Source organism: Panthera leo, chromosome B3 (genome assembly GCF_018350215.1).
Source record: "Panthera leo isolate Ple1 chromosome B3, P.leo_Ple1_pat1.1, whole genome shotgun sequence".
In the NCBI taxonomy this organism is placed as follows: Eukaryota; Metazoa; Chordata; class Mammalia; order Carnivora; family Felidae; genus Panthera; species Panthera leo.
In genome coordinates this window covers 130,831,984-131,985,416 of record NC_056684.1, presented here as the reverse complement: position 1 = coordinate 131,985,416, position 1,153,433 = coordinate 130,831,984, and the positions used below count along the sequence as shown (strand labels likewise).

Below are 1,153,433 nucleotides of genomic sequence, written 5' to 3'. Positions count from 1 at the left end.
GCTTTATCTTCAGTCACAGTTCCGTGGTATCCAAATCGTCACTGGTGCTTGCCTGTAAGTGGCATGCTGGGAAATGAGTAAGCCAAATTTGACCTCTCTTTACGCAGCACAGATTCGGTGTAAATCTCAGCCCCGAAGAGACAACAGGCAAGGAAACAACTACCCAATAGTCAGGTTTCCCTAAGATCCAATAAATAGAGTAAGAGCTATTGGTTTGGTAAAATAATGATTTGTTTCAAAAAGATCTGGGAGGGTGCAGTTCTGGGAAATCAACTTTTCTGGCGAACTGATGTTGAGAGTCGTCCTAGCCCTTTGGCTACAGCTGGGCATGGGAGGGCAGAGCTGATGTCATCTGTGGGGGTGACGCAGAATCTGAAGGGCATTGGAGAAGCTCCTCTCTGAAGGTTAGGGGAGAGGGGCAGCACATCCGGCAGCCTCACCTGTAATCAAGGAAGGGAACCAACCTGGAGACGGTGGCGTTCCCAGCATCCTGGACACACAAAACCAGGGCCCGCCATGTTCAGAAGCACTCCAAGCTTAGTTCACTGCTCTAGTGTCACCATCTTGAAATTCTCCGTCACTTTTGAACAAGGGAGGCTGTGTTAGGCCCTTGAGAGTAGATAGCCAGTCCTAAACGCCCCCCTCTTCCTCTACAGGCCAAAATTATTTTCAGTAATCATCATATGAAATAATAACAGTGACCAGAAGAGAAATGCAGACATTGAAATTTTTCTTTTATTGGACTTTGTATAACATATAATAAATAAATTGTACATTTTTAATAAAATAAGAAATGAAAGACCTGTTACAGCCCCCAAAAGAAAAGCAATTCTACTATTTATTCAATAGTTTTTTTAAAATATATCAACAGTTTGAACTTGGTCCCTTTGGTTGCCATCTGATATAATATTTTATGAAAATAATTGTCCAGTAACTAACAGTTTTTCAGTAATGTTTTATTCTTTTGACTTGTTCTTTAGTTTCTAAACAATCCAGAATTGAACAGGGAGAACAAATCTCGATTATTAAATTCAGGAAACTGTTTCAGGCATCAACTAAAATTTGTACTTTCAGAGTAAAACCACTACACCTCATGGTTTATACTTACATTTAGACACAAAATTAAAATTCCAAGGGGTCTCACGGAATGAAGTCACTCAAGTTCTGTGGAGTCATTACCAATGTCAAATTTCTGTTCAAATGCAAGCGTGTGTGGTTTGTGGTGGTTGGGAATAGAATGGTGCCCCAAGGAAACTCAGATGACTTCAAGACATCATGAAGTTAACCTTGAAAGGAATCTGAGAAGCTGTCCCACCTGTGTCCCAGCCTGGACATGACCACATAACTGGGGGTTCTCTAAGTTAGCTCCCGTGTAGAATACTGTTTATATTGGAGGTAAGTAATAAAAATGCACTAATTTTAAGAGAGTATCTATTTTCTTAGAACTTAACGAAAACTGCAATAGTTGTTTAGAAATTAGACCCAAAAAAACTGTCTTTGAGTGGTATTTGTCACCAGAAATGTTTCGTATGGCTGACACGTGCTGCTGATAAAGAGCAGACCAATTTAGTACATTTTATTATTGTTTGAAAATTCTCCACTGATGACGCACCACCTGATGGCCTGCGTCTGGCAGGTGTATACCCACTGCCAAGAGATGCCCCTTTTATTTTGCCATCAAAAGTCACAAACTTTTTTTGTTTTGTTTTAAGGGTCATAATGGCCAGTATTGTTAAGGATTCAGGGCTGCTAGTGGAAATACAACATTTGGGGAGGATGGCAATATGTCAAAAGCACATATCCTTTGACCTAGAAATTTTGCTTCAAGGATTTTAGTCTAAATAGACGGTCATGGGTGTATCTAGAGATTTCGCAGTGGGGATATTCAACACAGTATTGCTTATAATAATGACGCTGGAAATAAATTGGTTGAATAAATCACAGTACATCTATGCATTTTGAATATGTGGCAGCCATGTTTAAAATGTTGTGTAAAAATAGTTAAAGGTATGGGAAACTTTGCATAACATATTCTTCAGCGAAACGATCAGATTATAAAACACAATGCATGATGTTTCTCTTTTTAAAAGAAATAAGAATATGCATACTATTAGGACGTGCCACCCACCTCCAAGATGGAATACAAAATAAGTAAGTTTACGTTTTCTTTTATACCCAAATTATGATTCCAGACTGCCCACCCCAAAGATCATAAGAAATCCCTTGTTCCAGTTTCCATCCAAGGTCATTCTGGGAAGTGCCAAGGGAATGCTTGCCAGTTTCACAGAGCTAACCTGCTTGTTCTTCTCCCAGCAGGCTTTGCTCTCTTTCCCTGGCCACTGGCTCCAAGTCGGTTCCCTTCCTTAGCTGTCCCAACTGCCTAAACCCAAGCTCAGGTGTTTAGCAAACCTTTACTGAATGCTTGGGGGAATAACCCAGAGTCAAGTGCAGCGATTGCCTTGGTAGCTAAGGGCTCTACATCCCTTTCCACTCACAGACCCAAAGCCCCTCTCAGGGTCCCAATAGAGCAGACACCAGCCCCGCCCTCCTCTAGTCCTAATGAGGAAGAGACCCCTTCCTGCACAAGGGCTGACCTTCATGCCTACCCCGGATGACTGAAAGAGAGAGGATCTATTTCCTTCAAGGGAAACAGCTCCCCGCTCACCTACCCACAGACACACATCCCGTGTGAACTCAGGCACACAGGGTTTGGTCTGACCTCTCTGACCTAGAAAAAACAAAACAGCAGGTGTCAGCACAATTCCCAAAGCCAGCTAGTTATATAACTAAATAACACAACATAAGGAACACCAACAGTTCAACCCAAATTTTCATTTAGGTAAAAACCGTTTCTCCAACTCATCAAAGGCACAGTCAGGCTAAAGAATCTCCCTGTTTCCATTCACAACCATGCCACCCTGGACAGCCGTGGTCATAGTGGTGGTGATCTTGCCATTTTTCTCTCAGGATCCCAGGTAGGTCTTTTACCTTTGTGTCACTAGAGAGCCCGGTCTGTGGCTTTTTCTGAAAAACCTTAGAAATCTGCTCTAAAGGAGAAATGTCTCCACTTGCAGAAATGAAAAATTCTCAACACATTTCAGACTTGGATACTCCAGTTACAAGCTTCCACGAAGAAGGGAGCATTCCTAACCATCGCCCTATTACCCGGTGTGGGAGTGCACCACCCGTGTGTGTGTGTGTGTGCGCTCACACGCGTGTGTGTGTGCTTGAGTGCACATGTGTTTTGTGTATGCATTAAAAACTGGTAGCATGTGTCCAAAAAATCACAAATCATGGCAAAATCAAAGTGAGAAGATTACAGGCAATGTTTTAATTTCCTTTTAATTGCCTTTTGGGTTTCTTATGGCTTGAATTTTAAGATTAGTTGGACAAGTGGAGCACGCACGAAGCATGTATGCAAAGCTGAGCTTTTTGTTGGTCTTAAGCCCCTAATATTTTATTTTCTCTTCCCTTGATCTTTCTCCTAAAAACCAAAGCCCACATGTCTGATTAATTAAGGCTTGCAGTTAATCAGATTTTATTAGGCATTTTACAAGTTTTCTAGACAATTGCCTGTAAGCTGGTCTGATGCAAAAGGGCAGATGGGGCCTGTCTAATCACAGAGAAGAGCCCAATGGAAAGAACAGAAAGAAAAGTGAAGGTGTTCATGTAAATGAATGTGATTTGGAATCGCAAGAGTTTGTTTTAAAAAACATCCATTTTAGCCAATAGTGAGCTGGCATTAGTGATATTTATTTAAAACTACACAATGGGTTTTGAAACCACAGGGACACCTTGATTATCTTGTCTGTGGCTCACTTTTTGGACTCAAATCCGATTTTTAAAAAGTATTCATTTTAATTTTAAAACTTTAAAGCAATTGTTTTTCTCTGTGCTTGAGCAGTTTCCCATCTGTCAGGTGGCAAATGGGCTGGTGCTTTTTAAAACAGTTTTTTTTTTATTTCAAATTACCAAAGTAATACATATTCATTGATGAAAATATGATAAATACAGAAGAGCTCAAAGAAAAACAATCGTCCATAATCTCGCCATGCTGTTCATGAAAATGCTGCTCATTTGAGGCGTTTATTTCCAGCCTAATACACACACACAAACACACACATTCACACATATACAGACATGTAAACACCCACATTCAGGTATTTACAATAACAGGATTGTTCTGGACATACCTGCTTTGTAATCTGCTGGTTGTAATTTAGCAGAATGTCGTAAACGTACCTTTAGGTATTCTTACTTAACATCTTTTGAAAATGGCTGCATTGTGCTCTATCGTTATTGGTTATTTAAATTATTTCTAATTCTCTGCAGTCCTAATGACTGTTTCAGCATACATTTTTGTTATATATTCCCTACAAATAATTTCCTCGACGTAGAATCGCTAAAGCAAAGGAAATGCGCATATTCAAAGTTTTTGATACATACTGGCAAATATCTCTCTGAATAAGTTGTGCTAATGTCCACGTTTTCAAGCCAAAGGTGGGAGCATTTCTCCCCCAACACTGCCCCGCCAGTAGCATGCATCTGTCTTGCTTCCTGATGCTTAAATTTGGATCCTGATCCTGTATCTTACTGTAGCACAGTATGAGCAACAGGGATGGTGGGCAGACAGCAAAAAAATTGAATAACAAAGATATACGCATACAGGGGTGTGCGTGTATATGTATGTTTATCCCAGTACTCTGCCTATCAATTAAACATTAACCTAACACATAAATAGCTTTGTCTTAATAGACAATGGACTATAATTATAGCAACATAATTTGCATACAAACATGAATTATGGAATGGTAACTACAAATCTAATCTATCCATTGGTGACTGATAATCACTGATGTCAAATATGATTAGTATCTTTTAAAATAACTTTTAGGGGCGCCTGGGTGGCTCAGTCGGTTGAGCGTCCGACTTCGGCTCAGGTCATGATCTCGCGGTCTGTGAGTTCGAGCCCCGCGTCAGGCTTTGTGCTGACAGCTCGGAGCCTGGAGCCTGCTTCGGATTCTGTGTCTCCCTCTGTCTCTGCCCCTCCCCTGTTCATGCTCTGTGTCTCTCTCTCTCAAAAATAAATAAACATGAAAAAAATTGTTTTTAAATAAATAAAATAAACTTTTAAAGGGGAAATTACTAAAAATATTATTACTAGTCCTTCACTACTACTATCCTGACTTCTATTTTTCACTAACTGCTATATTACATTATGTTCCAAGATTGATGTAAAGAGTTTTGTAAATATTATTTAATGTGACTGCAAACAGGAGCGATATGTCACGTTTGAAAACGTTACATAAAATCCAAATAGGGCTAAAAGTAAAATCTGCTAAGAGTTTCATCACGTGATTAAAAAAACTTTTTTTTTTAATATTTCTTTATTTTTAAGAGAAAGAGACAGAGAGGAAGAGGCAGAGAGAGAAGGAGACACAGAATCTGAAGCAGGTTCCAGGCCCTGAGCTGTCAGCACACAGCCCGATGCAGGGCTCGAACTCACAAACTGCGAGAGCATGACCTGAGCCGAAGTCAGACGCTTAACCGACTGAACCCCCCCAGGTGCCCCTATCGCGTGATTTTTTAAAAAAAGATTTTCGAGATATATCAGATTGCTTGGATTTTTTTAATGTTTTCATGTTAAAAACTGAATTAAAACATTTTTTTCTCTTTTTTCTTTCTTTTTTTTTTTTTTTAATTTGAGTGAGAGAGAGAGAGCTGGGGAGAGGGACAGAGGGAGAGAGAGAATCTTAAGCAGCCTCCACACTCAGTGCAGGCAGAGCCTGATACAGGGCTAGATCCCATGAGCCTGGGATCATGACCCGAACTGAAATCAAGAGTTGAATGTACAACCGACTGAGCCACCCAGGCACCCTGAAACTGATTTCATAATGTATTCTAGGCATGAGATCATGACTATAAGCTAGGAAAAAAGTTAAATTGTAGTTAATTTTTTTTTAATTTTTTTTTTAACATTTATTTTTGAGACAGAGAGAGAGAGAGCATGAATAGGGGAGGGTCAGAGAAAGAGGGAGACACAGAATCCGAAACAGGCTCCGAGCTGTTAGCCCAGAGCCCGACTCGGGGCTCGAACCCACAGACCATGAGATCATGACCTGAACGAAGTCGGACGCTTAACCGACTGAGCCACCCAGGTGCCCCTGTAGTTAATTTTTTAAAACTGTAGTTCACATAATTTCCTCCATCAGTTTTATTTTGTCATGGTTTTTTGAAATATTTACTCCCAACTGTACTGTAGTGAGCACATTTGCCAAGTGATCAGATAAATAAATGTAAAGTTTTTGCCTATTTTCAGAGACTAAACTCTTAAGTTTTATCCTTTAGATCAAAGTTCCCAAGGACAATCTTGTTGCATATGCAGAACTGTTTTCTTATGGGAAATAAAAAGAAAGTGACAAAAAGAAGATCACTTTGGGAAAAAAAATAGGTATTTATGTATATACACACACACTCATACCCACACACCCTCCCAAAGGACATAAAAATTATAAACCAAAATGTTAATAACAGTTATCTTGGAGAAATGGATTAAAAGTAGTTTTTTATTTTCTTCCTTGTTTTTACCTAAGTTTTCTCTATAATGACTATTACTTTTGAAAATACGCTCAAACAATAATGTGGGTATTTTATGGAGCAAATGAAACTCATTCTGGTATTCGAGGCAATAGCTTAGCCCCTCTGTTGCTAATCTCTTCCTTCCAGGCCATGTGGCCCTCAGGTTTGGAAACTGGTGTGGAGGAATGGAGGTTCAGTGATCAGATGATCCAGGGACTGGGACGAGCCTGTAGCTAACCATCTGAGGCCAACCTCTGGGCCCCGATTTCCTCATCTTTCGAATAAGAAATCTGGGAATGCATTAGGTTTCAACTCAAATATCTGCTGGAGTGGGGTGCTGTGTTGAGAACATTTTGGAAGCTAACTCCAAAATTGAATCTGGAAAGTTAGAAAGGCTCCTGTGATTGACTAGTAATGTCTGCCATAAGAAGAAATGCAGTGATTGACTAGGGATGTCTGCCATGGGAAATGAGAGCTGAAATCCTCTAGTCTCCTGCAATACAGTGGTCATGCTTGGACCAGACTACTTTCTTATGCTTCTTCATTCATTGTGTCTTTCCGTATTTCCTTTCCCCTTTCCAAGTGCCTCACTTTTTAATGAAAATCAGAAATTTGATTTGGTTCAATAAATATTTACTCTAGGAAATGTAAAAGTAAATAGGATTTAGTCCCTGCTCTGGAGGAACCACCATGGGGGTGCTGGAGAAGGGAGTCCGGGACTACATTTCATCAAAGTTTTTCTTGGATTGTGAAAGGAGGCTCAACATAGTGATGGCCAAGGAGTTCACCCAAAAGGAAAGGCCAGGGACATAGGGACCCAAATGCTTTGGAAAGAAAGGTCACGATGCAGAGGAGGGAGCTTCCAGCCCTTCCTACATGTGACCCCGTTCTGCCTCACCTGCCTCCATTTCTGGTATCTGACCCCTAAGGGCTGGCAGGGGAGAGCTGGTTGTGCATCAGGCTGAGCATCGGCTGCCTTGCTGGGTCTTTCCTAGTCTCAGATTGGCGCAGAAGGCAGAAGGTTAGGGATGGTAGACTGGGGGAGCTGTTGGTGGTCAGCAGGATCCTTTCAGTGTGCAGTGACTGGTGATGGGTTAGGCCTCCCCATCCTGGGGAATATGGGGCCTTGACTTAGGGACACCTGCTGAGAAGACTGGAATAGTGAATGCAGAGCTTTCATTGGGAGGTTGGCCTTGGGCCAACACTGTGGGTCCTTTCCTGCTTTGGCGGAACTTTTGGCCCCAAGTATATATCCCTCCCAGGGAGATGCACGTTCACTTACTAGAAAGCAAAACTTCCTGACTCATAAAGGCACCTGAACAGGGACTTCGAGCCCCAGTGGGAAACCAGTCCTGATATTCTCAGATGTCCCTTCCAACCCTGAGACTCTGTGCCCCTTTCCCTCAAAATGCTACCTTGGAAGCCAGTGCACCACTCAGACTGTTAGACAAAAAGACTCCGTTTATGGCATGTGTCACCAAGGCTGCCTGGCCTCCAATCCCAGTGTCTCCATTTACCATCTACGTGACCTTGGGCAAATTAATAAATCTCTCTGCCTACTACTGCTTATCACCTAGGGCTGTTGTGGGGATAAAATGAGCTAATGTGTGCTCAGTAATTACGTGTTGAGTGTTGCATGAATATGTCTGTTCTTCCCTCTAGACCATGATTCATCTTTGTGTCTTTAACAGCCAATATAGACTGCACCAGAACTTTTGGCTACAAATATTTCCTCTTTCAAGAGAAAGACATAAGTAATAAACTATATGGATGTGTGGGATGTGGAAATAAAAGGAAACTTTCAGTGAAATAGCAAAGTCAGTAGAACTTCCGCTAATCTCCCGTATCTTCTCGGACAGCAAGCAGTTCTGTGCAGATTATCACAATTTGTAGGATGTGCAGGAGCCTCGTTCAGCAACACAGACTTCAGGACAGGGCCTTGTGCCAACACTTTCGAGAGTAGGGCTTGTAGGGTGTAGTTTAAAAATGTGAACTTATTTGGGGCGTCTGGGTGGCTCAGTCGGTTGAGCACCGGCTTCGGCTCAGGTCACGATCTCGCGGTTCATGGGTTCAAGCCCTGCGTCAGGCTCTGTGCTGACGGCTCGGAACCTGGAGCCTGCTTCGGATTCTGTGTCTCCCTCTCTCTGCCCCTCCCCTGCTCATTCTCTGTCTCTCTAAAATAAATAAACATTAAATTTACAAAAAAAAGTGAACTTATTTATAGGTGTGCATGTAATAAATACGATAAAATAAGATAACAAAAACATCATAAAAAATTCAAACACATTATGTATGTATTTATTATACTTTATACCATATACATTTATCATATTCTCTATAATAGAATATAATAAAAAGATCTGCCACATTGTAGTTTTCCCACATAACAACTGATGTTCATAAATATTCTCACCATGAGTGGAGCTTTTGCAAGAGGTGTGGGTGATTAAAGGGGGTGTCTGACAAATGAGGGTTGGTCCCCAAGCTCCGCCCCATCAGCCGTGAATCAGAAATTGATGGAACCATTTCTAACCTGTAGAGCAGTGGCAGCCAACCTCAGCCACACATGGGATCACCTGGGGAGTTTTTAAAAATACTGCTGTGCAGGTGATTTGAAGGTCCTGTCAAGGTTGAGAACCACTGGTCCAGGACAGGTGTTGGTCATCACTGACGGTAAGTGAGGAAGGGGGCCCTTTCTTGAAAAGGGGCCAGCGGACGCCCATCTCTGTATGTTGTCTGCGTCCTTAGGGTCCTTCGCAGAGAGGGCCTGGTCACAAGATTTCGAACTGTGAGGCCCACGGTTGCCACATCATCTGCTTATAGGGCCTCCTGTGGCTAGTGCAAAAGGGATGGCAGAAATGGAAACGGTTATTGTCTCAAAGAGCCGAGAATCTAGGGAGAGGTCTGAAATGTGGAAAAGCTGACTCGAGGAAATCAACATTTAAAGATCTGGTCACCTCTCTTTTTAGAAGTGTTCTTTCAGACACTCTCAAAACGTGATTCTGCGCCGTGATCTGGCTGGCTCTCCTCAGGGAGCTTCTTTTCCAAAATCACTGCCGTGGAGAAGCCTGGGAAGGAACTAGAAGTGAAGTGTCTCAGAGCCAATGCAGGGCACCGTGTGGGGAGGCATGGTCGTCGGGCTGTGGTTCTCTGCTTTGGTCATGAAGGATACTTGCTGGGAAAAGGAGGAAAAAAGACCCTGCAGACAATTTGCCGGGGGCACGAGAAACGAGAGGCATGGAGGTTACAGGTCCTGATCCCAGCATGGCGGATGTCCAGGGACAAGGTGTCGGAGGACCTTGGGACATCGCGTGATGTGTCTGGCTTTCACGTCCTCCTCTGAAAAACGGGGAAGGGGTCTGAAACAGAAGACACTCAAGGCTCCCTGTAGCTCAGATATTCTGGAAGATGATGAGTTTGAAAAGTAAGTTGCTGACTGGCTCTGTGAGGGAGAAGAAAAACCTCTACTGAGAGAATAGCGTTCAGAATTATGTTCAGGTTTTGAGAAGAATAGCAAAAGGAACCGTTGGGTGACAAAGGAACCGTTAAGGAGACAAAGGGGTCTCAGGGCAGAAATGAACCTGAGCACTCACTCAGTTTCTCCTCTGACCTGGATACCGCCATGCAGATTGTGAGGCAGAAAATGGCAGGGGTACCAGCTTCTTCCCAGTTTCATGGGGACTTGCTGTTACCATGGTGATGGCTAGGGAGTGTGATGCATGGCTTTGTGCTGAGACCACCTCCTTCTTTGTTCTCATCCCAACTGTAGGTACTACCTCTGGGGCTGTAAGAAAGAGCCCAAGTAGGGGATTTCTGTGCTTATTTGACTCACCTCAGGAGCAAATCTCTTTCTCTCCTGTTATTGCTTCTATCCTCCGGGTATTAAGTTTCCTGATTAGAAGTTCTGAGGCACTTGGGTCCTATTTCTTGAAGGCAGCAGAGAACAAAATCTGAGCTATAAAACCCACTAAATGAGGAGAGAATAAAGTTTGGCCTGTCCCTTTGTTCTGTCTCTGACAATACTACCAAGAGGTACTTTATGGGAAGGACCCAGCAGCTGCCTTTGGTGAAGTCTATTTCTAAAGGTTAGGGATATGAACCTCTTCGACGTGCCTCTTAATAACTCATTCTGGCTCCATCATTTATGTGAGCTCCTCTAAGTCCTTCTGGAACTTATTTATCCCTTCAGCCTTTATTGGATTCCAAATGATAGAGGCAACCCCCGAGCCTGGCGGTTGAGGCATGCCCTCATCCATCACCTGCGGACTCCAGTTGTGAAGTAATGTTCTCTGTAGAAAGTTCTCTGCTGGGGTTCTTTCCTTGGATCTGCCTCTAAAATGCTGTGACCCTGAGCAAAGTCCTTCAGGGTCTCCTATTCCAGAAAACAAAAGTAGGAACATCTGACAGCCCCTAGTTCATGGGGTGGTCGTATTTTGAGGGCGAGAACTGTGCCCTATTCATCGTTGTATCCCCAGAGCCCAACATGGTCCCTGGCACATTGCAAGAATTCAGTAAACATCTGTCAAAAGGAATAGGTAAAAGGAAACAGCATTAGTGGTGATACTTCTGTACCAGTTGAGTCTCTTGGTGGCAAATGACAGAAAACAGAAACTAGCTGAAGCCAACAGAGGAAATTTCTCTCTCACATACCTGGGAAGTCCAGTGGTGGAATGGGTTTTGGGCACCACTGGATTCCAAGGACTCTAGGAGGCCAGGAGAACACAGACCACTGAGCAAAAAATAATTTCACTCGTTTGGACCTTGGCAGGGACGGAAGGTGTCAGAAGATGTCTGGATTTCTCATCCTGTCCTGCCCCTTCCAAGTTAATTGACCTTGGGTGAGTCACTTTTCTCTAAGGAAGGCCTGGCTTTCAGCTCCGTAAGACGGGAATAAGAATACTTGCTCCACATAAGGTGGTTGAAACGCTCAAAAAAGGTAAGAATGTGAAAATTTTGTACTAGCCTTAAAATGTAATTTACATGCAAGGGAGGTGGCATGTATTATTATTAGTTTAAGTAAGCATGAAAGCCTAATTTACCTTGCAACAATTCATTTTAGGGAAGCATGTTCAGAATATCTCTTTATGGAAGCCTGTGTCTGTGCTGACTTAGACCTAGTATTGAGTGCTTTACATGGATTATCTCATTTAATCCTTACCTAAATCCTATGTGGTAAGACATTGCTATTAGTTCCATTATAAAGATGAGGAAACTGAGGCTTTATGCATACGAGTAACTCTGCCAAGGAATACAGATAGTAGGCAGTAGAGGCAGGAGACTGGAATACTCAGGTCTGATTGAGAATCCGGGGGTACCACACCCGGGGACCCTACCCCCCATTCTCAAGGTTCTCTTTGCTGGCCATGGCACTTTAGTGCCGGAAGGGACTCAAGGAGTGCAGGGGCCCACTGCCCCATCTTACAGAGGCCCAACCGACCACTCTTCCTGCCTCCTTATCTCCCTAACCCTGGACTGAGAGTCTGGTTGGCCATCCGTGATGAGTGAGTGGGACATATGTCACGTGCCCATGTCCCAGCTACCAGAGAGGCTGCAAAGCAAGTATCTGGAAATTTTAGCTTTTAGAGCGAGAAGCCGTGGTCGCCCCTACCCATACTCAAAAAAGGGGTGAGCTTCCCAGACCTCGAAAGGCGATGTGGGTATTTGATGGCCAAAGCCAGTGTTCTTGGAGTTCTGGATGAGAGTCAATGGGGTCTCAGGACATGCCGGTTGGCTCCCCACCCCCTACCCCTGGAGGTGAAAAGCAAATGGAATTCTTCCTTTTCCTGCTCCCCCCGCCCCCCCGCCCCGGGGGTCAGAGCATGTGGTCTTCTGAAGCCTGTTCTCAGCTCTCTGCTTCTCTGCAAAGCGAACCTGCAGCCTCTACACTGGGTGGTCTCTTTCATGGGCATGTGGCATCGTGTCATGTTGTAACATGAATAAAAATATGTTACAGGGAAGCCCAGGGATGGGGGCTTCTGGAGCCCCACGCTCTGTCAGCGGCCCCAAGCTGTGAAAGGAAGAATATCTGGTGTCTGGACCCTCTGTCTCCGTGGGCAGCTGGCTGCGGGACAGCTGCCCTGTCCTCTCTGGGTCTTCCTCTCTCTTCCTCCCCCAGCCCCAACTCCCAAGGCAACCAGACGGCTTGGCAAGGAAATAGCAGAGGCTCCCACAGTTCGAGGGGTGGCTTTTCCAGGGATTTAGGAAGAGAGCGAACACCCGGGATGGAGAAAACCACAGCTTGGTTGCTTGAAGGCTCTTCCCACCTAATCAGCCAGTCTTGACTCTGCCACGGCCCATGCCCTGGTTGACAAACAGTGACAGCAGAGGCTCCTGTTCCTTTCAAAGAGAGGAGCTTTTGGCTTGTTTGGTTTAAATATTTCAAACAGATTTGTTTGTGGGGTATTCATGACATGTCAGAGGCCTCCCTCCTCTGACATCTCATTTGCTGCTCTATCACAGAGCGATTACCCCATAGTGTACGTGGGTAAACCCAGCAGAGCAAACAAATGATGACCTCCCCGCCCCATCACGAGGCTGGCTCCTGACGGTACGAAGATGGGAACCCACGTTGCTGGACTCCCAGGCCACTTTTCTAGACCAAAGATTTTGAGTGAGAAGGAACTTTAGTTTCCCCTCATGTTTCAAGCAAAAAAAAAAAAAAAACAAAAAAAACCAAAAAAAAAACCAACTATGGCCCAGATTGGTCAAATGACTTGGCATTGTTCGCACAGGTAGTTAGTGGCTGAGTGGAGACCAGAACTGGCACAGAGCATGGCTTTGAATCAAACAAAACCAGGTTCAAATTCTGCCTTCTCCTCCTTTCCAGCCAGCCCCGAAAATGGGCACAGTAAGTTCCATTTCATAGCATTGCTCACACAAATGAAATAAAAACTTTAAGCCACTGGAGCGGCAGCTAGCCCAGAGTAGGGATGTAATACATCCCTACGTGCTCTCTTCCCATCCTGTCTGGACTCCTAGTCCAGTGCTCTTGCTGCTGATTTGGCATGACTGACCCTGATACTAGACATTCTGCGGGTCTCCTGCCCCATGGGGGTCGGGCTCGCCAACCCCCTCATTAACCACAATGACTTTGATTAAGTGCCAGCCTATAATCCTAAAATTGTCACATTATTAGGACCTAATAGAATTCCCAGTTGCAATCTAGGAAACCATCCTCAAGACAGCCAGATAATGGAGATTTCCCTCTCGTGTCTCGTGCGCCAAGATTTCATAAGCAGTGATTGTCATCTCGATTTTTTCCCACTTCTCATTTTCAGGGATTATTTATGCACACATCCTGCAAATATGTGTCCCCAGCATTCCCAGGGTGGTGATATGAATGACTGTCCCTCCTCCCTTCCTCCCAGCCCTGAGTTTTGGCTCTGTGATATCTCATTATATTCTAAAGAGCTATCCACAAGGCAGGGCACCACGAATGAATTAAATCTGCTTCTGTGGCAACCCTGCTCTTAAGCAAAATATATTGATCGCTGAAGCTTTGGACCCACTTTAATCAAGTAATCTAAACAGGGCTTAAGCTTCAAAAGCCGAGCGATGTGCCCGGCTTCAAAGCGCTTACTTGCACTGAATTAATTTATCCGGGATGTACTAATGCTCCCCCACAACCCTGTGGATTATAATGTTAGAGGTTGCAATCAGGGCTCTGATAGTATCCCCAAAGCCTGGCCTCTATTGATTGTCGTGTAAAAAGACACAAAGAAGAGGGGGGGTGGAGGGGAGGAGGGAACAAAGGAATTGGATTTGATTAAGACTGAAGCGTCCCACTGCCGTCCCAGGGTCCAGACGGCTCTGCCCTTGGCTCCCGGGGCTGGTTTTGGGGATGGGATGTTGAGGAAGCAGGGTCTGCGAGTGGGGGTGCTCCATTAGCAGGGGGATTGCTGCCGAATGCTCCAGCTGTGACTCTGACTGGAAGCCAGAGAGATGGCGTGTGTGTGTGTGTAAGCATGTGTGTGAACATGTGCATGAGTGTGTGTGAGCAAGAGCCTGTGTGTGTGTGTGTGTGTGTGTGTGTGTGTGTGAGCGAGACTCTTGTGTGAGTGTAAGTGTGCACGTGAGTGTGTATACCAGTGAGTGTGTGTGTATGTGTGTGTGTGTGTGTGGTGGGGAGGGAAGGACACTAGACATCTGCTGTTCTGTTCTGGAGCCCCGGCTGCCAGTCCACACCCTGAGTGATGGTAGTTACTCTCCCCACAAGCTTCGTCAGGGAACTTCTTGTCCTTGACCTCGATACTGGCTTTTGAGCGAGGACCAACCACATCCAAGATCTGGAGCCCGAGACCTTGTGACTCATTCAACAATTTTTTGAGAACTTGCTATGTGTCAGACATCACTCCAGGTCCCGAGGATACAGTAGTGAGTGACGGGGACAGACAAGAATCCTTGGCCTCATGGAATTCACTTTCCATTGGGGTGGATGGGACAAGACTAACATCCTGTCTTTTTTTTTTTTTTTTTTTGGCCTGGTGATAGCCTGATGGTGAAAGGAACTCTGGAGAAAGGGAGGCAGAGATAGGGAGTTGTGTGAGGGTGTGTAGGTGGTGGTATTGGTGTGAATTCAATTTTAAGTCCAATGGTCCTCTTTGAGAAGGTGACATTTGAGCAAAGACCGGAAGGAGATGTGGGAGGGAGCCACCATAGACTTCTGTGGGAAGAGTGCTTCAGGCAGAAGGAAAAGCATGAACAAAGGCCCTGAGGTAGAGCATGTCTGCTATGTTTGAGGGGCAATGAGGAGGCCAGTGAGGCTGGGACAGCATAGACAGAAGCAAGAGTAGGATGACACAAAGTCGAAGACAGACAATACAAGGACCAGATGGAGGCCAAGGTCAGCCAGTATATTTAGTTCCCGGGGCCACAGTGACTGGTTCAGGGATGGGCCAGTGACGTGAGCCATGAAGGATATGGGCTGAGTAGGCAGCAGCGTTCGTCACCACATGGAGCCTGAGGACAAAGCCAAAATGGAAGCCCAACCCAGACATGGGTGACATTGTCTGAGCCTCCCGTCCTACTGAGTCTGAAAACATCACAACACTTGGAAGCCAGTATATCTTCCTTTGGCCTGAACAAACCACTTTGAATTGTTTTTTGCTGCATAAATCTTGAAGCCATGAGATTCCTACCTCTTGACACTTACTTTAGAGGTAGAGCACACACCCCAAGCGTCCATTTTCTCTCCGTATCATGCTGGGGGCCCAGTCTGGCCCACCTTTCTCCTTGGGAGTAAGAAGGACCTTTGTGACTCACTGCCAGGGGACTAAGAGGGGATGCCTACTCCCCACCCCCCGCCCAAGGCCTTGCCCTGCTCCCTCCCTTTTACTCTCTCTGCTGCTAGAACGCCACTGGCTACTAGGGGTGGGGAATGGCAGAGCTGGGAACCTCTCCAAATTCCATTTCTCTCTCCCTCCGTCCCCCTCAGTTTGACCGTGTTGCGGGTATGAACACTAATGAAGGATCTAATCTGTGCCAGATTTTACATATGTTGAGTTTTTGCATATGCAATTGCATTTTTGCTATTTTTGCACCTCTAGGAGCTCACTTCGATACGCATCCAATATGACCATGATGGTGTACAGGCCAGCCTCCGATTCCGATGGGTGGTGCTTAAGCCACATGGGCCACTAAAGTCTTCAGGTATGACTCCTGGATAGTATTGTCTCAGTCAGCAGAGGCCCCCTGCCCTTAGATATTCAAATTACATGAATCCCAGACACTGTTCTGCGTGTGCAGTCACAGCCAGCCAGGCTTCCTCCAATCTCTCTGGGGTTTTGTGGGGAGTAGAGGTGATGGTTTACATTTTCCTATTCTCCTCTGGCTTCAGGCTTTTCTAAATTACTGATCACATTGCCCAGATGTGGACTCTCCCCAAACCCCATTATTAACACGAGGCATTTGTACACAGAAGACTTACTGAAAGTCTAGAGCAGTGGAGAAGGATCACATCATAATAGCAGGTAACACAAGAAAGCAAATATTACGCCTCTGTATTTATTTATTTGGCCATTTCCAATAAGAAGACGCCCACTTTTGCCCTTGCTAATCCTGGCCATGTTGCTAAGCCCTCTCTCTTCCTCCAAAGTGCTCACTCTTCGTTTTTCCAGGTTCATTCCCCTTTCTACCTTGTCCTCTCCTACCCTCCCCTGTCCAACCCAATTCCCAGTCACTTTTGCAAAGAAAAGGAATTAGTTCTCCACTTCTGCTCAGCTCTGGTCCTAATGTGTTCACTTATCAGTGGGACCAGCTCTCCGGGTCCTTCTTCTGAACAGCACAGAGGAAACAGCTTGACTTTGTCCTCTGTCTTCCCCTTCTCCCAGCCACCCCAATCTCTCCTGGGGGAGGCATGGATTAGTGTTCCGTTCCCCAGGATTATCTCTGAATGATTCTATCCTGTAAGAGGCAGAAGAAGCTACCCTGCCCAGCCTCAGTTTCAGGAAGTAAACTTCACTTTATTAAGCCCACCATTTTACTGGAGAGAAAATGAATGGTCCATGAGGATAGGTAGATAAACAACTTGTCCAGTCTAGCACAGGTAGGACCCAGGAGAGAGAGGATTTGAATCCAGGTGTGATGATGGCAAATGTATGCCATTTTCATGAGAGCATTATGAATTCCATAAAAATTGTATTGTTACATCCACCCAGACCCATCCATATACATTCACTGAGTGCTTCCTATGCAAAAGCACCAGACTGGGAAGGTTGTGGTGGGGGGTATGAGAATGAAAAATAAAGGGTCCCTTCCCAAAACAAAATCTTCATCTCATAGGGAGATAGGCCAGATGGCCCATGAATTAAAGTGAAGATTCAAGAAGTTCAAGGAAAACAAAATAAACTCTTGACTCCAGAAACCATTTACCTATCTATTAAAGAGGCAGGATGGCAGCGGTTATGAACTTGGTTATGAACCCATGGCAAGTTACTTACTTACGTCCTCTGTACTTTACTTTTTTTTTTTTTCAGTTGCAAAATGAAGATAATAATAGTACCTCTCTTATAGGCTCACTGGGGATTCATTATACATGAATTCACTCACATAACATACTTAGAACAGTACCTGGCACATAGCACACTGTACTCAGTGAACGCTAGTATTAACATTAAATCATGTATGCTGTGCTTGGCCAACAATTATTTTACTGGATAAGTATCAGTAATCCTGGTTGACACTGGAGGAGATTGTAATCCAGTAATCCTGGTTGACACTGCACAGAGAAGGGATAACCTTCTCTACTCGTGGAGCCATTTCTGGCAGAGGCAGGAATAGAATGCAGGTCTCTGGATGCCGGTCTGTACCATTGTGCCCGGTATGCCCAACTGACAGTTGACAGTGCAGGACAGATGGCCAGGCAAGCTTGTAGAAGAGGTAGGACATGGGTCTCCTGGGTGGCTCAGTCGGTTGAGCATCCGACTTCGTCTCAAGGTCATGATCTCACGGTTCATGAGTTCAAGCCCCGCATCAGGCTCTCTGCTGTCATCACAGAGCCCACTTTAGGTCCCCTGTCCTGCCGCCTCTCTGCCCCTCCCCTGTGCTCTCCGTCTCAAAAGATAAATGAACATTAAAAGAAAAGAAAAGAAAAGTTGGGACTGATTTGGAATGGAGCTTGGATGTAGGAATGGATGATAAAGAATGTTCATGTGACAAAAACAACTAGTTGTCCCCGCAAACCCATCCTCTGTGATGGGTTCTGTGATGATAGTGTTGTAGATGGACACATGCTGCCCAGTGTCTTCTGTGATAATAGTGTTGTAGATGGACACATGCTGCCCAGTGAAGGACTACATTTCCCAATGTGCCTTGTGGCTAGGAGTGGTGGCCATGTTGAAAAGTTCTCACCAAGGAATGTGAGTAGAAGAAATTGATCCCCTCCCACGCTGGCACCTTAAATCATGGGGTGTATTTCTTCCGTATTCTTTTCCCCTTTCTTGCTGGCTACAGAATTGGCCAGAGGAGCGGACCCTAAAGCAGTGCTTCTCAAACTACCTATGTTTGAAGATCTGGATTTCTACACTACCACACCCTCAATCCATCACCAACCAAAATGTTTGTTCTACAACCTGTTCAGCGAGGGGTTTACACTCCGATCTCATGGAAATGTCAAACTGCAGTCAGTTTTCTGAAAGCTTACTCTCAATGCCATGACTCGATTCATGGTACTGCTACCAAGAAGTTTGTCCTGAACTTTCTGCAGACCACACTTTAAATAGCACTGTTCTTGGGGACGCAGAGACAGAAATGGAAGGTACCAGCGTTCTTAATGGCTGCATGGAAAAGAGTGGCCTATTGGCCTGGAACATTCAAAGCAGACGCTTACATAAAAGAAGAAATTTAAAAATCTGTATTCTTGAGCCACCGCCCCTTAGGATTTCTTTCTTAGGGAGGTGTGTTTTACCCTAATACAGATGGGTCATGCCATCTACTAAAAGAAAGAGCGGGCTTTCACACCAGGCAAAGTGACTCCTCTGAGCCCATGCTGTAGATAGGTTGGCTCCAGTTGTGGGGACAGTGCCACACCTACATATGACATTCTTGAGCAAAACTGTGTCTATATACCAAAGGATGATACATGAGCCACTGGTTCCCTGCCAGAAGCCCCTTTGCTGGATGCCTTCTAATTTGTAGCTTCTTGGTATGCCTTAGAATGATTTGGATACAAGTAAATCCGTGTTCTGGAGCACAAATGAAATCATAGGTGTTGAAGTGCTTTGAAGAAAGCATGGTAAGCACAGTTCAGCTCATAAAGCAGCTAGTGACCAGAAAGGATTGAGGTAAGGATTTAGGGACCCACAGGTAGATCTCCACGAGGTCTCAGAGACCCTAAGGAGCACGCAGCAGGACCTAAAGCTGGAAGTGAGACCAAAATGCTTTTGTTGCCTCCAGTCACCCATTCCAGCTGAGTGGCCTCTGGCGAGTCACGTAGCGTCCTCTCCGCGAAGGCAGATTGTTTTGACAACACTGCGGAATTGGTGTGAAGGTCTGTGAGAAGGTATGGAGAGACCTGAGTGCCCCTGTGTGCCAGCCAGGGCCCGGCAGGAAACAGATGGTACCTTCGAGCTGAGTGATTTGAGAGCGTGTAATAAACAGCAACCTCCAATGGTGTGTACGGGGTGGGGGAGTAGTCGTTACCTCTCCCAGGCTTGAAGGGGAGGGGGGGGGGCCACTTCTGAGAGTTTAGAAGCCTTGCTGTATCTAGGTTGTGCGACAGAGACAACCATCCAATAGGAAAGGCAGCCGGTGCCAAGACGGGTGGTCTCCATAGGGAGTGAGCTGGGGAATATGTACCCTTGACCCTGCTCTCTTCCCGCCCTCCTAAATCTTGCAGGTGCCTGCCACTGGCCTGACTCGGATGGAAGGCAGGGGGACAAGGAGTCTCTGAGGCTAATCAGTCTCCTGGGCTCAGAGGAGGATGGAGAAGCAGGAGAGAGGACCCATGAAGTCCAATGACTATCTCCCCCCACCCACCAACTTGCAATACCGCTTTAAAAGGGGGGAGGAGTCACAGTCTGTGGCTGGAACTGCAAATGAGAAGGCCACACGCATCTTCCAAGGCACCGCTCAGCTGAAGCTTGGACCTCCTGGATGCCAGGCGTGCAAGGTCTGTTCTCACCTCGAGCAGAGTTTGAGCAAATGGATCTTTCTGTGCTGGCTTCCTGCCAGATCCTTTTCCACCTCTTTATTCCTCGTTCTCTGTCGTCCTTGCCTAAGAAACCACCATCTGGCCACAGAGCCGCCTAAGGAAGGGATTGGTGAGTCCGGGACCTGCGGTACATCCCCTGCTGCCTTAAGAGATGATTAGTGGCTGCTTGTCAGTAGATGTAGCTCAGTGGTGTTTTAATATCCAAATGTCCCCCCCCCCCCCACAAGGAAGGCTGTGGCCTGTTGAAGGCATTTCACACAGAGAGCCGTGATTGCTGCGGCAATCATTTCCTTCAACAGCCATTAAGACACTTCTGAATGTGTTTTAAAAAAGAAAAAGAAGAGGAAAGAAGGGTGGATGGGGGTGGCAGGAGTCCTTCCGATTTCCTGGCAAATATCAATGTTCCCAGAGTGAACTTTAATTGGATGGGATTTTAACATCAGCGTGTTTGCGGTTATTAGCGCTTTGTGGGGGCCCACCTTTCATCCTGAGCCCAGCCTGGAGGTGCAGGGGCAGAGGGGGCGGGGTGGCAAACGCATCACGCCCGCCCCAGAGACCCCAAGATAAAGTGGAGCCCAGCTCTCCTAGGGGCGGTTCATGGCTGGGCTGGCCATCGGCAGCCTCTGGTCCAAACAGATGTTGTCTTAAGTCTTCCCGAGTAAAGGAACCTTCTCAGTTCAGCTCCTTTGCCTGGTGGAGCGGCCAGTTCTCGGGCAAGGCCTGTGCTCAGCTCCGTGGTCCATTTACCAAAAAGGTAGGCAGGTATGGTTGTGGCTTCATTCATTCATTCAACAAATACCTATGGAGGGTCTACCAGGTGCCAGGAGCTCTGGATGTTAGGGTTGCAGCAGGGAGGGTTGGAGCATATGAACAGCTTGTGCAGCACCAGCAACGACAAACCAGAACGGATGTGGATCAAGGGGCTGAAGCAGGGTCCCGGAGACCTGGTGGGCCTGACCCTTTAGGTGCTGGACCAGGGAGGCCAGGGGAAGCCTGGGGAAGGGAGGGGCAGCCGGGGCTGCAGGGTGGGGGGCACTCAGGATCGAGGGTGCTAATTGGTCTGGAAGTATTTCAACATCTTGCCAATTGTCCTAGTCCCATTGGTATTTGGAAGCTGAAAAAAAACCCCAGACGCCCATATGGAGTCTGCTTCCTCACAAGCACCAGGAAGCAGTCAGCCTGTCTTCTCCATGCTTGTAGTGGGGATACGATTATAAAAACCTGCCCCAAGGCGGGGGGGGCGGGGGGGGCACCCGGGTAGTTCAGCCAGTTGAGTGTCTGACTCTCGATTTTGGCGCAGGTCGTGATCTCACAGTGGTGAGATAGAGGCCTGTTATGGGTTCCGTGCTGAGTGTGGAGCCTGCTTGGGATTCTCTCTCCCCCTGCCCCCGTTCCCCCTCCCTTCAAAAAAAAAAAAATCTTGCCCCAAGTGAAACCAGTAACCAAAGAGTTAAGGGACTAATCCCAGCACCAGACTAATAAGACAGCTGCAACTTTTTACCCAGACTGTTTTTTGTTTGCTGTTAATTTCCCTGACCGTCCTTCCCTGAGGTGGATTTGAATCTTGCTCTCCCGTCTCCTTGTCTGGCTGCATCACGAATAAACCCTTTCCCTGCCGCGACGCTCTGTGTCTCAGCGACAGGCTTTGCTGTGCATCGGGCGGACGGACGTGGGTTTGGTTGTAAAACCAGCGGCAGCTCCGTTTTCTGTGCTAGGCCTCCGTAGCCTCCATGAAAAATGAGGAGACATGTTTCAGGCCACCGAGGCACAGCGGTTGTTCAGCAGAACCCTTTGGTCTTCGGTTACGGCAAGACTGAGCGATATTCAAGTGTGTCTACACCATTCTAGGTGCATCGAGACGGCTGTCACGAGCGTCCTATCAGCCCGCCTTCAAGGAGGTAAGTGAAAAGGCGTTTGCCTACGTTCTGGGGTCATGAGACGACCGCTTCAAAGGAAAGACATGGCCTGTCCCCTTTCGTTGCCTCTCTTAGGCCCAAATAATAGGCTCTGTGACATCCAACCACAACTTCCTGACATCACCTGTCGCACCCAAGGGCTGACTTTCTCACTGGGTCTTTTTCTAGGCAGAAAGCTCTTCTCTGTGGACGGGAAATTCAGTCTCGGCGCTACATGCAGAGTGGCATAGCTCCTCACTCTGGAATGAGGGTCACAGGGGATGAGTCCAGTTTTGTCCCTGGGAAGTAAGAACCGTGCCTGGCATCCCTTGTCCATGTAAGGGGTTTTGCAAGCACTTGGTGGAACCATCATTCATTCATCAACCCTGGATTTCTGGGTGCTCCGTGTTCTGAGGATTGCTAACGCTAACGAGAAGGCAGAAATGCCAAGAAACAAGAGCACGGAGGGGAGATTGCAGTCCGTTGACAGAGATAGGAGCGGTGACATGATTTTTCTTAAAAATTACCACCGAGGAGAATGGATGTCTCTCGCCTCTTCTGGGTTACTGAGGTCAGGTCCGCCAAAAGATTCCTTAAAACCGTTATGTGTTGGGGCGCCTGGGTAGCTCAGTCGGTTAAGTGTCCGACTCTTGGTTTCGGCTCAGGTTGTGATCTCACAGTTCGTGGGTTCGAGCCCCGCGTTGGGCTCCGTGCTCAACAGTGACAGTGCAGTGTCTCCTTGGAATTCTCTCTCTGACCCTCCCCTGCTGGCGTTCTCTCTCCCTCAAAATAAATAAATTAAAAAAAAAAATCTGTATGTGCTAGTAAAAACCAAGTTACAGAACAACAAATATAGTATGATTTCATTTGCATGGAAAGGGAGGTATATGCAAGAAATATGTGCACATACACAGCTGTATAGAAAATGTTGAAAGAATATACATTTTAGTGAATTCCGTCAGACTTCAGAGGCAGAAAAAGCTTTTTTATCTGTGAGACCATGTGTATTATGAAACTCATCAGGTTTCCCTTTTTGCTTCAGCTGCTGGGAAGCTTAGATTTAAATTTGTTTTCTTGATATAGTCATGGTAGCCTCCATTCAAGAACAGTGGTTCTCAACCTTGGCTGCAAGTTAGAATCACCTGGGCAAATCTAATGAAGCCCAGTGCTCGGGCTACACCCCAGAACAATTAAGTCAAAGTCTCTGGAGGCACCTGGGTGGCTCACTCAGTTGGGCATCCGACTTCGGCTCAGGTCATGATCTCATGATTCCTGAGGTCGAGCCCCACATTGGGGTCTCCGCTGACAGTACAGAGCCTGCTTGAAATTCTCTCTCTCCCTCTCTCTCTCTCTGCCCCTCCCACTTGTGCTCTCTCTCTCAAATAAATAAACTGAAAAGTTAAAACCAAAAATTAAAATCCCAGAGTGATTCCATTGTGCAGCTGTCATTAATCTCCAGCTGGTATATTTGAATTCTGGCTTTCTTGTGTCAAAAAGAAAAAAAAAAAAGGAAAACTCTTCACCTTTATTTCCATTTTCCTTGGATCTGACTTTTATTTACATGTAATCTTTCAATTTGATTTTGTGCATTCTTGTAAACTGCCTCTAGTCCTCTATAGAACAAGATATAATACAGACAAAAATGATAAACTGGTGTTCAAGCCATGTGACAAGCAGTCCAGAGCTGTGTAATTTCAGTGAGGAGTGCACCCACTGGAGAAGGAGAGTGGGGTGGGGTGCAATTCCCCTGGGTGTGGGGTGAGTCTGCCCTAAAGAAGAGCCCATGTCTCTGGAAATGCAAGCTGGTGCAGCCATTCTGGAAAACAGTATGGAGGTTCCTCAAAAAAACTAAAAATAGTACTACCCTACGACCCAGCAATTGCACTACTAGGCATTTATCCAAGGGATAGGTGTGCTGTTTCGAAGGGACATATGCACCCCCCATGTTGATAGCAGCCCTATCAACAATAGCCAAAGTATGGAAAGAACCCAAGTGTCCATCAATGGATGAATGGATAAAGAAGATGTGGTATATATATATACAATGGAGTATCACTCGGCAATCAAAAGAATGAAATCTTGCCATTTGCAACTACGTGGATGGAACTGGAGGCTATTATGCTAAGTGAAATTAGTCAGAGAAAGACAAAAATCATATGACTTCACTCATATGAGGATTTTAAGAGGAAAAACAGATGAACATAAGGAAAGGGAAACACAAAATAAAAAACAGGGAGGGGGACAAAGCATAAGAGACTCATAAATATGGAGAACAAACTGAGGTTACTAGACGGGTTGTGGGAGGGGGGATGGGCTAAATGGGGAAGGGGCACTAAGGAATCTACTCCCGAAATCATTGTTGCACTAGATGCTAATTAATTGGGAAATAAATTTAAAAAATAAAATTAAAAAAAGAAAGAAAGAAAAGCCCATGTCTCTCATTCCAAGAAAGACACCCTTGGGACTAGTAGCACCCTATTTGTGTGTGGGAGCAAGGGGGTGTGGAGAATTCAAACTTTTCAATAAATAAGTTCCAGGAGTGTGTCAGGATCTTTTCTTCCTGATTATCTGAGGAAAACCTGGACCGCCCGATAAAGCTTGTGCGTAGGTCCAGGGGACCAAGAGCTCTGACTCCCTCCTGAAGGGAAGGTCCCCGTTGTAATTTGCTAAGATGGGGCTAATTGGGATAATTACCTCCCCTTGGAATCGCAGTCAGGTGGGGCTGCTTCTAGGGTGCGGGAGGAGAGGGCACCGTTCTCTCCTCTCACCCAAACTGCCCTCTTTTGAATGTTTACCCTGTAAGCCAGGCCTTGGCACTCCTTCACCCGTCAATCATCCATGTTTAAGGAGGATTGGAGTCGAGTGGCGGGAAGGCTGGCTACTGCCTAGAATGCCGGTTGCAAAGTTAATGCCCACAGAGCCAGAGAAGCAGAGACATGTGAGCAAAGCCTCAGGGTGCAAGAGGAACGGGGTGGGGTGGGGGGCTGATGGGGACTGTGGTGGAATAGCTCAGAGAACATTCGAGGCACGTGCAACCTCATATGGAAGTGGGGGTGGGGCGGGGTGGTTTGAGGACAAGTAGGGTGGCATGTCTGGGGAGACAAGGGCCAGAGAGAAAAGACCTCCAAGAGGGAGGTGATGCCACCAACCAATGTCATCTATTTTGAAATTTTGTCCAAGGACATTGGTGGCCACCTGGCTCAGGTGCAACCTTTAAACTCAGAAGCCTCTGGGGCTCCTGGGTGGCTCAGTTGGTTAAGCGACTCACAGGTCATGATCTCACAGTTCGTGGGTTTGAGCCCCACGTCAGGCTCTGTGCTGACAGCTCAGAGCCTGGAGCCTGGTTTGGATTCTGTGTGTTCTTCTCTCTGCCCCTCCCCTGCTTGCTCTCTCTCTCTCTCTCTCTCTCTCTCAAAAATAAATGAAAACATAAAAAAAAATAAACTCAGAAGCCTCACACACATGTATCTTTGGTCACAGGCAAGGGAAGGGAATGTTGGTAAATTGCCCAATAGCTACCAGGGAAAAGAAAATAGCATCTCTTGTTAGCCTAGAGACTTCATCCACATGTGACACATCATGTCACAGATTCCCTGAGAGTCCCACCTGCGGTTAGGAGTTCCCCTTCCCCTGCCTTCCCCTGTTGGCAGCCAGCTCTTGCAGAAGTCCTGGACAGAAGCGACCAGAGGTGCCTGGAGGAAATCAAGGCTCACACTGGTGAGAGCAGAAGCTTCCAGAACCTGTGGGACTGATGTTAGCCGGCTTATTGCCCAGGAGACTGTACAAGAGAACTTAAAAATAGCATCTTCTATAATTGCTTGAGTCTCTGGGTGTTTAGTAACCATGTCTGGCAGTATATACCCAAGACAGGCTGGCTGTGGGGAAAGCCATTGTTAAAATAAAATCATTAGCTTAATAGGCTTGATGAAAAGGTTGGCAAGATGGGAATTTCCTCTTGCAATATGTTCTCTACTCAAAACAGTCCCTGAAATCAGTAGGCCATGTAAATTATTGACTAAAATGCCCTGATAGCTCTCAAGTTTTTGTGTTGTCTTTTTTTTCCCCCCTTATGGATATAACAAACATTACCTCTGAAAACAGCTTGGAGTGCTAGGATTTACAGCCTCATGTGGGACTATATGTTATTTAACTGCTTTCCTTTACTATCGGTGTTTTGTTCCCTGGTGACTATGTGCACACACATGCACGTTTTGCCATTTTCCAAGGGAAAGAAAGTTCAGCTAATGGACTGAAAGCATGGAGTAGTGAAGACAGTTAGCAAAGCCCAGTGCCCAGTGATGTCAACGTACAAAAGAATATCTAGGCAGCAATAAGAATGTAGCCCAAGAGAATGTGTGCCCGAGCAAAAAGGACCAGGACTAGGTGAAATCTGCCGCAGGACTGCATTGAAAAACAAGTCCTTCCAAATCCTACCTGCGGTAGCTGAATATGACCACAAATTCTCTTGTCAGTCTCCCTCTCCTGCACCCCGACCAAGAGATGGAGTTTGTTTCCTTTCCACTGACTGGCCCTGGGATCAGGATCGCTTTAGCCAAGTGAAATCACGGTGCCAGTTCAGTGCCTGAGTCTTTGGTTGGTCCAGCAGCTTCCCCTTGGTGCTTTTTGGGGAGCTCCGGACTGCCCGGTAAGAAGTGTGACGACCTTGCTGGAGAAACCTGGTGGGAAGGAGAGGCCCTGAGGCCCCCATGGAGAGAGAGCGAGGCCCAGTGTTGCCATGCTGATCATCCAGAGGAGTCTAGATTCAGCTGCCATCTGGCTGCAGGCACGGGAGAGAACATACACAGACCAGCAGAAGAGCCACCTGGTCAACCCACAGAACTGAGAGACAGCAAAATGGTTGTTATTGTTTTATGCTGCCAATTTTGGGGGTGGTTCATTATGTAGAAAGAGATCCTCAAAACACTGCCCAAGCAGACACAGAGGGCACATTTACTAAGAGATGATGTCCCACCTCTGTCTAGCCCACCCCTGCTATGATATTGACCGTGCCCTTGCTTGGTTTTCTAGATGTGGTCTTTTCTCAGTTGGTGGAATTAGCAGCGGTGAGACAGGAGTCAAGGCCCAGGAGGAGAAGCCTTTCTTTCAAAATTGCTCTCTCTTCAGATTCCCTGGGTGACACGTCCCAGGGACGGCTGTAGGCCATTGGCATAGGCAGCCGTCCAATACGGGGGGAGGGGTAGGCAGGACAAAACACATGAGTCTTGGTAAAGAAGGCAAGAGGAGGTCCTTGTCAAGCAGGAGAAAGAAAGGTACCAGAGTCTAACCGAACAGGCCCAGAGTGTCGGGGGAGATAGGGGATTGTTTTCCTATCCTTCCAACACCATTTTGATGGCCAACGTCTCAAAATAGAATTGTGTGACCCCAATCCAGTTCCTCCTTGGGGAAAAAAGGAAAAGGGTTTGAACTAACAGTTATAGAGCAGGGACTTACTCATTGGGCATCAAGCCAGGGACTCTCTTTCACACTATCTTCTATACTTCTACGGACAGACTGGGTCACTCCGGCCGGCTCTTGGTCTCTTGAAATCTGTAACTTCTAATTATAGTGAACTTGAGCCTTGAGTCTGGTGCTCTATTTATTTAACTTTTAAGTCAAGATAGAAAGAATGTGGCAAAAATAATACAAGGGAAACAGGGCAGAAGACTCTATGTATAGTATTTGTTACCTTTGGCAGGACTGGATATGTAGCAACATAAATGTTTGAACAAGTACATTTTCCCCCCTATGAACGTAAATGTGCCAGGAGGCATTTAAAATGTCCTTTCTCCTTGATTTTCCGATTCACAGTTCACCCTGACCTCTGAGTAGCTTCAACATAAGATCACAGGAAACCATTTCCTTCTTATTTAATAAGTCGGGATTTAAGGCCTCAGTTGTATTTGAATATACCAAAAGCTTACAGAGAGAGAGAGAGAGAGGAGAGAGAGAGACTTTTAAGTACTTGGTTATTGTTGATCCAAAGAAGAAATCAGCGCCTGTCACTTACAAGGCATATAAAGGGGATGTGAAGGAAGGGTTCGTGGTTGGAATGACCTGTTGTTTTCTGTGTCTACTGCTGAAAGATGAAAGGACTTCTGACACTGAAAACTGTTAAGCATCAGAACCAGCTTGAGTGGGTGACGAAATGCTTGTGTATGTGTTTTTTTTTTTTTTTTTTCTAGAACAGTTTGGGAATGGCAATATTTGCAGGCAGGAAGTCACAGCTTTGTTATTTTTGCTACACTTATTAATGAGTCACAATTCACTTATTTTTAAATGTAGCTATAAATAAAGGCAGGGCATGGTTCCAGCACTGTTTAGATTAAGAAGATTATTCTGCAATTTTTTTTTGGTGAGTCACCAGAACGATTAATAAAATACTCTATATCCACTGGTGCCCATATATTGACAATGCCCCTCCCCTCGGGATCTCTTTAATATTATGTATCTTTAGAAGACACTATGAAATATTGAAATATATTTAAAGATATAGAGGAAAAAGTCAAGATGTAAATGGGATAAATTGTACTGTTTTTATTCACAATCCTTCCATTTCTCCCTATTCTTGCCAAAGTCACTGAGCAAAGTCTTTCCTTGTCTCACGTGACCATATTGCTTTGCCCAGTAGAATGTGAACAGTCAAAACACACACCACACCCGAGTAGAGGTTTTAAATGTGCTTGGGCGGATTGGCTTGACCACTTGCCCAGCTGTCTGGCGCCATGAGAAGAACCTACCCAGGTAGCGGCTAATATTTTAGCTTCGCTCTCAGCAAAAGGTGTGTGAAGAGTAGCCTTGGGATTACCCAAAACTAGAATCCAAGCCATGACAGCCAACTCACAAAACTCAGAAATAAGTGTTTATTGTTGGAAGTCACGGAGAGTTTTGGAGCAGTTTGTTACACAGCGTTAACCCAGTGATTGTTGACTGATAGAGGAGATTTCAGATGCTTTTTAAAATTCATTTTCTTTTTCTATTTTTTAAAAATGTTTTTCTTTTTGAGAGAGAGGAGGGAAGGGGTAGAGAGAGGTGGGGACAGAAAACCTGAAACGGTCTGCGTGCTGACAGCAGACAGGCCAACATGGGGCTCGAATTCACGAACCTTGAGATCATCACCTAAGCTGAAGTCAGATGCTCAACCGACAGCCATCCAGGCGCCCCTATTTTCTTTTTCTAGAACCGTATTTCCGATTTTTCTACAGTGAAAAAATGCTATTTAATTTACTCAGTCAGTAGTATGTGTGTATATATATATATACATATGTATATATATATATATACATATACATGTATATGTATATATATTTTGAGCACCAACTGTATACCTGCCCTAGATATTGGGAATGAGGTGGTGGAAAAAGTTGAAATACCTGCCCTCACAGACTTAGAGTCCGATGGGGGAGACAGGCACCCATCCAACCATCACACACACAAATGTGAGCTGCAACAACGAGCTGTACTGCAAACGGGAAGCGTGTGGGGCTAGGAGTATGCAGAGAACAGAAAGGTGACTCAGGCAGGTGCTCCAGGAGAGGCGTCACTGAGGATGTGACCACCGAGTTGACCTCTGCAGAATGGGGGGCTAACCAGGTGAGCTGGTGTAACAGAGCCTGGCTTTTAGGAAAATAAGTTTGCTTTTATATATCAGGTTCTGCCATAACATTAACAGGTAATATTGAGCCCGAGGACTAAATTACCGTCGATCTTAATACAAGAGGCTGTATAGAAGGAGCACCTAGCTGTCCATCAAAATCCTCACTCCCCCTCCCAGGGTACAGGGCTGTTATTAGAGAGTCGCTGTCCAACCAAAAACTCCTTTCCGAGATCCCCTTGTCTTCAGGTGCCGTTGTTCTTACCAGTAGAACTGAGTGAGCCCCGGTGAGGAGCACCATTTCTGGGCCAGCACTGTCAAGAATCAGGTGTGCTCTCTCCACGCCAGAGCTTTTCTCCTCCTCCAGCAGATGACCCTGGCCACAATGGGACTCCGAATGACCGTGTCCATCTACCAGGGACACCTGCCTAGGAACCCCCACCCCCCCACCCTCCTGTTATGTGAGCAAGAAACAAACTATTCTGTCAAACTGCTAAAATCTGGGGGCATATTTGTTACGGCCTCTGTGTTACACGGATTCATAGCTACATGGAACGTATATTTTTAAAACCGATCCAGTGTTCTCCCTGGTCACTCATGTACACAGCCAATCTTTTACTTGGGTGGAATATTTCCTTTGTGCGAATTGAACTTCAGACCCAGTTGTCTTTTCTCCCCACCTTGGTAGGACCTTGGTTGTGTGGGTCCCGCGTGTCGCACCTGATGTGGTGAGTTTGGTAGAACTGCTTTTGCTTTAATGCCCTGCTAATTCTGTTTGCTTCTCCACTTCCATGAATTCTTGCAGGCAATGCTGACACTTCCAGCATGAGGACTGTTTTACACAAATCAGAGGTGCTCTGCTGGAGCCTGAAACGCATTACCTTGAGAGAAATACCGTATTTACTCACATAAATCTAAAAGGCCACATTTGAGAGGGCGGATGCCAGACCGAGGGGTCTGATTTGAGAGCCAACGGGGAGCCATTGCAGGCTCTCCAGTGGAGGAATGATAGGGCTGAGGAGGTGTTTTAGGAAGATGAATCTGATAGTAGCACACACAAGAAATGAGAAAGGAAATAGTTCGGAGGCGTGGGGACCGACTGTTGTCACAGTCCAGCTGAGAAATAAAGAGGTCTCGTCTCGGAGGGTGCCCGTAGGGGTGGAGAGGAACGGGGGGCCACGTGAGGTTGTAGAAAAGGAAGAGCCCTGCTCGCCCACGGTCCCCAGCTCATCGAGTGTTCTTGGCAAACCCCAGAGGCTCCTTAGCCCGGTTCACTCCCATGGCTCCGTTCGCACTAGCTTCCCCGCAAAAGATAGCAATACAGACAGGATTATTAAAGTTATGGTCTTGTTTTTTAAAGAATGTTCATAAGAGAAAAAGGGGGTAATTGCTCCACTAATTAGAAATGAGACAGATGAGCTATTTTCTAAAATCGTTTCTAGTAGCTGACTAATCTCCAGAGAAGAAAAGATTGCACGTCTTGGTTGGGGGAAAAAAATTACCGTACACGTTTTTATGCTGGAATGAGAAAGTCAGCTAAAAGCTAGGAAGCTAGCATGAGAGCAAAGAGGATGCCTGAAGATGTTTTGTGGAAGCACTGGCAGGTGGCTTCTTTGATTTTTAAAAAACTTTTTAAATGTTTGTTTATTTTTGAGAAAGAGAGTGTGCGTGGACGAGCGGGGGAAGGGCAGAGAAGGAGACAGAGAATCCCAAGCAGGCTCCACGCTGATAGCAGAGAGCCTGCCGTGGGGCTCGAACTCAGAGAACTGCGAGATCATGACCTGAGCCAAAGTCGTTTAACCGACTGAGCCCCTGGCAAGTCGCTTCTGTGTGTGCTCTGCTGGAGGAAAAGTCAGACTGCCGGGGTTAAGTCTGGCTCTGCCTTCCTCCCTGACCTCACCTTCCCCACCTCTCCTCGGCCGAAGCTGCTCTTGGCTCCTCAAATGCACATGCTCATCTGTAGCTTGGGGACTTTGCCCGGCCCTTTATTTTTGGGAGAGAGAGAGACACACACACACACACAGAATCTGAAGCAGGCTCCAGGCTCTGAGCTGTCAGCACAGAGCCTGACATGGGGCTCAAACTCACAAACCGTGAGATCATGACCTGAGCCAAAGTCAGACGCTTAACTGACTGAGCCATCCAGGCACCCCCTCCCCCCCCCCCCAACCCCACACATTTCACCTTAAATATCCCCTTGGAGAGTCTCTCCAGACATCCCAATCTAATGCAGCCCCCTCCCCCCACACCCATCATCCCATACCATGTCTCCTCATTTTAATTCTCTCCCAGCATGTATTTTGTTTTGATATCCTCCCATTTATCTACGTGTTTGCTTGTCAATTTCCCCTGCTAGAACGTAAGCCTCATGAAAGAGCACCCAGCCAGTCTGACTCCCACATTATCTGCAGCTTCTAGAACACCTCCCACATATAGTAGCAGCTCAATAAATATTTGCACATCATTGAAAGACCAAGTCAGGGACTAATGATGAAAGTACCCAATGAATTAACCCCAAAATAAATATTCTCTTCCCAAAAAAGCTTATTCAATGAAAGATTTTCCTCCCTGAGTTTACATTTGATTAAGAAATATATTTTCGCAATTATGACTGAATTTTTCCAATCTGTATTTTATATCAGACAACTAGACTCTAGGAAAACATAAGGTTCCTAATCAAGGGGAAAAAAACCCCAAACATTTAAAAAATCATCTCTGGGAGGATAACCTTAGATGTAAGTCATGAATTTTATGCATGGTTTCTGCCGCTGATTAGCATCTTTTCTCTTCTTAAAGCTACAGTATCTTCTAGGTAGCACCTATCACACAGGACTTGCACACACATTCAAAATTCAGAAAATATTGAGGCAAGGATGAGGAGGCAGTGTTTGTGATCTGTGGGTTTGGGAAGGGCTGAGAAGTTTAAAATAACTATCGCCACCTCCAGGAAGTCTTTCCTGATTCTCCCAAGCAGAATTTCTTTCTTCTCTGCTCTCATAACACTATTCACTTGAGTCTATAACCACCCTGGTGTCTAACACCAATGAGGTACTTAATAGGCACTCGATTAAATGAATACATAGATGATTGAAATTATGTGAGGAAAAGCTGTCTGAATTGGGACAAGCTTTTAGAAATCACCTTAGGCAACGTTTCCTAAAATTTAATTATTTGCATCTCCCATTAAAATTTTGGGCATACTATTTTTTTTAAGTTTATCTTTGAGAGAGACAGCGTGCACATGCATGCAGGAGGGGTAGAGAGAGAGGGAGACAGAATGCCAAGTAGGCTCTGTGCTGTCAGTGCAGAGCCCGAGACGCGGGGTTCTATCCCACGCCGAAATCAAGAGTTGGTCGCTTAACCAACTGAGCCACCCAGACGCCCCCATACTGTTAGTTCTTATGTGTTTCTCTAAATCAATCCTTCTACTGCTTAAATGCATTCGTATTTTAAGAAAAATATGCATCATAATCAGTGGAGAACTGGCATGGCTTACCAGAAGTAGAAAGCAATCCCCACCCCTCCAAAAACCAGTGAAAGCTAAATAAAAATCTAGCTTGGTCTTATGGGCTGAACTGTGTCCTCTCCTCCCCATTTCTGTGTTGAAGTCTCAACCTCTAGTACCTCAGATTGTGACTATATTTGAGATAGGACTTTAGAGGTATTGAAGGTAAAGTCAAGTTGTGAGAATGGCCCTAATCCAATATGGCTGATGCCCTTATAAGAAGAGATTAGGACACAGAGACGCCAGACATGTGTAGACCTCAGACATGAGCCATGAACACAAAACAAGAAAATAAGCCACAGAATGAGGCTGGGGAAGAAACCAAGCCGACAGACCCTTTGATCTTGGACTTCCAGCCTCCAAAACTGTGAGAAAATAACTTTCTGTTGTTTAAACTCCCAAATGTGTGATACCTTGTTACGACAGCCAGAGCTGACTAACACACCGCATATTACTGCTGGTGAGGGACACTGAGCCCAAAGGCAGATCTCATTTGGTTGAAACCTGAGGTTTTAAAAGAAAGAGAAGTGTTAAAGATATACTACCACCAACTGAGATTTTCTCCTTGACAAAAAATGAAGTAGAATTTAAAAGGGAACTTTTTCACTTCAAGACTTATACTGGTCAAGCTGGAATATGCTGTATTAGAAATAATCTCTGTGTCTAGGGGTGCCTGGGTGACTCAGTCGGTTGAGTGTCCGACTTCGGCGTAGGTCATGAACTCGCGGTCTGTGAGTTCGAGCCCCGCATCAGGCTCTGTGCTGACATCTCAGAGCCTGGAGTCTGCTTCAGATTCTGTGTCTTCCTCTCTCTCTCTGCCCCTCCCCCATTCATACTCTGTCTCTCTCTCTCAAAAATAAATAAACATAAAAAAAAAAAATCTCAGTGTCTTAACACATGAAAAATGTATTTCTCACACCTGCTATGTGTCCTGCACAGGTTGGCAAGGGGTCTCCCCACTTCCCAGGTCAGGGACCCTAGGCTGATGAAAGTTCCACCATTTAGAACTCACGGGTACCTTCTCTCACCACGTGTGGGAAAGAAAGTTTGGAGAATTGTGCCTGGCCCTCCCACCCTCTCAGACCGGAAGTGACGCACATATCATTGTTGCTCACATTTCATTGGCCGGAACTTAACACGTGACCCCTACTAGGCAGAGGACCAGGAAATGTAAGCAAACGAGTGGATTCTTCGAGATGTGTTACCGTCTCTTCCATAAGGTCTGATGCTACGTAAGGTCATCTTTCTGTCCTTACAGAATCATCTCAAGGGGCGCCCGGTGAGCTCGGTGAAACGACTGAATCTTGATCTCGGCGTTGTGCGTTCCAGCCCCACGTGGGGTATAGCGATTACTTAAATAAATAAAACTTTAAAGAAACCATCTCAGCTCAAGGTTGCATCCATGTTTGGGGGGAAGAAAAGATCTGGTACAGTTTCTTCATCGCAAAGCTGAAAATCCCAATGTGAGCATTTAGTTGGTGTTACATATCCTCTTTGCGGTGAGTTTGCAGCCAGAGATCTGGTTCTACCCTTAAGCTCTGTCCACTCAGCCCCGTGAGCGCGAAATTGTAGCAACTGGAACAATTTGGATGTCTGTTTTTGGTGCAAGAACTTTTCCTTGTTTATAACGGGAAATATTCTAAAGGCTAATACCGATACTGAAGCACGTGAGGGCAACTTGTCACATTAAGCATTTCATCCGGAACATGCGGAGACCTTCCCCACTCATGTCTGAGGCAACAATGAGAGTGTATGATTGCTCGGTGTTGTCTGGTTAGCATCCAATTATGTACACTGTATTTATTTTAAATTTAGAAGATGCACACAAGAGGGTTCCAGGAACGACATGGGAAGAAACCGGCAGCGCACTGAATGGAAAAAATTAATGACTTGAATTATACAGCCTGTGCATCGAAGCCGACAAGAGGGGGAGAACAGGGGAGAAAGGAGGGCGCAGGTGTTCACACTGTAGGCCGCCGACAGTCCTGGGCGGTGCTTGAAGAGCAGTCACCCTCCGCGCAGCTGTCCGTCACATCCTTTACCTTCATGGCAAGGCGGGGCTCTTTGGATCACGCCTGTGCAACAATTTCGGGAGTACAAAAGTAATGCCCCTGAACAGACTTCCACAGCAAACATCTTTGTAGAGAACAGATCCAACTGTTAAGTTTAAGTGAAATCACTTTGTCAGCTCCACAGGGCTAGAGGGTGGTGGGGAGTGAGCAGAGCCAGAGCAAAGAAACACAGAGTGGGCCTTGGGCATTTCTGCTGATGGAAGGAATCAATATCTGTTGGGCTGCTACCCTGGGAAGCACCTATTATGTGTCAGGGAACTTCACACACATTGTCTCCTTCATCCCTCAGGATTACCGCTAAGTTTAGAGGCAAAGAAACCGAGGTCAGGCTGATTGCCTTGCCCCGGGTTCGGTTGTGTCCCCTCAAAATTCATACATTGAAATCCTGGCCCCCTAATGCCTCAGAATATGATCTTCCTTGGGCATAGGGTCCTTGCAGAAGTAATTAGTGGAGATGAGGTCGTATTAGAGTAGGGTGGGCTCCAAATACGATATGACTGATGTTCTGATGCAAAGGGGGAAATTTGGAGACAGACACACACATACGCGCAGGGAGGAGGCCGTGAGAGTGGAGGTAGGGATGGTAGTGATGCTTCTACAAGCCAAGGATACCAAAGATTGCCAGTAACCACCCCACCCCACCCCCAGAAGATAGGGGAGAGTCAGGGAACAGATTCTCCCCCAAACCTTCGGAGGAGGAACCAGCCCAGCCAACACCTTCATCTCAGATGCCTGGCCCCCAGAACTAAGAGACAATAAATGCTGTTGGTTAAGCCCTCAGTCTGTGCTCCGTTGTTCTGGCAGTCCCCGCAAATTAATACAACATGGTTACGAAGCAGAGGGCCACTAGGTCTGTCTGAGTCCAAACCTTGTCTGCGAAGGCAGGGTCAGTACTCGCCTTCGCACCTGCTGTGTGTGGGCATGTCCCGAAGTCTCCCCTCCTTTTATATAAAGGAGGAAACTGAGGCCCAGAGGTTAGACTGTCCTGTCCAAGGCTTCAGGTAGGCCAGGGCAGAGTGAGGCCCAGAGGTTAGACTGTCCTGTCCAAGGCTTCAGGTAGGCCAGGGCAGAGGCAGGTTTCTCTGTGCTTTTTCGTATGTGACATCATGATTCTTCTCCTCATTGTTCCAATTTCAGAATGTTCAAGACAGCTTCTTGGATTCCTGGTAAATCAGGAGCAGACAGCCAAAAAAGGATTGTTCCTGACGTGGAAGTGCCTGAAAGCTTTTCATGGGGAAAGCATTTGGGATCCTGGCAGGTTGTAGTCTCAGAATCAATCAGTCATTTGTTCTGTGAGTTAGGTCTTACTCTTCTCATATTACACATGAGAAAACAGACTTGGAGACCGTGTAGCTGTTGGGGAATGGCGGCCTAAACCCCAGCCCGGTAGACCGCAGAGGCTGATCTGGGCACACAAACTGTGCTGCCCCGCCCAGAGTCCGTGGGTGCACTCTGCGCTGGGCCTCCCCTCTCCGAGGCTCATTCTTTGGCTTCCTGGCCCTCTTACCTCTTATCCGTCTTTTCTGTGGTTCCCTCTGGACTTCGGTGACAGTCTCCCATGTGACGTGTGTCACAGACAGTAGAAGCTATGTTCCCACACCACCATGGAGGACTTGTAAAAGGCTGATGGAAAATCAGTTTGTGACCCTTTGATGACCATCACCTCCAAAAGAGGGCTGGGTTTAGGGAAAGGGTTTCTTTGGAGAGCCCTGTCTCCATGGAGGTGATGGGGGCAGGGGTTTCTATTTTTATCTCTAATCTGGTGGAAGAGGTGCCAATGTGCACTTGGCTTGGGATATGCCTCTGAGCTGTGGGGCAGGGCGTACTAGTGTATGACTTATACCCAAGAGAGCCGTGCTGTGGGAAATAACTGTATTCTCACCTGACCAAACTGCCCGTGTCCCAAGGACCACGGGTGAGTCAGGTGGGGCAAGCCACCCTCTCTAGCCTCACTTCTGTCCATTCTTCGTTCAGTCACATTGAATCAGTAGCATTGAATCAGTTCACTAAGTGTGTTGGGCTTTCTTTGACCCCCAGGCTGCTGCACATGCAGCTTACCCCACCCCCCCCCGAATACTCTGCCTCACCCTTTCTCCTGGTGAGTTTGAGTCAGTCCTCTGCTCCAAAGTCGAGATAGCACTTTCCCTGGGACCCCAAAAGTTGAGTCAACTTTCCCTCATGGGCTCACTGGGATTTGAGCCTTCCGCTTCAGAGGGCTCCTGCACCAGTCTGAGAACTCCTTAGGTGAGGAGCACAGTCCAGTTCGCACCTTCCTCCCAGAGCCCACTGCAGGGTCTCTTTTGTTCTACAACATCGAATGAATGAATGAATGAGTGAATGAATGAATGAATGGGAACCCCAAGGTGCTCCTTGACAGGGTCATCTTAGGGCAGTCACATCCTAAGAGGGCTGTGGGCCAGTAGTCCCTTCTCAGCCCAGTTGACCCCCAGCCACGTGACGGGTGAGTGGCCCCAAACAGCAGAGAGGGGGGAGGGCGGAGGGATGTCTCCCCAGTAAAGCCTTGCCATAGATTGGGGGGCAGATATTTTGTGAGTGTTTCAGTGATCCGGAAGTAATTTAGAAGTGTGACAAAAGTGCCAACAGAAAGAAAACAATAGTCCCGTTTGCCCCCACTTACTAATGGGGTGTCCGGAGGAAGCTCCACCCCCTCGCTGAAATTTCATTTCCTCAGTGGTAAATGGGTATCACCACATACCCTCCTCCCTGGCTTATAACCAGGGGCAGCTACATGTGTGAAAATATGGTGAGGCTGTCAAGACGCAAAAGGAAGCTGGGGCTGGCTCGTTCTTTCTGGGCTGCTGCTGTGACAAGGTAGTACCTGCCCACAGGTGTGTTCTAAGGGTACAGGGTGCAAAGTATTGTGTGTCATCCACACCCCCTCTTAGGGACTTCAAGAGATGTATTTATTCCAGACCAGACTCTGGCATTTGTGGGAGACACCAAAACGAACACACAGTTTCTGCCTTCAAGGAACCTATAATTAAGTACAGGAGCTAAGACCTTCAATAGCTACTTAATGTACTAATGTATGACCTTGATGTCCACTGTCATCCCCTGGCCCTTTAAAATCTCAATAAGATTTGCCGAAAGCTCTCAGACAGTCTTCCATGCAAGTCCAAAACCATCCCCAAGATTTGTGAGAAGTCCCGTCCTGGGAGGATCACAGCCCCTCAGTCACCGGCCGGCTCTGCGTCCCCGCAGCCTCTGACTGTAGATCAACTTAGGGACAAGCTTTCTGTCCCTGTCCGCTGCCTCGGTAAGCCAGACACAGGGGAGCCTCGGTTCCCTTCCCAAATATCCCAACTCTGACAGCGCTGTGCTCACACGCGTGTGCCCGCGTGCATGCGTGTGTTTGTTGTGTGCGTGTAGCAGACTTTATTGGAGGTCTGGGAGGAAGAGGACACGGAGGGGTTTCCGGTGCAAAACTGCATCACTTAAAGTCGAGTGTTGCATCACAAAGTCTCCTGGCCGCCCCGACTCTGAGGATGTCACCACGTGGTACCCCGGCCACATCCCCATCTCACTCGCTCTTGATCCTTTTTTGCCTCTCACCGTCCTTCCCCACCTCTCCTTCCCATTCTCTCCATTGTCCAAAGCCTTCACACTCCTTTCTGCGGAGCAACTCCTTTCTCCCACACGTCTTCCGGGCTCACTTCCAGAGTCCTGCCCTACAGATCCAAACTCTCCCGGTGGGGGTGGACCCAAGGGTCTTCAGGAGGCCGACTTTCACAGCAACCGCGTGTCTCCATTCTCCAGGATTGGGGCCTTTGGAGGCAGGGCAGAGAGGCAGATTCCAGTCAGAGGGATCCTGGCAGGAGGGATATGAGCCTGGGGCCAGGAGAGCAGGACCATACCCTCTGGCCACCAGTGATGCAGCCTGTTGAGAGAAGGGACAGACCCAAGGTGGACAGGAAGGACAGAGGGAAAGCAGAACCCCGTTCTGCCCCAGCACCGCATTGGCCCCTAGTTTGCTTGTTTACTTTTTATTCAACTAGCCTATATACATATGACATACGTTTATGTATAATATATATACTTTTCATATATATTTGTATTTTATAATATGTATGTGTATCGCCTATTTGTAAATACATGTAATTCAATAGTTATCTCTATATAATACGCATGAAATACATTCATTAAACGTATAAATATAGATTTGTATTTACACTCACACACCGACTGTGCCTGTGTACCTTACGCCAGCACCCAGGCCTTGAAGCAGACCGTGCTACCACCCAGACACTCCCCTTGCAGCCCCCACATGAAGCACTCTTCTGACTACTCACTGCCCAGATCTGTTCTACCTGTTTTTGTACTTTACATAAATGGAATACTAAAGTTGGCCCTCCTTCACGCCTGGCATCTTTCAGCATTTTATTTGTGCTATGCGCCCCCATTTGGGGATGCGGTCATACATAGCACCCCCTCTTTACAGTTGGTACTCGGTGACTATGCCGTAATTTATTTGTATATTCTATTGTGGATGGACATAGATTGTTTCTAATTGGGAGTGACGGTGGAGCCTTTGCTTTTGAACCCGATACTTGCAAAAGGCCAGTTACTTGGAGGGACACAAAAGAGTCCCTCATTCACTCAGCAAACATCTGTAGTGACTTTGCTGTGCCAGGTGGGTGGACGAGCGCTGGAACCCGACAGAGAGCAAGGTCCACGCGTCCCAGCCCTTGTGGAGCTGACCATCCGTATGGGAGGTGGGTGTGTGGGCAGATAATTAGAACAGGAGACTTAGAGGGGGCACCTGGTGGCTCGGTCGGTTAAGCATCTGACTCGCTCAGGTCATGATCTCGCCGCTCGTGAGTTCAAGCCTGCCTCGGGCTCTCTGCTCTCAGCACAGAGCTGGCTTTGAATCCTCGCTTTCCCTCTGTCTCGCCACCCCCCCCCCCCAAAATAAACATGAAAAAAAAAAAGCATTTCAAGAACACAAAGATTTAGAGTTAGGCAAGGATGAAGAGGACCAGCAAAGGGAGGATTTGAAGGGAATCAAGCAAAGGGGGCTGGAGAGAGTATGTTCCAGAAGAAGGAACAGCTTGTGCAAAGGGCACATTCGTCAGACTCCAACCTCCCTAATGCTGAGGCCTAGACAATGGGGTGGGGGTAGGTCGGGCTGCACTGGTAGGCAGGGGCGGATCTTGAAGGGCAAAGAGAGCCACTTTAAGGAGCTGGGGCTTTTCTTGAGGACAAAGAGGCTCCATCTACATGGACATATGGCGTCAACCGCTTTGCCTTTTTAGAAGCCCCTCATGGTTGCAGCTCAGGGTGGGTGGAAGCAGGCATGCCTGGACACAGATGGACAGGCAGGGCGTGTTTAGTCCGAGAAGAGGTGGTGGGCCTGAGTCCCTTTCCCCCGCTCCTGTCCCCAGACATGGACCTCACAGCGTAGCCTACAGGGCAGTGGATTCGCCGGAGACCTTCACGGAGCACATTTGCTTAGGGAGTCCCACGTGCTTCCACTAGTCCCCTACGCTGTTTCGTCTGGAAGCTTCCAAACTGAACTCTCATCTAACCTTTCTGTGTTTCTGGAGCCCTCGATGGCCGTTTCCTCCGGAGTCGCCTGGCTTGGCTCCTCTGAGACGAGGAGTCTGGGAAAGAGAAGGCTGGGTCTTGCCTCGTGGGGAAAGAGACAGCTGCTGGGCCACATTTCCTCCGCCTTGCTTACTCTGCATTTTTGGGTGAGCTGTTTTTGTTTAATGTAAGCAGAGCAAATCCATCCATAGCAAAATCAGAGAAAATAACTTGTTGATGTGTAAACCAGGATGTCACAAATAACCCTGTTTGTTTAATTATAGCAGGCTGAGTGTTGTGAGCAGAGAAGGGGGTGGCGATGGCAGTGGTGGTGATAGAAGGGGATTTCAGGATACCGGTGCCCGTGCCGGCGTCCCATAGGCTTGCAGAGGAGACCTTGAGGAAAATGTGAATGCCTGGAGCCACGTGGATAAAGTGGGGCACATATGGTACACGAGTCAAGGTCAACGGAGTGGGTAGATGGCTTTCGGTGCTAATGGGAATTCGCTGTGGAGTCGCTAGACAGAAAAATTAAATCATAGGTGAAAGGAAAAAAAGACGGAAATAATAAGACTGCGAGCGCAGGAAATTTTGACTTTAGGACTAACTGGTTTATGAAGAAGTTCTTCCCTGTGAAAGGCATCAATCTGGTAGAAGGCAGAGGACACCGGGCATGGGAAGAGGGGTCTCCCCACGCCCACCGCACCTACCATTGGCTCCTTTTCCATTTCAGGGAGAACCTAGAAACCAGGACTTCAGAAAAGTTAGCAGGAATGTAGCATAGCATTTGAGATCATGGCTTTGGATTTAGGGAGGCCTGGGTTCAAGTTTGGGTTCAAGTTTCTCTTCTCTCCTATGTAACCGTAGGAGTTAGCTCACTTTACCTGCCTCGGGTGTTGGGGTAATCCAATTCAAGAGGCATAGATGAGATCTTAGCACCGTACCTGGCACAGAGGTAAATATCAGTGAATAAAAGACAGGTATACCCCGCTTTTCAAAAGTTCACATTATGTCGCTTTGCTTTTACAAAATCTTTTTACAAAGACTTAAATAAGTCTTTTTACAAAGACTTAAATTAGTACCTGTTTTCACTAACTGAAAGGAATCCAAAGAGGAAATTTGCTTTTATGAAAAAAGGCGAAGAGTAAAAATAGTTCGGCATTTGTTTTGCCTCTCAAGCTGTTACAGAGGCAGCACACCCCCCCAGCATGGAGAAAGGTGTCGCCAAGCTCCTTCCCGTCGAACTACACTCAGCATCTCAGCATCAAGGCGCCAGAGCTTTGAACTGTGTCTTTGAACATCCGTGCTTCATCTCAATTTATTTTGTGCATCCATTAGTAAGAGGTGTCCTAAGGAATTAGGAAAGCTTTCATGGGAAAGCTCCCCTTTTGGACAGCAGGGGAAGCCTGTACATATATCAGAATGAGAAACGAATGCTGTGAACAAGGGTGTGTTAGGTGATGCTGTTCTGGCACACACCAAGTGTCCCTGTCACATGCATCACCTCGCAGGAGCTGCCCCAATGCCCCCATTAAGCTTTTAAGGAAGAAGTCACTCTATTTCTTTTTAAGAGAGAGAAAGCACGAGTGGGGGAGGGGCGGAGAGCGAGGGGGGTGGAGAGAGAGAGAGAGAGAGAGGGAGAGAGAGAGAATCCCAAGCAGGCTCCACACTGTCAGCACAGAGCCTGATGGGGGTTCGAACTCATGAACCTCGAGATCATGACCTGAGCCAACACTGGACGCTTAACTGACTGAGCCACCCAGGCGGTGCCCCAAGGAAGCAGTCAATTCCAAAGGGGCTTAAGACTTTCCTCAAAGACAGTAACACATTGGGTAGTTAATTGACTTTTTTTTTTCAACGTTTTTTATTTATTTTTGGGACAGAGAGAGACAGAGCATGAACGGGGGAGGGGCAGAGAGAGAGGGAGACACAGAATCAGAAAGAGGCTCCAGGCTCCGAGCCATCAGCCCAGAGCCTGACGCGGGGCTTGAACTCACGGACCGCGAGATCGTAACCTGGCTGAAGTCGACGCTTAACCGACTGCGCCACCCAGGCGCCCCGTTAATTGACTTTTTGGGGAGATGAGAGAACATGACAATTACCCTCAGAAATTTGGCTCTGAAGAAGAAAAGGTCACATTATAACTTTCCTGGGCTCATGGCACCTTTGCCCTCATAGGCCTTTTTCCTCCATAAGGAAAGACAAGGGAAAGGGAAAGGGAAAGGGAAAAAGGGAAAGGAAAGGAAAGGAAAAGGAAAGAAAAAATAAAATAATTACATTGTGTGACTACATTGGTATAAGGATGCATGTGATATAGGTTGGCTTCATTATTATATATTCTTCATAATCATTTTTATTCTGGTTTTGAAAGAAATTAAAATATTTTTTGTGGCGTCTAGGCCCAGGGCCTATTGGTGGGCCCGAGTTAGGAGCATGGAAAGTAAAACTTTTTTTTTTTTAAGTTTCTTTCTTTTGAGAGAGAGAGAGAGAGAGAGAGAGCACAGGCGGTGGGGGTGGGGGGAGGGGGGGAGAGAGAGAGAGAAAAAGAAAGAAAATCCCAAACAGGCTCCTCTCTGTCAGTGCAGAGCCCCATGCGGGTCAGAACCCATGAACCGTAAAATTATGACCCGAAACAAGATAAAAAATCAGACTTTTAACTGACTGAGCCATCCAGGCGCTCCAAGCATTTTCTATGGAAGTGAAAATTTTATAAAAACAAGAAAATGCATTGCATTTTGCACACAGCTACCTTTATTTAAGTAAAAGAGAGCTTTTTATTTTGAAACTTTTTCTGTTTTGTTTTCTTTCGTGGTTAAAACGGGCTTTCCCTCAGGGAATGATCATGAAATTACATAGTAATTTTATGTATGTATGTATGTATGTATGTATGTATGTATGTATGTATTTATTTATTTATTGGTTTGTTTGTTTTTTATGTATTAGTAACCGGACAAGATAAAAACAGCTCTGGGTTCACCTATCCCCTGCTCAGGTTCCCGGCTTGCTTCCCTAAGGAACAATATTCCTTTGTTGAGCCACCCCTCCTCCACTCTCAGTAATTCTGATTTGGGTGGGGGTGGTCACACCCCCCTTGAGCTGGTCTGGCCAATCAGAGTAGTCCTTGTGGGCGCTGATTGGTTCAACGATAATAAGCGCTTGATTGCAGACAAGGCCAATGGGAGCCCAGCCTAGAATTCGTGGGTGATCTGAGAAGGAGGAGTTCTCTTCCTACTAGGATCCCGGGTAAAAAGGCAAGTGTAAATTTCCAGCTCCCAGCGGCTACCCGTGGTAAATACCTACCTAAGAGTGAAGCCATGGCAGAGAAAAACAGAACAAAGAGATAGAAATAGCATCAGTTGAACACCTGGATTTAGTTATGCCTGAAGCTACTTAATCCTTGGGATTTAAATTACAGCAACCAATAATGTTTTTTGTTTGTTCATCGCTTAAGTCCGTTTAAATTTAGTTGTTGTTGTTTTTAATCAAACCAAAAATTCTGTCTAATACACCTGGCAACCTCAGAATTTTTTTTTTTTTTTAATGCCTTACCTGGGAAGGGGGGGGGGGGTGTCTGGGGGACTCCATTGGTTAAGGGACTGACTCTTGATTTCAACTCAGATCACCATCTCTTGGTTCATGGGATCCAGCCCTGCCTCACCCTCCTCGCTGACAGTGTGGAGCCTGCTTGGGATTCTTGTTCTCCCTCTCTCTCTGTGCCCCTGCCCCACTTATGCGCTCTCTCTCCCTCTTTCTCAAAATAATAAACAAACAAACTTTAAAAATGCCTGGGTAGCTCAGTCAGCTGAGCGTCTGACGCTTGATTTCAGCTCAGGTCATGATCCCAAGGTTGCGAAATTGAGTCCTGTGTCTGGCTCTCGCTAAGTATGGAGCCTGCTTAGGGTTCTCTCTCTCTCTGTCTCTCTCTCTGTCTCTCTCACTCGTGCTCTGCCCCTCTCCCCTGCTCATGCTCTCTCTCTCTCTCTCAAATAAATAGTTTAAAAAGAAATATATAAAATAAATAGAAATGCCTTATGAAATACATATATACATGTCAGAGAGTGTTTGTTCTGTGCCTACATAGAGTAAAAGTAATGTTCAACCAGTGTTTCCATTTGGATGACTTGGCTTCTGCAACCGCCCTCCTCTTCCTTTCATTTTCTAAAAAATAACTTTAGGGGTTCCTTCCATCAGCAACTGGCTCCCTTGAAAGAGATTCTTCTGAATAAAAAATGACCTCTTTTTGTGTATCAGGAACAGGTAGAACAGGCCTTCCCTGCACTGTGTCCCAGAAATGTGCTGTTGGAGAACTCCTCCCAGAGGAAAATCAACAATGACAATCAATATGCGTGATTCATTCACTATGGGCAGTATTTCCCAAAGTGTCCCTGGACCAAAGCATCAGCATCATCCAGGAACTTCTTAGAAATGCAAACTTCTTGGGCCCCACCCTAGATTTACTGCGTCAGAACCTCTGAGGGTGGGGCCCAGCAATCTCTGTTTTTACAACCCTGAGACGCACTAGCTCCGGGGTTTCCTCTTTGAATTACTATAGATGCAGCTACTGGGTGTTTGAAATCAAACCACAGTAACTGGTAGAATCAATCTGGATTTGAAATTCTTTTTTCACGTTGAGGATAGGAGGGGTCGAACTAGAATAAATTGGCTGTTTTCTTTTTTTCCTTTTTGTTCATTAGTAGTTTGCTAAATACACGTTGTTTTTATTCTTTCCTCAAGCACTTGCTTTTTCACACTTGACTCAGCATATTTGACTATATATACTTCCATCAATGTTGAGAGCCAATTAGTATCTATTATCCACCTCCATTTAGAAGGTTAGACCTTGATAGTTCATCGTGTCTTTCTTCCCTCTTCCATTTTCTCTCCTTTCCCTCATTCCCAGGTTTTGTTGAAATCTTTTGGAATTTAACAGGTAGAATTTTTTCTTAACAATTAATTAAGCTTCACAGCCATGTTTTTGGTGTTCTATTGGGCTTTACTGGTTTTATTAGTTTCTTTGCTCACCACAGTTGGCGTGTGACCTGTCTTCCTCTTTCTTGGATTCATTTTTCCTATCGTTGGAGTACATCCCCTAGAGAATCTTTCAGAAAGCATTCATGGAGAGGAACTTTCTGAGTCCTTGTTCATCTAAAATAGTTATTTTTATTTTGCACTTAAATGGTTTTTGGCCTGGTATAGAATTCTAGATTGAAAATTGTTTTTGTTTTTTGTTTTTTCCTGCAGAGCTTTATAGTACTTCATCTTATGGGATTTTATACTTATTGCACTTGAGAAGTCTGATGATGTCCTTCTGTTTGTTCTTCCTTGCAAGTTAAACTATTGGGATTTTTTTTCCTCTCTGGAATTTGTTTTCTTTATTCCTGGAAATTTTACCAATATGCCTGGGGCCAAATCCTCCACACTTCTCTCTCTCTCTCTCTCTTTTTTCAGTATTTTGTGGGCTCTTTTAGTATGAAAATTTGAGAATCTCTTTAAGTTTGACATTTTTTTGAAAATTTATTTGATTATTTTCTCTATCTACTTTCTTTTTGGATATTCTTTGAGACAGAGGTTGGAACTCCGGTTCTGTGTTATATTTTTTTTTTAAGGCTTTTTTATTTTCAAGTAATCTCTACACTCAATGTGGAGCTCGAACTCACACCCCGAGATCAAGAATCACACACTCCACCCGCTAAACCAGCCAAGCACTTCCTGGTGCTGTTTTTTATACTCAATTTTATATCTCCCGCATTTCAATGCTTGGAATTTGACATTATGTCCTGGGTAGATTCCTTGCCTCAATATTTCAGTTCTTTATGTACTCTTCATTTGTATGGATTTTATTTATATCAGTCCATCATTTGTGGGGATTTTTTCATTTGAAAATATTGTAAGCCATAGAAAATTGCAGAAGATAGCATAACACCCATGCACACATCACTCAAATAATAAACATTGAGGTTTTGTCATATTTGCTTTAGTTCCTTTTAATAAAATATTGTTGAGAAAATTGCAGTTTATTCCTCTCCTTTCTAAATTTACTCTTCTCTCTACTCCTTTTCTTCATCTTCCCCAGAGCAATTACTATCATAAATATTATTTGTTTATATGTGTATATATTCTACCATCACCCCTCAGTCTTTCCTAGGTTTTTGTTATTGCTTTTGCTTTGTTTTGTTTTGTTTTCACACTTTAAGATAAATAGTAGTATCACACTGGGTTTACCTTTCTGTAGCTAGTAGTTTGGGGTTTTTTTCACTCAACAATAAGTTTGGGGAAACTTATTTAGGTTGTTGGGTGTCTAGTTCATTCATTGTAGGAATATGTGCAATGTATTTATTCATTCCACTAATGATAGATATTTAAGCTGTTTCTAAGTTTTTTGCTCTGAGAAGCAACACTTCAGAGAATACATGTGCTTGTCTACTTGTACATGCATGAGAGTTTCTCTAAGATTTATATTCAGAGAAAGAACTGCTTCGTCAAATGATACGCACATTTTCAATTATTAAAAAAACTGTTAAATTGCTTTCCAAAGATGATACACAGGTGACATTCTTATATGTTTCTACCAATGGCGTTTGAGAATTTGTGGCTCCCCCCATCTTCACCAACTGTAGATCTTGTCAAACTTTTCCGTTTAGGAAAGCTGATGGGTGAAAGGAAAAAAAAGGAAAGCTGATGAGTGGAAATTGTTTCTTCTACTGGGCTTTTGTTTTTGTTAATCAAGATTTTAGTTTCCAAGAATTCTTTTGTTTCTAGGAACTACTTTTCATAGAAGTTTTGTCTGTCTGTCTGTCTATCTATCTATCTATCTGGATATGCAGCTGTCTCAAATGTCTCTGAGGATATTAATTATATTTATTAAAAAGCATTTCCTGGGGCACCTGGGTGGCTCAGTCAGTCGGGCATCCGACTTCAGCTCAGATCATGATCTTGCCTTTCGAGTGTAAGCCCCACGTCAGACTCTATGCCGACAGCTCAGAACCCAGAGCCTGCTTCTCATTCTGTCTCCCTCTCTCTCTGCCCCTCCCCCACTCATGCTCTGTCTCTGTCTCTCTCTAAAATAAATAAATATTTTTAAAAAAAATTTTAAATACCTTTCCCCCTTTTTTTTTTTTTTTTGGTTCTCCATTGAATGAATTCTGTTTCTTCAGGTGTAAGTTTTTCTGGAGGTGAGTTGGTGCCTCTCTTTCATTCTTTTTTTTTTTTTTTTTTTTTTAACATTTATTTATTTTTGAGACAGAGAGAGACAGAGCATGAACGGGGGAGGGTCAGAGAGAGAGGGAGACACAGAATCCGAAACGGGCTCCAGGCTCTGAGCAGTCAGCACAGAGCCCGATGTGGGGCTCGAACTCACATACCGCGAGATCGTGACCTGAGCCGAAGTCGGATGCTTAACCGACTGAGCCACCCAGGCGCCCCACCTCTCTTTCATTCTGTTAGTTTTTCTAAAAGTATTGGCAGTTCTTAGCATCTGCTTGTCCATATCACTCTGGCTAGAGTGGATTTCTCAGCCCACATGAGAATCCCTATTTACCTGGCCATGCCTGCAGGTGCTTAGTAGAGAAACCTGACTCCCCCATACAGGAGACAGAAAAGAGACATATGCTAGGGGTTTGTGTTGTGAGCATGAGGTTTTCCATCCACTCTGATGGCCAGGGATGGCTGGGGTACTGCTCAGCTATCCTGGCCAAGAGGCTCCTGTGGGAGTTTTCTCTTAGTTCTGGAGGCTAGATGTATGTCCAAGATGAAGATGTGGGCAAGGTCGGTTTCTTCTGTGCCCTCTTTCTGTGACTTGCTGGTGCCCTCCTTCTCCCGTGTCTTCACTTGATTTTCCTCTATGCCCGTCTGTCCGAGTCTCTTCTTATAAGGACACTGGTGATACTGGGTTATGGCCATTCTAACAGCCTCATTTTAATGTAATCACCTCTTTAAAGGCACTATCTTTAAGTAGGATTACATTCTGAAGTACTGGGGTTAGGACTTTGACATATGAAGTTGGGGGAGACACAACTCAGCCCATAACAGTCCTATTCTAGGGTTCTGCTGAAAAAAAAAACCTCTTTTTCCTGTAAGGCCTCTCTTTATTCTATCTTGTTTATGCCATAGTATACAAACTGGACAGTCTCATATGGAGGTTAGCAAATTTGTTTAGTTGAATCCTGTGATTAGATATTTAGTTGTACTTCCCTCCCCCCCTCCTCCTACCCTTTCTATTATAAACAGTCTGGGCAATAAACTTCTTGTGGCTAAATACATGTCCACAATTATTTTCTCCTATACAAGTTTTCATAATTCAAATTAGATAGAATGTGAAAGATGAATTAAGGAAATTTATTTGCATCACAGGGATCTCTAATGATCACAACTGAAATGCCTAGTGAGAAGTCGTGTCAAACATGCAAGGGAAAAAGCTGTGGAACAATCTGGAATGAACAAGGGAGCTTCTAGAATGCTGGTAATGTTCTGTTTCTTGATTTTGGTGCTGGTGACATGGATATGTCATACGATGTGAATAGGTGCATTGAACTATATGCTTATGATAATGTATATTTCTGTACGGATAATATACTCCAATAAAAATTAAAAGAGGGAGAATCTAGTGAGCGGGCAGCTTAGGAACACAGTAACTTTGAGTACCACTGGAGCAGTTGGCATTGCATTTTTTTAAAGACAGTTATGAATTATGTGCTGTGTAGCAATTTATTTTAATGGTCTGGTGGTTCTCAACTCTGGCTGTACATTAAAATTGCCTGGGGATGTGTTTTAAAAAATCCCGCTGTCCGGCCCCACTCCAGATCAGCTCAGTCAGAGCCCCTTGGGGGTGGGGCTCCAGCACCAGTATTTTTACAAAGCTCCCCAGTGACTCTAGTGTGCAGCCAGGTTTGAGCAAAAGTGGTCTGGAAACAAAGCTATTTTTATTATCTGTGTTCTCTTCTGATTTGCTCAGTGACTTCAAAAAAAAATTTTTTTTTTGGTCCGTTTAGATCCACCATTCCTTTCACAATAATAAAAAATGCACGCGGAGTTAAAATGTACTTTATTACCAACGTTCCTACAGGACAAAAACAGAACTTTTTACTGTAAATGTCAATTTAGTAGCTACTCACATCCTTTTTGTTTGAAATCATAGAAATAACTTCTTTAATAAAGCAACTTTTGTGAAGTCAGGGATTATTGTGTCACACTCGGACGCATTCTTGGAATTAAAATGATTGGTTCACATGGGTGCTTCATCTTTTAGCTTCTGGTATCGTTCAGTTGTCTGCCGGGATTCCCATGGATAGAAGAGCAGGCTGGCTGCTCCCCAGTCTTGCTGCTTCCCCCTCCCTTCCTTTTTTTTTTTTTTTTTTAAGAAAAATATGTTCATCACACAAGTCCTAATTGCATATAAAATACTAAGGAGAAAGTTAAAACGACCCGCGGTTCTACCACCCAGGTAACATCCTTACCATGTTCTTGTCTCGCTATCTCAGTCTGTGTACAGATGGACGTAACGTGCAACAGGGGAGACAGGTGTCAGCCTCTCTTTCTTCCCGCACACCACCTCCTCCAGATGCTCTGTGGTCAGGATAGGAGGCCTGGGCCTGGCACCAGGATCATGATTATTTTTAAAGAACTGAGAATAGAATCATTTCAGAAGATATATACGTGCAATGTGTGTGTATATATATGTTGTGTATACACACACACACACACACACACATTTTTTCTTCTTCTAGATTCAACTGAGCGGTCTTTGAAAATAAATTTTAGGTTTATTTTACATGCTTTAGGAGAGGAGCAGCTCCAGCCTGTTTCTCTTTCCTCCCCCCTCGCCATGTCCAATCCACATCTACCCCCACCCTCACACCGGGACTAAGTGGAGAAGAAAATGACTGACCTTCTACCGGCTCCCAAGCTGTAGAATCTCAAGACACAAGAAGGGACTAGGGCATGGGACCTCTTCAATGGGCGTTCTCTGCAAGGTCACTCACACCGGATAGAAACATGTAAAACATCTACAGTCAAACTTATCATCTGCCCCATCTTGATTCTTAGTCCAGGTCATGGTCACTGGTGTTTCTCGGGCTTCTAAATGGGAGCTTACGGTCACACGTGGCCCTTCTTATCTCTAAGCAGAATGTAACCATTATGCCCTGACTGATTCTGCCTTTTTTTTTTTAATTTACGTCCAAGTTAATTAGCATATTGTGCAATAATGATTTCAGGAGTAGAATCCAGTGATTTATAACCTACGCATAACACCCAGTTCCCATCTCGACAAGTGTCTTCCTTAATGTCCCTTGCCCATTTAGCCCATCCCCCACCCCACAACCCTTACAGCACCCCTCAGTTCTCTATAGTTAAGGGTCCCTTATGTTTTGTCCCCCTCTCTGTTTTTATATTACTTTTGCTTCCCTATGTTCATCTGTTTTGTATCTTAAATTTCACATATGAGGGAAGGATTCGCCTTTCTTAACTGGCTGCTCCTCTCCAGGCTGTGGGGTGAGGCTCACTCTCAGAGTCACCTTCTACAACAGATCTGATCCTGCCCCTTTCCTGCTTTCAAGTCTTTCTGGGCTTCCTGTGGTCCCCAGGAACAAGTCCAAGTCCCTAGCTCAATGGTCAAGGCCCTTCACCATCAAGATCCCTTCACTGCTTCATTCTGGCCCTGGCTGCCCTCCAGGGCACCACCAACATGCCAGCTGCTCTCAAACACCCAAGCTTCTGCGTCTTTGCAGGGCTGACCTTTGTCTCAGAACAGCCTTCCTCACCTGAGCTCTCAAAACCCAATTTAGATGTCTTTAGAAGGCATCCTGAGTTCTCAAGACCCAGTTTAGGTGTCTTTAGTTTGGGAACATTCTCCTTAACCCCCTATCCCTCCTAGGGCCAATCCTGAAAGGTGGGGGGGTGGTGATGGCGCAGGGGGGGCAGGAAGGTCATTTGAACTGGACCACATGTTCAGGAATAGTCTCAAATTCGGACTTTTGACGCTGTCTTCAAAAAGATGCATATGTACACACATACATTCACAGGATAATAGCCTGATTGCATTGCAAAGGAAGAAGATTCATCATGTGCCTCTAACCATGTCTCATTACCCAACCACACTGGCCAATAGGTGCTATACATTGATGGTTACTTTTAAATAATAAGCTGTGATTATGCAATGACAGACACAATCACATTGTACTGTATGTTTGATGGATGCAATATTCGAAACATCTCACAGATTTTATAACTTTTTGGCATTTTCTTTTCTTTTTAATATACTGAGAGCAGTGAAGTCTATGTAACTCTCTGCTTGGTCTCCTTTAGAAGTCAAGATACCTCCATTATGATGCCCACTGTATTACATTGCAGCAAAACCAGGTTATCCAACAGGTTGAGCTCAGTGTACATAAGAGGAAACAGCTTTGCTCTCTCCCCCCACTGCCATCCACCATAGTCTGTGGCCTCTCCCTGCCCCATAGCTTTTCAGTCACTTGCAGCTGTGACAGCAGTTCTTTTGGGGGTACTGTAGAGGCCATTCCAGCATGGATCAAAACTTCAGTCTCACATCCTGTTCCATGGGGCTCCCATCCCAGCTCAGGCCAGTGGTTAGAGGATGCAGTGGGGACAGGAACAGGGCTGGGCTCAGCCTTCCAGGTCGTTCTGCTACTCCTTCCCTGCCTCCTGCTGATTCCTCCAGAGGTGAGAAGGGGGAGATCACTTGAAGGACAGGGCTGGTGCTCTTGAGATGTGCACAGCAGGCCCTCCCTCACACTAAGGCATTTGTGAATGCCTTAGAGACTTCCTCAACGATGTGGTTGGTCCACGCTCCCTCTGATCTCCAACAAGCCCCTGCATTTCTTATGCTCACCTCCCCGGCACTCACTGGATATTTAGAATGAGGGCCCTTGACCTGGCAGGAGCCCTTGGGAAGGTCCTTCCGTGGAGCTCTCTGGGCCCTGCTTCCACTGCGGCCTTCTCTCTTCTCTCTTTCCTTATGGGAAGCTGGGGCCAGCCTCCTGCCTTCAGTGTCCTACAGCCAGGAGGGAAATACCCCAATTCCATGTTTGTGTCATCCAGACTCCTAGGGACACATTGCATTTTCCGAGGAACTATCTTCCTCGTGCCAGTGGCCTCTGTGAGACAGGCGTTCAAGTCTCTGCAGCTTGGCAAGTGCCTCTAGTTGAGGGGTAAGGGCTCAACTCCCTTCACAAAGCCCCCCTTAGTCTCTAGGAGCTGTTCTCTTGGGGGTTCCCCCCAGATTGAAAGTGCTCTTTTCTCCTACAAATGCCCCACATTTGTTTCTATTGCGGCTATAGTATAATAAATTACAAAAACCTAGTAGCTTAGAACAACACATATGTATTCTCTCACAGTTTCTGAAGGGTAGGAGCCTGACACGGTGACACTGTGCTAACATCTGGTGTCGGCAGAGCCGCTGTCCTCCTGGAGCTTGAGGGGAGAGTCTACACCCTTGCCTTTTCCAGCTTCTAGAGGCCTCCATGTTTCTCGGCTAAGGACACAGCTGCTCATCTATCCTCGAAGCCAGCAACATTGTATCTCCCTGACCTTTCCCCCAGGGCCACATGTGCCTCTCTGACAACAGCCAGGCAAGGCGATTAGATTCGCCCCCAACCCCCACTGAAAGATCCAGGATAATCTCCACACGCCATGGTCTCCAACCTTAATCAGTCCCGCCAGGCACCAAGTGCATTTATTTATTTATTTATTTATTGCCAAGTAAGGTAACATGTACACAGGTTTTGGGGATTAGTACACGGCATCTTTGGGGAAGCAATATTCTACCACATCCCATTGTTTCCATGACCCTTCCTTCAAATGTCTGCTGTTGTTTTACATAAGCTGGAGGAGAGCAGTGGGATTGACAACAATAGGACAGTCTCAGCCTCATTTCAGTAACTCCTGTGGGGACAGCTCTCTCTAGGATCCAGAGTGGTTATTGCCTGTTGCCCTCGGCTTTGAGGCCGTAACTGGAATTCTAAGCATCTGAAAAAGTCACACGCCATACACCGGCCTTCCCACTCCCGGCCAAGAGATCCTTGAGGGCAGGGTCTGTTTCTTGTTTGTCAAATATTGGTGCCAGGCACAGTGCCTCGAGCCAGCGAGCCTTCTGGAAGACTTCGTTGTGTGTATGCCAGAAGAGAACCCAAAGTTACCCGCTTCATTGCTTGGAGGAACCCGGGATATATGGCAGTTGTCATAAATGCTGGATAAAATGACATAATACATTTATTTAACAGAGTAGGCGGACTTCAGGCAAATATCAGGCCGCATTAGCTTGCCAAGGAGGGAGAAAGACTTGTGACTTTCTGGACTGAGGATGCTCTCTCGGTGATTGTAATTAGCATGCCAGTAGGAGAGAATACCTGATGGGGTTCCAGCCGCCCTTGGCACAAAAGGTTCGCTGCACAGTCCAGATCAGTCTTGCTCAGGCTCCTGGTACTTTACTGCCTGAGAGCTATGGCTCTAAATCCTATTTCTCCTCTTAAACAACTGCAAAGTGGACTGCAGGGAGATTATTTTCGGTGCTGCCTTAGGGGCACTGGGAAGGTGGGGAACCCGTTCGATACTGTTAGCCTGCAATGGAACTGGGCATCGGTGCATCGGGACAAACTGGCTTTCACCCTCCTGTTGACAGGAGTGGACATACTCGGCTATAGAGCCACTTACCCAACTCTGCCTGCTCCCTCTTATTTATGTTTGGTCCCTAGGCAACCTGAAATTCCTCCTGTGACTTTTAAACAAAGCCCAGGGGAGAGAGAGGTGGGTGGGAGGAAGCCTGGGCTGGGCTGACTGGGATGGAGTCAGTCTCTCACACTCTGGCCTCCTTGTTTTACATACCGTGAATGCTGGAAATGTAGTCACACCCAGATTCAAAACACAGTGAAAATCCCCAGATAGCTGTGTGTGTGCGTGTGTGTGTGTGTGTGGTGTGTTTTCATTTATGCCTCATTCTTTATTTGGTGAAGTAGGCTGAATAATAGTGCCCTTGATGGATAATAGGAATGAATATCAGGTAAGAATCCCTGAAGTCTGTACTCATTACCTTATATGGTTAAGAAAAAAAAAAAAGGGACTTTGCAGAAGTGATCACTAAGGATTTTGAGATGGGGAGATTGTCACCCTACATTTCCAGAGTGAACCCTAAATGCTGTAACACATAGTTTAACATAGTTTAATAAGAGGCAGGCAGAGGGGGAATTGACTACCACAGACAGGAAGGCCCTGTGACCAAGGAAGCAGAATTGGGGTGATGTGGCCACAAGCCAAGGAATGGCGAGGACCCCCAGAAGCTAGAAGAGGCAAAAGAATGGAGTCCCCAGGACCTCCGGAGGGAGCACATCCTTCTGGGTGCTTGACTTCAGCCCAGTGGTACTGATTTTGGACTCCCCCCTGCAACCCCTGCAGAATTGCAGAGAATAAATTTCTGTGTTTTAAGCCACCAGATTTGTAGCAATTCGTCACAGCCCCAGGAAACGAATACATTTGGTATATTGCTGAGAACAGATAACCTACATTATTCATACCTTCGACAAACATTTGCCATGGTGCAGGCACATTTGAGCCAGGGGGCAGGCAGACGAGGGCCGGGGGACACTCAGGGTCCCACACCACCCCCTCAGTCATAGGCCAAATGCTCCAAATGTGCACATTTTTCTGAAGAGGAGCTTTTATCATTTGCGTCGGGCTCTGAAAGGTTCACATCCCCCCAAAGTTAAGAAGCTTTGATGTAAATACTGATGGCCAAAATTTCTGCCTCGGCTGAGTGACTCCACACTCCCCTCCCCCAAACACCTGGAGGACAAAACAACAACCACAACCACGACAACAACAAAAAGCAAAAGCGCATTCTTTGCCTTTCTTGGGAGACTAGATAAAGAGACAGAAATCTACATATTGCATTTCATTGTTTATATTAAAATCTAGAGATCATTTGTCTATGCAAATATTTGCCAAGCACTTGGTCCATGCCAGCTGCTACCCTAAAACACCAGGGATACAGGGGGAACAAGGCAGACCAAAACAGCCCTGCTCTCATGAAGCCGACATTCTAGTTGAGGCGAGCAGACAGAAACGCGGATCCATATGTAACGAGCCTGGTGCCATCACGTGGAAGGCTGAAGAGACAGAGGCTGGTGGTGGGCACTGGGACATGGTTCATTTAGAGAATGGTCAGCGCACTGATCAAAACTAGCTGTTGGTTTTGTTTAGCCGGTAAACAACCTAGCGATACACAGAGGGAAACCATTCAACTAAGAGAGAATTTTTTTCCCTGGTGATATCAGATCTCAGGGAGACTTGTTACATGGTGAGCTGTTACCCAAAGGAAGAGAGGGAAGCTCTGTTGGGTTGTTTAGAATTCCACTTAGAGGAAGGAATACGTTGACAGGCAAAGTGCCCAGAACAATCCAGAAAGCAAACAGGACTCGGGTTTCTAAGTAAATGTGAAGCAGTAATGAGTTGACCAGAAAGAAGAAGCAGGAGGGGGTCGGTTGGGTGTCTTGTGGGATATTTTTGTGTGTGTTTGTTTTCAGTAGTTTGTAACTGAGCCTCGAGACCATGTTTCTAACTTTACTAAACAGTGACAGTAAGCGGTTGTTCACCTTCGGGGCTTTCAGATTGACAGCAGACCCTGGAAGTGTAACTGGGGAAAGTGACCGGAGAAAGCGACCTGGAAAGACCTCCAAACCAGTGGGTGGGCCTTCGGAAGGCCGGTCCCAAGGATCTGGGAGGGAGTGTTGAAAACACACTGCTCCCTGGAGGGCCTGGGCCAGCAGAAATGAGATTTCCAGGGTCCTGGTTCCTGAAATGCGGTTAGGATGCTTGTGCACAGCAACTTGAAGGTAATAAAACTCTGATTCAATTCCACAAATGGAGCCGACTGAGAGGCAGTACAGGGTGGTGATCGCATGCGAGCGGAGGCGGAGCCGACCTGGGCTGGAACCCCGGTCCCTCTTCTGGCTCCTTGACCGTGGAAAGCTACTTTTCCCACCTGAGTATCCGTAGTGAGGTGAATCGTGTCCGCCTCAATTCATGGCCGCCCAAACCCTCAGATGAGGGTCTTTACGGATGAGGTCATCCTGGATTGTGATGGGCCCTAAGTCCAATGACTAGTGTCTTTACAAGTGAAAGCAGAGGGAAATCCAGACATGGAGACGAGCAGGGAAGAAGGCCAGGTGACCACGGAGGCAGAGATTGGAGGGAGACCGCTATCAGCCAAGGAACAAGAAGGATCACCAGCAGTCACCAGAACCTGGGGAAGGCAGGAAGGATTCTCCCCGAGAGCCTTCAGAGGGAGCAGGGCCCTGCCTACACTTTGATTTCAACTTCCAGCCTCCCAAACTGTGAGAGAAGGAATTTCCCTCGCTTTATGTCACGAGTTTGGGATAATTTCTTGGAGTAGCTCCGGGAAAAGAATCCAGCAACTTCGTCTCTAAATTGAGATTATTTGAATGGTCTCCCTCTGTTTATTGCTGGTCTGTTTACCAGCTAAATGAGACTAGCAACTAGAATAGGGTGCCTGGGAGGCTCAGTCGGGTAAGCATCTGACCCTTGCTTTCGGCCCAGGTCATGATCTCGCGGTTTCATGGGTTCAAGCCCTACCTCTGGCTCTATGCTGGCATCGTAGAGCCTGCTTGGGATTCTCCCTCTCTCCTCTCTCTCTGCCCCTCCCCTACTCTCACTGTCTCTGTCTCTCTCAAAAATAAATGAACTTCAAAACAAAACCTAGCAACTAGTTTTAATCAGTTTGCCTGGGACTGACAGCTTTCCCAAGATGCTGAACTGATGCCTCACCTGATTCATCCACAGAGAAAACAAAACCCACCTTTTTTTCAGATTTTTAGGGGATTGGATGAAAGGAATCATTTACTTAACAAATATGTATTAAACAGCTTTAATATGCCAGGTGTTAATTATACGAGCTGATACACAGGTTAAACAAAATACACACAGTTCCCGCCTCCCAGTATGATACAGTCTAGTGGGAAGAGGAGATTTATACAAGGAAGTTGCAACTGTGGTGAAAGGTGGGCAGGAAGATGGGAAGAAGAACCAGGTGGGCCTGCTCTGCGTTGAATGAAGGAAAAAGCCTCTGGGAACTGAAAGGTGCGGTACCAGCTTTTGATAGTTTTAACGAGGACCCATTAAATATATAAACTAAGGGAGGGACCAGTGACATTTTTTATAATATTAACTTTTCCTATCCAAGAATAGGACAAACTTTTCCATTAATTCAGAGTGCTTTCATGCTAAAGGGAAGTGCTATTTTCTGAGTTTTGTTTTCAGTGTTTGAATTTTTGTTTTTAATAATGAGCTGGCTCACTGAAAGCAAGGAAGGCTGACAATCACGCCCCCCCACCGCCCCCTTGGCGCCCCCTGCAGGCTCCTCCTACAGATCCAAGGCCCTGCCTCCTGCCTCCGTGCGGTGGGGTGAAGGGCACACTCTCCCCAAAACTGTACTTATGATTCCTTGTCTTCGTTCCTAATTTTACACATTTCCATGTACACGTGAAAAATACGCTGCCCATTTTGCTTATTTTTTGATCTTTCTATAAGTGAAGTCACACCGTCTGCCTTCTCTAGGCATTTGCTTTCTTTGCTCAACGTCAGGTTGCTGAGATTCATACGTGTCGATGGAACGACAGCCATGCCTTCCCGGGTATGTACCCATTTTCCCGCTGGTGGTAATTTGGGTTGAATGTGATTCCTGGTGTCTGAGTGTAAGTCTTTCCAGGACATTTCTCTGGGAGTGGAACCAGTGGATCATAGGGTATGGGCATCTTTCACTTGAAACGTAATGCCAGAGTGTTTTCCCAAAGTTGTTGAACCGATTTATCTTCCCACTAGCGGCTCGTAAATGTTGCCTTGGCTCCACATCTTTGCCAACGCGTGGCATTGCTAAATACTTTTTCATATTCACTTGGGTCAGTGTGGGTATGAAATGGTAGCTCCTTGTTTTAAATTAGCATTTCCTGCTTATTGAGGAGGAACATCTTTTCCGATGTTTGTCAGCCACTGTGTTCTCTTCTGTGAAAAATCTTTTATTTTGTTGTTCATTAAAAAAAATGAATTGTGGGGCACCTGGGTGGCTCAGTCGGTCAAGCGTCCGACTTCGGCTCAGGTCATGATCTCATGGTCCGTGGGTTCGAGCCCCGCGTCGGGCTCTGTGCTGACAGCTCAGAGCCTGGAGCCTGTTTCGGATTCTGTGTCTCCCTCTCTCTCTGCCCCTTCCCTGCTCATGCTCTGTCTCTCTCTGTCTCAAAAATAAATAGACATTAAAAAAAAAATGAATTGTTTCTCTTTTATATATTGCTTTGTAGGAAACTTTAGATATTCTGGATACCAATCCTTTGCTAAATAGGTGAGCTGGATATCTTCTCCCAGTTTGTGGAATATCTTTCAGTTTCTTTATAGTAGACTCAGATGGGAAAATTTTATAATTCTACTCTAGTCAAATTTATCACTCTTTTCCTTTATGGCTTGCATTTTTGTTTAAGAAATCCTTCTTTACACTGAGGTCATGCAGATATAACTTCTATAACATGGGCTTTTAGCCATTTTTTTATGCTGTGGACCCTTTGGCATGTTTTTAAATGTGTGAAATGAGGGGTGCCTGGGTGGCTCAGTCAGTTAAGTGTCTGACATCGGCTCGGGTCACCATCTCATGGTTGGTAGGTTTGAGCCCCGCATCGAGCTCTGTGCTGACAGTTCAGAGCCTGGAGCCTGCTTCAGATTCTGTGTCTCCTCTCTCTGCCCTCCCCTGCTTGCACTCTGTCTCTCTCTCTTTCTCTCTCAAAAATAAATAAACATTAAAAAATTCAAATGTATGAAATGAAACTCATTGGATTACAAAGAAAACCAATGGTATTGAAATGTAGTTATCAAAATACTAAAAATTATAACATATAAGTGTGTTTCTTTTAAATGTATTCAATAACTAGGTTTAGCAGAAAATCTAATAGCTGCTGTAAAGTTCCGTGTACTGATGAACATAAATAATATTTTGTGATACCTACAGCAGGTATCATATGATATGAAAATATCTGTTTTCTTATTAGTGGCAAAATCACAGGTACAGGTGAGAGTGCTGTGGTGTGGTGTGTATGTTCATGATTGGATCTCTGAGATTTAGCTCGAGATTTGTGAAAATAAATATCAATTTTTTTCCCATCTGTGTTCACAAACCTATTGAATTCTATTCCCTGACCCACTGGGGGGGGGGGTCTGTGGGACCTAAGTAATGAACCCCTGAATTTTATAAAAATGTTAATGTTTTATCCTGTTTTTGTCTTTTATCAATCAGAGGTTTTTCCCTTTATATGGTATATCACATTTCCTTTTTTCTCTTTTATTGATTAATCTATTCCTTCCCCTTTGATCTATAATGTATGTCCTGGCTTAAATCATGGTTCTTTTTAATGGTCCATCTGTTTCTGGAAGCTTTATTCTACTCTGCTTATGTAGTTAATTATCTGTGTAAGCTACAAGTATCTTAGTTACTATAACTTTATTTTATTTTTTTTAATATTTATTCAACTTTTGAGAGACAGAGAGAGCACGGATGGGGGAGGGACAGAGAAAGAGGAAGGCACAGAATCTGAAGCAGGCTCCAGGCTCTGAGCTGTCAGCACAGTGCCAGATGTGGGGTTCGAACTCACCAACCATGAGATGGTGACCTGAACCAAAGTCGGAGCTTAACTGACTGAGCCACCCAGGCGCCCCTAGCTACTATAACTTTAAAGTCTGACATCTAGTAAGGCAAGTCCCCCTACCTGTGTGTTGGCTTCCCTTAGTCTTTTGCTTTTCTATGTAAATTTTAGAAGCAGCTTGACATGTTCCATGAGAAGGCCCATTGGGTTGTTGACTGAAATTTCATTGAGTTTATAGACCATTTATTTATACCTTTCAATAAAAGTTTATGTATTTTTTTCACTAAAGACACATACACCTTTTGTTAGGCTGCTTCTAGGCCTCTCTCTCTGCCTTCCCCTACTTACCTATCTACGTTGCAGTTGGAAATTATATCCTTAATATTATATTTTCTCTTTGTTGTTAATGTATAGAAAATCAATTGCTTTTGAATATTGTTCCTTTATCTCTCAACCTTTTTAAACCTGCTTATTAAATCTACTTGTTTGTAGAATTTCAGGGAGTTCCCTATGAAAATAATTATATCACCTTCAATGAATGTCTGTTTTGTTTCTTTGATTCTAAACCTTGTATCTTGTATTTCTTTTTCTTGTTTTATTTCACTCACCAGCACCTTCAGTACAGTATTGAATAAAAGCCATGATTCTTTTTTTGACACTTCTAACCTTTAAATATGATGTTTGCTGTGGGCTTTTGGCGGATGTTCTGTATTGGGTTGCAAACATTGCTTTTTATTTATAGCTCATTGATTTTGTTTTAAAATCAGAAGTGAATATTGTTGGGTTTTTGTTTTGTTTTATTTTTTAAGGACAGATACCAGAATGTGTATTATGTCAATGAAAAAGGTTCACTAAGGAAAAGGAAATTGAAGATACAAAACAGGGAGAAGATAACTTGAATACCCAAGTCCTTGAGAAGACTGAGGGTGGATTTTTATGTATTTCTTTATGCATGTAAAGTACTTTACATAATGCCTGGTCTGTTAATTTCCTCTTGCTGTGGTAAAAAATTACCACAGACTTGGTGGGTTAAAACAACACAAATTGAATCTCTTACAGCTCTGGAGATCAGAAATCTGGAATCACTTTTACTTCACTAAAGTCAAGGTGTGAGCAGGGTTGAGTTCGTTCTGGAGGTTCCACGAGAGAATCTATTTCTTACATCTTCCACCTTTTAAGGTTTTTTGCTTTGTTTTTTATTTTTTATTTAAGAGAAGGGAGAGGGGCAGAGAGAGAGAATCTTAAGCAGGGTCTCAGCGTGGAGCCCAACATAGGGCTTGATCCCACAACCCTGGGATCATGACGTGTACTGAAATCAAGAGTCAGAGGCTCAACGGACTGAGCCACCCAGGCACCCCATCTCCCACCTTTTAGAGGCTGCTGACAATCTTTGGCCAGTGGCCTCTTCCTTTATCTTCAAAGCCAGTAGAATAGCATCTTTAAATTGTGCTCTACTCTCATTGCAGCAAAGTTGCCTCCTTCTATGGAAGGATCTTTGTCAATAATTGGGCCCACCCTGATAATCCAGGATTATCTCTCTATCTCAAAATCCTTTACTTAATGACATCTGCAAAGACCCTTTTGCTTATAAGGTAACATGCACAGGTTCAAGGCATTAGGATGGGGACATCTTTGGGGTCCATTATTCGGCTCAGCATCCTTGCATGTATTTGATTACACTGTATGTGTTTGAGGTTTATAAAAAAAGTTGAATATTAGCAATTCTCTGTGTTTCAACCTGAAGGTTCTCAATATATAGAAATTACTATTCATACTAACAACAAAAGAGGAGATTATTTTACCATAAACTGCCAGCTCCAGGGCTGTCCCTGTTGTTTTCAGCAACTTGCAGTAGAGATCCTGGATCCTGGGTCACTGCCCTGGGAGCATAGGTATGTCCGTCTCCCCAAGGACCATGCCTCCCCACTGTCTTGGTAGAGGCCAGCTAAAGGACTACAGGAAGATCCTCTTCCCATGGGGCAGGAGAATCCTTCTGCCCAGCTCCAAGACCCTCTACCCCACAGCACAAATATTCTCCAGGAGAAATCAACTCTAAGGATCCTCCATGTTGGAAATGTGTGTGAGGCCGGTGCTGAGCCGCGCCATATTGGGACCTGAGGCCAAAGGGGAAAAACAATCAGTGGTACTGATCCTGTCTTAATTTAAAATTTTGATGTTTTCTTCACCGTGAATCTTGTTGCATTCATTTGGACTTAAAACAAAATATTGCATTAAAATATTAGTTATCTTGATTACTGACTCTTTTGGCACCCCCTTAAATTTCACACCCTAGATTTCACTCTCCTTACTTTCATTCCCACTCTGGTCTGCGGATCTATATTTGTAGCTGTTTTCTCTAATGCTAGTTTTGGATGAACACTCCTGGCAAAAGTTCAAGCCTTATCTGTAGAGAAAACCCACGACGGTTAGGATTTACCGAGATAACAGGAAAGGAAGGCCACCTCCCAACCTCTGAACTGCCCATTGTCCAAGCGACTCTCTTTCTGCCAATTGCCTTCTCCAAGCGCGAAAGAATAAACTAATTTCATACCTATTCAGTCCAATAAGGCTCATTGTCCTACCTCTACCTCCAGTGATAAGAGACAGGAACACTTCATTTTCCATTGCTAAGCAACAGCAAAAACAGAGCCTGGCATCTGTGCCGGGCCTGACCGGCTGATAGGGATCAGTGTCTAAAGTTCTTGTTTGCATTTTGAAGTCAACAATAATTGCAGTTCTCTATTAGTGTTCATTAAGTTGGTTTATGGCTGGACCAACTCCAATCTCCACTCGGCAGTTTGAATGTGTTGTCCTCCTAGGGAAAGAAATATTTGGCAATAAAAACCCTGTGCTGATTTCCTCAACTCATTTCCCCTCGATAGACTGGGAAGCTGTGGTCACCATCCGCAGTTCTCTAGCTCCGGAGAACAAGGCCTCTGTTGAAGGTTCTGGAAGAGTGCGTGGAGAGCAGGGCAGGGAGGATGGCTCTGCTTCCCCAAGCTGGCTTCCTTCCACTCCAAGCGAAAAGTAGGCCAGTGGAGCAGAAGACTATTATGTGAACCAAGCTGGGGTGGAAAGTACTGCCCCATTTCCCCAACGCCAGCACTAAAGTTTGGAAAGAGCTCTCTCAGCTTCTTTCCATGGTCTCGTGCCAGGAACAGGCACGACCGGGGGACGTGATCAGCTCCTGCCTCCCTGGCCTGGGAATGGGTCAAACAGTGGCCTCAGCGTAATGGTAGAAAGTTCCAGCCAGCTTGAAAGAGCCGCCCTTGGATGCCATTTCCCAGGTGTTGACTCACCCCGGGCGGCTGAAAGGCTGCCAGCCCAGCCAAGGAGCAGGTCTGCTGCCTTACATAACCTTCCCTTCATCCCCACTTGTCGGGAGCTAGGTCTGCTCTGAAAAGAAAATCAGAAAACAGCTTAAAGCAATTAATGAGGATGTTGTTCTCCTTTCTAGACTCCAGTCCAAGACACCCTTCCACTCTCGGCACTTTCCGAAGTGAAAGAGTGACTCCTGGTAGTCATCATCTTGTCTCTTCTGCGCCGGTGAGAATTTCTTAGGGCCAAGCTGGAGAACAGCTTCCTTGCGCCCCCTAGTGTACACAGGAGCCCGGCACCGTGCAAAGTTGGGTCTGGATGAGGCCAGACCAGGCAAGTGGGACCGTGCAAGTGTTTCCTGGTGACTGGGGATTGGGGTAGGAGGGTCCAACTCCATGAGGCCCCGGGCAGGTAAGAGGAAGCCACCTTTGCATTTTCGATTCAGTTCGTGACCCAGGAACTTGGGTCACTTTCTTCGGACTCTCCTCTCTTCCTCTGCCTGCTACAGAGCAAGAGGCTCTCTTTGCATCTCTATTCCCGAGAGCAGGTGAGGACTAAGGAGTCAAAATACTTGGATCTCTTTGAGAAGCCGCAGAATAGGCCTGTCTTACAGTTAATATGTGCAGAAGCTTCACTGTGGTGAACTGAGAAACTCTGAAAGTCGCCGTCGTTTGATTTGCTGTTGTTGTGACCATGTGTGCACGCTTCTGTCGGGTTCCGCGGTCCCCCAGGGCGCCGATTCCCAAACAGCAGACTAGCTGTGGAAGGTCGAGAAGATCCGAACCCCAAGTTCCTTGTGTCCTCGTAATTCCATGAATCATTCTCCGGAACGTCTGCAGAAGAGAGTTCAGGTAAATATGAGAAAGAAAATCTGTTTTGAGGATAAGCCAAGGCAGGATGGGCAATGGAGTACGACGTGGGTGTCAAGAACCATAGAAATCTTTGAAAGAAGAATTGACAACCGTTATCTAGGATAAGTAGGAGGCTTACCTACCTTGAATCTTTCCAGATTGACTGTTTTGATCAAGAAGTTAAGAATAGGGATGGCAAATAGGTTTAATATTATGTACAGACGTTAGTGATGTCTGCCAGGAGCACAGGACAGAATACTGACGGTACGCATGCGAACAAGACAAGAAGAAAAAGGAGCGTATAAGAATTAGAATAATATGAATTATAATCATAAAAAATTATCAAGAGAGCTAAGCCACCTCATCTTTTGATGCTGTTTTTCTTTTTCTTTCTTTTTTTTTTTTTTTGTCATTCTTGCAATCATGAATTATGATGATGTGGTTTTTCCAACTTCCTGTTCTAGGGTGTGGGGAACTTATTGTTCCTGTCTTCTTCCTTAGTTTGTGTAGTGTCTCAGCTGACTTGAAGGCTGATGTGGAATAACAACAGGGTGGAGGTGAGAATTCATCTGATTCTCACTTGTCTTGAGATTATTATACAGTGATGGCTCAATCCCCAAGTACACTTGAATATTGACTGTGTACCCAGTAGGCTGGTAAGTGCTATGGGTGTGCAGAGAAAGAGAGGGGAGAGGTACCAAAAACCCTAAGTTTATACTCTCCTTAGTTACTTGACCCATAAGAGGCAACTAGAGAACAGGGTCCTGGATGCATACCGCGGTCTCAGGAGAAACACAGAAAGCAGGAAGGGGAGAAGGTTAAGCAACCACATCATCTCCCTCTGACCCTGTAGACCCTCACGCAGCCTTGGATTGGAAGGCGGAGAGCTGCTCTGAGGGTCTGGCTCAACTCTGAAGCGGTGCCCTATCCGGGGGCCCCTGCAGACTGCCACAGAGCACTGGGGAGTCCGAGTGCCCCCCTTCCAAGATGCACCTTGAACTTTCCACTTCTCTTCATCTCCACCACTCCCGTTTCAGTCCCAGCCATGGTCACCTATCCCTGGACAATGCACTGGCCTCCTAACAGTTCTCCCTGCATCTGTCCCTTGCCCCCCGAACCTTCGGTCCACCCCACGCCCTGGTGTTCACTCCCACCATCCCCTCCCCTTTGCTCTGACCCCATAGCTACATGGGCCTCCATGTGTCACCTTGAAGTAATACCTCTGCCCAGTGGCCCTTGTGTAGACCTTTTTGCCTGAATCCCTCGCCCTCCCTCTCCTTCTCTTCTTTACTTTGTTAACATCTCCCTCCCGCTGTGTCTCTTCACCTCCTTGGGGCTTGGTTAGGACCTTGTGCTTATAGGCTCACAGAGCACCTTAAACTCTCCCTAGGGACATTGATCATAATTGTAACTAGTTATTTGTAAAATTATCTGCATAATGTCCATTCCCAGCTAGACGACAAGCCCCATGAAAAGAGATCTGATGCTCTTATTTACTTCAGTGTCTCAAGTTCTTAGCATAGCCCCTAACACAGTTCTTGACAGGTAATAGGTGCTTAATATTTATTGAATAAATTAATAAATGGAAGGGGGAGAGAGAGAGATGTATGGATAGAGGGATGGGTGGATGGGACTTTCTGAGATTTCCAGTCGATTTCCACCCCTTGCCTATCACAGTGGAAGAGATAAGGCCTGTGGGTTTGGTATCATCACTAAAGGCTTGGCGGGGGGGGGGGGGGGAGAAGGAGGGTGTGTTGTATGGATAGATCGTTCTAGATTGTAGCTTCATTTCCCACGCTCCTCAGCTTTGCCTTTCCAAGACTTCCAGGGTTGAGTGTGCAGAATCCCATTCCTCAAAATGTTATCTAAGGAAAGGAAAAATCCAAAAGAAAACTTTATAGATCAGAGGGAAGGAAATCAAACTTTGAGCACTCATTCACGCTGCAGGGAAGGTTATATGAAAATAAGTCCCTTCTGTGGCTGCTTTTGAGCCGTTCCAGCCTCCGCAGCAGCCTAATTGCCAAACAATGTGTTGCCTTGCCCTGGGACCTTCTGAAATGTAAGAAAGCAGACAAGTCTAGCAGTGTCACGACCTATTTTTTTAATAAGGCAGGCTCCACAGACCCAGTAATTGGCCATGTAAATGAATACCTCAGGTACGTAACATGACGGAAAATGGAATATGATATTGTTTTCGGCTCCCTAGGATCTATTCAGGCATCTGAGGCCTGTGCTGTCAACTCTTTTGGTGGAAGGAGAGCTGAGGAGTGGGGCATGGATGGCTCAGCAGCAGGACATATCCAGAGAGTGGGGTCTTCCAAGCACTAAACTTGGGGACGGGTTTGGAGACTCGGCCATGGTTTCCACACTCCCAGCCAAGAGCTGGGTCTCTTTGCCTGTCAAGGGAGCGCACGTTGCATTGGGTTTTTGTGGGCTTGTACCGGAGGTGTGGACCCCATTCTGCTATCGAGGCCCATCCAGAGCTGGGCTGATGGACATGAAGGGCAGAAATCTCCGTGGATGGGAATCGGCAGCCACCACCTGCAGGGCTGCTGCGTAGACAAGGGAGCGCCTTTCGGGGATACTGCAGAGGGCAGCGTGGCTGGGTGAGGTGCTCACTCCATGCTCCCTCAGCACACGGCAAGCACCACTCTGTGCACATCAGTCATAGGCGGGAAGCTCTGTGAGCAAAGGGACCAGGTCTGCCTCCTTAGAGCACTGTGCCTCCTAGCACCGTGCCTGGCCCCGCGACCCTGACGAATACATGCTTGCTGATGAAGAATAAATGCATGCATGGATGGATGGATGGATGGAGATATGGGCTGAATATCACTCAAAGCTTTCTGATCAATCGAATGGCCCAGCGATGGACTGGGCTGCTTTGAAAAGGACCATGGATGTAAATTCCAGTTGGAATGGGGCAGCACCAAGGCATCTGGTGGTGGGAGACAGATGTAGAATCCGTGTGCTTTGGGGGCAGACAAATCTGGTGTGAGTCCTGGCTCTGCTGCTTATGGCTGTGAGACTTTAAAGCAATTTGCCTCCACGTCCACATCTGTAAAATGGGCGTAAGAATCCAGTTTGAGTTTCCTTAAAGAAGAGCCTGAGACAAAGACGTGAGGAAAGGTAGTTTATTTGGGAGGTCATCCAGGAAGCAGGAGGGAAGCAGCCGTGAGTGGGGGCCAGAGAAGGAGGAAAAGCCCATCAAGGGGGCCTCTTAAGCCTTGCTAAACTAGTAGGACTCACTCCTATTGGCTGTCCTAAAGGGATTATGTGGAAAGTGTTTCTCTTAAAGAGTGAAAGTCCTGACATCTCCCCACCACCTCCCATCTCCATCCTTTGAGGCAAACTTCCCTGCATCTTCTTTTTTTTTTTTTTAATGTTTATTTTATTTTATTTTTGAGAGAGAGCCAGAGTGTGAGTGGGGAGGGGCAAGGAGAGAGGGAGACACAGAATCGAAAGCAGGCTCCAGGCTCCCAGCTGTCAGCACAGAGCCCGACAAGGGGCTCGCACTCACGGACCGTGAAATCATGACCTGGGCAGAAATCAGACACTTAACCGACTGAGCCACCCAGGCACCTCCAGGCTTCATCTTCTTGTGGGATAAGGCCTCTCCTTCCCTTATTCCTCAAATAAGAGGCCACTGGAGGTGGGGAGCTGTGCATCCCAGCCACGGCTGCAGACGGAGGTGGGTAGAGGGGATATGGCACAGAGCACTGTTCTGTGCCTGCCTCAAATCTTTCCATGGTGGGGCACCTGGGGGGCTCAGTCAGTAAAGTGTCCGACTCTGGCTCAGGTCATGGCCTCGCGGTTCGTGAGTTCCAGCCCCGAGTCAGGCTCTGTGCTGACATCTTGGAGCCTGGAGCTTGCTTCAGATTCTATCTGTCTGTCTGTCTGTCTGTCTCTCTCTGCCCCTCCCCCAGTCATGCTCTGTCTCTCTCTCTCTCTCAAATAAATACACATAAACAAATTAAAAAAAAAAACCTTTCCACGGTGATAGATAGAAACCTTTCCGTGGTGATGGAATGGGAGCTCCATGAGGGAGGGACTTGTCAAGACTAGAGTGACTCAATAAGTATATTTTGTGGGCACCTGACTGTCTCAGTTGGTAGAGCATGCGACTTTTGATCTCAAGGATGTGAGTTCAAGCCTCATGTTGGGTGCAGAGTTTACTTCAAACAAAGTTTGAATTAATATATAAGGGTTACATAAAGTAAAATTCTAAGGTGTAATACAGTATCTGAAAAGAAACTGCCTACGGCTATTAATTGTTATTAATTTCTTTTTATTAATAGATGATGCTACTTTTCAAGAGGAATAGGAATCATTTGGGGTAACACTGTAGCATTTGGGCTTGCGTAGTTCCTTACAGGAACTCGTTGTTTTGGAGATAAAAAGAGTTCTGGCTCTGACCTACAGAATGCAAACTCTAGATGAGTTAGGACAGCCTTTCAGACATCTGGGCACATTGGAGTTTCTCGTCTGGATTTTAGTGAAGCCACCGCCTTTAAGACCCTCTGACATGCGGCCTACGAGTTTTCTGAGTTGAACTGACAGTTTTAAAGCAGGAGCAATAAGATCATGTCAGGGAGAATTACCTGGAGACCCTGGACATCCTAAGATGGTCTTTTAACTGACTGATTTATGGAAAATAAAAGCGTCAAAAGTTGTGCGGACACACACTTTGCCATCGAGCTCAAACCCTACCCCATGGTGCAAAAGGAACACGTGGCCAAAAGGGTTAATCCACACTTTGCACAGTCAGGACCAGCACCAGCTCCGTCAACCATCACACGCCTCTCCCCACGGGAGAAATGGAGACAGTGACCAACAGGTGGGACAGCTTTTCCTGCGGGAGGGGGCCCAGCCCATGCTGTAGAACTGTTTTCTGAAGCCTTTGGTCTTCGGGTGCCTGGGTGGTGCTGTTGGTTACACGTCCGACTCTTGAGCTCAGCTCAGGTCAAGATCTCGAGGTTTGTGAGTTTGAGCCCCACATCGGGCTCCTTGAGCTGATGGTCAGGAGCCTGCTTGGGATTCTCTCTCTCCTTCTCTCTGCCCCCCCTCCCCCCCCCAACTTGTGTGCTCTCTCTCTCAAAAGTAAATAAATAAAACTTAAAAAAGAAATTTTTGGTCTTGACCTGGGTATGCTCACTAAAGGAAACCTCTTCTCCATTCTGAATAGATTTGGCCTCAGGGGAGAAGGCAGATGATGGGGGGAGAGTGGGGGAGGGAGAAGGTGGTACCAAGGGTACAATGGAAAAAACAGAAAAGATGGTTTAGAAGGAATCCAATGGGATGGCCCCCAGGCACGTTGGCAAGTCTTCGGGTAGCACCAGAATTCTCAAGCAACAGATCCCTTCTTTCACAGACAGTGGCTTGGGTGGGAGCTGTCCCCCTAGCTACCCTATGGTTTCTACCATTGCCAAACTAGCTACTGAATGGTCACCTTGAAGACTAAAGATTCTCATTTTCTGGCGTTTGAGGTTCTCCTGGCCGGCAGAGATGGGTACCAAAAACCAGCTGTCTTTTCTTCTGTGGCACAGTGCACAGCAAAGACACTTGGCTTACGCTCGCGAGATGCAAAAGAAGTGTTCTTGAAATACATTGCCGCCCTGTCGATACTAATGCATTCAGGAAACTGAAGGTGATTCCCAGGACACTGTGTCAGGCCTGGCATTCAAATATTTAGTGGCCGAGTAATTACTGTAATAATTAATTTCCATTGCTTAATCCAGCAATCAGGCATGTCGCTTTACACATGGGAAAATGTTGGTCCCCGTAGGGATGTGTGTGTGTGTGCGTGTTTGCGTGTTGGGTAAAATACAGAGCAGCAGTGGCTATTTAGTTAAGATTTGGAGATCAGTCTGTGGAATAAATGAGATGCTTTTCGCTTGGTTTTTAGTTACAGGTTTGAGAGAAAACCCGAAAGGTGAATCAAGAGCAAGAAAACTTAAATGCCCCAAACTTCAATCACCATCCTTGTGAGACCTTCTCCAAGTCTGATCAAATGTTACCATTTGCAGCTTTGGAGATTTTACCTTGAAAGTGGATAATATTACCCAGATCCTGCCCTAGGCTTTCCAGAGCTGTGCTGCTCAGCAGGGATACCCTGCAAGCCACATAGGTAATCTTAAGTTTTCCAGTAGCCACATTTTAAAAAAAGTAGAAAGAGATAATGAAATTATTTTTAATCATGTGACTTCATGGAATAGATCTGAAATACTACCATTGGAAAATATAAGACAGTAACGGGGTATCTTCTGTTCTCTTTCGTACAAAGACTTTGAATCTGATGTATTTTTCACACTCCCAAGATATCTCAGTTCAGTTAAAAATTTAGTTCCTCAAGCTCACTAGCCACATTTCAGATACCCAAAAGCTACATGTGACTAGAGACCTCTATCCTGGCAGCACAGAGGCACAGAATGCTGATGGACCGCTAGGAAGCCATCACTTAAATAGAAATGATAACATTATCATAAAAGAAATAGGCTATGGTGTTTAGTGTGTCAAAGGATGATCTGATTCAATTTAAGCAGTAACTGGGCACCTTGACAGACTGAGCGAGGTAGGGATCACATCTTTCTTATCTTAAGCCCCCCTTTGCATTCATTTTTTGTATTGTTTTTCATCTTTCCTCATATGATGAGAACCCAGAACATGGGAATTGAGTGAAAGCCTAGCCCCACTTGATAGGTGGGAGAAAGACAGGATACAGAACAAGAATTGAGATGGACTCTGAACTCAAGGAATTTGCCATCAGAAGAAGCCATATCAAAATGGAATGATGTGAGAATGTCACCTGATGTCTAGAGTATGGTATTGGGTTAAATGTGATTAAATGCCACAGTGAAAGGTGGATGGGAATAGAGAAGTCAAAGCTGGCTGTATTTACTAGGGATAATTTCTAGGGAATGGCAGACCCTTCAAGGCTGGCTGGGGTGTGAGCAGGTACAGGGGAAAGGCATTGGGGGAGGGGCAAATGTACTGTGGAGATCCAATGAGCATCCTCTCTCTTCGACATTCATTAAGTCTGGATTCGTGGCTGTGGTTGCTTTGCTCTATTCAAGGCCAGCCAAAAATTGGAGATGTTGCAAGGGCAATTAGATTTGCCTACTTCTTTGAAAGCCTCCATTTTGCCTCTTTGCCCTTGATTTTGACTTTTCTTTCCTCACCCCCTATGGTAGTCTTGAGTGCAGTGTATAGGGAATCCTAGTTTCCCATCTTCTGGAAGGAGTGCACTTCCTGGCCCCTGTGTGTCTGGGCAGGGCCATGTGACTAGTTCCTTTTTTTTAAATTTTTTTTTTTTTTAACGTTTATTCATTTTTGAGAGACAGAGAGAGAGACAGAGCATGAGCGGGGAAGGGGCAGAGAGAGGGAGACACAGAATCCGAAGCAGGCTCCAGGCTCTGAGCTGTCAGCACAGAGCCCGAAGCGGGGCTCGAACCCATGAACTGTGAGATCATGATCTGAGCCGAAATCGGATGCTCAACCCACCGAGCCACCCAGGTGCCCCATCATGTGACTAGTTCTGACCAATGTGACGACAAGTGAAGTGAGTCACTCCCAGACCAGTCGTTATCAGTGTGAGACCCTCTGTGAAGGGCTCTCTTTGAAGAACTGGCTTGAGATAGTGGCCCTCCGTCACTAACTATATGCTTTGAGCCCTTCTGCTGACTGCTAGTGGGCATGTCATGGGAGACTGAAATGCACTGTAGTGGTTTTAAATCCTATTCCATAGACATTGTTGCCATGATTTGACCTAGCCTATCCTGACTGCTACAACCCTTCCATTGAGAGAGGACACAATTTCCTTGTGGCGGATGGGTTTGAAAGAGGGGCCAGGAGAGTGATGTCTCTAACATAGATGTGAAGAGACCCTGGAATACCCTGCATAGGACAACCCTCTCGGTGGTCACCTAAGATTTTAAGGGCCCCCTGCTGGGAAACTCAGCTCCAGTGGCCATCCCATGGAAGACATACATAGTCGGCACTCAGTGCTGAATACTGGAGGCGGAGGGGTGGGGAGGAAACACCTAGATCTGTACCCCCAGAAGGAGAAAGAAGAGAATAGGGGTCTGGCCCACCGGTGCTAAAGAAAACTAAAGGCTTAGGGTCAAAGAACATCTTGGTTGACCCTGGACTTGCTGCCCAGAATGTCCCTCTTCCTCCACAGCCCTATAGCTGCATGCTGCTTCCCAAGGCTTCCTTTCCCTTTTTCACCCCTTGCCGATAGTCCTTTAGTCAGATTTTACCTTGCCAGGTAAGCAAGGGGTCTCAGGTTCAATCAGTTATTTAACAGACAGCCCTTGATGTCCTCCTATGTGCTTGTCTTTAGGATACTGTGCCAGATGTACTCCTGCCTTGAAGGAGTTCCATCTAGTGGGGGAGAGCGACCAGTAGGACTGGAATTCCTCAGGTGAGTTTTAAGAGCTAGGACTGGCAGTCCAGAGGCAGTTACCACTGAAAAGGAGCCCTTCTCCCAGCCTGAGAAGTCAAGAAGGGCTTCTCAGTGAGGCAGGAGCCACTGGGCAGAGTTAAGGGAGAGGCAGTCCAGGCAGAGGTAGTAAGGAGCGCAAAAGAGGAAGTGAGCGAAGGTGAGATCGCTGGGCTGTGTGCATTCAGAGAGCACTAAGTAGCTGGGCAGGAGAGGCTAGGGAGGCATTGTGGGCAAGCAGTGAGAGATGAGGCTGAAATGGAGGGGGCAGGACCCGGTCACCAAGGGCTCCGTAACCATAGCAATGGTGATGAGTATAGGCTAGCAAGAGCTACTGCGGAGATTTAAGCAAAGGAACACCTTGATCAGATTTACGTGCCGTTGGGAGAGGGAAGTGTGTGTGTGTGTGTGTGTGTGTGTGTGTGTGTGTGTGTGTGTGAGCTGGCCAGACAGGAAGAGATCTATTTTGTGGATTTATTTGTTTGTGTGTGTATTTATTTGTGTTAAACAAAACTCCCCTCTGGCACAGGTGATGTGAAAGGATAAACCAGTATTTTAACAAATTGAGAGCACTTGTTTATTTTTCCTCAATAAGGGACCCAGGAGAAGTAGCAGCTCAGCACAGGGGGAAGGGAGCTGGGGGAAGCTCACCAGTGATCAATACCCTCGAGTGAGGGTGGCTGAAGGCCAGCAAATAGGGGTGTCCAGTATTAAATGTGAAAGGATTAGGGGCACCACACTTCAGCGTTAACCCCACCCCAGCCCCACCACCCACCAATCCTCACCGAAAGTGACTTCTGTGTTGATGTGGGTCCAAGAGAAGGGACAACCCTAGGACGTGAGACTCAAAGACGAGCCAGAGAGTTGGAAGGAGCAAGACATGGGGGATGGGGTGAAAAGGAGGAAGGTAGGTCCTCCCCAGAGGACTATTGCGGATATTGGGTAGAGGGAGATGTTGAAACGGGGCCTGAGCCATATTTCTTTAATGCAATAAAGGAAATGATGGGAGGGAGGTGAATGGCCACTTGGGCTGTCACAGTACTCTGAATGAGAATATACAAGGTTAGATGCTGTCTGTGTTTACTTGAAAATAGCTCAGGATGGATGTAGGAGGAATATACGTAGGTACGTTAACATTAAGTGGAGACCAAGGTTGAAGGGTGCTAATTAGTAAATATGTGAAGAATCCCAAGTTTCAAATATTGCTCTCTAAAGCTTCCCCAGAGAGTTTAATTAAGAATGATTAGGTATTTGGGGTTGGCTAAAAGAGCAGTGCTAATGCATGAGGATAGCTAGAAAGATATACAGGCATCTCTCCATGCGTACAAGAAAGTGGCATTACAACCTAATGCTTTGGTCCAGAACTTTGGTCCTGTCTTTCATCCCGTGTTCCCCCTCCCCACCCGGATCCTGTCACCTAATTGGTTGGTTCTGCCATAAGAATTTTACTGCATTTGCCTCAGCTGAACCTAAGTTAGTTAGGGTATGCTGTTGTAAAAGAGAGCTCTCCACCTCCCCCCCCCCCCCCGAAAATAGAGGGGCTTACAGAAGTTGATTACTTTCTCAGATAACCATCTCTAGGTGAGAGATCCGGGCTGATGGGGCAACTCTGCTCCAGGCAATGATTTAGGGATCCAGGCTCCTCCCATCTTGGTGCTCTGTCGTCCTGTAGGGCATTGCCTTGCAGGGTCAGAGCTCAGTTGTGGGTTCTGCATCTTCCTACCCATGGGAAGGGAAAAGAAGGAAGCTCAGGTGCACGCACGTCAGCTCTCAACTTGGAGTGTAAGTTTTAAGTTGCCTTTTAAGTTGGATGAGTTGGGCTCTATCTCCCAGGAGATTTGCCTGGGCGTTGCATATATCCCGTTCTGCTCCCTTCCCACTGGCTTAGACTTCCTGACAGATCCACCCAGAATGGAAGACCAGGAAATGAGGTCTCTGGCTCAATGGCACCCGCCTACCCTCAGTCTCAGCACCATGAAAGAAGGGGAAGGTGGATTTTTACCACTCTGCCACAGCACCCTTCCCTAAGTTTCTTGCTAAAAGGACAGAGCATTGGGACCTCACAACAGGCTGAATCTAGTTTCTGTGCCTACATGTTAGTAAATGTAGGTACAGCAGAATTTGGTCTCAGAAGTCCTTTCATTGCAACATACTGATGGCAAGGTAGTGGAGGCTGGTCAGCCATGACCTGGGAACTTGTTAGAAATGCAGGGCTCAGGTCCCACCCTAGACTGCTGAGTCAGGGCCTGTCCTTTAACACTGGTTGTCCTTTAACAACCTCGAGGTGATTGGTGGAGAAGCAAGGTGTCCCAGGAACTTTACTTGGTCTTGACTTTGGCCTCATACATATACAGCTTTCCGTTGATTTTTTTTTTTTTTATAAATTTTTTTTTTCAACGTTTTTTTATTTATTTTTGGGACAGAGAGAGACAGAGCATGAACGGGGGAGGGGCAGAGAGAGGGAGACACAGAATCGGAAACAGGCTCCAGGCTCCGAGCCATCAGCCAGCCCAGATGCCTGACGCGGGGCTCGAACTCACAGACCGCGAGATCGTGACCTGGCTGAAGTCGGACGCTTAACCGACTGCGCCACCCAGGCGCCCCTTTCCGTTGATTTTTACAGCTGGGAGAGCCCAGCCAGCATCTATGACAGTGATCTTCCAACTTTTAAGAATCCACTAGTGAGTAGGGATATTTTAGCAGATCATACCCAGCATTGAAAGAAAAGTAGAAAAGACATAGTATAGAATTTAAAAGAAAAGAAAAGAAAGGGCACATCACACTAAGGGTGTTTGCAGTTAGGTGCAGGTCACTGTCAAAAACCAAAAAGGCGTTTGAAAGCCATGGATGTAGGAGGCAGGGGTCTGCGGCAGAAGTTCACGGACTAGACAGCAACAGTCGTCGGGATGAATACCACTTCTGAACAGGGTGGCTTTGACCAGCATTGAGCCTCATTTCCTCACATGTACAACAGGTTAACTGCGGCCTGCCGGGTTGTGACCGGGATGAGGCATAAATCTCATGTGGGTCCTTCCTTTGCCGTTAGTCATACCCCCTTTCTTTTTAGGACAGGAGAGTGGCTTGCCTGGGCTTCTCAGCTGACACTAAAGCCAAGACTCCTCTTTCTTTGAGCCTCACTTTCCCTGTTTGTAAAGAAAGGCACTTTTGCCAAGAAGACCTTTGAAGGGGTTCAGGCCCAGGGTCAGTGCAAGAGAATGTGTCCAGAAGGCACGTGTTTAGGGCGTGGGAGGGGCGGTGGTGGAATGACCCTCACTGGTGGAATGACCCTCACTGTGCCTCTGCACCTCGCAGACGCCCTGGTTCCCGCCCTAGCCCCCCGCCTCCAGCAACCCCCCCCCCCCCCCCCAGCAGCAAGAAAGAACCTCCTCGGCGCAGGGCGCCCCTCGTCCCTCGCCTCTGAGAGCGGGCGGTGCGGCAGCGCCACCGTGTGGCCGCACAACATCAAAGCGCCGCCGCTCGGCCACCTGTCTTGACCCCTGCAACATTCACGCGTGAAAGAATGGAGACAGAAGAACTTTGCGGTGAGGGCGCAAGGTTAATTATGTGGCCAGCTGGGAGGACTCGGGGGGTTACTCTTGGGGATAGGCCGAGCCCTGCCTGAGACCTGCAGGGAGGGAGGGCAGCGGGCGGGGGCATCTCCTCCGGCACCACCCGGGTCCCCGTTTTCATGCACGCCCTCCCGTTGCGGAGCTGTTCGCGCCACCGGGTACAGAGTGGACGGGGCAGGGGCGGTGCCCCCTCCCAGCGCTCTCATGGCAGCTCGGCCAGGCACAGTCCCTCTCCCAACGGGACACATCTGCAGGAGGATGCGGCCAGAGTCTCCTTGCCAGCTCCAGAGCTCATGGTTAGAGCGCACTGGTCTTGTAAACGGGGCCACGGGTTCGAGTCTCGCTGGGTCCAGCCGCAAGTTTTCCAGTCGCGCTCCCTGGCGAGCGGATCGCCCATCGCGGGTCAGGTCCTATGTTTACTCTCGGATCCCGCAGGGGAAGGAGGAATACCATGGACACAGTTCAGGTGAAGGGCAGCCAGGAGCATCCTGAGCTGCGGGAACCGGGCCTCGCCCTGGACAACAACCGCCAGGCGGCTTCCGGGGCGCCTGGGCCCAGGGTCCGCGAGTCCGGGAACGGTTCCGCCCCAGCGCCCGCGCTCCAGACGTGGCAGTTTTCCCGCGCTCTGCCTGCGAGCTCAGCGGCCTTGGAAAAGGAGGATACGCCCCTCGCCCCCAGCCCCACTCTGAGCTCGCAGTCACAGAGGCTCACCCTGGGTCAACCTTTGGGCCAAATTCCTCTCCTAAAGGAACCCTGTGGGAGTTCGACAGTGTATATAGCTAAGGAATATGACGCCAAAAGACATTAAGTAATTTGCTCTTTTGCTTCCCCACCCCCAGCCTTCGGGCGACCAGGCGCTCGTTACTGAGCGAGATCGGGGAAACCTGGGGGATTTGGGAAGAAAACGCCTACCTCATCCCTTAGCGGCTCCCTTAGCCACCACGCCCCCTGCAGGAGCTCGCGCGCAGCTTCGTCTTCTGTGCAATGGGAACACAGGAACATTCCTGCCACCTGTCTGGACTATTTCAGGGCTCACACGCGAAGGAATGGAGACAAAGAAGAACTTTGCGGTGAGAGCCCAAGGCTAAGGATCTGGCCTGGGATGGTTCTGGGGGGTGGGGGGGGTACTCTTGGGGTTGGGGATGGTGACCATGATTAAATCTGGATTTGGTGCAAGTTACTTCCAACTTTCTGAACTGCTCTCCCTTGTGACTACTACTAACAGCTAATACTTTTTTTTTTCCTTAGAGAGAGAGAGAGAGAGAGAGAGAGCACGTAAGCAGGGAGAGGGGCAAAGGGAAAGAGGGAGAATCCCAAGCAGGCTCCATGAGCATGGAACTCCATGTAGGGCTCCATCGCACGACCCTGGGATCGCCACCAGGGCCCAAATCAAGAGTCAGAGGCTCAACTGATGGAACCACCAAGGGGCTGGTAACAGGTAATACTTTGAAAGCAACTGTCAAATCCTAAGCAGAATCACTGAGTTAACACAGTGAGTGTTTACAAAAACGTTATAAGTGGTATCATTCATCTCACTGTCCATAGAAGGAAGCTGAGGCCCAGAGAAGTTAAGTATCTTGCCCAGGGCCACCCAGAGCAACTGGCAGAGTCAGGATTCACATCAGGCTACATAACTCCAGGTGTCACTTCCTCCACTGTGTTGCTGTGTAGGACATTCCGAGTCCCTGTTAGGGGTTTTCCGGAGCCAGAGAGAACAAAGTTGTGCCTTCAGGGAAATACAGTTTTTGCAACCGTTCTGTGGAAGTCAGTTTTTAGAACCAGGAGATTTTGTTCACACCATTCATGAGGGGAAAAAAGCAAACCATCTTAAAAATGAATTCTCCTTGTACCCGTTCGTAAGAGTTCTCTATGGAAGGAAGATGTTTTCTGTGTCTGGCAGTAATATCTTTTTATCCTACATAGAGATAAATGCAAAGTCTCTATTATATGCACCCTCCCAAACACTTTATTATTTTTATTCTACGTGGAGTTATGTTGATGTCTTGCAAAAAGATATCCACCCTTTTATAGCTTTTAAAACAACAGCAAATAGGGGCACCTGGGTGGCTCAGTCAGTTGAGCGTCTGACTTCAGTTCAGGTCATGATCTCATGGTTTGTGGGTTCAAGCCCCGCGTCAGGGCTCTGTGCTGACAGCTCAGAGCCTGAAACCTGCCTCAGATTCTGCATCTCCCTCTCTCTCTGCTCCTCCCCTACTCACGGTCTGTGTGTGTGTGTGTGTGTGTGTGTGTGTGTGTGTGTGTATCTCAAAAATAAACTTAAAAAATTGTAAAACAACAGCAAAGAAACCAGGTTTTTGTGTGTATTCATGTGTCCCGTACCGTGGGCATTTAGGTTTGCTAGTAGATTGTATTTTCCAAAAGTGGTCCCCGCAATACTTCCCATCCTATATGCTCTTAAATTGTAGCTGTGACATTCCTCTTGAAACTTTGTGGACCTTTGTGACTGCCTCAACCAGTTGTGGTATAAGTGATGGTATATAGCTTCTGAGGCTGGATCATAAAAATGCCATGCATGTGCACCTTGCTCTGTTGAGACACTTGTTCCTGGAACTCACCTGCCATGCTGTGGGGAAGCCAATCAGCCACTTGGAGAGACCACATGCAGGAACTCAGGCCTACAGTTCCAGCTGAGGTCCCAGGCGACACACAGCCAGCATCAGTCCCCAGATATGTGAGCCAATGACTGAATCTTCAGATGGTTCCAGCCCCTCACCTTCCAGCCGCCCCAGCTGATGCCACATGGAGCAAAGAGGAGCTTTTCCTGCCAAGCTCCGCCCAAATGGAAGATTCGTGAACAGAATAAGTGATCGCTGTTGTTTTAAGCCACTAAGTTACATAGCAATGGATGACTGGAACTGTTTCTCTACACTTTTTCTGCTGTTATGAACTGTTCTGCAGTGACCTTCTTTAGGACTCTTGTCTTCTGCACATACCTGAAGATTTCCCTAGAGAGACGTCTAGAAGCAGCATTCCTGGGTTCAAGTATAAACCTCAAGGGGAATCCTATAGCGCAGTTAAAATGAATTAACCATATCTACATCTAACAACATGGGGCCATCTTGAAAGCAATATCAGTGAAACATGCAAGTTGTAAGATGATGCAGTATGGAATGACATATGTAGAATTCTAAGAACACTGAGAACAATGTTACATATTGTTTATGTTACATACATGTAGTAAAGGTGTGAAAACATACAGGGGGGCAATACACATACAAGAGTGAGTGTGAAGTTTAGTAGTACCCATAGATTTCATTTCTTGGGGGCACCTGGGTGGCTCAGTTGGTTAAGTGACTGATTCTTCGTTTCAGCTCAGGTCATGATCTCATGGTCTATCTTGAGGTCGAGCCCCATGCCAAGCCCCAAGTTGAGCCCTGAGCTGGTCATGGAGCCTGCTTAAGATTGCCTCCCTCCCTCTCCCTTTGCCCCTCCCCTCCTCAAACACACACCCACACCCCCCCCCACACACACATTTTATTTCTTAAAAAAAAAAATGAAGATCTAAAGCAAATATTACAATATTGACATCTGCTAAATCTGGGTGTGGGGGATACATGGGTATTGTTATTGAAAATTTTTCTTTATACTTCTTATATATGTTATGTATTGATGTTATGTTATTAATAGTTATGTGAATATTTCATTATTCAAAAATGTTTAAAAGTCTCCACTCGAATAGAATTGTGGTCACAGTAATTTTGTCCCTTGTGATTTTCTGGGTTTTTATGTTTGATCACATAACTGATTAATTAAAGCAAGACCTTTGGATTTTGATAGACTGATCATTCAATTCAAATACCACCCCCCCCCCCACCACGCATTCTTCATCCTGACCACACCCAAGGACTCTTCCTTTAAGAAGCAATCAGAGCTTGGGACGCCTGGGTGGCTCAGTCTGTTAAGCATCTGACTTCGGCTGGGGTCATGATCTCACGGTTTGTGGGCCCAAGCCCAGCGTCGGGCTCTGTGCTGACCTCTCAGAGCCTGGAGCCTGCTTCGGATTCTGTGTCTTCCTCTCTCTCTGCCCCTCCCCTGCTTGTGCTCTGTCTCTCAAAAATAAATAAATGTTAAAAGTAATAATAATAAAAAAAGAAACAGGGCGCCTGGGTGGCTCAGTCGGTTAAGCATCCGACTTCGGCTCAGGTCATGACCTCACGGTCTGTGAGTTCGAGTCCCGCGTCAGGCTCTGTGCTGACAGCTCAGAGCCTGGAGCCTGCTTCGGATTCTGTGTCTCCCTCTCTCTCTGCCCCTCCCCCATTCATGCTCTGTCTCTCTCTGTCTCAAAAATAAATAAACGTTAAAAAAATAAATAAATAAAAAGAAAGAAACAATCAGAGTCTTTAGTTTCCCTGCCTTTATTCCCAGTCCCTCTGACTGGAATAATCCCCAGAGATTTGGTTTCAATAATCATTCTCCTTATGTTTCATTCAATCCTCCCCAGCCCCCTGTGACTGTCTGCCATTTACTGGGTGCTTATATCAGCCAAGCATCATGTCAAATGCCTTACGTGTGTTTTCTTTCTTAAGTAAACTGACTTAATAATTACTGTCTTCCCTATTGTGTAGACAATGTATTGATGTTATGATGTTTAAGACTTTGGCTTAAATGTTAGTTGCTCTTGTTATTGTCACGGTTGTGGTTGTCATTCTCCCAAAACCTTGGGGGCAGAGCAAGAGTCGACCCCAGGCCTGTTCAGACTCCACACCCTCGGCCATTAGACTGTCCTGTTTCCTGTGAAGAAGCTGTTCTTTTTGTTTTCAAATTACAGATAAAGAACCAGATTCTCAGAGTTTCTCTCCTTGTCTACCTGACGAACTATGCATCCCTCCAGGCGCAGTGCAATGTCACCTCGTTTGGCCAGGCCCTCCGTGAGAGCAGTTCATGCCAGTCCGTCATAGAAGTGCGTTTGTATCCTGCCTTCTCCACTTCGTCTGTGAGCTCCTTTAAGGTAGAGACTGGCCAATGCACATTTGTATTCTCAGCACCCAGAACAGCACCTGATGTGGCTTTTCAGAAATGAATATTGATTAGCACCTGCCTTGCTCAGTCCCTGAGCTACATACTTGCCGTTAACTCAGGTGAGTAATTCATTTCACCTGTATGCACAGGGCACAGCTTGTGCAGAATGGCTCACAGCCATCCTCTAAAACACAAACAAGAAATTCTTTCTCATCTTGATCAAAGAAACTTGAAGGACTGCCCAACTTGAGAACTGGGATTCACAGATGGATACCCTGAAAGCTCCGTAACGGTCATACTAATAGAACCAGAATGACTGTGGATTGGGCATTTAACACCTACCAGGAACTGGGCCAAGTGATATACATGGATTTAGTTTTTGCAAAATAAAATGAACCATTGCTTTTTTTTTTTTTTTTTTCAGTGAGCAATGTGTTCGGGTTTCTGTGTTAGTGATGGCCCCAATCAGAATTTGTCGGGAAGGTTTGGAGGCTAGGATAGGATGTCTTAACTCAAAAGCTTTGTCATATTATCATCACTTGGTGAGGAGACTCCTGGAAGCGCAGCTTCCCTGAGCCCAGGGTGGCGTTTGTCATATCCTGTGGGGCAGGTGTGGCAGTGCCATTTAATGATGCCATCATGCCATGCTTTGTCAATATCTCTTTTCAAACTGCCTCAGGAGTGACAGGCAATACTGTGTGGACTGATCTGTATTGTGACATTGGATACTGACAAAGTCTCTTTTATCAGTCTTGCTTTTCTCATGAAGTTTTGAAAGGATGTTGGCATGACACTGTTTCTCCTCTTTCAACAGCACATTCAACTCACTCACTTAAACCCTCCTGTGATGTTGTGCATAGGAAGCTATAAAGCCACACGAGGACAGCTGAAACCAGTGACTCAGGTGATCCCATGGGTCTGTGTCTCAGTTTCTTGTCTGAGGATCTGTCTCCTTGGTGTCTCCATACACTAGGTGGTGGAAAGGTCAAGTCTCACATCCGAAAATTTTGCTAAAATGCAGAAGTTACTAGTGTGCATCAAGTCTGTGCTATGTAACAGTTTACCTGGTTCTGTGAAAGGTTCAAGGGAAGTTTAAGGTTTTGGTATCTGCCCTTAAAGAGTTTAGTGCCTGACTGCATGGACAAAGGAAGACCTATGAAAAACTTACAAAACAGTTGAGAATATGTCTTCTACCCAGATTCAAATGCCCATGAGTAGAATTAGAGATTGGTCAAGATGGAAAAAAAAGCAACTTCTCATTCCTTACCCTGCCTCCTCCTCCAAAGGGAAAGGAAGAATCTGACCTGATTTCATGAAACTCAGTCTTGATCTGCCAAGCTCTGATCATCCAGGGTGACAGAAATCAGTCCTTATACTTCATTTAAGCTGCTAGAAGACAGTTTAAGTGGAGTCCAAGTGGAGGACCAGCCAGAGTTAAAGGTGTAATGAGAAAAGGTTTCTCATCTCCTCTCAGATGGTCAGCAACTAGGTAGAACTTAGGTGTTCCTTGCTTGGGCCTTGTGCTAAAGTTATTGAAATGTCCCAAATACCTATTCTCAAGCAAAACACTGGAGAGAACTCTAGGAAACTACATCATTATGTCTACATAAAAAAGCATTTGATAAAATCCAACACCTTTCATGAAAAAAGTGCTAAAAACAAAAACAAAAATGACCCACAAACTACTAGGTATAGGAGGGAATTTCTTCAACCCAATAAAGGATATCCATAAAAGACCCACCCCTAACATCATACCTAATGGTGAAAAACTGATTGCTTTCCCCTTAAGATCAAAAACAAGGGAAGACGTCTACTCCTGCCACTTCTATTCAATATCGTGCTGGAGATTCTAGTGAGGACAATTAAACAAGAAAAGAAATAAAAGCATCCAGATAGCAAAGGAAGAAGATACATATGACATAATCTTGTATACAGGAAATCTTAAGGACTCCATTAAAAACTATTAGAACGAATAAATAAGTTCAGCAAAGTTGTAGAGTACAAGATCAATATACAAAAATCAATTGCATTTCTATACACTAGCAATGAACAATCTGAAAATGAAATTAAGAAACTACATTTACAATAGCATCAAAAAAATAAATACTTAGGAATAAATTTCACAAAGAGAAGCACAAAATTCATACTCTTAAAATAAAACAAAAAACCATTGTTGACAGAAATTAAAGAAGACCTAAATAAATGGAAAGACATCCCATGTTCATGGATGGGAAGACTTAATATTGTTAAGGCAGTACTAGTCCTTGTATTGATCCACAGATTCAACACAATTGCTATCACAATCTCAGATGCATTTTTTGCAGATTTCAACAGCCTGACCCTGAAATTCATACGGAAAAATAAGGAATCTAGAATAGCCAAAACAATCTTGAAAAAGAAGGACTCACATTTCCTGATTTTAAAACTTAACTATAAAGCTATGATAATCAAGACAGTATGGTACTGGCATGAGGATAGACATATAAATCAATGAAATAGAATTGAGGATCTAAAAAAAAACTCTCATATGTATGGTCAGTTGATTTTCAAACAGAGTTCCAAGACAATTCAATGGGAAAAGAGTAGTCTTTTCAACAAATGGTGTTGGAACAACCAGATATCCAAATACAAAATAATGGATTTGAACCTCTACCTCACACCATATACAAAAACTAAACCAAAATGAATCAGAGACCTAAATGTAAGAACCAAAACTATAAAACTCTTAGGAAGAACATAGAGGTGAATTGTTGTGATCTTGGATGAGGGAATGGTTTCTTAGGCATAACACCAAAAACACAAGTGACAATCAGAAAAAGAAGTAAATCAGTTTCCATAAAAATTAAAAACATTTTTTTTTGCACCGAAGGACACCATCAATAAAGTGAAAAAATGTGAGAAAAATTTTACAATTGTATATCTGGCAAGGGACAGGTATCTTGAATATATGAATAACTCCAACAACTCAATAATAAAAAGACAATCCAATTTAAAAATGGGCAAAGGATATGCATAGATATTTCTCCAAGGAAGTTATACAAATGACCAATAAGCAAAAATGCTTACTGCTATTAGTCATCAAGAAAATTCAAATCAAAACCACAGTGAGATACCACTTCCCACACACTGGATTGCTATAATTAAAAAAAAAAAAAAAAACAACCAGAAAATAAAAAACGTTGGCAACAATATGGAGAAATTGGAACCTTCATACATGGCTGGTGGAAATATAAAACGGTGCAGCCTTTTTGGAGAATAGTCTGGCATTGTCTCAAAAAGCTAAACATAGAGTTACTGTATGGCCCAACAATGACACTTCTACCTGTATACCCAAAAGAAATGAAAACATGTGCCCACAAAAAGTTGTATATGAAAGTTCACAGAAACGTTACTCATATAAAAACCAAAAAGTAGAAATAACCAACTGATGAGTGTATAAAAAAAATGTAGCATATTCATATAATGGAATGCTATTGGACAATAAAAAAGAAGTCAAGTACTGGTACATGGATGAACCTTGAAAACATGCTAAGGATAAAAAGTTATAAAAGACCAATCGTATGACTCCATTTATATGAAATGTCCAGAATAAGTAAATCTGTAGAGACAAAAAGAGTGGGAAATGATAGCTAAGGAGTACTGGTCTTCGTTTTGGAGTAATATCATTGATTTTGCTGATGGTTGCATAACTCTGTGAATATACTAAAAACCACTGAACTGTTCAGTTTAAATCGGTGAATTATATGGTATGTGAATAAAATTGCTAATGTTAATGAAGCTGTTGGAAAAAAGTATCAGTGATATTACAAGAATCTTTGGGAATAAAAGAAGCAGTAGTGAATAAAATATACACTTTAATCAGAAGATGTGTCATGATTTCAGAAACGTTCCGAAGTGCCATCTTGGAATTGAGAAAACTTGATATGACACCCATTTCGTAGATGAAGAAATCAAGTCCTAGAGAGTTTAAAAATTTGCTCAAGGTTATCTTGTTAGTAAATGTCAAAGCCAGGACTTGGGTGCAGGACAACCACTGTAGTGTTGACTCCAGGAGTAGTGAATTCTTCACCTTAAATTTAGTCTAAGGAAAGTAAACAGTGTTGATCCTATTAAAAGTTTGGTGGGTTGTTTTGAATATAGACAATGGGCTCAGGGAGCTTCCAAGAGATTCCGTCCTTTGGAGCCCAGCTAGACATCTCTGCCTGCTCTGGCATCGTGTCCAGGATGTAAGGTGGGGAGCCGCGCATCCCAGGCCTGGGATCAGAGGACTCCAGCCCAGCAGCAGCAGGCATGGGAAGCTCCGAAACTATCCATGGGCCTGGGGCAGAGATTGTTTTCCCCACGTGGCTCTGGCTTTTTCTCCAATTCCCTTACCCAGCCCCTTGGACCATTAGCTAGACTGATTTATACACTTCATGACTGTCTTTTGTATTTATTTTCCCTCTGATTCTGATTTTACAATGGTTTCGGTGTATGAGCCGAAAAGGACTGGTCATGTTTGAGTTGGGGCAGTATTGCTCATTCCGTATCAGTAGTCAAGAGGCCATGGGTTCCAAATAGACTTTTTTTTTTTTTTTAATTCAAAGGTTCCTGATGTACTGCAAAGTTAATCAAACCATGTACTTCCTTGTCTATTAACTTTATGTTTTATGAATTCTGTATTTTTTGGACTAGAAACCCAAGTGCAGAGGCCATGCGTCTCATTCTGGGCAACACAGAAGGCACAGCTCTCAAATCCTGTGGGGGCTACACTCCTCACATCCATGTCATTCGCCCACCAGTGAGGTCTGAGTGTGGGGTCAGGACCATCCTCGAGGAGGGCATTAACTTGGGCAGTGCTGCAAAGCTTCCAAAGCATCGTCTCCTATATTCTCATTTTCCATCTTGATTCTCATTATAATCCTGAGGTTATAGTGTTATTCCTATCTTTCAGATGAGGAAACTGAGGCTCAGAGTAGCTCAGTGACTTGCTCAAGATCACATACATAATTGGGATTTGAACTTTAGAGTGTTAGACTCTAGGCCAAGATTCTTTTCCTGCCCATCCCCACCTCCCCTTGGCCAGAGAAAATCATGTATGTCCCCCCCCTCAGTCTTCACCTGCCCCCCACGTCCCCATTTGAAACCCAGTGAAATTAATTTGGCTTTAAAGGACACCCATGAGGGCCTTGAGGGAGAAAGGAGACATGAGTGGCCAATATAAGACTGTGGGGTGTGTGAGAAAGAGAGAGGCAGTGACTTGTTCTTGGTGATGGGGGTGGGGGAGTTGGGGGGACAAGACCAAAAAGTGTAGGTGCCTTGAACAGGCTAACAATGTGTCCTGTCTCTTTTTTCACTAATTATTGTTAATTGAAAAAGTAATAAATGTCTATGGTAAAAAGGTTTAAACTACTTCTCCCTATACCTACACCCTCCCAGATACCTTCAAGAGAGGACAACCTGTCCTGTGTCTCCCTCAGGAACATTCTAGATACACGTACACACAGACACACCCCTTCCCTTGTATTTTTACAATACTCTGTGCCCTGTCTTCTACCTCATTTTATTCCCTTAATTGAAGACTCTTCTATACGAGCTCACACAGATCCATCCCTTTTTCTTCATTCTGTTACAACTGCAAGTATTTCATTCTACGGATGTTCCTTAGTTTATCCAACCAGCCCATTGCTGGGGTCATTTGGATGATTTATAAATTTGGGCTGTTATAAACAATGCTGGAAAAAACAAATCCTTGTATCTTCATTTTCAAGCTTGTCTCTGTGATAAATTCCTAGAAGCTGAATTGATGAAGAAACTGCTAAATGCAAGAGAAAGGATCTTTTACTCTTGATAGAGATCGCCAGATTGTCCGTCGTGCATCAATCTGAACTCCTACCACCAGGCTCTGAGAAATGCCTGCTTCCCCTCAGTGTGACATAATTTTTCTCTCTGTGTTAGAAAAAGTTGTGGGTTGAATACCCCTAAATACATCAGGTCCTGATTCCTGGGTCCTGTGAAAAGTTTCACAGTATGGAATAAGGGTCTTTGCAGGTGTGATTGGATTAGGAACTGTGAGAGGGGGAAATTAGTCAGATGGACCCAATGTAATCACCGGTGGCCTTGTAAGAGGAAGCTGGGGATCAGATTACAGGCAAAAGAGAAGATTATGTGATGGAAGCAGAAGGCAGCAGCGAGAGAAGATGCCACAGTACTGGCTTTGGAGACTGAAAAAGATGCCATTTGGTGAAGGTATAGAAAGAGTCTCCCCTAGAACCTCCGGAGATAGCACTGCTCTGTCATCACTTTGATTTTAGCCCGGTAAAGCCATTTTAGACTTCTGGCCTCTAAAACTGTAAGAGAAAAAATTCTGCAGTTTTATTTGTTACAGCAGCAATAGGTAGCTAATACGGGAGGGAAGGCTCACTGCTATGGGAGGAGGGGCAAAAGAAAAGCCGCTGTTCTCTGTCCCCCAACACGCACACATTCCTTCGCTCCCTGGTCAGTCGACCAAAGCAAGTCCCCTCGGGCCCCATGCCTGTAACCCTTCCCTGAGCAGAGCATGCTCAAAGCCTTGCTGCTTATTAGCCCCACTCTAAGGAAGGCAACCTAGGCTGATGTCTGTTGCAAACAGCACATTAAAATATTTCCTCCAACCACCCACAGATCTCACTGAGAAGATATGGACAAATGCCATTTTCTTCATGTTCCTTTGTTTCCAGTAGCCCCTGTAGATTTGCCCGTGGGGACCTTGTGCACATAAATTTGGGATTTTTACAGCATTAGATTTGCGACTCCCTGCCACAAAGCAATAGGTGGGGAGGGACCTAATTGGATATAATTTCAGGACAGCATGCCTATTTGGTCTCTGGAAGCTGCCAGGTCTCTTTGAATTGGGGCTCTCTTGGCCCTTGGGGTAAGGTAAGAAATCAATGTTTGTGGGGATTTCTGTGATCTGGCTGGGAGGAATCAGATCTGAAGTTTGATACATTCAAAAGCTCAGATCTGGCTGTGAGAGCTCCCCGAAGAAAGAGAAGGAACTAAATCGTTGACCAAATAAACCTTGTCTCACAGAAATCCTTCCGGGGCAAATGAGTTACAGAAGGTACCTGTGGTTTGCAAATAGATGCTTGATTAAAGTCCACCTTGTCTATTTTTAGTTGTCAGGAATGTCCCTCTCCTTCCTCCCTCTACTCCTTCCCTGGCTCTGGCTTACCAATTCCTGCTCTGGGCCAAGCAGGTGAGAGTTATAGGGGAGTTTGTTCACTAAACCACCTGTTAGAATAATCCTGGGTTCCTCCACATCCCCCTCCCAGGCAAATAGATCAGACCATGCAACAGGATGACAGTCTAATTATCCCAACCATCAGAAACTTCTTCTGTGTCTTTAATCTACCTTGACAATCCGGTGGCTTGTCACTTCGAGGCCTCTTAATTGGCTGCATGATTGACAAGGCGTGTGGGGGCTTTTTATTTTAAGGATTGAGGAGAACCTATGCCTTCAAAATTAGCTCAGTTATATGATGCCAGAGACCTAGTTTGCACCCAACATGGGCTAGAATCTGATTTTTTTTTCCAGTCACTCTGATCCTAGGTAACTAGTGGGAATGATGAAAGAAAAACAACAGCTTTCTGTGTTTATTATTTACCTTCACCAAAAGTCTCCTCAGCCCTAGGTTAACCTATTCTCTTTCAACACCATTATGAAAAAGACTACTATGATCTGAATGGCCCCCTCAAAATTCATGTTTTGGTTGCAGGTGACAGGAATGTACTTAATTTTTTCTTGTGCATATAACTTAGAAGCCCGAGCTTAGACTGCTTGGAGTCATAGCTGGATTTCAGTGTTTAAACAGTATGGACACAGCTCTGTCACCCTTTTTCCGGCTCTCCATACTGCCTTCCTTCTGGGAAGTTTTTCTCTTCATGGGGTAGGAGAGATGGCCCCCTAGCAAGGCCAACCTTTCCTTAGTGGTCCACTCTCCCAGAGAAGGAGCATACCCCTCTCTTGGGAATCCTATTACCACAGCATTTGTGGAAGGCTCTAACTGGTCCAGCCTGGGCCACGTGCCTTCCTCCTGAATCCAGCACTGGAGGCAGGAGAATGGAGTTGTGTGATTAGCCAGCCCCTCCCCCACTCTGTCATGTGACCAGAAAGATCAGAAGGCACTGTGGTTGGCAAGTCTCACCAGGACCATGTGAAATAGTTGAAGCATCCTTTCCTGTTGCCAGAGGGGACCAGCCAGAGAAAGACAACCTATATCCCCCTACAGACATTAGAGTTGAAACAATTTCAAATGTAGTCACCTGGGTAGGTCCTGTGTCTCCACTTTTTCTTCTGAATAGCCTCTGTTAGTCTGACTGTATTGCCCGTTGTGACAACCAGCCTTCCAGAGGTGGCTGAACGTGTGAAGGGAAGGTTCTGAACGTGTGGGAAGCTGGTTGATTTCCCCATTCGCAGGGCATGGTGCTGGTAAAGGGGACTAGATGGCTCTGCCTCTGGTCCTTGAAACCTCACTGGTCAGAAGCGATTCTTGCCTTTCCAGAGGATGGCAATGGCTGGGGGCTCCTTGGGTGGACATTGATAAGCACAGGGAAGAAGGGACAGCCCCACTGGCCTCTGCCTTGTCCACCTGCGACCTCTGGCAGACCTGCTTTCCCTATTCCTGGACTTCCTTGCTGGGCATGAGCCCAGACTCTGTTAGAAGGTCTAATCAGAGGTTGTGAAAACTTGCCTGTTTTCTCCTTTCTGGCCTTTTGAAGCTTTGAAGAGAACCTTTCTGGATTTTTTCCCCTTTTCCCGCCTGCATAATTCATAGACTGCCTAAACTGGGAGGAGAGAGGAAAAGCCTTTGGAAGTTTTCTGGCAAAAAGATCCTTGGAATTTACCTGGTCCATTGGCTCATTTGAGACTGAAGCCTATGCTACAGAATCACGAGGTCCTCATGATCTCAGCATAAATACTTCAAGGGATCAGAAGCTCACTCTCCAGCTGGTTCATTCCATTGCTAGACGTCTCTGGTAGTTGTAAAGTTCTGTACTTGGAGGATAATCTGCTTGTTTGTCTTAGTTCTGGCATATAAAATTTCTCACCTTCTGTAGCCATTTAAATATTGGAGGACTGCTTTTATGTTCTCTTAGCTAATGTTTATTGCATATGTACTCTGTCTAGGGCTGTGCCGTTTGACGTGCATGCTCACTTAAGCATCCCAACAACCTGTAACATAGGTGGCATTTTAATGCCCATTTTGTCAGTAAGGAAACTGGGGCACAAGGAGTCGCCAAGCTGACTTGTCAGATTGGTCTGATGCCAGAGCTCCCACTTCTAACCACAGGAGCTTCCCAATTCTTTTAAACAAAGTAAACCATATAAATCCAATGTACCGAGTAATCTAATAACCTTCATTATGGCCTTTTAAATCTCCTGAAGGGCTCAAGGAAGAGGACAAACTTTATTTATAAACAGTGGAGAGGAAGTATGGAGACTGAACCGAGAGAGGATAAGGAGGCAGAAGCCATATTGGAGCCCCCCAGCACCTGAGTATCCACCACCAAGGGCAAAGCTGAATTGTTACTGGCTAAGAAGACACTATAGTGCAACTGTCCTAGTCAAAGCTTCAGGAGACCTGGAATTTATTCTAGGCCATGCCAAAGAACCATGTTAAGCACCGCACTTCAGTTTCACCAACCGAGATATGGGGATACCCGTTAGATCCATCCACTTTCCAAAAAAGTTATAAGAAATGAATGCCCAAATAAAAGATGAGTTTTGGAGCTCTTGGGGAAAAAAAGAGTGGTAATAGAAAAATCCAGCTTTACTTTTAGATAGTCAACCCACATGGGCCGGTTTCTGACTGCAACATAGATGCCTTCTTTTTTTTTTTTTTAATATGAAATTTGTCAAATCGGTTTCCATACAATACCCAGTGCTCATCCCAACAGGTGCCCTCCTCAATGCCTGTCACCCACTTTCCCCTCCCTCCCACCCCCCCATCAATCGTCAGTTTATTCTCAGTTTTTAAGAGTCTCTTACAGTTTGCCTCCTTCCCTCTCTGTGACTTTTTTTTTCCCCTTCCCCTCCCCCATGGTCTTCTGTTAAGTTTCTCAGGATCCACATAAGAGTGAACACATATGGTATCTGTCTTTCTCTGTATGACTTATTTCACTTAGCATCACCCTCTCCAGTTCCATCCACGTTGCCACAAAAGGCCATATTTCATTCTTTCTCATTGCCAAGTAGTATTCCATTGTGTATATAAACCACAACTTCTTTATCCATTCATCAGTTGATGGACATTTGGGCTCTCTCCATAATTTGGCTGTTGTTGAGAGTGCCGCTATAAACATTGGGGTACAGGTGCCCCTCTGCATCAGCACTCCTGGATCCCTTGGGTAAATTCCTAGTCAACAGACACCTGAAAAGATACTCCACGTCACTCCTCATCAGGGAAATACAAATCAAAACCACACTGAGCTATCACCTCACTCCAGTCAGTGTGGCTAAAACCTAGATTCCTTCTAAGACCAGCAAAGAGTCAGCCGGAAACCTATTGTGTGATGGGTACGTTCCAGGATAGGCTGTAAGCCATTCGTCTCCCATGAGGCCGTGATGGGGATGGGCTGAGAGGATGGATCATTTTGTCTAATGAAAACACCCCCTTCTCTACACATTTGTGTAAATAAATGTGTCTTGATCTTATTGGCCTCTTTGAGGATTCTTCGAGTCCATTTGAGGACAGTTTGTGACTTAAGCCATGTGGCTAGAACAGTTGATATCTGAGCTCATTATTATATTTGTTCTCTCTTCTCCCACTGGGCAAATTTAGCTTGCCTTAACCACTCAGCGTAGTGTATGTACTGATTAATCTTTCCCTAGTATTCCTTTCATCCTCGTATCTCCTGGCTTTTTACCTGCAGAATAAAGTATAACTTCCTCAACTGTCCGTAGTCTGTTCCTGGATCACCCCTCCCATATCCTCTCCCCCTTCATTCCTGTAGAAGCTTTTATTTCAGGCAGTCTTGCCTTCAAAACTATTCACATAGTTGTGCATCAATCTTCACAGGTTTAGAATATTTCCATTACTCACAAAAAAGAAACCCCAATGACCCTTACCCATTCCTCACTCCCTCCCTTCTAGCCCCTCCAGCCCCAGGCAACCACTAATCTGTTTCCCTCCTCTGTAGATTGGCCTATTCTGAATTCCACAATATGAGGTCCTTTGTGCTTACTTCTTCAACTTAGTATGATCTTTTCAAAGCTCATCCATGTCATATCATGTATCAGTACTTTGTTCTATTTTATTGTCCAATAATATTCCACTGCATGGGTATGTCACAATTGTTTATTCATTTATGGATATTTGGGCTGTTTCCACTTTTGGAGTATTATGAATAATGCTATGAAAATTTGCGAACAAGTTTTTGTGTGGATGTGTTCTCATTTCTCTTGGGTGTATACCTAGGAGCAGAATTGCTGGGTCATGTGGTAACTCTATGCTTAATCTTTTGGGAAATTGTCAGACTATTTTCTAAAGGAACTGGTCATTTTACATTTCTACCAGCAGCATATGGGGGGTCTGATTTCCTCCATGTCCTTGCCAATGATTTCATCTGTCCTTTTAATTCTGGCCATGCTAGTGTATGTGAGGTAGTATTGTGGGTTTGACTTGCATTCCCTTGATGATTAATGATGTTGAACATCTTTACATATTAATAATTTTTCTTTGTTGGAGAAGTATCTGTTTGGATCCTTCGCCCGTTTTTTAATTGGGTTATTTGTCTTTTCTTGTTGAATTGAAAGCGTTCTTTATTCTAGATACAAGTCTATTATCAGATATATGATTTGGCAAATATTTGCTCCCATTTTTGTGGATATTTTCTTGGTGGTTGTCCTTTGAAACCTAAAAGTTTTTAATTTTGAGTCCAAGTGATGTATTTTTCCTTTTGTTTCTTGTGCTTTTGACATTATAGAGAAGAAACCATGGTCTAATCCAAGGTCACAAATATTTATGCCTTTGTTTTCATTTAAGAGATTTTTCGTTTCTGTCCTTACATTGAAGTCTATATTTATTTTGAGTTAATTTTTGTATAAGGTGTCAGGTATGGGTCCAACTTAATTCTTTTGCATGTGGATATCCAGTAGTTCCAGCATTGTTTTTGGAAAATTCACTGGGAAAAGAAAAATCTTATCTTGGCACCCTTATCAAGCAACTAGCCATTTCTGCCATAGTACATTCTAGCTATTTTCTATACCATATAATACCACCATGCTGGCCTGGGCTGATTGGATTATGACAGGATGCTGATTTGTGTACTTATTGGACATTTGCGTATCTTCCTTGGAAAAAATGTCTTTTCAAGTCCTTTGTCCATTTTAAAAACTGCATTGTTTGGTTTTTGTTACTGTTGAGTTATAGGAGTTCTTTATATATTTTGGATATTATCCCCTCATCAGATATGATTGGCAAATATTTTCTCCCATGGGTTGCCTTTTCATTCTACTGATTGTCTTTTGATGCATAGAACTTTGAAATTTTGATGTAGTCTAGTTTGTCCATTTCTTTTTGCCTCTCCTCTTGGTGTCATATGTAAGAAATTATTGGCAAAGAGTTGTATTGTCTATTGAATGACCTTCCAATTTCCAAATTTTGTCCCAGTTTTTTGACTTCTTTATTTCCATGTTTATCCTGTTAATAAATCATCATCTCCCAAGGTGACCTGGATATGCATCTCTACTCTTTGAAAATAAGATGCAACCAAAACATCTTTCATAAACCAAACAGACATCGTATTCTGTGTCATAGGGCAGCATTTTTCAGTCCTTTCATTGAACCATCGCCATACATGCAGTAAAAACAACATGTGATGAAATGAATGTAGGAAATGCTATGAAGCCTACCTCTTGTAGGTCCAAAATGCATATTAAAGTTTCTGAGAAGTCCTGTGATAAACAAGCCAGTTTAATTTTGTTTAGTGAACAAACTTGTTTCCTCAGGGGAAGACATCTATTCCCCAGCATACCATTAACATGCCCAGGAAGGTTTTTCCTAAACACCCCTGGGAAGCTCAGTCTTAAAGAAAAGTGAGCCCTGAGTGAGCTAAGGCATATGCACCTGGAATGTGGAATAAGCATTATTACTGATCTAACAAAACCCCTTTGTTTTTTTGTCTCCCACACCCCTTATACTTTATTCAGTAGGAGTAACCTCCCCTACCTATTGTAGCAAATCACTTGACTTTTGTGCTCACCTTTGAATAATAGAGTACTATAATGATGTTAAGTCTCAAACGGAATCCAAGTTCAGGAATTAGAATGCTCTAAGCTGTTCACCTTAGCTCAGATGTACTTTAAGCTGCCCCCTGCAGTGGGGGAAGGGGGACACTGCTGACCCCTCCTCCCTCTGGCTCCCTGCTCACCTCCTCATCCACTCTTTACCGCAGTTTGGGCTTTTCCTGGGGGAGGGAGGAGAGCTATGGGAGAGGACAGCATGCACTCTTCTGGGTGACTCAATTCTCTCTGGGCTTGATGATGGTCAAGGCTGGCTCTTATTGGCAGTACCTTTCTGGTCTTTTCTGAGAGGTCCTGCTGAGCCCCATCTCCTGCAGCCCCCTTGGCTCAGGCTGATACATCTATGTTCTGGGGGATCCCTCCTAGCCCATAGCTGTGCACCGGCAGCTCTGTCTTTAGAAGACAGTGCAGTTTTAGAGACAAAGTTATCTACTGATGGCCTTGATTTTTGTGCTCTGCTGTCATGGTAACTCTAGTATGGCTACTTCTGTGGGGAAGCACTCTCTCTCCCCTGCTCTGACCATTCCTCGGGAGATGACCAATCCAACATGGCAACCATGTCCTGCACCCCCACCAGGGCATTCCATCAGCATTCATCTTCAAAGGGAAGAACACCATCCTCCACCCAGGGCCACATAAGATTTCTTGGACATAAGCCAGGCCCCAGTCCTCTGGGGCTCCAACATTTCAAAGCCCTTGTCTTGGAATCAGAAGGTGATACCTGTATCCCTCCCCCTGGAGACTTGGTGAGGCAGCTAAAAAATCCTCTCACCTTTTCCTTACCTTTTTTTAATATTTGTTTATTATTTTTTAATGTTTATTTGTTTTTGAGAGAGACAGAGACGGAATGTGAGTGGGCTAGGGGCACAGAGAGAGGGAGACGCAGAATCTGAAGCAGGCTCCAGGCTCCAAGCTGTCAGCACAGAGCCCGACGCGGGGCTCGAACTCACGAGCTGTGAGATCATGACCTGAGCTGAAGTCAGATGCTCAACCGACTGAGCCACCCAGGTGCCCCAATGTTTGTTTATTTTTGAGAGAGAAAGAGAGAGAGAGGGGGGGGGGGCGTAGAGAGAGGGGGGGGTGCGTAGAGAGAGAGGGAGACTGAGAATCCCAAACAGGGGGTTTGGAACTCATGAACTGTGAGATCATGACCTGAGCTGAAACCAAGAGTCAGGCATTTAACCAACTAAGCCACCCTGGTACCCTTTTCCTTACTTTAATTTAAATCCCTATTCTGTTGAGGGGTCTGAAAACAGAGTAGCATGATAGGTTAGCGAGTTGGCACATGGAAGGTATCATTCTCCCATCCCTTTGGGCTCTTGACATCCATCATATGGGCTCATCACTTGCAACTCATGCTGGAATAGTATTGTTCTAACATCTGGTCACATATATCAAACCTCTAGAATTGCCTAACATATGATAGTTGCTCAGACCATGACCTTTGTTTTTCCTTGTCTTTCCCTGTAAATGAGAACTTCTCCTTTTTTTTCCCCCCTGAACCAGCCCCAATAATTTCTCCTTTGGCAAATCCTTCCAGATCAATCACCCGAGTGAGAGCCCCTCTAGTGGCATTTGCAGAGATTCCTTTGTTTCTGGGACCTACCTGGGACTTGGGCACCCCAGACTGGGAATAGCTGCCATGGAAGCCTACTAAGGTACAGAAATGAGACGTGAATTCAGTGAGATCACAGAGCTAGTTAGTGTGAAATCCTGGAAAAGTCTAAGTGTCCTCACCCCCAAATGAGCTTTCAAATTAAGAGCAAACTGAGAAAATAAATACCAAGAGACAGGAGCACATCAATTCCCCTTCTGATATTTACTGAGAATTCTTCCCCGTCCTATTAAAAAGTGAAGCTGCCTTGTAGAGCTTGTGATTTGCCCTTACTACAGTTAACTCACTTACTTTGCTGTAACAACACATTTATCTCCAGATTCTTAGAGATGCAGAGCAGATCCTATGGCAAATATTAACTAAGACAGTCTCAAGTCCCTGCCACTAACAGGCAGTGTTGATTACCACAATTTGTAAATTGCCCCATTTAGGGATGGCCTTTTTTTCCCCAGCCATTGAGATATAATATTGTGTCAGTTTAAGGTGTGCTATGTGTTGAGTTAGTACACTTCTATATTGTAGAATGATTACCACCATAACCTTAGCCAGCATCCCCATCCCATCACATAATTACCATTTTATCTTGTGGTGAGAACATTGAAGATCTATTCTCTTAGCAGCTTTTAAGTATATAATACAGAATTATCAGCTATAATCTCCAGAACTTACTAATCTTACAACTGGAACTTTGGCCCGATTTCCCCATTTCTCCTGCCTCCCACCCCTTGGCAACCACTACCAGACCCTCTGTTTTTGGGTCAGGTTTTTTAGATTCTATGTGTAAATGAGATTGTACAGTATTTGTCTTTCTCTGACTTATTTCATTTATCATAATGTGGCATGGTCTATATTGTTCAGTTTGGAAAGTTCTTTTTTTGGTGTGGCTCTGAGGTCCTCTCAGCAGCTAATGAAAAGGGTTGCTCCCCATCTGCCTCTTACAACCACCAGCCCCTCAAGTAACGGCTTCTTCTTCTTCTTCTTCTTCTTCTTCTTCTTCTTCTTCTTCTCCTTCTCCTTCTCCTTCTCCTTCTTCTCCTTCTTTTTACTTTCAGAGAGTAGAGAGGAAGTCTCCATGGAGAAGCATGTGATTGAAATCTCTGGCTAAAGATTAAACTTCCAAATCTGGGCAAAACCAAATTGTATACATGCTGTCACAGACTGGACTCCTGGGGAGCAAACATCATGCTCCTCCCCCTCCTACTGTGGAGGAGGGATGTGTCACCACTGCCCCAATGACATTGGACTTGGCCATGTGACTCGTTTGATGGAATGTTGATCATGTCTACTAACATAGACCTGATGTGAGCAGAGGCCTTCAATGTGCTTGTGTTGTTGTATCTCTGCTACCTGCTGTAAGGAAGCATGTCCTGGTTAGCCACTCAGCCTAAGACAGTGGGAATTAACGAAACACCTTTTCTCAGTGTTTGTTTTATCAGTGTGTTCTTAGTCAGAAGGCTCATTTGGAAGTAAGGAGAACTGGTTCTTTCATAGGTTCTCACACCAACCAATTACATGGTCTCACCAGCAGCACATCTCTCTGGGTCTGTGTGGATTTGACTGTAGAGTAGCAGATTTGAAATGAGCCCGAGTCAAAGCCTCAACTGTCCTAGGTAAGCCCAGCAGAGCCACGGCTGACCTGCAGAGCAGTAAAGCAAGGAAACAAATACAGTAAAGCAAGAAAACAAAGCCACTGAGTTTTGGGATGGCTTGTTACAGAGCATATTTGTAGAAATTAGGATACTTAGGCTGAAGCAAAATTCAAAGCCCTCTGAACAGGATAGAGCAGATCCATATGAGTTGATATGTGTTGGAAATTTTCCAAATGAAAGAAGGAACTTTTATCTCGCACCATTGCAGCTATTGTAAGAAAAACAGGGTCACCCAGTGGGCACGCCCCTGAAAATTCTGGGCAAGTCCAGACCTCACTGTGCTCTAGAGTGCTGCACAGCTGGAAAGAGGTCTAGATGCCAAGCATGAGAGATGAGTCCTGTCCAACGTGTTCACTTCATCATCAGTAACACTTATTGAACATCTGATACATGCAGAACACTGGGAGGGTATCTAAAAGTTCCTGTCTTTTCACAGCTCTCCCAGAAAACCACTTATATTCCTGCCTCAGGAACTTTGCTCTTACTGTTCCCTCTCTCTGCCTGGAATGGTCTTTGCTGAGATCCTCACATGGTTGCCTTATCATTCAGGTTTCAGCTGGAATATGACCTTCTTAGAGAGGTTTCTGTGATCATTCTGGATAAGGCAGCCACTGCTTGCCCTGGCTTACTCACTAGCACACCATCCCAGTTTGTCTTTATAGCACTTACCACCACCGGCCATGTTGTATATTATTCGTTTGTTTGTAGTCTTCTTCCACTAAAATGTAAGCTCCCCAAGAATGGGATATAATCTGTCTTATTCACTACAGTACCCTCAACTCCTAAAACAGTGCCTAGTACATTGTAGATGCTCAGTAAATATTCTTGTAACAAGTGAGCAAGGTGCTTACAATGAGGCAAAGATGGAGGGGGTGAAGAGAAAGAAAAAGTGTGCATCCAGGACAAAAATGACCTGTGATAAATGTATGCAGTGTCTTCTACCAGAAAGAGCACAGGTTCTAGAATCTTACTCTACCATCAATTACCCAAAAAGTTTGGACAAATTATTTATATTGGCTAAACTCACTTTAGCTGCTCTAACAATGGGCTACATTAGTCACGGATTAAACAACACGATAATTTATTTCTCTCACTTAAAGTCCTAAGCAGTAGTCTGGGGCTGGTATGGTGGCCCTGCAATCATCAGGGGCCCAGGCTCCTTCTGTCTTGTTGCTCTGCCATCCTTAAATGTGGCTTCCAACTTGCCCAGAACAGTGCTCTGGCTCTTCTTATGTCTACATTCCAGCCTGCAAAGGGGAGGAATGAGGGAAGGGAAGTCCTTGCTTCAAGGACTCAGAAGTTACGCTCGTCACTCCTGTTTATATCCCATTGGGTAAAATGTAGACATATGGGCGCACTTGACTGCCAAGAAGTGTGAGAAATTTATTTTTAGCTTAGTGGTCCTGTTCCCACCTAAGGCATTCTATCATCACAGGAGGGGAAAATGCATCAGTAGCAGTCTCTGGCACATTTTTACCACCAACCTGCTCCTAGCCCTCAGCCCTGTCCAGTTTCCTATTTGTAAAACACGTCTCACTGTGTTATAATCAAATAAGATGAGTTATCTGGAAGGACCCTATAAGCTCCAGAGTTCTCTCCATACTTAAATTACCAATTGTAAATTAATGAAAACTACTAATAGAGGGCTTTTTGAATCCTACAACAAGAGGAGATTCTTTCTAGCTGAAATGAGAGGAGTTTATGGAGCAGGTAGTTTTGGAGCTGGGCATTGGAATTTTGATTGGCATTTGCTAAGGAGGGAAATAAAGGCCATAGCATGGGGTGGGGGGCATGGAAAGCCCCCTGAATGATGGGAAAACTAAGATCAAAGGTAATAAGGTGGGAATTTAAATCCATGTTTGAGACAATACATGGGGTACAGTTAGAGGGAGGACAGGGGCAAGAGGAAGAAGTTGGACCAGAGCAGGCAGAGCCCTCATACCAGGAGCAGGAGCTGTGGGACTTGAGGTGGGGGTGGGTAGGACGTGATCTTCTCCACAGTGGCTCCTGTGTCTGGAGGAAGATGGGCTTGGGAATTGAAATGGAAGTCATTTAGGAGACTCATGAGAGCCCTAGTGAGATGGGCAGGGACCTGAGCCAGGGATGTGAGGGTGGAAAGGTAGAGCTGGATGTGGGGGCTATTTTACAGGTAGGAGCACTGGACTTTACCAGCTACCACTGACCAGGAGGGAGACCCCAGAAGGAAGGGCAAATTCTAGAGGAGGAATATAAATTCAGATGTAAATCTGAGGTCTGCATATAACATTGAAGACATAGAACTAAAGAATTTACCAAAATGATAAAGATGCTTAATCAAAATACTGTTGCCTCTTGGAGTATGATCTAATGTCTAACAGCTCAGACAGCACAATTAAAATTCAGTCTTGGGGAATAACTTCTTTCCCCTTCTGGAGCCCAGGCTTTTGTAACTCACTCTTTATGCCCAAGTGAGGCTGGGCTGTGTCCTTACTTGACACATGAAGGACAGTGACAGAAGCCCTGCAGGGTGAAGAGTGCCTGTCATCATTGGCTGCGGAAACATTTGGCCATTTCTTTCTTTTCCCCAAACATACTCCTTTGGTCTGAAAACATCCAGACCTTAGTCCTCAGTCCAGCTGTGAGAAAATCTTTCCAATTTTTGCTCATAGTGACAAGAAGAGGTTAAAAATATCCTCTTGAGCTGAATCACAGATCAAGAATGAAAACTGGTCAGGAGGATTGTGATTTTCTTTTCCCCTTCAGAATTTTCCGTCATTGCCACAAAATTGATTATGCAAAAAGTGCAAACTGATTTTGTTTAAATGTGACCTTGAGAGTTCTCATGGATGGAAGGTCTTGGATGGAGGTAGAGATTGGAGATTTCTCCTCAGCCATGCATAGTCATTGGTTCCACCATCCCACTCTGCAAAACTCTCAGTGCCTGTCACTTGGTTCTGGGTAATTCATCTCATTTTGTTATAGATTTGGCCTTGAACATCCTGAGCTGGGAGACAGAATTTACTAACCACTCTTGGCTATTATGTTCATTTTCCCTATATGTTTGGAGATCCATGTGGTCCAGGCTAAGAACAGTGTTACATTCATAATCCAACAAACAAGAATGTAACTAAAATCCTACATGTGCATTTCTTAGAGAACATCAAATCTCCATCAAAATCTATCACAATATTTAATAAAGTTCTCTCTGTTCCCCCAGTACACCCTTGTGGTTTCTCTCTCTCTCTCTCTCTCTCTCTCTCTCTCTCTCTCTCTCTCCCCCCCCCTCTCTCCCTCTCTCCCTCCCTCTCTCCCCCCCTCTATTCCCCAGCACCTCTTTCCATCTCCTTAATATGAAATTAGCATGGTCTCTCTCATAACATGAAATAATATTTCCTTTTGAGGAAGATAGAAAGCAAATTCAGGGCTTAATAGGCAAATAGAGGAGAAGAAATCTGGGAAATAATCACATGTAGGAATTTTTCCCACCACTTAATCAGAAACTGCAATTCATTATTTATATTATTAATGTAAAATTAATAGTAATAGCCAACTTTTATGTAGTGCTTCACAATTTCTGAAGGGTTTTTATACCCATAACCCCTTTACTGCTCATCACAAGAAAAGCATTCTAATAGCCCTCCTGTTTTACAGATGAGGAAACAGAGGAGAAGTAGAATGAATGTCCCCACGTCACAGGACTAGGAAAGAGGACCTGGGTTCCAGTCCAGGTTCTGTGGCTCTGAGGACCTCAGGAACACAGCCCTGGGTCTCCATTGTCCTCACTCTGGACCTGGCTTCAGAGGCTCTGCTTCTTGGGAACCTGGGAGTTCTGTTAGTGGGTCCAGAGCAAACTTCTGGCTGGGCTGCAGGACAGGAGTGAGGGTGGGCAGCTGTATGGCACATAAATTACAGAGGCATTGCTCACTCTCAGGACTGGGCAAGTGCAGGGTCCTTGAATTTTACACCATTACCCCCTTACTTGCTTCACCTTAGCACTAACCATGCTGGGCTTACCCAGAAGGAAAGGAATCCCAGCCCCTCCACCCTCCTTTCAACAACCAGCACAACCTGTCTCTTCAAACAGCAAGGAGAGCACCTCCTCACCAACCTTCACAATCAGACAGGAGGCTTCGGTTGGCTGACATGGGTTTTCAGCAGCTGTGGGAATCTGGGGAAGGAGAAGTGGCTCTGGCTGACTCAGCTAAACAAACATTATGGTGCCATTTAAAGTATTTAACATGGTATGGGTAATTTAATATTTAGTTGGTGGCTGTGATTTTTTTTTGTGTGTGTGTCTTTGTACTTTGCCGAAGGTAAATGATTCATGTTCCTAATCTCCCTAGAGCAGGAGACAGATTTCAAGCTCATTGTTCAAAAAGTGAGACAGACAGTTTTACTGCTAATTTTTTTTTTTTAAGTCTCCCTGGGTGGCTCAGTCAGTTAAGCATCAGACCTCAGCTCAGCTCATGATCTCATGGTTCATGAGTTTGAGCCCCGCGTCAGGCTCTGTGCTGACAGCTCAATGCCTGGAGCCTGCTTCAGATTCTGTGTCTCCCTCTCTCTCTTCCCATCCCCTACTCCTGCTCTCTCTCTCTCTCTCTCTCTCTCTCTCAAAAATAAACATAAAAAAATTTTTAAAAAAAGAAGTCTCCCTATATTTTCCTTTCTCTCTCTCTCTCTGTTTCTTTTCTTTTTTTGGTATGTGAGTGATAATGACCTAGACACCATGGCTACTGCCAGTGATCCTCTCTCCCCATGTGATGTTAAAGAAGGTTGAGAAATACCTCCATTAGCAAGAACAAGGACTCCCAGTGTAGGAGTGTCTTTGACTCAGGATGAGAGGTGGGTTTCAAATTTTAATCCCAAGATGTGAGAGCTGTGCCTGAAACCAGGCGACAGGCCCATTATCTACACAACATACCTTGCATATGGAGCGAAAAAAGCCTGGGTTCTAGGCTGATTCTGTCACTTTTAGGTAATCTTAAACAAGTCTCTGGGCTTCTATACCTCATTTGTAAAAATGAGAGCCTTGGTTTAGAGTAGAGATAGCAAATAGACATTGGTAATAGCCCTGGAATCCCTCCCAATGCACTACCCTAGGCAGTCATTATCAATCAGAGTTGCAGGCGAATTGACATTAGTGTTGTGCTGGGTAGGTGTTTAACAACTGGATCTCTGTGCAAAAAAAGTCCTAGTCTGCCATGTTCGCCCATTTCTGTGGTGTAAATACTCCCACTGTGGCTGATTTCCAGCTTCCATCACAAAGTCCCTGAACACGTTGTTGGGAAGAAATGTGCATTATCAGTTCTCATGAGCTCCAGCACACTGTCGCTTGATGGCCCTTTCCCATCCTTGGTTTTGATTACCTCCAAAGTAAAGTTCATTTCCAGTAGTCTAGAATTTGGTATCCAACTTTAGCCTGTAACGCCTCTTGGAAATTGCATTTCCTAAAGTTACTGTTGTTTGAATTCCCCCAAAGAGCAAGTCTGCATGAGGACTTGATATAGGTAGTGAGAGTCCAGGGTGCAGAAGTGAAGAGCAGGAGACTGAGAAGCAGGGAGGAGGAAGAGGCAAAGCAAGAATGCAGTGAAGGTGACTGGCTGCCCCTGCCATTGCCTAAGAAGTCACATGAACTGCATCTCTGGGACTAGCTAGAGGGAGAAAAGATACCTATATCCATTTGCCTCCCCATCTTGAGTCAAAAGTTGGGCTATGGGCATTAACTCTCTTGTGCTTCCAGGTTGAGCTTGCAAGGACTCTAAGCACCAATGGAAAAGCCATATCCCAGCAAGTGGGAGGCACAGGCTTGAGTGGGATGTTGTCAGGTGGCCCCTACTGAATTTGGCTGGTATCTCTGAAGAGCTAGTTCTCCCAGCAGTGGTGGGAGTGAGACCAGTAAGCATGAGGGATCTGAGGTAGAATGCCTAAAAGATATCTGGAGTTAACTGTATGGGAAGATATGTAGTGGCTCCTTAGCTACTTCAACTTGCCTCTGCAACTCTGACCTTTATGAAGGTGTTTTTCTTTATAGCCTGGATTCAAATGCTGGCTCTGCTGCTAACTAGCTCTCAGACTTTGAGCAAATCACTTAATCTGTCTGTACTTCAGTTTTCTCACCTGTGAGTTTGACCTAAAAATGGCATCCAACCCAATGAGTTGTTGGAAGGATTAAACGGGTTACTATGAGTAAATACTTAATACAGTTCTTGACACTTAATAAGTACTCAAAATTAACTTTTAGTAGAATGTTTCACCATTTTTGAGGAAACTCGTGCAAGACCCGTATATTAATACCTGTGACATATTTTATTTTCCCCAAATGGCCACAACAGTATTCTGGCCCTCCATGCTTTTCAGACCAGGCCACTCTGCCCACTAAGAGTCCCTTGAATCTGAGTGGATACTTGTGACTGTTGTGACTAATGGAGTATGGCAGAAATGATGCTGTATGACATCTGGACTAGGTTAGAAAAAAGATATAGCATTTGCTTTGCATTTCTTTCTCTCTGTCTCTCTCACTCTCTTGCTCAGGATATTTGTCCTGGCAACCTAGTCACCATGTTGTAAGGAAGCTCAAGTCACTTGGAGAAGTCCTATGCAGGTGTTATAACCAGTTGCCCCAACTAAGGCCTCTGCCAACAGCCAGAATCAACCTCCAGCCATGTGAGTAGACAAGCCTTTAGATGATTCTAGCCATTGTCTTTGGGATTTTCCAGCTGCAGCTCCAGACATGATGGATAAGAGACACACTATCCCCTTGTGCCCTGCCCAAATTCATGACCCCACCCACAAATGAAAGATAGTAAATATTGTTGTTTTAAAACATTAATTTCTGGAGTAGTTTCATAGCAACATATAACTACTAACCTATCAAACTTTCATGCAAGTTCCTTTTTAGTCTTTGTTTTGCAGATTAAAGAGTCCTTGCTTCTGAAACCTGTCTTCACACAGCTTAGTACCCTCCCATGTCATGCGTCTTGACTTGTGGGGCAACACTAGTTCCAGCATAGCCCTGAGGACAGGGCCTATGGGAGCACCCATAGATGTTTGTGGCAGAAGCATGGAGCAGAGTTGGGGGATCTTGGAATGGAAAAAGAAAAGAAATAGAGGGGGATAAAGGAGCTAGAAAGAAAAAGAGGGGGCAGTATGGCTAAGTAGTATGGCCAAGGAGGCTGGTGGTCCTTGCATTGCCAACCATGTTGCTGATTCACTTCCGGGTAAGCCCTGGCTGACCCTCTCTGCAGGAACTTGGTGACTCACGCAGACAACCATACAGGATGTGGGAGGGTGTCTGCCTTTCTGCCTCAAGTCTGAGGATGCCAGCTGAGCATTGTTAGATCTAACTGATTGAACTACCACTTCCTGTCAGACTCTGTGCTGGGCTCTGGGAATATGCCCTGCCCTCAAGGAGTCAGAGTCCATTTGGGAGACAAAGTTAATCAACAGCTCAGTCACTCAGCATGTTTTCCAAGGGAGACTACAGCTGATAAATAGGTAGGTGGAAGTTCTGATATACTAAGTGTGGGAGGGAGGTGGTTAGGAGGCAGAACTTGACTGCTGCATGGATTTAATTAAAGCAAAAATCCTGCTTTCTAGTTTTGAAGGACTTAGTAGACTTTTATTAACCATCTGGGACTAATGTGGTGGTTGAATCTAGAGACTTTGGTAAATAAAATATTTCCAAATTGAGTATATATTGAGCCTGATGGACTTTAGTTAGGACACTTTTGAAGGGACTGAAACCAGCTCAAACTGTTTGGGTAAAAAAGGAGTTTATTGGCAGATGTTTAGACACATTCACAGAGACTCAGTTTTTCTCCACCTCTAGACTCTGACTCCCACCATACTGGCTTTACCCTCATCCTCCCCAAGATGGTCCTAACTTCTTCACCCTTTCCCCTCATGGTGGCAAGATGGCTGCATAGCTCCAGCCCCTCATCCTCTCAGACTTATGCTCCTCTACCCCACCTAGCAGAAGTCTCTGGTTGGGTCTTGTGTCCAATGCTGAAACCTTTACTGTGGCCAGAGTAGGACTGATTGGCTCAGGCCTGCAGCATGTGCCTAATTATAGAGCTGGGGTGGTGGGGATGAGGAGACACAACGAAACCACATGGACTAAGAGTTAGGGAGCTTTGGATAACCACACGAAAATTGGGACTTCCATCAGAAAAAAAGGAATTAGTGCTGGGGAATGAAACTAAAATGGTTCCACCATGGCCCAGAGACAATAAGGCAATGGGACATCTCAGGAGCAGTGGAAGAAAGCTCAGCACAGGAGGGGAGTTAGACCAACATGGTTCTGGAGTCCAGTTTGAGTTGGCCTCCATTACTGTGACAGAGGCTTACTGGTCACCAAATATGTATACATATATGTATATACGTGTCTCCCTTTCCATTGTAGAGTGTGGCAGTCATGGAAATGTATCACTCATATCTTCAAGAAATAACTGCCATTTAGCTGCAAGGATTACAATTAGCTTTGGAGTCAAAGCCGTGCTCTTCCAGGGCATCCCCCAGCTGATGAGCATGGCCATTTCTACCCAGCACAGGACACTTCTAATGGGCAATTGTTGCTCTGGATCCCCCTGTTGAATTGGCTGAGATGTTGTCAAATCTGCTGTTCAGTCTGAGGCCTGGTCCCTGAATTGCTGTGTAGAAGATCTTCCTCTGACCAAGAATACCCACATTGGACTGTTAGGAAAGCCAAAAACTATCTTTGGTGGTATCTTTCCTCATTGCCAGCATACTTTATTATAATTCCTACTCTGGTAAATACAAATCTTAAAAGGGGAAATATTGGAAGTAGTTTTATTTTTATTTATGTACTTATTTTTTTAATGTTTATTTATTTATTTGAGAGAGAGAGAGAGAGAGAGAGAGAGAGAGAGAGAACACAAGTAGGGGAAAGGCAGAGAGAGAGAGGGAGACCGAATCTGAAGTAGGCTCTACGCTCTGAGCTGTCAGAACAGAGCCTGGCGTGGGGCTTGAACTCATGAACCACGAGATCATGACCAGAGCCAAAGTTGGATGCTCAACTGACTGAGCCACTCAGGTGCCCTGGAAGTAGTTTTAAAAAGAGCTTGGCTGTTGTCTTGGTTCAGGCTGCTATAACAGACTACTGTAGACTGCATGTCTGTATAAACAGCAGAAATTTATCTCTCACAGTTCTAGAGCCTGGGTGTCTAAGATCAAGGTGCCAGAAGATGTGTCTGGTGAGGGCCCACTACCTAGTTCACAGATGGCTGTCTTCAAGTTGTGTCCTCATATGGGAGAGGGGACAGGGGAGCTCTCTGGGGTCTCTTTTATTAGGGTACTAATCCCATAAATGAAGGCTCTACCTTTGTGACTTAATCACCTCCCAAATGGCCTCACCTCCAACTACCATCATAGTGAGGATTAAGACTCAACATCTGAATTTTGGAGAGACATAAGCATTCAGTGTATGGCAGCTGTCTGCAAGTGGTTGCCCTTAACAAAAGCTCAGAACAACCCTGAAAACCCAGCTATGTTCAGTGTTTTAAATAATGTTTCATAAAAATGTGACACATATATGGAAAAGTGCACAGAATATAAATGCCTGAGATCAACGAATTATTACAAAGCAAACACCGCTGTACTCACCATCCAGGTCAAGAAAAAAAAAAATGTTCTCACCCTGGATGTCTCCTTCCTTCCCCACTGCACATCCCTTCTCAAAATGTTTGACAAGTTCACATTCTAAATTTAATAGAGGAAGGAGATTTGTCTGATGCCTTTAGTCAAAGGACTGACAGATTGGAAAAGGTAGAAAGAAACTTCCTTTTAATGGTTTCGTTTGTTGGCTTTAAGCTTAAAGAATAACTTTTATCTTTAAGATGTTGTCAAATCCCCAAAGATTTCCCAGGCACTGGACAAGGAAGGGGGGAAGGGGAGAGGCAGAAGTTAAATTCTGTTCTATCCTTGTTCAGGAGTCTAATCTTGATAAGCAAAGAATATAATTAAAATGGATTACAGACTGTTAAACACAAACAAGAACAAAATGATTGCAGTGTGTGCAAGCCAGTAATTAAAGCCTTAAAAGAGGAAAAAGTCACCATCACTTAAAATGTTTATTTGTCAAGGTTAGTAACAAATATTGACAGGAGAGCTTTTTTCTTTTATTTTCTTCCCAGCATCAGGCTCTCAGCAATTAGTGGTGCATATTCCAGAATCAATATGGCCTCAGGTCTGAAGCAGTAAGATCCATACATTTTAAAATTAGTTGGTGTAATAGCAGACTGGCTCCATAAAGCAGACCTGCTGGCAACATCATTCAATTAGTGCTTATTACAAGACAAAGAGAAGCATGTCAAGAATAACATCTCCTTAAATTGGTTTCATCTCAAAGATCTATTCTTATGACCATTAGGGAGAGACTTCTTAATGGCAAAGGATTTTGTTTTACCTTTACTGTTGAAAAACTTGACTCCCTAAGATAGAATGTTCCTTAAACATACAGTTCAGTGATTAAAAGCCTGGGCTTTAGGGTCAGACTGCTTGGATTCAAATCACAGCTCTACCATTTTCCAACTGTGTGACTTTGGGCAAGTGGTTCCACTTCTCTGTCTCTTAGTTTCCTCTATGTCTATAAAATGTCAGTAATAATCAGATCTACCTTATAAGATATTGTGAAGAGTAAATGAGATAATAGATGCACAGGTCCTGGTGGGCAGTCTGAGCTCATGCTGTTAGCTGCTGAAGCCCCGTGGATTTACTCAATGAACTTCACTTCTCATTCAAGCCAAGCCCCCACCGAGGGTCAGTGGAGGGGAGAGGAAGAGGGCTGTGTTACAGAGACACTCAGGGACCCACCACTTGATAGCTACACTATGAGGAACATGCAGGGGCACCTGGGTGGCTCAGTCGGTTAGGTGTCCGACTTTGGCTCAGGTCATGATCTCACGGTTGGTGGATACGAGCCAACATCAGGCTCTGTGCAGACAGCTCAGAGACTGGAGCCTGCTTCAGATTCTGTGTCTCCATGTCTCTGCCCCTCCCCCGCTTGACTCTATCTCTCTCTCAAAAGTAAACAAACATTAAAAAAAGTAAGAGGAACATGCAGCAGTAGGAGAAGAGATAGTAGAAACCCACTCAGAAGTGACACGTGTGATTTCTAACAAGTCTCATTCAGAATCTGCCTAATGAGTGCCCTAAAGGCCTGGGAAATATTAGAGGCAGGCAGAATGTTTAATGAATCTCTGCTGTACATATTACATCATTGTCTTTATTAATGTTATAGGTTTTGTACGAGTTTTACTGCATGAAATTTGGAGATCACATTTTGACCTGGGATATAACTGAACCCCAGAGAATTCCCTCATTCGATAGCTATTTGTTAAACACTTATGATAAGGTGATACTGTTCTAAGTGTGGGAGGCAGGGATAAACTTGGTCAGATAAGGACCTTCATGCCATAGACCTTCTAGTACAAAAATGATATAACCAAGTCAAACTAGATAAGCTCTGACCATATTAAGTCTAACAATGTGGGTCAGGGGGTGATGGTGGTGTTTGTGTTGACACCTGAATGACAGGGTGGAGTCAGAGGGAAATCTGGAGGAAGAGATCTCCAAGCAGAGGAAAACCAGTAGGTTTCAATAGTTGTAATCAAGGACAGTGTAGCTGGAAGACAGAGAGCAAGGGAGAGGTGACAGGAGAGGAGGTGACCAAATGTAGCTGGAGCCAGTTCATGTTTGGACACATAGGCTGTGGGAAGTGGTTTTGAATTCCATTAAAGGGAGATGGGAAGCTGGGTGGGGCAAGAATGGAGAGAAGAAAGGGAGAAGGTAGAGCTCTGAGGAGGCTCATGAAGTCGTCCAGGTGAGAGGTAGTGGTGGCTTGGATTAGGTTGGGGACAATAGAAGTGGTCAGGTTTGGGGTATGTTTTGGAGTCAAAACTGGGTGATAATGGATTTGGCTTCTTGAAGGGCCCTCCCTAATTGCCTCCTACCTGGATCAGCAATGCTAAAGATCCACTGAAAACACTCCATCCTTGGATGACCATAGGAACAGATGATACCTCTGAACCCTTTTATCTCTCATAGGTCCCTGAGTTAAAAATTTTAACAAGGTCTTTGCAAATCCCACCTCACAGTGATAAACAATTTAGGTCAATGCTTTTTGAATGAATAAAGACTTCTAGTTACCAATCTCTTTCTGTCAGGTTTACAGCCTAAAAGCCCTCTTGCCTGGAGATCTAGTGGTTAGGGCTGCATGTGGATTAGAGTCATCTTTGGAATTGAATGCCTCTTGAAGGTTTTCATCCTTCCTGTCCAACAAAGCACTGATTTTATCAGAGATGGAAACCAGCATCCCATGCAGGGTCCTGACCTCGAGGCCGGGAGTCCACTGTCATTTGCTGTGGTGCTTGGACAATGTACATGACTTCCCTGGGACGGCTCATGCTCCAGATATTTTTTAAGTGTTAAGCACAGGGCCTATGGATATGCATAAAACAGAAGTTGTTGGCCTCAAGTAGTCTATAGGGAATTAATGTAAATGACCCTTAACATTCCTTCTAGTTTTGACCCCAGTGATTTTCCCAATATTGTGAAGTCTCCCCTATCCAGCTTCCTAGGAGATAATCAGTGAAGTCTGGGATGCCTGCCTATTTTTACAGACCTGGAAGCTGGTTCTTACAATAGCAATGTTCCCATCCAAGCAGCAAAATACCTGTGGGGTCCATGTGTCTGAGTTTGTACCTGTGTAAGGTTATAAATAACCGCCCCTCTCTGGGGATGTAACAAGGATTAATGAGGTTTAATATCATGAAGTCTTGCCAAGCAGGGGCTAGGAAATCAGGTGATTCTATGATTCATGAGACAGATCATGTTTATAAGGAGTGATCTCTTTGGATCACCAAGGCAAAGGGAAGCAGCTTGATTCAGCCATGAGCCAAGAATGTTGAGATGGTGGTGGGCAAAGCCCAGAGTCATTGGATGTGCAGAGAAGTGTGCTGACCAGAGGCTACCCATGGGTGCTGGTTAGGCCAGGGCCAGGTCCAGAAGGTGGGCTCAGGCCAGGGAGAAGTAAACTGCATTCCAGACTTCTAGAGGGAGTTCTGGTGCAGACCAGCAAGGAATGCACACTTAATGGGAGGAGGAGGGCAGGGGAGGAGGTTAAGCACAAGGTGGGGTCTGAAGTACCTGAGAATGAGAGCTTTATACCGCCTGTAAAATGAGGACAAGAACACAATCATCCTAGGGTTCTCATGAAGACTAAAGGAGTGTAGGATGCTACAAGTCACAGAATATTCAAGTAAAAAGGATTTATTTAACATGGCTAAAATTTCAGGGGTAAGGCCTTTCCAGAATTGGTTCATCAACTCAACAATATCATCAAGTGCTCAGGTTCTTTCCATAGTTCTGTTCTGACATCTTTGGGGTCTTTTGACTTTGGACTTATGTTTGCTTCCTCATGCTCACAAGATGGCTGCTACAGTTTGAGTCGTTGCATATAGACATGACAATGTTTAATGAAAGAAGCACTCTCTGTTTGTCACGTTTTACTGGGTAAGAAAATCTTCCTAGAAGTCCCCAGCAGTCTTCTCCTTGGGCCTCATTGGCCAAAATGTCAGTCACATGTTCTAGCTACAGGGGAGCCTGAGGAATCAGGTTTCTGGCATTTTCAGCCTTTCAATGGCAGGTGGCTGTGGGGCCAGGAAGGAGGGGATGGTGACGGCTATTGGGGAGGCTACAAACAGGTCTATTAAAAGACACTGCACTGTGCTTGGCATACACAGAACTTATCCTTCATCCTCTTATCTCACCATTACTAACCCACCACATCATCCAGTTACCTTCAGTAACTGTAACTTTCATCTCAGAACTGACCCCTCCCCCAACGGCACAGAAACAGTATGGCTGCTCAGCTCTGAACACCAGTGGGTGTAAGATTGTTTAGATCCAGAGAAGCCATTATACTAGGCTATAAATATCCCCCGGTATTTGGCTTTCTCTCCCTTTGGGTATATCTAAAAACTAGGCAATAATGCCAGGTAGCTTAACCTCAATAAAAAAAAAAAAAAATCCAGACCTCCCTGGTCCTCCAGCATTCCAGCAATAGGACATCTAAGTGATGAATATCCCCAGGGCAGGTTCTCCATCTGGAGAATTCCCACCTGCCAAGGTGACTGTTGTGCTCATTATTGAAACCCCACAGAGCAGTAATGAACCATTATCCAGGGAGGTCACACCCCCCAATTAACAACATATATGTCAAATCCTGTTAGGGGCAACTCCAGGGTATCTTTCAGAATCCTTTGTAACCAGGAAATCAGCTCTTTTGGAATACATCCTGAAACAAGCCAGCTTCAGGCTGAGATTTTAAATGTCATGCTGTGTGTACTTTTAAACTATGCTTTTTAAAGTTGTAAAACAATATAATCACATTACAGAAAACTTGGGAAACAGGGAAAAGACAAGTATAGCTACCAATAATTCTACCACACAAACACAACCACCATTGTTGTTTTGGTGCAAATCCTTCTCAGCATTTTTCCTTTGCTCAAGTGTTTTTACATAGTTATAATCATAGTACGCACGCTATTTTTATTCTACTTTTTCAGCTTAAATTTAAGAATTATTTACTGTGTATGTGTTATGGCACCAGGCTGAGTGTTAGACGGCAGGAGTTCAATGGAGTACAACATTGGCAATGACAGACAATGAAGACAATGCAATATGATAAGTGAATAGAAGTATATGGCAGGGATTTGGGAGGGATGGGGAGCTGTGGTCTCTGTACAAGGAAGTGTTTCTCATGGCATGGGCAAGACCAAAGTTGAGCAAGTGCATGGTGTTTGGAAAACATGGTATGAGAGTAATTCAGCATGTGAGAATTTAGAATCTCTTAGGGATTGAATTGTCCTCCCTGCCCCAAATTCACACGTGGAAGTCCTACTCCCCAATGTTACTATATCTGAAGTTGGGCCCTTAAGGAGCTAACAAAGGTTAAATATGGTCATAAGAGCAGGGTTCTATTCCTGCAAGCCTGGAAGTAAGGAAAAAAGGAAGAAATTTATTGTAAGGAATTGGCTTATGTGATTATGGAGACCATTAAGTCCAAAATCTGCAATACCAATGACCCAGTTGGAGTTCAAAGGCTGAAGACTGCTGTAGAACCAGGAAGAGCCAGTGTCTCAGTTCAGAGGTCATCAGGCAGGAAGACAATCTCCTCCTACCCTGGGGAGTATCAGCCTTTTGTTTTATTCAAGCTTTCAACTGATTGGATGAGATCCACCCACATTATGGGGGGCAATCTGCTTTATGCAGTCCACTGATCTAAATGTTAATCTGATTCAAAAAAATGCCTCACAGAATCACCCATAATACTGTTTGACTAACTACATGGGCACTCTCACTGGCCCAGTCAAGTTGACATGTAAAATTAAGCCTCACAGACTCCATGATGAGGAAGGGTAAGAGAAGAGGCTAGGGAGTTTGACAGTGGCCAGAGATCATCATGAGCTTCCCTGTTAGCCAAAATAAGGGCTTTGGACTTGTTTCCAAGGTCAAAGGGTAGTTATTGAGTGGTTTTAATAAAAAAAAAAAAAAAACTTCCTATGCAGTGTATTCATTTTAAGAACTAGCATTGAGGCTATAGGTAGGAAACACATTCAGGACTGCCCTGTACAGTTGATCATGTTGTATAGTACACAACTCTAGTGTAGGCATCATTTCCATCCTGGTGTACAGGATAGTCCCTTTTGGAGTTGTGCAGTATACAACTGAGCGCATTAGAAGGGACAAGACAGGAGGCAAGGAAATCAGTTAGGAGGCCATGACAATACTGTGGGTCCAAAGTTTGCAAATGTTGCATAGTCATGATTTAATAGCTTTCTCTTTAGTGATAAACCATGATTTACTTACCCATTTTCCTTATGATGTTTATAAGTGTAGTTTTACCATGGTGGTGTTAGGTGTAAGCAGATTTACTCTGTATTTAGATGCCCACATGTGGCCATATGATTTATTATCCAGCTGGGTCACTTGAGAGCAAAGGGCTTCTAAGTGGTTACAATGGCAGAACAGGCATAATCTGAAGCTGTGTTAGGCATACCAGAATGAATGGCCATCTTACCCCTCCCCTCTCTCTCTGGATTTCAAGCCTTCTCTCTAGGGAGTTTCATTCCTGGGACAATCAGTAGTCAACTGCACATGATGTACTTACCTAGTGTCAAAAAACTTCATTCTCTTTCTGCAGATTGAAACCCTATAATTTTTGTGCTTCAGCAAAGTAAATTGTACTGTCTACATTTATTTATATTCCTTTCATGTCTTCAGGAGCAAGAGATAGCTGAGAACATTTTATTCTCCTCCCACTAAGTTGCTGTGATTTCTCTAGGGTTTTTTATTTTTGTTTTTATTTTTATCTTGGGGTGAACATAGGCCCTCCTAAAGTTTTGAAGGCAAGACTTCCAGGCATAAGAGAGCAAAGAGGAAGGAATAAATGACTGTTTCTCTCCTGTGTTTGGAAGAAAATAGGAAGGAGGAATAAGATGCCAAATTATCAAAATTCTCAGTGGTCTTCCTTCTAACATTAGGAGGTTTGTCCTCTGCCCACACCTTTGCTTCTGACTCCAGTGGAATTATCCAGAAAAATATTCAGGAAGCTTCAGTTGTATGGCTATTCTAGAATCAGTGAGAGGAGGCAGGGTTTCTTCTGAAACTTGAATGGACCACTAAAAGGAGCTCCCACTTGGAACAGAGGGATGCTACCCCTAAAAGGGTGTTGGCAGGAACTGCTAAAGCCCATTAACATCCACGTCTAAACTTCTTTCTGGAAAGCTACACTGCATTCCGCACCCTCCCTTGAAGTTAGTGTGATCAAAGGTATGTGAGCCAAAATGATGACCACTGCTTTCAGGTACAACCCATATAAATCTCCCCCGACCAATCCTTGTTCCCTTTCCCTATCTCCTTGCTGAATGGAGAGGACTCTGAGATTGCAGAGGTGGAGGAAGCCACAAAATGGAAGGAACCTGGTTCCTTGGGTGACTGTGTGGAGTAGAACGCCCCTACCTGCTCCACACTGGAAGTATATGTGAGTGAGAAATAACGTCCACATTGAGTAACTGAGATATGGGGAGCTACTGGTTAGCAATAGACCTGCTTAAGATGGATAGACAAACAGGTACCTCCACTGTTACTCAGCCAGAGAGATCTGAGAACAATGATAGCAAGGAGGTTCACATGAATGAATATTTACTGGGAATATCCTCATGCACCTATTTCACTACCTATCAGGAAAGAGTGATTTAGTACAGAAGTCTCCAACCACGATTGCCTGTGGCCACATCTGCTTCCTTAAGGAAGTGGCATGATTTTCCTCTGGACTGTAGGGCTTTTATTCAACCTATTCTTTGGTGAGCCTTTGGTGGCGAGAAGACAGTGCTCAGCATGCAACCTCAAAAGTTATGGCATAAAGAGAAGTAAAATTATGCTAAAAAAACTAAACCAAACTGGAGGTTTGGGGAGGGTGCTCTAGTAGAATAGGTTGGGAGAGAAACAGCACTGAGTGAGATAGGAGGGCTGGGAAGAGAAAGGACAGAGGTTCCTGGAAGCAGGACATCATGGGCCTTTTAGGAGAGAATTCTAATGAACCATTTTTAAGGTATCTGTTGTGTCTGCTGCAGCAAAAGCCCCCGTTATTCTCTCCCAAGTGATCACTAAAGCAGGTGCTCACTCACCCTTGGTCTGTGTGTCACCAGAAAGGGACACATGTTGGCTTCAGACAGATAAGCAGAGGCCCAAAGTGAGATATGGTGTCAGAAGTAGTAGAGACATGGAGCTGACTTGGGAGTAGATGTGAGACAGACCCCTTCCCTTCAGTATACGAGGGAAAGAGTAACTCTTTGGATGGGTGGGGACCTTGAGGTTCCATGAAGAAGGTAAAATAGGTTATGTAAAGAAGGATCAACTTTTTACCAAGTAGGTAGGATGTCCCTTCTCCCTGCAAAACCATTCCAAACAGAAGTGTTTACCAGCATACCATCTGGGCTCATATGTGGGGAGGGCCACTGAAAGGCACCATGATTAGTGGATTGGACTCCGTGAGGCAAAGGTCACTGTTGGCCAGGGGTCAGGAAGTTCCATCAGGTTGGGAACTAAGGGCATGTGCCCTGCATGCATATCTTTCTTGGTCATTGTGGGCTGTCCTTGAGAAAATTAATGGCCTTCTGGATAGGAGGAAGGAATGGGGTTCAGGTTGTCTGCTGGTCTTGTCACGAGGAGGTGGAGGGCATCAACTTGATTGAAATTCAGTCAGGCCTTTTAATTCTTGACCTTCCATGCAAGCTGGGCACGAACTGGGCCAAGGTGTTAATGCAGTTAGGGCAGCAAGCTGGTGCCCGGCCACCTACCTCTTCTCTGACTCACTGGCTGCAGTGCCCTCCAGATGACCCCTTAGCACTCTCCCTGAGTGTCCACAGCTCACCCTTGGCACTTTGCCTGCTTGAGAGGAAAATTCCTATGATAATCAGTTGAAGGAGATCATAACTCATAAAGAAAAAGAACCACTGAGTTAAGTATTTATCCTGCTCCATTTGGGACATTGTAGGTGTCCATAACTGCCTGGATGAGCTGTCTACTCAGTGGATGTCCACAGAGCCCAGCACGGAAGCTGGCACTTAAAGTGTGTTCCACAAATCACATCTGTTCCTTCTTCTTCCCACCATTGCTGTCACCATCCCTATCACCATTATAATTGCTATACCCAGCTTTTCCTAGGACCAGGCCTACCGTGAATGTTGTGGTTAATTCTATTCCCCTCCTGCCAGAATGTCAGTATATCTTAGCCCTGAGGAAAACCAGACACCCTCAGAATGGTCCTAATGCCTATGTGAAGCCTAATACAATAACAGATCTCAGACTAGTTGGGAAACAGCCAGCCTACACTGTCACAGTTAAGTAAAGATAGCTGGAGGGCCCTGCTTGAACACAGAGCAGCTGTCCATCAAGTATCAATTTTGTTTGTTTGAATCTCCTCGTTTGTTGCTCCATAACTTCTTCATCATTTGTCTTGAATGAATGTTCTCCCTGGGGGAGGAAGCACAGCCACCTGCCTAGGCCCAGAGCAATAGTGGTTTGAAGATAAAGGAGACTTAGCTTTGCTGGCTGCTTTGGCAAGGCCTTGGGTTGGCCTTAGTAGAGTCTTATGACCCAGGGTCTTATCCTCAGGATTGCATTTTCAGAGAATCCAAGTTACTTGAAATCTCTGAGCTGCACTTTCCTGATCTGTAAATGGAGTTAGCAATTCTTATCTGGTAAGACTATCATAAGGAAAAACTGAGATCATATATGTCAGGTGCTTGCCCAGTGCCTGGGACTCCCTGTGCTAGACAAATGTTGAGCTGAAGAAGTCATAATGGTGGTAGTGATAGTTAATCCAGAGTTTATTAAATTCCAACAGGATTGATTTCACCTAACTCATATTGACCAATGACTAACTGGAGTGTTAAAGATAGGAAATATGTCTGCCAGATAGTGTAGAATATTCAAGTCCTGCAGCATCTTTACCACTGCAGAGAATCCTGCAAGTCTGTATGAGAGCTTGGTGGGAGCGCAATCCATGCAAAGAGTGTCAACTGATCTTTAAGGGGTGTGATGAAAAGCCACTTTATAGCCCAAAGCTACCATCTCCACTGCAGGGATATAAGGATATGGGTTCTGACCAGCCAGTGATAGACAGACTGGCTAAGGCCCTTTCTTCACTGCTTTGTTCTAGACTTTATGGAGACCCTGTCCTTCCACAAGGGCATCTTTCCTTCAGGCTGCCCAGCTGCTGTCTACCTGTTGAGTGCCATCCTGCTCCAATGACCTATAGCAAGTCCTGAGAACTCTCCAGGCCACCCCACTTGGATTGATTGTTTCCAGGCCTCCCCGATGGTACATTTACAGACTGTGCCTTGAGGTGGGGCATCTTCTGCAGGTTGTTGTTATTATGTTTAATATTGGCTTTTAGAACATTCATTCTCATAGAGTAAACTATTTTTTCCCCTATGAGCCCAAGTTCAGTGGGCTCTTGACTTTAAGCTCTATATACCGAGTACAGGATCCCATGCAGCGATTCTCATTCTTTTGGTGTGGAGGTTGTTCTTTGTCCCAGGAAGGTGAAAGGAAGTGGTGGATATTATGGGATTGGAACTTTGACCTTCCTCACCTTCTATGCCACACACTCTCCGTTTTCAGCACTTTCAGGGTTTTGTCTGCCATCTTTGACTCTAAAATCTCCATTTGTAATCTCAACTTCTAGTGGTGTGCTGGAGGTGGCTTAGATGTACTCACAAAAGTTGATTATTAAATATTTAGGAAATTTGCAAGCTGGTTTTTAAGCCATTGGTAACTTGAAATCAGCCATGGTAGCCGAATTGACATGACAAAAATTGGCAAATGCTACATATTGTGGGATTTTTTTCCCTTCAGAGAGCAGGTTTACCAGAAGACCACTAGATGACCTTCCTCCTAAACTCTAGGATAGCCAATTACTTAGGGGACATCTCCACATAGATGACCCATAAATACTTCAAATTTAATGACTCCAAATTGAATTCAATTTTCCCCAACTCTCAGCCTCTTATATTTTTCTGTCTTCATCAATGGCACCAACAGCAACCAAAGGTCAGGGAATTTAGAATACAAAGGGGATGAGTCATAAGTTTAGGCAGAGGAGTGAATTCAAGGACCAAAAAAACCCTTCCCTTCCTGTAAGCAGAGGCAAAAAGGATAGCAAGGATGGGTCCTTATGTAAATGAGTATGAGTCCATATGTAAATGCTCTGATACTTGAGGGCAGAACTTCTCTTTCTATTGGTAAAGTTAGAGATAATTTCATCTCTAAGGGGAAGGGCAAAATAATGCTTCAGTAATCACTCAAATAGGGGTAGGGAGTGTCTGAACAGGGTTAAGGATCAATTCATTCATGCAGTAGATATCTAGCTAAATCTGTAATATAAGTAATTTCTCTTTTTTCCTTTAAGATTCAAGTTGGTATTTTAGCTCAACCTAGTTGTTGTTCTAAGAGAAAATAGAGGTTAAAGAATCTACTTAATGTGGTTTATAGATGTCCCTGAGATAGGACACAGCACACCCCTGGAGTGGGAGACAGGGGCAGAAATTATGAAAAGCAGAGGATGTGGAAGGTGGAGGAGATTTCAGGGGGTGCCTCTAGACCAAGAGGTATGACCACTCTTCCAAAGTTCTGCCTGCTTGCTTGCTTGCTTTCAAGAGATTGCTCATCTTTGTGTCTTCCATTGTCTCACTCTCCATGCTTATATGCAAAACAGACATTGTTCATCAACTACAGTACTTTTCTCACTGAATGTGCAAGTGCCCTAGATTCCTTTTCAGCAGCCACTACTAATCCGTCCAAGGGGGCATATGAGATGAAAACAATTTGTCATCTCTGGCCTAATTCAAAGGAAACACATAATGAAAGGGGAAGGCTGAAGGACTGACATGTAGTATGTTTGGCAGTTGTTTTGAAATGTCAGAATGATCAGTGGACATTGTAAAAAAATGGGTCTGGGTGTCCTATACACTACTGAAGCATACTTTTCTGTAAAAATTGATACAATTTCTTTCCTCCTCCAATTAAAAGTAAAATATATATATATATAAATTCTCAAAGGGAAATTTAACCTGGAGTCTAAGCATCTTAGCCAAAAGTGGCATTTTTCTTGTCGATGTAGGATAGATTGACCCAGTAGAATACTGGAATTTAAGAGAATCTGTGACTCATGCTAAATCATGTACTGAGTACAAAGAGGACTAAAGTGGAATCAGAATATAAGATTCTGGACAATGAGATGATCGTTAAGCCCTCTGCCAGATCTAAGTTTGTTGTTGGTAGTGGTGTTTTTTGTTTTCTGCAAAATAAGCCAGAGTACATTAGGGTTTCCCAATGAATAGAAATGAGCATCCTAGTCATGGTAGAATGAGGCTGGGGACCCCATGCCCAATGGCATGAAGACTAGGTACAGGACCCTGTCCTTATTCTACCATGATCTCCAGATAATGGGTGATGCTCAGGTGTCTTTACACTCTTCTGAAATCCTGACTTCCAGCTGTTTGCACAAAGGTATGTTTGTGAATAATAAAAGGTAAGATTAAGGTTAATGGGACAAAGCATTGATAACTGAAAAACATCAACGTGTGTGTCAGTACAATATTTTAGTTTCATTAATAAACTATGTGTGTATATTTGTATGTGGATATGCCCATGTGTGTTTGTGTGTCTTCCTCATTAGTACAGTGGCCTGTGTTGGGAATAGCTGAAGGCCCTATGCATGAAAAGTTTTCACTGAACTTACAATGGGCTAGAAAGCCATACTTTATGTTTTCACAGACCGTATCACAAGGAATAGCAAATAGTAAAGAGGTTCTTGATTCCATGTAGCCTGTTCATAGAACCCCAGATCCAGAGTATCAGCTCATGGAAGAACCCCCTCCCCACCCACCCAACTGCTATGCTTTGGTGGAGGTTGCCATCAAGACCATCTTCACCGCCACCCCCACCCCAACCCCAGTCTCTGGTAGCACAAGCCCAGGACTGGCAGGCCTCTGCCTAACTGCTCTCATAGAACAACCTGAGCACTTCAAAGCAGAATCCACTTATGGCTGGGCCTTAGGCAGTTTCAAGAGTCCCACTGGGACCTTTGAGGCAGCCAATCCAGCCACGGCCTACACCCTTATCAGCTCTGTCTCCTCTTGGCCAACTCAGCTCCTCAGAGTTGGTTCCTCAACATGCTTCTGTATTCCATGTTCCCCTGCCATCATCATCACCAGTCTTTACACTTCGCCTTTCTCCATCAGAAATATCACACTTCCCTGGCATCCTCAACTTCCTCGTCTTAGTTACAACAGGTTTTTCCAAGGACACTGCTCCCCCTACAGCCCTCTACAATATAGGAGTCATTTTCCCACATCTCACACAACTCACATACTGGAGGTGGGCTCACCATTCCATTAGGTGTGGGGCCCATGCCACATTGTTGCTTCTGTTCTTGTGGAAGGCTTCTGCTTCCATCCCCTGAAACTTTTAAACCTCCCTGCCCCCACCTCTCCTACAGTCTTCCTGGCTGCTCCCCTGATTCTTCAGTCTTTTGGCACCTGGATCTCTTTCTTCCTTTCCACCAGATGCCATCATCCTGAATGACATTACCCACCCAATACCCTGGCCTCAACCTTGGTAGCTTCTACCTCCCTCTACTTAAGCCATTCCCCTGTTTTCTCCCCCGCCCCCACCTGCCTTATTACTCCTTCAACTGCTTCTGAAGTCTAAAACTCTAGAATACCTCACTCTGAACAATCTCTTGTCTTTCCCCTTCCCAGAACCCCCTCTAAATATGTGTACCCTTTGACCTCCAAGAGATCCCTAGTAGCTTGATTACTGTATTTTCTCCCACCCACCCTAGCCCTGCATGCTTCTCCTCTAGCCTAGAACACTAGCCTATACACTTTATATTCCCACTAGACTTACACTAATACACATAGACACAATATATGCCCACTTTACAGTCTGTTAGGAAGTCTCAATGCTGCATTGGCCTTCAATTCTACATTCTGCTAAGATTCTGTAGAATTCAAATCTATTCCCTGCTGTCAAAATCCCACATCTGGATCAGGGCTGCCATCTGGCCTTTGCCAAAGCTGTACTGACACAGATGGACACCCCCAAATGGCACCACACCAGCCAAGTGGAATGTCAGGACCACTCAACAGTCTGTTAGTTGTCTTTCTATCTCCCTCCCTGGCCATGCCATACCTTCACCACTCTCTTCAAGTGACCTTTCCATCCCCATTCTCACCTCCTCTCCTACTACCCCCCCCCACCCCCTAGATCTATTTTCCATGTTTTCCTGGATATATGGCTGCTTAGCTAGAGATCACATTTTGCAGCCTCCTTGCAGGTTAGGGTGGCCATGAGACTAATTTCTCTTTAATAGGTGATGAGCAAAAGCAGTGTGTGCAAGTTGTTTTCTTTAAGATCTCACCCTACACTTGCTCATGCGTTTTCTTCCCATGGGCTGGGAATAGCCTTGGGAGCCACATGTTAAGGATGGCAGTGTTACCTTGCTTGCCTGGGTCTCTGGGCGATTTCATGATGCAGAGCCTGCCTACTCTTCCTGGACCATCACATGAGAGAAAAATAAAGTGCTGTGTTATTTGAGCCACTAAATTCTTTGTTATAGCAGCTTAGCCTTTACCCTGATAACCTACACACCTACTCATTTATCTGTACCCTTGATTGCCTCCTTCTCACTAGTGTCAGAGGTTGAAATGTATCTCTGATTGCTAAGGTTAATTCCCCTCCTCCCTGATGTGCTTCTCCATTTACCCTATGACTTTGTTCCAGTGAATCTCTCCTCTCTCTTCTACATCTCTACATGTTCTCTTTCTATTAGCTGTGTTCCCTCAACCTGCACACGCTGTCCATCACATTGCTCACACCTTCTGTGACCTTCCTATCCCTTCTATCCACAGCCCTCTCTTTCTCCATTGCTTCTCGACAAAGATTCTTACAAAGAGAAAGAAGTTGGTGCTTACTGTATCCATTTCTGTACTTCTCACTTCCTCCACGACCCTCTGAAATCTGGCTTTCATTGTCACCATTTTGCTGGAACTGTTTTTGCTAGAGTTACCTATTGCCTCCATGGTTTTAAACCCAAGAGGGATTTTCCAGTCCAGTTCCTGACTGTCCTCTCAGCTAACTCTTAGGACGATACACCATGAGAATGATCCATCTCTCCAGCTTACATTCTAGCTCCTTCCTTGGCTCCAGTGTCCACTCCTCAAACATGGGTGTTGTTCTCAAGGATTCTGTTCTTGTCCTTCTTCCTCTACATGCTTGACTTGGACAAGCCAGTGATCCCTTTGTAATTTTGACCACCAGGATGACCTACCAAATCATACCTCCACTCTAATCTTTCTCTTGAACTCTGACTTATGTATCCAACTGCTGATTTGACATTGTAGACATACTATGGACACCTTCCATTCAATCTATCCCAAACTGAGCCTACTTCCCCTTTACAAAACTGCCTCTTCTTCCTCTACTTCTTTTACTCCTTCTCTCTGTTGGTTTGTGGCATCTCCACTTTCCCAGTCACCCACCCTGGACTTAAAAGTTATCATGGGTCCTCCCTCACCCTCTGCAACTACTCAAAAATTAATTCTTGCTACTTTGGCTTCACAGATAGTTCCAAAATCTACCTAGTCCTTTCCACTCTAGCTCAGGCCTTTATTATCTCACACTTAGCAATTGCAGCAGCCTCCTATTGGCCATCCTGCCTTTAGGTTTGCCTGCCTCGACCCCCTTTCCATATTGCTGTCAAAATTGTCTTTCTAAAGTGCAAAGTTTTACCATATCTTTAAGCTCCCACCATGGCATGCAGGGTCCTCTCTGCACTCCTTTGTAAGCCTCCAGCTCATCTATCTCTACCCCACTCTCTCTGTTGTGGTAACCAAATGGCCTGTGCTCCTCTCCATTTACAGTGCCCTTTCTCCTGTATTCATGGGGTTACTATTAGTCCTCATCATTCCCTCCAGGACCAGTTGGCCTAAGTTCCCCTCCTCCCTACTTAGTGCTCCTAAAACCCCCTGTGAGTGCCTCTATTGAGCACTTCCCATAATACTGTAAAATACATATTTTATTTATCTGTAGTGGACATTCATATTTCCTTTTGACCACCTAGGATCTGAACCTTCTTCCTATACTTAGGGCATCCCCCACTCCTTATAAGCCTAATTACCACTGCAGAATCAGAAAATATCAGATACACACTCACTCAATCTTTCTTTCAGTGAAGTGAGGACTCCTGATCTGTCTTCTCCAGTTGTATACCCTTCCCCAGGCTTGAACCAGAAATTTATGGCAGAGAGAGGTGGGGACCCCATGCTGGTGAGGGTGGCTGCAGCAGTGGTAGCTGTTCTAGTGGCCACAACTGGGGTCCTTTGTCGGTGGTACCAGCAGTGTAAGCTGGGGCATGATTTCAAGCTTTGGTCCTATTCTGTGCCCCAGCCTGCAAGTCCCCCAATATCCTTTTAATAAATCTCTTTTCTGCTTAGTCAGAACTGAGTTCTGTTACCACCAAGAACCCTGTGTTTTTCCATGTTGAGACTGTGAGCTCCTCAACAGCAACAGTATCTTCATTACCTTTGTATCCACAGTCCCAGCATGCAGTGGACATTCAGTAATTGTTGCATTTGTGTATAGACTGCCAACAATGTCTAGGCCCAACTCAAGGAGACATTATACATTTGAACATTTTCATCCTTTTGCTTCCAATGAGGCAGCAATCAGGGCAGATAATAATTATCTGTCTCTTGCATGTACAGATTCTCTCCCCTACTCAAAGAAATGTGTATCTCCATTACCTCCATTCTCCCACCCCTACTTCCTCTGCTGGGCTGAAGGCTTTTTCTCTTCATGACCCAAACTCTTTGGAAACTAATAAGTGATCTCTTGCCTTGGCTGTACCATTTTCCCCTTTCCAATTTTCCCTGGGATAGGAAGGTTGAGATGTTATTCCTTGTGAGCCCTGGCTAATGTATCCCATGCAATATTTATGCTTTGCACGTACCTGAACTTCCCAAGCTGTGCCCTATTTATGCATTCATGAGCAAGTGCTCAAGATAATGTCATATCATCAAATAGAGCTGAACCATGGCTCCACTTTATGAGGGATTACAGGCTGTTTTTTCTTTATTTGTAAATGTGCCAGCCTAAAAAATGCCATGTTTTGTCAGAGACAGCTGATTAAACACCTCTGAGTATCTGTCAGTGCAAACCGTGAGATCATTAATTTATGCTGTAAAAAGAATAGCTGGGGAAGTGTGACTTGGACTGGTGTTTTTCCTTTCCTCGTTTGAAACAAATAACATTTCCATCTTTGGAAAGAATGTTGTAAAAAGTCACCCTAATGGCTCAGTGTTTTCCAGAATGACATCACTGGTGTCACTTTGGTGCTCATCTCTTTAAAGCCTCAAAGTGGGTATTTTAGTCTTAAACGGCAGGTGTCCTGAAATGGAAAAGCTTCTAAATTTGCTTGGGCTTAGGAAGCTTTTGATCTTTTTCCGGTTTTTCTCCTTTTCCTCCTTTCTGTCTCCCTCGTTTTCTCATTTACCTGCCAAAATCTCACCATTACTATGTGGTTTTGAAATAATTTCTGCATCTTGTTGGTATCTTGGTCTGGATCTGGAGATCAAGGAGTTTCATCTCCTGGTGGAGTTTGCCTGGTGGGTTTGTTTTGAATTCTGGACTTGAAAGAAGTGTGAAATAATGACTTTTCAAACCAATAAAGAAATTAGGAGAGAAAATTTCCCTTCAAAAGGTGTAGAGGTTGCGTTTACTAAGTTGAACTGAGGTTTTTAAAAGTGGAGTGTAAAAATGTTTACACAGTTTTAATAACAAAAATACCTCATGAATCCTTCTCTTTCAGTATGGAACTCTGGTTTCTCATACAGTATTTGTAGTGTCAGCCTTTGAAATCTACTACCATTTCCTAAAATTCTTTCTGATGGACTCCACAGCATATTCTACTCTCCATAAATAAAAACAGGGACTCACCAATTTGCACCATTAAACCTATACAATAGTCAACTGTTTCATTTGACCCTCATAATAACTCTATGAATAAACAGGACCCTATTTTGCAGGTGAGGAAACATTTTCAGACATTTCTGGAAGGGCTGGCCTAAGGTTGCATAGACTCTGTAGATAGTTTGGTTTAATACACAATCACCTTGCTCAGAGCTAAAGGCACAAAAATGAATTAAATGCAACTTCTGCCTTTAAAGTCTAATGATTAGAATTTAACCCAAGTCTTTTTTTTTTTTTTTAAATAGATATCCATTAAGAGATTAAGGAAGTTAATCTTCTCTTCCTAGATTGCTGACATATTTTTTAAAGATTAATAAGCATTTATTAAGGGGAGAAAATGTGAGCAATTCGCTGGGTTTTTTTTTTTATTATTATTACAAGTCTTGTCACCCTTTGCTGTCTCAGAGCTAAGGTTAGGGCCAGTCTTAGGCAAAATCATCACGTCTGAGGAATTTGCTTTCACCAAGCAGCCTTCCCTCTTTTTTACTCTCCTTTTCCTTAAACATCTAACATCTTCATGCTTTCCAAGCCACACTCCCTCTCCTTTTATAATTTTAATTAAATTTTTTTTAATTTTTAAATTTCTCTTTATGACAGAGAGAGTACACGTGAGCAGGAGAGGGGCAGAGAGAGAGGGGGGAAGAGAGAGAATCTCAAGCAGACTCCACACTGTCAGCATGAGCCCAACAGGGGGCTCGATCTCACCAGCCATGAGATTATGACCTGGGCTGAAATCAAGAGTCGGAGATTTAACAGACTAGCCACCCAGCTGCCCCCCACAAGTCTCTCTCTTAATCAGAACCCACCCTTATCCCCTTAGCCAGGCACATCTATGCGGGATACAACCTACAGAGTGATACAGAGCGGCCTGTACAGCAAGAAATGTGTTTTGCTTTGCCAAGGGGGTAGATGGGGATGGCCATATGGAGAAAGAACAGAGGCTGCTGTCCGTGGTCCTGAAGAATCCCTGCTCGCAACAATATTCTGTATTCTAGCTCTGAGTCCCCAGTGATTCTTGAATGCTTCCACTGCTCATAGGCTGGCTGGCTTTCTTTCTTTCCTTTCCTTTCCTTTCCTTTCCTTTCCTTTCCTTCTCTTCCTTCCTTCCTTCCTATCTTTCTATCTCAATGAGGAGTTTGTCTTTTTTACCCTGTCACAACACAAATGAGACCTATGAGTCCTGTGTTACAATTTATGAAGGAGAGTGTCTTTAGACAGTCTGGGTTTAAATACCCCCCCCTCCTTTGCTAGTGGGATCTTGGTGGGGGATACCTGGACTCTCCAGACTTCAGTTTCTCCATATTTAAATTTTTTTAATGTTCATTTATTTTTGAGAGAGAGAGTGCAAGCGAGGAAGGGGCAGAGAGAGAGGGAGACACAGGATCTGAAGCAGGATCCAGGCTCTGAGCTGTCACACAGAGCCTGATGCAGGGCTCGAACTCATGAACCATGAGATCATGACCTGAGCCAACTGGACGTCTAACTGGCTAAGCCACTCAGGCACCCCTTCCATCTTTAAAGTGAGGATAAGAGTAATAGTTTGTAGGATTGCTTTGAGGATTAAATGAGATAATATATACAAAGTGCTTTGACAGTGTGTTGTCTATAGGAAAATTCAATAAGGGCTTTTTAGAAGTGATAAAAGTAATAGTTCTGAATGTAATAATTAATGTAATTTTAGGAGTCCTATAAGATTTTTAACAGGACATTTTCTTGTCACCAGGAAGTTGTGGAAATATATGATCTTTCTCTAACAGGAAAATAGAAACCATACTAGTTATTTTAACAGAGAATATTATGAATTTACTAAACAGAATGTGAAAGAAGGATAAAGCTAAAAGAGAATAGTGAGGTGACTTAGAGAGGATAGTAATGGCAGGAAGAACGTACTAACCCTTAGGACTGGAGCAACAAAGGGGAGAGATTGGAGTCTTCAAAATTTTGAAGGCTGGAAGAGGGGCACCTCTCTGCCCCGTGGTGCTATTGATTAATAATAAGAAATTAAATGACTGGCAATGGCTTGGTAAGCTATCAGTCCAGTTGACCAAGAAAGAAGTGTCTCATATGTGGCTCAATATACTATGAAATGTATCTCACAGTACCCTATTTTACATAAGAAAACCTAAAAATTATCCAAAACGTGAAAAAAGGCAAAGAATGTTGCATGTCCTTTAATTTCACATTGGAGTGTTGTCTAGCAGCTACTCTCAAGGGTTACTTAATTCTCTAGGAAAATGTATCTCTGTTTCATTTACTATGTATTGTTAATTAGAGCCTACCTAGACTGTGCAAAGTTCTATCTTAGCTTGAGAAAGATTGGCAAGCTACAAATTTTTTGTTCAGTAGAGACGCAAATTATTTCTGTATTTCTTACTCTAGTAGAAAAAGTAGTCCTAAAGATTACAGATATGTTTCCCTGTAGAATATTCAACACTTTTACATTTAACTTAGCAGTTTTATTTCTGCATTCCTTTCCTGACAGACTAAATGTGTGTTTCTAAATATCTTGAGTAAATATCTGTTTTGAATGTTCTTTGAGCTAACTTCATCATCCTGCAGGTCCCCTCCTTAATGAGAGTATTAGAGTTCTCCACAGAAACAGGATATATATAAAGAGAGAATATAATTTGTTATAAGGAACCGGCTCATATGACTATGGAGACTGAGAAGTCCCACAGTCTGTCATCTGCAAGCTGGATCCCAAGAAAGCTGATAGCACAGTTTGTAGGCCTGAGAATCAGGAGTGCTGAGGGCAGAAGATCCATGTGTCAGCTCAGACTGCCAGGCAGATAAAGAGCAAATCTCTTCCTCTACCTTTTTTGTTTTATTCAAACCCTCAATAGATTGAAGGAGGCCCACCCACACTGGGGAGGGCCATCTGCTTTACTCAGTCTACTAATTCCAAGGGTAATCTCTCCCAGAAACATTCTCACAGACACACCCAGAAGTAATGTTTAACCAGATATCTGGTGTCCTGTCATCCAGCTGAGTTGATGCATAAAATTAACTATCACAACGAGTTAAATAAATCTTTTACATATGTTCACTGTAAACTTGTTCTAGAATCATGCTTTCAAAAATTAAATTTTGACAGGAACTGAAATGAGAGAAGATAGCGTAATTTGGCCAGACTCCCACAGTTAGAAAATAGTGGAGTCAGGACACCCACTCAAGTCTGGCTGATCCCAAAATCCACCTTATGATCTCTCGGTGCCTTTACTCCAAACAAGAGCTGTTTAATAGAGAGATTGTACAAGGAATTGCTGTCAAGCTCCTGCCTGAAGCTTGACAAAATTGGGAGTCAGCTGGACTGATAAGCCAGTCTATAACCCTCAGGGCAGATCTGTTGACTGCAATAGGTCAGAAAAGGTCAAATGTTGATGCAAAGCAGGGAAGATCATGAAAATGGTAACGGGAGTCTGAGAAGGATGGCAGCCGTGTTGACACAGGCATGAATTTTAAGACAAACACCAGGCTGCAGCTGTGTGAGGCCTGGACTGACAGCCAGCAACCAGTGCTAAGTCCAGGCAGACCAGTCCACTTTCTTCCGCTCCCACTCAGGGGCTCCCAGGCCGGTTACATAGCAGGAATGCAGGGCAGCTCAACCACACTCTCTTTGATAAATTCTTAAGGAACTTCATGTAGAGTCGAGAGAATACTATTTGGAAATTTAAAAAAAAACAAAACCAGCAGCAGCCATGCAGGAGTCTAAAACAAACTTACACATTTTATTAAAAAATTTAGTACTCAAATTTAGCCTTAAGTCAACTTCAAAAATACATGAAGGTCTCCCAGGTGCAAGGCACTGTGGGGAGCAGGAAGAAAAGAAAAAGAAAAGATGCTTTTGAAAGGTTTCTAAGACTAGAAACCGCCATCTCTAAGAGGTCAATCTTTACTCTCAGTTGTCAGGAAACAATTTTATTGAGCTCCTTCTGTGCATCAGGTTCTGTTCCAGCTCTGGAAATACATCAGGGGACAAGAGCTGTGAAGTCCTTGCTCTCATGGAGCTCATGAACTAGTGAGGGTGGTATAATATATTTATATATGATATTATCAATATACAATATATTGTATCAATATATAATACATGAAATATGTATTATAATATATAATACATGTAAAATATACATAATATATATTATTTATAACATGTTAACTGTGGTTAATATGTAATTGTATATTAATATAAGATATAATCTCCAGAGTGATTAGTGCTATGGAGAAAACAGAGCATGAAAGGTGATAGAGTTGTGGCAGTTTTGAAGAGCTATTTTAGAGCTAGTAAAGGCCTGTCTGAAGAATTTAATTAGGTGAAGGAGCAAACTATTTTAAAATGTTAAGGGAAGGATGTACCTGACAGAGGGAACAGTAATTTCAAAGGCCTTGATGAGGGAGTAAATTTGGTGGTTGAAGAGGAGTTCTTGCTGGATTGTGTTCACCTAGGGGGGTCAGCAGTAGGAGACAAAGTCAGCGAGGTAAGCAGGGGCCAGATCATGCCCAGCCTTTATCACACAAGCAAGAGTTTATTCCAGCTATGTCATCCTGGAACATTTGTTTTTCTTGTTAGTGAACACGGATGTCCTGGTCCATCATTTATTAAGCAAATTCTGCACAGCAACTCTGTATGTGTGTCCTGCCTTGGCAAATGTGGAAGATCTACAAACATGAGAAAGGCCTGATACTTGCTTTCATGGGATTCATCATCCAGGAGGCTCCCCCAGTGGCCAAGAGAAGCAAAAGGTCAGTAGAGAACCAGAGACCCTGAGCCTCTGCTAATAGAACCACCATTCACTTGCTACTGTCAGAAACTTCATTTCAAGTCAGCCACCAAGTTCTACCAATTGTACATTTTAAGGGGCTCCCCATGCATCCCAGCCTGTTCCCCTCCATTAGCAATGCCTTGGTTAAACGGTATTAACGTTTCAGGCCTAGGCCATTATGATGGCCTTCCAACGGCTCTCTCTGCCTCTGGGCTCACCCCACCTCCAACCCAGCTTCCATACTGGGGTCTGACTAATCTTTCTAAACTACAAATCCAGCATGTCTCCCCTACTTGGAAAAAAACAGTGACTTTACATCGCTCAAAGTTTGCTAAAGCCCAAGTTCCTACAGGTTTCCCAATGCTTGGCCTCAGACTTTCTTTCTGAATTCATATTCTGTCTCATCTCCCCAGATTTTTATTCTGAAACCATACTGGACTCTCATCATTTCCTAAAAAATAGTGCATTTTTATATTTTAACATATTACATTGTATAGTCTCCATGTATTTACTTCTGACTCTCCCACTACATAGCAAAACTTTAAATAGGAACAAACATCCTATTTATTTTCTATTACCTAGTTTACAGTAGATGTTATTTGTTTAGTAAATAAGTTTGGTATTTCCCAAACTGCTTTAAAGGATGTTAATAGATGTGTTAATAAAAAAAATTTCCATGTAGGGGTGCCTGGATGGCTCAGTCGGTTAAGCGTCTGACTTTGGGTCAGGTCATGATCTCAAGTCAGTGAGTTTGAGCCCCACGACGGGCTCTGTGCTGGCAGCTCAGAGCCTGGAGCCTGCTTCAGGTTCTGTGTCTCCCTCTCTTTCTGCCCCTCCTCTGCTCATGCTCTGTCTCTGTCTCAAAAATAAATGAACATTAAATTTTTTTTTTTAATTTCCATGCGAATAAGTTTAGCAAACAATGGCTTAAACATAGTTAAATCAGGGCTGATATATATATATATACATATATATATATATATATATATATATATGTATATATATATATATTGCATGATCCCATTTGTATTTGTTCAAAAATAGATATTTATTTGTAGAAAATGTTCTGACAAAGTAGGTGGGAAACTGTTAACAGTGTCATCTCTGGGGAGTGAAAATGGGGAATTAAGGGGTAAGGGGAAGAGAATTTTCATTTTACGATATGATTCTTTAAAAAAATCAGCATATGCAATACTTTTAAGTAATTGATAAAAACAATGAAATACATGGCCATATGTAGAAAATCACACTAGCAATCTTATGCATCCAGGAAGAGCTGTCTCTGGGCCATTCCCCAAAGAACTCTGGGAAGAGACTCCATTCAAGGCCTGAGAGGATGAGGCCTGTGTAGAAAGAGAAAGAAAGATAGCAGAGTCAGTATACAGGATAATAGAGATTTGGAACATGGCTTGAACTCTTGGATCCAGTCATACCTGAAGCCAGTCTCACCTAGCAGTTTACTTTCAAAAGTCAACAGCTTTCTACATTGTAAAGAAGCCTAAAGGGTTCCAATGGGATATACCCCTGCCCTGGGAAATAGGTGACATAGCATCTCCTAGTAGTTGGCTGGATCCTCATTTCTTCTCTACAAGCCTTACTTATCACAACCGAAAAATGTGTTGACAAACTGTCTTCTAACTCAGCTTTGTGATCTATGTCCTGTTTGACTCCTAGGTCTACACTCTGCCTGACTAGATGCTGCCTCTCCTTCAATAGGTGGGAGTGTGCCCAGGGTCTTCTGTTTTAGTTGTTTCTGACCCCAGGAGTCAGAGGCAGCTGATGTGGCTGAGTCTATTCAAGGATAGGAACTAAATGGATGCTAGGGCAGACTCTGAGCCCAATGTCAAAATACCGGTCATTTTAGGAAGGCTGTCTCTCTCCTCCTCCCTATTGTTTCAAGGGACATTTTGAACAAAAGCAAACTAATGAGTGCATGTACTTAGAAAGTGAACCTGAGGGGTTAGAAGACCCCTTGGTCTGGGGATCACTTATGTTGGGGCCTTAGAATTTAATACTATTCCCCAAATCATGGAAACTGTGTTTGGTTCAAGGCCTCCTGCAGTGCCTGGGTCCTAGAGGACTAAGAGAAGCCTGTGGTTGGATTGGACAGGTGACTGGAGCAGGTAGGGAAGATGGGAGTCAACAGATATGACCACAATGGGCAACAGAAGATAGTGCCTGTGGATGAGCAGAACCCAGCATCAGGAAAAAAAAAAAAAAAAAAAAGGAGCTACCACCCTAGTTTAGCTATTCTGTTCAGGTTCTGTGCTAGATGCTTTACATCTATTTTCTTATTTAATCCACAGAAGAGGTATTGTGTCCACATTATATAGATGAAAGAACTGAGGCTCAGAAGGGTAGAATATCTTGTCCAAAGTCACGCAGCTTGTAAGAGACAAAGCCGTGATCCAAACCAGGCTGGTGTGACTCAAGTGTCTCTTGTGTGGCCCCAGCCACAGGCATAGGATGTGGTCCTTGGAAAGCCTAAGGCTGTAGGGGGTGGAGAGAGACAGATATGACTTAAGTCTGGAAGGATTGGGTGAATATGGGACAAGAGCAAGCTTGGAGAAACACAAGGAAAGCACAATGGCCAGAGCTGGGGCCTTGGGCTCAGTTAGCCCATTGGTGAGGCTGACCACAGCCAGCCTCCAGCCTCTCTTGATGGAGCAAAGACTGCTCTGGACACTCACTGGCAAACACACCACCAGGGTCTTTAGCCTCCTGAAGCTCACAATCTAGTGGAATTAAAACATATCACACAAAAAATCACTCAGGAAAACACTTACAAACTGCAGTAAGAGCTATGACTCTGTGAGAGGGACCCCTGATGTGTCAGTAAGGGCAGAAGTCAGGGTCAGAGAAGGTTTGCTCACCTGTGTTAATTTCCTATTGTGCTGTAACAAATCAACACAAACTTAGTGGCTCAAAACAACACAAATTTATTCTCTTCTAGTTCTGGAACTCAGGGATCCAAAATGGGCCTCACTGGGCTAAAATCAAAATGTCAGCATGGCTGTGTTCCTTCTGGAGGCCCTAAGGGAGAATCTGTGCTGTGCCTTTTCCAACTTCTAGAGGCCACCTGTATTCCTTGGCTCATGGCCTCCTACAATCTTCAAAGCCAGCAATTACATTGCTCCCATGATCTCCTCCATGATCTCTTCTTCCCTGACTCTGACTCTCCTAGCTGCATTTTATAAGGACCTTTGTGATTACTTGGGGTCCCTAGATAATCCAAGATAATCTCCCCATTGAAAGATCTTTACCTCAATCATATCTGCAAAGTCCTTTTAGGGAAGGTGCCATAATCATAGGGTCAGGAGATTAGGACATGGACATCTGGTGGGGGGGGGCATTATTCTGCCCACCACACTGAAGGAGTGACCTCTGAACCATAAATGGAAAAAGAGGGAATTAACTGAGTGAAGTGAGTGAAGGAGGGTGAGAGAGCATTTCCCAAGAGGAAACAGCATGAGCAAAGTTTCTGGGGACAGGGTGGGTGGGCAGGGAGAGGGGGGAGGGTAATGAGCTGAAGATTTTTTTTTTAAAAAGCTAGTGTGGCTGGAGTACAGAGTGGGGGAGGGGAAGGCAAGACATTAGGCAGGAAAGAAGGAAGGAGCAGGGCTTCCACAGCCTTGGAAAGGATTTCGTCCTTCCTAGGTCAAGAGTGGGGTATAATCGGATGTGTCGTTTGAAGATGCTGCATGAGCTTCCCTTGGAAAATGGTTTGGCAGGGGCCAAGGGTAGACACAGGGAGCCCTTTAGATAAATGGGGGGCTGGAGCCCACTTTGGCCATCACTTAAGGCCTCCTGGCCCTTGCAGGTAGTATATATGAACCATATACACCTTGCTCATAAGCTTTGATATTAATTATAATATGGAAAATTGCAAGCATATATACAAGCAGAGAGAGTTTACTAAAGGCCCACATATCCATCTCCTGGCTATACTAACTAGTCAGTTGATGGCAAATCTTAGAGCACCTATATTCTCCTATCCCAGGATTATTTTGATGAAAATCCCAAGTAGCCTATCATTTCACCCAGATTTATTTTAGCTTGTATCTATATCTGTATAAGGAATCCTTATCAATAATAATAATAATTGCTTGGGAGCTACTAAGTCCCTGTACTGGCTCAGCACATATCTGTAGAAGGAAGAAATGAATAATTATGCATTTTGACAACCTTGTAGGAAGAATATTCCTTTCTCATGTTTGCCCAGGATTCCAGAGCATCTTGTATGTCAAAATCCACATCCTCTTGGGACAGAGGATTTCTCCTCCTGGGTATGCCAAGCTTCGTCCAGTTGTCCCAGAACCTTCTCTTGCCAACCCTTGAGCATCCTTGCTGTGGTTTGCAGGGGCCCCAGGGGGTATGCATCCTGTTTTTCAGATGGGACAATAAAGACCCTGCTCTGGCTCAGCTCACAGGATGGCTGAAGCTTCAGGCTGGTGTTTCAGCACCAGGGGAGAAAGCCTTTTCAAAATGACAAAAGAAGCTCACACAACCCACATGCTGACATGCTCATTTCCAGGACACCTGTAGTTAGGCTTCCTCCTCTCCAAATTACTCTGTATTGCTGGGTGGGAGGTGGAGAGGCCTCTAATTACACCTTTCTTGCAGTCTGTTGGTTCTGTGACTGTTTCAAGGAGGAGTGGAACAATGTTGACATCTTCTCTCAAATGAGGCCCCTCCCCCAAAGTCTCCTCTCCACTCCTCGGTCCATGAAAGTCTTGATTGTCTGGTGATGTTTTCTTTTGGTTATCAATTGCTATGTAGCAAAATATCCAAATGGCTTAAATAAAAATGATTTAATCATTTTGTGATGTTCATGATTTATGGGGGAAATTAGGTGAGTCTCAGCTGGGCAGTTCTGCTCCATGTGGTATTGAGCTGGTGCATGGTTCAGCCTGGAAGGTCCAAGAAGGTCTTCACTCACATATCTGAGGTCTGGTGGGCACATCTGGATCCCTGTCTTTCCATGTAGTCTTAGGGCCTCTCCTATAGCCTCTCCAGCAGAAATCAGGCCTCTTACATTACAGTTCAGGGCTTCAAAAGTACTTGCTCCCAGAGAAAGTTGGAGATGTCATCCATTCAGGCCTGGAAACTGCTACAGCAGACTTATTTTGCTTATTCTTTCACAAAGTGGGAAGGACATGGACCCACCTCTCAATGGAAGGAATGTAAAAGAATGTGTGGCAATCTTTAATTCTTTTCTTAGTCTGTTTGAGCTTCCATTATTGGGATACCATAGACTGGGTGGCTTACAAACAACAGAAATTTATTTCTTGCAGGTCTAGAACCTGGGAAGTCCAAGATCAAGGGGCCAGCAGATTTTGGTGTCTGATGAGAGCTTGCTTCATAGTTCATAGGTGGCCATCTTTTTGCTGCATCCTCCAATGGGGGGAAGAGGCAAGGGCATTCTCTTTAATAAGGGTGCTAATATCATTCATAGGGGCTTCACTCTCATGACCTGAGCCCCCTCACAAAGTCTCCACCTCCAAATACCATCACCTAGGAGGTTAGGTTTCCAGGAATGAATTTTGGGGAGATAGAAACATTCAATTGGTAACAATCTTCCATAGGTAAAGGAGAGGAGAGCATAGATTCTTTGTGACCCCAAGAAAATGCAGTGGCCCACTTGCAGGAGCTGTCCCAGGACAGGTTCGAATGGAAACACAGTTTTCAGCATTCTGAGACCAAACTGCAGTCCTGTTACAGGGAAGTTCTGTAGGTACTTACCAGTCTACGTGTCTTCTGCTTGAAAGGTAAGAATGTCAGTTTCCATAGGCAAAGGGAGAGTAGCTGCTGTGTTAAAGTAATAAATTATGGATGCTCCTGAAACTAAAAGGAATGACTTTGCTGGCTTCTGCATAGGGCAAATCTAGTGAATCAAGCTGATTTGAATCATTACCCTGGGATAACTCTGTTTACAGTGCTTCTGTCCTTGTAGAATTGACTGGGATGTCACTTCTCTTTCCTCTCCCTGAGCTCTGTGGCTAAAGACCCCAGTGTTGAGGGTAGGAGACTTTGTGAACAGGGGCTCTGGGTTGGATTTTTGGCCTTCTAGCATGGGCTTCAATGTAACATCTCTCCATTAGTAAAATGGGAATAGAAACATTCCTTCAAGGTTTGAGAGAATTGAAAACTGAACATAAAGGACTTGATTTAGTTTCTGGAACACATGATAGATGCTTACATATAATTTACTTCTCTTATTTCTCTCCCTTCACTTTGTGTCTTTTTCCTTTTTTCTTTTCCCTTTGTCTTCTCCTTTCTCCTTTTCTCTTACCTTTTCTCTTACCTTTTCTCTTTCCCTTTTATTCTCTCTCATTCTGCTCCCCTCTACAAACTCTGATCAAGGAAAACTGGTATTTGCTTCTCCCTAAATATTCCTTCCGTTTTCTCATCTCCACACATGTCCTCATCTCATCCCCTCTCCTAGCGTGACTTCTCCCTCTTCCCACTGATCTAAAACTTCAGGGTCCTTCCTACTTTCCATACTCTTTCCTCTGTGAAATATTTCCTGCTCATCTCAATTTGAAATCATCTCTTCCTCCTGTGAATTCCCATAGTTCTGGTCTATTTGCTATTTGGTGGCAGGAAAAGAGCTTATGGCCCAGGAGTCAGGAAACATGGATCATATTCCTGGCTCTACCACTAAATAGCTATGTAACCTCAGGCAAGTCATTTACTCTCCATAAGTTTTATACTTCCCATCTATAAAATCAGGCAGTGAAACTATATAATTCTTTAACTGGAGGACTTTCTGCTACAAATTATAAAAATGCTACTCCGATATCTTAAACCACAACGGAGTTTATTGCATTATATAACTGAAAAGTCCAAGGTTACAGTCAAGGTCAGCTGGATCCAGAAGCTCAGATGATCATCAATAATAACTGGCAATAAAAATAACTACCTTCTTTCCTGATAATGTCAGCAAAACTCTCCATGCTGACTCTCATTAGGCTGTACTGAGGCATGAGCTCATCCCTGAATCAGTCACAGTGGACAGAAAAATAAATATTCTCATTTGTCTAGACTTTATCACATGCCCACCCTTGGAGCTGAGGATATGGCCAGCCCCACCAAAATGCATTGGCTGAAAGTAGAGGGATAGTTCTCTAGAAAAGTCTGGGTACTGCTGTCAGAGGAAGGGGCAATGGATTCTGAGAATGCAAAAATACTAGTTATCTACTACAGTCCACCCCTTAGCTGATAATCTTCCATACACCAATCTTCCTATAAATCCAGCTTCGGAGTGCCCTGCCACACACAAGGCAGCTATTCCATGTGCAACACTAAACACAGTCATCTTTTTCTCCAAGGAGACATGGCCCAGGTTTTGTCTAGTTACTGTGTCCATGCAATTCCAGGCTTTCTTGGTGATGCATGTTCCTCTCTGTCAGATTGAGTGTGGCTCTTCAATTTCTACAGCCTTTGAATAAGTGACATTTTCCCCATCCACCCAGTAGACACTAGTGAAGAAAAAGCAAGGTAACCTCTATTAAAGCATTCATTTGAAAAAGGAAAATAGGAAACAGTGGTTATTAGCCCATGGCATATCCTGCTGGAGGAAGGTAGGAAAGTTCCCTGCAGGGGCAGTGGAATGAGTGCCTTGACTAGCCAATCCAGCTGCCCCGGGTTTTGTTCTCCTTGATGCCTTCCATAAACATAGGAGACATGGACTTTGAAGTGACTTGCCCTTCGGGAATGCAGTGCTTTAGTGGCTGGTTTCCTGTTAGCCTGAGTTCAAGTGCATCAGCAATGCAGTCATCTGCAAGGAATAGAATGCCTGGCTAACAGTGGCTTAAACAAGCATGAGTTTGTTTTTCTCATGTAACAGTATATCCAGAGGGGGCAAGCAGTCACCAGCATTAATTATATCAAGGGCCAATGAACTGTGATTTTATTGGCCTTTTCTAATACATGGAATGCTGCAGCTCACATATGCATTCAAGGGAAGAAGAAGGTGAAAGGACTGCTACAGTGTGTCTGTCCCCTTTTACCACAAAATGTAAAAGCTTTCCCCAAGTTCTCCTCAAACTTCTGTTTAGATCTCATTGACCAGAATTGCATCTTATGGTCACTGCTAGCTGGAAGGGAGGTTGTGGAAGCTAGTATTTTGTCCTCTGTTCCCCAAATAGAACTGAGATTTATTAGCAAGGAAGGCCTGAAAACTGCTATAGGGATTGAGAGTGAAGGTATGGGGGGTGGTAAGTTTGGTTTTCCAAAGTAAAGTTAGGGATCAATTACTACAAAAAGAGGGGGAAGCATGCCAAGTAGGAAAAGACAATAGACTGCCACCACAATCCCGAATAGACTGTTTCTGACTCTACAAACCTTTGGTCCAAAAGGCATAAATTAAACAAAAAGAAAAGTGTGTGGGGCTTAAATAAAAGAATACTAATATTGAAGAGGAGATTTGGAAAGTGAAAGTCAGTGGCAATTATTTTTAAAATAACACCTTTCTGAGATAACAATGACAACTTTTGACCTTATCAGAAATTTCAGGAAGGATGAAGGAGACTTTAAGCATCCTGACATGTGCCTTGTCATCTGTAGCATAGGTGATATTTCTCTTGGGGATGTCAAGGAACTAAGGCTGCCATTCCCCCTCCTTTCCCCCTTCCTCCTTCCCATAGTAATGGAATATGCTAGGAATCAGTTTCTGATTTACATAACCACTGAGGCTAAATGGCCAGGAGCCTCTGCTGCCCCCCTTTCCCCTGGCCCCACCCTGCAGTTAATATCCAGAGCTAAGAAGGTTTAAGAGAGATTTTTAGATGAGTTTCATTATTCCCAGACTGGATTAGTTGGCTCACCCAATGTGAGCCTAAAGGCCCACTTAGAGCCCCCTCCCCCCAGCCAGGGGCTCCTGAGTGATCATCTTAGGAGGTGTTTATGGCAGGGTGGGTCTTGTGAAATGGGCAGCAGCACAAAGTGGGTTGCAGTTCTGGGGCAGGGGAGCATTTGAGGGAGTGGAAAGGAGATGCTTCAGTTCTGGGCATGCCCCAAGGGAACGAAGCTAATACAATAGACCTGTTCATTGGAAACCAAGTTAATTTTTTGAAGCAAAGGCTAAAATAGGCTTTCATCTTTTCCTTTCTCACTTTCTCACCCCACACCTAACCTAAAATAATAATAGAAGTGATTAGGAGCAGGTCTGCTATGCAAAACAAAATAAACCTGCTTCACGACAATGACCAATTCTGTACTAGAGCACATTGGCCAGTTCTTTGACCGTTGGCTCAACTGAAAAAAGAATGCATCAAGCAAAAGAGCCTCTCTCAGGCAGTCTCCAGAGCCCATGGCCCTTTAAATTTATCACCCCACAGGGAGGGAGTAGAAATCCTTTTTAGGATTCATACTCAGGATTTTAATCTGTTTTCTATTTTTAACCTTTAGAAGAGAAGACGAAACCCTGCAAACTAAAAGAAGTCATTATCTTTGCTAAAGTAATTTCAGCTCTGAGAGAGCGAGAGTCCAATTTAGCTTTCTAGGTTGGGGTAGTTGTTGTTGTTGATGTTGTTGTCGTTGTTGTTTTTAATTCCTTGCAAATTAGAACAGGTGCTAGCAGATCTGTGAAGCTGAGAGAGTGGGTCCTGTGGGTGCCAGGAAAGAGGGCTGCATATGTCAGTGGGGCTCCCCCAAATCACACATCACTGCTGCCCACAACTACGCCAGCCTGGACTACTGCATATCCTCCCAGTCACTCTTTCATCCATTCTCTACAATTCTGCGCATGTTCTTTTTCTACACTGGGTTCTCATCCCACCATTCCTCTGCTTAAAAACCACACTGAACTCTATATTGTCTTCAGAAGGGAGTACAAACTCCAAAGCAAGATGCACAAGGCCTCCCAGCCATCTGCTTTCTCCAGCCTGCCTTTCCATATCATCTTGTTCTTTGCAACCAGTGGCCTTTGCCTAGTACAGCACCTGCTGCGTATTGTTTCATTTGTCCGGCAAATGCTAATCAGCCATACCAGTCCCCATCTCCTGCATTTAATGTGCATTTACACTTCTCCAGGCTCTGTACATTCAAGCCCTTCCCTTTGCCAGGAATAGCCTTTCCCATTCCATCTGCCTGAGAAGCAGGTACTTATTCCCAAGCCTCCAACTCAAATGTCAGCTCTTTTCCATAGCCTCCCTTGACACTCCCTTCACCCACCCACACACCGCAAGGCAGAATTATTTTGGGTTACCCTCCTCTTTTATGCATTCCACTGCAGTAGCAGTTGCCACATTGCATATTTATATAGCCTGATATGCTATAAAAAGATAATTGGGTTCCTAAGAAAATTGACTTTATCAAAATTAAATTACAAACCAATTGATTTGGTGAGAGATAAAAGGGGTTGCAGTCAGTGTATTCAAGGCTTACAATAACAAAGTTCTCCTGCAGGATTTTCAATAATAAAGCTGCTTTATAGGTTTCACAGCATTTAATTGCAAGCTAAAATATCAAATTGCTTGATTGAGAAAGACAAAAATGAACCCAAACATCTTATTTGACTCACAAGCCTCACACACCCAAGAGCCTTCCAAACCTCAGTCATCTTAGCCTTGACCTTACAACTTTGCCAGCATCACAGTTCATAACAGAGCAAACAAAAGAACCACAGGCATGAACTGGTGTACAAAGGAAGAGACTGTGTGTCCTCACACTACCTGTCATCCTGCTCATCAAGGACTGATCCCTAAGGACAAGCCTATTGTTACCAATGGCAATCAGGGTAATGCAAATTGTGTTTCTTAATTCACTGACCTTATGGTCAATATCTAATTCAATTATGAAAACTCTCTCTGTAGGGAAAGACCTCCATTACTAATCTATTACTTTCCCTCTACATGGGAGGATGCCAAAAGCAGGGAAAATGTCCTACTCAACTTTGTTGTCCCAATAGTGCTGAATTGATGACAGATGTCCTGCGTTGTCCAGATAATTTACTTTAGTCTTGACTTTAGCGCTTGCTTCATGTGTAGGCTGTTTTGGCATGAGCTGGATCCATTTCCCATCCTCACCTCAAGCTTCTGTATACTGATTACAAGATTTTATTGTCATGAGGATTGTTCTTAATATAGCCCTTCTGTACTACAATGTTAATATTTATTGAAAACTGTACTAAACCTTTTATGTGAATTATCTCATCTGTTCCTCCCAACAACCCTGGAACATCAGTAATATTACTGACCCACTGTACATAAAGAGTAAACTGAGGCTTAGAAAGGTCAATTATTTGTCCTACAGACAAATAAGTGGAATATAATGGCATAAAATAATCACTCCAAAATAAAAAATCTCATTGGTGTAGATATCCCCCAACCTTTAGTTGTTTTATAGCTCTCAACCTCAAATAGACAGTCAATTCATTTATTTGCACATTTTCAATTAGTGTATCTTTTTTTTAAGTAGGCTTCATGCCCAGCATGGAGCCCAACACAGGACTTGAACTCACAACCTGAGTTGAGATCAAGAGTCAGATGCTCAATCAACTGAGCTACCCAGGAGCCACTGCAGTTAGTTTATCTTGCAATATTGAACTGCATAATATTGGATATTCAAGGTATACTTCTGTTTTTATGGCCAAGGAGGTACTAATTTGAACATTCTTAAGCTAAAATGACCATAGATGTTTTCTCTAGCAGAAAATGGAGGCCCTCGGTCATTTATTTGTCCAGTGTAGTGTGGACCAGAGGTATTTTCTAAGGGAAATCTTGGCCATATCCAGGGGACACACTTACAGTGAGGTCTGAGGAGGTGGAATGAATGCATTTTCCCAAAAGGGTAGAGACCCTCTCAAGAGTTGGCGTATGTCTCAGCACTTAATCCATCCCATAATGCATGTCCTTCAGTTCTCTTCAGATATATCTTTGCATGCTTGCTACCTGATTCTTATCAACAGTCTAGTTTGTACAAATAACGTTAGTGATGATGTCTTGAAGTACTGTGCCTACAGCCTTCTAATTCACAGATAAGGTATCTTAATTTTAAAATGAGACATTATACATATAATTAATTAATTATGGTGATTTCAGATAAGTCATTTAACTTTCTTACACCTTAGTATCCCCACTGGTACCATGAGGTGGTTGGTCTGGATGTCAGAGTGATTTCCAGGGCTAACATTTCATCAAGTATCCTCAACTCTAGCCATACATGTGCTCATGAGAGTCTCATCACAAATTACAAATGCATTGGAAGGTCCAAGCATTATTTCTGTTTGGTTTAGGAATGCATTAGAATTTGTGGCTTCCTGGGGAGAGTAATAAATGGGCAATGGAATCCTTCCCCTCTCCTACTGCAGCCAGTTTCCATGGAAAGTCACATGAGTCCAAAGAAGTTGACTTCTCCAGAGGAGTTGAGAGGGTGTTGCTACAGTTTGTGTAAGAGGTGGTGTCAGGCCAGACTGGTGTCAGTGGGAATGAACTCAAGAAGTAATTTTAATGGATTGGAAATGGGAGATGAGGGAGAGAGATGAATCAAGGATTCCCAGGTTTTCTGACTTGAGCAACCTGGTAGATGGAACTATTTGCTGAGAAAGAAAAGTAGGAGGAACTGGTTGGCAGTGGGCACAATCACAGTTTGATATTGTCCATATGCATCTGTGCCCACTCCCCAGCCCCCACTTAATTGAAAACTCCTGGAGAGGAGCAAGCTTGACCTGCTCCTCTTTGAACCCCCACACAGCACCCAGCACCCAGCATGGGGCTGTCAGCACAGACTTGCTGACTAAATGACCATTCTCAAGTCAATATCTTGGTGTCAAATAGTAGGTAAGGAATGTGTAGTGGAGACTGAGGTGGCTTTGGTCCCAAAGGGGAATTTGTTGGCTCATGATCTAAAAACCAAGGAAGAGCAGGGCTGAAACTGGCCTTAAGAGACAGCTAGAGCCAACACTCAAAGCCTACTAGGGTCTTCTTCCCCTCCAGTTTCCACTTTTCTCTGGGTGTTAGCCTCATTCACTATCATTCCTACTTTTTACATTCTTCTTCATGTAATACTTTTACAAATCATCTTCTTCATGTACTTGTGTATTGCCTGCCTTCCTACCCCATGCCCTATCATGTAAACTCCATAAAGACAGGAATTACTTCTATCTTGTTTATTGCTACTTCCCCAGCATCTCAAATAGTGCCTCTCTTTGAGTGGAGGTCTTGTAAAAATTTTATGAATGAATGAATGAATGAATGAGCAAATGAAAGGCTTTTTCATGCAAAAGGCAAGGATTCTGTCTCAATTTGCCTACCTCTGAGTCTAATCACTATGCCCAGGGGTTTGAGGTACTATCATTGTCTCATCTTGAGTCATGCCCCTGTGTCTGGGGGTGGGAGGAGACACAGAACCAAAAGTAGGACAGACAAAAGCTATGGGCATAGAGAAGATCTTTGGCCAACAACATTACGGGCAAATGGCACTAAGAAGTAGTCTCTTAGACACTGCTGAGTGTAAACTATTCTCAGCCCTGACCTCTCCTTGGAAATGTGTGGGCATTGTCCCTTCCAATCTCCTGGCTTCTGAGTTACAGTAATTTGGACATATTTATGAGACACAGACTCTGGGCAATCTATTTAAACCTTGGATGCAGTGATAATATTCTCCAAACCAAAATTCAAATACACAGTCTGATAAATGTGGGGACAACAGGATGCAACGTTTAAATTAGGCTTGTTCCCAAAATGTCATGATAGTTGCTGGTTTCTCCTATAGGTGTCCACTCCAGGTTAGCTGGGAAGCCATTAGCCATTTGAGCCTTGATTCAACGAATGACATTTACATGGGGGAGGTGCTGGCATTAGCTCATCAACATCATTTGCAGTATCCAGCAGTGAGTCCAATTTCCCTTAACCATTTGGAAAAGTGGCAAATTATAGGGAACAAATGTTCCTTCCAGCAGCAGGAGAGACACCTGCCTAATGAATCAGCAGTTATGCAGATGGTAAAATGGAGAAACCAAGCAGGAAAGGTCTGGAGTCGGCTTCTCTCGATAAGTAATCAGTGCCAGAGCATCTTCCCCCCCTCTAATCCTGCTGGGCTGGACCACATGGCTTTCCACACAAATGTAGGTCATTTAAAATGCTGTCAGCAAGCTGGTGTTTCTTACTGCCAAGACACTGGAAAACCTATAATGACTAGGAGAAATTATTTCCAAGCTGGTGTTTCTCTCTTAAAACAGAGAATCCAGAATTTTAAAGCTGTATTCTATACTCAGAGTCATGATTCTCCTTCAGTGTTCCCCAGATAGCTACCAACTTTGTACGTGTATGGGTTCAGGGGTGGGAATGGAAGTAATGGGAAAAGGAGGGGAAGGAAAGAGTGCTAAGCTGTCTTTTTAAAGGCACTAATTACAATTTTGCACTTTACTCTTGAAGGTATTTTAAAGCATTATACTCACTTATATGAAGAATCAAAATGTCATCCTTTATGCCAAGATCTGGAGACACATTTGGCCCTTGGTTTGGCTGAAAAAGAAAAGTATCTGTTCTACTGATTGAATTTACCATTTTGCAAAATTACCTCTGTTTAATTCATGAAATTTAATCATGATCATGCTGGGATTTATTGCTTCTCATTAATGCTTCCTTTGAAGATGAGTGGGAAGACCTAAGGTTGAGAGGAAAGAAAGATTCTTTCCAAAGTACTGTAAGATTTAATTTGGATTTTATTAAATCTCATTAGTTCACTAATACAAAATTTATAACACTTTGGACAGACAGTGGGCTGGTATTTATCTTCGTTTAATCTATGAAAAAGTGATTTTTCTCTGCAGGTGAATGATATCAATAAGTCTCAAGGGGATATTCTATATCCTTGATAGAATATTTATTAGACACTTTCTTTTATATACAAGTACTATACTAATTTCAAAATTTTTCATATATTCATTAAAGAAGATGGATAGAGGCTACCTCTTGAAATACTTTCCTATTTACTATTGCCATTGCTTTTTTTTTTTAATTTTTTTTTAACATTTATTTATTTTTGAGACAGAGAGAGACAGAGCATGAACAGGGGAAGGCCAGAGGGAGAGGGAGACACAGAATCTGAAGCAGGCTCCAGGCTCTGAGCTGTCAGCACAGAGCCCGACGCGGGGCTTGAACTCACAGACCGTGAGATCATGACCTGTGCCGAAGTCGGACGCTTAACCGACTGAGCCACCCAGGCGCCCCATTGCCATTGCTTTTTAATTTTTACTCTTCCTCATTCCAAAAAGTGTCTGAACCAGCCTACAACAGAGGGCAATCTATGTAATTAAAACTAAATGTATGTCTGATTACCACATCACACAAAAATGTTGAACCAGATTTTCATTAAATCGGGAGAACATTTTGGGGATGGTCTGTCTTAAAAAAATGGGTGAATCTGAAATTAATTTTTGAAAAGTTCTGGGAAATGCTGTAAAAATGGTGTAGCAGTTTTAGTGGAAAACCCAAAATAAGAGTGACTTCAAAAAAGTAAAAGTTTATTTCTGATTCACCTAAGAGAACCCATTAGCTAGGTGGCTGGAGCTGAGAGGATGACTTTCCAGGCATCAGTGACTTACTACCCATCTTTTTGTTCCATCATCCTAGTGCAGGCTTCTATCCCTTGGGATACTTCATGGTCCAAGATAGCTGCTGGTGTGACAGGGATACTACCCATTCAACAGGTAGGAAAGACAAAAGACTCCCTCTCCAATGGGTCAGCACCCTTTAAGCAGCCTTCCTGGAAATCCCACAGAAAACTTATGTTAAAGCTCATTGGTCAAAACTTAGTCACATGACAAAACTTCACAGAAAGGGGACTTTTGTTAATAAGGAAGAACAGGAGAATGGATGTGGGGTGGAACCAACCAGTCCCTGCCATGAACAGATAGATAGCCATCCGTCTGGGTGGCTACAATTGTGGTATAATCTGAGGAGGAGAACTAGAAAATGAAGAGCAAGGAAAGTAAACGAATGCATGCAGTTACTATGATTAAACAGCAGCTTTAACACTGATCTTCTTGATAGCCACCAAAAAAAAAAAAAAAAAAAAAACATTGTTTTTACTAAAAAAGCAAATATATCAATTCTTCAGTAGAAGCAATATGTATATTGGAACTGAATACTATAATGTTTCTCTCACTGGCACCACATACAAGCATAATAGACACATGCTCTGTACTTTCAAAATTACTTTCATTATTAAATATTCTATCCCATTGTTCTCCATACACATACTCACCTCTGCACATCCAATTTCTGTCTTAGAAAACATGGTCACCTTGGGTATTGGAAACAGTGAAAGGCACAATTGAATGTTGTGATAAATTTTGCAGGCAGTATGAAGAGTGGTTCTGTGGAAATCAGAGGAAGGGATGAAGCAGAAATGTCATAGTGTTGTCATCCATGCCCAGGTCTTTTGTTTTATAGGCCCCTGGACCTCACTGATACCAGGCTTGACCAAGTCCTGGAAGACTAACTTGGCCTAACTGAAATGCACATGAAATGGAGACAAAAACCAACAGTAAGTAAAATAATTGTCACAAAGACTAAGAGTGTCTTTCCTGGCATTATCTGCACATTTTCTCTCTTTAGTTAAGATATTTGGGAAGCCCAATCTTGATCCAAAGCCACACTTTGGATCTGTCATGAAAAATCTCTATCACAGGGGTCAAATTACTCAAAACTCAAACAATTCATTTATCTCCCTCTTAGGCAAGTGTACATGGAAACCCAAAGGTTGCTTTGAAAACAGGAAATTAGAGGAAGTTAAGTGATACCCTGAATATTTAATGGCATCAAGACTGTCTACTACCACATAGATGGGATAGTTTTGCCTAGAGAATGGAAATCATAGAAACCTTTTGGCTGAGACTCTTCTCTCCTTAATACAATCTCAACATGCATGACCAACATTTGCTCCTTTGCCCTCTTTTTTGAGGCTCTCATGGCTGCCCAAACCTCCTTGGGGACATAGCATTCTTTAATGATGTCCTGCTTACCCAAAAAAGCTTTTTCTCTTTTGGGTGACCTTTCACTTCTTTGCTCTTCTTCATTGAGTGTTCCTTTCCTGGGTTAACTCTGAGAGGGCAATCCAGAGTCTTATGGGGGCCATTGTAGTGAAATCCCTAAGTATGGTCTTCAAATGAACTTTCATAAATATCAAGAGCATAAGACTCTAGTGGCTATCATTTATTGAGAGCCCACTGTGTTGGCCAATGGCCAAAGGCAGCTTTACTTATAGTTTCTCATTAAATCCATAAAATCTAGTGGGAAAGATTATTATGTCATCTTACAGCTAAGGAAACTGAAACTTGCAAAGTATATTCATTTCCTAGGGTTGCCATAACAAATTATCACAAACCTAGTGGCTTAAAAACAATAGAAGTGTATTCTCTCAGAGTTCTGGAGGACATCGGTCCAAAATTAAGGTGTTGGCAAGGCTGTAATCCCTCCAAAGACTCTAGGGGAGACAATTCCTTGTCTCTTTCAGCTTCTGGAGTGGTTACATCCTTCCAATCTCTGCTTCCATCTTTATGTCACTTTCTCCTTCAGACATCTAGCATTCTTCCACTGATGTTCTATAGTATAGGAGAAGGCACAAAAAATGAATTTCTTATTTCTACAGCCCTCTGGTTCTCAGGTGGACTCCCGTACAGGACTGCCTTCTCCTTGGAGGTTCTGAGCAGGGACCAGCATTAAGAATCACATCACAGTGAGCTAAAGAAAGTAGATATAAAGCCACTCTCAGAATAATGGAGTCAAGACTAGAATCTGGTTCTGCTTGATGAGTGCTCATTACTTTGATCTCTACAATACTGGATGATAGTATCAGAGTCCATGTCATAGTTTGAGTTAGGTGGGTCACTAATAGTGTTACCTAACAAGTGTGGCAGTTTCTCAGAGTGTCAGCTGTAGGTGTGCCTCCTAACACCTCCACCATGTACCAGGCTCTGTGCTGTATCTTGGGGACACAGGTACAATTCAGCTATACTCCTTGATGCCAAGGTACTAGGAGAAGACAAGCCAGTGATCAAATAAGCAGGCATGGTGAGATGCAAGTGTTGCAGTAATAGAAGTTTGTATTATGGGGTAACATAGAGGAGGGGATGGTTTGTTTCAGAAGAGGCCGGACTCAGGGATGCTTTTACAAAAAAGTATGGGTTCTCTACCCAAGATTATACAGTCAGTAGGCAAAGCAGCTAGAATGGGAGCCCCGATCTGTCCACCTCCAAAAACATTCTTAATGTTCTTTCCACTCTGTGAAGATGTTTATGCAAGGGCAAAATTAATGAAGTAGAAGTATGCACCCCAGGAGGTCTGACCTGGTCCAAATTAGAACTTAGAATGTCTTGAGGGGTGGACATAGCATTTGTTTGTATGTCCTTTTCTGAAATATCACCTGTCTCAGCTGGCTGGTGATGATGGGAGAAGAAACAGCAAAATATTCTAGGTTTCTCTCTCAGAAGGCATCCTGGAGTGCTGGTTATTGCCTCCCTGATTGGGGGAAGCAGACGACCAGATGGTCATACTCTGTTTATTTTCTTCAAAAAGCACTTTAACTGTTTATCTAAAAGCTAATCTTGTAACGTACAGCATTTAAACTAACTTATCTCAATTAATCTAATTAGTAAGATACAGCTGCATACTCTGTAGGATAAAGGCAGTGTACTCTCTATTTCTTTGGCCCCCACCAGGTCTAGCCCAGATCCTTGCATATAGTAGGTGAGCAGTACAATTCTATTGGACTAAATTGAGTTCTTCTTGTGCACTGTTGGTGGGAGTGTAAAATGGTGCAGCTGCTGTGGAAAACAGTATGGAGGTTCCTCAAAAAATTAAAAATAGAGTTACCATATGACACAGCAATTCCTCTTCTGGGTATATACCCAAAAGAATTGAAAGCAGGGTCTCCAAGAGATATTCATGGATATAACCCATGGTCATAGCAGCATTATTCACAACGGCTAAAATGTGGAAGCAACCCACGTGTCCATTTATGGTTAAATGAATAAACAAAATATTGCATATACCCACAGTGGAATATTACTGAGCCTTAAAAAGGAGGAGATAGGCTACAACATGGATTCAATTTAAGGACATTATGCTAAATGAAATAAGCTGGGCACAATAGGACAGACACTGCAGGAGTTCACTTATGTAAGGTGCCTAGAGTAGTCAAGATCATAAAGACAAAAAAGTAGCATGGGGGGAGGGGAATCTGGAGAGTTAGTGTTTTAATAGGTACAGTTTCAGTTAGAGAAGAATGAGTTCTGGAGATGGATGGTGGTGATGGTCACACACCAATATGAATGTACTTAATGCCACTAAACTGTACACTTAAAAATGGCTAAGGGGCGCCTGGGTGGCTTGGTCGGTTAAGCGTCTGACTTCGGCTCAGGTCATGATCTCACGGTCCGTGAGTTCGAGCCCCGCGTCGGGCTCTGTGCTGACGGCTCAGAGCCTGGAGCCTGCTTCCGATTCTGTGTCTCCCTCTCTCTCTGACCCTCCCCCATTCATGCTCTGTTTCTCTCTGTCTCAAAAATAAATAAACGTTAAAAAAAATTTAAAAAAAAAATGGCTAAGACAGTCAATTTCATGTTGTGTGTTTTAATCGAATAAAAAAAAAGGGAAGATGGGCACCTGGGTGGCTCAGTTAAGCATCCAACTTTAGCTCAGATCATGATCTCACAAATTCCAGCCCCACTTCAGGCTCTGTGCCTCCCCCACTCTGTCTGTCTGTCTGTCTCTCTCTCAAAAATAAATAAAACAATAAAACAATAAATAAATAAATAAATAAATAAATAAATAAATAAATAAAACATTAAAAATTTTTTAAAGAAATAAAAATTTTTTGAAAAGGGAAGAAAAAAGGAAGCGATAGAGAGGTCAAACAAACTTCATCCCCTCTGAGGTTTGTTGTGCTTTTGGTACACATTTCAACTTTCATAATAAATAGATTGATGTACAAAAAATGTTTGAGTTCTATTTAGCATCCCCATACAATGTTGGAAACCAGTAAGAATTCAAGTCATATTAATTTCATGATCAATTTAAAGTGATAAAGCCTGTAGATAAAATAATTTGGCAAGTAATTGTTATCTGAATGAAAGATTACTTGATCTAATATTCTAAATTTATTGTAGGTCATTGAAAATAATAGGTCCCAAATGATGGTAGAGTTCCCACTACGAGCTCCCATGAAAAGGCAAGGTGTCCCAAAGGAATAGCTTGCTGTAAGCTGAGAAATGTGGGGCAGGAGCATTTTGTTTTAATAATAACTTTGTTTATCCTGTTAGTTTCTCTCACTGCTCTTCTTATTCGAGCAGCCAGGCCTTCCCAGTGATGATGACCCAGAAGTGTCCTCCTGGTTTTGGTTTCCAAAAGCCTGAGGCCCTGACTAGGTGGTCAGTTGAAGAGAATAGCTATGAACTGAATGTTTGTGTCCCCAACAATACATGTTGAAATCCTGTGTGGAGCTATGAGGATTTAGGGGCCTTTGGGAAGGAAATAGGGTTAGTAAGGTCATGGGGGGGAGCCCTCATGATGGGATCAGTGTCCTTGTAAGGCTTGGCATGGGGCTTTCTTCCCTCTCTACTCTTACCACGTGAGGATACAATGGGAAATCAACAGTCTACAGCCTGGAAGAGGGTCCTCACCAGAACCCAGCCATGCTGGCATCTGATCTCAGACTTATGCTTCCAGAATTGTGAGAAATACATTTCTGTTGTTCATTAGCCACCCAGTCTGTGGTATTTTTGCTATAGCCACCCAAGCTGATTAAGACAAGGACTCCACCAAATCTTGGAACAAGGCGGGGTGGGGGGGGGCTTTTTCTGAAGACCAAGCAAGCATTCCTTAGGCTGTGGGAATAGGAAATGAAGAGTGAGTGATGAGGGTACAGGCACCACTAGGTTCCTAAACAGGGGGCCCTACAGCCTGCTTCCTGCTACAGCCAGCAAGACCCAAAGAGGAGATGGCAGGTTTGTGAGTTTGGCAGGTGGCTGACTGCAACCTGGCAGTAGTGGGGAGAGCCCTGAGACACGAAGGACCTTTGTGGACAGGAACAGGGGCACCTCTGTGGCAGCTGCACAGATTGATGGCTGTGGCACCTCTCAGGAAATCTCCTTTCCAGTAAGACTGCCCTTCCAACAAGGCTAGAGCAGCAGTTGGATCATTGGCTTGTACTGAAATGGTTTGTTGTTGGAAGATTTGCTACACACATAGAATAGACTTCCCAGAGTTAAATATGTATATGACACAACTCCCCCATGCTCTCCAGAGTTGAGAGGAAATAGAAAACATTCATCCTTAGTGGTGATAGGCACTATTTGCAGGACAGTTTGGCAAATCTTGCCACAAGCTTTAATAGCATACAGACTGTTGGGCCGCCTGGGTGGCTCAGTCAGTTAGGCGTCGACTTCAGCTCAGGTCATGATCTCACGGTTTGTGGGTTCCAGCCCCATGTCAGGCTCTTTGCTGACAGCTCAGAGCCTGGAGCCTGCTTCTGATTCTGTCTCCCTTCTGAATCTGTCTCCCTCTCTCTCTGCCCCTCCCCTACTTGCTCTCTCTCTCTCTCAAAAATAAACATTAAAAAAAATTTAAAGCATACAGGCTGTTCAACTCTGTACCTCTCTACTTCTAAAAATTTATCTTAAATGATTCATTTTGTACTAAATACTAGATCAAAGATTTAAGAACAAGATTGTTCAGTGGAGCATTGTTTGTAACAGAAAAACATAGTAGGAAACCACCAAATTGTTCAATCACATGGTTGGATCAGAGATGGGAAAGTGAAAGCTCTCTTAGCCAACCTAACTGAACTGACTTCCTTTTTCTCCATAAAATCCACTGACTAAGGCTGTGGTCCCTCCAGCAGGCCAGTGGGCTATGCAGAGGAGTGCACTGAATACCTTCTGCCACCTGCTGAGGTGTGTGGTCGCTAAGAGCCTGCAGGAATCACCCCAAGGTAGCTCATGGCAGTTGTACTTACTATCTTCATCCCATGATATAATGAAATATTATGTAGTGATACAATATGGGTGCAGAGAGAAAGAGTTGTTTCTATGAAAACTACCTTGAGTGTATAAGAAAAACTTTCCTAAATCAGAGTTCCCAAGGAATCACTGTGGAATGAGATCTGAGTGAGATCATTATAAGTAAGTGGGGAAAATTAGAAGGATTTTGCACATGGAATGTGTGGCTGTGTCTTTAAATGTTCACCCACTTTATTTTTTTTTTAATGTTTATTTATTTTTGGGAGAGAGAGACAGAGCACAAGCTGGGGAGGGGCAGAGAAGGAGGGAGGGGCAGAGAAAGAGGGAAACACAGATTCTTTCTGTGTTTTCTTTTTGTTTGTTTGTTTTTTTAAGATTTTATTTTTAAATAATCTCTACACCCAGTGTGAGGCTCGAACTCACAACCCCGGGATCGAGAGTTACATGCTCCACCCACTGAGCCAGCCAGCAGAGTGCTTTCACATGTACTATATGGTGTTATTCTCAGACCATCTCACTGGTTAAAGGCAGAGCCAGTTTTTTACCTTTGCTTTACAGATGAGGAAACCGAGGCAGGCAGAGTTGGAATGATTTGACCAAGGTCTCCCAGCTGTAAGGCTGGGAACTGGGACTAGAATACACACCTCCTGACTCCTGGACAGGGACAGGTGCAGCCGAGTCATTCCTTTTACTGAAACCACACCAAACCTGCTGCCTGCTCAGCCAGCAGAGAAAGCCTGAGAGGACCTGGTTTCTGAGGAAGCAGGAGCAAGGCCCTTCTGTCTGGACCTGGGGGTTTGACAGGAGGCCAGATCTCTGTTCTGTTCCAATTCACTTTCTGCAAGGCTGTAACCTCTAGAATTCCCAGGAGGATGATCACAATGAAACATAATCTGATAGCCCCGAAGCAATCCCCAGCACCTGCTTGTTCCTTCCCACAAGGACATCACGTCCTGCAGGCTGCCATCAAGAGCAAGTAGCTTATAGCCCTGTTACCCTCCTATGGCAAAGCTCTGTGTCTCTGTGTCAGGTTGGTGGGAGGCAAAGGGATGACAGTGTCTCTTCTTGATGGTTGCACCTCCCCAGAAATGAAGGGAAGGTTGGCTCAAGGTGGCCATATTTGTGTAACTGCATGCTTTTGGCATTTCCAGCTCCACCCAAAGACCTTACATTCAGTAGAAGCATCTATCTCAAGAGCAGATTCAGGGAGACAGCATTGCCATTTGGGTGGTTGTCCTCAGAATTCTTGTCCATACACTGGAGGTGCTCAGTCCCTTGAACAGCCCCATTCTGTGACAGCAGAGTCTTGGAAAGAGATGAGTTTGCCCCGCTAAGGAGTTTGGTACTGAAGGCCAAGTACAAGCTGCATCCCAGAGATGCCTCATTCCCCATGTGGCTATGCAGCAGGTGCAATCTGACATAACCTTCCCCTTAAAGGTTCAGAGTTGAACTTCCAGTGAACTGGAAAGTTCTAGGTCTCTGGAATTCTTTTCCCTTCCTAGCTAGCTCAAGCTGGGTGGATTGAATTTGGAGGACATAGTTTTTCAAAAAAGAAAGAGAGGAAGGGAAGGAGAGATTGAGAAAGAGAAAGAGAGTGGGAAGAAGGGAAGGAAGGAGGGAGGAAGGAATAAAAAATGAAAAGAGGAAGGAAGGAAGGAAGGAAGGAAGGAAGGAAAGAGGTCTTTGAGATCTGAAAGAAGAAAAATAACTAGGTAGAGGGGTAGAGGGAAAATGTTCTGTCAGAGGTGGAGGAGGACGCATATGCAGCCCAGAAAAATACATGATACTTGTAGTAGTTAAGGTTGTACCAAGTTGCTATGATAAAAATCCCCAAAATACGACTCACATGATAGCAATTTCATTTCTGTCTGTAATTAGCAACTAGAATGAATAGGCAGTGCTGCCCCAATAGGTTGTTCAGAGACCCAAGCTTCTTCCATCTTATTGCTTAGCCACCCCTCTTGGAACAGAAGGTGTTTTCCTTATCCACATAATCAAAGCTGGTTCACCTTGAAAACCCCACCATTTCAACCCAGAGGGGAATAAAGAAGTGGCTAGCAAGCACCAGTGGAGAGAACTTAATCACAGAGCCAGATCCAACTGCAGGGGAGGCTGGAAAAATGTGACCTTCAGCAAATGGCCATGTGCTCCGACAAAAAGTGTATGAGAGTGGCAACAAGCTCTACTCTAAAAAGGGAGAAGGAAAGAATGGGCATTAGGATACATAGCCTCTGCCGTAAAGCAAAAGCACTCCCGACACATATTGTCATTGAACTAACAAATATAGATGGATGTCAGCTGTTGCCTTGGTTCAGTTGGAATGACTGCACCATAAAGATTTCGTAGTTTTATAAGTTTCCTGGAAATGTCCTAGTTGCAGCTTCTCATCTTTGTATATCGTGAATGAAGTACCAGGGAAGGAACTCCATCTATAGAGTACTTACTATGTCAGGGACTGTATTCTGTATTTTGCATACATTGTCTCATGCGAATGTAGTAACAATCCATTTTATAGATGATGAAACTGAGGAAGAGAGAAATTAAGATCAAATTACGTCACATCACAAGTGTATATGATGTATTAGAACTCAGATCTGATTCCAGATTCCATGTTTTTAACAGGTACACGATATGACTGCTCCTAGAAATTATAACTCTATTGAAAGGAATTTAAGAAGTGATGCATGTCAAAAAAAAAAAAGGAACTAATGTACGTCATTCTACTAAAGGAAACAAAATCACTACATTAAAGAGTTTTCTGCACCCCCTTCTCACTGCAGAATTATTTACACTAGCCAAGACATGAACACAACCTAAGTGTCCATCAATGGATGAATGAAGATGTGGTATATACATAAGTGGACACCTGGGTGGCTCAATAGGTTAAAAGATCTCAGCTGGATCTCAGCTCAGGTCTTGATCTCAAGTTTGTGAATTCAAGCCCCACATTGGGCTCCACACTGGGCACAAAGCCTACTTAAAAAAAGAGGATGATATAGATGTGGCATATACATAAATATAATCTTTCAGTCATAAAAAAGAAAAAGGAAATCCTACCACTTGCAACAGCATGATTGGACTTTGAAGGCATTGTGCTAAGTGAAATCAGAGAAAGTCAAATACTGAATGATCTTATATGTGGAATCTAAAAAAAATTGAGCTCATAGAAACAGAACTGATTGGCAGTTACCAGAGACAGGGGGCTTGGGCTGAGGGAAATGGGTGAAGGTGGTCAAGAGCTACAAACTTTTAGTTATAAGATTAATATGTTCTGAGGTTGTAATACACACCATGGTGACTAATAATACTTTGCTATATATTGAAAGCTGCTAAGAGAGTAGATCTTAAAAGTTCTCATCACAAGAAAAAAAATAGGGACTATGTTAGGCAACAGATGTTAACTAGACTTACTGTGGCAATCATTTCACAATATATACATATACCAAACCATTATGCTGTACTCTTTAAACTAATACAATGTTGTATGCCAATTATATCTCAATACAACGGCTGGTGGGGTAGCAAATTGAGATATGAATTGAACAGAGAACAAGGATAAAAATCGTAATTCATTTATAACAGGGTAGATACTTTCTATTTTATGTCCTTAGGAATATTCTAGTTTAAACATCTTGCTTTTTGCTTCTTTCCTTCCTTCCCCCATTCATGATTAAGTCTTCCGTTTTATCATCTAAGTGACTGGCTTGCAAGTTACCCTTACACTCCTAAACACTGGGTTATACCACATACTGGTCATTGAATACTGATTTTTCAAACAGTGAGACTCCCAGAACAGATGACTTTTAATTCACTGAAGGGAATTTAACCTTTTTAGTTTTAGCTGTTCAGAAGTCTCAACTTTAGTCATCAAACATTTACTGATCACCTACGTTAGGAACAGTGTTAGGCACAGGCTACAAAAAATGAATACAGCCCAGACCCTGCCCTGGAGATGCTCTCAGTCTTGTGGTGGAGGCACACAAGCAAGTGTGCAGTAATGGCATTGGCCTGACACAGTGGCCAAGGACATCAAAGACTGCTTGGAGAGCAGGGTGGGTGTCGAGGACAGGAGAGGCTTCACGGGCATGATGATATTTAGGAAGAATCTTGAAAGGTGAGAAAGACTCAAATAGTGAACAAGGGCAAGGAAGGCCTACCAGGTAGAGGGAAGAGTATTTAGCAAAAGCACAGAGGTGTGGCATATAAGGACACCTGATTTACAACAAAAGCTTTATGGCAATTCAGTAGAGAAATGATAGTCTTTTTGATAGTTGCTGCTGGGCCAGTGGAATGTCCACATGGGGGAAAAAAACGAATTTCAATCTCTGCCTCCCACCATACACAAAAATTAATTTATGATAGATCTTAGAACTAAATGTGAAAATAAAATCAATAAGGTATGTAGAAAAAAGATAGGAAAATATCTTCATGATCTTGGGATAAGCAAAGATTCCTTAAAACACAAAAAACACTAACTTTAAAATTTTGGTAAATTGGATTTCATTAAAATTTAAAACTTCGGCAAAAACCAACAGAAGATTGGAGGAGTAGAAAAGCAAGCCACTGGCTGGAGGATACATATATCCAACAAGGAATTTGTATCCAGACTGTATTAAGAACAGAAAATCAGTAAGAAATACACAAAGTGTGCAGAAGAATTGAACAGGCACTACACACACACACACACACACACACACACACACACACACACAAATCAGAATGGCTGATAAAAGTCTCTCCAAGACCAATGGTAGGACCTGGGGTTTCATTCTGCATGTAAGCGGGGAGCATCATGGTGGTGGTGGTGGTGGAGGAGGAGGGAGTCTGAGCAGGGGAGTGTCATGACCCAAATTTAGGCTCTCCAAAGCATTTGGAAGCAGGAAGACCTGTTAATACATGACTGGAAAACTCAGCAGGGCTATCCCCATAAAAGACCTTATGTGAGAACAATTGAAGTCAGGGTGTGACTTGCTCAGTTTCATGTGCTAGAAAAATCACATTGGCTACTATGGAGAGTGACCTTGGAGAGAGTGGGTTGGGGGGAGCCAGGTGAGTGACCATGAGTATACTTCCAACTCTTCCTCAGGATCACCATTCTAAGCATCTATACATAGGTTATTCTAGAGTCAGGAATGCTGATTCGTTGGGAGTTCTGGTTAACAGGATGCCCAGTGCCAGAGAGCTTTCTCCATAGAAACCTCATGGCAAGATGGCAGCATTTATCTCAGATCTTTCTTAACAGTGTTTTACACAGAGGATAAATGAACAGCTGCCCCTCTATATTGACTCTCTTTTCCCCCTTTTCTTCAAACAAAATGGCAACTGGAGAGGGTTTGGCTGCTCTTTTGGGTTTAGCTCCATTTCCCAGCTCATAGTCACTCCCATGTGGCAAAGAGGAGCTGGTTTGTGGGCACATAAGTGAAGCCCAGCTGTGAGAGAGGCTAAGGAAAGAAGGGTCATTATCATAGCATCTCATTTGGATTTCATTTTTGCATGTCCACAACTGAGGAAAATTGAGAGATTAAGAGCCAAGTGGAAATTTTTTTAAGTTTATTTATTTATTTTGAGAGAGAGAGAGAGAGAGCAGGAGAAGGGCAGAGAAAGAGGGAGAGAGAGACATTCCCAAGCAGGGTCCATGCTGACAGCGTGGGGCTCAATCCCATGAACCGTGAGATCATGGCCTAAGTCAAAATCAAGAGTCAGATGTGTAACCAACCAAGCCACCCAGATGCCCCACAAATGGAGCTTTCTTACTTGCAAAGCAAATCTATGTTCTACTGGAACCGCTTGCTGTAAAAAAAAAATCACAGAGAGCTGGGAACACACAGCCATTTTCAAACACTGTCATTATAGAAAACACCCTTTTAGGGTTAAGCACAGTGATGTAATGTTGTTATTCAAAGGAATGTACTACAAATTTGTATTTTGTGCTTTTATTGTAGCTGGGGGGTAGGTTTTAAACACTGAGCAAAGTATAAGTCAACTGGAATATTGCTTATTCTCAAATGCTGTAGAAATAATAAGAAAGACAACCCCTTTTATTTGAGAAGCAGGGACCCATGGGTGGTTATAAGAAGACAACAGAGAATTTGGAGTTGGACAGATCTGGGTTCAAATCCCACCTCCACCACTTATCAGAAGAATGATCTTTGGACATTTGCTAAACCTCTCTGAGCATAGTTTTCTGTCTGTAAAATAGAAATAAAATGCCTACCTTTCCAGGTTGTTGTAAATATTAAACTAGAAAGTGCACATAAAGCATTGACACATAGTAGATGCTCAGTAAAGGAGAGAAATGTGACTAACATGTTATCTACATAATGCTTTCAGATGTATAATTGAAACACATTGGAGACAATAAATAAAATAGCCGTTTGAATATTCCTCCTGGTACCAGACCTTCAATATGGCACTCCAAGGGCCCATTATCACAGGACTCTCCTATGGTGTTAGACACCCCCCCCCCCACCAACCCAGGAGCCTCCCCAGGCCTCCCCAGACCCCTAATGGTCTGCAACGGAAATAATGGATTTCCCAAAAGCTATCATTAGTGTTTCAAGAAAAGACTAACACAGAGCTACCCCTCAATAAACCTGCACAGACTATCTCAAAGTTGAAGAGCTGTTGCTTTTGTCTGAAATTAAGTCAGCCCAGGTGTTAACCCATGTTAGGCAGAAGCTCAGAGTCTTTGCCATACACATCTTTGATGATTAAAAATGGGCAAAATGAATTAGACATTTTTCCTCGGATTGTCTTCATATGTCCAGGTGCCTATGACAACAACAGCATAGACTGGGTTGCTCATAAACAACAAACGTTTATAGCTCACAGTTCTGGAGGCTGGAAAGTCCAAGATTATAGTGCTGGCAGATTTCCTAGACAGACATCATTTCTCTGTAACCTCACTTGACTGATGGGGCAAGGGATCTCTCTGGGGTCTCTTTTATAGAGACACTAATCCCATTTGTGGGGGCTCAGCCCTCATAACCTCATCACCTCCCAAGGGCCCCATCTCGTACTACCTTCACCTTGGAGGTTAGGATTTCAGTATATAGAGTTGGGAGGCACAAACATTCAGACCATAGCACAGATGAAATCTTTCTTATGGAGTCCAGAGGTCAGCTGGAGGCTCTGAGATCTGAGGAAACCTGCCTCAAGTCTCTCCATCCCATAATTTGAGGTAGTTCAAAGCCCTCGCTGAGGCATCTGCAGATCACTGGGGATTTGGTTCCTCTGGCTCCTATGCTGGTTCCTCTTTGACTCCACTTCAGTCTGAGCTCATTTACACACACACACACACACACACACACACACACACACACACACACAATGTACTCACGCTGTGCATTTTGTGGGTTTAATTAACTTTGCTGAGGGTTGTGGGGGGCACAAGGATGGAGGTGTCACCAGCAAGGACCCCTCTTCTTACTGACTTCACACTGATAAAACTCCCTTTCTTCTCTGTCTCCCTTTTTCCTTCTTCCTTCCTCACTTCTTGCTTTGTCTCAGCAAAGCAGTCCAGCCAACATCCTTTTGAGCTAGAGCATTGGGTGTCTTCTCCCCCACACAAAATGGCTGCCTTCCTCCAATGAATGTCAAGGAAGAAGAAAAATTTTCCCCACCTTATAAAGTTAATATAAATTTCTTTGAGGAAAATCATCCAAAAAAGAAGGGGGGCAGTCTTTACTAACAAAAGTATAAGAAGCATTAATCTAAGGAAGTGGTTCTCAAAATGTGGTCCCTAGACTGGACACAAGGGCATCACCTGGGAGCTTGTTAGAAACATAAATTCTCAGGCCTTACCCCAAACCCACAGAAACTCTGGGGTGGGATCCAGCAAATTCTGTTTTCACAAGCCCTCTGGGTAATTTGGAGGTGTACTAAAGTTTGAGAAGTGTTGATCTAGAAGGAGGACTTTGGGGTCACCTGGGTGGCTCAGTCGGTTAAGCGTCCGTCTTCGGCTCAGGTCGTGATCTCGCGGTCCGTGAGTTCGAGCCCCACGTCAGGCTCTGTGCTGACAGCTCAGAACCTGGAGCCTGCTTCTGATTCTGTGTCTCCCTCTCTCTCTGACCCTCCCCCCATTCATGCTCTGTCTCTCTCTGTCTCAAAAATAAATAAACGTTAAAAAAAATTTTTTTTAAAAAAATAGAAGGAGGACTTTGGCTGTTACCAGATGGGAGTTCCAAACTGAATGCCCATACAGGCCAGGCAGTAGTATAAAAGGTATTGGGCAGAAGGGCATGTGATGAAGATATGAGTGAGCTCCGGCTGGTTTCTACTACCTGAAAAGGAAGATCCGGGGTGGTCAGTGTCTCTAAATCTTCAAGAGAAGACAGAAATGTGAGTTTTTATATGCAATCTGCAGCTGTTTTAAGTGTTAGCAACCAACTGAGAAGCAACCAAGTGAGAAGGTCATTTTGACCTTCTCAGTTAATTCAGAGGCTTGCAGATCCTATCCACATCGTCTCCCCACTTACACTGAGAATCACAGGTTTCCAAGCCCAACTCCTGGATCTGCTGCTCCCAGTTCAATTTTGAAAGCACAATTAGGAACACAGAAGAAAAAAGACCTGGAGACATTCATTTAACATGGATTTTGTGCCAAACGTTAAAATGGGTTTTTAAGTTAATGCAGGGCTGTGGAGTACAGAGCTTGTGAGGTGGCAGGGAAATGGTACTTGAACTAACATGAGACGTTGTTTCTGGGCAGCCTTTTTATTTCCATCTGTATTTTCTCAGGAAGTCACCAGGGAATCCGTTTTGTTCCCTGCATCAAGTTTAAAGCCCAGCCTATAGAATATATGCAGTGCTCTGCTGTTGCCATGGCAACCATTAATCTCCTAATTCCTTTTCTAAAAATAAAGTGCCCTTTCTCAGAGTGTCTGTTTCCACTTTTTATTTAAATCTCACTGTCTGCAGAGGCTCCATCTCTGTTTGACCTGAATGTTACTTTTGTTTGGCTCCAGAAGAGATGGTGATAACACACACTCTAGACCTGTTAAGGTAGAAGGCTAATCAGAGCTACAGACTCAGAGGCCATAAAACAACCCCAGTGATTTCACAGAGAGGGGTTCATGGCCATGTTCCTTCAGCACAGGTGCCACCTGGACCAGTGTCTCTCCGGCCCATTATTTCATCTGCTCCTTCCAAAGAACTGTATCTCTGCTACGTAAAGAAAAGTCGGAGAGACAAAGAGACAGGCTGAGGGCCCAAAGCCCAAAGCCCTGATACAGGATGGAGTCTCACTCTCACTCCTGATCTGTAACTAGACAATTGTCACAGGCTTTTCTTCACCTCCACACAGGTCTTGATGATCCACTTTTGAGGCATTTGAAGAGCTGAAGGGAAAGGAAATGTTGAGTATTGACAAAAATTCTGCAGCCTTTGTACATCAAAGACCAGGCCTCCATCAAGATGTCTGCTAACTGATTGCTTGGGACTTCTGACCTGAGAGGGAAATGATCTATAGACTGTCCTTCCTGAGGCCACTTGCCATGTTGAGATCCTACGAAAATGGGGCTTGTCAGGAGATAAGATGAAAAAATCTACCCAAGATGAAATAATAGGTGTGATCCCTGCCTTCTATGAGCCCGCACCCAAACTAGCCCACACTAAAGTGCCCAAGCAAATGACTAGAAGGCATTCATAAAGTCACAGTGGCATCCCTGGTTTTCAGGGGAATGTGTACTTGGAATTTTCTCCACATGTGGGCGAGCCATCCACACTCCTCCCTCTCCATCTTTGCCGTGGCCAGCCTGCTCCTTGACAATCCAAGCTTGTCTGTTAACTCTGTGATGACGAAAAAGGCACGTTCCTCCCTGCCAAACTAAGTGGCTAAGGCAGAAATGGCAAGTGTGACTTTGGCTCATTTATACCATACACAGCTTGTGTTTGAAACACAGACTGTCTAATGGGAGTCTTAAAGTTTGCCTATTATAGATAATACAAAGTTAGGTAAAATCATTATTTTCTTTCTCTTCCTCTTGCAATTTTAAGAGCTAGTTTTAGCTGCCATTCTGTCCTACTATAATGTTGTTCGCTTGGATGATGGCCCTTTGGCACTGCTAATGTAGAGCCTCAACTCTGTGGTGTTTTTACTGAGGTAATGTCACCTGCCATGACCCCAACTGTACACTGTGGCTGGGGGTCAGGCTGGAGGTGATGGGTCAGCCACTGGGGACGGAAAACAGTCGGTCAAGAATTGGTCCTTGGAAAATTTCATATGACTTCATTCATATGTGGAATTTAAGATACAAAACAAATGAGCATAAGGAAATGGAAGCAAAAATAATATAAAAACAGGGGGACAAAACATAAGAGACTCTTAAATACAGAGAACAAACTGAGGGTTGCTGGAGGGGTCATGGGTGAGGGGATGGGCTCAATGGGTAAGGGGCATTAAGGAAGACACTTGTTGGGATGAGCACTGGATGTTACATGTAGGGGATGAATCACTGGAAGCTACTCCTGAAATCATTATTGCACTATATGCTAACTAACTTGGATGTAAGTAAATAAATTAATTAAATTAAATTAAATTAAATTAAATTAAATTAAAAAAGGAATTGGTCCTCGCAGAAGTCCAGGGCAGCACAAGGGATTCTGGGCCATATCTCCAAATGGACAAGTTGCTCACAGAAGAGAGCACTGAATTAGGTGTTGGTGGCACTGGCCAGTCCTACTATGAGGAGGAGAGAGTCCAGGGGCAGGGACTGCCCTGCTGGAGGATGAAAACACCTGCACAGAAAGCGGGAAGACTCCTCCCTCTGACTACTTCCCCAGGAGTCTCATGATCTGATCCCTAAAGACTCAGACTGACCTTGGCTTTCACAACACTTTTTCTAAGGTCTCATCACATGCTTGATAATCTTCATGTTAATACTTAATCTTAAAACCCCTGTGCTTTTATAGCAGCATTTTCCCCAGCAGCCAAACTGTAAAGCAATCCAAGTGCCCATCGACAGACAAAAGGGTAAACAAAATGTGGTGCATACACACAATGGAATGTCATTTAGCTTTCACAAGGAAGGAAATTCTAGCACATATTACCACACAGATGAACTTTGAGGACATGATGCTAAGTGAAAGAAGCCAGTCACAAAAGGACAAATACTGTATGATTCCATATATATGAGGTCTTTGGAATAGTCAGATTCAGAGAAACAGAAGTAGAATGGTGGTTTCCAGGGGCTGGGGAGCAAGGGCGAGTGGGGTAGTATGGAGTTGCAGTTTTGCAAGATAGAAAGATTTCTGGAGATTGGTTGCACAACACTATAAATGTACTTAACACTACTGAACTTAACACTCAAACATGACTGAGATCATAAATTGTATGTTCTGTGTATTTTACCACAGTAAAGACAAAGGAACAAAACCAAGAGAAAAAAAAAACATCACTTGTTGAATGGCCTCCCCTCTCCTTCCCCAGCTGCTCCCCTGAGATGAGTTGAAGACATTGGGTCCTAATCCCAGAGCTGCTGTTCAGAAACCAAGTGGCCCTGGGAAGCTCACAAAAACTTTGTGAACCTAACTTTCTTCATGGATAATTGGGAATAATAATAAGTACCCTGGAGGATCACATGAGAAAGGGTTTTGTGAATTAAATAGGCAGTACATAAGGGATAATGAATGTTGTAAAGCCATCGTAACCCATATGGCACCTAAAAGGAGATCTTGTATCCCATTTCAGGACTCAAGTATAGGAACTGAGGGGATGGGTGAAGAAATGTGCACTAACCAGCAACCGACCCACTTTGTTGAGACAGAACAGTGAGGCCCCACCACCTGCTAGTCCCTCAGCATTCTCATTCTCTCCATCCCAGAAAATTAGGTGAAGTTTTACACTCAGATGTTGATTCACAGACATTTTGCAGGGACATGTGCACCGTTATAAGGAGCACTGGGGGCTACAGAGCACTAACCCAGAAGAATAAATACCAATGATGAAAGTTCAGGCATTAGCTTTTTTTTTTTTTTAATTTTGAGAGTGAGAGAGAGAAAGAATGCGAGTGGGCAGAGACAGAGAGAAGAAGAGAGAGAATCCCAATCAGGCTCCACACTGTCAGTATGGAGCCCAACTCAAGGCTTGATCTCATGAACCATGAGATCATGACCTGAGCTGAAATCAAGAGTTGGACGCTCAACTGACTTGAGTCACCCAGGTGCCCCCAGGCATTAGCAATAGTACAACATGGAATATATACTGGGGCAGGGACAGAGGTTGAGGTGGGAGGGGATTTTTTTATCAATCCTTTATCACATCATGCAGACAGATGCCAGGTACACCACCAGAGTCTGTCAGTGGATAAATGGGCAAGAAAACCCAAGGTCCTCGTCTTTAGAGCCATGCTGCCATCTTGGTGAGATAAGCAACACAGCTTAGAGTTAAGGACAAGGATACGGGAATCTAACTAACTGGATTGGGATTCTGGTTCTTCCACTTAGCAACTGTGTGGCCTTGTGCATGTCATTTAACCTTTCTGTACTTCAGTTTCCTCACCTTTAAAAATGAGGATGAGGATAATAGCACCCACCTCATAGGCTTGTTGTAAGGAATAAATGACTATTTATATAGAGTGAGTACTTAGTGCTTGGCACATAGGAACCACTCTATAAATATTTGTTAAGTAGAACCCAGAAAGATTGTCAACCACCAGGTTTATTCTCTGGCTTCTCCATTTCATCTTTTCTTCTCATTGCTCTTATCACTGTAATTCCCTGCATGGAAAATGTACTCCCCACCCATGCCCTGGCCACAATCATTTAAGTCTCTCTTATATTCCTGGCTCCTAATAAAGCTGGCTTTCAGACCTCATTTTCTAGTTAGTTGTCTAATTTAGAGACCTTGTCAATTTGCATTACATAGAAATAATGCAGTAGGACTTCAAAGCTACTTGGAATTGTGCCCTGTAGCCCATAGCTCTGAACCTTCCAGAGTGGGCTGGAACAACTATAAATTATTTGACTGAACAAAACTTCTCCCTTGCTGATTCTCTTAGGATCACTGGGTTGGAACACTTTTTGGGGTAACTGTATAGAAACAGATGGGCCTAAAAAAAGTGAAGTTTTCTATCCATAGATAGAAGTTGAGTGAAATGTAATGTTTTCATTGTAATGATTTGGGTTTCTCTGTTATCATTGCTGCTCTTTTTCATTTCTTTCTTCTACTTTTTCTCTTATGTTTAATCTAATAAATCCTTGTTGGAGTTTTAGATAAAATAACATGCACAACTGCAATCTATGCCCCAAAATTTTTCAGACAATATTACAAGCCCCTTAGAAGCCCCATCATGACCCCTTCTAGTCACCCTGCACTCCTAAGCATGACCTTACTCCCAAGAGCACAGAATGGTTCTGACCGTTCTGATTCCCTGCATGAATAGAATCCTACAGAATGTATGGTTTCAGGTCTGTTCTCACTGAACACTATGTTTGTGGGATTCATCTGTCTTAATCGTGCATGTGTTTGTACTTTGTTCCACATTGTACATTGTACATCTGTACATTGTTGTGTAGTATTCCATTGTGTGATTATACCACCATGTGTTTATACATCCTATTGGACAGATATCTGAATAGTTTCTGGCTTGGCGCTATTTTGAATGGTGCTTCTAGGAGGCTTCTGGAACATGTCTTTTGGTAAATGCGTGTAATTGGTCTTGTTTTGTACAGTGGGTTTGTCTCCCCTCTTTTCCAACAGGGGTCCTCTCTCTTGGCACAGTGAGCCAGAGTAAGTGGTGGGTAGGAAAGGAGAAAGGAAAGGAATTCTGATAGCCTGACAACTAGCTCCCACCTTCCTTCCTCCCCTACCACCTTCCTCCACCAGCTCCCTCATACCTGGTATTCTACCTACTCCAGCCGGTAGCTGCCTTTCTGCTGATGCACTTGCCCCTGGGGGCTCCAGCTCTTGTGCTGGGGTCCCTTCCACAGACCTACAGGTCAGAGTTCTTGGGCCCTAAGGAGAGCCCTCTGAATCAGACACCTAACCTCTACTGATAGCTCTCTAGCATGCCCCTGTCTTCACTGGGCGACATGACTCAACTGCTTTATTGGACTTCTTACATCCTTAATAGCTGTGTCTCCTGGGCTTTCGTCACCCCAGAAAACTCATTGTAACCTCTTTTAGTAGTTATGAGTGTGGGATTGAAGGGAAGGAAATGTAGATTTGAACTTTAGTTCTGGGTTCTAGTTGTGTGACCCTGGTTAGTCATTTAATCTCTCTACACCTCACTTCTTCATCTATAGTAACAGTAATAACACTGAATTCATAATGTGGCTACCGAGTTAAATGAGATAATACACTTAATATTATGATAGTTATTGTTATACTACACTCTGCATTATATTTTATCTTGAGGAAGTCCCAATAGTTCACATTTGTTTGCCTTGCTTTTGGCAATGTGTCTAGTAAGAAGTTGCTCTGGCTGAAGCCAAAGAGTTTGCTGCCTGTGTTCTCCTGTAGGATTCTGATGGTTTCCTGCCTCACAGGTCTTTCACCCATTTTGAATTTTTTTGTGCGTATGGTGTAAGAAAGTGGTCCAGTTTCATTCTTCTGCATGTCGTGATCCAGTTTTCTCAACACAATTTGCCGAAGAGACTGTCTTTATTCCATTGGATATTCTTTTCCGCTTTGTCAAAGATTAGTTGACTGTATAGTTGTGGGTCTGTTTCTAGATTTTCTATTCTGTTACATTGATCTATGTGTCTGTTTTTGTGCCAATGCTATACTGTCTTGATGACTGCAGCTTTGTAATATAGCTTGAAATCCAGAATCATGATGCCTCCAGTTTTGTTTTTCTTTTTCAGGATTGCTTTGGCTATTCGGAGTCTTTTTTGGTTCCATAGAAATTTTAAGATTGTTTGTTTTAACTCTGTGAAAAATGCTGGTGTTATGTTGATAGGGATTGGATTAAACATATAGATTGCTTTGGGTAGTATCGACATTTTAACAATGTTTGTTCTTCCAATCCATGGAATATAGAATGCTTTTCCATTTCTTTGTGTCCTCTTCAATTTCTTTCATAAGTGTTCTATAGTTTTCAGGGTACAAATCTTTTACCTCTGTAGTTAGGTTTATTCCTAGGTATCTTATTATTTTTGGTGCAGTTGCAAATGGGATTGACTCCTTGATTTCTTTTTCTATTGCTTCGTTGTTGGTGTATAGAAATGCAAGATTTCTGCAAATTGATTTTATATCCTGTGACTTTGCTGAATTCATGTATTAGTCCTAGAAATTTTTTGGTAGAGTCTTTCAGGTTTTTTCTACATATAGTATCATGTTGTCTGCAAATAGTGAAAGTTTGACTTCTTCCTTGCCTATTTGGATACTTTTTATTTCTTTTTGGTGTCTGATTGCTGAGGCTAAGACTACCAATACTATGGTAAATAGTAATGGTAAGAGTGGACATCTTTGTCTTGTTTCTGACCATAGGGGAAAGTTCTCATTTTTTCCCCATTGAGGATGATATTAGCTGTGGGTCTTTTGTATATGGCCCTTATGATGTTGAGGTATGTTCCATGTATTCCTACTTTGTTGAGGGTTTTTACCAAGAATGGATGCTGTATTTTGTCAAATGCTCTTCCTGCATTTTGTCACACTTTTTAAAAAGAGGCAGGAGGGGTGCCTGGGTGGCTCAGTCGGTTGAGCGTCCGACTTCAGCTCAGGTCATGATCTCACAGTCTGTGGGTTCAAGCCCCGTGTCGGGCTCTGTGCTGACAGCTCAGAGCCCGGGGCCTGCTTCAGATTCTGTGTCTCCCTCTCTGTCTGACCCTCCCCCGTTCATGCTCTGTCTCTCTCTGTCTCAAAAATAAATAAACGTTGGGGCGTCTGGGTGGCTCAGTCGGTTAAGCGTCCGACTTCGGCTCAGGTCACGATCTCGCGGTCCGTGAGTTCGAGCCCCGCGTCGGGCTCTGTGCTGACTGCTCAGAGCCTGGAGCCTGTTTCAGATTCTGTCTCACTCTCTCTCTGACCCTCCCCCGTTCATGCTCTGTCTCTCTCTGTCTCAAAAATAAATAAATGTTAAAAAAAATTAAAAAAAATAAATAAACGTTAAAAAAATTTTTTTAAAAAGAGGCAGGATACTAATATTTATGTGTAGTTTTTCATTTTAGAAAAATTAAATACATAGAGAAAGAGATAGCAAAAGGACAACAGTATTTCCCTCTGGATGGTAGTATTCTGGGTCATTTTTATGATGTCCCTTATATCTTTCCAAAGCTTCTGATACATATACATATACATATACTTTTATACCCACATACACATAATTATCAGATTTTAAAAATAAGCCTAGTTTGAACAATGGAAAGGAAATCAAAATAGTGAACTGGTTATCTGAGGGTGAAGTTAGGAAATGGTTTAGTATTAATTTCCAGGATTTCACTCACTTTTTTTCTGTGCAAAACCTACTAGGGTTGCCACCACGCCATGGGGGCAAGGAGGAATATGTTTCACACGCAGGTGATCCACTTGAGTACCTCTTGGCACTTGCACCATTTTGACAGTAAGTACAGCAAGCCCCACCTGAGAGGGACATGATGACCTGGGGCAAAGATCCCTCAGGGATGCAAATCTGGATCACACCACTAAGTAAGCCCTGTAGATCAGTAGAGGTGTTAGCTGAGGGTGCGAGGAAATGGATGCTAAAGGAGAGAGATGATGAGTATTAGTTGTGGTTCTAAGACCAGATACAGAGCAGGGGCTCTAGCTCATCTTACAAACCTTCCTCTTCTAATTTTCCTCCTGGGAAGAGACCCACTGGACCCTGGAAGGAGCTGTTTCCAGAATGCATATGAAGACCGGATCCAAATGAATAAAGGGTGGACTGTGGTGATCACCTAGATCCCCTTTCAGGAAAGCCTTGTTCCCCAGCTGCTGGGAGTGCTGTTGGGACTGCCTTCAGCTGTCATCCCTTCATGGCAGAGAACTGAAAGAACCAAATTTGTGATTTGGAAAGATTTCTCTGACAGCTGTTAAAGGGAATGCTCTAGATCCATACATATCCACATGGAGAGAGATCCAAAACAAATCTTAAATGTAAAAATCAAGATGTAGAGAAATAGACAGTGTAACTATTTGGAACACCTACCAAGCAAAACCATATACTACTTGTGGATACATATGTATGTATATCAAGATATACAAAAATGAACACATATGTGTATATCAAAATATATATAATTAACACAGTAGATATATTTGCATTCATTTTGTAAACTTTCACATACGTAAATATTTTGAATTAGTTAGCTTTTGCTGTGTAACAAATAACCTCAGTATATTGGTAGATTGCAATACCGAATGCTTATTTTTATTCACGTTACATAAGGACTATAGGTTGGTCAGGGCTCTGCTCAACTCTGCCCAGCTCTGCTGGACTATGGTGGGTTTATGTTCTGCCTCCAGGGAGAACAACAGGATGAGGAGGCAACAAATTATTGTGGGAAAAAAAAGTGATTCAATCTACCATACACACCAAACTTATGATGGTAATTGCCTCCGAAGGAGCAGGAAGGGGAATACAAAGAGGAGTTAGTGAATAAAGGGGATGTTGTCTAGACTGTTACATAGTTTTATAAATGACTTGATGCAATATGACAATTCTGGATGATGGAAATATAGATAATTGTTTAAATATCCTTGGTATTTAGCTTTCTATTTTTGCAGACATGATGGATTGTTAAGGGATGAGATTAAAGATGGAGTTGGGCGGGGGTAGTTAGGAGGTAGAATTCCAGGTAAAATGATAAAGACCCAAATTATGACCCTAAGAATAGAAATGATGTAATAGAGTTATTTAAAAGCTAGAGCTGACCAGACTTGATGATCAACTACATGTGAAAAGTAAAAGAGACTATAAGTGGAGCATGCCTACAGAGATGAATCCTGAGTGACCACAGGTGTCCCAGCTCGGGTGCCGTTCTCTGTGCTGGGGAACAGAGGAGGAGCAAGCAGGTCATGGTGTGGGTGGATCGAGAGGAAGTGATGCCTGTCGTTTCAAGGCTTGGTTGATAACTGAATCTTACTATTTTCCTTTTGTCCTGTTTGTTTACTTATTTGTTCTCTTGCTTCTCTCTCACTACTGGTTTGCAAACCAGGAAGGCATACACCTAGCTGTAGGTGTTATTATCTGTAACAAGGCTCTTCGCTTAAGGATGTGAGTTCTATAGAGATAGGGTTGGTGAGATAGTGTCAGGCTGATCAGGGACTGTGTTGCTCTGAAGAAGAAAAGTACCACAATGAAAACTCAGTGACTGATCAACACAAACACTTTGTAGACTTCTTAATTTTGCTTGGAGGACTCATTCACCATCATTCAATACCTTTATGTATTTATTTAATATGAACCTGGAGCGTCCCTCAGAGAGGCCTCCATGAGAGCCTGCTAGACAGCAAAACAAGCCTTCTAATTCAGAGCCTCAGTCCTTGTGACCTTTTGATTTGGGGTTCATATCTGAAACCACGGTTCATTTTTCTCTGTCGTTTTACCTCGCCTTCAGACATTCTGGAGGGAACACCCTCGCCCTGAATTCCTGGGACTTCCCAGAAGAAACATTTAACCAAGCCAATCAATATTTAATCTCCAAATTGTTAAAAATCTCTGCAACCCTTTCACATGATGAAATGACAAACAAAAGAAAAACAGAGCTGTATATGTATATAAATAGATCCTGGGCAGCAAAATGACCTCCTTCTCTGGTTAAAAGCCAGACTGACATTACATCTAGCCATGTCTTAATTCCTCCTCACTCCATGTACTTGAGGAAGAGACTGGAACTAATAGCTAATTCCCTACCTGCCCCTCCAATTCTATCCCATTGCACAACCCATCTCCACTATCACTTATATCTGCAGCTCATGTTTCCAGCAGCAAAGTGCTGTGATCTTACTCCATCTAAGACAGTCCTGGAAGAAACAGTGGTGATGAAATTGCCTGGAACTAGACTGTTCTACTGTGTGCAATAATAGAAAAAATGCTGGGCTTGCAGACAGTCTCTCTTTCCCTTTTGTGGTTTCGAGCAAATCACATAACCTTCCAGAGGCTTAATGACTTCATGTCTAAAATGGGAAGACTCATAACCACAATGTGGATTTTTTATGAGGATCAGGTGAAATAAAGTCTGTGGAAGTGCTACCATAGTTTTAGAGCAGAGCTTCTCTGGCGTTGAAGTGTGTACAAATGCATGTGAGTGGAATACAGATTCTGATTCTGTGGGTCAGAAGTAGAGCCTGAGATTTCTGAATTTCTCACAAGCTCCCAGGTACAGGCATGCCGTTTTACTGTACTTTGCTTTATTTACTTTGCTTTGCAGATACTAATGCCAGAGCTGCTTGTCCACAGATCATAACTTGAGTTATAAGCTCTTTGCTGTGCTGTCCATTATGGTAGCCACCAGTCACGTGAGGCCACTTAGATTTAAATTATTAAAATAAAACAAAATTAAATTAAACTTAAAATCCACTTCATTGATTGCTGTTGCCACGTTTCAAGTGTTCAGTAGCCACCTGGGGCTAATGGCTACTGTATCAGACAGCACATATATAGACCATTTCCATCATTATAGAAAATACTATTGGGCTGTGCTAGGTTAGAGCACTGTAGAGATGTTAGAGAGCCACTCTACAACACTCAAACTGTGTGTACTGAGCACCATTCATGGGAGCTCTATGCCTTTTCGTCATACCTTGCCACATGCCTTCTGGCAGCTCCTGAATTATATCATTTTGTAACAAACCAGTAATCCAGTGAGTAAATAGGTTTTCTAAGCTCTGGGAACCGCTCTAGCAAACTAATCAAACCCAAGGAGGGGATCGTGGGAACTTCTGGTTTATAATAGCCATTCTGTCAGAAGTACAGGTGACAACCTGGGCTTGCAACTAACATCTGAAGTTGGAGCATGGGACAGTCTTTGAGACTAAGCCCTGAACCTATGTAACCCGATGCTATCTCTGGATAGATAGCATCAGGATTGAGTTCAATTGTAGGACACCCAGCTTGCGTCTGGAGCATTTCTTGGAGGTGTGAGGACACCCTCCCATCCCACGATGGAATTGGGTTCAGAATCACCTTATGGCCCAACTTCCCCAGCCTTACATCCACCTATAGCTTTTACTTCTCTGGGTCCTACCACAACTTTAAGAAGAGTGAGAGATGAAGTCTGCCTGCTCTTGCATTGTTGACAATGAAACACTGACAGTGTGCTGGAGCCTGCTCACCGTGACTCTCAGGAGCCAACAATACACATCTCTTCTCAATTTTTCATTCAGTGAATTCACATTGGAAGGCTTGGAAGTGGCCATAGTGGGAGTATTTATACCACAGCAATTGGCATAGACTATAAATCCTCTCCCCAACTCCCAGAGAGCCAATGGTTAGACATTTATTAGCATACCATCAGATACAGGAATTGTGGGGAGAGGATGTGGTGCTCAACATAATTTAGAATTTATTTGGAGGACTCTGTTATTTTTCAACCCAGATGCTTCTTCCCCTCTGTTTTCTCCTATGAGGTCTGAAAGTTGTTTCATTTCTCAGAGCAGAGATTCCCTGGCAATACACAGGACAAGTGGCCACTTTGGCAATTCAAAGACACCATTCCATGGCTTAAGACAGAGTGGTCCCCAGCGTAAGAGAGACATCAGAGAGACAATGAGACATGAGCCAACACCCCCCCCCCCCCCACACACACACACACCCCACACCTATTGGCAGGCTGCACCTGACACTCACTTCCTTTGGTGTGCTTCCTTCAGTTTGGTGATCAAACCAGCTGATTTCATTTTCCTCTGTGACTATTAAATTAAGAACCAAAGATGTGCAGAAGTGATAAAGGAAAAGTGGGCTTGCTTTTTGTATCTCACAACCATCCTTAGTGGGCTGTAACCACCATGGAAACACTCTGGAAGTTATGGAACACCAAGAACTAGGTGACAGGCACTTTTGCCCAGTGCTGGGGCTGCGGTGGGAAATTAAGTCCAATGATGAGAAAAATCATTTGGAGGACTTGAAAGAAGCTCTGAGTAAGGCAGCTCCTGGGCAAGCTTCTCTTAAGCTCCTCTTTTCTCTTTCTTGGGTCAGTGATTGTTGGTAAAGCCAGCTCTGCGGGACTGCAGTGGGCAGTGCCTCATAGGAAACTCCTACCTCCATCCCTGTTGTTTTTATTCTTCCCTTTTCTGTTTCTTTCGAAGGTTGACTCTGACACTCAGCGAAGCCTCTTTTGCTTTGGATCAAAGTCCTGGAAGCAGAGGGACAGAGAGTAGGAGACTCTCCAGTGATTTATCCTGTGGTTTCAGCAGGGCCTCAGACTCACCCACTCACACCAGCACTGGATGTTAGGTTCTTCCCTACCCCCCACCACACCCTAATGTTTCAGCAGAGGGTAGCATCCATGATGACACTTCCTTGTCTCCTTGGCCTTCAGTTCACTCTCCTGCTCCTTTATTCCATTTGGATCAACTGTGGGCTCTTTCTCTCCTAATTATAGTCTACAAAGGCCAATTTTTCAATGAGTTGGCACCTAAAATGAGCCTGTTCTTTTTCACACTGCAGTTTGGTTTTTAATAGCTTGATTAAGTAAGATAGCCAACTCAGGTGAATCAGCTTGCTTGGAAGGAGGTATTTAGGGCTACAGAAGAAAAAGTCTTTATAAGTGGCCCACTTAAAGGTAGATCCAGACGTAGCAGGTCAATCAGAAATTCCAAGTTGGATATGCAGAGTTCAAAATATGGAGCAGATATCCCACATGCGCCCCATGTGCAGTGGGGAGGGAGTGTTAGAATCCTGTTTGTATGAGGGGGTCTCACTCTCTTGAAAAAAAATAACTCTTCTGTGAACAAGAACAATAACAAAAACCTGGATCATAAGGTTGGTCCAGTAACCTGACCCCACTGATGGATGGAGGATGACTTAAATGTTGCTATTCCCTCACTTTCACCTCATTGGCACCCCAACCCATTGGTCCTACCTCTCTTCCACTGTTCCTTACCTCCTATTGTCACTCTACCCCTTCTAGGCTTAATTCCAACAGTGCATCATCATCACTGCCTTGCCTCTGCCATTTTCTCTTTCTCCAATGTGCTTTTCTCGCAAAAGCCTGCCCCTCTACGTACTCTGCACCTGCACCCAAACCACTGACTGTGGCCAGAGAGAAGCCCATGGCCACGCTGTCTGTTCTCACACTCAAGTCCGCATCAGTCCCCAGTGGGGCTCTTGCTGCCAGTTAGCAGTCCCATCTTGCGTTCACCTGAAGAGTCACTTCGCACTTTCTCCTTTTTCCTCAAACCTCCAGTATCTCCTTGCTTCTCCTTACTCTCAGCTGAGGACCCTGAAAGGGAAATAAACATTTCCCAGAAACAATGGGAACAATTAGAAGAGAAAGTCACATGCTCCCACAAACACACCTGTCCAGATGGCGGTGCCTGGGCCCTTACGCTCTGTCTTCCCTCTGGAAGTTACTGTGGTTGGAACTGTCTACACTTCATCTAAAGCCAAACCCTTCCCTGGAATGCTTCCCCTCTCACCTGCAGTGGTCTCTCTCCTCCCTGCCAGTCAGTGTACAAGCATGAAATACAAGCAAAGCAAAACAAAATGTAGAAACAAAAACCACCCCTGACCTCCTATCTCCACTCCTAATACTCTCCCTCTCTTTCTCTCCTTTACCTAAAAATACCTTGAAAAGGTTATTTACTCTTGCGGGCTCTCCTACCTCTCCTTCCCGTCTTTAGTGAATCCCCTCAGGTCAGGCTTTCATCACTACCTGTTCGGTGAGAGAGCTGTAAATCCAATGGTCAGTTTCAGCTCTCCGGTTACTTTAGGAGAAGACTCATTTTTATGCCGCCGAGCACCTTCACTGCTGAGACACACTTCACTAGTTTCCACTGCTCACTCTCTTGTTTCCTTCTTACTCACTGGCAACTCCTCAGCCTCTTTTGCTGCATCTGCATGGTGGTCCCATCCCCAGAGTTTGGAGGGTACAGTCACCAGACATCTTCTCATCTCTATTATGTATTTCCTAGGAAATCTCAACCTGATGGCTTTAAGTACCACCTATCCACTAACGACCCCCAAAAGTTCCAACCCAACTCTTGTACCCAGCTGTCTCCTCAACAGCTCCATTTGGATGACTGATAGAAATTTTGAGCTTAATTTCCACTCCTGATTTCTCCCCTCCATCAGGTGTCTCAATTGCTGAGACTAAAAAGCCATGGAAGTGTCTGTACCTCCTTTCTCTCACTCACTCTTCTACATCCAATCCACCAGCAAATCCCTGGCAGCTCCACTTCCAAAAATATATCCAGAATCTGCTCACTCCTCCCATATTCCATGGCTACCGCCCTGATCCCAGCCACCACCATCTCTCACCTGATCGTTGCCCCCATCCTGTGATTCCCTTCTTGGCCTCTGACAGCTAGGATGAGACTTTAACTCAGGATGGATTGTGTCATTCCTCTTCTCAGAACCTTCAGATCACCTTCTGTCTCTCTCAGATAAATCTAAAGTCTATACCATGGCCACCAAGGCCATGCAGAGTGTGCCCTGGAACCTCCCTGTCCGCACTTCATCCCACTCTCCCCCTCCTGCCTCAGTCAGCATGCACTGCTTTAACAGAATACCACAGACTATGGCAGCTTAAACAACAGACATTTATCTTCTCATAGTTTTGGAGGCTGCAAGTCCAACATCAAGCTGTCAGTAGGGTTGGTTCTGCTGAGGCCTCTTTCCTTGGCTTGCAAATGGCACCTTCCCCCTGTGTCTTCACATGATTGTCTCTCTGTACATGCACATGTCTGTGTCCAAATGTCCTCTTCTTACAAAGACACCTCTTCTTACAAAATCGTATTGGATCAGGGTCCACCCTATGCACCTCATTTAAACTTAACTACCTGTTTGAAGACTTTCTCTCCAAACACAGTTACATTCTGAGGTACTGGGAGGTAGGGCTTCAACATGGAGTAGGGGGTAGCATAACTCAGCCCGTAAAGTCCCTGTCATTTCACTCCAGCCACACTGGCATCCAATTGTTTCTCCGATGTGCCAAGCCTTATCTCCCAGGTTTTTTGCTCTTCTCTTTATCTGAACATCCTTCACCCTTGCTCATTCCCTTGCTCATTCTATCTTCATGACGTATGGCATAACCCTTAAAATCATAGGCTCTGGAGCCAGACTGTCTGTATGTGACTTTAAGTGAGGAACTCCATCTCTCTCTATTTCTATTTTCCCATCATGAAATGGAAATAATAATGGTACTTTCTTCATATAACTGAAATAAGCATAAATTAGATCCTATATCCAAAGCACTTAGAGCAGTGTCTGGCACATAAGAGATGCTTGAAATATATTAGCCATTGGAGTTGTGACCGTGGTTGTCTAATACAGTTAAACCTTGGTTTGTGAGCATAATTCATTGCAGAAACATGCTTATAATCCAAATCATTTGTATATCAAAGTGAATTTCCCCATAAGAAATAATGGAAACTCAGATGATTCATTCCACAATTAATCTGGCCCCCTTATTTCTTCTTTATTCTTTAATATTGTATAAATTGTCAATGTAAATTTCTTATAAAATCTTGCAATTTCAGCCACTTGGATACCTCGTTCATAATTCTTGATGATTTCCTTCTTAACTTCCACTGTAATCATCTCTTTACCACCTTTGTTTTCAACCTGTTTCTGCATGGGGACCATTGTATACACTTGCATGGATGTTGACTACAGTACAGTATTAATAAACTCTTATCATATACTGTATTTCATGTACCTGGAAATAAGGCATCAGAGGACAGGGTCTATATCTGCAGGCAGCCTGAACTAGAATGAAGCAAAGCATTCCTGAGCTTATTCTTATATTGAAAAGCAAAGGACTGTCCATAGATGCTTTGATGACATGACCAAAAATACACTAGTGCCAGTTGGGGGTACCTTCCAGACTTCTGAAAAATCACTGATTTCTGCCAAACACTGCAGCCTGAGACTGAGCATCTGAGCATGGGAGATGATCACCCACAATCCCACAGTGCGAGAGACAGACAGAGAGAGAGAGAGAAGGAGAAGGACCATTGGCTCAGTTGTGATCATGTGACGTTCAGTGTCACATACTACTCATATTGCAAGACATCACTCATTTATCAAAATAAAACTTGGCGCACCTGGGTGGCTCAGTTGGTTGTCCGACTTTGGCTCAGGTCATGATCTCACAATTCATGAGTTCAAGCCCCGCATCGGGCTCTATGCTGACAGCTCAGAGCCTAGAGCCTGCTTCGAATTCTGTGTCCCTCTCTCTCTGCCCCTCCCCCACTCACACTCTGTGTGTGTGTCTCTCTCTCAAAAATGAATAAATGTCAAAAAATGATCAAGATAAAATTTATTAGAAGCACTTGTTCATCTTGCAGAACACTTGCAGAACAAGTTACTCGCAATCCAAGGTGTTACTGTATTCTATTTGATGAACAGATATTGTGCCTGGAGCATCCCTGAGGACTGGCTGCTGGAGGGTCACTGAGATGATTGGATGCAGACAGAAACAGCATAAATAGCAACAGCCAGTATATAGAGAGCTGTCTCAGTTGACTTTGGCTGCTATCACAAAACCTCCACAGACCAGGTGGCTTACACAGCAAACATTTCTTTCTCATAGTTCTAGAGGCTGGGAAGTCCAAGATCAAGATACTGCAGATTCAGTGTCTGATGAGAGCCCCTTCTCTGGTTTGCAGACAGCTACTCTCTTGATGTGTCCTCTTATGGCTGAAAGAGAAAGAGAGAATCTCTCTGAAGGTCAATTTTATAAGGGCATTAATCCTGCTCATGAGGGCTCCATTCTTATGATCTAATCACCTCCAAAGGCCCCACCTCCTAACACCATCATATTGGGAATCAGGGATTAGATTTCAACATATGAATTTGTTGTGGGGTGGGGGGGAGTGGAGGTGGGGACACAAACATTCAGTCCATAGTAAAAGTAGAAGTCAAATGTCACTTTATCATGGAGGTATTCCCTAACCACTGCTAAAATCAATGGATGTGTCTGTCTCTCTTTCCCTCCCTCCCTCCCCCATTGGGATACATGACATTCATTACCCCTGATATATTGTAAGATTGTTTATGATCTGCCTTTATTATCAACCTCCAACCTGACTTATAAGCTCCACAAGAGCCAGAACTTTGCTCTGGTCACGACTTTACCTCCAGAGCCTAGAATGGGACTCAACACACATTTGTTGACCAAAGGAATGGGTGTACTGTTCTGGGCCCCAGGCTCCCATCATCCTGTTCTTAGAGAAAAATCAGCAATGAACTTAAAAAACGAAGAGTACCAAAAGGTCACTTTTCAAACAAAAACTGTGACATATGGTAGTGGGGTTACATGTGGCCATAAATTTGGGGCAATGAAAACAGCCATCTCCGGATATGCCGTATGGGTGCAAGGCCACTTCGGCAACATCCCCAGAGTGTGCTGCTGGAACCAGCAGCAGGTGGCAGGGCTGGGTGGTGACCTGGCCCCGTGATGATGCGCAGACTTAGCAGATGGCGATAGCAGTGCCATGCGAGGGCAGAGCCGTGAGACAGACAGCCTCAGTAGCTGATACTGTTGTTTTCAGCTGGCATATCGCGGTGGCACTGACACCTCCTGTAGATGGTGGCAGCGGCACCCCAGGGTGACAGGTGCAACCATAGATGGCAGAACCCAAGCTTTACGGGGTGCAGACCCTGTGGTGGCAGAGCCAGTGGAAAAGCCACAGCAGCAGCAGCCTCAGAATTGGCCGGCAGCACAGAACCCCTGCTGGGGCTCCAGAGAAGACCAGGTTAGCGACACGTGGTACCCAAGAGCGGTGTGGCCACCGGCCCTTAGAGACACTCAGAAGACCCACAGGAAGAGCAGGAGGGTGTCTCAGTGAGAGCTGAAGCCCCCATAATTGTGGAGGGGGCAGAGCCAGAGAAATACTGTCTGGTTTGGTGAAAGGGACAGACCGAGAAAACTTGGATTAAACATTATGCTGGGCATCATTTGTGGCCCTTAACCACACTCCCAAATTGGGATGCTGTCCCCAGCCAAGCAGAAAAATTCTATTTAGGTGCTGCTGACAAGAAGCGCTGACCAAGGTCAGAAGGGAGGAAGAAAGCAGAGACCATTCTTCTTCTGCCGGGTTATCAGCTGTTAACCGGCGAGTGCAGAGACCACGGGCCCCTGCTGTGGCCGTGGCGTGTTTACTTCTGCATTTTCTGGGCTCTGGATCACATCACCCTTCCCTGCTTCCTACTCCCCCAGCCCTTCCAATAATTCTGTGACCTAAATCCCGTGTTAAATTCCTCTCGGCCTAAAGACCTAGAGCAGTTTCCAGTTGGTTGAGCGTCCAACTTTGGCTCCCGGCGCGATCTCGTGGTCCGTGAGTTCAAGTCCCGTGTCGGGCTCCGTGCTGACAGCTCAGAGCCTGGAGCCTCCTTCATATTCTGTGTCTCTCTCTCTGCCCCTCCCCCGCTCATACTGTGTCTCTCTCAAAAATAAATAAACATTAAAAAAAAAAGCGTAGTTTCTGTCTTCGCACTGATAACCCTGACTGATACCAACATGTACCTTGTGTTTGTCTGATGGTTTATGGTTTAAAAATAAATCTAATTCTACAACAGTTCTGTAATGTGGAAAAGACAGGAATTTTAGTGGCCATTTTTTATACGGGGATAGAAAAAGAGAGTAGCAGGAGCCTCCCTGCTCGCTCTTTTCTTCTCAACAGCTGAGTAATTTTGGCCAATTTGCTTCCTCTTTCTATGCCTCAGTTCCTTCACCTATAACATGAAGCCTTGAGACTATAATCATTAGCCTTCAAACAGTTTCTCCTGCAACTCTAAGAAATATATTTTACATACTGCCCAGTACTTACATCTGCATGCATGTAAAAAAACTAAGACTAGAGTTTCAAGGTGTCTGTGTGGCTCAGTCAGTTGAGCCTCAGGCTCTTGATTTCAGCTCAGGTCATGATCCCAGAAGTGTGGGATCGAGCTCCATGTTGGGCTCCACGCTGAGAGAGGAGCCTGCTTAAGATTCTCTCTCTCTCCCTCCGCCCCTCTCCCCTACTCACATTCTCTCTCTCTAAAAAAAGACTAGTTTCATGAAATAGGACCCCTGAGAAGCACAATGTACTCTGATGTCATTCTATTTTTCCATTAATTCTTTTAAATGCTCTTGGTAGTTATTATGGACTGAATGTGTTCCCCCCAAATTCATATGTTGAAATCCTAACCCCCAGTGTGATGGTATTTGGAGGTGGGGTTTGGGGGTGGTGATTCTATCACATGCGTGGAGCTCTCATGAACAGGGTGAGTGCTTTTATAAAAAGATCCCCGTGAGTTCTCTCACTGCCTTTGCACTGTGCGAGGACACAACAGAAAGTCAGCAGTCTGCAACCCCATAGAAGAGCCTCACCAGAACCCCACTGTGCAGGCACCCTGATTTCAGACTTCCGGCCACCAGAAATAAATGTCTGTTGTTTAAGCCACCCAGGATTGGCTAATTTGTTCTAGCAGCCCCAACAGACTTCAGCAGTGACCTACTACTACCTTGATTTCACAATCCAAGTACTTGGGCAAGTAACACCAGTTTCCTGAGTCTTTGTTTCCCACCTGAAAAGTAGGGAAATAACTCCTCCTTTATAGGGTTATTGGTAGAATTAAGCAAGGACTGATTCTAGCTCAGGGTGTAGCCCAAGGTTGATGCTGGCTTTTATCCTTGGAACCCGATCAGCAGAGCTAATCATACCTGGTACAATGATTACATTAAAAGCGAAGAACAGGCCATGAACGCAGTCCAGGGGAGAAAAAAACCTGAGCTGTTTATAACACAAGAATACAAGCTCTGCCAAGTGGTTCAACACCTCCCCTTCAGTTGCCAGGAATTCAACGTAGAAACACTCACCATGGCTTTATACATGCTCAGGGGTCTGCAGGCAAAGAGAAACAGCTCATGCTGGAAAAGGATGTAATACCATCAAGCAGCATGCCAGCATAAGCGTAAGTGACAGAGTAGCCTCATTCTGTGCCTTATCCCACTGGGGTACTTTAACAGTCAAAATGTCTTCACAAGTTTCATGTTGCCAAATACCCACCTTCCGTCTTAAAGCAATGCTATTTCCATAGTTTTGCTCTCCAAGAGGCAATGAGCAAATTGAATTTTTATAAACCAGCTATCATGCCCCCACTGGCTTAAATTATAACTTGCAGAGGTTTTGTTTTTAATTCCTGATTCATTTTCAACCCTAACACTTAAATGAAAGTCTCCCTGCCATCTGCAGCCTGCCTGCACCAGAGGTCTCAGTTGAGAAAAATAGAAGGCATACGGGCCGTTTACACAGAAAGGGAATTTATTAAAAGATAGGAGATTGCCTACAGAAATTCCTGGAGGGCTAGAGTCAGGCAGGGAGCCCAGGCTGCAGGGCAGCTCAGACAAGGTCATGGTCCCTATCGCTAGATGCAGATACTATGACTGCCACCTCTTACCCCAGGGGCTGGATGCCAGGCTCTCCGTCCTCCTCTCCCCAGCTTATTGAAAGCTGGATTCCTTCACTGCCCTATCATCTGAGAATTGCATTCTGGGGAACAGCCGTTTCCTCACTGCTTTCTTCCAAATTAAAGCGTCACATGGGTGCATCTGATTGGAGAAGATAAGGTCATGTGTCTGTACCCTAGCTGCCAAAGGAAGGCCAGCTTCTACCTTGGTTAGTGGGGGGGGGAGGGGGAGGATTTATATTTTGGGACATTCTCCCCCAAATGCTGGGGGACCATCCTTTACTGCGCACTATCTTTACACCATCCCTGTCAGTGTAAGCAAAGATTTTTGAAGTAGAATTATTTAGAGATTCAATAAGCTTCAACAATGAAACCAGTTTTATGCTGTGTGGAAGTTTATGTGCATAGTGATTCTGTATACAGAACCTACCTTTGAAGGATTTTATAATTTAGTTGAAAAAACAGACAACCAGATTATAACCCAGGTTGGTAAATCATGGCAGAGTAGACCTTTAACCATTCAGGAGGACCATATCTGGAGACTTTGGGGTGTCTAAATTTGCAAATATGGATAATGTGTTTGCTGAGAATCCTGTTTGAACACGTTTCCTGTGTGTATCCTCACTGCCTTTTCAATGTTCACTTATATTCTCTCTTAATTTAGTGCCATTTTAAAACAAAGCAACAGTTTGTCTCGTTTGCTAAAAATATATGCAACAATGGCCAGAGATCCACAAAGAAAGTTGAGATGAGAGTGCTTTATGGCCAGCTAGTGTTCTCAGTAGTAGCATCACTTAGGACTGAGACGTCACTTAGGATTAAGCGTCACTTAAGCAAAATTGTGCCTAAAGAATTAGTGGAAGAAGGTCAGTGAAGGTTCATCAGAGAAAGCGAAAATCCAAAACTCCTTTGATACCTAACACATGGTCTGATCCGGCTCTTAGTCTCCGGGCTCATCTCTGTTATTCTCCCCTTCACTCACTGGACGTCGGCCCCCTGGCCGCCTCTCTGTTCGTCCAACGTAACAGGTTTTCTTACCTCGGGGCCTTAGCACTCGCTCTTCCCTCTATGTGGGATGATCTTCTTCCCTGATCTTTGCACGCTAGTTCCTTCTCTCATTCAGGTCTCAGAAAAAACAGCACTTTCTCCAAGAAAGCCTTCTCTAAACACAAGGGTAAATAGCCACCCTGCCCCCAGCTCTCCAGCACACGTTGTTTTATTTCTTTAAGCATGCTTACTGTTATCAGCTGTTACCTCATTCACTTGTTTCCAATTAATTGTTGGGTCTCTTCTTCTGAAACATCGGATCCATGAGCAGGAATCCTGTCTGACGAGCTCACTCCCCCCAGGAGAGTATGTGACACACATTAGGGACTCAGTAATTATGGGCTAAATGAATGGTAAATCATTTAAGGGTAAATAAGGTAAATCTTTAAGGGTAAATAAGAGTTTGTAAAGAAGAAAGATATGGGCAGGCATTCTAGTCTGGGAGAACACAAAAGCATACGTTATTGGCACTGAGGAATAAAACAGCTTTAGACTGTGTGGAACAGGCCGACTGTAGGCAGGCACAGGTGCGGAAAGCCTAGTGTACCGCATGCTCCATCGGGGAACTTATTCCTGCGGGGAGTGAGGGGCAATGGAAAGATTCCAACCAAAGGTGAAAATGTACTGAGATGGGAGCATGACGTGTGCACGCGAACTTGCAGAGATGAAGACAAGGGAAGGAGAGACACTTACCACCAGGCTAAAGACCTTGTGTTGGGTCTGCCACAGAAATTTTAAGAAAGCCAGGTTGTTATTGGGTTTGGCAAACACCATGTCCGATGGGGTGGATGAGTCAGGGCAGGGAGAAACTAGAGTCAAGAAGAATGCTTAGGAGCTTTATGGATCTCAGGCAACATGTCACTAGGGCCTAAACAAAGATGGTAAAATTAACAATGACTAATAAGGAGCCAAGAGACATTTTAAAGAATCAATAGAACTTGGCTATTGGGGTCAAAGAAAATGGTTGGGTTCCAGTGAGAGCCCTTTTTTAGACTGCAGACTGCAGACTCTGGGTTGTATCCTCATAGGGCAAGAAGAAAGCTACGGAGCTCTGTGGGGTCCGTTTTATAAGGGCACTAATCTGATTCATGAGGGCCCCATTCTCATGACTCATTACCTCCCAAATATCCCATGTCCTAATACTATCACACTGGAATTCAACATATGAATTTGGAAGGAACACAAGCATCCGGTCCATCACAGTGGCCTTGGCTATCCCTTTCCTCCCCTGTCCCCTGCCTGTCCTTCGAGGTTGATTCTCCAGCCATCTCGTCATTTCTGGGCTCTGTCTCACGTCTTCTGACTCACTCTCCACTCCACTCGAGTTAGCCATACTTGATTTCTGTGGTTCACAACCAGGAATCCTGACCGGCTCAGCACCTAATAAACCGAAGAGACTTACAAAAGGAGATCCAAAACAAAAACAAACAAAACTTGAAGATTTTAAAGCAGTGAAAATAGATAAACTTTCTTCTGCGTATACAGTAGTTTCAACTACACTTTTTTTTTTTAACGTTTATTTATTTATCTTGAGAGAGAGAGAGAGAGCATGAGTGGGGAGGGGCAGAGAGAGAGGGAGAGAGAATCCCAAGCACACTGTCAGCATAGAGCCCGGCTCGGTACTCAGTCCCATGAACCATGAGATCATGACCTGAGAGGAGATTAAGAGACGCTTACCCGAATGAGCCACCCGGGCACTCCTGTAACTACAGTTTAAATGGCTCCCAAGCAGAAACCGCTGCATTCAGAACGAATGTTAACAAAAAGCAGCTGAAATAATCCCAAGATGCCAGCCGCTTCTGCTCCAACACCCCCGATATTGTTATGTTTTAAACCAGAGCAACAATCTCCAAGTCTTGTGTAGAATGGATACCCATATATGCCCCGAAAACAGCTGAGATTTCGTTCAAAAGTCATGAGAGGCCCTCAGAGATAGAAGCTGGGCTGTTATATAGCAGTTCAGAAGAGACAGATTGCTACAGAACACAGAAGTAAAGTATTTTTTTAAAGAAGTGCTTAATTGGTACAGCATGTGATAGGACACGTCCTCCCAGATTTAATGAAGTTTAGATCGTATGACTCAAATTGTGAGGTCATTTGCAAATCAAGTTACTAGATGGCTTTTTTTTTTTTTTTTAATGACTCATGTTACCAGGAACTGCCAGGGCACAAGTGATTGCCTGCCTTATCCCTGAAGGGCGTTCCGCTTGTCAGGAAGCAAAACTGCTGGAAAACCGATCACACATTCTATATAAAATATGGCTTTGTGATGACCGCCTCTAGCAGTGGGGGTAAAGGAGAAACTTAGAGGACATGATAAAAAAAAAAAATCCGGTGGAGGTGGAGGTGGAGGTGGAGGAGGGTCGTAACCCTAGAACCTGACCACTTCTCATTTGCCCAGCTCCCGTCTGGGCTTCTGCAGTGTTCTTACACAAGAACTTATGTTCTTATTTTCACTCTTTAGGGTCTATTCTTATCACAGCAGCCAGGGTTCCTTTTAAAACCTAAATCCAGATTATATTCCTAATCAGAATTTAGCAGTGATGCCCCACCTCACTCAGAAAAGCCCTTGCAGGGGCTTACGAGACCCTAACGATCTCTCAGAACACCCCTCCACACACGTATGCGCGGGTGCACACATGGATGCACACACACACACACACAAACACACACACACACCTCTGACCTTACCTTTGCTCCTCTCCCCCTCACACCCTGCAGCCATACTGGTCTGTTTGCAGCTCTCGAACAATACCAAACATGTTCCCGTCCTAAGGCCTTGGCTTGAGCTGTTCCGTCTGCCTGGAACACTCTTCCCTAAGGTACCCACTTAGCTTATTTCCTCAACTTTCCTTATGTCTGCGCTCAAATGTCACCTCCACAAGGCTTACCCCATCCTCTCTCTAAAATTGCAACTCGCTGCTTTCCCTCCACCCTCCTGGTCCCCCTGCTCTTGTTCTATTTTTCCCTAGCGTGTATCTTCTCCTTTATTTGTTGTTACATTTGCTGACTGTTGTCTGTCTCTCCTGGTAGAGCATAAGCCCCATAATCACAAGGATTTTTTGTGTATTTTTTCTCCTACTGTGTCTCCATAGCTTAGAACAGTACTTAGCATTTAGTAGCCGCTCAATAAATAGTTATTGACTAAATGTCTCAAAGGAGAAATAGAGCCGGGCAGAAAATAGTCTTTCTGAGTTTCTAAAACTCTAAGCTCATGGTCAGGAGAAAGGATAGGGTGTAGACAAAATGCATGGGAGACCCTTGAAAGAGAGAGGTTCCTTCCTACTCAGATACTAGAAAATATTTGAGGGGACTGAAGGAAACTGATGAAAGCTGAGTTTGATGAGTTCTGCAGGACCGAGGACAGCCACATGGACAGGAAGGAGGGAGGTCTCAGTGGCAACCTGTGTGTCTACATGTTCCCTCCCCAAACCCGGTAGCCTGTAACCAACCCCTGCCCCCCACCTCCAACCCACACCTTCACACAACCCTGAGAAAGCATGGTGATCCCTAAAGACTGATGGGATTTTCACACTATCTCATTGGGATAAAGATAGAAATCATAACCGAGTTGAGTTACGTAAAAATAAAATTCTGTTTCCTTCATGCCAGCGTTCCAACCTGCCTCATTTTGTATCATGTCAAAACGATCACTAATATTTGAAGGAATGGAATGAATTTCAAAGACGTTTTGGTTGTGTGCCAGGCAGAGCCCAACTTTGTCCCCAGGAGTCTGGGACAGGCATTGTGTGTCCTCTGCTGACCTTGGGTGCACTTCTGCAGGAAAATTAGAGACGCATTAGGTGCTGCACACAGCTGAGTGATTGCCATGGCAACCAAAGGCCCATCACCTGAGCTTTAGTCAAACTGCTTTATCAGGAGGGATTTGCAGACCAGCTCAGAAAATGGAAGATGGAAAATTCATATTCTGTCTCATTTTCTCTTCTTTTCTCACGTTTTGGTACTAGAGTTCTAAAAGTGGCCCATCCCGTCTCTTCCTAAAATTATTCTGAATGCCTTTTTACTTCCATCTCTGAGTTGTTGTCTGATTCATGGATCCTTGCACTTGATGAGGTGAGGGATTGGGATAGAATTAGCACACAGCATTTCCCTCAGGGGTCACCCTGCCATGTCGCACGTGGGCAAGGCTGGCAGAATGACGATGTGTCCCTGAAGAGGCCACTCGGGAGCAAGCATATCTCTGGTCTGTTGAAGGGGATCCACGACCCTGTCGTTCTGTTGTCTGGAGGCGACCATAACCAAGATAGAAAAGTTGTCATGTCAGGCTGTTTCTGGACGTGGAGCTGTGTTAATGAATAAGTGATGGCTTGCCCAGATCCTCGTGGGTTTTATTTCTCTCTGATCTATCACTTAAAGTAGGAGACAGTAAACATGAAATCACGGGGAATACAGTTCAGGTGATGGGTCCCTAGGTTACTATGGTGATTACTCTGCTATGAATCAATGTCCTTTCTAAAAACGCCTTAATAAGCCTAAGCATCAACCACAGAACACATCTACGATGTTTATGCCTGGGACCCTTCCCCACAATCTGATTTAGTAGGGATGGATAGACGGCCTAGCAATTTGTGTTTTTAAAAAGGACACCCTTCCCAGGGCACCTGGGTGGCTCAGGCAGTTGAGCATCCGACTTCAGCTCAGGTCATGATCTCATGGTTTTGATTTCGAGTCCCACATCGGGCTTGCTGCTGTTAGCACAGAGCCTGCCTCGGATCCTCTGTACCCCCCTCTCTCTGCCCCTCCCCTGCTCACACTGTTACTCTCAAAACTGAACAAACATTAAAAATAAAGCCAAAAAAAAACGCTTCCCAAGGAGTTTCTCATTCAGATGGTCTTCACACAACATTGTAAGAAACACAGCACACTCAAAAGCCTTTCCCATGAGTAAGATTAAGCTGTATTAGTACAGGTTTGGCAACATGCTAATGAGTCTCAGATGACTTTGGGGTAGGACAACATGGCTACAGTAGGGTCAGCTACTTAAGTATGTGTTCTTGAGCCACTTCCAAGCCCTCAATTTTCTTATCCATATTTCCTTTATACAGGGGATATCTGGTATCTGCTTATGAGTGAGCACCTGATACAAAATGACTAACCCCTGAATGTCAAACATACGCACAGACAGGCAAAGAAAAGTTAATTCCAGATTGGTTCATATGAAAATAGATATTACTATTTCAAAAACCTTATAATAATGATTTGGGCGAGAAGATTCCCATTCTCATATAGAAGGAAAGCCCAATCTCCTAGCTTGATGTTAAGATTGCATTAAAAAATGGATTTTATATTTTCAAGTCTCCGTAGCTGTTGAGATAAGGAGTCATATAAGTTTTATGGAAACTTTTGTTACTTTGCCTTAAGGGTATATACACACACATTTTGGTGTGAAAGACATAAAATCATTACATATATGGTTATACTGGGCTGCAGGACAGTGGATGGAATTGAATTAATTGTTAGAATTTAATCAAACCTTTTGCTAATTATCCCTTGGAAAAGAGAAAACTTGTGGGTCAGTTATACCATGTGAGCAAAATTATGGGTTTCAAAAGGCAAAAAAAGGAAAAAGAAAAAATTGGATCATGGAATTTTAGTTTGGAAAAGCCCTTAGAGATGCTGCATTCCTATTATCTACACTCACAGATTTTGATCTTCACACCTGGGCAAAATTCGCAGCACACCTGGGTTGTAGCATTGCATTAGAGCTTTATCGTGCTGATGATAACTTCAGATAGGTTCCCTTGAATTCAAGTGTCTTTGTCATTTAGGTTTTAGTTGTTTGTTGTTTCTTCATTTTTCATTATTTGGATTTGACTTCTACAAGTATATTTCAAATTCTGTTTTGCTTTTTTGCTCGTTTTGTTTTGCTTTTGAGAATGGGGTCAGATGGAGGGAGTTGTTTGAAATAATGGAAAAACAAGCCGATACCAAGACTTTAGCAAAAAAAAAAACAAAAAAACCCCACAATAATAATAAGGGATAATAAGGCTGTCTTAGCTCTACTGTTGTAACAAAATACCATGCACTAGGTGGCTTAAAGAACAGACATTTATTTACAGTTCTTGAGGTTGGGAAGTCCTAATTTAAGGTGCCAGCAGATTCCATTACTGGCGAGGTCCCTCCTCCTGGCTCACATAAGTATGCCTTACCACTGTGTGCTCACATGGTTGAGAGAGAGAGTGGTGGTCTTTTGCTCTTCTCATCCTCATGACCCCATCGAAACCTAATCATCTCCCAGAGGCCCCACCTCCCAATACCATCATACTGGGTGGTTAGGGCTTCCACATATGAATTTGGTGGGGAGCACATTCGGTCCATAACAATGGCCTTGCACAGAAAGCATTCAACATGGCTCAGAACACCTGGTCCCTCTGGCTGTGGTGGTGTTGAGCCAGGCCTTCAACATCCTGAGCAGTGTCCTCATCTGAGACATGAAGGGGAGGGACCAAACACTTTGTGCAAGCTCTTCTGACTCCCAAATGCTATGACTTCATGAGCAACTAGTGCCTGGCTCCTGGTAATCACTCCAGAAACATGTCTGAATGAGTGATTACTTGGATTAGGTGCCCATAAAGAGAAAGAAATCCCCTCACCTCTACAAGCTTCCAGAGCCTGGATCAACAGTCACACTTTTAAAGGCAAAAGACATTATCCAGCTGAGGAGCACATTGTTAAGGTTTATGTGCAAGGTTGTTTTAGAGGAAGATGTTTCAACTTTTTCCTTTTAGCAATTCTCTTTACATAAACTCAAAAGGCAACACATTTTCCGGAATATATGATAAAGTTTATGGTTTCTTTTTTCTAGGCTTTTCCACAAAGCCTAATGTAACCCTGTAAGGAATCATCTTAGGTTCGTAGATTTCAGGGGCATCTGCTCTGGACCCCATGTTGATTTCATCTGCCTTTTGGAGTCTCCTACAAACTCTGACATTTCCCATTTAACTCTCAGCCCAATTCCTAGTTATTTTAGGTCAACATCCTATGCTTTGGTTAACTCAGCTTTAAGCAAAGCTATGTCTACTTCAGATGAGATTTTCCACACATTTTGAGGATTTAACCATAGGAAATATGCCTATACTTCATATTTGAGTTATACTGAAGAAGGGATACAATACAATACAATACAATACAATACAATACAGCGCCTGGCATAGTAAGGGTTTGTTGAATAAATAACTGCCGTCTAAATATTCATCCCAAGACAAACCTTTCCCCACTGTCCACTAATGTCCCTTCACCTGTCAGCCATTCCTGCCCCAGTTCACCACAAAGGCATGGGCCACTATTCACACAGATTCTGCCACACACATAATAGCCCTAATTCCTCCCAGCAGGCTTCTGTTACTGCCATGTGGACTTAACTGTAAACATGGCCCCGGGCTGCCTGTGTATTTTTCCTCTGAGTCAGAGCCCTTTATCAAGAACACAAAAAAGAGGGTGAGGAGGAGGTTCATTTTTCCAGGCCCTGCGGGGTGTGCAGCCGGTGACTTTCCAATTTGCAGAAGGGAACTTCAGTCTCTCTTTTATTAGTACACTTACCCGTCATGACCTGCTGTGCCCAGAGCAGCACTCTACCCTCCATAACCTATCAAGATATTTGCTCCGAAGATTACCCGAAAATCCCCTTCCAGAGAAGGCTGGCCCCAGCAAAGGTGATGGGAAATGACAGACTTCATTCGGAGAATTAGACCATTATACCCCATCTGCATCATCCTCTGTGGTGGGATGACTAGTGTCTTCCAAATATTCATGCCCACCCAGAACCTCAGAATACTGCCTATGTAGAAAAGGGTCTTTTGCAGATGTAATTGGTTAAGACAAGGTCATGTTGTATTAAAGTGGGGCCTAAATCCAATTACTGATGTCCTTATAAGAAGAGGAGAGGACACGTACAGACCTGAAGGGAAGGAAACCACGTGACAGTAAAGGTGGAGCCTGGAGTGACACAACTACCAGCCAAGGAATACCAAGGATTGACTGCCTTTGAGGAAGACTTCAGAGGCAGCAGAGCCTTGCTGACAGCTTGATTTTGGATGTCTTCCTGCCCTGTGGGATCCCCCAAATGAAAGCATATTAAGATAAGACAACATGGTTCTAGATTTTGTGCCATGCCATTGTAGGTCAACAAAGGCTTGGACCTTTATGGGGGTTGGTGTGGATCGAGAGAAGGACAGAAAAGATGGCACACACTGGCTAACTGAGCTAGATGTTACCACGTTAAGACTGAAGGGTTTCAAATTACACAGGCAAAGTCTGGAAAACATTAGAGACTTAAATTGAGGATGCCTCTAAATATTAAGAATAACTACGAAAAAGACACAGATAGAACTTGTAAAACTCCCAAATCAGTAGAAAGAAGCTAAAGGGAATGTTCTCTGACTCTCCTCCGGGACGCCTCAACTCCTCTCTGCCTTTCAGTTCTAGTGCCATCACCATGTGAGAAAGCCAGACCAGTCCTGCCTAGCCAAGGAATTGGCTACTCTGCTCCCAATTGCAAGGAGGGGAGAGGCCGAGGGGAGGGGAGGGGATGGGGATATGTTGTTTAAACCTGTCTGCAGATAGGGAGCAGATATGTCCAAGAGAGATCATGGGTCCTGCTGGAACCATAACAATATGTCTATTCATGTAGTTGATTGATGCAGCTTACATGAGGCCCCATGAGTATAAATATTGTTTCTGGGGGCGCCTGGGTGGCGCAGTCGGTTAAGCGTCCGACTTCAGCCAGGTCACGATCTCGCGGTCCGTGAGTTCGAGCCCCGCGTCAGGCTCTGGGCTGATGGCTCAGAGCCTGGAGCCTGTTTCCGATTCTGTGTCTCCCTCTCTCTCTGCCCCTCCCCCGTTCATGCTCTGTCTCTCTCTGTCCCAAAAATAAATAAAAAACGTTGAAAAAAAAAATTAAAAAAAAAATATTGTTTCTGTATTTTATTTTTTAATTTTTTTAATGTTTATTTATTTTTGAGACAGAGAGAGACAGAGCATGAACGGGGGAGGGTCAGAGAGAGGGAGACACAGAATCTGAAACAGGCTACAGGCTCTGAGCTGTCAGCACAGAGCCCGACGCGGGGCTCGAACTCACAGACCACGAGATCATGACCTGAGCCGAAGTCGGCCGCTTAACCGACTGAGCCACCCAGGCGCCCCTGTTTCTGTATTTTAAAGCAAATAGAAGATATTGATTTCCCAAATGGTATCTACATAGCAACTTTTAGGATCTTCAGATTAATTTGCAATTAAAAAAAAGAATATGATCCCCCCACCATATATACACCTACACACACACACACACACACCAAGAAAACACTCCGCAGAACCCCAAAGGTGTAATGTGTGTGGCACCATGTGGGCAGAAATGGATGTGTGAACAAAGCCAGCACAGAAAGTGTCTCGAAACACTTATTCATCCTCCCACCCCCTTCCAAACACATTGTGTTGAGTTTACAGCTTTCAAAATGTAATTAACACTTTTATTCATGGGAGAGTAGGCCCTAAGAATTTTAACAGGATGTACTAGAAACAGATTCAGATCTCAATGAGCAATGGTTGACCTGAAGGATAAACCAAGTATAGCCACCATTTTCTGGGCTCCTAGGAACCTGGATACCATCATGGGCTTAGGTCAACCTTTCTTTGAATCCTGCTGTCATTGTTGTCATATGCCTGTATCACATTTGACAATTAAACTCCACCGAGTACAGCTCCAAGAATACCATGATGAAAGCCCAGAAAAACTATTTGAATAAATGGGATCTAAAGCTTTCTGTCTCTTTGCTGTGATAACTTCACCAGCCACACTCACGGTTTGGGGATCGGCAAGAACAATGCCCCTGCCAAAGTGGCTGCTTTTATGGTATGAGCTTAGGGATGCCATGGAGCTCCTCTTGCCCCCAGATATCTCTCAGGTAATTCTGCCATAACGCCTGAAATCCCATGTAAAATTACATGTATATTACTTAGGAGGGAGAAACATATAAACCTCCAACATTAAAGAGAAATCTGACATCACCTTGAGGGAAGACAGAACTGGCAAGTATTGGTGAAGGGACACAAAGGTCTAGAATAGGAGATACTGCCGGGCGGGGCAGGGCAGGACCCCAAGACCTGACTGCTGGGAAAGGAGGCAAGGTGAGCCAGAGCGGGAGGGGAGGCACTAAACAAGGCAAACTTCATCCACTTAATTCTTCTCCCTAGAGCTGAGAAAATAGAAGGATGGTGTGGGTACTGCTGAGGAAACCACAGGCTAAATTATAGACCTTCATCCTGGAACAACTACTTTGTGTGAAGATGTGAGGGATATATTATTTTTGTATTAAAACAAATACAGATATGCTTTGGAGTTAGTTGCAAGATCCGCATAGCTATTTTAAAGACAACAAACGAGAAGGCTCCAGCTTCAAATGCCATGCTCACCATGAACTCTTGGGGTGACCTAGACTAGAACTTTCTCAGCTCTTGTCATCTTGCCTGCCCCTCTGTCACTGTGCACCTGGAAAAGCTGCTTGCTGAAAATCTTCAAGGATATGAAACTAAGGAGGTTTGTCCTGGGAAATCAGTATCAAGACCTGAGAATCAGTACAGCCCTGAGAATACATGTTCTTTTCAATGGAAGTCGCTGAGAAATTTTTTTCTGATTGGAAATCCATTATAAAGGGGCATAAAACCAAAATAAGCCCTCTATAAACCTGGCAGGTCAGAATGGAAGGGATGTAATGCCTCCTGTCTCTGTTGCAGCCATTTGGGATTTTTTTCTTGCTTCCTTTCCAACAAATGAACATCTTCCATGCTTATTCGGTGTAACGAAACTAAGACGTGCTCAACGCTGGTTGAGGTGACGACTTCCGGTCACAGGACTCCCTAGCCTGGGAAGTTTAAAATATTCAGCTTTGCCTTTCAGTTAGTGTCTATGCTATTAGCAGGCTGCATGGTTGGGAAAGTGGAAATGTATTGGTATAGTGGGGAGCAGAGGTATTTAAGTCCTCAAACTCTGTCTTATAAATGTGTGGCTATGGCAGGGGTGGGGGTGCATTATATGTCTCTGAACTTTGTGTTTCTCATCTGTAAGATAGAGATCCAAACTGCTGGACTGCTAGCCCCACAGGGTTGCTGAGAGTGTCAGAGAAGATCATGAAAGCACATTGTGACTCATAGAACTCATGGAACTATCAGGACACAGTCTGATGGGAGACCTCTCATTGCGTGTGGACCATTTGTTGCATCACATCTTGATGTTTATCGCGTTCGTGGAGAGCTGCCACCTTGTCTTCTACTTTTGCCACCTTATCTGTTCTTAACTGGCTGAAAGGAGACAGCACACCAAGAGGCTGAGATTCCCAGCTCTGCCTTTTACTATCGAGTGCCCTTGGACACAGTATGTAATACCCCTGAGGTTATCGCCAGGAAAATAGGAATCATGACTGTTAACTTGGGGAGTTGTAAAGATTACAAGCAATGAGCACTTAATACATAGTCATTACCTATCATTATGATGTCCTCTCTCCCCACCTCTGTTCACAAGTATTTCATGAGGGTCTCAAAAGGTAATCTGGATCCTTCAGTTTGAAGGCCTCTCTCTAAAGAAAGCTGGGACCCTTCCCAATGGAGCTTTACTGGACACCTCCCATTTGAGTGGTAGTAATGGGTGGATTTTTTTTTAATTTTTTAAATGTTTGTTTATTTTTGAGAGAGAGATAGAGAGAGTGAGCAGAGGAAGGGCAGAGACAGAGAGGGAGACTCAGAATCCCAAGCAGTCTCCAGGCTGCACGGAACCCAGTGTGGGGCTTGAACCCACGAACCATGAGATCATGACCTGAGCCAAAGTCAGAGGCTTAACCGACAGAGCCACCCAGCCACCCCTACGTGGATTCTTTAATAGCTACAGGTCTATTTGGATTATCTATTATTGAAGGTGCTTCAATAGTTTGTGTCTTTTTTTTTTTTGAGAGAGAGAGAGAGAGAGAAAGAGAGAGAGAGCATGCAGTTTGGGGGTGGGGGTGGGGAGAGAATCTCAAGCAGGCTCTATGCTCAGTGTGCAGCCAGAGGCGAGGCTTGATCTTATGACTGTGAGATCATGACCTGAGCTGAAATCGGGAATCAGATACTTAACCAACTGAGCCACCCAGATGCCCCAATAGTTTGTGTCTTTTGAGGAATTTAAAGGTAAAGGTGCTCTTAGAAACCACCTGGTGTGCTGGCTTCGGCAGCACATATACTAAAATTGGAACGATACAGAGAAGATTAGCATGGCCACTGCGCAAGGATGACACACAAATCTGTGAAGCATTCCATATTAGAAAGAAAGAAAGAAAGAAAGAAAGAAAGAAAGAAAGAAAGAAAGAAAGAAAGAAAGAAAGAAACCACCTGGAAAATTGGTTCTCAAACTTTAGATACATCAGGCTACCCACAGCCTCCCCCTAGACTCTAATTCTAATGTTGTAACAAATATTATAATGGAAAAAAACTGTCACCTGGGTAAGTATTACTGTTTTTATTTTCCCCAAATTCCTGTTTCATGAAATACAAAATATCACATAACTAGTAGCCTTGCGTTTGTTGTTTTTTTTTTAAGACAGCAATCTTGTTAAAACTGTTTGTTGCAAGCCATGATTAGTGAAGCACCATCTGTGACAGTCAGTGTTCTTTTCATGAGTTGGGACTATCTAGGCAAATTTTTATGCATTTGAGTGCAAATGGGAAAGAGAAAAGGGTGAAACCAAGCAGAGATGTGGCATATACTGTCCGATCAGATGCATGTACTGTGCAGTTGGGAAATTTTTATTTATTATCTAATGTAAATATATTCATTTTCACACCCTTCCTAGAAAACTTAATTTAAAATCTCTGTCTTACTTTATCTTCTCCAACTGATCCTCAACATTGCCTCCAGATCAATTCTTACAAAACACCTGCCTCCTCTTCAACCTGAACTCAGGTAAAGCTTGAACTCCTTAATTAGGGAATCAAAACCTTCTATATTCTGGCACAAGAACAGACACTCAGATCAATGGAATAGAATAGAGAACCCAGAAATGGACGCACAAACGTATGGCCAACTAATCTTTGACAAAGCAGAAAAGAATATCCAATGGAATAAAGACAGTCTCTTCAGCAAGTGGTGCTGGGAAAACTGGACAGTGACATGCAGAAGAATGAACCTGGACCACTTTCTTGCACCAGACGCAAAAATAAACTCAAAATGGATGAAAGAACTCAATGTAAGACAGGAAGCCATCAAAACCCTCAAGGAGAAAGCAGACAAAAACCTCTTTGATCTTGCCCACAGTAACTTCTTACTCAACACGTCTCTGGAGGCAAGGGAAACAAAAGCAAAAATGAACTACTGGGACCTCATCAAAATAAAAAGCTTCTGCACGGCGAAGGAAACAATCAGCAAAACTAAAAGGCAACCTACAGAATGGGAGAAGATATTTGCAAAGGACATATCAGATAAAGGGTTAGTATCCAAAATCTATAAAGAACTTATCAAACTCAACACCCAAAAAACAAATAATCCAGTGAAGAAATGGGTGAAAGACATGAATAGACACTTCTCCAAAGAAGACATCCAGATGGCCAACTGACACATGAGAAAATGCTCAACATCACTCATCATCAGGGAAATACAAATCAAAACCACAATGAGATGCCACCTTACACCTGTCAGAATGGCTAACATTAACAACTCAGGCAACAACAGATGTTGGCAAGGATGTGGAGAGAGAGGATCTCTTTTGCATTGTTGGTGGGAATGCAAGCTGGTGCAGCCACTCTGGAAAACAGGATGGAGGTTCCTCAAAAAACTAAAAATAGAACTACCCTATGACCCAGCAATTGCACTACTAAGCATTTATACATGGGATACAGGTGTACTATTTCGAAGGCACACATGCACCCCCATGTTTATAGGAGCACTATCAACAACAGCCAAAGCATGGAAAGAGCCCAAATGTCCATCGACGGATGAATGGATAAAGAAAATGTGGTATATATATATATATATATATATATATATATATATATATACACACACACACACACACACACACACACACACAACGGAATATTACTCAGCAATCAAAAAGAATGAAATCTTGCCATTTGCAACTATGTGGATGGAACTGGAGGGTATTATGCTAAGTGAAATTAGTCAGAGAAAGACAAAAATCATATGACTTCACTCATATGGGGACTTTAAGAGACAAAACAGATGAACATAAGGGAAGGCAAACAAAAATAATATAAAAACAGGGAGGGGGACAAAACAGAAGAGACTCATTAATATGGAGAACAAACTGAGGGTTGCTGGAGGGGTTTTGGGAGGGGGGGATGGGCTAAATGGGTAAGGGGCATTAAGGAATCTACTCCTGAAATCATTGTTTCACTAGATGCTAACTAATTTGGATGTAAATTTTAAAAAATAATAAAATAAAAATAAAAATTAAAATAAAATAAAATAAAATAAAATAAAATTCTATGTTAAAAATTAAAAAAAAAAAAACCTTCTATGTTCCATTTCTTTCTGTGCCTCCAAATTTTGTTCTCCTTCCCAGCCTATTCCTGCTGCTACTGCCCAACTCCCATTCAGACAAATTTATATTCTAGTGCCCCCCAAATATGTTCACCCACTAGCATTCCCTGGCCTCTCCCTAGCCCCTCTCTCCTCTGACTGCTCACAGTACTACTCCACCTGACATTAATATAGTATGGTGTATCTTTTCTTATACTTGTAACCTACTCATGTCTTCACATTTTAATGTGTGGTTTTTCCAGAGAGTAGGTTTTGTGATTTGGCAGGTAGATTGTCCAATCTGAAAATCTCTGCCTTTTAGCTGAGAAAATTGCGTTTAATTTAGACCAAATTGTGTTAATTTAGACCAAATTGCTATGGACCAAATTGTGCCCTCCCAAATTTAACCCCTGACAATACTACCTTCCAGATAGGGCTTCAAGGAGGTAATTAAAGTTAAATGAGCTTTTAAGGGTGGGACATTAATTCAATACAGCCGGTACCCTTGGAAAACGAGAAAGACACACCAGAACTCTCTTTCTCTCTGCCACGTGAGGACACAGCAAGAAGGCAGCCACTCACAAGTCAGGAGGAAAGCTCTCACTGGGAAGGGAATTGGCTGGCTCCTTGCTCTTGGACTTCCCAGGCTCCAGAACGGTAAGAAAATAAATTTCTGTTGTTTAAGCCACCCGGTCTGTGGTGGGCTTGTTATGACAGCCATTTACATTTAATACAATTATTGATACGGTTAACTTTAAATCTACCATACTGTTTGTTTATAGTTTGTGCGTCTCTTCTCTGTTCCCTTTCTTCTCTTTTCTGCTTTCCTTTGTTCTCTGCATGGTACAAGCACACTGTTGTGGGATTTCAGTGGCAGGGGACAATTAGGGCGCACTGCCTGAGGGAGCTGGATCTGAAGGCGTCCTAAGCCTTGGACACACAGCTGAGGTTAGGAGCATTTAAGGCTGAGAGAAAACCACACCTCAAAACCTTAATGCACTAAATATGTTGAAAACTAATAATTATGTTTGGCTGAAGTACAGGTGGCATAAAGGGAAGGCATGAAAAGTGCAAAATTCAAAGTAGGTTTGAAGCTGATGCCAGGGGGATGCAAATAGTTGAGAGAGTTCAATTTATAACAAACTATTTGCCTTTAAGTTCTATGTATATTTCTTGAAATTTTTGAAAATTAGTAACTTGCCTAGAGATTCCTCAACCAACACATAACCGTGAAAGCCTTTTCATCGGAAGAAAATGCGCTTCTCTAACTTTTCCTTTATTTACTCTGCCAATGCCACCCAAAAGTCTTACTTGCACCTGGGTTTTACCTACACCTGTTTTCCTCAGAAAAGAGAAAGTGTAAGTCAAAATACAATATAGTAGGTAGCTCTTAGATATAAAACTAGCAAGAATAACTAAGTAATTCCTATAGGAAAAATCTACAAGTGTGTTTGATCTGCTAGGATAGGCTTTTAACATGCAAAAGGGCATCATTTCATGATATGGAACATTAAAACTTCCATTAATTTTTTAAAAAATATTGAGATATAAATGACATAGAACATGTTAGTTTCAGACGTACAATACGATGATCTGATATATGTGTATATTGCAAAATGATCACCGCAATAAGGAGTTAACATTTATCACCTCACATAGTAACAATTTTTTTTCAATGATGAAGACTTTTAAGATCCACTCTCTTATTCACTCTCAAATATACAACACAGCATTATTAACTGTAGTCACCATGCTGTACATTATATCCCCAGGACTTATTTTATAATTGGAAGTTTGTACCTTTTGTTCATGTTTACCCATTTTGCCCACCTTCCATCCCCATTTCTGGTAAACCCCCCCAGACTGATTTTTTTTTTTAATCTATCGGTTCAGGGTTTTTTTAGAGGGAGGGGTAAGATTCCACATATAAATGATACCATATGGGTATTTGTCTTTCTCTGACTTATTTCACTTAGCACAATTAACTCAAGGCTCATCTGTGTTGTTGCAACTAGCAGGATTTCCTTCTTTTTTAAAGCTGAGTAATGTTCCATTGTATACATAGCCCACATTTTCTTTATCCATTCAGTGGACACTTAACCTTGCTTCCATATGTTGGCTATTATCAATAATGCTGCAGTGAACATGGGGCTACAGATCCCTTTTTGAGTTGTTATTTTTGCTTCCTTCAGTCAAATACCCAGAACTGGAACTACTGGATCATAGGACCACTCTGTTTTTAATTCTTTTAACAACCTCCATACCATTTTCCATAGGGGCTGCACCAAGGTACACTCCCACCATCAGTGCACAAGGGTTCCCTTTTCTCCACATTCTCACCAGCGCTTATTTCTTGTAATTTGATGATAGCCATTCTAACAGGTATGGGGTGATATCTTACTGTGCTTTTGATTTGCATTTCCCTGATGGTTAGTGATGTTCAACACCTTTTCACGTACCTGTTGGCCATCTGTGTGTCTTCCGCGCAAAAATGTCTATTCAGATCCTTTGCCCGTTTTTTAATAAGATTTTTTTTTTGCCATTGTGTTGTATGAATTCTTTATATATTTTGGATATTAACCCCTTATTAGATATATGATTCTCAAATATTTTCTCCTGTTCGATATGTTGCCTTTTCATTTTGTTGATGGTTTTCTTTGCCGTGCAGAAGCCTTTTGGTTTGATGTAGTCCAACTGGTTTATTTTTGCTTTTGTTGCCTATGCTTTTGGTGTCCAGTCCAAAAATTTGCGAAAACCAATGTCAAGGAGCTTACCGTCGGTTTCCTTCTAGGAGTTTTATGGCTTCAGATATTACATTCAAGTACTTACTTTGTTTGGACTTGATTTTTGTGCAGGGGTTTGATAGTGGTCTGGTTTCATTCATGCATGTGACTGTCCAGTTTTCCTAACCCCATTTATTGAAGAGACTGTCTTTTCCCATTGCACATAGTTGGCCCCTTTGTCCTAAATTGATCATATATGTGTGGGTTATTTCTAGGCTCCTTATCTTTTTCCATTGATCTGTATATATGTTTTTATGCCAACACCACACACTGTTTTGATTATAGCTTTGTAATATAGTTTGCAATCAGGATGTGTGATACCTCCAGTTTTGTTATTCTTTCTCAAGATTGATTTAGCTTTTTGATATTTTTTTGTAGTTCCATACAAATTTTAGGATTGTGAAAAACGTTTCAATATCTATTTCTGTGAAAAATGTCATTGAACATTTGATAGGGATTGCAAATAAATTTGTAGATTGCTTTGGATAGTATGGACATTTTAACAGTATTCCAATTCATGAGTATAATATCTTTCCATTTACTTATGTCTTCTGTGTTTTTTGTGAATGTCTTATAGTTTTCTTATAGTTCCAGTGTACAGGTCTTTTAAAATTGATTATAGTTGGTGCGTCTGGGTGGCTCAGTCGGTTAAGCGTCCTACTTCAACTCAGGTCATGATATCATGATTTGTGAGTTCGAGCCCCACATTGGGCTCTGTGCTGACAGTTCAGAGCCTGGAGCCTGTTTCAGATTCAGTGTCTCCCCCACTTACACACTCACTCTCTCTCTCTCTCTCTCTTTCTCTCAAAAATAAACATTAAAAAAATAAAATAAAATTGATTATAGTGATGGCCGTTCAACTGTAATCATATTAAAAATCACCAAATGGTACATTTTAAAAGAGAGAATTGTATGGTATATAAATAATATGAATAAAAAGCTGTTATGTTAAAAAAACAAACAACTCTGGATTTGCTAAATGGGAGTAATTAGTGACCTCAATGGAAGGGTTCCCAGTAGTGGCTGGATTTGAAGCCAGACTGAAGAGGGTCAAAGAATAAATGAGATGAGGAAGTAAGCAACAAACATCACCTGCCCTTTCATGATGTTATGACAAAGGAGCTAGGGTTGTGCTAGAAAGGAAGAGATTTAAAGTGACCATGATTTTAAAGACAGAGAGAGACAGGGCACCTGGGTAGTTCAGTGGGTTGAGTGTTCGACTTTTATTTTGGTTTGAGTCATGATCTCACAGTTCATGAATTCAAACCCCACATCAAGCTCTGCACTGAGGGTGAGGAGACTGCTTGGGATTCTCTCTGCCCCTCTCCCATTCACACTCTTTCTCTCAAAATAAATACAGTTTAAATTTTTGAAAATTAATTCATTTATTTGAGAAAAACAGAGTGAGTGGGGGAGGGTCATATAGCAGGGGAGACAGAATCCCAAACAGGCCCTGCATTGTAAGTGTGCAGCCCAATGCGGGGCTCAAACTCACGAACCACAAGATCATGACATGAGCTGAGACCAAGAGTCAGGTGGTTAACTGACTGACTCACCCAGGCACCCCTAAAATAAATAAACTTTAAGAGAAAGAGAGAAAAAAATTCTATAGAGAAAGAAATTGAAGCTATCAGATCAGAGCAGGTGAGAGGCCGTGGCCGTGACCATTATAAAGTGCTGGAGCCCATAGAAACTTGAGTTTCAAACACTGGAAAAGGGTCCACTTTATTTAAATACAAAAAAAAAAAAAAAATCTTCCTAAATCTGTCTAGGTTTGGCTTTTCCTTCCCTAGGATAATATGGTTGCCGTCTCCAGAAGTTTCTGTCATTTACGTTTCACCAGCAAACTACTCCTTACTAGTCAGGATGCAGGGAGGGGGAAGGATCACAGTGCAGGAAATATTATAGTCCCTAAGGATTATAATTTAACTTTTATTAATCCCTGTTCTTTCATCTCAAGAATTTGGCTTTAATATCAAGGACATAAAATCACAGCATCTCTCAAAAATGTTGCTTCTGGTCAGCCAAACATAGGACTAATGCCATGTATATGAAAAGATGTACAACTGTTTTCAAATTGCTAAATAAAACTTTCCCCCTAATATCTGAGCCTAGGTAACTACTTTGGAACTCTGGAACATATCCATGGACCATTCCAATTTATATGTTCCCTAGAACTTAAAACTATCCAGTAATGGCCTTTAACAAAATTCGATTTCTGGGTTATTTTCCAATGTTGAGTCCTACCACAGAAGTTTGGAAAGCTTGTTGTTTTTCTGAATGCTTAAACTCAATCCCAGCTGAAAGCTCTTGATAGAAATCCCTCATGTTAATAAAGGTTAGTGGTGGAAACCACATTAAAGATGTAGTGATATGCTATCTTTATTAATTTTCTCATCTCAAGGCCATAAAGTACGTTGGGTGCTCCGATGCTGGGACATACTATTCGGAAATGTAACAGAACAATGAGTAGGTTAGGATGTGACATATTTGGGAAGGAACTTCCAACCTCAGCAATTATTGTGCAGGCAATGGTCTTGCCAGATCCTATCTTCATCAGTGGGAAGCTGAAGTTAACTTTGGTCAGACAATTTGTAAATGGACTGAACACCTTTTTAGCCAGGGTAGAAGACAATTGTTAGCCTTCCTTCTATAGAGATGTTGGCACAGGTGCCTAGGTGGCTCAGTCGGTTAAGTGTCTGACTTTGGCTCAGGTCATGATCTTGTGCCTAGTGAGTTCAAGCCCCCGCATCGAGCTCTGTACTGGACAGCTCAGAGGCTAGAGCCTGCTTCAGATTCTGTGTCTCCCTCTCTCTGCCCCTACCCTGCTCACTCATGCTCTCTCTCCCTCTCTCTCTCTCAAAAATAAATAAACATTAAAAATAATGTTGGCACAGAAGCCAGTTATGCAGTCCAGAAGTAATTTTTGTTGCAAAGATATATGTAGCTCTTGACGCAGTGTTCTCTTATGCCATCATTCTGCCTGGAGCCATCCTGACTCATTCTTTGCATTGGTGTTCACATCGAATTAACATAAATTCAAGACGAAAATATCTTCATATTACCTTAGGAATACTGACTCATTTATTTTTTGCTGTTAATATTAGCTTATTACCCAATTTTACTAACGCATATATCATTCATTTTAAACAGTAGTAGCTTTAGGGGCACCTGGGTGGCTTAGTTGGTTGAGCATCTGACTCTTGATCTTGGCTCAGGTCATGACCTCATGGTTTGTGAGTTCGAGCCCCGTGTTGGGCTCTGTGCTGATGGTGTGGAGCCTGGTTGGGATTCTATCTCTCCCTCTCCTACCCCTCCCTCCCTCACACTTGCACGCATGCTCTCTCTCTTAAAATAAATAAACTTAAAAAGCAGTAGTAGCTTTATTTATAGAAGAAACACTAGGTGATTTCATATAAGGGGTAAGAGCACATCCTCAAGGGCCACGCTGCTTGCATTTGAATCCCAGCTCTGCCGCTTATTAGCTTTATAACCCTGAGCATGTTAACTTCTCTGTGCTTCATTTTTCTGATAAGTAAAATGAGAGTAACGGCACCTTCTAGGACTACAGTGGGAAGGAAAGGATTAATCCACATCAAGTACTTAGAATAGGGCTGGGTGCATACAACATCCACAGTAAATGCAAGCCTTTGCGATTACTTTTATTTTCGATTAACTAAGAAAATGACTCACGTTATAAGATTTCAGCCTAGATATTGAATACAGTATTAAGACATGTGATTGTGCTTGAGGAAATTCTCATGAGCTAAGAAACAAGCGCTAGCATATATCCTGGGGAACCAAGAAGAGTAAAAGCACAAGAGTGAAATCTTGGGTTCTAGTCATGGCCATACCACCAGCCCACTGGGCTTTGCTTCCTTCATCTGGGCCGCCATGATTCATCTATGTCTTCTCTAAAACTCCTCCCAGCCTCTCATACTCCATAATGCCTCCAATTCACATCTTTTTGTTCTGTCAGCTAAGCAATCCTACTCATACAAATCTGAACAGAAACAAATAGGTATCTGTAAGTTAGTTTTCACGGAATTAAGACCTTTTTGAAAAATCACATGGATGGGTCCCAACGTCCAAACTACAAATTTGGGTGGCTTTGTTCCTTTGACACATTTCCTTGTGTGAACACGTTAATGAGAATTCCACTAAATGTAGGAGAGACAAGTTCAAGAGCCTTTGCAGGATTTTGCAATACGTGGTCCAGTGATCTGGCCTAACCCTCTCGGGTCTCACCGCCCATGGGACTCCAGGCCTGTGACTCCATTTCTAATCCTGATACTCTTCTATTGAAAGTGTGATATCCCATAAATAGCTTCTGAGGAAAATACAAAATTGGTGGTACATCATCTCAAGTAAAATTAAAATAATGACTTGATTTCTAAGATTACTGGACTTTGGAAAAAACTTGTTTTTTCTTAGATAACTAAAATAAAAAATCATGGAAAATGACAGAATGATGGTGTTTTACACACTGATTTATTTTAAAGCATAATACATAAAATACATAGTGTCTCACAAAGCATTTGATAAAGAGTTTTAAATACAATTTTAAGCTCTAAGTAAACTCTCTAACTGGAATATATATACACATTTTTAGCCATAAAAGTGGAATTTTTATGGCAGGTTTCGGACCTCTAAAGCTACATGCTAGCTAATGGCCAGGTCAGGGACATTAAAAATGTGCATTAATAAAAATTTGAGGAAATTCATGAAAATGTTTCAGAAACATTATAAACAAACACGTACCATATAATGTGGGAGAAGTTTTCATGATCTACTTACAAATAGCACATCCTGTCTTAGAAAGTTGTTATTATAAAGTGTTCATTACGCATTCTTGTGCAAACTCCCTTAGGCCATCTTCACTAATATCAAGCATTGTGTGTATATCCTATACATACAAGCACACTACTTTTTCCCTTGTGCAATGCCCCATCGTAAGAATATACTTGGTCTCAGGGACAATCAGAGCATAGCAAAATGCTGCTTTAACTGTTTAATTAAATGTTGGGTATCCACATGATCTGGAAATGCTGCTTCAGATTTCTGAGCAGCAACATAGCTTCTCTGGAGATCTCCAATCTGTAAGAAATACCAGAATAAGACCAGAAAAAAATGAGTAAGAAAGTCAAAAAAAGATGTACTATCTGTACACTGTAGAAAATCAAAGGGTTCTTAAGGGTAAATCGCTTGATTATGCTCTTTGATTCTAGAATCCTTTCACCTAGATTACAATTCAGTCTTGTAAAATATGAGAAATATAAAATAACCAATCATATAAATTCTGCTCCATTACAGCGGTCTAGTTATGAATTCATAAGCCTGTGTTTTCGTTTCCTATCACAGACAGTGTTATAAAAATAAAATAACATTTGCATACTACAACACCCAGCTCTATATAGTTTCAGAATGCCTTAGGACAACGATTTGTAATGTGCCACAAAGACAAATTTTGGCTAGGGCATTATCTTCTTTTTTTTAAGTTTATTTATTTTCAGAGAGAGAGAGAGACCGTGTGAGCAGGGGAGGGGCAGAGCAAGAAGGAGAGAGAATCCTGAGCAGGCCCCACACCATCAGTGCAGAGCCTGACCGGGGGCTGCTGGAACTCACAAACTGTGACATCATGACCTGAGCTGAAATCAAGAGTTGGATGCTCCCCTGACTGAGCTACCCAGGCGCCCCTCGGGCATAATCTTTTAGACAGAAAATTCAAGCAAAAACTATTATATATACGATACGATAATGGGCACTAGGGTGGCTCAGTCAGTTAAGTGTGAGACTCTTGATTTCACTTAGCTCGTGATCTCAACAGTTCCTGGGTCGGAGCTCTGCCCTGGTCTCTGCACTGATGGCATGGAGCCTGCTTGGGATTCTCTCTCTCTCCTTCTCTCCCTGCCCCTCCCCCATGTGCACCTGCATTCATTCTCTCTCTCTCTCTCTCTCTCTCTCTCTCTCTCTCTCTCTCTCAAATAAGCCTTAAAAAAAGATACAATAACATGCTCAGGGAGGTTTTAAAGGGTGCCAGTAATGTGGGGGTTTTAGAAGTTTTTAAGTAATCAGTTGTCTCTGATTTTCTTTTTTTTTTTTTTTTTAATATTTTTTTTTTTAACGTTTTTTATTTATTTTTGGGACAGAGAGAGACAGAGCATGAATGGGGGAGGGGCAGAGAGAGAGGGAGACACAGAATCGGAAACAGGCTCCAGGCTCCGAGCCATCAGCCCAGAGCCTGACGCGGGGCTCGAACTCACAGACTGCGAGATCGTGAGATCGTGACCTGGCTGAAGTCGGTCGCTTAACCGACTGCGCCACCCAGGCGCCCCTGTCTCTGATTTTCAATAAACTTTTGTGTTAAAGTCCAGTCCCAAAGAAAAGCACACACGGTATCTGGATCCATCTGAATAGATCTAGATTCATGCATGCGCTCATAAAAAAGTGAGAATTTTTTAGTGTGTGCACACCCAAACCTAGATAATTCAAATCTGGCAGGGTTTTTTTTTTTTTTTTTTGAAACATATAACGCATATTAAAAACATGAGTTTCTTTTTTTAAAAAATCATAGCATTTCTTTTTAACATACCATTTTCTCTTACAGAAAGTATAGCCTTCTGTGTAAAGAAATCTCTCATTTGAGTTATAGATTATTAAAATGTGATATGGGAAAGGAAGGTATCAACCCTTTGTGGTTTAACTAAGTGGCAGCACAGTGCAGTGGAAAACACCTGGGCATCGTTGGGGTCTGGATACAAATTCTGAACCTGCCATGGCCATGTGACTCCAGGGGAGTCTTTTAAGCTCAAGCAGCCCTGGGTTCCGTTAGAATGTAAGCTGCATGAAGTAGACGTTTTGTTTTATTCACTAACATCCTGTGCCTACAACAGTGCCTGATACGTAGCAGAAGTTCAGTAAATGAACCAACAGTTGTATAAAAACACGAGTCAGGAAGGTGAGGGAAATGTACGTGGCGGGGTTGTTGGGAGAACTCGAGATGGTGTATAGGAGCACCTGGAACAGGGGCTAGCACTTACGAACACTCAAAAATGACTACTTCTATGGGGCGCCTGGGTGGCTCAGACGGTCAAGCATCTGACTCCGGATCTCGGCTCAGGTCTTGATCTCACGGTTCGTAAGTTCAAGCACAGAGCATGCTCAGGATTCTCTCCTTCCCTCTCTCTCTCTCTCTCTGCCCCTCCCTCCCTCTCAAAATAAATAAACTTAAAAAAATAATGTTTAAGAAAATGACAACTTATTTCCCAGCAGAAATGCAAGTTAGGATAGCTTGATGTTCGTGCTATAAAAAATGACATTTTTATAATGTCTTCTGGTCTATAAAGAGTCTTTACACAGCAAATATTTTTAGCCATTTCCTTACCCTTGAAACTCACCTTGTTAAAAAGAAAGATTTCCAAGTAAAAGTTATCAGATACTTTTTATCTGTTTTTCCTCTTGTTATTGAAAACGGCGCTCCTTTTAGCTCTTGGTCATTAACTGACTTGTAACACAGTATTAACAGTTGTATTTTCCCCACATTGTTCACCCATATCCCTAATTTTATAGCAATAATGACAGGATTTCTTTGCAATAAAAGCCAATTACTAAATCCCTCCTCAACCAGGCGTTACTTAAGGAGTATTTTTTCATGACTAAATATCATATTTTAAAAATAAAATAATTCTGTAATCTATAACAGATAATCTATAATGCAATCTATAATATTAAGTTTAGTCCATATCCAGTGATAAATTTCTTTACAGTGTATCAAACTATCCCTTCAAGTGAAAGACATGTGTATGTAATGTTTAAAAAAATCGCTTCTTTCAAAACGTTAGAATTTCTTATCTGTATTTTAAAAACCAAGAAAAAGAAACAGATCAGATGAGGAATTGATAAAGAAAGAAAATACCTTATCAGAGACCGTTGCAAAATTAAAATGTGGCTCGTACATATGGGGTGCTAAGGATGAGGCAGTTTGTAACAGTGCTCTTGCCTGTATTTAAAAAAAGAAAAAAAGGAAAGAAAAGAAAACCAAGGATATATGAACATCTATCAGCAGTATATTTGTAATTATGGGTTTTTTTGTTTTTTGTTTTTGTTTTTGGTAAAAGAGTCTTTTATCCAAGATAGGACCTTAATAAACATGATCCTGTGATAAATACAGATGACACGCCTCATGAAACACAACTTACCGAAATACAATACTTATATCTTGCCAAAATTATATTAATAATAAAATTGCTTCAAAATATGAAGAAAATTAAGAGTAGTTATAAAGTCAAGAATCATTGTTCTTGTAAAGTTTATATTTTAATACGACAAATCAAAATACAATCTTCTCAATGCAAAAAAAAGGCTTATTCTAGTTTTATTGCTGTTGATTTCTTAGGCTTCTAATGACTCGTTCTCTGATGCTACAGAAAACAATTAAAAATAGTAAATTTCTAAGCCCCAAGTTCTGTGCTGGAGAATGGTGATGAGCATTTAATACACTGTTGACCTCACAATAACAAGTGAGTGCAACTGAAAATGACAAGCTCTCTGTCATCTCACGTACTCAAGAAGCAAAATTCGCATCATTTTTCATCCCCTACAGGCTCAAACGATCATGCATTGCAGGGACCACTGATAGACAAGAGATGCTCACACATTCATTGTTAGGACCACAGACTCCCCATTCCACACTGCTGAATATCCCTCCAACGTGTAACTAAACCCAAAACCTCCATCCATGACCTGTGGACAAATTGTGCATCTTTTTTTTTTTTTAATGGAAAGTAACATATGGGATGGTAGATATTGATTTGTTTGTTTTATGATTAGCTATTTTTCTTTCAATTGATGTATAATTTTTAATAATAAAATAGGGGTTAGTAGCATGAAATCTTTCACCAAAACATTTCAAATTGGTTGAATACTAGAGAAACTGTAATAAGTAGGAAACAAAGATCACTGACATGGGGACAGAGAAAAATCACAAAAGCACTTGCTTCATATGGAGATAGGTCAAGTTCCATGGCAGAATAAGTTCCCATTTGGAGTACAGTTGACCCTGGAACAACACGGGTTTGAACTGCATGGGTCCACTTGCATGTGGATTTTTCCAATACATACAGGACAGTTCTATTAATGTGTGTTCTCTCCCTTATGATTTTCTGAATAACATTTTCTTTTCTCTAGCTTACTCTACTGTAGACTACATGTAACATACAAAATATATGTGCATATAACACACAAGATAACATATAGTACATGTAACATACAAGACAATGTGTTGATGGACTGCGTACGTTCTTGGTAAGGCTTCTAGTCAACAGTGGGTTCTTAATTAAGTTTTGGGGGAAGGTCAAAAGTAAAACTTGAATTTTCAACTACATGAAGGGGTCAGCAGCCCTAATCCTGTGTTGTTCAAGAGTCATCTGTAGTTAGTTTTTGTTTATAAAATACAAATCTGTCTTATTTGGGGGAACTGATGACATAAAGGTAATGTCCAAGGATGTTCATTTCCTTGTTTTGTTACAAGTTTATCTCTGTGCTTAGGAGACCAGGTTAGAGGTTAACATTCCTGCCATGGTGTTCACTATGTCACTTACCTCCTGGAGTCCCTGTTTCTTCATCTCTAAAGTTCGGAATGCAATACTTATCTATCCTCGATTGTCACTAATACTGTATAAGTGTATTTAGCCTTTTAAACTTCTTTTTTATGATAAAGTGATTTTTTAAGCGTCTGCCCCGTGCTCAATACTACGCTACCAAGCCAAGTGCTTTACGTGCATAATCGGCGAATCCTCCCCAAACACCTGCAGGTTCCGTTATTAACCCCATTTTATATACTGTTCATTCATTTCACAAATACTGGCCCAGCACCTACCACCTGCCAGACACTGTTTTTGATGTTGAACATCTGGCAGCTGGAAGAGAAACAAGGTCCCTATTTTCATGTGGCTGCCATGCCACATTACATATACATATGAACATATTTGATAAAATAAGTACTGTGAAGGAAAAAATAGGAGATGTGACAGTGGCGGAGGGCTCCTTTAAACCGATGTTTGAAATGACCTTTGTAGGGAGGTGGCAATTAAGCTAAGACTCAAATGACAAAAAGAAGAAAAAGTCGCTGCAGGATCTGCAAGAAGAACATTCCAAAGGCCGTAAAGTAAGAACAGGCACAGCGTATGTGCAGAGCAGACTTCTGGATGTGTCCAGAAGTCTGAGAGTTGGCAGGAAGGGAGAAGTAACAAAACGTGTGGTCTGACAGAGAGCCAGAGGCCAGATGATGCGGGCCCTGTAGGCCAAGGTTTGAATCCATATTTCATTCCAAGCAAAAAGGAAAGCATTTGGAGGATGCTGAGCAAAGCAGTAGAAAATTATTGTTTGATTTTATTTTTTCTTTAAGTAGGCTTCATGCCCGGTGCAGAGCCCAACACGGGGCTTGAGCTCACAACCCTGAGATCAAGACCTGAGCGGACATCAAAAGTCGGATGCTTAACTGACTGAGCTACCCAGGTGCCCCCAAATCTTTCTTGTTTAAAAACAAAAATCCCTTCGGCCGTTGTGAGGAGGATGTGTTATAGGGTACAATTACTTGCTGATGCAAGTGGAGACCAAAAGAGCAGCTAGGACAAAGATTAAGTCAAGCTTTCGCTTTTTGCAGATGACATGATATTATACATGGAAAATCCGATAGACTCCACCAAAAGTCTGCTAGAACTGATACATGAATTCAGCAAAGTTGCAGGATACAAAATCAACGTACAAAAATCAGTTGCATCCTTATACACTAACATTGAAGCAACAGAAAGACAAATAAAGAAACTGATCCCATTCACAATTGCACCAAGAAGCATAAAATACCTAGGAATAAATCTAACCAAAGATGTAAAAGATCTGTATGCTGAAAACTATAGAAAGCTTATGAAGGTAATTGAAGAAGATTTAAAGAAATGGAAAGACATTCCCAGCTCATGGATTGGAAGAATAAATATTGTCAAAATGTCAATACTACCCAAAGCTATCTACACATTCAATGCAATCCCAAAAGAGCAGCTAGGAGACTCCTGTAGTCGAGTTCAGGCAGGAGAGGAGTACAGTTTGGAGAAGGGTGGCAGTGGTGGAGAAAAGTGGCCACATCTGGGATGTGACCTGGAGAAAGAACTGACAGGGCTTGTCAGACATGATGGGGTGAGGTGGAGGAACTGAGTGCTTTCAAGGTTGGCTCTTAGGATTTTGGTTTGAGCACCCAGCTGGTCACAGTTCACAATTCACCAATTGTGTCACAGTTCACTAAGACAGGGAAGACTTGGGGCGATGCAGGTTTGTCCTGACAAAACCAAAGGTTAAGAAAAAACCAGAAAGGTTAAGTAACTTGTCCAAGGTCACATCACTCATGTGACAGAGCTGGGATTCAAATCCAGGCCAGTGAGCCTCTAGAGCTCATTTTTATAAACTATAGCATGTAAAGATAGCTACCCCTGACGACGTTTCTGTGGAGAAACCGGATTAGCCACTGAGCCACTGTAGTTCACTGACCTGCTCCACGTGGCCCTTCCGCATCTCCAGCACGGCCAGGTTGTTGTAGGCCTCAGCGTGGTTATTGTTGTTGACCAGAGCGAGCCTGAAGCACTGATGGGCCAAATTCGTATCTCCGATGCCCTTGAAAAGAAAAGCATACCCGTTGGGAGGAGCACTGGGTGTTGTATGGAAACCAATTTGACAATAAATTTCATATAAAAAAAAAAAGGAAGAAAAAAAAGCTTGTATTCGCACCCGCGGATCCACACGCTTCCTCCCTTCTTTCCTCACGTGAGTCTTTGCTGCTACCAAGCAACAAGTACCGATCATAATCAAGTGTGAATTGTAGGTAAGAGGATTTAACTTGAGAAAACAAAATGAGTTCTGGTGACCCTTAGAAATCGCTACATTGCTACACAAGCCCATAACCAAACCTGGATTGATGGGATCTGAAAATGTCTTCAAACTAATTTATGGCTACCTTTTCTACACCGGAAATAATACGAGAGAGAAAAAACCTACCACAGCCACATGTCCCAAGTTGTACCAGACATCAGCTGCCTCTTCTTCGTTTTCAGCCAGAGCAAGGGCACGTTCAAATGAGGTCAGAGTCATATCATACTGCTGGGCATAGAAGCAGCAGAGTCCCAGATTGTTAAAAAGCTGGCAGTTATAGACACCCATCTGCAGGAGCCGCCTTTTTGAAAAAGAGCATATATTGGTGTCAGACCAACTTGATAAATATTAAGACCTATTTTTTTTTTACAAAGTTAGAAATGAATGTTTTATAATTTTTAACATGCCCAAGGAATAGAAATAGAAAGTATTATAGTAAATGAAAAAACATTCCGCAAATACAAAAGTGTGTCTTTTTTAATGTTACTAGTCACGGGAAATATGTCCAGAGGACAAAGTCTGAAGCAACGTACATGAGTTTTTTCCTCCAAAAGCTCTGTTAGAGAACCAAAATACAAAAGAGTGACCTAAAGGAAAACCCAAAGCATTTTGCTTCATAAAGTTTTGGTGACAATTAGTAAACCCCTAATACCCCTAATCTAATTTAAGAGCTGTGTTTAGGATTTACCCCCAAGTTTTCAGCTGAATTGAATCTTGGTTTTGGTTATCTGTACTTCGTCATTTAGCTGTGTCTAGGGACCTTCTGATGAGCTTCCATCGAGGAAGACAAGACCATCAGTGGATCCCTACATTATTCACTTAGCTTTCATGCTAGGGCTCAAAAAACCCGTTTGCTTCTATGCATCATTAATCCCAAAGGACAATGGGCAATAGAGTTCAAATAAGCCAAGGAAAATCCACCCCAGATGCCCTGAGGAAAATCCATGACCCATTTGGGGGATGGAGGTGTAGAGTCAGCTGCATATGCCTAAGGCAGCATTCATTTTATATTTTATGCTTCTAACATATATTTGGAAAGAACTCTCGTCAGCTGCCAGTTATCTCCTGGTATATCAGCTAGGGGTGGAAGAGAAAATCAAAATTTAAAAATTAATCTCAGAAACCATCTGTAGGATGAAATAAGGATGTTCTCAAAAGAGAACCAGAGATAAGAACATATTTAGACTTTGAAAAATTATTTGGACAAGAGTTGACAACACTTCACAGAAGAGGGGAACCTGTTTCAGGTCCTCATCAGAGCTCAGAAGCTGGCATCCACTGCTCTTTGCAAATCTTGTCACTATTTCAGCTTCGGGGCCTTTATATTGTATGTGGTGGGATTAATGGAAGCAGTGGGTGGCTGATTCATACAATGCCATGGTGTTAAAAACTCAATTATCCAGGTATGTTTCTGCAAGATGCCAATATCTGAGCATGTTCAAATTATTAGATGTCCCTTTAATGCTCATCAAACATCTGGGTGCTTGAACTTTTAGTCTCCTATAGACGTGGTCTATGCATTACCTGTCTACATTTTCATTCCATTATAGTTTCACCAGTATTTCACAGGAAAGGAGTTCTACAAAAAGACTGTAAAGCACACCTGTAAAACCGGAGAGCTATTTCTGGTTGATCAGAATAAAAGTGGTTGCTTCCAATGCATGCAATGGCTTCCACATGAGTATTGTCCTGTTTCAAAACTTCTTTGTAGTATTCAGCTGCTGATGAAATATTGTTCATTTCCTATTCTCCATCAAGAAGAAGAGTGACACTTTATTGCTGAGAAAAAAAAATTTTTTTTTCTGGCTGATTTATTTTACTTGATTCAACAAATATCGAGAGCCTATTATGTGCCAGACTCCGTTCTAGGCCCTGAGGACACAATGCAAACAAAAAGATAAAGTTGCTATCCTCAAGGTTACAGTGGGTAGGAAGAGAAGCAAATGAACAAGTAGGTAATATAATGTCAGGCAAGTCTAACGGATGTGAATAGAGGCGAAGAGAGAGGGAAGGAAGGATGGAACCAAGAAGCAGCATGGTTGTATTTACATTTTTAAAGAATAACTTGGTGGCTACACACAGGAGACACAAAAGGGGAGAAGAGCGGTAGCAGAGAGACCGGGAGTCCTCCTGATAATCATAAATCAATGCATTTAATGTTATTACTGTCTTAGCTCTCAAATCCACCTTCAAGGCCAGTGCAGGCTCCACAGCCCTCATGAAGATATCCCTAAGGCCCTCACTTCACATAACTCTTTCCGCCTCTCAATTTATAGGACACTCATTGCGGGAACCTCTCACTCATTCTTACCAGATGACAACTCCTATCTTTTGTTAGATTTTAATCATAACATATTTTATTGTGAGAAGCAAGCACCACACAATGCTTTCTTATTACACAGAATTTTTTTTAACCTCTGTGGACCTCAGTATGGTTTTTTATTTCAGGACTTTATTATTTTTAGAGCAGTTTCAGGTTCACAGCACAGCTGAGGGGACGGTACAGAGATTAAATGCATTTTGTTATTCAGTATCAAAAAATGACCTCCATTATCACCAATATCATCAATATTTAGCAATATGAAACCAGTTTTGACCTTGTGGACCCTCTGACAGGGTCTTGGGGATCCCTGGGAATCCCTGGGCCACACTTTGAGAAATATTGATATTAAAATATTTGAGGCCTTTCTTCCCACTCCTACTCGCTCATTCCCAGAAGGCAAACTCAGCATGCTTGTCTCAGCCCCTTCTGGACCTCTTTGGAAGCCAACCTGCCTGTCACATGCCCCCCTGTTCTTCCCTGCCAGGTGGAGGGGGCTCTCCCAGGGACAGAAGTTCTGCAGGTTGCACAGTCATGTCTGGGTGGATAAGGCTGTCTAACTCAGAGACTATCAAGTCCTTTTGGTCACACATCTAAAGCCACATGCTCCAATTCTGCTGTTATCAGTAATAAAGTTAATGGTTTATCTTCCATTTTTCTGAATCTTGTATCACCTGGAGTGATGAAGGGGGGTGATATTGATTCGTTCCATAAAACCCCAGTAAAACATTTCTGAGTTGATCCAAACTCATGCTGGATGTATATCTGTTCCCATACTTTATATTTGAAATTCTTATTCAAAGTCCTGCCAGGATTTAGTTCTTTAAGAGAAGAGGCATTTTCATTCATTGTTTGTAGCTAAAAAAATAACTAATTTTTTTTTTTTTCAAAACACAAGGCTGATATATTCATTAGTTGTGAGGTCATTCTCTCCTGTATTTTACACTGCTTTTACGTGCAGCTATTCCAAATATCCTTTAACATTTTAGGAATATAAGAACCCATTGAAAAGCATGAATAATAAAGACTTTCATTAGAAGTGTATTTTCTACTTTTTGGTAAAACAAAAGCCTTGTAAGACTTGAAAGAACACATGACATTGAAAGCACCTCACTCCCCACCCCTGCACACACACCAAATCCTTCCTTCCTACAGACTGAATGTTTCTGTCCCCCCTAAATTCATATTCATATTCTCCAAGGCGATAGTATTTGGAATAGAGTCTTTGGGAGGTATTTAGATCATAAGGCTGAAGCCCTTAAAGAAGAGACATCAAAGAGATGATCTCTCTCCCCACCATGTAAGGATGTAGAAAGAAGGAGTTTGTCTACAGAGCAGGAAAAGAGCCCTCCCCAGGAAATGAATTGGCCAGCACCTTGATCTTAGACTTTCCAGCCTCCAGAATTGTGAGAAATAAATTTATGTTCTTTAAGCCACCCAGTTTATGGTATTTTGTTACAACAGCCTGAGCAGATTAAGATTCTATCCTTCCAAAGAAGAATCTCCACACCTAGGCAGCAACCTGACCACTGAATTTAATGGCCCCATGAGACATGGGCCCCATGAACATGACTTTTATGGTTTCTGGGGTAACAACATCCCACAGTGAAGGGCTTCAGTGTTACAGCTGCCAAAGTTGGTGTATCAGTCTGCTTGGGCTGCTATGACAAAATACCATAGACTAGGTGGCTTAATCAACAGAAATTTATTTTCCCACAGATTTGGAGGCTATAAGTCCAAGATCAAGATGCCAGTATGGCAGGAATCTAGTGAGGACTCTCTTACTGGCTTATAGAGGGTCACCTTCTCACTGTGTCCTCATATGACAGAGAGGAAGGGAGACAGAACTAGCTACCAGCACACTCTGGTGTCTCTTCATTCAAGGGCATTAATCCCACCATCAGAGCCCCACCCTCACAACCACCTCTAAACCTAATTATCTCAAAAGGCCTCAACTCTGCCATCACACTGGGGGTTAGAGCTTCAACATAGTAATTTGGGAGGGACACAATTCAGTCCAATGCAAAAAGACTCCAGCCTGAATGGATAATTGTTTCAAGACTTTCAGTTCTCTAAAATTAGTCCTATAAAATTATTTGGGAGTGTTTGTACACTTGATTGATGGGCACATAATTAATTTATGTAACCTTGAGGAGTTTTAGACTGAAACTAATTTTTTTGGCAGTCTCATATGTAGTTTTTCAAATGTGTTATTGTAAAATATGTGTTTATGCTAAATAAATGTAAACATTGCAAAAAGTTATAAAAGTCCCTTCCCCAAATCCAGTCACAGAGGTTCTGTGAATAGTTTCTTGAGTATTTTTCAAGAAATTCTGTTCATATATGTGTACACATATATATATGTGGGAACAGCCAAATATATAAATCGATCACAAACATAAAGAAACTCATGGATAGTAATACCATAATGGTAGGAGACCTCAACACCCCACTCACAGCAATGGACAGATCATCTAATCAAAATATCAACAAGGAGGGGTGCCTGGGTGGCTCAGTCAGTTGAGCATCTGACTTCAGCTCAGGTCATAATCTTACAGTCCATGAGTTCGAGCTCTGCATCAGGCCCTGTGCTGACAGCTCAGAGCCTGGAGCCTGCTTTGGATTGTGTGTCTCCCTCTCTCTCTGCCCTTCCCTCGCTCATGCTCTCTCTCACTCTCAAAAATGAATAAATGTTAAAAAAAAAATTTTTTTTTAAATCAACAAGGAAACAATGGCTTTGAATGACACATTGGACAAGATGGACTTAACAGATATATTCAGAACATTTCATCCTAAAGCAGCAGAATATACATTCTTCTCCAGTGCACATGGAACATTCTCCAGAATAGACCATATACTGGGACACAAATCAGCCCTAAGTAAGTACAAAATGATCAAGATCATACCATGCACATTTGCAGACCACAACTCTATGAAACTCGAAATCAACCACAAGAAAAAATTTGGAAAGGTAACAAATACTTGGAGACTGAAGAACATCCTACTACAGAATGAATGGGCTAACCAAGAAGTTAAAGAGGAAATTAAAAAGTATATGGAAGCCAATGAAAATGATAACACCACAACCCAAAACCTCTGGGACGCAGTAAAGGCAGTCATAAGAGAAAAGTATATAGCAATCCAGGCCTTCCTAAAGAAGGAAGAAAGATACACAACCTAACCTTACACCTTAAAGAGCTGGAAAAAGAACAGCAAATAAAACCCAACAACAGCTGAAGACAGGAAATAATAAAGATTAGAGCAGAAATTAATGCTATCGAAGCCAAAAAAAAACAGTAGAACAGATCAATGAAACCAGAAGCTGGTTCTTTGAAAGAATTAACAAAATTGATAAACCATTAGCCAGTTTGATCAAAAAGAAAAAGGAAAGGACCCAAATAAATAAAACCAAGAATAAAAGAGGAGAGATCACAACCAACACAGCAGAAATAAAAACAACAACAAGAGAATATTATGAGCAATTATATGCCAATAAAATGGGCAATCTGTAAGAAATGGACAAATTCCTAGAAACATATACACTACCAAAATTGAAACAGGAAGAAATAGAAAATTTGAACAGACCCATAACCAGTAAGAAATCGAATTAGTAATCAAAAATCTCCCAAAAAAACAGACTCCAGGGCCAGATGGCTTTCCAGGGGAATTCTACCAAACATTTAAGGAAGAGTTAATACCTTTTCTCTTGAAGATGTTCCAAAAAATAGAAATGGAAGGAAAACTTCCAAACTCTTTCTATGAAGCCAGCATTACCTTGATTCCAAAACCAGACAGACCCCACTAAAAAGGAGAACTATAGACCAATATCCCTGATGAACATGGATGCAAAAATCCTCAACAAGATATTAGCCAAGTGGATTCAACAATACATTAAAAAAAATTATTCACCACGACCAAGTGGGATTTATACCTGGGATGCAGGGCTGGTTCAATATCCGCAAAACAATTAACATGATTCATCACATCAATAAAAGAAAGGACAAGAACCATAAGATCCTCTTAATAGACACAGAGAAAGAATTTGGCAAAATACAGCATCCTTTCCTGATAAAAACCCTCAAGAAAGTAGGGGTAGAAGGAGACTACCTCGAGATCATAAAAGCCATATGTGAATGACCCAATGCTAATATCATCCTCAATGGGGAAAAACTGAAAGTTTTCCTCCTAAGGTCAGGAACAAGACAGGGATGTCCACTCTCCCCACTGTTATTCAACATAGTATTGGAAATCTTAGCCTCTGCAGTCAGACAACACAAAGAAACAAAACGCATCCAAATCGGCCAGGAGGAAGTCAAACTTTCACTCTTCGCAGATGACATGATACTCTATATGGAAAACCCAAAAGATTCCACCAAAAAACTGCTAGAATTGATTCATAAATCCAGCAAAGTTGCAGGATATAAAATCAACGCACAGAAATCGGTTGCATTCCTATACACCAACAATGAAGCAACAGAAAGAGAAATCAAGGAATCGATCCCATTTACAGTTGCACAAAAAAACCATACAATACCTAGGAATAAATCTAACCAAAGAGGTGAAAAATCTATACATTGAAAATGATAGAAAGCTTATGAAAGAAATTGAAGACACACAAAAAAATGGAAAAAGATTCCATGCTCCTGGATAGGAAGAACAAATATTGTTAAAATGTCGATACTATCCAAAGCAATCTACATATTCAATGCAATCCCTATCAAAATAACACCAGCATCTTCACAGAGCTAGAACAAACAATCCTAAAATTTGTATGGAACCAGAAAAGACCCTGAATAGTCAAAGCAATCTTGAAAAAGAAAACCAGAGCAGGAGGCATCACAATCCCAGACTTCAAGCTATACTACAAAGCCGTCATCATCAAGACAGTATGGTACTGGCACAAAAACAGACACTCAGATCAATGGAATAGAATAGAGAACCCAGAAATGGACCCACAAACATATGGCCAACTAATCTTTAACAAAGCAGGAAAGAATATCCAATGGAACAAAGACAGTCTTTTTAGCAAGTAGTGCTGGGAAAACTGGACAGCGACATGCAGAAGAATGAACCTGGACCACTTTCTTACACCATACACAAAAACTCAAAATGGATGAAAGACCTCAATGTAAGACAGGAAGCCATCAAAATCCTCAAGGAGAAAGCAGGCAAAAACCTCTCTGATCTTGGCCACAGCAACTTCTTTTTTTTTTTTTTAATTTTTTTTAATGTTTATTTATTTTTGAGACAGAGAGAGACAAAGCATGAATGGGGGAGGGGCAGAGAGAGAGGGAGACACAGAATCCGAAGCAGGCTCCAGGCTCTGAGCCATCAGCCCAGAGCCCGACGCGGGGCTTGAACTCACGGACCGCGAGATCGTGACCTGAGCTGAAGTCGGACGCTTAACCGACTGAGCCACCCAGGCGCCCCGTCCACAGCAACTTCTTATTCAACACGTCTCCAGAGGCAAGGGAAACAAAAGCAAAAACGAACTACTGGGACCTCATCAAACTAAAAAGCTTCTGCACGGCGAAGGAAACAATCAGCAAAACTAAAAGGCAACCTACAGAATGGGAGAAGATATTTGCAAAGGACATATCAGATAAAGGGTTAGTATCCAAAATCTATAAAGAACTTATCAAACTCAACACCCAAAAAACAAATAATCCAGTGAAGAAATGGGCAAAAGACATGAACAGACACTTCTCCAAAGAAGACATCCAGATGGCCAACTGACACATGAGAAAATGCTCAACATCACTCATCATCAGGGAAATACAAATCAAAACCACAATGAGATACCACCTTACACCTGTCAGAATGGCTAACATTAACAACTCAGGCAACAACAGATGTTGGCGAGGATGCAGAGAAAGAAGATCTCTTTTGCATTGTTGGTGGGAATGCAAGCTGGTGCAGCCACTCTGGAAAACAGGATGGAGGTTCCTCAAAAAACTAAAAATAGAACTACCCTATGACCCAGCAATTGCACTACTAGGAATTTATCCACGGGATACAGGTGTGCTGTTTCGAAGGGGGACATGAACCCCCATGTTTATAGCAGCACTATCAACAATACCCAAAGTATGGAAAGAACCCAAATGTCCATCGACGGATGAATGGATAAAGAAGATGTGGTTGGTGTATACACACACATACACACACACACACACACACACACACACACACAATGGAGGATTACTCAGTAATCAAAAAGAATGAAATCTTGCCGTTTGCAACTATGTGGATGGAACAGGAGGGTATTATGCTAAGTGAAATTAGTCCATCAGAGAAACACAAAAATCATATGACTTCACTCATATGAGGACTTTAAGAGACTAAACAGATGAACATAAGAGAAGGGAAACAAAAATAATATAAAAACAGGGAGGGGGACAAAACAGAAGAGACTCATAAATATGGAGAACAAACTGAGGATTACTGGAGGGGTTGTGGGAGGGGGGATGGGCTAAATGGGGAAGGGGCACTAAGGAAATGTCCTGAAATCAGTGTTGCACTATATGCTAACTAGCTGGGATGCAAATTAAAAAAAAAAAAAAAATTAAAAAAAAATTCTGTTCATATATGTGCACACATACACACATGCATTTTTTACCCATAAACAGAATCATTCTACACATTCTGATACATGGTTCATTGTTTTCACTCAGTGTCTTGACTCTTTCCATATCAATACAAAGGGCTCTACCTTATTACTTTTTCATTTTTGCAGTTTTCCACCAAGACATAGACCACAATTTATTTAACCAGCCCCTTTTTGATGAAGTATTAGTTTGTTTCAATTTTTTTTTCTTTGCCAAAAAAAAACCACAAAACACTATAAAACCATCCTTGTACATATCTTTCTGAACTTGTATGGAAAGCCTTAAGGAAAATTCCTACAAGTGAAATTTCTGGGCCAAGGAACATACACACTGGAAATTTCATCAGTACTTGTGAACTGCCTCCAAATGGATTGTGACAATGTACACTCCCAGCATCAGTGTTCATGTGTGGGATTCGTTCCTCCACAACCTTGACAACCCTACATGCCATGGAACTTCTCCATCTTTGTCAACCTGATTAAGGGGAAAAAGGCATCTCATTTTTGTTTTAGTTGTTTTTTCCTTAATTATGACTGAGGTGAGGCATTTAGTACACCACATATTTATATTTCTTTTCCTGTGAACTGCCAATTCATGTCTTCTGCCTATTTTCCTATCCTATCTTGTGCTATGTGGGGCTTGGGTGGAAAACTGCCCTCCTGGATACAAGAGAGCCGAGGGCAGAGATGTGGCTCTGAGGGACCTGTGGGGATCCCTGGGCACTGACTCGGCTTTCTCCTTTCAGATTTGACCAGTCTGCTGATGGGACTTAAGTTCAAAACCAGGAAAGCCCCGTGTTTATAAATATTTCCTTCAGAGGAAAAGTACGGATGATTTAAGTTCTTCCCAGATGGGTGTTACAAAGCCCCAGTATGAAAGGTGGTGGTGTGGCCGAAATGTAGCAGGAATTGGCTGTTGTCTCATCTCTAGGGTGACTTTATTTGCATGGAGAGCATCACAGCCACAATACAGGCAAGTAGGAAAATGAGGGCCTATGCAACAGCCACACCATGATTTTGACCCACAACTGCTCTGAGAAAATACCTCCTTTCCATAGGGGCTTACATGACTAAATGCGAACCTGTAAGTTTGTATGCATGCACATTTGTGTGTGTATGTGTGTGCGCACATATGTGTCTAATTCTCCCACCAATCTGCCACCACCTGAAATTCAGCAATTTTTAAGCAACATACAGACTGAGGAAACTTAAAAAAGTAGTCTTTTGTCTGTCTCATGTATGACAAATATTTTCCCTGTTGGGTATTTTTACACTTTTTTTTTTTGTTTGGTTGGTTTTATTTCTCTTTTCGTTTTTATAGAATATTTAACTATATAGAAAACTTATTTATCTAGAAAATTTAACTTTTATGTTCTCAAATTTATTAATTTTTTCTATTATGGCTTTCAGTTTTCTATCATGCTTAGAAAGGTCTTCCCATTCCAAGTCTATACAACTAATTCATCTGTGTCTTTTTGTTCTGAAACTTTCATGATTTTATTTATTTTTAAGTTTATTTATTTTGAGAGAGAGAGGGAGAGAGAGAAAGCATGAGTAGGGGAGAGGTAGAGAGAGATAATCCCGAGCAGGCTCCACACCATCAGCACAGAGCCTGACGCAGGGCTCAGACTCACAAACCATGAGATCATAACTTGAGCTGAAATCAAGAGTTGAACTCTCAAATGACTGAGCCACCCAGGTGCCCCTGGAACTTTCATGGTTTTAAATCTTTGAGTCATCTGGCAGTAACAGATTCTTTTAGTATAATCATTATTCATTATTCATCCAGCTCTATTTTTTCAATAATCCGATAATCCAACTGATTTAATAAGCAATCTTTATAATATTATAAATTTTCATATGTATGAACATACATAGACTCTATTTTGCTCCTTTAATCTATTCCTGCATCAGAATTGTTTACATTACAGTAACTCTAGGATAACTTTTGTTAATGTAGATTTTTTTTTTTAATTTTTTAACATTTATTCATTTTTGAGAGACAGAGACAGAGTGCAAGCGGGGTTGGGGCAGAGAGAGAGGGAGACACTGAATCCTAAGCAGGCTCCAGGCTCTGACCTGTCAGCACAGAGCCCAACTCAGGTTCGAATTCAGGAACTGTAACATATGACCTGAGCCGAAGTCAGATGCTTAACTGACTGAGCCACCCAGGTGCCCCTTATTAATGTAGATTTAAAAAAATATTTTCAAATATGTAAATGTCACTTCAAGTCTATGAATAGCCATGGTATCATTTAAGTGATGTTTATCGGGGTTGTTTTGGAACTAATTTATAAAATACGAACTATAATTCGATTTTAGTTATTTAAAATAAAGTCGCTAATAACTTAAGGAGGTGAATGTTGCAGTGATTCTCAAACTCCGTTTCTACATCAGTGAGCTCAAACATACAAATGCCTGAGTCCCGCCTTTTTAGGGCATCTGATTCAGGAGGCAGAAGGTGGGCCGTCCTGCTCAACCTCTCCTAAAGTCAGTTTTTCAACACAGTGAACCTCAAAAACCACTAGAATAATATTTGCTAGAGTAACATTTCTAATTTCAAACATCTTTAACAAAGAACAGTTCAAATTAGAGACCTGCCTGTTAAGTGGATAAACAGAATTCCTTGAGAATAATTAAAACCACAGCCAAATAAATTTAGCAAGAATACATTATTTTAAACAAGTTTTCTGCTCAAAATAAGCAATGAACAATAAACATGTTCATTTTAAAATAGGAAACACTGGGGGGCGCCTGGGTGGCACAGTCGGTTAAGCGTCCGACTTCAGCTCAGGTCACGATCTCGCGGTCCGTGAGTTCGAGCCCCGCGTCGGGCTCTGGGCTGATGGCTCAGAGCCTGGAGCCTGCTTCCGATTCTGTGTCTCCTTCTCTCTCTGCCCCTCCTCCCTTCATGCTCTGTCTCTCTCTGTCTCAAAAATAAATAAACGTCAAAAAAAAAAAAATTTAAAATAGGAAACACTGGAAAGACACAGGATCAAAATGAAAGAGATAAAAAGAACATGATGGAAGAGGATCCCTCCAGAGAAAAGCCTGATGTACATACAAAAATCCCTAAGGTGTATGTAATGTAGACTGCAGTGCTAAGGAACAAACTTTACTTATTAACTCTGAATCTACAGTCACATAAAGAGAAAAAGAATACAATGGAAATCTGTCTTTATATGGTAAACTTTGGCACCAGGGAAATTAACTGTTAGATTCCAGGGGAAATACTGCATCTGACTATTTTAAGTTTGCGCATAGTCTCTGATCATGCTTCCTGCGGATGACAGATCGTCCCCACGATTTGGATGCTTTCTTCTCCACTTCGAGTGCCAACTCCAATTCCACTTTCCTCCCCAAACTTTTTCCTGTACACTTAGGAAAGGATATGGCCCTCCAACTCCTGGCTGGACCCAGAGCTGGAAAGGATGAAGGGAGCTAATTAAAGGGTCTATTCTCTGTCCCAGCCATAGCAACAGTGACTATAACAGAGGCTCGGAAGGAATTCTTTCAACCAGCAAACACGCGTCAAAGATTCCATAGTATGTCTAGCTGTTTCTGCCAGCACCTCCTGCCTAAGAAGGGCAGAAGGACTGAAATATGCAGAAGGCAGATCTTAAAGGTCAGAGAGCTCCGACTGTATTGAGGCAGTCCCCACTATGAGTGAATACCACTGCTCTCAAAAATTGATTCTCTTTCATTTCTTGAGCTTCTTGGTCAAAAGTTTGTTCATGTTCAACTTAGGGTTACACAAGTAAAGATACAGAGATACTAACACAGTATTTCATTTTTATTGAATCACCAAAGCCACCTACTTATGTGTTTATCAAATTTACATCTCAAAAGGGGAAACAATATTTTGAGACAATTTAAAAATAAAACTTGTGGGGTGCCTGGGTGACAGTTGGTTAAAGTGTCCAACTTCACTTCAGGTCACGATTGCACAGTTTGTGAGTTCGAGCTCAGCGTCAGACTCTGTGCTGAGAGCTCAGAGCCTGGAGCCTGCTTTGGATGCTATGTCTCCCTCTGTCTCTGCCCCTCCCTTGGCTCTGTTTCTCAAAAGTAAACGTTGAAAAAAAATTTTTTTAATAAAATTGTTTTTCATTTTATTTTTTAAATGTTCATTTATTTATTTTGAAAGAGTGTGGGGGAGGGGCAGAGAAAGGAGAGCCAAGAGAATCCCAAGCAGGCTCCGCACTATCAGCCCAGAACCTGATGCGGGGCTTGATCTCAAGAACCATGAGATCGTGACCTAAGCCGAAATCAAGAGTCAGACACTTAACCGACTAGGCCACCCAGATGCCCCAGGATATTTGTTTTTAATTTTAAAAGTAATGCATGTTCATGACAGAACATCTGGAAAATACAAAAAGTATGAAAAAGACAATAAAAATCATTCACATACTACTACTCAGATACAGCAACTATTAATAGCTCCCACTCTTTTCCTAACAAAATAATTTTAAAATATTGTCCCAGCATTTCAAGTAATTTAAGAGAGAACAGAGATGCTTCTTGTCAGTATTGTACTGGAAGTACTAAACAGTAAAAAAAATTTTAAGTGGCAAAATAATTGATGTGAAGAGATGAAACTGTGTTTGCAGATGATGACTATTTTATTTATTTAGAAAATCTAAGAGAATCTATGGGTAAGCTATTAAAATTTAAAAAAGGTATTAGGCCTGTTTTCTAGTGTCAAATCAACTTTAAAAAATTAATGTATTCCTACTCACCAGAAATAGTCAAATAGAAAATAACAAAAAAAAAAAAAAAAGAAAGAAAAAAAGAAAAGGATTCCATCCACAGTTATATTTAGGAATAGATCTATGCAGGAAAGAGCATAATAGGTCTGAAACTGCTATTCTTAGAAAGGCCTGCTTGTTGTAAAGAACTTAATCAAACTCAACACCCAAAAAAACAAATAATCCAGTGAAGAAATGGGCAAAAGACATGAACACACACTTCTCCAAAGAAGATATCCAGATGGCAAACAGGCACATGGAAAAAATCCTCTGCATCACTCATCATCAGGGAAATGCAAATCAAAACCACAATGAGATACCACCTTACACCTGTCAGAATGGCTAACATTAACAACTCAGGCAACAACAGATGTTAGCGAGGATGCAGAGAAAGAGGAACCTTTTTGCACTGCTGGTGGGAATGTAAACTGGTGCAGCCACTCTGGAAAACAGTATGGAGGTTCTTCAAAAAATTAAAAATGGAACTTCCTTATGACCCAGCAACTGCACAACTAGGTATTTACCCAAGGGATACAGGTATGCTGTTTCAAAGGAGCACATGCTCCCCAATGTTTACAGTAGCACTATCGACAACAGTCAAAGTATGGAAAGAGCCCAAATGTGGTGTGTGTATACACACACACACACACACACACACACACACACACACACACACACAATGGAGTATTACTCAGCAATCAAAAAGAATGAAATCTTGCCATTTGCAACTATGTGGATGAAACTAGAGGGTATTATGCTAAGCAAAATTAGTCAGAGAAAGACAACTATCATATGACTTCACTCATATGAGGACTTTCAGATACCAAACAGATGAACACAAGGGAAGGGAAGCAAAAATAATATAAAAACAGGGAGGGGGACAAAACATAAAAGACTCTTAAATATAGAGAATAAACAGAGGGTTGCTGGAGGGGTTGTGGGAGGGGAGATGGTCTAAATGGGTAAGGGGCATTAAGGAATCTACTCCTGAAATCATTGTTGCACCATATGCTAACTAACTTAGATGTAAATTAAACAATTAAAAAAAAAAAAAAAAGGCCTGCTTATACGGTTGGCCCTTGGCTGGCACCTGAGAACTTGGAGGGTTTCTTATATTGATATAAAACTTCCCTCAAATGATAAGAGGGGCTCACACACCTAAACTATCTGTGTAAACAATGTGGTGCATAAATCTGATGTGGTGTGTGAATACCTGCTTTATTTCTTGGAGTCTGGGATTTTGGTACATGGTGGGCAGAAGGTGCCCATATGACCAACCCCCAGTAATAACATTGAGTATCAAGTCTCTGATAGACAATGCTTCATACATGTTGTCACTTTGTTACTAGAAGAATTAAATGTGTCCTGTGTGACTCCACTGGTGGAAGACTCCTAGTAACTTGTGTGCCTGATTTCCTCTGAACTTTGACCTGTGTGCCTTTTCCTTTTACTGAGTTTGCTTCATAGCCTTTTGGTATAATAAGTCTTAGCTGTGAGTGCCACTGAATGCTGAATCCTGAGTCCTTCTAATAAAGCACTGAACCTCAGGGTGGTTTTGGGAACCACCAAAATAACATCTTCCTGGAGAGAATTACAAAATATTCACTGAAGCACAAAACAAGACCTAAATAAATGGAGAATTATACATGATGGAGAGTGGGAAGAAAGGCAGCCCACCCACCCCATCATTCATATATTCAATGAAATTCCAATCAGTATGCCTGCAGGAGTTATTTTGATTATTGGTGGTTCTCAATAAGTCAATCCTAAAATCAACATGGAAAAACAAAGGATCAAAAATAACCATCTGTGAAGAAGAACAGGTGGTAGAATTTGTCCAACTTGGTAGAGGAATTATTGTAAAGCTATAGTAATTAGGCAACATGAAGGTATCTCAGTGGGGCTTTCCATGGAATCTGACAACATGATTCCAAAATTTGTAAGAATAAGCAAAAGTCCAAAATGGACAAAACATTCCTGATAAAGATGAACACAGAGCTGTGCCAAATGGTATTTGAGGCTTCAATACATAGGTGGTATAATATTGGTACAAGGATAGACAAACAGACCAATAGAATAGAATAGAATAGAATAGAATAGAATAGAATAGAATAGAATAGACAGCCCCTGAAACATACCTACCATGTATAGAAAAAAAGTTGATAATTTGACATTACAGACTTTGGAGAAGGATCAAAAGATGTGCTGTACAAAAAGCTATCTATAGGGGGAAACTCATTTAAACCCCTACTTCCTACCACACTTTATAGTCTTTTGTATGTTTTAAATACTTCATAAGAAAAACTTAGTTGACTAAACACATACACTAAAACTCTGACTCTGTTAGTAAACCACAGGCCAGTGATCATAATTTTATAAACTGTTCTCCTTCCTAGGACCCCAAGGGCCTATGAGCTTCTTAAGTAGCGTTTAACTTCAATTTTACACCAACTTTTTGTTTTTGTTTTTAATTTTTTTTTTAACATTTATTTATTTTTGAGACAGAGAGAGACAGAGCATGAATGGGGGAGGGGCAGAGAGAGAGGGAGACACAGAATCCGAAGCAGGCTCCAGGCTCTGAGCCATCAGCCCAGAGCCTGATGCGGGGCTCAAGCTCACGGACTGCGAGATCGTGACCTGAGCTGAAGTCGGACGTTTAACCGACTGAGCCACCCAGGCGCCCCATACACCAACTTTCTGAATAAGCCTTACCTCATAGATCCTGGCAATTCCACAAAGTAGGGTTACTTCTCCTGGAAACTTATCTAAGCCTTGTTTGAAAAGATTTAAAGCTGTCACTGGCTGATCCAATGAGACGTAAACCTAAAACCAAGATACATTTCAATAAAAGTACTCGCACTTAAAATAACAGTATTTGTTACGACAAGTTTATAATTACTGCTTAGTGACACATGATCTCCTAGATGTTACAGTAAGAAGTTAATTTCCAATAGTGATGTTATAGTTTTACCTTCACGTGTTGTATCTGAAGCATTTATTCATTTATCCCTTCAACAAATGCTCATTGTGGGCTTGTATTGCCACAGAGACTGAGCAGTAACTCAGCAAGAAAGGAACAAGGGAAAATCTGTTTCGGATAGGACAGATATAACTATGTCTATAAGCGGGCACTAAGGAACCAAATTCGAGACCGAAGTTGAAGACGAAGAAAGAGGAAGGACCCAAGGAACAATAAGGTCTGCAAGAGAGCAGCAGCAGAGACTCTGTGGAGAAGCTGGTTTTCAAAAGGGGCCTCCAGAAATAGAGGACAAACAGACTTGTGAAGAATGGCGTCAGGGAGTTGAGAAAGTCATCACTCGATGGCTTCCACTTAATTAGCAATTAGAACAGTAGCGTGGATAAACCACACACTTCATAGAAATTTCTAAAGTAGAGAATTATAGTTTTAGGGATGGAAAAATAAGATTATGACATTTTTTCTTCATGATCTTGGATCCTCTGTTTCTTTCCAAATTGTGTTTTGAAGAAGGTCTTCATGGGAAAACTGTGTATAGCGTCTAATGCTTACGTATGAGATTAAAAGGAGAGGTATGGATGAAAAATTTTCAATATTTACTTCATACACTACTGAACTGCTTTTTTAAATAAAATAAATAATTTAATATACTAAGTAATACAAAATGTTTGATAATTTTTTAAATTAACAATCTAATATTTGCAGAAATAATACTGTTCCTAAATCAGATTGATGTTTATTACCTAGCAATTACTCTTTTTATATATTAAAGAAAATAAGAAAATTTTACTTTTATACAGTCATGAAGGCAACAATAGATTTAAGCAAATCAATTTATGGAAAAATATGTCAAACCATGTACTTAACAATAGTTAAAAAGCATATTTTTTTAACCACCGGGCAAGTGATTATCAGTTAAGAAAATGACAAATAGCGTGACCTAAGTTTTCATTTCAAGGTGTCAGAAAAGTTTAAAAGTCTACTGTGATGCTTAGAAGCTTCCTTAAGAATTTTAATATGTAATGTACCAAAGGTGGACTTAGTTTCAAACATCTCTGAAAACTACAGTAAATATATCGAGATTATTTGGCACCGTAAGATTATATGATGTAACTTTCATTGTGTCCTTTTAGTATACAAATTCTTAAAACCGTATTTAGGAAGTAGTTCTTCCTTTTATATCTCTTTTCAACTTCCTTTACCACACTTTTTCATTTTAAAGTGTTTTTTGTTTTTGTTTTGTTTTGTTTTGAGAGAGCAGGGGAGGGGCAGAGAGAGGGGAGGACAGAGGATCTGAGGCAGGCTCCGCACTGACAGAGAGAGTCAGATGCAGGGCTCGAACCCACAAACTATGAGATAGAACATGACCTGAGCCGAAGGCAGATGCTTCACCAACTGAACCACCCAGGAGCCCCGGCACTTTTTAATTTTAAAAAAAATTCTTCAAGATACAGTAAGATGATGTCCTAACTGCCACTTCATCAAATGTTTCTAGAAGCCCTGGTGAGGGGCCAAGATGTAACTTTTCTCCCAGGACTGAAAATTCTAAGTGGCCCTTCACCTCTTTTGTGGCTGTGGGGGGCAGCAGGGGACAGTGAGTAGGAAGACCTGCGTTTCAGTGCTGGCTCTAAACAGCCAAGTGACCCTGAAAACCCTACTGGAGCTTCTTTAAGTCTCTGTGGCCATAAAAGTACAATGGAAATGTGAAACCTACCTTGCAGGGTTGCTATGAGTCTTACATTAAACTGTGTGTGGAACAGACCTGATATAATACCTTGTACTGAATAGGTGTTCAATAAAGGGGAAATCTTTGTTGTTATGGCCAAGCCAGGAAATGAAGGACCTACGTAAAAACAGTCCCCGTTCTCTACCGTGTGCTGAGGTGGGAGTCTGGCAGGTTGTAGGAACTATGGCCTCTCTGGGGCCTGTTACCCAGGAGGGTGGTAACAAGCCTACGGCAGCTTCTTCTACTCTGATGGGCAATCTTTCAAAGGGGTTTTCTTATTTTTCATGGCAATCAATTTCTCCTGAGACCGTTAGCCTCCATATGTTCTCACTTTTCCACTTGCTATAAAGAAAAATATGTCTGAGCACATTAACTTGCCAAATATTCCTGAAGAAACTGGCAACTCTCCGTGTATACTGGCCAGAATTTGAACCTTTATTTTGAGAAGACAGATTTCACTCCGGTTTAAGAATACTTACTTTTGCCAAGTAGAGAAATGTATCTACCATTTCCTGCTGCTTCAGGGCTGATTTAAACTGTTTTTCTGCTTCACGATACATTCCTAACCTAAGAACAGTCATTTAAAAAATTAGACATTCAACTTAAAAATACTCTAGCACTTATTCACACACTGAGGATATGAATAGAGACAAGTTACATTTCTATCTGGAAGAGTAAGTGTGTACTAAAGAAGGTAATGTCAAACACACATATAAATTAATATTAGCATTATGTTTATACAGTTTAGCAAAAAGTTGCCTATTTCCCATGTTCACGGTCCGTGCAACCCTCAAGCAACCCTCAAACGGTGTGTAGAAAGTCTGTCTGGACAGCAGGGCTAACAGCTGCCAGTGAGCCAGGTCATACCAGTTTACCACCCAAAGAGCTTATGATCAGCTGGACATATGGCAAGTGACCTGAATAAGTGCTTAAGGTCTCCATTTTATTAGAAGAACTTGATGGCATTTCTATGAAAATATTACCTGCTCTGGGACAAAGGCCCATTTTTAAAGCCATTCTTAAACAGTTTTGATGTAAGTAGTAATTGCTACTTGAGGGAAACAGGTATACCATGTTGTGATTCTAGAAACATTTTCTTCTCCTTTTTTGTCTTCGTATCCAATACAGATTGTCCTAGTCTACAAATCTGAGATCTGTTCCTTGTCTCACTGAAGCCGTCCTGATATCAGCCCAGGGAACGTTCTATTACCACTAACTCAATCGTGAAAGCATACTTGAGCCTGTCCTAGATCTGTCGGGCTTTCTCATTGCTCGCCAGCGAGGAGCTACTTGGGCACCTTACGATGCTTTTACTTTGTGAAAGTTGGAACAATACACAGTATGTTCCCTCAGTCTACTTCCGTTCATAGTGAATGAAACAGCTGTATCCTAACAGCTGTTGGAAGATATAAGATTAATGGGGTTAAAAGCAACGTCCCCCCGCAAACACTGCCCTAAAATTAGAGAGAATGTGTTAAACGGCAGAAGCCCCCATATAACTTTTACAAGAGTATTCATAAAATGTTACCAAAGAACTCTAAAGTTCTGAAAAACGGCATAGCTCTCTACACAGCTTCGACTGAACATTCAAGTCTCAAGCATATGGCTAAAGTTCAGCCACTGAATTCTGTGAACACTTAATTATCCACGAGAGTCTGGATATTTTTATCTAATATGATGTCTCTTCCCAAAAATGATTTAAAAGGGATTACAATATAATCCTATAAAACACATGCAAAACAAGAATGAGAAAACAGATTTTTTTCAAACAATGGTGATGGAACGATAAACAAGTTAAAAAACAAAAAAGCAATCAGAGCCATTTAACTCCCCTGGAAACCAAAGAAAGGAAGGATGGATCATACACATTTTTTTATTACCACACCCTCAAGAGAGAACTTCTAGTACTATCAAAAAGGAATAACCACATGGGTTCTTGTGCAAAGGAAATTAACTGGGCCATGTATAAAGAAAGACTAGGAATAATGAAAATATCAGGTTCAGGAAAATCGGCCAATATCAGAGAGTCAAAGTCCAGAGATAACCCCACCAACTGCTTAGCTTTTCTCTCCAATTTAATTCAATAAATACTGTCAAGCATCAACTGCATGCACATTTCATAACACAAAAGAGAAGATCGCAACAATGTCCTAAAGGCACAAATAAGCATGAAACAAAACATTCACAAATAAAAGGAATCATATTATGGCCAATAAGAGAAAAAAAAGTGTTTTGAGAGCACAGAGGAGGAGTGAACCAAGATAGATTCAGGGAGGAAGAGACAGGCAAGCCTTTGAAGGCTAGAGAGGGTGGGATGGGGGTTGGGTAACATCTCTGCTGGAAACAAACTAAACTGTCAGCACAGGCACACAGAGAGCACAGTGCACAGCTCTGTAGGGGAACGCTGGGTTGTCTAGGGAGGTAGGTAGGGTGCAACCGGAAGGAAGGACACAATAAGTAATGGGGGAAGAGAGACAGATGGGCAAGCGTGTGGACTGGACAAGATCAGGCGTGCCCCATTTAAAATCCAGATTTCATCCTCCAGGTAGGGGAGATTAACCGAAGAATCCAACCAGAGCTGTTTTTTTCACAACACTGTTCTGACGGTCGTTTCTAAGAAGGGCTGATGGAGCAAGAAAATGGGGGCAGAGAATCCAGATTAGAAGCCAATGGAACAATTCAAACAAAGCGAAAGGCCAGAATTCAGGCACTGGTATGAGAATGGGTAGTAAGGGAACAGCTGTGAGAGCTACCTGTAGACAAAGAATTGGCAGAATTTACTGATCAGAGCAAAATTTGGGGCTACATCCTCTGGTAATCCACCCTTGACCTCTCCAGTCCAACTTGGGAGCTCTTTTTCTGGGCTTGCTTCTATCATGGTGGGAGCTAGGCTTATAATTGTTTACTGTCCTCTCTTCCCTCCCCTCTCTGCCCTCCCTCCCCTAATCCCCTATGATTTTTTTTAAATCATTTATTCTGTTTATGTTTGAGAGAGCAAGTGTGTGTGGGGGAGGGGCAGAGAGAGAGAAAGAGACACAGAATCCAAAGCAGGCTCCAGGCTCCGAGCTGTCAGCACAGAGCCCAATGCAGGGTTCGAACCCACGGAATGCAAGATCATGCCCTGAGCCAAAGTCAGATGCTCAACTGACTGAGGCACCCAGGTGCCCCGACTGTAAACCATTTAAAGGAAAGACTGTCTAATAAATATTGGTAACCCTTGTACCTGGCAGAGTAGCAGCTCGTTACATAGCTTAGTGAGTGAGTGAATGCAGGAGTGCTGAGCACAACAAAGATGAGAGGTTATTAAGGGACAGAGAAGAACTCTGACTAATACGGCAAGGTGCACTCATTTAAATGCCATCTTACACGGACGGCAGAAGGAGTCCAAATTGTGCTTGTCTTTAATTATTAAAGATTTCTTAAGCTTTTGTTTAGAAGCTCAGGATTTCAAGCTTGCCTTCAGAAATTATACTCATAAAAATTTAATGGTATAATGCTACAAAATTACCTTTTAGTAGAAAATACTTCCTCAATCTAACAGCAGAGAAAACACATAAGTTCTATGTAAAAATACCTAAGCGGAAAGTAGTCTTAATTTCAACCAAAAAAGAATAAGCATTCTTTTTATTCCATTTATATATTTCCTTTTCCTCACAGTGTTGGACTGATAAGGTAATCTGAAGGATGCTCAGAGTAACCGGTCTACCTGGTTTTGAATAATGAAAGGCATATTTATCTTTATAAAATACAATTGCCCGTTGGTCTCTATTTTTCAAATGCTTCAAATGCACTTCAATTCTAGGCAACAAGTTTTAGATCATTTACTAGTTGCTGTACAGTATTCATAAAACTAATTACAACTTTTCTGACCTCGCAGTTAATTTGCTTAAAAACATGTTTAAACATTAAGTGAATTAATGGAAGATTATTCAGATCCTAGAGAAACACCATGGAATTGTGCAAATAGTAAGAGAACTGGCCTCAGAAAACTGAGCTCTAATTCTTGTCCTGCCACTTACTAGCTGTGTGAATCTGGACAAGTCACTTTTTCTGAGGCTCAATTTTTCCCATCTGGACAAAGGGCTAATAATTGCAACCACCTACAGGTGCTGTGAGGTTTAAGGTAAAGTAACAAATGGACAAGCTATCTCCCAACTGTAAAGCACACTACAGATGTGACGCATTGGGGGAAATAAAAAGACTTGAGAGCAAGAGGAGAAGAATGGGAATCAACAGCCTCAGCTCTAACTGCTCCGTTACTGACTGGTCTAGTATTAACTAGTTCCTGATGCAAATCACAGGCTCTCTCCGGCCTCAGCCTCCTCATTTAAAAAGTGCTGTTGTATCTGATGGTCTCAGTTTCCCTGGCCCGGCACTACAATTTTACTATTCTAAATTTTTTTTAATGTTTGTTTATTTTTGAGAGAGACAGAGACCCAATGCAAGCAGGGGAAGGGCAGAGAGAGGGGGAGACACAGAATCCGAAGCAGGTTCCAGGCTCTGAGCTGTCAACATAGAGCCCAACACAGGGCTTGAACCCACGAGCCGTGAGATCATGACCTGAGCCGAAGTCGGAGGCTCAACCGACTGAGCCACCCAGGCGCCCCTACAATTTTATTATTCTAAAGGTATCAGTTCTTGGTGTTACCATGTGATTGTTCAGGAAGTGCTTTCTCAGGTAAGTCAAAGGCCCAGTTCTTATTTCTTCCTGAGGAAATCTACCCAGAAAAATAATGATCAGAGTTGAAACTCTAAAATATGTCACTACATCTAAGGCCTTCACAAATCATCAAAATTTTACCTGTAGTAACACTTTCCAATCTGCACTTTCCACCACCAGTCCTTGTACTGAGAGTACTCTGTGGAGAGGGCAGCCAAGTCCAAAGCCTTTGAAAACAACTCATTTTAGATTAGGATTTTCTTTTCTAACAATAAACAGAAACAATAAATAATGAAATGAACCATGTAATTAGCATCAATCAAAACATGCATTAGAAATCAGACAGAAACTCAAGTTGTTCATGTTTCCAGATGGCTCCACCAATTTTCCCTAAATAATCAGTTCCAGACCAGAGGGCTGACAGCAGATGAATAGTAAAAACTGATCAAAGAAAAGCAGATGGACAATATGTTAGAATACAATGCTAATATACAAGGCTTAAAATGGATATTTAAAAATCCCCCAAGTTGTACCCTCCCCCACCCTTTATCTACCATCCAATGATCCCTGTAAAGTCAGTGGTGGTCAAGTCTCTGGTGTGTCAGCCAGGTCCAACTTCAGGCCCCACTTTACAGACAGATGTAGAGAAATAGAAAAAGGTCAAGTAAGCAGACAGAAGAAGGCCTGGAAAACAGGATCGTGAAGAAGAGTCAAAGGACAAGGGCACTTGGGTATCTGCTGTCTTCAACCACCATTGTTCCATCATCCTGACCCCGCCTCACGTCCAGTGATGCTGAGGGTCAGACCTGCCTTTGCTGCAGACTGAAAAAGATCTGAGTTGCTTGCATATTTTACATGGGTTTATCCCTTTCTCTCCAACATCTTCTAGTTTGTTCCTTCCAGTGTTTATAGATGACTAAATAGGAATTCAGATTTTATACAGAAGTAGAAACCATTTGGACAAAAAGGAAAGCAAATCAATCTTTCCACAAATTTGAAGCTCATGTAAAGATCTAGTGAATAAAAACTCAAGTTATTAGTTAAAAGAGAATTCTCATGTTTTATGATATAAGTCTTTCTCTCAAGATTGGAAAACTCTTACTCTTTAGCCAGTGTTAGTATAATCATTATATCCAACAGTTAAAGTATCTCTCAGATTTTCAGTTCTGTGATCTCAGAATATATCCCATATTACTGTCCATGTCTTAATGTGAACTCATTGCTGAAATGCAAGCCAGATGACTTCCTTTGATGTCCCACCACAGAATTAATAACTTTTCCTTGTGTTTCCTCATCTTCCCTTACTCCAGGGGAGACTTCTAAAGACGCATACTCTTTATAAAGGAACAGTGTCACCATGCTGAGGTTCTAATGCACCTGAAAATCAACACCTCTATTTGAAAGCTATGTGAATTCAAAACAAGCCACAGGCTACTCTCGTATGCTTATTTTTCTTTTTTCCTCCAAGCCAGAAATAAAAGTGGAAGCAAAAACTGGGGAAAAATTATAACTTCAGTTAGGTTATCTCCCAAAATACTTGAAAAACATATTTTCAATCATCTCCATTCAGGACTGCATTGTAAATATCTGAACATATTAATTTTAACTTAATCTGTATAAAGAACTTTTCCAGCAGATAGATCATATACACTCTCATGTTTACTATAAAAGACCTTCTATTTTTTCAGAAAAATATGTCTTTCTCAATTTGCTACATATTCTAATTTCCCAAGGTTAGATTTAGTGCTTGTTACAGACTGCTGATTTTGTTTATGGTCCTAAAACAAGTCTTCCTATGTAAGACCTCTGTGTTTGTTCTCAACCGATTAAGGAAATTAATATGACTTATTGATATGGAATAAAAATGTAAAAAAATACATTGTAATGATCATTCCTCAAATGAACACTGAGGCTGCACTAGACAAAACTATTTATGACTATTTCAAATGGGCTTTAAGTTCCCTGAGAACAGGCACCCCTTCTTACACATCTCTGTGGTTCTGATATGTTGCTATGCTGTTAAGAGGCACTCAAGGATGATGTGTTGATTGAATTAATTCTATTCCTTATTTCTGACTTATACTGAAAATAACTTAAGAGCCAAACAAAACTCATAGTAGTAAGATTTATAATTAAAAGAAACTAACATTTTAAAATGTTAAAGTGATGACAGATCTTTATTTCTTTAAAGTCTTTCTCAATTTTTCAAAATAAATGACTATGTAACATTTAAGAATCTTTGAAAAATCAATCTAATATCCAGATATTCATAAAGGCCTAGAATGTCATATAAAAGCCATAAGTTTATAAAAGTCCACAGGAGAGGGGACCTTGGCAGATCTAGGCTACATAATGTTTGTGAATACACCCAACCGAGCATCACAGTGTATTTCTTTTTTTTTTTTTTAATGTTTATTTATTTTGAGAGAGAGAGAGAGTAGGGTAAAGGGAGAGAGGGAGGATCCCAAGCAGGCTCTGCACTGTCAGCACAGAGGCAGGGCTTGATCCCACAACCATGAGATCATGACCTGAGACAAAATCCAGAGTTGGACACTTAACTAAGCCCCCCAAGGTGTCCCGTCCAGTTTATTTCTAAGTGACAGTGCTCCAACCATTAATATTTTTTAAACCAGTCATCCTTTAGCTATTGTTATTGTTGCAACAACTTCAGGATGATGAAATTAAAGAGCATACGGAAATAAAGATTCCAGAATCAACCCACATGCCACTTTAATTTTGCCAATACTGCCAATATCACCCCAAAAGGCACAAGCGAGGAGGGAAGGGAGTTATTAAGAACTCAGAGGCAGAAATACGGTTTTCTATAAGTCAGCTTTACTTCTTCTTATCATTTAGCTATTACTTCATAACATTCTCTATATTTACCTCCAGTATCCTCCATATTTGTCTGCAGATAAACACAGGATCAACCACCCACATGGCACTTAAGTTTTGTCAACACTGCCCCCACAAATGGAAAAAGCATTAAGAACGGAAAGACACAAATATAGTTTTCCAAGGGAAGATCAATTTCATTCTTTCTTAAGTACCACTTCACATTATCCTCATTTGTCTATTGTATGTTCGTGTTTGTGTGAAATGGTTTATTTAAAAAGAAATCTGGAGGCCACCCAAAGTAACCAGTATAAAAGCACCTCTGATTTCTTAAGAATGTTAAAAAAAAAAAAAATTCCTCTTTTCTTTTTCCAGATAATGTCATAAAACAGAGTTTGTGGAAAAAAGGCATGAAAATGCATGCTTTCTGCTCATTACCTAAATCCTTCTTCCTTTCAGAAAATAACATTTTGATAAGAATCTAAAATGACATCTTAATGGGAAAATCTGATCCATAACAGAACTATAATGCAATGAGTCCATAACAGAGTAAGAAAACAGAAACAGGGCATCTGTCCTGCTCGATCCTCCTCACATCCATCACAGTACCCAATAATTATTTGTTTCAAGAATAACCCAGTCGAGAAATAAACCAATCAATAAATTCATGAATAAAAAGGAAAACAGAGGAACCAACAATTTGTGCTTTTCACAAAATAAAAACAAAAATTTCTTAATTTCATGTTCTATAAAATACATGTATTGAGGGTAAGCAGATGAAAATAACAAGCAGGATATAATTAATTACAAATATTTTATTACTGCCCCTAATTTATAGCTAAACTTATAAATGAAAAGTTGCTATAACATTATTGAAAATTTTGGAAAAAATTGGATAAAGTTTTGGTAAAACTGGATACTTTCCATTACTGCCACAAGGTATAGCTTTTCAATTTACTGTCGTACTCTTTTCAATTTACCGTTGGCACCATGGAGGCATTTAACAAATATCTGTAGAATTAACACACCTTAGTTCTATAATACTTATATTTCCTTTTTTTTTTTTTTGGTAATACCTTCTAGCATATGTTATAGTACATATTTAGACTAATAACTATTTAACATACGTACTAAATGTTATATTCTGTGGGCTTAACATTATAAACACTTTTCTGTTTCTGCCCGAGTTTTGTAATTATGATTTTTTTAATGGCTGCATAAAACGCTAGGATGCAGTGTAGTGTAACTTAGGTTGTTAATCCGGATTGCTTAGTTACTACGGCTAATGCTACAATGAACATCTGCAAATAGAGCACTTGTGAAATTTCTTAAGAAGTTAAAATTACAAAAAAAAAAAAAAAGTTAAAATTACATACACAATAGGAATATGTTATCTTATTGTTTTATATTGCCATACTCTTTTCCAAATTATTGTACCATTTAAAATATCATCTATATCAGGGTAACAATTTACTCCACTCTTTCCCAGCATTTTTTTTTTTTCAAATTTCAGAAATGTGAAATTGAAAGTCCAAATTCTTTAACTTACTTTTTTGTGTTAGAAAGTGCATCTCTAGTGTGCTCGTTTACTGGCATTTTCTCTAATGTCAATTTTCTGTCACTGGATCATTTCCATTTCCACAACAAATTTCCTAACAAATTTAGATAAGCTTTTCCTATTTAACAAACACTAACATTTTTAAATCATGCTTATGTACATATTTCATCCTTCTGTTGTCCTTTTACATTTGTTTGGTTTTGTTTCTGTTCACTGTGCAGAGATATACATAAGTCAGTATATGAATATATACTGAGATATATATGAATCAGATATATATGAATCCATAAGTCTCTATTGTTTGCTAGTTTAAATTATTTTTCATTCTTCACTAATCAAATGTCTAAAAGAAAGTCTTTAAACAAATTTTCTCAACAGTGTTGTTTAATGAAGCATAAGGATCTGTTTCCAAAAAAGTAAAAAATTGTGCTCAATGTTGCTTGTTTCTAGAGTATTGAGTCTTTCGCTGTTCTGAAGAATAAAAATACAGGGGCACCTGGGTGGCTCAGTCGGTTAAGCGTTCAACTTCTGCTCAGGTCATAATCTCCCAGCTCATGGGTTCAAGCCCCACATCGGGCTTTGCGCTGACAGCCCAGAGCCTGGAGCCTGCTTCGGATTCTGAGTTTTCCTCTCTCTCTGCCAGTCCCTGGTTTGTGCTCTTTCTCTTTCTCAAAAACAAACATTTTTTTAAAAAATTTTTAAAAAGGATAAAAATATAAAATTTGTAAATGGGGACTCCAGCTCTCAACGGTAGTTTGTATCACTTCCTTGCTACTGAGATCTGTTTGAGAGTCATTTTTGCTGTGCTTTTTCTCTTAATTTATGGACTTCTTTCACTGAGCTAGGAGACACACACCCTCCTATTTGTTTGTTATATCAAGCTCTGGTCCTCAAGTCCTGTTCATGCTCCCAGCTCTATTTGCCTACATTAGGAGGCCTAGCATTCCAGCCTTCGATTTTTAATTTTTTAAATGTTTATTTATTTTTGAGAGAGAGACACACACACAGCATGAGCAAGGGACAGACAGAGAGGAGGAGACACAGAATCCAAAGCAGGCTCCAGGCTCTGAGCTGTCAGCACAGAGCCCGACACGGGGCTCGGACTCACAAACCACGAGATCATGACCTGAGCCAATGTCAGATGCTTAACAGACTGAGCCACCCAGGTGCCCCCCCAGCCTTCTATTAATCATCGCTTTTCAAGCTATATTCTTCAGCAGTAGTTCCCAATCCTGGCTGAAAACTAGCATTGCCTGTGGAGGTTTTACAAACAACAGATTGACCAGACATACTCGTGGGGATTCTGATTCAGGAAGTCTAGCAGGGATCCAGAAATCCATGACATTAAAATTCACCAGGTGAGCAGTGCCTGGGTGGGTCAGCTGGTTAAGCGTCTGACTTCAGCTCAGGTGATGACCTTGTGGTCCATGAGTTTAAGCCCCACATCAGGCTCTATGCTGACTGCTCAGAGCCTGGAGCTTGCTTCTGATTCTGTGTCTCCGTTTCTCTTCTGCCCCTTCCCTACTCACACTCTGTCTCTCTCTCTCAAAAATAAATAAATGTTAAAAAAAAAACTTTTTTAATAAATAAAATAAATAAAATTCACCAGGTGATTCAGAAACAGCTGGATTTAGGAACTACTTAAGAGCCCTAGGATTTAAGGGGCAGGAGCTCAGAGAGGGGAGGAGTAAGGAGGTGGCCCAGTGGGTGTATTCTTGGTCTGTTACTTCTGCTTGAACTCCTGCAGCCCTGCTTTTTGTCTGTTTTCTACAGCAGGGTCTGGATAAGATTTTGTTTGAAGAGAAAGGTTTGTGTTGTTTAAATAAAAAATTTGAAAGTCGCTGCTCTGTTTAAGATCAAATGTTTTTAATCAATGAATATGAAGAACTGTGAAAGCATTCTATAATACATCATACGTAAAGGTTAAAGTCTGTTAGAATCTTTAGAGTCTTTAAGATCCTTAGGATCTTTAGAAGAGAAGTTCAGTTAGTGCAGAGAATAAATCCTATTTTATTTCACTGTGGCTCCTATTCCTCAACGCCATTATATCAATGCCAAGATGTAGAATGACATCCTTGAGATGAATGTATTGATAAAGACGTCATCCCTGTGATCTCCAAACAGCATACGATCTGTCTTTCTGAACCCATGGCCTACAACTCCTCCCCTCACAGACCTCACTACAGCCACCCTTGCCTCCTTCTTGCTCCTCGAACAACCCACGCATGCTCCCACTTAGGGTTTTTGCGGTTATTCTCTCTGACTTCCATATTCTTCCTACACAGAACTGCACGGTCTGCCCCCCCCTATCAGGTCTCCGATTAAGTGTCTTTTCAGAGTGGATTTCACTGACCACCTCCCACCCCATCCAAAATGGCATCTTCCCCCATGTCACTGTATTCGCTTCCCTGCTCTTTCACTTCTGTAGTACGTACTATCCCATGACATGTTACGTGTTTCTAAATGTGCTAATTATCTCTATTCCTTGCACAACCAGAATATAACCTCCAAAAGAGCAGAGATTTTTGTCTGCTTGCTTCACTCTGTAATCTCAGGGCTAGATCAGGGCCTGGCACACCACGGTGGCTCAGAAATCTGGGGATGAAAGAACAAAGGTCTCTTCAATAAACAAATCCTCCAAAAGTCAAGATACAGCTTTATGTTATGTAGAGTAGAGACTGACTCATTTATGAATAGGAACGGTGTTTGGATGTTTCTTTATAATGACGGTATAACTCTATGATTTTATGTGTCATACTGTGACTCTGACCAGCTTTACATGAAGTGAAAAAGGCGTGTCCTGACTTATTTACAGAAATGTGCATGATTTCTGCTCCAACCTTAGTTTCCTCTCTTCCCTACGTGGCCACGTCCACTAGCACTCATCACAGACAACTTCTACATTCTGTGTATTGGGCCTAGGCTCTCACCTACATTTAGTACCACATCTTCCAGGACATGCAAGTATCTGCACTTGGATAGCCTGTCATAGTTTCAAACTACAAATGCCTTCAAGTGAATTACCCAGCTTCCTTGGAAACTGACTTCCTTCCCTAATTATCCCATTCCTGTTAGTAAAACAATCATTCTTCTTGTAGCATCTTTAGGAGGCAGATTTGACATGTTTCTTTCCTCTGTCCTCCACATCGAATCTATCATCAAGTTCTGCCACTGCTTTCTTTAAAAATGTCTCTCTGATGCTCCCACTTCTTAGTATATGGCCTATTTATTTCTCACCCCATTATCTTGCTCCTGTTTTTAACCCTTTCTTTACGTTTATTTCCCCTCCTTCCCAAAAATCTGACTTACTTTGTGGATCTTTACTAATATCACCCTTTTGAATTTTTTTTCCCCTTTGCTACCTGGTGACAGTTTCACAGCTTGGCAAGTACCTCTTTAATTGTCTCATTATGCCAATTTTATTTTCTCAGCTGGACTGCATGCCTGATAGAGTCAGGAAAAAAAATATATTTTTATTAGTTTTCCTAGTATATGGCATTGTGGTTGACACACAGAAAACACAACTGAGGAAAACGTTTTTATTTCCCTGAATATTTAACATATGCATATAAAGCTTTTTCCCTAAACTAATAAGAAAATGAGGGAAAGTACTATCATTAGACACTGCAGAATTAACTACGTTCAATTTGACAAAATTTGTGAAGTTACTGGTCATTTGCATATTAGCATGTAAAAAGTGAGGGGGCGCCTGGGTGCCTCATTCAGTTAAGTGTCTAACTTCAGCTTAGGTCATGATCTCATGGTTCATGAGCCCCACATTGGGCTCTGTGCTGACAGCTTGGACCATGGAGCCTGCTTCGGATTCTCTGTCTTCCTCTCTCTCAGCCCCTTCCCTGCTCATGCTCTGTCTCTCTTAAATAAACGTTAAAAAAAAAAAAAACTTTTTATAAATGAAGAAGTCCTATGCATATAACCTTAAAAGTCTGTTAAGAGACTACAAAGATATTTAAGTATTATTGAAGCTGGGTGATGGGTGATACTGGCTCATTATATTATTCTCTGCACTTGTGTGTTTGAATTTTTCTATCATAAAATGTTAAAGGAGGGATAAGGGGCGCGCTACAAAAAACCAGAAATACACATATTAATAAACCTATAATTCACTATAAGGACTACAGAAAAAAAATGGATCAACAACGCTATTAGTATAAAAAATAAACTGTAGCAAAAGCACATTATACAATATTCTCAACTATCTATATCTTGCTTTTTAGTGGAAATCTATGTAGTCTATGGACCAGGCACAGTTCTTACCTCTTCTATATTTATACAACTTTTCCTATTGAAAATAACAGTGGATTTGAAAGTATTAGTAATGCTCCAATTTTTAATAATTCCGTCTGTTTATAAGGTCAGAAATAGAACATTTCAGAACTGAAATCCCCAAAGTCAGAAAAATTACAATAAAAGAAAAGAGCATGAATTCAAAACTTACAGTCTTAACATCATTTTCATGATGAAAGATATATTCAAACAAAGCCTATGAAGAAAAAAAAAAGGCCAAAAATACATTAGATTTTATTTTACCAAAAGCACTCTATTGGTATATCTGATACGGATATACTCAGACCATTTTGACAGCAGCTGGGTTGAACCAAAATAACAGGTACACTAAACGTGCCTTCATAAGTAAAGGGTCTATCCATCATTTGTTATAATCAGCATTTTCAAATACAGTGATTTATACTTGATTCTTGTTTTTACAAACTGGAAAACTGAAATAACTGAACAAGGTTTTTCGTATTATATACACTATTTTACTACAAAGAGAGATGAAAAGACCAACTCTGACATTATCCTAAAACAGATTCAGCCCATTTTTTTATACACTCCGCACATGTTATACAGTCATTATGATAATGATAATGACACTTTAGACATGGGAAAAATCCGGAAATTCCTTCTGAAACAAAGTAGATCTTAGGTGTAAAGTGGGATGTGTACATGACTCTAATGTGCAGCTAGGTCTGAGAACCATTATTTTAATACTTCCCCCAGCTCATCTGGATAAATAAGCATTGACCGAATTACCTCTTAGCGTTATCATGTTTGTCCATAAAACCATCAATGCACCCTTGCAAAGAGGTTAGCGTATCAAGATTATTAACAAAGAAGACTTAAGAGGCAACCAAAGGAAGAAAAAAGAAATCAGGACAAGTCCCTTCTTTTAAAAACTATACCTGACCCTCCATTTGCTCGGTGATAAAGAAGAAAAGTTAAGAGTACAGCTTGTGCCCCCGTTGCTATGAAAGGAGTAGAGACTCAAGCAATCAATGCTAGAAATGAGTCTTGATGAGTAAAGGCAAATTGGAAACCAAAGACAGAAAAAAAACCTGGCATTACTTCTATAAAAAAGCACAAAATCTGATTCAGTTTAAATCTAGTACCAGACCAGGTCTGTCCTGGAAGCATCATAGTTTGAGGGAGATGCCTCCATGGGCTACACTCCCTGAATAGAAAACAGCAATGGTACCAACCAGCCATCCAGCCACCTCAAACAAATGGCTGAAAAGGGCAGGGGAGCCGGATACTCCATATGAGTTGCTGTTAATACTTCACTCTCGTGAAGGTAAGGGAAATACACATAGCTTTACAATTTTGCTAAATGAAGTTGACAGGATTGCTGTCAAATGAGAAATTAAAACATCATGGGCATTATTATAGGCTAATTTCCTATCAACTGACATTTCTTTTTCAGCTTTTAATTTCAAGTCTGTATGGCTCATGTCCATTCTTATATAACCTCGTGTTTGACATTTAGTAAATATGTTAAATGCCATTAGAATTCAGATTCAGAATGAGCTCAGCACTGATGCACAGAATTCACAGACATTACAGCTAAAAACTTGAGCTAGGGTTAGACCAGTTTCAGCAACAGCTAAGTGCTCATGTCTCTGAATTATTCCAAGCTCAACTTCAAGTTTATTTTTACACTAGAAAGGTCACGGGCCCCACCTTTCCCTCTCAGTCTCTCTTTTTCTCACTCTCACACATACACACACTTACTTTCACTCTCCCTTTCTCCTTAACATAAAGGAGCATCTAATCTTTGAGTAGTTAGAATTAGTAAGGTAATTCTCAATGAGGATCACTCAAGCCAGACAATGGCTTATGGAGATGCTTGCCTAATTAGTAATTAAACGAACATATTTTTTTCATCTTCTTTTTGACAGTCATAAAATTCTACAAGGATAGAAAATTATTTTTCTGAGAATAGTCCAAGAGGGAAAAGGAAAAAACACACACACACACACACACACACACACAGATGACCTTCTAAATTTCATTCCATGAAGATGATGCTGCTTGTCTGCTTTGTTTGTTATCAATTACTATTTTTTGTTATAAGTGACTACAATTTCCTATGCAATGGTATTGTATACTTTATTTCTGATTGACTTTCCTTAACTCAAAAGACTAAGAGAAATTTTACACAGTAATTAAACATTTCCATTTCAAGCAAGATATGGCCTTTCCTTCACAAAAGAAATTTTTTTTATTTCCTACAATGTTATCAGGATAACATATCTAACATTACTACTTCATAACATAAAATCATTTTAAGTACATACCTTTGCCAATTTCGGTTTCTGGGCATATTTTGTCAAATTCAGTCTAGATAAATTTATAAAAGGTCCATCAGGACTTGTAAGCATGGAAGCCTATGGGGAAAAATGACAGAACAAGAAATCTGAAACTCCCTCTGGAAATATAAATTGAGTGTAATGAGCATAAGTAAAAAGAACCACCTTCAAAAAATCTGCCATGTGACTTTCCACTGTAACAACAGCAAAAAAAAGATATAACGTAACACCAAGCTACTCTGGTAATACAAAGATAGGGTAAAGCTGACAGAATTTACCGTTCCCAGCCTGACAAATCTTCCAGTTGTGCTGGTGACTGGGCGAGCTGTGTAGGCAGTTCTGGGTGTTCTGATGGCCTGTTCCATAGTGCCAGGCCTTCCGCTCTGTGTGCTGGGTCTAAGGAAACCTGTAATGGGCCTTCCAGCTTGAGTGACTGGCCTGTGAAGAGCGTACATTGTGAAAATACCAAGAAGATCAATAAGGGAAGATTCTCATACAATCTGGTCAGAATTTAATGGCAGAAGGTATGAAACAGAAGTACATACCTGATGGCTGGACTAGGCCCTCCTGTCTGATTAGTTCCAGGCAGTTTCAAGGATGTTCCCGGGCCTACGACATGAGATGGCAAATTCAATTTATAGATTAGTTATTAATCTGTAAAAACTGTCAGCTGTTGTAATTTTCAGAAATATGCCGGCCTGGTGAAAAAGACGTTAATAACAGGAAATATATTAGGGAAAGGTGTTTGAGACTGATATTTATTAAAAATCATGGTATTTTATGTTCTTACATTTAATCTTCACACTAAGTCTGTAAGGTAGGCTGTATTCACCCATTTAGCAAAAGCTTAGAGGGTTTAGTAAACAGGTCAACCTATTAATAGAGGTGGGTTTCAAACTCAAGGCTGGCAGACTCCAGAGCACCCAAAGACGGTTCTATGCTCATAGTGTATTTCTGATACAAACTTCTCCCAACAAAAGATCATGTACCCACAATATATAGAATTTAGACTTTTTTTTTTTTTTTTTTTTTTTTTTTTTTTTTTTTAATTTTTTTTTAACGTTTATTTATTTTTGAGACAGAGAGAGCATGAATGGGGGAGGGGCAGAGAGAGAGGGAGACACAGAATCGGAAGCAGGCTCCAGGCTCTGAGCCATCAGCCCAGAGCCCGACGCGGGGCTCGAACTCACGGACCGCGAGATCGTGACCCGGGCTGAAGTCGGACGCTCAACCGACTGAGCCACCCAGGCGCCCCTAGAATTTAGACATTTTAACTCCAAAAGAACAAAATGATGGGGGGGGGGGGAAGGAATTTTAGCATGAACCATATGTATTTTTTTTCCTCAATTTCCATTTGAAGCTTTAAAACAGTTATTATCTTGGGGCACCTGGGTGGCTCAAGCAGTGAAGTGTCCGACTTCAGCTCAGGTCACGATCTCGCAGTTTGTGGGTTTGGGCCCCGAATCGGGCTGTGTGCTAACAGCTTAGAGCTTGGAACCTGCTTCAGACTCTGTCTCCCTCTCTCTCAGCCCCTCCCCTACTTGCATTTTGTCTCTCTCTCTCTCAAAAATGAACATTAAAAAATATTTTTATTATTTTTCAAAACATAAAAATGACTGACAACAGTTATAACTAATAAATACCAGCAAGACCACCATACATTATGGTAATCACTAAATACCATTTGCTCCAACACATCTGCAAGCTGGGGGCTGGGCCTCTGCGGCAATCCCAGTGGGCATTCACAGGCCAGTGTATTACCCCATCACCTCATATCATGCATTAGAGCAAATCACCTTCAATTATTACAGTGAAGTGATGTTGTCCAAAGATGCTTTTTTTTTTTTAATCCTTTTAGAAGACTTGAGTTGTTTGGATGCTTCCTGTGTTTCGACTCTCAGATAAACAATTTTCTGTTATATTAGATAAGCAGTTCAGCTAGAATCCATTTTAAATATAAAATCTGTTTAAATGCATAATATAGCTTGTATTGAAAAATTGTTTTATACAGCAATCCCACATCTTAAGTTTAAGATAGTGTAACTGAATTGTGGAAGGAAAATCTTTGTACTATATGACAGGATAGAGACCATTAACCTGAAGCAGTGTTTTTTTCATGTATATAATGTCTTGTGTTTATTTTATACACATGTAGTATTCTTCCTCCTAATGGCACTTCATTTACTTAAGTGAAAAACCAATACTTACGTGGAACTTGAGCAATAGCATTTTCATCCAGCATCATTTCTGCAATTCCTTCCTGATCTACGTCAATTTCATCTACATATACCATTTCAGTGAGTGCCCGTGCCTTCAAAATCCAAGCTGCCTATAAACATGGATAAAATAAAGCACACATTAAGTAGTATTAGAAGTACTGCCTAGCCTATAGAAGATTTATTATCGTCTAAATTTTATTAGGCATGTTTACCGTTTAATACATTATGCTAATTTAAAGAGCTATTTCAAGAAACTAATACAAGGCAAGGTCATTACTAATCAAGAAATGCCCATTAGATCAATTACCTAGTAGTCTTCTAACATGCCTTTTTGTAAGTAAAAGAAGAACTTCAGAGAAAATTTTACTGGAATAATAATTCGAAAATCAATTAAGAAAGCTCTGACCACAGTGCTCTTTCTGCCTTCCTCCTTCAGGACCAAAGGCCCTCATGAAGACCTCCCTGATGGTTTAGTTCTAAACCTACTTTCCTCTTGTCTTTCTCACAGAGCATTCTCTTTACACTTCCATCAAATGTACTCACATATTCAAGAAACACTGTAATTATCAGGCATAGGTTAGCTCCCTTCCCCAAAACACAAGCCTTTTTACCTTGTTCAGTTCTGAATTTTCCATAACACCTATGGTTTTTGCACATAATAGGTATTCCAAAAATGTTGAATTGAACTAAGGTCAATTTCTCCCAATTCCCAAGAAGCTAATCAACACAGTCTTGGCTGCTTTGTGATCTAGGCAGTAGAAAACCTGCTAGAAAGTGGGGGGTGGGGGGGGGGGCGGGGAATGGAAAAGGTAATTAAGGAATCTGGAAAATATCAACTTCACTCTACCTTGAGAAATTAGATGTCAAGGTGTGCACCATTAAATATCTTGCTCAACATTTAAAACAGCTTTATCAGAAATGTTTACCTTTCTGCTTCACTACAGAACAGAAGCAGAGAACAAGTAAGCTCGGTGTCCTTGAGCAGCAGCACAGACCCGATACTCTATAGGGCAGAGGAAGCAGCAGCGAGGGAAGTTTGGCGGGAGGCAGGGTAGGGCTCACCATACTAGGGAACCGGCTGTGAAGCCGGCTAAAGGAGGAACAGACTGAGAGAGGAACAGACGAGAGCTACAGAGTTCCAAAAAGTCCTCGCGTAAAGAACCCAAGATGCATTCAATCAGTCGGTCCACACCTATGGAGCACTTCCTAGTTACATAGCATTGGGCTAGGTTCTGAAGAGGAAGCATGAGAAGCTTAAAACTTGGATCCTAATTTCCTGAACACATCACCTACTGAATTAATTGACAAGGCAAAGCAGGGCATGATAGGTGGCAGGTGTGTGGTATAGACAATAGTTTTATAGGAATTAAAAAGTAGAGATCCTTTCGTGGGCTAAAATAACTGGAATGCATACATTAGACAAAAGTTCTTAAGGAAAAGGAAAATTCTTCATGCTTTCACTTTAATGGGAATAAAAAAGGCTGCCTTCATAGCCGTAGGTTCCTAAAATGAAATTATATTTGGCTAGATGATTGGGTTTTTTAGCTTCTACTTTCCTGTGTGAGATTTACTGGATTCAGATAACTTAAAATGTTTCAACTGTGTGGACTTAACACAATTGAATAAGCAGAATATGGAATCAAAGAATTCATTTGTTAAATAAATAAATAAATAAATAAATTTCAGTCGTAACTGCATCTAACTGTAAGAGCCACTAAAGTGTGGAAACAATTGGAGGTTTTCATTCATCAAAGATCAGGAAGGTCGGCAGATCTTTATAACTCTGCTCAGGGGTCAGGGAAGTCATCTCTGGCTTCAACTCATGGTTTAATTTAACTTCAAAGATGGAAATAAGTAATCCTGATTTATCTTGAGTCTCCACAGCTCATACTGCCCTGCAAGGATCTGACAGCTTTCATTTCTCAAAAGGGCATTCCTTGCTCAGCATGCTGGTGGACAGGAAGGATTGCAGCATTTTCTTTGAAACAGTAAAACAGGATATGGGTGCCACGGTTCACTCCCATATTACTAGGGAGCACCTATGGCATGCCAGGTCCTGGGGACAGAGAGAAGTAAGCCGCGGCTAACTAGCTTACACAAATTTCGGTGTTGTAGGGAAAGCGCAGTGATAAAAGTCTGGAGCATGCTACGGGAGTACAGAGAGAGGCACCCAGCTGCCTGGGAGTAGAGGAAGGGTAGGAGAAAAGAGTTTGCTAGTAGCAAAGACAGGAAAGCATGTATTAGGCAAAGAGAACGGGACAAGGGCAGGCTAGCTTGAGGGCTCAAGGCATGCTTGGCAACTCCAAAACAGTTGAGTATGGTTGAAGAATCAGGTTCAGCTGAGGCAGCAGTCAGAGAAGAAGCTAGAGAAAAAAGGCAAAGGGCAGTTGAGGGACCCTGTATGCTCCAGTGAGGTGTAGGGACTTTTATCCTGATGATGAGCTAATGAAACTTTAAAACTCCAACTTGGAATCCTAGTTAAATCAACCTTCTAAAAGTCAACTTTTTATTATTATCGTATCACCTATATGGCTGGGTATTAATTATCCCTGCACATATCTTTTTAATAATTAGCATGTACATACCGTTATCTCATAGTTAACTCCATCATTCTTCCTGACATCCAGCCTCCTACTAACCTCTCAGATATTACGGAGGTGCAAATTTTTTTAATATTAGGCTAAGTAAAAGAAAAGAAAGTAAATCTACTTTTCCCTCACCACCAAATGAATAAATGCTTCAGAAGCCAAATAGGAACATCTTTTTTAAAAGGTTATTCTATAAGATTTCACTTTTTCAAAAAGGTAAATGGATCTATATTTCAGTTTCTAAAATTTAATTCTTCAGAAGTAGAAATCGTGGTGGGAATCTTTTATATTTAAAGATCTATAATAAAGTCTACTTAAACTATTATTTAATTTTAAATTTCATCATTTTTTGAGAATACTAATCTTCCTGACTTTCCTCTTGTCCTAACACAAATGACCTTGAAAATCACATATCACTGCTTGCTTAAACATCAGATTGTATTCAAAGAACTGCTCTTGGCAATGTGAACAATTCTTGAGATTTTAATGAAAACAGCAGATGGGGCTTTGGCTTTAAAAAAAATTTTTTTTAATTTTATTTTGGAAACAAGCCAAGTATGTTTTACAGCCCTAAAATCCTGTTTAAGTTTTTCAAAAAGTTCAAAACTAATCAGTGATTACATTAAATTGCATAACAAAGCACAATGGGATGATCCCAAACTGGTCCTTGAATCTGAATAAAAAATACAAATTGGTTTTATTAAATATGTTTAAGTTGTTACTACATGACAGGGTCATGCAGTTTATGTAAATATATTTGAATGCCTATGTATTGGAAAGTACCGTGAAATCAACAAAAATCACAGAAGTGCAGGAACTTTTTTAAAGGGAAAAGCATGTGAGTCAATTATATCGTTCTTTATCTCTAAAACATAATCCCATCTCATTCACCTACTGAGGTAGTCTACAGGACATTATTCTTGAGGCAATGATGGAAAGGAAAGGAAAATAATGCCTTACGAGAAGTGAAAAAGTCTACTGACTGAGCAAAACATGCTGAAATTGTCTCATTCCTTTTAATACAAAATTGGAGGCCAAGAGTTTAAGACATAAAAGAAACAATTTTGCTAGATTATTAGAATAAAGCTACCAAGGAACAGTCTGTCTAACCTGAGCGAGCCATCATAAGAATCGGTATAACATCTGACACTCTGCCTACTCTACGAAAATGAAAACTTAGCACAAAATATTGAATTGTTATTGTAAAGCCTCATTTATTTTGAAGTTGTGCAAAAGAGGAAGGCAAAATGTATGAATAATGAGCTCAAAAGAATCCCATCAGCCTTGTTCCCTTTTTATTCTTTTAGATCACTATCCAGATAGTGATAGATAATTAAGTCTACAGTAACAGAACAAGAAAGTAATACTAAATACAGGTCCTTCATGAAGTCCCTGCATGGTTTGAAACTTTCAAATGCCATTTACAGTTTTAAAACCATAACAACAATGTAAATTATTGACATTTTAATTTAATTTTAACAAAACCAGGGCACCTGGGTGGCTTAGTTGGTTAAGCATTCGACTTCAGCTCAGGTCATGATCTCACAGTTTGTGAGTTCGAGTCCTGCATCGGGCTCTGTGCTGACAGCTTGGAGCCTGGAGCCTGTTTCAGCTTCTGTGTCTCCCTCTCTCTGGGCCTCCCTTGCATTCACTCACACACTCTCTCTCTCTCTCTCTCTCTCTCAAAAATAAATAAACGTTAATTTTAACAAAACCTTCCAAAATCACTGAAAAGAAAAGGCACATTACTTACTCTATTTATAATTTAGGTCCTTCTCAAACGAATTGTGCATATATTATGCAAAAAATAGTTTAGTACCATCTATCAATTTGGAAATCAAAATTACGAACACTGCAGACAAATTCCTTTAAAATCCTTTTCAAGAACAGAGTGCTTCATTTTAACCTTTTACGGTGCTTGCTTGATAATACTACACAGGCCTTCATCAAAGTACTCTGTATTCTGCTCTCTTGGAAAAGGTTGAATGATTACTCATAGGAACCACATATGAGGTTCAAGTTGTTTATTTACTGAAAACCACTGTTAGCATTCTCTCTCATGTGGCAGGGCCAACACCTGGCAATATTTAGGGTGATTTATAGCACTCTCATCCGTTCTTATTCCCAGACTTACTGGAAACTCCCTTGTGTTAAAAGCTTCACTGGCCCGCATGTCCCCCTAACCACACTTCCTCTCCTTGGGCTCTCTCCAGACTCATTCACTGCGTCTTCTCCAGTTAGCAGGTCTCTCTGGCCACCTCCCATCTCTAACCAAGATAGTTTGGTAGACAAGGCTATCTGGCCAGTGTCTCCTCCTGTCTTCTTCACGGTGGCAGGCACCTCGCTCTAAAATCGAGCCCTTCCCAGGCAGGGTGAGCCTACTCTTTACTCAAGATACACCATCCTGTCCATCACAATCTTTTCAGACATTTGGGGCTCTGCTGACTTCTTGGCCCCATTCCTAAGCTCCTGGTTTCCCTTGCTTCCTTCTCTATTTTTCTCATCTTTCTGGTCAACATTGGTCATTTCAAGTCTTAAGACTATAAGACTACTCACCCATAGACACAAAAATACTGGAAATAGAATACTCTACATAAAAAAAAAATACTCTACAAAAAAAAATATTGGAAATAGAATACTCTACAGAATGGTAGAGAAGGCTGATTTTATAAAAGCATTAATAGATATGCAGCAGGTTTTCTAATCTATAGGAACGAGTAAGCAATAGGAAGTATTGTATTCTCTAAACTAACAGTTGCAGCTAACCCTTTACCTGAGTCACTGGCAATTCAGGATCCGGTTCCTGGAAAGCATTAAGAAGGTAGTAAACATTTTTAGGAAATACAGTTTCTAAAATAAAAAGTCTTAGTGATGAATTAAGTATTTGTAGACGGACTCAAATTCATTGAATAAAAATCCGAATATCAACTTTAATCTTTCTCCACAAGTACTCAAGAGTTCTGCATATACTAATACTAATATTGGTATTAGTGTGTTAACTAATATACACTGAAGAGTGCTGAATTTGCTATGATCAGAAAATTCTAATTACTCGAACCTCATTTAAAGCACAGAGAAGTTATCTTAACTACTTGTTTAATGAAGACACAAAATCTCAGAAATTAAAAACAATTTTACAGCTATACCAAGGAAACACTTCCTTATACTCATGGTGGTTAAAGCATTCAGACTTTAATCACTTGGGGAGGAGGAAGAAAATCCACAACATACTATAAATCTTTCTACTCCACATAAATGGGATTAGCAGCTGAAGATAAAAAAGTAATTCCAACTGTAATGTGCTCCGAGAAATGTGTATGAATAGACTATGTCATACATATTAGTGTCAGGTGCTAACAAACTCAGGGTTTTTTCCTGTCCAAATTAAATAGAAATCCACTGGGGAAAAGTCAGACTTGTAACAAATTTATTTATGAAATAATCTATACTTCTATATCTACAGTTAGCAATCTGTGCTGAACACTTCACTGGCAGCATGTTTTATCAGGGAAGCTACTAAGAAAAAAGAGAAAGGGAAAAAAAAAATCCTTCCTAGCCTTGCTTTCTACAGCTCTAAAACCCAAGGAGAATACTCAAAATATTTTTTAAAGAATATATTATGTGTGCAAGCAATGTTGAAGCCATCTGGTCACCATGCAAGGGTAAGCAATTTCTATAGCACGATACATGGTAGGAACACGAGAAGCAAAGATGAAGCTAGGCTACAAAAGCAAAGGCCCTGGAGGGTGGGATTTAGAGAATATTCGGCAAGCAGCTGAACCGAACACAAAACAGCAACTAAGAATACATGGCAGTTGGAGGTTTTCAATTCCAGCGTGCATCAGGAAGATCTCGAAAAGCACAGATTGCCTAGAACCCACAGTCCATAATTAAAGAAACACACCGACACAGGCAATGAGATGACAGAGGAGTAACCCTTTCTATTCCTTCTTCTGTTTATTTGTATACATGTCTGTATGACCCATTATCTCACTGAGTCTCATAACAACCACCGGAGGGAGGCAGGTGTTATCCATTTGACAGATAAGGAAACAAATTCAGAGATGTCATGTAATTTGCTCAAGGTCACACAAAGAAGCCAGGCTCTTCCTTGCCAGTGCATCTAGGAGATTAAAAAATGAGTTCAAGATAATAAGGCAGGATTGAAGCGTCAAGTGTAGGAGAGATAGAAGATAAGTTCCACACAGGGAAAAAAAAAGTTTACCCATGGTGACTGCAGACAATACTTGAAAAGGAAGGCCTGTCATTCTGCCAAGGACAGGAAGATGCTTCCCAAAGTCAAACGGCAGCTCAGCCTCAGTGTTCTGATCACTGAGGAAGGCCTTCGTGCTCTATCTGGTTCTTCTGCCCCACAGGAACACATCTGTGATTTGCCACACCACGCAGGTGAGGTGAGAAGGTCAGAGAAGATGGGCAAGTGTAAAGACAGGTGAGGTTGTGCAGATGGAAGATGGAGACAAGGCCCAAACAAGAAGTGAGGCCGAGATCACGATCATGTTAGTTCCACAAGCTTCCCCGGACATTCCTGCACCCTGCTAGGTGCTGAAAACATTCTGTGGGGAATGCACATAATTAAATAAATGCCAATACAATGTATGAAATGCTATATTCAAGTTATAGACAGTTATAGACGACTTAGATGGAGAGGAGAAAAACAATAAGGGAGATAAGAAGGGTGTCAGAGAAAAAGAAAGATATTATTCCGGAAATTACTGAGTGCCAGTGATCTATGAACTATATTCGTCATCATTTTTTTTTTTAAACAAATTCTTTTTTTTAACGTTTATTTATTTTTGAGACAGAGAGAGAGAGAGCGTGAACAGGGGAGGGGCAGAGAGAGAGGGAGACAGAGAATCCGAAACAGGCTCCAGGCTCTGAGCTGTCAGCACAGAGCCCGACGCGGGGCTCGAACTCACAGACCGCGAGATCATGACCTGAGCCGAAGTCGGATACTTAACCGACCGAGCCACCCAGGCGCCCCCATCATCATTTTTTTTTTAATGTTTATTTAGAGAGAGCTTGAGCAGGGGAGGAGTAGAAAGACAGGGAGAGAGAGAATCCCAAGCAGGCTCTGCACTGTCAGCACAGACCCTGACGCAGGGCTTGAACTGGCAAACAGAGAGATCATGACCTGAGCTGAAATCGAGAGTCGGATGCTTAATCGACTGAGCCACCCAGACGCCCCTGTTCAGCATCATTTTATCAATTTCACCGAACACTTTCCTCACAGACACTTTCCAGATTACCAACAATCTTTTCAGAAAAAGATCAATGCCAGAATCCTACATGTAAATATCTCTAGCTATACAGAGACAATAGCAGCTAACATTTTTGATCACTTACCATACATTAATGAGCTTAACCCTCACAACAACCCTTTGAGGTAGGTGTATTATCATCCCCATTTTACAGAGGAGAAAACTCTGAAGTCAAAGTGTACAGGCAGTATTTGAACCCAGACACTATGCATCGAGAGCCCGCACTTTGCTGAGTATGTGAGATCATAGCAAGGCATGAAAACAGACTGCTGTAGGGTGTGCCAGACCAAGGCTGCGTATGACTGGCCTGGAGATCCATCAAGAGTAGCAGGATTAAGAAGGAAGAGTTAGGATGTTTTAATTTAGAGATAGGGCAAAACTTTTTTTTTTTTTTTAAAGCACTGAGACTTTCACCTTTGGGTCTCTCAACTATAGTCTGTTATTTAAATTAATCCAACCAAACAGGGAACGGCAAGTTAGGTTCATTTGGTCTAGCAAATCATTTCCATGGGTATCGACAGAGTTGAGTACAAAGTTGTTGGGTACAAAATACCCTGGAGTCAGAAGGGCTGGGCTTGATCCTCAGGGAGCCACTTAGCTACGTGACCTTGAACGAGTCACACGACCTCTATAACCTAGTGCTCCTCTCGAATTGGAGCAAATAGTGTCTACTTCATAGCATAGTTTTAAAAATAAACCTTGGGGGGGGGGGGGCGGTGGCGCCTGGGTGGCTCAGTCAGTTAAGTGTTTGACTTCGGCTCAGGTCATGATATCATGGCTCATGAGTTTGGGTTCTGTGCTGACAGCTAGGAGCCTGGAGCCTGCTTCGGATTCTGTGTGTGTATGTCTCTCTCTCCTTCTCTTTCTCTGCCCCTCCCCCACTAGTGCTCTGTCTCTCTCTCTCTCTCTCAAAAATAAATAAACTTTAAAAAATAAATAAATAAAATAAATAAACCTTGTATTTTTAAGAATATTTCATAGTTTTGAGGCCTTCCCCATATGCTATCATAATTAGTGAAGTGTAAGGTGGTAGCACTTTCAATAAGAAATATCAGTTGCACAATTTCTTTATAAAACCATTTCTATAATGACCAGAAAAGCCCCACACTCTCTATTACTTCCCTTTCCCAAACCCAGAACTAACTCCCACTTGTGTCTCATCAAATTAAAACTACCTTTTGACTCTCCTTCAGAGCAAGTAAGGGGACAGAGTGGAGTGACACAGCCTGGAACCAACAAATGCTCATTAGCATCAACTTCAATTCACATCAGTTTACTTCCTTCCTTCCTCCCCAGGGTAAGGCTTACTCTTAGGTCGTTGCTATTACTTCAGGGTATCAAATCTCTAGATAATTCTGAATGCAACTTCTTAATTGCCACCATTACTTACGCTGGCTCGTGAGTCTGACCCAGCTTGGCCCTGAAACTTCTGAGACATTATTCAGAAGTTAGCAGTCACACGAAGGAAAACAATGAAAGAAAACACAGAAATTGATGGATATCAGAAGGTTTAGGGAGAATCCAAGGACCAACCAAGCAGCCAAGTAGGAATGTCATCTGTGTAATTCAGCAGGAATACAAATTCATAAAATGAACTCCATATAGAATCAAAAGATTAAGTCTGGCTTAGTCTCCATGGCCCCAAAGAGGAACTAAATTAGATAATCACACAGAAAGGTTTGTTTGTTTGTTTTGCTTAGAGCACCAGATCATTGTCTCAATCAACTAATAACACAGAGCTCACTAGGGACCCCTGGTTCCATGTCTTTCCCTTAAGCCAGTGGCTTTCAGCCTTTTCTCCATCTTCAAGTCATTTACAATAATAACCCCTTCCTCTCTGTAACATATCTCATTATAAGTAGAGACTGGGGAGGAGAATGTGAATTCTTCCTGTTCTGATATATAGCCCCCCTTCCCACTCCCAGAATCACTGATTTTCGTAACTTGAAAATCTATCAGAAATCTACTCCATTAATAAAAGCATATTGTCTTAAAAACCTCACTGCCTGAAAAACCTGCACGTTTTATGAACTGTTTAATTATAATGGAGCTAAAAAAAAATTGGGGCTGGTTTTAAAGCCATGTATCTGACATATGGAACACAAGGAACAGTAATCAGATTAAGCAACTAATCAGGATGATGGACATGAGCTTAAAAGCAAGCATTCCCTCTAGGTCACACCGCCGTGTGGAAGACCATTTTGCCTTTCTCCCTTTTATATCTTACAACTTATAAGCACTTTTTCAATCGTGATTTAAAGAACACTTTGAAAAAAGACAATGTCTCTCGATGAACTTCTTGTTCGTGCTGTATTTTATCAAACAGGGAAGCTACAATAAATTAACCAGTTATCTTTCTTTCTCTATATTCTCAAGAGATCAGAATCTTAAATGTCCTTCATGGTTACACACCCTGCCCTTTTAAGTCTCACTATTCTGAATCTGGGAAAAACAGTTTACAATCCATCTTCTTCAAGAACCTTTCCACATTACCAAATACCATATTATTACAGTCAACAACCTATCCTTAAGTCTCTTTGTGTCCAAATAAAAATGTATGACTCTAAAGAAACATGCTATTTCATTGTATATCATACCTCTCTGGCCAACCTGACTACCCTGACTTTGGCAAGAATCAAAATTAAATAAAATCCAGATGTCCTAATGGAAAGTACAAAGCACAACCTAAGTATTTTTGATGATACTATACCAAAATTGTATCTCTTACAGGAGAAATAAATGTAGAAGACGTAGTCTCAGAGGTGGACTTATCCCAAAAGGTTGATCTATCAGAACCAAAAGAGGTTTTTTGGGAAGCTCTGTGGACCAACTTAAAGAAAGATTAACAAATAACAAATCACTTTAGAGAGGCTCTCCTCACCTGGCACAAAAATAAGCAAAACCAAAAGTGAAAAACAACATCTAAAACAAAAGCTATTTGGGGCATCTGGGTGGCTCAGTAGGTCAAGCTTCTGACTTAGGCTCCGGCCATGATCTAGCCGTTAGAGAGTCAAGCCCCGCGTCAGGCTCCGGGCTGACAGCTCGGAGCCTGGAGCCTGCTTCGGATTCTGTGTCTCCCTCTCTCTCTGCCCCTCCCCCACTCACACTCAGTGTCTCTCTCTCAAAAATAAATGTTAAAAAAAATTTTTTTAAGCTATTTTTGTTTTAGGGGCAGGAAAAAAAAAAGCAAAAATGAATCCATTTGACCCTCAGAAAAAAAATATTTTAATTTCCTTGCTCTTCCACGTGTCCAGGAACTGCTTCAGAGTCATTCATTTGTACTAAAATCAGTTTGGTGGCACAGGAATGGTAATCGGAAGTTGTGGGGGAAAAGTACTCTGAAATGTTGAAGCCTCAAAAAATTTGTAAAGGTTAAAGGAGGATGTGAAGATAAACCATCTGACTGCAGAGCTGAGGACCATCTGCTTCTGCTCTGATCACATTTCTGTTAGCTTTTCATAGATTGGTAGTCTCTCCGTCAATTACCTTCCTCCACTGAAACAAAGACAGCATCACAAGAAATCCCAATAACAAAATTACTATCAGAAACGCCCTCCTGGGGGCGCCTGGGTGGCCCAGTGGTTTGGGCTTGATTTTGGCTCAGGTCATGATCTTACCGTTCATGGGATCAAGCCCCAGGTTGGGCTCTGTGCTGACAGTGCAGAGCCTGCTTGGGATTCTCTCTCTCCCTCCCTCTCAGCCCCTCCCCTGCTCTCTCTCTCTCTCAAAATAAATCAACTTTAAAAAATAAAGGGAAGGGGCACCTGGGTGGCTTAATTTGTTAAGCGTCCAACTTCGGCTCAGGTCATGATCTCACGGTTTGTGGGTTCGAGCCCCGTGTCGGGCTCTGTGCTGACAGCTCAGAGCCTGGAGCCTGCTTCAGATTCTGTGTCTCCCTCTCTCTGACTCTCCCCTGCTCATGCTCTGTCTCTCTGTCTCTCTCTCTCAAGAATAAATAAATATTTTTTTAAAAAATTAAAAAAATAAAGGGAAGAATATTTCATTGTTCATTTTTAACATCTAACAGATAAAGAATAAATAAATATGAGAAATACATTTTTCTCATATCTCTTCCCAATTTGTTAAAATCAATTAAAAGCTTTTAATTCTGAAAGAATTCAATGTATATATTTCTGATAAACTGCATAAAGAAATCTCAGTGGGAAAAAGGAAAAAAGAAAGGAAAGAAGGAAAGAAGGAAGGAAGGAAGGAAGGAAGACTCTCCTGGAGGAATCTGGGAAGAATTTCCTTAATTGATTAAAAAAAAAAAAAAACAACTGGCCCTCAAATCAAGAAATGAATTAAGAATGTCCATAATGCAATTGCATTTATTTGAAAAGGTAAATATATGTTTAGGAACCTATGGGGCTGAGAATTAAGGATGGGAGTGGAGGGACACAAAGGTCAACTCTCATGTAGTGTTGGTAGGAATGTAAGTTGGTGCAGCCACTGTGGAAAACAGCATAGAGGTTCCTCAAAAAATTAAAAATAGAAATACCATATGATCCAGTAATTCCACTACCAGGTCTTTACCCAGAGAAAATGAAAATACTAATTTGAAAAGACAGATGCACTGTTGTATTTACTGCAGCATTATTTACAATACCCATGATATGGAAGCAACCATACAGATAGATGAATGGAAAAGGAAGATATGGTATATATGTACAATGGAATATTATGCAGCCATAAAAATTAGATCTTGCCATTTGCAACAACATGGATGGATCTTAGAGGGTATTATGCTAAGTGAAATAAGTCAGACAGAAAAAGACAAATACCATATGATTTCAGTTATATGTGGAATCTAAAAGACAAAACAAAAAGCAGAAACGGACCCAAATATAGAGAATAAACGGATGGTTGCCAGAGGGGAGGGTTGGAGAGGGATGGGCAAATGGGCGAAGGGGAGCCAGAGATACAGGCTTCCAGTTATGAAATGAATAAGTCATGGGAATAAAAGGTACAGCATAGGGTTTACGATCAGTGATATTGTAATAGCATGGTATGGTGACGGATGGTAGCTACACTTGGGGTGACCACCGCATAGTATAGAGAAGTTGAATCACTATGTTGTACACCTGAAACTAAGGTAACATGGTGTCAACTATATTCAAATTTTAAAAATTAAAAATTACCTAATTAAAAAGGAAAAGCACACAGTGAAAAAACAGTGTTTAAAGGCTGGGTCAAAAAATAACTAACACATAAGTGAACCCTACAAACTTTTCAGCAGCCCTATCCAGCTATCAAAAGCCCAGTTTGGTGGGGTGGCTGGGGGGCTCAGTTGGTTAAAAGCTTTGGACTCTTGATTTTGGCTTGGGTCATGATCTCACGGTTCATGAGTTCGTGGAGCCTGCTTGGGATTCTCTCTCTTCCTCTCTCTGCCTCTTCCCTGCTCATGCTCTCTCTCAAGATAAATAAATAAAACTTAAAAATTTTTAAAGCCCAGTTTGATAAGGTAATATCAAGTTAAACTTCTATTCCCAATGAAATACTGCTCATTGTTCTGCCAATATATATATATATATATATATATATATATATATATATATATATATATATATATATAGTTCCTACTTAAATAAACTACCTCAGCAAAACAAATAAAAAGGATTAGAAAGGAAAGGAGTATCATAAATTTCTTCTAGATCTGGTACTCATTCTCCTAAGCCTACTCTGATATTTACATCAAACCCATTAACAACCCCTGCTCATAACAATAAAATAGTAATAAAGCATAACATTTTTTAATGTTTATGGCAGTAGACATTATGTATCACATTATGGACGATTATTTCAAATCCACAGCAAATAGGACAATAGAATAGGCCAGGACCTAACAAAATTGACTGCCCTAATGATCTTAACCATGTCAAATGGTTAACCAATGACAACAGCAGTATTTCCCAATATAAACCTGTGTCTTTTTTTCTTCATTATCATTATCAAAATCACGGTTCTACCAAACATGCCTTGTAATAAGTCTTTAATCTTTCAAGAGGGCCAATAAGGCCTAATGACAGCTGTACAAGAAACCAAGTAAAAAGACACAAGCCCTTACCTTATTTAGCTGCTAATTCAGGAGACTGCAAAGCCCTAAATCTGTTTATCTTACTCTTCCTAGATAAAAAGGAGCAAGGTCCCTCTATGGCCCCATCTTCACCATTAATGAAAACACTTCTGCCTTGACCATGCACTTTCCAAAATGGCATCTCTCCAAAATAACAAGGGAGAAATCTATCTCTGTCTCCCCCATCCGCCCCCCACCCCGAAGGCACCAGGGATCAAGTAAGTTTCAGAATACTGTCTTTATCAAAATTAGATAGGTCACCTTCCTTCAGGACTTTCTAAAGCCTTTAATCCACAAGTATGTTAAAATTCTTTACCATTTAGCTAAAATCTTGAAAAAGGCACAGTAGATGGGAAAATGTACTGGGAAAAGTTGAGAAACACACAGCTTTGAAATATTAGGCTACATCGGGGCCAAAGAGGGAGCACAGTATGGACAAAGTAAATGGATTTATCAGCTTTGTAACTTTGGACAAATTACTTAACCCTGTGCCCCAGTGCACTTAATCTGTAAAACGGGTGAAACAGTACCAATTTCCTAAGAGGGATGAGGATTAAATGAGATGACTTCTAAAACCCTCCGAACCAAGCCTGACATAGAGTAAATACTCAATAAATGTTAGCTACTATTTTTGTTACCTATTTTGCAAGGTTATTCTAAGCATAGAAATACCCATAATTTACACAACTTAGTAAGCAGTAAGCACTCAACAAAGGTCATTTGGTTGAACACATATAAAATCCTGCTCACAGTGCCTAGCACAAACTAAATCTGAATTCACAGGCACAGTATTGTACTGAATGTGCTATGATTATATGTTATTAAGAGTATAGGATCTTAACCATTAATAAAAACACTGCTCCTTTGCTTATAACATTTCACCATGAGACTACATCTCCCTAGTACGGTAACAATGAAGATACCCAACCCTTGCCCACTGCCAAAAGAGTAGCAGAGGTCAAATAAGTTTCAGAACTATTGTATCGACAAAATTACATTTCTTTTCTTCAGAACCCAGAGGCTTTAGTATGAATCTTGAATCTTCAAGTAGGAAATATACTGTCCCCAGATGAATTTAGCGAGGAAACTTTCTGTCGCTAAGCAGCTCTTGGGCAACAGCTCTGTGGAACACAGAATGGAAACTACCCTAAATTAATGGAAAAACAGAAACAGCATGTAGAGCTCTTGCAAACCATTGTGCTTAGAGCAGTGCCCGGTCCATCGTAGGGTTTTAACAGACTTTTGTTGTACAAAACGAAAAGGGGTCAAGGTACTGTAACAGTTCCCAGACATAGTTGATTGTGGAATCCGGAACCTTGTTTTTTGTTTGTTTGTTTGTTTTGTTTTGAGTACCACCTGTGGGACTAACTGTGCCAAGAAACACGCTTGGAAAAATGCTTCCCTATGGAAACACAGTCCTATTAATGAACACGAACTAACCCAAAAGAATCGAGCTTAGCATTCTCACTAACATGGATTGTTACAGGAGAGATGTTCTACCTATCTGAAAGTCTGTATGTTCACCTCAACAGGTTATCTGTCATCCACTTGCTCACATGCAACAAGGCAGAGCCTAATAACAGTATTCACACATAGGCCTCCACTTACGTAACTCCCCTCAATTCTTTTTTTTTTTTTCCCTAATATCTCCAAGGCAACACTACTAAAGGAAAAGCTGAGAAACCAGCTTTTACTAGAAGCACTGACAAACTGCCACAGCTCTGCTCCTCTTCTCCCTTTTTCTCCAGGAACTACCTGCCACCGGTGTTGTTCCTCTCACACACAGTATATGGCCATCCTCACTCTCTTGATTTAATCTCTCACTTCATTTAAGAGAACAAAACTAAACTAGCACTGTAGTTTATTTAAGGTCTTTTAATCAATGCCATCATTCCTTCTTTCAGGGAAACTCTTTCCCCATCCCTCCCTCCTAATAGTAAATGTATCTCTTCCCCTCGTAGATTCTCATTTCTCTAACTTTGCATTTCCTGCCTCAAGTTGCACTCGTGTCCCAGAATCAAAGCCTCCTTCACTCCCGGACAACAATCTTCACATGAAGTGGGAGGATCACAACGTTTGATCCAAATAACAACAACAACAACAACAACAACAAGGCAACTATTTCAACAAGAGGTGAGAAGTTACAGATCTTTATACATAATTGTTTTAGAAATTAATAACGCACACGCAGAGAATTTAAGAGCCCATCCATATGAAAGTATAAACGAATCATCAAAGTTCTGCACCAAAGTGAAATTCGGGACTTTTAAGTGTTCCTTTAAGAGACGCGTAAAGGAAAGGGACTGCTGAAGTTTGAGGCGGGGGCGGTTCTGGCACAGCACGCGGGGGTTCCGTGGGGACGCGGGGACGCCGCCCGAGGGGAGGTGCCGGTCACGGCTCTAGGGGATCTCGCGCCAGATGCCTGTGCTGACCACACGATCAACTTCGCCCCGGGCCTTTCACCCCGGAGCCCCCACGGGGCGGCCCCGGGACCCCCCAGGGCCCTCTGCCTCTCGCCGGGATCCACAGGGCTGACGGGGTCCGGCCGGTACCTGGTCATAAGGGGACTTCTCCAGCATCTGCGTGCACAGATCGGCGCAGAGCTGGAACTTCCTGCGCCTAAAATAGCTCCAGGCCAGGAGCAGCGGCTCCATCTCCGAGCCCATGGCGGCCGAGGGCGGCCCGCGAAGGACCTGGGCCGGGGCCTGGGAGGGCGGAGTCGAGGAGCCAGAGGCGTCCAGCTCTGCCCGGCAACGCGCGGAGGCAGGGGCCTAGCCTGAGAGGTGCCCGCATCGCGCCTGAGAACAGGAAAAAGAAAACCCACCACGAGTCGAACTCAGCTACGAGGCTTGTCAAACCTTGGCTGCAGAAAGTGTGTACTTTTAAAAGATACATATTTCATTAACCTTGAGAAGAAGGCACCATGGCTAAATTAAGAGGTAGTGACTTAGACACCTCCTACTGGGGTCCTCCACTCTCCCAAAGGAGGACCGGTTGCCTAGCAGCGAAACGCTCTGCTTACTCTGCCAGTCTGAGAAAAATCCCAGGTGTTGACCCTACAACGGGTGTCCTACTCTTCCTTGCACGCTTTCCTGCCCCTATCATTTATCCTTCCAATTCTAGAAACACAAACATGAGACCAGTTTCTTCAATACCATACTGCCCACCAGAACCCAAGGATTCTAAAAGCCCTCAACAAATCTCAGTGTTCGAATAGAAAGGGGTATTGGATACTGCTTAGTCCTATCGAGGCATTTTACAGATGAAAAACTGAGATCGGCTCAGAGAAGAGAAATTATTCACCCCAAATCGCATGAAGTTAGGGAGCGGGACTGTAATCTGGGCTACAGATTAGGCTGTTACAGATAGGCTGTTAATACCGCTATTATACAATGCATAAGGATTCCGGATTACACATTGGTGACTTTTTTACAAACAAAATGACATAACACAAAATTTTAAAAAGGAGCTTTTTGAAATGCCATCTCCAACCAATTGCTGTTTGTCAAATGCTTACTTGTGCGGAATGATTTCTTTAGGCACAATTCTGACTTCTCTCTAGAGATTTACACAGATACGAAAAAAGAAGTGTGACTGGGCTAAATCTAGGTAGACTTCGTTAGGAAGGGTATCTTTTTTCCTTGCCTCTTTCCTACCACAGTGGGAGAGGCAAGAGAGGAAAAATAATACTGAAGAAATTTCTGGTCAGGTCTAAATCTCCTTTTACAGATAAGAAACAACAACTCTTAGCAAAAATAAATCACTCACAGTTTTCTCAAACCACTAGGGTACCATAATGCAGACATTATATTTAATCCCAATATTTATATATTTCATAAATATCAAAATGAAACTACCTTTCTAACCTGACTAATGGGTTGGGAGTAGTTTTCTTCTCCTTACTAAGCAGTATTTCTTGTATTTCTTGAATTTTTGCTTTTTAGAAGCAAATAGTAATCAGGGTTTTTTCTTTTTTAAAAAATGTTTATTTATTTATTTTGGAAAGGAGAGAGAGAGCATGAGGGAGGAAGGGACAGAGAGAGACAGGGAGAGAGAGAATTCCAAGCAAGCTTTGTACTGTCAGAGCAGAGCCCTATGCAGGGCTCAATCCCACTAACCATGAGATCATGACCAGAGCCAAAATCAAGAGTCAGATGCTCAACCAACTGAGCCACCCAGGTGCCCCTATCCAGGTTTTGATTATTACAGTTATGTTTATTGTAATTAGTCCATTTTTGTTTCCCTCAAAGTGCTTCTAGAAATGTATTCTGTCCTAAGACAATAGCCTGTTGTTTCTGAGAGTCAGGTTGTAGGACTACACATGCTGGCAATTGCAATTGGGCTCAATATTTCAAAAGACTTTTTGTTTTCTGATACAATGTTGCTACGTAAGTGAGTCTCAACTCCAGCTCCATATTAGACAGATTTTTAAATAAAATTTTTATTTTAGAACAGATTTAGATTTATGAAAAAGTTGTAGAGTACAGAGAGTTCCTATATACTCCTCACCCACTTTCTCCTATTGTTAACATTTTATGTTAGTACAGTACATGTGTCACAATGAAGGAACCAATATTGACACGTTGCTATTAACTCCACGGTATATATGGATTTCAATAATTTTCCCCTGATATCCTTTTTCCATTCCAGGATCCCACTTTGGATACCTTATTACACTGAATTAATAATGTAAGGGTTAAATTGTAGTGTTAGGGCTAACCTGTAGCCTTGAGAAATAACAGCTTTGTTTTAACACTGTAGGTAAGAGATACCAGCCTTATCCTATCAATCAAGGGAACAAAAGTTCAAGGAAAATCAACTGGATTAGTGTTTGATTGGATTGGGGCAAGGGCACGTCAGAACTGTTTCCACCCCCATCTGGAAACTATTTCTTTGTTCTGTTCCCAGGTGATGATAAGACGATGTGGTGGGCTATAAGAACTCTGTACCCCAGCTGTTCGGGCCGCACTCTGGTCAAGAGTGTCAGTCCTGATCGGTCTGCCTTGCCTCTCATTGCAATAAACTTTGTTGTGACTGTCACTGGTGCCCATAGCATTCTGTTTCAGGAGTCGTGTGGGTGCAACAGTATGTCTCCTTTCTCTGGTCTGTGGCAGTTTCTCAGGCTTTCCTTGTTTATGATGACCTTGACAGTTTTGAAGAGTACTAGTCAAGTATTTTGTAGAATAGCTGGAAAACTTTTAAAAATACAGATACTCAAATTCCATCCTTCACGATTCTGATTTAAATAGCTTGATGTAGAGCTAAAACGTCAGTTTTTTTGTTTTTCTTTTTAAGTTTTCTAGTTAATTCTACTAGGCAGCCAGGGTTGAACAACTATCATGTTGAGTTCCACATGGTCTTGCATATATTGAGATTATTGCCAACTTCCTAGACAAGAACAAGATTTTTATAAGTGGTAAAAATAAAGAGACATAAATATATAAGTATGGAACAAAAAAGAGGCATTAAAAATATTTTAGGACCATAATAATTCATATTAGCTTCTTTCAGAAGGCTGTTAATTTTTTTTTTTCCTTTTAGAAAAGTCAAATGGAGGGGCGCCTGGGTGGCTCAGTCAGTTAAAGTGTCCGACTACGACTCAGGTCATGATGTCTCAGTTTGCGAGTTTGAGCCCCACGTCAGACTCTGTGTAGACAGCTCAGAGCCTAGAGCCTGCTTTGGATTCTGTGTCTCCCTCTCTCTCTGCCCCTCCCTGCTTGCACGCGCGCTCTCTCTTTCTCTCTCTTTCTCTCTCTCTCTCTCTCAAAAACAAAAAAACATTAAAAAATTTAAGAAAAGAAAAGTCAAACGGCTGTGGAAAATTGTAGAATACTTAACAAATTGCAGGATATGAAGCACGTCTAAATGTAGCATAAACTGAGCCTTTAAAAGATTATACGGGGCGCCTGGGTGGCTCAGTCGGTTGAACGTCTGACTTCGGCTCAGGTCATGATCTCACAGTCCCTGAGTTCGAGCCCCGCATCGGGCTCTGTGCTGACAGCTCAGAGCCTGGAGCCTGTTTCAGATTCTGTGTCTCCCTCTCTCTCTGACCCTCCCCTGTTCATGCTCTCTCTCTGTCTCAAAAATAAATAAATGTTAAAAAAAAAAAAAGATTATAAATTGTGTAAATTTTTAATTGTGTAAATATGTTAATTATGTGAATGTGCAGATAGACTTTATTACATTTTTTATAATTTCTAATCCATAATGCAGAAACCGTTTTTTAATGTTTACTTATTTATTTTTGAGAGAGAAAGACAGAACGCGTGCACAAGTGGGGGAAGGGCAGAGAGAGAGAGGGAGACACAGAATCCGAAGTAGCTCTGGGCTCTGAGCTTTGAGCACAGAGCCCGACTCAGGGCTCAAACCCACAAACCTGTGAGATCATGACCTGAGCTGAAGTCAGACACTTAACTGACTAAAGCCATCCAGGCACTCCAGAAACCACTTTTTTAAATGGCATGCTAGTAACAGGAAGAATATTAAATGTAACAGCTCCTAGCGAAAAGGGTAGATAGGATTTACTAGGGTCATTTTCAAACTGAGGAAAATGAAGCACAGAGAAACAACTTAATCCCTTTGAAAGAAAGGGTCAGTTTCCCAATCAGAGCTAGATCTCAGTTCCTGGATCCTTATCTTTTGCTCTCCAGCAACTACATATCCTTTTAGGTTAATTCTATTTAAAGTCAAATACTATAGATATGTAACTTTAATTGTCAAAAGTTAACTTTTCTTAAATGTTACATTGGTATTATTCAGGCCATTTAACGTTAACCCAAAAGAAAAGCAGTTAAACTGGGATCTTCTCTTAGTCAACAAGTATTTGTGTAGGCCCTGTGCTTGGTGATAAGAACAGCAGAGAGGAACAAGAGAGGTCTCCAGCCACAAAGATACTTAGAATAAAGAGTAGTTAGGGGAAAGAGCACTGAATTTGAGGTCAGACTTACTGGCTGTGTTTTCTCAGGCAAATTAGGAATCAATATAGGATGGTAGTTAAGAAGTCGGCTCTGGTGCTACATTTCCTATATTTGAACCCCTGATTCTCCCATGCACTAAATGTGGGGATCGTGGGCAAGTGGCTTAATAGTCCCATGCCTCAGATATGTGCTTCATCCATAATGTAAATGTTCTTTAAGAATTTTTTATTCTGCCTTAAAGGACTAGAAAAACACACATGATGGATGAAACTCATAAGAAATGTTAACTATAGATAGTAAGTATGTCATAGACCTATAGGACATGCTAAACATAGAATAGACGTTTATGTGTTAAACACATTAAGAGAATGAAAAAATGAGTGTTACTTGTAGACAGAAAGAGATGGAAAGCAAAATAAGCCTTAAATACTCATAAAGCATGGATCAGCTTTATCTACCTCAAATTGGCCACCCATTGGTATCATCCATTCTAGCCCACTTGCCCTCTGCTTAAAATACATACCGTTGCTCATAAGGTTATCACAGAGCTATAACTGTAGCTGTGTATATTTGCCTCTTCTTCTCTCCAATAGAGCAAACATCTGGCACCACAGATCTTCCATCTCTAAACTTTCTTGCCTGCCCTTGACTCTGCTCCTTGTAACAACACCATCTGTGATAAAGAAAGGTGATGTAAAGAGAGTCAGGACACAGGAACTTTGAGCAAACCACAGGCCATGCGGTCCTTTCACCTATTTGCACTAAATATCTTAACCTATTCAATCCCATTCCCTTTGCTTCTCACTGTAGATTTTAAGTTGATTTAACAAACTAGCCATTTTGGTCTATGAGCCTTTCAATTTCAGGGCTTCCAGGATAAGCCCACTAGTTAGTGTACTTAGAAGCCACCATAGCATTTCCCCACTACATATAAAATGGGAATGAGGATGATGACTACGAGAACAATGATGATGACGGAATGACTATTTTATGGGATGGTTGTAGAGATCAAGCCAATTTCATTTAGGCAAGGCATAATTACATTGTCTATTCAAAAAACACAGAAACACATTGGGATGGAAACCAACAATGTATGCAACCAGGGATTGCCTCAATTTTCAGTCAGACACATTTATTACATCCTAGAGAAAGAGTATTTTGAGACAATACCAAAGAAACTGGAAGTCGTTCTTTTTTACCCATTCTTGAGAAAATGCTTAATAAATATCTATTGATATTTTAGCAAAAAATTCTTTTGAATACATAGTATGAGATGCCAGGAATACAGAGTGAATAATGGAGGTGAATAAACAAGTACAATAGAAGGAGGTGGGAGCCATGATAAACCCAGGAAGGGACAAGGGTACGAGTGAAGGCACGGGGCTGGGTGATTTTACATCTTCTCCATGGTTGGTAAAGAGCTTTGTGGTCAGCAGCTCAGGGAAAGCTTCACAACATGAAATTATGTGATCAGGAAAGAAGATGTGGAAGGAAAGAAGCAAAGGTGGGCTCAAGCCAGATCATCAAGAGTATAGAACACCACAGAGTGGAATTTGCACATCCAATGAAAAACCACCAGGGAAATTTTACCAGAGAATAAGAACAACTTGGCTGATTTAGAGTGAAGGTAGGAAGATCACTTAGGATACTCCTGTCATAGTTAAGGTACAACATGCTGGAAGTAATGGGCGTGGACGCAAGAGGCAAACAAATGTCGAAGAAATAAAATCAGTAGAACTTGGACACTGATTGGATATGTGGAGGGCATTTGGCTAAGGAAAGAGAGAAAACTAGTCTAGTTCTCAGGTTTCCAAGTGGTGAGTGTACGGATAGGGGGGCCAGTCACCAAGATCAGAATGAAGGAGAAGGAATGGAGTGAGAAAAAATGAGAGTAGTTCAGTCTGGGGCATAATGATTTTATTGCCTCTGGGACAGCAGGATGGAGATGTTCTGTTGGTTACTGGAAACAGATGCACAGAAGAGGCCATGAAAACAGTTCAGTGCTGGAGATAAAATTTGAGACTCACATAATTATATATCTGTTCATCAAAGGCAATGGAGAGAATGAGATTACCCCCATGGAGAGTTTGTGGAATGAGAAAAGAAAAGAACCAAAGACAGAACCATGCAGATTACTAACATTAAGAGACAGGTAATGAAAAGAGGAGAGATAAAACATACCAAGAAGGAATGCTCAGACATGTAAGAAACCAGATCTAAGAAGACCAGATGAGTGTGGGATCGTGAAGCCAAACTATAGAGAAAATTTCAAAAAAGAAGAAGCAGTTCAACCATGTTAAATTCTGAAAAGATACGATGAAAACTAAAATAAAAAATAAAAATAAAAAAAAATAAAAATACCAGGTTTGGCCATAAGTCACCCATCTACAATATTTGTCTCCATTTGACTACAGTGGAGTCAAGAGAGAACAGGCAAAGAAATCTGCGTGTAATTAGTTGAGGTGAGAATCAGACCTAAGAAATAGACACACGAATAGAAGTTATTCTTTCAAGGAACAGTCACTCAAGCAAATGATTTAAAAATATTTGCAAAGCCACAGGCATGTGTTTGAATTAACAGAAGTTTTATACTTTGTGGTGGTTCACCATATAATAGATGCTGTGTTCAATTTTTTAAAGCTATAGGGCTCTGGGGTGCCTGGGTGGCTCAGTCGGTTAAGTGTCCAACTTCAGCTCAGGTCATGATCTCATGGTTTGTGAGTTAGAGCCACACATCAGGCTTTCTGCTTTCAGCCAGAGCCCGCTTCAGATCCTCTGTCCCCCTTCTCCCTCTGTGCCCCTCCCCTGCTCTCTCACTCTCTCTCTCAAAAATAAACTTAAAAAAAAAAAAAAGCTATAGGGTTCTACTACTGACAATTGCATAAACCACTGATTCTGGGGTAGAAACTTTTCTCTAAAATGGATGTGATCTGAGGTAACATGTTTTTAGTCTTTTTGCTCAGGAAGAAGTGGTACTTTTATACTCCAGGACTCTACTGAAAAAGTGAACTCATTATTAGTACTAGTATGGGACTTATTCTACTATTTAAGCTTTTTTTTTTTAAAAGCCATTGAATGAATAATTCCCAGCAATATACAAGCAAATGCCATTCAATATTAAAGTAGGAGTCACTAACAGATTTATCTATTTACCAGTATAACAATGGCTACCATTTATTGAGCTCTTATTCTGGGTGGATTGGGCACAGTATTAGGTTCTACACATGCTCTTAAGTCTCCTCACTAACTCTGCAAGCTTGGTACTATTATTGTCCCCATTCTACAGAAGAAGAACTAAGACTTGAACTTAGTTGTTTGCTCAGTTATCCAGTGAGTCTGTGCACAACGAGGATTTAAATTTATGTGGAGTCAAGATCCTACACCCTTTACCAGATGAGCAACTTGTATTTTTTCAAAAGTACAAGATGCTCTAGTCACACTGAATTTCTCCCTATTCCCTCTATACTTGATGTACTTGAAGCATTCTGTGCCTTTGCACATAGCTGCAGTGTCTTATCTCCATCCCCCATGCCTTTTGTCTGGTTGGCATAGATCCAAGCCAACTTTCAACCCTATCTTGAACTCTACTGATTCTCCAAAGACCTATCTGCAAGATGCTCTCAGTACCCCTCTTATAAAACTTCTTATGCTACACTGTAATATCTTTCTCCTTGTAGACTTTAATGTTATTCATCCCTTTCCCAGAAGCCTAGCATACGGTGCACACATGGCATAGACATTTCATAGATTCTTGGTGAATGAATGGCCAAATGAAGTTCAATAACTACTATACCAAATTCAAAATTGATGGTTATATTTTGAAATAAATAATTTAATCTTTGAATATGTATTGTGGCATCTATCTAAAGGCTTAGGGAACCAATTTAACCATGCCAAAACTTAGTGTCAAATAACTTGTTTTCATTAAAATACCAAAGCCTTTGGAGATCAGTCTATATTAATAGAGTCTACCTAAAGCAATTTGAAATTTCTTTTCAAAAAGAATTAAAAAGGGATAATCCTTAAAGGGAATAAAAGTCTGATTTTATAAAGACTGATTTTTGGTTTTTATTTTCTAAAATGATCCATTTAAAGATGTTATACATTTTTAAAGATAGCTTAAATATTATACAAGTTATCAGAAAGTTTACTTGCTTTAAGCTAGTGGATATTTTTTCTAATACTTTTCTATAATTCCAATATTACTAGGTAAATGTTTCTTAAGATCTCAAATAAGCCTTTTTTTTTTTTTTTTAGATAATTTCTTGGACACTTCACGTATCTTCTTGATACAATCAATCCTCTTGATAATTAGTTATTCACCAAGCATTTATTGAATGCCTACCGGTGCCAGGCACTTTCTAAGCTGTGGGTACAGTGATTATTAGAGCAAAGACTCTCTCCTCTCATGGATGGGGAGAAGAGATTACGACTATTGGTAAACTAGTAATATACCTACCTTAAACCACAACCAACGTCATACTCAACAATATACCCTTAGAAGCATTCCCAGTAAAATCTGGAATAAGCGATGCTAGCACTACTGCTATTTAATACTGTTCAGAAAATTATAGCAATGCAATAAACAGAGTAAGAAGTTTGGCTATCAGAAAGGAAGAGCCAACATATTATTGTTTGTCAGTTGTAGATAATTGTCTTTCTAGGAAACTTTGTTATTTGGAAAGTTCTTATTTTTTTAATGTTTATTTCATATTCCATAACTTCTTGGACCCTCTGATTCAATGATTTGAAATGCTACCTTCATTATATGCTAAATTCGAGTATAGAATGAATATTGTTTCTGGGTTGTGTGTTCAGGGTCATTGACATGAAGGTCAGTATTTTTGAAAGTATAACACTGTTTTAATTTCTGTAGCTCTATTTACAAATCTTTACATTTTTTTCAAGTCCTCGAATTTATGCGAGGCTTTATTCATAGATAAACTATTTTCAGTTATGAAGTTAGTCACAATCCAATATTACTGGCATTTTAAGTACGTGAATAATGATTTTTCCTAATCTACTGGGAAATATTCTCTTAATACTCTGCTCCTACTATAGTAAACTCCAAATCAAAAAAGCTCTATAAAACTAGTGACTTCCTTGAAAATAAAGAAAATGCTTCTCAATTTCTGCACATGAGCTACACTACATTAACCCCAAATTACTGACCATCTACCAAAATCTATTTTCTTCTTGTGGCTCTTGAATGAAGCTATTACCTGTTATTTTGGCAAAGGTCTTAAGAAAGTGAAAATACAATTATTAAATATTCCCTTTTATTCTAAATTTGCTTGTTTCAGTCTGAATTTCACACGCAATTACACATCTGCTCAGGTGAGCCATCTAGGTGTTCTTAGAAATATTTATCAAGTCCCTTTGATTCATATCACATGCGACAGCCTAAACGATTTTAAACCAAGCACATAAAGAGAGGCTGATTACATTCAATTGCTTTTTCCATCAAGCTTCTTGTACTCTGAAAATCAGATTCTAAAGTCTGAGAATGAATTAATTTTCAACAATTGAAGTAGGCTTAGAACTCTGTTGGTATAAATTCTATTTATGTGACAGACAACCACTTCTGCCTCCATCTTGTCCTCATGCAGTTGAACATGATATGAAAGAGCACCTTCTTTCCAGTCATTGGTAAGGGGTCATACAGATTCTTTAAAAATCACTTAAAAAGGAAAATAAACCCAGGAGCTCCTGGATGGCTCAGTTGATTAAGCTTCCAACTGAAGCTCAGGTCGTGATCTTGTGGTTCGTGAGTTGGAGCCCCACATCGGGCTCACTGCTGTCAGCACAGAGCCTGCTTCCGTTCCACTGTCCCCCACTCTCTCTCTGCCCCTTCCCTGCTTGTTCTCTCTCTCTCTCTCTCTCTCTCTCTCTCTCTGAAAACAAATAAATAAACTTAAAAAAAAAAAAGAAAAGAAAAAGAGACCTAGATTCTTTTCACTAAAAAAAAAATGACAAAGATCAAAGCAAAATCTACCTATCCTATGACATTTATACATAGAGAATCCTAGTATAAATATTTAAAATATAAAATATAAACACAGTAAATTGGTGCAGCCACTATGGAAAACAGTATGGAGTTTCCTCAAAAAATTAAAAATAGAAATATCATGTAATCCAGTAATTCCACTACTGGATATTTACCTAAAGAAAATAAAAACACTGATATGAAAAGATATGTACACCCCTATGTTTACTGCAGCATTATTTATATTAGCCAAAATATGGAAGCACCCTAAGTGTCCATCTATAGATGAGTGGATAAAGAAAATGTGGTGAATATATATATAGATGTATATAATGGAATATCACTCAGCCGTAAAAAAAGAATATCTTGCCATTTACAATAGGATAGACTTAGAAGGTATTATACCAAATGAAATAACTCAGAGAAAGACAAATACCTTATGATTTCACTTATATGTGGAATCTAAAAAAACAAAACGAGCAAATAAATAAACAAAAGCTCTAAACAAATAGACTGTAAATACGGAGAACAAACTGATGGTTGCCAGAGGGGAGGGAGTAGGGGAATGTGTAAAATTGGTGAAGGGGAGTGGGAGATATAGGCTTCTAGTTAATGAATGAATAAGTCAGAGGGATGAAAAGTACAGCATAGGAAATAAAGTCAACGATATTGTAATAGTGTTGTATGGGGACAGATGGTAACTAATCTTGTAAGCATAGCATAACATAAAGAGATGTCAAATCACTATGTTGTACAGTTGAAACCAGTGCGACATTGTCTGTCAACTATACTTCAATAAACTTCACATCTTAAAAATGCAAAATAGAAGAACAAATTTAAAAAAAAATTTTTTTAACGTTTATTTATTTTTGAGAGCCAGAGAGACAGAGTGCAAGCTGGGGAGGAGCAGAGAGAGAGGGGGACACAGAATCCAAAGCAGGCTTCAGGCTTTGAGCTGTCAGCATGGAGCCCGATGTGGGACTTGAACCCACAAACTGTGAGATCATGACCCAAGCCGAAGTCAGACACTTAACCGACTGAGCCACCCAGGCACCCCAAAAGAACAGATTTTTTTTAAATGCAGTATACACTGTATTATTACATCTCTGCTTTCTACTCTGACCAGCCACAAGGACATTATATACATATATGAAAGGAGGGCAAAGAGTGAGAAAGTGTCTTTGATGTGGCTAGAACGCTGCTCATTTTTAAAAAATTAAGTTCTGGAATGTTCTAACACCACCATCCAAACTCCCCAGCAAGACCTAAAAGTCCTACAGCTCCTGGCTATTTCTCTGACCATATCTCATCCCCTTATCGACTTGCTTACTCCACTCATGTGACACTGGCCCCCTTGCTGGTCTTTGACTGGGCTTAGCGGGGCAATGTTGCACTTAGTCTTTGTAGACAGCCACATTCTTCCCCCAGATAACCTCTCAGTCACTTAATGAAGGGGTCCTTCACTCTGTCAATTCATGAAGGTCCCCACTGACGTGTCACTTCATTAAAGAGGTCCTCCCTACAAACCAGCCCCATCTCATTTCCCCGCCACTTTTTTCTCCATAGTACCTGACACCCCTTGGCATATTTCATAAGTATGCACATATACATTATCATCTATGTCTCTGCCCTCTCTTCTGCAGAATGCAAGCACCAAGAGTTGATACTTTGCTCTATCCTCAGTGCCTAAGGTAATGCTTGGCATATAATATGTCCTCAAAAAATATTTGCTGAATAAATTGCTTTCTTTCCAATAATGTTAGGCTAAATAATACAAGTTGTGGGTCACTATTTAGGTTTAAAGATCCGATTATTAATTAGCATGTTGATAAACATTAGCACTTGACAGTATGAATTATTTAATTGAACATAATGTCTATGCCTTCTCATAAAACCACATAGAAAATTGTCAAATCAAGAACCTCTGCAACTCTATCTCATTCTATTCATAATCTCTGGCCTTAGCCCTCTCTTTGCTGTTAGGGTCAATAGCAGAGTAGTCCCCTCACGGTATTCATTACTAGACAAATTTAGCAGAGAAATGAAGAGTCATCTACCCAGCAGACTGCCTACCCTCACTTACATCCTGACTGCCCATCCCTGAACCCCCACTGGCCCTTTTTTTTAAAAACAATTTTTTTTAATGGTTATTTATTTTTGAGAGTGTGAACAGGGGAGTGGGAGAGAGAGAGGGAGACACAGAATCTGGAGCAGGCTCCAGCCCCTGAGCTGTCAGCCCAGAGCCTTGATGCAGGGCTGGAACTCACCAACTGCGAGATCATGACCTGAGCCGAAGTCAGATACTTAATCAACAGAGCCACCCAGGAGCCCCTATAGGAAGTTTGAACCCCTACTGACCCTTGAGAAGAGGAGGATGGCTAGAGGTGCATGGAGGAACATATTTTGTCTTCTTGTGAAAGTATCATATTTATGCTTACTGGCATTCCCCTTGCTTCCCTCAATATCCTAAAAAATTATCCACTTCACTCCGGAAATTCTAAAGTTCTAAGCATTTGTAGGGTGGTGAATTACATTACACGACTCCTTTTCCTTCGGGATATTATGACAGATTATATTATTATCCCCACTTATTCACTCCTCCCTTGCAAGAAGATTTAACATCCTCACCCATTGTTGCCATGTGATTCAACACTGAGTTGGCCCCCATTGACATTGGACCTGGCCATGTGACTTGCTGTGACCAATGGGTCATGGGCAGAAAAAGTATACTACATGCTCTAAAACTTTAAGAGCCTTTCCGTGGTTGGCTTTGCTCTTTTCCCTCTGCTCCTTCAGCCTGAGACCCAGAATGAGAAGAGATGTAAAGCAAAGTATAGCCAGGCCACGTCACTGTAGCTGACCCACAACTACCCTGACCCACAATGTGAACAGGAAAGAAATGTTGGTTATTGTAAACTACTGAGATGCTTGGATCATTTGTTATTGCAGCAAAGCTAATATCTTCATACTCTTCTTTTTTCTCCCATGATTAGAATTCAAATATCCATTTCTACAAAATAAACAAGATGTGAAGAAGTCCCACATGAAGAACACTACTAATTTTACTGAAGGGCATATGAAAAGAAAAATAAACAAATAAAAAAAATACCATGTTCCTAGATAGGTAGATTACACAGTGAAAAGTTTCAGTTCTCTTCAAATTAACCTATAAATTCAGGGTGTTTTCAACAACTAGAATAGTTGAATCTGACATTCATCAGGAAGAACAGTCCCCCCCAAAAAATTTTTGAGAAATGATTCTAATGACCGTCTTGCCCTACAAGATATTAAAAAATGTACACGGATGCTATAGTAATCAAAATAAGATGGTACTAGAACAGGTTCACAAGTAGATGGATGGAATAGAATAGAAAAGCCAGAAATGGCTACATATATGTGATGATTTAACAGATGATAAACATGGTAGTTCCTCCCAACACTACCCAACCTGTTCTTTCTGAAATCATTCCGATCTCAGAAAATGGTACATCCATCTTTCCAGTTGCCTAGACCAAAAGCCTTACATATATGCTTATCTTCTCTTTCTTAAACACACACATCCAAATTCATTAGCCAAGCCTGTTAGTTCTACCTCAAAAATAGATCTAGAATCTACCTCTACTAAACCGTTTTGCCCCAACTATCCTTATCTCTTGTATCAATTACTGCTTTAGGCTCTTGGGACCTTTGACACTACTCAACACAGCAGCCAAAGTGACTCTTTCAAAATATCCTAAATCAGATCATGTCACTTCTTTCCTTAAAACCCCTCCAGTGTTGGCCATCTCACCTGGATTTGAAAGCCAAAGTTCTTAATGCTAACTCATAAGTCCCTAAACGATCTGCCCCCTCTTCCACCCCATTAGATAAGATCTGATCTTATCGAATGCCGCCTTACATTAGCTTATACCGGAGTCACTCGAGCTTCTATGCTAATCCTTAAGTGGATCAAACATGGTGCCATAACAGGTTATTTGCACTTACTCTTTTCTCTACCAAGAATGCTCTTTTCCTAGATATCCACGTGAATTGCTTCATCCCCTCCTTCATGTTCTACATCTAATGCTATCTTATTAGAATGATCATCCCTGACCACCAAAATTAGTCACATAACTTTCCCAGTGCAAAATGAAAATGCAAGGTTTTTTTTTTTTTTTTTTTTTTTAATTTATTTTTGGGACAGAGAGAGACAGAGCATGAACGGGGGAGGGGCAGAGAGAGAGGGAGACACAGAATCGGAAACAGGCTCCAGGCTCCGAGCTGTCAGCACAGAATTCACGGACCGCGAGATCGTGACCTGGCTGAAGTCGGACGCTTAACCGACTGCGCCACCCAGGCGCCCCTCAAGGTTTTTCATTTTCGGAATTTCAAGACAACAGAGCATTATAATATTGAACATTTGGAAAGGTTCAAAGCTAACATGTATTTTTCTATCACTTATCAACTTGTACATTAAGCCACTAATTTTATTAGGAAGGAAGACAACTAATTTTTATTTACATAAAATATAAACACAACATAAATCTAGTTTTGTTTCCGTTACATACAGTAAGACACTCTCTATGATCATGTGTCAATCTCTTATAATTTGTCTACACAGTATTTCACAGGATATGAAGGAATGATCATAAGAAAAATTAATGGTGCTCAAAAATTGTATCAGATGATGTCAATGATTTAACAGTACACTTACTAAGCTTTTCTTAAAGGTATATTATGTTCAGAGGCTATAAACCCCTCAATTTATGATTATTGAGTTGAGAACCATCCTGTTTTCTTCCAAGTACAGAATGTTTTATTTCTGTCACTTTTTCTGAAGTCAGTACTTAACCCATCTCATTTTTTATTTGTTTGTTATTATTTTTCCAGAAGGCCCATCTCATGATAACGTATAACTAACTTGGACTCGCATTGTATGGCACAGGTTTTCATGTAGATGTATTACCAGTGTGTGTGTGACATTGTTTGAAACAACCTTTACTCTTCACGTCTGAGTACAACCACCACGACAACATAATAATAAGCATTTTCTAAAACCTTTTTGAGATGCTGGCCTTCTTTTTGGTCTTCCAGTTCAAGTTCACTTATTGTCTAACAAACAAATCAATCAATGCCATTGAATTATTTCAATTAAATCCCTTTTTTTTATTTAATTCCTGTTTTGAGAAGGATTATTAATTAGCCAAATGATTCCTTTTCTGGGGAATGTTCCACAACTCTTTGGTGAAATGAGCATATTACATATATGCCTTCTTAATTGACTACTTAACTACTTAACTTACTTAACTACTTAACTACTTCTGCAGCAAAGTTAGAATGTTAACACTGCTTTTCTTACATATAAAGTTTATCATCTAATTTCAAAATGTTAACAGCTTTCCCCATTCTGTCTAGTCTAGTCATCCACTCCAGTCTCTGCTTATGTCTCTACTTTTCAGCTAAAGTTCTAAGTTATTGTTCAAATTTGTTTTGAAGTTTTAATTTTAAATTTTTTCCCCAGTCCTGATCAAAAGAAAGGAAGAAATAACTCAGATAACTCACTGAATAATGACTTAAATGGGCCTATTTCTCTTGTGGTCTTCCAAGAGTCCTGTCACTATATCAACCCCATTAGAATGTGGATCAACATAAATTATAAGATATTCATAAAGTTCGCTCTCCATAATTAGATTTTTACTCACAGGACTGGGTATTATCTGATATTTAAAAATTAATAGGAAAGGATAAAAAAAATCAACAACAAAGTTAATCTTCAGGAAAGGATATGTTTTAAGATGTGCCAATGTTCAGTAGAGCTGTTTCAAGCCTGTGGAGGAACTCTGTCTCTTCCTCCCCATGAATACTAATAAAAGAATCTGAACAAGTTGGAGAAGATAAAGTATATTTAGTCACTAAGCCAGAAGATCAACAAAGTAGGAAAGGCACAATTTTGAGGATGAGTTAACATGTCCCATTTGTTAACAGTATTTTTGAAGACCCTCGTGTACTCATGCTCTCATACATTTTGTAGAAATTGCTTGGAAAACATTCTTCAGGCATCCGGGAGCTTTTTTATATGGAGACCTTTACGAATTCCACTCAAGTGCCCCAATTGCAGAAGTATTATTGAAATTCCTCTAACTGGTATTGAATCTTTACCTGTTAATTTTGCATTAAGGGCTATTATGGAAAAGTACCAGCAAGAAGTCCGTCCAGATATCGTTACCTGTCCCCAACTTTACAGACAATATTAAGTGTTTACTGTCTCCTAGATAAAACATTAGTTTGTGGTCATTGCCTTACCGTAGGTTAACGTCATGGTCATCCCATAGATGATCTTCAAGGTGCCTATCTGAAAGAAAAGGATACACCCCCAAAACTGCTTGAACAGTTAGTTAACTGACACACACTGGACAGATCTTACTCATCTTATCCAAAAACTGGAAGAACAGAAATCTCATTCAGAGAAGATGGTCCAAAGTGATAAGGTAGTTGTTCTCCAGTATTTTAAGGAGTTAGTGATACATTAGAACAGAAAAAATTTTTTTCTTAGCTGCTCTTGGTAAAGTTAGCAATCTGATTAATCAAGAATACACTCCACAAATTGAAAGAATGAAAGAAATATGAGAGCAGCAGCTTGAATTGATGACACTGACAACATCTTTACAGGAAGAGTCTCCACTGAAATTTCTTGGAAAAGTTGATGATATCCGCCAACACGTACAGATTTTGAAACAAAGACCGCTTCCTGATGTTCACCCTGTTGAAATTTATCCTCAATGAGCCAAATATTGAAAGAAGACTGGAGCAGAACAGAAATTGGACAAATTAAGAAACTTCTTATTCCTGAAATGAAAATTTCTTCAAAGAGGATGCCATGTTCCTGGCCTGATAAGGATGAAAAATAAGTCAAAGTTTTTAAGATTTTAAACATCGTTGTAGTTACATTAATTTCAGTGATACTGATGTTGATCCTCTTTTTTAACCAACACATAATAACCTGAAGTCTATCTTTTTACCAAAGTTTATCTAACAATTTGCATGATTTAAAGAATATGCTATGTCACACTTTATATTTGCTGAAGGAATTCATGTGGAAAATAGTTTCTCGTTGAAAATTCAAACCTGAATTGTTTAAATAGGGTTATTCTGTACAGCAGAGACTAACAACCATTGCTAAAGGGAGAAATAAGGTAGCATGGATAAACAGCAAACTAAACTATCAGAGTTGCAACAAATACAAATACACAGAAATGTTAAACCATCGATACTTCTCTTAGATGAAAATGTGTCAGAGCTAGAAATGATACAGAATGTGTCTAAACTAGAATAATTATCTAGTAACTACTTAATTTAATACATTATCCCATTTTATTTGATTGAGGCTGACTTTATCCCTGTGACCTTGAAACACTTCTGTACCGATACTGTCTTTCAGCATGATTATTTCTTTTAGCATTATATGCCGCAGTGGTTGGTTACTGTTGCAGTTCTTTATGTATACATAGCTTTTAGGTTAAAAGATGGCAAAATTGTTAAAGTGCATATATACCTTTATTTTGATGTGGCCCGAAACCTCTAAATGGGCAAAACAAGGAGGGTGAGTAGAGGTTTTAATTCAAACAGCAGTCTAAAAGTAGTAAGGGATTGCATACATTAAGGATATTTCTGATCAAACATACATGATACATTAATGTATTTTAGATAAACATTGCATTAAATCTATCAACATTCATTCCTAACAAGTTATTGATTTTGGAAATGTGTTAGGGAACAATGACCTTTTCATATAATGATCTTACTTTATGGTTTGTGTAAATTTGACTTTTGGTTAGTGCTTTAGTCTTGCCGGTCAAATCCATTTTTGGATAAAAACTCTGAAAACACATTACTAGAATAATTGTTGATATATTCCATCCTCATTTGATTTAGGTGGCACCATGTTAACTATATTTGTCTTAAAAATGGTCTTAAGTTCTCTGCCATTTGCTTATGTGAATATCAAAGTACCAATAATTTAATCTTTTCTTCAATTTTGCTTAAATGGGAGTCTGTGTAGCTATTAAGTCAAATCCCTTTGATTAGTTCCCTTATTGTTAACAGGGACTGGAATTGTGCTTGTGGTAGGACTTTTGGCTCTTCTGTCCATGGAACCATAAGTATAAGGTTATTTGCTTTCCAGAAATTCCAAATTGGCTGTTGCTCTTGGATCCATTCCCTAGGAGCCCTACCTAGCTCCAAGACTTTCAGGCCCTATTAGGAAATGCTCCTGGTCCTAGATTACATATAAAATATAATGAATTAATATGGCTATAGTTCTAAAATACTCCTAATTTTTAATTTTAAAAATTTTTTTAGTGTTTATTTTTTTGAGAGAGACAGAGCATGAGCAGGCTCCAGGCTCTGAGCTGTCAGCATAGAGCTTGACATGGGGCTTGAACTCTCTAGCTATGAGATCATGACCTGAGCTGAAGTCAGATGCTCAACTGACTGAACCACCCAGGTGCCCCTACTGAGAATAAATCTTAACACAAAGATGGCTGGCTGTATTAAATCAAATTTATGATCAGAATCAGAATTATCTAGCACAATTAACAGTCGTGTGGGCAAAAAATATTTGGAGGGTATTAATGGAGGTGGAGGGGAGAGACATATTGAGGTATTGAAATAAACACAGCATAATAACTTTAGGCTGAAGTTGCATTAAATTTTAGTCACAACGTAAAAATGCCATGTACTTTTTGAGTACATGCATTAGTAAGCACTGAAATTTGTTAGCTGTTGTGGGTCAAGCACTTACTGAAGTAGGTATTAACTTCTACTTTTTATAGATAAAGAAACATACCCTAAAGTAATTTGCCCAAGGTCAAAAAGCCAGCATATGGGAGAACCCATGTATTATTTTGAGTTCTTACTCTCATGCTATCAAAACTTTAAGCCAATAGTTTTATTTTTATTAAATTAAAGCTTCTAATTTATGTCTAAGAATCATTTATAACTAAAAATTGAAGCATATGCCTATGAACATTTTAGGTTTGACATAAACATTTTGTAACTTGCCCATTCTTAGTAGACAAAAACTATTTATAAATTTTATATAGTATGCATGAACATAGTCCAGAATACAAATAACTGATTCTTATACATGCTCCTTCTGTTTGGTAATTCTTACCAGGAGTATGAAATTGTAAAATTTAAAGTATATAATCTTGATATATTTCTAAGTTTTATATACAACAAAATATTTTAATAAACTTATTTTGCTACAAAAAAAAGATGTGCTAATGTTCAAAATGCTTCATTGTGAACTTTAAAAAAAAAAGCAATTTCAGTATATAATAAACTAGTTGACTGTCCTTTGAACAAAGCCAATTATTCTAAAGAAAGATTTTTATCGTAAGCATTCATGGAAAATTCTCTATAGACTTTAATGAACATCGTGAACAAACTAAAGATACCGTCATATGCATTTTTGTCAGAGATCAAAATAACATATTCTAAATCAGTAGTTTATAATCTTTTTATTACCCCTCAAACACCTCTCATGAACAGCATGCCTTGAAAAATTATGTGAACCAAACTGCAAATATTAATTATCAATTTATTTTTCAACCCTTCTGAATCAAAGCTTTATATTATAATTTTCTGATTAGCTCCCCACAAGACAGTAATTAATTGCAACTTTATAGTGGAGAAACCTGGTAGGCACCAACTTAACCAAGTGACCAAAGTTGATATAACCAATAACAGAACAAATAGAAATCATCTGCCTCTGGATATGACGTACTAAGATGGACACACACTGCTTTTATTACTGCTAAAAATGTATAATGTGATCTAGTAATGAGGAAACATCAGACAAACCCCACTGAGGAACATTCAACAAAATAATCTGCATTCTTCAAAATGTCAAAATGTTGGAAGATAAAAAAGACCCAGAAACTTTTCCAGATTAAAAGAGACATGGAAATAAAAATGCAACATGTGAATAGGATCCTGGATCCTACTGAAAAATTTTTAAATTTTTCCTATAAAGGACATTAATTGGACAATGGGCAAAATTCGAATAACGTTTATAGATTAAATAACAGTAATGTATCAATGTTCATTTGCTCCTGCGCCACCCTCTGTTTTTAGTAATCTCTGCAGGATTGTAACAGAACGGGGTCTCTCTCTATGTTCTTGCCCTTGCCCCAGCCGACCATTGATGCTTGTCACTCATAAACTTGTGGTGGGAAATAGGGGAGATGTTCCTGGTCCTTTTTGTCCAGCCTCTTGGGCTTCGTCAGGCCTGTGAGTCTGGCCTGGCAGTTAGACTTTTTTAGTACTCCTGCCCTCTCCCCAGGACAGTCAAATGCTACCTTGTATCTCTGATCTTATTTGGGGGAGTTTTCTGTTCCCAGCCCAGTAGTATCAGACCTCTGCTTTGTGTTGGTATTTATACGGTATTCCTGGACCCAAGTGGATTTCCTGCACCTCCCTGAAAGCTGATAGATTTTGTAACTACCCCTCCCCTATCAGCAGTGGATCTTTGTCTGAGGCCCATGGTCCAGGTTTGTGGGCAGAGTTGTCTGCCTGTTCCCTAACAGCAGCCAACCACCTATCAGGCCTGTGTGCCTGTACCACAAAGGGGGCCACTGTCCATTTTTGTGCTCTCCCCCTGCTCTGATTTCTTCCTCATGAAAGCCCTCAAGGAGTTTATAGCTGCTAGGGGAGTCCAACATTAATGAATTGTGCAAGTAGGTATAAAATTACAATTTTGATAAGTCTTTAAAAAACTTTTTTAACATTTATTTTTGAGAGAGAGACACACACACACAGAGTGGGCACACGGGAGGCGCAGAGAGAGAGGGAGACACAGAATCCAAAGCAGGTTCCAGGCTCTGAGCTGTCAGCACAGAGCCAGACACGGGGCCCGAACTCATGAGCAGTGAGATCATGACCTGAGCTGAAGTCAGATGCTTAACCGACTGAGCCACCCAGGTGCCCATGACTTTGATAAGTATTATCAAAGTATTATAACTGGTGTTATAAGAGTGTATAAGAAGAGGAGTGATGTCCTCAGGCTATTCAGGAATCGACTCAGGAATGACTACAGAGTACCAGTCAACCAGATGAAGGGCCTAGAGGAAGATCAGCATATAGAAAAGCCCTGTGGCAAGGTAACATGACTTGTTCTAGGAAACAAAAGAAAACAAGAAGTCTAGGGTGGCAGGAGGGCCAAGAGAGTGGGAGAGGGTGTGAAATGAAGGTGGAGAAATAGGAGCCAGTCCCTAGTGGGCTTCCTGGCCTAGTTAAGGATTTGGTCTGTCTTTTAAAACAGTAGGGGGGCGCCTGGGTGGCGCAGTCGGTTAAGCGTCCAACTTCAGCCAGGTCACGATCTCGCGGTCCATGAGTTCGAGCCCCGAGTCAGGCTCTGGGCTGATGGCTCGGAGCCTGTTTCCGATTCTGTGTCTCCCTCTTTCTCTGCCCCTCCCCCGTTCATGCTCTGTCTCTCTCTGTCCCAAAAATAAATAAAAAACGTTGAAAAAAAAAAATTAAAAAAAATTAAAATAAAAATAAAACAGTAGGAAGCCTCTGGAGAATTTCAAGTTCGTGTTGGTGGTGGTAGGGGGAGTAATTTTAATGAGATTTGCAAAAACTAATATTTAAGCAACATATAGTTCAGATCCTACAATGTTTGTATTCTGCATATTGAAGCCTTTGAGTTCTTGAAGATAAACCAGAATGTACTAGAAGGAACCACAAATAAGAGAGTAAATAAGATTCGAACTACTCAGTGATATGCCAGTATTTTGTATTTGGTTATAGAATGGGCACTGGAAAGTGACCTCTCTACACTGTATTAGATGGAGGTAAGTTGTAATTCAAAAGAAATTTTACATTAGCTTATTTAGTCACATTTAATTACGTGGCCTTATATCGTGAAATAAATTACCAGCAAATCTATATTCAGAAACATTTAGTTTAGTTTTAAAGTAAGGTATAGTTTTAAAGGGCTACATAATATGTAAATCAAATATTTATTGAATCTCATAGGGTGCATAGAACAAAATAATGTAAAATGTAAAGATACTGCTTAGAGATAGTGTTTTATTTGCTGATTAAAGTACTTTCCTGCTATAGGAAACTCTGTGGCTTTGAAATATATATGGTATTTTACTCCTGTCTTTTATACATCCTGGCTTTATCTCTTTTTAGCTCCAATTATCATATCTCTTCTTTCTGGAACTGTAGTATCTACAACCAGACTGTGGCTGCCTTACCAGGAAATGTCCTCCTATATCAAAATCAGCTTCAGGCTAATCTTTTCATAAATACTTGGCAGCTAAGTTTATTTTTTTGCACAACCTATAGTAAATCTACTTTTGTTTCTTATCTTTCTTACATCTCTTTTTAAAATTAGAGTAGGTGGGGTGCCTGGGTGGCTCAGTCAGTTGAGCATCGGACTTTGGCTCAGGTCATGATCCCATGGTCCATGAGTTTGAGCCCCATATCCGGGTTTGTGCTGACAGCTTGGAGCCTGGAGCCTGCTTTGGATTCTGTGTCTCCCTCTTTTTGACCCTCCTCTGTTCATGCTCTGTCTCTCTCTGTCTCAAAAATAAATAAGCATTTAAAAATAAAAATAAAAAAATAGAGTAGGTGTTGATCAGTAGAATTCAATAAAGTCTCTTTTGATAAGAGCGTGATTATGATTATTTTGTAATTTTTAGGTACGGTATTTGATCTATTAAAATGTATATAGGGGCACCTGGGTGGCTCAGTCAGTTAAGCATCTGACTTCAGCTCAGGTCATGGTCTCATGGTTTGTGGGTTTGAGCCCTGCATTGGGCTTTGTGCTGACAGCTCAGAGCCTGGAGCCTGCTTCAGATTCTGTGTCTCCCTCTCTCACTATCCCTCTCCTGCTCACGTTCTCTCTCTCTCTCTCTCTCTCTCTCTCTCTCTCTCTGTCAAAAATAAAACATTAAAAAATGTATATATATATTTATATATAATTCACTTATTAACATACATTTTCACTTGTTTTTAAAGGTACTTATGTCTTTATCTTGTTTTCTTCTTTGGAACATAAATTTTTCAAAGCACAGACTGTGGGTTCATTTTCCTTGATCGCTCCTCCATAGTACCATAGTGATTCACACATGGGTGCTCCATTTATGTTTCGCCATGATTATGGCAGTGGTTCTTAACCTTTTTCTTCCTGTGGCATGCTTTTGAACAATGGAAGTTTTGGTGATCTATTTGAAGGCATTACAAACATGAAGTGCCTTGAAACAAGTCAACAATAAAGAGAGTAATCAGTACTACTGTATATAATAATATCTTTCAGTATTTGTGCAAGCATCTATGGCCTTGAAGGTGTTCTATTAAAAGTTCATTGAGCAAAATGGTCTCACGTTTTCTTTATCAGATTGATGTTAAGATGTGCATCTTACTTCCTAATCGTAGCTAGTTATACAACTGCTGTGCTGAGGACCACAGGACACTTGGCATGTAACTATGCCGTCCAAATCTTTGCACTAAGAGACTTGACAAACTCTAGCATGGCTTTAATAGTTTAAGACCATGATTGTAGAATTACTCATCCCCCTTAAAACGCCTGCCCGAGAAAGCTCAATGCTGCCAGCAGTATTTACTGTTCGTTCCAGCCAACACCTGGTAATAGGGCCATGTACTCCCTCTTAGAGCAGTTACTTTAGAAAGCTTGCAATTATATGTCCATTCTCTGCCCTTTGAGATGTAAATCTACCACCCCAAATTATTTCCTCAAGGACTGGAGAGTCGTCTCTTTGAAATGCAAGCATTCTGGGAGACAACTCTCACCCTCAGTCCCTGCATCTGCATAAATAAACAATTTCCTAAAATTCAATATGATAAATGTTAAATGGAGGATAAGGGACTAACTTTGGTGCCTGCCTTGCTTCAACTTGTACCGATACCTCCTGTCATAAAGATAGAAGTTTAATGGGGCACCTGGGTGGCTCAGTCGGTTAAGCGTCCGACTTTGGCTCAGGTCGTGATCTCATAGTCTATGAGTTTGAGCCCTGCATCAGGCTCTGTGCTGACAGCACAGAGCCTGGAGCCTCCTTTGGATTCTGTGTCTCCCTTTTTCTCTGACCCTCTCCTGCTCATGCTGTGCCTCTCTCTCTCTCTCTCATATAAGTAAAGGTTAAAAAAAAATTTTTTTAAAGATAGAAGTTTATTTCTCCTCCAAATAAGCTCCACTTGACAAAGCCAGGTGTCCTAGTTATATGGACAAATGCCTCTTAACACCCTGCCATTCCTTTTCCTTAGCACACACAGACTTTTAAAAAATCGCTATCCTGGGGCACCTGGGTGGCTCAGTCGGTTAAGCGTCCGACATCATCTCAGTTCATGATCTCATGAGTTCAAGCCCCACGTCTGGCTCTCTGCTGTCATCACAGGGCCCGTTTTGGATCTTCTGTCCCTCTCTTTCTGCCCCTCCCCCACTCATTCTCTCTCTCTCTCTCTCTCTCTCTCTCTCTCTCAAATAAATAAACATTAAAAAATTCTCTATCCTTTTATTTCAGGGAAGTTGAGTTCAGTATACACTGAACCCTCTTCCCTACTGCAATAATATTATTGATAAAATCTGTCCTCACTGCTTTAACTAGTGTCCAGTTTGTCTTTGACAATAATATATTGCATAACCTGCTTAAGTCAATGTTCGCAATTGCTGCAGAAATATATTTTATGTGTTGATCATGGTTTGGTAGCATTTGCACTCAGGAAGTAAGCACTTGGCTGCTGCCAGGTGGACCTATGTTAGGAGACAATATTTCATGGTTCTCCTGTGCTTTTGCACATCTTGTTTGCAGAGGCACTGACTGCCTTTGTCTCAGACTAGCTTCTCAGGGATGTCTGTGTGGTAAACAACCTTGGAAGATAAAGACAGCATCTCTCTCTCTGGAGCAAAGGGCAGGTTTATTTATTGTCCAGTATAGTAAAGATCACATCTCCCTTGTGGACAAGGGTTAAAGAGGCTTATTGCCCATTATAATAGACTTAGGATCTCTAACCTTGGTTGAAATTCCTCTCCTTAATGCAACTCATTGTGTGTGCAATTACTATTGGGCCCTCTTTGTGATACTCTGTGGGAATTGGGGCTCTCTGAGCCCATGGCCCAGAGATCACAGAAGAAGCTGGGTGATGCAACATGGAAGTGTGGGCATACCCACCATGAGGTAAGCCTCAACCAGTGGGAGAGGAGGGGGCTGGACAAATAAATGACCCCTCTTTCCTCTTTCTTCTTTTCTCTCCATTTTCTAAATCCTGATTTAAAAAATCTTTTTCAATATTCTATTACAGGAAATTTCCAATGTTACCAAAATTTATTTGAAAACCTAATTTTCAATGGTTTATAATATTTTTCATATGGGCTGAATCTTTTTACTTAAAGTTTTCCCTATGGTTGGACAGTTAGGTTTCTTTCATTTTATTGTTCTAAATTATGCCATAGGAAATATTTTGGTGCACGAATCTTGATCTGCATTTTATTATTATTATTATTATTATTATTATTATTATTATTATTATTTTGCTATGACCGTTAGCTAGGTGAGAAATCAGTGAGTCATAGGATAAGGACATTTCAAGTCTTAAGATGTCTAAGTTGCTTCTAGAAAAATTTCTTGACATGGGAGTGGCCTGATCAGATCCATGATTTTTACAGATAACTCAGGTTGCAGAATCTAGGGAATGGATAATTAGAATTTGAACTGAACTATGGCAATGGATATTGAGAGGGTGTGGATATAGAGATGGGAATGGAGTTTAGAAATATTTCTAAAATAGAGTAGAAAGGAGTTGGTAACTGGGTATGGAAGATGAGAAACAGCAAGGAACTAAAGACAAATGCCTAGCTTTCCAACCCACCTAACTGGAGGAATACCAATGTTGTTAAACAGAAAAAGAAGATGGCGGAGGGATATGGGGGCTGGGTTGCTCAATTAATTGAGCATCTGACTTGTTTTCTGCTTAGGTCATGATCTCACGGTTTGTGAGATCAAGCCTTGCATTGGGCTCTGTGCTGACAGCACGGAACCTGATTGGGATTCTCTCTCTGTCCCTCTCTCTCTCTGCCCATGCCCTGCCTTCTCTCTCTCTCTCAGGAAAAAATAAACATTAAAAAAAAGAAGATGGCAAGGTGCGTACAAGTGTAGAAGACAATTTGGTTGGAGACTACTTTTACTTGAATTATATACCAGTTTTTAGAGGCTTTAGGTAAAATCTAGCCAAGTATTTGAAATATGGTTGCTGATGGACAAAATCTGTTGCTTTGGCATCTGGGCCTATCTGTAGAATTGTTTTAGAGGAGGGTATTTGGGTGGCAATCTGTTAGAAAAAGTTTTGTCTCAAAGATGCATTTATTTACCAGACACCTGTTATTTTTCAAAAATTTAGATTGCATGTGTATTTAGTTAGGTAAGTGGATGTTGGGTAATACTAAAGCAACAAGTCAAGCCTGGGTAGCCACTGCTGGCTTCCATTCCTTCTTATTCTGGTAATAATGACTTCAATTTTCCTTGGGAGCATTAACCCTCTCCCATTCTCCCCTCCTATGGTTTTAGCACACTTGGCACTACTCTATGGATCCAGGTGTTGGGCACGTATCTAAACTCAGCCAATCGGAGACAATGGAGCTGAAGTCTAGGAGTTTCCAGGGGAACTGAAAAAAAAAAAAAAAGCTCTTTCCATAGGGACTGCTAAGGAAATATGTTGTAGAATTGGAGCTGTTGGCAGCTATTTTGCTTGTCTGGTAATGGAGTCAACCCAAAGGAAAACAGAATGGATGACCTGGCTCCAAACACGTCACTTGAGCCCTAAGATCCAAATGCATTGATGCCAGTTACAGTTTCAGTCCTATGTGGCATTAAAATTCCTTTTCTTAAGCCATTTTGAGTGGGTTTCTGTCATATACAGCCACAGAAGTGCTGACAAATATGGTATAGGGGATCAGAAGAAGGTTCAAGTTTTCAAAAGTTTCAACAATTCAAGATAAAACTAAGAAGAATCCTATTGTGACTACACAAGTGTTCTCTTTTATATTTAGTGGCTGAAATGTATGGAATGTCTACTGTAGTGCCAGGCACTGTGTTAGGCTCTATACGTACAGGTTAATTATAGGTTAATTAAAGGTTAATTATACAGGTTAATTAAAGGTATAGTTACAGAAATATATTTACGTACAGCTTATTAAAATATGAAAATAATTCATAAATGGGCTGAATTAGCTAGCTACGATTAACATAAATTTTGACTTCTGTATTTTGTATATTTTGCCTTATATTTCTTTTGTAAACCTGAGGGTAGTTCAAATCATTAGCCAGCAAGTAATTTGTTGTTTACTTTAATTTTAGAAATATTTCAAATATTTGGAATATAAAGCTCCATACTAAGAACTCAAGTTTTGTGACATAGATTACCAAAGGGCATGGGAGCTTTTATTTAAAATGTTTAATAAATGTCCACTTGTTGATGTATAGAGTTTTGGGGGTCGGTCTTTCTCTTGCATCCTTATTTGTAGTACCTTCAAAAGTTACTGATGGTGTGGCATCTTATCTAGTAATACAAGCTTGATTAAGCTTTATGATGTGATATTAGTGAAAACAGATTATATAAAGTTGTAGGAGTAAGAACTAATCAGGTTTGGGTTTTTTCCTGTAATATCCATGAAGGTTTCTTTTTTTTTTTTTTAGCCATCTTTGTGCCTCAACTGTCTCTTTTGGTCTTCAGTTGTCAGTTGAGGATGCTTTAATTAAGAATGTTTTTGCTTCACACTCCACCCTTGGGTCATTAAAAATTGTTATGGAAAATATGATAATGGAAAAATAAATTATTTAAATCTGTTATTAATATGAGTATTTAAATATGTAACACGGGATCCATAAGACATTGTACTGAAAAATCTGAATCGGAACAAAGTACTTCTTATTCTTCACCATGCTGCATCTCATAAAAATTACATAGAACTAGCAATTGATGTACCACAAATATAGAGCGAGAAAATATTTCGTCTTTTCTAAGTTCACTGCTTAAATTTAGATAATCAGCAAGTTTTTCTTTTTCTCAACAGGGGTTTTCAGGGAACTCACTAGTGAGTTAGCAAACATATTCCTAAGAAAAAGACAAAAAACAAAACAAATACAGGTGATAAAGAGAAATTGTATGTGCCTTTGTCCAGAGAACCTCATAGAGGACTTTTTATGGCTTCAGAGCCACTTCTCAGGCCTGAGTTCTCTTTTCTTTCCAGCAGGTGTTCAATCTGAATTCCTTTTCTCCTTCTGCTGAGATTGTTGTTATCTGAGTCAAAAACAAGCTGTGAAGTGAGGCCCATTTCCCCCCAAGCTTGTTCACCACTCCCTTTTAACTTTTGGCTGCTCCTGGAAATTAGGACAAGGGCCCATTTCATTACAAAAGTTTTATAGCTAATCACTGAGAATAACAAAAATAACAAGCTTGAGGACTTCTGAAAGGTCAGAAACTTTATGAAGTCCTTACAGTGTTTCTTTCCTGCATCACACTCCCTCACTACCCTATATATATCGTGAAATACAGGGCATTTGATTTTTACTTCCAACCTTTCTGGGGGAGTTCACAAATCTGCTCAACCTTCAGAATTTACTTTTCATGAACTTTGTGTAAATTCCTTGCTCTGAGATGGTGTTTCCCTGCCTGTATACTAGAAGTCACAACCAAAAGGTGGAAAGGTATCTCTTGTCTCAAGTTGGTAATTTGCATCTTTGAAGAAGCAGAGGAAGCAGGTAACATCCATTCCAAGGTACAGGTACCCTATAGGAAACACCTTTGTGTAGACACATTTCTTGAAAGGATACTAGTTTATTATAGTTCTTGTCAGATTTTCAAGTTTTGGTATTTCCCAGGGAAACCGAAACTGATTTTTTAGACATAGAGGACTCATATTAGTATTTTTTTGTTATAAACCTTGTGGCTATCATCCTGCACTTAAAACCTTTAAAAGTATGGATTTCAAATTATTTTTACAAGTATTGTAATCCTGTGAGGCGGGGGGGCACTTAGAAAACTGAGTAGGAGAGGAACTGACATAGTGAGGAATTCATTGCTTCCAGTGTTTTTGTTTCAGTCACATTCTCCATTATCACAATACTCAAGCCATCTTACTTCACCATTGCTACAATGCAAGAAATATCAACAGTTTATTGGTATGCAAAATAGGAACTAAAAAATAAATTCAGGTACCACAGCTATTTATTAAGAAATCGGACCTAGTGTGTCATTTTATGATCTACATCAGTTTTAAGGTCATCTGCACAAATAAGAAAATGTACACTTAGAAAGTGAGGTTTTATCTCCAATGTCTGGTATAGTCAGCAGCATGAAGCAATAAGAAAGAAACAACACGCGCGCGCGCGTACACGCGCTAAGTACCAGGGAAAAAATGAGATTAGCATCCTGGGGTTGATTCTCCCAGGCAAAGACATAGCCCAGACAGGGCCTTTCGAGACAGGCGCTTCCCCTACTCCCAGTAGTAGGAGGCGGAGGGTCGCCGACGGTCCGCGCGGGGTCTGGGCAGCTTCGCAAGGGCTCAGCGCGTGAAGGAGGCTGGGGAAGCTCGGGTGCTAGTCTCTGGGGAAGAGCGACCCGGCTGAGGTCCCCCGGAGCTAGCGGTGCCCTTACGGTCCCCAGTTGAGAAGGGCGGGGCGAAACGGGCGCGGGCGGCGACGGCGGCGGCGGCGGGGGGCGGGGCCGCGCGAGGCCGCGCCGCCGCTTTTCTCAGCTCGGGGTCGCGCGGCGCGGGCCCGCCGGGCTGGGGAAAGAGGCCGCGGCCGGGCGCGAACGCCGCAGGTGACCCGGGCGGGGAGCAGGCTGCGCGGGCGGCTGCTGAGGAGTGAAGGCGGGGGGCGGAACCTCGCTCGGCTCCGCTCACAGCCTGGGCGCTGCGGGCTGCGGAGACGAGCCGAGCTGAGGCGGGAGAAGGGGCGCGAGACACCCCACTTGACGGCCGGCGGCGCCCGCGGCCCTCAGAATGTTCCGCGAGGCGAGGGTTCTCCTCCCGCCCGTGGGCTGAGGCGGCGGCGGCAGAGGCCAGAAGGAGCGACATGCACCTGTCCGGAGCGGCTTAGAGGTCGCGGCAGGCGGGAAGTCCCGGCCGCCAGCGGGAGGGCTTTCTTGGCCGGGCCGCGGCCGCCTGCCGCTGCCGCGGGCCCAAGCCGGAGCGGCGGGGTGGGCGCCCCGACATGGCGGCCCGGAGCGCCCCGAACTGCCACCTGCGACTCGAGTGGGTGTACGGCTACCGGGGCCACCAGTGCCGCAACAACCTCTACTACACGGCGGCCAAGGAGATCGTGTACTTCGTGGCCGGCGTCGGCGTGGTGTACAGCCCGCGGGAGCACCGGCAGAAGTTCTACCGGGGCCACAGCGACGACATCATCAGGTACGGGGGAGGGGGGCGGCCGTCGCCCGTGCGAACCGCTCGCGGAGTTGGCACTTGCGCGTCATTCCGGGTGCGGTGACCCGCTGCTGCAGGGAGCATCACCCCGGACGGAAACCCACCAGTGTCTTGTCCCGGATCCACCCTGGTGACACCCGGCGAACCCCTTTCCGTCTCGGTGTTCTAGAGTCTCTCCCTTGCGTCGGTGCGGAGCCACCGGGCGTTCGGTTTTATGGCTTTGTGCCCTTCTCCCTCCTTCGAATTTATGAAAACTGCAAAAAGGTTATTTTGGTAGCGGTTTACTCCTTTAAATCCCGTCAGAGATTTCTTATTAAACGAATTCCGAGAGGGCCTGGGAGAAATCCTTTACCTAATGGGAAACTGATAAAGGCACCGCAAGCTGTGGGCTCTCAAATACTGGTCCTGGGAAGCGCCCCCAGTAGCATCCTGGAGGGCACTCACCTCCTGGCCATAATGATTAGTTCGGGTTTCACTGCCTCCTGTTATCAGATAGAAGAGAAACCCCGGCAGCCTTCAGGTGATTCATTGGAAATTAAAAATCTGCACACCTAAGGGCACTTTGGTAGGGGGGGTGGGGGGGTGGGGGTTCAGCTGAACAAGCAGCTGAAAGTGAGTCTACTGATTTCCAATTCTCATTTCCTCTCAAGGACTCCTAAATAGATTTAGCGTTTTTTATTTAAATCACTTTTTTTTTTTGCATTGTAATTCTGTTTTCAATGCTTGTTTACATTTTAGTGAGCCGGTATATTTGAAATGTAATTTCCAATCAGTGTCTCCGCAGGACTTTTCCGACAAAGTTAAAAGCTGCAGAAATTCTCCTAGGCTATCGGTTATGCTTCAAGCACAGCATTTTTGTCCTTGACAGGAGAATACCTTTTAAAACATTCTGGGAATGTGTTTGTGGGCTGCTGCTTTTTTTTTTTTTTTTTTTTTTTTTTTTTTTTAACAAGAGATTCTGTGATTTGACTTGATTACTAAGTTATACTCCCTTCTTTATGTTCCACAGGATTTAAATCGGGCATTTGAAATCCAGTAGCTTGGTTTGGTGTTTTGTAGGCAAGATGCTCTGGCACTTGAATTCTGTAAATAACAGAGTTGTACTGCTAGTTTGCATGTCTGTGCCTGTGTGGTTTGTAAACGGGAAAAGGGGGCCTAAAGGTAGAGCAAGATGGAGTAAAGATAAGGACAGCAGAAATTGACATTCTGGAATAGGGAATGAGGTGGTATTTTTGTTCGTTGCTTGTGATTCACCCCAAGAGTAGAATGTGCCCCAGTTCTTTGTCGTTTTCCCTAATAGTTTCCGCTTTCTCTCTTTTTTCTTGTGTTGGGTCTCTCACAATACAGGGAGGGTAGCTTTAGTTAGCTGAAGCAGCCTCAGCTGAAGCCTTCTTCCGGATAGTATGTTTGTTGGGTTGAATTCGGTAGGTGTGATGGGTGTGAAGGATTTTGAGGTCTTCTCATGGTGCACTTCTATTGTTTTTACTTCTTGGTAGTTGAGAGCAGGATGGTACTAAGGCCTTCTGAAACTACATATGGTTTATTTGACGGGGATAAATGATGTTGTGTTTATCCTGCAGCAATTAAAGCTATATTATATGTCACACTGCTTGAGTTTTTATAATTGTGTTTCAGTAAACATATATATATCTGACTAATTTTTGCCATAAATGGATGCATGCTTATGATTTTATGCAAATGATTCATCCTGAAAATAATTTCTAACAAGAAGGTTTCCCCAGAAATTGCAGTGGGGTACTAAAATCTGAATCATGTAGTATCTTGAAATTGGTGGCATATATTTAATACAGTATCAAGATTATAACATAAACATCAGTGAATGAAAGGGCTCTGGAAATTTTATTTCAGCCAATAATGACACAAATCATTCTTGTGAAATAGATCCAACAGATTTCCAAACCTTTCAATTTGTTTTCAATTCAATGTTTGAAGCAGAAGTATAGAAACTACTCCAGTAACTTTTCAATTATGTCATAGCAGAAAATGTAATACTCATAAACGTGATACATGGTGGAAAACAATGTTCCTGCAAAGTTAGGTTTAGTAATAAAAAAGTCAATACTGTTTTTACTATATTTAGTTTCCATATTTGGTTGAAACTTGTGTAGAATTTATTGGTCAACTAGGACTTAGTCTGGGGCTAAGATTATTCCAGAATGAGCAGATTGTTCTTCTTAGATTTTGAAAACGTAGGTGCTATAGTAATTGTAAAGACTGATTCATGACCAGTCTGTCATGTGCTAACCAGTTCTCTCACCATTTTACTACATCTAGTATGGCCAGTGGTTCTGCCATGTGACTTGTCTTATTTTATCTGTGTTGCTTGTAGTTGTCTTCTTTTTGCCATATCTGTATATATACTTCTCTTGTAATTTATTCTTTAGTTATATTTATTTTAGTACTACAGATTTATGTAGAAATTCATTTCACTGTCAGAAATCATATAGGAGGGGCACCTGACTGGCTCAGGCAGAAGAACATGCGACTTTTGATCTCAGGGTTGTAAGTTTGAGCCCCACGCTGGGTGTAGAGATTATCTAAAAATAAAATCTTAAAAAAAATAATACAGGAATTTTAAGGTCACTTTTTCTTTTTTTTCCCTCCCTACTGTGTCTCAAGTTAAAATGATAATGATAAAATTCTCCAGCTGTTAACTGTTTATTACAGGTTTAAATTATAAAATAAAATAATTATAAAATATTCTAGACTACTGCCAGTTTTAGCACAAGAAGCACATCTATAGCTTGGTCTATATTTTGAAACTTTTCCCAGTTTTCTTCCCAAAGGATGAAATGACTTTAAAATTTTATTTTGCTAGTTACTTCCCAACACTTTTTGTCACGTTTGTTCTTGAAATGAATATTATTGACAGTTTTCAAATCACTTATCACCAGTGAAGACCACTCACTGATGGACTATAGTTAGCTTGGTGCATTTTGTTACTTGATTCTGGTTTTCTTGTGCACATGAACCTCCACATTGAACAGCCTATGCCCATTGTTTGTATATTTTCTAGGTACATAATTGAAGTTTTTTTTTTTTTTCCTAAACATGGTGAAAGTATCTCACAAGGTGATGATGAGACCAAATTACATAATGCATCTGAAATACTTTGAAGGGAGTACCATATTATATGGTTGCAGTTTAGAATGATAATTATTCATTGCTTCTAGTATGACTTTTTTTTTCTTTAGACAAAATGAAAGGTGTAGTAGCTCTTTCCTTCAATTGTGGTAAGTGGTGTCCTTAAGAAAGGAAACTGACCACCTGTGACCAATAAGAACCTGGTGAGTGAGGAGAAGCCTGGCCTTAAAGCTTTCCCTCCCAAATGGTGGCTGAGCAGTGGACTCTGATGGATTGGGGAGGGGGGGTGGGGAGGGGAGAGAAAAGAAAAAACTGATCAAGCCTCACTGTAATCTAGTAAAAGTGGTTTTTAACAGCTCTGTATTTATGGTATAGAAATTGAATTTATTCGGGGTGCCTGGATGGCTAAATTGGTTAAGCTTTTGATTCTTGACTTAAGCTCAGGTCACGATCTCAGGGTTTGTGAAATTGATCCCCACATGGAGCTGAATGCTGACAGTGCAGAGCCTGCTTGGGATTCTCTCTCCCCTCTCTCTCTCTGTCTCAAAATAAATAAACATTAAAAAAAAGAAATTAAATAATACAAGTCAAATTCTTGTTGGAAAAGCAGTTCAGAATGTCTGATCGTTTTATGGTGGATCAGGGGTTTTTTTTGTACCTTTTCATGGGTTTAAGATACAACTTTTTAAGGTCAGGAAGGAATTACTACAAATCTACCTGTTGTCTGCTTATGTGTTTTCAGATATATGGTCAATATTTCTCAAACCAGGCTGATTATCAGAATCCTTTAAAGAGCTTTTTGCCAATTTTCTAGACTTTTCCTTAGGTGCACTAAGTCAGAATCCTCTATATATAGTTGGAGCCCGGAAATCTTTTTAAAGTGCCCCAGATAATCCTGTTTGGGAAGCAAACTGCCAGTCTGTATCCTAAAACATGCATGACTAGAATTCTCAACAAAAAAGCAATTTGAAAAATGAGTATAAACCCTCCCTTCAAAGCTGGTACCATAATTTTCTTAAGCACTGTGTAATATTTAGAAGCAGTAATTCCAAAACTATTAGAATGTATACAGAATATACACTAGAATATATACAGGACATAAAATGTCCCTGTGTTTAAGTTACTAGAATTTGGTGAGTTTAACTTTCACAGACAGTATAATTGTATTCTGTAAGATTTCATGTTATGTCTCTGAATATAAAAATATTTATGGTTGTTTTACAAACACTGCATAGTTTAAGGGATAACATTAAGAGATGTTTTCAGAGAAAGGTGAAATTATCTGGGGGCACCTGGGTGGCTCAGTCAGTTGAGTGTCTGACTTTGGCTCAGGGCATGATCCCACAGTTCGTGAGTTCAAGCCCTGCATTGGGCTCTGTGCTGACAGCACGGAGACTGGAGCTTGCTTTTGAGTTCTGTGTCTCCCTCTGTCTCTGTGCCCCTCCCCTGCTCACGCTCTCTCTCTCTCTCTCTGTCTCTCAAAAATTAAAAAAAAACATGAAAAAAATTAAAAAGAATTATCTGGAATAACAGTTCAAGATATCATAAATGTAAATTAAATGTATCTTTATTGTTTACTTAAGGGAAAAGTCAGATTTTTAGGTTTGCATTATAATAACTATTGTTTTATAATGCCTCATTGAATATGCAGGGAACTAACAAAATATATTTTGGATATAAATTAAGGAAAACATGGAATAATAAATTCTTAGAACTATTAAGAACTTACTGTTCAAGGCCTTTTCCTACCTCAAAGAAATAGAGGTTTCCTCTGCTATCTGAAAGTAGCATGTTCCTATGAAACCTTTTATAAGCCAGAATGACATAAAGTGAAGAAGCAGTCACCATTCATTTATATGGAAAAATTTTTGTGCATTGCTAGATCCCCAAAATAACTTGTCTTTTCTTTTCTGAAGCAAAGAGAATAACTTCTCTTTGCTCTTCTGTGCTTGGGACACATCTTGCTAATGGACGCACAAGATAAATTGAGATATAAAGCACAAGTGCTCCCAGTCACAGTTCAGAACTACGACAGCTTGATGCTAGGATGCTGAATGCAGTTCCAAGCAAGGAGCTTGGTGGAGCCGCTCGCCCTGGTTGGGGTACATGCTCTGTGACGGCTTGCAGTAAAACAAACGCTGAATGCTGTTTTGCTTCTTGCCTTTTTCGTAAAAGCTGAACTCCTTTTCGGATTTCTTCAGTTAGCGGAAACAGGTACTAGGGTAGGTCTTTTGTGAGAGAGAGGTGCTGTAATATGAACTTTCAAAAGGCGGGAGTACCTGTATTTATTGAGCCTTAGTTTTGTGTAAAGGTCCTGTCTTAAGATAGTCAGAGTTTAAAGACACAGTCAATTAAAGAATTACTTAAAATACTACGTGTACTAGGGGTAGCATTGGTGTACATGTAATCTGGTATGCACATGGGGACATAACGGTTCACAGTGATGTTTCCTAGTGAATATATTACCTAAACTGGGTCTTTAAGGAAAACAGGAGGACATGTCATCAGAAGAAATGAGTGAAGGTGTAGCATTACGGAAATAGGTAATATCATATGCAGTGGTCTCGTGTTAAGAGAGAATATTTGAAAGAGTATTTGTACTCGCTATCTTCAGTTCTTTTTCTGCCATTCAGTCCTGGCTCTTCTCTGTTTCACCGTAGCAGCCCTTGTCAGGGTCACCAATGATGTCCACATTGCCACATTCAGTGGCTGGTTCTCTGTTCCCGTCTTTTGATTTATCATCATCATTTGCCACAGTTGGTCACTCTCACCTCTTAAGACACTTTCTTCAGTGGCGTTTGGGACACATCTTAGTGTAGACATAGGTATTTCTTGGTTTACTTATTCTTTCAGCAAATATTTATTGAGTACCTGTTATTTGCCAGGGACTATCCTTTTTTTTTAATGTTTATTTATTATTTTTGACAGAGAGAGCACGAGCAGGGGAGGGGCGCGCGCACACACACACACACACACACACACACACACACACACACGCACACACACAATCTGAAGCAGGCTCTAGGCTCTGAGCTGTCAGCAAAGAGCCCAACATGGGGCTTGAACCCAGGAACCATGAGATCATGACCTGAGCAGAAGTCAAACATTTAACCGACTGAGCCACCCAGGTGCCCCTAGGCTCTGTATTTTAACATTCTCAGGTAGTATGTGAACATATTAAAATTTGAAAAGCATGCTCTAGATCATTGGTTTTCAAAGTGTGTTCCTTTAACCAGCAGCATTAGCCTCACCTGAAAACTTGTTAGAACTACAGTTCTCAGGCTTCATTCTTACCTAATCAGGAACTTTAGGTAAGACTCAGCAGTCCATTTTAGTCACGTCCAGATGATACTGATGTAGTTTAAGTTTGAAAACACTGCTCTAGATTCCTGATTCTCAGCCCTGGCTACATATTAGAATCACTTGGACAGTCAAAAAACAAAGCAAACATAATAAAACCACCAATGACTGAGTCTCATCCCTGCAAATTCTGATTAATTTGTTTAGGATAGCTCCGAAGTATAGTTTCTTTGTTGTTGTTTGCTTCTGTTTAAAAATTTTAAGCTTCCCAGATGATTCTAATGCAACCAGAGTTGAAAACCACTGTTCTAAATATAGTAGTAATCCATGTTTAGCTGGTGGGCTAGGAAGTCAACCTGAAAAAAACTTAAGGTCTGGTCAGATTTATTCACTTACTATTATTTATTCACTTACTATTACATATAACAATGTGGATAAGTTGCTAGATATTGAAATCCCTTTAAAAACTTCAGACCTCTTCACTCTTACCATTACTATTTAACATAGTGCTGGAAGTCTTAGCCACAGCAATCAGACAACAGAAAGAAACAGAAAGCATCCAGTTGGGCAGGGAAGGAGTCAAACTTTGACTATTTGGAGACAACGTGATACTCTATATAGAAAACCCAAAAGACTCCATCAAAAAATTGCTAAAACTAATAGTTGAATTCAGCAAAGTTGCAGGATATAAAATCAGTTTGCAGAAATCTGTTACATTTCAATAAATCAATAACAAAGTAGCAGAAAAAGAAATCAAGGAATTGATCCCATTTGCAGTTGCACCAAAAACAGTAATACCTAGGAATAAACCTAACTAAAGAGGTAAAAGATCTGTACTCCGAATTCAGCAAAGTCGCAGGATATAAACTCAATGTACAGAAATCTGTGGCATTTCTATACATCAATAATGAAGCAGCAGGAAGAGAAATCAAGGAATTTATCCCATTTACAGTTGCACCAAAACCCATAAAATACCTAGGAATAAACTTAACCAGAGAGATAAAAGATCTGTACGCTGAAAAAGAAAGCTGATGAAAGAATAGAAGACACAAAGGAATGGAAAAACATTCCAGGCTCATGGGTTAGAAGAATAAATATTGTTAATATGCCAATACTACCCAATGCAATTCCTATTAAAATAACTCCAGCATTCTTCACTAGAATTCACCAGAATTCTTCACAGAGCTAGAACAAAATTTTTTTTAATTTGTATGGAACCAGAAAAGACTCGGAATAGCCAAAATTATGTTAAAAAGAAAACCAAAGCTGGAGGCATCTCAATTCTGGACTTAAAGCTGTATTATAAAACTGTAATCATCAACACGGTATGGTACTGGCAGAAAAACAGACACATAGATCAATGGAACAAAATAGAGAACCCAGAAATGGACCCACAAATGTATGGCCAACTAATCTTTGACAAAGCAGTAAAGAATATCCAATGGAAAAAGGCAGTCTCTTTAGCAAATGGTGTCAGGGAAAACTGGATGGAAATGTGCAGAGGAATGAAAATGGATCGCTGTCTTACACCATATACAAAAATAAATTGAAAATGGATGAAAGACCTATGTATGAGAAAAGAAACTACCAAAACCCTAGAGGAGAACACAGGCAACAACCTCTTTAACCTCGTCTGGAACAACTTCTTACTAGACACGTCACTGAAGTCAAGGGAAACAAAAGCAAACATGAAGCATTGGGACTTCCTCAAGATAAAAAGCCTCTGCACAGCAAAGGAAACAGTCAACAAAACCAAAAGGCAGCCTATGGAATAGAAGATCTTTGTAAATGACATATTGGATAAAGGTTTAGCATCCAAGACCTATAAAGAACTTACCAAATTCAACACCCAGAAAACAAATAACCCAGTTAAGAAATGGGCAGAAGACATCAATAGACAATTTTCCAAAGAAGACATCCAGATGGCCAATAGACACATGAAAAGATGCTCGACACCACTCATCATCAGGGAAATACAAATCAAAACCACAAGGAGATACACCTCATACCTGTAAGAGTGGCTGAAATTAACTCAAGAAACAGCAGGTGTTGGTGAGGATGAAAAGAAAGGGGAACTCTCTTACACTGTTGGTAGAAATCCAAACTGGTGCAGACCCTCTGGAGAACAGTGTGGAGTTTCCTCAAAGTTAAAGATAGAACTACCCTATGATCCAGCAATTGCACTATTAAGTATTTATACAAAGGATACAAAAATACATATTTGAAGGGGCATTTGCACCCGATTGTTTATAGCAGCATGATCAACAATAGCCAAACTATGGAGAGAGCCCAAGAGTCCACTGACTGATGGATAAAGAAGATGTGGCATATATATAAAATGGAATATTACTCAGCCATTGAAAGAATGAAATCTTGCCATTTGCGATGATATGGACCTAGAATGCATTATGCTAAGTGAAATAAGAGAAAGAGAAATAACATGCGACTTAAGTCATGTGTAATATAAGAAACAAAATAGATGAGGGGTGCCTGGGTGGCTCAGTCGGTTAAGTGTCCAACTTCGACTGAGGTCATGATCTCACGGCTCATGGGTCTGAGTCCCGCATCAGGCTCTGTGCTGACAGCTCAGAGCCTGGAGCCTGCTTCAGATTTCTGTATCTCCCTCTCCCCCTCCCCTGTTCATGCTCTGTCTCTCAAAAATAAATAACATTAAAAAAAAAACAACAGGGGCGCCTGGGTGGCGCAGTCGGTTAAGCGTCCGACTTCAGCCAGGTCACGATCTCGCGGTCTGTGAGTTCGAGCCCCGCGTCAGGCTCTGGGCTGATGGCTCGGAGCCTGGAGCCTGTTTCTGATTCTGTGTCTCCCTCTCTCTCTGCCCCTCCCCTGTTCATGCTCTGTCTCTCTCTGTCCCAAAAATAAATAAAAAACGTTGAAAAAAAAAAATTAAAAAAAAAAACAACAAAAAACAACAGATGAACAAATGGGAAGGCGGGGAAGAGGAGAGAGGAAAACAAACCACAAGAGACCCTTAGAGGACTACAGTAGAGAACAAACTGACGGTTGATGGAGAAAATTGGGTGGGAGATGGACTAGATGGTGATGGTTATTAAGGAGGTCACTTGTGATGAGCACTGGGTGTTGTACGTAAGTGATGAACCCACTGAATTCTCCTGAAACCAATATTGCACTGTATGTTAACCAAAATTTAAATTAAAAAACAAAAGAAAACAAAAAACCTCCTGACTTGTTGCCTAAGGACCTCCCATGCTGGACAGCATAAATCTCTATGTTTGGAGATTACCAAAAAAAAAAAAAAAAAGGGGGGGAAAAAAGCAGTCCTCAGTATGGTTTTCTGTTTATTGATGGATCTGGTCAGTATCATCAGGGACTTAAAACATTAAAAGGAAGATATCATACATCATCAGTCCAGAAAAATGCTCACTCACTGGGGATCTGAAAGCTTTACTTAATGGGCAAAGTTATGTGCATCCTGGATGTATCAAGATGATGTATCAGATGGTGATTTCAACAGACTCCAGGAACAGTTGCAGTGGGTCTGCCTGAGTAATTTGGGCCACGGAAAGACCAAGATTGTCCATTAATAAATTCCATTTTGGAGCCAGAATCTGCACTCAGAAATAAACCAAATATGTTAATATTTGATAGGACGTATAAATACATCAAAAGGACAGATCATCCCTACCCTGTGAAATTCTAAAGTGGATGTATTTGCATAGACAGTTCAGATAACACAATAGGTACATGTCCAGTCAGAAAAGTAGTGGAATGCTGTGTTTTGAAGGGCTTGAGACCACATGTTGCTGTTAACCAAGCATAAAGCAGCCACTAAAGAGCAGTCAGACTGGCTTCAGTCTGTAAGGCCAGCAAGTTCTGCATTGTGTCTCAGTATGGATCAGTATTCTGAGACAGCATAGCACACTCGCAAGGGGTTACACCTAACCAGCCTAAACAAGCTGCTTTGGTTACTGTGGTAAATGTTCTAATTACAGGTAGCTCATGGCATCACCATATTGGCCAAAGACTGCAAGAATGGGTACCAAGGCCTTCATAGCTCCTGGATTTCCTATCTAAAGTATTACCATCTGTTGGCCAGTGTAATTTAAAGGTGAATTGGATTGTTAAAACGTCAAGTGAAATATAGTGCCTGTCTTAAGACACTGGCATGCATATCCATCTGAGGTAGTAAGCATAGGGGAAAAACACTAACTTCTTGGTGTTGCTTGAGTACTAGAATGAGGGGATAGGCATGGGACAAAAGATTGGAGTCCATACGCAGGCTCAATTCATTATAACACCACAAAATTCTTAATTTATTTTTCTTCTGGGATGGACAGCTCATAATGTTGGATTGGCAAACAGGAAGTTCTGATTGTAGGAGTTGTTAACTCAGATTTCACTCTAAAAGTTACCTTGTTATTCACAACTGGGGGGAGAATATCTGGTTTTACTTTAATCCAGAGGCTGGGGAAAATAGGGATAAAGCAGAGAGACAGATGGGACATGAAGTGAGAATTCTGGATTATATCATTGCTATGGATGGATGGTGTCAACATCTTGACGGAGCCCAAAAAAGGGAGAGATCATTGTCATGGATGCTTAAAAGCATGGAATATGAGGCATAACAGAAAGTACCTAATTGAAATTAAAGAACCAGAAATAAATTGTTGGCAAGAGAAGTGTACATAGCCTATTCCCCAAATCAGAAGAACTGAGCTGCGCAGCTTCCTTGTCAAGGAAATGCTCCTGCTCTTCCTGTGAATCATGTACCTAGTTCACCTCCAACAAAGAGGACAACCATTTTCTGCTTCAAATCCATTGGAATCTCTTTTCAATTCTGTGGGAGACTGACTTTCTTAGGAGATACAGTACTAGACACCACTGCCTCTGGTGGGGAAGCTCTCATTACATATTTATTTCAGTCTGTGGAGCATAATTAAAATTGCCACAGGCAGTTCCTCTTAAGAATTTTGCAGTTTTTGCTTGGAATGATGTTGCTCGTGATATTATTTAAATTAGCCACAAGATGATGATGTAACCAAGTCTAACCACCTCAGTGTCCATATTTTTACAGGTGGTTGATCAGGGTGCAAGGCATAATACCCCAACCAGGAGTGGAAAGTGAAAGGCCATTCTAAGTCTTGTAACATAGGTGATGACTAACTACAGACTCTTTAGATTAGTCATCATTACTTGGTTGCAATGTGACTTTTCTAATTATTAACTTGTGGACAATGTTATTTAGCAAAGGTGGCACTACTAGCATGGTAAGAAATATTACCGGTAACCTGGATGTTAGATTCAGATGGCATGCACTTGGAAAGGGTAATATTTGTAACCCCAAAGAGACTGTGTAAGAGAGTGAGGGTGACTTGATAAGGAGTATGAGAGGGGCACCTGGGTGGCCTTAGTTGGTTAAACATCCAACTCTCGATGTCAGCTCAGGTCAGGATCTCACAGGTTGTGAGAGCAAGCCCTGTGTTGGGCTCTATACTTAGTGTGGAGCCTGCTTGGGATTCTCTCCCTCTGCCTCCCTCCCTCCCTCCCTCCCTCCCTCCCTCCCTCCCTCCCTCCCTCCCTCCCTTTCTCTGTCTCCCTCCCTTTCTCTGTCTCCCTCCCTCTCCTCTCTCCTTTCTTCTCTCTCCTTCTGCCCCTCCCCTGCTCACACACACTTTCTGTCACTCTCAAAATAATAAACTTAAAAAATAAGAGTATGAGAGGCTTGGTAGGCGCCTCCCTCAACGAGTTGTTGTTATGTTTTTAAAATTAGTGATATACACTATAGAATACGATTATAGGAAATTGAAAGGTGTAGAAAAATATTTACCCACATCTTGTAATCTGGAGATAATACTACTGTGTTTTATTATTTTTTTAAGTTTATTTTGACAGAGGGAGAGAGCGAGCCGACGAGAGGCAAAGGGAGAGAGAGAGAATCCCAAGCAGGTTCTATGTTGTCAGTGCAGAGCCCAACGTATGGCTTGATCCCGGGAACTGTGAGATCGTGACCTGAGCCAAAATCAAGAGTCAGATGCTCAACTGACTGAGGCACCCAGGCGCCCCTAATATGTATTTTAAATTGGCACCCCAATTTATTTCTGGTTCTTTAATTTCAATTAGGTACTACTCTCTGTTATGCCTCATATTCCATGCTTTTAAGCGTCCATGACAATGATCTCTCCCTTTTTTGGGCTCCGTCAAGATGTTGACACCATCCATCCATAGCAATGATATAATCCAGAATTCTCACTTCATGTCCCATCTGTCTCTCTGCTTTATCCCTATTTTCCCCAGCCTCTGGATTAAAGTAAAACCAGATATTCTCCCCCAGTTGTGAATAACAAGGTAACTTTTAGAGTGAAATCTGAGTTAACAACTCCTACAATCAGAACTTCCTGTTTGCCAATCCAACATTATGAGCTGTCCATCCCAGAAGAAAAATAAATTAAGAATTTTGTGGTGTTATAAGCCTTTTTTTTTTTTTTTTTTTTTTTTTTTTTTTTTTTTTTTTTTTTTTTGGTAAGCTCTATGCTCAATGTGGAGCTTAAACTCATGACCCCGAGATCAAGAGTCACATGTTGTACTGACTGAGCCAGCCAGGTGCCCCTTCTTTTAAGCCTTTTAGATACATATATTCCTTTTTAAAAAGTCTTTGTGTTTTTAGAGCAGTTTTAGGTTTGCATCAAAATTGAAAGGAAGGTACAAATTTCTTATATATTCCCTGCCCCACACATGCATAGCCTCCCCAATATCCACATCACTCACCAGAATGGTACACTTTTTACCAAGGATGAATATACATTGACACATCATAATCACCCCAAATCCATAGTTTACCTTAGGGTTCACTCTTGGTGTTATATATTCTATGGGTTTGGACAAAAATGTACAGTGACATCCATCATTATAATAACATATTTTCACTGCCGTAAAAATCCTCTGTGCTCTGCCTGTTCACTCCCTAGCTCTACCACCCACAACAGGTAATGTCGTTTTGTCTTTTCCAGAATGTCATGTAGTTGGAATCATACAGTACGTAACCTTTTCAGATGGACTTCTGTCATTTAGTAATATGCATTTAAGTCTCCTTCATGTGTTTTCATGGCTTGATAGCTCATTTCTTTTTAGTGCTAAATATTCCATTGTCTGGACGTACCATTTATCCATCCACCTACTGAAGGACATCTTCCAAGTTTTGGCAACAGTGAATAAAGCTCCTGCAAACATCTATGTGTAGGTGTTTGGGTAGACAAAAGTTTTTAACTATTTTGGGTAAACACTAAGGAACACAATTGCTGGATTATATGTTAACAGTATGTTTAGTTTTGTAAGAAACCATCAAACTGTCTTCCAAAGTTGTACAATTTTTGCATTCCCACCAGCAATGTATGAAAGTCTCTGTTGCTCATCCTCCTCAGCATTTGGTATTGTCAGTGTTCTGGATTTTGGCCATTCTAATAGACATGTAGTGGTGTCTTGTGATTTGCATTTCCCTGATGACATGATGTGAAGCATCTTTTCATATGCTTATTTCCCATCTGTATATCTTCGTTGATGAGGGGTATGTTAAGGTCTATGGCCTACCTTCTCTGACAGCACCGAGTCTGCTTTGGATTCTCTCCTTCCCTCTCTTTCTGAACCTCTCCCCTGCTCACGTGCTCTTTCTCTCTCCAAATAAATGAATAAACTTAAGGGGAAAAAAAGGTCTTTGGCCTAATTAGTAATTGAGTTCTTTATTTTCTTATTGTTGAATTTTAAGAAGTCTTTGTTTTAGATAACAGTTCTTATCAGATGTGTCTTTTGCAAATGTTTTCTCCCCATCTGTGGCTTGTCTTCACATATTTTTGACATTGTCTTTCACAGAGCAGAAGTTTTTTATTTTAAGTAAGTCCAGTTTATCAATTATTACTTCATTTATCACGTATATGGTGTTGTATCTAAAAAGGCATCACCATAACTGAGGTCATCTAGGTATTTTCCCATGTTTTTTTCTAGTAATTTTATAGTTTTATGTTTTGTATTTAGGTCTATTATCCATTTTAAGTTAATTTTTGTGAAGGATGTAAGGTCTTTGTTTAGATTCACTTTTTGCATGTAGTTGTCCATTTGTTCTAGCATTATTTGTTGAACAGACTTTCTTTTTCCATTGTTTTGCTTTTGCTCCTTTGTCAAATACCAGTTGATTATATTTATGAGGGTCTGTTTCTGAGCTGTCTCATCTATAAGTGTTTTTGAGTTCCAGTATATGTTCAGCAATATACTAGGCAATATGTGGAATACAACTTAACTGTAATATTGACTCCAAGAATACTAGGAAAATACTCATGCTTTCTTTCTCATTAAGAAAATTGGAGGGGCACCTGGGTGGCTCAGTTGGTTAAACGTCTTTCAGCTCATGGTTTGTGAGTTCGAGCCCCATGCTGGGCTCTGTGCTAACAGTGAAGCCAGCTGGGATTCTGTTACTTCCTCTCTCTCTGCCCCTCCCCCGCTCACCCTCTCTGTCTCTCTGTCTCTCTCTCAAAATAAATAAACTTAAAAAAAATTTTTTTTAAAAAGAAAGAAAAAAAAATTGGAGCTGGCCTGGACTGAGAATCCAGATGCCCAGGGTATAATGTAACAGGAAAGTAAGTTCCAAGGCCTAGAGCTCTTTCATTCAGATGTTTCCACCTGTGCAGTTGCAAATTTCCAACATCCTTTTTCAGATCCATGACAAGGTTATTCTAGCAGAGAAAGAACACTGCATTGGGAGACAACCTGGGTTCTAGTCCTGACTATCATTAACTAGTATGGAAACATTAACCAGAAGATATTGAAGCTGGAGAACTTGCTGTGGAGTTCACATTTTTTGTAGGCAGCTGCACAGCCTGGGTCAAAGAACATTAGCACAGTGGAGTCATGTATTTTCATCTGCTTACCTGGTATGTCCAGCTCTAAGCTGGCAAACAGACCCACTCATTGGGGCGGCTTTATCTCAATATAGGCTTCTAGTAACAATAAAGGTGGTTCAGGTTTCTGTCTGTTCCTTATATTATATGGTCTGAGATGAAAGTGCCTGCAGCCATGAGTAGAAATCCATTTTTAGTATTTTGTCATTTATAGATTCTTTATTTTTTAATGCTATACTCCAGGCAATAAATCTTTGTGAGGAGGGAAAGTTCCTTAGCTGTTTAGTAATGCTGATGAATTTGATTGCTTGGAAATTAGTATATGAACAGTGAATTAAGGATGTGAGATTGTTAAAAGTAGTCTAAGGTTAATTACTTATGGGGGTGTTAGTTGGTACAAATAGGAGTTGTGATTATGGTAGATATTCCAGAATAAATCAACATTGTCACTTCAAAAAAAAAAATTGGAACCATCAGAACTGTCAGATTTTACCTACCCATCAGCAGTACATCCCGCTCCTATCTCATAGTAATCCCTCCATGTGTGAATGAGATCCTGCTCCAGATCTCATTGCCTGCTCCAGAGTTTCTCCCTGGTCACCTATATCAGTATTGTTGATGATTCTTCTAAGTTGATTCCTGTTAGCACATAAAATATGCTTAAAAGATAGTCTTTTCAAGAAACAATATTAAGAACAAATGAATATCCACATGGGGAAAAAAATGAACCTCACCATATACAAAATGTAAGTCAAATTAGGTTATATACCTTAAACACCAAAGGTAACACTATAAATTTCTATTAAAGTATAGGAAATAGGGCATAAAAAGGATAACGTAAGGAAAATTATAAATAAATAATATAAAATTATAATAAAATTAATATGAATAAATAATATAGAATTAAAACTTTAGACTTCCAGGTAACCGAAGACAGTGGTGGATATGTAGTAAGTAACCTTCCAGAGTGTCATCCCCAAATAATTCAAAATCACTTCACAAGTATGCAGTTTCTATGCAAAGTCCTAGCCTTGCCATTACTTAAGCAGAGAATACCAAGACTGTAAAATAACTGTAAGTAAAAAGAGAAAAACAAATTCTACCTACAGTTTTATAAGCTCTTTCCTCCTTATCACTGAGCACTGAGCAGGGAGCACCTTAACCAAAAACAAACAAAAAACAACAAAAACCTATGAAAGCAGTATCTTGATTGAATACTGTAAGAATAAAAACAAAAAGAACTATAGATAATGCTATAACCTAGTTAGTAAAATTGTTTCCTACAGGGCTAGCAATTCTGAAACAACTTTGTGTATATCATACTTAAATAGACTTGAGGTTATGAAAGACTAATTTCTCACTCTTGGAAGAAGTTATACATAAAGAAGTCTTCAATGAACCCTGTGGTTTTGGATTAGAATCAGATGTATCAATATGAACTCATGGTTTTTAGATATATACACCCAAAGATACATAATATAGCCATGTGTATATACATGGGTTAGTACACTACATATATTTCTCAGCTCTGTCTGCAGCCTAGAAGGAATAACACTCCAATAACAATGGCCACCTCTGCTGTCCAGGTCTTGTTCTCTAAATACCATTTGCCAATAAAAGGCTTCCTAGAGAAGTAGTTAATTACAGGGCTGGAGCAGGAAAAATGCTAGATGAGCCTGGAATATGTTGTGGTTCCTCAAAGTAGGTCAATGCAAAACAGATGTTGGCTTGTTGAAAAAATAAGGGAGCCAACCTGAAGGATCTCCTGAAGGTCAAAGATGCAACAATTTGAGCTACAAGATAAATAATGATAGTATTGAATTTTAACCCATCGAATAAAACAGGACTATCAAACAGCAGACCCTGGGCTAAATATGGCCTGCCATCTATTTTTGTAAATAAAGTTTTATTGGAAAACAGACATGACTATTTGTTTTTGCAGCCTTTTTTTTTTTTTTTTTTTTTTTAAATAGTCCCTCTAAGGAACCCTTTTAGGTATTTTTTTCTTAATTGCCCCAACCCACCACAAAATTTTATTACCACAGATATACTGTATATCAATTTATGTACCATATATGTATCTATGCTTTCTTCATAAAAAGAGTAAGACCTTCACACCCACAAGAACCAGTTTTTAACCCCATGGAAGTGATGTTGCTCCCAATGAGAATGCATGGTTTACATATCATCAATGGCTGATTTGGAATTATAACCATAAAGTTGAGTAGCTGTAACAGAGGTTGTATGGCAGGCAAAGCTTAAAGTATTTACTGTCTGTCACTTTACAGAAAAAAAATTGTTATTAAAATACCCATGGGGGCATCTGGGTGGTTCAGTTGGTTAAGCATCTGGCTCTTGATTTCGGCTCAGCCCATGATCTCACAGTTTGTGGGTTCAAGCCCCACATTGGGCTCGATGCCGACAGCACAGAACCTGGTTGGGGTTCTCTGTCTCTGTCTTTCTCTGCCCTTCCCCTGTTTACTCTCTATTTCTCTGTCTCTCAAAAATGAATAAACATTTTTTAAAAATCTTAAAATTCCCATGAATTCAACTGTATAAACAATGGATTAAATAAAAGAGAGGGGTGCCTGGGTGGTTTAGTTGGTTGAGCATCTGACCTTTGATTTCCACTCAGGTCATGATCTTGTGGTTCGTGGGGTGGAGCCCTGAGTTGGGCTCTGTGCTGATAGCACGGTGGAGCCTGCTTGGGATTCTGTCTTTCTTTCTCTCTCTGCCTCTACCCTGCTTTCACGTGCACTCTCTCTCTCAAAATAAATAAATAAACTTTAAGAGAGAAAAGATAGTTCTTCCTATGGCCAAAATAAAGACAAGAATTAAGTGTTTGTGAGGATGTGAAGAAAAAAGAACCTTTGTGCACTATTGGTGGGAGCATAAATTAGTATAGCCACTGTGAAAACAGTATGGAAGATTCCTCAAAAAATTAAAAATAGAAATACCGTATGATCCAGTAATTCCAGTAGTAGGTATTTACCCAAAGAAAACAAAAATTCTAAGAGATATACAAAACCCTATGTTTATTACAGCATTATTTATAGTAGTCAGTATGGAAGTAACCTAAGTGTCCATTGATAGATGAATGGATAAGGAAGATGTAGTATATTTACACACACACACAGACTATACTATACAGCTATAAAAAAGGATGAGATCTTGCTACGTGCAGAAACATGGATGGACCTAGAGGGTCTTATGCTTTTTTTTTTTTTTTTTTTTTAATGTTTGCTTATTTTTGCCAGAGAGAGAGTCAGAACATGAACAGGGGAGGGGCAGAGAGGGAGACACAGAATCTGAAGCAGGCTCCAGGCTCTGAGCTGTCAGCACAGGGCCCAATGTGGGGCTTGAACTCACCAACCTTGAGATCATGACCTGAGCTGAAACCAAGAGTTGGATGCTTAACTGACTGAGCCACCCAGGTGTTATGCTAAGTGAAATAAATCAGACTGAGAAAGACAAATACCATATGATTTCACTCATGTGAAACATAAAAAACAAAGCAAATGAACAAAAAGCAGAACCGGACCTAAAAATACAGAGAATAAACTGATGGATGCCAAAGGAAAAAGAGGTAGGGGGGTAGGCATACTAGGTGAGAGGGAATGAGGGATACAGGCTTCCAGTTATGGATAAGTCATGGGAATAAAAGACACAGTATAGGGAATATAGCCAATGATACTATAATAGTGTTATATGGTGACAGACGGTAGCTACACTTGTGGTGAGCGTAGCATAACATATAGAGAAGTTGAAACACTATGTTGTACACTTGAAACTAATGTAACATTGTATGTCAACTATACTCAAAAAATTAAAAATTAAAATTAAAAAATTTTCCTTATGGTAGAATTCCAATCAATAAATGTAGAAGAAAAGAGGAAATAGGAGGATCGCATAAGGCAAACAGTACAGTAGCAACTGTTTCAGGCAAGGCCTAGCAGTGGATGCTAAAATTAGTGAATGAAAGTTTGAGGAGAAACAGGATCTGCATGGAGTCAAAGCATCTCCCCTAAAATACATATTGACAACAAAGAGAAGCTTTGTAGTAACCTTACAGTGGAAAAACGTGGCAAGCACCAGCTTATCTAAGGAATTAAGGTAAACATCATCAGTAGTAATGCATATTGACATCCTTGATATGATGAACTAAGAAGAACAAATACAATTTTTGTGGTATACTTGCCAAAAATGCATGATCTCACTCCAATTATGGAAAAATGTGTTACAAATCCAAATTGAGGGACATTTTACAAAATAAGTGATTAGTACTCTTCAAAAGTATAGCATCATATATTCTCTTTCACTCTCTCCCTCTCTCAAAATAAATAAACATTTTTTAAAAAGACTTTAGGAGCACCTGGGTGGCTCGGTAGCTTAAGCATCCGACGTTGGCTCAGGTCATGATCTCGCAGTCCATGAGTTCGAGCCCCGCGTCGGGCTCTGTGCTGATAGCTCAGAGCCTGGACCCTGCTTCGGAGTCGGGCTCTGTGCTGATAGCTCAGAGCCTGGACCCTGCTTCGGATTCTGTGTCTCCCTCTCTCTCTGCCCCTCCCCCACTCATGCTCTGTCTCTGTCTCAGAAATAAATAAACGTTAAAAAAAAAAAATTTAAAAAGACTTTAAAAAAAGGGGCGCCTGGGTAGCTCATTCAGTTGAGCATCCAACTCTTGGTTTCTGCTCGGGTCATGGTCTCACTGTTCATGGGATGGAGCTTCAGATTGGGCTCTGTGCTGATAGCACCGAACCTGCTTGGGACTCACTCTCTCCCTCTCTCTTCCCCTCCCCTACTGGCTTGCACTCACGTGTGTGCGTTCTGTGTCTCTCAAAATAAACAAACATTAAAAAAAAAAAACTTTCAAAAGTATACCATCATGAAAGACAATCAAAGAAACTGTTACAGAGATTGAAGTTGCTAATGAGAATTAAATGCAACTATCCTACCCTGGATAGGATCTTGAAACAGAAAAACTTCAGTGAGAAAACTAGTGAATTTTGAATAAGTAGTTTAGAGGGGGTACTAATGTTAATTTCATCTTTCTTATTGTACCAAGATTATACTATAGCAGTGGGGTGAGGGATTTAAGATAACTGTTTATACTATTTTTGCAACTTTTTGATGAATCTAATTAGTCTAAAATAAAAAGTCTCAACAATTTTTAAATCTTTTGGGGCACCTGGGTGGCTCAGTCGGTTAGACATCCGACTTCAGCTCAGGTCATGATCTCGGGGTTTGTGGGTTCAAGCACCGTGTGGGGCTCTGTGCAGACAGCTAGGAGCCTGGAGCCTGCCTTGGGTTCTGTGTCTCCCTTTCTCTCTGCTCCTACCCCACTCATGCTCTCGCTCTGTCTCTCAAAAATAAATAAACATTAACAAAAAATTTTTAAAAATTAAAATCTTTTGCTGTTTAAAAGATACCATTAAGAAAATGAAGACAGTCCACAAACTGGGAAACACAGTTCCAAAACACATGTTTGAGAAAAGAATTGTATCCAGAATATATCAAGAACTCTTACAATGCAGTAATAGGACAACAGACCAATTAAAAAATAGGCCAAATGCTTTTTGCCCAGAGTCCGACCCAACTGTAGGAAGAGCACGACAGTGTACAGAGGCTCATACTCTGGACTTTCTAGTCACAGTACGATGAAGTAGAGCCCCTGGGAGATTGAGAGTTGGGGGAGTTTATGGAGAGGAGGGAGATCTTATAAAGTTACATTTGATGTCCTAGACTCTTACGCTGCACATGGTTGGAACTAATTAGAAACAGCGTATCAAAGGCTTTGAAAACTGAACTATAATCATCCAGCTTCCAAATTGGCCCCTGTGGTGTGTACATGTGGTAATACTACAAAGGCTTTAAAAATTAAACTAACATTGGAACCATAGAAGGAGAACGTGGGACATGTGCCCTGAACCTAACCAGAGTGCTTGCCTGCTGAAACAGCATTCTCTAGAGGATTTTAACAGGGCCCAGGGTTTATAGCACAGTATTCCAAATGTCCAGGATATAATCCAAAATGATCACACAAAAAATTAGGAAATTCTTAAGAACTTATAAAAGACAGTAGTTATCAGCCCCACAATGAAGTGTTGGAATTATCAAAGAATTTAGAGCAGTTGTTATAACTATATGCCGTGAAGTAAACGGGAATGTTCTTGAAACAAATGAAATGTTTTAAGTTCTCAGCAAGGAAATAGAAGCTGTAGAAAAATGGAATATTTTTGGTGAAGTTTTGGGATGGTGGGGGTCTGGAGCCAATGACCAAGAAAGAATTCTTGAGACTTCTTTGGTGCAAAAAGGTGATTTTATTAAAGCACGGGGACAGGACTCTGGGCAGGAAGTACGCACTGCAAGTGTGGGAGGTGACCGTTTTATGTGGGGGGAGGTAGGAGATAAAGTCAAGAGGGAGTTTCCAAAGAGGCTTTCACGTGCTAAAGACTTACTAGAGGCCTAGCTATTGTCAAACTAAGGTTGTTTTTCCCTCTAGCAAAGCATTAACATTAAGATAGTAGGGAGTTCCTGGACTTTAGGACATTGATGGGATTGCCTTTTTCTGGTAAACTGTTGGAGACTTATTTGTTTTTTGTCATTTCCTGTTTTTGGGTAGCTGGGAGCTACTGATCAATTTAGGAAGTAATGTCATTTTAACAAAATTGCAGTATTACAATATTATATATAACATGTTGTAATTATATTACAGTGTATCTTTCCATTTATTTAGATCTTTTAAAAATGAACGATGTTTTGTACTTTTCAGTGTACAAGTCTTGTACTTTTTTGCTAAATTTATTCCTAAATGTTTTGTTGTTTTTGATGCTATCATAAGTGAAATTGTTTTAACTTAATTTTCAGATTGTTCATTGCTAGTGTATAGAAATATAATTGATATTTTATATTGACCTTATATCCTACCACATTGCTTATTAACTCTACTTGGGATTTATTTTGTTGTTGTTTGTGGATTCCTTAGGATTTTCTTTATACGAGATAATATCATCTATAAGTAGAGATAGTTTTACTTCTTCCTTTTGTTTCTTGTTCTTGCCTAATTGTCCTGTTCAGAATATCCAGTATCATGTTGAATGGAAGTGACAAGAGGTGACATCCTTGTCTCCTTCCTGTACTTAGAGGGGAAACTTTCAGGCTCTCACCATTAAATGTGATAATAGCTGTGGGTTTTCATAGATTCCCCTTTATCAAGTTGAGTAAGTTCTCTTTAATTCATAGTTTGTTGTGTATTTTTATCACAAAAGGGGTTGGGTTTTTGTCATATGCGTCTTCTCTGTCTATTGAGATTAATGTATATGGGTTTGTATTTGTTTTACTTTTCTATTTTTTTTAGGATTGATTTTTATTCTATTACTATGATATATTGGTTGACTTTTATATGTTGAGTCAACCTTCCATTCCTACTTATCTTCCCTCCCTCTGGTTACTCATTTAGTATTCCCTGACTTGATGAATACCATCTAAGCCATCCAGATGCTCAAGCCAGAAGCCCAAGAGTCATCTTAGACCTTTCTTTCCCCCCAACTCACTACATCCAATCAGTTGATTCTGTCCTAATACCCTCCTAACTTTTCCCACTTTCAACTCATCCTTGACTCTGAGGCCAGGAGTGATTTTTTTTCTCCTAAAGATGAATCTCATAACCTGAATCTATTTATAGAAAAATTTATGAAGGAGAAATTTGTATTTACTTCGTGCCTCCTGCTAATGTACATAAACCATTACCAACTGTTTGGTCTTTGTCTTGTTTTTAAAGACTCAGACTACTTTCTGTGAACTATGGGTGACTCTTCTGTTTTTTGAAATATTTGTGCTATAGTAAACAAAACTATGGTATTGGTATAAAAACAGACACATAGATCAGTGAAGCAAAATTGAGAGCCCCGGAATAAACCCACACGTGTATGGACATTTAGTTTATGGCAGTGGAGCCAAGAGCATAAAATGGAGAAAGGACAGTCTCTTCAAAAGATGGTGTTGGGAAAACTGGACAGTCATATGCGAAAGAATGAAACTAGACCACTATCTTATAGTGTACCCCAAAATTAACTCAAAATGGATTTAAAACTTGAACGTAAGACCTGAAACCATAAAGCTTCTAGAAGAAAACAGGTGGCAAGCTCCTTGACATCAGTCTTAGCAATGTATTTGTGGATCTAACTCCAAAGACAAGGGAATCAAAGGCAAAAGTAAACAAATTGAGGGACACCTGGGTGGCTCAGTTGGTTAAGTGTCTGACTTTGGCTCAGGTCATGATCTTGTGGTTTGTGACTTCCAGCCTGCATCGGGCTCTGTGCTGACAGCTTGGAGCCTGGAGCCTGCTTAGGATTCTGTGTCTCCTCTCTCTCTGCCCCTTCCCTGCTAGTGCGCTCGCTCTCTCTCTCTGTCTCAAAAATAAATAAACCTTAAAAAAATAAACATATTGAAATACATCAAACTAAAAAGCCTCTGCATAGTGAAAGAAACCATCATCAAAAGGAAAAGGCATCCTACTAAATGGGAGAAGATATTTGCAAATTACATATTTGCCAAGGGGTTAATATCCAAAATATATTAAAAAATTCCTACAACTTAACAAAAAACAGTTCAAATAAAAAAATGACCAGAGGATCTGCATAGACATTTTTCTAAAGGAGACCTATAAATGGCTAACAGACACATGAAAACATGTTCAGCATCACTAATTATTAGGGAAATGCAAACCAAAACCATAATAAGATATCACCTCATATGGGTTAGATTGGCTGTCATCAAAATGACAAGAAATAACAAGTGTTGGAGAGGGTGTGGAGAAACAGGAGCCCTCATATGTAAATAAAACCCTGGGAATATAAATTAGTGCAGCTGCTGTGTAAAACACTATGGTTATTCCTCAAAAAGTTGAGAATAGAGCTGCCATACTATCTAACAGTCCCACTACTGGACATTTATCTGAACATGAAAACATTAATACAAGAACATATATGCAGCCTGGTGTTCATTACAACATTATTTACAATAGTCAAGATATGGAAACAACCTAAATATGCATCAGTGGATGAATGGGTAAAGAAGGTGTGGTATATAGACATTGTGGAATACTATTCAGCCATAAAAAAGAATGAAATCAGATGTTAACAACATGGATGGACCATGAGGGTATTAAGTGAACTAAGTCAGAAGGAGAAAGTAAAAAATAGTATTACTTCACTCATATGTGGAATCTAAAAAAATAAAATATAACAAAAACAAACTCATAGACAAACAGAATGGTGGTTACTACAAGGGTAGGCGGTTGAGGGGTGAAGGGAGTCAAATGTATGGTAATAGATGATAACTAGACTTTTGGAGGTGATCACTTTGAGATGAACACAGATATTTAATTAAAATGTTACATAATTAAAACTTATATACCAATTTTACTTCAATTAAAAATGGGGTTTATAATTTATTACCATAGGAGTGTTACTAAGTGCTATTTTTGGATGCTAAGATTTTGTGTAATGTCATGTAATAAAAGAGTAAAATAGGAGAGAGGGCTTAAAAACAGATGAATACCAAAAGAGAAAGTGGCATGTGGTGAGGCTGCTACTAATTTGTTGCTGTGGTGCAATTGATCCATTGTGAGAATCCTTTTCTTGCAAAGTTTACACACATTATATCATATTACAGAGATTTTGAAGTCTATCATCATCTGGTCATAACATACATATACTAGTCAAGTAATAACTCAGTATGGATTTTTGTAGAAGTTATTTTATTTAAAAAAATTTTTAATACTTATTTTTGAAAGAGAAGGAACATGAGCAGGGGAGGGGCAGAGAGAGAGGGAGACACAGATTCAGAGGCAGGCTCCAGGCTCTGAGCTGTCAGCACAGAGTTCTGAAGCAGGGCTCAAACTCAACAAACTGTGAGATCTTGACCCGAGCTGAGGTTTGACACTTAACCAACTGAGCCACCCAGGCACCCCTAGAAGTTACTTTAATTTTTTTTTTTTACATTTATTTGTTTTTGAGAGACAAAGTGAGACAGAGCATGAGTGAGGGAGGGGTAGAGAGAGAAGGAGACACAGAATCCTAAGCAGGCTCCAGGCTCCAAGCAAGCATTCAGCACAGAGCCTGACGCGGGGCTCGACCTCACAAACCGTGAGATCATGACCTGAGCTGAAGTTGGACACTTAACTGACTGAGCTACCCAGGCACCCCCACTAGAAGTTATTTTAAGTCCAAATTATATTAAATGGATAAAGTCTAAATTTTGCATTTGTATATATAAAGTTTATGTATATCAAATATAAAAGCTCTATAAACAGTTTTAAGTCAGTTTATTTATTTATTTTGCAGCCTTGCATTGCATCCTGAACGAGTATTGGTAGCAACGGGACAAGTTGGGAAAGAGCCTTATATCTGTGTTTGGGATTCATACACTGTGCAGACCATATCAATTCTAAAGGATGCTCATACACATGGTATAGCTTGTTTAGCATTCGACTTAGACGGGCAGGTATGTGATTTTTTTTCTTTTTCTAAACTACATCTTATAAACGTGTACTATAAGAAATGATTACAAATCTATAAATATTAAATTGGAAAGCAATTGATGAAAAATACCTGTTTGTTCAAGGGTGGAGGTACATTGGGTGGATAGTTGATGAATATAAGAAAAATAAGAACAAGAAGTGGTCTTTATTTCACATATCACAAACTTTTTAATTGAATTAATACTATTATAAAAGCCAAAGAGATTCTGACTCAGTAGAATATTACCTAATTGTCCTAGAAATTTTACATATAACTTTTCCAGGTATCAACATAACTTTCCTTATGTTGATAAGACAGATGAAAGACGTCTTAGGAAGACATCTTAGGAAAACTAAGTTTCTCTAAGTAGAGCTGTATACATTTTAATTTTCAGTTATTTTAAAGGTTTCTGTTGAAGTTACATTTTTTATTGAAAATAAGGAGGTGGTTCCTATAAGAGCTATTTTTATACAAAATCAAAGTTGAAAACAAAGGATATAATTATCAGTTCCCAAATTATCATCTACTTCTAGTGAATGATTATTTTAAAAAATTAAACAGGCCAAGAACTTTTTTATGGTGTTTTCATGGAACTTGTTATACCTAAAACATATTTAAGAAGTGGTAAGAAGTTGAATTTTGCAGGTATGGTTAATTTGTAGTCTTTAACAGTTTTATGTTAAAATTAGACTTTAACAGTCATTTTAACTTTTAGAAAGATTTTAGTTGCCTGCTTTTCAGTTCATAAAATTAATTTTATAGGTTGAGATTTTATAAAAACAGATCACATTGTGTTTTGTTCTCTTGAAAATGACAGATATTTTATTTATAACTAAGGAATAGCTTCTTTGAGTAGCATAGATTAATATGCCTTTCTGTTAAGAGTCTGTTAAGAGATCTTTAAGACTTAATTGGAACCTTTCATTTGGGGAAAAATGTGCTTCTAGGTTTAATATTAGTATTGTAGCAGTGATTGGCAATTACAGAACCTTAATTCATGTCCTGTTTTGCTATTTTTCAAGTCCCTTACTGTCCTCATATCAATTTTATTTTCTTTTTTAAAAGGAAGAGAATTACTCTTAACCTATCTCTTGGGAGATTAAATTTTATGAAACAAACGTACATGGATTTTTTTTTTAGTCATTTACTAAAGGTGTTATGAAGTCCACGATGTATTAACTATAAGTATCTGTATTCTTTCAAAATAGATGTTTTCTTCCTAATTTTGAAATTGCTCTTTCTAAATGTTATGTGTTGCATTGCTGAGGAATTTCTTTTGTGTATATAAGGAGAAGTCATGCCCATAGCTCTTCCTAGTTGAAAGCCTTTAATTTTGCTTATTTTGTAGAACTTATAAGAAAAGCCTTTGGTACATGTATTTTATTATCACAAATCTTCATGAGAATGTGTTACTTAAAAGTTTAAGCTTATAAAAAACATAATAATAGCTAAAAGTTACTGAGCACATACTAAGTACCAGGCATTGTGCTGAGCCTGCATTATCTTATTTAATCCTCACAGCAACCCTATGAAATAGATACTATTATTATCTCTATTTTACAGATAAAGAAACTGAGACTTAGAGAGGTTAAATAACTTGCCCCAGGTTACACAGCTAGTAAATGGAGCCAGAGCGGAAACCCAGGTCAGTCACACTCCAAAGCTCATGTTTTTAATCACAATGCTCTCCTGCCTCCCAAACATGGAACTTAGGAAGTAGTTATTTATATTTCAGAAGAAATTCATCCATCTTAAATACAATTAAAGCTTATAAGGAACTGCTGCCGACTGAAGATTAAGAAGAGTATCTCTGAAATTCTATTGAGAAAATGCCTTAGTTAAAAAATATATTTGAGAATATATTCACTAATATCTGAACTGTTTATGAGCTATCAACTAGGAAATAATTGTGATTTTTGCATTTTATAATAGTGCTCTATTAAGATTTATCCAGTGAATCTCCCTGTTAACAGTAATGCTGAATATTATTTTCCCAGAGGCTTTCTTCTAAATGGACTGAATATCCACTCTGACACCAGAAGTCTGCCTTACTGAGAATAATTAGGGCCTGAAAAGTCTGTTTCTATAACGCACATCAAACAGGGACTAAAATTTCTAAGTGGGAGGAAGGGAAATTTGATACTTTCTCTTGCAAATACAACAGTACACTGCAAAAACATTTCTCATGTTGAACACAATCTAAGCTGTAGTTAGAGCTCTGGTGATTTACAGAATGAACTAAGAATAAAGCATTAGTTTTTAACTTAATTTTGTCAATTATATGATGGTACAAAATAAAAGGCTTTAGTGTACCTTAGCCTTTTGGCACATGATTATCAAGAGAGTAATTTTTGCAAAAATATTAGGGGAGTTCACTGGTTTTTCCAAGTGCCTTTTAGCAGTCTCTTGCTAACTTGACATATCTCAAGTGCCTATTGTATTATTCTTGAGTTTTTTTCTATTTCTCTGCCAGATCCTAATTTCTAATGATTTTATGTAGGATTTTACCAGTATTTATTCCATCAAGTCCTGCCTCTCTTGCAAAATTTGTGATTTTACTTTGTGACATCATGATCATTAGTTCTTGTGTAATGAACACTGAGACCACAAGGACTCACATACTAACATGTTTTAAGTATAATTGTTTGTTATTTGAATATGGTTTACAATTGCAGGAACTCATGGGATGCGTCTAGCTGTGTCTATTAGGATAGTTTTCTTATTTGAGCATTGAGTGCACTAGAATCTTTTAATAAATCCAGTTCAGTTAAGGGACACAACTAAGGTTTTGTTGGGATCAAGGAGAAATTCGAGAAGCTGGTTTTCTTTTTCCCTTTCTGACTTTTACTTCTTAATTAAAGGTGCCTTTCCTTCTGTCTGCTTCTTAAATGTCAGTGTTCTTTAGGAATCTGTGGCCTTCTTTTCTTTTTACTTATTCTCTCTAGGTGATCATCTAGAGCCATGATTTTAATGTCCATGTCAGTTAACAGTGAAGCCCCAGTTTCTCTCCTCAACTCCAGATACCGCCCCCCATCCCTGCCAAATGTCATACAAATATACTATGTACGATACCTTTAAAACTGAATCTCTCTTTATTCCAACTCTCTTAGAAGACAAAGTTGACCCTTTCTCTGGCTTTGGCCTGCTTCTCCAGCCTTGTCTCTGGCCACTTTCCAGTTGGCACTCCTCCCCTCAGCTACCCTGAATTAGACTTTTTCCTGAAGGCACCATGATCTCTCTAATCTTGCTGTCCTTTGGTCTGAAAGGCACTTTCTCTTACTTTTCTACCCAACTCTTACATGGTTAAAGCGTTACTTTTACTGGAAAACTTTATCTTCTTCCTCACCTACCCAGGCTGGGTAAATGTGAGAAAACATGATACAGTAAAAAATGATAGAAAGCTAGGAGAGGAAGCAGTATTGGCTTGGTTATTTCTCTCTTATCCTCTCTGCTGTTGCTTAACCTGTGCTGAGGGAGGTTGATTTTGGCCATGTTAAGTTTATCAGGGCTACAGAGGAAGTGCTTCCAGATCTCCTTTTTTTTCACCGTCTGTACAGAGCTGAATGCTTCGAGGCTCTATGGAGATACATGGAGTTTTAAAGCTTTTGGCCCATCGTGGTTTGCTGTGTGTGTAGGATGAGCCAAGTCAGAAGAAGCATCAATAGAATGGGCAGTCCCCCTCTGACTATTCCTCACTTTATATTTGTTTTGTGAAATTTTAATCTCTACACAGTAGGTAGATTTCTTTTAGCTAGATATTTACTGATACCCTGTAATTCCCAAGACTCTCAGGAAAAGTAAGTCCTCTCCTCTTGTTCCCTTGGTCTTTCTGCCAGGGTGGTTTGATGGAGAGCCACAACAAACTATATACTGTATCTTTTCATGGGAGCCATTCATTCTGCCCATTTGAGGGTTTAAATAGTAATTCTACTTTGCAGAATTTGTTTCTGAGTATTAGATGGCATTTCTCATTCAGACAGGTAGAGGGCATAGGTTCTTAAAGCTAGTTATGGTTGTGGTAAATTAACAATGATGATGATAACAAACATTTATGTAACATTAACCACATATTAACTTTTTTGTGTATGTATATATGTTAATTCTCATAGTAACCCTATGAAACACTTTTATTATTCCCACTTAATAGGTGAGGAAACTGCGGTTCAGAGAGGCTACATAACTGCTGAAAGTAATCTAATTAATTAATGAGAGATGGAGCTGATGTTCAAACCTAGGTAGTCTGATACCAGAATCTATGCTTTAAATCAGAGGTTAGTAAACTGGTGCACTTTGTGTAACAACTCAGTAAATATTTAAGCCTTGTAGACCATACATACGGTCTCTGTTGCCACTCCTCAGCCCTGCGTTGTCGTAGGAAAGCAGTCATGGGCAGCTTGTAAAAGAATCGGTATGGCTGCACTCCAGTAAAATTTTATTTACAAAAACAGGATTCAGGCAGGATTTGGCCTGAGGGTTGTAGTTTGCTGACCCCTGCTTCTAACCCAGGCCAAAAAATCTGTGTCGTGGGCTGATCCTTGTGATTTCTTCTTTATCCCTTTCAGTTACTTACAAGTGTATTGTTAATTTGCACACATTTGGAGGATTTTCTGCACAACTTTCTGTTACTCTAATTTCTGTTTTTGTCAGAGAACATACTCTGTATTTTAGGGTTTTTTTTATTTGGTTAGGCTTATTTTGTGATTCAGAATTTTGTGATCTTCATGAAGTTTCATGTGCACTTGGAAAGGATGTGAAAAAAATATATTCTGCTGTTTCTTTCTCTCCTTCTGTTTACTGTGCTGTCGTCATTCATTTTACTTATGTGTATTTTGCAAATCCCATAATAACTATTGTTATTTTTGCCTTAAGCAGTTTAAAAAGAAAATTAAAAATAAAAGTCTTATTTACATATTTACCATTTGGACGCTTAATTCACAGGTGTATCATTTCTGTCTGGCTGAAGTAATTTCCATTATCATATCTTCTAGTGCAGGTCTCACCTTCTGTTTACTTGAAAAAGCCTATTTTGACCCAATTTTCCAAAGGTAATTTTGCTAGGTATACTGTTCTATGTTGCCTTTTTCCTCCTTAGGATTTTTGAAGAGGTTACTCATTGTCATCTGACTTGTATAGCTTTAGATGAGAAATCTAGAATAACTTTTTAATCTTTGTTCCTCCATACTAAAATTGTCTTTTTTTCTGACTGCTTTTAAGATTTTTCTCTTTAGCACTGGTTTTAGCAATTTGATTACCATTTGTGTTGATGTATGTTTTCTCTGTGTGTGTTTATTGAACTTCTTAGATTTGCTGGGTTTATGAGTTTCATCACATTTAGAAAATTTTAGCCATCATTTCTCTGATTTTATATTTTCTTTGCCTCCATCTTCTCCTTTTGGAACTACAGTTACCTGTATACTAGACCACTTGATGTTTTTCTAAAGTTAGCTGAGGCACCATCATTTTTTTTCCTTTTTTTTTTTTTCTGTGCTTTATTTTGAATCATTTCTCTTGCTGTATCTGTAAGTTCATCTATCTTTTCTTAATTCTCTAAATTGCTGTTAATCCTATGGTGTGAATTTTTATTTCACATAATTCAACATTTATTTTTACAAATTATGTATGTTCTTTCAAATCTTCCATTTCTCTTTTTATTCTTTGTATGTTTTAAAATAATTCTTGGGGCACCTGGGTGGCTCAGTCGATTAAGCATCCGACTTCGGCTCATAGTTCAAGCCCCACATCGGGCTCTGTGCTGACAGCTTGGAGCCTGGAGCTTGCTTTGGATTCTGTGTCTCCCTCTCTCTCTGCCCCTCCCCCACTTGCATTCTGTGTGTATGGGTGTGTGTGTGTGTGTGTCTCTCTGTCAAAAATAAATAAACATTACAAAATTTTTAAAAATAATAATTCTTGAGCATCCTGAACATTTTCATTTTAATAGCGAATGTCTCCTAATTTTTATCATTTCTGTGATTCTTGGGTCTGCTTCTATTAACTGATTTTTCTCCTGGTTATTCATCACATTTTCTTCTTTGTTCACATGTCCAATAATTTTTTTTATTGGATGCTGGACACTGTATATGTTACATTCTGCATTCTGGATTTTGTTGTATTCCTTTAAAGTATTTTGCACATTAAAAAAAATAAAGTATTTTGTATATTGTTCTGGCACGTAGTTAAATTCCTTGTGAATAAGTTTAATCCTTGTGAAAGCTTGCTTTCAAGCTTTTTGGGGGGCAGGGCTAGAGTAGCTTTTCCTCTAGGACTACTGGTTTAACTTTGCCACTAAGGTGCAACTCTTCTGGGATCCCTACTGAATACCTAGTGAACTCAAAGAGTTATCTCCATTCTGGCTATTGGGAACTTGAGTGATCCTAACCCTTTATGATCTCTGGGAATTTTTTGGCTGTAGCTCCCCAGTAATTGCTTTTTGTCCACAATTTGTTCTTTGCATGGCCTCACGGATTTCACCCTGGGCATGAAAAGATTGGTGTTCTCAAGGGGACCCATAAACAAATTTTCTGGAGCTCTTTCTCTGCTCTGCAAATCCTAGCCATGACGTCTGAACTCTAGGCTCGCTCTGTCTTCTCAAATCAGCAAGTCTGCTGGGCCCTGTTTGGATTCTACCTTTCTGTGCTATAATATGGAAATTGCCTCCTAGATGAAGGCTAGGGCAAGTACAGGTCTCACCTTGTTTGTTTCTCCCCCTTTGAGAGTTCACAGTGCTTCACTTCCTGTTTTGAATGTCTGAAAATGTTCGTTTTTGCATACTTGTGTGGTTTCTGGTTGTTTATGGCAGGGGGGCAGGTTCAGACCCTGATACTTCTCCATGGCTGGAATTCCATCTCTCACGTTTCTTAACCTCTCTCACACTTTCCATCTTGCTAGCTCCTCTTTTTAACTCTGTATCTTCATCTCCCTCTACTTGCCTTTGTAACTCTTCCACTGAGTTTTAAATTTTATTTATTTTATTTTTCATTTCTAGAAATTCCATTCGCTTCTTCAGATATGCTTGGATACTTTTTATAGTCTCCTATTCCTTCTTCATATGAAGATATTTTGAAGCCTTAATTTTATATCTCTGTTCACCTGATAATTCCAATATCTGATGTTTTATGGGACTGATTTTGCTATTTGTCTTGATTTGCTGATTCTTACTTGTTGTTTCTTATTTCCCATGGTTATGGGGGTTAGAGGTGTTTATTGAATTGCTACCTGTAGGAATTCTTTGAGGGATGGATTGAAGTGTCAGTTCTCCAGATAGGATTTATATTCACCTGTGTTTGCTACATTGTTGAAGATGCCTGAAGACTGCAACCCTTAGGGCCACTCTGAATAAAATTTTCCGCTTGAGGGGTTTATGATTAATGTGGAGTTAGGCCCTACAACCAGTTGAAAGCTGCTTATATCTATCCATTTGCTGGGAGGTTTTTCTTCCCCTTCATGCATGCCACCTCTTTTTTAAAAAGGGCTGGGGTGCCTGGGTAGCTCAGTCGGCTAAGCGCCCATCTCTTGATTTTGTCTCAGGTCATGATCTCACAGTTCCTGAATTTGAGTCCTGTGTCAGGCTCTATGCTGATAGCATGGAGCCTGCTTGGGATATTCATTCATTCATTCATTCTCTCTCAAAATAAATAAATAAATAAACTTTAAAAACAGGGGAGGGATACTTTCTTGTTTTCCCTTTCTCTGAGCAGTTCACTGCTTTAGATATCTGAAATTCAAATCTATACCTTGGGCTGGCCCTAAACCTTATCTCCCTCCCATTCTTGTTCAGTCTACAGAACAAACATCAGGCTTACTAAGAGTTAGCTGGTGCCTTTAGAGTAAAGTGGATGTGGGAGCTTTCTTACCTTCCAGGATTCCTATGTGAAATCACTTTGTTTTTGTTCCAGATTTCTTAATTCCTTGACAGCTCAGCAGTGCATTTAAAAAGATGTTTTTACATTTTATCTAGCATTTTTAGTTTTTGGCAGGAGAGATGTTTTAGGGTATTTTGTCAGTGCTACTGTTAGGATGGAAGTCTCTCTTCTGTTTCTTAATGTAAAGAACTACGCATATGTGAATATTAACAAGATGAAATACATCCAGCCCTTCTCTATTAGGTCTATAAAACATAAATGTGTAAGTTTTGATGTTTTGATGCCCATGAGTAGAATTTGTTTATAATTTGCTTCCTTTTTGATTTGTTTGCTTTTTATTCCCTCATGGACTTCTTGGATATAATTCAGCGCTTGGTTTCAGTTGGACTTGATTCAAAGAATGCAGTTTGTGTTTGGGATTGGAAAAGGGGAAAAATGTTATCTATGGCCCCTGGCCACACAGACAGAGTAAGTATTCTCCTTTGGGGTTTCTACTGGGTACTGGATGGGGGAAAAGCCAGAGGAGAGCCAGAGGATTTTGTGTTTCTGTACTTTGTTATTGCCAGATAGTTCATATGTACCTAATAATTTAAAGTACAACTGTAAATACTCAGAAAATTTTAGAACGTATATGTATTGTAGTACTCAAAAATATGACTCAGTATGCATAGTGTTAGCGCTAAACTTTTAACCATTGTTTGCTTCAGGATAAATGATGAATGGTTCATGCCTATGGTCTATTTAGTATGGTTTATCACTAATTTGTTATGTATATTCACAAAGTGAAAAATGATATGTATGTGTGAATTTGAAATTATGTATTCATATTAAAAATTTTAGAGACCTAACATTTTTTACTTTGGAAACTTGTTAAAAATATATTCCTTGTTCTAAGCTATATAAAGTTAATCATAAAAAATACTTTGTAGTCAACTTTTTAATTAAATTTACTTTTATAAACATACATCAAAAACGTTATAAGCCTTGTAAAATGTCTCGTGTGTGTGTGTGTGTGTGTGTGTGTGTGTGTGTGTGTGTGTGTAGTAAAATTATGACCTGAAGCAGCACAGGAGATACAGTGTTTGATTCTATTGGGGGTGGGGGGGGTAGGGGTGGAATCTATGAATGAATCTATAAAAGTAGCATAGAAAATTTTGTGTGTATTTGCATTTTGGAAAATAAACTTGTCTTTTAGCAGATTCTCAAAAGGGCCTGTTACACACTCACAAACACAATTTAGATAATTATTATTATTTTTTTTTAATTTTTTTTTTTTTAACGTTTATTTATTTTTGAGACAGACAGAGCATGAACGGGGGAGGGTCAGAGAGAGAGGGAGACACAGAATCTGAAACAGGCTCCAGGCTCTGAGCTGTGAGCACAGAGCCTGACGCGGGCTCGAACTCACGGACCGCGAGATCATGACCTGAGCCGAAGTCGGCTGCTTAACCGACTGAGCCACCCAGGCGCCCCAGATAATTATTAAAGTGTAACAGATCAGATTTGTATATTTTAATTAGGTAATTGCATATTCTGACTTAAATCAAAGCATTACACACTTTGGATTTAGTAAGTAGATTATTATGAAGATGGTACTGTTGGAATTTTTAAAATATTTTTGTAGTTAGTATTTAAAGTTGCATCAATATGGTTTTCATATAATCTGTGTATGGTGACTTGTTAAACATTAATTTATAAGATGTAATCGTTATTATTACTGAAGAATATAATTTTATACATTTTTAAAGGTAATAAGCATCTTAGGTGATTATGCAGGCAGGTGTTAAAAGAAACATGGTGAAGAGTAACAGAATTGTTTTTTTCTGCTATGAAATTATTTTTCAAGAGCTTTTCTTTTGTTATTAAAGTATATGTTTCTGTTGCATATTTTCAGCTGGGTTTTTTGTCGTTTGCTATTATAACAAAAATGGTTGGTTAGAATTTAGAATTTTGGCAATCTTAGACAAGAACAAAGCCTGAGATCTCCAAATTTTAAGTATAAGGTAATTTTGTTTGACCCATAAACAATAAAGAAAGCTAAAAAATAAAAACAATTTTCACTGTGAAATAAATATTTGGATTCTTTATGTAAGTAGTTTTGTATGGTAGAAAACTATAAAAACATTCCCTATTTCAATTGCTTAAAAAAGTTCTCGGGGCACCTGGGTGGCTGAGTTGGTTAAGCATCTGGTTCTTGATTTCAGCTCAGGTCGTGACCTCACAGTCAGTGAGATTGAGCCCTGCATTGGGCTTTGCACTGACAGTGTGGAGCCTGCTTGAGATTCTCTCTCCTTTCTCTCTGCCCTGCCCTCTCTCTCTCTTTCTCTCAAAATAAATAAACATTAAAAAAAGTTCTCTGTTTCTAGCTGTGTTAAGTGTACATTCCATTCATTATGTTTTCTGTGCAGAAATTATGTAGGTACTTGCCTCATGCCCTAGTTCTGTTGAACATTCTTGTGACTTACAGACGAAATTTTTTATTTTTTTTAATGTTTACTTATTTTTTTAGAGAAAGTGAGAGAGAGAGAGAGAGAGAGAGAGAGGGAGGGAGAATCCCAAGTAGGTTCTTTGCTGTCAGCCCAGAGCCTGACACAGGGCTCCATCTCAGAAACCATGAGACCATGAGCATAGCTGAAATCTAGAGTCAGAAACCTAACCAACTGAGCCGCTCACATGCCCCTGGACCAGATTTTTTAAAAAATTAAAAAGAGGCATTAATTTTCACTTCACTAGTTGTTTCATAAAGTTCATAGAAGCTAAGAAATAATTTTTTATTAATATTTTATTTTTATTTCAAATTTTTAAATTCTACTTAATATATATGGTAAAACTGGTTTCAGGAGTAGAATTTAGCGATTCATCACTTACATATAACATCCAGTGCTCCTCACAGCACCCATTACCCTTTTGGCCCATCCCTCACCCATTTCCCCTCTAGCAACCCTAAGTTTGTTCTACATAGTAAAGAGTCTTCTATGATTTGCTTCCCTCTCTTTTTTCCCCCCTTTCCCCTATGTTCATGTTTTGTTTCTTAAATTCCACATATGAGTGAAACCATATGGCATGTCTTTATCTAAGAAATAATTTTTGTTCATATCATTTACATATTTATTTCTCATGAGATTGTGAAGTGTGGGATTCTGATTATTATTCATTGAGGAATATTGTTTTATGATAGGTAGGGTGTTGGGGCATTTGGTCTTTTGGATGGATTCTTAAGTGATTTTGAAAATAAATATTTTAACCATGAATCTGATTTGTTTACAGATATTTGATATCTCTTGGGACTTGTACCAGCCAAATAAACTTGTCAGCTGTGGTGTAAAACATATCAAGGTACTAGAAAGGTCTTGTTTTATAATAGTCATGTATACTTACTCTCTGCCACTAAGTACTCACCACACTATTTACAATTTAGGGGAGTCTTAGGATTTTGACAGTACTTATTTTTAAAATGTCAACATTTTTAACGTTCTGATGTTCAACCTAACAGGCATTTACTGTGTCATTACTGTGTGTGAGGCACTGTAAGGAGTATAGGTATGAGTAGGGAATGAATAAAACACTTTCCATAAAGAAATTTATAGTCTAGTGAAGTAGGTTTTACTACATCTGTCTTGTTTTCTCATGTTTCACCTACAGAATAAAATGTGAGCATAGGAAGCCAAGCAAAGGAAGAGATTTCCTGCACAGAGATAAGTTGGTGTGACGGAAGCAGCATGGACAGAGTTGGCTTTGCCACTTACCAGCTTAGGTGTTTGACCCGGGATGAGTCATGTAGCCTCACTGAGCTTTTTTCACATCTTAAAAATATGGCTGCTGTTATGTTATATAATCTATATAATCCTTGTAGATTGGATTAAGTAAGGCAGTGTTTATTCAAGTGCTTGTCAGTTCCTAGCACATAGCACCTGGTCATCTTTCTGACAGTATTATCTTTTCCTCTCTCTATATTTACTCTTTGATTTGACCTCACCCTTTGGTAGCCACTGTTTATTATGCTTATGAAAGCTCTGAATTTTGTTTTATAATTATAGTTCAGGTTTTGAAGCCCATATAGTCAGTGGTGATATTCATTCTTATGTTTACAATTACTTTTAAATCCCTGGTGCACATTGGAAATACTTGCTTCTTCTCCTCTCTGATAGAACAGTTCCTTACAACAGTTAATTCCTAGTAAGTAAGGTTCTGTGTTTACATCCTTTCTTTCGGTATGCTTACTCCGTCTGCATTTTCTCCAAAGCATCTTTAGCTGCCACTGCAATTCTGGTTTTGATATTCTGGTACTGATTTGATAATGAGTAGTATTAAATCTTTATTTCTTTAACAGATACTCAGCAAAAGTCTTTATGCTAGATTTAAGGTAGAAATCTAGCATAGATTTGTACCTTACTGCAAGAGTAGTACAAATACTGCAAAGGTAGAAATTTTTGTCTTTTTCATCTGTGATGAACAAGATGGTGTTTGTTATTCTTGATATAAAATGCTTAATAAAATATTGGCAAATTAATAAACATATTACTGTTTTGTATTATAAATAAAACTGAAAGTTCCATTTTCAGGTATTAAACACATGATTCTTCTGAATTAAACTATATTTTTACTGAGTGACATTTCTTTTCTTGTAGTTGAGTCAATGGAAAGTAGGGTAGATGTCTTTACAGGCAGTACACGTGAGGAAACGAAGTCCCAAAGATGATCTAGAACTTCACTGGCCAGTACAGTAGCAACTAGCTACATGTAGCTATTTAAGTTAATTAAAGTTAAATAAAGTTTAATCACTTCTTCTGTCACCCCAGTCATCACATTTCAAATGCTTAAGACCCACATGTATCCAGCGGTTACTCTATTGGACAGTGTGTGTGTATATGTATATATATATATATATATATAGAGAGAGAGAGAGAGAGAGAGAGAGAGAGAGAATATTTTCATCATCGCAGAAAGTTCTATTAGCTAGCATTGATCTGGATTATAGAACATGAGTGCTTTACTCTGAGCATCAAAAATTTTAGATACCTGGGTTTGACTCTCTGGAGATTCTGTCTCAGTTTATCTCTGTGGGGGCCCAGCATACTATGTTTTATCATTTCTCTCAGGTGAGGTCTAATGTGCAGCCAGATTTGAGAATCACTCCTAGATGAAAATAAATAGTAGGTTGAAATAGGGATTTGCTGATAGGAAGAGAACCAGCTATCCTTGTGCAAAGGGATCATGGGGCTTTTAGAATGAAAAATCATAAAAATTCATTGATTAAAGCATTCATTATTGAATGGATAAGCATCATAATTTTTTGAGGCTTCAGGGTTTTTAATTTTTTTTTTTAACGTTTATTTATTTTTGAGACAGAGAGAGACAGAGCATGAACGGGGGAGGGTCAGAGAGAGGGAGACACAGAATCCGAAACAGGCTCCAGGCTCTGAGCTGTTAGCACAGAGCCTGACGCGGGGCTCGAACCCATGGACCGCGAGATCATGACCTGAGCTGAAGTCGGCCGCTCAACCGACTGAGCCACCCAGGTGCACCGAGGCTTCAGGTTTTAAACTAAGATCTTTAGGTCTTAAAATAAGATCTCAACAGATGAGGGGAGATGTTTAAGTATGTAACAATCAATGTTATTTTAAGTGGTAACTTACTATAAAGTTGAATTTATTCTCTGGGCCAAATTTCTTTATGCAAAACTATCCATTTTTGTTTATTTCTTTCTACACACTATTAAAATTTACCTGAATTCACATAAAAGAATAAAAACCTTGGTCATGAAGATTTATGTTTGACTTCCCATTTTCTCCTAAGAATGAACTAATTATTCCAAATGTGTATCTTTTAAGCTTTACAAGTAAAAGAATTGCTCAGCTTTGAAAATATCAGTGAGAACACCATTTTCCCCCCATCTTTACTAACTTCATCAAAGATTGGACGTTAGGTTGGTCCTCTTTCCTACGAGTGTCTGATGTCTTATCTTCATTTTCATTGCTAACCCATAGCCAAGTCTTTCAATGTCTGAGTTTCATGTAAATTTTTTTCAGAAACCGAAGGGGGGAAGCATAGCCTATTTTTAAAATAATCTAGTTCACCCCCCTTATTCTTACAGATAAGGATTGAAACCAGTGGCTTATCAGCTCTAATATAGCTATTGACAACACTAGGATGAGGATGTGAACATTTGAAAGCTAATGTTTCATAAGGGAATTTCTTAGGTAATTTTTAGTCTGCTAATCTAATATAGCTTCAAAGTACTAGACATATTTTACTTTATTTTATAAGCATTCTTTGGTAATTTGATTATACTGTGTACCTTTTAGTTCTGGAATTTATGTGGAAATGCTCTGACCCCAAAACGAGGGGTCTTTGGTAAAACTGGTGACCTTCAGACAATTTTGTGCCTGGCCTGTGCAAGGGATGAATTAACATATTCTGGTGCACTTAATGGGGATATATATGTTTGGAAAGGAATCAATCTTATAAGGACAATACAAGGAGCCCATACTGTAAGTATATTTAAATATTTTAAACACTTTTCGATAACTGCTTACCTTCTTGTCGTACAGCAAAAGATTATGTAATGTAGCAGACTTTCTAGTCAATTCAGTTACTTGAAAAATGTTGTTCTAACTGAATTAGCCTGTTTGTTTTCAAGATTTCAGTGAAGAAGTGTTATGCAATTAGACATGTAGATATTTATTAAATTAGTATAATTACCACCTTGTTCAAGCCATTGCTCTGGTATTTGTATCTTCCTCAGAGTATTATTGATAAATAGCGTATTAAATTCAACAGTAAAAGTATTCTAGATTAACTACAACAGAATAAAGCTAGAACTCTTGTGGGTAATATTCTAGAAAAAATACACCTTTTTAATTTTAATATTATTTCATTAAGTGAGTGAGTGGCAACGGAATTTAATTTTTGTAATTCCTGAGATTTTCATATAGAAAAGTTATCAAACTGGGAAAAAATCTATTGTTAAAACTTTTTAGTGTTTTTTGGATTAGGGATTTTTAGCAGTTGGGTCCCTCACATAATGAAGGGACCTAGAGAGCACAGAGCTGCCCCATGGTGAGCAGTAAGATCTCAAGTAGAAAAGTTATTAAATGTATTTATATGAACCATGATAAATATATAATATGTTACATATTAAATACATTAAAGAACTACTTAGAACAGGACTTGCTTTAAGCAAAAGACCAGAAATATCAGATTCTTTTCCACAAAGGTTGTGGCAATTTACATTTTCATCATCAGTCTATAAAAATACCAGTTTGCTCTTCATATTCCTCAGTGCAGGATTTAACCACCGTTGTAAATTTTTGCTTGTTTTCTGGGTGACAAGTAGTAACTTCTTGTTTTGATTTTGTTTCCTAAATATATGTAATTTCATATATTTGTTGACTGCTTGAAATTCCTTTTCTATTAATTGGTTTTTCTTACTCTTTGCTCTTTTTTGTTATTTTTGTCCTTGGATTTTCTTTATTCATTTGTATGTTAGGGTATTAACCTTTCAGTGGTCATACACATTGCAGATATTTCCCCAATCTGTTTGCCTTTGCTTATGATATCTTTTGTCATATGAAAAATTTGTTTTCCTTTATGGCTTATGGGTAAACTGCCTTGCATAAAAGGTCTCTCATAGCTCAAAGTTCTATAAATGTTCTTTTGACTCTTTTCTAACATTTATTTCTCACATTTAGAATGTAATGTCTACAATTCATTTTTATACGTGGTATAAGGTTTAACTTTATATATGTCTCTATATGTCCATGTCATTGGTCATATATTGTACATAGATACATGTATACATAGATTTATTTCTAGATTTTCATTTGTGTTTTCTGTTGTATTTGTTGATTGCTGTCATACCAAAATCTTTTAAAGTGGGTTTCTGCCTACATTACAGATTTTCTTAAAGAGTACATATTGTTAAATTATTTTATTTTCTCCACTAGGCAGGAATTTTTAGTATGAATGCTTGTGAAGAAGGCTTTGCTACTGGTGGCAGAGATGGCTGTATTCGCCTTTGGGATTTAACTTTTAAACCGATTACTGTGATTGATCTCAGGGAAACAGACCAGGGATACAAAGGTAATAACAAATGTGTCACTACTAGACAAATTCTAAATGTACCAAGGATTGTCTGTTTCTTTTAGTAAATATAAATGTAGGTTTTATAAATATAAATGATATTTAAATTTGCCCGTTCCTACTGTATAGATTTAATTGATCTCCTTTTATTGAAGAGGAGAGTTTGCCTGAAGACAGTCTTGGTTTACTATTATGACAAGGATTCTTGCATATGTCTAACGCTTATTAAAATGGGATTTACAGAGAGATGGGATAAGGGCTTACTTAGGTAACCTTGGATTTTGAAAATATTTATCTGTTAGAATGCTAAATATAACTATTTAGCAAACTGTTGAAAATAAAACGTGTTGAGGGTTGAGGAAAGTTTTGTTCAATTGGGAGATTTTTTCTTCTTTAGGGACTTAAAAAATTGATGTATTAAAACAGTCTTTCACAATAAAAATAAAAGTTTTATTCACTAGCGCGGTACTTATGATTGGAAGTTGCAGAAGTCTATGGTTAAGCCTTATTTCAGTCAACTTACTAGGTGGGTGACCTTGGGCTACATATTTAATCTCCCCCATAAGTGAGAATAAGACTGTCTCCTAGGATTAAATGAGCTAATTTAATATATATAAAATGTTTAGAATACTGTCTGGCACATAATAATCATCTAGTAAATGTTAACTGTTATACTATTTTCATTCGTTTTGTTGAGCATTATTGTACCTTAAAGTTTGCAAAATAATTTGACACTTTGTCCTATTTGACCTTTACAAGAACATTGTAAAGTTCACAGTATCTTTATGTTGGCCACATGATACAGATGAGAAAATAGAGAAACACTAGCTTTCGTAAGGTTATAAAAGGGATTGTGGAATATAGAGAAAAAGTAAAAGTCTCTCTTTTTAATGCTTTGGTGAACAGATGGAAGAAATGAAATATAGACACATGAAAAGTCAGATTATTATACAGAGAAAAATAGTACAATTACTTTTGTCATTCCTGCTTAATTAATTTTGAGATGGCTGAAGAAGTGGTCAGACTATGGAGTTGTCTATGAGGAAGAAGAACGTATGTCTTGAAGGATGGATAGAAATTAGGCATATAGGAAGAGAGAACTATCATTACAGATAGCAAACAAAATGGATAATTGAAGACAATGTGTAGATCAAAGACTTGGAGATTTCTTTTGTCTTACATCTAAGGGATAAAAGGTACAAAAATTAAATTGATTTAGCAGATCGGCATTATGTTATTACAGCACTGATCTTAAATACAATTTACTTTTGACTAGGTTTGTCTGTGAGGAGTGTTTGTTGGCGTGGTGACCACATTCTAGTTGGAACACAGGACAGTGAAATTTTCGAAATCGTGGTGCATGAAAGGAATAAACCTTTCCTAATTATGCAAGGGCATTGTGAAGGTGAACTTTGGGCACTTGCTGTTCATCCTACAAAACCTTTGGCTGTGACTGGAAGTGATGATCGTTCAGTCAGGTAAGCAGATCATAGCGTAATTGCATAGGCTGGAATTTTTCCTTAGAAAAACATAAAAACTTCATAAAAATACTTTGATTTAAATATTAACAGCTTACAGTATACAACTGAACATAATTAATTGGTATTTAATAGAATAAACAACTTACAAGATTTCTTTTCTCTTGATAACATAAGTTGAAGATTGTTCCATATCAACATGTTCACAGATATTTTTAATAGTCATATAATATCCCACTGCATGGATATACTGTAATTTATTCAACTAAACTATTTTTTTTAGTTAAAGTATAGTTGACATATAGTGTTAGTTTCAGGTGTATAACATAATGATTCAACAATTATATACTTTACAAAATGCTGACCGCAATGAGTATCATTATCATCTGTCATCACCAAAGTTATTACAATATTGACTGTACTCCTTATGCTGTTCTTTTCATCTTGTGACTTATTTTATAACTGAAAGTTTGTACCTCTTAATCTCCTTCCCCTGCTTTTCCCATTTCTCCATCCTCCGCCACTCTGACAACCACGTTTGTTCTCTATATTTATGAATCTGGTTTTTTTTTGTTTGTTTTTTAGATTACATATATAAGAGAAATCATATGGTATTTGCTTTTCCTGACTTAATTTGACTTAGCTTAATATCCTCTAGGTCCATTCATGTTGTTGGAAATGGCAAGATTTCATTCTTTTTTTATGGCCAATTCCATTTTGTATATATACCCTACCTTGTTTATCCATTAATCTATTTTTTTTCTTTCCAAGATTTTATTTAAATTCCAGTTAGTTAATGTGTAGTACTGGTTTCAGGAGTAGAATTTAGTGATTCATCACTGACATATAACACCACTGCTCATCACAACAATTGTCCTCCTTTATCCATCAACCATTTAGCTCATTGCCCTAGGGACCTCCCACCCCCCACCAGCCAACCCTCAGTTTGTACTCTATAGTTAAGAGTCTCTTAGGGTTTGTCTCCCTCTCTTCCCCCCTTCCACCTCCCCTATGTTCATCTGTTTTGCTTCTTAAATTCCACATATGAGTGAAATCATATGGTATTTGTCTTTCTCTAACTGACTTATTTCACTTAGCATAATACACTTTAGTTCTATCCATGTCATTGCAAATGGCAAGATTTTATTCTTTTTGATGGGCTGAATAATATTCCAGAGAGTGTGTGTGTGTTTATGTGTGTGCGTGTGTACACATTTCCTCTTCTTTAGCCATTCATCAATGGACATTTGGGCTCTTTCTATAATTTGGCCATTGTTGATAGTGCTGCTATAAACATTGGGGTGCATGTACCTCTTCGAATCAGTATGTTTGTATCCCTTGGGTAAATTCCTAGTAGTTCAATTGCTGGATTGTAGGGTAGTTCTATCTTTAACTTTCTGAGGAACCTCCAGAGCACTGTTGTCCACGGTGTCTGCACCAGTTTGCATTCCCACAAACAGTGTAAGGTTCCCCTTTCTCTGCATCCTTGCCAACATCTATTGTTTTCTGAGTTGTTAATTTTAGCCATTCTGACTGGTGTGAGGTAGTATTGATTTGTGGTTTGATTTGTATTTCCCTGATGATGAGTGATGTTGAACATTTTTTCATGTGTCTGTTAGTCATTTGAATGCCTTCTTTGGAGAACTGTCTCTTCATGTCTTTTGCCCATTTCTTCACTGGATTTTTTTTTTTTTTTTTTTTTTTTTTTTTTTTTTTTTTTTGAGTGTTGAGTTTGGTAAGTTCTTTATAGATCTGGGATACTAGCCCTTTATCCAATATGTCATTTGGAAATATCTTTTTCCCTGTTGTAGGTTGCCTTTTAGTTTTACTGATTGTTTCCTTTGCATTTCAGAAACTTCTTATCTTGAAGAAGTCCCAACAGTTCATTTTTGCTTTTGTTTCCCTTGCCTATGGAGATGTGTCTAGTAAGAAGTACCTATGGCCAAAGTCAAAGAAGTTGGTGCCTGTGTTCTCCTCTAGGATTTTGATGGTTTCCTTTCACACATTTAGGTCTTTCACCATTTTGAGTTTGTTTTTGTGAATGGTATAAAAAAGGGGTTCTGTTTCATTCTTATGCATGTTGCTGTCTAGTTTTCCCAATACCATTTGGAAAAAGACTGACTTTTTTCCATTGGATATTCTTTATTGCCTCATCAAAGATTTGTTGACCATATACTTGTGGGTCTATTTCTGTGTTCTCTATTCTGTTCCCTTGATCTATGTGTCTATTTTTGTGCCAGTACCATACTGTCTTTATGATTACAGCTTTGTAATACAGCTTGAAGTCTGGAATAGTGATGCCTCCCACTTTTCTTTTTCAGTATTGATGTAGCTATTCAAGGTTTCTGGTTCCGTACAAATTTTAGAATTATTTGTTCTAGCTTTGTGAAGAACGCTGGTGTTATGTTGATAGGGATTGCATTGAATGCATAGATTGCTTTGGGTAGTATAGACATTTTAACAATATTTGTTCTTCCAATCCATAGCATGAAATGTTTTTCCTTTTCTTTGTGTCTTCTTCAATTTCTTTCATAAGTGTTTCATAAGTGTAGTTTTCAGGCTAAAGATCTACCTGTTTGGTTAGGAATATTCTTAGGTATCTTATAGTTTTTGGTACAGTTGTAAATGGGATAGAGGGATGCCTCAGTGGCTCAGTTGGTTAAGTGTCTGACTTCATCTCGGGTCTGGTCTTACAGTTTGTGAGTTCAAGCCCCACATTGGACTTCACGTTGATGGTGTGGAGTCTGCATGGGATTCTCTCTCCCATTCTCTGTCCTTTCCCCACTCGCATGCCCTTTTTCAAATAACTAATCTTTAAAAAAGTGAATGGGATCGATTCCTTGATTTCTGTTTCTGCTGCTTCGTTACTGGTGTATACAAATGCAGCAGTTTCTATACGTTGATTTTATATCCTGCGACTCTGCTGAATTCATGTGCCAGTTCTAGCAGTTTTTTGATGGAGTCTTTTGCATTTTCCATGTAGAGTATCATGGCATCTGTGAAGAGTAGAAGTTTGACTTTTTCTTTGCCAATTTTATACATTAGTATGTTGATGAGTACTTAAGATTGTTTCCATATCTTGGCTGTTATAAATAATGCAGCAATGAACATGGGAATATATGTATATTTTTGAATTATTGGTTTTGGTTTTTTGAGTCAGTACCCAGAAGTGCAGTTACTGGCTTATATGGTATTAATATTAATTTTGGGGGGAACTATCCATATTGCTTCCTTATTGGCTGTACCAATTTACCCTCCCACCAGTAAGACACAAGAGTTCCTTTTGTCCACATCCTCACTAAGGCTTGTCATATCTTGTTAGACACTAGCCATCTGACAAGGGTGAGGTGATTATGTTATTGTGGTTTTGATTTGCATTTCCCTGATGATGAGTGATGCTGACCATCTTTCCATATGTCTGTTGGCCATCTGCAAGTCTTCTCTGGGAAAATGTCTATTTAGGTCTTCTGTCCAGCTTTAAATTGGATTTCTTTTGGTGTTGAGTTATATGAATTCTTTATATTTTTAAAAACCCCTTATTGGATATATCTTTTATAAATATTTCCTCCCATTCAGTAGGTTGCCTTTTTGTTTTGTTGATGGCTTCACTGTGCAAAAGCTTTTTTGATGTAGTTCCAATTGTTTATTTTTTGTTTTTATTTTTGCTTCCCTTGCCTGAGGAGACAGATCCAGAAAAATATTGCTAAGGCTGATGTCCAAGGCCAAATTTACTTCCTGTGTTTTCTTTTCAGAGTTTTATGGTTTCAGGTTTTATATTTGGCCTTTAATACATTTTGAGCTAATTTTTGTATACGGTAGAAAAAGTGGTCCAGTTCTCAATAAGTTCATCCAGTCTTCACTCAAGTCTGGTGAGCATCCTTATGAGCATTAGTTTGAACTCTTTATCAGGTAGATTGCTTTCTTCCATTTTGTTTAGTTCTTTTTCTGAGGTTTTGTCTTAACTCTTTCATTTTGGGACATATTCATCCTTGTCTCCTCATTTTGTCTGACCTGAGTTTATTTGTGTGTATTAGGTAGTTGAGCTACGTTTCCTGATTTTTCCTGATCTACATAGTGACCTTATGTAGAAGCTGTCCTTCAGGGCCCAGTAGTGCAGTCCCTCCCAGTCACCAGAACCAGACCCAGAAGTGTCCCCTGTGTGAGCCATGTGTACCCTGTTATTGTGATTGGGCCACAGTTGATCTGGGAATGCTGTTTGGGTGGGGCCGCCTCCCCTTCTCTGATGCAAGAGTCATTTTGGAGGGGTGCTTGTCTGGCCTAGGCTCCCCACCAGGTGTGGCAGGGTGGTTGTCACTTTGGGGAGACATCAGCCCTGGCTGAGGCTGCTCACCAGGAATGGTGGAGTAGGAGTCACTTCATCGGGGCACCTACAGGAGCAGGTAAGTTGGGTGAGGTGAGTCCACAGGGGAACCCTGATGCAGGGCAAGGGGTGCTAGCAAGATAGATACAGAGTATCAGGCTGAAGGAGAGCAAGAAGATGGTACTCGCTAGCACTTCTATTCCCAGAGAAAGCTTCTATAGATTCCCGCCCCTCCAGCATGCACCCTAAAATTAGTCAGTAAATCTCTTTCAGGTATAAATAAACCCCGGTGCTTTTCAAACTGCTACTTCTGTGCTGGGTCTCTGACCAAGTGATGAAGTGTGCTGGTCCCTTGCAGAGCAAAGTCTTAATTCCCTGTAGCCATCTGACTCTCCTGGAGTAAAGTCTTGCTGATTTTCAAAGCTGCTGGAATTAAGCCCCACTTACTTTCAAAGCCAGATGTTATAGGAACTCATCTTTCTACCACACATACCAAGGGCCTGGGGTACTTGATGTGGGGCTTGATCCCCTTGGTCCTCAGGGTGGATCTCTGTACCTGGAATATCCCTCCTGCTTGTAGTTTGTTGTGCTGGGGGTGTGGTACCCGACTATGTCTCTGCTCCCCCTACCATTCCCGTTTTGACTGCTACTTTATGTCTTTAGCTATAGTCAATCTGTCCTGTTAATCTTCAGGTTATCTTCAGAGTGAATTGTATTATATGTAGCTGTTGCCTCCATGTATACATGTGAGGAGGTAAGCTTAGGATCCTTCTATTCTACCATCTTCCTAGTCCATTATTGATGAGAATTTAGGTTCTTCCAGTTTTGTGCTATTAAATACAGTGCTTGCAATGAATGTCCTTTTACGTATGCTATTTTGTACATGTGTAAACATGCATATCTCTGTGGAACTTCTTAGTGTTCAAATGATGTATGCATTTTAAATTTTGATAGATAATGTCTTATATAGAGGCAGTAACCATTTATATATACCTGTGTATACAATAAACAGAAGAGATAATGTATTAAAATACAGTGAGTGTGCAAGTTAGCCAAATCCAGAATGTGGGGAGCTCTGGAAGGCAAATACTTAGTTTCTTCAATAACTTAAGAATAAAAAAGGGGGAGGGAGGAAGGAAGCTACAGTAAAAGGTTTAAAGGACATATCAACAACTGTAGTATATGGACCTTCCTTGGAGCCTAACTCTAAGGACCCAAAGGAATGCTGTGTGAAAATGTATGTATATAACCGTATATATGCCATATAACGTATGGCAGTGCCTGTTTTCCCATACCCATGGCAGCACTAATTATCCCAAAAGGTATGAAATGATCTTTTGTTATGTTGTGAAAACACTCATTTCTCTCATATTGAGAGGTGTTGAGTATGTTTACTTATGTTTAGAGGACATTTGTATTTCCTTTTCTCTGACCTGTCTGTTCAAGTTCTTTGCCTATTTTCTATTAGCTCATTGGTTTTTCTCTAATTACTTTAAAATATCTCACATCTGTCTATATTTTGAAGAAATTAGCAGGTGGTCTATGATAGTGGTTCTCAAAGTGTGGTTCTTGGACTAGCAGCATCAATATTCCTTATAAGAAATGCAAATTCTCATGTCTTAACCAGGACCTGATATCAGAAATTTGTGGTTTAACTTGGGGTGCCTGGTTGTCGATATGTCCTTTAAATCTTTTTCTGTAGCTTCCTTCCTCCCTCCCCCTTTTTATTCTTAAGTTATTTGTTGAAGAAACTAAGTATTCACCTTCCAGAGCTCCCCACATTCTGGATTTGGCCAACTTGCACACTCACTGTATTTTAATACATTCTCTCTTCCCTTTATTGTATAAACTGATAAGTAGGTCTAGAGATTTGACGAGATGCAGTTACAAATTTTAACCAAGAATATTTCCTAGATGGTAACGTGTATCCCTGTTTGGTGGTATCTAATGTGTATTCTCTTTTTTAAATCATTTTAGCAGCCATTGATGGTTATTATCTACTTCACTATTTCTCAACCTTTTTTGAATTGTTTTCCTAATGAGAATTTTTAGATATTTTTTCCCCAGATTATACCCCCTTCATGTGAAATTTTAACACCACAAAAAAGTACATCTCTATTTTTGTATTTTGGCCCATTAGAGAGCCACAAACCATTATACTATTTAAAATTTTCATTCCTAAGGACTAATTTTTAGCCCCCTTGGGAACCTTCTTACACTCTTGGTGGTAATGCAAACTGGTGCAGCCACTGTAGAAAACAGTATGGCATTTCCTCAAAAAGTTAAAAATAGAACTACCCTATGACCCAGCAATTGTACTACTAGGTATTTATCCAGAGGATACAAAAATACTGATTTGAAGGGACACATGCACTCCAATGTCTATAGCAGCACTATCAACAATAGGCAAATTATGGAAAGAGCCAAAATGTTCATCTGATAAACGGATAGAGAAGATATGGTATATACACAAACGTGCGTGCGCGCACACCAATATTATTCAGCTATCAAAAGGAATGAAATCTTGCCATTTGCAATGATGTGGGTGGAGCTAGAGTGCATTATGTGAAGCAAAACAAGTCAGAGGAAGACAAATACCATATGATTTCACTCATGTGGAATTTAAGAAAAAAAACAGATGAACGTAGAGGAAGGAGGAAAAAAGGGAAAAAAGAGAGGGAGGCAAACCATAAGAGACTCTTAACTATAGAGAACAAACTGAGGGTTGCTGGAGGGGAGGTGGGCAGAGGATGCCAGTGCTTAGTGGGCACTAAGGGCACTTGTGAAGAGCACTCGGTGTTACATGTAAGTGAAGAATTACTAAATTCGACCCCTGAAACCAGTATTACACTATATATTAACTAACTAGAATTTAAAAGCTTGAAACAAATAAAAAATAATCATTTTTAGTCCCTTTGGGGCAGTATTGCACCTGTCAAAAATCCACGACCTAGATCTTTTATTAAGAGTTTCATATATGGTATTTTAACTTCATCACTCGTAGTCATTAGTTAGGTATCCTATCTCTATAAAAAGAATTTCTCCTCATCAACTATTTGGTTATCTTGGGTATAATTTGTACAAGAAAACAGGAAAGTGCTTAATTCTTTCTCATTTACTAGTTTAAAACATTGTTGGTTCCCTGGAATCCTTTGTGTAATCTATTCACATTTCTTATCATTTTTTGTAGGATTGTAGATTATTTCCTCCTTTATAGTTAGCAGTTTTTTATATGTTATAGATATTAACTGTTTCTGATGTAAGTTGAAAATAATTTTCACCAATTTGTTACTTGCTTTTTACTTTGCTTAGGTTTTTTGCCACACAAATGTTTTTTTTTTGTTATTTTGTTTTATGAACTGAACAATATTTTCTTTTATGATTTCTGAGTTTTCTACCATCGAGAAATCTGCAAAGTTAAAAAAGTTTTCAGTATATGCTTCTGTGTTTTAATGGCTTTATTTTGTATGTTTAACTCCTAACCTGTGTAAAATTTACTTCAGTATAAGAAATAAAGTGGAATATGCAACCTAATCTTTCTAGATAACAGTGTTAATCCATCCTGTTTTTTACTGTCATTGCGCTACTCAGTTCTCTGTGGATGGGAAATGCCATAGCTCTGTGTCCACCTGGAAATTTAGTGTGGGATTACACTTACCCATGTGCTTTGTTAGGAACTATCTTATAATTCATTTTAGGAGAACTGCTATTACCAGTTGCATAGCTGTTGGAAAAAAGGCAGCTTGTCCTTTAGAAGTAATTGCTCAGTCTTCGGTTTCTGTTTTGTTGGGGAAGTTATTGGGAAGGATCTCTTGCATTGAAAACAACTAAAAATGTTGGTTAAAATGTAAAATCTTCAAGGAATAGTCAAGATATTAAAGAACTATTATCCAAATTGTGAAAGAAAATGGGAATTTAGGAGCACAAGCAGGCCAATGCCACTTTGCCTTGAGGGCATTTGTCTTCCTTTGACTGACTTGACCTTTGTAGCTTTCTCCTAGGGCATGGGGGCAGATGTCGGAGACCCAGGGCCCGTTCAAAAAGAATGAAATCTTGCCATTTGCAATGACGTGGATGGAACTAGAATGTTTTATGCTAAGTGAAATAAGTTAGAGAAAGACAGATCCCATATGATTTCACTCATATACGGAATTTAAGAAACAAAACATTATGAACATGGGGGAAGGGAAGGCAAAATAAGATAAAAACAGGAGGCAAACCATAAGAGGTTCGTAAATACAGAGAATAAACTGAGGGTTCCTGGAGAGGTGGTGGGTAGGGGGATGGGCTAAATGGGTGATGGGCATTAAGGAGGGCACTTGTTGGCATGAACGCTGGGTGTTATATATAAGGGATGAATCACTAGGTTCTACTCCTGAAACCAATACTACACTGTATGTTAACTAACTTGAGTTTAAATAAATACATTTAAACAAAGAAAAAGAAAAAAAATCTCAAGGCACACCCATGGAGTGTAGGCCAGCATACGCTGCTAAAACACCTCTGAAAAAAATATCCCCTGTAATTTGTGTGGGAATAGAGATCTTGTTTCAAGTTTTGATAGCACAGGAAGAGTAGTATAAAGCTGCTTGATGATGTTATTCAAACAACATTGGTTATTGTCAAAATAACTTTACCATGGTATAAGTTTTACATATAATTGCTGCTTTTACATTGTAACTTTAGATTGAATTCATTAAGAAACAGCATCAAATCTTCAGTGAAAGCCAATTTCCAAAGCTGTTAAGTTTTTATAATAGTAATTGAGGGCATTTCTGGTTCTGAAAAATTTCGTTCTAGACTCTGAGATCAAAATAGCATAATAATACTTTACCACTGTTAATTAAGCCATTAACTGCTGTGTGGTACAGCAAGTCAGGATTTTGAGCTTCTGTTCCTGACAAAACTTCAGAACTATTGGTTCAAAACATGATTCAGTTTTTTTTTTGTTGTTTTGTTTGCGAAATACTTGCTAAAGAATAATCTAGTGAGGGGTGCCTGGGTGGCTCAGGTTGCTCAGTTGAGCATCTGACTTTTGGTTTGGTGATTCTCACGACATGGGATCAAGCCATGCCTCCAGCTCCGCACTCAAAGCACAGAGCCTGCTTGGGATATTCTCTCTCTCTCTCTCTCTCTCTGAAAATAAATAAACTTAAAAAAAAACAGTGAATAATTGTAGGCTTTTTGAACAAAAGCTTACATTTTTATAGGCTTTGTAAGTTTGCCACGGCTATTTTTTTCTATCCATGTTTTTCAGCCCCATCTAATGCCACTTTACATTGTATTGGTTTAGTTCTTTTTCACTTACGTCTTTGAAAACATTCTAGCTTGTAGTTGTTCCACACCGACTAGCAACAGAAACTGATTTTTCATTGCTTCAAACTTGGCATTGACTCTTCATATAAATAACTGAGTAGTGTTGTTAACATCTGTTGACTCACCAGAATTCAGGGAAACCACTGAACATTGTTTGTCTTGTTTTTTAGTTAACTGTTGGTGGTTTTTCCAACACCTTCAACTCTTTGAGAAACTCTTCTGACCTAAAAGCTAATAACCTTAAATTTATTTTCTCTGGACACATTTCTTTAGCCACTGCAATTTAAAATAATATAATTAATCCATTACCAAGAAACAGCTTTCCTTGTTTGGCTAACAAGCCACTTAGAAACTTAACTTTTGTTGACATCACATTTTAATTTTTAAATTAGAATTTTTCTAATCATTGCTTTCCTGTGAGTCAAAGATACCGTGATGAGTACTTAGTCCAGTAATGTTAATCTGTATTTGTGTTTTTTTAGAGCAGCTATAGTGTTATTGCATAATACAGTGCTGTACCATCTAAATCAGTAACGATATAATTCATGCCCCACTGTGCCTTAAAAATGCAGCCTGTGAAGTTCACTTTTCTCTTTTTCTTCTTGTTTTGACACAATGGGTATATATGATTAATACACCTAGCACTGAAATTCTGTCAGCTTGTAACTCTGTCACTGCAATTTGTAGTGCATGGAAGGGGCAGTACAAAGTGATATGAATGTCACATACCATCTGCCGTTCCTTTGGCAACAATTCCACTCTGCCTCTGCAGTATGAAAGCAACCATGTAAACAAAAAGTGTGGCTGTGTTTCCATGAAACTTGATTTACAGACACTGAAATTTGAATTTCCTAGAATTCTCTCATATCTCAAAACGTTGTCATTTAAAATTTTTGTCCAACCATTTAAAAAGGTAAAAACCATTCTTACCTTTCCAGACTGTACAAAAACAGACAGTGGTCCCGGTTTGGCCCACAGGCTGTGGTTTGCTGACCCTTGTGGTAGAGCATAAAGTCTTTGGTAAATATAATTGTTATTGAAATACTGAAAGTTTTCCTTTGGAATCAGGAAGAAGACAGTGATGTCGACTTTCACCATTATATTTGTCACCATTATAATCAGCTGTAGACTAGAAATCTTTGTCAGCACAGTAAGGCTATATCTGTGTAATATATTTATATAAAGATACTTGGTTTGGAATGGAAGAAACAAGTGTCATTTGCTGATGTTATGATTATATATGTATAAAATCAAGAAGAAAATGCAGAGAAATTATTGGAATTAAAAAGATAGTTTAACAAATTTCCTAGCTATAAAAAAAATATACAAAATCATTTTTCTTACAAAACATCAACAAATAGAATGTTTAAAAAAAAACTGCTCAGGGGAAGAGAAGGCACACACCAGTCTGGCTGTGGCCCCAGCGGTGGGCTGGGGGCAGACATCAGGTCTGACTGCGGCCCTGCCCACCAACGCAAGTTATTCAAGACAGCACAGGGGAAGTGCCCCGCAGTCCCGCACCAACCCAGGGACTATCCAAAATGACGAAACGGAAGAATTTCCCTCAGAAAAACGTCCAGGAAATAACAACAGCTAACGAACTGATCAAAAATGATTTAAACAATATAACAAAGTGAATTTAGTATAATAGTCATAAAATTAATCACTGGGCTTGAAAACAGTATAAAGGACAGCAGAGAATCTCTTGCTACAGAGATCAAGGGACTAAGGAACAGTCAGGAAGAGCTAAAAAATGTGATCAATGAACTGCAAAATAAAATGGAGACGACTACGGCTCAGATTGAAGAGGCAGAGGAGAGAATAGGTGAACTAGAAGATAAAATTATGGACAAAGAAGAAGCTGAGAAAAAGATAAAAAAATCCAGGAGTATGAGGGGAAAATTAGAGAACTAAGTGATGCACTAAAGAGAAATAATCTACGCATAATTGGCATTCCAGAGGAGGAAGAGAGAGGGAAAGGTGCTGAAGGAGTACTTGAAGAAATAATAGCTGAGAACTTCCCGGATCTGGGGAAGGAAAAAGGCATTGAAATCCAAGAGGCACAGAGAACCTCCTTCAGATGTAACTTGAATCGATCTTCTGCATGACATATCGTAGTGAAACTGGCAAAATACAAGGATAAAGAGAAAATTCTGAAAGCAGCTAGAGATAAACGTGCTCTAACATATAAAGGGAGACCTATAAGACTCGTGACTGATCTCTCTACTGAAACTTGGCAAGCCAGAAAGGAATGGCAGGAGATCTTCAATGTGATGAACAGAAAAACCATGCAGCCCAGAATCCTTTATCCAGCAAGTCTGTCATTTAGAATAGAAGGAGAGATAAAGGTCTTCCCAAACAAACAAAAACTAAAGGAATTCGTCACCACTAAACCAGCCCTACAAGAGATCCTAAGGGGGATCCTGTGAGACAAAGTACCAGAGTCATCGCTACAAGCATGAAACCTACGGACATCACAATGACTCTAAACCCATATCTTTCTGTAATAACACTGAATGTAAATGGACTAAATGTGCCAACCAAAAGACATAGGGTATCAGAATGGATAAAAAAACAAGACCCATCTATTTGCTGTCTACAAGAGACTCATTTTAGACCTGAGGACACTTTCAGATTGAGAGTGAAGAGATAGAGAACTACTTATCATGCCACTGGAAGTCAAAAGAAAGCTGGAGTAGCCATACTTATATCAGACAAACTAGACTTTAAATCAAAGGCTGTAACAAGAGATGAAGAAGGGCATTATATAATAATCACAGGGTCTATCCATCAGGAAGAGCTAACAATTATAAATGTCTATGTGCCGAATACAGGAGCCCCCAAATATATAAAACAATTACAAACATAAGCGACCTTATTGATAAGAATGTGGTAATTGCAGGGGACTTTAACACTCCACTTATAGAAATGGATAGATCATCTAGACACACGGTCAATAAAGAAACAAGGGCCCTGAATGATACATTGGATCAGATGGACTTGACAGATATAGTTAGAACTCTGCATCCCAAAGCAACAGAATATACTTTCTTCTCGAGTGCACATGGAACATTCTCCAAGACAGATCACATACTAGATCACAAAACAGCCCTTCATAAGTAGACAAGAATTGAAATCATACCATGCATACTTTCAGACCACAATGCTATGAAGCTTGAAATCAACCACAGGATAAAGTCTGGAACACCTCCAAAAGCATGGAGGTTAAAGAACACCCTACTAAAGAATGAATGGATCAACCAGGCAATTAGAGAAGAAATTAAAAAAATATATGGAAACAAACGAAAATGAAAATACAACAATCCAGACGCTTTGGGATGCAGCAAAGGCAGTCCTGAGAGGAAAATACATTGCAATCCAGGCCTATCTCAAGAAACAAGAAAAATCCCGAATACAGAATCTAACAGCACACCTAAAGGAAATAGAAGCAGAACAGCAAAGGCAGCCTAAACCCAGCAGAAGAAGAGAAATAATAAAGATGAGAGCAGAAATAAACAATATAGAATCTAAAAAAACTGTAGAGCAGATCAACGAAACCAAGAGTTGGTTTTTTGAAAAAATAAAATTGATAAACCTCTAGCCAGGCTTCTCAAAAAGAAAAGGGAGATGACCCAAATAGATAAAACCATGAATGAAAATGGAATTATTACAACCAATCCCTCAGAGATACAAGCAATTATCAGGGAATACTATGAAAAATTATATGCCAACAAACTGGATAACCTGGAAGAAATGGACAAATTCCTAAACACCCACACGCTTCCAAAACTCAATCAGGAGGAAATAGAAAGCTTCAACAGACCCATAACTAGCGAAGAAATTGAATCAGTCATCAGAAATCTCCCAACAAATAAGAGTCCAGGACCAGATGGCTTCCCAGGGGAGTTCTACCAGACGTTTAAAGCAGAGATAATACCTATCCTTCTCAAGCTATTCCAAAAAATAGAAAGGGAAGGAAAACTTCCAGACTCATTCTATGAAGCCAGTATTACTTTGATTCCTAAACCAGACAGAGACCCAGTAAAAAAAGAGAACTACAGGCCAATATCCCTGATGAATATGGATGCAAAAATTCTCAATAAGATACTAGCAAACCGAATTCAACAGCATATAAAAAGAAATATTCACCATGATCAAGTGGGATTCATTCCTGGGATGCAGGGCTGGTTCAACATTTGCAAATCAATCAATGTGATACATCACATTAATAAAAGAAAAGATAAGAACCATATGATCCTGTCAATCGATGCAGAAAAGGCCTTTGATAAAATTCAGCAACGTTTCTTAGTAAAAACCCTCGAGAAAGTCGGGATAAAGGAACATACCTAAAGATCATAAAAGCCATTGATGAAAAGCCCACAGCTAACATCATCCTCAATGGGGAAAAACTGAGAGCTTTTCCCCTGAGATCAGGAACACGACAGGGATGTCCACTCTCACCGCTGTTGTTTAACATAGTGTTGGAAGTTCTAGCATCAGCAATCAGACAACAAAAGGAAATCAAAGGCATCAAAATTGGCAAAGATGAAGTCAAGCTTTCCCTTTTTGCAGATGACATGATATTATACATGGAAAATCCGATAGACTCCACCAGAAGTCTGCTAGAACGGATACATGAATTTAGCAGAGTTTTAGGATACAAAATCAATGTACAGAAATCAGTTGCATTCTTATACACTAATAATGAAGCAACAGAAAGACAAATAAAGAAACTGATCCCATTCACAATTGCACCAAGAAGCATAAAATACCTAGGAATAAATCTAACCAAAGATGTAAAAGATCTGTATGCTGAAAACTATAGAAAGCTTATGAAGCAAATTGAAGAAGATATAAAGAAATGGAAAAACATTCCGTGCTCATGGATTGGAAGAATAAACATTGTTAAAATGTCAATACTACCCAAAGCTATCTACACATTCAATGCAATGCCAATCAAAATTGCACCAGCATTCTTCTCGAAACTAGAACAAGCAATTCTAAAATTCATATGGAACCACAAAAGGCCCCGAATAGCCAAAGTAATTTTGAAGAAGAAGACCAAAGCAGGAGGCATCACAATCCCAGACTTTAGCCTCTACTACAAAGCTGTCATCATCAAGACAGCATGGTACTGGCACAAAAACAGACACATAGACCAATGGAATAGAATAGAAACCCCAGAACTAGACCCACAAATGTATGGCCAACTAATCTTTGACAAAGCAGGAAAGAACATCCAATGGAAAAAAGACAGTCTCTTTAACAAATGGTGCTGGGAGAAGTGGACAGCAACATGCAGAAGATTGAAACTAGACCACTTTCTCACACCATTCACAAAAATAAACTCAAAATGGATAAAGGACCTGAATGTGAGACAGGAAACCATCAAAACCCTAGAGGAGAAAGCAGGAAAAGACCTCTCTGACCTCAGCCGTAGCAATTTCTTACTTGACACATCCCCAAAGGCAAGGGAATTAAAAGCAAAAGTGAACTACTGGGACCTTATGAAGATAAAAAGCTTCTGCACAGCAAAGGAAACAACCAACAAAACTGAAAGGCAACCAACGGAATGGGAAAAGATATTTGCAAATGACATATCGGACAAAGGGCTAGTATCCAAAATCTATAAAGAGCTCACCAAACTCCACACCCGAAAAACAAATAATCCAGTGAAGAAATGGGCAGAGAACATGAATAGACCCTTCTTTAAAGAAGACATCCGAATGGCCAACAGGCACATGAAAAGATGCTCAACGTCGCTCCTCATCAGGGAAATACAAATCAAAACCACACTCAGATATCACCTCACGCCGGTCAGAGTGGCCAAAATGAACAAATCAGGAGACTATAGGTGCTGGCGAGGATGTGGAGAAACGGGAACCCTCTTGCACTGTTGGTGGGAATGCAAATTGGTGTAGCCACTCTGGAAAACAGTGTGGAGGTTCCTCAAAAAATTTAAAATGGACCTACCCTATGACCCAGCAATAGCACTGCTAGGAATTTACCCAAGGGATACAGGAGTACTGATGCATAGGAGCACTTGTACCCCAGTGTTTATAGCAGCACTCTCAACAATAGCCAAATGATGGAAAGAGCCTAAATGTCCATCAACTGATGAATGGATAAAGAAATTGTGGTGTATATACACAATGGAGTACTACGTGGCAATGAGAAAGCATGAAATATGGCCCTTTGTAGCAACATGGATGGAACTTGAGAGTGTTATGCTAAGTTAAATAAGCCATACAGAGAAAGACAGATACCATATGGTTTCATTCTTATGTGGATCCTGAGAAACTTAACAGAAACCTATGGGGGAGGGGAAGGAAAAAAAAAAAGAGGTTAGAGTGGGAGAGAGCCAAAGCATAAGAGACTCTTAAAAACTGAGAACAAACTGAAGGTTGATGGGGGGTGGGAGGGAGGGGAGGGTGGGTGATGGATATTGAGGAGGGCACCTTTTGGGATGAGCACTGGGTGTTGTATGGAAACCAATTTGACAGTAAACTTCATATATTGGGGAAAAAAAAAAAAAACACACTGCTCTAAAAACACTTAAAAAATCTAGTTTTGCTGATCTTGTCCTAACCTCTTGGGGTAGATTTCTGTTCATTAAATTGTAGCATTTGTTTTTACAATATCTGTATTTAAAGTTCCTCCTAAGTACTATTTCAGCTGAATCCCACAAGTTTTGATATGAAACATTTTATTATAACTTGAAAATATTAACTAATTTTCATTTGTGTTTTTTCTTTGTCCTTTAGGTTATTTAGAAGTATAATTCTTAATTTTTCAAACAGTGGCATTTTCTACTTACCCATTATAGATTTCTAACATTAGAGTCTGGAACAGACTCTGAATTTGCATAGTCTTAAATGTTACTCTTAAGTTTAAAGACTATAGGGACGCCTGGGTGGCTCAGTCGGTTAAGTGGCCGACTTCGGCTGGATCATGATCTCGCGGTTTGTGAGTTCGAGCCCCGTATCGGGCTCTGTGCAGACAGTTTGGAGCCTGGAGCCTGCTTCGGATTCTGTGTCTCCCTCTCTCTCTGCTGCTCCCCTGCTCATGCTCTATTTCTCTCTGTCTCTCAAAAATAAATGTTTAAAAAAATTTTTTAGACTATATATATAGTATATACCATATACTGCTATACCACACGCACGCACCCCTTATATATACCATATGTATGTATGTGTATATGTATATATACATGTGTGGGTGTGTGTATCCCCTTTGATCAGAGTAGAAATCATCTACCTAAAATGAATGATTGGAAAAACTTGATTTCATTACAATTGGAATTCTTATCTTTTAAAATATGAACAGTATTCCTATTTTCATAGATAAGATCTCCTTCTGACAAAGCAAAGTATTAAAATTCTAGATTCATATTACTTTCTTAAAATGAGATGATTATTTTAATCAAAATCATTTCATAGAGTTCATCATTTTTTTAAGCACACAGTGGTTAATTACTCTTTTAATTAAATGTTACAGGATATGGAGTCTAATAGATCATGCACTAATAGCAAGGTGTAATATGGAAGAACCCATTCGTTGTGCAGCTGTAAATGTAGATGGAATCCATCTTGCCCTTGGAATGAAGGATGGCTCATTCACTGTACTTAGAGTAAGGTATGATATTGGACTAGAAATAAAAACAGTAAATTTTTTTAAGTGAGACTATATAATACTCATTGTTTTTACCCATTTCCTTTCCTCCCTCCCTTCTTATTAATATATATACACATACACACATATATATCAGATATTGCTTTTATTGAATATTAAGTATATTAATAAAAATGGCTTTGTCAGAAAGTGGTTAACTCAAAAACCTTGGTTTTAGGGGTTAAGAATGTTTAGTGAATTAATGGCTAAAATTTTGAGCTACAAATTTGGGTTTTGACTTCCATTCCTTGGTAGTATTGATTTTCAGTAATGATCCTCTGCCATTGGTGGGTGGGGGGTAGCCTTGGGGCAGTTAAAAATGGGTGAAATGTTTTTTGTTATTTGTAGCTTTATTCTTTGAAAAAAAAAAATGCCTACTTTTTTTTTTTTTTTTGTTTGCATCATTAGAAAAGTTGAAAGAATTTGTTAAAGCAGTTAACATCCTGTGTTGAATTGTAGTTATGGTGCATTCAACTGAATTCTATATAGCTATTAAAAACTTTGCTGTAGATCCATGTGTGTTCATAAGCATATATACTTACAGAATCCTTCTCCTTAGCCTGGTGAGTGGTAGGACCACCTTTTTAGTTGCCCAGTCCAGAAATCATTAATTCATTTCTCTCTTTTGCCTCCCTTGTATAGTTAATCACAGAGTTCTGGAGAATCTACTTCCTGAGTAGTCTTCAAATTAATCTGCTTCCTCCCATTCTCACCATTGTACTCTTGTATGGGCTTCTGCAATCTCCTAACTGGATTGGTGCAATAGTGTCTCAGCAGGTCTCCTTACCTCCTGTTTTGCTTCTTTCCAGACTTTTTCTTATTCACTCTTCAGTTCACTATTTTTAAACACATTTGTTTGCAGTCCTCCTCTTCCTAAAATACGATAAAAGCTTAGCACTGTCCTTAAGTGGAAGTTCATAATCCTTAACATAGCCAGTAGTGCCCATCTCCAGCCTGTTTCTTTCTACCTCAGTCTCTTTCTTTTAACTGTATAAAACATCTTTTGCTTCTTCTGGTACCTCGTGTTCTCTTGTACTTCTGTTTCTTTTTTCTTTTTCTTTCTTTTTTTTTTTTTTTTTTGTACTTCTCCGTTTCTCTAGACACTGACTCTTTTCTGGGACAGATTTTTACAATGAGATATGGTAAAATTTTTCTCTTGTACTGCTTTTTAAATTGTGATAAAATATGTGTAATATAAAATTTATCATCTTAACCATATTTTAAAATTCAATGGCATTAAGTACATTTACATTGTTTTGCAACCAAGAATTTGAGATGCTTGGAAAATGTCTAAGAGTTCCTCTTGTTTAGCTTGTATGCATTAAAAATAGTGATTATTTTTTGTTAATTGTACATTTATTTCACCTTTCAATTATTTGCAAGTAACTAGGTGAATAAGTTCTTATTTCTAATAAGTCAGTGTTTAAGCAACTGAGTCCAACATTGCTGACAGGATCACTGGAGTGGTGATTATGACTGCTGCATGCCTTTGTAGTTTAACCACAAAACTTTAACTCAATATTTTTTTTTTTACTTTCTATAATTTATTTATTTTTATAATTTACATCCAAGTTAGCACATGGTGCAACAGTGATTTCAGAAGTAGATTCCTTAAGCCCCTTACCCATTTAGCCCATTCCCCCCCACAACCCCTCCAGCAACTCTCATTTTGTTCTCTAAGAGTCTCTTATGTTTTGTCCTCCTCCCTGTTTTTATATTATTTTTGTTTTTTATTATTTTGCTTCCCTTCCCTTATGTTCATCTGTTTTGTATCTTAAAAGTCTTTGTATGAGTGAAGTCATATGTCTTTTTCTAATTTCGCTTAGCATAATACCTTCTAGTTCCATCCACGTAGTTGCAAATGGCAAGATTTCATTCTTTTTGATTGCTGAGTAATACTCCATTGTATATATATACCACATCATCTTTATCCATTCATCCATTGATGGACATTTGAGCTCTTTCCATACTTTGGCTATTGTTGTAACTCAATAGTCTTAATCCTAAATTCACTTGGTCACTGTTTCTTCTTGGTTTGTGGTATATATTCTCTATACCATAAAGCAAAATTCATAAGTGTAGCTATACTAACGTACCCTCATATAATGACTGGAGGAATATTGAATAGATTTGAATCTAATGCACTGGTTATTATTACTATTTTTTTTTTCAGTAGGCTCCAGGCCCAGCATGGAGCCCAATGTGGGGCTTGAACTCACGACCCTGAGATCAAAACCTGAGCTGAGATCAAGAGTTGGATGCGTTTAACCAACTGAGCCATCCAAGGTTCCCCCTAATACACTGATCCTTTTTTATTTAAAAAAAAATTTTTTTTATTAAAGAACGAACACCTGCATGAGAGCATGTGCACAAGAGTGCATGGGCGAATGGGGGGGAGGGGTAGAGGGGAAGAGAGAGAATCTTAAGCAGGCTCTATGCCCAGCATGGAGCCCCATGCAAGGTTTGATCCCATGACCCTGGGATCATGACCTGAGCTGAAATCAAGAGTCGAATGCTCAACCAACTGAGCCATGCAGGCACCCCCACACTGATTCTTAAATTGAGGTACAAGGTGATGTGCCAGCACAAAGTTACATAACTTCTAGAGCATCTCTTCCTTGTGATAAAAACTGTTACCAATTTTATATTAAAATAAACATTAATATCGTGGAATTAAATGAAAAAAGTGCAAATATTTTTAAAATTAGAAGATACATACATGTAAAACTTTGACTTATGGTGGGCTGCATGGTGTGATGCACAGCAGACTCCTCAGAGGCACTCATTCATTCTCATGAATAGTTAGGAAGACTTTAGAGGAAGAGCTTGATAAGCATAGTTAACAAATTTCCTGGGGGATAGAATAAAGTTTCTTGCGGGGTATGGAATAGGCTTTGGTTGTAAAAACATTGTCATTTTAGATTCTACAGTGGCTAGCCATTTGTCTCTTTCTGACCATGTCACTACCACATTATGTCAACTTTAAAAGGATTAAGATAGGGGTTGCCTGGGTAGTTCAGTCGGTTAAGTGTACAACTCTTGATTTCGGCTCAGGTCACCATCTCATGGTTTGTGGGATCGAGTCCTTGGTCTGGCTCTCCACTGACAGCACAGAGTCTGCTTGGGATTCTCTCTCTCTCTCTTTCTCTCTTTCTCTCTTTCTCTCTTTCTCTCTTTCTGTCTCTCCCCTGCTCATGCTGGCACACTCTCTTTTCTCTTTCTCACAAAATAAATAAAATAAACTTCAAAAAAGAAAAAAGCTTTTGCTAACACTACCCTGTCTCTAAGGCCAGGAAATGTCAGTCTTCATCTAGGTTGATACTCAGCAGTATTTGGCCCCCTTAACCACCCCCTCCTTTTCAAAACATCCTCTTCCCAGACTTTGAATGTTAATTCTCTTTCCCTTTTCAGCCTACTTCTGCTTCCATTTTCTTTATAGGCTCATTATCTTCTGCCTACCAGTAGGTATTGGAGGACATCAAAGTTCATGCCTAGGCTTGTTGTTCTTCTTACTGTGTTTTCTCCCTTAGATAGTCTTATCCTGCCTCCAGTTTCAGTTTCCAGCCGTAGCCTGATGGTTCCAAATACGTTCCAAGGTCTCACTCTCATCTCTCCTCTGAACTCCAGCTGTGTATTTCCAGTTGTTTATTTAACATCACTTGGATGTCTCAGAGGCATCTGCAATACAGCGTGTCCCAAACTAAAACTCAGTTATAAGGCATCATTGAAAAAATTGTTTAACTTTACTGGTTGAAATGGTCGTTAATTGGGAAGAATTTGTATTGTATTAAAAAAGCTCGAAGAGGTTAAAATAAAAACCTTTTTTATTTTTTATAAATAAAGACATTTGAATGTATATCTTTATATAGGCACTATATAAAGATATACATTCAAATGTCTTACTGAATACAAATCAGTTCCTCTTTTCCTTATTTCTTGAATGTAATTTTGCACATTTGTCTGATTATAAAAATTTATTTGAAAATCAGTGTTTGTAATTAAGCATTTTTCATAAACTCAGTATTTCCAAGGAACTTCATCATAAAAGTAATTAAAAAACTAAAATTCAGCATTTTCTTCTACTTCCAGCATATTTGGTCCTCTTATATTTCTGTTCAACAAAATAATTGTTCCTGAATTAATATTTGTATCATTTATATTTGTTTTATAATTTATAAATACTTGATATAGCCTCATAGTCATTTTAGACACATTTGAAAACTGAACTAATTCTCAAATGACTTGTTTTCATGTGGTCTCATTTTTTCTTTACAGAGATATGACCGAAGTTGTACATATTAAAGACAGGAAGGAGGCAATTCATGAGTTAAAATATTCCCCAGATGGAACTTACCTTGCTGTTGGATGCAATGACAGCTCAGTTGATATCTATGGCGTTGCGCAACGTTATAAAAAGTTTGGGGAATGTGTTGGGTCGCTTAGTTTCATCACTCATCTTGACTGGTCCTCAGATAGTAGATATTTACAGACAAATGATGGAAATGGTAAAAGACTTTTTTATAGGATGCCAGGTAAAAGTTTCTAAGTTTCTAGTAAATTAATATTATTATTTATGGATTTTTAGTACCTGTAAAATATTTTAGAATTTGACGAGAAATAGAGTATAAAATACATTTGATTACAGGAAATTAAAGAAGATCTGAGCTCATGTTTCAGGCATTATGATCTTTTCCATCAGGCTGCCCTATTGAAATCTTTTTGGTTCTTCATTAAAACTTCTTTGCTTGGAGTATCTAAAACCTACTTGATGTTGAATTCCATGCTATGTGAGGAGTATTTGGTAAAGTCCTACTCTGTGTTAGAAAGTCAAAGTGCCATTTTTATGGGTGGAACTAATTAAATATAATTGCTAACAATGCCTGACCATAAATTGTTTGGGTTTTTTTTTGTGGCTACCTCAAATAAATTTTGTAAATATCCATTCTATAGCTAAAACCCTAAATTTGAGAGAGTTGCCACCAAAGATTTGTAAAAGAATTAGAGCAACCATCAAAATGTTATCTCTCAGTACCTCAGTTAGTTGGATGCTTAATGAATTAGTCACTAGTTTCCAACAACTTATTTAATAAAACTAGCTGCATAATTAAATTAATGCCTCTCCCTAAAAGTTTTTTATTACCAATGTGTGTGTAATTAGGACCGAATCCTAACGCCCTGATCCCTAATGTAAATGTATTACTCCCTGGCCATCCTTCCTTCATGGTCCTTCAGTTTTCTTTTTTTCTCTCAACCATGTATATTCTTAGGTTTCTCATTTAAAAGCTGATTTGCCACTTTCTTACAGCTTTTACTTGTTCTTCTGACTTACAGTGTTGTGACTAATCTGGTATGATTTTAGTAGGATTAATGTTTATTCTCCACTTGAGCGAACCTGCTAAGCTACATCAGAATCAAATCTGTGTGTCTCTAATTTCGGTAGTGGCGTTTTAAATAATTTCCTTTCATTTAGTTTTCTTCTCTCCTTACCGTATTCACCTACCTATTCATGCTACTCTCCTTTAACTGTAGTGCGAAGAAATTTTGGAGTTTACCATGTTATCAGTATAATTTATGCTTGAGAAAAAATAAAATGAAATAACTTCTTAAATTAAGACTATTATTTATTTTTAGGAGGAAAAGAAGTGACAAACAAAGAAGAAATAAAAGGTGTTCATTGGGCTTCATGGACATGTGTTTCAGGCCTTGAAGTAAATGGAATTTGGCCCAAGTATTCAGATATCAATGATATAAATTCAGTAGATGGAAATTATATTGGCCAAGTTTTAGTTACAGCTGATGACTATGGAATTATAAAATTATTCCGATATCCTTGTTTAAGAAAAGGTATTTTTTCTTTCAAAATACTATTAAGTAGCTCGTCTGTTATAAAAGACTTATAGGAGCACCTGGGTGGCTTAGTCAGTTAAGCATATGACTCAGTTCGTCTCAGGTCATGATTCACGGTCCTGTGAGTTCGAGCTTTGTGTCAGGGTCTGCGCTGACAGTGAGGAAGCTGCTTGGGGTTCTCTCTCCCTCACTCACACTGTCTGTCTGTCTCTCTCAAAACAAATAAATTAATTAGAAAAATTGTTTTAAGTAAAAGACTTTTAAGTTCTTGTAGAAAATTAGTTGAGATAAAAGGGTTTATATTTTTTTAAATATGTATACTAATTAATTGGTGAAGGGTTGCATGAAAATGAACAGAATTAGCTACATTTATTTTGCCAATTTAAAAATTGTTTGTTACCGTTATTTTGGACATGAAATTTTTATTAGAAGATTATTTTTGAATTCACATATTAAGAATTTACTAATACTTTAGCTCTTCTTAAAGAATCATTTTCTCTCCACTCCCAGAATTATTTGATAGAGTCAGGCTATACAATGATAGACACACTTTTCTTATTTCTGATTATCTTTAATCATTTAACTTGTTAAACATGTATCTTTTAGAAGACATTTTTTCTCATGGCTTTTTCTCAAGAATCTCTCAGGTCATAATTTGGAACCTGTTGGTTTCTTGGTTGGTTTTCATGTACAGGTGTGTTTTTGTTTAAATCCTTAACATATATTGTTTTGGCATTTATATACTTTGTGTAAACAGTCAGGGTAAGATAAATAAGAGGTCTTATCATTGTTTATTTTCTACACATTTTATGTATCACCTTTTTTTCTTGGATCTCTACTTAAATGATGATATTAAACATTCTGTTCATAGACTTGGGGATAATTAAGTGAAATACTGTGTATTACTGTGTGGAACAAAGCATGGGACAAATAAATATTTGAGTTAGCTTATAACAAGTCCATAAGTACTAAAATAATTATATGAATAAACAATTAGTATCAGGAAATTAGTTTCCTGGAAACCAAAAATAAAATAAAACAGGACACAAAATAATTTTCATCATAAGTATTTTAAGCCTTTTTTTAACCCTTTTAATTTGAGTGTAGTTGATATACATGTTTTGTTTTTTTAAGTGAACTTGTCTCATCGTGGGGCTCAGATTCATGACCCCAAGATCTAGAATCGTGTGATCAACTGAGCCAGATGTTTTTTTAAAAAGTGTTTTTCACTATTCAGGGAAAGCAGAGTTTTTTTTCTGAGATTTAATTTTCAAAGAATTCTCTCATATAGCATGGAGCTTTAGATTAGGTGCAGTGAGTATATTCCTAGGGCATTAATATCTGTAGCAAATGTAGTAATTATTTTTACCTGGTCATTGGTAAAAGCTTTTAGATACATGTTAAAATGCAGTTCAGTAAAAAGTGAACAGCTGAATAGTTGTGTTTAAGTAGGTAGTTCAGATATGTCATTTGCAAAGGAATGGGAGAAGATATTTGCAAATAACATATCGGATAAAGTGTTACTATCCAAAATCTATGAAGAACTTATGAAACGCTACACCCCCAAAATAAATAATCCTGTTAAGAAGTAAGCAGAAGACATGAACATTTTTCCAAAGAAGACATCCAGATGGCTAACAGACACATGAAAAGATGGTCACCATCAGTCATCATCAAGGAAATACAAATCAAAGCACAATGAGCTACTACCTCACACCTGTCAGAATGGCTAAAATTAACAATTCAGGCAATAACAGAGGTTGGTGAGAAATGTGGGAATGCAAACTGGTGTAGCCACTCTGGAAAACTATATGGAGGTTCTTCAAAGGTTAAAACAGAACTACCCTACGTCCCAGCAATTGCACTACTAAGTATTTATCCAAAGGAATCAAAAATACAGATTCAAAGGGGCATATGCACCCCAATGTTTATAATAGCATTATCAACAATAGCCGAACTATAGAAAGAGCCCAAAAGTCCATTGACGGTTGAATGGATACAGAAAATGTGGGAATATATATACAGTGGAATATTACTCAGCCATCAAAAAGAATGAAATCTTGCCATTTGCAATGACGTAGATGGAACTAGAGTTTATTAAGCTCAGTAACATAAGTCAGTCAGAGAAAGACAAATACTATATGATTTCACTTGTATGTGGAATTTAAGAAATAAAACAGATGAATATATGGGAAGGATAAAAAATATAGAGAAGGAACCCATAAGAGACTCTTAATTATGGAGAAGAAACAGGTTTGATGAAGGGAGGTAGGAATGGGGGGTGGGCCAAATGAGTGATGGCTATTAAGGAGGGCACTTGTGATGAGCACAGGTGTTATATGTAAGTGATGAATCACTAAATTCTACACCTGAAACCAATTTTACCATATATGTTAATTAACTAGAATTCGATTAAAAACTTGAAAAAAAAAAATAGGTAGTTTATGTTGAACTTAAGGGCCCAATTTTCCTAGAATTCTATGCTAGCATTTCTGTTGTGCCTTTACACTAAAATGGTAAATTCCAGATCTTGCCACCTCTGGGGTGTTGTCGATTCCTACTTGCAGGATTTCAACTTCCTAGCTGAAACTGCATCATCTGTAAGTAATGCTAAGTGTGTTAATAAAGCCTAGCTAAATCTCTAGTAATTAAAGTATCCTGTTTCTGGATCCTACCACGTAGCCAGGACATGAGAGTCAGTGGCGCAAAAGATTTTATTATGGGGGCGCCTGGGTGGCTCAGTCGGTTAGGGGTCCGACTTCGGCTCAGGTCATGATCTCGTGGTCTGTGAATTTGAGCTCCGCGTCGGACTCTGTGCTGACCGCTCAGAGCCTGGAACCTGTTTCAGATTCTGTGTCTCCCTCTCTCTCTGACCCTCCCCCATTCATGCTCTGTCTCTCTCTGTCTCAAAAATAAATAAACGTTAAAAAAAATTTTTTTTTAAAAGATTTTATTATGACTCAAGATGAAACTTGCTTAGTTAGAAGGTGTGTGAATTCAGTAAGATTAATCATGATGGTCTTAATCTTAGACATTGATTCTGCACACTGTTTCGTGTACTGACCCTATGCAAAAACAAAAATAATTTTCTGAGCTTTCTTAGTCAAGTGAATTGGATTTATTGACAGTTTTTATCTTTTGTAACAGGGAAGGATATTTCTGTTGCACAGTTATTTCATTTTTAAATATATAGTATAGTATTCTGAATTTTGGGAATATTTTACTGAAGTCTTAGAAAAATTAGTCTTATTTAGTCACTGCTTCAAGAATATAAATTGTTTTCCTTATTTTTCTTTTTGTGATATTTTTATTAGAAGTTTATTTTATGGTAAAGGTTTTTATTTCTAGGCACTTGTGAGTTAGCTTGAGACTGGGTAAGTAATTGGGGGAACAGAAGATAGGATATAACTGCTGCATCTTTTTAAAAATATATATATTATTTTTAGAGGAAGACAAAGAGTGTGATTTGGGGAGAGGGGCAGAGGGAAAGAGAGAGAATCCCAAACAGGCTCCATGCTCAGTGCTGAGCCCAACTTGGGGCTGGATCCCATGACCCTGGGATCATGACTTGAGCTGAAATCAAGAATCTGATGCTCAACTGACTGAGCCACCCAGGTGCCACATAACTACTGCATCTTTAATGAATTAGTAGAAATATTTTAAGATTCTGTGTTTATTGAATTTATATACTTACATAAAGTTAGTATTACTAGAAAAATTCTCTTTTAGACTAGTTATGAAGTTTTACATTCTTTTTTTTTAATGTTTATTTTTGAGAGAACGCAGGTAAGGGTGGGGCAGAGAGAGGGGACAGAACATCTGACTCTTGATTTTGGCTCAGGTCATGATTGTTGTGGAATCAAGCCCCGTGTTGGGCTCCACACTGAACATAGAGCCTGCTTAAGATTCTCTCTCCCTCCCCCTCTTCCCTGCTTGTGTTTGTTCTCTCTCAAAAAAAAGAAGGGGGGGAGGGTAGGTGATGGGCATTGAAGAGGGCATCTTTTGGGATGAGCACTGGGTATTGTATGGAAACCAACTTGACAATAAATTTCATATATTAAAAAAAAGATACATTTCATGCATTTATTCTTCTGTGGTGGACATTTGAGTAATTTCCAGTTTTTGCTATTATATGCAAGTTTCTCAAAGATGTATACTTAGGAGTGAAATTGCCGGGTCATAGAGAATTTATAAGAAAATGCCAAATTGTTTTCCAAAGTGGTTATACCATTTTTAAAACCCTGTTGATCCACATCCTTTTCAACACTTGGCATTGCTACACTTTTTAATTTGTATAAGTCTAATTAGTTTAAATGGTGTCTCACTGTGGTCTTAATTTTCATTTATCTAGTGAGATGGATCATTTCCCCATTGTTTTTGGTTTTCTGCATTTCCTTTTCTGTCAAACATGGGCTTAATATCTTTTGCCTATTTTTCTATGGAGTTGTTTTTTTTATTAAGTTATTTTATACTCTAAATACAAATGATTTGTAATTTTTCTGGGTTGCAAATGTGTTTTTCCAGTTTTTTACTTACTTTTATAACAATTACAATAATTACTATTATTGTGCCTTTTGTTGACCAGTTCTTAATTGCAACGTAGTCAAATCTGTCTCTTTTTTTTTTGATGAATAGTTCTGTTTTGTGTATTAAAATAATATTATACTAGGATCAGATAGATAGTGTCATATTTTATAAAAAAAGTGTTAAGGTCATTAAAACATAGTTAAATAGGAAAATATCTTTTGTCATATTGCTACCATTTATTGAAGGGATTAGCTCATATTGATTTTATACTAAAATATACTTTAAAACAACTAGAAAAGAAATGGGATCACCAAAAAAATTTTTCAGTATATTGCTTTAGCCTCATCAAGAATTGTCTTCCCCTTCTCCTTTAAATCAGGAAGTTCCTATGACCATTCTATCTTGTTCCCATAAATCTTTTCTCTGAGGGGCGCCTGGGTGGCTCAGTCGGTTGGACGTCCAACTTCAGCTCAGGTCACGATCTCGTAGTCTGTGAGTTCGAGCCCCGCGTCGGGCTCTGTGCTGACAGCTCAGAGCCTGGAGCCTGTTTCGGATTCTGTGTCTCCCTCTCTCTCTGACCTTCCCCCGTTCATGCTCTGTCTCTGTCTCAAAAATGAATAAATGTTAAAAAAAAAAAAAAAATTAAAAAAAAAAATCTTTTCTCTGAAACATTCTAATTGATGACATACTATTTAGGCCTTACCTATTCTTCTGTCATTTCTTGTCTTAGGCCAGGGTTTTCATAGTGATGGAACTTTGAGAGTTTATAATCTAACTTCTATTAGAATGGAAATGGAGTCCAAGAGAGGTTACGTGATGTGCTCAAGCTCCTGTGCTATTAAGTAGTCAAGCAGACTCTTTAGCAAGCTGTAGTCTTTTTTCAATTTCTAATATTCTTTACATCACGTTTTGTCCCCTTTTGTAAGGGTTGGAGTCATGTTCATGCCCTCTGATTTCCTTCAATATTCTTCCCTCTTCTATAACCTAGTATTCTAACTCAAGTGTACAGACATAGTAAAGGGAAATGTGATCTTTGTTTTTCTTTCTTTTTTTCAAATAGTTAATGAATATTTCTTGTGTTCCAGGCACTAGGGGGATATAAACAAGATGCTATCCCTGTCCTCAGAGAGCTTATAGTTTATTAGAGGGATTAGCAAGTAAATAGATTATTACATTTCAGTGTTGTAAGTATAATTACACAGGGTAATCACAGGGAATTCTGGAAACATGTAGGATGATACTGTTGGTTTTAGTGAGTCAGAGTCACTTTGTGAAAGGTGGGACATTGAGGTTCACTTTTAAGATACCTGTTTCTCATAGTTAAATAAGCAGTGTTGATTATTAAATAGTTATTAATACTGTCCATTTAATTATAAATAACTAGCTTCCCTTAGACTTATTCTATAACTTGTTTGTTAAGCTGCCATGGTTCTTTCTTCCAGAGAGATTGATCTTTGAGTAGTTGTAGAATACAATTTGGAAGGGACTCAGAGGATTATCTATAACTTAGAGAGTTATTTACAACTCTCTTGGGGCTATTGCCCATTGCAGTTAATTAGAATACATGCTCATATAACTTCCTCATATGCCTAAATATGACAATATTAGTACATCTTAAAAACTCGGAATTTTGGGGGCGCCTGGGTGGCTCAGCCGGTTAAGTGGCTGACTTCGGCTCAGGTCATGATCTCGCGGTCCGTGAGTTCGAGCCCCGCGTCGGGCTCTGTGCTGACAGCTCAGAGCCTGGAGCCTGTTTCAGATTCTGTGTCTCCCTCTCTCTGACCCTCCCCCATTCATGCTTTGTCTCTCTCTGTCTCAAAAATAAATAAATGTTTAAAAAAAATTAAAAAAAAAAAAAAAGCTAAGAACTTTGTTTGCTGGAATCTCTGGCTTTACTTTCTCTTTTAATATATATATTTTTTCTTTTCGAGACAGAGTGAGCAGAGAAGAGGCAAAGAGAGAGGGGGAGAAAGAAAGAATCCCAAGCAGGCTCCGTGCTGTCAATACAGAGCCTGACACAGGGCTTGATCTCATGAACCATGAGATCATGATGTGAACTGAGATCAAGAGTCAAACACTTAATGACTGAGCCACCCAGACACCCTTCTGGCTTTACTTTTTAAGACTCTGGTGGCTAAGAGTACTTAAAGGACCCCATCAAAGAAAGTAATAGCCAAAGTCCTCTCAATGATTAAATTATGCATTCTCATATGAGAGAGATGGGACTAAATCTTACCGTATTGGACTTTCCTGGGTGAACTGTGGCAGGTTACCTATCTAGAAAGTTACTGACTTGTATTATTGCTACATAAAAAAAATTGGTTCCTAAAATTTAACAGCATTGCTATTAAGCAGCAGTAAATTGTAATTTTAGATGAGTCTTGGTCAAATCTTCTATGCTTTCATTAAGATGCTATCCCTAAATTCATAGCCAAGGTAAAAGTTCATCTCCAGATTTTAATTGATGGAGCTTTGCCATCCTGACATATAGGCCTTCTATAACTTAATTTAAAAATTTTAAAACATTGGGGCACCTGGTAGCTCAGTTGGTTAAGCTTCCAACTCTTGATTTCGGGTCAGGTCATGAACTCATGTTGTGGGATCTAGCCCTGCAGCCCTGCATCAAGCTTTCCACTGAGCTTGGAGCCTGATTGGGAAATTCATTCTCTCTCTCTCTCTCTCTCTCTCTCTCTCTCTCTCTCTCTCTGTCTCACACACGCACACTTGTGCATACTCTCTCAAAAAAAAATTTTTTTAAACATTGTCAAAATGAAGCCAAACATTATTGTGTCCAATGTACTCTAATAGGGATGTGTATATTTTGCCAAATATTAGGTTTAAGCAGGATGTAGAGAATGTTTTTTGAACTTAGAAACACAAAAGCGGTTCTTATAATCACACACATTATTTTTAAAAAATCGCCTACAGGGGCTTCTGCACAGCTTAGTAAGTGTCTGTCTGGTGATCTTGGCTCAGGTCATGATCTCTCAGTTCATGAGTTCGAGACCTGTGTCAGACTCTGCGCTGGCAGGATGGAACCTGGTTGGGATTCTGCCTCTCCTTCTCTCTCCCCCTCCACTACTCATGCATGTGCTCTCTCAAAATAAATAAACTTAAAAATAATAAAAATTAACCACAAAGTTAGACAGTTCCTTTACAGTTAGAGAAATCTGGTGTATAATACCTTAACCAAATGGTACAGCCTAACATCCCTAATGATAGAACTTTGCCCCTGGAAATGATGTATCCAAAAGGATACGTCACTTATGCCAAAAAAAACCCATCATCTGAATCTAATCATGAAGAAACATTAGACAAGCTTAGGTTGAAGAACATTATAGAAAACATAGGTTTAAGGAATTACTATAAAGGATAGTTTTTGGGACAACTGGGCATATTTTATTTTTATTAATATGGGGTATTGTATTGATTTTTGAATGTTGAACCAACATTGCATTCCTGGCATACATCCCATTTGGTCATGCTGTATATTCCTTTCTGTATGTTGTTGTATTTTGTTGATGGCTTAAGTTTTAGAAGGATCCTCTGATTGCTAGGACTAGGAGGGATGGGGGTGGAGTAGGCTAGTTGAATTTCACTTAAAAACCAAAGGGTTCAGGTCATAACATTCAAATTTTGTGATGTGGAATCAGTTGATGCCTTTGTGGCTGCAGGCTTTTCTTTGAGCAGTAAGAAAATGCCTCACAACCCTTGGGGTTCCTACCAAATTCCATTGTGAATCAGTAGAGCAAAGACTTACATCCCTTCATGTAGACTCATTGATTTAATTCAATAAACTTTTGAATTAATATTTTTACTCTTTGATCCTAGTTAAGATATTGGAAGGAGGATGTATTGGTTCAGGTATAGAAATTGTGGTTTGAAGTGGTATTTTTGTGTGTGTGTTGGCGTTTGTTTATCAATTTAAAGGCATATTTTTTTGTTTTAGGAGCCAAGTTTAAAAAATATATTGGCCATTCGGCTCATGTAACTAATATCAGGTGGTCACATGACTATCAGTGGGTTATTTCTATTGGTGGAGCAGATCACTCTGTCTTCCAGTGGAAATTTATTCCTGAAAGAAAACTAAAAGATGCTCTTCACATAGCACCCCAAGGTGAGTAGTATACACTGCCCGAACAGTAACCCTAAAGTAGTGATTTTACTGCTGAAATGTCATTAGTCTTAGTAAGTTAACAGTATAGTTTTTTTGTTAGTGGAAATGTTAAAATCCTAGCTGTATGTGTTTCCAGTCAGATTATCAGCATGGAATACAAAGTACTTTTGAATGTGTTTTAATCCATGGACGGATGAGTGAAATAAGTTACATTATCGAAACAAACATTCAGTGCATTCTTGGGGAGATAGATATCTAGGTTTCATATATAGTTATATATGAACATGATTATCTAGTGTTAATTCATTTGTTGCATATAGTATTTTCTAGATATTTTTCATGTTAATTATAGGTCATATTCACTTACATTTGCCCAACATTCAAGTTCGATGCAGCAGTTGTTGTGGCACCAGTAAAGGCATTTAAAGTAGCTGTTGAGTTTATGGTGAGGTGGAGGGGAAGGTGATCTGTGATACCATTTACTGACATCTGTGTTTCTTGAATAGATCATGTCATGTGATTGTTTTATGGCTTGTCACCATGTCAGTTGGCACAGGCAGCTCTAAATATTAATTTTACAGTGCTGTTTTGAAAATGAATGTTCTTTAAACAAGTAGTGTTTCATTTTTAAAAATTACAGAAAGTCTGGCTGACTCTAATAGTGATGAATCAGATTCAGATCTGTCTGATGTTCCAGAACTGGATTCTGAAATTGAACAAGAGACACAGCTTACCTACCGTCGGCAGGTAATTTTTATTATCATGTGATTTTTTTCTGAAAAACTCTAGTTTCTTTTTTATCTTGCTCCCTGTTGTTTATTGATTTATTGTTATCTTTTGTGGTTTTTAATTTTCCAAGAAATGTTTTTCTATTGCAGTTTTTCTCCTTTAAGAGTTAAAGTACACTTGTGTAAAATGTTCTTTTATAATAAGTGCTTGATATATTAAGTATGCCTGTAATTCTGTTTGCCTATAGCTTTTTGTCGCAGTAAAGTTCCATTCATCTTCTTTAAAATATTTTCTTATGAAGCATTAGAATTTTGGGGTGCCTGGGTGGCTCAGTCTGTTAAATGTCCGACTCTCGATTTCGACTCAGTTCATGATCTCACTGTTTGTGGGATCGAGCTCCTCATTGGACTCTGTGCTGGCAGCACAGAGCCTGCTTGGGATTCTCTGTCTCCCTCTCTTTCTGCTCCTCCCCGACCTGCGTGCTCATGCACATGTGTGCACACACATTCTCTCAAAATAAGTAAACATTAAGAAAAATAAGACATTGTTAAAAAAATAATTTCATCCCAGCTAGTATCATCCTCAATGGGGAAGAACTGAGAGCTTTCCCCCTGAGATCAGGAACATGACAGAGATGTTCACTCTCACCACTGTTGTTCAGAATAGTATTGGAAGTCGTAGCCTCAGCAATCAGATGACAAAACGAAATAAAAGGCATCCAAATTGGCAAAGAAGTCCAAGTTTCACTTTTTGCAGCTGACAATATACACTACATAGAAAGCCCAAAAGACTCCACCAAAAAATAGTGTATAGAAGTTGGTTGCATTTCTATATACCAATAATGAGGCAATAGAGATATCAAGGAAAAGATACCATTTACAATTGCACCAAAACCCATAAAATACCTAGGAATAAACGTAACCAAAGAGGTAAAAAATCTGTACACACTGAAATCTATAGAAAGCTTATGACAGAAATTGAAGAAGACACAAAGAAATGGAAAACATTCCATGCTTATGGATTGGAAGAACAAATGTTGTTAAAATGTCAATACTACCTAAACCAATCTACATATTCAATGCAGTCCCTATCAAAATAGCACCAGCATTCTTTACAGAGCTAGAACAAACAATCCTAAAATTTGTATGGAACCTCAGAAAACCCCAAATAGCCAAAGCAATCTTGAAAAAGAAAACCAAAGCTGGAGCTATCACAATCCTGGACTTTAACCTGTATTTCAAAGCTGTAATCATCAAGACAGTATGGTATTATCACAAAAAGAGACAAATAGATAAATGGAATAGAGAACCCAGAAATGGACCCACAAATATATGGCCAAATAATCTTTGTCAAAGTGGGAAAGAATATCCAGTGGAAAAAAGATAGTCTCTTTAACAAATGGTGCTGGGAGAACTGGACAGCAACATGCAGAAGAATGAACCTGGACCTCTTTCTTGCATCATACATGAAAATAAATTGAAAATGTTTGAAAAACCTAAATGTAAGACAGGAAAGACATCAAAATCCTAGAGGAGAAAAAAGGCAGCAACCTCTTTGACCTCAGCCACAGTAACTTCTTACTTGACATGTCTCTGGAGGCAAGGGAAATGAAAGCAAAAATGAACTTTGGGACCTCATCAAGATAAGAAAGCTTCTACACAGTGAAGGAAACAGTCAACAAAGCTGAAAGGCAGGGGCACCTGGATGGCTCAGTCAGGTAAGCATCTGACTTTGGCTCAGGTCATGATCTCATGGTTGGTGGGTTTGAGCCCCATGTCGGGCTCCGTACTGACAGCTTGGAGACTGAGCCTGCTTCAGATTCTGTGTCTCCCTCTCTTTCTGCCCCTCCTTGGCTCACACTCTCTCTCACTCTCTCTCTCAAAAAATAAATAAACATTAAAAAAAAAAAAGCTGAAAGGCAACCAGTGGAATGGGAGAAGATATTTGTAAATGACTTGTTGGATAAAGGGTTAGTATCCAAGTACTTACCAAACTCAACACCCCCCCAAAAAAAACCAAATAATCCAGTGCAGAAACAGGCAAAAGACATAAACAGACACTTTTCCAAAGAAGACATCCAGATGGCAAACAGACACATGAAAAAATGCTCAACATTGCTCATCATGTTGAAATACAAATCAAAACCACAAGGAGATACCACCTCACACCAGTCAGAATAGCTAAAATTAACAACTCAGGAAACAGATGTTGGCGAGGATGTGGAGAAAGGGGAACCCTATTGCACTGTTGGCAGGAATGTAAACTGGTGCAGCCACTCTGGAAAACAGTGGGAGGTTCCTCAAATAATTAAAAATAGAACTACCCTACGACCCAGCAATTGCACTACTAGGAATTTATCTAAAGGATACAAAAATGCTGATTCAAAGGAGCACGTACACTCCAATGTTTATAGCAGCACTATCAACAATAGCCAAATTGTGGAAAGAGCCCAAATGTCCATCAACTAATGAATGAATTAAGAATTCAAGAATTATATGCATATATATATATGTATATATATATATACACACACACACACATACATACATACATACATGCAATGGAATACTACTCAGCAAAGAAAAAGGATGAAATCTTGCCATTTGCAACAACGTGGATGAAACTGGAGGATATTATGCTAAGCGAAATAAGTCAGAGAAAGATATATGATTTCACTCATGTGGAATTTGAGAAACTTAACAGATGCACGTTGGGGAAGGGAAGGAAAAATAAGATAAAAACAGAGGGAGACAAACCATAAGAGGCTCTTAAATACAGAGAACAAACTGAGGATTGATAGGGGGGTTAGTAAGGGGTTGGGTTAAATGAGTGACGGGCATTAAGGAGGGGACTTTTCAGGATGAGCACTGGGTGTCATATGTAAGAGATGAAACAATGAGTTCTGCTCCTGAAGCCAAGACTACACTGTATGTTAACTAACTTGAGGATAAAAATAATAATAATCTCATGGAACACTAAATATGTATTTGTCAGTGCGATACACAGAAAATGTAAATTTGTTGTTTCCAAGGAAGAAAATTTCATAAAATGCCTTCTTATTTAAGTGTTAAAGCTTTACTAAGCGTTAGTAACAGTGTCTGAAAGTTACATTAGGAACCTGTGAACACCTTTATTAATTTGTATTCTAAGATTATTTTTACTTCTGTACGTTATTTAAAGGTTTACAAAGAAGATCTACCTCAGCTTAAAGAACAGTACAAGGAGAGACAAAAAGGCGGTACTTCTAAAAGAAGAGAGCGGGCTCCAGGAAATAGCCTCCGACTGCACTTTGTTCATGGGTATGAAACAACTATTATTCATTTGTGTGTTTACATATTGGTTCACATTTAGTAGCTTTGTGACTTTGAGCAAGTCACTCAACCTTTCTGTGCCTTTCCCATCTGTAAAGTGAAGGTAACAGTACCTACTTCATAGGATTCTGATGAGTAAATAAGCCAGTGTTTTTGGTGACTTAGAATATTGTCTGGTGCATGATGAGCACTATATAAGTGCTTAAGTGTTGAAAATAAATTTGTCTTATTAAAGTTTAGTATTACATTTATAGAAATGGAGTTCTTTAAACAAATGAAAATAAGTAAAATGTAAGAGATTATCATTTCTCCTAAATATTTCTGATTTGGAATTATATTGTGCCCCCCTTTTTTTTTGGCCTGCATTTGGCCCTTGTATTTTAATTTCAATAAGATAAAGTTTCTGAATTTTCTTAGAACATCTGGCAATACAAGTGTCATATTTCATCCTGAAACAACGGACTCTCCATTCAGTCCTTCCCTTCTCTGCTACCCAGTAATCATTTTCTTACCTGACTGATAATGCTTTCAGGAATTTGAAAAAGGATTCATTTAGTAAGAATATTGTATCTCTGGTGTTAAAATAGGCAGTATTTCTTTGTAGTTATATATTATATATTGAGTTTCTTTGAAGCACAAAAGAAGGGTTGCTATAAATGGAATTATATTGACTATTTAAAAAAGATTCAGCTATTTTTTCTGGATGTGTATAATATTTTAGAATTGTTGTTGGAACATTTTTGGGGTATACTCATGATTCAACAATGTGTACAGAAGGGTACATTTTGAAAATCCTTTTCTCAGGGAGCTCCCCTCTACTTGCTAGGTGGGATACTGAGTCATGAATCTTTTAATAAAACCAATTAGATATTCAAAAAAACAAAAACAAAAAAGAAAATCTTCCCGGCTCTGCCCTTCCAGCCATCATTTTTCACCTTCCAAGGGCATTTTCTTCCCTTTCACTCATAAAAAAGTAACAACTTTTGTTTAATGGTACACAAATTTAGTATCATGCAAATAGTAGTATACTATATATACTTTTCTGCACCTTTCCTTTTCATTCAGTATTATATCTTGGATTTAGCTATTTGTAATCAGAACAGTTCATAAACGTTTATGGAATTTGAGATGCTTGTATTTTGTTTTAGTTGTGTAGTATCTTGTAAAACTGGAAATTGACCTAAAAGGTACCTATTTCTCCTCTGTATAGTCCATATTGACCAGATATAAGTCTAATGTTAATTTTATGTGATATGTTTTCTATATTCAGTTACAGAGGTTATGACTGTCGAAGTAACCTTTTTTATACTCAAATTGGTGAGATTGTGTACCATGTCGCAGCAGTGGGTGTCATTTATAATCGGCAACAGAACACACAGCGCTTTTACCTGGGTCATGATGATGATATTCTTTGCCTGGCTCTTCATCCTTTGAAAGACTATGTGGCAACAGGCCAGGTAAGGCCTTTGAAAGACTACATGGCAATAGGCCAGATACGTTAGACCTTTGTTTGGGTTTACAGTTAGGTTAGTCCACTTTTTAAAAAAATCTCTCTTGTATTCTAGGAAATGAAGAATAAAGAATTCTTTACAAATAAAATTTACCCCCAATTTTTTCCTACTGTTTTCCTTAGATTTTTATTGTTTTGATTTTTTTCTTTTTTTATTTGGAACTAAAAGTTTTGGCTTGTCATCCTCCTGTCCGGATATATATTTTTTAATTAGTAGAGTAAACATAGCAACATAAAGATTAGAAATCTGGTTTCTTTAAGTTGAGTTATCTAAAAATAATGAAATTAACAAATGTTCTGTGACAAACAGGATGACTACATTTTTGTTTTACAACCATGATAGTAACCATTCAGGTTTACCAAAGTACAAAGCAGAAATGTTGAAATAGAAGACTGAGAAAAGTTTTGACTGATATTTTTCTATGTGGGTATTCTTAGAGAAGGAGGAAAAGGGTGATGTTTATACATTCTTTCTATATGTAAACACCTTACTAGTTTCTTAGTATATACGGTTGACCCTTGAACAACACAAGTTTGAACTGCATGGCTCCACTTACATGTAGATTTTTCACAGTACTGTAAATGTGTTTTCCTTATGATTTTCTTAACATTTTTTCTCCAGCTTGCTTTGTCCTAAGAATATAGTACATAACACATGTAACTTATAAAACTACCTGTTAACTGACTATGTTGTCAATAAGGCTTCTTTCTGGTCAACAGTTAAGTTTTTTGAGAGTCAAAAGTTATACGTGGATTTTGGACTGTGCAGGGATTGACACCTGAACCCCCACGTTGTTCAGAGATCAACCCTATTTCACTCTTGTCACCTGTTTTACAGAGAAACCATTTCCATTTACAAATGAAGAAGTTTAGGTTTGAAGAAATTAAATAATTTTCTGAAAGATCTTAGAGCTAATAAATGGTAAAGCTTAAAGGTCCCTTAGTCTGTCTGGCTTTTTAAACTGTGGGGGTCAGCAACTTGCATCACTCTGTAGAGCTTTCCTGAAAGCAGAGAACACTCTTCCTTTCTTCTTTCCCCCGTCTTCCTTCCCTTCGTTTGTGCCTCCCTCTTGCTCAGTCTTTCCTTCCTTTTTCCTCCCTCCTTTCTTCCATTTCTTCAAAAACATTCATAGAGCACATGCTGTGTACCAGGAAATGTGCTGTGCTGGGAATATAAGGATAAATAAGGCATGGTCTTGCCGTGGTAAACATTCATATTCTGAGGGGGAAGGCATACATGCAAGAAAAGTCGTGATACAAGGTTATAAAGTGTAAATAAAGCAGGGTTTCTTAACCTTGACACTATTGACATTTTGGGCCAGCTAATTCTTTGTTGTGAGAATAGTTGCATTGTTGCGTACAGTGTAATCCTATGTATTGCAGGATGTTTAGCAGCATCCCTGGCCTCTACTCACTAGATGTCTATTAACACCACCCACCCAATTGTGGTAACCAAAAATGTCTCCACAATGTCAGATGTTTCCTGGGAGGCAAAGATGGACCCCTGCTGAGAACCACTAATGAGGAGATATGCATAAATTCCTTTTGCAGTGTAACAAAGGACTGATTAATTGTGCCTAATAGAATCAGGGAAACCTTCATGGAGATGATGACATTTGCACTGAGCAGTTTACCTGACAGGGGAGGTTGGAGAAAGTATTCCAAGTATGTTATTTGGAAAAGTGGGCCAAAAATCCCACAAAACACAGCTTATTTAAAAAACTGTGAGTAGCCTGAAGTATTCAAATCTTAGGGGCATGATGAAGAACTAATTAGAAGGATTGGTGAGGTCCTCAGGGGCACTGTTTATCTTTACCTTTAGTTTATGTAAAAGATTCCTCTTAAAGCACAATTATTTACCCATTGCATTTGGCAAGGAGTTTCAGTGTTAAGTTGTTCTGGCAGTACTGTAATGAAAGCTGTATAAAAACTGGTCATTTGCTACCATGATTCTGGGATTGCAGAGAATTCAAGTTAGATTAAATTAAAAGTCATTATGCCCACCGGACATCCCTGGATACCTACTGTAGGGGAGGCACAATTTTAGGTCTAGACGTCCTAGATTTTCAGCTGGGGCTCTTTAACAAAAAAATCAATGTAAAAAAGAAGAACAAAAGTTTATTAACAGGTGTAGTGCATATCACGTTGGAGAAATCTAAACCAAAGTAACTCAGAATGATGGCTTATATTTCCACCTTGTATAGAAAACAGCAGGTTCTTAAAGAAATGACAGGACAAAGGAAAGCAGTTTTAGGCTTCTAAGGGCCACAGGTTGTGGGAAGGTATATATAGGATGAAACTCCTGGAGTAAGGTTTCTTTGGATTCCTCTTGTGCTGTCTCTGGGCTGAGTTTGTCTCCAGTAAAGGGAGACCTTACATAATCAACCGGTTGTATAATGTCAAATGTATCTCGATATAGTTGAAAAAATTGTGTATATATATATATATATATATATATATATATACACACACACACACACACACATATATATATACACACACACATATATGTATAATTATTATAGGTATACAAATATGTGTATATCTATATATATATATCGCATTTATGCAGAAAAGGAGGTGGAGTTTGGGGGGGCTCTTCCTTTATTGCCCTCAGCTGAAAATAACTTCTGTGTCAAAGAGGCATATTTTGGGGTGATATATTCTGGTTTCCTTCACCATCAAGCCATAGGTCTTTTGCTTCTGGCTTCACTTGAACAACAGTACTCTGCTTTAGGCATTGCAGAGTCCAATCCTTTCTCCCAAGGCACAGGCTTACACTGCCTTCCCTATTTCTCCCAGTGCTTTCCGCTTCTTTCCTGTATTACGTTTCAACCAGCCAGTCTCATTTCTATAATTACAGACTTTTAAAATAAATTAAATGTTTCTTAAAATTGTTAAAAATGAAAAAAAATATCAAAAGTAAAAGTATTTCTGAAGTGTTTTATCTGAGGGCTTTGAAATTTAGATGACAAATCTAAATGGTGTTTTGTTTTGTTGGAGTAGAGTACAAATAATGCTCCTTTGTCATGAACTGTGATTGTAATTGGAGGTGAAAGAAACTGAAAGAACATTACCTGACAACGTTTATATGTTGACTATACCCTAATTTGAAAATTTTAATTCAAATCTGTTGAGTGCTTCTTATTTGAAAGCATTAAATGTCTTGGGGAAACATGAAGATAATTCAGCGGCTGCCACTGTCAAGAGCTCACAATCTAATATGAGTTGGATGAATATACAATTCACTAAAAATTTACCTAAAACACACTCATTTAGATATCTTGTGGGTACCTCAGATTCAGCGTGTCCAAAATGGAGATAAATGAGATTCAGCTTTCCTTTCAAACCTGCTTATCCTGGTATTTCCTACTTAGAACATGACGTTAAATTAGCCTGGTTGCCTAAGCCCGAGAATCTGACTTGTTCTCTTCACCCAACAGAGCCAGTCAGTCCCAGAGCTGCATCCAAGATTTGCCCTGAATATAGATAGCTTAGTTCTCTACCATGACTACATCTGTGCCTTGTTGTTTTGTTTTTGTATTTTACCTTATCTCTGCTGGCCATTCTTTGCTTCATAATTTTCTAATCTGTTGTTATAACCAACCAACTAGTTTTACATCTTCAGATTTTTCCCCCTAACCATTTTCTCAATCCACTAATAATCTTTCTTTTCTTCTGTGTTTATCAGTAGCTTTTAAGCTAATGTGTAAGTTCATTAGCATGCAGCTCAAGATATTTAACCTAGGCCAACTCCAGACTCTTTTTTTTTTTTTTTTTAATTTTCTTTAATGTTTATTTTTGAGAAAGAGAGAATGAGAGAGAGGCAGGGGGAGGCAGTGCAGAGAGAGGGGGAGTCACAGAATCCGAAGCAGGATCCAGGCTCTGAGCTGTCAGTACAGAGCCAGATGTAGGGCTCAAACTCATGAACCATGAAATCATGACCTGAGCTGAAGTCAGATGCTTAACCAACTGAGCCACCCAGGCGCCCCCAGACTCCTCTTTTTATCTCTTACCAATTATTTCCTGGTAAACTACGCTCCTGTCTTTTGAGCTATTTAGAATTTGTCTATGTATAATACTGCTTCACATCTTTTACTTAGTTGCCTCCTCTGGACAATTCTTACCCTCCATTTCTGTTCAGTCCTCCAACTTCATCTAATTCTTATTCCTTTTAAAACTTAGGTAACATCTGAAAACTTGCCTAACCCCTCCTCTCATCCCTGACTGCCATGCCCCACACGTGCCCTAATAGCACTCACTCTTTTATCTTCGCCAGCACTGAACATGGTGTTGTTCAAGCTTCTCCACCTATTAGCTGTGGGAAAATAACCTAGCCTCTCTGTGCCTTAGTCTCTGTATGTTTTAAAATAAGGATATCGTCATTGCCTATCTCTTAGAATTGCTGATTGTTACATGAGTCCATCCTTGTAAAGCGTTTAGAACAGTTTCTAGGACATAAGTCAGTTCTCAGTAAATGTTAGCCTTTGCCATCATCATCATCATTTCCATGTGAGATGTCCGATAGGCAATTGGAAATGTAAGTCTTAAATTCAGAAGAAGAGTTTAATATTAGAAAGTAGAATTTGGGAGTCATTTGTTGATTTAACCATTGAAACTGAAAGTGAGATACCCCAAGGCAAAAATGTAGAATGAAAAGACTGGAATATTAAAGACAGAATTTTGGGGGAGTTTATATTTAAGGGACAGGTAATGAAATTGTGAAGGAAACTCATTAGTAAGAGTCCAGGAGATCAAAGAACCAGGAGACAGTGCTACTGTGAAATTATCAAAAGTGTCAAACTCTACAGAAGTTAAACAGAAGACTTAATGGTCCGTGGGAACGTTTGGCTGAAAAACTTCAGTGAAATATTGGCTGTTGGCAGTCTTGTTATTTGTTATGTCTTTATATAAAATCAGTCTCAAAATTAATAATAATTGGCAGCTATATCCTTTATTTCAGGAGTTGCCTTTACAGGCAAAGCTATTCTAGCTCTTTATCCTTGTAGTTAAAAGTGATCACTTGAGTCTAAGAGAATAATTACAAATTGATAGTTTACCTGTGCATCAGTGAACATCTAAACCAAGTAAAAACCTAAGTGATAGCATCTATTCAGAGTCTTAACTGCTTAGTACTTTGTTTAAGTACTTTGTTTTAAGTACTTGTTTAAGTACCTCTGTATCTTTGTTTATAGCATTATCCTAGCCTAGAATGTACTTGCTTTCTTCTCTTTTTATCTGAGAGTGCATTTTCTGAAGGCCAGGTCACGTATCCTCCCTTCCTTTTCTTTACAGCCTTTCCTCTTCATTAAGCATCTGTTACCAGATATTCTGATTTAACTGAAAATGTCTTGTTTTCCTACTGAGTTTGCAAAATTTACCTGAATGTCTTAGTGCTCGTTGTTCTAGCATGGCAATACAGCTAACTATAGGTGCTCAGTGAGAATTATCTTTATTGATGAAGTATAGGATAAGATTTGTGAGTCACACAGAACAGTCCTAGAAACACTGAGCTTAGCCTCATTAGCATTTTAACAAATGTAAGAAAGAAATGTCAGTCACATATACAATCTGCTTTATATTTTTTATTTGATAAATGCCCATAACAAATAAGACTGTAAAATCCCATTTTATTTCCTTTTAATACATATGAAAATAAAAAATTTAATTGTATGACTTTTATAATTCTTTCTATTGTAGGTAGGTAGGGATCCCTCAATTCACATATGGGATACAGAGACCATTAAACCATTGTCAGTATTAAAGGGCTGCCACCAATATGGTGTCTGTGCTGTTGATTTCTCAGGTAAGGCTGTTTTCTGTCTCAGTAAGAATGGTTAAAATGCAGAGGTGATATATAGCATTATAGTTGAAATCAGTGTTGCTTAAACTTGTCATGTAGTTATGACCTACACAGTTGTTTTAACATTTATTTATTTTTGAGAGACAGCACAAGCAGGGATGGGCAGAGAGAGAGAGGGAGAGACAGAATCCGAAGCAGGCTCCAGGATCCGAGCTGTCAGCAGGGCTCGAACCCATGAACCGCGAGATCATGACCTGAGCCAAAGTCGGACGCTTAACCGACTGAACCACCCAGACGCCCCTACACAGTTGTTTTCAAATGAACATACTATTGTCCTAACCAGTCAGGGCAGAGAGTGTGGGTTTGCGGGCTAGCTTATAATTTAACGCGTGTTATTTTTAATACCCATTAATATAAATATGTTTCTGTTAAAACAGAAAATGTTTGTATAACATCTAAAACCATCTGAATTACTGCTCATTCTATGTACCTCTTGCTTTGGGAAAACCCCAGTCTCACTTAATATTTTTTAGCCACAGAGTAAACTGAAAATGTTTAGGGTGAAAGCTAAGAAAGAAAGAGGTGAATACTGAGATACTTGTTTTCTAGCATTTCTACAAAGTGATAATTCCAGGCTATCTTATAAGAATAATTTGAGACCATTTTAGCTCTTTGCTTTATATTTTACACTTTAACAACTGCATGTAGATCTATAATGAAAGCTAGGATGTGGATTGGGGAGAGGGGAGAAATACCATTAATAGAGGATTTTATTTCAAGAAACGGCAAATTTGTGCCTTCTGCTGCTCCAACTGAAATGAGAGTGAATTATTGGGGGGAAGTGTAAATATGCCTTTAGGGACATGCTGAATGTCAAGAAACAAGAAGATTGATGGCAAACAAGGGAGTCAACAAGAGAAATTTCACAGGTAGTGATAACGAACTAATTGAGGTTTGCAAAAAGTGGCAGGGTGGTAAATGTTTAATTGTAGTTTGGGCCTTTGCAGCCTATAAACATGTGCACACCTGTCAGCACGACTGACTTCAGTCATTTGTGTAATACATTCATTACTTGTTTGATAATAGTAACAACTAATATAATTGACCTTCACTACAAACGGTCATATTAATGACGGTACGAGGTTGTAACCTACATCTTTTTCATTCAGTTAATTTTCATAATCCCTAGGAGTTGTTATATCACAATAGAGTTCTTACAGTAAATTTAATTGAAGTAAATCTTTCCTTCTTTCTTAATTTTTTCTTTTTATTTAAAATCTCTTTTTTCCACTTATCTACTTCCTCCCCATCCTAACCTGGAAATGAGGCCAGAGAAAAATAACAATGTTTAAATGCATTGAGAAATTACTCTTTCCTTGCTTACAAATTCTGGTTATTTTATAGCTATATATATGCATGCCTAACATTTAACATCATTTTATAAAATTTTAAATATAGTACTGTGGTTTCAGAACATGTACTGAATGTTTTTTATCTTCTGAATGTTAATGGCCAGTGTCTCTCTGATTCATTTTTATAGCGGATGGGAAACGTTTGGCTTCAGTTGGAATAGATGATAGCCACACTATTGTGCTGTGGGACTGGAAGAAAGGAGAGAAACTTTCAGTAGCAAGGTGGGGGAAAAACTTGATATCACATTGGCAAAGTACTGAAATCACTTAAAAATGTTTTTAATTAAAACAGTTTTGAAATCAAACATGTAACCTTTTTTTAATTGCTACCATCTTTGTTACCATTGAATAAATAGTATAATCATGGTAAAAAGACAAATTAAGGATTCATTTGTAGGTTTATCCCTTGTGTACCTACTTTTACTGTAACTGTAGTAAGACATTGGAAGTAGCTATTATCTAAAACTCTGCATTTATAGGTAGAGTGAATTCTGTTGTATGATAAACTATTATATAGCCATTGGAAATGCACATAGCATATATTTGAAGGATGAAACATAAACATCTATATCATAAAGAAGCTAGAGATTATTTTTATTTTCTGTTACATTTTCCATTTTCTAAATTTTCTACTATGAGTGTGTATTTTATAATAAAAAATATTAACAATTGCTTTAAAGGAGGAAATAGTCAACAGTGTCAGAGATTATTTTTTTAATGTCTTACTCCTTAAAATGAGACATTAAAGCACTTTAAAAATACAGTTAAATGCTTCTTTCAGCACATAGATAATGGCCAAATAAAAAATAGTTTAAGAGGAACTTTGTGTTTGCAATGGCTATGTTAAACTATAACAAAGTATTATAAAAGTTTTTTCTTTAACTGATTCATGCCACAGTTCCCTATGCACAGTACTATAGTAAGTGCTATTCAAAAGTTCTCTTCACACTGCTCCTATCTCTTAAAATTCCATTGAGAAGAGTTAAGAAATTAAAATTATGACAGAATAGCAAATGTGCAAATTCATGATTATATAGCCCAAACCTGAGAGATAAGTGGGTCAAAGGTTCAGTAATGGAGTAATCAAGGTAGAGTATGGATTAGGCAAAAGATTATTATAGGAAAGATTTATCTTCAGAGTTAAAACATTGTTTTGTTTTTTTCAGAGGAAGTAAAGATAAGATTTTTGTTGTAAAGATGAACCCCTACGTGCCTGATAAGTTAATTACAGCTGGAATTAAACACGTGAAGTTTTGGCGTAGAGCAGGTAAGGAAGTTCTTCTTTTTACTCCTTTGAAACAAGAAATTATTACTTTTAAAAGTGATTTAGCTAAGTACAATGCAGTATCTGAGATTGGACCCTGGAACAGAAAGGAGATATTAATGGATAAACAGGTGAAATCTGAATGAGGTCTGGAGTTCAGTTAATAGAAATGCATTAAACATGTTGGTTTCTTAGTTTTGACAGATAGTCTATAGTATGTAAGATGTTAAACTCAAGAATTCTGTTACCCTTGAATCTTTTATGAAAATCTAAAATTATCCAAAATGTTTTTTTAAGTGATTCACAATTGTCTTGATATATTATAAACAAATAGAAGATTGTTTTTATTGTATTTATTGACTACATTGATGTAGTATTCATATTTTCAAAAGGGTTTAACTTATGAGATGAATCAAGTGATGTCCAAACTCCTTTCTTCTGCTAAACACATATTTTTTAGTATAAACTGAAAATGAAAAATTTTGTAAAAATTCTTTATATGCTATAAAATGATACAGAAGCGGAAAATCGTATTGCTTGAGTCATTTGTAACTGTAGATTAGCAGCTGTGAAATAAGTTTGCATTTTAAAATAAAAAATGTCTCCTTTCTAAATAAACTAGTAGTATAAGTAGTATACTTATAAATTCCACCAGTTTGATATCTAAGTCTCAGCCCACTTAAACCTTACAGATAAAATACGCGAATAATAGAAATAAAACCTATCTAAGAAAAGAACAGTCTTAGTGAAGACATTTCCCAAGTTCAGGTTACTTTCAAATTGTAAACTACATAGAACGTGAATTAGTTTTCAGACTTGGATTTTCTACTTTATCACAAACTCATCAGATCATGGTGTATATACATTTACATAGTAAAAAGAAGTATTTTCACATTTTCATTCCTATATATTTAAACAAAATTTTAGAGTATCTTATTTACTTGGAATTGCAAATACCAAACAAGTAGTACTTATTATTTCTGTCTTGGAAAAAACCAAAAACCTTTGTAAATTTCTTTGAAATAAGAGACTTAAAGGGGCACCTGGGTGGCTCAGTCGGTTGAGCATCCAGCTTCGGCTCAGGTCATGATCTCGTAGTGTGTGAGTTCGAGCCCCGCGTCGGGGTCTGTGCTGATAGCTCAGAGCCTGGAGCCTGCTTCAGATTCTGTGTCCCCCTCTCTCTGCCCCTTCCCCACTCATGCTCTGTCTCTCTCTGTCTCAGAAATAAATAAACATTAAAAAATTTTTTTTTTTTAAAAAGAGACTTAAAGTAAATAGTTTTGGAATGAAGAGATTTACAATTGAATAACTTTTTCCTTAAGTTTCATTAGTCATATAGTAGACCTGAAACTGAACCATATGGGTAAATGTTAAAACTTTGATGTGCCTTCCAGCCTTCCTCACTTTTGGGGTTCTGATCCATGGAGTTCACTAGCCAAGTGAGAAATAAGTAACCACTTTATTCATTGGAGTAAGTGCTAATCCTCTAAATGCATAGCTTTATGTAAATTAAGTAGTCATGGCGTAGGCCTGAGTCTAAAAGGGAGCTCTGACCTCCTGTCTCAGATCTAGGCTTTGAGAATTTCAACTTATGAATTATTAATCTGTCCTCGAAGGAATTTGAGCTCTGTTTCGTGTTTGGTAGGGGCAGGGAGCCACCAAGAGTTTTTTGAGTGCAATGATGACCTGGTACAATAGGAATATGTTATGCTGTGCCTGTCAGAAAACCCAGTTGATTATTATCTAAACCAGGAGTGGCAGACTATTTCTGTAAATGGAGAAATAGCAAATAGTTTAGACTTCTAGGCCCAGGGACAAAATCAAGAATATTATATAAGTACTTACAGAACAAGAGTGAAAACTCCTACCCTATTTTATACCCGGTTGCCATTAACTGGAGATATTCTCTCCAAGATCAACTTGCTGTAGTGAAAGGGCCTGGCAGTTTGGGCTGGGGGAACCATGGTCAGTCTTATTCCTCCCCAGTGACACATAGGTCCTAGTGTGTTCTCCTTCTGGAAAGCCCTACCTTCTCACCTTGAGGAGCTAGCTAGAGTTGAGGCAGCTCCTAGACGGAATTCCACTGCTAGGTGCCATTAGCCAGTTGCCATTAGCAAAGTCCTCAACTTGTCAATGGTAACAAGCTTAGACCTTGGGAAACTACTAGCTGGCAGCCAAAAGTTGGGGAGGCAGTTTCTGGGAGCAGAGAAGGAAATAAGCATGGCCTGTGTAGCTCCCAGTGCTAACCTGTTCCAGTGGGCCCTGTACAAAAACAGGTGGTGACAGGGTTTCGCCCACAGCCTGTAGTTTGCCTCTCCTGCTCCAGATGACAGTCTGTGCTCTCCTGAAAGCCAGTCCCTTCCCTTGTATACTAGATCCTTTCTCTTCTCGCCCACTCAAGGACATCACTGCAGCCCTTCTTCCCTTTCTCTCCCGCATCCTCACTTTTCCCTCTTACTCTTTCTCTTTGGCATACAAATGTGGGGTTATTTTTCTATCTTAAATAAATAAAACCAAACAAAAACCTTCCTTCAACTCGACCCTTGAGTTGCTAATCAGTTTCTCTTCTTATCTATGTACTTTAACACCTTTAGACCATTGTTTAAATGTTTACTTTGCAGTTTATCTTCTTCTTTCCCTTGAGGGAATTCTGACCTATTTTTCCCCCTCATGAGTCCACTTAATTATTCTTACAAGTTCACTAACAACTCTGACTGCTGTGTTAAGAAAAGTCAGTCTTCTGAATACATTTGGAATATGCCCACTTTTTAAAAAATTATTTTTTATTTATTATCTTTAAAAATTGTTTTTAATGTTTATTTTTGAGAGAGAGAGAGAGAGAGAGAGAGACAGACAGAGCATGGGCCAGGGGGAAGGGCAGAGAGAGAGAGAGGGAGACACAGAATCTGAAACAGGCTCCAGGATCCGAGCTGTCAGCACAGAGCCGGATGAGGGGCTCAAGCTCTTGAATCGTGAGATGGTGACCTGAGTCGAGGACGGACACGTAACTGACTGAGCCACCCAGGCACCCCATATGGAGTATGACCACTTTTCATCATCTTCCATCCAACCGCCCTGGTCCATGCCACCTTTATCATTTGCCCAGATGATTGAAATAGACATCTAACTCCTTTCTTCCTTGCTGTTCTCTGATTTACTCTCAACCCAGAAATCAGAATGAACCTATTAATACATGATATGCCAGATTTCATTCCACTAACCATTTCCCATCTCATGTAGAGTAAAATTTAAATCCTTACAATGGGGGGGTTCCGGAAGATGGCGGCGTAGGAGGACGCGGGGCTCACCTCGCGTCCTGCCGATCACTTAGATTCCACCTACACCTGCCTAAAGAACCCAGAAAACCGCCAGAGGATTAGCAGAACGGAGTCTCCGGAGCCAAGCGCAGACGAGAGGCCCACGGAAGAGGGTAGGAAGGGCGGCAAGGCGGTGGGCGCTCCACGGACTGGCGGGAGGGAGCCGGGGCGGAGGGGCGGCTCGCCGGCCAAGCAGAGCCCCCGAGTCTGGCTGGCAAAAGCGGAGGGGCCGGACAGACTGTGTTCCGACAGCAAGCGCGACTTAGCGTCTGGGAGGTCATAAGTTAACAGCTCTGCTCGGAAAGCGGGAAGGCTGGAGGACAAAGGGAGGGAGAGCTGCTGAGCCCCCGGACGGCAGAGCTCAGCTTGGCGGGGAACAAAGGCACCAGCGCCATCTCCCCCGCCCATCCCCCAGCCAAATCCCAAAGGGAACCAGTTCCTGCCAGGGAACTTGCTCGCTCCGCGCAAACACCCAACTCTGTGCTTCTGCGGAGCCAAACCTCCGGCAGCGGATCTGACTCCCTCCCGCTGCCACAGGGCCCCTCCTGAAGTGGATCACCTAAGGAGAAGCGAGCTAAGCCTGCCCCTCCAGCCCCCGTGTACCTTGCCTACCCACCCCAGCTAATACGCCAGATCCCCAGCAACACAAGCCTGACAGTGTGCAAGTAGCCCAGACGGGCCACGCCACCCCACAGTGAATCCCGCCCCTAGGAGAGGGGAAGAGAAGGCACACACCAGTCTGACTGTGGCCCCAGCAGTGGGCTGGGGGCAGACATCGGGTCGGACTGCGGCCCCGCCCACTAACTCCAGTTATACACCACAGCACAGGGGAAGTGCCCTGCAGGTCCTCACCACGCCAGGGACTCTCCAAAATGACCAAACGGAAGAATTCCCCTCAGAAGAATCTCCAGGAAATAACAACAGCTAATGAACTGATCAAAAAGGATTTAAATAATATAACAGAAAGTGAATTTAGAATAATAGTCATAAAATTAATCGCTGGGCTTGAAAACAGTATACAGGACAGCAGAGAATCTCTTGCCACAAAGATCGAGGGACTAAGGAACAGTCACGAGGAGCTGAAAAACGCTTTAAACGAAATGCAAAACAAAATGGAAACCACGATGGCTCGGCTTGAAGAGGCAGAGGAGAGAATAGGTGAACTAGAAGATAAAGTTATGGAGAAAGAGGAAGCTGAAAGAGAGATAAAAAAATCCAGGAGTATGAGGGGAAAATTAGAGAACTAAGTGATACACTAAAAAGAAATAATATACGCATAATTGGTATCCCAGAGGAGGAAGAGAGAGGGAAAGGTGCTGAAGGGGTACTTGAACAAATTATAGCTGAGAACTTCCCTGAACTGGAGAAGGAAAAAGGCATTGAAATCCAAGAGGCGCAGAGAACTCCCTTCAGACGTAACTTGAATCGATCTTCTGCACGACATATCATAGTGAAACTGGCAAAATACAAGGATAAAGAGAAAATTCTGAAAGCAGCAAGGGATAAACGTGCCCTCACATATAAAGGGAGACCTATAAGACTCGTGACTGATCTCTCCTTTGAAACTTGGCAGGCCAGAAAGGCTTGGCACGATATCTACAGTGTGCTAAACAGAAAAAATATGCAGCTGAGAATCCTTTATCCAGCAAGTCTGTCATTTAAAATAGAAGGAGAGATAAAGGTCTTCCCAAACAAACAAAAACTGAAGGAATTTGTCACCACGAAACCAGCCCTACAAGAGATCCTAAGGGGGATCCTGTGAGACAAAGTACCAGAGACATCACTACAAGCATAAAACATACAGACATCACAATGACTCTAAACCCATATCTTTCTATAATAACACTGAATGTAAATGGATTAAATGCGCCAACTAAAAGACATAGGGTATCAGAATGGATAAAAAAACAAGACCCATCTATTTGCTGTCTACAAGAGACTCATTTTAGATCTGAGGACACCTTTAGATTGAGAGTGAGGGGATGGAGAACTATTTATCATGCTCCTGGAAGCCAAAAGAAAGCTGGAGTAGCCATACTTATATCAGACAAACTAGACTTTAAATTAAAGGCTGTAACAAGAGATGAAGAAGGGCATTATATAATAATCACAGGGTCTATCCATCAGGAAGAGCTAACTATTATAAATGTCTATGCGCCAAATACCCGAGCCCCCAGATATATAAAACAATTACTCATAAACATAAGCAACCTTATTGATAAGAATGTGGTCATTGCAGGGGACTTTAACACCCCACTTACAGAAATGGATAGATCATCTAGACACACAGTCAATAAAGAAACAAGGGCCCTGAATGATACATTGGATCAGATGGACTTGACAGATATATTTAGAACTCTGCATCCCAAAGCAACAGAATATACTTTCTTCTCGAGTGCACATGGAACATTCTCCAAGATAGATCATATACTGGGTCACAAAACAGCCCTTCATAAGTTTACAAGAATTGAAATTATACCATGCATACTTTCAGACCACAATGCTATGAAGCTTGAAATCAACCACAGGAAAAAGTCTGGAAAACCTCCAAAAGCATGGAGGTTAAAGAACACCCTACTAACGAATGAGTGGGTCAACCAGGCAATTAGAGAAGAAATTAAAATATATATGGAAACAAACGAAAATGAAAATACAACAATCCAGACGCTTTGGGATGCAGCGAAGGCAGTCCTGAGAGGAAAATACATTGCAATCCAGGCCTATCTCAAGAAACAAGAAAAATCCCAAATACAAAATCTAACAGCACACCTAAAGGAAATAGAAGCAGAACAGCAAAGGCAGCCTAAACCCAGCAGAAGAAGAGAAATAATAAAGATGAGAGCAGAAATAAACAATATAGAATCTAAAAAAACTGTAGAGCAGATCAACGAAACCAAGAGTTGGTTTTTTGAAAAAATAAACAAAATTGACAAACCTCTAGCCAGGCTTCTCAAAAAGAAAAGGGAGATGACCCAAATAGATAAAATCATGAATGAAAATGGAATGATTACAACCAATCCCTCAGAGATACAAACAATTATCAGGGAATACTATGAAAAATTATATGCCAACAAATTGGACAACCTGGAAGAAATGGACAAATTTCTAAACACCCACACTCTTCCAAAACTCAATCAGGAGGAAATAGAAAGCTTGAACAGACCCATAACCCCCATAACCAGCGAAGAAATTGAATCGGTTATCAAAAATCTCCCAACAAATAAGAGTCCAGGACCAGATGGCTTCCCAGGGGAGTTCTACCAGACATTTAAAGCAGAGATAATACCTATCCTTCTCAAGCTATTCCAAGAAATAGAAAGGGAAGGAAAACTTCCAGACTCATTCTATGAAGCCAGTATTACTTTGATTCCTAAACCAGCCAGAGACCCAGTAAAAAAAGAGAACTACAGGCCAATATCCCTGATGAATATGGATGCAAAAATTCTTAATAAGATACTAGCAAATCGAATTCAACAGCATATAAAAAGAATTATTCACCATGATCAAGTGGGATTCATTCCTGGGATGCAGGGCTGGTTCAACATTCGCAAATCGATCAACGTGATACATCACGTTAACAAAAAAAAAAGAGAAGAACCATATGATCCTGTCAATCGATGCAGAAAAGGCCTTTGACAAAATCCAGCACCCTTTCTTAATAAAAACCCTTGAGAAAGTCGGGATAGAAGGAACATACTTAAAGATCATAAAGGCCATTTATGAAAAGCCCACAGCTAACATCATCCTCAATGGGGAAAAACTGAGAGCTTTTTCCCTGAGATCAGGAACACGACAGGGATGCCCACTCTCACCGCTATTGTTTAATATAGTGCTGGAAGTTCTAGCATCAGCAATCAGACAACAAAAGGAAATCAAAGGCATCAAAATTGGCAAAGATGAAGTCAAGCTTTCGCTTTTTGCAGATGACATGATATTATACATGGAAAATCCGATAGACTCCACCAAAAGTCTGCTAGAACTGATACATGAATTCAGCAAAGTTGCAGGATACAAAATCAATGTGCAGAAATCAGTTGCATTCTTATACACTAACAATGAAGCAACAGAAAGACAAATGAAGAAACTGATCCCATTCACAATTGCACCAAGAAGCATAAAATACCTAGGAATAAATCTAACCAAAGATGTAAAAGATCTGTATGCTGAAAACTATAGAAAGCTTATGCAGGTAATTGAAGAAGATATAAAGAAATGGAAAGACATTCCCTGCTCATGGATTGGAAGAATAAATATTGTCAAAATGTCAATACTACCCAAAGCTATCTACACATTCAATGCAATCCCAATCAAAATTGCACCAGCATTCTTCTCGAAACTAGAACAAGCAATCCTAAAATTCATATGGAACCACAAAAGGCCCCGAATAGCCAAAGTAATTTTGAGGAAGAAGACCAAAGCAGGAGGCATCACAATCCCAGACTTTAGCCTCTACTACAAAGCTGTCATCATCAAGACAGCATGGTATTGGCATAAAAACAGACACATAGACCAATGGAATAGAATAGAAACCCCAGAACTAGACCCACAAATGTATGGCCAACTCATCTTTGACAAAGCAAGAAAGAACATCCAATGGAAAAAAGACAGTCTCTTTAACAAATGGTGCTGGGAGAAGTGGACAGCAACATGCAGAAGGTTGAAACTAGACCACTTTCTCACACCATTCACAAAAATAAACTCAAAATGGATAAAGGACCTGAATGTGAGACAGGAAACCATCAAAACCTTAGAGGAGAAAGCAGGAAAAGACCTCTCTGACCTGAGCCGTAGCAATCTCTTACTCGGCACATCCCCAAAGGCAAGGGAATTAAAAGCAAAAGTGAATTACTGGGACCTTATGAAGATAAAAAGCTTCTGCACAGCAAAGGAAACGACCAACAAAACTAAAAGGCAACCAACGGAATGGGAAAAGATATTTGCAAATGACATATCGGACAAAGGGCTAGTATCCAAAATCTATAAAGAGCTCATCAAACTCCACACCCGAAAAACAAATAACCCAGTGAAGAAATGGGCAGAAAACATGAATAGACACTTCTCTAAAGAAGACATCCGGATGGCCAACAGGCACATGAAAAGATGTTCAACGTCGCTCCTTATCAGGGAAATACAAATCAAAACCACACTCAGATACCACCTCACGCCAGTCAGAGTGGCCAAAATGAAGAAATCAGGAGACTATAGATGCTGGAGAGGATGTGGAGAAACAGGAACCCTCTTGCACTGTTGGTGGGAATGCAAATTGGTGCAGCCGCTCTGGAAAGCAGTGTGGAGGTTCCTCAGAAAATTAAAAATAGACCTACCCTATGACCCAGCAATAGCACTGCTAGGAATTTATCCAAGGGATACAGGAGTACTGATGCATAGGGGCACCTGTACCCCAATGTTTATAGCGGCACTCTCAACAATAGCCAAATTATGGAAAGAGCCTAAATGTCCATCAACTGATGAATGGATAAAGAAATTGTGGTTTATATACACAATGGAATACTACGTGGCAATGAGAAAAAATGAAATATGGCCTTTTGTAGCAACATGGATGGAACTGGAGAGTGTGATGCTAAGTGAAATAAGCCATACAGAGAAAGACAGATACCATATGGTTTCACTCTTATGTGGATCCTGAGAAACATAATAGAAACCCATGGGGGAGGGGAAGGAAAAAAAAAAAAAAAAAAGAGGTTAGAGTGGGAGAGAGCCAAAGCATAAGAGACTCTTAAAAACTGAGAACAAACTGAAGGTTGATGGGGGGTGGGAGGGAGGGCAGGGTGGGTGATGGGTATTGAGGAGGGCACCTTTTGGGATGAGCACTGGGTGTTGTATGGAAACCAATTTGACAGTAAATTTCATATATTAAAAAATAAAAATAAAATTAAAAAAAAAATAAAAAATAAAAAAATAAATCCTTACAATGGCCTGTAATGCTGCCTTTGACCTCTATGACCCCATCTCCCATTACTTCCTCCCTTATTTTCTTTGCGACACCATACTGACCTCTATAGCTGTTCCTTGAAGGTTCTTGTCACATTCCTGCATTGGGCCCTTGGTGATCCCTCTGCCTTAACCCCTCTTCTTGCATGGCTTGCTCTTGCTACCTCCTTCATTCAACTTCTACCTTCCCAGTGAGGCCTTTCTTAACCACCCTACTTAAAACGGGCTTCTCCCATTTCTTATCTCCCGTTTATGCTCACATTTTCTACATAGCACCCATCATCATCTGTTAACATACTGCACATTTTGGTTATTTGTTATATTTATTGACTGTCTCACCAGGAAACTCCATGAGAACAGGGAGTTTTGTTGTCTCTTTTGTTCATAACTTTACCCCCAGTGCCTTGAATAGTGCCTGGCATATATATTTCCTGAATGAATGAATAAGTTCAATTGGGAAAAAAATTGGGCAAAAGATATCAATAGGTAATGAATGGCCAATAAAAATAGGAAAATATGATAAAAAATAATCAGAGAAATGCACATTAAAACCATAGTAAAATTCAGTTGGTATTTCATGTCCCCCAGTCTAACAATACCAAATATTCCTGAAAGGTGGGAAGCAACAAGAACTCCTTTCACTATTAATGGGGGTGTAAATTAGTGCCTCAACTTTGTAAAATAGTTTGGCAACAGATGATACCTCTCATTTATATGCTTTCCCTTTTGTGAATACCCTGTGGTCATTCCTGGGCATTCCTAGAGAATCTCTTGTACTTGCATAGAAGAGGCCTTTACAAGAATGTTCAAAGCAGTGTTGTTTTCAATAGCAAAGGCTTGGAAGCAACTCAAGTGCCCATTAATAGGAAAATGGATGGACGGTTATGTTCATATAATGGAATGCTTACAGGGTTACAAAAATGCATTTTCTAGATGTACAAATCAACATATATAAAACTCCACTACAGATTGTTGGTGATAAAAGCAAGTTGCAAAGGAATATAGTTGACCCTTGAATAGCATGGGAGGTTAGGGTGCTGACCCTGCATATAATATTTGACTCCCCAAATACTTCTAATAGCCTACTATTGACCCAAAGCTTTACCAGTGACATAAACCATCAATTAACACATATTTTATAAAGTATATTATGTAGCATAATTTTACAACAAAGTGAATTGGAGCAAAGAAAATGTTAAGAAAATCATAACGCATGCCCCTGGGTGGCTCAGTTGGTTAAGTATCTGACTCTTGATTTTGGCTCAGGTCATGATCTCACAGTGCATGACATCGAGCCCCATGTCAGGCTCTGTGCTGAGCCTGCTTTGGATTCTCTCTCCTTCTCTCTCTGCCCCTACCCCACATGTGTGCACATACACTCTCACTCTCAAAAGTAAACATTTTGGGGTGCCCGGGTGACTGAATCAGTTAAAGCATCCAACTTAGGCTCAGGTCATGATCTTGTGGTTTGTGAGTTCGAGCCCCGTGTCGGGCTCTGTGCTGACAGCTCAGGTCCTAGAGCCCATTTCGAATTGTGTGTCTCCCTCACTCTCTGCCCCTCCCCCTCTCATGTTCTGTCTGTCTGTGTCTCTCTCAAAAATAAATAAACATTAAAAAAAATTTTTTTAATAAACATTGTAAAAAAAGAAAATCATAAGAGAAAATCCATTTATTGGACTGTATTGAAAAGTATCATGTAAAAATAGACTTGTACGCAGGTCAAACCACTGTTGTTCAGGACAAACCACTGTTGTTCACTGTACATACAGGATGGTATTATAGAAAATCTTAAAACATGGATAATCTAACATTGCCTAAGAATTTACAAATAAGTAGTAAAAATAATCATTACAAGGTTGCTTTTTCCTGTATTTTAAGTATGCTAATAAATGTACTGCATTTTCCCAAACCACTCAATTTAAAGGAATGCATGAGAATAGTCAACATCACTTTCACAATAGTAAGGGGTGAAAAAGGGAGATGGGATTGGCATCATGTTTTCGTTGTTTTTACAATTTTATGTAGGTTGTTAGGGGATATACATACATTCATTGTATTGAGGTTTTTTGGTACTCTCTTGTTTTCTTAAATATGTCATAATAAAAAATTTTGAAAACCAACCAAAAGTGCTAAGGACTGATTAAAGCCAACTTAGCATATATGTTTTTATCCAAAAAGCTATGGCCTAAAAGGTGCTGTGGGTGTGGCTGTCTCAGCCAGGCAAGTTGCTGATTGAGAGACTTATATTTTTCTTTTTAAGTCTCTATTTAAACATTTACAGTAGGAAAGAAATTTTATCATTTTATTCATTTTAAAAGTGGTACTTCTGTGATATTTTTTTATGAACCAGGGGGAGGATTGATTGGAAGAAAAGGCTACGTGGGCACACTGGGGAAAAATGACACGATGATGTGTGCAGTATATGGATGGACTGAAGAGATGGCTTTTTCTGGAACATCCACAGGAGACGTGTGTATCTGGAGAGATGTCTTTCTTGTAAAAACAGTTAAAGCACATGATGGGCCAGTGTTTAGTATGCATGCATTGGAAAAAGTAAGTATCCTGAAGATATTTTTACATTAAACATAATTTGATCATGGATTGTAGAGCATTTTCACAAGTAAAGGAGTATTGCCTTTCTGCGGAGCTGAGCCACCCAGTAATAATCTGTAAACTAGAGCCTTTCTACCTTCTTTTATTCCTCTTTCAAACTTCTGAACACAGAGTGAAATAGGTCTGCTATTAAAAAAGTTTTAACTCAATACTTCTTAATCTCTTCCTGTGTGTCAACAATGGCTTAAGTGCTTTATTATCACCATATCCTGAGAGGTAACTACTGTTCTTATCCTCTCTTTTTGAAGGATGGGATTATGAAGCATCCAGGAGAATATATGTATCTTGCTAAAAGTGGTAGAGTTACCTTATGGTTCCAAATTACAAACCTTGCTCTTAAAGTCCTGTCCTAAAAGTAGAATGTTTAGTGTTACTGTAAATATTTTTGTAGTTTTCATGTTGATGTATAAAAAACATAATAGATTCTTATGCTAATTTGTTTGTAAGCTGTAATTTTTAGCTGTAAATGTTCTTTCCTCTAGAGGTTTGCAACATAAAGTTATTTTTTTCAACATTTAGATCTTTATTAACTTGAAGCTTTTACTTTCAAAGGGATTTGTAACTGGAGGAAAAGATGGGGTAGTAGCTCTTTGGGATGACTCCTTTGAAAGATGTCTCAAGACCTATGCTATAAAAAGAGCCGCTTTGGCACCAGGATCTAAAGGTGATTTGAGATTTAATTTAATTTGAGCAGTAAAAGGTTAATTGCTCATTAACATGCATGGCCACTGAGGTGGAGCACACGGAATATATTTTTCCATCTTTACTAGATAGGCATCAGAATTTAATGGGAAAAGCTGTTTAACTGGGTGCCAGAATCATTGCTGTCCTTTCATAATCTATTTTCTGTGACACAGATGGTAAAGTATTAGCCAAATGCAAGATTATTAGTGATAATTTATCATTTTTAATTTTTCAAAGAAAATTGCCCACATGGGCATCACATTTACCATCAGTCAGGAATTTGTGTTCAAGCTTGGCATTTTGTTTCATGTTCGTGTTTTGTTGACCTTGCCTGTGTATCCTTGCAGGCCCTTCCTTTTACCCTTGCTCTCAGTGTATTAAGGCATTACACCACATTCTCTGTGACCTCCAGGCCTTTCTATATGCTATAGCTTTTGCCTAGAATTTGCCCTTCTCTTCCCTCTTGCCCCTTCCAATTATCTGACCATATACTCATTTTTCAAATCTCAAACATTATTTCTTCGAGGATGATTGCTTCCACTCCCATCTCCCCTCCATCCCCTCAAAAAAACTAAAATTCCCTTATGTTATGCTCCTGTTTCACTATGCTCCTCCCACAGGGCCTGTTTTCCGCATTATATGCTCTGTGAGGGCAGGAGCTGGCCCTGTTATGTTTACAAATATATCTCTGAAGCCTTCCTAGGACATAGTAGACAGAAAAGCATCAATCTTGAATTGAATTAAAAGTACTGACTGGAATATTGTAGGTGCTCTAAGAAAGTAAGGATGTGAATGAGGAGGGGCAAATATAAGAGGAAACAGTTATTGGAATAGTAGTAGGAGAGCTGGGATAATAATTGTATATAGGTGGTACTTTTTTACTTATTTATTTTGAGAGAGAGAGAGCGGTAGCAAGGGAGGGGCAGAGAGAGAGGGCAAGAGAGAATCCCAAACGGGCTCCACCCCCTCAGCACCGAGCCGCCGTGGGGGGCCGATCCCATGAACCACTACTACACCATGAGGTGAGCAGAAATCAAGTCAGACGCTTAACTGACTGAGCCACCCCTGCACTCCTAGGTAGTGCTTTTGAGATTAGTAAATTGAGTGGTTTGGGAAAATGCAGTGCATTTATTAGCATACTTAAAATACAGGAAAAGGCAACCTTGTAACGTGATTTTCATTGTCAAAGTAGCATCATCTGCAATATGTACACCCTTGTATTCTAGTGACTTTATACCTAGAAGAATATCTCCACTTAACATTTCAGGTCTTCTCTTGGAAGATAACCCATCTATACGTGCCATATCATTAGGACACGGTCATATTTTAGTTGGCACAAAGAATGGCGAAATACTAGAAGTGGATAAAAGTGGCCCAATAACACTTCTGGTCCAGGTAATTTGAAAAAAATTAATATACTTTTTTTCCATTTATATGCAGTTGATTAATATGTAAGAGCCAAAAGTTAACAATAGTGAAAATAACGTTAAATTAATTAGGGAAATATTTCATAATATATACCAAAAATTTTTAATTTAATTATAGCTTGATGAGTAGATATCAGTAAATAAATATTCACATTATCATGTGGAATAATTGCCAATATTTTAAGTAATTTCTTATCACAAAACAAGAAACCAATGAAAAGAAAAAACAGTTGTGATTAATTTAACCAAGTCAATTTATTTCATGTTCAATTTTATTTCTTTGAAGTACATTTGTTGAATCTAAGGAAGTTGTTTTTCTGTGAAACTCTTCATTTTCATCCTTAAGTTTCTAATTAAAAAAAATTAAAAATGTACACTAAAATTTTGTTGCTGAAAATATTTGTCAGTGAAAATATTAATAAAACAAATGTTAACATAATACAAAAATAATAGCAATACCAACATTTGTGTGGTAGAAATATAAAACGGAAGAGCAGGATCACCTGATCCTTAACATTTTCATCAAGAATGCTGTATTGGGGCGCCTGGGTGGCTTCATCAGTTGGGCGACCGACTTCAGCTCAGGTCATGATCTCATGGTCTGTGGGTTCAAGCACCGTGTCAGGCTCTGTGCTGACTGCTCAGAGCCTGGAGCCTGCTTCAGATTCTGTGTCTCCCTCTCTCTCTCCTCTGCGCCCCCCCTTGTGTTCTATCAAAAATAAATAAACATAAAAAAAAAAAACTTAAAAAAAACCCAGCTTTGCCTTTAAAAAAAAAAAAAAAGAATGCTGTATTTTGCCTTTGCCTTTAAAAAAAAAAAGAATTTTTTAGGTATACATTTCCTATATATATTATATCTTTCTGAAAAGTATGGAGAGCAATAAATACTTTAAAACACAGTAAGTGAGGTAGGATCTACCTAATGAAAAATTGTCCTCCAGCTCTATATGGTAGGACCAATTTTAAGTTTGCCTTTTATTCTGAAAAAGAATTATGTTCTTTCTTATTACAGACTTATTTTTTTCTCCAACCCCACTCCCCCCCACCTCACTTTTGTTAAAACATCAAAGAGCACACTTAGAGGAGAGCACTGCACATGCTTTAATGTTAACGTAATATCCTGATGTACCAAGGAGAATTTGTAAGCAAATAAATATACATATTTACAAATATACAAATATGTACAAATATATATATTTGTATATATTGTATACAAATATATACAAATATACATATAAAACAAAACGTTTTATATTAAATTTACTGTCAAAATTTGGTGTCTTACTCTTTAACTTCAGTTACATAATATTCCTTTAAAAAATTTTTTTTAAGTTTAAGAGAAAGAGAGGGAATGGGGGTAGGGCAAGGCAGGATAGAGAGAATCCCAAGCAGGCTCCACGCTGTCAGCACAGAGCCCAACAAGGAGCTCAGTGTCACAAATTGTGAGATAATGACCTAAGCCGAAATCAAGAGTTGGACACTCAACTGACTGAGCCACCCAGGTGCCCCACATAATATTCCTTTCAAGTAGAAAGATGGTAGAGTCATGGTATTTAACATATTTATGATCTCTTGGAAAATACTAACACAAGTACGCTTTTACAGGTGAATCCACAGACAGCACTTTCAAAAACACAGACAATTTTATAATTGTAAGAAAAGATTTTGAAGTGATAAATGACATCCTGTTATTTTTCCTATTTATTATAGAGCTTAAGATTTCAGATGTCTGCTGTCTCCTAAACATCAGAAACAAAACAAGGATGTCAGGTCTCACCATTATTGTCTAGCATTGTGTGTGAGGTCTTAGCCAATCTAGAAAAACAAAGCAATATAGGTCTAAGTGTTGGAAATAAGTGGAGAACACTGTCAGTATTTGCAGATATTTTAACCCTATACTTTGCATATTCAAGAGAATAAACTGAAAAATTACTAGAATTAAGGAGTCTGGTAAAGTGAGATTCAAAATCAACATCTAAAAGCCAATAGTATTTCTATATATCAGCAATAACCAATTAGAAAAATAGGACACAGAAATAGTACTCACAAAGAAAACTATACAATAGCCAGGAATAAATATAGCTAAAACTATGGAAGATCAGTGTTAAGAAAGCCATAAAGTTTTACTAAAGACATAAAACATCTAAATAACTTATGAATTCAGTATGATCATAAACCAAATCCAAATGATATTTTTCAAAAATTCTGGAAAGATTTTTAAAAAATCATCTAGAAGAAAAAATACTCAAAAAGAGTGCAGAAATTTTTGAGAAACTCCATGCGGGAAATAAGATAAAACTTATAGTAATTAAAAGTGTGGGGGGAAAAAGTGTGGAGATATACAGGGAAATGCAAATCAAAACCACAGTGAGATATCACCTCATACTTGTCAGAATGGCTAAAATCAAAAACTCAAGAAATGACAAGTATTGACAAGGTCGTGGAGAGAAAGGATACTCCTGCACTGTTGGTGGGAATGCAAACTGGTGCAGCCACTCTAGAAAATAGCATGGAGTTTCCTCAAAAAATGAAAAATAGGACTACCCTGTGATCCAATAGTCACACTAGGGTATTTACCCAAAAATACAAAAACACTATTTGAAAGGATACATGCACCCTATCTTTTTTGCAACATTATTTATAATAGCCAAACTATGGAAGCAGCTCAAGTGTCCCATCAACTGATGAATGAATAAAAAAGACGGGTGTGTGTGTGTGTATAAAATGGAATATTATTTTGAATATATTATTCACCCATAAAAAGAATGAAATCTTGCCATTTGCAAGATGGCAACATGGATAAAGCTAGAGAATATGATACTAAGCAAAATAAACCAGTCAGAGAAAGACAAATACCATCTGATTTCACTCGTGTGGAATTTAAGGAACAAAACAAATGAGCAAAGGGAAAAAAAAGAGACCAAAAAACCAGACTCTTAACTGTAGAGAACAAACTGATGGTTACCAGAGAGAAGGTGGGGGTGAGGGATGGGTGAAATAGGTGATGGGGATTCAGAGTACACTTAATCTTGATGAGCACTGAATAATATATGGAACTATTGAACCCCTATATTTTACACCTGAAACTAACATTGCATGTTATCTACAGTGGAATTAAAAAAAAAAAAGTGTGGAGATATATGTACATAACTGGGCATTCAGATGAACACAGGAAAAAAAAAAAAACATGTACAGCAGTGTTTGTAGCAGCATTCTATGGGTCAGTTTGAGGAATAGCACCTCTTAACAATATTAAATTGTATCCATGAACATGGGATCTTTCCATTCAGTTAGATCATCTTTAACTTTTTTCAACAGGTTTATAGTTTTTAGTATACAAGTCTCCTAGTATAATGGACCTCATTTATTCTAATAGTTTTTTAGTGGATTTTTAGGATTTTTTATATATAAGATCATGTGAATGGCAAATGTAGTTTTACTGTTCCCCTTCCAATTGGGATGCCTGTTATTTCTTTTTCGTGGCTAAATATCCTGGCTGGAATCTTCAGTACAATGTAGATTAGAAGTAGAACAGACAGAGGAAGTACTCAATCTGTACCATTTAGTATTAACTGGATTTTTCATAGATGCCCTTTATCAGATTGACGAATGACACTTCTGTTCCTAGTTTGATGCAAGTTTTTATCATGAAAGATTGTGTCATTTGTCAAAAGCATTTGTCAAAGGCTTTTTCTTTGTCTATTGAGAGATCATGTGGTTTTTTTTTATTCTATTGATATGGTGTATTATATTAATTAGTTTTCATCTTTTAAACCAACCTTGCATTCCTGAGATAAACCCCACTTAGTTACGGTGTAGAATTCTTTTTGTATATGTTGGAATCAGTTTGTTAGTACTTAGTTGAGGATTTTAGCATCCACATACTATATATAAAGGATCATGGGTCTATAGTTTCCTAGTGATGTCTGATTTTGGTATCAGGGCCATTTTGGCTCCATGAAATGATTTGGGAAGTCTCCTCTCCTCTTCTCTCCTCAGTCTTTTTCCCTGACTACACCCAGCCCCTGAACTCCATTAAATTGCTGACTGATGCTGACTAAATTGCTACTGTTTTCCACACTTTGCCTAGAGCACAAATTGCTCAGCCTCCTTAAAGGGGACACCCCTTTCATAGGTTAATGTTTGAGATTTTGACTTGAAGCAGTATCCTCCCAGCAATCTCTGAGATTGCCCTGGTTCTGTTGAGCAAACTCACTAGTCTTCAGAGTAGCCTGTATGTTTAAGGAGTACCAGTCAGCTCCCATTTGCCTTTCATCACAACCTTCATTGTTTTCGAGAGCACCTTTAGGCTTGAACTTTTCTACACTGTGAAGCAAATCAAGTCATTTCCTTTGAGGAGACATTAGGAGCTATTTTATGGCTTGCTTTTTCTTCCAGGCACACTGTCTGATCCAAGGCTCTGAAGTTGAGTGTTTGGATAGTGATGACTCTTTTCTGAGTGTCCCTTGCTTTAGAAACTGAGTGCTCCATTTTGGGGAAGGGGTAGTAGGGAGCAGTAGCCTCAAGTCTTCTTGGGTTGAACTGAAGCCCCAGTATTCTTAGTGGCATGACCCCCAGTGTAGAACCTCCATCTCAGAATAGGGATGGCAGAAGGGAGTTCCCACCTGTGTCCAGCACTCATCAAGGTTTCAGCTGTTAACAGGCATTGAGGGCAGGATAAGAAATGCGGTCACCTGCCTCTTCTGGGAAGATAGCCCATTAGAGTAGGGGAAGGAGAGAGAGCACCCATACCTTGTGTTGTTTACATCAGTCTGGTGTGGAGTTTTCAGGTCAGTGAGTTGGAGATGGGGAGGAAAGGAGTGGGTCTTGGTTCAAATACTGCAAACTCTCACTGTTCTTACCAAATATTAGCAGACTTTCTTGAGTAAATGTTTCTTCATTTGTCATAGTCCCTTGGAACCATTTCCGGAGACCTTAATTTTTTATTATTAATTTCACCAGTTTCACTGGGGAGCAGGTCTGCAGCACTCCTTGTTCTCACATGCAGGAACTTCCTCCTCTGTGGCAGTTATTAACATTCCAAGGCAGCCAGTTTCTATTCTCCTCACTCAGTGACTATTTTAGGATTTTAAACTAGTTTAAATAGTAACTGATTGTAGTGTAATTGTGAAGATAAAGTTGTTACTGAGGTATTTTAAGGTATATTCCAAAGAGAAAGTTTTAGATTAATCCATTATTCATTATCCTGTCGTGTATTATCAGGTGTTGTCTTTAGTTTTCTTTTAAAAACACATATATTTAGGTTAAATTTATCTTAACTATGTTCTCTTTGTAGGGACACATGGAAGGAGAGGTGTGGGGTTTGGCTACACATCCCTATCTGCCCATCTGTGCTACTGTCAGTGATGATAAAACCTTAAGAATATGGGATCTGTCTCCTAGTCATTGTATGTTGGCTGTCCGGAAACTGAAAAAGGGTAAGAGGCTCTCAGACTTGAGCACAGATTAACATGTTAGTCACATTTAGTCACAGTTTTCTAACTCTTCACAAATCTAAGAAAGCTACAGTAGGTGTATAAAAAAGGCTTTACATATTTATTCTATGTGCACTTGCTCATGATGCTATATAAAGAAAATTAATTATACCCAGTCTTTGCTTTGTGAGACCTCCTGTGAGCATACCTATCCTGAACCTGTTTGCAGTGTCATGTTGGAATTAAAAATACAGGAAGAAAACAAGTTATCTACCCTTTATGACTCTAGAATATATGTAATTCAGAATCAAAAATGAAGAAAGAAGGCCTTAATTTATAAAGGGGTAGCAGAATTGAGGGGCGAATATTTCAGGGTGAAACAAAACTAAGCACATTTTATAGGAGGCAAATGAAGCTAGCATGTCAGTATAGAGAGATAAGGGGCTCAGTTATTGCATTAAGACTGATATTATTAACCTAGGGCAAATGAGGATGTACAGATAGCTTCACATTTCTTAGTGAGGTGGTAGGGAATGTTATTTTAGAATATGGAGGTATTGAAGGAGGAACTCTGGTTGAAAAGGTTGGGAATTGGGAATGTAAGAAATGTGATGGAAACAGCAGATGAAAGGATTGTCAGGCCATAATAAGGGCCAAGTTAAAGTTAGGTAACATGAATTTGTAATTCAGTCAGTTAATTTATTTTTTTCTTCTATTAAAAGAGTCTGTTCTTCTAGGGTTACTGTATTCAAACATTTGTACTTAACTAAAAATCTGAAACTAATCACTGTCTCTAGAATAATTGAACTCCTGTCACTGTCTCTTCTTCTTTTTTTTTTTTTTTTTGAGTTATTGATGGCCAGCATTTTCATTCTTTAGTTGTTTTTTCCCCCTGAGATCTAGAGATTACCAAATGTTATATCAGCATTTCTATACTGAACTTTCTACATGAAGGGTTACAGTAAGATCACAAAACCATAGTCACACTTCTGTGTACACAGGAAATCACAGTATCAAATACTCTTCTTCACAAGGCCATAGGAAGCCGATCAAATTTGGAACATACCTTTAATAGACCTCAGATTTTCTTTCTTTTTTTTATCGAGGTATAATTGACACATAGCATATTAGTTTCAGGTGTACAACATAATGATCCAATATTTGCGTATATTGTGAAATAATCACTACGATAAATCTAGTTAACATCCATCACCATACATAGTTACAAAATGTTTTCTTTTTATGATGAAAATTTTTAAGATCTACTCTTTTAACAACTTTCAAATAGGCAATATAGTATTAATTATGATTATTATTAATATAGTGATTATTAATCATAGTCACCATGTATGCCCACCTGCCACTGGCAACCACCAATGTTTTTTGTATCTACGAGTTTGTTGTTTTGTTTAATGTTTTTAAATTTATTTTTGAGAGAGAGAGAGAGATACAGAGTGTGAGCAGGGGAGGGGCAGAGAGTGAGGAAGATCCAGAACCCGAAGCAGGCTCCAGTCTCTGAGCTGTCAGCACAGAGCCTGACACAGGGCTCAAACTCAAGAAACGTGAGATCATGACCTGAGGTGAAGTCAGATGCTTAACCGACTGAGCCACTCAGGCGCCCCTGTTTTTGTTTTTTTAGATTCCACATATCAATGAGATGGTATAGTGTTTGGCAAGATGTCATTCATTTTTATGGCTGAATAATATTCCATTGTGTATGTGTATTTACACACCATTTTCTTTACCCATTTATCTGTCAGGCACTTAGGTTGTTTCTGTATCTTGATTATTGTAAATAATGCTGCAGTGAACATGGGGGTGCATATGTCTTTTTGAGTTAGTGTTTTCATTTTCTTCAGATAAGTACCCAGGACTTGCTGGGTGGACTTGCTGCATCATATGGTAGTTCTATTTTTAATTTTTGAGAATTTGGTTTTTTTAATCCCTCTTCAATTGGACATTATTATTGTTTAATGCAGTCAGTGTTTACTTTGGCTTATCTATGCTTATTCACTTCTTCACATTTTCTTCTTGTATCTCAGACATTTTTTCTTTTATCATTTTCTTCTAAAATGTAGTCTTAGAGTTTCTTTAATAAAGACTTGTTGGCAATTCCTTCAGTTTGCTTTGTCTGAACCAGTGGAATTCCAAGTATAAGATGGTGGGAGTGGTCTGTTCCAGCAGCAAAAGTATTTTATCACTGACATTGCAATTCTTAAAAAGCAAACTGATTTTTTTAATTGACATATATTTGATGTTAGTTACATTTTCTGTTGCATCATAATTCAGTCTTGGTAGGTTTTACATTTTTAGGAATTTATCCATTTCTTCTAGGTTGTCCAATTTGTTGGCATTATAATTGTTCATAGTAGTCTCTTATGATCTTTTGTGTTTCTGTGGTATCATTTGTAACATCTCTTTCATTTCTGATTTTACTTATTTGTATCCTCTCTTGTTTCTTAGTGTAGCTAAAGGTTTGTCAATTTTATTTGTCTTTTCAAAGAACCAGTTATTAGTTTCATTAATTTTTCCTTTTATTACTTTAGTCTCTGTTTGATTTATTTCTGTTCTAATCTTTGTTATTTTCTTTCTTCTATTAACTTTGGCCTTCAGTTGTTCTTTTTTTCCTCTGGTTCCTTGAGGTGTAAAGTTAGGTTGTTTATTTGAGACTTTATTTCTTCAGGTAAGCGTTTATCACTGTGAACTTCCCTCTTAGAACTGTTTTTGTTGTATCCCATAAATTTTGGGATGTTACATTTCCATTTTTGTTTGTCTCGAGGTATTATTTGATTTCTCTTTTGAGTTCTTTGACCCATTGGTTGTTCAGTAGCATGCTGTTTAATCTCCGTGTATTTGTGAATTTTCCATTTTTTTCATGTAATTAGTTTCTAGTTCCATACTGTTGTAGTTGGAATAGATGCTTGATATGATTTTAGTCTAGATTTATTAATACTTGTTTTGTGGCCTAACATATGATCTGTCTTGGAAAATGTTCCACGTGCAGTCAAGAAGAATGTGTATTCTCTTGCTTTTGGATGGAATATTCTGTAAATATCTGTTAAGTCCGTCTGGTGTGACATGCCATTTAAGGGCAATGTTTCCTTAATAATTTTCTGTCTAGATGATCTATCCATTGATGTGAGTAAGGTATTAAAGTCCCCTACTATTATTGTATTGCTGTCTACTTCTTCCTTTAGGCCTGCTAACATGTGCTTTATGTATTTAGGTGCTCTTCTGTTGAGTGCATAAATATTAACAAACGTTACATCCTCCTGCATTGACTCCTTTATCCTTATGTATTGACCTTCTTTTCTTTGTCTCTTATTATAGTCTTTGTGTTAAAGTCAATTTTGTCTGACAAAAGTGTAGCTGCCCAGCTTCTTTTGGTTTCCATTTATATAGAATATCTTTTTTCAGGGGCGCCTGGGTGGCTCAGTCGGTTAAGCAGCCGACTTCGGCTCAGGTCATGATCTCGCGGTCCGTGAGTTCGAGCCCCGCGTCAGGCTCTGTGCTGACAGCTCAGAGCCTGGAGCCTGTTTCAGATTCTGTGTCTCCCTCTCTCTGACCCTCCCCCGTTCATGCTCTGTCTCTCTTTGTCTCAAAAATAAATAAATGTTAAAAAAAAAAAATTAAAAAAAAATAAAAATAAAAAAAAAAAAAAGAATATCTTTTTTCATTCCTGCACTTTTGTGTGTGACCTTACTTCTACAGTGTGTCTCTTGTAGGCAATAGATAGATGGGTCTTATATTTTTATTCTTTCAGCTACTCTGTCTTTTGATTGAAGCATTTAATACATTTTCATTTAAAATAATTATTGATAGGCATGTGTTTATTGCCATTTTGTTGTTTGCTAGCTGCTTTTTGCAAACCTGAATTTTTTTTTTTTTGAGGAAGAAATGTTTTTACTTTATTTTTTATTAATAATTTATTTTTTAATTTACATCCAAGTTAACATATGGTGCAACAGTGATTTCAGGAGTAGATTCCTTAATGTCCCTTACCCATGTAGCCCATCCCCTCTCCCACAATCTTTCTGGTAACCCTCTGTTTGTTCTCTCTATTTAAGAGTCTTATGTTTTGTCCCCCTCCCTGTTTTTATATTATTTTTGCCTCCCTTCCCTTATGTTCATCTGTATTGTATCTTAAAGTCCTCATATGAATGAAGTCATATGATATTTGTCTTTCTCCAACTGACTAATTTCACTTAGCATAATACCCTCTAGTTCCATTCACGTAGTTGCAAATGGCAAGATTTCATTCTTTTTGATTGCCGAGTGATACTCCATTGCATGCGTGTGTGTGTGTGTGTGTGTGTGTGTGTGTGTGTGTGTGTATACATATCTTCTTTATCCATTCATCCATCGATGGACATTTGGGCTCTTTCCATACTTTGGCTATTGTCAGTAGTACTGCTATAAACATTGGGGTGCATGTGCCCCTTCGAAACAGCGTATCTGTATCCCTTGGATAAATACCTAGTAGTACAATTGCTAAGTTGTAGGGTAGTTCTATTTTTAATTTTTTGAGGAACACCATACTGTTTTCCAGAGTGGATGCACCAGTTTGCATTCCCACCAGCAGTGCAAAAGAGATCCATCTTTCTCTACATCCTTGCCAACATCTATTGTTGCCTCAGTTGTTAATGTTAGCCATTCTGACAGGTGTGAGGTGGTATCTCATTGTGGTTTTAATTTGTATTTCCCTGATGATGAGTGATGTTGAGCATTTTCTCATGTGTCAGTTGGCCATCTGGATGTCTTCTTTGGAGAAGTGTCTGTTCATGTCTTTTGCCCATTTCTTCATTGGATTATTTGTTTTTTGGGTGTTGAGTTTCATAAGTTCTTCATAGATTTTGGATACTAACCCTTTATCTGATATGTCATTTGCAAATACCGTCTCCCATTCTCTCGGTTGCCTTTTAGTTTTGCTGATTGTTTCTTTCGCTGTGCAGAAGCTTTTCATTTTGATTTGGTCCCAACAGTTCATTTTTGCTTTGGTTTCCCTTGCCTCTGGAGATGTGTTGAGTAAGAAGTTGCAGCAGCCGAGGTCAAAGAGGTTTTTGCCTGCTCTCTCCTCGAGGATTTTGATGGCTTCCTGTCTTACACTTAGGTCTTTCATCCATTTTTGAGTTTATTTTTGTGTATGGTGTAAGAAAGTGGTCCAGGTTCATTCTTCTGCATGTCGCTCTCCAGTTTTCCCAGCACCACTTGCTGAAGAGACTGTCTTTATTCCATTGGATATTCTTTTCTGCTTTGTCAAAGATTAGTTGGCCATACGTTTCTGGGTCCATTTCTGGGTTCTCTATTCTGTTCCATTGATCTGAGTATCTGTTTTTATGCCGGTACCATACTGTCTTGATGATGACAGCTTTGTAATACAGCTTGAAGTCCGGGATTGTGATGCCTCCAGCTTTGGTTTTCTTTTTCAAGATTGCTTTGGCTATTCGGAGTCTTTTCTGGTTCCATACAAATTTTAGGATTGTTTGTTCTAGCTCTGTGAAGAATGCTGGTGTTATTTTGATAGGGATTGCACTGAATATGTAGATTGCTTTGGGTACTATTGACATTTTAACAGTATTTGTTCTTCCTATCCAAGAGCATGGAATATTTTTCCATTTTTTTGTGTGTCGTCTTCAATTTCTTTCATAAGCTTTCTATCGTTTTCAGTGTATAGATCTTTCACCTCTTTGGTAAGATTTATTCCTAGGTATTTTGTGGGTTTTGGTGCAATGGTAAATGAGATCGATTCCTTTATTTCTGTTTCTGTTGCTTCATTATTGGTGTATAGGAATGCAACCGATTTCTGTGCATTGATTTTATATCCTGCAACTTTGCTGAATTCACGGATCAGTTCTAACCGTTTTTTGGTGGAATCTTTCGGGTTTTCCATATAGAGTATCATGTCATCTGCGAAGAGTGAAAGTTTGACCTCCTCCTGGCTGATTTGGATGCCTTTTATTTCTTTGTGTTGTCTGATTGCTGAGGCTAAGACTTCCAATGCTATGTTGAATAACAGTGGTGAGAGTGGACATCCCTGCCTTGTTCCTGACCTTAGAGGGAAAGCTCTGTTTTTCTCCATTGAGGATGATATTAGCATTGGTGCAAACCTGAGTTTTTAAGAGGATTTTTATGTTTTAATTATGTAGTATTATTCCATGTCTTGGCTCACTTCATATTTTCTGTCTCTCTCTGCAGTATTCTGGAAATTTTAAGATCTTATTCTAGTTCTTAATTTTCTTTTTAAAAGTTTTTTATTTAAACTCCAGTTAACATACAGTGTAATATCAGTTTCAGGTGTACAATTTAGTGATTCAGGGCTTACATACAATGTCCACCCAGTGCACATCACAACAAATGCACTCTTGATACCCATCACCTGTGTCACTCATCTTCCACCCATCTCCATTCTGGGAACCATCTGTTTGTTCTCTGTAGTTAAGAGTCTGTTTCTTCATTTGCCTCTCTGTTTTTTTTTAATTTAACTTTTTATTTTTTAAAATTTACATCCAAATTAGCATATAGTGAAACAATCATTTTTTTTTTAACAGTTTTATTTATTTTTGAGAGAGAGACAGAGCTTGAGTAGGGGAGGGGCAGAGAGAGAGAGGGAGACACAGAATCTTAAGCAGGCTCCAGGCTCTGAGCTGTCAGCCCAGAGCCCAATGCGGAGCTCGAACCCACAAACTGTGAGATCATGACCTGAACTGAAGTCGGACGCTTAACTGACTGAGCCACCCAGGTGCCCCTGCCTCTCTCTTTTTATTTCCCTTCTCTCATTTGTTCTGTTTCTTAAATTCCACACATGAGTGAAATCAGATGGTAGTTGTCTTTCTCTGACTAACTTATTTTACTTAGCATTATACTCTCTAGCTCTATCCATGTCATTGAAAATGGCAAGATTTCGTTTTTGTTTTTTTTTTTTTTTTTTTTATGGCTGAATTATTAGCAGCTCTTTCTCTTTCACGTCTGCTGTTTAACCTACCTGTTAGGTGTGATAATTCTCATTTTTAGGAATTTTATTTTCTTTCAAATTCCTTAGATTTTTTATAACATATTCTTTGTGTTTTAGCTTTCCTTTTTTATGTCTTTAATCTTTACTTATCAGATAAAGATTATGAAATCTAGTTATCTGACATCCTTTGGGATCTGACTATGCTGTGTTTTTTTTCTGCTGTTTTGGTGTTATTTTTCTGCTGACTCCTTCCTGGTGTTCCATTTTATTTTGTGCTTGAATATTTGGATTATAAATTTATGTTTAATTGGGCTTTCTTTACTTGTGGGGTTTCTCTGAGAAGTCTGGATCAGAGGTATATTTCCAGAGTGATTTTGTGTTTCCTTCTCCCAGGTGCCTGGGTTGCTACTATCCAGAACTACTAAGGATTTTTTTTTTCACTAGGATTGCATAGATCATATAGTTAGTATAACTTCAAATCTAAGATCTGCATAAGCTATGCTGCATTTGTGAATCTTCAGTACAATTTTTCCCCTCTGTCTAGAACCCAAGTCAGGATATAGAAGTCTGTTTCCTGATGTCTTTCTCTACTGCCAGGCATATTTTTGAAACTTGCTCTTCCCTTGAGATATGATTGTAGTACTCAGTTAAAGGACAGTACAGGTATTTGGAGGTTTTGGGGGGTGGAAGGGGAAGAAACTGTATGTAGTTAAATCTGTATTTTCTTTCTTCATATATTTATAAAAGAAATGTTAAAAATCATTGAAACTAATAGTATAATTAAGTACAAAATTTGTAAATATAAATCAAGTGAAAAGACACAATTATAAAAATATATCTGTATTACCTTATTTTAATTAATAATTTGTTTAAAAATAAATACTTCATAAAATGGAGAAACTTTCAGCATGGAAACTTGGAAATGCAATAATCTTTCTTTTTAAAGCAGTCTTAACAAGAAAGCCCATTAATGGTATTGTTATTGAGTTGCAAAAGTAATTAGTTTTGTGCAAATTTTCCCAGATGTTCAAAAGGCCCTATATTATACTTCATACTAATCTGAGTAAGGTGAAAATATATAAATAAAATCCAGTTCCAAATTTCCTCTGACTTATCATATACTGCTCTCTCTTATTTGAGGACATCTTTTTTAATAACTTTTAATTTTTCTTAGTAGGGACTATAGCTCTTTTATTGATAACAAGCTATAATGTTTGCTTGAAAGGAAGCATTTCCAGTTTTCTTTGTCCTTAGATTTGAGATTTATAGAAGGAAATTCTAATTTACTACTGTCATGTCTAATGTGGATTGAATTGTGTCCCCCAAAATGATATGTGTAAGTCCTAACCCACTTACATTTTAATGTGACCTTATTTGGAAATAGGGTCTTTGCAAATGTAATCAAGATGAGGTCATAGTGAATCAGGATGCACTCTACACTGAATGACTAGTATGTGTTCTTATAAGAAGGCTGTGTGGAGACACAGACACAAAGGGAGAGTGTGATGTAATAACAGGAGGCAGAAATTGAGGTGATGAGTCTACAAGCCAAGGAACATCAAGGATTAGTGGCAAACTCCAGAAGCCAGGGAGAAGAAAGGAAGGATCCTTCCTAGAGCTTTCAGAGGAGCATAGTCCTGCCTACACCTTGATTTCAGACCCTAAATTCCAGAAGTGTGAAAGAATACATTTCTGTTGTTTTAAGCGACTCAGTTTGTGGTAATTGTAATAGCAGCTCTAGGACACTAATACAGCGTTCACATTCGACTTGTAGAAAAAGTCTTTGAACTAGAGGAAGAATTATTCACGCAAAGCTTTGCTCAGTTGATTGTCATCTCCATAAAGCTTGAGAGAAGTAGGAAAATATTCTGGATGCCTTAAGATGCGGATGATCCAGATATCAGATTATTTTTAAATTTGGAAATAATGTATTACACCTTCAGTATTGGTATTTTGGAACTTAAAAGTAACCTAGAACTTGAAAACCAGTACTGGATGACTACATCGACTGTATAACCCTTAAAAGATTGCAGTTTTATCCAGGAAGCCCAGGACCAAGATATCTCCTGTACCCTCAGAGCAGCTGTGACTTTATTTTACTACTCTCGTTTTTTTTGCCCTTTATTTAGTTTTCATCCCTGGGAGGGTTTTTTTGTTTGTTGGTTGGTTTGTTTTTAGTTTTTAAGGAGCTCAGCTATGCATTTAAAAGGATGCTTATTAGGTTAATGTTTGCTTAAACCCAACTTTCCCCCTGCTCTAAGCCTCCGTTCAGCCAGCTGAATAGGGTTGAATACAGTGTGCAGTTGTGATGACTAGTCTCACTACCATTTTGTTTCTCTGCTCTCCTTTGTGGCAGAACTCCTCGAAATGGGTGATACTCAAAAGGCGATACTGTCTTCTCTATTTTCACATGACATTTGCTTCACAAACCTTACCCCAGTTAGGCTTTTGTTTCTATTTGTCCATTGAATCTGCTGCCAATCTCTTGGTCACCTCTGGGTCCTCACTCTACCTCACAGTAGTTTTTGACATAACTGATCATCCCTTCTTTTCTGAAATACATTTTTCACTTGGCTTTGGAACCCATGCATGTCTTTCTCCCTCTCTATCTTATTGACTTCTTTTTTTCTTCTTCCCTTAACTGGCTCTGCCTCTTCTTCCTACTCTCTACATATAGAAATGCTCCTGGGTTCTCCCTGGCTGTTTTTATTTCATTTGTACACTTGCACTTTGTGTGACTATATCAGTCATTGTCCAGTTAGAAGACAGACACTATACTAGTTATTTTAACATGGAAATTTTAATAATAAGAATTATTAACTAGTAGAAGGTGTTTACCTACTGAAGGCTGTAGAAAGCAGCTACTAGGCCTAGTTAGCTGAGGGATAATAAAGAAAGAAGTTAAAGGAGATGCAGAGGTGTTTGGAAAGGGTGTAACTGCCATCATAACAGTCTGTCAGTGGTGAAGAAGCTTGCCAGAGAGTGCAGGCTTCCCTCAGTGGAACAGAGAGACAGTGGTCACTGGCTAAAGGAAAAGCTTGCCAGAGGGTACAGACCAGAACTGAATGGCAAGTGGGCTTTTTGGAGAAGAACTTAACCCAGGACAAAGTTGACTGTTGACTGGTGAGGGCCGCTGCTGTCTTAGCAGAGCATCTTGCTAGAGACTGCAAACCACAGCTGAATCGTTAGGCCCATTACTGCGACAGCGGGGAAATTTGCTGAAATTTGCTGCCGCAGTGGGGACAGCGGGGAGGGGGGGGGTGCTGCCGCAGTGGGGGGGTGCTGCCGCCGTGGGGGTGCTTCAGGCTCCCTGCACACCAGTGCTCTGGCTCTGTAGGTAAAATCCAACACTGGAAGCCTAAAGGAGAGCCCCTTTCTCCTGCTTTGGACTTGTAGTGTCTTTCCAGCACCCTCTATTGGCAAAGCTTTGTATCAGCGGGCAAAAGAGAGAAGTCTACAAGGCCCAAAGAATGGTAGATTTGGAACTAAGAGGCAATAAATAATAACTGGCACAGACTATCCCTTTGTCTAATTAGCGTCCCTGTACATCTTTTACAAACACTTGAACTTCAGTATAACCACAGAACTAACCTTATGTTTATGTTCTACCCAAAAAGTTTCTAACCAAAGAGATGCAATTATTCCTGGTACAAGTGAAGAAATTCTCACCCTCTCCCCCAAATTCGAAGACATACAGTTCCCACAGTTATTGTATTCATTCCAACATGATTCTACTCATGACTCTGAAATTCATAGTCTTACTGAATATTCTTTTACTTCAGACTAAATTGTAAAGTTAACCATCAACAAACTTATGTAAAGTATTAAAAAGAAGAGAGAAGGAAGCAAAAATAATATAAAAACAAGGAGGGGAACAAACCATAAGAGACTCTTAAATACAGACAACAAACTGAGGGTTGCTGAAGGGGTGTTGGGTGGGGGATGGGCTAAATGGGCAAGGGGCATTAAGGAAGACACTTGGGATAAGCACTCGGTGTTATATGTAAGTGATGAATCACTAAATTCTGTTCTTCAAATCATTACGCTGTATGTTAATTAACTTGGATGTAATTATTTAAAAAACAAAAAAAAGTAAATAGCTTATATATACACAAGCATTTATGTCTAGTCCTTATTTCTGTAACTGGCTATGGGCTGTGATTGATAACTCTTTTTGTTTGTTTTTTAAATTATTCTTGGTGCCCTAACCCCCTTTTTTTCCTAATGTTTATTTTTGAGAGAAAGAACAAGCAGGGAAGGGGCAGAGAGAGGGGAGGACAGAGGATCCGAAGTGGGCTCAGTGCTGACAGCAGAGAGCCCGATGTGGAGCTTGAACTCATGAACCATGAGATCATGACCTGAGCTGAAGTCGGACATTTAAGCGACTGAGCCAGTCAGGCGCCTGTGGTTGTCATCTCTGACTTCCTTCTTCTTCTACCCATTTCATATTTTCTTTGTCCTGAGCCAGAAACCTCAGGTGGTTGGAGTTACTTAGCTCATGAGTAACCCAAACCTTCATTGCTAAATTAGGTGAAATTTCAATATTTCTACCTGTTTTTTTCCTGGTTTTCTATTAAGTTTCACTATTGGTCATAGAAGACTAAGGGGCATACTAATGAACCCTCCAGGTCCCAGATATAGTCTCCTTTGCCCTCGGTGTGTAGCAGTAACTCAGTTTCCCCTCTATAATTGCGATCAGCCACTCCAGCAAGAAGAGTAACAGCCCCTTTCTTTGCCTGTTGTTTCACTGTCCTAAGGAGCCCAACATGACCAGGTGGCAGTCTACATTCCCATTCAGAGGAATCAGTATGTTCCCTGGTAAAAGAATTGTCCCTGCTCTTAGGAGTCAAGACTAAATAAGCAGAGCTCAGATTTGCCAGGATGCAAAACAAAATAGTGCAAGTTGATTATTAGATTTAGTAGTGAGAAGAATCACTCCCACTTCTTGATTTTCCAGACCCATGTAACTAGCCATGAGGTAGACAGCACCATGTAATGAACTGTGATTCAAAGTATATATTGCATTCTGTAAGACAAAAGCCCAGTCTTTCAGGGTGTTGTTTCCCAGATGGTGACATCAATTAGTTTTCAGTAAGCCATACTAGCTTTCTTGGAGTAGTGGGAGTTGTGATAAAATCATTTAATTCCATGGGTATGAGCCTAATGCACATTTTTTGCCTGAAGTTCCTTGATCAGAAGCATGGAATTCTATGTTAGTGGATAGGGCATCCATCCCATGTGTCCATGGATGATGGTGCTAGCAGAAGCATAATGGTCAGTCAGGTAAGGCAAATCCAGGATTCACATCTATTCTCGTGAAGATGAATCTTTGCCTTCTCCAAAGAAGAAGAGGTCCAGTATAGTCAACATGCTACCAGCTGGCTGGCCAATCTCCCTGGGGAATGGTGCCATGTCAGAAGTTCGGTTGCTCTCTACTGTTAGCAGAGTAGACACTCAGTGGTAATGGTAGTGGTAGCAAGATAACCTTGGAAAAGAGAGTTCATGTTTTCTAACTCAAGCATAAACTCCATCCATGCTACTTACCACAAGCCCACGGAGTAAGTGCTAGCTGCCTAGGAAAAGAGGCTGCTCTGAGGTCCCTAGAGCATTTATTTTGTGTATCTGATTACTGAGAGTCTCCTCTGTAGTGGATGCTTTTTGTTGGGCATTCCCTGAGATGCAAAAATCTTCACACCTGTGCCCTTTCTGAAAGTTCGATTTTCCAGATTTCCTCATCTCTAATCTTCTAATCCTGAAAGAATTCAGTCCCTAACTGATTATTCAGATAGTTCACAGTTGCTAATGAGTCCATGTAAATCTGTCTATCCTGTCATCTGTCACTACAAATGTGGAAAACTAAATGTACCTGCTCCAGGTGCTGCCTGTTGTGAAATGTTACTTCAAAGCTGTCCCTCAGGGCCACCACCGAGTAGGGCTCTAGTGCTTTCAGGTGGGTGCTGACATATACTGCATAGAAGCATCTGTAAATATGGCTCATTGTTTTTCTTCCTCATTCAGCTGATAATCAATGAATACCCTTGAGGCCATAGGTATAGATAGAGAGAGAGACGAGGTATTGCAGCAGGAATTATTGATGGATCCTGAGCCACCTGTTCATTACTTCTGGCTTCCAAATCTATCCAAGGCTCATCTTTTATATCCCTTTTCCACTTGATGATAGATTGCTGTTGTGCATACCCCATCTGTGACTAGGTTGGTCATGTAACTTTCGGTTCATGATGTTCCGGAAGCTTAAGATACACAGTCACTTGATATCCCATAGTTAGGCATTTACTGTCTACCAAGGCCTAGTAGCAAGGCTGAAACTCCTTCTGAAAAGAAAATTAGTTATTTGCAAAGGAGAGCATGGATTTTCTCCCAAATCTAAGAGATCTGCAGTATGATTCTCCTTTGGTAGCTTTCCAGAGACATTCTTCTGGAAACAGCATTTCTGTTTACCACAGACAGTTTGAGTATCATTAGATTTGCTAGATGATAAGGGCCCAGTGGAAGATCAGCTTGCCTTCTCTTGTTCTGGCCCCAGGGAAGCCTCATAGTGACTTGATAGTTGGGTAGAAACAGCTCACTCAAATGTGGTGTAGGCTTCCAAAAAGGTATACCAGGCATTTTGCTCCTTTTGTTTATAGTGGGTAATGGAAAATATAGCAATTTGTCTTTCACCTTGGAGGAAATATCTTAATATGCTCCCGATCATTGGATCCCCAGAAGCTTCACTGAGATGGCAGGTTCCTTAATTTTTGTAGGAATTATCTTCTGCTGTCTCAGTTCACTTAGGTCTTACTAAGGCATCTAAAGTTGTTGCTTCCTGTTCCCCAGATCCATTCTGCATAATGTCATCAATGTAGTGGACCATTGAGATTTTTTGTGGAATGTCCAGACGATCAGGATCTCTGTGGACTATATTATGGCAAAAAACAGGAGAGTTGAATAGCCCTGAGGCAAGGCTTTGAAGGTATACACAGATACAAGCCAGGTAAAAGCAGACTGCTCTGGTGGTCCTTACAAATCGGGATGGAGGAAAAAAAAAAAAAAAGCATTAACCAGGGCAATAGCTGCATGCAAAATGCCAGGGATTGTGTTTGTTTTTTCTGGTAAAGATCTGGAAGAGTAGCTTCAGTTAGCATTGCTACCTGATTAAATTTATTATCCGTAGGTCGTATCTGAAATCCATCTTATTTCACACAGACCAAACAGGCAAGTTTAAATGTGATAGGTATTCTTACTACTGCATATTTCAAGTCTTTGGTGGTATCGCTGATATTTGTAATTTTGTAATTCTGAGGCTTGCAGTTTTGCTTCTGATTTATTGTCTTGATAGAGGAATTTCCAGGGGTTTTCACTTATTTCTTCCTGTTATAATGACTCTTACCCATGGATCACAGAGCCAGCCTAGTGGATTCTACAAGTTGCCAGGTATATCTGTTACAATTCACGAACTGGATGGAATCCACAGAATTAACGTCAGTTCAGAGCCCCTGTTTACTAACTCCTGATAGTATGGGTATTCCTTTCATGGAAACAATCATTCTTGGCCACCGATTGTTAGAGGAAGATTTACTTTATATGATGACATTGCTATAGGTTCCTCCTCAGTGGGACTTAGCCTTCGCTTTTTAACCAAGGGGCTCTGAGTATATGAATTGACGTTGGACTGAAAATAGGATGAGAATTTAAGTCTGGTTTTTTTAGCCACCAGGTCTGGGGTTTTTTCTGTCATATAGATCAAAGACTAATTTAGTAGCCTACTCATCTATTGAATTCCTGCAGACACCATGATTGATTAGTCACCAAAAGAAATCTCCACAGGCCAAAACATTCTGATTATTAGTGTATTCCTGCTGCCATTTTCGGTAAAGAACCTGCCCTTTTAAGTGCTGCTACGTGGCTTCTGCATTTCCTAGGTTATCCCTGTTGAATCAGGGAGCCCATATTATTGGGGACAGCTCTCATTCCTGATCTACATAGGAGGACATCAAAGAACTTTTCAAGGATGTAGATGCTGCCCTTAGTTAATGTATTTCTAAATGCTCTTATGAAGGAACTAGTTTTTAGACTTTTTGGGGGGATGTAGTTGGTGGGTGAGTGTACACGTTGCCTATGAAAAATCTACTTCAGTGTTCTTACCTCCCTAAACTTTTTGATTCCTCCCTCTATATCAGAGGTCAGCAAATCCAGCCCACCTCCTGATTGTGTACATGTCATTGGAACACAACCATGTCCATTCATTTATGTATTGTCTGAGATCTGTTTTTGCACTATAACAGAGTTGAGTAGTTGTGACAGAGATCATATGGCCTGCAGTGCTGAAAATATTTACTGTCTGGTCCTTTAAGAAAATGTTTGCTAACCTCTGCGTTAGAGCACGCGCGAGATTTGATCCAAGCTGAGGATCTAGTGACAGCAGAGAAGTGGTTGTTAATGGTTCTTCGTAAGGTTAAATATCCCTTCAAGGTATATGCACCAGAAGGCCAGTCTTCCCAGACACAGGAGAGCAAACTATTTGCACTGGCTGTGAGACTCTGAATAATACAGAAATTAAAGATTTTCAGTTTTGTCTGAATCCAGTCAGATGCTCCCATTCCACAGTCCAAATTTCTTCCTTTACCAATCAAGAAATTTGGTGAGTCTGGGAATTCAACTCACATTGTAAATTTGCAACCTGCACAATTAAGTTTTGTATTTAATTTTCAGCCACATCAGCCCTGTCAGAGATTCTTCTAGGTCTGCAGTGTAAGCTCTCTCTATTCAGACCATGACAGATGCTGAAGGGTTAAGGACCAGAGCATGTTACATCTTTCTGTTAAATGTTCTATGCACTCGGAATCTTTTGCACAGCACAGTCCTTGTGGTCATCATTATTTTTGTGATGGTCAAAGGCAGCAGCCTCTTGGACTCCCAGGGCATTTTACTTCAGTAGAAGTGACAGTGAACTGCAGGATGTAGGAGACAACTTGATTGTTATGGCAATGCATACCTTGATTACTGACATCCCATTTCCCATTGGCAAGGGCCCAGCACTGTGCTTAAGCCCAAAGGCATGACTAAGCCAATTCCAAAAATCCCATCTTTAGTGATCTGTCTCCTGTGACTACTTCAGTATCAATTCTGTATCAATCAAGAGACAGAAACCACCCCAGGAATTGGAATAGGGAAAATTTAATAAGAATAAGTGTTAACTAATGAAAGGTGGTATTCTAAGGGGTATAGAAGTAGCAACTGCAAAAAGCAGCTACCAGCTGTAGGGCTAGTGGATGGTGATTAAGGAATGAACCCTTCCCCTCTTTTCCCGAGATTCATATCTCTTTAGAAAGGATGTGGGTGCAAGTGGAAAAGAAGCTTGCCAAAGGGCTGATGTAGGAAATCTTTTGCTATGGGGGGCAGAGAAAATCTCCCATCCCCAACTGCATCCCAACATCTACCCCTACCCCTTCATTAATCTAATCCACTGGTTCTAGCACACCAGAGGAAGGAAAAATCCCTTCCTTCTTCTTTGGCCTTATAGGGGCCCTCCAGTACAGTACCCTCCATCGGCTAAAATCAAGTTTAGGAAAAGGAAAAAATGTCAGCAGGGCTCAGCTGTATTGTATAGCAGGAAAGAAAGGTTGGATTTGGAGCTGAGAGTCAATAAATTAATAACAAGCTCTTATCCAGTTTCATGACTGTGATGACTACTGTCTACCATGCTACGTCTTCCATACTTATATCTCCAGTTTAGCCTCTCCCTTGAACTCCAGACAAGTATAATTATATCATACTGGCTTATTGATATCTTCACTTGAATTTGTCATAGGTATCCTTAGCTTCATGGGTACAAAATCAAACACATGTACCTCTGCTAGTTTTTTCCATCTTGGTAAATGACATCATCATTAAAAAAAAAAAAAATAGCCTTGACTTTTATCTTTTTCTCCTATTCTGCTCCCAGTTAGTCAAAGTCCTGCCAGCTCTGTCTTCAAAGTATACCTCTACTCCAGCTACCCTGCTCCGGACCATCATCATCTCTTACTCCTAAATCTCAGAAATCATCCTAGATTTATTCATTACCAATGTATTCTTGATAATTAAATGATAATACATGACTTATTCTCAATTTATTCTGTAACTTTTCATTTTGTAAGAGCTGTACCTCATCCCTCCCTCTCTAAATTTTATGCAAACACTAAAAACCTTAGGACTTTTGAATATGTCTGCTGTATCCTTTGCTGTCAGGCTAACCCCATTATTGTTTATTTCCCAGTACATATTAACCCTGATTTTTAAAAATTAATATTAGCATTATTATTTCTTCATGCATGGTTAGATCTTCCATGCATTAATAGATCTTCCTAGTTTTGCCTAATAATTGTTTATTGTCATATTTTTTTTCAAATTTGAAAGCATATTTATAAAGATGGCCTTTTTTCTTAAATTTCTGATTGTAGAATAGAAACTACAGAGGTAGCAACCACTTAAAAAAATATTTCCACGTATGTCATTGGCTTTTTATGTTAGCTAAAATCTCTCGTTCTTTCTCATCAACTTAGTTTTTTAAATAAATATTAGTCCTTACTTTAGTTATGTCCAGAAGAGAAGATGGTTTGTATTAATTATTGCCTAATTACCACTGATTTCTGTAGAAAACTTTGTTGCCTGCATCCTGTGACTCCTTTTGAATATTGATTTGAGATCATAATGAATACAGGAACTCTCTTTGACAATAAAAGTTCCTTAACATGATTTTTTTAAATAGAAGAAAATCGCCCAATATATGCTCTCTTTTAGGTGGGAGATGTTGCTGTTTTTCTCCTGATGGTAAAGCTTTAGCTGTAGGTCTGAATGATGGAAGTTTCTTAATGGCAAATGCAGATACTCTAGAAGATCTTGTGTCTTTTCATCACAGGAAAGATATTATTTCGGACATTCGATTTTCACCAGGTAAGATATCATTGAAATCATATTTGATTATTAACTTGAGTCAGACAATGAGTAAATATATCCATATGTAATTTTTATTAACCATTATGTTATCTTGGAATTTTAATTTTTTGACTAGAAAAGACAGTATGGTAAGAAGTAAAATTCCTGTATTAGATCAGTGGCAAAATATCTGGCTTAGTGCCAATTCTGTCACTAAATTTTCTATGTGATTTTCTCTGAGTTTGAGTTTCCTCATTTCTAACATAAAAGGGATTGGATGACAACCTTCATTATATTCTTAATACTTTTGAAATTTTGCATTAATTTTGCTTCATCAGTTTCCGTGTATTCATTATCTCTGACAAAACCCACTATACTCTGGGAATTGCTAATGTTAGGGCAAAATTTACTCATTATTTTACTTTTATTTTTTCTACATATAAAGGGTTATTTTTTTGTTTTGTTTTTAGTTAAATACAGTGTATTGGATTACATTGTATATAATTTTTGGCCTTTTCTATCCACTGAACTATCTCACTATGCTAAAGAGGACATTTTCTTTTGTTAACCATAATGTACTTGAAAAATATAGTTACTGTTTGTCATTTTATACACATTTTGTTATAATTTACAAAACACCTAAGTGTTCTTCCCAAAAAATGTTAAGAAAATTAAGTCTAGTTGTAGAGTGTAAAAAAACATTTCTAAAGAGAGACAATCTCAAGCAAATATGTTTCTATTCTAGGTTCTGGGAAATATCTTGCGGTAGCATCCCATGACAGTTTTATAGATATATACAATGTGATGAGTAGTAAAAGAGTAGGAATATGCAAAGGCGCTACCAGTTACATAACCCATGTTGATTGGGATATTAGAGGTAAGAATTTAAATAACTTACTATTTGGTAAAAGTTTCATTTGATTTAGTATAGCTCCTTTAAAGAAACTTTAAAAAAGTGATTCAACAGATGAGTTCAAAATCATTGTGAGACACATTGTTCTCAAAATTATTTTCCACTACTTTATTTCACATCTGAAGGTGAATGCTGTGAGTTAAAACTTTTCAGTACTTCCAGTATCATAATTCACATGATAGAATGGTAAGTGATAAATTCTTTAATTTGTAAAGTAACTTCAATATTATATAAAAAGTTTTTCAGTTATTTGTCCTATTTTTTAATATAGTTTTTTAAAGTTTATCCATCTGTTTTGAGAGAGAGAGAGTGGGGGAGGAGCAGAGAGAGAGGGAGAGGGAGAATGAATCCCAAGGAGGCTCTGTGCTGTCAGTGCAGAGCCCACAATGCAGGGCTCAAACTCACAAACCATGAGAGCATGACCTGAGCTGAAACCAAGATTTGGAGGCCCAACTGACTGAGCCACCCAGGCACCCCTGTTTGTCCTGGTTTTTGTCAGATAAGCTTAGTGTAAATAATAACTGAAAATTTGGGAAAAAGATATGTTAGTGAGGATATTAATGTCATTTCCCCATCATTCGATCAAACACAGTTCTTAAAATCAGTCACGGTTGTATAACATACATAATTTAATGAGTGTCTTTGTTTTTTCAGCAGAACGCATTGCATATGGCAGTGTTAAATAATTTGGATAAATGCTAAGTGTTTTAAATGCTCCATTTTTAAGGATTTTTGTTTCATGTCTTCATTTATATAAATCTAGTATTAAAGTTTTTCCAAATATAATTAAACAAAATGCTTTTTAAAAAAAAAAAGTCCTCAAATTTCTATCTAGGGTTTTTTTTTTATATGCATGATAACAGAAATAGTTTTTATGTATATACATACACAAAAATTAAATAATTTATGAATTCATTATGTGGTTGTGGAGGAAAATGTTTTTCATGTTTAAGCTTAATTTTTCCCATGAAAGTTAAACATCCTCATTCCAAGGAAGATGGCAGAGTAGGAGAATGCTAGACTCACCTTGTCTCAGATACAACTAGGTAACACCCACATCAGTGTAAATAACCCAGAAAATGACCCAAAGACTGGCAGACCAGATTCTCCAAAGCTGAATGTTGAGAAGAGTTCATGTGAAGAGGGCAGGAAGGGTGGAGATGCCGTTGGGAGCTAAAGGGACCCACAGGACTGTCTGCAGGAGGGAGGGACACTGTGAACTTGAAGAGGGGAGAGAAACAGACTCTCACACTGGGGAGCCCACAGGGGAAAGACAAAACATTTGGCTTTGAAAACCAAAGGGGTTGAATTCCGCACATTCTTAGTCAGCAGGGTTTAACACCTAGAACTTTAAAAATCAGCCCTGGAGGGGCAGGGGCACCTGTGTGGCTCAGTAGATTAAGCATCCAACTTTGGCTCAGGTCATGATCTCGCAGTTCTTGGGGAGAGAGGATAACAACACACACCAGTGGGATGGGGACAGGCATCTCATCTGACTGCAAGCCCTGCCCACCAATGAAAGCTTCTCAGGGGACAACACAGGGAAAGTTCCCTGTAGTTTGGTGCCACTACATCTCTGGCAAATACCTGGTCTGACTCAACTTAAGCCCAAGGTGGCCCTAGACTGGTCCACTAAGAACACAAGGATAAACCCTGCCCATCGTCAGCAAAGAGAACCATTGCAGATGACTGGATTGAGGGCAAAAGCTGCTCAGCAACCATAGCAGGGCACAGGCAACACACACAGGAGATGCTCCCGAAGTAAATGGGACATTGCACTGCAGAGCACCACAGGACCTCTCTTTCACAAGGCCACCTCTCTTTCTTTTCTTTTTTCTTCTCTTTTCTTTTCTTTTTTCTTTCTTTCAGAGCATGCGACCAGAAAAAGGGCAGAGGGAGAGAAAGAGAATCCAAGCAGGCTCCACGCCTCAGCACGGAGTCTGACATGGGGCTCAGTCCCATGACCCTGGGATCATGACCTGAGCCAAAATTAAGAGTTGGGTGTTTAACCGATTGGGCCACCCAGGTGCCCCTAAGACCACTACTTTCAGGAGCAGGAGGTGTGGCTGACTTTCCTAACATGTAGAAATATACATAGAGAGTTAGACAAATGAGAAGAGAGGGATATGTCCCAAGTGAAAGAAGGGGACAAAATCACAACAAGAGAGCTAAATGAAACGGAGATAATGAACATGGCTGATAGAGAATTTAAAGTAATGGTCATAAAGATACTCGCTGCACTTGAGAAAAGAGTAGATGATCTCAATGAGACCCTTAATAAAGAGATAGAAAACATAAAAAACCAATCAGAGATGAAGAACTCAATAACTGAAATTGAAAATACACTAGATGGAATAAATAGTACAGTAGAGGAAGCAGAAGCATGGATTAGCGACCCATAGGACAGAATAATGGAAAGCAATCAGTCTGAACAGGAGAGACAAAAAATAATAAATGAAAATAGACTTAGGGAACTTAGTGACACCATCAAGTATAATAACATTTGCATTATAGGGATCCCAAAGGAGAAGAGAAAGAAAGAGCGGTATAACATTTATTTGAAGAAATAATAACTGTAAACTTCTCGAACCTGGGAAAGGAAACAGAAATCCATATCCAGGACGTGCAGAGAACCCCCAACAAAACCAACCCAAAGAGGTTCACACCAAGACACATAGTAATTAAAATGACAAAAAGGAGTGACAAAGAATTTTAAGGGCAGCAACAGAAGACAGTTATATACCAGAAAAACCCCATAAGGCTATCACCAGATTTTTAGCAGACACTTTGCAGACTAGAAGGGATTGGCATGATATATTTAGAGTGTTGAAAGAAAAAAAAAACCTGCAGCCAAGAATACTGTATCCAGCAAGGCTGCACCTCAGCGTAGGAGAGTTTCCCAGACAAGCAAAGGCTAAAGGAATTCATTACCATTAAGCCAGCCCTATAAGAATTATTAAAGGGGATGTTCTGAGTGGAAAGAAAAGATCATAAGTAAGAGTAAGAAAAGCAGGAAGCACAAAAGCAGTAAAATTAAGTATATTTACAAAAATCAGTCAAGGGATTTACAAATAAAAGGAAGTAAAGTATGACACCACGTACCTGAAATGGGGAGAAGAGTAAAGAATGGATTCAAACTTAAGCATCCATCAACTTAAGATAGAGTGCTAGAAGCATAAGGTGTTATATACAAACCTAATGGTAATAACAAATCAAAACCCAGTAGTAGATATGAAAAAAATAAAGAGAAGGGAATCTACATGTATCACTAAAGAAAGCCAGCAAACCATGAGAGAAGAGAGCAAGGGCAGAAAGGAATAGAGAAGAACTACAAAATCAACCATAAACAAGTAACAAAATGGCAATAAGTACATACCTATCAGTAATTACTTTGAATGTAAATGGACTAAACACTCTCATCAGAAGACCTAGAGTGACAGAATGGATAAAAAAAATAAGACCTCTCTATATGCTTCCTATAAGAGACTCATTTCAGACCTTAGTATACCTGCAGATTGCAAGTGAAGGAATGGGAAACCATTTCTCATGCAAATGAAAGTAAAAAGGGAGCCAGGGTAGCCAATACTTACATTGGACAAAATAGACTTTAAAACAAAGACGGTAACAAGAGACGAAGAAAGACAGGGTATGCTTAAAAAGGAACAATCCAACGAGAAGATAGAGCAACTGTAAATATTTAGGCACCCAACATGGGAGTACCTAAATACATACAGTAGTTAAATGCATATAAAAGAGGTAATCGATAGTAATAAGATAACAGTAGGGGACTTTAACACCCCACTTATATTTGTGGATACATCCAAACAGAAAATCAACAAGGAAATAGTGACTTCAATTAACACTGGACCAGAAGGATTTAACAGATACATTTAGAACATTCCATCCTAAAACAGAACACACATTCTTTTCAAGTGCACATTAAATAGTCTCCAGAATAGATCACATATTAGTCACAAAACAAGTCTCATCAACTGAAAATAATGATTGGGTCAACCAAGAAATGAAAGAAGAAAGAAAAAGAATACTTGGAGACCAATGAAAATGAAAACAGAACAATCCAAAATCTTTGGTATGCAGCAAAAGCAGTTCTAAGAGAGAAGTTTATAGCAAAACAGGCCTGGAGCAAGAAAAATCTCAAACAACCTAACCCTACCTAAAAGAGAAAAAGAACCGACAAAACCCAAATCCAGCAGAAGGAAGGAAAAAACAAAGATTAGAGCTGAAATAAACAAAATAGAAACTAAAGAAACGATGGAACAGATCAATGAAACCAGGAGCTGGTTCTTTGAAAAGATCAACAAAACTGATAAACCTCCAGCCAGATTTATTAAGGGAGAAAAAAAAACCAACTCAAAATCAGAAACAAAGAGGAGAAATTACCAACACCACAGAAATAAAAGACTTCTAAGAGAATAGTATGAAAAATAATATGCCAAACAAACAATATGACAACCTAGAAGAAAAGGATAAATTCCTAGAAACATACAACCTATCAAAACTGAAACGGGGGTGCCTGGGTGGCTCAGTTGATTAAGGGACCAACTTAGGCTCAGGTCATGATCTCACAGTTTGTGAGTTCAAGCCCCGCGTCGGGCTCTGTGCTGACAGCCCAGAGCCTGGAGCCTACTTTGGATTCTGTGTCTCCCCTCTCTCTACCCCTCCCCTGCTCACTCTCTGTGTCTGTCTCTCAATAATAAATAAATGTTAAAAAAAAATTTTTAAAAACTGAAACAGGAAGAAATAGAAAATTTGGAGGAATCCTGGGAAGATGGTGGCGTAGGAGGACGCTGGGCTCACCGCGCGTCCTGCTGATCACTTAGATTCCACCTACACCTGCCTAAATAACCCAGAAAACCGCCAGAAGACTAGCAGAACAGAGTCTCCAGAGCCAAGAGCAGACGAGAGGCCCACGGAAGAGGGTAGGAAGGGCGGAGAGGCGGTGCGAGCTCCACGGACTGGCGGGAGGGAGACGGGGCAGAGGGGCGGCCCGCTGGCCAAGCAGAGCCCCCGAGTCTGGCTGGCAAAAGCAGAGGGGCCGGAGGGAGTGTGTTCCGACAGCAAGCGGGACTTGACATCTGGAAGGTTATAAGCTAACAGCTCTGCTCGGAGAGCGGGAGGGCTGGAGGACAACGGGAGGGAGAGTTGTTAAGCCTCAGACGACAGAGCTCACCTTGGCGGGGAACAAAGGCGCTCGCCAGCGCCATCTCCCTCGCCCATCCCCCAGCCAAAATCCCAAAGGGAACCGGTTCCCAGAACTTACTTGCACCACGCAAACACCCAACGCTGTGCTTCTGCGGATCCATCCCTCCAGCAGGTCTGACTCTTTCCCGGTGCCGCAGGGCCCCTCCCGAAGCGGATCTCCAAAGGAAAATCGAGCTGAGCCTTCCCCTCCCGCCCCTGTGCACCTTGCCAATCCACCCCAGCTAATACACCAGATCCCCAGCACCACAAGCCTGGCAGTGTGCAAGTAGCCCAGACGGCCACACCACCCCACAGTGAATCCCGCCCCTAGGAGAGGGGAAGAGAAGGCACACACCAGTCTGACTGTGGCCCCAGCCGTGGGCTGGGGGCAGACATCAGGTCTGACTGCGTCCCTGCCCACCAACGCAAGTTATTCAAGACAGCACAGGGGAAGTGCCCCGCAGTCCCGCACCACTACAGGGACTATCCAAAATGATGAAACGGAAGAATTCCCCTCAGAAAAACGTCCAGGAAATAACAGCTAACGAACTAATCATAAATGATTTAAGCAATATAACAGAAAGTGAATTTAGAATAATAGTCATAAAATTAATCGCTGGGCTTGAAAACAGTATAAAGGAAAGCAGAGAATCTCTTGCTACAGAGATCAAGGGGCTAAGGAGCAGCCAGGAGGAGCTAAAAAATGCGATCAATGAACTGCAAAATAAAATGGAGACGACTACGGCTCGGATTGAAGAGGCAGAGGAGAGAATAGGTGAACTAGAAGATAAAATTATGGAAAAGAAGAAGCTGAGAAAAAGATAAAAAAATCCAGGAGTACGAGGGGAAAATTAGAGAACTAAGTGATGCACTAAAGAGAAATAATCTACACATAATTGGTATTCCAGAGGAGGAAGAGAGAGGGAAAGGTGCTGAAGGTGTACTTGAAGAAATAATAGCTGAGAACTTCCCGGATCTGGGGAAGGAAAAAGGCATTGAAATTCAAGAGGCACAGAGAACCTCCTTCAGACGTAACTTGAATCGATCTTCTGCACGACATATCATAGTGAAACTGGCAAAATACAAGGATAAAGAGAAAATTCTGAAAGCAGCTAGAGATAAACGTGCTCTAACATATAAAGGGAGACCTATAAGACTCGTGACTGATCTCTCTACTGAAACTTGGCAAGCCAGAAAGGAATGGCAGGAGATCTTCAATGTGATAAACAGAAAAAATATGCAGCCCAGAATCCTTTATCCAGCAAGTCTGTCATTTAGAATAGAAGGAGAGATAAAGGTCTTCCCAAACAAACAAAAACTGAAGGAATTCGTCACCACTAAACCAGCCCTACAAGAGATCCTAAGGGGGATCCTATGAGACAAAGTACCAGAGACATCGCTACAAGCATGAAACCTACGGACATCACAATGACTCTAAACTCATATCTTTCTGTAATAACACTGAATGTAAATGGACTAAATGTGCCAACCAAAAGACATAGGGTATCAGAATGGATAAAAAAACAAGACCCATCTATTTGCTGTCTACAAGAGACTCATTTTAGACCTGAGGACACCTTCAGATTGAGAGTGAAGGGATGGAGAACTATTTATCATGCCACTGGAAGTCAAAAGAAAACTGGAGTGGCCATACTTACATCAGACAAACTAGACTTTAAATCAAAGGCTGTAACAAGAGATGAAGAAGGGCATTATATAATAATCACAGGGTCTATCCATCAGGAAGAGCTAACAATTATAAATGTCTATGCGCAGAATACAGGAGCCCCCAAATATATAAAACAATTACTCACAAACATAAGCAACCTTATTGATAAGAATGTGGTAATTGCAGGGGACTTTAACACTCCACTTACAGAAATGGATAGATCATCTAGACACACGGTCAATAAAGAAACAAGGGCCCTGAATGATACATTGGATCAGATGGACTTGACAGACACATTTAGAACCCTGCATCCCAAAGCAACAGAATATACTTTCTTCTCGAGTGCACATGGAACATTCTCCAAGATAGATCACATACTGGGTCACAAAACAGCCCTTCCTAAGTATACAAGAATTGAGATCATACCATGCATACTTTCAGACCACAACGCTATGAAGCTTGGAATCAACCACAGGAAAAAGTCTGGAAAACCTCCAAAAGCATGGAGGTTAAAGAACACCCTACTAAAGAATGAGTGGGACAACCAGGCAATTAGAGAAGAAATTAAAAATATATATGGAAACAAATGAAAATGAAAATACAACAATCCAAATGCTTTGGGATGCAGCGAAGGCAGTCCTGAGAGGAAAATACATTGCAATCCAGGCCTATCTCAAGAAACAAGAAAAATCCCAAATACAAAATCTAACAGCACACCTAAAGGAAATAGAAGCAGAACAGCAAAGGCAGCCTAAACCCAGCAGAAGAAGAGAAATAATAAAGATGAGAGCAGAAATAAACAATATAGAATCTAAAAAAACTGTAGAGCAGATCAACGAAACCAAGAGTTGGTTTTTTGAAAAAATAAACAAAATTGATAAACCTCTAGCCAGGCTTCTCAAAAAGAAAAGGGAGATGACCCAAATAGATAAAATCATGAATGAAAATGGAATTATTACAACCAATCCCTCAGAGATACAAGCAATTATCAGGGAATACTATGAAAAATTATATGCCAACAAACTGGACAACCTGGAAGAAATGGACAAATTCCTAAACACCCACATGCTTCCAAAACTCAATCAGGAGGAAATAGAAAGCTTGAACAGACCCATAACCCGCAAAGAAATTGAATCAGTCATCAAAAATCTCCCAACAAATAAGAGTCCAGGACCAGATGGCTTCCCCAGGGAGTTCTACCAGACGTTTAAAGCAGAGATAATACCTATCCTTCTCAAGCTATTCCAAAAAATAGAAAGGGAAGGAAAACTTCCAGACTCATTCTATGAAGCCAGTATTACTTTGATTCCTAAACCAGCCAGAGACCCAGTAAAAAAAGAGAACTACAGACCAATATCCCTGATGAATATGGATGCAAAAATTCTCAATAAGATACTAGCAAACTGAATTCAACAGCATATAAAAAGAAATATTCACCATGATCAAGTGGGATTCATTCCTGGGATGCAGGGCTGGTTCAACATTTGCAAATCAATCAATGTGATACATCACATTAATAAAAGAAAAGATAAGAACCATATGATCCTGTCAATCAATGCAGAAAAGGCCTTTGATAAAATTCAGCAACGTTTCTTAGTAAAAACCCTCGAGAAAGTCGGGATAAAGGAACATACCTAAAGATCATAAAAGCCATTTATGAAAAAGCCTACAGCTAACATCATCCTCAACGGGGAAAAACTGAGAGCTTTTCCCCTGAGATCAGGAACACGACAGGGATGTCCACTCTCACCGCTGTTGTTTAACATAGTGTTGGAAGTTCTAGCATCAGCAATCCAACAACAAAAGGAAATCAAAGGCATCACAATTGGCAAAGATGAAGTCAAGCTTTCCCTTTTTGCAGATGACATGATATTATACATGGAAAATCCGATAGACTCCACCAAAAGTCTGCTAGAACTGATACATGAATTTAGCAAAGTTGCAGGATACAAAATCAACGTACAGAAATCAGTTGCATTCTTATACACTAATAATGAAGGAACAGAAAGACAAAGAAATTGATCCCATTCACAATTGCACCAAGAAGCATAAAATACCTAGGGATAAATCTTAACCAAAGATGTAAAAGATCTGTATGCTGAAAACTATAGAAAGCTTATGAAGGAAATTGAAGAAGATATAAAGAAATGGAAAAACATTCCGTGCTCATGGTTTGGAAGAATAAACATTGTTAAAATGTCAATACTACCCAAAGCTATCTACACATTCGATGCAATGCCAGTCAAAATTGCAGCAGCATTCTTCTCGAAACTAGAACAAGCAATCCTCTAAAATTCATATGGAACCACAAAAGGCCCTGAATAGCCAAAGTAATTTTGAAGAAGACCAAAGCAGGAGGCATCACAATCCCAGACTTTAGCCTCTACTACAAAGCTGTAATCATCAAGACAGCATGGTATTGGCACAAAAACAGACATATAGACCAATGGAATAGAATAGAAACCCCAGAACTAGACCCACAAACGTATGGCCAACTAATCTTTGACAAAGCAGGAAAGAACATCCAATGGAAAAAAGACAGTCTCTTTAACAAATGGTGCTGGGAGAACTGGACAGCAACATGCAGAAGGTTGAAACTAGACCACTTTCTCACACCATTCACAAAAATAAACTCAAAATGGATAAAGGACCTGAATGTGAGACAGGAAACCATCAAAACCCTAGAGGAGAAAGCAGGAAAAGACCTCTCTGACCTCAGCCGTAGCAATTTCTTACTTGACACATCCCCAAAGGCAAGGGAATTAAAAGCAAAAATGAACTACTGGGACCTTATGAAGATAAAAAGCTTCTGCACAGCAAAGGAAACAACCAACAAAACTGAAAGGCAACCAATGGAATGGGAAAAGATATTTGCAAATGACATATCGGACAAAGGGCTAGTATCCAAAATCTATAAAGAGCTCACCAAACTCCACACCCAAAAAACAAATAATCCAGTGAAGAATTGGGCAGAAAACATGAATAGACACTTCTCTAAAGAAGACATCCGGATGGCCAACAGGCACATGAAAAGATGCTCAACGTTGCTCCTCATCAGGGAAATACAAATCAAAACCACACTCAGATATCACCTCACGCCAGTCAGAGTGGCCAAAATGAACAAATCAGGAGACTATAGGTGCTGGCGAGGATGTGGAGAAACGGGAACCCTCTTGCACTGTTGGTGGGAATGCAAATTGGTGCAGCCACTCTGGAAAACAGTGTGGAGGTTCCTCAAAAAATTAAAAATAGACCTACCCTATGACCCAGCAATAGCACTGCTAGGAATTTACCCAAGGGATACAGGAGTACTGATGCATAGGGGCACTTGTACCCCAATGTTTATGGCAGCACTCTCAACAATAGCCAAATTATGGAAAGAGCCTAAATGTCCATCAACTGATGAATGGATAAAGAAATTGTGGTGTATATACACAATGGAGTACTACGTGGCAATGAGAAAGCATGAAATATGGCCCTTTGTAGCACCATGGATGGAACTGGAGAGTGTGATGCTAAGTGAAATAAGCCATGCAGAGAAAGACAGATACCATATGGTTTCACTCTTATGTGGATCCTGAGAAACTTAACAGAAACCCATGGGGGAGGGGAAGGGGAAAAAAAAAAAAAAAAGAGGTTAGATTGGGAGAGAGCCAAAGCATAAGAGACTCTTAAAAACTGAGAACAAACTGAAGGTTGATGGGGGGGTGGGAGGGAGGGTAGGGTGGGTGATGGGTATTGAGGAGGGCACCTTTTGGGATGAGCACTGGGTGTTGTATGGAAACCAATTTGACAATAAACTTCAGATATTGAAAAGAAAAATATTTGGATAGACTGATTACCAGCAATGAAATGGAACCGCTTATCCAAAAATTCTCAACAAACAACAGTTTAGGATCAGATGGCTTCACAGGCGAATTCTACCAAACACTTAAAGAAGAGTTAGTATCTATTTTTCTCAAACTTTTCTAAAAAATAGAAGAGGAAAGAAAGCTTCCAAATTTGTTTTATGAGGCCAGCATTACCTTGATACCAAAACCAGATAAAGATACCACAAAAAAAGAGAACTGCAGGCCAATATCTCTGATGAATATAGATGCGATAATACTCAACAAAATATTAGCAAACCAAATCCAACAATATATTTTTTTAAGTTTATTTATTTTGAGAGAGACAGCATGAGCATGGGGGAGGGGCAGGAAGAGAGAGAATCCCAAGCAGGTTCTGTGCCCCCAACATCCATTCATAATAAAAACTTTCACCAAAGGTTTGGAGGGGATATACCTCAACATAATAAAGGCTATATATGAAAACCCCACAGCTAACATCATAATTAATGGTGAAAAATTGAGAGTTTTCCCCATAAGGTCAGGAACAAGACCAGGATGTCCATTCTTACCACTTTTATTCGACATAGGACTTGTAAGTCCTAGCCACAGCAGTGAGACAAGAAAAAGAAATAAAAGACACCCAAACTGGTAAGGAAAAAGTAAAACTTTCACTCTTTGCAGATGACATGATACTATATATGGAAAACCCTAAAAGTCCACCAAAAAACTGCTAGAACTGATAAATGAATTCAGCAAGGCCATAGGATACAAAATCAATATACAGAAATCTGTTGCATTTCTATACACTAATAATGAAGGAGCAGAAGGAGAAATTAAGAAAATAATCCCATTTGCAACTGCACCCCAAAATGATAAAATACCAGGATGCCTGGCTGACTCAGTCGTTAGAGCATGTGACTCTTGATCTCAGGGTTGTAAGTTTGAGCCCAATGTTGGGTGTAGAAATTACTTAAAAATAAAATCTTAAAAAAAATACCTAGATATAAATTTAACCAAGCAGGTGAAAGACCTGTACTCTGAAAACTATAATGATGAAAGAAATTAAGGGGGCATCTGGGTAGCTCAGTCAGTTAAACATCTGACTCTTGATTTTGGCTCAGATCATGGTCTCCATGGTTCATGGAATCGAGCCCTGTGTCAGGCTCTGTGCTGATAGCATGGAGCCTGCTTGGGATTCTCTTTCTCTCTCTCTGTCCCTCCCCCATGCTCACGCACTCTCTCTCTCTCTCTCTCTCAATATAAATAAGTATGAAAGAAAAAAAATTTAGGGTGACACAAACACATGGAAAGATATTCCATACTCACAGATTGGAAGAACACATACTGTTAAAATGTCCATACTACCCTAAGTAGTCTACAGATTCAACACAATTCCTATCGCAATACCAACAGCATTTTCGCTAACCTAGAACCAAATAATAGTAAAATTTGTATGGAACCACAAAGGACCCCAAGTAGCCAAAGCAGTCTTGAAAAAGAACAAAGCTGGAGGTATCACAATCCCAGATTTCAAGATATACTACAAAGCTGTAGTAATCAAACCAGTATGGTTCTAGAACAAAAACAGACACATGGATCAATGGAATAGGATAAAGAGCTCAGAATAAACTCGTGATTATATGGCCAATTAATCTTCAACAAAAGAGGCAAGAATATGCAATGGGAAAAAGACAGTCTCTTGAACAAATGGTGTTGGGAAAACTGGACAGCTACATGCAGAAGAATGAAACTGGACCGTTTTCTTATAACCATACACAAAAATAAAGTGGATTAAGGATCTAAATGTGAAACCTGAAACTAAAAATCCTACAAGAGAGCACAGGCAGTAATTTCTCTGACATTGGCCATAACAACATTTTTCTAGATAGGCCTCCTGAGGCAAGGGAAACAAAATCAAAAATAGACTATTGGGACAGCTTCAAAATAAAAAGGTTCTGCGCAGCAAAGGAAACAACCAACAAAACTAAAAGACTCCCTATTGAATAGGAGAAGATATTTACAAATGATATATCTGATAAAGGGCTAGTATTAAAAAAATACAAAGAATACACACCTCAAGGTGTTTGGGTGGCTCAGTTGGTTAAGTGTCTGACTTTGGCTGAGGTCGTGATCTCTCAGTTTGTGAGTTCGAGCCCCGCATTGTGCTCTGTGCTGACAGCTCGGAGCCTGGAGCCTGCTTCAGATTCTGTGTCTCCCTCTCTCTCTGCCCCTCCCTGCTCACGCTCTGTCTCTGTCTCTGTCTCTCAATAATAAATAAACGTTAAAAAAAAATAATAAAAAAAAATACACATCTCAACACCAAAAAAATAATCTATTAAAAATGGTCAAAAGACAGGGGCGCCTGGGTGTCTCAGTCAGTTAAGCATCTGACTTTGGCTCAGGTCATGATTTCATAGTTTGTAAGTTCAAGCCCCACATAGGGCTGTCTTTTTTCAGTGCAGGGTCTGCTTTGGATCCTCTGTCTCCCTCTCTCTCTGCACCTCCCCCACTTTCACATGCTCTCTCTCAAAAATAAATAACATTAATAAGACTTTTTAAAAATGCACAGAAGACATGAACAGACATTTCTCCAAAGAAGAAATACAAGGGGTCAACAGACACATGAAAAGATGCTCAGTATCACTCATCATAGGGAACTGCAAATCAAAACCACAATGAGATATCATGTCACACCTGTCAGAATGACTAAAATCAAAAACACAAGAAACAACAAGTGTTGGCGAGGATGTGGAGAAAAACTAACCCTCATGCACTGTTGGTGGGAATGCAAACTGGTGCAGCCACTGTGGAAAACACTATGGAAGTTCCTCAAAAAATTAAAAACAGAATTACCATATGATCCAGTAATTCCACTACTGAGTATTTACCCAAAGAATATGAAAACAATAATTCAAAAAGATATGTGCACTCCTGTGGTTATTGCAGCATTATTTTTAATACCCAAATTATGGGAGCAGCCCAAGTGTCCATCAATAGGTGATAAAGAAGATGTGGTATATATACAATGGAATATTAGCCATAAAACAGAGTGAAAGCTTTCCATTTGCCACAACATGAACGGATCTAGAGTGTGTAATCCTAAGTGGTATCGTCAGAGAAAGACAAATATCCTACGATTTCACTTATATGTGGAATTTAAACAACAAAACAAATGAACAAAGGGGAAAAAAAGAGACCAAAAAACAGACTCTTAACTATGGAGAACAAACTGAGGGGAGGTGGGTGGGGGAATGGGTTAGTGAAGGGGATTAACAGTATACTTCTCATGATGAGCAATGAGTAATATATGGAACTATTGAGTCCCTGTATTGTACACCTGAAACTGCTGTAACAGGGTATGTTAATTACACTGGAATTTTTTTAAAAAAAGGAACTTAATGAGAGAAAGGTGGTAATGTTCACTGAATGCTTTTAAATAGGATTAATTCTATGCAGTTTTACGTATATGATTATAAAACAATTTAAATGTCATAATAAACCATGAAAGAAAATATTTTAAAAAGTTAAACATCCTGACTACATATATATATTTATATTTTATGTATGTATATTTGTTTGTTTGTTTATTTATTTATTTATTTATTTATTTATTTTTAAGGAAAGCTTTTACAGGTCAACACTGGTGCTAAAGAACAATTATTCTTTGAAGCTCCCAGAGGGAAAAAACAAACCATTCCCAGTGTGGAGGTAGGAAAATAATAGTGTTTGCAATGTTGTGAATATGACTAGGTGGTTAGAAAACTGATGCCTGACTTTTATTGTTTACATATGAAGCCTGTTCTCAAATTATTCAAATCACGGATGTTCCTTCTGTGAGTTTATTTTACTGGCCTAGACTATTAGATGAGTAGAAGAAGAGGTGCTGTATTAAGAAAAGGAATAAATACTTTTATGTCTAGCTGTGCTTCAGTTGCTTTTCTCAAAGAGAAGCAAGCAGATAGACATGCTATCTTAGGTGGGAGTATTGCATGTCTATCAAATCTTTTGGAACCCACATGCCTAAGATGTTTGGCAAACTTAAAGAAAAAGAAAAAAGGAAAAGAATGTGTTTGGCTTTTTTTCTTCAATGATCTTTTTTTTTTTTTTAAGTTTATTTATTTATTTTGAGAGACAGCGAGAGTAGTGGAGGGGCAGAGAGAGAGAGAGAACCCCAAGCAGGCTTTGTGCCGTCAGCATGGAGCTAGTCTTGATCCCACGAATGGTGATATCATGACCTGAGCTGAAACCAAGACCAGATGCTAAACCAACTGAGCCACCCAGGCACCCTGTGTTTGGTTTTGTGACTGATGGTATTAGCATAATTTTTTGACAAGGCTGAAGAAGAGAGGCTAAACACATTTAATATTAAAGTGGCTTAATAAAGAGAAGGTCTGTCAGTAAAGTTCTTAATTTCCAGTAATGATTAATTGGAAAACATGCCTCTAAAGTATTAGAAATTTAGACATGAGGTATAAACTACTTGATTATTCTAAGAGCAGAAACTGTCTTATTATCACTGAATTCTCAGCATGTAAAACATACAGGTGTATAATAAGTACATGTTGAATAATGTTATGTTAAAATTTTTCTACAGGGACTAGTGGCCTTGGGAAGCTACAAAAAAAAGAAAACTAATAATTTAACTATTTTTATTAAAATTTTAATTTTACTTGTGACATATGTAATTATAAAGAAACATTCAGATTTTTGTTGTTAATTTTTAAGGTTTAGATATTACAAAGTTACAGCCTTTTTTTCCTTTTTAGGTAGAAAAAATTTGTTGGGCATCATGGACAAGTGTGCTTGGTTTATGCTGTGAGGGAATTTGGCCAGTAATTGGAGAAGTCACAGATATAACTGCCTCTTGCCTCACCAGTGACAAAATGGTCCTAGCTACTGGGGATGATTTGGGATTTGTGAAGTTATTTAGATATCCTGCTAAAGTATGTGTTTTTCTTTAACTCCCATAATGATCTTAATTATAAAAATGGTTAAGGTCGTGTGCTTTCATAGTATTTCATTGTTGTAATGAGTATTACATATGTAATATGAAAAGTTTAGAATCCTATTTTTGACATCATATTTATAGCTTTAAAAAAAATGTTTACTTATGAGGTGCCTGGGTGGCTCAGTCGGTTGAGCATCAGACTTCGGCTCAGGTCATGATCCCATGGCTGACGAGTTTGAGCCCCGCGTCGGGTGCTATGCTGACAGCTCAGAGCCTGGAGCCTGCTTCAGGTTCTGTGTCTCCGTCTCTCTCTGCCCCTCCCTGCTCATGCTGTGTCTCTCACTGTCTCAAAAATAAATATAAACATTTAAAAAATTATTTAAAAAAATGTTTACTTATTTTGGGAAAGAGAGTGCACACACATTTGAGTTGGGGAAGGGCAGAGAGAGAGAGAACCCCAAGCAGGCTCTATGCTGTCAGTGCAGAGCCCGACCTGGGGCTCGATCCCATAAACCCTGGGATCATGGCCTGAGCCAAAATCAAGAGTTGGATGCTTAACCTACTGAGTCCACCCAGGCACTTGTATAGCTTTTACTTAGAATTAGTATTATAATTTATGATTTCGTGCCTTAAGTTATATTGTACAGTGTTTCTCAATATCGAGTAAATAAATATCCCTTTTAGAAGAAACATTTCTTTTATCCGTAATATTAAATAATTTTAGTATTCTTTTGGTTAAATATATACCATTAACAGTAAATACAAACTATATTTATAGCTTTAAAGTTCAAAATGTTTTAACTATTAGATACAAAATACTATAAAATACCTATAAAATTAAAATAGACCTGATTCAATGTAATGAATGATGTTATGTTGCTAAAACTAGATTGTACAGAACCTTTGGAGTGCTATATGCCAGTGCTGTGTGAAGATTGAATTCTCTTATTGCTTTCTCCTTTTTTCAAACTACTGGCAAACATTAGGCTTTCACTTGGCACAAAAATAAAATTCATATATCAAGTCCAGATGCATTAATTCTTAATTGTTACTAATTCAGATACACATTTGGCCCTTGAACAACGTGGGGGTTGGGGTGCCAACCCCCATACAGTCAAAAATCCACATACAACCTTTGACTCCCCCAAATCTTTACTAATCGCCTGCTGTTGACTTGAGGCCTTACTGATAGCATAAAGTCAATTAACACATATTTTGTATGTTATATGTATTATATACTATATTCTTACAATAAAGTAAGCCAGAGAAAAGAAAATGTTATTACAAAAATAATAAGGAAGAGAAAACATTTACAGGACTGTACTGTGTTTATTGAAAAGTATTTGCATATAAGTGGCTCTATGCACTTCAAACCCATGTTGTTCAAGGATCACTTATATACTATAACCTGGCAACAGCATGAACATAAACATAAATTTGAAATAGGGCACTGAAATCTTATGATATTGGTGGTCTTAAGTAACTGCTCATGTTAATATAATAAGGCATTTATTGGTCAGAAACTTCACTTCTAGCATTCTAGATGGTATAGATGCCTTAAGAATAGGTTCTAGGATAATCATCTATGGATTCCTGCTTCACTTCTGTATAACAAGAACCACAAAATCTTAGAGAAAGTATCTTCTTGCAGTGTTTCGGTGACAGATCCCCCTCTTCTATTTGAGCTAGCATTTATTAGGAGTCTTTTCCAAAGAATTCACTGTTTTAGCTATCACTATATTTTAAGACATTTATTATTTTAATACCTTTGAAAAGATGTCCATCTAAAACTTGCTTATAATACATTGATCTGAAATTTACTTACTTAATTTGTTAGCGTTAAAAAGTTGTCAGTGTCTATTACTTTTGTTTTTCTTGATTTTTAAAATAAAAAATATATTTTTGTGGGTACTGTTTATAAACAAAAACACTAATGAATTGAGATGAAAGATATTTACATGAGTATATTCCAAAAGGGTTGATAATTACTTTTTGTTAATATGGCCATGCTGTACATAAGCATTTATATCCTTTTCAGTTGTTGTGTCTATTTCCAGCAATAATATGTCTGCAGAGCCATTTTTTTGAACAGATATGTACTTTTCCATAGACATCTACTGTAGTTAGCTATTACTTTATTGAACATTTAAGGTATTTAAGTTTTTTCACTGCTGTGGGTACTGTGGTAAAAATTTTTTGCACACGTAGAATTTTCTTAGCATAGACCCCTAGAAGTGGGGGGATTGGTGAGTCAAAGGTCAGGACATTCTTATGCTTTTAATGCACAATACCAAGTTGATTTTCAAAACAGTTGTGCCCGTAGTACTAACAATGTGTGGGACTACTAGTTTTATCCTGTTGTCAACAGGTTTGGAAATTGTCATTTTTTATTCTAGTGAATTTCAGTATTTTCTGTTTGTTTTTTTTTACAAGATGACTTTGTGATGATTAATTTCCAATCATATATTAAGAAATAAATTCAAAATTATAACTGACCATTTTCAAGTAATAACATTTTTGTTTTCATCTTTAGGGAAAATTTGGAAAGTTTAAGAGGTATGTGGCCCATAGTACACATGTCACAAATGTTCGCTGGACCTATGATGACAGCATGTTGGTTACCTTAGGAGGTGCAGATATGTCTTTAATGGTTTGGACAAATGAAATGGAGGGCTATCGAGAAAAAAGACCTTGTGATAGTGAAGAATCTGATACAGATTCTGAAGAAGATGGGGGTATGTCATCTTTAAATATTTTAACAAAAGCATAGAAACAATTTAGCACCACGGATTAAACTACAGCGGTTAAACAAGTAATAACAATGTTAGAATAATTGTGGTTTTAGTCTTTGTCATCTGTTTAACACCAAAATTGATTGTATGACTCAAAAATAACATGCTGGCATGTATTGATGGCTTAAATCTATTCTTTATCTACAAATGTATGATAATGCTACTTCAAGTAAGTACTAAAGTAAATTTTGTAGTATTGAACTTAGTATTTTCAAATGATTTTCGTCTTTTCCTGATATACAAATAAGACCAGCTCATTATAGAAAAGTTAGAAAATACATTTTGCAACAAAAAATAAACACAGTATCCATAATTTGACCACTCAGAGGTAACTTTTGTTAATATGTTGAGGCATTCTGTTTTTTAACAAAAATGATATTCTGTTGAATTTATGTTTTGTAGGCTAATATTATTTCTTAGTAATATTTCAAAAACATTTGTCACGTATCATTAAAAATTCTACATCATTTTTATTGGCTGTATATTATTTCATAATTTGACTATAACACAGTTTATTTAACTTATTTTATACTGTTGAACATCCTTGAATCCAATGTATAAGATCATAATAGAGCTCCTCAGTTGTAACTTAGAGAATAATTCTTATGTTTTGATGGCAGGTTATGACAGTGATGTTACAAGAGAGAATGAAATCAGTTACACCATTAGAGCCTTATCAACAAATATTCGCCCAATGTTTGGAGTCAAGCCTCATTTGCAACAGAAGGAACCCTCAGTTGATGAGAGGTAACAGTCAAATTTAAAACTAGATGAAGAAAAATATATTGGTTTTGAAAATTGAATTTAGGGGCACCTGGGTGGCTCAAATGGTTGAACTTCCAACTTTGGCTCAGGTCATGATCTCACGGCTCATGAGCTCAAGTCCCGCGTCAGGCTCTGCTGACAGCTCAGAGCCTGGAGCCTGCTTCGGATTCTGGGTCTCCCTCTCTCTCTCTGCCCCTCCTCTGCTCACGCTCTGTCTCTCTCTGTCTCTCAAAAATAAATAAACATTAAAAAAATTTGTAAAAAATTGAATTTACTGTTTGAATTTTTGCAAAAACTAAGTTAACAGTGGTACTCTTGCATTTTACAGCTCCCAGCACCTCTTAGAAAATATATTTGTTCTTAAATACTTTTTAGTGATGTCACTGTCTCTTGCCAATAGTGTAGGGAATATATAAAGTCTATATGATTAAAAGAATATTATTTGCTAACTTCTATTAATATATGTGAGGGGATTGTAGGAGATAATAAAAATTGAATCCAATACCAAGTATGTTTTAGGAAGCACATGAGCAGAGGTAGGATTAAAGTTTGAAAAGGCGTTTTTATCCATGCATCTTTAATCAAGCATAGAAAATCATTATTTAAAAATTTTTTTCTGGGGTATCTGGGTGGCTCAGTCAATTAAGCATAAGCATCTGACTTCAGCTCAAGTCATGATCTCGCGGTTTGTGCTGACAGCTCAGAGCCTGGAGCCTGCTTCAGATTCTGTGTCTCCCTCTCTCTCTGCCCCTCCCCGGCTTGTGCTCTGTCTGTCTCTGTCTCAAAAATAAACATTACAAAAATTTTTTAGTGTTAAAAAAAAAAATTAAAAAATTTCCAGAAGGCAAGTGGAAGTAGCGTCCCATTAGAGAATGGGAATTACTGGTCTTTGTCTGGAAGCAGCAAACCAAAAATAAAGGCTGTGCACACAGCAATTTTATGAGGAGAGAGAATTTTTTAATAAAGTCTCTGAGTTAGAGGACAGGTCAAGAGAGGGACTGTGAACATAATAATCATTAGGGAATATGGAGAACTGTGAAGAGTTATATGGATCAACGAATGACATGGATTTCAAAAGTGAAGTTTTTAAGAAATGATAAAGGAAAAATTATCCAGAAACTGCAGTGAGGAACCAAGGAGGAGTAGGAGGTGGGAACAGCAGTGTCGTCTTCTGTCGAAAACTGTGTTGAGGAAAACTGTTATGAGAAGTTGGTAAGAATGTTTGAGGGAGAAGTTAAAATGACAAGGGAGTTCACTCACATTGGACAGAATTTGTAGAAAATTCGAGTAAATGTCTAGTCAGTGAGGGTAGTGCTGAAGGCCCCTGGGGCTCAGCTGGATAGAAATGACCAGAAAGCATTGGCAGAAGGGTTTGAGCTTGCACTGCAGCTGATGTTCAGGGAGAAGGATGGGAGGATGAGGGGCATGTTACTGATGGAGAGGGAGGAGCTAGAGATCTCTGAACTGACGAGCCGCAAAGTTCCCGCGGAAGTTCTTGGGAGGTGTTCAGTCATGCCTCCACAGCAGCTTTTCCAGGTGCCCATTTGCTGATGAATTCTCAGATAATTGCATTGGCGTCCCTTATGGATGGGGGACAACATGGTGAGTATCCATTTTGTCATCACATATAAAGAGGCACAGTATTAAATTAGAGATAGGTTTGGGGCTTCTGGGTGACTGAGTTGGTTGAGTGTCCGACTTTGGCTCAGGTCATGATCTCATGGTTCATGTGTTCGAACCCCTGATGGAGCTCTGTGCTGACAGCTGGGAGCCTGGAACCTGCTTCATATTCTGTGTCTCCCTCCCTCCCTGCACCTCCCTCGCTCGTGCTCTGTCTCTCTCAAAAATAAATAAACATTAAAATTTTTTTAAAAAATCACTAACTTATAAAGTATTTAAAAAAATTTTTTTAATGTTTTTATTTACTTTTGAGACAGAGAGAGACAGAGCATGAGCAAGGGAGGGGCAGAAAGAGAGGGAGACAGAATCTGAAGCAGGCTCTAGGCTCTGAGCTGTCAGCACAGAGCCTGATGCGGGGCTCAAACCCACAGACTGGACTGTGAGATCCTGACCTGAGCTGAAGTTGGATGCTTAACCGACTGAGCCACCCAGGCACCCCTAGAGTATTTTATAAAATGAAAAATAATGTATATAAAGAATTTAGGTAGTAAGTCTTCACCACCCCTCCCTGGGAATGAAATATAGAATCACCTGAGGAAGATACCTGGTTAGTACTAAAACACTCCCTGAAACTAAATATCCACAAAGCAATGAACAATGCCTGTATAATCCATTAATTAGAGAAATACATAGAATTGTGCAAATGTAGATGTTCCTAATGAGGATTTGTGCAGTACAGTGTTTAATATTTCTGAAATTATATTTTACAGGTAATGAAAAGTAAAGAGTGTACTATAAGGAGGAAGGAACTCTAGACCTTCCCATAAATCTTTTTTATTTATTATATTGATTTTTAGTAAAAATACTATCATTTATCAGATAAATTAGGTATATTAGAAAATGTGACCTAATTTTAATGATGTAGCCCATCGTTCATGGTAAAACACTTAAAATTTCTCCTTTATTAATAAAGTGACCCAAGTTCTGACAGATGTAAGGATTTTACTGCTCATGAAAAATGCTTGATGGGTGCCTGGTGGCTCAGTGGGTCAAGCATCTGACTCTTGATTTTGACTGTCATAATCTCACAATTAGATCAAGCCCCGCATCAGGCTCTGCGTTGACAGTGAGGAACCTGCTTGGGATTCTTTCTCTCCCTGTCTCTCTCTCTCTCTGTCCCTCCCCTGTTCACGCTGTCTCTCAAAATAAATATACTTTTTAAAAAATGAAAAAAAAAAATTGACACTTCATAATCTTTGCTGTTAGCTTTTTCCTTTTACAGCTAAATTTTTCAAAATTATTTTTGAATTGTTTTGCATTTGTTCTTAGTTTGTTTTATAATTTCAACTCTGAATTCTTTTGAAAATGCCAAGGCCAAAGACAGAAATGACTCCTAGTTAGGAGCCTTCGTTTTCATAAAATGAGAGAATCAAAGGAGAAAAAAGGAAGACATTTCTTTTGCCAATTTTGTATATATTTGTGAGATAATGTCTATATAATTGTTTTTGTATTTTAAATAAAATATATTATTGTTATCAAATAAGAAACAAAACATTTAACTATAAACAGTTAAAACAAATACTTGTCAAATATCCACTTAAGAAAATGTTTCTGATGACAGTTGATAACTACTCTACTTGGTCCATACTTTTACAGGGCCTTTTTTCCTAAATAACTTTAATAATTTTATGTTTTACTTTTTGTAGCAAATCTTGTATATTTAAAGTAGTCATCAGTCAAATTTTCAATATTTTTTAATAAAAATGTTCCAAACAGTGTAGCATACAATTTAGGCATTTTTTTGTTTCTTTAGAATTGTATTGATGTTTCCTTTCTTCTGTTTACTTAACTGCTACCTTTTAACCATCAGTTTCCATCAATTATTCATCATCAGTGTTTCTTTTTTTCCTCTTGCTCCTTTCAAAGGCAGGGGGTAGTAAGGTAAGTGTTTTATTAAATAAAATATTATATTCCATTATTTATTCTTTGTTCTGTTTTGATCTTTATAGTATTTTCAGGTATTGATTTTTTTTCCCTATAAAACATTGAACTACATTTGTCAAGAAAATTATAAAGTGAAATAAATCCTACAGAAAAATTGCTTTGTATGTGTAGTATGTGGGTGTTGCTGAGGTTCTTCTTGATGGTCATTTGGTTTTACACATGACTATTCACAAAGTGCAGATAGTTTGTTTCTCTGTAAGTGTCAGAGGCTCATAAAAATAGTTAACCACACATATTTATCAGTGACAAACTATTCAATTTATAGACCTGTTAGTTTTGTTTAATGTATATTTATACATTCATTTAAAAATATTAACATAGGGCAGTGATGATATCTGTATGTTTAATAAAATGGTATGTGCACAAAAGGACTCTCTGGAACACTTTTACAACTCCCTTTTAGTGAGATGAAAATGTCTTCAGGCAGTTTCTGAAACAGGACTGTGTGGAAAAAACCAGTCTATTTTAGAAGCAAAAAAAGGTACCATTAGGAAAATGCTGGGAGATAAGGATGAAAAAAATAGATTTGAGACCAGATTGTGCAGAAACTCAGGTATTAGGCATTCCTTAACTTCTTTGGTAGACAGCAAAACTTCATTATTTGTTTTAAATGAGTGATGTGTGGGGGCACCTGGGTGGCTCAGTCCATTGAATGTCTGACTCTTGATTTTGGCTCAGGTCACAGTCCTAGGGTCATAAGATCGAGCCCTGCATCAGGCTCCACACTAACCATGGAGCCTACTTAAGAGTCAGCCTCCCTCTCTCCCTCCCTCCCCCTCCCCCCTTCTCTCCCCCCCTCTCTCCCCCCTCCTCTCCCCCCCTCTCTCCCCCCTCCTCTCCCCCCCTCTCTCCCCCCTCCTCTCCCCCCCTCTCTCCCCCCTCCTCTCCCCCCCTCTCTCCCCCCTCCTCTCCCCCCCTCTCTCCCCCCTCCTCTCCCCCCCTCTCTCCCCCCTCCTCTCCCCCCCTCTCTCCCCCCTCCTCTCCCCCCCTCTCTCCCCCCCTCTCTCCCCCCTCCTCTGCCCTTCTCCCCAACTCAGGCTCTCTCTCCCCTGCTCATGCTCTCTCTAATTAAAAAAAAAAAACGTGAGGGCAAAGATAGAAGTCTAGAGTGTGATGTAACTTCTACAAAGCCCCACACTATCTTAGCAGAAATAAAACATTCAGATCTAGCCTCAGATCTGAAGTAACTTATTCAGGACTGATCTCTGCATTTTAAAGGGACGCTGACAGTTTACAGTGGAAGTTACTTGTTTCAAAACAAAGCTAAGTGGAGATACAGTTGTTGTCTTGGGTGTTAATGGAAGGGAGAAGTGACCTTCCTTTCATGAGCAGTTTCCATGCAGAGTTTAGATGACCGTTTGTTTGTCATCGGTGCTACAAAGAGATATTCTAGACATGTGAAGACTCCCTGGTTTCAGTAGGAGGATGGATGAGATGACTTTTGTGATCTCTTTCAGTTCTGTTTTGGTGATCATATTATTAAAGGGATTTTTTTTTTTAAGTTATCTCCTTTACTAGAAAAAGCCTAAATCTAGCATGATCTTGAGTAACTCACATTGCCCGCTGGTTTGGACTGGCTGACTGGGACACCCCCTTGGGTCAGGAGGACCTACTTCACCTCCTTAGACAATTTCCTTAATAGCTCCCCAGTGCTACCAGCCTTTTAAGTTGGTTAACATTTTAGTGCCCATTCTTAAGAATAAAAATAAGCATTAGTGTTTTGTTTGAAATTCAGAGTACACTGTAGAAAAATATGAATGGTAAGCTTTAATATTTACAACACAGAACATGTTCAATGCCCATTTTTCTGTTTTCACTTCCTTCTGATTTTCCTGCCATTCATGGAGTAACTGGAGCTTTTCTAATATGCAGTAATAAATAACAATAGGCCTTTAATACATGCAGTATGGTCTGCATTAAACTTGTAAAAATATTTAGTACAGAAATATTTTTACTAGTGTTTTAAATTCAAATTTGTGTTGTAATCTTTTCCCTTTTTCATCTGCTGCTGAAAAGAGGTTCCAGGTAATCCCCTCTCTTTGCTATATTTTACGAGACCTAATTATGTATTTTTATCATCTTTCATATTTACCATTAATGAGCTGTGTTGCTTGGTGTTAACAGTTTTCCTTGCTTTTCCCCTTTGAAATAAGTATCCCTGAAATGAGCAGCATCTTAATTACTGGATTTCTGCTACATAAATAACTGCTTTACCAAAACTTTATTTGTTCAACTTGTATAATTTCATAAGTTGTATAGCTTTATTTAAACAGTACTTATATAAATTACTTGAAAAAATTAAGATATGCTTAATTGTTATAGAGGCTTATGTAGATCAAAATTACCTGTTTGTTGTTTGGATTACAATTAAAGCTGTCAGATGGTAACACCAAATGAAGCTCACCAACAAAACTGACTTGGAAGAAAAGCCAAGCCTGCTATTATTCTTTAAAATGGTCCTAAGTAAAAGTAAATAAATAAAATTTTTAAAAATTAAAAAAAAAAATAAAATGGTCCCTAAGAGAAGCTTTTCAAATGTTAAATACTTCAAGTTGAACTCTATTTATTACTTATGGACATCCAAAAAAGTACATGAAAAAGGTTCAAAACCAAAATTTCTGCAGTAATTTGAAAAGTTCTTTGTGCATGTAATTTTCATGTCACCAACCACAGTTTCTGTACTTCTGCATTCTACTTTATGTTACATATGAACGTATGTACTTCTTTTGTATTGCGTGTTCATGATAGAACATTTCATTTACTTTTATAGATGTGTAACCTGGAAATTGTGAAAATATAAATCTGTTGTTAGCCTTTAAATTTATACTCTTTATCACGTTGGATTTTTTTCCTACGGGAAAGTCAGTTTGTATCATTTTCTGATTTAGTTGTTACAAATTGAATACTAACTTAAAATTTGGAAAGGGGAGTTGATAGCATGATTGATTTGTATCCAGTGTTCAGATTATTAAATATTTAACTAATGGTTATCTGGGATAAAAATAAACCAAATGAGGTGGGTTTTTTAAATTAAACACACAAATTTAGGAAAAGAGCCTCCCCAGTTTTGTTTTTGTTTTTTTATTTGGGTATAGTTGGCACACAGTGTTACTTTAGTTTCAGGTGTGCAACATAGTGATTTGGCAAGTTTATACATTATGCTCTGCTCACTACAAGTACAGCTACCATCTGTCCCCATACATTGTTATTACAATATCATTCACTGCATTCCTTATGTTGCTCCTTTTATTCTTGTGACTTACTCATTCCGTAATGGGAAGGCTGTATCTCACCCTACCCTTCACCCATTTTTCCCATCCCCATATCTCCCCTCTGGAAACCATCAGTGTTGTCTGTATTTATAAGTCCCATTATGCCTTTTGTTTGCTGATTCATTTGTTTTTTTTTTTTTTTTAATATTCCACATATGAGGGAAATCATATAGTATTTGTCTTTGTCTGATTTATTTCACTTAGCATAATACCCTCTATGTCCATCCACATTGTCACAAACAATATCTCATCCTTTTTAATGGCTGTGTAATAGTCCATGGTGTGTGTGTGTGTGTGTGTGTGTGTGTGTGTGTGTGCGCGCGCGCGCGCACATGCGCGCACACCTGTCTTATCCATTTGTCTACCAATGGACATTTAGGTCGCTTCCGTATCTTGGCCATTATAAATAATGCTGCAGTAAACATAGGAGTGCATATATCTTTTTGAATTAATGTATTCATTTTGGAGGGGGGATAAATATCCAAGAGTGGAATTGTTGGATCGTATGGTATTTCTATTTTTAATTTTTTGAGGAACCTCCATACTGTTTTCCACAGTGGCTGTATCAATTTACATTTCCCACCAACAATGCACAAAGGTTCTTTTTTCTACATACCCTTGTCAACACTTGTTATTTCTTGTCTTTTTTGCTTTAGCTGTTCTAACAAGTGTAACGTGATATTGGGGGTTTGATTTGCATTTCCCTGGTGATTAGTGATGTTGAACATCTTTTTATGTATCTGTCAGTCATCTGTCTTCTTTGGAGAAATATCTATTCAGGGCCTCTGCCCATTTTTTAATCAGGTTTTTTTTTTTTTTTTTTTTTTTTTTGTATTGGGTTATAGAAGCTCTTTATATATTTTAGATATTAACCCTTTATCAGATATATCATTTGCAGATGTCTTCTCCCATTCAGTAAGTTGCCTTTCTGTTTTGTTGATGGTTCCTTTTGCTGTGCAAAAGCTTTTTATTTTGGTGTAGTCCCCAGTTTATTTTTGCTTTTGTTTCCCATGCCTTAGGAGACCATCTAGAAAAGTGTTGTTATAGCTGATGTCAGGGAAATTAGTTAAAAATTGATCCAGTTCTTTTACATCTAACTGTCTGGTTTTCCCAGGACCATTTACTGAAAAACTGTCTTTTCCCCATTGTATATTTTTGCATCCTTTGTCATAGATTAATTAACCATATAACCATAGGTTTATTTCTGGGTTCTTTGTCCTGTTCCATTGATCTGTGTGTCTGTTTTTGTGCCAGTACCATACTGTTTTGATTACTATAGCTTTGTAACATAGCTTGAAATCTGGAATTGTGATACCTCTGGATCTTTTTTTTTTTTCTTTCTCAAGATTGCTTTAGGCTATTTGCAGTCTTTTGTGGTTCCATACAAATTTTAGTATTATTGGTTCCAGTTTTGTGAAAAATGCTGTTGGTATTTTGATAGGAATTGCATTGAATCTGTAGATTGCTTTGGGTAGCATGTACACTTAAACAATATTAATGCTTTCAATCCTTGAGTATGGAATATCTTTCCATTTGTTTGTGTCATCTTCAGTTTCTTTCATCAGTGTTTTATGGGTTTTCAGAGTGCAAGTACTTTACCTGTTGGGTTAAGTTTATACCTAGGCATTTTAAGAGCCTCCACATTTAAATTCACAATGGGAACTCTGTACACCTAATGGGATATTATAAAAAAGATCCTAAACTAGTAGTAGAAACAGAGAGGAAGGGCCTAGATATGAGAGCTCCTCCAAAAGTGAAGTTGATGAGTGTTTAGTAAACAGAATGGAGAAGAGAAAGAGTTGAAGGCCATAGTAATAGTAATTATCTTTTACAGAGTGTTGTATGGTTTGTAGTGCTATGTAACTATAAAATGTTTGCTTGACTAACTGATGGTGATGCCATTAACCTTACTGTAGACTTGAGGAAGAAGGAAAGGTAAAGGGCCTGGAGGAGAGTAAGTAACGAGTACAAATTTGAATTCGGACATGATTTATGTTGCCAACAGTATAGAAAGTTCACAGAAATGTTTTCAAAATTCAAGAAGAATGTATCAGATACCTGCCATGTGCACAGTACTGAGATAGAAACTTTAGAGCAGTGACTCAGGCTTTGTTATAATGCATTCCAACAAAAAGTTTTTGAGCCATTAAACTAATATTTGTATATTTATAAATAGTCTGTTCTTCTGTTAATGTATTATTTACATTATGAAACATACATCAAAGAAGTTAAAATAAAATGAATAAAAGCTCTCATATCTTCTTTCCACCTTCCTGCCTTAGAAGATGTAAAGAGGCCACAGTATAGTGAGGAACACAGATGGGGTTCGTTTTTGTGAAAGCATGTCAGATATCTCTCTTTGGAGGGCGGGTGAGGGAGGCTCAGTGAAGGTGCACAGTGATGGATGCCTTTCCTCATTCCCACTTTCCCATTTCAGGCCCCCTGTGAGCAGAGCCCCACCAAGGCCAGAAAAACTCCAGACAAATAATGTTGGCAAGAAAAAGAGACCCATAGAGGTAAGGAGAACCCACTCCCCTGTGTTACCTTGTGCTTTAAAATGTATTCAGAATTCATTCTATTTCCTTCTTGTAAGACAGCCAAGTGTTGTCATTAGTTTGTAAGAAAATAAATATATTGAATAATCTTTTTTTAAGATTTCATTTTTAAGTAATCTCTACACCCAAGGTGGGGTTCAGTCCCTCAGACTGAGTCGCATGTTCTACTGACCAAGCCAGCCAGGTGCCTCTGAGTAATCTTTTTTGTTTGGTTGTAAAAACTAATTGTTAACTGTCAAGTCTGAGTTTTGGATTGATATCCTTCATTTCTTTTTATTTTTTATTTGTCTTTTTTTTTTAGTCTTCCGTGAATAATATTCTGAATTGAACTGTCTCTCAAAAAACTTCTAAATGTAAATATATGTGAATGACCTATGGCTTATAGAATCACAGGTGCCTTAGCAGTGTCTTAAGCTTAGTGTTTTGAATTTAGAAGTCAAAGTTTGTCCTTCATGTGATACATTCACTGGGTTCATTGAAGGGTCCTTTGAAGGCTCTACTTCCAAACAAAGAAACTTTCCACAATAATTGAGCAAGAAGGAAAGCTCTCCCAGACATTTAATTAATTCCAGTATCAGTAGCCACAAGCAAACTGTGCTGAATCAGGTCAAAAATGAGGTGTAAATCTGCAGGACAATGATTGTTGTACTCCTCCCCCCTGGGAAGCCTCACAAAGTCAAAAAAACGGACATTTTCAGTGGCAGAATTATGTGCTAGAACTTTAGCATGAGTTATCATAGATGATGTACTTAGTTTTCTGTACCAGTGTCTGATGTACTATTTGGCTCCTCAAAAGTATGTCACTTGGACATAATGTATCCTGAGTTATATGTGCAGATTACATATTTTTACTAACAACACAAATCGAAATATTCTTTTGGACATAAGAAGTATCTCAGTGTTTAACACATGAACTCCTAACAACTAAAATTTTTCAAATCAGATGACCTTGTGATTCCCTTTTCCTTTTTATATATGTAGAAAAGTATGGAGTGTTTCAGCTGCCCAAAGCAGGTCTAAATTTTGTATTCAAAGATTGTAAAGCATCAAAATGCATCCTCCATTTTGACTGAAGATACCAGTGCTGTATACAAAAATAATGGTGAACATTTAGACATAAGGAATTATATAATGGTTTTATTGTTATAGGACCTTGTGTTGGAGCTTGTTTTTGGCTATCGAGGAAGAGACTGTAGGAATAACGTTCATTATTTAAATGATGGTGATGATATAATTTATCACACTGCATCCATTGGAATTCTGCACAACGTTGCTACCGGTAGGAGACCCCAATTCTCCATCTCCCACTTTTTATTTAGAATTTTGTTACTTATAATCTTAAAATTTTTGTTAAAACTACAAATAAATTACATGAGTCCAGAATGTTATTCATACTATTGAATTTTCTAGTAATATTTCAAGTAACCAAATTTACAGTCTTAAGAGAGTATGATATAGCAGAAAAAGATTTCATAATGCAAAGTGCTCCTAGGTCTCTATTAGAAGTGAAGGCTTACTGTATGTTGAAATCATGTTTTATAATGAAACCATTTCTAACTTTATTTCCCCATAACCTTAACATGAAATCGATGGATTGGTGGTTGTCTCTGATAGGTAGTGATTAAAAGTAGCATGTTGGGTGAGTGGTTGCTGGAGAGTAGGGTAAGTGGGCAGTGTTCTTACTGAGGCCTCAGAAAGCCAAGGAAGATAGTGAGAAGGCTGCTTCCCTCTGTCTCTGCTGTGTTGATACTTTTGTTTTATGCAAGGTGAGAAAATACTTCTTGATGTTAATTTAACTGATTGGATTGCTGAAAAGCAAATAAATTCTCATAGCATCATCTGATGATGAATGACGTCATAATCCTCCTAGTGACATTCATTATTTAAGTTTGAATTTTCTTATGTGTAATTATAAACCTCGTAAAGTCTGAAAGTCGGAAGTAAAATTAGAGACTTTTTGGCCCAAACATTTCTGGCTTTTTCCTCTGATGGTTCATTCCGAACAGGCAAAGAATGGCTTATGTGAGTCCTAATCCCCCGTGTCTCCTCAGTATTAATCATTAATATGATTGTCCTATTTTGGTTTCCTAAAGAAAAGGATTCACCAAGATCACACAGAAATCAGTGGTGATTTTTGATTTAATAATTTTGGCCATTTAAAAAATAGATAATCTAATTGAGGCTTCACCAAAGAAAATAGAATAAGAAAAGATGATCTAGAAAGGAATGTGTAAATACACTTTCATGTTTATCCTTGTAATTTTCTTTAATTTTATGATTTGTCCTTAATCAGTTTTCTACTGATGGGGTATAGAGAGAGAGGGCAGAAGGGAGACTGGGTACCTCTCCACTTCTCATTATTTGTCCTCTCTAGTTTGGGATACATTGCTGTGTTCACAGTCTAGGAAGTTTTGCCCTATTAGCTGATCTTCGAACTTAGCCAATAGCACATATACTTGCTTGTTTGTTGTTCTCACTAAACTGTCAGCCCTGGGAAGTATGAAGCACATTTCACTTTGAAGAGAAGTTTTAAAGTATTAGATCTGGTAAATGTCATTGTTAAATTGTTTTGTGTTGCTTCACTTTTGGATGATGTAGTGTGGGTGGACTAGATCACCCTGTAATCACCCTGGGTCCTCTGTAATCTGGACCCAACCTACGCCCTATCCTCCTGACCTCATTTCCCACCTCGCCACTGTACTTAGGCAAACCCACCTTTAGTACGTCTTGCATGATCACAGGTCTAAGGTCTCTTCGCTGTAAGTCCTATTAGGTAAATCACATACCTTCTTTGATCAGAATTCTTCAGTACCTCCCCACTGACTACATAATAAATATGAAATTTAATAGGTTGGCATTCAAAATCCTCTATCATTCTAGTTCCAATTTGCCTTTCCAACCATATCTCTCACATTTATCCTTGACCCTACATTTCAGCCAAATGAACCATATACATGCATACTTAGTACTTTCCTGTCTTTGTACCTTTGCTTAAAGTATTCCTCTACCTAGATTGCCCTTCCCCACCCACCTTCACTTTAACAAAATCTGTCTTGTCAGTCCAAGAGTGCCATATGCCCATGATAAGAAGAATCTTTTCTGCTATGAATTCCCAGAGCAGGCCCCTTCACTCTCTTGTGGTGCTTGATGTCTTTAACCTCATGTTAACTTTCAGGACTCTATCCCTTTAAAGATTTGGGTTATTTTTCCATCCTCATGATAACGTGCACATTCAGTTCTCAAAAAATACGTATTAAGTTAAACAGAGCAATTTTTTATTATTCTAGATAAGTGCATTTGGCTGTTATGTCTTAAGGTTTTCTCAATTTTTTTTTTATAGGGACTCAGAGTTTTTATCAGGAACATAATGATGATATACTGTGCCTCACTGTAAATCAGCACCCCAAATTTATCAACGTAGTGGCAACGGGCCAAGTAGGTATGTTTCTGTATTTTAAAAAGAAACAGTTTAAGTAATTGTATTGTTCAAATTAATTCAGTATCCTAGGGAAAAAAATATATATATTTGGGTATTGTTGAAAATGCGTTTGTATATAAAACACATACCTAGGGGCGCCTGGGTGGCTCAGTCGTTTGAGCATCTGACTTTGGCTCAGGTCATGATCTCATGGTTTGTGGGTTCGAGCCCCGCATCAGGCTCTGTGCTGACAGTTCAGAGCCAGGAGCCTGCTTCAGATTCTGTGTCTCCTTCTCTGTCTGCCCCTCCCTCGCTCATGCTCTTGTCTCTCTCTGTGTCTCAAATGTAAATAAATGTTTAAAAAAAAAACAAAAAAAAAAAAAAACATGCACCCAGTTTTACCATATGATTTGCTTCCAGGTATCTTTCTCTCGCTTTGGTTATCTTATTGGTTCAGACAGTTTAGAATTAAGAATAAACTATTTTATGGTGATTGCAGTAGTTGGATTTAGTCCTTTAGCAGATATTCCTAATTGGCAGAAAGGTTTAATTTAGCATATAAAGCAAAAAGAATTTGGAGAGGAAATTGTAAATAAAGGGGGAGCCAAAAAGTAACCAGACTGACGGGCAGAATGTCTGTGGCAACTAGGACTGAGCTAGGAAGGAGAGAAAAGCTCTGTTGTCTGTTCCATGCTGCTAAATCCTTCTGCCTTTTTCTTTTCTTTGGCATTGATTTAAGTTGCCAGATGTTTTAAAAACCACTTGTCTTGCTGTCTTCTTTTAACCCTTTAGAAAACTTAAAGGATGAGAGGATAGCGGGTCTAATTAGAACAAATACATCTACCAACCAGTGATCACTGTGAACACCACATCATAGATTTGGTCAGTTGAAGCTTCATAAGCTTGGTGTACTTTGTAAAAATGATCGATGTCATTGGGCTTGTTGGATCTTGGTGGGCCTCCGTTGCTAAGCCAACTCTCCAGGTGTCTTTTTCTCCTTGGATAGAATAATTTATGCTTTTAATATCTTCATTTTTCATACAAGTACTAAATTGATCAGTCAGAAACTCGATCTCTGGGTTACAGAGTTCTACAGTTGTACCACAAAGGTGCTTGTGATCTTCCTTTCTGTAAATTTTTCTATTTTTAACAAGAAGTAGACTGATCTTCATGCATTACACACAAAGATTCTAATATTTGAGTATAAATAGGTCTAGGTCCTTTTTTAAAAATGAGTCTTATTTTTACTCTGAAAAAAATGAGATCATGTTACCATTTTGGTTATAAAAGGGCCTATTCAGTGCCTCTTGACATATAGTTATTGTTCAGTTAATTTTTTTGAGTAGATTCATTTATTCAACAAACTTATTGAGCACATGCCATGCACAAAGTATTATTCTAGGTGCTAGGGATATAAGCCTACCAAAAAAAGATAATATCTCTATGTTAATGGAATTTATATACGGTGAATAGAATTGTAGAAGATACGGTTCTTCCATTTCCCAACTTTGCTTTTTTTTTCTTTCCCCGTCTCTCTCTTTGTTAAGCAACTTTGCTTTTAACATATTAGTGCCGCAGTTTTGCCTTTTAAGAAATCTTGTAGTCACAAATGTAATCTTTCATTAAAATTGACCCTCTTCTCCTTTTCCTTTTTTTATTGAGTTATAATTGACATAGAACATCGTATAGACGTACAACTTAATAATTCAGTATTTGTGTCTGTTCCTTTTATTTCGAAAAGTGACACTGTAGGGAAATGTAAAATGGCTAATTATCTTCCAAGTCAAAGTCCAGGCACTACAGAGGTGAATTTTAGATCATATATGCAGTCCTGTGCCTTGCCCCACTGTACCCTTACACAGAATGGATACAGAAATTTTTTTACTGATGACTAATGGCACGTAGGATAGACTTGAGAGACCACCAACGAGTGAGGGACTTTTTCTTTTCTGAACCCCCAGAGTTGAGTCAGTAGTAACTTTGACTGCCAAGCTTGTATCATACCTGCAAGGCACAAACAGTCTAAAATGTTTATGGCTCTCTTTGTTAAAAATTGTTTAGGTCAGAGGGGAAATATTTGCTTTTGTGGTATTTTAGCCAGTTACATTCAAACTTTTTTTTTTCTTTACCTTTGTCCCTTGGCTGGAATCTTGGACTCTCAGGGCCAAGCAGAGGTGCATTAAAACTCCAGTCTGTTACAGGACATTTTGTAAACCAAAATAAGAGTTGTATTATTTAAAACATGTCATTATATTTAAATTGTTAAAATTTCATGTGACTCTTTAAATAGAAAGAAAAAAAAGTTTTTATCCAGTAATTGGAAGGTCATATACGTGAAATGTTAATATATGTGTATGATTGAAATGAATGGCTTCACGTACAGTCTACTCAATTTAACATCATAAAACTAATTTTGTATATGACCATTTGTGATTTATATAAAAATTATTTTATAATTAATTTTTAAAGTATTTTAATAAGTATACTTAAGAATGTACTCAATAAAAATATTTTTAAGTATTTATGTTACTTATGGACAGTTGTTTTTCTGCTGTTTTTCCATTGTAGGTGATTTAGCAGACATGTCAGGTAAGGAAAATTCGGCATTTTCTGTTTTAGTTATATTGTTTAGTATTGGTAGTCCAAATTTTTATTGAGTAATAAGATACTTGAACATATTTTGAATTTTTTTAATGAAAAATCTATTCTTTTAATGTCATGATACTGAGCTCATTCGGCAGTAACAATGATAATTATTTTTAAAACTAATATATTTTGACCTTTTTAGTATCCAGCACAATTGTAAGCACTTTCTGTGTATTACCTGTGTAATCACTGCAAGGATCCTCCACGGTAGCTATTAACTTGCCAACATCATGTAGCTGCTGAGCATGCAGCTGGGGGAAGGGCGCCTGGGCGGCTCAGTCAGTTAAGCTTCCGACTTCGGCTCAGGTCATGATCTCCTGGTTTGTGAGTTCAAGCCCTGCGTCAGGCTCTGAGCTAATAGCTCAGAGCCTGGAGCCTGCTTTGGATTCTGTGTCTCCCTCTCTCTCTGCCCCTTCCCTGCTTGCACTCTGTCTCTCTCTCAAAAATAAAAATTAAAAAATAATTTTTTTTTCTTAAAGTGCAGCTGGGGGTAAAAGTAATCTTAAATGTGAATCAGTAGGTTGTATTGCCTAAAAGTGAAATTTTTTAATTGCTGTTTTTATATGTCCAATAATTGCACATATTGTATCAACAGATCACTTAAAGATTTAGAAATAGCTTTCTATTACTGATCTTGACCATAGCTTTGTGAATCTAAAAAGCTACTGGATAATGTGTGTCCATTGTTTTGACATATTTACTAGGCTTTTAAAATTTCCTTTTCAGTTTACATAGGAAAAATAGCAGTTTAATAGGAAAATATGTCATGATCTGTGTCTGTTTCCCTCTTCTCCAGGGTAAAGCAGCATTCTGTGATTTGACTGTTAAACTACAAATGTATCCAACACAACAGGCAATATTTTTGCTCTCTTGGTTACATTCAAGAGCAGGAGTTGGCAAACCAGAGCCCTTGGGCCAAACCTACCTGTTTTTGTATAACCCATGAGCTAAATACAGTTTTTACTAAGTTAAATAGTTAGAAAAAATCAAAAGAAAATTTCACAGCATATGAATATTGTATGAAGTTCAGATTTCAGTATCCAGAGATAGAGTGTTGGACACAGCCAGGCTCATTCGGTTACATATTGTTTGTGGCAGATTTTGTGCTACAGCAGCCTTGAGTAGCTGCAACAGAGACCTCACGTGACCCTCTGGTTGCTTTGCACAGCTGTTTGGCACACTGGAGATGCAGTGATGCTGTCATAACTTGACAGGTTTTGAGCTAACCCACAATTAATTTTGTTATTTAAGCAATGTATATCCATCATGTCGAAACAAGGCAAAAAAAAAAAGGAAAGTGGACTTTGTCACACTTCTAAGGCACAGTGAAATGTGGATTATATTGTTATCAAATTATATGGTAAATTCGACACGATAGCTGTGCTAAAATAATACAATATATTACATTTTCACACTAAACTTGACAAAAGTATTCCCAGTTCATGGGAAGCCCAAGAGTCAGAAAAATTAGAAAATGTAAAAGAATATTTGTGTGAGTATCTCATCACAACAGAATTTCTTCACAGAAATAAAAAATAAAATGAGGCTGCAACCAAGTTTTCTGAATGTTTCATTAGTTAATCAAGAAGAATTTACTGTGAGTTAATTAAATCATGTTTGATTGCAGCAAACATATGTCCAGAGAAAATAAACTTGTTTAAACCCATCAGCTTTTTGGCAAAACCTATTGCTAAAAGAGTTGAGGATGTTGGGAACAGCATCAGTAGCCAATTAACAAGAACCTAAAAAAAGCAAATAATTCTGAATGGTTTCCCTTGGCTCTTCATGGATTGACAGTTGTTGCCAGTTGCTTATTTGAGGCAATCACTGCCAACTTTGAAGTGACTGAAGAGTTGGCCTCTAGGACTAGTCTTCATGGAACAACTACAAAAGATAGTATTTTCAGAGAAGTTAAGAAAACATTAATTCAGTACAGTCTGAAGTGGAATCTGCTAAGATATGTGCCAACTGATGGTGGTAAAAATATATGTGGAGCTGGAGCAGAAAAAGGGTTAATGGGTTAATAAGTTTACAAAACTGGTGAAAATTTAAGGTGTTTAAAGCCTATGATTCATTGTGCCTGTTCGTCATCAGCTAGTTTGTGGAAAACATAGCAGTGTATCATGTGTTATTGACAACCTCACTTTGTCTTTGAGAGTCAACAGTTAACTTCATTTGTTCTCATAGAATTAGCCATCATCAGTTCCATGAATTCATGTTAGAAACAGAAGCTGAGTGTCCTAACTCACCCAGTGGTTTAGCAGTAGTAGCTTTATTGCGGTTTTTGGAGCTCAGAGCCAAGGCTGAAATTTCTCTGAATGAGAAAAGTACTGCCGTCAATCTCTATTATGGAAAACGTAATGGCCTTAGAAATTAGTTTTTGCTGCAGACTTGATCGTGTTTCTTAATGAATTCCACCTGAAATTACAAGGAAACTACAGTTACAGTAACAGCCTAAAATTACAGTTAAGGTGAAATTCTACAGTCAGGTCATTGATGGCGACTGATGTTGAATCACAAGTAACATCAGACTGCATGATACACTTCTCATGGTGCCAAACATTAAACCAAGTGAGAATCCCACTTGCCGCAAATGTATTTTCTGCTCTCAGACTGCAGTTCCAGCAGCACTTTTCAGATCTTGATGCAAGTGAGAAGGAAATTTCCACATTTCAAAACTCATTTGAACTGAAGTTGAAGAACTCCATGTAGGGTTCAGTTCATGGTGATTACTCTGCAATGGAAAACATGCTAAAAAGGCAGATATAAAAACAACACTCTAACTGAATCCTCTAAATGCCTTCCACGTGATTAATATGCTCAGTTAAGATCTTGTACTTTTGGGGACGCCTGGGTGGCTCAGTTGGTTGAGCGGCCGAACTTCGGCTCAGGTCATGATCTCGCGGTCCGTGAGTTCGAGCCCCGCGTCGGGCTCTGGGCTGATGGCTCAGAGCCTGGAGCCTGCTTCCGATTCTGTGTCTCCCTCTCTCTGACCCTCCCCCGTTCATGCTCTGTCTCTCTCTGTCTCAAAAATAAATAAACGTTAAAAAAAAAAAAAGATCTTGTACTTTTGGATCAATATTTGAATTTGTCAGTAACTATCTACATGAGACATTTTCAAAGTTGAAATATGTAAAATTTTTACAGGCAAACATTTGCAATTGATCTTGATGAGAAAGAACTCTCAATTGGAAGCTTACCTTGTTATCGCCAAAGAATTTTCCTCTTCTCATAGTGGATCTTTATTATAAAAAATTTCACTCTCCAGGCGCCTGGGTGGCTCAGTCAGTTGAATGTCCGACTCTTGATTTCGGCTCAAGTCACGATCCCAGGGCCATGGGATGGAGCCCCGTGTCGGTCTTTGTGCTGAGCTTAGAGCCTGCTTGGGATTCATTCATTCATTCATTCATTCATTCTCTCTCTCTCTCCCTCCCTCTCCCCTGCTCATGCTCTCTCTCTAAAATTAAAAAAAAAAAAAATCACTCCGTGATTTTCATCAATAAAAATGTAATGGAAATTTTTCTCTCATTAGATAAGTACCTGCATAATATCTTCAATTTTGTGGCTTATCTGACCCTTGACAGAAAAGTTTGCAGCCTCCAGCTCTAGAGGGAGAGAGGCAATAAATAAGTAAACTTTTTAAAAACTTTTTTAATTTTTTCAAAAAAAAATTAAAATATTTTTATTTATATTTAAGTAATCTTTATACCCACTGTGGGCCTCGAACTCGCAACCCCAAGATCAAGAGCTGTACATGCCTCTGACCGAGCCAGTCAGGCACTCCAATAAGTAAACTTCTGAAACTAACATGACCTGAGATGGTGATATGATAAAAACAATAGGATGATGTCAGTAAAACTAGATGTTTGTTTTCTTGATGTGGTAACATTCAGCTGGGCCAAGAATGAGAACAAAAAAAATGACAGCTGAGGGATGAACTGGGGGACTCCAGGCTGAGGCTGTTTTGGGGAGTCCCAAGACCCACCCATACATTCAGTGATTCACTAGTAGGCATCCCGGGGCCCAGAGATTGTTAGGGCTATAGTTTCTTAGAGTAATCTGCAAGGGAAAAAGACACACCGGGTGAAGTTTAGACGCTGCAGGATCATAGGTGCAGTGTTTTGCCCAGGGACACCCACTTAAGCCTTAGAGTCCAGGCCTTTTGGGGTGGAAGGGCTGGTTGCATAGGCACAGATCAGCCACAACTACTGAAATACCAGAAGAAAGCAGGTGTTCAGTACACCAGGTAGACAAAACAGCCTTATTAACATAGGGACCATTTCAGAAGTCAAGTTCTCACACACTTGCAAGCAGGCCCTTCTAATGATAGCAACTTCAGGCTTGTTTATGTTAACTCTTTACTGTGCAAGCCTTAAATCAAGAAACAGGAAGGTGAGTGTGGAGGAGTAAGGCCTCTAAGATGAACTTGGAGAAGGAGAAGGGGGTTAGGAATCAGGTGCATGGGGCTTTGTGCATGGGGCTTTGCAGGTCATGGAGAGGAGTTTGGATTTGAGCTAAGTGCAGAATTCTTCATGGAGAGTGTTAAGGGAGTGAGTTGATCTCATTTATGCTTTGAGAAAATCACTCTGCACTATTAAGGATGCAGAGGAGAAAGAGAAGTAATCAGAAAGTTGGGAGGCTGTTATAATAGTCCACGCAAAAGACATTTTTAACTGAGGTGGCAGGAATGAAAATGGAGAGAACGCTAGACAAATACAGAATGTATTTTGGAGGGAAAGCCAGTGGTCCATTCTGATGAATTGGATGTGAGGGCATGACAGAAAGTGAGGAATCAAGGCTGTTAATTTTTTGCTGGAGCGGCTGGCTCACTGAGACGGGAGAATACTTGCAGAGAGACAGTTGAGCAGGAAGAAATGCAGAGAGCTGAGGATTAAAGGGAATGCAAGAAGACTGGTAGGTTTGGGGGTGAGAAAATAAGCTCGTGTCTGGTAGCTTCTATGTTGTTCATTTCATCAGCTGAGGGTGAGGAGGTGACAAAGAAGGTGGAGGATAAAGTTTTGAAATGGTCAGTTTGGGATGTGGGAGAGTGAATACATAATAGAAAATACATAATTACCCTTTGAATCCATTAGACGTTTTGTGAGTGGACACTAAGGGGACATCTTCTCTGTCTGACAAAGCCTGCCTAAGACAGTGGTAAGAATTTGACATTTTTGATCCTTAAGGCAATTCAAAGGGAGAATTCTCTGTACCCCCAAACCCCCATTTGTAGTTACTGTTTGTCATAATGGTTAGTTGTCCATCAAGTGACTTTAAGGATCTTCCGTGTTGTCCTGTATGACAGAAAATCAGGAAATACATTCATCCTAAGGTTGGTTGCATTCATGGTCACAAAAGGGCTACCAGTACCAGTTAGAACTACATGCTTCTTTGCTTTCATCTAGTTGGGAAGCAGATAAAAACCCTTTTTCAGAACCATGAGCTTAAAAGTCCTTCCGTTTAGCCTGATTGAGTCATTTTAAGACACAAACCAAACCCCAGACTAAGAAGACCTGGGGAGTACCATGTGCTGATTGGCTCAAATCTGGGTTACTGAACTAAATCACTGCTGCTGGGGGCAGAGAGTGGGGAGTGTGAGTGTGGGTGGCTGGGGGTTCGGGGAAGTCATCACAGCAGGCTTAGACTGATGAACTGAGCAAGCAGGGTCTCTCCCTGAATCACTTGCTCTACATAAGGGAGGGGGGGATTCCTGAATAAAAGCATAACTTTATTAAGAAGGAAGGAGGTAATGGATAGTGGGTATGCTGCAAGGAGTTGTCCCCTGCGGAAATTAAAGAGTGAGATACAGTTGGTACACTTAATGGCCCGTACTAAAATTTTGTTAAAAATACAGTTTTTATAATACTACACCAAAGGCCAAGTAGAGGATGGAGAAGGAATATCCTTTAAAACTTTGGTTCTTATAAGATCCAACTAGTAATTGAAAGAGACCCTTGTGGCATCTCTATACTGGACAATAAGAGTCAGGAATGCTTATAAAGTCAGTGGGATTGGGGCGCCTGGGTGGCTCAGTCGGTTGAGTGTCTGACTTCGGCTCAGGTCATGATCTTGTGGTTCACAAGTTTGAGCCCCACATTAGGCTGTCTACTGTCAACATGGAGCCCACTTCAGATCCTCTATTCCCCTCTGCCTTTTCCCAGCTTGTGCCCTCTGTCTCACTCTTTCTCTCTTCAAAATGAATGAACATTAAAAAACAATAAAGTCAGTGGGATTGATTTTCCAGAGACAGCTTGATATGATGGAAGGAGCACGCACAGAACCTGGATTCCGAGGGCAGCACACTGAAGTGCGTGTGACTTCGGGCCTGGCTGACTTCATAGGAAAACACACCTGCCTAGTAGTGGAGCTTTGATGTGTGTCCTGTTACAGACCTAGCCCGTGACAGGCACCCGTTAGCCGGTGGCATGTAGGAAGGGAAAGAGAAGAGTGTCTGTGTTACTCCAGCATCGTGAATGACCCTTTTTGAATCATAGAAAATCAACTGTAATGAACATAATTTAATCTTTCTTTAGTAAGTTAGAAAAGCCTTGAAAATTTGTAGTGATTGGGTAGCTCAGTCAGTTAAGCATCTGACTCCTGATTTTGGCTCAGGTCATGATCTCACGTTTCATGAGTTCGAGCCCAACATCGGCCTCTCTGCTGACAGTGTGGAGCCTGCTTGGGGCTTCTCTCTCCCTCTCTCTCTCTGCTCTCTCTCTCTCTCAAAATAAACTTAAAAAAAATTTTTTGCAGTGATTTAAATCTTAAATACTGTCACTGAAGGAAGTTTAGAACAGTCTAAATATGTAGCAGTCCCATGTCATGGTCATACCTGAATGTTGTAAAACATAAATTTCAGGTATACTGTCGTTACCATCTCATTTAACTTTTTATGAAAGCCTGAAAAGCTCAGTAATTCAACTTTCTTAAGATTACTTGCTATTTAATTTTTAGATAAATAAAAGTATTTGTAGTTTTGACATATTAAATTTGGAGGCAAAACTGAATGATGTTTCTTAAAAATCCATTATCTGCCTCATCACATTTAGGCAAATAAAGTCTGTGGATTGCCCCCAGGTGCTTTTTGTAAACATATACAAATGTTTGAGGGCACCTGTGTGGCTCAGTCAGTTAAGCATCCAATTCTTGGTTTTGACTCAGGTCATGGTCTCATGGTCCCTGGGTTCAAGCCCCGCATCGGGCTCCACGCTGACAGCATGGAGCCTGTTTGGGATCCTTTCTCTCCCCTTGTCTCTTCCCTTCCCCCACACTTGTGCTCTCTCTCTCACCCTCCCTCCTTCAAAAGTAAATACACTTAAATAAATAAGTTTCTATATTATAGATGACCTATATAATATTTATTACTGGCAAAAAATTATAGACTGATCTAGTATATATTTACACTTTAAATCTAAGCCACCTAACATTATTCGTTGACATTAAGTTTACCAGTCCCTCATATCCTTTGACTTCTGTTGAATAAAGAACATACTAACTTTTGGTCCAGTACTTAAATTATTGTGCTCAATTTTTCACACATAAATACCATATGTTACTACATGGTAAACTGTTCCCATACAGTTTTGATTTTTTACAGTTACATCTTTGAACAGGTTTTACTTCATGACCTCCAGTCCCTGGTTTACTATATTGTAATTACTTTGAAGGACTGACAGATTAATCATTGTATGCTATAAATTGTAGATTGTATACAACATAGTTTAAATTTATCAGAATGTTTTCTTTAGAGACCAAAATGTCTTTCTTCATCAAAAGATACCAAGACAGCTTATCTTATTAAACTGTCTCTGGGCACCTTGGTGGCTGCAGTCAGTTAAGGGTCTGACTCTTGATTTTGGCTCAGGTCATGATCTCATGGTTATGAGATTGAGCCCTGCTCCAGGCTCTTGCTGAGTGTGGAACGTGCTTGAGATTCTCTTCTTCCCCCCCTTTCTGTCCCTCCGCTGTGTGCTCTTTCTCAAAAATAAATAAATAAAAATGTCTCTATTTTTGCATTATTTGTAGCGGATTTATAGTTTGAAACAAACCCACTCTCGTATTTCAATTCTTTTACTAAAAGTACTTATGTTCTAAGACTGAATTAGCTGCTGAAAATGAATACATTTTTATGGGCTGCAGTTCATGAAGAAAGGACAATACAAATCCCTGATTTTTAAGTTAGAAAATACAGAGAACTGGGAAAATTTTTTAAGCAGCAGAAATGGGCTATACAAGATGAATAACAACAAATACAATTTTTTTATAAAGATTAGCAATTTGGGGACACCTAGTTGGCTCAGTCAGAAGAGTATGCGACTCTTGATCTTTGAGTCATGAGTTTAAGCCCCATGTTGGGTATAGACCCTACTAAATTTTTTTTTTTTACTTTTTAAAAAAAATCTAAATAAATAAAACAGATTAGCAGTTTGGGGGCACCTGGTGGCTCAGTTTTGTAAACAAGGATCTAGCTTCAGTTGGATCATGATCTTACAGTTCTTGGGTTCAAGCCCCACATTGGGCTCTCTGCTGTCAGTGCAGAGCCTGCTTTAGATCCCCTGTCTCCCTCTCTCTGTGCCCCTCCTCCATGTGTGTACTCTCTCTCTCAAAAATAAATAAACCTTAAAAAAAAAAAAAAAACAGTTTTATTTCTTCCCTGAAATCTTGTTTAAAAAACAAAAATTGGCACCTGGGTGGCTCAGTCGGTTAAGCGTCCAACTTTAGCTCAGGTCATGATTTCACAGTTTGTGAGTCCGAGCCCCGGGTCGGGCTCTGTGCTGTCAGGGCAGAGCCTGGAGCCTGCTTTGGATCCTCTGTACCTCTCTCTCTCTCTGCCCCTCCTCCACTTGTGCTCTCTTTCTGTCTCTCAAAAATAAATTTAAAAAATTAAAAAATAAAAAAACACTGTTTTATAAAGTGATGTGAACTTGGCTTTTTACCAGATATCTGTCTATATGGTTGAAGATTTCTTTTGAGATCTGTTCACATGGTGTCCTTCCTACCTGTTGCCTTTCTCAGTTTGTGTTTGCTTTTCATCTCCCCTTCAGATGAGATACTGAGTAACAGTAACTAATGTTCAGAACTAATGTTCAGATAGCAGATAACTGAATATACTCTGATATTTAATTATTGTGTAATATTTGTACATTTCTCCACATAATTATATAAAGATTTAACAAGTATCTAAGACGTGTATTTCTGAATAATTTAAAGTTTGTGATTGCCTAATTTTCTTGTATAAATATTATTTTCTCAAAAATGCAGTGTGAACTGTAGCCTGAAGTAGTATTCTGTATTTTTGCCTTTCCTTCCTCTTTCCTTTTCTTTCTTTCTTTTATTATTTTTTTAAATCGAGGTACAGTTGACACACGATGTTACATGAGTTCCAGGTGTACAACATCGTGATTGGACAAGTTTCCATGTTCTGCTGTGCTCACCGTGGGTGTCGCTACCGTTCATCCCCATGCGATGTCATTCCAGTCCCATTGACTGTATTCCCTATGCTGTGCCTTTTATCCCATGACTTGTTCATAACTGGAAGTCTGTATCTCCTGCTGCCTTTCACCCATTTTGTCCATCCCCCTCCACCCTCCCCTCTGGCCACCATCAGTTCTCTGTATTTGTGAATCTGTTTCTTTTTTTCATTTAGTCTTGGTTTTGAGCTATTTTTTATTAAGTACACAGTCATTCTTTGGTACATACTTTTCCGTGTTTCAGAAAGTATGCGTCAGCTGTAGAAATGGAAACATCTGTAACAGGTATATTACAATTTTTGGATTTTATCATTATTTAGCTACGGCTCCTTCTATCCACATCTGGGATGCAATGAACAAGCAGACTTTATCTATACTGAGATGCTACCATTCGAAGGGAGTGTGTTCAGTCAGCTTCAGTGCTACCGGCAAACTCTTGCTGTCTGTGGGGCTGGACCCAGAACATACGATTACCATTTGGAGATGGCAGGAAGGTAGGGTTCTTTTTTCTTGGTGATTTTTAAAACTAAGAATACCAGGGTGATATGAACTCTGTTTCGTATTTGCTTTAACTTAGTGATTGAAATCATTCTTCATTTCAGCCCTGCCACACACACAGTACACAGCTGGTATCACTCACTGTATGTTGCACTTTAAAAACTCAGTGAAAGAAGCTCACGAAATAGAAACATATGCAAGTTACTAATACTATACATAATCCACTGCTCTTTCAGTAAGAAACCATATGTAAGTCTCCTTGTTAATTCTTATTTGCTTGGTCATGGAGGGTGTTAAGAACGGAAATGAAATCCCAAGTGATAATGAAAGATGAACAGGATAATATTGCTTACCATACTTTAGATAAAACTTCCCAGTTACGTGGCTGCTACAAAAAGTGAAGTTCACAGAGCTACATAGGAGAAAGTAAGATGTGATTTCTAAAATCTAGAATGGCCCTTCAATGATGATAAAGCTCCCATTAATACACATGTCACTTGAGAAAGTATGTAAAAAGGACCTTCTCCGCCAGTAATCGTCTGTCATCTGGCGGCTAGGTAGCGATGCAGAGGACACGCACAAGTATTTGTTTTTTGAACGATATATTTTGAGTAGCTGTTCGATCTGGCAAAAACTATCTTAGTTCCTCTGCTAACTCAGGTAACTTTGTTGTCTCTTTTTATCAGGTGCCAAAATCGCCAGCAGAGCCGGTCACAACCGACGCATTTTTGTGGCAGAATTCCGACCAGATTCAGATTCCCAGTTTGTCTCTGTGGGAGTCAAACATGTGAAGTTCTGGACACTGGCGGGAAGGGCTCTTCTTAGCAAAAAAGGGCTCGTGAGCACCCTGGAGGATGCCCGGATGCAGACCATGCTTGCTGTGGCGTTTGGTGCAGTATGTCTCTTAAACCACGTGTGCTTGTGGAACTCTGAATCACGGCAGTTGGACTGCTTTGAATTTTCTTGCTTCAGACACATAAGCCACATTCGTGTTGTCTTGTGGCACCGTGACCCACTAACCATTCCATATGTCCCAGTCCTGCATGTATTCCACCTTTCAAAATCTGATACTTTCAGAAATCAGGGAGTAGGAAAGAAAATTAATGAGGGAGAAGGATTATAATGAAACATTTCAGTCCTTGGGCCACTGCCAGCCATTCTCAAAAGCCTTCGTTAATTTTCTAATTGTCACCCTAAGTCCCCTAAAATTTCTATCCTTCTAGTAGTTCCTCATAATCCTAAAAATTTGTCAGAATGAAGAAAGATGAATCAAGAAATGAAATTTTTCTAGTGTTTAAGGTGGTACCTGAGTTTAGGATTTCTTTTGCTCTCTATCAGCTTAACTCGCTGCTTATCACATAGTTGGAAGTGCTCTGGGCCAGTGCAGCTCTTTCAGAGTAGGAAGGAGAGCAAGATTCCCAGTCTTCACAGAGTGTTCCAGAGCCGTCCCTGCCCCCACATCCCATTGGGCTTGTGGTTTACAATCCACATCTCTAATACCCTGAGCCCTGGCCACACTTTTTAAATCCTTTGGTACATCAAAAACCTTGGTGGATCTCTGTACTAAAGTGTTTATGGGGCTGGGAATGTAACGCACAAAGAAAATTATACTTTTAGAACCTTTAAGCACATGATTTTAACAAAAAGATCATTGAAAATGTTGGTCATACCATGTCAAACTTCCGTTAAACATTTTGGGGATTCATAATATAAGATGGGTAGGGTAGTTCCTTTCCAGAAGAAAAACCCACACATTCAAATGCTTCTGGCATTTAATTTGCCTGTGTTGACTTAACTTGTTTCATGTATAAAATTCCTTATGTACCCAGTTGCCTATTCCCAATAGAAAATAAACTTGAAGACTAAAATATTAGTCCTGATTGACTTCCAGTTAAAGCAGCAGTGAAATCAGAATGTTTTGTTACATAGCAAGATGGACTGATGTTCAGTTTAGGCCTGTTTGAACACCCTCCATGCCTAGGGTTACAAAAAAAAAAAAAAAAAAAAAAAAGCAAGGGAAGTAAAATCTTGGTTTCTACGCCTAGAGCATTTACATTCTGATTGAAGATAAGGCATGAATTAATGATGCTCCTAGATGACAAGTATAATTATCGTTATCCAAATAGGTACAGAGAATATGCATGACTGCATATTCAAAGTAACATTAAATTGCTGTAGGCAGGGGCGCCTAGAGCATGCGACTCTCGATCTCTAGGTTGTGAGATTACTTTAAAAAAATTGTAGGGAAATTAAACATAGAAACTATGTTGTTGTCAGAAAGATTAAAGAAAATGTTTTGTTGTAATTCAAAATCTTACTTTCCTATTAGTTCTTTCCATATCGTTTTTGTTGAAAGATCTTGGACCAGTTGCTCTGAAAGTGAAACTAAAATGGATGAAAATAGCACATGATGCAGAATGTAATTTCTCCAGTTTCCGCATAAATGAACTCTATCAGGATTGCATTCTCAAAGTGATCTAAAGCACTATTACTTTGGGTACCTTATCAAATTTATCTTATGTTGTATTGCAGAAATGCACTGATTTTTGCCGTTTTGATTTTAAGAAATCATGGCAAATGTTAATTTCATATATAACCTCATGAATTAGTGAAATTTAAAAAACTCGTACAACATTGCTATAAGTTGTGTACGTAGTTTTACTTTCTGTGGCAAAATACTTTATCAAAACTAGTGAAATGTTATTTTCACTTCCTGTTCCTACTCTTTTTTTTCACTCTCAGTTACTGATGACCTCAAGTTATTTCTCAGGCAGCTGGAGGGAAGCAGCCTAAAGGGACGATGTAAACCAGAATTCTAAAATTTTGCATTGGAGGGAAACTTGGTGCCTGAACTCCCTCGTTTTACACATGAAAAAGCTGATCATCCTAGAGATTAAAAAACCTCACCGAAGGTTATTCCAGCAAATAAGCAACAGAATAGACTAAAAGGCCCTGACAAAACTAAACCTCAAGTTCAGACCTGAACCCGGCTGCCGGGTCCATGGTTTCTCCCACTGTATCATGTTCTTTGTATCTGAGAAGGTGAGGTAGGCCACACTTATGGTAGAGAATTGCATCTGTTTCAACTCTATTTGAACTTTTGATGAGTTTGTCTCCCCCTTCCCCGCTCCTTTTCAGAATAACTTGACGTTTACAGGTACCATCAGTGGAGATGTCTGTGTGTGGAAAGATCACATATTGTGTAGGACCGTGGCCAGAGCTCACAACGGGCCTGTGTTTGCCATGTTCACCACACTGCGAGACGGACTTATTGTGACCGGAGGCAAGGAAAGGCCGTGAGTCCTGTTCCCACAGCCTTACCACACGTTCATGCACTGGGGGCTGCCTGCAGTTTGCAGTGAATTATTCTAGTTATTTCTAGACTACACGGATCATCCTCTCTGACCTTCTTCCTCATGTGCTTTGCCTTTATTGCCTTTTATGTGCCTTCCTGTTGACTCTTAATTTCTTGTCTTAAGTCACTTCTGATTTATTTCACAGTGTAAAGACACCTTAACCCCAACAGTTGGGGCGATAGCTTATTTCTCTGAGGTATGGTTTAGGTGGTTATCGTGTAGGCAGAGAACTGATTTCCCTCATGTCTGTATGCCTGGATAAGTATTTGCTGGGGAAGAAGTGACCCATGGGAGAATCTTTGCCCTCAAACCCAGGACGTATCTTGACTGCCTGCTCTCTCCTTTTTGGCCCAAACAGACACTGAGGGGTAAGGTGCATACAGCTGGCGGCCTCAGAAAGGTGTGAGGACACTAGAAACAAACTGCCTTGTTTGCTTTTGCTTGAGGCAATCTCGTTACATAAAATACTTGTTACATAAAATTGTGTAAAACAGCCTTCAAAATTTAAGTCTAACGAAAGACGTTTTTCTGAGTGATTTGAAAACCTCCCAGAAGAAGCCAGATACTAATGGATTTTCTGCCAACATACTCCTATTCTTGTTAAAATGTAGTGTTTGCGGGGCCAGGAAGCACGCACATGTCCATCCAGGATGAGGGAACCCACCTAATCAAACACCAGTGCAGCGGCTTTTGTGTTTCACAAAAACGAACCCCGTATTGTGGTCCTGGGTGTGCTTTTCTCCTAAGACAAGCAATTCATCTAACAGAAAATAAAGGAATACATTTTTCAGTTCTCCCAAGAGAAAAACCATAAATGGGCTATGTTTTCTCTTTTCTGTCTTACCCTGACGCTGGTGTTTCCCACACGCCTTCTGTTCAGCACACCTCTGCCCATTAGTAGCCTGCTGGATGGTTTCAGTGGGTATTTTAACAATGATACGAAGGAAAGCGCACCCCTTTTGGCCATTAAAGATCTCTTCTATAGCTTAGCACCTCTAATCCTGTTACCTAGCCTTACGTTTGCATTGTCATTTTAACATTAAACATCATTCTGCACATTTCCTTAATCAAGAGGATACATTATATGGGGGCGGGGGGATGTGGAGAACTAAGGAAGATTACACTCATGTCAGAAAAATGAATTTTCATCAGGTAAAATTTGCTTCAACTGAATGGCTCAAATACAGTGTATCTTAAAGTTGCCACAGAAAGTTTAGAGACTACAAAAAGTGAATATCGGGCTCCCCCCCCCCTTTTTTTTTTTTTTTACTGTTCTGCTTGTATAATTTAGTATTTGTTTGTAATAAAAGTGATTTGTAATAGCTCATAAAAATGCTTATTTGGCTTGGGTTGCTCTTAGGTCAAGAGAAGGAGGAGCGGTCAAGCTGTGGGATCAGGAACTGAGGCGGTGCCGAGCCTTCAGGCTGGACACGGGACAAGCCACGGACTGTGTCCGCTCCGTGTGCAGGGGCAAAGTAAGATGTTCCGAGAGCCGTTCCGGTGCAGCCAAAAGTAGAGAACGGTTATTCTTGCAGTTCCCTCGCCCTCTGCAACTTGACGAGTGACACTTGCAGAGGAGTCTGCTTGCTGACTATGCTCTGCCTTTTCCCGGCTGCACCCGCAGCCCCGCGGGCAGCGCCCGTGTGCCGTCTGCCTCCGGGCCACGCTTAAGATGAGAAGCTACTCCCCGGTCTCAACACAGTATTTAAACCTCCATGTTTTCTTGAATCTACTAATTCAACCGTGGTGGGCAGCAGTGAAACTTCTTGCCAGTTGAATCAATTTTGATTAGAGCAAAATTTTGTTAAATTTTATTTTTAAATGTACATTTCTTTTTTTAATTAAAACATTTTTTTCATGTTTATTTTTGAGTGGGAGAGAGACAGAGCACGAGCATGGGAGAGGCAGAGAGGGAGACAGAATCCGAAGCAGGCTCCAGGCCTTGAGCTGTCAGCACAGAGCCCAGCGTGGGGCCCGAACCCACGAACTGTGAGATCATGACCCGAGCCGAAGTCTGATACTTAACCGACTGAGCCACCTAGGTGCCCCAATGCTCATTATTTTTGAGAGAGAGAGAGAGAGAGAGGCAAGCATGGGGAGGGCAGAGAGAGAGGGAGACAGAGGATCCAAAGTGGGCTCCACACTGACAGCACAGAGTCCGAGGTGAAGCTTGAACTCATGAAATATATCATGACCTGAGCCAAAGGCAGACACTCAACTGAGCCCCCCAGGCACCTTAATTTTGTAAGTACTCAACCCCCCCCCCCCAAGCATGGGGCTCAAACTCAAAACCCCCAACATCAAGAGTCGTATGCTCTACCCAGCCACCCTTTTAAAAAACATTCATTCCTATAAAAAATTTGGACCATGCATGCACTGACAATAAGTGTATTTATAAATTATATACATGTATTATCTTCAGTCCATGTATTAATTAGGCTTTTATTTATACTTCTTTTTTGTTTTTTGAAGTTTAGTTTGGAGAGCGAGCGAGACATGAACAGGGGAGGGGCAGAGAGAGAGGGAGACACAGAATTGAAGCAGGCTCCAGTTGTCAGCAGAGAGCCTGACACGGGTCTCAGACTCACGAGCAAGGAGATCATGACCTGAGTCGAAGTCAGACGCTCAACTGACCGAGCCACCCAGACACTGCTATTTATACTTTCTAACTAAAATGTAATACTTTCGGGGCGCCTGGGTGGTTCAATCGGTTGAGCGTCCGACTTCAGCTCAGGTCACGATCTCGCGGTCCGTGAGTTCGAGCCCCGCGTCGGGCTCTGGGCTGATGGCTCAGAGCCTGGAGCCTGCTTCCGATTCTGTGTCTCCCTCTCTCTCTGCCCCTCCCCTGCTCATGCTCTGTCTCTGTCTCAAAAATAAGTAAAACGTTTAAAAAAAAAATTAAAAAAAAAATAAAATGTAATACTTTCTTCCTGTATCTTAGCGCACTTGCACCTCTTTGGAGATCATCAGATTAAAATATAGTCAAAGTCAGGGCTCTGTCTTAGAGAATAGTTCTATTCTTTGGCAGACTCGGGGCTCTTGCAGATGTGCCTCTAGTCAAAGAAAAACCTCATGAGCTAATGATGGGCTTGCTACTATGTTAGTTCAAAGCAAAAAGTTCTCTGAAAGGTCAGTAGGGTCCTTAAGTTATTAAAAGACATTGCTGTAATTACGATAAATATATCAATCCCCTTGTGTTTCAGGGCAAGATCCTAGTTGGGACAAGGAGTGCGGAGATCATCGAAGTTGGAGAGAAAAATGCAGCCTGCAATATTTTAGTTAATGGTCATGTGGATGGGCCCATATGGGGACTAGTGACACATCCCTCCAGGGATTTTTTCCTTTCTGCCGCAGAAGATGGGACAGTGAGACTCTGGGATATTGCTGATAAAGTAGGTACAAACAGTTTTTGGCTTTTTTTCTTTTAAGTTACAATTTCTAAGGAGAGTGTAAGTCCCAAATTGCTAGCACTATTTGAGAAGAACTATTTGAGAATTATGTTGAAAAGGAACTGGTTTACTTTGTAAGTACTTAATGTAGTTTTCTGTGGCTCTTTTGGTTCTTATGCAGAAGATGTTAAACAAAGTGAACTTGGGACATGCTGCTCGGACCGTGTGTTATAGCCCTGAAGGGGACATGGTGGCTATCGGAATGAAAAATGGAGAATTTATTATTTTACTGGTGAGCTCCCTAAAAATATGGGGAAAGAAGAGAGATAGACGATGTTCAATCCATGATATCAGGTTAGTCAACAAATGGAATAGAATTTCTAGTATATGTATTCTTAAATGACCCGGGTTGCATTTGAAAACAGGTCCTCATTAGTGCCTATAGCATTTTATCACATCATCACTTGTACGCTGAAATATGGCTTTTGTGTACTTACTTCTTGCCGAATTATTAATCTAGTGGCATCAACCACGGTGCCTTATAAGAGCATGTACTCAGGGAACGCTTGACGATGAAGCGTCACACTGGACAGGTCCAGCAAGTTCATCCTGCTAAGAATGATCTTCTGCTGCACCGAAGAGAGCCATCTGTCCTGTAGACGTCAGCCTGGAAACTAAAGCTGCAACCCCAACTCTCAACTGCATATATAGTCACTCGTTTAATTAACACCCATCAAACATCTATGCCCCAGAATCTGAATTAATTAAACTTTAAACTTTTCTTGAACCTTTATATTCCAGTGCTTAAGCTTATCTGGACAGTGGCTACTATTTGCCAAGTGCCTCTGTGTGATCAAGATGGATTCCTGAATCTGCTTGCACCCTTCACCGAAAAACCCTTTTACAAATGAAACCGTCCTCAGGACTTCAGTATATAAACTTCTTGTAGGTCCCCCATTCCCCTCAAGAACCTGCGTTGTCCCAGATCACTTCCCATGATCACTAGGCATATACTCGTGTCTTCAAGTAACTTCTTCCAAGCTTCAAATAGTGTCCCTTCACCAGATAACCTGAGGGGACTTAAGCAGGTCTGTGTCCTTTGCTGTTAAGATACCATGATTCCAGATGAAAGAAACCTATCTTGGTGAATTTGGGGAACTATGTAACTTAGGAGTTATGTAATTGTTAGTGGCTTTTTCAAAACCTACACTTTTAAGGGAATTGGCACTTGAAATAACATGTAAATTCTGTTCCATGTAACACAAATAGAATCTCCATACACACAGTTGTGTCCACCAGGTAAATCTGCTTGAGGCCAGATCACACACATACTTGTTTTTGAGGTAGAATGGAAGTTACTGGTCTTAAATATTTATGATTTCATGTGTGCTGATGTATCTTTCACATATTTTATTACACCTCCAGATTTAGTCCGGATTCCCGGTTTCTGGCAGTGGGTTCTAGTGAGAACTCGGTGGATTTTTATGACCTAACATTGGGCCCCACCCTTAGCAGAATCAGTTACTGCAGAGACATTCCCAGCTTTGTCATTCAAATGGACTTCTCTGCAGATAGCAGATATCTCCAGGTACAGTACCTGTGTCCTACAGCCAGTTCACAGTAGCTGTTTTTACATTGTTAAGTGGATGCATTTAAAACTCCTGAGTTTCAGAGGGGCACCTGGCTGGCTCAGTCAGCAGAGCATGGGATTCTTGATCTCAGGGCCGTGAACTCGAGCCCCACGTTGGGCGAGAGCTTCCTGAAAAAACTCCCGAGTTCCAGAGCTTCTGAACTCTTGCCTTTGTTTACTCTTCACTGTTTCTGCATTCTTTAATATCCTGTTCTTCTCGGATCTTTTCTCCGTCTTCTTCTGACAGATTTTTGTAGTCATCTTTAATGTTCTTAATGTTAGAAATGTAAATGAAATAGCACGCTTTGCTAGTATACTCTAGCCTTCTGATGTGTCTCTCGCATTAATGGAATTCTTGTCCCATTTTAATACGCTGAAAGGTCTCCACTGGTTGCTATAAACGACATGTCTATGAAGTGCCTTCAGGAAAACCTGTTCTGGATCAGGCCACCATGGACAGAATTACTTGGGCCACATGGACTAGGTAAACTGGAAAATCCTGCTTCTGAACAGTTAGAGCCATTCCACTAGGAAACAGTGGTCAAGTTCTAAGTTTGTTACTGTTTCCTGAGTTCTTCCTAAGAGAAGAATGATATGCTCATGCTGGGACTCCTTGTGACTGGACATATTCTCATGCTTTATCAAGGTTAAAAGCCTTTGAAGATACCCTGATATTTTCCTTAACATATTAGGTTTAGTAACCAGCAATAAAAACACATACCGGGTACTGTTAAGCAATCCTATCATTTCTCTACCTAAACGAATGCAATCTTGCAGCGGTTAGAAATGAAATCCTACAAATTTGCTGTGTAACAGATAACCATGAGTATCCATCTTTTCAATCCATCAAATTCCTGTAGCATAAGCATCTTTATTAATTTTAAAGAACATAATTAAGTAGAAATTAATTACCAAAAACCTTTTTCAGTGTAGTACATCTGTGTTTGCTATCGTACATTTTCTTTATTCCTTCCCTCTAGTATTCTAGGAGATGAAGTTCTGGGAATCTGGTCCAGACATGCTGAGAAAGCCAATGTCAACTGTGCCTGCGTATCTCATTCAGGAATCAGCCTTGTAACAGGAGATGACTTTGGGATGGTTAAGTTATTTGACTTCCCATGTCCTGAAAAATTTGTAAGTTTGTGTTTGGTTTCGTTTTGGATGTAGTTTTCTAGTTTAGACATCTGATCATTAGTACTTCTTCCATAACTTAACAGCTTAAACATGTTAGTCTCCTGGTTTAGAAACACTTAATTTTCGTTCCTAAGATTTTTTTCAAAACAAAAAATAAAAGCTTTTAGAAATTATCTCCCCGTGCCCCCTAAGTAACACCATCTTTGCAAACTATCCTAATAGAGCTGTGATTATTAGACTTTTATTAAACCTTTAATCGATTTCCAAGTTTCAAATTCTCTTCCTCAAAGGAAAATTTTCAGAGTGCCTGGAGACATCTGACTGCTCAAAACGCCTGGTCTGTTAAGGTGCAGATCCAGTACTATGAAAAAACAATGTTTATTTATTTTGAGAAAGTACTCCAGCAGGGGAGGGGCAGAGAGAGAGAGGGAGAGATTGAGAACCCCAAGCAGGCTCCACACTGTCAGGACAGAGCCCGATAGGGTGCTCAGTCTCATGAACTGTGAGATCATGGCCTGAGTCGTAATCACGAGCTGGACGCTTAACTGACTGAGCCACCCAGGTGCTTGTAAAAAAGCATCTAATAACGCTGCGTGTGGTCTGAAGTGCCTACTCTCTCCGCAGCCCCTGTGATGGAGACGGGGTTCCGGACAGGAACCTTTGATTTTCACGTGCCTCACACATCCTAAGCTTTCTTTTTCGTTGTTTTTTCAGGCAAAGCACAAAAGGTTCTTGGGTCATTCACCTCACGTGACCAATATTCGATTTACCAGTGGTGATCGGCATGTCGTTAGCGCAGGAGGTGATGACTGCAGGTTGGTAACTTTCCTAGCCAGAGAAGAACGGACTATCTTTAGTTTTATGAAGAGATCTAATATCACTATATAACTAACTGGGTAGCTGGTTCTGTGGAGTCACGTACTATGAAATACAAAATAAAATGAATTAATGAGAATTTTTATCCATGTCATGATTTGAAAGCTCATTAAAAAACAAAATCTAGAAATATAATGAACTCTCACTGCATTTTTTTTATTGCAGTTTATTTGTCTGGAAATGTGTACATATGCCTCACTAAAAGATACGGATGCTGAGAAGACTGTATAAACAGCCTTGAGAGACCAGAATTACAGACGAGGAAAAAAAAAAAGGCAAACAGAACCAAACCCTGCATGGGCAAGTGGTGCTAACTTAGGATTGTAACAGGGATAAATGCCCAGAGTCATCGAAGTAGAAGACAGATAAGTTCAAGATAACTTGCTGTATGCACTGGGAGAACTGTCCATAATCCACACACTGCCAGACGGTTGCATTTCAAGGAAGGATGGAAAAAACACTTGGTGAAAGCCAGCCCCGTTTGGGGGGAGGGTGCAGACTTGGCAGACCTGCTGGGGAGGTTGACAGGACCGCGCTTCTCAAAAAACAACAACAAAGCAAGACCTTAAAAACCCAACTTGCATAGTTTTCATCTTTTTAAGCAAACAGTTTTTCTTCTTTAGAATTTCTAGTTTATTTTTAAGGTTCATTATTTAATGACTTATTTTTTTCCTCGTGTTTACATAAGGAAAGAAAACACACCATCACCCTAAAGGATCACAGCTTTTAAAAGGTGAACAATTATTTTCCCTAAGGAAACACACACAAGCTTTACCGGAGAAGATAATGCTACTTAAGCATCAATAAACCTCTTTTTATAAAGGACACTTTTCTCCTGACAGTTTTAAATTCAGGAACAAATCCAAAGTTAGTAGTATAGGAGCACTACATTTTCATGGTTGAGCTGTCGATCCTTTAATGTTCACAAGTCCTCTCTCTAGCTGAAAAACTAGAACATGATTATAGCTTCATCAATGAGAAAGTAGTATGCTGAACAGTCCTTTCCAGTGGTGTACGGGTTAAAGGTTTAGAGAGCAGTAATAGTTAACCGGGACAGCATACTGAATATTTAAAGATGTAGTCTAGTAGAAACACCTGTTTCACATGTACACTGAAATGTTCAAGGTCACATTTACAAAGTTAAACAATTTAGTAGCTCTTGGAAGTTTTTATAGCTTTTGTTTCTATTTAAAAAATTTACTAATTAGCTGTATGCCACCCCATAGGCTGACTTCCAGAAGGAATGAATACAGGTCCACCTGTAACACTTGTCTATTAAAATTCCTTTTTGGTGGATTAGGGCTGAACTCTTAGATCTTTATCCCTATTCACTTCAATGCTGCCAAAGATCAGTACTTGCCGTTCAGGAATTTGCTGTTTAGCCTGTCTGTAGTTTCCTGAAGATTGGAGATTATGTAGATTGCTATTTAAAAATATATTTTTCTAAGTGTGAAAAAGTTTAAAATGCTCTACTGGTCCTATGAATTTTTATTTTAATGTGTTAATTATCTTTGTAGCGTAATAGACCCCTTCAGGTTCTGGAAATCTGTTTGGCCTGAGCTCGATTTTGTATGCCCAACACCTTGGAAATACTAAAAACAGAAATAGCTGAATCCTATCACAGAAAGCCTAACCGGTGATTGAACATGGTCAGTTTTAAAGCTCTGAATTGTAGCTGTTGTCTGAAGGACTGATTAAGGCATGATTAAGCTCGAAACATAAGCTCATAGTCACATCAATGGATTCTCCTAAATTGAGCCAAATTTTAGAATACGCTAATATTAAATTTCTATCCATGTATATTATAAAGGGGCATTCAATAAATTTCCCTGAACCACCCTCTCCCTTCCCGTTTTTGAGCGTGTTGCACTTTCAAATTTTCCTTCTGAGCCAGGTTTGCTAGCTTTTGGCTAAAGAGAAATCCCATTTCATGGTACAGGTAGAAACTCTAGTAATAACCATAACAAAGTATAAAGCATAGAGCACAAAAATGCTTCCACTGCGTTTTTGTTCCAGCGGCCAGCCTTAATCCCTGCTGTCAGCTTCAGGACTCAAACTGTGGATTTTAAGTAGTTACCCCACAACCACCTTGTTTGTACCAGCCATCAGCTAAGGGAAGGTGAGTAACCGTGGTAGGTTATGAAGATTCTGCCCTGTGTTGTTTTTTTAACCCAGAGATTTACTTTTATGTGCAGTATTTGACTAAGCTCCTGAATTTGTAACTTGAGAGTCCTGGCACGTTTGGTCCTGTTTCTGTGTATAAACGCACGCCAAAGCACACCGTGCACGCTCGTGCACCACCGGCGTTCCTTTCCTTCTGGTGGTTCTTTTTCATGGTGGTTCACGTTAGACCAAGTTATCCAACAGACGTAGAGTCAACCTCAGCTTGCCCGTAAACCAGAGCAGCTGAAGGTAACAAACTCTTAAATGTGTTCCCAGGCAGTGTTTATTAAATGGCAAAAAACAAAACAAAAAAAACCCTGCTTTTAGCACGTCACTGACTTGTGAGATGGTTGAACCAAATCACTTAGGCTGTTTCCCGTTTGTGTTCTTTGTAGTGAAATTAGGAAAATGCAACTATATGCCATTTATAAATGAGGTTACTAAAAGTTTTTTAAGTTGTATTTCTAGAAATTTAATTTCTTCTGCAAAGACATAAAGCTCAATCTTAAGTAGCACTGGAATGAACAAATGCCTTAAATTCAGAGGAGTCAACTTTTTAGACTGAAGCAGAATGGTCATTTCACCCCAGCCTAACTACGTGAGGGCTCGGTCTTTCCCTACCAATCAGCACAGCGAAGTGCAACTTACAAATGGTTTAATAATTGGTTCTTTCTTCTACCCGTGGAAAAGCAATGGCCTCAAAACAGACTGCTGGTTTCATGCTCTTAAACATGGACTTTTTACACATGCTGTTTTATTATCCCTTGGGTATATAACTAATGAACTTTAATTTGGTCCTGAGAATGTTTGGGTCTTTATCTCTTTTGCATTAGTTCACTCTGTTCCAACCAACTTTTAGCTTTTTTTTTTTTTTAAAAACTGCTGTACATCAAGTCTTTAAAATCAGTGATCCGTTATTTAATTCTAAAGCATCTGACACTTCTTGCCTTAACTATTTTAAAAACCACACACAGAAAACTGGGTGTTGATTCAATAGTCCAAAAGTTTAGTCCTACTTTGCAGTTTACCCATCTGATTTCTGTAATTAGTCATTGAAAATATACTATTTAAATCTAATTTTTACATTAAAAAAATTTTCTGTGGATTTCTGAAAATGTTATTTTTCAGAATGTGAAAATACATGTATAATCTTGTGAGTTTAAAGTCTGTTTTCTGATACCTTCTGTATATAGAACTGTAAAAAAAAAATTTGTATAATTTTGTGATAAAATGCATTCCCAAAATATTTATTTAAAAAGTGTATGTTAACAGTAAAGCATTTGAAGGAACTGTTCCTGTTGTTTTGCACTTGCCATCGCAGCTGGCTTTCCCGGACACTGGTAAGGGACCGGCTATTTGGGAACCACTCACCAAAGCATCACTCAACCCCAAAGGCCTGTACTACCATGCTTTTCAAACTAAATTCGCTTGAAATTAAAAAGCAGGACTGAATGACTTTTTTCAGCTGCCTCCACACTTCTGGCCACGCCTGTTTTCACAGTGGATAACCCTTGGGAAAAGTGAGTGCAATCCAACTTTAGAGTTAGAATGCTCCTCTTACTAAACATGTATCAACATCATAGCCCCGGAATGGATTATCAGCACTGACAATATCACCACACTGTAAATGCTGAGACTGAAATTGCAGTGTACAAACAAGCCTCAAATGTTTTAATGGAATTTAGCTTTTCCTTTAAACTGTCTTTTCACAGTCAAAACAAAAAACACCCAATGTTAAAACCACTTAATAAACTTACAAACTAGAAAAATTAGACACTTCAGATAGGCAATAAACTTCATATTATGAAAGCAATATATATTCCAAGTTTCAAAGGTTTGACAAGTTCTGCAGAGTATCTTTCATCAGTAGATGGAAACTTTCAAACTCCACAATCTTCTCCCAAGTAGCACTGTCATTCACTGAATAAACAAAAAATTTTTAATTAATGCCTTACATCCATATATACATATACACACACACCTAGTTATTAAGATGATTTTTCACACAATGAACATCTGTTCGACAGATTTACAACATAAGTACCAGATTTTTTTACAAAAAATTCAATTGTATAAGGTAATGACGTAAATTCACAGGCCACACTAAAACTTTGTGAAATAATGCTAACAAAACGGATGTTAGATTTGTAAGCAGTATATATTCAGAAGGCAAATCTCAGCTGGAGATTACCTAGGTGAATAAGCAACCACTGGTAAAACAATTTCCGAAGGACCCTGTGTAATGAAACAGCAGAGAAAAAAATCAAAGTGATCATTTCTCCCAAGTCTGTAGATTTCTAATCCTTACCTGGTTTGAGGTCGAATCCATTTCAAGGCATGTCGTGGCGGTACAGTGATGGTGGGATGATAAAATGTGCAGTCAGGTCTGGTACACTGAGTGTTAAATCTGCAGTGCTAAATACAGACAACGGAGTTTCAACATTTTTTTAAAAAGGCAGTTTGAGAGAGACATATAGTCTAGTAATATTTTAATGCGGAAACCTTGAAAAATGAACCTCCCTCCCCCAAGACACAAAATCCTAGTCAAAGAATAACAGTAAGTTATCCGGCATATGATAAAAACTTCTAATCACCCTGCACATCTGACCCAACATCCCTTACAGTATCCATCCTTCACTGGACACCCTCATTTATGCCCAAATGCAGTTGGGGGAAGTGAAGGTCTTTCATAATGGCCTTCAGGGCCCAATTTCAGAGAGATCATTTCACCCTGAGCAACTAAACAGGTGGAGATACATCGATCTTTGGCACACAGAGTGAAAACCGTCAGGACAAATTTGGATGGTGTTAAGTGGCACCACGAATTTCATCATTGCAGTTTCCGACACGAGGTGGGAGAAAAACACACATACAGAAAAACCTACCCATAGGCTTAGGGGCAGAGAAGAATGGAAACTAAGCAACGGGGAGCTTCACCCTGAGAGCTCACAATACTGACATTAGTTTCAGACCACTTGTCCTAAGGAGCCAAACAGTGGCTCACCCGACAGCCAAGAAAGAATTTAAATCATGACCTTAACAAAAATGAGGATCGCAGGGACTGTGGGTGGGGGGACCATGGATACCCAAGACATTCAATTTGCTAGTGATCTTGCAGGTCTCAGAATTAAGAGTTAATCACTGAATCATTTTTGGGAAAATGAAAATTCTTACTTTTGGATGATAGAAGGGACATTCCATTTTCTTACAAGCAGGGAAATAACGGCACAGCTGACTACTAGAAGGTGGTGCTGGTGTTGTAACTGCTGACGAAGATAAGAACAAAGACTGATCAAATTTGGCAAAATAATCTGTCATGCAGTCTACTGATGTTTTTATGGCAACCGTTATAAAATTAAAATGAGGTGGGGCTGGGGCGCCTGGGTGGCTCAGTGGGTTAAGCGTCCGACTTCGGCTCGGATCATGACCTCACCGTTCCTGAGTTTGAGCCCTGTGTCAGGCTCTGGGCTGACAGCTCAGAGCCTGGAGCCTGCTTCGGATTCTGTGTCTCATTCTCTCTCTGCCCCTCTCCCACTTGCGCTCTGTCTCTCAAAAATAAATGTAAAAAAAAAAAAACAAATTTGAGGTGGGGCTCAGATGGTTTAGCGTCATCCAACTCTTGACTTGAGCTCAGATCATGATCTCACGGTTCATGGGATCAAGCCCCCTGGCAGGATCTACACCGACAGCAGAGCCTGCTTGGGATTCTCTCTCTCCCTCTTTCTCAAAAGTGATTTATATATTCATTAGAGAAAATACTTCAGAATGCTACTGGACAGACACACTTGCTCTTTAAAGACCGGTTAGGTGATTCTGGCACGATAATTCCTAAAAATAAACTCATATAAAATCACAAATGTCATCTTCCACCTAAATGTAGGTGCACAGGGTCACATACCTGGTTTTAGAGGCAGTACTGGAATTCTTCTACTCATATGAGTGAAGGGACAATCTGGTTTAGTACATTTTGCATCATATTTACAATTTGGATGAACAAACAAACACTTCTCAGCAAATTTACAATTGGGGAAGGCTCTATAAAACAAAAACAGTCACAATTACTTTTCTCAACGCATGATCAATTTTTTTGTAGATGAGGCTCCTCATACCCCATCACTACTTGTTTTGAGAAACACAGAATAGAAAAAAAGGGAAACTCAATTTTTTGAGGTAAACTCTACACCCAACATGCGGCTTGAACTCACAACCCCGAGATCAACAGTCACACTGCTCTTCCAACTGAGCCTGCCAGGCTCCCTGGGAAACTCAACTTTTAAGTGAGCGCAGATTTCAAAACAGAACATAGAAGTTTATCTGAAAGCCGAGGGTAGTAACAGATTTTCGACTCCAGCAAGCCACCACCATGAAAGACAAAACAGTTTCTTATGGTAAGAATTCACACCACGTACTCTGTAAGATCCAGGTCTACAATCTTTTATGAAATAAACTCAATGTACTGGGCACAATGTATGTGCAAGGCATTGCTACACAAAACAGACTCCTTCTCTGGTCTCCCTCTATGGACATCCGTATCCTTCTCACATCAAAATTTCCTTAAAGAAGTTAAAACACGGAGGAGCGTCTGGGTGGCTCAGTCAGTTGAGCAACCAATGCTTGATTTCGGTGCAGGTCATGATCCCAGGGTTGTGGGATTGAGCCCTGTGTTGGGGTCGGTGAGAAATGTGGAGCCTGCTTAGGATTCTCTTTCTTCCTCTGCCCCTCTCCCCCACTTGCAGTGTCTCTCTAAAATAAATTAAAATTAAAGTTAAAAAAAAATTACATGGAGAGATTCCACCTCTAGGACCAAAAAAAAATTTTTTTGTTTTAATCTAAAAGCCACCTCTCAAAGCTCATGACACTGAACCAGCCAACTTCTAAGGAAAAATTATACCCAAGTCCAAAATGTTTTATCATTGCCTGTGACTATTTTTTTGTCCAATGTCTTAATAGCTGTGTATGTACACAGTGAGTACAAACCAGGGCACTTATACATATCTATCTCTTTAACGTGCAGAAGACTTCTCCCCCATCTCTCTACTCTGCCGAACACACACACACGTATGCTATTCTGGGAGGACAATGGTTAAGTGTTACTGCAGTTAGTTACAAAGGTCAAACTTGCCCACAGGAAAGAAAAAAACCAGAACAAGCTCTAAGATCTAGAATTAACCCTGAAAATCAGCCATCAGCTTGCTGCTACTCACTTGCAAGGTGAAACAGGATGATGGTAAGCACACTCATCCCCATTTTTACAGGCAGGCCAGTACTTGCAACGCTCCAGAAGTTTTTCTGGTTTCTGGGCCACACTCAGTTCACTCATCTCAGCTAGAACAGGGAAAAGAAAAGTATCTCATTAATTATGATCAATTCAGTACACAGCACCTTTAGTACATTTCCCTCAAAACCCAGGCTCAAACTCTTACATTCCTCTAGGTGCAGAGTCAGAAAAGAAACGAGTCCGATAATCTGGTTAACACAGATGACAGCCTGCGATACAAGGTCACCGGGAAGTAGGCTGAAGTTCTCACCACGAAAAGCAAAATACTCAGGGGTGCTAAGTACCCCCAAACCCCAATTCCCAGTATTATTTCAGAGCCAAATTAAATGGGAGAGAGAGGGAAGAACGTCAAGCAGGGAGCCAATCAAATGAAAGGAAAACTGGAAACACAAAGTGACAGAGAATGTGAACAAATTCTCACATTCAGACAAGACCAGGTGTAGTTCAAACACGGAAATCTTCCCACTCACCGAGGTATATACGCAGTTAGTTCTAAGTCCAGTTAATAAGAAACTCACCATCAACGTGAGGAAAAGTTTTTGGCCTAAAATGGGTCACAAATGCCATTGCCCACGGGGGCCCCGCAGACCACTGACAGTGAGCCTGGCCGGGTGTGAGATGCACGGTGGCAGAAAGCCTTGGTGTGAAGGAAACAAAGGTGGGGAAGAGCAGCCTGGAGAGCAAGTGCCTGCGCCATCGACAGGGCTCCCTGCCATCCCTTGCGGGGTCATGTCCAATGACCATGTCAATCACTAGGGTGTGGGAAAGTGAGCCCCGTGTTGCCAGATTATCTCCTGATTCAGAAAACCAAAAACCTTTTTATGTGACATAAGTTTTGAACGCTGGCAACTAATGCACATTTAAAACACAGAATAGCCAAATAAAATTATACCTAAAGGCTGTAATAACCTGCCAACTCCCAGCCCAACACACCCTAGCTTTAAAAAAAAAAAAAAAAAAAAAAAAGCCTCAAGGCCTCATGGATGGATGTTACATGTTATGGTTCACATTCTCATTTATGAAAGCAAATACCACTTCAACCACATTGCTCTAGTCCTCTTGCCCGGTCAGACAGTTCAAATCTGGCTCTGTAACTTAGCTGAGCCAGACACTTGCGGCAAGTCTTACCTAGTTCCTCAACTTCAGTTCCCTCATTTATGCAAAAAGAATATGATGTCATCCTTAGAGTTTTAGATTGAATGAAACAAAAATGCCAAACGGGCAACCAGTCAAACCCGAACAGCGCAGCAGCTAGTATCCTGAGAATTTAATGACCCAGTGACCCAATCTCAGTCTTCATTATAGGAGAACAAGGCACACAAAACCAGTCCTGGAGCCCAGAGAAGGACCGTCAAAGAGCTACTGTAAAACTATGCCTAATATATAGTTTCCCACGCTACTTTAGAAGTGGTAAAAGCCACCAGTATATAAAGGTATCCTTAGTCTGGGGGCGCCTGGGTGGCTCAGTTGGCAGAGTGTCGGACATGGGCTCAGGTCATGACCTCACGGTTTGTGAGTTCGAGGCCCACAACGGGTTTGCTGTCGTCAGCGCAGAGCCTGCTTCAGATCTTCAGTTCCCCCCTCTCTCTGTCCCTCCCCCATTCATAATCTCAAAAATAAAGAAAACATTAAAAACAAGAAAGGTATCCTTAGTCTCAAAATCTCGTATGGCTGGAAAGAGCAGTTTTCTCCAATTTCAAGTGTTTCTAGCCTCCTGCCTGCAGAGAATGCATCTTACCCTCCTCCTGAAAAAACAGACTTTACACTATGGTATATACGTGAGAACCCAGGCCAAATGAAGTCAATTTGGCCCAGGTCAATTGAAGAATACCCAAGAGCAGAGTGGCTGGAAAATGCAGTAGATACTCATGGGCTGTATTAAAGAAGTTAAATACTTTACAAGGAAACATGATCTAATGGAAACATTAAGTCACATATACAGAGGTCACGACTCTGGTTTTCCCCAACACTTACTTCATGATCCGTTAAAACTTTTCCTGTTTAGGATTAGGCAAATTCACTTTTTATTGCAAGCCATAAAATCTGTGCTGCCATTTAATGGCTAGGGGCAGAGGGGGACTGCGGTTGACAGCATCCTTGAAACACTGGACAAAAGCCAGCAAAAGAAATCACAAAAGTTTCAAACTCCCTGCTTAGAGTGGGGAGACCAAGAAAGACCAGAGCCTCTCTGCGAGGCCTCACTTCAGTTCTAACTACTACAAAGATTCATCCTTGAGCAGCAGTGAAACACTGAGTCCCAGATCAAAGCAGCGGTAAAGGAGGCTCACCGCTCATCACAGCTGTCTCTCCATAATGGCCATGGCACTTGTGAAACCTAGGCAAGAAGTTTGACTAACATGTTATTCAGAGTGTCACTGCTATGACACATACATCAGTAAAGCCTCATGTGGACATCTACATCTAAACAAAATTAGACCCTAACATACATAAGCTACCAATTTTTCTCTCATTTTTAGACAAAATACACAAGATCAAGAAATCTGTACTGCGGGACTACGGTAGTTCTTAACCACCTTGGTACCATTAAAAATTTTTTCTGTCTTTTGATAGGGTCAGACTTTCAACTCCCTCCACTGATCAAAGCCATGACATTACATTATTGACTCGGCAGAAAAAGCATTCTCTTCAACAGTAGTTACGTCCTCCCTCACTCATCATCTCCCCCTAAAGGCTATTATATTTTTATCGACTGAAAAAGAGATTTAATCCATCTTCATGTCTCTGCCAAGAAAAGGATTAACTTGGAAGAATATCAAAACCCATTACTGTTTTTACTTTGATGCTATTCATTTTACGTTTCAGTAATTGTCTCCCCTACCAATGAAGGTGTTTCTACAAATTTCAGAAGACAGGAGGAACACGACTACCATTCTCTGTCACCAATGACAGCGTTCGGCAGTGCATGCACTCGCCACTGGATCCAGCGAGAGAAGAACAGTGAGTGATAGAGGTTCATCTGCCTGAAAGCGTACTGTTACCAGCACTGTTCATTTCACTTCTAAATACTATGCTTTGATATTAACTTAAACATAAGGTTTTTGCTAAACCTCCAGGAAGTATCTTGACAGAGTAGGTGAGAAACTCCTTTCAAGGGAATTTCATTGAGGTAAAAAATAGCATCAACATCCTAAAAAAAAAAAAATAAATTAATTAAAAAAAAAAAAAAAATAGCATCAACATCCTAATTCATTTTTCTGTCAAGTTAACTACAGGAGAGACTATTGCTGTTACAAAGGGAAAGTAACAGGTACAGTTTCTACAGGGAAAAAAAAGCGCACCGGGTAGAAAGAGGGATGGTTCACCCTTTCGCGAGCACAGCTGAGAGAGACTTTGCCTCTCACGGCCGAGCTCCACTGTGGCCCTGGTGTAATAGCCCACTACCAGACACACACACAGGACAGTCTCAAATTGAACTAGTATTTTGTCTGAGAAAAGAGACTAGGCCACTACTGGGTTACAAATAAAAGCAAGGCCTCCAACCAATTTGCATTCAAGGTAGAGAGACAAGTCCCAGATTTCCTTCACAATGCCAGCACCCTGGAAAGGGAAAATCTGAGCTCTCAACACACCATTTGCAAAGCTACCATTTGGGTCATCAAGCTGCCTGCTCATCAACTGCAACTGCTGTGGGTGGAGGAGACCTCTGAGTCCCTTGCTCGCGGCTGCAGTTTGGTTTACAGGTTTCATTCCTTCAAAGCACATGTCCTCCTCTTGATCTGACATGTATCCTGGGGGGCTGGGGACACCATCCAGCGTCACTATAAACTTGGGACTTGCAGGTTTATCTGGTTGTACAAGATCTCTGCCAGACAGATAGAAAATACCAGAGAATTAGGGAAACAAACACAAAACGCTGAGCCTCCTACAGTGCTCTTCAGCAGAACTATCGCTCCCTTACTTGTTGGTTTCTTCAGTTAAAAACGAAACAAAAACAAAAACAAACAAAAAACAAAAACGACTTGGTAGGACTTCCAGGTACAGCCCTGATGAATTCCGCTAACACACAATGGCTACGGCCAATCGCGGTGGCATCATCCAGGCTGCACTAAGGACAATCTCCCCTCCACCCTAAACATCGTCCTTTTGATCTTCATAAGGTCTCATGGAAATAAGCTGAAAAATCAGCATCTGTGTTCAGAACACAATGGCCAGCAGTTCTGTATTCACGCTAATTTTACTATCTGTAGGTTTGTTCCTTTATCGAACAGTCCATTTTCTAAGGGAAGCATCATCCCAACCCGATCTGCTAACTTTCTGTGCAAAGATTTCCTGGTTTTGATCACCTGGCTTTTAAATTTCATTTCCTGGATGTGCATAAAGAAAAGAATCTTATTTACGGGGCTAAATCGTCGACTGACTTATCTGCAAGTTAATGGGCTTCTGAACAAGAAAGATGAACCGGAATCCCTGAAAACTGTATTTGGGTTACCATGCCCGGCCTAACTTCTGACTCAACGAAAGCACTCTACACTGGGGGCTAGGATGGGGAGAAGGGAGCTGGAAACTAATGGTCAATCTGCACTATCTAATCAACACAAAAAAGCTACACAAGAAAAAGAAACCATCTACCGTGTCTGCATAAGGTGTCCTGAAAGTACCCGAAGGGTATCTGCAGTCTTCATCCCCGACTCCTGGTTTGGTGCCACTACTATTTCCTCAGACAGCTTTGGCTTCTTCAGAATAAATGATCTTGTGTCTGCATGGACCATGGATTCCATGTCATAGTAATCTGAGCCAAAAAAATTGGCCATAAATGTTTACTTTTGAATATACCTTGCATTCCCAACATCACACAAGTGAGAAGAATGTCAATCTTTTATATATTTGTAATTATTTTCAAAGGAAAATCACAACGGTTCTACCCCAGAATAGTGCTGCAATTCTGTGCCAAACATTTCTTTAAGGAAGTATTCCTCTCCTCATAACAGCACATTACCTGGGGCTTTGAATGAATACATCCTGCCTACAGGACAGAAAGGTTCTTATACGAGGCATCTAATGGGATATGAATATAAACTTACTCTACGCACAATATTTTCTAAAAATACATAGAAGAATCCTCATGTTCCCTAGAATTATGACACAAAGACTGCTTAAAAGTCTAGAATCTGTTTTGTTCATTTTGCATAGTACCACTTACAGAGAACACATCCTGATGAAAAGAATTCACCTGGCATAATTTCTGCCTGGTTGTACAGAGAAGACTATATTGAAAAGGAATTTTAAGATGAAGGGGCACTTAAAAAAAAATACAGCACAGAAAACACTGACCGTCAACGCTAATAACCACAGTTCACATCATCTACAATATGCTTATTAAGCCTGACTACTTTATAAAATATGCTACAAGCCCAGAGATGGCTGATCTATCAATATGCCATCAAGTGACGAAAGTTAATGAGCTGCACTTAAGGTTAACAGGCAAATAACAGAGAACAAAATCCACACCATTCAACTAAACACTGTGCTAAGTACACAAAGAAGAAAAGATAGAAAAACAGATGTACATAAAATTTCAGAATAGCATATCCTAAAAGGTGATCCAAAAGGAGTGGGAATAAAGCGTTGGGAGAATACAACCAACCTATTCCAGCTGGGGACTCAAGACAAAACCTACAGATGACGGACATTTGAAGCAGATAATAAAGGAACGAGAGGGAATAACCCGGGGGGAGAGACTTGGACAATAAACAGAACATGTCTGGCAGAGGAAACCATATGAAAAAAGGCAGAGGCTTTCATAAGACACAAGGAATCTAAGACCCGCTGAGAAATGTGGTGTGGCTGGAAGGGGTGTGTGTGCCAGGCTGAGCGGCAGGGAAGGCAGAGGCCTGAAGGATCTTGTATGTGTCAATGAGTTTGGATTCTGATCTAGAAGTCATAAAGAATCACGAGAGGTTTCTAGGTAGGGAAGTGACATGATCAAACTAGTTTTCAGAAAAACAGGTAGTACTAAGAATGGACTGGAGTCCTAGATCTCAGCTACCAGGCTGTTGCGCCCAGAAGAGATGGTGAGGCTCTGAATGAATGAAAAGATTCTCACCCTTTGTCCTATTTGAACCCATAAAAGAGAGGAGACCCTTTCCACACCATCAGCACCGGCCCCTCACAGAAGCTGCACCTGCAACTCCCATGCTGGGAACCAAGCAGAGCCGTCCTCCCTGCAAGGGTGGTGGAGGGTGGAGAGATGCAGATTGGAGGTGAGTGAAGGAGAAACCGGACCCAAGAGAACAAGGACGAGACAAAGAGCATACTGAAGGGGAGCGAAGATAAATGTCAATTTTAGATTTATTTAGTTTGAAGTCTTTGTGGGGCTCTCAATTTCGAAGTTGAAATAAGAGGAGAGAGAAGAGAAACAGCATCCAAACTAAAGGTGAACTAAGCGTTTCATTAACAAAGTGTCACAGTCAGTGCCGCCATCCCCACTCCACCCTCACAGGGAGTGGAAGGAGCGGATTTCCCTCCCTCCCATGTCACGGAGACCAGCATGCCCTCTGCTGCTCTTCAATGGCGCGAGAGGTGCCCAGCTGGCAAAGGCAGAGTCCAGAACTCAGTCCGAGGCTGCCGCCTGCTTCTCACCACCCTGCGCTTGGCAAAGTAGCTCTAACAGTTTGCATCTTGGAAGAAGAGAGAAGAGATGAAGATAATGCTCAGGGCAGGACACAGGAAAAAGTTAACATTTTAAGGGGCGGGACAGGAGGAGAGGAGATGAGAACGGAGAATGAAATGGAATCAGTAGAACAGAGATGGTGAAGTCCTGGAAGCCAAATGATCAAAGACCAAAGGAAATATTGGAGATGACATGTCACGTATGACAGGGTTTAGAAAAGTGGGCACTGAAAACTGAGCTTTCCGTCCTACAAGCGTCACCAACCTCCTCTGCAAGGTTAACATTACCACCTGGGTCAAGCAGACAGACACAAGTTAGGGACATCTTCTGTGAAGACCACAGGCTGAACCCATGCATTTTGTTTCCTCCTAAAATCCCAATGAAATGTCAATAAAGGGTTAGATTATTAAAACATAAAGTCGCAAAGAAAATAACTATAAAAGGAGAGACAACCACATTTTGCAAGTCAAAAGCTAAGACCTGCAAAAGCTGAGTCTTAAGCCAGTAATGAGACATTCCAATGTGGATCCCAAGATTCTCCAAAGGCTGAGAAGCCGGTAGCACAGGGACTCTGGGAAGGGGTGGGGAGAAAGACAAGGCAAATACAGGTATGTTTAAGTGTCTATTTCAGAAGCAGTTATTTCTTCCTAAACTATAAATCTGTTTTGTCATTTCTGACCCTTACCACGCCTGTTGCCCTAAACTGAAGTTTTCTGGACTCACTGGAGACGTGCTTTCTCATTGGCCAGTACTGGAGAGGCCTATAAATGAAGCATCGTGGTCTTCGACAGAATGGTGCTACAACAACAACTAAATGTATAGTACTGAAATTTTAAAAAGCAGTTAGATTTCTTGATAACCTTTGACTATTTTCTCCCTTGGAGACAGGCAGAACTTAAGACTCTTGGAAAGGCCAAACCAGAGGGTCTCTAGACCAAGAGATGCCGGCCATGTTGAAAGAAACACCATTCTGAAAACAGGGAGGAGGTGTGAGCAAACATTACATAGTAATTAACGTTGAGGTACCTCCCCCAGCCTCTTTTCCTCACTTCGCTTCCAGAACACTGGCACCCAATCCACTATTCTGAAAGATCTTTCTGTGCAGAAGCTCACCAGTCTAAGAGGAAAGGCCTAAAGACAGTGACATCAGGGCATCCCAAACTAAAGAGACAAAACAAACGAGTCTCCACTGCAGGATCTATATTCAAATGTGAAGTCACAAGCCCTCCACCCCAACTAATGAACCCAGAATGCCTATCAGCTTTTTGAGTGTCCCACTCATAAATATAAGGCAACCAAGGATCCCCAGACATCTGTGGAAAACCTGTCACGAAAGACAGCAGTCAAAACAAACAACCTGGAGAAAATAAGACCAAGAAGGGAGGGGAGAAAATACCCAAAATTATCTTTAATATCCTCAGAGAAATAAAAGAAACTGTTGCATACATGAAACAAAGTCAGTATATGAAAAATAAATAAGAGGAATATGCAGAAACAAGAGGGCTCCCAGAAATAAAAACCACGACAGGAGATAAGCAAAGGCTATATAGTCCTTGTAGGACTAGATGCTTCAAACTGTATGTGCACCATGGAGAAAAGGAAAAATTAAAGAAAACAAAAAGAATGCGGAAATGTCAGTGAAGTGGATACAACACACACACAGAGCTTAGCTGCCAAATATTTTGAAAGAAAATACCCTTATGTGGAAAACAGGATGGAATGTTGAGAGATGACAGCAACATCAAGGATGGGGAGTATTTAAACACTTTCACAGGCAAAAAGGAGAAGCCAGGAGAGGGGCACGATTAAGATTATAGGAGTATGGGGACACTAGTGTTCATCGACTGGGTAGGATCTAGCATCTGGGTGGAAGGGGACCCTGAAAGAAGACAAGTTCTTCTTGCTGAGACAGAGGTAGGTGGGGTAAGGAAATATACCTACTGACTGTGGAAGCCTGAGCAAGGGGGAAGAAGCAAGAGCCACAGGGAGGGGTCAAGGCACCACCAGAGCTTCCAACAACGGGCAGGTTTGGGGAAATAAAAGGAAGCAGGAGAAAAGAAGGTTTCTGAATTTAAGACTGCAGGTGACCAATGGCCCCTCTGTTACTCAGTGGACATTTACTAGGGTCTGCACATGCATCTGGCGGGGCGGGCACTAAGAACATAGATAAGTAAGGCACTCGTCCCTGTCCTAAAGCAGACCGTGGCATGTGTGTCTGTGTGTGGGGGGTGGAGGAGACAGGCAAACAATGACGTTACAGTGGCTCTAAGAACAACAAATTCCAAGTGTGGCCCTGGTGAGCAATTCTAAAGTGAAGTGGAAGTGAGGATAAGGCAGAACAGGCTAAGGAACATAAAAGCAGCTCAAGACAATGGCAAAGCAGGGCAGAAAGGAAAGAAGGTTAGGGATTCAAACTGTCCCTGGAGCAGGAAGTGACTGCCAGCAGATTCCAGGGACTCAGGTGAAATGACATCAAAGCAAGAAAGATTCTGAATGAGACGAAACATACGAACACCATATAACATGAAGAAAATGCAGATCTTGTCTCCTGGCCCTAAAATATTTTCACAGATCTAAATATAGCATCTTAGGGCAGGATCTAAGATATACAGAATACATTAAATGAGGTGTAAGAAATGGAAATAGCAACTGAAAAATGCTAGATTACAGTGAAAATTTAAGATGATTACCAACCTTGACTGATCTGCAGAGTTTCTGCCATTACTGGGTCGATTTGTAGTCGGGATAACAACTGCCTCTGTGGAGCTCCTAGGATACAAATTTTCAAACTTTACTAAGTTTTAAAAACAAACAATACATGTATATTTCCAGAAATGAAGCCTAAAATAATCTTAACTAGGTTCTTAAAGTCTTAAAAAAACAAACAAACAAACAAAAAAAAAACCAAACTTATAGCTTCAACGTTGCAATTTAATAGTATTTATAGACCAAATTCCTTGTTGTTCTTTTGTCTGGAAGCCAGTTTTTTCTTGGACCGGAGGTAAAGCCTCAGAATAAAGGTAAAAGGCTGGAAAAGCCAGGAGGTGGTACTGTGTAGACCCACAGCTTGAGCCATAGTTGACAGGCGACAGCCAACTGCAAGATCAAAATAAGAAACATCTCCCTCCATCACCTGGGCTCTCACCATTACAACCCACTCCCCCACCCCTGGAACTGCAAACCAAAACACAGCACAGTTATCTGATCGTTTCCAAAAGACAAACTATAAGCATGGACTGAGATGAAGAGAACAATGAACAAGTATGATGTTCAGAGGTCTGGAGCCCAGATCCTACAGCAGCATGAATCTCCTGTGAGAAAACATACTTAGCTGGAGTATTATTTCGTAAATGGGTTCATAATCTCCTCACAGTTACACTTCAAAGATAGGATGGAAAGAAGTCACACTTCTCCAAACCACCCCCCGCCACCACAGTGCTTAAGAGGTTATCAGGCGCACACCTGATCTAAAACCAAAGTGTATCGACGCATTAACATAATTATTCACCATGGGCAAGTGGCATTTATTCCAGGAATGCAACGATGGTTCAATGTCCACAATCAATCAACATGCCACACCACAGTAACAAAACAAAGATTAAGAATCTTAGGATTATCTCAAGACGTGCAGAAATAGCATCTGACAAAATCTGACATCCATTTAAGATAAAAACTCAACCAGGGGCACGTGGCTGGCTCAGTCTGTTGAGCGTCTGACTCTTGATTTGGGGTTGTGGGATCTAGCCCCACGTTGTACTCCACACTGAGCATGAAGCCTGTTTAAAATTCTCTCTCTCCCCTCTGCCCCTCTCCCTGGTTTGTGTGCGCTCTAAAATAAAAAAATAAAATAAACAAACCTTCTCAGCCAAACGGATATAGAGGGTTCCTCAACATAATAAAGGACAAACTCACAGCTAATATCCTAAAGTGAAAAGCTACAAGCTTTTCCTGAGATGAGGAATAAGCAAGGATGTTCACTCCTGCCACCTCTATTTAACATAGTACAGGAAGTCCTAGCCATAGCCATGAGACAAAAAAAAAAAAAAAAAGGAAAAAAAGGCACCCACACTGGGAAGGAACAGATGATTAATATACAAAACACTAAAGACTCAACCAAAAAACTATTAGAATAAGTGAATTTTGTAAAGTTGCAAGATATAAAATATACAGAAATCTGTTTCTATTCACTAGTAACAAAGTAGCAGAATGAGAAATTAAGAAAACAATCCCACTTACAACTGCACGAAAAAGAATAAAATATTGAGGAATAAATTTAACCAAGGAGGTAAAAAACCTATATTCAGAAAACTGTCGGAAGAAAAGAAAATGAAGATGATACAAATAAATGGAAAGATACAACATGCTCATGGATTGGAAGAAGTAACAGTGCTAAAATGTGCAAAGTACCCCATTAATCTATGATAAAAAAAGGCAAGAATCTACAGCAGGAAAAAAGAGTCTCTTCAATAAATGGTATTTAGAAAATGGGCAACTACATGAGAATAAAAGGAACTGGACCACTTTCTTCCAGTAATGCAAAAATAAATTTGAAATAAACTAAACATCTAAATATAAGACCTGAAATCATTAAAAAAAAGGGGGGGGGCAGTAAAATCTTGGGTATCACTCTCAGCAGTATTTCTTTGGATCTGTCTCCTTAGGCAAGGGCAACAAAAGGAAAACAACTGGGACTCCATCAAACTAAAAAGCTTCTGCATAGTAACAAAAAGGCAGGGCACCTGGGTGGCTCAGTCCATTAAGGGTCCCAACTCTTGATTTCAACTCAGGTCATGATCTCATGGTTCGTGGGTTCAAGCCCTGCATTGGACTCCACATCAGTGTGGAGGCTGCTTGGGATTCTCTTTCTCTGCCCTTCCCCTGTTTGCTTGAGTGCATTCTCCCTTGCTCTCAAAATAAACTTAAAAAAAATAAATAAAACAATGCTTCTTACTGAATGGAGATATTTGCAAATGACCTATTAAGGAATTAATATCCAAAATATATAAAGAATTCATAAAACACCAAAAAAACCCAATCTGATTTTTTAAAACAAGGGCAGAGGAGGGGTTGCCTGGGTGGCTCAGTCAGTTAAGTGTCCCACTCTTGATCTCAGCTCAGGTCATCATCTCATGGTTCATGAGACTGAGCATGGTATGGCTCCACGCTATAAGCGTGCAGCCTGCTTGGGATTCTCTCTCTTCCACTCTCGTGCACGCCTTGCACTCTCTCAAAATAAATACATGATTAAAAAAAAAAAAAAACACTCAAATCTTTAAGAAAAAAAAGTAAGCACAGGAGCTGAATCAGATATTTTTTAAAGAAGACATAGAGATAGCCAACAAATGGAAGATGTTCCAACATCTAAACCAAAATGAGATACCACCTCACACCTGTCAGAATGACTAGTATCCACAAGGCAAGAAATAACAAGTCTTGGCAAGGATGTAGAGAAAAGGGAATGTTCACATACTGCTGGTGGGAATGGAAGTTGGTGCAGCCACTGTAAAAAACAGTAATTAAAAATTAAAATTAAAACTACAAATACCAACGGTACCCAGGTGGCTCAGTTGGTTAAACATCCAACTCTTGATCTAAGCTCAGGTCATGATCTCACAGTTCACGAGACTGAGCCCCACATAGGGCTCTACACTGACAGCAGGGAGTCTGCTTGGGATTCTCAGTCTCCCTCTCTCTGCCCCTCCCCTGCACACAAATGCTCTCTCTCAAAATAAATCCATAAAGTTAAAAAAAAAAAATTTCTTAAATATAGAAATACATATGGTACACTAGATACCATAGGATCCAGTTAATTCCACTTCTGGGTATCTGCCCCAAGAAAATGAAAACACTAATTTGCAAAAATATATGCACCCTTATGTTTACTGCATTACTTACAAGAACCAAAATATGCAAGCAATCTCAGTATCCACAGATAATGATGTGATACACACACACACACACACACTCAGGAACATTACTCCGCCATAAAAAAGAATGGTATCTTGCCATTTGCAACAGATGGACGGTACTAAGTAAGAGAAAAACAAGTACCATATGATTTCCACTTATATGTAGAATCTAAAAAACAGTATTAATGAACACAAGACAGAAACAGACTCACAGATACAGAGAACTAGTGGTTGCAGTAGGGGAAGAACAAATAGGTAAAGAGGATTAAGAGGTTCAAACTTCCAGTTACAGTCAGAGGTGGTACTACAAATCATGGTGACAATTTCATAATGTATGTAAATGTCAAATCACTATGCACACCTGAAACTAATACTGCACTGTCAACTACACTTCACTTAAACTTAAAAATCAAAAAAGTAAAACAAAAGTGGTATCGTACAGTGTAGAAAGGGATGTGATTGACAGAGTTCCAAATACTAAAATAAAGTAAGATGACTGTTACTACTTTTTAGTGTATGTATTACTAGTAGTTTCATAAGGACAAACTTTGCTCACTCAGTACATGTACATAAGTTGGCAACTGCCTGCCAACTACCATGTTTCACTAAAAGGAGTTTTTCATTTTAAAAACTATACTCCATTCAAAATTCTATCAGCTATTTTCTTTTAAAATAGAAGTTAACATAATACTCTTTAGTGGTATGCCAAAAAGAATTCCTTCCAAAATTATCATAGCAAAAACACAGCAAATCCTGGTAAGCTGACCTCAAATACAGATGTCATTTGGTCAAGTTGTACTCTGTAGGACAGCTTGGGAAACTGATAAATATTAGGGTTATAGGAAGCTCTTCCAATTCTAATATTACTACAGGTCCCTTTAACACAATGAACAATGAAAGAATTACACGTTTTAAGAGAATTTCACAAGACAGATACATGAAAGAGGACTATTCTCTCACTGAAGTTCTGTTTTTCTATGTTCATCTCTCTTCAAAACATTTTACAGAGATCCACTAAAGAGAATACTGGTAACGTCCAGGCTTCTAAATTAATCATACAGACTCCAACTTTGCTGTTTAAAGGTCCGTGAAGTTCAAGTTTTGTGACTTGCTGCCTCTATATATAGACAACTAGTGAGTTGTCTCAAAGGTTATATCACATACTAAAAATTTACCTTTTTCAATGTTTCTAAGGAAACCAATTATTTTTATATCAGTAGTCCTTGACTGTGATTCAAAATCTACTTCCTCTTGAAGATCTTCAAACTGTTTATTGCATTCAGATGTTGATGTTGAACATTCATTCATTTTAACCTCCAAAGATGAGATTTTTGCTTCATTCTGTGACACTCTAACATTTAAATCAGAAAGACTTGCTTCCACTGTCAAAACTGCTGCTTTCATTCCTTTAATTTCACGGATATCAGTTGATATTTTCCTTAAAAGATGGGAAATATTGTCTAGCTCATTCAGTGAACAAGAGGAACTTGTTACAGAACCTAAGTCAATTGGCCCAGGTGAGAAGAAAATCGGTAAAGATGGTGATGGAAACCTTGAAGACATTTTCATAAAATTCTCTCTCCCTCTTAATATTTGGCAATTTTTCCTTCACAGCCCATTATATTGTTTCATCAAAAATAAAAAGTGATTAAGGCTGTTATTAAAAAGTATTAAGAGTGAATAACATCTTAAAACCTACAACTAAAAAGATAGGATTGTACATTTCTGGAGTCAGAACTCAAAAGTAAACTTGAAAATGCTAAACAAACCAGACCAATGTTCTCTTTGCTACAACTAAGAAGCCTTAATTAATATGAAGCCACGTATATCTTGTAAGCCCTATTTAAAGCTCCTCTCCAAACAATAAACCCTATTATTGCCTACAAAATAATTCTGGCTTCTGATTGGCTGAAAGCAGACATGTGACACACAAAGAATTTTCTATTATTTACCTCATCTGACAAGGAGCACTGAAGATCTGAAGTCAAAATTATAATATTAAGTACTTTATACCTGGATATGACGTGAATTTAACATATTTCTGTCCCTTTATTAATATAATTTTCAGGATTGAAATTATTTTTAAGTTGTTTTATTTAGTATCTTGAGTTTCATTTACCCTTGAAAATAGTACAGCAGAGTTTTTAGCATATCCTTTATAGGGAGAGGGTTGGTAGGGTATTAGACCCACAATCACAGACCTCTTAAAATATATATGGTAATACTGCAATTCAGCTGCATGAATATGGTATGGTAGGAATTTATAGATAAGAGAAATGAAGACTTGGCCTTGGTTTGATGATAGACTATTATTAGATGAGTGACTCTTCTCCCACTGTGTGGGTTATCTTTTAATTTTGATAGTATCCTTTGAAACACCAAAGTTTTTAATTTAGATTAAGTCGGATTTATCAATTTTTTTCTTTGGTTGCTTGTGTTTTGAGTGTCACATCTGAGAAACGACTGCCTAATCCAAGCTCATTTAGATTTACATGTACTTTTTTCCTAAAAGTTTTATGATTCTAGCTCTTACATGTAGGTCTTGGATCCATTTTTTAGTTAATTTACATAAGGTAAGGGTCCAACTTCATTCTTTGCCTGTGGATATCCAGTTGTCCAGCACCATTTGTTGAAATGAGTGTATTTATTCCCCACTGAACTCTGTTGACATTCTTGTTGAAAATCAACTTACCAGAAATGTACCAGTTTATATCGAGACTCTCAATTTGATTCTACTAATTTGTATGTATATCCTTAGGCTAGTGCTAGTCAATTGCTCTGCAATAGGTTCTGCAACTGGAAAATATAAGTCCTCCAACTTTATTTTTTAGTAGTTTTGGCTATTCTAGGTCCTTTTGGTTTCCATATGAATTTTAGGACCAGTTGCCAATTTCTTCAAAAAAGCCATTTATGTTAAAATTCCTATTTTAACATAAATGGAGTTGAATTCATATATCAATTTGGGGGAGGATCACCATCTTAACGATATTAAAATCTTCTAATTCAAGAACATGAAACGTCTTTCTGTGGCTTTAGTTTTCATTTTTACTTTGGTTACTAGCCAAGCAACAAGTAAGTTGTACAGAGATGCAAGATGGTGGACATGGCTCCCCATAGCCTCTACAAAAGAATTCTTATGATGAGTTGTAACCTTTGGTTTCCCAGCTAAAGAGATGGTGCTCACAATAACTGAAAAAAGAAAAAGTACTGAAATTTATAAAAGAATCTTTATTCATTAATCAACTGTATCTGTAAATTTAATCTAATTCCTTAAAATCTTTAGGTAGAAAGTAATTTTCACAATTTACAATGCTTTGGACTCATACAGAATTAAGAGCCCTAGCTGACAGGTCTCTGTAGTGTAAACAAACATTAGGAAAAACAGCACATCCTAAGCCAAACGCTAAGAAAACCAGTTGGCTCACTAGAGGGCAGCAAATTTCACTTCAAAGAGAGAAACAGGAAAGGGCTCTAACAGAGGAGTAACATAATGTCTAAAAAGAGCTCATTTGAGGCTTCCGATTATCAACTATTGTTCCCGGCCCAACTTTAGAATGCAAAGTAAGAAAAGATCCTTCCACAGATTCCAATGTAAATATCTACCAGCAGAGGGCATGTACATATTCTAAGGAAAGTGGAGTACAGAAAGGTTAAGGTCACGGAGTAAGCAGCAGCATCTGGATTCACACCTAAGCAGTCTGACTCCCTCAGTCCATACTCCTAATCACCATGTCATTATACTTTTCTCCAGGAATACGAAGTAGAACAAAACATGTCACTGATAAACTCATGTGATGTGTTTTATATGTACATATATGGTGTGCATATATACATGTAATTCTATTTTCACAGAAAAGACATACATGTACATACATATGAAAAAAATGCCAAGACGACTACAAACTGTTTTACGTGCAGTGCTTACCTCTGAGGAAGGCAACGGCAGAACTAAGGGGAGAATTTCTTTCTGTCTGAATATAAACACTCCTCTCTTTGCTAAGACTCCTTCAAAATGCTTTTAGTCCAACATGATACACTGGGCATATGCATTCATAGCCTCTCCTTCTGGAGTCCATAAAAATGAAGTAAAGAACTTAAGAAGGACAAAATCCTAACATACAACAGTGGCCTCCAAACTGAGTTTCTAAGATTACCCACTGAGGTAGAGGGAGAAATAACCAGAAATTTTACTGCATTAGAAATACTTATATCCCTATCCTCCTTAGGGTCCTATTTTAACATGTTCTAACATACTTACCAATCAATAACAGTGGGGATAGATGTAAATGAAATACTTACAGAATGTACACAGTAAAAAATGATTTCAGTACACAAAAAATTTATATAATCACAAATTATATCACACATTTAAAGACATGGGTTAGGAAGGGGATCACAGCAGATGCGATTTCAACAACCTCTGGAAAACAATATACATGGACAAATACCGTCTGTGAGGCAGAGCAGAAAAGCCAGAAACCCTGGGAAAGCTGCGAGATAACACGTTCATTAAGACACAAGGATTTACTGAGCTCCTACTGTCTGGTACCATTCTGGGCACTCAATCACAGCAATGAACAACACACACACACACACGCGCGCGCGCGCACACACACACACACACACACACACACACACCCCCCCCCTGGTCAGAGAACTTACATTCTGGTGGGGAGGGGAAGAAGATGAACCTCAAAAAAACCCAAAATGTATGTTAAAGTATAACATGTTTTATGTTGATAACCTGAGCCTGGATAAAAAATATCTGAACTATGAAAACATGAAATGCCTTTTAGATAAGAAGTACTATGGGGAAAAATAAAGCTTTAGAAAAAGTGGGTTACGGAGTGGGGGGCTAGAGAGCACTTCACAGAGATGACTTCTGAGTTATATGGACATAAGGAAAAAAATATGCCAGGGTAAAAGGGGAAAGCATCTCAGACATGCTGTTCTTTGAGTGCTCTGGAAGAGGAACACACCAAGTATATCTGGTGGATAGCAAAGAAAAGCGGCGGGAGGGAGAAGGTGGTAGGTGACAACATCAGGAAGGAATCTTACTTTTATACGTGGGTGTGTAATGGGGAGCCACCAGAAGGTTCTGAGAAGGGGAGAAGCATGATCTCACTGACAGTTTAAAAGAAACACTTGCTACTGTGTGCAACAGACTGTAGGAGGCCGAGTTTGAAAGCAGACAGACCAGTAAGGACACTATTCTGATAATCAAGGCAAGACACAGATGATGGCTTAACCTAGGATGGCAGAGGCAGAACTGATAAGGAATAGGTAAATTTAAATATACTCTGGAGGTAGACGTGGACAGGATTTGGTAAAGGTGGAAGGAAGAAGGAACATAAAAGGGAAGAGGAAAAGGAGAGAGAGAGGAAAGGAATGGTTCTAAGCTTGAAACAAAGAACAGCATTAGGTTTCTGGCTTGAGCAACTAGAAGAGTGGTGCTGCCATTAACTAGAATGAGGAAGACTGCAGGAAACAGTAATTAGGTTTCAGATAAGCTTAAAATAATTTGCAGTATATCCAAGAAGAAATGTAGAATAAGCAGTTGCACAGGAATTAGGAATTCAGATGCAAAGTCTTAGCTGGAGATATAAATTTGGGAGTGGATAACGTTGAGATATTTAACTTGGATGACATGTAACAAAAGAGCATCCAACTGTGAGAAGTGAGGAACAAAGAAGACTACAAAGGACGTGAAACAGAAAACAAGGTTTACGAATGATACAGCCTCAGACATTTTTTTAAAAATTAAATGTTTTGGGGTGCCTAGCTGGCTGAGGAGAGTATGAGACTCTTGATCTTAGGATCAGGAGTCTAAGCCTCAAGTTGGGCATGGAGTCTACTTATAAAAAAAAAAAATTAAATGTTTTAAAAAGGAATTCAACAAATTATCTGGGGAGAATCTAGACAGCTAGCAGGAGTGTAAGCACTTCCAAGGAAACGCCTCTACAATTTCAAGGCCAATTGCAGCTCCTTGTAAAACACTTTTCTTTCTTTCTTTTTTCCTTTTTTTTTTTGGAGAGAGAGAGATAGAGGGAACACGTGTGCTGAGGGGCAAGAAGCAGGGGGTGGAGAGAGAGAGAATGAATCTCAAGCAGGTTCCACTCAGCACGGAGCCCGACGCAGGGCTTGATCCCATGATCCTGGGTCAGGGTCATGACCTGAGCTGAAATCAAAAGTCAGACACTCAACAGACCGAGCCACTTAGACACCCCACTGTTTGCTTTATTTAAACAAAACCCACAGCAAAGCTTTAGCCCACACAATTCTAGGTAAGCCTCTTTACTGCCTTTTCTTAAACTAGGAACTGTGTGTCTGCAGACATTTTTAAAAAGAGCCTACACATAAAAGAGAAAAAAACAAAACAAAAATGGACTCTGAAGGAAACCATCAATTAGGGCACAAAATATAATTAAAAAAAAAATCCTCTAATTATGTTCTTCAGATAAATTTGAAGTAATACTGAATCCACAAAACAAGATACATAAATGGAACAAAGAGCTTATAGAAATTTTAAAATATGTTTGCCTTAAAAAAAAACAAAAACGGAGGAAGGTAATAAAGTCAATAAAACATCCCAAAGTAGCGTAAGATCAAGTAAAAAATGAGGAGAGAAAAGAGAAAAATCAAAGCAGGAAGTTTATCATCCAACTAGTAACAGAATTCCCAAAAGAGAACAATGAAAAAAGAACATGTTTTTAAAGAAATAATTTATAGAGAATTCCCCAGACTAAAAGCATGGATTTTCAAATTAAAAAGGTACAAAAGGTACCCAATCCAAAAGTGACTGACTAGCACCTATGTTTATCACAGCAAATTTCAGACCTCAAGAACACAAAGAAAATCCTAAAACTTCCCAGAGAAATGAATCCAAGGTATTCTATAATGGAGTAAGAATCACATGAGCAACCAACTCCTCAGCATAAACATGAGAAGCCTCAAGATAATGAAGCCATGCCTTCAAAGTTGTGAGGAAAATTCAATTTGGAATTCTGTACCTATCCAAAGTATCAGCTAAGTACAAGGATATCTTTAAGAGTTCTAAGTGCTCAGAAAAATTTACCTCTCATTCTTTTTAAGTTTCTTCATGATGTGGTGACAAAATGGAAGAATATACAGAGAAGACAATGAGATCCAGAAAATGCAGGGAAAACTCAGGGGAGGAGTTAAGTCCTGGAATGACAGCCTTGAAGCAAACCTAGTAAGCAACCAGTCAAATAAGCAAAAGAGGACAGAAGCTCTAAGATGAAGGTCCCTAAGAAAAGGGGAACCCAAAGACTTAACAGCATAAAATGACAGATTTTTTGGCCATAATAAAGGTAGGCAATATAATAAGGGGGGGGGGGGGGGGGGGGGAAGGGGGAAGAACCTAAGAAAAACAAAAAATTGTCCAAGAGTGGAAAAAAAAAAAAAGACTCTAGGGAACCCCTAGCAAAGAGCTGTAGACAAAAAGTAAATCTGGTCTATGAAGTAATATTCATATAGTCTCAATAATGTAAATATGCTGCTTATTGGTTCTCCACTTTTAGTCAATTTACAAAGAGTAGTCGTCTTAACTAGGAAAATACAACAAAATGTGTATCTGATCATCCTTAGCAATATAAAAGTACAGATGGCAGAGCTTAGAAGGTGTGGTGAGAAAAGATGTAGTTTAAAAAAGATATAGTTTAAAAAGGCACATAAATATCCTTATCTTTTGGGAGTCAAAATATACTGAAATACAGTAATCTCACAAAAAATAAATATTTAGATGTATTACTTAAAATAATAAAAGTAGCCAATAAATGAAGCAAAAGACAGTGATTTTACCGTATGGGCCTAAAAAGCAGGGAACAGTGTTAGATCCTGATATACCGTAGCAAAGAACTAAAAGATACCACCTACAAGTTAGTGAATTAAGAAACAGTGGTTATAAAACATATTATAGACATGAAAAAAATTAAAGACATAAACATAAGCTTTTAAAAGCGGTAGCCCTCTGGGGTGCCTGGGTGGCTCAGTCGGTTAGGCATGTGACTCCTGATTTCCACTCAGGTCATGATGTCACAGTTCATGGATTTGAGTGCTGCATCAGGCTCTGCACTGACAGTGTGGAGCATGCTTGGGACCCTCTCTCTTCCTCACTCTTTGCCCCTCCTCCACTCACGCACACACTCTTTCTCTCTCAAAAATAAATAAACTTAAAAAAAAAAAAAAAAAGTGGTAGCCCTCTGGGAAGAACCAGTGTGGAGAAGAACAAAGCCAAGAATGTTGCTTTTTATGTTAAATTTTTCAATGCTAGTTGATTAATTTCTCATCTATCAGCAAGCATTACAAAGATTTGTTTTTCCAAATTTTCTATGGTGAATGTATATTTCATAGCGTAAAATATTTTATTTAAATGTCTTTTATACAACACATACAAAATAGGGAAATAAAGGAAATCCATGCCTAGACACATCGTAGTGAAACTGCAGAACATCAAAGACAAAGAAGATCTTGAAAGCAGCCAGAGAAAGGACAGATCACCTACAAAGGAACGACAGACAATTAGAATGACACAGGTCCACTCAACAATAATGGAAGCCAGAAAACAATGGAATAATATATACAAGATGTTGAGAACAAATAACTGTTGTTACCCTAGATTTGGGTATCCAGCAAAATTACTGCACAACAAGGGGAAAAAAAAACAGATAAACATTCTTGGCAAATTTAGACAAACAGACCAATTCTTAAAGAAACTTCCAAAGAATACACTTCAAAAATACTTGGAACATATTAGAAGAGGATGACCCCCACATAACATTCAAGATTTCAGAACAAAAAATGATAAACATGTAGGTCAAGTCTGAACAAACAATGCCTGGGTAAAATAGTGATAATGGTGCCCAACTTACACATTTTAAAAAAGACCAAAACAAAACAATGGAAACATTACGTAAGTAAAGACTGAAGCATAAGTATTCTAAAGTCCATTTACTTTGGAAATGGGGTCAGAACATTAACTTTTGAAATATGCGATTAAATTTGCATGGTAAAATTCCAGTGCAAACCACTAAATGAACAGAAATGGAGTGCTCTCATTTAAGCTAGTTAAAAAAAAAAAAAAAAGCAGAGCTGGGGCAATCAACAATAGTAACTAATGAATCTTTAAGGCAAAAGAGAAAAAAATGAAAGGCCACTGTGAATCAAAAAAGATGACAGAAACCAGTCCAACTACATATTAGAAATCTAAGAATTGTGAATGGTTTAAACTTTCCAGTAACAGGCAAACTCAGACTGGGTTAAAAAACAACAATCTAGCTTTATAATATTTAAGATATATATTTGCCTAAAACTTTAAAAGAGAAGACTGAAAACAAAATCAGGGAAAACAAATGCTGATAGAAGTATAGGAAAATTAAGATAAATATATCAATCCTAGTGGGCAATCTCAAGACTTTCTATCAATGACTGATAAATCAAGCAAACCAAAAACTCAGTAAGATCAAGATTTGAACAATGTAACCATAGAGCTTTATCTACTAAATGCAAAATTCTCAATCCAACAATTATAGTCCACGCTCTTCCAAAATGCACATGGAAGACGTATAAAATTGATGCCTTCAGTCTTAACAATTTTCAAAAAATATGTATGACACAGATCACAGTGACACAATGCAATTAAGTCAAGGGTACATATAAAAAAATAAAAGACAAAAACAAATCCTCCATATACTATAAATCAAAAACATTTCCATATAACTCATAGGTCAAAGATGAAGATCATAATACTAAGATGGATAATGAAAACATTATAAATTTGTGAATATGCAACAAAAGTGACACTCAAGAGAAATTTACACCTTAAATTTTTACATCTGAAAGACAAGCTAGAATAATTAAAAATATAGATGGATATATATTAAAAGAGTAGAAACCAATGAAATAGAAAATCAAGACATCAAAGGAGAATCAATAAAGCCAGAATTATTGTTTTTAAGTCTTTGAGCAAATTAACAAAATAAACTTCTGGTGACAGACTAATCCAAGACAAAAAGAGAAATAACATGAATATTGTGAGGTGGTAGGCTAGTAAAAATAGAGGCCAGAGAGATGAAAGAACACTATCAACAACTCATGCCAATACATGTGTGCATATTTAGATTTAAAAAAAACATGTCAGAAAGCTGTAAAACAGTGAGTAAGCACAGTAATTAATGGCTGTTTGCAGAATGTCACTTTTGTGATTGTGAATAAATCAATTCAGTAAGAGCAACGGTAATCTTAAGCAGATGTGTTTGATACCTTTTAAAATTTTTAACCTTTTACTTTAAAACAAAACAACGATACAGAAAACAACACAACACAAACAGTAGTTTAAGGACTTTTAGAAGGCAAAACACCCTTACAACCACCATCCGGTCAAGAAAATAGAACTATGCCAGCTACCCCAGAAACCTTTCCATGTGCTCCATCCCAATCAGCCCTCTCCAAAAGTAACCATTTATGCCATTTATACTAATACCTAAATTTTCTTTGTGGCTTTATCACACAAGTGTGCATCTCTAGATGCTACAGCTTAACCTTGCCCCTCGTTATTTTGTCTTTTAGGTCTTTTAATCTAGAATTCTCAGGCTGTTTGACCTATATGGTGTCCCAGAGGCTGCTCTTTGCCTGTTGCACACTCATGATGTAACAACCAACATATTCCTCTGGCCTCTGTACCTCTGCAAGTTGACTGCTGATCAAATCCTCTGGCAAGACTAAGGTAGTTTTATTCTTTCATCTGGAGGCACGAAATGGCTTTCACTTTTTTCGTAGACATTAATCACCAGTGCCTACATTCATTAATCTACTGAGTTGGGGGAAAAGAAACCCACAAACTATAATTCTATCATTCTGTTTTTTTTACTTACTAGCTGAAGTGATCTTTAAAAATGCTTTCCTAGCAGTGTGTGGTTGGTTCAGTCAATAGAACATGTGACTCTTGATCTCAGGGTCATGAGTTCAAGCTCCACATTGAGCACAGAGTTTACTATAAAAAAAAAAATGCTCTTCCCATCTACTATGTAAAGAATTGCAAACATTTTCTATTTTAGGTTGGGGGAGCTTTATGGTCTCCTGCAACTATTCAACTCTGTGGATGTACTACAAAAGCAGCCAATACATACATGAATGGGCATGGCTTGGTTCCAATAAAACTTTACATACAAAAACAGATGCTAACTCCTATACTATTCAGTTACCCAGGGCTACCACTCTTTAAAGACAACATAAATGCTCAATTATGTATCCAGTTTTCAAGACAATGGATTAGCGTCTATTATCCTCCAGAAGCTAATTAAGGATTTACTTCAAAACATATGAAATCATGGATTTAAAACTGTTTGATGTGCTCTGATAACTGCAATGCTTACCCTTACTGAAGATCAAGTGTCAGTTTCAGTTGCTCTTCACAAATTGGCCCACTTACACTTTCCAGTTAGTACCTACTGGCTGTTTTGGAATTTTTCTGTTCTCAGGTCCATCGTTTACTGGAACTGCAAATAATGCCGACATGGCAAACTGCACAATCCAAAGATTTTTTTTTAATGTTTATTTTTGAAAGAGAGAGACAGAGCAGGAGCAGGAGAGGAGCAGAGAAAGACACACAGAATTCAAAGCAGGCTCCAGGCTCTGAGCTGTCAGCAGAGCCCGACACGGTGCTCGAATTCATGAACCGTGAGATCATGACCTGAGCCGAAGTTGGATGCTCAACCGACTGAGCCACCCAGGCGCCCCACAAGAGTTTTTTTTTGTTTTTGTTTTTTTTAAGAGAGAATGAAGAAACAAACATAAGATGAAATCACTAAAGCTTCATGAAATGTTTGAACCTAGAACAATTTCAAGAACACAGTTAAGGAAAAATGAAAAAAACATATGCCAACATTAGAAAGGTGTAAGTCAGAAATAATGTGATGAGCATTCAGTTTGGGTGGGTTGTTAAATTCAGATCTCAGTAGAAGAGGAAAAGGAAACTAGAACCTTTCCTGATACGAAAAGAAGGAAAAAAGGTTGGAAAGCAGTGGAGAATGACTGGACAGGCCTAGAGCCCAGATATTGAAGCTGTGTAAACGCCAAGTTGATGGCGTCAATCCTGGACAATGCAGGAGATGGAAACATTAGAATACTCTCAGAAAGGAGTCACATGATGTCATATTGTATATTTTTATAATAGAGATTTTTTTATTTTTTTAATTTATTTTTATTTATTTTGAGAGAAAGAAAGCACACGATGTGCGCACATACAAGTAGGGGAGGGACAGAGAAAGAGAGATAGAGAATGAATATCCCAAGCAGGCTCCACATTCAGCACAGAGCTTGATGTGGGACTCTAGCTCACAACCCTGAGATCATGACCTGAGCTAAAATCAACAGCTGGACCCCCAAGTGACTGAGCCATGCAGGCACCCCCAGAGGCACACTTTAAACAGGAAAGTGTTTGTACTTGAGATTGGGGTGGTGGGGTTGAGAGAAAGGAAGCAGAAAGGTCAGCTCAAGGCTAACCATAGTATGCCAGCCACAAGAGGATAATAAATTAGGGCCACTGGGACAATAGGGCAGATCTGGCAGGTAAGAGACAGAATGCTAAGAAAGAGGAAATTTAAAGATTTCAAGTTTAAGAGAACAGGGGTAGGATTAACAAAAAGAAAAAAAGAGAAAATGTAGGCATCTATGTATCTCTAAATACAAGTTTTCTTAAAACCAGCAAAACACTGGTAATTATTAAGGTGAGGTAACTGGATTCATGGGAATTCACTGCACTATTCTTTCCACTTTTAATAACATTAAAAATTTCACAATAAAAAGACTCTTAAAATTCTGAAAAGTATAGGTACAGACTTTTCTCATGGTCCCTTCTCATTCTATTTTTGGGCCTAATGAGCACTTTTGTCATAGAACATTTCATAAATATTGAGTGGCAAATATTTAATGTCTCATAAAAAAAGTATAATAAAGGATGACGTATCATTTAAATTATTACCTTGGCTTTTTTCTATATTATCTCCTTTTGTTTCCTCTTCTTTAATGGGAGGACTTATCCTGGGGGTCCTGCTTTGCCCCTGGACCATTTCTGCCAGCAATTCTTCTTGAGAAGTTCGAGTTCTGGGAGCAACTGGAAGTGTCTGTTTCTGTGAGACTTTTATACAAAAAGGAAAAAAGATGAGAAATGCAGATGCAGTAATACATCAAAACCGAACAGTGAACATGTCCTATTAAATATAAATGCTTCCTCGGGTTTAGGACGTATGAAAAGTTTGAAACCGTTCAGATACCAGCTTTTTTCTTACAATATTCCAGAGAGACCAATAACGGATCTCATCTCTACATTTTAAACCATGTGCCATAAATACACTGCCACGCAAACGTATTCATTTTTAACCAAAAGTAGTTTATAATTTTTTTAATATTTATTTTTGAGAGAGAGAGAGAGAGAGAGAGAGAGAGAGAGAGAGAGAAATAGAGTGTGAGCAGGTGAGGGGCAGAGAGGGAGATGCAATTCAAAGCAGGCTCCAGGCTCTCAGCTGTCAGCACAGAGCCCAAAGCAGGACTCAAACTCACAAACTGTGAGATCATGACCTGAGCCAAAGTTGTGGACGTTTAACCGACTGAGCCACCCAGGCACCCCCTAACCAAACACAGTTTAGATTCTGCTTCATGATCACATAACAATTTCAAATTGTAACCTACATAACAGAGGCCAAGAACAAACTCCAATGCTATTTCTCAAAAAACTAGGGAAATCTCTCATCGTTATAAAAACAGGAAATTTCACAATGGAGTACTATGTGGCAATGAGAATGAATGAAATATGGCCCTTTGTAGCAACATGGATGGAACTGGAGTGTGATGCTAAGTGAAATAAGCCATACAGAGAAAGACAGATACCATGTGGTTTCACTCTTATGTGGATCCTGAGAAACTTAACAGAAACCCATGGGGGAGGGGAAGGGGAAAAAAAAAAAAAGAGTTTAGAGTGGGAGAGAGCCAAAGCATAAGAGACTCTTAAAAACTGAGAACTGAGGGTTGATGGGGGGTGGGAGGGAGGGTAGGGTGGGTATTGAGGAGGGCACCTTTTGGGATGAGCACTGGGTGTTCTATGGAAATGAATATGACAATAAATTTCATATATTGAAAAAGAAAAAAAATAAAATAAAAAAAAATTGCCACAAGTTAAAAAGAAAAACCTTAATGTAAAAATAAATACATAAAAAAATAAATAAAAAATAAAAACAGGAAATTACAAAGTCACAAAGAGTAAAATTCTCTACAATTCTCAACACTCAATAGTGTGCACAGGCAAAAAGAAAGAATGTAAATAGATTAGGTCTAGTGTTGGCCTTTGCGCAATAACCCAGATCTGATATGGCAAAACCCATTTTATGTTCAAGGTTAAAGTAGAAGATGAGAAGCAGGGGCGCCTGGGTAGCTCAGTCAGTTAAGCGTCCGACTTCAGCTCAGATCATGATCTCTTGGTTCATGGGTTCAAGCCCCGTGCTGGGCTCTGTGCTGACAGCTCAGAGTCTGGAGCCTGCTTCAGATTCTGTCTCCCCCTCTCTCTAAAATAAATAAACATTTAAAAATTTTTAAAAAGAAAATAAGAGGACAGATGCCTATGAGGTTTAAAAGTTGCTAACTTACAATTTACTTCACTTTAGGAAGAGGTCACAAAAAGATGCAAAGGAGAATGAAAAACCAGAAAAATGCTACAAGAATAGTCACCAAATCCATAGCAAAAGTAAAATTTTTTAGAGGCACCTGAGTGACTCAGTCGGTTAAGCATCTGACTCTTGATTTCAGCTCAGGTCATGATCTCACAGCTCATGAGTTGGGGTCCTTTGTCTGGGGCTCTGTGCCTTCAGTGCAGAGCTTGCTTGAGATTCTCTCCCTCTCTCTCCCTCCCCACCTCACTCTGTGTGTGTTCGTTCACTCAAGAAATAATCTTAAAAAAATTTTTTAGAGTGGGTAATCACAGACAATGCAGAGCCTGCTTGGGATTCTCTCTCCCTCTCCTTGTCCCTTCCCAACTCTCTCTCAAAAAAAAACATTAAAAAAAGAAAACACTTTACACAATGGCTATAGCACATGGGGCAAAGTACAGAATTTAATGCTAATATGGCACCTATCACTTGGTTTGCATTTCAGAATAAGCTTTCTATAAGGTCAGATTACAGAGCTGACTCATCTCATTTTAAAAGCCTGCAAAACCTTTACCTCCTCTCATAAAATAATTTAGAATTTCTACTAGGACTGAGGCAGGAACATCACAAATGAATCAATTCTCTGCTTTATATTCCATTTATGGGTTCTACTGAAAGGAAAGAGACCAATATGCTCATACACCAACCATGTCTTTCTAACTCTGGCCTCTTACTACCCAATTGTGCTCCCTTTTATACATCATAAATTCCGATCAAATGCTGACTCCAATGCCAAGAATATTGCAGTCCCATCTTTACCAAAACTCCCTTTAAAAATTCTGTATTTCATACACACTAGAAAGAGGAAGGAAAAGGCATTATACATGGCTCTAAGAACTAAATTCCACCAATAGCTGCAAGTTCCTCAGACTGGTCAAATCTTTTTACAACCATTATTCCCTGAACCTCCTCTTGGTCTTGACATCTGGCAAGTATCTTTTTTTTTTTTAATTTACATCCAAATTAGTTAGCATATAGTGCAACAATGATTTCAGTAGATTCCTTAGTACCGCTTACACATTTAGCCCATCCCCCCTCCCACAACCCTTCCAGTAACCCTCAGCCTGTTCTCCACATTTATGAGTCTCTTATGTTTTGTCCCCCTCCCTGTTTTGATATTATTTTTGTTTCCCTTCCCTTATGTTCATCTGTTTTGTCTCTTAAAGTCCTCATTTGAGTGAAGTCATATATTGGTCTTTCTCTGACTAACTTCACTTAGCATAATACCCTCCGATTCCATCCACATAGCTGCAGATGGCAAGATTTCATTCTTTTTGATTACCACATATATATATACATATATATATATATATGTATATATATACATACACACACACCACATCTTCTTTAACCATTCATCCATCAATGGGCATTTGGGCTCTTTCCATACTTTGGCTATTGTTGATAATGCTGCTATAAACATGGGGGTGGCATGTGGCAAGTGTCTTTATTATACCACAACTTGGGAAGCAATCAATTCTAGCTTCCTCAAGAGGTACAGAAAACTAACTTAATGTAAATGTAATACACTTAAATTACCTGTAGAATAGTTAGTTGTTTTTGTTACAGATTCTTGAGCTTCAGATATAGCCTTCAAAATTAGATTCTTGTTAGCTTGCTTAGAAGGTGGAAGTGAAGGTCTAAAAAAGTTAAAGGTATTTTGATTAATTTTTAGATTTCAGCTCTTCGCATGCTAGCCATCCATTAGGCCTTTACTATAGCCTTTTCTTAGGTTTGAAACAGACTAGCAATAGTTCTTAGGAAATGCCAACTAGATGGGAAAGTTTTAACTTTTTAAATAATGAATCTGGATCACCCCTCCTCCCCACTATATTACAGTTTTTAGTATTCTCTGCAATCTTCTCCAATTTTAAGCAATTTCTCTTTGATTAATGTTTCTCAAAAACCAATGGAAAAATCTTACGTTATTAAATTTTTATTTTCATGATCTCTAACAAACCCAGGAGCTCCATCAGCCAACTAAAGATTTACAGACAATGTTCAGGGTACCTCCTTTCAGGCTTTGCTGGCACTGACACACTGCTGGAGATGCTTCCTGTACGAGACCCACAATCATCATCTTCCTCCTCCTCTTCTCCATCATGATTGAATTTTTTTACTTTAACAACTGAACTTACCACAGGCAACTTTCTCTTCCGAAAGTTTTCTTCCTGCAATCAGATAAATTTACGCTTACCTAGTCTCAGAAAATAACAAAGATCTACCACAGTATTTCTTCCTTTTCAAGAAAAAGCCAATCATATTTAGAATTCACGGGCTATTTCCTGGTTTCTTATAAAAATATAAATATCCCTAGTAGCCAATCTTCAGCTAAACAAAAACTAGTGCTTTACAATCACTTATAAACAGCAGCATGTAACACTATTGAAGAAACTAATAAAATGAAATTACTTGTTTACTAGTAATTGCTGTGGAAAATCTAATAAAATTGACCTAAAATTCTACCAAAACTATAAGGTAAGGTTAAAGGTATCTCAAATGGGGGGGGAAAAAAGGTTATCTCAAATGCTGGCATCCCAGAAAAATAAACAAGATGTAAAATATCTGTAGAAGCCAGTTGTGAAGAGGAAAATCTGGTGTAGTATGTTCAGTAGCAGATGTATCAGTTTAAAGTAAACTTGCAATACGTGTGTAGCTATTCCACACATATTTAGTATTAAGAACTGCTAATTTTCAGCCTAACAAGCCAGAATTTAGAAGTATATACAGGGATGCCTGGCTGACTCAGTTGGTAGAACATGTGATTCGATCTCAGGGTCACTGAGTTCAAGCCCCATGTTAGGTGTGTGGCCTACTAAAAAAATAATAATAATAAAATAAAATAAAATATATACAAACCTCAATACTCATTTTTTCTGAGTTGTTTCTGAAGAAGGGACTATAAGTCTCTTCTAAGCTGTTAAGCACTTCCTGTTCACACAAACGTCCTGTTTCATATACCCGGCTGTTCTGTAAATCAGGTTGCTTGGCAGCATGAATATTGTTTTGTTGCTGCTGAAATTGCAACCTGTTTAAATGAGCACCACTGTCTGCATTTCGACTTGCAGGTGGTCGATAAATTTCAATAGAAGGGCGAGAAGAACCATACGTAAGTGTCACTGTCGGTTTTTTCTGAGATAAGGGATTCTCCTGCACAAAATTGAGGTCTTCATCAATGAGATCATCTGGTTCTGGCTTAATATCAATCACATCTTCAGAGGGTGCTGGCTCCCTCAGAGGCTTCACAGTTGACATTAATCGGGTTGCAGCTCCATCATCATAAGTCTGTCTATTTTTTTAAGAAACACACAAAGAATTATATCCAATTTAGAGCAGTATCTTTAAATCTTCAAAGAATATTTAAATTTTAATGAAACAATGTAGATACTCCCTTTACAAATTCCATTAAAAACTACTCTAAAATTGCATTCTATTTTAAAACTCTGATTTACTACGTTTGAGGTAAAAGATAATCATACTTTGGATTTTATTATTTTATTCAAAAAAATTGCTCATGACCACCTCCGTATTTCCAAAACTTTCTGAAAACAGAAATTTAAAGATATAAAAACCAATGTAAATGTCACATACACACACCTACCTACCCACAGCAGGTCTACAGAGGATTCTCACCTAACATTAGTGGCTTTCTGCTCCTGTGAACTAGTAGAAACCCTGGAATCTCTTTTCTCAGGTCTTGTGCTAGCAACTGCGAGGGGTGGCACTGCAGCTTCATGCCTTCTCTCGTCTCCCCGACCGAAACTGCTCTTGTTTGAAGACACGTTATTATCAAAGATGTTGGTATCAGAAGACTTGAGACTGGAGGGATCTGAAAAGAAAATCACATGGTCCTTCTAAGCTGTTATTTATTACTTTGAACCTTCCCTGTCTTCATCACCAATTTAAAAGCAATACGTATTCTTCCACAACATTTTTAATGGCTGAATGTTATTCCATACATAGTAATATAATAATTATTTCGATTTGCTATTACTAAACTTTTAAGGAATTTTCGATTATAAAATACTAAAATATCCTTGAAGCTAAATCACTGCATACATGTACAATTACTTCCTTAACATAAATTGCATAGTTTCCCTTCCTTTATTTAAGTTTACTTATTTATTTTTGAGAGACAGACAGAAACTCCCAAATAGGCTCTGTGCTGCCAGCACACAGGGCTCAAACTCATGAACCATGAGATCATGACCCAAGCCAAAATCAAGAGTGGGGAATTTAACCGACTAAGCCATCCAGGCGCCCCTCTCTTCCATCGTTTAAATTATCTTTAAATTATGTTAAATTTATTGCTCTTGAATTCATAATTCATAGGCTTCCTAAGAAAGTTCAAATGAACCACTGTTTTCAAATTTATGGAATTTTTCCCAAAGCAATATACATGGCTTTAGAAAGAAAATGCTATAGTAAATTCCAAAAACCCTGAATTTTAATGAATCTTACCAGTTGTAACAGAGCGAAGTTTATCTAATACACCGTGAAGCCTGAAAGAAAAAAAAAATATATTTTAAAGCTTCCTTTAATCAAGAAAGATTTTATCTCAATTGTCACTTGAAATTTGATGACATTATACAATTTACCTTCAGATATAATGGTACTAAATGGTATTTAATAGATAAACAGTACTAAAATTAAAGACTCAATGTACCTTAGGGTAAAAGATAAAACACACAAATATGTAATACAGCTTATTATTACAATCATTTAAGCGGTTTGTTTTATCTATTAATATGGTTTTTGGGACAACTTAATTCCAAGCGTCGAAAAAACTTCAAAATAATCTTAAAATATATCACTTCATTGTAACTATTACTTACAAAACTAGTCACATAAACAAGAATAGACTACAACCTTGCTTATAATATAACCTGTTTTAGTAGTTATGTGCAAGGCAAATGTGCCTTACAATCCTTTCAGGAGGCTTCATGAAAACACCAGAAATATCTCATTAACAATGTTTCAACCAGAACCCCATCACATGCCACTGTCCCCTTGGACACAATTATTGCAGAATAGTCCGTTTCAAGCTGGTGAATGAACATTTAACTTAAGAAAATAAACTGCCAAGACAGTGACATCGTAACTTGTATCAGTATGTGTTAAGGAACTAAATTTATGGCAAGATGAGAAAGGTCAATTAATATGATTTTAAATTCAAATTCATGTAGTCCTTTATGTAAGAAATTTGTCTCAAGCATTCCATCAAGTTAATTAAGAAGGACCTACTAAGTCAATCTCCCATATTATACTAGTGGGACTCCAACCAAAAGTGATACCAAGGATGAACCAAAAAAATCAAGTCAAAAAACATGTATGTGAAAGAAAACAAATACGTGGACTGTAGATTTAAAAAAAAAAAAAAAAAAAAAATCAGTTTCCCCAGTCAAAAGTTCCACGGTCTTTTTTTTTTTTTTTTTTTTAAATTCTAGGGACTAAGTGTAACAAGTGGGTTAGATCACCCACGCTACGGTAGTGGATGTTCCAAAACATCTGAGGATCAACCAGTGTACTGAATGTTCTTCAAAACTATGTAATATAATCAGAGAATTCTATTTGCAATTTCAAGAAAACTTCACAAGACTGATAAAGCATATAGTAGCCCACTGGGGCAAAAATACCTTCAAGACAAACTCTGGTTTAAAAGCAAGAAGTAGAAGTTAACCAGTTTCATATCCCTCTTATGGGATACACAAATACACTTAGCGCCTATTAACCTCTCCCAGTCTCCTGCCATGCAAAGTAAGCAGGCCACTCTACTAGCTCAACTTTTGCTCCATTATCAACTTGTTCTGTAATTGGTGGTTCCCAGAGTGAGGGCCTTTTCAGAGTACTTCCTGATCTATTCTCAGCCACATCATTACCTCCCCCTACCCTCACTCTACCTCAAACATGGTACCAGAGCCTGGCCTGCCTTCTTAAATGAATCTTATGCTTTTTCTCCATATTCTCAACTGAAAGGCCTCTGTTGGTTTGAAAAAGGACACTGAAAATAATAACATGAATTTATATTTAAACATAAAATTGTCGGGGCGCCTGGGTGGCTCAGTCGGTTGAGCGGCCGACTTCAGCTCAGGTCACGATCTCACGGTCCGTGAGTTCGAGCCCCGCGTCGGGCTCTGGGCTGATGGCTCAGAGCCTGGAGCCTGCTTCCGATTCTGTGTCTCCCTGTCTCTCTGCCCCTCCCCCGTTCATGCTCTGTCTCTCTCTGTCTCAAAAATAAATAAAACGTTAAAAAAAAAAAAAAAAAAAAAAAAAAAAAAAAATTTAAACATAAAATTGTCTTTTTACAATCCCAAACTTCAGAAGGTTCCAAACTTTTAAAACTCATTTGAAATTTTGTCCAAAACCTTTGCCCCCTAAAGGTTAACTCATTAGAGAAAGCAACTGAGGAAGTCAACCCGGCCCCCAAAACATATGTAACTGGTTTGGGTTCAGGGAAAGGAATAAGAGATCCAAAGGTTTACAAAGAAACACAATAACCTACCATTAACACAGACTAAGGACTTGCTATGGGCCAGGCACAGATATAAGTACCTTACATGTATTATTTCATTTAATCCTTACAATGTCCTATAAAGGGAATTTATTAATCTCATTTTACAAGTGGAAAAACCAAAGTAAGAGGCAGATCCAGGATTCAACCTCAGCAATCTGGCTCCAGAGGCTGTGCTCTCATGCATGGCTCACTACCTGCCTCTCCACAGTGAATCTGCCTCTCCTGTCAAGAACCTCTTTTCAGACAGAATACCTACTCTGATTTGTGCCAAACTTTGGTCTAAGGGGTAAAAATTCAGAAACATACCATACGGTGAATCGAATTGTGTTGTTCCCTAGAAACAGGGACAGGTCCTCTGTCATTTGGTCCTGACTTTTCTTGTTGGCCACCATCACCATAATGTAATCAGGAAGTTCTTCATCTAGTTAAAAGGAAAAGTATATAAAAACTTTTTTATGTTTTCCTCAATATTGACTTCTAAAAAGTTAACATACTTGAAAATATAAATATAGCTCTAAGAATTAACATCTCAGCTCTACTAGAATTATGTTGGACAAGAAAGTATAGCTTTTTTTCCCTCTTCATTACATAGGTATTTCAATTATTAGTAAGGATGGGAATTAGAAATAACAAATCCTTATAAAACTAGGTATTCTGAATTACAGTATCAAACTTGAGTGTATTCATTTCCTTTTTATCTTTTTAATTAATGCTCATCAATTTCAGCAAAGCTTCCAAAAAGCAAACGGATATTCCTCAAGAATAATAGAGTTTTGTATGTTTTGTGTTTTACTTAAGCTTCAAAATTATACTCCTTTCTCAAGAGAACATCTTTATCCTCAGTAAAGGCAGATTTCTATTATCTCAGGGTAATAAACTTCAACATCAAATGAACTAAAACCACCCAAAAACTCTACATGGTTTAAAAAATTTAATCTTAAATTTAAATAATTTCAATTTCATTGTTTTATCCTCATACTCTCCTACATAATGATTATGAAGGTGAGGTCTAGGACCAAAAAGAAAAACAAAACCACCACAGTAAGAAGATAAGGAAGCAAAAGCCATTTATCAAGAACTCTAATCCCCACAAAAAAAAAAAAAAAAAAAAAAAAAAAAATCCTTTAGATTTAATACCTAAAATGTTCCTATTTTTAAGTAGGCAGAAAGGCTCATTTCAGAAATACACTTAGGCCAAAACAAACAAAAAACCTTTCATTTGTTTCAAGGAGAAATACCAAAAATCCAGTTCAAGAAAAGCACAAACATACTCAGAAAGCCCAATCTACAAATGGAAACAGAGAAATCTCATTTTTTTTTTTTTTTTTACTGCTCTAGTAGTATGAAGACACAATTGATTTATTCACTTTATATTAATGGACATTTAAATCTCTTGAAATTTTACACTAACAACAACAAAAAAATGTTGCCAAGAAATTTTAGGAAACTAGGTGGCAGCCCTGCCTGAACATTACGATTATTGGGAGAGTTAACTGAAAATCCAGAGGCTATGTGCTATGCAAGCTATTCTGTTTCACATCATGACAGACCTAGAAGAAGTAGTATTTATAAGGTGCACTGGGGTAAAAAGTTATTCATAGTCAAAGTAAACTAGCCACTTCTGCCTTACCAGTTACCTCAAGTGCTATGAAAAATCAAATCTGAATAGAATGAAAACTTTTCCTAATTTCCAGTATAATAACGTGCAGATAACACTAGCTAAGCAGCTGCTATAGAGGAGAGATTCTCAAATTTAATTTCACGTTAGAATCTGCTGGGGAGCTTTAAAAAAATCTGCTTATGTCCAAGCTCCCTCTCAATTAAATTACAATACTGGACAGGAGGATCAAAACATCAGCGTTTTATTTTATTTAAGTATAATTAATATACGTTATATCAGTTTCAGGTGTACGACATACTAATTTGACAATTCTATACATTACTCCATGCTCACCACGGTAAGTGTAGTCGCCATCTGTCACCATACAATGTTATTACAACACTATGCTTCCTATGCTGTACCTTTTGTTTATGTGACTTATTTTAGAGCTAGAAATTTGTCCCTGTTAATCCCCTTAATCTAGTTCACCCATTCCTCACCTACCTCCCCTCTGGCAACCACCAATTTGTTCTCTGTATTTAAGAGACTGGGTTGTCTGTTTTTAGTTTGTTTTTTAGATTTTATTTCAAGTAATCTCCACACTCAACGTGGGGCTCATATTCACAACCCTGAGATCAAGAATTGCATGCTCTACCAACTGAGCCAGCCAAGCACCCTGCTTTATTTTTTAGATTCTGCATGTAAGCTAAATCATATGGTATCTTTCTCTGTGACTTCATTTCACTTAGCATAATACCTTCTGGGTTCCTCCACATTGTAAATGGCAAGGCCTCATTCTTTTTTATGGCTGAGTAATGTTCCATTATAAACATATACACACGTGTATATGTTTATACGTATTACATCTTCTTTACCCATCATCTATCAATGGGCACTTAGGCGGCTTCCATACCTTGGCTATTGTAAATAATGCTGCAATATAACATATAGGTGCATGTATCTTTTCATACCATTCTTTGGGTAAATACCCAATAGAATTCCTGGATGTGGTATTTCTATTTTTAATTTTTTTGAGGAACTGCCACACTGTTTTCCACAGTAGCTGCACCAAATTGTATTTCCACCAACAGTACACAAGGGTTCCTTTTTCTCTATATCCTTGCCAAGCTCTTGTCTCTTTGATTCTAGCCATTTTGACAGGTATAAGGTGATAGCTATGGTTTTGATTCGCATTTCCCTGATTAGTAATGTTGACTATCTTCTCATGTGTCTGCTGGCCATCTACAGGTCTTCTTTGGAAAAATGTCTATTTTTATTTTTCCAAGTGTATTTCTTCTGACAGAGAGAGAGCAAACAGGGAAGGAGCAGAAAGGAAGAGAGCGAGAATCCCAAGCAGGCTCCGCGCTGTTGGTAGAGCCTAATGCCAGGCTTGAACTCACGAGCCGTAGAGATCATGACCTGAGCCAAAACCAAGAGTGAGATGCTCAACCAACTAAGCCACCCAGGCGCCGCCCTCTGTCCATTTTTAAAACGGATTTGGTGTTTGAGGGATTTTTTTTTGGTGTTGAATTGTAAGTTTTTTACATATTTTGCATATGAATCCCTTATCAGATGTATCATTTGCAGATACTGTCTTCCATTCAGCAGGCTGCCTTTTTGTTTTGTTGGAGAAATCTGAGTATTTAATGAAATTATGCAATGTGATGTGAGGAGATACAAGAGAGAACAAAAAACCATTTCTTTTCTTTGCAGAGTATCAAAAAGTTCCGTTTTCTGGAAATTGCAGTAAATAAGCCTGGTAGCTTATTTATGCAAAGTGTAAGGTTAACAAAGAAGTTAGAATGCTTTGTCAGCCTTCACAGATTTTCTCTCCATCATAATGTCAATGGTGAAGATGTGCTTTCCTGTCACTATCAGTTTGCATCTTCTAACCCAGCCATCCACCTGTGTGGATCAGTTGGTTGAGCGTCCAGCTGAGGTCATGATCTCACGGTTCATGGGTTAGAGCCCCATGTCAGGCTCTGTGCTGACAGCTCAGAGCCTGGAGCCTGCCTTGGATTCTATGTCTCCCTCTCTTTCTGCCCCTCCCCCGCTCATGCTCTGTCTCAAAAATAAAGATAAACTTAAAAAAATTTAAAATAAAATAAAATAAAATAATATTCTATGTGAGATCAGTTGTTGCTTCAGTACAGGTCCAAGCAGAGAAAGGTGGGAAGGAGAGATACAAAGAAGCCCAAGGCAACTTTTGGGAGTAATGAATATGTTCATTAGTCTGATTATCGTATGTATTTGTCAAAACATACTAAGTTGTACACTTAAACTATGCACAGTTTAACGTATACCAATTACATGTCAACAGAGTCATTAGAATTCATACTGTTTTCTCAGTTTACAAAACAGGAAGAATCTAATGAAAACCTAATGTGTTCATAATATATTTTTACAGAATTCTGATTTCTCAAATTTATTTGAAGTCTATACAATAGGGGAAAAAGTGAGTTTTGAAGGTTTAAGCTCAGACTTCTACAATGTGAGGAAAATCGTCAACTATAAATTTTTTTAAGTAAAAAATAAAGAAAATAACATGTGAATGACTTACAAATTGTAGTTGCCATCCCACTAACATGCTCCATTTTAAACAAACACAAATGAAGTTATCATTCTTAACAAAGACTTGTTCTCCTTTGTATCCCACCCAATACGTTAAAAAAGGATACTCAATATTTATTAAAGGACTGTTTCTATAACCTTAGAAGTTTCCAGGACTCTAATACCAAAAAGAGATTAGAAAGTCACCCTTTCCAGAAGGACGACGCATAAACATACAATTAGGTAGTTAACTATAAATCTAAATTAATAATGGCAGGCTCCAGGCTCTGAACTGTCAGCTCGGAGCCCCACACAGGGCTCAAACTCATGGACCATGAGATCATGACCTGAGCTGAGGCCTACGCTTAACCAACTGAGCCACCCAGCCCCGCCCCCCCCCCAGCTCCCCCCACAATTTCAGTGGAGTTCCAGAGGACCATACAGGAGTGACTGACTCCTGTTTTTAGCATTAAGGACACAGAAGACCTGAGTTCTTTGGTCTTAAATCTGATACTGACCAGCTCTATTTAGCCCTTCCAAGACTCCATTTCTTGATTTGTAAAAGGAGTAATACTACCTGCCATTCCCGCTATTTTCAGGAACAAATGGAACTATATGAAAATATTCTGAAAATCATAAAATATATACCTTTATTACAATTACATTTTATATTGGACAATATTAGGCTTATAAACCAGGTTTTAATAGGCTCAAAATCCTTGGTTTGAGATTTTTGCTAAGTGATAGGAATCATCAATAAGATTGAATTCAGACTCAATGAACACGTTTGTGCTTTCATGTGCTAGAATTAAGAAAGTTCACATCATAGGTTTTCTGTAGATTTATTTTTGAACTAAAACAAGTTCCTGACACATAGCTGGTGTATCCATTAAGTGCTGATCAAATAAAAGAAAAAAATGAATCCTGGTTCAGCTTCATCTTCACTTCTGAGCCTCAATTCCTCTTACCTGTTAATGACTTCTAACAACTTTGACAACAATTTACAAAATGTGTCCAGCATGTGTTAAATTAGCAATTCTCAAACTGTTGGATCTCCGGTCCCTTTTACGTTCTTAAAAAAAATTTTTTTTAATCTCTATTTTTGAGAGAGAGCAAGCAGGGGAGGGGTAGAGAGAGAGGGAGACACAGAATCCAAAGGAGAATCCAGGCTCTGAGCTGTCAGCACAGAACCTGATGTGGGGTTCGAACTCAGAGACTGGGAGATCTTGACCTGAGCTGAAGTCAGACGCTTAACGGATTGAGCCACCCAGGTGCCCCTTAAAATTTAATGTTTATTTATTTTTGAGAGAGAGAGCGAGCGAGCGAGCACGGGCACAAGTGGGGGAGGGGGAAAGACCAAGAAAGAGACAGACAGAGAATATGAAGCAGGCTCCAGGCTGTCAGCACAGAGCCTGACAAAGGGCTCGAACTCACGAACTGTGAAATCGTGACCTGAGCCGAAGTTGGATGCTCAACTGGCTGAGCCACACAGAAGCCCCCTAAAACTATTGATGACCCCAAAGAACTTTTATTTATGTGAGTTATCTATTGGTAATTACCAGACTAGAAAAACTAAGAATTTAAAAAAGTATTAATTCATTTAAATTAGGGGGCGCCTGGGTGGCTCAGTCGGTTAAGCGTCCGACTTCGGCTCAGGTCATGATCTCACGGTCCGTGAGTTCGAGCCCCGCGTCGGGCTCTGGGCTGACAGCTCAGAGCCTGGAGCCTGCTTCCGATTCTGTGTCTCCCTCTCTCTCTGCTCCTCCCCCGTTCGTGCTCTGTCTCTCTCTGTCTCAAAAATAAATAAACGTTAAAAAAAAAAATTTTTTTTAATAAAATAAAATAAAATAAAATAAAATAAAATAAAATAAAATAAAATAACATACCACACGTCAATAAACCCATTTATATGACATAAATAACATTTTTATTAAAAACCTACATTTTCCCAAAAAAAATGCAAAAGTTGTATTTTTATAAATCTCCTTAATACATGGATTTTAAGAAGACAGCTGGATCCTAGTTTCTCCTTCTGCATTTAAATGTTATGCTGTTCTAGTTGAAAAACATGAAGAAAATCTGGCCTCACAAATACATAGTGAGAAAATAAAGTATAGCTGACCCTTGAACAACATGAGTTTGAACTGCCTGGGTCCAATTATACCTGGATTGTTTCTGCTACAGTCATCAAAAATGTATTTTCTCCTCTTTATGACTTTCGTAATGTTTTTTTCCCATAGTTTATTGTAAAAATACAGCAATATATATAACATACAAAATATGTGTTAATGGACTGTTTACGTTACCAGTAAGGCTTCTGATCAACAGTCGGCTAGTAGTTATATTTGCGGAGAGTCAAAAGTTGTACTTGTATTTTCGACTGTGTGTAGGGAGGGGGAGAGGGAGTATCCAGCAACACTAACCCCCCAATTGTTCAAGGCTCAACTGTATTTTAACAGCCTTTTCAGATAATGCAGATATTCTTTTGTGATACTATACCAAAACTCAACAAGTGGTACTTTCTTAAAGGTTAGCAGCAATATGGAAACTAAAACTCTATCAATGACCTTTTTACACTTATTACATGAAAATCCCTTGATCCATCTTCCACTTTTATTTTTTTTTAATGCTTATTTTTGAGAGACAGTGGGGAAGGGGCAGAGACAGAGAATCTGAAGCAAGCTGCCAGCTGTCAGTGCAGAGCCCCCAACACAGGGTTCAAACTCATTAACTGTGAGATCATAACCTGAGTTAAAGTCAGATGCCCACTGACTGAGCCACCCAGGTGCCCCCATCCTCCATATTTAATGTATCTTTTTTCCCCTGTGTAATTCTGTATCATCACGCATTGATCATGTGAAAGAATAGTGGCTAAGGGCGCCTGGGTGGCTCAGTTGGTTAAACGTTTGATTTCGCTCAGGTCTTGATCTACCAGTCTGCGAGTTCAAGCCCTTCATGGGGCTCTGTGCTGACAGCTCAGAGCCTGGAGGCTGCTTGAGAATCTGTGTCTCCTTTTCTCTGACCCTACCCTGCTCGCACTCTTTCTCTCTCTCTCAAAAATAAATACACATTTTAAAAAATTACACATTAAAAAAAGAAAGAAAAAAAAATACCGGTTCACTGAGCTATACAAATCACTTGACATGCTGATACATTTCATTATGAGACAGAAAAGAATCATTTGTCAATATCATTAAAAATCTTTTGTCTTAAATGTTTGAGAGAAAGTGAGTGCACAGACAAGCGGGGAAAGACGCAGGGAGGCAGGAAGAGAGAATCCCAAGCAGAAAGAGAGCCACCCAGGCGCTCCAGAAATTCTTTTACGTGATGGGAAGCTTTCAAGTTCATGAAGGTAAACACAAATTTTTCAGAATTCTAATTTTCATTTGAAAGCTCAACTTTTGTCACTGGCAACAAAGTGTATCAGTTTTTTCCTTTGCTCACTCTCAAGAAAATGTCTGCCAAATACCCAAGTGTATGTATCTAGCTTGTCAGAATATAAAAATGATGTTCCCATGGGGTGCCTGCGTGGCTAGGTTAAGCATCTGATTCCATTTTGGCTCAGATCATCATCTCACCATTCAGAGCCCCTGCTTATTAGGATTCTCTCTCCCTCTCTGCTTTTCCCCGACTCATGTATGCAATGCACTCTCTCTCAAAAATAAACATTAAAAAAAAAAAAAAAAAAAAAGATGTTCCATAAAAAAGGTGGCTGGGTTTAGTTCTCAACTCAATCACACAAATCCTTTCCATTTAGACAATCCATCCTGCTTTAATATATAGCACAAGTACTTTATGAGTAATTCCTACTTTCTCAGACCACACATTAAAAAGATGTAGTCAAGGGCCAGGGTTTATAAACGATTTTTACTGCTTCACTAATTACATATGTATACATACATATTTTAAGCAGGCTTCACACCCAGCACAGAGCCCAATGCGGGACTCAAACTCACGACTCTGAGCCGAGATCAAGAGTACCACACTTAAAACGACTGAGCAATCCAGGCACCCCCCCTCTCCTTAATTATATCCTTAAATGAAACTGGCTTTAAAAAAAAAAATTCTAAGCGGAAGGGTGTGAATATGATCGGTCATAAGAGTTTGGTATGAGATCTCAATTTAGGGTAAGGTACCAGCACTTTGACCACTGCCATTTGCCCAATCCAAATGTCAGCACAGTGAAAAGAGCGAGTACCCTATCAGTATTACTATGAAAACAGTTTTGACTTCACAAAAACCCTTGCCATCTCTCACACCGTAAGAACCACTGTTGTAAATGGTAGCTATTACTTTTACAGGAGGCACCAGCGTTAGAGCCAAAGAGATCTAGGTCTCAATCCATAAAGCGCTGCTCAAGTAAGCACTCAAAACCTCAGTTTCCTTGCTTGTACAGGGAAGGTTATTACCACTTACCTCTCAGTGTTCTCCTGGGTATTACCGTGACCTAATGCATAGACAACGGTTAAACACACTGCCTGACCCAAAGTAAACACTCCAATTATAAATCATAAACGAATAAAGAGAACGCATTACTGTATGCGGTAAGACAAAACGGGACAGGAAAAAAGAAGCATCTGAAAATAAAACTCACTGAACCATGACAGAGGCAAATGTGAGAAAACATTCATATGCAAAATAATGGTTCTGAAACCAGAAGATCAAAAAGAAAGTAAGGGAAATAGGAAAAACAAAGTAAGAATCAGATAAACATTATGGAGAAGACGACAGAGCCTCAAGAGAGAGGAAGCTAAACGATTTTAAAAACACCATGGGACTTTTGGGGGGGGGAGGGGACAAAAACAAAAACCAAGGTTGCATATAGAGCCTTCAAGAAAAGACAGTAAGTCAAATAAGTAACCAGGGAGTACCGGATTTGGAAGGAGAACGGGATCTCTCCTAAGTCAAAAGTACGGTGGGGAGAAAAAAATGCATTCACTAAAATTCAATTAGCAGCAAACTCTAAATTCTACTAGGCTAGCAACAAAAAACTTACCAACATAAGCTCCTAATTCTTGCAATTTCCCCTTAATGGCACTCTGAGGGGAGGGAAAAAAAACAAGCGTGCGTGTGAGAAAGGAGGAAAATCACCGGGCTCCTTAACGCAGAGGCAACTCAGCGGCTGCGTGCACCTCCCGCCCCCCCGCGCCCAGGTGGGGGTGGGGAGGCGCCCGGGCCCCCTCCCCCGTCCCCGCGACTCCTCCCCGCCCCCTCCCCCTCCCCCGTCCCCGGGCCTCCCGCCCGGCCCTACACGCCTCCTTCCGCTCCGGGCGGCTTTCTCCTGCCGCGGCCCCGCTCGCCCGCCGCTCTCTCCGGGGCCGCCTCTGCGCCCAGGCCCAAGGCGGCCCAGGCCGAGGTGAAGCCGTTCGCCGACCCTACGGCCCGCCCAGAGCCACCGGCGGCGACTAGGCCGCGGCGTCCAGGCCGGGCCCACAGTCCCCGTTACTCCTGACAACCGCGCGCTCGCCTGCCCGCTGAGGCCCGGGTTCCCGTCCACGCTCAACGCGGGCCTCACCCGGATCTTGCGGCTAATCTCGGTGCCGATCTCCATGGCTCCACGGCGGGCGGCGGGCTCAGCAATGCGCGGCTCTTCGCTTACCCAAGAGACCCGCGCCGGCTCCCGGCCCGCAGCTCCGCCGCCGCAGCCGCCAGCGTCGCTCCCGGCCGCGCGCTCTGCGTGACCCGCCCCCACCGGCCGGGCGCGCCGGGGTGAGCGGAGTCGAGCGCGCCTGCGCTTGCGCCTGCGCGCACGTGGGCCCCGGGAGTCTGTGTTCGAGCGACCTCTGCTGGCGACAAGTTGAGCAGCGGCGTGAAGATGCCCTAGGCTTCTCTCCGCCCCTCTCCGCACCTGGAGAACTCTACCTTTTCCTTGTCCCCATTTACTCATTTTACCCTCTTTTGGAAAATAGGGATGAATTAAATGCGCAGCAGAAAGATCCCTGGTTTTGGAGTGATATCTGAGTTAGAATCCAGACTTCACTTGCTTTTAGTGTGATATTGGTCTAGATAATTTAAACCTTCGGGTCCTTCGTTTTCCTACCTGTAAAATAGACTGTCTCCTAGCCGTTGCATTATAATTACACTTGAGGCAAAGGAAGATCCTCCGCAACAGAACCAATCAATCACAGTTCTTTCTAATGACCACAACTGGCTCTCGGGTCTGGTTCTGCTTTCCTTTTCCAAGGCCCATCAGTGGCTCTTCCCCAAGACCTATCCTCACTCTTCTGCTTTCTGAAGTCCCTCCCGTTAAAGTTTTTTTCTGTCAGCCCTGAGTTCTCCCCTAAGCCCCACTCCCAAATTCCAGATGGCTTTAGGCATTTGTATTTCCCCTAAAATGAACATCAAAACTGAAGTCTTCTTTATCTTTCCTGATCCCCACTCAGACTGGTTTTTACTCCTGACAGCCCGGTTTCTATGAATAGCGGCTTCATTCTCCCTGTCCGTAATCACAAAATCTTGGAATTAGAGTAAGCACAAAGCGATGTCTCCTTTCTCCCCCATATCCATTAAGTCTGGAAGTGGTCCCTATTAGTTACCCATTGCTGGGTAACAAATGACCACACTGAGCAGCTTAAAATACATGCATTTATCATCTCATGGTTTTCATGATTCAGGAATCTGATCACAGCTTAACTGAGTCCTCTGGTCAGACTCTCACAGGGCTGGAGGTGAGATGTCAGTCGTGCTGTGTTCTCATCTGGAGGCTTGACTTCTCTAAGTTTTTTTTTTTTTTTGTTTTGTTTTTTATGTATCTGAGAGAGACAGAGGCAGCACGGGGAGGGACAGAGAGGGAGAGAGAGAGAGAATCCCAAGCAAGCTCTGTGCTGCCAGCCCGATGTGAGGCTCAAACCCACAAAACCATGAGATCACAACCTGAGCTGAAACCAAGAGTGGGACACTTAACCAACTGAGCCACCCAGGTACCCCAGAGGAAAACTCCACTTTTAAACTCATTGGTGTTGTTAGCAGAATTAATTCTCTTGCAACTTTATGAGTGAGGGCTCCAGCTTTTTCCTAGCTATTGTCTTGAGGCCACACTCGGGCCTTAGAGGTTGCCTACAGTTCCTTGTCATGTGTTTCTTCACTCTGGCTACTTACTTAAGCCCTCCAAGACAGTCTCTCAGCTCAGGGAGGAGGGCCCAGCTCCTTTTCTAAGGGCTTTCATTTAATTTAGTGACTTAGGGCCACCCAAGTCCTGACCCCAAAATCAAGTGATTTAGGGCCTAATTACATCTGAAAAATCCTTAATTTATTTTATTTTATTATTTTTTTCCATATTCATGAACTAAAAGCAAGTCATAGGTGCTATCCACTCTCAAGGGGAGGAAATTATACAGGGTGTAAACAGCAGGGGCAGGAATCATGGGGCCATCTAGGATCTGTCTGCCACACGGCCCTTTATCTGATATATTTTTTTTTTCTTCTGAATTCCTATAGCATCTATGCGGAAGCTACTGGTATGACACTTAATATGCTCTCTGTAATATTAATTGTGTGTGTCCTCTCTAGCAAACTTACAAACTGTTTTAGTTCTGCATTTCTCCAAAATTTCTTTCAGGATACGTAGACACATAGGAAGCAAATATTTATAGGATATTTGTAGGATATTTTGTAGGCTATCAAATATTTGTATGATAAAATAAATTAACTATCTAAATTAACGAAAGAATTCCTCATGGATTAATCCAATGATCATGCACTCATCCAACATTGATGTGAAGCAGTGGAACAGAGTGACTGAGAACAGAGACACCAGAGCCAGACTGTCTGGGTTTGAATCCTAGCTCTGCTACTCCCTCCAAGACCTTAGGCAAGTTGCTTGTCCTCTCAGTGACTCAGTTTCCTCATCTGTGACATAAGTATGATAGCAGTTTCTCCTTCATAGGGTCATGAGGGTGAAATAAGTTAACATTTTGGGAAGCATTTTGAACCATGCTTGGCTTACAGCAGCACTGTGTTGATTAAAAATTAAATGCCTTCCCAGAACCAGACACTGTGCTGGAAGCCAGAGCACAGACATGATCAAAACTGAGTCCCTGGGGTGCCTGGGTGGCTCAGTCAGTTAAGTGTCTGACTTCAGCTCAGGTCATGATCTCACGGTTCGTGGGTTCAAGCCCCCTGTTGGGCTCTGGGCTGACAGCTCAGAGCCTGGAGCCTGCTTTGGATTCTGTGTCTCCCTCTTTCTCTGCCCCTCCCCCAATCATGCTTGCTCGTATGCTCTGTCTCTCAAAAATAAACATTGGAAAAATACAAAAACTGAGTCCCTGCTTTCATGACACTCTCAGTCCAAAGGATAGTACATTATTTCTATTTCTTTACCCATCATTTCAGAACTAAGAATGAAAACACAGGATTTTGTATCCATTACCGATTACAAAATCCATAGTCAATACTTAGATAATACTGAAAGAACATTTTAGAAAGAACAGAGAATGTTTTCATTAAAATGTATTTAGAATAGGGAAATTTTTATTAAAATGTATTCAAGAGGCGCCTGGGTGACTCAGTTGGTTAAGTGTCCGACTCTTGATTTCAGTTCAGATCATGATCTCAGTCATGAGTTGGAGCCCCAAGTCGGGCTCAGCACTGACAGTGTGGAGGAGCCTACTTGGGATTCTCTTTCTCCATTTCTCTCTCTGCCCCTCCCCTGCTCGCTCGCTCTCTCTCAAAATAAATAAACATTTAAATAAAATAAAATAAAGTAAAATAAAATAAAATTCCAGGATCGGTTAACTTTCAGGACAATCTATTTAAAACTATGGAGGAAGAGATTTGCCAGCTGCTTAAGAATTCACACATTTATAATAACAAAGAAGATGAAAAGAAATGCTTTTACTTAAAAAAAGGGTAGAGGGTGTCTGGCTAGCTTAGTCAGTGGAGTGTGTGACTCTTGATCTCAGGATCGTGAATTCAAGCCCAACGTTGGACCTGGAGCTTACTTAAAAAAAGAAAAAAAAAAAATTCACACATTTAGACCTCAGGAGTTACAGTGTCTGGATCACAGGGGACAAACCCACTAAACCAGTGGTATTCAGTGGTCCATCACTGTTCGAGGTGCTTCCCTGTGACATGCAGCTTCATAAACCACATGACATCCAGAGGAAGATGATCATGATGATGGTCAGACAGAAACCATGAAATTTACAAAGGGTATTTATTTCACTTGAAAAAGACTAAGCTGGACCAAGAAAATTCTTTCTGGCATGCAAGAGCTCTCCATTTTAGGAGGAATGACATATTTTGCTCTAGGGGATAGAATGAGGACTGGATTTCAACAAACCGCAATGCAGCCGAAGAAGGTTCTGGGCTGTCTTTCCAAGAAAGAGGACTAAAAAATGCATTGGCTTTGAAATCAGAGGGGCCTGAGCACTAAGCCCAAATCCATGGATCTGGAGTCCTCTGACACTGGCTTTGTAGTATCCCCAGCCTCCTCTCAGGATAGCATTCTACCTGGATGTTGCACGTGCACATCCTTTGCAAGTGTATGTGGGGAGAGCACGGAGGGGGTGGGGGGTCGGGGATGGTTTCTTTCAGCTTGGAATGCTTTCCTCTTCTTTTCCTTGAGTTCTTAGTGAGCTTTTTTGTTTGTCCTTCCAGACTCAGCCAGAAGTTGATCATAGTGATAAAACAGACATTACCACCTCACTTAAAATGTATAATTTTTTAAATGTTTTATCTAGTTTTGAGAGAGAGAGCACGTGTGCGTACATGCACAAGTGGGGGAAGGGCAGAGAGGGGGGGACCACAGATAAAGCAGACTCCTCACTGACAGCAGTGAGCCTGAAGTGGGGCTTGAACTCAAGAACTGTGAGATAATGACCTGAGCCAAAGTCAGCGCTCAATTGACTGAGCCACCCAGGCACCCCTAAAATATATTCTCATTGGTATATTCCCCTTCTATAATATACACACATACACACACACACACACACCACACATATATAGTACTGGAATGTGTGTGTGTGTGTGTGTATATATATACACATATATAGGTCTAAGTCTTTGAAGACACAGCCATGCATCTTATTTATCCTGCTTTTTGTGGCCTCTGGCTTGGAATAAATGCAGAGTGAGTGCAAGTTTTTCAATAGTGAATATCACGTGGTTTGTCTGTCCTTGGATCAAAAGTCCAAAGTGTTGGGAATTATAGTCACAGTGCCACTTTGCTACTGAGGCTGATAAACGTTTTTCCGTTTTCTTGTCCGTTGGAACAAATATACTGCCAGCACCATCATTTTTCTATATCCAGGGGAATCTATGCTCTATATTCTCACACTTTTGCAGCTGAAAAGTTGCTGCACCTGATAAAGTGCTGAATGTGGTAGGCAGAGCACACAGTGAGGATTCAGACTAAAGGAGATTTCACCTTTCTGGCTGTGGCTCCCGCTACAGGAATCATTATCTCTATGTGGTGGGAGGAGGGAGGCATTCATTCAGATTTCTGCAGAAGATGGTAATTTACCCAGTGAGGTATGGTAGATACTCACCAAGCTTAATCTCTTAACTCCTAGTATTAGGAGATTAATTTCTTAACTCCTAATATTGGTCAATGGAGCACCAAACCCACAATTTCTTTCCTTCTTATGGAGTCTCTTTTTAGTACAAGATTTTCTTTTTAAAATTTTATCTTTTAAAAGATTTAAAGTGATCTCTTCACCCAACCTGGGGCTCAAATTTACAACCCAGAGATCGAGTTGCGTGCTGTACAGATGACTGAGCCAGCCATGCGCCCCTTAAAGTTTAATTTAATAAGAATTATCTTCACGCGGGTAAGTATTCACACTATGTCACTTTCTGGGTAACAAGAGGAGGTAAAGATACAGATCTGTAATGGCTTATTTATCCACAAAATATCTCTAGATGGATACATAAGGTTATGGTAACACCCGTTACTGTCAGGAGGAGAGCTGGGTGTCTAGAAGGCAGGGTGGGAAGGAGACTTTTCACTTATACCTTTTTGTATCTTTTGAGGTTGAACCATACAAATTACTTCACTTCCTTTCATACAAACATAAACCAGTAATAAATTCATGTCTGACACTTTAAAGGGGCTATTTATGTGGCTTACCACGGGGGTGTTACTATCAAATTAATATGGTTGAGGGAAAATAGTTTAAGTACTTGGTCAACAAATGACACTTGTGCTGTGTGAGAGAGAAAGTTCAGATCTGTTGTCTAATATTGCTTGGGTTTTATGGTCATTTTCTATTTTTAAAATTCTTTTATTTTCTTCCCGATTCAATTAACACGTTTTTATTTAGTGCCTACTCTCTGCCAGTAGTGTCCTAGGAATGCTAGGAGATATAAAAGAAGCCTTCATGAAATAGTTTTCAAAGTTCTTGCCAAGTGTGGAGATCACTGTGGAATGGGGTGGCTAGAAAGTTGTCTTGGAACCAGAGCTTGCAGAGAGGAAAGGCTCAGACGAATGAATGGGGGGCAGGGCAGGCGGTGCTATGGGCCAGGAGAAACACTTGATTGGGGGATTCAGGGGGAAGAGAGAAATTAAGGATGGCCAGAGAGGCTAAGACCAGTTTAGAAAGGCCTGAACGGACAGGCAGAGGAGCTAGCCTTGGGGGTCCATTAGGAGTGATAAACCCAAGGGAGAGGTAAGCTTGGTATTAGCATATAAAGGAGAGAGAACTGAGAAACCGGATGCAAGACCACCCTTGTTGCAATAACCCCCGGATGTAAAATGATGGGGGTTTGGTTTAGAATTGTGGGACAGATAGGAAAGAAGAAATCATGAGGCATTACAAAGGAGGAAATACCAGGCCTTGATGGTAGGCTGGAGAGGAGAAAGGTATTAGAATCTCACATAATTTCAATTTTTCTAGCTTGGGAGACCAGAAAAGGGACTAATTTTCATGCCTCTTTTCTTTCCTCACACACAGTTTGACCCCCTCAAGGTGTCCTGCTGAAATATCAGTTATAAACAGAATTAATTTAATTTTCCATTAGAAACACATGTGATCTTATTTGCTTTTAGCTCTGTCACCAGACTTGAATCTTGCCCAGGCTTTGTTCTCTCATAGCACTCATGCCTCTATGATGTATGTGTGATGTGTAGGTGTTTTCATCTTCCACTAGACCAGGAGTCTCCTGTGTGCAGGGACCATGACTTAGGTATTGTAAGTACTCATTGTCTGCTAGTTGTTGAAGAAAATGAGAGTTAAATAAAATGTAACACAAAAAATCTCTCCAGAAACAATGCTATTAAAAAAAAATCATTTAGAGGCACCTGGCTGGCACTGTCCTTGGAGGTCAACTCTTAATTTCGGGGTTGTGAGTTCAGGTTCCAAGTTGGGCCTAGACATAAAAATTTTAAAAATCATTTAAATTAAAATGTACATAATAAAAACGTCCCTGCTTCAGTCACTCAAACCACATGTCAAGTAAAGATGGAAAAACCTGGGACGCCTGGGTGGCTCAGTCGGTTGGGCTTCCGACTTCGGCTCAGGTCATGATCTCACAGTCCATGGGTTCGAGCCCCGCGTCGGCTCTGCGCTGATAGCTCAGAGCCTGGAGCCTGTTTCAGCTTCTGTGTCTCCCTCTTTCTCTGACCCTCCCCTGTTCATGCTCTCTCTCTGTCTCAAAAATAAATAAATGTTAAAAAGAAAAATTTTTAAAAAGAGGGAACAACCCTACTATGATGGTGTTAGGGTCACACAGTTTTGTTCCTCCGCTTAAGTGTTGCAATTCAGGGGTAGTAATGCAGTGTAAAAAGACAGTATTGTGTAATAATAAGCACTGCTAATAGGGCCGAGGCTTAAATGAAACACTTCACATATATTTTATACAAGTTACTGGAAGGTGATTATCATTCTCCCTAGAGAAGAGAGAAAGCAGGTAGAGAGAACTTAGGAGAGTTGCACAAAGTTACCCAGCTAGAAAAGTGTTGGCACTGAGAATTGAACCTAGACAACTTTACCATGGAGTCTCCTCCTTCATAGCTCTACACCGTATTGCATATACAGCTCTTTTGGAGACTGAGAGGTTATTTGAGACCTTATCAACCTTTTTTTTTGGCGGGGGGGCGGGGAGGAGACTTTTCCATCCAGTACTAATCAATGTTTTCCCTTTTTTACGGGGTAGATCTTTAGACGTAAGCATGGAAAGAAGAAATAGAATATTTGAATCGTTTTCAGAAATATACAACAGTAAACGGATAACTCTAGCGATTACAGCATATTACGGACCACCTAACAACAAAGTAGTAAAACTCTTTACCTGGAACCGAAATAATATCCCCCTCCCCTCATTTTTATTAAAAGGCTTGCTTTATTTGGAAACTCTTAAAATAAGTGGTCATATGATTAAAAAAAGCAGCGGCGCGCCCCCTCCCCGGCGGCCGGGCGCAGCTGTCCGCACCTCCCCCGCGCCCCGCCACCCGCATTCCAACTCTCTGAGGTCACGGGCCGCCGCCGCCTCCCCAGATCCGCCCGCCCGCCCGCCGGGCCCTTGTGGGGAGGGACGCCCGGCCCCGGCCGCTCCGCTGCTCCGGCCGCGCGTCCCGTGCGCGTCCGTCCGTCCGTCCTCCTGCCGCCCCGACCCCCACCCGGTTCCTTTGTGCGGCGCTCCCGGCCCGTCCCACCTCCAGGCCTTTCCCGTCGCCGCCGCCGGACTCTGCCCAGGGGAATGGTCTGCGGGCCGAGGTTTTGGAGACAGGAAGTGAGGCGCGCGAGCCCCATGAGCGCGCCGCGCCGCGGGCTGGCGTGCGGGCGCGGCTGCGGCTGCCGCGCGGCGGGACCCAGGGAGGCGGGCCGCTGAGCCGGGCGCGCGGCGCTGAGGATGCGGGAGCGGGAGCAGGTGAGGGTGCGGGTCCCCGGCCGGCGGGCGGACGCTGGGGCCGAGCGGTGGGGTGTGTCCGCAAGCGGGGACTTCGGAGCGCGTCGGCCAGCTCAGGCGTCCCGGAGGATGGGTCCCGGTTCCCAGACCCCTGGCAGCAGCGTAACAAAGAGAAAAGTCTTCCGTTTCCAGGTTCTCCGTGATCTATTTGGGTTCATTTCTAAAGGGGATCTTGAACTTCTATTCTGAACTCGGTTGACTATTGAGGCTAAATTCTGGATCACAGTTTTAAAAGTCTTAGGCATAGTTGCGTCTCTCAGAATATTAAGTGCGAAATTTGCCGGATAACTTTGGCGAGAAGGCGAGTAGGGAAGGATTGTTTGGTGGTGACTCGTTTTTGGAGTAGAGTGTTTACTCTGGAAAAAAGAATTCTTGGGTCTGCAAATTCCGACTTGTGATTTCTGCAAATCCTGATTAGATTGGCTTGCTCTTGGCATACGCGTCTTATTTTCTTTTTTGCTGAGAAAGCCTTATAATAATAGCGTACTCGCAAACACATTCAAAACACTCCGTGTGCTCTAAGTGACAACCGCTGTATGCCTAATTAGTTGCTGACAGATTTTTTTTTAACTTTGGGATATGACAGTAATTTTAATCTGATAATAGTTGTCTGTTTTGTTTCTAGGGTATGGTATTCTCGAGTATCTACGCATAAGTCCGTGAGAAAAATGTTTGATTTAATGCTGTAGATTTATGTATTACTCTAAAGATGTCATATACCCCTAGTGATTATTTTAAAGTATCATTGGCAAATTTACATGTGGGGAGGATCTTAGCAAGGGTGGAAACGACAGTATTCAGAGTGACTCTATTTGAAAAACTTTTGAAAGAGGATGTGAAAACATTAAAATGAATTCACAAATAGACTGCCTTTTGAAAAGTGGAAAAGAATTTAACATGTAGCTATTATTACATAACAGAATGGTTTTGTAGAGAAAGTATTTCCTAGTTTCTCCTTCAAAAGCGAATTATGAATTATTTGTTTAGTAGAGAAGTTATAATTTCAGACCTTTCAATTTACTGCATATTATTCTACACCTGAAACCCCCAAAAAGCAACTTATATTTCTACTCCATTTGCTAGTGAATACTATACGTAACTGAAAATTAAAATGTGTTAATCGTTGATAATTTTCTAAATTATTAAACAGTATTAACATAGGTTTTCTATAAATAAGCAAAAAGCAAGCTATTCTTGTGGATAGATCTTGGGGAAAAAGGTACCTGACATCGACATGCACACCCACATTGACCCCTCAACTTTCTCAATTATAACATCTACCAAAATAAAGAACATTGACTTTTCTTTATCTCTGATGCTGTACATTTCAAATCTCAGGGACAACTGAAAGTTTTATTCTGCATCTGCTTAATCAGAGCTTTAAGTTAATAATTAAGTTATATAGAGTAATATCTACTGCCTTCAAGGCTGTTAGGTCTGTCTTTGTAATGAAGAGTCTACCGTATTTGAACACTCTTAATACACATCTTTCCTCTGTATATATGCAATATCTTGTCTTTTCACACCACTTAATTTGTCTTACTTTCAGTTATCATAATTTGTATATAAAATTGAAATCCACCACCTCATCTCATGAAAGGTATTTATGTAGTATATGTGGTATTTTATGTACATCTAATCTTTTTTAAAAATATGTATTATACAAACACTGATGGCCCATCAGGCAATTTTTTAGTTAAAAGCTTATTATTTAAAATTCTCATTTGATTTTTTTTTTCCTTTTGCCTCAACTATCTATCTAGTTTATACCCTGAGGTAGGAAGCATTGAAAATCGCAAGTGGAGACCATATCTTTTTATATTTGTATTTCCCCCTTGTAGTATGGTCCTTTTACCTATAGAAAGTACCCAGCAAAAATTTTGTTGTTTAAAACAGCACTTTATGTAGTCCCGGTTGCCCTTTCTCCTCTACTGCTTGTTTTTAGCTTTTATTTTTTGGCTACCTGGGCATAACCAGAATTCCAAAGACAAAAACCAAAGCAAAGCACAAACAACAGAAAACAAAACAGAGAAAACCGTGGCTCCGTCCTTACTAGAGATACAGCCATGTATATAATTATAGCATGCGGGTAATCTCCTTAAGGGCAGCGACGGCTTAGGGTTCGTCTTAGATTTCTCACACCGTCCACTACACCGCCTTGTACTCCGAGATGCAATACACTTTTGTGGAACGGAATTCTAAATGTTAACTTCGGCAAAGCCTAGTGAAATAGCTAAACCCTGTTCTCTAGCTCTGCCGTACCCCAGCCCTGTGTGCCCATCACCTCTGAAACCGAGACGCAGTCAGGAAAGTGGGAAAGAGCAGAGGACGGGGAATGAGGAATCTGGGATCAATTCCCAGTTCAGCCCATCCCAGTGTGAAGCTGAGAAAGCCGCTTCTTTCGAGGCCTGGGTTCTGTCTCCCAGCTGAGAGGATTGGGGGCGGACCTTGCCCCTCCGCGTGGTTCCCCGCCCAAGTTCAGGGTTGCGAGCCGCGGCCGAGCCAAACGTTTCGTCCTCGGGGGCCGTCTCCACTCAGAAGAAAACAAAGGGTGGGAACCGTCCCGGGATTTTGTTGACTCCTTTAGGGGAAAAAACTCCCAGCCGCCGCTCACGCTCAGTTTGCCCCAACCTGGAGTTACCATCAACAGGTGTGTTTTAAAATGTTGTAAATCGCGTTGGGGTGGGGGAGGGGGAAAGTGTCCTGAGGCTCCAAATCGGGAACCAGATGGACCCCCACCCAGACTTCTCCAACCTCCAGCGGGGCTCGAGCTGGGTTCTTTAAACGTTCCCTCCGGGAGCGTAGGGGCCGGTTCTTCCCTGGCGCGTCCGTCCGGAAACGTGGCCGCAGACGGAGAGTTCCGGGGCTTCTGAGGCAGCGCGTTGGCCAGGCAACGCCGCCTGCTTTTCCGCTGGGAGGACTCGATGGGAGTCCGAGTCTGAGTTCTCCGCTTGGTCCCCGGCCTCATGGGCTTGTTGAGCCGCGTCCGCCACTTGTTAATTCAGAATGGCGTTTAAGGCCTCGCCCGCCTCGTCTGCTGGCCCGAGGCCCCGCTTAGGTGAAGGCCCACCGCCTCTTCTGGCGTACCCTTCCGGAGGGAAGCCGGGGCCACCCTTTTCAGAATTTCCATGCTTCTGATGGTCATCGGATGACAAGCATCTGTAGGGTCTTTGCCTTGTTTATAAACAAATCAATTTGGTGACGTAAATATTTATAAACTACAAACGGCGCTACAAATGCTTGTTAAGCGTTTCACCTCGCTTGAACCTCGCGACTGCCATATGTTCCAGGAGATTATTCCTGCCGTTTGGGTTCAGGGTTAATTTGTCCACTGGGGTTTAGACTGTTACGTAGCGCTTTTGGAGGTGTTTTGCAGTGTTCTCCCTTAAGGGCTAAAAGAACCCTGACCTCGGGTGTTTTGGGTGAGCCAAAAAGCGACTAAAACAAAACCAAAAAAAACCTTTTAACATAGAGCCACTAGTACGAGCTACTAAGCTACTAAATTTGGCGGCATCTCCGTTGCCAACCATTATCTCATTTAATCCCCTAGATAGCCGTAGGTGGTTATCACTATTTGTAGGATTGAATGAGGGGTGGAGTCTGACCCAGGGGCTAACTCGTCTGATGATAAACTTCCTCACATGCCTCCCAGATCCCGTTCTTGCCATCTTTTTCCAGAAGAGAGAGAAAGCTTATTCTTTGGATGCAACCTTATTGATTTGTATTTTTATAAAAACTCAGTTCAGAAGTTGCTGTTGCCTATGTCACTGGTGTTCCTCTTTCCTCAGCACTGGCGTGGATGCTCTCTTCGCCCGGCCTTTGGGGACTCAGTTGCTTTTTGATGGCGGCAGCCGCTGCTGGGTGAGCAGCCGGAGACTGTACGGTGCGCCTGCGGTCAGGTCAGGAGAGGATCGCTTTCTCCCGCCGTCAACTGTCACCGGATTGGGGCGGTGCTTTTCCCTCTTCAACCCCTCCACCCGCAAAGGGAGAAGATGCCACTGCCATTCGGGTTGAAACTAAAACGCACCCGGCGCTACACGGTGTCCAGCAAGAGCTGCCTGGTTGCCCGGATCCAGCTGCTCAATAACGAGTTTGTGGAGTTCACGCTGTCCGTGGAGAGCACTGGCCAGGAGAGCCTGGAGGCTGTGGCCCAAAGACTGGAGCTGCGGGAGGTGAGACCCACACCCCCCTCCCCACCAGCCTGGCAAAAGGCTGCAGGCTTCTCTAGGCTGGCTTAGCGCCGCCTTTCCCATTTTAGTGCTTGCTGGCTCTGTGCTCTCCAAGTATGTCCCTGGCCTTGATGTCCGAGCCTGCAAGCCCCCCTCCCTGTGAGGAAGGAATAGATACAGAGCAAAAGGTCTTCTTTTGAGTGTGCCCCATAAGATAATAGTGTCTGAGTTTTGAAAGTGCTTATATTTGTTCCCTCAAAATGCAATCCAAAATCAGATTAGTAATGCATTTAGGATTTTCCAAGTGCTGGTTTTCTAACACCCCAAATGGGTCATCTTGATCTAGTACACTTTCCTGACTTCATTCGTTCAGTATCCATTGACTGTTTTGCACAGTCCATGCCACAATTATAAAGACATATCGCCTGAGTTTGAATTCTGGTTTCCCCACCGACTGGTTGTTTAACCTTGGAAAGTTATGTGCCCTCTCTGGGCCCTAGTTCCCTCATCTGAACCGTGGGGATAACATTGGTGCCTGATTCTCACAGTGGTTGCGTGATTTAAAGTGCAAATAAAGTCAAAGCTCTTTTTTTTTTTTTTTAAACTTTGTATTATTTTTTTCCAAGTTTATTTATTTCTTTAGTAACCTCTATACCCAGTGTGGGCTGGAACCCACAACCTGAGGTTCAAGATTCAACATGTTGCTCCAGCTAAGCCCTCCAGGCACCCCCAAAGCCAAAGTTCTTTTTTTGTAATGTTTTTATTTATTTTTGAGACAGAGAGAGACAGAGCATGAGCAGGGGAGGGGCAGAGAGAGAGGGAGACACAGAATCCGAAGCAGACTCCAGGCTCCCAGCTGTCAGCACGGAGCCTGATGCGGGGCTCGAACTCATGGACTGTGAGATCATGAGCTGAGCTGAAGTCGGATGATTAACCAACTGAGCCTCCCAGGCGCCCCGCCAAAGCCAAAGTTCTAATAACAGTCTTATAGTTATCATAGGGAGGTTTGCCCAGGAAACTGCTAATTTTGTCTGTAGGAAGTTGTGGAGTCCTCAAGGATCCACATCATATCTTAAATTTAAAATGCTATGTGGGGTGTCTGGGGGGCTCAGTCGGTTATGCCTCTGACTTTGGCTCAGGTTGTGATCCCACAGTTCTCGAATTCAAGCCCCACATCTGGCTTGCTGCTTTCAGTCTGTCAGGATGGAGCCTGCTTCTGATCCTTTGTCCTCCTCTCTCTCTGCCCCTCCCCTGCCCTCTCTCTCTCAAAAAATAAATAAAACATTAAAAAAAAAAAATGATGGGCGCCTGGGTTAAGTGTCTGACTTAAGCTCAGTTCTGAATCTCACAGCTTGTGGGTTTGAGCCCCACATCAAGTTCTGTGCTGATAGCTCTTTAGTTGCTTGGTTTGGGGGTAAGAGGAAGATGGAGAAACTGGTTATTCTATGTAAATGCCCAGGTTATATTCCTAACTGGAAATCCCATTGTTGTAGTTCATAAAAAGGTACAAAGAGATAAACTGTGCTCCTGGTGACTATTGAGAATCATCTGATTGTTGGGTATAAAAGAGCTCTTTAGTGCCTTGGGCGTATGTACTGGGAGCTCACCCTAGTGTTGATAATGAGTAAGAAAATAGGTTGATCCATGCTACGTTGGGGGAAAGTAGAGGGTGCTGTAGGGAGAGGCTGCAGAGGGAAGGGGATGGTACAGGGTGGCAAAAGGCTGGACTAGACTTCCAACATAGGAACTGCAGGCCAAAGACATGAGGCAAGTTTTCTACCTGAAAGTAGTAGGGAAGTTAGTGAAGGATTTATTTTAATTAATTAATTAATTTATTTATTTATTTTTAAGTAATCTCTACACCCAACATGGGGCTTGAACTCACAACCCCAAGATCAAGAGTCGCATGCCCCCTGAGCCAGTCAGGCTCCCCATTAGTGAAGGATTATAAGTAGGGGTTTGGTATGATTGTTTTTGTGAAGGGTGGGCCCTCTGGAGAACGAGTAAAAAGGAGGAGTTGTGCAGACGGTAGTCACTTGGATTTGGATGGGAATGGAGAGAAGTGGATGGAATCTGGAGATATTCAGGACCTACCTACCAAGTGTGGAGAAGAGCTAGCCAGGGGTCCAGGTTGATACTCAGGTATCCAGTGAACGTTGGAGGCTGTAACCGGGAGAGGCGGCATAAAAGGAAGAGCAGGTTTGAAAGGGGATAAGGAGAGGTGTGTGGTGAGATCACTTCTGGTGAGTTAGAGACGCCAGTTGGTTGCTAAGTGAAATTAGTCAGAGAAAGACAAATATATGACTTCACTCATATGTGGAATTTAAGATACAAAACAGATGAACATAGGGGAAGGGAAACAAAAATAATATAAAACAAGGAGGGGGACAAAACGTAAGAGACTCTTAAATATAGAGAACAAACAGTTGCTGGAGGCGATGTGGGGGGGGGATGGCTAAATGGGCAAGGGGGATTGAGGAAGACATTTCTTGGGATGAGCACTGGGTGTTATATGTAGAGGATAAATCAGCAGATTCTACTTCTAAAGTCATTATTGCACTGCTGATTAACTTGGATTAAATTAAAAAATTAAAAAAAAATGATGCTAGTTGGAGAGGTCGAGCAAGGAGAGGCAGTTGTGGGCTTGGAGCTCAGCTACGGGGAAGAGATTTGGGAATCTCAACCTAGGTCAGTTCATCAAAGCTGGAGAGGGCGTGAGGCCATCTAGGACACAATGAGAAGACATAGCAGACAGACCCTTCGGGGTTGAATAGAGGAGGCAGAGCCTTAGGAAGAAGCTGAAATGGAGCAGTCCAAGAAGGAGAAAGTAAACCATGAGAGCTGGCCTCAGTGGCCAGCCCTGCTTGCTTACATTTATTATATATATTTTTACTTCCTTCACCCAGTTTTCCTTTTTTTAAAATTTTGGTTCTTCTTTTGCTGTCACTTCTTCCTCATGTACCAGGTCTGCGTACAGCCACTACAGAATCAACTTCTTGAGGAACTGTGGTTAATTTATTTTTGTACCTAGAGTACCAGGCATGGAATGTGCTCAATAAAAACAGGCTGAACTAAACCCACAGGCATCGCTTTCCTTCTCTGTTCGTCAGGAAGTCCAGAGAAATGACCATCGCTTGTTTGAAGTGGCCATACTCAGGAACCAGCAACTTCATACGGCTGTGGGTACATAATGAGACTAATTTTAACAAAAGAGTAGAGTGCTTTGAGAGGGAACGGGCATGGGCCCTAGAAAATGTCTTGCCCTTGGATAGACTATCCCAGTATTTCCAATATTTAATGACAGTCATGGTTAGGAAGTTAGTTTGTATTACAAACTCTTCCTTTCAAACCTCTAGAAGCTCTGCTCTGTAGCATATAAACAGATGGCTCAAGCCCCAGGCCTAATCTTACCAAATGACCGAATGACCCTTCAGAAGGACTCTGAGTCAGGATAACACCTGTTCTGACTTTGTGTCCATACATCACTTGCGAGATTCATACGACGAGCTGTTGGTGTTTGTTATCTGGCACTATTCTCCCATCAAGTAGACTCAGAATTATCATAGTGTATAGATTTGGCTGATAAGCTCTGCTACTCACCAGATTTAAATTTGGGGAGGAAAAGTCTTTACTTGCTTAGTTATTTTACTTCTATAATGACAGTTACAAGGGCTACACGATAATATCATTAGAACACGATGCAGAGGTTTCACCTCTATCTGTAGTATTTTATTTCTTAAGCTGGATGCGTAGTTGTTTTGTTTTGTTTTGTTTTTTTTTTTAATTTTTTTTTTCAACGTTTTTTATTTATTTTTGGGACAGAGAGAGACAGAGCATGAACGGGGGAGGGGCAGAGAGAGAGGGAGACACAGAATCGGAAACAGGCTCCAGGCTCCGAGCCATCAGCCCAGAGCCTGACGCGGGGCTCGAACTCACGGACCGCGAGATCGTGACCTGGCTGAAGTCGGAAGCTTAACCGACTGCGCCACCCGGGCGCCCCTGGATGCGTAGTTGTATGATGTTTGTTAGTCTTCATATTTTTTTGAATGTCTAAGATATTTTATAATACATTCAGAAACTACAGATGGAAAGGTTAATGTACTTATTTCCAATTTAGTTACCTTAGATTAACTTTTTCTACGTTCACCATATTTGAGCTGTCGAAAGTGACTTCTAAAAATGGTAGAACATTATCCCCATAGGAGAATTCATTATAGTAACAGCCTCGTGAAAAGCTGTTGAAATTCTCTGCCTGTCATTCATTCTGAGTTTCATAATGTGTTTTCAAGAGAGGCTGTGAAAGCCTTTGTAGAATTTAAGGGAAATTAGGAAATTTTCTCTCCAGTTTGGAGGGTATGTGTTACAGAGGTTTGATGGATGTGGTGAGGCAAGAGGGTATCACCTGGGAACAACCACTCCCACTGGGCAGCGTTACCTCAATGGAATCAGCATAGTTTAGAGTAAGGTGGTTCAGTTTAAAAACCTATTGTCTTGGGGTTCCTGGGTGGCTCAGCCAGTTGATCATCTGACTCTTGATTTTGGCTCAGGTCATGATTCCAGGGCTCCAGGTTGAGTGCAGAGCCTGCTGAAGATTCTCTCTCTCTCTTCCCCTCCCTTCCTCTCCCCTGCCCTTAAAACAAAGCAAAAACCTATCCTCTCAGGGAGTAAGACCTGCATTACCCCACCTCACTGAGAAGGATATGTAAAAGCAGGATTAAAATTTCATAATTTACAACAAGATATGGAGCCACCAAGGGCCCCAAGTATGTGTGTTCCCTGGCCAGGCCATGTTTTGTGGGCAGGCCACACGGGAGCCAGTTGGTGAGACTGGAACCAGAGAAGGAAGCTGCCTTGAAAGTCTTACCTATCTTCATGAGGGGAATGGTACTGCCTCTGGCATCAGACAAGTTCCTTTGAGTCTCGGCATGCTTTCTGGGCAGGGCTTAGGTGGGCACGGCCTTTATTTGCCTCTTGAGAAGGCTGTTTAACAGAGAGCTTAAGACATTTGCAGGTCGAATTAGAAAAACTTGAATTTGAGCCCCAGTGCTGCCATTTATTAATTATGTGACCCATCAGTTCTGTGATCTGTCCAGGCGATACATCATCACGTAATTCATAAATATCCTGTCCACTTTATGCATCTCTTTCCTTCACTTAAAACAGTTCACATAGATGCAAATGTTTTATCTGAAAAAAGACCAGGCGAAATGAAAAAGAAACTTGCACGATAAAAACATTTTTTAAAAAGTGATTTTTGTCCAATTACATTTGGACTTGGTATTTTTCAAGTCCATTGGTTTTCATCGGTAGACTGGGGATAACAGTAAGAGTAGTATATACTTTTTTTTTTTAATTAAGAAGAATTTCTTTTATTTATGAGAGATAGAGACAGCATGAATGGGCAAGGAGCAGAGAGTGAGGGAGAGACAGAATCTGAAGCAGGCTCTGCACTGAGCTGTTAGCACAGAGCCAGACGTGGGACTCAAACTCACAAACCACGAGATCATGACCTGAGCTGAAGTCGGTCACTCAACCGACTGAGACACCCAGGCGTGCCCCAAGAGTAGTATATAGTTGATGGTGGTTGTGAGGATTTAGTGTTAAATGAAAAAACATTTAGCAGAGGACTTGGTATGTGAGAAACTCCCAGGAAGTGTGACTCTTCATTACTGTTAGTGTTTATGTCTCCCATTTCCATGTTGTGGTGACTTACCAACTTCTCTTGCAGATTAATTCTTTTGTTAATATCCTGTATTCTCTTGTAAATGGAAGAAGCAATGTTTATTCATAAAATGTTCTTAGAGTAAAAACAAGTATAGTGGCCACTGGCAATTGTACTTTTTTTTTTTAAACATTTTTTATTTATTTATGTTTTTTGTAGGGTCAGAGGGCAAAGGAGGAGGGAGAGAATCTTAAGCAGGCTCCACACTGAGTGGAACTGGATCCCACAACCCTGGGATCATGACCTGAGTCGAAATCAAAAGTCAGATGCTAAACCGACTAAGCCGCCCAGGTGCCCTGGCAATCACACCTTTTACGTTACTAGACTGTTAAAATTTTAATGTACCATTGTAATTTACCCGTCATATTTGAACCTCTTTTTCCATGCCAGTTGAAATTAGTTTGTACAGTGTCACTGCCTCTTGCCCCCTTATTTTTGATAATCCTATTTTTATCATGTTATCATGGGTTTTAATTAGATTCATTGCCTACTATTTTTTTTTTTTTAAGTTTCTTATTGTGAGACAGAGAGAGTGCCTGTGGGGGAGGGGCAGAGAGAGAATTCCAAGCAGGCTCTGCACAGTCAGCCTAGAGTCTGATTTGTGGCTCAAACTCACAAAACCCTGAGATCATGACCTGAGCTGAAATCAAGAGTTGGACACTTAACCAATTGAGCCACCCAGGCGCCCCTAGATTATTTCTTGTACTGGATCCCTTCCTTTATCATGAAGTCCTTATTCAACTTAAATTTACATGTGGTTGGAGTGGGTTTTTTTTTGTTTTGTTTTGTTTTTTTGTTTTTTAACATTTTAGTCTCCAGTTAGGAAACAAGTAACTTAAAACACCTGGGAAGCCTTTTGTTGTTGTTGTTTTGTTTTGTTTAAGTAATCTCTACACCCAACATGGGGCTCAAACTGAGGACCTGACATCAGGAGTTGCATACTCTAGGGACTGAGCCAGCTAGGTATCCCAACCCTGGAAGCTTTAAAAAAAAAAAACAACAAAACTTTTATTTATTAAGTAATCTCTACTCCCAACGTGGGGCTCCAACTCATGACCCCAAGATAAAGAGTCAGGTGCTCGGCCAAATGAGCCAGCCAGGTGCCCCTTCTAGAGAAGTCTTTTAAAGATAACTTTTTCATGTTTTTGCTATGATACATTATGTGTTAGTTTTATAACTTAAATTTTAGAAGGCAGTTTTCTTTCGGCGATTTTTGAGTGTTTTGGGTGTGAATGGGGGAAGGGGGATCCTCACCGTTGTCTACATATATGGTGTACATATATAACTACAGTTTTGAAGTTGCGATCAATACTAAGCCATAGCTAAAATTACCTCCAAAGCATTTTGTTGAATCAGGCAAAAAATTGAGCAAAATTTGCAAGTTCTTCCTGTGACTTCTTATTTTAAGAATTTGATTAAAGCCTTTGATATTTGGTTACTCTGTAACGGTTTATCACAGATCTTCAGAAAATTTTTTAAAACTTGTATTCAAAGTACATCACACATATGGCAAGTTTTTATTCTTTAGAATGTAAGCTCTATCAGTGTAGGACTGTTAAGGTCACCATTGTCTGAAATATTGCCTTGTACCTTACAGTACTTAGTTGCTGAATAAATGTCTAGTTATATTTATCTACTTATTTATTTATTTAATGTTTATTTATTATTGAGAGACAGATCATGAGCATGGGAGGGGCAGAGAGAGGAGGAGACACAGAATCTGAAGCAGGCTCCAGGCTCTGAGCTGTCAGCACAGAGCCCGACACGGGGCCCGAACCCACAAACCGTGAGATGTGACCTGAGCCGAAGCCAGACGCCCAACCAACTGAGCCACCCAGGCGCCCCAGTGTCTACTTAGTTTAAAATTAAGGTTTTTGGGGCACCTGGGTGGTTCAGTTGGTTAAGCGTCCGACTTCAGCTTAGGTCATGATCTCACAGTTCATGGATTGGAGTGCCGAGTTGGGCTCTGTGCTGACAGCTCAGAGCCTGGAGCCTGCTTTGGATTCTGTCTCCCTCTCTCTGCCCCTCCCCTGCTTGCACTCTGTCTCTGTGTCTCTCTCTCAAAAATAAAACATTTTTAAAAAGTTAAAAAAAGTAAATAAAATTAAGGTTCTTGTTTTGAATTTACATTGATAAGCATAGATAGCAGCTCAGTTAAGTCAGCTTTTGTTTGCTCTATGATTGTATTATTTGGAGAGGGTTGAACATTTCACAAAGCTTTGAACACAGGTAGGAAAGCACCTTTTTCTTTAGAATTTTCTTCTTCATTTTGGGGCTTCTTCTGAAACAGTCAGAAAACAGTCAGGTTTTAGGGACTCCCTGAGGTAAGATTGCTATATTGAGGGAATGTCAGCTTCTTTTAAATAGGTTCTTCCCATAATGTTTTCTGGATGATGAGGAAATTTTTGGCTAAGGGATTTGTTGATATAGAGAGGCATCAAGCATATAATGCAAACCATTACTCTCAAGCACAACTTTAGAAAGTGTTCTTGGCCATCGGAGTGTTTTATTTTAAATTAGTGTCTTAGGTATTCCAAATATCCACTGACCTTATCTTGACTGTTATCTGAGTAGACCTCAAGAATTTCATGCGTATTTCCTTCTGTACTAGCTGTTTTCAGTTGGACTCTAAAAATAACTGAAACATGTGTAAGGTAAAAGTGTAATACCTGCAGAGTTTTCAACCTTTTGGCTGCATATTTATTCATTCAGTTATGCAAGTTATAAATCAGATAAAAGTGTTGTATAGACAAGTATCAGTAAATATCTTTGGTTAGATCTCTCGGACCATCTGAAACAACTGGAAATCTTAGATTGACCTCTCTACCTACATAAAGTGAGCTTTCCAAGGTCCAAAACTGATTAAAATGAGCAAGGATTTTTCTAATTTTTATATTTTCTATTACTTTTCTCTTTGGTCTAGATAATTAAGAACTAGCCACATAGGGGCACCTGGATGGCTCAGTTGGCAGAGTGTGCGATCCTTGATCTCGGGGGTTGTGGCTTTGAACCCCACATTGGGTACAGAGATTACTAAAAAAATAAATAAACTTGAAAAAAAGAAAGAACCAGCTGTGTAAATAAGTAGAGGAATTATAAATACAAACATGAAGATGTTCTGCATTTTAACATAAATAACATCACACAAGTTATTGCAGAATTTGGAAACCTGTTTAGAGAAATGAAGTATTATTCCATTTCATTTCATTTCTGATAAGTTTAAGAGCTAATAGTCTGAGATGTTTTTCTCCCAGTATTGGATTTTCCACTTCAGAGACATTAGAGATGTCCTTGAATCTCTTTCACCAACAATCTGCCAGAAATGTCATGACCGTCAAATGAGGCATGAATTTATTCATGTGGGGAGGTTTGTGAGTTATGAAATGGTGGATATAGGGAACTGATGGTGTTTTGGGGGCTCTCACTAAGTCCTGACGTTGTCCTTGGTGTATAAAGTTTCAGATTTCATTCCTTAATGCTAGAAGTTTTAGTGGCTTTCTGCTGCCCTCCTTCTGGGTGGATGAACATGATTGTGCTGGAAGCTTAGTATGCCTTATCACATTTAATCCTCACATGGAGTTAGGCATTATCTTTTCCATTTTAAAATGTCGAAACTGAAGTTCTGAAAAATTGGGTGATTTGCTTCGCTAATCTGGGTGGTCACACAGCTCATAAGCAGAAGAGTAAGATTTTGAGTTTGTATCTGTGACACTTCTGCTTGAACTTTGACTTTTAAAGTTATATGAATCATGGGTCCCTTTGAGACTGTCTTGCAAATGCAGACTTTTGCAGACAATTTCAGTGGTTCAGATACCCCTCCCCCAATCCATTTGTGAGCCAGGCTGTGGGCCTAGAAGCCTCTTACAGATGAGGCAGTTTTTCCCCTGCTCTCAGTTTAGCAGGATCTTTCTTTCCTGATCTTTCTTTCTCCAGACGAAGGTGTTGGTAGGATAGAATATTTGTGAACAATTTAAGAGCTTTGTATTTTTTAGGAGAATAATTTGCCTCTGAAGTATACTTCTCCCTGCCTGTGCCTACACATGCCCTTTTTGAATGGCTTTTCTCTCCATTTGAGGTATTCATTTCCTCACTGGGACATCTTACTCTTTTTTTTTTTTTTTTTTTTTTCAGATCAGATTTTATTTTATTATATATTTTTAAATGTTTATTTGAGAGAGACAAAGTACTCATGCGAGCGGGCAAGGGGAGGAGAGAGAGGGAGAGAGAGAATCTTAAGCAGGCCTCCCAGCTGTCAGTGCAGAACTTGACACAGGGCTCAATCCCACAAACCGTGAGATCATGACCTGAGCCGAAATCAAGAGTCAGTTGCCCAACCGACTGAGCCACCCAGGTGCTCCATTTTATTTTATTTTTTTAAAGATTGTAAATAATCTCCATACCGTGGGGCTCGAATCTATAACCCTGCAATCAGGAGTCACACACTCCAGGGGCCCCTGGGTGGCTCAGTCTGTTAAGTATCCAACTTCGGCTCAGATCATGATCTCACGGTTTGTGAGTTCAAGCCCTGCGTCAATCTCTGTACTGACAGCTCAGAGCCTGGAAGCATGCTTCAGATTCTTTGTCTCCCTCTCTGCCCCTCCCCTCCTCGCCCTCTGTCTCTGTCTCTCTGTTTCCCTCCCAAAAATAAAATAAACATTAAAAAAAAGAGTTGCACACTCCAACCACTAAGCCAGCTAGCCTCTCTAAAGATTTTATTTTTAGGTAGCCTTTATACCTATTGTGGTGCTCGAACTCACAACCTGGAGATCAAGAGTCACATGCTTTACGACTGAGCCAGCCAGGCATCCCATGGACATCTTACTCTTCAGGGAAAAGCTCCTTTCATAGAGGAAAAGGAGGAATTGTGAGTGGGAATTCCTTCCTTGCTTTGATGGTAGACCCCCATCAGCAGTCTTCCTTACCAGATAGCACCTTTATGCCCACCCAAACCATAGGCGGGACAAGTTTTCAGCGAATGAGTGGATGGCTCATACTTCTATTTATGTATTAACCAAATTCACTGGCCAGTTGTTAAGCCCATACTTCATTTTTTGTATCAGAAACTCACCCCACCTGAAACACTGTGGGGGTTTTTTCTATTAACAAGACCTTAGCGTATGTTACTTTCTTAACCATATGCTGGTTTAGCAAATACTTTCCTGTTTGGCTCTCCAAACAGTTAGTTCATGAATAAATGTCACTTTATTTATTTGCTAGTGAACTGACAGGATATCCAGAGGCAACCTAAATTCTCAAGAATTAGCTTATGATGCTAATTTCACCAGAAGAAACTATGCATGTCACAAATCCTTTATGAGAAGTAGCAACATGTATTAGAACTAACTTTTCCATGCAGGGTTTCTGCACCCTTATGTAGTAGATTGCCCAAATGAGATGACTAAAATGTATGCAGTGTTCAGGTTTGTAAATAGGACAGAGTAATTACGTTATTTTGAATGAGCTTTAACTGAGCAGGCTAAGAAAGTGTACAAGTAATTTCATGCTGGCTGGCCGCAGTTCATTTTCTTTGTGAATATAAACACAATTTGCCTTTGTTCAGTTGTGTTACAGTTACGTATATTGCTCAGACTTTGACTTGACAAATTAATTTCGATGTCAGGTGAATTTCTGGCGGATTGAACTTTGTACCATTAGTTTCACCTGCAGGTGGCAAAGTAGGGTTCTACAGACAACAAGGTAGAGTTTTGGTGCCAAAGGAACTTGGGTTTAAATCCCTTGGGTCACTACCCATGTAACCCAAGAAAACCAACTTCTCAGGATTTTATTTCTTTCATGTGTGGTATGGCAACACATGATAGTAAGAATGATAGCTATTTACTGGGTACTGACTAGAGGCCAAGCACTGTACTAGATGCTTTACATATGTATGATTTATCCCTAAGTGTGATTGAGTTTCTTCCTTCTCCCACCATCTCAGTGATAGAGTGGACCAAAGATGGCCAGTGTCCAGACCAAGGTCCTGATGCAGGATACTTTTTAACTGGCAACTCTGATTTTTGGTGTAGAGTTAGCCACTTCCATTTTCCTTTTCATCATTTAAATTCACATTGGTTGAAATAATTTATTGAGGAGAAAATGGATTGGAGAACTAGGACTTGAGGTGTTACCATCAGCCAATTAAGTTCAGAGCTACCCTACTGAGAATTAAGGTAGCCATTATAATATCCTTTCTCTTCCAGAGTTTGGTGTGAATAAACTAGAAAATAACCTTAGTTCTCATTTACCTGTATTTTGCACTTACAGATAATATTTAGACAGTACATATTTGACTTTATTTTCATTACTGGCACCTATTTTGAAGTCAAATCTAGTTTGAATGGCAACTTAAGGAAAAGAACACATAAGTTCTTTATTACAGTATGATAACATAAAAATGAAGCATGTTCAGTAATGAAGACTGTATCTAAAGTTATACAATACTTGTATGTCACCCACTGCTAGAGTGCAGAATTTGCTGTAGACTATTCCAGTCTTAGCCTCTGGCTGGGGCAACTAGCAGTGACAGCCCCCAACTGATATTCAGGTCTTTGCTCTCGGTTTACTGTTTTCCCCTCCACACCACACCACACCACACTACTTTTCTATTGAGCCTTTGTCATTTTCCTAAAGAGAAGCAATTCAAGCGTTGATATTTTACCATAACTTATTTTAAAAGGAGAGAAAGAGAAGGAAAAGTTGCCAAAGACAAAATCCTGTTAGTGAAGGAAATAGTCAAGTATAGAATTTCCTATATACTAAAGATGCAGTATGAAATTTTATACTGTTCCAGAGGACTTAAAAACTGTGATAATAGGAGCTAATATGACTTGAGCACTTATCATGCTTGATCCACTCCTCTGAGTGCTTTGAATGTTTTTGCTTATTTTGATCCTCAGCAGTTCTATGAGTGAGGCACTATTCTGCTCCTCTCCATTTCACAGATGGGTAACACAGGTGTTCAGTGACTTGCTCATGGATCCAGGGCAGAAACCACAACCAGAGTAGTTCTTCTGGCTCCTCTTTGGTGGGCAGCTCTCTCCCCAGTCTGTAACTTTGGGCAAGTGACAGATGTCCTGCCATGGAGTTCATGCCCCTAAGGACAGCTCGGCACAGTGCAGCCTCCCAGATCTGATGGGGATTGTTTTAAGTACTCTTGAGATATTTATTATCGCTTATTTTAATTACTACAATTTATTATTTTGCTTAAAATATGTTTTTGAAGTTACATCAGGCCCAGAAAGATAATTCTGAGAAGGAACACAAGTCATAATTAGGCCAGCAAGACACCACCGGGAGTGCCCGAAACACTGAGGGCAGAGCTGTTCGACAGGGAGCCTTTCGTGAGCCCATCCCCTGGCAGAGTTGGAAGTGTCAGGCTGATGAAATTCCCCCAGGAGAATTCTCTGCTGAGTGATTTTCCAAAGCAATATCTGGTTGCACTGCTGTTGGTTGAACTTGGGGGCTCCTAGAGTCCAAATCTGCATACAAAGCAAACGTAGAGCCAGTGAGCCCATAGAAGTGCTTGCTGCCTTTCCTGATGGAGCTGAATCACTGCAATTTAGCTACTGTGCATGTTAGGTGTATTTCCACCTGTTACAGCATTTCACACTACCAAAGTGTTTTCATTCTGCTGTTTGCGAATTGTGAGCATGAAGACAGGGCCACTGGAAATTGTTACTACATTTTACTTGTTGTTGTTGTTGTTTTGTTGTTTTTTTGTTTTTTTTTAAAAAAAAATTTTTTTAACGTTTATTTATTTTTGAGACAGAGAGAGACAGAGCATGAACAGGGGAGGGGCAGAGAGAGAGGGAGACACAGAATCTGAAACAGGCTCCAGGCTCTGAGCTGTTAGCACAGAGCCCGACGCGGGGCTCGAACTCACGGACCGCGAGATCGTGACCTGAGCTGAAGTCGGACGCTTAACCGACCGAGCCACCCAGGCGCCCCTGTTGTTGTTGTTTTTAAGTTTATTTATTTTTGAGAGAGCGAGCGAGAGAACCCACATGTGCACGCGCTCAAGTGTGGGAGAAGCAGAGAAGGAGGGAGAGAGAGAATCCCAAGCAGGCTGTGCACTGACATGTCAGCACAGAGCCTATGTGGGGCTCGGGGTTCAAACTCATGAACCATGAGATCATGACCTGAGCCAAAGTCAGACACTTAACCAGCTGAGCCATGCAGGCACCCCAAAATAGTACTATATAGAATAAAATGTAACTGGCATTATGGTACTTAATTTAAAAATATTGAGTGTGTATTTCTGAGTTATGCACCTTTACTTAGTTAGGTACCCTTTGTGCCTTGGTTTTCAATAAGGAACAGAGTTTAAAAGGAAATCTATTAAACCCTTAAGTGTGGCCTCTGTTAAGGGGAACCTTATTAATCAAGAAGGGGAAAATCACTTTTCCATATTAAAAAAGGAAACAGTTTTGCTCTTTTCTTGGAGCATTTGTGTATATGGAAGAAGTATTGTAGTTAGAAAACCACCTCATAAAATATGTGGAGAAAACAATTATTTCATGTATGATGAAATCATGATTTTTAAACTTTGATTAATGAAAACAAGCATAGCTTTTTATTTAAGTTTGTTTTGTTTTTGAGACAGAGAGAGACAGAGCATGAGCAGGGGAAGGGCAGAGAGAGAGGGAGACACAGAATCTGAAGCAGGCTCCAGGCTCTGGGCTGTCAGCACAGGGCCCAGTGCGGGACTTGAACTCACAAACTGTGAGATCGTGACCTGAGCTGAAGTCGGTCGCTCAATCGACTGAGCCACCCAGGCGCCCCTATTTAAGTATTTTTTTTTTAATGTTTATTTTGATTTTTGAGAGAGAGAGTGAGCTAGCACGAGTTGGGGAGGGGCAGAGAGAAAGGGAGACAAAGGATCCGAAGTGGACTCCATGCTGATAGCAGAGAGCTTAGTGCGGGGCTTGAACTCACGAACCATGAGATCGTGACCTGAGCCAAAGCCCGAGGCTTAACCGTTTGAGCCATCCAGGCACCCTACAAGTATAGCTTTTAATAACAGAAGTCGGAGTTTCTTCATGTGTGTCTGTTCAGGATTTTAACCACAAAAGCAATTTTCTTGATTTTATAATCTTCAGATCTTTCATGGTAATATTAATTTAAGAACAGTGGAACTGTTGTGTGTTTTTGTTTTTTTTTTTAAGGCAGTGGAAAATACTTGGATAACATTCTTTCAGGTAATAGAAATTAACATTAACTCAATTCTTTGTTAAAATATATTTAGGCCCATATTCATTTGTAGTTCTAAAAGTTAATTCCTTTTATCTCTCCATGGCTCCCCTATCCCCACATCACAACCATATCTAGGTAACAGGAAACAATTATAATTTCAATCTAACAAAAATGAGTGTCAGAAAAACAAACAGCTCTTCATAAATATGCTCATTTCTGTTCTTTTTGCTTTTATGTTGCACTGTTATAACTTCTAAAAATACTGCTGGCACTACTCGCTGTCTGTGGCAAGATAGAAGAAATAATTAAGAGGAGTTCAGGAAAATATTAAAAACATTTTTCCCTGGGAATTAATTTATACATATACATACATATACATATATACACACACACACTAGAATCTGAGCCAAGTTAGTCTTTTAACCCCCTTGTCAATAAAAAGAGAAGAGCTAGTATTTATCAATTGCCCTAAAACATAGGCATTTGTGAATTAAGTTAATATGCCTCAGAAATCCCAAATTTAGAAAGAGAAAATTGATCTAGTTCATTTGTTGGAATGAGATACAAGAAATAGTCCTGTAATATAACAAAACAAACTGGTTAACTAAAATAATTGAGGAATGATAGGCTCTGGTTCACCCTCAGTTATGTGGGTTCTAAACAAAATGACCTTTTATGTACTAGTATAAAATAGAGCACACCAGCTTTGCCTCTGTTGAAACTGTGTACAGTGACATCTCGGTTATTTCTGTCGTTCTTGGGTAGTAAAATTTTGTGTATACTAAAAATTCCTATTTAATCTTAGTTTACTCTAAAGACATGTTGATAATTGTTTTAATCTTATAATTGAGTATCTTTCTCCATAGCCCTTATCAGTATCTGGCCTCCCTATATTTTGCTTGTCTTTCTCCCCCTACCGGAATGTAAGCTACATGAGGGCAGGAATTGTATTCTTTTGTTCCCACCACAGTGTTTGACACAGAGTCTTTCTTTTTAAAGAAACTTTTTTTTATTACGTTTCTTTATTTTTGAAAGGCAGAGAGAGACAGAGTGCGAGTGGGGGAAGGGCAGAGGGAGAGGGGGACACAGAATCAGAAGCAGGCTCCAGGCTCTGAGCTGTCAGCAGAGAGCCCCACGTGGGGCTTGAACTCACAAACCAGGAGATCATGACCTGAGCCGAAGTCGGACAGTATTTTTTGAAGAATGATCTTACTGTGTTTGGGGATCATTGTATTCTTCATAGCATCTTATTGTCCAGGATAGTAAACAGAAAACTTATCAGGGTCTCCTGGGGGGCTCAGTCGGGAAAGCGTCCAACTTTGACTCAGGTCATGATTTCACAGTTCCTGGGTTTGAGCCCTGTGTCAGGCTTTGTGCTGACAGCTCAGAGCCTGGACCCTGCTTTGGATTCTGTGTCTGTCTGTCTATCTATCTGTCTATCTCTCTCTCTCTCTCTCTCTCTCTCTCTCTTTCTCTTTCTGCACCTCCCCCGCTCACACTCTTTCTCAAAAATAAACATTAAAAATTTTTTTTTTCTTTAAAAGAAAAGTTATCAGCAGTCATCTGTATAAATAGTGATCCCAATTCATGCCTTGGACTTTCTTTCAGTATATCCCTTAAATTGACTGATCATTTGACTCTTTTCCTAAAAGTTAAATGCTACAACAACAGCAACAAAAATCTGGCCATTTGAGGAGTTCAGTTACTTGGACTTCAGTTTAATAGAAATGTGAGTGTAATTAGAAGATCAAAGTGTACTTTTGAATGCTGTTTTCTTAGTCCTCATGTGTGCTAGATAGAGTATAGTGATACTGTGTGTTATCAAGTTGATTATAAAATAGATAATATATTATTTGACCAAGGACAGAAGAAAATGGATCAAAATTAAATCAACAAGGGAAAAAACACTGTGTGCTTGAGGTACTGTGACTACCATACTATCTGTCAAAAGGAAGAGATACAATGCTTCATTATTTATGGCACACTCAGTGGAGAGGTAAGCTCCACGCTTGAATTAGGTTAATACCTGTTAACTACCCTTGTTAGATGATCTCTGCCTCGGATAGGCTTTATCTAGAGAGCGATCTCCTCTCATCACTTTCCTGATGAAAAGTCTTCTGACTTCTCCCTCGTCTAAGAAAAGTATCAGGATAAAATTATAGTTGCAATTTTATATGGGATTAACTTTTATCAAACTCAGTGCATCAGTGGCTTAAAAAACCCTCCAGCTAAATCTTGTGTCCCTTTGCTCTGTTTTAAAAATAGTACAACTAAAAGACTCTTGAAATAATTAGACAAGAAATGACTTGGGGATTAGGAAAGGGTTTACATTCTGACAAGATGTGGACCTGCTTATAATAGCTCTGTGTCTCTTTAGATGACTGTGATTTGGGGGACACTTTTCACCCAAGCTCAAAAAAAGTTGGGTTTTTTTTTTGAGTTTTATTTCTTTATTTTGAGAAAGAGAGACCGAAGAGAACGGGCAGAGAGAGGGAGAGAGAGAATCCCTGAACCATGAGATCATGACCTGAGCTGAAATCAGGAACTGGATGCCTAACCAACTGAGCCACCCAGGTGCTCCCCTAGCTCAAAAATTCGTAAACTATCTTTTCCTCTGAACAAAAAGCTTAATTAGCAAATCACCTTAGTTCATTTAAAGGAAGTCAGCCATATTGTGTCTGAAAAGGCAAAGTTTTGTAAGTGTAACTTTTGTTTTTAATGTAGTTTACATAGTAGGCACAATTATCTGTACCATTTTAGTGGAGGAGCTGTGAAAAATTCTAAACAGCTATGGAGAAATTATCAAATAACTTTATGAAAACTACTGACGTGTTCAGAACAAAATAGGAAAGAAAGTGTAAAAATGTCTGACAGTGGGAGAAGTGTCACAAAAATGTATTTGGTGCTAATCGAGCATTGATCTAGAGGATGCCAGAAGATTCGGTGGTTTAGAGGCTTATTTACTGGAATGAGTTTCCCACAGGTCAGGTCAGCTTGCTGCGTCACCAGTGAGAGTAGACAGAGCCTCGGAGAAAGAGAATCCACATGGAGGTAGTTTCTTATCGGGAAAGGTACTGGGAAGTTAGATAAGGAGCAGTGGGAGGCAGGAATCAAAAGCCAATAATTAAAGGCCAGGTTGTAAGGAAATTTTTATTACAATTAACCAAGCCTATAAATAAGATAGGACATGCATAACCCAGAAGATTTGGACTCAAAAGAAGACACATGGGGGAGAAAAAAAGAAAAGACACATGATTCTGGGAAAATCTAGACCAAGAAATGACTGGTAGTAACAGTTTAAATTTAGGGCACATGGGGCCTGTCTGTACCAAGGTTTTTTTTTTTTCAACGTTTATTTATTTATTTTTTTTTGGGACAGAGAGAGACAGAGCATGAACGGGGGAGGGGCAGAGAGAGAGGGAGACACAGAATCGGAAACAGGCTCCAGGCTCCGAGCCATCAGCCCAGAGCCTGACGCGGGGCTCGAACTCACGGACCGCGAGATCGTGACCTGGCTGAAGTCGGACGCTTAACCGACTGCGCCACCCAGGCGCCCCTGTACCAAGGTTTTTATATTTCTTTCTTTCTAAATAAGGTTCTAGTGTATCCTAACTTTAAATAAAGGAAGAAATTTGGCCAGTCATATTTTCAAGGAAGAAGGATGCTTGATTCAAGTAAGTTTCATTCTATTTTCTCAGGCACACCTGAAGAGATCCTATCTGCCAAGTTTACATACTCAGAGCGAATATAACAAGAGTGCTTTTAAGTTTTATCAGCACAGTGATAACAAAGTTCACCACAACTCTGTGAAGAAGGCAGGGTACATGTTATTTTCCCTATGAAGAAACGGACTCTGTGAGGAAGTGACTTAGTCCGGAGCTGATGAGTGGCGGAGTCAGGACTCAGAGGTGGAGCCTTGTGACTTCAGTCTAGTCCTCTTTAGACTACCCCGAGCTAGTGATCACTATCAGAATTTCACGCATGGCCCCCTAGAGAAAACCTCAAAATTACAGCAGGTACCAAAATGGCAAAAGTTGAAATCTCTTTCATGGCTTTGAGAAATGTGATTGAACCTACAAGTGAAGTAATGAAACAAACAGCAATTAAATTGGCTAAAGTAATGTGAAGTTGTATATACAATAAGTTATGTTTCTAATCACTCTGGGAAATGAAGTAGTCTTCATAACTTTGTCTAATAACCAAAATTTATTCTTTTGTCCAAACAACTATTTTTAATGCCAGTCTCTGGAAGGATTTATAAACTTCTCTATTCGTCTTAAACAAACGAACACCAGTCGTTGTGGTTAAATATATGACTAATGTTTAAGAGTTATTTGTTCCTTTGATAAATAACTCTAGACTACAGTGTTTTTGTAATTCTTTATAGCTTCTTTTTAAAGGGTTTTTTCTTGGTATATATGTGTTCCCTCTTGCTGGAAAAAGTATTACCCATCATTTCCTGCTGCTTCTAACATGCTATTTAATAAGCCTTTCCTTTTTCCTTTTTGTTTGTTTGTTTGTTTATTTTGAGAGAAAGAATGTGAGTGGGAAAGGGACAGAGAGGGAGGGAGGGAGAGAGAGAGAATCCCAAGCAGGCTCTGCACTGTTGGCACAGAGCCTGACACAGGGCTCAGTCTCACAAACCGTGAGATCATGACCTGAGCTGAAATCCGTGGTCTGACATTTAACTGACTGAGCCACCCAGGCGCCCCAAGCTGTTTTCCCTTTAATTTGTCATCTTTTAACCTAGCTTGAATTGGATAACCAATTCACTTAACTCATTAAAAATATTCGAATTGGATAACCAATTCACTTAACTCATTAAAAATATTCATGAAATAAGGAGAAAAAGTTCAGGGGTGCCTGACTAGCTCAGACGAGGAGTGTGCTACTCTTAATCTCAGGGTTGTGAGTTTAAGCACCCACATTGGGTGTAGAGATTACTTAAATAAACTTTTAAAAAAGTGAAAAAAAAGTCCATAAAAGAGACAGAAGAAATTTCTTTTTTGTTGGGACATAGACTTTAAAATTGTGACTTCGACATATATTTTTCATTACACAAACACATTTTTGCCTATTCTATGTTATTCACTTATGTTCTAGTAGTTGAGATTTCTGAGTATTGTCCAACTGTACAAAATCTTGATCTAAGTATATGTATTGGGAAATAGAAAATATTAACTCATGGCTAGATTCATCTATTTCTGGCTCTTTTTTTCCTTAGACTTTTTCAAATGAAATGAACTTGATAAACATTTGAAAAGTAGAATTTTTTAATTCTGTACTTAAGGGGTGCCTGGGTGGCTCAGTTAGTTGAGTGTCCAACTTTGGCTCAGGTCATGATCTCACAGTTCGTGAGTTCAAGCCCTGCATTGGACTTGCTGCTCTCAGTGCAGAGCCTGCTTTGGATCCTCTATCCTCCTCTCTCTCTGCCCGCTTTCCTCCCTCTCCATCTCTCTCTCAAAAATAAGTAAAACATTAAAAAAAAATTCTGTACTTGATTTTAATTATGAGTATTTCTAATTTAAAAAAAAAAACTTTTTTGAAATGAAATTCACCTAACAAAAAATTAACCGCCTTAAAGTAAGCAATTTGGTGACATTTAGTATATTCACAACAGCACCTGTATCTAGTTCCAAAACATTTTCATTACCCTAGAAGGAAATGCTGTACTTACTAAGCAGTTAATTCCCTCCCTCTCCACCAACCACCAGTTTATTTTCTGTCACCGTGGATCTATTCTGGATATTTCATTTAAGTGGAATCCTACAATGGGGTGCCTGGCTGGCTCAGTTGGTAGAGCATGTGATTCTTGAGGTTGTGAGTTCAAGCCCCATGTTGGGAGTAGAGTTTACTTTAAAAAACAGAAAACAAGGCTACATCTTTAAAAATAAATAAATAAATGGAATCATACAATATGGGACCTTTTATGCCTGACTTCATTCACTTAACCTGTTTTTGAGGTTCATTCATATTGTAGTATGCATCTACTTCATTTTTTATGGCTGAGTAATATTCCATTGTGTGTCTGTTCCACAGTTTGTCTGTGCTTTCATCTACTGATGGATGGTTGGATTGTTTCTACCTTTTGGCTATTGCAAATATTGCTGGTATGAATATACATGTACCTGTTTTCATTTGGGTATATATCTAGGAGTGGGATTGCTGGGTCATATGATGATTGTATGTTTAACTTTTGAGGAATTGCCAAACTTTTCCATAGTGACTGAGCCATCTTACATTCCCACTCGCAATGTCTGAGGGTTCCAATTTCTCCACATTCTCACCAGTGCTTTTTATTTTTTATTTTTAAAATTATAGCCAGCCTAATGGGTGTGAAGTAGTATCTTATTGCAGTTATGACTTGCATTTCTCCAATAACTAATAATGTTGAGCATCTTTGCATGTGCTTATTGGCCATTTGTATATGTTCTTTAGAGAAGTGTCTTCAAGTCCTTTGCCTATTTTTTAATCGAGTTGTCTGTCTTTTTAATGTTGTGTAACAGTTGTTCATATATTCAGATACTAGACCCTTATCAGATACATGATTTGCAAATATTTTCTTCTATTCTTTTTATTTTTAATGTTTATTTATTTTTAGGAGAGAGAGAGAGAGCATGAGTGGGTGAGGGGCAGAGAGAGAGGGAGACACAGAGTCTGAAGCAGGCTCTAGGCTCCCAGCTGTCAGCACAGACCCTGATGGGGGACTCCAAACCCATGAACCGTGAGATCATGACCTGAGCCGAAGCCGGACGCTTAGCCAACTGAGCCACCCAGGCGCCCCTGTTTTCTTCTATTCTATAGTTGTCTTTTTCCTTTATTGATTTGGTCCTTTGATGTACACAGTTTTAAATTTTGATAAAGTCAAATTTATCTTTTTTTCCTTTGTTGTTCATGCTTTTTGTGTCATACCTAAGAATCCATTTCCAAATTCAAAGTCATGAAGATTTACCTCTGTTTTCTTCTAAAGAAATTCTAAAGAATTTCTTATATTTAGTTTGTTGATTCAGTTTGAGAAATTTTTATATATTGTGTGAAATAGGAGGGGTCTAATTTCATTCTTTTGCCTGTTGATCTTCAGTTGTCTTAGAACCATTTGTTGAAGAGACTGTTCTTTCTCCACTGAATGGTCTTGTTACTTGTTGAAAACCAGTTGACCATGGATGCACGGGTTTATTTCTGGACTCAATTTTATAACATTTATCTATATCTCTCTCTTATACTAGTACCTCACTATTTTGATTAAGGTAGCTTTTGTAGTAAGTTTTAAAATCAGAAAGTGAAAGTCCTCCTTTGTTCTTTTTCATGATCATTTTGGCTCTTTGAGTCCCTTTGTAATTCCATATGAACTCGAGAATTGGCTTTCTCTGTGAAAAAAGGCTATTGAAATTTTGATAGGGATTACATTTGAATCTGTAGATCACTTTTGGTAATCTTGCCATCTTACAATATTTAGTGTTCCAATCTATGAACACAGGATGTCTTTTCATTTAATTTCTTTCAGCAGTGAAGGGGTGCCTGGCTGGCTCAGTCAGTAGAGCATGCAACTCTTTTTTTTTTTTTAATGTTTATTTATTTTTGAGACAGAGAGAGACAGAGAATGAACGGGGGAGGGTCAGAGAGAGGGAGACACAGAATCTGAAACAGGCTTCAGGCTCTGAGCTGTCAGCACAGAGCCCGACGCAGGGCTCGAACTCACGGACCGCGAGATCATGACCTGAGCCGAAGTCGGCCGCTTAACCGACTGAGCCACCCAGGCGCCCCGAGCATGCAACTCTTGATCTCACGGTTATGAATTTGAGCCCCACATTGGGAGTAGAGATTACTTAAAAATAAGATCTTTAGGGCACCTGAGTGGCTTTGTCGGTTAAGCGTTTGACTTCAGCTCAGGTCATGATCTCATGGTTCGTGAGTTCAAGTCCTGCTTCAGGCTCTGTGCTCACAGCTCAAATCTGGAACCTGCTGCAGATTCTGTGTCTCCCTCGCTCTCTGCCCCTCCCCCACTCATGCTCTGTCTCTCTGTCTCTGTCTCTGTCTCTTTCAAAAATAAATAAAAAATAAAATAAAATCTTTAAAAGGGGTGCCTGGGTGGCTCAGTCCGTAGAGCACGCAACTCTTGGCCTCAGGGTCGTGAGTTCAGGCCCCACGTTAGGCACAGAGCCTATTTAAAAAAAGAAAAATAGTAATGATTTATTTCAGCAGTGTTTTCTTTGTTCAGAATACAAGTTTTTCCACCTCCTTGGTTAAGTTTATTTCTGAATTTTTTATTCTTTTGGATGCTATTATAAATGAAATTGTATTTTAATTCCCTTTTGAAGTTTCCATTCCTGATGTGTTAGAATCCATACTGATCTGTGCATATTGATCTTATACTTAGAACTTTGCTGAGTTTATTAGCTCTGGTGAATTTTTTCTTTTTTGTAGGGGCACTTTGGGGATTTTTAAAAAATGTATAGGATCATGTCTTGTTTACACAGAGATATTTTTCCTTCTACCTGTTTTGGATGCTTTTATTTCATTTTCTTACCTAATAGCTCTGGCTAGAATTTCCAGTGCAGTGTTGGATAGCAGTGGTGAACATGGGCGTATGTATTTTGTTCCTGCCTGATCTTAGGGGGCAAGCTTTCAGTCTTTCACTGTTGAATATGTTAGCTGTAGGTTCTTCATAAAAGCTTTTGATGTTGAGAAGTTCTTTTGTATTCTTAGTTTTCTTAGTATTTTTACTGGGAGAGGGTGTTGAATTTTGTCCAATACTTTTTCTGTGTCACTTTGGATGATTATGTATTTTCCTTTCATGTTAATAATATGTTACATTGATTTTTTTGTATGTTGAACTACTCTTGCATTTCTGGGATAAATCCCACTTAGTTGGTCATGGGGTATGATTCCTTTAATATGCTGTTGGATTCAGTTCACTAGTATTTTGTTGAAGATTTTTGCATCTGTATTTATAAAAGCTATTGGTCTGTAGTTTTCTGATGCTGTCTTTGGCTTGGGTATCAGGATAATGCTGGCCTATGGATGAGGTAAGGAGTGTGTTCTCTTCTCTTCTTTGATCCTTCCCCTCCACCACACTTTGTGTTTTGGATGGATTTTGAATTATTTTGGAAAGCTAATTATCCAAATGCTCGAGATTATTATCTAAGACAAAGCCTCCAAAATGGACTTACACGGAAAATTCTCTACCTGATAAGAATTGAACTACAACATTTTGTTGTTCAAACTCTACCTATCCATCTTAGAGAAAAAACCTATTTATATTTATAAAATCCTATGCAGTCAGATGTTGTTATTTCATTATGTATGTGTGTAAATTCTAAGGAAGCATTGAATCTAAAGATTATGGTGTTAGGAGATTTTAGTTACCCACATGTATGTAAACACTTCTAGCTGCAATTTTAGAAATACAATGCCTCCTTGGAAGTATTTAACAAGATATAAATTTGAATTTGGCTAGGCTTAACTACTTCATAAGGTAGAACTTGAACACAGGGGCAAGTATGAAAGCATATAATCAGTTAATGTTCAAATGTCCAAAATCTTAGACTCTCCTACAAATATAATAGCTAATCAGCAAGTAATTTGCTATATCTATTATTTTCAGCTGTTTGCACAATTAAGCTCCTTGCTTCTCCTTTATAAGATATATAAAAAACTAATAATGGTGCAATTTTATAAGTGTATTTCTCTTCTTATTTGATTTTCTATCTATATGGCATGAGTAATAAATGCATTGCTAAAATAAACAGCACATTTTAAGAATTAGTTTATTTCTTTTAGAATGTTCCTTTTTTAGAATGCTAGCAGATTATTCGTGTTTTTTCTTTTAATTATATCATAAGTTCACAGAAGGTACAACCACAAATTATATAAACCTATTGTGTTGTTTTTTGTTTTTTGTTTTTTTTTTTAAGTAGGCTCCATGCCGAACGTGGGGCTTGAATTTATGATTCCTAGATCAAGAGTTGCATGCTCTACCAACTGAGCCAGCTAGGTGCCCCTAATAGTAAGCCTATAGTTTTATAACTATCTAAATATTTGTGTTTGGAGCATTCAAGTCCAACTATATTTAAAGGGAAAAGTAATATATACAACAAGTATTTTTAAGTCCTTTTAATTTGGCTTAAAAGTGATATACTGTTATGACCCAAATAGTTTTAGATCCTAAAGGGTGCCCAGCTTTCTGGTTTATGGCAAAAAATAAGTATTTGTGGAATTAAGTGCATAGCAGTTGTATGTTTTACAGACCAAACATGGTACATTCAGTCCAGTTCTAAGATAAAAACATAAAACGGGGGTGCCTGGGTGACTCAGTTAGGTGTCCAACTTTGACTCAGGTCATGATCTCACGGTTCCTGGGTTTGAGCCTCACATGGGGCTCTGTGCTAACAGCTCAGAGCCTGGAGCCTGCTTCGGATTCTGTGTCTCCCTCTCTCTCTGCCCCTCTCCTGGTCATGCTCTGTCTCTCTGTCTCTCTCAAAAATAAATAAACATTAAAAAAAAAAAAGGATAAAACATAAAACGTAAATACATTTAACAAAATGTGTTGTAATCGGTCCATGTAAGTGTAAAAAATTAGAAAATTATTTTGGGAGGGGGTATATAATTGATTTTACTGGTGTTTAGCAAAGTGGGTGAAACAAAATAATCTTTTTTTTTTAAAGTTTATTTGTTTTGAGGGAGAGAAGGGACACTAGCACATGAGCGGGGGAGGGGCAGAGAGGGAGGGACAAAGAATCCCAAGCAGGCTCCCCACTGTCAGCAGAGTCTGACGTGGGGCTTGAACTCAGGAACCCTGAGATCTTGACCTGAGCCTAAATCAAGAGTTGGATGCTTAACCTGCTGAGCCACCCAGGCGCCCTTATTAAATAATCTTTTAAAAATATAGTAGTTTTCTAGTGGCAAAATGCATTGATTTAAGTTTTGCACTCAGTCCCCATGATGGAGGTGTGAAGGAGGTATTACACTTATTATTACCTTCTTTTACATTTGAGAAAACGGAATTGGTCTGATTGACTTTTCCACTTCCCAGTTAGCAAGTGAGTGTTAGAAATTAGACCCGGGACTTCAGATTTTAGGCATCAATTTCTTTCTGTTAAATGAGATTTTTCTTTTCTGTTTGTTGCAGTTCAAAAGAAATAAGGAATAATACTGTTTTCTATAAATGTGACATTCTGTCCTTAAAGACAACATGTAATTCATTTTATAAACATAATTATAACTTCAGAAAATAATTCACAATAAGACTCAGACTTGCTTCTATATTAAAGTGTGTTTGGATTTTCAAAACTGTGATTTCTATGCAGCTTTTCAAGGATAGGTTGTTCATACATTATCTCCTGCATAATGCTGGAGGGGCAGTGTGGTCTCATACAGTGGTTTTCACACTTGATCAAGGCACAGGAATTACTGGGAGTTTAATAGCTCAAGAAGCTCTCTAGGTAATTCTGGTAGAAGTGATCCACAGATACCTGGACAAACACTGGCTTTACAGTTTCACACACACACACACACACACACACACACACACACACACACACACACACACAATTATCTACTTCATAAGATAGTGGTGGTGATTCAATATATGATATTATTATAGTTCTTGGGACAGAACCTGGCACATAGTAAATGTTCAAGACATTTCGTTCATATATGATGGCTTGGGTGGCAACAAAGAAGCAAGAGAGCCTTCTTTTCAACAAAATATATTGAATTCCTGCACTATTCTAGCTGTTTTGTTATAAAGGGGAAATGGACACATTCCTCACTTTTGTTGAGTTTACTTGATTAATAGATTCATTTTAAAGGTATACATCCTTCCCTTGTAACAAATTGTAAGATAAAATGAATATCAAGGGCATGTTTGTATAGTTCTTCTTTTTCCCTGTAAATTAAAAATTCATTTTTTTAATTTGAACTGGTTATTGCAAGTTAAAGAAATAGGCTGGTGGTATTATTTCTCGTTTTATTGTTGCTTTAAAGCTGTATTTGCCAATACAGTGCCACTGGATGCTGGCAGCTGTTTAAGTCAGTTAAAATTAAATAACATTAAAAATTTAGTTTCTTGGTGCACTAACCACATTCCAGGTGCCCCACAGCTCACATGCAGCTAGTGGCTGCTATATTGGAGATAGAACATTTACATCATCATAGAAAGTTCTGTTCTACATGTTGCTCTAGATCCTAGAACAAAGCAGGGAATTTTTCCAGTTGCCTTGATCTGTAAACTGATTTTAAGGTAAACGTTAGTAGTGGCCCAAGGCTGTCATTTCAACGCCTACATGGATTAATAACCTCTCAGGTTGGCCAAGCCCATAGCTGGTATTGATTTCCCTGAACAGTTTCATTGCACAAGCAAGTGAGATTTAAATGCTAATATCTGGGCATTTTTTTAAACCTTCAAGCAATATACTTAAGTTGTCTTATTGGTTTAGGTATAGCTTTATGTGCACGCGCACTTGTGTGTGTGAGTGTGTGTGAGTGAGTGAAAGAGAGAGAGAGAGACAATTTACCTCCAGAGCATTACAATTGCTTTAAATTTGTATCTAATAAACTTTAGGGGGCAAATAAAAGTTGCAATTGCATCTATATTTCTAGAATTTACAATATTTATATAAATAATTTATTTATAGAAGCCAAATTCCAGAGTGGTGAAAAGTTGGACTAACACTATGTAGTCAGAATTCTTCTAGATATAACCCATTATACTTGTAAAATATTATGATAAATTTAGTATTTTGATAATTTTAAACCTAAACATTTTTTTCAGCACATGAGTTTTTTTTGTTAAAAACTCTGTAAAATTGTGTAGCACCTGCTACATTCTGATGTCTAGGCCATGAATGCATTTTTCTGTGCATAGTTCAAGAAATAGTCTGCGAGGGTAGTTGACTTTTCACCTTTATTTCCTGCATGTGTCTATATATATACCTATAAGAGGTGTTCTTTTCTTCAGGTTTTGCTATGGTGTCCCTTTTTGAGAAGGGAAGCCATAGGAGTCTGTTCTCACTTGGTCCCAGGTCATGGATGAGAGCAATTAGGAGAATAGAGGGAGCCTGGGTGGCTCAGTTCAGTGTCTGACTTTAGCTCAGATCATGATCTTGCGGTTCACGGGTTCGAGCCCGATGTTAGTGGTGCTGACAGCTCAGAGCCTGGAGCTGCTTCGGATTCTGTGTCTTCCTCTCTGCCTCTCCCTGGCTTGTGCTCTGTCTGTCTCTCTCTCTCAAAAATAAATAAAAAATATTAAAAATAATTTTAAAAAAAGATAGAAATTCTCTTGTACGTTTCTGCCTCCTTCAATGACTTTCCCTCTTTCCAGATCACTTACTTCAGTCTCTGGTACCACAACAAGCAAAATCAGCGCCGTTGGGTAGATTTGGAAAAGCCTCTCAAGAAGCAGCTGGATAAATATGCATTGGAACCTACCGTCTATTTTGGAGTGGTGTTTTACGTGCCTTCAGTTTCACAGCTGCAGCAGGAGATTACCAGGTGAGCACTAATATGCTCTTTGTTTTTAGGAAATAATCTAATGAGATTAAAAAAGTGACACCAAGGTTAAAGTCAGGAGATAAGACTAAACATTGCCCTCCTGCCCACATATTTAGCCACATTATTGCAGGGAGGTTCTGGTATGCAGTGTGTCAGAGTATTTTATTGTGTGTTGCATGAATTATGGTTTCACTAGGCACAAAGGAGTGATTAAAGGGGAAGATGATGTTTTTATCCTGGCTGTGAACTCTTCTTGTTGTGATGTTTCCTTCAAAGTTTTTGTTGATTTGTTTCTGATCTTTGTTAACACTGAAATGAGAGAGGAAATTTTAAAAAGTCGCAGAATCTGTCTTCATCCCTCAGGGAAATGTGCAGATGTGCAGAGGGGTTCTTACAGTTCTTTGACTTCAGTAGCTATAGTCTGTAGATAGTTGGGAGGGGGAGCATGTCCAGGGTAGAAGAGGCCAGTAAGTTCACTTAGAAGGGACAGAGGCAGAGACAGAAGGTCATATTAAGGAGTGGGATGGAGGAACTGCATTTTTTTTCCTTGAATAAAAAACAAGGAATAAAATTTGGATTCATGAGTCTGCCTTTCAGAGTTCTCCAAAATCCGCTACTACCTTATCTTTTGAACCCCATTTTACATTACTTTTCAGCCGAGCTGGACTACTTCCAGTGCCCGGAACATGCCGCATGCCTTTTCATCTTTGGGTCCTAGATCTTCCTTATTTATGTAGTGGAATCCTATTTGTCTTCTGAATTTCAGTTCAAAAGGCACCTCCTCCATGAAGTTTCTGCAACCCTTGGCCTGGAATGAGCTTTTGGCTTTTCCAGACTGTCCTACAATTTGCTCGTACTTGTGTTAAGATGGCAGTTGTTACAGCCTTTCGTTATAGTTCTTTGTGTACATATCTTATCTTTTTCTTGGATTTTAAACCTGTAAGTTTTCTTTAGCTTTACCTTTCGCACAGTATCTAACACGGTACCCTGTACATAAGAACCTGGTACTGCCCTGTGTTTGTGTAATGTTCTCTCTGAGTACTGAGTTTGCCAGTTAATTTATCGGAAGAAGATATGAAACCTAAGAAGCAAGAATCAGGTACTAGGGATAATAAACATGCACTGACTGTAAAAGTGACCTGCGATAGGAATGTTGACGAGAGAAGTAGAAGCCAGGAGGAAAAACAGCAACTGATCAATGACTCACTTATTGAAACATTTAGTGAAAATGTAATATGGTATGATGTCAGAGCTCTGTGGGAGACGAGTATACAAGTGACTAGGCTTTAATCCTGCCCTGGAGGAGTGACTGGAGTCTGGAAGCAACAGCCCGTGTAAATAAACAATTACAGTATATTATGATGATAAATGCTTTCATTAAAACAGAAGATTCCTAGGGGTGGGGCACCAAGGAACTGGAGCAGGCAAGTAAAGAAGTTGACTTTTCACTTGACTTTAGAAGGAATTTTCCAGTTAGAGGGAATAGCTGGTGCAGAGTAGGGGAGAGAATGAAAGCCTCTGGTGCTTTCAGGAAATTTCAGATATGACCTAGAGAGGGGAGAGGAGATTTGAAAAATAGGAATGTCCTAGTCATAAGGTCATGGTACAACGGGGAAAGACATTTTCGAATTTTTACAGAATGGAATGATGACATTAGTATTTTACCAACATCACCTGTCACGGAAGGTAGCTTAGAGGTGGCAAGACTATATAGTTAGGAGACCAGTTAGGAATGTATACGCCACAATCCAGACATTAGTCTAGAATGTGGACCTGAACAAAGGCATTAGCTGTAGGAAGGACTAAGGCCTGGTAGATTGAGTCAGTAGGAGTGCACATTGATTATGTATAGGAGAACCTGGTAGAGAAGTTGTACCAGTAAGGATTAAGTTTGGCAGCATGTGACCAAAAACCCTAAATATCTTTCACTTGTTAAATAAGTCCAGAGGTCAGCCATGCAGAGCTTCTGCTGCTCCACAAAGTCTTCAGGGACCCATGCTCTTTCTCTCTTTCTGTACTGCCATCCTTGGTGTGTTCTTTCCATTCACTGGGAGATATCCTTGTCAAATAATTCTAGAGAAGTTCTAGCTATCACATTCGTATTCTGGCAGCAAAAGGGTAAAACTGGTTCTACCCTTAGCTGATTCATGTTGTTTTTTAAAAATTTTATTTATTTATTTTGAGAGAGAGAGAGAGAATGTGAGTGGGGAAGGGGCAGAGAGGTGGAGAAAGAGAGAGAGAGAGAGAGAGAGAGAGAGAGAGAGAGAGAGAGTCCCAAGCAGGCCACGTGCTGTCAGCGCAGAGCCCAATGTGGGCCTCAAACTCCTGAACCATGCAATCATGACCCTAGCAGAAATCAAGAGTCGGATGGATGCTTAACCGCCTGAGCCATCCAGGTGCCCTGATTCATGTGCCTTTAAGAGGCCTTTCTCAGTTCCTCAGTCACACTACACTAGCCACATTTTAAGTACTCAGTAGCCACATGTGGCTAAAGGCTACCATATTGGACAGCACAGATATACATCATCTTTATCACTGCAGAAATTTCTGTTAGACAACACTGCTCTAAATCTAACAGTTCACAGGAGAAATTGGAGAATAGATGAACATGTTAAATGACCCTACAAGAGTGCAATCAGATAAACCCAGAATGTAGGGAATTCTACTTGACACATCATACCATTTCGAATACAAATAACATGAAAATAAAGAGAAGGAGTTTTTCTTTTTAAAATTAAGAGAGATTTAGAAATGTCAATCCAATTAGGGCACCTGGGTGGCTCAGTTGGTTGAGCGTCCGACTCTGATTTCGGCTCAGGTCATGATCCCAGGGTCCTGGGATCGAGCCCTGCATCAGGCTCTGCACTGAGCGTGGAGCCTGCTTGAGATTCTCTCTCTTTGTCCATCTCCCTGCTTGTGCTCTATCTCTAAAATAAAAATTAAAAAAAAAAAATGTCAATTCAGTGTAATCTGTGAACCTGTTTAGATCTGTAGGGGCACCTGGGTGGCTGACTGGGTTAAGTGTCTGACTTAGGCTCACATCATGGTCTGGTGATTCATGGGTTTGAGCTCTGCATTGGGCTCTGTGCTGACAGCTTAGAGCCTGGAGTCTGCTTCAGATTCTGTGTTTTCCTCTCTGCCCCTCCCCAACTCGTGCCCTGTCTCTCTCTCAAAAATACATAAACAAAAAAATTAAAAATTAAAAAAAAATAAAAATAAAAAAACTGTAAAAATACATTTTTGAGGGGCACCTGGCTAGCTCAGTTGGTAGAGCATGCAACTCTTGATCTCAGGGTTGTAAGTTCAAGCCCCATGTTGGATGTAGAGATTACTTAAGTAAAATCTTCAAAAAAAAAATGTTTTTGAAGCAATCACAAAAATTGTATGTGGACTGGATATTGGGTAGCTTTAAGGCACTATTGCTCATTTTGTTGGTTATGTTAAAAATGTGGCTTTTTTTTTTTTAAAGCTTATCTTTTAGGAATATGTACTAAAGTACCTGTAGGTGCTATGATATATCTGGGATTTGATTTAAAGCACTTGGGTGGGGAAGGGGAGAATGTAGAGGAAACAGTATGGATAAAGTGATGATTGAGGCTGCATGATAAGGATGTGTGGGTTTACTGGGACTTGTTTTCTGTATATATGTTTCAGAATTTCCATAATAAAACTTAAAAATGCCATTACCTACACGTTAGCCTTCTAATACTAGCCTAAGAAAAACAAGTGAAGGAAATAAATAAACCTAAAATAAATGTGGGTGGGGAGGGCACCTGGTGGCCCGGTTGGTTGAGTACCTCACTCTTGATTTCGGCTCAGGTCATGATCTCACAGGTCGTGAGTTTGAGCCCTGCATTGGGCTCAAGGCAGATGGTGCAGAGTCTGCCTGGAATTCTTTCCCTCTCTCTGCCCCTGCTCCGCTTGTGCATGCGCATGTGCTCTTTCTCTCAGATAAACTTAAAGATAAACTCTCAAAATAAACTTTAAAAAAAAGGTGAAGGAAAAGACTGCCTCTTTATATACTGAAATATCTGTTGGGCAAAATGGGGCAACCTAATTTATTATAATTGTTTCATGTAATATTTCTTGTATAAAAGTATTTTATATTAGAAAGTTGATAAGTGCATAAGATTGAGATGAAACGTCTATTTTAATTAGTATTTTGGCTTTGGGCAAATTTATAGAACACTTGTTTAGAATTAAGATGTGCAGTTTCTTTAATTCAGAACTGTTTGTAAGGAATAAAAGTTTGCATGTTACATTTTATTACTGTGTTTTTTATAATTATTCTTTTTGCAGTAAATACTGAAAGAAGAGATTTATAAATCATCCTTAGCCTCACCAGCATATTATAATTTTAACAAAAAGTGTTAACAGAAGTGGTAATAACCTTTGAAGTAAAATTTCTTGGTCCTTTCAAGTAAATACTTAAATATATACATACATGCATACATATACATACATATATATGGGTATATACATATATATGCATATGTACACATATGCACACACTGCTTGCTTCCATTAAAGGATTTTAAGGACAATACGATGAAAGATAATAGTAAAAGCAACCACTTACCTTTCTTACTATATGTCAGGCACTGTCACAAGTACTTTATACTTAATCATTCACTTCCTCCGCACAACAAATCTTACAGAGTAGGTATTATTATCCATTTTGTAGATGAGGAAACCAAGGCACAGAAAAGCTAAATAAATATCTTGCCCAAGGTCACGCTGCCAGTATGTGGTGGAACTGAGATTTAAACTCGAGCAGGCTGACTTCTCAGTCCTTGCTCTCAACCATTGTATTCATATGGACTCTAATATTAAAAAAAAAAAAAAAAAAAAAACTAAAGAAATAGGATAAAAATACTAGGAAAATTCTTCACTGGAGATTTGTGACAGTCAAAAATACGCACTTTGGGGTCATTCTGACCGAGATTCAAACTCCGACTCAGCCTACCTTTGCGGTATTATTTAATCTCTGCATATTATTTAATCTCTGAGCTTCAGCTGTGCCTGAGTACAAGGTGGCTGTTATTAAACAGGTGGAGCAAGTGGTTAGGAAGGGAAGGAGAGGGGAAACAGTGACTGGCTGTGCCTGGAGTTTAGCTCTGAGCTCCATGGCAGTCAAGGCAAAAGAAGGAATTATCTGAGTTCCATCATCCATCATCTGATAAAACAAAACAGAACAAAACAAAACATATCAGTTTGCAAACATGACAGATTTTCTTGGTATATCATTCAAAAGGAAATTTTCAGGTGGGATTTTGTGTAGAAGACATTGAACCAGCAATGAACAATTTAGAGCGACTGTGGAGGAATCGACTCTTAAAATAGAAAAGTGTGACACAAGGCAAAAAAATGTGTGCCTTTCTGTGGAAGACTAAGCTAATTTGGTGCAGGTGTGTTGCTTTCCAGCGATTTGGTTTTAAGGAAAGCACCTGGAGTATTTAGAGTGGGGTATGTGGCTGGCATGTTCAATAGATAGACTTCTCTAAATACGATCTTCTTTAAATAGGCTTTGGAATGGAGCTGCCTAGTAGAAGGTTTGAAGTTTTCTTCTTTGACAAGATCCCAGAACTACCAGCATTCTGTTTGTCCGTTGAAGGAAATCTATGGGTTCTGCTACTTACCACTAGCAGGTGGACGGGATAAGGTGGATCTAAATTCTTATCTGAATGGTGTTTTTTGTAACAAAGAATGGAGACCTCACAGCTAGCTAAAATAAAAGTGGATGATGTTAGGAAACATATGAAGTGATTAAAGGGGTGGGCTCTGAGGGGAATTCAAACGTGACCAGGTTGCCTTCACAGATGCCAAACCCAGAAGAGATTCTGGATTCAAGATGGCTCTATAGACTATACTGGCAGGGAGTTGGTGTATCTTCATTCAACATTGTATTCCCAGCATCTAGAACAATGCTTGGCGCATAGTAGGCCCTCGTAATTACCAGTGAAATGAATAAATCAAAGGAAAGCAGCATAAATCTTCACTGTAGAGCTTTATCAAAATGGAGTAGTGGTTATAGATGAAATAACTGTTAATTGGCTTCACATGCTCAACCTTGTGAATGGGCGATAGTACTCTTATTTTACTGGTGATAATTTATTTTATTTTACTTATTTAAAGTCTACTTATTTTGAGGGAGAGAGACTGGGAGAGGCAGAGGACGGGCAAAGAGAGAGGGAGAGAGAGAATCCCAATCAGGTTCTGACTCAGGGCTCTGTCCCAAGAATCATGAGATCATGATCTGAGGCTGAAATCAGGAGTCAGATGCTTAACCAACTGAGGCACCCAGGTGCCCCTTTATTGGTGATAAGTTAAAGCCACAGGTTATGACTTGCCCTTGTTCATTCAAACTCCTACATTGGGGAGCTGGAATTTAACCTAGGTCTGCTTGACTAAAGCTTATGCTGGTAACTAGTGCCCTGTATATTGAAAGTGTAAACAGAAGTAAACCCACATTACAAGAGTATTAAGAAAGCATCATAGCAGCTATTCAGCTATTCTTTTGGGGATTTCTTCAAAATATTTTAATATAAGCCTGGTCTGAAATATCAGGAAGCATTTTCTTTTGGCTTTACTTTCTAGGGTAGGGAACTTCCATCAGAATAAGTAACTTCTACCAAAGTCTTATCTTACCAGGTTACTAGTCAGGGTTCTTATTTTTTAATTTTTATTTATATTATTATTATTTTTAATTTACAACCAAGTTAACGTATAGATAATAATGATTTCAGGAATAGACTTTTGTGATTCATCACTTACATAGAGCACCCATTGCTCATCCCAACAAGTGTCCTCCTTAATGCCCCTTGCCCATTTAGCCCATCCCCCCACCCAAAACCCCTCCAGCAACCCTCAGTTTGTTCTCTGTATTTAAGAGTCTCTTATGGTTTGTCCTCTTCCCCTATTTTACATTATTTTTGTTTCCCTTCCTTTATGTTCATCTGTTTTGTATCTTAAATTCCACATGAGTGAAGTCACATGATATTTGTCATTCTCTGACTGACTTATTTCGCTTAGCATAAACACTCTAGTTCCATCCATGTTGTTGCAAATGGCAAGATTTCATTACTTTTTTTTTTTTTTTAAACGTTTATTTATTTTTGGGACAGAGAGAGACAGAGTATGAACGGGGGAGAGGCAGAGAGAGAGGGAGACACACAGAATCGGAAGCAGGCTCCAGGCTCTGAGCCATCAGCCCAGAGCCCGACGCGGGGCTCGAACTCACAGACCGTGAGATCGTGACCTGAGCTGAAGTCGGCCGCTTAACCGACTGAGCCACCCAGGCGCCCCTCATTACTTTTTTTAATTATTTTTTTTAACGTTTATTAATTTTTGAGAGAGACAGAGACAGAGACAGAGAGTGAGTAAAGGAGGAAACGGAGTGGGGGAGACAGAAGCTGAAGTAGGGTCCAGGCTCTGAGCTGTCAGCACAGAGCCCAACGTGGGGCTCGAACTCACAGACCGTGAGATCATGACCTGAGCTGAAGTCGAATGCTTAACTGACTGAGCCACCCAGGCGCCCCAAGATTCCATTATTTTTGATCACCGAATAATATTCCATTATGTGTGTGTATACACTGCACACACACACATACACACACACGTATGTATACACACATACATGTATGCATGTGTATGTATACATATACATATACATATACATATACATATACATATACATAAATGTATGTGTACACACACACACACACACACACACACACACACACCCTGCTGCTTCTTTATCCATTCATCAGTTGATGGATATTTGGGCTCTTTCCATACTTTGGCTATTGTCAGTAGTGTTGCTATAAACGTTGGGGTGTGTGCGCTCCTTTGAAACAGCAGTCCTATATTCTTTGGATAAATATGTAGTAGTGCAATTGCTGGGTCGTAGGGTAGTTCTATTTTTAATTTTTTGAGGAACCTCCCTACTGTTTTCCAGAGTGGCAGCACCAGTTTGCATTCCCACCAGCAGTGCAAAAGGTTCCTCTTTCTCTGCATCCTCGCCAACATCTGTTGTTGCCTGAGTTGTTAATTTTAGCCATTCTGACAGGTGTGAGGTGGTATCTCATTGTGGTTTTGATTTGTATTTCCCTGATGATGAATGATTGTTGAGCATGTTTTCATGTGTCTCTTAGCCATCTTGATGTCTTCTTTGGAAAAGTGTTTATTCATGTCTTTTGCCCCCTCTTCACTGGATTATTTGTTTTTTGTTTGTTGAGTTTGATAAGTTCTTTATAGATTTTAGATACTAACCCTTTATCTGATATGTCATTTGTAAATATCTTCTCCCATTCCATCAGTTGCCTTTTTGTCTTGCTGATTATTTCTTTCTCTGTGCAGCTCTTTATCTTGATGAGGTCCCAATTGTTCATTTTTACTTTTGTTTCCCTTGCCTTTGGAGACATGTCAAGTAAGAAGTTGCTGTGGCCAAGGGGCACCTACCTGCGTAGCTCAGTCAGCTAAGCATCTGACTTTGGCATAGGTCATGATCTCCTAGTTTGTGGGTTTGAACCCTGCATCAGGCTCTCTGCTGTCAGCACAGAGACCGCTTCGGATCCTCTGTCCCCCTCTGTCTCTGCCCTTTCCCTTGGTTCTCTCTCTCTCTCTCTCTCTCAATAAATAATTTTTAAAAACTTTAAAAAAAAAAGTTTTTGCAGCCGAGGTCAAAGATGTTGTTGCCTGTCTTCTCCTCTAGGATTTTGATGGCTTCCTGCCTTACGTTTAGGTCTTTCATCCATTTTGAGTTTATTTTTGTGTATGGTGTAAGAGAGTGGTCCAGGTTCATTTTTCTGCATGTTGCTGTGCAGTTTTCCCAACACAATTTGCCGAGGAGACTGTCTTTTTCCATTGGATATTCTTTCCTGCTTTGTCAAAGATTAGTTGGCCATATGTTTGTGGGTCCATTTCTGGGTTCTCTATTCTGTTCCATTGATTTATGTGTCTGTTTCTGTGCCAGTACCATACTGTCTTGATGATGACAGCTTTGTAATACAGCTTGAAGTCTGGGATTGTGATGCCTCCAGCTTTGGTGTTATTTTTCAGGATTGCTTTGGCTATTTGGGGTCTTTCCTGGTTCCATACAAATTTTAGGATTGTTTGTTCTACCTCTGTGAAGAATGCTGGTGTTATTTTGATAGAGATTGCATTGGATGTGTAGATTGCTTTGTGTAGTATTGACATTTTAACAATATTTGTTCTTCATATCCAGGAGCATGGAATCTTTTTCCATTTTTTTGTGTCTTTGTCAATTTCTTTCATAAGCTTTCTATAGTTTTCATTGTGTAGGTTTTTCACCTGTCTGGTTGGGTTTATTCCTAGGTATTTTATGGTTTTTGGTGTAATTGTAAATGGGATTGATTCCTTGATTTCTCTTTCTGACTAGTCAAGGTTTTTAAAGTAATGATTGGTCATGGATTCTCCGTTTCTCCAACTAAACAGAACAAAACTTAGGAACTGTTTTACAGGGCATTGGAAAGGCGACCAGTCATCTGAGTGGTTGTAGCTTTGAAATAACTACAGTTAAGGATAAGTGATTCAACAAATTGATTACATTGTGTGTGTGTGTGTGTGTGTGTGTGTGTGTGTGCGCGCGCGCGTGCGTACAGGCACGTATATGTATGTGTAGGTGTAGATATGGTCAAGGACATTCTTGTCATTTTTTGAAACCATCTGGGGTTAAGGTTTTCTTTGACTAGTTTTTGCTCTTCTACCAAATTATTGTAAAATGTATTGTGTCTCAATTGGAGGTAATATTGATACTGACTTTTTTTAATTGACATTTTTTATAGGTACCAGTATTATCTGCAGCTGAAGAAAGATATCTTGGAAGGAAACATTCCTTGTACATTAGAACAAGCAATTCAGCTAGCCGGCTTAGCTGTTCAAGGTAAATAATGGCAATCGATGATGTAATGGATATATCAGATTGAAATGTATGTTGTAACAGGGACGCCTGACTGGCTCAGTCAGTGGAGCATGTGACTCTTGATCTAAGGGTTGTAATTTTGAGCCCCACATTAGGTGTGGAGATAACTTAAAAAAAAAATCTTTAAAAAAATGTGTGTTATAACAAAAACAACAAAGGATTCTTAAAATAACTGACTTCCTATAGTGGTGTTAGTGAAATTAGTTTTCTTGCAGGAAAAAATAAATTTGGATACCTTTCGTGAAATATGAGACTTCTGGAGGTGAAGCATGTTAGCCTATGTCAACAGAGCAACCAAAAACAGAGAAAACACACACACACACACAACATGTAATATGCTGTGTATTCCTCCAGTGCAAGGACTTGATCTGTAGCTAGCTAATATTTTAGGAAGAAAGATCAGGCAAACATTGAGGTTGATGAAGTTATATTAACGCTTATACTTTTAGCAGACGTCATTTATTTGGTTTCTTAAGCAGTTGTCCTGGATTATAGAGCATTGTCAATCATAACAGATAAAGCTTTGCATTTCGTAAGTGTTTTTGGATTGTGTCATTCTATTCTGTTTCCCATGTCTAATCAACATGTATTTACATGCATGTATATATTTTGGGAAGACTTCTGATGGGTCATTATTTCAAATGATAATTGGCATTAATTTTGGGAATTGAAACTTAACCAGAAGAATCTTTAATAAAGTTCCTTCAGATATTAGAAGGTATGGAGACATATATCATTTCTAGACAAGCAAATGCCTGATACACATGGAGCCATATTCCTTTTCAAGGTACTTTGAATCTTCCTAAATATCATCTTTGGCTTTAAGAGTTAGTTTTTCATGGGTCGCCCGGGTGGCTCAGTTGGTTGTGTGTCCAGCTTCGGCTCAGGTCATGATCTCACAGGTCGTGAGTTCGAGCCCCGTGTTGGGCTCTGTGCTGACAGCTCAGAGCCTGGGGCCTGCTTCAGATTCTATGTCTCCCTCTCTCTCTCTCTTTCTGTCCCTTCCCTGCTTGTGCTCTGTCTCTCTCTGTCTCAAAATTAAATAAACATTAAAAAAAAAAGTTAAAAAGAAAGGTTTTCATAAGGTCTTTCCAGAACTATCATTTTTTTTTTTTTTAACAATTAAAAATTTCTAAAGCAGACACATCTTGCTGTAACATGTTCAAGTGATCTAATTTCATTTCCTAGAGGTGATCACTGGTATAAACAGTTTGGTTTCTTTCTGATATCTTCCAGTGCATAAGTAAGCACACGTGATTACAGGGTAGCTTTTGTTTGTTATTCATAAAAATGAGATCATGATACATTTAGTTTGTAACTTATTTTTTCCCTTTATTTGTAGGTATTTTTCCAAGTTTAAGACACATGAATCTACCTAATATATATATTATATTAAATAATAAATAATATATATATTTTTAATGTTTCATTTATTATTTTTGAGAGAGAGAGACAGAGCATGAGCAGGGGAGGGGCAGAGAGAGAGGGAGACACAGAATCTACAACAGGCTCCACGCTCTGAGCTGTGAGCACAGAGCTCAACGCGGGGCTCAAACTCACAAACTGTGAGCTCGTGACCTGAGCCAAAGTCAGACAGTTAACCAAGTGAGCCACCCCATTAATATTTTTAAAAAGACTTTTTAAAACATATACTGTATAGCAGCTATAAGGCACATTTGACTTCTAAGTCATAAGCATACCATCTATATACTGCATATTACATTTGGTTGTACATGTTTTTCTTTGCAAATTAAACATAACTAATGTGAATATTTGTCATTTTGCACAGCTGATTTCGGTGACTTTGATCAATATGAATCCCAGGACTTCCTTCAGAAATTTGCCTTGTTTCCTGTGGTAAGACTTCTTTCAACATTGGGCTTTTTATAAATAGTTTATTTCCGCATCCTTTAATAATCCCCAAAACAAAGTCCATATGGTGGATTTACTGGGCTGGAATAGTGTTTAAAAAAATCAATTGCCTCATAAACAACTCAAGTGGAAGTGCTTTCCTTTGTAGTCTTACTGGTCGTTGTAAACCCACAGAAATGGAAGGGGTGCAGTCACTGGGCTGCAGCCAGAGAGATTTGTTTTGTGTTTGGGTGTGAGTCTAAGAGAGGGATTCACTTCCAACTTCTGAGGAACCCCACGGAGGTTTTGCTTTTAACCGAAGGCTCGAAACCTCTCAGTTATGTGGGAATGAATTTGGCTTCTCAGCAGCAGTGTAAAAAGTAGATGGCAAGAAGACACTGCTGTCTGCTTTTTAAAGTCACTACTGATGTGATTGACAGGAAAACCACATTGGAACAACTACGGGAGGTGTTATGATGCTCTTCTGAGTGTCTACACAGCCAGCCAGGGAACACACAAGATGTTGTCGTTGTGCCGGACTCAGAACTGGCTGATGGGTGATGTTGCCAACCTGAAATAACTCAGCTGAGACCTTCTCCGGGATGAACTGAGAAGGCGGGGCGGGTGTTTTGGCTCCTGAGCACAAGCTACTTCATTCCTTAGAAGGATCTTGATCACATACTTAAGCAAATCTCCCGCATGCTGATACTAGTCCGAATTTTGCCTGCTAGTGACAGGAGTCACTAACAGGAGCGGTGATTCCTCTGAAGAAATTTCGGTGGCTTGTTTACATATTTACTGCAGTGTATTTTCTTCAGGGGTGGTTACAAGATGAAAAAGTATTGGAAGAAGCAACCCAAAAAGTGGCCTTACTGCATCAGAAATACAGGTAACACTAAGAGATAAGAAATGGAAATCGTGTGGAAGCAAAGCCAGGTTGACTATGATATACGTACTGACACGGTTAAAACTTGGAGCTTTCGTGCTGCTGCAGCCACTACTTCTGCTCTGGGGAGCCAGCGTTCCATTGCACTCAGTGTGCCAAGTGCTGTTCTAATCACTTCCCCGTGTTAATTCATTTACTGTCCATGGTTATCAGTGAGGAAGCTGAGAACATTGAAAGCAGCCAGTCACTGAAGGGTGCCACTTCTTTACTCCATATAGTAAAGGTTTCGGTGGTGACCTAGTCTCACGTGGGTTAATGCAAGATTAGGGAGACTTGTTTCCTATTGTGATGCAGCCCGTGTAGAGTTACCCCCCAGTATACCTTTGGAAACTGTATCTCTGTCTTCTGGGCAATCTGTACCATGAGCTGTGTTTCTTGCCCTGGCCCATGCATGTGGGTAAATAATGGCCTCATTTGGTAGTGAACCTGTATGTGTTGTGTGTAAGAAAAATCCTCCCCCATGGGGCACTTGGGTGGCTCAGTCGGTTAAGTGTCTGACTTTGGCTCAGGTCATGATCTTGCAGTTCGTGAGTTCTGGCCCCACATCTGGCTCTGACAGCTCAGAGCCTGGATTGTGCTCTGGATTCTGTGTCTCCCTTTCTCTCTGCCCCCACTCATGCTCTGTCTCTGTCTCAAAAATAAACATTAAAAAAATTAAAAAAAAAAAAAGAAAAAGAAAAAGAAAAAAATCCTCCCCCGGAGAATGCTAGGTCTTACTCTCAACCGAATGCTACATAGTTCCAGGTATGTTAGATAACATTACGCTCTTATAACCACTCTTTAAGGTAAATGATATTCTGTTTTTACAGATTGAAAAAACCAAGCTCAAAAAGAGTAAATAACTTGCCCAAAGCTACATGTGGTAGAGACGGGATTTGAACCCAGGTGTATCTAATTATAACCTATTATTCATCCCCTCCCATTAAAAATAACCTTTTGCCTTTAGTCTCTTCCCACTCAAATCCATAGAGTTGCTCACTAGAGACCAATCTTCTTTTTAAAAAAAAAAAAAAATTTTTTTTAATGTTTATTTACTTTTGAGAGGGAGAGAGAGAGACAGTGAGCAGGTGCAGGGGAGGGGCAGAGAGAAAGGGAGAGACACAGAACTCAGTGGGCTCCAGGCTCTGTGCTGTCAGCACAGAGTCTAATGCCGGGCTTGAACTCACAAACTGAGATCATGACCTGAGCTGAAGTCAGACGCTTAACCAACTGAGCCACCCAGGCACCCCAAGATCAATCTTCTTAAAACACCACTTTCTTTTCATCTCTCCTCCTTGCTTTCCCAAGTGCTCATGAGTCTTTTCTGGCTTTCCACTAGCCTGAGTTCATTAGCCTTGGGATTAAAGACTTGGTCACGTCCTGCCTTTCTGGCTTCACTTTTTGCTGTCCCAAATAAACCTTTTCTTTTCTGCCAGCATAATTCATCCCTCAGGCACTTATCACCCTATCTTTTGTTACTTTCATGTACTCATTTGTGCATCTTTTTTTTTTTAATTTTTTTTAATCTTTATTTATTTTTGAGAGAGAGAGACAGAGTGCGAGCGGAGGAGGAGCAGAGAGAGGGAGACACAGAATCCCAAGCAGGCTGCACAGAGCCCGATGCGGGGCTCGAACTCCCAGATCGTGAGATCATGACCTGAGCCGAAGTCGGATGCTTAACCGACTGAGACACCCAGGCGCCCCTTGTTTGTGCATCTTTTTAAAAGATAGTTTAGGGGCGCCTGGGTGGCGCAGTCGGTTGGGCGTCCGACTTCAGCCAGGTCACGATCTCGCAGTCCGTGAGTTCGAGCCCCGCGTCAGGCTCTGGGCTGATGGCTCAGAGCCTGGAGCCTGTTTCCGATTCTGTGTCTCCCTCTCTCTCTGCCCTTCCCCCGTTCATGCTCTGTCTCTCTCTGTCCCAAAAATAAATAAATGTTGAAAAAAAAAAAATTAAAAAAAAAAAAAAAAAAGATAGTTTAGTACTATTCTGTATGAGGCTGGATGCTGTGGCATGAAGATAAATAGAACAATTAGCTGCCATCAAAGGATGTATTCCCTGCTTTGGAGTCTTAAGGGGTGGGCATTGGAATAGTAATTATAAACTAACAATGTGATATGAGTGCAGTGGGGGAGGTGTGCATAGAATGTGGTGGGTCTGCATGGATGGAGCAGGGGCATCTGATTTAGACTCAGGGATATCACAGCAGGTGACAAAGGAGTGATACGTAGGCTGACTCTTGAAGGCTATTAGGGATTGATCAGGTACACAGGTGAGTGACGGTTGTGCCAGGAAGACGGATCAGCATGTGCAGAGGCCAGCATGAGAGAACATCATGGCTTGGTTGCAGGGTGGGATGCCTTATGGATGCTGGAAGAACAGCAGATGAGGCTGGGGCGGGGGGACAAGCCTCCATGCAGTTGAGAACCTTCTTTACCCACACTGCCTTCCTGCCCACCCTTGTAACTCTGCCCCCAGAAAAGGATTACCATCTTCTAACCCTTAACATCTTCTAACACTTATCGCTTGGCATTTAGCACATGATGCTTAGTATTGCCTGATATTTTGGATAATAAGCAGTTACTTAGTGGTTTCAAATGAATTCCAGCTTTCAGTGAAGACTTTTTAGGGAGTTTGACTCCCCACGTCCCCCTGGCCTGCCCGAAGTACAGGGATGGGATCTTTATAACCCTCAGCGTTCAGCAGAGTGCTGTGCGTGTAGTTGGCTTTCAATCGATGTTGATGGATCGGTTGAAGTAATTTCTGGTATGCTTAAAAATTTGAAATGTTTGTAAATATCTTATGCCAAATTGATTATGTAGTTTTTTAGCAACGCCTCCTCCCCACCCCCATTTTTGGTTCTGTGATCAACCTCACATCTTTTGGGTTGCAGAAGGCTCACAGCTCCTGATGCTGAAATGCTGTACATGCAGGAGGTAGAGAGGATGGACGGCTATGGAGAAGAGAGCTACCCCGCAAAAGTGAGTATGGCATGAAGGCTGGGGCTCTCCCAGTCCATCTCAGGAGCTCAGAGGACAGTGGGGAGGCCTGGGGACACCCTGTGGTGCAGAGGTGGGAGGCATGGGAAAGTCTGGAAACTGGAAAGCTGAGGACCTGTGACCAAAATTTCTTAGTAAAACACACTCCTGTTTTGCAATTTGTTCTTTGAAATGCTCTTGAAAATGGGTTCTTTGAGGAGCCCGGTTTGTCCTCTTTTCATACCTATTTGACAAGGTGATTCCTTTAAACCTTTCAGACTTTGCCCTCCATGTAGGTCTTCTGAGCATCTGCTAAGCTGGGTTCATTGTCACACTTCTCATGCACCTGCTGCCCAAATGCTTCTTTCTGTGCTTTCTCCTTTCAGGATAGCCAAGGCAGTGACATATCCATTGGAGCATGTCTTGAAGGCATCTTCGTGAAACACAAGAATGGAAGGCCTCCTGTGATATTTAGGTACTTTGCTTACATCCTGTGCACTTTTCTGCGGCTCCTCTTGGTGATAGTTTTTAGTACATGTACTAGTAATAGTGCCCACAAATCTCACCCTGGGTCTCATTAGGAAATGGAAATATGCCCCTCCTAGAATAAAATAACACCTGACTGCATTGGTTCTTTTATAAGCCAATTTCTTCAAAACCAAATGTGTGGAAAACAGTGCTTATAATAATGGCCTACTTATGAAATGCTTAAAGGTGGGTGACCCTTTTCTTACCAAATGGAGGCTGTTCTTTGTTTTGATGTGAGTTTTTAATTTCAGCTCTAGATTCTAGGACTGTCTTTTTGTGGAAAATCTGGGCCTTTCTCTGATTCTAGTCATGCACTAAAATTCCTAAAATACTAGCATCTAAGCAAATTTCTTTCTTTCTTTTTTTTTTTTTTTTTTTTTTGGGTTAAGCAAAGTTCAGTTACTTTTCATAATGTTCATTTTTTTCCTGATTATAAAAATGTGATGCTATTCATTTGTGGAAATCTTAGGAGGTATATAGCAAGAGGATCTATAGCAATGTGCTAATAGTGGCCAACTTCAAACAATGAAATTGCAGGTGGTTTAAATTTCCCTTTCAGTATTCTGTATTTGAATTTATATCTTGAAGATAGCCAATTAGACCATGTTATTCAATCCCTGCCTTTTCATTCCTTAAAATTCATATCCTAGAAAATCCAAAGTGTCATTTCATAGAAATAGTTCCAGTATTATTCTTCTATTTTCTATTTACTTTGATTCTGTTTTTTTTTTTTTTTTTTTTTAACTTTGATTCTATTCTTGACGAAAATTTAAAAGTTTATATTGTTTTTGCAGAGCAGTAAAACATTATATCAGTTTTGGTTCTGGGTTCCTTTGTGTTTACTATTTATTGAGTGCTTGTCATGAGCCAGGTTCTGTGCTGAGTGCTCTCTGTGTATTTTGTCATGTGATCTTTACAACTCTGAGCAGATGGTACTACCACCACTTTCCACATGGTTTAATTGAGCCTTAGAAAAATGGAGTGATTTGTCTAAGGTCACCCAATTATAAACTGGCGTAACCAAGAACTCAGATTCTCCACTTAAACTCAGATTCTCCACAGATTAACCACTGTGTTAAATGGCCTCTTTTATTTTTATTATTTATTTATTTATTTAAATTTTTATTAATTTTTTTAATTTACATCCGAGTTAGTTAGCATATAATGCAACAATGATTTCAGGAGTAGATTCCTTAATGTCCCTTACCCAGTTAGCCCATCCCCCCCCACACACAACCCCTCTAGTAACCCTCTGTTTGTTCTCCATGTTTAAGAGTCTCTTATGTTTTTGTCCCCCTCCCTGGTTATATTATGTTTGCTTTCCTTCCCTATGTTCATCTGTTTTGTATCTTAAAGTCCTCACATGAGTGAAGTTATATGATATTTGTCTTTCTCTGACTAATTTTGCTTAGCATATTACCCTCTAGTTCCATCCATGTAGTTGCAAATGGCAAGATTTCATTCTTTTTGATTGCCGAGTAATACTCCATTGTGTATATATACCACATCTTCTTTATCCACTCATCCATCGATGGATATTTGGGCTCTTTCCATACTTTGGCTATTGTTGATAGTGCTGCTATAAACATTGGGGTGCATGTGCCCCTTCGAAACAGCACACCTGTATCCCTTAGATAAATACCTAGTAGTGCAGTTGCTGGGTCGTAGGGTAGTTCTATTTTTAATTTTTTGAGGAAACTCCATACTGTTTTCCAGAATGGCTGCATCAGTCTGCATTCCCAGCAACAGTGCAAAAGAGATCCTCTTTCTCCGCATCCTCAAATGGCTTCTTTTATTAAAAGAAACTTAATTCCCCACTATTCAAGCTCTCTAAAAACCATTCTGTTTCTTCTTGAGAACTAGGTTTTCCTTTGAAGATTTTTTTCTCTCTAAGCTGACATTCCTTCCTTCATTTCCTTTACTTTCCTTATTTTCCTTTACTACTGCCTTTTGGGCTCTGAATTCTCCATGGTGATTTTGACCATGGAGAGTGTACCCAGTGTGGGGAGCATAAACCCACTCCCAGACTGTACTGCCCTCGGTCCAGCAGCACTCCCCTTTGGCAATTGCTCTCATGGCCCTAAGTTGCTCATTTAAGTCTTCTAAGTGTGAGTTGGGGGTCAGAGGGCAGAAAAGGATCTGGACTGCACCAGCAGGGCAGGACTCTGACAGTGCCCGAAGGGCCCTATGAAAACTGGAGGCCTCCAGCCAGCTTCTTTTATCTCACTGGGTACGAATTTTTAAAATAGCCTTCTTTAATAATGATGCTGATAATCTTTAGGTTTAACAATTAAACACTGAATCACAAAAAATTAATTTTATTTATTTAAATAAATTTAAGATAGAGTATCTAGGTGGCCCAGTCGTAAAGCGTCTGACTTCAGCTCAGTTGCTGAGCTGATGGTGATCTCATGGTTCATGAGTTTGAGTCCCACATTGGGTGAGCTTGAGCCCCGTTTCTCTCTCTCTTTTTCTCTGCCCCTCTTGGATTCTCTCTTTCCCTCTATTTCTCAGTCACTTGCGCCTTCTGTCTCTCAAAAAAAATAATATATTTAAGATAAATAAATCTAATGTAATGGAGAAGGATGAAGAGAGGTAAAATTTTTCTTTCAGATCCATTTTTCCCTTTTATAAAATTATATGTTATGTAATAAAATATTAATATATAAAATCTAAACTTGGTAAAATACAGTTAGCAAATACAGGATCAGAGTTTGAAACCTGATGAACACACCCGGAGTAGTTCACTCTTGGGGTTCCTGGCATTTGACCTTTGTTTCACCCTGAAGCTTTTCAGAGCACCCCTCCTCCACCTTTGTGCCTTGTTTACCTGAAAAACTTAATGGTACTTGCTTATGTCTATGTTCTCTCTCTCATCCCCACCCTCCAACTGTGTTTCTTTGAGGGAAGCACCGTACCTTACTGATCTTAGTATCCCTGGGACCTAACACGATTTCGGGCATTGTTACAATGGATGTTTGTTGAATGAATGAAGGAGGCATTGGCAACCAGCTCAGAGAGGCCTCTTTGATCAAACTAATCTGGCAAACGAGGATAGACAGATCTTAATGTTTTTAAGTACTGTTTGCCTTCGCCTAGTCTACATGTATTTACTTTTTGCAACTAGCTGTTGTCACTTCAACGAGAAGATGCATGCCAGCTGATTAAAACAACTGTTTTCTTTTTTTTTTAATTTTTTTTTTTTTTCAACGTTTATTTATTTTTGGGACAGAGAGAGACAGAGCATGAACGGGGGAGGGACAGAGAGAGAGGGAGACACAGAATCGGAAACAGGCTCCAGGCTCTGAGCCATCAGCCCAGAGCCTGACGCGGGGCTCGAACTCACGGACCGTGAGATCGTGACCTGGCTGAAGTCGGACGCTTAACCGACTGCGCCACCCAGGCGCCCCAACTGTTTTCTTTTTAAGACGGTTAACAAATATTAACTTACACATCAAGCTCGAGAAGGAAAAATCCTATGTTCCATCTTCTAGTGACACTCACATTGCTGTTTTCTATTTGTTATTCTGTAGGTGGCATGATATTGCTCACATGTCCCACAATAAGTCCTTTTTTGCATTAGAGCTGGCCAGTAAAGAGGAGACCATCCAGTTTCAAACTGTGAGTAAACACTAGGAATCTGGAACGTTTTCCCTAGAAGTTAACAAGTTAGCATTTCATTGTGCATGTTTGGGGAGGGAGGTGGCATTAAAATTATATTTGGGGCACCTTGGTGGCTCAGTTGGTTGAGTGTCTGACTTCGGCTCAGGTCATGATTTCATGGTTCGTGAGTTTGAGCCCCGCATTGGGCTGTCCACACAGAGCCTGGTTCAGATCCTCTGTCCCCCTCCCTTTCTGTCCCTCCCCTGCTCATGCTCGCTCTCACTCTCTCTCTCTCAAAAATAAATAAACATTAAAAAAAATAAAATTATAATATTTAGTACTTTTATAAAACATAAAATATTAATAACATTTTGCATAATAGCACTTGGCAAAAAGTAGTTGCTCAGTAAATATTGTTGAATGAATGAGTCCTTGAATAAATACTATCTGGTATGGTGATCTTTAAAGTAAACTAAAGGGACTAAATAGGAGAGAAAGTAAGTACTAACATCTTAATTTCCATTGCTAAGTGAATGCCTCTGTAGAAATATTATTTCACAGTTAATTGCTTTTGCTCTCTTGACAAAGGCAGTGTTGAGTCACCAAGTCAAATGCTTTTTTTCAAATTGTCTTTGAGTATCTATTTGTCAAAATACAAGTTGATATTTTCATAATTTTTAAAATTTCTAAGTCATCTGAAACTGTTCAGTGTAAGAGTCATACCCTTAGAACATTTTTTTTGTTTTTGGTCTTCCTAATTTAAATCCTAATTAGAGCCTTCATATGATAGGCGCAGCATTAGAAAATGAAAGAGTCGGTGTGTTTGAAAGAGTCGGGATATTATATCCCCCAGTCATGTCTTGTTCTCCGACAAACTCTGTATCAAGTTGTAAATGTGTTTTCATTTACTTTATGCATATTTCATTTGCTAGGAAGACATGGAAACCGCAAAATACGTGTGGAGACTCTGTGTTGCGCGACACAAATTCTACAGACTAAATCAATGCAGCCTGTGAGTACATCCTGTTCATGGAAATTGTAGAAAATAATGAGGTTAGGAGTTTTCATCTTGAGCTGTATCGTGTCATTTAGAAAGGAAAATTTGGTAGAAAATAACAGTTTTAGGACATAAACTGCGTGTTAAAATAGTTCTCAAAAATATTGTTTCATTTATCTTTGGATGTCTTCTAATAACTACAGATATATGCCTCTAAGATTTTCTTCACCTATTTACTAGAATCACTGATTCTTGAAATTTAAAAAGAGAATTTTTTTTATTGGCATTTTGAGTAATTATTTAGCTTGTCAAGCCGTTTGGAGAATTTATACCTTCTCTTCCTAAGGAATATTTTTCTTGGCCGCATGGGCTTCCCCCGTTCTGCTGGATCATTCCCATAAGCATACAAACATGCTATAATATTGCGTCTCTTAAAACACTTGACCTTCATTCCACACGCCATCCGTCCATGGCTCCATATCTCCACTCTCCTATATAGCAAATTTCTTCAAAGGAGTTGTATAGACTTGTTTTCTCTCCTTCTTTCTGCCCTGCCTCCCCTAGCTGCCACACACTGACACTGCTTGTCACGGTGACAGTGACCTTCATCCCATGGTCCTGTCAGGACCACAGAAGTTCTTTCACTGGACCACTCAGCAGCACTTAACCTCTGGCCACCCCTTCCCTTCTGCACTCTGCTCCTCCTTGGCTGCCAAGACCCCACCCTCTCCTGCTTTTCCTCTTTCTGGGCCGTTTCTTCTCAGTCACCTTTGCTGGTGTAATCCTCAGACATCTTTCCCACCTATGCTCGTTCTCCAGGGGATTCACCTTGTGTCAGGCTTATAGATTGCATCTGTCTGCTGGAACTGCCTCCGATTTTATTTCTAGCTCAGTCCTCTCCCTGAGCACAGCCAACTGCCTACTTGATGTCTGCCCTTGGTGACTTAAGAGGCATCCCAGATTTGCTGTGTCTAAAACAAAACTCTTGACATGCTCTTTCTCTTCCTGCCCCCAAATCTGCCTCTTCCTTACCCTTTCGCATTCGATAAGTGGCAACACTCCATATTCACCCCGTTGCGCAAGCCCCAAACCTACGTAATTCCCACTTGATTTTTGTTTATTTCATCCCACACCCAATACATCAGCAAGCTGTGCCTTCAAAATACATCTGAAATGTGACTTTGACCACCTACTCCACTAACAACTCAGTGCCAGGCCATCAGTGTTTCTAATCTAGAATACTGCAGTAGCCTTCTGACACCCTCCTTGTTTCGGTACCTGCCGTGCCTATAGCCTGCTTTCCATAAGTCAGCCAGACTGGTCTTAGTTTAATATGGGTCAGATCCTATCACTCTTCTTAAAACCCTGCACTGGAATTTCATCATACTTGAAAGCACAAAGCTGTCCACGATCTGGTCCTTGCCTGGTTCCTGCCTTATTTCCTACACACCCTCCTCCTGCTCACCCTTTCCCAGCCACACTAGTGTCCTTTCTGGTCTGTGAACATGTTCTGCCCTTAGAGATGCTGTGCTTGCCCCTTCCTCTGCCTGAAATGCTTTTCCTTTGCATGCCTCATTCTCCCACTACATTAGTTGTCTGATCAGAGGAGGCCCTCTTCATAGAGGCTGACCGTAGCTGCCCTGGGGACCCCTTCCCTGCCTACCTATCTCTCTGTATCCCCTTGCCCTATTTGATTCTTCATCATAGTACTTAGTACCACCTGAATTTGTATATCTGCTTGTTTACTTGTTCTCAGCAGGTAAGCGCCACAGCAGCACAGAGCTCTCTTATTAACCCCTGTGTTCCCAGTGCTGAATAAGGGGCTGGCCCACAGCAGGCCTTGATGAGTTTGTTGAAGGAATCTATAGAAATGCACGTTAAGAGGTCTGATTTGGGATGCCTGTGGTGCCGTAGGGGCCTTTCGGAGAAAGGGTACCTAACTCAGAACTGCCAACATAGGAAAGGCTTCTCAGCAGAGTGACCTCTAAACTGAGACTTGGAAGGTTTTGCTTCATCTCCACAAGCTTTCTCAATGCTGTCCTTTTTCCCCTGTCCCATTGTAGCTGCCTCTCATCTGGCTCTCGGGCCCATCTTCCCTGGCTCCAGCCAGTTTTCTGGATGGATGAGCAAAAGGTGTAGCACTTCTCCCAAAGTTATAGCTCAGAACCGCATCTGAGCCTGTCTCTTCCCCCGCTTCCTTAGCTACAACATTAAGCACAAGACTCCTGTGATCCTCCTCTGGGCTCATCTGCCCTTGATCCTGGCCCTGGTGCCCATAGCTCCTACAATGCTGATGCCTCTTGCAGCCCCAGGCCTTGCTGGAATGCACTCTTTCTCCCCTTCTCTGGCAGACTCTCGGTTGTTCTTCCAGATCCAGTTTAAGTGCAGCCGTCCTGGAGGCCACCATGCATTTAGTTTGCTAAGTCCGCAGTGCCATTCTCAAAGTTCTGGTTGTTTTCTACCACTTTCTGATTCAGTAGGTATTTCCTCTGCGTCAAGCATTATTTCCTTTAACCTCTACAACAGCCCTGTTTGGTGCAATTCTTAATGTCTTTTGATAGATGAAGGTTCAGAGACCCACCCTGTCGTGGCCCTGCGGCACAACCGGTGCTGCCAACCACCACGCCAGGCTGCTAGCGCGTCGTGTGCCTGCTGTTCTACGTGGACTTGGTTTGTCCGTCTTGTCCGGTGGTGCCCCAGTGTCTGGCAAGGCACCTTGTACCTAAGGCTTAGTGAAGCCTGAGTGAGACAGAGATGAGACAGAGATGGGTGTCAGAGGGCAGAAGAGCCCTTTTGTTCCTTATTGATTTCCTTTTACTACTGATTGTAATTTGGGGGGGGGAAATCTTGAAGGACATTTGTCCCTTAAGGCCAGGAAGGAAGAGGAAAGGCTGTGGAAGTGCTTTCTGTTTTATAGGGAGCCAAGGTGTGAAGAGAAACTGGTTAGGAATAACCATGCACAGGGCAGGCCCGTCTTTGGGACTCAGGAAGGAAAAGGAAATGACCAGGGATGACCCTGCAGGGGAACCAACTAAAGATTAGCCCCTCAGCCCCAGTCCTCCTCCCCTCCCTTCCTCCCTGGACACCACATAGGTGTGTTTTTCCCTGAGTCCCACTGTTCCTCTGGTGGTGGGATGTGGAAAGCACTAACTGACCAGGAGGGGGAGCCCTGCTTTCTCTGTGCATATGGGCCCTGCTTTCTCTGCTGGCTGCTGGCTTGCGGCTCCGGATGTATTTGTGCATGAATGTGCTTCCCCTGGTGGCCAGATTCAGCGGTGCTACTAGTCCACAGCGGTCACATTTGGGGCTCTCCTGGACTGGCCTTGTTACCTAATCACGTGTGACATTATTTTCATGCAGAAGTAGTGTTCTGAGATCCAAGCAGTAGATACGCACTCTGTCAGAACACAGCCTTTTCATAAGTTTAAGAGTATTTATAATATTGAACCATCATTTCTTCAGTGATTCCTCCTCTGGAAAATAATGGAGAATCAAATCAATCATTTGGAATAAACTGCAAACTACAATCTCTTTCCAAGTAGGCATCCATAATAGGTTGGTATTAATGCCTTTTTTTTTAAGGAGTTTTTTTTTTGGCAAATCATCACCTGCTAATGATTTTAAAGTTCAGATGGAAAAGAAAGAAATTCAGTTTTAGAAATCTAAGTTTAGTCGTATTGCTGTTTCTTGCTAAACGTAAATAAAATTACATTCATAGGGCCTTCAGTTGCATATGTCTATATAAAGAAAACATACGAGTGTTTCAGAGATGAAATAATTATGTTTGAAGGAGTATTTTCCATATTTTGTTTTTAATCTCTGTACATCCAGTAGATTTAAGGAAGTCCATATCCATGAGCCATTCATGGAGGATCCCTGCTTCATTCTGTAGGAAACTAACACAGTTCACTATCGGCACTTGCTCTCAGGTGAAGTAAATGAAATCTTAGCTTTTAATGTTTTGATGGGTGATAAAACTGAAAATAACTTTAAATTTTACGGTCATTTCTTTAAAAAAAAAAATTTTTTTTTAATGTTATTTATTTTTGAGAGAGAGCGCATGAGCAGAGGAGGGGCAGAGAGAGGAGACACAGAATCTGAAGCAGGCTCCAGGCTCCAAACTGTCAGCACAGAGCCCAACACAGGGCTGGAGCCCATAAACTAGGAGATCATGACCTGAGCTGAAGTTAGATGCCTAACTGACTTAGCCACCCACGCTCCCCTATGGTCATTTCTTTTAAGGCTGTCAACCTAGACTGTTCAGTCACATTTAATATTATAATGATCCTGAAGTATTGGTAGATTCGTTCTTATGGTCCAGATGGGTCAGCCGATAGTGTGATAGGCATCTGATGAAACTGCATCGAGCCTGAAATTGGACAGTGGATTCTGGATGGCTGGGTCAGCCTGGGGCACCTGGAGTCTCAGGAGATGATTCTACTTGTATAGAAAGAGGATTTTGCTCCTAGAGTGTTGTCCTCCGCCCCACCCCCTGCTGGTCCTGACATATATAAAATGGTGTTTTGGATGGCCTTGTTTGATTCATCCAAACTTGACCCAGATGAGTATATTTTAGAATTTATAGAATGACTTGCTCCCTCCCTCCACTTTTAAACAAGGTACTTTAGGGGCACCTGGGTGGCTCAGTCGGTTAAGCGACAGACTCTTGATCTCAGCTCAGGTCATGATCTCCCGGTTCGTGAGTTCGAGCCCCTGCATCTGTGCCATCAGCACTGAGCCTGCTTGGGATTCTCTCTCCCTCTCTCTTTGCCCCTCCCCTGCTCACGTGTGCACGTGCGCATTCTCTCTCAAAATAAAGCTTTAAAAATAACAATAAGCAAGGTACTTTAAGTAGCAGAATCAGCTTTTGATGTCACCCAAGCCTTAAAAATGAGAGAAGAATGGGGCGTCTGGGTGGCTCAGTCAGTTGGGCATCTGACTTCGGCTCAGGTCATGATCTTGCAGTCTGTGAGTTCAAGCCCCTTGTCGGGCTCTGCGCTGACAGCTCAGAGCCTGGAGCCTGCTTCACATTCTGTCTCCCCCTCTCTCTGCCCCTCCTCTGCTCTCACTGTGTCTCTCTCTCAAAAATAAAATAAAAACATTAAAAAAAATTTTTTTTTAAATGAGAGAAGAATGTGACTATTCTTTTAGGGTTGGATTAGGAATTAAATGAAATAATGTCAATCTGTTAGGTCACAAACCTTCTTCCAGACCTCAGAATTGGTCCTGCTGTAATCAGTCTCTCTAATTCGTATGAGAAAAAGACTGGGAGAGAAACATTCTTGGGGAGGTTGGTATCCCCCAAGCTGTAGAGCCAGGTGATAAAGGTTTCAAGAGACTTAGTCTAGAGGGAAAGCTGAATTTCAGTCACCGGCAGGCTGCTTGCTGAGCATAGTGACAGGGCTGGTATGTGTGCCCACTTTTGTTCTGGAAACTCTGGCCAGAACACTGACTGGAGGAGGTGCTTCCTGGAGGGGAATGGGGCTGCACCTTCTTGTAAGCCCACTGCAGGGTTTGAAGAGCCTGGAGGAGGCCTGGAAGAAGATGGAGTAACCCTATCCCATAAGAAAGTCATTGAGACCAACATTTGTAGGTATTTCCACCATCCAACACATTTTTCATTCACCACAGTCTTCTCTTCACTAGCTATAAACCAATAAGAAAGGAAGCTCACACAGCAGAATTGAGACAGCTCTTAGAAATAGGAGTCCGGCATGCCTGGGTGGCTCAGTTGGTTAGGCGTCTGACTCTTGATCTCACAGTTGCAAGAGTTGGAGTCCTGCATCTGGCTATGCGTTGTCAGTGTGAAGCCTGCCTGGGATTCTCTCTCTGTCCCCCCTCTGCTTGCGCTCTCTCTCTCTCTCTCTCTCAGAATAAACTTAAAAACAAAAAAAAAAAAAAGAAACGAGCTCAACTGTAAATGCTCAGTAATCGGTATCTGCTTCAGTCCTTCACTCACGGTGTCACTCATTTGTTTGGCACACATTTGAGGCCTTCCTTTTGTGCCAGGCACCAGTGATACCGTTATGTCCCCGCGCCTCCATGGAGCTTACAGATCGGCTGGGGCTGGGGAGGGGGTGGGAAAATAATCAGTCGCTAGGAGCCTGCGCTCCATAATCTGACAGACCTGCCTGGTCCCAGTGCCGGTTCTGCTACTTATTTGTCATGTGACCAAGAGCAGTTCCCTTAATCTAAGTATCCGTTTCCTTGTCTGTAAAACCCAGATAATAACTGGCATCCTTTATGGTGTTGTTCAGATTCCGTGAAATAATCACGTTCAGCCCTTAGCGCTGCTTCAGTAAGTAATACTCATTTTACTTGGGCCAGCAGCATATACTTAGTTTGTCTTCTCCGGTGCACACATTCCAGTGATTTTTTTTTCCCCTAAGAGTTCTTCGGCTGTCTCATTTTTAGCAGCACCCATCAATACAGTAACTGCCCCCAGAGTCTGGAAAACACCAACCAGCAGTTATGCCATTTTCTCTTATACACTCAGGTAAGGATGGCTGACCTCTCAGTAAGCTGCATTTACAAGAACGGCAGCAGGAAGAGAGGGGAGGTAGACTATTAGAACTGATGGCAAGGCTGCCTAGTCAGACCGTTTGGCGGGAGAAAGACATGTCCAGTTTGTTTGTGTTTAGCAAGAAGCGGCCTCTGCGGCGGGCAGAGTCGCTTCCACACTGGGTGCTCCCAGCAAGGGCGCCAAAATAGATATCGCGTGTGGGAGTTCCTGCCTATGCTTCTAAGCTCTGCATCTCTGCATTTTTAATTTAACACATTCAAGTTTTATTTTTGCCCGAGGCTGGGCAACTCGGGACATGTTGTTGTACTCTACCAGCCCTTTCTTCTCGTCTCTGAATTTTGAATTTATAGTACCTTAAAAGTTCAGTCTGTTTGGACAGTGGACTAAATGCGAGCTTCAGAGGACCCAGTTCAGCCTAAACCTATGGGGAATAAGCAGAGGCAAAGTAAACTCCAAGGCTACAAAATGCCTTCAGATCGTGGATGCTGATTTTAAGGAGTGTTTTAATGTACAGTGAGTGAGCGTTCAACAAAACAGAACACGGTGCACCTTCCCACCTTGTTTCCCCGAGGAGGCCTCCATTAGGACCGATAATGCTTTGGTGGTTGTTAACAGGTATTGTTGCGGCCCGACAGAACTCACATCGGTTGTGTCGTTGTTGAATTACATAAATTCTGGCAGATGGAATATTCTTTGGAAAAGAGACACTTCTTCTTTAGCAACAACCTTAACACATTTTGATGATAATGAAAGAAAATTATTACAAAAAGCATTTAATTTAAAAAAATCAACTAGTAAAAAAGCAGTTGTAGTCACCTGATGTTAAGTTCCTGATGAGCACTCGTTTTTTTTTTCTTTGTAATTTCTCTTATTGGTCTCGTGTTTAGATAGATCTTCCTCCTATGATATATAATAGAAGAATTTATGTTTTCCGTAAGTTCACTTATGACTTCATATTTAAATTTCTAATTTTTAAATGCATCTCTTAACGTGCTTTCTTAGATGGTATTAATGACACTTGAACTTTTTTTTTTTTTTTTTTAATTTTTTTTCAACGTTTTTTATTTATTTTTGGGACAGAGAGAGACAGAGCATGAACGGGGGAGGGTCAGAGAGAGAGGGAGACACAGAATCGGAAACAGGCTCCAGGCTCCGAGCCATCAACCCAGAGCCTGACGCGGGGCTCGAACTCACGGACCGCGAGATCGTGACCTGGCTGAAGTCGGGCGCTTAACCGACTGCGCCACCCAGGCGCCCCAGACACTTGAACTTTTTATAAATGGTCCATTGTACCAAAAACCTACCTTCTCTCTGCTGAGCTGGAATATCCCCTTTATCACAGAAGCAGTTTTTATTTTGGGGGGGGGGGACCATTTTTCAGATTGCTCTTATGTTCCCTTATTCTAACGTTGTCACTGAGTCGGTACCACCCTAGTTTCATTAAAGCCCAATATTTGGTGACAGTTTTTTCTTTTCTTTTTTTTCTTTCTTTTTTTTAATATTTAAATTTTAGTTAAGATACAGTACAGTATTGGTTTTAGGAGTAGACTTCAGTGATTCATCACTTGTATACAACACCCAGTACTCATCACAAGTGCCCTCCTTAGCATCACTCATCCAGCCCATCCCCCATCCACCTTCCTCCATCAACCCTCAGTTTGTTCTGTATCATTGAGTCTCTTGTGGTTTGTTTCCCTCTCTTCTTTCCACTCCCCCTTCTCAGATGTTCATCCGTTTTGTTTCTTAAATTCCACATATGAGTGAAATCATATGGTATTTGTCTTTCTCTGATTGACTTGTTTCGCTTAGCATAATAATACATTCTAGCTCCATCCATGTAGTTGTAAATATAAGTGTCCTCTAATTTGGTGATGGTTTTTTTTTTTTTTTTTAATTTAAAGTTTTATTTATTTTGAGAGAGAGAGAGAGTGAGAGCGTGAGCAAGTGGGGGAAGGACAGAGAGAGGGAGACAATCCCAAGCAGGCCCTGCACTGTCCGCGCAGAGCCCAATGCGGGGCTTGAACTCATGAACCCTGAGATCATGATCTGAGCTGATATCAAGAGCCAGACACTTAACAGACTGACCCATCCATCAGGTGCCCCAATTTGGTGATGGTTTTTAATCAGAAATAATAAGCACTAGTTTTATTTTATCTCAAAAGTCTTATAAAAATAAGCTAATTTTCAGGGTTTGAATACAGGATACTAATTGTTAAGATGCTAAGATTATGGTAAATTTGTTGATTAAATGGACTGAGTGTTTACCTTGTGATTCTGGATTTTCTAGTAATTAGTCCTTAGAACACTATAACCAAAGGTCACAAAATACTTTTGTAATTAGTATTTATGTGTCACATAAGCTCATGACCCAGAAACAGATGGTGGAAGGTTTTTTTGAAAAAACCTTTGTGCTTTGTGGGGCACCTGGGAAGCATCCGACTTCAGCTCAGGTCATGATCTCACGTTTCATGGGTTCAAGACCCATGTTGGGCTCTGTACTGACGGCTCAGAACCTGGAGCCTACTTCGGATTCTGTGTCTGCCTCTCTCTCTGCCCCTCCTCTGCTCATGGTCCCTCTCTCTGTCTCTCTCTCTCTCTCAAAAATAAATAAACATTTACATATTTATTTCATCAATTTAAAAAAAAAGTGCTTTGAGAGGTTCCTGGCTGACTCAGTCAGTAGAGCATACAAACTCTTTGATCTTGGGGTTGTGAGTGCTAGCCCCGTTGAGCATAGAGCTTACTTAAAAAAAATTTTTTTTTAATTAAAAAGTGCTTTGAGAAAATTATGTAAGTCACAACAAAGCCAAAAATCCTATGTTTAGGTTCCTAGATCTTATTTGCAATAAATTGCACATAAAACAAAAACATCCTGACTCTGTTTAAAAGTGATAAAATTAGGGGCGCCTGGGTGGCTCAGTCGGTTGGGCATCTGACTTTGGTGCAGGTCATGATCTCACGGTTTGTGACTTCAAGCCCCACATCAAGCTCTGTGCTGACAGTGTGGAGCCTGCTTCAGATTCTGTGTCTCCCTCTCTCTCTGCCCCTCCCTCTACTCGCACTCTCTCTGTGTCAAAAGTAAACATAAAAAATTTTAAGTGATAAAATTACACGTGGGTTTTTTTGTGTCTTGTTCCTTTTTGATGTAATTATTTATTCAAAGATGGAACTTGATGGGAATAGTTTAAAATCTCAAATTATCTGATAAATGTCAGTCTGCACTTGTTAATATTCTCATTTGTTTCTAAAAAATACATTTAAAACCAATCAGTGATGCCTGGGTGGCTCAGTCAGTTGCGCATCTGACTCTTGGTTTCGGCTCAAGTCATGATCTCGCAGTTTCGTGAGTTCGAGCCCTGCATCGGGCTCTGCACTGGCAGCATGGAGCCTGCTTGGAATTCTCTCCCTCTCTCTCCCTCTCTCTCCCTCTCTCTCCCTCTCTCTCCCTCTCTCTCCCTCTCTCTCCCTCTCTCTCTGGCCCTCCCCTACTTGCACTGTCTCTGTCTCTCTAAACATAAATAAACTTAAAAACATTAAAAAAAATAAAACCAGAGAGAAGTTTCTTGCATAGAAAAGTCAAATGGGTGTACCACGGGCCCACTAAACCAAATTTTCTATTTTTTGTTTTCTCTTAGTTTCTTACAGGAAATCTGGATTAAGTTACAAAAGTTATAAACTTCCCTCTTGATTATGTTTGTAGTATGTGGTTAGTAGATTTTAACTACAGGCCTGTCCCATTGCTTCAGGCTTCTGGGCTGGCATTTGGTGGTTATCCCTCAGGACTGTTAGTGGAGGTGCTCAGAGCTAACCCAGGCCCACGGGAGAGATACGTGTGCACTGAATCTTGCTTCTGTGACATGTTTGTGGGTGATCAAGCCTTGCCACTCTCCCTCTCTGCTTATGCTCATTCCAGAGGTTCTACCTGATAGACCGGGAAAAGACGTACCTGCTGATCCTTTCATTGTCCAGGCAGATGTTGCTGCATCAGGAGGCTCAAACCCTGGAGGGGGGGTGAGGGGGGTTTCTGGATAGCCACAAAGTGGGGAGGCCCCAAGTGAGGACAAGAGAGTCTCCTTCCTTTTCTCTAATTTATGATTGGGTTAGTTTTATCTTCTTTTTACTTTAGCAGATTTATCATTTTACCTTCTTATTGATTTACTTTGGCAAAATTAGGAAAACTATGTGTACGTATGTCTCAGTGACATGTCTTACTTTTACAGGCAAACCCAGACTGTCACAGTGAACCCAATTCGGAGGAGGTCGTCTTCAAGGGTGTCTCTGGTAAGAAAGAAGGAAAATTATGATTGCTTTTTTTTCTTTTAGTGATGTCATCTTCCTTAATAAAAGATCCTTTGGATAGTGTTAATTTTTAGATGGACCACAAAAGTGTGCTGGTATTAGATTGTTTTTAACCAAAGAAACGGCAGTAGGCTGAGCCTAATATTTATGTAATCTTTATGTTATTACACATATTTAAATACTAGGTCCAACCTAATACTACAATTTTCGACTATTAGCAAAGAGTAATCAGAAGTTAGTAGATCTTTAAAATACTAGCTAATTTTGCCTGAGAAGATTAAATATACTACATAAAAGCTTTTTATATTCACATGTTTATATAAGAATTCAGGAAACTTTGTTCCTTCTTGCTCTTAACTTTCTGGATACAGCTTGTTTTCTTGTGATCTCTGATGTCTGATACCACTGTACAGGGTTTGGCATTGTCATTCTGGGAGACACTGAAAGTGATAAATATGGTAAGAGCTACAGGGTCTCCATGTGTATTTTCTATATAATATATTTAACTTCCTTAGAAGTTTTTTAATGGAAAGAAAGAAACCAGCGGAGACTTACTTTACATATATTACATAGGTAGCAATGTATTTTAACTCTGTTTCCAACTTTCCATTCCTTAGCCTAAGCCCCAGTCCTACGTGATGCCTCCCCAACCCCAGCTGCATTATAACGGACATTATACAGAACCATACACTTCCTCCCAAGGTAAAGTACACTATTTCTGAAATGCTGTATAAAATTATTATACTCTGAATAAATCTATGAAGACTTGGAGATCTTGGAGCCAGGATAGTTTTTGGCTGATGTTACATTGCGATTGTTTTCACGGTTATAGCCATCCTGGATTCGTAGAAGGAGCTGCCATTAGATTCAGTTTCTGAAAATGTGTCTCAATATGCAGTATCAGATGTTGATACTCAGATGATCCAGAGTTCGGCCCATGGGAGCTCCTTTCGGCCGGCTCCTGTGTCCTGCTGATACTCCCCCGTTAGCCTTTGAGTGCTTCCTTGTTTCTGGCACAAGATATCGCAAGCTCGTTTTGTTTTTTTTCCTGCCCGAGAGCTTCCCATTGTAAAGCTTTAAACATTTCATCTTTATTTTTGTTTATTTATTTTTATTTTTCACTTGATTAGTAGAGCGAGCTGTATTTAAGGCAGTGCCTCCAAAGTTGAATGTCAAGCATTCATTCGCAGACATTTACTCTCTACCCTGTGTACAGGGCTCTAAAAGCCAAGGAGACTGAGTGCAGAGAAGTAGTTCCACATCTTAAGAATCTTAAAATCTAATAGTAGGGGATAAGACTAGTACACAAATAAATACAAAGAGAACGTGATTGTTTTGAGGAGAGAGGGCAAGCAATTATGTGAAGAGAGTCTCATCCTGTTGGGGAGATTGAGAAGGGCTTTCTGGAAAGACGGGTGGATTTAGACAGCTGGAGAGAGAGGCGGGCAGTTGATTGGGATTGCTACCCCTGGTTTGGGGGGACAGTGGATGCCATGGCACAGAATGAGGAAGGGCATTGGGGAGAGGAGGGGTATGGTTGGACTCTCGGTAGGAAACTGGTAGAAGTGATGTGTGAAGGGACCAGAGGTAGGTTGTGAGTGTATTGTGTGCGGGCCTTATGTGCACAGATGACAATTTCCAGTGAGGTAGGCTGGTAGGCCATAGGGGAACAGCGCTTCAGGGTGTGCATTCCCAGAGTATGCACCTCAGGGTATTTTCTGCCTTCCTCACCGCCCGCTCCTTGCACCCTGCCCTCGTCTGGTTCTGCACCTCCAGGTGCCCCACCTCTGGGTAAAGACTCTTCTCTCTGCATTGTTAGAGTTACCTCACCACTCTGCCCTTTTCCTCGGTCTGCAGATATCCTAATACTTTGTCCTTGCCACGCCTCTCTCTTCCAACAGTGGTCGGAGTTACTGTTCCCTTCCCTTTTCCGCCTGCTGCTTCTGAGAGTAGTGCCTGTGTGGTTGTTACCCGTTTATTCCTTCCGCTGCCCTCCCAGGTCCCCAGCGCCCCACGCGTCCTCCTCACCAGCACGTCCCAGATTTCTCTCCTGAACAGTCTCTTTTCAGTGCTCTGGTTCTCCCTCCCCTCCTCCTCCTGTGCCATCAGCGTTGTTCGCTGCCTGGGAACGTCTGCCTGTGGCCTTCTTCCCTCCCTGGGCAGGCTCCCACAGCAGCCCATCCACGTTTCAGATTTCAGCAGGGACGGTTGTCACATCTGTGTTTCCCACCCTTGGTCCTGGGCCCTGCACTGCCATCTGTCTCAGAGTCACAGTTTAGGGGCCACTACATGGACAGCCCTCCGCGGGGTGCTGGCTTATGGTATCCGCGATTACAATGAGCTGAAAATGAAAACGTTAAATTTCAGCTCATCACTCTACCCCATAAGCCTGTCCCTCTCCCCCTTGTCCTTACTTCATCTTTGTGATGAAGTCACTGTCCTGGCTACTTGGATTCCAAACTATATGTAATTTGGCCTTTTTTTTTTTTTTTTTTTTTTTTTGCCCTCAACACCCAGTCGTTACACATGCTTTTGCGTCTAGCTCCATATATCCCTTCCGTCTCCCTGGCCTTCTGTTCCTGGTTTAGTCCAGCCCCATGGCTAGCTGTAGCCCCATCTTCAGTCTGCACTCTCCCCAGTTCGCTTGACATAAGAGTGCCGGGCTCTTCTCATCTCCCCATTCCTCTCATTCCTCTGCCTGGGGTGCCACCCTCTCCATGCTGATTCCCAACACTCCTTTTCCAGTCTTCCTTCCCTCTGTCCTCCAGCCGAACCGAGGATGCCCTCCACAAGTGGTCTCCCAGCCTTGTCCGAGCTGCCCTGTCACTCAGAACACCCTTTGCCCTGACACGACCCCGTAGTGTACTCTCCTGCCCACGTGCTTGGTTCCCCTCGGGTCGTTGAGGCTGGGCTGTGGGAACTCTTGTGGCCCATGCAGTAAGGGTGACTTCTTGCTCAGGTTACCTGGCTGTCGTGCGCAGGCAGGAGGGCTCTGCTCCCCACCTGCCTGCCCCTGTGTTCCTGCTGGAGAGGCCTCTTCCGTCTAGAACACTGGTCAGGGTGGTGGGGGCAGGGGGGCATGGAAACTGTCTCTCAGTCTTCTGCTCCCTTTCCCTTGACCTCTTCTAGTCATATGACCATGCCTGGCATAGGCCGCGGGGTGAGGAAGGGTAATCCTGCACCCACTGGCTGACTGGCTGCTGCTGAAAGCCAGGCAGGCCCTCCCCACTGCCCCAAAGGCCACTTGAATGCTGTATTTTTTGTGAGGGTGTTCTTGATTCTCTCCTCCCTGTCCCCATCAACCCAGCCCAAGCTGGAAGTGATCCTTTTCTCCTCCCGCGTGGACCCGTCACACTTATCTCCTTGTAGTGTAACATGTCCTTGAATTGTGACTTTCATATACATTTTTCCCCTTTACTCACCTGGATTCCCATCTTTTACCCCCATCAGTGCTCAGCATAGTCTTCTGCACACACGGGCTCCCAAAGGGATGTCCTGTGGGGTGCAGGGAGGAGTCTGCAGGCAGGGAGACCAGAAGGGGTGGGTATCAGGCCAGTGCAGACAGGCTGGAGTAAGGACCAGGGAGAGGCTGTGGTGCCAGTGACTCCAGGGACTCCGAGGTCGCAAAGCATTCCAGGTGTGGGAAGAGTGCAGGACGGTGAGGCACCGGTATCAGCAGGGAGAATACAGTGTGTGTTTGAGCCCTGTTTCTTCCTGGCTTGTGTGCCACCTGAGGAAAGTCCATCCGCTAGACTGACATATTCACTTCAATAACCACTAGTCACTAAACCATCACACAGCTCTGTAATCCCAAAAATAATACTTTTCAAAGCCAACTGTTCCCTGAAGGACCTGACTGCTGCTCTTTGAAGCATGAGAAATCACCCTCAATAGTGATGGTGTTTCCAGTGAACCGCAGATTGGACAGAAGAAACGTGCCTCCGTCCAGCCCTACCTGGCACACAGGCAGCCATCGTAGAAGAGATGGTGCTCCTGATTCTGCTAGCTGTGGATCCCCCTCTCACTGGAGCATGGGGGCTAGAGCGGGCGGTGGGGGAGGGGGGTGACTAGCTTAGCATGATTCTCCCTGGCTTCTGGCCCCTGGTGAGGTATATAGCAACTGATGACACTGTTGGACCTGCAGAAGCAGAACCTGCAGAGTTCTTGTCTTTCTGTCTTCATTCTAGAAGAACCCATAAACAACCTAGAATTCCACTTAAGGAGGTATTTATAGATGGTTGGTACTTGAACTAGCTCAACATCAGCAAGGCCACATCCCCACCAGGGGAAGGGAGCAGTTAGTGGCCCAATGCCCTGAACAGTGTCTCTGCCTCCAGCTACCTAGAGTTCCAGAAAGTCTGTTTCATCTCTAGTAAAACACGTTTTTGATTTTCAGAAAAAGACAACTGCACTCTTAATATTGGACTTAGATTTGGTTAATCTTTACTGGTGCGGGGGGGGGGGGGGGGGGGTGTTGAGATGCTGAGTACCACCCTTAGAGCAGGCAGAACTATCACCATTCTATAGATGAGGACGCCCGGGCTCCAGAAAATGTGCCCACGGTCATTCAGATAGTCCAGGTAAAGCCAGGTTATTTCTTCATGGATTTTTGTAAACGACACCGAAAATGTCAGCAGTGTTCAGGGCGCATCTCAGTTTCCGCCTAGAGTAACTGGTCCAGCTCATTCGCTTTAAATGTTTGTTTCCCAGATAACCTCTTTGCCACCAACCAGAATGGATACTATTGCCACTCCCAGACGAGTCTGGATCGAGCCCAGATTGACCTCAGCGGTCGGATCCGAAACGGCAGCGTATACAGCGCGCACAGCACCAACTCCCTGAACAACCCTCAGCCCTACCTGCAGCCCTCCCCCATGTCCTCCAACCCGAGCATTACTGGGAGTGACGTCATGAGGCCCGACTACGTGCCGTCACACCGCCACAGCGCCCTGATCCCGCCGTCGTACCGCCCGACCCCGGATTACGAGACGGTCATGAAGCAGCTCAACCGGGGAATGGTGCCCGCCGAAAGGCAGAGCCGCTCGCTGCGAAACCTCAACATCGGCAACTCGTACGCCTACAGCCGGCCCGACGCGCTGGTGTACAGCCAGCCGGAGATTCGGGAGCACGCGCACTTCGCCTCCCCGCAGTCGGCGCACTACCCGTTCAGCCTCAACTACAGTTTCCACAGCCCGTCCCCGTACCCGCACCCCGCCGAGCGGCGGCCCGTGGCGGGCGCCGTCAGCGTGCCCGAGCTGACCAACGTGCAGCTGCAGGCGCAGGACTACCCGGCCCCCAACATCATGCGCACGCAGGTGTACCGCCCGCCCCCGCCCTACCCGCCCCCGCGGCCGGCCAACAGCACCCCGGACCTGTCCCGCCACCCGTACATCAGCAGCAGCAACCCCGACCTCATCACCAGGCGCGTGCACCACTCGGTGCAGACGTTCCAGGAGGCCAGCCTGCCGGTGGCGCACTCCCTGCAGGAGGTCAGCGAGCCGCTCACGGCCGCCCGGCGCGCGCACCTGCACAAGAGGAACAGCATCGAGGTGGCCGGGCTGGCGCACAGCCTCGAGGGCCTGCGGCTGAAGGAGCGCACGCTGTCCGCCTCGGCCGCCGACCCGCCGCCGCCGCGGCCCGTCTCCGCGGGCTCCCAGCCCGGCGGCTTCCCCGAGAGGGCCGAGCGGGACGAGGCGGACGAGCGGGGAGGCCTGGGCTATGGCCACAAGAAGTCTCTCTCGGACGCCACCATGCTGATCCACAGCAGCGAGGACGAGGAGGACCCGGAGGAGGACGTGGCCACGCTGGAGGTGCCCCTGCTGCCGGCCCGCGCGCCGCGGGGCCGCCGCTCCCCCGAGCCTCCACCTGGCCCGGTCCGCGGGCCCTGCGCCCCGGTCCCCGCCGCGCTGGGCCCGGGCCCCCTGCACGGCCGCGAGCCCGGGCCCCATCTCGGGGAGGCCCTTCGACCCCGCAGAGAGGGGCTGCTCACGCCCTCCATGTCCGAATCTGATCTCACCACGTCGGGGCGCTACCGAGCCAGGAGGGACTCCCTGAAGCAGCGGCCGGTGTCAGATCTCCTCTCCGGAAAGAAGAACGTCGTGGAAGGCCTTCCGCCGCTAGGGGTAAGGTGAATGTGTGGCGAGTGTGTGGCCGGGTCCTGTCCTTGACTCTGCTTCCTGGCAGTTCGGCTTTGTCTCTTGGAGTTTTTCTCATTCCCCCATGCGCTATTTCTGGACCTATTTGGAATACTTGAGGATTATCTATGGAAATGAGGGGGATCAATTGGATCGGTTAGAATTTTAGTGGTTTTGCTGGAGATAATTAGGTGAAGTGAAAAGGTTAACGCGGGAGGCTCTGGAATGGAGAGGAAAGAATAAACGAAAGGTTTGGTCAATGCAGCCTTAAGGAAAAGGAAGTTAAGCTTTCACCCGCTTTAGGCGAGGTTGCTTTGTTAGCCACTTGTTAGAAACACTGTGCTGATGCAGCAGCGGGGGGGCTGCATGGTGTCCGAGAGCAGCATCCCTGGAGAGAAGTGTTGCTGATGTCCGAGTGTGTGGATACTGCTTGAATTCCGTGTGTGTGATCTCTGAGGGCTGAAGAGTGATTCTGGAGTTGGGAAGGTGGCACTTTGTCAAGACAAAACACTTGAAAGCTCCAGGTCTTTATTTTTTTAATTTTTTAAGAACGCGTATTTATTTTGAGAGAGAGAGAGAGTGAGAGAGCGAGCCAGCAGGGAAGGGGCAGAAAGAGAGAGAAGCCCAAGCAGGCGCCACACTGTCAGCCTGGAGCACCATGCCAGGCTGGAACCCACAAACCGGTGGTGAGATCATGACCTGAGCTGAAACCAAAAGTCAGATGCTTACCTGAATGAGCCACCCAGGCCCCCGAAAGCCCCAGGTCTCTTTCAAAGAAAGATTAAGTGAACGAGGATCCCAGGAAGGTCCCTTGGAGAAAATGTAGCTCTTTGATACTCAGTATAGCAAAAATAACCAGCAGTTAAGCACTTGCTTATGTGGGGCAAAATATAAAAGAGCATACATAACATCATCTCTAGCTGCCATCCCCCGAGCACTTGCCATGTGCCGAGGCCCCTCTGGTTTACAACAGGCCTATTGTTCCTTCAGAAGAGAGAACAGACTCTGAGATGTTTAGTAACTTTTCCAAGGTTACACAGCTAGTGTGTGGCTGAACTGGGATTTTAAACCCATGCTTATCTCTGCAACCTATTTTCTTGTCAGTTATGCTGTTCTGCATTGAGCGTTGAGGTATAGTGTATATAATATTTTATTAAGTAGCTGTTGTTTGTCTAAGCCTTGCTGTTTTCTGGCTTTCCACGGAAACTTTTTGAGTCCCCAAGCCTTGGCCATGCATTCGTGCTTTTGTCATGGAAGCGTGGTGGCTCTAAATCCTCTTGCTTCATCGCTCAGGCTTCTGGCCCCTCACTGCCTGCATGCCCTCCCCCGGCCCTGCCCTCGGATCTGGCAAAAGCCATTAATTAGCCTGTCCATCCTGTTTCCCAGTTCCTGCCCAGCAGCTAGGACTCCTCCCCCAGCTCTGATAGTTTGCATATGCAGACTTCAGGACCCGGCACAAATATAGTAGGATCTTCATAAACTGGGAAGAAAATCCACACAATTTTACAGTACGTATGAAATAGATTAGCAGAGGTAGACTGAAGCCACTTAACAAGAGTGTGTTTGCTTTTAATGAATCGGGGGTTTGAATTTTAAGCTTATTTTCAATTTTTTTTAAGATTACATTTGTATCTACCTGAGCAGTAAAGACCAATGTCTCAGGTCAGCTGGAGTGGAAGGTAAGGGTTCATGGTCAGTGATTCACGGTGGGGGCTGGGTGTGGATGTGTCTCCAAAAGGTAATGCTACCCAAGTCCCTGAGCCAGCTGGACAGGGCCCTTTCATACTGAATCCTCTTTCCCTAATTATATTGAGAATTTTCCATCATTTTTTTTTTAATGTTTATTTTTTTTGAGAGAGAGAGAAAGTGCAAGTGGGAGAGGGGCAGAGAGCGAGGGAGACACAGAATCCAAAGCAGGCTCTAGGCTCTAAGCTGTCGGCACAGAGCCTGATGCAGGGCTTGAACTCACAGAGGGTGAGATCATGACCTGAGCCAAAGTTAGACGCCTAACTGAGCCACCCAGGCACCCCAGAATTTTCCATCATTTTTATGTGTGACCTGAGTCGCTTCTCCAAATGATACTTGTTTTGAGTGAGTCCACTATGCAAGCTTATTGTCCCTTTTGAATGGGATCTAGTAAGATCCCCTAAATCTGAGGACTTTGATCAGCTTGCTTCTCTAAAATTACAAGTTTTCTTCCTTGTTGACTTTTTTTTTTTAATGTTTATTTTTTATTTTTGAGAGAGAGAGAGAGCATGAGCAGGGGAGGGGCAGAGAGAGAGAAGGAGACACAGAATCCGAAGCAGGCTCCAAGCTCCAAGCTGTCAGCACAGAGCCCGACTCGAGGCTTGAACTCATCAACCATGAGATCATGATGTGAGCCAAAGTCGAACACTTAACCGACTGAGCCCCCAGGCACCCTTTCCTCTTTGACTTGTAAGGCCCCTAGTATTAGTACAGATCTGTGACTGGATTATTTCTTTGGCATAACGGATTCTCCTTTACTGGAAGAGTGTGTATGGCAGCTATGGCTTGGGGGAAAGGTGTAGGACCTAAGAGTGGAAGAACTTGGATCTGAGGCTACATCCTTCCATTTATTAGTTCTCTGCCCAGTGGGCTGGACCCGGCAGCACTAGAACCTCATTTTCTCCATCTGTAGCATGGGTACAGTCACCTCTGCTCTGCCTGCTAAGTCCCACATAAGGTTAGGCCTGAAAAATGCTTTCTAAATTCTATGATGGGGCATAACTGACTTTAAAGAAAATTTTTTATTGTTCTGACACTGATGACCATATATGAAGAGGCATCTATGTGACCTTGAGCAAGCTGCTTCTCTCTGACTTATTTTTTCACTTGTAACTGAAGCTGGCCCCAGAGAGTTGTTGTGGGATAAACTGAGGTCCTGGAGCATAGAAAATGCTCAGTCGAAGTTAGCTTATTACTGGGAGGTTGTATCATACTGACTTCCCAAGAATTGGAGAACTCTAGCCCCTGCTAAGCCCCTGAGACTCCCCATAGTAACGTGGGGTTGCCATTATCTTCATCATCCAACAAACTTAGTCCACATCCCAATGAGAATTGAGGTTATGGGAGTTTAGTATTAATATTAAAAACAATGAACTAAATTGCAGACAAGCAGAAACATTTGAGAGTTCTCCACCCTTCTCCACCTCCAGGAACTTGATTGTTATCTGAAAACCAGTGGGCTGGTTAGAGTGCTCCCATTGCTAGGGACAGATTTTCCTCCTGTGCAGCCCCAGTCTGGGTGGCGGTTCTCACACAAACCATGGTGCGGCTGTGCCCCGAACACCACGTGTCTGTACTCTGAGGACAGTACTAGCTTAGACTCCGTGCGCCTTTCTTCAAATACTGGCTTTAGAACTGACCTTCCACGCAGTCAGTTTTATCCGGCATGTGGTGCAGTGGGCCCTTCTGGCTCATTCTCAGGCAGAGAACAGCTGGAGCCACCTCGTACTGGCTGGCGAGAGCGGGCTTGAATTTTCAGGAGTCTTGTGAGCCACTTGATGTTATGTTGGCAGCTTGAAATTGGCCGTGGTGGGCGTATTTGCACCGTGGAAACTGGCAGACTTTATAAGCCCCTCCCCAGCCCCCCTGCCCGTTGTTAGACAGCAGCATCCTGGGGTTTCCTGCACAAGGCAGAATCCTGACATTTTAGCCTATGCAGTGGCCTTTTAGCCTTCCTCCCTCCCCTCCTCTCCCTCCCTGGCTGGTAGAGCTGGAATAAAACTCATTTCCTTGTGAGACAACTGAGAAAACCATTTCTGTCAAACGAGGGCCACTGTTGTAATTGTTATGGCTTCTGAGGGGGTGTAGAATATCTGAGTAGACTTGGTGGTCCCGGGCTTGTCTGCCTTAGAGAGGAAGATCATTACGTTAGTAGTCACTTTAGGAAACACACACTTTCAGGAGGCAGGTAGCCCGTCCTGTGCCCCCCAGCCCCCTGGCGTGACCCGATGGAGCTCTCGGTGCTGTTTCATTTTCCTGGTTAAAAACGTGCAGTTCTGAGAGGTGTCGTGATCCAGCCCAGGTCACACAAGTCTGCAGCAGAAGGTAGAATAGAATAGAGAGGGTGAGTGCAGAAAACATGTTTTTTCAGAATGATTTAAAGAGCTAATATATGTTTCTAAAAAATTACAGAAGCCTATTGGCAATCGCACAACTGCATTTAAAACCCTTTTTGTGGACGGCCACTGATTTGTGTGTGTGTCATGTTTTGAAATTTGGGAGCTCTTTGAAGGAATGCCGTCTGCCTGGAGCCTCACCTTACATTACAACAGAGCCTTGAAACCAGTTGCATTTCAAAATCTATCTGGAAGACTTATCAGGGCTCTGGCCTTGAAAGGAATGTCTTCCTCCCAATGTTTGTTGTGTGTGTGTGGAGAATAATCTCTCCTGTGGTTGAACACTCCTTCCATTTGTTTCCAGTCTTCAGTCCGTTGGAATTTCTTTTCACGGGGGTTGTATTTGTGTATATTTCGTATATACATACAAATATTTTTATAGGGAATGAAAAAGAGCCGGGTAGATGCAAAAAAAATTGGTCCTCTCAAATTGGCTGCCCTAAATGGACTCTCCCTGTCTCGACTGCCTCTGCCGGATGAAGGAAAGGAAGTGCCTGCCAGAGCCACCAATGACGAGAGGGTACGTACGAGACATAAGGACCCGGTATGCCTCCTCTGGGGCCATCCATATAATGCTACAAAATGCCTTCTTGAGACGTTAGTGAATTTTCGAATACATTTAATCATCACAAATGAGTGTTATCGAGGCAAATCTAACAGATAACTTTAGAGTAAATGTTGATTTTGCTTGTTTCTGAATGTTATTCTTGACCTTCTTCCAGCCATCTACAGCAGTCTTGATATTTGATGGCTTTAAATTAGAGGAGATCTGCCAGTACATGTGCACATGAGACTCTGACTGCTTTCATTGTACTGAAAATGTACCTCAAGAGTAAACAGTTACTGAGTGTTTCACGACTTTCTTTGTGACCAAGATAATATTTGCTGTGAGGTTTTATTACATCAAAATCAGACAGGCATGAATTAATGCTAAGTAAAAAGATTCCTTTGCTTACAACTGGACCATGGAGATAATTTTGAATATTCTTTTTTTTTCAGTTTTTGTGTATCGTTGATTAGAACATTGAAGCATTTGTTCATAGAGATTGGAATTGATTCGTCTACTCTAGGGTTTACTGTTCTCCAGGAGAATTTTTCTGTCTCCTAGGAACTACGAAATCAACCGTAGATTTAGAGAAAATGAGTTCAACAAATTATGTTAGGCCAGTTTTCACCTTTAAACAGAACTCTGCATTCTGCTTCTCACCAACAAGGTTATTTCATTTGTCATTTATTTATTTTTTTAAAGTTTATTTTTTTGGGGCGCCCAGGTGTTTCAGTTGGTTGAGCATCCAACGTCAGCTCAGGTCGTGATCTCACCATTCAGGGTTCGAGCCCTGTGTCTATGGTGACAGCTCAGAGCGTGGGACCTGTTTCAGATTCTGTGTCTCTCTCTCTCTCTTAATAAACATTAAAAAAAAAAGTTTATTTATCTTGACAGAGATAGAGACAGAGTGGGGGAGGGGCAGAGAGAGCTGGAGACAGAATCCCAAGTAGGCTCCGCGTTGGTGGCACAGAGCCCGTCACGGGGCTCAAACTCCTAAACCGTGAGATCATGACCTAAGCTGACATCAAGAGTCCAAAGCTCAACCAGCTGAGCCACCCAGGTGCCCCTCATTTGTTATTTTAACTCTTATTGTTATGTCTTGTTAAAAAGTTAGCTTTGGTTTCACCTAGACTTTTCAGTGTCAGATAATGCTAGACTTGAAGCAGAGAACAAGATTTCAGATGCGCCATCAGAGTGCAGCTTAGACATGTGACTACACTCATTCCACATATTCCGTTTTACAGTGTAAAATTCTGGAACAGCGGTTAGAACAGGGAATGGTATTCACAGAATATGAAAAAATTCTTAAAAAACGGCTAGTTGATGGGGAGTGCTCAACAGCACGACTCCCTGAAAATGCAGAAAGAAATCGATTCCAAGATGTCCTTCCCTATGACGATGCCCGAGTGGAGCTGGTCCCAACTAAAGAAAACAATACCGGCTACATCAATGCGTCTCATATTAAGGTGAGCAGAGCGGGTAGGGTGATAAACGGGCCGTGAATTTGTGAGTTGAATCACAAGAATGATAAGAATTGTATTCGTGTGTGTATTCTAAAATCAACCTAGTTTGAACCATCGTAACCAATTATGTCATAAACTGGGAAGTCCATTTCCCCCGGCTGGGTAGGAAGTGTTTACCACTGGAGCCCAGGCCACATGTGCCCTTCCCCTTTGGTGAACCACTCCGCCCCCAACACTGTTGCCGGGACCCAGGGAGCACTCCTCGCCCTGACCTTGGGACTTTGTTCTTCTAAATCTCTAGGCCTCTTTCTGGCTCCTGAATTCTCTCCAGAGTGGCAGAATTGCTAGTTTTTCCTGATCACATATATCCGTTAATTCTCACGTGACAAGAGTGTCTGGGTATTTTGATGGTGGTGTCGCCGAAGCTTTTCCCCGTGAGGCTGCTGTCTGTTCTCTGCATATTCCCTGTAGTCGCTTTTGCACATCATTTTGTTCTCGGGAGAAGCAGTTACACCTTTTCCCTAGAAGCCGAGTAACACTGTCTAACCGGGCTAGTGTTACACCCATTAAAATGGGAAAAAGTGAGGATTCCCAGCTGGCAGGCGAGGAAGGCCAGGTGCTGTCTCTCCTGCGTCATCGTACCTTTTGTTTTCTGCTGGCTAGAGGTCCAGTTCTTGCATTTTGGGAAGGAGAAGTTTCCTAATACAGAAGGAGGAAGTGTCCATGGCCAGGTGTCTTTCTTCTTTCCCACATTTTATTTCGTTTACAAGTGATATTCGATGTAAGCAGCTTCCCACGGGTGGCTTTTAAAAGAGACCTGACCATCTGCCCACGGAGGCCGGTACCCTTGACGGTCTTTGGGAATCTATGCACGTGCTTTGTAACATGGTTATGGTTTATTTAAAAACTGAACATTTCTGTGGAATAACTCATCTAGTCTCGTGACTGGATGGATGAGAACTGAGTGAAGTCGTCGTCCTGTGGGGGTATTTCAAAGTCTTCAGACACCAGCTGAGGAACGAAGGAAGGTGCCTGAGCTTCAGAATTCCTGGATGTCCCACTTACTAGCGTGGGACTTGGGACCTGCTTGTACTTTCCTCTAAATAAAGAAGTGCTGACGCGTCCCCCTCAGACTGTCCATCAGAACCCCCGCCCCCCAACAGCTATTCACTGTGGTGACTGGTAGCTCCCAGGGCACCTGCCACCATGAGAGTGAGCCCTCAGTGAGGGGATGTGCCTGTGATTTATGAGGGTGTGGGCAGAATAGCACCAGGCACTTGGGAAACAGTCACTGTGGTCACCGGACGTCAGGGCGTGTGGGGTCTAACCCAGATCTCCTGACTGTATTACCTTAGCCTGTTCCCAAGGAGGTGCAATCTTAGGTGCAAATTATGTGTCATTCTGGAGGGTGATCTTGACTCAGGTTCAGAGGTGAGACCACTTTGAGCAGGAATATTTTTTCTTCTCTAGAAATTTGGCATTTAACCTCGGTTTTGGCTTCATTGTTAATGTTTTTCCCAACGTGTTTAGCACTTCATGGTTTAGCACTGCTTGAATTTTAGGATCCTATTTTGTTGAGACTATTTTTATAAGAAGAACCGTAACGGCAGCAATAACCACTGTTTATTGAGAACCTATTATGTGCAGGCACCATTTATATTGACTCAGCTAATCCCGCCAGGTGACTCATCTAATCACTATGAGGGTACGTGATATTTTTATTTTACACATGAGAACAGAGAGTCAGGTTAAGTAGATAGCCCCAGGCCACAAAAATATTATGTGAATTCAAGTGCATAGGTTTATAAAACAGGTAGTCATGGGAATTGTATTAATAAGGAAAAAAAAAAAAGAATAAAAGTCTTTATTCTGAATAATTCCATTCATTCTTTAGTAGCACCGTGAACTACATGCATACGTGTGTGCATACATCATATATGTCCACACGTAGTGATTTTTTAAAAATCTTTTCTAATTTCAGGTCTCTGTCAGTGGAATTGAGTGGGATTACATCGCCACACAGGGACCATTACAGAATACCTGTCAGGATTTCTGGCAGATGGTGTGGGAACAGGGAATTGCCATTATAGCCATGGTGACAGCAGAAGAGGTGAGTGCTCCTTTCTCCTAATTGATTTCCTCAGCCCCCAGAGAACAGTCCCTGTGGGTCGTGGGGAGTCCTGACCCTGAGAGGAGGCGGCGGGCTGGGACCCTAACCCTGCACTTCGGACACGCTGCCTGTACGGAAGTGCCTTCGCTGCTGGATCTTGTGTTGGGTTTTGGCATTACTTGTCATTTTGTTGTTGTTGTTGTTTGTCTGTTTTTTAACGTTTGTTTTTGAGAGAGCGAGAGCAGGGGAGAGCGCAGAGAGAGAGACTCCCAAGCAGGATCTGCACTGTCAGTGCAGAGCCCGACATGGGGCCTGAACCCATGAACCGTGAGATCATGACCCGAGCCGAAGCCCGCCCAGGCGCCCCTGACCGTACTTGTCTTTCCCAGGAGGGCGGAAGGGAGAAGAGCTTCAGGTATTGGCCACGACTTGGCTCCAGGCACAACACCGTCACCTACGGGAGGTTTAAGATCACAACCCGGTTCCGCACGGACTCTGGCTGCTACGCCACCACCGGCTTAAAGATGAAGCACCTGCTCACGGGGCAGGAGAGGACAGTGTGGCATCTCCAGTACACAGACTGGCCTGAGCACGGCTGTCCGGAGGACCTCAAGGGGTTTTTGTGTAAGTGTCTTCATTCCCAGCACAGCCTCTGCTTATTGTTAAATTTGTTTGTGTTTTTACATTTATTTATTTTTGAGAGACACAGTGAGACAGACCACAAGCAGGGGAGGGGGAGAGAGAGAAGGAGCCACAGAATCCGAAGCAGGCTCCAGACTCCAAGCTGTCAGCACAGAGCCCGATGCGGGGCTGGAACCCACAGACCACGAGATTATGACCTGAGCCGAAGTCGGACACTCAATCAACTGAGCCACCCAGGTGCCCCAAGGCATATTTTCCACTCTGGCTCTGGGCTCAGAGCTAATTTTGAATTTTTATTTAATATTTATTTTTGAGAGAGAGACAGAACATAAGCAGGGGAGGGGCAGAGAGAGAGGGAGACACAGAACCCAAAGCAGGCTCCAGGCTCCAAGCTGTCAGCACAGAGCCCGACGCGGGGCTCGAACCCACGGACCGTGAGATCGTGACCTGAGCCGAAGTCGGACGCTTAACTGACTGAGTCAGCCAGGTGCTCCTGGACTTGCTTTAAAGTAACGGTTTTACGTGTTTAGGGGAGGCTTAGCAGAAGGTTTTGAAGTATAATTTGGTCTCAGAGAGACCGCCTCCTCTGTTTCATTTTGTAAATGAGAAAATGGAAGCCCAGGCAGAGGCAGTGACTCGCCCAAGGTCACACCGTCCGTTAGTGGTCGGGGTGCTCTTTATCCAGAGTCCTCCCAGTCAGTGATGATAATCTGAAAATTGTCAATTTGATGGGCCTTAATCCCCGGTTATGTTTCTGTTTCTGGCATCTCACAGCATACCTCGAAGAGATCCAGTCTGTTCGACGCCATACAAATAGTACCAGTGAACCAAAAAGCCCCAACCCTCCCTTGCTGGTCCATTGCAGCGCAGGAGTGGGAAGGACTGGCGTCGTCATCTTGTCGGAGATCATGATCGCCTGTCTGGAACACAACGAGGTATTGCTGTCCTTCTTCGGCTGGGGGAGAAGTGGGCAGGGCCCAAGGCCAGGGGAAGAAAGGACCCAGTGGCCTAATAGTTCTTTCTGAACAAGTACCCAGGGGGCTTCTTCTAGAAGATGCTGAGGTAGCAAAGAGCGTCTGTCCGTCTCCTGACCAGATCTCTGCACAGGCTCCCCCCCGCCCCCCCGCCCCGTCTCCGCAGGGGAGTGCATTCCCCTCATGGCTGTCTCCCCATCCAGGTGCTGGACATCCCAAGGGTGCTGGACATGCTGAGGCGACAGAGGATGATGATGGTGCAGACCCTCTGCCAGTACACGTTCGTGTACCGAGTGCTCATTCAGTTCCTGAAAAGCTCAAGGCTCATATGAGCTCCCACAGCTTGTCACGGGGACCGACGGATCATGGGAAGCGTTTACAGCGAAAAGAAGTGCTTGCCTAACTCCTACTTCCTCCGGCACCCTGGGCCGCCAGAGGCCGTGTGAATGGATGACGGGCACTGAAGGCACTGTGCCGAGCAGGAGGCCAAAGTCGGGAGGCTTGGCCCGGGAAAGATGCTGAGGGAGAAGGACTCGGTTCCCAGGGCCTCGCCCGGCTCCGGTCTGTCCCATTTGCGGTACTTGCACACTTTGTGGAGGTTGTGTTTTCCAGACAATTCTCTGTTTTACTGAAGCTATGCTGGGCAACTCTGGCAATCACTAAGGCGCATAGATTTCTATCTTAAACTAGTTTTTGATAATGGAATTTTATTTTATGACTAAAGTATTTGAACTTTCTAGGCGGATGGTCCACAGGTGTGATCGGTTCCTGTATAAGTTTGTATTTAAAACCATGTTGCTGTTTCTCGTTACTTCTTAAAAACCTTGGGTACTTAACGGTTTAGTTACCAAACCCGAAACTACGAGAAGAATCTAAAAGTGTTATTTTCAAACATAGAAAGCATTTTTATATTCAGAAAATTTCTTATCCTAAAAATTCTATATATTTGTACCTTCTATTTTTTCCAGACGAGAGTTCATCTCAACTCATTAAGATACTGAAATGAATGAAGGCACATGATTGAACATGTAAGAGAATAATCAGATTCACCATTTTATTCAGTATTATTTGTAAACCCAAACGAGTTCGATTTTTCATTGGTTGAAAATGAATTGAAAAACCTTTGCATCGGATGGTTTTAAGCACTTTTTTTATTAAAAACAGATCTGAGTTCTGACATGTGCTGCTTTACAGATGAAACAGTAACAGTGGACATTGCTCCAGAAGGAGTGTTTTGGAAGAGCTAAGGAATAAGTGTATGTAGGATGGTTGGGGCAAGAGTGAGTTTGGCATAAGTACAAGATGCCTTTGGCCAAAGTACAGTATTACCTATACTGAGACTGCGAGGCTGGGGTGGAGAGAGGGGGAGCTTGGGAGGGTGGGGGCCGAGCCGCCCCCAGACGGTGGGTATCCCCGGGAAATTCAAGAGCCATCCCTGTCAGTGACTCTTTCCTTGGAGTTTCTTATACCTCAACTCCTTTTTTAATAAATAAAGTCAGGTTTCTGTGACCATCAAAAGCCTTGAAAGAAGGGAAGAGTTGCTAATAGTTTCACCTCATTTCCCAAAACTGTGCCCATACTTGTGGGGCCACCCGGCATTGCTGTGGTATTCAGGAGGTGCTCGGGTTTTAGCTCCCCAGCCTCCTGACTTCACCCCTGAGGTCAGTTTTAGCTTCTTGGGCCCCCCTCCCCCCAGCCCCCATCCTTCTCAGATGCACCGAGTGCCGGTGGGCAGAACCAGGCTGAGTTAGAGACGAGAGGGTGTCGCCTTTGGTCCGGGCTAAGATGGCCTTGTCACGGAGGGACTTGAGTAGGTCTGAGGACTGATTGGAACATTTACCTGAGGAACCGTCTCGTATTTCCTTCTGAGGCTGCGTCTGTAAAATGCCCAGCTTCCACAATGTCACATGCAGGGTTCTGCCCCTACTTAGGATCTCCTAGGGGTGGTTCCGATTCCCCCGTTCACCCCTAAAGCAGCGTAACTCACTGTGGTGACCACGGAGTGTGTGTGGTCTCCTGGGAGGCAGGATTTCCTTCATACGGTGTGGATCTGCCCACCTCTTAAGTCACCCAGAAACCACCCACCAAAGAGGAAAATTCACAAGATACTAATGAAAGCGAGAGGTGGAAGTGGACACAAGCGCTCACTTAGGGACAAAATGTTCCTTTTAAACCGGAAGTTGTTTTAAGAGTCCTGTTTAAGTAACAGTAGACCCAAGTGTGAATATTGACAAAGAGCTCCCAGAAGAACGGAATAAGGGTTTTTTATGGTCATGTTTCCCGTCTCCACACCATATAAAGGACAGGAACGTTTGCAGTGCTTTCTTTCTCCCGCGGTACGTTTTTTTCTAAAATGCTTTTCTGTCAGGTTTACACATTTTGAAGTGTCCCAATGACAAGAACATACTGTAAAACAAAAATCTGAAGAGTAATATATGGTATATTTGTCGTCCAGTTGTAATAACTGTAAGAAAATTACTTTTGAGGGCTGCGTCATACCGTTTAAATGTCACTCTTAAAACGTCGCATGTTTGACATAGCTTCTAAGATCCATGTAATTTATTGTCCCTTTTCAATAAACTTTTCCAGTTAGTGAATGTCAAAGTACTTCTGGATAAAAATAAATCTACATTACTGGACTTGGAAATGATGTGATTTTCCAGAGTGAACTGTGTAACAGGGACACTTGGTAGGATGTTGCCGTCTGCCCAGCCTCCGCGGTGCTTTAGTATCTCAGTGTCTTTTAGTCCCTTGAGGTTCTACGTTTCGTGTCAAAATTACCAAAATGTACATTTCCCCAAAAAGCAAGTTATGAGCCGGTGTTTCCCAGAAGATCAATGTTGGCATCTCTGGCATCAGTCTTCCTGATTAGTGGGGTCTTTAAAAAAGATTTTTATTTTTAAGTAATCTCTACACCAACGTGGGGCTCAAACTTACGACCCCGAGACCAAGAGCCACACACTCCTCCCGACTGGACCAGCCAGGCGCCCCCTAGTCTCTTGATGAAATGTTCTCCCTGAGAGTTTTGAGCACAGAAAGTATTCATTTGGAAAGTTAATTGTAGTCACGGTTAATCACTTTTTTCCTGGAACACCTACTGTGAAATACCTTGAAAGCCCTAGTATTTAGCCTTTAAAACCCTTTGGCAGAAATAAAACAGAAGGTGGACTTAGGCTTCCTTAGAAGCTCCCAGAAAGAGCAAGGTCTAAACAGAGACACAGAGGAGGAGAGTGTCAGGCTGTAGGACCGAGTGATGAGAGCAGCAGAGCAGAGCCAACTTTTTTTTGAAGCTTTTTTTTTTTATTTTAATGTTTATTTATTTTTGAGAGAAAGAGAGCGTGAGGGGGAGAGGGATAGAGAGAGGGAGACACAGAATCAGAAGCAGGCTCCAGGCTCCAAGTTGTGAGCACAGAGCCCGACGCGGGGCTCGAACTCATGAACCGTGAGATCATGACCTGAGCTGAAGTCAGACGCTCAACCGACTGAGCCACCCAGGCCCCCCTGAAGCTTTTGTTGTCACAAGAAAACAGCTCCTTCAGATGGGTTGACATGTTAATATTCACAACATTAAGAAAATACAAGTGTACATATATAACATATATAACATAAAACTTTGTATGTTTTAAAATCTATAATTGGAGGTCAGCTGTACCTTAGGAACAGGCTTGAGATTTGCACGAACAAATGGAAACAAGAATTACTGTTTATTGTAAATCATTTTTAAAATCAGGCTTGTTAAAAAGTTTACTTAATTCAAGTGATCTCTACACCCAACATGGGGCTCAAACTCACAACCCTGAGATCAAGAGTCACATGCTCCTCTGAGCCAGCCAGGCATCCCTAAAATCAGATTTTTAAAGGGAATTCTTTGGTATATAAATTTAGGGAACTTGTTTCCCATCAGGATTTCATGTGGAATAAGCTAAAACTATCTTTTCCCAGTTTAAAGTCTATTAAAAAAAATTAAATTGGAGGGGGCTTTTTACTGAGCTGAGGGATAGACATTTCAAAAATAAAGGAATAGGGACATTAACAATTTGCCTGGAAAAGACATTTCTCAAAAGAACATGAGTTTTTCCAATTCCTCTAGACGAGGGCTCTGTTCCAGTATCTACAATTATAGAAAAACCAGGAAAAATCGGAAAGTGCAGTTGCTTAAGGTGTGCATGCATTGGATAAAGGATTCTCAGAAACAATTGAACGGGTCCTTGGATGGTTTAAGGTGGCATCCTTTTCTGTATAGTACAGGCAGTTCCCAAATAAAAATCGTGCTCTAAAAGTTCAGATGTATGTGTGTTGAATTACTGAGAAATATAGTAATATTTCCCCCTTGTAAGCCATATTCCAAGTGGGTGTTAACTTTCTCGGCTTGTCCTCCCAAAGCTTGCTGAAACTGTCAGGGCTCTGAAAGGTGAACCGTGGTGGAGAAGCCAAGGGCCATAATCTGAGCTCTGAGGAGAGAGCAGTCTTCCTCCCTGCTGCACCCTGGTGGTGAGATCGGAGAAGGAGTTCTCCGCCCCTCGGTGGGGACTGAGCCTCACTCAGCAAGCAGTTGTCAGCTGGATCAGTGTTTGCTGAGAGAACTCCACAGAAGTGACTGTCCCATCCGGTGTTACGGAAACTTGGATGGCCCGTGAAGGGTAGGGAGCAGGACGGAAAGGGACGGAACGGGACGGAGCGGGGATGCCCCCTGTGAAACCACCCGTGAGGCAGGGCAGGGGTGAAGGGGAGTGAATTGGCAATACACTCCCCTGCCTTTCCTGTCGCCCCTTAAATGTCCTCCCTTTATTGTCATGGGAAGCAGAGGATGGGCCAAGAGGGAAGTTCAAGGTCTGCAGCACCCAGCTCAGGAGGCAGCAGTTCCGAGGTTAATATTCCCACGCAAAGGGTATACGTAACGTAGGGTCTGGCTACACGTCGTGTTTCCAAATGACCCTGTGTATTTGAGAAATTAAAAGAGTTTTCAAAAATCTAGGGTAAAGCTGGACTTTCAGTATGTTGGCAGGTTAAGGGCCAGGAACCATTTCCTTATTTTAAATTATGCTTTAATATTATAAATAAGTACAAATGGATGACAAGAAAGGAATAATTGAACTTCTAGCTGCAGAACTGGCAGTACGGCTGTGAATTTTTGAAAATTACTAACTAGCTGTGTAAATCTTTTGATTGTTATTCTTTGGCTTCCATTAAACGACTTCGTGGTCTGTATCGTAAAAAGACTTAAAATCCCTAAAAGCCCTTGGCTCTAAATCTGGAATATAGCGTATCCTCCACTGGCTACAGTACATGATGTCACGCTGATAAACGTGCAATTTTCACTGAACTGGTTCGTTCTTCAGCTGTGCAAAAACCCCACTACCCTACGTAAGTTGTCAAATGTGTATACTATGGACATTTTAAGTGTGCATGTGGGTCTTAAATTCACACTCTAAAACCTCGTGGGAAAAAGTCGACAGTATTCGCTCTTAGGAGCAAGCGTGTGACTGTCAGAGAAATTCAGAAGGGTGGATTATCCGGTTTAACCAGAACATGAATCTGGCCTCAATTTGGGTTAATGAGGTTGATGAGACTAGTACAGAATTAATGACAACTGGCTTTCCATGTCAACCAGCTCGTTTGTCAGCTGAGCAAATCTGAACAAATGAATGAGGGGTATAAGCTCAGTCACTCATTTTGCAGTAGAAAAAATAGCACAGGTCATATGCTATCACACTATTAGAAATCACTTCAAATTAATGGACCCTTGAACGAGACAAAGCTTTTTACTTATTTTATCATGGTATTTTTCTTTTTTTTTTTTTTTTTTTTTTTTCAACATTTTTTATTTATTTTTGGGACAGAGAGAGACAGAGCATGAACGGGGGAGGGGCAGAGAGAGAGGGAGACACAGAATCGGAAACAGGCTCCAGGCTCCGAGCCATCAGCCCAGAGCCCGACTCGGGGCTCGAACTCAACGGACCGCGAGATCGTGACCTGGCTGAAGTCGGACGCTTAACCGACTGCGCCACCCAGGCGCCCCTATCATGGTATTTTTCAAAATGTAATTTGATCTTAAATATCCTGAAAGGATCTAAAGATTTTGCAGTTTTACTGGAATAAAAACCAGTGCAAATACTGGTTCAGCCCAACAAATAGCCTGAAAAACTAAATATTCTCCAGAGGTGACAAACTTGGTCCAGACTGGATTAAAAAAAATTTTTTTTAATGTTTATTTTTGACAGAGAGTGACAGAGCATGAGCGGGGGAGGGTCAGAGAGAGAGGGAGACACAGAATCGGAAGCAGGCTCCAGGCTCTGAGCTGTCAGCACAGAGCCCGACGCAGGGCTTGAACTCACAGACTGCGAGATCATGACCCGCTGGAAGTCAGACGCTCAACAGACTGAGCCATCCAGGCGCCCCTAGATTGGATTTAAAAAAACAAAAACAAACAAACCCACCAGGTTAAAAATAATACAAAACTCACTTGAGTTAAACAGAGTGAAAGAAAAAAAAAAAAAAACCAGAAGAGAAAAGATACTATAATTTGTAACAACTTGTAGGCGGATAGAGATCTAATGGGTTTTATTTGCATAATCTGGTTTCTGGCAGGACAGAGAAATTAAAGCAGTAATTATTGTGTAGGGATGATTCTTAATGTTTTTGCAAATTTTGTTAGTATCAGCTTGCACCCTTCCATATTAGAGTTTCTCAAGTCTATATTAAAAGTAGGCAGCTTAATTTCTTATAGAATTGAGCTATTACACTGTTAGAAGTATATGCAATTTCTAAGCAATACAAAATGAGGGAGGAAAATAAAAATATTTGTTAATATATCAAGCCTTTTTTTTATTTTATTTTTTTAACGTTTATTTATTTTTGAGACAGAGAGAGACAGAGCATGAACAGGGGAGGGGCAGAGAGAGAGGGAGACACAGAATCCAAAACAGGCTCCAGGCTATGAGCTATCAGCACAGAGCCCGACGCGGGGCTCGAACTCACGGACCGAGAGATCATGACCTGAGCCGAAGACGGACGCTTAACCGACTGAGCCACCCAGGTGCCCCTCAAGCCTAAAATTTTAAAAGCTTGGATACACACCTTACTCAAAAGATTGTCACTGGGCCATTGGAATATATATTTTTTACTGTAGTCTCATGTAATTTTTTACATTTATGATATAAAACAGATTTTTATCAGGCAAATGTTAAATATTTTCCTATGAAAATGCCTGTGCTTAATTCTATTGTGCTTAATTGAAGGAAATATTCTGAATTATAAAGGTACTGTTTGGCTCAGATGAAGAAATACACTCTAACAAGCCAGAAATTTGTTGTATATTTCTGAGTTGTATGATCTGGTTAAAAACGGAAGCAATCCAAACCCTACCCATAGAAAATTTAGCAGAGCATAGTTTAAAAATAAACATCTAGATAACACGTCTATTTAAGTAAAAATTCCAACAGACGTTAATATGGCTTAACAGACCTAATAAACCCAAAATTTGGAGGAAATTTATATGAAGTAACATTTTCTTAGAAAGTTGCCCTCTAATTCAAGCAATGCACTGGGAAATTGCACCTTTCTGACATGTGAGTATAAAGAGTTGCCTAGTATTGTTTTCTGGTTTAAAAAGCAATTTTAAGTGCTGTCTGAAGATCAATAATGTAAAAATGTATAATCAGAAGATCTTAATTCTTCTAAACTCATTGGTTTGTAAAATTGTGTACATTTAATGGGCAAAAAGTTTGGATGACTGTAATATATGTGAAATGAATGTATTAGTGTGTTTTTGCCATAAAAATAAATATTGAAGATACAACTCACGTGTGATTATATTAGTACAATTAAGGCTATTTTGCTGGAGTTTTTTTCACTTTAGATCTTATTGCATAGAGGCTCATAATTAGTCCCATTTCCCCATTGGGTTATTTCAAATAAGGTACCAAACCTTAGATGTTTCTGGGAGTAGATGCCAGTCTGTCATCACCTATCTCCGTAGTAATGGATCACTTACTTAGAAGACAGAATGCATCTTGCTGGGGCACCCGGGTGGCTCAGTGGGTGGAGCGTCTGACTCTTGATTTCAGCTGAGGGTCATGTTCCCGGGGTCACTCGCACTGAATGTGGAGCCTGTTTAAGGTACTCTGTCGCTCTCGCTCTCTTGCTCTCTCACTCTTTCCCTCTCCCTCTCTCCCCCTATGCCCCTCAGCCCTGCTCATGCTCTCTCTCTTAAAAAAAAAAAAAAAAATGTTTACAATGCATCTTGCCAAATAGCCAGCTTCACTAACCAGGGCATTTATGGAACAATTAATATACTTGAAGAATAAACATTTGTTGGGCCACCTGGGTGGCTCAGTCGGTTAAGTGTCTGACGTCGACTCAGATCATGATCTCGTGGTTCGTGAGTTCGAGCCCCGCATCGGGGTCTGTGCTGACAGCTCGGAGCCTGGAGCCCGCTTTGGAATCTGTGACTCCCTCTCTCTCTGCCCCTCCCCTGCTAATGTTCTGTCTCTCTCAAAAAATAAACGTTAAAAAAAAAAAATTGTTGACGTGCCTCCCAATGATATCCACTTCCCAGCAGGTTGACAGAGCTCCCCTGTAGTGGAACTTGATGTTATTTGTCAAATGTCCACCGCATTTGTTAGTGGGGTTTTTTTTCCCTAGACCAGCAACAGCAGCGCTGGAAACTTACTAGAAATTCAAATTCTCAAAGGTCATCCCAGGTCCGAAAATTCTGAACCCGAAGCTAGGGAGATGGGGCCCAAATTCTCCAGGTGATTCTGATGTACATTAAAGGGTGAAAATCGCCCCCTTCAGGGCTTTAAAAAGCCGCAGGTGGTCCACAGCCCCTCAGGTCCGTATTCCTTATGCAGGCAAACGGAACGGCACCCTCCGGGGCAAAAGGGACTTTACAGATGTGGTTAAGGTCCTTGAGATGGGGAGTCGGGTCATCCGGGTGGGCCCAAACTAGCCACGAGGGACTAAGCGGGAGGCAGGAGAGCCACAGTGTGAGATGTGGTGACAGAAGCAGAGGAGGGTGCGGGAGGGTTGAAGATGCCACGCAGCTGGCCTGCAAGATGCGGGAAGGGGTTGCAAGTGGAGGAGGGGTGGGCGGCCTCTGGAAGCTGGAAGAAGCAAGGCTACAGCCTGCAAGAAGAGGTCAGCCCCGGCAGCAGTCTGTAGGACTTCTGGCTTCCAGAACTGTAAGATGATAAAGCTTTCTTTAAGCCACTAAGTTTGTGGTGACTGTTACAGCAGCAAAAGAAAATGAGCACAACAGTACATTCTTCCTCTCGGCGGGGGGGGGGGGGGGGGGGGGGGGGGGGGTTGGGTGGGAAATCAGCTCACCGATTGTAGAATCTTGAAAGAACTAGGTGGGTATGGAATCCACCAGAACGGCTGGGTGTTTTCGTCTCCTAACTTGAATGTTGGTGCAAGATGGAATTCCTGAGGCAAAAGGTTGGCTTTGGAGCAAAGCTTTACTTATGTCATCTCAAAAGTATCTTCTTCCGGGCCGAAAATTAAACGTGGATTTGTTCTTTGGGGCTATGTCATCATTAGCTGAATCTGCTTTTAAAACATCTGGGAAAAGCAACTTATTAGGCGGTGTCCTGTGTCCAGGGGACTGCTGTCCAGGGCCATCCATATTAGCACGTGAAGGAAGGGTCAACAGTTACCACTGCTTTTAGATCTTATGTGGCTTTTTTTTTAATTAAAAATTTTTAAATGTTTGTTTATTTATTTTGAGAGAGCAGAGAGGCAGACAGGAGACACAATCCCAAGCAGGGTCTGCACCATCAGCACAGAGCCCGGTGTGGGGCTCAAACTCTCAAACCACGAGATTGTGACCTGAACTGAGATCAAGAGTTGGACGCTTAACCAACCGAGCCACCCAGGCGCCCCCAAGATATTCTTTCAATTATAATTTCTAAAGCCCTGAAGAATTAAGCCAAGGCTAATTTGGGCATATTAAAACTAAAACCTTTGTCTCATCTAGTCCAAACTCTTAAACCAGGGCCCAGGGTAAATTAAGTCACTGGCAGCCGATTGAGCCACTTGGCAAATCATAGTCTTGCCCCATAAAAGCTGCTCTGAGTCTTTTCTGAGTGGCTTCACTGGGGGGGGGAAGAAATGTGAGTTTTTAAAGGGAAGATGCTAGTTTACATTTTATACCATCTAAAATGTGAGCAAATGAGGAAATTTTCTTGTAATTTAGCAATTTGCTACATTCTCCCTCCCATGGGGAATTGACACTTTCTGAGTGTAAAGAGGAGAGAGGAAAGTTCTGTCCTGTTCTCACCTGTGGCCAACGCCGTCCTCTAGCTCCAACTGTCTCCCTCCATGAACAAATACGTTCATTCTCAAGCGGAGACAAAGACCTGGGATCCAAAGAGAAGTAAGTCCCTCGTCTTGAGAAGTCCACAGTCTAGATGGAAGAGAAACTGGGCACATAAACAGCATGACAATTCCCGCTATAGATCTGAGAGAGCCCGGATCCCACAGCGGGTGGGACAAATGGGGAAATCAGGCAGGGTCTCCCTGTGTTAAAATCTGGACTGTCAGGGAAGGCCCAAGAGAGCAGCACAGGGGAAATGGCATTCAGAGCAGGTAGCGAGTACAAAGGGTGGGAGAGAGAGGGAGGGAGGGGGGAGAGAGAGACAGAGAGAGAGAAGCTTTGCAATAAAGAACAAGTCATTTGATGTTCTAGACACTTAGGATAGTTGGTGGACGATGGCAAGGGATGAGCTGGGAAGGAAAACATAACTTTGTAAAAAATGCAAAGGGACCTGGGCTTTATCTTGTCGGCAAGAAGAAACTCTCAAAGGTTTTTGTTGTTGAAGGGAGTGGTGACATGGTCTGTTTTAGGGTGACAGCGACTGAATATTTCTCGCACAACCTATTTAGTTCTTACAGCCTTGCAGCGAAGGCCCTGGAAGTTCACCGCGGTCAACCACCGAGGCCGCCCTGGGTTCTGGTCACGGCTCCCAAGGATCAAACCCCAGGCAGTCTGTGTCGAAAGGCTCACCCATCGAGCCTCTGCGAGCAGAGAGGAGGATGGACTGCGGGAGGAGGCAGAGAGAGAGACAAGGATGCTAAGCCAGTGTTTCCCAAACTTAACATTCACTTCTCACCTTTGCACGACTTTTACCGTATCCAAGAACCATTCTTGATATTTCTTTAAACCAACAAATCTTTCTCAACCTGCATTTTATTTTAGTATCATTCAAGTGGGCCCCATGTGCAGCACAGAGCCCAACGCAGGGCTTGAACTCACGACCCTGAGCTCGAAACCTGAGCTGAGGTCAAGAGTCAGGTGCTTAACCCACTGAGCCACCCAGGCGCCCCTCTACACTTGAATTTTCAAGGGAAACCCAAGGACTACGACAACAAAACACCCTAAAAAGTACAAAAATTAGGATGGGTGATGGTCCTAGAGACAAAAAGCTGTGCCCAGACTTGGCGGAGAAGAGCAGATCTGGCAAAGCAGGCAGGCAGCGACAGGGCCGGGCCCAAGGCTCCCAAAGTGGAGCGCCAGCAGGACGGCAGCTGCAGCAAAGGGAGGACTTGAGGCGGGGCCGCGAGTCTGAGGTAGCTGCCTGGGTCGTGGGGTAAGGGATTTGTGGCGGAGAGGCTGGGACTGAAGAAAGGAGCCCTGGAGGCCGAGAGAGGGATGGCGCCCAAGAATGGAGGGGGGGAGAGATGACTGATGGGGAGGCCCAGGCTGGGAGCCAAGCCTAGGTTGAGGATATTTCAGGAGGTCGAAGAGGACTGTGGGATGGGAAAGGGAGGCGTCGCTCAGAAGGTTAAGGGGAAGAACTGCACAGGTGGGAGCTGAGGGGGAGGTGTGGCTGAGGAAGGGCTGCAGCCCGGGGGTGACTCAGGCATAAGACACTAGGGGGAAGTGGGTTGGGTGCTCAGCCCCACCGTGTTGCACTCTGCAGCTTGTCCCTGAGCCTGAATCGTGAACACAGCGGTGACAGCTTCCCATGAGCGAGACAGACCTGTCACCCACGTGTCACCAGAAATCAGCTCGAATACCTCAGTGGTGTGCACTGCCTTTGTGGAAACACTGGTCTGGACAGGGGATGGTAAAAGCCCGAGTTAAAGACCAGGATGCTTAGAGGCCGGTGCTAAGTTTTTAGAACATCTGGGCGACTGGGGAGCCTGAGTGGCTCGGCTGGTTAAGGGGCCAACTTCGATTCAGGTCACGATCTCACGGTTCGTGGGTTTCAGCCCCGCTTCGGGCTCTGCTCAGTGGCTGGAGCCTGCTTTGGATTCTGTCTCCCTCTCTGCTCCTCCTGCGCGTGTGCTCTGTCTCTCAAAACTGAATAAACGTAAAAAAAAAAAAAAAGAAAGAAAGAAAAGAATATCTGGGTTATCATTATTCAGTTACATTATTGTAAGCGGCTGAAAAGACATGAATAGAGGTAAGTCTTCTGAGGCAGATCTTAATAGCCAAGATCCCCACTCGTGGGTACAAAAGCGAGAGGAGAGTATCAGACTAGGTTGATAGAATGTTTGCCCTCGTAAGAAGGGACACTTTTTCATATAGATGACACACTGTTCTAGTTCACTGATAACTAGAAAGTCCTTGAAGCTTTAGATACTGCAGGAAAGTGAGAAAGAAGAAATTAAAGAGATTAGAGACCAGGCTTAATGTTTCGAAATCCGTGCCAGATCATAAAGCATTTCCCACTGCATACAAAATCACTTAGGTCTGGGTGAAACACGCTCCCCCGAAAAGCAACTTTAGAAATTGGAGCCAACAGATCCTAGGGAGACCGCAGTGATTCTCACCTTCCATACCCGTGTATAATATCTGCACCCCTCAAGCGTGGGCAGCACCTATGACTTCCTTCTAATGATGGAAGGTCATTCCTGTGGTTGCATCGTTGATATGGGACTCTATCTCACTAGCGGTCTCTCTCCCGTTAGCCTTAAAGAAGCAAGCAGCCACGTTGTGAGCTGCCTGCAGAGGGAGCCGCGTGGGAGGGAACGGTGGACAGCCTCTAGAAGCTGAGGGCAGCTGATGGCCAAAGGGAAAGGAATTCTGCCAACAACTGAAAGGAGTCTGAAACAGATTCTCGCCCCAGTCGAGCCTCCAAATTAGCCCACAGGCCCAACTGACGCCTGAATTGTAGCCTTGAGAGACACAGAGCAGGCACGTCTAAGTTGTGTAGACTCTTGCTCCACACCCATTGTGGGATAAATAATACATGTGTGTAGTTTGAAGCTGCAAATTTATGGTAATTTATTATAGAGCATAGAAAGCAAATACAGAAATCTTAATATATAAAAGAGAAAAAAATGGGAGAAAAGGAACACTGGATGATTGGTCATTTGGGGTATTTATTAATGAAGATCAAATATCCAAAGGGCAATCCTCAATGCTCATTTCCATGATTTTAAGAGTTGGTCCTTCCATGTCACGACTGTTGTCACCTTGGACACCGTGAAGCTGAAGGGACGGGGAGAGTTCCGGGCTCACACAACATAATTCATTCGAGGTCTCCACCTTTTCAGTGTCACTGTCGCCTTCAATGACATTCACAGAGGTTTCTTGGTCTGTTAAACTGTCTGAGACACTTGAATTTTTTTCATCCGAAATTGAAGGTCCGGGATTTGCTTCATCATTCACTTGTTGAATTATAACCCCTTCTGAATACTTCGATTTGTAGACGGGCAGGAAAAATTCATCCGGTGAGGAGAGTTTCTCGTTCTCACCCTTCGGCACGGATAGTAACATATCCAAAGCTTTTTGGTATTGCTGACGCTCCTGTTGAATTGTGGCATCGTGGTTACTTTTATGATGATTTTCTTCTGAGTCCTCAGCCTGTTCAAAACCCAGTAAATTCAGCATATCGACATCATCCAGCTTTACTAAGTTTTCCTTGGATGTGCAGCCTAAGTCCACCTTCAGGATACGCAGCAGGTGGCGCATTTTTCCCTAGGATTAAGACAAGAATAATGACATTAGCTGAGCTAGTCACACTGAACTACTTTTGTGGGCAGTGCTGTTAATCTCAGCAGGATTAATACTTACTTCACGCACGCTCCCCGCCCCCGCCACGCACACAAAAGGTACAAGGGCAAAACCGCTCTTGTTTTTAATGCATTCTTTGAGGCTATGGAAAAACTTCAAAATTCTTTCTATATTAGAATTTTTCTAATGAATGTCTGAAGAAAAACAAACCTCCTCCAAATGATGTTTATTTTGTTTTATGTGTCGCTCAAATAGTCGTTCTAAAAACCTGAAAGATAAATAGAAATGCCAACATCTCAAAATCATAAAATCAACCAAATACAAAATGGTCACGCAATAACAAAACTGCTAAAGGTTGGAAAATATTTTTCAGATTATTCTTTTTCTTTGCAAAACCAAACACTAATCCTTCCCTGTTCTGTCAAGTTCTCTGATTTGGGAGCTAGTATGGGTCTTAAGTTATATTACAGACGCCATTGTTTCTGAAAGAGTATATACCACTTGTACTTTTGTGAATATTTTATTTTTTGTGTTTTATTTATTTATTTATTTATTTTTCAATATATGAAGTTTATTGTCAAATTGGCTTCCATACAACACCCAGTGCTCATCCCAAAAGGTGCCCTCCTCAATACCCATCACCCACCCTCCCCTCCCTCCCACCCCCCATCAACCCTCAGTTTGTTCTCAGTTTTTAAGAGTCTCTTATGCTTTGGCTCTCTTCCACTCTAACCTCTTTTTTTTTTTTCCCTTCCCCTCCCCCATGGGTTCCTGTTAAGTTTCTCAGGATCCACATAAGAGTGAAACCATATAGTATCTGTCTTTCTCTGTATGGCTTATTCTGTGAATATTTTAAATGAGGTCCAACAGTTCCCTTCCCTCTGCCCCCACCACAAAACAAAAACTTTTTTCTTTTTTCTCTCACACACGTATGCACACAACAAATGCCTTTTCCTCCCCTTGTTTCTCACATCCACAAACCCCCCAAACCAAACCCTAAAGAAAATTCTCTTACACGGAATTATTTTATAACGCTTCCTAAATTATACTTGAAAAAAATTCCACTGATGGTAAATCCACATAATAACCTAAAAGCTATCACTTATTAAGTACCACTAAGGGCTAGACATTTGTGCTAGACACATAATCATTATACCCCTAATCATGACCAATATTGGGAGAAAGGTATTGTAAAGACCATTTTAAAGATGAGAAAATAATCTAAGATGATAACTTCCTCTCTCTTAAGGTCCAAAACCATTAAGAGAATTTAACCCAGATGTGTCTGGCTCCAGAGAAAATCTTCTCACAACTAAACCACACTTGTGGTGCTATCATATGAATGTATCTATACCTTTGCTGAAAACTCATTTGTTGCCATTTTTTATTATCAATGAAATTAGCTAATCTTAGATTTAGTAGTTCTGAATTACTTGGCCGTTTTTAAAAAGCCCAAGGAATCCATATTCTACCCTTTACAAACAATACATACTGTTTGGGTATCAATTTCGTTTTTCTAATCAACTATATATTTTGAACATCCTTCTGTATCAATAAATTCACTTCATTTTTTTTGAAGTTTATTTATTTTGAGAGAGAGGAGTGAGTGCAAGTGGGGGAGGGGCAGAGAGAGAGAAAGAGAGAGAGAGAGAGAGAGAGAAAGAGAGAGAGAGAGAGGATGAATCCCAAGCAAGCTCCATGGTGTTAGTGCAGAGTCCAATGGGGTGCTCGATCCCACAAATCGCTAGATCATGGCCTGAGCTGAGATTAAGAGTTGGACACTCAACCGACTGAGCCACCCAGGCACCCCTCCTGAAAACATTTTTAACCACTTAAAAAAATTTTCTTTTTAATTTATTTATTTTGAGACAGAGAGACAGAATGCGTGTGAGTGGGAAGAGGAGCAGAAAGAGAGAGAATCCTGCGCTGACAGCATGGAGCCTGACGCAGGGCTCGATCCCATGAACCACAAGATCAGGTCCTGAGCTAAAATCAACAGTTGGATGCTTAATCAGCTGAGCCACCTGGGTGCCCCCCCTTAACGACTTTTTTTAAATGAAAGAAGTAAATAGAATACTATATTTAAAAAAAAACTTAGCTCTTCTTGGTATATCTTTTTATAGCAATAAAAAATGTTTGCTTTAATTAAAAAAAAACTTCACATAAGAATAGAAATAATTCATTAGAAATGTTGTACTTGACATAATACAACAGAGAAAGCATGTACACAAAATGGAATTCTAAGATATGCAACATAAAGTGCGCCTCACTGCCCAGTGAACTTTAGATGAATAAATGTTCAAGCTGACTCAGGATCACACAGTTTCCTTAAGATGTGCAATATCGAATCTGGTTTTGCAAACTTTCCATTTCACTTACAGTGTGTAAACCTAGCCTTTAATTTGTGCTCACTTTACTAGTAACAGTTGTTAACAAAAATGCTTGCTTTGGATTCTTGTGACAAGTTTCAAATAGTAAAATGAGGTAATGGATCTCTGCAAATAAGAAGCAAAAATTCAGTTCACTAGTCTATATAACTAAGAGATATAATAGTAATTTTGTAGACTCTATGGGATTTTTACATGTAGTAAAAATAGTAATTATGTAGACTCTATGGGATTTTTACATGGATGACAATGTTGTCTGTGAATAAAGACAGTTTTACGTCTTTCTTTCAAATAAGGATATCATTTTTCTTCTTTTTCTTTTTTTTGTGATAGATTTTTTAAATTGAAGTATAACTGACATACGTTATATTGGTGTCAGGTGTACAACATAATCATTCCATATTTGTATGTATTGTAAAATGATCACCCAAATAGGTCGAGTGAACATCCATTACCACACCGTTACAGAATTTTTCCCTTGTGATGAGAACTTTTAAGATTTATTCTCTCAGCAGCTTTCAAAAATGCAACACAGTGCTATTAACTATACCCACCGCCCTGTACATGTATTATATCCCCATGACTTATTTATGTTATAACTGGGAGTTGTACCTTTGACCACCTTTACCCATTTTGCCCGCCCCCACCCTGGCAACCGCCAAGCTGCTCTCTGCGTCTAAGAGATATAACCGTATTTAAATGAGTAAAACCTCTGTTCTTTCCTGTAACTCCCCAAACTGTGAACTTGCCTCATATAGTGTGAATTAAACATTCTTTACAATTTGCTACCAGTTATAAGATTATGTCCCCCAAGAAAGCACTATAATTTTTCATTTCCTAGGATATGGAAATAACTTAAAAAAATTAACCTCATAAAGAAGAGTATTTAATGTACTGTTCGACCGCCATAATTAAAAAATCTAACCTGTTTGAAAATAAACCAAGTTTCAGAATTTCATCTGTTACATCTTCAATGAAACTCAGATACAACAGTTCTTCCTCACTGTGAAGAGAAAGCAGTACACAGCATATAATTATTTCCTACTTACTCTGAAAACTACAGGAAATATGAGTACTTAATTAGGAACATCTACCTCTGCTATGACAAATGTACTGCTATCTCATATTACTAAGAGGAATAATATAAAACAAACTATGTCTATCTTCTATTTTTTTTTAATGTTTATTTTTGAGAGACAGGCAGAGAGAGAGGGAGACACAGAATCTGAAGCAGGCTCCAGGCTTGAAGCTGTCAGCACAGAGCCTGATGCGGGGCTCAAACTCACAAACTGTGAGATCATGACCTGAGCCGAAGTTGGATGCTTAAGTGAATGAGCCACCCAGGGGCCCCATCATCATATATATATATATATATATATATATATATATATATATATATATATGTTTATTTACTTTGAGAGAGAGATAGAGCATAAGCAGGGAAGGGGCAGAGAGAGAGGGGGAGCGAATTGTAAGAAAAATTAGCATTCAGTCCTGACTGATTTAATAATGGTTTGTGTGATTCTCTTTTTTGTTTATTTATTTATTTTGAGAGAGACAGAGACAGTGCGAGTAGGGGAGGAGCAGAGAGAAAGAATCCCAAGCAGGCTCTGCCCTGCCAGCCCAGAGCCTGACGTGGGGCTCGATCCCATGAACTGGGAGACCACGACCTGAGCCAAAACCAAGAGTAGATCTCTTAACTGACTGAACCACCCAGGTGCCCCATGATTCTTAATTCTTGATTTTCCCTAGGCACAATGAAGAGGTCAAAAAGATCTTACTCAGAGTGGAGTTTTCTCTCTGGAGGAAACTGCAAAGAATACTGACATACTGCCCTGGAAAGAGAAAATGACAATATTTGAACAAAACAATGATCGGCATGCAGTAAGTATTCAGTAATATTATATATCAGTAATAATAGATTGTAGAATTTTTAAAGTACTTTCATATCTGTGATATGATCTCATCTTCAGAACAGCCCTGTTTGGTATATGGGGTCGGTATTATCTTCCCACTGACTGATGAGTTCACCAGGGGGCAGAAAGGTTGGGTAACTTACCGAAGTCATGTTGTTAGTAAGTAGCAGAGATATTTTGAACTCATCTTGGGAACTACAAATTCACAATCCTTTTTAAAACTGGACTACAGCACTTATCTAGGATACATAATTTTACTTTGACTACAGTTAACATGTAAATAATGCTGGAGACAGATATTTCCCTATGAAAGACTTTTTTAAGCTGATTATTATACTAAATTTTGTCATTATTTAGTTATATCATCATTAGTTAATTCCAAGCTTTTTATTTAGGTATGCTCAATTAAAATATTTTACTTTTTAGATAGAAACTACTAGAAAAGATAAATATTCCTTTCTTTAGGGCGTTCTTTATGTCCATTGCAGAGAGGCTTAAGAGTTAGCTTATAAATCTTCTGAGCACTGAGGCATCATGAAGGTCAGCGGTGAACTGCCCACAGCCTTGCAGGCACCATCTCCCTGGGGGAAGGGCCTGGGCTCTGAGGGATCACAAGGGCTTGCCTTCCGGTCGCCTGTATGACACCTCATTCTTGCCTCTTTTTCATCTCTAGCCCTTTTTTACTTCCACCTTCTTCATCTCATATATAATCTCTGACTCTGGAAATGCATTTGACAGCTGAAACTATCAAAGGCATTTTTGCTAAGCCATCATTTTTGTTTAGGTGCTGTATTCCGTGATTACGAAATACGATGGGTAGTCTGAAAAACAGTGCCCAATACACAGCAGGGACAGATAAAACCCCAGCACATGGTGAATATTCACAATCATGAATTAGGAGTCCTCAGATCGTGAGGTTCTTCAGTATTATTTCTGCCATGTAAACTGGTTAGCATCACGGCTAGAGGGTTTGCCTTGAGGAAAAAATCCTTTTTCCTACGAATAGCAATGGCATATAAAACAAGCCAGTGCCCCCCTTTTTCATTAATGAATTAGCAAAATAAATTCATTTAAACTTTTACTGAGTACCTACTTTGTAAAATTTCATTAGTAAAACTAACACTGCTACTGAATTGTGTAACACCAAAATAGATTAGAGTTCACGTAATTAAAATAGTACTTATGTTGCAAATATCATATGTCTGTTACACAGGAAAGCAGTTAAATCTACAGTTGAAATGACTTCTGTAAATTGTTTACCTGGGTGAGGAACACTGGAAAGTTCCACCTTTAATCTCATCCCATGGTAAGTCATGCCCTTGCAAGGGTAAAGGAGTTATTTTTCCTTTGGTATCATATGTCATACAATTAGATGCCTGGGAATGAGAAGAATCGATCTTTATTTTGCTTCAAGAATACATTATGAAAGCAGAAATAAAGCAAAACAGCAAACTTCAAAAAAGCCAAGGAGGGGCGCCTGGGATTCTCTCTCTCCCTCTCTTTGTGCCCCTTCCCCGTTCACGCTCTCTCTCTCAAAATCAACTTAAAAAAAAAAAAAAAGTCAAGGAAACAAAGTGGAGACATCCAGTAAATAAAAGTGACTGCTATATTATAACAAAGGATGTTTTTAGAATACATTTTCTACCCAATTAAGACTTCTTTCTTAAGTTTATTTAAAGTAAGGTAAGACAACTGCTTATTTCTTACATTTTAATGAGGGATATATATTTTTTTAATTTTTAAATTTTATTTAAATCCAAGTTAGTTAACATATAGTGTAATAATGATTTCAGGAGAATTTAATGATTCATCACTTACATACAACACCCAGTGCTCATCCCAACAAGTGCCCTCCTTAGTGCCCATCACCCATCTAGTCCAACCCCTACCCACCTCCCTCCATCTACCCTCAGGTTGTTCTCTATATTCGACAGTCTTAATGAGGGATATTTTAAATCTGTTAAGGAATTACCACAAATAAACATGCAAAGAGAAAAATGAAGCAAATGTGCAAGTTTTAAGTAAACCTGAGAAAAAAATATCCCATTATAACAAATTCAAACAGCTCATTCGTGTCAAATGTCCATGTATCAACTACGGAGAAGCAGTGGTAGTTCTGGTGGTTCCGTCGATACTATTAACACACACAAATATCGGCAGCTTATTTTTATAGAACCCTTACTACGAGCTGCATCCGTGGCGAGCATTTCCTTGCAGTATTAGATGAGTCTTTACGGTGCTCATTCATGCACAGTGCTGCTAGAATTTGGTGTGATCCTCATGACCTTCAAGCAGACTGCTGGGGGCAAGGATTATGGAGTAATGGGACACACCATTTCCTTACCAGGTTATGGACAAGCATTTGGAGCACAACGTCATGAAAATGGACTTACTTCATTTATTTAGCTACCTACTGAGCTAACTCTCTTCCTAAATCTCAAGCTAGTCACAGTCCTCCTCTACTGACCCCTTCTCGGGCAAGGCACTTTATCTATATCAATTATTCCTTGATAAGCGAGGTAAGTACAGTTTCTCTTGATGCAAAACTCTGCTCTCAGAGGATAAGCGATTTGCCCTCGGGCTCTGAGTGGCAGGGCCCATGTCAAACAGGTATGAATGGCTGACATGGAAACCTACAATATGTATTCAGAAGGGAAGATGGAAGTTCAGTATGATTATATTTTATTCTTTTTTTTTTTTTAAGTTCATTTATTTATTTTGAGAGAGAGACAGAGAGAGAGGCAGAGAGACAGAATCCCAAGCAGACTCTGCACTGTCAGTGCAGAGCCTGACATGGGGCTCAAACTCACGAACTGTGAGATCATGACCTGAACTGAAGTTGGATGCTTAACCAACTGAGCCACCCAGGCACCCCTATATTTTATTCTCTTATTTTCGAGTCTGTGTTTGACATTTTAATAGACAAACTGTTTTTGCAAACAAATATAAATTAGGATACAAGTGTATGATTAACACTCCCAAAATAAAAAATAAAAACAATCAGTTTATGTGAAAATCAGACTTAAAGCTGTAATATTTTAAAAGAAATGACTGCTGGGTCGCCTGGGTGTCTCAGTTGGTTAAGCGTCAGATTCTTGATTTCGGCACAGGTCATGGTCTTGTGGTTCGTGGGTTCAAGCCCTGCGTTGGGCTCTGTGCTGACAATGAAGAGCCTACTTGGGATTCTCTCTTCCTCCTCTCTCTCTTGCCCCTCCCCAGCTTGTGTTCACATTTTCTCTCTCAAAATAAATAAACATGCTTAAGAAAATAAAAGAAATGACTGCTGAACACTCAAAACATACACAGTGTAAAACAGAGCCTATGGTCCAGAAAAAGTAAAAGCAAATGTAAGGGGTGATATCCACCTATTCTCATAAAATGTATAATTTCCAATAATATAATCAGTGGCAATTCTTCAAAAGAAAAATTACAGGCATAGAAATTAAAATGACTTCTATACAGCTTTTCTGGTTCCTTTAGTATCCAAATCTGCATCTTTGAAGCAACATTTAAGGTATTTTATTCACCCATTCCTCTATCTAGCAGGCCAATCAACCATCTAGAAAAGATGCTAACAACAAATGACTTCTCAGACGGGGCGGGATCCATCTGGCCACTCAAAAGGAGCAACAGGCCTTTGTAAATAGGTAGTCCTTCTCCATGCTGGTGGCATCATATGTGAGAAGTGTCACTGAGAGATTCTTGAAGTCCAAATAGCTATACATATCCTATTAAGTGAAAGTGGCTGTAATTCCAATGCAGCACACAGAGAGATCTCATTTTTATTACCTGCTTTATGTTCTTTTCTGAATCTGTGAAGTTCTTGGTCTCAAATGCCTCAAAATCAGATTTAAAGCTGTAATATTTTAAAAGGAATAGTTGTCAAGCTTTCAAAATACAAATACCGTGATATGATAACAAGTTTACTGTCTTAAAAACCCCTCAAACTAAGAGATGAAATCCATCTATTCTTATAAAATGTGTAATTTCTGATTATATAATCAGGAAACAGATATGGTTTGGATTACACAGCTTCCTTTTCCTTTTTTTCAGTAGCAGCTAGATTTCAGCTGGATAGAATGGGACCAGGGACATGGGAACTATTATCCTCCAAAGTGGTCATAAATACAATCAGAAAAGGATATGATATGCTTGCTTTCCTCATTCCCCTCCACTCTTTAATCCTTGGGATTAAACGTACGCAGACTCATCTGATATTTCTGTACCTCTTATCTGTACCTAGAGAAAAGAATACTAGAGCTAAATTGTTTTTTGCTTTCTAAAATTAACTAATACTTAGGATGAGGTAAATAGCTCTTTATATAGCACCAGGAAAAACCATCACAAGTCAGCTAACACTAAATACTTTATAAGATTTGTTCGTTTCTTCAATCATTTGGCAAACTTTTACTGAATATTCATTATGTGCCAGGCACTATCATATATGAAAACATTATTGAGGCAAAATCTATGGAATTTCCAGAAGTTACCCCAATTGCCTGAATTATTCCTGGGGAGTTGCTCCTATGTAACAGTGGAGTTGAATATTTGCAGGGAAGGGAACCCAGGGAGAGTCAGAGAATCAGATGTCCTCTTTCCCTCTCTAGCCCACTGTTTTGCCATTTTTAAAATGAAGCAATAGACATATTTACACAAATGCTACTTGATGACATATTTTAAGGATTCTCTGAAAGTATATTTAAAAGCACATACCATGTTTGAAACAATAAATTAAACTATGTAACATTCCTGTTTGTAAGGAAAGCTTGACAAGTTTAATAGGTACTTTTCAACAATGACTTGGGTAGTTCTAGTGACACATGCAAAAGGAAAAGACATTAATCTCATTCCAATCAAAAAGGCACTCCCAGACCTTCAGTCGGGCATGTTAGGCACATGACGTAAAATAAGGAATATTATTACTATTTAATTTCTACAACACCCTGAAGGACTTACTGTTGGCTGTGAATGGGCCATACCTGCTTAAATCAGTCTGGGTTTCCGCTTCTATCCGCTGATCTGTAAACTCCTTTTTTCTTTTGGCAGGCGTATAATATCGGTAATGTGACAGGAAAGATTTTGCTTCTGTTTTTAAAGTGCGTGGAGTGAATGGCAACTGTCTGTTGGAAAAGAGCTCAGAGTGTTTATCCAAAAGGTCCCCACTCGGTGCTTTTGAAATAACTAACTGAAACCGATGGGTATTTGGGCGCGTGCTCCTGGGCCCTCTGCCGTACGGAGTTCCAGAGCACGGTTTCCTAGGCCCAGAGGGGGTGTAGTCCACGTTGAACATGGAGGACCCGGAGTTCTTCTCAGTACCATTTGTGAGGACTTTATCAGATTTAGGTAGATTCAACTGCAGTCTCTCTGAAGAAGTTACTGGTGACCTTGTGAAGGATGGAAATCCATTCACTTCTCCGATTAACACGTCTTCATCTTGTGGTTCTCCTGAAGGCTAAAAACATTTGGTTTGCTACAAATTCTCATAACTGGGGATCTCTCCAGATTATATACCCAAAAATGGTTGCCTTAGGAGGTCTAGAGAACTATATATTCCTGAAGGTGTTAGCATTGATATGACTTCTATTCAAGGTTTTGAATTATTAATATATAAAAATATAATTCTAAACATAAGTAAGACCAGTCATTTTTCTTTCTGAAACTAAAAAAAAAGCAATTATTCACATCTACCTATATCTGGTCTTGAACTTGTACATTGACATCTACGGGTAGATCTCAGCTTTATCTGAAGGTTTCCAAACCACCTGTGTGCACCAATCCCCTTCTCAACCACTGCTGGTGGCGGCACCCCCCTTCCCATCGGGCCTTTAGGGCAATCTCCGGGGCCAGCGGCGCCTCAGACTTGAAGGCTTTGAAGAAATGAAAAGGAACTTCTCTCCACTTCTCCTCACAAGTGGGGAGAGCCGAAAGGAAAGGCGTTTTGGACTGCTCCATTTCTTTTTGGTTTAATTTTGGAAGAACCATTTCTACAGGGTATCCAGAAAATCTTAAAACATAGATAATATTTTATTCTTTTACAGGTTGGATGTCCAAGAAGCTCTGTCTATGATTCCAGACTTTATGGACACCTGTGTATGCATTACAGAACTTTGAGGCACTTTATTAGGTAGAGGGGAAGTTACATAGAAGTCACGGATTCTGAGGTGACAATGACTAGGATTTAGCTGTTACATCTGTCCTACAAGCTCACGGGGAGAAAAACAAGAGAAAGATGAATAAGCCGAGTAAGAGAATAGCTGAGTGCTTCTTGTGTGCGAGGTACTGTTCTTGCCATTGAGTAGAATAAAAGAGAATGATTAGAACTTCTATCACTGCTGCTAGTGGGTTACTATGCTTACGATGTATAAGGTATAGTTCTAATTAATTTACATGCACAACTCATTCCATCCTCACATCAACTTCTGGGTGGTAATACAAATACTACTTAAAAAAAATTTTTTTTAACGTTTATTTATTTTTGAGACAGAGACACAGCATGAGCAGGGGAGGGTCAGAGAGAGAGGGAGACACAGAATCCAAAGCCGACTCCAGGCTCCGAGCTGTCAGCACAGAGCCCGACACTGGGCTCGAACTCACAAACCGTGAGATCATGACCTGAGCCGAAGTCGGACGCTTAACCGACTGAGCCACCCAGGTCCCCCAAATACTACTTTTATTTCAGAGATGAAGAAAATGAGGCCGTGCAGGGTCTCACAGATTTGAACCCAGGCTGAGCTTATGCTCTCCACGATGACATCATATTATCTATTATAAAGACTCAATTGAAAACTATATATTTCAGGTTTTTAAAAAATAAACTCTACACCCAACGTGGGGCTCGAACTCATGACCCCAAGATCAAGAGTTGCATGCTGTACTGACTGAGCCAGGCAGATGTCCCCTTATTTTAGATTTTTTACACCATGAGGAATTTTAAACTGATTTTAACTCTTTGCCTGATGGTGAACCAGTCAGCTAACCTAAGTACTGATTCATCTAAGTAAGAAAACTGCAGATAACTGAATAGTGTAACTAAAGGCAAAGTCACCGATTTCCTTTCCAAGTGCTTTCTAACCTGATCTCAAATACAAGACAAAATTACTCAAAGCAAGGAAATATTTTGGCATTAAATTCTGAGTCACTAGGGTCCTTTTTTAATGATTTCAATATATTAGTTTTAAAAAGCACTCCCAAACAAGACTCGCAGCTTATATACCAGAAGAGTTTGGCTCCCGGGAAAAAATCTCTAAGTACGATCTGAAAAATCTTACAGGGCTATTAAATAATAATCACAGGAATTATTTATACTTAGAGGAACGGTACAAGCTGAGATCAGAGGCGGCAGAAATGCATAAAGCATTAGACTGCCTGCAAGAAAACTCTTATCAGTAATGGTTATTTAATAAACAAAACGAAACACCAAAGAAAGTCTTTAAATTTTTTTTTTTTTTTTTAATTTTAGAGAGAGTGTACACAAGCAGAAGAGAGGGGCGGAGGGAGGGAGAGAGGAGGGGGAGGGAGAATCCTAAGCAGGCTCCACACTCAGCATGGAGCCTGACGCAGGGCTTGATCCCACAACCTTGGGATCATGACCTGAGCTGAAATCAAGGGTCAGACACTCAACCGACTGAGCCACCCAGGTGCCCCCTCAAAGGAAGTCTTTAAAGGCAGAAATATACTCTCATCTGTCTCAAATGGGCTGGAAAAACTGCTTTTGAACTGACCGAAGGCAAGAAACTTCTCTATTTTTAGGTATCATAATTCCAACCTTGCATCCTACACTTTTTCTTTCCTTGGAAACCTGTAGGACATAGTATGAAATCAATTGTACCAATCTGCTTTTTGAGATTATATAACGGTTTCCTGTAGGTACGAATATTGGAAAGCTTGGATGGATATAATTTTCACAGAAAATAAATAACACACTGGTAAATTCACCAAAATCTGAACAACAGGTAACTGTAAAGTTCTAAAATCAGAGAAGGGTTTATCAATTATATGTGAATAGAACAAAAATTCTGGTTGTAATCTGACCGCTTTCATTTCTTAAGTCAGCTTTACAGTTCAATGTGATTTGTTGTGAACTGTGATTTAAGAATTTATATAAAGTGATAATCGTTGCCCAGCTTATACACTCATCATGTTTTCACGTCAAGAACACGTACCCAACTTTTACAATCACAGAACAACTGAGTACTATCTTTTTCAGGGACGATGTCAGAAGAAACAGCACACAAAGATTTTGCAATTGTCAGGTTTTAAAACAGTCGAGGAATCATTTCAATTGCAGAATAGGATGGGTACAAATTATTTAAAAATCTGACTAACATTTGTTTTGCAAAAAAGTTTCAAATTCTAGTTTAAAAAAGAAACTGATAGGGGTGCCTGGGTGGCTCAGTCGGTTGGGCGTCTGACTTCGGCTCAGGTCACGATCTCGCGGTCCGTGAGTTCGAGCCCCGCGTCGGGCTCTGTGCTGACACCTCAGAGCCTGGAGCCTGTTTCAGATTCTGTGTCTCCCTCTCTCTGACCCTCCCCCGTTCATGCTTTGTCTCTGTCTCAAAAATAAATAAACGCTAAAAAAAATAAATAAAAATAAATAAATAAAAAAATAAAAAAGAAACTGATAGCTCTTGCTTTTCATTGTTTTATATTGCTTTAAAAATGTTTCAGGGATGCCTGGGTGGCTCAGTCGGTTGAGCATCTGCCTCTTGATTTTGGCTCAGGTCATGATCCCAGGGTTGCAGAATCAAGCCCACTGAGCATGTAGCCTACTTAAGATTCCCTCCTTCCCTCCCTCCCTCTCTCTCTCTCTCCTTCCTTTCCCTCTGTCCCTCTCCCCCGCTTGTGCTCGCTCTCTCTAAAAAAATTTCCTAGATTTATTTAGGAATATGGGTCACATTCACATATTCAATTAATACTAACAGCACACAGTAGGTGCTGTACCAGTGAGGTGAATGACTGGTGAATAACTGTGTGGGGTTACAGGGTACAGACTGGAAACACACTGGAGGCTCCTGAGGTGACAGCGTGTGAGTCAGAGTGTGAGAGAAAGAACAGTATGAGTGTCTGGACAATTAGAAGAAACGGTTTTTGATTATATGATCTCACATATATAAATGGCTAATATGTTCAGAGGCTGAAGTTAGCATGTTCTTTTTAATTGTAGCAAACTTTTCAGGATATGCAGATTATAACTAGGATAGGTGTCTATTAACCATAAAGCCCAATTATTAAAATAGTATACCCCAAATAATAATTTGAATCTGAATTCATCTAAGTGTTTATCAAGGCTTATAAAAAATGTATGCAAATTGCAAGTTACTGTGAATTCTTTTTTTTTTTTTTTTAATTTTTATTTATTTTCAGAGAAAGAGAGTGCACTTGTGCTTGCATAGGGGAGGGACAGAAAGAGAGGGAGACAGAATCCCAAGCAGGTTCCATGTTGTTTGTATATAGTTTTTGTCCACTTAGAATTCACAGTAACTTGTGGGGCATCTGGGTGGCTCAGTCTGTTAAGCGCGGACTCTTGATTTCGGCTCAGGTCATAATCTCATGGTTTCTCAGAGCAAGCCCCGTGTCAGGTTCCTTGCTAACAGTGCAGGCCTGATTGGGATTCTTGATCTCCCTCTGCCCCTCCCTCACTCTTGCTCTCTCTCTCTCTCAAAATAAATAATTAAAAAAAAAAAATCTTTAAAAAAAAAGGAAACACTTTAATACAAAAAATATTAAGATAAAGAAGTTCAAAGCACAGTGATAATAGGTTTGATTTGATTCACCAAGAAAATATATCATCTCTTAATCTGTATATATAGAATAATATACTTAAAATCTACAAAACAAAAATTGGTAGTACTAATTTTTAGAGAAGTAGCTAAATACATAATCATGTGGAATACTTCTCTTAATAAATGATAGACAAGACAAAAAATCAATAAGATTTGAATATATAAAAGATATGAAGTTTAATCCAATGAATACAGAGTATATGAAATACTGCATGCAACAACTATGGAATATATTTTCTTTTCAAACACATAATGACACGGTGCATTTTAAGAAATCTGTCTCCCTACTGGGCCATAAAACAAATTTCTCAACAAATTTCAAGAAATGGGTATCATATAGATGTTCCCTGACCACAGTACGGTTAGGCTAGAAATCTGGAACAAAGAAAAAAACTAGGGAAAAAATACATACAGATATTAAGAAATACTTCTAAATGACTCTTGGGTTAAAAAAGAAATAATGGAAAATACTCTCAATTGCATTGTAATAAAAATACCACATATCAAAACTTGTGGGATACAGCTAAAGCAGCATGTGGAGGAAAATATATAATCTTAAATATGCTTATACCGTCCCAGAAGTGAGGATGAGAATAAGCTAAGCAAAAGTAGGAACAGTAATGCAAAATAAACCCAAAGAAAACCAAAAGGGGAAAAGGTAAGAGCAAACATTGATAAAATAGAAAACAAAATACAACAGAGAAAATTAATGAAGTAAAAAAAATATGCCCTTTTTAAAAAGACTTTAAAAACTGATAAATCTCTGGTGAGAAAAATCAGAGAGAAAATAAAGGCACAAACAAACAACACGAGGAATAAAAGGGGGAAATAATACATATTCAGGAGAGATTAAGAGATTATATTTAAACAAGTCTCTGCCAAAAATTTGAAAATTTAGATGAAATGGACAACTTCTGACATAAATACATAAAAAAATAGTTCTATAATGATTCAAAACATTGAAATAGTGGTCAAAATCTTCTCAAAAAGAAAACTTTAGGCACCCAGATAATTTTAATGTTGAGTTCCATCAAATTCAAGGAATAAATAATTCTAAATTCATATAAATTATTCTACAGCATGGAAAAAGAGGAAATAGCACATAGACATGAGTAGAGAAGAAGGAAAATTATAGGTCAGTATTGATAACGGAGGTAGATGCTAAAATCCTAAACAAAGTCTCAGCAACTCTACCAACTATGAATAAAAAAGGTATTGCACCACGACAAGGCTATGTTTATACTAGGAATGCAAAGTTGTTTACAACATTAGAGACTTGACTGTAATTCACTACATAAACACATTTAAAAGAAAAATGATATCACCTTTTCAAAAAATGCAGAAAGAGTATCTGATAAAATTAACATGCATTCATGAGAAAGGAAAAACAAATCCACCATCAGATGTTAAAAGGTATCCCAGAACACCAATAGCAGAGGTCAGTAAGCTATAGGCTGCAGCCAAATCTGCTCGATTTTTTTTTAATGTTTATTTATTTTGAGAGAGAGAGAGAAAGGGGCAGAGGGAAAGAGAGAGAGAATCCCAAGTCATTTCCATGCTGTCAGCACAGTGCCCAACGCACGGCTGGATCCCACACAACGTGAGATCACGACTAAGCTGAAATCAAGAGTTGGGTGCTTAAAACCAACTGAGCCACCCAGGCACCCCTGGCCTACTGTCTTTCTTTTCTTCTTCTTCTTCTTCTTTAATGTTTGTTTATTTCTGAGAGAGAGAAAGAGAGAGAGCGAGTGCAAGAGAGCAGGGGAAGGGCGCAGAGAGAGGGAGGCAGAGGATCCGAGGTGGGCTCTCGCTAACAGCAGAAAGCCTCACTCAGCGTGGGGCTCAAATTCACGAACCTTGAGATCATGACCTGAGACGAGGTCACACACTCAACCGAATGAGCCACGCAGGCACCCTTGCACTACTCCTTTCTTAATAAAGTCTTACTGGAACACAGCCATGCCTGTTCATTTATATAGTGTCTGTGGCTACTATCCAATGGCACAAGGGTCATGAGCGACCGTGGCCTGAAAAGCCTAAAATATTTACTATCTGGCTCTTTACAGGCGAAGTTTACCGATTCTGACATATGGCAAACGCGCTACCACAAAGTCAGGTTGTACCACTGATGGAGTAGCTTGGAAACATCCGCTTTTATTTATTTATTTTTTTTATTCTTATTTTTTTTAATGTTTATTTATTTTTGAGACAGAGAGAGACAGAGCATGAATGGGGGAGGGTCAGAGAGAGAGGGAGACACAGAATCTGAAACAGGCTCCAGGCTCTGAGCTGTCAGCACAGAGCCCAACGCGGGGCTCGAACTCACGGACCGCGAGATCATGACCTGAGCCGAAGTCGGACGCTTAACCGACTGAGCCCCCCAGGCGCCCCACATCCGCTTTTAAAAAGTGAAAATACTATCTTACCTTTTGTAGAGTGGTAAATAATGACTTGGAATTATTTTTAGAATTGGCCGGCACTGCTGTCTTATTTAATTTCAACTCCTTTTCACATCGTGCCAATTCCTTTTTGAGTTTCTCTCTTCGTTGTTGGTCTGCATCTGAGGGGGAAAACAAATCTTTTAAAATGTAGAACAAAATAGAAAAATTAAGGTCTTGGTCGTGGAAGAGGCATAAAGGGCACTTTTTTTTTTTTTTTTTTTTTGCTAAAAAATGTTTACACTATTGATATATAAATAAAAATCCAAATACGTTTCTGTATAGAGAAGCTAACAAATACTTAATTTACAGAAACTGTAAGTGCATTAGCTATTTTTAAAAAGTGTTTATTTATTGAGAGAGAGAGCGCACATGTGTGTGCAAGCAAGCGGGGAAGGGGTAGAGAGACAGAGAGAGAGAGAGAGAGAGACGGAGAGACAGAGAGACAGACAGAAAGAGAGAGAATCCTAAGCAGGCTCCAGGCTCAATGCAAAGCCCAATGCAGGGTTTGATCTCACAAGCCTAAGATCATGACCTGAGGCGAAATCAAGAGTTAGATGCTTGGGGCGCCTGGGTGGCGCAGTCGGTTAAGCGTCCGACTTCAGCCAGGTCACGATCTCGCGGTCCGTGAGTTCGAGCCCCGCGTCAGGCTCTGGGCTGATGGCTCGGAGCCTGGAGCCTGTTTCCGATTCTGTGTCTCCCTCTCTCTCTGCCCCTCCCCCGTTCATGCTCTGTCTCTCTCTGTCCCAAAAATAAATAAAAAATGTTGAAAAAAAAAAATTTAAAAAAAAAAAAAAAAAAAAAAGAGTTAGATGCTTAACTGACTGAGCCACCCAGGTGCCCCTGCATTAACTATTTAAAGAGCATAAACAAGATGTGACATTTTGGCTCCTGGCTAAGCCTAAGAGCTCAAGAAAGCAATTCCTAGCTGATATTCAGAGATACGAAAGTTAGAAAGCTTGATGTGTTGTAACTCTGTCGTTACTAAATGCAGAGTCTGAGTTGATCCACAGACTCTCAGCCAAATGCAGTATTATTGTCAATACTATCACATACAAATTTAAGTTTTATAAATGACTTAAAAAATAACATTATTTGCAATCAGGATAATGGATTTCTACTTCTCTTAACTGCTATTATTTGAAAATATAAATGAAAACAGTGGTTTCACACTTTAGGATGCAAGTCAAGTACTGAGTTGTTATCAAAGATTTATCATTGTATAAAGGCTGAAAATAGCAAAATGAAAGCTAGTCAAATTTCAGAGTTAAATATAAACAAAATGAAATTGTATTTTCATATAAAATTAAAAATTTAACATATACTTTTTATTGGAACTTATCCCAATTTAATGGACAGTATAATTTCAAGTTTCAAATCACTCTGATTTGAATCAGAATTTATAAAAATTTCTATAAGCTTAAAAAACAAAGGTAATTTATATGTATATTTAAAGTCTGAACTAGGGACACCTGGGTGGCTCATTCGGTTGAGCGTCTGACTTCAGCTCAGGTCATGATCTCATGGTTCCTGAGTTCGAGCCCCGCATCGGGCTCCATGCTGACAGTGCGAAGCCTACTTGGGATTTTCTCTCTCTCTCTCTCTCTCTCTCTCTCTCTCTCTTTCTGCCCCTTTCCTACTTGCTCTCTGTCTCTCTCTCTCAAAAATAAATAAATTAAAAAATTTTTTTAAAAATTACAAGCATGCTAAAGTAAATATACTTATTATTTAAAATGTAGAGTGAAATATAGATGACTCTTGAACAACAGCATGGGTCCACTTGTACATGGATTTTGTGCAATACAGTAATGTAAATGTCTTTTCTCTCCCTTGTGATTTCTTTTTTAAACCTAATTAGTAATTTGGCCATTTTTTAAAATGATTTTTTATTTTTAAGTAAACTCTACACCCAATGTGGGACTCAAACTTACAACCCCAAGATGAAGAGTTGCATGCTCTACCGACTGAACCAGCCAGGTTCCCCCTACCTTGTGGTTTTCTTAATAATATTTTCTCTCTAGCTTACTTTATTGTAGCAATACAGTATATAATACATGTAACACACAAAGTATGTGTTAATTGACTATGTTATCAGTAACGTCAACAGTAGACTCTTAGTAAAGTTTTTGGGGAGTCACAAGTTATACAGGGATTTTTGACTATGTCAGGGGGTTGGTACCCTAAACCCCACACTGCTTAAGGGACAACTTATTACTTTCAGCTTATTCTATCCTCAAATACTTGCTTAATGAATGTATTAACTACATTAAAGCAGATGACATCTGTAGAGTGAAATAAATAGAACTTTCTCAGATCTATTAATCTTACTCATAGGTAAAAGGAGTAAAAAAACATAACAGAGTCCTTAACACTATCAATTTTTAAATACTTTCATATTACCAAATCTGTCCAACCTGTTCATTTAAGTAAAGCCTTCTCATACCATATACAAAAACAACTCACAGACCTAAATGTTAGAGCTTAAACTATAAAACTCTTAGAAGAAGACAGAAGTGTAAATCTTCAGGACCTTGGGTTAGGCAGATTTCTTAGACACAACAACCAAAAAGCACAAGAAACTAAAAAAAAATTAGACTTAGTCAAAATGAAAAATTTTTATACTTTTTCAAAAGACACATCCTAAGAAAATAAAAAGGCAAGTCACAGGTGGGGAAAAATACTTACAAATCATATAGTTAATAAGGGATTGCATGCAAAATATATAAATAATATACAACTCAATAAGACAACCCAATTAAAAAGTGGACAAAAAATCTGAATATTTACCAAAGACATACAAATGGCTAATAGGCATACAGAAAAAAAAGGCTCTACATCATTAATCATGAGGAAAATGCAAATTTAAACCATAATAAGATACCACCTTCACACCCACTAGATGGCTATAATGAAAAAGGGAGTCAAAAGGGGCAGGTGCCTGGCTGGCTCTCAGTTGGAAGAGCATGTGACTCTCTTGACCTCAGGGTCATGAGTTTGAGCCCCACATTAAGTGTAGAGATTACTAAAAAAAAGAAAAAAAACTTGAAAAAAAAAACGGGGAGCCCAAAACAAGCGTTAGCAAGGATGTGGAGTAACTGAAATCCTAATGTGTTGGAGGTAAGAATGTAAAAAGGCACAGCCCCTTTGGAAAACAGTTTGGCAGTTTCTTTAAGAATTGAATATACTTTGGGGCACCTGGGTGGCTCAGTCGGCTAAGCATCCAACTCTTGATTGTGGCTCAGGTCATGATTGCATGGTTTGTGGGTTCAAGCCCCAAGTCAGGCTCTGCAGAGCCTGTTTGGGAGTCTCTCTCTCTCCCTCTCACTCTGCCCCTCCCCCATTCACACATGTGCATTCTCTCTCAAGATAAATAAACTTAAAAAAATCATTAAAAAAGTTAAATATAATTTTACCTATGACCCAGCAATTCCACTCTCCGGTATATACTCAAAAGAGATGAAAACTTATGGCTACACAAAGACTGGTACATGAATGTTCTTAGCAGTGCTACTCATAATAGCCAAAAACCCAGAAATGATGCAAATATCCATCAGCTGATGACCAGACAAAATGTGGTATTATCTATACAATTTAGCAATACTATAGCAATACTAATACTACATAGCAATTAAATGAAGTACTGATACAATCTAAGGAAAAGGTGAATCTAGAAAACATTATGCTAAGTGAGAAGTCTAATGTAAAAAAACACAGAGTGATTCAGTTTCTATGAAATGTCCAAAAAAGAAAAATCTATAGATTAGCAGTTTCCTGAGGCTAGGGGTGGCCATAGAAAGCAGCTGCAAATGGGTACAAAAGATCTTTCTGGGCTGACATAAATGTTCTAAAAGTGGTTTGTGCTAATGCCTGTACAATTAAAAAAATTTTTTTAACATTTATTCATTTTTTGAGAGAAAGAGAGACAGAGTGCGAGTGGGGGGTTGCAGAGAGCAAGGGAGACACAGAATCTGCAACAGGCTCCAGACTCTCAGCTGTTAGCATAGAGCCCAATGTGGGGGGGGCTTGAACTCACAAACTGAGATCGTAACCTGAGCCAAAGTCAGATGCTTAACCGACTAAGCCACGCAGGTGCCCCTATGCAATTTTTAAACTTAGTAAAAATCAGTGAATTTTATAGTATGCAAATCATTTGTCAATAAAACTGCTATAAAAAGTAAAGTCTTTTAATGCATTCGATTTATGGGACTATTTGATCAATTCAACAAACGCTGTAGAGCTATTCCAGTGTAGATACTATGAAGACTGAAATGATCAAATCAGTAGTAGTCTGTTAGATAGAAGAATGTATCTTATAAAAACAGATGGCTTAAACCCAGAGATTTCCTTTTTAAAAAGTGTCTATAAAATGTGTTTCTAAGTTATATTAATTATAATGAGCATCAGCTCTATAACACAAGAATAATTAATATTAATTACACTTTAGTTTGGTGATAACAATCTTTGTAATTCTTCTGGCCATCACAATTTTCTTCATTGACATGGCAAAAAAGAAAACCTCTTGTCTCAAATGACTGAAAGCAGAAAATACCATGTGATAAATAAGCACTAGCTAACTCTAAATTCCAAAAACCAAAAATAGGAGCAATTCTTTAAATACAATCTATATGCTGTCAACTCTCAAATTTTTTTCTGCATCCTGGACCTCTCTCCTGAACTCCAGACTCAAACTCCGACTACCTCCTTAAGATCTCCATTTGGCTATCTAATAGATATTTATTTCAAACTATTATAACGACCACGAGTGAGATCTTGATTCACTTCCTCCCCCAAATCTCTTCCTATCATAGCCCTCATTTCAGTAAATTAGAACCTATTTTGATTGACAGGCTCTAAGTGTTGGGAGTCATCCTTGACTCCTCTTTTTCCTCATACCCTATCCACATCCAACCCATCAGTAAGTACTGTTGACATGCATTTGAAATGTTTCCAGAATGCAGCCATTTCACACTTCCTCTACTGCAACCACTTTGGTCCAAGTCACCATTATTTCTTTTCTTTTCTTTCTTTTCCTTCCTTCCTTCCTTCCTTCCTTCCTTCCTTCTCTTTCTCCCTTTTTTCTTTCTTTCCTTTCTTCTTTCTTCTTTCTTTTCATTCATTCATTCATTCATTCATTCAAGTAAGCTCTACACCCAAAGTGGGGCTTGAACTCGCGACCCCAAGATGAAGAGTCGCATGCCCTACTGAGTCAGCTAGGTGCCCCAAGTCACCATTATTTCTTATCTGCATTCCTCTGTCCTAACTAGTCATTCTGCTTCTACCATTGCCCCTTACAGACTGTTCTCAATTCAGTAGCCAGAGAGATGCTTTTAAAAGTTAAACTGGCTCTATTACTGTTCTACTCAAGACCCTCCAATGGCTTCCAATTTCATCCAGAGTGAAAGCCAAAGTGCTCACAATGGCCACAGCCCACCAGGTCTGCTCTCCCTGTCCCACCTCAATAACTTCCCCTCCTAGCACTCTTCAGCAGGCCCATTTCACATCAGCTATGTAGCTTTCCTTGCTGTTCCCTGAACACACAGATCACGATGCCATTTCAAGGCTTTTGTAATTGCTATTTCCTTGGTCTTGACTGTTCTTCTTCCCCCATTTACCCACTTGCCTCTCCTTTAATTCTTTCAGGTTTCTGCTCATTTTATCAGTGAGGCATTCTCCAGTAGACTCTCAATGTCTCTTATCCTGCTTGATTTTTTTCTATTGCATTTATTACCTCCTGACATATTCTGTATTTACTTTTTTCTTTGTATTTACTTATTGTCTCCTTCAACTAGAATGCAAGTTCTTTTTTTTTTTAATTTTTTTTTTTATTGTTTTAACATTTATTTATTTTTGAGACAGAGAGGGACAGAGCATGAATGGGGGAGGGTCAGAGAGAGAGGGAGACACAGGATCCGAAACAGGCTCCAGGCTCTGAGCAGTCAGCACAGAGCCCGAAGCGGGGCTCGAACCCATGGACCGCGAGATCGTGACCTGAGCCGAAGTCGGACGCTTAACCGACTGAGCCACTCAGGCGCCCCTAGAATGCAAGTTCTATAAAAGCAGGTAGAACAGTATCCAGCACATAGTAGGTACCTAATAAATATTTGCTGAATTAATCAACGAATAAATTCTAGTGAACTAAACAACATATTATGCAAAATACCTGATTATTTTAAATTGGTGAATATGGATTTTAGATCCCAGGGTTTGGTTCAGTAAGGGGATTAATACATATATTCAGGCAGGCTTTTTATTACTCAAACTAAATAAAAAAGAGATAATCTTATTTTATATATTTATTGTTCAGGAAATTAATATCTGTATGAAAACTAAGCAAAACTTTCCCATTTAGAGGTGATTCTAGTTAAACAGGATTGTCTGATAATGACAATTGGGTAAAAACATCTTTTTTTTTTTTTTTTTTGAGAGAGAGAGTGAGAGCGAGAGCAGAGGAAGGGCAGAGGGAGAGGAACAAAAAGAATCTTAAGCAGGCTCCATGCCCAGTGCAGAGGTCAACGTGTGGCTCGATCCCACAACCCTGGGATCATGACCTGAGTTGAAATCAAGAGTCGGACACTTAATCGACTGAGCCACCCAGATGCCCCAGGTGAAAACATCTTAGTGCAAATGATTCAGATTTTTTAAAAAAGATTCAATTTAGCTATCTAGCTATTATTTCATTTTCTTGTGTGTGTTATCTCTATACCTAACGTGGGGCTCAAACTCATGACCCCTGAGATAAGAGTCACGTGCTCTACCAACTGAGCCAGCCAGGTGCCCCAAATGATTCAGATTTTTTTAAGCTGGTAAATACTAAGCCAGTTTTTTGTGCTACAAAACATCATTAATATGATACAGAAGAAAAAATATACACCACAGAAATTAAAAATCTGGAAGGATCTTAGAGATTATCTAATTACCTTTCATTTTACAAGAGTGGAGGGTAAGAAATAAAATGACTTGCCCACATAACTTGAATGCTGTGGTCAATTTAGTCTGTAAAAACATACTTAATTCTGTACTCTTGCCTAAAACAGCCTTTACTCCTCTTTTAAAATTATTTGAACTCCAAGATTCCTTCAAAGATATGAGAGCCTACAGTAGGGCCTGTTACAAACTTACGTTTGTACATAAGGGAATACACAGAAGGAGGAGAATAAAAAGTGCCAGGTACAGGACCTGCAAAGACACTGTGCTCACTGAATGGCAGCTGGTGGCAACTGGCTCAGCTTAAAGGTCCTCTCTGTTCCACTAAGAAGATATCCAAGAAGAGACTGGGACCAAACGATCCTGCAGTCTTTGATCTTTCCCAGGTTGCACCTAAGGGGCATTTCCCTACCTATGGTCTCATTCGTTCACCACTTAGCATGCACTACCTTGGGCTGATACTTATTTTTTAATATGGAAATCCTCTCTGATTTTGTCTTATTAGTAATACTGAATTACTAGTAATACTAATAATCTACTACTAGACAAGCACAGGCCATGTCCTTTGGCTATTTTTAAGTATATATTTCCTGATTTGAACTCAAACACTTCAAATGGTATCTTTTAGAACATTTTAAAATAGGAATTTCAAATTTTGTGATCTGATTATTTCCTTAGTAAAGATTATTTAGAAATCTTGGGTCACTATAGCTTTTCACATACATGTAACTATCAAGTTTATCAGTTAAGCTATTAGGATACAAATAGTAGACAATATCTATCTGGAGAAAAATGCTGGTTATGGTAGTTTAATGAATCATTCACTAACCTTAAAAAGCCAAGGGAAATGAGAATCCTTGGCAAGCCCTTTAGAACTACCTAATTTTTTTTTTTATTTATATCCAAGTTAGTTAGCATACAGAGCAATAATGATTTCAGGAGTAGATCCAGTGATTTATCCCCTACATATAACACCCAGCACCCATTCCAACAAGTGTCTTCCTCAATGCCCCTTACCCATTTAGCCCACCCCTCCACCCAACACCCCTCCGGCAACCCTATTTGTTCTCTATATTTAAGAGTCTCTTACGATTTGCTCCCTCCCTGTTTTTATATTATTTTTGCTTCCCTTCCCCTATTTCATCTGTTTTGTATCTTAAATTCCACATATGAGTGGAGTCACATGATATATGTCTTTCACTGACTTGACTAATTTCGCTTAGCATAATACCCTCTAGTTCTATCCATGTTGTTGCAAATGTCCAGATTTCATTCTTTTTGATTGTCAAGTAACACTCCATTATATATGTATATATTTATATATTTTATATACATACACACATACACACATATATATATTTGTATGTATATAATTTACACACACACACACACACACACACACACACACACACACACATCTTCTTTATCCATTGATCAGTCGATGGACATTTGGGCTCTTTCCATACTTCGGCTATTGTCGATAGTGTTACTATAAACATTGGGGTACATGTGCCCCTATGAATCAGCACTCCTGTATCCTTTGCATAAATACCTAGTAGTGCAATTGCTAGATCATAGTGTAGTTCTATTTTTAAGTTTTTGAGGAACCTCCATACTGTTTTCCAGAGTGGCTGCATGAGTTTGCATTCCCACCAACAGCACAATAGGGTTCCTCTTTTTCCACATCCTCACCAACATCTTTGTTTCCTGAGTTATTAATTTTAGCCATTCTGACAGGTGTGAGGTGGTATCTCATTGTGGTTTTGATTTGTATTTCCCTGTTGATGAGTGATGTTGAGCATTTTTTCGTGTGTCAGTTGGCCATCTGGATGTCTTCCTTGGAAAAGTGTCTATTCACGTCTTTTGCCCATTTCTTCACTGGATTATTTGTTTTTTGGGTGTTGAGTTTTATAAGTTCTTTATAGATATGGGAAGTACTACCTTAATTTTTATACGTAGGAATGAAATCCAGAAAAGTTAAATAATTTATCTAAAGTCACACAGCAATTCAGTGGCAAAGCCTGGGCTGAATTCTAAGTTCCAAACTTTGAAATACAAGCTTCTTTTATTTACGGATAATTTTTAAAAGTTAGAAAATGCTTCCTCAAAAGGCAATATATCAACACCCATTAGGATAGCTACTGTCAAAAGAAAATAACAAGTGTTGGGAAGGATGTGGAAAAACTGGAACACTTGTACACTATTGGTGGAAATGTAAAATGATGTAGCTGGTATACAAAAATACTATGGGGTTTTTTTCACAAAATTAAAAATAGAATTACCATATGATCTAGCAAGTTCACCTCTGGGTATACATGCAAAAGAACTGAAAGCAGAGTGTCAAAGAGATATTTGTACATCCACGCCCACAGAATTATTCACACTAAGCAAAAGGTGGAAACAACCCAAGTGTTTACTGACTTACGATTGTATCAACAAAAAATCTTTAAAAAGAAAGGAGATTCTAACATATGTTACAACATGGATGAAATTCAAGCACATTATGCTAAGTAAAATAAGCCAGCCACAAAAGGAAAACTACTGGATGGTTGCACTTACGTGATGTACCAGAGTAGTCAAGTTCAGAGAGACAGAAAATAGAATGGTAGTTGCAAGGGGGGTTTGGAGCAGTTATTCTGCCGGGTACGAAGTTTCAGTTTTGCAAGATAAAAAGGGTTTTAGAAATGGATGGTGGACGGTTGTACCGAAATATGAACGCGGCTAATGCCACTGAAATGGTTAAGATGGTTAGACTTAAAAATTGTTACGATGGTAAATTTTATGTTATGTGTAGTTTAGTTCAAAAGTCAACATGTCAAAAATTACTTACATTTGATGCTGGCACTCATGCTTAATGGAACTGAGCAGTCTACGGCAGCTGAAAGAAAAGAATCAGTTGTTCAGTATATTCTTAACATTTATAAATGACAACAAATATCAAATGTGGAAATCACAAAAAGTTCCAGAATTTACAGTTCCTTGTTTTGATTTTTATGGTACCTCTAGAAGCAAAAAATATAATATCCTTGAGAAAAAAAAAAAACACTGGTTGGGATTAACAGCTCATTGGATACTGCAGAAGGAAATATTAGTGAACTTAAAAACATAGCAATATAAACTATTCAAAATGAAACGGAGTAAAGGAAGACTGGAAAATAAATGCACAGAGCGTCCCTGACCTAACCTACCTGAATCATGCACTTAACATACCTGTAATTGGGAGTCCCAAAACAAGTTCCTCCAAAAAAGCAAAATTAGACGCCCTACACCACCTGATTTCAAGATTTACTGTAATGCTATAGTAAGTAAGCAATAAGCTAATATAATAAAGACACAGAAGATCAATGGAACTGAAGAGTAAGTCCAGAAATATACCCTCAAATATGGTCACCTGTCTTTCAAAAACTGCCAAGGCAATTCAACATAGAAAGGACAATCTTGGGGAGCTTGGGTGGCTTGCTGGTTGAGCCCCCCACTCTTGATTTTGGTCATGGAATCGAGCCCTGTATCAGGCTCAATGCTGAGCATGAAGCCCCCTTAAGATTCTCTGTCTCTCTCATTCTCTCCCTCTACCCCTCTCTCCTGCCTGTACTCTCTCTCTCTGTCTAAAATTAAAGAAAAACAAAAAACAAATGAAAAAAAAGGACAATCTTTTCAACAAATGATACTGGAAGTATTTGGATATTCATAGGCAAAAAAAAAATTACTCCTTATATCATATATACAAAGTCACTCAAAATGGATCACAAACTTAAAAAAAAATGTAGGAACTAAAACTTAACACTTCTAAAAGAAGACAAAGAAAATCCTAGTGACCTAAAATTAAGGAAAGATTAAAAAAAATTTTTTTTGTTTTATTTTTGAGAGAGAGAAAGAGAGAGCGCAAGCAGGGGAGGGACAGAAAGAGAGAGGGACAAAGGATCCAAAGTGGGATCCACACTAGCACACTCTGAGCCCAATGTGGGGCTTGAACTCATATGCTGCAAGATCAGGACATGAGCCGAAGCTGGCCGGTCAACCAACTGAGCCACCCAAGCACCCCAGGAAAAGATTTCTTAAACAGGATATGAAAAGTATAAACTACTATTTTTTAATTTTTTTTAAGTTTATTTACTTATTTTGGGAGAGACAGAAGAAGGTGAGCAGGGAAGGGGCAGAAAGAAAGGGAGAATCCCAAGCAGGCTCTGTGTGCTGTCAGTGCAGAGCCTGATGAGGAGCTCAAACTCATGAAACTGTGAGATAACGATCTGATCCAAAATCAAGAGTTGGATGTTTGACAGACTGAATTACCCAGGCACCCCTGAAAAGTTAAACTATTAAAACAATCCAAAAACTGAACTTGATTTCACATGTCACAAAATGTAATTTTTCTCTAGATTTCTCAATCATTTAAAATATAAACTTCAGGGGCACCTGGGTGGCTCAGTTGGTTAAGCAACCAATTTTGGCTCAGGTCATGATCTCACAGTTGGTGGGTTCGAGCCCCACATCGGGCTCCGTGCTGACAGCTCAGAGCCTGCTTCCGATTCTGTGTCTCCCTCTCTCTGCCCCTCCTCTGCTCATGCTCTCTCAAAAATGAATAAATGTTAAAAAAATAAAACAAAACAAAATAAAATAAATAAATAAAACATAAACTTCATAAAACATTAACTAAAATTTAAAACTTTAGCTCTTCTAGGCACCTGGATGGCTCAGTTGGTTAAGCGTCCAACTCTTGATTTCAGCTCAGGTCATGATCTCAGCATTTGTGAGATTAAGCCCTGCATCAGGCTCTGCGCAATCAGCTTGGAATTTTTCACCTCCCCCCCCCCCGCCCCCTGCCCCGCAACTCACGTGTGTTCTTTCTCTCTCTCTCAAAATAAATATTAAAAAAAATAAAAAACACAAACTTTAGCTCTTCAAATGAGAAGATAAAAACTTTTTTAGAAGACGTTAGTGAAAAACTGGTGAAATTCAAAAAAGTCAGTAGTTACTAGTATTCTATCAATAGTCACTTGTTAGTTTTAATAACTGTACTATGGTTATATAAGATTTTAACATTAGGGAGAGCTGGGTGAAGGGTTTCTGTGACACCGTACTGTTTTTGCAATTTTTCTATAAGTCTAAAACAATTTCACAATAAATTATTTTTTAAAGAATATGAAAAGGTAAGTCTCAGGGAGAAAATATATCTGATATACGACCTGTTTTTAATACATAAAGAACTCTCACAACTTAGTATTAAGAAGACAAGTAACTTATCTTTAAAAATGGGCAAAAAATTTGAACAGATATTTCACCGAAGAAGATCTACAAATAGAAAATAAGCACAAGAGGGGCGCCCGGGTAGCTTAGTTGGTTGGGCATCTTACTTCGGCTCAGGTCATGATTTCACTGCTCATGAGTTCGAGACCTACATCGGGTTCTGTGCTGACAGCTAGGAGCCTCTCTGCCCCTCCCCTGCTCATGCTCTGTCTCTCTCTCTCTCTCTCTAATATAAAATAAAATATGTTAAAAAAAAAAAAAGGAAAATAAGCACAAGAAAAGTTGTTCAACATCGTAGGCATTAGAGAAATACAAGCTAAAACCCGATGAGCTACCACTATGTCTCCACTAGAATGGGTACGAAAGGAAGTACTGTTCTGGTGAGGATGTACAAGTGACAGAAATACACAACGGCAGTCACTCTGGAAAACAGTTTGGCAGTTTCTTACAAAGTTAAACATATACTTACCATTTTACCCCACAATTCCACTCCTAGTGAATAAATTTAATCAAGTAAAATGGAAGCATGTGTTCAAAGACTGTATGTGAAGATTGTATGTTTTATTCCTAATGGCCAAAAGTGAGTCAAAACAATCCAAATATCCACCAACTGATGAATACATAAACAAATTATGGTATAGTCATTGACTGGAAAACTACTTAGCAATAAAAAGAACTACCGATGCACACACCAACATGGATTAGTCTCCAAAGCATTAGGTAATTCAAAGAAGCTAGACACAAAATGATTCATACTGTATGATTCCACTTATATGAAATTCTAGGAAAGGAAAACTATAGTCATAGAAAGCAGATCAGTGGTTGCCAGGGATTGAAGGAGGAGACTGATTGCGAAGGACTAGGGAGAACTTTTCAGGATGATGGAAATGTTCTATATCAGGGGTCAGTGAACGTTTTCTGTAAAGGGACAGATGGTAAACTTTTCAGGCTTTGCAGAGTGATATGGTCTCTGTCACAACTAGTCGACTCTGCCTTTGAGTGCAAAAACCACCATAGACGATATGTCCAAGAATGAATATGATTGCCTTTATATCTGGACAATGAAAGTTGAATTTTATGTGACTTTCACATGTTACAAAATATTGCTCTTTTGATTTTTTTCTGACCACTTAAAAATATAAATATAAATCTTATTTCTAGTTCAAGACCTGTACAAAAATAGGTGGTGGGAGGGTCTGACCAACAAGCTGTAGTTGGCTAGTCCCTGTTATAGAATGATTGTTGTGGTGATCATACAAATGGATATATGTTCCAAAACACAGATACTTAACTGTACACTTAAAATCAGTCATTTTATTATATATAAGTTATTATCTCAACAAAGCAACCAAAAAGAAAAAAAAGAGCAGCTGGTATCTTCTTTGTACAATTTCTTTAGATGTGAAAACAAAAGCAGATTATAAACTTTCATTATATTAACATCAATATCTAACCACAAAAACGTATTAGAGATAACACAGGTAAAATGAAATAAGTAGTTATTATATAGATATCACATAGAGTTAACAAAAATGGCATTCTGAATTTTCTATGTATAAAAGTTATAGTTAACAGGTGATATCTTGCTACATGAAACATAAATACATTTATATATAATATATTCATTTCTGCCACAGATTTACCCTAACTAGAAGTGAAGCTGAGGATTTAAATTGGATATAGAAAGTTCACATTTGCACATTTTTACCTTTGGCTGAAAGGATTTTATTATAGTGAACAGCCATGTGATTCTTGACCAGGTGGAGAGTACTTAGTCTGAGAGAGGAGGAGTCAGTGCAAAAAGCTAAAAATTAAAACATATTTAATCATTATATATTTAGAATTAATATCAAGTCATGAGAAAAACAAGATATTGATTATTAAGCTCATTTTTATAAAATGTCCTGAAAATTAACATACTGACATATCTGTGATGCTGGGTATGTCCTAGCCTTCATCTTGCACTGGTAACTGACAAGCTCTTGACTTCTTGGGTTCGAGCCTTTCTAAGACTGAGAGTTTGGGAAGAGATTCTGGAATATAATCTATTATCATTACATTTACAAAACTATTTCTTATTGACAGACATTAATCTCATAACTAAAAGCGTTTAGCTTGCTTGCCTGATTATAAAATAATGTTAGCATTGTTAACAGTTGAGTAAGTCAAACAAATCCAAAACTCTAAAATTCTCTGCAAAGATTCTTTTCTGAGGGGCGACTTCTAATTTTACACCTGAAAACACCATCAGTTTACTGCACTCTTTTTGAAGTATTAGGAATATATTAAGACAAATACGATCACATAGAAATTCCATAAGCTTCTCAATCTCATCTAAACTGTTTAAAAGATACCTTAGAAATAATTAAGCACTTATATATGAGTGTATAAAATGTAAATAAATCTAGGCATAACTTTTTAAACATTAAAAACCATTTTTGAGAATACATACATATAGTTAAACAAAACCAACAGCTAAAATGGCATATAAAGATTGAAAAGTAAGTGAATATCCTGTCATGACCCCTAGCCTCCCCTCCCAGAAGTATACTCTACTACCATTTTTATGCATCCTTCTAGGGAAATTCTATGCATAATACAAACATTTACAGTAACGATAAGTTTGATACTTGTACTACAAGTAAAATTTATTGAATAGGTACCGTGCATGCACTGTTCTAGACTCTTCACATGTAAAAGCCATTTAGTCATTATTACCATTTAAAAGAAGTGGAGACCAAGAGAGATGTGAATAAGGTCTTCAAGGTCGCACAGCTTGATAAAGGACGCGGTTTAGATGTGAACCAAATCAGCTTCATACCTAGAACCACTATACCTACAGCAGCTCCACACATATATTCTTAAAAAAAATGTTAGCAAACTACATATTGTTGTTCTTCATCCTGTTTTTCTAATGTATGTATACTTTACATCTAGTTTAAAATTTTTAGTTAAAAATAATTTTTCAATGTTTATGACTCTGCTTTATGTGTATATATACTTTATTACCAGAAATAAGTAAGTTAATTGAAAATGCGATCCGTCTTTCACTTTTAGAGGAACCAGAATCAAAGACTTTTCATGTAAGTAAGGAAAAAGAGATTTTCAATTATTTTGCTTAAAAATGCAGTTTAAATTTTGAAGCTATAATTATAAAAATATATTTTAAGTTCATGTTAAAAATTTAAAGGCTTTAAAGTGTGAAAACACAGAAAATTCAGATTTCCTTTTCATAGGATCGAGAACTCCAGTTGGAAAAGAGGCCCATCGGTGTTTACTCCGGATACAAATTGCATTTTTCAAGTGCTCTTCCCTTTCAGTACCAGTGTCTTTAATAACCTCCTGACCACCATTTTAACAAGGAAGGTAAGCTGTGTGCCAGGGTGGTCTGCCAGCAAAGAGTAGAGCTGGGCCGGAGATACAGCAGGGAGTGGGAGGCGACCAGGTCCACGTCCTGGGCACAATAGTAGTGTGAAATGATGGCCTCCTAAATTTTCTCAAGAATTCCTATACTATTTAATTATAATTAACAATACGAGGTTCAATATTGATTACATGAAGTAATTTTTCATCATGTCATACAATTTACAAATAAAGGAAACAAACAGTCAACGTCTTAACAAATAATCTTTTACCATTTAAACACCTCACTTACCATTACTTTTGGTGCTCAAGTGTCCTTTAAATAGGCATGGTGAACCATATCTGGGAAGGACAGAGGTTGCTCTGACTTTTAACAAAAAAATATAAATTAGGATAAGTAAAACACATCTTTCACGAAAACAAAAATACTGAGCATTTAAAAATAATAAATCTACCTTTGATTTTAAATATCAGAATTGTTTTATTTTGTTTATTTATTTTTAAGTAGGCTTCACACCCAGCACGAAACCCAACGTGGGGGTTGAACTCACAACCGAGATCAACAGCTGAGCTGAGATCAAGAGTCGGACCCTTACCTGACTGAGCCACCCAGGCGCCCCTCAGAATTGTTAAAATTTTATTCAATCATATTACTAACCAGCAATGATACATCAGACAGACAAAAATTCTTCTGCCATAGATAAAAGGCCTTCTCTTTTAACAAAGTAAGTTGTTTCCAGAACAGGTGTACCTTGAGACTTTAGTTTCACTGGATAAAATGATAACTATATCAATTATGTTATCTGATACATATTAATTTTATTCTGTATACCACTGACCTACCAGATTTTTTAATGATTTTCAGATACAGTTGAAGTGAGATTTTGAGTTAATACATATGTATTAATTATTCAGTTAATCATAGACCAGTCTGTCCTTAAAAATAATTTTAAGAAAGTAATCCCCGGGGCACCTGGGTGGTTCATCAGTTGAGCATCCAACTTCAGCTCAGGTCATGATCTCACGGTTCGTGGGTTTGAGCCCTGCGTCGGGCTCTGTGCTGACAGCTGGGAGCCTGGAGCCTGCTTTGGATTCTGTGTCTCCCTCCCTCTCTGCCCCTCTCCCACTCACATTCTATCTCTCAAAAATAAATTAAATGTGAAAAAAATTAAAATAAAAAGTAATCCCCTTACAAAGTAGTTTAATAAATTAGAAATTATATAATATAATGTTACTATGTAGAAGATGTATGAAAATGTCAGAATCAGAACTTAATTATTAAAAGATGTCTTAAAGTTCATCTAGTCCAACTTACTTATACTCTTGTCTGGATCCTATCTCCCCTAAAGTCAGTGTCTCATCTTTCAGACCAGATGGATGGAAAATTAGACATAAACCTCCTCACAAAATTAATTTATTTCCTCCAAAAGTAGATTGTGTATTGAGGGGTAACCTTCAAGATAAGAAGGCTGAGTTACAGAGTTTAATGGAATTTAACATGCAAAATATGAATACTGTATCACTAAGACATGTTTTAAGTGTATAAAATGGTCAGTCTGCCATCAGGTGGGCTGCTATAAGCTATAAAGGCGTGGAGGGGGCACAAAGTCTGGAAGAAATATAGATGACTGAAAATAGAAAAAGAGGTGTCTAGATAGAACTAAAATCCAGGACCAGAGAACAAAGTTTGCTAAAAGAGACTAAAATAGAAAAACAAGTTGAGATCAGAATGTCTGAGAAGTTCCTTCTGTATCACAGGCCAGAGAGCAGGAAGGAAAAAAATTAACTTATTATTTAGGACAAGAGAGATCAAGATTACACCATTTGGATTGGTAATGACAGTCATGAAATTAGCATAGTTTGTTTCTACCAGGAAAGAAGGGGATCTGAAACCTAAACACACAAAAAAGCAAATTAACCAACAAAAACTCTCAAGCAGACCTTGTGTCTATGGAGGAAAAATAAGTGTTTCACTTTTTGTCTGCCCAGAACCCAATGCCTCTGTATGTGGAGACAGGACCTCAACTTGCCCTTGGGGAACCACTAGCCCTTCACTTTTAGCCCAAGTGGTTCAAGTACAGCTTATTCTACTGCTCAGAGGTGGGCATATAATCCAAATCTGACCAGCTATGCTGAGTGAATCAGGAATGACTATGTGACCCAGGTCCAGCCAATGACACACAATCCTGGGACTTTTACTGGAACCATTAGGAAAGAGACATTCTTTCCACTGGGCTAGAGCCCAGTGCAAGACAAATCAGCCTGGAACTTCTGGTGGCCATCTTGCACTATACAAGGGAGACCTATCTGAGAATGAAACCTACCTGGAGAAAAGTGGAAGACAGAGAGATTCCTGGTGATATTGCTTGAGTCTCTGGATCTAACTGAAGCTCTACCCTTACCAGACTTTTCTTTATAGGAGCTAAAAATTCTCTCAGCCAGTTTGAATTGGGTTTCTTCACTTGTAGTCAAAAGTTAATTTATTGAATACTAACCATGCCAGATACTGTTCTAAACACTTGGTAGCTACAAATGCACTTGATCCTTACAACAATCCAATGAGACAGGTATTATCATTGTCCCACTTTATAGATGAAGCACAATGAAGTAAAGCATGTAATTTGCCCACGATTACACAGCAACTATGTGTAACAGATTCAGAGTCTGTGGATCTCAATCCAGGGGAACCTGATAAATGTTATGTGTTCTGACTGTTCCACTGACCAGCCATTCCTCCACCTCTCTCTCTCTCTCTCTCTCTCTCTCTCTCTCTCTCTCTCTCTCTCTCTCTCTCTCGGGCCTCTCTATTCCCTGAGAAACAATGATATTGAAATTAGGCCAATTAATAACCCTACAATATCCTCTAAGTGCTCAAGTGAAAGGACAGTTACGTATCTCTCACTTTAAATCAAGTTAGAAATGACAAAGCTCAGTGAGGAAGGCATGTTGAAAACCTCGACAGGCCAAATCTAGGCCCCTTGTATCAAACACTTAGCTAAGTTATAAAAATGCAAAGGAAACGTTCTTGAAAGAAATTAAAAGTGCTGCTCCAAGAAACACATAAATGATAAGAAAGTGAAACAGCCTTATTGCTGACACATAGAAAGTATTAGTGGTCTTGAGAGAAGATCAAACTAGCTACAACAGTCCCTTAAGTCAAAGCCTAATCCAGAGCAAGGCCCCAACCCTCTTCATTTCTATGGACTAAGAGAGGTAAAGAAGCTGCAGAAAAGAAGCTTGAGGCTAGCATAGGTTGGTTCAGGAGGTTTAAGGAAAAGAAGCCATCTCCATAGCATAAAAGTATAAAGTGAAGCAGCAAGTTACCCAGAAGATCTAGCTAAGATAATTAATAAGGATGGCTACATTAAACAGATTTTCAATGTAGATGAAACAGCTTTACATTAGAAGAAGATGACATCAAGGACTTTCATAGCTAGAGAGAAGTTCCTGGCTTCAATGCTTCAAAGGACAGGATGACTCTTGTTAGAGGCTAAAGCAGCTGGTGACTTTAAATTGGAGCCAATGCTCATTTACCATTTCAAAAATCCTAGGGCCCTTAAGAGTTATGCTAAATCTACTGTGCTCTATAAATGGAACAGCAAAGCCTAGGTGACAGCACTTCTGTTTACAACATGGTTTGCTGAATATCTATCTATCTACCTACCTACCTATCTACCTACCTACCTACCTTGGTGTTCCTGGGTGGGCTTGATGGATATTTTAAGCCCACTGTTTTGAGGTCTACTGCTCAGAAAAAGATTCCTTTCAAAATATTACTGCTAACTGACAATGCACCTGTTCATCCAAGAGCTCTAATGGAGATGTACAATTAGATTAATGTTGCTTTCATGCCTGCTAACACATTATCCATTCTGCAGCCCAGGGATCAAGGAGTAATTTCAACCTTCGAGTCTTATTATCTAAGAAATACATTTCATAAAGCTTTAGCTGTCATTCCTCTGATGGTTCTGGGCAACATAAATTGAAAATCTTCTGGAAAGTATTCACCATTCTAGATACCATTGAGAATGTTTGTGATTCATAGGAAGAAGTCAAAATATCAACATTAATAAGTTTGGAAGAAGCTGATTCCAACCCTCACGGATGACTTTGAGGGGTTTAGGACTTCAGTGGAGGAAGTACCTGCAGATGTGATAGAAATAAGAAACCTAGAATTAGAAGTGGAGCCTGAAGACGGGACTGAATTGATGCAATCTCACAATAAAACTTGAACGGATGAGGAGTTGCTTTTTTTAAAAAATTTTTTTAATGTTTGTTTATTTTTGAGAGAGAGAGAGAGAGAGACAGAGGCAAGTGGGGGAGAGGCACAGAGACAGAGAGAAAGAGAGAGAGAGAGAGAGAGAGAGAGAGAGAGAGAATCCAAAGCAGGCTCCAGGCTCTGAGCTGTCAGCACAGAGCCCGACGTGGGGCTTGAACCCACAGACTGTGAGATCATGACCTGAGCTAAAGTCGACCGCTTAAACGACTAAGTCACCCAGGTGCCCAGAGGAGTTGCTTCTTAAAGATGAGCAAAGTGGTTTCTTGAGATGGAATCTATTCCTGGCAAAGATACTGTGAAGATTGTTGAAATGACAACCCAGGATTTAGACTATTACATAAACTTGGCTGATAACCAGAGGCAAGGTTTGGGAGGATTGACTCCAGTTTTGAAAGAAGTTCTACTGTGGGTAAAACACTATCAAAAGGCATCGTTCGTGAACGGAGAAATCGTTCGTGAAAGGAAGAGTCAGCTGATACAGCAAAGTTCAATGTTTAATGTTGTCTTATTTTAAGAAATGCCACAGTCATCCCAACTATCAGCAACTACCACCCTGATCGGCCAGCAGCCATCAACATCAACGCAAGATCGTCCACCAGCAAAAAGAATACCACTTGCTGAACGCTCAGATGATGGTTAGCATTGTTTAGCAATAAAGTATATATATATTTTTAATTTATTTTTGAGACAGAGAGAGACAGACCATGAACAGGGGAGGGGCAGAGAGAGAGGGAGACACAGAATCTGAAACAAGCTCCAGACTCTGAGCTGTCAGCACAGAGCCCAACGCGGGGCTCGAACTCATGGACCGCGAGATCATGACCTGAGCCGAAGTCGGACCCTTAACCGACTGAGCCACCCAGGCGCCCCAAAGTATTTTTAAATGAGGGTATGTACATTATTTTTTAGACATAATGTTACTGCATACTTAATAGACTACAGTGTAGGGTAAACACAACTTTTATATACACTGGGAAACCAAAAATTTTATTTGACTCAGTTTACTGAGATATTTGCTTTATTGTGGTGGAATGGACCCTGCAGTATGTCCGAGGTATGCCTCTGTACTTTAAATTTTACATATATCCTTTCCCATGCTCCCACCTCTGCCATGGGATCATATGTAAAAATAATGGCCCTAAGGTTTCACATTCCTCAACGGGACTCAAAGCCTGTTCTGCCACTTACTATGACCTTGGCAAGTTATATATGACCCTCTTATTTACTGTGAAGTGAGGATAATACCTATCAAGATGTTTTTGTGGATTACATAATGAGATAACTTGGCAGTTGTTTCTGTTACACAGCAAGGATAGCTTATGTTGTAAAATTTCTAAAAAACATAAAAGCATGTTGGTTTGCTTTTTCTGGAACTTATGTTGACAGTGTCAGAATATACAGTTTGCTGTCAATGGACAGTAATTTCGTATGTTCACAACAGCACTTATTTTGACCAATGATTATGTAATAAAAGCACACTCATATTCAAAAGCGAGACACTGCAAGGAACCATCTAGCAGCTTGGTTTAAAGATACTTTTAGGGGGTGCTTGGCTGGCTCAGTGGGTAGAGCATGTGATTCTTGATCTTGGGGTGGTAAGTTTGAGCTGCACATTGGGTGGAGAGAGGACTTAAAAATATATACAAATAAATAAAGATACTTTAAAGATATACAAATAAATATAAATATTTTATATAAATATAAAAATTTATATATTTATAAATAAAGTATAAATACAATATGTACAAATAAATAAAGATACTGGGTCCACTTGACCCAGACAGTATTCAATAAAGGGTAGGTGAATATAGTGATTATGGATTAGTCCTTTGCCGATAACACTGAAGCCAACAACACTGCATCATTTGGAAACATACAAGAAATGCAAAATCTCAGCCCCCAGCAGACCTACTGAATCATAATCTGTTTTTTTAAGTTTATTTATTTTATGTGTGTGTGTGAGAGAGAGAGAGAGACAGAGGGAGAGAGAATCGCAAGCAAGCAGGCTTCACACTGACAGTGCACCGCCCTACGCGGGGCTCCATCCCACAAACCGTGAGATCATAACCTGAGCCAAGATCAAGAGACCAACTTAACCAACTAAGCCACCCAGGCGCCCCCATAATCTGCATTTTAACACGATTCCCAGGGGATTCCTATTCACATTAAAGTTAAAGAATCCCTGGGTTATTTGTTTTGTGGGGAGGACGGTGGTTACAGAAGGGAAGATTTCGTATTTAACCGATTACTTAAAATGTGCCAGGAGTTATATATTATCCTCATTTAAACTTCAAGAACTCTATGACATGGACATTTTACTGTCACATTCGAGAGATGAGGAAATTGAGGGTCGTCCTTGCGAAGAGCAAGGGAGCTTGATCTGGGGGACCTAAATTTAGTTCCTCTGCCTCGGGGCCACCGAGGTAAGAAAGGCTGCATGCGCCGAGTTCAAGAGACCGGGCCTCCAGCAGTCAGGGTCACAAATTCTGAGCAGGCAGGACCTCGTCCTCCTGTGCGCGGGTTAACACTGGGGCCAACAGTGGCAAGTCAACAGGGGACCTGGAGCCCCCAGAGCGCGGCCCCGACCCGCGCCCCCGAGCCACGGATCCCGGACCCCAGGCCCGGTTACGCGGCGGCGCGAGGCGGCGGTCGCCCTTGAGAGTTCCCTTTACCTCTCCGGCTGCCATTCATGCTTAGATCCTCTTGCAGCCGCCGTGGGGACACGCCGGACCCCCTTCGGTCCTTCCCCGGGCAGGGTCAGCCCCCGCAGCAGGGGATTGGCGCGCAGGAGCCCGCGCGGGGCGGCAGCCGCTGGAGACCGTCGCTAGGCCCGTTGCTAAGGGCCGGGGCCGCGGCGCCGGGATTGTGACGTCACCGCGCAGGGACGTGCTCTCCCGCCGCCGAGCTCCCGGGGGTACGCGGAGGGAGGGGGAGAGCAGTTGAGGATTGTGGAGTGGGGAACGAGGGGAGGCGGCCTTTACTGGGCGGGGAAAGTGTCCCAAACACCGGTCTGTGGCCCTGGGATCCTGCCAGTCGTCCACAGAGCCGCCTCCTGTCGGGAGGTAAGTCACCAGCACCTGGCAGGTCTTGTCCCTGCGGGAAGAGCGGGAGACAAGGTGGCCTCATCTGGTATCCACGTCCCCTGGGTCCCGGAAAAAAATCAAAAGCAAATGTTGGTTGAGGTCAGGGTAACATTTAGCCAGTTCCCAATAGTTACATTTCAGAGCAGTGAGCGAACATTGGGATTAGTGAAAATCCTGGGGGTGAAAGATACCTATATATTTACCTCTTGATTTTTAACCTCAAGAATCAGTTTGCATTTCCTTTCTGCTTACTGAGCACTACCCCTCTTTCCTCCCCACCCCCAGCCTTTTTCATCTTAAGGCTCCAATATGTTTTTCTTTAGGCTGGAAGAGAGTTGCAGTATGAACAAGGCCTTGATTGATCTGTGGCTTTCTACAATTTGTTTAATGTTGAAGCAGTTACCTAGCTTTGGATCCTTGCAAATAAAATCATCATAGGGCAGGGAACATTCTGTAACCTGGTGCTTCTCCTTAGTGGCACCACTGACGTTTTGGGCTGGGTGCATAATTCCTTGTTGTGGGAGGTGCCCTGTACCTAGTAGGGTGTTAACAGCATCCATGGTCTCTACCCACTAGATGACAGTAGTAACCCACCCACTCCACCTCTGGCTGTGACAAGCCTGTCTCCAGATATTGCCAAATTTCCCAGGGGTAGGTGGCAAAATTGCAACCCCTTTGAGAACCATTGCTGTAATGGAAAAAGTACTGGCTTTGGAGGCAGATACGTGGAACTTTTCTGCCACTTGCCAACTTGATCTTTGGAAACCTCTCTGAGGCACAGGTCCTTCTTTTCTAAAATGTAAAAGATGCTATTAATGTTGTAGTTGCAAGGATTAATATGTCCACTGCCTGGAAAATAAAACGAGGCTTTCAACAAATAATAGTTTTCTCTCTTTGTAAGACCCTATCTCAGAAAAGCTGAGGTATCAGAAAAATTCAGATGTAAGGGAGTAAGTCAGGAATCCTATGACAAGGAAAGGGGAATAAGCCAGAAATTCATTTACAGTAACATCTGAACTCCTGGTTCGCTAAGACTAGGGAAAGGAGAACATTAGATTAAAAATCTGAGGAATGTGGAAGGATGTGTGATGGCTCTGTGGCCCCAACAACAAAGGTCATTTAGAAGGATACATGGGTAGAGAGTCACGTGTTACCCAGAGAACAAAAACTCTCTTGCCTACCTACTCACTGATGTTTGAAATCCCTAAGAACATGAAGCCTTTTATTCCACTACTGGCATCTGGAAAATACCTTGCATATAATAGGTCTCTGGTAAGCATTTGTTAAACTGAATTAGAGCTAAAGCTTAAAGGGCAAACACCCCTGGGAAGATAACACAGTGACTTGATTCACACGAAGGTGATGCCAGCTCCTCTTACGAAAGTACATTTTAGGATATGAAAAGTGGATATTGCTTTTAAATATCTCCAAGATCAGGAGAGGGTTCTAGAGACAGCATTGCTTGGTACCCAACTTCAACTGAAGCCATCCTCATTATTTAAGTATTTTGTTCCAATTCTTTCAAAAATTTACTTTCTCTCTCCAGTTTTAGCAGCAAACATGTTATCCTAAGTTCAATTTAATATGTCCTTGGCTTTCACTCTGTGTGTATAAACAAGAAAGACAGGGTCCTTTCTGGTTGCTATTCCCAGGAGGCAATCCATGATCATAGGCAGGATGCATACAGCTAGTATGGGCTTATGGTAGAGTTAGTTCCCAGAAATACCCCTCCACTGGGAAGAATCACCACCAGGTGCAATGGACTTGGAGAGGGGCCATTCCTAAAGACCTTTTATTGAATATTTAAGTATGAATTTCATATTAAGAAATTATTCCAATGGTATACTTTTTATTGATATCTAGAAATTTATATGTTACATTTTAGAAGGAAAATATTTTTTGGCCCTAATGAATTGGCATGCTTACTTTTACTATTGGGTTTCCCTTTTTGTCTTAGCTGACAGAAAGCATAAATAAAATGTATGCTCAGTTGCAATAATTATTCATAGCCTATTTTTCTATTTACCTCTAATTCCCTTTATTAGGCAGGTGGCTTTTTTATTCCACTCTTGTTTTAATGACTCAATTAAACTTCTGTTTTATTGGAGGAGCTCTAAGCCCTTTGGAACTGGAGATATAAATAAAATAAACTATGTATCACACATACCGTAATATATAGTCTAATACATATAATAGTTTATTTACTGCATTTTATTTTATATTTTAAAAATAATCATTTCTACATCCAGTCTATATATTTATAGATAACCCTTAGTTTCATAATTCAGAGGATTCCTAGAACTCATGTTTGTCTGTTTGGACCTGCTTAACATCATGGTGAAAACTATCCAATAAAAGCAACAAGACGTAAAAGGCCAAGATAATCTTTTTTCCATTCATTGTGTTATCATGAACGTATTTTAATCCTGAAAGTCCCTGAAGGACAAAACAAACAGGAAAAATTTTTTAAAGAAATATATAACAGGGCGGAGTGAAAGAAATACAATTACATGATGTGTGTGCATTTTGTGTTGACCAGTTTCAAAACAAAATCCCTTAGGTTTTGGTGACTGAAGAGCACTTAAGAATGTGAGCCATTGACTAGCTCTTAGTCATTCTCCAATCAAAATACTGCAGCTCCTGATTCATCTAATACTGAAAGAGAAAACAGAACTTGGACCTTGGAGGGGTTAGCATGTTACACAGTAATGGATTAATTTGTTGTTTGTCACTAGAGGGGGCTTTAAGAAAGTTTTTCTTTTTTAGAAAGTTTTTTTTTTCTTTAATGTTTATTTGAGAGAGAGAGAGAGAGACAGTGTGCATGCGCACACACGAGTGGGGTGGGGGGCAGAGAGAGAGAGAGAGAGAGAGAGAGAGAGAGAGAGAATCCCAAGCAGGCTCCATGCTGTCAGCACAGAGCCCCACATGGGGCTCGATCTCACAAACCATGAGATCATGACCTGAGCTGAAATCAGGATTTGGATGCTTAACCAACTGAGCTACCCAGGTGCCCCCAAAAAGTTTTAAGCTGCATACCTGTGAGCAGAGCAGCCAAACTGAGGCAATATTAACCTACAAATCTTACTCAAGGAGTATAAGATGTAACTGAAAAACATTTTTAAAAGTGACCCTTAGGTAGAACTTTTCCAACTATAGCTAGTGACATACATGGTGAATTCTTTTTTGAGCACAGGAAAAAAATTAATGGATTAAAAAAAATCCTCATCATTGTCAATCTAGAGCTTGAGTTTTCTTAATTTTATTGTTAAAAGCAGGAGAGAATGGCATGACCATAATTCTCTATAAAGCAATATGTGCCCAACAGACAGAAGAGAGTGATAGTAGGATATACTGACCCCAAATGACCATTCTGAGTTCTAGTAAGGAATTGAACTTTGATATCTCAGTACAGGCGTAATCTTGCACCCGGTAAGTGGTCACTCTAAGAACTATAGCACCCTCTGGAGTTTGTGCTGCATTTAATGTGCTCCATTGTATACTTTATCTTCATTTTTCCTATAGTGGAGAAGAACACGAAATTATGGCTCTACAGGCAGCTTAGCTGCTTCTTATTACTAACAAAAGAGTCAATCATATAGTGTGGCTCTGAAGTGAAGGCTGCTAGAATTGCAGATATTAGGCCCCTTAATACCTGTCACAGTCTTCCATTGCTCTCGTTTCTCTCCAGCTGTGTTCTTTATATCTTTTCCTCCAATTAAGAGAACAAGTCTCTGTGAATGGAATTTAATCATTCTGTGGTTACTAGGTAACCTGTTGCCATAGCTTAAGAAGAGCATTTTATCTCTTCTCCACTGCCAATCAGTTGCCACAATACATTGGGGCAATGCTTGGCCGAAAGGCATGATAATCTCCGCCTAATGTATTCCCTGTTTACAAGTGGCTTGTTTACAAGTGGCTTCACCGTTAAAAACAAAGCAAAGCAAAGGACATAACCAAGTTGTCAGTCTATCCTGGTCATATTTGTTTCACTTAAAAAGCAGGGTTCGGAGTTTTAACAATTAATGGATTTTGGAAAGTTGCAGTGAAGCTCTTAGAAGTGTGTCTGTGATTCACAAACTACCACACACGAATCAATTAAAACAACAACTAGGTTTTGTTAAGCCACCGATGAAAACCATACTTTATTTGTGCCCTATCTAGTTTTCCTTAGGGATTCAACCTCCTCTCCTGTCATACTTTGTCTTTTAGGGTGTCTGCCTGAAATATACTCCCCAAACACTTTAAATTATTAGGCTGAATGACCCAAAATTGCCCTTTTATAAATCAAAAGTGGTCAAATACAGACAATGCTTTCTTTTCTTTTTAGTTTTATGGCTCTATTAACACAAATATGATATGCACATGAACTGTCTATTCATTTTCTTCACTGCACAGCCTGGCTTCAGGATGGGTGCCCCTGACGGCCAGCGGCACTGCTCTTTCCGCAGCGGCTTTGCGGTTCTTGGAGGAGACGTTGGGAGCAATCTCTGCCCAGTAAGATTTGTTGCACACACGGCACTTCAAGCTCCTTGACCTTGTGGACTAGGAACTTCCGGAAGCCACCGGGCAGCATGTGCTTTGTTTTCCTGTTGCTCCTGTAACCGGTGTTGGGCATCGAGATCTGGCCCTTGAATCTTCTGCCCACCCTATGGTCAATGCCTCTGGGTCTCTGCCAGTTGTGCTTAATTTTGACATACTGGTTTGACTGGTGCCAGATGAACTTCTCAGCCATCTTTTTTTTTTTTTTTTTTTCTTTTTGAGAGAGGGAGAGAGAGTGAAAGAGAGAAAGAGAGAATGCAAGTGGAGAAAGGGCAGAGAGAGAGAGAGAGAGAGAGAGAATCCCAAGCAGGCTCCGTACTGTCAGTGCAGAGCCCAATGTGGGGCTCGAACCCACGAACCACGAGATCATGACCTGAGCCAAACTCTGGCACTTAACTGACTGAACCACCCAGGTGCCCCTCTTGGTTCTCCCTCTCTCCATCTCTCTCTCTCTTTTTTAAAGTTATTTATTTATTTTGAGAGAGGCAGAGACAGCGTGAGTGGGGGAGGGGCAGAGAGAGAGGGAGAGAGAGAATCCCAAACAGGCCAGCACTGTCAGAGGGGAGCCTGATGCGGGGGCTCAAACTTACAAAACTGTGAGATCATGACCTGAGCCAAGATCAAGATTTGGACGCTTAACCAACAGAGCCACCCAGGGGCCCCTTGGTTCTCTTTTTAATGATCTTGGATGTCACCAGAGGTCTGAGGGCAGCCATTCAGGAGTCATTTCCCACAGTGAGGACACAGTCTAGAAATTTTGGTTGTGCTCCAGGCACAGAAAAACTTCCTCTGTGTCATTTATAACATGTGGAGTGGATGTTTATATATGATAAACAGACAAATAAGAGACTGAGTGATTCTCTGAGCCTTCTTAATTTCCTTTTTAAATGAGCCTCACAGGGAACAAATATTTCTTCTTGGACCTCAGAAAATTTGGGGGCTAGAAGGATGCCAGTGATTCCTAAACCAAAATATCCATCTTGTAGAAAAAACTACTGGAGCACAGAGAAGATAAATAATTAGCCTATACAACTCAGCTTTCTGACTCTTGATTTAATGCTCATTCCACTAAATCAAGAAATAGGCAGCTAGACAATTATTTCAGTGGCATTTCATTATGCCTGTTTGCACTTCTATGCACGTGTTACCTAAAATAATGGAAAAATCTTTTTCATGTGCAATCATGGATGTATAAAATGGGAAGGGTAAATGAGACTTTGCTTCAGTCCTTTCTCTTAGGCAGACCTGTATCTAAGCTGTCTAAGATAAGTGTATGTATATTTTAAAGTCATATCTTTTTCTAAAAGGCTAACATATATTATTCTTCCAAAATGAAATAGAGCTCAGTTGAGCCCAGTTTTTCTCCTACCCCAAAGATGATTACTTTGCCGTAATCTAGAAAGACTGTCATTGACATTGAGTTTAGGAACATTTTATTTATTTTTTGTTTTGTTTTATTTTATTTTACTTTACTTTATTTTATTTTATTTTATTTTATTTTATTTTATTTTATTTTATTTTATGTTTATTTATTTATTTTGAGAGAGAGAGCACGCAAGCAGGGGAGAGACAGAGAGAGAGAATCCCAAGCAGGCTCCTGTGCTGTCAGCACAGAGTCCCACACGGAGCTCGATCTCGCAAACCATGAGATCATGACCCGAGTTGAAATCAAGAGTTGGATGCTTAACTGGCTCAGCCCCCTGGTGCCCCAGGAAACTATATTAGAGAATTATTTCTGAGAAGGGGCAGCTTCTCTTTTTCAAGGGTGAAGAAAAGAACAACACTAATAACTTCCTGTAAACTAAAAACTGTCACCTGTTATTTCAGTCCTTAATTTATTAATGAGTTATTCCAACTCATTAATGAGCACCTACTATGCGCAAGACCCACGACTCTTCAGCTCACATTTTCCTTTCGGATTCTACAACACAGAACCATATTCTCTCTAGTTCATTTACAGTGATCCTGGAAGCTGGGCATTTATAGAGATATTGTAAAGTGGCAGGTAACATAGAATAAGTGTTGGAATCCACTTGCTTGTGAATCCTGGCTTTGCTGTTTCCTAGCTGTGTGACCTTGACCAAAGACTCTATTTCTTCATGTGTAAGCTAGCAGAGCATAATAATAGTGTCTACTTTATGTGATTGTTGTGAGTATGATCAGAGGTAATATGAATAAATAGCTTACCAAAGTGCCTGCCTGGCTGCCATAGTTTGGGTTTCCCAGAAGCTGACCCTGGGACAAGGATTCAAGTACCAGTCATTTATTTAGGAGGTCATCCCAGTAAACACCAATAAGGGGGACATAAGTGAGACAGAGAAGGGAAGGAAGCTGTAAAGGGTTCTATCTAGTGCATAACTGGAGCTCAGTCCCTCCAGAGAACTCTGGGAAACAGAACACCACAGAGTTATCCTACCCAAGGGTGGGGAGCTGGGCTGTTTATCCACCACCCTGCTGTCAGACCATGTTTAAGGGCTGCTGGAGGCGGGGTGGGGGGTAATTCCTGAAGGGCAGGTAAAGTGGGCTTCCGTGTTCAGAGAAAGCTCTAGGCAATAAGGTGCAGGCACTCACTGTTGCAGTTGGGATTGGCGAGCAAGGAAGTGGCATTGACAGGGTCCACTTTCCTGGTGACAGTAGCCATTCAACATACATTTACTCCTTGTATTTTTAAACATCATTACCATTAAGTACGCTTTTGGGTTCTTTTCAAATTGCATACGACTGGCACAGAGAAGGCGTTTGTTGTGAACACCTGTTATTTTTGTCTGCCCAGCATCCTTTCTCTTTTCTTCCTTCAGGAAATACATCCCTTGTCCTTTGGGTGATAGTCTCCATTTTTCCTCCTTCTCAGTCCCCTCTTCTCCTGCCCCTCCTTTATCACAGGAAAGGGGAGTGTGACTCTGGCCTGGCCAGAATGTGTCCAGCCAGCTGGCTATGGGGATTGATTCAAAGATGGGCACAGAAACCTAGTCAGCATCCGGTCCTATCAGCATCCTCTCTGGGACCTAGCTTCTACAGCTATTAGCACTGACTCTTTCTGCTGGGTTTGCTGAGCTGGGAGATAGAGGCCTATGCTGCTGACCGCTCTCTTACTCTCTGTGGAAAGCACAGGTACAACAGATAAGGGGAAACAGAGAGAGAGGAGGAGGGGGGAGAGAGAGAAGAGGGAGGAGGACAGAAGGAAACATCCTGAAGACATTATTTGAGCTCCCCCAATACAGCTCTGGTGGAAGCATTTGAACCTGACCTCCCAGTTCTAGGAGCCAATAAATTCTTCACTCTCACATGCAAGGGAAGAATCCTAATGGACACATTTGTAGCATTTCATGCTCTGCAATTCTAGGACATCTTTTAACACCTCCTCTTCCAATGTAAATTCCTAAGTAGTTATAAAAGCTGCTAGCAAGATGGTGGAGGCAGGTATGAACTGGCGGTATCTTTATATTCTGGAATAGCCTTCCTCTCCTTTGAGGTTCTGGCGCTTCATACTTTATTTCTCAGTCACAGCATTGAATAACTTTGGATTACCCCATGAGAAAGTTATCCCCTTTGCCATTCTTTCACTCCTAATTACATCAAGGAGAAAGTCTCAGTGTGATCCTACTATGGCTTTAACACCTGTCATCTTAGCTAATCTTCCATTTTTAACAAAGGCTGAAGTTCAGTTTCAGGCCATAGTATTTGAGGCATCCTTCTTTGTCTTTGTGGTGCTTGCTTATGGCATTTACTACTATTCTTCCAATTATAACTGAGGTATAGTTTTTCTTTTAAAAATATTTAATGTAAAAAGTGAGTAAACTCAAAGGAAAACTACAAAGGAAACAATAGTGTTTACTGGTGTAACAATGTGGCAAAAGACACGTAGGTGACATGTAAAAGACTGGAATTTGGAAATCACCTGCTTAGTATAATGGTATCCGTGCTTCCTCAGAGTAAAAAAAAAAAAAAGAGATTAGGTAGACAAGGTGCCACTCACATTTCACATTTTCCACCCTGCGCTGTCTCCTTAATTCATTCCCTTCTGCCTGGATCACAGGGGCAAGTGAGCAGATGTACAGGCTAACATAGACATGTATGTAACCAGGGAGTGGAATCAGAATTCCCCTTTCTGTAGGCACCCGTGAATCCACCAATGAATGATCCTCTTGGCATCTTCCTCCCTTGGTTTCCAAGAAAGGATGCAACATTCTTCCTGATGACAGAGAAGAGAGGCAGGAAATGGCTTCTTATAAGAAGAGGTGATGATTCCACCAAATGGTGATGACTTCTTTCTTTTTTTTTCCAATCATCTTCACATTTTCTTTTGGGTGGATGTAGTTCACTGAATAATGGCCATCCAAAGAGATCAGGTCCTAATCCCTGGATTCTATAAATGTTATTTTATAAGGAAAAGGGGTATCTGCAGAGGTGGCTAAATGAAGGATCTTGAGATGAGATGGTGATCGTGGATGATGTGAGTGGGTCCTAAATACAATCACAAGTGTCCTTGTAAGAGGGAAGTGGAGGAAGATCCCACAGATGGAAGAGAAGACAATGTGAAGATAGAGGCAGAGATCGGAGCATGTGGTCCACAAGGCAAGAGATCGTCAGCACCACCAGAAGCCAGAAGAAGCAAGGAATGGATTGTCCCCTAGAACCTCCAGAGGGAGTGAGACCCTGCTGCCATCTTGATTTTGGCCCAGTGATACTGATTTCAGACTCCGGCCTCCAGAGCTGTCAGAGAATAAACTTTCATTGTTTTAGACTACCCAGAATTTGTTACAGCAGACCTGGGAAACTAATACAGCGGAATGAAATGTTGTCTCTCAATGACTGTCTCCAAGACAAGCATTTCTCAGAAATAACAATGCAAGTACCCATCTCTTTTTGTTCTGATTTTTTATCTTGATTACAATTCAGGGAGCCCAGGGGAAAAAATCCATCCCACTGAACACTTAATACCATCCTGTTCCAAAAAGGAACATCACCAGGACATCTGGGTGGCTCAGTTGGTTAAGTGTCTGCCTCTCGATTTAGGCTTAGTTGACAATCTCTCATTTGTGAGATTGAGCCCTGCATTGGGCTCTGTGCTGGGCATGGAGCCTGATTCATATTCTCTCTTTCTCTCCCCTGCTCCTCCCCAGTTCACAAGCGTGTGCACGTGCTCTCTCTCTCTAAAAAAGCAAATAAATAAAAATAAATAAGGAACACCACCATTAACTCCTAGCATGGTCATAAAAAAAAAAAAATCTTGCTTTCCAGACAATTGAGAATGTTGTTTTTCATTTATATATAACAAACAAAAGATTCTCTCACAAGTTATACTGAAGGCTACTACTTGGTCCCAATATCTATTTTCCCTTAAATAATAATTGCACTCCCAGGTTTTGGTTGGGCCATATGGAATCAAAACGTTTCTCATCTTCCCTCGCAAGAAGGATTTCCGTGTAACAAAATTCTTGTTAATGTGTACAAATAGAATGCTATGCTCCATTGACTTTTCCAAGTGGCAGTAAAGTTACTTTTAGGAGGATCCATTTACATAGCTTAGTTTGGAGACTATAAAAATCCTAACTATGATTGGTTAGGATTATGTATAACAGTGAATAATAGAAAACACAAAAGTTTAGTATTCTCTTTTGTGAATATCTGACTCCAGGATTAGTGTCTACGGGGTCTATTCCAGGATTGGTACGAATCCCCACAGTGTCAGACACTCGTGCTCCATCTCGCCTGTCACCATACTGAGCATTGCCTCATTCCCAGGACCACGTCATAGTCTGAGATGGCTGTTCCAGGTCCTGCCATTACATTTACATTCTAGTGATGAAAGGAGGAAAGGGAAAAAGAAGGGCACGCTCCCTCCTTTATGGGCACATCCCTAATGTTGCATACATTTTACAAGAGCATGGAAGCATTGTAGAATGAAGACTTTATGAGATCAGAACCTTTGGGCTGTGTGGTCTTGGCTAGTTGTGTGGCCTTGAACAAAGCACATCTCTGAGCCTAGATTTCCTAATATTTTATGTATGTATGTATGTATGTATGTATGTATGTATGTATGTATGTTTATTTTTGAGAAAGAGAGACAGAGCACGAGAGGGGGAGAGGCAGAGAGAGAGAGGGAGATGCAGAATCCGAAGCCAGGCTCCAGGCTCAGAGCTGTCAGCCCAGAGCCCACGTGGGGCTGAACTCATGGACTATGAGATCATGACCTGAGTCGAAGTTGAATGCTTAACTGACTGAGCCACCCAGGCAGCCCTCAGCTTCCTAACATTTAAAATAAGAGAGCCAAAATGCAATAAATGTTGTTTCTAGTACTTTTTCTATGAAAAACTGGGTATTTTAAAGATAGGCTTTTCCTAGTGTTCTAACAAAGGCTAAACCTCTAAACTTTGGGATTATTGTAGGACTTCTGCTATGAAGCTGCTTATGGAAATGGCAGATCTAGTGTCAGTGATTTCACCGATATTTTGTTCTTAGAAAATTATTCATGGTCTTAAATCACATTCAGACTCTCGGATTGTTGACATTACCATCTATAAAAATTGAAGAGTTTCAGGGTGAGGAAGTAAATTACTCTGCTTGGTGCTTCCCTGATGGATTGGACTGAGACATGTTATATCAAACCTATAAGAAATTGATTTCTTTTACCCATTTCCATTAAACATGTTTTTACACATTCCGTATCCCATAGTTCAATGTCTTCCAATGGTTACAGTCTAAACTAGAAATCACAAAAGCCTTCAGGGGGTGGGCAGGTGACATAGATGTATGAGGACAATAGGTGCTTAGTCACTGGTACTGCTACCAGATATAACCACTGCTCAGGTACTTTGCCTTTTCAATGACAGACATAAGCCTTTTCATTCCCAGGCTGTACATCACATGTAAGCACTAAGTGATAACCCATGATCTTTAGGGATTAGTGACCCAATCTGGTGGCTTATTAAGAATCTCCTAGGAAGCTTTGAAAAATATTCTTTGCACTCCCCCAACCTCCAACCTCACCCCAGATTCTGATGAAATTTATTTTCGGTTAAACTTGGGCATTGGTATTGTTTTCCACATCGCCTCTGGTGCTTCTCAGGTGCAGCAGGGTTGAAAAGCACTGGCGATATACTGTTAGAAGCTTATACTACAAGTAAAGTGGGATAATACATTTGCAGGTAGACTCTCATTAAAAAGAGATGCATCCAGGGGTACCTGGGTGGCTCAGATGGTTAAGCATCCAATTTCGGCTCAGGTCACCATCTTGCTGCTCGTGGGTTCGAGCCCCGCATCAGGCTCTGTGCTGACAGCTCAGAGCCTGGAGCCTGCTTCGGATTCTGTGTCTCCTTCTCTCTCTCTGCCACTCTGCCACTTGCTCTCTCTCTCTCTCTCTCAAATAAATAAACACTAAAAAAATTTAAAAGACCCAATTTTTTGCTTGCTTGCTTTCTTTCTTTCTTTCTTTCTTTCTTTTTATTTATTTATTTTGAGAGACAGAGAAAAAGAGGGAGAGAGAGAGAGCCCAGGAGAGGGGCAGAGAGAGAGGGAGAGAGAGAGAATCCCAAGCAGGCTCTGTGCTGTCACTACAGAGCCCCACTCGGGGCTCGATCTCCATGACCCAAGCCAAAATCAAGAGTTGGATGCCTAACCAAGTGAGCTACCCAGGCACTCCTATGCTTCTTTTCTGATCTCAACAAGCTGATCCTGAAATTTATACGGGGAAGGGAATGAGCTGGAATAGTTAAAACGGTTTTGTAAAATGAAAACAAAGTTGGGAGGTCTCATGTTACCTTATTTCATGACTTACTATAAGGCCACAGTAGTCAAGACAAAATGGTGTTGGTGAAAGTTTAGAACACAGATAAATGCAACAGGAGAGAGTCCAGAAATAGACTCATCCAAACACAATCACTGCCTTTTTTTGTAAAGTTGCAAAGGCAATTCAATGTAGAAAGAATTGCCCCTTCAACAAATGGTGCTGGAACAACTGAATGTCCATCTGTAAAAAAAACTGAACTAGACATTTATCTCATACCTTTTACAAAAATTAATTCAAAATGAATTCTAGACTTAAGTGTAAAACTCAAAGCTAGAAAACTTCTAGGAGAAAACTTGCCTGATTTGACAAAGCATGACACCAAGAGCCTGGCCCATAAAAGAAAAAATTTTGATGAATTCCAATTTGTTAAAATTAAAAATACTTGGTCTGTAAAAGACACTTTTAGGACAATGAAAAGATAAGCCATAGACTTGGAAAAAATATTTTCAAATCACATATCTGATAATGTTCTTAGCTATGGAATATATAAAGAACTCCTAAAACTAAGTAATAAGAAAACAAACAACCTGATTTTTCTAGATGGGCAAAAGTTCTGACTATACACCTTACCAAAGAATACGTAAGGATGACTCACTTCTATTTGAATGGGGAAAATAGTAATTTTACTCTGAGGAAATCTTTTGGATACCCCTTCACCAAGTGATCACCAGTAGTAAGTCATGTTAATACCATGTACCTCCTGAAATAATGCAATTCATGCTATATTTTTCCTTGAATCTATAACTTTGGTCCAATCAGGAGAAAACATAGACAAACTAAAATTGAGAGAGACATTCTAGAAAGATATATTACAACTACTCTTCCAAAGTGGTGAGGTCATAAACTGCAAGGAAAACAAGGTAAATGTGTTGGACTCAAGGTAACTAAGGAGACATGATAACTAAATGGAAGGATCTACATGTGGCTCCTGGGATTGGATCCTGGAACAGAGAAAGGACATTAGTGAAAAAAAACAGAGAAATTCTAATACAGTCTGCCATTTAGCTATTCTGTACCGATGTTAATTTCTTAGTTTTGATAATTAAATGATAGCCATGCAAATCGTTGACGTTGAGGGGAAGTTGGGGAAAGGGTAGATGGGAATTCTTGCAACTCTTCTCTAAGTTGAAGATTATTTCCAAATAAAAAATGAAAAAAAAAAAAACACTTTACTCAGGTTAGTAGGTTTTATCCCAGTTCAAAGATGAAAATACTGAGGCACAAAGTGATTAAGTGACTTTCCATAATTTTAATGAGTGTCATATCTAGTGTTTCAACTCTGGTCTGTCTAACTGTAAAGCATGTCTTTTTTCATTACCCAACTATCTTTTAAATCATGTTTCCCCAATTTTCAAGCTTATAGGACTATCTTTTTTGCTTTTAATTCCAAAGTAGAGGTGAATCTTTGTATTCCCAGCACCTAACAAGATGATTTCTTTAGGGAATGTGTCCAATAAACATTTGTTGGTTGGGATAGCATTTCTCTTCTCAAAAGTGTGAGTTATCAGGGCACCTGGGTGGCTTAATTGGTGAAGCATCCAGCTCTTGATTTCAGCTCAGGTTATGATCTCAGGGTTGAGAGAACAAGCCCCGTGTCAGGCTCTGTGCTGGGCATAGGGCCTGCTTAAGATTCTCTCTATCCTTCTCCCTCTGCCCCTTCCCCACCGTGGCACATACTTTTGCTCTCTCCAAAAAAAAAAAAAAGAATGTAAGTTCTTCACTATCTTCATAGAGACTTTTCCAAAGTCACATCAACATGCTTGTGTGTAATGACCCAATGTGTTTTCCTTCATCTTTTCCCAGCAAGCAGGTGGGGAGGCTAAAGGAAAGGTGATCAGAAAGGCAGTCAGAGCTAACACATTCAGAGTGAGCCTCATCCATTCTTTCCCTGGGCTCTTGCATACTCTATATAAGTCACAGTATGCTAATTGCTATAACAAACCTCCCCCACCTCCTGCCCACATTTCAGCAGCCTGATACTATAGATGTTTATATTTTCTTTTCATAAATTCCAGTCCATGAGAGTATTGGTATTGCTAAGCTTAGCTTCACATAATCATTCAAGGATCTGGCTATGGAGGCTCCATCATTCTTTAAACATGGCTGCATGGGTACTTGGGCATGGATATCCAGCTGGCAGATGAGGGAAGAAAGAGGAGAATTACCATGGAAATTTTAATGCACCAGGTGCAGAGGTGGCCCACATCACCTCTGCTTACATTCCACTAGCTCTACTCTCAAGGGAGGCTGAGAAGTAGAGTCTAGCCTTGTGCATGAGAAGAAGAGGCTATGGGTTTGGTTGTACACATGCCTGTCGATGCCCGAACATGAAGTCATTTGTATGGACGGGCTGGACTCAGCACTCAGAATCCCAGCAGCAACTACTAAAAGCAGACTCCAACCAATCCCTCCACCTCAGCATTGGTTGGAGAAAATCTCCCACTTCTTTGCTCTCTGTTGTGTCCTCTTCTCCTGTGCCTTGTGCATGAGCAGTTCCTGACAACAAATGCACGGGAACAAGTGGACATAAAAGAGAACAAAGCTGCCCTTGTTCCTCTAAACCCCAGCTGTCAGGGCACATCTCTAATACTTCAAGTACTGATTCCAAGTGTTTCTTGGAAGTGATCTCTTTAAATCAAACCAAGCCAGAATGCACTTAACATTCATCATCTCCTGCTTTTATGTAGCTCGATAGTGTGAGGTCTGTGGCATCTTGTCAGGCCCTTTGTTGTTGAGCAAGAACACATTTGTTTGAAAACAAAAAAAAAGATGGCACATCAGAAAGAAGAGCCTGATTCTACTGCAGCAAATACAATAGGCCCACTCTTCTTCCTGAGAATGGGCTGCCATTGTAGGCCCAAGTGTTCTCGCCCATGGCCATTGTCTCTCCTACAGAGAGGCTAGTCTTACAGTGAGCTAGGCCCCAATGGAGGGCTTGTCATATCTAAGAGCCTGGAAAAATTATAGGCATTGATCAAAATAAACATTTTCTTGCTGTATCTGAGGGAGACAATTCCTTTTTCAGGGAACTGGATCTTTATCCACCCATTAAGTAGATGATTTGGATAACTTACTTTATCTCTCTTTCTCAATCCCTTCACCTATAAAGTGATATATGAATATTACCATATAAGGCCATTGTACAGAACAACTTAGATGATCTTTATAAAACACTTACAAAAGTGTCTGGCACTTTATGAACACTCAGTAATTATGAACAGTTTTTATTATTACTGCTGTTGTTTTGTTAGTAGTGGCATTGGAGATATTTTAAAAATACAGAGGCAAGAAGGGTAATTAGAACACTACTTTAGTAATCTAATAATGAAGTAATAAAATTAGATGTAAAGTTTCAGTGGTGACATAAGATAATAAAGATGTATTGTTTGAATATAAAAAAAAATATTTTCTTAACTTGCCCAAAGCACCTGAAATACTTAGTCATTACGAGCATGTAGTCTAGCTTCATGTATCAGATGAGGTTTGTATAAATTTTACAATGTAAATGTACACATCTTTCCAGCTGTTATTTTTGAGAATATTTCATCTACAGAAAGTGTTGAATTACAGCTTGTCATATATTGACACAAAGCAAATTGAAGACCTATGTGAAATATATAATGCACATTATATGATTTCTTTGCAAGAGTGGTTACATGGAGTCTAGATCCTAGACCATTGTGAATGCACATGAACACCAACATTTGTACCTGTCGACCCCAAGTGCTGGCCCTTTGACCACAACCAATCAGAATTTAGTGACTTTTGAGTCCTGAGCTTTTGCCCACACCATATGCTAGCTCTCAGAACTCAATAACTAATTGAGTTCTACTAAGCTAGAATAGTAGTAGTTGAGAAGCACCATTTTAAACCAACATTGAACTGGGGCACCTGGGTGGCTCAGTTGGTTAAGCATCTGATTCCTGATTCCGGCTAAGATCATGATCTCATGTTCATGGAATTGAGCCCAATATGGGCTCTGTGCTGACAGCGTTGAGCCTGCTTGGGATTCTCTCTCTCTCCCCCTCTTTCTCTGCCCCTCCCCTGCTCTCTCCCTCTCTATCTGTCTCTCAAAATAAATAAAAAAAACATTAAAAAAACCCCAACAACATTGAACCATAAAAAACTTGAAGTATCCGTGTTTAGTGATTGATAGCAATAATGCTAATGATGATATATTCTTTAAAATATTTTTAATTGTAATATTTGTGTATGTATGTATTAAGTTCTTAGTTTAATTCCAGTTAGTTAACATACAGTGTAATATTAGTTTCAGGTATAAAATATAGTGATTCAACACTTCCATATATCGCCCTGTGTTCATCATAACAAATGAACTCCTTGATCCCCTATCACTTTTTTCATTCATCCTCTCATCCTCCTCCCCTCTGGTCACCATCAATTTGTTCTCTAGAATTAAGATTCTGGTTCTAGGTTTGTGAGTGTATTTCTCTCTCCCTCTTTCTAATCTCTCTCTCCTATTTTTCCCCCCTTCACTCGTTTGTTTTGTTTCTTAAATTTCCCTTATGAGTGAAAGCATATGGTATTTGTCTTTCTCTGACTGACTTCTTTTGCTTAGCATTATACTCTCTGGCTCCACCCATGTCATTGCAAATGGCAAGATTTCATTCTTTTTTATGCCTGCATAATTTTCCATTGTATATATGCACCACATCTTCTTTAGCCATTCGCCGATCGATGGACACTTGGGTTGCTTCCATATCTTGGCTGTTGTAAATAATGCTGTTATAAGCAACAGGGGTACATGTATCCCTTCAAATTAGTGTTCTTGTATTCTTTGTGTAAATATCCAGTAATATGATTGCTGGATCATAAGGTAGTTCTATTTTTAACTTTTTGAGGAACTTCCAAACAGTTTTCCACGGTGACTGCACCAGTTTGCATTCCCACCAACAGTGCATGAGGGTTCCTTTTTCTCCGCACTCTTGCTAACACCTGTTGTTTCGTGTGTCTTTGATTTTGGCTATTCTGACAGGTATGAGGTGATATCTCATTGCAGTTTTGATTTGTATTTCCCTGATAATGAGCGATGTTGAGCATCTTTTAGTGTGTCTGTTGGCTATCTGTATGTCTTCTTTGGAGAAATGTCTGTTCATGTCTTCTGCCATTTTTAAATTGGATTATTTGGGATTTTGGGGGGGTGTCAGATTTTCTAAGTTCTTTATCTATTTTGGACACTAACCCTTTATCAGATATGTCATTTGCAAATATCTTCCCTGATTCAGTAGGTTGCCTTTTAGTTTTGTTGATTGTTTCTGATAACAATCTTGATGAAGTGTAAAGACACTCTAAAATGTCAAATAGCTAGAGATGAAATGTCGAAGCTGTAAGATACTATAATATTTAAGATTGTATAGAAAGGTTCAAAAGCAGAACTATGAAAGGGAACAATTCATCTCACTTGTGCCCTGGAACTGAGTGTCTTTCTATCCCTGGAGCCCACTCTGTTTCTCTGGGCTCTTGGCTCCAAGCCTGGTCAGGCTGGGTAGAGGGAGGGCCTACCAGGTAGGTGTATGACCAGTCTGAGGCTAATTGCTTTCTAGCTTCCAGGCCACTATAAAATGGTACAAGGAGTAGGACCATCTTGTCCACAATGAGAAGGTTTTACCCCTCCCAGTCAAGTAGTCAGGCAGATAGGGAGGAGCATGGACAGTATTCTTTGAGCATTTACTCTACGGGAAATACCATATTAAGTGCCAAGGGAATGATACAAAGTTGTGGTGGTAGGGGTGGGTGGAGGAAGACAAGGGCCTGACCTTAGAAATCAGATGTGACTTGAATGATTTTTATGTGAGTGTGGTCTCTCTGCAACTCACATCCCTGCCTTAGGGTAACTGTACGTTCCTGAAGGACAGGAATCCCGCTGAATGACAGCATGCTATAGGGGAAAAAAAACTTTGTCAGTTTGACCTGCTCTGATTCTGCTCTTATTTAACCCCTTCTGAGCCCCATATTTTTCCTGTATAAAATGAGCATAAACACGAGTGCCTGGGTGGCTCAGTCGGTTAAGTGTCTGACTTCGGCTCGGGTCATGGTCTCGTGGTTTGTGGGTTCGAGCCCTGCATCGGGCTCTGTGCTGACAGTTCAGAGCCTGGAGCCTGCTTCAGATTCTCTGTCTCCCTCCCTCTCTGCCTCTCCTCTGCTAGCACTGTCTTTCTGTCTCTCAAAAATAAATAAACATTAAAAAAATTTAGAAAAATAAAATGAGTATAAACAGTGATCTAAAAGGGTTGTTTTCATGCACATTAGAGACTCCCAGTTAACCTCTCTTCCCTTTGGATCTTGCTTATAATAGATGCTTGGTAGAGAAATTAATTAGGGACATTTTGTAGAATTATAGAGTTTTTTGTTTTTTTTTTTTTAGTTTTTATTTAAATTCCAGTTAGTTAACATTCAGTGTAATCTTAATTTCAGGTGTACAATTTAGTGATTCAATACTTCCAAATAACACCTAGTGCTTATCACGACAAGTGTCCTCCTTAATCCCCACCATCTATTTAACCCATCCCCACACCCTCCTCCCCTCTGGTAACCATCAGTTTGTTCTCTATAGTTAAGAGTCTGTTTCTTGATTTCTCTGTCTCTTTTTTTCCCATGATTGTTTGTTTTGTTTCTTCAATTCTGCATGTGAGTGAAATCATATAGTATTTGTCTTTCACTGACTGAACTTGTTTCACTTAGCATAATACTCTCTAGCTCTATCCACTTCATTGCAAATGGCAATATCTCATTCTTTTTTATGGCTGAGTAATATTCCATTGTGGATATGTACCATGTCTTCTTTATCCATTCTTTTGTTGATGGACATTTGGGCTCTTTCCATAATTTGGCTATTGTTGATAATGCTGCTATAAACATCAGGGTGCACGTATCCCTTTGAATTCCAAAGAAGACATCCAGATGGCCAACAGACACATGAAAAGATGCTCAACATCACTCATCATCTGGGAAATACAAGTCAAAACAACAGTGAGACATCACTTCACACTTGTCAGAATGGCTAAAATTAACAACACAGGAAACATCAGGTGTTGGTGAGGATGTGGAGAAAGGGGAACCCTCATGCACTGTTGGTGAGAATGCAAACTAGTGTCGCCACTGTGGGGAACAGTATGGAGGTTTTCCAAAAAGTTAAAAATAGAACTGCTCTACGATCTAGCAATTGCACTACTGGAATTATAGAATGTTAAAACTGGAAGAGCCTTTCAAAATCATGTAGCTCAGCTATCTTATTCAATTTAATTATAATTCTCCTTTTCTTAGATTTATGAATTGATGGGAGAAGAGCTGCTCCCATCAAAACATAATGACATCTTTTCTACTAGATAGAAAAAGATAAAAAAGAACGAGATACCAAATATTGGTGAGGGTGTAGAGAAACTTTATGCACATCTTTAACAAGCATGTATATAGATTGGCTCAACTTTTCCAGGGTGCTCAACTTTTCTGGATGATAGGACCCACAAACTTAAATATATATGCTGTTTGGTGTAGCAATCTCACATCTAGGAATTTATCCTGTGGAAGTAATTGACCAATTAAACAAAGATATGTTCGTAAAAGAATCTTCACTGTAGTGTTGTTCGTAATAGTGAGATGCTAGAAACACTCTTAATATTCCTAAATAGGGGCTTAGTTAAAAAAATGATGATACACCTATTTGATAGAGTGTATCACAATTCTATATTAATTTGTATGGAAAGATTTTCGCAACGAAGTGAATAGGAAAAGCAGGTCCCAGAGCATCATGCAGGGTAGCACTTCATTTTATGTACATTTATGAAAGTGCACAAAGAGACGGGAAGATGGTCACCATGGTCACGACAGTTGCTTCTGCATCATTTAGGCTAATTTTTACTCTCTTCTTTATAGCGTTCTAAAATGCATGGGTTGTCTACCTGAGCATGTACTGATGTTATTATCAGAAGAAAATCACAAAGCTATTTTCATTTAGAAATAAGGTAGAAAAATAAAGACCTCTCAGGTCTTTCAGGGAAATAAAGACCATATTTCCCATTTAAAAAAATGTTTACTTATTTATTTTTGAGAGAGCAAGTGAGTGCACAAGTGGGGGAGGGACAAAGAGAGGGAGAGAGAGAGAATCCCAAGGAGGATCCACGCTGTCAGTGCATAGCCTGATGCAGGGCTTGAACACAGGAACGGTGAGATCATGACCTGAGCTGAAATCAAGAGTTAGACACTTAACTGACTGAGACTCCCAGGCGCCCCCTGTATTTCCCATTTTGATAATGGTACTTGGGTGGTGTCACTGTGCAGAATCTATTATTTTGTATTTGTTTGTGTGTTTATTTTAAAGTTTATTTTGTTTATTTTGAGAGGGAGAGAGAGAGAGAGCAAGCAGGGGAGGGGCAGAGAGAGAGGGGGAGAGAGGGAATCCCAAGCAGGCTCTGAGCTGTCAGTGCAGAGCCCGATGTGGGGCTTGACCTCATGAACTGTGAGATCACAACCTGAGCTGATATCAAGAGTTGGACACTTAATCGACTGAGCCACCCAGGTGCCCCTCTTTTTATCGTTTAATCTGACTGCCAAACCAGTTGTGTTCATGGTCATAACTATAGAAAGCCCATACTCCCATTATTTTCTCATGTTCTCCATATCCCCTTTTGGATGTTTTGGGAGTTACTACAGGTCTCTTTTTGAAATGAGGCAGTGAATATATAAATATGTAAATAAATAATAAAGATTATTCCTGTCTTTAGCTAGTTGTAAAGCTCACACCATCATAAACCATTTCTTCCCTAAATAAAAGCAAATGGTTAGCCATTCTATAGTGTAAAGCTGTCCTTAAATGACAACCAAACAAAACAGATTTCCTGTCTTGTGATAAAAGAATGTTAAGGACTACCGGGCAAGATGTAGGACGCGTACTGAGTACTGGTTGCCATGGTTTTGGCTGAGGATGGGCTATTTAAGCTTATCCTTAATTTGGTTAGGCATGAGTCTCAGCTTTGCAGGGTTAAAAATGGTGCAGAAAGCATGGCTGTTTTTAGACTGAATGAGAGTTTGGCTATAGTAACAGCTAAAAATAGAAGGCCCTCTCTTTAATTAACCCTTTACCTACCAAATTGGATAAAAAAAAAATTGCAGTATATTCTCTTTAGAAAATACAGCTGGAATGACAGAGAAAGCTGTTATCTAATTATATAGCATTTTTGAACAAACATCCTGACATTAAAGAAAAAACACTCTGCTATATATAAATATGTATATGTATATGTATATGTATATGTATATGTATATGTATATGAAAAAGGCCTGTTTCAAGCTTTAAAAATCAGCTAGTCAGTTCCCATGGCAGCTTTACTCTGTCGAAGGATTCCAGATCATAACCAATGTAACATTTTTAGCAGCTAATTTCTTCTTCCATTTGCAAATAGCACTTGGGAGTAAACAGACAGTGGACTTTTAGCCTTGGTTCTGCTGCCCATATGATTTCGTGTGACATGCTGTGCATTATTTAAAAAATGCAGATGGCCTCTGTATCAAGGACTTTGACACTGAAAATAGAAGAATCTATAAAAGCTAGATAAATAAGCATATGCTAGTTTCCACTCGGGATTTCCAACCCCTCTTTTTGGAAACTGTGGAAACTCTTTGCTGGGCACATCGTGGTTTGGAAAGTCCATTCAAACCAGAATCAGAAAACAAAAAGTCCAGGTCTAGTCCTGCCCCTGATTGCATCTGAGATCTTGGGCAAGTCATTTAATCTGCTTGGGTCTCACTTTTCTTTTCTTTTTCTTAATGTTTATTTATTTTTAAGAGAGGGAGAGAAAAAGAGAGGGAGAGAGAGGGAATGAGTGAGGGAGGGGCACAGAGAAAGGGAGACACAGAATCTGAAGCAGGCTCCAGGCTCCAAGCTGTCAGTACAGAGCCTGACGCAGGGCTTGAACTCAGAACTGCAAGATCATGACCTGAGCCGAAGTGGGACGCTTAACCAACTGAGCCACCCAGGTGGCCCTCTCACTTTTCTTTTTATAAACTCTTCAGTTTGAAGATGAGTTGTCCACTTCAACATGTTTTATTATTTCTTAGGGCGCCTGAGTGGCTTAGCTGGTTAAGTGCCGACTCTTCTTTTTCCGCTCAGGTTGTGATCTTGCGTTTTGTGGGTTCAAGCCCCGCATCAGGCTCCATGCTGATAGCAAGAAGTCTGCTTGGGATTCTGTCTGTCTCTTCCTCTCTCTCTCTGCCCCTCCCCTGCTCATGCTCTCTCTCCCTCAAAATAGGTAAATAAACAAAATTTTTGAAAAAATTTTTATTATTTCTTGTTTTTAAATAGTTGAATGATTTCTTCACATAAAACTCATGTGGAAGCCCATTATGGAAACAGAAAATGAGCTGGTCTGCTTGCTAAAGTTGGCCCAGGGACATCTGGGTGGCTCAGTCGGTTAAGCATCTGACTTCAGCTCAGGTCACGATCTCACGGTTTGTGAGTTTGAGCCCCACATCAGGCTCTGTGCTGACAGCTCAGAGTCTGCTTGGGATTCTCTGTCTCCCTCTCTCTCTCTCTCTCTGCCCCTCCCCTGTTTACGCTGTGTCTCTCGGTCTCAAAAATAAATAAACAATAAAAAATAAATAAATAAGGTTGGCCCAGGTTTGGGGAGAGTCCTGAGTATTTCTCTCTGGGTCTTTATCCAACCAATTCCTGGGCACCTTTGACATATTGAGTAGGATGCCCCAGGGCTCCTCAATGGCACGACTTGAGGACCATCGGGTTAGGTAAAATTTCATGTTTCATTCAGCTTTAGAAGTTAGTCTGTAGTGCTGAGAAATCTCAAAAAAATAATGCCCTAATAATTTTTTAGAAGGTTGGAGTCCCCATATTATACCAACAAAAATAAAGGATAGCAACTTCCAAAAGATAGTAATTAGTATTTTCAACATTATGGGTTAGAAAAACTGTTGTCTTGGGGGTGCCTGGCTGGCCTAGCGGGTAGAACATGTGACTCTTGATCTCAGGGTCATAAGCTGAAGCCCCACCTTGGGCATGGAGCTTAAGGAAAAAAGAAACAAAACCTGTTTTCTTGATTTTCCTAACACATGACATCAAGGGATACTGATGTGAGTCTTCTTCACTGCCTATTTGTTATGAGACCTCACAATAAAATGATTTACTTCTTGATGCATCCCCTTTGCTATTTTGTCTGTTTACAAATGTCTCCCCATTAACTCATTATCTTGTGATGAACATTTTTTTTTTTTTTTTTTGGTATTCTTTTTGGATTTTCTTATGGCGTGAGATAGGCCATGAGCTCCATTATTCTGAATAACAGAATGCTGCTTATAAGGATCTCTTGTTTATTGTGAGTGTTAATAATCCAGCCTCCCCCTGTATTTACACAGAACTGTTCTGCTTTTATTTACAGAGGAAGTTGCAACAGGGAGAAGAGCTCTGGTTGGATCAATGACTTGTGGGCTCACAGGGAGAAAGCTGGAGAAACAGATTCTGTTTATTTTTTTTTAATTTTTTTTTAATTTTTAATGTTTATTTATTTTTTGAGAGAGACAGAGACAGAGCAGGAGCAGGGGAGGGGCACAGAGAGGGGGAGACAGAATCCGAAACAGGCTCCAGGCTCTGAGCTGTCAGCACAGAGCCTGACGCGGGGCTCGAACTCACAAACCGTGAGATCATGACCTGAGCCGAAGTCGGACGCCCAACCGACTGAGCCACCCAGGCGCCCCAACAGATTCTGTTTAAAACCCGACCATTCATTATTCTGTGTGTTTTGGGCACGGGGCTACTGACGGGAAGTAGCAATAGAACGAAGAAGAAAGCACATCTTCTCAGATTTTCTTCATTATTTCCAACAAGACTCAACAGGATCAACAACGAAGGCTCTCTCTGATTCTTGCCTCAATTTCATGTCTCTGAGAGCTGTGATCTGCGTAGGAATGAAGTGTGGTTGTCATCTGCAGCTGGAATCGTGAGCGCTTCTGGGTGCTGTGTTCCAGAGATAAACTAAAGCTGAGCAAAAATACTATGACTTAATACTATGATCCTTATGGAACAAAATATTGTGTACATCCCCAGATGATTAAAACTAACATTTATACTGTGCTTTCCAAGCCACTACAGTGGTTATAAATAGTTTCTCTACAAACTATTTATAGAGAAATCACATCAACCACCCACCACTTGTTAAAATGGAGCAAGTATTTTCACACAAAGGCAACTTTACAAAACAGCAGGGGAATTGGTAATGGAAGGAACAGATAGGCTGGAAATGACAGGCGGGAGACTTAACTGATTTCTTCCTTTTCTATTTTTAACCTTTAATGTGTAATATATATTCAGAGAAATGCACATAAGTGTCAGCCAGCTGAGGTTTCACTAACTTAACATACTTGCGTAGCTGGCAGCAGATCAGGAAGTGGAGTATTACAAACCCCCCGAGTCTTCAGGTCACTGTCCTTCCAAGGTTACCTGGCGTCTTGTCTGCTAACTGCACAGATTAGTTTAGTTTGTTCTTAGCTTTTATAGAAATCGAATGCTACTGCATGTTTTTTGTGGCTGGTTTCTTAGATTTAATTTTATGTTTGTGAGACTCATCCATGCTGTTTGCTCATTCTGCTACACAGTGTCAAGATGTGCAACCATAACACAATTTATTGATCCATTCCAGTGTTGATGGGCCTTTTGGTAGTCTTTGCTTTTTGACCACTACAAATTGTGCTTCTCATGAACATCCTTGATCATATTTTTTGGGCATATGTTTAGGAGTGAAATTGCTGTCATAGAATAAGCACATTTCCATGTTAATAGGTTCTGCCAGATAGTTTTCCAAATGGTTGTGCTAATTTACACTCTCAACAGTAGTGGAGGAGAATCCTGGTTGCTGTATATACTTTCCAACGTTTGTTATTTTCTAGTGGGTGAGTAATGCTATCACTTTATGCTTTCAATTTGCTTTTCCTTGGTGACAAAGTTGAGCACCTTTTTATATGTGTGTCGGTTATTTCTTTTTGAAAGTGATCTCTACTCCCATCACGGGGCTTGAACCCACAACCCCAAGACCAAGGGTCACATGCTCCACCAACTGAGTCAGCCAGGCGCCCCATATGTGTATTGGTTATTTAGAGAGCTTCTTTTGTGAAATGTGCCTATTCAGGGTTTTTGCCCAATTTTCTGTTGGTTGTTTATCTTTTTCTAGATGTTCTATATATATACTGGATAATGTCTTCATTTTCTTATGTACAATGTGATTTTTAAGTGTTTAGGTTTATGGTAGGTATGTTCTTCATGTTTTCACTACTCTGTTTATGCAGAATATGCATCAATATGCATCTTAGATCCCTGTATATTCAGGCCTGAAAAACTTCTAACAGCACTTAGGTGAAAAAAGTAACCTTATTCCAAAGTTGAAAGTATTGCATGCAGTCAGCTACCATAAAATGCATCATTATTATTTAATGACATTTTACATTCATGATCAATTTTTTTATTTTTAGCTTTTTCATATTGCTTGATTCGTTGCTTAAAATGAATATGAAGATAAGAAAGACAACCCTCCCTCCTCAAATGTGAGGGGATAATGATCTTGCTTTGAATTTGTTAAAACAGACCATGATATCTTATTTGGGGAAGTTATCTCTGGTGAAGTTCATAAAAATATTAAAAATTCTGGTCTGGGTTTCAGTTTTGCAACCTACTAGTGTTTCTTACATTAGTCAAAATAACCTTGAAATCATCATTTATTTGGAAGGACGTTTGCCATTTTTGTCTGTCCAGGATCCTTTTGGCGACAGTGCCCAGTATCTTTTTGGAGAGCCTCCTTGATCACAGTTGGTCTGCATGTGTTGAGCCCACTATCAGCTTCAGCAGAGGGCAGGTACCACTGACTCAGACCTGATCAGATGAGCACCACATTCCTCAGGGCATAGCCATTGGTTCAAGAATGACTGTGTGATCCATCCGTATCAATGACATATAATGAGATCAGTTCTGAGACTACACAGGGAAAGGAAGCCTCTTCCATGCTGGACTTGACTTCAGGAGGATGTGAAGTAGAGCTGCTGTGACCTTCTTACAACCTTGAGAAGACACTCTGTTGAAAACAGAGCCAGACCAGAAGAAGCAAAGTTAAGAGATAGAGAGAAATGGAATTGAAATAACATTTTGAGCTCCTGGATCAAGCCATGACTGAAGCTAGTAGTATCTGGACTTTTCAGTAACATGAGCCAGTAAATTCCTTGTCTGCTTAAGATGGGTTGGATTATTTTTTTCTGATGCTTGAGACCCATAGAGCCTTCACTAGTGCAAATATCTGGCCTAGATGGGGTTTCCAACCTTACATGAACTATAGAAAAGTAAGGTAAGTATAGGGTTTTAAGCAAAGCCTCTTCTCTGAAAGGAAAGTACTGTTTCTTTCTTTTAAAAAAAATTTTTTAATGTTTATTTATTTTGGAGAGACAGAGAGAGAGAGAGAGAGACAGAGTGTGAGTGGGGGAGGGGCAGAGAGACAAGGTGACAGAATCTGAAGCAGCTCCAGGCTCTGAGCTGTGAATACAGAGCCCAACACGGGGCTCGGACTCACAGACTGCGAGATTATGACCTGAGCCAAGGTCAAATGCTTAGCCGACTGAGCCACTCAGGTGCCCCAGGAAAGTACTGTTTCAAATAGTAGTTTTAAAATTTAAGTACCAGGATTTTAAGTTTCTCATAGGGCTTGTGTATAGAATTAGAAGTTTAGGGATGCCTGGGTGGCTCAGTTGGTTCAGCGTCCGACTTCAGCTCAGGTCATGATTTCACAGTTCATGAGTTCCAGCCCCGTGTCAGGCTTTGTGCTGACAGCTCAGAGCCTAGAGCCTGCTTTGGATTCTGTGTCTCCCTCTCTTTCTCTGCCCCTCCCTCTATGATGCTCTGTCTCTCTCTCAAGAATAAACATCAAAAAAATAAATAAAAAGAAGTTTATTGTAATGTAATGTTTGGTTAGGTTTTATTTGGTAGAGGGAGATGAGAGAGGAGAAATGTGTGTCTTATCTATGGTCGTAAACAATCACTGTATTCATGAAAGTGGTTCCCAGACACCTGTCCTTGAACCTGTTCTATCAGAATTCCTTCAGGAGTTTGTTACAAATACACATTTTGGTGTTCCGCCCCTGGGGGTCTGGATCACTAAATGTGGGATGGTGCCTAGAATCTGCATTAGGATTTTTTTTAATGTTTATTTTTAAGGGGGGGGGGGTGCAGAGAGAGAGAGGGAGACACAGAATCCGAAGCAGGCTCCAGGCTCTGAGCTGTCAGCACAGAGCCTGACATGGCACTCCAACTCACAAACTATGAGATTATGACCTGAGCCGAAGTCGGACACTTACCCAACTGAGCCACCAGGCACCCCTAGAATCTGCATTTTTAAACAAATTCCAAGATTGGGGGACCAGTGCTTTATTACAGGATTTCCCTCGCTAATCCCTGGCTGCTGATGTCCAATCTTCTTCCAAGAATTCTGAACCAAGCAAGGGAAGAAACTGAGCAGGAGAGGCAACCTAAGAGACGGGAGAGAGAGACACAGACAGGCTGTTAGAGAAACATGCCTGCTGAAAGATTGAAGGTTGCCAGGGTGGAGTGGGAGGAGGGAAGACAGAATTTATATTAACATTGTTCTTTAAAATCAGAGTTTTGTATAAATAAAAATAAGTTGGTTTGGAAATGTGAAGGTGCATGCATATTCCTTTTCCCTCCATGGATGCTTTACTTATGTGGAAGAGAATGAAGAGAAGGTAGTCCTCGCTCTTCTGTGACATTGTTGAGTCAAAACATGTCATTGTATTTCACACACGTTGGTCTTTGTTTGGAGCCACAAAGAAGACAACAACTCCACTTTCTAACTGGCCATTGATACGATAGATAAGAAAACAGTGATTATTAGTTTTCTCCAGGAATCTTCTAGTTCCTTCAAGTCTATTACCATACAAGCCATAAATACTAAATATAATATAATAAATAATATAAATATAAAGGTTTACTTCAGGGACACATGTTGATTTCAGATGCAGTTTTATATGTGAAAAGACGCTAGGCTCAGTTCTTAAGTGATAGGACAGGTGCTCAATAAATGACTGTTAAAATCATTTACTTTATAAATCTGGCGTGAGGAAGAAGAGCTAACCCTTCTCTTACAACCCCAGGAGCATTACATTACACTATCATCACTTATATGTTAGAAGGGAGGGGAACATAATTTGAAATATGTTTTATCTGAATCCATGTCATAAAGATCCGTGAATCTGGGACCTCAGATCTCCATATTATACTGTATTTAACATTGAAAACGTATTTTTTAAATTAAAATAAAATTAAGTACAAATAAAGCTGGGTAGAACAAACTGTGGGAACTGCCTTTCCAGTCTTGCTGTTTCATATTATACCTTAGAATGTGAACAAAACAGGTTCTTTTCAGTGTCAAAATAGAAAAGTGTTTTTCTCCTAATCAAGCTCAAGCCCTTTGATTTAACAATTGGCTTGAATGCCTTTGTTGGGTGTGCACATTGCCATTTACTGATCTTCTCGATCAAATCAGAAGTGTTATACATAACTGCGAAATATGTAAATTTTACTTCCTTATCTGTCAACTCAGTGTATTTACTGTTTTGATTACTGTGGCTGCTGTCCCTCTGGCAAATAGCTCTCTTAGTTACCTTACAGTGGAAAAAGCATGGATTTGGAATCTCACTTGGATCCTGCCACTAGTCAGGTGAGTTACATTAGCAAATTGCCAGGCCACTCTGGCCTTCTGTCTCCTCCTCTATCATCAGAGGGGCTGAAACCAGTGGTGTATATATAGACATAAGAGTGAATGGGTCTAGGACTCACTTATAGACATTGGCTCCCAGGAGACACAGCCAAGTAAATAGTATACTTGTATCTTCTGACCAGAACCCCAAAAATAAGAAATAAAAAAACTAAAGGAAAATTTATTATTTCCTAATGACACAAGACAAAACAAAACAAACTCCACAGGTCATCTTTGAAGAACGCTAGGGAACCAGCTTCTTGGTACATAAAGAGAAAGGATTGAGCATCTACCCTGTCTCTCCTGTATCATCGATAATCAAAGGTGATCAAATAGTTTATGAGGGAAAGTTCTTTATACAGTAGTTCCAGCTAATAAATGCAAACATAGTGGTAGAATTAGAATAGCACCATTTTGCAACTGCCTATGATGATTCTAGGCATTGATCATGAATGCGCATAGAACAGCTAGGGGGCAGGCTAACAGGAAAATTGATAATGGGTAGATCAGGTCAATAACTCCTGAAAGCATTGGTCGATCTTAGTGTCACACAAAAAGATATCCAGGCATTAATGTGATACAATGCTGTCCCAAACCCCACCTAGAAAGTGTTCTTCCCAAAACTACTGAAGCTGAATCTACTTGAGGTCTAATCTCTAGTTTACAGGAAACACGGAAGATAGGAGCATATTGAAGACACCCAGGGATGGATTAAAATCCAAGAAATTCTACCAGGCAAATGATCTGAGCTGGTTTCTTCAATAAATAAACTAAAAAGAAAAAGAAAAGAAGGAGCGGGAACTCATAGATTACGAGAACTAAGATAAGTATGAACCAAATACAGAATGCACATTTTGTTTGCATCTTGTTTCAAACAACCAACTGAAAAAAGAAACTGTGTATGAGACCACTGGGGCATTTTTTTTTTTCTTAATTTTAGAGAGAGAGCACGTGTGAGGGGGGAGAGTGGCAGAGGGAGAGAGAGGGAGACTCTTAAGCAGGTTCCATGCTCAGCATGGAAACTGACACAGGGTTCCATTCCACGATCTTGGGATCATGACCTGAGCCAAAATAATAGTCAGATGCTCAACCACCTGAGCCACCCAAGCGCCCCAGACAGTTGGGGGAAATTTGAATACTGACTAGATATTCGATACTATTAAGGATATTTTGTTAACTTTTAGGTAACATATGGCATTTTGTGATGCTAATAAAAAAGTCATCTTTTGAAGTATTTTTGATGGAAAAGATGATGATTAGGATTTGCTTCAAAATGATCCAGTGCCAGGGTGATGGATGGAAGCAGAGATGAAACCACTTTGGCTGTGTATTGGCGATTCTTGAAACTGGGTTTGGGAAACAATGAAGGTTCGTTATATTATTCTCTCTGCTTTTGGGTGTGTTTGAAGATTTCCTTCATTTAACTGTCCTGACTAAACTGGACACCTACTATTTGTACAGGATTTCGGATCTATATTTTTTCAGTTTCTTGTGGCTGCCATAACACATTAACACAAGCTGGGTGGGTTAAAACAACAGAAAGGCATGCTCTCACAGTGCTGGAGTTTAGAAGTCTGAAATCCAGCAGGGTTGTGTTCCCTCCAAGGGCTTTAGGGGAGAACTCATTTCTTGCCTCTTCTAGCTTCTGGGAGCTGCTGGCATTGCTTGCCTTGTAGTTGCGTCACTCTGGTCCCTGCCTCCATGGTTACATCGTCTTCTCTTCTGTTTGTAATCTCCCTCTGTCTCACTCTTTTTTATTTTTTATTTTTTTTTAATGCTTATTTATTTCTGAGAGACAAAGCATGAGCAGGGGAGAGGCAGAGAGAGGGAGACACGGAAACTGAAGCAGGCTCCAGGCTCGGAGTGGTCAGCACAGAGCTCGACAGGGACTCAAACTCACTGACCTCGAGACGGTGACCTGAGCCAAAGTCAGACGCTCAAATGACTGAGCCACCCAGGCCCAGGCACCCCTCCCTCTGTCTCACTCTTATAAGGACATGTGTCATTAGATTTAGGGCCCATTCAAAGAATCTTGGGTGATTAATTAGTTAATTAATAATTAATTAATTATTAAAGTTTTTATTTAAATTACATACAGTGTAATATTAGTTTAATGTGTACAGTTATAGTGATTCAACACTTCTACACAACACCCGGTGCTCATCACAAGAATTGCCCTTCATAATCCCCATCACCTAACCCACCCATCCCCCACCCTCTTCCCTCTGGTGACCATCAGTTTGTTCTTTAAAGTTAAGAGTCTGTTTCTTGGTTTGCCTCTCTCTCTTTTTCTCTCCCTATGATCATTTGTTTTGTTTCTTAAGTTTCACATATGGGTGAAATCATATGGTATTTAATTACATCTGCAAACACCCTTTTCCCAAGTAAGGTAATATTCACAATTTCCTAGGATTTGGATGTGGACATATTTTTTGGGGGGTCACCATTCAACCCACCACAATGACAAACTTCAATAAGAAGATTTGAAAACTAATAACCAAAATGAGTGTTTCAGTCTTTCTAAATTTGATATTAAAGAATAACTGTCAGGGGACCACTGGCTGGCTAGAGCATGTGAGTCTTGATTGTGAGGTTGTAAATTTGAGCCCCACATTGGGTGTAGAGATTACTTAAAAAACACACACAAAAAAAACCCAACTATCAGAGTTATCCTTAATTCCAAATAAGTGAAATATCCTTGATGTCTTTCTTTCTACTTTACTACGTAGGCAAGTCTTATGGTTTTTACCTCCAAAATTTAAATAAAACCTATTTTTTCCCCATTGACACTTTCAGTGACTTACTCTTATTTATCATATTCTACAGTGGTCTTTTTACTGATCTTCCTGGCTTCCAACCTTGTCTCACTTCATCCCATTCTCTACTCGGAAACCAGTGTAATTAAAAATAAAACAAACTCCACAGATCTAATCATTGCTCCTTCCTTGCTCATTACCTGAAATGGTGGTCCGTGCTTCCAGAATAAAATCCAAACTCTTTACCATAGCTTCAAAGCTGGGAGTAATTCAGACCCTAACTCTTTGTCTACACATGTCTGGGGCCATTCTCATTCTTCTCACAACTGTCCATCCCTCTGGCTTCTCTTCAACATGGTCAACCCAATTCCACCCAATGTAATCCCTAAAAAAGAGAAACTAGGAAGTCTTTACCTATAATTCTATTGATAATTGGATAAGTTGTTTTAAAAAACAGAAATAGTAATTTATGTTGAATACAAATACATTAGAAAACATGTAAACAAAATGTAAATGCTCTCCTCCCATCCCCCCCACCATCCTACCCTCTAAGATCATGACCTTTTGGGTTACATTCTTTCAGAACATATGTTTAAATATCATAAATACATTATTATATAACTTGGTAACCTGCTTTTTTCTACCTAACAATGAATTAAGAATCTGTTTTCATGTTATTACATATATAGCTTTATCATTATTTAGGCTTTTGATCCATATTTCCAAATCACCCCAACCAAAGACTTGTACCAACTTGCATTCCTACCAGCAGTGCATATATGTGCTCACTTCCCTACATCTCTGGAAATTTTTGTAATCTGTGTCAATCTGAGAGATGAAAAACAGCACCCTATTGTTGTTTCAATTTGCATTTCTTGGATGGTGGTGAAGTTGAATTTTTTTGTTTCTGATATTGCTCACCTGTAGATCTTCATGATTGTGTAATTAAAAGTGTTTGCTTGGGGCACCTGGGTGGCTCAGTTGGTTAGTTGTCTGATTCTTTATTTTGGCTCAAGTCATGATATCGCGACCCTGCTCAGGATTCTCTTTCTGCCCCTCTATCATTCATGTACATGATCTCTCTCTCTCTCTCTCTCTCTCTCTTTCTCTCTCTCTCAAATAAATTTTAAAAGAAGTGTTGCTTTACATATTATTTTATTTTTACCTTTTATATTTTAGAGAGCACGATTGGGGGAGGGGTGCAGAGGGAGAGAGAGAGAGAGAGAGAGGGAAAAAGAGAAAATCTTAAGCAGGCTCCAGGCTCAGCTTACAGCCCAACTTGGATCTAAGCCCAACTTAGATCCCGTGACCCTGGGATCATGACCTGAGCGAAATCAAGAGTTGGACTTCCAACTGACTGAGCCACTCAGGTGCCCTAATGTTTGGTTACATTTTAAAATTAAATAGCAAACTATCTATGGAAGAGTCACGTAAGCCACTCAGCAGCACTGCTTTGTAGAGACCCCACCACCATGCCCTGGTGCCTTAAAACTGTTCATGTTTGTGTATTCAAGGGTATAGTCTGGGCTTTATTGTTTTCATTAGGGAATTCTTTATTTTCTTCTTGTAAGATGTGAGTTATAGAAAATCACTCACAAGTGCACATGCATGAGGCACATGTACCCCAATGTCTATAGCAGAACTTTCAACAATAGTCAAATTATGGAAAGAGCCTAAATGTCCATCAACTGATGGATAAAGAAGTTGTGGTTTATATATACAATGGAATACTACTTGGCAACGAGAAAGAATTAAATCTGGCCATTTGCAGCAATGTGGATGGAACTGGAAGGTATTATGCTAAGTGAAATAAGTCACTCATAGAAAGACAGATACCATATGTTTTCACTCATAGGTAGATCTTGAGAAACTTAACAGAAGACCATGATGGAGAGGAAGGGAGGAAAAAAGTTACAGAGAGGGAGGGAGGCAAACCATAAGAGACTCTTGGATACTGAGAACAAACTGAGGGTTGATGGGTGTGGGGGAGAGGGAAAAGTGGGTGATGGACATTGAGGAGGGCACTTGTTGGGATGAGCACTGGGTGTTGTATGGAAACCAATCTGTCAATAAATTATATTAAAAAAAGAAAATCACTCATGATATTCATGGTACCATGTCTGATATGATGCTGTAGATTTTCAAATGTACTGCTAGCTTACTTATGCTGTGATACAGCAGAATTACAGAAGGAATTACAACAGAAATACATTTAACTGTCCAAGGTCCTGAAATCTCACATACTTTTATTCTACAATCATGTGTATTATTTTGAACTCTGAGTGACTTTCTATCATTTCATACTTCTTATGTCCTCTTTCATGTATGTTTTTCTAAGGTTATACATTTGAGTGTGGATCAGTTGACTAAATAGAACAATTTTACATGTCATAGAGTGCCATAGTTTTAAGAGCTACTTAAAAAAAATCCAAAACAGATAAATGTGCTTACAATTGTGATTGGAGACCAAGTGTCTTCAAACATAAGTGGGGGCACCTGGGGGGCTCAGTCAATTGAGTGTCCAACTTTGGCTCAGGTCATGATCTCACGGTTCATGAGTTTGAACCCTGCTCTGTGCTGACACTCGGAACCTGGAGCCTGCCTCGGATTCTGTGTCTCCCTCTCTCTCTGTCCTCCTCCTGCTCATGCTCTGCCTATCTCTGTCTCTCAAAAGTAAATAAACATTAAAAAATTTTAAAAAACATGAGTGAGCACGATCCAAGCCACAGCTGAACAGAGACCTAATTACGAATGGAAATTTTAAAGAAAGAGGTGAGCAGACCTCTTTAAGATCCGCATCAGGGATATAAATAAATTATATGATCAACTCAAAAATCAGGAGTGCTATACTTAAAATTAAAAAAGAACCTGTAAGGCAAAAGGGACATGTGGAAATAATGTTTTGCTTTAATGGAAAATATGGAGAGCCAAGGAACAGGATGTGCCATTTCATGAAAAGGAATAGTGACATTGGAAAGACACACAGTTTGTACTATTTTTGAAAAATCTAGTCCTTACCAAAAACAAAGGTCAGCTGTGATCAGATATGTGGCTCATACACCATCTGTGATGGGAGGAGGAAAGTCAAACTAGACCAAGGAAGGAAGTGTCAGCATTTATTGAATGAATGAGCACTCTATGTAGTTTTATAAAAATAGGCCCAGTGCAAAGAGAAAAATAAATTAGAAAAGATAGTTCCTTTCTCTCTGAAAGAGATAGGGCAGACACAGAAAGAGAGGACTCAGAATCCCAGAGTTTAACCCTTTCTTTGAACAACAGCTCAGAAAGGCTAAGTGACTTGCTCAAGATCACACAGCTTATTAACAGCAAGACTGGGGCTAGGAATTGGTAGTTCTAGTCTCTATCATGGTGGTCTTTCCAGTTGGATGGCTGTCCTATATGCAAAAAGTGTAACATTCATGTGAATAAGCATGCACCAGAGTTAGATGCAAAAAGAGACAACAAAATGGAAAGATGATAGAATTAATGGCATGAGAAGGAATTTTGCAGTGTGAATCAGGGGAGATGTGTCAGGTTTGATAAAAGTTTTAAGGAGGGCAATGAAGAAGACAGAGGTGGTGGTAGGTACAAAGTTACTGAGGGGAGCCCCATTAGCCATATTCAAGCATATGAGTCCAATCAGAGAAAGGGTTGGAAGAATGTGTTCAGCAAATAAAGGACAAGAGTGTCATAAGTGCTCAGATAACCAGGCTGCATCTGAAACAAGGAGTTTCAGATAACTAAAATTTCTGGTTACGCACCTTTGCTTTTTTTCCCCCATAAGCCACACTGTCCACTATGGTTGAAAATGTTTATCAAACATGGTATTCCATTTTCTGAAGGCTTGAGGCCTATCAGGATATTTCTGTTCCAGTTCTGACTCTGTCACAGACCAGCTGTTTGGCCTTGGGAAAGTCACCTTACCTCTTAGAACTCCATTGCTGAATCTGTAAAGCTACGGGCTCCATGCCAGACTTTGAATTTTTTAAAATATTTATTTATTTTGAGAGAGAGAGAGAGAGAGAGAGAGAGAGAGAGAATCTGAAGCAGGCTCCAGTCTCTGAGCTGTCAGCACAGAGACCAACATGGGGCTCGAACTCACGAACTGTGAGATCATGACCTGAGCCTAAGTGGGAGGCTTAACCAACTGAGCCACCCAGGTGCCCCTCCAGTGACGGACTTTGCGTGAAAGAACCACTTGGGGCTCTTGTTAAAGGAGTAAATCCCCAGACAACCATCTTCGGTCCATTGAAACAGGATCTCCAGAAGAAGCATTTGGACCATGTAATCTTTTTTTTTTGTTACCAGGAAAGTTTGGAAAGCTCTCATACATGATGTCTGACGTTCGTTCTACTAATGATTACATTCTATGATTCAGCTTTCTCACTGGAATAAGCTCAGAATTTCTTCTTTTTTTTAATTTTTTTTTAACGTTTATTTATTTTTGAGACAGAGAGAGACACAGCATGAACGGGGGAGGGGCAGAGAGAGAGGGAGACACAGAATCGGAAGCAGGCTCCAGGCTCTGAGCCATCAGCCCAGAGCCCGACGCGGGGCTCGAACACGCGGACCGCGAGATTGTGACCTGAAGCTCAGAATTTCTAAAGCAATTGCATCTTTGTTCGACGGACTGGGGATCACTGCCAGTATAAACATTGTAAGAATCTGTAGCTTTGCATGGAGAAAAGGAAGAAAAATGGACAAATGCTCTAGTTTCCAGTTATCTCCTTTTGAATATAAAATTTAATAAACGAGCTCTCTGATGTCAGCTTTAAAAATTCTATCTGCCAGAAAAGACACTCTATCTTCAATGTGCCTGCATTACAAATAAAAGTCTCAGCATCAAAGACAGAAAATAGTAGGTGATGCTATCTCCTAGGGATAAAGTAGAAGAGAGCAAAAAATCTCTGTAAATTTCACATCCTCTCAGTAGTTTTTCTATTTTTTAACATCTATTTTATTTTTAGTTTTCTAAAAGTAGGCTCCATGCCCAGTGTGGGGCTTGAACTCCTAACCCTGAGATTGAGAGCCGTGTGATCTACTGACTGAGCCAGTCAGGTACCCCAGGAGTTTTCCTAATACAATAACAACTTATGCAGCTGGTCAGAGGTAGAAGGTGATATTTTATAATTAAACATATTTAACATTAATATTTTAGAATTAAATTTATTATTTCCATCATTCATGGCACAAAAGCAGTGGAGGCATCACTGTAATATGAAGTTCAAGCTTAATGGTATAGATTTCATGAAAGAACATGGCTAGGATGTTGAAGAGCTATGATAGTTTGATCTTCTACTAACTGAGAAAAATAAGGAAAACAAGAAAACCTGAACATGTCCGGAAATGATAAACATAATAATTATATATATTAATAAATGAATAAAGTACTTTAAAGTTAATTTGAATTCATGTATGGTATAAAGTACTAAATATTTTTTTTCCCAAAATTGACCTTGAATAATTGGAACCCATCATATACTCCTGCTCAATATATCTATCTACATATCTTATATAAGGGGCCAGAGCATACAGTTATGAAGTTTCTGCATTGCACCAAGCTGAGGGGACGAATGGGGGCTGAGGTCCATTTCAAGTTTTTGACACAGTGCTGTGCTTCCTGATATCAGTATGTCCTCCCCCACCTGACTCTGCATTCCCAAGGAGTGTCCTCTGACTTGAACAAAGGCACTGTCTACAAATCAAGGCAGTGTCATGGTGCTTTTTCCACTGGAGGGAGTGCCACTCACTAATAGCCATTTAGGCTAGAAGGAACTTTGTTTATATTATCATACAGGATAGCAGTGACCATCTAGACTGGCAGCGACCTTATGTATATACTAGCAAATATAGTCTTTGACCCTTCCAAGATGTTGCTGAGGGCAGATTTAATTCAGTGAGTTCTGATGAGCCAAGATTTTACTTTGGTCCAATGGATGGTGGGATAGTAATTGATGGTGGTTTTCTAAAAATGTTGGGTTCTTTCTAACTGAAGGTTACAGTCACTTAGAACTTTATGGAATCCAGGGATATGGCTCTTTGGAAACTCTTTTTTGAAGGATAATGCCCCATATTTAGAAAGAAATGAAAAAGAATTACCTTCCATAAAAGATATAATAAGACTCCTAAAAATTACAGTTGTCAGCTTAACTTTGATTCCTGATGAAAAGGGTGGTACAGATCAGTAATTATTTTGCAGGTCTGAGTGGATCAATATTTCAATATGTATCAGGAACTTTATATGACTATTTTTAAAACACAGTATCAGAATCTAAATATAAAAGTATTACATAAACTGGAAGGAGATCCTCTTTCCATAATCAGCATTATTAATCGACCAGCAGACCTAGCAACATAATGTGGTTGTGCAGAAGTGGGTAAGACCTGGAAGGATCAAAGTAATTTCAACAAGGCTGTTTATCTGACTCCTTCAAGATGGCCACCTGTTTGGTATGGTTTGGTGTAACTTCAGGGACAATAACAAAGGTTATCCCACCTCCTTTCCTACACCTTTTCCCCAATACTTCTTTTATCTGTTTGATGATGCCTGATGGCCTAAGATTCATAGTCACTTTAAGGGGGGGAGAATATAAAGAACCCCAAAACATAGGGCGATGTCAATGCAATGGGAAAAGGACAGAGATGGTTTAGGCTACCATTTTGACTGAAACTGACTACTCCAGAGATCAAGATAACTTTATGTAATTAGCTCTGGGTAACGAATGGTAATTTGATCTAGAGATGAATGGGGGCCTGGTTTGGGTTCTACTGCCATTCCTAACTAGCCATGTTTACTTAGACAAACGGTTGTCCCCTCCGAGTTCCAGTTTCCCCCTTAACAAATATGTAGGTGCCTAATACATGTCAGGTTTTGTTTTAAGCGAACTCAGGATGATAATAGTAACCATCTCCTAGGATTGGTATGAGAAATAAATGGGGTAATCTTAACAAATGCTTGCTATGTGCCTGGCAGGGTAAGAACAGTCTGATGGATTACGTACTAAGAATGATCCCGTACATTTGTAAATGTCTGCATAGTTTACAAAGTACTTTCATATCTATTGTCTCCTTAAGCAAACCTAGAGGTAAAACTAGCCAGACGTTTAGTACCCCATTTTGTAGATGAAGAAACTGAGTGAAGCCTCGCAAATTCCCCTGCTTGGTTGTACTTCCTACTGAAGAGGATGGCTGGCTAAAATACGTGTAAGTTGGCCGAATACTTTCTACTTATTACTTATCCTTATTTTATAGACGGGGAAACTCAGTAAGGCTTAGACAGATTTAAAAAATTTTTAAAGAAGTTTATTTATTTTGAGAGAGAGAGAGAGAGGGAAAGCGCGAGTTGGGGAAGGGGGCAGAGAGAGAGGGAGAGAGAGGGAAGTCCAAGCAGGTTCCATACTGTCAGCTTGGAGCCCGACATGGGACTCAAACCCACAAGCCAGGAGATCATGACCTGAGACAAAGTCAGACGCTTAACTGACTGAGCCACTTAGGTGCTCCAAGGCTTAGAGAGATATTGATGCTCTTCTCTGAAATTTGTAGTAAAAAAGATGCTTTTAAGTGGGGTGCCTGGCTGGCTTGTTTGGTGGAGCATGCAACTCTTGATCTCAGCATGGTGAGTTCTAGCCCCAGGTTGGGTGTAGAGATTACTTAAAAATAAAATCTTGCAAGGGGCGCCTGGGTGGCTCAGTCGGTTAAGCGTTCGACTTCGGCTCAGGTCATGATCTCACAGTCCATGAGTTCGAGCCCCGTGTCAGGCTCTGTGCTGACAGCTCAGAGCCTGGAGCCTGCTTTGGATGCTGTGTCTCCCTCTCTCTCTGCCCCTCCCCTGCTCATGCTCTGTCTCTCTCTGTCTCAAAAATAAATAAAAACATTTAAAAAATTAAAAAAATAAAATCTTGCAAAAAAACCCCCAAAGATACTATTAAGAAAAGTATGAGTTGGCCAAATTCGTGTATATACTGGTAAAAGGGTAGATGAAGTTACCTGAAGTTACATGAAATTACACGAAGAAGAAGGCATTGGACAATTTCATCTCTAATATATAAAAGTAACCGAAAGGGCATCATTCTCTTTATCTTCATATAAGTATTGAAAAATTTAAAGAAGGCAGAGATTTAGATTGGAAGTAAGAAAAACTTTGACCTTAGCAGAGTTTCTTAAATTTAAAAAAAGCCCATGAATACAGGGTTTGGAATGTCTTTCATTAGATGTATTTACTATTCTTCAATGGTCATATCAGTTGGAACCTGATTTAGAAGTAGAAATTTAAACCAGGAAGTATCTTGAAATGACCTCTTCCAAATCTCCTTCTATGATTCAGCAAACACTTAGATGCATTAGTCGTAGGAGAGGGAAGTTCTCACACTACATTTGTTCTAACCATTTTCTTTTTTTTTTAATTAAAAAAATTTTTTGTAAATGTTTATTTTATTTTTGAGAGAGAGGGAGAGACACAGAGTGAGAATGGGGGAGGGGCAGAGAGAGAGGGAGACAGAATCTGAAGCAGGCTCCAGGCTCTGAGCTGTCAGCACAGAGCCTGATGTGGGGCTTGACTCCCTATCTGTGAGATAGTGACCTGAGCCGAAGTTGGACGCTCAACCGAGTGAGCCACCCAAGGCGCCCCTGTTGTAACCATTTTCAGCCAAACAAATATTTGCTATAGAAGAGCAAAAATGAAGTAAATATATTTCAAACCTTCCCATTGGACACTGAGACTATGTCCCACCCCATCCTGAGCCAAACCTTTTCTATTGGTCAGACTTTCCCACGTCTTTCATTGGCTTCCTGAGAGAAGCATCTGTCAATATGTTGGGAAAGTAGGGTCCCTCTAAAAGATTTTCAACTCTTTGTAAGCTGAAAGGCTTTGGCATGAGACTCACCATAAATAAATAGGTTACAGAGAACATGTATGACTTCTATGCGCTTTAACATTTTGGTTCAAGTTAAAATGTTCCTAGAATGATACGAAAATCTGAGCTCCTTTGTTATGGTTGTAACCTTGCTGAATTCTTGTTTTTAAATTTTGTAAAATACCATATGTGCCTGTCTACTTGGTGTACATATGTGAAAGCACTCATTCATTCCTCCCTGAACCATGGCCTTTTGGGGGATGAGAAACAGAGATAAGTTCTTCAACTAAGGCTAGGACTAAGTCTAGGGGAGAAACGTGAGAAAGCAGGGATACAACTGTGTTCTCTCCCATGGATATTGTCATGGACACTGAATTTACAGAAGGTATTGAGTTCTTTTACTGACCTGCCGTGGTCAGTAAGTTGACTTATGTTTAGCTACATCATGACATAAACATTACCAGAAAGCAAATGAATTTGGATTCTTAAAAAAAAAGTCAATGCCATTAAAAAAAAAATGAAGGGACTTTTCTGGAATAAAAGACACTAGAAATAACAAACAGATGCAATCTTTGACAGCATCCTGGTTTTTACCAAACACCTATAACTGTTCTGTGTGTTCAGAAATGTTAAGAATAAAAAGTTGAGGGGAAAACCAAAAAATTTCAGCGCCATCTCAGAAAAATTATGTGGGATTATGTTTTGGCGGTAACCCAGAGAGAGGGAATCACCTTAAAACGTGTTTTAAAGAAAGCAGGATTACAGGTGTGTGCATTTTTGGTAAAATGTTGGGCATGGTGCCTTATGGGAACTCAATATTTTCTTAAGGACCAAAATTTAAAATACAGAAACTTACAAGGGAAGAGGAAAGCAGTTCCTAGTTATGAAACATGCTCGTCAGCGTGATGCTTTAAGTACAACTTGTTTGGAGTTCATAATATGCTGTCTTCATTAATCCGCAATCAGAGGTTTGAGTCACCAAAATAAATCTTCAGGGTTTAGCACACAGAGTTTGCTATTGAGCAGTATGACATATGATACCCTCTGCCCTTTAGCTACTGATGTGACTCCAGCTTTTCCAAGCCAAAAGCAGAATCTGAGATTACAGCAACATATATTTAAGGGTGTGTTTTTGCAGATGCTGGTCGGGACATGAAGCCAAATGTAGGCGTGATTAAATGCTTAGAACAAAGTGGAAACTTCACTGGGGGAAACATTTTTGGGAGGAGAGATTCAAGTTAACTTGAACGCATAACCTTGTTAGTTCTACCACAGAGTGGGTATCCACAGGGTGTGTGTGTGTGTGTGTGTGTGTGTGTGTGTGTGTGTGTGTGTGTTGGGGGGGGTATCCTCACAAAAGGACACGGAAACTTCTCTGCAGTTCTTTGGAGAAGGAGACCTGGAGATGTCTTGCAGGGGGGGTGGGGAAGATCTTGGAAAGTGGGGATTTCTTCTGGACTTCAGGGAGAAATGATGAAACCAAAGGGGAACAATTCAAAGCAGATTAGTGAATTCATTCTGGTATTCGTGAGTTCAAAGTGGAGTCTAATCAGATCTGTCCTCCCGCGTCTGTTTGCCAAGCCGGCACCAGGCAGGATTCCCCAAGCTGCTTCATCACTCCCTGCGATTCTCTGTCCAGGACGTTCTCCGGCCTCACCCCGGAATCTGTGTTCAACTCTTCTCCGGCTGAGCTGTTCTTTGCCATCGCCCCCCCACCCCCCAACCCCGAGAGACCGACTCCCCAACGCGGCAGGCAGCACCCCTCGGCTCTCACACCCATCCCGGACTGCGGCGTGAGGAGGGGGTAGCAAAGCCACCAACTCTCGGAAAACTTCCTCGCGGGAGGTGACTGGGGTTTTCCGGCTTCCCCCAGCCCTCCCGCGCCCGGCCACCAGGCAATCGTTAAAGTGGTGCGACAACTATTGCAGGTTCTGAGCTGCAGAGGCCGGGGCGACCCGCTGCGACGCTTCCCCGGCGGGGATCTGCGCCCTCTGCCACCGAATGCGCCCAGGACGCGGCCGCCGCCGGCCCGGGGCTGCTGGCGGGGCCCGGCCAGTGCGGGCAGACTTTGCGCCACGATGCTTTGTTTTCCTGCCGCAGGAACCCGAGGCGGTCTCTCTCCACCAGACTTAACCCGCCCGCAGCAATAGCCATGGAAGTTGCGGCGGCAGAGAGGGAGAGGGAACCGCTCCGCGCGGCATCTGTTTTGGATGTTTTTTCTCTAGACAGTTCGCTTCTTTCCTCCTTGGGGTAAGTGGAATCTAGTGCGTAATAACCAAGGGGAAGAATCGGCGGCGGTGGAAGGGGGTTGCAGAAACACAAAGGGTTAATGTGCTAAGTTGTTTTTCTTGCGGGGGGGGGGGGCTCTTCCTTTACACCCTCCATCCCCTACAGCCCTTTCCACATACGCACTTTAGGAGCGGGGCTTGGTGTCAGGCGCATTTGGGGAGGTTGTGCTGGCATTACTTACTTACTTATTTACTTAATTTTTGGTGGACCCCTCCCCCATTTGTGTTGTCCACATACTGAGAAGGGAGAGTGAAAGTGGAGGAAAGAGAAAGCCCCAGAGGTTGGGGGTGGGGTGGGGGGGGGGGTCGGTGAATTAGCAGAGAGATCCTAAGGGCCTGTGACTAGGGCAAGTCTTCAACCCACATCAGGCACTTCAGACCCCTGATCCTACTCCTTCTCCCCAGCAGGTCCATCTGAAACCTGCCTAAGCCTCCAAATAATGGTCCTGATGATGCCTTTCTGGGGCAAGGTTCTCCCAGGGCCCCATGAAACTTCTGAGGGAAATCTCCAGTCTGTCTCATCCATAAGACCTGCTCAATATGTGTTTGTTGATTGACTGAATGATGCACCCTAGGGCTACATTTTGCGCCAGGGGAATTTGCTTTGGATATTAAACTAATTCCCTGATGTAGACCTCAGGGCAGCAGGGTAGCCCAATTCATTTTGCAAAGGAGGAAGGGCTGGGGTCCTAGATAATAGAGTATTTAGATCTTCATGACCCGAAGATCCTATCTGACGGCTTCAGGGTCAGATTTATGGGTGCAGGGACCAGATGAGCTCCCTTGGGTTAGAATCTCTGTGTTGTGACCTTGGGTGTGTTCCTTTACCTCTCTGGGCCTTGATCTTCTCATCTGTAAAATGAGGCTGGTTAGAGCTTCTTCAACATGACACAGGGAAGATAAATACAGAGAAGTATGAGGCTGTGAGGGGCCATTTGATACATACATGTCAGTCTTTCTTCCCTATTCTCAGAGGCTTTGGGAGAGAGGGTATCTTTCTCTGGGGGCACCTCTCTCTGACTCAGATGCAGGGAAAAACATTGCATTGCAGTGACGGGGCTCGAGCCCTCCTGCCTGTGAGCAGTTAAGGAGAGAGCAGAGTGAACCTCTGAAGGCTGTTGCAGGAGCTTAGAAGCAGCTCACTTCGGGTTTTGGGACAGAATTTTTCTGGGGTCATGGCTGGAGAAGCAGAAATTCCTTGTTTGTCTGATTTCCGTGTCTCATCCATCCTCCTGCCCTTCTCGTAGAGGGAAACAAAGTGTGGAAATGGACTCCCAGAGAAGGTGGCTGTTAAGTGCCTTGGGAACCTGTGTCTTCCCAAAGGGCTGAGGGGTCAGAGTATCGCCATCAGACCGGGACCAGGTTTGCCTGGATGGGGTCTGCATTGAACTCAGGAGTCCAGTCCCAGCAGCCTGCAGGGTCAGTGACAAAGCACTTACCAGCCCTTCCCACAGATGACAATGGACCTCTGTGGATCTTGCCCTGGGACTCAGAAACCTGGATGTGACTGCGGGGGATGGGAAGGACGCTGCTGAAACAGGGCTCCCAGAGGCCTCAAGGTGCCCTAGAGTGGCAACTGCCAACGTAGGGGTTCAGGACCATAGCAGGCAGTCTTGGGAATGAGCCTGGTAGTCACTTTCTTGTTCATAACTAAGGGCAACGACAAATCTAACCGGACCTCGTGGGCACTAGACAGTAAGACCCACGGAAGCAAGGTCCATACCTGTGCCGGTCTCTGCCACACTGCCAGCACCTGGCACAGTGACGGCACGTGGAAGGGGCTTAAGATACAGGTCGAGTGGACAGTGAATGGACAGGAATTTAAACTACTTTCTGTCCAACACTACTTCATGCAGCTCATGCCTTCATTTAGCGAGTGTTTCTTGAACATCTACTATGTGCAAGTCTCTGTTGCTAGGAGCCGAAATAATTTGTAAGCATCATTCATACTGGTACTTCGAGTGGCCCGTTCGAGAGCATTTCAGCACCACCTGGCTCTTCTGGAGATCGAGGCCTCACGGAAAGCCCCTGTGCGGCTTCAGTGAGAGCTGGGGTAGGGGAGAGGCGCCAGGTTCAGCCTCTTTCCGGGAACATGTGTGGGGTTCCTTTGCACTTGCCCGGGCTGGGCCCCCCCCGGGCTCCCGGGGCCGCTAGGTCTTGGCAACTCCAGTTTCCTCTGGGGTCGTGGCGTCTCTCTCCAGCCGCCTCCCCCGCCTCCGAGCAGCGGCCCCAGCCGGGCTGCAGGTAGCTGGGGAAGGGACCGGGCTGCGCCTGGGGAGCGAGCTTCTCCGGGTGGGGAGAGCGCGGCCAACGCGGAGCGGTCCCAGAACAAAAGGCTCATGGCTGGCACCGGCCTCTTTCGAGTGCGCTGGGGACGCGGGTTCGGGGCGCAGGCGGGAGAACCGGGCGCGGGAGGGGACTGGAGTGAAAAAATGAAGTGAGGGGAAAAAAAAAAAAAAAAAGGGTGTGTGTGTGCGCGCCCAGGGTGGCAAGAGGTCACCCCCGAGGCCGAGGTCTGCGGCGGGGCGGCCGAGGCCCTCCCTCCGCCTCCTGCTGCGCCTTCCAGGCAGCCAAGCGTGTCTCCGGCTGCAACTCCACCGAGGGCGCCGCGGCTGCCTCCACGCCTGCCCGCCCGCCGGCCGGCCGAGCCAGTAAGTAGCGGCGCGCCCCGCGCCCGCGCCCGCTCCCCGCCCCGCCGCGGCTTCCGGCCGCCGCGCCGCGCCCGCCGCCGCCGCCCCGCGGGCAAGTCCGCCGCCGGCCGCCGCTCCCGCCCGGGCGCCGGGAGCCCCGCGCGCCGCCGTGGCCCCGCGCCTCCACCCGCCGCGCGCTCTCCCGCCGTGGCGCGGCGTCCGCGGCGCGCTTCGGGGAGGGTCGCCCTCGCCGCGCGCTCCCCGGGTGCCGCGCCACCCCTCCGTCCAATGGCTTTCGGGGGGTGGGGAGTGGGGGGCGTCGCCCGGGGCGGGGGGAGGCTAGGAGCCGCGGCCGGGGTGGGGCGTGTGCGCGGTGCGCGGCCGAGCGAGGCTGACGTGCCCGCCGGAGCGCGCGCCCGGGCGAGTGAGTGTGTGCGGGAGTGTGTGCGCACACGCCTTCGGGGGCTGGAGTGACACTGCAGTGGGTTTCTCCCTCGCGCCGGCCCTCCGGCTGCTCAGCCCCCCCACCTGCCGCCCCCGCGTTTGGGAAGCAGCTTGGCTCTTTTATCTTCCCGAGCCTCCCTCTCCATCCACCCCTCGCCAGTCTTACTTTTCCTTTCACCCAGGGGGCTGCAGCTGGCCACCCTTCCGCCGGTGCCAACACCTAAGCCGTTTCCAGTCTCTCCTTAGCCAGTCTTTTCCACTTATCTTTCTCCGGGGTTCCTCCACGAGCCAGTCCAAGGCTCCCCCATCCTTGGAGATTGTTTTGTTGGACTGCCGTACCGAGGCGTGTAAAGCTTGAGGACTTTATTATTATTTCGATTCTTTTCATCTCCTCCCCTTCTGGGCAACGGAGCCATGAAATTTCCAATCGAGACTCCAAGAAAACAGGTGAACTGGGATCCGAAAGGTTGGTATTTCCTACTTGGGCGGCCCTCGTCCTGCCTCCACCTCCTGCGCGCGCGCGCTTCCGTGAGTGGAAGCACTCTTGCTCCCGGCAGCGTGTGTCCTGAGGCTGGAAAATGCGCCTGGGAACCGCAGCGCGGGTGGGAGGAGGGCGGAGGCAGCGTGGGCTCCAAACCCAGATAGTGCCTGTCATTACCACATAATCATTGTCCCTCCTGGATTGTCTCAAAACCTATTTAAAGATACACCAAGCCGGCTCTTTGGCTTGAATTCACACCAAGTGTCGGTATTTGCTTTTGACTTTGTGTGTGCGTGTGTGTGTGTGTGTGTGTGTCCTTTGTTTCTGGTGATCTTTGTCTCTCTGGCAGATGGGTGGGGTGCCTCCCCCTGGATCTGGAGCTGCGCAGCCTGCTCAGGGTGTCCTCGGTGGGAAAGGTTTCCCGGCAGCAAGTGAGGCTGGGATCTGCAGCACCGGTCCCTGGAGGTGGCCCTTCTCCTAAGGCACGGGGCATAATGGAGCCCCCAGGGCCTTCCGAGTCTTCTCTCAATCTTATTACCAAACCAGACAGCTAGTTTGGCTCAGACAGGACTAGAAGTGGGAGGGGGAAAGGGTTTGCGAGAAGGGTGGGGCTGGCAAGGGCTGGGGAGGGGGCGCGCAGCGTGTCCGCCTGAGCAGCAGTGTGGTCTACAAGCTCTAATGAATGTTGGACAGCGTTCCCTTGGCGCAAAAGAGAGCGACCAAGACAGATTTGTGTGTGCCTAGCGTCGACCACCGTGTCTGGAATTAGCATACAGATGTTAAGGCCCCTCTTGAATGACTGCCAGGCGAGCAGAACAAGTTGCAACCGAGTGTCCGGTTTTCGCAGGAATGCGTTTTATCATTTCTCCCAGCCTCCTCTGAAGCTGGTTTGGGCTAGGCAACAACTCTGTGTGTGTTGGGTTGAATTTGTTTATCTGATGTGTGTATGTGTGTTTAATATTTTTTTGGTTTGTTTGTTTGTTTGTTTTGCGAGGGCATTTATTCTTTTCTCCAGACCAGAAAAGCAGAAACCCACCTATTTGTTGAGTAAATGTATTATAAGCTGACTGGCTATTCACGAGTGAAGATGTGTTGCCTGTTTTCAACACTGAAGCTGTTACACCTATACAACCCAAACCCAACCTAGTTTTTGTCTGTTGATCTCTGGAGAGTGTGCCTTGTTTTTTTTTTTTTTTTTTTTTAATTTTATTTTGGTCCCTGCAAAACATATTTATTGAATGCCCACTACTTACCAAATGCTGTCCCTGGAGATATAGTCAGAATAGTATAGAACAAGTCTTCTTGGACTTTATAGTGAGGGACATAGACCTAAATCAGTCAATGCACAGAAGAGTGCCTAATTATATGTTTATGTACATTCCATGAAGGAGTGCATCAGGGTTTTAAGTGTAGAAGAGATTGACAAGGATCAGGGAAGGTGAGCAGTCAGGGAAGGTAGTCAGACCCTTGTACTGAGACCTGGAAGATATGTAGGGCTTAATTGGCTACCGAGGAGGTGAACTGACACAGAAGAGGAAACAACAAGTGCAAAGGCCCTGCGGCAGAAGGAACATATGTATCTGAGGAAGTGAAAGGCAGTTTCCATGGCTAGAGTGGAGAGCAAGAGAGCATGTGTTTTGAGGCGTGGCTGGTGGATCCATAGTGTCAGACCCCAACAGCCTCATGTTGTTGTAGGTAGGGTAGGATTGTGGGGTGGGGACAGGAGTGTTGTCTTTATCTTAAGCCCCTGAAAGGTTTCAAGCTGAGAACAGGTATGGTCTGAACTCCGTTTCCAAACAAGCGCTGTGTGGCTCGGGTGAATGTTAGGGACCTGACACCATGGTGACAGGGACCAGGGTAGTGGCTGTGGTAATGGAAAAGTGGATGGGGTAGGGAGCTCTGGAAGGCAGAAAGAAAATCAACAGGTTTTGTGTGAATGCAGCGTGGAGGTGGAGTCATTGGAAGAACCGGGAAGACAGCGAGGGCAGGACCAGTCTTGCAGGAAAGCTCGAGCGTTCAGTCTGAAACTTGTTGACTGGGAGATGTCCCTGAGGTGTGTCAGGTGGGCAGCTGTCTAAACAATCACACTGGCATCTTCAGGGAACTCTGGTCGGGATGGAGGGCTGTGAAGTTTGCCTCGGTTTTGAGAATACGTTTCTGGATAATCGTCATTCTCTCTCTATATATATCAAAGTGATAAACACAGATGAATCCAACATGTTACAGCCTGACAACAATGGAGAAGTGCACAAGTAGCATCTACAGTCACAACGGATGGTGCTAAAAATGAAAAGACTCCAATAAAAAGACCGACATTTAATGAGACATCATTGCATGCAGGTGTTTCATGCACATTATTTCATGCAATTATTCTCATAATACTTCTGCGGTGGTATTGGCCCCACTTGATGGCCATCAGGGTGCCACTGAACTACCTTCCAGTAAGATGCTCTGACTTCATGCACAGTCGTTCTTGCAGGTGGGCGTGGCAGTAGTCTTTTCTAGCCAGGAGGTGGAGGCAGGAAGAGAGTAAGGGAGTGAGGGTGGTATATCTCACACCTGTATGGAACCATGTGCTCTGCACACATTAAAAAATAGTTTATTATTAACTAATTCATTACAATTTAACTAGAAGAATGTTATTTGCTCTTATTTAAACTTAAGAAGATACTGGCCTAATTTTGCAGGTGGGGGAACTAAAGAACAGAGAGGTTGAGTAACTTACCCAAGATCACACAGCTAGTGTGTGGTGCTGTTGGACTAGAACAGGGGTCCTTTTTTTTTTTTTTTTTAATTTTTTAATGTTTATTTTTGGGAGAGAGAGAGAGACAGAGCACGAGGAGGGTGGGGAAGAGAGAGAGGGAGACACAGAATCCGAAGCAGCCTCCAGGCTCTGAGCTGTCAGCACAGACCTTGACACGAGGCTGGAACTCACAGACCGTGAGATCATGACCTGAGCTGAAGTCGGACGCTTAACTGACGGAGCCCCCCAGGCGCCCCAAGAACAGGGGTCCTTATACATTCTTTGAGTCTATGTCTTAAGTTGTTCGGACCTCTGGCTGTTGTCTGGTGAGGCTCCCAGAGCTCAGGGACTGGAGAAGCTCATTGTAAGGAGAAAGAGAAGAAGAAGGAAGAGGAGGGGGAGGGAGAGGAAAAAGAATGCCTTTCCTACTCAGTCCTTTTCCATTAGCCCATCTAGCCAAATAGAATCTCCGCCTCTACCTCTGGTGGGCCAGTCACTGGCCACTGGACAGACTTTGGGTCTGTTCTTTGGAAGTTGGGGCTTACACAGACCAAGTGTGTTTAGCAGGGCAGAGATGCAGGGGGAACCTAGCATTATAACAGAAAAGGAGAGGGACACTTCCACAGACTGTAGGTTTTGAGTATTAACAGATTCGAACCTTCAGGTGGAGGTGCTCACAGATTGTGGAAGGAGGTTGTAATTATGATGTTTTACTTACAGCCCCATTACCTGACAATTTAATAGCACAGAATGAAGGCGGATTGAGAGCAGATTGGTTTTGATTGCCCTTGCGTGAATTAAGCAAAGCACTGTCAAGAGGTTTAGGTGCAAAACGAAGACCTAAATGTAAAATGATTATTCTCCGGTGAGCTGTGGCCTTCCTCCATATTTGTAAAGCTAAGCCTATAACAAATAGTTACTGCTTGTGTAGGACCTCAGAAAAAGTTGACTGGCACCAAGTCTGGCTTTTGTAGAACTTACGTACATTTTATTTATTTATTTTTTATTAATTTTTTTAATGTTTATTTTTGACAGAGAGAGAGAGACAGAGCATGAGTGGGGGAAGGGCAGAGAGAGAGAGAGGGAGACACAGAATCCGAAGCAGGCTCCAGGGTCCGAGCTGTCAGCACAGAGCCCGATTTGGGGCTCAAGCTCTCGCACCGCGAGGTCATGACCTGAGCCGAAGTCAGATGCTCAACCGACTGAGCCACCCAGGTGCCCCAAACTTATGTGCATTTTAAATCACTGGGATCACCTGTTGGTTTTTTGCTGAAAACTGGGATTGGCTTGCTGCTTTTATGTATATTTTTTAATGTTTGTTTATTTTGAGAGAGAGAGAGAGAGAGAGAGAGCAAGCGGGGGAGGAGCAGAGAGAGAATCCCAGGCAAGCTCCATGCTCAGCATAGAGCCTCCTCTGGATCTCACGACCACGAGAGCATGACCTGAGCCGAAATCAAGAGTCGGACGCTTAATGGACTGAGCCACCCAGGTGCCCCGCTTTTATGTATCTTAAGGGTTTTTAAAAAGCATTAAGATCAGCACACAATATTCCCACACCTCAAGGCAAGCAGGTCAATATGGTGTAAAAAACCCTGGATTTGGAGGCAAAAGAATTAGGTTCTAGAATAAGCTGTAGCAATAATTAGCTGTGTGACTTTGGGCTGCTCATTTCACTTCTTCTCATTGCCCCTCCCATGTGCAAAGGGACCATTGACATGGCCTCTTTGACCCTATCTCTTCAACCCTCTCCTTCGATCTGACCTTGGGGCCATTGGCTTCCTTTTGTTCCTCAAATAGATCAAACTTGGTCCTGTCTCAGGGACTTGCACTTTCCACTGCTTAGAACGCATTTTCGTATGGCTGGCTCCTTTCCACCTTTGAATGTCAGCTCAAAGGTCACCTTCTTAGCAAGGGCTTCCTTGTCCCATCCGAAGACCTCCCCTCTCATTCCCCAGCCTTGTCACTCTCTACTATGTCGCCCGTTCAGTTGTCTTCCCGGCACTGGTCATTGTCCGAAAGCCTCTTACTCATGTGTCTCATTTGATGCCAGCCTCCCTCACTAGTGTATGAACTTCATGAACAGGCAGGAACTTGCCCTGTCTTGTTACTCTCATATCCCCAGTGCCCCAGGAAGAGCCTGGCACCTAGTAGACACTCGGTGACTTTTGCTGAATGAGTGGATGGTTGGGGGGTTGGAGTAGAGAGGATCTCTAAGTCTTCGTGTGTGAAGGAAATTCCAGGACTCCTCTAAGCTACAAGCGGCAAAGTACAAATAAGGAGAAAGGAAGAATATTTCTGTATAACGGGGTATTGGAAAGGACACAGACATTTCCACTTGTTGCAAACTCCCGTCTCTCGAAAAGTCTCCAGCAGACTGTTTCCTCCTGTTCTCCCTCTCATCAGGAGTGAAAAGGCTGAATGGGGGTGCGGTGGGGGCTGGGGCAGGGTGGTGATGTAGCCTGACAAAGATACGGTTGGTATTCAATGAGTAATTCGGCTCAGATTAGCCATTGATAAGTAGCTCTTTTTAGGTATTTAAATCCACTTAAGAAAGAAGCAAAGCTTCAGAGCTGGAGCTGGCTTTTTAAAATTTTTAATTATTTTTATTTTTTTAATGTCTGTTTATTTTTGAGAGAGAGAGCGTGAGAGGGGGAGGGGCAGAGAGAGACAGAGAGAAAATCCCAAGCAGGCTCCATGCTGTCAGCACGGAGCCCAATGCGTGGCTTGATCTCACCAAGCATGAGAACTCATGAACCATGAGCTCATGACCTGAGCCAAAGTCAGACACTGAACCTATTGAGTCATCCAGATGCCCAAGGAGCTGGTTTTAGTTTTTTTTTTTTTTTAAAGCTGTGTTTTTAGTGAGTACCTGAATGCAGAATTACAGAGAGGCCTATCTTGTACATGTTTAGCGCTTTTCAGTTTACATAACGCTTCTTACAGGTTATCTCATTTGTTTTAGAAACAACCTTATTTTTGTTGCTATTGGAACCTGAGGTTTGTTGAAGAGGAAATGAGTTATTTAGAGGCCCAAGGCTGCAAACAGGCAGAGCTGGGGGCCAACCCAGTCCTTTCGATCCTTAAAGTCCAGGCCAAGGCCAATTTCCCTCAAGCCTTCCTCCCTTCCAGGGTCTTTGTCCATTCCACACGCTTTCATTGACTCTTACCCGTAAGTGTATTCAGAAGTTTCTCTGAGAGATTTAGAGGAAAAAGGCTCTCAGTCTATCAGTGAGTCAGTAGTCGCTGGCTGTTTTCTGCAGGCCATAAACTGGCTGGCACTCTATCCCAAGAGTTCAGCTGAAGACCCTTGGATTTCACTTCTGCTGTCCTGGCTAAAAAAAAATTCAGTCTCTTATGGCCATCAAGGTCACTTGAGCGCTATCTTTGCTAACGTGTTTCCAGACACACATTTGTATAGCTTAGACTTGCTGGAAAGAAAGCCATCTATTTTTGATTTAGCATCCAACTTTCAGGAGATCAGCGTTCCAAATGGGATTAATAAATGCGCCCAAATCACCGCAATTATCCTAGAAAGTAAAAAGAAAAAATGTTCCAAAGATCGTCTGGGCCAAGATTTGGTTCGGGGTTCTTTTCCAGCAGTGTCTGAGGGAGCTTCACTGTTCTTTTGCCCATCCCAGTGTTCGCTGAGTGGCATTAAGACAAGACAGGTTGATTTTGCTACTTCACCCTGTTTCCAAAAACATCTGTGCTTCGGCTCTGTCTTAGTCTCCTCAGGCTGTCATGACAAAGCACCATAGACTGGGTGGCTCACACAATGGAAATTGTTTTCTCACAGTTGTGGAGACTGGAAGTGCAAGATCAAGGTGCTAGCAGGATCGATGTCTGATGAGAGCTCTTCCTTCGGGTTGCAGGTGGCCACCTTCTCACTGTGCCCTCACAAGGTAGAGAGACAGCACTCTGGTGGCTTCCCCTTCTAACGAGGACAACAGTGCTATTGAATTAGAGCCCCACTCCCATAACCTCATTTAACCTTAATTACCCCCTTAGGGCCCTATCTCCAATACAGTCATGTTGGTAGTTAAGGTTTCCACATATGAATTTTGCAGGGGACACAGTTCAGTCCATAACAGGCTGTATATTAGCATCATAAGTCAGATGCATTAAAAAAATACAATGTGCATCTTGCCCCAGATTGGGAGACTTCAACCACACCTGCGATATGGTGTGAAGGGTATCTCCTATGGCACAGAACTGGGGGCCCACTGTTGGCAAGAAAAAGGTTATAGAGATAGTGGATTATTTTATTTTATTTTATTTTATTTTATTTTATTTTATTTTATTTTATTTTATTTTATTTTATTTTATTTTATTGTGACTTTTAGTCCATAGAGAATTAGAAGAGTTTAATGAAACAGAATGAAGCCATTTTACTGAGAGCCAATTAGGAGGTTTCAGTTTGGACAGCTTTCTTGGCTGAAGCATAAAGGTGAATTAAAGGGAGAAGCTTCTGCTGTACTCAGATTCTGTTCTAAACGGCACTTACAAGATGAAGCAGACAGAGACAGAGTCAGGGGCTCTGCTCTGCATGGTGTGGTTTTGGAATCTCCCTAAATGTCAGTTACACCCACCTGGCAGATTTTTTTTTTTTTTTTACGGTGGTCAGAGGAACCATCCTCATCCACCTTTGGGCTCTGGTCCTCGTGGTATTGTCAGTGGACACTTAACTGTTTATCTAAGTTAGGCTCATTACTGTTACCCAGCATGGAGAAACAAAACCTCATATTTTACTTTCAAGAACATTTATTTGTGGTTTGTAGACAGAGTCTGAGATGTTTTTTTCTCTCCTCAGAAGTGTCTGGGACTGAGTACTGTGAATTGAAAATGAAACCTGACTTCCAAATCCTCCATTTAGGGTCGGGGTGGTGGTGGTGGTGAGTGCCAGAACCATCGGCAAGGGGATTGGGGGGAATTGCGTTCTCTTCCTCCTCCATTCCCAGAGCCGGGGAGGCTGGACGGATGGGCATAAGAGGTGGTGTGGAAGGGTAGGTAGGTAAGATTTCAGGGGATTCCATTTTCTATACTACCAACTTTGGTTCCTTGACTCCCCCCCTGCCACAGAGGGAACTTTGAAGGAGACTAGAATCGTAGTGAAACATAGGATTTGGAGAGTTAACTGCTGCAATACGTAAACCACATCATCATAGGGAACTTTACCTCCCTCATTCCCATCTCCCTTCCTTCTTCCTTCCTTCCTTTACCCCTCCTCACCCCTCACCTGCCCTCCCACAGAGTTCTGACCTCAGTCACTATCTCTTATGCAGGGGATCCCATTTTTTAAATTCATCTACCCAATGTAGGGGTGGTTGTAGTGTTTCAATTTAAAAAGAGATGCCGACAGAGACAGTGCAGATTTACCCAAGTGATAGGAATCTGGAAGTCATGGTGACCTTTGCAGAATGGCCCCCAATGCTATTTGTATTTCTAAAAACAATTTTAATACCAGGAGAGTGAGTTTCTTCTGTGTAAGAATGCCTGTAGATCCCCCGAATATCAAATATTTTCTCAGGATAAAGACAACTAGTGTAACTTACCAAATTTAGTGTAATAGGAGCCTGACAGTCTGAATAGAGATGCTTGGTATCAGGTGTGATATTTGACAATTGAACATTTAGTCACCTTTATCAGATGAGATAAGGAAGCAGGGTCCAAATGTTTAAGAAAAAATGATGGGAGAAAAAGCTTAGAAATGAAAAGATTCTATCCATTAACTTATTTTTCTTCTTTTTGCCTGCAAATTTGGAGGAATCTGTTGTTATCCGTTTTAACCATGAACCAACCTGGGTCAACTCCTAGATTCTACTGGTTGAGAATATTGCTTTGGGCCAAAGGCATTCATTTCTTTCGATGGAATTTGAGGCCAAATGGGAAGTAGTTATGGTATATCTGGTTCAGCATATACGTCTTTGAAACCTGGTGGAACTAAATGTATGTTCTATTTATTTAACTTAGCTTCTGGACTAGATGCTACCCTCTCTACAGGATTGGAGCTTAAGGTGGAAGGATCTGGGTTCTAGCACTGGCTCTGCCACTCTTACGGGAAAGGAGACGGTTGAGATGTTGATGGCTTGATGTCCTTAGTTCACCTGGGTCCCAGTTTGAGCTGTATCACTTACTAGTGGCGGATTTTGGCAAGTACCTTCATTTGTCTGTGACTTAGCCTCACATGTAAGGTGGAGATGATGACACCCTGTACTTCTCTGATTTATTATGTGGGTTAAATAAAGTGATATATGCCAACTCTCAAAAGCATCCTGGAGCATTGTGAAGGCTCCGTGTACCTGCATTATGTTGTTATCACGGTTGACATGGTCCCTGTTCTGAGAAGTCAGGCAACACTACAGCTCCAGCCGCTTGAGAAGCATCTATTTCATTATACAGGTCATCTGGGAGCATGGCCTACTGCACAGCCCCCCTCCCTGGGACTCTCTTAGACTGTCAGTATTCTTATCCCAGGTTTCAAAAACCTGGGTTGTTCTGGTCAAACCAGAGAAAAGATGAGAGAAAAAAATATAGTTTGGAATCATAATACTTGAGTCTGAGTTCTTGTTCCACCAATTGCATTAGTTAGAATGATAAATTGGACAAATCATTTAACCTTTTTGGGCCTAAGTTTTCTCTTGGGTAAAATAAAGATCACAGTCAGCACCTGCTTCACAGTTGGTGAAATGATTAAATGAGATAACAAGTGTGAACAAGCTTTATAAAATGTCAAGTTCTAGACCAGCATTTCCCAAATTGCGTTCCATAAGACACAAGTTAATCTTGTCAGATACTGTGAGAAAAAAAAAAAAAAAGGGTTTCATGGTTGGTCTACAGAATGATGTGTGTTCATTCATGCCTTCCCGAGGAGTGGGTATTGCTGTGGGACAAAAACTCTAACATTTGGTGGCTTAAACCAATGACAAATATTTATTATCTAATAGTTTCTGTGGATCAGGAATTTGGGAACAGCTTAGCTGGGTGGTCTGGCTCAGGAGCCACTACGTGGTTGTGGTCGGATGTCGGCTGGGGCTGCTGTCATCCGATGGCTTGACTGGGGCTGGGGGATCTGCTTCTGAGCTGATGTGTTCATGTGACTTGCAACTGCTGCTCACTGTTGGGGGGGAAACCTCATTTCCTGGCAATGTGGCCCTCTCCACAGGCTGTTTGAATGTCCTCCCGACATGGTGGGTGGCTTCCCCCAGATCAAGCCATCCGAGAGAGAACAAGGTGGAATTGACGATGCCTTTTATGAATCAACCTCAGAAATCACATATTGTTACTATAGCCACAGTCTTTTCGTTAGATGTGAATTACTAAGTTTAGTTCATACTTGGGATGATTAAGCTCACTTTGGAAGCAAGGAGTATCAAAGGATTTGAGGCTATATTTTAAAATTACTGTAAGCATTTTCCCCTCTTATTTATTGAATGTATACTAAGTTCCAGGCGCTCTGCTAAGTGCTTTATAGTCATTATCTCATATAATCCTCTTTATAGTCCAAAGAAAGAGATGGAATTATTGTCCTTGCTTTCTGAATGAGGAGACTAAGTCCGACACAGCTCAAGCGACTTGCACAAAGTTACCTTGTAGTTCTGTCGCTTAAACTGGGCCTGTCTGTTCATGCTGGAGCTCTCACCTCTACCCCTACACCCCCTCTGATAATCCTGTAGTACAGAAACCTGGTTGATTTTATTTAACTCTGCATTTCCCACTTACCCACAGAACAGTGATTCACTGAACTCCATTTACCCTTCCTATTTATTACCTGCTACTCAAAATGATATTTTAGAAAGACAGTATGATGTTGATTTATGTAAGGAATGAATATATGGTCTCATAATAGATCCCAGGATACCTAGCAGTCCAAGCAAATTATTCAATTACAAAAAGCATCCATGGAGGCTGTCTCGGGTGGGCACGATGCTACGCATAAATCTGTAGGACATTCACCAGAGAATAACCAACACGATAAACCCAATTTCTTTTGAATCCAGAGGTGAAGTGTGGCAACTCTTGGGCCCACTTCTTGTTCAGATTCCCCTTCTTTGACAACCCCCTTCCTTTACCGATTCAGTGACTGAACATCTAGCCTCCTTGGACAAAGCCAGAAGAACAGGGCATCCTTCAGGCTGAGCAGCAGAAATGTCAGGGAATGGGCGCCTGGTGTGTTTCTGCAGCAGACCTTGCGTCTGTATGGTGTGACCGAAACCCAAGTCAGAATGTAGCCAAGATGGCCGGGATGTGTGCCGGGGGGTGGGGGACCCACCCAGCATGTGGGAAAAGCCATTGAGGGAGGCCTGTTAGCCCTCTTGGTCATATTTTAAGTAGGCTTTTTTCTTTTTTAACTACCTTGTTGCTTTTTCTGCACATTCTTGTAGAGAAAACGATTTCCAGGAAAAAGGATGCCTTTGATGCCTTAGAGGTTCTCATGTTTCCAAACACTGCATGCCTGGCTTATCATTCTTGAAGCAATTTTACATTCTGAGGAAAGTTTTGGAGCTTCTGTGTCCTGGGCGGAGGAAGATGAATACAGTTTCTTTTGAGTGCCTCCACAGGCTTTGTTGACTATGTCACTTCCCGCACAAAATGGCAAAGAGGCCCTAGGCCCGCGAGAGTGGGTTTGAAGGAGGCTGCCTGAGGCCCCCCTCCCCCTCATCACATTCTGGAGCCACCTCTCGTGGCGTCTGTAACCATAGTAACCACGGGCTGAAAATTTCTCAGGGTACTCATATGCCAGTGTACTCGCCTTCTGGTTCTGTGATTTCCCCCTCCGTTCCTTCATCCAGGAGCTACCCCCAACCCTCCGCTTCCACTTACCCCTGCTAAGAGATGGACTTTCAGAGTGATTTTAACTTGTGACTAATTCTACTTCCTGAGGCCCCGTTCTTCCTGCACCAACAACTGGTTCATTAGGAGCCACACTGAGCCACATGCACATCCTTTCCTCAGCGCTTCCACTTTTCCTACGAGAAACGGTCGTAAGTCATGTAGTGTACGTACCGTGGACGTGACCGCAGCTGTGCACGAGGCTGGTGGTTCATGGCGCTGTTTCCAGTAACGCCCCTGCAGCTAAGTCTGCTTTAGATCTCAGGAGTATTTGGGCGTGTTATAAAAGCATAGAGAAAGCCAGTGAGGCACAGTAAGGTGAGCGCTGGTCTCAGGAGACCCGGATTGTGGCTCTGGCTGGAGAGAGAGGTAGGCATGGTGGGGTGCTGGCCATGTTCTGCAGGATATGGTAGGTCATACGAAAGAGTTTTGCTGCTTCTCTGAGAATACAGGGAAGGCACTGAATGGTTTGAAGGAGGAAGATGACACGAGCAGATTTTGTATTTTTACAAATATTTGATTTGTAATAAATCACGTATGAGTGATTTTTAAACCACTCATAAATTGAATGGCTGATTCAGCAAATGTTTATGGAGGATGCTTACTATGTGCCAGGCAGGGTGCCAGGTGCCTGACTCACCTGGGGGACTTCGCGTTCCCTCTTACGAATCATAGGAGTTTTGTTTTGTTTTGTTTTGTTTTTAAATCTAGGCAGGAGAAAAGCTTCTCTTGGCATCTTTGATTTAGGATAGCCAATGCCAAACTGCTGGTTACAAATGGGAGGTGTATCTTAAAACAATGGCCACTGCGTTTTCAATGTTTGTTAAATAATCTTTTCCCTGGCTTTGCTACACGGCCTTTGATTCTGTCATCATTTACATATCTGGAGTCAAGGAATCAGTAAAACCAACAACTACTGAGGGCCTGTGTTTTGCATTTCAGACAGCTTTCAGAAGCAGTTGGCTATCAGTCCAGCATAATGGGCCTGAGAAAAATTGTCAGCATCCCCTCCATACCCACTGTCACTTTGTTTCTGGAGTGTTGAAAGGCATTGTGACATTAGGGTATTTCTCCTTTGACTATAATGGGAACCCCTGAGTCTCTGTGGCCTCAGCTCAGAAGGCTTCCCAAAAGCCTGAATTAATGAGACGCTGTGATGTGCTGGTCCCTTTCTCTGGCAGGGTGAGAACACAGCTTCTATAGGAGCATGAATGCCTGTTCTCAGGCAATAATGTCTGCATTCAGACTGAGTTCTAAAGGCAGGCAGAGCTGACAGCCACAGGGGGGAGGGGCAGGTGGAAGCAGGATTTGAGGAGCCCTGTAAGTCCTTGTCTGTTGCTGACCCACATCAGTCCTTCCCGTGACCATCAGATCACCTCAAATCTAGCAGTTACTTTACTCGTCAACAGCCTGTCATTCATCTATGTGGTTATCCATGAACATTTATTGAGTGCGTGCCCAGAGAAATGGGGGCTAGGTACCAAACATGAAAGACGAAAAAGACCTGAGGCTTTATGCCCAGAAAGTCCCAGTCTAGCTGCTGAGCCAGGCGCATAATCAACTATCATAATATACCACGATAAACGCGCTGATAGCGATATGGATTAAAATCTCATCTCCAGAACACATCTCGTTAAAATGCAAATATATTTCTTTGGGATAACATACAAACTCTCAATTACCCATTGGTGCAGCCAAGCTAATCAAATTCCTAAAGGAGAACTGGGCCAAGAGAGAATGGGACGCAGAACCCAAACATATTGGTGGGTTGGTGTAAAGTGGGGAAGGGAAAAGTCAGGAGCAGGGAAGACGGGCCGTGGGGAGGAGCCACACAGGGAGCACGTAGAGGACCTTGGACACCAGGCGCTGTGTGATGGGGGCCAGCGGGTAAAGGTGCCCAGAGGGCGGGAAAAGGACACTGAAGACAGATTTTCCCTTGTGGGAATGATGTCCAGTTCACATGAAAGGCACCTCAGGAATTGGAAGGGACTTTTCAGACATTCAGGAACGCCCTGGAGTCTAGGGAGTTCAAGTGACCTGCCTTTGACCAGACAGCAAAGAGGGACAAAGTGCCTCTTTGCATCCTTATCTGCTAACCTCTGTCATTCCACATTGCCTCTTAAGGTAATGCCAACAGGTGCTGGGGCCTCCTTCGAAACCCATTCCCTTCTTTTTGGGAGGAATTAATGGAGAGCTGTAGCTCCGTAGAGCCTAGAGCATATTAGTTCGGAGATTCCAAACTAAATTCTATAATAGTGTGGATGTGGGTGTATATTCAGCCTCTTGGGGAAGGGCATCCACTCCTTTATTCAGTGAATATCTACTGCATGTTTTCTTGGTGCCCAGCACCGTTCCGGGCTTGGGGGTGCAGGGACGGGGGAGCAACACAAAGTCCCTGCCCTCCTGAAACTTACCACCAGGCCAGACCTCTCAGCCTCTCTTGTAGACTCAGGTCAACTTCCTCTGCATTGTAGAAATCTTTTTCAGATCCACATTTGACAAGTATAGGAGTTTAAGCAAGTTTTTAAAGATTATTTATTTATTTTGAGAGAGAGAGAGAGAGAGAGAGAGAGAGAGAGAGAGAGAGAAGGGGCAGAGAGAGAATCCCAAACAAGTTCTGAGCTGTCAGCATAGAGCCTGACACAGGGCTCTACCTCTTGAACCATGAGATCACGACCTGAGCCGTAACCAGGAGTCGGACGCTTAACCGACTGAGCCTCCCGGGCGCCCCAGTTTTATAATAAGGATGAAGATGAGACCATTCTAATGTTACCTTGCTTTGTGAAAAAAAAAAAAGTTTAGTTTGATAATTTTGTAGGGAATGAGTGTCGATCCTGCTGGAGGCAGCAATATTCTGTTAGAGAATTCAGTGATTTCGTCGAGGGCCTCGGAACTGCCTAGTTTGCACTGAACTTTTTTTAAGAGTCTGTGTTCATCGGGACTGTGTGGCTTGTGCACGTACCACTGGGAAGTGGGGAGAGTGTGACTCTCCCCCAGGGTGACGACATGTAAATTATCTCCGAGGAACCGCGAGGCCAACATGTTAGGTACTTAAATTCTCTCTCTCTCTCTCACTCTCTGTCTCTGGCAGATGGGAACTTCTTGCTACACGTGATTTCCAAAGTGTCTAAATTTACATATCTTCTGAATAGGGGGAAATTGGGGCTTGGGTTGGTTATGAGCCTGGCAATCTCTTCACTACATCTGGGATGCCGGGGCAGACTGAGGCCAACAGAGGGTCAAGGATGCCAGCCTGGGTCACGAAGGCTTAAGGAGGCAGCAGCTGGTTGGACAGGCTGGGTGTCCACTCTGAATCCCGGGGGGGGGGGGGCCGCAGGAATCCTACCCGGGGTTTGAGGCAGGGTCGCAGCGAGGCCATAGGGACCTGGAGGAGCCAGCCTGCCAGCAGTTACCAGAAGCTTCTGTTCTGTTTTAAACCAGTTCTAGCGACTGAAGGAACCCTGCCTGGTGGTGCTGATGAGGGGAACGGGGGCCATGCTGCTGCTGGCGATGAGGCGGATGTGATGAGGAGCCGTGCAAGAGCCCACATTTGTCCTCCAGCTCTGCCACCCCCCCTAGCCGCTGACCTACCTCTCCTTTCCTACGCTTCCCCACCTGAGATCCAGAAATGATGATAGTGCCCATCCCCTAGGGCCTGTGGGACTTAAATGAGATAGTGGGCACAAAGGACGAACACAGTGCCAGGCACGCAGGAGACTCGTACACGATGATGACAAGGGTACTGGGCCTGCACGCTTCCCGAGGGTTCGCTCTGCGTCCGGGCGCGGTACTCAGTGCTTAAGGCACACGCTGTAATTTATTCTTCACAGCAGCCTGAGTCACTTTGCTTGTTTTTCCAGTTCATGTCCTCATGTTGGGCCTAATGACCTGGGGACTCATGGCTTCCGAAGAATCTGCACATAGTGAGGGCTCCAGATCTTTTTGTTTTGTTCTGTTTTGTAGATAATAGCTTTATGGAGACATCATGTACATAACATTTACCCATCTAAAATGTACAATTCAGTGTTTGGTTTTTTTTTTTAAAAACGATACTCACAGGGCTGCGCCACCATTACCACCATCCGATTTTGGAAGATTTCCTGACTCCCAAAGGAAGCCCTGGACCCATTAGCAGGCACCTCCAATTACCCCCCATTCTCTCCCCATCCTAAGCAACCACAGTCTACTTTCTGTCTCCATGGATATGTGTATTTTGGACATGACATATAAATGGAATCGTATAACATGTGGCTTTTTGTGACTGGCTTCTTTCACTTAGCACAATGTTTCCAAGGTTCACTCATTTTCCAGCATCTGTATCTACTTCTGATTGAAGACACGGGCAATCATCTGAGACGGGTAGGGTCAGCTCCATTTTGGAGGCGAGGACACCAAAGCTGCGAATGTGTGTGTAACTGCTCATGACCACCCCACTTGAAAGTGCTTGAGTTGGGGCTTGCTTCCAGGTCTGTGTTGGCTCCAAGGCCATTTGCTGGCCTCTGATGGGGCCTCTGTATCATGCTGAGTGTCAGGTCCAGGTAGAGGGCGTGTCCCGCTGGGTGCGGGTTACCTGTGCCTCAGGCCTGGCCCCTCTTCCTTGCTGTGGTCGAAGGAGTCCCTGCTCACAGGACTCTGATGGTCTCCATCTACCTCCTGGAGGAGGGTCTGGTTTCATGGGTGCACACTCACGGGTGGCTCCTGTGACTTGCATTGGCCAGTCTAGTTCTTTTATCCATTTCTCAAGGGTTATGGCATGAACTGTGAAAGCGGTAGAGGTCAAAATGAAGCCAGAAATATACTTTCTGTGTTCAAAGCCCAGAAGTCCACTCACCCGATGTAATGGAGGAACCCTTGCCTTTCTTGCCTCGTCTGTAACAGTAGATTGTAATTGACCACTACAAAGTGTGAGCTGGCCACACTTTTCCCCCTCCCGGCCGCAGGAGTTTTCCTGAGACATGAGTTTGGAGTGCACATTCCTCAGCTGCTGTGACAGCGTTGGGGCCAGTGGGCATAGGTGTTCATGGAAGGGAAGACTGAGCAGCAGCTGGCTCTTGGGCAGGGATGTGCGTCTTCAGCGTATGTTCCCTGGGGACCTACCTAGTCAGTGATGGTGAGTCAGCACATCCTATGAAGGGCTAGATTCCCCTTATTTTCCAAAAACGGCTTCTGTCCTGCTATTCTCTCACATGCTATTTTAGGGGAAGGGGCCCATTTGATCACTAAGAATGCAACTCAGCTTTCCATCTTGCTTCTGCCAAAGAAGGAAAATGACCTTATGTACTATCTCCAGGTTCCTCTGGAAACATCATTACACCTTATTTTGACTTAAAAGTAGTAGTGGGAATTGGTCTATGAATTAAGCTGAAAGTACATGAAGACCCCAGGACTTAGGTGATGGTTATGAGCTTGTTTTGTAGATTTCTCACGGAAGTGGCCCATTCCGGGTCTCGGTTTACATGAGACTTTCAGCGTCAGCCCTCTATGAGGTAGCAGGCATGCAAGGGCCCATCCGTATCCCTTTACTCTTACCCCTTCAGGGCAAACTGGCTGACTTCCAACTGCCATTTCTTGCATCTTCTGCCATTTTCTTTTTTTTTTTTTTTTTTTTTTTTTTTTATTTTTGGGACAGAGAGAGACAGAGCATGAACGGGGGAGGGGCAGAGAGAGAGGGAGACACAGAATCGGAAACAGGCTCCAGGCTCCGAGCCATCAGCCCAGAGCCTGACGCGGGGCTCGAACTCACGGACCGCGAGATCGTGACCTGGCTGAAGTCGGAGGCTTAACCGACTGCGCCACCCAGGCGCCCCTCTTCTGCCATTTTCTTGACATTGCTGACTTTGAAGGCTCCACGGAAGGCAGAAAGTGCGGGGAAATTAGCACACCCCAAGAGCACCCCTCAACCAATGACTGATGGTGGATGGTGTATGAATACCCCAGTTCCCCCAGCCTTGGGTCGGATAACTCAGGAATATGTTTTGAGTCTTAGTTTCTTAGTTTCTCTTAACGGGAAGAATTCCATTCTTCCACAGTGAAAGCGAGCTTGATATTGCATCTTTTGCTGGTTTCCTTGGCTGCTTTCCAATCCCTCTCTCTCTTCGCCACCCCCCTACCAGTGCTTTCTTCACCTCCCAAACAACTACTGGTGCTCAAGTCCTTATCTTAGGATCAGCTTCTGGGGGAAACCACATGAAGACATATGGTAAATCTTCACCTTTCCCTTGCTTCTCTGCCTCATTCCCCACCCAGCTAGCTTTACGAGGATAGGGCACAGTGCCCCAAGATGTTCCCCAGGCAGGCTAGTGGCTCTTAGGGGATACTATCCACAGCTAATCAGCAGCTTTCTCTGCAACACATCTTCAGCACAAATCCTGGTGCTGATGAGTAATCTGTAAGGCATGAAAAGAGAGGTTAAGGCTTGATGAGACTCATCTCAGCCTCATCAAACCATTCTGTCTCCATAATTCTCCTTCTCAGAAGATGGCAAAATGGAGTACAGTTGATTCTCATTATCTGCAGAGGTCATGTTCTGTAAAGTCTCTGCGGGTACCGAGTTAGTGAATACCGGACCATTGCTTCTAGAGTTAGGTTCTTGCGAGTCGCTGGTCACCACCTTTTCATCAACCGATCGATACATAACCTTGTTTTACGTGTGCTTCTGTTTAAAGACATTTTATTTGACGTGTATTGTCGACTCATTAACACTGAACCCACGGCAACAGCACCGTAGCTCATGCCTGCTGGAGGCTTACCTAGCACATAGTTTCTCCATAACGCAAGCACAGCCTTGCACTTAGGAACACTAGAAAGCACTTCAGCACTGTGCTTGAGTGCTATTTTAAACGGTGAAATGACCAGCAGAAAGCCAAAATATGTGAAAAACATGGCACTAAACAGACCACGAAAAGGACACTTGCTTACAATACCAGAGCCATAACAAGAAGGCAGAGCAGAGCGTTGGCTTTGTCCGACCTCTGCTGGGAGCATGTGCATCAGACGACGAAAGCGTTTCGCTGCTCTGCACGTGTCCACAAGTGACCGCAAAAGTTCCGTGAGTGTCGTTTTTGGGTTACAAATACATTTTAGCAAGTAGGAGAATCGGCAGATGTGGAATCGGCGAATAAGGGCCGACTGCCTTTTTCACCCCAGCACATGAGGACTTTCTTTCACTACACGTGTGCCAGGCTCCGTGATGGATTCTGGGATGTTAATTAGATGTTCCCTGCCCTTGAGGAGTTTCCATTCGGGTGGTACAGGGGAGTTAAAACTATGACGCCGGATGAATTAAAAACTCCAAAAGAGAAACAGTTCGGTGGGCATGTGAAGGAAGAAATTCAGAGTAACCCAGGACAGAATCCTCAGTGCGGGGAGAGTTTTAGAGAGGTCTTGAGAGACATTTTGAGCATTTCCTACATCACTGAGAAAAAAGGAAGTAATTGGTCAGAACTACCTCATGTCCCTGCCCCCTCCCCCCCAAACTCTGCCAGACTACCTGTATCTGGACCCACTGCCCTGCCTTTATTCCTCAGTGGATGAAGTGCGTCCACTCCTGTCCAAGGCCAACCCTCCATGTATGCTGGGGACCCCACCACTGGTGGTGCTCTGTTGGTCTCCTCCCTTCTCTCGAACCATCACCCTCTCCCCCTCTACTTGAATATTCCCACGAGTGTGTGAGTGTGCTTCAGAATCTCCCAGCATCCCCTTGGCCCACATCCTCTGCGGCCACCAGCTAATTCCTTTACGCCCTTCACAGCATAATGGTGGGGAAGAGTTGTCTGGAGTCAGGGTCTCCACCTTCCCACCCCACCTCCTTTCTCAGCCACCACCGCTTCACAAGGGCTGCTCTGACTGAGGTCACCAGTGGCCGTTGCATTCCCCTTTCTGTTCTTGTATCTTAAGTATCAATTAGGATGCTTTAGCTGCATGTGGCACAGTGTCCCATTCAAAGAAGCCACAGGGGTGTCTTAGGCAGTTAAGTGTCTGGCTCTTGATTTCGGCTCAAGTCATGATCCCAGGGTTGTGGGATTGAGCCCCCTGTCGGACTCTGTGCTGGGTGTGGAGCCTGCTTAAGAGTCTCTCTCTCCCTTTACCGCTTACTCTCTCTCTGTCTCTAAAGCAAAAACAAAAAGCAAAACAAAACAAAGAAGCTTAAACACTAAGGACGTTTATGGTTAAGAGAGTTATCTTCTCACTGAACAGGGGGTTGCCAAGGTGGCTCAGCTGTTTTGTAATGCCATCGAGGACCCAGGTGTGTCCAGCTTTCTGCCCTGCCTTCCTTCCTCACGTTGGCAAATGCTCCCCACATGGTGGAAAGAGGGCTGCAGAAGCTCCAGCAGGTCTTATGTCATCCAAACGCAGGGAGGAAAGTGAAGTAAGCTTCTCCTTATATTTCTCTTTTCATCATGGAGGACTCCCCCCACCCAGGAGCCGCACAGCATACTTCTCCTTGCAACAACCCCTAAACCAATCATCATCAAAGGGCAACAGTGTTATCATTATTGGCTCGGACCAATTGAGAATTATCTCCTGAGTCTGCGACTGGGGCCCACCTTTAAACATGCTGCCTTTTAACCAACATATGGGTGAAATTGGGAGTGTTAGCAAGGAGGGGAGAGGGGCCAACGTGAAAGCACTGGGAAGCACCTGCTGCATCTTCCTTGACACCTTGAGGCCTTTTTAATAGCTGAACACTTTCTCCTCCTTGAAGTATGTCTGTCTGTCACTTGCTTTGTGACATTATTTCCTCGGGGTTCTCCTTCAGTTTTCATGGCCGCTCCTCGCTCTCCGGTTGGCCGTTTCCCTGGTGTTCTCCTTCCAATGGCAGAATGCCCACGCCCTTGGACTTGAGGTCTTTCTGATCTCTGTGGTTCTCCCTGGGTGAGGTCAGCAGCCCTTTGTACCTCCCAGGTGTATATCTCTAGATTTGCACATCTACCTGCGCCCTTGACGTTCCTACCCACCCGTCTAATGGCCCTCTCCAGCTCCAGACCCTGAAGCGGGACTGTGGACTCCCATCCCAAACCTGCTCCTCCCTGAGATTTCCTTTTCTCCACAAACAGCACCACCGTGGATACTGTTGCTCAAACAAAAAATCTAGGCGTGATGCATGGATGAGTCCTTTCTTTCCTACCCCTTGACGCTTCAATCCCTTCATCAATAAGTCATGCCAACTGTGACCTCTAAAACATGCCCAGGATATGCTCCTGCCACTCTGGTTTAACACATCCTCCTAGCTGACACAGCCTTTTTACTGCTTTCCTTCCTGTTCTCCATAATCCATTCCCCACAGGGCAGCCAAAGTGATCTTTAAATGCGTATATCACATCCTGTCATACCCAGAGCTTACAATTTTCGAATAGTGCCCCTTTGCCCTTGGCATTAACTCTCAGCTCCTGATGCTGGCTCCCAAAGCCCCCTGTGAGGGCTGTTTTTCCTCCTCTCCAAACCTCATCTAGAGTCTAGCCCTCTCTAGGTGTTTTTCTCTTCCCTGAATAAACCAGCCCCTCCTTATCCTAGGCCCTCTGTGGGACCCGTTTTCCCCTCCTGAAATTCTCTCCCACTGGATTTTCATGTGACTGGTTTCTCCTCACCTCTGACACCTCAGCCCAAACATCACCTCCTCAGAGATGCTTCTCTGTACACCCACTCGTGCAGATCACCCTCTGTCAGCACACTTGTCATTGTCACTCACTGAAAACGTTCTTTCCTATTTATTAATTTAGTAGGCTGAAACGAAATTAGTAAAGCAAAAACACGAAGATGACCTCTCCATGAAGTCAAGGGAGAAGAGAGTTCAAAAAAAAAAATATTTTTTAATGTTTATTTATTTTTGAGCACGAGAGAGACAGAGGGCAAGCGGGGGTGGGGGGGTGGACAGAGAGAGAAGGAGACACAGAATCCAAAGCAGGCTCCAGGCTCTGAGCTGTCAGCACAGAGCCTGATGTGGAGCCTGAACTCACACACCGTGAGATCATGACCTGAGCCGATGTCAGACGCTTAGCCGACTGAGGTGTCCCAAGGATAGGAGAGAGTTTTAAGAAGGGGACCTTACCTGGCAAGGTTAAATGCTCTGCAAAGACTCAAGAAGATCATGATCATGATATGATAAGGACAGTGACAACTCATGTTTATTGTTGCTATTCATTAACCCTGAGCTGGGAGGGTGGCAGGCATTTTGCATACATTATCTTATTTCACCCTGACACTTTGTCTGTTGTCAGGGAATGCCACGATTCCCATTTTACAGAGGAGAACCCTGAGGCTTAGGGAGCTCAGGTGCAGTGCCTGGTACCCGGTAGCTTTCAATTAACGTTTCCCATGGGAGTGAATGAATTTTTACCAAGGTCCTGGAGCTTGTGAATGGTACAGTTGAGTGTCTAACCTGGGTCTGAGTAAAACCCAAGTCCACGTTCATAACAACTGGGCTATATACTTCCTTAGATGATGATCGAAATACTGAATTATCTCTTAACAGATTGAGAAAGAGAAGTATAATCTAGGATAGGTGATTTCTTATTTATTTCAAAACCATGACATAAGTAAAATTAATTTTGAGACCAAAATCCTTCTGAATTTTGGATTCCATCAAACGTTTTGAAAGGATAGATGAGTTCTGTAAAAGCGTTAGGGGTGAACCCAGACTGAGTGATTTCTTTATTAGTTGGTATACTCCGAGGATGAATTCTAATGATAAATCCAGGTCCATTGTGCAGGAACATTGTTAAAACTTGGTCTTTGGGATGAGTGCAGTGAGAATCCCATGTGGATGCTGCTGCAGGTGAGCTGTCCTGAACCATGTTCATGTTGGACACCCTGGTAGAGCACCCGGTGTCAGACGTTTCCTGGATGTGTTGGTTTTGACTTGTCCCATTATGAGACGCGTGTTCTGTTCTTGTGTGCTCAGCACCCTTGTGGGCTGATGGAGACTTCACACGACATCAAGGACATAGTCTTTGCCCTTGCTGAGTTCTTGCTGAGTTCACATTCTGATCAGGGTGATGAAACGCACATGTGGATGAAAGCAAGGTCGCAGGGAAAGCCTGTTAATGGAGGAGATGAAGAATGTGCAGTACGGGATGGATTGGAATACGAAATAGAAGGAGCGCACAGATTTGAGCTTCCATTAGTAGGGGGAGGAATGTGCGCGGACCGGGAAGAGGAATGGGGAGGGAGAATGGTCTAAGCACAGGCAAGACGGTGCACATTTGCAAGCTTTGCCCGAGGGGCAGAAAGGGTGGAGTCCCCCTGCCCAGGAACCAGAGGAAGGCTTCGGAAGAGGATTAGAGAAGTAAGAGCGGTCAGTGGAGGAAGGGAGATGCGGCTGGTTGTGGGGAGCTACTTAGGGTTTTCCAGACCCGATGTGACACGAAGGGATGTTTGGAAGGGACCGATCTTTCAGTGGAGTGTCGGGCATTTGGGAGCAAACCAGCTCAGACCGGAAATGCTAGTTTGGGCAAGGTTTCCTCTGCTACCTTTGCTTTAGAATTTTTGTGGACATATTGAAATATCACCTGTGACACTAGTTACTTAATTTGCATTTTTTTCATTAAGTTGATTCCGCTGTTAAAAACTTAAATAGGGGCACCTGGGTGGCTCAGTCAGTTGCGCCTCTGACTCTTGATTTTTGACTCAGGTCATGGTCCCAGGGTGGGGGGGGGACGAAGCCCTGTGTCGGGCTCCTCCCTGAGTGTGGAGCCTGCCCGGGATGATCTCCCCCTCTCTCTGTCTCTCAAGTAACAAAACAATAAAAACAAAAACTTAAATAAATTTAGTTTTGCCGTGAGCAATATCTACCACTGTTTGGTTGATATTTTTTCTTTAGATTGCCGCCTTGTATTCAAAACTTAAATGAGTTTAGCCTTACCCTAAAGCAATGGTACCTATGAAGTCGTAGGTATTCTGCACTACTTCCATTTTCCCGGGTGCTCATGAAGATGAACCCGTGGCCATTAAAAAATGCCTCATCTGTGTGTCACCTAATGCCGTCTTATGTACCACCAGTGGTTCCTGTACTACACTCTTGGGAACACTCAGAGCACTGTTAGAGCTCTCTGGTTGTGACATGATGAATTGAGCACCTGGGTTCAGCTGCATTTATTAGATACTTACTATGTGCAAACCACTGTGCCGGCGGAGATGGAAATAGGAATTCTATGCGATCTTTGCTCTTAATGGATTCGGAGCAAGGCAGTGAGGGAATGGCCCACCAATAAGAAGGTGAGGTGTAGGCTTGATGAGGCCAATCCCAACTGTCAAAGTAGCTTCCATTATGCCATCTGACATCAGCTCTGTCCTGGGCAGCTGAGTGACTTCCATCTACGGAACCAGGGCTGGTAAGCTCTCTCGAGGTCCAGTTTACTTCAGCAGGTACCTGTCACATACTGCACGATGCCTGTGCAGATACGATGGAGAGTACAGTGTTTCAGTGAGTGATAAGCCAGAGAATGAAGGACGAAGGGGCGGTGGCGGGTGCAGAATGGGGTGAGGACCTCAAGAGCGATGCAGTGAGTGTATGCTCAGGGCTTAGGAGAGGATGAGTTCATAGCCAGCTCTGGTGGGGTTGGGGGGGGGGAGGTGTGGCTCTGGAAGATCTGGCATTTGACATGGATTTTGAAGGATGACGTAAAAGGCAGGGACGGAGAGGGTGCGACAGAGGCAAAGGCATCGCAAGGCACCGAAGAGGGAAACTGAGGCACTTGTTTGGAAGAAGAGCGAGTCTCCAGTTGTTCTGTGGGATATGTGGGGAGATGAAGGTGGAAAAGAAGGCCGGGGTCTTGTGGGCACCCTGGACTCTGGGTTGAGCACGGATTTATTTCCGGAGTCAATGAAGAGACGTTGAAGGCTATGATGTGTGATGTGTTGCACTTTATGAAACCGCTAATGGATATGAATCCACATCCAGTAGATGCAAGCTGGGGACTCTCAGGAAGAAACTGTAGTAACCTGGGTGATGAATAATGAGATCCCGAATGGTCACGTGACAGAGGTCTGGGCTGGAGGGACCAATGAGGGAGTGAAGAAGAAAGATCTAAACAGAGAGGTCAGTGGAGAGGTCTGGGGATCGACCAGCCACCAGCACAGCGGGGTCAGTCCTTTCTCTCGAATTACAGGTGGGGAGAGTGGTGTCATCCACGAGGTATGGAATACGGGGGAACATTGTGTGTGGGGGGAACAAGATAATGTTTGCAGTTCTAGTATATGTGGGTGAGGGGGGAGGAGGCATGTTATAGGTAATTTTTTTTGCTGGGACAGAACAGAAGCAGTCCATGCTCTGTCAATTCCTTCTATTTTGTCTTTAAGCATACACCAAGATAAATGGCTGTATAATTTCCGTGTATAATTCCGTGTATAATTTCCAGATTTGCATGCTCGAGAGGCATTTAGGTTGCACTGAAAATGGACATTATTGCTCTTGACTTGTACAAGGGTACCATGTCCTGGGAAATTGGACTACCATATTTTGTGAAAAGTCACTTGAGTCACTTGTTTTTACCCACAGTCCTTTCCCCTGCAACATCCCTGTATTGAGGGATGCTTACGTAACGGGATTCTTCCATTCCAGCTCCTTGTTTCCCGCCTGAAATGGACGTGACATCCAGCAGCTGTGGATGCAATTCTGCTTCTACACAGAGAGAAGTCTAATGTGAAATGATTTAAGCAAACAGCAGATGAAGGCTTAAAAAGAGCAGGGTCTGAAATTTGACTTTCCACTGCAGAGCAAAGAGAAGGGTGGACCTCTGATGCTGGTGGCACCTGTCACCTGGAAATTTTCCTGGAGCACCATCTAAATTTATGAATCTCCAAAATCCGTTTGTATTCATTTAGTCTCTGCTTGAATAGTTCTTGTTTATTTATTTTATGGAATGCCTGACTCTGTAGTATCTGAGGTGAAATGCACTACTTTCAATTGCAATGAATAGGCCAGAGCAGCTCTTGGGAGCTGCTCTGGGCAGGAAGTGGAGGTGAATTCTTCTAATGAGAACTTCTTTTGGGACTGTGACTCACTCGCCTGGGTCCCCGTCACCATACAGGGATCGGTTGAGTTCCAGCAAATCTGGAGCCAATTTAGTGGTACAAAAGAAAGGAGAAGGGTCTGTTAAATGGATCTGCATTCCCAGTTCTCAAAGACGCCAGCACTGTCTCCTAGCTAATAGGAACCCAAAGCGTGCCCTGCGGATGCTGCCAGATGTTTCTGAAGAGGCACCTTAGATTTTATAGTCCCAGAAACCGCACACTTAAAAATAGCATCGGACTGGCTATTAGGTAGACACTAAGCTTTTGGAAATCTATCACTGTTATCTGGCCTTCCATGTTGCTGAAGAGGCAGCAAACTTACAAAATGGTCAGAGCAACCTTTATTATTTTTTTTTAATGAATGTAAGTGGAAGCTTTGTGAAGTGATGCATTTAACTTGTAGCTTGATTTCCCTCTTGCATCAAATTTTCTTTTTAAATGACGGAACCCCGTTATAACGTGCCTGTTAGGAAATGCATTCACTCATGTATATATATTTATTCATTTAACAAATATATATATATATTTTTTTACCATCTGCCAGGCTCTGTGCAGGACTCTTGCAAATAAGGATCAGAACTGTGTTTTGCTCTTAACCGTTTCTCCAAGGCAAATGTTCTCTTGTACCGCATTAATTCGAAGATGCATTATTTTCCTTACATTCCCAAAATCACAAGGTGTCTTACTACCAATGATTTGCAGTCAGTTAGCTGGCAATGTTAATTTTTTAGAAATATGTAAAATAATGATGCATTTTGTAGGTGATGTATTATATTTTGTAGGCGATGTGTGCACAACGTTATTGTTGGTACCATGCTTTGACAATATCATGGCCCCATTTGGAGTTCAGTACTAATGTTAAGCCTCTAATTTTAGGCACGGAGGTTGGTCCAGGGATGCCAGAACGCAGATGCCCAGATGTCCAGATTAGGAGAAAAGTCAGAAGATGGACGGAGGGCCAGTGGTTCAAGCCACGTAGGCGGTAATAGCACGGTGGACAGAAATCCTCCAGTGCCTCACGTCTCTGTATCTTCTCTCCCTCTCTGGTCTGCTACATAAATTCAGGCAGTGTGACTCTGACAGACATCAGGACAGACTGGGAGGAATGAGAAATGAATGGCAGGGCTGCAGCATGGGAGACGGGAGAGTGACGTCAGTGTGTGTACCTGGTGATAAAGTGAACAACAAAGTTAGCATGATAGCAGCATCTATTTATTGAGTGTCCTACCATTGCCCATTTCAAAAACGCCATTTTTCAGCTTTATTGATTTATTCATAACTGTTTAACCAACTGAGCCACCCAGGCACCCCTACATAACTGACCAATAAAATGGTAACATATTTAAATTGTAAAATATTTAAGATGTGCAACGTGGTGACATGACATTGTATACGCTGTGGAAAGATTTCCACCGCTGAGTTGTGACATCCATCACCTCACATATTTACACCCCCGTACCCCCCCTACCCCCCGCCCCGGGTGAGAACACTTAAGTTCTACTTTGTTAGTAAGTTTCAGTTGTGCAATACAGTAGAATCAACTGCCGTCACCATGTTATATGTTAGAGCCTCAGACCTTATTTATCTTACAACCTTTTGCTAGCCTCTCCCTATTTCCTTCTGCCTCTGCTCTGACAACCACCATTCTACTCTGTTTTGAGTTTGATTTTTTTTTTTTTTTTAAGAACCCACATATAAGTGATACTACGCAGTATTTCTCCTTCTCTGTCTGGCTTATTTCACTTAGCACAGTGCTTTCCAGTTTCATCCATGTTGTTGTAAATGGCAGAATATCCTTCTTTCTTTCTTTCTTTCTTTTTTTTATTTTTAAGAGGGGGGCATGGGGGAGGGGCAGAGAGAGAAGGAGACAAAGGGTCTGAAGCTGGCTCTGTGCTGAGAGCAGAGAGCCCGATGCAGGGCTCAAACTCATGAACCATGAGATCTTGACCTGAGCTGAAGTCAGACGCTTAACCGACTGAGCCACCCAGGTGCCCCAGAATATCCTTCTTTTTAAAGGCTGAATAGTATTTCATTGTATGTATCTATATATCCATGTATCTGTATCTATATCTATAAATCACATTTTCTTTATCCGTTTACCCACGGAGGGGCATTCAGATTGTTTTCCTCCCATGGCTATTGTGAATAATGCTGCAGTGAACATGAGAGTGCAGATAATCTGTTCAAAATAGTGGTTTCATTTCCTTCGGAGAGAATACCCAGAGGTGGGTGGGATTGCTGGATCGTATCGTAGTTCTATCTTTACTTTCTTGGGGAATGTCCAAACTATTTTCCAAGGTGACTGCACCAATTTACATTCCCACCAGCAGTACACAAGGGCTCCCTTTTCTCTACATCCTCAACAGCATTTGTAATCTGCTGTCTTTTTGATAACATTCTAACAGCGTAAGGTGATATCTTGTGGTTTTGAGTCAAAGATGCTACTTAAAAAAAATCCTGCAAGATAAGTATTCATTGAGCATCATTATTGCCCTTGTTTTTTTGTGTGAACCCGGGGCTCAGAGAGGGTAAGTAACTTGCCCAGTGTCATATAGTTAATAAGTGATAGGAGCAGGATTCAGGTTTGGTCCATGGGTCATCAAAGTCCACTCCATTTTCAACATCCTGCAGGGCATCCCAAAGCCTCAGAACATGCAGGGAATTTGTGTCCAATCGGGAGAGGTCACAGAAGCCAACCAGGGTCAGAGCAGTACATGGAAAATTACATAGCATCAGAATCCAAAATTAGGGCCAGTAAGCAGAATTCCACCAATGTCTTAAGTAATGTCCTCATGTGCTGTAACCAAGGTGTATGGACTGGATGGACAAAGTTGGGAAGCGGCAGAGGCTCCCAGACCCAGGGAAGTATCTGGCAGCTTGGTGACTTATGTGCTGAGGTTCAAGAATTTATTACTTTACTCTAATCAGACCCCCACAGAACAGAAGTGCTGTTGTAGCTAAGATTCTAGAAGTCAGGAATGGGTGTTTTAATAAAGCCCATGATCCCAAGAGCAGCTTGCTGTAGGGGTGAGCTCACAGTCTATAGTTGGGAGTTGATGAATAATTTTAATTATGTTGCTAATATCTGTGGGGATGTTCTGCCTTCAGTGGATTCCGTTTAGATTTTGATCTTGTGGATATCTCAAGGAAATTTAAAATGTTTGGTTTATTATTTAGAATCACTGTGTTATTTTTCTTAGAGCTATTGGATGACAAGAGGAATTTTGTATATTATAAGGAAGAGTCCTAGCTTTCAAACACCAAAGGTGGCTATTCAAATCTGGGAACTAGGAAGAGGTCTAAGTTGATCACCTAATAAGCCTTTCTGATTTGTTCTTGTGAGGGTAATAGAACAAATAGATTTTTATTAATTTAGAGGAAATACCCTTAAATGGTGAGAACAATCGTCTTTCTAATGAGGCATGTAACACAATCACTATCACCCTTGTCATCACTATCTCTGTCATCGGTAATCATTTATTAAGTTTCTAACTACTCTCTGCCTTGTGTGAGGTGTCCTGCAAAGAGGCTTGGTCCCTGTCTTTTCGAGTTTCCAATGTAAGAGCAAACAGATGAAGAAACACATATGAGAAATCCATTGAAGAGAATTAGAGTATTCTGAGTTAGAATAGTAATGAAAAGCGCAGTGAGGAATTGTAACCTGTATCAGGGTATTAATGGTGACTGTATTTAAATTCTTTCTAAAGGCAGAAAGCAACATTGTTAAGACACCAAGAGAGGAACAGTGTTGGGGCAGTGTCCTTGAAGTTGCATGTTAATTGTAGGAGGAGAAGGAGAAAGCTGGTAATTTTTCAGGTCAGGAATTGATGCTAATGGCAATGATGCTGCTGTGATTGGTGCTCCAAAGCCCAATCAGAACCTCTTTGGGCCTTTGCCCAGTACAGGTCGGAGGCCATTTGTAAGTCTGGATTGATGGAGACATGAGCCTAATGGGCCTAAACACAGTCACTGGATCAGCCAATGTATCTGTTAGGATGATTTCTGTTGCCGACGACAGAAAACCTGGTCCAAATGGGATCCAGCCCCAAAGGGGATTATTGGTTCTCATAACTGAGCAGCCTAGGCAGAGCGCCATCTCGGGCTCAGATGATGCATCCAGGATTGGATATTTCTTCTTTCGTCCATTCTGCATCGCTCTGTTCCTGGACACCCTCCTACCTGGTGGTCCTACCTGAAGGCTGCCAGCAGCTCTGGGCTCCGTCCTTCCGGATTCACATCCTTCAGGACGCAGTAAGCTACATTGTCTAAGCCTCAAACAGAAGGCTCGCAATGAAATTCTCTTAGTCCTCATTGGCTTGTCCGGGGTCAGTTACTCATCCTTTAGCCAATCATGGTGGGAGGTGGGGATCAAATGCGCAGATTGGCTTAGCCTGGGCCATGTGCTTCACTCATGAAGCCTCTGCTGGTCAGTGATGTTCAGCACAAGGGCTGAGACTGGGCGGGAGTGGTTTCCCTAAACAGAGTCAGGCTGTTGCCCCAATGGGGCTGGTCGTGAGAGCATGGATGGGGCAGGGAGAGAGGGCAGATAAGACTGGAAGCAGGGATACCATTTGGGAAGTTACTGAGGTACAGGCAAGGAATCGCAGCAGCTTAGGTAAGAGGCGAGACAGTGGAGACACGGATGCCTGAAGCATTTTTTTTTTTTAATGCCGTGTAATTGGTTAATTAAATGGGCTGGATTTTATTGGGAATGCAAACAGAAAAATGGCTTTATTTCTCTTCACGCGTGACTTTCACATTTGTTCTGTTAGGCCAACCCTGAATCATATCCCAGCAGTATCCTATAGCCTTTCCAGGCGTTTCTCAAATAAAAATAGAAATAAGAATAATTATTTTCAAGTATTCTAAACTCCAGTTTAATATAAACCCAAGTACCATCCTCTCATCTATGTAAAAGCTCTCCTTTCCCTGTAGTTCAAGCCTGGGCTGAGACACCACAGACCAGCAATGGAAAAGGGAAGCCTTGTTTGTTCTCTGTCTCTCTGGGTCCAAACACCTTCCCTGCTTGCTTTGCAACTTCTGGCTCCTCCGGACTCAGGTGGCAGGGAGAGGGACGAGGAGGAGGCCAAAATGTTCTACTTAGCTGATGTCCTTCATGGTTCTCTGTAGCCTTACAGGCATCCAAGAGCTTTTGTGGGTTCTTGGAGACCCCCTGTGAAGATCTTCAGACTTTCCCACAGCATGAGTGATGCCCTCCCTGGCTGCTCCCTTATGATGCCCCCTCAGCCTCTGCCCGAGTACATCCTGGGCTATTTATTTATTTATTTATTTGCCCAAATAGATCCACTTTGGGGGGCAGGGCTTTTAATGAAGGCTCTAACCAAGCTATCCCCTTGTCGCACCTCTGTGTCCATTTGGCCCATGAGAAATCATTATGTATCTCTGTGCTGCCCAGCTTTGGAGGAGCGAGCCACTCCTCTGCTGCCCTCTGTCCTCAACCAGGCCAAACTGTGGGGCCTTGTGTCTGATTTTCCCCGGGCTGTCTTCACTGCACCCTTCCAGGGGGCACCCTCTGTGCGTACTCTGGAGTTAGGCAATTAATGCAGCAGATCTGATTGCTAATGAGTGTCTCACACTCTAATCTGGAACGGCGCAAGGCAGGCCTGTGAAGTGTGCGGCTCAGCAAGCCCGCAGCTGGGGGTCTGAGGTGCCGGGACCCTCTTCTGCCAACCACTCTCATCTCTCTGAGCAGTTCTCTGGCTGCTTCTCTGCTGCTGTGCTCCCCAGTGCTGTGTTTTCTCTAAGAAATGCCTTTTCTCCAGTGAATTCTCTTACATGGGCTGGAAGCAGCAGGTGGTTTCTGAACCAGTTGGACCTCAACTTAGCAATTTCTGCCTAAATAAAGGCTCAGTTTTCCGCCCTGGGGTGTCAGTATAAATCCTGAGGGAACAGGAAAAGCCCCACTTCACGTGGCATTGTGGTAGAGAAACCGTGTCGTCAAATGAAACCTCGCAGGACAGTCCAATGTATAAAGCAGACAGAGAGGGCGACACATGGTGGGTGAGGTGGGGAGCAAGGGCAGGTACAACAGGCTCGCTCCTGGGGACAGCTCGAAAATCACTGCCTGGGAAAGCCAGCCGTGGTGCCTGTGGCAAGGAGAGGCTCTCACTCTTTACGGTTCTGCCCGGTTTGCCTTGTTCGTGACTTTTAGGTGAAAACGACAGTTTGTGCAAGTCGTGTGGGAATGAAAATAGTCTTGGTGCTGTCCACTTCCGCTGCAGACAGACCACTGGCCAGGCCGAGATGATGGGCTCCTTTTTAGTGCATAGTTATGCCGGCTCACCTGTGTCCTGGTCTCCTGACACTGACCTAGAAGCTTCCGCACACACCTGCTTTGCGGGTGCCTTTTTTCTGTGAATGAAAAGACCTGCCTCTGAAAATAGCAGTGGCACAACCTGCCGAAATAATTCTGTCACTTTCTTGTGGTCCTGTAGCTTACGGCTTTGTTCCTTGCAGGGAAACCGGCAAGAATTTTCTACAAAGGTTTTTTTCTGTAAAGGTTTCCTTCTTCACACATAGTGCTTTGCAGGTCAGTGCTACTGCATCTGTTTTTCTGGGTGTGGGGCAAACTACCTAATTTCCCTGGGCCTCGGTTTCTCCATCTGTAAAATTGGGCCAAGAATGAAACCTCTGCCCTGGACTGGACGTAATGCGATTGTGTGTGAAACATACGCAGCCCCTGGCACGGGGCCAGCAGCCAGGACATGTCACTGATGGTGCTGCTGTCCTGTCGCTGTAACAAACTACCTTAAACTGGATGGCTTAAAACAAACGAATTTCCTACTGTATTGCTCTGTAGGTCGGATTTCAGAATTGGCTTTGTGGGGCTAAAATCAAGGGGTCAGCAAGGCTGCACTCCTTCTGGAAGTTTTAAGGGAGCACCCTCTCCCTGCCCTCTCCAGCTTCTTGGCTCATGGCCACACCACTCTGACCTTTGCTTTCATCCTCACATCTCCTTCTCTGCCTCTGCCCACCCCCCCCCACCCCCAATTTATTAGGACCCCTGTGATTATATTGGGTCCATTCAGATAATCCAGAATAATCTCTTCATGCCACATCCTTAACTTACATTTGCCATGTCCCTTTGTCACATAAGGTGATATTTTTACAGGTCCCAGGGATTAGGGTGTGGACAGTCTTAGGGAACATTATTCTGCCTACCACACTGATTTTCTTAAAAATTAAGTATCCACAGTGTGCCGGACCCTTTGCTTTGGGCTGGGCATAAACAATGAATAAGATACCATGCTTATACCAAAATAGATAAATGATAATCATGGCAGTCGACACTTACCCTTCACTGTATGCCAGGTGTTATGCTAGGCACCTTAGTGAATTATCTTCAAGTGTCAGCATAGCATTAAGGGGAAGGTTTTATTCCCATTTTGAGGATAAGGATAATGAAGTTTAGGAAGCTTAAGTACTTTTTCCAAAAGTCACACAGCTAGTGACGCGAGCCCAGGTCTGTCTGATCCTCAGCTCTACAATTAATTACTGGATTATATATTGCCCCTGGAAGGGTAGATGGGTGTGCCTCTGGCTCTTTTCCTAACAGAGGTGGACAAGTAGCTGCAATTCAGGACCCGGGGCAGAGCTCCCACGGGAGGCCAATGCTACATCCCAATCATGGTCCAAAGCTGCAAGTTCATGGCCCTGACCGTTGGGCAGATATGTTGGTTGCCTTCAGGAGAATCTAATAACATGCGTTCATCTTCCCACCGAACTGATCCTTCCCAGGACCATTTATTGCTGTGCTAATGGGGTCCTGCTTCAAGCTGAGGCAGTGTGTGAATAGCAGAGCCCAGTGAAGTTCCTCTCTAGTGATGAGTATAGAAACCACCTGGTGATTTTAAAGGGCACAAAGAAGGTACATTCAAGTGAATCTGAGGGAAGCATTTGAATAGTAAAGGCCACGTTGTTCTTGATCTTTGCAGGAATTTCCTTCAGTGGGAATGGAACTTTTACATGAAGGGCACAGGTAGGGGGACGGTTGGCCTCCAGACTGTGTGATGTTTTAATGAGGCTGACCCAGCTGCTGGGCCCTAGGATGACCCACAGCAGCTTACCCAGGCCATGTAGGACGGGGAGAAGAGGAAGAAGTTTCCAGAGGGTCTACCCAGGGTCTAGGATGGGGCTGAAGTGTGCAGGTAAGTAAGTGGTGCCTCCCCTGCTCTGAGCAGAAGTGGTAGCAAGGAACTTTCCTGGATTCTTTCCTGCTGAAGGGGCAGGCTGTTTGGGGTAGGGTTTGCATTTCCACATTTTCGTTTTCTCCAGAGACAGCTTCTCTCTCTCAACCCCTTTGCCTACACCCCTGAGCTTCGAAGACATTGCATTTTGGACACGTTCACAGATTGGCTAGCAGAAAGATGTTTGTTATATTGGGGCAGATATAGTAAGGGTGTCCATACATTCTGACTCTTTAAGACAGTAATGTTTTGAAGTCATTATTTTTTGAAGTAATTATTTTTCAATAACGATGACTGATTAAATGCATCCATGTGGGATTAAATGTTTGGCTATTTGTAAGACTACGTCTGTAAAATCCACAAATCAGAACAACTCGATGCTGTGGCTGGCTTTCCCTCTTCTTTTCCTCTCTCTCTCTCTCTCCCTCTCTCTTGCTCCTGCTCTTCCCTCCTCCCCCCACCCTTTCTTTCACTATCTATAGAAGGACTTTGAAATAGAAACTGGGCTCAGAACTGTGATGGAAAGTTGAATAAGTATGAGTCCCTGACTGCCAGGGATTTGTGTCCGGTAAAGGGATTCGTTCATTTTATCCAGCAGATCTTTGTTGAGCATCTGTGATGTAGCAGGCACCCATCTAGGTGCTGAGATGCAGCGATGAACAAAATACACTAAATCTGATACTCCAGATGTCCAGATTCCAGTGGGGATGACACACAGTAAACGAGCAAATAAGTATAGAAGGTGATTTCAGCGGGGCGCCTGAGTGGCTCAGTTGGTGGGGCATCCAATCTCAGCTCAGGTTGTGATCTCACGGCTCATGGGTTCAAGCCTCAAGTCAGGGTTTGTGTGGACAGCTCAGAGCCTGGAGCCTGTTTCAGATTCTGTGTCTCCTTCTTTCTCTGCTCCTCCCCCATTCTCTCTCTCAAAAATAGATAAACATTAAAAGGTTTGCTTTAAAAAAAAAAAGATGATTTCAGCTCACGATACAGTTTCAGCTGTGAACAAAACAAAGTCAGGCAGGGGGCTGAAGAGTGACTGCAGGGGACTGGCTTTTCTGCAGTGGGGTGGGAGGCTACGGGGGCCTCTTTGAGGAGGTGACATGGAACAGAGTGCTGAGTGTTGACAAGGAGCTGCCCTGCAAGGATCTGGGCAAACATGTCCCAGCCAGAGGAAACAGCAAATGCGAAGTCCCAGAGGTGGGAGCTAACTTGGAAACACTGGAAGACCAGTGTGGCTGGAGGGTATTTATGGGGAGCTAAGGATGGAGAGGCAGGCAGTGGCCAAAACTGGGAGAACTATGAAAGGGACTTTGGGTGCTCTTTGGAGCATAATGGGAATCCTCTGGAGGCAAGGGAGTGTAGGGGTCGACTTTACATTTTAGAAAGCAGTCAAGCCGGTTCCTGCTTGGTGAATGGGCTGGCTGGGCCGGACACCCTGGGGCAGCTCTGGTACTTGGACGAGGAGAGGGAGGGACGTGGACCCGGTGGGGGTGGGGAGAAGTGGTGGAAGTCAGTATCCACTTGGAAGACTTGGCTGGATTGGCTGACGCAGCCTGGGCGTAGCAGAACCACCATTAACTCTGGACTTTTCGGCTGAGCTCCTGGGGGAAGGAAGGGCAGTGCCACTGAGTTGGGGAATTCTGGGGAAGAGTCACTCTCAGGGTATGCCTACGGATGAAAACAAGATTCTTCTTTGAAGTCGTGTCCGTGTTAAGTTTGAGAGGCTAATTGGACATCTAAGTGGAGAAATTGGGTAGACTGTTAAATCCACAAGTGCTGGGGAAAAGGTCAGTGTTGGGGATGAAGATGTAGAAATCATCCGTCAGAGGCACAAGGAGCAAAACAAAATGTGGGAGGTGTACTCGTGGCTTTAGAAGGACGTCATTCTTGCTCTAGAAAACGTGGCGATCTAAATTATGTCAACAGTGAGTGTTGCCTGTGCCAAGCACCGTGCTAACTGCTTCACACAGATGCTGTTTGGCGGGGCCCGCGCCTTGGAAAGCAGCCCTGCTGCGCTGTGGAAGACGACCCATCCTGGGACCAGATCGCTGGATTCAGATCCCAGCCCTGCCTCTCGCTGGGGGTGTGTGTGTGTCCTTGGGCAAGTTAATTTAGTCCTGTGCTTTGTTGGCTCATCTGTAAAAGAGGGTAATACTAGTACCTACTTCACAGAGTTATTGGGATATTTACACGAGTTAATACCTGTGAAATACCTGGAATAGAGCGTGGTACCCAATAAGCACTCAATACATGATAGTGATTTTATTTATTTATTTATTTATTTATTTATTTATTTATTTCCGAGTTTTAATTGAAATTCCAGTTAGTTAACATACAGTGTAATATTAGCTCCGGTGATTCAGCACTTATATGCAATAGTGGTGTTCATCCCTATAAATGCCTTCCTTAGTACCCATCACCCACTTAACCCCCCCCCCCCCCCCCCCCCCCCCCCCCCCCCCCCCCCCCCCCCCCCCCCCCCCCCCCCCCCCCCGCCCCTCCAGTAACACTCAGTTTGCTCTCTGTAGTTAAGAGTCTGTTTCCGGTTGACCTCTCTCTCTTTCCTCCTATGTTCGTTTGTTTCGTTTCTTAAATTCCACAGGCGAGTGAAATCATACGGTATTTGTGTTTCTCTGACTTACTTCACTTAGCATAATACTCTCTAGCGATTTTAGTGTTAGTGTTTCTTGTGGTTGCTCTGTGTGGTGCATTTCAACAGATGAAAGAATAAGGTGTGTTATAATTAGAGTATTGTTTTGGAGTCCTGTTTTGACCTGTTTATTAGTCAGTGTATAGTGTGCTTGGGTTGTCTTCCAGGTTTGTGCCATGATTCCATTTTATGAACAAGCCCTCTACTGCAATATGTATTAAAATCTGTTTCTGTTCCTGTTGCTGTATAACGAACCACCCCAACTTACTGACATAAAGCAAGTATTTGATTATACTCGTAGATTCTGCGTTTAGGAAATCAGGCAGAGCTCATTAGGGATGGCTTATCTCCGCTCCACGAAGTCTGGGGTGGGGGGCTCACTTGGGAAGGCTGTGGGGATTGATGGCGCGTGGGGAGCAGTGGAATCAACTAGGGCCGTCTTCACTCATGTGATGGTAGTTGGTGCTGACTCTCCGCTGGGGTCTTAGCTTGGCCGTTGGCTAGAGCACCAACACAGGGCCATGCCGTGTGGCCTCTCCTTGGGGCCTGGTTTGGGCTTCCTCACAGCATGGCAGCTGGGTTCTCAGAGTGAGTGTCCTGAGAGAACCAGGAAGAAGCAGTGTGGTCTTTTATGAAAGTTTCGGAGGCCACACAGTGCCACTTCTGCCTTAGTCACAAGCCTGTCCAGATTCAAGGCGATGGGGCATAGATTCCATCTCATGAGAGGAATATCAGAACATGCAGGACAGGAGATGTTGTGGCCAGTTTTGGAAAAATACAGTCTGTCTTGAGGCTTAACCAGGAGGCCAATTATGAGGCCAGTTGGCTAAAAGAATCCAGAGTACTTCTAAACTTTGGATGTGCTCTGAAGTGAGGGTCTCATTTATTTATTAAAGGACTTGATTGCTCTTGGCCTTTGTTGTACTGGAATGTTGGTTTGTTAGAACTGGTAAGCTCTCATTCACTTAAGAAACCCCGATGGAATACTGACTCTGTGCGAGACCCTTACTGCTGTCGGGGCAAACCAACATACCACAAGGAGCCTTGTAGCCACAAGGTGAATATGAATTACAGTTGGCTTTCAGTTAACTGGTCTCTGGAGAGGAAGAAAGCCAGTGACAATCCCTAATGATAGTTACAATAAAACTAGTCAAAACAAGACACAAAATGCATTTAATGCAAACGTATTCAGTTAGCATTGTAGTCAACGTTCAGAACACATTTCCCATTGTACAGACCTTATCTAATGCATTAATTATTATCACAACTAGCAATTCTTAAATACTGAATCCATTCAATATAGTAAGGCCCCGAAGAGTATGATACCATTTAATTTGCAGTGTAACCCCCTGAGGCAGTTTCCTTTTTCTAGAGAAGAGAGAGTAGTGGAGAGGGTAAGTGACACAAGCTGGCATTTGTACCCAGACCTTCTGCTCCCATGGTGCATGCTGAAGGTGACAGGACAGGTTCGTAGAAAGCTGGGACTAGAGCCCACATTCTGGATATTCCCTTTGGTGCTTTTGCTTCCAGATTCATGGTTTCCATCCATGTTCCATGAGTCTTCGGGGTCCTAAGGAGGTCTTGGGACTGAGTGTAGAGATTGAGAGGGAGGTAAAGCTCATAGGACTTTGGGCCCTTGTCAAAATTCCAGCCATTACAGCTTGCTTTGAGATTATATTATATTGTTTTATACCATACTATACTACACTATACCATCCTATAGAAAACACAATGTACTATAAAATAACATTTATATGTATTTAATATTTAACATATTATGCTTACACTACATAATATAATATACAGTATTCAATATCCAAGAGTATGTGGGGTAGGGGAGAGGTATTCAGGCTTTTAGAACAAAATCCTCCCTTCAAAATTTCTTTTAATGGTTATTTATTTTTGAGAGAGAGACAGAGTGTGAGTGGAGGAGGGGCGCAGAGAGAGAGAGAGAGAGAGAGAGAGAGAGACAAAGAATCTGAAGAAGGCTCCAGTCTCCAAGCTGTCAGCACAGAGCCCGACGAGGGGCTCGAACCCATGAACCACAAGATCATGACCTCAGCCGAAGTCAGACACTCAACCGACTGAGCCACCCAGGCGCCCCTAAAATCCTGCCTTCAAATGGAATTTTACATCTCTATCTGTGTCTGTATTGTTTCTACCTAAAGTTTGAATTTCATTCAGTTCAATTGAATTTCCACTCAAAATTCAAACTTTCAGAACAAAACCTTTTCATTTGAAGGAAGTTCAGTTTGATTCAGATCTTACCTTTGTAAGGTTTACCTGAAGCCTTTCCTTCAAGTGAAAGTTTGCATTTATAGGTATAATGTCCACTTAAAGTTTGAATTTTATTCAGTTCAATTGAATTTCTCCTTAAAATTCAGACTTTTAGAACACAGCCTTTCCTTGAAATGGAAGGGTTTCGTTTGAAAAGTTTGAACATCTCTGGTCTGTTCCACATCTTGTCTATTTTTAGTGCACAGATCTGGTCCGTAAGTGGTACCACAGTTATCCTAATTCCAGCCTCAAGATCTCAGTCACTAGCTAAAGTCTTCTCTGCTGGCAAGAGGTGCGTTAGCATCTGCTATGGAAAATAACCTTTAAAGTGCCCCTGCAAGCACAAATCCATAAAACTGAAAGTCATAGGAAAGGGAGAGAGGGTTTATCCAATTTTTAAAAGACTTTTGAAAGTGTGATTTAGATCTTATGTCTGTTGGGTTATCCTGACTGATTTAGTATGTAAATAGGTCCCAGAAAGAGTGTTCTTACCGTGATCTTTGTTTTCAGTTTACTTTTTCATATCAAGTTTTCTTGACGGAAAGTGACTAAAAAACCTTAACGCGTGATAATCACCTTCTTTAGCAGACTGCAGAGTTGGATAGAAGTATCCAGCAATTGTTTGCTTGTGATGAAGGAAATGTGAATTTTCTGGCACAAGAACATTTTTTTTGGCTCATGTCCAAATTGTAGGGTGATTACAAACTTGACAGAGCTTAAGTAGGCCTTAAGACGTAGGGCTGTCATGTACGGCTGTGCAGGTTGTGTATTGCACAACTGTGAATGGCATTTCCTGGAGTTGTGCAATGTGGCAGTCCTGTCAGGAGGTCATGGATTCCAGCCTCTGTTGATCCTGAAGCATGAGAGGGCTTGATGGCAGGCTTCAAGGTAGTAAGAATAAGAAGATCCTGGGGGCCTGCGTGGCTCAGTCGGTTAAGCGTCCAATTTTGTCTCAGGTCATGATCTTGAGGTTCGTGGGTTCAAGCCCCACGTCAGGCTCTCTGCTGTCAGTGCGGAGCCTGCTTGGGATCCTCTGTCTCCCGCTCTCTCTGCCCCTCTCCTGCTATCTCTCTCTCTCAAAAACAAATAAACATAAAATTTGAAAAGCAGCTATCATGTGCTGTGATTTACAAAGGAGTGCCTCTCTGTACCTTCAGTGTTCTCAGTTTAGGGCATTTCTGGCGAGTGCCTAGGAATAAAAAAGGAGTTGGTTTGAGATACTGTGCAGCTGTACTTAAATGGAAGATCCTGCCGAGAGATGAAGTTCACCTTCGTGCTGGTGACTGAATGGCGGCTGCTTGCTCATTTGTTTTGGGGTGTGCCCACAAAGTAGGTGTCTCCCATGTCTCAGCTTTTGCTCTCTGTTCCTAGTGGGTGAAATCCAGTCCTGAACACCAAGGAATGAGGTTTGGGATTATGGCAGGATTTATTAGTACCAAATCGAGAAACTCAAGTTAAATTCTAGAATGAATACAGAATCACGGGCCAAGGTGCTCTTTCAGAGAATTTCTTGTAACTGAGCATGAGGGCATTAGGGGGTCTTGAGGGAGCATGGGTTTTAGGTGCACACGGGGTGCCTGGGTGGCTCAGTAGGTTAAGCATCCGACTCCTGATTTCGGCTCAGGTCATGATTTCACAGAATCTCCCTCTCCCTCTCTCTCAGCCCCTCCCCTGCTTGTGTGCTCACTCTCTTTCTGTCAAAATAAATAAATAAGCATCTTAAAAAAAGGCTTAAAAATGAAAAGAATTAGATGGACACCAGGCTTGTATCCTGGGTCACTGCCTGCCTTGGACAAGGTGCTTATATCACCCTCTAGCTGAGGGTGTTACAGGATTAGCTGATATTTAGGATGCCCTTTAGGTAAAAAAAAAAAAATTATATTACTGATTTGTGGTGTAATTTGGTATAATTATACAATAAACCTCTTCCTTGGCTTCATATATTCAGAGCATTTATTGAAAGCCTACCACGTTCAGGTGCCATGTGCTAGGTACTGGGTGTGTAAAAGCAAACCAAATAAGCAAGGTCTCTGCCCTCGGAGTTGATAGTCTCCCCCCAGGTGCTGACCTGGGCCGGTGGCGGGGGAGGCAGAAGGAGGGCCAGAGGTGGTTTCTTGGTCTCCTTGGAGGTAGAAATGACAGAACTCTGGGAGAGCAGGAGGAACAGGGAGGCTGAAGTGAGGTCGCCTCTTAGGATCTGGCCATTTGGCTTGAGCAAACTGGGTGGATGTTAATACCATCCTGGGAGAGGAGCCTTCTTTTTTGACTGGTTGGTGATGGAGTGCAATTTGGACAAACTAAGTGTGAGATGCAGTTGAGATGTGCCAGTGACTTGCATATATGAGGCTGGAAGTCAGAGCACAGGTTTTCAGGAGCTGAAGTTTATTCTTAGAAGAAAGGGTCCCACAGTCCCCCTGCCCCCACAGTCCAGGACAGTCTTCCCAAGAGGCCTTCTCCTTGCAAATGCTTTTCTCTCTTTTCTGACCCCTGCTTCTATCAATGCGCATTGCAATGCCACTGTTTGGGTGAAGGGCTCCCGCAGCTACTGAATCAAGGCCTGGGCCTTGGCCTTGAGCGTTCCAAAGCCCACGCTCTCTTGGAATATACACAGAGCTAGGTTGGCCCCTCGAGTGGTGGCTACACGGCCCTCTGTGTAGTCCATGAGGATGAATTTGAGATTGTCTTCATTAAATATGTGGTTTCTGTTCCAGTTGTAAGTGGCCCAGATTTTATGGTGATGGCCGTGGTGACCCAGGTATCAGCATCCCTGTAACCCGAGCAGCCACCCAGAGTTGCCTCGTTCTTCTGGACACCTCCAGTGCTGGCTTGGCTTATCACCTATGACGCAGCATGCCTGCGACTCTTGCGACTTTGGCGCACTGATCCCTGAGTTGCCTCCTGCCGGCCTCTGCCCGCTGCTTCCCTAGGCATAAAGATCTGGGAGTCATCGGCAAGTGGGTGGCATTTAAAACCTTGGCCCCGAAAGAGATCAGTCATGGGGAGGATACAGAGAAGAAAGGGTGCAGGGATGAGCCCTGTGAAAGTCCATTATTTACACATTTTTAGGAAGAGGAGCCTGTAGAGTGGATTTAAAAAGACCTCACCAGACAGAATGGGGGCGCACCTTGAGAATGGGGTGTCAAGAGGCCAGAAGTGGGAGCATTTTAAGGAGCAAGGCCTTGTGTGTGGAGTTCTGTGGGAGGCCAAGTCAAATGAGGCCACGGTGTTGTGACCTGGATCTGGCAGGGTGGAGGGGGTGGGGGTCCTGCGAAGAGCTAGGGTGCTAGGGGTGGGAGCCTGCTTGTTTTTATACGGCTTTATGATTGGTATCACCCAGTGTAGTACTTACCTACATTTTTGGTTGGTTGTGTTGGGTGGTTGATGGTTGTGTTCCTTTTGTCCCTCTGACTTAGGGTTGCCAGATAAAGTGCAGGACACTCCGTTAAATTTGAATTTCAGAAGAATAATTTTTTCGAGTATAAGTATATCCCAGAGATTGCATGGGACATACTTACCCTAAAAAATTTTTTTTATCTGAAATTCAAAGTTAACTGGGTACCCTGAGTTTTTTTTTTTTTTTTTTTTTTTTTTTTATTTATTTTTGGGACAGAGAGAGACAGAGCATGAACGGGGGAGGGGCAGTGAGAGAGGGAGACACAGAATCGGAAACAGGCTCCAGGCTCCGAGCCATCAGCCCAGAGCCTGACACGGGGCTCGAACTCACGGACCGCGAGATCGTGACCTGGCTGAAGTCGGACGCTTAACCGACTGCACCACCCAGGCGCCCCGCCTGAGTTTTTATTTGCTGAACCTTCCAGCGTGCGTCGAGTTGTATGCTTTAAAATGGCTACAACAGTGAATTTTATGTGATGTGAGTTTTAGCACACTCTCAAATCTGGCAACCCTATCCTAACTAGACGGTCATATAGAAACTACCATATGGTCTGCTTCTGGGTTGAGTCTCCAGGACCAGTAAGAAATGCCAGCCTCCAAGGACCTTTCTTTCTGATGATAGCTACTGCTTCCATGAAGTTCCCTTAGAGCACCGCACAGAATGCTGAGCACATAGTAGGCACTCATCCAACAATGCGAACTGCATTCTGTGCTGTGGTGAATGTTAGGTGTTAGTGGAAAAGCATGGAAGGACACTACCCTGATACCTGTGAACTACTTTGAGAACGTCGTGAAATGGGCCTCGCGGGGAAGTTTTCAGTGAATTAAGTGCTGTGGCACTTTTGGCTGTTTTGGAGGAACCAAGTGCTATCTCCATGACATATCTAATTCAGCCCTGTGGCTGTGAAGCAAATGCTTTGCTGAATTCAGCACCTCCCAGTAATAGCAGCTTAAATGCAACTGGCATCCGAGGGGCCATTAAGCATCTTGAAATGGCAGGGAACTCTTGGAAATACCCACGAATTCCAAGATAGCTGGGTTGTGTCACTTGTGCTTTTAATTCGTTATGACACTTTCTATGCCCTGTTCCTCCTCCTTTCTATGAAGTAGAAGACTCCTAACCGAAAGACTGTATTTCAAATGATCCCTTTAGAGGCAACTTCAAAGCAATTAAGTACGGGTTGAATCCAACGTGTGTGAAGCATTACCTATCAGCTAGGATTTAAAAAAAATTTTTTTTTTTTTTTGTTTAATGTTCATTTATTTTTAAGAGAGAGAGAGACAGAGTGTGAGGAGGGGAGGGGCAGAGAGAGAGGGAGTCACAGAATCCAAAGCGGTTTCCAGGTTCTGAGCTGTCAGCCCAGAGCCGGACGAGGGGCTCAAACCCGCTCATGTGAGATAATGACCTGAGCTGAAGTCTGACACTTAGCCAACTGAGACACCTAGGCACCCCTCAGCTAGGATTTTCTCTGAAGGTTATATTCCTTGGTTAAAAGCTGAGAACCCAAAGGTTAGTTTAACTATCAATGAAAAGAAGTTTTTTTTTTCTCTTGTGGTTTTTTTTTCCCCCTGGGCTTCACCATTTACAAGGGCTTTGCATCCCTACTTAACATTTGTTTACCTGGCAAGCTGAATGGAGCACATTTATTTTGCACTAGTTTATTGAGCCGTACTATGTGCCAATATTCGCTAATTTGTATTTTGTTGTAGGTTCTTGAACCGTGTCCTATGGTCCTTATAACCGGGTGGTTCCTTGAAAGGAAATATGGTTTTGGTGATTGCTTCATTGCTACTAACCCATCACATAGAGAGGTTGCCTGGGTAACAGGTGTGGGTCTAAGGATCTATGAGAAGGTGGTAACATGGAAGAGGAATTTAACTTTTGTAAATGATGCCAAGGCAAACTTCTGTGCACCCTGCTTTATGAGCTCTTTCTTGGGGGGCAGTTTAGGGACCAGCAGAGCAGATGCCAGATTTCCTCTTGAACCCTACAGGGATCCGTTGGCTGTCTGACATTTCGGATGCCTTCTCTTGATCCTCGAGTGCTGGGCCTTTTCTGAATGACATGGGAGTGGAGGTGAAGGTTGCCCCTCCCAATGCATCCATCTTTTTACCTGGCGAGCTCCTGGACACCAGGGTTCTGCTCTGTCACCGTTTGTCTGCTGGTTCCTGAAGCACGAGACACTTGACCAACATTTCTTGAATCCCTTTCGTGAACATGAATTGAGCTCTTATTATATGCTGTGCACTGGGATTGGGATATGGAAGATTTAGAGGCAAAGGGTCCAGCGCAGGGGGCACCTAGAGGGATTTACCCTCTAGCAGGAGGGATTATTACTGAGAAAGGACTGCAGACGTTTGGGGGTTGGCGTGCCATGTCGGTTTGGCTAGAAGGTCCAGCTTACATTCAGCATCGTCCTGGTTGGAAAATTCCCCTGGAGCCTGGGTCAGCCTTCGGATCCCCTCGGCAGCAGGGATCCCTGGCTTCATCAGACCCCCAGCTTAGGTGTGCTGGTTTATTGAAGAACCCCCTCCCTGTCTTTTTAGATCTGCTTCCCCAATTTCTCAGTAAGTCCTTTGATTCCTTGAAGACTTCACTAATGAGAGCTATTAATAGTATTTGCAAACACTTCTCGGTCTTCAGAGAAATGAACTGCTACGTTTGCTACACCACTGTCTCCCCAGCCTCGTGAGGAACAACGTGGGCATTCTTTTCCCTTTTAGGCTTTCTCCCTTCCTCCCTCCTGCACTCACTCCCAGCCTCCGATGGCTGCATTTACGGCGAATCACGGAAATGTTGCTGATGTCAGCAGCACCGATACTGCATTAGAGGAGCCACTCTAAGGGGGAATTATCCAGAGGGTGATGCTAAGAGGCAAAGCCATTTTGCGGGGTGTTTTGTGGACACCGTTTTCTCCCTTGCATGGATCTCATTCATTGCTGCGACTTAAGAGGCACAGTGAAGGGAGAGCCATCTGAAAATGTTTTTCCCATCCCATTTTTTTTTTTTTTTTTTTTTTTCTGTAGGAGGTTTTAGTGACTCCCAAGCAAGCCGGGGGCACTGGGCGGCTGCACTGGAAATGCAGGCGGCTGAGGCTGCTTGCAAAGCACAATGTACTGGGGCGTTGGGACTCCCGTCTCAGTGACCCTGCGACAAGGGCAAAGCGAGGGCACAGCTCATCCTACATAAACAGTTTGTTCTTAGAAAAATATAAATATAAACCAAAGCCCATGCTAGCTGTCCACGGAACGTGCCGTTCAAATGCTTTCCCCAGAAAATCCTTTTGTAAAGTAGAGAGCTGTCTTGCAGGGGATTGTTAGATACAATTTCAGGTTTATGTACAGGAAGATACACCTCATTTCTTCATGACATTTGTCCTGACAGCTGTCTCTGAGCAGGGAGACAGGGAAGCTTCCTGGCTGGCACCAAGAGCCAGCTTGGGAAGGAAACCAGGGGGTTTCGAGTGGCAGCAATCCCCGAGGCTGTTCAATTTCCCAGCGACGTCCAGCAGCCTGGATCTGGTCTCTGCGCAGAGAGAAGGAGTAACAAGGAAGGGGGTGGCTCCAGCTCCAGGTGGCTCCAGGAAGGGACGGAAGGAAAGGGAGTTGAGTCTATTAGCTGGAGAGTGAAGTGTTGAACTTGGCATCTAAGCTGCACAGGGAAGGAAGAAAACACGGGACGGGCGGGGGGCACGATAGATGGTGAGAGGTAGAGGCGGGACGTGTTATGGGGGTAATTATGTGGAAAGAGCCGGGTGGATAGGATGCTCAGGTCAGAAGTGGGTGTCTTTACCGGAGTATCTCTGGAGCAGGGACATTTCTTGTGAGGATGGCGTTCGGGATGTGGCCATAGGAGGAGGCCGTCATAGTGGAAACCATCGGTGCTCCGCCAGCTCTTCCAGATCCGTCTTCCCTGCCCTGTGCACCCCTCCTCCAGAGTCTGTGCACTTCTCCCCTTGTAGCTTGTCCCTACAAAGAGTCTCTTTTCAGGAGATTTTTTTCTTGGTCTACTGGTGCCTCTGGCCAGGATGCTCCTGGGCATTTTTGTCCCATTTTTGTAGCCATGACTGACTGGGTAAGAGAAAGCAAGCCTAGCTCCTTGGCCTCCAAGTGGGACAAACTTGGAGAAGTAATTGATGCTTCAGGGTTCCTCTGGGCTCAGGGGACAGGGCTTCACCTGGAGTCACACTCTTGCATGGTTTCTCGCCCTTCCCTTCTCTGCCCTTATGGCCTTTTCCTGGAAGTGCTTCCTAAACAGATTGCTTACAAACCAGTCTTCATCTCGGGATCGGCTTCTGGAGGAATCTGGCTGAAGTGGATTAGAGATGATGGTCATGGTGATGAAATGAGGGAAATGGGAGGTGTGGGTATTGGAAGGATTGTCTGTGGAACAACTGAAATAACTCAGGAGGAAAGCAGGACCTGGACAGAAGCTTCAGGGAATCAAGGAGAGAAGTCGGCTGTACCACAGCCAGCCACAAGAAGAGGAGGAAGTGAAGGAACCAGAGGGTTTGGGTCTCAAAGGAACAGGGATTTGGTCACAAGAGTGTGGAGTGTTATATTTCCGGGACAGTGTGGCCCTGACATTGTGGGTGAGGGAGATTGGCCAACCTCTACCTGAATGCCACAGTCGGAGGACAGGGTCTTCCGGGGAAGCCCAGGTGTCAGTGAGGAAGGTGGAGGAAGGTTCCCTGAAGATGCTGAGGAAGTAGGGGAGGTCGTCAGTCCTGGTGGCCCTTAGGTGTCTTTGGAAAGGTTTGGGATGGAGGAGGGAAGTTTGGATCAGAGCAGATGAAGCAGAGAGTAGAAGAGGGATTAAAGCTACATTGAGGGGAATCAAAGCTACAGGGAGGCTTATATCCACTGGCTTACTTGGCCGTTGCTCTTTTCAAGAGAATTGGGTTCTTCAGCCTCCTGGTAGATGGTGGTTTAGCAGCCTGGACAAAGTATGGAGCTTGCGATGTGCTCCTGGCACATAGTTGGCATGCATTTGTTGTAAGTGAGTAAATGACACATCAAGTTTCTAAACGCCCCTCCCCTTTCACCCCCGTACAACATTTGTGCACTTACCACCTCTGTATTTTATGCTCTGATAAATTTGGAATTTCTCAAAGTACCTCCGGCTACTTCCATCACCACCATTGTGTGGGATGCAGTGAACAGGTTTCCCAAGGAAAGGGAGTTAGGCATGGGGTTATGGACTTAAGTCATAGGACCTTTCTACCTAATGGGTTAAGACATATTTTTCAGTTTTGCTTTCTACTGTGGATCTAGAAAAAAGAATTGCTTGGGTTGGTACAACTACTTGTGACCTACGTGCTTGAGACAGCCAATACCCAAGGGAGTTTGCTGGGGTCAGAGGGCAGCATGTGGAGGGTAAGGCAGGGCTGGGGAAGTAAGACGGGCCTGAGCACGTGGAACATTGGAGGCCACGTACACAGCTGTGGGAGTCATTGTGCGGTTTTAAGCAGGAGCGGGACTGGAATTTTGGAAGGACCCCCTGGCTCCAGCCTGATTGGGAAGAGTCCCCTTCATGGAGCCCAGTGAGGAGAGGTAATTGCTGTTGACAAAACACCTGGGAAAGGCAAACCTCTGTCTTGAAGGAATGGGCCCTGAAGATGGTATGTAAAATACTTGGCCCCAGGGTAAAGGAGATATTTTGGGAACCGCAGCAGCTGACATTCTTTTTAATCCGAAAGGTAGGGGAAAAATAATCTTTTTTTTTTAAAAAGTGCTTTAGTTAATTTAAATTATGGAGGAAAAAACTTAGAGCAAGAGACAAAATATGTTCTTCATGAAGCATTTTGGACCTAGACAACAGAACCCCAGCTGGGGCCGCGTGCCTTTAGGCCTTGACCAAATGAGTCAAGACAAATGGGTCCATCTCACCAGCATGGTGGAGTGCGGGGCCTGTTGGAAAACCACAAGGTAGGGAGCCCCAGATCTCGAAGGAGGAACCGGGCAGTGGGAAGTGCCAGGGCTGTCGTGGCCAGCTCGCATGGGCAAGGAGGAGCTCTGGTCCTGGGCTCTTCCTCGTCTTCCTTAGGAATTGAACAAATCATGAAGAGCTTTCCTTGGACTATTTATTGTCTGAGACCACCTCGACTCTGGATGTCTGTCTGTGGGGGGCAGAAAATACTATAGTACTAGGACTGCTCATACTACCAGATCAATGAATTCTGCAGTCGGATTTTCTGTTGGGCAAGTGTGTGACATTGACCTTATAAATGTTGGTGCAAGGCGAATTTATGGATGGAGGCGTGAATGAATCCAGGAATGGAACAAATTAGAAGTAGGAGGATCTCAGCTGCCGGCAGTGTGCTGAGCTCCACACTGAGACACAGAGCGGAGAGGAAGGACATCTGATTATACTGGGGGTGGGCAGTCGGGGAGGACTTCCTGGAGGTGGTGGCACACGAAGTGAATTTTTAAGTAGGAGGCGATGTCGGCCAGATAAAGAGTGGGGAGGAGAAAGGTATCGGGAAGCAAGATGGCCCAGAGGGCGTCATTAGCAGGGCTCAGCACGCAGGGGTCGGGTGCTGCTGGGTTTGGCTGGGGCGAAGGTTGCCTGTGGGGGCATGGCAGCGGGTGAGGCTGGGGAGACCGGCAGGCACCGGGTCCTGGAAGGAGCCTGCGCTTTGTTTTTTCTTTTCCCCCACCCTCCCCGCCCTCCCACCCCCCTCAACCCTCAGTTTGTTCTCAGTTTTTAAGAGTCTCTTATGTTTTGGGAGCCTGCGCTTTATTTGCATCACTATGGTGTCTTCAGAGGGGCTGAAATATGAGGTCCAAGTGTTCAGAGTCACACCTGGGAGAGCGCCATCTGGCTGCCATGTGGAGGATGGATTTGAGGGGACAGGACCGGAGGCTTTCTAAGTGATTCCGGTGAGAGAAGACAGAGCCTTGCCCTAAAGAGAGAGGGGAGGACAGATGTGAGTCAAGGTGGCAACATGTTCTCGACTCCCTCCTCCCTCCCCTCCCCTTTCTTTCAGCCTGGTTTCCTCTAGTCTTGGCTCTCTGTCTCTAAAGGTCCTCAAATTTCCCCATGCCTTTTTCTTCCATCTGGAAAGAAAGCTTGGGTGTTTCGAGAGGGCTAGGAGAGAGAAATAATTAAACCCAAAGGGAGAGCCTTTGCTTTGGTGGCATTTGGGGCACAGGGCTTGCTCATTTAGTGTGTGTAGACGGAGAGTCGCTGCGTTCTTACCAGGACCAGCTTGACCAGCTTTAAGGCACAGCCATCAGATGGAAGCTGGGAGAACGAGGTTTGGCTGTTGGGACGTCTGGAGTCAGAGCAAACATGCACATCCTGTCTGCTCTTCTTAGAGGATGGCAGAGGTGAAAGCAGCCTCTGGGACAACTGCAGGCAGGTGGGGCTCCCCATCACCCCTTCCCTCTTCCTGACACCCACCCTGTGCCCTACCCCCAGGGAAGCCTTTTGAGGATTCCAGACTGAGCTTCCACCTGGAGCTCTCGGGAAGCTCCGAGCCGTCCATGCAGGTGGCCCTGGACCGATTCCAGACCTGGGAGGGCTGGGGGGGAGGGCAGGAGTTCTTTGCTTCTCGCCAGTGTGTTGCAATCACTTGTACTTTGCCTGGGTCAATAGGCAGAGTCACGTGACTGCGTGACAGCGGACCTCTGAGGTGGCCGCGTTCCACGTTTCCAAGAAACCCTGAATCCCGCGGATGTCATTTGTTTCGAGCGGCCCGGAGGAGCGGAAGGCATCCGGGGTTAGGTGTGGGAAGACAGATCCAAGGATGCCACTGCTTGGGACAGGCTGGTCAGGGTCACCTGTCAGTGCCTCACCTGTCAAGAGGGGTAGATAGTGACAACTGTTCTCCACAGGAGGTTTTGTGACGACGAACTAGGTTCACGCGTGGGTGAGACCCTCGTCAATTTTCCCACCGACTCTGAAGGCAGGGACGTATCTTACTCATTTCTGTGTCCTCAGGACCCAGCACAGTGCCCGGCTGACTCAAATGTTTGTTGACTGAGTGCAAGAATGGGTGATGCGGTAAGTATAGGGCCTGGGAAAGCCTGAAAACTTTAAAACTACTAACAACTTGTTCAGCTAAGAAGGAGCAGATTTGCACGCGTGCTCCCATATCTACCCGTGTTTCAGTAAAAGCAGAATGGGCAGATGGTTATGAGGAAACCTTTTATCTTGTACTTTTCTTTTTTAAATGTTTATTTATTTTGAGAAAGAGAGAGAGTGGGAGTGGGGGAGGGGCGGAGAGAGAGAATCCCACGCAGGCCCTGCGCTAACAGCACGGAGCCCGACGCAGGGCTTGATCTCATGAATCATGAGATCGTGATCTGAGCCGAACTCAAGAGTCAGGGCTTAACTGACTGAGCCACCCAGGTGCCCCTGTGAGGAAACATTTTAAAAGGAAAATTAACTTACGGTATTATCTTCCAGGCTTTGCCTTCTCATCAATTCTTGGCAGTGTGTTTTGCTGCCAGATACTTTTCTGTGGGAGTCGTGAAGAATGATAGATCATTACTTTATATGACCCATCCGTTATTGATACGTTTTAGATAAAAGGGCCCTTTCCACCAAGGGAATTTCTTTGGTTCCTATTTTTCTGTTTCCTATGCTCCAGAAGAGGACTGACTTGGAAGTCACGTTATTCTCATTTTAATCCCACCAGCCCCCCAACCCTCCAACTGAGTCCTTATCATCCACCTTTCGCAGATAAGGAAACAGAGAAACTAAATGGCGGTCTCAGGGTCACCCAGCCACTGATAGATTTGGGACTGAAGTTCTGGTTTTTACTCCTGGTGATTTGGAAACTCAGGATTGGTGGATTCTATTCAGACTCTGCTCCCAGAGACTGTCCCTTAGCGGAGTGGCATCAGGACCTTTGTCAAGCCCAATTCTGCTCAGCCTCAGGGATGCTAGACGCCCCGGAAACATCCATGATGCAAGTCCGTGAATGAGTCCCAGCTGCAGATGACCCCCGAGCTCAAGGCCGTCATTAGGCTTCCTCCTAATGGTTATCACCTGTCAGTGTGGAGGATGTCCCCTAAGTGGGTTGTCAACTCCTGGAGCTGGGAGGGACTGTGACCACCACAGCACAGCGCCTCGTGCTCATTTGGCATTACACAAATGCTTGTTACTGAGGGTGGTGGTGACTGATGGGGCTTTTGTTTATGGTTTGAAGGAATCAGCAGCAACAACAACAGCAACAACAGAAAACAAACAATTGCTCTATGCCAGGCACTATGCCGAGAAATGGAGATCCAGCCATTAAAAGACAAGCTTTCAGACTCCAAGGAGTTTGTAGGCTCGTCGGGCGAGGGGCACGCTGGGTGGGCCTGGAGAGTCTGGGATGACTTCACAGGGGAGGCAGCTTGGAGCTGAGATTGAGGAGGATGGGAGTTTCCCAGGCAGGTGAAGGTGGAGAGGGGGCTGCCGGCCAGAGGAACATCCATGAAGGGGTGAGGTGTGAGCAGAGCACTGTTGTGTCGGGGCACCTGCTCTTGGCTCCTGGGGTGCCAAGCGGTTTCCCGCTGAACACCACTCATCCACGTTGTATGCGCGGTTCGGACGTGCCCACGTCTCTTCCTTCTGTTCTTCATTCATTTTATCAGCGCCTCGTGTGGGAGGCACCATACAGGACACTGGGGTACAGAGGTGAGAGGGTAGACCCGGGGCCTGCCCTCCTGAAGCTCTAAGTCGAGTGACAAATAAACAGGCTCTATTAACAGCACAGGGCAGTGAGTGTGGGTCAAGAGAGATCTAATCTAGTGGGGGTGTATTAGCTTCCTGTTGCTGCTGTAACAATCTTAGTGGCTGAAAAGAATACATCTTTATTATCTTATGGTTCTGGAGGTCAGAAGTTCCAAATCGGTCTCATTGGGCCAAAATTAAGGTGTGGGCAGGGTGGGATCCTTCTGGAGCCTGTAGGGGAGAGTCTGTTCCTTGTCTCTTCCAGCTTCTAGGAGCTGATTCCATCCCTTGGCTTATGACCTCTGCTTCTGTCTTTACATGTCTTTCTCTGACTGTCCTGCCTCCCTCTTAGAAGGAAATTTGTGATTATATTGGGCCCACCCAGATAATCTAGGATAATTCCCTATCTCTAGATTTTTAACTTAATCACATTTGCAAAGTTCCTTTCCTGTTGTAAGGTAACACAGGCATAGGGCCCAGGGATTAGGATGTGGACATCTTTGGGGGCCATTATTCCACCGTCCACAGAGGCCGCAGGAGGAAAGGGGAGGAAGTGCTTCCGGAAGTGGTATTTGACCCCAGATTTGTCAAAGATGGGTGAGAGTGGAAGCAGGGAGGTCACTTAGGCGGCTGCTGGATTGGTTCAAGCAAGATGAGTTAAGGTTGGTAGTCCTAGGAATGGTGAGAGGCGCAAGAGACTGAGATACAATGGGGAAGTTGAATGAATGGGAAACGTGGGGGCAAGGCTGAAAGCAAGCTGCCCAAGCAAGACGCACCTCAGTATCAACAAGGGCTAGTAGGAACCCGGAAGTAGTGTTTTGGGGGAAGGATTAGCAAGAACATAATGCCCACAGTGCTGATCCTAATTCTTAAATCTTTCAATCAGAGATTCCAAGCAGTTTTGGGTTCAGTAAGTCAGAAGGAAATGTAACATTTTATTTGCAGCGATTATATACGATTATCAACAATAATGCTTTTATTTGCTAGAATAAGATACAATAAAAGGTTGATTGCTCTGCTTGGTTTTCAAGAGAAAAGCTGATTTTGAGGCCCTAGGAGGAAAGGCAGATGTTTACAGACCTAGATTCCTGGAGGTGGCCACCCTTCTGGCCAGGCATTGTCAGGGTCACTGGTGCTGTGAACAGGCAGGGACATCCCCGTGCTTTTATTTATCTTGAGTTCCCCAAGGCAGGGACTGAGCAGTGAGCTCTCTTGAGTGGGATTGTTGGCCCCACTTAGGTAATTAGGGTTGTCATCTCCTAATACCTTATTTACACAACAGCCAGGCTGCGCTATGGCAGAGGCTATAATAAGCATTAGTATAATGAGGGCAGAACAAAATCGAAGTGCACTGTCTGCTCACTGCTGCACAAGACAGATTTCCGAAATGCATGATAGCATTACGTGTGCAACGCTACCCTGTTCTTCCTGCCATTCCAGAAAAGCCTCCAGCTTAACATATTTATTTCCAAGGTAACGAAATTGCCCTAACAGAGACCAGGGACCTTTGAGAATTAGATGTGTTCTCAACACGAGGGGAAATTTCTTTTCCAATGGCTTCTTTTTGGAGGAAAATAGAAGTAAAATTCTATTACTAATAGATCAGGAGTGATTACATCTAAGTCGCTGAATTTTCTATTGAGAAATGCGCTTTGAATCTATTTCTTCTTCTTTTTTTAGGAAACCAAATTTATTGGCATAAAAACATCACTCATTATTCCCTCCCTCATTCTACTCTGTCTTTTTTTTTTTTTTTTCCCCACTTTGGTAGTCTTCTGAAACCCAAACCTTTTTTTTTACTGTGTCTGAGTTTTGACTTGTTTCCCTGATGCTAAGCTCACCCTTCTTTGTTTTGTGACCGTGACCCTGGATGAAAGGGACTTTGAAACTCGCTAGATGTTAGTCTCTCCTCTGCTCTTGGTTATCACCCGGTCCTCAGTATGTGGCCAGAGTCGTTGGGTGTCCATCTCCGATTTATTTCCTCTCCAAGTTGAATGATACGTCTGTATTTCAAATATGGTGGTTTGTCATTTATCTTATATATCGTTTAACCAAGGAAGCTAAGGCAAGAGCTGAAGTATAAATCACGGGCCTTCAAAATTGGACCTTGTAGAGAAATATAAGCATTTCAAACTCAATTAATACTATTTTTTTTTTTAAAGCCAGAACTCCTGGTGCCCATTTTTCAAGAACTCACACAGGCGCCTCGCAACTGATCAGGTTCCCTCCCTGCCGGCTTGGGGAGCCGGTTTGTGATCCTCACGTTTGAAAGCTGGCTTGAGAAAGACATCTGTGCTTTGCTTCTGCCAAGTTCTGTGTCTTGTATTCATAAACAAACTCTCTCTCCCCCTGTCCTCCACCCTGTTTCTCAGTGGCCGTGCCAGCAGCAGCACCCCCGGTGTGCCAGCCCAAGGGTGCCACTAGTGGGCACCACGCGGCCCCGCGCCTGTCCGTCTCCTCCCGAGCCACGGTGGTAGCCAGAATGGAAGGCGCCCCCCAGGGGGGCCTACAGACCGTCATGAAGTGGAAAACGGTCGTTGCCATCTTTGTGGTTGTGGTGGTCTATCTCGTCACGGGCGGTCTGGTCTTCCGGGCGCTGGAACAGCCCTTCGAGAGCAGCCAGAAGAACACCATCGCCTTGGAGAAGGCAGAATTCCTGCGGGATCATATCTGCGTGAGCCCACAGGAGCTGGAGACGCTGATCCAGGTGAGCAGGGGGTGAGTCAGCCATAGGATAGCCTGTGGGGAGAAGGGACAGCGTTGGTTCTGTCCTTGGAGCTCACTGAGTTTCGCCTTTGGTTGAGATGCTCCTGATGGTCAGGGTGGTCTTCTCCGGGGAAGCGACCTGTGAGCTGAGACCTCCAAGGAGCCAGAGAGTAAGGCACGTGATGATCAGGGGGAAGAGGGAACATGCGTGCCACAGCCTTGATGCCCTGACGCGTGATGAGTGGGCTCTGTTTCACATCACCCACTTTTGGAGGAGGTGGCCGGAGGCAGCGGCAGGCAAAAAGGCTTTGGATTTTCCAATTCAAGTCCACCTATGTGTACTGATTAACTTCCTGATTCTGAAGTCTGCGTGAGCTGCTGGGCTAAGAGGGTGCCCTAGGTGCCACAGAAAGAGTTTTAGACAAGCAGCGTTGTATTAACCTATCTCAAGTCAGTGAAAGTGGAGTAAAGACCATCAGAGGTGGGATGAGAGGCTGTTGGTGACTTGGGAAGGCCATTGTGGTGGATTTATGGGGATACAATAAAGACAGCAGTAATAGGAATAATCAAGATTACTGTTTTTGAACTTTATTGTATCAGGCACCGTGCTAAGGCCCTTGCATAGCTTGGGTATTAAGAAAATAGCACCCATAAAAAGATGGAGGCAGAGAACTTTGAGCTACCACCTAGAGAAGCGAGGCAGTGAAAGCAGGGGTGGGGGTGGCCTCGGCAGGGGTGAACTTGGCCATGGGAGGGCCATGGGAGACAGAGAGTCCTCTCAGGTGTAGTGATGGGAGGAAGTGAAACAGGAGGCTTCAGAAGTCTGTGAAGGGCAGAGAGTCAAGTCCCAGAGGGAGGAAGTGAAATGGTCGGGGGCCCAGTTGGAGGGTTCCACCGTGCGGGAGACGGAGGGTGGATGGCTGCCTTGGAGGCTGAAAATTGATTTCCTATCCTGTATACCCTCCTGAACCAGGAAGAGTAGGTCCTGGTGGATGGCGGTGACATTCATGGAGGCAAGGGAGAGCCACGTCTTTCCAGGGCTTCTAAAGTTTGCAAGGCAGAGGGATGGAAAAGATGGCTCCCACAACTCCTTCTGTTCTGGGATTTTCTGCATTAAATTCTAAGGGTTACTGCAATCCAGGATATTGCAGGATTTGCAAGACTGGTCTGGCTCGTTCTTTTCTTTTCTTTTCTTTTCTTTTCTTTTCTTTTCTTTTCTTTTCTTTTCTTTCCTTTTCTCTTCTTTCTTTTCTTTTCTTTTCTTTTCTTTCCTTTTCTCTTTCTTTTCTTTTCTTTCTTTTCTTCTTTCTTTCTCTTTCTTTCTTTCTTTCTTTCTAACTGCACTGACAGGGTAAAGGAATTTGGGGGCTACCTATGATCTGGAACCTTCATAGCAATTATATTACTTTAAAGAAATTTTGGTAATCTGACTTGATTCTTCAATACCTAGAAATACACATTCTCTCCCCACCTCCCCTCTGGGAATAAATATGATTTCATACCTGTGTTCCTATAATTTTTATGAAAAAAACCCTGTCAAATCTAAGGGTGGTGTTTTATATTACTCTTTCTTGGATAGCTTTGTCTTTGTTTTCTTCTTTTGTGAAAAAACACCGTCAAGTTTGTGGTGATGAGAGTGTGGTACTAATCTGTGCTGGATTTAAGGCCTAGAATGCCATAGAAAAAGGGGGAAACAATTCTGGAGTAATTTTAAGTAAGAATGGGATTATACTTGTTGTGATGAGACCCTTTTTATTTAGCTGCAATACATATAAACGGTGGTCTGAATTGAATCTAGATTCATGCTTGAATTTTCCTTCCATAGACAGTGAGATCTTGGGGAAAAAGATCATGTCACATTATCTTTGCATCAACGGATGCATCCGAAGTTGGATGCTTAATGGACTGAGCCACCCAGGCACCCCTCATCCATGCATTCTTTAGCTTGCTATTGAACGCCTGTTGTATCAGGTAACATGCTAGGTGCTGGGGATAGAAAAGGTGAAAATAAAATACACCGTGAGCAAGTTACTAACCTCTCTGAGATCCAGTTTCATTATCAATAAAATGTGCCTAAAATCCCTCCCCCCTGGGGTGTTGAGAGGATTAAATTCTATGACTCACTGAGAAGGGCTTTGCACGTGGTGAGTGCTCAGAAAACACGATTGCTATTGCTGCTGCCACTGGTGCTTGTAGGATTGCTCCAGGAGCTTAGAGTTTCAGGCAGTGGCACCGTTTCTTTAAAGTTTTTATTTTAGTTCCTGTTGGTTAACATACGGTGTTGCATTAGTTTCAGGTGTACAATATAGAGATTCAGCACTTCCATACATCCCCTGGTTCAGGCAGTGGTTCTTAATGGGGAGGGGGGTCTGCCCCCCAGATGACCTCTGACAATGTCTGGAGGCATTTTTGGTTGTCAGGTCTTGAGGCGGTGTTAGTAGGGTCTGGTGAGTAGAGACCAGAGGGGCTGCTAACATCCTGCAATGCACAGGACGGCCCTGGCCACAGCAAAGAATTATGCAGGCAGGTGTCGGCAGGCCGAGGCAGAGAAACCCTGAAGGAAGAGGCATGTAACCCAACAACCGCAATTCACTGGAATGGAGCTATTATTTTTCCAGTTTTATGGCGATGTAATTGACATGCATCACTGTGTAAGTTTGGATGTACAGAAGAATGGTTGGGAACATATATTCTGTAATGATTACCACTATGTTTGGTTGGCATCCATCACCTCATATAGCTACAATAAAGAAAAAAAGCAAAAAGAGAAAAAAAAAATCTTCTCCTTGTGCTAAGGACCCTCGAGATTTGCTCTCTTAACACCTTTCCTATATATCACACTGCAGCGTTAGCTAGGGTCATCATGCTGTACTTTTTGTCCTTACTACTTATGGATCTTATTTTAATTTTATTTTCTAACGTTTATTTATTTTTGAGAGAGACAGAGAGGCAGAACATGAGCAGGGGAGGGGGCAGAGAGAGGGAGACACAGAATCCGAAGCAGGCTCCGGGCTCTGAGCTGTCAGCACAGAACCCGACGTGGGGCTTGAACCCACAAACCGTGAGATCATGCCCTGAGCTGAGGTCAGATGGTTAAGTGACTGAGCCACCCAGGTGCCCCTACTTAGGGATCTTTTTTTTTTTTTTTTTTTTTTTTTAAATTTTTTTTTTTTTAACGTTTTTTTTTTATTTATTTTTGGGACAGAGAGAGACAGAGCATGAACGGGGGAGGGGCAGAGAGAGAGGGAGACACAGAATCGGAAACAGGCTCCAGGCTCCGAGCCATCAGCCCAGAGCCTGACGCGGGGCTCGAACTCACGCAGACCGCGAGATCGTGACCTGGCTGAAGTCGGACGCTCAACCGACTGCACCACCCAGGCGCCCCAAGGGATCTTATAACCGGAAGCTGATACTTTTTAACCACCTTCCTCCAGGCCCTCTCCCCCTCCCCTTCCCCTTGGCCTCTGATCTCTTTTTCTATGAATTTTTCTCTTAGATTCCACATATAAGTGCGGTCATACAGTATCTGTCTTTCTCTGTCTGACCGATTTTACTCAGCATAATGCCGTCCACTCGTTTTCCACTGTATATATTATGTACCACAACTCCTTTATCTGCTCCTTTGTGGATGGACACTTAGGTGGTTTCCGGGTCTTGTCTACTGTAAATAATGCTGCCGTGAGCATGAGGTGCGTGTATTTTTTCAAGTTAGTGTTTTTGTGTTTTCTTGGATGTATTCCCAGAAGTGCAATTGCTGGATCATATGGTAGTTCTATTTTTAAGTTTTTGAGGAACCTCCATACTGTTTTCCAGAGTGGCAGCACTGATTTACATTCCCACCAGCAGCGCGAGAGGGTTCCCCTTTCTCCACATCCCTGCCAGCATTTGGTTCCCCTTTCTCCACGTCCCTGCCAGCATTTGTTCTATCTTGTCTTTTTATGACGGCCAGAATGGAGCTACAGAAGTACATAAAAATGGGAGCCCCAGTGACGCAAACAGAGGTCAGGGAAGATTTTGTGGCTCTTTATCTCTTTTGGTCCCTATAACCGTTCTACAAGGATAGTCTTTTGTGCCCACGGAAACAGAGGCATCAGGCAGCGAGGTTACGTGCTCAAGGTCACCCGTTAGTAAGCAGAAGATCTAGGATTTACTCCTGGGCGGTCTGACCATGCATCCTAGGCTTTTAACCACCGCACATGCGAACAGAAACGTGGACTGTGGGAGGAGATCCATTCCCTAGGTCATGGGTCAAGGGCACCCCAATGGTGTGTGTGGCCCGTTGAGGAAGCTGCAGGTGGTCAGTGTGGCCTGAGCTGAGAGGTGGAGGGAGGGGTGGTAGATAAGACTGGGGAGGCGAGTGGGGCTGGATTTGGGAGGTGCCCAGAGAGCCTTGCTGAGGAGATAGGCTTTCTGCCCTGGGAAGTGGGGAGTCACTGAAGAGTTTAAGCAAGGCAGTGACATGATGAAAATTTGCTGTTGGAAAAATAACTCTTCTAGCAAGGGGGGCTTTGGGTTGGTGGAAGGAGAAATTGAAGGAAGGAAGACTCATAAGGAGACTATTAGAACATCATAAGTGAGACACAGATGCCGAGATAACAGGGAAGGGGCCACGTTTTTTTTTTTTTGACAGTTATAGCAAACAATTTCTTTCCTTTTTTTTTAAATATATGAAATTTATTGTCAAATTGGTTTCCATACAACACCCAGTGCTCATCCCAAAAGATGCCCTCTTCAATACCCATCACCCACAGAAGGGGCCACGTTTAAGAGAGTCGGATGAAGAAAACTTGCAAATGACTCATTCCCCATTCAGCAGAGATTTCTGGAGTGCCTGTTCAGTGCTCCTTGTTCAAGCAGAGGCTGCGTGGGCAGCATAGCGTGGCAATAAGCACCCAGACTCTGCAGTTTCCCTTCCTGTGTTAAATCTCTTTCCCGCTTCCCGGCCAGGTGACTTGGGAAATAGGGGAGTCACCCTGGGGCCTCACCTTCCCTTCTGTAAAATGGAGATAGTGGTATTAGTGTCCACCTGTTTGGGTCCTATGAATAGTAAACAAAAAGTTCAGTTACTTGCAGCTGTTGTGATTGCTACTATTTCTTTGTTCGGGAAGGAAGCAAAAAGCCAGAAAGCCCCTGAAGTATGTGCATCCTGGGATCCCCCTAAGGGAAAAGAGAAGAAAGCTCCTAAAAGGCCCTCCGGGGTTTCAATCCTAAATTTTGTCATTGACAAATTTTCTCAATGTGCTTCTACTGTTGAAGTGTGAAGTCACCTTCGCAGAAATTGCTCTGTGAGTGCCGGGTTGGGTTGCTAACACCGAGGGGCTGTGTCTTTGTGGCCTGAGCTCAGGGAGGAAATGGACCAGTTTCCTATTCCATTTAGAGGGTTTACCGGGGCCATCTAGATCCGCGTCTTTATCCCGAGCCGTGGTGGGGACACTGATCACTGTCTGCCCCTCCTCCATTGTTCCTCCTGTGGTTTGAGAAACATTCCAGAGAACCTCAGGGTCCCAGAAGACTCAAGCAGCCCCCAAGGCTGGCACAGGTCAGTGGAACAATAGGGTGGCCATCATTCCAAGGTGTGACTGAGTGAAGGGGTGGATGTCATCTGTACCTGACTGCTGTTTACCCCTAGTGAGGCGTGTGGATCTTTCTAGTTTGACGCCCTGGGGCAAGCCACTTAACCAGAGCTGGGCCTCAGGGGTTCCACCCAGAGGGGACACATAAGAGCCATCCATCTTTAGACTCTCGCCCCCGAGGCGACGCGAGGGAGTCTGTAGATGACAGTAACAGAGAGATCTCCTGCAGAGCTGTCGAGGTAATGAAAAATGGCTACCGCTTATTGGTGGTTTACTTTCCTCTAGGCACTCTTCTAAGTGCTTCCAGGTCTGAGTTCATTTAACCCTTGCAATAAGCCTACAGATAGGGTTGCACTGCCGTCATTCCATTTTATGGATGAGAAAATTAATTCTAAGAAGTAACTGGTTCAAGGTAAGTCACAGCCAATGCATGGTTAAACTGGGATTTGAGCCTTGGGATACCTGACTCCAGAGCCCGTAGGTCTAGCCATTGGGCTATGCTGCTCAACTTGCATCAACGGTGAGTATCCCCCTATAGCACATCTGGGCCTTTTCTGAAAGCTTTTACCCCCAAGGAAAATACTGGAGGAAAAGGAGAAATTTTTAAGGAGATGTGGGCTATCTCACCTGGCACTATAGCATTACACGTGTGGACTATATTGTATTTTCAAAGAGGGGGATGTCAAAGAGGGGAAGGAGCATGGGCCTGAAAGTCAGGTAGGCTTGGTCCCTCACCCCACTGAACCTAAGTCTTCTCCTCCTACAAAAGGGTGGGACAGTCCCTCTCATTCAGAAGCTGAAGAGGGAAGGAGGTAACCCACTCAGAGTACCCAGCAGAGTGCCTGGCATATAGCTGGTATCCAGGAAACATTATTTCCTTGAACTTGATTTGATAGCCACCCCATCCCAAGAATCTCTTTATCCTCAGTGCTCTCCTATGCCTCCGTTGCTTATGTCCCTGACCCCAATACAATTGTCTTAGAAGCTTCTGTCATGGCTAGTCTCGGAGAAAGCAAGAACACCTTCGTCTTCTGTAAACCTCAAAGAATAAAATCATGAGGTGGCTTCCCTGACTGATGGGGAACCACACCCCAGCCTGGGTGAGTGATGATACGTGGCAGTTGGTTTTCAGGCTGTCAATTCTTAGATGTTTTAAGACTTTGCAGGTCTCCAGAGTAGCTAGTGGCTATTTTCTCTCCAGGTAGTAGCCACGAGGGAGAGGTGTTTCACAGGAGTGGGTGTAGTATTGGATGAAATGACCACCAGGGAGGACTCGGGATGTTCCATTGTAAGGGTCTTGTAGTGCAGGCCACAAGGATTCCTCTCTCACTGGAGGGCTCCCCTGGGGACAGCTTGTATAACGTCTCTGACCCCCCACTGCCCCGCAACCCCTAATCCCCACCCCCTCACCCCCCTCACCCCCCCCCAGTGAGCACACTACCTTGATGCTGGGAGGTGGACATTTTTCCTGGCATCCTTCAGTCCTTGCTTGGGCAAGTTGCTTAACTTTTCAGAACCGTCTTGACCTCAAAATGGGTACTTCCTAGTCATGATGGTCTCTTTATCTGAAGCAAACCTGAAGCTCTCAACTGTCAGCCAGGTCTGGAATTTCCTGGAAGTATGAGCCTTTGTGGGTGGGGGTCCCTTCTCATCCTGCTATATCTTCCCTTCCCCACTTGGACTGGTGCAGGACTTTTTACGTTAGTCAACAGGACCTCTGCCACTGGTTTTCCCTTTATGATCTCTTAGGGATTTTTATCCTTTGCTAATAAGTGATTAGAGTGTTAGATACTTTGCTCAGGACTCTGGCCTACTGACTCATTTTACTAGCTCTGCTCTTTGGGCCTGACTCCACCATGATTTGGTGGGACATGATTTCATTTAAGGTACAAGAGGCTGCAGGAGAGGACGGGGTACTGTGTCGTGTCCTGGGCGTGGACCTTTAATGCTGCCATGGTAACCAAAGCCGCTATTCTGCAGATAAGGGCGGGCCAGAGATCAGGAGCTGCCGAACTGTTTTCTCCAGGAGCAGGAGATGTTAGTTAATTTGCATGAGCCATGAACGTTTCCCAAGGCTGTGACATTTACCATTCCCTTCTTCTTTCAAGCTCCAAATCCCTTACTCCATTACTCATTCATTCATTCATTCATTCATTCAACAAATTTACTGATTTCCTGCTGTGCGCCAACTTCAGTACTAAGTCCTGGGGACATAATGGTGAATAAAAGGTGGACGTAGTCCCTGACCTCTTGGAGCTTATAACTAGGATGACCGAACATCCCAGTTTTCGTGGTTCTGGAATAATAATAGCATCTCTGTCTCTGTCGCAAGTATCCTGGTTTGAAAGATAAATCATATGGCTACCCTACTGATAGGTAGTAGGGGAGACAAATCTTGTGCGTGTGACCACACAAATTAGTATAAATAAAACCGCCATGAGTGAATGCTGCAGACGGGATGGAGCCGTGGGGCATGTGAGCAGGAGGTCTGACACAGGGGGCGCGGGGAGTCCAGACGGGGCAGCTGAGTGCCAAGGCCCTGTGGTGGAAGGGTGCCCGGGGTGTCTGGGGACTTGAGAGAAGAGGAGCATTTATGGCTGGAGGGGAGTTAGCAAGGTAGGAGGTTGGTAGGAGGTTGGACTGGGAGCAGGGGCAAGGGGAGCAAACTGAGCGGGGCTTGATGTTGGACTTTATCCTAAGCGCACTGGGAAGCTGTGGCCGTGTTTCAGGCAGCAGGGTGACATGATGTGATCAGTCACCAGTTTGCCATTTGGGTCCCTTATCTCAATCCAAAGGGTTGCAGTGGTAGTCAAAGAGCTGGTTTTAAATCATTCATTCATCCATTCATTCATTCATTTAGTAACTACACATTCACGGAGTACCAACTATGGCACTCTGCTAAGTGTTACGCTTTGGATTTCTGAATCACTTGCCTTCAGAGGTGCCCAAACTCAAGTCTTCAGGGAGGCCATCATGTACCCTCCATGGCGTGAGGTGCTCTGCTTGGCCCCGTGGCATCAATCACTCACATTTGCCTCCATGCTTAATAGACTCTATTGAGTGACTACTGTCTTTCTCATCCGTCTCCTTCCCACAGCTGTAAGGTCTTCCAGGTTGAGTCTGTGTCTTTTATCCTTATGTTGCTCATACCTGGCACAAGTAGCTGGCCCACAGAAGATGCTCAAGGCTTGAGGAGTGAAGGAATAGGGATTTTCATATCTGTTTTGGAGACCAAGAGCCCTTCATTTCAAACCTTCACAGAAGCGAAGCAGAAAATTTGTTTCGGGGCAATAGAAGCCCTTTCTTTTCAGCTTCGTTGTCAAGAGCACTTCTCTTAAAGCATCTTCCTGTCTTTTTTTCCTGCATGAGCAGATTCCCTTGGTGTCCATAACCTCCAAAGTTTACATATTTAGGAATGCAGCGATTTAAGAAAAGCGTGGCACTGGAGACACCGATTCAGCAGTCCGCGGAAATCCGTGCTGTGAGTCAGAGAGCAGAGCCAGCTAAGCCTTGTCCTTCCCCGCCCTGGGCCATCACTTCTTCCAAGCAGCTTTTGGGCAAGAAGTTTAGGCCACAGCTGAGGCAGCAGGGGACCTCTGCTGAGTGTGGGTTTGGGTCCTTTGTGCCCAAGGACGCAGCCCTGACAAATTGAAGTGACTCCTCCTGGCGGGTGTCCCGAAGTCAGAGGCACTGCCATTTCTCCAATGAAGCAGTCATACACAAGATTGTTCAGTGCACGCAGGGTTGGGCCTGCAGCCCCTGGCCTGTCTCTACTGGCCTCCAGTTCATTATTATTATTGTTTTCATCCCGGAGGTTGTGATTCCATCAGTGTTTAGTGAAGTCCTGAAGCTTTTAAGCCAGAAATTAAAGAGCTAATGGAAATTGGCATGCTACTGGAAAAATGAATTTGCAAATGAGGATTGTGTTCCAAAAAAAAAAAAAAAAAAAACTCCCATAAAAATAAAACAAAAACCCAGCAATGAGTGGTACGGCATCCACATTTCTGTACAAATGTGCATGTGTCTGCTTCTCGTTTAAAGTGAAGCGAAAATCTTATTTAACGAGATTTTGATGGTGTGCGGCTCATTTAATTATTTTCATTATTTATAATCAGATGTATTCATTTAGGTAACTAATATTTACTGAATGCTTGTCACGAAGCAGGTGCTGTGTTAGACTCTTGTGATTAGAAAACAAATAACAGGGGCGCCTGGGTGGCTCAGTCGGTTAAGCGTCCGACTTTGGCTCAGGTCATGATCTCGCGGTTCGTGAGTTCAAGCCCCGCATCAGGCTCTGTGCTGACCGCTCAGAGCCTGGAGCCTGTTTCAGGTTCTGTGTCTCCCTCTCTCTCTGACCCTCCCCTGTTCATGCTCTGTCTCTCTCTCTGTCTCAAAAATAAATAAACATTAAAAAAATATTAAAAAAATAGAAAAAGAAAACAAATAACAGAAGATGCAAGATGGCTACTCCCTGTCCTCCAGAAGCTCCCAGTCTGGTATTAATTGTATCATTAGCTAACACTTGCACGGTGTTTACTGAGGCCAGGCACTGCTGTAAATACTTTATCATTTAATGTTGACATGATCCTTTGAGGTGAGAGTAAGAAACTGATGGGAGGAGTTAAGTAACTTGCCCATGCTTGACTGAGAGGTAGAACTGGGATCTGGAGATGGGGAGTCTGGCCCCAGAATCTGTGCTTTTTAAAATTTTTTTTTAAAAAATGTTTATTTATTTTTGAGAGAAAGAGAGACACAGCATGAATGGGGGAGGGGTAGAGAGGGAGAGGGAGACACAGAATCCGAAGCAGGCTCCGGGCTCTGAGCTATCAGCACAGAGCCCAACATGGGGCTCGAACCCACAAATCGTGAGATCATGACCTGAGCCAAAGTCAGACACTTAACCGACTGAGCCACCCAGGCATCCGCAGTATCTGTGCTTTTTAACCACAATGTTCTACTAATGGTCAGGGAGACCAACTTGTCTTGATAGTTGGAATCCAGTATGGCCATTGCTGGAAGATAAGGAAACACTTGGGCCCTTATTCACAGAGCAGGCGTCTATATCTCAACCTGTGGGACCTTCAAAAGGACCTTCATTCACCTGTGAGGATGGCAGAGGGTCATGATTACCTGTTGGTTGTGCTCTAGAGAGACGTTGTGTCTTCACATAAAGGTATTGAGGCTGGGTCAGTGTATTCTGTTTAAAACCAAAGTACATGAGTTGTCATTCAGCTCTGTGGTGAAGAGTAACTTCTTAGTCTTTGCTGAGAACAAGGAAATTCCTTTCCTTCTCAGTGGACAGAAGAGACGGAAATCTTGCTGATGCCAGGTTAACTTTATGGAGTAAGTGAGGAGTTAACCTTTCATTCTTTGAGAAATGAGGACCAGATCACAAATTCTTCTCTATATTGTCCTATTTCATGTGGGAGAAAGTGACATAGCAGATGAGCTTTAGAAAAATGTTTGCACACTGGACAGAAAGGTGTCTGTGGGAGACAGGAGAAGGCATAGTTGAAGGAGTGTGCCTTTAACCAGTCCCGGCTCTGCCACTTACCAGCTACCACAACTGTGGCCAAGTTACTTTTGCTTTCTCTTGTCTCATTTAGACTAGAGATGGAATTAATAACATGACTTTTTATAACAGGGCTTTTGTGAGGGTTGAATAAGAGAAGAAGGTGCATTTCAAATGCTGGCTACTATGATTATTTTTGTGAGTATTCTAGAGCTTTCTCCAAAGTCTCTGGGATTGTCTCCACTTCCTTCTTGTTCCCAGATCAAATCATGCTCATTAGACACTGGTGCTGGTTATAGGTGCTGGCATGTTGTCTACAGAGGCACGGGAAATGAAGTATTAATTTGGGATTCATATTGAACACTCAAGAGCCAGGAAGAGTCTAAGTCAATAGCTACAATGAAAACAAGATAGCAGAAGCGTCTCTCTTTCATGATGTTATGAATCATCTCTTAGATTTCAGGGTCTCTTGAATGCCATAGCAATGGAAGGAATTAGCTCACGTTGCTGTGAATCAGAATTCCTGGAGTTCCTTCTGTAGCCCAGTAAATTCCCCCTCCCCACCTCTGCAATTGTGGACGGACTCATGTTTGATAGGAATGATCTCAAGTGCAGAGAGAATGGGGCATACGTCAAACATTCTCTGCCGGACCAGGGTGACTTTTGAGTATCACTTGGAAAATTGGTTACTGAGTCTGTACAGGATGAGTCCAAACTGGGATGAAAGGGTGACAGTTCGTCAGGAAGCTTATTGATCTTATTGGAGCATGGATGATACTCTACTTCCTCATGAGCTTGTTGCTTTCCTCATGGTTTAAAATTTCTCTTATTTCATTCTCCCATGTAGTCAGAGAGAGAGAGAGAGAGAGAGAGAGAGAGAGAGAGAGAGAGAATTGATTCTACATTGTAAGGCACAATTCGGAAGGTAAAAGAGACCCCCAAATATGGCTTGATCCCACATGACAATATATAGATAGATTAGTCACTAGTGTATAGCCAGACGCTAATGAATTGAGTTTTAGAACATTACCCCACCAAAGAATTAAGTAGTGGTAGCAAGAAAGTTACTTATCTGAGACCATAGGCTCTGGGTATATGGTCCAGTTAATTCAGATTTGCTCTTTTATTCTCTAAACAGATTCTCTACTGTTCTCTCCGTTCTGCAGGTGGCCTTCACTTTAGATTTATAACCAGGCTGTAAAGTGTTGATGAAAGCTTGCTGTCGGGGACCCGAGGAAGGGCTAATATTTGCACGTAACTTGATACTTAGGATGGCAGGAAAATAAACATCGTCGTAATGTTCACCAAGGCGCAGAAGGTGCCTCTCTCTTTTTCTCTTTATGGTCTGGACATAAAAAGTTTTTGTGGGCATTTCTTTGTGGGAGATGCTGAGGTGGTATGGCTGTAGGATGGCCAGCACAGGCAGAGGGCCACGTTGACCATCCGCCAGGTGGGAGGGGAAGGCACAGGCATATCAGTCTCCTCTCCCTTCTCCCTCCACCTTTCATAGATGCTTGAGGGGTCCCAGCCTGGGTGGGATCCAGCCTGCTGTCTGCAAGGCAGGGAGCTGGGCCAAGAGGGTCCAGGATGGGGAGAAAGAAGAACACCGAGGATGGAGAGAATCTTCCTTTCCGGCATTTAGGAAGCAATTCTGTATTCTGTTGGCAATTCTTAAAAAAAAAAAAAAAAAAGTTTTTTTAATGTTTATTTAGTTTTGAGAGAAAAGGGGAGGAGCAGAGAGAGAGGGAAACACAGAATCTGTAGCAGGCTCCAGTCTCTGCTCTGTCAGCACAGAGCCCAACGCGGGGCTCAAACTCGTGAACCATGAGATCACGACCTGAGGCAAAGTCAGACGCTTAACCAACTGGGCCACCCAGGTGCCCCTCCCATTGACAATTCTAATAGCAGCCACTGGCTCGCTTTGCCGTGCCCTAGATGTGGGGCCATGGTCGAGGTACTTCCCTCTTCTAAATCTCATGTGTCCCACATGAAGATAGTGATGCCTGTCTCACAGGATCATCATGAGGGTTAACTGAGTCACTCTGTGCACTAGTAAGTGCTCAGAAAGCATTCCTGCTATCATTAGTATTATTATATATGAAATGACAAGGCACACTTCTCAAAGTTTTCATACATTAAAAAAAAATCCTCTTTCCATAATTTGACTATTGTTGAAAGCACTGCTGTAAACATTGGGGTACATGTGCCCCTATGAATCAGCACTCCTGTATCCTTTGGATAAATTCCTAGTAGTGTAATTTCTGGATCATAGGGTAGTTCTATTTTTTAATTTTTTGAGGAAACTCCACACTGTTTTCCAGAACGGCTGCACCAGCTTGCATTCCCACCAATGGTGCGATAGGGTTCCCATTTCTCCACATCTTCTCCAGAATCTGTTGTTTCCTGAGTTATTAATTATAGCTACTCTGACTGATGTGAGGTGGTATCTCAGGGTGGTTTTGATTTGTATTTCCCGGATGATGAGTGATGTTGAGCATCTTTTCATGTGTCTGTTGGCCATCTGGATGTCTTCTTTGGAAAAGTGTGTATTCATGTCTTCTGCCCATTTCTTCACTGGATTATTTGTTTTACGGGTATTGAGTTTGGTAAGTTCTTTATAGATTTTGGATACTAACTCTTTATCCAATATTTGAGTTTGGTAAGTTCTTTATAGATTTTGGATACTAACTCTTTATCCAATATGTCATTTGCAAATATCTTTTCCCATTCTGTCAGTTGCCTTTAGTTTTGTTGATTGTTTCCTTTGCTGTGCAGATGCTTTTTATCTTGATGAGGTTCCAATAGTTCATTTTGGAGACATGTCGAGCAAGAAATTGCTGCGGCTGAGGTCAAAGAGGTCATTGCCTGTTTTCTCTGCTAGGGTTTTGATGGTTTCCTGTCTCACGTTTAGGTCTTTCATCCATTTTGAGTTTATTTTTGTGTATGGTGTAAGAAAGTGGTCTAATTTCATTCTCTGCCTGTTGCTGTCCAGTTCTCCCAGCACTATTTGCTAAAGAGACTCTTTTTTTCCATTGGATGCTCTTTCCTGCTTTGTCAAAGATTTGTCATAGCCAAATTATGGAAGGAGCCTAAATGTCCATCAACTGATGAGTGGATAAAGAAGATGTGGTTTATGTATACAATGGGATACTACTTGGCAATGAGAAAGAATGAAATCCTGCCAGTTGCAGCAAGGTGGATGGAACTGGAAGGTAATATGTTAAGTGAAATAAGTCAGTCAGAGAAAGACAGATATCATATGTTTTCACTCATATGTGGAACTTGAGAAACTTAACAGAAGACCATGGGGGAAAGGAAGGGAAAAAAATAGTTACAAACAGAGAGGGAGGGAGGCAAACCATAAGAGACTCTTAAATACAGAGAACAAACTGAGGGTTGATGAGGGAGGGTTGTGGGGGAGAGGGGGAAATGGGTGATGGGCATTGAGGAGGGCACTTGTTGGGATGAGCACTGGGTGTTGTATGTAAGCAATGAATCATGGGAATCTACCCCCAAAACCAAGAGCACCCTGTATATATACACTGTATGTTAGCCAACTTGACAATGAATTATATTAAAAAAGAAAATCCTGACAGGGAAAGGCCCCTCACTTGATAGACGAGGAAACTGAGGCTCAAAGAAGCTGAGTAATGTGTAGAGGCTGAACATTTGTCACTCGATGCACAGATTTGCTCTGTTGTGAGAGTAATAGGCCGATGGTGGTCGTACTGTCCACCTGGGTACTGAAGCAAAGGCTTCTTGGAATCTGCCATAGAAGTGCCTTGCTGGGGGGCCACTCCAGATCTCCTCTCTGGTACCCTCCCACTGTTTGAAATATTGTGATGTGGCCTTGCCCTTGGATGTAAGACTGCCCCTTTCCTCGCACTAGCATATTCACTTCTGCTGCTGGGAAATATTTATATGAGAATTGCTTCTGAAGCAGGAGAAATAAAAAGCAGCTGTGGTGAACAAATTAATACCACGCTTCCATTTCCTACCTGAGGCCCTTCCGCCGCAGCTGCGCAAGAACGTGGAGAGATGGGGCTGCCCTCTTGTTGGGGTTTTGAATCATTAGGGGCAATTTTGAGTCGTAATGAATGCGTTCTGCCAATTGCCTTTCTCTGCCTCACAGGGTTTGTGGCTTTCCTTCTGTCCATTAATGGCTGAAAGTGTGCTCCCTTGTAATATATTTATGGAGTCACTTTTCTTGCCCACCCCCTCATCCTGCCACAGCCTCTAGCTAACTATCTACTTCATAGATCCCTTTGCTGACCATGCCCTCCTGGGACTAAGAATGTTGTAGACACAGAACCATCTTTGGGTTCTCAGACGAGGCCCTTTCCTTTTGTCCACGTGGTATAAGCTATTAGTAAAGTGACCATACGTCCCGCACTCGGTCTGTCTTTTGGTCCCACCATGATTATTAACAGAGCCCCTCTCTACTCGGCAAGTGTCCTGGGTTGGACTTAAGTCAGATGGTCGCTCTGGCTGTTAGCGTCTGTGCATATGGCACCCGTTGGCTGTATTCTTCAGCCAGAGTCTCAGACCAGCTGAGTCATGATTGCTCCGCCTTTGTTGGTTTTTCTTTTTGGTGCCACATAAGGAAACAGAAACAGATTATCTCACCGAGTACACAGATCATAGGAGAAAAGCCACAGACAGTTAGTGGTCTCCTGTGGGTCATCATTCATTCTGCTGTAGTGCTAACACCTGTGATGGTATCTTGCGCCTTCCAGAACAGTGATTTGTGCAGCCCAGCATTGCCTTATGGGTTATAGCCCCGGGGAAAGCTGGTGGGGGTACTTGCTGGGGGGGGCCTCCAAGGGCCATCTTTACCTCCTCCCTTCATATCAACCTCAGACCCCCCGCCTCCCTTTCAGAGTGGCTGTGGTTTCTCTGTTATACCTTTCAGGTGGTCCTAATGCATGGGGGGCGGGGGTTAGGGGGGTGGGAGGATGGGGGAGAGACAGACCCTTATTTATTTGTTCTCCAGGTTTATTGAGATATGATTGACCCATAACGTGTAAGTTTAAGGTGTATAATATATTGGTTTCATACATTTGTATGTTGCAAAATGATTACTACTGTGGAATTAGATTACACCTTCATCGTGTCACATAATTAGCATTTCTTTTTTTTGTGGTAATAGTACCTAAGATCTGCTCTCTTAGCAACTTTTAGGCATGTAATGCATTGTCACTAGCTGTGATCGCCACGCTGTGCATTAGATCCCCAGAATTTACTCATCTTGTTACTGAAAGTTTGTACTCTTTGGCCAACATCTCCCCATTCTCCCCCCCGCAGCCCCTGGCAACCACGATTCTACTTTTTAAGATCTTGCTTCCATGCAAGTTAGCTTCTCACCTTCTTCTTCTCTTTTAAAATCATCACTATATTTATTTTTGTTGGGTTACTTTCTTAGGTTTGTCTGCCTTTACAGAAGAAGTAAGTTGCATGGGCCTGAATTTATTACTTTAGTTTGTTCATTTATTATTGATTTGAGCGTTCACTCCTGAGTCGTTTGCTGGGTAGTTGGGTGGGTGCTGGAGATTCCAACTTAGAGGCTAAGAAGGAAATTCAAGGAGGAGTGGAATTAAATTTTAAAGTAATGCTCTCTTATCTAGAATACTCTTTCCCTGAAGCTTGAGGCTCTCACATCACATCTAGTGTAATTTTTTTTTTTTGATCCTCATAAGACCTCTCTGAACTTGATAGTGGTTGAACTTGTAAGTGAACACATGATGTGCATTGGGTCTGAGATTATGGCCTAACATGATGCTACTCTTGGTGACACGCCTCTACCCTGTACCTGATCTTTTAAGTGAAACAGTACACAGCTCATATGCATGATTTCTTTATCTCTGTGTCCAGACTTTTCTAATGGCCTGACTTAGCTTCACTTCTGCAGCCTGAACGCAGAGAAAAACGCAATGTGAAAACAAGCACATTTAATTTTAAAACGTTTCACTTGGGTTCAAACAGTCAAGATCATTAGAAAATACTTTAAAAATTATTAAAGTTAGAACTCTGCCCTCCATCAGAAACATTCTTGTTGAGTTAAAAATGATGCTATCGCTTCGAGTGACAGCAATCTGTTTATACTGGGTTTTCTCTGTGTGCGGGGTGTGAGTTTGCCAATGCATTTTAATTCTGGTGCTTTGCTGGAGTCTCTCTGATTCACCAGATCTGGATGGGATAATCAAATCTTATTGCTGGCATTGGGGATTGTCCAAAGCCTCACCAAGGGCTTGGGGACTTGTTGGAGAACTTCTTTTTCTCCTTGCTCTGGTTCTAAGTCTTGTTTGGGCCCCACTGTGCCTTGTATTTAATCTCCTCAAAACCACTTCAAGGTATTTGCTTGTGTTGCCCACTTTAGTATAGATTTGGGAAAACGAGGGAGGGGTTTACATCACATATATAAACAGAGTTAACGTTTGATACTGGATGGACCTGCTCTTGAGTGGCCCTGGCTTTGCTGTGGCTGAGCCCTGAACTCCCAGCATCAACTGACACTCCTTTCTCACCTTTTCTTTCTTGTCTTCCGGCTTTTTCAGGGCTTGCACCCTCTTTGTTCTGTCCTTTCCCTCTCAGGGTATAAAGTCAACCCGTCCCCATGTTTATTTATTTTTTAATTTTATTTTAAATTCAGAGCAGTTAAGATCTCACTGGTGCCAACAGCCAAATGCAGTTTGGTGCCTGCATTTGTGTATTTAAGGATATAGTCTAATTAGAAATGATCCGTTGAGGGGCGCCTGGGTGGCGCAGTCGGTTAAGCGTCCGACTTCAGCCAGGTCACGATCTCGCGGTCCGTGAGTTCCAGCCCCGCTTCAGGCTCTGGGCTGATGGCTCGGAGCCTGGAGCCTGTTTCCGATTCTGTGTCTCCCTCTCTCTCTGCCCCTCCCCCGTTCATGCTCTGTCTCTCTCTGTCCCCAAAATAAATAAAAAACGTTGAAAAAAAAATTAAAAAAAAAAGAAATGATCCGTTGAGAGGTCCTTCTGCCTGAATTCTTGGGCAGTGGCCGTCTTCAGCCTCGTTTATGTCTTGGAGGTAAGCCCGGAGGTGAGCCTGGAGGTGGGGATAGGACTGCTATCTATAGAGGAAAAGGCCAAGTCCCGATTTGAATTCTGGCCTCACTTCCCGGCTGTGTGGCCTAGGACAAGTTACTTACCTTCCCTGAGCCTGGTTCCCTGTATCTAATGTGGGGATAATGTTACTTTCTTGCACGTTGTAGAAAGGGTAAAACTGGATAACATCCAAGCAGCAGAAAGGATAAAGTGGAAAAAAACTTCTGAAGCACCTGGCTGAAGGCACAAACTCAACAAATGTTCGTTTCCTTCGCTTTCAACCGACAAATGCTTTCCTTGAGGGCTACATATGTAAACATTAAATATTTATCAATTGCATAATTCAAAAAAAAATGAGACTTGAAAAGGAATCTTACTCTGGATGTTTTGATGAAACAAATAATCATCCCCACTTGTCTTTGCGGCGAATCTGTACTTTTATACGCAGCTTATGACATTTGTGTACATTTCTCGGCACAGTGAGACTTGATTGAACCCCGGCTGAAGGCTCCACCTCCTTACCACAGCTCACCTGTTTGAAGGTTCTTCCCACACTCTCCCCTGGCCTGAAAGGGATTGGCAGAGGCCAGCTCAGGAGGGACCGCTGGGGTATTTTCCACCCTATTCTACACATGCCGAGTCTCAGCGGGGGAGTGTGTGATCCAAAGCCAATGAAATATACGTGGCGCAGAAGTCTGAGCCTGGGAAGTGATTATCTGTGGGGGGCTCTGGTACATGGATGGAGCCTTCTGGAAGAAGTCGGATCTGGATTGGACTCTGCAGGATAGACACAACGGGGGGAGGGCATAAGTAAGGGCCCAGAGGTAGAAGGGAATGACTCATGGAGTGTCCTGCCTCAGGTTGGAGGCTTTTCTAGTAGTGTGAGTTGAGGTTAGATCTTCGATGTGGCCAATGTATTGTGAATTTAAGGTGTGTGGCATTCCAGATCCTGTGCCCAGCGAGGAGGAGTCACTGTCATTTATTTACAATAGGAGCTGTGTGTGTGTGTGTGTGTGTGTGTGTGTGTGTGTGTGTGTGTGTGGCAGGGTGGGGTAGAGGAATTGTCCAATGACAGGTGGGAAATTGGCTGCTGTTTCTTACCCCCTGACTCGGTGCTGGGCACTGGGCTGAGTGTATTATATGAACCATCTCATTCAATCCTCACAACTCTGTAGAGAAAGGTATTATTATCCCCAGTTTGCAAATGAGGACATTTGGATTTACAAAGCTTAAAATAACTTGTGCACGGTTCTGAAGTTAAGAGTGGGTAGAGCCATGGCGGTCTGACTTGGAGCCCAAGCTCCGACCTCCTGCCATCCTGAAGCCAGCTCAGTGCAAAACGTTGTAACGAAACAGAAACGGGAAGAGTGAACAGCAACTAAAAATTCTGCCTTCCAGGAATGACATTTTGGGTGACAATCCTTCTAGACATCTTTCTATGTGTATGCAATAGACACGTATGCATTTTGCATAATCCGTGCCTACATTGTCTAAATCCTGTGCCTGCAAATTTTACATAAATGGCACCATACTCTATATCTTCTTTCCCCACCTAACATTAATTTTCCAATTTTAATAAGTGGGTTTTTAGTATTTCATGTTATGTCTGCACCCGCATTCACGTGAATGGTCCCCTTTAGATCACTGCAATTTTTTGAGCAGGGAAAGAATTTGAGAGCTTTGGGTTTTTTTTTTTTTTTAACCTTTTTAACTGAATCTCGTGCTTTCTTGCTTTCTTTGCAGCATGCCCTTGACGCTGATAATGCAGGAGTAAGTCCAATAGGAAACTCTTCCAACAACAGCAGTCACTGGGACCTTGGAAGTGCCTTTTTCTTTGCTGGAACTGTCATCACCACCATAGGTATTCATTCCTTTGCTAATACCTTTTTTTGTGGGGGCCCCGAGAAACGGCACTTAGTCAACATTTGGTCCTAGAACGCTGGCAGCTTGAGGTTCAAAGGAGGCTTATGAAACACTGCTGGATAAATGCAGTAGTTGTAGGGGCTTTCAATAAAAGGCAAAGCAGACTAAGGAATTTCATTTTTCAAAACGAGAGGCTAGGGAGCCTTTAGTTTGAAAGGACCTGATGAAACGATCAGAATAGAAAATCAAAATATGGATTGGTCAGTTGAGCTCAAATTCCTTTTCAAAAATTGTACTTTTTTTTACTACTAGGGTTGTTAACGAAAGAATCCAAAAGTTCTACGAAGTTTGTTAATGAAGCACAACCGTTTCTGCCCCTCTGCCTTTCCTCACCTCCCCTGGGGCAACTGCTCTCCTCTCTTTTGATTATTTCAACATTCATTTCCCTGTCTTTAAATATTATACTTGTATTGCCACTTCCAGAAGTTTCAGTTTTAGAGATTATTTCTTGACTTCCAGTTGTGAAAGGTGAGGAATCAGAGTGGTCCCCCATCCATAGTTTTTTTTGTCTATGGTTTCATTTACTCTCGGTCCACTGTGGTCCAGAAGCAGACAGTCTTCCTTCTGATTCATCATCAGAAGGTCAGTGGTGGACTCGTGCTACATCACAATGCCTACATCATTCACCTCACTTTATCTCATCACGTCGGCATTTTATCATCTTACATCATCGCAGGAAGGGGAAGGGTGAGTGCAGAACAGTGAGATATTTTGAGAGACCATTCACATAACTTTTATGACAGTGTATGGTTATCATCGTTCTATTTCATCATCAGTTGTCTCTTACTGTGCCTACTGTATAATTAAACTTTATTATAGGTATGCATGGATAGGAAGAAACATAGTCTGTATAGGGTTTGGTACTGTCTGTGGTTTCAGGCACCACTGGGGTCTTGGAACATATTCCCTGTGATTCTCTTTCTTCCCCTCTGCCCTTCTGTACAGGGCTCTCTTCCCACCCCCCCCCTATCTTCCCAATATGGTTTAATTCGATCAACAATGAAGGTTTGCCTTAGTTTGACCAGGTAAATGCCCTTTATAACTGATCCTATGGTGATCTGTGATCACTTCTTCCCTGCACCGGTTTTTGTCTTATATTTGCGTGTGTCTTTTTTCTGATTCTTGGGGAGTTTTAGATTTTTGTGTTAGGAGTTAACTTTATAATTACAGTCATATATAATAAACTCTGTATTTGCTTTTTTAAGCAGTATTTGCTAGTTCTCTATCACAGGTGAAGACATCTCTTCTCTCACACAATTTTAGTCGATCCCATCCATGTAATGCTTACTTTTAAATTATTAAATATGCTTATGCTTCTATTTGATGATTTGCCCACATCGAATGATAACTCTTGGCTCTCAGCTGTGACGTAGAATGCAGTCAGTGAACTTACTCAGCGTCTCTACTTCTTTCGCACTTGGGCTGTTGGGTGTTACTCACTGGATCATTCTATAACGTCAGGGTCTGTGATTTACATTGTGTTCTGTTACCTGATACTCACATGTGTTTTAGTCCTGGTCCCACAGTTATATATTGTCAATGTTCAGCCCTCGTTCTTCTGCTGTGGCTTTTCTCATCACCACTTACTTGGCTCAAACTCATCTTCAAGTAGTTGCCTTATGAAGGGCTCATAGGAGGGGCACCTGGGTGGCTCAGTTGGTTAAGCATCAGCCTTCGGCTCAGGTCATGATCCCACAGTTTGTGAGTTCAAGCCCCATGTCGGGCTCTGTGCTGGCAGCTCAGAGCCTGGAGCCTGCTTCGGATTCTGTGTCTTCCTCTCTCTCTGCCCGCCCCCCTGCTTGCAGCCACTCTCTCTCTCTCTCAGCTTTGCTCAAAATGTAGCCTTACCCTTGAGGGGCAGTGTGTCTGGAAATGAAATCTGTGACTCACATTTTATTTTTTTGAGGGTCTTCTGGGTGATAATCCACTCTTCCCTGACGTCTGTGCTGCTGGGGAGAAACCTGATGCCAGCCCAATTTTTCCCCCTTTTAGAAGGGATTTTACTTTGTTGCTTGGCTACACAAAGGGCCGTTTCTCTTTCATCTGATAATACAAGTAGGTTTTGTCCCTTTTATTTCAGGAAAGTGTTCTTGATTGTCATCTTTACACATGTCCTCTGCCATGTGGTTTTGGTCCTGTCCTTTGGGAATTCTGACTATACATATATTGTCATTACTTTGCCTGTCTTCTGTGTCTATCATTTTCCACCTATTCCTTTTTTAAAAATTTTAAAAATGTTTTTATTTATTTTTGAGAGAGAGAGAGAACGCGCATGCAAACGGGAGGGGCAGAGAGAGGGAGACCCAGAATGCGAAGCAGCCTCCAAGGCTCTGAGCTGTCAAGCATAGAGCCTGATGCGGGGCTTGAACTCGTGAACCACAGGAGCATGACCTGAGCAGAAGTCAGACGCTCAACCGACTGAGCAACCCAGGCACACCCTCCCCCCGCCCCCCCCCCCGGCCCCCCACCACTCCTTTTTAACTCGGAAAATGTGGTTTCCATTTTGTTCCTGTTATCTTCTCTCTTCCTTTCCTGTTTTTTCACAGTGCCTTTTTTGCCATGTGCTCCTTCCAATTTTATTTTCATTTTTGTGATCATTAGGGGATATTTTTTCCTTTCGTATTTCTTTCCGGAATGCCATTAGCTCACATTCCATCTTCCCTTGTTATCTCACTGTTTCTTTCCTGATTTCCGGCTCTTCTGCTTTGTGGTTTTGCTGCGATGGTTATTGGAGGTGATTGCTTCACAGGTGGTCACACGTTTTGTCTGGTTGAGGCAGCGTTTTTTGACTGAGTGCCTTTCACCTGTTGGTAATATTATATATTATGTAAGTTCCATGCCCAGTGTGAAGCCCAATACAGGGCTTGAACTCACGACCCTGAGATCAAGAGTTGGATGCTTAGCCGACCGAGCCACCCAGGCACCCCTCTTGCCACAGTTTTAAAAAACAGAAGCTTTGTATTTATGCTGGACCGGTTTCCTTTTGAAATACTTGATGCCAAAAACAAACGATATTCCCGATCCAGCTATCTGCTGAAAGATTCTGTGTGGCCGGAGAAGGAAAGCCGGGAGAGGTAGGGTAACCTTCTAGGTAGCACATCTTTGTCCTCTTTTCTGCTGCCACAGAGAGAGAGGGTTTCCTGCAAGTGTGACCCATCTATGTGATTTTCTGTATAGTCCTGCCTCTTCGGTTTTTTCTGAACCAGATCAAGTTCAAGGGGGCTTCTGCTGCGCTCTCTCTTCACCCTGTTTTCTACACTTGGTATGAACAAAGATAGTTCTTTTGAAGTTCAGAATGAGAGTCTCACCGTCATAATTGGATTTTTGCTGGCACTTTCTGGGATTTTCTACTGATGGGCCTTTTCTTCCTTCTCTGTGCTTCTTCTCTTTATTGTTTCCCATATGGTGTCAGTCCAACCCTTTTGGTAATCCTTACACACATGGGGGAAGCTATAAATAATATTGCTCTCCCAGCTCTGCTGAAAGTGAGAGTTTTCTGCCCCTCTACAAAAGTTTAGTCACATTGCAATAAAAATTCTCATTCAGAAGAATGGGAGACACATAGCATCGAGAGACCCCTCAGCCCTGGAGGTGGAAGGATCGTCACTAACTCCTTTTATGCTCTCTGGGAGGACCTCCCTTGTCTGTTGCTCTCTGAGGCCCAGCTATGCCTTCCCTCTCCTTACCCTTCACGACCATCTCTCAAGTGGGTGTTGGATAGTGTGCCCTCCTTGGGCACTTTGATGACCGACTTCCTATTAGTGCAAGTTTCCGAGGTTGAGGACTGTTTTAGAGGCATAGGCTTCTATGTTTTTATTTTTTATTTTTTTATTTTTATTTTTATTTATTTTTGGGACAGGGAGAGACAGAGCATGAACGGGGGAGGGGCAGAGAGAGAGGGAGACACAGAATCGGAAACAGGCTCCAGGCTCCGAGCCATCAGCCCAGAGTCTGACGCGGGGCTCGAACTCACGGACCGCGAGATCGTGACCTGGCTGAAGTCGGACGCTTAACCGACTGCGCCACCCAGGCGCCCCAAGGCTTCTATGTTTTTAGAAGTTATTGTTTTTAGATCTAGCCTTTAGGACCTGTATTATTTCTACATTGGTGCGTTCAAGAAAGTTATATGCAGTAAGAAAATTTGGGATGGGAGAGAATTGGCATTTCTTTTCAGAAAGTCCTTTAATCTAATTAAATGACATACCATGTTCACATTTGCGAATATACAAACATAGTAAAATCAGCTCTGACACACGTTGGAGGTGTGGATCACACTATAGTGGGATTGGGTCCTAGAAGCCTTTTGACACTCCAGGCAAGACTGGATCATTTAGTCCACAACTCACAGCTCCCCACAGAGGAAGTGGCACCGTTTGATATAAGGGCAAAAAGTGCTATAAAACTCAACGGCACCCGAGAGCATCCCTGCAGTAGATCAGAGAAGACCAGTGTCAGGTTAAATTGTGTCACCAGTCTGGTCAGTAAGAGGGAGAAATGTGTCATGCATTTTTGGAGGATTTATAGTAAAATGATTAAAATTGAGGCAGTCTGGGCCACTTCAAGAGGTACATTTTGGAAGGTGCACTCCAGTACCCAGTGTTGGATCCATGAGACATTAGTATGTGTTAAAGAAGACAGAAAAAGGAAAAAAATCCCAATTTTCTTGCTTTGTAAAATGGCTAAATCAGTGGTCTGCTGCAAAACACTATAGTTACATTGGAATGCACACTGATGGTATTTATTGTGTCAACTCGTTAGGATCCCAGGGGCTTGGTCTATTAAACGGCAGTGTTCATTGACCATATGACCTTTTGTGATGGGGAGTGGTGGTTCCATGTGCCTAATGAGAAACATTTGATATGTAACATGTGCTGCCCTTTTTAATGTATGTACACGGGAATCTCTGACTTTGTGCAAATCACTCTTAATCCTTGGTTTCTGCTGCCTGGGTTTCATTTTATACGCTTATATACACTTGTCTCCTGATAACCATTTCCTGAGTGGCACCCCTCCCCCCCATGCCTGGCCTCCAGGCCTCAGGGGATGAATCATCTTTTCTAGACCAAGAAATCCAATACGGTGCATGTGCCTGGCCAAAGTCTTTAGTCCAGAGATGGGCATGAGATCTCGAATAGGCCAATAAGAAACTCAGTTCCTGGGCTTTTGCTTGAGCTTTGGAGGAAATGGCTTCCTCTTGTTCTTACTGGAGCAAATCTGGAAAGAGATAGGCATAAGACACTGGTAGTCATTTTCCTGGCTAGACTTCAGATAACACTAAAGAAGCAGAGGAGGGGCGCCTGGGTGGCGCAGTCGGTTAAGCGTCCGACTTCAGCCAGGTCACGATCTCGCGGTCCGTGAGTTCGACCCCCGCGTCGGGCTCTGGGCTGATGGCTCGGAGCCTGGAGCCTGTTTCCGATTCTGTGTCTCCCTCGCTCTCTCTGCCCCTCCCCCGTTCATGCTCTGTCTCTCTCTGTCCCAAAAATAAAAAAAAAAAAAAAAAAAAAAAAGTTGAAAAAAAAAAGAAGCAGAGGAGGAAAGACAGATAAATGGGGTCCTGCTAACATCTTTTGAACTCTAGGTGGAGCTACCCACGGGGTGTTAATAAATAAATGTTAAATCCCTTATTTACTGGGGGCAGTGCATTTCTGGTTTTGCTTAAGCAAGACTGCATTGGGTTTTCTGTTACCTAAAACTGAAAAAATCCTAAGTGACACACACTTAATGGGTCAGAGATCACGGAGGGTCCACAAGGGTCCTCTGGCCTGGGTGGCCCGTGCCTGACTGTGCTGGTCACTGCACCTGCGGGCACTATCTTCTACCTTTTTTGGGCCACTCACTCCTGATGGAGAACATCCTATTGGATGAGCCTGTGGTTCAGGTACCTGTGTCCTGGTGACCTGGGAGGCTCTGTAGCGGGAGGCAGGACACTCTGTCATATCTATGAATGAAGACCCTTCCCAAAAGTCTGAAGGGACGGTGGGTGCTCAACAGGAAACTAAAACCAAGCATACAAACAAAACACAAAGCAAAACTAAATTCCAACCCGAATTAAAAGTCCACTTTAGTATCATGGCTCAGTATTATTGCTAGAGATTAGGTCCTTGTTCTATGCGATGGTAAATTATTGTCTCTCTGACCCTCCCTTTCTCTTCATTGAAAAATAATACACTGTAAGCTGAAAATCACGGAGCTGGCTAAATTTTACCTCTAGAATGGAGGATATTTCTAAAATCCTACAGTTAGAGAATTCTAAGTAAAGCCTTAGTACAATGTTGGTAAGAATAATGAGGTGAAGAAATAATGTGGTTTTTTCCCTTCAATTATTTGGTGGCAAATTCATTCATCACACGTGGTAGCAAGGCTTATAAGAAAACCCAGAGTCCTCAAGTTCTTCCAGTGCTTGAGAAATTTTCCACTATTTAGGAGTCAGGCAGTGGGGTAGCTGGAGCTAAGGAGCTGTCTTTTCATTATTTGTGAACTATCCAAACATTTGCCTATTTACTTGAGTTCCTATAATTTGTGATGTAATATTGTAGACATTTCCCCAAATCGTTGAGGTTCTTTGAAAAACATGATCTCTATTGGATTCCACTGGATACATCATCCATACCGTAATCACATGTTGGAAGCTTAAGCTGCTTCCATTTTGTGATTGTGTCCCACTGTGGTGTGAAGTCTTTGTGTGTCGAGTGTGGTCTTTACCTCTGGTTGTCTCCTGGGGAGGATCCCCCGAGGGGTTGTGGTGGCGAAGGGCATGGACTTTTTAAAGGCTTGCCAAATGGCTTTCCAGAAAGACTCTCATGAGCCACATGAGGTCATGTACTCGTCAGACGCAAGAAATGTGTTCATTATTTAGAATGTGTGTAGAGAGTTCTTAGGAATAACAGTCTTTTCTGAAAAGCAGTGATACTACTAAGCATCAGGGGTCCCTTTTAGCTGAAGGTATCAAAGTACTTCTTTTTAAACAAGGTTTTCTTATGTTCAGATACACAGGCAGACTTACAAGTGTGTAGCAAAAGGGAATATATTCAGGCACTTGTCCAAAATAGGAGCCACGTCAGAGGAAGACCAGACTCTGCTCAGTCTTTGCTGAGGGTGCCCTGTCCCCTGTCCCCTTTGTCAGTAACTAATTCTGATGTGGGGAAGTTCCACCTGCCCTTGGATGTTGACTCTGATGGTGGGTTCCCACCAACTAGGGTTTCTAAGCGGGAGGAATGCTGCTCACTCCTTTGTTCAGATGCTTTCCCACAAACCATTATTTGTAGCAGGGCAGGAAATGACAACATTCTTATCAACAGCTATGCAATGCTAGTCTTCGAGGCGTTTTTGGGTTGAGTCACCTGACTCCACTCATATCAGAGAGAGCCCCTGGACAGGTCCCAGATAGTAGCTAGTAACTGTCACTTGCCTGACGACCTCAGTTAAGAGTACCTGCGCCAAAGTACCTGAGCAGATAGTTCTACTTAAAGCAGCACCTGAACGGGATGCTAATCTGTGGCTTTGGAAATAGTCACTGAGGCCGACATTTAGTGAGTGCTTACTAGGTGCCAGGCACTGTGCTCCACAAAGTTATCTCACTTAGTCTCACATTAAGCATGGCCAGCAGGTACTGTTATTAGCCTCAGTTTACCGAGGCTCTGAGATGTTAAGTAACTTGGCCAATATCTCACGACTAGTAAGCAGTGGAGCCCAGCCTCGTTCACCAGGGCCCAGAGCAGGATGAAAGTGTGGTCCCTTGCTAAAAAATGATTAAGAACATCAAAATGGCACCAGCAGATCAATAGACCAAGCATGGGGCCCTTCTTAGTGTGGGTGCACAGATTGCACTCCCAGAAAGCCAGTTCTGCACACGTAAGACAGTCTGGGCCTACAATGCACACTTTTTAACCAGATAACCGGCTGAATGGCACACGGTTGTGCAAAGATTCGGCTTAAATAGCAAATGCAAGTGTTATGTGTGAGCTACTCAGGCAGTCTTCTTTAAACATGAGCTTTCTCTTCAAAAAGGGCTTGGAACTGGTTTCTAGCCAGAGGTGAACACAGTGAAGCCCTGCCTTGGTCCTTCTCATTTGTAACAGATGGGCCTTGCCGGGCTGGTCATCTCCTGCCAGAAGTCACCAGAAGTCGGTTGGTGGAGTAGCTCTTTGGACTTCTTTTGCTTAGTCCAAATTCCTGTGTTCTCCCTGACCAACTGCCTCTCTCGCTGCCACGTCACCCCATCTCATTTCCCAGATGTTGCTGGCCCTAGCTGCACCAAGAGATGCCCACACCCCAGATGCAGCTGTGGGCCCACCCAACTCCCTACGCCAGCCCCACTGGCAGTACAGACATTCTGTCCCCTTGTCCTGGCACTGCGGGAGAACAGCAGAGTTTCTGGAGGGAAGAGAGGAGCCAGCCATCTGTTTTCTCCTGGGGCTTCATCTTCCTGGAGACGTATTGCTCAGAAGCAACTCCTTCCTACAGAAAACCCCGGGCAAGATGATAATTGCTACTACTTACTGAGTGCTTACTTTGTGTCATGATTTACATGTATTTAATCTCTACAGGCAACTCATACTTTGCATGTACCCATTTTATCTTTAATAGCTACAAGGCAGGTGCTGTTAACAGCCCGGTCTCAGAGGAGGAAAGTGAGGTGGAAAAGTTAAGTAAATACCCAAGATCTGAGAGTCAGTAAGTGGAAGTGTCAGAACAGGAAGCTTTGCGGTCTCTAGCCATGAGCGTCCATAACCATCACTCTGAACTTCAAAGTTCTGCCAAGGATTTTGGAAGGATGGGCAGGGAAGTCCAACAGGCCCGGGAAAGCAGAGCCAAAAATCCAGGAATGTGGCCCTCCCATTGCCTCAGAGCAAACATCCAAAATGTGATTCATCTAGAATTTCCCCAGAGTGACAGGATTGAGGGTTCCACTGGAACAGCTTTTCCGTATAGACCATCAGAGCCAGGGGACACGTGCACACATGTGCACACACACACACACACACATGCACACATGCATAAACACAGCATTACTCAAAAATGGCAATTACCTTATGCTCAGTATGAAGTGATGGCCTTAAATATATTTAAAGACTTACCTGAATATTAGTGAATATTACTCTACTTGTGTCCTTAACTCGAGAACTTTGCTTTAACTTCGTTTCAGTGTTCTAGTCTATGAAACACTGAAAACGTAAGGAGCCAATTTCGGTAATTCTACTAGTGATAATACTACTTTGCACTGGAATAGTACCTTACAGTTCACTGATTTGTGCCCATTTCCCTTGAACTCCTCTCATCCTGGGATTTGTAGAGGTTAAATGCATCCGAGGACAACCAAGTGGAATGAGGTCGAGTTGAATCTGGAGCCTCTGTCTTCTCGCTTCTTTGTCATGCTCCTTGGATGCCACCAGAAAGTCCCTGGACACAGTCCTCACCCAGATGGTGGGGCAGATCCAAACAGAAAGCCGGGGCAAGAGTGTGTACCTCTTGTCGGGGCTAATAAGATGCCCATTATTCAGCAGGTTCAAAGCCTCAATTTGTTTGCCTGTGCTGTGTCTGCCGTATGTTTCTTTCTGAGATACTCAGCCTAAGGAAAACCTACGTTCTCTGACAGTAATCGGGCAATACTGAGACAGTCAGGCAAGAGTCGTAAATGTTTTCACAGGTCAATATCCACCTCTATAAAGTGAAGCTGGGTAGGCACATTTATTCCCCTTTCAATGTAAATCAGATTATTCTAGAGGGGAATTCTTAGAAAAATGGTTTTGTCCAAGTTCCTGAAAGCAGCTGAAAAAAGTTCCAGGAGCCTTTTTTTTTTTTGCACAATTAAATGGCAGTGGTGGTGAGTAAAAGAAATGCGAGATGAGGGAGGCTTGCCTGAATGCTCATTTAACAAATGGAAACTGTAACTGAGATAATTCATGATAAGAGGTTTGAACGATTCTGACAAGAAAATTGGAAAGAAAAATAACCAGGTGACTCATCACCCGAAGGCAGACAGCAGCAGCGAGGTCTCTAGGCTCATAGGAAGTGGAGGATGGGACCGCGTCAACATTATCCTTGACTGCGCTGCACCCCTAACATAACCATAACCATGAGCCCAGTAACTCACCCATCGCATGGATCTAGAAACAGGCCCCACATGAGTTACCCTGTTATGGGAGAATAGTTGGATGACTACCTGGGCGCTAGTTAGCATAACATTGCAATACTCATTGGCATGAAACTGAATAGCAAGTAATTTAGATTCTCATCTCTTTATAAGTCACGGTAATACCATAGCCCCTCCCCCACCCCTGCTTTTTTTTCCAGCCCTACTTCCATTAGTCTCATCCATCTAGTGGAAACCCAGTGCTCACTATACAGAAGTTACTTACGTAATTGTAGAATTCTTAAGAATGAAGATGCTGGTATTTTCAAGCACTACTTGAAATATACATTATAGCCATGACTATAAAAAGATTCTTTTATTTTCAAACATCCATTCCACCAGTAGATATGTATTTAGTGCTTGATAGCCCTTGATGCAGGAAGCGGGTGGGAAGAGAGGCAGGATCCAGAGACGATGTAAAGTTCCCAGTAAGGAGCAAAAGCCAAGCAGAGCTAAACATCACTCATTGTGAGAAGACGCACAGTCTTCCTTCCCTGCTCTGCAGTTTTCAGGTGTCTCGGGGTGGGACTGTATGATCCATGGGTCCTTTCCGAATTTGTGCCAGGCCACATATCCTCCTTAGTGCGGAGTATCCGTTTCCCTATAGAGCCAAATATCGGGGGTAGCCAAGTCTGTTGGGTGAAGGGGATGCACGTGGGATGAGACTATAAAGGAGGAGCTCCTTTCAAATCTACAAAGGGCAATGGCAAGCCCTTCGCGGATATTCAGGTCTCCCTGAACCAGGCATGTCCAAGATGTTTGGTGTTTCTGAGGTGGATGGTACCGATTTCCATCAGCAATGCAATTCTGGGTGACTACCAGTTTTCCTAAAGTGTAATCTAATTAAACACATGAAGATCCAGGAAAGCCGGATCTCCTTAAAACTGTTTCCAAGGAGAGAAGAGAGAGAAGCAATGGAACAACGTTCTGATTGCTGGAGGGCCTTTGAAATGAAGCTCTACTCCCCGACTGCTCGTGGAAGTGCAGAAATCCTTCTGTCTATCTGTGGGTTCTCTTGTTCAGCCCTCTGATTTCTCTGCCACCTCACCACTCTCCCTCTCTCTTTTTGATATTTCTCACCAGGGTATGGGAATATTGCTCCGAGCACTGAAGGAGGCAAAATCTTTTGTATTTTATATGCCATCTTTGGAATTCCGCTTTTTGGTTTCTTATTGGCTGGAATTGGAGACCAACTGGGAACCATCTTTGGGAAAAGCATTGCAAGAGTGGAGAAGGTCTTTCGAGTGAGTACTGTGTCTATTCACATCCTGACCTCTGCGATCCAATTGGCTTTTTAGCCTGACAGGATCCAGAAGGAATTATCAGGATGTTATCGTACCGTTGTCACTTTTGAAGGAATAATGTTATGACCGTGTTTTCTCTTTTGGCCAACGGTGGTCACAGGTACTGTGCCTAAAACTCCTTTCCCTTCAGCAGCTTCCTTCTTGACAGTGTATTTCCAGAATCACAATACAAGAAGGTTAAGTACAGATTTGCCAAAACAGGTTTTCTGAAGATGGGAGAAACACTTAGTTCCGTTTTAAACATGGAAGATTGGGTTCTAAGTGTGTTTGCAACAAAATAGAGGGGTAAATCCGTTTATTTTGTTATTAGAACTTATTTACTCCTTTTTATGTCCAAGTGTGGTGTCTTTAGGCTGATCCTAGCTTCTAAGACCCCTTCCAGAAGCCTGCCTTGTCTAGATACTGCGTTGTGCTTTGTTATTTGTCTCTTCATGGTCTCACCCTATCGCCCCACGCCCCACCCCCACTTCTGAGTGCTCCCTCAGCAATAGTACAGTACACTAATGTACTAATTTATACTAAGATGTTGATGATTGCTATTGTCTTAGTGGGTTTTTTCCACTTGAGAATACTTACCTTTAAACAAGGGACAAAAACTCAAGAAATTTATTGGTATGTGAAGGAGATGTGATTGGGTTGGGGTTCCCAGTGCCCTTTAACTCACACTTCTCCATATGATTTCACAGATAACTTGTTTGGCTTAGATGCAATGTCATTTCTGCTCTCTTTTTCATTATTGACCTAATTCTCAAGTCTTTCAAACCTGCTTCAGGGAGTTGTTTCTGATGATGTCTTAATATTTAAAAAAATGACAGTCTGAGTGAGAGGCATCTGGGTGGCTCGGTCGGTTGAGCATCTGACTCTTGATATTGGCTGAGGTCACGATCTCACGGCTGTGAGATGGCCCTCCTCACTCAGCCTGGAGCCTGCTTAAGAGTCTGTGTTTCCCTCTCCCTCTGCCCCTCCCCTGCTCGCGCGTTGTGCTCTCATTCTCTCTCCCAAACAAAACAACGCAAAAAATAAAACTGACAGCCTAAAGACCTTTTCAGATTCTAACAGTGATGGGCAAAGATAGATCAGTGGTGAGTTCTGAAGCTGCACTGGTTTTTCTCTCCGAGACAAGAAATTGTGACTTCTCTTTAGAAGGCAAGGGAGCTCCCCGGGTGAGCACTTTCAGGTTTGTTGAAGTGGAGTGGAGGAATAGGGCAGGAGAGCTGGCTTAGAGTTGCCTCTTCTGAGCTCAGTGATCCTGGGTTTACAGTGATCCTGCCCCATTTACTCATCAGCGAAAGAGGAGGATAGAATTCGAATCCACTTGAGAAGGTTTTGGTGATGATTAAATGAAATAATGTATGCAAGAGAACTTGGCAGAGAACAGGGCCAGACACGCAGCGTTCAGATCTGCTGTGTGTGTGTGTCTCCCAAAAGAAGCCCTTATTAGCGGGATAGCCGCCCATTCAGATTTCATCTGAGGAGCTCGGGAGCACGTGGATTTTCCTGGAATGTCCCATAACCTTTGCTTGTGGGCTGCTGGCTAGCCAGCTGGCTCATTAGAGCATGCACTTGGGCTCAGTGGTCACCATGGAAACCGTCAAGGCTCAGCTTCTCTGCTTCTCAGATGTTCAGGTCTCCCTAAACCAGACACGGCAACCCCATCTCCAAGAGCCGTTTTGAACTTCTCGGAGGTGCCCTTTCAGCCATGGCCTCATGCCCCCACTCCAAGTTAGACAAAAATGAATCTGGCAGATTGAACACTCAGAAGAACAGGATTCAAATGGAGAAATGACTGATCCGGCATTTTTTATTTTTATGTAGCTTCTCCAGATCTCAGTTTCCTTATTTGTAGACAGAAAGGATTGCACTAAAAGCTTTTGAAATTCCCCGTTAGAAAAAAAAAAAAAAAAAAAAAGAAAGAAACCAGTTACTGTGTTCTAAATGAAGGAAGAGATTGCAATCATTCTGACTACATCTGCTGCTGAATTTGGGGACTTAGTTTCCCCTAGGGAATTTTGAACTACAAATAGAGAGTACTATTCTCCTTCCCTTAAAGCTGCCTCTCGGGTGAATCTGAATCGTTCAAAGGACCCTGGGACAGAGCCTTAAAAACCTTGCATTTCATTTTTATGCTGATGGCACACTCAGTCCCTTGCAGCTCCATCAAGGACTGGGAGTCTTTCAGGAAGGAAACAGCAGTATCTTATGGAATTGGCAACATGCGACGTATGCATTTGCCCGACATCGGAGGGTGCTGCTAGAAGGGGTGACTGTACTTCAGGAATATCAGCCGACTTCCTGAATACACAAACAACCGAGTCTGCAGTTTGCTTGCCGCCTAGAGTTTGGGTGGAAAATCTCAAAGGTCTTTGCCATTCATTTATACTGCATCTCAAAGGCCGGTTCCTCTTAGGTGATCAGTTGAAAACTGAAAATGTTATAAACCAATAAAAGCTTGGGGTTGTGGAGTTCAGCCCCTGTGGGGAAGGTCCTTTTTTTTTTTTTTTTTTTTTTTTTTTTTCCTTTTCCACCTGCTCAAGGGTTAAGTCTTTTTCTTATCTGCTATGTTTTCCCTCAGCTGTAGGGAAGAGATTTTTAGTGGAGTAAAGATAAAATAGAAAATGCATTTCTGGGCGCCTGTATTTTGCGGTGTAGACACAGGAGTCAGATAGAGATTAAAGTGTTTAAAATGTCAGCTTTATTGCTGGTAAGCTAATCAGAGAACGTAGCTTTTGCTTTGATGCCAAAAGGACTTATTAACCACTTTGCCCTGAATCAGAAGGACTTCTCTGCTGTATTGGTTTTCTAATGATGTGTAACAGATTATCACAAGTGCAGAAGCTTAGAACAATACACGTTTATTGTATCCCAGTTCTATAGGTCAGAAGTCTGGGCAGGCTTGGCTGGGTGCTATGCTCAGCATATCTTGGGGCTGGGCTCTGGATCTGGGGAGGAATCTGCTTCCAAACTCATTCAGGTTTTGGCAAAAATCAGTTGCCAGTGGTTGTAGGACTGAGATTCTTGTTTCCTTGCTGGTTGTCAGGTGGGGGCCATTGAGAGCTTCTAGGAGTTAGCTGGGTTCCTTGGCACATGGCCAAGCATCTGAAGTGAAGATGAAGTGGTCCATCTTTAAAGCCATCGTGGAATCCTTCTTGTGTATTGTATCTCTTTGACTTCCCTCTGCCCCTCTGCCACCAGCTTGAGAATGGTGCCCTGCTTTTTAAGGGCTCATGTGACTAGATCACATGATAATTCCCTGTCTTAAGAATAACTGTGCCATATGGCACAACATAGCCATGAAAGCAATAGCTCATCCTACCAGAGGTTCTGGGGATTAGGGTGGGATATTTTCACGGGCCATTTTGGAGATTCTGTCTCTTCTAGTCATTGGCAGCACAGGCCTCCTTAACGAGAGCAGGGTTAGCCCCACTAAACTTGCTATATCATAGAGAGGAGAACAAAGTATGCCTCTGTGTAGCAGAGGGTTTCAGATGGGAGGGGAAGGGGACTGAGGTGGAGGAACTCAGTCCCTTCTGCTTTGTCACTTGTCTGATTGAACAGTGGAGGTCGAGGCCTGGAATGTTACTCTGGGTGAAGTCCTTCCACTTAGAACATGAGGCCAGGAGAGTGGACATTGCCCCAGTACTAATTAACAATGGCTTAAAAATTCAACACTTACTTACCCTGGAGAGCGAAGAGCCTAGAGGAAGGTTGGTGCGTCAGTTCCCTAAAGGCAGGTTAAGGACTGTGGTACCAATTCCGATGTGTAGATGTTCCCCCAACACCACCAAGAAATTCTTTGACACCTGTTGAGTATCCTACAATTCAACTCAATTCTGACTCTATCTACCTGGAGAGCACATCAGTTCAGTTCCCACAGGTGAAGGGCTCAGTTCCACAAGATCTCCCTTCACTTCAGATGCTGGTCACAAGTCCAGGCCGTTACCTGTGCTTCTGACCACATGGCTGTAGATTAGGGGTTCCCACGACCCCATCCTTGAGTTCAATAAATCTGCTAGAATGTCTCTGGGGAAGTTGGGGCCTGACACAGTAGCACATAGAAGCTTTCTGGTTCACCAACCTGGAAGCACCCTGAATCCCCTCTTTTTGGATTTTTTTGGAGGCTTCATTACATAGACATGATTGATTCAATCATTGACCATTGATGATTGATTCAACCTCCAGTTCCTCCCCTCTCCTCAGAAATCCCACCAGGGCGTGGTACTGAAAGTTCCAAACCTCCCCCATCCTTAGGTGATCCAAAAGTCATGTCATTCACATAACAAAAAACACCTTGGTTACTCTTATCACTGGAAATTCCAAGGGTTTCAGAACCTCTGTACCAGGAAAGACCAAATTGTACCCATGTTTTGTTCTCTGTTTCTGCTCTGCTGTCCTTGGCATGTTGGCTTTTCATCTTCAGACTTGTTACTGCATGGCTTGCATGACGACTGCCTCAGGACCACATATGTTTCCACTCAGCCATATTTAAGGCAGGACAAAAGATCTCCTTGTATTGGGAGAACTTTCCCAGAAGTTACCCTGTAGACTTCCCTCTGTCTCACTGACCAAAATGGGGTCACATGACCATTCCCAACTGCAAGGGAAATTAAAAAAGTAAGGATCTGACAAAGGAGAGTGGGATTTACTGGTTTAGACCAGTAGTTCTCAAAGTGTGGTTCCCTGGACCATCAGCATCAGCATCCTCTGGGAACTTGTTAGAATTGACAATTCATAGTGAAGTTAGAGCCCAGCAATCTGTGTCCACCAAGCTTTCTAGGTGATTCTGATGCCTACTAAAGTCTCAGAACTCTTGGCACAGAGGACCCATGCTTCATCTCCTGGGGCTGATGAACAAAATGAGAATTCTAGTAGAGAAGAAGAAGTTGGGCTAAACACACAACAGCATCTGGCTCAGGTGTCTGTCAACCACTAGCCACACAGACCACTCATAGGGAAGCTGTTCTCCCTCCTTGCCATAAATCAGGTGGTCTTTGGGATCTTTGAATCAGTCAGGGGAGACTAGCTTATGCTGGATACTAGCTTTCTCTCACCCTTGCCAGGCTGCTGCAGCCCCAGCAACCCTCCAGGCTGAGGGAGAGAGCCGGGCATTGCACAATGGCCCTAGGAGCTTTGGCCTCCAGTCACAGCCCATTGGTTCCAACTAGTCCCTCAGCCCCGCCCACTACAAAAGGAGCCTGGAATGCATTGTTTGATCTCCAGGAAGTGGTTTCCAGGTTGGGAAAATGCATGACTACGAATAATACCTGGGATTACCTGTGAGCCCCACTCTAGGATGACAAGGGTCCTTAAAATTTAGATATAGATGGCCTGTGGGTCACTCTTTGGGGGACACTACTCTGTGAGACTCATTTCACTTGCCTAGACCCACATAGTGAGTTGGGGGTGCAGCCTGGACTCGAGCCAGCCTTATCCTCTTCCCGGTAGGCCAAAAATATTTACGGTCAAATATATTAATCCATGCTGTGAAACCAACGCGGAGTTTAAGATTTTGGACATGTCATGGTAATTCATGGAGATGATTTTTAAGTATTTCTATAACATAAAGTAAAAATACTTCTTCCTGGGTCTCCAGAGGGAAATCTGGGCAGTTAGCAGGGAAAGATAATTATTTGGGATTAAATAAGGCTGACCTTGGGTTCTGAAGCAGATTTTGGAAGCGGGAAGCTTCTCTCTCCCCTACTGTGGGCTGGCTCTTTTGCTGGGCCAGGCTGACTGTGACCTGATAGGATGCTGTAGGAAGGCTGGTCAGATTTTGGACTGGATCCCATGTTCTTGGTCTGAGCTGGACTTTGGCCTCTGGTGGGAAGCAGCTGCCTCTTTTTATCAGGCTGAACAGCAAGCTTTTTGATATTACCTTTAGAACCAAGAGACTCTTTTTTTTCTTCTTTGGTCTCTTCCCCCAAGGATACAGCAGAAATGTTTATTTGCCTTTGGAGCCACAGGAGCCTGGGTGTAGCTGACAAATAATAACACATTACCCTAGGCTTAACAGCACCATGATTGCTTGGGGACTTTAGAGCCTGTGAAATGCTTAGGATGGGGTGATGACAGTCTCAATCTGCTAATGATGTACAATTAGTGGGCCAATCAATCACTTTGGATTGAAGGCAGGAGGCTGGTGGTGGAAGCCAAGGACTGCAGGAGGCCTCTGCCATGTGCCTGGCATGAGTCGGAAAGACTTTGAAGGACACACATGGCGGGAGCCTTCTGTTACTCATGAGTGGTCTCGGAGCTTGCCCGCAGGAGCAAGGGGGTTAAATGAAAAGAATTATTATTTCAAGAAGATAAAAGCTCTTGTTTTAGAAACTGGGTGTTCTTTTCAGCTCTGTGGGTTCAACTACAATTTCCGATTCTATTAGTAGTGGAAATATTCATTGGGGTATTAGTTATGCACACCAGCCTACAGAGGTAGGGGAAGGGTGAAGTTGTGGGCTGAGTGCTCAAGTATGTGTGTGTGTGTGTGTGTGTGTGTGTGTGTGTGTGTGTGTACACGTGTGTGTATGTGTCTGTTTGCCTCTGTAACATGCCTGCACTAGGGCATATAATGTATTAAAAATTCCTGAGAAATAACTCAGTAGAATTCATGTTACATGGATAATGTGGGTTTATTTTGATCAGAGGGAAGATCCTGGTTTGAATGTGAACAATTACTCTCTTACTTTCCCTAAGGGACTAGAAGGAGGTGGGAGGTAATCATTTTAAGACGCAGAGAAAGTAAATATTTTTAAAGCTTTATCAACCAGGTGTCTTCTAAATTAGTTTAAGGATATCGTGTGGCTTTCATGATAGGCCCAGCTGTGCACTTGGGACAAACGACATAAATGACATCCACAAACTAGACTGTACAACATCTCTTAGTGACAGCCCGTGACACAGTCTGTCCATGAATGGCCCCCCCTTTTTTCTGTCTTCGTGTAATGCAGGGTTGCTCAGTCTTGGCACTATTGACATTTTTGGCAGATTGTTGTCACAGGACCTGCCCTGTGCATTGCAGGATATTTAGCAGCATCTCTGGCCTCTGCTCACTAGATGCCAGAATCATCAGTGCCTCCAGTTATGACAGCCAAAAACATCTCCAGACATTAGTAGGTTTCCCATCAAGGGCAAAATCGTTCCCAGTAAGAACCACGGCTCTGCTGAGATGTAAGGGGTCAGTTAACCCACAGGTCCCAAGATGCATGCCCGGATCCCCTGACTGAATCTTCTACTCAAATTCTAGTATCCCCACCAATGGTTTTCACTAGTTTTTCAGTGCTGGTGTCATTCCTACCCAGAGTGCTCCTCTCTCAGATGGGTCCTTAAAGAGGGCTTTAGCGATGTTATGCTCTGGGAATAAGATCATTTCTTATCAATGAGGGAAAATGCCTGGGGACTTCACCCTGATGAATACACGTAAAGATAGATTGTTCTGTTATTTTTTAGCAGGCAAACCATCTCAGCACTGACTTTAACTGACCCCATAGGGACTAATCTAACGTGTGATTCTTCCTCTTTTTCAGTTTATCTTTGATAGCTGGCCAGTGTCCCTTTGGTGTTTCCTGTTGCCATCTGAGATCACTGTAGGCGTTAATGGCTCTTAAAATGCATTTGCAAAAAAATAAAATAAAACACAATGAATCTTCACCTTTTTCTATAAACATTAAAGCTATCAAACTCTACCTAAAATATAACTACTTAAAATACTGCTCACATAGTGTTAGTGTTTAACATTTAAACATTTGTAAGTAGTGTTAACGAAGTCTCTCTCTTTCTGGCAAGATTTGATCACAGATAACTTCTGGGAATCTGATTGTTACTTAGGAGTAACCAACCCCTCGTGAACTTCTGTATATAGGGACCTTTGTGGGGAGCCTTGGATTGGTAGGACCTGGTTGAGGTCAGACTGAGTGTTATGGCACTACAGTATCGAAGTCTAGAAATGAGTTGCTAATCTGCTTTGAGAGTGTACTGTATGCTAGACCCTGGGTTGTGGGCTTTACCCAGAATAAGTTGCACAACAGCCTTCCCAAATAGACCATTATCATCTTAATCTTATGAGATTGGAAGGCTTAGACTGGTTCTGTGCCCTGCCCAAGGTCACCCAGCCCATAGGTGACAGAAGAAGGATTCCAAAGGAGGTGGCCCTGCCCCAGTGTGCATGCACAGACTTAGTCTTTCCACTTCCTCCCTTCCTTCTCTTGTAAGGTAGGAATAGCATCTGATGGTTCAGAAGGGTCTCCATGAAAGGTGTAAGGGGCCAGACAAAGATGGCTAGTTGAGGAAAAGTTAGTATTGGCGTCTTTATCTGTTTTCCAAGGGTTTTAGTTTTCCAACTTTATATGATCCATCAATACTGTGAATCAGACCGTAGCCCCTGATTCTTCTCTGTGCACCTGAGCTATCTCCCTGATGCTGGCTTATTATCAGCAAACATCTCTTTCTTAGTGTTCCCTTCTCTTGGAGATTAAGCTAGGATTTAAAGCCCCCTTGCTCATGTCTGCTATGTGACTAATGCGAAAGTAAGTTTCTAAAAGAGGGGCTTATGCTGTCCCAATGGCTGCCTCATTTGGGGCCACCTGCGAGAGAGAGGCGTTGCCAGGCAGATAATATTCTCCATTCTTGATTCTTCCACCTCATCGTCCCCCTTTGTACAACTCACTCAGTGTTGACAATAAGAGGAACACACAGCTCAAAGCCAAGCCTCTTGGTCATCTGTGCCAGCTGGTCTTGCCCTCAAAAGCATTCTCCTTTTTCTGGATTCATTGGGTTGTCTCGACACTCTGCTCCAGGGGTCGAGATTTTAAGAACCTTACGTTTGAGGAAACCAACACCATGATCTTAATTCCCATTGGGTATTTAACTCGGTCTTAAACTCAAGAAATGGTCATCTTATAGAGGAAAGTGTCTGGGAAATTTTTACGGACATTCATTATCTGCTAGCACTCGCCCACCATTAACACACAGTCACTTCCCAGAATCTTGGGGGTTTTATTAAGACATTTAATATCTTTGCATGTTGGGGCCTCCAAAAGTCTAGTGATGCTTTAGATCTACCACATGGGAACCTGTCTCTAAAACTTCCAGGTACTTTTGAGTTAACGAATTTAATGCAAGAATTTTATTGGGACTCGCATTTTTTATCGGTCTCAAAAAACCAACGTTAACAGGTGGATGATTTCCCATGTTCACCCTTCGTCACCAGTTTTCACAGGCGAGTTTGGTCGGGCTGGAAGGCGCTGATTTAATACAATAATAATCCTTTGCCCTTTTATGGAGTTCTTTACTCTTTTTGGGGGGATTACATATATCAATGTAACCCCCCCCCCCTTTTTTTCTGCATTTAGCGTCATGCTGCTTCTGTGAGTCAAGCAAGTAGTAACCCATTCGGTGCGGCTTCCGACAAATTAGGTTCCTAAAAATTGAGAGACGCTCTGGTTGAGCTGAGTCTGCCCATCGCAGAGCTGCGTATGTGATCAGGGTGTTTACACCAGGGCAGCACTGAAGGCAGTTTCCAGGTGACTGCATGTCAGTAGTCATTGATAAACTTCTCATTGATTTAGGAAAGGGAAATTGTTTACAGTACATCCTCACTGGGAGGCGTGCCAGTGTTGCAAACACTCACCCCAAAGAGGCAGCTCCCTTGGGGGTGACTACCTGACAGGCATAGGATGGTCACACTGCTGAGCAGGTTCTTATAGCTCTGTGTAAGGCAGGGCTGCCTGAATTAAATCTAGCCTAGGAAATGTTAGAGGAAACACACTTGGTCTCTCTGGAGGAAAATGCTTTGCTTTTTATTTACTGCAGAGAGCTGCATTGGTGCATTGTAGCATTGTCGACTTAATGGTTTTGCGCTCTGACTTGGAAGTTTGCTGCTCAGTCTTAGTCTCTTGTTAGCATAGAGCTGTGGTTCTCACCCTGTGGGTGGTGGGTTCCCAGGGGCCTGAGGTGCTATTTTCAAGGATCAGAGGATTACTTTTTGTGATGCAAACATCGCTGGTAGACAGAATAAACAGTATGTCTCCTTCATGTATATGCTACGCTTTTTCAAATGTATGCAGAGGAACCATCATCAAGAATTCCATCAGTGGGTAGGAAATGTCCTACGGTGTGGGTATTGAGGAATTTCTTTTTAATGTTCAAAAGGAATTCTTATACTCAAAAAAGTTGAGTACAAAGGGGCAGAGCGACATTGGCTTTTCAAATCAGTGCCGTTTCCATGTCATTCTGGGTTCTTTTTTTTTCCATGGAATTAACATTTTTGTCCTGGCCATAATCACTGTTTCAAAGAGGTTGTCGTCTCATTTAAGGTAACCCCAGGAGTCAGTGGGATACTTTAGAGCCTGCTTCAATGTTTTTCCTTATGCCTATTTATTTTTTTTACCGTGAGAAAATATATATAACATAAAATTTACCATTTTAACCATTTACAAAGGTACCGTTCAGTGGCATTGATTACAGTCATATCCTTGTGCAAAACTCACCACCCTCTGTCTCTAGAACTTTTTCATCCTCCCAGACTGAAACACTGTACTCATTAAATGCCAGCTTCTCATTCTCCCCTCTCCCAGCCCCCTGGCAATCTCTATCCTACTTTCTGTCTTTGCCAATTTGACTACTCTGGATCCCTCATACAAGTGGAGTCATACAGCACCTTTTGTGACTGCTTTATTTCATTAGCATAGTGTTTTAAGGATTCATGCATGTTGTAGCATGTGTCAAAATTTCCTTAAAAAAATTTTTTTTTAATGTTTATTTGTTTTTGAGAGAGAGAGAGAGAAGAGACAGCAGGACAGGAGAGGGGCAGAGAGAGGGAGACGCAGAACTCGAAGCAGGCGCCAGGCTCCACGCTGTCAGCACAAAGCCTGATGCAGGGCTCGAACTCATGAACTGTGAGATCACGGCCTGAGCCAAAGTCGGACACTCAACCGACTAAACCACCCAGACACCCCAGAATCTCTTTCCTTTTTAAGGCTGAATGATAGTCCACTGGGTGTATGTGTACTACATTTTGTTTACCTATTCATCTGTTAGTGAACACTTGGGCTGCTTCGCCTTTTAGCTATCGTGAACACCGCCGCTGTGAGTGCAGGTATCCGAATATCTGTTTGACTCCCTGTTTTCATTTCCTTTGAGTACGCATCTAGAAGTGGAATTGCTGGGTCACATGGTAATTCTACGTTTCATAGTTTGAGGACCTGCCAGACTGTTTTCCACAATGCTGCACAATTTTACATTCCCACCAGCAATGCACACGGGTTCCAATTTTCTCTACGTCCTCGCCAGCACTTAGTTTCTGTTTTCTTTTTCTTTTTTCTTCAATTTTCATAGGCCACGGAGATAGCATTGTGTAAATTGCTAGCTCACTGCTCTCACGTCCCGGCTGCCTCAACAGCTGCCGTTTGCACACAGGAGGCAAAATGGAGAGGCTGTGCCTCGTCCCCCTGCGCTTGTCCCCCTGCCCTCCACACTCACCTCCATCTGTGTCCCTGTGCTTGTCACCATCCTGCTTCCTTAGCTCCGGCCCCACAGCAGAGCTGCCTGGAGGGAAGGTGGCTCAATGCCAGGCCAACTGGGGCTTCTGCAGGCTGGTGACGTCCGGTTTCCACCTGGCCTTGCTGCTGCTCTGACAGCTTTGTGTATTTTGCTCTCCAGCTCCCCATCTTGGCTGCTCCTGCATACATCTCCCCATATCACTTTTTTTTTTTAAAGTTTATTTATTTAGAGAGAGAGACCACGTGAGCAGGGGAGGGGAAGCGAGAGAGAGAGAGAGAGAGAGAGAGAGAGAAATAGGGAAAGAGAGAGAATCTCAAGTAGGTTCCACGCTGTCTGCACAGAGCCCGATGCAGGGCTCAAACTCACGAACTGTGCTATCATGACCCGAGCCCAAACCAAGAGTCAGATGCTTAACCAACTGAGCCACCCAGGTGCCCCTCCCCAGATCACTTTAATAAGCAACTATCAAATAATGGCTTCTGTGTTCTCAACACTGTGGGGTTGAGAACTGTGGCAGTAAACAGGAGCTACTCCTTCCCCAGGAAGAAACAGGCCTGTACAAAGACCGATGTCCTTATGAGTCCGGGGCTAGGGTAGGCTGCCTCGGAAGCTGCACTGCCTCAGTGTATGAGGCCTGATCCACCACTTACCAGCCATGGGACCTTGAGCTTTTTCCTTGAAAAAATTATTTATTTGCTTTTATTTTTTGACTTCAAATTTTTAAAATTAAGCTCTTATTTTAATTCCAGGGTCATTATCATACAGTGTAATGTTAGTTTCAAGTGTACAACATAGTAATTCATCACTTCCATACATCACCCAGGGCTCATCGCAAGTGCCCTCCTTAATCCCCATCACCTATCTCACCCATCCCCCACCCGCCTCCCCTCTGGTGACCATTAGTTTCTTCCCTATAGTTGAGTCTGATTCTTGGTTTGTCTCTATTTTTTTTTTTCCTTTGCTCATTTGTTTTGTTTCTTAAATTCCACCTATGAATGAAGTCACATGGCATTTGCCTTTCTCCGACTGAATCATTTCACTTAGCCTAATACCCATGTTGTTACAAATGGCAAGATTTCATTCTTTTTTCCTGCTCGAATAGTATTCCATTGCATAAATATTTATCAATGGACACTTGGGCTGCTTCCATAATTTGGCCATTGTAAATAATTCTGCAATAAACCATAGGTGTGAACATATCTCTTGATTTAGTGATTTTGTATTTTTTTGTGGAAATGCCCAGTAGTGTGATTACTTGATCATAGGGTAGTTCTATTTTTAAGTGTTGAGGAACCTCCCTACTATTTTCCACCGTAGCTGCACCAGTTTGCATCCCCACCAACAGTGCAAGAGGGTCCCCGTTTCTCCACACCCTCACCAACACTTGTTGTTTCTTGTGTTTTTGACTTAAGCCATTCTGACAGATGTGAGGTGATATCTTACTGTAGTTTCGATTTGCATTTCCCTGACGGTAAGTGATCATGAGAATCTTTTCATGTGTCTGTTGGCCATATGGATGTCTTCTCTGGAGAAATGGCTCTTAATGTGTTCTGCCTATTTTTATACTGGATTATTTGTTTTTTGGGGTGTTGAGTTGTACAAGTTCTTTATTTTGGACACAAACCCTTTATCAGATATGTCATTTGCAAATATCTTCTCCCATTCAGTAGGTTGCCTTTTAGCTTTGTTGATGGTTTCCTTCACTGTGCAGAAGCTTTTTATTTTGATGGAGTCCCAATAGTTTAATTTTGCTTTTATTTCCCTTGCCTCAGGAGACATATCTAGAAAAATGTTGCTATGGCTGGTGTCAGAGAGATGACTGCCTGTGCTGTCTTCTAGGACTTTTGTGGTTTCAAGTCTCACATTTAGGTCTTTAGTCCATTTTGAATTTACTTTTGTGTGTGGTGTAAGAAAATGGTCCAGTTTTATTCTTTTGTGTGCTGCTGCCCAGTTTTCCCAGTGCCATTTATTGAAGAGACTTTTGCCGCTGGATATTCTTGCCTCCTTTGCTGAAGATTAATTGACCATCTACCTATGGGTTTATTTCTGTGTTTTTTTTTTTCATTCTCTTCTGTTGACCTATGTCTATTTTATGCCCATTTTCTTTATTTGAAAAATAGTAGCTATCTCTTTTGACACTTAGTTGATGCATGAGAACCTGCCTGATACATAATCAGCACTCAGTAAATGCTGTTACAATAAGCACACCATTAGCTACGGGAGCCCAGAGGAGGGACTTGTGGATCCTAGATTGTATATTTGACATGGCACACATCTTCAGTGGCGCACCTGTCTTATGTTGCATAATGATGGGTTGTTCTTTTTAAGTAAAGCCTAAGGGCGTTGAATATAGAGCTTCTGTGCCTTTCTTTTCCTGTACCCCTGCCACACCTGCTCCGTGCTAAGCACTTTGGAGGCGTAAATACTGCAGTAAATACTTGTTGATTGTGAACTGATCAGAACTGAGGGAGAAATGAACACAATTCCTTTCCACGCACCCAAAGGGTGCAGGAAAACACACTCCCCGGCAAACCTGAATGAAGAAGAGACACTTGCTGATGCTGCCGTTGGTCCCACCCCTCTTGGGAGTGGGGTGTGGGGGTGCGCGGGCTGGAGAAGTGTAGGGAGCAGCAGTAACAGGGAACCTGATGGGCAGGACGGCTTGGGTCTCAGACAAAGCTCGTCGTCAACCATTGTCCTACAAGGAAAAGCTGCCGTGGCCATGACTCGGAGAGGGAAGAATATGGAAGTTCTGAGTGTGCCCCTGCCGTTCTGTCTGAGAGAGGGGGGAGGTTGTGCTCTGTCTACATCCTTGGCTGCACTTAATGGGCTGCAACTGTTTACGCAGATGTGTCCATGATGTGCCATCACAGACACAGATTCTAGTAAAAGGAAAGTCAAAGAATGGAAAAGATTTTAGCCGCATGCTGATTGCCTCTCAGCTTGTGTGTGCTCTCACTTGATCGTGAACACCAGGACCAGTTCCTGTTTCCCTGAAGCACCAGAATGTGCCTACACTTTCTTCCCGCATGATACCTGCCCCCCAAATATCAAAAGGAACCCTCGAAAGATGGGCTTTGCCGTGCTCACATCCTGTCTCCTCATGTTCAGATCCTACGTGTTTGTCACTGTGGCTTCATGTAGATAGAACAATGTCCCCTCTGTCGGTTGTTTCCGTTCCTTGGCAGAAGTGAATTTGACCGTAAGCATCAACAGTCTTTGTATGTGAGCCTGGGGAACGTTTGCAAGGGCTCATTATTGTTATTAATGATTAATGATGAAATTAATGTTAAATTATTATTATTAATATCTGGCTGTCTACCTATCCCCCACCTCCTCTTCCTGCTGAGGAAGCACAAACACATGTGTTGGGCACCTTGTATCAGTCAGTGCACGGGACTTTCCCTTCTAATTTAATGCGGTTTTACAGTTCAGTTTAGACGATTAGCAACAGGGATATATAGCATGCAGCTAAAAAAAGGAATTTATATATGATTTTAAGGATAGAGGACAGAGAGCTGCTGTGTGATTTTTTTTAAAAAAATGAATTTCACCGAGCACTGTAACAAGATTGTCACCAAGGCTAACAAGAAAGCAAATATCCACATTTAAAATAAAATGCAGGCATATAAATGCCATATGGTGCTCTTGCAATGTTATTACCCCTTTCTTTGGCTTGCATCATTTTTCTGACGTCACTGTTTGCTTCTTGCCTCTGCTGCTTTTTTAAAAAAAGTTTCACTTGCCCTTAGCCCTTTGGTTCTGTATTTCTATGAGGTATATTTCTCTTCTCCCTTTCTTTGGAGGCTTGTCAGCCTTTTCTCCAGGGAAGAGGAGGAAAGAGGACCTGTCCAGATGGCCCTATAAACATGTGACACCTGCTTCTGGGAGCTTCTCTAGCGGGAGTTTGAGGGTTGAGGAGATTGCCCCCTGCCTGAAAAATGGGCGCATTGCTTCCTATCTCTTTTCTCCTTTTTAAAGATGATCACATGCCTTCGGTTTTAATAATATCTGTAGAAACATCTTGAATCCAAATTCTTCTCTCATCATTAGGGAAACAACAACACAGATGAACTCACTAACCATACCTTGTGAAAAATTCATATCAAAATTTAAAAAAAATTGGGTTTTTTTTTTTTTTTTTACAATTAACATTCTTTCTTGGAGTGGGATCCTTGATGGTTGCGTTTCTGGGACGTATCTCTGCATCCACAGGGGAAATTCATAGGGGCTGTGTCTACACTGAATGTGCCATGGTCTCCTGTTCAGATTTTTGCATGGGATATTTATGGTGCTTTGGACAGGGCCTGTTGCCCCCCAGCTCTGAGGGGAAATGTCAGGTCTTCAGGGAGGTTGTCCTGACTCCAAAAGGAGGTCAGCACCCCCTACTCCCGTAACACCTTGCACACCCCCAGGATGGCATTCATCTGTCTGAACTGGAGTTATGTGCTTCATGGCTGATGTCCCCATCAGCCTGAGAGCTCTGTGAGGCCCAGTCTCTAGCCCAGGGCTGGAACCCAGAACCCGGAGAGCACTGAATCCATGCCTGATGAATGAATAAATGAATGAATGAGCATTAGCCTGCATTTTGATATGGAAAATGACCTTGAAACCAAAAATAGTGTTGTATACTAATAAATGGCAATGGAGGAAAAAGAAACCCACCCTGGTCGTCACCTTTGAAGTGCAAATATTTTGGTTAAAAAGGGGGTCCAGGATCCTCTGTCCTCTGATCATGCTTATTGCACACTGCACGTGGTATTTATGTGCTAGGGGCTTTTGTTTCATTAGGCAATACCTGTAAGCATAATTCTCCAGACTTTGCAAGGCAGCCTTGAATACAATATACAGTTTACTTATATCCAGTCGTTCTCAACCCTGTAATACCCAACACCATCTTTTGGAGCAAATATTCATTAGTGCCCACTTACCACATTGAAATAAATCTCCTAGATTGTGCAACTCATCTACACTTGTAATTTGGAAAATTTCAATAGTATTTTCTAGCTACAGTATAAAGGAGAGATAAAAGGTAGATCATTTACAATAGAATAATATGCTTCAGTAATAGGCATTTGGGCATGAAACCCTAGGAGACCCACCGAAGCAGCGAGACCCTTGCGTCTGTGTATGAACGCGGTAGTTCCAAACGTGGGTCAGTTCAGGTGTGTCCCCCCAGTGACTAAGATGCTACAAGGGATGTCCCCCCCAGTGATGTGCTTTTCAAAAATGGAGAACAGTCCTTGGCAGTGTTCCAACTAGTCAAGATTCAACCTTCTTGCAATTTACATTGATTGGAGTCACATTCTTGTAAAGTTCAGCCTATATTGAAAGTATGCAAAAACGTGTGTGTGTGTGTGTGTGTGTGTCTACACGTAAAAGGGAGTTGAGTTCTCAGCTCAGGTAATTATAAACATGAATTTTTCTCCATGGGATAGTCAAAACTCACAGTAAGTTTGGGATTCTTGTCTGGTTGGTGACACTAACTCTTGTACATTCTTGCCCCCTCCCGCTGCATGCCCGGAGTGCCCCTGTGATTGTGACAACCACAAACACCCTCCCAAATTTACCAGTCACCTCTTAGGGGGTTACAGTCTGAATGGGGTTGTTAAAAAAAACACACCAAACTTCCAGGGAGCCCCCGTGTAGCTTCGGGAACACACACATATGATTTCTATTCTTGTGTGAAAGGCTATGTTCAAAAGCCAACACTCTGTCTTTCATGCAGTTCCTGTGCTATTAATATTCAATTCCATTCCACAAACCTGTCCTGTGTGCCTGCGTATATGGCCATCGCCTGTGCCCCTCTGTAGTGGATACTCTTACTAGTGTTCTACGTTACAAAATCCTGACAGTTTATCTGTTCCTGGGTGAACAGTTTTCTTTTATGTCCTTTGTAGGTTGGTTTATCTTAAATGATTACTCCCCTGTTTTCCCTAGGTGCTAAAAAAGAGGGAGCAAGTGTAGAGAAACACATCGCGCATTTGATACAAAATGGGGGAGACACACATGTGGGTAGACAGCAATGCAGGATGAGTGGGTCCATCGACAGGGGAAAATGCAAAGAACAGAGACAGCCAGAGGGAGGAGAGGTAACTCTAGCCAGAGGGCAGAGGGCTTCCTGCGGGAGGCAATGGTGGATTTGTGTTTCGAGGAGCATCAGGAGTTTGACAAGCATAAAAAGGGGAGGAGGAAGAATATCCCAGCAGACAGAACAGCCTTTAAAAAGCACAGACGCAAAGAGGCACATGGGTGGCTCAGTCAGTTGAGCATCTGACTTGGGCTCAGGTCATGATCTCATGCTTCATGAGTTCGAGCCCCACATTGGGCTCACTGCTGTCAGCACGGAGCCCGCTCCGAATCCTCTGTCCCCGCCCCCATCTCTCTCTGCCCCTCCCCTGCTCACGCTCTCTCTCAAAAATAAATAAAACATTAAAAGAGGGCACAGAAGCATGAAGCGGGATTCTGTCTCTTTAGAGGGTAAGCTGCAAAAATGACTGGAATTACAGGCAAGGCGGAGAGGGACAGCAGATGCTTGCCAACAGTGGGGCTCCAGGCACTTCCGCTCAGGAAGGGGGGGTGACACATTCTGTGGGAAGAGGAGGTGGCAGGGCAGCAGGCAGGATGCAACTACCGCCTTGGAGCAAGGCCACGTCCTCACGGCTGCCACCGCCACTGTGGGCACGTGACCCTGGGATTCCGAAGGCTCAGACAAGGCCCATCTCTGTTCTTTACTGTGGGGAGTATGGACTCCGCCTTCTCTCCTCCAGTTTTCCCTCCAGGGCACAGCCATCATGTCTCTCCCAAAAGCAAGAAAGACCAACTGCATCCTTACGGATACTTGTGCTGTTTCTCAAGGGAGCCATGCAGCATTCAGGAACAGTTCCACATTGCCTCTCTCCCCTTTCTCCTCCTTACCCCTCTCTCTCCCAGTCCCCCGCCCCCTCCTTTTCCTTCATTACAAAGCTGACAAAGAGAACTTGGCCATCGTAGAGACTTCGGAAAACAGTACAAAAAAGAAAGTAAAATCTTGCGAAAGCCCCTCGTCCAGGGAGATCTGTCGTCAACACGTTGATAATTGTGCTTCTGAATCATCTCTCTTTGCATCGTTTGCCCAAATGCCGGCCACTCCACTGGCATGTCGATCCCCTTCCCAAGGTCCTCTGCCCTCTGACGCTTGCAGGGGCTGTCACTCATGTGTCCCCGTGTCTGTCCTAGCTGCAGCCTGTGTCTTCCCCAGAGACCCGTCTCTGGGTCTCCATGCTCTGCTCTAACACTGCTCTTGGCATTGCTGCTGGTCCCCTCCTGCAGGGCTGGCCTGTGGGAGGAGTCAGATACTGCCCTCTCTCTACCTCTTCGTCCCGGGAATGGTTGCAGCCCTTCCCACCGCACGGCTGAAACCCGCTGTAATTTCTAACGAGACTTTTCTGTAGATACAGGAACATCGGAAACATTGTCATGCCACGTCAGGTTGTAGTTCAGGCTGATCTTGGACTTCAGAGGTGTATGCCTGTCCCGGGGACCACATGGGGCCGTGTCCCTGACCTGCCTGCAAGTGGCTAAAGCCAGCTTACCCTGACCTCCTGGAGAGGCGGTTGCAGGCAGGCAGCTTAGCTGACTCAGGAGAAACCAGCTTTGGATAATTTAAGGAGAAAAGAAAACAAAAAATGAAAGGATATCTGATAGCTACCGAATCCCTGGGATGGACAGAGACCCAGACTTGGGAGGTACCCAGCCAAGAGCAGTCACCCAAATCACGCCACAGAAGCGGTTCCGGAAGAAGCCACTGTCGTTTCTGGCTGGCATAGGTAGCATCTGGCCGTGCTGACCCCATTGATTCTGGGCCGTAGGTGCTGCTGCTAGAACCACCCCGTGACTGCCCCGAAAATGGGATAGAATATCATCACTGTGGCCACCGGCCCCAGGATGGCACCCACATGGTCCCTGCTTCTTTGTAGAACTGACGGTGTGTCCACTGCTCCCTGCCACCTCCCTGCCCCCATGGAAGCTTCCATCTAGTGCTGTCTGGCTCCGCCTTGACTGGGGGCAAAGTTGTCTCTCCATGCCTCTGCCCTGTGTAGTGTCCATGTCCCTCAATCTCTGTTCAGGAGACTTCGGGGGAGCCAAGAGTCTTGCGCGGCAGGCTGGGCACAGGTGCTGAGGTAGTTGCGTCCACACTAGAGGAGGGCTCTGCATCTAACCCCTTCCTCTCTGCCGCTGGTCCCTCAGACTGTAGGTTCTGCTAACCCCGCTTAGGAGACCCTGGGAAGATGTAGTCCCTTCCCACCCGTCTTCCCTTTCCAGGCCGAGTGGCCATTCTGCCTTCTCTCTGTCTTTGACCCTAGCCCGATCTTATCTATTCTGTGGGAGAGAAAAAAAGTGGTTCGGAGGCGCCTGGGTTAAGCGTCTGAGTCTTAATTTCAGCTCAGGTCGTGATCTCACAGCTTGTGAGTTCGAGCCCCACATTGGGCTCTGCACCGACCGTGTGGAGCCTGCTTGGGATGCTCTCTCTCTCCCCCGCTTCTTTCTGCCCCTACCCTACTTGCTCTCTCTCTCTCAAAATAAATAAACTTAAAATTTTTTTTTAAAAATAAAAAAAGTGGTTCTACAGGCATGCCTCTGGGAATCTTTGCTCCTCACTTAGGAATAGCCTTTGGGATACCAGAGAGCGGAAAACACACAGAAAACCATAGAAAAGATACTCCAAGGCCAAGTCTGTCACATCTGTCTCACTAGTGTCTGGTTCAGAGTCTGGCTTTTGTCTCCGTGGTCGGGGAGCCTGGGCTACATGCTTGTGTCTTTGCAGGGGGGAGGCTGGGAGAGCGAGTACTTGGCATTCTATAGCTTCTGTCCTGGGAGGAGCATCGTTCTGTTTTGCTCATCAGTGAATTGAGCTCAGTAGGTGCACGACAAATATTTATTGAATGAAAGGGGAGAAAGTATTGAATTCAACTTCATTCACAGCTTGGAAAATATTCTGCAAAAGAAAATTTGTTCAATCTGGATGTTTCTATCAAGTTGTCTCAATGCAGGGTTTCCCAGTTTAGGATTTATTTCTTTAAAAAAATTTTTTTTAATGTTTATTTAGTTTTGAGAGAGAGTGATAAAGAGAGCGCAAGCAGGGGACGGGCAGAGAGAGAGAGAGAGAGAGAGAGAGAGAGAGAGAGACATGGAACCTGAAGCAGGCTCCAGGCTCTGAGCTGTCAGCACAGAGCCTGATGCAGGGCTTGAACTCACAAACCATGAGATCAGGACCTGAGCCGAAGTCAGACACTTAACCGACTGAGCCACCTAGGTGCCCCAGGATTTTTTCTTTTCCTTCCTTCCTTCCTTCCTTTCCTTCCTTCCTTCCTTCCTTCCTTCCTTCCTTCCTTCCTTCCCTTCTTTCTTTTCTTTCTTTTCTTTTCTTTCTTTCTTTCTTTCTTTCTTTCTTTCTTTCTTTCTTTCTTTCTGTGAAGCCATGTTTCATTCTTTCTTAAGCTCCTCTGTTTCCAGTCTAACTAGAAAGTGCATGCATATTTCTTTCTGTCTTCTTTCCATTTTCTTTCTATCTCCCAACAATTCTCTGCAAACCTGTCTGGGCAGCCTTCTTGTACCTCCAGGAAAATTCTAGGCCCTCAAACCATTGTTTCATTTCTGCTTTCTATACTCCAAATCTTTTCCTCAAACGTGCTCCTCCTTTTCATAGACTTAATTATTGTTTTCTTGCTTCTCATTGCCTTTTTCTCTTCTAGTTCCCACATCTTTGCCCCATATAATTTCTCAAGGCCTATTTCATTATTCTCTATAGTTTTATGAGAGTGAGCATCCCTGTGTGCTTTCATTAAAAAGTCTTTCTCTAGAAAGAAGGAAAGAAAGGGTGTAACTCTTGGGGAGGGGATTGCTTACCACATCCCCAATAACACCCAGGGATCTTCACGGGTGTTGACTCAACAACACCCACGTGCATTTTAAAGGTATTGACCTAACTCTGGCTGATCTTGGGGCTTTCTTCAGGTCTTCTAGTGGGTGAGATAAATATTAAGCCACAGAAAAATGCATGCTTCTTTGCCACTTACCTTGATTCCTGGGCATGTAGACAGGTGCTCTGGGCAGCCCACCAGAGGCTCACAAGTGTCTGCCCTCTGGGTTATTCATACCTGCAAATGGAGGGAGGGGGGCATGTGAAGAAAGCTTTCTTCTCTCCCTCACTTCCTGAGTACACTTGGATGCTGGTTCCAGGCAACAGCGACCTGGCTCTGAGATGGCCAGGAAGGATGAGGAAGAGTCAAGGGCTCCTTGATAATCCACTGTGACCCTTTTACTTTACTCAATGTGTTATGTGGCTGCATTGTGACCATTGTTCCCCAGCTCCATCCCCTGGCCTGTCTCATCCCTGTGCGGGGTCCCTCTTCCTCCAGAAAGCCCCTCTGGGGCCTGGCTTTGCTTAATGACTTCCCCAGTTCCTCATCTCCTTCTAGGACAGGCCCCTCAGTAGGAGGTCCATTGTAATCGTGCTCCTCCTTGGTGGGGGCCGTAGTCTAAACAAGGGAACTCGCCTTCCATTGAGGAGAAATTGCCCCAGTGGACACAGTCTGACCTCTTTCTCCCCTTCATTGTGTAATAATTATTGAGCTATCACTAACATAAAAAACCATGGTACCAGAAGGACTGCAGGGAGGAGAGTTGAGATGATGGGGGTCCTTGAAGGAGCCAAATAAATAGTGTCCTCTCCTTCCCACCCAAGGTATGAACTGATTGAGAAGTAAGACAAAGGAGATGATGCACTAAAGCACAGTATTACTATATTTTCTCAACACTGGAGAATATGACTTGTGTCTGTAGAAAAATGGGGTTCTTAATAACAGTGCCAGAATTAGGAGATCACAAGGCCACTTTTTGAGGGCAGTTTGTTCCCAAAAGGAAAGGAGAGGAAGAGACAGAGTGCTCAATTCCTGGGTCAGAGTAAGGCTGGAGACATGCCATGTGTATTGTAGCAGGGGGAGCCCCCTGCTCGAGAAAGAAGCATTGGGGTGGGATCTTGTTGCCCTGGCTGTTGTGGACTGCTTGACCTTGAACGCTTGTTAGCCAGGGGAGGAGAAGAGTGAGGCGGCTTCAGGTGTCTGTAGCATTGTTATTGCAGTATTATTATCGTATGCTTGTACATATAACGGTGGGAGGGCATTTTGGGGTGGAGGCTGTGTTGTTCACTGTGCTGCTGAAGTCTGGGTAAAGTAACTTTAGACTTTGGATAGGTGAGCAGCTAGGTGGGCATTGATCAAGGTTGCCAGGGGTTATTCTGTAGAGGTGGCTTATCAGGAGGGGGGTCCATCCACCTCTGCTTTCCATGGGCTTGCTTTCCAAACCTCAGCTGAAGAGCAGAACCATTCTTCAGCCAAGGTTACATGTGGGAGCTTCCTACATCGGTGTGATTGCCTGTGTGCCGTTCCAATCCTGAGGGTACGGTTTCTGAATTCTTAACTAACAGAGATCCAAGGGTTATCCATCACCGTTGGCACGCTTTTGTATTCCACATTACCAGAGCTACAAGAATATTTCTATCTTCTCTCCTACGTGGTATTTTTAATCAGTGGGATGTCATTAGGTACTATACTTTGCCTTCAACACCTGCACCAGGGCAGGACACCATGGACAGCGCCACAAAGACTGCTCTCAGCCAAAGACTTGGTGGTTCCCACCCCGCCTTGCGCACTAGACTTTGTGTGCATGAGGAAGGAACTTTTCTCTTTTCAGACTGCTGTGTCCCTTGCAGCTAGAACAGCCTATGGCGTATGAAAGGTCCTTAAAAATTATGTGCTGAATGAATTAACTGGCTGTATTCTGAGTGCAAGCTCTTGTGTTCCAGTTGAGTATTATCTTCAAATGTTAAACACCGCTGAATTGTAGAGCAGAGGACTTTAAAAGATTTTAATTAAAGTGTTCCTGGAGTAGAACAGCTGAGAATGTTTATTATTTGTGGATTTTAATTTTTCTACATGCCAGGTGCACCTATATTGGCATTTCAGTGATAAAAACAATTTAATTATATATACCAAAAGCTTTTTAAAAAACTTTGCATGGTGATACCAGGAAAGCACTGAACTTGCCAATAATCTATTAGATGCTGCAGTGTGGCTCAGAGTCAGGTGCTAGATGAAACTTGTGTGTGTGAATTCAGCTATTGAGCTGAATGTAAACAAAATACATTTGTGTATTCAGCCTTTGAGTAGGACATTCTCCATAGGCTCCATGAGGATTTTGCTACATGATTCTCACTAACGTGTGTTTATAGTATCTCTGCCATGGAGATTATAGGCAAATGCTGTTTACAAGCTCTCCTCAAAGTTTATAGAATTGCTGATACTACATGGTTATTCATTATAATGTTGAAACTATTTGTTACAACTTTGTGGAAAAAGAAATCTTTGTGGAAAAACATAATAATATCAGAAAATAAAGTCAGTTCTTTTGAAAGGCAGTTCCTATTATCTTTCCATTTTGAGAAATTACTCTCAGTTGAATTGTATTACCATGGTGATGTGTTTGCATTTCAACAAAACCAAACCAGACTGTAAAGTAGAGCTCTGCATGTCTAGCTCCTGTCCTACGACTTTTATTGCAGTATCCTTATTATTAAATAAAATCTCCTACGTTCCGGCTAAAAATCACAACAAAGAAGCAATTTCCTCGGCCAGACACAACAATCTGGATTGCTGATCTCAGAATTCGAAGAAATCACATAAAAGTGAAAAGGAGAACAGGCATTAGAGAGGTAAAAGTCAAATAAAGGACTCACCCACAAATGAATAGAAATATACTTGTTCTCTAAAATAAGACTGCAGAAGTAAGCCAACACAGGAAGGGCGTTTTGCTTAATGAGAGTTGGACGTGTGGCTTAGTCCCCTGAGGTCTGAAACAAGTAAACCCTTTCAGGATTGTCAGCACATACCTCCCTGTCTCAAAGGAGAGCTCTTAGAGCTGGCTCTCCTGCTCTCTGTTTGTGAAGTTTGTTTTACTCTTTGGAATAATTGCACACGTAATTCTGACAACTAAATGCAAAGTCTACAGGAGGTAGGTTTTGAGTTCTTCGAAAATTCCTGCAGTTCGTGCCAATGGGAGGCAGGAAATCGTTTCGCATAATGCTATTTGCATAAGAAGGAAAGAACACATCATTTATTCTAATCAACAAAGTGTGAAAACAAGATCTGGACAGATGTGCACAACCGTCCTATCACTCCTGCCCAAATATTGTATCAGTCCATCTTGTCCCAGATCACAATTTTGTTCACCCAAGAACACATTAGCTCAGTCAGATCTGGGTTCTCACAAAGCTTTTTGCTAGCTGCTGGGCTTACTGGTAAATAAGCAGTGTGGTTTTGCTTAGCAACCCCTCCGTGGAAACACAGCACGCTTTGTAAGCGGTGGGGAGGTGGGGAGGTGGGGAGGCGGCGGCTGGCTCGGGAAGCAAGGTATGTGCCTCTCAGGGTCTCTGCAGCTGGTCTCTGACATCGCAAACATTATCTTCAATCCTTAGTCTCGCAAGGCTGATGAAGAACTAGGGGGAAATTAATTGGAAGGCAAATAAAAAGTGTTCAAGATTGTGAGCTGAGACTGTCTGAGAACCCAACCCAGAGTCAACACAGAAGAACCAAGAGAGAATGAGGACCTTTTTTCTCATTAAAAATGAGGTAATTATAGGAGATAACGTATCCAGGAAGCCCACAATGACTTCCTGAAGCTAAACAAAGATTATCTTAAGCCAGACATGAGGGAACATTCTTCAGTAGCTAAGGGCAGCATTAAATCTGGGACTGTCCACATCTAAGAAAAGATTTGAACTTGTACATCCAAGATAATCATTAACAGTCACTGAGCACTTAGCAGGCAGTGTGATCAGCTTTTGCACACTCATTTAATTTTCCAAACAATCCTGTGAGGTGGCTTCTTTTACGTCCATTTTATAAAGGAAGAAACTGATGTGTAGAAAGATTGACAAACTTGCTTGAGGTCACCCAGGTATATAGCAGTGGGGATGGGAGGTGTGCCAGGCAGTCTGCTCTTAGACCCCGAGTTCCTAACCACCATTTTACAAGTGGTAGGGTGCAGTTACAGGCCTAATGGGGATTCAAAGTCCAAAGATCACTGGATGAGGTGTAACGTAGTTTGTGGTTCCATCTTGAAAGCTGTGAAGCGTCCAATTAAGGCAACTGTTTTGTTTCATTTTAATATCTGGAGGGCAGCAAAAGCACGGATATCCAGAATAACATATATTGCTAAAACCTTACGTCCACACCTTGTCCTTTTTTAAAAAAGGTTTTTTAATGTTTTTACTTTTGAAAGAGACAGAGACAGAATGCGAGTGGGTTAGGGGCAGAGAGAGAGGGAGACACAGAATGTGAAGCAGGCTCCAGGCTCTGAGCTGTCAGCACAGAGCCTGATGTGGGGCTCGAACTCCCCAACTGTGAGATCATGACCTGAGCCAAAGTTGGGACGCTTAACCGACTGAGCCACCCAGTCGCCTCCACACCTCTTCCTAAAGTGAAGTATGGGTAGACAGCTTTTCATACACACGCATGCGAGACACTTGACTTCTTATGTCCCTAAAATACCCCAATGATTGACTTCTCCATGCATTCACTGAGCATCACTGTAGGATGTCTGGAAGCAGCAGCCCAGGAGCACACGTGCTGGCTTGGGCAGTGAGCAGTGGTGAAATGTTTACCTTGCTGATAAACTCTCCAACAGATAATACATTTAAGACACCACTATTTAGCCTTTGTTACATACCTCCCTCTCTGCCACCAAACGAATCCTGTCCTGTGCCATCGTCCCTTCTGCCCACCTCTGCGAGCCAGGGAATGTCCCCCAGCTTTCACATACTTGCAGTCCTCCTTTGCCAACCTCAGCCTCATGTGGGTCGCAGTTGTGTCCCCACCCTAATTTATGACCTCACAAGTGTCTCACAAACATTTAGTTCACTTTACTTTTATTATGTGTTTGTGGAGGACAATTTATGGTGTGTGTGTGTGTGTGGTGGGGGATGGTGTGTCCATTGCCAGCAATTAGATGAATTTAATGATTGATGGCGAAATCTCCTTTCGGGCTTTGGATTTTTATATATATCTATAAACAAAACTAGGCCAGTGATACATAAGTTCCTGGATTCTCAGAGGGACTCAACTGCCCTCACCCAGTCCTGCTATCATATCCAGTCTGGAAATTTATGAAATGGGGAAGACATTCCCGTGGTTCTCAAGTGATTTATCTGGTCACAATACTTCCGTGCAAAAATACTTGGAATTTTCATTTGCAGTTTCAACAATATCAGTAAATTATCACTTTTTTTTTCTAGATGGCTTTTCTGAGGAGATGAGGAGGGGACCATGTAAACATGCATGGATCAAATAATTTTTCCCTGTTCCCACTTTATACACTGAGTGCCCTCTTGGGAGTTAGAGCACATGACTACTTTTCATAAGGAAGGATTGTATTTCTTTGGGTCTTCTTGTGTGTTTTTAGGGAATATACTGATCCCAGAAGGGGGTGGAAATTGTGCTGACTTAGATTTGTGCCAAAATATGTTCTCCACTGTAACTGCTCTTACTGACTGCCCTGTGTCCTCCATTTTGCCGCATTGAGCATACCTGGGACTGGGACCCCAGTCAGGTGGGGCTGAATGTTTCTGAGGCGTGATTAAAGCGGACAGCAGCCTTTCCTCCTTTCAGCTTCCTCATCCCTGAAAATTTCCAGTGAACAAGCAACACCATCGTTTCTCCCTCAGTTGGGGAGGAGGGGATGGAAGGAGGGGAAACCTAGTCATCTTCTTGACTGGCATTTCCATGGTTGGCCCAAGTGGCTCATCTTAGAAGACACAATTGACTCTCTCTGTCCTGGGAAGATGTCACAGAGGTGTCACTGCTTATTACTGAAGGTTAGGAATTCCCGGACAGATCGCATAGTGATACTTTTTTATTCTCAGTCTTCCTTTCTAGAAGGGAAGCAGGATGGCCTGTTCTTCATGGGGGTTAGTCTGGTTGATTTTGTTATGAGGGGGTAGGTTGGAGGGGCGGGGAGGGGCGGGGGGGACTCTGGCAACTTTGTTTGAGCTGGGAAATTGTTGAGTAACTTGAAGTCTGGTTCCATCAGTAGGCACTGGACTGGGAGTTAATCACATCAGAAGTCTAATCTCGGCTTTGCCTCTAATTAGCAAAATCATTTTATGCTGGTCCCTCAACCCCTCCTGGCTTCTGGTTTCGCATCTGTAAAATGAGGTGTATGAATGCAAAGGTCTCTCTGGGCTCTGAGGTTCTCTGCCTTCTAATTCACCAGAAGGCAATGAATAGGAAACAGAACACATGGTAAGGATTTCCTAGATCCAGTGCCCTACATGTGGTGTATTTTTTTTTAATTTATTTTTTAATATATGAAATTTACTGTCAAATTGGTTCCCATACAACACCCAGTGCTCATCCCAAAAGGTGCCCTCCTCAATACCCATCACCCACCCTGCCCTCCCTCCCACCCCCCATCAACCCTCAGTTTGTTCTCAGTTTTTAAGAGTCTCTTATGCTTTGGTTCTCTCCCACTCTAACCTCTTTTTTTTTTTTTTTCCTTCCCCTCCCCCATGGGTTTCTGTTACATTTCTCAGGATCCACATAGAAGTGAAACCATATGGTATCTGTCTTTCTCTGTATGGCTTATTTCACTTAGCATCACACTCTCCAGTTCTATCCACGTTGCTACAAAAGGCCATATTTCATTTTCATGTGGTGTATTTTTGCAGAACATCAATCTAGGTGGTGTAGAAAGGCCCATTCATTCTGGTATTACATGGTTTTGGTTGGGTTATAGTGCTAGGGCCCCCTGATGACAATTGACATGCCAGTCCTGGGAACTTTGAGAAGACCTTAAAGATTATTTAGTCCAGAGGCAATGCCAGTGTTGTCTTGAGTGCATTCAAGGGGAATACCAATGATGCTTCCAGTCTACCTCTGGACTCCGTTGGCACTGTTTCTTTGAGTGACGTCAGTCTAATACCCAATCTAAATGCTCTCACCTCCTGCTGGCTCCTTGAGAAGCTGATCTGAAATGAAGCTCCTGTCATTTTCGACAGTGACCCCATCATTCTGACTTAGACTTTTGTCCGTCTTTGGTGGATAATACAGCCTAAACACGCCGTAGCGCTAGCTCAAACACATGTGTTTTGAAAGAAAAGTATGTTATAAACGTACCACTTGAGCAGGGAAGGAGGGTGAAGAAGCTGGAGTCTGTCTCAAATGAGTATGGGCATGGCTGTGTTTTCCTTGTCCTCTGAACATTTTAGTCTGTCTCAGACCAGCTGTTTTTTTGTTTTTGTTTCTTCCCCCCAACACGTTCCCTTTGATACAAGGGAAACTAGGTGCCAAGTCCATCACTGCCACTGTGGAAAGAGCTCCAAACCTGTGCCCTCCTAAAGGAGGGTCGATAATATGTGAGAAATGGCAGCAACCCCTTCTGGGGAATAATTATATTCGCACCAGTGAGGAAGTTAGAATCAGCATTTGGAACCACTTGAAGGACATTCAAGGCATGACCTAAGCAGGGTTTCTTGACCCACGGTCCATGGTTTCTTGACCGAAGGTCCATGAACAGCCTTTCTGGGGTCCAAGAGCCACCTATAGAGCATCTGAAAACTTCTGTCTGTGCGTTTTTCTAGGAGAGGGTCCACAGCCTTCCTTCCTCCGGTTCTCCCAAAGTTGCCCATGACTGAAGAAAGGTGAAAAGCCACTGACATAATACATTTTTTTCTGTGCCTCTCTGTCCTCTGAATCCAGGGTGATAAAGCTGACCTATCTTTCTGCTTTGCTGTTCCCAGAAAAAGCAAGTGAGCCAGACCAAGATCCGGGTCATCTCAACCATCCTGTTCATCTTGGCCGGCTGTATTGTGTTTGTGACGATCCCTGCTGTCATTTTCAAATATATCGAGGGGTGGACAGCCTTGGAGTCCATTTACTTTGTGGTGGTCACTCTCACCACAGTAGGCTTTGGTGATTTTGTGGCAGGTAAGCTCCCTGGGCATCCCAGTCACCAGGGCCCCCAGCGGGGAGAATATTCTGTTGACAGTGCTTTTTACAACCACCAGGGGGCGCCTGGGTGGCCCAGTTAGTCAAGTGTCTGACTTCTGGCTCAGGTCTCTGGCTCACAGTTGGGGAGTTTGAGCCCCGTGCCTGGCTCTGTGCTGACAGTGCAGAGCCTGGTGCCTGCTTCCAGATCTGTGTCTGCCTCTCTCTCTGCCCCTCCCCCGCCCCCCCCCCCACTCAAAAACAAATAAACACTAAAAAAATTTTTTTAACCACCAGAAAAAACGTTATGGGAGAAGCAAATGGAAACATCTCAATGTCACTGCTGCTGTGCATGGACTCATTTCAAGCCCGTGGTCCCATGTAATATAAAATAAGCCGCAGATTCTGCTGTGAAAAGAAAGCCGGCCCCTTCCTCCCCAGGATGTTCATTGCCCTTATCATCATATGAATTATGCATGAGTGAAATGAATTTCTCATTGAATGTTAGACTTATGATTTGCATTAAAGCTCCTTGAATGAATTGATAAAGACTGTATTAGCAAGTGGCAAATAAGGAACTTTGGGGAGATTAGCATAGAGTTTAGCCTGCAGCCATCTGTGGGTTAGGCTTCCTGATGCTGCCCAGGGGAGGGCCGTGGTCCCCGCAAAAGTTATCCTGGGCACAAAATTTAGGACTCAGCTGACTAGTAGAAGCCGAGACCCGTCCCAAGGGAGTAAAATTTAACGGATTCTGCATGAATGTATATTTTAGAAGCAATAGCCTTCATTGTGAAAGTCAATGCCAATGAACTATGTTTATAGAAGCAAAAGAAAACCACCATCAATTTCATCCGGGGACAGGGAGTTTGAAAATGAAATGAGATCTGGCTTCTTACATGTATGGCTTTCCCAGAGTGTGGTAGGAAGGCAAAGAGAGAGAAACAGGCCATCCTTCTGTGTCCTAACAGATAATTCTAGGGGGTCGGGCAATGGATCGTTGCCTACTCCAAGAAGTGAATGCTTTGATTAAACAACTCTGTCCTAGGCTCAACACGTTTGAGTGGTGTGTGTGTGTGTGTGTGTGTGTGTGTGTGTGTGTGTGTGTGTGTTATTCACCAGTTCCCGGTTAGGCAGCTGCATAGACATTTGCAGGCTGAGATCATGGGCCTCCCATCCTTTATTTGACACATGATCCTGGCAGCACCTTGGTTTCCTCACAGAGTATGGTGCTCGCCAGGATGACAGGGATCTGGGAATCCGGAAAGCAGCACATTCTGGAGGGGATACTGAAGTCTTTTCAAAAGATGCCTGGGTGCCTCCACATTCATTCCAGGCTACTAGGGGCCTTCTAGCTGTTACAGCAGGGCAGATGAAGACTGCAGTCCAGTTTGTAAAAAATAGCAGTTTTTATATTTTTTTTCTTCCTTTTTATTGCCTAAGGACAAAGCATTGCAAAGTCAAAGTGATTAAAAACTTTACAAACTTACAAAAGCCGGGGGTCTGGGTCCCCACCAGTCTTTCCTTATGCACAGTCACTGTGCGTCTCCTCGCCTTGGGTCAGGAGTCACTTCATGCCATCCGAGCAGAGGCCTGAAGCTCCGGAGAGAAACCACAGGGAACCCGCTGGGACGATTTCACAAACTTCTGTAAGTTCCCCCAGGGCATAGCTCGCACTGGTCTGTGCTTCCAGGTGCCCTCGGTGTTAGTCCTGGGCTGTCTGCTGGACTGTCTGTTACAGGACACCTGTGACGAACCTTCTCTCTAAACATCTGCTCGACTCAGCCTGTTAATCTGCTAATCTGGGGCACAAAGAGCAGAGCCTTGGAATATAAAATTTAAAAATTTATTTACTTATTTAGTGATCAGCAAAGTTTTAATTTGAATTTAGGTTATCTGTTTATTTGTTTGAAGTTTATTTTGAGAGAGGGAGAGAGAGAGGGAGAGAGGGAGAGAGAGAGAACCCCAAGCAGGCTCCGCACTGTCAGTGAGGAGCCCGACGAGGGGCTTGAACTCACAAACCGTGAGATTATGACCTGAGCAGAAATCAGGAGTCAGACACTTAACCGTTGGAGCCACTCAGGCAACCCCCACGTTACCTGTTTACATATAATTAATTATACAATGCAAGAAAATGCAGGGAAGCCTGACATTAAAAAAGAAGATGACATTTGACAATAATGTAATTGAATATCTTACATTTTACTGTTATAAGTTGTGATCTTATAAAACCAAAACTGTTATAATCTATTCACATTAGAGTCAATGTATAAATACCTACTATCTACTTTTGTTAATATTATTGAATCAAGGCTTTCATGTTAATTGAAAGGTGAATATGAATCTGTAAAGTAATATGAATTCCATTTTACAAAACAGCACTGACTGACTGAAAAAGAAAAAAGAAAAAAGAAAATGAAATAAATGAGCCCCAGATTTAATGCACATGAATGTTCTCGGTTGGCCGGTGTGATGGGACTTTATTTAGAGCCTTGCTGCTTCAGTAAAAATGTCAGAAAGAGGTAGCTTTTATTTAGATCCTAGATGAATACAGTTGGCCAACCTAAATGATTTTGCATATGTTGGTTCTAAGTAAAAAAGTTAAAGATAACCCAGGAAAGAAAATGTGTGACTTGTTTAACATTATGATGTGTATATGGGTCCCTGCTCTTCATCGTGGATGGGAGAGAAGAAAGGTCATGCATGTTCTTTACCTCTTAACCTGCAGTGACCGCCCTTATTAGGGAACACTGCCCAGCTGGTGTCTTTCCTCCCCGGAAGGAAGGGGAGGGAGGGGAGGAGCAAGGACAAAATGAGAGGGGCCTCTGGTGCTTCAAAGGGTCCTGCCACTGATTTTGATTTATTATTTCTTCTTATTACCCACCATGGATTGAGAGCACTTAGCACATACCGGCACTTGACTTTATCTTTACTTACCTCGAAAGGGCATGACCCCCCCCCCCCCCCCCCCCCCCCCAGTCACAGGCCTGGCGCTGGTTTAATTCCCTTGTTTACTGTTGATTACAAAGCCTTGTTTCTTTTGTTCTGAGGTCTCCACGGACAGGGTGTCTCTTATAATTCACAGTGCTGACTGCGAGCGGACCAGGCCTTCCTAAATTTGGGTTTCCAGAACTTCTGTAGATTGTGGTCCAAAGATGCATGCCTTTAAGGCATGAAATTTGTCACAAGCTTAGCAACAGGGAACGAGGCCCGACCATTTCAAAAAGGTGCATCAGCAAGAGTTGATAGTTGCTCTGAGTCAGCATCACTTCTAGAAATATAATCGGAACGTTGGTCATCATGCAGGATTAAATGCTGGCTTATTTTAATAGCTGACTTCCTTTGGGACAGCCTAACAACTTCGGAGCATTTCGAAACCCTCAATGGGAGCGCGCACACGGAGCTCTCAATTCCAGACAAGCGGTTGAGAAAGGAATCCACCAAAGGGTGCCTTTTGTGTTGTTTGCTAGCGCACCCTAGTGGCAGTCTTTGGCGGGCGGTGGTGATTTGCTGAGGTCAGTATTTACCGTCGGCAAGCCCCTCCTCCCCCCGCCCCAGGCTCTGAGGACCGAGCTGCACGGTTCTCCCTCCCGCCCAGCGCGGAAATGAACCTCAGAAACCACTTACTGTTGCAGGAACCCTAGAGAAAGCTATTGGGGGGGGGGGGGGGGGGGAGGGGGAGCGTTGCCTAAAAGGAAAAAAAAAAAAAAAAGGCAGCTGAACCAGACCGAAGTGTGGTTGCCCAGAGCCCGTTAGCGATGTTTGGAATTCTCATGTTAAGAAATGGCAGTGGCTGTGGAGATCTTGAGGTCTTGTGGGCTGCCCTGCACCCTGGGTTCGGTCCCACTGACAGGAGCCACAGGCCACAGGGCCTGCCCACGTGCCTTTGGGAGGTATTACTGAGACCATAAGAGCTCAGACTGGATTCCGTGGGGCTCGATGAGGTTGCAACCACCACTCAGTGGGAAAGACTAGTAATCACTCCTCGTGTAACACCTTAATTACCCATACATTGCTAATGTTCAGTTGCCTTAGAAATGGCCGCCTGGGGGCTCCCGGGTGGCTCAGTCGGTTAAGCGACTTCAGCTCAGGTCATGATCTCTCAGTTTGTGAGTTCGAACCCGCATCGGGCTCTGTGCTGACATCTCAGAGCCTGGAGCCTGCTTCAGACTCTGTGCCTCCCTCTCTCTCTCTGCCCCTCCTCTGCTCACACTCTGTCTCTCTCTCTTCCTTAAAAATAAATATTAAGGAAAAAAAAAATTTAGAAATGGCCGCCTGCCTGCCTCACTGGGCAACAATGTGTCACAGAGTGAGAGGCAGGCTGATAGCAGCCATGTCATGGAACTTCTTCACTTCTTCAGGAGAGAGCGCTGAGGTTGGAGCCTGTTTTACAAGGCTACTTTTGGTAGGGCCTGTAGGAGGGTGAGAAGAAACAGGCTAATTATTTGCAATAAATGACTGGTCCTTTCAACGGAACAGCCGGTCAATGCCATCAGGCAGCTGGCCGATTTGGTTTGATAGATTTCTACCGTAATCCCTACATATAAAATAAAGGGATTGGACTCGCTGGCCTTTTAGCTCGAGCACGGTGATTCTAATTACTCAGACTGATTGACCTTTTGGATTAGCATCGTGTAAACACCATCCCTCAGTTAGTGTGAAATCACTCCTGCTAGGATCAAAGTCTCAAGGATGCCATTAAGTCTAATTTTACTTCCTCACATCCACTCTGCTCTTACTAAATGCGTGTGTTAAGGGGGAAATGGTTCCAAGCCATTTGGGATTATTGATCCTTCATTTTTATTACATTACAAAAATTTTTTTAAGTGTTTATCTATTGTTGACAGACAGAGTGTGAGCAGGGGAGGGGCAGAGAGAGAGGGAGACACAGGATCCGAAGCACGTTCCAGGCTCCGAGCTGTCAGCACAGAGCCCTATGCGGGGCTGGAACCCCTGAACCGCAAGATCATGACGTGAGCCGAAGTCGGACGCTTAACCCACTGAGCCACCGGGGCGTCCCTATTTTTATTACATTTAAAGGAGTTTACGAAAAAAAATTGATGGCTGGGCCTGAGCTGTTGTCCCTCTCGCTCATGTCTTTCATTGTCAAACCAAGGTTGAGAAGAAGTGGACCAAATTGGCCACTGACACGTTTCTGTTGTTGTTGTTGTTTATTTATTTTGAGAGACAGAGTGTGTGCACATGAGCAGGCGAGGGATAGAGAGAGAGGGAGAGAGACAATCCAGGCAGGCGGCAGGCTGTCAGTGTGGAGCCCAATGCAGGCTCCATCTCACAGACTGTGAGACCATGACCTGAGCTGAAACCAAGAGTCGGACGCTTAGCCAACTGAGCCACCCAGGTGTCCCTGAAAAGTTTTGGTTATGGGTGTTACTGTTAGTGGTCAAGAATCAAAGAAAGTTGGGGCGCCTGGGTGGCTCAGTCAGTTGAGTGTCCGATTCTTCATTTTGGCTCAGGTCATGTTCCCAGAGTGGTGGGATTGAGCCCTCTCAGTCTCTCTCTCCGCTCTCTGCCCTGCTCACACACGTGCTCTCTCTCCCTCTAAAATATATGTGTATGAAAGGAAATTAAGCCACAGGCCAGGCTCCTTTAGGGAAGGCACAAATCTTTTCCTTGCCTGTCACCTCTTGTATACAGCAGGCCTAACAGCTGCGTGTCAGATGGTGATGGGAAGACATCTCTGCCATGTGGACCAGAATATGTTTGTTCTGCAAAGACCATATGCTAGGCCCTGGTTAAAATAACGTTTGGTTGTTTTCAGGGGGAAACGCTGGGATCAATTACCGGGAGTGGTATAAGCCCCTAGTGTGGTTTTGGATCCTTGTTGGCCTTGCCTACTTTGCAGCCGTCCTCAGTATGATCGGAGATTGGCTACGGGTTCTATCCAAAAAGACAAAAGAAGAGGTAGGACTCCTTCCAAATTCTATGAACGTTCCTGAGATCAGATTAGCTCATGTCAAGAATTACCTGTCTCTCTTCTATGGGCACAAGGGCTTCTTAAATAAACGGAGGGCCCCTGTGGCTTCCTCTTTTTGAAGCATTCCCTAAAAGCCAAGGTCAACGGAATAGCAGTTATTTCTGGATCCCTTTTCGGCAGGTGAGAACATCTGGTGACTCACCGGGCCACAGATCCGGGAAAGACTAGTAAACGATGACTGCTTTTTAAAAAATGAAAAGGGAAAAAGGAAAAAAAAACCCAAACAGCGATTGTCAGCAGGGGTAGGCTGTAGCTGAGGCTGGTGTGCAGACTGGAGGGAGAGGTTTAGAACGTTTTTAAAAAGCTTGAGAAAGATGGCCTGTCCTTCAGGTCTTGGGGTCTATATGGAAATGCAATAAAATACTATGAATCCTTCTTGGTTCCCTGAGACTGAAGTCCTTCAATAGTGGCCAGCCATGAGGAAGCAAACACAAGGGGTCCCTTTCACCATCATCCCCTCTCGGTTATCAGATCTATAGAAACAGACATACCCATGTGTCCAAGGACATGCAGCCTTTACTCATTTACTTTACACATTTACTTTCACGTAAATGTGCATGAAAACAAAGGCAAGAAAAGACATAAGAGGAAGGTAGATTCTGTGGTTAAAAACAATGTCCATGAAGTTCTTCTAGGAAGAGAGGAAAAGGTAAAGGCAGGCAAGAGAAGAAGAACGGAGCTAAAGAATGGAAGGGAGATAAGAAAGAAAGAAAAAGAGGAACAGCTTCTTTAAGGGCACCTGCTCACTTCCTAGAAGACAGACATTCTACACAGAAGGCCCCAGGAGAAAGTTACTGTGTGGGAATATTTCCTTTCCCATATCATTCCCGGGCCCAAGTGTTAAATTTTCCTGCCTTGCATAAACACTGTCAGTGTAGTCTTCAGTCCCATCCCCCAGAGAGCTCACTGACCTGCTGAAAATCAGCCATAGTGAAAGTAACCACATCAATATTGACTTTCCTAAGTGCAAAAATGCAAACTTCTGAGTTAGTTGCTCATCCGTATAGAAAGACATGGGACTACTAGTCTCGGTGCTGCTGAATGAGAGCCGAGAAATTTGGTATTGATCCTCCTGTGAAAACTTCACTCTGGAGGAAGAACGTTCTGTGGGCTTTTGCAGAACATGACCAGGAAAGTTTGGTCACCAGGTGCTCTGGAGGGTCTTCTTAAACCAGAGTAAGCTCGACAGCACACGACCGTGTGGCCCAGATACAGGGTGAGCGACGGTCCCCAGGTTGTCCAGGACTGCAGAACACAGGACTCTTGTGTTTTACAACCGGGACAGTCCTAGTCTAACTGGGACAGGTGGATCACCCTTCCCAGACAGCAGCACTGGGGGACAGAGAAGGGCCAAGGACCCCCTGAACATCTATCTGCTCTGCACCCCCTGGGTGCTTTCCTCCTGGGAATGTCTCTCTCTGTCTCACATAACGCCAAGAGCTCCGTGAGCTAGACATGATTACCCCACTTATGTTGGAGGGATGAGGCCATACAACTAACAAAGGGGTGGGTGCGTAACAGGAACCCAAGCCTGTCTACCTCCCAACAGTGATCTCTCCCGCAGAGAGCTCTGCCTCCCGTTCAGTCACCGCCTCCACATCTCAGGCTCCTGCCGGCGGCTTCTCTAGCAAGTGTAACTCCCTGATCCCCCCCCTCCCTCCCCCTGGGCCTGTGCTCCCCCATCTCCCGGCCTCCCTTGAGCCAGCCTTCCCATCAGGACATCCAAGGGCTGTGGGCGCCGGGGCGGGCGGGTGGGGGCTCGAGGCAGGCGGAGAGAGGACTTTCTCATCCTGTCGCTTTTCTGTCTCCCGGCCAGGTCGGTGAAATCAAGGCCCACGCGGCCGAGTGGAAGGCCAACGTGACGGCCGAGTTCCGGGAGACACGGCGGCGGCTCAGCGTGGAGATCCACGACAAGCTGCAGCGGGCGGCCACCATCCGCAGCATGGAGCGCCGGCGCCTGGGCCTGGACCAGAGGGCCCACTCGCTGGACATGCTGTCCCCCGAGAAGCGCTCCGTCTTCGCCGCCCTGGACACGGGCCGCTTCAAGGCCTCGTCCCAGGAGAGCATCAACAACCGGCCCAACAACCTGCGCCTGAAGGGGTCGGAGCAGCTCAACAAACACGGGCAGGGCGCCTCGGAAGACAACATCATCAACAAGTTCGGGTCCACCTCCAAGCTCACCAAGAGGAAAAACAAGGACCTCAAAAAGACCTTGCCCGAGGATGTCCACAAAATCTACAAGACCTTCCGGAATTACTCCCTGGACGAAGAGAAGAAGGAGGAGGAGACGGAGAAGATGTGCAACTCGGACCACTCCAGCACGGCCATGCTGACTGAGTGCATCCAGCAGCAGGCCGGGATGGAGAACGGGCTGGTCCCCACGGACACCAGAGACCAGGAACTCGAGAACAACGCGTTACTTGAAGACAGAAACTAAATGCTGAGGACCTTGGACTTGACCAAGTGTCGTGTTTTTTATATTCACCCTGAGACACGTGCCTTAAACAGACTTCTCGTTAGTCCGAAATTACATAGCATCGAAGAATATATTTCACTGTGCCATAAACGACTGAGATGAGAAAGATCGCTCTGCCGAAAGGAGTCAAAGAACAAGGACTGCACTTCTGGCGGCGGCCGCAGGACACTGGGGGAGTGTTCGCACACGCAGGAGGTCGTGGCCGCAAATGTTAAGGGCGTGTCTGGGACGGTGCTTGCACCCCTGTGTGGTGCCACCCCGGCCCCAGCATGTAGAAAAGGGCAGCTATTCCTTAGACCAGCCTTCTGAAAGGAACAGATGTGTCTCCTAAGTGGAGTCTCATTTTCCGAACCTACCGTTAGAGATACGTGCACACACAGAAGGGGACCAGGTGGGGGGTGAACGAGTACCTGCAGGGAGGGTCTGAGTTGGCATTTTGGCATGTTGCTCCGAGCTTGGGTTTTGATACAAACCCTTCAGGGCGCACCTACTCTTTCTAGGCTCCAAATGAGCGTCTGTGGGACCTGAGAGCACGTGGAATTTGTTGGCAACAGATCAGAGCACACGTATTCAAAGGTGCAATTGCTTTCCTCATTACAAAAGAGAAAAAAAATCACAAATGCATCACACTGTGGAATACCACCTTAACCAATGACAGAAGCCTACCGAACTTTGTCTTTTCGACGAACGATGAAAAAAGTGAACCCGCGAGCATCGGCGGACACTCGGCCTCATTTGCTGCATGGTTACGGGCACAACATCATGCATTTTCCTCAGTGGGTGCAGTGGTGAAAATAAACTGGTTCTGAAACGTTCACGTTCACTTTTCTAGTGGAACTTCGGTTATAAGTCGTTTTGATAAGAGGGGGAAAAAATACCAAAACAATTGCCTTGCATGATGCCAGTGGCTTGCTGTTCTGTCTAGCTGATCCTAATTTTTTTTATAAAAATAGACATCCTGCATGTCTGAGACATACCAAGGAGGACCATGGCATCATTCCATCTCAGGGCTTTTTGTCCCTTTGGGTGTCTTAAGGTAGACATAGTGACGAGGTCCAGTCCTGCTATCTCCAAACAAAAGAAAGATTCCCCCAACTCTTGTACACAAAGATTGAATTGTTTTAAAATTGCCTGCAGCTTAAGTGCCATTAATGCCATTTACAAATAATGCTTAAAAGAAATATTTACAACATTCCACTTTTATGTTTGGGTGTTCCTTATTTTGAAAGCATCACTTCTTTTCCTTGCTTGTTTCTTTAGCCCACACCTGCTACTCACGAAAGTTGGAACCCCAGTGTGATCGATCGTTTCAAGGCAAACAATAGCAACATCTGATAATTCTGATTGTTCCATGAGGTTAAAATTGTGAAGGAAAGTGGGGGAGTGGCTAGTCATAGGTTTTGAGAAGATTCTGAATTGATGATTTTTTTTTTTTTTAATCAGAAAGGGCAAAATATGTGCTAGGCTCACCATCCTTCGCCTTTTGCATAACTGGCTGGCCATTCACACTTAACTACGTGGACCACACTCTGAAGCCTTTGGACTTGCAAACCCAGGAGGTTGCAGGTTATGGTCCTCCCAGGCTCAGCGCCGCCTGTTGGGGGTTTCACACAATTCACACACAGAGTGGATTTAATCAAGAGATCACAGGACTAGTGGAGACTTCCCGAAACCATCTAATGCTTTCTGACTTCTGGGGAGAATTATATCCGCCACATCCTTGACCACTGGTACCAGGGCAGACCTCTTCCTGCCCGTCTCCCCAAAATGCCTGGACCACATGTAGCTCCCCTTTCCCCTGCCCCAAATTTTGGGCTCCAGTTAAAGTTCTGGCATTTCCTTTGGGAAGGAGCCAAAGAAGAGTTACTTTCATGAGGCCCTTCCTTTCCAACGGTAGATTTGGTTTAATGCCTCCACTTGGCTGGAGCTGTGGCTCACTGGTGACATCCTGTGTCCACACATTAAGAGACACAGGAAACGACGCTTAAGCAGGTGTGGGCGTTGGCTCTTACTGGGAGAGTCCTTCAAGCCTGCAAAACGTGTTTTCATTGGTGGATAACTGGGACTTTCTTATTCCAACAAGTTAAAACCTTCCTGATTAAACTATCTATCGATCCACCCTGTATTACTTCTCACCTTCTTTATAGTAATGTGTTAAAAATTCTAGACCCTACAGACAAATCTGGCGAAGAGCCTTCCCTGTCATTTATCCAGTGGTTTCCGTGGGCCAGGCACTAGATTTAGGCACTTTATGGGCGTTAAATGCTCGCTGAAACCTCACAGGAACACTGTACTAGAAGTGGTTATAAACCCACTATACAGATGAGGACACGGGAGCTCAGGGAAGCTAAGTAATTTACCCAATGGCACACAGCAAGAAGGTGGTAGAGCTGGAATTCAAAGGCTGTCTGACCAAAGTCTGCTTTTGACTTTGCTATAGCGTCCATGTTATGCATTCTTGTGTGTGTGTGTGTGTGTGTGTGTGCATGTGTGTCTTTCTAGTTTCATGGACACGGCATACAGAGGTGGGGAGAAGATCTCTGTTACCAAGAGGGCACAAGGTCTTTGCGTAAACATGACCTCGCGGGTTACCCCTGCAGTTACGTAAACATTATTTTGGTTTGGGTTTTGGGAAGGCTGTATGCGGCACACTTTCTGTACTGTTAAAACTGCCCTTTGAAAGCACTCTTTTGCACTTTACTTGCTTAGTTTGCAGGAACTCCGAATACAGCAGGAATAAAACAATTCAAAGCACTAAACTAAGCTGCACATTCTACCAAATGGAACAGGTGTTGGTGTGTGCTTCCCCAAACGAGTCAAATCACAGTAAATACAGAGGGATCCAAAACAGCCCTTGGCTGAGAGTGGGAAAATCTCCAATATAACCTGTTCCCTGAGTACAGGGGGCGGGGGGGACAAAGCCCCAAGGAATATAATCAAAGAAGAGCCCTCCCTCTGTGGAGATTGATCCATTAAATATGCAGTGTTGGACAAACTATAACATACTCTCCAAAGGAGATGCTGAGAGGGAATAAGAGCTTGGACTCTGCTTAGTGTGTACAAGCTAAGATCTGGGGGGAAGCTAGTTGTGAAGCTGTTTGAATGTCACCCTTGTAAGATGGGGCCAAATAGCATGTAGCAAGACTGCTACAAATTCTAAACACACGTCAGCACAGCCCTGCCCTTCCAGCCTGCGCCCCACCCCCCGCCCACATAAACCTGGAATAAATGCCTCAATTTTGCACACGGGAAGAACACATGTTCCGTATCTTCAGTGGGTGGTGACTTTCGCTTCACCTGGTAACTGGGTACCAATTTTTTCTTCCCTGACAGATCTGGAGGTTTACTGGTGACAGCTGAGGGACGGTTTGGAGACTAGAGCTCCATACCAACTCCTCACCCAATAGCAAACTCTAAGAACTTAGCGCTTTTGGGGGTAGGGCCCTAATGTGTGTGTAGGTAGGGGTGTTCCTGGCCTGCAGGTGGGGTGACTGGGACTCTTGGTCTGCGCTCCCCTGTCCCAGCCTGTGATGGTGGGCAACTGAGTCCTTGCGCATCCAACTTTGTTACCTCATCAGCACATCGAGGGAATTGAACACACAAAATCATCGAGGTCCCTTTTAGTTCTGCAGCATTCTGACCAAGCATCCCCTGGTCCACGAGTTTGTTAAATTTATTAAGAACCATATTAGCTGGGTTTGTAAATACCGACTAATGGGTCCCTTCATCTTAGGCTAAGAGAAGAGCTTAGTCTCCTGCCCTTTGGGATTTGTTTTCTGGGTAATTGATGGAGACCAGATGTATTTGGGAGCCTGGTGTCCAAATTAGAATCATGCCCTGTGTAGGCTCACTCTATCCTCCCTTACAGCAGGCTGTCACCCGGAGGGCTCAGGCGATGCGGACATTTTTTGCATGGCATTAAGATTATTTAAAGAATTTTAAGCTGTTGCTATTTGCAGTCAAATGTAGTAAAAGTTCCCTTTGATTTGATTACTTCATGAATTCATATACTATACACAGGTCTCTCTCTCTCTCTCTCTCTCTCACACACACACACACACACACTGGAAATGGCTGCCTTGGGTTCTATGGGGGACCGTTCCATGTTGAAAGTCCTAATTGCACTAGACATTAGCAAACCACCTCCTTCCTCCCTCTGAGAGGAGGACTTCCTGGCTGAGTCAATGCCGCTCATCTATTTGTGTGCTTGGTTTTGGGGATTAGTGAGAATGTAGCCAGAATTTGGGTGAGGCAGATTTATACTCATTGGATTGGGTAAGAATGGAGACCATCCAATGTATACCATGGTTTCTGAACCATAGGAAAGGCATAAGAAAATAAAACAAACGTGCAGAGACTCTCTAAAAAAAATGAGGAAGAAACCAGTATTGCATTTCTTGTCTTTGCTTTCCGTATCCCGCTGATGTTTCAAGTGGAGGTTATTGTTTCTGTGATGATGCACCTATGTGCAAAGACGGTGGCTGTGTCAGCAGAGAGAACTTTCATCAATATAGTTAGTGTAAGAGCTAGTTAGCAATGGTCTTAAAAAATAAAAATGGGGACTCTCTGAAACAAAGGTGACTTCAATTTGGCATTGTCGATGCTGTATTCTGCATATGGAAACTTTGGGATAGCATGTTGAGGACATGGCTTATAAACAAAGCCCTGCACTCTGTCTTTGCGCGATAAACCACCTGTGTTTTTCTTCACCAACTTGCCCGCAGTCCATGTAAACTTCAGTCCTCCTGTGGCAGTCCCTAGGTCACATGACGTCAGCGCAGTGGCATTGAGGAGAAATAAGAAGTGTCTCTGATTTTACTGAAAGTGATTATCATTTTCACAGGTGCCTAAGATTTGAAATCTACCTTCTGTTCTTGGTTCTTAAGTGAAAAATCTCTCATAGTTCCCTGTGCATTAAAAAAAAAAAAAGCCCTTGAGAGGACTCTGCTCCATCAAAACAGCAGACCTGTGCTGCGGAGGGCAACTGGAAAACCTCTCCTTTGCCATCCGGGTGCCGAGCTTGAAGGGGGAAGGTGCAGTGGTACCTAGAAGCGATATGCAAACTAACCCACATACCAGCCTCCAGCCTCTCCCGTCCCAGACTCACAGGCAGGGGACCCAGTGATGATGAAAACCCTTGTGTGGAGGTGTTTTACCTATTTTTCTCTCTGTAGGATTTCATGGTGCTTTAAAAAAAAAAAAGGCATTTTACTGAAAATGCGGGGTGGGGGGAGGAGGGAATTTCGTAATGTTCTTAGGAAAAGTACAAAAGCAAATTTGCTTGTAACATTTCAATAAGCTGTGCTGCTATTGTCTTTATTTGATGATGATGTAATTTTTTTTCCAATGATGCAGAAAATTGCAACAAAGACCTTCTGGAAGATCCAATCCAATGTCTCTCCTGTTTTCCTTTCTTTTGTGGGGCCAAGCACGGTTCACAGCGGCTGGGTCGGGAGCTACACTCAGGTCTTTTAGGGAATGGCTTCTTGCCTGGCCGAGCACCCGCTTACCTGCACGCATCAGGCCAGAGCCTATGGAAGGAAACCCACTGTCTTGCTGGAGGAGGAGGCCACAGTTTGACGCAGATGATAAGCTCCTCAGGGCAGGAATTAGGTCTTTCATTTCCAGCGCTGAGCACTGTGCCTGATACAGAGACACTCAAAATTATTGGTGAAGTGATTTTAATGCCTTTATTGATAGCGCATTTGCATCCTTCAAGGCAGATTTAATTTTTTCATGACTTAGAAGTCTTTTGGAGCCAAGACTCCTAAAATAAGCAATTTATACCACTCCTAAAGTATCATCTTGGTCAAAACCCAGTTTACCTACAAAGTAATGAGTTGGGTCTGTATTTTACAACGAACTCTAAAATTTACCGTGATGGTTGTTGAAATAACTAGACTCTACAATGACTACTCTGAAGGATAGCTCTCATTTAGATGTATGCTGATGGAATATTTGTTTTAAGACCAATGTCATTACTACAGATACAGTTTTAATGTCTATGAATTTAGGAAATAAGGGATTACGCTTTGTGGGGATGTCAAACGTATGGCAAATGGGTCACCACCCCTGACTCCTGTGCCCAAGGCAGCTCTCTTTATCACAGAGTTACTTCCCTATCAACCCAGATACATTCTCAGAGTCCACTTTAAGACTATAGCCAAGGTTAGTAGTTTTCAAAATATGGTCCAGTGACCCTCGTAGGTCCTCAAGATTCTTTCATGGGATCATGAGGTCAGAACTGTTTCCAGAACAATAGTAAGACATTACTGTCCATTTTAACACATTCCTTCAGGAGGGCATGCATTTAGAACTGAGTAGCATTAGTCACTCAGAGGACAGAGGCAAGGCAGTGTGATGCCTTTTGTTGACGGTTAAAGAGTTTTCCAAATTTCTGGTAAATGGGCATATGTTTCTTAGAAAACCCCAAAGTACCCAGATATAATTGGAAAGGGCTTCCTGCTGTGCCTCATAGGAATGGATCTTAGAAACAGCCACAAAACAATATTTCTCTGGTCCTGCGCAGCTGCTTTGTGGGGATCCGACCCCTCAAATTCCTCTCCAGTTAGCCCTAAGAACCCTAGAAGCATCTCACAGTTACTCAATTTCTTGGCTACCATGCTGTAGTCAGTTTTCTAGAAATCTCTCTGCCCCTCTGGGACCGGAATTGATGGCCTTCCGATGATCCCCTTGTCCACCTTCCCTGTATCCAGAGCTCATGAAGGGACATCTTTTTCGCTCATTGTTTCCATGGGCCTGGCACAGTGCACAGAACGTGGTTGGATTTTATCCAAAAAAAAAAAAAAAAAAAAAGACATTTTTTTGGTTGAATAGCAAACCCCAAACCATGGGTGTTGAGTAAAGGGCCTCTGTGGAGAGTAGGAACAGATGAAGAGAGCCCAAATCTGGGGTGAACTTAAGAGGAGCCTGGATGGATTCAAAAGAACAGGGTAGCTGTCCAGACAAATGGAAAATATCTTGGAAGATTTCTGGATACAGAACACTGACTCCAATGACAACTTTTACCTGGTCACGTCTATGACCTTACATCAATCACAGGCACCAGAGTGGTGTAAACAACCTTAACACAAAACTACTGTGGTTTTAAAATGCTAGGGTACACCTGGCTGTGTGAATTTGAGGTGGCACACAGCTCAACATCCATCCTGCCTTTGTGGGAAATATTTCAAAATTTTAATGACTTGTTCTTAGAAATAAATTGAAAAAGGGGCTCCTGGGTGGCTCAGTCAGTTAAGCGTCCGACTTCGGCTCAGGTCATGATCTCACGGTCTGTGAGTTCGAGCCCTGCATCGGGCTCTGTGCTGACAGCTCGGAGCCTGGTGCCTGCTTCCGATTCTGTGTCTCCCTTTCTCTCTGCCCCTCACCTGCTCATGCTCTGTCTCGCTCTGTTTCTCAATAATAAACGTTAAAAAAATTAAAAAAAGAAAAAAATTTAAAAATATAAGAATCTAAAACTAAAAAATGTATATATACAAAATGTCACACAATCTATTGGAAAGAGTCGTGTTTACTAAATGAATTTTAAAGGTCATTAATTATTACTTGGAATAATTTAAGATAAATAAGGATTTTTTCCTCACTTGGAACATGACAATATTAGAATATTTTCCAATATAGTAAACTACGCTATCTACAAACCGCCTACGACAATGGTTCTTCTGAGTTATTTGCAAATACCTGAGGCAAAGAACAACTGTAAGACTTTGTAAGATATAAACTTGTTTTGAAAAGAGCCTTAGAGAACTCTACCATTCTGGAACCAACACTATTAGTTACAAATGTAAGAAACAGAAATACACATAACACTAATGTAATTGATGGATGTACATTTTAATATTTTATGTAGAACATTAACCTATGCCTCAAAAGAACATTGTTCTGATTCCATAAAAAGAAGAGAAGTAGGGGCGCCTGGGTGACTCAGTCGGTTAAGCGTCGACTTTGGCTCAGGTCATGATCTCACTGTTCGTGGGTTCAAGCCCCGCATCGGACTCTGTGTTGACAGCTCGGAGCCTGGAGCCCTCTCTCTCTGCCCCTCCCCTGCTCACATTCTGTCTCTCTCTCAAAAATAAACATTAAAAAATTAAAAAAAAAAAGAAAGAAGAGAATAGGCTGTTCCATTATTTCCAAAAATGAATAGAAGCCTGAAACAATTTCTCCACCGAATGATTGTTGAGGGGAATAAAGAGAGACATAGGTAACAGTGATGGTAGCTAGTTAAGACTGCACCATCCATCCATCCATCCAACCAACCATTTAACCTACTCTGTATGAGATCCTGGGACAGTGGCAAGGGATGGCAAGGTTCCTGCCCACAAGAATGTCACATGTGCAGTGAGGCAGCCCTGTGTAATGTGCTCTGGGATGCTAAAATCCTGCCCTTTGGTTGGAGGAAGAATAAAAATAGGGCGGTATGTGATTCTGTTCAAAAGCACAAGGAGTTCTCACAAGGGGGCTAGGAATTCAGAAGGCATGAGGATCAGTGAGCACCATGGCAATCAAATAGGGCTTTCTGTAAGAGGCAGCATCTTAAAGAAGGTGTAGTAGGACCAGTTAGGGAGCAGGAGTGTGTGAGTGGCTCCAAAGCATACTTCTGGGTAATATTTAAGACTGACCCGTCTGTCTGAGGATACCACAGATAAATCCTCACTTGGGATTACTTTGTTATAAGACATTTTCTGTTAAGGGGTGGGGGGGGGGGAGGGATGCTTTAAAATGACTCAAGAAATCACAACGTTAAGCCAAAATTAAAAGATGAACAGAAGATTAGCTCTATTAGTCACCAATTACAACAGGAATTATAACTCCTTCTGATAGCCACGTGTGACTCAATCCCATGCAGTATATGAGTTCCTCTTCCTTCTCTGTGTTTTCCCTCCTTCTTGCCTTTTGTCAAGCAGATCCTAGGTTCTGGCTTCATTTCCTCCGGGAGGAATATAATGGCAAGAATATTCCTGCTGCTTTGATTCAAAAGCCAGGTCCACAGGAGGATTTCAGGTGACAGGAAGCAGAGGAGATTGGAGCACACGGATGGGAAAGTATCTTCCCTGAGTAAGAGGAGGCTCCCTTAGGTTGGGGACAGACTCTGGGGTCTCCCCAGAGGGGGCCTGCATGCAGCCTCCTGGAGAGAAAGGACAGACAGCATGATGAGCCTCAGTAGAGGAGCCCTTGGGCAGCCCCGACAGAAGGCCAGGGGCCCTGGGGGAAGGTGCTGGGCCCCAGGATCCTAGCCCAAACCAGCAACCACAGTAGGACTTCCCACATTCCCAGTAGGGTGGGTCTTGAAAGGGAAATTTACAGAAAATAAAGAGCGTCACTGTTTCTTGCAGACCTGAACTGTTTTTCTGTCCTAAATGATTCTTCTTGGTTTGAACCTGCACCGTCTTATTTCTTAGGCAAGAACAGATCAAGTTTTCTCCCTGATTTGTGGATGATCCCTGTTTTAGAAATACTGCGCATCTGGACTGGACAGTCTCTTTTTGAGGAAGGGGTGGGGAGGTAGCTTCTTGTAACTAGAGACCAGGAATGCCCTCGGCTGATCTCCTACTTGTTATTTCCTTCCAGCCTCAGCAGTAGCAAGGTGGGGCCCAGCAGAGTTTGCCTCCTCCCTCGGGCAGAGAGGACGGTGGTTGGTGGCAGAAGTGAGGGGCTCCTGTGGGGAGAGAGATCCAATTAGCCACAGGACTGGACTGCACATGCACCCAGGCCTGGCTACCCCCTGGATGTCCAGAAGCACATTCTATGCCCGCTTCTTGGGCTCTCTCCCTTTACTAGCTCAGCACTGTGGGATCTGGGGTCCAGGATCAATTTCTGGCCAAGGTGAAGAAGGACTCATCCTGGAAAATAGGCATATGTGCATGGCTGGGAAGGGCCCGCCTCCCTCTTCCCTCTCTCTTGCCCTCTCCAGTCCTCTTAGGAGCTCCTAGAAGAAAGATGAGCTGACTCCTAGAAGTTGACTGCATATTAGGAGTGGGGATGGATGATTATCCTGCACAAAAGTGTTCTACTCTCTCGAGTTCTTTTTCCTTTCGTCAGTCTGCCCTCTGTGCATCCCCACCCTCCACCCCAATTCAAGCAAGAGAAGGATGTGACTGGAAAGGAAGCAGAAATAGCCTAATATTTCCCTGGCCTTTAATTTTCCCGAAAGTCTGAATCCTTAGTGATGCTGACAGAACAATGAGAACTGGTAAAGGAGAAAAGGTAGGGGATACAGGCAAAAGTGTCTACCAGAAGCTAAAAGGCAAAATAATCTCTCCAGAGAAGATGGCTGCCTAGCCGGCAGGTGGGGCCACAGGGTCTGCTTCTCTGCGAGGGGGGGGGGGGGGGGGGGGGAGGGGAGGGGGCTCTAACATCCCCCAAGGGCAATATATCGTGTGTTCTGGTGTGGGGTGGGGCAGATGAGCCAAAACCATTGGGCAATGAGTATAGAAGATAAGGGGAGGGGCCCCACATAGATTACCTGACTTGTGTGAGGCACAGAGGCCCGTCAGGAAGCTAAAGCTAGCCTCAGATTTGGGGAGGGCTGGCCCGAGCAGGCTAAAGGTTTCAGAAAAGTGATCCAGCAACCATCGAAAACAAGAAGAGGTGGGCTGAGGTCATAGAAAGGACTGGAAGGGATCTGAATTGAAGGGACTAGGGAGAGCCTTCCAGGAGGAAGTAGGCGCCTTGCATGGAGATGCGGGCAGGCTCCAGGAGAACTATTTCTTCTCCCTGGCTCTCTGAGGCTGCCCCTGTGCCTGCTCCACAAGAGGAAGAAGAGGTTGCTGGGACAGAGGAAGAGGTCTCCCAAGACCGGCTCTTCCCAGGGCCCAGCCAACTAATACAACACAATGCATCCATCGAAGGCTGAAAATGAGTGTAGAAGGTCGCTTGACTCACCGGGGATCAGGCCACACACTGAAAAGGCCACACGCTGAAGAGGCTGAGCTTCAACTAGGTGCATCTCAAGGCAGCGTGAGGGAGGAGGGGGCCAGCTGCACTAAACTATTTGCCAAGCCCTAGCCATAGGCCAGGTTCTGGACCTCTGCACAAACAGCTCCCATCTGTACAAGGGGAGGTGAACATTATTGAAGGTACAGAGCTGGTCTTCTGTCTCATGTTCCTTCCTGGGGGGAAGTTTATTTCAGAGAATCAGCAGATAAAGGGAGCCGGAAAGTGTACAATGTGAATCTCTGTTCAACAAAAACAATGTGCAGTGCTTAACAGTGGTGGGGGTCTCCCCCATTTCTGTATCTTTAAGCTAAGGCTTCTGGGCCTTTCTGGCAAGACCCAGTAGATGTCCCAAAGACCATTAGAACAAAGCAAGAGGTGGCCTTTTACATAAGAAGATTAAAAAAAAAAAAAAGAGGTTAGAATTTTTTGGGTGAGAATACATCGGGTCTACCATATACGAAGCCCGTTAACTATGCGCCAGGCACATGCACCTATAATTAATGATTCTATTGCTAATTAGTTAAATAATTATGTACTCAATATTTAACAGTAAATATTTCTATTCCTCTTACCCTATGCTGTTATCTGTACAGAAGAACATAATTGATTCAGAGGGAAATTTCTACAACAGTATTTGACAAGTCCTTGTCTTCAGAGAGTACGTTTCCCCCTTTCAAATTTATTTTCCTCCTATTTTTGTTTTAACTCTCAAACTGAAGAGCCTTTCAACAGTAACTGGCTTTTCAGGCCCATCCAGAAGGTTAAGCTGGAGAGTCCCCCTTGTCTACCACAACAAAGGTGCAAATCACATTGGCTAAGTGGGTGCCTGAGGGGCCAGACAACTTGAGGGATGCCCTTAAGGTCACACCCACTGCCAGCACCAGCCAGAGGGTCAAAAGGCAGGGACAGAAAATAAACGTGTGCTCAGCTCGAGATCCCACATTCTTCTCACTGGCGCTTCTCTGCCATGAAGCTTCTAATCCCAACATGAAAACCACACCAGAGGAGAGGGGGGAGGGGCTCCAGCAGAAACCACTGCTTTGTCCTCAATGGCACCAGGTAGGCCCGCAAAACTCCCCTCTCTCCAGAGTCACTTGGATGAGTTTCTTAAGGCAGGATACCAACTCCCAGAGGTAGGGGACTCTTCCTCCCCTTCCGTCACAAAGGAGCAACCATCTGCCATTGAGGCCCCCTCCAAAGCCCCCCTTATCCTGTGGTCTCAGCGAAAGCACTGGTTTTGGCCAGACTCAAGCAACAGTGATGCCTTGTAATGACTGTACCTGAATGTCAACAGCACTCCCCAGCCCCCAGCCCCATCCAGCTCAGGTGAGAAGATAAGTCCGAGCTCTGGTTACAGGCTGTCAGTAACATCAGTAGGAAAAGTCAGAAAGTTCTCTGCTTATCAGAAAACATGTCAGGCTGTCCAGGGGCAAGTGTGCCATGGAAAAGACAAGGTAGTGGCTTCACCTTCCTCTTTTTCTGTCTCCCTCTCTTGTTCCCCGAGTCCCATCCTGTTTGAAGCAGCCAAGGACAGTGGTCTGTTGGAGGGACTCGGTGGGCTTAATTGTTACAGGGACATGTGGAATCCTTCCCCTAGGCCACACCTGCCGTCCTCATCCTGGATGGTTTCTCTTCACCAGATGTGGCTCCCGGAGAGAGAAAATGGAGGTGACTGGCCATTCCTCCCTGTCTCCCTCCTGCCCCATTCTCCTGACTCCCACAGTCGGTCCAAGGTCCGTGATTCGCCTTCAGTGTGCCAGGTAAGTGGCCTTCGGCAAGAATTTCCTCCTGCAGTTTGGGAGGGTTTGGCTGCAGGTGATGCTTTTGCATCTATGCACTTCCCATGTTTCACATGGGCCCTTTGAAGTCATGTATGATTCCATTCAAAAATGCGTCTTGCATTTAGACATCATTTCACATCAGAAGAGACCACTTCCCTCTGGCTTTAGGAGGCCAAGAGGGCTGGTATTGGGGGAACCTTCGGTTGGGGGGGATACGACTAGCATTTGTGTGCTTTGGAGTTCAGTTTCTGAGCTCTGCAAAAGCATACAGTTTTGCTTGTTGAAAAGCTGCATCCCATTGGCCTCATGGGGTCTGGGAGGGTGGGTGGTGGTGGTATGATGCTGAGAAATGGGCAAGAGAGGGGACGGGACTCCAGACTCAAGTAGAGCCTGCGCCCTTCTTCAGGCGGGGCTGTGACAAGCAGGGACGTGGCCTCGGACTGCCCTTCGGTACACAGAAGCTGCACCCCCCTCCTCGACCTCGCCAGGGCTGCACTGCATGCCCAGCAGCCCCGTATCCTGGGTCCTTGTGCGCCAGGCAAACCGTCCGGGCCAGGCATAGACAGTGGGGACAAGAAGCGGTTTGCCTCTTCCTGTCTTCTGCTTTCTCTGCCGCCGAGCAGCCAGTTTCTGTCTGCTCTGCTCGCCCGCCAGGAGGCTCCACGCAGAGCCGGCATCTGGAGGGCAGCTGCTGCTGCCAGCCCCACCTGCTAGGATGTCTCTCTGCATCCAGACTGTCGCCCCCTTCACTCCCAAACTCTTCCCTAGGAGTCATCTTAGTCCAGTTGTTCTGAATGCAGCAAAACTCCCCAGGGAGACCCTCCCTCACAGGGGTTTTGGGGGTGGGGGCGGGGTGTAGCCAAGGGTGAGAATTGCATCAAGAGCCACGGGCAGTATTTCTCAGGCTCTGCCTGCAGCTGCCCTCCCCTCGAGTCCCTGGAGTTCCTCTCAGACCATCCTGAGTCTCTGAGAGTGACTCTCTCATGCAGTGCTCATCATTTCCCTCTTGAGCTGCTGGGCTGTGTGAGTGCTCTGGGCTGCTGCCAACAATCGGACTGGCAGGCAGGCCATGGAAGACGCCAGAAGGTCCCGGGCTACTGGCGCTTCACTGTGCACATCCAAGAGAAGGTCCTGGGTGGTGCTTGTGCCAAAGGCACTGAAAACATCACCATCAAGCCTGCTGCAGTCCACACTGCCTTGAGTAACTAGTGGGAGTCACATACGCTGTGTGTATATACTGGCAGGGCCCGGGGGGTGCATACGTTCATTCTTTTACGTTATGGTGACTGTCCTTCTCTGGACAGTTTTCACTTCCTTTTCAGAGGCTGGCATGGGGGAGGAGGATGCCCACCCTCCTCTAGGACTCGGAGAAGGGGTGTGCAGAGCAAACGTCTTCCCAGTGCTCCTACTGGGAGGGCAGGGGAAGGAACGAAACAGTGGGGCCGAAGCACAGCCCTAGTCAGAGATTCCTGCGGTTTCCCCCAACCACACTCAGAGCTGGAGAGCTGCCCGTGGAGGGGTAGAGACTGTGGAAGGCACTTATCCCAACCTTCCGCACAGGGCCCAGATCCTCTTCACAGTAATCCTGAGAGATAGCCCTCCAGCTGCCACCTGCGCATCTCCAGCGTGAGTGGGGAGGGGTTCGGAATGCGGCCCGACATGCCTGTTGTGTGTCAGGCCCTCACTTGGGTGTCAGGCCCTCCTCGGTTTACTTGAAACAGACATTGCTGTCTCCCAACACGCTTGAGTTCCTAGGAATAGATTGCAGGGACAGCCGCATGCCTCCCAACGTCCCCAGCTAACTCAGGCCATCTCTGGGAGTTGACACTTTCTTCTCGTAGCGATATTTATTGCCAGGCTTCCAGCACACAGGAGCTGGCATGCCATTAAAGTGACAAAGGGGAATAAGAAACAGGTGAGGGTCCTAGGAGAAAAAGGCACAGAATATGCACCTACTAAGAGGCCGGAGGGAGGGATTAACAAACAAGAGTGGCTTCAAACTTTGTTTTCCATCTTCTTTTCCATCTGGGGTTCAAGTGTGGAGAGAAGATGATCATTCACTCATCCCTTCACCCAACATTTATTGAATGCCTACTGTGTGCGGGGCAAAGGCGGGGATCCGGTGATGGATCTGCCCAGGGGACCTCACCAGCTTGTCAAGGGTGAAATCCATGACGTCGATAAATGTCATCGAATGTGATCAGTGCAATGACAGAGGTGTGCCCCTGGAAAGGGGTCCCAGCTGCCACGTAGTGGAGGAGACGAGCAGGCAGGGGTCCAGGCAGGCAAGCTTCAGGAAGAGGCCTGAGTAGCAGTTGGCCTGGGGAGGGGCATAGGTGAGGGTTCTAAACAGAGCAGAATTGTCAGCAAAAGCACAGAGATGTACAGGTTGGGACGAGCCGTGTGGGTGCTGTTATAATGGAGAGACTGGGGCGCCTGGGTGGCTCAGTCCGCTAAGCATCAACTTCGGCTCAGGACATGATCTCAGAGTTCGTGGGTTTGAGCCCTGCGACAGGCTCTGTGCTGACAGCTCAGAGCCCAGAGCCTGCTTTGGATTCTGTGTCTCCCTCTCTCTCTGCCTCTGCTTGTGCTTTATCTCTCTGTCAAAAATAAATAAACAAATATATATATATTTTTAAAAGAATGGAGAGACCAAGATGGCGGTGTGGAGGGAGGCAGGCTGTGACAGCCTCAAATACCACGCGGAGGGCCTTGGACTTTATCCTCCAGGCTGTGGGAGAGTACTGAGGGTCTGTGAGGAAGGGGTAGGCCTCAGAGGAGGGTTCAATGACCACTTTGTCAAGGAACATGAACCCACATGAGGGAATAGCGCAGTGGACCTATAGAATGCATCCAATGCTTTCAGGTAGGAAAAGCAAGGGTTCACACATCTGCCCATCTGGTTAAAGGGACTTCTTCACTTTGGTAGGAAATAGCAGCAGCGAGACCCAACCCAGGTTATTTAGAACTTTGATTCAGTGTCTTCTTTCTCAGAAACGAATTCAACAACATTTTCTGTTTTTGTTTTTATTTTTTTTGTTTTGTTTTTGTTTTTGCTTTTTTTGTTTTTTGTTTTGTTTTGTTTCAGCTGTGGACTTGAGACTGGAGCTGCTGTCCCTTTCAGTTATTTGATCTGTATCTGCATATATTCCCTGCCCCCCCCACCCCTTCCTTCACTTCCTCCCTCCCTCCTGATGAAGATTTTTGGGGTGATAGTGGGGTTCGTGGGGTCCAGAGCCAACGGCAGAGAAAGAATTCTTGAAGACGTCGTTGGTGCAAAAAGGTGATTTTATTGAAGTCACAGGGACAGGACCCGTGTACAGAAGAGCTGTCCTGGGACCCTGAGGAGAGACTGGTTATATACCATGGAGATGGGGGAGGGAAAGTCCGGGGGAAGTTTCTAGTGAGACTTTCATATGCTAAAGAAGACTCCGGAGGCTACCTGAGGCCTAGCTATTGTCAAGCTATGGTTGTTTTTCCCTCTAGTGAAACATTAGCATTAAGACAGCAGGGAGTTTCTGGAGAAAGGTTTTACTCTGCCTGCCTCAAGTATTTGTCAATGGGCTGTGTGCAAGTTATAAGGAAATTTAATTCTATCTGCCTTTTCCTTCTTGCCTTTGTTCCCCACGTCACTATGGGGGGATGATGGAAACTTGGGTCCTGCAGGACGAGGATCTCTATCAGTTAACCCTTTGTTTTCCCCCTTTCCTTTGTTTCTGGGCAGCCGGAAGTGCCTGAGGAATAGCACACACATCCCACCATGTTGGGGGCAGGGGCGGTGTTTGTGGCCTGTCAGCTTGCCTTATCCCTTCCTTCACTTCTACCTTGCCACTTTCCTTTCTTCCTGCCTCCCTCTCTCCATTCTTCCCTGTTTCCCTTCCCACTTCTCCCTTCCCTCCCTCTCCCCACCCCCACCTCCTTTCCTTCCACATTAACTGCCCATTAATAAATGCAGGCAAAAACGCATTAGTAATTCTTCCTACTATGGCCTGTGTGCCTTCTAGTAAAGGCCTGTGCCTTTTCCTGAAGTTTCCTGAAATCATTCATCCTTAGATGAGGCCAGCTAGGCTGAACTCCTTTGTTGGTAAAAACAGAAGAGAGTAAAGAATGGAAATAAGCCTCAAGCTGGGAATTAGCCCTCCTCCTCATAGAATTAGGTTATGGAGGGCCCCAATATGGGGAAAATGTGGATCAGAGTTTTGTGGTATAAGCCATCAATCAAATAGGTAATCAAGAGGCAGACTCTCAATCTTGGCTCTTCTCTCAACACAGTGTCTACTGCCATCAATTAACAGGTTGGTCTTTCTTGGAGACAACATTGGTTTGGTTAGCAATACAGGGACCTGCCCCCCCACCCCCACCCCGTCCCCCACCGCCCCGGCTGCCATGCTGGAACAGTGAGGCTGCTCCCCGAGGTCCAACTTTCCCTTCTACTTCTATCCTCAACTTGCAATTTTACACCGGTCTGTTTGCCAGGCCCAAGAATGGGGTCGTCATAGGGATTTGCCAGCCACAACAGATCTTAAAAAGCAGAGTCTCATTATGTCGGAGCTAGAAAGGGCCTTAGAGATGAGCTTCACATTCATTCAGGATATTTTTAGGGAACACCTGTTTGCCAGGCTTTGCTCTAACTTCTGGCCCTGGCACTCAGGGGAATAAAGAATAGGGCACACTGTTCTCTGGATTTCCCTTTTTGTCTTGGCCACTAGAGACATTCTGAACCTCTTCTCCATTGAACTGAGCCCACTGAATTTTTCAGAAATTCCACTAAATTTTCGGGTCTTTCAGTTATCTACTTGAGACAGGTCTTCTGCTCATTTAAAATTGTTTCATTTGTGTCTGTATGTAGGTTTTCCAATTGTCTTATTCTCCTTCCCTCTGTCCTTCCATTCCTTCCTTCCTTCCTTCCTTCCTTCCTTCTTACCTTCCCTCCTTCCCCTACTATTCATTGCCTACTATGTGCCAGGCTTGGCTGGGGCACTGAGATAAATTAAGTGGCTTATAATCAAGTAGGAGATAAATAAAAAAAGAGGAGTGACTATGGAAAAAGAGTCAGGTGTTCATTGGAATGTGAAAGCAAAGTCTAAAGCCCCTCCCCCACAAGACTCTTCCCCCCAGATTGCAGTGGCACTTTGACTTCATGAAAGTTCCATTCAGTTAAACTGTCCTTTGGCCTGTCAAAGCCTCTCAACACTTGCATCCCTTCAGAGACACAGCACTGGCTTCTCTCCGTGTGTGTCTGAAGGTACTTTAAAACCCGAGGCTAAGATCTATTTTCTCCAATGTTCATCATTTCCCCCCTTCTCCATGTGGTTTTTATGGGGCTTGCTCCACTCTTCAGTATGAATTTCACATTGACTTGGGGTCAGAAGTTTTCTAGGGGAACAGAAAAGGAACGGAAAGGAAACAGGTAGCCCTTTCTGTAATACAAGCGTGAGGAGAAAGTTACTTTGAGGAATTGGCGCAAAGGTGGATTTCCCAGCCAATTTGTGGCTGAACAGGGCCTGGAGGGATACAAGGACCCATGTAGATCATCCAAATCTTGAGGTCTAGTTACATGCATCTATTAGGCAAAAAAACAGTAGGACGTCAATCTAGTGTTCTTTAGGTAAATTTTTTTTTGATCTACTTCTGTACTGCAGAGGTGTTTACTGAACAGCTAACTGAGGCTAAATTTAGAAGTCAGCTTTAAGTAGTTGGACTAACCTCATGCTTTTGATGTGATTGGTCAGAATCATTTTCAAGAGAGTACCGCTATCCTTAGTTTTCAACAGCCCCAAAAGAAGGTCACCTTGGAGAAGTGGTTTTCAATGGCCATTCCCTCAGAGACCATGCTCTCAGCCCACCCTCAAACCATGCACATACCTCATATACCCACAAAGCGTCTCTGACCTGTCCAATGTAGCTCTTGCTGGTTTTCACAATCCATTTCCAAAGCTAAGCAAAACAAAGAGATCACTCTCTTGGCTGATAGGAAATAGTAGTACTACGTTTAGAGAAAAAGCCAAGGAAATAAGTATATGGATTTCTTACTCCATCTTCCCCTTCTACTCCCACAAGAACTCAGTCAAATTCTAGAAATTGTTAAAATTTTAAAAAGTCAACGATGAGGTGAAAGGTAGTGACCAAGATTAAGCCTTAAGAAAATACATCCAAGAGCCCAGAAAGTATCTGTTGTGAGTGCTGAATGCCCAGAGTGCCAAGACCCAAAGCAAGAGTGGAGGGTACAAAATGCCCTCATTGCCATAAGTGGTGGGGGAGGGAAGGTGAGGGAAGAGGAAAGACAGTCAAAAGTCACCAAACAGGGGCACAAAGAATCTCCATTCCCTATTTAGATTTCCCTCAAAATTCAATAAAGTAATAAAAGGTCACAAATGAGATTTAACACGTACCTTAAAAGACCCCCACAAACAGCAGTGGGAAGGGAAATACTATGAATCCACATGACTATTAGGTTTTATGGAGAAAAGGAGATTGGGTGATGGGACGGCATTGGGCAATATTCTACCAAGCTTCTGAGTTAGATTTTGTGACATTTTTTCCTAATCATATTCATAATCAGAAGTTGGTCAGATCTCTCCTTTTCCCTTCTCTCCACCTTGCCATTTCTCTTCTCTCCTTGCGTTTATTTCTCTCATGACTTAGGGACAAGGTCTTTGGAGTGAGCTGGTTTGGGCTTCAGTCTTGACTTTGGCACTTACTAGCTTTGTGACCTTAGGCAAATTAATCTTGTTTGGCATGTATTTCCTCTTCTGGAAAACAGGAATGATAATCTTTGTCTCACAAGATTACTGTGAGCTTAAATGGAGCTATTATATGCAAATCCTTCATACTTGTTGGCACTTGTAGGCTCTCAATAAATACAGGTTTTCTTCCTAGAAGAATGGCTTATTTCTAAAGCTAAGCCCTGTACTTGTGCCCTCAACAATCCTGTTCTTTTCTGATTTTCCTGTTCTTTCCTCCTCTCTTACGTCTTCAACCTTCCTAACTTCTTGAGACTTAGTGGTTCCCTCCTTGTGACTTGGAAGTTGTGGGAAAGGATCAGTCAGGCAATGAAATACCTGTGCATTCTTTAGAAAACTTGGATCCAGAGATGGCTAGAAAAGGATTGGTTGCTCTGGGGTCCATCTGTCCATCCATGAGATAAGGCCATGAGAATGGGTAAGAGCCTTCTACCCAAGCATGAGGAGAAAGAAAGACTAGAACCTTAAGTCACACCAAAGAAGCAAAACCAGCAGGAGTTAGTAAAGTAGGGGTAGGGGGAGAGACGCAGAAACCAGAGCTAGGGCTAGAACAGGGTGGGAGATTTTTGAGAAAGAAGTAGTAAATAAAGCATTCGCGTGAGGTCTGAAAAGTGTCCACTGAGCCCGGGCTTGTCATTTAAGAAGTGACCTGTAACCTTTGCCAGAACATTTTCAGTGGTAGAGGAGAGAGGGGCTTGGTTGCAGTGAGCTAAAAGGGGCAGTTAAAGGGGTAAGCAGAGGTGATTTCTTTGGCAAACTTGGTGGAGAAGATGAAGCAGTTGCATGGGAAGGTGGAAGACCAGTGGGAACTTTGCTTTTTCCACAAGTGTGGATAGCAGCACTGGGCACAGTTTAAAGCTGTACAGAGGGTACCTGTTGAGAGAGTTTGAGAATACCAGGAGAGAGGAAGCTCTGGGGAGAGGCAGGGTCTCGGGTCAGAAAAAGGGGAGAGAGGCTGGATGTGGAGAGCTTTGGTGGTGGGCTAGCCTCAAACATGAGGATAGATTACATTCCTTGAAGGAAATGGAGTGAGGGTGGACGCGGATTTGGATACATTCATAGGTGCAGGGAATCTTGCCTGACCCTTTTGAGGGCTTTACTTTCCTTCTCTGAAGTAGGAAGACAGAATGTCTGCTGAGGGCAGGAAGCTGGGGATGTGATGGGGATTTGGTAAAAGTGATGAGGGTTTGGAATAGCTGTGGTGGGATATGAAAAGGTTGCCTGGGACACTGAGATCCCAAGAGAAGCTGCAGATCCTGGATGGTGACTTTCTCAAGCAGTGCTCAACAGCACAGGGGTAGGAAGCAAAGAGGGGGAGAATGTTTGGACTGGTCCAAAGTTGGATACGGGACAGTGGTGGGGCTGGAAGATAAGAAGGGGCTAGGGCATTGAGGATGTCAGGAGGGGTTGGGAAGGATTCACTGTGAATCTCACTATGAGTCTTTCCAGAATAGGAAGAGAAGCCACCGAGAGAGGTGTGGCTGGGAGGGAAGAAGAGGAGTACAGGGTCAATGAGACTGAAGAGCTGGTATAGACCAGGGAAGAATTAAGAGTTGGATGGACAGTGGGAGATGGCGGCCAGAACTTGGGATTTAACATTTCAAACATTTCAAACATTTTAGGGGTTGGCAAGGCCCACACAGAGGGTCTGGCTGTTGGAGGGATAGAGTTCAGGCTTTTCCAGCATACCTTTATTAAGCTTGCTTATTGTTCAAGCCAGTACCATAACCACACTTGTCTGCACCTTAATGGAGAAATCCACTTGTCCAAGAAATCTTTGGTAGTGAGGGGCAAGGGCGTTCAAAACACTTTCCTTTCCCCCTTGCATTTAGGGATTCTGAGTATGAGTCCCTTTGTCTTTCTCTCTTCTCTTCCTTTTATAACATTGAGTAACTTTTAAAAAAGGTCACCCTGACAATTACAGGAAGTTTACAGACTTTTCACATGTGAGGATATTTTCCTTTATCTTAATTCTTAGGTTCTTGTCCAGCTGGGCAGGTCCAAGGTTTTGCTTCTGGCTATGGTTGTCTGGGACAACAGAAAGAATATCCTTCAAGGGCAAGCACAATCTTTCACGTAGGTGACAGAAGTTGGCTTCCTACCTGTCATAGAGTTGTTGTTGTGTGGTTTGACCCCCATCCTGTCGCTGGGACTGTGATTCGTTGCTGGATTCTCAGGTTCTGCACTTTTTTCAGGGAATCTGCTGTTTCCTGTAAGCAGTCACTGCAGAGGAAGTATATGTTTTTGCTAAAATTTCCCCTTTTGGCCGTTTGCTCTTTCCTCAAAGCTTGCAAATTGAGAAGGCAGAGGAATTGTAAATGAGTTCTGAATTTGGGCCAAGTGGAATCCAAATCCAGACACCATGGAGCTTCTGTGATTCTTCCATAAATAACTTTCCCTTTCTGGTATGGTAGAATGTTCCCTCAACTGGAAGGACAAGTCATGTGGGCCTCAGTGTCCACTGTGGTCTGAGAGTGTGGGGTATGATCTCTTGTAACCTTGATGAGCTATGGTGTAAGGGTATCTGAGCATACCTGTATACTTTTATCTATTTTATTTAAGTAGATATTACAAAGGAATGGGCATCTTTGATAGGTTCAAGAGTAGGTGCAAATACTTCATTAGAAAGGAAGTAAATGTATCCTCCCTAGGCATCCTTAATTCATGTATGTCCTGTAATCATATAACACTAGAAATTAGGAACAAAGGAGTCTTGTTACTGTGACCTGTTGAATGAATCTGCCCTGTGGTTTATAATTGCATTTTTAGTGTTGAATGCAGAGAGAGTCTAGTTACTGGTTTCCTAATGCCTTCAGCAGGCATTAATCAACTACAGAGGCATTGGCAATATAATCTCCTTTTCTCCTCCTGAAAACCCTTCCTCTTTTTCCCAACATTTTGGATTCCAAGAGAAAGTAGTTTGAAAAAAATCAATGGCTCTGTTTTAGTTTTGTTCTGGTTCTGTTTCTGGAGTGGTTTTGGTACCTGGTTTTCCTTTGGTTTCAATATGGTGAGAATATGGAATCTAATTTTTTTTTTTTAGCCCTTTTAGCTTCTGGAAGGACCTGGGATATGCCCTCTACTATATGTCACTTCCTGTCTCTCTTGTGCTCTCTTCCCTTTTCCTTCCACATTTTGCTGAATATTCAGGGCATGAAAGTACTGGAATTCCTTCATAATATACCCTGGTCAGGGGTGAGCTCTTTACCACCACGTTAAATTTTGCTTACGTTGGACCACCATCAGGCAAATTTGACTTTAGTGAGTTTTTTCAATCAATAGGACCCAGAAGATGCCAAGGCCAGAATGGTCAAGGTTCTTGCTATCCAAAATATAGACCATGGTCCAGTCACGTCGGGGACATTGTGTAGGAGTTCCTTAGAAATCCCCAATCCTAACCCCAGCCCAGACCTAAGAATATGCATTTTATGAATATATATATACTCAGGTGATTCATACACATGTTAAAGCACAGAAAGTGCTGACTGAGATGGCATGTTAGAAACCCATTGGCCCAGATAGCATTTTTTTTCTTTCACCCTGTCTGATTCATGACTGCCAGAGTTAGTCTGCTTCAGAGCCTGTTGGTCTTTGGTTTTTGTTTTTTTTTAGTTCAGAGAGGGAGAGAAATGGGGACCATTGGAAATCTGTTGAAGGACAACAGAAAGCCCTCTTGGAGGTACTGGAATTATGGGAATTTGTCCCATCTGCTTGGTGTCCCAGTCTGCCATCTTGCTGCCAATCTCTTGTGAAGTGCTTGGATGTCACTCCATTCTGAGAAAAGAAAAACATGTAGGTAGAAAAAATATATGACAGCTCTGGCTTCCATCCTAAGATTTATAGATGCCAAATGCAGCCTAAGAATGGTAATTACCAATGGGTTTTCAGGATATGAAGGATAAACCTGTTTTGATAACTCTTATTAATTACATATTAGCACATTCATTTTGGACAGCAGTGTCGGGAAACTATTAAGAGAAATAACATTAGTGTGTTTTGTGGCATTCTGGCTATAGGCAGGACATTATCTGTCTGTGGTCTCCTCCTGAGGCTTGGGTAAGTGATGACCTGGGATGGAACTAGAACAGTCTTTCAGCAAGAAGCCTTTCTCTTCTGTACTGCACTGTAATGTGGTGTGATGCACTGATTGTGACGCTTATGATTCAGAGGGTGAGGACACAGTGATCCGTCTCTTAAATGAAACCCACATCACTTTGGTGGCCATAAACTCAGATAGTCTTTGTTAGTGACTAAGTGTTTGGGGGTATGTGAACACATACAAAAACCTTGGATTGAATATTTTGAACGATCATTTGTCATCCTTTTGAAACATCCATGTTCATTTCATGGGCATCCATCACTCCCCTCTCCACTCCAGGTTGATGAGTTGAATTACGTGCAAATATACCTGGATTCTTTGTCTCTCAGAGACATGTTCCCTCAAATGCCCACACTGGCAGTAATGGGGGACTGGTAACAGGTTTAAATCAATGAGGGACTTCTTTTATCTCTCTCTATTGTCAAATTGCTTACAAAGAGAAGGGCAAAAGACTGAGGAATCTCCACAAATCAAAATTACAAACCTCAGGTCTTATCACACATACTTACACAATTTCAAGAAAGAACAGTTCTTCATTAGTTTAAAAACACATGCTCAATATTAAATTTGAGTAGCATCAGGGGGAAGAAAAGTAACAAAACACCTGCAGTCATGTCTGTGCAAAAATAATATAGTTTAGTTTATATTTAGCTTCTCCCTCTCCCAGATTTATCTACAAATACATATAACGCATATAATATTTATATTGTTTTTAAAAATTTTTTGTTAATGTTTTTTTTTTGAGAGAGACAGAGACAGAGCACAAGTGGGCGAGGGGCAGAGAGACATAGAATCTGAAGCGGGCTCTGAGCTGTCAGCACAGAGCCTGACGTGGGGCTCGAACCCACGAACTGTGAGATTATGACTTGAGCCAAAGTCAGATGCTTAACTGACTGAGCCACCCAGGTGCCCCTATATTGTTTTAATAAAAATGTTACCATGGTAACATACTTTGCCTGCCTTTGCATTTAGCAATGCATTACATTTTCTCACATTAATAAATACCCTTTGCTATGATGTTTCATGGCTGCACCCTATGCAGTTTAGATTTCTCCAAGAAATGGGGATAACAATAGGTATGGGTCTAATTAAAATGAGGAACAAGAAGAGAAAAAAAGCCTCTTAGTCCCAGGAGCATTGCATTTCACTAAATTCATTTCTCCTGGGAAATCATATGACTGAATGGCAATTTGGTTTCTTGTTTTTGTAACTTGTTATGACTACACATGTAAAGTTGCATACACTTGACTCCATCTATCATTTTTGGAAATGATTTGGGGCTCCAGACGTTTTCTTGTTACCAAGATTCTCAGATGTCTCAACCTCCATCTGCTTTCCATCTGCTTCTTGAAGTACCTGATGGATGCATATGCAAAGTCTAAATTATGTAAGTTGATACGGAGTAGGGAGACAAACTAGCTGAGGAGAAAAAGCATTCGTTCTTCCCTATCTCGGTTTGTAAAAATGAGCCGCCCTTCTTGTTGCCCGCGTTTATTTTGGACGATGGCTTATATAGGTGATCTGAAAGTTTGCGACTTTATGACTTTTAGGATATGCCAGATAACCTTCCAGAAGCAGAGCTGGTATCATGAATCTCCCCAGCTGGACACACGAATGTGGTTGCTAACTTCCCAGTGGAGAACTTCAAAGTACATGGCCCGGCACATCATGACCCCACCCCTGTCCGCTCTTATTTCATGATGCTTCCCTACAATAATCTTGCAATCCATGGGTCCATTCATAACGGGGAGACTAGCTCCTATGGGTCTGGGGAAATCCTTGACAGGCTTCCTCCTCCAATAGGACCCTCCTTCTTTTTTCTTCCCCTTGTAAATCCCACCCATCCTTACTCAAGATTCAGTCCTCCGTGTAGTCATGCAGCCTTCTGGACTTCCCAGCTCATGAAGCTTACTGCCACAAGTGGGAGTCTCTTGGCTGGTATTCCTCAGAGGCTTGATTGCGTGTTTATCTGTGCATACTTGGTTATATGCCTATGTGTAGGGACACATCCCCAAGAAGAGCAATAACCTTTTTCCATGTACAAGTCAGATTTCCCGTAAGTTGACAAAAAAAAAAAAAAAGCTTTAGAATATATTTCTTTTGCTTTTCACAGAAGCCACTTAAAAGCCTCACAAATCACACTGAAGTCATAAAGGTGGGAATGGATTCTACATCTTTTGAATCGGCCATGGCTGGCCACAAAATGAATTAGAATCTCCGTGTTTTCTCTCTCTTGTCCTCAGAAAGACTTGTACCCTTCGCTTCAACTGTAGTCTCCAATCACAATGAAAATGTAATAGGATGCATGTGGGCAGGCAGAAAGGGAATAAGGCACAAAATATGGCAATAGTGTGAGCTGATGAAGAAAGAAACCAGATTCAGAAACATGGAGCTGGAAGCAAAAGTCTCCTCTTCTCCTATCCCTCCTTCCCTCCTCTCTCTCCTTGATTTTCTATAATATATGCTCAACACTACTTTGTAGTTACTTAAGCCATATATAATTTTACATGCCTCTTAAATTTTTGTGGGTGTCTTTGGAAACAATTTGTGTAGGGGCAAATTTGCCCATGAGTATTTCATAACCCAGTGTAAATCTGCAGAGCTAAACTGTAAGACTCTAATAAACAGGGCCATGCTATTTATTTCCTAGTGTTCCCAGTAGTGCCTGGTACTGAGTCCTTATGCAAAGTAGCTGCCCAGTGTAATGGACTAACATACCTAACCTGTATGTAGAACATACCTATATGTCCTGCCAGACGCAAACCTATAAAGGACCACACACTTCCATAAGGAATTTCTGCCTTCTTTGGGAAAGGTGGGCATAGGGGCAGTTAATTGGGAAACCTTACTAGCAGAGGCTCCCTTATAAGAGCGGGAACATAGGGCCATTCCCCCCCCCCCCCCCCCCCCCCCGCCCCGGCAACCCTGTCAAGTCTTGTGGTGGTGCTTGCTATGGGTAGGATGGGGAATAGCTCTTGACAAGATGAATGGATTGTCCTATATGGATGGATGGCTAGGGCCTCTATACTCTAAGGGAGTGAGGGAGGAGGGAATTAATGTTGAGAGCATAGACAATCACTATAGATAATGGAGGAAGAGAAGAATCCAGAGGCCCAGTCAAGAAAACTAGAGGCCCTTTGGGTTTAGGGAGAGGGAAATTCTTTTCTGTCTTCCAAGTGTTGACAACCTCAAACTCTCCCCTTCTTGTGAGCACCGGTATTCAGTGGGTGTAAGAAATTAGTATCTGCATTTGAGATGCTCCCTACCTCCTGTATCCAGGCCTCTGCTGGCGGCCTTCCCCTCTAGCAGAGCACTTGGGGTCCTCTCCTTACTGCTTCCTCCTCACCCCTTTTCTTAATGGACAGTACTTGCCGATAACTATTTCTGTGAGTGTGAATCGCTCTCCAGCTGTACTTTCCCCCATGCAAATGCAGACAGATAATAAACGTTGGGAATAAAAGAGAGCTTCCTATTTCTCTGGTGTACTCTTCTGATCTTAGAGATGTACAGAGACGCCCCAACGTCACATCTAATAGCGGTACTTCCGGGGGTGGGGGCAAGGCCAGACCTCCTTCCCTACTGCCTGAACACATTGGAGCAAGAGCTGTTCAAGTGGGGTTTTCTGGACTCACAATGGACCAAAGTACAGGCAGATGGTTAACCGTGGTTAACCTGCTGACTTTGACAACATGGGCATCATCTGAATCATCCAGACGTCAGTTTACCCAAATTATTTGGAATGCTCTCCACTCAAAGCTTTAGGTGGGGGACACCTACGCTTCTATTCCCTCCAGAAACTCTTCCTGGTTAAAAGGAGTCAGAAAAATTGCCTCTCCCTTATTTTCTGAAGGTCATGGGATTGGTGTTACAGAGAACAACTACGGACATGTGTTCTCCACTCCCCTAAAATGTGAACCTGACGGCTAGTAGCGGAGTTCCTGATCTTCACATGGCTTCTAAAGCAGCAAGTGGTGCTTCTGGCTGCTGCTTTCCCCTGTGGGTCTCCATCATCTTTGGGGTCAGCTCTTTGCTCCCGGGCCTAGTTGGCAGCCTGTCCTAGGCCTTGCCCCTGCCTGGAGCCCCAGCCTCCCAGCTTCCCGCTGTCCCTTGGGTTCCCGGGCTTCCGCCTTAGGACAGATAGGAACTCCACAAGGACGGACACTTGTTTCATTTTCATACCCACCTGGGCCCAAGAAAAAGCCAGTGTTCAATTAGTACTTGCAGACTTGACTTACTTGCGCTCCCTGCACAGAGCATTTCCTTTCTGATGTTAATTTGTGACATGTTCACCTAAGACAAACCCAGTCCAGGATTCCTCCATTGTGTGATTGGTTGACTTACACAGTTTCACTCTCCCAGTTTTCACGACCTCTTAAATTTCTCAAGGTGGCACAAAGGTCTAAAGCTGTGTTCCCCCTTGGCCCGCCAGAAGGCTTACTGCCAGATGATTAAAGAAAGGATTTGGTATTTTGGTGAACTCACTCTCCTTCCAGGAGGAGATACTGATCCAGCTCAGCTGAGACAGACAAAGCCTCACGGTGGCTTGAAGCCAGGAAACTCCACTGACATCAGAACTCATGGGGTCCCAAGCGTTATAGGACGTATTGCTGGATGTTGACACCCACACCTTCCCATTTGCTAGAAGATAAGGAGGTCTGGAGTCATCTGCTTACACTGGTATCCAAGGGTGGAGGTGAATGTGACATTGTGGACACAAAAAGAGAAAAGCAAAGCTGATTCCTACCCACTCTCTCCCCCAAATTAAGAAATGATGCTCATGTCAAAGGATAAAGGGAAGCAGTCTGGACAGCTGAAAGGAAGGAGAAAGGTGGTGGGCAGTCACTTTCACTGAGGACCCACTCTCTGCTTCACACTCAGCTCTGCTCTTTGACATGAATTATATAATTGAACTCTTGTAAGAACTTGGCCAGGTAGAAAACTTATTTCCATTTTACAGACGCAGAAACCTATGTCCAGAGAAAAATCTATGGGCTTGCCCTAGGTAGACACGGCTAGTAAGTGGCAAAGTCCCAGTCTTTCTGGCCCCAGAAAGTTTGTGGTTTTTGCACACTCTCATATTGCTTCTGTGTCCTAAGGAAGTAAAAATAGTATGCGGTGCTGTGGGGTTGAGAGAAGCAAATGGACATTCTGGAGACAAAAATCAGATTTTACGCATAGCAACGTTGGCTTTCAGTTTTTTCTGACACTTATTACCATATTTTCTGCCCTGAATCCCGTGGGATCTCCTCTGCAGAAGTGGATCAGAATATTTAGAAATAACGACAACCTTAGGGGACTAATTCAGAATATAGCAGCTACGTAGGCTAGTGAAAAAATGTATCAAGACTTCAGAAATAAAAGTAGTATATATTTCCTGTGAAAAAGTAATAAAAAGGGCTTTGGATTGGTGACTTTCAGTCTCAGTTGGTCCTCTGCAGTCACTAGCAGCCTCACTGCCAAATATTTGGGATGGAGCTTTAGAATGACTAAAACAGATGATAGTTTCTGTAACGTTTCCCCACAAACTTTAAAAGAAAATTGTCATTAGACATTTTATGATTGACCTTCTTTTGTGTTTTCACCATTTACTAAGTCTGGGGGAAGATGTCAATGTCTTCATGATTGAATTCCAGAGAACAGGAAAGCTGTGGAGATGAGCCCTCCGGGTTTTCTGCTCCGGTTCTGATTGGTTACGGGGCATTGTGGAATGATGGAGGAAGGGGAAAGAGGGTATATTCTCCCGCGAGACTGGAAAGTCCAGCTCAGGATCCTGATGGACGTGCCCCAGAGAAGGAGGATGTGAGGAAAGGAAGGAGGTCAAGTGCTAGTGCCCACCAGGGAAGCGAACTTGGGTTGGGAGAAATGGGGTGACCAGAGCAGCCCTCTGGCTAAGCTTGAGCATAACTGGCTGCCCTGAGGCAGAAGAGGTGATGTGGTGAGAGAAGGTCCCGGTGAGACAGGTGGGGAGAGAGCCGACCCTGAGTCTGCTTCTTTGTAACTCAGGCCCTGGGTCATCCTGCTTCCCAGGTCAAGGACTCTCTCCTCTGGTGACCACATCACCCCCATTCCAGGGTCTAGTGCCTTCCCAAGCCCATCTAAGGATTTTCCGTAAGCCTGGAGTTTCTCTAGCTCTTTCCTTTCTCCATTTTTCCTGATCTGGCCACATTCTTTCTTTCACTTTCCTTAGTATCTTTTAACTGTTTTTTTTCTTCTCTTTTTTTTTTTTTTTTTGCCCCGGTCACCCCAGAATGAAACAGTGCTACTTTTCTGTGTACCTGAAGGCTTGGGGTTAGTGGGAGAGATTTTAGCACCGCATGGACTAGTATGTGACATGATTCATTAGCCATCCCTGGCTGCGGGGCTGTTTTTATAGGTCTCCTCTCTCCCTAGGTCTCCCCCACCATTGCTGCTAACTAACCTTATTACTACCTCCCCATTTCTTCCAAGATCCCAGGCCCTTCACTGCGGCATCTGCAGACAGCTCCAAGATTCTGGTTGCTTTATTGAGCAAAGTAATTTAGCTTTGTTTGGCTTAATCCTCACCCATCCAGACCAGCTCACGTCTCACATCCCAAGGGCCCATCAAACTGATATCTCAACAGAAAAACTGTCTATGGGGAGATGGATCACGCTACTTCCCAGAAAGCAGAAGCGGTAGAAACTTCTGGTTGTTTTTTTTAGATAGAAATTGTTTTCTTCCCTTGGCATTGAGAGCGGGTGAGTGAGAGGAAGAAGTGTATAGGGGCTGGAGGAGTGTGCACCCAGCTCCCAGCTCTGCCCATGTCTGAGGAGCCTGCAAATCCTGTGTTAGGTTTTCTGTTGGATTTATTACCTTTGCCCCCAGAGAGGCCAGTGGCTTGGTGGTGAGTGTGCCGCTTATTGAATAGGCCACTTGGGAAATTTCATGGAACTGGTGACTCAAGACTGCAGTTCAACATGACCTTGGGCGAGTCCTTGACAAATAGGAAAATGGACTTTCCAACACAGCAGTCTTTATGACCCTTTCTGCAAGAGGTCTCCCTCCTTCCTCAGGCCTCAGATTGCACAGCCTGGATACTGCCTCTTGCATCACTCACTACACCCCATGGCTGGAGCTGAAATGTCTTTTGACATAGTGTGTGTGCACCTTGCCGGCACGGCCTCAGCAGTGGTCACTCTACCTATACAGAGGAGAGTAAAGTGAGGGGCTGTGGAGTTTTGGTTTTGTTTTTCTTCTTTGTGGCCTTGTCCACTTCTGCATCTATGGCCAGCCTTCCTCTGCAGTAGCATTGCTTTTCCTACTATTTCATAACCTACCACTCAAAAGTCAGGTCCTCCTACCTTTCTTCCCATTCCCCCCAGGGCAACTGGCTGTTTAATTTGCCACCCAAACAGGATTTGGTTTAGTTTAGTAAGATGTCCAGTTCTTAGAGACAGTGATAACTCCTGCCTGAAAACTACCCTGTATTGACCAGGAAGGGCCAACATCAACAGCAACCCCTAATTGTCCTTTTGTGATGCGGGATTGACAAACAGGGCCTTGGGGAGGAGACATAATTTTTGTCCATCTAACTCCTCCTGCAGAACAAATGGCTGAAAATCAAATCCAAGGCTAAGTTAAGAGATTCCACCCCTCTCTCAAATATCACGCACGTATGCTATTTGTTCATTGTCATTTCATTGAACCATGTACATAGTTTCCTTTCCTGAGAAACAAGGAACTATCTAGTGAACTATCTAGGACTTTACGTGGAGAGTGCAGCTATAGCTATAAAAGGCCCAAAGTTAGAGGATATCTCTACTGGGAACTATCAGTGGGTACCATTTTCTCCTTAACCCTCAAATCAAGACATAGGGACTCTTGTGTGTAAGAGATGATTCAGGAGATGCTGATTAGATGAGAAAGTGTTGAAATATTATTTGGTTGTACAACAGGACTGAATATTTGAAATCAGGACTGTTTTGGAAAGTCTAACATTGTGGGTTAGACTGCTCTGGCTCTAGTGCCCTTCCAAATCTCCTCCCAGTGAAATGGGTTCTTCTGATCTCAGTTCCCTGATTATTTATCTGTTTACTCTCATGAGGTGCTGGGACAAACTACACACAATACTCCAAACCCTGTCTACACTGACAGTTAAATGCAAGTTCCCTACATGTTGTTGGTGTTCAATGATTAAAAATTTGAAGAGGTTTTTGGCACTTGCTATTGGGGTAAATTATAAAATGCCCCTCCTTGATCTTCCTCTCTTCCCTTCCACAGCCTGTGAATTTTGGTTGTTTGTGAAACAAGAGTCATTACTATTGGAATATTATTTAAGGAGACACGTGTCAATGCCATTCCAAAAATGGTACCCATTTATACCACTACTTAAAAGGGTGCTGTGTTACATGTCAGAATTAGTTAGCACCACCAGACAACTGGCTTTCTGGGAGACATGATCAGTGCAGGGAGTGATCAGAAGGGCTGAGGTTGTGCTGGACATCTTAATCACCAACATCACCAGGAGGGCGGGGTAGATTCTGGGGCACTAAGCCCAGAAACAGATTCCCATAACTTGAGCTTCAGTTAGGTGGGCAGAGCTTTTCTGGGAGGCCCAGCAAATTCTCATCATGAAGGTAGAAATTCAGGGTCCAGACAGACTGGCTATTATTATTAAGAAAGCTCATTCATTTTTCTTATTCATCCATCCAAAGTTCTTTCAATTGACATGTATTTTGTTCCTTCTCTGTGCTAGGCACTAGATTTACACTAAGGCTACATAAAAATGGTTAAAATTTTATCCCATCCTATAAGGAGGTCTACTAGACATGACACTCAAGTTGAAGCAGAATGACAATGGAATACAAAAACACCATCCTAGAGACAAACTACGTGGAAGCTGTGTAATGTTGGGGCAAAGCTCCTCACCTTGCTGGGGTGGGGAGAATCAGGACAGGTGTCCCAAAGAGAGGGTTTCTATATCTGGATCTGGCCCAACAGAGTGCTAGGGGAATGGAGTGGAGATCCACTTTCCGGCAGAGGGCACCTGCTACTGGGCTGTACTGCCCTGACTTGGCAGTGGTTAGGTCCCTGGCTTGTGCCAGTTGGGGGATTGGAAAATAAGAACAGCAAATCTGGAGAATGAGACTGGAGAATCAGAACGGGACCTCAGAACACAGGGTACAGGGAAGAAACCCAATTTTATGATGTGGGGCACACAGAGATCTGGGTTTGTGAACCCGTGGCCGCAAGAAGCCTGATTTCCCTGTTATTGCAATGGACACATAAGATGCAGTGGGCTTCCCTGAGGGGATGTGTGGGAGCTCAGGGATCAGTCCTGGGGTTTAGAGGTCAAGATGACAGCCAAGGGGATCCCAGGTGTAAGGCTGTATGTTTAACATCATGGATAGGCCCCGATCCCCTGTCAGTCTACAGGCAAGAAATTTAAAGCTAAGCCCTGCCAGATGGGTGGTGGAGTCAGAAGGGGCAAGAGGGGAGGACTGAAGCAACTCAACCATTTCTTTCCTCAGGCCAGCCTTGGTTTGGAGCTAGACTAGGGTGAGGTACTGGCCTTGGATAGACCCAGCTGTGTCAGGGAAAATGGACAACTGGGGAAGGGGTCCAGATGAACTGAGAGGTTATTTATGCTAATGTTCTGGGAAACTGTGAGCTTTTCTGGTGAAGAATTAGGCCATCTATAAACAGTCATGCACAAATGCATGCTTAGTGTTGTTGCAAAGATGGACAACAAAGTTGAGCAGTAACAAAAGGAAGACTTGTCAGGGTTTACCCAATCAAACTTGGAAATCCTCTGTGCATCTGACACCAGGATGTCCCTGACTCTTGCTGCACGTCTCTGCTCAGGATCCCTCCTGGAGACAATGGACGTCAGGAGGCTATCTTTGGATCCACAATTGTGTGCTTTTTTACCTAGATTCCTGTAGACGCACCTCATTCAGGGAATCCTTTTCTGCCTGTACCTTATGCATGTGACAGTCTGGCAGTGGTCTGAGATCTGGATCCAGAGCCTTGACTTAAGAGAACTAAGCCTTTGAATCCCAGTTTCCAGTTCTAAATGCTCTTTGATTTGCCTCTATATGCCCACCCTTCTCAGGGGCATGTGGCCCTGGACCCCAGCTTGCTCTAGCCTATCTCTGATCCACACTGTGCTCCTGGTTATAGCTTTACCCATGGTATGTCTCAAAGCCAAAGTTAAATCTCTTCCAGAAGAAGATGTCAATATTCAGAGCACAATATTGTATACATGGCCTACACGAGTAACTTCTGGGGAAAAGAGTTTTAAGAATAGTAACTACCTTTAGGGTGAGATTTGAAACTCAGGGCCAGAGCATTTTTTTTTTTTTTAAACTGTGGGTATGTTTTCTGAGCATAGAGGTATGGACAGCTTGTTGGGAGCAGTGTCAGGTTCATAAAGTCTGAAAACATTTGATCCACTGATTCAAACAAAATGCCATATGAAATGGCATTTCTCTCTATGTTCTGAGACTCCAGAGGTGGTTGGCTTCATTCTTGTTTCTTGTCCCGTGTGGTCATTTCCTTACTGGCCTCAGGTTATGCACTTGGGCATTTTTAAAGAAATCAAAACCATGCCCAATCTTCCTGTCATGTGATTGTTCTTTCACTCTTATTTTTTAATTGACCCAAAAGCTTTCCTTTCAGACCATATTGGCCTCACATGGCAGAGATGCCCACAAAATGCTAAATTAACTGAGAAAGGCCCTTGACCTCTGATAAGGGCCATTTTACCTTGTACTCTAAGTATAAATTACTCTCCATTGGCAGACCTTGGTCTTTTGGGTTATTTGACTACCGTGACTAAATATGTATATATATATATATATTTCAGTCCAAAACTTTCAAAAGTGGTAAAAACATTATGGTGAAAACAGGGAGGATTATAACTGCAGTTTTGCAACTAATATTAATGCTCCGACTTAAAATATATTTTGCTATGCCAATTCAATAGTAAAAAAAAAACACTTAAGAAATTCATGAATTTTTTTGAAGGAAGAGAAATTAGCGTTTTTTAAATATGCAGAGTCCAGACCAGTTCAGCCGATGTGGGCTACTGATGAGCTAATATAGTCAGTATGCTCTGTCATTGGGTACCCTGTGATGCCAAGTGCTGCTGGGTTGATCCCTGTCTTATGCTGGCAGCCCCAGGGAATGTGAGGAATAGATAGCACATCTATATTTAAGTTATATTTAGGGCATATTTAGCCTGTAACAGAGACACTTGAAGAAGAGCTTTCCCTGGAGATTAATTGCCAGCTGGTGTTGATGATACTTTGGGCTCCCAAACACCTCCGGGTGGGCTTTTATTTCCAGGAAATGGCTGGTGTCTTAATCATGACTTCTTACTTTGCCTGCTAAAATAGAATTTATATTTGGCAATCTTTATTTAATATGGTTTCTCTTTCGGAGGCCAGTCAGTCTGTCTTATTTGGAGAGGACTAAAACAGCTGGCACAGTCTCATTGGGGCGGTGAAGGACACTTTATGAGGACTAATGTAGCTCTTCCTCATTCCCTGAATGTAGAGGAAGTCCTAGTTCAGAGTAATGGGTCTCCTTAGAACTTCCCAGCAGTTCATGAAAGGGCTTGTCCTTTGGAAGGGAGGTTGTTTCAGAAAAATACCACTTGTTGAAATTTTTAGGTACAGAGAAATTTATTTGTGGGGAGATGTTACCTAAATATCAGAAAAAAAAAAAAAAAAAAAAAAAAAAAGATCTGACAACCCTCAAAGCCAGAAAACAAAAAATACAGGCATGACTCTTCTGGTTTCCCCAGAGACAAGGCTGTTACCGCTCTAAAAATGAGGTGATGGGTCTAGCTAGCTCTAACTGTAGACAGTTGCCGGGCTCTTGAAGAACACCAAGGCTAACAACAGAAGAAAAGCCATCAGCCCCCCTGTGCTGACTGTTTACCGTTGGAATCCGTTCTGATTGGTTGGTGCCCGTACCATATACCAGTTGTTAAATATTTTGAACATCAGCTCCACTTAGCTTAGAAATGATCTGGGAAAGGAATAGCATTTTAAAGGATGTGGATGGGTCAGAGGTGACACTCTCAGATGGGAACGGTCCCAGTTCTGGCAGCACTCGAGGAGGAGGAGGAGGATAGGATGGTGAGGGGGAATTGACTGGACTACCCAAATTGGGTACCATAAATTTGAGCCTTCACAAGCCTTTCTTACAAAGTCCATATGTATAAAATACATTGACACATGGAACACAGGGAACAAGAGTGGCCTGGAAAGGTATTTGGGGTCAAGATCCTGGAGCTCATGGGGACAGTGAGGCCAGGGGAGTCCCTGGGTGAGCTGATGAACAGAGCTGGGGTGTGCATCCAGTGGTCAGACAGAGTAAAGCTGGCCTCCCTGGAGGCTCTGGGTGATGGCGGGCACAGCCCAAGTGTCCTGCCATCTCAGTCGCTTCTCATCCTTTCTGGCACCAATCCCAGGGAGCTGGCCCAGTCTGGAATGTGTCTCACGTAGAGGCATGCCCAGATGAGGCCCCGCTCCCCTCCAACCTCCTGCTCACCACATCCTTCTCATGGCCCCCAGTACTTGTCTGAGAGTTCAGAATGGACCACATTTTGTAATTCATATGTGCCCTTGTTTTGTCCGTGCTGGGAACTTGGAGAGAAGGTCAGATTTGCCTTACACTGTGGTTATGGTATACCACTGTCATTGTACTTTCAATAGTTTTGATGTGTGAAAAAATTCAAGCATGTGCATATTTGTGTTTTTCCTATCAGATTCTCTATGTTACCCGTGGGCAATGTAACAGAGTTTCTGGAAACAATCTGTGTTTGGCTTTAGGATGCTCTGTGTGGCTTTTTCCTGGAGCAGATTAACCGTCTACTTCTCTTTTGGGGAGTGATATTTAGTTAGATTTCATTCCTTGATGGCACACCAACACAAGGGGTAGTGAATGTTTTCCTCTCAGTAGATCACAAGGGCGTTAAATGAAAGTAGGTGCTATTCACTAAGTTCTATTTTATCTCTTATCTTTTGGTATGTCTTAGGTTGACTACTTCTGATGATGTTCTTTGGGGTTAATGGCAAAATATCATGCTTAATGAGCTAGCAAATGCTGCTGGTTAAGGACTTTCAATTTTTTGCATGTATGTCACCAGTTTTCATTAATATGATGCTTCAGTGCTTTATGGAAGTAAAGGCTTGAAGACTCATTCAGTTGTCCGAAAGCCCCTTGAAAATTTGGTTGGTGTTCCTTTAGGAAAAAGATAGTCAACCTCCTGTAGAAGGGTCAAAGTACATAGGGCTGGGGCTAGATACGGAACTCTGAGCAGAGGGTCAGTGCTAAGGACTCCTTGGCATTAGGCAAAGAGAAGTGCAGTAGAGATGGCAAGGGGTGTGTGTGTGGGTGTGTGTGTGACTGTTTGAAGCAAACACCTCGCCCTGTCACCTCATCTTGTGACTTTTTTTTTTTTTTTATCCTGGTAGAGGTATACTTCATGCACCAAAAGGCAGAATCTGTGTGAATGGCCTATGAAAAGAGAGTTGTTTTTTTTTTTTTTTTCCTCTCTGCACTGGGATTTCAGGTAAAGCCTTAAAGTTGGGGGCAATGGGTGAAATAAATAATTCTGCATTTATCCAGAACGTACCAAAGAGAAACCAGACACGTTTTTTGGACACATGTACCTATCACCCAAATTCTTTCTTATAAATTGGAAGGTTGGTATTTATTGGGTGAACTATTTTGAAGGGAGTTTGCAGGAGTAAAGCTGCTATGGGTCTTCTCCTCAGAGAAGGGACTATAGGAGAGGAAAAGAGAGGAGAGGAGAGGAGAGGAAAGGAAAGGAGAGGAGAGGAGAAGAGAGAATGTTGTTCTCATTCATTAGCCAAAAGAAGAGAGCCCAATAAAACTACCAGAACTTCTCACAGACTTTGGTGTTGTCTGCTAGAAGGGGTGACCATGTCAACATTCCCTGGCTGAATGCCAGCTGGGGTTCAGAAACTCATTAGCTTTCCTATAGAAGAACAGAGTTCTCTAGAAAGGTTGACAGGTGTCCCCTGAAGAAGTCTAAAGATGAGAGGTTGGCTGGGGAAACTCAAAGTAGGAGGGCGAGAAGGGCAAGTTCAGGGGCTGAGCAGGCTGTACTTGCAGTTCTGAGGGACAAGAATGTATCCCCAAGGCATCAGGTAAATGTGTAAAAGGATCAAGGCTCAAGTTGTCTTGAAAGGATGCTGTCTAAGAAGGCTATCTGTGAGGGTAAGGGGACCTCAGAAGCATACTGCCAAGGCAGGACCTGATGGGGTCATGGGGCTTCAGCCTGGGGAAGAATTGTTTGGGTTAGGGGATGGTGTCACAGCTAGTCCCCCAGGTAGTCTCCAACATGCGCATAACTGCTACGCATAAAATAGAGCCAGTATTTATATGATGGAGGCACTTCAAGAGCCAAGAGAGAGCACTGAAAACAGCACCAATTAAGTAAAAATTCCTTTGATCTTTTGCCTTTCATTCCTCTTGTGCTTGGAGAACCCAGAAGCAGGCACTGGGCAGAGTGAGGTGGAATAGGAGGTACTGCAAAGAGAGAGAGCCAGATAATGACTCCCTCCCAAGATGCTGATTCCCAAACCTGAAATCAAGCCCAAGCTTGGTGAAGAAAGTTTTACTTGGACGCAAGGTTACAGTTTTGATTTAGAATGGTCTGGATTGCGTTTATTAATTTCTGAAGACAGGGCTATTTTTTAATGGTTGCAATTGACTGGAAAATGATGAATCTGCCCCAAACATTGGTGGGAAAAAACAAAACCATTTCCTGATTATATCATACCCAGTCAAACCATATACAAGCCTGATTTAAAAAAAAAAAATCTGCATTTCAGATATACCAATGAAGCTTACTTACTGTCCTTAGCTACATTGGCTTCATTCTAAAGATCTATCAAGATAGTGGTAGTTCATCTCCACACTGGATATTTAAGGATAGGCAAGAATTCACCTGAGGGAAACAAAAACATAATGCTTTCCAGGGAATGAGCATCATGGAAAGACTGATACCAGACCATCCTGTCCTCTCCAAAGCGAAGAGAAGACTCTTTGGGCTCTGGCTGCAGTTTTTTGCAAGATAGGTTTTAGCCCTTCTCCATGGACCTACATGGTTTCCTTACTCTCCATTGGGATGAATAATCTAATTCTTGCTGAGCCTGATTTCTCTATGGGAAGACTCAGATTGAAGGGTCAAAAAGATCAGATTGAGCTCTTATGGACAACCAAAGCCAATGATGCCTTTGGGAACTTTTTTGACCCTTTCCATTTAAAACCCCCAAGAAGAATCCAGAAACTCTTTGATTATCTGTATTCATATTAAGACTCGAAAACAAGCAAGGTTTTGTTTCATTTGACCAAGAATATTTTCTTTCTTTTTAGAGGTCACTTTAGGAGTCTTAAAATTAAGCACAGACAAACAAGAAATAAGGAAGCCTCAACAGCTTCCTTCATGAATGACAGATCAATAATCATTTATGCTAATGGTCTTGGATGGGTCTCTTCCTTTCCCACAATTTGTTCTAGTTGGCCATATCTCAACCTGAAGACCATTTTCCTTGGTGTATGCTGGCAGCTCCATGTTAAAGTCTCAAGAGAGTACTTTCCAAAGAATAGTAAGGCATTGCTAAGATCCCCAAGGACTTATTGGCACTGTTCTTTGACAGTCCTTTCTTACACAGAAGACGAAGCATTGCTTGAGTCATACTTCCTCTTTGCGAAGGCAGATGCAGGAGAAACAGATGAGCAGGGTTTCAGATGTGAGGAATCCTGGGTTGTCTTTCCAGCACAGTCATGGACTTTCAACAAAACCTGAGGCTCAAAGCCAAATACGTTGTTAAGTAATCTAAAGCCAGAGGGCGCTATTACACAGAAGACGTTAGAGCTTAAGTTGTCTTTTTTTTTTTTTTTTTGAAAGAAGCCAGCTTCTAATACCCAACTTCTAGTTTAAAAGGGTTGGTTTTTTTTTTTTTTTTTTTTTGGTTTGTTTGTTTGCATTAATTTCAAATTCGACCCCTAAAATCGGGCTTATGTTGATTTTATATTTTTTCTTCTAGAGCTAGTCAGATTTCTCATTACTAACACAATATTTTAAATTGCTCTTAGATTGAGTTAAACTTTTTTTTGATGGTATGGGAAAAGCATGGGAAATATTCTCCTGAATCCCCAAAACAGAAAAACTTAGCATTTGGAAGAACCATAGCAATGTGTGCCCAGTAAAGACAGTGGATGAAGGTCATTGGGCATCTTGATGAGAAGTCCCTGGTTTTGTAGGAACCATAAGATGAAACTTCCATTTTTTTGTAATTGGAATTTCTTGATTGAGGATTCAGTTGTTTTTTTTCTTGTTCTTCAGAAAACTCAACCTTGGTTCTAAGAGACAGGATTGGCCAACTCATCCCTATATTTGACTTTATCCGATGATGAAAATTCCTACAGCAAATGTCTCTTGTTTGGCCCAAATTAATACATCTCCTTTACTTTTAAAGGCAGGGAGTTAGGGCTGTTACTCTTGTTTTAGACAACCAAGAATGAGAGGGAAGTCAAAACACATGGCCTTTAGTGAGGTCTTGTGAATAGGGATATCTCAAATGGCCAACAAACCAGGGCAAAGGTCACCGAAGACAGACACCATCCTGGACTCATGATGAGCTCCCCACATCTCCTTGCTGGGATCAAAATCTTGCCCTGACCCTGAGGCTTGCTTGGCCAGCTAATAATTTTCTCAGATATTTTAATTCTTCTGGGAGGGTAGACAACGATTGGCATGTCCTCAGACACTCACTGGGGCAGTCCCCTTCAAACAGGAGACCACCTGGATTCACTGTCCTGCTGGCTTTCTGAATGTCAATTGTCATACTTCCTGGGAGCTTTTTCCCAGCAGGATTTAATGCTGGTTGAAATCTTCCCTGTGTTCATTATGTTCCTCTAGGGGCTGTGTCTTAGCTGCTGGCTGTGGCTTCTCTTCTCTTGTTAGAGGTCTCTTGATTCTTACAACACAATCAGTTCCTTTCATTTCACAGTGCTTGCTTCTTTTATGTTCCCACTAGCCCATGGCTGAGGTATACAGTATGCCTTGATGTCACTTCAATCAGAGTAGTGATAAGTAGGGACATATGCAGAGGTTTACGTTTGGAGAACTTCAGAAATTTTTCTTTTGGGTGGTCCTTAACCACCAGGAATCATAAGTCCATACAGAGGCAGAATTTCAGCTCTTTTGATTATGTGCTTCGGACACTATCCCACACAATTCTGAAACAACCAATCAGTACAATTAACCACTCCTTTGCAAGGAAGCATGAAAATATAATCATGCCTTAAATAGTATGGTTACAGTGTCACCTTGTTTTCTATCAGCAAAGAGGAGCCATTCAGTGACATCTCAAAATAACATCCCTTGGCATTGATTTTTAAGAGCTTACAATTCAGTGCAGTGCGGTTGCAAACAAATATTCATTAGGTTTCTACTCTGAGCAAGGAATTATGCTAAATACTCTATGGGACTCAAAGATGAATGAGGAAGGATGATAAAATAGAGTGAAAATAAATAAGAAGACCTAAAAAACTTCATAAGAAATTGAATTGACCTGAGGGGGAAAATATGTGTAAGAGAGAGAGAGCTGTAGAAGAATTCTTGTACAAAAGCACACTGGAATAAATATTCCTTATGAATCTCCTTCTTTGATGAGAAGCACTGATGCTGAGAAAGACAAAAAAAAAAGAAAGATCCAAAAAGGAATGAGGAGCTATTGCCTGTGTGGGAGCATCAGGCATGAGAGAAATGCCTCAGGAAGGGAGAGAAGCAGGGAACCACTTTTTGTTCAAGATGGTGGGTTGGACACACATGTCTAATGTTGCTCCTTCCTGCAACACCTCTAAAGACTTACAGTGACTTTAAGGGGCATAAATCTATAAAGATGAGGAGCATGCCACCCCTAATACCTGGGGCCCATGAGTAAGAATCTGAGTAAGAGGTCACGGCATATGTTTAAATATTTAAAAGTTATAAATCAAGCTAACAAGCTGTTAGAGTTTATCCTCTTGCCTTGACAAATATACCCTCATAATGACAACACTGAACATATAAATGTATATTCCTACCACATAACTGCAGACAGCGCAATTTGGGCAGTGGTGCACACACTTGAGCATGGCAGTATGCATCCAGCCCCATTCTCATCCCTTGCAAGAGCCCTCTCTTGACCATCCCTCAGGTCTAGGATGTACACGTTGGAGATTCAGCCTACTGGATGGATGGAGGAGGAAACCCTGGCAGGTCCCAGGCATGTCCTGCGGACTCCTTGGAGAGGGAATTTGGGGGCCCTGCATACAAAGAGTATGATCTCAAAGGGAAATAGGAAAGACCCTGGGTGGACATACCTCTTGCTTCAAAGAAGCTTTGCCTCTTTGGGATGGAAGCAGCTCAGCTCAGTTAACTCACCCAGAAATTTCTGAAACTGGAAAATGAAAAGGGTACAGAGTAGCTGACTTATCAGATACCAGTAGGGAAAGGAAGAACCAACCTGGTTTAACTATAAAATCCTCAAAAAGCTCTGAAATTGGGAAGAGGGTGGTGGTTCAGGGACTTCTAGAAGTGTGTATTTCCTATAAGAAAGAAGGGTTGAATGCTGTTTATGAAGTGATGAGATCCCTAGATTCTCTCTTCTTACTCCATACTTGTGGAGCAACCACTCTTCCTTCACCCAGGAAAGAAACTAAGCTTATTATCCATAAAGGGGGAAAAAGGGTCCGTGGACCAGGAGCAGCCAGGCATAATTGAAGGCAGGGTGCCAAAGTGAAAATATGGGGGTCTAGTTGAAATACGTCTATGGACAACAGAGACCCCACTTCTAGTTTCATCCTTCTCCATTCTGTTTATGAACACTGGCATCCAGGCAGAAAATCGGAAGATCTTCTCTGGAAAATATAGTTGGATCTTCACAGTCAATGTGCCCTCCTCATCTGCTCAGAGCTTCTAGTCCACAGGAACAGACAACCAAAAATTAGCAGAAGTTTGAAGTAGACTTGTAATGATAAAAGCAATACGAAAAAAACATTCTGGAAGAAATTGTGAGTGAAAAACACTTCAACCAAAAAATATGCTCTAAGAAAGTTTTTATAAAGGATCCAGCACCCATTGCATGAAGAACAAACTGCCAGAAAATAGTACTTTGAGAATATAAAAAGGCTTCTGAAAATGAAAAGCTTGATGTTAAAGAAGAAAATCCAATAAAGGGCCAGAAGAGAACACTGAAAAACCTCTTCAGAAAATAGAACAAAATGGCAAAAATATAAAAAAAATAGGAAACAAAATAATAAAACTAGCCTACATGGTCTAATATCTGAATATCAGGCATTCAGGAAGCACAGTAACAAAGAGAGTAATAGAATATAACCCACCAAATAATGTCAAGAAAAGTTCCCAAATGGAAAGACCTGAGTTCCCAGATTGAAAAGCTCACAGTATCCCAAAATATAAATGATAATAGATCCATACTGATGTAACCCATGTAGAATTTATCTGAAGTCACTGTAGCATTGGAGAAAATTCTACAAACTTCTAGGAAGAGAGAGAAGGACCCCCCTCCCCCCGGCCCCACACACACACCCAGAGAGAGAGAGAGAGAGAGAGAGAGAGAAGCAATAATAATAACAACAAAACCCCCCAAATGAAAAGCACATCTCATGCAAAAGAATCACAATGACCAGATCCTTCTTAAAAGGAATAGCCACACTGGAAGCTAGAACATATTGGAGTCATAGCTATAAAATTCTGAAGGAAATAAAAATTTCCAATAAAAATTTTTGTACCCAGAGATGCTATTAATGAATTGAGGCCAGAATAGATACATTTTCAGACATGAGGTCCTCAGAATTTTACTTCTCTATATAGCCCTTCTTGAGGGGATAAAAAAAAGCACCAAGAAATCAGAGGACATGTTGTGTTAGAGACAATGCTATGTGTCCCCTTATCCCAGCACATAGGAAGACTACATATCCCAGCATCCCTTGCAGCTATGGAGCCATATGACTGAATTCTGCCTACTGGAATGTGGGAGGAAGTGAGGTGCCCCCCACCCCCCAACTCCCAAATCAGGTCTGGCCCATCAGCTCTGGATATAAAAATATCAGAATGATCTTCTGGCTTCTCCTTCCCTTCCATGGTCACTTTGAGACCTTGTGTTCCAGGTGCTCTCTGGTGGAGAGCCACCTGATTTGCATTGGACTGTGACGTGAACAAGAAGTAAAGACTTGTTGAGTCATTGAGATTTAGGGTTTGCCTTTGTAGCAACTGGTGTTGCAATTTCACTCATAGAAAGTGGGTGTTGAGGTAACAGGAGCTTGGCATTTGCTTAGTGGTTCAATGGTGAGTAACAAAGGAACTAATGTCAGAAATTAAGAAATGGGGACCCAAGTCACACAGTGACAAACATTTGATAAAATGATCACTTGCTGTGATGTGGGAGCTAGTGGCCCAAGAAGAACAGATTACAAAGAATTGAAGCGTTGGTGGGATCGGCCACTCTGTGATCCATTTGGCAAGGAGTTGCCAGTGATAGATGGCCTTTGGAAATAACTGACTGGTGTGCAAGGAGAAATCACAAGGAATAAAAGGGGTACAGAAATTTGGGCCCAGAAAGCCATTTTCTTATAAAGCACAAAAGATAAGTGACATAGACTTACAGTAAAACTTCTCAGATAAAGTGACTTGGGCATGATGGTCCCATTCAAACCTGATGGCCTCAGTGTGGTGTGGTGGTCATTGAACTTGGAGAGGAACGGGGAGGGAGGGAGGAGGAGGCAACGAAAAGGGTCTCTATATAGGAGGCACCACCATGTTTAGAAAAGAACTTTGGGTACACTTGTTGCCTATGAATCTGATTGAAAGTGAATACCTCAGAAACTCCGGAGGCTCCTGAGGGAACTGTGTTGCCAAAGAAACCAGGAATTTGATTACCCCCCTACCCCAAAATCTTGAACCATTTGAAAATAATCCCTGCAGCCCAACCTCCACAACCAGAAGAGAGACTTCGCAGACTCTGTATACTTTCCTCCTGAAGGGACGTGCCTGCCAGCGCTCTGGTCAGATGGGAGAAAGGAAAATAAAAACCAGAGTCACTGAGAGAGCAGAGGAGAGGGTCACAGAGAGTAGCCACAGACGTTCCTTCCAGAGGCATCCGCAGGGCCCCATCCACAAATCTGCCTTGCCTCGGAGTGCCCAGAGGGATTTCAGAATTACTCCAGGGCAGTGATTGTTCTTCAACTTTTTTGGGAGAAGGACTTTTTGTCTCCAAGTTACCCTTTTATTTTGGTGTTTCTACAACCGGTGATTTTTGTTTTTACTTCGTACTTGTGAGATCAACAGGGCCAGAGCCAGTGGAGAGTACTGCTTTGGTTGTCTTGTCTACCTATTGGAAGAACGCTGAAATGGTTTGGTGCTCGGATGGGCAGACTTGGCAGACATAATGCTAGGCATTTCCCACACCATTTCTTCTTCCTGGTGCACAGGAAGTCTACCTGCCTCGACCCCCCTCGTAGTCATAGGTCAGGGTTCCTATGACTGAGTTCTGGCCATTGGGAGGCAGGTAGAGGGAATGTAAACCATTTCCAGGCCTGGCTCTGAATAATCCCATATACACTCCTCCAGCTCTCTATTCCCCTTCATGGGCAACTTTGGAAGCATGTGTTAGAGACAGCGTAGTTAAAGAGTGCACGCCCATACACCATAAGCGTGGCCACAACTGAGCGACTATGTGACCCGACTGTACAACCATGAGGATACAAATGCATTGTGTAAAGCTTGAAAGGTCAAGGTTTGTGTTTGCCAGCACTTCTTACTCTCATACACATGCAACATTGATACTGAGAGTGGGAAGATGGCAGCAAAGCCATGTGAGATCCTCAGGACGAACGGTGAGAGCCACACGTAGGGGACCACTGGTCTAGCTAGGGCAGGTCTGAGGGCTCTGAGAGGCCTCCGCCCTAAGGTGAAACCGGTAGAGTATCTGATATGAATGCTATTCAGGGGACCTAAGACTCTGCTAGAAAATTCGAGTTTGAATTACTGGTGAGAATACAGAAATTAAGGGGTGTGAAAAATAATTCACTCCAAGAAAAAGCAAGATTTGTGTTTACCAAAGGAAAAAAGAGTTATAGTTTGTTACATGCCTCACTTATAAATAGCATATAGAGTCATGATTTTATAGGCACCGACACGACCATGTTGGACAAAAGGGGATGGGGATGGAAAATGTGTGACGTATTGGTGAGAGAAGGGGAAGAAAGGGGGAGACTTATTTTTCATATCCAGGAAGCCAGTAGAAAATGCCTAAAACTCCCCAAATGCAGATACAGCAATAATAGTACATTATTTAGAGATATGCGTGTTTTCATACCGAAAGAATCGATTGAAAACAATCCCTTCTGAAATAACAGTCACGTCAGAGAAGGAGAAAGAACTTTAAACCATTTTCAAGGGTTAATTTTGTGTGATAGTTGCCTTAATGGTAGCCATTCTTCACGCAGGCTATTAAGAGAAACGAACCCGGTTTCTGTAGAGGTATTAAACCCTACCTTCCTGTCCCCCACCCCCAACCCCGACAATCCAATGCCTCATTACCCCGTGTAGCTACATTGTCCCAATGTGTGATCTGCACAGGTGGCTCAAGAATGATGCTCCTATCCACAATTTCTTCTCTGATAAACCAAAAAAATCACAACTGTTATTCTTTCCTTTCTCTTCAGACAATGTTGCCTATCTAGTCACGGTGGATCAGCACACAGAAATAATTTTTGCTGTGGAAAATGTGTTCCCCGGTTTTCTTTCTCTCCCTACTTTTATTAAGTCAGGGGCCCACAGATTATGGCCCAAGGGCCAAATCTGGCCCATCACCTCTTTTTGGGTGGCCTGTGACCTCGTGTGGCTTCACATTTACCTCTCCTCCATTCACAGATATAAAGCATAAAAGGGGTAGTGAGAGGGGCGCCTGGGTGGCTCAGTCGGTTAAGCATCTGACTCTTAATTTTGACTCAGATCATGATCTCACTGTTTGGTAAGTTCAAGCCTCGCACTGTGTTGGGCACAGGTGGCACGGAGCCTGCTTGGGATTCTCTTTCTCCCTCTCTCTCTGCCCCTTCCCCACTCGTGCTATCTCTGTTTCTCTCAAAATAAAGAGAACTTAAAAAAAGAAAAAGTGGTAGTGAGACCAGAATCAGAGACTTTTAAATAAAGAGGACCAGGAGTTTTGTCTAGAAATAGAGGAAGTGCTAATCAATTAACTTCTCGAAGACACAGTTGTATTATCTCCAGTGTGTAGTACAGTGCCTGTCACAGAGTGATAGTAAATGCTCATTGGCTTTCCATTCTAGCATCCGACACGTAATAGGCTGTTGGCAAACATGTACATGCATGTCTGAATGAATGGGGGAACAGTAAATAGGTATCACTGAGCACCTGATACATGGGAAGCATGATGGGGGATGGCATATAGAAAGTGATTCTTAGAATTCTCAAAATTTCATCAGATTACAATATTTTGTGATGATGGTATTAATACACAATTATCAGTTAAATTGTGTGGTACAGACCAGTGCCTTCAAATTGGGGTACTCGGATCCCTGGGCATCTCTTTCCTGGCGTTAAAAAGCTGTTCTTTCCCATCGTCCCCTTTCCATAGCCCATTTTCCGCTGCATCTAAGAAAGATAAACACGTTACCGTTTCCAGTTCTTACTGTGACCCATGGCTTTGGGTTATACACCCCGCTCCCCTCCAGCCCTGGGCCAGGGCACAGTCCATTTGAAATACTGACTTGAGGGAAGAGTCTCTTAATTGGTGAAATTAAAGACCACCCCCCAAAGCTTCCTCTCCTTTTATGTCTTATGTGTATTTCTGTTAAAGACGAAGCATGGCATTGGAAATGGGGGATATTTGGGCCCCTACGGTTGTATTCTGCAATCAGAAGTACATTGACTCTAGGCCATGGACCTGACTTTCATGTAATTATCTGCTCTTTTATCACTGTCCCTGAGAAATGCATAGCTGTTGAGAATTTGATGAAGATAGAGCAAAGAAAATATTGATAAGAAATAATAAAAGCTAAACATGGCTCTCTCCCTTGTGGCCACTCCCCCAACAGATTTCATGTAAGGGGTCCTTCTCAGTTGTTCTCAGTGCTTATCCCTGGGACAAGTCATTAGCTGGAAAGAAAGGCACCTATGAGTAGCCCAAGCAGAAGCGATCAGTGATGGTTAGTTAAAAAACAAAAATGTAACTGAAATATTTTCAGGAGCTATCAGATTTTCAAATTACCTTGGATAAAGCTTGTGGATCAAACTTTTGTGTGTCTCCTTTTAGTTTATGATAATCCTGGCCTGCTTGTCTTACTTCAACTTATAAAATGTTTCATTCTGTCCATCTTCCTGATAAGAAGTAGAAAACAGGATGGCGGAAGCATTGGTAAAACGTTGAAGCACATGGTCTTTTGTGGAACAGAACTTTTTCTTTGCATAAATCATGTCCAATCACAATGTCTGATGACATTAATGGTGTTATTTCTCAGTCTCACACCTTATTCTGTTTTCATTTTTCCTGTAGTGTGTTCTCTATATTAATTGAGAATGTTTAGTTTTTCTATAAAAGGCGAGACAACAAATGGGATGGATAAAACCCACAAGTGTGTAAAACAAGGCAAGAAAGCTAGTAGTAGCTTATGAGATATGGGCCAAATTGATAGGACACGTTTGGGATAGATAATGGGCAAACAAAGAGCTTGTGAGGCACAGGCAGAATTGGTAAGTGTGTTAAGTATAGACAGTAAGTAACCTGTAAGGTGTGTTGAAGATGGAGTAAGTGGAATGTGTGACAGAACAAATGTGCGTTACTTACAGATACAAAGACATGGGAAGACCAAATTCTAAATAAAGAGGATGCCACTTCTGGGCATCTTGAAACTGGCCACCCACCGGAGGTTCCCAGTATGGTCCTATTCTGGCCCCACTTGTGCTCTGCCCAAGAAACTCAGCCAAAACCCGGAGCTATCGAGCAGGCTAACTGCCAGGCTGTTGCCATAGCCAGGCATCTGTGTTCTGAGTCTCTTGGATGGTGTTTGTGTTGGCTCTAGGCACTTTCTGCCTGCTAAGCCCTCTTGTTCAAACCTCAACTCTGGTTTTCATAAGCCCACCTTCAGTGGGAGATACTGATGCGGGAAAGACAAGATGTAAATGTTGTGCGACCCAAGATTTAGGTAGTGTTGTTTTCGCATCCTGGGCTGCAGGACGCTTGAGCCTTTCTTCCTGGGCCCCTTCCTGCATCAAGAAATATTAAAATTATATTTTCCTACGGCATTGGAAGAAAGACTAACATAATCCAGGCTGGATTATACTCTTTTCTTCTTCTTCTGATTTTAAAAGAAGTTACAACAGTTTTGTGGGCCCCAAAAGTGTTGGGGGCCCTTAAGTACTACGTCCAAGGTGCCCGATGGCGAAGTTGCTTTGGTCCATCTGCTTGTACCCCATGCTAAGTGTGCTAGCCTACCCCATGTCTTTTTCTTGCTTCTCCTTGTGCTTCAACTTGATCAATCACAGCTTTGTGGGATTCAAGTATTTTAATTTGAATCTTTAATGTGATTTTTAAGGTTTAATGTGAACCTTTCTGTTCTGTGACCTTTGAGATAGCTTGCCTGAGAGCTAGTTGAGAGGTAGTTGGAAACTACCATTATGTCAAGGTAATTCCCTCCATGACATTCCCCAACGCCAAATATCTGCATATGGTGTACACATGCATACCCTCCTGCTTTTTCCCCTGGGCTCCCTTCACAAAGAGCTTCTTATTTTTAACTATACATTAAATTTTGAACTGTTACGAGTTAATGAAAACCAGCAAATCAACTTATGCTTGACTTTATAACTTATAAAAATCCATAAACCAATGACATTAGATCTGCCTAATTATAATCTTGACAACCTTTAGTAGTTCATCCTACAGTAGTGTAAGCTTACCATTGCGATTTGTGTCTTTTTCAGCAGATTGTGTACATGAATGCATTTATTTGGATCAAAAATTAAGTCAGAATTGTTGTCTTCTCCTGACAGTCTGATTTGATTAACTTGATAAGGAGGACTGGTTTTGCTAACTAGGTTATGTGGCAGTTATTTTTCATAAATTGAGTGAGCTAAATACGCAACACCAAGGTTTTGACCATATATGTATTCTATGAATATCACATACATGTAATCAGAAAAGCATATTGAAATTAACATGTATTTTCATCGCATTTTCCAAGTATGTTGGATTAAACAAGATAACTAAAAAAAAAAAAAAAAATTCCAATGTGAACGTGGCATCTGTCTTGGTGTAAACTGTTTCCCTCTCTGCACTTGGCCATGACCTAGCTTCAGTGTCTTCTGTGGTAGGGAAAATGACTACCAAAGATGTCCACATGCTAATCCTTAGAAACGGTGAATATGTTACACTACATGGCAAAAGGGATTATACAGATGTAGTTTAGGTTACAGACCTTATGGTAAGGAGATTATTCTGGATTATTTAGGTGGGGCTGCTCTAATCACACAAGCCTTTAAAAGCAGTGAACTTTCTCCAGCTGGGGACGAAAGAATGTGACCAAAGAAGACAGAGGGATTTGAAGCACAAGAAGCATGTTACTCACTGTTGTTCACTTTAAAGGTAAAGAGAACCGTGATCAAGGCTCTAGAAGCTGAGAGAAGCCTCCTGCTGACAGTCACCAATGATACCTCAGTCCTACAACCAGAAATGACTGAATTCTGCCAACAACCTGAACAGGTCTGGAAGCACCTTCTTTTCTGAAGCTCTCACTGAATTGCTGAAGCTGGCCGACACTTTGATTTGGGTCTTGAGACCCGAGAGCAGAGGTGCCGGCCGAGCCCATCTTACCTACAGAACTGGGACATAACAGATTTGTGTTGCTTCAAGACACTAAATTGGTGATCATCTTTCACAGCAATAAGAGCAAAGGAATATATATCGTTCTAGCTTTCAAGAGAGTGCCACGCCTGCAGCTGGCCTGTTTATTGCTAATTTTCTATTTTATTCCCTCCGGGACAGTGGTCCTTACGGAAAAAAAATGCAACTCTGTTTCAATCTCAGTCTTATTGTTATGCTGTAGTAGCATTTCTTTGAAATGAAACCTAACTCAAAAAGATTGGTTTTTAAAAGCCCTTTTATCTATCCCTCTATTATCTATCCATTTATCTATTTATTTATTTTAGTGACCCAGGTGACTGGACAGGGTAATCATGGAGGGCTGCCTGGTCATAGAAGACCAACAGCTATGGCTCTGGGAAATGATCCCTTGACCCTGGACTCAACATAATGTAACAGAGGACTAGTTCCTTCATAAGGGACTGGGACACTACACTATTAAACAATCTTAGCTCCCAGCAGGTTATACATACTTCAGATTCCAGAAGAATATTTGGGAGTTCTTTACTTCAGGTTTGAGTGTCATTCTTGAGTCCATTGCTGGTCCACGGTGGGAGGGAGGATTTGTGAGTGGTTCCTGTTTTATGCAATTCATTCCAGGCTTCTCTGTGGCCCCAAGTCCTATGTCCTAGGTCTTGTGGGCAGTCTCTTACGTTCGGTTCTCTTACAGTGTACTGGGAACCTATCCCTTGTCTTGATCCCTGCTTGTAGCCAGTACTCCTCTATTGATTTCCTTGGTCCCAGGATCATACCTCAGGATCCCAGGAGCCTCCTAAGCCACTGTCTAGTCAGTCCTATAATATTCTCCTCAAAGAGAACAAAGTGGTGACAGTGAGTGAGTGAGGAGCAAGCAGTAAGGTCTTCATATCCTTTGGGTAGAGAAGTGAGGCAAGCAGCCCTTCCGTATCGACACCACGAAACTCCCATTTCCTAATCCCAGTGAATTATTCTCAAAGAGTCCTACTGTCTTGAGCTGAATGCCCAAAAGCTACTAATAGTATTCTAGCTTTGTTACATGTCATGACCCAAGACAAGAATTGGGAGGTAGAGAACAGAACTGCGAGTGGTTAAGGGAGTGTGGAGAGAGAGAGGCCATGTGGACAGAGAAGAACAGTGATCTTCAGTTAGCAGAGGCAGTCAGCCCATGGCAACCCCAAGGGAGGAAACTGGGGGGATAAATGTGCTGACTTTACTCGGCTTCCTCTACCTTATATCTCCTGCAGGGACTCCCTAGTAGCTATACTCTAGCCAGAAGCTAGAGTTAGGTTAAGTTAACCCTTGCATGTGATCTACCCACGTTAGCTTTGCAAGGCACAGAGCAGCTTGGAGAGTGGATCTGGAGATACAATGGAGCATATCTAGCAGCTCTGAATAGTATGGTGCTAGAGACCACACCCCAGTTTGACTCACTGGGTAAGACCTGAAGTCCTGTAGGAGTAGGGGTTCAGAGGCCAAGAGAACAGGGGTGCGGTAGTGGCTATGCTTTTAAGGAATCTAAAAGCCTTACTCCAGAGTGCTAGGGTTGAAGAAACTGACAAATGGCATCACAAGTCACGGTCCCGGGGCATTGAGGGACATCCTGAGAACTACCCCGATTCCAGAGGACATGTCTGTGTTAACTTCAGTGAGACCCTCATTTAGGACTATGGCACTCAGGTCCCCTGAAAACGGTGTGTGTGTGTGTGTGTGTGTGTGTGTGTGTGTGTGTGCGTGGACAAGCATGCATACTTACAGCAGTCAACACTGGAAAGTCAAGGTGTGGAGGGTACGAGACACCTTTTAGTAGTATTGTCTTATTCCTAAATATTTTACTCTGGGAACAGCCCTGGATCTATAGGAGCTGGTTTCTCACAGCTACATATGTACTAAACGACACTACCCCTTAGCTACAGCTGAGTGTTTCAGGAATGGGTACCTGGCCTATGTCAAGGCAGTTTGAATCCTTTCCTAGTATCTTGCTAACTGGAGGATAAAAAATAAGCTTTCTAGTCCAGGGGAAGAAGGCATTATTCAATGGGACATTCAGCAACTGGCGGATGCCCCATTTCCTGCCACATAGGAGAAGTCCTCCACTTTGAGAAGAAACAGTCTACCCAGGAGAAGCAGAGGCAAGACAGAGTCCAGGAAGTGCTCAGTTTCAGTTGCTCTTGACTTCCAGCTGCACCTCTGCCTTTGCCACTTGATTGTTCAATCCTTTAGTAACGTAAGTTGCCCCACTATTCTTTCAATAAATATCTTTCCGTGGGGGCGGGGGAGGCGGGCTCAAACCTTGCTTAAAGTTAAAGAGCCCTTTCTAATAGAGCTGATAGAGTGGATAGGTCACACTGATCCCACCACGTGGGGAAAAGATTGCAGTAAGGATCAAATGTAAGGAAGTCGGAAGCTAGAGAGATCCTCGTGGACAGGGGGGCAAGATGAAAAGCCTGATTAAAGCTTGGACTCAGAAGGACGGGGAGAATTCTTTGTTGCAGAATATTCCAGGCAAGGAGAACAGCATGTGCAAAAGGGTGGTGGTCCCGACTGCAAAGATAAATTTCCGTGGCAAAGAATAGTTGAAGTCAAAATGTGTGCAGGGGGAGACAAGGTGGAAAAGGAACTTAACTGTTGAGGACCTTGAATGCTAGGGGAAGGAGTTTGTGGTTTTTGAACATGGAAGTGGTATCCCAGAAGCTGTATTTTAGGCACATTGACCCGGTAGTGTGCCAGGTGAGCGGAAGGGTGTAAGAAGTGGTGTTAAATGGCCTGATCATCCTGAGATGGCCAAGGGCCTGGACCAGAGCAGTAGAGGTGGGAATGGAGAGGGAGGTGGGGGGGGGGGGTGTCGTTCACCTCTGTACCCTTCACATTCCTTTGCGGAGTGACTGGCATCTAGTAGGTGCTCCCCAAATTCTTGTTAATAAGTAATGAGTTCTAGTCAAGTAATGTTATATCCACATTATCATCATAGGCTCTAATATCTATGTACGTAAGACTAGAACTTTAAAATAAACTGTATTGTTGAATTATTGAGGACACTTGGTCTGGTTATTTTAGCTGTCACTGAATTTCAGTAGAACCTGAGGTAAATTAGAGCAATACCTGTGCCTTATTGTTGAGAACCAATCATTCCCTTTATTTTTTTTTATTTGTATGTTAAATATTTTTAATGTTTATATTTGACAGACAGAGGGCGCAAGTGGGGGAGGGGCAGAGAGAGAGGGAGACACAGAATCTGAAGCGGCTCCAGGCTCTGAGCCGTCAGCACAGAGCCCGACGCGGGGCTCGAACCCACAGACCGCGAGATCATGACCTGAGCTGAAGTTGGACACTCAACCGACTGAGCCACCCAGGCGGCCCCCAATCATTCCCTTTAGATCCCAGCAAAAAATCAGGTGCTGGAGGAAAACTTGTTCACGTGGCTTTTAGAAACTCGCTTTCCTTGCATGTTTGAAATCTACTGAGGCCATTCTATTAAAGAATCATCATTTCATAAGAAAATACAATAGCTTTAGCTACTTAAAATGTTAATTGGTATTCTACAACCAAAACATTTATTAGTCTGATGTAGAATATGAAATTTTCCTTTGCCTTATAACTTCTCTTTAGAGAAAATGGCCAAAGAGCCTTAGTAATGATGCAGGAAGACAGAGCATTAAAATGCCTCATATATTCCACGGGTCTCCTATCTTAAGTACTATGTTTTCAGTACTTCATGAATCTCTCTCCTTTTATTAAGTGGGAGACGCTGTTCTCCCACTGTGCGTGTCTTCATTTTTTTTTTAATATGAAATTTGTTGTCACATTGCTTTCCATACAACATCCAGTGCTCATCCCAACAGGTGAATGTTCGTGTCTTCCTAACTTCCCATTCACTGATGTCATATTAGTAGCTTGAAATTCCGGTGGGATTAGCAAATAGTATAAATCAGGTCTTCTGGGGCACCTGAGTGGCTCAGTCAGTTGAGCATCCGACTAGTGATTTTGGTTTGGGTCATGATCCCAGGGTCGTGGGAGTGAGCCCCACATTCGGTTCTGTGCTGAGTGTGGAGCCTGCTTAAGATTTTGTCTCTCTCCCTCTGCCCCTGCCCCTGCAAATAAAAAAAAAATTTAAGTCAGGTCTTTTATTTATATTCTTGGTTGTCTAGACCCAGAGGCTGGCGAACTATGGCCTGTGGGCCTTCAATCTGTTTTTGCAAATTAGGTCTTAGTGGAATACAGACCCATCCATTTAGTTTTAATGTTTATTCATTTTTTTTTTTTTGATAAAGGCAGAGTGCGAGTGGGGGAAGGGCAGAGAGAGAGGGAGATACAGAATCTGAAGCAGCCTCCAGACTCTGAGCTGTCAGCCCAGAGCCCGACGCAGGGCTCAAACCCACGAACTGTGAGATCATGACTGAGCCAAAGTCAGATGCTTAATCGATGGAGACACCCAGGTGCCCTCAGGCCCATCCATTTAATATGCATATTGTCTATATGGCTACTTCCAGGAGACAATGGCAGAGTTGAGTAGTTGCAAGAGAAAGCATACAGCCCACCAAGCTTAAAATATTTACCGTGTGTCCCTTTAACAAAAGTTTGCTGATCTCTGGTCTGGACTTAAAAAGTGATGAGGTAAATGCTAATAATCAAGATTAAACTTAAGAGCAGGCTGTGTTCATGGCAGAGAGAGAGAGAGAGAGGAGGGAGAGAATCCCAAGCAGGCTTTGTTTGCACTGTCGGCGCAGAGCCTGACTCGGGGCTCAAACTCACAAACCGTGAGATCATGACCTGACCTGAAATCAAGAGTCGGATGCTTCACTGAGTCACCCAGGCGCCCTGAGTCTTACAATTTATGATGAAAGTACAACGTATAATATACATACCTCTTTTTCTTTTTTTTTTGGAGAGCCAGTTGTTAAACACTTGCGAGCGTGTCTCTGGACAGACTTGGGTAAGGTCAAGTAGGTCGTTTAGCCTCTCTGAGCCTCGGTGTCCATGTCTGTAGTGTGTTATAGTAAGAAGAAACTAGTATTATCCACTAGACAAGGGATCAGCACATTTTTTCTCTACAAAGAGCCAGCTAGTAAACATCTTTGGCGTTGTGGGCTAGCATGTGGTTTCCCTCACAAGGACTCAGCTCTTGTCACAGTAGCACGAAGGCAGCCCTAGAAAATGTATAAATGAACGGGTACGATTGTGTCTGATACAATTTTATTTAACAGGCAGCGGGCTGGGTTTGCCGCTGAGCGATGGTTTGTTGGATCCCGTGCAAGATTATACGCTTCTCGAGAGTGGGAACTGTATTTCTCGTGATGAGACTTGTGTCCTTAGAACTTGGCACGGTTCCTGGCACACATGGCAAGAAATCAATAAATATGTGTAAATACAAAAACAGCCACGAAAATGAAGCGGCAAATGCCACCTGCACCAAGACGGCTAGTGCTCGCCAACAGGATGCTGAACAAAAGAAGCCGGAGACAAGAGAGTGCCTGCTGTATGCATCCATTTCTACAAAGTGCAGGAGCAGGCAAAACAGAACTCCCCCTTCCAGTCAGGATGGGATAACAGACTGAACTGATCCCTCCCACCACAAGCAACGGAAAAAAAGCAGGTAGAATGTATGATTTAATGACGTATGACCCTGGGCCAAGAGGGCAGCACTGGTCTGTGGTCTCTGAGAATAGGGGAAAGGAATGAGGCATCCAGACACAGCCTGATGGTCTTTCTGAGTGCTGGACACGGGGACAGGAATTTTTTTTTAATGTTTATTTATTCTTAGAGAGAGCTCGTGTGCGCAAGCAGGGAGAGGGGCAGAGAGAGGGAGGCATGGAATCTGAAGCAGGCTCCAGGTTCCAAGCTGTCAGTACAGAGCCAGACACGGGGCTCGAACTCACGAACTACGAGATCATGACCTGAGCGGAAGTTGGACGCTTAACTGACTGAGCCACCCAGGTACCCCCAGGGACAGGAATTTGGAAGTGCCGATGTGGCTGTAATTTGGAGAGGAGGGAAGTAAGTGAACAGAGCCCCAGAGAGTATCTTCGTGTTTCTGGCTGGGCGCTAGCCTGCACCTGAGTGAGAGGAGACGACCCTAGGCCGCGGAAGGAACCATACCATCTGACTCAGCAATTCCTGTCTTGGGCTGCTATTGATATTCGTGCACAAGTTTTCTGTGGACACAGGTTTTCACTTCTCTGGGATACATACCTAGAGTTGGCATTGCCGAGTCCAAGGGTAACTTTATGCTTGACAACACGATTTGCTACGGAACTAGTTTCCAAAGTGGCTCCACCCCCTTGCCCGCACCTGCTATTGTCTGTCTCTTTGACTGTAGCCATCCTAGGGGGTGGGAAGTGATCTCTCACTGTGGCTTTGATGTGTATTTGATTTTTTTTATTTCCCTGATGGATAGTGATGTTGTGTAATTTTTCCTCTGTTTATTGGCCATCTGTAGATCCTCTTGTATCACCATCTATTTTTAAAATAAAGTTTTATCAAAACATAGCCATGCCTTTTGTTTACACATTGTCTAGGGCTGTTTTTGTGTTACAAACACCAAGCTGAAGAGCTGCAAGGGAGACCATCTGGACTGCAGAGCCTAAAATCCCTCTGTGTGCAGCCCTTTATGGAAGGAGTTTCCTGACCCCTGCCCTAGACCACAGGCCTGAGCGATTGTAGGGTTTAAAACCCCATTTCAGTTTTCCAGTGACTGGTTATTTTCTGGAATGAAGCATGATCAGTGCTACAAAATGGAACGTCCTAGGTAAAGTGGCACAGCTGGTCACCCTGGCCACTGCACAATACACGTTTGCTGAATGAATAAACAAAACAACTGCTTGCCACTTTGAAAGCAAGCATCATGGAAAAATACTCCTAAAACACAAAAAAGATTCTTACCTAAGGCTTTCTCTTCCTGGATTGGAGTGGAGGGTCTGTTGAAGCATAAAGAAAAAAAGATCTAAAGGAGAAACCACAAAATAGGTAAATTGGAGGCCACCCCCAAGAGTCACAATAACCCTTGCAATATTAGAAGGTGGGACCCTAGCTCTGTGGTCCAGTTGTGTCATTAGCCTTGACTCATGGATTAGTTTTCTATTGCTACATAAACTCCCACAAACTTAGTTGTTTAAAGTAAGACCCGGGGGAAGTTCTTTGGAAACAGCCAAATAACAGTCTCTGAGAGTCTTCTCTATGGAGAAGCAATGGGGACATTAGCAAAAATTGTCCAAATTAACTTTTTCAGAACTCTGTAAAATTAACCAAAGGCTTGCAATGATCTAAGGAGAATTCAAGAATACCAGCTAATCTTGGCATGAACAGTGAACTGTAGGCATTTTAAAGTGCCCTATTTCCACCTTCCATTCCCAAGCTCCACGGAAGCTTTGAAAACCAACAGCTTTGCAAACCTTGTAACTAGGAATACCTAGTTACAGCCGGAAGCCTCACCTCCACTTGAAGGGGCTGAAAAAGTTTGGAGGTTTCCAAGAGTCTCTCCCCAGAGAACTGTCACTATTTGACCTGTCTGGCAGTTCCCTGAAAAAAAAAAAAGTCAAAGTATTTGAATAGAACATTCCTCTAAAGAAGATACAGAAATGGTCAAAAGCCCATGAAGAAATACTCAGCAAAGGGGCGCCCGGGTGGCTCAGTCAAGTGTCTGACCCTTGATTTTGGCTCAGGTCACAATCTCAAGGCCCCTGTGGGGTTCCATGCTGAGCTCAGAGCCTGCATGGGATTCTCTCCGCACCCCCTCCCCCTGCCCCTCCTCTGTGTGGCCCTTTACAGAAAAAAAATTTTTTTCAGAGCAGCACACACGTGTTCTGTCTCTCAAAAAACAAAAACAAAAACAAAAACCCACAAGGAGATAACACTTTACCTCCACTAGCCAGACAATTAACAAGTGTTGGCAACTCCCCCACCACCAGAAAAAAACCCCACAAAACACACAAAAACAAGGGTTGGCAAGGATGTAGGCAAATTGGAACCCTCACACATTGCTGACAGGGTTGTAAAATGTGGCAGTCACCTTAGAAAACAGTTTGGTAGTACCTCAAAGTTATTCTTTGACCCAGCAATCCCAATCTAGGTATATACCCTAAGGGAAATGAGAAGCCATGTCCATGGGAAATTTGTACACAAATCCTAATAGCATTTATTCATAATCACTAAAAAGTGGGAAACATCCAAAGGCCCATTAACTGATGAATGGATACACAGAATGTGATACACTCATACGATGGAATATTATTCAGCCCTAAAAGGGATAAAATACTGATAACACGCCGCACCGTGGGTAGATCCTTGAAAACAACATGCTACATGCAAGCAACCAAATACAAAAGGTCACATACTGTAGGATTCCACTTACAGGAAACAGCCAGAAAAGACAAATTCGTGGAAACAGACAGTACATCAGTGGTTTCCAGGGACCAGAAGGATGGAGAGGACTGCTAATGGGTACAGAATTTCTTTTTTGAGTGAGACAAATATTCTGAAATGAGACAGTGCTCCGGCTGCCCATCTCTTTGTCTACTGAAAACTCTTGAATTGTACACTTCAGAATGGTGACTTTTATAGTGAGGCATGTGTCAATAAAGCTGATAAAGCAAGCACCCATTTATCCGCTCTCAGCGCTGTAGGTCAGAATTCCGGCACGGATGGCTGGGTTCCAGCTCAAATGAAGCTGGTGTTTGGCTGTGTTCTCACCTGGAGCACGGAGTGCTCTCTCAAGCTCATTCCTGTCGTTAGCAGAATCCAGTGTCTTCCAGCAGCCGAACCGAGGTCCCTGTTCACTTGCTAGCTGCCGGCAAGGGGCTGCTGGCCACTTCTGCAAGCCCCGGCCTCCCTTGTTGTGTCCCCCTCCATTTTCAGGCCAGCAGTGATGCTTGATGGAATACTTCCCGTGCTTCAAATCCCTGACTTCGGTTCCCAGCTGGAGAAAAATTCTGCTTGTAAAGGGCTCACATGACTCGCTGGGTTTCTGTCTTAAAGGTTCGCCAACTTGGTGCTTGATGTTTTAATTACACCTGTAAAATGCCTTCAAGGCAGGACCTATAACGGTGTTTGAATGAGTACTCAGGACGCTAATATATCTGCGTGATCTTTAGAATTCTGCCGACCACAGCCCATATCTGTGGTCATTCTGCTTGGGGTGGAGGTAACCGTGACCCATCATTTACCTCAAGCTTCCATGTTGCTAAAATTGTGTCCGGCATTTTGATCTCTCCAACTGGCCCATCTGTTAGGAATAGTTCACACGAACATCGGGTGTTGTTCTGCTCCGACCTTGGCCTCAAAGGGTCAGTGTGATGCCTTTTGTGAGTTGAAATACCCCTGTAGGAGGGTCCACTGGGGGGCTACCAGTGGTGGATCTGCAGGCCGCATGGCCGGTGACGATTCCAGCTATCGTGGGGTTTCTCCTCTGGCGAAGGGCGAGCTGGGGAGGAGTAGCATCCAGCCCTGTCAATGCCGGTGATATTGAGCCGGTGTCCTATCTTCCTCTTTGCGATCACTGCCATTTCAGGCTGGTGAAAACCCCAGGCTTAACCTTCAGGTACTGAGTGTTCACAGCGGTGTGGTGGAGGTTGTCTGGAGGCACTGGTGGGGGCCATAAGTAATAACTTATGATAAGAAGCATCACATGGATACAGAGAAAAGAGAAGTTACATTTTTCCAGCACAGGATCAAAAGAGAGTAAACCAGAGGCCTGGGTACTCTGTTTTGTTTCTTTTATATCACTCCCTAAGAGGATACCGGCAATACGCGATAAATACGCGCGGAATGAGGAACCGAGTGAGGGCTATTTCCAGGGCCTGATTGTGCCTGGTCTATAAAAGTGCAAAGGCCTATTTCCTTTTAAATTGTTCTCTTGGAGTCAAAATGCAGATGATCTCCTCCAGTTTATGACTAATAGTGGATTTCATTATTCATGGGTTAGCACAGTCCCTAAGTCTGCAGAAGGTTACAAGCCAGGGACACATCAATTCTGCTCCATTCGGAGCCCGAGAAAGATGACTGATAGGCGGGCCGGCTGCTCTCCAGGTCCTCACTCCCAAAGCCTAATCTTTCCATACAGATGCTGAACAGGCCTTGGGCAATTTGAGTGAGGCTCCCAACGAATCTTTTCTCCCTCAGAATAATCAAATTTTGAGAATGTGCTATAGGAAAGAGCTGTCACGTTCCATTAGGTTAGCTCTGTGACTTGCACGGAAATTGTCAGGTAACTCAATTGCCGTAGTCCAATCATTTACAGGCATAATTTAGTTCACTTAGAGTTAATGATTAATAACATGTCCTATTTGGAGCTGTGGAAAGCAAGCAAGGAACTGTGGTGCATCTGATAGTTCACAGGGGCTGCAGAAGCAGACTGCTAGGGTTAGAATAGGCATCCAAAGACTGTGATATCAGAGGAATGCTTATGATTAATTTAAATTATATAATGCTCTATAGTTCACAAAGCAATGTCACTTATGGTCTGTCTTGATTCTCAAGGCAATGTATAAGGTCAGTATCATTATCATCTCCATTTATAAGTGCAGATACTAAGGATCAGAGACAGTGCCTCATTCAAGGTCACTTGGCTGGTTTGTAATAGAGTAGAATGAGAAGCTGAAATTAAACTCCCATTATGGGTGGAATTGTGCACCCCCTCAAAAGATATGTCCCAAGTCCTAACTCCTAGCACCTCAGAATGTGACCTTATTTGGAAATAGGGTTGTTGCAGATCAAATTAGTTGAGATGAGACCATACTGGAATAGGGTGGGCCCTCAATGCAATATGACTGGTGTCCTTATAAGAAGAGGAGAGAGACACAGAAGATACATGGCCATGTGGAGACCCAGAGACACAGGGAGAAGGTCATGAGAAGATGGAAGCAGAGACCAGAGTGATGCGTCTACAAGCCAAGGGGTGCCAAGGATCGCTGAACATCACTGGAAGCTAGGACAAGCATGGAACAGATTCTCTGTCACAGCCCTCGGAGGGAACCAACTCTGCTTGGGCTTGCAAGCCTCTAGAACCATGAGAAAGAAATTACTGTTGTTTTAAGCTACCCTATTTTTAGTACTTTGTTATGGCTGCCTTGGGAAGCCAATATGGATTGTAAGAATAATAAGTTTCCATTTCTCTAGACCCTGGGTGTGGCCCAGATGCATACTAGTATGGAGTCTTCTAGAAACTCTTTAAGATGTATTATTATCAGTGACCTTTTTGTGACTTAACTGGGTCAAATAAGCACAGAGGTGGAGCTGGGAGCCCAGCCCCAGGCCCGAATTTAAAACTGTGTCCTGTCCACGATGCCCCTGAGCCACGAGAGTGTCCAAAACGTTTGTGGCAGTGTTGGGGCAGTGCTCCTCAACCCTTTTGGGCTGCTCCTTTATTTGGGTTCTTCCAGGGACCACTGACTTAGTTTGAATTCCACCACGCTAACTTGTATCCTTTTGTTATGAATAACCACAAAACAGTGCCTGACCCCCAGAAAAAGCTCAGTATTTGTTCTTTGGGGAACAGGTAATAAAAGCTCCTTAACCTGTCACGGTCCATTGAAATTCACAAAGGATTTTCACATCGATTCTTTAATTAGATTGTTTACAAAAATGGCTTGAAGGCCGCTTTAAGTGTGTTCCTGTCTTTTTCCTTTCTTTCCAACTTTTTAAAGAAGATTTTGCCATGTCATCAACCAGGTAGTAAGCTTCTAGGAGGGAATGGATATTTTCTTTTCTTTCTCCTTGAATGATACTGGTTCTTGAATGGGTTTCACTGGATCTAGACTTATGGTCTTGAAATGATCGCCCAGACCACTCTGAAAATGATTATACAGAGTGAATTGGAGAATCTCTATATAAAAATTAAAAATAGAACTCCCAATTTTTATCTCCCAAATCATAGAAGCCATTACCAACTCTTCCGGAATGTTGCTGTGATGCATTTAAAAATTCTTTCCCTGCTTTACTAGACTGTGAGGTGATCCCAGCTGTCACTATTCCCTTTGGACTATGAGACTCAGGGATAAGGAGGGATCAGCCTTCCAGTGCAGTGCTCTGTGGTTCCTGGGGTCCTGGAAGATGAGAGTGCTCTTCCCAGAGTATCACAGGCTAGGACTGCCTTTCCAGAGTCCATGAAATGCCATGGCCATGTTCTTATCATGTTCTTGGGTGACCACTAAATTCCTACCCATTTTAGCATCTTATTTATGTTCAATTTCCTCCCATATTAGTTTTCATGATGTTTTTGTCTGGCATAGATGCCCCAGGCAACTTATTCAAAGTTGAGGTAGGGAAGCCTAAATGGACCGTTTCAGATTTTTAGTGACACAAGAGATGTCCAGTATAATTCCACTAAGTAAAAGGAAGTGGCTAAAAATATGCGTAACGGGATCCCAGTTTTTAATTTTTCTTTCTGCTATTACAGAGGTGTGACTTCGAACAAGTTACCTATCCTCCATGAGTATCAGTTTTCTTAGATGTGCACAATAGCATGTACCTCGCAGGGTTAATGGGAGGGTTAAGAGTGGTGCATTTGACAATCTTTAACAAACTTTGATGAGTTATACCTTGTGTTAGTTTACTAGGAGTGTCACAACAAGTACCATAGACTGATGAGTGCCTTAGACAAGAGAGATTTCTTTTCACTCACAGTCCTGGAAGCTGGAAGTCCAAGACCAAGGTGTCACAGGGTTGTTTCTTTTGAGGCCTCATCTCCTTAGTTTGCAGAAAGCCACCTTCTCCCTATGTCCTCTCCTCACCTCTGTTTGTCTGTGTTCTGACTTCCTCTTTTTATAAGGAGACCAGTTGTATAGGATTACGGCCTCATTTAATGTAATTACCTCTATAAAGGCCCTCTCCCCCAATACAGTCACATTCTGAGGTACTGGGGGTTATGGAGTGCTGGGGACACACTACTCAGCTCGTAAACATACCTCCTGCACAGCCCACAGTCCACTTCCACGAGGCTCCTGCCGTCTTCTTCCAGCACCTGCGGAAGCTAGTTCCTTCTGCCTGGAGCGTCAGATCAGCCTCTTTGGCAGGTCCAGCATCCAGCCCTTCCTCCCTTCTGAAGTTCAGCTCAAATGTAAGAATCTTTAGGAAGCATGTTTGGATCCCAACCTTAAGGGATTCATCTCTCCCCCTCCAGGACCCTGAGCTTTTCTCTTGCATCTGTATCAGAGCAATGCTGTCCCATATTTACTTCTGCATCCCCATAGGCCTAAGACAGGATCTGGCACATAGTAGGTTTTCAGGAAATAACCAGGTGAACTGCACTGAATGCCAGTTAGTGATACCAATGCTTTCTCTTTGTCTGACAAAGCTGAGAAATGCCTTCATTTGACTGGTAATGGAGCATTCTGAGGGGGACAGACCGGAGCAAAGAGCACGGTCCCAATGAGCCATTAAGACACATGGAATAAATAAGTTCATTGATCTTCCTTCTTGTTTATTTCATGTCTAAGAAGCCTATCTTAGGGTGTGTTTGAAGCAGCCTAACATTCATGGATGCTGACATGAATGTTAAGTGACTTTCCTGATTTATAGATAGACTTTGAATTTTTAATCAATATAGGAAAAGCTATTTTGCCCAGGAAGTCTGGTGTATCATGTGGAGTGATTATTTAAACTGCTCGTGTAGGAGGATAAATAGTGCAAAAAGGAAAGTCTGCTGTGAAAATGTGCAGAGATTATTTAAGCAGGGCTGTGTTTTTAAATGTATGGAAATGCATACACATACATTTTTTTCTGTCCCAACAATTCAATTTAAAATGGACTTCCTCTGGATACTGAGGATTATGGCACAACTAAAAGAGTGGCTATGTGGAATTATCCTCACCTCAAGGACGTTCCCTTACTCCCACCACCTCAATTACAAACATGTGAGCTCTTATGAAATCTTAAAGCAGGGGCGCCTGGGTGGCTCAGTCGGTTGGGCATCTGACTTCAGCTCAGGTCATGATCTCGCGGTCTGTGAGCTCGAGCCCCGCGTCGGGCTCTGTGCTGACAGCTCGGAGCCTGGAGGCTGCTTTGGAGTCTGTGTCTCCCTCTCTCTCTGCCCCTCCTCCACTCGTGCTCTGTCTCTCTCTGTCTCTAAAAAATGAATGAACGTTAAAAAAAAATCTTAAAGCAAAAAGCATGCCTCACACACTTCCCTTTTCCAGGCAAACCTGAAACAACACCAAGCCAGGTGATAGATAATCTTCTGTTAACAGCTTAAGCAGTGAAAGGTCCAACATGCTTGTACATAGCCTAGAGAGTCCTGTACTTTACAGCCTTTACAGCTGAGATGTCTTTTAATTTTTTTTAAATTTGAATTCCAGTATAATTAACTCAATGTTAATTATAATTACTTATTACACTCAATTAAAATTACTCAATGTTCACTGTGATTAAGTGTGGTCATTAATCCGCATCACCTATTTCACTCATCCCTCCGCCCACATCCTCTCTGGTAACTATCAGTTTGTTCTCTATAGTTTAAAGTTTGTTTTTTAGTTTCTCCCTCTCTCTCTCTCTCTCTCTCTCTGTCTTTTCCCTTTGTTCATTTGTTTTGTTTCTTAAATTACACGTATGAGTGAAACATATGGAGTTTGTTTTTCTCTGATTGACTTTTTTGCTCAGCATTTCTCTCTCTCTTTTGGTGCAAAAAAGGTGGTTTTATTAAAGCACAGGGACAGGACCTAAAAGGTGGTTTTATTAAAGCACAGGGAACAGGACCTGTGGGGAGAAAGAGTTGCCAGAATTATACTGTCTGGATCCATTTGCAATCTTGTTGCAAATGGCAAGATTTCATTCTTTTTTTTACGGCTGAATAATATTCCATTGTATATATACCACCTCTTCTTATCCATTCATCTATCAATGAGATGTCCATCTTTAAAAAAAGAAAACAATTTTACCACTAATGGGCAACTTTAAAAAAATCCTCTGTTCCTTATGCAAATTCCTTATACAAGTTCAGTAAAAGGTGTTAGGATGGATGAACATATGAATTGAAAATTGAGATTTTTTCCAGCAAACTTCCACATTTTCAGAAGTAATTTAATTTTGCTCTATTCTTTTTCTTTGATGACTTCACCATCCACCCAGCCTTCAGACAAAGGCTCGTAAGGGGTGCACTTGACACCCTCTCTCTTGTCTCCTACATCCTGTGAATAAGTCCAACAACTTTCCTCAAATCTGTTCTCTCTGTCCCATTCCTTCTGCCCCTGCCTCGGATCATCTCCTTTCATCTAGGAAGAGAGTCATAGTGGCTTAAAACACAAGATAGAAGTGTTTTTCTCTGTCATTTAATGACCCAAGCTGGGATGGGGCCTCTTCCTCTGCAGGGGCTCAGATTCCTTCCATTTTGTTGCTCTGCTATCTTTAGATACTGTTCTCATCTGTACGGCCCAAGATGGCTTATCATCGAGCCTAGATTCAGGAAGAAAGAAGGGAGAGATGGGAAATGAGAGGGTTTATCCCTTTCTTTTGAGTCAGGACCAAGAGGTTTCACATGTAAGTTACACTCACATCCCCTTGGGCAAGATTAGACACATGGCCTCCCTTCACTGCAATGAGATGGCTGGGAAATGTAATCTTCACTCTGGACATCTTTATGTCCAGGTAAAAATTTATTTTACTTACTTACTTACTTACTTACTTAATTTTCTTCCAAGATTTTATTTAAATTCAAGTTAGTTAACATACAGTGTAGAATTGGTTTCGGGAGTAGAATTCAGTGATTCATCACTCACATATTAAACAAGCCCTCCTTAATGCTCATCACCCGTTTAACCCATCCCCCCCATCCACTTCCCCTCCAGTAACCCTCAGTTTTTTCTCTATAGTTAAGAGTCTCTTATGGTTTGTCTCCCTCTCTGTTTTTCTCTTATTTTATTTTTCTTCCCCTCCCCTATGCTCATCTGTTTTCTTTCTTAAATTCCACACTTGAGTGAAATAACATGGTATTTTTCTTTGTCTGACTGACTTATTTCTCTTAGCTTAATACACATTCTAGCTCCATCCACATCACTGCAAATGGAAAGATTTCATTCTTTTTGATGGCTGAGTAATATTTCATAATATATATATTCCAGTGTTTATAGCAGCACTATCAACAATAGCCAAATTATGGAAAGAGCTCAGGTGTCCAGGTAAAATTTTTAATCTTTATGTAAGAAGGGAGAAAGGATATTGGTGAACAGTTTGCAGTATCGACCTCAACTCCTGACTGGCTTCTTTGCTTTCTGCCTCACCAGATTTCCCCTTTTCCTCAACTCACACCAAAGGTACTCTGACCATATGTCTTTCTCTTTGAAAGTATTCAACAAGCTCCTTACGGCCTGTGGACAAACTCTTACCCCCCAACATGGATTGAACAGTTTTCTTCATATGCTGGTTCCTGTCTACCTTATCTTCTAGTTCTGTCATCTTTGCACCTTATTCTCTAACAACCCGGAACTTGAATAACATGGTGTTTCATGCCTCAGTGCCTTTGCACTTGCTGCTTCTTCTTTTAGGGATTTTTTTCCACCTGACAAATTTCTAGTTGACTTTGAAAACCATTCTCAGAGGTCATCAGGGAGTCTATTAACCTTCCCTGTCACACCCTTAACCAAGAGAATTAATTGGTCATTTCTTACACCTCATACTATACTGTTCACTTTTGGTCCTTAATATATTATTTAGTCATCTATCACCTCTTCTACCCTATGAGCATTATCGGATTCACCTTATATTCTCAGAACTTAGAACAACATTCGCCACAGCATAGTTCAATAATTGCTTGTTCGCTCTTGACTGAATGAATGAATGGGAAAGTGACAGAATGATTGCATTATATCAGTCCCGATTTAGCACTCTTAACCTTTATATGGGGTCTCTTTCTTTTGGTTAAATTTTTTTTTTTTTTTACGGTTTATTTATTTTGGGGGGGGGAGAGAGACAGAGAGAGAGGGACAGAGGATTTGAAGCAGTTTCCATGCTGACAGCAGAGAGTCTGATGCAGGGCTCGAACTCATGAGCTGTGAGATCATGCCCTGACCTGAAGTCTGATGCTTAACTGACTGAACCACCCAGGTGCTACATATATGGGGTCTTCTTTCGATAAAAGGTACTATCAAGTACTTACTCTGCTTGAGGTTCACTTATTTTGTGTTAGAGTAGTAGCAGTTATATCTAATTTAATCTTTATAAATAGTTCTGTGAGGTAGGCATTATTATGCTTATGTTACAGATGGGAAAGTGAGGCACAGAGAACTTAAGTAACCCACTTCATTTCTTTTTTAATTGTATTGACTATAGGGAAAGTGGAGGGTGGAAGAAAGTGGAGTAGGCGTTTGGAAAGTAGGTTGGGCTGGCAGCTATGGGACTCTCGTCCAGTTCTATAATGAATTAGTGTGAGTGTCCAGGGATATGGCCCTGTTCCGCTCTGGCTTCCGTTTTCTCATCCATCATAAGAGGGCTTGGCTCAATGATCTCTAAGTTTCCTTCCAGATCTAAAAGTCAGTGATTTTCTTACTTTTCTAATGTAACAAGTTGAAATGTAACCCTCCTCCACACCAATATGCTACATGCACACAGCTGTGATTTTGCTAAAAATGGACACTTTCTAAATGTTAAAACAGTACATGGTAGAGAATAGTCAGTTCAGAGCCAACAAAACCGACTCTGCCAGAGGACTGACGCTAAAGTAAAGCCCTGGATCCCACTCAGTATCAAATCTTCCCAGAACAGAGGATGTGACTTGGCATTGCTTTCACTGGAGCTTTTTAAAAGGGTACATCCAGATATATTTAACCACCAAATAAATTTGGATCTGGGAGTATTGCAATTGAAATGTAGCTACAAATATACCCCGGATTCTCTCTGTGACATGAGTCCACAGTGTAGGAAATTCTATACAACTCCTGTGTGTGTTGACAAATTCCGTGTGTGTCTTTTCTTGAATTATATCAGAAATCTTGAAAGGTCTATAATACTATCTCCCAGCTTCCCTACCTGGGTTCTGAAACAATGAAAAGAAGACAAACTTGTTTAGCAGGTGGAGATAAATGTATCTCCTTTGTGGTGTCCAACTCGATATTGGAGAAAACGGCTTCTACTGGTGGCCAAGGCAACTGTCTACCGCTGATCCCTAGAATCAGGCAGATAGGAACCCAGACCTGCTAGATTAGGATGAGCCTTTTCCCAGCAAGTGTATAAGTTAAGCATTCTGAGTGTTTCCTTGTAAACTCACTATGGAGAGACTGCTAATTATCAGCTAAATCCCGTCTTCCTGTACAGTAATACATTCCCCACTTTTCGGTGGGGCATGGTGGCTCCTCAGAATAGAGACTACATTCCCCACTATCCCTTGCAGCTAGGTGTGACCCTGTGACCCAGGTCAAGGGGGATGGTGTGGTGGGGTGGTGATAAGAGCAAGTCTGCTCAGTTTCTAGAAGAGTGATTATCTGAGCTTCTCTACCCAGTTTTCCTCATCCCTTCTGCCAAGACTAAGGAGCTGGAGTGTCCATTTGGACCACGAAATGGAAACTGAATTTTGACGATGGCATACAAACTAGAAATGAGCCGGGGGTCCCGGAGACTTCATAGAAGCCCTGGACTACCTATCTTGTACTTTATGTATGGGACACAGAGACGAACTTTACCTTGTTTAAGCCACGATTATTTTAAATTTCCTGTCACTTAGGGCTGAGTCCAATTCTTTTTTTTTTTTTAATTTTTAATGCTTATTTATTTTTGAGAGAGAGAGAGAGTGAGAGAGTGAGAGAGGAGAAGGGGCAGAGACAGGGAGACACAGAATCCGAAGCAGGCTCCAGGCTCTGAGCTGTCATCACAGAGCCTGACACGGGGCTCTAACTCACAAACTGTGAGATCATGACCTGAGCTGAATTCGGATGCTTAACTGACTGAGCCACCCAGGTGCTCCAAGGCTGAGTCCAATTCTAATTGATATACTCTCCAATCAGATAAATCATTCCATCGCCTTGGGTGCTAAGTTAGGAATGGGGTGACTAAGAGGTTGGGGAGCAGCCTAGAGTGTTACATTAATTTACGTCCCTCCACATGGGTAGGGAAGAAGAGTTCTCCTTCTGACAGGTTTACTCATTCAACAATTATACACCATCTGCTATGTGCCAAGTACCCTAAGAACTTTACAACTATTATTTTTCAAAGTTTATTTATTTTGAGAGAGAGAGAGAGAGAGAGAGCACGCAGAGAGGGGCAGAGAGAGAGAGAGAGGGAAAGAGAATCCCAAGCAGGCTCTATGCTGTCAGTGCAGACCCCGATGTGGGGCTTGAACCCACAGACTGTGAGATCATGACCTGAGCTGAAACCAAGAGTTGGATGCTTAACCAACTGAGCCACCCGGGCCACCCCACAACTATTAACTTACTTAATCCTCACAGCAATCCTATCAGGTAAGTATTAATAATATCCCCATTTCACAGATGAGGAAACAGAGACGCAGAGAGAAACTAACCCAGGAAGTCTAGATCTAGAACTCATGCTCTTCACCACAAACTAGGCAGTTTCTTTTGAGGGACAGACACAGACCTTCTTATATTTCTCAAGTTAGAGATGTTTGCTTTTAGGATAGACGGAGAGGTCAGAAAAATAAAGAATTATGTCAGTGGTCACCTGAGAGGTCTGTCTGGTTACCCTTTCAGCGGGATGGGTCCATCCTCCTAGACTATCGTACTAGCAGTATGGTGACTCAGTTAGTCTCCGTCATAAGTCCTCTACCACCTGTGGCTTCTGCCTTTTGCCTTCTCGGTGTGCACACATTTCTGTGCACCCTATTATCCAGTAACGATATTACCTTCTCCATAAAAAGGATTGATGGGATCAGCCTGTTATCCTCCAGTAATGCCCAGTCAGGTAAGGTGTTTGCACCAGTCACTGTCTTTGGATGGTCCATCTGGTGACCCCCTCCCCAGGTCACCAAGAGTGCTACAGGCTATGCCGCCCCCTTCCAGGACTCTGCCACACAGTTTGCATTCAGTTTCTTCAAGCAGGAGGTGTGCCCAGCAGAGAGTTTGGACATGCTGTCCTTGTTATCTTTTCTTTGTTAGTCTTTCGCTTTATAAATGAAGCCAAAGACATAAATGGGATATTTAACGTTTACTCTTTCTTTTCCTGCATCTCATCAAAAGAAGATGGAATGAGCTTTAGTTACTTACTAGTAATTTAATCAATACAGGTGGACTACATTTTAAAACAAAGGCTAAGATTTTGCTAATAATCTTTATCTACCTTAGTTTTCTATTGCTGCATCAATAATTAACACAAACTTAGTTTAGAACAACATCCACATACTATGTCACAGATTCTGTAGGGCAGGAATCTGGGTATAACTTAGCTGGTTCTTCTGTTCTGAATCTTACAAGCCTTAGGTCATGAACAAGCTGGGATCTCATCTGGAAGCTTGACAAACGAAGATCCCTCAGGTTGTTGGCTGAATTGGTTTCCTTGAGGCTATAGAATTCATGGGAGCTGGCTTCTTCACAGCTAGCAATGGAGAGAAAGACTGCTGCTTTGAGCCTCTGACCCCTTAGTCCTCTTAATGGACTCATCTGATTAGGTCAGGCCCACCCAGGATAATCTCTCTTTTGATTACTTAATTGAACTGTTAAGGAATTTAATTACATCTTCAAACCCCTTCACTTTTGCCATATAACATAACTTGATCACAGTTGTGATAGCCCATCACCTTTGCCATGTTGTGTTGATTAGAAGCAAGCTATAGGTCCCACTCACACTTAAAGGGAGGTGATTATCTAAGGGCGTGGGTCATTGGGAGTCATTTTAGAATTCCACCTATCGAACTACCCATATGGAATCCTTTCAATAGCCCATGCACCTGGCTCTCTCCCTCCAAAATCTATTTGTCATTCCCTTGCTCTCCTTTTCCTATAGGTTTATTTACTTTCTGAGACTTGCTTTATTTGTTACTTACTATTATATTGCTAAGATTCATATGTGTTGGTATGTGCTTTTATAATCTCTTTACTTTTAACTGCTACATAATATTCCACGAAATGAATTTTTTTCATAATATTCATTTGCTCTCATGTTAATGGGTATTTGGGTTGTTTTTAGTTTCTCTGCTATTGGAAACAATGTTGATGTGAACATTTTTTATAGATATGTAAGACTCTATTTTCAGAATATATGTAGGAGTGGAATTTCTGGGTCATGAGACATGACTGGTCAACTTTAGTAGATTATGTCAACTTTCCCAAACTCACATTTCCATCAGCAGCATGTGATAGATTCATCCCCAGTACTTATCATAGATGATTTTTTATATTTTTGCCCAGGAAAGGCATGGAAATTGGTGCCCCATTCTGGCCTCGATTTCCTTCCTCACTAATAATGTTCAATGTCCTTTATATGGTCACTAGCCAAGCGTTTACTCTTTAGGGAAATACTCTTCATGTCTTAACCCGTTTTTCTATCATTTGCATTACTTTAGTATTTATCTGTAAACGTTCTTTTTAGATATTCAGCTTGCTTTTCTTGTCAGAAACATAAAGGAGTTGGCTTCTGAGGACAATGGCTTCTGAGTTCCTTCATCTGTGAATTAATAATTGGTGTTATGCTCACTTCTCGAAGCTGACGCAAAGAGCCCATGGAAGAATGTACGTGAAAGCACTCTGCACATGAAAAATGAGGTAATAACTTGTTTCAGGGTAATATAGGCCTGATAACTGGCAAATATGGAAACATTCAAATTTGCTTTTTTAAAAATGTGTATTCATTTTGAGAGAGAGAGAGAGAGAGAGGGAGAATGTGCACGAGTGTGGGGGAGGGACAGAGACAGAGGGAGAGCAAGAATTCCAAGCTGGCTCCACACTCAGAGAGAAGTCCAACACGGGGCTTGATCTCACCACTGAGAGATCATGACCTGAGCCAAAATCAAGAGTCAGACGCTCAACTGACTGAGCACCCAGGCACTCTGGGAAGCATTCAAATTTGAACTGGGAGGCAGTATAGTGTGTTGAAGAAGCACACAGACTTTTGCACCAGATTGTCTGGGTCCAAACCTTGACCCTGGTTACGAACAGTGTGACCAAAGGAGACTTCTGTAACTTCTATGTCTCAGTTTTCTAAGGTATCAAGTGGGGATTTTAATAGTGTTTACCTGACAGGGATTTTTAAGGAGCAAATAACTTAAATATAGTTAACACTGAGAACAGTGTCCAGCACGTAATAACCACTATATTAATATATATGGAGAGCATTATTTCATGTGGATTTCCAGGTCCTGCTGGATGCTAGGGCAGTGCTCTGCTTAGCAAACTGGGGAGAATCACTTTCACACCCCCCCCCCCATTCCGATATGTGTGTACTCTTTCACTCTTGACTCATTTCTAACAGGTCAATGTGGATTTTTTTTTTCTTTCATGGATAACTCTTTCTTGAGTAGTGGATTAGTAGCTGATGGAGAAGTAAGTCAGACCATTGAAATGCACACATATCAACATAATACAAATAACATATAATAATAATAATACATCATATAATTCTGTCTCTAAGCTTTCCTCCAGCTTTCATAGCCTGTGATTCCGTAAGGAATGTTGAATTACTTTTACCAGACTATCCAAAGCTGGACGACAAGGCATGATAGGACTTAAATTGCTCTGCTTTGTTGAGTCTGAAATTATGTTCCGAAGCAACAGTCACTGTGTATGTAAAATGGACTGCCAATTATTTGAATAAAGAGAAGTAATATTGTCCTGTATTAGCTGTCTTTCTTTCTCCATTAATAAAATTCATTTGCTCCCATTTGTTCACCTCTCTTTTGTTCTGCCAGGCCTTTTTTAATCCATAGATGCTTTTATCTGCTGCAGACAGACTGAAGGAGTCTGATTCTTCTAGCGAATATATTTTTAGCATCAATTAAAGCTTATGTCGCCTGCTTTTCTGAGCAACTGGCACCCTGCATTGTTCAGAACCACCTGCATTCAGCCTTCAGGGAACTGTACTGCTTTGCTAATGGCTGAGCTATCAAATGGAGGCATAAACACTGCAGGTTGTAAGCTGGAGAAGGTAGCTAATTATGCTAAACAGGAATATTAATAATGCAAGATGTGCAAACAAAAACACTCTTACCAATGCATCAAGGCATGATTCCTCTTCTCCTTTTCCTCACTCCGCACCTCTACTCATCTGAAGGACATGATAACAACAGAAAGTGGGTCTCCTCCAGCAGACCCTGGATCCTGAAAAGCAAGAGATGAAACTGACAGTGAAATTACCCATTGCAAAAAGAGAAGCACCATGTCGGCTTCCGTTGGAGCTGGACTTTTATGAAGGATTTGAAAACAACAGAAGTGTGTTAACTGGTAGAGTTTCTCATAGTGACTCAGGCCAAAGGTCGGGGATATTGTCAGGTCTTGTCAGAGATATTCTAGGCTACTCCTCTCCAGCCCAGAGCAAAGGAAAGTCTGATACGTGGGCAGGTAAGATTTGGATCCATTGTGAGGAACAAATTCTTCTTTCCTGCTCTCCCAAGTAAAAGGATCTGAATACATGTCGTTCTCAGGAGGACCTGTCAGCTGATACAAACTGGATCTCTTAGACCAAGTCCCTATATGAGTCTTAATATGTCATCGGAAGGCATTCTGATTATCTATTGCTGTGTAATCGACTACCCCAAAACTTATCGGCTTAACGTAATCTATTATTATCTGCTATGGTTCTGTAAGTTGACAGGGCTCAGCTTGGCAATTCTTGCTTGGCATCTCTCATGCAGTTGCTGTGAAAGAGCTGCTGAGGCTGGAGTCATCAGAAGGCTCAAATGCACTGCATGTCTAGGATGACTTCCTCACTCATAGGTCTGGTGCCTGCCTCTCCAGCTGAACAGCCTAGATTTCCTACATGGCAGCACAGCGCGCCAAGAAAAAGGAGTGGCCTGGCATAGCACCACTTCTGCCACATTCTATCAGTGAAAGCAGTTAAAGGCCAATTCAAACTCAACAGAATGGAGCGGCATGTGGATACAAAGAAGGCAGGAATTGATGGTGCCATCTTTGGAGACAAGGTACCACAGCAGGTGCCTACACCTCGGGAGGTCTCCCAGGAAACTTACCCTTTGGGAAGCACAGAAACTTTCACTGCTGGGGCTGGTGGAGAGACCTTCCTGCTTAACTACTATTCATCCTTCAGCTCTTAGCTGAAACACCAGTGTCCCCAAGATGCCTTTCTAAGGCCCCACCATTAAATTAGATTCTCTTGCATGTTTCCTTCATTTCATTTTATCACAGTTTATAATTGCTTCTCTCCATGATTATTGACTTAATGTGTGTCTCCAACACTGGACTGAAGATCCCATGAGAGCTGGCCATCACACCTGCATCGACTTGTGGGGCCTAGCATGGTGCTAGCTCTCAGTGAGAGCTCAAGAAACAACTGTAGTGGATGAATGAATGGATACGTGGTGAACGTATCTGGTTTTCCCATTTGGCTTCAGTGATTCACACGAAGTTTCCATAAAAAGGAGTCAGAACGCCCTTTCGTTAATTTGTGACGTTTTAAAACCAATATATACTGAGTACCACGTGGGTACTAGACACAGCACCGGACCATGGGGGTAGAACCCAGGACAATAAGGGAGAGGTGAACTCTGCCTTCAGAGTCTATAGTCTATGTGGGAGGGCAGACAAATAAACATACTACTATAATCCAAGAGAAAAGTGCCAGAATGGTAGGGTAGGGTAGTGTTCATAGCGTGTGCTGTGTTTCCCGCCCCCCCCCCCACACATGCACACACACACACACACACACACTCCTATGGAATTTCATACATAATTTCAGGGCCCGTTGATTACTCTTAGTTTAGATGCTGTAACATTAAACACACTGCATTTATACTTGCAGTGGTATTATTTTGGGTTTATTTAGAATGACTGGGGAATGTCCTTCTTTGATGAGGAAATTAAAAGTAAACTTGCTGCATTTTAGATGTTCATAATAATGGAAAGCTAGAGTTCACACCAGAAGAACTGGGCTCATCAAGGGGTTGAAAAGTTTGCAACATGTTCCCAATGTCAGAGCTAGAAGTTAGGGTTTTTCACTTTTGGACCTGCTTGCATTTCAGATCATGCAAGCCAAATTTACTTTTGAATCTACTCTGTTCATAGTCCACAAGGATTTGTCTAAATGTGAGTAAAATACAGAGCAGTTGCAACATTGCCCATTGCAAAAATGCCGAATTTTATTGTGTCAGGTCAGCTGCCTATCCCACTCTGAGAACAAGAGTGAACTTCTAACATACTGGGATAGAGAGTATGGATTTTGTTATCAATGTTAAGTGATTGGAGGGTTTTGAGTGGAAGAGAGGTATGGTCAAATTTACATTTTAAGGAGACATTCTTGCTTCTGAGTGGAGTTTCTTCAGATTACAACAGTTTAAGAATAAAGCGAGAAGACCAGTCAAGAAGCTTCTGCAATCGACGAGGGTAACATGAAGACTGCAAGCAAGTGCCTCGAATAAGAAGGGATTTAAAATCCTGTCATATTTGTATTTCTAAAAGCCAAGGGGGTTTAGGTGTTTGGGAATGTGAGAGGTGCCTTCAAATACAAGACAGGCTGTCATGTCAAAGATGGATTAAAATTATTCTGAGTCCCCAAAAGGCAGACCCGTGCATGGAAACCACAGGGCATGAGATTTGTGCTCAGAATAAGCAAGCGTTTTCTCTCAGAGCTGCACAAAGATAGAAGGGCCTTCTGGGAAGTCTGGGAGTTCTCATCCCCAGCACTGGATGAGCAGGGGCTTGGAGGACCCAAGGGAGGAGATGGGGAGCATCTAGGAAGGATGTTGAACCAGATGATGCACAGGCTTACGCTGAGATTCACTGATTTTGGAAACTCATAAATGTAGCAGGATTGAGAGCTGTGCATATCCTCATTTTGGCATAACACCACTAAGATAGAGAAAATTCATAGTTATGTTCTCTATCTTGAGGCTTTTAGAGAACTCCCATTTTTTTCTTTAATCTTTTTAGAGAGATGGTGTAAGGCTCTGGGTGTAAGTCCAGGCTCTGGGTTTGGGAAACCGAGCTCAAAATTCTCTGTCCCCACTTGCTAACCAACCGCCTGAGTGTAGGCAAATAATTTAATAATTTAATGTCTTTTCATTTATCTATTGAATGGGGATAACATTGCCTATTTTCTATGGTTGCTATAAGAGATCATCTGTACAAAGTTCCCAGCACCTAGTAGGATTTTAATACATGGGAACCAGAAAAACAAAAAACAAAACAAAACAAAAAGCCCCCCCCCCCCAAAAAGCAAAATATTTTCTTGTGTTAGCAAATGGAAAGTAGCTATTATGTGCAAGAAGTGGGTACTATGAGTCACAGTGATGGAAGATGGGCAAGCGGACATGCTCACTGATTGAATCAATGGAGTGCCAATTCCAGGATATTATTCATTTTTCCCTTCAATTTGATGCATCTTTAAAGATAACCATTTATACTAGTTCTTAAAACACTCTGAGAAATTGGCAACGGTTTACAGGCAATGATGCATGATGCTCAGAGCTTTCTCCAGACTGGTACTGGGAAGTTAGAGGGAGTAATTGGGACTCTTCCATGAGTGCTGGTCTTCCCGTGAATAGCGCGGTGGGGGGGGGGGGGGATTGGTCTTCAAATAAGTATGATTCATGGTTTAGCAGAAAAACTGCCAAGTTCCCCATGAAAACTGAATAGCGAGTCAGTTCATTATACACAGTTCCTATATATACTGTAGTTTATTGATATTATAATCTGTTCCCAATGAATGCAATTAACAAATCCATTTAGGAAGGAGTGCATTAGGGATTTTGTTTGCTTTTGTTCATCCTTTAGGTGCCTGAATGATGTTTTGCAAATGAAACCTGTCTCCCTTCCACTACCTTTGGGTTTCTGTTCACTTCTACACATCCAATACCTGTTACCGTGCCCAGCACCCTGATGGTTCTTGCTAATATTTGCTGACTGATTGGAACTGTCCTCATTGTGTGTCTCTGGGCGCCTTTGCCCACTCAACACAGGGATGCTCAGAAACTGGTTATAAAGTTGTCTTTATGTGTATATCCACTATACCCACTACGCATGCTCCCTGAGCCCAGCAGCTCTGGTTCTCAACTACTGCCAACCTTGACACACAGCCTCCATAGCTCTTTATATCGACGATGAACGACCCATTCACATCAACGCAATAGTGTGAATAATCTGCTTGTGCATGTGACTCTCTGTTTTCTCAGGGTTTCCTATAAAGCCCCCAACCTGAGAAGAGCAGATAACTTCCCCCATGCTTTTAAGGCAGTGACAGGGAGCTGGCAGACATGCTCTTAATGGCTTTCTAAGATAACCTTTTTTTTTTTTTTTTAACATTTATTTATTTTTGAGAGACAGAGGGAGACAGAGCACAAGTAGGGGAGGGGCAGAGAGAGAGACACACACACACAGAATCTGAGCTGTCAGCACAGAGCCCGAGGTGGGGCTCAAACCCACAAACCGTGAGATCATGACCTGAGCCGAAGTTGGACGCTCAACCGACTGAGCCACCCAGGCGCCCCCTAAGATAATCTTTTGATCCTGTTACTATCACCATCCATCCCTACCCACTCCAACCACCCTGTGTAAAGTGAAGCTGCACTTTTGAAGGGAGCTCACCCAATAGTTTATTGACATGGGGAATCTGGGCCTCATGGGGAGTGGTGTGGCATTCTCATATCTCCAGATCCAAGTAACATAGAGGTCATAGAAGCCAAGTCAAAAAAACTGTCATAGGGTTTTGGGGGGGGGGGGACAGTGGGGAGGTGTGCTTCAAGAAAGGGAGACTGACAGTTCCCTGGCTGGATGCTGGCTGAGCTCTGAACCATGGCAGCCATTGTTTGAGGCTGGAGTTTAGGAGGCTTCCTGAACATAGAGAACAAGGCTTAATTACAACCTGGAAAATTCTGGAGGTAGGAGGCAGATGGTACAGCCTGCAACAGCTGCAAGAAGAAAAAGGAGGAGAGAATATTTGGCCGACCTTTCTTTGCCACAGAAGGTGGTCGAGCTTGAGCCATTGTTTTGGTCAGTGTGCACCACTATAACAGAATATCATAGACTGGGAGGCTTCACAGAAATTTATTTCCCACAGTTCTGGAGGCTGGGAAGTCCAAGATCAGGGTACCACCATGCTTGAGTTCTGGTGAGATCTCTCTCTCTCTCCAAATGGCTGTCTTCTTGCTGGGTCCTCACATACCAGAGACAGGAAGCAAGCTCTCTCCTGTCTCTTCTTATAAGGGCATTAACCCCATCACGGGCGGTTAGGGTTTCAACATATGTATTTTGGTAGAACATAAGCCTGATCAGGGAAGGGTGATTAGTGGAGGCAGGAAAAAGGAGAGGGACAGAGCTTGGCATTAGATACGAGGCTCAAGTTTTGTTTTGTTGGACAGGACTTTATAGAATCTGAAAATTAGTTTTTACACCTGAAAGGAGATTATTCATGAGACCAGAGAAATCAGAAAGCCACAGTTTCTGCCTGGGATGTCATCAGAATGTGCAGAAAGGATCCATCAGAACATGCTGGAAGCAGTGGAAAGAAGAAAATAAAGCTGTTCTTATTTGTATCCTTACTGAATTCATTCATTAAACCGCTTCTACGTGCAGTGTAGACATTACTGAAGAATTGATAGGCAAGAGGGAAGAGAGGACAACATTGCACACAGCAGATTGCCCCAAGCATTAGACATGCTTTTCCTCTCTGTGGAGTGGATGGTCCTCAACTCCCTCATGGTGCTCGCTCTCTTTTCTCTAGCACAAACTTGCATACCCTTGCATGCAGGCCCCTTAGTGACCCCTGGTGTGAAGGGCGTGACATCAAGGTTGGCATGCATGGGGAGGCAGTGGACATTCTTGCACACTTCCCCCAGACTTTCTTTTGCCAACAATAAACCTGTAGCTAGCTTTACAGATTGATCTCAATCTAATAGAATACACTTCCATTTAGGTTAAAGTAAGCAGGTGTTGTGCTCAGAAAGGAGACCAAAGACAATTTCTTAAGGTTATTCTGGATTTCTGGATTCTCAGTGAAATGACACTCAGTGGGGTATCTCAGTTGTTAGACATGAAAAGTTCACAGTGACATTAGGTATGTGCTTTTTATACCCTCTTTCCAAACTCCAGGTGAATTTCCTATTTTAGGATATCTTCTCTCCTTAATTTAAAATTGCTGAGCTCTATCCTATTCAGTCAGTGTGAAGGCTGTGTTATAGTATCACCACATAATAAATCAAGAATGCATTTGTTATTTATGAGAAAAAATAAAATAAAATAAAATAAAATAAAATAAATTGCTGAGCTCTAACATTATTATCCAGATGGTTTTATAAAATGACTTTGAGTTCTCATTTGCTTTTAGTAGATGAGCTCATTTGGATACGAAAATTTAAAAAATAACCTAACAGTATCAACTAACACAAGTGACAGTCATGGGTCTTTCTATGGAAATCACAACGAGATCGTACATGATTGGGTAGTGTTAGATCCATCCTTCAAGATGGCCTCTTCACAGTATGGTTGTAGTAGAAGCTAAAGAACAATAGCATTTAGTATTTCTAAATTGTGATGGCCTTCTGACACATTCTACTCCAGTCTGTCCAGGTGTGTAATCTTTGAAGTCAGGGATGTGTAATCCACCAGTAATCCTGCGGATTATATCTGCAAAATATATTTTCAACCAATTCTCTTCTCCCCACCTCCATTGCCACCACTTTAGTCTGGGCACCTAAGTGGTCTCTTTGCTTCTAATTTGCCTTTCTTTGATCCATTCCCCACATTGGAGCCGATGTGATCAAACAGCAAAAACAAAAACAAAAAACAAGTGGGTTACGAAGGTGAATGTCTCTTCTTCAATAACTAATAAATGAGAGTGGGGGAGTACAGACCAGCCAGGAATGTATCCGGTTGAATAAATGTTAAAAATTCTCTCATTCCTTGTGCATCTCTCCAGATTTGGGAGTACAGGTGAGAATGCCCAGGCCCTTGTTGGCAGAAAGGCTCCTGGAGGATGCTTAATAGGTTAGGAACAGGCTGGGCTGAAGTCTCCCCTCTTCCACAGTAGAGCTCTTTTTCCCTTTTTTGGTAGATAAAAAAAGTCCTGTTTGGCTCTGAAAACTATTGTTGAGTTTGTACCAAAGCCATGTTATCCATGGGCTGCTCCCAGACATTGGCTGGCTGTGCATGGCAGAGATTAAACAGGCCCATTCCCAAGAGATGTAGGATTCCTCTGATGAGCAACCCTTGGCTTCAAGACACCCCCATGGCCTTGCCTAACTTTTCTTAAGCTGGATGGCTATCTAGGAAGCATCCACCCAACCTTGCTTCCTTCCTTCATGCAGAGTCAGACCTGCATCATGATCTGATGGCTCTCTCAGCCTTTCCCGGCACCCTTCCGATTATCCCTCATAGATGTTCCCCCTAATAAATTTCTTGCACATTTAATCCTGTCTTGGTGCCTACTTCTTGGAGGACCCAGAACAATGCACGGGTGCACAGGAGATGCTTGATAAATTTACTCAGGAAGTAAATGGGAAAACTGAATTAAAATTTGATGCTTTCCTCACTTTCCTCTTTCTGGTCCTTTGCTTCTCTGTGCCCAACTCCTTGTTATAAAATAGCTGCATCTGAGGAGAAGCTTTGAATCATCCTCCTCTCAAGCCAGATGACTTTGGCACCTAGGACAGTTTCTAAGGTGATGGAATCATAAAATTGCATGTAAATTCATTAAAAATACTTTTCGTGGTGTTCTTGAAGGGGTTAAATTAAATCAATATAAAGACTTTAACACAGATCCTGAAACATAGTAGGTTCATTATATATAGATAAAATGTGGTGGACACATACCAGAGCGTCTCATGCGTCCATCTGAAGCAACACAGTAAATGTACATACATCAGCAAAGATGAATCACAAATTATATATGTTGATTAACAAGAGGGCTACTAGTTGGATCTACTGTTTATATTTGGTTGGAGAATTCTGAGTGCCTATGGTAGGCCCAGAAGCTGGAGTTCTTATTCCTTATGATATTTGACTATGAAACGGATTTTGGGTTGCAATCAGAGTCATGGTGGCAGCTGACACTTTCCATACACTCAGCTTATGTTTAGTAACTTGCTGAAGATCACAGAGCTAGTATAGGAGAAGATAGGTTTGTCTAGGGTGGTAGGGTCGGCAGTGATATGAAGATGGGACGTGAGGCAAAGAGGAAGCTAGGGTTAGCTGGAGCTCTCGCGAGTACCATGTTGCCCTGGACCCCAGTGGGGAGTCATGGCTGCCATGGCAACGCTGGAGTTCTTTCTCTGCAGCACCTGGAGGCAGCATCCAGTGGCAGGCAAGTGTGGGCTAAGTCCAGAAACCCAGCTGTTATGTAGCTTTACCATTTAGCAGTGTGGAACGTTGGGGAAGATACTTTACTACACCATGATCTCTTCCAAAAAATGGAAAAGTGCTACCTATTCAGATGGCAGTATGAAATTCCCATGAAATGATACACGCGTTCTAGTTTCTGTGCTAACAAACCTTCCCAATCATAGTGGTGTAAAACAGCTCACAATCCATGAGTTGGGAATTTGAGCAGGGCTCTGATAGATGATTATTTCGGTCCTTCTGGCAACCGCCTGGGGTCACACTGGTATTCAGCTGGTGGCTAGCTTTCTCTGGAGGGTTAAGAGGGCTTTATTCACATGCCCGGGGCCTTGGTGGGGATGGCTGGAAAATTGCACTCAGCTGGGCTGCTCACCCTCTCTGTGTCATCTCGAGCTCTTCCAAATGAGCTATCCATCAGGGTAGTCTGATTTCTTAAATGCAGACTCAGAGCTCAAAGAATGAGCATCTATGCAAATAGGAGACAGAAGCTACTAACTAGTCTCTTAAGACCTGGGCTGGGAAACTGGCACATCACTTCCTCCACATTGTATTAGATAATCACAGAGCCAACCCAGATTCTATGGAAGGGGCCATAGAATCCACCTGTTGGTGGAAGGTGTCAAAGAATTTGTAGCCATCTTAATACACTACATTATGTAGTGTAGACTGCGTGATTATTAGGAGTGTAAGCTCTGAAGACAGAGTGTTTTGGTTTCACTACTTCCTACCTGCATAGTGGACATATTACTCATAAGAATCCTACAGCTCGGTTTCCTTGTCTGAAAAATGCTATAAAAATAGACTATCCCTTCTAATGCTCAAAGAATCTCTTTGTTTCCTATCTTTGAATTATATTACAAAAACCTTGAAAAGCATCAGACTCCAGAAAAGGGAGAACAGAGAAGAAAATAAACTTGCCATTTAAAGGTTTCTCTCACTACCTAGGAAACCGCTCCTAAGTAAAATGGTGTAAATCAATTACCATTTATTTATATAGAAAAATTCCTGGGCATTCCCGGACCCCCAAAATCACCTCTTTTAGGCTTTTCTGGTACCTTTTCTGGTACCACATCTTGCTAACAGATGCACAAAACAAATTAAGATAAAGCACAGATGCTCACAGACACAGTTCATAGCCCTGTGGGGGCTTGATGCTGAGATGCTGAGATGCTGTGTGGTTCCCAAGAAGGAGCCTGGCATCTCCCCTCTTGCTGCTGGGGGTGAGTGATGCCCCTATAAACAGCTTGCAGCAAACAAATGCTGAATGCTATTTTTGCTTTATGCTTTTTTTATTCTTTTGTATAAGCGAAAATCCTCTTCAGATTTCTTTCGGTTAGCCAAAACAGGTGTTAATATAAGTCTTTCTTAAAAGCAAAGTGGTGTCAGGCAAACTTCTGGAAAGCGGACGTACCTGTACTTAAGTGTATTGAGACTGTTCATTGTGTTCTTCATACCAGGCTAATTATCATCCACGTGTTTCCTCATCAATTGTCACAAATACTCTAAAAGGCACTGATTGTCTCCATGTTTTGAAATGAAGAACATTTGAGACACTGAGACAGAAAAGCTGGTCTAATAGCACACTGCTAGCAGGTGGTGGAACAGGCATTGCTCCAAACAGAAATGTTTTCCTGACTTCAGGTTCTGTTTGTGCAACAGCGAGAACCTCTCCCCAAGAACTGTTTTCCTTGCAACACATCCTGAAGGGTTTCAAGGGCTCTCACCTCTAAAAGCCAACAGCCAATTATCTGAGCTGGTAAGGGAAGGTATTGCAATAAGCTGGAAAGCATTTTTCCTCTCATAACCCAGTATATTCTAACTTTTTTAAAAGGCTGCATGTACATCTTGATGATTACTTTTATCTTGGGCCCATGATCCCTGATCGTTTAAGAACTCTGACATCCTATTATTTCATAGGCAGGGCAGCCTAAGAGAGAAGGGAGTTTCACAAAGTTTCAGAAGTAAACTTCTACGGGCACTTGGACACAAAATGATCATTTTCACCACCCATTTATGGCAAGTAACACTGATTTTATATTTATATTAGTGTCATAAATGTTGCTTTAAAAAATTTAATGTTTATTTTATTTTTAAGAAAAGGAGAGAGCAGGGGAGGGTCAGAGAGAGAGGGAAACAGAGGATCTGAAGTGGGCTCTGAGCTGTCAGCAGAGAGACCGATGTGGGGCTCAAATTCACGAACCGCGAGATCATGACCTGAGCTGAAGTCGGATGCTTAACCGATTGAGCCACCCAGGTGCCCCATAAATGTTACCTTTAAGTAAATTTAAATACAAATGTCAGTGAGTTTAAGAAAAACAAATCATAGTAAGATGGTGAGTGGCTGGGGCACACATTAGGAATTTTTAATTACTGAAATTCGGGAAATACTGGTGCAGTAAAGATATCCACTAGATATTGGGGGTTAGGGTAGATATTAAGATCTAAATGGAGAGAGGGATAAATATAGAAACACTGTATATGAGAGTCATGTTCAGTCCTGAAGCTGCTAATTAGCTGCCAGACTTTGAGCAACTTCTATAACATCCGTTACAGACATCAATCAGTCTTCTTATTTGCAAAATTACAGAATTGATTTAATTTATGCTGAAAATTCAGTTTTTGCTCTACGATTTTGCAACATTTCCTCTCTTCTTCCAACAGACCATTTCTTTATTCAGAAATGAAAAAGAGAAAGCAAATTTGGATTGTATTTTTTCATGCGTCTAAAAAAGTAGATGACAAGGCTTGTAACTCAGCACCTTTTCCTTAGAAACAAAATTTAAAATAGCATCTAGAGTGGCGATGGTATCTGTGAACTTCATTTTTCTTCACTGACTTTCAAATATATTTCTGTGAGCATCATCAGTCCCTCATCATAATTATATCTTCAGCCAACATCATAAAATATGACCAGTATTATCTATCATCATTATTCATTGAAATATATCATCAAATACTGTTTCAATCCTCCAAAATTACACTGCTGGTAATATTGTTGTGTATGTCACATTCCAACAAATTTGTGAAAATTCAAAAAAGATATATATTCTGTATATCAAATTCAGAAAACTTTGTGTAAAAATATGTGAAGGAAGCATCCTAAATGCAGAGACATTTCTTGTTGAGGCCAGACAGTCACTGAGATGCCCAATCAGCCCTCAAGTAGCATCTCTCAGCAGTCACTGACCTTGGAGTTGACATTTTCCCAAGTGGACAGGCTCTGAGTTATCGGAAGCTTTCGCTCAGCTCATCCCTCAAGTCCCATCAAAGGGGCTGGGGGCGGGGGGAAGACAAAAGTCAAGAGGAAAGACCAGCCACCACATTCACACATTGGATCATCTCCCAGCCATAGCACTAGTTTTGGAGGCTGCACCTATGTTCCAGTCTTGACACTCAGAGGTAGTACGGTTGTGAGTCCAGAGCTGAAAAGAACCAAATCATTTCTAAGATGACGACGCTGTGTCCTATAGAAGTTAAGTGGCTTACTCAAGGTCACAGGGTGAGGTAGTAGCAAAGTCAGGACAAGAACCCAAGTTGCTTGCCTCCTGTGAGTTCAGTGCTTTTCAATTCTTATTCGAAGTTTTGAGCAGGGAGAGAGTCATAGGAAGATACATGTCATCTCAAGTCCCTACTGTCTCCTGGCCTGACTGGCACACAACCAGAGTTGCCCTGACACTTGAAGTCTATCCAACTGGTCACTGATACTGCCACCCTTTGTTTTCTTGAGAGTTCTTAGAGACGCAGTTGTTCCCTATGCTCAGAATGACTGATGCAAATGAAAAAGGGCCAATTTGAGTGCCAGCTGTGATGCCTGCAGAAACTATAGAGCTGGCCCAGACAACACAGATGTGTGTTGTCCCCCAGGCTCAGCAGCCTGGACTTCCCGCTGTGGGCTACACAATGTACTCATCATTCTAGCAACTGTGACAGAAGAGGGTTCTTAGGAGAGCTAGGAAGACTTTTCCCAGACATTTTCTAAGAGTTTCTACAGTTGTCATTTATTTTTTCAAATAATAGCTGAATACCCACTCATTCCTTGACCCATTTCCCATTTATGCATTTATTCAAACATTCAAGAAATATTTACTGAGCACCTCTTAGATGCTATCATCATGATAATTGCTAGCATCATGCTAGCAACATGGTAGTCATGTATATACATCAGTAAATCAGACATGGTGGCTGCCTTCAAGGCGCTCTGTCTATTAGGGGAATCAGTCATAGAACAATACCCATGTAATGAAGGGCTATGGGTGCTACAGGAGAGGAAGGATTTTCATTGGCTTCATGTAAGCTTATTTCTGGACCAATCACTATAATCAAGGTTGTGTGGTATTATGACTGGCTACACTTGAATAACATGTCCATGGCTGGGAGACTGATAGCTCTCATCAGAACCACATGTTTGTTTTAGGAAAGAAGAATTCCCCAAAGATATGAGGGTTGGATGCATGCGGAGGGAGGGAGGAATGTTGTTATCAGAAGAAGGGGGAAAATTGGTTATGAATAGGCTAAAAGAAAGGATATACCCTAATCTCTGGTAAACATTTCCCACCCTACTTCATCATGCCAGACATGTTTTTCTTAGGAGGAAAAGATTTGCAAAATTAGAAATAAGGTTTATTTAACATATTTTCAAATGGCAACACCAGTGAAAATAAAAGCCTCCTACAAAGTTAGGGAAAAATGAATTTTCCTATAGCCATGGTAGCAAATGGCTACCAGGGCCAGTTTTAACCTGTTCCCATAGATCAAGGCAACAAATTTCAGTTGAACATTCAGTTAATGGTTAATGAATTAACTACTCACAGTTAGTGCCTCACTTCTAAAAGTCAATCAGTGATGGACTCACTCTAGTATACACATCAGGACTGCTAACCGACCAATAAGAATCGTACCCAAGTAACTGCTTCTATAGGTTGTCAACCCTTTACTGAAAGTCTGCCAAATTCTTGAACTCTGTGCTGCATCCAAACCCAATATAACATTAATGCTCTGTTTTGCTCAGAGAGACTGGGTCCAATCAGCTTAACTCCCTTAGTGTAGTGAGCAATAAAGTATTACATACATACATTATCAAAGTCCACTAATGTAACACTTCACCGATTTGAGTGAAGTCTAGAAACCTTACTTCCCGGTACATCCCTTTACCCTCCCCTATCAATAACGTAAGTGTCTTAACTATTTTTGCTATATACATTGAGAATCACATTAGACAGTGTTAAAAAATTTTGCTTCCACTATCAAACAATATTCAGAAAACTCAAGAGGAGAAGGAAATTCTGTTGTATTTATCATATTTTCTCTCTTAGTATGTTCTTCCATACTTCCTGATAACCTATGATACATTCTTTAAAATTTGCTTTAACCATTCTTTTAGGGTAGGTCTGGTGGGGACGAATTCTTTTAGTGTTCCTTCATCTGAGGATATCTTGATTTCCTCTTCATTCTTGAAAGATACCTTCTCCAGATGAAGAATTTTGAGTTGACAATTCTCTTCTTTCAGCACCTGGCAAATGTTGTGCCACTTTCTTCTGGCCTCCATGATTTCTAATGAGAAATCCATTGTTCTGATTGCTTTTTCCCATACTGGTAATGCATTGTTTCTCTCTGGCTGTTTTCAAGATTATTTTTTTGTTTTTAGTTTTCAGAAGTTTTGACCATGATATATCTTGGTGTAGATTTCTTTGAGTTTATCTTATCTGGAATTTACTCAGAGTAACTTATTGAATATGTAGTTTTACAGCTTTTTCTTTTCTTTTGCCAAATTTAGGAAACTTTTAGCCATTATTTCTTTGAATACTTTTTCAGCCTGCATCTTCTTTTCTTCTCCTCTGGGACTTGGTATAGTCCCACATGTCACTGAGGCTTTATTTTTTCAATCTTTTTTTGTTGTGGTTGTTGTTCCAATTAGATATCTTCAAGTTCACTGATTCTTTCCTCTGTCCCCTCCATTCTTCTGTTGAGTCCATTCATTGAGTTTTTTATTTTGGTTTCTGTAATTTTCAGTTCTAAAATCTGCATTTTGTTTTTCTTTGTATCTTCTAATTCTTTGCTGAGAATTTCTGGTTTCTAATTTGTTTCAAGCATTTTCATAATTGTTTGTCAGAGCATTTTTATGATGGCTGACTGACAGTCCTTGTCAGATGATTCTAACATTTGTGTCATCTTAGTGTTGGCAACTGTTGATTGCCTTTTCTCATTCAGTTTGAGATCTTCCTAGTTCTTGGTATAAGTGATTTTTGACTCAAACCTGGACATTTTGGGTATTCTATTATAAGACTCTGAATCTTATTTAAATCTTGTATTTTAGTTGGCTTCCACAGATGTGATGGTGCTGCCTCTTCACTGCCAAGCCGGGGTGGGAGTTCAGGTTCTCCCCTTCCTTTCTGTTGACCCCAAGGGGTTGGGGATCTTTGTTACTTTGTTGCTGCAGAAGTGACACTCCAGACTGAGTTAGAAAGGCCACCCAGCTTCTATCAATCTCTGATGGCACTTACTCAGAACCTTCAGCCACTAGGTGAGAAGCTTGGATACCCTAAAACTGCCCTGCAGAGAGAATATATGAAATAACTACATAGAAAGGAGAGATTCCTGAGGATCCCCAGCTGCTCCAGTGTCCAACTGCTTGAGTCTTCTTAGCCCAGGTACCAGACATGTGAATGAAGATGCACTCAAGATGACCCAGCCCCATCACCACCTGACTGCAACTTCATTAGAGACCTCAAATGAGAACTGCATAGCTAGGGTTTCTCAGTCTTGTGCTGGGTACTTCCTTGTAGGGGCACCATACTGTATTTAGCAGCGCCCCTGGCCACTGCTCATTAGATGCCGGTGGCACTTTTTCCAGTTTAACAACTAAAAATGTTCCCAGAACTTCCCATCTACTTGCTAGATGGGATGCTTCCTGATCTATGCATTGTTTAATAAATCCAATTAGATTTTCAAATTAAAAAAAAAAAAAGTCTCCAGATGTTTGCAAAAGTCCCTTGGGGAAAAATCACCCCTACTTGGTGAGCTGCCCCAGCCAATCCCCCCATATTGATGAACAAAATAAATGATTGTTTTTAAGCCTTTGTTTGGGGTTGTTTTACAGCAATAGGTAATCTGAGGGGTGTGGGGGATGCAGAACACCATCTCCTCTACAAGCTATCTGATGCTGTCTGAAGAGTTGGATTCTGTCAGGGACCTGATCAATAGTCTGTTCCTACTATCCCTGGAATTTTTATTATGGGCTATCTCTGGCATCTCGATAGGAATTTATCATTTACAGAAGGACCTATAGAGAATTATAATTTAAAAACACACATATCCTTATACATAAAATATACACAAGGCGATTAAATGAAAATAATAGGAAAAATTGGAAATCATTCAGGGAAATGGTCAAGTTATTGTTTTAGTAAGTAGAAAGTGTTTCCTGATTTCATTTTTTCCCCTTATCTTTCTAAAAACTAAGAGAAAGAAGCACTTTGGAGTTTTATTGTAAACTAATTTGTGAGTGCTACATGTGTGTGCATTCCTAAATTCTAAGAGGAATTTACAAAAAGGAATCTTAAATGAAGGACATCGAAAAATGTCATAAACACAGTTTTATTTTTATGTAAGTTACAGAAAAATCCCCCTATGGCAAAGAACCTGACACACCATCATAACTCAAAGGAAACATTTCTGTCAGAATGAACCTGATGTAGCTCAGGTATTTTTGCTGATTTAGCAAGACACCAGGATAGTACTTAGAGAAAGCAATGAACCAGGAATATAACTTGAATAGTGTCCCGTTGATCAACAGCCTTATTTCTCATGAGTTTAAAAGTTTCCTGTTTAAGACTCATAGTTCTTAAAATCCATATCATGCATATAAATGATTGCTTGTTTTCCTTTTTCGTTTCTTGGCAGGTAGCAAATCCATGAATGGGATCAAGTTATCAATCAGCAAATTAAAAAGGAAAAAGGGATGGGGCAACAAAACTCCCTGGATTTCCACCACTACCTTCTTAGATGTTTGAGGATTCCGTCCAAAGAGTTTGACTCTTGCAATTGAAATAATGGTAAAAGATCATTATTAGCGCTCCTAATGGCTGATAACGGGTCAGGGGAGACCCTAAATATCTTATGTCACTCCAGGTGTTTTTTTTCTCAAGGTAAGGAGTGTAAATCTAGATTGTGGTGGCAATACACTGCTTTCTTGAGGACAAACATCTCTCAAAACCAGCACATCTCTTGAGACAGCTTTTGCTGTTGTTTTTAAGGGATCTGTCCTCTGCAGTAAGTGGCTGCCATGGGGCGGGTAAGTTTTATTTGGGGGGATGTTTATTTATCTGCCTGATGACTCCCCAAGAAATCATCAGAGGTCCTTGCATGTAAGGACCCAGGACTACTGGCGTGCTAAGGATGGGAGGCAGCCTCAGGAAAGGTAAGTTGCCAACTATGACGTGCTGAGTCACTGCCACAAAATCAAGCTGAGTTGAGGATCTTTATTATGAAGACACATCTGTCATGTACCTCTACTTCTTCAAGATTTTCAGTTTTTAACAATTAAGCTGGAAACAGCTTCTAGTATCTGAATATCAGATGTACTAACATAGCCTAAGGAAATCATGTGTTGATAGAGTCAGTTTCTTGGTTCCTAGCAAATCCTGAATCACCTTTAATCACTAGGTCAGCCCAGGGCCACTGAGTGGTGCAAGTGATTTGTAAGCCTATAGTGTGAGAGTACATCCTGACTCTGTTTTTGAAAAGGCTTTCATTTTTTTAATCTGTTGTTTTGACTCCTTGTGATGGCTTCTACAGTGTGACCGGGAAGCAACTTATCTGCAAACCACAGTCATGAAGAGTGAGGTCTGTGTTCCTCCTACAGAAGTAGCTCCTTGGAGCAGTTTATTAACATGCTAACTTCTAGACAGATCTTAATTCTTCCTGAGAACTCAGAAATATACCAGGTCACTTTCAGTCTGATTTCAGCCACTTTGGAACTTAAAGGTTTGGGTCCACATAGAAAGGGCACTGACTGGATGGATAACCCTTTCAAATTAAAGTACACTGATTAATCATGGATTTGAATCTCAGTAGTCCCACAACGCAGCTGAATGATATTGTGTAAGATCTTAACCTCTCTAATCTATGGTTCCCTTTTATGTACAATGAAGAAAAAAATAACACTTTTTCCTCTTATGGTTGTTATATGAATTAAATAACATAAAGTTTGTAGCTCAGATTCTGGCAAACAATAAACCCTTGGAAGATACTAGCTATTGTAATGATTGCAAATAATCATGGGGGAAGGAGAATCAAGTTCAGTTTATTACAGCTTGAAGAGCTGGTAAAACAACTCTTGTTTCTTATTCTAATTGTAGACAGTAAGAATGCTTTGGGATAATATATAACTTTAACTTGGAATACCTCAGTGGATAGAAAATAAGGCAAGGTCAAATTTTAATTTTCTAAGAATGATTCCAACATGGTATAAATTATGGATTAAGTATAACTTTTCTAAGGGTAGAATATGATAAGAATTTATTAACTAGAGACACATACATTTCTATCTTTTAGGTGCTCATTAGAAAATAGTCATTTTAGTATGTCTAGGATGCCCACTTTTCTCCAGACATCTCAACGTACAGTGGGACTTGTCCCTCCCACATGTGCTACAATTGAAACTAGTCCCTGCATCAATTTTGGCGTAAGCAGAATCCCATGGTTTATTCTTGCTATTTTGGACTGTGACTCATGTCTTCTTGTTCCTTAAAATTATTGTTGCAGGGTTAGATTTCCTGAAAATTTTGCTTGTTGAGCTGAGTGATAGTCGCCTTTTTAGTTCCTGTGAATAATGCTTTGTTCCCCTGAAAAATGTAAACCCCCACATAAACTGTCTCATCTGGAGAAATTTCAGTGATGATGAGAACACTATGGTCTAGCAGAAAGGGCAAGCTCTCTGAAGTCAGCTAGATATGGGTTTTGGTCCAGATTCCACCCTGTCCAGGCTGTGTGGTCATGGGCAAGTATCTTTCTCTCTCTGAGTCTATTTCTTCACCTGTAAAATGGGAAGACACTACATTACTACATGCATGCTTTGTATGCAGTTTATAGTAAAAGCCCGACATATGTTGTCTCTTGTTATTAAAATTATAATTACACCCTGGACTATTGTAATCTGGTAAAGCTGTTGAGACCATGTTATGCTACAATCATAGTTATGAAGTAATGAGCACAGTACCTATTTCCAGGGTAGGAACTCTCTAAATGATAGCTGTTAATATTATCAGTAGTTTGCTCCTTGCTTACAGACTCTTTCAGGGTTGTGTTGAGTCGGTGTGTGAGGGAAGAGGAAGAAGGAGGAAGCCTGATATGTCAATGTCACCTCTCTTAGGACTTTGAACAAGGTCATCTCAACTCTCTTGCAGGAGTTCAGTGACAGTGATAATGATAATAACGAGGATGAGGATGATGGTGGCTCGTATTCACTGGGCACTTACTCTAAGACAGACACGGCACTCAGCGCCTTCTCTCATTTGTTCCTCCTGACAAGTGTGTGAGGTACAAGCCTGCCTCTCCCCAGAACACACTTTGAGCTTCAGGTACAAGGAGTTTCTTTGGGGGATAATCTCAGGAACATGGTGAGGGACTGGGAAATGACACCAGGGAGAGAGGAGGCCAGGAAAGAGGTGAGGAGTGGATGCTGCTGTAGGCAACTGGGGTCTAGAAGCACAACTCTAGCAGTGGGTTATTGGATGTTACTACAGTAAGCGAGGCCCCTTGCGCATCTATTCCTTGGGGCCTAGATCATTGCACCCTAACTACTGGGGACACAGGGCCATATTATGGTCATTGATTTAGGGAGCATACTATATCTTGGAGGATAACACCCATCTCCACAGGGTATTATCTCCAATCTGGTGCTTCAAACTGTCCAGTTGCCCTGATGGTGTGGGACTAGTGATCCTTGCTTAAAAGCTCACTGGCAATATCCTTTGCTGTAAAGTGAGTTAGTTGGTCTGAAGTGAGAAAATTATTTCCCTGACAGAGCCCCCTCTTTTGAGTCCAGGCTAGGGAGAAGCATCACATTCTGTGTCTTTATTACCTACTGTCAGAACTCCCAAAGGAGAACTTGGCTTTGCAAGACTCAAGCAGCTGGCAGCGTGTTAGGAAACAATTGCACAGGTACCTGTGGTGGGGAGGGGATATGAATGCAAATGAGAGTTGGAGGGGCAGAGGGATAGGCAGAGGGTGCTCAGCCAAGACAGGGGAAGCTCGATGCTGTTGGTAGAGGCTCCCAAAACAGACTGCAGAGGAGGGGCACTACTTGTAAAAGGACAAATCCTGACGCCCGGGGTCCAATTAAAAGAATTCTTACAACCAGCACTATTCTTGAGCCAAAGCCAAAGCACTGCCCCACCAAAGGAAAAATTACAGAATCCATCCTAAAATTTGGTTGCAGAAAGAGATCATCTTGTCCAAATGTTCCATTTTATTTAATAAATGAGAGAAATGGGATGGGGAAGATGGAACCACTGTCCATTTCAAGCACTTGGGAAAAAACTGGGAGTGGAAGGAGTTTGTATAGACATGAAATCATCAGTTTGTGAGGTTTCCTGAGTGGGATGAGGCTCACAGAACAGAGGACAGAGATCAAACAAAGGCCACACAGAAGGAGGCTGGGTCAACAGGAATAAAGAATGCTTGGGACACCAGGTGGCAAATGCAGATTGTTGTCACAGATTGTTGCCCTGTGCTGTGCACAGGGACATTAGGGAAGCCAGCAGCATCTAGTGCATCCTGTGGACTGGGAGGGATGGGGGAGCCTTTCTAGGGGAGGTTAGGACAGAAGTGAGTCTTGAGTGACAGTCTGAGGGAACAGAAAGAGCCTAGATGTGGACTCAGCAGGACTCTGCCCCACCACTGACCTGGGATGAGTTATTGAACCTTTGAGCCTCATCTCTGAGAGTTGTAACACCTTCCTTATATTGTTTAGGTCAGGGGACTGGTGCAGAGATACAAGCTGTGGCTGAAAGTGTAAGGGAAAGTGGATGATGGGCATTGAGGAGGGCACCTGTTGGGATGAGCACTGGGTATTGTATGGAAACCAATTTGACAATAAATTTCATATTAAAAAAAAAAAAAAAAGAAAGTGTAAGGAGCTCACTCAGCATGCATTCCAACTCCTCTATAGTTTGCCTCCCTAAAAAGCCAGAAACCACGTTCCCCAAACTTCCTGGCAGCCTGGTTCAACATGTGACCCAGATGCAGTCAAGCATTTGCACCTTCATACAAATAGGCGGCAGGAATGAGTAACACGGCTGCTGCTGGAGGAAGCAGCCGCTTGCAGCAACTGCAAAGGTGGGGACATCCAGTTCTTCTGGGATCACTGGGGTAGAGCTTCTGGTGTCTGGTTCCTAGGCTCACAGGAACCAAATGACACGCAGCAGTGATTCTGCTCCAACACTCCTATGATACAGTTGGCACTGCTCTGTGAGGCTTCCAAACTGGGCTTTCTGGCCCTCCTAAAGCTTGTGTTGTCTCCTAATATCTTATAACAAACCCCTTTCTGCTTTATCAGCACAGAGTATACTGTTTTCTGCCAGTAAGAAGCCAGACAGATGTCATCCTTCTCCCCCAAATCCAGGCTGTCACCAACTCCAGTTAATGCAGTATTTTCAGCCCGTCCACTTCCCTCCTTCCCGTCTGCTGCTTCCCTGGTTCAAAGCGTTACCATCTCTTGCCTAAGTCCCATGCACAGGCTTTTCATCCACAGCCTCCCAGGGCTGAGTATCTCTCTAAGCTCAGTATCACCCCTACTCCAATTCGTTCTCCACACTGACACCAGAGACATCTTCCTAAAGTGCTCATGACACTCTCAGTGCAAACCCCCCTCCCCACCCACATACTCTAAGCTTCAGCCACGTGGGGTCACTTTCTATTCACAGACTGTACACTTGGTTCTCTTATCACTAAGCCTGGGTGCATTTGCTCTTTCTGCCTAAAGCACTCTCCTCTCCCCCACCAGAACTTTTACTCGCATTTCAGGTCTTAGGAAACATTTCTTGACACCTCAAGTTCAAGTTAGGGGCCCTTGTGCTTTTATAGTATCTCCAAAACATATTGTACATGGTGCTTATTTATCTGGATTCCTTCCTGGACAAAAAGCCCTATGAGGGCTGGAATCTTGTCTGTTTAGTTAACTATGCCTCCCAAATCTGAGACACAGCCTGAAATACGTGGCCACTCAATAAGAATGAATTAAGTAGAGAATGGCACCAAATGCCCCAGAAAGGTCTGAAGTATAAGGATTGACCATTGTCCGTGAGTATTGGCAACCGGGAGGTCACTGATGACCTCAGCAGGGGAAGTTTCAGAGAAGTGGCAGCCAAACCCAGCTCCCGTGGGAGCAAGGGTGACACAAACATTGGAAGGCCATTGGTTTGTCACATCAGGCCTCACTCTGTAGCTGACCAAGTTGTTCTGATGATGTCAGTGGGCAGGACAGGTAATGGAAACAAGAAGGCATCAGACCTACAAACTGTTCAAATTTTAATTTTTTTTTTAAAATAAGAACAACAATAACAGATTATAGTTAACCTATAATAATGAATCCAGTCTGGATTGTATTCAGCTTTGTAACACAGTCATAAAGTATCATTTTTCATATTATTTGAAGGAGGCAGAGGGTCCTGAAGACAAAAGTGTTCAGGGCCCCTAAGAAGTGGTAATGCAGCCCTGAGCAACTTTGCTGACTTTCCAATCTAGTCCTGTTTCTGAGATTCATTTGTCACGAACTAGGTCACCCTCTTTCTTCTCTTGGTCTTTGGTTCTGCCCCTGGATCTGGTTCTTCCTGGGTTGGTTTGGATGGGGGCAACCATATCCTCTGATATCTAACAGACTGTGGTTCAGAAAGGTCTTATCAGAGGGCCCTGACAAAGGAAAAGTGACACTGTTTTTCATGATTTTCACAAAGATATTGGGTTCAGCCTTTGGGCATGTCTGTTTCTGTTTCTGCTCAGGGCTAATGAAGCCTGTAAAGATACAGTAAAGATACAATCTTCCTGGAACTGTTGAGGGAAGACCCAGCCAAAACTCTGCCAACACAGTGCAGTGTCGGGCGGTAAGTCCTGACTTTGCTCGGTGAAGTCGTTAGTAACTTCCATAGATGACTGGATGGATGAAGTAACCCAGGGAAAATAAAAAGATTCCCTGGGTGATGATGACTTCCACTCCAAGCTCATTAACAGGAATAAAGAAAGCTTAATCAGAAAACATGCTAACTTGCACACTCCTTTCCCAACAAGGTAGGCTTTGTTCTAAGTAGAGGTCTAATTTGCTTTAGACAACGCAGAATATCAAACTGGGAAATTTCTCAACTTTACAAAAATCTCAGCATCTAGAAGAGGTAAAGTTTCTGTGAAGCCCATGCTCAGTATACAGGGAGTTGCAGACAGAGGTCAAAACAAAGACTGTCTTCCAAGGCTTTTCCTTTTGGGAACCATCTATAGCTAGGACACGAGATCCCAGTTTGTGGGAAATGGAACTAAAAGTATGCATGCTCCCACCCTACCCCATTCTATGGCTCTAGAGCAAATGTTATGTCTGCTCAGAGATTCTGCAGGTAGAGTTTATCTTACGAAATCATTAATGCATTCATCCTCTTAAGCTCTTTCAGAGCATGGGATGCTGGTATTGCAAATGTGAATAAAACTCCATCCCTGCCTGCTTTGCTGGCACTTTTTGTAGCCTGACGTCTTACACATTTACTTGTTTATGTCTCTCTCCCCTCACTCCTTGTACCAATACAATTGTAATCTCTATGAGAGTGGGGACTTTTCTCTTCTGCTCACTGCTCTGAATTTAGTGCCTAGAACAGTGACTGGCATTGCTAGATAAATAATTCTTGCGTGACTTTGCTGAATGAATGAATGAATGAATGAAAGAAATTATTTTATAATAATTCTTAATCCTGAGCAAACTGCTAAAAAGATAAGCCCATGAGCTCCATTCAAAGAAGTTTTTATTACCATTCCCTAAGAATTTGGCTTGGAGAGCATTTATAAAGATGCGGTAAAGTTAACATGGAAACACCAACACTGTTCTTCAATAAAAACTTCACATAAATATGTAACAGGCATTGCAGAGCTCTACATGAACCTCTTATAGGTTATTCACTTTGAGGAATTTGAGTTTCATGTGAACTAGTAATTGTCTTTTGTGACTTTTAAATATAGCACTTGCCAGCTCAATAATGTAATTCACCTTTTAGCTGTTTAAAGTAGTAGTTCCTTTGTGCAAGACTAGATCCCTTCCTGGGAAAGATTAATCTGTTTGCAATAATCTCTGCATATGTTCAAAGACTGGTTGGCCTGTATTGACATTTAAAAAGAAAAAAAGACTTGAATTCTGAAGCAAATCAACAAAGTCTCCAGGAATGAGCCATATGGCTTTGTAAAATAATCTGATAGATGGAGTTCAGCCTTAAGAATAGCAGGTATAGAGGGGGGCCTGGGTGGCTCAGTCGGTTAAGTGTCCTGCTCTTGATTTTGGCTCAGGTCATGATCTCATGGTTTGTGAGATCTAGTCCTGTGTCAGGCTCTCGGCTGACAGCACGGAGTCTGCTTGGGATTCTCTCTCTCCCTTTCTGCCCCCCTCTCTCTGTCTCTCAAAAAACAAAATAAAACAAAACAACAACAAAAAACAGGTATAGAAAATTACCATGTGGAGTGACTGCCTCTTGATGCCTGGGATTCTATTATTGAAGAGTCATTCCTTTGGGTCTCAAATGTCCTCTTAATCTTTTGAGTTTTCCCATATAGAGAACAAAGATACTCTAAGCCATTATTTGCTAACCATATACCTGGAGGAACCTGACAGAATTATGAATTAATGAAGCGGGGGAATGTATGACACCAGGGAGTTGAGGCGGGTGGTGAGGCGGGGGGGGGACCATGAAGTATAGATGCCTATGCTACCCAGTTTCTAGCCAGAAACACCTTTAGACTTTTTATTTAGAAGGATGGCTATCTATCTGCAGATGGGAATGGGATGGGGATGGGGATGGTAGTGCTTGAAGCTAAGTCTGCACAGCAGTTTAAATGAAATAAACACAACATCCATTTATCACATCAAGGAGTGGGGAGAAAGTTACTGATGGAAATTATATAGAACAACAACTAAAGCTTCCCTAAGCTCTATCTTGTTGCTATCCCTGGCTCAAGTCCATTGTTGTCCTGTGAGAACTGGGCCCAGTATTTTACTGTTAGAGCAGTTGCACTTTCTAAAGAAGCGAAAAATCCCAATTTTTATGGGAAATGTCCTGGCTTTGCTGGTGATAGTTTAGGTCAGGGAGTACAAAAAGACCACCATGATAAAGTAACATCTGAGTACAGTCTTGAGGAGAGAGAATGTGAACCACAAGCTAACAGGGGTAAGAGTCTCCTAAGGAAAAAAAAAAGAAATACTCAGCCCTGCAGTAGGGGTGTGTTTGAGAGTCAGCGAGTGGCCACTGCGTCTGGAATGGATGAAATTGGGGGAAGAATGGAAGAGACAAGGGCAGAGGAGAAGCAAGGCAGGGAGGTGGGCAGGCAGAACACGTAGGTGCAGACAGGTCTAGGAAGGCCATTAATCAGGCCTTGATGGGGGTAGCACAGGAAGCCACTGGAGGGCTGTGACCACAAGAGTAGCATGAACTAACTTGGGGGTTCTAAAGCTAGAACTGCTCTGGCTGATGCTGGGGAGAGAATAGTTTATAAAGGAACAAGAGAAGAAGTGGGGGGGAAATCAGAAGACATACTGGTTTGGATGAAGTTTTGCAGCGACAATGTTACCCAGGTTACAGTGGCTTTAAATTGAAGGTGGTTTCTCTCTCACTCCTAAGTCCAGAGGTTTGAATCTAGAGGTAGATGGTAGTTTTATTTACCAAGTCCTCAGCAACTGGAAAACATTCAAACTCATTGCTCTAAGGACTCACCTGGGGCATGAATGCAGATAGAAACGACTAAACATAAGAGCGCTTCTCTGCAGGCTAAGGAGTCATCTGTGTAACAGGAAGCAGGATGAGGACAAGATAAAGTGGGAGCTACAAAGGGTATCTTCTAGCTCTCTCTTAGAAAGGGTCCCAGAAATTCCATAGACATTTTTGTTTACATCCCCTTGGCTACACCTAACTCTAAGATAGATTAGAAAATCCACATCTGGAAGACCAGGAACCCAGATAAAAATTCTACCAGTACAGAAGTGGGGGGATAGATATTGGGAGGGAATGAACAATTTTGATCATAGGCTACTGTTGCAGTAATCAAGGTGAGAGATGATGGTGATGGAGGTTGTGAGAAGGGGTTGACTTCTGGATATAGTTTGAGGTAGAGGCAAGAGGATGTGCTGTTGCACTGGATGTAGGGTGTTAGGGAAAGAGAATAGTCAAGGATGATGAAGGTTTTGACTTAAGAAACTGAAAAATGGAGTTACTTTTATTGAGCAGGCTTAAGAATAATCAGGAGTTTGATTTTTGGGAAAGTTGGTTTTAACACCCAAGTGGAGATGTCAGAAAAGCAGTTGGATGTACAAGCCTGGGGTTATAGAGAGAAGTCTGGTTTAGAAATAGAAACTTGGGATCTGTCTGTATAGATATGGTATTAAAAGCTATGAAACAACAAAATCACCTAGAGAATGAGTGTAGATAGGAAAGAGGAAACAGAAGATACTACGCCCAAGGCACTCCAAAATTTAGACACTGGGAAGATGAAGAAGTGACTAGTAAAGAAGGCAATCAATCAAGAGAGAGGGCTCCTTAGAAGCCAAGAGAGTAAGTATTTCAAAAAGCAGTAACATACCATATCAGATTCTGGTTGAATAAGATGAAGATTAATAATTGAGCATTGAGTTTGGCAACATGAAGCTTGTTGGTTATCTTGATATGAGCTGTTTCTTTGACATAGTGAGGAAGAAAGCCTGCCTGGAGTGGATTCAAGGGAGAATGAAATTAGAGAAGAGAGTAAATACAGAGTTTTTTTTTTTTTTTCCTCGTGGGACATACCTATAAAAACCATCAAATAAAGGAGATAGTAGTTGAAGGAGGGTGTGGAGTTAAGTTTTTTTGCTTTTTTAAAATGAGATTTATTGCAGTATGTTCTGTATGTTGATGGGAAAGATCCAGTGTGGAGGGAAATTCTGAAGATGCAGGAGAGAAGGGAAAGAGCTGAGGAGATGAGAGGAGATGGTGCCCAGTGCACAGATGGAGGTTTTGGCTTTAGAAAGGAGCACAGACAATTCACCCAGGAAGGAAGGCAGATTACATGGGAACAGATGCAGGTAGGCAGTCGAGGCGGTGGTGGGAACTAATGGAAATTCTCCCCTCATGGCTTCAATTTTCTTGTTGAAATAGAATTCACACTCATCAGCTGAGAATGAGGAGGAGGGTGAAGGAACTGGGGTTTGTGGAGAGAAAAGAAAATATGAAATAGCTCTGCAATAGACTGATCTGGTGAATGGACTATGGAAACGTGATAGGATTGCTGGGCAGCACTGGACTTGAGTTACGTCAGCGGTCATAAATTTAGTATGTGAGCATGGGAGGAGGTAGAGTTGGATGTCAGCAGAGTTGGGTGTAAGCAGAGAGAGAGAGAGAGGGCAGAGAGGGGTGATGGGGGAGGGAGAGGAGGGGTTAAGAGTACATTAAGAGTCATAAGGAAGAAGAGGAGACCATACAATGTAATCTGCTCATAGGATCCCTTGATGGGATGGGGTGAAGGACAGTGTAATAGAGGTCTTGTATTCAATGGATCAACCATAGCCTTCCTCTGAAAAGTTGACTAAATGTGCAAGATAGACATTGCTGCTTTTTGACACATTGTGTTGGAGTATGCTAAACTGTAATTAAAATAACCCCCCAAATTTCAGTGGCTTAGAAAACAAAAAGCCATTATGATAGCATTCAAGTTGATGTCAGCTTTCTTCCACAGTCATTAAGGACCCAAATTGATGATGCTTCTGCCAACTTCAACACATGACACCTGGGGATCATCTAAAGCCTTGCCACATCAGTCAACCAGCAGTGAAAAAAAAAAGCATAGAGGGACAGGTGTGATGGGCTTTTATGAGTCATGCTGGGAAGTGGCATATGTCATTTCAATTATATTCCATGAAAGATAACTTAGTCACTTCTCTGCAGGGGATGCTGAGAAATGAAGTCTACTAGCTGTGTGCCCAGAAAGAAGGAGAGAATGGATTTTTGCAGGCAATCACTATTTTCTTTCAAAAATTTTAATGTTTATTTTTGAGAGAGAGAGAGAGAGAGAGAGAGAGAGAGAGAGAGAATGAGCACAAGCAGAGGGGGAGGGGCAGAGAAAGAAAGACAAAGAATCCAAAGCAGGCTCTCTGCACTGTCAGCACAAAGGGGCTGGGGCTCGAAACCACGTGGGGCTCGAAACCACGAACCATGAGGTCATGACCTGAACTGAAGTTAGACACTCAACCGACTGAGCCATCCAGGTGCCCTGCAGGCAATCTCTTTTGTAGCAAGCAATCTCTGCTATTAGCCCCTATGGCCAGCATAATTCTTTGCATAAAACATCCATACTCACTACGGGAGAAAACCCACAATTTCATCTAGTTGTTGCATCTAATTCAAAGTCTAGGATCTCTAGGAGATGCTCAGACATCTCCTTCAGGTCCGTATATGATTCCTCAAGGTCCAGGACCCTTCAAACTAAAAGACAAGTTACCTATGCTCCATCTGCCCACCCACTATGTAAAGAGGACAGGATAACCTCAATAAACATTCCTAAAGCAGTCCCTGGTGCACAGCAATGATGGAATCCGGTTGAGGAGGTAATGGAAAGACCCTCAACCCCTAAAAGAAAATGTCTTCATAGACTTTGGGTTGGTCCCCTACAAGGAACTTTCTTGTCCGTTGTTCTCAGTGGCCCTGGGCTCTGCCTTCCTGGAGAATATTCTTGTCCATTTTCCTCATCTCTGTGTATGGAGTGGATATTGTAGAGTATGTTATTAAGAGTTGTGTGCCTTTGAAAACCCACTTTCTACTGGTGCATGAGAGTAATATTATAGACATAAGCTTGTGGTTTCTGAGCAATAGAATTTGCTCAAAAACTTGACAGGTTTCTGACTTATTTCCAGTCAGTTTAATGTGGTAGTAAATAAGCCTCCAATTCTTTTATAGACTTGCCCTAAAGCCCTCCTTGTCCTCATGGAATCTACATTGATGTCTGAAATAGGCTTGAGTAGCAAGGCAACATCCTTGGTAATATCTTTGCCACAGGGGTTGTGTCTTGTTTTTCTTTCCTTTTCTTTCTTTCTTTCTTTCTTTCTTTCTTTCTTTCTTTCTTTCTTTCCCCTTCTTTCTTTCTCTTCCCTTCTTTCTTTTCTTTTTTGTTTCTTTCTTTCTTTCTTTCTTTCTTTCTTTCTTTCTTTCTTTCTTTCTTTCTTTTTCTTCAAATCTTATCTTATAATATTTGAGGTCCAGAAACCGTCAGTTTTCCCAGCCCTCAGAAGCCCTGAATTTTGAAAGTCTTTTTTACCCCATTCCACTTTAGCTGGCCAACTAGTCAATTCTTGCCTGAGTTCATCTCCTTCTTGTAATACTTTGCTAAAAGTAAAAAACAGCAGCCAACAAACACTAATATTATTTCTCTTTCTAACTGCTTTCTGTTGAGCTACAGACTTAATAGACTCTTGGCTCTTGGTCTGCCTTCCAAATTATCATAGATGATAATTTTATTTATTTTTCCCCACGGATAACACAGGGCTCTAGCTTTCCAGCTTTTTTTTTTTTTTTTTGCTTTTGTTTTTTGTTTTGTTTTTTAAGGGAGAGAGAATGTGAACACGGGAGAGGGGCAGAGGGAGAAAGAGAGAATCTTAAGCACACTCCATTCTCAGCACGGAGTCTAACACGGGGCTTGATCTCATGACCCTGGGATCATGACCCGAGGCGAAATCAAGAGTCACATGCTCAACTGAGCCAGCCAGATGCCCCAGCTTTCCAGCTTTTGATATCCATTTTCTTCCTTCTGTCTGAATGTCAAGCTAATACCGTACATTTTAGGTGCTTGTTACAGCACTCACTTTTAAGTACTGATTTCTCTGTTGATTAGGGAAGATGGTAAACAAATAGACGCCTAAAATTGGGTGGCTTAAATAAAAATGTGTTCCTCTCCTACAAAGGGAGTTTAGGTCTGCAGCTTGACTGGCATAGTTTTTCAGGGATTCAGACGTGATGGTGAGTCGGCCATCTCCCTCACACGGCTGCCAAGGTTTCCTTGTGGTCGCCTTCTCAGACAGCGATGGAGATAAAATCCGTGTAGAAAAGACCAGATGAATGCGTGATTCTTTCTTCTATTAGTTTTCAAGATAATGAGTTGGTCTCCCAAATCCTTCTCCAAATATGACCTATTATTTGATAAGAATAACTATAAATGTGTAAAGTTAAATATATTTGATAGAGTAGCAGTCTATTGTAGCCAATATCTTCATTAAAACTCAAACTGTCCCATTTCTTGCCTTGGGGAGACACTTCAACTTGGTTCCTTTTAACATGACCCTTATAGGGTAACAACATGTTCCAGGATCATCTTGTATATTTCTTGACACAGTCCTGAAATAAGTCACATCTCTAAGAAGCCCTTAGTTCAAATTGTATTCTGGGCATTAAAGATGCTCAGTGCTACTGGGTTAGGTTTTTGTTTCCAGAAATTTTCAATGGCCACATCTAGGAGCAACCCACTGACATCATGTACACCCAGACTGTGATCTTGAAATGAAGGTTTCTTGAATATACATACATATATATTCTTAAGTATAAATTTGAATTATGTCAATATAAATTAATTCAATTCAAATTTAGGACAAATGAATTGTTATGTAATTTCTTCTAATTTACATCTGTCTCTTCCTTTTTCCATACTAAGAATCCCTTTTCTCTAGAACACAGGTAATGATAGAATTAGAAGAGGCCATAATTATTAATTTGTTTTATCCTACATCATACACAAAGTTTGTCCCATGATACCAATTTCAATACAACACCATCAAAGGATTGTTGAAAACAATTTTTAATTTTTTTTTTTTTTTTTTGAGAGAGAGAGAGAACAAGTGGGGAGGAGGGCAGAGGGCAGAATTGAGATGAAGGAGAGAATGCTAGAATCACCTGGGAGAACTCTGTTCAAATTATATACATTCTGACCACTCCAACCTTCTAATTCAGACATCAGAAATTTTATTTGAAGGACAAAGTTAGATGAATTATTGTTAATGTAGTATGAAAGCATATGAAGATCCAATCATATTGTTGTCTTACTACTTCTAAGAAAAGGTATACTCATTATTCTTGGGCCATGGGACAAAGGTTGCTGGACTTATAAGGGCTGAGCTCTTCACAGCCCCCAGAAAAGCCTTTGCTCTATCGTGAGATCTCTAGTAGGCCACGAGGAAGTAACAGGCAGAGGACAAGAATGTGGCAAACTTAAAATTTTTTTTTTAAGTTTATTTATTTTGAGAGAGAGAGACAGAGAGAGCAGGAGCTGAGGAGGGGCAGAGAGAGAAGGAGAGAGAGAATCCCTAAGCAGTCTCCTCACTGTCAGTACAAAGCCCAATGTGGGGCTTGAACTCACGAACTGTGAGATTATAACCTGAGCTGAAACCAAAAGATGGATGCTTAACGGACCGAGCCACCCAGGTGCCCTGAGAATGTGGCAAACTTTAAGTCAGAGACAGTTTCAACCATGTTGGAGAGGACTGAGCAGGCAGAGAGGGTGACAGCCTGGCCACCATGGAGCACACGAGCATCAAGGCTGGACACTCAAGTGAAGGGCCAGAGCTGGACAGCAATATCACGTGGAGCCTCAGGGCCTGGATCCTTCACCATTTTTCCAGCATCATATAACCTCCAGTAGGGGTGAATGAAAGAGCCCCAAGAATGACTGAAGCTTTCTCAAACTGAGCACCCCCCACCCTTATCCCCAGGCCCTCTGAGAATCACGGATGTAAAAATTCCAGAGTCTCTTTCTTAAGAAAGGATCTTTCCTAAGAAGGGCCCTTTTGGCAGGTTCTGAGTTCCAAAGTTTTCTCTAGTAACTTTGGAATGGCTTATGTTTATTAGATGCAGTTTTCCAGGTACACCTAGATTCAATCTGGAAGAGACCTCCAGCCTCATGGAACCCTCACTTCACAGATGAGACAAACTCAGGATTTGGCCAAAGTTTCATAGCAAGAGTGTCGTTTCACTAGGACTAGAATTCAGGTCGCCTGCCTCCCATCCCATTCCTACATCCATCACATGCTTTCCACTTCAGTAAAGGTAACTTGATCCAGAAGCACAATTTATTTCTAACCTCCTGCTATTAAATGTTAACTGCTTCTCGGTTTCCATTCAACTTATGAAATCACATCGTGAATGTACAATGGGAGAAATTCAGCAGGATGAATTCTTTACTTTTGGACCCCCTACTGTTCTCACATATATTACTACAACTCTCAACGGGGAATTTGAGTTTCAAGGAGACAGTGAAATAAATCCTGTGGAGTCATTACATCACGTACAGCCATTGTGGGATAAACATCCACGGAACACACAATGCCTCTGGCAGGCTAACAGCTTGTTTTGAAAGAGGCTTGTCTTTAGAAAAAGATATTGAAAGGGAAAACAACTTACTTTTGTTTTTGATTGAAAAACAAGGCAAATTTAAAATGTGTTAGTGTGTGTCCTTATTTGTGTCTGGTAATTTCTTGCAAAAACCTCAGTCATTCATATATAGATCTGTAGTGGCACATCCCAAATGACTGTCAGGGAGTTTGGGTCTCTGAGACATTTCATGAGAACACACATGGAGAGCTACAGCCTATGCCTCCCTCTTGGAGTGTCATTTTGCCCATTTGGCGTACTAAAGGCTTTGGAGGTCCTTTTATTTAGTCCATTTGCAAAACCTCTTTGGCCATGGAACCCCTGTTAATTCTTTTCATTTAATACCCTTAGAACTCAACTTCCAGATAATACTCTTTGGAAAGTGCTGGTTCATGATGACTCTCCAGGAGCTTAACACTCCAGGAGGGGCATTTTGGGTCACAATGGCTCTCTGTGGGGGTCTGATAAACGTAGCTCATGCTGTGAACCCATCACCAAGGTGACCTTTGACATCAGCAGATTCTCTTATGTATGTCACAATGCGACAGTGTCTTTCAACGTCTGTTTCCAATTCCTGCATGTTTGAATTACTCTTAATGAGTATTAGCTATTAACCATGGTTGAGACCTAGACCTCAGCAGAGAGACCCCTGACCCTCCAGCTCCTGCTTTCATGCTGACTCTGTCACCATGGCAGAAACCTTAGTATTTACTCTGTGTTAACAAGATGTCCTTCCCCCAAGCATCAGGAATTCAGTCCACGGAAGACTTGGATGCTCACAGATTACTTTATCCTTCCTTGCTTTTTATCCCTCTTCATTCTCTTCTCCAGCCCCTCAAAGGCCATCTAATTTCTCCTCGATATATGCATGCAATTTTGGAAACTACTTTGTTTTGACATTGTCCTTGGGAGGACTCCCCTTATACCCCAAGTATCAAATACGTAACGAAGTGTTTCCACCAAACTGATGGAATATTCTTCCAAGAAGAATTCTGATTACATGTTCCCATAACATCATTATTGAAACGACATATATATAAAAAGAGAGGGAAGATGCCAATAATAGTGCTTGCTCAGTGCATGCAAGTTCCTTTCTCCCTTCCTCTTTCTGTTGGTCTGGAAGTGCCACAATCAACTCTGGCTGCCCAACCATGTGAGAAGCTTTTAAGATACATCTGGGCTCAACTTTTAGAGATTCTGATTTAAATGATGGAATCCATGCATCAATTTTTAAAGCACCCCAGGCTATTCGATTGTAGACATTAAGGTAGTGTTTCACTGATTCAGAACATGGAACCGAGGAAGGTGAAAAATGCCATCACTCACCAAATTATAAGAAAACAGAAATATTGAAAGATTCCACAGGCTGCTAATGTACCTGGTCACTCACAGCTTCTATTGAACTATCTACCTGATCATCCATAGCTCTTCAAATACAGCTTTCCTACCAGATGCTCAGAAGTGCAGGACAACATAGGGATTTGTCTCAGTTTGTATCCATTGAACTTCACTCTAGTGAGAAGGGGAAAATACATCTGTAACATTGGGGCCCTTTCTTTATAGCTGTCACTAGTATGATTTTATAGTTAAAATTTTATAGCCTGGGATGAATATTCAACCAGCTTCCACGCACCCAGTGCAGGGCACTAGACCACTAGTAGTTGACTGTTAGGGCCATTCCTTATACCAAGTATTTTAACCTGGGCTTCCTTATAAGCACAGCTTAACGCAAAGGGCTGATTCCAATCCCAGAGATCAGTAGTGAAGGACATGGAGAAAACAGAAGGGATATAAGGAGAGCTAATATGAGGATTTGTTAACAAGCAGGCTGCCACTAGGTGTGACTGACTGCTCAATTCTAACCCAGTGGGAAACTGATGAGCAGTATCCCTTGGTTATCCATTTCGTACGGATGACTCACCTAGAGTCTGGAAGGGACAGGACTAGAAAACTAGGGACGAGAAAGTCTGGGAAGAGGTATACAGATTGGCCCATAGGAGTGTGCACAAAGCATGCAGATATAATTGCCCACAGAAAACACCTACTTCAAAGGGGTGTCTCAACAGCCAGAGGGAAAGGCTGACTCGTGCTGAGTAGGTCAGCCAATCTGTCTCACTGATTTGCCTCTGTGCTGGACAATGGGCCCAAGAACAGAGTGGTCATGTGGCAGAGACAGAGGCTTGTACAGGCTCCCTCTGACCTAGCTAATGCTACTCTTACATGCCTAACTTGCCAGGAGCAGAGACCAAGGAGATCAGCCAACCTTTTGGAGCAGGTGGATTATAATAGACATCTTCCATTCTTGGGTGACAGAAATGTGTCCTTTACTTGAATTGATATTTAATCTGAATATGAGTTTGCTTTATGAAGAGTTTACACATAGTTGTATTGTAACAACTATGGGCAAACAAAGGCAAGGTAAACAAGGACTCAGACTCCTCAGAGATGAAGGTCAATGTCACTTCACTAGTTCACCAACCCACACCAGTGTCCTCTTGGTCGCTCAGACAAGAATAATTTCCTAAAGCACAAATTTGATCATGTCATTCTAGCTTAAAACTTTTTAATGGCTGCTTATTGACCTTACCATAAAAGTCCAAATTATTTATCTTAACTACGACACTCTCTAAGATTTAACTTCTGCTTCTTTCCATGCTTTATCTTTTGCCACTTCCTTCTTCACGGTCAGGCTACGACAACACTGAACTACTTTCATTTCCTTAAAATGGAGCCAGGCCTTTCTATCTGCTGCCCCTTAGCCTGAAATACCCTCTACCAGTTGATTAATGCTTACTCAGCTGTTAGATCTCAGAGGAGGCAGCAAATGTTCTTGGACGTTTTCCTGGATGCTGTAAAATTGAGCTAGTATTGGTCATGCCCACTGACCCTTCTTAGCCCTTGCTGTAATACTCACTATGTGGTATTGTGTATCCCTGGATCCCCTATTAGACTATAAGCTTCCCATACTCCAAGCACCTAGCAAAAATTAGGCACTTGACAAAAATGTTGAAAGAATGAACGAATCAAGTGTTTTTCCTTTCTCTCTATTAAGTTGTTTACTATCCCTTATGATATCATTTAAAAAGATGGGTGTACTTTTCTTCCCCTCACATGCTTCTCCAAAGTATTTAAGAAGTAAATGAAATGGAATAGAACAGCATGAAATTGATTGAGAACTTTGCCAGGGGTAAATTTTATATTGCTGGGCTTAACCTCTTATAGCTATCACGTAGGATGAATAGACTAAACTGCATATATAGACTATGTGCAGTAAGTCAGAATGACAAATGCCACATGATTTCACTTATATGTGGAATTTAAAAAACACAACCGATATTAAAAAAAAAAAAGCAGAACGGATACATAAATAGAACAAACCGATAGTTGTCAGAGGGAAAAGGGTGGAGGGAATGGGAAAAATGGGTGAAAGGGAGTGGGGGGGGACACAGGCTTCCAGTTATGGAGTGAATAAGTCACAAGGACGAAAGGTACGGCACATGGAGTATAGTTAATGGTATTGTGGTAGCGTTGTATGGTGGCAGATGGCAGCTACGTTTGCCGTAAGCGTAGTATAACATATAGCCTTATTGAATCACATCCGAAACCAAGGTAACACTGTGTGTCAACTATACTTCAATAAAAGTAACTTGCAAACCATTTAGCATTCTTAGTTTTTATATTTCAAAAATCCGTTGTGATATTTTTATCACAAGAGTGGTTGCAAAACTGATCATGCTGTCTCTTGACCATTCACCTCACTGATGGCCTTGAGCTTTATGTGGTATCATAATAATTAGAATTTAGACTTCATAGTGACTCTCAGAGAACAGCAATTCAATATGGTCGGTCCCTGCTCTGCTGTTAACATGGGGTCCTCAGGAGAGAGTGGCAGTCAAGTATCTGCCCCATGTATCTGTAATGTGCACACACATGTCCCATGAAATTAGAGGGACAAAACTCCCCTGCATCTTGATTCAATGGGGATCAATCAGATTTACTGTAAGAGAGAGAAAGACAAAAAAAACCCAAAAAACCAAAAAACCCTGCTCGAACAAAACGGAAACAAATTCTATCTAGTATGGTGGTCAGAGTCACGGTTTTGGGACTCAGATATTTGAGTTGAAATCTTGTTCTGCTTTTAGCTTCTCCAAACTTCAGTCCTTTTGTGTACAATGGAGATAAAAACATCTACTTTGCACATCCTGTGGGGGGAATTAAAATATTGGATGTAGAGTCCTCAGCACATGGTCCACTTTCATTGTTCTCATGGAGGCTATCACTGATGAGTTCTCAAGAAACTGGGACAATAAGGGAATCTGATCAAAAGAGGTTCAGAAACCAGAATATTTACAAAGGGATTGGCAGGGCCGGGTGGGGCGGGGCAGTGAAGAGAAGGAGGGGGTGAGAGGCAATGAGGGAAGTGGTGGCCATTTTCTCTAAAGTAGTTTTTATCAAACCACAGCTTCCAATCTGGGGGTCAGAAATCTAGGCAACCTAGGAGCCAGCACTGCAGAAATGAGTTGTGATAAGCTCAGCTATATTATGGAAAACATTCTCAGCAAACTCCAGGAGAGACATAGCAGGAAGATCCATGGCTAATGTGCCGCTTTTACAGGACTTTCACAACTCACTGGGACACATGGGGACGTTGTGTGCATTTGCCTACTCATAAACATATAATAAGCACAGTGACTCACTTGTCAAGCAGAAAACTTGAACTTTTACAGTAAATCATCTCCTTACAGCCAGCCTGGAGTCAATGGGAGGTTAATTTATCATTAATTCATTTCAACATTCACCTGGTAAAAAATGCCACAGATGGAAAAGAGTTAAATGGGCTTTGGAACTTTTCTTGATGTAAGAATTCATAGCCATAAATAAAGCATACTAATCTATTTCTTAGGCTCACGCACGAAGGTTTAAATGATCAGTATAAAATTAGTGCTTTATTATTCACCAAACACTTTCATATCCAGTTTTTCATTTGTACTGAATAGTAAATACCATTAGATGGGTAGGGGAAATGTTATCTCCATATTAAAAATGAGGAAACTCAGCCTCCGAGAGGTTATCTGGTTTGCTCAAGGTTTCACAGAACTAGTAAATAAAGGAACAAAAACTCTAACCCCAAACCAACAAAAAGCCCCAGTGGACATCATGGGTGCTGCTGTCACGTTTGCTCACAACCCCGTGTGCCTCGATTGATTTTTATTATAGATGTTTGGCAGGCAACGTTGCAGTACAGGAATTTAGACGTGGGCCTATGTTCAGACATCTCATGGATATTTCCCTGATTTAGCCCGTGAGGAGAGTGTGACTATAACTGAGAAATGGAATACTTGTCTGTTCCTCATCCAGACATCCTTCTCCACCCAGCTTTGTGCCCCAGAGGCTGACCTCATGAGCCACAGCAACACAATTCCTCACCTCTGGCTTCCTAGCAGTTCAGTTTGTTGAATAGGGAGCTCCTGCAGAAAACTGGAAGGAGGGGAGAAGAGAAAGGTTTGGGTATCTGTCCCTTCCCCCAGCTGCTATTTGGAGCCTGTATCCTTAATAAAGGTCACAGCTTCAGGCCAGCCACACTCTGCAGACAGCCCTCTGCGCCTCCAGGTTTGGGAACCAGCCCCTGCTTTTGCCCCTTCAGCTCCAGCGGTGTCTTTGTCTCTGGCCCTTCCCGACATTACCTTTCAGGATGCACATTGTGGAAAGTATCTGTCCTTGATGCGGAGGAGTCCAATTTCTCCCCTTTCAGAAATTAAATAAACTGGGGCACCTGGGTGGCTCAGTCGGTTAAGTGTCCGACTTCAGCTCAGGTCACCATCTCACAGTTTGTGGGTTCGAGCCCCGCATCAGGCTCTGTGCTGACAGCTCAGAGCCTGGAGCCTGCTTCGGATTCTGTGTCTCCCTCTCTCTCTGCCCCTTGCCGGCTCATGTTCTCTCTCTCTCAAAAATAAAAAAATAAACATTAAAAAAATAAAAAAAAAACCCCAAATTGGATAAACCTATATCCCTTTCAATCGAGAATAATGCAAGGTGTGTGTCTGATGTCACAGGTGTATCTGGACCACACAGTCTAGAAGGAGCAGTCTCAGAAACAGACTCTCCTCCCTCCCTCTCTAGATAACCGCATTCTGACTTTCCTTTGAGAAGCCACCCTCTCTTCCTCTTTCAGTCTCCAAAATTAAGATGTGACCGCCCTACACTCCAGGAGCAGGCATGGTCTATGAGAGTTGAGAACTGTATACCTCTAACTGTAACGACTGCTTTAAAGTGAGGAACAAAGTCAGGGGAACCAGAATCATGATTTTTGCCAAAAGTATCAGGAAAGAGACTCTCTTCCCACTGGATTTTCTAAGCTGTGGAGCCTAAGTCTGGAGGTTCCAGGAACCATCTTTGACATGATATAAAATCTTCTAAAATACAAAAGGCAGAACAGGAAGATGGCAAAAAATGTGCTCCTGGCAACATGAGCTGAGCATCTGAATTCAGCCATACCTGAAATTGCCCCTGGACTTTTCTTCTCTAGACCAATAATCTTTTTTTTCCCTTCAGACGGTCTGATTTGTCACGGGCCTCCAAAAGAATCTGCAGTAGAGGAAAAACTCTTGACCTGGGAGATGTGAACCTTATTCCAATCTCTGTCGTGGAGAAGTTGTGGGATCTTTGGTAATTTATTTTACCTCGCTGGGCTCAGATTTCTTATCTATAATAGAAGAAACATGTAGTAGATGTTCTTCAAATGCCTTTCTAGAACTAAATATGGAGGAGGAGAAACAGTGGCCAATCTTCTAACTCAGGTAGAACTAGGAAGGAAGTTAAGTCTTGTTCCAGCACTTTCAGGATAGTAGAGGGGCGACCTGTTCTCGGTCCAATCAAGGCTACTGCAGAGAAAGACTATACCCAGCCCTTGTTAGCCACATTGATATTCCTAAGAGATCCCATGTCGCCCTACCCCCTTCAATTCAATCAACCAAGCACAGCACGTAATTTTCATATCTCTCTTCAAATCTAATCACATCAAATGACCAAATACATATTCAGTGCCTACTATAAGCAAGATGTGGTTATAGGTGTTGTGATTATTAGCATTCTGTCTTTATGTGTATCTTCCTTGGAAGAGACTGAATTCATTTTCATCAAATGAATGCCAGAGAAACAGATGAGCTTTGGAGAAAAGAGGAAGGACACTTTTGAAGAGTGTTTAATCCTCCTTATTATCCACCCACCCATCCTTCCAGCACCCAATGACCAGGATATTGTTTCTAGGCTCTTCACAGTAGCTCGGTTTTCTGCTGTTGTTTCCCAGTGGATGAAACTTTAGCTTAAGTAAGCTAGCCTTATGTAAAAAATGAGTGTACCAGCATAATCCTACACAATTTGCCAAACATTTGTTGAGTTGTGAGGTCACATTTTTACAGACTACATTTGCATGTGGGAAAGAAACTTATTCTCCTGCCCTGGAAACTCCATTCCCACTGATGGTGGGGGAAAAACACTTAAAATTTGTACAAGGTATTTCAGTCTGTGCTGGCTTATGCAATCTCTTAAAGACTTGTTTAGTATCTTTTGGATAAACGGTCAAATCCAACAAGACTCCTGTTGCCTTTAGGACTCCTTTTAGATATCCCACAGAATGGCACCTCCCATAAGATGGCTCTTGGGAGGAAAGGAAAGCTTACCTGTCCTCTCTGCAGAGGGGGAAGGGGGTGATGTCTACCTGCTGGTCCTGGTGCTGGCTGCTCTCTGGTCCTCTCTGGCCTTTGAGAAGGTGTCCTGCCTGTCCATCTGGCATCTTCCTGATAGTCAACATGACTCATGATCTGACCTAGTGGGGGTCTAGTGTTCCCCCTAACCTGTGTCCTCACTCTATCTGCAGATCTTCTAGATCTTAGCAGTCTGCTCCATCCTGTCCTGGGTCTAGGTTATCCACCTGCAGCTTCTGCCACAGAGATCACATTTCCCCCGTGGTGATCCATGGTAGACCCATTGGCCCTCCTCACTCTTCCGTACCCTCCCACCTCTAGGAGCATGTGAGAATGCTTAAATACCCTCCTTGCCCCTGCCCCATGAGTCTACCAATCCCCAGGTATCTTTTTTTGCATAAGCATGGTATGCCCCATGTCTATTTTCCCGTTTCTTGCTGTTTTCCCATTTTGGTGTGGGAGTTCCCTGAAGATGGTCCCCTCCCTGGTCCCCAAAAAGACTATGGAGCAGAAACCCTCTCTGTTTCTGACTTTTTTCATTGACCTCTCCAGGTGTGATGTCAGGGACATGTCCTCTCTCTTGCTCTAGCTTTCTCTACCCTATGGCTTTCTTCTAGAATCAGACGGTATATCTGCTTCATCTTTCTGTCCAGTGAGACATCACAGAGTAGTATTTTCTTTCATGAACTATGACTTTTGGACAACTCCTTCCTTTTTCCTGGGCAATAAACTGGGCTTTAATGATGGAAGGGCATTGAGAGAACATCACTTATATGGGAATGGAAAGTGTAATCACTCTAATATCTTCTAAATATGATTCCTGCTACATCTAGAATGTATAGAGCTCTATGCTCTTTTCCAGGAAGGGACCTAAGCATTGGTTTGAAGGACACACAGAGGTGAATAAAACATGGTTTCTGCTCTCAAACAGCTTTTGACCTAGTGGAGGGGATACAGGTGAACACCACTAGCTAAGGCATGGCAAAGAACCCACATGTGTCCTCACCACCATGCCATGAGACCAGAGAGGGGAAAGACTGTCTAGCTTCCTTAATCTGACAGCTTTCAGTCTAATTGCTTCTTGTCAATTCCGCTAGTTGGAGACCATAGCCAGAAACCTTTTCGGTCATGGTTTTTGAGTCTTGATGATTTCTGCCTCTTAGCAGCCACAGGTTAGGACTGAACTCGAGACTGGAAGGGACCCACAAATATACCCCTTGCCTATGGATTGTATGCCAGTTGTATCCTTACTGTGGGAGAGCTTGTACCTTTTTTCTGGGGAGGGGTAATTGATAAAGAAGGGCCTGGGATATGGCTGCATTATATTAGAGCAGGAGTTCTCAGAAGTATGGCCCGCCTACATCAGTTCCTGGGGAACTTGTCAGAAATGCCCCACCCCACCCCTACCGGATCAGAAGCTCTGGGAATGGGGGTGTGAAGGAAAACCCTACCCAGTTTTTCCCTACAGTATGTGTTTTGCGTGTCTTTTTTTACTACTCACACAAAACACTCCACTTCTGACACTTCTGGTCACCACACGTGTGGGAATTTTTCTCCACAACAAACAATTCTGCGGCACGAGCTTGGTGTCCCGCGATGTAACGCAATTCTGATGCTGTCTACCTGGAGACAGGGTCGGATCCCACTGGTTGAGGGCTCAGTTCTCCACGACTGTTTCCACCCACTTCAGATGCCAATTGCAAGTGGTAGGTTTCAGGTTACCCACAACTTCTGTCTGATCTGACTACAAAGCAGGCTCCCATAATCCCTCCTCGGGTTCCATTCATCTGCTAGAGCTGCTCACAGAACTCTGGGAAACACTTACATGGACCAGTTTATTAAAGGAGGTGATAAAAGATACAGATGGACAGCCAGGTGAAGAGATTCATTGGGTAAGGTCTGGGAAGGTCCCAGGTGCAGGAGCTTCCATCCCTGCGGAGTTGGGTGTGCTATCCTTGCAGGGTGAATGTGTTTGCCCACCTGGAAGCTCCCTCAACTCAACTTTGGGGATTTTTAAGGGGTTTTCCTCAGGTAGAGCATGATCAATCATGCACTCCATTTTTAACCCTTTTCTTTTCTCAAGAGAAGGGGGGTGAGGCTTAAAACTCTAACTTAAAAAAATATTTGGTTTTGAGCGAGCAAGAGAGAGAGCAACAGAGAGAGATGGAGACTGAGCAGAGGAGGGGCAGAGACAGAGAGGGAGAGAGAGAATCCCAAGCAGACTCTGCATCATCAGCACAGAGCTCAGTGCGGGGCTCAAACCCATGAACCTTGAGATCGTGATCTGAGCCGAAACCAAGAGTCAGACGCTAACCGACTGAGCCACCCAGGCGCCCCTGAAGATTCTAAACTTCTAATCATGTCTTGTTCTCTCCAGTGACCAGTCTCATCTATGCCCCATCCACGAGCCCACCCAATCATCTCATTAAAGCAAGACAGTCTTATGACTTAGGAATTATAAGACTTTCAGGAGCTGTATGTCAGGGATGGAGTCAAAGACCAAATAGAAACAGAGATGCCCCTAGGACTTTTATCACTTAGGAAATCCCAAGGGTTTCAGGAGCTCTGTGTCAGAAACCCCGTCGAAGACCAGCTATGGATGTCTTATTATAAATCACAATGTTGTAGCAACACAGCATTCCATTTTAACAAGTCTTCCACATCACTCTATTGCATGCAAAAGTCTGAGAACTGTGACTCTAGTCTCTAAAACTGTGCAACTCAACACCTGGACCCAGGGCCTGGCAGCATCAGCATCACCTGGGAATTTGCTAGAAATGCAGTGTCTCAGTGTCTGCCTCAGAATTATTGAACAAAGATCTTTTGAACCAAGATTCCCAGATGATTCTTATAAACATTAAAGTTTGAGAATCATTGCTCTAGTGATGGGACGTACAATCAACCTGGCTCATAGGTAGGTCATAGGCAGACAGGATTTTTTAGAAGAAAAGTATGCTTCTTTCTCTCTGTTCCAGCAGGCCACCTCCAGTCAAAGCTTTGACATCTGAGAGGCAATGGTCACACTAAAACCCAATTGTGCACACACAAAAAAGCAGCTTTATTTTGCCTCACTGGTCTCTTCTTCCTTCTGAGACACCAACCTGCTGAGTAGCAGGGTACAAAAAGTTATTCTGCTTGTGAATTAAAAATATCTCGACCCCTTCCTGCATAAACTGTCTAACTGGTTTAACTCAGCTACTTTGGGGTAAACACTCAGTTTTACAGGTAAGTTCCACGTACCCTAGCTCCTCCCATGATGGCTCTGGAGTGGAAGAGGCTTACATGACCTTGTGATGGCAGGGGTGAGGCCAGGTTAAGCTGCTCATATGGCATTCTATGCCAATCAGAAAAAAATGCATCTTCCTTAAGACACTTTTCTTCCAGTCATGCTGATTCTGTTAGAATACTTCGCTGCCAATGCTCCAAAGCTGCCATAATAAATGTATAAATCCACAATGTCTGTGAAATGAACGGTGCCCCTCAGACATGGATTTCTTGTGCAGTGCTCAACCAGCACAACTGTATGCTAATCTCTATTTGGGTACTACACTGATATGCTTCATAATGAATATGGGATTTCTCCCAGAGGCTTGCAGATGTCTGTGGGGAAAGCAGATTGCTAGCATTGACTCTTCCCTCTCACCAACTCTGGAAGTTCCCACTGCTCCTCAGGTTGTGAGGTTGAACATTTGTCTCTGACATATTTATTCTAATTTTTCCTTGTCTCATCCCCAGGGCCAGTGGGGTCAGGATGCCAGGTTTTTCTATTTTTTTGCATAATAAGAGCTTCGTTTATATCATAACTTGCTCTCACTTCCCTTATAGGAGACTCCAAGTGTAAGTCATCTAGTTTGGTTCTTGATATGAAAAGGAAGCCTGAGGAGTTTCAAAATTCGTTTCTTTCTCCATAATGTCTAGCTTTTGACACTCTGCTCACTAGTGACTCACAGATAATACTGACTTCCTTTTTCTAGCTAAAATTCACCCTTTTTCTGAAGTGTGAGAACACATCGCTTTAGTGAACGGGCCCCTCAAGGCAGCAGCATTTATTAGATTTGAAAATATATCAGGAAAGGTCTTACAAAAATTGAATTATTTTACCTTTCTCTTGCAGAACTTTATTGAAGCCTGTAAAAAGAAGCTCAAAGACTCCAATGTCTTGATTTTTTTTTTTTTTTTTTTTTTTGGTAATTCCCTGATGTGAGAGCCTTGGTAGACATTTTCTGAGTCTCAGGTTGCAACAGGAAACAGTTTAAATGATTATTTTGCTACCATTTAATAACAATGGCCAGTAACTTCACCAGCTAGACATGTCCTCATTGCCCTCTCCATTATACATCTTCAGCCCCGCTTATTCAACAATCTTACAGCACCCTCACTTCCACGTTCCACATTCCAGTAAGACCCTTTGGGGTTCTAAGAAGGAAAAAACCCTGACTCAGATTGATTTAAAGAACAAGGAGGTTTATTTGGTTCATGTAACTGTAGTGTGCAGAGGCTCATCACATCATAGGACCCAGGTCCAGTGCTCTGCAATTCCCTGAGTTCTTCTTTTCTTCCACATGATGGATATTTCATAACCACAAAATGGCCATGAGATTCCAGTACCTTAACTGCCTAGCACATCATCCAGAGCAAAAGCCAGAGCCGTTATCCTAGCATTACGAGCAGGTTAGGTCACATGCCCACCACTGAACCCACTGAATCGTTGGTCCAGGGCATTGGGCTGCTTTGATTGGCTTAACTCAGGTGCATGGCCCACTCCTGAAGCCAAGAACTAATGGATTTTGAAGGGAATGTCAGACGGTTTCTACTCAGTCTTGTCAATGAGCCCTGTGCCCCAGGATAGTCAGGGAGGCAGCAAAGAGCCAGTGAGGTTACACTGGTAACATGACAGCTTAGGTAACATCCGTGGTGATTTGTTAGAGACTGGAAATCGAACACCACTCCTCTATTTTCTTAGCATGGTGTGAACCTCCCTGATTCTGGTATGAACCTGAAAGAGGAGGACAGCCCAGTAATGACTGAGATGGAATTTCCTATAGCTTGGTGGTATCTGGGCTGGGAGTTGCAATTAAATTCATTTAAAGAAAAGGTAGCAATTCATATATAAATTATATATAAATATACATATATATTTAGCACTGAATCAACGAACAGACTCATGTCATTGAATAGTCTGCAATACGATCAAGTCAATTTTCTTTTCTTTCTTTTTTTTTTAAATTTTTTTTAACATTTATTTATTTTTGAGACAGAGAGAGACAGAGCATGAACAGGGGAGGGGCAGAGAGAGAGGGAGACAGAGAATCTGAAACAGGCTCCAGGCTCTGAGCTGTCAGCACAGAGCCCGACGCGGGGCTCGAACTCACGGACCGTGAGATCATGACCTGAGCCGAAGTCGGACGCTTAACCAACCAAGCCACCCAGGCGCCCCGATCAAGTCAATTTTCTAACATCTTACCAAAGATTTGGGGAATGAACATCATAAAATTTCTTATAAGTAAGGAATGATAGATGGAAATCAACATGACACGACCTGTTTTTATGGATTTAAGATGAATAATATGTCATTGATAATATCTGTATCTGTTTTACTTTAACAAATGTAAAAAATGTTAATTAAGGCTTTCTAAAAAGGACACTCTCTCTCTTCAAACTTACTTTCCCATATAATCTTGAAAATCTTCAACCAAAATCCAAATTGTTACAAGGGTTTCAGATACTGAACTCTAGGGCTAGGACAAAGTAAGAAATTGTACCATTCTTAGTTCACTCCATTAACTAACTTATCATTTATTCACTCAACAAACAATTCTGATTACTAGTGAGAACACCCTTAATAGTAGTCCTTTTAGGGGTCAGAACAAGATTTGTAGAGCAAGAAGGAGAATCTCCGCTTATCTCAGACCCTGCTTTGCCTTGGCAATCCTTTAATCCGAGGAAGACTGGGCAAGTGTTACAATGAAGTAAGTAGGTCTTCCTTTCCCACAGTCCCTTTGAACACAGATATCACACTTTCCCTTCTTGGATGAACTGCCAGTGATGCACCAAAGGCATTGCCCTGAAGACTTAAAATGGCTTTCCTTAGCATCAGCAAGTGTCATCTCCATGAATGGGTGAATGGCATGAGAGCATACTTTTTAGGTATATATATTGAAAAACACTGATAGAGCCTAATCGATCTGGCCCTCACGTGCGTCCTTGCAAAGATTCATGGTACACCTCTCTGTGGCATTTCTACAGAGGCACTTTTTAGTCCATTATTTCAATCCTTTGATGTGATATAATTAACTGTGAAATGAAATCAGGGTTTCCAAGTTCATCCATTTGTTAGTAAGTGTCAATAGTCTTGGAGCCAACACCATAAATTGTACAATAATTTTGAACAGGATTCTTTTGGAAGGATGTTTACAAGTTCAATTACATACCCGAGGGGGATCAATGAAATGCCAGGAACTCACGTTAATATTTTTCATAGCACCGGCAAGTCACATCATTGTAGAGCAAGATTTCTTGGTTGTATTTGATTTGAAATTAATGGAGCACACATTTCCTCAATAACAAAATTTATATTTTTATTCTCAGAGCTTGCGGCGAACAATACGGAGTCTTCCCTAGCTTGTTTTTTTATTGGCTTGCTTTCGGAACACATAATTGTGACATTATTTGAGAAATCATAACCTATTTTCTAAATGTGTAAAGATTCACTGGTGTTTCATAAAGGGCTTAAGAAAATTATAGGCAGAAGAAAAACAGATTAGAAGCCATTATGTGTTTAATGATATGTAAACGCCGTTAAGTTATGACTGCCTTACTTATCTTTGGGGAGGTACAGATGTAAACGATTCAAAACAACAGATATATTTTTAGTGCTGAGATATCACAACAATAAATTTGAAATTAAAAGTCATACAGATATTGAATTACCTCTTGAATTTCCTAGATAATAATTTTATCATAGTAGACAGAACTGCAAACTTCTGATGTCTCAAATGTGTTACATGCCTATGTATGTGAAGGGTGGCCAGGATTTTCTTACACGGGTAAGACAACTAAATAAGTCATCCACGTTATACCCACAACCCTGCAGTAATTACACAGCGTAGCCTGTGTTCTCTTACATGTAGGGTGAGCAATTTTGAGCAGCTGGAAAAAAAAAATATGTGGAGTTTAAACCAAGTGAAATTATCTGATGATTACTGAGCTTTCCAGGAAGCACAGAAACAAGTCATGCGAACTGAATTTCAACATTTCCCCCCTTCATTTCCAATTTATAGGGGATATGTCTTGTGTCTTGGATAGAAAAACCGTCACATTATGGTACTCTGCTCTTTGGGAGTGGCGGTCAGCCCAGAACAACATACAAGGTTCTAACTAGAACATGATCGACACCTAGTGGCCACAGGCAAGTCCTCTGTGGGATTTGTCTTGGCCAGCAACACAAGATGTAGCAAGAAAAGGATCTTTGGAGGAGAAGGAATCCGAACTCCCACATAGCTCCCCCTCAACCAAGTTTGACCCAATTTTGCCATTGTCAGCTTGTTCCTGCAAACAAGGGGCGTTCGGCGAATGCAACTAAATAACATGAACTTAATCACCTTGTGCTCCATCTTTAAGCTGTATGAGAGGCCAAAAAAAATAAAAGAAACGAATGGTCATTTTTTTTTTTTAAGTTGAAACCAGTCAGGTGTTTATTTTATAAACAAAGAACAAAACAGGATGTTCCTGCTTTCTTTTATCTATTTATTAAAAAATTTTTTTTAATGTTTATTTATTTTTGAGAGAGAGAGACAGAGTGTGTGTGAGCAGGGGAGGGGCAGAGAGAGGGAGACACAGAATCTGAAGCAGGGTCCAGGCTCTGAGCTGTCAGCACAGAGCCCAGTGGGGGGCTCAAACTCACCAACTGTGAGATCATGACCTGAGCTGAAGCTGGACGTTTATCCGACTGAGCCACCCAGGTGCCCTGTTCCTGCTTTCTTCCCCATCAGTTATTCTTCCCCATCGGTTTCTGCCCAGAAGACGTAAATAAAACAACTCAGTCAGAACTGGGTTTTTCCAGAGTACTATTTTCCAGAATAGTCTTTGGCTGCAACTTCTGGCTGAGGGAAAAAGAAGGGAGTAGAGATAGGCAGAATCTTAACAATGACCCCTTGACTGCTGATCTAGTAAAAAGAAAATGAAAACACCCACGTGGCACATCATTTCAGAAATTAAAGAGGTAATACATGTTCTCCTAGTTGGTATTAGACATCTTACATAATAGTACAAACATGTGCTGAAAGATCCCAGGAATTTTTGTTTGTTTGTTTTTGTGAGATGGGGCAGGTTGTTGGGTGTGTGAATATGTGTTATTTGTATGTGCGTGTGTCTGTTGGAGGAACAGCCTATTGATGCATGGCAGTGTTCTCCAATGGACCTAGACAAAGACGTCTATTATCACAGAGGCCTTCTTGAGTCAGGGTGTTGTTGTAGCTGTTGTGCTTCCATAGCAACCTGTGGACCGGGTTAGCCAGCCAAGAACAGGGGCCCATGCAAAAATGACAGATTGATGGCAGTGGTGGCTGGACTAAAAGAAGCCCAGGGCAAGACAGATGCGTTGGAAAAAGAAATGCCACCATGCCATGCATCACAGATTCTATTTTAAAGTTGGCATTGTGTAGGGGTGCCTGGGTGGTTCAGTCGGTTAAGCACTGACTTTGACTCAGGTCATGATCTCACGGTCCGTGGATGTGAGCCCCGCGTCGGGCTCTGTGCTGACGTCTCAGAGCCTGGAGCCTGCTTCAGAATCTGTGTCTCCCTCTCTCTCTGCCCCTCCCCCGCTTGCTCTGTGTCTTTCTCTCAAAAATAAATAAACATTACAACAATTAAAACTGGTGTTGTGTAATTCAAAATGAATAAGTTTGCAAGGTCAATGGAGGTAATTGGTAAATAATTGTTTATCTGATCATAACATTAAAGAATGGAAATATAACATCTTTAGGAGAATTTATGGCTTAAATTGCCAAGAGGAAATGGAATAAATGATGTTGGGGAAGCAGATTTGCCAAGGTTGCCCCTAAGCAGATGATGCTGTATCATTTGATCCAAATGAGGTGGTTATTTTTGGTATCTTTTAACTTCTCCTTCACCCACAAAGCTTCTTCAGACTAGGTAGGAATGGAGGTTTTAAAAACCTGTGCTCAGTTTGCTCACTGGCCTGTCTCAGATGTCTAACTTTAGAGTTCATGAAAATAAAAAATAACATCCTGAATAAGGAAATGAAAAGGGAGAAACTTAAACCAATTAAAGACGGACACCTGCCCATCTGTTCATGGTGACGTCACAGAATTGTGAAGTGCCAGGAGCAGGCGCTGTTGAGAATGTGCCACAGAGCCAGGAACAACGGAGACCCTTAAGTTACCTTAACGGATGTGCTTCGCCACCCGGAAGAAGTAAAGAGGGCAAGGGTGTGCTGCAGCCAGCCCTGGTCAGCTCACCTTGCTACATTCCTGCCCCAGTGTCCTAAGAACTCTTCTGTCTCTCGGTGACAGGGTTTTGGAGTGATGGGGGTTCAGAGCTGATGGCCAGGAGAGAATTCTTGAGGTGTTTTGGGTGCAAAAAAGGTGGTTTTATTAGAGCACGAGGACAGGACCCATGGGCAGAAGAGCTGTGCTGGGGTTGTGAAGAATGAATGGTTATATACCACGGAGTCTGGGGAGGTAAAGGCAAGAGGAAGTTTCCACAGGGATTTTCATATGCTAAAGAAGACTCACAGGACACTGGAGGCCTAGTTATTGTCAAGTGAAGGTTGTTTTTCCTTCTAGCAAATCATTACTATTAAAACGGTAGGGGGTTCCTGGAGAAATGTTATACTCCCCCTGCCTCAAGTATTTGCCAATGGGCTGAAGGTTAGAAAGAAATTTAACTTTACCTACCATTTCCTTCTTGCCTTTGTCCCCCATTATCACTATGGAGGGGTGATGTTGGGGCTCCAGGAAACCGAGTCTATAGGTTTCTGGAGATTAGGCTATGGATAAGATTGCCCTTTTTGCTTGTAATTTACTAAGATACTTGTAAACTGATGGAGACTTATGTCCTGCAGGACTGTGATCTCTGTTAACCATCTGTTTTCTTTCCTTTCCTTTGTTCTTGGGTAGCTGGGAGTTCCTGAGGAATATCAGGCATATCCCACTTGGGGGTGGGGCTTGGAGGTGACTTAGGGGGTGTGGGTTGGGCTGGGGGGTAGGATGAGGGGGGGCAGGGTGGTCGGGAGCGGGGCAGGAGGGGTTGTTTGCAGGGTGTCAGCTTGCCTTATGCTCCCTCATCACTGGGTAGCTGTCCACATATCTTGACAAAGATGAGAATAACTAGTAATAATGAACATTTAGAGATCTCATCACAGTTTTACAAAGTGTTTTTCATGCCTACTTGTCAAAAGCAAGTGTTACTATCGCCCCCCGCAGTCTACAGAGACTGAGCCTTAGGGAGAGCATGAAAATTCTTTAAGGTCAAACAGTTCGTAAGTGGATGATGGGTGGCATTCCAATCTGGGTCTTCTGCCAACAAAGTCCCAGGAAGATAATAGTGACAAGGTCTTTCTCCTTCCAGACTTTCCGTTCAATGGAGGACTGTAATTAGGAATTTAAAAAGCTTTTCAAAACTGAAGGGTTAACTTTCCAATGTTGGGACTGTAGGTGATTGGAGATCCTGTCTAGAGTGCTTTGCCCTGAAACCAGGAGAACATCCCCCAACCATGGGCTCTCCGAGACTGGCCTGCTCTGACAGGATGGATAGGCTGCTCGAAGATTTTGGCAGCTTGGTTCATTTTTAACTTACCCTACAACATTCTAAATCAATGATTTCTGTTGCTAATCATTAAGTAGAACATTCTTATTAAGGGTGCCACGGATTTGTATTCGCCGCATCTCTTTATATAGCCAACTGAGGGAAAGTCCTGACCAGCTCTTCGTAACAGATCATCTTAGCTACTATCCATGTAACTGATTATATTGCCAGAGGTATTCATTAATAAAACAACTCTCCTTTTTTCCCTTATTCTGATATAAGTCCAATGACTCTCCCGAATAACTCTTCATGCATATATATCTTTTGCATCCCTACAGAAAGAAATGGTCGAAGTGTTAAGAACAAACAAACCAACAAATATAAAGGAGGAAAAGCAACTCTAGAGGGAAGTCAAGATCTTGGGGTTCAAGCCTGGCCCTGCTTCCAACCTAACTGTGTGATCTTGGACAAGACACTTAATTGGCATTTGAGTTTCCAGATGCGGGCAACATTGTTTCTGGATCTCTTACTTTTACAAGTATTCACGTTACAGGCTGCCAATAATTTACCAATAGTTAATTAACAGTCGAAACTCTTTTAATTACTCTTCATTTTAGTGGTGGATCTTTAGCTTTTAGGCATATGTAAGTGTATCTCAGCATGACCAGACAGAATCTACTAATTCTCCAGAGACTTTATGATCAGAAAAATGCAAAGAACAGAGAGTACGCAAACAGCCTCAGAGCAAGATGGCTTTCTCTTGTGTACCTGAACCATCACTGAAAACTTTAATAGAAAATGTAGACAGTATGTGCACTCACTGATTTATTAGTGTGTGTCTACAACCTCATTACTGAAAAGATATTAGTCGGGTTTTTATTGTTGTTGTTGTTGTTGTTGTTAACAGGTAATGTGAGGGCATCAAATGGTACCAAAACATTTGTAATCAGATCATTTTGCAGGGAGGAGGAGTAGAAGGATAGATCGGAAGCAGAGAGGGAAGAGAAAGAAGAGAAGGAGAGAGGAGAGAAGGGGAAGTGTCTGATAAAAAAAAATCTTTAAAAAAAAATACTTTGGTTCATAAAATTGTTTACCTAATGAATGCTTACTTAAAATTAGGCAGAGTGATGTCCACAATGAGAAAATACAAATATAAAAGAATACATTGTATCAAGATTCTCTATTCAAAGTCCAAAAAGAAGTCCCTGAATGTAAGATTTAATGCAATAAGTTTCTTTGTTGTCTATAATAGGTCTTTTCATCTAGACATTAAACTTCTGATAATTTCAAGTATGTTGTACTTAACTGTAAACTTTTTAAAAACTATCATTTTAAAGGAGTAAAGAAGGTCTCTGAGCAGCTGAAAGAGCTTTCACAGAGCTCATAGATTTACATCACAGAAGAGGCCTTCAGACTCTTGTTCAGAGCCCATTTGCTTTTTGTTTATCAAAAGTCTTACAGTCTTAATGACTAGGTTTCCAAGTTGATGCAAACTTCCTAAGACTTCATGAGACCATTTCTTCTGTAACCCCAATACTTAACACAAAGCCTAGTATAAAAAGAGCTCAATAAATATTTGTTAACTAATGAGAAGGTTAGAAGCAGTATTTAGTAGTTGGGGTTGTTGGAGACAGGTACATACAGTTGGGAAAAAGGATAGTTGATGGTCTGAAATCCATAGAATGACTGAGAAAAATCATGAAAAGCAGACACAAAGCTCACTGATTTAAGGACATAGAGTTCCACACATCTTACTGACCTCTGAAAGGTTATAGCATATATTTAAAAAAAAATCAATTGCCATCAATAATAACGATCCTGAGTCACTAGGATAATATTAAATTTTGTTTAATACTCATTAAAAAAAATCTTCTAAAAGATTTCCATTGAAGATTAGAATATTCAATTGGAACACCTACTCCCCCCATGCTACATTTCCTCTTCAAAATGTAAACTTGATGATATGATACTGTGTACCTTAAAAAAAAAGAAAAAGTCTTCACTTCTATTCCAGGATGTCTAATTCCACGGTGTCTCTGGTAGACATAGAAAGTATGCTTTTTCTTTGCCCTTGTGAGTTATTAAGCTTCCCAGTACAGAATTTTAATATATTCCACATATCAGCTCTTCCTGTTTCAGTTACAAAACAGTACAGAATTGGATCAGCAACACAATTTAAACTTGTTAGTGCCACCGTGATTCTATACATTGTGTAAGTTGGATTCCCGGACTTGTTGTGGTCAAATATATGTTTATCAGGGTTCACATCATGCTCTAAAACGCTGCGAATCAGCAGCATCACATGAAAGGGAGTGAAACACAGGACGAAAGTCAACGTGATGCTAATAAGTAGTTTTATGATTCTCTTCTTTTCGTTGTTTTCCGTGGCTTGATTATGCTGCACAGCTTGGTAGACTTTCTGGTTGCAAATCATTATAATGACCAAAGGTATTGCATAGCCTGTACACGTCCTAAACAAGTTCAAATTGATTTGCCATTTCTCCAAGGGGTATTTGTCATAGCATAAAGTAAAATTAGACTTTTTGGCCTCACAGTATTCTATAGTCGTTTCATCTTTCCACAGAATGATACCGTTGAACATGGTTTCCAACACCCAGATGGACAGGCTGACCATGAAGGCAGATCTTCTTGTCCTTAGAAAAGAAAACCTCAAAGGGTGGACAACTGCTAAATACCGGTCAACGGCGATGCAGGTGAGGAATGCTGTGCTGCTGTAAAAGTTCATGTACATGAAGAAAGCATTCCCTTTGCACAGAGCATGGGAGAACGTCCAGTTGTCGTTATTCCAAGTGTAATCAATCCATAGAGGGAGAGTTGATGTGTAGAGCAGATCTGATAGTGATAAACTGAAGAGGTAAATTCCTAATTCATTTTCCTTCTTTGCTTGCAGAAAAGACACACACAGAGACCCAATATTGGCTGGAACACTGGCTATAACCACAAAGATGTAAATAACTGGAAATAAATAGTGATCGAAGTAGTGCTGTTCTTCAAGGCATGTGCTGTTCATTTTTGTTTTGTTTGTTTTGTTTTGCTTTTCGTTTTAAGGCAGCAGTTGCATTTGGTCTGAGAAGGTCAGTAGCAAGGCGAAGCCTTGCCTCCTTCTAGTTTGTTTTTAACATCTCGTTCTTTTACTAAAATTTCTCAATTCTTCTTTGCTTTCCAAAGTTCTGATTAATTCGTTAGTGCTTTTAAAGGGTGGATGTAGACTGATTTTCACAAAGATACCAGTGGTTGGAAGTCAGAATCCAGCCTCCTGGCAGTTAGCGCAAATGGTCACGGATCTTAATGAGAAGGAGTCCACGTTCTTGTTATCACAGAATGCTGATGAAGAACCCCCAGCAATCAACTGGGTCATCCCTCGGTGTCCACAGAGTGTGGTCTCCAACTTGTTTTTCTTGGCAAAACTCAGAGGAGATCGGTGCACGTGTGCATACAGAAGGCTTTGTTTTCACAGAGACTGACATCTCTTTTTAAATGCCTTTGTTTCTGTAATGAAAGATGAACTAGAATAGTTTAAGATGTTTACTGGGTATAACACGATTTTGAAATAATCCTCTTTTTTTTCACTGCTTGCAGGTAGCAAAAACGTATTAAATTACAATGAAGGCATTTAAAAAGGGGAATTATTTAATTGACCGCAGTGAAGGAAATCAAGCTGAGAAATTTTTTCTATTTCCAATAAGAATTATCCACAGGGTGACAGATTAGGGGGAATGCTATTTCTCACTGGACATGATCACAAGACTAACGTTAAAAAGTCATTTTAGGAACTAATAAAAAAGATGGAAATTTAATGATTTGCTTGAAATCAGTAAATGCTTTGGAGTTGTATGATAAACTGTATAGTTATATGATTTCAAATGTTGAGTTTTGCATGCAATCTAGGTATAAAGCACCTTCAATATCAGCTTGTTGGCCAAGAATATGTTGTCACGAGAAATTTAATAAAGTGAAACATTTTAAAATATAGCAACTTGCTAAAACTTCATAAATAATTAAACCATGCTGCCTCTTATGTTTTTCCCTTTGCTTCCTTTGGTGGGCACTTTATCTTCCTCGTACTTTTGTGAGAGAGAGGGCAGAATGTTCTTAATTCTGGGTAACATCTTGGCATCATCACTGTCTGCCTTTTTACCCGATTGTTTATTAGCTAGTTTCTTTTTAAAGGCCTGATGTTATAGATTCACAAAGGAACACAGACTCCATTCTTGTCTTCACAGTGGAGTAGAGAAGTGCCTTTGCTAGTGAGGCCTGTTGCTGCTTTGGATGATTTATGTGATGGGGAGCTTCGGAAGATTTGCCTTCTTGTTGTGTGCTGTGGGGCCTCGATAAGACCCAAAGTCCCCCTTTCCAAGTGTCAGTGAGCCCTGAGCACAACAGAGGCCTTGTCACCACAAGCCACAAGGGTTCTGCTAGCAGAATAAACATATGCAGAGTACATCTTTATACAGCACTCTTAAAAGAAAGTGGAGAACTAAATTTCCCGAAATCTCATTGTTTTCCCACACCTAGAAATATGAACACAATGTGAAAAAAAACCACCTTTTAAATCAATAGGTGAAACTTCCAGAGAGAAAAAGAAAATTGTGATGGAAAAAAAGAAAGTGGGAGCTGAGATCGGGAAGGTGAGCGAGCAGAAAACTCTGAATGTCCAGGAGGCATATTTGGATCAGAAGAACTAACTAGGGCCTCTGAATGCAGGGGAGCTAGAGACACAGCCCCAACCCACACAGGCAGGAAGTGGCCCTCCGCCACCCCACGCAGGTTGGAGTCCAGGAGCCGCTGCCCACAGGCAGAGGATGAACTAGAAAATAAACAAAATAAAATAACAAACCGGACAGCCATCTTCAGACAGCAGAGAAAGTTGGCAAGTTTGCTGTCTCAGCTTTGTTTCTCTGTGGGGCTATGATGGAGAATCCCTGAGGATTCACGGCCTCCGGCTGGTCCGCACTTGGGAATGGGGCCTGAGTCTACACTATTTTTTTTTTAATAAGGTTTTAAAAAAATGTTTATTTATTTTGAGGGAGAGAGAGAGAGAGAGAGAGAGAGAGAGAGCACGAGCAGGGGAGGGGGAGAGAGAGAGAGACAGGGAGAGAGAGAGAAAGAACCCCAGCAGGCCCCTCACCACCAACAGTGTAGACCCTGACGGGGGCTCGAACTCACGAACCGTGAGACGATGACCTGAGCGGAAACCAAGAGATGGATGCCTAACCGACTAAGCCACCCAGGCGCCCCTGAGTCTACACTATTAGTTTGGTCCTGTAAACTGCAGGCCAGCCATGAACTAGCACCAGACCTATGCGCTCACCTTTATCAGTCATCAAGGAAATACAAACTAAAACCTCAAGGAGGTACAACTAGGAACCCACCAAAATAAATAAAATGAAAGAGACAGAAGGCAACAATACTGTGGTGAGAATTAGAGCTCCTGGGACTCTTCTGTCCTGTTGGTTGGAAAACTGCTTTGGCACTTGTGTATATACCACACTTATATACGGTTCGGCGATTGCTCTTCTAGGTGTATGGTCAACAGAAATACATACGTATGTTTACCAAAAGGCACGTGGTAGAATGAGGATATCCACAGTAGCGTTATTTGTAACATCCCCCAGTGGAATGGCCACTAAGTAAATTGTGGCATAGTAACATAATTGAAATCTATACATCGGTGAAAATGAACACATCATTGCTGTGTCCAATAACACAGCTGAAGCTCAGAAACACAATGCAGAGTGATAGAAAAAGGCAGGCACAAAAGAATATGTACTCACTGATTAAAAACTAGGTAAAGTTAATCCATGCTTGTCCGAAATCGGAGTAGTGGTCCACTTATTAAAGGCTTCCTATGTGCTGGGCACCACATTAAATGGCATGCATGTTTGTTACAATTTATCTTTTACTACAATTCTGTGCTATTTATTAAAATTGAGCCACACATTAACTAATTAGCCCCCGAATACCTATCCAATCTTTCGTACAACTTGGCTATAATCCTAGGTTGGAATGCTAAATAAAGCCTCTTGACTCTTAACTATTTTGCCTTCTACTTTTTACATAAAAATGCCTTAGAGGGCACCTGGATGGCTCAGTCGGTTAAGTGCCTGACTCTTGATTTTGGCTCAGGTCATGATCTCGGATTTGTGAGTTCCAGCCCGGCATTGGGCTCTGCACTGACAATGTGGAGCCTGCTTGGGATTCTCTCTCTCTCTCTCTCTCTCTCTCTCTCTCTCTCTCTCTTTCTCTCTTTCTCTCTTTCTCTCTCTCTGCTCCTCCCCCATTCGCTATCTCTCCAAATAAATAAATAAACTTAAAAAAAAATACCTTAGAAATTTGAGGTATTTTTGCAGCAATGCAGACCAGCTTTGGTGAGAAAGAAGAATATTTTCTATTTTCTATTGAAGTTTCTAGCACTGATAGATTAGGACAAGTCTTTTAGCCATAAAAACAGATCTAATTAAAGAAAATAATTTGTGAAAAATCATTTCTGTAAATTAGATAGAAAGTAACCACATGTCTTCTAGAAAACATCACTTTCACATTGTCTATTAGACTACACAGGCTTCAAATAAACTTGTGAAAATCACCTTACATCATGTCCTCACACTTAGTGACAATGTGTTGTTATGTGCCCACAGATTTCAAGGGTTTCTTTTCTATAACGGATAACGTAGCAGATTCACTCAGACAGGCTTTTATTTTTACTGCACTTGATTTGAGAAAAGATGACTAAAAGGAGCAAATATTCCGCTACCACACTCAAAAGAATCTCCCAGTTCTTAAGAGTCATGAGGCTGAGTTTCAAAGAGTCTATTTTTCACTTCCGGAATCCTCTGTGAATTATTTCAAAGTTGAAATTAATTGTCTTTCCCCACTCATAATGTGGCAGCAAAGAAACTGAACATCAGACCGATTGTGAGATAGAGACCTATGCAGCATGATATGTCTGTATTGTTGCAAACAGTCATATGGAGTTGAAGGCGGCATCTATCTCGTCAGTTCAGATGCAAGAAGGAACACTAGATATCATACCACCTGCAGGCACAGCTGGACCAGCAAGGGAACGAACGCAACCCCACTAGCTTGCGAGTAGTTAATCAGCACTACCTTAAAGATAGAATTCCCAAATGTACCTAATGCAATCTCTAACAGAAAGCATAAAGATATTTTTCAGAATTTAAATCTCTTGAGATGGAAAAGACCTTTGGTGGGGACCAGGATCAGAGCAGGATCAGAGCACCTGTTAACGTGACCTCATGGGCCTGTAGTCAGCAGTGTCCACCTTCTCAGGAGACCTCTGATAACATGACCTCATGGGCCTCTACTGAATGGTGTCTACCTTCTCAGACCTCTGATGATAAGACCTCATAAGCCCCACTCAACAGTGCTCACCTTCTCAGGAGACCTCCTCTGACTTCAGGGGCCCCCACTGAATGTTTGCCTTCTCAGGAGACCTCTGCTTCACGGGCATGGCTTCACGGGCCCCCACTCAACAGCGTCCAGCCTCTCAAGAGACCCCTGCTAACATGACCTCACGGTCCTCTACTCATGAATGTCCACTTCCTCAGGAGACCCTTGTCCCAAATTTTGCCCTTCAAACCTCTCACCTGCAAGACACTGGGGAGTTCAGGACTGAGGAGGGTTAGCTCCCCATTTTCCTGGCTGGCACCACACCAATAAACGGCCTACCTTTCTTCACTTCAAAAGCTCCGTGACAGTTTTAACTGACTTGCTGCACATTAGGTGGAAAAACTCTGGTTTGTTTTGGTTACAGAGGGTCATATTAAACATTTGTCAGAAAAAAAAATCAGGTGCTGGTTATCTTGGGGGAGGGGCCGAGTAATGACTGGAAGAGGGCACGAGGGGGCCTTCTGAGAATTTGTAACGTTTTGGCTTTTGATATGAGTGTTGATTCCGTGAACAAGTTCAGTTTGCAGACACTCAATTCATCCAGCTGTACACTCAGGACGTGTGTATTTTTCTGCATGTATACTACACTGCAATTATAAAGTTAAAAAGTGGAATCAAAGGCTGTGTGAGATGAGATATAAAGAATCCTGACAACCAACCAACAACTGTATTACCTTCAGATGGAGCACAGAGGCCTTCCTGAGAACTGACAGGATTTTACTTCTTATCTCATATGTAAAAAGTAATTCATAGAAGCCAAAACAATAAATAATTTAAACAATATGAAAAGGAATTCACCAAAAAAAAAATTGCTATATGAAAAAACGAATATTCTAGGCACCTGGAAGAGTACATACAAATTGTCCCTTGAGGAAAGCTCAGCCTAGGCTTCTCTGTGAGGAATTCTCCCAGAACAAATGGATGGTTGCCAGAGGGCAGGGGCAGGATGATGAGCAAACTGGGTGAAGGGGAAAGGAAGGCACCGGCTTCTAGTCATGGAATGAAGGAGTCGTGGGGGATGAAAGGTACAGCTTAGCAAATATAGTCAGTGGTTTCGTGTATAGTCAGGGCTGTGTGGTGGTGACGGATGGTAGCTACATTTGCGGTGAGCACAGAATCACGTACGGAGCTACTGAGTCACCATTTTGTCCACCTGAAACTAACGGAACATTGTGTGTCCGTTATACTTCAATAAAAACATTAAATAAAAAAAAAGAATTCTCACAGATAGAGTTCTAACAAATATGAGCTCATTAAAACACACACGTGCGCGCACACACACACATTTGACCACTATGTTTGAGATTCAACAAAAATGAGAAAGATGAGTAGCAGATCCACAAAACCTTAAGAGATAGATTATACAATCAATTTACAAATCTATTAACAAATTAATAGATACACAACACAAAACAAGTGTGTTTAATAAGAAATAAAGAAAGGAATTTGAACACATGAGTAGGGAGGAAGAGACTTCAAAAGACGGGTAGGCATATTTTTGGAGCGACTGGGAAAGGCTTTCCAGAAATGAAAAATGTAATAATTTAACTTAAAAAATTAATACGGGGATTAGCTTCAGCTGAATAAAAAAATTAATGTACTGCAAGATAGATCTAAAGAAATAATACAGGGGGAGCCTGGGTGGCTCAATTAAGCCTCTGACTCTTGATTTCAGCTCCGGCCATGATTTTCAAGGTTTGTGGGATCGAGCCCCATGTTGGGCTCTGCGTGGAGCCTGCTTGGTATTCTCTCTCTCCTTCTCTCTCTCCCCTCTCTCACTTGTGTCCTCTCTCTCTCTCAAAATAAATAAATAAATAGACATTAAAAAAATAAAGAAATAATACAAAATTACCAGTGTGAAACATATGGGAAAATACCAAAGAGACATGGAAGATAAAGTGAAAAGTTCAGGATATGTTTAACTGGCATTCCATAAGGGATAGGAGAAGAGAGAAAATAGGAAAGAGGCAACGTTCGAAAAGATAATCACTGAGAGCTGTCTAGAACTGATGAAGGACATGGATGGAATCCTCAGATTTATGAAGTCCAGCAAATTCCAAATAGGATTAAAAACAAACAAAGATGGAAATCTACATTCATGTAGACACCCTGCAATGAAGCTGAGGATCCAAGAGTAAGAGACAGAAGGCCAGAGAGAAAAAATGGTGCACCTACAAAGAGTAAAATTTACAGAGACAAAGGACTTCACAGAAGTAGTAACAGAAACCAGGAGACAGTGGGTTGATAGTTCCAAACGGCTATGAAAATGTATGTAATCCTATAATTAAATATCTGACAGAACTAAATTTCAAAACCAGGGCAAAATTAAGGACAATTTAAGATAAATTACCAGTTGGGGTGCCTGGGTGACTCAGTCGGTTGAGCATCTGACTCTTGATTTCAGGTCAGGTCATGATCCCTGAACCCGTGTTGGGCTCCGTGCTGGGAGTGAAACCTGCTTAGTATCTTTCTTTCTCCCTCTGCTCCAATCTCTCTCTCTCTCACACACACACATAATAATAATAATAATGATGATGATGATGATAATAAACTACTACTGACGAAATTTACCCCCAAAATCTTCATTAAGAAGACCTTTAAAGGATGAAAGTGAAGAAGGAAAATGATACGAGAAAAAAGTCTGAGATACACAAAAAGCTGAATAAGCTACTAGGATGGAACTCTGATGCTACACAGTGTCCCATCTATCACCAGGCTCACATGTCTGGGGAGAACACCTCAACCACGAAGATATCCCTCCTTGGGACCAGGATTGAGAGATCGAGGGGTGCCCCTTCCTCCTCTATCCATCCATTGTACAGTGACATTTCACATATGATACCAAGCTCTGTAGATAATAGTTGTTAAATTAATTTGTGCGAATCTGAGGGTTTTTTGCTTCTGAGATTTTAATGGAATACATAATTCTCACCATTCGTACATTTTTTTCAGACATTATTTTTACTGCTTTTAATAAAATTATGACAAAATTGTTTTTAGAACCACTGCTGAGAAATGTGGGCAAGTTGCTAATTTTGACAAATCCCAAAAAAAGATAATCCCCAGTGCATTAAAATATATCTGTTATTAACCAGCTCCTCAAATAGTACAAATCATTGATGACAATCATCAAAAGATAAAATGTTTTCCTACAGGTTATAGGAAATACTTGCCTTCCTTGATCAGTTTACTAGCTACTTATTACGACTACTATGTCTCAGACACTGATGGTCACTTATTAAGTAAGCATTATTACTTAATATTTATTAATACTAGAAATACTATTTCCAAATTTCACATTATTTCTGATGATATAAAAGGTATCATGAGACCATTGTACTAATGAGGAAATGGGTAGATCTATAGCTGGGAGCTGGTAGATTTCCTCACAGCCTCTTAATTCAGTTTGCCAATATGATGTTTCCTGAAAGGGAATGCAGCATAAATATTCCTCTTTTGTGTATCAATAGGTTTACCTAACTATTTCTAAATGTCAGTTCTGACACCCTTTAACCACTGCTCAGAAGTGGGGGAACCATGTGGCAGCCTCATTTCTCTTTGTCTTATAAAGTTCTGCTTTATTGCATTTCTGTAGCCTAAACTTGGTAAAAGGTTGTGAGCATTACTGACAACCGTGCCTAAGTCGTTATCTACTTAAAAATATTATTTTATTGTTAAATCTTACACTTACCCATGTTTCTTGAGGAGATGATTTTGTCGACCGAGGAGCCAGATAAATCTGCTTGCACCAAGATGAGAAACCAACACTGTGAAGGGACAGGAAATTACACTTGTGTTTCAACATAAAACAATGAGGAAGCAGCATCTTAATAAGAAGGATGTTCATTATTCAAGTTTGACCAAAGACAGTCTCCTAAATAGTTTAAAAGCTGTTTTTGTTTCTTACTTATGGTAGTTTAATTTTCATGACTCACTCTCCTCTTCGCATCTTAATTACAATGTATACTGATATCCGGTGTGTTTTATTTAATAGAATACGTGCTAGACTTTCATGTAATCACTCACTCATTCATTTAGTCTGTCAACACATACATCTATTACATTCTTAGGACACTGTGCTGGGAGTGATTTAGGACCTGGCTATAGCATGCGAGAAGCTCATCACCTAGTGAAAGAGAAAGGCATGTTCAGGGATCACCATGATACAATGGCAAAAATGGGTAAGTAGTACTCCAAGAGAGGTCCAAAAAAAAAAAGAAAGGAAGAAAAGAAAGAAGAAAAAAAGAAAAGATGAGTTATGGGAATGTGTGACATAGGAGAGGATGGTCTACATGGATTCAGCATGATGCACTTCCTGGGAGAAAAGCAGTTGAGGAAAAGTGGGTGTTGGGTGTATAATGAGCATGTTCCCTTGCTTAATCCTGGCACCTTTGTGAAGTCTTTTTTTTTTTTCTTTTTAAGGGACCAACAGGATTAGCTATATAGTATTTTATTGTAGATATTTTTTTGTTTTTAATTTTTTTTAATGTTTATTTTTGAAAGGAGGGGGAGGGGCAGAGAGAGAGGGAGACACAGAATCCGAAGCAGGCTCCAGGCTCTGAGCTGTCAGCACCGAGACCAAAGTGGGGCTCGAACTTGTGAACCGTGACATCATGACCTGAGCTGAAGTTGGATGCTCAACCAACTGAGCCACCCAGGCACCCCTCTTTTTTTTGTTGTTGTTGTTTGTTTCTTTATTTATTTTGAGAGAGAGAAAGAAAGAGAGAAAGAGAGAGAGAGAGAGAGAGAGAGAGAGAGAGAGAGAAAGGCACCTCTATTGTAGATCATTTTCTCTGATTGTCCTCTTGGAATAGAAGGCCGGGAGTGCTAAAAACCATGCTAAAACCAGTTGGCTAACTGGCTTAGGTAAATCAATAATTCTGTGTAACATGGTTGTATGAGAAAGACATGAATTGTTCTAATGAAACCTCATGTAGCACGTTGCATGCTGACATTTGCTGCCAAGTCTATAAATGGTTTAATATGAAGTGAAATTAACTCCCAGAACTTTTGAGATATAAAAAAGTCAGAGACATCACATATGAACCTGGCTCTCATAAATCTTTATTACAAATGAAGGGGAGGGGTGCCTGGGTGGCTGTGCCGACAGCTCAGAGCCTGGGGCCTGCTTCAGATTCTGTGTCTCCCTCTCTCTCTGCCCCTCCCCTGTTCACATTTTCTCTCTCTCTCTCTCTCTCTCTCTCTCTCAAAAATAAATAAACATTAAAAAATTAAAAAAAAAACAAATGAAGGGGACAAATTATAAGGATAGAATTAATGTGGGATGGATGTGACTTAAAATTAGAAACTATAATCATGATTATCTGAGTCTGTTTCTGTAAAAGGACATTAGAGGATGTTCTTGGTAGCCTTTTTTGTTTGTTTGTTTGTTTTCTACACAGAAGTAGAAAAGACGATCTTGTGATATAACCAAGACTTTTAATCTTGGAGTTATTCAGGACGTGACACAAATGTAATGGGATTTTCTGTGCTTCCTTTATAGGTTTTTCATGGAGAATAATAAAATTAAGAACTCACATTTATAAAGTACATGAGTTTGCCAAGTAATTTAGCATATAGTAAATTAAAACTTCAGAATACTTTATATTTTTATTGAAATAATGACAAATTTAAGTATAATCTGGAAAATTAATAACAAATACCTTAAGACTTTACAGAAATGAAAGTATGATTTCAGTTTACTTGTGGCTCTACTCCACAATTCTCATTTTTGTTTGGTTTTACACATCTGCTTGTCTGTAGCTTCTGTGCACAGGTATGCCACGGCCCTCACAATGTCTTATTTTATCTAAATAGACTACACTTCTGCTTTTAGGGAAAAGGTATATTCATATTCATGTCTAGTATTTATATATGATGCTCTTCAGAACAAAAAGCTATATAGTCATGAGACACAAGAAACACAATCAAACTTTCACTTCAGATTAAATAGGAGAAAAACTGTAGGTCTCCTGTGCTAAAATGTTGCCTGTTCTACACCATAAGACGCTGAATGACTTATAGGAAATGTGCTTCTTGTTTAGTCCAGAATATATGGCAATACGGTGTTTTCAACCACAGGGCTATCTCATAAGCAGTTGGAAATTTCAGAGCATCGAGTCTCTGGGACATTTTAACGGCTACAAGCTGGAAAAAAGCCACGTGGCAGGTGTTCAGAACACCGCCTTGAGGGGGCTGGTGTTCCTGGTGTGCCAGGCGTTTGCTCTTCTGAGGCCAGCCCGAGCCAGTGGCAGGGCACTCTGTCTACCCATGGGGAACAAGAAGAGAATGTGGTTCTGCCTGGTTCCAATGTCTCCACAGGACAGACAGCACAAGAGCCTAATCTGCTGATGAAGGGTCCTCTGCTTGGCCACATGGCCTGCCTGGTGCAATTTCGCGAGCCAAAGCAGCCAAGTAGGCATGGCAGGGTATGTTCTGAAATACTGCTGTGTTTTCCCAGCCGCGTTTCCTTTACTGCCTCCACCCAATGCAATGAGCTATTTTGCATTTATTGCATCAGAAGAGGAATTTTTGGCAGAAGAGTAAAGGGTCAGGGGGAGAAAGACAGTCCTAGGTTTTGAGTTTCAAAAATATGTCTGCAGCTTAGGAGACTGGAAAGGACTGAGGCCCAGACAGTATGCTTGGGAGGGTACCTATAGAGACAAAGTGGAGCCTCCAAGAACAGGAAAGGGGCTGCCCCGTGGGGGTGGGACTTGGTTGTGAGAGAGGAAGTTCTGAGAGCTCCGATGTGGCATCTGAGACAGGGACTTTGCAGCCTGACTGCTTTGCACCCCTTCCCCAGCAAGCCCTGCAGTGGGGTGGGGTGTCAGTCACTCCAGATGAGCTATACAGTCTGGGGAGAAGAGTGGCCCTGTGGCTCAGGTCCAGGGTGAAGTCCAGGTGGTGAGACGCAAGGGTGTGTGTGGGAGAGGCTGGAGGCAGCCTCAGCAAGATCCCCTGTGCCCAGTGTAGCACATGGGGAGTAGAATCATTTCTGGAAGGCCACGCAGGGCACACAGAAGTGACGGCAGGCCTCTGCCCATGTCACGGGGCTGCCAGGGGCCCAGTGTGTCACACAGGCAGCTTTGCAGCCATAGATGAGGGACAACTCAGGTGAGTCCTGCACGGCCTAACTACTGAAGACCAGAAGGGAAGGAGGGCATCTTGGGAGAGGCCAGCGTTGATAGGGGGTCACCTTGAGATACAAGGGTGGAGCTACCACCCTCAAGCATTCACAACGTGAGAATTCCCTGGACCTCAGCTGGCGTTGTGGGTGGAATTGTGTCCCTTCACCCCTCTGCCAAAATTCATATGCTGAAGCCTTAGCCCCTAGTACCTCAGAATGTGACTGTATTTGGAGATGGGCCTTTAAAGAGGTGATTAAGTTAAAATGAAGGGCCCTAATCCAATACAACTGGTGTCCTTATCAGAAGAGGAGACTGGGATACAAAGAAACACCAGGGGTGCATGTGCACCCAGGAAAGACCACGTGAGGACACCGGGGGAAGGTGCCATCTTTAATTCAAGGAGAGAGGCCACAGAAGAAACCAAACCTACCAGCACTTTGATCTTAGACTACAAAGCCTCCAGAACTATGTGAAAACGAATTTCCATAGTTTAATCCACCAGTCTGGGGTACCGTGTTGTGGCAAATACAGGTGGAACCCAGAGGAAGGAGAGGTTGGACCCTGAATTCATTGCGATTAAGTTTCCACTGCCCTGGCAGAACGGGGGATTAAAACACAATTTTAGCTGAGTTACAAAAGATAGAGAATGTTCTGTTTCTTGCATCTGTGGTCCTGGCCTGAGATTGGAATCATTTGCCTCCACGGGTCTCTAGATGTGGTTCTCGGATTAGCAGCATCAATGTCATCTGACTCATGTCACATTTGAGAGCTGCGATGGTCTGTCCGTCCCCAGGCCCAGGGCATCAGGAGCTCAGGTGGGAGTCCAGCAATGTGTGTGTTCTAAAGTCATCCAAGTAGTTTTGATGCTCCCAAGTTTGAGACCAGCTGGTGTCCGGGATGGGTGTCTGGGCAAGAGACTGGGAGGGAGAGAACAGAACCCCTGAAAAGAGGGGAGTGAGGAAACCCCTCTGTTTAAATTCCTGCCTTTGGTTACTTTAACCCTAATGTCTCTTCACCAGTAATTAAATTCCATTTTGCATCATTGTACCATCAGTTTCTTTGGCTCCAGCATTTTTTAAAAAATTTGAGCTAATACAGCCTGTCATTTCAGACTTGTAAGTGCTTTTGACTTCAGTGTCAAGTCAGACAGGCTTAAGTATAGTAAGAGTTAAAATGGAGATCTGTTACTAAACTGAATACTAGAGGCTTTAATATCTTAACTACCTTTTTAGAAGATCTAATATGTATTTCTTGGCGTCTATAAATTACATAATTAACTTTTAATGGCCTTTACTATGTCCACTTATTGAAATAACTTAACAAAATGTTAAGAAGGATATTAACTCCAAATAGTTTCCTCTGATGTATTGTGGGTGTGCAAACTGCTGATTAACTTAATTTTTGAAGTCAGGATAATAAGTATACATCCTTGTGGAAATTTCTGTTTCTGTCGAGTCTGCTTATGGTAGGGACAGTCAGCTAATAGTTTAGGATTTAAGATCCAAAAAGCATTTCATGAATCCAAGTTTAAACAAGGCCAATATATTCTAATATTTAAGGAAGTTCGATCCAAAGGATAGGGAAGTGAGGTACAGATGATTGGCAAAAACTTGGGTCAGCTGGGGCTGAGGGGTTAGGGATACACAGGAGGGAGGATGTGCAGCCAGCTTGATTGGAGTGGGCTCTATGGTATCAGGACTGGTGAAGACAGGTTCTGTTACCCAAATGTGCTGGTAATAAAAAATCCATAGAACGCACAGAGCAGAGATTATAGTGAAAATCCAAGATAGAAATACTTGCAATTTTACAGGAAATAATGCTAGAGTCTTCATTCTCCCTGGTGCTTTTTTAGAGGCTGCCAAAATATCTTTGCAAATGTGCAATAATTGAGCACATCCCTTATGGTGTTTTATAATACCCATTTACTTAATTTAATTCACCCAATATTTGTTACTGCAATATTTAATACTGTATCATATGAGTGGTTTGCTAATATGCATCATGAGTATGTGTGGTGATTTTAAGCCATGTTCACAGATTCTTTTCTCCCCTCCCCTTTAGTGTGGGCTAGACTTTAGCAACTCCCTCTTGGTGAATAGAATAAAGCAGAAGTGATGGTCAGAAAGATCTCGTGACTTCCTCCTCACTCTCTTTGATCTGAGGGAAGCCAGCTGCCATGCCGTGAGAAATTGTCTACTTGGTGAGTCCTTGAGTGTGCCATCTCGGAAGTGAATCTCAAGCCTTCAGATGCTTATGGTTCCTTCTAACATCTTTACTGCAATCCCATGACAAATCTGGAGCTAGAACCACCCAGCTAATGTGCTCCTGATTCCTGACTTACAGAAGGGAACAGTGAGAAACACTGAATATTTGGTGCTTTAAGCTACTGATTTTCAGATAATCTGTTACACAGCAACAGACAGTGGAGGTTTCATTACACGGGCATGATTAAGTAAATCCTTGGCCAACTGGTGATTAACTCAACCTCTAGCCCCTCTCCCCTTCCAGGAGGTGGGGAAGTTGGGCTAAAGGTTCTAATCCTCTAGGCTTGCCCTGGGTATTTCTGGTGATCAGGCCTCATCCTGAAGCTTTCCAGGGGCCATAAGCCACAGGTCATCTCAATTGCAGGAAGAGGATACTCATCACTCTGCAGATTCCAAGGGTTGAACCTCTATCAGGAACCAGGGACTAAGACCAAAAATCATAACCAAAGATGCTTCTATTACCTCTTTCACTCAGGAAATTATGGGAGGTTTTAGGAATCCTGTGTCAGGTACTGGGGGCCAAATATATATTTCTTACTATATCACAATACCCCAACCACATTAAAAAGGACAGAGGTGGGGTAGACAGTTGGTCATACCACTGACCGCGGGACTCAGGGTGGCAGGCAGAGAAAGAAGCATCTGGCCTGGCCCCTGGAGACGAGCAACAACTGGGGAGGAAGGATGTCAGGCCCAGGTGAATGCCCTGAGGTTGAGTTAACCTCTAATTCCAGTCCTGGCCCCTGGAATTACAAATAGAAAACAGAGACGGAAGCCCAGGCTAAGCCAGTAGGGTCAGACGAGAGTCATTTGTCACAGTTCATGTTTTCATAGGGCCTCTTTTCTGACCAGGGTCCACTCTGAGTACAGTGGTAACTTGGTTAAACCTCTCAGTTCCATTCTGTTTTCCACCCCCCTCCCTGCCTTTCTTAGATGCCCTGGACCCGCCTGCTTTATTCCTCCTGCAACCCAAACATGATCTCTTGAAAGATTCTGTGGCTAATGCATTTTAACAACTTAAACACGTGGGCCAAATCCCCCGGGGGGGAATTGTGGCAGCAGCTTAAAGAGGTAGTATTTTGAACCTTCAGATTAAATATTCTTTCAGAGAATCTTTCCACAAATATTTGTTAACACTTATTAGGTCTATTATGAATAAACATTGCCTGCCATAGCATAACACTACGCTGCTGTAATAGAAATTATAATGAATCATACACCGGACTTCCCCTTTATCAGACTTTAGAGTCTTGTAAAGAAGATACCTGAGAGATTAGATGAAGCGAAGGTTACTTTAAACAGATAAATCGAGGGAAAGGAAAGAAGGAGGGACCATTGAGATGGATCTTTAAAAATGAGAAGGCTTTACACATTTAGATATGGGAGAAAGGATATTTTCAAACCATAATAGGATGAGGTAAGTCATAGAATAGAGCACCTGTTGGGTGTGTCCTGGGAAGAGCAAGCGATTACCTTTAATACAGTCTATTAAAAGAGATGGGGAACTATTTTTTCCGATTTCCAGTCTTTTGGACTTATGTGCACACAGTTGTGAATTCTCAAAACATGCAGTGGTATGTTGTGTATGCAATACATTTTCCCTTGGACACCAAAGTATATATTTAAATTTTCTGAAGACAATTCTAAATTCTCCTTACGACTTTGGTTGTAACTTTATTGATCAGGGATCAACCATACGTTCAATATACAGAACTGGTGTCCTTAAGAGATCTGGACACACACAGAGACATCATTAACTGGCAAGCACAGAGGAAGGATCATGTGAGGACACAGAGGGATGTGGCCACCTGCAACCCAAGAAGAGAAGTCTCAGAAGATACCAGATCTCCCCACAACTTGATCTTGAAGTTCAGGACTGTGAGAAAATAAATTTCTGTTGTTTAAACCACCATTTTGTTGTATGTTGTTATAGCAGCTTTAGCAAAGAACGGATATTCTTCAGCTTTATCTTTAGCCGCAGAGGTAGATATTTACTGAGTGTGCCTAGCCCAGGGCCCAGGACATACTAGATCTGTTCTGTCCAATACAGGAGCCGCTGACCATATGTGGCTATTGTGCACTTGAGATGTGGCTAATACAAATTGAGACGTGCTGTACATGTAAAATGCACTTAAGGTTTTTGAAAACTGAATATGAAGAAAGAACATAAACTATTTTATTGATATATTTTACATCAATTACATATTTGATAATATATGGATATTTGGGAATAAATAAAATAGATCATTAAAATGGATCTCACTTGTTTTGTTAATATTTATTTTGAGAGAGAGAGAGAGAGAGAGAGAGTGTGTGTGTGTGTGTGTGTGTGTGTGTGAGGGGGGCAGGGGCAGAGAGAGAGAGAGAGAGAGAGAGAGAGAGAATCCCAAGCAGGCTCTGCACTGCCAGCTGGAAGCCAACACAGGCCTGGATCCCACCACCGTGAGATCATGACCTGAGCTGAAACCAAGAGTCAGATGCTTGACTGACTGAGCCACCCAGTGCCCCAAATTGACTTTTTTTTTTTTTAATGTGGCTACTAGAAAATTTCAAATTACATATGTGCTTTGCCTTATATTTGTTGGACAGCATAGCACTAAATGTTTTAAAAAATCTTTTGAGTGGTGGGAACCTCTGGCACTGTTATTTTCTTCGTGCTTAGGATTTGGGATCAGGTGGATTCTATAATTCTTCCCCTGGCGGCAGTGCAGAAAATGGTACTGACGATCCAAAGAACAGCCATATCACCAGTGGAAACATCGGAGGACAGCAAAACTTCCTGGCGTTCTCTTATTTGAGCAGATCCACACAGTAACAACGACCAGTGGAAGAACCAGGGGTGGTGAAGTTGAGATGTGCATTTTAAAGCGGGGGAAATGCAGACACAGAGGCTGAGAACTCTTGGATGATTGCCTCTGCTCTGGATTGTAACCTGGAGTGTTAGTCACGGTTCTTTGCTGCGGGCAACAGCACCACCTGTGGCTAACTTGAGCAGAAAATGAAGGACTTAGAAAGCCTTCAGGATGCAACACAGAGTTGCTTGCTGAGGCTGCCCAACCAGGCTTGTGAAAATGGGCCAGAGCCAGAGGACCAGAAAGACCACTCAGGTTACCGTGCCTGAGCCGTATGTTAGGACGCACTTTTGATCGTGCTGTTCAGGGCACTCGGGGCTCCTCTGATGAGCCTCTGTGCCGCTGCCTCCACTGGACTCTGACATGGTCTGGGGTGCTTGGCTGTTCATACATCTGTCTAGCTACCCTTACATGATCAAAGTCACAGGCTCAAGGCACTGGCTGAGGGACACTGCAGAGTTCTCGCTGCTGGGGGCAGGAAGAGGGAGGATCTGGCTCCTTCCCTCCTGAAGGAGGGGAATCTGCCTCCCACCAAGACTCGCACACTGGGGAATCAGCCATATGGGGTATGGGCTTGAATGACTGTCGATAACAAAAATAGGGAAAAAAAATTCAGAGTAGTACAAAGACATGAATAATCTTTTCCTCCAGAATTGTCTTAGTTTTGTGGAGAGCAGTCAAGTAACAAGTTATACTGTACTTAAATCTGTATGCCATTTATGTCATTTATATGATAAACACTTCTGTAGCATGTAGTATATGCTAGTCACTTTTTTTAAATGTTTAGTTTTGAGAGAGAGAGAGAGAGAGAGAGACAGAGGATGAACAAGGAGGGGCAGACAGAGAGGGAGACACAGAATCCAAAGCAGGCTCCAGGCTCTGAGCTGTCAGCACAGAGCCCGAAGTGGGGCTTGAACTCATGAACTGTGAGATCATGCCCTGAGCTGGAGTCAGAGGCTTAACTGACTGAGACACCTTAGGTGCTCCTATGGTGGTCACTTTTCTAAGTGCTGTATGAATATTAACTCAGCTAGCCTTCATACCAACTAATTACTATCATCATCTCTATTTATAGATGGGTAAACTGAAGTCCAAAGATGGAAAGTAACTTGGCGAAAATCACACAGCTGGTAGGTGGTATTAGAGATTTGACACTATGCAGGCTGGGACTCCAGGGCTGATTCTAACCACTATGCCACAGTATAGCTCTTTGCTATGGCAGTTTTTATGAGTTATCCTTAAGAAAACGTTTAGTACACAATATATAATTTATTCCATTATGTCGATTCTGTCCTATGAACTATTGTTATTGTCTTCACATAAAGTCCCGAATTAAGAGAATTCCTATACATTTTTTACACTGATCAGGGTGATATTATGAAATGCGATCAAGCAACATATGTCAAAGTGGAAAAATCAGATAAACAGCAGATGCTACAGGACAGTTCATGAAGAGAATATACTTCATACTCTTTTATGCCCAGGAGATTCTACATTAAGGAATGTTTCTACTTTCTTTTGTAAATAATCCTTTTTCCTTATCCCCTTATATGATTATTCAGTGATTTTTTTTAAACCAAATTTTTATTTTTTTGGTATCGAGACATTAAGTGATACTTAGACCTCCAAGTTCTACAGGAATTTACCCATGCTTTGCATTAGAACTTGTAAAGTTTCACATTTTACATTTACAGCTTTATCCATTTGTAGTTTATGTGTGGTATGAAGCACAGATCTCAAATTCGATCGTTTTCCAAAGAGTTATCCAGGCGTCTCCATACGTATACACATATATGTTATATACGTTAATATATGTATAATATGTATATGTGTGTATACATATGTATATATATTTTGTGTGTGTGTATATATATACGTGTATATATATATATACGTGTATATATATATACGTATATATATACATATATATACGTATATACGTATATATATATACGTATATATATATACACACACACACACGTATATATATTTTTTAAGTTTATTTGAGAGAGCTTGTGAGCCAGGAGGGGCAGAGAAAGAGGGAGAGAGAATCCCAAGCAGGTTCCATGCTGTCAGCACAGAGTCCAACAGGGGGCTCCATCCCGCCAACCATGAGATCATGACCTGAGCCCAAATCAAGGGTCGGATGCTTAACTGACTGAGCCATATGGCCCCTCCATATGTTTTAAAAAGTTCCATCCTTACCCCAGTGATTTGAGGTACCATTTTCACAGTGATTTTTGTTTTTAAAGATTTACTTTTGAAAGAGAAACAGATGCAAGCAGGGGAGGGGCAGAGACAGAGGGAAACACAGAATCCAAAGCAGGCTCCAGGCTCTGAGCTATCAGCACAGAGGCCAATGTGGAGCCGGAATCCAGGAACCATGAGATAATGACCTGAGCCGAAGTTGGACGCTTCACCGACTGAGTCACCTGGGCGCCCCCAGTGATTTTTTTTTTTTTTTTAAGTTCAATTCAACTAATATATTTTGAGTACCTTCTGAGGTATGGACACTGCATTCAGGAAGTACAGAGAGGGAAAAGACTTGGCCTCTGTCCTTCAATATGATGGCTGAATTCAGATTTCCAAAAGTAGAGCCGTTTTCTAAGGCGAAACAACAGACTACTATCAGACTTTATCAATAACCTTTCACTGAAAGGCAAAATCTCTCATCTTTCTCAAGAGACCGTCTGATTTTGATCACATTCGTCACTTTCAAAGAATGAGAGATTTTGCTGTGACTCAAGTACAGCTGTGATACTCAAAAACACTGTCCTTTAGGAGAAAAAGTCTTCACTTTCAAAACTCACCTGAAATTTGAGAACTGAGAACAACACTTCTCCTCTTGTTTATCTCACACCACAAAAACCACAGGAACAGGGGGAGCTGAACACATGAACACTTGTCTGAAAAGTGCTATTTCCCTTTATCTTACCTCTTGAGCACATCTGACTGCTGTGTCTTGAAGCCCAAGAATCTCTCTTCCTTGGCTCAGATTTAATTGCTTTTTTATTAGAAACTTTCTTTTCGAATGGTGTCCTGAATATACATTAGAAATTTGAAACTGGAGATATTTTCTGTGGTAAGGTAAAATTACTTTGGTATATGGACTAATAGGAACTAGTGATATGTCCTAGGGATGAGAACATGTTTTCTGTTAAATATTCTGTTTCCTCTTCTACAGATATCACAAAGTATACAAATATTTGTGGTGTGCTCTACCGTGGCTTGCATCCACTGGTTTTCAGATTCTGGCTTAAACTACTGTGTTAGGGGGTGCCTGGGTGGCTCAGTCGGTTGAGCGTCCGACTTTGGCTCAGGTCATGATCTCACGGTTTGTGAGTTCGAGCCCCGCATTCGGCTCTGTGCTGACAGTTCGGAGCCTGGAGTCTGCTTCTGCTTCTGAGTCTCCCTCTCTCTCTGCCCCTCCCCTGCTCACACTCTGTCTCTGTCTTTCAATAATAAATAAACGTTAAAAAAAAAATTAAAAAAAAAAACTACTGTGTTAGATGGGGTGGATCAGAGTGAGTTTTGGGAAGGTAAATCTATGGAACCTGGGTAGTTATTGTCTTATATCACAGAATGGATAGAGAAGGTACAGTTCAGGCATGTGCTGTATTGGGAAAAGAAGAAATAGAAAAAGAAAAAAGTGGCCCATGTATACAGGACCATATAATTTATTATCCAAGCCAGAATACTTTTTTAAGTTTATCTATTTTGAGAGAGAGGGAGCGAGAGTGAGAGAGGTGGGGGGAGGAACAGAGAGGGATAGAGAGAATCCCTAAGAGGCTCTGCACTGTCAGTGCCGGGCTGGATCTCAGGAACAGAGAGATCATGACCTGATGTGAAATCAAGAGTCAAACCCTTGAATCAGCTCCGCCCCCCCCCCCCCCCCCCCCCCGGGGGCGCCCCAAGCCAGATCACTTTGAGGGTGAAAGGGGCACTATTAACATTTGTTAGAACAATAGAAATAAGCTGGGACCCTCCTTAGTAAACCAAAATAGATCTACAGTAATTTAAGAGAAACAGCAAGCATTGCTATCATGCACTGAGAAAGGACGGATGGCAGAATGGCCTGACAACTGCATTTTTGGGATGGCACAGATGGGAGATTTTTCCTCCTAGTATAATTGTGATCATGGAACTTAAGTTTGTAGTTAAGGGGAAAAACAATCTGATTCCAAATAGGACCCTGAAGATGAAGGCTCACATGTCCTATAGTCTTTGGATCTTCTCTTTGCCATTTTGCGGTCTCCAGGGCTTGTGTAGATACCGAAAACCAATTCCATGGGTATGCGAAAGGCAGATTTGGGATCAGAAATGCTTTCTCTGCAGCCACTCAGTCTCTTCAGTTTGCTCAGATACCAAGAAAATCAGAAATCTCACACTGACGCTGCAATGGCAGAATCCCAGGACAATTCACAACTTCCCTATCGATTTTGGGTTATCTGCCTGGAACCATGTCAACGGGCTACGTAAGGTACTTAATGAAGCTAAACGCCAAATATATGTAATGATTACCAGAATGGAGAACCCTGTCAGCTAACGTTAGCCAAGTGTGCAACGCATTCAGCTCGGATTTACCGAGCGCCTATTACCTTGTATTTCGTTTAATCCCATGTCCCCCGGCGGCTGCTCTTGTTTCATCTTACGCAAAAGGAAACTCAGGCTCAGAAAGCTAAGTGATTCGACCAAGGAGACAGACACCTGAACTAGGACGTAGTGGGGGCTGCAAGCTGGGTCTTCTCTCTTGCTTTGCCATAGATTGGCATGTGGTGAATGTGCCCCGAGATGTTAAGGAAGGTCCAGTTCTCTCGGCTGGCTTTGGACATCCATCTCCCCTGAGCTAACGTGCCCCAGCAGGTGAGGCCGGAAGAGGCACAGGGAAGTGAGTACACATGAAGGCCACACTCCACAGGGCCTGAGCAGACACTCTGGGTCAGCTATCTCCCAGCAATCGTCCCCGACGTGTGGCCCGCACTCAAGATGGCGGCGCCGGCGTCAGCAGTCTCCTGCCCTTCTCCATCATGGCGACGACAGGACCCGCCTCCCGAGGCGCCGGAGTCATGTGACCCACACAATGGCTGAGCGCCTACCCCAGGCTTCCCGGCAACGCGGAGGGAAAGCCATGACGGCCGCCGCGGGTTCGGCGGGCCGCGCCGCCGTGCCCCTGTTGCTGTGCGCGCTGCTGGTACCCGGCGGCGCGTACGTGCTGGACGACTCCGACGGGCTGGGCCGGGAGTTCGATGGCATCGGCGCGGTCAGCGGCGGCGGGGTGAGCGGCTGGCGGTGGGATGCGCCGGCGTTGCCGGGGGGGCGCCCCATAAGCCCCCGCGGCGCAGCCTGGCGTTTCGACGCAGTCCCGTCGCGGCCCGGCTGCCGGCGGCCGCCCGTCGGCCAGAGGTCCGGGCGCGTGCGGGGTTGGAACCGGCGCCTGCTCGTTTTAGATGAACCTCTATGTAGAGACAGTTTTAATAGACGAGGATCCGGAGATCCACCGAGTGACAGGTGTCGATAGTGACAAGGCTGGGGCTCGCACCATCACCCTCGTACACTCCTGGGCCCCCTTTGCCGTGGAGAGGGCATTCCTGAGGGTCGCTCCAGAAATGGCCAAGAATCCGGGGAGCATCTCTCTTTCCAAAAGGATGCTTCAATGCGGGTCGGGGAGTCGGACGCCCTGGACCACTAGTGCAGCGGGCAGTGGGCTAGCTTCACAGGGGCCAGTGCACAGTATGTTTGTGTTGGGAGGCAAGACAGGTGCCTCAAGGCCTCTTTAGGAAGGTAAGAGGCCAGTCTGAGACTTGTTTTGTTTATAATGCTAGACTATGCTAGTATCAAATGGTAGTCTAGGATTGTTTAGTGTTGGGGGCTTTGTTTATTGGCAGTGGTCAAGGCCCAAGGTGGGGTGAGTTGCCCGCTGGAAAAGTCGGTGCCTGTGCGTCTCATTAGTGGCTATTTTTGTGTGCAGGGAGGGGGAAACATTGGGCCAACAGCCAGGGTGGCTTCCCACCTTTAGGGTGTGTAAGAATCACCTGTTATGGTTGTTAAAATGTACTCCCCATTCTGTAGTTCTGGATTGGGACCTGAGAATCTGCATTTCAACGAATACACCAGTTGATTCTCATACTAAGTATTGAGAGGCTTTTTTCTTTTAAGTAAATTTAACTTTAGAATAGCTTTAGGCTTGCAGACAAGTTTCTAAAACAGTACAGATTTCTCAAATACGCTGCAGCCATGTTCTGTTATCAGCATCCCACATTGGTAAAGTACATTTGTTACCACCAGTAGTGATAACATGAAAATCCATACTTTCATATTTTATATTTACTTAGTTGTTTCCTAAGGCCCGTTTTCTCTTCCAGGATCCCATCCAGAGTATCAGCTGTGTTTAATTGTCACGTCTTAATCCTTTCTTGGCTGTGACAACTGGGGTGGGTTCATGTTACCTGGGCATTGTGTAAGACTTACGTGAAGGGAGACGGGGCCATTCCAGCTTTGTGTAAAATTGTGTGGGCATAGCTGGTAATTGTCTGAGATCCCTGGTCCTGCTGACAGGTGGCCTCTTGGCCTGGGAGCTTGCTTTAGTAGCATGATTGTTCTTGGCTCTAAAAATTTCTGTCACATGCCCTTTGTAACCTTTTTCCTGTCTTTGTTTTATCCCCTTCCATTGTACCCCAAATCACAGCTAGAGCTAATTTTATTTGATAATGTTAAGGCCTAACTCTTGAATGGGTTGTTTGTTGGGTTGAGTCAGACGGAGCTTGTATATTCAGATGAATTCAGAACTAGCTTGATTGGTTGCTTGCTGAATGGATGTTTTGTACTGATCTCAGCTTCTGACAATCAGTGTTGTGACTGGACTCGCCCTTATGACTGTTACTTTGGTTGTAAGATGTCCTCGGCAATAATCATCAGGAAACTTTGAAAAAAAGGGGAGGTGCTATTGACAGATCCTGGCAAGCACGTGGCACACCTGGGCCACACAGCAAGATTGTGGGGAGGGACCCCTGTGTGGCTCAGTCAGTTGAGTTTCCAACTCTTGGTTTTGGCTCACGAACCATGAGATTGAGCCCCTAGTTGGGCCCTGTGTTGACAGCCTGGAGCCTCTTGGGATTTTCTCTCTGCCCTTCCCTCTCACGTGTGCATGCATATGCTCTCTCTCTTGCGTGCTCTCTCTCAGAAATAAATAAGCTTAAAAAAAAAAAAAGATTGTGGGGAGGGGGAGAGAGAGAGAAAACACCTGGGGTCCTGCTTTTATTGCGGCTCACTCATTGGTGAATTTAAAACTTAAGAGGGGGAATTTAAAGTACAGGAAGAGAAAGAACAAGCAGCCTAAATGGTCAGTTACTGAAGTCAACCAAGATCTTTAATGTTTATTTATTATTGAGAGAGAGAGACAGAGACAGTGTGAGCGGGGAAGGGTCAGAGAGAGAGAGAGAGAGAGAGAGAGAGAGACAGAATCTGAAGCAGGCTCCAGGCTCTGAGCTGTCAGCAAAGAGCCCGACGTGGGACTTGAACTCAGGAGCCATGAGATCATGTCCTGAGCAGAAGTCGGATTCCAACCACCTGAGCTTCAGCCTGAGCCCCTCAACCAAGATCTTTAAAACAAAGAAAGCTGCCCCCACCACGCCCCCATAGCCTGGCTCTTTATCTAGATGTGTGGCCTGCAATGTGTTTATTTGAAATTGCCATCTTTGAGGAGGATGCCCTAAGGTACTTGCATTCCAAAAAAGAAAAAAACTGTCAAGGTATACACTACAATCCATCTTGATGCTAAGGCATCAGAGTCAGTGGTAACCCAGGATAGCTGAGATGTTAAAAGTCGGGGGTAGAGCATGTTGTAACCCAGAAAGTACACATCTAAGTAGGATTATAGTAGCACTCCTATAATAATTATACAGATAGTAGTCTGAAATCCAGTCTGTAGCCATTGTCCCAAGCTTAATGGGTCCTCCCCTGAAACCAGGTCAGTGATCCTGGGGCTCTAGAAATGCATTCAAAGATTTGAGTAATAATTGTGAAATATTTAAACATCTTTGGCCATCTTATGTAAGTAGGTTTATCAAATAGGCGCTTCCAAATATGCTGCATCCCCGCCCGGGAATCTCAGATTGGGCTATTAAAAGTCCCTTAAGTCTGGGTAGCCAAGCCAAGGATTAGTCTTCAGACTTCACTTATAATACCTATAGATTTGGGCCAATTCCTCTCTTTTCAGGGTGCCTGAAATATCCTGAGGTTTTGGCCTCAGGGTACTATTAAAGGTCAAGAAGTGGCCTTCCTTACCTGGTAAGGCTGACAGGAACATTTAAAGAGTTTAAAATAGCCATGTAAAACACCTGATGTGACTTCATTACAGTGTAGTTGACAAGGAACTTTGGTTATTCCTGTGACATAACATTCTAAGATAATAACTAGAATTATAAGTGATAACAGACCAGCACATAGTAAGCCTCTAGGAATTTCATATGATTTCTGGAACACTAACATCAGTCACACATATTCATACAAATTTAACCTAAAGAAGGTTTTCCATTATTTATTTGACAGTGCTTTTCATGTAGTTTAACATAAATAAGCCTAATTAGTTTAACAATCCCTTTTTATAAGGAGAAAGAACAAATCTTCTGAGATTGTTCCAGGATCCCCCGGAAAATCCTAAAGTTAGTTCAAGGTTAAAAAGACTTCATTTAGAATTTGATTCTGGGAAGTTTGTCAGAAATACCAAAAGGTTTTGAAACACTTGATTACAGGGGCACCTAGGTGGCTCAGTTCATGGAGCATCTGACTCTTAATTTCAGCTCAGGTCACAATCTCACGATTTGGTATATTGAGCCCCACATCAGGCTTTGCTGGCTGCTTGGGATTCTCCCTCTCCCTCTCTCTCTGCCCCTCCCCACTTTCTCAAAATAAATAAGCATTTGAAAAAAAGTAATATACTTGATTACATAGGATCATAGATTGTGGTGAAATGTTACTTAGTTATCCATTTAATCAACTTTAACCAAAATTACAAAAGACTTTATAGGCAAATATGAAAGTTACATACTTGTATATAAAAAAAGAAGTTCTTTTAATAGAGAAGACTCATTTTCTTAAGTGATCAAAGGGGTGATAAAGACAAAATGAAGCACAAGAAATTATTTTGATAAAATACAGAATCTTTATTTCCTAGGCAGATTACTTAAAAGGTAAAAACCTTGCATAGTTTTATTAAGAACAGCACTTTTATTTATTTATTTTTTTAATGTTTATTTAATTTTGAGAGAGACAGTGTGAGCAGGGGAGGGGCAGAAAGAGAGGGAGACACAGAATCTAAAGCAGACTCCAGGCTCTGAGCTGTCAGCACAGAGCTGGACATGGGGCTCGAACTCCTGGACTGTGAGATCATGACCTGAGCTGAAGTTGAATGCTTAACAGACTGAGCCACTCAGGTGCCCACAAGAAAACTGTCCTTTTAGTAGATGAAAGAAAATTAAGCTGTACTTTTCAGAAGTACACTATTTATTAAAACTCATTTTAAAAAATCTTTATAATTTATTTCATTTTTAGCTAGCTTGCTACACAAGGTAAAATTCTTTCTTCCTCTCTTATTCTCTTTCCTGTGCTTTCTGTGTCCATTTAGTTTGTGTATGTTAGGACAAAATTACTTCCATTTGCCTTAACAAAAATGCATCTCCACACTTCATATCTTTTCTTAGCTAAAATACATGCTACTTTTCTTGCCTAGAGATGTTTCCCTTATTTCTTGTACTTTTAGTTACATATATTAGGTAGAATTCTTAATTCTTAGAAACTTTAATTTTTACTGAAAACTAGCAAGTAAGGAATTGTGAACTTTACTAGCCAATATACTCTATACTGGCAAATTAATACATTTCATAATTTCTAGAGGCATATACCTTTTTTTTTAAAGTAGCAGTTTTTCATTATAGCACAGGACATGTATACTAACAAATCCAAATATCTTTAGCTTCTCTGTTATGAGAAACCAAAAGTAGATAAATCTGTGTTCAATAATAAATGTTTCAATATTTTATATTTGGCAATGATCTATGTAGTTAATGAATTTCCATCATTGAACTTGCAAAACTTTAAGGTTTCAAGATACCAAAAAGATTAGAGTAACTATTTTTAAGTACACATAGCCATAAAACATAATTGTTGAAAAGTAGATGCCTTGGCAATCAAAGCTGGAGTCAGACATTTGCATTATAAAAAGAAAAAGCACACTATTGGGGCTTACACTAGAATGGATAACCTGGTCTATAGTTGATCACAGATCTGACCTGCTTTGCCGGTTGGGGTGGGGTGGGGGGACAAACCTTTTCCCTAACCCAACTTACTCTTCTTGATTTTTATGCTTTTATTTTCTCATGTTACCACCTTACTCTAAGGTGCTGGCATGTTTCAGGGTAAACTGGACTAATGGGCCAATGTGTGTGTTCCTTACTACAACCATCCTTCTTTTTATTTTTGGGGTCTAAACTTAAAATAGCCAATATTTCATTAAATGGGGCCCATCTGTCTTAGTATCTTTACTTGTGGCATTAAATCCAGTGTTTAAACTTGCTGAAAAATGGAGACCTTTGGTTATTTTATTAACTCCGTTTAAAATTAGTAAAATGAGGAGAATTGTTTCATAACTCAGAGTAGGATACTCTCATCCATTCAGTAGTGTCCCTTTGTGTAGTGAGGTGCTCATCTTAGATGCTTCATAAATATTGACAGATGAAAATGGTTGTAACACGATATTTGCACCCCACTTTAGACTTCTGTATGGAGTCCCTGGTACATAGAACAGTTTGTGGCAGTAGTGTTTGGAATGTTCTCATTTAATATTCAGATCTGATAGGGAAGGCAGTATGGGGCAGTAGTTAAGGGCGTGGGTTTAAGGGGTACCTGGGTGGCTCAGTCAGTTAAGTGTCTGACTTTGGCTCAGGTCATGATCTCACTGTTCGTGAGTTTGAGCCCCATGTCGGGCTCTGCCCTGACAGCCCTGAGCCTGCTTTGTATTCTCTCTCTCCCTCTCTCACTGCCCATTCCCCGCTTGCACTCTCTGTCTCTCAAAAATAAATAAATATTAAAAAAAAAAAAAAGTGGGTTTAAGAGCAGATTGTCAGGGGTCTGTTCTGGGCCCTGCCATTCACTGTACAGCCATGGGCAGGCTATTTAATCTCTCAGGGTCTCAGTTTCTTTTCTGGGGAGACTGTGATACCTGGTGGGAGCGTTGTGAAGATAGATATAAAGTGTTTGGGATGACATCTGGCATGTGGTTGTTGCGTCAGTGTCATCTTGTTTGATCAATTAGAAAGGAGGAAGTTATCTTTACAGAAAAAACTTATTTGGGTGTAAAATGTCTCAATAAATTGAGAACTTAGCCCCGGTCAGCTATGTGTTAAGGCTTCTTCCTGGGCTGCTTGTAAGCAGCTCCAGGGCTTTTTCAGGGTCTGTGGTTGGTAATTTGTTATTCTTTGATGGTGCATGTCATCATTTGGCTATACTACTCTGAACTGACTATTGCCATTGACCCATCTCTCTTATTCACTTACAACACCTTTGTGTTGAGAATGACACAGGCTTGCAACAGCGTAACGATGTGGTGTGTTTGTTTAAAGCTGGTGCTCCCTGTGTTAAGGATAGAAGTGCATAGAGGGCAAAATAACCTCCAAACAGGGGGTTCTGTTTTTAAAATTTTCTTAAATGTTTATTTATTTTTGAGAGAGAAATAGTGTCAATGGGGGAGGGACAGAGAGAGGGAGACACAGAATCTGAAGCAGGCTCCAGGCTCGGAGCTGTCAGCACAGAACCCAGTGCAGGGCTTGAACTCATGGACTGCGAGATCATGACCTGAGCCGAAGTTGCACGCTTCACCGACTGAGCCACTCAGGCGCCCCCCAAAACACACCGTTCTAATGACATGATTCAGGGTGGGAAACATTGTTTACCTCTGGTCAAGGATAGGTTATCGTGCATAGACTGTGTTCATTCACTTAAAAAGTACCTACTTTAGTATTTGAGTCTCTGCCATTCTGTAAGAATGGTGAGAACAGTGACTATATTTTTAAAAACAATTTGTATAATGCTGGTCATTTATTGAGAGCTTACTGTGTGCCAGCTACTGTGCTGTGTCCTTTACATACACCTTGTTTTAGCCTTAGAATAGTTGAAGCAGTTCTAAAGAGTAAAAAAGCCTACTTTACAACAGTTTGCCCTTGGTCACATAGCTTCTAAGCGATGCAGTCAGGGTGCAGGCTCCCTCTGACTCAGAGCCTCCCATATTCTGTGGCCTATGCCAGTGCAACAAACAGTACCATAAAAGATGCTAAATAAATGTTCGCTGAACAAGAGAATAAATGGGGATATGAGCTTGAGTAAGACATAGTCCCTGTCCTCCAGGAACTCAGAGGGGAGACAAAGAAGTATGGCAGTGAGCAGGGGGCTGGGGTTAGGAGAGTTAAGGTGGAGATGTAGACCTGAAGCCAGAGACACACCTACATCACATCAGTGGGGAGGGGTGCAGAGGGGTCTTCCCTGAGGAGGATGAATGGAATTGGCCAAATGTGGGTGTGGAATGCATCCCAGACAGAAGAAAGAGAAGTGGTTTGATCTATCCAGATAGTAGGCATGAGAGTGGTGCTGGGTAAGGTGTCCAGAGTTACGATCCAAATAATCAAAGGATCTGGGTATAAAACTGAGAATTTGAACTTGATCCTGAAAGCTCTTGGTGGAGGGGAGGTCTTGACAGGTTTAAACAGTGTACTTTCGTGGTTAGATTTGCATTTTGGGAAGATGATTCTGGCAAGTAGTGTGGCAGCTAGAATACAGGGAGGCAGACAGGAGGCCCGGAGAACCTTTAGGCTGTTGTAATGATTGAGGACAGCCTGGATGAAGGAAATAGGGTTGAAGTCAGGGGTTGGATTGGAGAGTATTAAGGAGGTCTTGGTGACTGAAGATGGATGGGAAGTTGGTGAAAGGTAGCCCTGAGTTTATGGTTCTTTACTAAGATAACAAATGCAGGAGAAGGAACAGACTAAGGAAAAGGTGCTATGTTTGGTTGGGGATGTGTTGAACTTGAAGTGAATAGAGGGTAGCTCCATGGGTCTGCGTCTCAGTGGCAGGGGCTGGGGAGATTGTGGGTGTGAGGGAGAGAGATTAAAAGAGCCACTAAAATGTCAGTGGTAACACACATGAGAGTAGGAACACAGAACATTGAGTATAAAAGTATCTTGCCCTTGGTGTCAGTGGTTTGAACCTAGAGCCTGTCTGGCTTCTAAGCCTAGGGACATGCCACTCTTTCATATTAAAACTTATTTCTTTTATTCCCCTTATGTATATTGCTCCCCAAAAGATACATTATTGGTCCACTACTGGTTTTGTGAGTTCTTTGTTGAAGCAGTCATTGCCCATGGGTTACATGTGATCGTGTTCATCCCTGCATCCTCCACCTCTATCTTTCCATACGTTCTGATACCAGTCTTGTGTGAGGTTTCCTTAGTATACCTTGGCCTGGGGATCATTGTGTGATCATTCTTTTTTTTTTGTGTGTGTGATCATTCTTAATAGGAATGCCACTTACAAATCTCCGGTAAAGATGGGAGAGTATTGGTTCCTTTCAGCATTGCTGCTTAATTTCCTGCAAGATGTTGAAGGGAAAGGATTACTTGTTATTCATCCTTTCCATGATCCCAGGGTTGTGGGATCAAGACCTGCATTGGGCTCCATGCTGGGGCTGCAGCCTGCTTAAGATTCTCCCTCCCCACACCCCGACTGTGCCCCTCTGTCCTGCTTGCATGTACTGTCTCATTCTCTTTCTCTCTCTCAAGCAAATAAACAAACAAACAAACAAATAAATAAATGATAGAGAACCTAAGTTTCTAAGTTTCATTTCTTCTAATAATCACTCTCTGAGTTAAGTTCCTCGCGACAAATTTGTAATCACGAGGTTCATCATAGAATTAACTTACCTTCCGGCAAACCCGCATCTCAACAGAAGAGAAACATGCCGTGGCTTCGAACCTGTGTTTTAGCTGTTGGGGAAACAACAGCCTTATTTGCCTAGCGATGGGCAAAATAAAGGCAGGTAAACAAGTAACCTGGGAAATGACTTTCCTCAGCTCAAATTTGCCCACAAGCTGGCTAAATACGGGCATGCCAGGTGGTGCATGTCGCACTATGAAAACCTGTTCATGATTGGATTTGTTTTATTCACACTTTTGAATTTTTTTTTTTTAGGCAACCTCCCGACTTCTAGTAAATTACCCGGAGCCCTATCGTTCTCAAATATTGGATTATCTCTTTAAGGTAATGAAAAAATAATTATTTAATGGCACCTGTGATATGTTTGAAGCTATGGTGAATTTCAGCGGTAGAATTGGTCACCTTCACATTTCTAGCTTTAAAAAAAAATGGAAAATTACTTTTGGATTAAGTGGCTGTTGATTTGAAGTTGGTCTTCTCATCTGTCAAACCAAAGGCAGTAATTAGTCACTGTCATGTTTTGTCCTTCTTGCGGTGAATCACAATGTTAACACTCCTCCTTCTTTCCCCAGCCAAACTTCGGTGCCTCTTTGCATATTCTAAAAGTGGAGATAGGTGGTGATGGGCAGACTACAGGTAGGAGATTTGGGAAATGGGTTTATTTTCCTTCAGCACTTTAATCTCTACCTAACCTTAGGGACTGTGGATCAGAATGTAAGCGATATCAACATTTTTGATGTTGATCATTGCTTAGTACATTCTTATTGTTCCTCTTTTACTCTACTTAAAAAAATATTATATCAAAATACTCACTTTTCCCATAAAATGGCATTTGGACTTTAGATGGCTTATTTAGTTGAATTAATTTGTAGCAAACAAAACCACAGTTTTTAAAAAAGCTATTTTCACGAGGCAGAGCATAGAGACAGGAGTTTTTATTGAGAAATTAAAAAAAAGAAAGCTTTTACCATAGAAAGCATGTAAAATATTATGTTATTAGCTTTAAAGAAATTTGTGGCAAAAATATGTCATCAGTATTTCAGAGATGCAGTTTTTTTCTCTTTTATTTTTTTATTTTTTTAAATATGTTTATTTATTTTTGAGAGAGAGGGAGAGACAGAGCGTGAGCAGGGGAGGGGCAGAGAGAGAAGGAGACACAGAATCCGAAGCCGGCTCCAGTCTCTGAGCTGTCAGCACAGAGCCCGAAGCGGGGCTTGAACTCACGAACCGTAAGATCATGACCTGAGCCGAAGTCGGACGCTCAGCCGACTGAGCCACCCAGGCACCCCAGCCTTTTCTCTTTTAAAAACAAAATTATTTTTAGCCACTAAATTTTCAGTCTTCACTGTCACCATTTTGATTGACTTTATGTAGAACATGTGGTCAATTAATATACAGGAAGAAGAAAATTCTCCCGATGATGATGCAGCTTATTATTTACAGGCCAGATTCCATTGTAGTGAACTTTACAGTATTGTCTCTATACCTGTGTTCCTGTTGGTGACTCGGGAGTAACTTTTGTTAAAGAGATATGTCTCTGTGGTGGCATTAGTGTTTAATTAATATTGAAAGCAAAAAATGCAAATCACAAATGAAAGAAACCTCTATAAGGAAAACTTTCCCCAAGTTATTGTAAGAGGACATGTATTTTATTGTCCACCCTTTGATGCAGAATTGATAATGACTGGCCATCTTCATTTGCTGAAGTGAAATTCTTCAGGTAGTTCTTGTGAATTCTGATGTTTACCTTTAAGAGGCAAGGCCCCACTCCTCGTGAGACCCTTCCTAACAAGGGCAGATGTTTGTGAAATGTGGTGACATATGAGGACAGATACCAGGATATCAGTTATCTACCTTGACACACTATGGAGGTTAGGATAGAATTTTCTTACAGAGGGGTTGTGTAGATGTATACTCATTCCTTTTTTTTTTTTTTTTTTCTCAAAGCTCTGTTGTCTTGGTATAACAAGGCACGTTATAGGCTCAAGGCCTGGGTGGTGAGAATGGGGCTAAGGAGCTCAAGATTTACATTTAGGATGGAGAAATTAAAAGCTGAGGTGATCTGAACTCAAAGTTGGACATGGGGACTTGAAAACTCCAGACAGACCAGACCAAAAGCCCAGGGAAACATAGTCCAAGGACTCTTCAGTTACATGAGTTGATAACACTTCTCCTTTTAACCCTGCTTATAATAGAAAGTTGTGGTTTTATTTTTCAAGACCTTTACGATACTTAGAATAATGAAAAAAGGTGAAATAATACACTTTGATCATGCATTGTCAAGTTATCTAAGATTATTCTTATTTGCCCATATCAGGATTGGAACCGGAATACACCTTCTCTGAAATGTGTGTGTGTATAGGGGAGAGTGGCCCTAGGAAACACCATTAAAGGGTGGTTTCCTTTCTCTTTTGCTCTCTCTCACGCAGATGGTACTGAACCCTCCCACATGCACTATGCATTAGATGAGAATTATTTCCGAGGATATGAGTGGTGGTTAATGAAGGAAGCTAAGAAGCGGAACCCTAATATTATACTCATGGGTAAGAAGTGAAGTTTGTAATGCTTTTGCAGTCTGTTTAACTTTCAAATTCTGAATTATTTATATGGAGTTACTCTTAATACTGAAGTACTAACCATGTTAATACTACCCTTATCCTACCAGCCGCAAAACCTGTGCCAGGCTTGATCCTTTCTTTGCCTTTATATTTTATGTCTGCTCTTTGTATGTAATACCTCTGGAGTAAGGCATTACTCTTCCCATTTTACAGAAGCAGTAGGGGCTTAGAGAGGTTATGCCACTGACTTAGGTCAGATAGTTAGTAAATGCCAAATTCAGATATAGAACCTAATTCCATTCTTGTGATGCTAAACTAATTTCCTCAACAAAATTTCTCATCAAAATTTGTAAAATTTTGGGGCAGAGAGAAAATTGTCAGTAGGCGTTATAGTACATCCCAGCTCTTTGCGAAATTATGCATTACATGCGGTAGTAGGTGCCATTTCTAGAAGGCGTACACATAAAGTGTATGTTTTGAACCTCCACAGTGTGGTGGGCACTGTTCTAGGCATTGGGGATACCCAACAATCCAGCCGCTACCTTCTGCCCTTTCGGAGCTTAAGCTCTAGAGGCAGCATCGCTGGAAGATTTCTCAACTTGTACTACTGCATTCACTTTACAGGTTTCGTGTGGCAGTGCACAGACCCGTAAAATATTGCAGAATACACAGTGATGACATCCTTGCATAGTTTGAAATGAATTTGATTTTTTGAAACAGGCTTACCCATTCAGCCTTGTGAGTGAGATCAATGAAAATTCATTTTATAGGCTTGATTTCAAGTCATTTTCAAGGTCATTTTCAACAATCAAAGGACAAGCACGAGTTTTTCTAAATTAAAAAAAAAATGAGGAGTCAGTGTGTTCTTTCTAAATGGTCTTTTGTAAGAGATTCCAGAAATGTTGTGAGCAGTAAAAAAAAAAAAAAAAAAAGCATCGTTGACTTCAGCACGTACTCCCCCATTGGGCTGCTTTCATGGTCAGTTCTCATTTAAATGTAGAAAATCTGGCATGCTGAACCATGTTCTAACAAAGACTTACACATGGTGGGCCTATAGAATGTATTTGGCATTTCATTGTTTAAAAATGTTCCAGTATTTTAATGTCACATTTTTTATGGGATACACACTTAGGCATTCATTCCTCCTGAATTTAGAAAAATAAGCATTTTGTTCTTTTAGTTTTGAATTTTTTCTGTGGTGAACTCGATTGTTTTTATATGTATATATATAAACAATTGAGGAACTTAACGGTTGAGCTTATTTTGATATGTTAGTAACAAAATTAGGATGTAGAATTGTAATTAGTGCTTATCTACTGTTCTCATTTTCTTCCTTAAAAATAATAATTAGGGTGTTGGAAGAATGTGGGCTATTTGATTTATATCATACCACAAAGGGGTATTTTCCTGTTGAGACATTGGCATTTATATTGATAATGATGACAAACTAGTTTTGTTGAGTTTGATTATCTGACTAGTTAGTATTTTAAGGAGACTTAAGTTTTAAGAAGATGTACTAGTGAAAGAGGAATTTGTATTATATTTAACCTGTAGGAATACTTAGGCATAAGCCTTTCAGAAGAACTCCTTGATTTGACTTCAGAGGGAAGAAATTGTATATTAAATATCCCTATAGCAGGCAGTGGGCATGTTGAGTTAAATTGTATGTTACATTTCTTTCCATGGGTAAGTATCTTCAAGAGGGTGTGTTCTTATTTCTTTTTCTTGAAAGAGCATTTGGAATTATGGAACCAGACTCTAGGGCTCAGGAAGGAGTTCCTGAGTTCATAAACTGGAAGGGATTTTGAGAATACACACAAGATATATAAGCTTTCCTCTAATAAGATCTCTATTGGCTTTTTGTTTACCCTGTGTTCTTTTTGGTTTCTTTTGCCTTGTTTTGGATGGTTGCCAGCACTGTAATACCCACCCCACCTTTACCTTTTCCTTCCTACAGGGTTGCCATGGTCATTCCCTGGATGGCTGGGGAAAGGTTTCAACTGGCCTTATGTAAATCTTCAGCTGACTGCCTACTACGTCATGACCTGGATTGTGGGCGCCAAGCATTATCATGATTTGGACATTGATTATATTGGGGTTGGTAATGTATTTAAACCTTGATTAACTTTTGGATTTTATTTGTAATTTCTTAAAGCAATTTGATTCTGTGGCATTTTGTTACTAACCATTTTGTGGTCATGAGACCCAATTTGTTCCTTTGGCATCTGATAACAAATTAAGTATGTGACCTTTTATTCCTCCTCTTTTCCCATCCAAATTTTAGCCCCTTTTGAAAACTGTACTGAGTGTATACCTTCTCTGAACTTTTTCTTTCTTTAATTTTGATTTTGATACTACTCCAGCCCCAGTTCTCCTTGAAAGCTTTCCCTCCTTTCTCTAGTTATTCAAGAATACCACATTTACTATCTGGTTAATGATTAATCTCACTTTGCTCTCTGAATCTCCTGCTGTTCTAAACCAGACGGTGGCAAACTTTTTCTTAGTGGGTCAGAGACTAAATATTTTAGGTTTAGTGGGTCAAAGGCAGTATTAAGGATATTATGTAGGTAATTATATAGCCCTTTAAAATGTCACCATTTAAAATTGTAAAAACCATTTTTGGCTTTTGGGTTGTAAAAAATACAAATGGTGGGCTGGATTTGGCAGGCTGGCTGAAATCTGCCTACCCTGTCTTAAACTGTTATTTAACACCTTATAATGATTTAAAAAAAATGTAAAATCTGATGTCTTTCCAGCTGGTCTGTTGGCAGGCTGGAGGCACTGTACCTCTCAGAGCCCTACACGTACATGTAGTGGTCTCCATACATGTTTGCATATTAATATGCCATATGTCAAAATTGATTTTAAAAGTGTTCAGCAGTCAGAAAGCAATTATTGAGCTCCTACTGTGTTGCAGACACTGTAACTGTTGTATTCTAGGGATACCAAGATTAATAAGCCCTTAAGGAGTTTAGTGAGAGAGAGAGAAACTGGGTGCTGAAATTGTGATATCACAAAGGACATGGGGATAAGCCCAGGGTTGTAGGGAGCCAGAAGCAACGATATACTTTGTTTTTTGTTATCTTTCTTCAAACTATAATTGGAAATTAGTTTGTATTTGAGAACATTCTTAAATGTCAGGGTATTTTTTAATTTGTAGTGAAACTAATTGTAGATTTGGATCTAAGTAGCACTTTATTATGGTAAAGTCACACTTGGAAAATGTTTCTGATAAAGAATGGGTAATTCACATCTCTTTTAGACTTATGTGCTGTGGTGAGGAGATTCTTTGATAAAAAATACTTTCCTGTATCACTAGAGTAAAATGAGTTATAGTGCCTAGACTCTAGGCCATCTCTGTTATTAATAGTTTTCTCAGATGCAAAACGAAGGTCTTGGATGTTCTCTTTCAATTCTAAAACCTCGTCATGATTCTAAACCAGCGAGAGTTGTGCATCTTCCTTTTATCTATCCTCATTAAGAATTTGCCTTTGTGATGTAGCACATCACTGTGATCTTATGTGTGCTAAAAAAAATTACTTCTATGATGTACTTACAATACTTGGCTTTAGGTGTACTGGTGGGATCTTGTAAGAATTATTACAACACTCCCCACGTCTGTTAGGTCTCCAGTACCTAATATAGTCCCTGGCACGCATTACATTGTCAGGATTTGTTGAATGATTAAATGGATATTTCAGTTTTTTTTTTTTTTTTTTTTTTTTTTTTTTTTTTTAATTGAAACTCCTAATATAATTTATTCTAAGAAATATGAACACTAAACACCTTGGTGATTCTAGAAACAAAATATTCAAAATTATAAGCAGTTAAATTTTTCAGAGAGCAAAATCTTACATTAATAGTCCCTGGCCATATATATGAAAAAATATGGAACGCTTCACGAATTTGCGTGTCATCCTTGCGCAGGGGCCATGCTAATCTTCTCTGTATCGTTCCAATTTTAGTATATGTGCTGCCGAAGCGAGCACGGATATTTCAGTTTTAGAAATCACTGGAATAAGTGACTTTTTGAAAAATATCCACCAAATATTCAAGGTTTTAAAACATATTTTAATTGTAAAAAGTTATGTTGTCTTATGACATGTCTATAAATTCAAGAACAGGACATTCCATAAAGTACGAAAAATTGCTTTTTAAGAATTTTTTTTAACGTTTATTTTTGAGAGAGAGAGAGAGAGCGCGCACGTGCGCGCACAGGGAAGGGTCAGAGAGAGAGGGAGACACAGAATCGGAAGCAGGCTCCAGGCTCTGAGCTGTCAGCACAGAGCCCGATGTGGGGCTTGAACTCATGGACTGCGAGATCATGACCTGAGCTGAAGTCAGAGGCTTAACCGACTGAGCCACTCAGGCGCCCCAGAAAAATTGCTTTTTAGATTATGTTAAAGATGATGAGAGCAGTGGTGTCTGAGTGATCATGTCTACGTTCTGACACTTCACTTTCAGTTCAGACTCTGACTTTCTGTTTTGCAGATTTGGAATGAGAGGTCATTTGACATCAATTATATCAAGGTCTGTACAACTTTAAATCTTTTTATCTTTAAGTTTTTGGTAAATAATTCCCTTATGGTACCATGGAAATTAGAAGTAGGAACACTGTATTTTTTACAGCACAGATGCTTGTTTTGCTAGTTCTGACATAAAATTTGAGCAAAAACGTAGTCATGTTTAAATTCCTGATTAAAGTGTCTGTAATTCCCTGTGAACCCCAAGTTTCATTGTCTAAAGAGTTGTGTTGAATTTTCCCATTTTAAAATTTATTATTTGTAGAATTATGATGATGATTATAAAAACAGCAGCATCATTTTAGACTTTTAGGACTTAGACAAATGTAGCTTCTTTTTGTTTCAACTGAGCAAAGGAGGCGAAGATGAAAAAGAACAAAGACCTTAGTTTGGGGTCTTGTAATTGCATCTCAGGGAGCACAGATTCTGGAGTAGCCAGAAAAGCGTCTCAATCACTTTTCTGGGGAAAGCAAGGAGTTTTTCTGAGAAAGAAGGAAGGGGTAGTTACATGATGTAGGTAAAGAGGAGAAAAGAGAAAACTGCTAATTTGGTGCTGAGTGGTTGAGCCACTTCTGATGACTATGTCATTGATTACTTTGTTGTGCTATTACAAACAAAACTATCCCTAGAAGGCATGAGTTAATTTTGCTGCCCTCATATGATCTGAATGCCAGTTGCTCTGTTGAAATATTAGGAGGAATTGCTTGTAAGACTGTTGCCACTTCTGGTCCAGTTCAAGAGTTCATCAGGTGGAAAGGAAAGTGGAACTTGAAAATGGGGCCTTTTATGTCCAGAAATTTTATATAGTTCCACATCCAATATCAAAATTTCCAGTATGCAGTCTCATTATTATTTTCTGTAGAATGCCTATTCTATTGGAATGTTCTATATGTTTCTATCTGTGATTAACAAATAGGTGGCAACTAACATTTGCAAAGTATGTTATTTTTTGAGTCACTTTTCCTAAATATTTGCCTCCACTTAATTCTCACTCCCTTCCATACAAGGTAACTACTATGATTGCTATTTTTCAGGAAAAGGAAAAACTGAGAATAATGACCCTCTGTCACTGGGAAACTAATGGCAATTTAACTTTTAAGGTGGAGATATTTTTTAGTTTACTTTTCAGTTCCATTTGTTTGTGTTTCCTCCAAGAAACACAGTTTTGTGGTTATATTTTGTTTCAGGTAAAAAATTCTTTAAGTGTCTTATGTTTTTATTTTTTTAAATGTTTTTATTTATTTTTGAAAGAGAGAGAGTGAGTGGGAGAGGGGCAGAGAGAGAGAGGGAGACACAGAATCTGAAGCAGGCTCTAGGCTCTGAGCCGTCAGCACAGAGCCCAGTGTGGGGCTTGAACTCATGAGCTATGAGATCATGACCTGAGCCGAAGTCAGATGCTTACCTGACTGAGCCACCTAGGGGCCCCTAAATGTCTTATGTTTTTGAGCAGGTAATATCCACTAAATTTCTTTCATTTATTCCCAAGCAGGCATTGACTCAACTCCAGTCTTGTCAGGCCTTCCCTATGTACTTGGAAGATAAAGATAGAAAAAATACTGTTGCTGCCCAAGAGGCGCTCACATTTGGGGACTAAAGAGTCCCACGTGGACAACTGAAATATCAGTCCTAAGTTCTCTAGAAGGATAATGCCCAGGCAGGGTTGTCAGAAGGTGCAGAGAGGAGATGACATTCTGCTTGGGTGGATTAGGGAACTCTATTAAAGGAGGTGACCTGGAGTTGGAATCTTCAATATGGGATGGACAGGAACTCCCCTTGTTGCTAGGGCAGGCGTGGACACTGCAAAGAAGTGAAGATTGAGAGTACAGGGATTTGGGGGAGGAGCAAGGATGAAAGGTGGAGTAATGAGCTGGGGACTCTGAGCCTTGCACAGCCCAATGTGTTCACTGGGAGCAACGGTGCACTTCACTCTGTAGCCATGGGGTTTGATGGGGTGGCTTGCAGCCAGGGCCTGTAACTCAGGGTCAACTCCAGGCTGCAGGCGTTATCTATCAGTGTAGTGGTGAGAATGTGGTGGAGGGGGCGTTGTGGGGTTATGGGAGGTGGAGCAGGGGGCTAGTATAAGATGGAGGCTCAAGGTTAGTGAAAAGCTGTGGCTTCTGGGAGCACAGGGCTGACGAGAGCCGCAATAGCCCCGAGTGGAAGACAAATTAGTGCGTGTGTCCTGGGTGACCCTGCGGTTGGCACAGCTTCACGGCAGGGTCTTAGCAGTGAAGGTGAGGAATTGTTTGTCTATCCAGATTTGACATTTCACAGCTTATGGTTTTTTCCTTGCGACTATACATGTGTCTCTCTAGTTGTGTCCGCTTCATATGAAGGAAGCATTAAGAACATTAGAATCTGGTTTCCTTTTTCTTTTAAACTAATGATCTGCAGCTATGGTGGTGGTTTTATTTATTTTACTATTAAGGGTCTGTTGTGGATTCCATTAAAGTCAGAGGGAAAATCCCTCTAGAACATTTTTACCTCTTTTTTTTTTTTTCTTTTTACATTCCCACCAAGTAAATTATCTTAATGATAGTGCTTTTATTTTCCAAAGGAGGCACATTTCTATTGAGAAATAATATGGACACTATCATCCAGGATGCTGATTTTCGAAGATACTTCAGCTGTTGTGGTTGTAATTCAACAGCTATAAACACAGTTGTGAACTTCTCTGCATTCTGTTTATCTTCCCAAAAGGTGTTAAGAAGGATGCTGAACTATCAAGGTCTCCATCGAGTGAAAATCATAGCAAGTGACAATCTCTGGGAACCCATTTCTGCTTCTATGTTGCTCGACACTGAGCTCTTGAATGTGATTGATGTTATAGGGTAAGGACAGTTTTCCTTTGAAAACTTAACAGTTTCTGATTGCTTGCTTGGGATACTGACTTTGTTTTTGCTTTTCCTTCCCACCTGATTACATTTGCAGAGGTAGCTTTCTTGTATTTACTTAACTAAAGCATGTATAACTGATACTTCATTCCTTTTTCTTTGAAATATACATACAGTTGACCCTTGAATAGCACAGGTATGAACTAAGCCAATCTGCTTATGTGTGGAATTTTTATGATACTGTGAATGTATTTTCTTTTCCTTATTATTTTCTTAATAGCATTTTCTTTTCTCTAGCTTATTGTAAGAATACAGTGTACAGTAAATAGAACATACAAAATATGTGTTAATGGCCTATGTTGTTGGGTCTTCTGGTCAACAGTCTATTAGTAGTTAAATTTTAGGGGAGTCAAAGATTATACTCAGATTTTCAAATACACATGTTGGGGGGCAGCATGTTGCCCAAGGTTCATCTCTACTTTGGGATCTTTCTATGAATGAAATGTATTGGTACTTTACAAATATTGTGTTAACGTTTGGGGTAATGAAGCATGGCTTTGTTTAGATTAAGGGGCAGGGTAGTTTTTAAATTTTAGAAATTACAAATGGCAGACTTCCTGTGGTTGGGAATTCTTCCATGAATGAACACTTATGTAAATGGTACGGCATGAACCCTGACCATGGCTCTTGTCATGTTTCCTCAGCAGGGTGGCGTTGACCCTGCTTCTTAGTCCAGCTCTGCCATTTAGTCCTCTGGGTCTTGGCCTTCCTGAGTTCCAGCAGTAATTTTTTCTCTGTCTTATTTATTTGCTTCTTTCCAGTCTTATTTAGAAATAACTGATGTACATTACTGTGTAAGTTTAAGGTGTATGGCGTGATGATTTGATTTACATATATGTGAGATGACTATAAAGGTTTGGTTAACATCCATCATCGCATATAGATTCAGTGAAAAGGAAAAAAAAATTTTCCTTATGATGAGTGTTCTTAGGATGTACTTTGTTAACGACTATGTATCGCACTCAGTGTTAATTATAGTCATCATACTGTACATTACATCCCTAGTACTTACTTATTTATAATTGGAATTTTGTACCTGTTGACAACCTTCCTCCAATTCCCCCTCCTATCCCTGACGTAGGAGTATTTAAAAAAAAATTTTTTTTTGACATTTATTTATTATTGAGAGACAGAGACAGAGCGTGAGCATGGGAAAGGCAGAGAGAGAGGGAGACATAGAATCCGAAGCAGGCTCCAGGCTCTGAGCTGTCAGCACAGAGCCCGACGCGGGGCTCGAACTCGCAAACTGTGAGATCGTGACCTGAGCCGAAGTCAGACACTCAACCAACTGAGCCACCGAGGCGCCCCCCTGACCTAGCAGTATTTTTTAAAGTGAATTTGAATTTTGTTTGTCATAACAACATATAACATTTGAAAAATAGAATACACATATGTGTGAAATTGGTTCTTTATTTGGTGTGAAGACTGCTTGACATGTGTCTTTTTGTTTTGAATGAAGAATTTTGAATGTACACAAAGTAAGCAGAATAATATAATGAATATCCGTGTTCCCATCACTCAGTCTCCATAACTGTGACCCATGCCTAGTTCTCCATCACACATACCTGTCCATTCTGTTACCTGAACTTGGGTTCATCTGTTGGTGGCTGTGGGGCCAACAGACACAACCAAGCTAAAGAATAGGGAAAGGAAGGGTTTTATTTGTAAAGTAAAGGAGAAAAAGTAAAGGAAAACACCTGGAGTGTTTCCCAGAGCGGTGTCTCCTGGAACAATAAAACTGGGGAAATTTTAGGCTAAGGGTACCTACGTATTCATGAAGGGACTTGTACTATGAGGCATTCAGCATGGAATTGGGGCAGAAGTCATCTTAAGATGACAGAGTCCAGGCCTCAAAGGTCAGCATCATCACTTCTGGGTATCTGAGCGCTCAGAAAGGTTTAGATCTTGCAAAGATAGCTCAAGAATGTGCGTCAGGTCAGTCTTTGGTTTTGACCAGCACTGGGAGATTTACCACTGATTCCTAGTTCCTGATGTGATTAGGTTATCTCCTGGTCTGATAGTGGCTGTTTGTTCTTACGTTTTTTTTTTTTTGTTCCCTTAAAATTGTTATCTCCTGGCATCTATTGTTCTGCAATTTCAACATATCTCAGGAAGTTCTGCAAGAAACAGGCTTTGGGCAAATAGTGCTGGTCAGTCAGGCATAGATCACAAGATGGCTGGGGGCCCACGATGACTTTTCTTACAGTCAAGGAAGATTGTCTTGTCTTTTTTTCCTCGGGGACCCCAGCTCTTTCCACTTACAGTTCCTCTCTTCCTTTTCCCACATTATTTTGAAGCAGATTCCACACACATGTTATTTCTTCCATACATGTTTTAAGACGTATCTCTGAAGATAAGGATTCTTTTTCTTTTTACCATAAGCAATAATACCATTATTACATCTAAAAATGTCACAGTTTTTTGATATTATCAAATACCTGTTTTTGTTAGTTTATAGTTCTATTTGATCGAATCTGGATCCAATTTAGATTCATACACTGGGATTGGTTGATATTTAAGTCTCTTCTAATTTTTCGGTTCTTACCCCACCTTTTTGTTCCCTTTCATTTGTCAAAAAAAGCTGGATTGTGTGACCTGTAAAGTTTCTCACAGTCTGGATTTAATGGTTTCATCCTTTCAGTTTGGTTTAACCTGACCATCTGTTCTGTTTCCTGTTGGAAATTGATAGAAGCATGGTTAGGTTAGATTTAAGCTTTTTCTTTTCTTTTTTTTTTGGCAAGAAAACTAAGATGTATTTAAACATTTCATACATTGAAATTAGAATATAATTTTTACCTTTATTGTTAAAACTTTTCATAAATAGCTGAAGCGTTGAGAGAAAAGAAAGTTGTATTGATTTTGAATATATTTGGCTAGGAAAAAATATTTAAATGAAGATAATGGGTTTTACTGTATCGTCATGAATAAGTTGGATGTTTAATTCATTTTATCTTTATTGATGTGGGTTTCTAATGCTACATAAACTCCTTTGTGCAGTGCTTTAGCTCTGCTTTATTATTTTCTAATTTTATTGCACTGTGGTCATTTAATGCTGAATTTGTTTTTCCAAAAACTTTCTCAGGAACTTCTTTTTGTATTATTATATTAGGATGTAGTCTCTATCCGTATATAAGAGTTAAGTGTATATTCTCTACCTTTTCTACCTTACTGATTGCATTGTTTAGATATTCTGTATGCTGATTATTTTGTTCACTTGACCATCCAGGTTTACCAAGAGTGTTAGTTTCGTCTCACTAGTGGGTTTCAGTTTCATGCGGTTTATGCTTATGAAAGTTGCTGCTGTGTTATTTGGCACCTAGGTATTAATAAATGTCTTCTCTTCATTCTGGTTTGTCACAGTTGACCCTAGAAAATGTCATTCTTTGTGGTGCTTCGTTGGCTTACTAGGAAAAACATGTGACTCTTGATCTCAAGGTCATGAGTTTGAGCTCCACGTTGGGTTTAGAGATTTTAAAAAAAGAAAAGGAAAGACAATGCCATTCTTTGCTTCATTATGCTTCTTGGATTGAATTTTGCTTTGCCTATGACTAAGAGACCTCTGTGTTCTTTTCATTTATATTTGCCTGATCTGTCTTTGCCCGTAATTTCATCCTTTACCTTTCGAGGTCATCTCAGGTTAGGTGTGTTACTTGCATTATAGCATAGATTCAGATTTTGCTTTTTTTGCTGCCCTAAAAAATCTTCAGAGTTTAATGAATAGGTTAAACTCATTTATATAACTGAAGGTTTTGTTTTCTATCCTGCTACATTGTCTTTTGTTATTTAATTATTTAAACTATATATATAATAATATAAAATCTTGCTCTGTGATTTGTTTTCTTTGCACTTCTAAAAAATATTTATTTATTTTGAGAGAGGGGAGTAGGGGTAAGGGAAGAGAGAGAGGGAGAGCGAATCCCAAGCAGGCTGTGTGTTGTCAGCATGGAGCCCAACGTGGGGCTCGATCTCACAAACTGTTGGATCGTGTCCTGAGCCAAAATCAAGAGTCGAACGCTTAGCCGACTGAGCCACCCAGGCACCCCTTGTTTGCCCTTTTTGAAGGAGGTTTCTTTTTTATTATTTAGCAAGGTTTGGCTTTTGGTTCTATTGATTGCATTTGTACTGACACCTTTATACCAGTGGGTCTCAGCTGGGGATAATTTTGCCTCCCAGAGTACAGGTGGTAATGTCTGGAAATATTTTTGATTGTTCCTGGCATGATAGGTGGAGGCCAGAGATGTTTCTAAGTATCCTCCCAAGCACTAGATAAGTTCCCCACAACAAAGAATTATCTGACCAAATGTCAGTAGTGAAGTTGAGAAACTGTTTATACTAATCCTCTTAGTTTCTTTTAGTTATTATGTATTGGTTTACTATACACAATGGGAAAATTATTTCATAACTTTTTCTTTCTCCCCTTCTCACACCAACAGTGGAATCTTAATTACCAAAATTTCTTAATCTTTGGACTTTTACATGAGCTTAAGCTTCTACTATCTTGATTTGTGAGCTGCAAGCTGTAACCTTTAACTCCCAGCCAATTGGCAAGCTTTATTTACATTTCATTTTCTTTTCTCTTCCTATTTTGCATCCACTATATTAGTTATACATTATCAGAACATGTAACGTTTATGTACTACTCAATTACTCTTTCTTTTAGTGTATAGTTCTGCCATTAGGCATATGCAGTGTTCACCTTCAAGTCTTTTGCTGAAGTTTCTTCCCTAGATTCTTGGGTGTCCCAAGCTTAATATTTACCATATTTTTTCAGGAAGTGCTAATGGAAACAATATTTCTTGATCTCTTACATGTTTATTACTATTTATCTGTGGCCTTTATATTTGAAGGACAGTTTGGCTAGATATAAAATTCCTGCCTCACATTTTTTAAATACTTGAATGTCATAAAATTTACTCCATTGGTTACTTATGTAAAATGTTGCTGCTGAGAATTCTGATGCTAGACTTCTTTCCTTCCTTTCTTTCTTTCTTTCTTTCTCTCTCTCTCTCTCTCTCTCTCTCTCTGTTGTTGTTTCCCCCTCTCTTGGACCTCTCACCTACTCAAATGCAGAAGAAGCTGCTGGTGGTCTACCAAAACCTATCCTGTTCTTCCTGGGCCCAAGGCAAGATTCTTAGCATTCTTTGCAGTTAAGATGTGGCAATCTGATTAAGTTCCTGGTGATGAAATGAGAGCAAAAAATGATAAGAAACACCCCAGGGTTCGTATTCTAGGATATTGGTACATTCTCTTCTATCCGTTTTCCTTCCTACTGGCTGGAATCTGTGGCAACCAGTTGAGCGTGGAGAAGATATACGAGCTGCTTCCACCAACCTTGGCTCTCAACTAAGGATGATCATATGGAAGCAAAGAGTCTGAGGCGTCTAAACAGTGTTACTTATTTTTTTGGTATAAATACTCTGTTTTGTCCCTGAGAATTCCATATCTTTGCACAATGGAAATAGTGAACAAAAACAAAAACACCCCCTCATATTAGTCATTGAAACTGTCTCCAAGAATAGAAAATATCCTTTTGTAGATATGCTTATCTTATATGCCAGTATAAGGAATTACTTCTATTTCTATGGTGGGATACTTGATACTATAACTTGATCCCTTGGATCACTGAACTATGTCAGACATAACCATCGCTAGCTTCCATGTGTTAGGATATCATTTACATGGTTTTAAACTGTTTTCATAGACCAAAACAGGTTGTGGTTTAAGCAAGATAGATGCTTATTTCTTAAATAAAAGTATAAAATGGTATACGGGAGCACAGAGCAGCTCTGTTCTATAAGGTGCTCTCTAGTTCCTGTGCTTCTGGCATTTAGTGTATTATCCTTGTTCAGACTTTTTGGTTTTTTTTCCTTATAAATGACTTGGCACAGTTCCTGTGGATCCAAAGAATATTTTCCCTTAACTCTAACGTCAAGTAGTTATACACTATTTACCACTTCTAGGTATATAGTACATGCCTTTTCAATATCTGTATTTAAGTGTTTTCTTATTTCAGTAAGATCCCGCTCCATGACTTTGATTATGCCTTTGGATCTTGTTTCCATATTACCTTTGTTCCATATTTATCTGAAACCATTGTTACCTCTTTATTTTGGCTTGATTCTCTATAATTTTATCCTTGCCATCCCCTGTTTTCCTTTTGTTGTTTTCCATTTCTGTTCTATCTTGTGTTCCTTTTCCTAAAGTATGTTTTTTATGATTATTCTATAATTCTCTCACTTTAGTCTCATGTACCTCTGTTGTCTAATAGCTTCATTTCCTTAAAATTTTTTTAAATAAAATATAACATACACACACATGCCTACATCCATATGTAAAAGTACATAAATCCTAAGAATATAGCATAATGAATTGTCACAAAGTGAACATACCCACGTAACCACTACCCAGGTCTAGAAATAGAAAATTATCAGTATCCAAGTAGCTCTCTCCTTAGAAATCTTTCTAATCATTAGCTCCTCCTTTGGTCCCAAAGGCAACTGCTAATGTTAGCTCTAACACCATAGACTAATTTTGCCTGTTTAAAAACTTTATTTAAATGGCATCTTAGAGTATCTTATTTTGATCAAAATTATATTTTTAAGATTAACTCATGTTGCCAGGTATAGATGTAGTTCATTTTCATTGCTGTTTTGCGTTCAGTTGTGGGAATATACCACAATTTATCTATTCTTTATAAATGGTCTTTGGATTATTTCTAACTTTTGGTTATTGTGGCATAATGAGATTTTGCTCAGGAGTTATTGATTCTGTGGCTGCTACCTCCATAGGAAGAGTAGATCTCCCTGCCCCATTCATGTTGTACTTGGCCTGCATTACATTTATAAATTCTTGTTTCGTACTCACTGTGCTTTCTGGGGTCAGCTCCCTCTGGGCCCCATTCTCCCTTCTGCCTGAATGTTGTCTCTCCCTCACCCTGGGTGTTCTTGTCTCATTCAATTTAGACTCTCATTCAAGCAGCTTATTTTCACAGTGAGGCTCTACCATTCCAGATAGAATTATTTGCTATTTATCTCTGACATTGTTAAGGGTTTATTTTTTTTATTTTTATTTTTTTAACATTTTTATTTATTTTTGAGACAGAGAGAGACAGAGCATGAACGGGGGAGGGTCAGAGAGAGAGGGAGACACAGAATCTGAAACAGACTCCAGGCTCTGAGCGGTCAGCACAGAGCCCGACGCGGGGCTCGAACTCACGGACCGCGAGATCATGACCTGAGCCGAAGTCGGATGCTTAACCGACTGAGCCACCCAGGCGCCCCTAAGGGTTTAAACCTGTATTGTCCAATACGGTAGCCACTAGCCACAGTTAGCTACGGGGCACTTGAAATGCAGCTAGTCTGAATTTAGGTGTGTTGTAAGTATAAAATAGACACTGGATTTTTAAAGCTTGGATGTTTTGGGGTGCCTGGGTGGCTCAGTCACGGTTGAGCGTCCAACTCTTGATTTTGGCTCAGGTCATGATCTCACAGTTCATGAGATCCAGCAGGGCATCGGGCTCCATGCTGACAGTGTGGAGCCTGCTTGGGAAGCTCTCCCTTGCCCTCTGCCCCTCCCCTGCTTGTGCTCTCTCTCTCTCTCTCCCTCTCTCCAAATAAATAAATAAATAAACTTTAGGGGTGCCTGGGTGGCTCAGTCGGTTAAGTGTCCGACTTCAGCTCAGGTCATGATCTCACAGTTTGTGGGTTTGAGCCCCGCGTCGGGCTCTGTGCTGACAGCCTGGAGCCTGGAGCCTGCTTCGGATTCTGTGTCCGCCCCTCCCCCTCAGTGCCCCTCCCTTAACTGTGCTCTCCATCTCTCTTAAAAATAAACGCATAAACATTAAAAAAAATTAAAAACCACGTTTCCTTTAAAAAATGAAGATTTGATATTTAAAAAATGTAAAATGTTATTCATAATTTTTTATGTTGAATCATAGTATTTTGGATCTAGTGGGTTTAAACAAAGTATATCATGAAAATTTCCCTTCTGCTTTTTTAAATGCAGCTGCTACAAAATTTAGCATAATGCACATATCGCCCACCTCCTATTTCTGTCGGTTTAAAGGGTCATGGTATTGTATTTGTACCTCTTAGTGAATTCACTGTTTTCTATTTATCCCCGACTGAATGACTTCAGCATATGAAGGCGTTCCGGGTTTCACCAGCTGCCCTCTGACGCCTCCATGGAGGCTAGGGTCTGCTGCTTTGGCGCGACGGCCGGCTGTTCCACAGTTTCCACACCACACCTGCTGACCCTGGGTCAGTCCTGATGCTGCAAGACTCCTGGGGATTCCCTGTCGCCCACTTCGATGAGGACGTTGTCTGTGGGTTTTCCCCTTTCCCATATCTGGTTGGTCTGTCTGCTTTCAGGAGGAGTCCTGGGGAGTTTCAGAAGCTCCACCATGATCCACGTTGTCCACAAGTCCTAGTTCTCTTTTAATACAAATGTGTTCCCCTGTTAGGATAACTCTGATTTACTTCCAGTAATCTTAATTTTGTCATCTGCAGTTTGAAAAATCATGCCGTGAAACGACCAGAGATTTTTGCCTAGTTACATACATTAAAAACTATAAAGAACCTTTGCGTTTTGTCGAACTAGTGATGGGTCCGGACGTTGGGAGAGACCCAGTTTTTAGTATCATTTTTTCCCCCTGTTTTGCTCAGATCATGTAGTTAATTACTCAGTTTTAATGTAACAGTTAACATTTTCTGAATGAGGGATGTGATACCTATTTCTGTAACTTTAAAAGATACTTTTTTCAGATTATAAAAATAGTGCATGCTTACTATAAAAATTTGGAAAATGTAGAAACCTGGAAAGACAGACTTAGAACTTACACAGAATCCTAACATCTAGAGATCATTAGTAACATGATAGCATATTACTTCCCAGGTTTTTACTTTTTTCACAAGTATAATTGGACCACAGACACACCAAGAGTACATCTGGCTGAGGGACAACTGAATGAGTCTTAATATTAGTATGTGGCTGAATATCATGATCACAGAATGAAGCTCTGGGATATAAGAATGAAACTAAAATGCAGAACTCTGTTAAAATTATATTGTTCCAAAGATTAGTAACAGATACTGTTATAAAGATTAGTAACAGACTTACCGTGTTTGGCATTGTAGTGCCAGAACAATAATTTCCTAATCCTGTGAGGTACTAGCTTGCTCTTGAGGTCTCTGTAGTGTATGTTTACACAACCGAATTAGGTGTGTGTTTCCCGCTGAGTTCAGTGACTCTGCGACATCTTGGTAGTGCCTCGTTTTTCTTGAATACTTCTTTTTATGTCCCCTGTTCTCTGTTACGTGTTCTTTTCTTCCTTATGAAATCCTGGAATGCCAAATTAATGTTGTTCCATAATTCATCTTCAGGAGGTAGAATGAATTCCCAAATGAGACTTTTTTTGTGACAGATTCGTGACCTACATGGAATTAAATAACTAAAAACTAAAACAAGTCTTGACCATCATTTCTTTAGTGTAATGAATACTATGATACCAAACTTAATTATGGTGTAATCCAATCCCGATTATTCTGCTTGTATTGTTATTAAATTTTTTGTAAATAATTGTTGTCCTAAAAAGTACACGCTCATGTCCCTAAAATTATGTAGCTAATATGCTCTCTTGTTCTTGTGTTGACTGTTAGTCTATTTTCTACTTCACATTTGAGATTTCTCAATTGCTTTTATTCAATAATCAGTAACTTCCAAAATCATCATTAAAGCAGTATTTTACTCTTAGAATAATTAACATACGTTTATACTTTGACTGACTTTTCTCAAATAATGGAATAAGGGAGGGGTCTGTTACTCTGGGGATGGGTTACTCAACCTGTGAACTTTTGAGATTTCCACTGGATAATTCTTTGTTGTGGGGACCTGCCCTTGCATTATAGGATGTTTAGCAGTACCTCTGGCCTTTACCCGCTAGACGCCAGTAGCAAATCCTGCCCGCCTCTGCCTTCTCCACCAGGCAAAACCACCCGGGCTCAGAACCACCACTGCTCTGGGAGAATGATTTGTAGTTTAACCGAGGTAGTTTTTTCTTTTTATTCAAGAACGAACTCTCTGGACTTTTGTTGTGTTTGATTTTTTGTTTTTGCCTAGGAATAAATACCGAGCTGTCTTTCTCTTTGTCTACTCAGGGGTAGAAGTAGGGGAGGAGGTGCTACTTTATAAAATGGATTCATTAGTCTTATTTTTGACTTCCTTCTTACTCCTTCCTTTCTCCTGTTCCGAGTTCTCTACTTCCCCTGGGAATCTGAATTCTGTCTCCAGCTCATTCATCTCTTGGAGTGTCCTAGGCTGTGGTCTCCTCTGCTGCCTCCATCTGTCTATGTGCTTCCATCCATTTTATGGTTTCTAGAAACAGAAATCTCTCACCCACTGATGATCTTCCTTCCCATTCTGCCTGTTGTTATAGGCTTATCGCATTTTAAGGGCATCCTGAGACACAAGAGTGGGAAGCAGACGCTTCCAGTTGGTGTGACCTCTATCCGTAAGCTGCCCAGTGATTTAAAATAGAAAACACTGGTAAAGACGTGTTTTTTCTTTACTCAACAAATAGATATAAGTGGCATGTGCTGCCTTTTCCCATTTCCTCCCACCCTTTTCTTTTCTAGAGCTCATTATCCTGGGACCCGAACGGTGAGGGATGCGAGGTTGACCAAGAAGAAGCTTTGGTCTTCTGAGGATTTTAGCACTTTAAATAATGATGTGGGTGCAGGCTGCTTGGGTCGCATATTGAATCAGAATTACATCAATGGCTACATGACTGCGTAAGTTACTGAAAACTTTTAAACGTTTTTATTTTGAAAAATTTCAAAAACACAATAGGTAGAAGGAAAGTACAGTGGGCTTCCTATTTCACAGCCTAGATTCAGTGGTTGTAAACAGCAGTTTCATCTATACCTACATGTACACCTAAGCTTGTGATTTTTTTTTTATATTTAAGTATTGTCAATGTGTATCCGATAAAGTCAGACTTACTGAGATGTAATTGACAGTAAGATTCACGCAGTTCTATGGTTTTTGGCAAGCCACGTATACATTTTAATGAACAATTATAAACTCCATATGTCATCACGCTTCACCCCTAGATGTTTTAGCATATGTGGCAATACCTGGGTCCAGAGCTTCCCTGAAATCCACGGAGTCACACTTTCAGGGTTCAGTACCAACCACTAACCGACATCTGAAGGAGTGGGCAAGCTTCCAGCGGCACTTGCAGACGGCACGGAGTCCTAGTAGCGCGAGAGCTGAGACCTTGCTCCGTTCGCTTCGCGTGCGTTAGTAGAGTGACTCCTCACAACGATCACGTGGGCTAGGCACACTTACTATCCTCATCTTACACATGAGGAAACTGAGGTCCAGAGAGGGTGAGTGGTGGAACCATGGTTTGAACTCAGGCAGTCCGACTCTAAGCATTCTCAATCGTAAAACTCTGTAGCAGCTCAGAGTCAAGTTCAGAAAATCATAGCTTGAAACTGAGGCGTTAAGAAGGCTGACTGTCAACAGGAAAACAGGTATGGACGAAGCCTTTATTTGTATTTGACTCAAATTTGTGACATGTCTCGTGCTGATAAGGTGTGATTCATCTTCTGGCTGCACGACTGTTCAGTAAGAATCATACACCCAAAATACACTTACGTTTTTTAATTATGTGCTTCACCGTGAAAAATACCTAGATGGATCCAACACTGGATTTTTCACAATGTGAATGAATTTAGGTGACTTCTGTTTTCTTAGTTTGGGCGGTCATTTTTTGGTTCTTTACACATATTTATATAAATTCTGATGAGGTGTTTTTACTACAGTCTTCTAGACCTTTACATTTTGATCACAAGCTCTTTTGGTATTTCTCTTTTATCAAACAAACTTTTCAGCACAATTGCTTGGAATTTGGTGGCGAGTTACTATGAACAGTTGCCTTATGGACGATGTGGGTTGATGACTGCTCAGGAGCCGTGGAGCGGGCACTATGCTGTAGAACCCCCCATCTGGGTCACAGGTACGGTTCAGATTCCATTTCTTCCTTCCCACATTTCTCTCTAGGAGACAAAGCAGCAGACGAGAGTATATAAACTGTGTATGGGGGCATGGAATATTGCTCAGTACATTTTCAGGGCCAGCTTTGGAGGTACCCAGTAAATACATGTTGTGCAAATAAAACTTGCTTGAAACCATAAAGCTGATTAGTTTTTGAAATGCACTATTAATTTTTTAACCTTATTTTTTGTAGTTGTATTACGATGGGTTGAATAGAGGTGAACAAAAGTTCAGAAAGGATAACTTTATCTTACTCTTGGAAAAAAAGACTTAGTATTCTCAAATTGACAGTGTGGTTCATTTATTATTACCAGTAACTCTAACTACGGTTATTCTTACTACAATTGTACCATTTAACTGGACTAATTAGTCAAAAGTTGAAACGTGAGATTGGCAAGTATTTTCATCTAAAATAGTAAATAGCTTGTTAGATTCAATCAGACTCAAGTCAGTAGACAGCTTTATTTATTTATTTATTCATTTATTTTTATTTAATTAAAAATTTTTTTTAAATGTTTATTTTTGAGAGAGAGAGAGAGACACACACACACAGCATGAGCGGGGGAGGGGCAGAGAGAGAGGGGGTCACAGAATCGGAAGCAGGCTCCAGGCTCTGAGCTTTCAACACGGAGCCCAAAGCGGGGCTCAAACTCTCAAACTGCAAGATCGTGACCTGAGCCAAAGTCAGAGGCTTAACCGACTCAGCCACCCAGGTGCCCCTATTCTTTATTTTTTTAAAGAAACCCTTTTATCACTGTTTGTGTCTTACTGGGTCTTTTTCTGCTTTACTGTAGCCCATACCACTCAGTTTACTCAGCCAGGTTGGTATTACCTGAAGACAGTTGGTCACTTAGAGAAAGGAGGAAGCTACGTGGCTCTGACTGATGGCTTAGGTAACCTCACCATCATCGTTGAAACTATGGTAATTCTTTGTTGTTTTTATGAGATTAACTGTCTTCGTATTGGAAAAACAGTATAAAACACAACTAAACACCTTTAAAAACAAAAAACAAAAACCCAGCTTTACCGAAGTGTAATTCATATGTGATAAACAACATGTAGGTGAAGAAGAAACTTCTTCCTATACCGTCTTAGGTTCAGAAGCTGGGACCCCAAAAATTAAACTGATGAACCCCCACAGAGTAACAAGAGGAAAGAAAACAGTTTATTTGTGCATGCACCTTGCATACGTGTGCGGGATACTCTGATGAGTAACTAGGAGGGGTGGTCAGAGTTTGGGCTTGTATTCCTAGATTAGTAAGTAATGGATAGGGGACGAAAGGACACTTAATGGAAAATAAGTGCCTTTTTGGAAAGATGAATGGGTTTTCTGGAGAGCAAGCAGGAATGACTGTGGTACTGTTTGTCTGTACCAGACCGTGGTCTTCCCCCTGCCTTTAGGGCTGTAAAAGTCCTCTGTGGAAGGGACTTGGGGTAGGTTTTATTCCCATTCCTCCTCTTTGGGTGTAGATCCACCCTGAAGAGGAATTTTTGGCAGCCTTATTTCCCAGAGGAAAATAAGCTTTAGTAAGAGCTTTGCTTTTAGTAAGCTAAGGGAAGCTCAGAGAAGACTTTTTTCTGGCATCTTTTGAATCTCAAATACTTTCAACTTTAAATAATCTTTATACCACAGTGGCATAGTTTATGGTGGCATAATGTGATCCCCTTCAAACACATACTTAAAATGCACAGTTTTACAAGTTTTGATATGTAAATGACCAGTAAGCCATTGTCACAATCAAGATAGAGAACGTGTCCATCAGCGCCCCAAAAGAATACTCGTATCACTTTATAAATATTCCCTCTGTCCTGTGACTTCCCTGATCATTGCTTTTTGTCACTATAGATTAGTTTGCATTTTCTAGAGTCGTGTGTCAGTGGATTCATGCCGAATGTACTGTTTTTTGTCTTGCTGCTTTCACTCAGCATAATTATTTTGAGATTCAACCATGTTGTGTGATACCTATTGCTAAGTAGTATTCCGTTGTAAGGACATATGGTAGTTTGCTTATCTATTTACTTGCTGATGATGTTTGGCTCGTTTCTACTTTCTGGCTATTACACATAAAGCTGTGAACATTTGTGCACAAGTTTTAAATGGACATAGAGTTTTTGGGGGTAAATACATAGGAATGGAGTGGCTGGGTAATAGGAGATGTTTCTGTTTAGCTTTATATAGGAAGCTGCCAAACTGTTCTCCAGAGTGATTGTACTGCTTTAAATTGCCATCAGCGTAATAGGAGTCCCAGTTTTTCTTTATCTTTGGGAATGCTTGCTGTGATGAGCTTTAAAAATGTTAGCTCTTAATAGGTATGATGTACTATTTCATTTTGGTTTTAATTTGCATTCCCCTAATGACTGATGATGTGGAGCCTTTCCTGTGCTTGTGCTTCACGTATCTTCTTTTCTTTTGCCATTTTTGTTTCTTTCTTATGGTTGAATTATATCCTTTACATATTTTGGATACAAGTCCTTTACAGATATGTGCTTTGTAAAGATATTTTCCCAGTCTATAGTTTTTCTTTTCATTTTGTTAACAGTGTCTTTGGAAGGGCAGGAGTTTTTAATTTTTATGGAGTCTGATTTATCCATTTGTACTTTCGTGGAACATGCTTCTCGTGTGGAGCTAAGAAGGTTTGCATACAGGTGCACATCTGTTCTAGTACCATTCGCTGAAAAATCTGTTCTTTTCCCCACTGCATTGCCTTTTCACCTTTGAAAAAAAGTCAGTTGTCCATGTATAGGTGGAATTATTTCTGGACTCTATTCTGTTTCTTTGACCTAGCTATGTATCTTTACACTAGTACCGTGGTTACTCATATGTGTATGTGTGTGTGTGTGTGTACAAACAATTCCTAGTAGCAGGTAGTCTTAGCCCTTCAAATTTGTTCTTTTTCAAAGTTGTTTTGTCTATTCTCAGTCGTTTGCATTTCCCTGAGAATTTTAGAATCAGCATGTCAGTTTCTACCAAAAAAAAACAAAAAACAATACCCCCAAAAAACCCAAAAACCAAAAACCACATATAAAAAACAAACAAACAAACAAACAAAAAAACCCTGCTCAGATTTTGATGGGGATTGTCTTGAATCTTCAGATCAGTGTGAAGATAATTGATATTTGAACAACATCAAGTGTTCTAACTCTTTAACAAGACATATCCTCAATTTATTTAGGTTTTCTTTAATTTCTCCAAATAATACAGTTTTCAGTGTACAGGTATTTCATATCTTTTGTCAAATTTTGACTAAGTCATGTTTTCAATTCAATTGTAAATGGCAGTTTTTAACTTTTTAATTCAATTAGTACCTAGTATAAAGTAATACAGTAGATTTTTGTATAAAGATATTGTTTTCTGCAACATCACTAAACTCACCTATCGTTCCAGTAGCTTTTTTGTGGATTCCATTGGATTTTCTTTGTAAATGATCTACAAATAGTGGAAATAATTTTACATCTTCCTTTCCAATCTGGGTATCTTTTATTTCCTTTTCTTGTCTGATTGGACTGGCTAGAATCTCCAATACAGTGTTGAATGGAAATAGTGAGAGCATATATTCTTGGATCTCAGGAGGAAAGCACTGAGTATTTTACCAGTATGATGTTTTTCATGGATAAACTTTATCAGGATAAAGTTCACTTTTATTTGTAACTTCTTTTGAAAAAAATATCAGGAGTAGATACTGGATTTTGTCAAGTAGTTTTTCTACATTTATTGAAAACATTGTTTTTCTTCTTTTTTTAAAATTTAGTAAAATAATTATATTAACTGATTATTTAATTGAAATTTGATTCACATACTATGAAATGCAGGCTTTAAGGTATAGAATTCAGTGGTTTTAGTACATTTACAGAGTTGTGCAACCATTACTGTTATCTAATTCTGCCACCCCAAAAAGTAACCTCATACCCATTTGCAGTCATCCTCCACTCCCTCCTCCCACGTCCCTTGGCAACCACTATTTTACTCTTTGTCTCGTGGGATTTGCCTGTTTTTGATATTTCATATAAGTGGGATTATATAATATATGATCTTTTGCGTTTGGCTTCCTTCACTTAGCTTAGTGTTTTTATGGTTCTATATCAGTACCTCAGTATAATTCATAATATTCCGTCTTATGAATATGTCACATTTTGTTTATTCATTGATCAGTTGATGTATATTTGAGTTGTTTCCAATTTGTGGCTATTATGAATAATGCTAAGATTAACATTCATGTGTATGTTTTTCTGTGCACACGTGTTTTCATTTCTCTTGAGCATGTATGTAGGAGTACGATTACTGGGTGAAATGGTAACTGTGTTTAACGTTTTGAGGAACTGCCAAATTGATTTTCAAAGTTGCTGTACCATTTGACATTGCTACCAGCAGTAGGTGAGGCTTCCAGTTTCTCCGCATCCTCCCCAACAATTGTTATTGCTTGTCTCTTTGATTCTAGCCATGTTGGTGGTGTGAATTGGTCTTCATTTGTGTTTTACTAGTGACTGATGACATTGGGTCACCTTTTATGTGTGTATTTGCCATCTGTATTTCTCCTTTGGAGAAATGCCCACACAGACCCTTTGCCCATTTTTAAATTGGGATGTTTGTCTTTTTGTTTTTGAAATATAAGAGTTATTCACATATTCTAGATAAAAGTCCCCTTATCGGATATGTGACTTGTAGATATTTTCTCCCATTCTGTGGGTTGTTTTCCACTTCCTTTTTAAAAATTTAAATTTAATTTTTAAAAATTGTAGTGTAGGGGCGCCCGGGTGGCTCAGTCGGTTAAGCGTCCTACTTCGGCTCAGGTCAGGATCTCATGGTTCACAAGTTCCAGCCTTGCATCTGGCCCTGTGCGGACAGCTCGGAGTCTGGAGCCTGCTTCGGATTCTGTGTCTCCCTCTCTCTCTGCCCTTGCCCCACTCATGCTCGGTCTCTCTCTCTCTCCGTCTCAAAAATAAATAAAAACATGAAAAATTAAAAAAAAAATTGTAGTGTAGTTGACATATTATATTAGTTGTTTTTCACTTTATTAATGGTGCCCTTTAAAATACAAGCGTTTTAAATTTTGATGAAGCTGAATATATCCATTTTTCTTTTAGTTTTATGCTTTTGGTGTCCTATTTAAGAAATTATTACTTAATCCAAGACATGATATTTATACCCATGCTTGCTTCTAAGAGTTTTATAGTTTTAGCTCTCACACTTAGGTCTTTGATCCATAATATTTTTTAAATAGAGGGTTAGGTATGTATCTGTAACTTCATCTTTTGCAGGTGAGTATCTAATTGTTCCTTCACCATTTGTTGACTGTTCATTCTCTATTGAATTATCTTGGCTCCCTTGTTGAAAATCAGTTGGCAATAAATGTGAGGGTTTTTTCCTGGACTCTTAATTCTATTGCCTTGGCCTGTGTATCTATCCTATGGGAGCATTATGTTGTCTTAATTACTATAGCTCTATAGTATGTTTTTAAGTCAGGATACATGAGTCCTCCAGCTTTATTTTTCCACATTGTGTGGCTCTTCTGGGTTCCTTGCTTTTCCATAGAAATTTTAGTATCAGCTTGTCAATTTTTGCAATGAAGCCAGTTTGGAGTTTGATAGGGATTACGTTTAACCTGTAGATCATTTGGGTAGTATTGCCACCATGACAATATCAAATCTTCCGGTGTATGACTATGGGATATCTTTTCATTCATTGACATTTTTACTTCTTTTAATGATGTTTATAGGTTGCAGGGTATAAATCTTGTACTTTTTGTTACAGTTATTATCTCTGAGTATTTTATTACTTTGGTAGAACTGTAAATGAATTGTGTTCTTTGTATCATTTTCAGAGTTTTTGTTGCTAGTGTATAGCAGTACAGTTGAGTTTTACATATTGATCTTGTATCGCACAAGCTTTTATGCTTTTTTCTTAGTTATAATAGTTTGTCTATATACAGAATTACGTCATCTGCAAAGAGAGAGAGTTTTGCTTCCTTCTTTTCATTCTAGATGCCTTTGATTTTTCCCCCTTGATTAATTGTCCTTTTGTAAATATTGAATAGAAATAGTGAGAATATGCATTCTTGTACTGTAGCTGATCTTAGGGGAAACACTTTAAGTATTTCACCATTAAGGTGAAAGCGTAAGGTTAGCTGTGGTTTTTTGGTAAATATTTTGTATAAGGTTGAAGAACTTCCCTTCTATTGCTAGTTTGTTGAGTGCTTTTGTCATGAAAGGGCATTGAATTTTAGTAAATGTTTTCTGAGTCTATTGAGATGGTCATGTGTTTTTTAATTTTATTTTATTGATACAGTGCATTATGTTGATTTTTGTCTGCTATACTAGCTTTGCATTTCTGGGATAAACTCCACTTTGTCATCATGTATAATCCTTTTTATCTGTTGCTGAATTTGATTTGCTAATGTTTTGTTGAGGATTTTTTTGTGTCCAAATTCATTGGAAATACTGGTACATAGTTTTCTTATAATATCTTTGTTTGGTTTTGATAGAATGGTAATACCCCATAGAGTGAGTTGGGAAATGTTCCTTCCTTTTATATTTTTAAAGAGAATTTGTGAAAGGTTGGTATTAATTCTTTAAACATGTGGTAGAATTCATCAGTGAAGCCCTCTGATTTTGGGATTTTCCTACAAGAATGTTTTGGTTTATGGACTCTATCTCTTCTTACAGGTCTATTCAGATTTTGTGTTATTTTTGGAGTCAGCTTTGCTAGTTTGTGTTTAGAGAATTGGTCTATTTTATATATGTTACCTAATTTGTTTGCATATATTTGTTTATAGTATTCCCTTGTATATTACCTTTTTACTTTTGTGAGGTTGTTAAAAATGTTCCTCTTTCATTCCTGATTTTAGTAATATGTCTTCCTTTTTTTCTCTTGGTTCAAAAACCTAAAGGTTTGTCAATTTTGCTCATCTTTTCAAATAAACAACTTTTGTTTATGTTGATTTTTTTCTCGATTTTTCTCTTTATTTCAATAATTTCCACTCTAACCTTTATTCCTTTCCTTTTGTTAACTTTGAGTTTAGTTTGCTCTTTAAAAAAATATATTTTTAATTTTCTTAAGGTAGAGTATTAGGTTCTTTATTTATTTATTTATTAAAAAAAAATTTTTTTTTAACGTTTATTTATTTTTGAGGCAGAGAGAGACAGAGCATGAACGGGGGAGGGTCAGAGAGAGGGAGACACAGAATCGGAAACAGGCTCCAGGCTCCAAGCTGTCAGCACAGAGCCCGACGTGGGGCTCGAACTCACAGACCGCGAGATCATGACCTGAGCCGAAGTCGGCCGCTCAACCGACTGAGCCACCCAGGCGCCCCTCTTTTTTTTTTTTTTTAAGTGTATTTATCTATTTTGAGAGAGACAGAGACAATGTGAGGGGAGGAGCAGAGAGAGAGGGAGACAGAGAATTCCAAGCAGGCTCCATGCTGCCAGCACAAAGCCTGGTGTGGGGCTCAAACCCACAAAACTGCGGCATCATGACCTGAGCTGAAACCAAGAGTCGGACACTTAACTGACTGAGCCACGAAGTCCCCTGAGATATTTCTTTTTTTAATATAGGTGTTCAAAGTTATGAATTACTCTGTAACTAGTACTTTAGCTGTATCTCTTCAAGTTTTATTATGTTACATTTTAATTTTTATTCATCTCAAAGTATTTTCTAATTTCTTTTGTGATTTCTTCTTTGACCCATTGCTTATTTTAGGAATGAATTAATTTGTACATTTTTGTGAGTTTTCCTAACTTTTTGTTACTGATTTTTAATTTTATTCTATTGAGATTTGAGAGTATACTTTATATGATTTTAATCTTAAATTTATGGAGTTTTATTTTATTACTTTGCACATTATCGTGGAGAATATTGCATATGTACTTGAGAAGAATGTATGTTGTGTTATTGTTGGGTAGAGTGCTATTCTATAGATGTTTGTTAGATCTAGTCGGTTTATAGTATTCAAGTCTTCTATTTCCTTGTTCTCTCTGTTGATAGTGGTTAATTGAAGTCTTCAACTACTATTGTTGAATCATCTGTCCTCTTGTTTTGTTTTATATATTTTGGCTCTTTCTTATAGGTGCATATGTGCTTATATTTTTCTGATGGATTGACCTTTATATCATTATAAACTGTCTCTCTAGTAACAATTTTTGTTTGTTTAAAAGTCTGTTTTGTTTATTACGACTCTAGCTATTCTTGTGGTTTCTGTTAATATGATACACATTTTCCCCTCCATTTACTTTCAGCCCCTTTGTATCTTTGAATCTCCTTTTGATAGCATAAAGTTGGATCTTGTTTTATTTTAAATGTACTCTGAACTTGGGGCCCCAGGGTGGCTCAATCGGTTAAGTGTCTGACTCTTGATTTTGGCTCAGGTCATGATCTCACGGTTTGTGAGTTCAAGCCCTGCATCAGGCTCTGCACTGTCAGTGCTTGGGATTGTCTCTCTCTCTGCCCCTCTCCTCATGCTTTCTGAGTCTCTCTCTCTCTCAAAATAAATAAATAAACTTAAAAAGATTGTCAGTGGAAGACATCCAGTGACTTCTTAAAAAAAAAATGTACTCTGAACTTTTGATTGGATTGTTTAGTCCATTCATATTTAATGTTAATATTGATATAGTTGGATTTACATTTGTCAAGTTACTTTTTGATTTTTATATGTCTCATTTTTGTTGTTCATCTGTTCTTTCTTAACTGTCTTGTGTATTAAGTGAATATGTTCTGGTAACATTTTAATTCCTTTAATTTTTTCACTCTATTGTAGTGAGTTACTTAGTTAATGGCTGTTCTAGGGTTGTACATCTTGACTTATTAGAATCTACTTTAGATTCATATTAACTGATTTCTAGTGAGATACAGAAATATTATTCCTATATATAGCTCTATTCTCCTTCCCCCTTTTTGTTCTGTTATTGTATGTATCATACTTCTATCTGTTACAAGCCTAACAAGACTTGTTATAATTACAACTTTTTATATAATTATAAGTCTTTTAAAAAATCTGAGAATAAAGGAGAGAAATGATATATTTATTTTAATCTTATTTACCATTTTGGTTGCTTTTATTTATTGCTGTAGATTACTGTGGATTTGCCACCATCTGGTGACATTTCCTTATTCTCATACAGTCCTCTCCCCTCTGTGGCTACTTTGTTCTATTATTGGCAATTATATCACATTTCTATATTTCATAAGCCCAACAATACAATTACATACATATTATTTTATGCAATTGCTTTTAAAATCAGTTATGGGAAGAAAGAAGAAATAGGCAGTTTTGCTGGCTTTTATAATTGCATAATTACCTTTGCCAGTACGTTTTGTGGATTTGAATTACTATGTGTGATCATTTGCTTTCAGTCTGAAATACTTATTTTAAATTTTGGCAAAGTTGTATCTGGTATCAACAAATTCAGTGTTTGGTTATGTGGAAATGTACTTTGCCTTCAGTTTTTGAAAGATGATTTTGCTGGAAAAAGGATTCTTGGTTGACTGGTTTTCTGAGCATTTTAAATGTGTTACCCTTCGTTGTTTCTGATGATGAATCCACTTTTAATCTTACCGAGGGTTTCTTGTAAGTGGTAAGTTTTTCCCTTTCTGCTTTCAAGATTTTCTTCTTTTCTTTGACTTTCAGCATTTTTACTGGTGTCTGTGTACAACTCTTTGCTTTCACTCGTAGAGTTTGTTGAGCGTCTTGGATCTGTAGATTGTTTTTCATCAAAGTTGGAAAGTTTTCAGCCATTTTTTCTGCAAACATTTTTTTCTGCTTCTTTCTCTGTCTACTTTCCACTGTCCCATGGTGCATATGCTGGTACTTACTGGTCCTACAGCTCTCTGAGGTTCTGTCATTTTTCTTCATTTCTTGATCCCCTCCCCCGCCCCGCTTCGTTGGGTTGCACAATCTCCATCAGTCTGTTTTCATGTTCTCGAATTCTTCTGCCAATTCAGATCTACTGTTGATCTCTCTAGTGAATTCATTCCAGTTCCTGTATTTTTCAACGTCAGAATTTCCATTTGGGTTTATAAAGAATTTTAGTCACTTGATCGATATGGTCCACTTGATGAGACATTGTGATTATTCCTCCCTTCACCGTTCTTATTTAAGCCTGTTTCCTTTAGTTTTTTTCAAACTTATCTATGGACTACTTCGAAGTCTTTGTTAAATCCAACATTTGCTTGTTCTCACAGCCACTTCTGTTGCCTCCTTTTTTGTGTATGAGTCACATTTTTTTTGTTTCTTTGAATTTCTCATAATTTTCTTTTGAAAGCCCTACCTTTTATAGATATCATGTAGCAGCTCTGAGTCCTGGTCCCCCTTCCCCCCTGGTCTGTTATTGTTTGCTTGCATGTTTATTTAGTCTTTGGCTGGAGTATTTTAGTGAGGTTTATTTCCCCCTGCACCAAGAAGCCCCAGGTGTTGCTTCCTAGAGGGTGCAGCTATGGATCTGTGCAGGATCACCCTGGGATGGCAGTGGTTTCCCAGGACCTTCTTTGTCTCTTTCCTTTATCACACCTCTCTGTTAATTGCTGGTAGATTGCTCTATTGTTTTCAGCCCTGCCCTAGGACTTGAAATAGCTCCACAAACTGATCCAGTCAAACCCCAGTTTCTTTGCAGAGGTGGTGTCTGAGGTTAATGTTTAGGTTTAATCTGACCTCAAAAGGGTTCTTCTTAGCCTTCTGTTTCTGTGTCTTTCTGTAGCAAACTAGCTGGGCTGTGGTTAAGCTAATGTATCCAATGAAGGTGCCAGTCTCTTCTTATTTGCTTTCCCCCAGAAGCCCTATTATTTTTGAGAGCATCATTACCAACTATAACTGCTCTGTATTAGTTTCTTCGGGGAGACTTTCTAAGTTCTCAGTTTCACAGCCTGTCTGTCTCCCTGCACAAAAATCTCTAAGCTGAAGTTTAGAGCTGGGATGCAGACAAAGGTGTTCTCTCTTTGTAACACTGCTGCTTTAGGAACACAGGGGGAGGGGGTGGAGGTTTGGCACCCTGGTACTCTCAGTATCCCAAGGTGAAACCACGAATGGGAGCTGTGTAGAGGAAGAGAGCACCCCCATGCCCCAGCCCCCAGCCTCCTGGCCATACTTGCTGCTCCTTAGCATTGGCATCGAGTAGCTGAGGGGGTGGGGGATGAGAAATGCTGAAACTCTGCTTCTCCCAGGAAGCTCCTGCAGCCTCAAGCTGTGAGCTGGGAGGAGGAAGCCCTGTGTTCTTGGCTATCCCTACTTGGCGTGCAGTTTCTGTCGCTTGGCTAACAGAGAAAGGGACAGAGTGGATCGTGGTTTAAATGCCACGGGTTCTTGCTCTTTTTACTGAGAGTAGATTTTCTTAAATAAAAGTTTATTTGTTGCATGCCCTTAGGATCATTTCCATTTTTTCTAAAAATCCTTTCCACCAGTTTTGCTGGGGAGCAGCTTTGTGGAGCTCCCCACATTGCCATTCTGGAAGTAGAGCTCTGCTTCCATTTTTTAGATGTGGTTTCCTTTAGCTCTTTGAACACATTTAAATACCTGATTTAGTGTCTTTGATTAGAAGTCTAGTATGTGGCAAGTAAAGCCGGGCTTGGTCAAACATGGTTTCTGTCGAGCACTTTCATTCCTTCGTGTTGGCCACTCTTTCCTATTTTGTTTTGTTTTACAAATCTCATCATTATTTGCTGAAAACTAGCCATATTACATAATGTAATGTGGCAGCTGTAGAAATCAGATTTTCTCCTGTCTAGCATTTGTGATCATTGCTTTTTATCGTTGTTGCCGCCGTTTATTTGCTTAGTGACTTTCCTGAACAAATTCTGTAGTTTGTGGCTTTATCGCGTGTGGCCACCGAAGGCTCTGCATAGCTACCTTGGCGATCAGCTCATACCGTCCAGAGGTTTCCTTCTGTTTGGAACTGGCACATCTCCTGGCCTCTGCCCGTGGGCCACGTGGGCGTGTTGGGGGGCACGCGTCTGTGCTCAGGCAGGCAGTGTACCAGTCTGCGGTCGCTTGGCTTCATGTTTGACCAAAGCTTCAAGGCCGACCTGAGTTTCCCAGTGCAGCCATCAGGGCTATTCAGGTTATCCATTATCTTCTTTAGGGAGCTTGGGTTTCTGTGTCTTTCAAGAATTTTTTCCATTTCACTCAAGTTGTTCAGGTTCTGGGCATAAAGTTACTGAAGTTTTTCCCTGTGGTTCCTCTACTATGTATATAATTTGTATTGATGTCACCTTTCTTACTGTTGATGATGGCAAGTTGTGTTTTCTTTTTATCCTGATTTCCTGATTAGTCTAGCTAGAAGTTTATCAATTTTATTGATTTCTTGAAGAATCAGCTTGTGGTTTCTTGATCATTCTCTCTCATTTTTCTGGGTTTTGTTTACGTGATTTCTCCTTTGATCTTTATTATTTTTTTTTTTCTTTCTTTTGCTTACTTTGGCTCTTAATTTGCTCTCTTCCTACTATCTCCGGGTGGAAGTTGAAGTGTCATATCTTTCTTCTGTAATCAGTGTTCAGTGCTGTAAATTTGCTCCTAAGTACTCCTTTCGTGGCATCCCACAAATCGTACGTTGTATTTTTATTTTGATACAACTCAAAATTCTTTCTAATTTCCCTTTTTATTTTTACTTTTTCTTTGAAACATGGCTTATTATGAAGTTTGTTATTTGGTTTCTAAATATTTTGGAATTTTTCTAGAGGGTTTTCTGTTATTTATCTCTGATTTCATTTTCTCGTGTGGTCAGAGGACATATTTTGTGTGACTTGAATCTTTTTGAACATTGAAACTTCTCTCATGGCTGAGAATATGGTGCTCCCTGGTAAATGTTGCACGTGCCCTTGAAAAGGATGTGTGTTCTGCTCTTGCTGGGGGAGGTGGTCTACAGATGTGAGTCCAGGCCAGCTTCTGGTAGTTGTGCAAATCGCCTCTATCCTTGTTGCTTTTCTGTCTAGTTGTACATCATCTATTGAGGATGAGGCATTGAAATCTCTAACAACAGTTGTAACTTTTTTATTGCCCACAAAGCCTGGCCTTCTGCTTCAGTGCTCTGGGATTGTTGAATCCCCTGAAGTGGAATTATGTCTCATAATTCTTTTGATCCCAGCCCGTAGTAGCGACTATTTTTAGTAAAAAATGATGTTGTCAATTTGAGAACTGTTGGTTGTATGTACTTACTGAATTTAGTTGTGTATTTGAAGGTTATGTTAAGATGAGATGCCTTTTCGGTGAAAACATACAAGCATTTGCTTTTCATTTGATGCATTTTACGTGGAATACCATTATAATATAAAAATTAATATAAAATGACTCTGCAGTTTAGCTGTGAATTTAAAGTTTATTTCAGTCAAAATGCCAGGGAGCTTTACTTCTGACTAGGCATATTCAGTAGACTTTCAGTACAGGTTATACTAGAAAAAAGTCTTTAGCGATATGAAGTAAACTCTTATTTGTCACCTAATATGTGCTATTCTATTAATCTTGGGCCTTAAATGTTTAGGTTTTTTTTTTCCCTCTAAAATAGCTTGTATATCATTTGGGTTACTTACATGACTTTTTTTTCTCCTAGAGCCATAAACATTCTAGGTGTATACGGCCGTTTCTGCCTTATTTCAATGTGTCGCACCAGTTTGCTACCTTCCTTCTAAAGGGCTCTTTTGTAAGTAAATATGTGGGACTTTTATTTTGGTTTTGATTTGAGAATTTATATATTTTATCACAGGCTAGCCCTTCTCAAGTGAAGTCTTATGTATGTTACCAGCATACCAGCATTTGTACATAAATGAATAGAAGCAGTGGTGTTTTCTATCTGCTAACTGGTTTTAGTCAAACAGCGTGGAAGCCACTAGCAGGCAAAACTCTCCATGGCTTTGAAGAACACTCACCCAAAGTCACTTGCAACAAAGTTGTTCTTGTTGGTAGAAGCATCAATTATGTAGTCTAGGGAACTTTCAAACTTTGATCTTTTCAGTATTCTGTGCAAAGAAGCAACAACAACAACAACAATGTAAAAAGACACAAGATTCTTATTATTTCTACCTATTGTTAGATTTGAATACAGAAAATACAGTGCCTTTTCTGACTACTAATTACGTAAGAATTGTTCTATTAATACCAGAAAATTCCTAAAAAGCATTTTACACAGGTACAATAGTGAGTATTTTTGAAGCAAAGGCACCAGAATCTTTTTAAATGTTTGCCAAAAGTCTGTAGTATTTACAGGACATAAAGGATTTGCTTGAACAATTTCTTCCTACTTTCAGAATGTTGCTATTGAAGACTTGAGGTAGGTCTTTGGCAAATAGAAATAGAGTGTGCATTATCAGCGCTTCATTCTTGCTGGTACTTACTCATTTTGGAAATCCTCAGAGGATATGATGAACCACTCAACTATGCTTTTTTTGTGTGTTTTCTCCTCAGAGTGAAATACCAGAGCTACAGGTGTGGTATACCAGACTTGGAAAACCATCGAAGAGATTTCTTTTCAAACAACTGGATTCTCTATGGGTAGTTTTCAAATAAATTCATATATTTTAAACATTGCAAACAGTAAAAGAGAACAGACATTTGATTAATGAATTAAGAATTTTTAATTTTATAACTGATTTTGTGGCTTAAGTATAATAGAGCTAAAGTTGTTCCCAGCAGGTGTGTGTGTGTGTGTGTGTGTGTGTGTGTGTGCATTTACAGAAATCCTCCTCAAGGCATAATAGGAGTGTGTGTGTTTATAGGTGTGTTTGTTCTTAGTATCTAGTTTGCCACAGTGAATGGTACCCCCATCCCTTGGCCGCCCAAGTCACAAAATTGAATCTCATCTGCGACTGTCTTTTCCCACCTACTCTTTCTTTATACACCATCATTGATCAAGTAGAGAGCATTCTATCACTGACATGTTTTTCTTACACGATCCTTTCTCCTCCATTCCCACTGGCTACTGCTTATTTCAGTTCCTTATTACCTCTCTCCTAAGATTTTGGAAACTACCTTCTGTTTTCTCAGCCTCCAGTCTGACTCTGTCCGGGCCACCCATCACACTGCGACTAGAATCCAGATCTGGTTTTTGTCAATCCATTGCTTAAGTCCCTCAGTGATTTTTCCTGTGAGTTGACCTCCCTTAGTGTAGCACATGACCCTCGTTGTCACCTCATGGGGTAAAAGACTGCTTTCGTTTCTCTACGCGTGTTCTGCTAACGTGGCCTGTACTCACGAATCTTCTTGCATTTTTCAGAGCATGGCATGTCACTTTACTCACCTCTGTGACTTTGCACATGCTTTTTCTTCCTTCAAAACTCAGCTGAAGTGTCGCTTCCCCTGAAGCTTTCCCTACCAGTCTTAGGTCACGGCCATCTAGGCACGGGTGCTTACTTAAACACTTTCCTCACCACACCGGGCACGTTGAGGACTGGAGACCTGCCTCATTTAGCTTTTTATCTCAGGTCCCTGCTACTGTGCTTAGCACATGGGGGTTCCTCAGTAAATGTTTCAAAGAACGAATTGGTCCAAGTAGGCATATTACTTCACGTAACTGACACAAATCTACTTTTCCTGGAGACTGTTAATGTTCTGTGAATCAGTTAGTCACCATCAGTGATTGAACACCGGTCATATATTAAATTCTAAAAATGAACAGTCTGCTTTTTGTACAATAAATTTCTAGAAATAGGATATTAAAATTGATTTTCCCCATAATAAATAATATCATTTGGGGGGTATACCTGAGCCAGAATATGGTGTTACATATTTCATAGGTCTGACCAACAATTTATTATTAAAGCAAAGATATGCTATAAACCCCTTTAATTCAAAGTAGGAAAAAAAGCTGCTCAAATTTCACAAAATGGGCATACATCTAATGCCTACATTCATTATGCAGAGGATTCTGGTGTCTTCAGAGATCTACATTTAGCATAGAACAGCTGTGATGTAGGGAGTGTTTCTTGAAGGTCATGCCCCGAGCTAAGCATTTTATAAACATTATCTTATTTAATCCTCACAACAGCCCTAGGAGGTATGTATTTTCCCCCCTCATTTTGTGGAGATGTGGCTTAAAGAGATTAAGTTGCCAAAAGCATAGATGTGACATAAACCTAACTTGCTAATTGAAATATGTATTGAACATGAAAGAAGCAGGACTTGTTTTTCTTAATAGTAGAAGGTTTTTTTGTGCTTAACAGCTGGTTAAGCTGTTTATGGACTTTTCCACCTTAGTAAACTCCTAAGTACTAAATAGGCAGATCTCTTATTTACATGTATTGAACACACACAGGCTTTGAGAGCTTGTAGTCTAATGGAAAAGAACAGACTAATAGAAATAGGTTTTGGTGTTGTCTAGTCATCCTTCCCTCCATGTAGTGAAATTCTTTTAAAGTCCTACCTACAAAGTAGAATTTTATAAAGTCTTCTAAATAACTTAAGAAAAAGATCGCAAAGACCTTGGTATTGGATGTATCCTTCACAAGTGGTTATGAAGTTGTAACAGAAGTGAGTTTGGTTGGCTTTTTTTTTTTTTTTTTTTTTCAAAAAGTTATTTGGCCCAGATGAGAGGAGCCCAACGCAGCTGGCCTTGACCTCCGCGTTTTCTTTTCTCAGCTTCTTGACAGCGGTGGCGCTTTCACGCTGGAGCTGCAGGAAGACGAGCTCTTCACCCTCACCACTCTCACCACCGGGGGCAAGGGCAGCTGCCCGCCGCCTCCAGAGTCCCAGCCTTTCCCGCAGGTGTATGAAGATGATTTCGATGTTGGTGAGTTTTTCATTTTTTGCTTGGTTTTTTAAAACTAAAACTTAACCTACCTAACCAGTAGCGGGTGGATTTCTATGTGTCAAACTCGTGCGTGATAAAGTGGCTGTAAAATGTAGCTCTAAATGTCCACGTGGTAACTGAGATCTCATTTTTGTGTTACCTCAAGGTGACTCTCGACCTGAGGACCCTGTAGTTTTCAGTGCCAGAAAAAACGCGTAGAGGTCAATGTCAGAATGAGAGCTATAATCCTAATTTGGTTTCGGTGAAGCCTGAGGTTTATTACCCTGCCGCTTCCCTGTTAGCGGAAGCCATTCCTGGCATCCTCCTGTAGCCCCGAGGTCAAGTGACTTCTCTTTCTTCAGTGTCGGGGGCCTGATGGCTGAAGGCAGCAGTGCTCCCCTTGGCTACTTCACCTCATCGTCTGCCCTGCCCGGGAGTTTTATACTTGCACTCTCCTGCTTTTCTAGGAAGAGCTGTCCTAAAGCTGTTGGAAAAGCTTTTGATTTTCGGTAATTTAGCAGAACTGCTGGACACGTGAGAAGGCCCGGTCATCGTGGTGATAGCCCCAGGTCACTCAGTAGGTGACGGAACTTGTTGATTAGTAGATGTGCAGCTTGTGGACCTCACAGGCAGGGTCAGCTGGCTCTCGTATTTGCTCCTAAGATCTGTGGCTGTAGGAGAGACACAGGCAGGGAGACTGCCATTGTGAGAGAGTGACTTGACCCTCCTATCGCCGCAGGGCTGCTGTTTCCAGCATGGTTGGTTGGAGACTCCTGGTACCCCCTCCCGATGACCCCGGGCCACTGCCCAGCCACAGGGTCTCATGTCCCTTTCCCAGCAAGTGATGTCCTGGTTAACTGCAGGACGATGCCCTTTGGACTGTGTACTGGGCTCCTCTCAATTGTTTGCATGACATGGACCACGGGGACCCCCAGGGTTGCTTGGTGCCTTGTTTTCTTGCAGTTCTCTGAAGTGGCCTCTTAGATGAATCGGTGAATTATGCCGCCAGGCATAATCCTGTTGCTTTCCTTTGCTGACTTCTGTGTCGCAGAGGTAACTGTTCTTGCCCTCAGTAGATGAAGAGTCTGAGATATGGCCTCGTTAACCAGAGAGAAGTTCCCCTGGCACCAAAGCTATTCTGTGACCTGAGGAATGAAGGGCAGTTCGAAACCTTCAGATCTAAAATGTAATGCTCGGTTGACCACAAAATAAACTAAAACCTAAAGTTAAACTGTAAGTCAGGCTGTAGCACTACTTTATATGGTTCTTAATTTCTCAAATGATGAATATGGAAGCATTTAGAAAAGCATGAAGTGTGAAATAGCTGTAAGATGATGACCACAGTTCCTCTTCTATAGCCTTCAGCAGTGTAAGACTGTAATTTAATAAAACCAAGAACAGATTCATAGTGTGGACCCAACTGTTTTTGCCACATTTTAGAAATAGAAGACAATTTGTAATTCGTAAATTCTGTAGTTGATATGGTGAGCCTTTTCTAATCTCTCAGCTGATGACTGTGACCCGGGGTTTAGAAACTTGTTCGACAGATGCTAGAAATAACAAAACCATCTCTTATTGAGCCGTTGCCAGATGCTGGTTTATGTACACACTTCACATACATTCTTTCATTTAATTCTCTTGTCCTCATGCCCACTTAGAAATGAGGGAGCTTGAGAGGCACCTGCGTGGATCAGTCGGTTAAGCGTCTGAATCTTGATTTGGCTCAGGTCCTGATCCCAGGGTTGTGGGATCAAGGCTGGCATCGGGCTCTGTGCTGAGTGTGGAGCCTGCTTAGGATTCTCTCTCTCTCCCTCTCTCTGCCCCTCTCTCCTGTTTGTACTCTCTCTCTCTGTCTTTCAAATAAAAAAGAAATCAATCTCTATTAACCTAAACCCTAAACTTCCACTTGTTATTAGTGTCATTTACTTATTTAGGACTTTTCAAAAGTGTTTTAAAATGTGCTGAAGTATCAGCAGAGATTCTGTGAAGACTTTGTACTAAATGGAGAATTTATTGTGTTCTGAACAGATTACCCGTTTTTTAGTGAAGCTCCGAATTTTGCAGATCAGACTGGTGTCTTTGAATACTTTACAAATATCGAAGACCCCGGAGAGCATCGCTTCACGCTGCGCCAAGTTCTCAATCAGCGGCCCATTACCTGGGCCGCCGATGCGTACAACACTATCAGTGTTATAGGAGATTACAAATGGTATGTAAAATTGGTGTGCGTATGTAGACCTGGCTGAAATAACCTCTCATGTTGTCGAATATGTTCTGAAGTGAAGACTTTTCAACGGTCTTCCTTGTATAAAATCTAATAAGTGTGTGATAATTGCTGAATATCATGACCACAAGCCATGGTTATGATGCCTCAGTGTCCTTCCCTCACATTTGCTCAATTTAATAGTGATTGTTGCTGGAACAGATTGATTTTAGTATAAAAATTGCAGACTTTTGGACCCAGTTATAATTGAAGATTTATTTATAAATAGACATTGTGATTTGTGGGGTTTTTGTGGATTTGCTGGAGAATTCATTTGTTGATCTGGGGTTGCCACCTGCTGGATCCATTGTAGACTTACACTGTTTTAGCCTTCCTGGAAAATCTGTTTACCTGGTGACGGTAGATGGCAATAGTGAGAAGCAGATCGGCCTTTACTGTCATTCCCCCTCGCCTGCCCTAGAGTACTACCGAGGATTGGCTGTTTCTGAACCCAAACTCTTATTTCTGGCTGGGACTCTAGAAATATCGAGAGACTCCTTAATTATAGTAGAGAGATGAGATCGAGCACCATCCAAAGAGTAACCGAGAGTATTCATAACTTTGAAGATTTTATGTATTGAGATGGCAGTACTCATCTTTCCTGCTGCAGTGGCTAAGGAGGTGGGGAGAGGTGGAGGGGGAAAGTGGGGAGAGAGGGAAAGAGCCACAGGGTCTGAGAGAGAAAGAACCAGGAGAGAGCAGTGATGCCTGTCGAGAGGCATCGTGTTCATCGTTCTTAGCCCTGCTTTCATTGTGTGATTCCCTGCTCAGGAATCTGCAGTGACTCTCTTCAGCTACCGAATCAGATCTCATCGTCTGTGTCTGACTTCCAAGACCCTTTCACATTTGGGCTCATCCTGTTTATTATGTACTCTTTCCCAGTATTTCCTCCTGGATTCAAAGTAGCCAGGTCTGTTCAGAGATTCCCCACAAGTCCCATGCTCATTTCTTTTCTTCTGGCTGCGACTCCCTCTAACGTGGGGAAAGGAGGGAAGGAAAACTGGGTCGTACTTCCCACAACTACCTGTGGCAGAGCTATCATCCTCCCCACCTTACAGATCAAGAAACCAAGACTTCCGGGTAACATTTGCCTGAGATCCTATACTTGTAAGTTCTAGAACTAGGGTGAGAGGCCAGGACTGTCTGGTGCCGTAGCTCATCTCTTTGGACTACACCTCACTGCTTCGTTTTAATCGTTGTCTTCTTCCTAAGACGAGCAGGGGATGAGTGTGGTTTACCTATAGTGCTGTTTTAGAAACTCGGCTCTCAGTGTGGGCACAGCCATCATTTCTTCAGGACCGTATTTGTGGTGGGACTTCCCCTCTCATACTTAGGTTTAGTTGAGTCCCAGCCCAGTGATTTGACTATGGAGGGTAGGCTTTCCTGAGGCTACTTGAGACTTTCATCGTGTTAGTGAGCTTTGGTTGGGATCTGCGGACGGCCCACCAAATGACCTCTCACTGCACGCATCCCAGCTTTGCATCCCTTTGGTTAAGTTTGCTTAATGCACAGGCTGGTTTTTGTGCCCTTAGCACGACCAAGAGGTTGTGGCTGTGGAAGACCAGACCACGCTTTTATTCTCCTTCATTTGCCGTAAAATTGCTGGCAAGTTCTGCCTGGGGAATCTCTATTCTGGAATGTGATGTAAACAAAGGAGGTTAGATCTTCTCCCGCCCTGACTCTAAATAGAGTAAGTTTGTGGTGCTGTAACACATTCACACTTCTGATGAGTCAGAACAGAGGTAGGGGATGTGTGGAGCAGTTCTGATCCTTAGTAGTTTTCCTGCTGGTGACAGTCTGTAGAGAGACCAGCTCCCTCTGCTGGGGAGGATGTACAAGAGAGACTGTGCTTCTGTTAACTTTGCATTGGACTTTTCTGTAAAGTAGCCCAGCTTTGGTTAGACGATTCAACGTGGATTTTCCTGATTGTTGTGTGCCTGTTGTAGCTACTTCTTTTATATTTTTCATTACAGAGTAAAATTTTATTGTGCAAAATTCACTGATAAGAATCTGAGAAGTGTAAAAGCCACATAATTCTAGATCTAACTTTCCCCGCTTCCAAAATACATTTCTTGACATTCTTAGTTTTCTTTTAGGTAAATTGCTTGCCTTATTACTTGGCTTTGTGCATGCTTGCTTTCCTGTTCGCAGTTCAAGTTTGAGTAGGAGGTAAATTATTTTCAGAGATCATTTTGGCTTGGGGTGGTTGTATCATTGCAGAAGGCATCTAGTAGGGTTTATAAAAGAAGCCTGGAGCAGAGCTCACTGTTAAAGCTGTAGTAGCTGGTTGGCTGAATTTCCTCTCCTTTGATGTGCCCCTGTTGATCAGTGATGCCGGGCCAGGGTTTTACTGTCCCTATAGGGACAGGGATGCTCTGTAGGGGAAAACGGCTCTCAGAGTAGGATTCCTGAACCAGTGGCGCCGGCATCACCTGGGAATTTGCCAGACATGCAGATTCAAGAGCCGTGTTGCAACCCACCTGAGTCAGAAGCTGTGGGCTGGGGCTGACAGACTGACTTTCACAAGCCCTCCAGGCAATTTCAGTGCTGCTCAAATTTGAAAACCCCTGCTGTAGTGTCAGGAGAGTTGCCTCTGTCTTTGCAGAGAAATACCTTTAGATCTTTCTTCTGGGGTTTTTAAGTCTTGCTCGAGTTAAAGGTAAATATTAGCTCCAAAGTGTGTTCTCCTAGGGGCTCCAAGCTTTTGTCTTCACTGCTTCTCTTAGCAGATGGAAATTTAGTAAATTTGTTTTTCAGAATTATATGGAAGCAGACCTTTTATGCATTCCTATGGGGAAAAAAGCCTTCTTTTAACATTATATTCTTAGGTTGAGAAGTTGTTTTATCATAGATCAGAAATGTGTTCTCTTTTTTTTTTTTAAGTTTATTCACTTATTTTGAGAGAGAGAGAGCGGGAGGGGCAAAGAGAGAGGGAGAGAGAGAGAGAATCCCAAGCAGGCTCCATGCTGTGGGTATAGAACCTGATGTGGGGCTCGAACACATGAACTGTGAGATCATGAGTTGATCTGAAAGAGTAGGATGCTCAACAGACTGAGCCGCCCAGGGACCCCAAGAAATGTGTTCTTAAGAGACTTAAAAACCGTAAATACTATTTTCCAGTAGCTCATTGAAAGAGGCAACGAAATGGCTTAACTTTAGTCACATAAAACTTAAAACTGTTATCAATGAAGATTTTTTTTTTTTCCCCATCAATGAAGATTCTTGAAGCCCATCCCTGCCACAAACACAGACTTAGCAAGTCACATATTCACCTCAATTAGAAGTTTGGAGGCATGTGGCTGTGAAATGACACATTTGTGCCTTACCTGGAGTGGCATAATAAAAAGTGCTAATGAACAGTTTCACTCTGCAGGTCCAACCTGACTGTGAGGTGTGATGTTTACATAGAGACTCCTGAGAAGGGAGGCGTGTTCATTGCGGGAAGAGTAAATAAAGGTGGTATCTTGATTAGAAGCGCTAGAGGAGTTTTCTTCTGGATTTTTGCAAATGGAACCTACAAAGTTACAGGTGACCTAGGTAAGTGACTTCTTCTGTATGTAGCACATGACTTACTCTGAAATATGCTGTGAGCTTCTTATTGTGTGATGAGAGAGCTTCATCTCTAGGTGCTTGGACATCTATTTGGGAAGAGATTCAGCACATTTGAGCCAACACCAAATGATTCAAAATCATAGAGTTAATGAGAGAGGCGGGTGTGGAAAAGAAGGTTGTGTAGAGCTCTTTCTGGTGGAGCTGAGCTAGGCGGTCAGGATAGGATTTGCATAGCCTGGGGTGATGTGGACGGAGTGGGGAGAGAATGCTCAAGAAACACCCTAAGTAAAAAGCAAGACTATAAGAATGTGCTGGTATGCTTAGGGAAGTAGAAGGAGAGGGGTTGGTCTGCTTAAAATGGAGATACCCTGAGGGCGCTTGGGTGGCTCAGTAGGTAGAGTCTGACTCTTGATTTCCGCTCAAGTCAAGATCTTAAGGTTTCTGAGTTTGAGCCCTGTATCGGACTCTGCCCTGACACTGGGGAGCCTGCTTGAGATTCCCAATCTCTCTCTCTCTCTCTCTCTCTCTCTCTCTCTCTCTTTCTGTTCCTCCCCCACTCATGTTCTCTCCTTCTCTCTCTCTCAAAAATAAATAAACATTTTTTAAAAATGGAGATATCCTGTTTCCCAATGTAGTTAATAATTTGACACTTTTCATTCATCTTAACAGCCCTTGTCTTATGTAGAATAGCATCTTATTCAGGAGAGGTGCTTAGAGTGTGTCCATGTTGAATTCTGTCTAATTCACTGTGGTGTTGGTGCCCCCTGCTCTGTGGAAACAGACTGTATTGGTGCTGCCTCTTCTGGATTCTCAGTCTCTTGACTTAGTCCTGCATTAGTGAAAAAAATCTTCTCTCCTATAGTTTGTAACTCTTTGCCTCTTGCTAGGTGGAAAGGGCTCCACAAGTAATGAAGAAAGAGTGGGTAATAAGGACACCAGAGTAGGAATTGCAGAATCATAGCATGACCCATCTAGAACATTCCTCACTGATTTTTCAAACCAGAAACCAGTCCAAACCAGAGAGCTTAATCGCTTTTCCCAAAGTCTCAAAATGAGATGGTGGTAGAATTAGAACTAATGATTTAAATCTGCGTCTTTAGTCCCCCCTGTTCTTGTGTTTTAAACTGCCCACTCAACATCTCATCCGCTTTCTCTCAGCCATTCAGATAGAATATATCCCCAGATTAACTGTTTTCTCTCTCTAATTCTCAGTTCACGCTCTATCTATGTAAGCAGTTACACTAGCTGGAAATCTTACGGTGACCTTTGACTACCACTCTTTTTTCTTTCTCTCCAGTCCAATCAAGTATAAACCTACGCCTGAACTGTAGAAGCCAACACATTATACTGGGGATGGTTTGTAAATTTATTTCACTGGTTCTCCTGTGAGCTCACATATGATATATGTCTCAGAGTAGGCTCCCAGTACGTGCTTGTGGAATGCATGCCCAAATGAAGGATGTTTTGTTTTAAATCAGTAGTAGATCTGGAAATGTGGATCTTTGTTAAGGCTTACTTTACTGCATACACATGCCTCCCGAGAATCCCCACTGAGCTATGTGATTCTGTGATTTAGATTTTAAAAATATATCAATTAGGATCATCTTTGTGTGTTGCAGCTGGATGGATCATATATGCTCTAGGACATGTTGACGTTACAGCGAACAGATGGTATACGCTCACATTAATTATTAAGGTAAGGATTGCTGATCAGAATACCTGGAGGTAAAATATTCTTTTTTTGTGCTTTTCTAGCATTTTCTGTCCTCAAACGAGAGGGGGAAAGTGTGATAAATACAGTGATGGAAATAGGCAGAGAATCTGCTGGGACACCAGCAGACTCTAGGGAGATAGTATATGTCAGGGTAAACCTGTATGAGAACCATCAACTCTTGACTTTATCACCCCACGATTTTTTTAAATTTTGGTTTTGTTTTTTTCAACTCAGGAGTAGTTGGTAAATAGTCAATAATTGATTTATTTTTTTCCAAGTTGGCCTGAACCAAGATTATAATTGGAGCTTATAGATATAAGCAAAATCACATAAATTTATTTTCAGTGGTTGAGACTAATTTGGTTTTCAGAGAAAGGTACAATTTTTTAGAAGTTGGTTTCCATGAGTATTTTTTTGTCATGGAAGGTACCAGATAAATCGTAGGATAAGAATGTCTAAAAATACTTGTCAAAATTGCCGAGTGATCATGAGTTCTTGATGGACATGCATTCAAGGGACGTGTAGAAAATTCTTCTGTGTAATATACTACTGCTCTCTGCCATTATAATTCTGTCATAATTTGATTTAGGTTACAACAAGCAGTAAAATACGGAATTCAGATAACTTTTTGAAATTGTTCTCCTCTCTTGCCCAGCCACCAAAAAATGATACAGTAACATTTTCCAGGCAGTAACAGTAGGCTTTGAACATCTGGTTTGTGTGTGGCATAGTTTATTTAACTCTGCCACACTCGATGGCACAACTTTGTTCCCCGTTCTTTCCTCTTCTGGTGAATGGAGGCAGGATGGGCTGGCTTTCCTTGCAGGTAGAGGGGAGGGGTCTTTTACATGCCTCCTGGGGTGCACACGTGCTGGTGTTTGTTCAGGCAGATGTTTAGAAATGGAATTATATTTACAATCTTGACAGAAACTGCCCTATTGCTAGCCAAGCTGTATCCACTTTTATAGCAGTTATAATATATTACCTATTTTTAAAGATTTTTTTCAAACTAATTGACGTGATTTATATTTCCCGGATAATTAGGGAGGTTGCACATCTTACTATGTTTATTGGCTATTTGTATATATTTTTTTTCTCTTCTCTGAAGTTACCCATTCACATTCTTTCCTCATTTTCTTACTGTGTTTTCTTTTTCCGTTGGATCCATATGAATTTATGATATATTTTGAGTAGTCACCCATTTTCTTTTTTTTTTTTTTTAGTTTTTTTTTTTTTTTTTTACATTTATTTTATTTTTGAGAGGCAGAGAGAGACAGAGCACAAGTAGGGGAGGGGCAGAGAGAGAGGGAGACACAGAATCCGAAACAGGCTCCAGGCCCTGAGCTGTCATCACAGAGCCCGACGCGGGGCTCGAACTCACAAACCGTGAGATCATGACCTGAACCGGAGTCGGACGCTCAACCGACTGAGCCACCCGGGCACCCCTATTTTGAGTAGTCATCCATTTTCTGTTACTTATGTTACAAATATTTTTTGTGTCTTGTGTGTTTTAATTTCTAATGGTATGTTTCGCAGATAGAAGTTTTAAATTTTGGTGCTGTCAAGTATTTCACTTTTTCTTCAGTGCTTTTATGTTTTATTTAAGAAAGCCTGCACCTTTCTCACGGTTAGGAACATTTCTTTTCCTCTAAACTAAACAAAGTTGAGGATTTTTTTTTCCTGTTGGAGTCTTTAATACATCTGGAATTTATTTGTGAATCATAAGGGAAGATCCCAATATAATTTTTTTAAACGAATGGATAGCCATCATCATTTATTACCACAGACCATCCTTTTGTTTATGATTTGAAGGCTAACTCTTTGATGTAACAAATCATCACATGTGCATAGGCTTCTTTCTGAACTTTGGTCTTTATAGTGCTTTGTCTTTCCTTATCCAGTATCACTCTTTAAAACACTTGATTACAGGGGCGCCTGGGTGGCTCAGTCGGTTGAGCGTCCGACTGCGGCCCAGGTCATGATCTCATGGCTTGTGAGTTCGAGCCCCGCGTCGGGCTCTGTGCTGACAGCCTGGAGCCTGCTTCTGCTTCTGTGTCTCCCTCTCTTTCTGTTCCTAACCCACTCGCATTCTTTCTCTGTCTCTCTCAAAAATAAATAAACATTAAAAAATAAATAAATAAAACACTTGATTACACAGTTTACCCCTTTACTTCCTTCAGGTTCTTTCCTGACCACCTTATATAAAATAGCACCCACCTCCTTTTGTGTCCCTCCCCCCCCCCCCCCCCCCCCCCCCCGCCAGTTTATTTTTCTTACCTCCTGACATCACACAGATTCTGCTGATGGTTTTTGCCCTTGCCTCCTCCCTTCACTAGAAAATGGCTCCTTCAGTGACAGGCCTCTTTCACCAAACACTGATGGCTCTCCAGCATTCCTGGCACGTTTGCCATCAGAGCAAGAGCCTGGTGAATTCTGGCGAGTGAGTGAATGGATGCCCCCAAGGGCAAGTCCCTCATGATTTCTTTTTCCAAATTATCCTTTGTAAATTAAAGAAAAAAAAAAGTATATTTATTTCTTGTATGTGAACTTTTAAAACATCTTTTCGATTCCATGAAAAATGCAGCCAGTATTACGTTGAAAATTTATACATCAATTTGGGCAAAGCCAACTTTTTTTTAGAATGATGTGTTTCCCCCCCACAAGACCATGAGGACAAGAACAGGCTGCATTTGCCACTGTGTCCTCCAGTTTTATTTAGTGGTTCTTGCATACTTCTTGTTAGGCTTATTTTTAGCAATGTTTTGAATTTTTTGAAACCATGAAAGGGATTTAAAAAATAAATGTCCTTAATTTTTCTCAGGTGCTTTGTAGACAGGGGTAAGAAAATCAGAAGGGCTTGTTGGAAACAGGTGCCTTCTGGGCCCCTTCTTGTTCCTTCCTCCTCACCCCATGCGTTGTCCTGTGCCTCTGATACAGTCACTCTGAACTGTTCGAGGTGTATCTTCTGGTATCTCTTTAATAAAAAGTGATTTGTAACTTCTAGAAATTAGCTCCGGTCTCGCCACTGGAACAGGCGGGGGTTTTGCAGACTTAACACCCGTGCCACCCCCAGCCCCACCGTCTCTTGTTCCGTCGGCCGGGAGCACCCGGCTTCCCTGTCGCGTTTCAACTCTGGGCACTTCGAGGCCTCCTCCCACTCTGCAGTCTGGTCAAGCCCCCGTCTCCTGGTTGAGTTCTTCACACGCCTTGTACCGCTTAGCTTTTCTTTATTGTGTGAGTTGGTGGGTATGTCTCCCGCTAGAGCGTAAGCTCCATGGAACAGGGGCCTTGCCTTTCTTGTTCATCCTAAATTCCCAGTCCTTTAATAGCACTTGGCAAATAGTTTTTTGCATGAATGAAAAGGCAAAGCAAAACAACATCTTGTTCGGTGGTCCATTTTCCAAATTACAGCTAATAGGAGGATTTTTATATTTTTTTACTTAAGTCTTTCATTGGTCACCTACATGCCAGGTACTGGCATTAGCGAAATTATGAAGGTCATGGTTTTCCAGTTAAAATAACCAGTTGTCCCTCAGCTTGCCTCTTCCCATCGTGTTTCTCTCCCCACTGTAGATCCATAATCACAGACGACGACAGCTTTACCGGTAACAGATCTGGTTTGAAACTAGCCCACAGGCTGTGTATCAGACTGAAAGCACTGTGAGACCAGCTTCAGTGTTCGTTTTCCTCCTTTTACCATCCCCAAGACCAGCGTTTAGGAGGATTTTATATCATTTTGTCCTTGGCCCTCTTTCACTGCTTCTCAGCACTACTGAGGTGGTGGTTAGAGCGATAGACTGAAGCCTTAGTATGTTCCACCTGCAAGTGTTTTATGTTGCTCAGCTTTTGTTTTCCCGTCCATAATATCAGGAATATCCATAATATCACATCCTTCTTACAAAGATCAAATGAGATCATATATATGAGCGTTCGGTACGGTACTTGTTACATGGTAAGCACTTCGTGACTCGAGTGAATATTCTCAGCAGTAGGCATGTTTGAACCAAACAGAGCAGCATTCATATTTCCTTGCTGATGCATCCTGACTCCCCGAAAGTTATTTCATTTCTTTGAGCTTCTATTTCCTGGTCTGTAAAAGGGACATAACTTCTGTAAGGTTGTTTGGGGTTAAATGTGTCTTATTCTTTCGTTCCACACATTTCTATGAAGCACCTGTTATGTGTCCTTTTCTAGGTGGTAAGGGATACAGCAGTAATGAAGACACACACAGTTCCTTCTCTCCTGGAGCGGGTATTCTCTAGGGCAGGGGTTGGCAAACCCTTTGTAAGGGGCCAGACAGTAAATATTTTAGGCTTCGTGGGCCACGTAGTCTGTGCAACTTTACTCAACTCTGCTTTTGTAGTGAGACAGCAGCCACGGACAGTAGATAAATGGACGCGTGTGGCTTTGTTCCGATAACATTTTATTTATAGAAACAGGTGGCTGGCTTGTGGGCCCTAGATGGCTGCCTCTGGTTCTAAGACGGTAAAAAAACCCAAATCAGCCAGTCACATGGTGAAGACAAAATGGGACAGTGAGGTGAATGAGCTCCACTGTCCAGAGTGTCTAGGTAGAGAGGCGAGGGAAGTGCTCTCGGAGCTGGTGAGCTTTGAGCTGAGCCCTGCCGGATGGGAAGAGCACCTTGAGCAGAGGACCCTGCTGGTGACAGGCCTCGTGTGAGGGACCCTGCTGGTGACAGGCCTCGTGTGCGGAGCAGCCCAGAGGCCAGAGGGCAGGGGTGGGGAGGAGGAGGTGATGTATGCTTGCGCGCTATGGCTACGTATTGGCTCAGTGTTAATACCCCCCGTTGGCCGAGCAGCGGAAGGTGTTCAGTGAGCACCTTGAGAGCTGCGGGTAGCTGTGCACGCGTGTGGCTGTGCACGCGTGTGGCTGTGCACGCGTGTGCTGGTGGGAATATGTGCGGCCCTGAATGTGGAGTTGGGCGGCTATGATTCAAGTTGTAGCCCTGCTGGTGAATCTGATTTTGACTTTTAATCTCACGTCTCAGTATCTCCCTCCGTAACATGAAAGGGCGAAACGAACACCCATTGAACTGCAATTCTGTGACCTAAAAACAGGTTTTCTTTTGATCCGTAGCCCAGTGCTTTGGATCGTTAGCTCTTCACCCTTTGAAATTAGCTACTTTTAAATGTTCAGCTGCAGCTGATACGCTCATAAACGTGCTATAATAATGATGACAAGAGCTGGCATTTATTTTCCCCTGTGTGCCAGGCACTTGGCTAGGTAGGAATGGCCGCTATCTGAGGGAGTTATTTTTGTCTTTCTGTGTCAGTGACCAGTAAGTCATTCATTTCTCTGGACGTCTCCCTTCTTACGCCTGACCCTCTCACCCCAACATCAGTTTAACTGACGGTTCCTAGTTTTATAACTTGAGGGTGGGCTCTCCATATGACTTTGAGGTGATAATTTGTACACGGGACAAAACGGACTTAGGTAAACGGAAGCTTTGGCTCCGGTAGTCACGTCCGAAAAGCTGGTGGCCGTTAGCCACAACACATGAGGATGCACGTACTTGCAAATTACAAATGTTTCTTTCCTTCAGTGGGCTTTTGTTTAAAACTTTACAACGTTAGGAAAAGTTTTACATTTCTGTTGGTTTAGAGCATTTTGGTGGGGGACAAGGAAATATCAAGGTATTTATTCCTTGTGCTTCGGAAACTAGTTACATAAGTAGATAAGAATTTCCTCAGAGAATTTTTCCTGTATTTCAAACTTGCGCTCAAACTTGTGGAATTGTGTTTTGCCATGGTCTTAAGTGAGAAAGATGTTCGCTTCACGGAATAGATTGGCCACACATATTAAGAAACAGACCTCAGAGGATCATTTTCATACGTCTTCAAGGGGTACATTTGTCTTTCCTCCAGGGCCGTTTCTCCTCTGGCACGTTGAATGGCAAGTCTGTCTGGAAGAATATCCCTGTGAGTTTCCCGAAGAATGGCTGGGCCGCGATTGGAACTCACTCTTTTGAATTTGCACAGTTTGACAACTTTCATGTGGAAGCCACAACCTAATATTCACAGAGCACCGTAGAACACTCCTTGGATTTTCTTTCTTTCTTTTTGGTTTTGGTTCAGAGCCAAGTCTTGCCTTGATGGATCAATACATGAGCCTCTCGGAGACGAAAAATAGTGAAGAGTAAATGGGGAGAGAAATATATTTTTGCTTGATCTTCTGGAAGATATTTTTAAAACTAATGCCGAGGGGAAACACGTGAATCTGTAACATTACCCGATATGGCCCCTAAAGTTCAAGCTGTACAGGGGTCCTGTTGTTAGGGGCGGTTTGGGTGGTTCACACCTTGAAGCCTTGGCTTTAATGCTGAGCTCGCTTTCTTCATCTTGTGTGCAAGGGCTCGTGCAGAGGGCAGTGACTTGATCTTCACAGATGTGGACTGTGTGTCTGACTGAGCTGAGGGCCTCGTCTGGAGGTAATGCCGCCCCAGAGGGAGCTGAAGAACACTGGAAGTGCTGCTTTTTGAAAACCACTTCAACATGTTAATCTTACACTCTATAAAGAGTATTTTTTCTTTTCCTTTTTACAGTGATGCTTTTGAATTATAGATGAGTGGATGATTTGAAAAATGCCTCATTAATAAACTACCTCTAAAGCTACTTCTGCAGTAATGAATATGAGCAGATTAATTGGGTTATCTGCAGTTTTTAAGTCTTTTAGATCCAGCTTTTAGTCATGTAACCCTTAAAACTCTCTGAGAACATCTTCCCAGGTGGCTGGAAGGAAGAAGAGAATCCCACCTAGCCAGTGCTGCACGTGGCTCTCAAGATGATATTGTAGCAGTTTTCTTGTGTCTTATCTCATTGTGCCTTTCGTGGTCTGTCTTGTGTGTCACTGATGACAGACTAAAACAGCTAACGAATTATTTTGTCTTTGCTCTCGGAAGAAGGGGAACACTAAGCTTCTGCTGGTACATAGAATTGGATCATTCTCTAATATTGTGTGATTCGATGCATTTATTTCATTAAAATACAAATGTGTTTGTATTTAAGTATGGGGAGCATATTTCTCATGCAGTGTAATTGATATCTAAGCATTAATAGACATCCTAGAAACAACTCCCATCATTCATGTCGATAAAGTAAATTCTGGAATTCTTTATAATGAAAGTTCAGAGCTTCACTGGACTAATTCTGCAATTTTGGAATTTGTAATAGTTCAACATAGGTGAAATTAACAAAGTTGTGTATTTCTATTATAATAAGACAAGAAGGTAAATATTAGAATAAATCAGATTACAGAGAAAAAGTTTAAATTAAAACCAAGTCTTAAGTGATTTCCATTCCGGTCTCTACATATGTTTTTAAGTTAACTTTGTTGTGGCAGAATTCACATACGATAAAATGTTCTCATTTTAAGTGTACAGTTCAGTGAGCCTTGGTAGGTGGAAATACCCACAAAACCAACACCCCAACTACGATGTGGAACATTTCTGTTACCCCCAGAAAGTTCTCATGTGCACCTATAGTAATTTCCTCCCACCCGCACCCGTCTCAGGCAACCATCGATCTGATTTCTATTGATGCTGATAAATTTTCCTTGTTCTAAAACGTTATAAAAGTGGCATCATACACGATGTAGTCCTTGCTGAATGGTTTCTTTCATTCAGCAGAATGCTTTGAGATTTGTCTATGTTGCTGTTTATATCAACGGTTTGCTCCTTATGTCAAAGAAAATTCCATTGTATGGTTCTGCGACCGTTTGTCATCCCCTTCTCCCACTTTCTGGTGTTGCAAATAAACCTGTCACGAACATTTGTGTACAAGTCTCTGTGTGGACGTGTGTTTTCACTTCTTAATAAATACCAAAGAGTGAAATTGCTGGATCTTTAGGGGAGTGTCTGTATAACTTTATATGAAGCTGCTAAGCTGTTTCCCACAATGACTGTATGATTTTACACTCCCAGCAGCGTGTTTGAGAGTTGCAGTTGCTTCCCACTCTCGCCAAAGCTTCATGTTGTTACTCCGCCTGATTTCAGGTGTGTGGGTGTGTGGCAGTGCACGAGACGTTGAGCATCTTTTCACGGACTTCTGTGTCACTCATGTATTTTCTTTTGTGAAATGTTTGTGTACCTTTTGCTCATTTTAAAAATTAGGTTTCCTGTCTTATTAAGAGCTCTTTGTATATTTCAGATGCAATTTTAAAACTCAGATATATGTTTTATAAATTGTTTTCTCCAAGTATGTATCATTTCAAGAATGCAAAATTTTGATTTGGAAGTGCAGTTTATTTTATTTTTTTCCTTTCTGGTAGGTGGTTTTGTTTTTCCGTTGTTTGTTTGGTTGGTTTTTTTTTTTGCTTGTTTGTGCATCCTAAGAAATCTTTGTCTATTCTAAATTCATAAGGATCTTACCCTTTTTTTCTTGTATAAGTGTTATACTTTTAGTTTCTATATTCAGTCTGTGATCCATTTTGCATTTTTTTTGGCATATGCTGAGAGGTGTGAGGTTTGACATTCATTTTTTTTTTCCTGTATGGATATTCAGTTTTTCCAATATCATTTGTTGAAAACACTATCCTTTGTGAAAAATCAATTGCCTATCACTGTGTACCTCCAGAAATAAATTCTCCATTCTGTTGTATTGATCTGCATAGCTGTCCTTAGGCAAATGCCACACTGTCTTCATTACAGTAGCTTGAGAGTCAGTGTGGAACTCCGTTTAAATCCTCCCAACTTCTTCAAAATTGTTTTGTCTAATCCAGGTAAACGCGAAGTTTCCATATATATTTTAGACTCGCCTTGTATATTTCTGCAAAGAGCTTCCACGATTTTTATTTGGGATTACATTAAAATTACAGATCAATTTGGAGAGAATGGATATCTTTGTAATATTGGCCTTTCAATCCATGAACATGTTCCATCTCCACATTTTTAGGCTTTCCGTAATTTGAGCCATTTCTCTAGTTTTCTGTAGGGTACAGGTTTTGCACGTATTTTATTAAATTTATTATTTTGTGATTTTTTGATGCTGTGAATGATATTTTTTATTTCATTTCTCAGTTGTTTGTTGTGTGCATCACAATACATTTCTACAACACACATATTTCAGAATACACTTGCTTTTCTTCTGTTGACCTGCAGTCCAACCACACTGCTAAATTACTCATTCTACTAGCTTTTTTTTTTTTTTTTGTAAATTCTTTAGGATTTTCTACCTACACAGTGTCATCTGTGAAACAGATAGGATTTCTTCTCTTGCAATATGTCTGCTTTATTTCTGCCTTATTGCACTGGTTGGGACTTCAGAACAACATAGAGAAAAAGTGGGAAGAGCAGACATTCTTGCCTTTTCGTGATCTTAAGGGGGAAAATGTCTCACCATTAAGTGATTAAATGATTTTTCTCCTTTCTTCTATTAAGGTAGTACATCATTTTGTTTGATTTTCAAACATTAAAGCAACTTTGTGTTCCTGACATGACAAGTGGGGTTTATTTCTTCGTTTATATATTAGTGGATTTGATTTGCCAATATTTGGTTAAAGGTTTTTATGTCTACATTTATGCAGAATGTCGGTCCAGTTTTTTATTTTTTTGTTTGTTTTTCTATTTTTGTCTGGTTTTGGTAGCAACCTCATAAAATCATTTGGGAAGTGTCCCTTCCTTACCTCTTTTATCTTCTGAAACACTCTGTGAGGTTCTTCTATCTTAGACTCTGTCACTGGTATCAGTCACAGTCCAGGACAGAAGCCACACCAGAAAAAACGACGTTATTAACTGGTAATGGGATTAACTACTAAGGGGTAATGAGAATTCCAAAGGTTACAGAAATAGCGGGTATAGAGACTGGCCACTTACCGGCAAGGGCAGAGTACTCAAGGAAGGGGCAAATTTGGACGAGGGCTTCCTTGCAAAGCTGAGACTCGGTCTAGTAGAGATAGTGTGGCTGTGGATGGCATAGAAGTTTGCGGAGATGCTGAATCCTGGGCTGACAGGCAGGAAACCACCGTGTGGGTGTGTGAAGAACATAGACAGGCTGCCTCCCCGGCTGCCCCTGAAACTCCCTAGAAAGTTACCCCTTTGTGGCGCTGGTGAAACTTCTGGGAAACCACGGGGGGTGTTGGGGAACATCACTGGAGGGTGAATACCACTGCTCGTCCCAGCCCTCCTGGAAGGGGTGAGTCACAGTGTGCCAAATGCTCCCAGTGGCCACACACCACAGGTGCAAGGAGGGAAAACACCCTGGGACAGGACGGCAAGCTCCTCCTCCAGCACGTCTCTGCTACCCAACAAGAGAGACGTGTTTCCAGACGTGTTTCCAGGGCCCAGCTGCAGTCTCGCAAAGCAGGTCAAGAAGAGGGATTGGGGACTGAGAAGCCTTAACAGAAGCTGGGCTGTTCCAATTTCTACATTTTTTGTGTTAGTTTTGGCCATTTGCGTCTTTCAAGGAATTTGTCCGTTTCGTACAATTGTCTAATTTATTAGACATAGACCTGTTCATAATGTTTCCTTATTTTATTGTCTATAAGGTGTTCTTAATATGGCCAATTTGTGCTTTCTCTCTCTTTATCTTTGTTAGTGTAGTTAGATTTTTGTCAATTTTCTTTATGTTTCAAAGAACCAGCTTTTGGTTTCTTAAATTTTTTCCCCATTGTTTCTTTGTTTTCTATTTCTTTGATTGCTGCTTGTACCTCTATTTTCTTCTGTTTACTTAGGGTTTTAATGTACTCATTTTCTGGCTTCTTAAGATGTAAGCTTAGATGCTTGGGTCGCCATATTTTTTTAACACAGACTTTCAATACTATAAAATTTTGTCTAAAACACCGAGCAATACCTCATGTATTTTGATATGTCATGATGTCTTTTTTTTTAAATTCAGTTCAAAATGTTTTCTCATTTCCGTTTTATTTTTATTTTTTGACATTTGTGCTAATTAGAAGTGTTTTATTTCCAAATACTTGAGGATTTTCCAGATTTTGTTGTTGTTATTATTGATACTTAGTCCTGTTGTGGTTAAAGAATACGCTCTATTGGATTTCAGTTATTTTAAACGTATCTAGACTAGTTTCACGATGCAACTTATCTTAGTCAATGTACCCTTGAAAACAGTACACATTCTTCAGTGATTGGCTGTAATGTTTTCCAAATACTAATTAAGTCATGTTGGCAGATTGTGTTTAAGAATTCTGTGTGTTTACTGATTTTCTGTCTACATGTTCTATGAATTACTGAGAGAGGAATATTAAAGTCTCCAAATACAATTGCGTGATTTCTGGTTTTCCTTTCATCTTTGACAGTTTGACTCTTCTGGGGCTTTTAGAGCTTTTATAGGGCAGGTAGAATACCTTTCCACCAGGGCTAGTATAGCCCCATTTCCTAAGGCAGGGAATTGTCCCGGGGCTGAAAGAGTTCTTTCCACCAGAGTTGTTCTAATCTTGACCATCTCCCATTCTCCCTGTGAGAATCCTGATATTTGTACAGCTAACAGGACCCTGGTAACTGTCCTTTCCCTGTTTATTCTTTGCCTGGCTCATGGCGTTTCATGCTATGATGATGTAGCTTAGTCTAGAGCCAAAGACACGGACCTGTCTGCAGATTTCTGGTCCTCTTTTCCTACAGAGCTTTCTTCTTCCTATGAGCTGCATATCTCAGCCTCCTCAAACTCAGATTTTTTTAAAAGAAATTATTTAGTTTTTGAGAGAAAGAGAGAGGGAATGAGTGGGGCAAGGGCAGAGAGAGAAGGAGACAGAGAATCCCAAGCAGTCTCTACGCTGTCAGCACAGAGCCCATTGTGGGGCTCGAACTCATGAAACGTGAGATCATGACCTGAGCTGAAATCAAGAGTTGGACACTCAACTGACAGAGCCACCCAGGCACTCCTCAAACACAGATTTTATCTTCACAGCTCTATAAGCCCATCCTCTGTATTTACCCCCTGTGTACTGGAATCTAGTAAATGCCTCCAGACAGAAATTGGGGATCACAAGGTTCATCTCATTTGTTTCCCTTCTTTCAAGGATCACAGTACTGGGGTGCCTGTTGTCTAACTCCCTGAAACAGTCTCTTTGAGCGAAGGTCCCGTCCAGTTCCAGAAGCTATTCTCTCGTGGCTGGAGATGGACCTCTCAACCCATTCAATTTAATATTTAGCATGGACCTTTTCCAAAATCTTTTATTTAACACTAATAATTTGAACCACATCCCATTATGACTTTGGTGCTGTTTCAGGTGGTATTTTGCTCTTCTCAAGTAGCTTGTGGCTCTTTGGGTAGAAAAAACTGCGTCTCCTACTTCTACATTCCCTGGTTTGGTGCTCAGTGAGGGTTTTACTTCTGATCAGGCTGATGTGAAACACTAGATTTGTATGTGGTTACTAGTAACCATGAATTGTATTCATTGAAACAGACACAGCAGAGCCTCTAGATGAGAGTGCTTTGTAAATTGCCAAACATACTTCACATATTGTCTTCATCCTTTCAGGCTGCTGTCACAAAATACCACCGCCTGGGTAGCTTATAGACAACAGAGACTTCTCACGGTGTCCTCACATTGTGGAGGGGGCTAGGGAGCTCTCCGAATCCTGTCGTCCTATTCACGAGGGCTCTACTGTCATAAGCAAAACACCTCCAAAGGCCCACATACATCCCCATTCCATCACCACGAGCATTAGGATTTCAACATACGAATTTTGAGGACACAAATAATCAGAGCACAGTACACCAAAAATACCACCTGGGGGAGCACCACCATAAGAGCATTGAACTTGAGTCTGGAAGTTTGAGCTGAATGCCAGATTTGCTACTTAATTTAGCTTTGGTTGAACCATACAAGCCTTGTAAGCCTTCTAGAATGGAAGGAGCTGTCTGTAAAGCAAAGAACCTAGGCTGGTCACCAAGACACCCTCCAGCTCTTACACCCAAATTCTGTAACTTGCAAATCTGCATTTCTTTGTTTAATTCAAATCTTGCTTACCTGAAGAGGTAGCTTTGTTTCTACATCAATAATGTTTGCCATCGTTTCTCATGCTGAAGATGAGCGCACAATGCCCTGCACATTTTCACTCTGGCGAAATGGCCTCGTCAAGTGAAATCATTTTGCAAATCATATTTTACTTCATTTTAAAGTAATATGGATGGGCTGTATACCAAATTCCATTCTTCTAGGTATGTGATTTGCTTAAAAAGACTGTCTTTATCACTCTCACAGAACTATTCATAATATTTTTAAGCTATCATGGTGTCCAAACAAGAGGTAATCAAGAGGCGTGTTTTAGAAACCACAGTGTTCTAGTTTTTGCTCATAGGTAGATTCTCACACTTGATTTTTCTTGTCTTGTTAATATTCTACTCTCACTTCAAAGAAAGCTTGCTTTTCTTTGTATGTCAGAAGTATTATAATTTGATCATATTATTCTGAAGATAGCCTTTTTCGCTTAATTCAAGCCCATGGCTGACTTGAAACTTTTAAAATGCATTCTCCTCCCCCTCTCCCTCTTTCTTTTCCCTCCCTTTCTTCCCTTCTCCCTTCTTCCTTCCCTCCTTCCCTGCCATCTTCTTCTCTACTCCCCCTCCTTCACCAGTAAAATTGAACTTGATGTTCCAGAGAATTGATAATTGTTACTCAACTAGGAAAAAATGCAAATACTTTGAGGGATTGTAGGGGGCTGTTGGACAAGAAATTGGAAATGATTTTGCTCTAACAAGATATTTATAGGTTTCACATTCCTGGGGGTGGAAAACATTACAGAAGTAAGTGATTTCAAGATTATACTGAAAAGACAGTTTATTACTCTCTGCATCTGTTTAACAGATTGCACTGATTAATGTTTTTGAATAGTGTGGTATGTATTTAACACAACGTGGGAAGTGTTTCTAAGCCCACATTAAAGCTTTTATGTGCAAGGTGGTACCATGTGCTTTGGGGATGGGCTTGGACTTTGGTATCAGTGCTATTGCTGTAGCGGATTTACTGCTGTGTTTGATAACAAACAGGCTGTCAAGCCCCTCGATTGGAAGACCCCACTAGACACAGGCAGAGGATACAATTTCCTTGAGTGTAGGTAAATGGCACGAAAACTTAACTGTGTGTGGATGGCTCAGTGTGGGGCACACAGGGGCATCTTCCCAGGCGGGGTTGTTCAACTTCTGGCCCTGAAGGCTCACAGGACTTCTCACCTACTTCTGATACTGTCTGATGGGGATGGGAATTGGTCAGATTGTTTGCAAACGGAAGGATTCAGGATATCTCTACCCACCTGCCTCATTCCAGTTGCTCTGCTGGCTATGTGCATGGGTACTCCCTAGGTATAACCGGTAGCAACCTCAGAAGAGTCTGAGAATTCACTGCAAGACTAGACGAGCTGAAGATCAGTCTCTCAGGTAGAGCGTCCTGTTGTCCGTCCAGGTCACAGGACCTCCAGAGGTCTCTTTCCACACACCCCCTGTGACAGATCTACAGAGACTCTAATTATTTTTGCAAATAAAACCACCCAAGATGTCATGACGGTTAATTTTTTGTGTCAGCTTGGTTGGGCCATGCACTCAGCTATTTGGTCAAACATTATTCTAGATGTTTCTGTGAAGGGGCTTTTGTAGAAGAGACGAACATTAAAGGCAGTAAACTGAGTAAAGTGAAATATCCTCCATGATGTGGGTGGGCCTCATCCACTCAGTTGAAAGCCTCATTTAAAAAAATGACCTCCCTGGAAGCAGAGGTGATTCTGCCAGCAGACTGCCTTTGGACTCAAACGACAGCTCTTTCCCGGGTCTCTAGCCTGCCAGCCTCCTCGGCAGATTTGGGGCTTGCCAAGCCTCTACAATGGCGGGAGCCAATTCCTTAAAATAAATCTCTCTATATTATATATCCTACTGGTTCTGTGTGTCTGGATACAGATGGTTTTATCCTGGAAATGTGTCTTGGAATTCTTAAACAGAGGTAGATAAAATTTTCTATTTGGGGTACTGCATTACATTTCCTAATAAAAATGTCCCTGAGAACACAGAGATTTTGGGCTGGTTTTTGTAGAGGATCGAAGAGAACATGGGATCTTCGATAATCATAATTACTGAAAATCTTCAGTAATCATAAACATTTGTGAATGGTGAATGAAAAGCTTACAATTAGTGTAACCGTGATGGCATGTTTTTTAAAATGTTTAGACAGAGACACGGCACAAGTGGGGGAGGGGCAGAGAAAGAGGGAGACACAGAATCTGAAGCAGGCTCCAGGCTCTGAGCACAGAGCCCAACGCGGGGCTCGAACTCATGAGCCGTAAGATCATGACCTGAGCCAAAGTTGGATGCTCAGCCGACTGAGCCACCCAGGTGCCCCACCATGATGGCATTTTTCCCTCTGGCAGGTGTAAAGGGCGTAAGAACCACTAACTTTAATCCTCTAAAAAGAATGCATATGGCTTGCTTGCTGGGTTATGGTGATATTTAGGTAGAGAGTTTGTTTAAAAAACTGACTTTTGAAAATTCCTCTTTTGCCCATTTCAGTAGCATTTTACTCCTACATTGCTGTTCATGAGAGGAAGAAAAAGTGCCTGCCCTTTCCCATTTAAGAAGATGTGCTGGAAAGATAAATTTACATGCCACTGACCAGAATTTGGTAAAATGCTAGCTGGAGTCATGAGAGAAAGTATGAAGTAGATCTTTTCTCTGGGCACCACGAGACTTCAAATGAAATTGGGGTTCAGTTTCGGAGAAGAAAAGGGAACACGAATGTCAGGGCAGGGTAACCACCAGCCTCTGCCACAGGCACCTGGTTTTGTTAATGTTATTTACAAGTTCAATCCATGAAGGGCGCCCAGGTGGCTCAGTGGGTTGAGTGTTCTGACTTCTGCTCAGGTCACGGTCTCTCGGCTCGTGAGTTCAAGCCCCACATTGGGCTCTGTGCTCTCGGTGTAGAGCCTACTTTGGATCCTCTGTCTCCCTTTCTCTCTGCCCCTTCCCCACTTGCACTCTCACTTTCAAAAATAAATAAACATTTGAAAGAAGATGAATTAAAAAAAAAAAGTTCGATCTGTGGAAACTTTGGCTCGTTTTCAGTACTACTATCTTAAAGCCCGTAGACCAGAAGCATCATTGTTTGGGGGGGTGGGGGATCCCTCTCCCAAACACTCACACTTGTTCTTACTGGAAGATGTGAGAACTGGCAGGGACTTGAGACATAATCTGGAACAGCGTTGTCCTTTTGCAGAGGAAGACAATAGAGCCCGGAGAGGCGAGTTGACTCGCGTGAAATGAAAATGCCCTGGGAAGGCTTCTTGGAGCCGGAAGTCAGCCATCTCAGTCTGCCTCTGCCCCCACCCCGCCGATCCCTGTCATTTCAAGTTTAGATCAAAGTCAGAACCTTGTCTGGCCCTTCAGTGCTGCGTTGTGTCTATCCATGAAACTTAACTACACACACCTGCCATTTGGGCCTCCGCAAGCCAAGTAAGAGGGTACACACCCTTGCTGTACCCCTCACGCGATTTCTTTCTCCGCAGTGTGAGGATCATTCCCCATCTCAGCATCTTGAAATGATGACAGCTGGCATCTATTGAGAATTAGTTTGTAAGCTCCGTGGAAGCAGGGATCAGGTTTGATTTTACACACCCCTGTGTCCATCGCGCCTAGCATAGGCTTTGATGCGTAATACGTAATACAACAGATGAAGGGCGGCTGGGTGAGTGGAGTGTTTACGAGGTGGCCGGCACTGTGCCAAGTGCTTTGCGTGGGTTATCTCATTCCATCCCCATAATAACCCCACGAGACAGGCAATACTCGAAACTAGGATTTAAAAATGTGCCCAGGGATCCAAACCCAATAAGTGTCAGGGACCATGCTAGTCTGTTTGACTCCATCCTGAATTACCAGGGTAGCTAGAGGTTTTGGGGGTTGCCGTTATCACACGAGATGTATAAAACTGTTAGGTTAGAGATGGGGAGTTTTAAAAGACTGACCAGCTGACATGTTATCCAGTACTCCAGGTAAGTTACTTAGCCTTATAAAAAAATGGAAGAGTAAAACAGGAAAAGGCTGGCCTGTTGGGTTAGCCAAAGATCATTGGATATATTCTGGGGGTGGGGGGGGGTGGGGTGAAGTTGAGTGGAGAATAGTTATTCAATAAGTTTCTATCCTCTCTCGTTTGAGATGTCAAGAGACTTTGCTCTGAGCTGTACATTCAATTTGAAAATGTCATTCTGTGATGTAATCACATCTAGATCATAGATGAGAGGCACTGAGATCTTACTCCCAGGCTTCATTTCCATGATGGTGAATTTGTGCAGGAGGAGAGCAGTGAGCTACAGGCACCGTCTGTCTGTGGTACCTCTGCCTCAGGCACTTCTCCTCCACCTCACTGGGAGAGAAGTTTTGCATGTTTGTGTATGAGGGTTTTTGTTTTTGTTTTGCTTGAGGCTTTTCTAATGCCAGAACCCTGGGTCAGGTGGTGAAGATACGATCCAGCTTCTCAGACCCGTACAGAGAGACTTGAGCCATTGGGTGTGGAACAGAATCCCTCAAGCACACCCCTGGGACCGACCCGGTCTAGGGGTCAGGTCTTTGAGTGGTGGACGTGGGTCAGAGGCCACATGGCTGCATGCCTTTATAGGTTTTATTTTTTTCTCTCCCTCCATGTTTCTAGAGCCTAGCTGTTCTCAGCCTTGGGTGCAGTGGAATCATCTAAGGAGATCTGAGCTATTGATGCCCAGGTTCTACCCCAGAGGATATAATTTAATTGGTTTGGAGAGGGGTCTGTCACTGGTACTTATTTTAGAAGCATCCAGCTGATTCTGAATGTGTAGTTGGGGCTGAGTCATTTTTGTGGCCTCCCATGGCTCTTGCCCAGGCAACCATTGTTTTTTCTTTACTTTTTCCTCCTCCCTGTGTCCTGACTCATCTAGCATGAGGGCTGCTGATTATACTGGATGGCATTTCTAAGACTGTCAAAAACACTGGATTCGGTAGGGAGGGTACGGGAGGACGCCTTCTAAGAAAAGCACAGAGTGAAGTGTATGGAACAAGGGGCTATTTTTTCTTTTCCTTTTAAAAAACTTTTTTTTTTTAAGTATTTATTTATTTTTGAGAGAGAGAACACAAGCAAGGGAGGGGCAAAGAGAGAGGGAGACAGAGGATCTGAAGCAGGCTCTGCACTGACAGCAGAGAGCTTGATGTGAAGTTCGAAATCATGAACCATGAGATCATGCCCTGAGCTGAAATCAAGAGTAGGACACTTGACCCACTGAGCCACCCAGGCATCCTGGGACTGTTTTTCTTTTTAATTAGAAATTAATGAACAACTCTAAGGAAAGAAATAATAAAAACTAAGTAAGTGTGAACTGGAAAAGTTTTATAGTTTTTCTGTAACTGGTAAATTGGAGTGCAGATTATCTCCTGACAAATGGAAAAAATTAGGCCAAATGAATGCTTTTTAAGAAAAGACCTTCATAATACTGACTCAAGAAGAACCGAAGACAAGAGAATGACCAATTATCATGAAGGAAATTGAGCCATTTGCCATGAAACATCAGGCGCAAACTGATTCCACGTTTAAATTCTTGAGGATCTGATGGTTCTTAGGCTGTTCAAAATGTTCTAGAGCAGAGGAAAAAAAAGTAAACTCAATTATCTGATAGGAAGCAAGCACAACATTGGTATAAAATAATGGGTGAGGACAGCATTTAAAAACAATTAGCTAAGAATCTAGTCTTCCCTCAGAACATTGATAAGAAAATCCCAATGAAAGTATAAGCAGATAGAATCCATCAAGGCAGAAAAGGATAGCTCCATGGCCAAGTGAGGTTCATGTTCACAAATCAAAGATGGATCAATAGTGGAAATCTGCTCGAGGCACCTGGGTGGCTCACTCGGTTAAGCGTCCAAATTAGCTCGGGTCACGATCTCCTGGTCTGCTTCAGATTCTGTCTCCCTCTCTCTCTGCCCCTCCCCCACTCACGCTCTGTCTCTCAATGTCTCTCAAGAATGAATAAATGTTAAAAAAAATTTTTTTTAAACAGTGGAAGTCTGAGAAAGTGACTCTCATGTGATGGGTAAAGGAGGGAGAAAAATACGTTGATTTCAATAGAAGCAGCCAAGGCATGTGATGTAAGTTAATATACGTTCTGGATAAACGAAACAGTAAAACAGTAGTAGATCATATTAGGGACATTTCCATGGGTTATTTTCATTATGCTTAGTGGTGAAATACTAGAACCAGTTTTTGAAGTTAGTAATAGATGACACGCCCACAGTAACAACCACTCTGATTTAACAGACGTAACAAGAAGTTTACAGCACCAAATGAGCCGTGTTTTCTGTGTTCCAGGCAAATCATTTCATCTTCCCAAAACCCTGCAAGAAAGAAACTATTATTCCCATTTCACTCAGGAGGAAATAAAAGCACAGAGAAGTAACTTTGCCCAAAGTAACACTGCTGGGAAGTGACAGAGCTGGGATTAGAATCTTTGGCCTTCTAGAAGGGAAGTTCTGGATAATAGGAGATAGAAATGGAGATTGGAAGATACTTTGTAACGATGGCATTCCCTTTAAATTTCTTAGTAAATTAAGCTATACTCCAATTATAATTCCAATAAGATTTTCTTAACTTGAGAAAACAATTCTAAAGTCCCTCTGGAGGAATAGGTGTTTGAGAATAGCAAGAAAAAAATGGTCTGTAAAGAAGTATAATGAGAAAGGAGTTAAAGTTGTAATAACAGTGAGCACGGTAATGGCCTGGGCACAAATGAATGGAGGACATGGAACAGGGGTCGGCAAACTGAGGCTCGTGGGCCAAATACACCCAGGCCCGTCCATGTACATATTATCTACAGTTACTTTCAATGTGTGAGGGCAGAGCTGAAGAGTTGCCATAGAGACCATAGGGCCAGGAAAGCCAAAAATATTGACTGTCCGTTCCTTTACAGAAAACATTTACCCCTTGGCAGGGAGTAAAGTCCACATTTAAGTGTTTGTGGATGGCATTTAAAAATCAATGGGGCTATTTGATTATTGCAGTTGTCTTATTTCTTGTGCCCCCACAATACACACATACATGTTGCAGATAGTAAGTAATAAGTGTACAGAAAGAGAAGATAGCCTTTCTTTTCTTCTTGTGGGAAGAGGCACCCTCATGTCGCCAGAAAGTCAGACGACCTTTGTAAAGGGCTGAGTCAACTCCCTGATTTAGCAGTCTTGCTTTGAGAAGAATCTGCCAAGGAAGGAGATAATCTCGTGAAGTTAACCAGAGGCAAGCCAAGCACCAGAGTATTGCTATCAGGCTATTGCTCTTTTTTTTTTTTTTTAAAGTTTATTTATTTATTTTTGAGAGAGAGAGAGAGAGAGAGAGAAAGCAGAGGAAGGGCAGAGACAGAAGGAGACAGAATCCCAAGCAGGCTCCAGGCTGTCCGCACAGAGCCCGATGTGGGGCTCGAACTCACGAACCATGAGATCATGACCTGAACCCAAATCAAGAGTCAGACGCTTAACCAACTGAGCCATCCAGACACCCTAGGCCACTACACTTAATTGCAAAATATTGTAAGCAATCTAAATGCCCACTAGCCAGGGACCAAGGAAATAAATGATGGTACATTTATACCGTGAAATCCCAACCTGCCTTTGAAAAAGAGAGACATTGCTCAGGGACAGTATCATATGGTGATTGAGTCCACAGGCTTTGAAACTAGGGTGCATAGGTCCGGACCCTGATTCTTACCATTTACTAGCTATGTGATCTTGGAGCATAATCAGTTTTGCCATTTGTGAAATAGAGATAATAGCAGCAAAGTAGGCATAACAACAGAAAATAACCTTCATGGCTGGGGTTTTGCAAGAATTGAATGAGTCAATACGATGCCTCCTTTTTGTTCTCAATGAATAGTCGATACTATTATGTTTGTGGCTCAAGACCGATGACCATGGCATGACATTTTAAGTGACAAATTAAGGTTTTGAAAGATCAAGTACATTACAATCTATTTTATATAAAAAAGCGGTCTACATGTGAGCAGACACGCATAAATGATAGAGGCAACCACAGAATTTTCCAGAGTCTGTTCGAGATATTAACAGAAGTCCTCTTTGAATGAGATGTCAGTGATTTTACTTTATTTCCACTGTCTTATTTGTGTGTGTGTGTGTGTGTGTGTGTGTGTGTGTGTGTGTGCATGTTTATAATGTACCACATAGAGTTTTTTTAAAAAGTTATTAAAAAAAACACAAAAGGCCAGGGTTTAAATTCCCTCCTTTTATTATTTTGACTTAAATAAGACACAGCCCAGTCCTGGAAGGCAGGGCACCAAGGTCCCTGGAGAGAAGCTGGGAGTGTCAGCCGGGCTTGGAACACTGGACCTCGGCAGGGAGCTGGGGTCTCCCAGCAGGAGTCAGGCACCAGCTCACATCACCATGGCAACCACATGGAAAGTTGACAAAGTAGTTTCGGGAAGAAAGCACCTTTCTTTATCATTAGGGGCATAAAAAGGAGAAGCTTCTAATTTTTGTATTTTTGACAACACTCTTCCTTCATCTGTCAACAAGGCCCAGAGCAAGCATTCCAGTCCTTTGACATAGGCTCAGACAACTAGTGAATGATCTGACATGTCAGCTCTCTCCGCAGACAGTTCTCTTTGGCAGATTTTTGCCATTCTTATGACCTGCGGACTCTGGAGCTTATTGTTTAATAAACATGTTGGACACGAGGCATCCAAATGAGTGGTGCTCTCTTCGAGACAGAATTAGCAAATCTTCAAGTTACTTGGAAGGTGCTTTGGAGTCTGGGTGGGAGGGTGATCCCCACTTCTGCAGCTCTGACCCATGATGGTTTAGCTTCAGCCCGGTCCCTCTGCTGGCAGGTGTCCCTACATGTCTAGAGAGATGTCTTTATTGTAGGAGAGTCATAATCACTAGAAATGAGTTGTTTTGACGCCCAAACGTGCCTTTCTTGAGCTTCCATCAATTGATTCTAATCCTAGGGCAGAATTAACTCCCCCCAAAGTCTAATTCTTGTCCCACTTCAAAGCCCTTCAAGTAGATAGAGGTCACTGTCATGGACTGCTTTGGAAAGGGCTATTTATTTACTGTCTGTGATAGGGTACTTCAGAAGCTCTCAGGTTTCCAGGTGTGTGGAGATAAAACAGTCACACACCCCTTCACCGTCTTGTTTGAAAAGCTGAGATAGTTGCTCCTCGTCACCCTTACCATGTTCCTTTTGTCCTGGCTTCGCTTCAAAAATCAGGACACCCTCACGCACTGTTCATGGGGACAGGCTATTCCTTCTCCTCTCCTCTTCAAAATAAGGGATGAGAGGCTCCCCCAGCCACGGAGAGTCTGAACCATCCCTCTTCCCTCTAGTGTGGGAGCTGACGGTCACACAGTGGGATGTCTACCCCGCTAAAGCCCTAGTGCTCTCGGAGTATGGAGTCAGGGACCAGAGGGAGAAGACAGAGCCCGGATGCAGCCCAGGTGAAGTTGCCTGACTTCCCCCATGAGCATGGGATGGACGTACTCTGTGGTCTAGAGCGTGCCCCAGAAGGGGTGGCTGGCTGCCCGACGGGTCTCCCTGCCTGAGAGTTGCCTCCTGGGCGAGGGGCCTCTGCTCTTCTCAGGGGGTGCTGAGGGAGGTGGGTACAGGATACATCTGGAAAGGGACCCTGAAGACCCACGCTCTCTCGCGAGAGTCCGCAAAGGCACTCCTGAGAGTCCATTCTGAAGCCCTGTCCCATGAAGGGGACTGGTGTCCCATCAAGGTGACACAAACAGAGGCCGCTAACAGAAAGGAGCTGGCGCTTGATCGTGGGCAGCTGGTGGGCAGCTGGGCCTCCCCGCTGTCTTCCTGCCCTGACAGCACAGCAGTAGGAGGCGGAACAAGAGATGGAGGGAGTGTGTGGCCGCTGCAGGGTCGCAGGTCTGGCCTGCCTTGCGGGGAAGGCTGTGAATCAAGTAAGACTTTGAAAAGTCAGAATGAAGAGCATGTCTTGAAGAACTGGAGTTATACTGTTCTAGTAATTGTGAGTGATCAGAAAGTGAGGGAAATGGGCTGAAATCTTGCTAAAATCCTCTTTTCTCCAGCGGGTTTGTAGGTTGCAAAGCAGACCCTTTGGGCAGAGCAGTTACTGGCGAAAACAAGCATGTTCTACGTTTATACCACCAATGAGGGCGACCGCCAACGAATCAGTCAGCTTCACCGGGTATGCTTCTAAACAGCTGGTGTCCCCTGCGCCACCATGAAGGCTGCTGGGGGGCTGGATCACCTTGCCATTTTTAGAAAGTTACCAAGAAGACACCGGGTCTGCTGAATAAGGCTGTGAAGAGATAGCTCTCTACTTACTGTAGGCATGTGGCATAGGGATTGTGTGGGACAGGCCTGAGGGCTTGTGATGAGTGGGGTCCTTGTCCTGACCAAAGGAAGGATAGTCTTAGGAATGTAAAATCGAGGTGCCCAGTCAGCCAGCTATGAATGAACCGTGTCCTTTAGACCAGAAAATCATAATGGATTGGATGAACTTAGGAGTATGGGAAGTCAGAAAACCCATCCTTCCATCCTTCCTAACTTCTTCTTTCTTTCTTTTTCTCTTCCTCTGTCTCTCTCTCCCTCACTGTGCTTCTCCTTTGTAGAATTTATATCAAGCGCACAAATATTTGTTTAATTTCTGTTGATTGGCTGCCTTTTCTACTAGACCCTAAAAGTCTGAGAGCACAGCCCTGTCTGTTAGGCTCAGCATTCTGTCTCCATTACCAGCCCAATGATGGGCCCGTGGCAGGCACTCAATCAATATTTACTAAATGAATGAGTACATGAACACTCAATGGTGGTCATTAAAATAATGTTCTTTAAATTGCTGGTTTTATTGTAAGCTAAATTTCCTGGTCTTATTAGGCTGTGATCCAACTTAAGATCTCGATTCCTTCTTAAGTGCCCACATTGTCATGTTCTGCACTGTTTTGACTACAGGAGTTCCCTCCCAATTGGAATTCTGGGGGTTGTCTGAGGGGTTCAGGAGAATTGTGCCCAGCATTCTCCGTGGACCCCCAGCCCCTGTGAAGTGTTTATTCTCCTGCCCCAGCTCCTGGTAACCCTCTCCAGCGGGCATGGCTCCCTCTTTTGGTGTCCCTCTCTAACACCCCTATTCCAGCTTCGGGAGAATATGGACTGCCCTCTCCCCTCTGCTTTTCCATGTTAGCCTGGGCAAGCTCTTCCTCTCATTGCCGGAAGCACACGAGAGACCCACAGAGAACAACGTAAAACCACCATTAGTGTCAGTCCTCCCAAAGTACTCACAAAGCTTCCTGGGCATCTGAAGAGAAAAGGAATCATACGCTTGTTTGCCTTACCTTAATCTAACATCTCTGCTGAAAGGCACACCCTCTTTGCATTATTCAATGAAGCAGTCTCGAACATCAACATTTACTTTACTCCACTGTATATATGTCTTTCTCAGGGGCAACAGGTGGGAACCTGCTAATACATATTTTTCTAAACCGAAAAAAAAAAAAAGTAAATTCAGAGCTCCTTTTCTTAGGAGGCAGAAACCATCTGCAGCATCCAAAACTTTCGGATCTATTTTCAGTGAGGTCTACCCCCATTACCTTATTATTCACAGTTGTGGTTGTTGTTGTTTTGCAGGACAACACTCATTTGGATGTTACATTCTGACGCTTTGTTAGAAACCCAGTTACTGCTTTGCCCTTATACTTGTTTATTATTTATCCAACATATACCGATTGTTGAACATTTACAAAATCCCCCTCCCATGGATTTTATATTCTTAGATTTTACATTCTTAGAGAGGGATGAGCGTATTTTTTTCTATAAATGGTCAGCAAATATTTCGGGCTTTCTGGACCATAGGCTGCTGTGGTACAACTATTCAGTTCTGCCATTTTAGCGCTCAAGCAGCCGTAGACAAGATATAAATGAACAGACGTGGCTCTCTCCACTAGAACGTTATTTACAAAACAGGTGGCTGGCCTGGGTGCCGTAGCTTGCTGACTCCAGTTCTAGGCAATAAAACAGATATATAATATGGCAGGTATGACTAAGTGCTAAAAATAAAAATAAGACATGGTGAACAGCAGGGGACAGATCATGTAGGGATTTATGCTGAATGAGATTGGAAATCCTTGGAAGATTTGGACAGAAATGGTCTGTCTGATCTGACTCCCAGCTGCAGGGGAGCTGGGACACATTACGGAATGGGTAAGACACTTGGAAACTGGCTGGGAGGTTATTGCAATGACCTGGATGCAAAGGGATGGTTCTTGGTACCAGGATGGCAGTAATGAGGTGGTCAGAAGTGGTTGCATTCTAGATAGATTTAGAAGGTCTGAGAAAAAGGAGGTTCAAGGGCGACCCTTAGACTTTAGGCTGAGTCATTGGAAGAATGGCCTTTCCATCTTCTGAGCTGAAGAAGAGAGAAGGAGGGGCAGGTTTTGGGCAGAAGACTGAGTCCTGTTTGGGACATGTTGTATTTGAGATGCCTTTCAGACACCCAAGCAAAACTGTTGAGTAGGCGGTTGGATGTAGGCCTCTGAGATTGGGGAGGGAACTGGGGTTATAAATTTGAGAGTCACGACAGCATGTGGGTGGTCCTTACAGATCAGCGAGGGAATGAGAACTGATATAGAAGACAGGTCTTGGGTTGATCCCTAGCATGTTCTGGCACTTGGAGGTCAGGGGGAGGAGAAAGCAGCCCAGGACACTGGGCAGCAGTGGGGCAGCATGGCCAGAGAAAGGCAGGGAGAGTGGGCTCAGGTGGAGAGTGTGACGGGCCAGCAGGATGCTACTGGTGGGGTGACAGGGGTGCAGGCTGAGATCTTTCGCGACGAGATGCTGAGGGCTCTGGGGGCGCCTGGGTGGCTCAGTCGGTTAAACGTCCAACTTCGGCCCAGGTCATGATCCTGTGCTTTGTGGGTTCGAGCCCCATGTTGGGCCCTGTGCTGACAGTTCAGAGCCTGGACCCTGCTTCGGATTCTGTGTCTCCCTCTCTCTCTGCCCCTCCCCCACTCCATCTCTCTGTCTTCCCAAAATAAGTAGACATTAAAATTAGATGCTGGGGGCTCTGCATCTAATCTAAGCTCTTCCGGGATGCACCTTGCCTTGCATTTCTCCCGGCGGATCCCTGCTGCCGCTGTCAGAGAACTCCCAGGCCATGACTCTTTCTAGCTCCCTTCATTGCCAGACAAGTTGCATTTTCTTTGTGACGTGGCAAGTTGGGCAGGCAAACTGCACCTTCCAAATTGTCCATAATCCTTGGCTAAGCTGCTCTCTTTGTACTGAAAAAAGAAGCCAGCAGAGTCCAAGAATGCTCTCTGGAACAAAGAGGAAAATGTTTTCACAAAAATACAGGCACATCCTACTGGCCGCTGACCCCTGTCCCGGTTCCCTGGGGCAGGGTGGAACCTCCTCGCCGTCAGCCTCTCTACAGGGTGAAAATGCAGCTTCCGGAGAGGTGCGGGCAGCATTCTGCTTTCACATGTAGGCAAAAGCACCAGGGACTGTCTGTCACGCGTGGGCCAGCGTGTGAGTTAAAGGGCAAACACAGGGCAGAAAGAAGATGGGCAGAGGCGAGAGAATGGGCAGGAGGCCCGAGGAGGCCAGCGGAAGGAGAAAGACCAATGCAGAATTCGTGGGAATGGAGGGGGCGGGCTTTTTGTGGTGCAACGTCTTGAGTGTCTTTGACCTAGAACTGGCCCCATGTTTAAGGTCATGGATCCCGGAAACCGGCCCCTTCCTTCCTCTCTCCTTTTTTTGTCACAGCAAAGATGACACCTGGCACTCCGTGCTCGCATCTGCTCTTGCCTTTGTTCTATTTTTTTTCTACTCTGTTCAATTTGGGTGTTTGGCGTGACCAACGGAGGTTTGAAAGCGACACTCCAGCTGTCCCATGCCCACTCCTACTGAATTCTCTTGAAATTCCTCCTGCTTGGCATGGCTCTCTCTAGTCCCCGCTAAGCAGAGTCTTGGGCAAGTCTCTGTTTTGACACGGAATCATGCACTTGGTGCCTCCCCCCAACAGTCTTGTTGGATTATTGAACATCTGTCTTCTAGGCTTCACATCTTGTGGTTGATGGATGACCAGCTGTCCCTGAATGGAGCTGAGATCATAGAACGGATGGGGCCTCTGCATGGTTTGGATCCCCAGCCAAGGAACACACAGGTCTGCCCTGTGTTTAACACATTTCTGGCCGGGAAAGTCCTGTAGATTAGTGGGATACCCATAACAATGGGGTATTTTTTAAGTCATTCCATGCTTCTATTTGTTACCAGGCTTTATCAAATCCAGAATACAGCCTTTGTTTATTGTCCTGGCTACCAGGTAGCAAGTCATGAAAAAAGTAGGCAGAGGAGAAAAGAAGTACCTATGTAGGTGGTAGAAAAATGCATTATTTTCATATCTGCTACCAGAAATATTCCCAGGAATGGAGTTATTTTAGGAAGGTGTCTTGACAAATCATTTGGGGATGGAAGGGGAGCCCCGAGGGCCTTGAAGAGTCAAGACAACCAAAGGAATTCTGAAAGTGCTGTGCACATGATATTAAGACTTGGGGAGAAGGAGAAGAGGGGAAGCAGCTGGAGAGGGGGGCCAGAGACCTGTGGAGTGTGGGTGTCTCTCTTGTATTAGGGTTCTCCGGAGACACAGAACCAAGAGGATATGGACATATCATAAATTTCTGTGTATGCGTATCTTCATCTACTTACCTACCTACCCATCTATAAAGAGATTTATTGTAAGGAACCGGCTCATGCAATTGTGGAGGCCAAACAACCCCATGATCTGCTGTCTGCAGACACAGAAAAGCAGGTAATCTAGTTCGAAGGCCTGAGAGCCAGAGAACTGATGGTATAGATTCCAAGTCTGAAAGTTAAAACCAGGAGCCCCAAAGCCAGGGGAAGACCAATGTCTCAGCTCAGTCAAGCTGAATTAATCCAGCCTTCCTCCACTTTTTTATTGTATTCGGGACCTCCCAGTGGGGAGGGCAATCACTATACTCAGTCCACTGACTCAAACCCCCCTCACAGATGCAGCTAAAAGTAATGTTTAACTAGAAATCTGAACATCTCCTGGCCCAACTAGGTTGACGTACAAGATTAATCGTCACAGTGCCTGTGTTGGTAAGGAGCTCAAGGAATTTTCTGCACAGAGATGATGACACTTTCTTTGAAGGTTCTGCGTTTTAGTAATGCTGGTCTCCCAGTTTGCTGAAATCTTTAGTTGAGTGTATTGTGCACACTAGTGTATGCTTTTTCTAAGTGGTATGATTATGTGTGTGTGTGAGAGAGAGACAGAGACAGAGACAGTGACAGACAGAGAATCATTTGTGTAGATGGAAGGAACTCAGGCTCCAGGGATGTTTGCTGTGTTGCCGAACGGGGTTGGATGGGGAGATAATCTGGAGATGAGTGATTTCAGCAGAAGCAGGATCCTGTATCAGAGGCAGGAGAAAGGCAAGAAACAACCAGGCAGCTTTTGGATAGTTGAAATGAGAGTTAGGGCCACTCTAGTCTAGAAGGTAGGGGGCATGGTGGTCCCGGTGACCCGTTCCAGAAGAGTTCTGGAGGCTCCATTAACTCTTGCTAAAATAGCAAAGCCTGAGGCTAATAGATTTAAAGTCTGACCATCGCTGCCCTCTACTCTCAGCAAGGCAAACAATCTGGATGGTGCCTGTACTTTATTCTTCCCTCTACTTCTCCTCTTGTAACCGAACCAGTGTGAGTTGGCCCAGTGGTGAGTCACAGGTAGAAACCACACCAGGTGAGTTGCTGCACCAAAAGGAAACTTTATTTGCAGCAAAAAAGGAGATTAGGGGAATAACTTCCAAAGCCATGACTCCCCCAGTGAGGACGAGCGGGTTCCTTTCACTTAGGGTCAGGATGAATATTTGATAGGGAAGCCTTGTCATCCTATGTAGAGGCAGGCAGAAGGTCATGCATGTGCCTGAGGAAACATGCCTATACATACATTCTATGTTTTGTACGTGAGGCTTGTGCTCCTCCTTGGGCAGAGATTTCAGTATTCTAATGAGGTAAAGGTAACTGTCGGTCACTCCGTGGCTCACTCCGTAGTCCCTCTGCACAGGCGTGGGTTTTGAGGGGGCGGCATCGAGTTCAAATTGGTCTGGGTGGTCTGGGCCAGTGGGAGCTTTTCATCTGGGCAGTCATTATTGCTTGAGGGATATTTTGGGTTTCTGTCATGGGATGCAATGCCCCTTGAGTCTTTTGCTCGAGGTAATAGACAGCGGGAAAGAAGACCTTAAGGAAAAATATGGGACAAAGGCCAGTGGGTACAAGCAGGTGGGCAGTAAAGGCCGGTGACAATCTGTTGATAGCTTCCTATCTCCTTTATCAAAGGCACTTCAGTCTAATTTTAGCAGACAATATTGTGAGGGATGAGGAAGTAATTTTCTGCAATGGCTTGGGATAGAAGGCCCTTTCAGTAGGACTTTTATTCGGGGGCTTAGAGGAATAATTCAATAAAGTCCACTTGGTTTACATAGAATTTCTAAGACGCTGGCTGTATAAGATGAATTATATTCTCATGCAAGTTTCTTTTTTTAAAATGTTTATTCATTTATTTTCAGAGGGAGAGAGAGAGGGAGGGAGGGAGGGAGAGGAGAGTGGGGGAGGGGCAGAGAGAGAGAGAGAGAGAGAGAGAGAGAGAGAGAATCCCAAGCAGGTTCCAAGCTGTCATCACAAAGTCTGATGCAGGGCTTGAACCCATGAACCGTGAGATCATGACCTGAGCTGAAATCCAGAGTCGGATACCTAATGGACTGAGCCGCGCGGGTGCCCCAATTTTCATGCAAGGTTCTGAATGGCCAAAAGATAAAACACAACTAGTGTTTTCCTAAAGTCTTAAATGCCTTTGCAGATGTGAATTTATCTTTAATATCACAAAGTACTCTCTCTGGAGTGGGTCGACATGAACCCCTTCCCTCGTCCTCTGTGGTGATCACTACTCAGCGTCAGGTGCTAAACTTGAGTCACCAAACACTAATCATGTAAGAAACGTATTAGGGAGGAATCCTATAAAATTGTGTTTCCAGAGTGGAAAAAAAAAAAAGTGCAAATTTTAAATTCACAGTGAAGCTCTCACAGCTATTTCGGATGCAATAAAAGTCCATTTTAATAAGTATCGCACAGTTTACCTGTACCTATTAAGTGCATTTTAGAGATAGGCAAAGTGAAAGCGTAATCTGCTTTTAAGCATTCTCCTAATATGAATGACCCAAGTGAAGTATTTGGGCATGCTTGCACTGCTAAACGAGGCAGAAAACTTTACCAAACTTTGTGTTATTAATATTTCTTACGTGTTTGGCTCTGTTAGTAATGAATCATGCAATGTAAGTGAAAATCCTTCTGCGGGGTTGGGCGGCCAAATAGACCTCTCTCACCTCTGTCTCTAGTTCTCTGTTCCTGGGCAAACCACTTCCCTTCTCTGGGCTGCAGGTGCCTTATGTGTAAAAAATCTCGGTTAATTAATCCTATGAGTATCATCATTCAGGTTAAATTAGATAATACGTGCAAAGAACTCAGCTCAAGAATGCTTATACGAAGTACTCCATAAATGATAGCTATTATTATTATTATTAGAAACTTATAGTATTTAACTCAATGCTATTGTTTTTAGAGTCCAAAGTTCTATTTATTTTAACCATTTAAGATGGAAATTTTAAGTAAATTTTGCTCTTCCTGCCTGTTAGACTGAAATTTATTTTTTAATTTTTATTTATTTATTTTGAGAGAGAGAGAGAGAGAGAGAGAGAGGCAGAGAGAGAAGGAGAAAGAGAATCCAAAGCACACCCTGCACTGTCAGCACAGAGCCCGACTTGAGGCTCGAACCCATATACTGTGAGATCATGACCTGAGCCAAAACCAAGAGTTGGACATTTACCCCATTTAACCCACTGAGCCACCTGGGCACCCCAAATTTTATTGCTAATGTGAACACATTATATTGTTATATTATATTATTATATTGTTATAATATTATTATAATATTATATATGATATATATAATTATTATAGATATAAGATTTATAATTATTATATATTTATAACCATTATAATATATTATTATAATATATATTATATTGTCATATGTTATTATATTGTTATAAGAACACATTACAATGGAAATTTAAAAAAGAAAAATGATTTACTCATAATCCTCATATCCTAATAAAACATTGCTTTTCCTCTCTTTGGATTCCCTTGCTCATATGGAGGCACATTTTGATGTTATCGTAATTCGTGTTCATAGCGCTATTCTATAGTCTGCATTTTCATAAAATGGACTTCATTTTTTGTAAGGTCTCCATAATTGTAATTTTTAGTAGCCATATAGCATTCAGTTGAATCTGGGGACCCTAATTTCACAGTCTCTGTTTTCAGTCATTTAAAAAAAAATGTTTATTTATTGGGGCACCTGGGTGGCTCAGTTGGTTGAGCATCCGACTCTGGCTCAGGTCATGATCTCATGGTCTGTGAGTTTGAGACCCGTGTCAGACTCTGTGTTGACAGCTCAGAGCCTGGAGCCTGCTTCGGATTCTGTGTATCCCTCTCTTTCTGCCCCTCCCCCGCTCATGCTCTGTCTCTGTCTCTGTCTCTCTCTCTCTCTCTCTCTCTCTGTCAAAAATAAATAAACATTAAAAAAATTTTAAAAAATGTTTATTTATTTTTAAGAGAGAGAGAGTGAGAGACAGATCACAAGGGGGTGGGGGTGCAAAGAGAGAGGGAGACACAGAATCCGAAGCAGGCTCCAGGCTCTGAGCTGTCAGCGCAGAGCCCAATGTGGGGCTCGAACTCACGCACCATGAGATCATGACCTGAGCTGAAGTCGGACGCCCAACTGACTGAGCCCCCCAGGTGCCCCTCTTTTTAGTTATTTTGATCGCTTCTAGTTTCCATAGATGAATATCTCTTGAAAAAGGAGCCAAGGGATTCTGGATTTGGAGACTTAGAAGAGGTGAGTCCCTTTGCTTGGCGCGGGTAGGGCTCCATAGCTGAGGTGTTTGGGGATGGAGGACTGGGGCTCTCGCACGTGCTTTTGGAGAACCAGCAGCAGTGGGGGTGAGGCCGGCCGAGATCCCCAAGGAGGAAACGTCGCCAGGCTGGCTACACAAGGCTGACTCAGTCTGTGTGGTAGGACGCAGAGGGGGACCTTGAGTTTGCCTTCTGGATTGGTCTGCTCAGTTCGGTAGCTAAGAGAAGGACCAGGCAACGCTCAGAAGTTCCTTCTGGAAGGCAGAAGCTGAAGTCAGTATGGTGAAGGCAGCCTCTGTGTGATGTTGTGATTTATAATAAGAAATGTGTGTATTTGGTCTTTGTTTCAGCTTCTGGCACAGAGCTCTGAAAACCCGTGGAATTTCTGAAGGAATGAGAGTGATTAAGGTCTCTTTTGCTATGTTAATGAGGTGACTTTTGGAAAGCCCCTAGGTCACCTGGGGAAGGGGGCTGGTTGCCAGAAGAACCAACCGTGTGTTTAGAGGATTGGAACTTTCAGTCCCACACCCCTGGCTTCCAGGAATGGGTGAGGGGCTGGAGGTTGAATAGATTGCCAAAGGGCAATGATTTAATCAACTGTCTCTAGGAGGAAAGCCTCCATAGAGGGGCGTGTGGGTGGCTCAGTAGGTTAAGCATCCACCTCTCGATTTTGCCTCAGGTCATGAGCTCCTGATTCCATGGAGCCCTGCGTTGGGCTTTGTACTGTCAGTGCAGAGCCTGCTTGGTATTCTCTCTCCCTCTGTCTCTCTGTGCCTCCCACACGCTCTCTCTCTCAAAATAAATAGATTAAAAAAAAAAAAAAAAAGCCTCCAGAGAATCCCAAAAGGACAGAGTTTGAAGAGCTTCTGGTTTGAGGAACTCTTGAAAATACGGAGAGAACGTTCTCCGAGGTATGGAAGCTCTGAGTCCTTTCACTCCTCTCCCTACGCATCTTTCCGTCTGGCTGCTGATTCACATCCTGTACTATCTTTTGTAATAAACTGATAGTCTTATGAGGGAACTGGTTTCCTGAGTTCTGTGAGCTGCTCTAGCAAATTACTTGAACCCAAGGCGGGGTTCCTGGGAACCTCTGATCTACAGCCAGTTGGTCAGAAGTATAGGTGACCAGCTGCGTTGACAACTGGCATCTAAAGTGGAGAACAATCTTGTGGGACTGAGCCCTTAACCTGTGGGATCTGATGCTATCTCAGGGTAGACAGTGTCAGAATTGAGTTGATTTGTAGGACACCTGGCTGGTGTCTGAGAGTTGCTTGGGGGCGGTAGGAGCACCCCCCCGCCCCACCCGCCCCAAACACAAACTGCGATTTGTACCAGAATGTACTCTGCTTCTGCTATTTTCTGTGAGCTCATTTAATCTTATAAAGTACTATTTACGCTATAAAGTCAGTTAACATTCCAGTTAAACAGCTGGGGAAACTGAGTCATAGGGGGTGTAAGTTGCCCGGGTCAACAGTTGCCATCTTGTTGGCATGCCCAGCTCCACAGGACTTCCCTGAGTTGAGAGCTGAGAGCGGGAGAACCCTGTGGGTGTCCATCTGGGAGTCATGTTAACAGCCTTAGACCAGTAAAGGACCAGTTCTGCCCTACAATTAAAACCACAAACTTGCCTTTCCTGCTGGGTAAATGGGGGCGCCGCAGAGCAAGCTGAGAGGAAATGGCTGCCAGTCGTATTCTTAGGAATGTTTCCCTTGAGTGCGACGCCTCTGAATATAACAACCCCGCGTGTGTGCATGTAAAATAGTTCTACTCAGAGGATCCTGGACGATGGGCTTTGTAGCGGTTTGTGGCAAGGAGAGCATCTTAGCTGCTTTTCTCCAACAAGGACTGAGTCCAACACATTGTTGGATCATTACTACTCGGGATTTGCCGTTGCTGTAGTTCATACGAGATATTATGAAAACGTATATAGCTTAATTCAATAAAAAGACTGCATTTTTCACTTATTACATTGGCAAATACATATATGTATACATATTATAAATGTTATTTTATATACAATAGGTGATGTGTAAAACAGCACATCATATGTTTTACGTATTTATAAATATTAGGTATGTTTATATATGTTTAAAATATAGTTTTAGGGACAAATATGTGTGTGTAAGGATATTTGTTACAGGGTTCTTTATAATAGTGAAAAATTAGAAATTGCTTAGGGAGTGCCTGGGTGGCTCAGTCGGTTAAGTGTCCGACTTTGGCTCAGGTCATGATCTCACAGTCCATGAGTCTGAGCCCCGCTGTCAATGGGGAACTCCTCTGGATTCTCTGTACCCCTCTTTTTCTGCCCCTCCCCCACTCACACATATGCTCTCTCTCTCTCTCTCAAAAAAAGAAATTACTTTAATGTCCAGTGATAGAAGACTTGGTAAAGAAATTATGGATACTCACACTTCGGAATTGAAGCATTAAGAAAATACGCTTGCAAAAAATGTTTAATGACAGGGGACACTGGCCATGATTAAGTTTGTAAGGGTGATATGTAAGATAAAAATTCCACATTATGCTTCCAGTTTTGCAAAGACAGTACAAACATTTGTAAACCACAACTGGAAATAAATGCATAAAAACAACAAAATGAAAATGGTGATTATTTCTCAGAGGTCAAAACAGGGGTCGAGTTGTTTTCTTGTTTATACTGTAAAGTTCGCACACTTTCTTCCAAGAACCTGACAAACACACATGGCAAACATTTGTGCGTACGGAGTCACTAGAGAAAACCCACACCGTGTAGATTTTCCCTAATTTATCCCAATTTCCAAATTTTGCCCTGTTGTCAGCTGAGGCAATTTCATTCTGGCTGGGAAATAAGATGCTGTGGGGATTGGAGGACGAGAAAAGTCAAGGGTTTTGTAACTTAGGTTTCTTTTTTTTTTTTAATGTTTATTTATTTTTGAGACAGAGAGAGACGGAGCATGAACGGGGGAGGGGCGGAGAGAGAGGGAGACACAGAATCTGGAACGGGCTCCAGGCTCTGAGCGGTCAGCACAGAGCCCGACGCGGGGCTCGAACTCACAGACCGCGAGATCATGACCTGAGCCGAAGTCGGACACTTAACCGACTGAGCCACCCAGGCACCCCTGTAACTTGGGTTTCTAACTAGAGCCTGCAGGTAAGCTGCTGGATGAAGGGAGAGTGCAGGTGAGTCAGGCAGACATGGAGGGCAGCCGAGGTGTGGTGGAAAGAGGGCCCCGAGGCTTCAGGTCTGACCTGGCCACCGTGAGCTCTGGGAGCAGGACTTTGCCTGGTATAGAGGCTGGATGGACCCACGTTCAAGTCCATGTCCAAAGTTACCTATGTGACTTAATCTCATGAAATCTCAACTCAATTGTAAAATGACTACGTTACTGGCCGGTAGGGAAGCGTTGATGACACAATGTACCTAAAAACGGGAGAAGGAGTCTGGCCCGTACCGAGGGCATATAACCAATGTCCAGCTCATGACCTTCCCTGGTCTGCATGGTTGCCTGTCAAATCAAGGAATTAGAATGGATAACCTGTAAATTACCCTTTCTCTTTAAAACATTTACGGTGCTTAAAAAGCCTTAGGCAAGGAGAATTTAATATTTCCCTAACTTTTATTTATCTTCCTTTGGCAAAGAATGAGTTATCGCAGTGCGTGCGTATACATTAAGGAGCCAAGGAGCAGGGTTTGAAATTCAGCCGCGGGAACAGAGGCTCCTAAAGGAAGCCAGAGTGGGCCATGGTTCTTAAGGTGAGGGATGACAAGGAACAGGTGACTGGGTACAGGTGCCTTGGTCTCCTGCCCTTTCCTGCAAAGGTACATATCCAAGGGCTCTGTGTTTTGTTTTCTCTAGAGCAGTGGTTCTCAAGCTTTATTGCAAATTACAGTCACCTGGAGAGCTTTCAGACCATCCCAAGGTCTCAGAAGCGCCTCACACCAATTAAATCTGCGTAGAACCCAGGCGTCGGTGTTGTTAAAGCTCCCCAGGTGATTCCAAGTGTGCACCCAAAGTGACGATCCCCGCGCTGTAGTGAATGGAGGGCCCGGAAACAAGTGTGAACCCCACATGTCAATTCTGACCACTGAGTGTGACCTCAGTGGTGCAGCGATGCATGTGTGAAGGGACTAGAGTAACATGTCCCCTTCCAAATGGTGACATCTGTGTCACATAACAGTGTTCGTAAATGTCTGGGGCCAAAATAAATAAATAAATAAATAAATAAATAAATAAATTTAAAAAGTCGCCCGTTTGAGGTCTGGTTTCTCAAGAGCACACCATGGAGCTGAACAAAAGGTGGGCTGTCGCCGATGTGATGGTGCTTCTTTCCAGGAGGATACATCTCTCTTTGGGATCTTCTCATTTTTAAACCAAAGCAGATACCCAGGTTCTATTCCGGCCCACTGAGTATGACGGACATATTGAAAACATCCTCCTATGAAGACAGGAGGAAGGGATAATGTAAAAATACAAGGGCAAACATACAGGGAAATTTATGAGGAATTCCAAAAATTGGTCTCCAAAAGAAGAATGCATGTCTGACATGAACCTCGGGACCTGGAATCCTTTTGGGTCATTTCCAGGAGACAGAAGAGCCGTCCTTCTAAAGTATGTCCACTAGATGGCAGCATCACCATGGTAAAATATACTGGCCTTTCTTGGCATAAAGGAGGGATTTTTTAATATTGAACAGAGGTTGGAACTCAGATGGTTTTATAGATATGAATATGCTGTTAAAATATTCTAAATTATAGTATATATATCTGATATATAATTCTTAGTATTATTGTGTAAATTATATTGGCATTCTCACTATAATTCATACCATCATTAATTATATCGTGTGCTGTTTAAGCAGGTTTAATGTTATGGCTAGAAGTCCTTTGCTGGCTACCACTACCTCTTCTTGGCTAATCTCAACTTTTGTTTGGCTAAAACTACATTCTTCAAAGGGCAGAGAATGTTTATTTATTAAATGGCTTTCGTCTATAGCATGAGCCAGCCAGCTGTGATCCTGCTAATTATGGGTCTGTCATGATTTTCACTCCGTTGTATGATGTAGTCAGTTTCTTCTTTTTCTGCCACGACTTAATATCAACTCCAACTCCATTTGTGATGTTTTGTGGATGCAATATGGTAAATCATTATGTTTCGACCTGAGTGCCAGGCCACATGTGAGCTGTTGGCAATACTAAACAAGACTTTCGTGGAGGTTCCATGCTAGTGGAATATACCATGACACGCGTGTAAGGTACATATTTTAGTGCAAAGGCAACTGTTGTTTTTACAAGTCCTGTGAAGATTTAGACTCTTGTTCTGTTGATCATGGAAAGTTCTTTCGGAAATGGCATGGGGATTGGGAAAAGGGTTGGACCTGAGAATATCAGAGGTGGCTTTACAAATTTAAGGATTAGTAGGAGACCGATGCCAGACGTGTTCGTTGGGGACTAGGGCTGTGCTGCAGCTGTCCACTATTGTCACCATCTGTTATCTTTAGGATACATCCCCCCAGCCAAGACAAAGTCGTTTAGAAATATGTAGACAGTCTGGTTAATTTAGTTAGCTCAATAAGTGAATACACACACAGGCTGGTCCACAAATAGAACAAGTCATTGTGTGAGGCTTTGTAAAGCATTTGACGGTAAACAAAGCATCTTCAAATATATCACGTGTGTACCCTATGCCCAGGAAATGCAGCCATCTGCCCCAGTTGCCATAGCTAGCCAAGGAAGGCAGAATTCAGAAGTAGAATGCTAAAACATGTCAGGTGCACGTCAGAGGTATCCAGTGAGTTGCTACTTTACAATGGTGGCTATTTACTAGAAGCCTGGCTTTTGGTAACCAGGCATCGTAGTCTTAGATCATGATGTTTCCGGCTCAGTAATTTATGACTTGAGATCTTCAGATAATTCTCTTAGTTCCAGCTTTGGTTGTGTGTGTGTGTGTGTGTGTGTGTGTGTGTGTGTGTGCGCCTGATCTTCAAATTCTGCTCCTGGGGTCTTTGTGCATATGCCCCACCCGTGTTTTATTTATTTTGCTTTTATTTTATTTATTTGAGGGAGAGAAAGAGCACATGTGTGCAAGAAGGGGAGGGGCAGAGGGAGCGACAGGGAGAGAATCCTGAGCAAGCTCCACGCTCAGGCTCGAGCCTCACACGGGGCTCGATTTCATGACCCCGGAGATCATGACCTAAACCAAAACCAAGAGTTGGTTGCTTAGCCGACTGAGCCACCCAGGCTCCCCTCCACCTGTGTGGAAGAGGGTGTGACTTTTTGATCTGTGGTTGGCAGGACCATACACAGAACCAGCTTTGTTACTGGCCAGGGTGTAAATTAAGCAACGGGCCCTTTCTAAGATGAGATGTGAAAAGACTGTACGTTGTCTGATTAGCCTGGAAAAGGCTTCCGGTCAGCCAGGCCTGGGAGTGATGCTCATTTATAGCCTGGGCAACGGGAGGTCTCACGGTCCGTGGCTGTGAAAGAACACTGAAATGTTAAAAGGAAAAGCTGTTGCCCGTAATCTTATAAAACAGGCTTTCTGTTTCCAATAACAACAAAAACAAGCAGACAAACAGAAAAAGAAAAGCGTGAAAAAGTCGGAACAGCAAAACGATGGAAGAGTGTGGGTCAGGACCGGGCAAGGTGCCAGAGCTTCCCATAAAGGAACAAATATATTTAGAAAGTGGCAGCACCTTTTGACATTTGCTAAGTGATTTTGATGATTGACTTTTCAATTGGGTTTCTGTAAGTAAGCAAAGGAGGGGTTACCAGGGAAAAGCAATTTTCCCAATGGGAGTATAAAATCCTTCAGCCTAATGAAATGTTTTCTCTGGTTTAGAGATAACAACCCACTTTTGGGTTTTATGCCTAATATTGATTCTTTGTGTATTTTTTATAGAAGCCTTGATGAAATTCAGTTAATTGTATTTTATTAGAGTGAGAGATTGTCTTTTTTAATATTCTCCAGTCCTCCTCACTCTTGACTCTTCCTTCTGTCTCTCTGCTCCCTATCAATAGTTTAACTTTGATGGATGATTTGTGACAGTTGGAAAAAAATAAAATAAAACTCTCGCTCTACCTTTTTGATCTGCTTCCAGTTTGCGCAATTGCAAAAGCTCTGAAAAAGCCAAGTTTCTTTAAGCAGTAAGATGCTGAAATATGGTCATTAAATCCTGATGGGTTTTTCATTCTGCATCCCATAATTTTAAGGAGACCCAGTTTCTGAAATGCTTGGATAAATGCAGAAAGTATAAGAAGGTGGAAAGGAGGTCTCAAGGCAGCTTTTGAATCTGTGGGACACTGAGTTTATTTACAAACACTGCAAGAGGTCATAAATTATCAGGGGCTGCCGTACTAAGCAAAGCAGACCCAGGAACAGAACATGGAAGGTTTGGGGGTTTGAGCAGCTTGGTGGCTGGTGATGGGGGCTTCTGTGGCTTCCCCCTGATTACGTCTTGGGTGTTTTATCTGGCGAAAGCATTATCTTGAGAAAACTGCTTTTGCTCTTGGGCAATAAGGTGACTTACTTCTCGGGGTAGAGGGTCTCATCAAAGAACTTGGACAAGAAGAGTTAGTGGTTTGTGGAAACTGTAATCTTTATTGACTGGGGTGGGCATGGAAAGCAGAATTAAAATGAGAATTGAAAAAGGTTCGGATTGATTTAAACCCAAAGAATAGTGAAAATGAAAAATAAGAGAGAGGCAGGATATTATAGTGCTAATAGTTCTGCCCCAGGAGACTTGGATTTTGGTCCTGGTTTTGTGACTTAGAAGCCATGTGTCCTTGGGTAAATCACTTAAATTCTCTGAGCTTCAGTTTTCCTGTTTGTGAGATGGGTTTTTTTTTTTTTGGGGGGAGTTGCTCATTATGGGCTGGGGGAAGAAAATCACATGTGTTATCTAATTTAACCATCTCAAGAACCTTATGAGGCAGGAAGTATGATTGTTATTCGAAGATACAGATAAGGACACTGAGACACATCGGAGGTTGGACATTTCCTGAGTCTGTGACAGGGACAGGATTTGGAGACAGGCTGTTTAAGGCTAGTGTCTGAAAGAACTGTATGCATGCTGCTACCATAGAGCCAGCCTGGAGACATCATCCTTGCCCCACTTACTAGATCGTGGCACGATCTGGTAAGTTAATACTGGTGCAAAGTGTTCTATAAAATAAAAAGTCACGCCAGTGGAAGGTGGCATTGTTTTCCATTATCAGTAGGCTTCCTAGTGTTAGATGTGGTGAGTATGCCCGAGACCAGACTCAAGGGCAATGAGGCTACTTTGCATCATGGGTGCACTAGTTTCCCAGGGCTTCTGAGACAAAGTACGGGAAGCCACGTGGCTGAGAGCAATCCACTTTTATTGTCCCACAGTTCTGGAAGCCAGACATAAAGGTTTTGGCACGGCCATGCTCCCTCTCAAGGCAAGAGGATGTTCCAGGCCATCCTCCCAGATTCCGGAAGCCTCAGACGTCCCTTGGCTTGTTCCTCCGCCCTGTATCTTCATGTCCTCGTCTCCCTGTGCATGTCTGTGCCCGGATTTCACCCTTTGTAAGGACAGCAGTCATGTTGGATTAGGGTCCACCCTAATGATCTCATCTTGATCGTCTGTAAAGACCTTGTTTCTGATTAAGGTCACACTGACAGATAATGGGGATTAGGACTTTAATATATATATGTTTTTTCTGAAGGTAGTGGTGGTGATGGGGATGTAATTGAACCCGTAACAGTGAGAAAGTGCAGGGATGGGATATGGAGTCAGCCACACCAGAGTCCAAATCCAGCCTCCACAGTTGACGAATGCACTGCGGCTGTAACAGATTACACACGTTCAGTGGCTTAGAACGGTATATGTTTACTATCTGAAAGTTCTAGAGGTCCAAAATCTGAATGGGTGTTCCTTAGCTAAAATTGAGGTGTGAGCAGGGCTGTGTGCCCGGCGGAGGTTCCAGGGAGAATCTGTTTCTTGCCTTTTTCAGTCTTCAGGAGCTGCTTGCGCTCCTTACCTCACGGCCTGGTCCCTTCCTCCGTCTTCAAAGCCAGCAAGATACTATCTTCAAATCTCTCTTGGAATTTGACTTTGGCCTTCTGCCTCTCTCTTCCATTTTTCAAGGATCCTTGTGATTCCATTGTCATTTTAAGGAGCCTTGTGATTACCATCTGGATAATTTAGTATCCTCTCCCCATGTCAAGAATTATTCTGGGGGAGTTATTCTGCCTCCCACAGTGACTATCCTAAACTCCCTCTGTTACTCAGGAATCCTCATGGTTTTATATATGTTGTTGAGAAGGTTGAAGGAAGTCATTCTCGTGACGAGCTCGGGGCCAGTGCCTAGCACGGAGAAGCAACTCATTACCTGCTAGCTGCTGATACAACATGCATGCAGGATTTTAATGGGAAGCTATCTTTGTAAATCCTTTGGGGGACCTGGGCAAATATTTCTGAGGTTTGTATGGACCCAAAGCAAAGCATAGGTGTTCTGTTTTCTGCGTGATCAGTAACGCTACATGTCACTAACAGAGCGGGGCTGGCACCTCATTTGCGTGGCCTACATTCTCTTCTTTTGGTTTGCTTTCCAAATCAAGTGGCAATTGATACAGATTATGCATGAGAAAGACGGCCAATTTAAGTTGGTCATCTTAATATAGTGGACTATTCCCTTTTAGGCACCTCAGTGTCTTAAGACATTAAAAATTTTGTTTTTAATGTTTACTTATTTTTGAGAGAGAGAGAGAGAGAGAGAGAGAGAGAGAGAGAGAGAGAGACTGTGCTAGCGGGGGAGGGACAGAGAGAAGGGGAGACACAGAATTGGAAACGGGCTCCAGGCTCTGAGCTGTCAGTACAGAGCCGGCTGCGGGGCTCCGACTCACGGACCGCGAGATCGTGACCTCAGCCGAAGTTGAACGCTCAGCCGAGTGAACCAGGCGCCCCTAATGCCTAATATCTAAGACATTTTAATGGCCACTGTAGCACTTACTCAATCACCTCCCAATCCCCAGCCCCGGTTTAAATTATTTTGGAGTGTTTAATGTATCTTATAGAAGCAGCCTAAAGCCATACCGATAGAATGGAATAATAAAAAATTATTGTTTTTTATAACTACAATAACAGTATAAATAATTGAGCAATACTTTATAGTTTTACAAAAGGCTTTCTCATAGACTATCAAATAAATGACTGATTTGATGGTTCTACAAGCATCCTAGCGTGAGGATGGAGGCTGGCGCACTGGCCTCAGAATCAGACTGACCTGCTTTTTATTCCCACCATCACCCCTTACGAACTTTGGGATCCCAGCCAAGGCATAGACCCTCTCTGGGCCTCAGTTTCCTCATCTGTTAAGCGAAAGAAACATTGTAGTTCCCTCATGGGGTTGTAGTGAGGATCCAGTGAGAGAGCCACAAAGCACCGGGTACAGTGCTTGGTGCCTCTCCGTGACGATCAATATTGGCTGCCATTGTCACTATTATCGTAAAGAGGTGTTGAAGCCAAGCTCTACCAGTTCTTTTTTTTTTTTTAATTTTTTTTTTAACGTTTATTTATTTTCGAGACAGAGAGAGAGCATGAACGGGGGAGGGGCAGAGAGAGAGGGAGACAGAATCGGAAGCAGGCTCCAGGCTCTGAGCCATCAGCCCAGAGCCCGACGCGGGGCTCGAACTCACGGACCGCGAGATCGTGACCCGGGCTGAAGTCGGACGCTCAACCGACTGAGCCACCCGGGCGCCCCGAGCTCTACCAGTTCTAACTGCAGCTGTGCCTTCGAGTTAATAGAGTTAATAGAGTTAATAGAGGCTACAGTCCAAAGTGAGATGCAAAACCACAAGCAAGACTTACAAACGGAGGCAAACAAGTCTTGGGTTCTGACTCACTGTTGGCCACTGGCCTCAAAGAGGTTGGAAAGATAGATGCATGGGTGGGGGATGAGGAGGGAGATAGGCGGAGCTGTGGTGGGGTGAGCATCTCCGACAGGGAGAAGGGTGGAAGGATTCTTCTCGGGGCCAGAGGGGCTGCAAGGAATTCACCCAGAGAATGTAATATGTGTCTCTGGCAGTTTGGGCAACATGATGTACTGGTGCGCGGCTCATCTCTAGAGGCCAGAGTGAGAGAGGCTGGCTAGCTAGTTGCGACAGAAAAAAGTGAAGGAGCAATTGCCACTGCCTTGGGGCCAGCTGCCCTCCCTGCATTTCTCTAGGTAGTGAGTCTTGTGGAGCCGGTGGGGGCTGTGCTGGTGAGCAGTGGGGTTGTCTCAGATCTTCGATCTTAGATGTCTTAGATCCTGATCAAGATGGCCGCCAGCAGGGGTGAGGTCCTTCGCAACTGGGAGGAAGCAGAGGTCTGGATCTCTAAGTACTTGCTGGAGGGGAAACATTGATCTAAGTCAACAGAACTACAGGAGAGAAATGCTCACCTATTGGGTGAGGACACCATGTTTCAGAGACGCAGAGAAGTACTCCTGGAGAGAAGTGGATGCTAGGTCATCCCAAGATGAGACACATTTCCTTCTCTCCCTCCCTTACACTCTGATCCAGGAGGGTCATAAACCATGATTAGCAGGTTTGAGGAGAAGGGACGAATGTGCAAGGTGGGAAAGGAGAAGTCAAACGTCATCTTGCCCCAGGCAGGCAGCCAGCCTGCTCAGCCAGCTGTGAACACGGAGAGGTTGTGAGTGAGGGTATAAAAGTGGAAAGTTTTATTTATTCCTTTGGACCCAAAGATATGAATTACCCGACCAAGACTTCTCCGATTACAGTTGACCCTTCAACAACATGGGTTTGAGCTGAGTGGGTCCTCTTATACAGGGAGTTTTCACAGTACAGTAAGTATATTTTCTCTTCCTTAAGATTTTCTTAATCACATTTTCTTTTCTTTACCTTACTTTATTGTAGAAATACAGGGTATATAATATGTGTAACATACAACATCTGTTAATCGAGTGTTTATGTTATCGATAAGGCTTCCAGCAGATGATAGCCGATTAGTAGTTAAGTTCTGGGAAGTCAAAAGTTATACGTGGTTTTTCCACTGTGTAGGGGGTCAGCGCCTCTAACCCCTGTGTTGGTCAAAGGTCTGCTGTACTTCAAAGTGTCCAAGGGATCCTGACACTTACCCTAAATCTGGTACAGGGGCCAGAGAAATCTAGTCCCGGGTGTCTGGGTGGCTCAGTCAGTTAAGCATCTGACTTCAGCTCAGCCCATGACCTTGCCGTTCGAAAGTTCGAGCTCCACCTCAGGCTCTGTGCTGACAGCTCGGAGCCTGGAGCCTGCTTCAGATTCTGTGTCTCCTTCTCTCTCTGTCCCTCCCTCATTTGTACTCTGTCTCTCTGTCGCTCTCAAAAATAAATGCACATTAAAAAAAAGTAAAAAAAAATAAAGAAAAGAAAAAGCCAGTCCCCTGGAATGAACCGGAAAAGCCAGTGAAAGAAAGAACCGAAGCAGCTCTTTGATTATGTCCTATAAGTTATATTTGAGAGACGTAGTGATTTCCTCATTATTTCCGATAATAACCCTAGGGGGTAAGTATTACTGTGAGAAAGGATAATGTCTCCACAGATGAGGTGATCAAAGCTCAGAAGGCAGGACTTGAACCCTGGATTCCTGATTCTACTTCCTCCACCACACCACTCATCTCCCTCATCCTGGCAGCGGAACCGAAGTCCGTGAGGACCGTGGAGCCAGGAGCCAGAAGCGGCCACTGGAAGACCTGGATATTACATCACACTGTCTTGAATAGTAACTAAAGGGAAGCAAAAACACAGAATCTTTGACCAGTCTCTCCTTCCACATCCTGCGGCGTCCATCTTGCTGAGATGATAGGAGTTGGCATGACTGAAGTCTAGGAAGCAGCCGGGTAGGGGGTCACCTCTGATCGTGACAGATTCTGACACAGAAACCTACTATCAACCTTGTATAATTCTGTCAAGGGCATCTGAAGAAGAGGAATATGTTTAGCTCAGAAACAAACAGTTAGGGAGGCACATCAGGTCCATTGGTGAGAGAGGAAGTAGGTTTGTTGCCTATGATCCCGGAGGTGAGATGCAGGAAAGGGGGTTGAGTTCACAGGCAAACAGACTTGGGCTCAGCAAAATACCTAGAAGTCACTGTGTTCTTCGTGGAACCCCACAAAACAAGGAACTAAGTAGTTCTCTTTCACCTCTGACTTCTTCTCCACGTCCCTCCTCAGACCTGGTTTTTTCTGCTACCTCTCAGTCCCTCATGAGGGACTGAGGGTGGGAATGTCCTTCTAGATGACAGTTTTGGGGGCAAAAGGGGATAGAGTGTAATTTGCTTTCCTCTCAGGGGGATTACAGAAAAGACGACAGGTTTTGGAATCACACGCCATTGGTTCCAACAGTGGCTCTGCTGCACCTATGTTGGGTGACTTTAGGCCAGTTATTTAAACTCCCAGACTTAGTTTCCCCGTGTGTAAAATGGGAAGAATAAACATCACCGGCATCCTAGTGTAGTTGTGAGAATTAAATGCTTATCACGGCCTGGCACCTGACGATAGCAGGCACTTATGGGAAGATGGCAGTCCCAGAGGGCACTCAGGATTGGTGTCCAGTTTACAATGCTTAGAAATATTGAATAGAACTAAATGGTACATTCCATTCAACAAGGCAACGTTACAAGTCCAAGTACCTAGTGTTGTTATTGTTTTTAAGTTTATTTATTTATTTTGAGAGAGAGAGAAGGTGTGAGTTGGGGAGGAGAAGAGAGAGAGGGGGAGAGAGAGAATCCCAAGCACTGTCAGTGCAGAGCTCGGGCTTGCAGTCACGAACCGTGAGATCGTGAGCTGAGCTGGAGTCTGATGGTTAACCGACCGAGCCAGCCAGGCGTCCCTCCAAGTACCTAGTGTTTTTAAAGAAGTGCTTTGATCTTAGGCATTGATGATTCTGAGCTTTGCTGTTAATATTGTTTTTTTTTTTTTTTAAATCAAGTTCTTTTGTGCCAACGGAGAAGTGACAGTGTATCTCATAAGAAAAACCACCGAGGGAAAACTTAAATTTTATATATTTGTTTAGTTCAACGTAATTATTTATGGACCCGAACGGGGTTTGAATTCCCATTTGGCTATTTCATTAGCTTTATGACTTTGGACGAATGACTTAACCACTTTAAACGTGTTTGCTCTCATAGAAAGGGAATTATTGTAACGGTTAAATGTAACGAAAATACATAGAGAAAAGCCTAATGGCTGCTGTGGTCTGAAGGTGTCCCCTCAAAATTCACGTGTTGAAATCCTAATCCCCAAAGGTGGTGGTTGTTAGTCAGTGAGGCCTTTGGGAGGTGCTGAAGTCATGGGTTTAGTGCCTTGCGAGGGAGGCTCCACAGAGAAAGAACAGTGTCCCTTCCACCATGTGAGGACACAGTAAGAAGGAGCCAGTTATGAACAAGAAAGGGGGCCCTCAGCAGCAGGCGGCCATGCTGGTGCCTCCATCTTGGTGCCTCCAGATCTATCAGAAACAAATTTCTGTTGTTTTTAAGTGACCCAATCTGTGGTATTTGGTTACAGCTGCCCAAATGGACTAAGACAATGGAATTATGTTTTCAAAACAATATATTTTCCGGTAACAGATTTATTCATTGTTCACTTTTAGCTGTTGAACAACTGGGTTGGGAGTCATCAGTGTGTCAAAGGTACAGAGTTGGAGAACCACTCCAGTAGTCAGAGACCAGTAATCAGTGGTGTTCTGGCCTCTATGGGTTTCCTGTTGCTGCTGTAACAAATCACTACAAACTTGGGGACTTAGCACATACTTATTCTCTTAAAGTTCTGGAAGCCAGGAGTCTGCAATCAGTCTCACTGGGCCAAAGTCAAGATGCTGGCAGAGGACCAGTTCCTTTTGGAGAATGCAGGGAGAATCAGCTTCCTTGCCTTTTGTAGTTCCTGGAGGCCCTTCTTGGCTTGTGGCCCTTCACCCATCACTCCAATCTCTTGCTTCTATCAAAGGATTCTTGCAATTACGTTGGGCCCACCTGCATAGCCCAAGATCATCTCCCCCTCTCAAAGTCCTTAACTTGTTCACATCTGCAAAGTCCCTTTAGCCATTTGAAGTAATGCTCACAGGTTCTAGGAATTAGGATGTGGACACCTTGGGGGACCTGGTAGAGGGCGATTCTTGTACAGGTTGGAAGCTTCTTTAGGAGCGACCTGTGGGCACTTAGAATCTGTGACCGCAAATGAAAAACAAGAGGGAAAAAATGTACTTGTTAAAATGAAAGCATTTTCTCCTCTTCTTCTCCGCCCTGGGCGATCATGTTTCATCCCAACTCAGCAAACCTTTTATCTGTAAATGCATTGTCTTGGGGTTACGTTTCATCTAATTTGTACTAATCCATGGGCTGGTTGAGCCACTCTCCTACTTTTTGGGGGCGTTCCCCCATTCTTCTGACACATCCCTTTTTTTGTACTTGCTTGCCGCAAACTGACAGGCCTATCACATTTATATAGCACTTTTCTATCTGCACTGTTCTAAACACTTTGTATATATTAACTCATTTAATGGGATATTCTATGATGAATATATATCCTCATTTTTCAGATGGGGGAACTAAGGAGGCACCGAGAGATGTAACTTGCTCAAAATCTCAAGTGGGCATTGAGAGCATGCCTGGCTGTAGAACCCACACTTTAAACCACTAAACTCCACTACCTCTCTGCAAGACATTCTCACCAAATGGTCACTGTCTTCATAGAGCCCAGAAAGAAATGTGTTGGAGCCTGCTCCTATAGTTCTGTTCTGCTTTGTCTCAGAAACAAACAAACAAACAAACAAAAAAAACAGCAAACAACAAACAACAAAACAGAGAGAGAAAGGAAAGGAAAGAGACTGAGAGAAGCTCTCATTGATTTGATCTAGAAGTCGCCCCAGCCCATGGGTATGCAACATGCACGTGGGTGATACCACAAGCAAGCAGTTCGCATATTTCATCGTCCAGCAGTTAAGCTAGTGCCAAGCAGATGTTGATAGAAAGATTTCGGAGAAACATCATAAAGTGATGATTAAGCTAAAAAGAATTTGAATGGTAAAAACTTAGTCTTAAATCTATAAATTTATGACTACTCTGTGCATTTGTGTAAAAAAATCAGTCTTAAATCTGTAGCCGTGCCGAGGACTTGGAAAGACAGAATGGGTGGAGTGGGGAGAGGTGATGGTGTTTGTCCCCTCCCGCTCCCCCCCTTTGGCGGACCTCCACTCCCAGTGTAGAGGTGATCACTTTGGCGGACCTCCACTCCCAGCGTAGAGGTGATAGGAATTACAGGATGACAGACTGCACGGTGGGTAACAGTCCAGGTTCTGGGCCAGACTGTGTTCCAATTCTGAAACTACCTCTTATTAGCTATGTAACCCCGACAGTGCTTACTGAACTTTTCTGTGCCTTAGTTTACTCAGTAGAAAATGAGCCTAATAATAGTACCAACGTTAGGGTTTGTTAAATGGGCTAATACCCATAAAGTCATTTGTCTCCCATGTAAATACTCTATACGTGTTAATCGCTATTATTGTCCCCTTATCATACATAATAGTCTTGGGATAATTCCATGCGTCTGGGAAGAGGGAGATGTTTTTGTTTGGATGGAAATCATAAGGGAGTCACTCATTGTTTGAGAGAAGGAGGATATAATAAACTGTCTTAGTCAGCTTGGGCTGCTATAACAAAACACCACACTAGGTGGCTTAAATAACATTTATTTCTCAGAGTCTGCAGGCTGGAGGTCTGAGAGCTGGGCGCCAGCACGGCTGGTTTCTGGTGAGAGCCTTCCTCCAGGCCTGCAGATGACCATCTTTTCACTGTGTCCTCACAGGTAGAGAGTGAGAACTCTTTTTTTTTTTTTTTTTTTTGGTTCAGAACTTTTATTTATTTATTTTTTTTCAATATATGAAATTTATTGTCAAATTGGTTTCCATACAACACCCAGTGCTCATCCCAAAAGGTGCCCTCCTCAATACCCATCACCCACCCTCCCCTCCCTCCCCCCCTCCCCCCTCCCTCCCCCCCCCCCCATCAACCCTCAGTTTGTTCTCAGTTTTTAAGAGTCTCTTATGAGCCAAAGCATTAGAGACTGTTAAAAACTGAGAACAAACTGAGGGTTGATGGGGGGTGGGAGGGAGGGCAGGGTGGGAGGGAGGGCAGGGTGGGTGATGGGTATTGAGGAGGGCACCTTTTGGGATGAGCACTGGGTGTTGTATGGAAACCAATTTGACAGTAAATTTCATATATTAAAAAATAAAAAAAAAAAAAAAGAGTCTCTTATGCTTTGGTTCTCTCCCACTCTAACCTCTTTTTTTTTTTTTTTCCTTCCCCTCCTCCATGGGTTTCTAAGTTTCTCAGGATCCACATAAGAGTGAAACCATATGGTATCTGTCTTTCTCTGTATGGCTTATTTCACTTAGCATCACACTCTTCAGTTCCATCCACGTTGCTACAAAGGGCCATATTTCGTTCTTTCTCATTGCCACGTAGTACTCCATTGTGTATATAAACCACAATTTCTTTATCCATTCATCTGGATGGACATTTAGGCTCTTTCCATCATTTGGCTATTGTTGAGAGTGCTGCTATAAACATTGGGGTACAAGTGCCCCTATGCATCAGTACTCCTATATCCCTTGGGTAAATTCCTAGCAGTGCTACTGCTGGGTCATAGGGTAGGTCTATTTTTAATTTTCTGAGGAACCTCCACACTGCTTTCCAGAGTGGCTGCACCAATTTGCATTCCCACCAACGGTGCAAGAGGGTTCCCGTTTCTCCACATCCTCTCCAGCATCTATAGTCTCCTGATTTGTTCATTTTGGCCAGAGAGTGAGAACTCTTATCTCTCTTCCTCTCCTGATAAGGGCACTTATCCCATCACAGGGCCCCACCCTCATGACCTCATCTAAATCTAATTTCCTTCCAAAGGCCTCACCTCCAAATACCATCGCACTGGGGGTTAGGGCTTTAACATCTACATTTTAGGGGCACACTGACATTTAGTCCATAATATTGGCAAATGGAAAAGTTAAGAAGACGGTTTCAGATTGTGGAAATTGCTGTGAAGAAAAGGTTTTATAAGAATGGGCTCATTTGTGCCTAGAATTGGTGGGACAGGGAACCCTACTCCAGTTGGGTGGCCAGGTAGGCTGCTTTGGCCAGGATCTGAGAACAGAGAGATCTGGCAGGAGTATTGAGGCTGTGGCAGCAGGAGGGCAAAGGCCTTGAGATAAGAAAGAGCTTGAGTGTTGGGGAGACAGCAGCATAATAAGTCCAGTGAGGCTGGAGGAAATGTATAGGGAAGCATGTGGTAGGAGTTAATGTCTGGGAGATGGGCAGGGCTAGTGCGTGAATGACAGGGAGGGGGGTTGAGTCTAAGCACGGTGGGAAGACATTGGAGGATTTTAGCCAAGCGGAGACATGCTCTGATCTGTGTTTCAAACTTGATGTTGTTGTGCTAAGTGTTGTAATTTACGATTTGCATTATTACTATGGATAGACACATTTATTAAGTACTTACTGTATGCCAGGCATGTGTTGACCACTTGCACACATGTGATACGGAGTAAACTGGAAATTTCAACAGAAGCACTAGGACACTTTGGATATGAAATTCCAACGTGAGATGTCAGAACATATGCAGATGTTTAAGGGTGCAGGCATTAGATGGTGGGAAAATCCCCCCGTAGGATATAAAAGGGTAAAGAGCGTGGGTTTGTGAATAGGATTTCTTTGGAGGCAGCTGGTGCCAGATCCCTCCCAATGTACCCCCCCCCCCCCCCTTAAAGGGCTTCAGTGAGACCACTTAGAGAGTGGGTTGTCTGCTTGTCATTTGGGGGGCATGCTGAGATGGGGTCTGACATGGGAGAGTGGGCAGGAGGGAGGAGAGGCGAGGTGAGGGAGAAGGTGGTAGGGAAGTAGGTCAAAGGTATGTGAATGGTGAGCTGGAGGTGCAGACTGGTCAGGGTCTGGGGTCATTTAAAAGGAGATTGCCCAAGAGGATCATGTAGAGGGACTGAGTTCCTCATGGGATGGACACTGGCTTGGGAAAAGGAGAAGATCTGAAGACAAGTCAAATGTGATTGTCGTCTAGAACCGGACCTTCCAATTTCTGAATTGAGACTGTATTTGAGATGTGATTTGAGGACATTTATGATCTAAGGTGCACGTGTTACGGGCCGTGCTTCAGCCAGACTTCTACCAAGTACAAAGAAACAACATCCCCCCCCCGCCCCCCCCTTCCCCCGATGACATCATAAAGGGAAGTGTTGAGTTTTGATTCTAACCCTTGAAAACCTCTCCAACGTTACTGGTTATAGATATTTTATGGAAACTTCTCTGAGGTGGGTAATCTCATTCCCATGGAAAAGGTGAAGAAGTTAAGGCTTAGAGAGTTTCCACTAATCAGAAGGAGGCCATAAAATTCGGAGGGAACCAAACAGGGTTTGAACCCAGAGCTTCTCTTAGTCGCTGCACCATGCTGCTGAGGAAGCAATAAAGGACCCTGCCATGGCAGTCTGACCGTGAACTGTTGGAAATAGCTCATGGGTGGTGGGTTTTGATTTTTTTTTTTTTTTAATAAAGAAGGCCAACACATCAAGCTGAATTTTTCATCTCTCGGTTGAAGATTGGCAAAGCTCCCCAGAATGAAGCGGGACTTTGGACCCACAGTTCAGGGTATCTTTGCTGGCATGTTACGAGAAGGCAGAGCTGGGTCTTCAGGAAGACAAGGAACGTGGGGGTGCTGCTTTCTTCCCACCTCCCCGCCCCCCCCCCCCCCCCCCCCCCCCCCCCCCCGGCCCTCTTCCCCTGCTGGTTTGTGCTCCCTGCTGCTAGCTTCAGAACTCGAAGTTCAGGGCCAGTCCTGGGGGCTGTTCATCAGGGTCTTCATCTTGTGGACAATGTGCTGAGCTTTGCAGGCTGGGGGAAGTTCATAAAACTGCAGAGCCCTGCTGGAGAAGTGAGGAATTGTACTTTTCAGAGGGGCTCTCAGGTACCCCTGAAACATGGCCTGTCAGCCTCTCCCTGCTGTTCCGTTACCTTTCTCAGGGAGCGTCCCGAAACCAGCACCACCAGTTGGTGGTGCGTGCACCACCAACTCCAGTAAAGCCGTTGTGAAACACCCATTGTTAGGATCATGACTATCAGATAAATAAAATACTGCTGTATATTCAAGCATGGCCTTTACAGCATTATATTAAAACAATAAATCAAGTATCACGGACTCAGCGTTTGAGCCAGCTTTTATTGCATTATTCCATTCTCTCCATTATCCAGCTTTAAAATCCCTCCCCCTGCATTTATGATTTTGAAACATTACATCAGTTATGTCCCCATGGCACTTTAATCTAATCCAAAACTTTAAGGGGGTAGGTAAGTGTTTAGGACACCGGGCCAGGCTCTGATCATTTTATGAAACCGTTGTTTTATAGAAGAACATTACCTTTATTACCACATTCTATGGTGTGTTTGGGGGGACAATCTGGTTACAATTACAAATAGCATTTTTTAAGACCTGCAGTAGAAAGGCCAGCCATTTGAAGATGAGATACGGCTTCCTCAATGGGTCGTAGCATATTGGTGCAAGATGTCAAAAGGAAGCACGTCGATACCTCAGCCTGGCGCTTCTCCCCGGGGATTTTACGCTCACTATTGGTGCAGGTGGTTCCAATGGAAACACCTGACTTGGTTCTGAGCCCTGAAGTTCTGTTAGTAATTCATAGCACAATCGTCACCTATATCAAAGAGAGCCTTTATGTACTGGCTAATGCGGTTTGTTAAATTCACCCCAAACGAACTGGATGCCATTAAACCTTTAGAGTAATGGATTCTTTCTTACAAGATGGGAGGTCAGACTCCTGGGGGAGGGACTACATTCTGCCCCTTTGCTTCCCCAGTTCTCAGGGAAGAAATGGGTGTCTGTTTCCATCAACTTCAAGCTGGTACCAATATCCATGTTTGCTGTTCCTCAACACGCGTTCCTTTTATTTACTTTGTCTTGCGGAGATAGTGCATAGATAAAAATGTCTTTAAACAATAACCCCAACTATGTCAGTAGGACACTGTTTAACATTCAAGTGGCCTGTCTTTCATATGAGCCTCTGGGAAGCCAATAAATGTCAAAGAAATGTCAGATTATGTATGTATTTATTGGGCCCATAGTGCGTTTCTGAGGAGGCTTTGTGGTATTTGGTTATCCCATTCTTTGAAGGCATCACACAGAGAAGGTGCCATAAATACATCAAACGAATTTCAGCATCCACCTCTGTATACTCCACGGTCCAGCACTAGAGTGCGCGAGGTTCTTCTCCCTTGGGGGTTTGCTTTGCCAGATGATTCTTTTAGCTCTGATATCAAAAGTATGTGGGCAGACATGTCCCCACAATCAGTAAAGGCCCAAGTTTGGATGGTGTTTGATGTTCCTCTCCCTTTTGGTAGAAACCTTTTAATGTTGCATGGAAATAAGCTGCCGGGATTTTTAGCAAATGCTTGGTGGGCAAAGGAAGGTAGGCAGGGGAGTGGGCGCTGTGGAAGAAAAGTGGGATGACCATTGGCATTAGCAGCGGGTATGAGCAGGGCTTTCAAGACCCCTCTGGCCCCTACTAGGAAGATGCATCTTTCTCTCTGCGCCTTGTACAGGAAGACCCCTGCGTGCCCCTGCGTGTCTCGAGGCAGCGTGGCCTTCGAGAATGGAGTTGAATTCACAGGCAGCCAGCTTGGATATCTGTCTTTCTTCTCTTTAGCAAAACTGGAAGCGAATGTGGCAAGCTTCTCATGAAAAAGCTGCATCAATCTGAGAAATAAATTATTTATTTTTTGATTCCTCTTCCTATACCCATTCTCTCAAACGACCTGAATTCTACAGCCCCAATTTTTCCTCTTCTTTAAAAAAAATTTTTTTATGTTTATTTATTTTCAAGAGAGAGAGACACAGAGTGCGAGTAGGGGAGGGGCAGAGAGAGAGAGGGAGACACAAAATCTGAAGCAGGCTCCAGGCTCTGAGCTGTCAGCCCAGAGCCCAACATGGGGTTTGAACCCATGAACCGTGAGATCGTGACCTGAGCCGAAATTGGACACTTAACCAACTGAGCCACCCAGGCACCCCCTATTTTTCCTTTTCTAATCTTAAGAAACCCAACGTTTCTGAAGTGCCCACCATGTGACTGGCACGGTGCTTAGCCATTCACACTTACGTTATCTCTAGATAGGCCTGCAAGGCACGTGGAGCCTGTGGTGCCATTTGACTCATGATAAAACTGAGGGTCTGGTTGGCCTACGTAACCTAACCTGCTCAGTGCCAAAGCAAGGGTTTGAACCCAGGTTTTTCCTGGCTTCCCACCTATTACCTCAGGGCAATGCCCAGAAGATATCTGCTCTTGACTTTTGGGGCCGTTCTAAACAAATATAAATACCTGGGCAGTGTATTCAAAGCTGTTCAGTTCTGAGGTCCATCCAGAAGCAGAATCCTTACAGAGGTCTTTAAACCACACCCCCTGTTTGCCCGACAGGTTTTTTTTTTTTTTTTTTTAATAGGAGATGGAATCCCAGTCTTTTTACCAACACATGTTATACAGAAGAGGCAAAGTCAATCATTAGTCAATGCATTTGAAGGCAAAAAGGATGGGGAATGGGGTAAGTTGAAATTGAGAAGAGTTTGGCTAACTCTAGTAATTCCGTTATATGTTACTTATTTGAAGCCTTAAAACAAACAAACAAACAAAGCAGAGTCTTGAATGTACAGATTATCCAGGAAGAGCGTTAAACACAGTGATGCCAAGAAGTTAAAGGCTGGGCATGTCCTGTGCGTAGAACACACTAAAAGATCTCAAAGAACTTTTTTAGACTGTCTCTCTGGTAATAAAAAGAGGGGGGCTGAAGCTACACACGGGCAAAGTCATGTTTGTAGAAGAACTTTGGAATTTTGCGAAGAAAACTTCTTTGAGAGGAGACTCCATCAATTTAGTTTTATTGTTAGAATCACCCTTTACTCCACCTTTGATAAACTGCCCTCATTTGTTGTTTCTGTCTCTTGTCTATCATGAAACGGTTTTGCGGTTGAATCCACCTGCAGATTGTTCTTTGGTGTGGCCTCCTCCAAGAGCGCTCAACCTCTTACCCGGCAGGCATTCGTTCAGGCCCTGAGCTAGACATTTGCTTATATGTCCTCCTGAGATATTCCTCCCCTCAAGAATTCTAGTGACCACGCTACAAGGAGCATTCTTCACCCTAGAAGACAAGGGATATTTTCTGGCCTTTTCTCTGGAATTGCACTAATGGCAAATTTTGTGCCAAATGCTCAGTGAAATTGTTAGACTTAGAAGAATCTTAATAATTTGGACCTCACCGATGTAGAATGTATTCCAAGTCAGACATGTGCTTGAAAGGTTACATTCATTGCTATGAAAAACTAGGCTGCATAACACATGCTTGATTTCCCCTGAGAAAACATTTTTGAAAGTTCATTTGACACCTATTTCCATATCAATAATCAATGTGCTGCTTACTGATAATTTAAATCTGATTATTAAAACAAATCCAGAAGGAAATTGACTTGCCAATGTGTAGTGATCCTGTTTTGGCTAGAATATATAGTTGTGCTTAGTAAGCTTGCGTATCTTTGAATATCCAGTAATTCAGGACTTTTTCTCTGGCCAGTCTTGGTCAGAATTAATCTAATTAATGAGATTTTTCTGTATTTCAGTGTTGACAGCTTCCTTTTCATATATTTAAATTATATTCAATAATTTTTATTCCTAGAAATAAAAACAGATTACACAGGGCTTTTGGAAATATTGACAAATGACAACCCTGTAGTGTTTAGTAAGGAAAATTGTAGTTTTTAAAAATGTTCATTTTGTGAGAGAGAGAGAGAGAGTGAGTAGGAGGGGCAGACACACACACACACACACACACACACACACACACACACAGAATCTGAAGCAGGCTTCAAGCTCTGAGCTGTCAGTACAGAGCCCGACGTGGGGCTTGAACTCACAAGCCATGAAATCATGACCTGAGCTGAAGTTGGATGCTTAACTGACTGGGTCGTCCAGGCACCCTGAAAGTTGTAGATGTTTTGAAGCTCATTTCTTCATCTTGGCCAGTATCACAGGTTCATGATGGTTGATTTTATGAGTCAACCTGACTGGGCCATGGTACCTAGATAGTTGGTCAAACATTATTATAGATGCTTCTATGAAGGTATTTTTGTTTGATGGAATTAACATTTAAATTGTTAGACTTTGAGTAAAGCAGATTACCCTTCGTGATGTGGTGGGTCTCATCCAATCAGTTGCAGACCTTAATAGAACAAAGATTGGTCTCCAAGCAAGAAAGAATTCTGCCAGCAACTCTTCCCTAAGTCTCTAGCCTGCTAGCCTACCTTGTAGATTTTGGACATGCACCTCCATGATTACATAAGCCAATTCTTTAAAATAGATCTCAACCCCACCCCCCAAATATACATACATCTATAGATTTAGATATAGCTCTAGTTCGTTCTCTGGAGAACCCTGACTAAAGAGACTTCTCAGAATATTAACTGTCTGAGAAAGTACCCAGCATCATGCTTGGCACGTTTTAGAAAATGATTGTTTTAAGCTTTGTATGTGTGGGGAGTTGGCCGGCTTTAAGGTCTGATGCAGAATGCCATTTAATGAAGTTTGTCTCTATTTTCTGTTTGATGCTTGTATCGTATTTAGCACAATGGTAATGGTGAGTAAACATATGCAAGAATTTTGTAGAACACCTGGATGAGAGAGGGCAAAGCAGTCCAATGGCACAAAACCAGAGAGAAAATAAACTTTTATTTTGTGGCAGGATTCCATGCACAGAAATGGTTTCAGGCAGTTTCTAAATGTCACGCTTAAACTAGCACATGTGAAAAGTGGGAGAGAAGAGGTTGTTGAACTTAAATAGAAGATGTTAATTTTTTTTATGTGTTTAAAGGAACTTTGGAGTATTTATACAAGCACAATTGGCCTCCAGTGGATAGTTCAGATAATAAGAGAAATTCTGGTTTTTGTGCAATAAACTAATAAAATGTGTAATGTTCGTTTTATGAAATAGTATTTTTTCCTTCATGAAGGTGATGCATTAGAAAACATAGACAATTTGGCAAATATAGAAAGATACAACATAGGGTGGGAATCACTTTTAAAAGATGATCATTATCCATATTTTGGGGTATTTTCTTTCAGTCTCCCCCCCCCCCAAGTCTTTCTTAGTGTTTGGAATTTACATGGTTGTATTATGTTATTATATATAAAATCATTTGTATTTCTTTTTTTCTGTTTATATAAAATAAATATTTATTGAAAATGTATGGAAGTGTTGCCACTTGTCCAAGGAGAAGTTAACCTCCCTAGAAATAAGAAAAAGACTGTAAAAATTTAAAAAGAAAATCTTATTACTGTTAGAACATTTTTTTCCTTCCTGGGTAGTTGTTAGCATCTCTGCGAGTTTCTCTGGGCTATAAAACCGCAGTGGTATTTCAAAGGGGAGCAGTCCAGACTAGTGGTCAAGTGTCCCAATTCCAGAGCCAGACAGCCTGGTTCAAATCCCAACCCTGCCGCACCCCCGTGGAGTAAGCTTGGGTGAGTTTCCTCATCTGTAAAATGTAGATTAGAAAACTGCCTCTCTCATAATGGTTGCAAGGGTGACATGAAAACATGGGGGAAGCACTGAGAACAGTGCTTAGAACGTAGTAAATTCTTAACTGATGATCGTTTGTTACTAGATGACACGTGATTGTTTCTAATTACACCATGAATACAGTTTGCAAAGACATCAGCCCCTGGTTAGAGAGTATAAGGTAACAAGTGCTTTGCACACATATCTTATTAATACAACCACTCATTACAACAGTTTGTGAGCTAGGCACGGCCATGCCCATTTTGTAGATGAGGAAACTGAGGCTTGGGAAGTAACTTAGCTTTGCTGAAGTCTAACAGCTGGTCAGTGGGAGGATAAACCACTGATTGTTCAGACCTCCTTGTGGCCTTTAAAACAAGGAAAATGCAGGTGTCTCCAGTCTCACCTGTGCCGGTGTGAGAGCAGCTCCAATTGGAGAAGGACGTGGAAGGGAAAGGAAAAGGGGGAATTTTAAAGAAGTTTGCCATGATCTGCAAGTTCTGAGAATTCACATAAAGAACGGGAGTGATTCTGGAATTGGTTTCAAGGGGCTGCACACAGTCTTGTGGCCCCACTACTCAGACTAGACCATGTGAGTTACAGATTTTTGATCACAGTGTTCAAAATCTTTCCCATTAAAAATAAGAAACAATAACCAAAAAGGAGAGTGTGTGTTCTCCATGAGGAATTGCAGAAAAGGAAGACACATTTTCCTTCTTCAATTTTCTCTAGAAAATAAGTCATTGTATCTGAGAATGGTAGCGGAGAATTCGAGTCTGTTCTATGCACGGTTGTGTCATGTGCAAACAGCTTGTGAAAGAAACACCCAGGGTAATTTATCAAGGAAACTGCTTTTGACTCCATTCTTTTCCCTGGGGTTTATGAAACTTCAGCAGGTGGCATTTTGGTGTTTAGCATGACAAGCTCGTGAAATTGCAACAGCTAGCAAGGAGGGGGGCTGCTTTCGCGTATGAAAGAGAAGGGCGAGAACCCGAGACTCACATGGATTGAGCCTTTTGAATGCACGGGGTCCTGGGCTAGCCGCTTGAACATACACTGAAATTTATATCGAATTTCACACATCCAGTTTAATTGTCTCAGCGTTCATTTATTAATTCAGCCAATATTTATCGAGTGCCTACCAACGAGCAGATCCTAGGTGAGGGGCTGGGTTTACAAGGTGAGCTGGTGGAACTGGTGAGCAGGAGAGCGACGTGGGTCTCTGCCGAGCTGGAGGGTGGTGTGAGCAGGCGTCCCTCCCTTGATGGGGTTTGCAGCCGCACCGCAGACATAGTGGCGTAAAACAATACCCGTTTCTCATCCCACTGCGTCTTAGGTCAGAAGCCCCGCAGGGCTCTCCCGGCTCTCCGCTCCGGGTCCCCTTCCCAAGCTGTCTCGGGTGGCGGCAACCTCCTCCGAGGCTCTGAGGAAGCACAGGCTTCCAAGCACATTCAGGCCACTGGTAGGATTCAGTTCCTTGTGATGCAGCACGGAGGGCCCCGTTGCCTGGCTGTTAGCGGGTTGCTCTCTGTCACTAGGGCCACTTGGAGTTCACAGTCAGGGACCATCTCACATACCCCCCTCCCACCTCATCTCGGCTGGCAGTGAGACCCCTCAAGTTAAATCCCCGTCCCTCCTTAAATAAACGACTCTCCCTCTGGGGGCAACTGGGTGGCTCGGTCCGTTGAGTGTCTGATTTCTGCTCGGGTCATGATCTCGTGGTTCATGGGTTTGAGCCCCACATCTGGCTCTGGCTGTCAGCTCAGAGCCCGCTTTGGATCCTCTGTCTCCCTCTTTCTCTGCCCCTCCCCAGCTCACGCTTTCTCTCTCACTCTCTCTCTCTCTCTCTCTCAAAAATAAAGAGATGTTAAAAAAAATAAATGACTCTACTCTGCTACCGGCTAGAGAATATTCTCTGGCCTACCAGTTAACGCTCAAGTTAGGCTCACCCAGATAATCTACTTTTTTGATTAACCAAAAAGAAACTGATGGTTAACCTTAATTACATCTGCAAGTATTCTCTTTGCCATTTAATGTCACGAGTCACAGGAATGGTCTCATCATATCTGCAGGACAAGGACCATGGGGGTAATAGAGTTCTGTCTGCCCCAGGGGATAGATATTTTCAGCAGTTCCGTTAACACTGTCAAGTACATTTTTGCTTCTTTTCCAGTTCCGATTGTCTCCTGGTTTCCTGCTAGAGCCTGAATACCTTGTATGTTTTCTAACAAATCTCTGGAGCCGATAGATGGGCATAGGTGCCCATGCAAATGTGCTACTCAGAGTCCCTGCTGCAGAGAAGGTCATTGACTGATGACTTTAGCCCCGAATCCTTCCCCACTTCATACAAAACTTTGTTTTCCAAGGGCTGCTCCAGAGAATGTTCCACAGAAACCTATTTTGGCTCATCATTTGAGGACTCCCTTTCAGCCTGGTTGAAACTTTCTAGAACGGTCTTGCTGTCTGAGATTTTCGTATCAAACCCCCTTCTTCTCTCTCTCCTTCACAGGGCCCAGACCCGCATTGCAGTCTGATGGCTTTTCTTACCTCCTCTGGACTATCCTGTTTTCCTCACAGGCATTTCCCCCAATAAGTCTCTTGCATATCTAATCCTGTATTGGCATCCACTTGCTGGAAAACCTGAGTCAACGCAAGTGTAGAAATGTCCCAGCTAACAGGTAGTAAGATGGGGTCCTGGGACTGGCTCTCTTACCACCAGGTAGCAAACAGGATATCGTTCTGACTGGGTTGTGGGGGGGCAGATGGCCCCCTGGCACTAGGCGGACCACTACAGACTGAATCGTATTCCCTCCAACCTCATATGTTGAAGCCCTAACCCCCAATGTGACTGCATTTGAAGATAAGGTTTTAATGGGGTAATTACAGTTAAAGGAAGATAAGGGAGGAGTCCTAATCTGAGAGGGTTGGCAGCCTTATAAAAAGAAAATGAGAGACAGATTCTTTTTTTTCCCCCGTAACTGACTGACAAGTCTATTCAGCCGGACGCTCTTTACTCTTTCCTGTGAAAAAGGTTTCTTCCCTGAGAACGAACTGTATACTGGAGAAAGGGGACATTTTGAGGACACTTGGACATGGGGTCTGAGTTGGTGTTGCTACTGAGAGACCAAAAGCATCGTCATGGCCCTCTGTTACAGTAAAGGCCTGAGGGGGCAGGTACTAAATGATGTCCTGGATAAAGTCTGGCTCACCGTGGCCCACGGGCTCCATGGGCGTCTTCAGTGGTCATTTCCATAGGCTCTGTCTGGGCTGTTCCAGCCAATGGCTGAGCACAGAGGCCACATGGATGCGGTCCCATTTCTGCAAGATGTTAAGACTCCTCTGACTGGCGACATTGGCTTAAGGACGCCCGGGCAGCCTATTGCAACTTTTGTCAGACCCCATGACAGATGAGGACTGTGCACTCAAACCTTCCTTCTTTTTTTTTTTTTTTTTTTTTTTTTTTTAATTTTTTTTCAACATTTTTTATTTATTTTTGGGACAGAGAGAGACAGAGCATGAACGGGGGAGGGGCAGAGAGAGAGGGAGACACAGAATCGGAAACAGGCTCCAGGCTCCGAGCCATCAGCCCAGAGCCTGACGCGGGGCTCGAACTCACGGACCGCGAGATCGTGACCTGGCTGAAGTCGGACGCTTAACCGACTGCGCCACCCAGGCGCCCCTCAAACCTTCCTTCTTTTCTGTCTCCTTCAGGCAGGACAGACCTGCCTTGTGGTCTGATGGCTCTTCCAGTTCTGCCTGTTCCCCTTCCGTTTTCCCTCCCTGGCACTTTCCCCAGTAAGTATCTTGCGCATCTAATCTCCTTTTAGCATCTGCTTCTGGGAAAACCCAAATGCAATAGGACTTACAGGCAGGGCCGTATTTATGCACATGGCTGAACGTGCTGTTCAGTTGGAGTCTTGCTTTAGGGGCAGGTTGCCGGTCACACCACGTGCTCTTTTAATTACTACAAAGCAGCAGTGGGGCGCCTGGGTGGCTCAGTCCGTCAAGCATCCAACTCGTCGTTTGGGCTCAGTCACGGTTCATGAGTTTGAGCCCCGAATCAACTCTGTGCTGATAGCGTGGAGCCTGCTTGGGATTCTCTCTCTCCCTCTCTCTCTCTCTGCCTCTCCCCTGCTCTCTCTCTCAGAATAAATAAACTTAAAAAAATTTTTTTAATGAAAAAAATATAAAGCAGTGGAGTAACATGTGTTCTTAAGCCAGTAGGGCTGTGGTCATGGCAGGAGGTGATAAAATGCCACCTTTCCCCTTATATATGTGCTTGACAGCAGCTTGCTCAAAGACCTATGCCTGCTCCTTAGCTATGCGGGTTTTGCCGAAGAAGGTCTGTCAATATCTGGGAACGACTCCTTATCGGGACATCTCTTTTCCTCAGGTTGCAGCAAATCAGACCCTTTTCCCAGGGACTCAGCACCGATCTATTTCCTTCTGAAGCAATTCGTGATCTTTCTCTCTCCTCCTGACAACGTAGCTCCAAGTGCTGAGTTCGTAAACTAGTTTATAAAGAGACCTGCCCCTTCTCTTGCTCAAAGTGATTTCTCCAAGTTCAGGATGCAGAGCTGTTATTACCTAGGTCGTGGGCATGGCTTTTACCACCAACTATTTTGTTTTATGAAGCTATGGTCCTGTTTTTCCTGTTTTTTGTTTTGTTTTGCTTTTTTTTTTTTTTTAATGTTTAAAAGGAACCACACACATGCACACAAAAGGAGTTAAGACAGCTGAGGGTTAGGAGAGGAGGGTCTGTAGAGTTGGAGTGGCATTCTGGTGTTTTGGGAAGACGCAGGTTCTGACCTCAGCCCAGATGTCCACTGACCAGGTGCTGGGTGGTGAGTTTTGTAATGCCTACATGCCTTCATTTTCTCATTTGGAAAAGAAAATGATAATGCTACAAGGATTGGGGAAAAAATTTTATGTGGGAAGCTCCGTTTATAAAGGAACCCCAAAATAATAACCACTGGAAACCAGGAGGCCAGAATCATCGTGATGGCTGGAGAACCCCCTGGGGGCAGCCAAGGGGGCTTGACCTGTAGGGAGTTTTTAGCGTGTGTTAAATAAATGGGAGCTAATATTTAAGCTTGCATGAGTCCTATGATCCATAAATTTAGAGGTATAGACTCCTGAAAGGCAGGGCATTTGGGATCCACCGTGCCAAGGACAGGCATTGCCCCTAATGAGCACTTCATCCATATACTGAATGGATGAATAGATAGCAAGGAGGTTGAGATGAAATCTACCTGGCAACTCAGGAAAGACCTCTAGTGGAAGAATCCATTCATTCCCCGAATCTGTGTTCTTCTTCCCAAAACATGAACAAAAAGGAGGCAGGGATGGCTTTGAGAGGAAGCTATTTGCATGCTCAAGTTCTCACCCCCTCGGCAAGCATTTTTGAGCATCATCAAAGCGCCATCCCCTGGGCTTGGTGGCTGGAAGTGAAAGCAGAGTAAGACTCTAGCCATGTCTCCAAAGAGCTGTCAGCCCAGTCACGGAGGGAGGCTATGGCAGGTCCCCCTGGAGTCCTACCAGCGTAAGGAAGGGCTGGCGCAGAAGCCTCCAGAGGGGGATACCCCTTGCAGTTTCGTCTGTGAGGTAGTAAGGTGAACACAGGCAGTTTAAACAGGGAGCGTCCCCCTGAAGGTTCAACTCTGTGACTGAACCTGGTTGTGAGGGCATCAGGGAACTTTTCATACGTGACGCAGCAGTAAAAGTACAGAAGGTAAGTTGTCTCCCAAGTGAAGGAGGTAGATGCAGCAGGCAACGCAACTCAGGCACGGTTATGACTTTCACCCACCAAGTCTTAGAGAAAGGGCTGAGCTTGGGGATATGCCACGTGGAGTCCCAAGTTGGCACACCCATGTGTCCGAAGCAGTAAACACTTGGCAGAGTGGAGCCAGTGTCTCCGATCGACTCTATCTCCAGAGACTCTCTTCCAGAACCGGAGTAGAGATGTCCGAGTGGAGATACAAGAGGCCGCCGCTCAGCTCTCAGAGCCATGGACGGACAGTTGGGCTCCGTGGGGTTTATTTCTCTACTGGGTTGTGGGTTACTTTCCCTAGTTCCACAGCAGGAGGTACGTGAGAAATTGCTCGAAGAAGCTATTGGGTTTCCCTGAGCAGTCCGCTTCGTGCCCTTTTCCAGCTGTCAGGGGGATTCTTCCCCATGAAGGCGTCTGTCCCTGCGTGTGCCGCTTCTGGGCCACTCCGGGACTCTGATTTCTGCGTTTCAGGACAATGTGTGCATGAGGGAGCCCCATTTTACTTCCCAGGTAGCCCGCCGCTGTATTAAGAAAACCATGAATGAATCCCTGCTTTGCTGTAACAGCCTGCCCCTCCCCCGCCCCATTCCCCAGACCCTCTTCGGCTGAGTATCTTTCTTTCTTTCTTCCTTAATACGTCCTCCTCTCCATTTCCTTGAGTCATTTTATTTACCCTATAATCATTTTCTCTACCAGTTAATAAACTCTGCTTTATTTCTTTTTTCCCCTTTTCTCTACCAGTTAATAAACTCTGCTTTATTTCTTTTTTCCCCTATTCAGTGGGTAATGTGGTTTCGATGAATTTTCTGTCATTTGCCTAAAAACGGTTATTAAGTTGTGCGGTAAGAGTGGCACGGGCTTCATCCATCGAGAAGGCTCCAGCTGGGTTCCAGGGGGCCTCCCCGCTATCATCTCATTTGTTCACCCAGAAAGTAAGTGGTGGCGTTGGAGCTCTCAAAGGCCATCGAACACAAGCCTTACCTTGCTGCCTTCACGCACGACAGGAGCCCCACTGCGTGTGCCCATTCTGATCCTTACCTGACTCACAAGGGTCACCTGAAGCCCGTCCAGGGCTGCTGGGCTCCAGTTGCTGTGCACTTTATTTATTTTTTTATTTTTTATTTTTTTAGACATTTTTAAACCTTTATTCATTTTTGAGAGGCAGAGAGAGACAGAGCATGAGCGAGGGAGGGGCAGAGAGAGAGGGAGACACAGAATCCGAAGCAGGCTCCAGGCTCCGAGGTGTCAGCACAGAGCCCAGTGCGGGGCTCGAACCCACAGACCGCGAGAGCATGACCTGAGCCGAAGTCAGATGCTTAACCGACCGAGCCACCCAGGCGCCCCATCTGGTTCAGTTTTAATAGCTAAACAGTACCTCATCATACCAATGTAGCCTAATTTCCTTCACTGATTTTCCCGTTCTTGATAGTTTAGGTCGCTTCCAACTTTTCATGATGTATTCAAAAACGGACTGAGCTAAAATCTTTATGCACGGTCTTATTTGTCCCTTAGCAAAACTTCTTCCAAGTAGAATTATCGAGCCAAACAAGGCATATTTGTGAGGCTTTGAGAACATCTTGCCAAATTATTCCCTCCCCCCTCCCCGCCCCCCTCCCAATCCCTGGATAATTTGTGCCAGTGTCCACATTCTCTAGTAGTCAGAGTATGCCCATTTCTCCTTACCCTGAGATTTTGAGTAGGTAGGAATTTTGTGGTCCTGGACAGGCTTTTAGAAAGACAGCTAGCAAATGTTTGGAATCTGGAAGTCTGCATCTAGCTCTGCACGATGATGGGTGGGTCGAAAGTCTACAGTGTGGAGTTTGGAGGCCCCCATGTCGTGCTGTACTGGGTCCTGTGCTCATCTCTTCTGGTCTCGGATTTTCTGTACGATGCTGCTTCTCCATCCTGACTTAACTTCTCTAGGGAGAAGACTATTCTGTAAATTCAACCTTACCTGGCACCTGACAATGTATACAGTAGGTGATAAATACCTCCTGACTCAGCCTGACTTTCAGGCTAGACCACAGCCTTATCCTGTAGCTATTCTTAGTAGGTATTTATAGGGTGTTGCCCAAGTCATAGAAAAATGGCAGTGTGGAGGGGAGGAGTGTTTTCATCCAATTTCTAGAAAATAAAACCACATACGGTGCTGGGGGAGCCTTTTCCTAAGCCTTCTGAGAAATGCATCATGTTCTTTATTATCCCCTCAAGGAGTCATATAGCTTGTTATTTTCAAGCCGTGTTACATGGAAAATCGAAGCTCAAATCAACTTTGCCTCTTGTTGTCTCTCAGTTCCAGTCTCTTGATTTTATTTCCTGAGCTGGAGTCCGTAGGACGAAGGACGGTTCATAGGCTGAGTGGAGACAACAGGCTGTTTACCCCGGGGTTACTGATGCCCAAGGAGGGCTAGCCTTCCTCCCCGTACTCTATCCCACCCAGATGTACTCTTCCTCAGCCTTTGATCAGGCTACCTTAACTTTAATGCTAATGCCCAGAGCGCTTGGAATTCTGGTCAAATAACTTCTCCTGCTTTCTCTAACAGTGAATTATCTTTCCATGTCATTGAGTCTTGACATTACTGGGTGGGGTTGAGAGGACAGTTCTGTGAGCGATAATAAAAGACAGTTAAATCGGGATGGGGTTTATAATTTGAGAGTAATTTGATGTAGTAACAGCAGCGTGAGTCACATATGGAGGGAGAGTCGAGAGCAAGGGGCATGGAGACCACTCACACCCATACCTCGCCGACACTGGCAATTGCCTGTGAGGCGTAAGACTCCATGGGAAAGTGGGGACAGAGCCGAAAAAGGGAGGAGAATGGCAATCTCTCAGGTCAGGCTTTGGGATCAACAGATTGACCAAAGTTTGTGATTTATTAGTTGGGAATAGCCACACTCAAGCGCTTAGCATTGATGGATATTTTTCTCATTACATTTCAAACATAGAAAATGGTCCTTTCTGAATGAGAAATCTGGGGCCATTTTAGTCATTAGTCATTTGAAACTTTCTCTCCTGGTGTTACAGAGAGAAAAAAAAATGACAAGAACTAAAACACATTCCTTGCTCTGAATTGCTTATATAGAACAAAATGAAATGCTTAAGTTCAGTAACTCCATTAGTCTGGTGGTTTGCCTCTTTTTTTTTTTTTTTTTCTTTTCTATTTCTGTTTTAGCGGCCTATTGTATTCAAACCTTTTATTATGTGGGAACAAAAATAATTGAATGCCTACTGTGCTGGGTACATATGTGTATATATTAACTCTTCAGTGGGTCCCTGTGGCACCTATAAAATCTAACTGTCCCATGATCCAAGGAAGGTGCTCAATTAACATTTGATTATTAAAATGAGTGGACTCAAAGAATAACACCTCAACTCCACACGAATGGAGGAAGATATTCTGAAAATCCTGGGGAATTTCAGTGTTGATTTACCTTTGGGTGTGTCAGCATCGGACACATACACTCAGGATTCGTCCTGCCACAGGCCTGGTTGTAACCTCAGCTTAACTTGAGGCTACTCTTAGCAGCAGAAGACATACAGTTGGGTAGTCTGCAGAGAGCCTTTGTCCTTGAGGGAAACCAAAATATGCCACTCCAAAATATGTCACTTTGGCTTAAAGATTGTTTTGAGCCAAAGGCAATTGAGAAGAAGCAGATACAAGGAAAGCTTCCCACCTTCCCTCTATTTGCCTGAAAGTAGGACACAACTTTTCAAGATTGTCCCTCTCTCCCTCTCTCTCTGCCAAGAAGGACCAAAGTTAACCATAGGAGACAACTTTAGCTCCTTATCAGCCTGGAGATGGCACCAGAAGAATCTATATAACAAACTGTACTAAGTAGCTTTTAACTACCATTAGTTTCTAATCTATTTACCTTAATACAGTTTACCACCCTTGGAAACCTATAATTATTTTTCTCTGTCTGATCATTTCTTTACAAATGTATTGTTCTTTGTTGGAGCTGCTCCATAAGCCTGAATTCTAAGCCACTTTTCTGAGTGACTCATCTCTGAGTATTCTCACGTGTTACCTATGTAATATACATGTTAAAACACTTGTCTGTTTTTCTCTTGAGAACCTATCTTTTATTACAGAGCCCCAACTTTATAACTGTAGTAGTTTATAAGAGTCATAGATGCAGCCATAGCATCTGGACACTGGAGCTTACATGGGCTTTATTCTACACGATCTCATGTGTCTTTTGAGCAGTAATAGGAAGTAGGAGTTATTTGCTCACTTCCCATAAGGAAATTGAGGCTCAGAGAGGCTAAGGGACTTGATTGAGTCCACTCAGGATGCCATACTATCAGGTTTGAACTTGGTGCTGGACTTTTGACCTCACCTACCAGTTCTCTCTTTATTCTGGGACAACATAGAAAATTGGTGAATGGCAAGTTTTAGGGGGCTGGTCTATTTACCAAGGGCTCATGGACAAACACAACGAAGAGTTGTATGTCTTTGGGTTAGATGTCAGCTTGTCTGGGGTACAAACTGCTCTGTGTGAAAGGGACTTGAAATTATTAAAATTTCAGAGAATATCCACAAATGAACTTGGCTTTCACACACACACACACACACACACACACACACACACACACACACACACACTCATCACCCCTTAAAGGCACAACAAAAAGCAAACAACTTATTTAAGCTTCAAAGCTTATTTTAATCATTTTGATAGAAATGTTTACAAAACGAGGTCAAATTTATCCTGTCTTCTTAAACAGATTATATGAGGTCAAGTCCTAAACTTTGTGATGGCAGGAATTGTGTCTATTTCATTCATGTTACATCCTTAACACAGAGTAGGTATTCTATAGACATTTACGGTATGAGTCAACGAATAAACAAAACCTCCCCCCCCACATTTCAATAGAACATAAAAATTTAAAGAAGTTAGCATGGTTTGGGTGGCGATCTCTTTTTAAGTCAATGAAGAGCTCTACGTGTTTGGTTTGTCCGGCACCTTCATTTTACTTTATTTTTTAAAAAACTCATTACTCTCATTACTTTGCTCTGGAGGTGCATAGAAGCACTTTCTCAGCCATAAATTCCCAGTTGCTAAACTCAGCTAGAACCAAGTCAAGTGCTTCTTCAACTCCATCTGATTTGTGTGGCCTACAGCACCTTGGATTATTTTTCCAAGTAAAAGGAAACCATTTGCTCGCTGACAATCCACTAATTTAAATACACCTTCAGGTATGGATTTTCCATAAACCTGGTAACCAGCCCAGCCGGTTTGGCTTTTAATTCTGAAATTTATTGGCTCTTGCTAGCCATTTGCAGATACGAGCTTATTCTTAATTGTTCATTTTTATTCTTACCCCAAACATAGTAAATCTTAATAGCTGTGCTTCCAACATTAAGGGGGAATGTGGTAGCTGTAGAGAAAAGTAGTCAAAAGCACATTAGATTAGCAACAATATAATAATGTTTCCAAGCTGCTCATAAGAGCTTATATTGACTTTCAGAATAATCGTACAGAGACGGTTTTTGAAAGGACCCTCCAGATGGATACGTTCTCCCCACCTCAAGATTGTCATAACATGTTTCTTCTTCCATCTCTGAGTCATTCAGAACTGTGAAAATTCTATTTTTCCACTTTAATTATGGAACTGGATGAGAATGTATTCTGTTGTTCGGCAGTATTACTAACGCACTCTATTTGTTTATGGCTCTTTGAGAAAGCCATTTTAATAAGGTCAGATTTGCAATTTAAATGAACTTTAATATTTCTTGCAAAGGCTGGGGCTGCTTATTTATGCGAGGGGTGAACACAGTAGAAATTTATGGCTTGAAAATATGTTCTCCTGTTTTCTTTTCCAAATGGCGCATCTCAGGTGATAAACGTTTTCAACTATATTTATAATTTTTTTTCGCGAAAAGGGCAGAAAATCCGAATCAGTGAAATAAATCATGACTCTAAATGGGGTTGTTAATACTGTGTTTTTCTGCTTTTGCCATTAAAATATCTACCCCAAACCCCTATTGTATGCATGAAAAAATATCACTCATCTGCAATCCTGTGGGTGAACTCTTTGTTCTGGCGCTCCTATACCACACAAACAGGCAAAACCACAACATAACACAACGAAAATTATCCTCGAAACCTTAAGGAGTGGCCATTTATTGAATTATGCAATTGCTCTTGATGAACAGAACTCTAAGTAAAGAATGGAGCCTCGACGTTTACCTATCGGAGGATCTGTGACTGAGTGTCAGGCAGGCCACTATATACCATATCCCTGCAACTCAGGGATCAGGAGCAGCGGGCTTTAGAGGAATTCATTTAATTGGCTGAGAAGTTTTTTTTCTTGATTGGGGTGATGAGAGCTGGAGAAAGTGTTTCCAGATGATCTGGTGGAAACACAAAGACCAAGACAAGGGTGAGAAGATCTAAGTGTAGCTTACGTCGTAAATGCTTGTAGGCACCCACGTGGAAAATAATTTGACTACATAGGGTAGGATGACTTTTACGTACTTTCTAAACCAACTTAAGAAGAAAAATGAGATGAGATGTATACTTTAAATTCTGTTAGCTTCAAAGGTTCAAGTGTATCTGCAGACATGAAAATCGGTGGAAACTAAATCTCTGTGAAATTCCTTCCTCCCTCCTTCCCTCCCTTCCTCCCTCCCTCCCTCCCTCCCTCCCTCCCTCCCTCCCTCCCTCCTTTCCTTCCTTCCTTCCCTGCCTTCAATCCTGCCTTCCCTGCCTTTCCTGCCTTCAATCCTGCCTTCTTCCTGCCAACAAATTGCTAAATTCAGTTTCATCTGTTTGAGAGGCTTAGCCTTCTCTTGAGTCAGGTAAGCTTTAGGCTGCCATCTGGTCTCCTTGCCTGTCCAGCCAAGCCTCAGGGAAGAGGAACCTCAATGATCACTTACATTTCCTCACCTTACACTTGTTCCTCATGTTACATCCTTCCCACGCCCATTCCTGACATTTTGTTAAAACTCTTCTTGCCGAGTCCAGCAAGACCCCCACAACTAGAAAGCCAATGAATATGCTCTTTCCTTGGTTTGTGTGACTTCTCTTGGGAATAGCCCTGCTTATATCGGTTGCTTTATGCTTGTGCTTCTCTTCACTTAGAAATCTTGGTTTTCCTCATGTATCTGTGGCTTCTTGATCTCTCTCAAGAGTGCTGAGAGCCTAAATGCTCTTGTCTCTCACAGTGCTCTCGGCTCCTCTGCTCCTCTTACCCCAAATGCTTTTCTTAGTAATGTCATCTGTACTCATGGCTTTAGCTATCACTTACAGGGAACATGAGACATAGGGTCTTGTAGTGTCCTGAGCTGGGCTGACATGGTGGTTCCCACTGGTTTCTTTGCTTGCCACCTCCACGAAAGGTCCCTAAATCCATTCACCCAACCAGAAGTTGGAGTCATAGACCCTTCTGCTTGCCCATCCCATAGCCAATCAATACATCTTCACTTTCCAGCTCCTTAAAATGCTCTCAAATGCATCTCACTCTCTATTCCTTCTGTACTTGTGTTGGTCCCTGTTACCTATTATCTGGATCCCTCCCTACCTCCACTCAGGCCTCATTCTCAGAGCCATGTTTTATGCTACACCGAGAGACAATTTCCTAAAATATAATACCTGGTCGTGTCACTCGTAGTCGCACCTCTAATGGTCGGTCATCTAAAGGTTTTGGTACAAATTCCAAGTTCCTTGACTATCTCTTTGTTATTGCTTTCTTTTTAAACATCACCGTCCAAGAACACACAAAGAGCTTGGTCTGTACAATACTTTAGTCTTTGGAGTTGGTCAAGATATCTTTTTGTGGGCTTGTACAGAATGAAATTCTTTATTCGACCAGTGTTGGCTTGAAAAGAATAATTTTATCTAACTGTTTTTATTGATCAAGATTAGACTTCACTTTGATTTTTTAATCTGGAATTTAAATTTTTCTTCAAACCAGGAGATTCAAATGTTGTCTTTCTTCTTATTTTCTTCTCCTGTATCCTATTAGATATACACTAGATGGTTTCATTCTCTTCACTATATATTTGAACCTCTTGTTGACATTGTTTATCTCTTTATACGCCTGCGCACATTTCTTTCTAGTTCATTGATCTGTTGTTTAATTTGCCCGTTGCGTCTTGGATTTCAGTCTCTGTGCATTCATTTCTTTCAGTTGCACTTGATTTTTTTAAATCCATTTTTTAAAACACAATGTCTTTTTCTATCATTAAGGTTTCTATTCTTTCTTTTGTTCTCCTTAATGATTTTAAGAATACTAGGTTTTAGTATTTAGGTATCGCAGGCATTTCTAATTCTTGGAGTACTGATTCTACTGTTTGCTACAACTGCTGATTCTTCTTAGGATGGTATATATCTCCCTTTGATTTTTAAATTTTGATTGTGAGCTTGTCTTCAGTGGAGGTTTTTCGCCTGTGGTGGTCTTATGTATTTGAGCTATGGGAATATTTCCTGTGGGAGAGGTTTGGATTTTTTTTCCCCCTGGACCCAGAAGTTTCACAGTTTCATGAAAAGTTTTGATGTTAATTTCTCAGCTTGAACCACGTATCTAAAGTGAATTTGGATGCTGCACCTGTCTTAATTCAAGCTGGGTGGTATGACATCCTAAGATATTTTTCTCTACCCAGAGCTGGTATGGTGATAAAAAAAAGAGAAGGGGCAAGGGTGGATTTCTGGAATAGAGCAAAGTCTACTATAAAAGCAGGCAGAGGTTTAAGAAACAGGGAGGGGACAGAGAAAGGTGTTCCCAGAGACTGAAGGAAGGCCAAGGGAGAAGAGGATTTCAGTAAAAGATGTGAGTTCCACTGGGTTAAATTTAGCACATGTAGAATTTCCAGTTAAACTCGTCCTCACCAATTAATTCTGAATACTGCTGAAGATCTGCCTTTGTGTAGGCTCCTTTGTGGGACCTTTCATATGCTGGAACACCATAAACTACATGAAGGACATAAAGAGTGCAGCTGTCCACAGGATTTGGAAACATCAGTCAACAGGTCAACACGGATGACAGAAGTTGTGTGATTAAACTATTCCTCCTTGAAGGCATTTCTGCCAGTTGAATTAAATTCAGACTGAGTTTGACATTCAAGGCCTTCGCCTGTAATGTCACTCATTTATATTCACGAATGTTCCACCATCACATCTGCTTGCTTATTGACCTCTGTGGGGGCCCAGACTGAAGGCCAAGGTCCCTCCATATAGTAAAGCCTTCCCTGTCTCAACTTGCTGAGTGTTCCTTTAAATAGTATCTCCTTGGGTTGCCTGGGTGGCTCAGTTGGTCAAGCGTCTGACTGAAGCTCTGGTCAGGATCTCACAGATTGTGGGTTTGAGCCCCACGTCAGGCTCTCTGCTGACAGCTCAGAGCCTGGAGCCTTCTTCAGACCTGTGTCTGCCTCTCTCTCTCTGCCCCTCCCCCACTCACGCTCTGTCTCTCTCTCTCTCTTTCTCTCAAAAATAAATAAACATTAAAAAAATAAACAAATCCCACACCCTTTGTGAAGCTTTTCTAGATTTCCCTAAACCAGTTATGATTTCCTCATCCCCTGAATTCTCATAATCTCATGTTAGCAATCCTCATCACCCCTGTTTGACCTTACATGTTTTTCCCTATCTGTGTATGTGTCCTATGACCTCTCCCACCCTCACTTTTACTTTCTGGAGGGTAGACTCCAAACCATCTTCACCGTTGGGACACCCTAGTGTCTAGAATCATGACATGACAAAGGTTTGACACATGGCTGATAAATGAATTTATAGAGGAGTATGAAGGTGATGTGCTTTGTGCTTTAACCTTGTGATGAGGTCTGGGATCAGAGCAGTTGATGCATGGAGGGTGCCAGGGTGGACCTTCCTTCAGCGTGTCCAGGAAGCTCTGTGCGGAGGCCACACACATCACTGTAAAGACAGCCATGTTGAGACCAGGGGCTTGGGCTCTGGGAAGAGAAGGACTTGAAGATTTGATTGAAGGTGAAGGCTATACACTTTGGTGTCAGAATGAGGGAGGATCAGTTGAGACTTTCTGTGTATCAGTCGCCGTGAACATAAGCCCATTGTAGGTCAGATGGCCAGAGGCAGAGAAAATATACACACTCACATATCCATACTTACTGCGTCTATAAACGTAATTTTTAAAAGACACACACTCCATACACCTCAAAGCCTCCTGGTAAGAGGTTGAGGCCCCATATCTGAAAAATCCCGTATTAGAGGGAAGCCAACCTTATTCAGAGAAGCATGTGGAGCAGCTGTGACCAAATGCCTGTTGTAGCCTGGTCTTGGCAGTAAAGGTGTGTTATTGGAAACCTTACCACTTGCGCCCACCAGGATGAGTCAGCAACAAAGTGGTCACACGAGCACTGGGCAGACGTAGCCTGCATAGTTAGGAACAGTGATTGAACAATCATTGAAGCCTCCACAACTCACTTGAGTCTTGATGTAATTCATGGGAAAACTGTTCTTTCCACAGGAGTGTCCAACCGATGGCTCTACCTTTTCTCTCCTTTTGTATTTTGTCTTTTCTTATTTGGAGACAAGAGGGACATTTGGATAGAAATTGTTGATATTTAGACTTAGATCTTACTGTCTGTCGAATACCCTCGTCAGCGGCAGCGAGGGTGAGGGCTCATGGCCAGGGATAAATGAGAAAGAAGCATGATGACACAGGATGGTCTATGGGCCAAAAGTCACTAGGGTACAGTTTTTGGATATGTTCAGATTTTTAAACAGCAGATTTGTAGCCCTAATTATTTACTTTGAATTCATTTGTGTTCCTAGAGCCCGCAGCATCTGGGTGGCACCGACTGGCAGTGGGGCACATTGGCTTGAACGTATTTGTGGTGTAGATTATTTGCCTGCGGGGCTGAGTAATGAAAAAATTCCAGAAATGGAGGTGCAGGGTGGATCTGAAGGAGCCCATGAAACCCTGAGGTTTTTTGCCCACATGCAGTGACACATGCTCGTTGACCCAGAAGGGCATGTCTAACCCCAGCTTACTGGGGTAGCTCAGAGTCAGTGGAGACACAAAGCTGCTTCATAAAAGCTGCCAGATGAGGAAAAAAGGAATTGCTTTTTAAACGACTTGATATATTTGCTGAGATCACAGAAGTTCAGGCCAGCAACAGATGTATTCACCTATCTTTTTAAAAAGAGGGATGATCCCTGAGATTACCTCTAGGAAGTTTAAGTGCATGGAGAAAAATACCCAACACATCTAAGAAGTAATGGAATCATGAGTGAATAAGCAGCTTGGTGTTGCCACAAATAAATCATCCAGAATGGGTCTGAAAGCTATTTAAAATTCACAGTGGAGGGGAACAAAGTCACTGCAATACATCTTGATTTTAGTAAGGCATTGGATGCCACGTCACAAAATTTTGCTCATGAAATTAATTGACACTGGTGTGGATACGAACACTGTCATAGCGATTGATAATTTTTAGGGGGTCTGTAAACAAGGCACGGTGATGAATAATAGTGTGACATCCAGCCAGAGGTAGTTGATTAGTAGGGGTGCCAAAGAGATTGGTGTTAAGCCTGATCATATGCAACAATGTTATTAATGGTTTCAAAGGGAAAGTAAAGAGAATGTTAATGAAATTTGCAAATTATACAAACCGGGGTGGTGCTGGAATAAATCCAATAAGAATGATGGATAGAATTTATTCCAAGAGATATAGACAGGTTCAATATATGGGTAATAAACAGCAAAATGAGATTCATTTTCAAAAAATGCAAACTAGGATAGATCAGGGGAAAAAATGAAAGAAAAAAAATGATTCCTATAAGGGCACTAAGAATTTACTTAATTTGCAAGATGCTTCAGGGTCCTTTTTAGCGGGGCACCAACCTACCTCCCTACCTCTCTGTCTGAGTCATCTTTTCCTTTGTTGCCATCCCCTTGCACCTTGCTTTGCAATCCCCTTGAATGGTCTGTGCTCTTTGATACCTCTATGCTTTTGCAAATACTGTTCCTTTTGAGCAAATGCCTTTTCCTTTTATTTCTGTGTGTAAAATCTGATGCGGTCTTCAGGTCTCTTACTCATCGTTCATCTTCTTTGTAGTATGGTTCTCTATGCCCCCGAGAACCACTTTGTCCGCTCAATGGCCATCTCGCTTGGTAAACGCTTTTATTGGGACTCTTGCCTTACCGCATTGTGACCACGGAGAGGGAGGAAGGGCAGTGGCTAAGCACATGGTCTTCAGGGTCAGAGCCAGGAACCCAGCCTAAGTGCCACATCAACCACTTATGGGCTGTGTGACCTTATTTGAGTTCCATAGGCCTTTCCAAGCCTCTGTTGTTCGGGCTATAAAGTGGGCATTGTCTTAATCAGTTTGGACTGCTATAACTGAATATCATAGACTGGGGCCTTTAACAACAGACATTTATTCCTCACAGTTCTGGAGGCTGGATTCTGAGATCAGGATGCCAGCATGATTGCATTCTTCATGGAGAGAAAGAAAGCGAGATCTTGTCTTCTCTTTCTTTTTATGTTTTTTATGAAAAAAATTTTTTAAAATGTTTATTTATTTGAGAGGGAGAGAGAGAGAGAGAGAGCAGGGGAGGGGCAGAGAGAGAGGGAGACACGGAACTCAAAGCAGGCTCCGGGCTCCAGGCTCCGCACTGTCAGCACAGAACCTGATGCAGGGCTGGAATTTATAAATTGTGAGATCAAGACCTGAGCCGAAGTTGGATGCTTAACCAACTGAGCCACCCAGGCACCCCTTGTCTTCTCTTTCTATAAGAACATTAAACTCATCATGAAGGCCTCATCCTCATGATCGAATCTAACCCTAATTACTTCCCCAGAGCTCCACCCCAAATACCTTCACATTGCGAGGATTTCAACATATGACTTTTGGAGGGAGGGACACAAACATTTGGTCCATAGCAGGCATTTTGCAAGGATTTAATGACATATATATAAAAGAGTTTGGCCAGTTCATAAGCTAGTTTTCACTGGCAAGTATGATTGTTCTTAGTAATAATGTTTGCTTAAGCCTTTAAAAAAATTTTTTTTTGAGAGAAAGAGATCACAAATGGGGAAGGGGCAGACAGAGAGGGAGACAGAATCTGAAACAGGCTCTGTGCTGTCAGCACAAAGCCCAATGTGGACCTTGAACCCATGAACCGTGAGATCATGATCTGAGCAGAAGTCAGATGCTCAATCGACTGAGCCACCCAGGCACCCCGCCCTTTGGTCTTTTAAATCCATGAACTCTTTGAGGTCAGGAAAATTATTCTTATTCTTTATACTCTTCCTAGTCCTTCATACAGTACCTGGTACCTTGCAGGGCTTTGAACCAGTGGGCCACACATTGGCATGAGTTCTTTCTGAAGCTATTGGAGCTGTTCCTTTTGCTATCTGTATTTTGGGTTTAGTAGAGAAATGGAGGAATTAGATAATTAAGCCCCTTCCCAGTTCTTTTTACAGGTGTTTCCAGGAAAAGCACTGACATTTCACCTGTGAGTTAGGTACTGTTTCAAACATCCGGTAGAGATTTCCCAGCTTCTTTCTAGTGGGATCATGTCTGAAGGAGTATGATCAAGTGTGGGCCAGATGGAACTAGTGGATGGGCTGGGGAACAAAAGCCACGTTAATGGTCAAATAGATAGTCTGGGAAGCAATGGGGGTGAGGTAAAGGCATTGGGAAGAAGGAAACACTGCCGTTATCTGATATGTGGGGCCTCTCAAGGTGGGAGCATGATCTTGAAACTTCATAAGTCTTGAAATTAACAGTTTTGACAACAAAGAAAAAGAGTAACATGATGCCAACATGCCTTCTGACTGGTAGAATCCCTCTGGCTTTGGATTAGTCATTTTGGGTGAAATTCATGGCCCTTACATGCATTGCATTACTGAAAATATAGATATGAGATCCCAGGTAGGTTGCAGCCAGCCATTTCCTGAGATAACAGTGTGCATTGTTTGACATAAAGATATGCTAGAAACTACGCCAGCTTGCCCATATTTGCTCATCAATTCCAGCCACTGTCCCCACACATTTGCTAGAAATCTGGTATTAGTTAGTCCTTGCTGAGTAACAAACAGCTCAGCTAATGCTGTGTGATAAACACAGGTTTCAGTAGGTCAGCTGTAGTTTTCCCGATCCAGGTTAAATTTGGCTGGGCCAGGCTAGACTCCAGCCAGGCTCATATCTACTCACGTGGACTCTTCGGGTATGCTCTTCTCATGGGAGATGACAGGACCATAGGAAATTGAATCAAACCACACGAGTCCATTGAAAGCCTCTCTCAGCTAAGGAACATCAAGGAGGCAGAGAAGTATACATAGCTTACACCACTGGGGGATACTGTAGTTACATAACAACATTGATGTGTAATTCTATAAAATAGAAGAGAATGAAGAATCGGAAACAATAATGCAAGAAATACAATCACCATCCCACTTCTCATCTGTTGTTCATGCTCAATTAACTGGTGATAAAGTTTCCCATCCAATTCTTATCCTCTACCAGCCACAACCACCAACTCCAATCTAACCTCTGGATGTGACTCTATTTTTGAACCTTTCTTTAATGACACCATCCTCCAGCTATGATGGCACTGGCCTCATGGACTGTCTGTGTCTTCACGGAAGGCACTTGGAACCCAAGGACCCCTCTTCAACTGCCCTTACCACCCCTATCTTGGAGAGTCTCTGGGTTCAGATGGTAGGGCTAGAAAGAAGCTGTAATTTCTCATTAGCTCTGGTGAACTACCACTCCCCTAATTGACACTGAAGAACGAGGTACATATTTTACAATGTTTTTAAAAATGTTTATTTATTTATTTTGAGAGAGAGAGAGAGAGAGAGAGAGAGATGGAGAGAGTGAGTGAGATTGGGGGAGAGGCAGAGAGAGATGATCCCAAGCAGGCTCCACACTGTCGGCTCAGAGCCCAACATGGGGCTCTATCTCACAACTGTGAGATCATGACCTGAGCTGAAATCAAGAGTTGGACGCTTAACCAACTGAGCTACCCAGGCTACTGCCTAGAAGGTGCATATTTTAATCAGAATTTCCTGGACTATCTTTCAGCACAGCCTGGCATTACTTAAATAGCTCTTTCTGGTTAAGTCAGGCTGATTTCAAGGAAATGTTCTCAAACTTGACTTTGGATTCAACATTGGGTACAGATTGAAGAAGAAGAATCAGTATTTCAGAGGGATAGAATGGTATTTAGAAACAGGAGTTCAGAAGACTTTCTAAGTTTTTAACTTACTCTAAGTTCAAAGGTTTAGCCTCTACTAGTTGGGAGGCCAAAAAATAGAGGCTGGCACTCAGTTGGTGGGCAGGAAAATCTATCTGTTTTGATCTAGGACCCAGGGAGTTCAGTGATCCCTGAGAATTTCTCTAAACTCATTATGTTCTTTTCTCCCCTTCACCCTTTGTGGTCATGCTCCACTGACCTCTGCTTGTCCTCAGACCCACCAAACATCCACGCCTCAAGACGTTTACAGGTGCAGTTAGTTACCTCTGTCTTGAATATCCTTCCCTGACTTGACTGGGCTAGTTCCTTTGCCATCTTGTTTCCTCCACTTACAGGCTCCCTTCTCAGAGAAGCCTTTCTTGTTTACCTGTGTTGTATAGTTTCTAATTGCTTCTCAGATGCACTTCCCACCCTTCTCTACTCTGTTCCGTGTTCTGGGAGACAACACCAGGCTTCCTCCTGGGATCAAAAGTCAGGGGTTGAGAGAGGTTCAGGGTCCTTATTCCTTGAGGTCTCTCTCTGATGAGTCCCATGGGTGCTCTGTCATCTCTATCAGAAGCCACAGTCAACAGGATCTTTTCTGCAACTGCAGAAATCTTCCTTCCCCTGCTCTGTTGGGTTGGTAAAGGTAGATTGCTGGTTTTCCTCTTGCCTGCCCTGCCAAAGAATTTTACCACTCCTGCTACTCTTTTCAACCTTCCTCACGCTTTTTAAGCAAGTAGTCTTTCTCTAAACTTTCCTCAATTGCTCTGATTATGTTTTCCATCTGCTATAGTACTCTATCCAAATACCTCCTTGCCCCCATTTTTTCCATTCCTTTCTTTCACACCTTACCTTCCCCTTTATGAACTTTTATGTAGTGTTAAGTTTTATTTGTTTACTTGATTAATACATGTGTCTCCTCCTGATGGTGAGTTCCATGGAGATAGGGACAGGGCTTTATTCATCAGTATATAGTCACCACCTGGTACTTTGTATCTGGCTCAAAAATGTATTTGTTGAGTGGGCAAACAAACAAACAAACAATGAATGGATAACAAGACACTAATCAGGTTGCCAGAGAAGAAGTGTTATTAATTGAGCAATTACTATTCGGCAGGTACTATGCTGTGTGCTGTCCACACATTACCTCTTTCACAGCACCCTGTGGGTAGCTGAGACGAATGTCAGTGTTATAGAAATGAGGAGACTGGACTTCTGGGAGGTGATGTGGCTTTCCAGGGGACACATAGCTAGCAGGTCGTGGCTCCAGGATTCAAACCCAGTTCTGTCTGACTCCGGGTGCTATGGATTTAATCACTGCACTGAACTGGCTGGGCACTCGCAAGTCGCGTGGGTTCCAGTAGCCAACCCCAATCTTCTGTTTGGCTCCAGTGGAGAATGTAACCAGTAGCTGGATCAAAACTCCTGGTCCCCCCAGGGCTGCCAAATGGACTGTTCAAGCACATTCCGACTGTGCAGCTGATAGAATCCCCATCATTTATTTCTCTCTCGTCAGTGAATAATAGAACCTGGCTTACGGAGGTCATGGGTAGTTCTCACCTAGTAGATTCTGTCTCCTGTCTATTCTGTGTGTACCAAGGATGTATTTAATGATTTGCTCTTATGTATATAGAACATGTGAAAAGAGGTTAATTCCATACCAAACAGAACACCTGTCAAGAAATTAGGGCCTTAGTTTTATAAATCCCCAGCCTCTCTTTGATTATTGCTGTAACTCATGCAGACAGCAGATAATCTCTAAATTATACAGAGCTTCATGATTAAAATATTTTGCCCCTTTTTAATAGTTTGAGAAGAAAGAAGATGTGGCTTTGGAGGCGTGGTGTCAAATTAAGCAGTAATAGAGCCGCAGAGGAACATAATAAATATGCATAAAGACACTAAAAAAAGCATTTCTAATAGGTCCATACCATAGGAATTTGCTATGTGTGAAATTGAAAGACTTCCTAGGGAAAATCCTTGGCCCATTTGCTTTTAAATTCACTTTTTATGCCCTTTTGTTAAAAAAAAAAGTTTTAAGCTCCATTATTCCCTTGCAGAGGAATCTGATCAAAGGAACATTCTTGGAGCTCTAGAAAACCTTTGCTGAGGGCAGGTACCCACCAAGCCCCCTGCCGGCCCACAGTTAGGGTGGAAGACATCGTTGCTCTGGTTTTACCTCTAAAGACCAAGGCTATCACCCCAGGTATAATCAATCAATGAGAAGAGCTCAGAAATAGTTATCGAGGCCATCCGGGCTAGGCTTAGCAGGAGAGAGAACTGAAAGATAGCAACAGGCCTGGGAGAGCTCATAATTCAGCCAGGGACACTGGATGTCCATCTGTTGTGAGGGGATGTCCCAGAGATTTGTTCAAGGAGCAAAATCTGGGGAGTCCAAGACTGACAGCAGACTGCCAATGGGGATGACTTTTCAGAGCAGGTGGGTCTTACACCTGGCTGTCAGAGATGATCTGGAGTGTCAGGAGGGAAGGCAAGGGCTCTTCAAGTGGAGCATGTTGCCCTTAGAAGTTTGGAAATGGGTCTGCTGTGAATAAAGCTTCTTGCTGTGGTGAGGCCAGCACAGGGGCTATGAAAGGGTGTTTTCAGAGCTGGTCGAAATCCTGATGCCACTTTAGCTGTTTCTGAGATGCATGTCCTTGGTTTTGCCTGCAAATCTCAATTTTCATCTTCCTAAGATATCTGGATGGGGGAATGTTGGAAAAGACAGTGGAGACTGAAAAAAAGAATTTTACTCTTCAGGATATTCTGTCTGTTCTAAGAAAGCCAACAAATTTGCATGTGGTTCAAACTTTTTGCCCAAGATTGATCACAGTAGTGAAATCACTTCCGTGGAGAGACAAAGCTTCCAGAACTTTTATGCATGTTATTTAAGTATTTGGTAACTTTATACAATTTCAATAGCTTCATAAGTTGAGGTGGTGTGGTGGATTTATTTAATGTTTTCTCCATCTTAATTCAAACATTAACGTTTTAGAAAAGTATCTTAGACTACTTAAAGATCTCCAAAAATGTTGTCTGGGTTCTCCTGGTGTCTGGGAATTTGGGCTATATAAAGGGCAACTCTGTAAACAGACTTGACTATCAGATAAATATATCTTCATTTTGTTTGAAATCTTTCGTGAAGGAGGTTGATTTTCAGCCTTTGTGAGTCAGATCACATTTTGATAGCAACAAAGAAAACAAATGAGCTAATATGACCCCTGTATTTTTCATCTTGCAAACCATGAGCTGAACTTTTACAGTTAATGTCTTGCTGAAGTTTGCCCATTTTCTTTTTATCTAGAGGCAAAGAAGTGAGAAAATAATGATTTATTGAGCAACTTCTACATGCTCTGTGCTAGGGGGTTTACAAGTGATTTCTTGTGTAGTTCTCAGAATGACAATCAAGGGCAATACTACTTTCATCATCTACAAAATGGCATAATAATAGTGCCTATGTCTCAAAGATGCCATTAGGATATAATGAGATAATGTCTGTACAGTATTTAGCTTAATGTCTTCCTCGTAGCTATAACCATTACTATTACTATTATTATCATTTTAATTTTATTTACCTCACCAATGTTATCCAATCAGTAGGAGCTAGGATAGAAGCATTCTTATAAAAAGGCCAAAAATGATTCGTATCTGTAAGTAAGATGGGGAAAATTAGCTTACCTATTTATTATGTGCAAGAAATAGGCTTGTATTTAAAGGCTTCTTCACAATTCAGTTGGATTTGGGTGAATCCGAATTTAGCACATGTTTACGCTCAGACCTTGGTTTCTAGTATGATTTTCCAGGAAAAGGATCCAGGGCTCTTTGGAGCAATGGCTGATTCTAGGTCTGGGAAGGAAATTTACAGGACGAGCCTGGGTCATCTTGTAGTGTTAGAAAGTCAGAACATGCTCAAAAACAAAAGCAAAACAAAACAAAAACAAAAATGAATCCCCACCACAATGATGGGAGTATGTCAAGGAGACATAGTAGCCAATAGAAAGAACCTCCAATGGCCCAATCTGGAACAATATGAATAAGAAAATAAAATACTATTGAATTATAACCCAAAGTATAAAATAAATATCCAGTAGTCCGTATTGACATAAATGATTGAATAATTAAATAAATGGAGGAGAAGAAAAAACCTGTACAGAAGATTAATTAAAAGATTAATTAAAAGATAAATTAAAAATAATTTATGTAGATTCCTTGTCCTCAAGAAGGTGGAGTACAGCTCCCCACTCCTTAAATGCAGGCTGTGCATAGTGACTTCCTTCCAAAGAGCACAATATGGAAATGGGGAAAAAAGAATGATTTTACAGAAAGTAAACTTGACAAAGAGTACCTCCGCCAGGTGGCCAAGGTCAACAACATCGACAGTGATAAGTCACGTTAGTAGCAAAGATGTGAGAAAACTGTCACTTTTCCTCTGTGGTCTTCCTCCCAAATACCTGTAACTCCAGTGTAATCATGAGAAAAACATCAAGCAAACTCCAGCTGGGGACATTCTATGAAATACCTGATCAACACTACTCAAAACTGCCAGGGTCAGCAAAAACCAAGTCTGAGAGATGATTACTGCCAGGAAGAACCTAAAGATACATGATTAAATGTAATGTGGTCTCCTGGATGCTATCCTGGGAAGGTGGAGGAGGAACCTCTCGGGTTCCATAGCTCTTTCCATGTCAGACATTGAGCTGGGTCACCAAACATCTCTTGGTGCTGTCTTGCTAAAACTCGCTAAATCTGGCCTGTGAAGAGCTGGAGAGGGCCAGCTAGTGGGTCTGATCTGTGGTGAGACTCAAGTTCCCAGTAGAAAGGTTATTCTTTTGCTTGAGAGCCTCTTTCCACAAGGGCTCGATTATAGGGAGACAGATCAATAGGGACACCCTTGAGAGGGAAGAGAGGTACTATTAATAGTTACAAGGGGAGAACCAGAGGAAGCCAGGGCTCTTCCAGGCAAACCTGGATGTATGATCAACCTACATATCAAAACATTCACAAGACTGGGAGAAAGTTTTGCCCCAACCATGCTGTTTCTGTGAAGATCCTTTGGATGAGCGAATGGACTCTTTAACCATCCTTTCCCTTTTTTCTCAGAACTCTGCATATATCAATCCCTGCCTATATTTGCCTGACACTTACATGTAAATGATCTTGCATTTGCCCAGGTAGTTCAGTATTGAATATTCTTGTGTTGAATGTGAAAACAAAATGGACATCTCTTGACAACTGATAATTTTCTTATTTCCTAAAGAAGTTTCAAAGAGTAAGCACTTTGAGGATAAAATGGTAAGTGGTTTGATGTGTGGGGATGAAGGAAGTTCAGCAAGCTTAACAGGAGGAAGGAAACGAGTCCAGGAAAGGATGCTGGTTCTCTCTTCTGTGCTGTTCAACTTTCTGGCACTTTTAACTTGTAAGGCACTGGTGTAATTTTCTGCTAATTCACAAAGTTCCTACGCAAAGCTTTCTTTATCCAGTTCCACATATTACAACCCAATCAGCCACATTTCAGGGGCTGCAATTGATAATTAGCCATTATCCTTCTACATGTCAACATTGAAGGGAGCTGGGTGCCAAAGATAAGGATAAGCTGAACTGACAGAGTGCTGACAAGCCTCAGAGGTGTGTGGAATGATAACAGCTTTGCCGATTGCCCTCTCCAGTGGTGAGGCATATACCAGGTTGCCGAAAGCAAACTTTAATATGGAAACTCCTTTTATTCCTCATAAAATGCACTAGATTAGAGGAGAGTGAAAATGGTTGTAAAAAGTGAAGTGCCTCCAGGCACTGCTCCTGTGTGAAAGCTCTCTCCCCATAGGTTTGTTATCTTTGACACATCCTGATGGTACCTGACTTGGAAATTAAAGTTGCTGGCAGGCAGGACAGTTTTACTCGAAGCTTTATGTGCCTTAATCAATGGATCATTGAGATATCAGATGACTGCTATCTAGATAGCATCTAATATACTTGTAGAGAGCTTAGGTGGGTCTTGATTTCAATAATTTAGGATTTTAGGTGGCTAAGTTATATATCTCATTTTAGAAGACAGTGCCGTGGTTAATTTTATGTGTCAACTTGACTGGTGCCCAGGCATTTGGTCAAATATTATTCTGGGTGTGTCCGTGAGGGTGTTTCTGAGTGAGATAAACATTTAAGTTGGTAGACCGAGTAAAGCAGATTGCCCTCCCCAGTGTGGGTGAGCCTCATCCAATCAGTTAAAGGCCCAAATAGACCAAAAAAACTGACCCTTCCACAAATAAGAGAGCAATCCTCCAGTCTAACTGCCTTTGAGATGGGACATTGGGTTTTTTTTTCCTGCCTTTGGACTTGAATTGAAACATCAGGCCTTCCTGGGTCTCAAGTCTGTGGGCATTCAGCTCAGAATTATATCATTGGCTCTTTTGGGTCTTAAGCTTGCTGTTCGCAGATCATGAGATTTTGTTGGCCTTCATAATAACATGAGCCAATTCCTTATCTGTCTATCTATCATCTATCTATCTATCTATCAATCATCTACCTACCTATCACCTACCTATCCATCTATCTTTCCTATTGCTTCTGTTTCTCTGGAGAACACTGGCTAATACAGATGATGTTAGTTTGCTAAGGCTGCCATAACAAACTACCACAGACCGGGTGGTTTAACCACAGAAATGTATTTTCTTACAATTTTGGAAGCTGAAAGTCTGAGATCAAGATGTTGACAGGGTGCCTGAGTGGCTCAGTCAGTTCAGTGTCTGACTTCGGCTCAGGTCATGATTTCATGGTCTGTGAGTTTGAGCCCCACGTCGGGTTCCGTGCTGACAGTTTAGAGCCTGGAGCCTGCTTCGGATTCTGTGTCTCCCTCACTCTCTGCCCTTCCCCCTGCTCATGCTCTGTCTCTCTCTTTCAAAAATAAATAAGCGTTAAAAAAATTAAAAAAAATTTTTTTGACAGAGTTGTTTTCTTCGGAAGGCTTGCTCCTTGGCTTGTATGAGGCCACCTACTCCCTCTGTACAGTTCTGTGCCCTTATTTCCTACTCTTACAAAGATACCAGTCATATTGGATTAGGGTCCACACTAAGTGACCTCATTTTAACTTAATCACTTCTTTAAAGACCCTGTCTCCAAATACAGTCACATTCTGAGGCACTGGGGTTTAGGGCTTCAACATATGAATTTGTGAGGAGAGGCACAATTCAGCCTATAACAAAGACACTTTGTATGGATTCATGAGCTTCAAAGTCAGGCCTTGATGCTTTAAAAGTAAGTACTGGAAATGGCTTACATAGAAAAAAAAAGAGAGAGATTTTTAATCAGGGGGATTATGAGGCCAAACAACCTTTTCTTTAAAAGTCTGTGCTATTTTCCTTAATGGAAACAGTTGAAAGGATAAGGGTGGTTGAATGACTCTAGAGATACAGCAAGCGAGGAAAGGATATAAAAAAATTGCCTTTAGATTCCTAAATGGTAAGTAGAGAAATTGCAGCAGATTGCTCGAGGGCATCTCAGCTTAGAAGTAAAGGCTTTTAACTGTGTAGCTTCTCTGTGAACTTCCTGTCATAAGATCCTTCTTAAATGGGACACATACATTAACCTCTTGTATTAGTTAGGACTCCTCAACCCAAAGGTGACAGAAAGCAAACTCAGTCTGCTTATGGAAAAAAGGAAATTTATTGGCAGGAATCTGGGTATTTGGGGGAAGATGAGAACAATCAGGCCACAGGAAAGATAAGGAGACCATTAGCCTTAGAAATGACTACAAGCAGGTATTCAAATGACATTAAGGCTTTCTCTTTGTCTCTGAATTTTGCTTCTTTCTGTGATTGGCTTCATTAATGTCTGTCTCTTTCTCCCTTTGCTTCCTTTCTTTCTCCCTCTTTCTCCACCAGATTAGGGAATACCCACCAATAATTCCAAAGCTTTACATCTTTGGGCCTTACCTACCCAGAGAATCATGGATTCTCTTTGAGATCTAATTATACACTCCTGGGAAGGACTCTGGTTGGCTCTGATTGGCTCATACGGTGGCAAGTATCTGCCCCAGACCAATGAACTGTGACCAGTGGGCAGGGTTTTGTTTACAAAATGGCTGCTTTCACAGTGGGGGTGGGAGGGAGGAGGTTACCAGATAAAGGAGAATGGGCAAACAATCCTAGTGTTATCCTCTACACCTTGTGCTCCTAGTTTTTATGCCTTTTAGAAAAATGACTTTTAGATTATTGATGGCTTCATATTGATGGGACTCTTAAAACTTTTGAATGAAAAATTCAAACCATAAACAATTCGATTTCTACAAATTAGGAAACATTCTAGCATAGCTGTGATGGATAGTCAAGACACCTGTAAAGTTTCAAATTTTGCTAAAACCAAACTAAAAAAACCCAAATCAGCAGCAGTAGAGTATCTATTCTTCAAGGAGCTTTCAAAAAAGAAAAATGGAATTAAATATTTGTGGAAACAACATCTGATGTCTGTTAGGGTGACATATGAATAGATGCCCATATGTTTTGTTACCTACTCCAGGACAGGTTTGAAAGTAAAAAGGAGGCACTATTAATAATTATTCGAGGAGACCATGAGAACATAGTCACTCTTGCTTACATTACCCATCTATCTCTTCTTCCAAGTTGTCTACTTTTCCCATTAGAGCCCTTAACATATTAATCATAGTGATTTTAAATCCCCTGTGTAATTCCAATATCGATGTCATATCTGAGTCTGGCTCTGATGCTTGCTTTGTCTCTTCGGACTGTTTTCTGTTTCCTTTTATAGCATGCCACGTAATTTTTGGCTGAAAGCCCAAGGTGTTGGTTAACAGAATCAGAAGTAAATGGGCCTTTAGTGATATTTTATGCCAATTTGAGAAGGCATTGAGTTGTGTTTAATGTTTGCTGTAGATCCAGGCGTCAGAAACCTCAAAGTCCTCTAGTGACCTTGTTTTTATCTCCCTCATTGGCTTTGGGCTTCTCTAAGTACTTCAGAGAGAGTCTATGTCTTACAACTCTTTCGGTTGCAATCCACTCTTTATACTGATCCCTTCTGGTCTGGTGGTCAGGTATGTGGGAGGTGAAGCATTTTGTAATCTTTTGGTTAAATCTCAGTTTTTTAGCAGGCTTGTGTCACAGGGCTGTGACCTTCATGAGTGTTTCCCAACCACTCATGACCTCCTTCCCATTCCTGACTAGCTGAAATAGGATGACTGGAGAGAGAAAATGTCTTACCCCCAAGTGGGATACACCTCTGGTAGTCTTTTCTCCTGGCTTTTTCTGTGGAGAGTATTGACAATGGCTATCTTCCCCCTTTTCCTGTCAGAGCCATGAGGGGATCTTTCTTAGATCTTCACCATGAGAATCTAATGGGGCTCCAAGAGTAAAAACCCAACAATGTGTCGGGGCCCCCTGAAGGCTGTGGTCCCTAAGAGTTCCGCACTCTGATGCTAGTGCATCTAGCCTCCAGCAATTTGTAAAAATTACCATTTAAGTGTTTCTATCAGTTTATGGCTCCAGTGGCTTCTGTTGCACGTAAACGGATCCCTGCAGTGGCTCTCTGGATCCACCCATCTCTTTAGATTTTAGGTCGCGGTTTGCCCTGAAACCTCAGTTCTCTGATGGGACCATGACAAGTCATTGATTTTCAGGCTTTTCAGCTCTTTATGGTTGTAAAGAGAAGAAGGACAGTTTCCAAGCTCTTTACATGTTAGAGCTAAAACCAGAAGTCCTTGAACCTAGAAGTCTTTATATTCTCATGATAAACTATGTATCTAGTGAGGACAAAGTAAAGACATTTTTTGACATGTGAGGATTCAGGGGTTTTACTACCCAGAGAGATAATATGAAAAACATATATATTCTGGAAAAGTTACAAAGGAATTCAGACTTCTGTTTCTCAGAAAATGGAGTAGACACACTTTCTACTTTCCCTACTAAGTACAACTAAAAATCTTAGACATTAAATATAAAACAAACATAAGAAGACATTGAAAGCTGAAGAAAAGAAAGTAGGCCAGACTCTTTTTTTTTTTTTTGGCCTTATATATCCCAGGAATTGAAGAAATTGGCAGCCCAGCAACACAGATGGGAGAAGACAAAAATAAAAGTCATGACCAAAGCCTTCTCTGTCTAGCAGAAGGTCCAGGATGAGGGCAGTCCAGTAAGACAGAAAACTTTTAGACAATAAATAAAGCATGAATGTCTTAGATTTATTTTACATTGATGCACATGTTATAAACCTTGACATTGGCCATATAAAGTTAATGACATGTTGGACTGAGGGGGAAAGGAGACAAAGATTGGGAGGGTGTGAGGAGACACTAAGGCAAATATGGGGGTCCTGTTCCATCACCATCACATATTGTCTAAAGTTAATGGGCCAAGATATTGTGTAAAGCCAATGGTTCAAAGACTCAAAATGCATAAGTAAGATTTGTGAATATAAATTAGAGAATAAAAAATATGGCAGAAATACAGAAGACACAGTATTGGAGGCAGCGTGAATGAACTCAATCTCTCATTTTCATTGCAGAGAGTCAATATATCATGCTTAAAGTTAGCAAATTAAGAAATACAGTGTATGCACCCACTTAGTATTGTGGAAGTAAGCCCATAAGAATTACACAGGAGCACCTGGGTGGCTCAGTTGGTTAAGTGTCTGACTCTTGATTGCAGTTCAGGTCATGAACTTGTGCGTAGTTTTGGTATGGAGCCCTGTGTCAGGCTCTGCACTGACAGCATGGAGGCTGCTTTGGATTCTCTCTCTCTCTCTCTCTCTCTCTCTCTCTCTCTCTCTCTTTCTCTCTCTCTCACTCTCTCTCTTCCCCTTCCCCATTTGTGCATGCTCTCTCTCTCCCTCTCTTTCTCTCTCTTTTTTTTTCTCTCTTTTTCTCAAATAAATAAAAAAAACTTAAAAAAAAAGAATTATACAAAAGAAGGAGTTATTACCTCTGAGGAATGGAACTCTTGGTTGAAGAGGGGGAAAGAAAACTTAGTTTTTTTTTTTTTAAGTTCATTTATTTATTTTTACATAGAGAGCACATTTGAGCAGGAGAGAGACAGAGAGAGAAGCAGAGAGAAAAGAAGACAGAGAGAATCCCAAGAAGGCTCCACACCATCAGCATGGATCCTGATGTGGGGCTTGAACCCATGAACCATGAGATCATGACCTGAGCTGAAACCAAGAGTCAGACACTCAACCAACTGAGCCATCCAGGCACCTCAGGAAAACTTAGTTTTTAGCTTTTGAGCAGGTCTAGTAATATTTGAATTTGTATTACTATATGGATATATTTCTTTTATATTTATATTTGCTAGTAAGTTATTAAAAACAGAAATGAAAATTTTTACATAAAGACTTCCAAGGTCCCGGAGACATTTATGAATTAAGGCCTAAGTCAAAGTACTTGACAAGCAGGTTTTTGGAGGCAAGTTTATTATAAGTTTGCAGATGCTTTAGCCCTAAAAAAGTGAGAGTAGGGTGTATATTCTGGTTTCAGAGATAACCCGAGGATTTGAAACTCCTCCCATATTCCTCACCATATATATCAATATATGTAGTAGCTAATCAGAGCTTCATATCAGGCTCCCAAGAAATCAGTCTTTTGAAGGCTCATGATTTAAGCCAGAAAACGGATCTGCTGCTAGGAATTGAGATAAGTGTCAGGAAGGTTTGTTGGACTCTAAACCCAGAGAAGGCAAAGGCATGTCTTGTCTAACTGTGGTCAGCTGCAGGGCGCTTAGGTATTTCATGGTCACTCCTAGTAATGATTAGACAAAGAGACACACAGAGTGTGGAAGTGACATGAATGGGAGGGTAGAAGTTTAGTTTCACCATCTAGTCCTGTGAGAGACCCAGGACACTGACTCTACACTACTTTTGGAGAGAAGACAACTGATGTGTGACATGCATTAAAGTGATCCCAGCAAAGCTCCATGAACCTGTGTATGGGGCAGGTGCTTGCAGCACAGGGGTGCAGTGGAGGGGTGGAGGTAATGAGGATCCCATCGCAGAACCTTTTTTGAAAAATGAAAGTTTTCCCACTTGGTTGAGCCTTACTGATCTTAAAGACCACTTAAAATTTGCATTAGCAGATGTTTGGAAGTTTTCTGGTGTGTCTGGAACCATGACGAACAAGGAGACATGTACTAACTAACACACATATACATGCACAAATGCAATGTGCACAGAGCCTCATCTTGGGCAATATTGGGGTTCCTGAAGAGACTGTATGTTGACTTTGTCCTTCAAATTCTACAACTCAGAGTCACAAAGAGATCAGAGTCTGTCAGTTGCAGCACTGGACATTGAGAAGTGAACTTGAGGCCCAAATGGGCTTCCCCTCCATTCTCTGTCTGGTCTCTTCTCTACCTCCCATTGAACCTGCAACCCAGACACAAGGATACTTTCTCTCACTGGCTGACTGCATGGAGGAGGGGGGCTAGTTTACAGTTAATGTGAAAACAGGCCAGAGAGTTGGAGAGATGGAGAAAGATGGATGGAGCCTTGGGACTTGGCTAGTAGGCCTACGTGCTCTGTCCCAACCAGCCTAACCAGATAAATGACCCCTCCTTATGAGGAAGAGGAGTAAGGGGGTGGGGAGAATGGTAATGACTTTCCCCCCTGTTCTTCCAAAAGGGAAGACTTTTTCTGTTTTAAGAGCCTATAGGCAGGTGTAGGGGAGGAAAATTTTTCCTAAACCCTATTAGGGTCCCTGCCTGCATCTGAAAATAAAACTGACAAAGACAGATCAACAGGAGAAAAACATTCAAATGTTAATGTATATTTAAACATCCATGGGAGCCCTCACAAGAAAATGAAGATCTGGAGAAGTGACCAGAGCAGGAAGCTTTAATATCTGTTAGACAAAAAACACATATTTGTGCAGAATTGACAAGACAAAGGGATTGGGCTGGGGGTAGTAAATGGTGAAGAAGTAACCAGGAAGGTAAGGGTTAATTTAACCAAGTTTGTACAGATTTCTTGGCCCCAAATTCCCATCTCTGGTGATAAGAATGTCTTCCCTTCTCCTTGTACAGGCCACATACGTTTCCCAGAGGAATTTTATGACTTATTTCAGGGAAGAAGGGCAGCAGATGGTGGGAGAGGTCAGAGCGAAATTCTTGCTTCTGACATTTAAAAAAAAGATGCCTTCAACTTAAGATATTTAATATGCCAAGGTGCTACACATTTTGAAGTAGCAGGTCCTGAACCCTAGCGCAGGAACTTAAGGAGAGAGACTGGGTCTCAGAGCCAGCAGATGGCTGTATGATGTGCTTCAAGCCTACCTATGTCTCGTACATAGCCAATATGTTTGAATCAGCTCTGTTGACTGGTAAATGATATTCACGTCTTTCCCCACAAAGGCACTTTCTTTTTTTAAGTTTATTTTATTTATTTTGAGAGAGAAAGGGAGAGTGAGCACGCACATGGGCACAAGGGGAAGAGGTATGGGGAGAGAGAGAATCTCAAGCAAGCTGTGTGCTCTCAGCACTGAGCTCAACATGGGGCTCTATCTCACGAACTGTGAGATCATGACATGAGCCAAAATCAAGAGTTGGACGCTTAACCAACTGAGCCACCCAGGAGCCCCCAAAGGCAATTCTTAATAAGAGAAAGCTGAATATTTTATTTTATTTTAGTTTTTTAAAAGTTTATTTATTTGTTTAGATCAAACAAGCACGAGTAGGGGAGGGGTAGAGAGAGAGGGAGACAGAGGTTCCCAAGCAGGTTTTACACTGCCACCACAGAGCCTGATATGGGGCTTGATCCCTTGAACTTTGAAATCATGACCTGAGCCATAATCAAGAGTTAGACGTTTAACCAACTGAGTCACCCAGGTTCCCCAAGAGCTGAATATTTTAAAAATGATAAAGGCTAAGCCAGGATCAGACTTTGGAATGTTTTGCTTTTTCACTCCCAGCTCAAATCAATGAAACCCTAGACAGTTAAAAAACAAGGATGCCCTCCCATCTTTTTATTTAAAAAAACATTTTTTTTAACGTTTATTCATTCTTGAGAGACAGACAAAGCATGAGTTGGGGAGGGGCAGAGAGAAAGAGGGAGACACAGAATCTGAAACAGACTCCAGGCTCTGATCTGTCAGCACAGAGCCCAGTGCAGGGCTCGAACTCACGAACCGTGAGATCATGGCCTGAGCCCAAGTCTGATGCTTAACTGACTGAGCCACCCAGGCACCCCAGCATTTTTTTATTTTTGAGTTGATGTTGCCCACCACCACCACCAAGAAATAGATAGAGCACCTTTATTTTTACATTTTAATCTAGTAAAGAAAATGTAATCAGATAGTAATTGTTTGCTTTATACTACTAGATTTAGAAGGTCAACTCCCCCAAAATGTAGTGTAAAACCATTAATTAAATGTAAAAAAAAGAGATTTCTGTTGGCTTATGTTATCCTATTCAAGCCTTTTCTACCCCTTTAAATATTAATGACTTTTGTTAATGATGGGATGGTTATAAAATAATATGTGTTAGCATTTAGGACAGAAAAAATTATTATTGAGAATAGCAATGGTAAAGAAATTAATCTTAAATATCAACCCTAGTTAGCTGTTAGCAGTTTACTCAAATGGTGCCTTGAGAAGGATTCTGAAGCTGCATATGGGATTGATAAATTGTGCCTGCCAAAACCAGGAAGGGGCGGTATTAATACTATGTTATTATTGTCATCTCTGTTTTGGGAGAACCCCATGAAACAATTGTATCAGCCATTTCCTGACATTGAATTCCATATCAGTTTCCTCATTTGTAAAATGACAATTAGATTGGATAAATGGTTTTCAAACTGTGGGATAAAAGTTTCACTGCGATGGGGGTGCATTGTGGAAGCCAAGGGAATTATTACTGGCCTCCTATCCCTCTTTTAGCCAGAGCTCATCCATTTTTTATGTTTTCATGTTTTACGTATTGGCTTCCATATCAACATTTGCTTGAACAAGTGTTCTTCATGTAAAGAGGTTAGAAAACTAGTGGATCGCTAATATTTCATCATTTTTTTCTATGATTTATTTTCTCCATGTCCTTCCCCACCCCCCACCCCCAACCCCAGTAGAACTGGGTAAGCCAGAAAAAAAAAAAACTTCTCAGAAATATAGCATATAAGTTGGGTCTTGAAGGATGAGTAGGAGTTCACCATGAAGGGTGCATAGATGTGGATGTGTGGTTATTCCAGGATAATAATATTTCTTTTTTAATTTTAATTCTATTTTATTATATTTGCTTTTTGAGAGATAGAGAGAAAGGGTGAGACAGAAAGAGAGAAAGGGAGAGAGGGAGGGAGAGAGAGAGAGAGAGGCAGAGGACAGAAAGAGAATCTTAAGCAGGCTCCATGCTTGGCATGGAGCCTGATGTGGGGCTCAATCCCACGACCCTGGGATCGTGACCCGAGCCAAAATCAAGAGTCAGATGCTTAACCGACTAAGTCAGGTGCCCCAGGATAGTAATATTTCTAAATTATCCATAAATCAAGGACCAAAGAGCAAAGATTAAAATTCAGAGAGAGCTGTGAGTAGCTGCCAGGGTGGCCCTCAATGGATGGCCACAGTATGGGGCATTTGGGAAAGCCTAGAGTCATTATCAGACAATGACTCAGGCTGTTCTAAGACCAGATGTATAAAAAACACAAATTTATTAAAGTACAGAGGAGATGATTAATTGTCAAGTCCTGGATTATTCAAAACTCCTTCCCCAAATTCATGAGCCAAACTGGTAATCAGAAGACTATTCAGTGAGCCTGAGATAGCTGCTTTTGACGGAAAATTCATCCTGGCCACCGGAAGGTCTGCTGAGCCTCCCTGGATTACACGACAGTCCACCTCTCTCACCTGCCCTTTCGGTGCTGGTTAAACCCTCACCGATTATTGCCCTGGACACTCCTGACACATGGAGACTATCCAGTTAGCATCACGATTGCTTTTGAAGGTTTCTGAGCCCCTATAGTGAGATGGCCAGTTTGGTGGGACTGCTGGCAACAGGTGCTGACTTTCCCACCCCTCACTCCAACAAGGGGCGCTTGATCTCTTCATTCAGGAAGCACCTTATTGCTTCTCTGTATATGGCTCTCAGTCTTTCATGTTGCCGTCTTCCCCCCCTTTTGTGAAAAATCAAAAGTTGGCTCTGATCAGCTGACATGTTCACTTTCCTCTTTTAGGAGCCTGCGTGCCTCAGTCCCACCTTCTGTGCTGGCAGAACAGAGATTGCATCTGACAGTGGCTGGAGGGTATCGCTGCCCTGCTTGTTCTTGGAATGACTGAACACTCTTCTCTCTCTCTGGAATAGAACAACGGCTCTAATTTGAGTGGTTAAGCCCATTTAAAGTCAGAGATGCAAACTCTCGCCTTATAAATTTTGATGGGGCCCCCTTTTCAGGGAGCTGTGTGCACCATATGTTCCAAGGTATAATTACACAATTGTGGAGTTTGGGGTGAAAGCAATAACTATAATTTGAAGGGGAATAAGGCAGAGTTTCAGTTTTGGCAAAGGGGCTTCCCTGATTGAAGATGGCAAATGTGGCTGGGCGCGTCTAAGGGGGCTGCTTCCACCAGGAATCATGCTCAACCCCCAATTACCGCGGGATGTGAGTGCAGACATCCGCTGAATCTTGATGTAATTTATTACTCTTGCTATTCCAGGGACTGTGCTGATGCCGTGGATACACAGGCACACATTGGCTCCTTTTCTGTTTCCCAGCCTCTAACACTTTGCCAGGCTGCCCCTGGCCAGTCTGGGGTTGAAGTTAAGGCCAACAGGTTGCTAAAGGGTGGGAAAATTCTTACTGACTGTAGTGGGCACATTAATGGCGCCCCAAAGACATCCCCATACGAATCCCTGGAGCCTGTGAATATGTTATAGCTGGAATTGAGGTTGTTAATCATCTGAGCTTGAAATGGGGGAGATTATTCTGAATTATTTAGGTGGGCTCAATGTAACCACAAGGGTCTTTCTAAGAAGAAAAGAAAGGCAGAAGAGAGACTCCAAGTGATATGACGTGAGGAAAACTGGCCATTGCTGCCTTGGAGGGTAGAAGGGAGTCATGAGCCTGGGAATGTGGGTGGTCTCTAGAAGCTGGAATAGAGCAAAAAACTCTAGACTCTTTCCTACAGCTTCTAGAAAGGAACATAGGCCTGCTGGCGCCCTGACTTTAGCCCATTGAGACCAATTTGAGACTTCTGAATTTATAAACTGTGAAACAATAAATCTGTGTTGTTAGAAGTCACCAAGTTTGTGATGATTTTCTTTAACAGCAATAGGGAACTAATACACTGATGCACTTAACTAATTCTGTGTGAGTTGGCCTCTGCCTTCCTTGGGCTTGGCAGTCAACAGCTGATTCTTCTTATGGGGTTGCTTTCCTATACTTTCTTCCCCCAGAGAATTCCTCCTCCTTTCCACAGACCCCCCACCCTACCCCTCAACGCATACCTTGACTAGCGGTTCCTTACCCGTTTTTCCCTTGATATGGTGAATGCTTGTTCTAGTTGGTTATTTGGGGCTCCTTCCTCGGATCTTAGCATTTCAAATGTCGTTTCATGAGGTCTTCATTATTAGTCACCCTTTTGAGCCCTCTTGCTAGTTCTTTTTTTTTTTTTTAACGTTTATTCATTTTTGAGAGACAGAGTGTGAGCGGGGGAGGAGCAGAGAGCGAGGGAAACAGAATTCGAAGGAGGCTCCAGGCCCTGAGCTGTCAGCACAGGGCCTGATGCGGAGCTCACGCTCATGAATTGCTAGATCATGACCCGAGCCGAAATCAGATGCTTAGCCAACTGAGCCACCCAGGCACCCCAAGCTAGTTCTTTTTCATGTGGCTGGGATATGGTGAACAGGAAACCCTCATGACTCCTCAGTACCACCTTACATGCAGGTACTAATATGCTCTTGTCACAGTTAGGGAAAAGGAAGCCCGAAGAGTTTATTCATTTATTTTTTTTCAAAGCCACGCAGCCAGTAAGTGATAGAGCCAGACCAGCATGCTGAGAAATCACACACAAGCTGCTCCCTTCCTAAGGATGCCCCGTCCTTCCCCGACACGTCCCAGCCCTCTCTGTTCCTCACGACCTCATTCAAGTACCTCCTCCTTAGAAATTTCCCTGATGGCTGCAACCTTTGCTACGTTTCGTCTTCTGCCTCTCTTCCGAACTTCAATCGCTGAGTGTGGCATGGACAGCTTGCCAATCGCTTTATGTGTATTAGTTTGACCTCCCAAGTCAGAATGAAAATGCCCATAAAAATGCAAACACCTCCCCAAGAACAAGTGACAGCTTGCAGCTCCGGTGCTTCCCAAATCCAAGCAGGACCAAAGAGACGTTTCTTGCTGCCGGAAGCCTGGGACCCAACGAGACGTGGCTCCGATGGGACCGCACACTCCCGGTTGCATTGCCAGCGAGAGCACTTCTCTGGGCCTCTAAAATGTCTGTCTTCCGGTTAGCGTGACTTTATAATTTTCCCCAAGAAAAGCTGGTAGTTTTCTTGGAAGAGAGAAACGGTTTGCCTCAAAGAGGCATTCAACTCTCCAAATTTGCCGAGACGGAAAACTGCCTGGATATTTAAAGTCAAGTCCTCCTGCCCCCACCTTCTGCTCAGGCCAAGGGCCTCCTGTGACGGTAGTGTGAATGGAAACACCACGGGAGATGGCATCTAAGCTTCACAGCACCTTCTAGCAGGTCTGGGAAATACAAGCCCCTCGCCTGGCACCGGGTATTCCCTGCAAAGTGGCCTGGTGTCTGGAGAGTTGACTCCTTGCAAGAATCTTTCAGATCTCTCCTTTTCTACAAGCTTCCTGCTTCTCTTCCCACGTTTCCCCTCCCAGCAGGGAAACAAAGCCATCAGAGGGCACCTGCTTCCCATATAAACCCCCGGCTCCCATTGCTGGAGTACTGTTCTTGTTACGACAGAGGAAATCCCTCTTCTCGCCTTCAGCCAATCCCCCCACTCCTACTGTCTTGCCAGCTGGATTCCAGGGCCTTCTCTGGAACTTCCTGTAACCTGCTCATGGCGTTCCTCTTATCCACGCCCCCCACCCCAACGCTCGAACTAAACAGGCCTCATCACTTCTTGCTCTTCTTATAATAAAGGCAGAAGACCGTCACATGGCCAGTGAGGTCCTGTGTGGTTGGTTTGCCTCCCAGACTCATTTTATGCCAAGACCCTCCTCGCTGTCTGGGCTGTTGCTGATTTGGCCTTCTCTCAGTTCCTTGGACACACACTGGTCTTTTCCTTGACAGCGCTTCTGTCCTCTCAGCCTGGAAAGTTCTCTCCCCACTCCACTCCCTCCCGCTTAGTTAATTCTTACTTCCTTCAGATCTCAGGGCCACTGTTGCTTCCTCTGAACTTCCCTGCCTGGGTAAGGTCCTCCAACTGTCTGTTCCTATAACAGTGTGGCTGCGTAGCATTTATTTGAGTCAGAGGTTACATTTTTTTCGTGCTTCTTTTATTCATATCTCCTTTCTCCAATACACTTTGGACTTCTCCAAGGCAAAGATTGTACCTGTGCCTGGTGTTGGTACATTAACAGCGTTCTATTAATTAGTCTGACTGATATTTATTAAGTCCCTCTTCTATGTTCTATCAATTATACCTTCCATGGGAAAAGCCATAAAAGATGGGGAAGATCCAGGTTTTTGAAATCTGTAGAAGGATCTACAATTTGGAGGGTCATCTTACAGAAAAATAATAACAGATCATGGATATAAATTGCCTGTAGCCCCTGGAGAGAGGCCCCTGCTACTTGGGGTCCCTGAAGCGTAAGCTTCATTAGCTTTATGATGAATAGGCTTCTGCACAGAGTATGGCATTCGTTCAAAAGTGACTCCTGGCCTGGGTTTGGCTGCTGAGAGAGGAGAAGCTGTGGGACGGACGTCTGCAAGGAGCAGAGCAATGTGATCCCTGGGCACCAGCTCACTGGGGATCATGGGTCAACTCTTTTTGTGACTGGTGGTATCCCAACCGGGCCCCTGGGCACACTGACCTCCCCTCTGAGTGAATGGGCAGCAGGAAGCAAGATGCCAAAGCCCTTTTAAGAGCAGCAGCACTACTTGCTGGTGGAAGCCAGAAATTCAGAGCATGTGGTAGCCAGGGCCCCGTTGCCAGGCTATTTCTTCCGGACTCCATGACATGGATTTTCTTAATAAGCCCAAGGAATAGTTCCCCGTCGAGTAAAGACACCAGTTTTGTTAACCGCTTAGCGCTCTCTTAGGCAGCCCCCCCCCCACTCCCTGTTTCTTACACTGAATGTCCCCCTCTCTGCTTCCGATGCCTCGGAGAATACTTCCTCGCCTTCCTCCTGATACCCCAGAGCCAGCCTTGACCCTGTCACACACCTGAAAGGGGAGTTCAGAAACAGTCAACCTGGCTCCCAAAGGAAAGGGCTTGGGACCAAATGAACTGTGTCTGCCTCCCAGTTCGTCAATTTCTTGTTACTTAACCTCTGAAATCCCGCATTCTTCATCTGCATCATGGGACCAGAGCAACTCCCTGTAGGTTTATTTTTGATTTGCCAAAAGCTATAATTTAAGTTGTAAACATTTTTTTTTTTTTTCTTTTTGGAGCAGACCACTATTTTGTCTTCCATGATTTCTCAGGAGCCACAAATGAATGAAAAGTTGTATGGCTTTCTTAGAGGATTGTCTCTTCCTTTCCTTTCCCCAGTTCATATGGAAATAAACAGAAAGGAGACATGGAGCACAGAGAGAAGGAGGGAGGGACACCCACACTTTCAAACAGCTAGTTCTTGCACCATACTGGAAGAACTGGGGATTCCCATGGACGATAAAATGCATCTATGCGGCTCTGCCAGTCTCTCTCCAATGAGCAGGCAAGTAGGCAGGTGTGTTTTTCATGAAGTCAGAGGTGGAAGCAACATAGGAGCTGCTCCAAGCTGCAGTGGGTGGCTCAGTGTTCAAAATTCTCTTATATGGATCTAATCTGAAAATGAAGATCATGGGTGGAGATCATGGAGATCATGGGTGATCACTGGAGATCATGGGTGCCGGGGCCACGCCCTTGTCCAGGTGACGGGCTTTTTGCTCTGCAGTGTTCACAGGCTCTTTCCTGCCCACTCTTTTGTACCTTTGGGGTCACCGACAGGACAGACGTTAATTGCTTTTTAATTATAATTACAGATAAGGTTTCCTTTGGATATTGTAGTGAGTTGGATGGTGACCTCCCCACCACCATCTCCCCTAAAAGGTATATCCGTAGTTTAATCCCCGGAACTTGTGAATGTGAATTTATTTGGACAGAGGGTCTTTGCAGATGCAATTAAATTAAGGACCTCAAGAGGAGATCATTTTGGATTATATGGGTTGGACCCAAATCCAATCACAAGTGTTTTTAAGAGATGCCCAGGGAGGATGTCAGGAGAAGAGGGAGGTGGATGTTGGTGGGGACGTAGCTACAGGCAAGGAAAGACTGCACTCACAGAAGCTGGGGAGGCAGGAAGGATTCTCCCCTAGCCCCTTCAGAGGGAGCAGGGCCCTGCCCACACTTTGATTTCAGACTTCTGGCCTCCAGAACTTTGAGAGAATGAATTTCTGTTGTTTTAAGCTATCAAGTCCGTAGTAATTTGATATGGTGGCCGTAGGAAACTAATAAAGTTACATCTCAAGCTCCAACTTACACTTTATATTTCCAGATTTTTCAGCCTTATTTTTACCAGCTTATGGGGAATGTGCGTGTGTTAACAAATACAAATAATACCAAAAATATCTGTTTTTATCATTTCATTTGTATCAATCTCTGTTCATAAAGGTTATTTTCTCAATACTGCCTGAACCCAAGGGAGAGCCATTACAAAGAGTGCCCTGAAGCAAGCAGATGTTCCCAGGAATTGAGGGTTGTGTTGCCCAAATTTCTATATACCAGTCTATACACGCGGAAACATGCTGATACATGTTAGTAATTCCTATTTGGTAACTATCTCATAAATCGAATTCTTTTCTGTGTAATATATCCAGCAATTACTTACGCAAGTAGGAGTCTATGCTTTATCTGGCGCATATTTGAAAGGTTTTGGCTTAGCTGGACCAGAGAATATAGCGTTTATGATGTTGAGATCAGAAAACATAAGCTGCTTTTTCAAGGGGATGTGTCTATCAAAGTCAGGGCGTGAGACAGCACATAAGACCCTTCCTTTGCCTGTCAAAAGCAGCAGAGAAAGAACGGTGATAAATCATTGTAATAACAGTGGCAGTGGACTGTCAGCTCGGGGAGGGAATCCAGATGAATATCCCTTTCCAAGCCATCAGTTTTAAGCAAATGAGAGGCCTAAAGCACAGAGTAAAAATAACTGTTGTAAACCGAGAGAATGACTCCAGATACAGAAGATATTAACCGACGGGATTTCCTTTTTTGTACTTTCTCTTCAAGGATGTCCGGACACTGTACAACCTCTTTAAATCAAGGGTTTTACATTTGCAATTTCTTTTTAGCTCCGACAAGGGCCATGCTTGAAGTTTCTTATTTACCTTTGTCTCCCCGGTGCGTGGCACATGGTAATAATAAAGGTGATGACAGTGATCGCAAACACTCGTTGAGTGTTTATTTTTTGTCTGGCCCTATTCTAGGTGCATTGCATATAATTTGTCTTTGCAACAACCCCAGGAGGCAGGTGCTACCACTATTTCCATTTGCACATGAGAAAACTGGGGTGCAGAGAGGTCAAGGAGCTTGCCCAAGCCTCACAGTTGGTTATGAGCAGAGGTGCATGTGACCCCGGGTGGTCATATTCCAGAGCCCCTGACCTTTGCAGCTCCAGAACGATCAGCAAAAGCTTCGTGAATAACAACAATAAATTCACTCTAAACTTAGCACTCACTGTGTCTGCCACTGTTCTAAGTCTTTTGCACGCATTAACTCCTTTGCTATCGGTATGTACTTATTCATAAATAATTTTTCCAGCTTTATTGCCCCTTACTTGACATATGACTTTGTGTAAGTTTAAGATGTACAATGTGATGATTTGATACAAGTTACATTGCAAAATGATTACTGCAATAAGATGAGTTAACACATCTATCACTTGACATAAGTACAATTTGTGTGTGTGTGTGTGTGTGTGTGTGTGTGTGTACATATGGGTGGTGAGAACATTTGAGATCTATTTTCTTAGCAACTTTTAGGTATATAATACAGCATTTTATTTTACTTATTTATTTATTTATTTTTCAATATATGAAATTTATTGTCAAATTGGTTTCCATACAACACCCAGTGCTCATCCCAAAAGATGCCCTCTTCAATACCCATCACCCACCCTCCCCTCCCTCCCACCCCCCATCAGCCCTCAGTTTGTTCTCAGTTTTTAAGAGTCTCTTATGCTTTGGCTCTCTCCCACTCTAACCTCTCTCTCTCTCTTTTTTTTCCCTTCCCCTCCCCCATGGGTTCCTGTTAAGTTTCTCAGGATCCACATAAGAGTGAAAACATATGGTATCTGTCTTTCTCTGTATGGCTTATTTCACTTAGCATAACACTCTCCAGTTCCGTCCACGTTGCTACAAAGGGCCATATTTCATTCTTTCTCATCGCCACATAGTACTCCATTGTGTATATAAACCACAATTTCTTTATCCATTCATCAGTTGTTGGACATTTAGGCTCTTTCCATCATTTGGCTATTGTTGAGAGTGCTGCTATAAACATTGGGGTACAAGTGCCCCTGTGCATCAGTACTCCTGTATCCCTTGGGTAAATTCCTAGCAGTGCTACTGCTGGGGCATAGGGTAGGTCTATTTTTAATTTTTTGAGGAACCTCCACACTGTTTTCCAGAGTGGCTGCACCATTTTGCATTCCCACCAACGGTGCAAGAGGGTTCCCGTTTCTCCACATCCTCTCCAGCATCTATAGTCTCCTGATTTGTTCATTTTGGCCACTCTGACTGGCGTGAGGTGATATCTGAGTGTGGTTTTGATTTGTATAATACACTATTTTAAATACAATCATCATGCTGTATATTAAATCCTCAGAATTTATTCATCTTATAACTGAAAGTTTTATCCTTTGGCCAGTATCTCCCCATTTCCTTCACCCCTGACCCCTGGCAACCACCAATCTTCTCTTTGTTTCGAAGAGTTTGGCTTCTTTAGATTGCACATGTAAGTGAGGACATCGAGTATTTGTCTTTCTCTGACTTATTGTACTTAGCATAATTCCTCGGGGTCCATCTATGTTGTTGCAAATGGCAGGATTTCCTTCTGTCTTATGGCTAATATTCCATTGTGTGTGTGTGTGTGTGTGTGTGTGTGTGTGTGTATACATATACGTATATATATAGTATGTATAATAGTGATTTCATTTCCTTCCACCCAGAAGTGGAGTTGCTGGGTCGTATGGCATTTCTACTTTTAATTTTTTGAGGCACCTCCATACTGTTTCCTGTAGTGGCTGTACTAGTTTACATTCCCCCCGGTAGTGCACGAGGGCTCCCTTTTTGCCGTATCCAGGCCAGTGCTTGTTATTTCTTGTCTTTTTGAAGATAGCCACTCTAACAGGTGTGAGGTCAGAGCTCTTTGTGGTTTTGATTTGTGATAAGTAATCGAATCATCACTGATGTTTACTGAGTGAACATATAGGTACTTTTAAAAAAAATCTCTAATTTACTGGAGATAAGAAAACTGAGGCACTGAGCAGTTTAGGAAATTCTCCAAAGGTCATAGCTAGTAAGGGGAAGGAGATCTGACTTACAATTGCTGGGTCATCTGGGGAGTCCCTGGGCTCTGGGACCCTGACCCAGACAGATCTGAAGGAGTCACGGAAGGTTCTTGGTCTTGTCATAAGAATGAATTCAAGGTCAGATATGAGTCACAGTGGGCAAGCAACACAATCGGGAAAGCTTATTAAAGGGAAACGTATACTTGAGAGATGGGGGAGGCAAGGGAGGGAGAGAGTGAGAGTCAGAGAGGGTGGGGGGAGAGAGAATGAGATACATCCTGGCGAGGTGGATTTCTCTCTCTCATCAGCTGTTGTTAACTAGGGGCAAAATATTCATTACCTGGAGCAGGAAGCAGGCTTTCTGCTTTTTCTTCCTAATTTGGTCACCGCTTTGCTGTCATGGCATCTGCCATCTTGGGCCTGTCTGGTTTGATCAGGCTTCTTGTAGAGAGCTGCCAGCACAGGTCTCTGACCTTCCAGTTAGCCAGCCATGACTTCCTCATTGTTGAGCTCCAGATATCCTGCTGGAACCTAAGTGCCTACTCTAACACTACTTACTGTCTGTGCTCCTAACCACTGAGCAATACCAAATCCTACATGAACAAATCATGAAATTCATCTTCATGGGTATGGGGTGGCGGCGGGGGAAGGCATTTGTTGAAAAGAATCATTGCCGCATCTTTAAGGCAGTTTACAAGTAACCATTTGCTATAGTCAACTAATAAGCAACCAACTCAAGAACTTTTTTATTCATTCATTGAAGCAGCTTTTTCAGAACCTAAAAGTGACTGCATAGCAGTGCTTTGCTACTCAAAGTGTCGCTCTCAGACCAGGAGCATTAGCATCATCTAGAAACTCGTTTTAAAAATTCACATTGGTTAACATACAGCGTAGTCTTGGCTCTAGGAGTAAAACCCAGTGATTCATCCCATACATATGACACTCTGTGATCATCCCAACAAGTGCCCTCCTTAATGCCAATCACCCATTTAGCCCACCCCCTACCCACCTCCCTCCAGCATCCCTCAGTTTTTTCTCTGTATTTAAGAGTCGTCTCTTAAATATATATATATATATATATATATATATATACCACATCTTCTTTATCCATTCATCAGTTGATGGACATTTGGGCTCTTTCCATAGTTTGGCTATTGTTGATAGTACTATAAACTCCAGTGCTATAAACATTGGGGTACATGTGCTCCGTTGAATCAGCATTTTTGTATCATTTGGATAAATTCTTAGTATAGCGCAATTGCTGTAGGGTAATTCTATTTTTAATTTCTTGAGGAACTTCCATACTGTTTTCCAGAGTGGCTGCACCAGTTTGCATTCCCACCAACCTGGGAACTTTTTTGAAAAGCAGACCCTCAGGCCCATCCAAGACTCATTGACCCAGAATTTGCATTTTAATAAGACCCCCAGTAGAGTCAGTGCAAATTGAAATCGGAGAAGGGCCCCTCTGGATCAAGGTTCTCAACTTTGGCTGCAGATCAGAATCACCTGGGGGACTGAGTGTGATTTAATTGGCTTGGGGGGTGTGGCCTCAGCAAGGGGATTTTAAAAGCCCCAGGTGATGCTAATGTGCAGTCAAGGTTAAGAACTTGGGGACTAGTGCAATGGTTCTTAATACTGGCTGCACATTAGGTTCATCTGAAATTTTAAAAATAAATCTCTGGGGTTGACATTTTTAAAAAGCCCCTAGTGATTCCAATGGGCAGCCAAGGTTTAGAACAAGTATAGGAGACCAAACTTGAGTTTTTTGGCCTTGCAATTATTCATTTAACAGTTATTTATAGCACTTTTTAATAATACAGGCAGGGAGGTGGGTACGAGGGCTATGCAACAGTAACCAGACACAGTCCCTGAGCTCAGGGAGTGAGGTGGGCAAGTTACTTCTCTCTGAGTCTCAGTTCTCTCATCTGAGGGAGTGGTATAGTGATCAGGGGACTGTCTCTATCACTTTCTCACCTTTGGCATAAATTCCTGTCCACACACCTAGCTGACTTCAGGCTTCTAGAGAGGCCACCGCTGATTGGATGAGGGTGAACACCTGATCGAGAAGTGGCCAATCCACGGGCTGACCCAAAGCCTAGCACTTGTGCTGTTAGCAAAGTAATGGTTTGTTTGCTGTGTTCTTGGACCAGAAAATACTGTTTCCTAGAACTAGAATTAGGACTGAGAAAATAAACAAAGTTTGTGAGAACTTGTTTGCTCCCCAGGGAGGTGACCTTTCTGAAAGAGCCTTTCCCAGGATGCCTTGCAGGAAGGTGTAGCACCTGTGAGTAGCCAGCCTGGAGCTACCTGGAGGACTGGATTTGGGCGTGAATGGGTAAGGATTCACTGTGGCTTGCTGGTCTGTTTCTTGGGGTTTTCATAGACTCCCAGTAGCTATGTATTGGAAAGATGATTGGCCTTCACTCTAAAACAACATGCTGGTAAACATATATTGTCTACTCAGGGTCTCACATGGTATTGGGGATGTTTAATTCCCTTTGGCTTTGCCCAGAAAATGGGATTTTCCACTCATTCCGAGGAAACTGGTGCCAAGGAGGCATCTGCTCAAGTTCACCTGGTAAATCCAAGTCTGCCTGATATCACAGCTGTGCTGTTTTCATGATTTTTGATTTGTCCTTCGTTCTCATGCTTTCTACAGATGTTGCTCAGGAGGAGTTCCTCAGGACTTCTTTTTCTTGATAAGGTAAGTTTTTGGAAAAGTAAGAATGTGTGCATCATCGTTATGACTTAAGAGATTCCTCTGGGGTATGTTTACCTATTACTCTGCAAATTTTCCTAGAAAAATGAATTACCTTAAAGTTACATGAAATTAGGATCAGTTTTTGCCCATGTAAAATTTTTTCTTAGTCTTCTCATTTTTTCCCCTCATAATGATATCATGTGTAGGGATCGGAGCCCGCCTGTGTGATTTGAGGAATAGTAGAGGTTGATCACTTAATGGATTGCCATAATTCCTGGACAGTTTAATCAAGGCATTCTATATCTCTGTTAATGCTGATGTATTGCATTGAAGGTGCATCTGTGTCATAGTTAAATTAATTTATTGGGCAGGGTTACCAGCTAATCATTGAGAGAATGGATTACTAGACAGATGAGTTTCAATTAAATAGAGATATGCTATCCAAAATGGTAGCCATGGCCACATATGACAGTCAAGCACTTGAAATATGGATAATTTGAATTGAGATGTGCTATAGTTGTAAATCACACATTGGATCTTTGTAACAACAACAACACACAAGAATGTGAAATATTTCATTAAATGTTTTTGTATTGATTACATGTTGAAATGACAAAGTTTTGGATATGCTAAGTTGAATAGAGATATTATTAAAAACTGATTTTACCTGTTTCTTTTTGCTTCAACGTGGCTATTATAAAATTTCAAATTATGTGTGGTTCACATTTGGGCTTGCGTTATGTTTCTATTGGGCTATGCTATCCTAAATATGGAGAGTGGCCAGCCCTTGAAGAACTGATGTTTATGAAGGGGAGCATGGTATAACCCAGTAAGGGGGTAGGGAAGCAAAAAAAAAAAAAAACTGTAACGAAGAAGTGTTAGAAATTTGTCCTTTTTCACATTTTGCTACGAGTACAACTTAGTCCAAGAGACAAAAGGTAACTTACCTTGCCCAAGCTACCACTGTTGCAAATGCAATCTGGTAGTGGGATATATGCCTATGTATTTTCCCTCTATATCTGCAGTAATGGTAACTCAGCCACCAGCAGAATCTAGCTGACACCCAGTTGATGGTTGACCAGAAATCCCATACCTTTCTGCCGGCCGCCATGGTACTCTGGAGCTGAAAATGGGTGTTGAGAACACAGTCTCTCGGGAGGCTCTGAGAAGGGCTTGAGTGAAATGGGTTTGCTGTGATGTGACAGATGGGCTCTGAGCGGCTGAGTCAAGACTGGGAAGCTCAGGCCTACCTGATACTGGTACATCTGGATCCACCCTTGAGGTCAGGCTTAGTGATGGCCTGGTCGTGATAGGCCTGCTTGGAATGGGTTTAAATATTGGCTCTGGGGTGCCTGGGTGGCTCAGCTGGTTAAGCATCTGACTCTTGGTCTTGGCTCAGGTCGTGATCTCATGGTTTGTGGGATCAAGCTCCGCCTTGGACTCTGTGCTGACAGCGTGGAGCCTGCTTGGGATTCTGTTTCCCTTTCTCTCTTCCCCTCCCCCACTTGTGTTCTCCCTCTCTCTCTTTCTCTCAAAATGAATAAATAAACATTAAAAAAAATAAATATTGGTTCCAATTTCTTGCATGTTCCCTGTAGTCTTCAGAACTGCCTCTTAGGGTTGATCTGGATGGAGTCAGAAAACCCCACAGTGAATCTATATATATACCCTAGTCTCTGCAGTTCGCGATATGCTTGGCTGATTTTCAACAGGGTGCCAGAAGCCTCATTATGCTCGGTTCTATCAGCAAGGTGCCATGTATTCTCACAAGTATGAAGTTAGATTATTAACATACAGATATTCTCTCCAAGGAGATAAAATGTACTGAAATTTGCTCCTGTAGTATAAAGATGAGCCAACTGTTATTTGTACCAACCTATGACAAATTTTTAAAAAATTTTAGATGGGCTTCTCAGTCTCCAACTTTTTTGTTTCAGTTGGGTAAAGCAAGGACCATCTTACCAGCACAGCATAAATTTACTTGCTATTAGTTTCAGTTATCTATTGCTGTGTAACAAAGTACCCCCCCAAAGCATAGTGGCTTAAAACAATAGCCATTTCATTTCTTAGGATTCTGTGCACCAGGAATTTCGTGAGGTCATAGCAAGAACAGCTTGTCTCCATTCCTTGATCAGTTGAGATGGGTCAAAAGGGGCTGGCCAGGATGTCTTGACTACAGCCATATGACTGGAGGCACAGTTGTTGCTTTCAGCTGGATTTAATGGTTTTCTTCAACACGGTCTCTCCACGTGACTAGCTCAGACTTCCTTACAGTATGGTGGTCTCAAAGCAGTTGAACTTATTACATAAGTGGCTGGCTTAGCCCAAGCAAAAACGGAAGTTA

At 41.8% G+C, this 1,153,433-nt stretch overlaps 8 protein-coding genes, 7 long non-coding RNA genes, 3 other non-coding genes and 2 pseudogenes across 64 annotated transcripts; 10 read left to right on the top strand and 10 right to left on the bottom strand.

The window, feature by feature from the left end:
• Window positions 1–8,918: 8,918 nt before the first annotated feature.
• LOC122221411 lies at window positions 8,919–10,255 on the bottom strand. The gene is made up of 3 exons (XR_006203205.1): window positions 10,173–10,255; window positions 9,537–9,754; window positions 8,919–9,414 (listed from the first exon to the last, which is right to left on the bottom strand). It is a non-coding gene; the product is annotated as an uncharacterized LOC122221411 (long non-coding RNA).
• A 24,737-nt stretch (window positions 10,256–34,992) lies between these two features.
• Window positions 34,993–36,400, bottom strand: LOC122223033. Its single transcript, XR_006204009.1, has 2 exons — window positions 36,159–36,400; window positions 34,993–35,293 (listed from the first exon to the last, which is right to left on the bottom strand). It is a non-coding gene; the product is annotated as an uncharacterized LOC122223033 (long non-coding RNA).
• On the top strand, window positions 35,239–38,664 carry LOC122223034. The gene is made up of 3 exons (XR_006204010.1): window positions 35,239–35,320; window positions 36,428–36,548; window positions 38,390–38,664. It is a non-coding gene; the product is annotated as an uncharacterized LOC122223034 (long non-coding RNA).
• Window positions 38,665–40,860: 2,196 nt separating this feature from the next.
• LOC122223035 lies at window positions 40,861–49,925 on the top strand. The gene is made up of 3 exons (XR_006204011.1): window positions 40,861–41,001; window positions 49,184–49,292; window positions 49,822–49,925. It is a non-coding gene; the product is annotated as an uncharacterized LOC122223035 (long non-coding RNA).
• Window positions 49,926–68,739: 18,814 nt separating this feature from the next.
• On the top strand, window positions 68,740–68,812 carry TRNAK-UUU. Its single transcript has one exon. It is a non-coding gene; the product is annotated as a tRNA-Lys (tRNA).
• Window positions 68,813–195,228: 126,416 nt separating this feature from the next.
• Window positions 195,229–195,335, top strand: LOC122223276. Its single transcript, XR_006204161.1, has one exon. It is a non-coding gene; the product is annotated as a U6 spliceosomal RNA (small nuclear RNA).
• Window positions 195,336–204,802: 9,467 nt separating this feature from the next.
• On the bottom strand, window positions 204,803–265,146 carry TTC8 (tetratricopeptide repeat domain 8). Of its 7 annotated transcripts, XM_042944028.1 has the most exons (15): window positions 264,988–265,146; window positions 253,857–253,886; window positions 248,485–248,605; window positions 246,822–246,885; window positions 246,555–246,714; window positions 246,265–246,354; window positions 244,128–244,172; window positions 235,420–235,505; window positions 231,098–231,185; window positions 228,628–228,738; window positions 213,850–213,989; window positions 212,373–212,547; window positions 211,869–211,991; window positions 208,246–208,329; window positions 204,803–205,427 (listed from the first exon to the last, which is right to left on the bottom strand). In XM_042944028.1, the coding sequence occupies exons 1-15, from the start codon at window positions 265,099–265,101 to the stop codon at window positions 205,311–205,313; spliced, it is 1,548 nt and encodes a 515-aa protein (XP_042799962.1). In that variant the 5' UTR covers window positions 265,102–265,146; the 3' UTR covers window positions 204,803–205,310. The 7 variants fall into 7 exon arrangements, with proteins under 7 accessions (XP_042799962.1, XP_042799964.1, XP_042799963.1 ...); XM_042944030.1 differs by lacking the exon at window positions 208,246–208,329; XM_042944029.1 differs by lacking the exon at window positions 253,857–253,886.
• On the top strand, window positions 265,100–282,432 carry LOC122222669 (annotated as a pseudogene).
• A 13,125-nt stretch (window positions 282,433–295,557) lies between these two features.
• Window positions 295,558–481,124, top strand: EML5 (EMAP like 5). Of its 5 annotated transcripts, XM_042944027.1 has the most exons (43): window positions 321,458–321,544; window positions 323,125–323,206; window positions 325,709–325,832; window positions 329,790–329,888; window positions 332,688–332,756; window positions 335,726–335,911; window positions 337,367–337,502; window positions 338,779–338,980; window positions 356,115–356,252; window positions 360,564–360,820; window positions 361,920–362,132; window positions 370,612–370,779; window positions 371,420–371,526; window positions 374,689–374,807; window positions 376,090–376,276; window positions 382,030–382,135; window positions 383,673–383,766; window positions 384,711–384,811; window positions 396,428–396,630; window positions 397,243–397,354; window positions 398,642–398,769; window positions 404,098–404,239; window positions 421,971–422,123; window positions 422,851–422,982; window positions 437,339–437,427; window positions 438,486–438,662; window positions 441,201–441,402; window positions 442,080–442,206; window positions 451,558–451,636; window positions 452,825–452,954; window positions 455,016–455,114; window positions 457,662–457,682; window positions 467,530–467,703; window positions 468,394–468,602; window positions 470,846–471,003; window positions 472,424–472,538; window positions 474,267–474,455; window positions 474,634–474,806; window positions 475,878–476,040; window positions 476,463–476,566; window positions 477,063–477,216; window positions 477,931–478,031; window positions 478,258–481,124. In XM_042944027.1, the coding sequence occupies exons 4-43, from the start codon at window positions 329,856–329,858 to the stop codon at window positions 478,292–478,294; spliced, it is 5,487 nt and encodes a 1,828-aa protein (XP_042799961.1). In that variant the 5' UTR covers window positions 321,458–321,544; window positions 323,125–323,206; window positions 325,709–325,832; window positions 329,790–329,855; the 3' UTR covers window positions 478,295–481,124. The 5 variants fall into 5 exon arrangements, with proteins under 5 accessions (XP_042799958.1, XP_042799957.1, XP_042799959.1 ...); XM_042944024.1 differs by lacking the exons at window positions 323,125–323,206; window positions 325,709–325,832 and adding an exon at window positions 295,558–295,754 and having other exon boundaries at window positions 321,385–321,544; window positions 396,542–396,630; XM_042944023.1 differs by lacking the exons at window positions 323,125–323,206; window positions 325,709–325,832 and adding an exon at window positions 295,558–295,754 and having other exon boundaries at window positions 321,385–321,544.
• Window positions 481,125–482,038: 914 nt separating this feature from the next.
• On the bottom strand, window positions 482,039–529,128 carry ZC3H14 (zinc finger CCCH-type containing 14). Of its 5 annotated transcripts, none has more exons than XM_042944018.1 (17): window positions 528,970–529,128; window positions 528,451–528,493; window positions 519,611–519,725; window positions 517,252–517,292; window positions 516,424–516,619; window positions 515,650–516,079; window positions 514,801–514,961; window positions 514,330–514,430; window positions 511,074–511,229; window positions 494,859–494,933; window positions 490,124–490,283; window positions 489,124–489,356; window positions 485,460–485,580; window positions 484,154–484,290; window positions 483,430–483,521; window positions 482,564–482,670; window positions 482,039–482,175 (listed from the first exon to the last, which is right to left on the bottom strand). In XM_042944018.1, exons 1-17 carry the CDS (start codon window positions 529,003–529,005, stop codon window positions 482,169–482,171), a joined length of 2,211 nt encoding a protein of 736 aa, XP_042799952.1. In that variant the 5' UTR covers window positions 529,006–529,128; the 3' UTR covers window positions 482,039–482,168. The 5 variants fall into 5 exon arrangements, with proteins under 5 accessions (XP_042799952.1, XP_042799953.1, XP_042799954.1 ...); XM_042944019.1 differs by having other exon boundaries at window positions 483,430–483,518; XM_042944020.1 differs by lacking the exons at window positions 489,124–489,356; window positions 490,124–490,283.
• A 7,812-nt stretch (window positions 529,129–536,940) lies between these two features.
• On the top strand, window positions 536,941–620,169 carry PTPN21 (protein tyrosine phosphatase non-receptor type 21). Of its 6 annotated transcripts, none has more exons than XR_006204003.1 (20): window positions 540,252–540,357; window positions 541,088–541,471; window positions 569,704–569,873; window positions 579,680–579,777; window positions 581,606–581,673; window positions 582,486–582,556; window positions 585,484–585,571; window positions 585,955–586,043; window positions 589,630–589,717; window positions 590,632–590,711; window positions 601,440–601,500; window positions 602,136–602,220; window positions 606,229–607,640; window positions 612,177–612,314; window positions 613,586–613,807; window positions 615,786–615,914; window positions 616,304–616,538; window positions 617,331–617,491; window positions 617,734–618,091; window positions 618,499–620,169. XR_006204003.1 is itself a non-coding variant. In XM_042944016.1 (19 exons), the coding sequence occupies exons 2-19, from the start codon at window positions 541,292–541,294 to the stop codon at window positions 617,860–617,862; spliced, it is 3,504 nt and encodes a 1,167-aa protein (XP_042799950.1). In that variant the 5' UTR covers window positions 536,941–537,260; window positions 541,088–541,291; the 3' UTR covers window positions 617,863–620,169. The 6 variants fall into 6 exon arrangements, 4 of the variants coding, with proteins under 4 accessions (XP_042799950.1, XP_042799951.1, XP_042799948.1 ...); XR_006204002.1 differs by having other exon boundaries at window positions 617,734–618,107; XM_042944016.1 differs by lacking the exon at window positions 540,252–540,357 and adding an exon at window positions 536,941–537,260 and having other exon boundaries at window positions 617,734–620,169.
• Window positions 597,592–608,579, bottom strand: LOC122223028. Of its 2 annotated transcripts, none has more exons than XR_006204004.1 (5): window positions 608,382–608,579; window positions 604,941–605,034; window positions 601,166–601,497; window positions 598,036–598,119; window positions 597,592–597,945 (listed from the first exon to the last, which is right to left on the bottom strand). It is a non-coding gene; the product is annotated as an uncharacterized LOC122223028 (long non-coding RNA). The 2 variants fall into 2 exon arrangements; XR_006204006.1 differs by lacking the exon at window positions 608,382–608,579 and adding an exon at window positions 607,535–607,958.
• A 10,670-nt stretch (window positions 620,170–630,839) lies between the features above and the next one.
• SPATA7 (spermatogenesis associated 7) lies at window positions 630,840–670,619 on the bottom strand. Of its 4 annotated transcripts, XM_042944010.1 has the most exons (12): window positions 670,499–670,619; window positions 663,840–663,914; window positions 661,893–661,988; window positions 657,771–657,818; window positions 648,005–648,138; window positions 640,776–641,248; window positions 639,586–639,652; window positions 637,057–637,172; window positions 635,662–635,715; window positions 634,806–634,883; window positions 631,704–631,761; window positions 630,840–631,457 (listed from the first exon to the last, which is right to left on the bottom strand). In XM_042944010.1, exons 1-12 carry the CDS (start codon window positions 670,515–670,517, stop codon window positions 630,873–630,875), a joined length of 1,803 nt encoding a protein of 600 aa, XP_042799944.1. In that variant the 5' UTR covers window positions 670,518–670,619; the 3' UTR covers window positions 630,840–630,872. The 4 variants fall into 4 exon arrangements, with proteins under 4 accessions (XP_042799944.1, XP_042799945.1, XP_042799947.1 ...); XM_042944011.1 differs by lacking the exon at window positions 661,893–661,988; XM_042944013.1 differs by lacking the exons at window positions 639,586–639,652; window positions 640,776–641,248.
• On the top strand, window positions 670,620–697,675 carry LOC122223024. 3 transcript variants are annotated; one of them, XR_006203998.1, is made up of 3 exons: window positions 670,620–670,888; window positions 675,305–675,403; window positions 697,006–697,675. It is a non-coding gene; the product is annotated as an uncharacterized LOC122223024 (long non-coding RNA). The 3 variants fall into 3 exon arrangements; XR_006203999.1 differs by lacking the exon at window positions 697,006–697,675 and adding an exon at window positions 694,643–694,778; XR_006204000.1 differs by lacking the exon at window positions 697,006–697,675 and adding an exon at window positions 679,836–680,525.
• Window positions 670,882–674,643, bottom strand: LOC122223025. Its single transcript, XR_006204001.1, has 3 exons — window positions 674,562–674,643; window positions 674,266–674,425; window positions 670,882–670,968 (listed from the first exon to the last, which is right to left on the bottom strand). It is a non-coding gene; the product is annotated as an uncharacterized LOC122223025 (long non-coding RNA).
• Window positions 675,281–676,164, bottom strand: LOC122223023 (annotated as a pseudogene).
• Window positions 697,676–717,393: 19,718 nt separating the features above from the next.
• On the top strand, window positions 717,394–841,390 carry KCNK10 (potassium two pore domain channel subfamily K member 10). The gene is made up of 7 exons (XM_042943999.1): window positions 717,394–717,445; window positions 771,609–771,943; window positions 791,836–791,953; window positions 803,231–803,391; window positions 832,775–832,961; window positions 838,738–838,880; window positions 840,770–841,390. The coding sequence occupies exons 1-7, from the start codon at window positions 717,394–717,396 to the stop codon at window positions 841,388–841,390; spliced, it is 1,617 nt and encodes a 538-aa protein (XP_042799933.1).
• Window positions 841,391–863,056: 21,666 nt separating this feature from the next.
• GPR65 (G protein-coupled receptor 65) lies at window positions 863,057–990,107 on the bottom strand. 17 transcript variants are annotated; one of them, XR_006203991.1, is made up of 6 exons: window positions 989,655–990,095; window positions 976,505–976,580; window positions 915,004–915,113; window positions 898,816–898,876; window positions 896,802–896,917; window positions 881,957–882,253 (listed from the first exon to the last, which is right to left on the bottom strand). XR_006203991.1 is itself a non-coding variant. In XM_042944003.1 (5 exons), exons 1-4 carry the CDS (start codon window positions 989,701–989,703, stop codon window positions 915,053–915,055), a joined length of 294 nt encoding a protein of 97 aa, XP_042799937.1. In that variant the 5' UTR covers window positions 989,704–990,106; the 3' UTR covers window positions 899,366–899,451; window positions 915,004–915,052. The 17 variants fall into 17 exon arrangements, 9 of the variants coding, with proteins under 9 accessions (XP_042799937.1, XP_042799938.1, XP_042799939.1 ...); XR_006203993.1 differs by lacking the exon at window positions 881,957–882,253 and having other exon boundaries at window positions 896,691–896,917; window positions 898,816–898,850; window positions 989,655–990,097; XR_006203990.1 differs by lacking the exon at window positions 881,957–882,253 and having other exon boundaries at window positions 896,691–896,917; window positions 989,655–990,092.
• GALC (galactosylceramidase) lies at window positions 990,040–1,140,923 on the top strand. 6 transcript variants are annotated; one of them, XR_006203988.1, is made up of 18 exons: window positions 990,040–990,331; window positions 999,289–999,357; window positions 999,606–999,669; window positions 1,001,463–1,001,576; window positions 1,003,549–1,003,688; window positions 1,006,083–1,006,121; window positions 1,008,815–1,008,945; window positions 1,019,640–1,019,795; window positions 1,020,903–1,021,027; window positions 1,021,860–1,021,987; window positions 1,034,590–1,034,679; window positions 1,035,441–1,035,527; window positions 1,037,610–1,037,760; window positions 1,039,789–1,039,969; window positions 1,043,397–1,043,560; window positions 1,045,195–1,045,271; window positions 1,139,896–1,140,140; window positions 1,140,377–1,140,923. XR_006203988.1 is itself a non-coding variant. In XM_042943994.1 (17 exons), the coding sequence occupies exons 1-17, from the start codon at window positions 990,137–990,139 to the stop codon at window positions 1,139,992–1,139,994; spliced, it is 2,010 nt and encodes a 669-aa protein (XP_042799928.1). In that variant the 5' UTR covers window positions 990,040–990,136; the 3' UTR covers window positions 1,139,995–1,140,923. The 6 variants fall into 6 exon arrangements, 5 of the variants coding, with proteins under 5 accessions (XP_042799928.1, XP_042799929.1, XP_042799930.1 ...); XM_042943994.1 differs by having other exon boundaries at window positions 1,139,896–1,140,923; XM_042943995.1 differs by lacking the exons at window positions 1,139,896–1,140,140; window positions 1,140,377–1,140,923 and adding an exon at window positions 1,117,454–1,117,595 and having other exon boundaries at window positions 990,041–990,331.
• On the bottom strand, window positions 1,005,474–1,005,580 carry LOC122223262. The gene has a single exon (XR_006204148.1). It is a non-coding gene; the product is annotated as a U6 spliceosomal RNA (small nuclear RNA).
• Window positions 1,140,924–1,153,433: the final 12,510 nt, after the last annotated feature.

Bases quoted from the DNA above. Each gene is read 5' to 3' on its own strand.
- PTPN21 (XM_042944016.1), top strand. From the start codon at position 541,292: ATGCCACTGCCATTCGGGTTGAAACTAAAACGCACCCGGCGCTACACG. The intron at 602,221-606,228 runs GTAAAGTACACT...TTTGTTTCCCAG, and splicing joins ACCATACACTTCCTCCCAAG to ATAACCTCTTTGCCACCAAC. The intron at 617,492-617,733 runs GTATTGCTGTCC...CTCCCCATCCAG, and splicing joins CCTGTCTGGAACACAACGAG to GTGCTGGACATCCCAAGGGT.
- ZC3H14 (XM_042944018.1), bottom strand. From the start codon at position 529,005: ATGGAGATCGGCACCGAGATTAGCCGCAAGATCCGG. The intron at 511,230-514,329 runs GTAATTTAAGTG...TTTGTATAAAAG, and splicing joins AACAACTAACTATTCTACAG to TCTCACAGAAACAGACACTT. The intron at 490,284-494,858 runs GTTGGTAATCAT...TTTTTGGCTCAG, and splicing joins AACTCTGCAGATCAGTCAAG to ATTACTATGACATGGAATCC.
- KCNK10 (XM_042943999.1), top strand. From the start codon at position 717,394: ATGAAATTTCCAATCGAGACTCCAAGAAAACAGGTGAACTGGGATCCG. The intron at 717,446-771,608 runs GTTGGTATTTCC...CCTGTTTCTCAG, and splicing joins GGTGAACTGGGATCCGAAAG to TGGCCGTGCCAGCAGCAGCA. The intron at 771,944-791,835 runs GTGAGCAGGGGG...CTTTCTTTGCAG, and splicing joins AGCTGGAGACGCTGATCCAG to CATGCCCTTGACGCTGATAA.
- GALC (XM_042943993.1), top strand. From the start codon at position 990,137: ATGGCTGAGCGCCTACCCCAGGCTTCCCGGCAACGCGGAGGGAAAGCC. The intron at 990,332-999,288 runs GTGAGCGGCTGG...TTTTTTTTTTAG, and splicing joins GCGCGGTCAGCGGCGGCGGG to GCAACCTCCCGACTTCTAGT. The intron at 1,019,796-1,020,902 runs GTAAGTTACTGA...CAAACTTTTCAG, and splicing joins ATCAATGGCTACATGACTGC to CACAATTGCTTGGAATTTGG.
- SPATA7 (XM_042944010.1), bottom strand. The intron at 639,653-640,775 runs GTATGGCCCATT...AAAATATTACAG, and splicing joins ACCCAGACTGATTTAAGCAG to CTTTAAATCTGATTTTGAGG. The intron at 635,716-637,056 runs GTAAACAATTTA...TTCTCTTTCCAG, and splicing joins TTCCAGTGTTCCTCACCCAG to GGCAGTATGTCAGTATTCTT.
- TTC8 (XM_042944028.1), bottom strand. From the start codon at position 265,101: ATGGGCTCGGAGATGGAGCCGCTGCTCCTGGCCTGGAGCTATTTTAGG. The intron at 212,548-213,849 runs GTGTGCTTTACA...TTTTTCAAAAAG, and splicing joins ATAGCTCTCCGGTTTTACAG to GCGGCTCCTGCAGATGGGTG. The intron at 208,330-211,868 runs GTCAGTGAACTA...TTTTAAATACAG, and splicing joins GGAAGGGCCACGTGGAGCAG to GCAAGAGCACTGTTACAAAC.
- GPR65 (XM_042944001.1), bottom strand. From the start codon at position 968,413: ATGAACAGCACATGCCTTGAAGAACAGCACTACTTCGATCACTATTTA.
- EML5 (XM_042944023.1), top strand. From the start codon at position 295,558: ATGGCGGCCCGGAGCGCCCCGAACTGCCACCTGCGACTCGAGTGGGTG. The intron at 360,821-361,919 runs GTAAAAGTTTCT...ATTTATTTTTAG, and splicing joins ACTTTTTTATAGGATGCCAG to GAGGAAAAGAAGTGACAAAC. The intron at 396,631-397,242 runs GTAAGTATCCTG...TTACTTTCAAAG, and splicing joins GTATGCATGCATTGGAAAAA to GGATTTGTAACTGGAGGAAA.